Source organism: Oryzias latipes, chromosome 24 (assembly GCF_002234675.1).
Source record: "Oryzias latipes chromosome 24, ASM223467v1".
Taxonomy (NCBI): Eukaryota; Metazoa; Chordata; class Actinopteri; order Beloniformes; family Adrianichthyidae; genus Oryzias; species Oryzias latipes.
In genome coordinates this window covers 11,575,054-12,728,486 of record NC_019882.2, presented here as the reverse complement: position 1 = coordinate 12,728,486, position 1,153,433 = coordinate 11,575,054, and the positions used below count along the sequence as shown (strand labels likewise).

Sequence of the window (1,153,433 nt, the reverse complement as noted above, 5' to 3'; positions counted from 1 at the left end):
CCGCCTTGCACGCCCATGAGTCGAAGTGTCCTTGGGCAAGACACTGAACCCCACCTTGCCTCTGGTGGTAGGCAGGCGCCTGTGTTTGGCAGCGGAGCCGCCATCAGTGTGTGAATGTGTGAGTGAATGTGTGTGTGACTGGGTGAATGGGTCTGTGACTGTAAAGCGCTTTGTCCTTGTAGGAAGAAAGGCGCTATACAAGTATACGCCATGAGATAAGCAGAAAAAAGGCCTGGGGTTGATTAAAGGACTCGTGCTTGCATTTTGAAGATTTTGCCGTGAACAGACAACACGCGGTCAAAGGAGCTCTCCATGCAGGTGAAAGGAGCCATCATTAAGCTGAGAAAACAGAAAAAAAACATGCAAGAAATTGCTACAGAATTAGGAGTGGCAAAATCCACAGTGTGGTACATTCTGAGAAAGAAAGAAAGCACTGGTGAACTCAGCAAAAGACCTGGACGTCCACGGAAGACACTAGTGGGGGATGATTGCAGAATCATTTCCATGGTGAAGAGGAACCCGTTCACAACAGCCAACCAAGTAAAACAACACTCTCCAGGAGGTAGGCATATCAATATCCAAGTCTACCATAAAAAGAAGACTGCATGAAAGTACATACAGAGGGTACACTGCAAGATGCAAGCCACTCATAAGCCTCAAGAATAGGAAGGCTAGATTGGACTCTGCTAAAAAGCATCTAAAAAAAGCCAGCACAGTTCTGGAAAAACATTCTTTGGACAGATGAAACCAAAATCAACCTCTACCAGAATGATGGCAAGAGAAAAGTATGGAGAAGGCGTGGAGAAGCTCATGATCCAAAGCTCACTACATCATCAGTAAAAAAGCACACTACATCATCAGTAAAACACGGTGGAGGCAGTGTGATGGTCTGGGCGAACATGGCTGCTAGTGGCACTGGGACACTAGTGTTTATTGATGACGTGACACAGGACAGAAGCAGCCCAATGAAATCTGAGGTGTTCAGAGACATACTGTCTGCACAGATCCAGGTGAATGCAGCCAAACTGATTGGGCGGCATTTCATAATACAGGTGGACAACGACCCAAAACATACAGCTAAAGCAACTCAGGAGTTTATTGAAGCAGAGAAGTGGAATATTCTTGAATGGCCAAGTCAGTCACATGATCTTAACCCAACTGACACTTGTTGAAGACTAAACTTCAGACAGAAAGGCCCACAAACAAACAGTCACTGAAAGCCGCTGCAGTAAAGGCCTGGCAGAGCATTCAGAAGGAGAAAACCCAGCATCTGGTGATGTCCATGAGTTCAAGACTTCAGGCTGTCATGGCCAACAAAGGGTTTTCATCCAAATATTATTAATGACCATTTTGTTTTCAGTTATTTCATCTGTCCAATTACTTACGAGCCGACGAAATGAAGGGATTGTGTTTAAAAAATGCTTTAGTTTTTCACATTTTTATGCAATCTTTTTGTTCAACCCATGGAATAAAAGCTGAAAGTCTGCACTTCAATGGCATCTGAGTTGTTTTATATAAAACTCACTGTGGTAATGTACAGAAACTAAATGAGAAAGAATGTGTCTCTGTCCACATATTTCTGGTCCTGACTGTACATACGTTTAGCTGCTCATGGAGCGTCAACATCATCAGGAGGCGCAATTTTTACTGCATTTCCATGTCACACATTCTATAAATCAATCCTTTCACCTGTTGGCTAAAGTATTTTTCAGTCAAGATAAACTCAGAAAGACCTGAAGAAGTGCACATAGTGCACAAGTGTACAATATTTAAATGATTTTAACAAAAACGAGTAATAACAAAAGGGCTATGAAATATCATCATCAAGTACTTATCAGTATATTAAATAAATTGCAGCAAAATCTACAGGATAAACAAATTTCAAATCATATCTATCCTGGAGAATTAATTCATTAATCAAAATTTTGACTAGATTTTTTTTTATTTTTATATTTTAACCTATTTTGTGTTAGTTTTTAGTATGACATTTCCTAATTTTTTTGATAAAAATTCCAACTTAGTTCAGTTTAAAGTACTCACTTTAGGAACAGTTTTTACAAGCTTTTTAAAATTATGAATTAAAATTATTATTGAAATAAAATCAATACATATTTTTGGTGCTGAGCCCCTAACCTGATCAAATATCTATGAATTATTTGTAATCTTTAGTTCAGTGGTTTGCAAACATGAGGCTCACATGTTGATTTTGTCATTTATGTTGAGATGTTTTTTTATTCAAAAAAGCTGAAAATATTTCTGATCTGCAGAACAACATTTTTCTCTGTATCAACTGCTTCAGGCACATAACTGCACTTACATGTATTGTTTAAAAAACTAAACGGTTTTCTTAATATTTTTTAGATCGCAAAAGGAGTAAAAGGATTAAACCGTACCAAAGTCAAATTTATAGAAAATTGTTTGACTTTCATCTTGCATTTTTTACTTCAAGAAAATCTGCTGCAGCAGGAGGAGCTACCTTATTTTTCTTTGGAACAAAAGGCAGATTTGAAATCCAGTAATTTTCTCAATAATTACATCTCATGTGAATTCTGGTTGTACGTGTTCACTGACCTTAAACTGATTTGCTAAATGTTTTAGTACGACTTTGGTAAACTACAAAGCCGTTTGATGGATTCCTGGAGCCTTTTGGGCAGCCCGAAGCCTGGTGGAATATTGTTCTTCAACAAAATGAACTAAAAAAGTGAGATTACTTTTTTGTATTTTTAAGTCTTACAACTGAACAATGTTGACTGTTGTTTTTATATCAGTCCTAAAAAACTCGTCTGACCAATCGCCTGACCCATGGCCCCTCTAGGCATTCTGGGTAGTGTAGTCTAATCACATAACTTGACTTTTTGCTTTACTTAAACTGCCCTAAAACTCGGTAGTTTCAAAATCTATCCATAAGGTGGAAAGAAAAGTGAACATAAAGAACATATAGAGGACCAAAAAAAACTCAGTACTGCTAAAATGTATGAATCCTTCGCGCCCTGTGGCTTACCAGTAAATCAAAAGAAATATGGACACTATCACCCTATATTCAATACATTTTAGAAATTATAGATTTAAATTACTGTAATCTTTGTTCATTTTGGGGTCTGAATTAATTGTAACCATCTGACGATCATTTCTGTAGCACATTTTTGAAAACTCCCATTCAGAACCATTTTCAAAATTTAGACTTTTTTTTTTTTTAGAAAAAATGTCAGTGCTGCCATTGGAGTGGATGCTGAAAAAAAACTTCAAAACACCCAAATCTATTTTGATAAAAACCGCAAAATTCCTGCAGAAAACTTCAGTTCAAGAGGTATCCAAATATGTTTATGCTGGCAGATCTATAATGTAATTCAATAAAAGAATGCAGAAGACTCGTTAAACTGTCATTTAGTGCCGTGCAATTGCGCTTCATCGAATGTAATGAGCTGTTTTAACCAGTTGGAAAAACAGCATATTTAAAATATTGATTTCATTAGCTTCAATGAGGCATGCACATCTATTTGAGCATGTACTAGAGTAATTATCACCGGCAAGGGCATGGATTCAAACTATGAACACACAAGACGGACTGGTGAAGAAATGGGGACTCTGGAAGAGAAGAGCGGACGCCCACGACCAAGCACATTTAATAACAGTAAACGAGTCCAGTGAGGCTCTCGCCTTTGTTTCACAAACGCTCATCTCTGCAAGATACATAAACAAAGAGTGGAAAAAAAAAGGAAATAAGATATGCAGTCACTGACTGCATATGAGTTGGATTTCTTATCATTACATTAACACAGTTTCCCACGGTAAGAGCTCTGTTCCTAAGCTTCCAAGAGTTTGATACCTTTTAAATGCCAAAGCAGAAGAAAAGATTCAAGGAAGAATATGTCAGTGAAATCTAATCAAATCAAATTGAATCAATTTGTATTTACATTGCACTTTTGTGCATAATGTAATCCAAAGTGCTGCACACAAAAAATGAATAACACGAAACAAGCACATCAGTTTAAAAACACACACACAATCTCCTCCTATGTAATGCCTTAGTCACAATTGCCCAAATGGATCGATCAAGCAAAAGGTGGGCAAACGAGTACTGGGCACGCTCATGGCCTGCACAAAATTTTAAGATTGCGGACCACTCTGTGAGCCCTTAGAGCCAAAATGTTCATGCAAAGTTTTCTATGGGCATGCTGACATGCAACAGGTAATAGCCAATACGTAAGCCGAAATCGAATTTTTCCCCTACGGCTTCTCCCAATCCCCTACATTTAGCCCTCCAAACAGAGAGTAATGGAAAAATTGTCTTTGAATTCAGACGTTACTCCCACTCGATGACGCAATCAAGGGTCAGCGATGCTAGCACAGGGTCATGCTAAAGCAAAAAGCTGTTAATTACATTTAAATTTAAACTTCTGTGCATTAAAGCACACCCAGGTGGAGAAAAGCGCCTCTTCTCCGCGGGACAGCGCGACGCATAACACCCGCAAGGCGCAGGGCTATTTTGGACAACCCTATCCCTCTAAATATCCATACAATTGGAGGGGTTGGCAGAAGCCATAGGGGAAGAATTTGGATTAAGCCTTAAAGAACACATACGGGTGAAGTAGATGAGATGCAGTTGCGCCGGACGGATTTTTTAACATTTATTTTGCCCCCCCCCCCCCCCCCCGAGCCATGCACACTCTGCAAGGGACTGTTTAGTGCTGTTTAAGTGATATGTGCACTTCCTGAGTGTTAGAAATTAGGAAAATAGAGCATAAGAGTGTAATTTTTGTGGGCATCCTACTTGCCCATCACCTGCACACCTAGTGCATCCAACATTTGTGCGTGGTCAGTAAGGAGTCAGGGCGTGCATCGTACTAATGGCAAACGTGTGGTGCATTGTACGAAAGCATCACCTGTATGTCATCAGTGCGTCATCGATAATTCACAATACACTATTCACACTCATGACAATGGTACATCCATTTCTTTGACGTAGTTTGTAGATGACCACATGAGCCACAATAAAACTGTCTATGACCCTCCACGCGCCCAGGCAACCCAAAAATCTCACCTTAACCCCTGTACAGGTGCATGTGACTAAGGCACACGGTACGATTATTTGGACAAAAAGGTTTTACACAGTTTGCTTTGACTAAAAGCAACTTAAAATGTACAACCTTTGCCAGAAGTGACAAATTGTGACAAATTCTGACTCCCAGTTGAACAGCTCTCCATTTGGCCAAATGAAATGTCCATGGCAAAAAATGACAGCGTATAGAAGCTTGTTTGCATCTCCAGTTTTAATCTCAGTAAACACATAATAAGAACGTGCTGTACATCTCAGATGGACTCGCTTAATTAGGAGATTTATTGGCTTCTACAAAAGGCACACCAGCCAGCATTGGGCCAGGAGCAGAGCTTTTTTGGGAAGATTTGAAACGATACACTGACGCGAGGACAATGCGCCAATCACAGCGAGCTCTTCCTGGCTCCGTCTGCCAACCACAGCGTGATTCGCAAAGGCAGCTGGATCTGGCAGATGAGAAACTTTGAAATTGAGGTTGACAGTGTTGGAGCAGCAGCAGCAATACCTTAAACCACTGAGGGGAAGGAGAAGGCAACAGACGGAGTGAAAGATGCAGCCGATCGTGACAGTTTGTGTTTCCAGTGCCGTTCTCCAAACAACAAATGAATACAACATTAAATGATTTCTTTGCACCTATTCACAGGAGCTCCTGAAACATTGGCTTTTGTGTCTTATAGTCTTGAACATAATTCTAGAACTCCTTTGTGAACAGTCGGTTTCCACATAAATTTGACAGATTTTATATTCAAAAAAAGTCTTAAATTGAGGTTTTTCAATCAGATTCATCACCACAGGTATAAAACGATGCACCGAGTCTCATGAAGCTGTCATTTCTAAGCATTCTGAAAAGCTCAAGCGTGCTACTCTGATGGGATGTTAGATGGATCATGAAATTTTATCTCTGCTGGATGTTTCAAAGTCACCTGTGAGTGGGATTATTAGAAAATAGAAGTACAGAACAGCTTGAAGCAGGGGACCATAGAATCTCACGGTCTTGTGGTGGAAGGATTCAAACGAAACCTCGAAAAGATCAAATGACCAGGGGCCTCATTTATAAAACTTTGCGTAGGATTTGCGTCAGAAGTGGCGTACGGATGAAACATAGATCGTGCGTACGTACAGAAATATTCGGATTTATAAAACCGTGCGCAGGCACATCCTACGCATCTTTCCCTTAATAAATCACAACCAATTCTAAATGCAGCGCAGATTTTGCGGCTTCATGACACGCCCATAGTTGCCCATAAATAGTCCATGAAACGCCCACAAATGAATATTCATTGATTGCGAAACCATGCCAAACACGGAGAGAAAATCAAAAAAACGTAACTTCACTCAATGTGAAGTAGAAGTTATCATTGGCGAGGTGGAAAAGAGGAGAAAAATGTTGTTTGGAGGGCACAGTGTGGGCATTACTAATGCCAAAAAGGCACGTGAGTGGGAAACGGTGGCAGACGCCGAAAATGCTGTAGCCTCACAACCTCGGACCGTGGCCGAAATAAAAAAGAAAAGGTCGGACATCAAAGTCAAGGCAAAAAAACCGTCTGGCGCTGCATTGCCAGAGTGTGTCTGCCACGGGTGGGGGGTGTGTGTGTGTGTGGGGGGGGGGGGGGGCACCGAAGCTGACCCCTCTTGATGACAGACTGGCGGCAATAATTGGGGAATCCCTTAAGTGGAGTGGTGACTGAGGCGCAGGGGGACACGACGCACCAGATGCATCGGGTGACACACCCCCAAAAGCGCCAACAGTACGGCTCGAGGAAATCGGAACCGGCTCATAAGCCACTCGTCCTCGTTTGCCAACAAGTCTCCTTGCTGTCTAAAGATGCTTTCACTCCGAAGTCTTCCATTTGCCACATCTTCTAAGAGCGCAAGATCAGCCATTGTGCGTCATTACGCATTGTGATGGGGCATTTTATTTCCCTCCATTTAATTACATCTGACAAGCTGCAGATGTCGGTAATAATCGACGTGGAAAAGGGAAATTGATCAGCGCAAATGTAATTTCTTGTTGCTTTCTGAATGGTTGAGACATACGCCATACATGGTTTTATCAAAAATAAAACAAACTAAAGGCATATGCATGAATACCATAATTCCGTAGCTTATGAAGAAATGTTTTACTATGAAAACAACTTTCCCGAGTGGACAATTAATGCATCTCTCTCTATCTATCCTTCTGTCTGTCTAATTGCACCTATATCTGCTCCGCCAGACGGACACATTGACGAGAAGATCAGTTTTGTACATTATTTCGTTCTGTTAACTATATCATTTATGAGGATGAATTGCACAGCATGCCAATATTGCAGAACATATTTCACTTTTCTTTTGCAAATAAGTGTTCATTTGAATTTCTGTTGTAATTTTGGTTTGATTTTTTTTTATTTGTTTCACTGCTGATCGATTAAACGGGTGTTCGTGTAGGCTGTTAATTGTAAGACTTGCTTTGTGAAGTCTTCATGTTATTTATGAGAGGCAGTATTGTCATTTTCACTTTCACGTGTTTCTTCCATCTGCCGACGGCGTCGCCGTTTCTCATTTCACCCGTTTTTGTGCGTACGCCTGGGTCAGAGCTTGCGAGAAGGACCGCACATTTTCCCGTCAAGTTTGCTTTTTATAAATCTCAACTATTGCGTAGAGAGTGGCGTACCCCTTCTTTTGTGCGTACGCAACGTTTATAAATGAGGCCCCAGGACAGATGCAGGTCAGGAGGGTTAAAAGTGGGCAGCTGTGGGCATTTTCATGAATGGATTTCTGGGAATAACCCCATGTTTTGCACATTGACTTTAGAAAAGCAGTCTTTAGAAAAAATCCTGCTCTGTGTTTTAATCCATTATCGAAATTTATTTCAGGGATGTATGATGCAGGAAGTTAATACATGCAAAATTTTTGACGGTCAGTTTTTGTTAAACACGGAGGCGCCAGTGGTCATAGGATAAGCGTTTCTAATCTGCTATCAATTATGTCTACATGACACACATAATGCTGCAGAACTTGGAGAAAAAGACAGTTGCCTTGGATACACCACTTTACCCTGCATCTCATGTCCTGATTGTTTGACTTCAGGGCTCTGAACTGCATTAGCACACGTGCAGATATAAAACTACAAATTGAATTGAATTAGAAATGAACAGGAAATGTTCTTTTTACGTGATCACTTAAAACACCTGATAACTCAAGAAATCAGTTCAACCATTACATACAGGAGTTTTAGCACCAATGTTGACACCATAACTCTTCAACTGTTGATGTAAATAATGTAATATAATGATGTAATAATAATAGTGCTGATTGAAACTGAATCAGCTGATTTTGACAAAGAGTGTTTGTTACTTAGGTATTGCCAGTGACATCTCAGGTACTAAAGGGTTAATTATTGGGTGTTAGGAGGTCTTGACCGGAGAAAGGTAGCTTGCCATCTCTCGGTGGGTGGAGTATCCTTACCCCAGGTGGAGGAGTTTAAATACCTGGAGGTCTTGTTCACGAGTGAGGGAAGATCGGAGCATGAGATTGACAGGCGGATCGGAGCGGCGTCCGTAGTTATGCGGTCGCTGTATCGGTCCGTTGTGGTGAAGAGAGAGCTGAGCCGAAAAGCAAAGCTCTCAATTTACCGGTCGATCTTCATTCCAATACTCACCTATGGTCATGAGCTATGGGTCATGACCAAAAGAACGAGGTCCCGAATACAAGCGGCTGAAATGAGCTTCCTCCGTAGGGTGGCTGGGCGCTCCCTTAGAGATAGGGTGAGAAGCTCGGGCACCCGTGGAGAGCTCGGAGTAGAACCGCTTCTCTTCCACATCGAAAGGAGCCAGTTGAGGTGGCTCGGCCATCTAGTCCGGATGCCTCCTGGACGCCTCCCTGGAGAAGTGTTCTGGGCATGTCCCACTGGGCGGAGGTCCCGGGGAAGACCCAGGACACGCTGGAGAGACTACGTCTCTCGGCTGGCCTGGGAACGCCTCGGGGTTCCCCCAGAGGAGCTGGAGGAAGTGGCTGGGGCGAGGGAAGTCTGGGCATCTCTGCTTAGACTGCTGCCCCCGCGACCCGGTCCCGGATAAGCAGGGGAAGATGGATGGATGGATGGATAGGTGTGCATGCGGAACGCTCTATGTGTGGCCTCTAAGGTTCGTGGACTCTTTCAATGCGTACAAATGCTGCATCACAGCCCTTAAAGACTTAACCAAAAAAATGTTTTCATAAACATAAAATAAAACCATTTGTGTTTCAAGTCGCTCTACCCTGTACTCAGTTGTACAGGGAGTGAATTGTATTCCTGCAGACAAGGTAAAGGAGTCTGAACAGTGATTTGCCACACTGCACTGCATTGCTAAAACTGAATCTCAGGAAAGTAAAAAGATCCTTGTTTCAAGAAAAAAATGTCTTACCTTATTTTTGTTTTTTCAAGAAAATTAATTTAATCCAGACAGCTTTTTAGTAGAAAAATAATATTATTTTTAGAAAACATGCCTTATAATAAGACTTTTTTCAGAAAATGAAAATTCTTGATGAGAACATTTATCTAACCCATTTAGAAGATTTCTTTCCCTTTTCAAAGAATATCTGCCAGTGGGGTAAGACTGTTTTTGCATTGGTCTTGTTTTCCAGATTCCCACCTGGATCAGGGGTTCTTAGTCAACTAGGGTCTGGACTGACGGACCGGGGTTGGACATCCTTGGGTACAAACTAAAACGGGGCTGCCCAAATTTGGTCAACGGGATATACCATCCTGCCTAATTTACACGGCAAGGCTTGGCTCTGGGCAGCCATGGTGCAGGGGTAGAGCAGTCAACCTTTGATTGAAAGACTCCAGATTTGGCACAACGCCTCAGTCTTAGGGAGAACACAGTCTTTCTGTGCAGCGGTAGAGTCTCTGCATCATGTCTAAAGTCTTAGTGTAAGACAGTCTTAAAGCCTGGACCATAGCTGGCACTCTAGAGGTGGAGCAGAACCAGGTTTACTTCAAATCCTACTTCTGAGGAGGATCTAAGATGTTTTGCACAGGAGAGTCATTTCTCCAGTAAATGGTTTCCTAGTTTCTTCATAGCACACAGCTAATGGCAGCAGGGGACAGAAAGAACACAGACTGGTGAGTCAAAAGGTAATGCTCTTAATTTACCACTCATTTCCTCACATGGGAGTGGGACAAACTTTGCTAAAACACCCATCCACTCATTTTTTTACACCCACTTCATCTTCTCATGGTCACTAGGGTCTACTGAAGCCTCTAACAGATATTTCATATGGACCAAGTCTAAAATGGAGGAGTGAAGCAGATTTAAACCAGAACCTTACTGCTTGAGTGGACTCGATGTGTGGACGCACAATTTTTCCAAAGACATAAAAAATATTTTATTCAAGTTGAGTGGAAAATAAGACGCTTTCCAGCTTTTAACCCTAAGTGAAGACACCGTATTGCTAAATTTAATCTCTGATGAAATGATGGTGCTCAGCACCCAACTCTGCACAGCATATCCCAGTGCAATTTCTGCTCCTTTGTGTTTCTATCCTCCAGAGTGTTACTAATAGACATAAAATAAGCAGCAACTTGAAGGCACTTTGAAGTTTGCTGGCAATAATTGAGATGATTGATAGTTGGATTTCTAAACAGTCGCATATTGCATCTAGAGCGCGGAATAACAATGTAGCAACAACATCAGTGAGGGAACACAATCAGGGTTTTCTGTTGCGAATGCTCGGAGAGAACATGCCTGAATACATATGTCGGTAAACTCACACTCACAGGCACCAACAAACAGAAGCTGTCAGGTAAACTGAGAAGAATCTACAATGTGCATGGATATAAAAAAGGAAAAAAAAAATCACTCAACAGAATGCATTTATTCTTGGTGAAACGGGGTCTTCCGAGGATAAGGGGTTTTCATATGAGGAATGAGAGAAAGGGGGAACAATAGACAGAAAGTCAGAGAAGAGTGAATAAGCTCATCAACCAATTTCAGATAGTAGCTTGGAGAAGGGGAGATAAAGCCATTTTGGCACGGCATAATCGTGCATCCATCACAATACTTATCAGTCACTCGGGAAAGGTGCCTGTAATAAATCGTCAACTGCGGCATCAATAGCTCAACGGCAGACAATGGGAGGCAGCGGAGCAGAGCGCTTGTTGTTTGAACAGCATGACTTATTTGGAGGGCAATCAAACAGAAAGGAGATACTTATAATGTGAGCTCAGTTTATATGAAGCCTGAGGGAGATCTGAAGGAGCAGTGATGGCTTCCAGATTGAAATAGGGGTGGGAAGGGTGCTGGGGAAAAGGTGAAGAAGTCGGCAATTGTTGTAAGAAGAATGATGACCTTTTAATCTCGTCTCCTCGGTCTGCAGGGACTCCGCGGCAGTCAAAGGTTCAGCAACCCCACCCGGAGAGACATGCTGGACCTAAAAATGGCATATTTCTGACATCTGGAGGAAGCGGTTCATAAAAATGACCACATCAGTCATATCTGAGTGTCCAAAAAAACTTTGTTTCTGGGAATTACTGATCATTTCTCAACTAGAGTTAATTTAATAAAACTACCAACATTGATTATGCACTTTGGTTGTATCAAGAATATACCTCCTATAGGCTGTGTGGTTTCAAAGGGGTGTGTCGGACTGTTTAAAGGCTGTGTAAATCCATCCATCCATTTTCTTTACCCACCGTATCCGATTCAGGGTCACGGGTCACCGGAGCCTGTCTTGGCTACGGTTGGGCGAAGGTGAGGTACAGCCAGGACAGGTCACCAGTCAGTCGCAGGCCACCCAATCATAAACCTATACACATTCACACTTAGGGACAATTTACTCATCAATTAACCTATGAAGCAATGCTTTTGTGGGAGAAAGCTGGAGTGCCTGGAGAGAACATGCAAATTCCAAACACAAAGGTTCCCCTCTGGGATTCAAACCAGATCCTTCTTGCTGTGAGGCGAGAATGCTAACCACAGTTCCAAAAAGCAGCCCAGCCATGTAAATGTAATTATAAATATGTTTTAACAGCCTTGTCTTGCAGAAGCTTGTGCATTAAGTGAACTGATCAAATGATCATCTTGCACAATTTAAAATATTGTGCAATATGCTTAAAACAGAAAAGTCTGAATCCCTCAAACTACAAAATAGTGTGAATATATGGATTTTTAAACTGTTTTGCTTTCATAAACTAAAATAAAATTTCCTTAAATTTATTGAGACTGTTTGATTCAACAAAAATGGGGAAGCAAGAAGCCATTCTGCTGTTTGATGTTAGTTCCCATCAATTTGATTTAACCCCCTACATCAGAAATGTTCATACTAAGCACCATGTTTTTATTACTTGAATGAAATAGAAGCATCAAAACAAAAAAGAAATCAAATAAAACCTGTTGTTTAAATATGTAACAACCTGTTTTATGAACTAAAGTGCAGCATGCTGATCTTTTGATTTGCAGTCCATAAAAACTCCCTGAAAAACAAGTTTAGGATTTTTTTATCGCTTTGAATCAAAACAGACAAAAACATAAATCCTACTGAGAAATTATTGCACTGTAAGATAGGCATCTTCTCAGCAGCCGTCAGCAGCTAAATTGAGAGATGTGTGCCTGAAATGGCGTCCATTTGTAGACTATGATAACAGGTTGCATGAGGTTATATCTCTAAAGAAAAGACCTGACAATGAGGTGAAAAGCAATTTCAAAATAATGATTTGACTTGATCTGAGATTCTTTTTTTTTCCCCCAGCAGGGTACAGAACTTGTATATTTGAGGCAAAAAAATAGAACTGGTTAGATGTTTTACCCAAAAAATACTAATGTTTGCTAAATCGAGTTAGGAAAAACTAGTACAATAAAGTTTTCTGCTGCAAAATCTGACATGCAAGTGTTTGTATAGAATCAATTGGTGTACTATTACAGTATTAAAATATTTAAAAAGTACTTTTAAAGCAAGGATAATAAAAAATAAATCATTTTTGATTATTATTGCCCATAATGTGAGATTGCATTTAGTGTGGCAGCTTCAATACCATCATAAAGACCAAGCAATCCATAGTTTGCTTCCTAGACTGCAGTGATTATCTCCCTCATAGACTACACACAGGCCTGTTTTTCTCTTTTTATAACACCACTGAAAGCAAATCTGTTTTTTGGGGGATTGAAACAGCGTCCTTGGAGTCCATACGAGCTTCGAAGGCAGACGATAATCCTCTGGCAAAACCCCATTTCATCCCAGGCCATCATTACATCTCACCCTTTTTACCGTTTCAAAGATTTCCCACAAAATCTGCCAACATGGCTGCATCAGATTAGTGGAGGAGTCGCTGGAAGTGATATTTGACTGCCATCCGGTTGTAACTCAAGGCTAGTACTGTATACAGGAACCTGGGTTATGGAGGCCCGTGAAGCAAGAATGGACCACAGTATACTGAATATAAAAGAACAATATTTTATTTACAGAATTAAGAACTTTTATACAAAGTCCCACTCACATCATCTTTTGATTGTAAAAGGGTTCCCAGTGGTCTTTTAATAATGAAAATGTCCTTTTGTGTGTGTGTGTCATTGTCACGTAAAGTTACAACTATTTTCTCATCTGTATACAAGTTTATTCTCATATATTACATATACAGCTTTTTTTGTCATAAATTTTCAGCTTTATTCTCATTTATTTATTTAGTTGTTTATTGTTTGTGACCCTAATTCTCCATAGTAATAAACAGAAAAGGAAAATCATTTATGCTAAGATTTAAAAAAAGAAATTCAACAGAAAGTCTGCCTGGTTGCTTTACACTGAGGATGATCTCTGACCAGAGCAAAACCCAAAGTACTTTGATCTTTTCTGACATTTCAAGAAGGTTATGCCTTTAGCTGTCACAAACAGCCGCTCTGTGAATAATCTCCCAGAGCCGGGCCAAAATGTTCTAATAATGTTCGACAATGACTCCGCGTCTCTGCGGAAACTACAAAGGCAGCCATGAAGGTGAAACTTCTGAGGTTTTTTTTTTCTTCGTAAAAAATCATACAAGTTCTGTGCATACTTCAAAAGCGCTCGTCCTGACACACATTGCAATGGTTTTGCCATCAAATTAAAAACACACGCACACACACACACACACATACACACAAAAGCGCACTCAATTACTTTCCAATCCCAAAGGTGTGAAACATTGGTAACCATGTAAATAATGCTGAGGACTTTTTTTTTTCTCTGACATTCATTCCATCTGGGTTGAAATTGAAAAGCCTCACTGCACTATTACATAGCACTGTCTTTTTTTTTTTCATCTCAGATGGGTGTCTGGGGGCTGACATTGGAGACAGATAGGATATCAGAGCCAAGGATGATACAAGGATCGCATCAGAAAATCAATCGGCAGACAGTCCAACGTTGGTGTTGACAATTTATTTCTGCATCACTCTGAGCGAGGACTCTCATCAGTGCAAGGTTCTGCACCAACTCCAACACATAAAGCAGGAATCTGGTCCCCTGGTCTCTCGGGGCTAAGTAAAAATGCTGTTTTTACCACCATGTTGCATAAAAACTCCTGAAAGTCACACTAAGAAAAGCTTTTTTTGTTTTAACACATTTTTATTATGTTGTTACCAAGATGAGTGTTAAACCTTTTAAAATCATAACTTTTGCTCCACAGTTAACGTTCTTTGAATTAACATAACTCTTCAACCATTAACGCAATGAATCTAACAGAATCTAAAGCGGAGAAAAACAGCGTTGTGCCGATATGCAACAATTAATACTGTGAAGCCTAGGATATTGTCGCAAAACCGCTTTTCTCTGCGACAGAATCAGCTGATATACGTTGATTATGTAAACAGTCAAAGATGTACGGTAATCATAGAGCAAGTGTTATTTAGACGTCACCGACGACATCGTGTTAATGGGGTAACATGTGGAATCTAGGTTAAATCTAGGCATACTCCCTGTAACGTTTCATCTTTTTGATCTGCGTGTGGTTAAACCATGGGCATAGTTCTGGACGTACGTCTGCTGGGGAACATCAAGACCTAGCTGGACAATTTTGGTTTGTTTTGGACAAAAAAAATAAAACACAAAATATGAAATCTACTGGTAATTATTCTATAAAAAAAAAGTGAGCCTATCATAAGGTTTCAACAACAAACCAGATCTCTGTTGTAGCTTTTCTGTTTAAATGATGCAATTAACTCACTAAATACATTTACTCTTCTTTTAATGGATTTTTCTCATTGATTTGTCTATTATTTTCTTTAAAAATCCATCCATCTGCAACATTCTGCCTCTTCCTCTTTTCATCTAATCCTTTTTGCTGCTTATAGGTTTTCATAATCTCACAGTCTTTCTGCTTTATAGAATCTACACTTATAGAACTCATTTCTACCAACCGGTTCACACATTTACTCATACAAATGCACAAACATTCATACTTTAATCAGGGAGAGGCTATTCTTGCCAGAGGCGATTCTAGTTTCAGTGTCTTGCCCAAGGAGACTGATACATGACTGGAGTGTCCAGACATTGGGAGCTTTCCTTCCTTCCAGCTCCATCCATCCATTCATCCATACATACATAATTTTTTCATCCCCTCCATTGGACCATCTAAAATATCGGGAAAAATTCATTAGGACATAAGTGAGTTTTGCGCTAATAATCGAATAAAAATAATCTTCTTTTTGTCTTACCTTTTGTCACGGTGTGACCCTCGCTGGCAAACAAGGGGTTAGGACCACTGACTTTAAATATTCTGTCTTTAGAAAAGTAAAGGGAAGGAAGGATGTTAAGTTTGATCACAGCCTGTTTTTCTTGAATTCCATGTTAATTGTTTATTTTGCAAATAAATAATGTGTGTAAAAAAGATCTGTTAAAATATGATTGTTTGCAGATGATACCATCTTATTCTGTTCATGGGGAAACCTGAACCAGCTTCTTAATGATGTCAAGAAACAATCTGAGGAAAAGCAAAGTTCATTATATTTAGTAATTTCCACATAACTCACAAACCAACAAAAAATGAAAATGGTTTTGTGTCCGTATTATTATGGGCTTAGTTTTCCGTCCCCCCAACACCACAAGTGTATTTAATTTGTTTAAAGACCATCCTGTCTTCATCTCACAGCTTCCTCTCATCATTCCTCCAGTTAGGTTCTCATCCATCAACACCACCAACCCTGACAAGTGCACACATGCAAGACAAATAGACCTCTGAATTACTCAGTGTGTAAAATAAGGTGCAGCTGAGAAGGAAAAAAAAGCTGTTAACACGTATAATAAAAACTGACAAGTTCTTTGTCAAGAAAAAGCTCAAGTTTCATAACTGACGTTGCAAAAAAACAGATATTTGATCAACATTTCTTTTCCAGACTAAACACATCAGTTTAAACTTGATGACTGAGCTAAATTATCTGGCAGAAGAAGATCCCCCCACTTGTCCTTGTAGATCTGTGATGCACTGTTGACCTGTCCAACCATCTCACTGAGTGACAGCCGAGATTAAAGGCTGCCACCCCACCGTAGCTCAGAGCAGCATGACTCTGGTTTCAGCCACCACTGGATGGATGTTGAAAAGCAAACATCTATTTTTACACACCGAACATGGCACTTTCCCCTCACCTGGCTTTGATCTGTGGAAGTTTAGCCACACGAAGCCAAAGTAGCATGAGGTTCTCACAATTAATAAAAGATGAGACTGTATTCATATCAGGTGACATATGAGTGGCATACAAAGAAAGTCAGAGGGTCTGTTACACACTAACAGAAAAAAATAGGTTATTACATTTTTAATTGTCATTATTATAGTCATATTAAGCTTTTAACACCAGAACTCTTGAACTGTTTATGCAATTAGGGTAATTCCAGCGGCTTCAGAAGGTAAGTGCTAACATGCAACACTTTACTGTAGCCCAATCAACGTAAATCATCCGATACTGATATTGAGGAAAGCTTCTTTGTGCCGATATGCAACACTTAACTAGAAAAGTGTTGTGAATCGGCGCTAACCTGCTTCTTCACGTCAGAACCCGTTGGAAGTACGTTGATTGCATAGAAGATCAAAGAGTAGTTCAAAGGTGGGGTGTTGTTCAGGTGTTGCCAGTGTTATCTCAGCTGTTAAAAAGTTTTATTTGTGGGTGGGGTGCAAATATGGGACACTTTTTATTTGAAACTTGTTTTTAAGTGGAAATACACTTAGTGAGCGGCAGTTTTGAATGGTCAAGGTGTTTGTTATATGAGCAAGTAAGAGTCTATTCTTTGTAGACATAAAGTGTGTATTTTATACAGTCGTAGCAAAATATCAATTTACTGGACTGAGTAAGTTTGACGTCACCTATAAAAAAAAGGTTTACTTATGGCTTCAACCCAATGAGGTCAGTTCAGATGCCATTTTTGGAGCCACACAACGTCAGTAAGCAGTGATTGGTCCAAGTCACTGTGAGTCAATGTCTCCATGGCAGCCACTTTCACAAATCACTGAGTTTGTTGGAAGTCCACACCCCTACCGGGAAACAAAATCTGTCAAACATTCTAAAGGCGGGGAGTGGGGCCCGGCAGGCTCCACGTTGTTTTATAGAGGCATCTGATTGGCTAGTTTACAACTTAGATAACTTGAACTCCAGAAAATTATATCATGAGAAGTAGAGAAGGAATAGTTATTCTGGCAAATATTTTGACTGATAGCAATTTTTTTCTCCATAAGAGTCTATGAGACTATGGCTTCTTGCAGCCAATGGGTATTTCCTGTTAGAAAAGCAAAGGGGGTGGGGTCACTTGGTCGAGTTCTGTTAGACATCATTGGGTCCAAGCAAGGCGGAACCCCTTTGATTTTCAGACTTATGATTTTTTTTCATGTTTCATTTTTTCATGTTTAAAGTCACTGGATGCACTGATAACTGGTGGTTCCTGACATACTTGTAAAACAGCATAACTTCTCTTAAACTAAAATGATCCAACTTTACAACAGTGTATTCCTGACGGCTAGGGGGAAAAAAGCTAAATCCTCTCATCTTTAGTAGGAGAATAAAGTACGTTTCTTTTTTTAAGATATCATGACCACTGGGGGATCGTTGTTAGGCTAAACATATGAAACTGAATTTTTATGGCAAACAGTCATTTCCCTCCTATAAAACAGAATAACAAAAAGGTAAACCTGAGCATAAGTTTATTTTTCACAGATCAGGATTCCTTTTGATTATTTCTGTTCTGTTATTTAAAATCATACGTAATGAAAATATTAAGTGAAAACTATCGACATTCAGTGTTAATAAAGCCCTAAAAGTCTTAATTATCAAGAAGAAATTCTACAGCATGGCATGGCTGGGAGATAATCAGGTTTATAAATGTCCACTATAGGGCAAATATACATTGTTGGTAATCAGGAGGTAGGGGCTAAAAGCACTTGGGTGTAAATGGTTAATGGGTCGGTCACATATATGAGCTATTATCAAAATACTGCAAACACGGTTTCACTTTATTGAACCTTGACAATCTTTAAATATTTGGAAAATTGTTATTATTACCATCTTAACTAATGTAGTCTTTTCCTTTCTTTGTGAAAACTTTGGTTGTGATTTAACACATTCTGAGCAAACTGGCTAAACAAATGACAGACAGGGTGTGCTTCTATGGCACCAAACGGTGGGCGTCAAAATATCAGGGCTACAACAATCACTGCGTATGTTCCAACCACTTCAGGGCTTGTTTGTTCTTTATGCCCATTTTCAGAAAGGCCATTGGCTCAATGATGCCATAAGTGGCTAAGATGGCAACAACCACAGAAATGGAAATACTGGCCTCAAATTAGTGCAATACACGTCATGACCACATCCGACGGGTATTTCCAGCACAGCCATTGAGCACCATGACTTCAGGGTCTTTTGAGGTTCCGCACTTCATCACTGAGGGTCACACAGTTGAATGTTCTTGACTTGCCAACAAGTCAAGGAACCTAACTTCAGTCCAACTAACCACATTCACTCTTACATGCATGATGCTAAAACCCATGATAGACATTAATGCAGTAAAAACACTACAAAGTCCAATAGAGAGGTTCTTTGGACAGAAAAAAACAAACTAAAGTATAGTGCAGGTTTACCTATTTACAGGAAGCTGCAATAGCATATAACAGTCCTAATTTCTCACTTTAAAGAAAGAATAGGCTGCTCGATGTCACTGCCATCTTAAAAATATCCTTGGTAGAGTGCATTGGGTCAGATTAGAGTTTCTTTGGCCTTGACTTGATCTGGGATAAGCTCACAGTCAAGCATCCATCAGTAGGTGGTGTAAAACGTCCAGAATTCTACTGCTTTTGTTGGAAAACATGTCATTGCTTTAAAACGATGTAGTAGAAAAACAACATAAGTGGTGAAACACTGTTTTTACGACAAGTTCCTTTTTTTTTTTTTCTTCCCTCTGACTTGTGCGGTGTCCCCCACGCCCTCCTGAACGCGCAGTTGCACACACACACACAAAACCACAATTATTATCACAGCTTTGCAGCAGCTGCTATTTCACTCAAGCTTTTACAATGAGAACAGCAGCAAAGAGTAAGTAATTACATGTCAGCTTACAATGCTATTCCAACACTTCCTTTAGCATGACCCAAGAGTGGCTGAGAAACACTAGGCTTAGTGGAAAAAAAATGAAATTAAAGCACAGCGATAACACACACACACACAACAGGAGCCTGTTTAATGATCTGATTGACATTTAATGATTACAGTAGAACTGGTGGCTGTAGACTTTAGCATGACATGATCAAAAACACAATGCTTTGTTGCTACTTGCCGTCTGACAGAAAAAGTAGGATAACATGAAAGGCTGTCACTGTGCTGTCGATTCTCTCTAGCATACAGAAACAGTCCCTGTTTTTTTTTGATGGAACCAATGGACCAAAGGAACTTAACAGGCCAAAATCCCCAGAAAACAATTTCAAGAATGTGGTTGAAATGTTTTAGTACGTAAAATGCATTGAAAAATGATATTTTGAGGCTGTAAGTCTTTGATTTTTGATGATAGCAGCAGACGGAAGCTACGTGCACACCGCATGCGATCCAGCGGCATCCACTTTCAATGTTAAGTCAATGTACAGACGTGTCAAGCAACAGGCATGGTGTGGCGGTCTACTGGCTACGTCATTTGTGTGTCCCAATGTTTCCAAAGGTAAAATATCTGAACTTTAGCAAAAAATGTTCCTACCGTAATTTCAGGACTATAGAGCGCACCTGATTATGAGCCACCCCAATTACATTTTTAATGGATAAACCATTTTGCACATACATAAGCCGCACCTGCCCAAATTGAAACATGTGTTGTAAAATGAGGATGTGTATGTGCGGAAACCGCACACATGTGTAAGAAAGAGGAGGGAGCGTGTACAGTGGAAGTATGTTGGGGGTGCGGGTTTATGTTTGATATACAGAGTGAAGGAGAACTGTAATAAAAGAAGGTTTCCCCCGAAGAACGGTGAATGATTCTTTATCAACCCACTCTGGAGGGTCCGAACGGGGAAGTGAACGGGGAAGTTAAAAAAATGCATCAAAAAAGAGAAAAGAAATGTATAAATTAGCCGCATCATTGAATAAGCCGCAGGGCTGAAAGCGTGTGCCAAAAGAAGCGGCTTGTAATCCGGAAATTACAGTAATTGAATTAGAAGGAAAACAAAAGATGTGCTCATGGGCGGCCGTGGTGCAGCGGTAGGGCGGTCGTCCCATGATCGTAAGGTTGCAGGTTCGATTCCCGCCTTGCACGCCCATGAGTCGAAGTGTCCTTGGGCAAGACACTGAACCCCACCTTGCCTCTGGTGGTAGGCGGGCGCCTGTGTTTGGCAGCGGAGCGACCACCAGTGTGAGACTGTGTGTGTGAATGTGTGTGTGACTGGGTGAATGGGTCTGTGACTGTAAAGCGCTTTGTCCTTGTAGGAAGAAAGGCGCTATATAAGTATACGCCATTTACCATTTACTCATGATCAAAACATTTACAGCTCTGCCAAGCTGAAAGCATTCTGTACAGGAGATGCGGCATGGAGGAGATTGAGTGACAAGGTCAACAGCCAATCAGGATGCATAACACCGTAAAAAAACCAAAAACACGCAAAATTACCCAAAGTGTTCACGAGAGTGCAAAAGATGAACCGCGTTCTAGCGAGGGGAGACTGTAAACGTGATCTCTCAACGTCATCCATTTCTTGCAAAATATGATGAGAAAAAATTGAACAGCCACCCTTCCAACACACGTCATGTTTACGAACATTTTGGACGAGATGTGAATCAGACGCATATCAAATTTGAGGCAGAGGACACAAATTAGCCATGTAATATTCAATCTAATAGGTACCACCTTTTTAGCTTTTTATATTCACAAGCCAGAGTGAAAGTACATTTCTTAGATTAAGTAGGAATTTTTCAAGATAATTTATTGAAAAAGTCTTTTTGGAGTGGATTTTGAACTCAGGGTCTGGAGTATAGATGTTCCTTCACATGTCCTTGTCTTGTGTCAAACACAATAAGCTGTTAAAAAAGAAAGCTGTCAGATGCTGACCTCTTGGTTTACTTAGCAACATGTTGAACTTGCGTAACTTAAACATTCAGTGTCATCATGCTGTAAAACAGAAGTAGGAAAATGTTCACTATAAACACATTCAGAGCTTTTGACTAAAGAAAACCTGCTAATAAAATGCAAATCTTTCCCTCCAGGGGCCAAACTGACCCAAGCAATACTTTGTGGAAAACCTGGTCTGGCAAAGTCTGACAGAGCCCTGATTTATCTGACATCATGAGAGCAGACTTGATTTATATTTCATGATTATTATTGGCGGATTTCTCTCGCTTAACAAGCCGGATTTGTCCAGAACCCCATTCTTTGCACTCTCATTTGTCATATTATTTTAGTTTAGGCACATGCTTTGAAACATGAACAAGCTGATTTAGGAGGAGTTCAGGAAGTCTCAAAAATAAACGTAGAAGTGGCAGCAAAGAAAAAAAAAGGAACTGTGCAAGCTTTTTTTTCAGTTTCCTGACTGTTAAGTGAGTTCAAAGTGAGTCATAATTGTTCTCCTGTTATAATCTCAATGAACAAAAAGACATATGATTATGAAATTGATTTAGTGTACTCAAAAGTGCTGCAAATAGCATTAAATCAACAAAAACTAGTGGAAACTGAAAGCAAAAGCTGGTTTTATTGAGGGTTTATAACCTATATAGCCTGTGTTATAACCTAATAAAAACAGCGTTTTTTATAGTCCATTATTACCACACATTTCTAATGATCAAAGCATTGACTGTATAAGAGAATTGGATTGAGTGACCCCTCCCCTCTTGCGTTCCAAATGGAAGAGAAGTCAAAATTTAGTTGACTTGATATCATTGGAACTTCAAGTAGGCACTTTTCAAAGGTAGACAACACATTCACACAGACCAGTTCTCATTTACAGTCATTAGTTTGACAATAAAGTGAAAAATAATGACTATTTTTGCTAGTTTTAAGACCAGGGACATAATGTCAGTGCCACAGTTAAACACTTAACAGTAGGCTTATTTGCAAGAAACACATACCTAACTTTAAATTTTCATTTACTGGGTCCTATTAGGGGTGGGTACAAAAACTCTGTGAGAAGTTGATACATGCACAGATATACACGGTTCTACCGGTACCGTATAAAAGGGCAGATTTCAGTGCTTTGTTTCGGACACATCAGTCACTTATATCCTTTTCAGTTTTGCTGTACAATGCCTGGCAATCATTTTACCTTTGGCAGCGATTGTGGGCGGGGTCATATGAGAATGGGTGAGGCCATGAGGGTGCCCAGTCAAAATCCAACATTGCCCCACGTTAGTGTATTTACAATACCCGCAACTCCAAACCTTGTTTTTTATCACATAAAAAAAAAAAAGACAGGCACAGCTAAAACAATGCTAAACGTTAACCGCGTTAGTATATATACAGTAACCTTGTTTGTAACTCAGAAAAACAGTCTAACAGTTTGATAAAGCACCGTATACTTCTCAACATCGTTTCAAGAACCCAACAGGATAAATCCATATTTAATGCGTTCCAGATTATAAGGTGAAATATTGTTTTTTGAAATAAATTGGGGTGTTTTTTTCATATTTGAAGCACTGTTTGGGCACCAGAACCATTTAAAAAGTACCTGTTTGGCATCAACAGCATGTAAAATCCAAATGGTACCCATTCCTACTCTAACTCTGGTGTCAAGTAGCCACCAAACATAAAAAATACACTTGTCAGTTTTTGAAAAGGCAATGCAATTGTACCAGCTTTAAAAGCTATTTGAAAGCAACCATGTTTGTCCCTGTAGGACCCTCAGAACAAAGAATTACCCAGATGGCTGATCAAAACTCTTAGGAGTGGATTAGAAAAAGAACTCAGCACATTGTTATCGGCTAAACACTCTTGCTTGCTCTTCTTGTGATGCAGGCGTGAACCTCTGCAACTCATCGTTCCATCCCAGTGTTCTCCTCTCCCCTTAGGCTGCTCGAGTCTTCACTCTCCTGTGTTCAAGGAAAAACTCCACAGAGGTTTATTCGTTTAAGTGCCGCTAAAGTGTGGGCTCGGGGAAGTGTTGTGGGGAAAATTGGAGACATTCATTTTCTGCAAATGAGCTTTTGTGCACTTCAACAAATTACATTGACAGATTCATATGAAAGCCAGGAGAGCATCATGTCTGAATGCACTATAAAAAAAATGCCAGCACTTTAATCTCTTAGTGGTTAAAAGCAGGGCAAAATAATGAGAAAAAAAATAGCATTTGGCATTTAAATATTACTTGTGCACCTCAATGTTGATGTTTTATTTTTTATCAGTTAACAAGAGCTGTCATTCAGTCCATTAACAAAAATATATTGTTAATTTGTCTTGTTCACTTCCAACCTTTTGTCATACATCTCTTTTAATAGTTTTCTAAATAATTTGAGAACTGCTGTGTCATCGAATTTTTGCACAAAAATTACATAAAAACAGATTCTTAGATTTGATTTTTAATTTAAATTTAAGTTTTTGAGAACAAACAAACTTTTTATATGCAAAGTGCTTTAAAAATAAAGTTTAATTTTAATTAGAAGAGAAAATCGAATCCACAAAAAAAATCAGTAAACACGGTTATATGTTAAAGTACAGGTGCTTTTTGCTTTTGGCTAGAGATTTGCCACTTGCTCTTCTTTTCTCCTCTCATACCTGAAATCAATAGTAACACAAATTTTAAAAAGCTTTTGTCGTTTTATGTGTGAAACAAACCTCACTCACTTTCGCCACTGACTTTTTTATAGTATCAAGAGGGGGATTTTGTTCTTTCTGGGTAATCTCTGTTGAAAACTTCTTTAAGGCGTTTGCTTTTTTCTCAAGAAACCCAAATATCTTAGTCCTCAGTAAGGTAACGAAGAAGGTATGAGTCTCCCGGTAACAAAATGAAATCCATTTTCCTGCCATTTCCAAAGGTCCCTGCATTACTCTGCTCAGTTTGCCACATAACAGATGTGTAATATCACTCTCCCCTTGTGGCGAGTACATCACACATGAAACACCGCCACTCCCAACAATGCAACTTTGCATACAGTTCACAGTTATTTGATCACAGCTACCTTAACAGAAAGTGCCTGAAAGTGCTGTTGGCTGAATTCACACAACTTTGTAGTGTCAGCTGAAGGAAACATGAAGAGAAGAAAAATGGGTGTACGTGAGAGAATTCAATGAAAAGGCACTTGGGTGCTCTTTTCTTTTTTCCACCGTGCTTTTCACAAGGTTACCCCCACTTTTTGTGTATGCGTTTATAGTTTGGCATGAAACGCAGGCGCGTTTGGCACGTGGAACATGCTTTTGCTTGTGTTTTCAGAGTGATGCTCTTTGACAGAATGTCAAAGCTGTGACACAAGTCTGTTAAATCAAAAGGTATTTTGTTTTCTTTTCATCTCTCTCGCTCTCAGCCAAGACTTTATTAAAGGAGGAAGCCGAAAAGAGAAAGAAGGACAAAGAGGAGACAGAAATAGACTGAAAACCAGATGGCTGAAAGGCAGGTACAGAGAGCCCTGTTAGGCATGTGTCACATTGATCTTCAACTTGTACATTTTACAACTTCTTTCCTCATTCTTGAAGATTGCCTCCCATTGCTTATACTTTGTGTTTTGATAAATTGCAAGGTCCTGTGCTGAACTTTAGTTCAGCCTTCAACCACATCATTCCAGAGATCCTGGTGCACATACTTTGGCATCGGGGCCTCTCTTCAATCACCTGCCAGTGGATTGAGGACTTTCGGACTGACGGGCCATAATCCGTTAAACTCAGCTTCTACTTACACCCACAGGACTGGTTCACCACAGGGTTGTGTATTTAGTCCTCTCCGACCCATTTCTCAAACCTCTCGATAAAGTTTGCGGATGACACCGCTGCGGTTGAGCTCATCCCAAGGGAGGATGAATCCGACAACAAAGATGAAGTCAACAGACTGTCAGTGCGGTGCTCTAAGAATAACCTCCCCTTAGTGTTCCCAGTAGTCTTTTAATTATACTTATGCAGTTTTTAGGCAAAAAAAACAAACAACTGTGTTGTTTTCTAAGACATAGATTTTGGCAAACGGCAGCAGTTCAGTACAAATTTGCCCCTTAGCAAACTGCCCTTCCCGTTACCATGACACGCTCTCTCTGAAGTTTACAGACCCTTAGACCCCCAACCTAACATTAGTGGTGCAACAACAACGGCGAGCATCATTAGAGCTATTTAGCTGTACAGTTTTTAGCCAGATGCCAGGTCGAACAAGGAAAACAAAGACATATATGGATCTAGTTGTCTACAAGTGGATGCATCACAATAGAGCGGAGCAGGGAGCTTGTGCTTGTGTCCTTTTCTACATATCAAATGGACTTTTTTTGTCTGCTCCTGATTCACAGTGATTTGAATAAAGAAATATTCAGAAATGCAGTTTCAAGCTTAATTTTTATTAAATATGTCCTTGATTGGCAGATAAATGCCACAAGATCATGTTAGAAACGCCACAAACACCATTTTCATCCGAGTGGGTCTTTAAGAAAAAAAGTTTTCAGCAAAATGATTTGCAGAGAAAAACACTCTAAACATTGTTCCTAAATAGCCTGTAGTATAGGTGAGGTTGGAAGGGGTCGAGTAGTAGGAAAAACACTTTGCATTTCATTCACAAAAAAGATCGACATTCTGATTGGTGAAGTGTCAGCATCATTCATCACAGGCAGTCTTACAGGTGGTTGATCTTCGCCGAGGTGAACACTGGATTTGTTGTTCTATTTCTATACAGTCCATGAGAAAAAGTCCTCCGTGGTCATCATTCAGTGGAGAAACTGAGGACAATAGAGTTTGTAAAATCTTTTGTTCATCCAGCAACTCACTTTTACAGCCAAGAGTTCAAACATCTGGAGAAAGTTTGGAGCTAATTTTTGAGAAAAAAATTGGAGTTCAGGTGGTTCATGTGTCTTTATAGGGTTTTGTTATGGATAACTTCCAAAGGGGGGAATTCATAGATTTCAGAAATTGTACATTTGGTCTTTCACAGGAATATCATTCATCAGAATCCCTCAGGAGGATCTGGAAAATGTGGGCAACCAAAGCTGTCTATTTTACAGCCAACATGCACAGACTTGGGTTTAAGAAGGGGATCTGCTCAGTAGCCTCACAGTTTCATCTCAGATGCCTCTTATGGATCTTTTCCACCATAGAGACCTCTTCACCTCTTCTCTAGTCGACTTGTCTTCTTTCTGGTCACTTTTTAACTTGGGCGGCATTGTTACTGCTCTGTCCTGATGACCTTTATAAGCAGCATGGAACAGATATACAATAGAGGAGATCCAGGTGTGAGACTTTCTGTAACACTCTGTTAAGGGAGAGAACAAAAGGCTAAAGGGTGGTGAGACAGAACACTCCTGACATCAGTGGTGAAAGGAGTCCAAGATGAGAAGATACCAGCTGTTAGAGCCTGAAAGATAGACAAAGTGGGTCCATCTTTTTCTATTGGGCCAATTTGATTTTTTTTTTTTTTTTTTTTTTGTATATTGGCTGGATTTGACATATTCGCCTCTTCAGCAATGGAAAAAAAGTTGCTCAGAGTTATAGAAACACACTCAGTGCACACACTCAGAGGTTCTATGAGACTTTTAATTAACAAATAGAAAAATCTCTTTATATTTGATGTTAATATAAAGAAATAAAAAAGAGGGTATAATAAAATAAAATCACAAATATTATAATTGATTATTAAGTTAAAAAAAAAGAAAAGACACTAAATTGTAAGTATGGTAATTTATCTCAAAATGAGTCCAATTTACATTGGGGTAAACAGGCGCTAACTTTGTAGTATCCAAACAGGCTAGTGGTTGCTAAGTGTCCCAAGACCCACTTCACTGCAAAATAAGAGTCTCTGATTGGTCTAGGTTTGCATTGGTTTAAATGTCCATGCGGATTGAATGACCACGAGTTTTGAACATGGAAACCTGAAGCACACGTTTACCCACCCTTACACAGACTTTCATTGGAACATTGGAAGTGGCCTCTTGAATGCGCATTGAGGTATGAATGTAGCTTAAAAGTCAAATCAATATTTCAATAAGGACTAAACCTGCAAACGAAAAGACCACTTGTTAGACCCGAGAACATGCTGCCTATACAGTATGTGTTCGTGCGTACACAAAAATGGTTTTTCACTTGATTCTCTCAGTGTTATCACCCCATGACATCACTCAGCACACTTCATGGCAACACGCTGTGTGCATATTTTCACTCTGAGGAATCTAACATCCCATTATTTATATTAAATCGAAGGAACAGGTCTCCCAGTTCACTCCATTTGGATACTACTACCGCAGTGACATTTAGAAGAACAATTATTTCCCTATCTGCTGCAGAAGACTTTGACTTTGATGCAAATAAGCTGAGATCTGAGCGCTGTCCGATATTTAATTTTTTTTTTCCCCCGATGAACCGTGGCGCTCTGTTGGATGGCCTTTTGGGAAGCGCTCACCATTATAGAAAAAAAAAAAAAGAAGTTTCCAGATGATGCTTTGCTTTGCTCTCCTGGGGTCAGACGCTGCTCAATTTACTTGGCATTCCAGGCAGAGCAGAAACATTTTACCAGGCAGAGCAGGTCCGTTGCAAGGTCGGCGCACGTGGACAATCAGTTTCCCGGTGAATACCAAATGCAACTCTGCATCCTAACCCCAAGAGATGAGGGAAAACATTAAAGCTGGAGTCCCCGGAGAAGGTAGAAGGATGGGTGGGGGGAAAAAAAATCCCAGCTGGCTGTATTTCAGAGAATTTTATAAATTATTGGAAATATTGCTGACTGCTGCAAGGGTTCCAGCAGTGTTCTGTATCAGACAGTAATTTGGTCTTTTTTTTTTCAGCACGGTAATAAATATTACACAAAATCCACGCTCTCTGAAGAGAACGAGTTACCGCCTGTCCTCCTCTAGAATTATTCCTGTGATGATCTCAGTTCATGTGCCATCATTTTTAAGATAATGAAACCATTTCCTCTTTTCGACGACTGAATTAAGTGACCCAAAGCCAAGGCAAATTAAGTGATTCATCTGTCACAAAAGAAATATAATGCTGTCTTTGCCCACCTAATTCAATTGCAATATCTATCCATTAAGGAACCACAATCATTTCTATTGAAGCCAGTCGTATATTGTTTTTTAATTAAAGCATTTTATTTTGGAGGGAGAGAAAGGTTGTTCAGCCTTTAGAGGACAATTGAAATATGAGAAAATGGCGTGGACAGTGTGATTTCAACAGTCTGAAAGAATTTAGGTGTGTGTAAACACATTCTCCTATTCATTCGCTAACAGCGGTTATAAATAAGTTTAGACCCAACAGGAAGCCAATAACAAATATGATGGAAATTCATTTAGTCTACAGGTTAATGGGGCATGTTATAGTGTGTTTGTCCCATAATTAAATTTAAATTAATTTCATCTCAAGAAGTTATGATATTGTTCTCATTTCACTTGATGTGAAAAGCTGCAAGTAGATTGAAATATTTGTGGAGGTCAAAATAATAAAATAAACATTATAAAAAAGTATCCCACTAAAGCAGGGGTGGCTAACATGCGGCTCTTTAGCCGCATGCGGCTCTCGACCAATAAGCATGCAGCTCTTTAACTCTCATCATATTTTCTATATAGTGTATTTTCATGACCATGAGGATCACTTAAAAGTCTTACATCTTCTCCAAAATGTACGGTGCCTATGCTGCGGTGCGCCTAATGTGTTGTTGCGTGACTTAAATTTGTTAGTTCATTTTAGTATTTTCCTATTGAACTCTTTGTATTCGTGATCCTTTTGAGTTCATGTTTTACTTCGAAGCCCATCGAGACGACTGTTGTTGTGATTTTGGGCTATACAAATAAAACCGAATTGAATTGAATTGAATTGAATTGAATTGAAAATTGAAATAAAGAGGACGTAGGAGAGGACAGCATGAGAACAGTAAGGAGAGAAGTGTTGACATGAAAGAAGACCCCCTCACCCCCTCAGTAGTACAAATGCACAGGTATGTGCATTATGTGGAGCAACATTGTTTGGTAACCCTGAAAATGCCGCCTGCAAAGAGACACAATTATGAAGCACAGTTTAAACTGCAAGCGATCAGCTACACAGAGGAATATGGGAATCGAGCAGCTTCAGAGAATTCAAGATGAATGAATCCATGGTTCTCAAGTGAAGGAAGCTGTTCGCCACCCGTGCACTAAAGGCACCAGTGTTGAAGGTTTTTGAGCTATAGACAAATGAAGGGTCAACCAACAAGGTTGTAAATCAGGGGGTGTCAAACTCCAGGCCTCGAGGGCCGGTGTCCTACATGTTTTCCAACCAGAGTGCCGTTGAAGCTCAGCCCCTTATTGGCTAATCACACCTGATCCTGGTAATCAGCAGCAGATGAGGCAGCCTATTAGCTAATACATGTAACTCCCAACCTTGTTCGCAAATGCTACTTTGACTACGCTAACTTCCAACTTTGTTAGTAACACGCAAAAAAACAACAACAAAAAAACAACACACACAGTCTGACACTGCTGCATATTAGCCATGTTAGTGTTTTCACAAGAACACCCAACCAACCATTTTGACACAGCGCACTGTACCTATCAACATTGTGTTGACATTGGTAAGTAACCAGAATCCATCCATATATAAGGCGCACTATTGTTTAAAAAAGAAGTGTTATGGACAGAAACAGACCCAGATGTCAGCAACCTGGAAATATCCCAGACATAATTGAGGATAGTTAGTCATATTTTCTGGTGCCTTGGGACCAGGTCGGTACATAAGGAGAAAGATCCTGGAGACAAGACGGTAGTAGTGAGCTTTACAGATAATTTGACGTAGGTGAGGGAATACTTTTTCAACTTTGAGAATAACTATAACAAGAAGCCAAGTACTGCACCAGAGAATGCAAATAAACTGGTGGTGAATGCTAGAACAGGCTCAGCCTAAATAGTGGTCCAGAGAAGCCGAGCTGATCAGCTGAGTCCATTCAGGAGGAGTCACACCCACAGAGCCGGCCACAGGAATATAGTGTGCACCATGACATCAAAGCGTTTAAGAGTGCCCTGCAATACAGAAAACACAGTAATAATGTTACATTTTCAAATTGACCTTTCTGCTGACAAGATCACTAACACTTTCTGTTGTTTCTTTGTATCTAATTTAGCAAAATTCGATCAGTATATCTTGTCTTTCTCATATATCTGTTCATCCTCGGCAACTATTACTTCATGAACAACTTCAACTTTTATATCCGACAATTTCATTTTTAATGAGCATCCATAAAAAAAACAAAAAAAACCCATTAATAATCTGCACCTATATCTCTGCCTTTATGGCTGCAAAAACTGTAACAACCCTTAAATAATTTATCGGCGTTCGAGCCATTTGTTCCAATTATTTTGAATAGAAGACAGAGATGATGATGTGGTGAGCACATTTGCTTTAATCCTTCCTGGGATGGATAATTTGTTTCCCCCTTTGCTTATTGCCGGAGGATACCTGAGTATAATGACTAATCATGCATGATTAATGATAAAAATGACTGCTGTTATACATCGCGTAGCTTATATATTTTGCCTTCTTGTTCTAATAGCAATAAAATATGCACTCTGCCCATCTTTAACATTCTGTGTTGTGAATGTGCACACTTAATGTCTGCATGTATAATTATGATGGCTGCAGAACCAAAGTGTTTTCTTCCTGTTTCTATGTTCAGGAACTGCAAAGCCTGTGGTTTTATTGCCTTTTACAACCATTAACAAAAACAATATTTCACTTGAGGATAAACTGAGAAATCCTTAGCTCATGACAACAATGTGAAAATGCGTTGTAGAAAAAAGAGCAAATTGTTAGAAGTTTAAATGGTTTTTGACAAATCTTGGCTGTTAGATGTTCATCAATCCAACAGCTCTAATTAACCTACTTTTGGTAAAAAAGGCCTTTATGCAAAGAAACAAATAAAAAGCTCTTCCATACCATGCCAATGCCCCTACCATGCTTTAAACTAGGACTGAGCTGACTTGTACTCTACGTTTTTGCCTGGAAAAAGGTCCACATTATGGATTTTCTTTACTTCTGCAACTACCAAAAAAACAAACATTTTATGACTGTTTTTTTTTTTTTTTATGTGTGGTAACCCTCTTTCCCCAGCACTCCTCAACATCTGTTTTGATTTCAGAAATCTCAAGAAGATTTCAGCTAGATGTCCCTCCCTGTATGCATCATTTTAGCTGCATCTCTCACCGTGAACATTACTTATTTAGGTTGCTCAATAAAATTATACCTCTAATAAAACATTGCGGTTGTGACCATGGGAGTTTGTCACACAAGTTTGGCTTAAAGCTGTTTTAATTTCCGTTGCGAAACCACAATATGAGAAAGAAGAAAAAAAAAAGGGTAAATGTTGCTTTTCCTGGCAGGCTTTAGGATCCACCACACCTTTTGGGCAGGAAGTCAGCATCAGCTCACCAATTCTTAAATTCAGTGCTCCTATTTAAAGGGGAGGATCAGCAAATGAGAATTATTCCCTTTTTAGTACTGATTGCTGATCACAGAGTTTTTTAATCTTTTTCCACACAATCAGGGGGTTGGAACTTTTTTTTTTTTTTTTAGAACTTAATTTCAAACGTGTTAAATTCGAATTACCATATTTTTTGCGTTAAAAGGCCTTATAACTTAGTCTTATATCTGGATTAATTCTGGTTGTGTTTTTCTGATGTTGAAGCAGTTTGAGAGGTACATGGCACCATTGTCAATTGTTTGGTTGCGTGTAATTGTTAATATGCTAACACTGCTAACGTGTAGTATAGTCGGAATGTGGGTTTTTTGTGCGTTACCAAAAAGTTTGGGAATTAGGCTGAATCTGAATTGCTTTCCTACCCCTACGGCTTCTCCCTATTCCCATATTTATCCTTCCAATCAGAGAGATATGGAAAAATAGTGTCTTCAAATTCGAACGTTACTACCGCTTAATGATGTCATCAATAGTAACAAAAATACATAGCATCGGTTTTATTAAAACTCATGTTAGACTTTTAATAAAGCTAAATGTTAACCTCTGTGCTTCAGAGCACACCCACGTGAAGAAATGCATTTTTTCTCCGTGCCACAAGCATGCCATAATGGCAGAAGGATGGCAAGGCTTACGTTGCTATGGCTCCTCCTTAAAAAAACAGTTTGGGACACCACTACTGCTTCAAATTCCCCAACAATTGGAGCAATAGGGGGGAGCTCTTAAGGGTTGGGAGGCAATTTGGATTCCACCTTAGTGTAGTCACAGTAATGATTGTTTTAGCGCTACCAGTCTGTTTACATGTTGCAAACAAAGTTGAGAGTTACAAATATAGTTAATACACTAAAACTTCTAGTGTGGGTAACATTTAGCGTGTTACAAACTATTTCTAGAGCTACCGTACTGTGAACACAGCTGATAAAGTCTGACTGACTGATGAGCTCATCTCTCATACTTTGGTCGCGCTTATTGCGCCTTACAGTTCGGTGTGCCTATATATGACATCTTTGAAAAACAGACCATTCATTGACGGTGAGCCTTAGAATCCAGGGTGCCCTATAGTGCCAAAATATGGTACTTAGCTGAGAAGACCACAGTGAGGCCTGTGTCTTTAGACAGACTAAGTTCTACTCAAGGCATTTATTGTCCCAGTTTGGACAGGGAGACTGCTCAAATATACCTTACAATTGTTTAACAAGGTGTTTGTGATGGTGTGTCAGATTCTGGCCAGTTGCTAAGCTCAGCCAGGTGTGATTTCACTTTTTAAATGGTTGGGAGTCTGCAAAGTCACTTTAGAAGCAGATTTTACCACCAACCAGCAGATTGTGTGAGCTCAAGTCCCCAACCAGAGTTGAGTTGTTGTCATTTTTACCCATGTGTGTAATTTTATTTTACTTTTTTTTAACAAGGTAGATGCTGTGTTTTAGTCGTTTGTAGGTGGTTTCATGCCTAATGTTTGTTGCTGGTGGGATGAAAGTGTTTGCACACGTGTGTCTTTCCATTAGCAGAGGGGGGTGAGAGGGGGCCCTGTGGTTTTACGAGGCCAGCTTCCTGCCGGGTGGAATGGTTAGAGGGAGATAATAATAGGCAAGTAAAGATTCAATTATTTGCCTGGGGATTAACCTTATGGGTTCTTTCAGGAAGGTCAGTCGGCAGTTAGGTTTCAGGCTTCTGAAACAGAAGCCACTTACAAAGTGCTCTGCTTTATTGTTAAGTCCCCGGATCATAAAGATCTGAAAACTGAGACAGACAGAGCTCGGGGCCGGCTGAAGCGGTGGCGGTTTTGTATTAAACTGCTGCTGTGTTATGAAACTAAAACGTATAACAGATAAAGTGAAAATTCAGTGGAATTTTCTGTGGGATTCAGGAACGTCAATGTTGTAATTCAGGAAATCGGACTCTGTGTTTGGTTTACATAAAACATCAGCGCTTACAGTAGCTTTACTTATGTCTGTTTCAATAATAGATGTCTGTAATGATTTAAAAACAGTACATAATGCAAAACATTGTTCAAAGTAAAAGCATGGTCTTTATAGAACCTTTTAAAACTTGTGATGCAACATTTGCAAGACTTTTGGTTCCTATGTATGTTTAATGTGAAGAATAACATTTTACTGTTTTAGGTCTTAATTTAATTCTGGCCAGCAGTAGTCCTGGACTAGAAGGACCAAGTTTCATCGACATTTGATTTGGAAGGAGACTGCCATCGTGAACTCTGCAAAATAAATTACTTCTTAGCACCAGCTACAAATTTTACCTTCTCCCAGGGAGTTTAAACTCACCTCCTAACTCCTCGGGCATCATTGGGAAGCTACTTTGGATAAAATGTTGGAATTTTAGAGTTCTAGGTTTTGAATGGCTTAAGAGCTCACAAAAGTGGCGTTCCCGAGTTTCTTGTACATTTTTTTACAGAAATATTGTGAAAAATTAATACTTTTGGGGGTGTGGTTAACAAAATTTCAGTTGCCAAGGAAATGCAAAAGTTTACTTTTGACGATTCTTCAAAAAATGACATGGATCTGTTTGTCAACCTCAGGCGACCAATATATATATTTTATATATTTTTTTTCCATTAATTTGTTATGTGGTTTCCTAAACAGCATGTCAGAGGCAGAGGAGGAGAGTGAAGGATCTGAAGCAGCAGCTCAGCCAGTCAAAGTATGTAAAAAGTGCAGGTAACACCGTTTGCAGCTTTAATCATCTTCTGTTCTTATTTCTTTAGCAAACTATCAAGGATGTACCCTGACGTTGCCCAACAGTGGGTGGGATAGGGTCCATAAACAATGTGACCCCACAAGGTATTGAGCTGGTTAGAAGATGGGTTGATCTTATTACTATTCTTTCCTTTTTGTAAAGAGTCCAATTGTCTGGCAGTTAAGCAAACTCCTTCCTGAACAGTTTGGGGGGGTTTACTTAAATAAACTCTAAAACATTTTTTAGATAACTAATGCTATTTATTTTAAGGTTATTCTCCTCACAGGTTGTAAGAAGGAAAATAACAAGGGTTGATAAGATGAAAGGGAGCAGAGGTCAACATAAATAAATAAAAATAATAAGAGATACAAAAATTATCAATTATAGAAATTATACCTTTTTTGTGCCGATACACGAACGCAAAAACATTTTCTAAAAACAAAACAAAATTAAATGTTTCTAAAGACTTATAAACCTGTCGTAACCCTTGTGCTATCCTATGGGGTCAAGCTGACCATTGACATGTTCTCCCTACCATGACAAAGGTGGATAATGGTGGAAAGGATTTCATGGACACCAGTGAAGATCACAAATCGTTGAAGAAAAAAGGTTCAGCGCACTGTCTAGTGGGTCTAGATGACCTCACTCCCAATATCTAAGTGCCCAGGATAGCACAAGGGTTAAATATGCTTTTCCAGACAACAAAGACCCACATCTGGCTGATATGAGCTTCTTAAATCCTTTTTAATCTACAAGACCCCAGAAGAACATCCTTTTCCAGAATTACTTCACTGATACAGAGTGGGCGAGACTTTTTTGTTTTGGTTTTACTAAAAAATTGTTTTTCACATGGCTGAATTTGGCCCCCTCCCCTTCTAATTATTGGCCCGAATTTGCGACCGTTTAGCCACTCCTTGGATTCCAATGTAACCAACGCTAAGGCGCCTCTGAACACGTGAATCCTGCTATTTCTAGACCACCGAGAAACACCTCAATATCATCTTTGTCTTAACTGTGATGAATGTGCTTTGCCCCATTGGGGTTAAAACAACCACAACCAGTCGTTTACTGGCCGCTCCTACGTGTTTGTTGACAAGCTGTCCAAGGCCACACTTAACACGTCATCCAACATAACGCAGAGGTTACATGAAAGTTCCTATGGGGGTCAAGAGGTGAGCCCATTACATTACCATCTACCATCTGTTAGCAGTGAGGCTCCTCCCTTCGCATGGATAGATATATGAAAAAATGAAGGCCGACGTCGTCATACAGTGTGCTTTGTGGCTTCCCGAGATACCGCACCTTGGCCTGGAGTTGCACAGAGACGTTGCGCTCCAGCAGCCACACAGAGAGGCAGAGGAATGCAGGGCAGTAATCAAAAGCACATGCTGGATAGCGAGAAGATGAAACCAAGAGACAGACATAGCTCAACACTCGCCCAGGCTCTCGTGCTCGCAAAAAAAATTGGCTTTTGTGAAAACATACCTAAGCAGGGAGATGCAGGACCTGTCATTTATTTTACCTGAGTCGTGCTCCCTCCTCAGCGGGATTAGGCTTCAAACCGACTGGGAAGTGCAGCTGCCCCGCTCGAGATGTTGCAACAACGAGCGGTCAGGAATGATAAAATAGCATTACGTATTTATATAACTTTAAAAATAGTTGTTTCCTCCTTAATGTGCAGCAGCTACAGCCATCCTTTACCCTCAAGAAACAGTATAGGCTTCTGCTCCCTATATATAGTTGGGGAAACGCTGCAAAAATAAAGGGACAAAGTCATTTTTCAAAAAAATAAAAAACATGTTTGCCATTCAGTAAAAATTGGATTTCCGTGCGGTCTTTATGTGCTAGCAACAAAAGCAAAAATAAAACGTTAAGTCCTCAATTACGTTTTGTAAAGATCCAGTTAATAACATGAACCGAAAAAAATCATTTGCTTTGATTTTCGGGGCTCAAGAATAAAGCGGGACAGAATTTAATGGTGGTTTCTGCCTATCCAGATTGCGCCAGTGGCCATATCAATCAGGGAGGGAAGTGCTGCTAGCCCGGCGCAGAATGAGGAGTCTGCTCCCGCCTGCATAGTTTTCCAGAGCAGAGGTGCAATTACTCCCCAGCCCTTCTGTTCAGTACATCTCTGCCATGTTTTTCGGGTTGCAGACTTTTTTACACCCCAGTTGCCAAAAAAAATTAGACATTTTCAAAACTATTTCAGTGAAAACATGTCACACAGTTGTCTTTTTATGTATGCATACATTTTAACACTAAGCCTGCATGGGTGGCATTTCATTATTCTGCTTAGGTGGGCTGGGAGAACAGTATAAAAGTTTTTCTTAGACTGTGGAAGCTTCATTAGGCTGAACAGGGGTGGCTTTCTGCATTTTGGCAAAAATAATCAATCAAAAAAAAACTTTTCTGGATATAAGCCTTGTTTGTGAAACCTTCTGATTGAAGGTGGGCTGAAGCAGAACTTCCTGTTTTTCATGAAGCTACACAAAGATACATTTTAACTCTTGTTTTTTATGGAAAAAAGGGAACAGACATTCGCTTTTTGTTGTCAACTGAACAACCTTTTAAGCATCTGTAAAGCAAAGACACAAAGGATAACTGCCAAAGGCAAAAGGTTTACAGGGTTCGGTTGGAGCAGACTACCACGCACTGAAGCCACATAAATAGCCGGATCCAGATTCGGTACTTAATGAGGTGTGATGCAGCCCTGTGTTGGGGCTACGGACGGGAATCCGGGGTGAAGGTGATAAAATAAACAGACTGCCTGACTGCTGTGATCTTCTGTTACCTCATAGCCGCCCTGAGAAGACTGGCTTTGATGGAAACGTGACCATTAAAGTGCCTGGATAGAGATTTCAAGGGTAGCTCAGTTATATCGCTATAACAACCAATTCATATGCACAATTTAAATGCAATTGTGGAAACTCAGTCACTTAGAACCACTGGTTATATACGAGAACTAGACGTTAGAATTGTTTTCAGATATGTTTCCAGTGGTCGTCTGCCATTTTTAGTCCAAATCCAAAAACTGTGGGAGAGACTGTTAATGCGGAGCAACCCCGACACCACTTCCCATCATCCATTTATTTACATGCTCTCCCACTGGCTTATAGCCCCCTACAACCCCAACGTAACATCACCAGTGCCACAAAAGTGGCGAACAATATTGAAGCTATCCAGTCTTGATCCAGACACCGTCTCGGACAAGGAATCCAAAGACGTACATAAATCTAGTCATCTACAAGTGGATGCATTAGAATGAGCAAGAAGCTTGTGGCCCGCCCACATCACATGTATGATCTCTTTCCAAATGCATTCTTGCCTGTGCCCCTCATTCACAACAATTAAAATCAGGAAATACTCAGAAGCGCAATTTTAGGCTTTATTTTCTTCATATCTGTCCTTCATCATGAAAAAAATGCCTCAACATAACACCATTTTCATCCCAGCTAGTCTTTTTAGTGGCAAATTCTTAAGTCAAAATAACATTGTTTTTTTTGTTTTGTTCTTATTTTATCTTTACGACAATTAAAATTGTTATAATAGACTTTTAAGGGGAAAAAAATCGTTCCTTTCCTTGATTTGGCTAGCAATAACAAATTAGTTCTGACATTTTGGATTTGTTTTGTCCTACAGCCTGAAAAAGTTGTAAATAACTTCACTACTTATCACTGGAAGCTGCAGCCTTGTAAACACGGACAGCCAGCATCAGTAAGTAGGGCAGGGCTTTAGAAACAAGTGAAAGACCCTGGTGGTTTTGTATTAAAACGCACTGTAGAACTTGCTGCCTTTTTCCCTATAGCACAGCGAGTTCATGCATTGGGGTTGTTTCACTACTGTCTCACAGTTTTGGCATCCCTCTTTGTCACCACAGCTGCTAAGAGACAGAGCAGTTGGAGGAGTTGAAGTGACTCTCTGAGACGGACTGACGAGGTGCAGCATCCTTGAGGTCGATGTGGATGCGCTAAGCTGATGTCCACTGGCTTTGATTCAGACTCAAGGTGAGCCTCGTGACATTTTGAGCTGATTAGAAATTTCACCAGCATTAGCCTTTTGTATCGTGTCAACTGCTCTGACATCACACTACACGCTTTCATTATCACGAAGTCACATTTAATAAGGGCGGCGTCTTTTAGCGTGGCACAGAGTGAAAAAAAAGACCTCTTTAATGCATGGTGGCCTGAGTGTAGGGCTAAAAAGACAAATCAAGCCTGTAACTGTCAGATAAGTGAGAATGGGCTTTTGGCCCAGAACAAATTGCATCACTGTCACATTATGTCCCTGGTATGCATGAATTAAGCGCTGACTGGTCGAGTCTCTGTCCAACTCCCTTCCAAAAACCATTCCCTATTCTTTTATTATTTATTTTTTACCAGCCAAGAGAGACAGGCACACTCACTAACTTTCTGTTCCCTCTTTCCATCCTATTTGCATGGCGAACAATCTGACACTATCTCTGCTTGGCTGCTGGAATGTGAGAATTGCACTGGGAGTGGAGTGCGGTTAGTCGATGGCCTTTTCTGTTGCTGATTCAGACGTTACGAGATGATGAGAGGTTTCTGCAGTCAGAGTGACTCCTCGGCCAACACAGCCGCACTAAAATCAGATCCGCATGTTTAATACAGGTCAAATGTCGGCCTATTGTGTGCTCTGAACAGAGCTGATTCTTCTGACGGTTGGGAGTGTAGTCCCCCTCCAAATGGGAAGCAAACATCTCTTTACAGTCTTAAAAAATAACACTGATTACCACTTTTGGTGGTTTCAACATGTTCTTGTAGTATTTTTGTCATGATGGAGGATATTTATAAAGAAAATCAAGCTGTTATTTGCATTTCTTAGTATTCCTTTTTTCAAATTGTTGTGAATCAGGAGCTGACGTAAAAATGCAGTTTGAAAAGGTTATAGCTGTGACGTAAAAGCTACTATGGCTAGCTGGAAGCGCCCTGCTCCACACCATTCTGATGCATCCACTTGCAGACAAATAGATCAGATGGATGACGGGAAGGGAAGAAGGGATTGTGCCAACAAGCCTGCCAACAACTCAGAGGCAAATTTCTATTGAACTACTGCCGCGTCACAGAAACTGTGTTCTAGTAAACAGCAGCTTTTTATTAATTTATTTTGGGCTAAAAAACTGCAAAATCATAATTAAAAGAGCACTTGGAACGCTCTTAAAATAGATCAAAAGATGATCAGAGTGGGACTTTAAAGTGTTCAAGTTCATCACGTTTATACTGACATGTCGTGTAAACATGTTAATGGTAAAATATGTCCATATTGTCAATCTGGAGAAGGACAACCCAGAGGACAAAAACGTTACGGCCCCCCCGGGGGACCTAGCTGCCTACCCTCGTCTGGTCTCTGCAGCTTGTGTGTGCTGATCACGTCTTTTAAGCAGACAAACAATCCCTCTGTGCAGCCCGGAGTTCACAGGAGTCACATCCTCCAGACGTGTGTGCATATGAGATATGAATTTGGCTTAAGTGACCGAGCGGTGCTGAGGGAAGGACAGAACAATGCAATGATACACAAGACGCTTTGCACTATCTGGAGCCGTCTCGTTGTTTGTTTCCTGAGTGAAAAAAATCCAGGCATGACACAATGAGACGGGAACGAGAGTTCAGATGGGCACGCGCTCCCTTCTATTTTAAAACAGGGAAACCTGACCCGCTGGCTGCCTTTGTATACTGAACAGTGTGCTGCAGTACGTGCACTCACTTCCTCATAGTGTAATCTCTCTCCTCTCTTGCAATAGGCACAACCAGCCAGCTACCCCCCCCCCCCCCCCCCACACACACACACACACTCACACACTCACACAGGTGAATAATAGATGAGATGTAAAGCTCATGATGATATTTGGCTGATCAAGTGTCATGTTAAAATGGCACTTAAGGTGTGATATACCTCACTGGGATGGACAGTTTTCCCCAAAACCTCTCCCCAAAGGAGCTCCGGATAAAAGCTCAGAGAGCCGGGTAAGGGAAGGTCGTTTCATGCAGGCGGCTGACTGGACGAGATACGGGGGCAGCCAGTGAGGGTGACAAAAAAAAAAAAAAAAAAAAAAACACATTCATGGTCAGAGGGGGCAACCAGCAGGGAGAAGCACTGTCTGGGTGTAGATAATAAGCTGCTGCGTTGCTCGGTTATTGTCGTCCGTCCGGTGTGAATCCTCTCCAGACCTCATTTCAAGGTGCAGCCCAGCCCACCGATGTCCTAAATGTGGCTCAGCCAGGTGTGGCTTGTTAATTTAAAAATTTATGACTTTGACTTCCTGCTGATTTTTGAGGACAGTACAGTAAGGGCTGCATTACCACTGCCTCACAGGTCGTATAAGCTCTGGCCGGAAGGTCAGGTGAAAACATGGCTGTTTTTATTTATATAGTAAATGTATGCTCAGAAAATCATTTTTACAAGGTCAAATGCTTTGCAAATTCAATGTTATCTATATGAGAAACATGATGAGTTTCTGCAGGCTTTGCTGCCCTGACTAAAGCCGTGACCCTGAGGCTTGGTGCGATGAATAGGTTGTCAATACTCCATTTTTTTCCTAGGATGACACCAATCACTCTTCTTTAGATGAAGTAAGTTTTGAAGGTTTTCATTTCCACATACACTTTGAGATGGCCTCAAAGTTCAGTTCACTAAGAGGAAAGATGTATTATTATAGGTAATTTATTTTGGTAGTATCTTCATCTCTTCATTGGCTCACTGGTCACTACTTTCCTGGCTTCTTAGTTAACTTTGTGAAGTCATATAGCTTAGCAGACTCCATTATGTCGTATGTGCTTTTTTTCTGTTGGTAAATCCATGAGATCTATACCTAACAGAGGATACAGGGGTGCAGGGAAACAAAAGGAAAGAGCCATTTGTTCTGTTGCATTAGAAGTGGAATCAGATATTTGTTTAGGTGAAAAAGACTTGAGCTACTATCCACTGATCTAAACAGGTATTTTTTATAAACCATTAAAGTCACACTTCATTCATCTTTTACTTATAATCATGTGATTTTTAGCCCAAAGGAACTGTTTTTTTCAAGGTCATAGTATCTGCAGAGCAGAAGTAGTTAATCAGAAGTTCACCTCTGAGTTCTGGACAGAACTGTTGGTGCAGAGTAAGCCCACCCTCATTTCCCATCCTCCATCTGATGACACTTTCTCCCGCCATCTTACAGCCCCTCACAACCACTACCTGACAGTACCGGCGCAACAAAACTGGCAAACAATATCTGAGCATCTAGTCGACTACAAGTGGATGCATCAGATTGCAGCGGAGCAGGGAGCTTGTGGCTCGATGTGTTAGCTTGTACATCACACGTACAAGCTTCGACTTGTAAAGTCCTAGATGTAGCTTTTGATATGCAGGATTTTTTTTGTCTTTGGTTGTCTTCCCATGACTTTGATCCCCTTTGTTTTGTTTTCTCTGGGATGTTTGGGATGTGCACACCTTCTTTCTGTAGCAATTTTACTTTTGTGTTCACTCTGTGATAGAATGATGACCTATCCAAGGAGTTTTTTCTATCATCAGAGTACAGCATGGAGAGGAACCACTGAACCCCAACAATCCTAGAACAAAATGGGCAACAAAGAAAGATGGACACTTCATGCATTTTTCTCAAACAGACACAAACATTTTTTTCTCATTTCTCTCTTGTTTAAACGCTTAAAGTTCAAACCTTTGCCGAAAAATAAGTTCCATATTATAGAATAAAAACAAAGATCTGATTGCACTTGAAGCATGTAAAATTGCACCCAAAAAATCAGCAAAAGTGAGAATCCACAAAAGGTAAACTGGGTTACAGTGAAGGGTCTGGCTAGATACTGTAGCTCCATTATTGCTCGCCATTTTGTTGCAACAGTAATATTAAGTTGGGCTGTAAGCCAGGAGCAGAGCAGGTAAACAGCACTGCGTGATGAACTCCTGTTGCTCTGCAGAAAATATGTCCTAGAAAATGAGACATCTTGAGAGAAAATGAGACAATCTTTTTCTGATTTTGACTAAAACCGGAGAAAATCCTATTTAGAAGACCACTGGGAATGCTTTTACAATAAATCAAAAGATGATCAGATTGGGACTGAGTTTATCAAGAAATATAAAATCTTATTAGAGGGATTGTTCCTACAATAATTTACTGTGACTCCACAGATGAGTAGGAAATGTTGTACATTGAGGTATTTCAACAAACTTGTTAAATATAATTTTTGTTGAAATGTTTTTTTTCACTGAGTGTAAAATGATGTTTTTCAAAAGTTTTTGTGAAGACATTTTTTTAAAGAAAACTAAGCTTATACTGTTCTAACTGTATTGTGAGATAAGAGCTGTCCAAAATAAATCCATGTCATGTTTTGCTTTCATTTCACTAAAGTTTCTGCTCCTGATAATTACCTCTATTCACCTGGGCAGCGATTGGCCTTCAAAGCTTTACTGATGCCAAGAACAAAACACGCCCACCAACTGTGGCCCCCTGCTCTCGGGGTGCCGCCATGCTCTGTGGAAAGGGTTCAAACTCCTCAAACTAGAGCGCTGGAGGAAAGAGCCTCAACAATCTCCCCCAATGTGACGGTCGATCACAACCGGAAAGGAAAATAGATCCATTTGTGTTGCAAACTAACACCAAAGTTATATTTAAATTGACTTTTGGGAGAAATTGTTGTTTGTCTCTTTCTAACAAAGAAGCATGCTTAAAGATGACAGATGACAGGAGAGTCCACAACGACCTTGAAAGGGTGTCCTTCTCGAAAAAGCGTTTGAGGGACACTAAACAAAGCCCTTACTGTTCTGTCACACCTTGTTCATGTCTTTCGTCTGGAGCTAAATTACGTTTTTGCAGGTTTAGTAATTCCACCCAAGTCATTTTCAAGATCACTTTGGCTTTTAATGCCACCGTTACAGGACATGATGAAATCGAGCCTCTAAAATGTAAGTAATATCAACACGCAGACAGCAATAAACCTCAACAGGACCGAATAAAAAAAAGAGAAACCAAATTCCAGCCACAGCTTTATGTAAATTTACCCTAAGCCAGAATCCTTTTGGCCCTTGCCATGCAGGTTATTTACGAGCTCTCATTAGTAAATGACTTCACGCAGTTCTGTCTACTCTCCGCTTTCATTTTATACCTTAGCGAAGGAAAAGTTCACAGAATAAATGTTCTGGAAAATCAAGCTGTAATAAAAAGTGTTGTGAGCTCTCGGTCGCCGGCAAGAAGCAGTCTCCATGCTCACTCAAATCAGCACAATTAACCTCCAAGAGAGAGCACGGAGTCTCGATTTATTACTCCACGCAGGAACGACGTCGGGCATGAGTTCAGACAGGCTGCGTTTAGGAGCTGCAGACTGACGAGGATTGATTGTTAGTGTTTGGTTTTGGCTTCACATAAAAGCAGTGTACGCCTGCCCCCAAATAATAAAATCTAAACAAACCCGCCGTGAGGTTTTTTTCTCTGCTTGGAAAGGCTGCTTTGAGTCTGTTAACATTTCGTTCCGAGGCCTCAGACGTTCCCCCGGTACCAGGCGGTGCATCATCCTTATCAAAGGTGAAACCATCTGGCGTTCCAGGACGAATGATTGAAAGACTGCTGACTGTATGGCACACTGCTGCCTGGCAGGTGGATGCATTAAAGCTGTCCCCAGAGACTCGGTGATATGCTGAGCACCCCCACCCCCTCCAGTTTCTGCTGACAACCTCAGGACACTCTGATGCAGACATCCCCTACATCATCATCATCATCATCATCATTCACACAGAAACCGAGAGTGCAGCTGTTCCAGAAAAATCACGCCGCTGTTCGTGGCTCAATAACCACGTCGAGTGCCAGGGACAAACGCAGCGCTCACATCAGAGTCCAGTGACGTCAGACGTGCTGGCATCCTGAAGTGGCTTGAAACGGGATGGTACCGCTCAGAAAACATTACATCTCTGCCAAACGCCGCCTAAAATAATCTCTGGTGGAAAAATAGTCTTGGGAAAACAAGTTCGCTTTCACTGGATCTAAGTACACAGTTTACATTCCACAATAACTCCTTCTAAACCTCTCCCATATTTTAATACTTGACAGGGGTTTATTTAGACTTTGACTAGCAAGAAACAACACCACCGTCCAGATGGAAGATCCCCCAAAACATCAGGAAGATGGTCTTTTAGATGGCTAACATTTAACGAGGAAGAACAGAGAGAAGAGTAATACTAACAGCACTGGAATCCACAATCCACTTAACCCTTTAACAGTGGAGCTGCGCTTTTCCACTTACAATTAACTCTTTGACAGTTTGCATGAATAAAGGAATTTCAATGAATTCTGAAACGGAATACAGAAGCTTTGTGCTTTTATGCATCACTACTACTGTAACGTGTAAACTGAATTGTAACACCTAACTACTGCAAACTGTGCAGTGATATGAAAAGCTTTACTACTGTACACATACTACTACTGTAAAAGTGTACTTACCTATTGTAAAATGTAATTGGACACTATCAGTTGACTCCTATCGTGTCAAGTGATATGCAGCACTTTACTAATATAAAGTGAGAGAAAAGTCCCTGCTAACCTCTGAGAGTTGGTTGATGTTGAAAAAATGACAAAAAACTCAATTATAATTGAGTCCTTTTAATGAAAAGTTGGATCAGAGTTGACAGATTGCTCTGGATTGTCGCCATAACAGACAGCGCATAGGACGCACATAACAGATATATTCTCAGGGGGTGTTCCCTATGGGGCTTCAGGCCATTGTTTGGCAAGACAGGAGAAGCCCTTCAGGTGGCTTCATACCTTAAATGGTCGTCTTCCCAAATTCTGGGTTTTGAATGGTCAGTATCAATAAGATATTTATTTAACATAAAATCTTGTGTTTCCCAGATATGCTACTGTAATAACCTAAAGACAGCAGAACATTTGTAAAAAAAAATAAAAATAAAAATGACAGTAATGCATTTTAATGAGTTATACTTTGATGTGGAACTTTATCTGAATCATCACCCGAATGTTACTTTTTGACCTTACATGTATGCTTTGTGGGTTCATGATATATGGCTTTTTTTTAAATCCTTCCCAAACCAAAGAGTGCATGCTCCAGCCAGCTGCAGTTCATAAAATTCAGCTATAATTAAAAATAGTTTTTACTGGACATGTTTAATTTTCACAGCAGGGGCAAACAAAGCAAAAATAAAAAAGGGAAAGGGAGTTATATGAGTGATAAGTGAAAAATAACCCGATGGCATAACACTGCAGGAATGCAGGGCTGGAGTAGAGAGTCAAATCCATATTTGTGTATTTTCGTAATGTATCAAATTGGATCCAAAAAGAATTTATGGGACTACAGTAACAGGATTGGCAGCCCTGCTCCTGCACCAGAATAATTCATATATTCATTCCTCTATTGTGTTTCCAGATCTGTGCCAGTAAGCAACAGGCTTCATTAACATCCGTTTGGCCCCCAGTGCACAGACGGTGCGCAGACTGCATGTGTCCCTCCAGAGATGAAGCATCATTTTTTTTGCCTGTTGATGTCATCCCCCTGCAGAGAACAAACTCAGTGTTTCCTGCCCGTGTTTTCCATGTTGGCTCTCGTCTGTTTGTACAATCCCGAGCACAAAGGATTTTCCCTGACCGTCCCACTATTGAAGTTATCCCACGAACACATGCTGGGATCCAAATAAAAATGTTGAAATAATTTCCCTTTTCGACATTCAATACAATAAGAGAATGCGTTTGAAAAAAAAAAAACACAAATCCTGCATTCGTGTACTTTAATGCACTCAGACATGCTTACAATAATATATCTACACTCCTGGATTTATAGCCACACTGCAGCCATTACTGTTAGTTACTCCACGTTCCAGGAAAAGGTTGTATATTCAGCTTGAGAAGCATTCAAAGAGGATGAGGTTAGCGTGGTTATAAGAAGCAAGGAGAGATGGGAAAGAAGTGAAAACGTACAAGTCTTCAAAGTTTCAATATGATCAATGAAAACATTTGGGTTGATCGTGCTCATGTCCTCTGGGTAAAAACGACAGGAAATCTGGAAAGGGAAAAAGATGAAAGAATAGTACGGAGATTATTTCATCGTTCTGCACCTAAAAAATGTACAATTAGTAAAGGCCAAAAGCAAGAATAACCAATATTTGCTGTAGTTTTAAGTTAGTGTCAGTTTACTACGAAAAAACCCAAACATAGATATAAAGCAGTCCAATTTCCTTTAAAAAAACAAACAAAAACAGAACCAACAAACCCGACTAGTGTCTCCACAACCCATCGAAACCACGGTTGAGCTCCATTCTGAGCTCTCACTGGGGGCTTGGTGGTTAGGGGCGTGGCCTCTTTACACTCCAGTAAAGCACACACCACCATCACCTGAAAACACCTGCATGCTCACCTTTAAACAAACAGAGATGGCTTTGTGTGCATATGTCTATAAGGCATTAAATATGTGGGTGTTGGTATACAGTTATTTGTGTCAATCACTGTAAATATATGTATTTGTGTGCAGGTTGGTGCAGAAAATGGTTAGATTTTTGCTTCATTGTGTTGTTTTGTCCAATAAAAAAGTGTGCAGATGTGCATAAAAATGAATCCCTTCTGTGAACAATCATTGATGACAATGAGTGTTATGCCTAAAGCAACTTTTGTTGTCTAATTGGAAGTTTTCTCTTGATGGTAAAAGCTTATGCTCTTCTGTAATATCTATTTCTTCTATTACTGTATTATTGTTTTCCTACATATATTTTCTTAACACCTCTCTCCACCCAGCCTCTTTTGTATCCATTAAAAACTCCAAATATTTTAGAAATGTGTAAAACTAAAGTTCAAGTTTATACCAACACCAATAGTCTCAGAACATTTTAAACATTGCACAACATTAGCAGTTTAGGCTCCACGTTTTATTATTTTGATAATCAAATACACACCTTTTACTCTTAAGTATGTAAAAAAAGTATGAGCAAAAAAACATAAAAGGGATTTCTCACTAAGTTAAATCAACCTCTTTAGTGTACAACTTAAAAACGTATTTTGTTTTATTCCATGACAAATAAAACAAATTAAACCAGAAAAAAACAAAAACTAAACAGCAACTTCAATAAAATCTACAGACATTTGGGCGTATTATTAAGTCTATGCCAAAACCTGATTGCATCGATGCTCACTAGATTGGAGAACGTAGACCAGAATGCATTGCGCTTAAAACTATTTTTCATCATTGGTAAAATGTTTAGATTTATTAGGTTTTTACTTTGACTTTAAAACAAAAATAAAGATAAGTAGTGAGGATGGTGACCTAATTGTTTTAAATCCATGGTATAGTGCCGCACTAAATAGTGTTTTAGTAGTTAGAAAGTAGGGTGGGAATTCAAACATAGCCAGATATTTTATTGTGATTGGCACAATACAACATATTCCCCTGTGAGTTCATCAGTCATACATCAAAATAAATAATTTACAGCTGATAAAATTGTCAAGGGGCAAAAATAAATAAAATTAAACCTAAGAAGCATCTCATCTTCATGCACAGATGATCAATACAACAAATAATAGTCCCAGCACCTGAAGATTAGACTATTTTTACACAATTCTTTTTAAAGTAATATGGTATATGTACGTACACATATGGTATATGTACGTATGCATATATATACCGTAATTTCCGGACTACAAGCCGCTACTTTTTTCCTGCGCTTACAGTCCTGCGGCTTATTCAGTGAAGCGGCTAATTATTGGATTTTATTGGCGGCCGCCGTGTACATATTTTTGGACACACTGAATGGTTTGAATTCTCTAACATCAAACACAAGTCATTTGTTTTTCAACACACCTCTAAGCAGCCAAACAGCATGGACCTCACTTCAGGTCTTAGACACTTCAGTCATGGTTCAACAAAACGAAACACGCATGTCCAGCCGCATCCCAGAATCCTTTGGTGCCATTAGACCCAACGTGCACGTGATCGCCGCTACAATATGATGAAGCTTTCAAGATAAAAGCAATAGTTAAAAGCAGCGTGAAAAAATCACCAACGGGTTTGGAAAAGCCGGTCAGCTGCGTGACGGAGAGAACAGCGCATGCTCAGGAGTGCATTTACCTCTGAGTCATAGTGACTCGGCTGGCTGCACGTAAATATGTGGCAATAATATCAGCCTTTATTTTGTCGGGACACGACTGGAAACACAAATTGACGTGGTCGTGTTAACGGTTTCTAAGGACTGAGCAGAGTTTTGCATTGAAACGCTCACAGCCTCGTGTGAGCTGGAGACTGCGTGTCGTGTGAGCTGCGGGGCCGATGGCAGTCTGAAGGCTCCCACACGTAACAACGCATCCGCCCCTCATACACAAAACGTACAGTATTAAGTCCGATTGCTCTGCACAGACACGATTTGCTCCGTCCACCGGCGCAATGGGGACGAAGCGCTCCTCCTTGAAGCCGCGCTGGCCAGAGCTGTCGGAGTAGATAGGAAGGGGAGACAAGGAGCGCGCGGGGGCGCGGAGGCGTCGAGCCATTCTGCAGGCTGCAGCCAGGGCTTACTCGAGGCGTCCGCGGAGCAAGTGTTTGTTGTGGAAGGAAACTTCTGACCCACGCGCCGCGAGGAGGCGCGCGTATCGCGCTGAGGCGCGCGCTTTTCAGTCGTCGCTGCTTTATTTTACTAGCGTGTTTTTTAACCAGCCCTGTTACTCCCATAACGCTGCCGCGACACAAGCGGAAGGAGAGCTTTACCCGTTCACCCCTCCATGCACTGCTAATACTTGCTCATTCTTAAACACGTACAACAGAATGGCGAGCCGGGCGTTGGCCCCGCCTTTAGCCCCTAAGACTCATGGGAAATGGGGCATCGGGGATGTAAATTTCCTCATCATAACTGAGGGATGTAATGTTGATTATATGGTTACTGTTTGTAATTTTATGTATGATACCTAGATTGTCAATAAGTTAAAAAAAAATAAAAAAAATAAAAACCATAACTGAGGAACTTGTGAACAGAATAGAGGTGCATACTGTTTGGCAGATGCAGATAGACTCAAAGACATGAGCCTGAGGCAAAAATGACTCCACCCACTGTGTGCTAATAAATCACACTTACACTCTGAGTCAGGAAGTGATCCGTCAGGATGACAATGTTGCCTAATTCATGCGGCTTGTACCCCGACGCGGCTTGTGTATGCATAAAAGTAGTTAAACACGTGAAAATGGGTGGGTGCGGCTAATAATCGGGTGCGCTTTGTAGTCCGGAATTTACGGTATATATACACATTTATATATATATATATATATATATATATATGTATATATATATATATATATATATATATATATAAAATTATTAAATGTGTATATTTATAAAAATGTAAATATCAAATGTGTATATTTATTAAAGACATTAAAAATAGAAACAGTCAAATGAATTGTGCTTTATTTAAAAAAAAAACAACATAATCATTATGCCATTGAGAATCCAAATAAACCTTAGTTTACGGATGTGGCTGACTTGCAGCTCACATTTGTCTGTGTTTAGAAATGAAGGTCACGCATGCGGTTCTCTAATTCGTGCGCCTCACTGTGCGAGCGAGCCCTGCTTGACTCGGCTGTTGACTCTGGCTCGGCGACAGTCTGAACGCCGGGTTTGTGTTGGGCGAGTCCCGCCCCGCCTGGCCCCTTTGTGGGGAATGAATATTAATAATTCAAAGTGATCTCTATCCGCCGGCCTCAGAGGCTGTTCCCCATTACCCCAGGATGAGCTGATATTACTGCTGCCTGAAAGGCCAACGAGCGGATGAAGGCGCAAGGAAAACAGTGAGGCTCGGCTAAAAGGCAACCCGGAGGTTGCAGCTATCAGCACAGCTGGACGGATAAAATTATACTTCTCTGAAGAGATAAAAAAAAAAAAAAAGATCAAAGTACGTTTTGTCTGTGGAAAAAAAGCAGGTGTAAGATTAAATACTGGAAAAGATTTTTCTCCTGTAAACTAATATGTCCCCAAAAAACAATCCAAACCTCCCCATCATTTAGTGCAATTTCCCTTAAAATTGCTCTTATTTTCTGAGTTGCCAGATTTAGGTGAAAAACATAGCCCCCGCGTGAAAATGGCTGCCCCCCCACCGGGAGAAGTGGAAGTGAAAGGGTTGGGTTGACCTGATGTTGTGTTGCTGGGTTTTCACGCTCTGATCCCTGTAGTGAGGTGGGATGATGTCTAATCTAATTCCTGCTGCAAGCCTGATGCATCTGCGTTTTACCCTGCTGGCACAAGAGCTGCCGTAATCTTTCGGGGAGATCGGATTCGAAAGAAGCTATGATGTGGGATCATCACCAACCTATGAAGTTAAACATTTAAAAAAAAAAAAATCAAATCCATTTTTAAAAGAAAAAAAGTCTAAAAAACCTTTGCTTTTATCAGATTGACAGATTATTGTCTTTGACAGATGAAGCGTTCTGTGAAAATAGATTAAAGAGAAATGTCTTTTTTTTTTTTTGGTGAGATCTGAAGTCTAGCAAAACATGATCATGAGGAAAATGACAGACTGAGGTTGTCAACCTGAAGAATCTTCAAATAAAATTATTTTTATCAAGCATATTACATCAAACTAATCAAAGCAATGAAAAAAAAGGCACAATGTAGTTTACATCTGTTCAAAAAGAAAGGACACTGTGGCATGTTCATGGACATAAATTTGTCTGGAATTTAGAGCTCTAGCTACCCAATCTTAAAAAAAAAAATTAGTCCTATGGGATTTGCACATCAAATTAGCATCTACTTAGATGCTTGTCCAAAAAGCGCGTTCATAAACTCAATGCTCATGACGGATGTGGGAGGAGCTACTGTCAAAAGTTATTAGCTTCATCGGTACATGAGAGCATTGATTATATCAGTTAGGAGGACACAAATGATGCAAGATCAGGTTTGTTTGTTTTGTAGAGCTCTACGAAGGCATTGGCTAACGCGTCTCTATGTCTGGGTTGTGGGATCATTCAGAGACTCTCCCAGTATGGTGAGCTTCACCATCGACTGAAGGAGCGGTGTCTATATGACGGCTGCTTTTAGCCCTTATGCTATCCTAGGCACTTTAACATTGGGAGTTGGGTCATCTAGACCCCACAAGACAGTGCTCTGAACCTTTTTTCTTCAATGATTTGTAATCATCACTGGTGTCCATGGATTACATGAAATCTTTCCACCTTTATCCACCTTTGTCATGGTAGGGAGAACACGTCAATGTAAGGGTGGGGTCATAGGATAGCACAAAGGTTAACGGTTCTTCTGTCTCTTTTCACTAAACTGTGACCCAGTTTAGTTGTGTCCTTCAATAGTCCCAGGAGAAAAATAAGAGTTCAGTAGGATTGTTAAACAGCAGGCAACAATTCATATTATTCTCATGTCAGTTTTGCACTCCACCCGCTGATCACATCATCAACACGTCACGGGCCAAAATGGTTGGTTCATAAGATTATGCCATTTTCAAAAAAAAGGTGTTTCGTTTTCCAGGACTTAGTTGTTGCAGAGCAGCAGTAGTTTAACAGAAAGTAGAAATTGTGGGCGGGCTGTTGGCGCAGCCCACCACCACTTCCTATCATCATTTTTACACACTCTCCCGCTAGCTAACAGCCCCTCATAGCCCCAACCTAACATTACCTGTACAGTAAAAAAGCACAGGTAAGGTAAAAGAGTAATTTTTAATAGATTTTACTTTTCATCCGTTTGTTCTCTTTTTTTTTTTTTTAACTTGTCCTGTCCAACAGCTGGGCAGGCAGATGAGAGCTGAGGGCCTCTTGTGTTGGACATATTTTACTTTAACAAGAGGGGTTATTAATCTTCAGACAAACCAAAGGTGTGACTGAACAAACCCCTTTTGTAATTGAGGCCAAACTTTTATTAATTTCAACCATGATTGAAAATCTTTGGTGTTGGACCGGACGGAAAAGGAAAGAAGGGAAGAAGAGGGAGGGATGTCAGAGAGAGAGAGAGGGGGGGGGGGTGATAGTGAGAGGGGGGGTAAGACCATGAAGCAGCATAGAGCAGACAGGTTTACTGGTTGTTTATCGTTACGGTACAGTTCAAATGTAGTACAAAAAGGGCGGGGCCTGTTCACACACACTCAAATATTATCAACACACCTGCTAGCTGCAAAAAATGTTCACATGTCAACATGTGCACAAAACAGATAATGTTCACGAACGCATACCTATGCCTTTAAACCAACTAGTGTGAAATCTTTCATTCATTCAATCATGCAAACTATAAGTGCAAAGGTGAGCTAACACCTGTGCTCAGGTGAGTGTTTATGTTCTTCTAAAATGGATGGTGGAATGTGAAAAGAAGGAGGAGGAGCGCCCAGCCACCCCCACACCCAGACCCCCGCCACAGCAGCAGCGGCAGCCGGAATTCCCCCAACGCCACACGGGAACAGGCAGGGAACAACCGCCCCCCGGGCGACCAAGACCGCCACCCAGGCCAGGGCCAGCAGGACCGCCGCGAGGCCCCCAGAGCCAGAGAGCAGGGAGGCGCGGAGGGAAAGAGAGCGCCGCCCCAGCCCAGCCAGGAAAGCAGCCCCCCCGCCGCGCCGGAAGAGCCCAACGCAGGGCCCCACCGGAGAAGGACGCCCAGATAAGTTTGTTCTCTTTTTAAGTAAAGACAGGACGGCTTGTTAGTTTAGTTGACGGATTTGGAAGGCGTCTCCGGTGATGCAGCGATGAACAGAGAGTGCAATCGGAGGGTAAAGCTCTCAATTTACCGGCCACATCTATGTTTCTACCCTCACCTACAGCCATGAGGCGTGGGCTGGGAATGAGCAGATAAGTTTAGGGATGGAAAAAAGTGGTGAAAATGAGTTTCCTTTGCAGAACGGGAGGGGTGTGTGTGTGTGTAGAGATATGGTGCAGTCACTCCTTAACTTTAAGAGGACCCAGTGTAGATGGCTTGGACATCTGGCGATAATCCCATCCAGACGATCTCCTGGTGCGGGGTTACTACCATGTCCAGATAGAAGAAGGACCTGTGGCAGACCACAGACGAGTTGCAGAGATTGTGTCTCTTGGCTGGGCTGGAAATACACGAGTATCTTCAAGGTGACAGCAGAGAGGGAAGCTTGCTGCCTCCAATCCTGGATAAAGCAGCACATAGATAGATGTTTGCCCTTTTCAAGGGCCCTTTTACAAGTCAAAGTCAAGTCTTTTGACTTCTTTACTGAGACAGAAGCAATAAAATATGCTAATGTTTGCACAGCTCTGCTCAAGTCTGTTGCCTGCAAAAAAAAAAAAAAAATCATAGCTCTATGGCAAGTGTGATAAAAACCAGCATGTCTTTTAGCCTGTCAAAGAAACTATGCTAATTACCAAAATTCACATTCACAAAAGTCTCCAAACACATTCCTTAACTCAGTGAAGAATGTTTATTTAGGCCACCAGTTGAATTATTAGCGATATAAGTCTGTAATGCAATATTTATTGAGAACTTTTTAATTCAATATTTATTGTTAGCTTGTCAAAATACAGGAAACAACACAAACATTTGAATATTATTGTCCTAAATTTTCATTTCAGTGTTGTTGCATGTTGTTGTTTTCTTGTGTTCTTGTAAAAATACAGCCAAACAAACGTTTACTGTGGAATGGGTTCTTACATTATTGTCTAATGCTACGTTCATACATTCCCATGTTGTTCACAGTGGACAGGCAGGGAGGAGGGTCTTTTTCTTTTTTCCACTGTTTACTGGTGCATGTCGACCCACCCACAGTTGGAAGAGGCAAAGTGTGCAACGTCCAAGCGGCAGGTCATTTGGGAGTCCACGATAAACAAAGGAACACTGCACCCCCCATTACGTGACATAACATAATATGCATTTAACAGTTTTGATCAATACCCTTTCTTGTATTTTGTATCTAAGCAGCAATGATTTTTTCTCATCCCTCAAATGGCTCTAGTTCCATGGTTCCATGGAACTCCTAATGCAGATTATAATTTCTATTTTTACCAAAAATGGTCACTAAAAGAGCTTAAAAGTTTTTATTTTTGTCTAGTTGGGATTTAAAAACTGTAAGTTTTTCTTGACAACATCTTCCATGAGGACATTTTAGCGTGAATGGGCCCTTGTACTGTTCTGTTACGCCCTGTTTTTCTTTTGTTTAGTAGATTTTGTTGAGTCTACCATAAAGTGGTCTTACCCAGACTTACACTCATCAACCAAAACAGAGGTTGTTGAGTGTAACAAGCTCTGTTGTTACTATTTTTTTAATAGGCCAAAATGACAAACAAAACACATCTATCTTAATCCACATCTAAATATACCGTAATTTCCGGACTACAAGCCGCTACTTTTTTCCTGCGCTTACAGCCTTGCGGCTTATTCAGTGACGCGGCTAATTTATGGATGTACGTACTTTCGAACTCAGTGAATAGTTTGAATTCTCTATCTAACACTAAGCACGAGGCATTTTTATTCAACACACCTCTTAGCAGCCAAACAGCATGGACTTGACTTCAGGTCTTAGACACTTCAGTCATGGTTCAACAAAACGAAACCCGCATGCCCGGCCGCATCCCAGAATCCTTTGGGGCCATTAGACCCAACATGCACGTGATCGCCGCTACATTATGATGAAGCTTTCAAGTTAAAAGCAATAGTTAAAAGCAGCGTAAAAAAGTCCACCGTCACCAACGGGTTTGGAAAAGCCGGTTTGCTGTGTGACGGAGAGAACAGCGCATGGAGTGAATTTACACTCCATTTACGGTTTCTAAGGAAACCGTAAAAGCGGAATTTTGCTTTGAAAAACTCACAGCCTCCGTGTGAGCTGGAGACATCTTCTCCTGCTGATTGAGCTGCGGGGCCGATGGCAGTCTGATGGCTCCCACACGTAACAACGCATCCGCCCCTCATACACAAAACGTACAGTAGTCCGATTGCTTTGCACAGAAACGATTTGCTCCATCCACCGGCGCAACGGGGACGAAGTGCTCCTCCTTGAAGCTGCCCTGGCCAGAGGTGTCGGAGTAGATAGGAAGGGGAGACAAGGAGCGCGCGGGGCGGGAGCGGAGCGCAGAGGCGTCCGCGGAGTGCAGAGGCTTCTGAATTCTGACGCACGCGCCGCACTGAGGCGCGCGTATCGCGCTGAGGCGCGCGCTTTTCAGTCGCCGCTGCTTTATTTTACCGTTGTGTTTTCTAACCAGTCCTGTTACTCCCATAACGCTGCTGCGACACAAGCGGAAGGAGAGCTTTTCCCGTTCACCCCTCCATGCACTGCTGCTACTTGCTAATTCTTAAACACGTACAACAGAATGGCGAGCCGGGCATTGGCCCCGCCTTTAGCCCCTAAGACTCATGGGAAATGTGGAATCGCGGATGTAAATTTCCTCATTATAACTGAGGGATGTAATGTTGATTATATGGTTACTGTTTGTAATTTTATGTTAGATACCTAGATTGTCAATGAGTAAAAAAAAAATGAAATAAAAACACCATAACTGAGGGACTTGTGAACAGAATATAGGTCCATGCTGTTTGACAGATGTCGATACACTCTTGTACGTGACCCAGAGGCAAAACTGGCACCACCCACAATGTGCTAATAAATTGCACTCACTCTGGGATGCTGGGCGTGACCTGTCAGGATGACAATATCGGCTAACACATGCGCGGCTTGTACTCTGACGCGGCTTGTGTATGTATAAAAGCAGTCAAACACGTGAATATGGGTGGGTGCGGCTTGTAATCGGGTGCGCTTTGTAGTCCGGAATTTACGGTACATAAAAAGAGAAAAAAATGATAAACACGAAACTTTTTGGACTAAAGATCAAGAATTGTGCTTAGCACATTCTTGAACACATGTCAGATGCCCGGTGTGAACGTGGCATAAGACTAGAAGCTGCAGAGCTCCATCCACAAGGACCGAAGGGTCACATGGAGATTTAAAGATTGCCTCCATCAGCTCTAGTCCAATCAGTGGCCACACCTGGAAACAATCAACCCCTAAAAATACACAAAGTCGTACTAAAAAAAAATAAAAAAATAAGTAAAATAAAAACAGCGAGGACCCACTTTAATTTAAAATTAAGGCACACAAACTTAGCATACAGTGCATAATCGACATAATTATGTTCTATAAAGAACATGCAATAGGTAAAATCCACAAGGTAGTTTCATTTTTCACAATTATTCTACATGAGTTAAGGCAATGAAACCCCTCACATCACACCTTATATACATTTCTCTGACAAACCTGAACATTTTCATACTTTTCTCTTATGTTTAAACTCTTAAAGTTCAAACAGTCACAGAAAAAGAAGTCCTCTATGGAAACAAATATCATGTCTGCAACAGGAGACACGACACGGAGGAGATTGACTGACAATGGTTTACAGCCAATCAGGAATCAGGACACAGAACACAAAGCATTATGATAAATACAAAACAAAAGAAACATGCAAAATTGCACCAACAAAACTGCAAAACTGCCATGAAAGTTAAACCAAGTTCCAGCAAGAGACCACTGTAAAATGAAAAACAAACTCATTCAGCCACAGCTGTAACACAATCCTATGGTAAATAATGAACTATAGGAGTCCACAAACATGTTGGAATGGGAGCTGACAAATGTCTCAGTGTTGGTCTCACAGTACGCTCTAAATTTGACACATTTCACAAGTGTTTCAAAAGAACTGAGCAGGTTCTTTCCTGTGGTTAAGCTGCATTCCTGACTTGGCAAGGGTTGGGTTTGCAGGTCAATGGCGCCTGATTGTTGTTAAAGTTACTTCTCATCTAAAGAATCCGTGTGAACCGTTTAACCCTGCAGGAAAGGTCGGGATTGTTGGTGCGCAGGTACATCCTGCTAAGTGGCGATTTTGAAAGACAAGCTGACCAGAGTAAAGTTAAAACTGTCAGATTTGTTGCCTAATGTGATTGCAGTGACATTTGCTTAATCAACATTTCGCCCTTCTTAAGAGGCCAGCTGTCAGGCACTTGACCTCAAAACAAAAGAAACTCACACTTTTAGGAGTTAAAGATGGCTGGAGGGGGTTAACATACTCCCATTTTCGTGTTGACAAAACTAATATCTGAGGATCTTTTCTGAGAACGAGACATGGTAGATGAGCTGAGCTTATTTTGGATTTATGGACCTTACACGCTTCAAACAACATAATTGCTTGAATTGCTGACCCTGAGGTCAACAGATGTTCACCGCAAACGACTTTCTCAAACTCCCAGTGCCACCGTGATACTCGAGTTACTGCTGTTTGCACAGATCCACCTTAGGATGGCACAGGTCCTTGGTGTTTGGCAACTGTACAGGTTTGGCTTCCTGGAGAAAAGAGTTGACCGGCTGAATACAGTCACCCAGCTGGCAGGTGTGAGCCTCACCGGTCCCACCAGCATCCCGGAAGAGCACTCAACCTCTAAATCATTTAAAAGCATTTAAGGCTTATATCTGCACCGGACCAAGACCACTCCAATGCACCCGAGGGAATTTGAGGGAAGGACTGCTGGGAGGGAGAGAAAGGATGGCGCTCCTCGCATGTGTGGAGAGATGAATGGGGCCGTGGTGAGCGCCTGGGCAAACACTCCCTTTCTGTTTTGCTTTTTTCCTGCCATTTTTCTCCCAAGGGCAAACAGAGAATGGCAGGAGCTGCAGCTGTGTTGTTGCGCTGGTGAAGTTGACCCACGCGGCCTCTGCATAAGTAGCGGGGAATCACCACCAACAAACCTCCCTCTTGGGGCTTCTGGCCATTGGCCTCTGTCATTACTTCCCCTAAGAACCCCTGGGAGTGCCACAGCCCCCCGATACCAGCTTCATATTAACTATAATGAGGTTGTGAGGAGGGAGTTGGATGATGTGTCAGTGCCAAAGGAGACACGACAAAGCTCTAAAAGTATTTTTTTTCCTTTATACGAGCTGTGCTCAGTGATGTACAGCTTGTTAACAAAGCCTCTATCTGCGTCTGGATAATCTGAGAGCAAACCTGCAACGGCCTAATCATTTCTAATAGTAATTGTACCCACACCAAAATCAAAGATACACCCCTGAATGGTAATAATGTCAATCATTTCAAATGGCCCGAATTTATTGAGATTCTTTTTAACACAATCAGTAGTTTCTCCACCACAAATCCAAGCAGATTTATCTTTGTGTTTTCTGCACCTCCACATTAGGTCATCAAGGACACATGGATCCAGCCTTCCTACCACAGATTCTGTGGGTTTTCAGACTTGTTGGCAGCTCGTCCATAAAGCTAATCTCCCAGTCTGCCACTTCTCAAGGTTTGCTTCATTTTGTAGCAGTCTATTTGGGACCAAAAAACAATTTCAAAATCCTTTGTTACTTTTTGTCTACACTGAAACGCTCAGTTCTGGACGTCATCTTCACCATATCTGGATGTGGTTGCATCTTCATAGATGACAAGAAGGAGTATGATAAATAGGTCATATCTGTTTATCTTGGCTAATGCAACACTTCTATTGTAGATGGATCTTAAAAACACAGAATTTAAAAAGAAATGTTTTTACTGGGGTTTGGTTAACCCTTTATCACCTGAGATGTCACCGGGGACCCCTAAATAACACGCTCTTTAACCAAGCCATGTATGCCATTATCGGAATTGCAATGAATTCTTACACAGAGAAAAAGCAGCTTTTTGTATCGGCTTTGGACCTTAAAACCCGTTACCACTTCACGTTAGTAAAATGCTGCACATTGGTGCAAAATGGCATTTCTCTGTGACAGAATCAGCTGATTAATGTTGATTGTGTAAGCCAGGGGTGCTCAGTACGTCGATCGCGGTCGATCTTCAAGAACATGAGGGTAGATCGCAGGTCAGCAAAGATAAATAACCAAAAAAAAGTACTTCTAAAGAATCCACCAGCCAATCAAAATCCTCACTGAGAACATGATTGGACATGAGTGACATGCAGAACGGCCAATCGGACATTTTCTGAAACATACGTCACTGAACATGCGTGATTAAATTCACTGAGCACAAATTCTGTGTGTCATCAGAAAGTCTCTTTCTGTCCCGCGGCACGTCAAGCCCCGGCAGAAGACCACTCCGGACAACCGGAGTGTTTATTGAAGCCGCCCCGCCTGTGTCCTGCTATTACCTCTGCAGTTCTCGCCCGATAAATACGAGCTCATTAAGGAAGCTGTTTTTTTTCCGTGGCACGCGCTTCGTACGCAGCCATCAGCACCTTTGAAATGCCACGCTCCCTGCATTACACAGTTCACAACAGAGCATGACAAATGATGGTCGCTGCTTTCTGTCTTTGTAATAAAACGCCTCATCTGTTAATACAAAAGTATCTTTGTTTAATCTTACTGTGTAGTTTTGAATCATCAGTACATAAAGAACAATGTACAAATAAACATGTAACTCATAAACAAACATTTACTAATAGTGAATCTTAGTAATAGGAAAATACTACTTAATAATAGTATTCAAATCTACACACAGGTAGATCTTCAAGACATTGTCGACTCAAAAGTAGCTCACATGCCAAAGAAGTGTGACCACCCCTGGTGTAAGCACTTCCGTAAGTGTTGCATGTCCGTGCAAAGCTGCTTTTCTCCACTTTGCAGAGGTGTGCAGACAGCTCTCGTCTAGCAATAGCGAACACTTGTGATAAAGGCTTTAACAATGACTAGAGCACGGCAACTCCAGGCTTCGAGGGCTGGCGTGTCTGCATGATTTCCAGATATTCATGACCTGGTTCAGGTGTGTTCGGCCAACTAGCCTTTGTGCTATCCTACGGGGTCCAGATGACCCGATCCTTACATTGACGTGTTATCCTTAGCATGACAAAGGTGGATAAAGGTGAAAAGGATTTAATGTATTACATGGACACCGGTGAAGATCACAAATCATTGAAGAAAAATGTTTTAGCGCACTTATTGTGGGGTCTAGATGACCCAACTCCCAATGTTAAAGTTCCTAGGATTGCACAAGGGTTACAACATACCGGAGCAGGGTATGCAAGAATACGGCCCTCGAATTGCCCATTCATAGTTTAGAGTGTGACTTAAGGGTGTTGTATGATAGCTTCACTTGTACGTATGCATGCAACTAATATTAGCTTTATGAATACTTCACTCTACACTTACTACGTGCATGTCAATCGTACAGTCTATTTCTGAAAAGCCTCAGTGGAACTGCAAGACATACTTGCGCTCCCCCTTAAGAACTGGGTAACCCAAAATCTGCAGCACCTATAAGGTGCATGTGACTATACCTTTAGAATGAGGGAGACGAAAGGAAAAAGAAAAGTGAATTTGGTGAAAGAAATCTGGTGAAATTTAATGTTTTTAACTCTTTTACAGCAGCTGGCGACACCTGAATACCACCCGCTTTTTGGTGTAGGGCAATACTTCAACTGTTTATTCAATCGATGTGAAGCGGCTGATTCTGACACAGAGAAAGAGCAGCTTTTTATATCAGCTTTGCACCGATATGCAACACATTACCAACATAAAGGGTTGCGTATCAGCGCGACGCTGCTTTTCTCCACCTCAGAATCTGTTATTGTCACGGTTGTCCAAGGAATATTAACGCTAAAGTTAAAAATGCAGTGTTAAGGGGTTAGACAATTTGGTCCATAAGAGGAAGTATAAACCTGTAAAAACTGGGTTGCTTTTTAAAAAAAATATTGTTTTTATCAAAACAAGATGGCAACAAAATTCTTTAAGCTCCAAATCAAAATTCAGACTGTAAGGGCTTGACCTCAAAGGGCTGTTTAAGGAGAAACTGTCAATCAGTGAACAATGACTTAACAATATTCTATAATATAATTATAAGGTAATGGCCGCCTAAAATAACATATGTAAAGCTCACAAGACCATTGGATGTGATGCAAACAGTCTGGTTGAAAAATTGTGTTCGGTTTATTTCAATTGTGTGAATCTTTTTGAAGTCTCAACAATATATGTACAAAAGAAAACCAAAAAAAAAAAAATACAAAAGACTGCAAAGGTCACCATCTTTATATCAGTGGTTACATCAAAGACATATTTTTTTTTCTTTTGGTCACCAGCCCCAAAGAGCAACCTGCTAAAAAAGCAATGACCTTCCTCGATATTCCAAAATGGATTTCTTTTTGTTCAGACGTGACATTTTAAGATGTTGGGAGACGTTGATGGAGCGATATTAGGAGTAGGTGTCCTTTTAAAGTAGCAATGTTTATTTCTTTTAAACTGAAAGGCTTCTTTAGTAAAAAAAAAAAGGCCTCCCTGGTAAGTTGACAAAATGAATTGGGGAAATTGGTGAAGGTCACAACTACTGAGAGGAAATGTATTAAAACAGTCTGGTGTGTGTATGTGTGTGTGTGTGTGTGTTAAGGGCTGCCTATGCCTAGAATAGCAGATGGGCATTCTGTATGACTGATGGCCTTGTGAAACATGAAGGTGTTGTGTCAATAAACCATGTTCCACGTCATCCATCAGCCGGTGACCGCAACATGTGCACATATTTATATTAGATTTTACCCACGTGTGAGAGTACGGAGGCACACCTCGCAGGAACCCGTGCCGTGCAAACACAGGAACACCCACGCAGGCGTTCAAGTTCATGCGAAGCCAGATGCAGCCCACTGACATCCGTCACCCACAAGCACACCTGCCGTCCTGAAACATTCCATTGAAAAGCACTACATCTTGTACAACAGAGCGTGAAGGTGCGGAATCTTTTTCCGCATGTTTACCGCTTTAGCATGAGGGAAAAAACAAAGACCACTATTCATAGCCAACATTCAAAAAGGCCCAGTTTAAAGAAGAGTTGAAAAAGTAATTTATCGTTACTTAGCTTGTGAAAATGAGGTAAGCATGCAGTGACTGAAGATGAAAACTGGACTTATCTTTTTCATGTTCTTGCTAATCCTAATTTTATTCATTAAAAGTAATTCAAATTGTAAACTGGCCAATCAAATGTCTCAGAAAAAGTATGTGGTCTCATGTAAAACGTATGAAATAATAATAATAACAACAAACATTATTTGTATAGCACCTTTCAAGATAAAAATCACAAAGTCACAGTAAAACACGGTAAAACATGGTTAAACACAGTAAAACAGAGAATATAAAAAGAATTATATAAAAAAACATATAAAAAAAAGCTTTTTACCTTTTTACCTGCTTTTTAAAAGAAAACAGTCTGCAGTCTGCAGTTTGCTTAAACGTGAAGATGCAGTTGCAGTAATCAAGACGAGAAGATATAAAAGCGTGGATTAGCATCTCCATCTCAGAACGGGACACAATTGGACTCAGTTTTGCAATGTTTTTAAGAAGATAAAAACAAGGACGAACAAGTGACCCAACATGAGAGTTGAGGGATAAAACCAGGTCGAGAGTCACACCAAGGTTCCTGACAGGGCTTCATAGAGGAAGCAAGTGGAGCAAGCCCCTGTCATAGTTTCATTGACAAATGTTGTGTAAAACAGATACTTAATACTACTACGTAGACCAGATAAAGCTAGCTGTGTTTATAAAGACGTAAAAACTTGATTTGTGACACGTGAACATGAACATAGAAACTTGAAATGCTCATTTATGCACATTTACATAGACTTTTCATTCAAGGGGTCGATTGAGCACTTGCTGCAGTGGGAAGTGTAAAAGTATCGTAATACAAACCAAAATAAAAAACATCCGTTGAAGTCACCATATCATAGGGTTTTTTTTTCATTTAAAGTTACAGTTTTTTTACCCAAAGACAAAACTTCTTCAACCTAAAGAGCTTTTTTTTATGCCATAATGCATTCTGGGTGACTTTGACATCAGAGGGTAGGAAAGTCTCAGCCCTCAGAGCTCTATAGAGGTAAATATGACTCCTGTTCTTTTTGAGTTTAAGTCTAAGTGCTGAAAGCAGCACTCAAGGCATCACTCCAATTGCCCACCAATGTGAAAAGTGGGGAGATGAAAGCAAAAGCAAAATCTATGGTGTGTGTGTGTGCAACAGCTGCCCCTCAGTGATAGCTGAGGAGCGTGTTGAATGCAGAGACCTCTACTTCCTGTCATCAGCTGTTCAAGATGCTTTAGTGAGTCATGGGGTGAGCTGAGCTTTGACAGAGACTCAAGACTATAGACATATTTTTTCTCTGTTCAACCTTTATAGGATCTGTTACAATTTACAAGGGACGTCGGTTATATCAAACAATAAGAATTATTGTTAAAAGTTCAAGACATAATGGCAGCCATTTTCCTTCTACAAATCACCAGTGGCCTTCCTCCACGTGAGAAGGTCAGTCCTTGCTTCTGTCTAATGCTACACCTCCCAGGGGGCAGTTATAAGCCCCCCACCATGATTAAATTGAGGTAAATAGTATGTTTTCTTGAGTCAGCTCTCCTCGTTATTGTGGTTCATGCCTTAGTCACAACTGCTCTTGCAGCTAGATTTGGGTTGATGAAGCATCTTGGTTTACATTTCACCATTCAGCATTCAAAATGCTGATGATGCATCTTGGCGGAATGGTGAAATGTAAATGTGGCATAAAGGCACCACATGACAGCATCTCCCGTACTTCATGAAACCCTTACCACACGTCCGGTAATCGTATGTTCCATTTTCAACGACCTTGAGGCAACTGCTGGATACTCCTTAGAATGCGCCTTGAACTGACACATTTTTTCACGACTCTCCACGGGAACAGACAACCCAAAAACTGGCAGCATTCATACGAGTCAACCCCTGTACAGACGCATGTGACTCTATCTTTAGTCAGACAAACTGTACAACAACACCAAAACCCAATGAATACATCAAATAACACTGACATTAGTAGACGATGCACCAAAAACTAAATGACACCACTCCTAGACATGGAATTCATATTTTCTCTGCTTCAACCCTTAAACACTTTCGATTACCAAAACCCTTCAACCATTTACATATTTGTGTAATTCCAGTGGACCATAACCATAAAACAACAGTTTTGCAGCGGTATTGAAGGCTTATAGTAAAATGCCTCATAGCTGACCTTTGATTTTTGCAGCATTGCTTTCTTTTTATTACAGTCTGACAGTAAACTGCATTAAAGCAACAGTTTCTGAAGGTAAAGAAAGACTGCTGCCTGATAAAAATTGCAAAAAAGCTAAATAATCAGAAGTTCCACGATATGTCCCTACAATATTGTTTGCAATTTCGTTGTACTGTTGTACCAAGTGTGACTGTACAATGACAATAAAGCTTTATCTTATCTTATCTTATCTTATTTTATTATTAAATATGACTGCTAATAAAAGGCATTAATGTTTCGAAGCTGCACAACAGTAAATCCTATTACAGACAGGAAAATAGGGTTAATAACCTTTGTAGAGAATCAAGCAAGCATTAATACATGCAGCTGAAGCTTTGAGTGAATAATAGTGTCTAGCCAATACAAAAATATTATTGAGACGTCTTTTTTGTGGATTTTAGATTCACATGGAATCATTCAAATGAAAATGTTATTGTCTCCAGATCAGAGGGGTTTTTTTCTGCTCCTTTTTCAGCCTTTTGTCCTCGACCTTTACTCTAATACAGTCCTCTGCAGTTTAAGATAACAAATAGAATGATATTCTTTGCAGTTATTCCCTCTCGCAGTTGTCTGTCTGTGCAGATTAAATCATCCTGTACATTAGACCATCCCTTCCTGACTGCTGTTTCTGTGTTTTTCCCAAGACAAAAATACACCCACAGCCCCCGTGACATTATTACTCTATCTATAAGAGTCTACTTCCAAATGTCAGGCGCATGCCCTGAGGAATGTCATACAACCCCGGGCCGAATCCTCGATGAGGAGCCGCACATGGAGCCTCCACAAGCTACCCTCCGACTGTTAATCAAGACCAGACAATGCTGATGACTGTCGGGCTGAAACGGAATGTTTTCAACGCCCTGTCAGCGGAGATTACAGTCAGAGAGCGGTTCAACAAATCACGATGGCCCCTGGAAATCGCAAACAACTTCCATTCCTGTTTCCAATATAAAGCAACAGATCCATTCCTCTGTGACGGGTGTTGGTTGTGGTTTTGTGGCTTTGTCTCCTCATCTATTTGGTGGCACCTTGCAGGGCTGACTTGGTTTTAAAGTTACATTACAAGCTCTTTTGATTACACTGGATGTTTTGATGCTTTGCAGCGACCAGACCTTAGGGTTATGGTGGGTTCACCTCAGTCCACGGATATGACCGTGTGCACTTTAAAGTGACTTACCATGACTGTAGAAATGGTAAGTACCCATCATGCATAAATGCAGCAACATGAAGGTTTTTTACACATTAACCTACTTTCACCGGCAAATTCATCTAGGAAATCTTGAAGAACTTCCTAGAAGCCTGAAATTCCACTTAGTCTCATCCAAAAATCTTCTAGCACAGGGGCCGGCCTCCTGTTGATTCCCAGAGTCAGAACTAAACAAGGGGAATCAGCGTTTCAATATTCTGCAGCTAAAATCTGGAACAGCCTCCCTGAAGTCGTAAGACAGGCCTCTTCTGTGTTCATGTTCAAATCTAGACTTAAAACATTTCTGTTTAGCCGTGTATATGACTGAAAGGTCCTATCTGCACTTTTCTTTCCTTTCCTTCCTTTATTTTTAAATCAATTTTCAATTATTATTTTTTTTTTCTTTTCTTTTAAAGTAAATTTTACGTTGATTATTTCTATGATGTATTGTGATTTTAATGCATTTTTCTGTTTTGTGAAGCACCTTGAATTACTTTGTGTACGAATTGTGCTATACAAATAAACTTGCCTTGCCTAGCTTAGCTTAGGTCAGATTTTTTGTAACGGCAAGATGATGTGATGCATCACTCCGTTGGGAGGGGCTTCATGCTATTTTTTCCCTTAGAGCAGGGGTGTCAAATTAATTTTGGTTCGGGGGCCTCAACCCATCTGATCTCAAGTGGGCCGGACCAGTAACATAAAAGCAAAATAACCTGTGGTCAGCTTTTTATCTGTGGCTTTGTTTTTTGTTTTTTTTGTTTTTTTCAGTTGGAAAAAAAAAGGCCTCAACTAGCATAAAAGTCTAATCACTTATTATTACACATTCATTCACAGAGCCCAATGGTTCTCATACAATATTTTCACTCACGTCTTTAGCTACATGGCTGCTTTTCTCCAGTTCAGAATAATGTTAATTGGGTCAACGGTTAAAGTAGACAAAAGAATGTAAACTCTTAATGAGTGACTTGATTTTAAATTGTCTCTTTGGTGTGACTGTGAGTGTGTGGTTGTTTGTCTCTGTGTGGCCCTACGATGGCAGTCCAATGTACCCCTCCTTCACCCAACAGTTGTTGGGTAGGCTCCTGTGGCTTCACAAAGGACTTAGCAGGTTTCAAGATAGTTTGAGTGTTATGACCGTTGTTGTATTTGTATGTTTTTATTTAAATTTGTTTTTAATGTTTAGTATATTGAGTGTTTGTGTAAGGGGGTGAAAGTTCTTTTGTATGTGTGTAGTATTTGTATTATGGACCTCAGAACATCCTACCACTCACAAAATATCCGTCGGAAGAACCTTATTTGATCGTGCAGAACTGGTAACGGAAGAGGAGGACAAAAGGGAGGAGAAGACATACATACAAAATGCACTAACCAGGTGTCAATATCCTCAATGGGCTATAAAAAAGGGACAAACACAGGTATAGAAGAGGAAATACAAGGAAACAGAGAAGAAAAATCTGACGAAGAAATCAGAAAAACAAAGGAATGGTTACATTGCCGTACATCAGAGGAATAACAGAACGCATCCTAAGGGCCATGAAAAAACATCACATCAGCACCCCAGTTAAACCGTATAAAAAGCTCAGGCAACTACTGGTTCACCCAAAAGACAAGATCGAACAAAACAGGAGATGCAATGTCATTTATGAAATCCCATGTCACACCTGCAATAAAACATACATCGGAGAAACAGGACGCGCCTTCATCACAAGAAAAACAGAACATCAAAAAGAATGCGAAAAGGAAACAAACAAAATACTAACAAGAGCCAGACGACAACAGGCAGAACAGGAAAATAGGAAATCAGCCATAACGGACCACTGCAAACAAGAAAACCACATCATGGACTGGGAAAAGGCCAAAGTCCTCCGCAATGTAGACAATAGACACCGCAGATGGATCATGGAGGCGGTGGAGATAAGAAAGCGCGCCCATACTTCCATGAACAGGGATGAGGCGGCCTTCCTGCTCTCTCACACCTGGAGCAACATCCTCCAGCAAAAAACGGACATCAAGGGGCGGAGTCACTTGTCAAAGTTTGACAGGTGACTCCGCCTCAGTCACAATCATCTGTTTTTTAAAGACGTCAAACACCACCACCTGATGACGACCCTGACGAAGGCGGAAGGTATTCCACCGAAACATGTCGGTACGTTTTATAAATTATATTTAAAAAACAAACCAGTGTCTGATAAAAAATAATTTAAGGAGTCTGTATGTGTGTAGGTTCTGTTTTCTTTTCAGGTGACCTGGATTGCTGCACTAAGGCCTTGTGGCTGCCCTGGATTAGAGGATGAGTGGTTGGTGCTGGCTCAAGAGTGGATGGAGGAAGATAGGTAGGTGGCTGCATGTGATTGGAGGATGGGTCTTTAAAAACGTCGCATCTCTACGGCCGTATGGGGGAAGAAGTCTTTGGCTGGAGCTTCCAGCTCCCTTTCCCCCCATTGACAACACTAAAGTGTTTTTGTGAGGTCTTTTGGCTGTGTAAGCTTCTTATTGAAGCTTTTGTGTGAACTATTCCCCAAACATTGTGTATCTTTCATCAGGATATTTTTTTTGTTTTAGTAGAGCATTAAGGGTGTGGGGCGGCTGTGGTGCAGCGGTAGGGCAGTCGACCCATGATCGTAAGATTGCAGGTTCGATTCCCGCCTTGCACGCCCATGAGTCGAAGTGTCCTTGGGCAAGACACTGAACCCCACCTTGCCTCTGGTGGTAGGCAGGCGCCTGTGTTTGGCAGCGGAGCCGCCACCAGTGTGTGAATGTGTGTGTGACTGGGTGAATGGGTCTGTGACTGTAAATCGCTTTGTCCTTGTAGGAAGAAAGGCGCTAAATAAGTATACGCCATTTACCAACTGCCATTTTGTTTGTGACTGTTTTCTCCTGTTTTGGTCGAGGTTCAGGGAGACAGGTCAGACTCTGTCATTTATTTTTTACTTTGTTTTTAAAGATAGAGCCTTTTACATTTGAGTTAGTTCTGTTTTGTTTATTATTTTGGCCTGCGTTCACCCTGACTTTAGATGCTCCTTTTTCCTTCCTTTTGTCATATGTACATTTGGGACAATAAACCCTATTATTATTTGTACAGACATTGGGTTTAGTCAGCTTTATTATAATTGGTGATTTTTTTGAGGGCTTATTTTTTGCATTTTGGGTCATGTCTTCTTTATGTCATACCCTACACCCCTAGACATAGGGTGCATAACATGAGATGGGATGCTGCTTCAACAAATTAAGAATTTCTTAACCACTCTGCTGCTACAAATTACAGCTTTTTCATTATCAATCACGCTACAGACCTCATATTAATTCATATTGATAGCTGCTAGTTTTTTCTCCTACATAATATTTAGAAAATTCTTGCTTTTTCTCAGCCATTTGCCAACTAAGATCTGTTCTGCTGTAAAAGTAAAATCTTAATCCATGTGGTTTAAAATAACCATTTGAAGATTAGAAGGTGATTACTTTGACATTTGAGATCATGATTTATTTGAAGACAAAACAATTCTAGGAAGTTAAAACGGCTTAAAAATATATGATACAAAAAAAGAGTATGAAACAAAAATAATTTTAAATCATGTAACATTTGCAAATCCATTTTTTTTTAAATATAATGTTCCCTTTTCTCTCAGGCTTTTACCATTTTTAAAAGTCAAATGGCGTTTCAGTAATTACAGTTCATGCATTTCTTTTGAAATGTCTTGACCCGCTTGTTTTATTCATGATTGTCCAATTCATTGTTCAAAATTAGTTACACTTCCCCGAGTGGCCTCTGTTTCCTCCCGCTGTTACCTTCTTCACATCATGAGAGAGCAGACATATGGACAGCCAGCTTGTTTGGATGCCCCTCCTCATTAAGTCCTGATGCAGTTGACCCTGTGTGGCCAATGGGGCTTCATTTTGGCAGAACGTAAAGCAAGACTAGGCTGCCATTTATCACCCATGGCAGGTTGAACCTTGAGCTCAATCTGTTTATATAGATAATTATAAAGCTGCATCCTTCCCACTGGCGGCGAGAGTTCAAGAACATATGCTAGAGTGCTTCAACAGGAGGTCAACTGCATCTGATGAGGTCATTGGGTTGTATATCTAGTGGTGATAAATCTACCATGATAGTCATATTAGGCGTGTTTGTGCGTGAGTGGACAGAGGGGTGGAGATGTCAACGGTCACAAATTGCGCTGTCCTGGAGAAAGAAAATTCAGCGACGCCCTTTTTCATCCAGGTTTTTGATGGTCTGTCTGGAAACTTGAGTGTCTCTAATATCTTCTTCATCTACGTGTTTCTGGGTATGATGCGCTAGAATGACTTCTGTTCAATATAGTGCATTTACTTCCAAGTAAATTCTAAATGGCCAATGCTAGAAAAACGTGGATTGCAACAATCCACAGCAGCAGCACTGGCTGCCTCAGTATTAACCCGATGACATTTGTAAGTGTGTCTGCTGTGCTGCTTCGAAGTAAAATATGTGTATGTATACATTTGCCAAGAAGCTCTCCAAGAAGTTTCTTTTTGTCCCTAAATGACATTAATACTGCGCAACAATGGATGCACTTTTTTTGTCCATGATATATTAAGCTGTATTTTTTTTAAATTAGAGTAAATCTTAAAGACGAAAACTAAGTACAAAGCTAGATTTTCCATGAGGCTATTCCCTACATCAGAGAATACTTTGTCTTTTCTAGGGCTGCACGATATGAGGAAAACTTGCGATATGCGATATTAGTGATCAATATTGCGATAACGATAAATTTGCGGTAAATAAACAAATAGAAAAATAAACAAAAACATCATTCCCATTTCATTGCAACAGTTTAAAAATTATACTCCAAATGACCCTCATCGACATGGGGGACAAACGTCAGGGTGGCTAACCCTGGTCCTCAAGAGCCTCAACCCTGTCTGTTTTCCAATTCTCCCTAGACTGCTCGATAATGATAACCAAAATCAGGTGTGTTCAGTCAATCAGGATGTGAAATCACTTGAGTCAGCCAATCAACAGCAAGCTGGTTAAGGAGAGCTGGAAAACAGGCAGGGTTGAGGCTCTTCAGGACCAGGGTTAACATAATAGGCCTCCATCTGATTGGTCAACAATGGGAAGGCGTCCATCTGATTGGTCAAAGCATAAAGGGATTTATTTGATTCGTTAAATGCTTCAAGCTGCTAGAAGATTGTTTTAACACATTTTGGGTTTGCGATTTATTGCGATATTCGCCGTCTTTTGCGATATGCATATTGCAGAGCTGGATATTGCGATAACGATAAATTTGCGGTATATTGTGCAGGCCTAGTCTTTTCATATGTTTTATCGCAAAGCAAACTAAATAAATCTTTTTATATTATTATAATGTTCATTCCTCACTAAAAACAACCCCAAAGAAAATATTTTGATCGGATCTAGCGGTCGTTGGCTAAACACTCTTATTTTATATGCACAATATGCATATCCATCTTTGCTAAAAGTTCAGATATTGTTTGTTTGTGTTGCCGAAACACAGACACGCTGGCAAGGCCATCTCTAGGTTGACTTCATGAAATGGACAGCACCCAGAAAGGAGCGAAAGCCGGTGCCTTAGAGATCGAGTCATCTTGCTTCCGGGTAAGATCTATTTTATATATATTTTATAAAAAATGTGTTCTGTAATGTGTAATACATTATCATATACAGGAATATTGTTACTTTAAACGGCTTAAGAATGGCATGGTACTGGCCCTTTAAAGTAATTCCAGCAGATTTTGACATAGAGAAAAGTAGCTTTGTGATGATATGCAACACTTTACAGTAATCAGGTCCTCAGGCTGTCGACGTAAATCTGATGATTCTTTAGTGGAGAACAATGGCTTTGCGCTGTTATGCAACATTTTACTTTAGTGATGTGTTGGATATCGGCACAAAGCCAGTATAAAAAGATCCTTTTCTCTGTGTCAGAATCAGCTGATTCACGCAATCAAAAATTTACGGTATGTCAAATAGCGTTTGGTACTGTAGCGGATGACACTACAGTGGTGGGCCTCATTACTGACAATAACGAGAACTGGTATAGACAGGAGATCCAACACTTGGAGGAGTGGTGTTCAGCCAACGATCTTGTACTCAACCCCACCAAAACCAAGGAGGTCCTTATAGACTTCAGGAGGACCAGAAGAACAACTCAACCCCCAATCCACATCAGAGGTGAGGACGTGGAACAGACCGACTCTGTCAGGTTTCTTGGCACACACATCTCCAAGAACCTGACATGGACACTGAACACCTCCAAACTGGTGAAAAGGGCCCATCAGAGGTTGATCTTCCTGAGGAAGATGAGGAAGGCGGGTCTGGCTCCGGGACTTCTCAGACAGTTCCACAGGAGCACCGTGGAGAGCATCCTCTGCCAGGGCTGGACAGTGTGGTACAGCAGCTGCACAGCAGAGGAGAGACCTGTCCCAGGTGGTGAAGACAGGGCTGAGGATTGTGGGAGCTGAGCTCCCAGACCTAGACGCGATGTACAAAGTGCATCTAAAGAGAAGAGCACGGGCCATCAGCATGGACAGCAGCCATCCTGGACATTCCCTGTATAGACTGAGACGCAGCTTCTTCCCCAGAGGTGCAGTCGTCATCAACCCCCGGCTTTCTATCTCCCAACTGACTTAAATCTTATTCATCTCATACATCCCTCAGTACAACACACTATGTGCAATAAAGCTGTTTATTTATTATGACATTTTTATCTAAAACTTCTTAACGTATTTTCTGATTTTTATATTCTTATATTGGTTTTTATTCTTTGATGTTTACTTCTTCTTTTTGACTGCCAACAGAATTTTGGTGTAGAAATACAATGACAAAAAAAATCTTTGAATCTTTATATAGGTGTCACCAACACATCTCTGGTGTTAAAGGGCTAAAGTTAGCCCCCCTGTATGGGGCAGCAGTGGCCCACACAAAATGGCAAGATCATTGACCACTTTGTGAGCCCGCAGAGCAAGGATGTTTATGCACACTTTATTTTTTAATTTTTTAGGGGAAGCTGTAAGCACCAGGTCTTAGTGAACACTTCTAAGACACACAAGGGGGCATGTTGTAAAGATTTTTAAACTTTTTGATCCGCCCCCAAATCCTATGGATTTAGTGTGGGCCTTGTGGGCTCCTTGTGCGTAGCTGACTGCTGGGAATTTAAAGTGTAGTTTGTGTGGACAATATAGCCGTCCTATAAGTTATTGCGCACCCAATACAAGAGTCTTTTTGGTTGTTTAATTACAAAATAAAGCATAGAAACTTCTGCTTTTCCACACTTGTCCATTTCCTTTCTGTGGGAGCTCTCCTTGTGCATAATACACAATCACAAACTCAAGTGTTTTTCATCATCGATTGCTATGCAACACCTTCAAAGCTCATCTTTGAGAACTACTTTCTGTTTTTTTCTGGAATGTCATTTAGTCGTATTATTTTGTCAGCGTGACAGAGGTTTCCAACAGTCCTGACTTTATAAGGAATGTGCAAATATTGCAAAGGCAAGAGCACAAAAAGGTAAAATGGAATGTGCAAATAACAGGACTAGATTTTCTATATTCTAGGTCAAGCACAGTGAGGTAGACACATCCTTATAGCATAATGATATTAATGAGAGGCCATTTATCATGCAGACTCATCACTTTAGTTGATGAATTCCAGCCATTTAAAGAAGAGACTCAAGTGGAACATGCCTCATGCTGCTCCACTGACTAACCTTTTTAGTCTATTATTCCATATGTCTCCAGAGACGTGAAGGCTAAAAGAAGAAACTCTGCAGCTGCTGAATATTTACCCTAATGTACAGGTAACAGAAAAAGATACAACGGCACCCCTTTGTTTTCAACTATAAACACAAATATTCTGACTTGAAGCCTGACAGTCACACCCATTGACTGAATATGAGAACTCAACTGAGTGACCCCCACCCCCTGTCTTTCCAAACAGGAAGTATCCGCTGACTTCTTTAGAGAAATAAATAAGATAAGATAAAGATACTTTATTGATCCCAGCTTGGGAAATTGGGTTGTTGCAGCGACTGCATACAATACAAACAAACACACAAACAATGATTGACAATCAGGAAAACAATCCGTTTGGAAAACAGCTCTAGAAAACAGACATCAAATACGTTTCTCTATGGCCATTGGATGATGAGTTATAAAGTCCAATGGAGTGAGGTAATAATGATCTCCTGTAGCGGTTGGTGTGACATTTGACAAAAAAGCCATTCTTGCACTGCTATCTTTTTTGTAACATGTTCCTGATAATCCTCATTTGTTTTCATGATATTTTTTTTCTGTAGTGCAAGTTGTTCAAGTTATTACCTGACCAATCAGATGCCTCTTAAAAGTATATTGTTTCATGTCCAATTTTTAAAGCGTTTGATTGAGAGATTCTCTTGAGCCCACTTTAAATTGGTAGGTGTATGGACTTCCAACAAGCTCACTCCTGGTTGGTGAGAGCAGTTGCCATAGAAATAACCAACTCGAACCAATCACTGCTTAGTGATGTTGTCTGGCTCAAACTCAGTGGCAAGGCCATATCAAGAAAAAAAAGAAAAAAAAAAGGCAACTGAATTTACTTGATTTAGTTGGTGTCAGAGGTCTGATGTCATAGTCACTCGATCCAAGTCCCATATTCAATCAATAGTCACACCTCTGGAAAATGTCATTTCCAGTTATGGAAGAAATAAGGGAAATGTGTGGTCACATGGTTACAGCAACTAAAAAACTAGGGATTGGACACCTCTTTTTTCAGTCAAAGGTCACGACCCCATTTGTGCACAGTTTGAAAAGCAAAACTAAAAATGAACAATTGAGGTAAATAAATACAGTATTCTTGAATCATGAAGTACAGCCACTAACCAAAGTGTAAATGTGTTTACATTGTGCATTTTTAGAATTAATGGAAGCAGACCGTGTTTTTATTATAAGCTCGTGTGGTTACTTGACCAAACTGCAGTTGCTTTCATCTCTAAACACTTTTCAAACCAGATGTCACATGATTGCCCTTTGGCCTCTGTTGGACACTTAATCTGGTAAATTCTATGCACATCATTCCACAATAAAACATGTGGCAGAAATATTATGGTACGGGGTCTTCTCATTCTAGTATGCAGGACAGTATAAAAAGTTGAATAACATATTTTTAAATAAATTATTTTCCAAGTATTAAGTCAAAAAACGCAATCACTGCAGTTATTTAGTGAATTTTGTCAAGCTTTGGTCATTTTAGTTTTTAAAAGTGCTTTAATCTGGAAGTCAAAAGGTGATTTTTTTTTTTTTATCTTTAGTGACCCCAAAAATATTCAAATCCCTGGATGAAAGTGATGAAAGTGAAAAGTGTCACACTAAATTAATAAAACAAACCTCAGTAACATAGGTGTTAATATATTTCAACAGAGAAATTGTGAGTAAAATATGGCAGCCTTTGTTCATTTAGGGACTGAACAGGTAGCAGCAGAAGCAGCAACTGAAGCCTCATCATGAAACTTTTGTAGTGGAAAAGAAAAGTCAAAATCAAATTCAAATGAGACAGAAAAAAAGAGTTTATGAACCTTACTGTGCTTAAATTAGCCAAGCATGAATTATTCATGTGCAAAAAAGGTCACTGATTTCCAGCAAGCTGGAAGATTTAGTTGTTATTTTTCCGTTCACTCCCTCAAATCCACACACAATCAAACTGATGCCAAAAAAAGTACAATCAGTTGCAGATGTTTGCATTAGATTGGATCATATCACCCCACCACCCAATTTTAATAAAATAAGCTTTGACTGGATAAAATTAAAAACCTAATTACCATTTTAAAATCGAGACTTTTTTCCCAATACCTAAAAATAGTATGACACTCTTTTTAAGGAGAGAGGAATAAATAAAGCGAATAGACAGTTCACCCATAAAAAAAATCTTTCTATGAAAAGAAATCTGTCTATGGGTGGAGGCACTTTTATCGTCTCGAGGTCGTGTCATACAGCAACTACGTGCGCATATTGCACAAATGAAAATTGGTCATACTTGAATTTACGTAAAACAAAGTAAGAAAGGTTTAACCTGAGGCTATGGTTCTTGACCGGGGAAAGGTAGTTTGCCATCTCTCGATGGGTGGAGTCTCCCTGCCCCCGGGTGGACGAGTTTAACCCTTGTGCTGTCTTAGATGACCCCACCCTTACATTGACGTGTTCTCCCTACGATGATAAAGGTGGATAAAGGTGGAAAGATTTCATGTAATCCATGGACACCAGTGAAGATCACAAATCATTGAAGAAAAAAGGTTCAGTGCACTGTCTTGTGGGGTCTAGATGACCCAACTCCCAATGTTAAAGTGCCTAGGATAGCACAAGGGTTACATATCTTGGGGTCTGGTTCACAAGTGAGGGAAGACCGGAGCGTGACTGACAACCCCAACCTAACATTAGCGGTGCAACAAATATGATGAGCAATATTGAAGCTTTGCAGCAGTACAGTTTTGAGCCAGATTCCAGCTATAATGAGAAAAACTCCAAACGTGCATGGATCTAGTCGTCTACAAGTGGATCCAGCAGAATGGAGTGGAGCGGGGAGCTTGTGGCTTTAATCATTTTCAAACTGCAATTTTTCGTCAGGTCCTGATTCACAACGACTTGAATAAAGAAATACTCAGAAATGCAATGTGAAGCTTAATTTTCTTTATAGATGTCCTTCAGCATGAGAAAAATCGTTAAAATAACAAAAAAAAAAAACAAGTGGGTCCTAAAGCACATCGCTGACTCCACCTTAACTAGAATCTAATGCACTTTGTTGTAAAAATAATTTCAGTTCCTCATATTATTCTGCTTTTAGACTTCCAGCCTTAAACCTACATTATTGTTTTCCCTTTTCCTCATTTTGTGTGAATAAAGATGATTACCATTTCTCACATTAGAGCAGCAAAAGACTAAACCAAATGATGGCTGTTCATGCAAATTTCCTCAGTAATAAGGGCATTTGGAGGAATGTCATTTCCCAGGATTTTGGTAAGTATCCCACATTTACATGTAGACAGATCAATCCATTTCTTTTTCCTTTTCCTTTGCAAGACAGACCATTTTAAGGGTGGAGACCTGATAACTCAGCTCCTGTTTAATTGTCAAACTGCAGCAGTAATAAAAGTGTGTTGGAAAGGATGTGCTGAAATCATCCCAGCTCAGAAGGTATACATTTTTGAACACCACGCTTCCAACAGACAAGTATTTTTCCTTTTGTGCACAACTGGTGAGACATTGTTTTTCCCCTCCCTGAGCCACTCCTCAGCCGCCTTTCATTTCGCCCAACAGCACTTACTTTGAGCTCCGACCAGAGCTCAAAGTAAAAAAAAAAATCTCACAATCAAAGCGGTCCTGATGTTTGGGTTCCTCGGCAGCCGCGCTGACAGCTGCGCTCGCAGGCTGACTACAGCAGGATGCACTTTTTCCTTCTGCTCCCGGTTTCTGTCAGTCCTCACATCTCTCAACTTGTCAATTTTCCTCACTCCTTCTCTTTCTCTCACCATTTTCCTTCTCACTCTTCCTTTTTTTTCTCTCCCGGTGATGCCTTGAATAGCAGTGGGCGGACTGTTGGGCCTATTAGCCCGGTTTCACAGCGCTGAGAGGATGAGGAATGAATTGGCGGCGATGCGGGTTGCGTGGCCCAGTGTGAATCGTGGGCAGTGATGAATAGGATGAGTTTTATGGAAGGTGTGTGTGATGCAGACGCAGGACGAGAACAAAGAGTGAGATAACGAGTCTTAATGAAACTGCTCTTGATAGCCATAAAGGATGAAAGTTGAGCCGCACAGATAATCCCCCAAAAATCCCCCAAATGTGATTTTTGAAAAGTTACAGTTGTGGTTTTCCCCCAAACTTTTTCCTGGACGACTTTCTTGTCTAATTAGTGTCAGGTCTCCCAGCCTGAAAGGTATTTTTTCCGTTCCCTCCACGGATTCTCCAATGGGATTAGTGTCTGGTGGAGCCAATCTAGTGTTAAGCGCCTCTTGACAACTTTGGCTGCATGTTTCCGACCATGTTAAAAAGTCAAGTAATGCCCAAGGCCTTGAGTTTCTCCACTCAACCCAACAACTCGTCTAGGGTTTTATTTTTTTTCTTTAAGGATTGGTTGTCTTGAATTCCAACAAGAAAATAAGTTTGGAAACAATACAAAACACACAAGTGCTTCATTTGTGGATTCTTGATGCAAAAAACAAAACATTTATCTAGGAAAGTATCCCCTTCTGCCCTGGATACACCTTTCTGAGCATGGCTTCCTGATGACGAGGAGGTTATGGTTCTTTTAAGATAAGTTAGCACATCAAAAAGAGGAAATAGCTCTTTCGTGGGTCGCTCCGGGAAATAAAGGCAAAGGAGCCAAGGTGAGAGCGTTCTTTCTTCATTTCAAGAATCTGAGCACTACAATTGCTCCATGCAGGGCACATTAGCACATGACACCCTCCAACTCTCCCTTCTCATTTCCTGTGGCGCTTCCTTTCAAACGATAAGCCCCTCCTATTGGGCGTTGCTCTTTATTACATCACATGAATCACAGGAAACAGTCTGAAGGCCTGTTCACACCAGGACGAAAATTCGCCAGCGTTTTTCCCCACGTTTTTTGTGTTCACACCCAGGCGATTTTCGCTGACGATGAGCCGAGCGAACATGCAATTTCATTCCCTGACATTAGATGGCGCTTAATGTAAAACAGAAATACTCCTGTACACAAGGTGGCGCTGTGCAACTTTACGCTTCTTAAAGTCACTTTTCACTCAGAAGAAGAGAGCAAGTATTTACGCGCTTGTCAGAATCATACAAAGAAAACATGAATATTTCAAGCACCAGTTGCTCCAATTTCTTCTTCGCTGGTATGTGTGCTCAGCGAGGCAGTTTTGTGTTTGAGCGCCCCCAAGTTGTGTTTTACTGTAACTTCAGAGGCTCCAGACACGTGTGCAAAAGTGCCGGCAAAAGCGCCAGCTGATGGTGCCACACCGTCATATCCTGGGAAAGTACTATCCTGAACTACCTTTTGCCATATTTGCAATTTTCCTAAAGCCTTAGTCAGAATTGCCCCTACAACTGGATACAGACTGTCATAAAATCAGCAAATCCTAACTGGGTACACAGGTGCCCAGCATGAAATATCAAGATCATAGACCACTTAGTAAGTAAGTCCATGAAGCAAAAAAGTTCATGCAAGCCTTTTTCTACGGACATGCTGCAGGCGACAGGTCGTAGCAAACATAAAATGGTAAGTAAGGGGGAAGTAGGTGAGACGCAGGCACGCCGCATGGATCTTGCGAACTACGCAGGGAAGCCACCGTTGCGGTTCGTGTGATAAGTCTGTTCATTGGGTTAGAATTTCTGAAATAAAACAGTGTAGTTTGTTTGGTCATCCTACAGGTGGCCTGCTGGCACTTCCAACTGCTCGTTTACAAAAATTTCTAGTCAGCTGATCACATGACAGCAACTATTTACTATGCATTTAAGCACGTAGATATGATGCAATGCAAGCCGAGCATCAGACCAGGGAAGAGAGGTAGTTTTAATGACATTGAACATGGCATGGTTATTGGTGCCAGACAAACTGGTCTGAGTATTTTAGAAACTGCTGATCTACTAGGATTTTCAACCAAAACCAAATCTACGTTTTACAGAGAATGGTCAGAAGAAGAGAACGTATCCAGTGAGCATCTGCTTTGTTGATGCCAGAGGTCAGAGGAGAATGGCCAAACTGGTTCCAGCTGATAGAAAGGCAACTTTACAAAATAAAAGCACCTATGTGTCTTTTTTTTTTCATCTCTTGGCATCGGGTGACCTTTGACCCCCCACCCACCCACCTGCAAGTGAACCTGTCATCTTAAAAACACAGAATTTCCCTTTCCGTAGAACTTGTTTACACTTGCAACACCCAAAATCCAAGACGAAGGACTGTTTTACCTATTTAAACAAATGGAAATATTGTGCAGACTTCTGAGTGCTTGTTATAATTTGCATAGCTTCAGCAGGAGCTCAAACAGTCTACGATTGAGATGATAAAATATTAGCTTGTAAACTTGTTTTTATCAACATTCAAAGGTTTTTGTGTTTTAAATGACCAACATTAGTTTTTAACTTAACTCAACTTTTAACCTTTTTTATTGTAGAGAACCTTTTTTAAAATTAGCATTTTTTAACACCAAAGAAACAGAAACAGGCCTACTTGAATTATGAGTCACTCAAGGCTGCATTCCTGATTTCGCAATAATCTGCTGGCAGCGTCATAAAGATACCTGCAGATAAAAATCCAGGTGTGGAGCTGAAATAAAACTGTTCAGAGCCTGTTGTAAAACCAATTAAATTACATTTTCTTTTGTACATGTTCTTTCATGAGAGGATTGATATAGTGTTTTCATCCCGTTATACCTGCCAAAACAAGGATGTGTGGGCACACTTTCAGTGGCACATGAAGGCTTGTTTGTGCTGCATTGTTTTATATTTGTAAAAAAAAAAAAGGAATATTTGTAGTTGCTATCTAATTATAACATCGTCTATGAGACTTTGGAGCTTTTTTATTTCATGAGTAAATCCAGATTTTCTGTTCTGAGTCAGAACACGGTGGACGTTCCAGTTTTTGGGCACGGTTTATGAAAGAAAATGATTGGTTTTAATTGTGATAAATCCTCCTTTGATGAATCAAAAAAGGATTTATCACAATCCTGCCCACTTTGAAAAATGCAGTCGCATCAGATAAAATCCCTTCATTGATTTTCCCTAAATGATATTTCTTCCTTCTCATTGGTAAAAACCACAGCTTGTTTTGTAAAAAACAATCAACTGATTCCTTTGTTCTGTTGAAAAACACGAACCCTGGCTAAATGTTTATTTTATGCAAGAACATTTTATTTTGAAATGTTAATTTTGACTGATTATACTGAATTGTGTTGGATTAAAATGTGAGATGGTCGCTAACAAGTTTGAGAATTGAAATTCTTCAAACGTTGAGTACGAGACTTCCAATGAAAATTAAATGTAAACACACATAGATGCACGTTTCGGGCTTCCATGTTGAAAACTCTCCTGTTCATGTGTAGCTATGCAAGTTTCTATGATCGCTTTTAGGCTCGACGTACAAAGCATGAGGCCAATGATTGCACATTGAAAATTAAACCAGGTCAAGCTTTGACCATAATGTACATTCATTCATTCATCTTCTTAACTGTTTATTCCCTTTCGGGGTCACGGGGTTGCCAGAGCCTATCCCGGCCACTTGGGCGTAGGCAAAGGATACCCTGGACTGGTCGCCAGTCTGTCGCAGGGTCGAATATCCTCAATCACACATCCATACACTCTCACACTCACACCTATGGACAATTTAGAGTTGTCAATCAACCTATGTAGCATGTTTTTGGACAGTGGGAGGAAGCCAGAGACCCCGGAGAAAACCCACGCATGCACAGGGAGAACATGCAAACTCCACACAGAAAGGTCCCCCATTGATGTTGTATTTTTCATGTCCCCCAGCCGGGACTTGAACCGGGGGCCTTCTTGCTGTGAGGCAAGAGCGCTAACCACTGCGCCACCGTGGAGCCCATAATGTACATTTAAGGCTTTCTTGAGCGCGCTTCACATGCCTGCAATGTTTGTAGCTTGTCGATAAGGCCTTTTCGGGACCCAAAAATGTTTGTTCAGGTGACATTTTTGGTAGAAAGACAAGGCATTTTTCCCAAAAAAAGAAACTTTAAAGCGGCCCACATTTCCCATCATTGTCTTCTGAAGCTAGTAAAATCCGTGATTCCTGTTTTTTTCAGAACCTTCAATTCAATTCCTACCCGGGTAATTACAAAATCCTTATCCCGCCTACGGCACTAGACAATAAATTATTGGTGTTTCCCAGCAAACAAGCGTTTCTTTTCTAAATGATGAAATCTTAGTTTAACATGTCCCAGACTTGTCACAAAGAAGCGATGTTGTCTCTTTTATATAAAAAAAAAAGAAACGGTGCCTTTGCTGGATGCATGTATGGACTGGAAAAGCATGACACAGACTTGACAGCACTTATCTGCCTCGCTGTCTCTCCAGTTGGCAACTGTGGCATCTCTGTCAGGAGAGAGGAGCCAGTAGTCCCTTTCCCTCATTTATCACTCCTTACAGCAGTGGAATCTCCCCCTCTGTGTTCAGATGCATCCAGCAGCTCCATAACTCATTCCTCTAACCGCATGACAACTCTGTACAGACATACGCATCTCTCCGAGTTTCCGAACGACGAAAAAAACCCCATGTGGGCGCAGTCACGTGCCCGTGCGTTAGCCTAATGCCAAAAAAAAAAAGCCCGCACAAAGGCCTCACTGTTCGGAACCGTCTTGGAGGACGTGACAGGACAGGTGGTGAAGGTGGCGTCTGGCACAGGGCGGAACCTAATCCACCTAACAGCTCGAAGAAAAGAAGAAAAAGAGAGAGGGGGGGGTAGGGGTTAGAGGTCACCCGACACCCTGAAACAAAAGAAAGGAAACTTAACACCCTGTGACAATCAAACTCTACTTAAGCTGTTCATTCAGCCAATTGCTGTTGTCTGTCAACTTCTACGGAGAGCAACGGCTGCTTTTAGCCCCGGCAGTGATTTATGTAGATGGACTTTTTGCTATGCTAAGAATGACCGCGTTATTGCAGGATGGCTGCATAACTGCACAACGTTTAGGCTTTTAGATCCAATTAAAGATTATAATAAAACACATCCGTTTAGCTAAATTGCTGAAAAAAAAAAAAAACGGATGTTCATTTGTTTTAGTAAGGACAGTTGAGTTTTCAAACGTTGGCCTGCTCCTGCTCTTCCGCTTTAGAAGGGGAGAACATGTTTTTCCCCTCATTTAGCTGATGAATATGTCAATCTAGAAAATGACAGAAATGCTTCATTTTTTTATGTATCTTCCAGAAGGGTTAGTTTGTATTACTCAGGTTACACCGCACACTCATACAGATAAATGAATGTTTAAATTCCTAAAATTAATGCTAATATTAAAAAATAAATAAATATTAGTTTAAACTACTATGAACTGTGGGAGAAGGCCGGAGATCCTGGACAAAACCCCACGCGTGCTCGAGGAGAACATGCAAACTCCACACAGAAAGGTCTCAGCTGGGACTGAAACCAAGGCGTTCTCGCTGTGAGGGGAGAGCGCTAACCACTACACCAGTGTTTTTCAACCTTTTTTGAGCCACGGCACACTTTAACCTTGACAAAAATCCCGTGGCACACCAGCATCCAAAAAAAAAAAAAAAAAGCAGCAATTCATGGTCTGTATTGATCGACACCCCCCCCCACAATCTCACGTGCATTTTTGTGATAATTGTGTCAGAAAAAGCAGGAAGTTGCGGCTGTTTTTTCTAAGAGATGAAATAAAAGTTAAGTTAGAAAATTTAGAAACTGTTTGCTTGTTTGTTGTGGTTTCAAGACGTTTAACAAGGACGACTCATTGTGCGCTCAGACACTGTCCCTTTAAGCCAATGCATCATGGGATATGTAGTGTGAAAACTGCCGAAAAAGGGCAGAAAGACTCGCGTCTCTCAGCTTCATTGTTTTGTTCATTTGTTCCACGGTCTGACAATGGACTCTGTGGAAAGCTACACCGCTAAAGACGAGCTTTAGCTGGTATTTTTGTTAGAACTGAGCGACTTTTTGAGCTAAATTGGAACCAGGAAGTTAAGACTTTAACCTCTTCTGATTGGTCAGACTGATGACATGTGATTAAGCCTTCAAGAATGATTGGCGGAGACAGTTAAAGGGGCGGGACTTTTCCGTAAACTGTTATAGCAGGTAAATCGCGGTACCGTCATTCTTATCAAAATGTCTTTAATAGAATTAAATAAACAAAAGAAAAAGTAATTTTATGATCTTTTATATTCCTAACTCCTCAGTGTTTTATCAGGACCTTTTTGGATGAACACAGAGCTGATATCCTGGAGATGGGAAATGTTTTACATCAGTTAATGAGGGCAATTTCCCACGGCACACTTGACCATCTCCCACGGCACACTAGTGTGCCGCGGCACACTGGTTGAAAAACACTGCACTACACCACCGTGCAACCCACAGTGTGAATGAAATATAAAAGAAAAAGAAACCTTAGAAACTGCTAGCATATTGTAAAGGACATGATGGACACATTAAAACTCAAAAAAGCCATATTTGTCAGAAAAAAAATAAAAGTCTGATTCAGTGGTAGAACATTTTCTGCAAAAAACAAACACATTTTCAGAAAAGTCTTTTCAATTTTGTTGCGGAAATTACCATAAAGGTGCAGCGCTTTTACTCTTTTCTTTTATTCATCTCAAACTGGGTTGATGTGCAGGACTTTTAATGTTTGCTGAGCTCAACGTCTTGCTCTTTTCTTTTCTGCTCCAACTTGGATAATGTCTGCCGTCTTTATCTTACAGGATGAACTCCTGACCAACCAGAGACATTGCAGAGAGTCCTGAGATTTGGATGATTGGATCAGGATCCTTCTCAGTCTGTTCAAGTTCTCAACCCGATAGAACCATAATGTTTCCAATGTTCATAGAGGATCTCATGCACACTGACTGTTAATAGTTACTCAAAAACTGAAGAGACGCTTTCTGCTTTTCTTTCTTTGTTGTCGGTTTTCTACAGAGCCAGTCCTTGAGCAGAGTCCACAGACTCCAACTTGATGAGCGTCCCTGACCTGATAGCTCATCTGTTTGAACTGACAGACTAAAAGGCCATGGGGATTAGTCACTTATTAAGCCTGCTCTTTAATCACTGATGTTGTGTAGCAGACAGGAAAGAATTGGTTGACTCCGACTCCCGACAGAAAGATCCGGGACAGAAGTCTTGGAATAACCAAAAAAGACACAAAGAAGTTAACACTATTTGGTGTTTAAAGACTGCAGCATGACCTCCTTAAGATAAGGGTTCATTAAGTTCTTTGCAGTACATCTTAGGAAGAATACATGTCTGGAAGCCCCACAGCTTGTTTTTTTGTAATCACTTGTCACTGCATTGTGTTAGTGGAAGTCCCTGCGATAGAATGATACTCTTGTTTTAAATGGATATCGTCAGCTTGTAGCATTTCTATTATGGATGTAGGCTGGAAAGTTAAAAAAAAAAACACTAATTACTGATAAAATGAAAAAAAACACATCTTTTGGGCTTCTGCATTAAAAACCCTCACGTTTACACGTCGCTACGCAAGTTCTTAAGTGCGTTTATTTTAGACTCTGTGTACAAAAATCATCTCATTGGACGCACCTCAAACTTTAAACCTGTTGAACTTTGACCAATTCGGGAGTTGGTAGTGATGTTTAGATAGCATCCTTTTCAAAACACGGCAGTTCCAACCGTTTGAAAAGTGATTATGAAGCAGAAATTAATAATTGCCGTTTTTAATCAAGATTCATGAGATTGGCACCGCTTCAACATTTCTCAACAAACTTCTTCCAACTGTAGGTACATGTAATAGTATCTGATATTGAAAGTCCAGTTTGAACATCGAATACTGAAAGCACATTGAGGAATACTCGTTCGGTACACTCTTGAAAGCGCTACATATGCTTGGTGTGTACGTAGTATTAGACACAACTGTCCTTATTGATGGAAACTGGGTGTCTGCAGGCACAAAAAGTCTGTTTGCCAACCTGTATGGGGCACCCAGGTGGCCTGCTCAAAAAAACAAGGTTGTAGACAGCTCAGTGAGCCTGTAGAGTGAAAATGTTCATGCACATTTTACTACGGGCATGCTGCGGCCGACAGATCATACTGAACACTTGTTTAACAAATAAGGGTAACTAAGGGTAAGTAAGTAAGGGTGAGACATAAGGAATTCGTACTGATTGTTAACTATTTCAACCCTCCCAAATTCTAATAAGTGCTTGCAGGCGCCTTATATACAGCCTGGCGTTTATAAATTAGGAAAGTAGACAATGAGAGCGTAGCCTGTGTAGGCATCCTGCATATGTCATAAGCGTGTGTGATTTACATTTGCCTTACAGATACTTCACGATACACTTAACCCACACTTGACAATTGTTTCTTCCATTTACATGATGCCCCTTAAGGTGTATGTAGCAGCCTAAAGAGAACTGCAAGACACACCTGCGCTCCTCCAAGACCCTCCACAGGCCGGGACAACCCACATTCCCGCAGCACCCGTACAGGAACATGTCACTAAGGCTTTAGACAGATGCAGCAGTTTAGATAATGTAACTCTTCAAACATATTTTGCTGAAACATCACATGGTCTTATGATTCCAAGCATATAAAGGCTAAATTCAGCATTCTAGCACTGAACTAAAAGCATTTCCATCAACCTTCCTGCTCCACACCTAAAGGTCTATTTATGCTGCTGTCATAAGTCGCTTGACAAGTTGCCATATTTCTAAATGCTACTAAATTAATTTAATGTTCTCCACTCAATTACTTACTGACAGCCATCTGGTTGCAAATAAAAAGAGTGGATAGATCAGCAGGATGTTAAGGGGTGCTGCTGCAGCTTGAATGCAAGAAAGTTTCAGCTCCACGACGACGGCATTTCCACCACCTAATTCAAGAGGAAGAGAGACATCAACTGTAAGCTAATTTTAGCAATCTCCCCAATAATAAACTTAAAATCAAATTCTAGTTCAGTATGAGCTAGTGTGAGGATTAGACACGTTTCAGTTTTTTTTTTTAAATTGACGTTGAAAAATGGAACGTACAATTGTCGTGCATTTGATAAGTGTATCCTGAAGTATTTGTAAGGCTAATCTTGGTTGCGCACACTTATGGCCTATGGGGGGATGTAGTCCTTTGGTGCACTTCGCCGCACTCTACTTGTGACTGAAGCATTAGTCATAACTGCCCTTAAGAAAAGATGCAGGCTGTGTGCAGGTGAAACGTATGCAAACCTGTGGGGGGGGCAAAAAACATGAAAAATCCGTAGGACACATCTCATCTTCTTTATACTTGCGTGTTTTGTAACTCTTCACTACAACTTGTCGCTCGCAGAAAACCTGTAGGAAAAATTTGACTGGACATTTTTAAAACAATGCTAATTCTGTGTGGGGCACCATTGTGGCCCATATATATTTGCCCATTAAACAGCACTTATTTAGCTGTAAGGGCGGTTGTGACAATACCATAAAAGGCTTCATAATCTAATACTAATTGTAGGATATATTAGCCACTCGTAAAATGGGCTTTGAAACCTAGTCTAATGTCAGCTGGACACCTGGTTTCCATAATCAGATTTGCACCAACCTTTACTGAACCCGGTTTATCCCAAGTAGATTTTTGCTGGAATTAAAGGTGAGTGGATTCTAGAAAATCCCCAGTCCATCGCTGAACTGTGAAAGATATGAAACTATATTAAAAAATAAAAACCCTGTTTAGTGACAGCCTTAATGCAGTGGTACCAGGTAAAATAAATGAAGTGCTTACTTTTTATAAGACAGGGCAAAGGTTGGAACAGGAATAGAATGTCAGTATACTAGAAGTAAAGTTCCAGACACAACATAAACATTTCTGACAGGATGTACCCTGTGTTTGCCCATCAGTGGGTGACATGGACTCCAGTAACCCCATGACCCTGTAAGGGACTAAATGTGTTCCAAGGTGGATGGTTGGATGGATTTTATTTGGATGGAGGTTCGTCTTTTGATAGACATCTGTCCATTGCATCATAAAGCCTCTTCGGGGCTTACATGGCTTGTTTTTGCATGAACTATTCAACAGGTTTTGAATTTCAATTATGGACAACACACTAAAAAATGGAACAACTCGTATAAAGAGATGACAGGAATTGCTAGGTGTTATTCCAAGGCCAGGGATGAACACTTCATAAGTAAAACATGCCAGGCATTGTCAGGAAAGTAGCATAGGAAGATTCCCCATTTAACAGGAAGTGACGAATAAGAAGAGATGTTCTTTGCTGATATGGTTAAGCTAGTTTTTGTTTCCTCATCTGTTACCATTGACAACATTTCACTGAACCTTGACTTGAACCTATAAGTAAACATAATTTCTTCTTCTCGTCCTTCATTTGTCAAGTTCTCATGACTGCTTGAAAAATGGAAACCAAAATGCTGAAGACATGAGATGAAAAATCTTGTGTCTTGGTTCATGTTGAGCCTTGCTATGGGGGTTTGGTTAGATACTAACAAATACGAGCAGCTCTCACAGCAGGAGCTGCTCCGAGGCTGGTTGTGATCTAGCCGGGCGCAGCAGACATTCTTTGACCCGACGAGGCGAATCAACATAACAGAAGAAGAGTGGAGCCAGAAACGCCTTCTATCCAGAACATCCCTAACAGAAAGAATCCCATCCAAGTTATCAAAAAACAAAAACAACAACAACTAAAGTGCATGAATTAAAAAAAATTCACTTCACTTTTTTCTGCTCTTTAATCACAAAGGTCTTGAGAAGCTTAAGACCTCGAGGAAAAAAGAAAAGTCAGCAGCTGCAAACAGTGAAGGAATCTTGTAATGCAGTCTTTTTCAGTTCAGGATGAGGTGAAAAGTTAAAATTAATTGCGGCTGGCGGTGCTTCGGCAAGTTCCAACAGACCCGGAGCGTTGTGTTGGGTGAAACTGTAACATCTTTGCCTTCAGCTTGGACTGAATCTTAATCTGTTGGCACTTCAGTTTTTCAAAACAATGACTTCAGTGTGAAAATAAAACACGTTTGCAAGTTCCTGCTTGCTAAATATTTCTTAGGGGAGCTCTTTCTTAAGTTACGTTCACACCGGGCAGGTGACATGGGTTCAAGAATGCGCTAAACCCACATTCTTGAATGCAGGTTTCCTACCCGATACTAGCGCAGGCTTGGAGCGAAATGTCGACGTGGTGCAAATCTTACTCCAGGCTTTTTCACAGCTCTGTTCCGGTATATAAAATAATTGGGCCAAATCCGAATTGTATCCCTACCCTTACGGCTTTTCCCTATCCCTACATTTACCCCTTTCAAGCGGAGAGAAATGGGAAAATAGTGTCTTCAAATTCGGATTTTACTACCGCTCAATGACATCATCCACAGTCATTGGTCATCTACAGTAGGGTATAGCTGGTAGCGCTCAGAAAAAAACACAGCACAGTTTTAGAAGAAAAATTCAATATTTACATTTAATCGTAAACTTCTGTGCTTCAGAGCACACTCTCACTGTAGCACAGATCACACTACCGGTAGAGGGATAGCCAGCCTCAAGTCCCAAACACTTTGGGACATCACTGCAGCTTCAGATGCCCCTACAATGGGAGCAATAGGGAGTAGCCACAAGAGTAGGAAAGCAGTTCAGGTTTGACCTTGGTGTCATATAATTCCGGTCGGGCACAAACCACAATTATTCATTTCTCCTCCATGATCACTTTTCAAACAGTTGGCACTTCCATGAAGTTCAGAACGTTGCCATCCATACGTCATTACAAATCTGAGTCTTTAATTGGTCAAACTTCAACTTTAAATGCGCATTCAATGGCTGGGTCTTTTGTATGAAGAGCCCTACAATAGTTGTAGAAACTTGCGTGACGCATGAACGCTTGAGTTTTGAACGAGGAAGACTAAAACACCCATTTACATGTTGCTGAGGCCGGTGTGAATGTAGCGTCAAATATTTTGTCTAATATCTTCTAATTACAAAATGTAGCTCCTGTTTTGTAAATGTAAAAAGTGGTTTTCTGTTTCTTCTTTCTCTCAGGACGATGACAGCCAACACATCCAGCAAGACGTAGGGGCCAGCACATCAAAGTGCAGGTGGAGCGTTAGTAATATGGGGGCTGAGCAGGATTAAGGCATCATATCAACAAAGATAAGAGGACCGTCATTTCAGACACACCAAAACAATACCACCACACCACCCGGGGACCCCTGACACTTCTCACCTGCTACACATCAGCATTCAAGAGGCTCTGTTTCATCTTTTGTCAACAAAGTAGCGGCCGGTTGGAGCGGGAAGAGACTCGTGTCGTCTGCAGGTGTGCACTTAACCCAGGGTGTTGTGTGACCTTTAATGTGAGAAAACGCGGAAGCTGAGGAAGGAAAGCGACAAGAAAGCAGACGAGGCTTCAGAAAGGCTGACGATGTGCAGATGTTTGTCCTCTCCGCCTCTTACTCGAGGTGACTCCTGAGCCCCTTTGAGGCCAGATAAAAGCGCTCATCGCACAGACAGGATAAGGTTAGAGCTGCGTGGAACAAGATTTGATCCCACGGGATTGTCATCGATGCTCAACTTTACACATCAGGCTAAGAAATGTTGCCACAAGAAGAGTTTTTTTTTTCCATTGAAAAGGGCAGAGGATTTTGACAACCTGGATTTTCCATAGATACAAATGTTTGTCATAAACCAAAGTGATGCTATAACCTCTTCTCAATCATTAATCACTCAGAATCTCGCCAGCCAAGATAACTCAATCTCAAGATATATCAGCGCCAAAGCCCAGTCTGGCAGGTTGATGAATAAATAATAATGAAAGTCTATTCAAAGTGGAGAGAGGAGTACTGAGAAGCAAAGGACTCTTTACCCCTAATTCCTCATCCTCATGGATCCACGGATAAAACATAAATCCAGAATATTTATTCTCGTGGTTTTATAATTCTAGGTTGTCATGTCAAACTAGTCGCATTTCAAATATGGGGTTTAAAGAGTTTCATGGGATGTATTTTGATGAGGATGAGATCATTTTTGTATGGATTCCACTAGTGTGTATCAATGGATCCCACTGAATAGTTCTACATATGGTTTTCATGTTGATGCTACTTATTTTCTCTAAACTGTAAGTAATTAAAACCATCATTTTGAATCTTTGATTAACTTAGGCTACGTTCACACTGCAGGCTGAAACGACCCAATTCCGATTTTTTTTACCCCTATGCGACCTGTATCTGATCTTTTGATGATAGTCTGAATGACACTGATCCGATCTTTTCAAATGCGACCCAGGTCACTTGGGTATGTGGTCCTGAATCCGATACGTATCCGATCTATCCGTCTATTATTCGTGAACTATTCTTATAGTATGCAAAATTGGAAGTTTAAATTCCAAAAAGCGATTTAAGAGCTCTCTTTTTAGCTCTAAGAATGAGATTTTCAAAGTCTAAAAGCATAACTGTGAAGTGAAGCAAATCAGCAAACTGTTGGCCTTCAACATTGTGTCCTTCACATTTCTTTACAAACTTGTGTCAGATATTTCAGTGATAATATCTCTCTACCCCCCGCATACTGGTCCTGTGACACAGAAAAGGAGGGAATGGCTGAGATACTTTATTCAACAGCAGGTACCAAACCACACAGGGTGTGTCTGCCAAACGGTGGGTGACTAGCTGTAATGATGCAGCTTTCTGTATTGCTCAGCGAGCAGTTCGTGGCCCCCAGCTGTTTCAGACGGTCTTAGCATTTTTTCTTTATCTGCGGGAGGTGGTGCAGCCTTCCAGGAAGGAGTGAGTTGGCTGAGAAGAGTCATGGTATAAGGTCAGTGGAAAACTGAGCTGAAGAAGTTTGTGGCAGAAGGTGTTAAATTTATATTGACTCCAATGCAAAATTTATGATTTTACCACTCCTAAAAAAAAAAGGGTTTAGCAACTGTTAAAATTCTAATGTAACTCCTTTTTTGTAACATTTTTTAGGTGCAAACAATGTGTCCAATCCTCAGGCGGTGACAGAGCAACATTAAAATTCATTTGGAGTTGTGTCTCAAACGAACTCCTACACACTTGTGGGCGTCCTGAAGGACGTTTCCACGCGCTGCACCATGTCCACCAGCTTGACACAAACAATTAACTTTGTCAGCTGTGTGTTGCTGTGCTGGGGATGAATTACAAATTGCTCAAAAGTTTTTAAAAGAAACAAATTGTTGTTAAAGTTATTAGTCTAATGCTCAAAAGAATCAATTTTATGATGCTAAAAAACCCAAGCAAACCAAAAAACAAAAAAATTTGTACGGTTGTTAAGGAAGATTAATAGCGAAGGTCATTGTCCAATCTGTAATGACAGTCATGATAACTTTTTTAGCATTAGCTGTCCTTCTTATTTGTTATTTAACAGTTTTATTTTAGTTTTTCATCATACTTTATTGTCTATGTGAATCTATATAGTGTTTGTGCCTTCAATAAGTCCAGAAAAGAAATTAAACAAGGTACACACCTCTCTGATTTAGCAAAGCAACTTTCTAACAAATCAAGCCCTAAAATATTTTTTGTTAAAGAAAACAAAAAAACATTTGGTCATATTTCTGTAAAGAAAAACAAACTGCATCCACTGCTGTGTGGTATAAATATCCTTTAAGTAAGACCAATGGTTGCCATGTCCTTTAAAGTCTAAACGTGCTTCGTTGAGCTTCTTGATAAATCCAAGATATTGTAGTACAATGCTTTCAAAACTAAACAGGACACATATTTTTGTAGAATATTACTTTGTACCTATCCCTGCTGATTACCCCTGTGCTTATGGCCTGTTAAGCTTGTCAAGGAGAAGGATTTTCTCACATCAAGGATTTAGAACCAATGATCATTAAGTAGTTTCCAAATCCCCTTTTGGGGTCATAGGGTGGCTGGAGCCTATCCCTCAGGATACACAGCTTACCTGTCTAAAACAGGGCCACACAACCATAGACTCGCATTCCCACCAGTAAGCGTGTTTTTGGACTGTTGGAGGAAACAAGTGTACCTTGAGAAAACCAAAGCTCTACACAGAAAAGGGCCTAGAGAGTACTAACCACTACACCACCGAGCAACCCTTTGGATTCACAACATCCTCTGAAAAAAAAATTGAACAAAAAAATGTCATCTGAAGGAGTTGGAGGAAGAAATGGATCAAAATCATATTCAGAAATATACAAAACATGGAACCTGTTGTAACTTGTATCATCTGTGAATGTATTATTTTTTTTAAATTCAAAATTTCCTCCTTTAACTTCCTAGTTCTTACAAATAAACTTTTTTTTTGCCTTAACAGGTACTCTCTAAATAGCCTTAGGCCATGAGTCCATCATGCTCAGATAAAACATGGGCCCTTTTTCCTTCCCAAAGTAGAATAATGTGAATTTCAATCCTATGAAGTTCAATAACGCCACAGGCCTGAGCCAGAGCCCAAGCTCTATCTAGCTGCAATCGTCAATTATGCATGCGCTGCAGATGGAGGCAAAGGGAGATGCACTGTTGTTCTACAACCAAAATGACGGCTCTCAAAACTAGAGAACTTCTTGTTGGCAAGAACCCCCTCCCTTAAATGTGCACGGCTTAGCCGCAATTAAGGTCGTTGAAGCTTTAAGGATTGGGGATGCCTGTGGGAACCTACACCTCAAGCTAATAAAGGGAATTACTCCACATGCGATAAATAGCACTTTCCGTTAGGTGATCAAGACAGTGAGTTTGTAATAAGCGCTTAGTTACAATCTTTCTGTTTCTCTCACTGATTCACTCTTTCTATCATTTTAGGGTTTTAACCGTGTGTATTGGTGAACTACGAGGAAATGCAAGGCCTTCACTTCTGGAAAACCCAGAAATATTCCCTGCAGTAATTTTAGATAAACAGGCCCGGATCAAAATGTTGGTCTAATTTTGTTTACATTGTAAAAAGTGTACCATAATGGATGCCTTTGCAGACCCACAGTGTAATTTGCTTCAACGTGTGTGTATGTGTGTGTGCAGCACATAGGGGGGTTTGTAAATTGTTTATCTGAGTACAAGAGAGCAAAACGCTCGACACAACTTGGGACCGCGCTGGGAGTCAATGGAGCGCGATAATTATGCAAGAAAGTCGGCAGGAATAAGTCAGCGGAAAGATAAAAGCGGGGGCTTGAAAAGCAAAGCAAAAAAGGGCCGGGGAAAGAAAAAAACCAAAATAAGCAGCTTGTGGAGAGTCTAGCACACCCCTGCTATAAACAAAATTACAGATCAGTTTCGTTTCACTTTTCTGGAACCACACACTCTGAGTTCCTGTTTATTTAGATGGGCAGATGAAAGAGAAGCCACATTTTACTCGACTTAAACAGGAGGTTTTGTCCTGGATCTGACATCTTTGCGGTGGCGGGCGCATGACCGTCACGTGACTCATTTGATTGTCACACTGGGAGATCGTGTTGTGCCGTGTGCTTACAGAGCACGTCCGCGGTTCCTTTGGCAGTACAACATGCACGGGTTGGATGTGCTTAAGCTTTAAAATCCCAAGGTTTGCAAGAACTTGAAGACAGGAAACCCTGGAGGGCATTTTCTCCAAAAACTACTGAGAGAGGTTTTTCTGAGACAGAGATGAAGGAAAGGGAAAAGTTCTGTAAACAGATATGATACTACATCTCATATTTCCAATGAGGATCAGGCGTTAGTTCTTCGATTTCCAAGTGTAGATGGGAGAAAAAATGGTTCAACCATTTGGCTCCATCCTCCCTGTTTAAAAGTAGGGGTTGGGTGGTAAAGACCGCGAGTTAAATGACATAAGATACATTTATCAAATTGTTTTTTCATAGTTTTTCGGAGGGAGGACACAGGGTTGCTGGAGCCTATCTCAGCAACTCTCTGACAAAGGGGTATACAACTTGGATGGTTTGCCAGTTTATCACGGGGAAACAGACATGCACATTCACACCAATTTTGACAACATCAACCAATCAAGGATGACGTTGGGCTTCCAGAGAAAACTAGACTAGAGAAAATCCATGCATAAGCCAGAAAAAAAAAAGCAAACTCCACACAAAAAGGTCCCAACTAAGATTTCATCTAGCACATAGGTGAGAGCGCTGACCGCTACACCAACGTACCCCATTTAGATGACAGTTTAGATCATTAACAAAATACATTTTTGTGCTTTAGAGATAATTAGAAACTAGACAAATTTATTTTCAGTGCAATGAAAGTAGATGCAAATTAAGATTATTATTTTATCTTTTATAAGAACCTAAACAGGACAAGTAAGATGAGTTTTTATTTTCTTAAAGTAAAAATGTATGAAAGGTTGATTATTGTGTGTATATTATTGTGTAAGGTCTGTTTATATATGTGTTTATTTTTCTCTGCTAAAGTTTGAATTAATCATTAAGATTGTTTAATACTGATTGTTAAGTATAAATTACACTTCCTGTGATGCGGAAAAGATCATGCAAATTTAATAAAAAAGATGGATGGAAATTCAGTAGATTCTTATTAAAAAATATGTTATTTTCCATTAAAAACTGTGTAAAAATGTAATGCTTTTATATTTAGCTGAATGTATTTGAATGTCCACAAACACCAAATGTAAAAAAATAAATAACTTTGTTTTGTTTATAAGGGTAATTTCCTTCCTTCCCAGTCATTTTTGGACTTGTGATTTGGTGTTTTAATTCATCTTGTGATTGAAATCCTTTGCAGTTTCACATCTCATGCCATGTCCCTTCCTGTCATGTGAGGAATCACAGTTAAAGCCACAGTTTGAGGTGCTTACAAACTGTTATGTTTTGAGTTACGTTCACAACGCCCTTGACAACATGCGTTCAAAACGACCTCTTGGTGAAAATGAAAAGTCAATCTCATTATCATAGATTTTGAACTGATGTTAAACATTCAGAAATACTGAGTGAAACAGGTTATAAAATATTTAATGTGAAAGTGGAATCTGGATATATACACAAAACTAACAAAGCACTATTTTTATTGTTTTTGGGGGTTTTTTTCTACATTTTTTTTATTAACATTTTTAGTTGGAAAATTATAAAGTACTTTAAACATGTTCAAAAAAATCTGGATCATTACAAACACTACTATGGGAGGCGTACACCATTATTTTAATATCCACCCACACTCAGAACTGCCCTTATACCCTAGTTAAAGGCAAATGGAAGTTGAAGGTTGCATATAACAAAAAAAAATAAAAATCCAAGGCACTTTTGAACTTTCTGTATATCTTTCAATGTCGGACACCTTCCATCAAAAAGACACAATGTGTAAAGTCCTGTACAAAAACACTGTCATGTGAATTAACACTCTACAGCACGTACTGTTATTATTCCAGAAATTCCAATCTTAAGTTTACATATAAAAAAAACAAGAAATCTGCTGAGGCAAAGTCAGGGGTAATTACAGAGCAGAGACTTACAGTGCTTCTTTTGTTGTATGACAGAAATGTACGCAACAAGTGAGAAATACAACGGTGAGCTTCCCTCAGGCCAAGTCTGTGACAGCAACTGTCGCAGCTATCAGAGTACGTCAGCTCTTTCTGGAGTGTGGGCCCGCAGCGAGAGAAAAGTTATCCTGGCTCTTGTGTGAAATGTTATACAATAGCCAATAAATTTTAGAACTAAAGCCTTTGACTTAAAACACTAACGCCTGAATGTAAAAGGACCGCATTTGCTAGGAAATACCCTTTTAGTACCTAGAGGGGTGGGAAAAGATGAGGTTTGCTGGAGTCAGTTAATACCCACAGAATCAGACCCTATTTTTGGGTATGAAGCAATTATTGGTAGGCAGGTGAGGAATATATTAGTTTATACTGTTGGAAAAACTAAGAACAAATGTTGAACTCATTTGTACTTTTCACTGGAACAAACATTAGTATCTATCAGTATCCACGAAGTACATTTTTATAAATAGGTTTTGACAAACTGAAATGGAAAATGTGTACTTCTTCCAATCCCCTTTCAAATCAAATTTTCAAAGTCTTGTATTGACTTATTTTATTTTATGTCATTTTTGTTTTGATTTGAAATAAACAATTGAATTGAATTGAGTATTTTTCCACACTAATGGCGCACTAAAAAGCCTTAATTCTTTTCTAAAAACGGCAGTGTGCCTTAAACTCAGTGTTGGAAACGCTACATTAAAAAAATAATTAGTTGCAGTTAATCACTACTTGACCCAGTAGGTAGCTGGGTCAGTTACTGAATTACTTCATGGTGAAAGCATTACATTAAAAAGTTACTATTTGAGTCACTGTATGCACAGTTGCTCTGTCAAAACTAAGATTTTTCTGATCAAATCAATAATAAGTTCATTGAAATGAGTAAAATCTACATGCACTTTAATATAACCTTTAATATTTTTTTACAAATACATGTTTTGTTCATAGTCCATGCTGGTTTTTGTGTAAAAACAGCATTGGCTCTGATTGGCTACAATGAAACATGACACTGCCTTTAGCCAATCAGAATCTCTTATCCTGTTGTTAACCCACCCAGTTTCCCCTTTATGACAGAGACTGTCAAACTTTTTAGGACGACAGCTGGTAATGCATTTGCTTTCAACAGATCCTTGAAGCCACTCAATGGCCCACATTTAATATTCAGTATCAGAATTTTTGAAGATAAAAACAGCAAAAGGTTAAATTACAGTGACTCTTCACTTTAACAGGGTTCACCTTTTATAGCCTTGCAATTTTGTGGATTTTTTGATGCAATTTTGCCATGTCTCCTGTTCAGTACAGAATGTGTTCAGTTTGCATAGATGGTCATTGGTCTGACTTTACCATATTGGACTTATTTTTTAACTTTGAGAGATTGAAACAAGAAATGAAACTGTGAACATGTTCACATCAGTCTGAGAGAAATGCATAAAGTGTGTAGTGAGGAGTTTTACAACCTTAAAACAAAATAAACAGACCATTTTGCAGATCTCACCTCTTGGATGTTATACATTGAACATGACTCCTGCTGACTACTGTACTGAAAACATAACAATGCCGCCAAATGCCATTACTTAAAACTGCATTTTTAAAAACACTGTCCGTATAGTAAGGAGTGATAAAAACAATATTTCTTTTGTTAAATTGTGTGTCCACATGCATGGACATCGTATTTTAGGTTATAGTACATTAGCTCAAATATTAGCTCGGGTCGTAAGAGGTTAAATGTATGTAATGCATTAAATAAAGCAGAACATAATCAGTGATATGTAAGAAGGGACACAAAAGTTCCAAATTGTGTTGATCAACTTCTGGAAACATCGGGCTGTAACACAGGTCAACCATTTGTGCGACTTTTGTCCAACTGTCTTCAAGGTAGTCTAAAGGATGTTGCACTTTCACAGTTAAATATTTAGACTAGTTGATAGATATTTAACTGTGATAATTGATCACAGACAGCATGCAGTGTGTTTGGACAAGAGGACTGGAGAAACACTTCACTGCCAGGATTTTCTGCTTTTTTTTATTCAGTCATTAACACTCCATTTACAGAAAGTGGGATTTAACACACAAGATGACAAGAAAGCAACATCCCACAAGACCGTGCTGGACAGCAGATATGTCTAATTGTTTTGTGAAGTTAATCAGCCTGAAACAAAGGAGCAATTATGCTTTCTTTCTTTCTTTTCTTTTTGCTAAGTCAATATCTTTTTCACACATTTCACACCACTGTTGTTATTCTGCAACTGAAGGGAAGAAGACCAAGTTTAAAAAACCCACTTTGTCAAGATTCATTTCAATTAGCAACCTTTTTTTACTTTATTTTTATTTATTTTTATTAGGTTGAGCAAAGTAAAATAACAAAGTCACAAGTAAAAAAATAAATTAAAATGAAATGAACGAAAGCAACACTGTAGTAAAGTTAAGGTTAAGTCCCAAATAAGTGTGTGAATTGTGTTCTCTGCATTTGACCGCTGAGCTGCAGGCACAGCCACGCTTGGGAACCATGTGGTTTAAATGTATATAAAAATATAAAAATATAACAAACATCCTACCAACAAATCAGACGGGTTTTTGCTCAAATTTGGGATTTTTTTTCCCAATCTGGCAACACTGCAGACTTCAGTGCACAGCGCTTGCATTAATTCTGTGAGTAAATTCAAGCTTTAATGTACGTCGTAACCATTGTGCTATCTTAGATGACCCCACCCTTACATTGACGTGTTCTCCCTACCATGTCAAAGGTGGATAAAGGTGGAAAGATTTCATGTAATCCATGGACACCAGTGAAGATCACAAATCATTGAAGAAAAAAGGTTCAGAGCACTGTCTAGTGGGTCTAGATGACCCAGCTCCCAATGTCAAAATGCCTATGATAGCACAAAGGTTAAAGAACTGCCACAGAAGTATCGACCTCATCACACTAGTTTCAATACTTCACCTTGGAACAAATACTATCGATACTCAATCTGCCTAAAGTAGCCCTGAGGTTTAGTGTCCAAATGAGAACAAAAAAATCTATGAACAAAAACTTTTGGAGCATGACAATTATTTTGGCATAAAAAAAGAAACGTTCCTGAAAATGTTTGCCACCTAAAGCATAAAAAATGGTCTTTTGAGACACAAAAGAAGAAAACACCTTCCTTCACTTTATAAAATTTATATTTAAATAATATAAATATTTTTAAATGAAATCAGTTGAATTGTTAATAATGTCTCTACACTTTATCAATAATAAAGTCTTATCAATTTGTGTTTTCTAATCCAACTTTGCTTTTATTTTTTTCTCTAATTAGTTTAACACACAGCAGTTTAACCCCACAGGGAGCATGTACTTGTGCTTGTGAGTCATTAATCTACCCACCATCTGAACAAACTAAACCTGACTCGTAACTTCACCCTCTGGGAATACCGGTGAAGAGAAAATGACATCAAATCGCTCGGTGCCACATGTTCCGTGAACTCGACACCGCCGACCGGTTTATTAGACACAGCCGTCCCTTTTTCAGACTTTATTATGGGAGCGATGCGGCGATGCTGTAAACCGCCACAGGGCAAGCGATCGGCGCGCCTCTACAGGAACAGTCAATCAGCTGCGCCGTCTTTATCTCCGCTGAGCCTTTGCAGTTAACTGGATTGGGGGCTAATCAATTTCATGTGGTACAGTGATATCAGTCTGCTTACAAATAATGCTTAATCCTCTTATGAAAAGAGGGACTGCGTTGGGTTTGAGTGCATGCTATTGACAGTGATGTCTTTATAGTTGACAGAGGAGTTCACAACGCTTCCTTGAAACGAGAGTCCAAACAATAGCAACGACAGCAGGGAGCTGGACCTATTTTAGGAGTGACCTTGTCTTCCTCTGAGTCCAGCAGCTGCTCAGGCTGTCTTGGTTTTGTCCGCGTGTGCCACACACAGCAGCTGAGGAGCCATTTTTAAGGCGCTCAACAGCTGGTGGTGCCAAGCCCAGGGGTGGGCGCAAAGAAGCAGTGGGAGCCCTGAGGTCACGTGTCTGCCGAGGTGTGAAACGCAGGACGCTGAGTGTGTCGGAGAGCAGGCGTCCAGCCCAAAAGATAAATGAGAAGAAGAAGAAGTAGGTGATGAGCAGCACTCCACACCCTTTTTGTCGAAGTCCAGTGCGGCCTAGCAGGAAATGGCATTTCAAAGACTTGTCTGACTTGAGAGTCCCCAAAGTGGTCTGCACTCCAGCCTCTGCCTACAGTCCAGAAACATACTTCATAGTTTATTCATTAGTCACATGAACCCATACGGGTTCTGTGGTGTGTCCGGGTCCTTGAAGGGCGGTAGGGAGGTGGAGCTCTTAAAAGGAGTGGAGGGGTGTCTTGAAATTCCCTTAGGACTTGAACGTCATTACAACAGAACATTTACCATTGTTATGCGTGTGGTAAGTGTCTCATGAAGTATTTGTAGGGATAATGTTGTTTACATGCATTTATGAAGTGGTATGCTGTCATATGGTGCCCTTTTGCCACACTATTATCAATAGATTGATGCGTGCAGGGGCTCCTTACTGCGCAAAGGCCTGCCCCCCACATCCCATTATTTGCCTGCAGGCACCCGTGAGGGCAGTGACTGAGGCATTCGTTGTCTAAATTGTCCTTAAGTGTGCATGCGAGTGTGTGGCCCTGCAACAGACTGGCAACCTGTTCAGGGTGTACCCCGCCTTCAGCCAACAGGAGCTAGGTTGGCCCCAGCAACCCCGTGACCCGCAAAGGATTGAACGGGTTCTCAACATGGATGGATGGACATAGATCACCACTTGTAATATTTCAAACATTTTTTGATTGCAATGTGAACTTTGAAAAAACAAGTGGACGGTATTTCCAGTTTTCATTCAAAAATCAGTCATGGTGTGAAAACTGTTGGGTTGCGAGACAGAAAACATCTTTTGTCTTCAAACCACCAGGTGTACTTCACTGCAGTTGTGACTTTCATGCAAAGACAGATGTTCAGGCCATTTATTCCTTTGTGCAATCTTTTTTCTTTTCTTTTTTTCTTTTCTTGGAGCTGTCTGGAGTGTTGTGGTCCGACATGAGTGCCCCACCTGAATGTTTCTGTCGAGCTGTCTCTCAAATGCAAATCAGCCCGTATCCCTGAACTGACACTCTTCACCTGACGAGCTGGCCCTGCCTCTGTGCTTCACTCAATCCCGCATCCTGCTGTGTGTGTGTGTGAAAATGACCCCCCCCTGTCCTCACAAATCAAGCCCCCTCCCCTCATCTCCTAGTGAAGCTCAGAGAAGCTTCTGTGTGTGAGTTTGCATCTTAAGAAGCGTCTGCGGTAATGACACGACAGCTGAACAAATGAAGAAAGAGACAAACATGGTTGGAGTTAGAAACACCAGATGGGTGGTGAGTGGAACCCAGAAGGCTCTGTGATGAATCAGCGTGTGATACAGTTTTAACATTTATATGGCATGTTTTTATTATTTTCTTTTTGCTTAAAAAGTGTTAACGGAAGAAAATAATTTAGGGAAAACTATTTTAGGCTTTACAACCATCATCGGCTGTTAAACGTCTGAAGCTACAGACATGTGACACACAATCAAAGTGCTAAATGCAGGTTCTTCAAAAGTCCCGCCCACAACTCAAGTGAATTTCCAACCAACTTCTGCCGCTCTGCAGAAACTATTTCCTAAAGAAACGACACAGGTTTTTGGATTTTGGCTACTGCATACTCATAGTAAAGAGACCACTGGGAACACTTGTGGAATATATCAAAAGATGATTGGAATGAGTTTTGAAACTGCACCAGCTTTCAATCTTTAAAGCAAACTTTCACACCTACAAACGAACCAGGACTAACCGGTAAGCTAACTCTGGTGCACACCAATCACGTGAAAGTCCCCTGAATATCAAGCTCCACGGTGACTCCACGATCACCCTGCATTAAGGACTGCTGCATCCTTATCTAACACACAGTGCACTCCCTCTGGTGCATCCAAGATGATCTAATGAATATTTCAGCAAGTCAAAATGGATCCTCCTGAGTCAGACGTGCTGGCACTCGCTGCAGCTCCACAGGTAGGGCATCAGTGCAAGGCATGTTTGGAGCACAGGGAGAATGTAGCAGGACATTTTGGGTTCTTTTTTTTTTTTTTTTTTACCCCCTCCTGGTTCGATAGAAAAAATATTTCATGTGACATTAAGATATTGAGAACTAAAAGGATGAAGACTATTATAGGTACTTAAAATGCTAAAGGTCAAATTACAGTTCTCCACTGAACCCTATGCCTGAGCTCCGCCGGCTTCACTGTGGATCATTTAACGAATCATCTGTTCCATTTTAGCCTCATTCTGCGCGCTGATTATTCACCCTCTCAATCCCGACAGGGCTGTGAAAAAGTATTTTCCCAAATGAAGAAATCACTTTAAGAAAAGCAGTGAAAGCGAAGCGAAATAAAGGATGTGGAAAAACAACAAACCCTTTCGGGATTTAAAGTAAAACAAAAAACATGACAATGTCAATCAGTTTGAAAATGGTAACATGGCCAATTCTGTGGCATTGGGGACTCAAGAGAACTAAGGTGAGAGAAGAACCATAGAAATGTGATGAACTCTCCAAGGAATGACCAGTTAAATACATTTTATTCCAAGATGACAACAAATTTCAACCAGAAGGTCACAATCCAGCAGAACCAGCCTCAGGTTTGTGATTCAATTAGAGGACAACCCAGAAAACAAAACCTAACATACTAATAGTCAAACAAGGGGGTGGTAGTGTAATTGTTTGAGGCTGTTCTGCAGTTTTGGAAACCTAGAAAACTTCCCATCATTGGTGGAACCACATGTTCTTCCCTTTCCAAAATGTCCAAAGACATTTAGACAGATTTTTGAACGATGTTTATCACAAAATAATCGGTTCCATGTCAGTAGAATGTAGACATAAATGTATTGTATGGTGATCCCTGTTAGAAAAATGCTGTACACTTTTGTGATGAACACAGATTATGCAACACTAGCTTGCTGTTTTTTTCAGCAAAATCCTGGTGCTGTGCGCCTTGTGTTCTAAAAAATGCGCAAATGTTTTGTTTTGATAAAAAATAGGAAAAATATTTTTTAAACACAATTTGGCAGGTGCATACAGCATTTTAACTTTAGCATGCTTTGACAGTAAAAATAAAAAAAATAAAAAATTTGAAAGTGAGTTTATAAAACTTGAAAGAACACAATACTGTGTGTGCTCAGAATATTGTAATTAGACTGGACCAAACACCAAAAGCCATGCTTGGCTTGTAACTTTCACTTCTGACAAACCCCAAAGATGTGGCCCCATGCAAAGTGTTTGTGTGGGGGCTTTCAGTTGACCTTCTCGGTTTGTGTTAGTTAGGTGAAGTCATGTTTTGCTGTGGTCAATTTATGCTCTGTATTCAGGTTTTCTGCCCCCTAGTCACAGTCACACTGGGTTAGTTTCAATTACCCTCAGCTGTTTCTGTTCAGGTAATCCCCCCTCTGTCCATTTAAGACCATGGCTTTTAGTTACGCATAGTCAGGTCGTCTCTTTTGTTTGTCCTTCTTCCTGCTTTAGATTTCCCATGTTTAAGTTTATTAACTTCTTTTATTGTTAGGTTTAGCAAATAAGTGGACTTTGTCTTGTTTTTGTGTGTCCTTCAACTAGTGATGGCCGAATCGACGCCTCACGAAGCACTGAACAACTTTGACACAACTGGGCTGAAATCGACACTATGCTCGGATCATTTCAGTTAGAACTAGTGGTGTCTGCTGGTTGTCTGTTATTAATACATCTGAGCGCTCATGTAGTCAAAAGCCCAACCTTTACCAACCTGCACAGAGACCTGAGAGACTCTTCTCCAAAACAGGACAGATCAATACAGAAGAAACCAAACCAGCTCCTCAAAGCCGAGACATTTGGTATTTTTTAAATGCTAACCTTTAGGGTGAACAAAAGCCTTTTATTATTTTTCATTTTTGGCTTGCACATTTTAACTTTTATTCTAGATTGTGGTTCCAGTGTTTTGTGTTAATTCACTCCAAATTACTTTAGAAGGAGTAAAATAAAAATGTAAGTAATTAAAAGTTGAATTGTAAACAGCTGGTTTTATTTTTATCCTTTATTTTTTTTACATTTTACCTGGAAGGATTAAATAACAACATACAAATTATAGACTTATATGAACAAAAGCAACTGTTTTTTGCATTAGTTATTCATTTTGTGTATAATCCTATACTGTTGTTAATAAATTCAATGAAACAAAAAAACAAAAAACCTTAAGAGCCGTTTGGGAGCCGAAAGAGGCTTTTTTTTAGTGAGCCGATCCAAAAGAGAAGTATCTCTAAGATGAGATGGGATTTTCATCACAACAATGAATCCACTCTGGCAACTATGTTTCGGTCCCTTATAAAGCCTGGGTAAAGTGCTGCACCTATTCTGTTCAAATCGCATGTCAAACAGCTCGACCATTGATAGAGTGTCAATGTGCTCGACAAGGGATGTGATGCAACGAGGATTTTCATTCTACTCGAATCACAACTGAGCGACACTTCCGGTTTGAAAAAATTGATGCGGTGTCGAGAAGGAGATGTCAAGCTGGTGTCCTACCTCCAACCCACAGTCTTTCCCTTGGAATTAAGTTCTTTGATTGTTCTTGGATATGTAGTGCTGCCTCTTTTTATTGTCAGAAAGCTGAGTAAAGGAATTGTTTCAAGCCAGTTTCTGCGTACCTACTTAGATGTGAGCCATTAAAGAAAGAACTCTTCATCTTCCTGCTGCAGCATTCAATGAAAAAAAGTCTGTAAAAAGCACAAAACACAACACTGTCATTGTCTGTAAACTCTGAAGTCTCAACAAGTTTGGCAAGTGATTGTATTTGCACTCGTTAAAATGTGTAGCCATGATCTTATAAAGATGTGCAAAGCACCATAGCCATTATTTGGACATGAGAGGCACATTATCCTTGTCTGCTGGATGTGAATTTGCGATAGGGGCTTTAAGTGCAGCTACAAAAGGAGCTGCGAGCCCTAGTCTGGGTCTTACTCAGTCTTATTCATGACAGTATATCTTATGTCGAGTAGCCGTCTTCTTTCATGTCTATCCTCTGGGATTAAAGCAGCATCACAAGTGTCGGGTCATGACATAAGTGTGCTTCATCCAATTTATGCTCCATGAAAAAAATATCTTTCATCCGCAAAAAGTAATAAGCTTTGCTCAGCAGGTAAATACATTTGCAAAGTAAATAGGGTCTCCCTCCTGACACTGTGGATGTGCGTCTGGGAACGGCGTCGCCATGGCACCAGCTGTTAGCTTCTTTGCAGCCGCTGTCACCATAGCAGTGCGTGCGGATGTTGATCTTTTCAGAGAGTGTGACACTACGAGGGTGGTCAAAAATGTGAATGATATATTTTCACCCAGAGCTGTGTGATTGAGGAAATATGAAACCGACAAAGTCATGATCATCAGATATTGAGAGAGGAGCTTAACTCATGAGGTATAAACTCCCTCATGACCAAGCTCTGATTAATCTGATTGATCTTATGGTTGTTTTCCAAATTCAGATTGTCAGATTGTGGCTTTACATCCATTTCTTGAACAAAAAGCTACACTCATCTTCCTTTCATATCCTTTCTGGATATGAAATTGTGACACAAGACTTAGTAAAAAAAGTATTGACGTGTTGGAGGCAGACGTCATCAGTAAGCGGCAATTGCTCCAAGCTTTGTCACTGTTTCTATAGCAACCGCTCTCACCAATCAGGAGTGAGCTTGTTGAAAGTCCACACCCCTATCACTTGAACGTGGGCAACATACAATGGGTGTGGGGGCCAGTGGGCACCAGACACTTTTTCTAAGTGACAGCCCATGACAGAGTAATAATGTTTATCTCCAATAGAAAGTCTATGGGATTTTGTCTTCTTGGAACCAGTGGGTACTTCCTGTTTGGAATGCATGGGGTCACTCTGTCCAGTTCTCATATACATAGTCAATGTATAAAACCAGTTCATACTATATCCATTACAGATTTGTTTTTGTTTTTTTTGTGCACATCACATTTTTGACTGCTAGTGTAGCCTTACAATTTCTTCCTAATCTTGTATTATCTGCACTTTTGATTGGTAAAGTTATTCATCAGGAAAAAACTGATTCATTTCTGAAAAACAGAGAATCCTAACTTTGGATAAAAGTATTTATTGGTTTGTGCCACTAAAGAGGAAACCTGTGAATCACTCAAATCGTTGGGATGAGATGACCCATTTAGAGGTTTATTGTGACAGAAACAGTCCTATATTTGAGCAAATAGAATGAAAATCTGAAGAAATTTCTCCATTATCAGAACACTGTTGGCAGCTGTTTTGGGGCATCGTGATACAAAAAAAAAAAAATGACAATGATCCGATCATAAAGCATGAGTTTGCTTCTCTGCCTCACTTTGAGAGAGAGTGTTCCATCTTTTTTTAAAGTAGTAAGTGGTTGGAAGGAGGCAGATTTAATCCCTTGATTTATGTGAGAGTCAAAAGATATGGCCACGTCTCACGTTACTCCAAGGTTTCTCATGGAACAACAAAGTATTGAAATACAGTGAAACGGAAGGCATTTCTGACGTATTCAAATCTAAAGGCTGTTGCTTTACTTTTAGCTGAAATTAGTAGAATAACACTTTGAAAAACAAAAAGCTTTGCTACAATGTCAAGCAATCATGTTCACATTTTTTTAGGTCTTTATTTAACCCTTTAAAACCTAGATTTTGCCGGTGACACCGTAGTGACACACACTCTTTGACTTAGCGTTTACTGGATCAACATAAAATGATGCATAACAGCGCAAAGCTGCTTTGTTTAATGACAAAATCAGCTGATTTTCTTCTCATCAGAATCTGGTGATTTACAATGATTGCGTAAGCACTTCCCAACTGTAAAATTTTTCTCACGTTAGCGTAAAACTGCTTTCCCCAGCTACAAGATTCGCTGGAATTACTTTTACTGTGTATAAAGTTAAAGAGTAACCATAATTCATTGAATGAACGTCAACACTGGGACTGAAGCTACGGTGTTAATGGATAAAAACTGCTTGTTTATAGGTAGAAGGAGTTAAATTAAAATGTACTAAAGTTTATAAAATACTTTATTTTACTGGTTTTCAGGTTTCCAAACATTTCAATCCACCACAACAGATCAGTAAATCTGGCAAGTTCTATCACAGAGAGAAAAATAGATCGTTATTTGATCTCCAAAAAAAAAATTAATCCAAAATGGGGCCATGTAGAGCAGAGGTAGCGTGAAAGGACACTGGTTTGGTTTTCCCTCCTTGCCTGCCCCTGTGTCACAGTGTCTTTGGGTTAAACACTAAAAATGCCACAGTTCTTGGTTTGAATCCGATCCATATATTACCCCATCAACTAAATTGTGGGGAAAGTGAACCGTTGCATCCCACTGCATGCCACCATGTTAGCATTCAAAGCGTCAAACACGTGTTGTGCTAAGTCTTAGCAGGATTTTGTTTTTGTTTGTTTTATTGCATCACACACACGGCTTAGTCTGAACTGAAATATTTTTGTCAGTGTTGCATATAAGCAAATTAAAAAAGGATTTTTCTGATTTTTATTTTTGTTTTGTAATACACAATCTTATCAAACCAAAACAAGACCATGACACTAAAATTGTGAATCATTGCATCCTTACAAGACACTTAACCCCACATTGCTCCCGGAGGTTAAAGGTTAACATCTTACACCATGAATATGTGTCTGTGTAAATGGTAAATGGCGTTTACATATATAGCACTTGCTACCTTCTTAGACAGCCCAAAGTGCCTTATAGTCACACTCCCATTCACCCATACTTACACATACTGATGACGGTTCAATGTCTTGCCCAAAGACACTTCAACACAGCAAGAACCAAACATGCGATCTTCTAATCAAATGTCGACCACTCTCCCTTTACACCACGGCCAACTTGTATATGTGCATGTGGGCATGGATGTAGGACCTGTAACTGTATTTGTATGTATATGAGAGATATTTAGCATTTAAATTCAATTAAGTGATCTAGAAGTTGAATTAAACATTCTGAACATTTTTACGCCAGATTCACTTCCTGACACAACCCTGTATTTTATCCGGGCAAGGGACTGGTACAGGGAGACCCAGACTTGGGCCTCCTTGTGGCTACATTTAGACGTGAAGGATCTTGCCTAAGGACCCACTCTGGATGAAGCTCATCACACCTCTTGGGAATCAAACCCTGGTTTCCCATACACCAGTCCCACACACAGCCAACTGAGCCAAACAGTCACTAAATAAACTAACATATATATTTGTATATGTTTTGTATTATTCCTAATGAACAAACAGTTTTGTTTCCTTTACTTTATTTTAATGTTAAGAGCAAGCTTAGTATTTTCTGTATATTTTGTTAAAATGTAGTCTTTGGAGAGAACCTGTTTAATGAAAACAGAGTCTTAAACTAATTTATCTGCAAATGGGACGAAGTATTGCAGTGCAGGAGTCCCCTGTAGACCGATGAGTGTGGTCTGCTTGTGTATTGTAGGAGGATTAAAGACATTTTTCTTTTTTCCACGTCTCTGTTTTCTCACTTTGATTTGCTTCTCTTTTTCTCTCAGGGGAAACAAACCAGAGCTGCCTGGAAACACATCTGGGGCTCAACTGGCCAAACCACGAGTGTGTGTGTGATCTGGACGGGGGTGGACGCTGGTGAGCATCACCGGCGTTTCCCCTCTCGGCAGTATGCAGGTTTATAGTAGCTGTGCCACAGACCTTATAGGAAATTATCTTTATTAGTCGGTTTAGGAGCACGTTGGGCTTTGGTGACATTATGGTTTATACGCGCCAATGTGAAGGTGCTTTGTCAGCAGCTTTTTCTGCAGAAGGGGGTCTGGCAGAAAGAAATGCACCCTCTCGGGACTTCTGTGGAACAGGGGACGGCTGGTTTCAGCCCTCTCATGAGAGAGATGGTGCTGTTTCAGCGGAGCCTTTTGTGTTCCAGGTGTTGCTTTTTAATTGGTAATTCCTTGAGCAATAAAGCATTTCACTTACTTTCGCTTGTAAAGCGCTTTCATTCCATCGCCAAATGATGTAATTACCCTGCCGTCCCAGGCGAGCAGGCGGCAGGAGGGGTTTGCTGCTCTCCTCACTCTCTCAGCAAGACGCCTAGCATAGGATTTCTAGAAGAATGTTTTCATTTAGGAGTCCAAACACCATAAAATGAGGTTGGTTGCTCGGTAAACACACTATTCAATTTCATTTAGAGTTTCTGTGTGGGTGTCTAATTAATTGAAGTAGAATATATGAATGCGTAAAGTTTGGGAGATCTGTTTGATGTCTGGTGGGGTAAACTTTTTTTGTTGCACACAGATGGTGACTGATGTTAGTCGAGTCTTTTATTGGTTTTAATAAAGCTGCATGAGCATTTTTACAGACGTCATAGTTTGACGATGAAGTCATAAGTCATCTTTTCCTTAGCTCACAGTGTCAATTTCATTGTTTTGGGAAACTCTAAAGCAGAGATGTCCAAAACATTGAAGGAAGTATGGGTAGACACACACAGGTTGTCAAAAATAAATACGCAAAAGAAAATAAATTTAAAAAAAACAAAAAAAACTGCCATCAGCCAATCATCATCCATGAAATACGTCACTTGATTGACATGCTGAGTGACCAACCAAACATCCTCTGGTACACGCACAGTGCACACGCATGTCCAATACGTTGGAGGACGTGTGGGTACATTATATCAAAATTAAATGAACTATAGTAGTAACTTGATTGACATGCAATCAAACATCTTCTGATGCAGAAGTTGCTGTACATGCAGGTTCAACTATTGAGTGCCATGCTTCGCTAACAGATATGGAGTTTTTCTTCCTGCTAAACTTTGGAGAACTGTAAGCATTCAGTGTCGGATGTAGCTTCTAATGTGTCTTACTTTTTCTTGAATAGCCTGAGGTCGGTCACTCAAAAAGAACCTCGAACAGATTGCAATGCAGGACGTTCCTGTTGTCGGAACACTATAAAGAGAACAAGCTGTTAACCCTTTAACAGAAGAGATGTCATTGGCGATACCTACACACCACACGCTCTTCAACGTATCATAACCATTTATGTGAATTAGCTGACTCTGATGCTGCTTTTCATATTCAGCTTTGCATGATGGCACATAGCTGCCTTCTTGGAATAAGTTGATTTACGCTTCACTACCATAAAGTGTTGCATATCAGAGCAAAGCTGTTTTTCTCCTGGTTCAGAATCCGCTGGAATTATGTGATTTACAAATGGTTGAAGAGTAATTGAAATTCAGAGAACGAGGATCTTTAGCTCCAGTGTTAAAGGGTTAACCCTTTGACTACCCTCTCAACCAAAACGTTGAGCACATTTAGTAAATTTACTACAAAAAAAACTTTAATTAAGTGTAATACTCGACTCAAGTCATAGTAGCAGCAGAAAAAAAACTTTTAGAAAACCAATTTCTCAATTTAATTCCAAACAATTGTCTGATTCACTTTATAATCTGTTTTTTATAATAGGTGTGTAACTGGGAAACATAAATATAAAAAACTACAAAGTATCATTCTGTATTTTATGATATATATTATTATATATATATTATTGTATTCTTGTTTGTTTTTATGGAAAGCCCCTGGAGCTGTCTGTTTGACATGAAAGGTGCTTTATAAATAAAATTGATTTGATTTGATATGATATATATATATATATATATATATATATATACCCCTGACCTAAAGCCTCAAATTGCTTGTATTCTAATGAGGTCAATTGGCTTGTGGAGTGATGTTTTATGAGAAGGGGAGATTATTTAAAAGCCTATTTTCCTGTTTGGCCAGTTCGGTGTTCCCCCTTGAGACATGGAAAGGTCGGAACAGAAACCACTGTGTCAGTGGGCCGAGCATGCGGAGACACGTAACACCAACCCTGAAGTCATTTGACTAAAACCGATCTCCTTGCCTCCTAAGGGACTGTGAACCCTCAAGAACAAGTTCAGCCTGTCAGCCCGTGGCACGGAGCACGCTCGGAAACATAAACTCTGCTTGATCAACGCGGGTGGAAAAAAAAAGCCGAATTCCACTGAAGCTCGTGTTACCGGGTCACTCTGGGAGGACATTAAAAACACGACAAAAGTGAGAACATTCCTTTCACGCCGACTCTACCTGGCAGCGATTTCTGCATATCAGACCTCCCTTGTGTCTGTCAGAATTCCAATAGTGGCAACTCTGCCAAAAAACACAAAAAACAAGCTGTTCGCTATCACTGCTGTTCCCATGGGAACGCACCCGCGGAGGGTGTGCCCACTTCAACACTCATCTGCACAAACAGTGTATGAGCCTATTCCCCAGCATGCCACACAAACTGGACTGGAAAGGAAGCAGAAGAGGGCGGGTGGTGGTGGGGGGTGACAGAGCCTCCCCCTTCAAGAACCAGGGCCCCTCACTGAATCTCACTATCGGTGCGAGCGATTAGCTGGCTTCACTTGTGAGAAGTGCCACAAGGGGAAAAAAGATCCAGGACCTCAAATGTTGTGCCTGCAGTGCTCACTTCCTCTTCATAATACGGACCACACACTCCCAGGAGCTGCAGCCGCCAGGGGCTGGGGCAACAAAAGTTACGAGGAAGGAGAAAAAGACACTGCGCCAGAAAATTTCAGTCAGTTGTCTGGTTATGTTAGAAAGTTGTCTGCAAAAGTATCACTTTAGACATCCCAAGTATTGTTTTTCTTCTTTACTAACTGGCTTGTGTTGTCAGGTTAGCAATCAGTTTGAAATAGCATCCCTCCCGACTCCTCTGCTGCTTCGCTGCAGGTGGCACGAACACCATGTAATTAGCACAGAGTGTACCTGCGTGGCTGCATGCAGGTGAATGGAAATGCAGCACAGAGCAGGTGTGCATAATTGCTAACACTTCTGCAAGTGCATGTGCAATGAAGAAAAATGCAAAAAGCTTAATGAATTTCACTGTTTGGTGATGCTTTTTTACTGTATACTTATAGAGGAATACGGGTTAACATATACAAAATTATTGGAATTAGTTTATTTGAAGCTATCTATCTATCTATCTATCTATCTATCTATCTATCTATCTATCTATCTATCTATCTATCTATCTATCTATCTATCTATCTATCTATCTATCTATCTATACACGCACAAACATATAACAGAGAATAAAGGCCACCATAAAGATAAATGAATGCAAAAAACAAGAGTAAAGCAGTACAATTATTTTCATTCATTCATTTTCTTAACCGTTTATTCCCTTTCGGGGTCACGGGGTTGCCGGAGCCTATCCCGGCCACTTGGGCGTAGGCAAGGGATAACCTGGACAGGTCGCCAGTCTGTCGCAGGGTGGAATATCCTCAATCACACATCCATTCACTCTCACACTCACACCTATGGACAATTTAGAGTTGCCAATTAACCTATGAAGCATGTTTTTGGATGGTGGGAGGAAGCCGGAGATCCCGGAGAAAACCCACGCATGCACGGGGAGAACATGCAAACTCCACACAGAAAGGTCCCCCATTGATGTTGTGTTTTTCATGTCCCCCAGCCGGGACTTGAACCGGGGGCCTTCTTGCTGTGAGGCAAGAGCGCTAACCACTGCGCCACCGTGCAGCCCACGCAATTATTTTTAAAAGATAAAATGTTAAAATCATAAATTTGTGCAATTATGAGGGAGAAAGTCAATTTTTCATAACATTACAACAAAAAAGTCATCATTTTCGTAATAGTGTGACATTCACATGTGTGTGTGCATTCAAATTGTAGACTTTGATAGCATATAGGAGCAAATAGGCTAAAGAAAGACAGTCGATATCTGTTTTAGGGTGTTTTCTGATTTTTAGAAACCAGAAATATGACAAAGCTTCAATAATACATACTTTTCTATTTGACTTCAATTTTGACCTAAACAAGAACATTTAATTTATAGAAAAATGCATGAAAACACAAGATAAATAGGAAATACTGAATTTGTAAGATTGCCAAACATCAGTTTTCCACTAACCAGTGTAAATATACACTAAAATACTGAAGCTCATCTTAAAATGTACAAGATATCCAAACAAAAGCCAAAGATATTTTTACTGTTTGGTTATATTTAAGAAACCAAACAATTATTCAAACATAACAACCTAGTTGCTTAAAGTAATTCAGGCAGTCAGACAGTATCAGTTTTTTGCTCTGCTTAGATACGTTTTCTTGAAAAAAAAAAAGTCTTTACATAAATATATTCATATGTGTAAATAAATAAATAAAAGCTTGTTTAATTAGGTTACAAAGCTGCTGTTCAGGAAGCTCTAGATACCCTCCATACCCTCCAGCTGTTGTAATAGACAGAGTATGCATAAGTACCTTAGTCAACCCCACTTTAAAAGGACTTGACTTGTGTGTCTGCCAACAATAGAGCATTTGGCAGACTTCAGTTGTAGCTGGACATGTAAGATCTCGCAGAGACGGCATGGCAACACAATCCGTCGCCCTCGCGTTGGGGACTAACCCAGGATGAGGTGTTCATTAGGGGGGATGGTGGCGACTCTGTGGGAATTCCTCGGTCAACGACTATCGGTTATCCAGTTTCCAACAAAGAAGCTCCTCATAAGCTGGTGAAAGCGGGAGGGTGTTTAAGTTGAACAGTGCTCAGTGGAAGTGACTTCAGGTTTCAACGCTTCATGGTTTCCACCTTCAGAAATGTCAGCATGTATTTCCATGAAATGTTGCTTTTAGCTTGAACAGTCATTTGGTAAATAATACGAATGACCTCAATGGTTCAAATCCCACAACCTAAGTTTGTACTCAGTTCTGCCTTATATTCTGGATCAGAATAAATAGAGGAGGAGTTTTCATTTGTATTTTCTAGAAAATCTCCAGTAAAATGTTTACATCTAAAGTCAAAACTGCTCTTACAGGTGGATACAGTCAATCTGCAAACCAGTACAGGATACGTAGGTTGCCCGCACAATATATTAACATCATAGACCACTCGGTAAGCCTGTTGAGCGAAAATGTTCGTACACATTTTTCTATTGGCATGCTGCGAGCAACAGGTTGTATTGAAAACCGAAACAACACATAAGGGTAACTAATTACCAATCACCAAGAGACAGATTGATTTACCACGTAAGTGGAAAATAGCTACAACGTAAGTGCAATGTAGATACCTACAAAAGGAATCGTTACCAAGTGAAGTCAGTGAGAGGAAGATGTGTCATACAGATTTTTCACTTTTTCAATCCCCCAAACACCCTTAGTACTCTTTACGTGACAAGATTGGGTTCGTCCACTGTTAGAAATGAGGAGAATAGACAATCAGAGCGTAGTTTGTGTGGGCACCCAATAGGTCTCCTACAGTCAGTAACAAATCACCTGCACATCTCATGGTGCAAGATTTGCAAACAGTCAGAATGGAACCAATACACAACACCATATGACAGCATCACCCGTATGTTATACAGTAAGTGCGTGTAACTTACCTTATCCTTACAGATACTTCACGATACACGTATGACTATCGTACGGTCCATTTTCATGATGACCCTAAAGGTGGCCGCTCGCTCATCTATACGACTTTCCACAGGCCCAGACAACTCAAAAGCTCGCAGCACCGGGTCAATCCCAATATGTGTGTGTGTGACAAAGGCTCTAGAGAAATTTTTGGTGTCCTTTTTTCCTCTTAAGTGTTTCATGAGACATTAGTTGAACTATCTTGATGTCATGCATGCTGATTAACTAATGATGACAATGTCCTTGATTATATTGATGGTTAAACCAATTGAGTGTTGCTGTGATTGCAGCTAGCTGTGCCCTCGGGGGGAAGGTCAAATGGGGAGAGTAAATTTCGCACACTACGGCATGTGACATCCAGTGGGACTGTAACTTTAGTCTTTGTTTTTTTTGTCCAGTTGTAGGATTCATATTTCTTACCCGTAGTCTAGTGCAACTATGAAAAACATCCTAACAGACCAAAAAGGAAAAAAATTCAGTCCCTGAGGGAAACACCCTGCTCTTTGGGTGAGCGCTAAATCTGGCACTTAGGAGTCGTTGTCTGTTGTTTTTATGTGTACTTGAGTGTACAAATATGTTTAGCTTCCTCAAGTCCATAACCTCCGAAGCTGTCAAACGGTGCCAACATCCGTAACCAGTGACCCCTGTAACTCCTGTTCTGTTCTCTGAGCTGCAGATATCCCTGCAGTGGACTCCCCCTGCAGATGATAGATACCCCGCTGTCTCCAGAAACCACCCCGGTAGCCTTTGACCTCCTCAGCACCTCTGCCTCTGTGAGCAGCCGCCCTTGCATTCCAGCTCAGGCACTGAAACCTGAGCCCGCGGTGAGCTCATCGGCTGGGCCACAGAATCAGGAGTTAAATGATACCAAAAAACCCGAGAAAATTGAGAGAGAAAGGGGGAGAGGCAGCTGTGGGAATTGTGCAGGTCTGGAACTGGTTCTGTGTGTCTACTTGCAGAGAGGCTCCTCAGGGGGGTTAAGTTACACCAAACAAAGCGAGGAGACGGAGGAGAAAGAAACTGTTGCCGTTTTTGCAATTCTCTCTGCTTTTTCACCGGTTTTCTTCAAACTCGCTGTACCGCATCAGCGAGCTAACGAGCCCCGCTGGTTCTCCTCCTGTCTGGGAGCAGGGCTGGGATTTGGGTGTAATGCCGTGAGGTCGCACTCCGCACTCTGTTCCTCGCTGACCCCGCCATGACCACCAAGTGTCTGAAGATGGTAAGTGTCCCCCTTTTATTTTTAGAGCCCTCCGCCCGCTTTTCTTGGCTTGCTTGTGGCACATGTGGAAAGACGGACGTAAAAAAAGAAACGTTTGCTCCAAAAGATGCCTCAAAAACCATTAGGATTCATGTCCTGCACTGCCATGAGTACCATTAAGATTTGTAATCACACCAAACATAATTACACCAATCAGTGTCTCTCTGCTGAGTGTGAAAGTTGGCCGCACACACTGGGAAAAAAAGAAAAAAAGACATACTTAGTGAGAAGATTTTTAGCCAAAAGACAAGCGTTTAAAAGTTTTCCCAGTGCCATATGGATTATACATTTCCTTTTTATTCATGTACATGTTGCTGAACTACTCATTTCTAAATACGGACAAGTTTTTATAAAAATGTATCAGGTTTACATGATTATTATTTTGTTAAATAGTCAATATTAGTTATTTTGTCTTTTTAATCACAGTTCAGGAGCACATTTGCCTGCATCTGTTCAGTGTTGGTTTGGATTGGTAACATAAAATCTGTAACTTGCATCTTTATTCTTGCAGAAAACCTTTAAAAAAATATTGTGTCTTTTAATCAGCTGAAGTTTACTTCCGATCTCTTTCTGATTTCAATATTTAAAAATAGGTGCAAAGTCATTTAACGCAGGTAAACACACAGCCCTGCCTAGAAAATAATGACACCGCCACGATCAAAAGCTTTATTGCAGGCAAAGTTGGCCCGAATGAACTCAATTTATAACAGTGTTTTACTTACGGGTTTCATTTAACACGCCTCCCGCATGCCAAATCCGAGACCACAGATGTGATTAATGAGAAAGCATCACAATGTACGGCGAATAGCTGCCCGCCGCTCCGGAGGATCATTTAATATTCTGAATACATTCACTGTTGCTGTTCAGCAAAAGCCTGAACGGTGGAGACGGTAGTCCCCACAGATTTGGACTGTGGAATGATTTACTACAAGTACTACAAAGGCCGTCAGACAGCAAACAAGTCAAGGGTCAGATCCATAGTATGCTGAAAGGAAATACTGCGCTCTCTGACATTTCTGTCAAATACACCCCTTCATCAGATAAGAAGGGTCATCTTCATTGACCCCCCCCCATCATGTGGGCAGCCTTGAAACGCCATCGTTTTAGCTCGCTTTGAAATTGCACTCTTATAAACCAGTAATCTCCTATTTGTTTTTGTTTTTTTATAATATTTTAGCTTTTTTATTGCTTTTATTTTTAACCTGTACAACTGACAATCATCGTTTTGTCAAAATGTTGCCTTTTTGGCTTAATATCTAAAAAAAAAAGGCTTAAATTTTACATTTATACATTACAATGTCTTATTTTAAACTAACTTTTGCACAATATTTATCTTTCCCATCAAATGTGTGTCTTCAACATTTTTTTTATCAGCATTAGCAATACATTATATCACAATACAAATCGAGGATAAAAGTGCAGACAAAGGGGTCAAAGGCACTGATTCCAAGGAAATTTGCTCAGTTTTCTAAACAACACATCAGAGCGAATGACTTAAGGTAAACTTCTGACTTCACCCGTTCTCCACGGTGCTGTGTTTATTTAAAACTCAGTTTGCAATCAAAGAAAAACTTGCTCTGCACATGCTTATAACATGTCTAAAAACAAGGTGCTATGTTGCTTAAACCAACAGTTTGCTGTTTATTTATTTATTATTTTTACGCGTTGCTAACTAAACGGATGTTTGAGGTCTTTTCTAACTTAAAGGTTTTTTGCACAGAAAATTAAAACAACAGTGGCCTGGAAGTGCAAATCACATCAAAAAATCACTCAATGCGAAAACAAATTAAAAATGACAATGCCAATTAAAAAGGAAAAAAAAATAAAATAAAATAAAAATTGCAGCACAAAGGTAATTTCCAGAAATCTAAATTAAAAGTAAAAAAAATTAAATGAAATATGAAACCTGAAAAGGTCGGTACTATGGGCCATCACTGACAGGAAGTTTTGCCTAAACTGTGGTAAAGAGTTGATTGAGCAATCATCAAACGTTTGCAGTGCTTTTGCTAGAAGCCTTAAAAATAGTCTGTCAACAAACATCATCCAATCAGTGATGTCCCATATTATCTACCGTTTTCTGGTCTCTAATTTGGTTTATTTTCTTAACATTTCGATCTAATTTCTTGAAATTCCTTTTTGTTTTTTAAAAAAAAATCCTTTTTTAATTGTTTAATTTTTTATTATGTTTTGTTTTTTAGAATTAGGTTTTAGTTTTTTCTGTTTTGATTTCTGAAATGTATGGCTTCATGTGTTTAAATTTTTTAGCTTTTTTAATTGTTGTGATTTTTATTGTGTTTTTGATTGACTTGTTGATGTGATTTCAAGACCACTGTACATTTCTAAGCTATTGAAAAAAAAAATCTAAAGTAATGAAATTTGCCTAAATTTATCTCAGTAAATTTAAATTAAAGCTGTTGATTTTCCATTGTTAAAACATAGCAGTTAGCAGTCCTTTTGGAAAAGATAATGTGTTTTAACCAATGGTTTTAACCTCTATCATGCAGTTCAATTTATTTTGTCAGTATAGTTTTGCTACATTTTTCATTCTTTACTCCCTAAAAATGTATGTAGAAACATACGTTTTTTCATATATAGTCATGTAGCATATTAACTATGGTTATTTTGAATGTAAAACAGCTGAAAAACAATAAAATTGTAAAAATTAGAGATTCTAAAGGTTTTCTAAAGAACATGCATAACATGTTTTTATGTAAATACACACTTTACAACTTTTCTATTAGAAAAAAATAATTTAGACAACTATATTTTTACATTTTCATTGAATTAAAAATTTTGTAAATTTCATCTGAAACATTGTTACAAGATAAACTATACATACTGTAAATTATTGCAGTAGCAGACAACTATCCTAAGGTGAAATCTTTCCTAATCTCCAAATTCCACGTCCGATCTTTCTTGTGTCAGCTCGGTAAAACATGTTACCCGCGTGTTGGAGTGGATGACAGCTGAACAGGCACCTTTAGGTGGCGTGGGGATTTAAGTGCCTGAAGTGAGCTCTGTCACCTGTAATTGCTTTGGGGGACAAGCTGGGAGTCTGCAACTGTTTTATATGTCTTCACTTGTATGAGGCCATTTGATGGCTGGAATGTGCATTTTGCAGGGAAATGGCGCAGAGTCAAGCCTGGGCTCCCACATTGACCAGTAAAAGACATTTATGCTGAGAAATGAACTCATTTCACTTTTTGTGTTTTCAGAGTTAAGTGTTGGGTGAAAAACAGTGTTGTGTTAGTTTTGAATCCATTTTCATTTGTTTACAGAGGTCCCTCCCATTTTGCAGTTCACCTTTTGCGGTCACTGTTTCTCAGATTTATGTGGTGCATTTTCACATAAAATATACATATTCAAATAATACATGTTTATATATATATATATATATATATATATATATATATATATATATATATATATATATATATATATATATATGTGTACAGAATGCGTTTACCCTGCCCTATGTACATAACATATATTCCGCACCATAAAGCACACTTGATGTTGAAGCGATTTTGAGAGATACATGGCGATCTGTCAAAATGTTTGGTTGGGTGTTATTGTAAATATGTTAATGAAGCTAACGTGTAGCGGTGTCGGAATAAGTTTCTTTTAAGTGTTACTATCAAAGTTGGGATTTATTGGTATCAGTCTGTTTTTTACCAGTTGCAAACAAGGTAGGGAGTTACAGATATTGTAAATGTGCTAAGACAGCTAAAGTTTCTACTGTGTAGCGTGTCACAAACAAGTTCTAAATACTGTGTATGCAGTAAAGAAAGTCTGACTGACTGAAGGACCTATCTCTGGATCGCCCAGTGCACCCTATAATCCAGTCCGTCCTATAGTGTGGAAAATTCAGTAAATCTTCAATCACGATCATATCTTTATCTATATTTTTCTATGAAGGTTTGAACTTTTAGAGTTTAAATAAGAGAGAAAAGTGTGAAAATGTTCATGTCTGTCTGAGAAAAGTGGATAAAGTCTGTAGTGAGGCGTTTTACAGCCTTAAAACGATTGTACTAATTGTAAAAAACAAGGATGACTATTTGGAAGATTTCACCTATTACTGCTTAATTTTGAACGTAACTATAGGACTGCTGAATTTGCAATATCTTAGGATTTGCTGTAAGATTCCTCAAGCCCTAACCTGTTGTACTGTCGGGGTCTGGGAATGACAAAAACTAACCGGAGGGGAATGAATCAACCGCTGTCCTATGCTAAGCTCGCCTGCGGGTACATCCACAGTGGGGCAAAGAGCTGAGACGAAAGCAAAGAGAACAATGAGTGTGGGTAAAGAGAAGCAGACAAAAGTTAATGTAGCATACTTTTAGAGACGCCGTACATCCAGCACAAGGACATCTTTGTTATTGCACTGTCGGGCTATTTTCTCTTTGAGACCAGTAGGACTTAAAGTTAGTGAAATGTTCTGGTTTAATGCGATTATCAGCAAATAAGAAAACGGAGGTTAATAGGAGTTAAGTGTCTGAAAAATCTGTCTGTATATACATCTGCAAATGAACCTACGCGCTGCCAACTAGGCTCAAATTCCTCCTGCCACCATCTAAATAAACAGAACTCAATAGTTCATAAAGACCGTTAGTGTTGTGTATTTTTTGAAGATAATACAAGGATGGTTGGAGCATATTCATTAGGTTCAAGTCGGTTGCTGGAACGTTAGAACAACACATAAATGGAGGTAAAAAGCTCCAACCGTGACCTCGCGTGAGCCTGGAAGGTCACACGCAGGGGAAGCAACATTAGCCCGTGACAGGTCCAACCACCAGCTGGATTCATCAAACACTCATAATCGCAGCCAACGCCCCGTTTAATGGAGGACTCTGTCAGTCTGAGTGACAGATAAACATAGAAATGTTTAAAAAAAAACGTTTCCTTGACCTCTAAGAGATGACCAAAGCTAAGCAAGGGAAGGAAAACCATCTGCTTACATTTCATTTTGCTATACGTCAACTTTTATCGGATTTTCTTTTATCAAGCTCAAAGATATTTACCGAAAAGCAGTTGCCACGGCATTTTTGAAAAATGTTGCATCACTAGGATAGCAGCAGTAACAAATACTAGATTACGGCAATTTAATCTCCTAATGTAACAAAAAAACACTCGAAAAATATTTTTGTTAGCCTAATTGTATGTTTCTCAGGGTTAATGTACCTAAAAATACAAAAAAAAAGCAAAGTGAAAGGACAAAAGTTTCCCATTCATAGTTAACCGAGTCTAAAAAGAAGGAAATATAACCACAGCTGAACTTAAGGCCGTGACATCTTACACCCTGTCATCACTTGTTGAATAAAAACCGAACCAAAATGCGGAAGATCAAGGGATAAGAGCAGGGTAAACACGGGTCTGGAGATAAGTGTCATAAGCCACTCGGAGCAAACAAGTCTGGTTTCTGTTGTTTGTTCACAAGCTCTAGGATTCTGTGTTTTAGCGCAACACCTAGTCTCCTCTTAAGCCTGCGAGTTACACCTAAATCCAGTCTTACGTAAAAGGCGTATCAACCTGCAGGGGTGGTTGGGGTTATTTTAATGATGCATTCTTCATGCATCATTAGTTTCAGATTTGTTTTCTTTGTTTTGTTTGTTGTTCAAGAAACTGGAGTCTGAGTAATATAAAAAAAAAAATTTAAAATAAAAAGATTTTTCAGCAAAAATACTAATAATTAAAGGGCCGATGCTGATCCATTTGGTTATTTACAGCAATTTTGACTCAGTTAATGCATTTTTTTCTATTCTATAGTCAAATTAATTACTACATTTCATTTACAAAACTTAGTAAATAAAAAATCTATTTGTGAGTTTTTAGTCAATCTATAGCCAACATCTACCTTCCTGCTTCCTCTAAAAAGCCTTACAGTCTATGAAATTACTTTTCACAGGGTGTTTTTTTATGTCACTGCTGAATGGTATAAAATGCAGATTCCACTTTATTTTTTGTAACCTTGGTCAATATAAATCCTTTGAAAACAAACCAAATAAAAAAGTCAATTTGTGTGATGCTGTTGGTGGCATGCAACATGAATAAATGTAGCATTAAGCTTGAGATTCGGCATCGACCTTGCAGGTTTAACCCTTGTGCTATCTTAGATGGCCCCACCCTTACATTGACGTGTTCTCCCTACCATGACAAAGGTGGATAAAGGTGGACAGATTTAATGAAATCCATGGAAACCAGTGAAGATCACAAATCATTGAAGAAAAAAGGTTCAGAGCACTGTCTAGTGGGTCTAGATGACCCAACTCCCAATGTTAAAGTGCCTAGGATAGCACAAGGGTTACTATGAAACGAACATTCTTGTTTTTGTCAGATTATTTGTTGCTTAAAAAAAAAAAGTGTCTGACATCCTCAATAAACACTAAAGTTTTTCATTTATTTATATTTTTTTGTCTAGGTCAGCATAAACCAAACAAATAAGTTAATTTGTGCGATGCTGTAGGTGTTGCTGTAGGTTTCCAGTCTTTCCAAAAGACATGATTGTAAAAACTATGTAAAAAAGAAAGAAAGAAATTCCAAAAGAGCAGTAAAATCAGACACAAAACAGACAAAACAGCACCCTGATCCCTGCTTATCTGCTTTAACCACTCTGAAGTTAATAGATACATTCCTGACTCAGCTGGCCTCCTTCACCCACATCTTTGCTCTTTATCTGAGATTCTGTGTTCACACCTGATAAAAAAAACAACAGTTTTTTTCATGTGTTTGAGCCTGTACTCAGACATTAACACCGGGTCTGGGTCTTGTGGAGGCAGAATCTGGTGTGTTTTCACAAAGATGACAAAATACTTTAAGATTAAATCTGTGATGGTAATGATTCTTCTCATACTTTCGCACTATAGATGTCCTGGTACTGCGGGCATCACATCAGATGTAGACACATTTGAAAAAAACACTTTACCAATATCTGAAAAAAGAATTGCACACTCTTACATGTAATTTTAGGGCAAAATGTAAAAAAAATGCTGTTGTTTTTTGTAAATCCATTAGTTTTTTAATCAAAGTGATCAAAAACTTCTTTAAATTGATTTTCCTATTAAAACCTAAACCTCACATGGTTTGTTGGTGTTGTATGAGCTTGTTGTCATCATTTTTGCTTTGTTCATTATTTCCTTTATCCTGAGAATGTGACATCACCCCCCGGGTTTCGTTGCAAAACATCAACTCGTGACTGGATAATGCGGGCGGGAACAATGCTGGAGTTGTCACAATACAAAATGAAATCACACGTTACGCTACCTGCTTTTCTACTCGTCATGCTTTTTAATCTACTGTAAAAGTGGCTGCACAATAAGATGTAATGAAAAATGTCAGGGCTGCAGCCTCTACTGCTGCCGCTGTCTGCTGCTGCTAATTAGCTCTAAATCCTGCTACCTGTTCCACTTCCTATAAATCACTGGCCCTGTGGTTCACTCTTTGCCGCAATGTCAGTTACCTTTTGTGGCCACTTCCTCCTGAGGTCTGAATCTTTATCCTGTTTTCTGTTGCCTTCTTGTGTTTGTTCCTTCTCTGTTGGGACACAGAGTTGCCAGTACTGTTTACCTCAACAGTTTTCTTTTGCTGCATGCCTGAGCAGCTTTCCAGATGCCAGATGTGAAATCCTGAGTTACCGTCTTGAGCCAAGCCCGTGAGTTACTTTCCTGAGCCGAGTCCCCGAGTTACCTTCCTGATCCAAGTCCCCGAGTTACCTTCCTGATCCAAGTCCCCGAGTTACCTTCCTGAGCTGAGTACACGAGTTACCTTCCCGAGCCAAGTCCCCGAGTTACCTTCTTGAGCTGAGTACACGAGTTACCTTCCTGAGCCAAGTCCCCGAGTTACCTTCTTGAGCTGAGTACACGAGTTACCTTCCTGAGCTGAGTACACGAGTTACCTTCCTGAGCCAAGTCCCCGAGTTACCTTCCTGAGCTGAGTACACGAGTTACCTTCCTGAGCCAAGTCCCCGAGTTACCTTCCTGAGCTGAGTACACGAGTTACCTTCCTGAGCCAAGTCCCCGAGTTACCTTCCTGAGCTGAGTACACGAGTTACCTTCCTGAGCTGAGTACACGAGTTACCTTCCTGAGCCAAGTCCCCGAGTTACCTTCTTGAGCCAAGTCCCCGAGTTACCTTCCTGAGCTGAGTACACGAGTTACCTTCCTGAGCCAAGTCCCCGAGTTACCTTCTTGAGCCAAGTCCCCGAGTTACCTTCCTGAGCTGAGTACACGAGTTACCTTCCTAAGCCAAGTCCCCAAGTTACCTTCTTGAGCTCAAATCCTGAGTTACCTTCTTGAGCCAAGCCCGTGAGTTACTTTCCTGAGCCGAGTCCCCGAGTTGACGTGTCCGGGTTGATGTTCCCTAACCTTGCTGTCCTTACCTTACCTACCCAAACGTGGCCTTGCTGTTTAAAATATATCACCAATATTTCTCTCATTCTCGCACCGTCAGCTGTCTGCTGAGTGATGCATTTCCCAGCATTTCAAAAGCCTGACAGTAATTACTTGGTAATTAGAGATAAAGGTATGCAGCACGTAAAAGCCCAGCCTTTCATTATGTCACTGGGAACCTAGAATTCAGAGAAATGTGACACGCTTTGGAGTTCCCCGATTATTCAAATAGCCTGAATGTTACCGAAACAAAGAGATATAATCTCTCTCGAGCAGCTGACAGTTATCACCCCATTTGAAAAAAAAAAGGCCTTTTTGACTGAAAACAGCTCCTGGCATTTGTCCAGCTCCACCACATTCCACTTTCACATGACCTTCTCAACAGACCTGGCCCGGAGCAAGAGCCGCCCCGTCCGTCCCTAACCACTCTTCTCTATACGTGGTCTAGATAATTCCAGGCCCGTTTGGCTCCATTTCTCCTCATCAGCATTTAGAAGTCAACTCGATTACAGAGATTAAAAAATTGGTCAATTCAAAAATGTCATCTTTTCTATCAATTTTTTTAGTCGGTGACTTCTAACACGTAAAAAAGACACAGGCCAACACCGCTACACGTTAGCCATGTTACCCCCAACCTTGTTGTAAAGAAACAAACTGATACCACTAAAAAAAGAACATTACTGTGACTGTGCTAAGTTCTTAGTAGTTCTTAGTAAAAAAATGTAAAAACACACAATCCGACACCGCTGTGAACGCGCTGTGTTGACGTATTCACAGTAACAACTCCATACATAAGGTGCTCCGGATTATAAAACACCTTGTTTCATTTTTTTTTTTTTTTTTTAATTAAGCCTTTTAAGTCCGGCTCATAAAATCGAGGATGTTTCAAAAATGTGCTTCATTTTAGATGATCTCACATAAACATGTCTGAAGAACAGATTTTAGCCGCTAAAATTACCAAAAAGTAATACCCTTGTACAATCAAACATTAAAAAAACTTAAATATTGGTAGAAAATTTCAAGAAATAGTTTCTTTTCTTCCAGTAACAATATTCAAAAACTATTACCAATTCAGTTTTTGATTTAAAAAATGTGTGATAAGAAGTTCTGATAAAACCAAATGCTTTCATTAAGAGTTTGTTATCTGTGCTGTAAACCTTTAACATTTCAGACACGCGGGTTATAGCTACGCTCATAGCCAGCCTCAATGACAGGCTTTCTCCGTTATTCTATACAAAGACAGCACTGTGCAATATATCTTGCATCTCTTCTGAATTTTCTTTCAAGGAGCTTGAGTCTTGTTACCCCCCCCCCCCCCCCCCCCCCAAAAAAAAAGAAAGAAAAAAAAAAGAAACCTCTTTCGCCACAGCTCACTGGGATTTGTAAATGCTTTTCATAGTTGGGAGTTGGCTGCTTTTTTCACTGGTTTCAGTCAAGTCATTGTACCTGACTGTTTCAGATTCAGAGTGATGGGATGACTGTCAAAGCGCTTGACGCCAGCCCATGAATCACCGGCGCTGAAAAAAACAACAATAAGGAAACAGGATTAATCTGGGATTTACATGTGTTTTATGTTTTTTTATAAGTCATAATGGACCTGAACCTACAAGTACAGGTGAGTTAAATTTAGCCTCAGTGAGAACACAGAAAGAAATGACTTCACAAAGAATGCTGCTGTGTGCCACAAATGGATTTGGTTATTTTAAATGCCAAAGCAATCCAACTTAGGAAGGCTGCTATGTGGAACAATAATAATATATATAAATTATTACGTTTCTATATCTTACTCACATTTAACAAGTGATACTAATATTACAGTTTAGCATCTTCAGTTTAAAAAAGGTAATTGAAAAAAAGCTAACTATTCCAACTAGTCCAGCAAACAAATCCTTCAGTAACCCTTTGACCCCAGAGCCGTCACCGGCGTCACCTAAATAACACACGCTCTTTGGACCACCATCGATCAATCGTCACACCCCTAATTATAAATGTAAAAAAAAAGTATTCCTGATGGTCTTTTAATTTTGATTATGCCGTTTTTAACCAAAATAATACGAAAAAAACTGTGGAGTGTGGCGGGCCTGTTTGGGCAAAGCAACCCCGCCCCCCTTCCCTACAGCAAATCAGGAAGCTTGTGGGCCGCCAAATGTGATTTCTACGCCACAAATAAGCTCTGTTTAAATCAGCATTTTTTATTTCTCCTCCTGATTCACGATTTGAATAATAAATACTTAGAAATACAATTTTGAGCTTAACTTATATGTCCCCCATCATCAGTTAAATGCGACCAGAACATGCTAAACACCAAAAAAAAACACATCAAGTTGCGTCTTTAAAGATGCAACTGGAAATCAATGTGTTGTTAAGCGCATTGTATTGTTGACAAGATGCTACTTTGATAAAATCATTTGGCCATCTAAGAGTGGCTTAAAAATGTAAACTATTTTAATAAAAAGTAAACAAAGATAAACAACTGCTAATTAAAAGGCGTAATGATTGAGTTCTATTTGCAAAAAAGAATGAAGATTTTGCCTCATCCAAATGGATTCAACTTAGTTTTACATTAAAAAATGTCAATTTTTACACATATAAAAAATAGTCCCACTCTCAATGGAGTAAAACTAGTGTAATATGTTATCAATATTTTTTTTTTTCAAAAAGCAAAAAAGATGGTTTAAAAAGCTGTAAAAGTAACTGGGTTTGCAGGTTGTGGTGTGTGTTTGTGTGCGACAGAGCCAAACAACACTTTAATATTCCCAATAATGGTGGAGAGATGGGGCATCTGTTTGAGAACCCAACATCAAAGGAGACGGTGCGCCGGCGAAGGGTTATGCATACATTTCCGTTGTTCTTCCCATCCAGCAGGAAGAGGCAGGGGGCCTGACGACTGCAGGGCAGCAGCGCTTTTCATCTAAACTGGAAAGTGAGGAAAAACAAAGCCGACGGATGAGCAGAACGTAACCGGCTCATCAATTACTGTCTCAGAACTCTGCTTTTGTTTTGGGGGTGGGGCGTTTTCTTCGAGAGGGCATCTGGATGATATTAAGGGCCAATCTGACACTGCCGCCGTTATGGATCGTGAAGCATAGATTAAAGCTTTTGGACTGCTGTCTATCTTCCCACACTGCAGTTTTCAATGCTTTATTTGTCTGTCACCCATTGGAACACTTTCTGCTTCATCCAGGGGCGGAGCCACGGGGGGACAAATGGGGGGCAGCTGTCCCCCAGCAAAAAGCCCTGCCCCCTTAATACTTGAGTCAATATTAGTATAATTATTGACAAAGATAAAAAAACAAAATCATCAATACAAGCATTAGTAATAGCAAAATAATAATAAAGTAATATTAAAGTATGTATACTTGATCTTTTCATTTAAAGTGTTCTTCACTCTGCTGTTCTCATTTGCCACCATTCCAAATTCTTCTGCCCCCCTATATCTATAATGTTCTAGCTCCACCACTGGCTTCATCTGATACCCACACGCCGGGTGTGAAAACAAAGCTCTGACTATCTTATTGTCTAGTCTTGGTGCTTTCAAGGCAAGTTATTTTTACTGTTGGAAAACAGATAGCATCGTTTTAAAAAATGGACTTTGCTGTGAAAGACTGTTTTCTTCACGCTAAAGTGACAAACTTGAGAGGAAAAAAAAAACAGAAGTGCACAAATGTAGACCAAACTGATCCTCAATTACCAAAAAAAAAAAAAAAAAAAAGGGGTTAACATTCCCCTGTTTTGATATGGTCTACATGAGGCTCCCCTCACTCACAAGCCTTTATCCAGTTACGCTGGGGGCCCATCAGCACTCCGGGGAACACTTGCATTAGCTCCCGCATTATGGGGGCAGGTAATGTGTCACCAATGCCACCTGCAGACAGAGCAAACAGAGCTGATCGCCACTCACATGGACAAAAATGCGACGGGAAAAAAAGCCCCACACAAGGGCTACTGTGTCAAATGACCTAGGTCACATAGCTTGAAGATATACTGTATACATATGGATGTTTTAAATACTTTTGAGACCTGCTGTGGCTGTCTTCTTCAGCAGTTGCATTTTCATATCTCTGTTTAAAATCTTTTTTGTTTCTAACTCTTGCCAGAGCCACAACTGCTCCCAACTGTTTTTTCAAAATTATTTTTAGCAAAGAAAAAAATAAATTAAGGGTAATCTGAAGCTGGACTTACAAATGTAAGGGCCGCACGCACGCTGCCCCGAGAGCTCACTCAAACAAACATCTTTCACGGCCCAGAGAATATTAGCCTCAGATTCACGGATTGTTTCCATTTCTGGAAGGAGCCGAAGCCGAGACTACACTGTTCCCTTTGAGAGCGCCGCCGCCGTCCCTGTATGTGTTTCAATTTCATCTCCCTCAGCACATCGGCGGCCTCCCGCTGCAATTTATTACACCAAAATTGAAAGATTCCAAGGTGTGAGTCAGTGTGTGTTGGCCCAAAATGGTGCAGGCTGGTTATGTACAAGCCTGCTCTTCATCTCGTCATGCGGCCGCAGCTCCTTCCTGTCCCCCATAAGATGTGTGAGACCTTCCGGAAGGAGATGGAAAGGAAGAAAATCCAAATAGCTTCTTCCACATCAATAAAAAAAAGAAAAAAAAAGAAGGGTGTCTCATTAGGTTAACCCCCCCAGCGCACTCCTTAGAAGCAAATAGATTTACGTGAATCAAAACATCATCAGTGACATTTTTCACTGTGATTCCCTCACATTGGTTATTTGCAATCAGCAAAACATGCTTAGTTTCTGTCACTGGAAATTGAGGGAAGCTGGATAAAGAGTAAAAAGAAAAAGACAAGTAAGGGGGGTGGGAGAGAGCCACTGGAGAAATTGCACTACAGGGACTGCTCAAGTAAATGGAGCCAGACGTGTTAAAGTAACAGCGGTTTAGTGAGGCTCTTTCTTAAAAAAAAAAGAATAAAACAAAAAAAAAAATCTGGCTTCTACCGGGCTTTATTTCTTCTAAAATGAAGACTATAAACTCTAAAAAGCCACATCATTATTTGCAACAAAACGTTTCCCATTTTCAGCAATTATTGGCCTCGCAAGTGAGTCAGCATTTTTCCTGCTCCTTCCTTTTATTTATTTGCAGAGAACTTTTCCTTTAAACTCTAATTACTTGGGACATACTCTGACAAAAAAGTAATGTATTTCTGCAGTAAAAGGCGCACTTAAGAGCGCCAAATAATTCAGAGCGCCTTGTATAAAGATTAATTCTGGTTGTACTTAATGATGTCGAAGCAATTTTAAGAGGTACATGGCGCTCTGTCAAAATGATTTCTTCAGTGTAATTGTGAATATGCTAAAACAGTTAACGTGTTGGACAATTTCGTTTACACATTATTAAAAAGGAAGGGGGTTATTGTAGTCACAGTATTGTTTGCTTTAGTTCAATTCAATTTTATTGATAAAGCCCAATATTACTACAATAGTCGTCTCAATGGGCTTCATTCCGGTAATTGTATGGAATATGAAGTCAATGCGCCTTATAGTTTGGTGTGCCATTTGTGTATATATATATATATATATATATATATATATATATATATATATATATATATATATATATATATATATATATATATATATATATATATATGTGTGTGGGTGTGTGGGTGTGTGTATGTATGTATGTATATATATATGCCCAATAGACCATTTATTGACGGGGCTCCTCACTCCGGTGTGCCATAAAATTAGGGTAACCATGAGTGAAAGCTGTTTTACTTTAGTGAGATATCAAAGAAAGAAGATATATTGCTACAAGTGTGTCAGAGTGACCTGACGAGGTGGTGAAATGTGGCCAAGTGGAAGTAGGGGAGTGTGCGTCTTCGGTTCTTTCCGGACAGGATGAGGCGAGGAGCCCACAGTGTGACGACATTGTGTCTTAGTCTGCGCCTTGGCATGCATTCATGAGGGAAGTGAAGCTCATGACTCTGACAGGGAAGTATGGCCAAACCCAGAAACAATAGGGGTCAAGTGCTCTCCTTTGTCTCTTTTCACTGTTCTGTCCGGTCAGGGACACATGGATTACCGTAGGTTTGTTGGTCCCATGAGGCAACCGTCTCCCCTGCTCCTAACAGAGACAATCCCAAACTTTGAAAGTGCAACCAAGGTCAGGTCATGATGTAGGTTACTAACTATCCGAATACTCTGACGTTCTTGATGTGTTCTAGAAAAAACGAGTATAAATCTTTAGGGCATCCGAGAGTTTTGATTCACAAAATTTATATATTAGAATATAGGAAAAATACAATGTAATTTTCGCTATAAAATGCAGCATATTGTTGGACTCTAAGTATGTAAACTAAACAAACCAAATGTGCCATTGTCACCAAAAGTTAATAAATGGATAGAGAAAAATAACACTTGTTTATGGTAGATGAATAAAATATAAAGTTAGTTCTGAAGAACATGCAAAAAAATATTATCAACAATTTAAATTACAAAAATATAATATATGTGAAATTGAAACTCTGGTGATTAATTGTATGACATCATATGACTGTCCAGTATCGCAGAGAAACCATACCATAATTGATCATCTGAAGTGTGGACATTTTTAGATTTCTTCCTCAAAATTTTAAGAAAAAAGGGAAGTTTATAAAATCTAAGCTATTGTCAGTTTAAATCAAAGGACTGTGAGTGTTTTTAAGTGTTGCTGTGTCCTAATTTTTGAATTTCTCTAAAGCTCTGATCCAAAAGCAACAGTGACGCTAAGGTTTTGTTTATGGTTAATATTATCCAGGAAGTTGATTGAATAGTTGGGCATTTTTTGAAGTGAAAAATACCTCTCTGTGTTTTTATCTCTCAGGTTTTGTTGATTCTAATCTCCTGTTTTAAATAAAGGTATAAATGATGCAGTTAAATTCATCCTACTTACAACCTACTTATAGAAACCATTTAAACATAAAATATTGAATAGTAAGAACTGTGATTTGTTGGATTACCATCTAAGGAACGATCTGTACAGACTTTTTTTTTACCTTTTCTGAAATCTCTCATTTTTTGGTTGCCTCATGCCCTTTAGTGCCACTCCTCTTTACACTGACTTAATTCTGATCCCCCTTTAAGCTGAGCATTCATTTAACCATAGCAGATTACCAGATAGTGTCATCTGTTACACAGACAAATACCGTGTATTTTTTTGACCCATGAATAGCTGCAGTTGTATTGGCTTCCCATCTTTTGTTTTGACATGCTATCGCAAATCCAATGGGCACAGGGTGTGAAAATGAACGATAGCAATCAGATTTAGCGTTGTCAAATGTCTCAACTCGCATAAATTGTTATGGTTGTTTGTGCATGAATTGTGACAGGTTTCTGCTTTTCATTAAACTCAAGTAAATCATGTTCAGCAGATGTGTTGTTTTTTTATATTTTCCAAAAGTCACTTGTAGAGCCCGGCGAGCAGGTTTGGACACATCTGTTTGAACCAAAAGTAAATTTAGATGAGAAGTCTGGAGAAAAATGTGCTGAAACTTTCCATCACTTTTGCTTTTTTAAGAAGAAAAAAAAAAGTTTTTCCCTCCATTCTCCAGTAAAGCTCAAATCATGTATGAAACAGTTTTTAGTGTTTGAGGTGTTGCTTATGTGTTTCTTTTTAGGGTTCATATACAGAACAGTATAACATTTTGACACTAAATACATTTTTTTTATAAATTAAAAAAAATGTACTAAAATGAAAAATTCCAATAATACCTGACTTAATCTTTTTTGCATAAAGTTTGTGAAAAAACGTCTGATTGTGTTTATAGCAACACATTTTCCCCCAAAATCTGCAAAAAAATGTATTTCACCAATTTCTCTTGCAAATATTTTTGTATATATATTTATATTTTTTGTATATATCCTTTTTTGGGTTATTTGTTTACAAAAAATACTAAATGATAGCAGAAAAAATGGTATCTGTCGGAAAAACATACTTTCAGCTCCTAAAAGTATAAAGATATGTACAATAAAATGTCAATTTTTGTAATTACTTTGTAGTAAATGTGCAACAACCATGTAACATGATATCATACGTAATGCCTATGTAACATGATAAGATATGCACCTAAGTAACATATGTAATAAAAAAGTAACATTTATGAGGACTATGTAACATAGTAACAATAATATAACATGTAACAACCATAGTATTGCTTCATAAATCATCTGGAAAGAAATTGTTGGATCGGTTAAAACAAGTTTTTATGATCTTCTACCATGTGTTTGAATAAAACAATTGTCTCCAAATGCCATTACAAAATGGTGTAAATATTAGTCAAAGAAAAGGATTTACTGCTTTTCTCTTCTTCTTGGAGAAAAGCTTCAAGTTCTGAAGAGGGTTTCTGTGTGGATTTTCCAGCCTAATCACAACGGCTGCCTCCGTTTCCGTATTTGAAAAAACAATTCCAAAAACACATACAAAGGTTTGAGGTGACTCAACGCCACAGGCCACAATCAGCGCTGCCGCGGTTTTATCAGATCATTAATATGTCGAGCATGGCTCTCATTATTCATGGATTCCATTTGCATGAACAAGGTAAAAAGCTGTGAGATTGAAAGGAAGCATGTTTTCCTTTGAAATTCCCTCTGAGGACATTGTAGTTGTTGTTTTAAAATATTTAGCAAATTTTAGAACATCTTTTGAAGAATTAAAAAAAAAAAAGGTGGAGGGAGGGGGGGTCATGGGAAGATGAAAAGACCGCCTCGGATCTGCACGACTCCATCTGCTAACGTTCGTTTTGGCCGAGTTTCCTGAACTTAAAGGCCCCCCCCAGAGCGCCTCAGAAGTTGATGAGTTGTAATGTGGAGTGAGGAGGTCCTAGACTAGAAGCCTCGGGCTCTACCAGAAGTCTATCAGAGTCCAGAGTCATTAGAAATCCCTCATTCTCAGTGCAGCGTGAAAGCAGCCCCGCGGCCTCCATCCACACGAGCCCTGAGGACGGATCACCTCCTCTGGGCTGAAATTGGATCGTGCACACAGGGGGGAGTGAAGAGGGGGGAGGAGGACACAAATTATATGCTCCTATTTATCGACTCGGTTGTAGATAATCCTAAACTGTTTCAAGTTCGGGAAGTTTTTCCAACAAGCACAGCAGGCATTAGAGAAAGATTGACTGCCATCATAAAAAGGGCTATTTGATGGTAAATTTAACTGGAAATGCAGTAAACTTACCTCAGGTTAGCAGTTAGTCTTTGGTTAATGTTTTTCTGACGTCTTTAAATTTACTGTGGAGGTGTCCCCTGAAAACAACATTGTCCATTCAAATTAAAACGTTTCAAATCATTTGTAGCTTGAGCAAAAGGACGACTGGGTCTCACTCCCTGAATTTACTTAAGCTGGGATTTTGTTGCAATATCTTTTATTTACACATTGACCGAAACAATAATTCATTTCTCAATTTTTGAGGCCTGTCCAATACATTTTCACAAGATGAGTAGGCAATTTATTTTTCTCACTCAAAATGTGTATTTCAGATGAAAAAACTCACTATCTATATATTATTGAGATGAATGTGTGTCAAATAACTGCATATTTCTTTTTACAAGAAACATTTTCTAGAGATGCTTGCAAGTCCCTTTTTTGCAAGTCAAGTTTGGAGTCTATGTACTTAATTTCAAGTCAGGCCTAAACTTTAACGTGACTTCAAGTCAATTTTTAAATCTTTACCTTTAACCCAAACTCAAGTCTTAAGTCATTACCTGTAACCTCAAGTCAAGTTACAAATCCTTAGCTTTAACTTCAATTCAAGTCTCAAGCCTTTAGTGAAAATTATTAGTTTTGCTGTCACAAAATTACTTTTGTTAAAAGAAACGGGAAGTTGGTGTTTCCACTCTCCTAGTGTAAAACTCTGCACAGAGCTTTTAGTATAGACCTGACAACGACGCCATGGAGATCTAAAAAAAAAAAGGATTAAACACAAGACCATTGTTCACTAGTCCCAAACTACAAGTCTTTGAGGTGTTAAGTCAGGTCTCTCCATGTGAGACTTAAGTGGATCTCAAGTCCAAGTCCCTGTCTCTGGAAATGTCAACAGTCTGCATCAGAATAAATCACTGATTTGACATGCTGAGTGCTTTTTGTGCTACTTGTGCTGCATTTGGCTTTCACCTCCCTCCTCAGCTGCAAACAATGGAAGAGAAACTGGAAGAAAAGAGAAATTGATTGTGATTACTCTGGTTTTACCTTTTCTAGTATAGTGCTGAAGTGAACCTAGAAAATCTGTAACCAAAAGAAATGTGAAATAAATGTAGTTTACTTTTTCTTGTCTAAAGATTGAACTTTCAAAAGTTCCATAATAAGCGAGTGACTTGTTGATTTTCTGTCAGAAGGAAGCAGCACGACAGTCAGAAAAAGCTTCTGAGGAGGGCAAAGACACGCTGCGTACTCTCAAACTTTCCAGCTAAAAAATTGTGTTGAGGGAAAAAATCATTAACATCTTGTCTGAACACAGACTTTTACTCTTTGTTCAATCAGCCGACCTGTAATATGAGTAACGCAGCCCTTGGCCTTGACACAGTTTGAGAGTGGGCTCCTTTTTTGCACTGAAGATGTGTTTGTGCTGCCCGTGGGCAGAAGTCTTAGATATGAAAATAAAAAGAACGGAAGAAGGTTTTTTTATTGGCATGAGGAAAGATGCCGGTTTCAGTGGATGAGGATGTCTGGGAGGCCTTCAGACAGACACACTAAGAAAGAGAAAAGGGAGCTCATGTTTGCTCAACTCTAGAATCAGTGTCATCAGCAAACAAGACAGTGCCATAACTCCATTCTTTTCCTGCTTTAACTACATCAACAATTTTATGCCATTTAACACTTTTTCTCAATACATTTCTAAGCATTTTGCCGTCACTTTTACCTAACTAGGTTGTGTCTTGCTGCTGATCTTGCGCACAAAGCCACAGCCACCCACAAAATATGTAGGCAACTTTTTGTTAACATTAAAAAGCCAGAAAATAACTGATAAAGGATCAGGTTAGCTAGAAAACCTAAAAGCAAGCTATGTTTATGCAGGTGATTGACAGTAAGGTAGAGGTTATTGTCAGAAGTCAGAGCTCTATCTCCCCCTTTGGTCATCAGCGTGAACCATCTCCAGAGTTCTAGACGCAATACAGCTCCCAGCAACCCCAGCACACACTTTCTGGATGCCACACACCTGACTTCCATTTGCAATCACTCACAGTATACTTAAGCACTGCACTGACCCTCAATCAGTGTGAGATATTGTTTGTGCCATTCTGCCTGCATTACTGAGTGTTATATTCAGATCTGATTTCCTGACCCTGTTTTGTTGCTGAGTCAGTGTGCCTGCCCCAAATTGCACGTGGGTTCTAACTACCCCAGTCTCTTCTCTGATGCTCCTATGCTTGTTTATTAGTTGAGCTGATACAACTGGAACAAGCTGTCTGCCTGTTTTGTGACATTTATATTGTTATATAAGTTAAGTACACCCATTTTCTCCTTTATTATTCCACAAAAGACTAACATATAAAAAGGCATTTTGATTAGTTTAGCTGGGAAAAAGTGTTTGGGAGTAGATATTGGCTTGGCTATTTTAATAACAGATATTCCAGCATACGCTAGATTTTTGCATCATAACACAAACAGAAGGTAACTAACTTATCGCCCCGTGACTTTACATTTAAGTGACATTTAAAATAAAAGTAACTGGGGCCAGGTCAGTTCATTAGGTTCCCACAAGGAGGCGTGTCACAATGAACACATCTCCTTCCCAAAAAAGTATGTTTTTGCTTTTGCGGTTAGGCTTAATCTCCAAGACAACTGTGCTGAGTGTCAAGTTTTATGAAGCTCTGTAATACTTTCTAAGCTTAAGATCAAATTTGCAGAAAAATGAGGGCGTGGCCTCTTGCCTGGTAAATCCTTAGGTCAACGTTGGCGTTATTGGATCTGCTCCAACAGCTGTCGGGCTTGTTTTCTGCACATTAGCCCCATTTTTGGAAAGGCCTATTGGCAGGATGACATTATCTCCATCCAATATGGTGTCAAAACAAACAAACAATTAAGGGTTTTAATCAACTCAATTTAAACAAACAGTTTGCATGATGTCATGTTATATGTCGGCGATACAGGCACTCTGTGGGGGTCTCATAAAAATATCAGTTGAAAAAAATCATTTCTTGATTGACATTGATATTTTATCCAAAGTTTGTTTTTTTAAAACTTCAAATGAATTGTGGGAATTTTTCTAATATAAAGTTCCAGGGCAGTGACTGTTAGGAAAAACTATATTTATATTTATTTTTGATCTCTTTGTAACAGCTGTCAGTGGGATGTTAAAAAACTTGACCTGATCCGCCACCTGAGTGTGTATTAGTCAGATTAGGCGTAGAGACGAATGAATGGAGCTATTTTTGTTTTTCATGTCATTTAACAGAATGGAGTGGACCTCCTTTCTCTGTTGGGTCGGACAACGGCGCAGACAATCAAAAGAAATGCAAAACCTGCGAGACTGCAGCTGCTTCACACACACACACACACACACACACACACACACACACGCACACACACACACACACACACACACACACACACACACACACACACTATTTGTTTTCTTGTGCAGGAAAAGCAAAGGCTAGCCACCTGGAAAAGCCATTCTGCTAATTGCATTAAAGATCTCCATCCAGGATTCCTCCCTCCACTTCCCCCCTGACCTAATCACCGTCATATTCATCCACACATGCCCATTTGTTTACTTTCAGCCATTTTTAATCAATTGGCAGAAGCTCCCTGCAGCTTTCTAACAAAGCACTTCAGCTACCAGTTGGAAATAAACTGCAATTATCTTGTTGGAATTGGCCAGATATGGCAACTGGTTGACTTTCCAATTCTTTCAACTTCTAGCTGCATCTCTCAGCTGGTTGTACTGTTTTTGACCCTTTCAAATTCACTTTGAAGAGCTCCCAATCCGGCTTCTGTTCCCAGCAGGTGTTCAAAATTCAGTTTTTTCTTTAACAAGCACACTGGTCCATTCTGAATCTTATAGTTGAGGGGTAGATGAATTAATAATAGGTGCTTCGGTATGACCGCAGACTGAAATGAACCTAAGGTTTGTCTGCTAATCAAGCTCCCACTAGTCCTCTATCTCTTTTTGTACCACTTCGCCGTTCATCAGGCCAACAGAAAAAGAAACAAAAACGTTGAGACAATGTCTTTGGGAGTCTCCACTAAGGACACGAAGGGACATTCCTGATCTCTCCATGCCAGCAGGCTTTGTGTGCATGTGTCTTCCCGTCCATCTGGGCGCTTCTAATTGTCTCAGGGAGCGGCTCATGTGCCCGTTTGTCTGTTTGTCTTCGAGTCCAACGGTCAATTGTCTGTGTTTGTTGTGGGCAGATGTGTGTGTTTATTGGATTGCTCAGTATTTGCATTTCTGCGTCTGTTGATCACGGTGTGTGTGCGCACGTACGTGTGTGAGCACGAAAGCAAGAGAGTGTGTACAGCAGGAATAAAGCAGCCCATTGATAGGAACAAGTTCTTCTTGTTAACATATCAGGAGAGTTGGACCTGAGCCAAAGCTCAAGTCTCAGGGGGTTTACTTCTGCTCAGACCCCCACTATGACATGGCAGTTACTGTTCTATGGACACAAACACACACTGGGCAACCCAGGAAACCAAACATGTGTTAACGCTCTCTTTCCAAGAGATACATTGAAGAGGACATTGAGCAATGTTTCTTCTTACATGTCTGCAGCAGACGCCTGCCTGGCTCTCATCTAAAATGCTTCCATGTGCACCGTCTGCATTCCTGCCTCCTCGGCCTAAAGACACCAGACACCCAAAGAGATACTCCTGAGAAATACCTGCTCGCACTTAGCAGTTTTGAGTAGCAGAGTGGGGAATTTCTGCCGTTGCGTCGCTTATTTTTGTTTTTGCGCGCGTGCCAGCTATTGTTTCCCTCACAAAGATGGAGCCAAGGCTCGTTTTTTATGAAGGCTGTAATCACAGCCCCGGGCGGCTGGGAACACGGATACCAACTCCAATAGGCCGTGGCGCAGCCGACTCGCAAATAAAAGTGTCTGGATGAAGGTCACGTCAGAACAAAGACGTTCAGTGTACCATGTAAGCGCCTGCAAACCCCACCGCTGCAGAGGATCTTGCATCTCGTCCCGGCCGGCGGTGATGCCACGGAGGCGAATTCTTTGACAGCGGGGGCCTTTTGCTGCCGATTAATCCCAAAGAGTGGCAAACGCACGCGGACAGCGCACGCCGGGGGCCTGAAAACACGACGTTTAGAGCGGCAATTACATATATCGGCTCATGGTTTAATAAAAAACAGCCAGTTTCTGCTAAACATTAAAATGCACTCAAAGAACCGTGCTGCTGACATCTGTTTTGGTGTATAGATCAGGGAAAGCGAGGCGTCTGGGGACGAACCCGACCGCAATGACAGGCAAACGTTTCGGGGTGCTGCATCCAAACTCAACATATCATCATCATCATTACAAAAGTGCACCGTGTACATGATTTACTCACTTGCCCCCTCAACTCCGGATGTGGAAATTTAAGAAAGGATACTCAAACATCGTCTTGAGGACGTCTACTTTCCAGATGGCTTTGATATGGATCCATGTCACCACCAGAGTACTTCAAAAAAAATAAAATAAAACTGTATCTCCTAACAAAAATGCGAAGTGACAAATTCAGACCGGCTTTAACAAAAGGAGCAGGGCAGGTCTTGTGGATGGAATTGCCCCCAGGGGCAATCCACAAGACATTCATATCAAACCTGATCTATCTACCACTTACATTTCTAACCATGTAATCAGAGTCTGTGCCAAGATAGTGAAAGCACTAAGATGACTCGACCGATACAGAGTCAACTCATTAGCTATCTGACATTTTGAGGCATTGAAAAATATTAGTCTGAACTTTTTTGGGGGGATTTTTTTTTTTATCCTTGGGCTCTTTGCTTTGTGTAATCAACTTGGACAGGAGCAAACCAACCCAACAAGTGGTACCCATACTTCTGTTTCTTTAAGGGGTTTCTTATGAAGGAAAAAAAGAACACTTCTTTCTGAGAAATGACCTGCAGAAAAACTGCATTCGTTCTTCTGCTGCTCTTGTTAAAAGTTTCACGGCAATCAGCAAAGAGTTATGCAGAGGAGCCTTATCTTATATAATGACATACATTTAGAAAGAAGTCATAACTACTAAAAAATGCACACCAGCCTCACGGGGCAGGAATTTTAACAATCTTAACCGAATGGGAGATGATCTGTTTATGATTCCTAAGATTTAAAACTTGGAATTTAAACTCTATTCGTCTTTTCTTTGCTGTAGATTTATTCATAAATAAAGTGGCCAGTGGTTAACCACACCCATATTCCTAATATAATCATATCGTACTTTTTTCCCCAAGTATCTTCCCACTGATGTTAGGAGTTGATAACAGTTTGTAGCTGGTACTAAAGGGGATTTATTTTTTAGTTAATTTGTGAAGATCACTCGAACAAACATTTGCACATATTGTGGGAAAATCACCACATTTCACAGTTTGCCACAAAATCGTCAACAAGCTAAAGGTTCTATGGCCATCCAATAATAATTTTTAAAAAATCCTTTGGATATCCCAGACACATGTGATTTTTATTTTTTTTAGTGGATTTTTAAATATTTTTTGAGCCCCTAAGTGATTTTGGCCCCATGTTTTTTTTTTTGTGATGTCATTCTTGTTTTGGGAGGTGTAGTTTACTATACCCAAAATTTGTATTCAATGAGAACTAGGTACGTGTAAATTTTGAGGATGTAGCAAGGGTACATTTTTTTCTAAAAGGGGGAGAACGAAATAATTGTGAAAACAAATGAACATAGTAATGATGACGATTTTTAGAAAACAAAAGTATGTGGTGAAATCCTTTTTCTATTTCCCTGACACTATTTTACATGAACTAATACAAACAAATTGTCCAACAGCGCTCTGTCGGTGCTTGATGCTGTTGACATGACAACCGGATCGGACCCAGCGGCAGGTTCCTGTTCTCTGTGCTGCTGTGGTCACCACTTCCTCATTACTTCCCTGTTGCTGACTTCCCCCCTGCCGTCTGAACCATTTACTCCTTCGCTGTCTTTTAGTCATGTTATTCTGGGCAGTGGGTCTTTATAAATAACTAATACAGACTGAAGCTGGCATGTGTTCGTCTTAATGCACGGTGCCGTCAAGGACAGGTGCTCCAGCTGATTTCTACCTTTTAGACGGTCGAGGAATTAATCTGCTTCCCAGCCGGTTAAGAGCAGAAGGTGGACTTTGGTGGAGATAAATGGAAACTAAAAAGGAAAGTCATGTCTTTTGCCGTGAACTCAATAACCTTGGTCATTGCCAGCCCCACCCCCCCAATATGAATCATTTGAAGGAGAAAGGCTAGCTAGGGAAAAAAAGGAGAGAACACATTCATGCAAAAAAGGGTAAGGTGAGAATATGTCGGCCATATGCGATTCATTTAAGATGGTACGCTCCAGTTAATACGGAAAAGTGGCAGGTGCCAGGGTTGGACCCTGTGCCAGGAAAGGTGGAGAGAAGGGGGTGAGCGCCTATGAGAGCTAAGCGGCGAAAGTCCGAATTGTTCTCGGGGGACTTGAAGGCGAGGCTGAACAGCTCCTATGAGTGCGGGGACATCTATACACCCAAAGAGGCCCCTGGGAAGTTTTTGCGATATTGTCCTCCAACAGCAATAAGTGAAAACAAATATTGGAGGGCAGCGACCCTGCAAGCGGGTAATAACCAGATGGAAACACAGATTATTTTAAAGAGGATGCTGCCTCTTAAAAATCAGGATATGTCGTAAAATGCTCCTCATTACACGGGGGTGCTTGTGAAGAAGATGAAGATCAATGCTGTAAAAGAGAGAGTTTCATCCTAACAAGTAAAAAAAAAAAAAAACACCCAAAAAACCCAGCTGGGATTGAAAACCACAACGCAACGAATTACCATTAAGTGTGCCAAAACCAATACTGCCATCGTTACCACAATAAATACGCTAAAAGAAAAAATGGTACCAAACTAACTAGAGGAAAGAAATACATACAGAGTCGTGGCATATGAATATCAGATTACAGCTGTTGATGTGAAAAGACAAGCAATGCAGCTGGATTACAGGCTGCAGTTTAGCAGCATCTGACAGCATAATTACATTTTTAGCTGGTTTCCCTGATCCGCTTCACCTGCCCTCTGATGTAATATGGATTTATCCAAACTCCTGCCTCACCCACTGGGGAGTGGGCTCATATAGAAAGACGCCGGGAGGAGTTCTGGGGAAAAAAAATAAGGCCAAAAAACAAGGACCTGCCAAACATCCTCTTCAGTGCTCGCTTATGGCCATGCAGGGGGGTAAATGTGTTTCGACAAGAAGTTTAGAGCTGCAATTTTTCATCTAAGAGTGTCAGAAAGGACAGATACTTATTTTCCACACTGAAAAGCACTTAAAAGCCTTAGTTTTTTTCAAAGAAAACAACGTGTTATAATCCAGGGTGCGTTGTATATGGATTCATTCTGGTTGTGCTTCTTAAGCCATTTTGAGAGGAACATGGCGCTCCTTCAAAATCACCGTCTGATTTTTTAAAAGTATGAGTTCCAAACAAGTTTGGGTGTAATTATAAATACGCCAAGGCAGCGAATGTGTAGTGGTGTCAGACTGTTATTTTTAGGTGCTACTAACAAGTTTGGGAGTTAGCCTGGACACAGTAACATTTTTTTTCTTATCAGTATCAGTCTGTTTTCTTACTGTTTTTTTTATTTATTTTTTGTGCTCCAAACAAGGTTTTGAGTATAGGCATTGTGAACATGCTAACACAGGTAATGCTTCCAACGTGTCATGCTGCATTCACAGCAGGCTTGGAAACTTGTGTTCAAATGTCCACTTTCAATTAATTATTAATTAATGATGTAAACATGCTGGCTTCCACGTTCAAAACTCTGGGGTTTGTACGTCACTACAGAAGTTTAAGTCAGTTTTCAGGCTCTATGTACAAAAATTGAACATGCGTTAAAAGTTAAGCCAGTTGAACTTTGACCAACCATGGACTCAGATTTGGTGGTGACGTATCAGCAGCGTTTTTTTGAGAAGTTCCAACCGTTAATCATGAAGTGCAAAGTAATGTTTTGTGTCCAGCCAAAATGATATAACACCAAGTCTTTTATCTTTTAGAGTAGAGCTGTGATACAAAAAACCTGGAGAAATATCCGTGAGATTTCATCTGCTTCAACATTTCCTACCAAACCAATTTCAACTGAATGCATGCACTGGTATCAGGGACAGACAGTCCGGTACCAACACTGTAATGTAAAAGAACATTCAAGAATGCCCATTTAGCGTGTTCTTGAATGCGCACCACATTCCGTATGTGTATGTTGCTGTACAAACAAGTTCTAGGGGTACTGTGAATGCAGTTCTGAAAGTCTGACTGATGTACCGACTTTTCTCTGTCTCTTTTGTCTCACTTAATGCACCTTATAGTTGCGCCTTCTATATGACATAAGTTCAAAATTTTGTTCATATTTGGTGCACCTTATAATCCAATGTGCCATTTAGTTCAGCAACTGGTCCTTGAGTGTGCATTGGAATAATAAATAGAATAAATAGAATAGTAATAAAAGCGTCTTGATACAGCCAAAAAACGCCAACCAAAATACAAAGAGCAAACTTTGACGATCAAACCATGTTGCAGCATTAGATATAGTAATTATCTTTAATTAAAATACCTCAATTAATAAAGTCCCGGGCCGCTCGAGTGTAAATTGTTGAGAGACTTCCTCGACTCTGCTCTCATTTGATGTGGTGCCATAAAGCATCAGCTGTCAGAGCAGGGAAAGTTGCAGGGGAATTCGTGTTATGCCATTCCGGGGTTTAGTTCATTAGCTGGAGAGGGGGGAAAAAAAAGAAGATAAACACGAATTGTCATTGGAGATTTGAAGCCACTAAAACGACATGAACACATTAAGGTGGTGGTCAGAACAAGACAGGCTTGAGTAGGATTCTTTTTAGTCTTTCTGTCAAATTCTTTTCATAATGCCAAGTTAAAGTCCCATAATCTATTACAGTCATAGGTTGGGGAAGTTTGTCCTGTGTTTTATTGTTGATGGGTTGGATGTGGATGTTGCTAGATGACTGTATCGCCTAGTTAGCATGTTTTGTTCGTGGAAAAAAAAGGAAGACAAACAATAAAACAAAAATAAACGCACCCTTTGTGAATGGCAAAGAGTCCGCTTTTTTTTCCTTTTGTTTTTTTATGTTTAAAAAAACCCAATCCACATTATTATAAAATCTCACACTGTAAAGCCGATTTTGCGGCAACATTACACATGGTTAAGTGGCACTCTTATTGTGGCGGGGCTTGCTCCAACTGCTGGGGGAGCTGACTGTCACACTCATCACTGCTTTAGGGTGGGCGGAGCCTCATGTGTGCTACAAATACCAGACAAGCCTCAAATTGCTTTTGGGAAAATATGTCAAAATGAAAATATGGGGTCAGAATAGTTACGAAATTTAGAGAGAAGGTCTTCAACATGGCCACACTGGTAGGCTAATGTGGCTAACTCTATTTCAATATCAGACCAACAGCTTTCCGAGTTTTGATGTCAACAGAAATGGGAGTAACAGGGAAGCTGAAGTGTAATTTTCCTAGTTGCACTTACAAAATCAGTTTTTATTCAGAATTTTTTTAAATATTAACTGTTTTTGGTCACTTTTTAGTCTCTCCTATGGTGTGTCAATTACAAAAAAGAAAACACCAAACCCACAAATTAGTCATATGTACTTTTTACATTATCAATAGATGTTTTAAGGCTGTAAACCCCTCACTACATTCTTTTCACACTTTTCTTGAACAGACATGAACATTTTCAGTCTTTTTTGTTCTTGTTTAAACTCTCAAAGTTCAAACCTTAGCAGAAAAATGAATCCAGTATTATCAAATGAAACCAATAATCTGCTACAGATCACATTTCTATGTAAATTTGGAAACTGCACGCATTCTGTACAGTAGGCGCGGCATGGAGATCAATTGACAGCCAATCAGGATGCACAAAAAAAAAACAACAACATGAAAATTAGCACAAAAAGAAATCTAAAAAGCACGAAAGGTGAACAGCGTTATGACAAGGGACCCCTGTATACCAGAAAAGCTTCATGCAAATAGTTTACAAATTGGATGTCGATATCATCAAGCAACTTCTAGGTCAACCAATAGCTACTTTTCTTACCTAGAAGTTGGAAACATTGTCTTCAGTTCCCCCAATAGAATACTGCAACTATTAAAGAGCACATTGGGTTTTATGTAGAGCAAGCTTGGATGTCAATGACATCATCATGATCCAGTCAACAACTTTTTGACTTCCAAGAACAAAAAACAAAACAACGTAACCCCTTACCATCGAAACTTTAGCTCCAGTGTTGACACTCTTTTCAACTACTGTAACATTTTAACCGTTTAGGGAATTAATGTAATTCCAGGGAATTCTGGATTGAAGAAAAGCAGCTTTGATATGCAACACTTAACGTAGGTCAGAATCAGCTGATTCACATTGATCATGTAAATGGTTAAAGAGTTACGGTACACAAAGAGTATGTGTCATTAAGGTGTTGTGGTAACCCTCTTTGGTATTAAAGGGTTAAAATATGTCCACCTTGCTGGTAATTTACTGATCAAATTATATATTTTTTTGTGATAAAACTTACAAAAAATTGTTTTTATTCCGTGAAGGAACTGGAAAAAAGATTACTCAACACACTGTTGTTGCTGAAACATGAACTTTTTGGTTTTTTTATTTATAAAAACATCTATTAAAATACTAGGATGTCTCAATTCATCTTAATCCTAAATATGGTTTATTTTAAACAAGAGGTCAGTCCTACAAATATGAAATGATTTGTGTCAAAGTAGGAAAACTAGTGAACATTGTCTTTGCTCAGCTCGTTCCATTTAATGGGTCTGGAGTCGATACGTTTCTTAAGTTATTCAGCCAAAGTTTTATTTACAAGAAATACTTTTACATCCCTACAAACAAGCTTTTGTATTTTTACTTTTATTGCAAACCCTTTAACAGAAATCATGCGATCCTAATAACAGATTTTATTGCCCTTGACCAGATGGCGTCCAAAGGATTAATGCAACAGTCGACCGTTACTCTTGGGTTAATAGATCCACACAAATGGCGGCAGAAACCCTTCAGGGTGTGGTGAACACTTTTCTTTTGGACAACAACATGAAAGAGAGATAAGGAATCGGCATAAAAAGTAAAAAAGAAAACTTTTATTTAGTTAAGTGATCTTGTATATTGTCAATATATTGCATTATTTCCTAACTGAGCAAAACTTTGACCCAATGCTATAATGGAACAAAGGAAAAAGGAACAGACTGATGTGTTTTTCTCTTCTGCCTGTTTGATCATCTCGTGATATAGCGTGGGCGTCCTGCTGATCCGAAATGAAGTCAGGAGTGAGTAAATATTTTTTGCCTTTAGGTCAGCAGATTATTGTGTGCTTAAGCCCTCCCGTCACAGTGTGCAAGGCTGCCGTGACCCCCGTAGTGAAACAAGGCCTTTGTTTAGGTCTGTGGTGCAATAACTGCAGTTATCTGCACCTTATCTGAAGCCGCTAAATAGATTATCTACCTGCAGAGTCAAAACATCACGTGTGTCAGAGACTGCTCTGCAACTGTGCATCAGTTCGATGACTCCTGACTGGGGTCTGCGTTTGTTCAGAGCCCTTCTGTAGTGACTCACGGATCTGGAGCGTTTAGAACAGTTTAGCCTGGCAGGCAGGAGCGGCCCCGAGACCCCTTCCTCCCACCAAGAGGACTTCCTCCTTGCTCAAGTCGGTGCGGGGAAATTTAGCCCAGATGTGGCTTCAAACAAAAGAAAAGCTGCAGGGATTGCAGGGTGGATCAGGCCCATCTTTTTTGCGTGACCCCGGGACCCGCTCGTTCCTGGCATCCGTCTGTTTTTCTCCTCCGCCTGTTCTTTTTCTGCTGATCTCTGGGATGTTGCTTTTTTCACAGATCCTTTTACATCCCCCCCCCACCCCCCCACCTTCTAAACAATACGGCCGCGTCCAAACACGTCTCAGCGCAGCGGACCAACAGCCGAGCAATGAGGAATACCTCTGATTCCACACAGTTTTTTTAAATTTAATTTGGACTAAATTGTTTTCCTTCTTCCCGAAATTCCTAATCTTTAAGAATCTAAAAATACAAAGATATTTCCTAGTAGACTGTCATAATTGGGAAACCAATATAATAACCCTTAAATGGCGAAGCGTGTTATGCAAAAAAAAATAAAGCAGTTTGCAAATTTACCTGAGAACAACGTTGAAAGCAGCTCTAAAGCTGTATTTGCCATAAAAGAAAAAATATATAAAGTAAAAATGAGTCAGAAAAATGTCTAAGTTGCATTTTATTTATCACATTTTCCGCACCATAACCTACAGCTTCCATTAATAGACTATTTTTTCAAAATTTAGTCATGTGAATGACACGCTACACGTTCGCCACATTAGTGTACAACACCTGCTACACCCAACCATGTTTGCAACACAAAAAAACAGAGCGATACAGCTAAAACAAATATTACTATGACTACGCCAACTCCCAACCTACAAGGCGTTAGCGTATTCACAACAACACCCAGCAGAAATTTTGACAGAGCGCCGTGTACCTCTCAAAATTGCTTCGTCAGTAAGTCTCTTTTTTTAATTATTATTAAATAAATAAATGATAAAAATAGTAAGGCTTTTAGCGCACCTTATAGTGCGGAAAATATGTCATTATGCATTTTCATTTTCATTTTAAAGACACAGATATTATTATTTTTAGAAATTACAAGTACATTTTTGTTCCCTTTAACCCCGTTCACACTGGGGATGTCGTCGGTGACACCTAAACAACACACACTCCTTGCACTACCTTACCTCTCTCACCGTTTACGCATTTACTGCAATTTCAATGGATTCTGCCATGGAGAAAAGCAGCCTTATGCCAATTACTTTAGCACCAAGCTACTTTTGTCTGAAATCTGCCGGGATTGAGTTAATTGTGTAAACGGTTGAAGAATGTCAACAATGGAGCTTAATGTCCATATTCCTAAAGTCACTATTGCAATAGCATTGGCTAAAACTGTCGTTAGGATATGACTAGCCTCATTTAACCAATTTGGCGTTCCCTATTAGTTGGTGGGTTTCATTTCTGTTTAATGAAACTTTCAGGAATCCTGTTGATGCTGACCGTGCTCATAGGTTGGAACCCTTTTGATTCTGTGGCTCAAAAACATCCTTAACATAATAAACTTTTTAGAAAAAAGAAGTCACAACTCATTCACATACAGTCTCTAAGATTTAGAGCCTAGTTAAGACGTCTTGGATTACAAATAAAAACAAATAAAACATAAAAATTGGTGCACTCTAAAATATGACTGACATTTGACAGGCAAAATTTTTCATGTTTTTTTTTAATACTAGGAAGACAAAGATGCCATGGCAAGATCGTTTTTTTTTTTTTTTTACAATTTCAGGCCCCAAACTTTTCTTCTGTCCCTGTCTAAGTGCCCCCCACCTCCACCATCCTTCTCCGAGCGAAGGCCACAGGGGCTTGCTTGTTGTCAAGTCAGTGTTTTTACTGCCAGGCGTTAGCACAGGGCAGCTTTCAGTCAGGATCCCACCCCCTCCCGCTATAACTCACATGCTCATCTGAGAGCGTGCTTGCTGCCTCCACTGCCCATTAAACCAGCCTGATTGAGTGTTGCCAGGCTTTCGACAGCTCCACCAAGCATTTTACTCATCTTATTAAAGCAACTCCAGGCCCGGCTGATAAATCTTTTCACATTTGAAATGCCACAAGGATCGTCCCACATGACATTATGGAGGCGGATGGAGCTTTTGTTGTTGTTTTATTTTTGTTTGAAACAGTAGTGCTGTTGGTCGGAGCTTCTTGAGCTATTAGGAGGCTTTGGTGAGACATTTGTCTCTTTTACTGTGAAATATCATGTACGCTTGTGATAGATTAACATGTATTTATTGTTTTCAAAGTGGGAAATGTTTTTTCTGTTGCCATTACCAACATTTCATGACCTCTGGTAATATAAGAGTTGCTGTTTTTCAGTCTACGGTTTGAAATTTGTATATATTGTTTTGTTAAAAAGAACGCACAAAACATCTTTATACCCTTCTTTTGGGTTTTTTTTCTGCTTATTTTTAAACTTTATTGATAACTTTGCCAGACCTGCATCTGGGCAGAATCTGTCCATCTGATGGTCTGATTATCTGATGGTTTGATCATAAAATATTGTTCACTTTTTGTCTTCATCTTGACTTGTTGACATAGTGTGTTTAGTTTTAAATTGTCATGACAGTCAGAGTAAAAGGGGTTTTAATGCATTTTAGTGGGCTTTCTTTGGCTGCAAAGACATGACAAGGTTTTTTATTTTTATTTTTTATTTTTTTGCTCTTTGATGGAATGAAGTGTTTTTCAATTAAACTTTGAAATTCTCTCAAATTTCAAGTCCTACTCCGATCATCTTTTGGTCAATTTTTTTAGAAGCTTTCCTAGTTGTCTTTTAATTTTCATTCTGCCACTTTTAGCCTAAATCAAAAAACCTGTGTGGTTTTCTAGAACATATTTTAGGCAGAGCAGCATTAGTTCATTAGTTGTTGGCACTGAGCAACCCCGCCTCCCCTTTCCGTCCCCGTTGCTGAAAGCTGTCTGTTTACACACTCTCCCACTAGCTTACAGCCCCTCACGCCCCCAACCTAACATGACTGGTGCAACAAAAATGGTGAGCATTATTAAGGCTATCCAGCCGAACAGTCTACAAATGGATACATAAAAATGGGGCGGAGCAGGAAGCCTCTGGGCTGCCTAGCAGATTTTCTACGTCACAAATACGATGTTTTTCATTCTGCTTTTTTTCGTCTGCTCTTGATTCACCACAATTTGAATATAAGAATTATCAGAGATTCAATTTTGATATAGATTTTCTTTATATATGTCCTCCATCATGAGCAAAAACAACACAAGAACATGTTAAAAATACATTTCTTATTAGAGTGGGTCTTAAACAACAAAGATTTGTTCTACAGTTTGTAGCTCAAATTGCCCAAAAAACATTTAAATTACTAAAATGAAATAAAATGAAGCTTTAATTTTTTTGTTTTTTTTGGGTGGGGATAAAAGTTTAAGTTTAAAAAAAGTACTAATGTGTCATGGTGTATTTCTTATACATGTATATTTTTTCCAATAAAAGGGTCAGGGCTTGTTGCTAATTTTTCTGACCATAACTCCATCCATCAAATGTTCAGAATACAAAAAATAATTCATTTTCTGTATTTTATTTATATACGAAACGTGTCTATTAAAAGGTTAAGTTCATAAAATTATTTATTCTAAGACAGCTTTTATAATAATACAAACAATTGTTTACAAAAAAAAGTAGGGACGGAACAATTACAAATCATTTATATGAGCATACATGTATTATTGTAAATGTTTCCAACTGATTTTTCCAAATATTCTTTCTTTTTCTTCAATCCAGTAACAAAAAAAAACTTTACTATGATTGCATTACACATTAAAATAGTGATTTCCCACACTTGAATTTTGCAAAAACCTTGCCAATACTTGCAAGGAGGATGTTAAACACTCGTGTTCTTGGCACCTTTGAAGTGCCTCTCAGTGTCCAGATGTAAATTCATGCAGGGAGGAATGTGATAAGCTAATGATGTCCCAGGGGGGGGCTGGAGTGAACACAGCCAGGGGAAAAACATATCTGCATTTTCTAAGTGAACTTCTTTAGCCGGTCTGGTCTCCTTTAGCCGTGTTTGCAGCAGATGGACGGAGCGGGCTTTGATGTTCTCCGAGGTCACGGCATATCTGCAGTTTCATCGCGGTACACAAGCGTGCAGAGTAAATACGCCACACCAGACCTCTGGGAAAAGGAAGGGGGGTTTCCACTTTGAGAGTCAGGAAAGGGTGCAAACCGTTACAGTCCTCTGGATTAGTGCAATGTACGCTTTACGGAAATTTAGGAGACCAAAAGGACAAAACGTATCCATTTAATTTCAATATTTGTTTGCTGCTTAGTTATTTTACATGACATTAAGGAACACAATCAATTAACCAACTGGTAAATGGCTATTTATGCTCACACACTACATCACTGCTTGGTGCAAGAACAAAGTGCACCGCTGCACAACCTGTCCATCAAGGCAAAAATAAAAACGCTGCTGTTTTCTGTAAATTCACGCCCTCAATAGTTCAGGTTGCACTGAGAAGCTGATTTACGACGGAATTAAATGCCAGAGACTGTGCCGCACAAAAGCCGTCTGTCTCAGGAAGGAAGCAGACAAATTAAACATGAAAAGCCAACGCAGAGAACAATCAAATCATCTCCTGACAGCGCTGACGCATTAGAGGGCTCTGAGTGGCACCTGAGCTGGACGGGCCTTATTGGACACAATGACAAGCATGATTTAAGCGTCATAATTTGTTGGCAAAGGGCTTAGGACTCGTGGACAGGGAAGTGGGTCAGCAGAAGTCAAACATTAATACCATTTGGGAGCTGGAGGCAGAGATCAAATGTGCACCTGCTGACCTGTGGGGTCCTGTGACTCCCGTTTGAAGCACACAGAACTTGACAGTTCAGAGGTTTAAGCAAAAAAATTTCATTAGAGTTTTTTCTCTCTTTTTTGTTTTTTTGGTTGGCAGTTAGACTCCAACAGAAGAGCGCATCGTAAAAACTGCTTCCACTATACTTTTAGAATGCAATCCTTACACAAAATCAGACACTTTTTTTGACATTCTTAATATATTTTCATCGAATGTGTTCAGAATAATCCTATAAAGACTATTATTAGTTAGACTTTAAAGAACCTACTGCTAAAGTGTGTTTTTCTCCAAACCAACTTCCGGATTGAAGACAAAAAGAAGTACACCGAGATGCAGTTCATCAAGTAGCCACTGGGGACAATTTGCAAAAACAAGTCTGCAATAATATCTGACCAAAAGTAAACAAAGACATTTAATGTATAAGTCGATCTAATATTACAAAAAATAAATACAGGGCTCTCAGAATAGATATAAATTGTAGATTTTATGAACCTCAGCATTTATTTTGAAATTTTAAACAAACTAATGCATTGTCTGTGAAGTGACAGTGGACATATCCCCCTCAGCCTTACAACAGCCTTATGCTCAAGCAAATGTCAGACTACTGAGGGTTTTTTAATTTAAGGGTAGGATTTGGTGATGTAATTTCCTAAATGGGCAATGACCAAAACCCCCAAAAAGCTTTTTGACACAATTTTTTGGGGGGAGGGGGGTTAAAAACTACACTTTAGCGGGCAAGTGAAGGAGTCTAGCATTCAAGTCCATGGCCAGGTCATACCAAAGTCTCTAAAATGGGACCCAAACTCCCTGCCTGTTACACTTCGTTGTGGTGAAGAGGCAGAGCGGTCGACCACCGATTGGAAGGATACAAGTTCAGGTTCCACCTTACCTGGTTGAAGTGTCCTTGGGCAAAACACTGAATTCCACATTGCTCCTGGTGGTTACAAGCTGCCGCCATTGTACCATCAGTGTGTGAGGAGGTGTGTGCAAGGGGAAATGGGACTGTGACTGCAAATTGGTTTGGGCCTTAATGGAAGGTTAGAAAAGTGCTATCAAGTCTACGCCATTTAACATTTATCGTTACTCAGCATTAAGGGGTTGGAGTGGGGGGATTTAACCACCATATGTTTCACAAGCTCGGCTGTTTCTGCAGGGGATGGGTCAAATGCAGGGAATGAATTTCGTTACTTTAACAGTTGAGGGAGGAGAAATGTCTCACGTTTGAACTTCTTGTGATGCCTTGGAAGACATTCCTTGATTTCTATCAAAACGATAGCTCTTTGGTCAACATCAAGGTTCAAAGACCAGAAGTATTTAGTCTACCTGTCCCCTGTTTTCCTTGTTTTTTTGTAAAATTCTGCGCTGTCATCTGTCTTCCACGGTTGATTGGACTAAGTTCCTATTTTTGGAACTGCATTTATGATACCTATGTTCAATATCAAAGTGCAGGGAAAACCATGGTCCAACCATCTAAAGTTCATGGTTTTTTAAGCGGGACATTATGTAGATGTTGTCATTATCACTCGGCTCTGCAACACCATTGCTCAGCACAACACCAATCAATCCATCAGAGATCTACTTAAGCTAGATGTATGTTTTTGGTTGTGCCAGAGCAGTCGCTACAGTTCAATTCAATTCAGTTTTATTTGTATAGCCCAAATTCACAACAGTCGTCTCGATGGGCTTTGTAAAGGAAATTGAAAAAGTAAAACATAAAATCAAAAGGATCATGAGTAGAATTCAATAAGAAAATAATAAATTGAACTAACTAAACAGACTAAACTAAACTGACATTCCTGCTCTAAGACCCCCCTTCTCGGTAAGGAAAAACTCCTAAAAAAACGGATTCCGGAAAAAACGAAGAAACCTCAGGGGTGTACACATGAAGGAGGGATCCTCCCCCAGGAAGGACAGACGATTTACCAGAACTCATAGAGAATAATTAACTTATCAAACTCTACAACTACATATTTAAAGTCCATCAGATGAGCTTCATTCAGCTATAACAGTCGTTATTATTGGGTGAAAATGTCTCTTGTTGTAAATGCTGCGGAATTATACAACCAAACACTATTATTTTTCTCTATCTAGCAGCCACTGCCTAACGGTTTATGTGAATTAATCCTATACATGCATCAGAAATGACAGTGAATATCTAAGGTACAATAGGATATAAAAGCCTAATTTGGCTTACAATAAAAATACTCTTATTTACCAATTGCTAACCAGTTGTTCAAATCCTGATGACAGATTTACCATTAAGGCTCAAATTAACAGTTTTTTTAGTCTTCCTAGAATGTATCATTTGAACTTCCCACACCTAGCCCTGTATGTTTTTGTTAGGTTTCCAGACAGTGGTTCCTTTAATTCGGCTCAGCTTTTAAAGGTCATCTGGTGTTCAGCTGTGAGATCAAGAGAAGAAGACAGAGAAGCACCAGCACATCTCTGCTGCATCCCGAAAGTGCGAGCTTGTATTTAAAATAGTTCAAAGGAATGTGTGCATGTTAAATAATTTACTGAGAGTAACCGCTGCATAAAAAGGCACAAATAGAGGTGTGGGGCATATTATCAAAACACTTTATGCCAAAAGGCCGTGTTTTTTTTCTGTAAAATTAAAAGTGACCTCAAAGTTTGTTTGTTTAGCTGATGTCCATGACATATAGTTACTGTAAATATTTAAGTTTGCATATTTCTGAGTAAGAAGCTGCTTCCCCCTGAAACCTCATTTTTGTCTGGGCAAATTTCTGAGGAAAATTCTGAGCTTATGATGTCAGAAAATCTTGGACAGTGATTGCCAAACAGTACACGGGTTGGTTATGCTTGCATAATCCAGAGAAATTCATAAGTGTGTCTGTGTGTGTTTATTCGCAGTGAAGGGTGGCAGATTATTTTTTGTTTTCCTTCTCAAAAATGTTTTTTAGCAGGCAGCAGTGGATGCAGTTTGTTAATTATTTACAGCTGGGGGAAAAAACAGTGAATCTGTGTTCATCATATCTGTATTTATAAAAAGAATGTCAAAGCATAATTCTATCTGTGATGAAAGTAAAAGGAGCTGGGTGGAAATGTTGTTCTATATTTAACTTAGAACATAAACACACATTCCACCATAGTGATGTTGTTGACAAAAATTTGCATTTCGTGCCCAAAAAATACTTTTTTGTGCAAAATGCCAATTTTTGCACAGAAAATATGGATTTTTACACACACAATAAAAATTTGTGCACAGCAAATGCTAATTTGAGCACACAAAATACTCATATGTGCACACAAAATAATTGTGCCCAAAAAATACTTATTTTTGCACACACAATACTGAATTGTGCATAGCAAATAATAATTTGTGTGTATATAAAATGCTAATTTGTTCAATCAAATACTTATTTGTGCACACAATGTAGTCATTTGTAATCACTGAATACTAATTACTGGCCACAATAATTTAAGATAGAATTTTTCTTTCTGAATTTCATATTCAGTGCTCTGTGAAGTTGGCAGCAAGGTTGTGGTTATGAAAAAAGTGTCTGTATTTTATGAATAAGGTAAAACTCTATAAACTCAGACATGGCTGAGGTTGAGCGGACGGGGAAAGTCTGCTGAGAGACGAACTATTTCTGCAGTGTGAGGGCAAACGGGGAGGATCTGTGGCTTCCAGCCATCACGGAGCTGCTGGAGGAGATGCATTCTTTATTCCGAGGAAGGGAGGAGGGGTTAGAGGAGAGCGAGAGAGGGAGAGGTGAGCGGAGCAACGCGCCTCGCACTATCAAGTGAATCCATCTTGGACAAGAACTCGCACGGAGTCGGGGCTGTGGGCTGCGCGCTGGCATTTACAGGCAACTTCAGCTCCCCCTCTTTTCCTCCTCCTCCTCCTCCTCCTCAACACCTCCAGCTTCCCAGCGGATCGTTGGCCGTCATGGCCCGCGAAGGAGCAGGCGGCAGACACTTGGGCGAGCGGGGAGAAGTGTCGCCTCTTATGCGCCTTTTTGCGCCGCAAACTGCGCCGAGTCCACGCGGAGGAGCTCCCATGTGAAGGAGAAAGTGCGGATCACAACCTGAAGGTGTGTGTGCGCGCTTGTATGTGTGTGTGGGGGTTGGAGGGGAGAGTAGATCCGCTGCTCCAAAGCCTCTCCGGGCGGCGGATGGGACCCGAGCCGCGCCGGAGTAGAGCTTTTACGCACGGGCTTCCAGGGGGGACCGCGTGAAGGACAGACACAGGCGCGGCAGCAGGGGGAAGTTGAGCGCGGAATCAGGGTTTGTGATGGACACAGTCGCCGAAGGTACCGTGGACGGCTTGTTTTTTGGCAGCAGAAGCGAAGAAACTTGGATTTCTTTTTTTGTTTTTTTTCATCAAAACCTTAACATCACCCAGCCTGAATCTTCATCGGAGTGACTTGTGTCCACTAATTTATGTGATGTAGTCTGAGACAATTCCACTCTGCTGTTCTGGATGAACTATCTAGTCGTTTTCCTTCCTTTTTTTTCCTCCTTTGTGGGGCTTTTCCTGCACGGTTTTTAATTCTCCTTTGAAATAATTCATTCAAATGAACAGCGCTCACTAATCACCCCCTTTGAAGTCTACCTGATCCTCTTCTTTAAACACCCTATCCATTTAAAACTTTTAATTGCGTTTCTGGCGCTAAATCCACTGCTAATCGGATTGTCTTGGCCACATATCACAGCTTTCATCTGCTGGTGTGAAACTGTGCTCCTTCAACTGGAAATGAAGTTATAGTGAGGAGGGGGGCATCAAATATACCCCCTGGATCCCCCTCTTTTGTAGTTTAGTTTGATTTTCCAACTATCTTGTGAAAAAGTTGTGCTCCCTGTCATAATCTTGATGCTGCTGCCTTCTGCTGTTGACTCATGTGGCTGCGGCTCCACACACATTTTATCGCCTTGTGTAGTTGCTTATCCAGCCCCCACCCTGCCGCCCCCTCCACCACCACCACCCCTGGAAGCTTATTTGATTAAATTTAGCTCTTTCAATTTAGAAAAGTAGATCACAGATGTGTGTCAACGGATTGTCTCCCGTGCAGTTTTTCTTTTTCTTTTTTTTTTTTTTGTCCCTCGCCCGAACAAGCAATGCCGAGAATTTCAAGGAGGAAGAGGAAAATCCATGGAAACGTTTTTTTTCTTCCTCTGAGGCCTCAGAAGCCCCCCCCCCCATCCCACCCCCCCCCACACACACACTTTAGAAAATGGCTACCCGACATTTGGGAGTGCTCTGAGGGTTTTAGACTCACTGGGAACTCTGCGGTGGATGCGCTCGCATCCTTTCGGTGTCTCCAAACGCTGACTCAGGGTGGAGCTCGGCTGCCCGTGACGACGAGCATCTTTCAATCATGTGGAAGAGAAGGAAGGGGGCAGGTTGACTGGCTGTAAAAATTGGAATAATAGATCTATGGGGAGTGAAGTCTGCTGTAACCCAGCGACCTTGTGCTTTGCTACAAAGTGAAAAATAGCCTGTATTGATCATTTATTGCAGGGCTTTGTGTACATACATATGTGTGTAAATTCTTTTCCAATCCCATCTCAATTGGCAGACCCGTCTATTCCTCGACGGCTCATAATCTTCCACGGCTTTAATTCTAGCGATGGCAAGTTTAGGCCCTAATAACAAGCTGCTCCTCAAGCCACCAGCAAAAACAGTTGCTTCTGTTTACTGTAAACAGTTGTGTGTTTACTCGTGCACCTCTGCCCACACCGTCTGCTCAAGCAGCTGAAAACAAAAAAGAGTTATGGCATTCTCTGCTCTGGAAATGGATCCTCATGGTTTTGGTTCAGCATTTCATTGGCATGTTTTCCATTGAGCTGCACGCGTGTTGGTGAGAACCTCTGTGAATCCATGAGTGTGTGTCCTTGCAGTGCTCTATTACCTCCTTTGATGGAGCATGGAGGGGGAATAAAAGCCTTCTTTATGTCTGTGAAACCGGATGTGAAAGAGCTGTTCTGAATATTTATCAGACTGATTTGTTCTTTTTTAAACCTAGTCAGTGGATGGTTCAGAGTGAAAAGAGAACAGTATGTTTTGGGGTGGTTTTTTTTCGACTAAAAGATAGAAAGATTTAGTTTCAAAAGCTAAATATTGGAAGAAAATGACTTTTTTGTCTCCAAACTCAAGGACAACCCAGTCCAAAGCACTCACCGCGCTTTTTTATTTGCTTTCCCACAGGTCCCTGGATCCAAATGTCAGCCCTCCTGGACTATGCCGAGGTCGGGGACCAGTGTTGTGTGACAGACAGGCGAGTGGAGCCTGTGGTGCCTCTCTGCTGCGTGGGTTCAAACAGTGTCTGGCTGATCTCTGCATGGAACAGCGAATGTAGAGCACTGCTGTGGTTCGATGTCTCGGCATGGATGGATTCAGTCGGAGGACTGCCCGCCTTTAAACAACACCATCGCTCTTCAACCGAGGACTGAGGATTACTCTTCCACCCCGTTTTGTCGCTCATGAATATATGACTGAGAGGACTTTTTCTGGGTCTGATTTTCAGTGGATACGTACAAAGTTGCCTTTTTTTATCCATTTTCATTGTTGCTGGTTCATTGTTTCCTAATTTCTTTTTTTTTTTCCATTATGGAGTTTCTCGCTGGACCCTGGATTAAAGATTGCGCTTCGTTTTTGCAGTTTTGGGTGACTATAATCTTAAGCCTCCAGATGCAATTCTGCACGGGTGCCTCTTGCCCAGATGTGTGTCGTTGTGACAAAGGATACGTGTACTGCAACGAACGCAGCCTAACATCAGTGCCTCTGGGGATAGGGGAGGGCCACAAGGTCTTGTACTTACACAACAACCAGATCAACAATGCTGGCTTCCCCGTGGAACTTCACAACCTGGCGTCGGTGGAGACGGTGGTTCTATACGGCAACCAGCTTGATGAATTCCCTATAAACGTGCCCAAAAACACTAGAGTGCTGCATCTACAGGAGAACAACATCCAAACTATCTCCAGAGCAGCCCTGGCCCAGCTGACCAAACTAGAGGAGCTCCACCTGGACGACAACTCCATCTCCACCGTGGGAGTAGAGGAAGGCGCCTTTAAGGAGGCCACGAGCCTCAAACTCCTCTTCCTCACCAAGAACCACTTAAGCAGTGTGCCCATTGGCCTTCCCGAGGACCTAAAGGAGCTGCGGTTAGACGAAAACCGTATTGCCGTCATCGCTGAGGAGGCCTTTCAGAATGTGACCCGCCTGCAGCGCCTCCTGCTGGACGGGAACCTACTGACAGACGAGGGCATTGCGCCAGGGACATTCCAGGAGCTGGACACCCTAAGGGAGCTGACCCTGGCACGCAATTCCCTAACCTTCCCTCCTCCCCTGTTACCCAGCCAGTCACTGGTCAAACTCAGCTTGCAGGAGAACCAGATAAACCAGATCCCCGTGGCAGCCTTTGCTGAGTTGAATAGGCTTGAAAAACTGGATATCTCCAGCAATCAGCTTAAGAGCCTTACGCAGGGTGTGTTTGATGGCCTGTCGAGCCTAAAGTTTCTCATGGTGCGGAACAATCCCTGGCACTGTGACTGTGGCGTGAAGTGGGTGGTGGTGTGGCTCAAGTCTTTACCTTCATCTATTAACGCCCGTGGGTTTATGTGCTCCAGCCCAGAGAAGGTGCGTGGCATGACAATCAAGGAGCTTACCCTGGATATTATCGAGTGCCCCATCCTACCGGGCAAGCCACCCTGGCCCACGCTCCGCTCCACTCCTCCACCACCGCCAACAATCCCGGCCACCACCATGATGTCCACCCTCATCACTACATCTGGCCCATACTACTTAGACTCTCCCTCCCCTCCGTTACCTCCAATCTATAACAACGCTGGCCCCCTTCCCCCATATGAGGACCCCCTCCAGATTTCCTTTCACGTGGTCAACTCCACTAGCATTGAGGTGAGCTGGGCGTCGTACTTTACTGTCACGGCCTACAAAGTCACCTGGGTCAAAAGAGGCCAAAGCCAAATAACTGAAGGGATTCGCGAGAGGACGGTGAGCGGCGACCAACGGCATATCAGCCTTACCAACCTGGAGGCCCGGTCCGTCTATCGGATCTGTGTTCATGTTTTGGACACCATCAATTACTACAGGCCAGGAGAGGATACGATATGCTCAGAAGCCAGGACCAAGCACCCTTCATCCGCCAACTCACCTGACAGAGGCCAAGCGCCTCAGGACAGCATGAACTCCACGCTGCTAATGGCTGGGATCATAGGTGGAGCAGTTCTTATCATCCTGGTAACGCTGCTCGGTGTCTTCTGCTGGCACTTGCACAGGAAGAGCCGGTCGTCTTCAACCAAGTGGAAATACAATCGCGGCAGGAGAAAAGACGACTACTGTGAAGCTGGAACTAAAAAGGATAACTCCATACTGGAAATGACTGAGACCAGCTTCCAGATAGTGGCTCTGAACAATGAGCAGCTGCTCAAAGGAGATTTCCGCATTCAGCCCATCTACGCGCCCAATGGGGGCATTGGATTTAGAGACTGTCACCTTAGTAACAACAGCATAGCCTACTGCAAGAGCAGCAATGTGCCCAGTACAGAGTTCTGCCACACATGATGCAACCCACCACAAACAATGGCATTCGTACATCATTTGTGTAGAGGACGAAAATATACAAATTCTAGTGAAATATAACTGTACTATATATTTCCAAGTTCTGTCTATGATGTAATTTATACAGTGGATAATAATGTGGGATTCTCTGCTATCTTTTTTATTCTTAGAGGAAAAAAAAAGTCTTTTCTTTTTTCTTATAACCAGCAGGGTTTTGAAAGTTGTTTTAAAAGGTCAGTACTGTACATGACCATGGGTTTGTACAATCACAACACCCTGGGTTTAGCCTCTGCCGACTGGAAATGATGGTGACGCTTCAGAAGGACTGGCATCCTTTTTAATTTTTATTTTGAAATTCTCCAAACAACACCGCTCCTTCCCCCTCTACTCCCATTGTAGGCCAGAGCAGCAACACAGCACAGAGGAAAGGCAAGCTGATTAAAGCCCCGTTGAAAAATAGAAGCGGTTGTTGTAAAAAATAAAAAGAATCAAAGTGCACTTTCTCATGAATGGTAGCCGGGCAGGAAATGAGCAAGGGTGGTGATCACATGGAAGCCAACAGCTGTGCTGAGGGAATGTCATCAGTGCTGTTGAAAAGCCCGGCCAGAGATTTCCCAAAAGGGTCATAAACTTTGAAAGCATCTTTGTTCTAATAGTTTACAAAGACAAAGGTGGTTTCAGTCAAGCGATACTTTAGGAAATCGAAGCAAAGGGGAAATGTCTTTTATTTTTTTTACTTCGTGTTGGCTTTTAAATAACAAAAGAAAATGATTTCTTGGAGGTAAACTGGAATGCTGAGGCATGCAATCTCCAGATTTTTTTGCTGTTCTGTTCTTGCTCTGGCCACAAGAGGGCAGTTTTTCCCTCACTGAAAGGGCAGAGGGATCCCTTTACACTGCTCGTCCGTAATGACGTGGAAGTGTTTAAAAACTAATAGTACTTTTAGTCTTGGAAGGCTAAAATGATGAGTCATTCTTTTCATCTGCTGTGGCATGATTTCTGTCTGTGGTGAGTTTCGGAGTCGACTCACACATAATGCTAATTACACACCCACATATCTGCGCCGTTTGCCTGGCATCCATTACACTTAATGATAAATTAGGGAAATTACAGTGAGTTCACACCCAACCCATGATCATACACAGTGCTGTGAGTGAGCTCATCCAAATCCTTGTCATTATGCGCACGAGACCCCCCACCCTCGCCATTTCATTGAGGTTTTGCTCATCTTGAACAATGCACCTGCCTGTGTCCTCACAGTGAAAGCAAAAAGGTTTGGTTCTCCCCTCTTTACTGAGCGGCTGCACATTCTGATCTCCGCATGGGCTCAATTAAAGTGGTCTCCCCACCGCTTTCTCGTTGAAGAGGTCTTCATTTATGCACTCCTTTGGGTTTTTCTTTTTGTTTTTCTGATCCTACGGGATTTATTTTTGAAGCGGCTCAACTTAAAAAGTTGCATTCATCCATCGTCCTCAACCAAAAAAAAAAAAAAAATGATGCTGAAAAACATTTAGACTTTATTTTCACTTGGCTGCATGAAGCTCACACTGGAAGAGAGTTGTTAACTCTGAAGCACACAGATTCAGCTGTTGGAACATATTGTACAAAACCAGGCGTAGCAGTCAAAGTAACGTTTAAGGGCTTGTACTCCAGTTTTCTTTTTTTTCCCCCAGAGACTATTGCCGAGAGGACTTATCCTCAAAAGTAGCTGCATTCACTGTTAAATCGAGCAATAGTTTAGGTCCCACAACATTTGAAAGTTCCCAATCCTAATGTTTGAAATGATTAAGTGACAAAAATGGGTCAAATTTCCTGTCTCAACATTTCTCCATTTCATTAAATCCGAAAGTGTTAGCTTTGATTTGGTATTTTTTTGGCGTTTGTGAAAAAAATAAATATATATTTTGAATTCAAAGAAATGGATGTTAGTGAAATATTTAAAAGGAGGGAGTTTCTTTAAGACAAAGTGATAGATGTCGCTTTAGAGTAAACACAGTAAACACAAAGTTAGCTTTGTAAGATTTAGGTTACCCTAGCACAACTTTGAGGCTTTAAGCATTCAAATTTATTATCATACCGTTGACTTTAAAATATTTATTAGATTCGGTATTAAGATTATGCTAGCATAATCTGACAGAAACACATCTGCTGTTATCTTGCTTATTTTTAAGGTGAGCTTAAATTGTCAGTGGTGCGACTGGAGATTGGCATTTTTGGAAAAACTATAAAATTAGGTTTCCATGAAAGTAAAACAGTACATAGTTTTAAGTCTCACGGCAAATACCGAAAACTTGTGACATTTTTATTTTTTGCGTTGGTTAATTCACTTTTTTTGATAGTTGTTGCTAAAAACAAAGTTAGCTTTGTAAAATTTAATTGTAATACAGCCACCATTCAAATTTTAGCTATGTCCGGATTCCTTCACTACTCACTACATAGTGCACTATGTAGCGCGCCATTGTAGTGTTTTCCAGATTTACAATTCCAAAATCAAGTGCCCTAAAAATTTCCCAGAAGTCCCTGTAGAAAACCAATGTGCATCCATGCTCACTAGATTGGCAAATGTAGTCCACAATGCATTGTGTTTGGACCATTTTTCGTGAAAAAGTTTTTTTAAATGTTATTTTTTTAATAAACCATCAACTTTTATCTTCAAAACACAGTGGGTTCGTTGATAGTTTTTGTAAAATGTTTGTATTAATTAGATTTTCACTTCGTAAAATTTGTGATGTCATATTTGCCATTTGAAAAAAGAAAAAAAAAGTAGTAAGCACGGCGTCCAAATTGCTTTTAAAATCCAGAGTACTAGATTATAAAGTTTATAGTAGTTAGGGAGTTGGCGGAGAGTTTGGACATAGCCTCCACGTCATTCTGTTGACTTAAATATTTATTAGATTTGGGAATAACATTGTGCTATATGACAGAAATACATCCGCTGTTACCGTGGTAATTCTTAAGGCGGGCTAACTAACTTAGAATGTTACCAGTGCGACACAAGATTGGAATTAACTTTCTCTTTTCTGGGAAAAACATGTATTTTCTTTGGTAAAATAAAACAGTATGTGGTTTCAAGCATGATGACAAATACCGAAAACTTGTGATATGATAATTTTTTTAACAGTTATTTGAATTTTTTCTTTTTTTTTGCTAAAATGATCTTCCCCATAAACACACATCTGACTGCTTTGATCTTTTAAGACCTTTAATTCACGCCATTTAAATTAACCCCTGTTAAATTAACCCCAAACAGACCATGGTGTTGTTTCAACTTGACATACAAAAGCCCAAAAGTTTAGTGCCGTCACGTCAAACCACTGCAACAAGTAGTATCTGTGAATGTGTACCAGAGACAGATACTTGCCTTACCTTCATGCAGGTTCGAATGATTAACCAGGGAGGGCTAAGTGGGCAGAATAAAAAGAGAATAAATAAAAACAAAAAAGCTGAATGAAAGCACATTTTAATGAACCGTCTGCAGCAACAGCAGCCAAAAAAAACATGAAGCATGACTCAGCAGTCAGCAAAACCCCCCGCTAAAGCATCAAAGACTAAGCAGTGCATGGATGACTATTGTTGCTTTTACAGTGCATTCGTTTTGATTTAAAAAGAACTTGACTGGAGTTCTGTGAACACTAAAGAGGCTGCATGTTTCAGTTCACATGTTTTAAGGTGCAGGAAGGCCAACTTTCTTTTTTAAAGTCCCTTTAATTTCTGAAGTTTTTTTTTTTTTTTTTCCGCATTCTGATTTTCTTGAATTATAGACATGCCAGGATTTGGATTTTTTGTGTGTGTGTGTGTGTGTGTTTGTTACACAACATTACACAACACATGCACAACTTTTGAGGAAGTTTATTAGAAATTTACAGATCATGTGATGCAGTCAGGTTAGTAATACTGGCTTCTCACTTTATGGACTCTGCAGTATTACATGGGTCATTCAAAATCGACACCTTTTCTTAGGAACCAAAGTTACCATTTCTGTTTTCATAATGAAATATTGATGTTTCATGTATGTGCCTTGAGGTTGAACTTACAATGTAAAGTCTTTGAAACCTTTAAATGTTTTTGCACAAACTGTAAATACTTAAATGAAGCTTTTTTTCAAAATAAAAGCCATTGGTTTGAGTGATCACTCTTTTTTTCATTGTAGACCCAGGAAGTGAGTCCGATGGGAGTGATCCAGTAACTTCTGTCTATTTGAACTTCATGAGGTTTTAGTCATTTTGCATTTCTGGGTCTAAAGTTTTTCCTTTTACTTCAACACTGCAAGTTTGTGACATGTTAGTAAGGCAACAGTTTTGGTCTTTTGCTGGAGAAAACAAAAAAATTCTGATTCAGCTGGTAAGGCTTAATGGAATCCCAAAATGGGCAATTCGACTAATGTCTTAGTCACATGCCCCCGTACAGGGGTTGACTCGGGCAGATGCTGTAGGTTTTTAGGTTTTCTATGGCTGTAGAGGGTTGTAGACAGGAGCGGTTACATCTTACGGTGAGCGCAGGTGTGTCTTGCAGTTCCCTTGTGGCTCGTGCGACCACCTTAACCCTTGTGCTATCCTAGGCACTTTAACGTTGGGAGTTGGGTCATCTAGAGGGTGGGGTCATATAAGATAGCACAAGGGTTAAGGGATGTCATGAAAATGAAGCGTAGGATTTTTGTGCGCGTGGTAAGTGTATCGTGAAGTATTTGCAAGGATAAGTAACATGCACTAATGACACACACGTCATGCTGTTGTACAGTGTCCTTACACCACACTCTAGTCATTAGTGAGGTGTGATTACTGGCCCTTTGACCTGCACGTACTTGGTGTGCAGGTGATTCGTAAATGCCCAAAGGACACCCACACAAATTACACTCAAATTGCCTTATGTCCTAATCTATTAAAGCCTGACTGCATGCATGACGCCTGAACTTTTCACTTGATTAGCATTAGCCATTGGTAAATTTGTATGTCGTGCCCTTGTCCGACTTACCCCTAACATGTTGTATAATTGTTCGCTAGGACATTTCACCCGCAGTTTGCTCGTAGAAAAAATGTACATAACCATATTTGCTCTACGGACTCGCAGAGAAGAACGATCGGCCAACCTGTATGTCCCGTACAGGTTTGTCAATTTTTTACGCATAAACAGCCCATATCCACTCATTAAGAGAGTTGTGACTAAGGCATAAATCTGTGTTGACTAGGAAACAGGCAGCTGCAGTCATAGTTACCGTATTAGTCGGATTATAAGCTTCACTGGAGTATGTCACACTTAGAGGGGGGAAATGTGTGATGCTTCTGAACAAACGCACAACAAATTCAAGAAGAACACCATGGTTATTTTTGTTTACAATCAGGGTACTATATGTGTTCTTTGTAAAAGTGTGTTTTTTGAATTTGTGAGAACCTAATAACCTTTTCATAAACCAGTAACATCAGAGATAGAAAACCTTGATGTTTCAGATCCACCACCCTGTGAGTTTTCCAACTATACGCCTGATGCTGCTGATCACCTTGATCTCATGGGTTCATTCAATCCAGACTTGGAATTCAAAGTAAAACATTAACAGAAATCGAGGTGAAAAGAGTGTAAAACAAGCATGTTGTTAGATCTGAAGAACCAACGTTGGATAGACTTGGCCAACACTGTAAAAATGTTGAACTTTGAGAGTTTGAAAAAAAGAGAAAAAAATATGAAAATGTTCATGTCTGTCTGAGAAAAGTGTATAAATTGTGTAGTGAGGGTTTTTACAGTCTTAAAACACCTAAAATAATGGGAAAAATGAATGTTGACTACTTTACAGGTTATTCTCTAGAGTGCAACTTCCGTAAAAAACAAAGTACCACTGTGAGAGCTTTTCTGTTGTGCACAGGGGAGATTAACCCATGCGCCATTGGAATTGGTGGATTGTTCTTCATGGTTTTGCATGAAGATTTCATCCTGTTAGAAGTGCATGTCATTAAAGCTGCCATAATCAAAGTGTTATTTAGCTGACCAAAGGGCGCCCTTACAACAGATATCCCTCGTCTTTTCATGTTTCCTAACTAATTAATCCCATCCAAGTGTTTACAGTACAGAGGAAGAGGAATTTACCTTTTTTTAAAGCTGTTTTGTCTGGTCTGAACTATACACCTCCATCCTAATCTTGTCCCATTGGAGAGTGTCTTGAAGAGATTTGTCTAAATATTTCCTAAATGTCAGAAAAGATAGTCATAGAGGATCAAAACGCAGAAGATAAGAGTAGGCAGAAGAACCTAAATAAGAAGAGAAACATCAACAAAAACAAAAGGACAGAACAGACACCATGGTATGACAAAGGTAGGAAAACCATGGGGGTAAGACTTCAGGGCAGGAGAACGGAGAACCTAAAAATAAACAAAATAGCAAACTGTAGATTTGGATGAAAATGTGACAAAACCTGAATGCAACAAAAACAAACAGAACTGTCAACTTTTTTTCTAAATTTTAAAAAGTATTGCTAGAACTACCTTAAGATATTATATTGCTATGGAATAAAAACCTTCTATTCTTGATCAGAAAAGTTTTAACGATTGTTGAACATCGTGAGCAGATTGGTTAAAGTTGAACTCATTTGCAAAAGTCAGGGAAGAAGTAATTGGTATTTTAAGCACAGTTGCTAACTACTGTTTCTTTAAAGTGTATTGATTTATTTTGGTTGCAAGATCATACATAAAACTTTATCAAAGGGTGTTAGAGCGTAGGTGGTATTACCAGTTTCCATGATTCACAAGCTAAAATAGAACAACTTTGGGTGTACATATCTTTCTGAAATCTTTATTAAAAGTTGTTTTTTAGTTAAATAAACAAAACATTATATTATTTTGAATGAATAGATGAGTTAGGAACAACACTTTTGTGATTGTAGGGAATTTAAAGATAGTTATTGAAACAAAAACGAAATTTTTTCTGCGGAAAAGTGTGTTGCATGATCAAAAAATTTATGTTTTAAGGCTTTAAATAAACTCCACAAATACAAGTCATTTCTGAAAACGTGCACAGGAAAATTGCAGTGCTTTTGAAAATTGTCACATTTTCAAACTTCAAACCTGGACGTCAAAGCTTGGCACAAAGAGCTGCAAGCTGTTTTCTTGCAGCATTTCCATGGACTGTATGACAACAGGACCGAGTGAATGTGATGTCACCCTTAGAAAATGGCTCATTCTAATGGCTTGATCCAACAATATTAAGTCATTTAAGTGGCCATGTCAGAGCCAGACGACAATAAGAATTAGTAATTGATCCAGGTCGGTCTGAGTCAAGGTTTCTATGGCAACCACTCTAGCCAATCAGGGGTGAGATTGTTGAAAGTCCACACCCCTACTACTTAAAACCAGGCTCGGGAGAATATGTAAATCAAACGTTTTGAACATTAAACGTTAGCACACCTTGACTGTATCAGAGAACTGGTCAGAGTGACCCCTATTTAAATTATAAACTGGCCAATCTGATGCCTCAATAAAAGTATTTGGTCTCACATAGAACGGTCGAAATGTTTGACAGATGTTGTATATCCCTCTTTCAAGTGGTAGAGGTGTGGCCTACCAACAAGCTCACTACTGACTGGTGAGAATTGTAGACATTCTGTAGTGTTGACTCAGACCAATCTGGACCAATCACTGCTCACTGGTGTTGTCTGGCTCCAACATGGCGATGTCCGAATCGTGAAAAAAATAGCGACTGAATTGACTTAATTTTGTTGGAGCCAGTAAACCATCTTCTATGGGTGACATCACACTCACTCTGTCCAGTTTTCGTATATAGTCAATGGCTGTACTACATACTTGTATTCGTGCATCTGATTGGCCAGTTTGTAACTTGAATTCCTTGAACAACACAAAAATGTTGTTCAATCATGAAAAATATGAGGATTATCAAGAACATGTTAAAAAATGATATCAGAGCAAGAATGGTTATATTGACAAATATAATGATTGAATAGCAGCTGTATATTTCTCTTTAGAAGTCTAATTGATTTTGTCTTCTTGAAACCAGTGAGTACTTCCTGTTTGGAACTCAAGGAGGGGGCGGTCACTCAGTCCAGTTCTCATCCCAAATGCTCGTATTGATTAGATTTTCACTTCCTAAAATGAGTATTTAGCACAAATTACTGCACAAATTTTGGTGCATTTTCTCAGAGTTGCTTTATTTTTATTAAGTTCCGTCCTCTCTGACTGCTTTTGATTCATTTAGAAAAGCAGCTTGTCACATTCCATATGGCAAAGCCTAATGAAATGTGAATTTCTTCCTTCGAATCCTTTGTGAACAGGTGTTGCAGTTTTTGTTTTTTTTGTGCCAAAAGAACATTTCGTTTCCTGCTCAGCACTGGCTCAGTTTTAACAGCTTTGTGATCCTCATTTAAACATCTTCTAATCAACCTCAATATGGATGGAACGTCATTTAAAGATTCAATTTAAAGTAGTCTCTATCCAGGTATTACAAACATCGACATCTGGTGGAATTCATTTTGACATTGGACTGACTCATTTAAAGCTGCGCTCCTCGTCTCTCATTGGTCTCTGTAATCTTTAATTAAAGACTGACAGCAGGTGGGATCTGGTCTCTGTTTATTTGAGTGGCAACATTTCTGTTTGGTTGCCAGCTGTTAACATGAACTGTAAAAAAAAAAGACTTGAATCGATGTGTGATCCATTTGCATCGTGCTAAAACTTTTGTAATCGCAGCATCGCCCTGGGTGGAAGTGGAAGAGAGGATGCCCCTGCAGGAGCTCCTTTTTCTGAGCCCTCTTGTCTTCTGAAGATGTTTTCTCCACCCATCATTAAAATTTAACCAGAAAAAGAAGCCAAAAACACCAAACTGACTGCAGATTTAGAGCTTAAACCCTACCTGCTGTCCATTCCAGCTCCTTCACATGAAGCCCAGTAGTTTTAGCCATCACAATATAAAAAACGTATCTGTTGGGTTTAGTGAAAAGATGTAGAAATCAACATTTAGGTCTAAATGGTCTCCATTGGAAAAGCAATGGACCCATAGTGACCATTGCATTTTTTTTTCTTGGTTTCCAACCAAACCTCCCAACAATTTGGTCATGTTACACAACCACTGACTGTATATGAGAACTGGTCTGACTACATGTGTGTTCAAATGCCCGTGTGTATGTATCTTTAGAGAACTGGACTTAGTGACCCCCCCGCCCAACCAAAATTTCATAGACTTTTATCAAAAAAGAAACAGCTATTTCTTAGTCATTCTATTTGTCAGAATAACCAGTCTTGCTCTGATAACTTTTTAAAGCATGTTCTTGCTAATCCTAATTTTTTTCACAATATTTCTTCTGTAGTGGAAACTATTCAACTGAACAACTGGCCAATCAGATGCCTCAATAAAAGCAAGTGGTCTCACGACAAACTTTTGATTGACAGATTCTCCTGAGCCCGCTTTCAAGCGGTAGGGGTGTGGACTTCCAACAAACTCACTCACGATTGTTGAAAGTGGTTGACTTGGAAACGACAACTCAGACCGACTTGGACCAATCGATGCTTACTGACGTTGTCTGGCTCCAACTTGGGAATGTCCATATAGCGGAAAAATGGTAACTAGATCGACTTCATTTGGTTGGAAGCCATTTTTTCTATTGATGAATCACACTCACTCCAGCGCAACACAATGTGCTAGCTGTTCAAAGAGACTTTCCACAGCGATTATTCATCCATGTCTTAGGATTCACATTAGTTACACTTGCAAGTCTTTTGCTCAAATTTTAAGGCGTAAATAAAACATGAAAACGCAAAACATGTTCTTGAGCTTAGCTAACACATCGTCATTGCTCTTTGTACCTGTATGCTGTCCTTTCGGTGGCTCTTAGCAAACACAAAGGAGCAGCAGATGTTGCTAAAGTGAGCTGTACAAAGTCCTATAAGACATCAGAAATTCCTTGACTTATTACTAAATAATGCAGTAACATCTTAAACTTTCCTTCTGCTCTTGAAACAGTAAGTTGGATTCGCTGTCATGTCACGTTGGCCGTTTGTTCATCAACCATTTCTCTTTCACTAAATTATGAACTACCTACAACTTGAAAGTGGGCTCTGGAAAATCTGCCTATCAAAAGTTTCTAACTTTCAATGTGAGACCACAAACTTTCATTGAGGCTTATGACTGGTCAGTTTATAACTTGATTAACTTGGAATAAAGACAAAATATAAAAATAAAAATAAATCAGGAAGGTGTTTAAAAAGTTATCAGAGCAGAGATGATTGTTCTGTCCAATGTAATGACTGAGTAATAGTTGTTTATTTCTCAAATAGGGGATTTTGGCTTCTTGGAGTCAGGGGATACTTTCTGTTTGGGGTGCGAGGGGGGAGGAGTTTCTTAGTACAGTTCTTAAATTGAGTCAATGGAAGCCACCTGATAGTTGTACTGCAAAAAGGAACCTTGATGTGAGGCTACCCAATGAGGCTGAGGGGGCAGACAACAAAAAAGTGGGAGAAATATAGAGTCCATCCGCGTGCCAATCGAAAACACTCCCTTTGTTTTGCAGATTATATATGAGCCAAACCTCCTGCCACCCCCCAAAAAAATCCAAACAACAGAAGAAAAAAACTGTACATACGTGTAAAACTGATGCGTAGCTGATCTCTCTTGCTACCAGCCACAGGCCTTGCCTCATCCAGTTAATCAACAGTGACTGAAGCAGGGTTAGCTGGAAAACAGGCAGGGCGGGGACTCTCCAGGAGCGGCGTTGGAGACCTCTGATCTCGGCTCTATCATTACAGGGTTTATGTTCTTTCGAGCACATGGTTTTTTAAAGGTTCCCCAAGACGACATTTTGCTGCTTGTTAGAACAGCTCCTAGAATAACCTTTAAAGTCAAACTGCTCTAAAAAATGGAAATCCTGTTGAGTTAAAAAAAAAACCCAAATAAATACGGTCAAATAAACAGGCAAACTGTTTAATGCCATTAAAAGTTACGACATCCTCCGCAGCCCTCAAGTTTTTTGGCAAGTTGTCACAGAGGCATGAAGCAAAATAGTGGAAAGATGCCTCACTGATTTTTGGATTCAACCTTGGGTTTGACTGAAAGGTTACCCAGGTTGATTGGTAAGATCAGATTATATGGTTAATGGTGAACACGTATATAACGCTTTACTACCTTCCTAGAAGGCTCAAAGTACTTTACAGCCACGGTCTCATTCACACACAAAGTCACGCACTGATGGTGGAACTCAATGTGTATGGAACCAGTGAAATTTCAGTACATAAACTGTTAAGACAACCCAAAATGTTCAATAAGCCACATTGGACTAAAAAAACAATCTGTCAAAGCTTTATATAAAGGCAACACATGCTGTAAGTGCATGATATAGGGACTGGCAATACCACACTTTTAAGATTTAATTACTTTTTGCATAAAATATTCAATACTAGTTACTGATACCGATTACTAGTTATTTTTTATTGGTGATTTTATTTATTACATATCATTGGTCATCCTAAAAACAAATGTCATTAAAAATCGGCCAAGTAAGAACTTTAATATGCAAGATTAAAACTACAAAACTGTTCCGTTCTAATATCATGCCATGTTGTGTTGTTGCTAAAGGTAACATGCACAACTCACATCTCCTCTGGTCATGTGACAATGGAGCAGTTCAATATAAAGGGGACAGAGGGGGTGTTTTAGCAGAAACTCTGGAGAAACTCATCCGATTTCTAAAACAAATCAAGAAATGACACACACACTTTTATTTTTTCATTTATAATTCACTAATCTCTACTTCAATTGTCAGGACCAAAATTGGTGTTGTACTGGTATCGATACTTTGATACCTTGATATTGATACTCATATTGCATGTGTATTTGCTACACTAGCTAAGGCAATCCTTTGTGTTCTGTCAATTGATTTGGTCCATTCTTCCTTGATTTCTCTGTTCTCATCAGCCATCTGTCCCTTTTTGCCTCTGGGATCCATGACCCATGACACACCCAAAGGTTTGTTTGAGGCATCCTCTTGCCTGGCTTTACACCATCTTAAAACGTGCGTCGCAGGCTATGACACAAATCTTCTTTGACAGAAATGTTGATATTTCATCTTAATTTTGCTAATTTTTAAGGGATTGGAACACGTTAAGAAACCACCTACAGAAACCATACTAAATATGTCCTCCCATTTCCATGTTCACATACTGTAGTTTTAAAAAAGGTGTTTATAAAAGGAGCCACCTGCGGCTCTAGGGGTTGCCGACCCCTATTTGAGAACATATTTCATTGTTTTGTTTAAAAAAGACCGAGATAAAACATATCTGTTTCAAAAAAAGTTTAACCGACTTAACATTTAGGGAAGCATTAAGTTTTGAAAATTAGTAAAACTTTTCCCGCCAAAAGTGTTGTTGAGATTTCATGGAAGCAGCCATTTTGAAAGTAGCAGGATCTACAGCCCCTAGTCGAATGATGATGAACTACAGGGGAAAAAATGTATACAATGGGTTTTTAAGGAAAGTTTGGATCATGCCATTAAGATATGGGTCTCAGAAATGCATGTATCATAGTATAAAGGGTTTCATAAGGTTATATGCCAGTTTTAAATGTTGGCGAATACAAAGAAGAATCAGTATGTTTTTCTTTAATGCATTTCCAATTTTTAAACTTTTTTCTATTTTTTTTGTCTGCTCAGACTATAATACATTTAAGGCATGGGGATCACAAGATCAGTCTGTAGCTGAAAGATTAAAAAATAAATAAGCACAAAGGCATTTGGGCACAATCTAGAGATCTGATCAGATTTATTCTCTGAATGTTTATTTGCAGATGAAATCTGAGAGAACATCACAATGTATATCTCCTAAGAGTAATACAAACTGTGCGTGTGTGTTTTCTGTTGTTCCAGCTGTCTTCCACCCCCTCAGGAGATGCTTCACATCTTGAAAATGTCTGATCTTTTTTAGTGTCGGCTTGAGCATAATGCAACAAAAACAATCAGGATTTAGCAGCACAGTGGTGGGGTTTGGACGCCATCTACCCCATACTTAGCAATGCTGTCTAGAATTTCCAATAAAAATAGTCTGCAAAAAGTATTTAAGATGCCATATTGTGCCGTTTTCTTTTTGGTTATGTAATTTTTATTATAAATCATTTTATTTGACAGCTTTTGTGTTGTTTCAGCTGATTTTTTTTATTTCGCTCATTTTTCTACATCGAACAAAAGCAATATTGCGTGTAGCCACTTTATGTGCTGTGGCTGAATTCTGATTGGCCGCGTTTTGACATTAGCAAAGTAATGTTGATACAACAAAAACAAAAAGCACTTATACTTTTTTACCATAATGCACATAGAAGTTAAAGGTGTATTAGGAGAAACAAAACAGTTAGATAATGTGGTCTGAATACACTACCCAGAATGCATTGATGAGACAAAAGAAAGGGGATTGGTCGGAGGTGTTGATGGGAAGTTTTTCTAGTTTCAGTTTTAACATAAACACTGTAGATGGATTTTTTTTTTCAGGAGACTCCTGGCCAATATAAACAACACTTAACTTAAAAACAATTAGGTTTGAGCTAAGTTTAGCTACATTTCAATTGTTTTTCTTGCAAAGATGTCCTTTGCAAAGGAACAGACGCACTTGTAAATTCTGACCCATCGATCCATCCATCCATCCATCCATCCATCCATCCATCCATCCATCCATCCATCCATCCATCCATCCATCCATCCATCCATCCATCCATCCATCCATCCATCCATCCATCCAACCCCTGCTTTATGCTCACACTCTCCCCACCCCCACACTTGTGACCTGTTTGTCGCATTCTCTCCTTCTAACATCTGGGTTTTGGAATGTTGTCGGAAAGAACAACCATATCGGGCAGGAGCAGCTATTAAAAAGTTAAACTCAAAATTTCTACATACTTTGACATTCAGACCATATCGAAAGCATTTACAAGTAAAGATTATGTTCACCTTATGCTTCATTGGGGACATGTAGATCTGTAGTCTGGTGTAGCAACGTCCCTCATCTGCTCCATACCTTGGCGTTAATCATCTGGTTGTAAGCTGTCCTCCTATACATCTTGTTTTGCTGTGAACACAGCATAGGTCTTCATATATTTTTTCTCTTATAATCAAAAACAAAAAAACTTTTCTTTTTTGTGTTTTTACAGGAATGGAACTTGCGCTCTAATTGGTGATTTTTCCATCCAGTACACATAGCTGCACCAGGTGCACCAGACAGCCTTTTATCATAAGAAAAGGTGATGTCTCTGGAGGCATGAATACAGAAGAATAATTGGCTCAGAAGTAAACAACGCTTTATCTTCATCTGGTTTTGTCTGTCTGAAAGGAAATTGTGACTTTACAAACCATAACATGATGCAAATAATACAATACCTTTTTAACATTTCCGAAGGGTTAGCTGGGAAAATAGAAACTCTCTTTGACTGAGAATGGGTCTGTTGCTCCTGGATGCAAAGAAAATGTTCCAAACATCTTCAATAAAGCAGTATGCTCCTGGCCCAAGCTGCAAGTCAGTGATGAAAAAGCTACTGGTGGCTAAACTAAGCGCGAACCCAGTACATTTAATTATTAAAACACCACCTGTCAAGACAACTTTGAGCAAATTCCTTGAGCAGCAGACCGGATTAAAGTTTAACTTCCTCTCCTGGAGCGTGTGGGGCATGATGGAGCCTCCATATGTTGGGCTGGCGGGTCATTGGAGCCCTGTTGTAGGTGGGAGCTAACAGCTGTAACCTTGAGCCACTCTCGGCGTCTGGTCCGGCCCATAATGAATGAAGATGTTGATGAACAGTGAAGGCGAAAGACTCTCTACTCTCTGAAGGTGTTCGGGAGTGGGAACGAAACCTCGAGCTTCGTTTTATTCTTTGTCTGCTCAGATATGAGGCCATATGCGATGTATTTATGACCACAGCAGACAATTGCTCACCGAAGGTCAAGTTATCCAAACAGGAGTTATGAGAAAACCTTGATGACAGAAAACGGATTTGGCTCATTTTAAGGCTATCAAGGCCTGACACATAAAGTGTTCACACTTCACACCACAGAGGAAAAAACAAAGAGTGGAGCTCCTTTTGTTTTACCCTTTGAGCCAATAATCTGTATGTTGTGGTTAAAATGTGCAGCTGTAACTGGAAATAAAAAAAAGTCACAAAATGAGATGCAAACACAACAGGGTTCAACGTCACCAGGAGTGTTGAAAAGGACAGAAATGTCCGGAGAAATGCTGCCTTTATCCCGATTAAAAAAAATTTAAAAAAAAGCTTAAAAGGGCTTAATAAAAGCGACTGATTTCAATCATTTCTTTAATTTTATTTATTTGCTTGAACTTTGTCCTAGAATCTCTTTTGGTGTCAGTTTCAGACAAGAGAAGCTATGAAGCTGATATGTAACCGCACATCCAAGCCAGTCCTGAGTCATCAAATTTCACAGAGTCGTGAACTGCTGGTTTACAGTTCTCAGGCCAACATAATAAATAGTCTCCTCTGAGAGGGAAATGCTTGTAGTGCTGCAGGACTGCCGGGTCGACGCTGGAGCTTTGATGAGTAAAACATTTTCTCGTTCGTGTTGGAGAGACCGCCGCATGTTTGCAGCCTCGCATTCATCAGCTTCTAATGCAAGCCTGGGAAGATGCTTTTGATGTGCTCTCATTTACAGTCCAAATGGAGGCTGAATCCCCTCTTTGCAAATGATTCAGTGCACAACTCGAAAACAGTGTTGACCTAATTGGTTTGGTCCATCTTGGACCAAAAGAGGCGATTATACTTAATATTTTGGAGAAATTGGATCAGGCTGCTTTTGGCGCTGGGAGGCTCAGATACTAAGATAAGTGCTAACTTTAATAAGCTCTTTACAAAATGGAGAAACTGGGTCAGAATACTGATACTGTTACACATCTTAGCTACAACCTATGGAGATGACCAGCCTGCCGCTGTGGGAAGGTGGTACGAAGACCAGGATGGGTCTACTGCAGCTCAGGTGTAGGTCAGATCCTTTCCTGTCTAGTTGATGACGTGGATACAGTGGTCCCTGAACCAAAACGGGGGTTTTAGCAATGTAGGCAGGTGGTCAAATGGGAAGAATTGGACCAGACTTGACTGTAATTTTGGTTAGGGATATACAAATGGATACTTCTGGAATCTTCTGATTGCTGCATCCAATCAGAGTATCCACTCATCCAACATCTTCCCCTCATTTGGTATCCGATAGCAGGATTAGTGGTCAAAGCAAAGACGTCTGGACTTTCCTCTCCTTGGCCACTCCTCCAATCTCTTTATTACGGAAGACATTTCCTGCCCATGGGCCATGGTCGGACCCAAAAAATAAAAAAATTATATATATATAAATATGATGACTTGAAAATAACTTGTTGAAAACAAAAAAACTATTGAAAACCTGTGACTCCTATGCACTCTAACACTAATTGGTCCAAAAATTAGGCAGCGAAAATCAATTAATCAGTTAATACAAGACAAAACAAATCTCAATTTGGCACACTCGTAACAAGCATCCCCAAATGCATGTTTTAGGAGCAGAAATGTCAGAGTTTCGGAGCAAAGCTGTGCCGCATTCTTAACCTGAGCATTTCAAGCTGCATTGTGAGGAAAGATGGAGGCAGCAAGGCAAAAAACACATTCCTGAATGAATAAGAAGACATTAGCATTAAACACAAACAGAGTTAGCTCAGGCAGACTTGATGACAAAAGATAATACCACAAACAATTATTTTCATTGAAAAAAAAAAATCACATAATAACTTCATTAATTTACCAAAACATAAATAAGTGTTTCTATAAAAGCTGCATTTTCACTTGTTACACCAAGTCCTGCTAAAATTTTGAATGTGCATTTTCATTAAGCTTCTCAGCAGAGGAAAACATTGTTTTTATAAACAGAACATTATGTGCTGGACCTGATGGAGCACAATGGACCCCATCAACTCCACCAACCACGACTGACGAAGGAAACTTTACACTGGACTATAAGTAACTCGGACACTGTTTTTCTCTGTCTTCATTTGTTACGCCATGTTCACCCCTTGCATGTAACATGTGTTTAAGATCAACGGATCCTGAATGCACGTTTATTCTTGGAAATCTTTGATTTCTTTTCACAGCTCTATTCCAATATAGAAAAGACTTGGTTTCATAGAACTGCAGCCATGCACAAGTTAGTAATTTCTCCACCCTGATCAATTTTCAAACGGTTGGCACTTTTTTGAATGAAAAGGGATGCCATCCATAGAACACTACCAGATCCAAGTCCCTGATTGGTCAAAGTTTGACCTGGTTAAACATTTAATGCACGTTCAGTGGACGCACGTTTTGTATGTAGAGTTCCAGTCGTAAACATTTGTATAACGACACGTGAACGGGAGAGTTTTGAATGCGGAAAAGGAGGCTCGAAATTGTGTTGCCAATGGCGGTGATAACTCCGTTTTAGAAGGTCTTTGAATAACTGAACATCAAGACGCTTCCGATGTTTCTGATTTGAGAGTTTTGGTACAAAGAGGTGACAGATGTTGCCCATGTCTGTCATGGTGCAGGGTGGCTCGAGAGCCGGTTGGACCCAGACGCAGAGGTGGAGGCATGAGGATCAGAGTCTAGAGGGTTTAATGAACAAACAAAAGGCGCTGCAGAGCAGGATGACAAAACTAAACAAAACTCACTGTGGCGTGGAACAAGAAACGAGGAACATGGCATGACAAGGACAACCAGGACAGGAATAACTATTGGACCAACACAGGAGGAAGGCAGAGACAAGACTTATATACAGACAGGGCAGACAAGACACAGGTGAACACGATCAGGGCAGATGGGGACCAAAGGAAGTAAAACCCAAGAAAACAGACAAGACAGGATACTTTCAAAATAAAACAGGAAACAGAAACAAGACAGAACAAGGACCAAAAACAAGACAACAAGTTCAAATCATGACAGTACCCCCGCCTCAAGGAACCGCTCCGAGGTTCCAAAAGTCACATGAGGGGGGGGGGCCCGGAGGATAAACCTCGACGGGCACAAGAGTCCAGAGGACGGCCGGGGGTCCGCGCCTACCGGCGCGGCAGGTCCGGAGGACGGCCGAGCGGTCCGGCGTGGCAGGTCCGGCATGAGATCCGTGGAGTCGTCAGGCGTGGAGTCGTCAGGCGTGGAGTCGTCAGGCGTGGAGTCGTCAGGCGTGGAGTCGTCAGGCGTGGAGTCGTCAGGCGTGGAGTCGTCAGGCGTGGAGTCGTCAGGCGTGGAGTCGTCAGGCGTGGAGTCGTCAGGCGTGGAGTCGTCAGGCGTGGAGTCAAGCATGGAGTCAAGCATGGAGTCAAGCATGGAGTCAAGCATGGAGTCAAGCATGGAGTCAAGCATGGAGTCAAGCTCTGGCGGGTCGGGCCAGCAGTCAGGCTCTGGCGGGTCGGGCCAGCAGTCAGGCTCTGGCGGGTCGGGCCAGCAGTCAGGCTCTGGCGGGTCGGGCCAGCAGTCAGGCTCTGGCGGGTCGGGCCAGCAGTCAGGCTCTGGCGGGTCGGGCCAGCAGTCAGGCTCTGGCGGGTCGGGCCAGCAGTCAGGCTCTGGCGGGTCGGGCCAGCAGTCAGGCTCTGGCGGGTCGGGCCAGCAGTCAGGCTCTGGCGGGTCGGGCCAGCAGTCAGGCTCTGGCGGGTCGGGCCAGCAGTCAGGCTCTGGCGGGTCGGGCCAGCAGTCAGGCTCTGGCGGGTCGGGCCAGCAGTCAGGCTCTGGCGGGTCGGGCCAGCAGTCAGGCTCTGGCGGGTCGGGCCAGCAGTCAGGCTCTGGCGGGTCGGGCCAGCAGTCAGGCTCTGGCGGGTCGGGCCAGCAGTCAGGCTCTGGCGTGTCAGGCGTGGAGCCGAGCTCAGGCGGGTCAGGCGTGGAGCCGAGCTCAGGCGGGTCAGGCGTGGAGCCGGAAGTGGGGACCGGTCGGGGTTCCGGCGGAACCCCCCTGGAAGCCGGGACGGGACGGGGCGCAGGCGGCACCCCCCTGGAAGCCGGGACGGGACGGGGCGCAGGCGGCACCCCCCTGGAAGCCGGGACGGGTCGGGGCGCAGGCGGCAACCCCCTGGAAGCCGGGACGGGTCGGGGCGCAGGCGGCAACCCCCTGGAAGCCGGGACGGGTCGGGGCGCAGGCGGCAACCCCCTGGAAGCCGGGACGGGTCGGGGTGCAGGCGGCAACCCCCTGGAAGCCGGGACGGGTCGGGGTGCAGGCGGCAACCCCCTGGGAGCCGGGACGGGTCGGGGTGCAGGCGGCAACCCCCTGGGAGCCGGGACGGGTCGGGGTGCGTCCATAACCACCACTGGAGCGGGTTGTGGTGCGTCCGGGACCACCTCCGGAACATGAAGGGGCTGGAGGGCATCCGGGACCACCACTGGAAGGGGTTGTGGTGCGTGCCGGACCACCTCCGGAACAGGAAGGGGAGGTTGAAGGGGACGGCGGGGACGACGGCGACGACGACCCCCCCTCATGGCGAGACGGCTCCCTGTGAAGTCCAGGTGGCTCCCACTCCAGGCATACGAGGCAAACTGGGCCTTGTCAAAAACCCAGTAAGACCTCGTACGCTCGGCTTCCTGGCAGTAGGCCTCTAGTAGCTTCATGTCCCGCTATGCTGGGTCCAGAAAGTATAGTTGGTCCATTCTGTCATGGTGCAGGGTGGCTCGAGAGCCGGTTGGACCCAGACGCAGAGGTGGAGGCATGAGGATCAGAGTCTAGAGGGTTTAATGAACAAACAAAAGGCGCTGCAGAGCAGGATGACAAAACTAAACAAAACTCACTGTGGCGTGGAACAAGAAAAGAGGAACATGGCATGACAAGGACAACCAGGACAGGAATAACTATTGGACCAACACAGGAGGAAGGCAGAGACAAGACTTATATACAGACAGGGCAGACAAGACACAGGTGAACACGATCAGGGCAGATGGGGACCAAAGGAAGTAAAACCCAAGAAAACAGACAAGACAGGATACTTTCAAAATAAAACAGGAAACAGAAACAAGACAGAACAAGGACCAAAAACAAGACAACAAGTTCAAATCATGACAATGTCATCAATATAAGTGTGAGCCTCCAGAAACCAATTTCTTGATGCAAACATCAGAAAAAGCCCGTTTTAAAATCTTCTAAGGCTGCTGTTGCTTCTTGTTCCTTGTGGAGCTTTTATCTTGAACATTCTTCCTTTCACTTTCAGTGCTTGAAAACAGCAGAACTAGGTTATGTTTATAACCGCAATCCATGACACATTTGGTGCATGGATGCACATGCAGTGAGCACACCGTCAGAAAAACAGACATAGCTTCATGCTGACGTGCTCCTCTGCTAAGCACACCTTACCCTCACGTCTTCAAGTATTACCACGGCAAAGATCTTATTTAAGAGTAACTTCTTTATGCATAGCTGCTCCTTAATGTGCTGCAGATTTTTCAGCAGTTTGGCAACATTTATTTTCCTCTTTCTAGCAACATATACGCCTGTTCTCCAAATGTGCCTGCTCAGAAAAATAATGAACAAGAAATCACCATAGCAATTAGCTTTTGTTGTGGTTTAGGGATGTGACGGGACCACAGGACTGACGACAGGAATATTTGCAAAAAAAAGTGTTTGTTTCTTTTTTTGATTGAGCAAAAAGTAGAACATTTACAAAAAATGCTTCCAGTGTGGACCCTTACAGTACGAGATGAAGGGGAAACAACATCTGTTCACTTATCTAACTGTACAGAATCACTAGAAACAAACTGACCTAAGAAAAAAAGCACCAACAAGACTTAAATAAAGGCAGATCAAACCATTTCACAAACATTAGGGGGGAGCTCAATCCTAAAACAGATAACTACAGATGAGACCAAACATAATCTTTTTTTATTTTGTTACACCAAACAGAACTACAGTGACTATTAGGCAACGGAATTGCAATAAAAGAAATAATTTTCTTTAAAACAAAGTCCACTTTTTTCCCCCCTTAGAAAACTGGGAAGATGGCGCATCCCAATTGGCTGGTTGGTGCAAATATTGCCTCTGCTTCCTGTCTTGATTCTTGACAGTGGGACTCCAGAAGGAGAACCAGCCAAACCTGTGAAAACCAGAAGCTAACTTAATGTATTAATTAGATAGATAACAAACGTAAACAGTCTGTACAACAGTTTTTACATAAGTTTGTCTTTAGGGAAAGTACAAGGAATATCTGTATACCAAGTCATGTGTGATTAATGAAAGAAAGTGAAACAAATTTTTAAATGTTTACTTAACTTAACATTGAAAACAGTGTTTTCAATATGTTCAATTTTCTGATGATGGAAGATATATCTAAAGAAATGAAGCTAAAATAGCATTTCTCTATTCAAATCGTGATGAATAAAGAGCAGATGAAAAAATGCTGCATGAAAAAGATCCTGTTTGTGGGGCCACAAGTTCCCGCTCTGCTCAATTCTGATGCACCTGCTTAAAGGCCACTAGATCCATCAACATATTTGTTTTCCTCGGCTGAGCTGGATTCTGGCTTAAAACTTTCTGACTGGATAGCTTTGATATTGCTCGCCATTTATGTCGCCCCGCAAGAGAGGGTGAGCAGTTGGTGATGGGAAGTGGGGCGTCAGATGCAGCGAATTCAGTGCAAAGCTGCTTTTCTTCGCTTCAGATTCCACTAGAATTACGTTAATTGCGTAATTGTGGCTGAAGAGTCCCAGTAGTCAAAAGAATGTTAAAAAGCGACGATGAGGATCAGTTTGAAGCAAGATGAGAGCAGACCAACAGCCAGGAGAAATGTAATAACCAGAGATAAACTGGAGACCCTGTTAGGTCTTTTCAAAGCTGAAAAAATCCTAAACGGAGCTCATTAGAGTCCACTTACTATTACATTCTGAATTGTTTTCGTCTGTAGAACATAAAAGTCAAATGAATTAGCGTTGGAGATGATGGATGGTGCATACAAGACCAGCTGCAGTGTGACGGTGGCGTTGCATTAAGCAGACATGTTCAACAAGCTGTTAACAAGTCTCTCTATCCCGCTCTGTCTTTGCTTCGACTCCCCTTTCCAGCTCCAAGGAGCACAGACAAAACGCCCTCCTGATGACAGTCCTGTGAGAGGACCATGAAATGTGTTGACACTTCCCAACTGCACTGCAGACAAATCCCTCAAACAAAAAAAACAGAGCTGTGAAACTGTTCCGGCAGACAAAATCGGTGCCTGTAGGCTTAAAGTCCGGTTTCCACATCACGGGGTAATAGCTCGGAACGCCGACAGCAGAACAGAAGCTCAAACTAACAGTTATGCACATGCTTCATGTGTTCACACACAAAACAGCTGACGGAGTTCAGGCTTGGCCTGTAGATCTGGAGTTCACCATGTTGTTGCTCCAGCAGTCGTTTGACACAAATCCTCAAAAAGCTGAGCTGTAAAAAGGAAGACAGCTGCAGACTCACAGTTGGCCTCTTCTTCTCATTGTCCAATCTTGATGCTGCATGAGAACAATTAAACCATTTCTGCATCAATCACTACTGGGTCATCCTTGGCTAAAGAAAGGTAACGTCTAAAGATTCAGAAATACATTTTTTTTTTTAAAACATTTTTTTATGCCCTTCAAGTTTTTTTTGGTTATATTTCTTGTTTTACTATCCAGCACTACTCCAGTTTAATTTTCTCTAACCACCATAGCTCTTTTCCTTTTAGTTTATTAGCTCCCTTAAGCTACTGTAGGTGTCGCAGGTGACATCCCTGGTTAAATCAAACCCTATAGAACAGGAAGGAGACCCACATGTTTCGTTAAAATAAAGACTTATACTAACTGGACCGTGCATTTAGTACATTACCCAGGAGACTCGAAATGGTAAAAGTCAAAGTGGGACCAGTAAACCAACTGTCCTGTAAACATGTGCTATTGGGCAGGACAAAACTTAGTCCACCCACCTGCCAATCAATTAAAACACACCTCTAAAGTGCTTTAATCAAAGCAATAAATATAACAGGTTTGAAAGCTACGTAAGTTAGCTTTTATGGTTAGACATTTAATTTTAAGAGCCAATGAAAAATTGGTCCCTTCTGAAACCAGCCTCCGGTGGTCATTTGAGAAACCGAAATATTGGTACTTCCTGGCTGGCTTTCAATTCAGGATGATGATAATATAAAGAAATAAAATTGACCAAAACATTTAACATTTAAGTCAGGCTACGTGTTCTGCAAGTGTTCGTTACGACCTGTCGCCTGCAGCACCCCTGTAGTTAAAATTAGCCCACACATTTTTGCTTTAAGGCAGGAGTGTCAAACTCATTTTCACAGGGGGCCACATCAGCATAGTGTCTGTCCTCAAAGGGCCAGATATAACTTATACATGTGACTAAATGTAATGAAAAAATAAACATAACTACTCCTTAATGTTAAATAACTCATTTATTTATTTATTTATTATAACCTTTTAAAGGGACAATTAGAGTTGCATAGAAAACATATGTTTGCTTGTTACTCTAGCATAAATCCTTTTACTTTTGATTCTGTCAGGTTAGGTTATATGGACAGTGTTTAAGTCCTAATGTATAACCCTTGTGCTATCTTAGATGACCCCACCCTTACATTGACATGTTCTCCCTACCATGACAAAGGTGGATAAAGGTGGACAGATTTAATGTAATCCATGGACACCAGTGAGGTTCACAAATCATTGAAGAAAAAAGGTTCAGAGCACTGTCTAGTGGGTCTAGATGACCCAACTCCCAATGTTAAAGTGCCTAGGATAGCACAAGGGGTAGTTGCCCAATCTGATTTTTCAAGTCCAATTCCCCCAAGATATGAATAAATACACATCAATTTGTATTTTAAGAAAGTAAAAATTTTATGCTCTCGCGAGCCACATTAAATGACATGGCCTTGAGTTTGACATATGTGCTCTAAGGGCGCACCGATTAGTCTATAACCTTAAGATTTTGTCTGCGACACCTGCATGTACCAAACAGATTTGTCAATTTTTCTCCCCAAGACAGCCCATAACCACCTATAAGGGCAGTTTTGACAACATTTTAAGTCGTTAGACCTACATAAAGAGTTTCTAACATCCACAAATGCATGCTGTTTTTGTGCCAAACACAAAATGAAAGGATTGAGGATTTTCATGAGGTTGTGGTGAGGAAGATCTAATTGTTTGCATGTCTAACCATTGAGAAAACACTTGGTGACCTAATGCACCCAACATATAGAAGCCTTTGTGCAGAACTTTTAATCAGAGGAAGGATGCCTTGGAAAATAGTTTTTTTCTGCTGCTTGACATATTACTAATGGGGCGAGTGTAAAACTTTATTAATCCCCAACTGAGATTCCATTCTGAGATCTTCTATCACTTCACCTCAAATATTTGCAATCCGAGGCACAGGCTCAGAATCTCATATTGCATCGGCGTTGAAAGTTCATTTTCTTTTTGATATGCAAGACGCAAAATCAACAGTGACAATTCAATTTTCGATGTTCCATGACTGTTCCAGCCACTCCCGGGCCCAAACCAGACACATCTGCTGATAAGCGTCTCCACGCGCCGAAGGAGAGCCGGTGCCAAAAGCAGTTTGCGCAGCATCTCTTTGACCTTGCCATGATTGCCTGCGCGGCACTTTAATTTAATCAGCTCCCCCGTGCTTGAAGCTGTGCTCATTGTTAAGGAGAGCAGGACCGGTGAGCAACATCCACACACATGTGTACACACACACGCATGCAGAGGCACGGGCTTTAGCTTTGTGCTGAGGAGGGGTTAGCAAAAGACCAATGCTCCAGAGACATGGAGCTTCACTTTCACACAAAGGCCACCAGACAGAACGGTTTGCCAGGCATCTCCATCAAACAGGCCCGTCTCTAATTATGTCATCAATCAGAGGCGGGATGACGGGCAGGTACTCAATTAATAGCCATTGGAATGCAGTGCTTGGTCTTTGGGCTCTGTGCCACCTCTGTCGTCTTAGACAAGCTACAGGACGTCCACATCAATGCACTCGGAGAATGTACCAAGCAGGGTCAGAATAAAAACATGCCGCGCCACCATTTGCGACCTGAAGAATGCTAAATATTTGCTGTAGGATTGTTGAAGGGGTCCTTATGTCCTAAATGATGTTGTAAAACCAGCCATCCGTTGGAGTCTTTGTTGCTTAAATACGTGTTCTGGGTAGCATTTTACTGCCCGCATCCATGGGCATCCATGGGAATCAATTTTGCTACATTCTTTGAGTTTGTTTTTGTCATATGAAGGTGTGTCAATGGCCTGTTTGGAGGCAACAGGTAGTTTTTAACATTTAAATGAATACTCCAAAGTTTTAAGCACATACTGTGCAGAAATGAACCAAAAAAGGACGATTAAATCTATTCTCAGAGGATTTCCGTAAAGGCTTATTTGCAACTGCCCTCAAAGGTCCAGTGGTCTTCAGGCAAACCTACTCTGGGCATTCAATACTAATAATGACAATAAGATAATAAGGCCAGAACAAAAATGTTCATGCACATTTTATTGTACGGGCATAGCTAATAAAATAATCATCACTACGACTCAGAGAGAGCGTTTGTTCAATGCCCAGATGTTACCTAGATCTCGGCTCGTGGTCATTTGCCAACTCGTCTTAAAAAAATACATATGTAAGAAGAAACGTACCGACCGGACCTGATGTTCCTAATTGATCTCCCAATCAGATTGGTCCCTGCTGAGCTTTAGAAAGCAGATAGAATCAGCACATTCAGCAACGTTTGATCGCAAATTTGATCATTTTGTCGTCTAACCTTAATCAAGAAAAACAAAAACAAAAAAGCATTGGGTGATAAATCAAGATGCCTCCCTCATTATTGCTGATTTTCTTACACATTTCCAAAGCTTTCATCTTCTCTGAATTTCCCAAAAGCTTTGTCCAGAAAGAAAAAAAACATGCCAAAGAAATGAGCATGCTCAGAAGAGAAACGTGCCCACATTGAAACATGTGTTGTAGAATGAGGATATGTATGTGCTGAAACCGCGGCTCTTGTAAGAAAGAGGAGGTAGCGCGTGCAATGGAGGGAGGGGAGAGTGCGTGCAGCGCAAGAGGGAGTGCTCTTACTCACTCTTGCGCTGCTTGTGCTCCTTCCTCCTAAACACGCAGCGCGCTAACGCACATACTCACTCTACAACACCTATATAGTTAGTTCATTGGTTAGATAGTTAGGAGTTAGTTGTTACTGTTATTTGTTAATAAAGAATGGTGCTTTGTAATTATTACTTGTACCGGTATTCATTTGCGACCCGGCCGCAGGGGGATTTTGTGTGAGTGTTTGTGTGGGGGGTGTTTTTGTGTGTGTGTGTGTGGGGGGGGGGGGTAAAACGCGACACCGCAAAAAAATGCATAAATTAGCCGCATCATTGAATAAGTTGCAGGGTTGAGGTTTTTGGTAACACGTCTTTAACCATTCTAACTGTTTGTTTTTTCCAAAGGGTGGCCGTGGTAGAGATGTAGACCGGTCGACCTCTGATCAGAGTATTGCAGGTTTGGTTCCTGCCCTGTCACTTGCATGTGTCAAAGTGTCCAAGGGCAAGGTAGATAAGGTAGCATTTTTGAAGTAATTAACATACAGTACAGGCCAAAAGTTTGGACACACCAACTCATTCAAAGAGTTTTCTTTATTTTCCTGACAATGAAAATTGTAGAGTCATCAGTTGTGTTGTGCAGAAGTCAGGATACACAGCTGATAGTCATACTGAATAGACTGTTAGAATTTGTATTATGGCAAGAAAAAAGCAGCCAAGGACAGAAAAATGAGTGGCCATCATTACTTTAAGAAATGAAGGTCAGTTGAAAGTGTCCCCAAGTGCAGTCACAAAAACTATCACGCGCTCCAAAGAAACTGGCTCACATGCGGGCCGCCCCAGGAAAGGAAGACCAAGAGTCACCTCTGCTCTGGAGGAGAGGAGAAGTTTATCCGAGTCACCAGCTTCAGAAGGTTAACAGCAGCTCAGATTAGAGAGCAGGTCAATGGCACACAGAGTTCTATCAGCAGACACATCTCTACAACATCTGTTAAAAGGAGACTGTGTGAATCAGGCCTTCATGGTAGAATATCTGCTAGGAAACCACTGCTAAAGAAAGGCAACAAGCAGAAGAGACTTGTTTGGGCTAAAGAACACAAGGAATGGACATTAGACCCGTGGAGATCTGTGCTTTGGTCTGATGAGTCCAAATTTGAGATTTTTGGTTCCAATCACGGTGTCTTTGTGTGACGCAGAAAATGGGGAACGGATGGACTCTATATGTCTGGTTTCCACCATGAAAACATGGAGGAGGAGGTGTGATGGTGTGGGAGTGCTTTGCAGGTGACACTGTTGGGGATTTATTCAAAACTGAAGGCATACTGAACCAGCATGGCTACCACAGCATCTTGCAGCAGCATGCTATTCCATCCGGTTTGCGTTTAGTTGGACCATCATTTATTTTTCAACAGGACAATGACCCCAAACACACCTCCAGGCTGTGTAAGGGCTATTTGACCAAGAAGGAGAGTGATGGGGTGCTGCGCCAGATGACCTGGCCTCCACAGTCACCGGACCTGAACCCAATCGAGATTGTTTGAGGTGAGCTGGACCGCAGAGTGAAGGCAAAAGGGCCAACAAGTCCTAAGCATCTCTGGGAACTCGTTCAAGACTGTTGGAAGACCATTTCAGGTGACTACGTCTTGAAGCTCATTAAGAGAATGCCAAGAGTGTGCATAGCAGTAATCAAATCAAAAGGTGGCTACTATGAAGAACCTACAATATGAGATATTTTCAGGTGTTTCGCTCTTTTTTGTTATGTATATGATTCCACATGTGTTAATTCACAGTTTTGATGCGTTCAGTGTGAATCTGTGAATGAAAATAAAGAAAACTCATGAATGAGAAGGTGTGTCCAAACCTTTGGGTCTGTTCTGTATATTAAGTAATTATGAGTGATTGCAGGAAAAATAATCCACATACTTGAAGTAAGAAAATATACTCATATATGTATTATTTTCTATTTTAGGTTCCCATGTTTTAGTGCTAAAGAACAATATTATTTGTTTTTTGTCTATTTAGTTTGTGGATCTGCATGAGAAAAATTGATTAATCATGAAAAACAAATCCAGACATTCAGCGATGAAAGATAATCTTGAATTTAGTGTAAAATCATTTAATTTAATCAAGGGTGCAGAGACTCATGGGATCCGAATAATTAGTTTATCAATATGCATAAGTCTTCCATCAGGACATCTATTTATTTATTTTTCCATTACAACTATTAGACTTTGATCGGTAATTTGATTACAAAATGAATCGCGCTGGAATTAATGTTGTTCGATTGCTCTGCGAGCCCACTTGTGAGATGCTAACTGCACTCATTAGCCCCTGAACTGGGCAGGCGTGAAGCGCTCGCCCAGGGTGCGCGTCAATGCCAGACTGCTTGGACGCACGCTGCACTGTGTTATCAGAAAGAGCCAGCATATAAATAAGAGGACAGGAATGGGTTTAAACAGATCCCATTGATTTGTATTGGAGTGGTTTCTCTTTTTCTCTTCTTTTCTTGGTGAGGTAAGCTGCATCCATCCTTTGGGGTTTGCCGATCATGTGTGCTGGCTGACAGATGTTTTTTCCGTCAAACCATGAATACACCTTCTCCACAAGCACGTTTAGTCGAAGCCATCAACATAAGCAAAAAACCAACAGCTCCTTAACCCTTGTGCTATCTTAGGCACTTTAACATTGGGAGTTAGGTCATCTAGACCCACTAGACAGTGCGCTAAACCTTTTTTCTTCAATGATTTGTGATCTTCACTGGTGTCCATGGATTACATGAAATATTTCCACCTTTATCCACCTTTTTCATGGTAGGGAGAACACGTCAATGTAAGGGTGGGGTCATAGGATAACACAAGGGTTACAGCAACCTGCCTCGCCAAAATATCAGAGGAGCGCTTTCCTATTCAGATTTGAGCGAACTCATATCCTTATATGCATATGAACACAAATTTAAACACAAATTTGGAATGATAATGACGGTCCTAACAAGAATTCATTTCACGCTTTACCAGCCTTTAATGGCACTTGCTCTCTAATGTATTCACTAAAGCAAAACTATTTAAATTCAACAAATCTGCATAAATAATAAAATGCAGGATTCACTTTGGAAACAAAAAATGAACAGACAGAAAAAAGACTTTTTAATGTGCAGATTTAGACTCAGTGGAGGTTCTGAAAATTTCTTTAAAATTCTAATCCATGTTTGCATTATTCATATTATTTTGCAAATGCATTGCTCCTTTTGATTACAGTTTAGTCCACTGGTAAAACCTTTTAATTATATGCAAGAAAAAATATTATTTTACCAAAAAGTGTGAAGGCTTTCGTTTACTTTCACTTTGATGAGAAATTGAATTATTCAGGTTTTTTTCTAACCTCCTACAAAGCAGTTTTGCTCTTTATAACAAACTGTTTTAATTAGAAGTATCAAGAAGTGGTGATGAAGGACCTAAACTCAAGAATGAATTCCACTGATCCTTCTGCGGTGCGTCTCCGTTGCAGTGACACAAAAAAAAATAGAACATTCGTTAATCATTTGGAATGTTTACATCGCCTCCGTCACGTCTGCGTCTGACGTCCTTCCCTCCATAACCCAAGTTTTTACGCAGGTGTTCTATTTCCAGTTCGTTCACGCATCAATATTGTGGCAAACAGGCCAGAAAAATGGGTCTAGGTTTCAAAACAAAAAAGTTATCAAATTTCATTTATATTTAAGGTGACATGCCCATGTGATAACGCAAGTTACGACTTTGGATAGCATTGGCACCAATTCCTTCATGGACGACAAAAGTTTGGAAGAACGTATTTTGGAGACCTACTACTGTAAATCCTGTTCCAAACATAACTTTATGAAACAATAAAGGGTGAAAACAGATGAAATGAAAAAGCAGACACTTTAATACACTGAGGATCAGTTGTTGAAATGAAGACAGCTGTGGATAGACAACAGCTTAAAGCTGATGGGACTGAGACAAACACAAACCCTGACAACAGCCATGATATATATTTATTGATACATATATGAACATATGTATATATATTTTTCCTCCATCAACAGATAAGTTGCCACAAGAACATGTTAAAACATCAAAAACAAAATTTTCATCTGAGTCTATCTTTAGGGATGAAAATCTATACCTCATGGAACAGACTTAACTAAAGTGGTTTGAACATTTATATGCAATATTTAATTTGAGATCTAAAATAAGAGATAAGTCCTTTAGTGTGTTTCTCTCATTAAAGTCATATCGCTCTTTTTTACCCAAAACATAGAGACAGTAGATCACTGTCATTATTCCCAACCATGTCATTCAACATAAAAGCGTCAGAGTTCATCCTTTGCAGATGAAGGCTGGACTTTGGCTAACCTTTGATTACCTTCTCATAGTACGACGTGTTGAAAGGCAGCCATTCATGGACTTTAATAACTTATGCATTAAAGCATAGCGGGGCATTCAGAACCCGCTCACAGCAGCATCGTTGGAGACATTACGTGACACGACCTGATTCTTTCCATAAAGAACGTCTTGCAGTGCCGATGACTCCAGGTAATTGCAACTCTGAATCACCCTCCCACCTCCTTTCCACACACACCTGAGGCCCATCTGGTAACAATTTGCATCAGCTCGTCTTCAATGCGGGTTAAATTCAAATTCCAAGGGCCCTCTTCCATCAATAAGACTGATCACCTGATCCTTTGCTGAACTAGCACAAGCTACTGATGAGTGAAATTGATCAGTATTGATAGAAGCATCTCACCTCAATGAGAGTATCCTTAAAGAATGATAATTAAAAAGGCTGCCTCCAATCTAGACAATTTCCTTGCTTCAATAACCCCAAATTTGCAAACATTATAGATTTTAAATGTACATTTAATAGATTAAGATGCATTTAAAAAAATATATTCAGTAAGAATTCTAAACGTTTCGTCTTGCTCCATTTTTATCTTCTCAGACAGGCTGTTAATGACAAAATAACTGAAAATATTCCAGCCCCTGTTTTCCAAAACATGGCAGGTTTAGAAGACATTTTTTTCTCAATATTAGAAAGAATTACGGGGGTTAAAATATGCAGCTGGGACCTTCTTTTATTGTCTACCAATAAGCTTATATTATGATGTCGTTACCAAAGCAACCATTTTTGAACCAGCTGTACAACAGTAAAACCCTTCATAAAGCAATTATTTTCTTGCAATTAATTGATCATGACGCTGTTGGTCTCTTGGTTGAACTCCAGTCTGTCTGACCACACTCAGTTATTCCTGTTGAGATACATTCAATCACATTCAGGTCTAGTAAGGCACTGATGTGCCCCAAGGCTCTGTTTTAGAGCCTTTGACATTTATCATCTACAGCCTCCAGCCTCATAAATTCACTTTTGCTGCTAAAAGTCTCCATCTCCTCATTCTAGTCTTACTAAATTGCATCTTGAAATTAAATTCTCAGCTCTGACCTCTTGACCTTTTGAAACTGCAAAAAATGTTAGATTTTGTACAAATCTAGTCAAATCTAAAGCTTTCCCTTAAGCTTTAGTCACATGCATTCATGATAGGGTTGACCCGTATGCGTCCAGCGGTTTTTAGGTTGTCCAGGCCCGTAGTGGCAACTACATGTTAAGAGCACAGGTGTCTTTTAATACCCTTGAGGCTCGAACAGACAATTCAAGAGAGTTACACAAATAAAATGTACAATTGTTGTGGTTAATGTATTGTGAAGTATTTTTTAAGGCTGAATTCCCTAAAAAAGACCATTTCATTTTTTACTATAACATATATTAATGCATAAACTTTTCTTACCTTCCTTTGATTGTTTTGACCTTTGTTCTGTATATCATCCTATTGGTTTTGTCACTGTTTTTAGTTCACTTTGATGGAATTTTCAGTTTGAAAGTGCCAGAAGCATCAGAAACACAAAATCATCACAACACAGTCCCACTTCCTGAATGAAAGGGTGCAGTCAGAAGAACAATGTTCTTATTTTATGCCTGCCCCTGCTAAATCAAGAAACTTGTATAAAAACTGTGTTTCAATATATATAATTTGGATGGCCCTGCTGTTTGCCACTCACAGTCATTACGATGATACAAAAAAAAAAGAAGAAGCAACGTAAAATGAACTACCTTTAACATAACTCTCCATCTTGAATCTCACATCTGACAAGTTGTGTTTGAGAATTTAAAGCTTATTTACAGAAATAACTTCACCTTAAAGTCAAATTTGACGAGTTCTGCATATTTAACTTGTGAGAGGCACTACACTTACATAACAAAATACACAATAAGTGTTTAATAATTTACAGAAAACAATTACATAAATCAGGTATTAATAATTCATGAGCTGGATAGTTCCCTGAAGTTAAGTTTTTATTATTTACCAGCGGTAATTGGCTAATTACTGCTTTCCTCCTTTGTGAACTGTTTAAAAAAAAAAACCTCAAAGTTCAATTTACAGCTTTTTGCTGCGGTCCAACTTCTGAGTAAGTCAAGAGGAACATTGAAGTGGAGGCTAATGAAGGTCGACTGGGTGAAGGAGGAGAATGGCACCATGGGGCTGGACTCACCTGAACCCTTTTTTGGAATTTAATGGGAGAAAAAAAAAAAAAAAAAAAAAAAACAGAACAAGGCACATGCTTATTAAACCTGGGCTATGATGCATGAACCTCTTCTAGGAGTCATTTTACCTTAATGACCAGTGATGTTACTTATTGTTAGAGGAATATAAAGTATCATTTACATCTTATTGCAATGCATTTGCTTAATTGGACCTATTAGGAAAAAAGTCATTTAAATTGTTACGACAACTTACTACCTCGATTTAAAGGCCCCCTTGTTCACACCAGGAAGAACATGTTAAAATTTTAAAGAAGTAGAAGAGAAAAAAAAATGCTGTTGCAACACTTTGACCTCCTGCTTGATGCTAGTTTGTAAATAAAAGCGAAACCAAGGCATTTTACCATGTGACCACTAGGTGGCTTGTTCCGAATCAGAATCACTTCAGTCTAAAATGACCCCCTTTATGACTTCATGCAGTAGATTCTTCAACCAAGACGGTTGTTTTGGACATACATTGTTGTGGACTACAATATTTATTTTTCAATTTGCCTCTAAGATTTTAAGTTTTAACTGACTTGTTTATTTGTGTGCTTTGAAACTGACTTCCTGTTTCAACACAAAGAACCAAAAACCAGCCTAGAATAGTTTTTTTTTTTTTTTGGGAACCCCTTTCCGAATGGAAAACTTTCAAAGTCTATACACTGTTTGCACATAAACTCTTTTTTTTATAAGTGGGAGATGTGTATTTTGTGTCTCGTCCTTCAGTGATGCAATTCTTCATCCTGCCCGTTGATTCTCCCAACAATATAAGTTTTGTTCCGTAATACAAGTTCCTAGCTGCTAGGTATACAATGTATTACAACATTTTCTATGCCCTGTGAACCCAAAACATTTTTATTATTAATTTTGATAAGAAATTGTGGTTCAAGTAAGGCTCAGCATCATTTTTATCAAGGTTTGCTAAGCTCACTAAGCTGTGGCCACTCACCTTATACCATCCAGCAAAAACATCTCTTTAGTGGTTTGGTCCAAAAAAAAATCACACATCATCATTAGAGCTCAGGCTGATTGAGAGGAGCCCTGCAGGGTCACTGTTAGAAGGACTCTGAAGAGAGAGCAATCATATACTGATTGAAAAGTTAAAAATTTGAATTGTTTTTGTAGTTGAAAGCTGAACTATCGAATGTGTGTTCATGTGTTTTGAGGTTTGAGTTATAATTACTAAAGAAAGACCATATATATTGGGTTTATTGTGTGACCCTCCTCAGGAACAGGTATTTGAAGAAAATACGAAGGGAATATGAAGAGAAGTGGCCCTGGTGACCCTACTCAGGGACAAGACACATGAAGAAGAGCAACAGTCCTCAGGGACACTACACAATAACCCTTGTGCTATCTTAGATGACCCCACCCTTACATTGACGTGTTCTCCCTACCATGACAAAGGTGGATAAAGGTGGAAAGATTTAATGTAATCCATGGACACAAGTGAAGATCACAAATCATTGAAGAAAAAAGGTTCAGCGCACTGTCTAGTGGGTCTAGATGACCCAACTCCCAATGTTAAAGTGCGTAGGATAGCACAAGAGTGGTGGGGGGACTTTTCTAAGAGACGGGAAAAATGAAGAGGAGTGGGCCCAATGACTGCCCCTCCATAGAAGGTAGACACATGTACCCCCCCCCCCCCTCCCCACGGAACAGGAGACAAAAAGGGAAGTAGTCTGGGCGACCCTCTGGAACAGGAAAATCTTATTCTGTGATTGCATGACATGGCAGTCATTCACTGCATAAAATAATCTCGCAAATAATAATCTTAAACCAATAATCTCCTGCTTGGTTGAGGTTGATCAGGACATTTTGTTAGGAACTGGTAAATGAAGATCCTCAAATACCGCAGGCCAGGCTTATGGGAAAAATTTAAACATTTAATTAAAACTGTAAACATGACAAAAATAAGAACTAAAGGAGCAACAAAAAAAGTGATAAAGCAGAGAACCCAACAAGCAAAACAGAACTGAAAGAAATAAATCACAAAATAAATCAACCAGACTAAAGGGCGGAATCCTCACAGGAAGTGTATGAATGAAAATGAATGAAAACTTTATTAATCCCAACAAGGAGAAAACTCAGTAGGTGTTGGTTCTAAATTATCACAAATTAGAAAAGTTTCGTTATCAATTTAAATTATTTTGAATCCGAAACAAAAATTTTGCTTTATCTTCAAGTTTATCTTTATGGTGGCCAAACATCAAAAGGTTTCCCTTTATCATTTACAATTTACCCACGCGAGAAGTTTAGAAATAACACAGTCACAGTTTTGATTCAAAACTTGATGGACTCTAAAGGCAGACATCTCCAACGTTTCAGCGAAATGGCAGAAACTCTCTCTTGATGAGGTTCTTATTGATTAAGGTTGGCTATCACCCTTCTGGGCTCCATCTTAAACCAGACCCCTGCAGATTTATGTGCCTTTCACAGAGAGCTTTATCTTGGCTCTAATGCCTCTTTGTTCAGCAGTGTATTGGTGTTTCTGTCACGTTGTTAAAATCTATGGTGCAATATCACTTGCTTGGAATGGGCTCACAGAAGTGTCAAGCCTTGTAGATCTATGGCACAATGTGTCACAGCGGAAACAGGTTAAAAAAAAAAAGCTTCAAACTCATAAATCTCTCAATGATGTTCACTGTCACTTTCCACAGATAACACAACAAAGAGTTGCTGCTTTACAGAGCCATTTGACAGCTGTTTGATGTTTATGATGAGCGCTTCTTCTTAACTTTGACAATTTGCTCTGGTGTCTTGGTTGGTCCACAGCTCCCAATCATGCGCTTTGATATCTCCCCAAAGTGATTGATATGCAGAGAGGTGCTGGCTCTGTTTTTGTCTTCTCTGTGGAAATACGTTCAGAGGAGGGCCGACCCATTGGCTGATGGGTAAGCTTCTGAGTCAGCTCCTCCTGTTGATTTAAAGAAGTCCTCTTGGGTCATAAAGGTTCTGTTACCCCTGTAGTTTCTCTGACTTAAACTATATTCACACTGGATGGGATTCGCACATCTAGTGTGTCAATGTCAAGTCGGTGTACAGACAAGTCCAGCGGTCTAGAGCCAACATGTATCAGTGGCACAAAGTTTCCAAGATTCATATATCCTTATTTTGAGGTGAAAAAATGATGTCTTATTAAGTCAGCATCACATTTTAATTCAGTTCAGAATACTTCAGTTTTATTTATTTGTAAAGAATCAATTCACAACTCAGCTTACCTGATGCTATAGGTAAACACTGGCTTTTGTGTGTTTTAAATGCGCTTTTGCTGTTCACACGGTTCTGTCACCACCGTGTAAAATGTCAAAGAAGTGCAAATCTTCAGAATCTCCAGACTTTTTCTTTCCCAGCTCTGTTCCTATAAATGAAAGAATTGGTGTCACGTAATAATGACAGTTAATTATTTCTTCTACATGATCAATTTTCAAACAGTTGGCACTTTAGTGCTTTGACAAGGACGCCATCCATACGTCACTACTAAATCAGGAATTCGAAGTTTTCAGAGTTAGACTGGTTTAACTTTTGACAAGCAGTCATTTTAAGTAGAGCCCCATGACAATCTTAAAACGAGGGTAGTGGCGTGTGAATGCAAGAGTTTTGAACGCCGAAGCCCGAACCTGCATACGAGTGTTTATATATGACTCTTCATTAGAAGTGGTCGCTTGAAAGGGCATTTCCAAGCCCAGTGTGAACAGAAAGAAACACCAGATTAAGCGAGTGTTAGAATCCAGTTTGGTCCAATTTTCAAGAAAATCAGATTGTTTTACCAATGGATACATATGCAATAAACAGATTATCTTGAAGTATTTGGGCCGTAATTGTCATATGGAGTGAAAAAACGGTGAGAATGAAGAGCAAAACTCTTTAATTAAAAGAAAAAGAAGAAACTTCCTACAGAACACTACTTAGTAATGGGGACTTTCTGTTTTAAGAGCACAGCAGAGTTAACAAGCCTTTGTCTTGACCCAAAAAATTCAGTGTTAAGCTAATTCCATTTTTGAATAAAAAGAATCAAACTAAGAAAATTTTAAAATAAATTGGAATATATTTCACATTTTTTTCAGCCTTTCTTTAAAAATTAACGTTTCTCTCTCTGCAAAATATAGATGTTATTCAGACAACTAAAAGTCAGTTTTATTTGTTAGCAAACCGCTATAAATTGTCTGTTACATCTTCCCAAATAAGAATCTAAACAAGTAGCCGAAATGATTGGATAGCGGAAGAGAACCCAGCTATAATTAATTAAAAAAAAAAATCAACGATGAATCAACAAAATGATTGAAAGTGCAAATATCTTTCTTTATGGGATTATTGCCTGTTTTCTCATGGCAGTATATGGTGCAGAAACATAGCATTTACAAGAAACTGTTATTGATTTACGTTTTGTGATTTATGTCTGTGTGTACAACTACAAGTATCTAATGTTTTGTTATGAATATTTTTTAAATAGAGATGATATAATTGCAGTTTAAGTGTTTAAATTATCTCTGGGGTCAGATGGGTTCTATTTTAAAACCTTTTTTGTGTGAAACACTGATCCAAAACAAGAAAAAACACTTCCAATTCATCAAAAATGATTGTATATTTAATAGACAAAGATCAAAATGATGGGGTTTTTTTGTTGTTGGTTAATGCTCTTGGGAATTGGGATCCAAATGGGAGAGGAAGTGGCTGATATTTATGGCAGCACTGAAACAAGTAGAAAATCGACTCAAAACTGACGGTGTGTAATTATCAGTGTGAAAATATCACCCATCTGTGCTTTAATGTGGCTCTCTGGTCCTTTTTCCCCCTCACTAAAGGGTAACATTTCCAAAAAGACGGTAATTACTTTCTACTCAGCTGAAAATATGGATGCCATTAATTTTGTCTTTGGCACAAATACTGCATCTTACACCCTCTCAGTACTGCAGCTGAGATTTATTAAAGTTCAGCCAGTGCTGTTCTACGGTGATTTCAATAATTGGCTGCAGATTGTCAGTGACTGCTTTTACGTGGACAGCAATGTTCTGACATTTTGACCTCACTCTGAATTGTGTAAACAGCTTTTTATGATCACCTTAACCCTCGTGGGAGGCTCTAATCTTAAACAGATTTTTGTACTTAAAAACATTATGTTGCAGTTATGTTCCACGCAATGACATACCAGTAGGAATGTCGATGCTGTGTTCAACCTAATGCGCATTTAGTGAACATTGATGATGCATGCCAGGATTTAGTGCAAACCATTAATGCTGGATAAGTATACATTCCAAACTAGATCAATCCAGACCTATTTTGATGTTTCATTATAGGGATAAATCAGAACAAATGGTGTGTTTCTTTTCGTACTTTAATTTCTGCATGGGTTTTGCAGATGGACAACTCAAAAGAATGATGACCCAAGAGGCTAGTTGTGGTTCTATCAAAGTCAGTAACTTGTCTCCTGGGTCGTCATTCAGGAAGGAAGTGATGGTCATTAACCCTTTGACACTGGACCTGGAATACCTAAGCAACACACGCTCTTTGGCCATTTATGGGATCAATGTGAATCAGCTGCTTCTGATGTGGAGAAAAGCATTTACACAAGTTAAGTCTTGCATAACGCCCTAAAGCCACCTTTCTACACCTCAGAATCAGTTGATTTATCATGCCAGGATTTAGTTCAAACCATTAATGCTACGGTAGTCCCATGAACGTCAAGAAATTCTTAATGTTAAAGGGTTAAAGCCAGGACCCAATCTTAATCTTGCCAGTCCAGGTCTGATCACAGATCCACTGGCAGACAGGTCTCTAAAATTGAGTGTGGTTAGAGGCAAAAAGACAGTTAGTATTGGAAGAATTACCTAACAAAGGCTAGAACATACACTATGAACCGGCCTTGAGGACACTGAAAACAACAGGACAGAAAGGCTTGAGGACAGATGAAGAATAGAAGAATACAGGGAATGGAAGATCCTCTGAAATACAGTGGAATCTTGTTTTGGTAACTTAATGTTCCAATTTCAACATCTTTGAACCAGCCACAAAACTGAACGCTTTATGTTACTCAAGAGGCAAAAGGTCAAAGACCTGCTTCTTTTCCAAACATCCCTGACCTTTACCATTCTTTTTCTCTGCTGTGGTACAGAGGTGGCGCAGTTGACCTCTGAGCGGAAGATCGCAGGTTCTGTTCCCACCTTGCACACCCATGTGTCAAAGTGTCCTTGGGCAAGACCCTGAACCCCACATTGCTCCTGGGGCTTACAGGTTGGTGCCAGTGTTCAGCAGCAGAGCCGCCGTCAGTGTGTAAATGTGTGTGCATGGATGAATGGGACTGTGACTGTATATATGCTATTTAACATATAGCTAAACACAACTGATCCACATAATCAGTGAAAGGTGGGATTGGGATAAGTAGCTCATGAGAACTGGAGCTGTACATTCTTTATCTACCATAAACGTTGGGTAGTTACCCTTTCTTTCAATGTAAAATGTCAAATTCTAAACTGGTAGCAAACTATTTTGTACTTCTGTGATTACAATTCAAGTCAAAATGTTCATATCTTCAGTTCTAAATCAACTTTGCAACCACCTAAAAAAACACATATATCTTCCTATTAGCTCAATACACACAAACCCAAAGGGTAATGTGAGACGTACTGCTCTTCTTCACACAACCAAGATTTGAAACCAGGTCTTCAGTAGTTTTGGCCCGATGCGACGTCACTGCAACTGAAGAGAGAAGAAGCTTGGTAGATGCTAAAAATGTCAAGCTGTTAACTTGTAAATATGTTTCCTTTTTGTTGTAGAAGTTTCATTGTTTCTACATTAAAGAAAACTGATGGAGCTTCAATTCCTTCTGTTTGAGAACATTTCAACAACCAATTTAACTTTGACCAGTCAGGGACTCTAATTTGGGATTGACGTTTAGGTAGCAACCTTTTTCACTCACTGAAGTGTTGACCGTTTGAAAATGGATCATGGAAGAGTAAATAATAATGGTGGCTTGTACCCGACCAAAAATATTTGACAAGAGTCTTTCCTATTTTGGAATAGAGCTGTGAAAATCGCTTCGACATTTTGCAACCAGCTTCTTCCAGTTGTAGGTACATGCGCTAGTTTCGGGTAGTGATAGTCCAGTGTGAACACCGTAGGCTAAATACACGTTCAAGAACGCGCCAAATGCACATTCTTGAAGGCAGGTGTGAACAAAGCTTTTGACATAGAGATCTTTCTCTAATGTTCAATAACTACCTATAACTCTGCTGGGACATTGCCGTCGACTAGAGGAAGCTATGATTACTTTTCGTGCCTCTTGTGTTTTCCGCACTCCTATGAGCTTTTGTGACAAGTGAGTCAAATGAAGAACACACGGTCATTTCTGACTGTCAGGCATGACCTATTTCAGGTTCAATAAATCACTCAATGACGCACAGCATAATAGGCCGTGTGATTCAATGAAGAATGCCTCAGTATCTGATAGCTGGAAGGCCAGTTGGTAAGATGGCTCTCAGAGCATATCGTAATTACTCTGTTTCCCTACTGGCTTCCAATCCATCTTCGGAGTGATCCATCTTTCAGCGAAGGTTCATCCAAGAAGGTATGTACTCACACACGCATACATATACACACACATGCATGCAAACCCTTCCAAAAAAATCCCCAATTAATCTGTGTGGCGAATCTCTCCCATTCATTTTTTCCTCATGTTTGCATTCACACTTTGGTAAATTAGCATCAACATCAGGCCCCGCTCATGTAAATGAACGATGCCAGACAGGAAGACTACTCGAAATGGGATTCTTTTTGAACATTTTCTTTCCTCTTGAATATCATGCTCCAGGTAAGGTTGAGTCCAAGATACCTCCAGGCTACAGGATGCTTAATGTATAATGCAACACAGGGTATATGTCCAGGTCCCGGCAATCACATTCGATCCAATCACCACTTGGCATATTTTGAATATTCAAGAGACAGAAACCGTGTAATAATAACCTCATGAATTCAATCGTGCAGCCAGTACGACCTTATAAAGACTGTAATTTACATTTCACAGCCAGATGACTTTAATATAGCCCAGGGACGAGCTTAGTATCCATTGTCATCATTTTTCGAAGACTGCACTGAGTTTTAAGGGAAACTTTTTGGAGCAATTTTCATCATCGTCTCTGTTCAAATTCTTCCTCTGGGCTTTTCTCATGCTTTCATGGTCATGGGTTTTGGGATCCAGACTCTTTTTATAATAGGTCATTTAGTCGTGGTCTCCTGAGGCTGTAGATGTTGAGAAGTCAAGCAGCTACTTCAGTGCCACTGTGCAATATTACCAACATTTCAGTGGCACATAAAAGACTGTTGGTACGAGAAGATGTGGGAATTAAAATAAAAAAAGATATACATATTTATATACTTATGTACAGATTTATTTTAAAGTTTGCTTTAAACTGTTGGAATCAAATCGGATGAAAAACTATTCTTTTATCTTCAGCTTGTCACCCGCAGCCAGTAAACAGAAGTGGTCTTTGATGTATTAACGAAAAAGAAAAAATCCTAAAAGGGAAAAATTAAAAGTTACTTACCGTGGAAGTCTGTTCCACCTAATAATGTCATTTTTTTCTTTAAATGGAACGAAGAGAAGAACAAAAAAAAAAAAAATTAAAAAGTAAGGTAGACCAGTTTGGAGCTAAAAGCAATTTCATACACTTCTATTTCAAGTTTGGCTCAAGTTTTCTGGGTTAAGGAGGCATATCATTTAATTTACAGGATATCTGATCAAATCCCAGACTGCATGAAAATACTGAAATGATGCAAATTCAATGCAAGTATTATTTTTGTTTTATTTTCATGTCCCTTTTTTTGTCTTCACAGCTCCTAAACCCTTATAGTCCCAAAAAGAATGAAATAGAGGCCTGAAAAAAGAGGAGCATGTGTGGCTTTTGGCAAACATCAACACGTTTACTCTTGTGGGGCCTTTGAGATGTGACAGTTTGACAATGGAAATCTCAGCAGGCCTGCCTCCCATCACCCTACGAGTAATGAAAACCAGGTTGTCAGGAGGCGTCCATGAAGGACACCGTGGACCAAGACACTCCTCGGCGGTAATGTGTGTCTATGTGGGAGCATGCACTCAGACATTAGCTGCACGATGCCATCCTGTAATGAATCCCTAATCAGTTGTTTTCATGCATCTGTGCGGTGAAACCATCTTTTCTGTCTGTCAAGACTATTTACTCACAGACTTACTTCTGCAAGGCCCTGTTGAATACTCATAAGCCTCTGGCAGTTGGCAAAGGGACAGCTCAGCTTATGAGAGGATGTTGAGCCAGGACTTGTGTTGTTTGGAACATGTTTGACACCTGTTTTTTTTTTTTAATAGTGAAAACAGAAACTTTATTTTTCATCCATATTTGCAGCATCCTTCTAAAGGCAGTGATAGTTGAACCAACTCAAAGTAGATTTTTACAACACAGAATTCAGAGGAATGGTGTATCCTAATTTAAAACCACTGGAATTAAATCAATTGCATACATAATTGAAGACTGAAAGCTCTGGTGGTAACAGGTTTATCAGGGCATGGATAGGGCTGGGTTTGGATTTACCAGTGCCAAACCAGTACTTCTGAAATGGTTCCGGTGCTAAAACAGTGCTCGAACCAGTACTCCAAAGATACAAATAAAAACGTTATTTTCCAAAATCATTTAAAAGTGATGAAGCTGTGTGACGGGGCAAAGCATGCCTAGGATGCATCATTTCATTTCTTTCTGTCTACTTCACACAAGCTGAAGTAAACACTTATTTCACCGCTCATCGCCACGGCTTTGGTCGTTTTGTGGAGCATCCAACAGGATGCTGAACTAAGGCCTTTTCCTGTCGAGTTTGGTCAAACCTGGGCTCACTTCACCTTCGGCATTTTGATTGAAGCTCCGCCCACCCTCACGGTTTCACCCATTTATTTTTTTTTTAACTCACCCACATACAGGTACAATGATTGGCTAGAATGGCACAGCAAAACTGAATAGAATACAAGTAACTGATATGTATGAAATGCAGCACTGAAACGAAGAACAAAAATCTGCATTTTTATATGGTACCGGTACTACTACTTGTATTGGTTCTGGTACCAACTTTCGTAGTTCCGGTACCCATGTATTTGATGAAGGAACTAAGGTGAGCCAAAGTCTAGAGACGTTCCTGTCTCTAGACTTTGGCTCACCTTAGTTCCTTCATCAAATACCACTTCAGCCATTTGCAGACAAGTAAGGAGTATTTGCTCTGGCTCACATTTCTGACTGTTAGGAAGCAGCTCCCACTTGTCCCTGAAGTGATAGGGCCAGGAAAGCACAACCCTCATCATAGTTCCCGAAATAAATCATGATTTCAGCCGCGAATCATCCAGCACTCCACTTTAATTATTGGAGTCAGGATGTCAAATGAAGCTACGTTTATTGAAATGATGCCTTCTATTCAAGCAGGACCTTAACCAGCACGTCTTTCAACTTGCCTGAGAACCCCCACTTACCCAGTTGAGTGCTTTTGTTGCAACCCCACAAAATCGTGTTTTAGCACCATGTAAAAGAATGCATATTAAAGATGAAAACAATTAAGGACAAATCTGAGTGAACACACTCTATAAAAGCATTTTTCCTTTGCCATCATAAGGCTTTTATTCTTAAAAATAATGGATGGACGTTAACCAAATGTTATTGCCAAAGCCGCAATAGAGGGAATTAGAGTTTTAGGCTGATGTTGGTGAGTTATTTAAGAAGGAAAAAAAGGAGAGCAATTGGACATCCAGGTAGAAATAAGTAGCATCACAAGCAGATTCCTGAACATCAAAGCTAAATGTCCAAAAAAAAAACAAATTTGGAAATAACCAATGTGCACAGATATGAATGCTCATTTTCATGTGACGCTTTTCTCTGCATTCAGTGCAACAACAGAATCTCTGAGGGGACTGTTTAGTCCACACCCATCTGTTACTTTGCATAGGCTTGTTTTTTAGAGATCACATTTCAGAGATCACAAATCATTGACGAAAAAAGGTTCAGCGCACTTTCTAGTGGGTCTAGATGACCCAACTCCCAATGTTAAAGTGCGTAGGATAGCACAAGGGTTACGTAGGAGTAAGAGTTCATTTACCAAACAACGGAACACAGTTCTACTTGCTGCATGTAAACCCCGGTGATGTTTACTCAAATCATGTTCACACCAAACATGATTCGCGTGGCAGGGGCGTCCAGTTTCGATGTCAAGTCTATGTACAGACGCGATCAGTGGTTCTATGGTGCAGTGGTTTCAGGCATCGGGACGTGATGTTCACAGCGTTCAAATATCTGAACTTTAGAGAAACATTTGCATTGCACCAAACCAATCAGGATCTCTGCCTTGATCTGTGATGTTTTGATGGGTATTTGGAGGCAGCTCCACCAGTAGCTGGTGAACCTCACTGTTCTGAAATAGTCTCTCATCTCATGAGCCAAGACATGGAGACGTGTTAACCAATGCTTTTGGTAAACTCTTCAAAATAGATTAACCTGATTTCTCAACATCATCCAAGTCTTCCATGCTAATACATTTTTGGACAATCGTCGAGCAGGCAGGCATCAAAAGACAGGTGCCCAAAACAAATTCAACATCCAAATCATGTTCTGTGTGAACCAAAAAATGGAAGCAACCAAGAAAGGTCAATTGGTTGCTTTTGGTACTTTACCAGTACTTGTATAGGGCAATGGCGGCTCCCTGGGACGGAGAGTTTATTTCCTTTATCATCCACTTCATTTGACAAAATAGAAAGCTCATCCAAACTCAACTGGCGAACCCTGGTCAGCTTGAAAACATGGATCTGGGTTTATTTGGAAGGGAACTCTGGGGTGATTTACTACTGTGAGAATGGAGATAGCTAACCAAATGAGCAAAGGATGAAAAAGTAACTGTCACAAATGAGCAGGCATTGTATGTTGCATGTATGTTGAACTACATCCGGCAGATTATCCTAATCGGAGGGCCACTCAAGCCACTTTTTGAACTTTTATTCCCGAACCCTTTTTAGGCTTTCTGTGGAAGTCATAGAGTCAAATAAATATGTGCTCTGCTTGCTATGCATACAAGCAGCTTCCTAATTTAACACCCCAAAATGAAAGCTCACCTCCAGACCCCTCCGTCTTTTCACCCAGGAATGAAAGCCGCAGCCTCCTAACCCTGCAGATGAAACGGAATATTAAGCGACTGCATACTCCGTCTTCTTCCGTGCTTTCCGCGCGGTTCCCTTTCGTCACGGTGCATCTGAAGGCACACAGGGACAGATCCGGGGAAGAAACGGGAATGAATGCTGAGTGCCGTGCAGCATTTAGTCAGATAAGTGACATTTGTGTATCCTCCCATAGCTAATTATGCTATTTATACCTGTGCGATGGAGGAGACGCTCCGAGCTGGTACAGCAAGATTAGTATTCTCTCTTAAATTGCTTGGCATTCTAACACAGATAACAACGCACTGTGCACGTTTTGGGGCTGATGGCTGTTTGTGGATGTATTTGAGAACATGTGCACATCATTTTATAGATAAATTCTTAAAAATAAAACAGGTGAGCAATCAGGTGGCACATCTTTTTTTATATATATCCAGAAGGAATGTGATTAGCATAATCAGTCAGTTAACTTAGTTGCACAAACGTGCATTAGCTAACTCCACTGAAAGCACATACAACTGCAGGGAAAATGGGTCATAATGCAACACGTCCCTGCAGAGCCGGTGATCCGCAGCGGGAACAAGTTGCAGAAAATTTACTGTGAAAAAATAAACAAAAAACAGGATGGAGTGAGAAGGGAAATGGCTGCAGGCCGTTCAGCAGAAATGCTCCATTCTTTGCTGTATCTTAAGGACATCTGTACTCAGACTGGGGCTGCAGTTGATATGAATTTCATCATCCATGTTTTATTTAGCAAGCATACTATGTTCTAATGGCAGAATTTAAAATGAGCATCCTCATGGGGGATGGGAGTTTTTTCTTTTTTTGAGGACCAGATACAAAACAAACAAAGCACTTTTACTTTTGCAGACAAACTATTTTGAGTGTAGTATGGACACCTGGTGAGGGTTTTTTAATAAAAATATACATTTTCATGAGCACCAAGGTGACATACGGGACTGAACACCTTCTACACTCACACACATGTTGAGTTTTTATTTTTTAGAGTAAAAGCCACTTTAAACACAGTATTTCAGTTGTTTCTCTTTAAATAACCTGAATTAACTGCTGTTTTTGTGCATTTCTGATCTTATTTTTTACCCTGCGATGTTATCTGCTTTCACAACATGCCAGCATGGATTTGAGGCATGGCGAAGTGGCAGGTGCTTGAGTCGTGCAGTCGTGAGTGGCTGGATGGCTCAGTTGGCTGGGTGTCCTGGGTATAGGACGCTTTCCATGGCGGACCCTGAGCTAAAGTCTAGGTGAGTCTTTAGGTAAGACACTTCGGGTTGCTGTCTGTTTGGGTCTCCCTTGGGCATCTGGCATAAAAACTGTCTGCCAACCCACCTGTGCACTGCTGAATTGCTGTTGTGACCCCTGATGGGATAAGCTGAAAGGTTGACCTTTAACCCTTGTGCTATCCTAGATGACCCCACCCTTACATTGACATGTACTCCCTACCATGACAAAGGTGGATAATGGTGGAAAGATTTCATGTAATCCATGGACACCAGTGAAGATCACAAATCATTGAAGAAAAAAGGTTCAGCGCACTGTCTAGTGGGTCTAGATGACCCAACTCCCAATGTTAAAGTGCCTAGGATAGCACAAGGGTTGTCATGTTTGGATCTCGTGACATGACGGAAAACTTTATCAACCAGAATCTTAGCGGTCTCAGTGGCGGAGGGGAGCTGAGGAAGGGGAATGAAATGCACCGCTTTCGAAAATCTGTCAACGACAGTCAGGATTACCGTATTGCCCTGTGAAGAGGGTAGCCCAGTGACGAAATCCACCGCCAGACGCGACCAAGGACGGTGTGGCGTGGGCAGGGGATGGAGAAACCCCGCAGGAGGAGTGTTAGGAGATTTTGAGCGGGCGCAGATGGCGCAGGCAGCGATGAATTCGCGTACATCTTGGTCCATGCGGGGCCAGAAGAATCTCTTGCAGATCATAGACAGTGTCCTGTGGACCCCTCCGTGGCAGGCGATGAGGGAGTTATGGCCCCAGGCTATGACGTCAGACCTGAGAGGAGTAGGGACGTAGAGAGTTCCATTAGGACAGGAAGAAGGACCGGGTTCCTCACCTTGGGCCTCTCTGACACGTGTTTCGATGTCCCACGTGAGGTTGCCCACGATGCAGATTGCAGGAATGATGGTGGAGGGAGCAGCAATGTCATCCTGGCTGTACTTCCTGGAGAGAGCATTTGGCTTAGTGTTGCGGCTGCCAGGTCTGTATGTGATGGTAAACTGGAAACGGTCGAAAAAGACACAACACCGGGCTTGGCGTGAATTAAGCCTCTTGGCAGTTCGTAGATAGGCCAGATTCTTATGGTCCGTCCAGACTATAAACGGATGAGTAGCCCCCTCCAGCCAATGGCGCCACTCCTCCAGATTCAATTTGATAGCGAGTAACTCCCGGTTGCCCACATCATAGTTACGCTCCGCAGGGGATAACTTGCGGGAGAAGAAGGCGCAGGGTTTCAATTTCCCAGTGGACTCCTCTTTCTGGGAGAGAACGGCTCCGACGCCAGTGTCGGAGGCGTCGACCTCAACTATGAATTGCCTGGAGGAGTCAGGTTGAATGAGGATCAGGGCGGAGATGAACCGAGACTTCAACTGCTCAAAGGCTTCCTGGGCTTTAGGGTTCCAGACAAATGGTCGTGCTATGGAGGTGAGCTGTGTGAGGGGTGCGGCGATGGTACTGAAGTTGCGGATGAACCGCCGGTAAAAGTTTACAAACCCCAAGAACTGCTGCAGCTTTTTACGGGAATTGGGAGGTTCCCACTGGGATACTGCTTCGAGTTTGGAAGGATAAGGGCTGACACACCCAGCAGAAAACACATACCCCAAAAACTGAATGGACGTTGCGTGGAACTGGCACTTCTCAGCCTTAACAAAAAGTTGATTTTCCAAAAGTCTGGACAAGACTAAACGGACGTGGTTTTCGTGTTGTACCGGATCGCGAGAAAAAATCAGAATGTCATCGAGGTAAACGAAAACGAAACGGTTTAGAAAATCGCGGAGGACGTCATTGACTAACCTCTGGAAGACGGCGGGAGCGTTAGTAAGGCCAAAGGGCATGACAAGGTATTCATAATGGCCCAGTGGTGTGTTAAAGGCCGTCTTCCATTTGTCGCCATCCTTTACGCGCACGAGGTGGTAAGCGTTGCGTAGGTCAAGTTTCGAAAATATTTGGGCCCCCTGAACCGAGTCAAAGGCAGAGCTGATGAGGGGAAGGGAGTATTTATCCTTAACAGTTATTTGGTTCAGTTCGCGATAATCAATACAGGGTCGAAGGGTTTTATCCTTTTTTTCGACAAAAAAAACCCCAGCCCCGACGGGTGACGGGGCTGGGGTGCACTGCAGTAAAAACCCGCCACAATTTTCTACTTCCCCATAGAAAGGCTCTGGCTTGAGACGATAGTTTTCCGGGCTTGTGGCGGAAGCGGAAGGAACCAGATTGCTGACGGGCGGAGAAGAGACAGGAGCTGCAGGACCAGCGACAGAACCCGTGAACTCTAATAAAGTCTGGGTCAAACCGTCGAGGCGACGAAACAGATCCTGCTGGGCGGTGACCATCTGAGAAAGGATGTCTTGGCGTCCCAGCATAACTCCCTGGTGGTGAACGGCGAGGCGGAGTTCTTCCGGGTCAGCTGGGTCAGGGTTTGGGCTAGTCCGTTGTGTCATGTTTGGATCTCGTGACAGACCCAGATGCTGTACCCCGGAAGGAGGAAGCAGGTGAGAGAACGGTAAGTAAGGAGTTTTATTTTGTAGGAGCCAGCGGATCCAGAGGAAGTGGTATGGTGAAGCTTGACGAAGCGAGCCGTCAGCGTGGTGGAAACCAGATGAGTCGAAGGCAGCCGTGCGGACCTTAACTTGAGACGTGGTTTGAAGGAGCGGCAATGGCGTGGCTGGAGTTCTTGAGGTGACGTGGCTTGGAGTTCTTGGGGGGCGTCAAAGTAGGCAGCTTCTGCACTGGAGGATGGAATGCTCCGGTGTCACTCGTGGAAGACGAAACCTGAGGCAACACAAAACAAGGTGAGCGTTGTACAAAACAAAGGGGCCAGGCGTAGCTGAGAGCGAGGTAAAGCACCATCAGTGTTAACGGACTAGCGCTACCTCTGCCGGTTCCAAGCCCGGTTTGAGAAGGTTGCGTCAGGAAGGGCATCCGGCGTAAAACATTGCCAAATTTACCATGCGACTCGTTCGCTGTGGCGACCCCTGATGGGAGAAGCCGAAAGTGGAAGAAGAGGAGTGTTAACGGACTAGCGAAGAACACTTGAGGTAGGACTCCTTAAGAAGCAGACGAGATGATGAGCAGAGTGGACACAGCTGGGAGTCAGGAGCAGAGCTGGGAGGGGGGAGGAGTCTGCCAGGCCACCTTGTTTTTGACCCAGAAAGCAAATGTAGTTGAGTGAAGAAACCAGAATTTCAGAATACTGAGGTAAGACACCAGGAAGTCAAACTTCTCAGGTAAGACACCAGGAAGTCAAACTCCACAGGTAAGACACCAGGAAGTCAAACTCCACAGGTAAGACACCAGGAAGTCAAACTCCACAGGTAAGACACCAGGAAGTCAAACTACTCAGGTAAGACACCAGGAAGTCAAACTACTCAGGTAAGACACCGGGAAGTCAAACTCCACAGGTAAGAAACCGGGAAGTCAAACTCCTCAGGTAAGACACCAGGAAGTCAAACTCTTCAGATAAGACACCAGGAAGTCAAACTACTCAGGTAAGACACCGGGAAGTCAAACTCCACAGGTAAGACACCAGGAAGTCAAACTCCACAGGTAAGACACCGGGAAGTCAAACTCCTCAGGTAAGACACCAGGAAGTCAAACTCCTCAGGTAAGACACCGGGAAGTCAAACTCCTCAGGTAAGACACCGGGAAGTCAAACTCCACAGGTAAGACACCGGGAAGTCAAACTCCTCAGGTAAGACACCAGGAAGTCAAACTCCTCAGGTAAGACACCGGGAAGTCAAACTCCACAGGTAAGACACCAGGAAGTCAAACTACTCAGGTAAGACACCAGGAAGTCAAACTCCTCAGGTAAGACACCAGGAAGTCAAACTCCTCAGGTAAGACACCGGGAAGTCAAACTCCACAGGTAAGACACCAGGAAGTCAAACTACTCAGGTAAGACACCGGGAAGTCAAACTCCACAGGTAAGACACCAGGAAGTCAAACTCCACAGGTAAGACACCGGGAAGTCAAACTCCTCAGGTAAGACACCAGGAAGTCAAACTCCTCAGGTAAGACACCGGGAAGTCAAACTCCTCAGGTAAGACACCGGGAAGTCAAACTCCACAGGTAAGACACCGGGAAGTCAAACTCCTCAGGTAAGACACCAGGAAGTCAAACTACTCAGGTAAGACACCGGGAAGTCAAACTCCTCAGGTAAGACACCAGGAAGTCAATCTTCTCAGGTAAGACACCAGGGAGTAAACCACCAGAGGTTAAGACATCAATAAATAAAGTCCATCTCCTCAGCTCCTGAGAAAACAAATGTCACATCCACCTCACTTTTAGATCAGGTTTGCCTATTTCGCAACAGTTGTGAGTTTTAAGCTTGCAAATGGTTGATTATCTATTCGACATTGGTTGTGCAACCGAGCTTCAACAGAAGGCAGATGTTTTTTTATTCAGTCTTGATCATTTACTTTACTCACAAAATGAACCATTTAGAAAAGCTTGATTAGGTTCGATTTGGCTGTGATTAGATTAGCCTAATGACCGCCAGTCGAGATCAGCGTGCAGATATGACTGAATAAAGTGCAATGTCTTAAATCAAAGTGCAACAATAACAGCCTTAACATGTCATTTAGCTGTGTGTGTCGGGCATTAGTGGCACAGACCTGCAGCCACGGCTCCTTCAATATAAATCAATCCTCCATTCCAGAGTCTTATTTATTTCTCAGGGTTTCTTATTCTGCCAAAGAAAATGTGTCAGAGGAGCTCAATAATGGATTTGGCTGCAGCTGATAAAAAGACAACACAGCTGAGTCATACGGTCTCATCGGCTCGATGTGCCGGTCAGATCACACCGCAGTAACAAGGAAACCCCATTGTCTCCTTACCCCCTTCCTTTGAAAATGAATCCTGATCTGCAATTCCACAAGACAAAAAAGAAGAAAAAAAAAGGCTAAACCCCGAGGACAAAAACCTAATTTTCCCATTTATAACACAAATGAATCACATCATTGTTTTTATTGGTTCATTCTGATTCCTTCCTGTCGTTTTCTTGGAAGTCTTTTGGAAGAAATGAGCTCCTGAATCCCTCAAAGGAAACCGATATCAGTTCTGGCTCAGGGTGAAAAAACTGCAGAAAATGGGTTGTAAAATACAACTTTAAGATTGTTGGAAACAAAATCTAAATTTTAAGTAAGGAGCATAAACTCTAAAAACAATGTTTTTTTTTAATCAACCCTCCTAGAAGAGAAAATAAAGAAACACAACCGAAAGACATAAACAAAATGGATTTTCCATTTGCGCTCACAATGAGGAGTAAAACTTCTGTTTTTTGATAGTTTTCTGTTCATCCGTTTTCTTATTGTATATACAGTCCACTTGAGGAAGTGTCCCTTGAGTCAAATGCTGCAACCAACAAAGCTGCTACATCTGCACCAGGATCGAAAAAGTATAAATGTTTGTAAACAAGGTAACACAAGCAGTCCTACTGAAATAGCATTAATTTATCTTCTAAAGGTGCATGATCTTTAAAAAGCACATTAATGACTCAAAAAGACAAAAAAAAAAATTACTTTTTTTTTAAACGATGAACCATTCAACCATCTTCTAAACCCACATAATACTTTTTGGCGGTCACAGGGGTTGCTGGAGCCTATTCCCACCACTGTTGGGTGAAGGTGGGGTATACCCTGTGTCATGGTTTGGTTTTCTTTCTCTTGTTTTTTTTTTTTTTTTTTTTTTTTTAACTTGTCCTGTCCAACAGCTGGGCAGACAGATGAGAGCTGACGGCCTCTTGTGTTGGACATATTTTACTTTAACAATAGGGGTTATTAATCTTCATACAAACCAGAGGTATGTCTGAATAAACCCCTTTTGTAATTGAGGCCAAACTTTATTAATTTCAACCATGTTTGAAAATCTTGGGTGTTGGACCGGACGGAAAAGGAAAGAGGGGAAGAAAAGGGAGGGATGTTAGAGAGAGAGGGGGGTAGGAGGGTGATAATGGGAGGGGAGGGGGGATAAGACCATGAAGCAGCATAAAGCAACAAGTTTACTGGTTGTTTATCGTTACGGTAAGGTTCAAATGTAGTACAATAAGGGCGGGGCCTGTCCACACACACACTCAAATGTTATCAACACACCTGTTAGCTGCAAAAATGTCCACATGTCAACATGTACACAAAACAGATAGTGTTCACACGCATACTTATGCCTTCAAACCAACTAGTGTGAAATATTTCAGTCATTAAACCATGCAAACTGTTAGTGCAAAGGTGAGCGAACACCTGTGCTCAGGTGAGCGTTTATGTTCTTCTAAAATGGATGGTGGAACGTAAAAAGAAGGAGGGAGAGCGCCCAGCCATCCCCACCCCAAGACCCCCGCCGCAGCAGCAGCGGCAGCCGGAATCCCCCCAACGCCAAACTGGAAAAGGCAGGGAACAACCGCACCCCGGGCGACCAAGACCGCCACCCAGGCCAGGGCCAGCAGGACCGCCGCGAGGCCCCCAGAGCCAGAGAGCAGGGAGGCACGGAGGGAAAGAGAGCGCCGCCCCAGCCCAACCAGGAGAGCAGCCCCCCCGCCGCGCCGGGAGAGCCCAACGCAGGGCCCCACCGGAGAAGGACGCCCACAGCCCCAGACGAGCACCCCATCACCACCCAGGAGTTCTTTCTCTTGGTTTTTGCTTTCCGTCTTGTTTCTGTCATCTTTGAGTTCTATTTCCTGTTTTATTTTGAAATGTTTCACGTTTTGTCATGCTTTTGAGTTTACTTCCTTGGTCCCAATCTCTCCTGATCATGTTCACCTGTGTTTTGTCTGTCCTGTCTGTATTTAAGTCTAGTCCCTGCCTTTGTCTTGTGCTGGTCCATTAACGTCTCTTCCCTGGCTGTCATGTCCATGTTTGTCTTCTACCATGTTTTCAAGTTTTGTTTCACCCTGCTCTGCTCTCACCCTTCTTTTGTTAAAGAAACCCCTTGCCCTGGAACCGTGTGCCCCCGTCTCTGCATTTTGGGCCCTTCATGATCACCAGCCCTCCCTACCTGACACCCTGGATGGGTTGCCAGTCCATTGCAAAGCAAAATAATTAAAGATATAGATTTAAAAACAAATCTTCGTCATACAAACAAATAATATTTACAAATGAAAATAATCAGTTTAATGTCAGTAATTAAAACAGGTGTTTCTTTGTTTTGCATTTTTTTACAACTATGTAAAAGTAGGGGAATATCTTTATGGAGTAAGCTGGTTAATTATTTAAGAACTTATATGTTGGTTGTGAAGAAATTAAGCTTAAGATTTTTTCTCTTGTATTCTCAAATGTTCAGATTTTTGGGCATCTACGACCTCATTTTAATTTAATCGAGGCATTTATGGTTAAGTTTTCTCCACTTTTTTTGTTTTATATCTTCATAAAGTGGAAAGTTTTGTGTGTTTTGCCTCTTTCAGAACTCAAATGAGTGTGAGATTATTGAATCTTTAGGAGATTCCTCTGGGCAATCAAGCTCCGTATGGCGATTAGAGAAATGAAGCAATTAGAGAGTAGAGGGCAAATAGAGCATTTAAGCCTCACATCCACATGTGTTGGAAAGTCTTTGACAGCTTTGGATTTTCCATCCCTCACACACACACACACACACACACATTAACAACCCCACTGCTGTCACTCCACACACTCTCACACACACTGCTTTTTTGTGTCCAATCGTGATAAGGATCTGTTGAAGGTCGTGAGAGGGATCTCATTCCTTGCAGAGATGAACCTGCAGATAGTGTCAGTCCTGCAGGCAGATTAGCCGCCGTCTGATTCCACCACTGCCCCAGTCGTCCCAGCGGTGTCATGGCTGCAGGACCGATCTTATCGAGCCACTGATGACCCTTCAAGCCCATTAAAGATTCCTTTTTTTTTTTTTTCTTCAAGTCAACACATGCACAAGCTTACTGCAAAGCGGGGTCTGTGTGTGTGTTTGCAGAAGGGAAAAATGGGAACTTTGTTTCAGCCAATGACTGGAATCAGAGAGGAGGAAAGGTGTCACTTCTGTTGCACCTCAGATGTTGAGTTGGACTAAAAGAAACCCCACTAACCACAATAAGAATTTTAATCCACTGGCTTATTTACAGTATAGTATAGTAGGATAGGAAATATAAAATACCTCCAAGTGACTATATGAACATGAAAAGTAAAGACAAAAAACCAAAATAAAAATCGTTCACCATTCAACTTTGTTTTTGTAAGTAGAAACAGTGGGTCTGGTCAAAATGTACCCTGTTATTTTCTTAAGTCAACCTTTTTCATATTACTTTTACAAGTACAGTTTAGTTATTTTCTAATTTCTCAATTTGACAATTCTTTAAACATGTAATGTTTGGTTCACAATATGCAATAAACTAAAAATACAATTCTCCTAATTAGAACAATATTTGGTAACGCTTTCTTTTACAGTACAGTACTTACAATGTACTAAGGTGGTATTTACATGGTACTTATTGTGTAACTACTGGGTACTTAAAGGGCGTTTACATGGTACTTTTCTTTTAGATTTGCTTGCCCCGACCTAGTCAAGAAAAACACACACTCAGGGTGTATTCGGTATTAAAAGTTAATATTTAGCCTTGTTGTTTTACATCTTTTCCCGACATTATATTAAAACAAGTTCACGTTTGGAACAATAGTAAAAAAAGTTGTGAATAATCTATCATGCTTATAAATGAGGATAATTGATTGATTTCAACCATTGCAGTCAAAGCAATAAAGAATTCACAGTGATTTATCAAACTCATAACAGAAATGATTAAATAACTAAAATATGCTTTGTATTTCATAAAAGTCATTATGCTTTTTATGTTCATTCAAGCTTGTATTGTGATTTTTTTTGTAGTTACAAACCCTGAAGAAGTCGTGCATCGATACCAAACTCTGCTGAAGGAATTTCGACGGACAGAAAGCATGACCCCCACATGTCGCCAGTGTAATATAGACAAAAATACAATAGATTTGACTGCAACGATTGCAGAAATGACTTTGGCTGGAAAAGGTGAGGATCTGGGGCCATTTCCTGCTTTCACGGTGGGTGACAAATTCATGAGCTATGCAAAGGAGTGTGAATCATTCCTGAACAACACAAAACTCTGGAAGAAAAGATAAATAATATGAAAAAATCTACTTTTTGGAATGCTCCTTTTTACTGTTTTGTTGAGAACTAAAAACAAATTTCATTGTGATGACACTTTGTATGCTTCAGAAGTGTACCATATAACAGATTGTTGTTTTCACTGCTGTCTAGTTTCTCTTTGAATTTGCCACATGTTACAAGAAGTAATCAGGCCAGAATATGTTTTTACAATGCAGTTACTTTACCCTTACCAACAAGTACCTTCCCGCAAGTGTATGTACACTGTGCGGGAAGGTAATACGTGAACGTACGCAACATTTACTACTGAAAGTACCATGTAGTTGAGTGGAAATGGGGCTGACTTTCGTATACAGTCCAGTTTCATTGTACTTAAGGGGTAGTTTCCGTGGTAAATTCATGGTAAATACTATGAAACATACGGTGCAGACTTAAATTCAAGGTGCTTTATTTGTACTTACCCCGCTCTTACATGTGGTAAATACCACAAAAGACACCTTTGCACAACATGTAAATACCCAGTAAGCATATTATAAATACCCAGTATGTACCACATAAGTAGGAACCAAATATTACCACATAAATACATAGCAAGTACCATGTAAGTACTAGTAAGTCCCATAAAAAGTACCATGTAAACATCCAGCAAGTACCCAGTAAATTCTATAAAAAGTACCATGTAAATACTCTGTAAGTACCTAGTAGTTACACAATAAGTACCACGTAATCAATATTTCAACCAAAATACAAACAGAGAGTCTGTTCCATCCTTACACTGCTCTTTAGGATGATCCTGGTGACTCAGCCCCTTTGGAAAAGTAGACTCTCCTACCACGTTTCAACGCAATGACCAGTTTCTCCTCTGTAGCAACCAAGGTCCCGAGGTTGTTGGTCGTGCTCAGACTCCAGTTGGGTGGCTCGCCATCAACGTACTTCCGCACATTGCCTGCTCTAATACAAGTTGAATGATTTAAGGCTACAGCTAGTTGTGAAATAAATAATTATATTTATTTACAATGAATGTCGTATACTTGTATAGCACTTTAATACCTTCTGAGAAGTCCTGAAGCACTCTACAGTCACATTTCCATTCACCCATTCTCCAGCCTATAACCACCAGGAGCAACGTAGGTTTCAGTGTCTTGCCCATGAAGACTTCGGCACATGGGTGGACAAAGCACGAACCAAACCTGCGAACTTTCAATCCGAGGTCCACCGCTCCACCAGAGGTAAACCTTTCAGGTTTAGCTTAGGTCATTCAGAACTAAAAGTTTTGCATTTTGCATTTAATATAAATATGTAAAAAACCTTGCAAAATGAGTGTTTTTCTTTGTTTAGTTTGAATATAAGAAAGTTTACTTAAAGTTTAACAAACTTTTCATCATGGAACCTACACAAAAAGATGTGTTCATTTTTTATTCATACCTTTGACAAATCTCATACAAATTATGAACTAGAATAGAATGGCATGTTTACACAAAATCACTGCTGATTTGATTTATTTTCACAACCGTAGGATTGTGACCTTGGATATTGCAGACTCTCCTTTCCACTTTCAAGGACCGAGGTCCATAGCAGCTGTTAAAACGAAAGGTCACTTCGCTACACATGTGAAATACTGCCTTCTTACTTCTCAATGGCACTTATTCACTTCCAACTGAAAGACTGGCGCGTCTCCGCTTCAAGGATGTCCGCCTTCAGAGTGTCGAATCCATCAAACTTCACCCTTTCCACGCAGAGTCCAGCCTTCGCCGAGGAAAACACTTCTAATTAGGGACTCTGGTACAAAAGGCAGTCCCTTCACCACCCTCTTTACTCTTCAGATCACTCAATGTCATTTCTGAAGGTTGGAAATAAGAAATAATGCAGCAGTTCACTTTACATCTTTACACTGACTTGGTTATGTTGCTATAAAAATCGTCTGTTTTTGGATAGAGCTATTGTTTTTCTGATGGTTGTTGGAGTAAATGAGAAAATTGGACGGACTATATTTATTTGGATTTGCAACTGATTAGTTTCAAGGACTAGAGCAGTCATCAGTCTAACAAACCCTTGTGCTATCTTAGATGACCCCACCCTTACTTTGATGTGTTATCCCTACCATGACAAAGGTGGATAAGGGTGGAAAGATTTCATGTAATCCATGGACACCAGTGAAGATCACAAAACATTGAAGAAAAAGGTTCAGAGCACTGTCTAGTGGGTCTAGATGACCCAACTCCCAATGTTAAAGTGCCTAGGATAGCACAAGGGTTACCAGGTAATCTCTGAATGTGCCAAAACTTTCCAGCATGTCACTTAATAAAGAAATCTCACAAACAGGACTTTTGCTATTTTAATTCATGTCACCGTCTTGAGTTTTTATGTTGTAAACTGTAAGGTTTAATGGATATTCCACTTAATCCATGATATGTTTATTCCTACGTTCCAACCAGATCAATTCCTCTGAGGCAAATTGTTAATAGAATCAAACTATACCATCATTAAATCATTTCAAAATGAATTAAATTGATTACATACAGTTTCAACCGAGCGATGGGGAAGGTTCAATTATCAGTCACTCTGTAGTCACAAACGACACGGGACAGCGAGTCTGCCATTTGGGGAATCTGCTCACCACTCCTTTATTCTTCTTCTTCAACTCAAAATCAACAATACTCGCTGAACTTGACACCATCGATTGATCAGTAAATCGGATTGTTTATAAAATAACCAATATTGACTATGAATTATAACGTTAACCACAAATTGTGATATTAATCAAATTATTTTTTATGTGGTAAATTGTCATGGTAACTATCTGCCAAGCCTGCACGGACCTTGCTCTGCAGCAGTGGAAGAAAAATGTATATATAAGTCATGTGAAGTAATCCATAGCATAATTTCATAGGCAAGGTGAACTTCTTATGTCTTGTTTTTGACTGGAAGATGAGGCAAAAGTTTGTTTCTAAGTTACAAAGTGTCAGAAGTCAGAACTCTGTCTCCCCCTCTGGTCAACAGCGGGAACCATCTCCTGAGTTTTAGCCACACCTCCTGGATGCCGCACACCTGACGCTCATTCCCTCAATCAACCACATCATACTTAAACACTGCACAGAGTGGCACAAAGTATTGTTTGTGGCACAAAGTATTGTTTGTGCCACTCTGCCCTCATTACTGAGCGTTATATCTGGATGTTGTCTTCTGTCTTCCCTGACGAACTTGTGCCTGTTATCGACTCCTGCCTGCTTGACCCTGATTTAGCTTTGTGGACTTTTAGCTAAGTTAATAAACCTGCTCCATTTGGATCTAGCCGTATGCCTGTTCTTGTGACACTAAGTTTACAAGAATTAATGTTGATCAGTAAATGTCTATCAACAAATAAACAATGCCTGCCATTGATGGTAGGCACACAGTATCTATCTTAGACTAAAAAAGGGCATAAGTGTTAAGACTGGAGACAAACAAGCAAAAATGTTGAACAAAAAAATCCTTACAGATGAAGAAAAAAACATGAGATAAAACAGACAATTACTTTTTTTTTTAATAGAAAAGTAAGATTGATGTAATTTTTGATCAGTGCTTTTAATGGGAGTTTTCTCCTATGCATAATCTGAGCAAACAGACCAGAAAGAGTTAATCCCAATCCCAACAGTGTCTTCAACAATATGAGTGGAACATTTTCCCCTGAAAATACTATAACTTTTACTATTCTGGATGTAAATTAATTAAAAAGTTACTGTTTGTAAAACACTTAATTTTCAAATTAAAAGGTTTGGTTTGCCTTCTTTTTTAACTTTTTTGATTAATTTTTACACAAGAAAATTGTGACATTGTATAAGTTCTGCCATTTGCACTTATTTTAGTTTGTTTTATGTGACAACAGTGTGGAGGCATCCTAAGGGGGGGCACACTTTTTCATTATCTTTTTTATGCTCAATACTTTACAGTGAACTCAGAATCGATAATTCCTTCAGCTGCATTTTTTTCTTTCCCAACTTACAAACCAGACCAGAGTAAAAGTACAATGTTCGGAAAGAAACAAGCTTTCCAGAATATTCTGGATGATTCTTATGGTGGGAACATATATGTGAACACTGACTCTTTAAACAAAATGCGTTAATTGAGTGTTGCTGCTCCGACTGACCTCAGCTGGACCATTTGAGTGTAAACAGAACCTGCTTAAGTTACTCTAAAAATGTGAATTCTGTTAAATTCTGTGATTTTATTTTGCTAATTTTTTCGCTCATCCTAGTTTTTCAGGAGTGGGGTCATATTTTCTTTCTGTTACTCTCAATCCAAACTTGTTTGGACTTTGTAAAAAAAAAAAAAAACAACAGAAAAAACAAAATGAATCCATATAGTTGGCCTCTTATAAAATGATAAAGTGTTCTGAACCAATTTAAGCTTGTAAATTGTCCTTTTAACACGGAAAATACAGTAGTTTTCAAGGTCATTAAAAATGAGCTAGTAATTTATTGAGTGTATTTCTGAGCATTGTAAATAATTAAAAGAAATCAGAGATGCTGGATTAGGAAAAAATAGTTTTACTTTTTTTATTTTTTTTTTATTCGATCATTAATTAAAAATTAAGACGGAGTTTTAGGGCCAGTTTACAAAAAACAAAAACAATTATTTACGACTTTTAGGTCGTAAATTTACGAGAAAAATGTCACAGATTAATGAGGAAAAAACACCAAAGTTCTCTGTTTATTGGAGCCTAGCTTTAAGATGAAATATATGGAGCTTTTTGTGAAGCTTTATTTCTGGATGGGTTTAAAAAACTAAGAGATTCTGAACCTTTTGGCGACTCAAAATAAGATTATTTTCAGTGAAGCCGGCTTTCCGGTCAGGAAAGCTGATTTCATCTGTAAAATAAGGAGCTCAGAGAGACATTTGGGTGTAGAGAACCGCCGCAGCCTTTATTCTCCTTTTCATTCACAAACCCTGAAGTTCATTTGTCACCTTACATCATGAACCTGTCATCCAAACACCAATGCAGAAGTGAACAGTGTTACAAACGCCCCTCCTCCAGAGGAAACGTCCGGTTTCAACACAAAACAATAAAGAGGAATGAAAAAAGTCTGTTGTATTATCATTAGAATGTTGAAAATGCCAAAAAGTGCTCCTCCTCAGACGGAAGCATCACAGAAACGTAGAGATCTGTTTTTTGGTGGAGGAAGAAAGGATTTAAGTGGAAAGCTGCAGGGATACCGACGGCTTCATCGGGCTGCAGAGATCCTGCAAACCAACCATCAAGACATAAAACATTAATAAATCATAAATCAAACAAATGAGCTTCCAAACATTTGGAACGTTATCAATAAACATTCAGCTCACCTGTTAAACTAAGTTAAGTCGGTCTGCTCTGCTGCTGCGCGGCGTTCACTTGCTGCTCTGTATGCTCACTTCCACTTTAATCTCGTAAAATTAAAAGTTTTATTCTCGTAAATCTACGATTTAAAATCTTGCAATTTTACTTTTTTTGGTGGCCCTAAAACTCCGTCGTTAAAACTACAGTTTGTATTTTCTTTTTTTTTTTCAAAGATAACTAAGGTTTTGTGGAACTGTGCTTTCCTGTTATGGACACCTTAAATTAAGCTGTGTCTACACATCCTACTGAACATTACTATAGCGTGACTCCGTTTTGAAAGAACAAAGCGTCAGGTTTAGAGGGTTCCGAAAAGTTTTCCCTCTTTAACCTTAACAACCGCCTGGCCCTAACAGCATCTTCCTTTCAGATGTTGCACGTGCGAGGAATATTTCCTGGGGACTCTTTAAAAGTTAAAAAGCACTGACATCAGAAAACGCGTGTTCAAGGACAAAGTGGATGTGGCTTCCAGCCAAGCACACTGCACAGCAGACTTGCTCTAACTTCCACAGACAAGGAGGGAACAAACAGAGGTGGCTGGGCGTGAATAGTAATCAGCAGCAATCCCTTTCAGAAGGCCAGTGGCCTGGTAGGAAAAGTAACTGAAGTGGGAAGGTAAGTCACCGTGTATTGGGGGGGGCAGAAAAAAACATAGCATACACAAAACCTTTCATGCATGAAACATCCTCAAAACCAGCCTCACATTAATCATTCTGTCTATGTTAACATCAAGTGCATTAATCATTAATAAATTAGGGATGGGGTGATGAGAGCATGACTCAACCCAAGTGAGGAGTTGTTGTTGTTTTTTTTTTTACTAAAGTTGTTAAACATCTATTTTGGATTTTTATGATCAATCCAACTCACAGGGCGTTTGGTTAACTTCTGCAGAGCAAACACGCTGGGTTGTGGATCTGCCCTACTAAGAGGTTCTTTAGGGACAAATCGTGAGAGGAGGTAAGGGTTGAAAAACGTTAATTACCCACTCAGAAGTTTTATCTTACTCGCCCATGGCCAAAGTCCATATCCAGTTCTCACTATTGGCAGAAAATCCCGTGCAGGAAAAATGCAATTTTCCCTAATTTAGTGTTCGTGCTGGCTTCGTGAAATTTAAGGAGACCAGTTTTTAGGTTCTGGCAGGAGAAAAGAGCAAAATTAGTTTTAGTTTTGAATCCAGTTTGTGACAGAAGGAAGGCCTTGATGTTCATCTGATGACATTGGTGGTACAGCAGGAGAAACGGAAGAAGTAATTAAAAAATGCTGATGTATTGAAGGGTTAATATCCTTCTTTTTAGGATCCACTCTGAGGTTTTTGATGTTTTTAACAAGTTCTTGTGGCTTTTTCTCATGATGGAGGACATATATTAAGAAAACTGAACTTAAAATTGCATTTCTGAGTATTTCTTTGTTCTACTTATGTGAGTCAGGAGCACACACAAAAAATGCAGTTGGAAAATGATTCGCTGAATTTTATTTGGGCAAAAAACTGCATAGTCATTATTAAAAGACAATTGTGAACCCCTTTAAAATATATCAAAAAACTGCAGAAGTAAAAGTTTATGTTTGCTTAGGAACCTCAGCTTTGGCGACATGTTCCAAAAATGCGATAAATGGAACTTTTGCCCTGTTGCAATTAAAAAAAAAGCTATTAGATTCCCTGTTTCTAATAAACTTCATTTTCCTCTTCAGTTAGAAGAAATGTTTTGTCAAACAAAAGCATGAAATCTGCAGGTAGCAAAGTTGGGATTGCAAAATTCTCAAGACTTGAACCTCCTCTCAAATGGTGCTAATATATTTTGTACACAAAGATTTTGAACAGAAAAGGTGTCAAAGGGAAAATCTGCCAGTCTTACCAAAAAATATTGTCCGTCCAGCAATGTGACCCAAGCTTTAGCTCAGGTAGTTTGACATTTTTAGGATCATAAACCCTAAACCCTTGTGCTATCCTAGGCACTTTAACATTGGGAGTTGGGTCATCTAGACCCACTAGACAGTGCTCTGAACCTTTTTTCTTCAATGATTTGTGATCTTCACTGGTGTCTATGGATTACATGAAATCGTTCCCCCTTTATCCACCTTTGTCATGGTAGGGAGAACACGTCAATGTAAGGGTGGGGTCATAGGATAGAATAAGGGATTATACATGAAAAAAAGTACACTTATGATGCATGTATGATATAATACATATATATAGACTGAATTTTAGCTCCAAAGACTTAACTAAAGTTCCTCAATTCTAGGAAATGGGGCTGCATAGTTTTCCTTGCTCAACAAAACCCACTTTAATTACTGTTATCAGGCCTTTGTGGGTCTCCATGGTGGCCTGAGTCATTTTTGCCTGTTCATACAAATCATGCAGAACCGTGGACCGGGGGATCCATGAGTGGGGCACTTTGGCCCTAACAGTTTGCACGTTTGGGGCTCTAATGTAGCTCACCTGTGGTGTTTCGTTATGCATCATAGGATTAGGAACGGTTTGTGTATTCGGATGGTGTTTGAAAAGCATTAGCAAATGCCTGCCCAATTAATTACTGCATCCACCATTGAGACTACTTTTGTTTGATTAATGCTATTTAGGGAGTAATAGCTACAGGTTGGACGGTAAAAGTTCACCTTTTAAATCCACATTGTTTTTTTTGTTTTTTTTACAATGAAAGATTTCTGGAGAGGTGATCTTGTGCAGAAGACATAAACTGCAGATCGCCTTGCATGACCTGCGGTGGCAAGTAAACCACTGCAGTACAGTGCAGGACCCAAAATGCAGGAGATCAGGCTTTTGTCAGAAATATAAACACAACAAAACAAGAAAATATGACAGGAAAAGAAACTATAGAGTACATTTCTCAACGTACCTATTCCCAAAATGGTGGACCTCAGATGCTTTATCCCATTACAACATTTATAAGGGGACCAGTGGGGTGTCAGAACAAAAGCAAACCAAAACACTGTCCAAGTCCTTGCACCTAAACAAAGATGCACCATTACAATCTCAGGAAAAGGACATGAAAATAAGCTGCCTCCTTGACCCTTCCCAGTGATAGGAAACACAAAGAGGAACAGTCCCCACGAACCTTCCTAGTGACAGAAAACATGAAGAGGAGCAACTCTTCTCTGGGATTAAAAACATGAATAAAAAGGCAAACTGGCAATCATCATCAGGGACAGGACACATGCCCCAGCAACCCTCCTCAGCCACAGAAAAAAGCAGAGCTGTGGCCCTGGAAACCCCCCAAAGAATGGATGTGACATGGCATGACTTGAACAGGGGTGCTGGAAAACCTTGCTCTGGTGTGACGTGACATGACATGGACTGGACTGGACTGCAGCGAAGAATCTCCTTCGGGGCCCAGGTTGGTCAGGTCATTCTTCAGTAACAGGTCCCAGGTTTGGGCAGACACTGACATTTTACAAATGTGATAAAAACCATAAAGCAAATTGAGAAATAAAAAGTGTGACATAAGACATGACTTAAAATATGAAAGCTGTAGATGCTTATGAACCTGAATCATGTGACTGACAGGGAGAATGACACGGGACACAACAAAAGCCAAGGAAATATAAACAAAGAGTACCCAAAATTATTAGGTGCCATCATTCTGACATACATACAGGTATATAATCCTCACACACATACATCTTCATTACAAAATGGAAGTAGGTTTTGGTGGGAACGGATGTAAATATGAAAATGGAAAAAAATTATGTCTTACATACAAAACCATTAAATTGAGTCAAAAATAAACCCCATTTTTTTATACTACAAATCCTTTGGTTTCATATTCTGTACGACATAAACTCACCTTAACAGCTTAGAAAGTTTTTTTTCCCACATTAACAGTGACAGCAGCTATTTGCCAATAGACCAGAAAAAAAAAAAAAACTCGTGGGAGGAGGAGAGCTCGAGAGCTGCCAACGACAGCATTTTGACAGAGGATGCTCACTGCATTCCAGGGGGATTCATTATTTATGCATTAGCGACGTGAAACTAATTGCATTCATCACCAGCTCACAGGAGCCCACAGAGCTGACATGCAATTTCAGTTTAACACAGTGCCATTTGCACACACAGTAATAAATGCTGCAAACAAAGCTTCATATGCTGATGGTATGGAGTCAAAAGATCTAAAATTGACTCTCTGTGCCTCAATGTTGTCCGCAACTGCCCCAAAGCGTTCTCATTATTATTCTGCAGTTCAAACACTTCAAAGTGGAAGACGTTGCCCTTGTTTGCTCAAATAACAAAAATCCAGCAAAAAAAAAAATTATACTTTGGCAATTTTGGCAACATCAGTATCACAAATTTGGCCAATGAGTGAAAGTCGTACCCTTATATCTTTTCCAAACTAGTGGCCCAAAGCTTCATCTGAGCAGTACAGCAGACTGTGTCTGGCAAAGCACATTGAAAAACTGAGGAAAAAAAGTAAAGGACAATAGGATGAAATGTGCTGGCTCCAGATGGGAGCATGTTTGGCTCTGTGTTTTCTCCCCTCTGTTCTGCACTCTGTGCCAGCTTCCCCACCATCCTGCCCAAGTTTCCCTCCTTGTCTCGTCTCCCCCCCGGTTGTCATTCCGCCGCTTTCAGCTCTCCCCTTCCTTGGCGCACAATCTAATCGAGGCAGCTTCTGTCCACTTTGAACCGCGGGGCCCTTGATCCGCTGCACTTAGGACCACTCCGCTCGACTGGAGTTTGACTTTGATCTCTTAGAGGTTCAAGCAAAACGATGGGTGGCAGCACAATGGCTGGTCTTCTCCCTCATCAGACTCCACCAGGCAGATTCGCTCTGCTCACAAGGGTAGGTAAGACCCCAGGCCTGATGAGCAGATTTCTTCAACTTCCACTCTCCAAGTCACGTATAAATGAATATAAGTAAAAAAAAGAAGCAGAGCAGGGAATAGGGAGCATCCCGGATTCGAACCCTGGTTTCACGGACGGAAGGCACCGCAAGCCAGCACGAGGTAAACTGACCCCTGATTGATTTTATTTAATTGTCATGCACTAATGTGCCCAGCTCACACGGGCTTATATGACACTGAAAGACAAAATACATAAAACATATAGAAACATGCCCATCACAAAAATCCAAAAATCCCCCTAGTCAGTAGCAGTTGTATGAGTCAGCCCTTAATAGAAGTTCATATTGAAATTGGAGACACTTTTGGCAGATTCAAGTATTTTCAAAGCAAACGAATGGCAATTTACCCTTTTTACACCAGATCTCTAGCTCTGGCGAAGTTGACATTGTTTTGACATAAGGATTCAAATGTCTGCGCAAAATAGCATAAATAATCAATGTGGAGTGCTTATGCAACCAATCAGCTGACTCTGTCATGGAGACAAGTGACTGTACACAAGTTATGTGTTGCGTATTGATAAATTAGCTGATTCTCGCTGATCGTGTGAACGGTTGAGGACTCACGTTTGTCCAAACAATGTCAACACTGGAGTTAAAGCTCTGATGTTAAACGGTTGATACATCTTTAAAAGCAACCTTCCTTATGTCTGTTTTTTGTTGTTGTTGTAGTTGTCCTAGCTTACAGGTGCCAAAACCATGCACACTGTTTTTTTTTCTGCCTGAAAATTATTCTATAATGATGATAAATTCATTTTTTTGGGCAAAAAAGAGATTTTTCACTTTGTCTTGTGTTTTCACTTCAGGTGACCATCATTGACAAAAGGTCAATTAGTTGTAATTGTCAATCAAAAATGTTGAAGCATAATTTAAATGGTGGACAATACAGTGTAAAAACGTTCTGTCAAAATATTGGCGAGCTGTCGAAGAAACTTCCCACTGAATATTTGTGCAAACAAAAACAAAAAAACGTGAGGTTTCCTGCTTAAAGGCTGCATTGTTATGAGACAAGCCTGAGATTGGAGAAACTGTCACCACCTCTGTGAGGATCAGCATGTACACCACACACTGGAAGAGTGTGACTTTAACATCGGGGGGGGGGGGACCCCTCAGGAGACATGAGCCGTGTTTGTCACCAGATATCTGCTCTTCTAAAGCTACCCTCACACCAGGCAATAAAAAGTCTATGTAAATGCGCACATATGCGCGTTTTGGGCTTCTACGTTCACGCCTCGCTACACACATTTTAAATCTGTTTTTGGGCTCTACGTACAAATTGTGCAACAATTAAAACCGTGTTGAAAGTTAAACCAGTTGAACTTTGACCAATCAGGGATTCCGATACGGGTAACGACAACCGGTTGAAAACTGATCAAGAAGGAGAAATTAATAATTGCAGTTTGTGCCTCACTGGAATTACATGACAACAAGACTGTCATATATTGGAATAGAGCTGTGAAAGAAAAGGCCTGGAGCAAGATTCCCGAGATCTGTACCGCTATGACATTTCATACAAAGCCTCTTGCAGCTGTGATTGTGACAGTCCAGTGTGAACACCATACGCTAAATTTGCGTAAAAAAACCCACATTCAGTGCATTCTTGAACCACATGACTGGTTTTAGCATTAAGGTATTGAAAGTGCTTTACGCTAAAATCTTATTATTGTAGTCCTGATGAAATCAAAACATGATGATGAAATCAGTCGCATGGATCATCCCACCTCTCTAACTTTAGGTCAGCAATCACTGTGATTAAAAATTCCTCACTATATTGTTTACCTTTTACCTAACAATAATTATTCAGGCAAATTGTTGTGGAAGTGCTAAATTGTTGTGTTGCTGGTTTGAAACTGATGAAGGCCAGAGAATAATCAAAAAATAAATCAAAAAGCAGCTCTTTGTGTTTATATTTTTCAAAGAATAAATCTCTCAGGACTGAAGCTTAAAAAGATGCGGGAGAAGATGCTGTGCAAGAAAAAAAGCCCTTTTGCTAAATTCTTACTTTTGCATTGTTTATCTCTTCAACAAAATCAGGCTAATTGCAAATAATTGGCTTCACAAAACATCTGAACCAGTGGAGATGAATTGAAGCCACATTAGCTATTCTTTTTGATTTTGGCATACGGAATGTCCTGATCCAAGATGTTTGGTGCAGCTGGACTAATGACTAATGGATGAGCGATGTTTTGACCTCTGGAGTTCATTCACCTCGTCCAAAGTTTTTATCATTGGTAAAATGGAAGGTAAAAGAAGAACCAACAACACAATGAATATATGCAAATAGTAAAAATGATTTTGTTGATAGAAACAGTTTATTAGAAAAGTAGGACAAAACAAAGAATTTGCTCATTGGGACTTAATCAGGTTTTTGACCTCTAAAAAATGAGGTTTTTATGTAACATCTAAGCTGCAGGCACACTATGATGTGATTATACAAATCCAGATTTGCTGTCTTTAAAGAGGAAGCCTATATGCCTCAAGCATGGTACATTTGATACACATTTAAGAATGTGGGTTTAGCTCATGGTGTTCACACTGGACAAGCAGGGAGCGGCTTCTCTTTCTTTTTCTACAGTTTACTTTTTTATTCACAGCTCTATCAGGTCTCCACTGCACTTCCCCATTCCTGGTGTGCCCTGGAAGCAAAACCACTGAGAGGAAGAACACAATAGTTGTCTGAAAGCTGCTTTAAGTAATTTGGAGCGGATGAATTTTGTTTTTATTAATCAAAAAATCTTGTTTTAAGAAAGCCCTGTTACCTTTTGCTCTCCTGTGATAAGAACAACTTAGTCATTACATTTTTAACCATGGGAGGACATTAAGAAAGTAGATTACATTTTATGTTTAATGCATGAAAAGTTTTTTTTTATGGATGTTACGCCTTACGTAAACAGCATTTTCAAACTATTTAGAATCAAAATGTAAAAATATTTTTTTGTAAAAGCCTTGCTGCTTATAAGCACAATGACAAGAGAAAACTCTATGTACAGTATTCAAAATTGTTCTCAGTATTTTTTACACCTTATTTCAAGCCCTTGTGCCGTTCATATTAAGAAACTGCACGCACAGGCCACAGGACCTTTAGCCGCCATTTTGTGACAAAGTGTGAAATTTGGAGATTTTCACATTTTCCCTCATTATGGGAAAAGAAAACCTTTGTTTGCGCGATTGTTGCAGAATTTCACACACATGCCGCCAGCTGAAGTCTACAACCACTACTAAAGTTTTGTTGACTTTTGACCTCAGGAAAAGAACACAGTCTTGAACAATATTTGAAAAAAGTTACAGCTACAAATTTGAACACCTCCAAAAAGTTTTAGATCTATTTCCTCAAGCATCACAAGGAGGAGATTTGGAAATACAAACTAGAAGCTGTAGATGTTGAACTGCATTAATGTGGCAAGCTCACAAAAGTGATGTTCCCCTTTTGCTCGCACTTAATTGTCACAGAATAATGTGACAATTTAATACATTAATTTGTGGCTTAAGATGATCAAAATGATACAAAACATAATATGAATGTGGGCGTGGTTAAGAAAAAATCTCAGTTGCCAAGGAAGTCAAAAAATTGACCTTTGCAAATTCTTCTAAAAATTCCATATGACCGTTTGTCACGCCCTGCAACCAAAAAGTTTTTTTGCTCTGGAGATAAAACCAGCAAGTGAGGGTGGGTCAGGAGGGGGTGATAAGGGTGGGGTGGACAGCACTCACTCATGCCTTTAACTTTTTTCATTTTACTTTATTTAATTATACTTTCACTAAGGAGCCATGGATGTTTTTGAAGCGGCAAAGAAATCTAGAGTAATTATTGATCATCTAGTCATACATTAGACTAGAGGAAAAAAGCTCAAGTTCACTGCATGAAAAAAACTAAAGTAGGTCCGAGAAGAGTGTGTGCTCTTGTTTCTTGTGTGTCAGTCTGCGGTTCGTGGGGTGTCTCAGCGGCGACTGGAAGAGGTCTGGATCCTTATCTGTTAAGGAGAAGTGAAGCATAGGGTTTCCCTCTTGTCAGCATGTTTTTTTTTTTTTTTTACAGCAGCAGACAGTAAGTGAGGCAGCTGTCATTGGCTCTAAGCCTGATGGGCCGGCCTCTCGTCGTAATGTGTAATAAATAGTTAACGTTGCTCCAGCTACACCCTGATCCAACTCCAGCAGAGGCCGGGGTTCAGTCAGCCCCATGAATAAAACATGCCCTGCGTTATTTGCCCAAGGGGGTATGTTATCCAAATTGCAGATATATACATGGCGAGGAATGTCTGCTTAATGATGTCTCAAAGCGTTTTAAACCACCTTGTGGGTTTAGACTTGAGTTTTCTTTTTTAGTCCTTTGTGAGGTTTTTGTGATACAACATTTCAAGTCACAAAATAGTAAAAGTTATAGAGTTAGATGCAAATAGCTGCGTGTGCGGTTGGTAGTCGGTGGGTCTCTTTAAAGTTTCACGCGCCCAGCAGCAAGGTAAATGAATTGAGTGATGTAGGTTTATTGATCTATTGATTTCAAAGCCCTGTGGTGATGGAAATTCTCCGCACTCTTTAAATTGTGTGGAGCAAAGACTAATCTTCCAATTGAATCTGGAAGAGGGCGCTGTGAATGGATTTAGCCGAGAAAGAAATTCCTAATGACTTTGCTGTGAGTATTGCATTATGAGATATGTATGAGTACGCTGTGTGCTCACAGGGATAGTATTAAAAGCACACTGCATTCATTTAATTTCTACTTTGTGTGTGTGTGTGTGTGTGTGTGAACCCTGTTTGTTTCTCTGTGATGCCAGAAAACGAAAAAGCTTTTGATATTGGTTCAAATTCTCATTTGCATGAGATCACCACATGTAAAAACTAATCGGAACTGAAAAATATAAAGAACTTGACACTGGTTTTAATGTTTCCATTTTCTATGTTAATTTCATTTGAAATTATTTCATTTTGCTATTTCTGCCAGCTCTTTGCTCAGATAGAAATACTCTGGTTGTCCACAAAACTGTTGGATTGTCGGAAACTTCCAAGTAAACTAGGTGGACTTTGTGTACTGTATTATTTATAACAGAGAAAGCTTGGTTTACCTTCTCAGATGTGAAAGTTACAATTTTAGCTTTTCAATATAGGGCTTTTTTCCAGACATACCATTACTTACCACGGGTGGTCGTGGTGCAGTGGTGCAGTGGTAGGGCGGTCGACCCATCATTGTAAGATTGCAAGTTCAATTCCCGGTGTACACCCATGTGTCGAAGTGTCCTTGGGCAAGACACTGAACCCCATCTTGCCTCTGGTGGTAGGTTGGTCCCAGTGTACGGCAGCAGAGCCCCCACCAGTGTGTGACTGGGTGAATGGGTCTGTGATTGCAAAGCGCCTTGGGCCTTGTAGGTAGAAAAGCGCTAGATAAGTATACAGTGTTTACCCCATTTAACTTTTGTTTAGTTTGAGTTAAAAAAAAATTGTAAGTAACATGGACAATAAAAGGTGGAGTCTTGGAAACTGGAAAGTGCAGAGGTTGCTCTTTATCCCTTATGCTATCCTAGGCACTTGAACATTGGGAGTGACAGTGCGCTGAACCTTTTTTCTTCAATGATTTGTGAACCTCACTGGTGTCCATGGATTACATTAAATCTTTCCACCTTTATCATGGTAGGGAGAACACGTTAATTAGGTCATCTAAGATAGCACAAGGGTTAAATTGACCACTACCTGTATTTCCTTCCTGTTGAAATGTCAAGTTTCTGACCATCGGCTGTCACAGACTTTGAGATACACCTCATGGATCCTCTACTTCTGGTCTACGGATATTAAGGTGCTCCTTCCTGCTGAATCATATCTGGACTATAAGTCCCTTCTCACCTTCTGAAAGTCTTGAGGTCTCACCCACGTTGACCTTTTCTCCTACAAAGGAGCAACACGGTATCCTGCTTTTCTCATCTAGTGAATTAAAGACTCTATCTCCTATGGTTGTCATTCTGTCCTGTCCATCTGGCTCGCACAAAGGACATCATGAACTAATGATGAATTTTGCCACAGAGCTGCTTTTTTGACCAGGGAGTTTTTAAAATGGCCAAGAGTCTGCTGAAAAACCCCCCAGTCAGATTCATTATAGTTTAATATTGCTTTAAAACTGAAACAAAAAACCCCCGAAGGAAATCATACTTACAATTAATGGGATGTGCGTTTAACAGCATAAAATATCCATCCATCCACTTTCCAAATAATCTGTATGATAATTTCGAGGGTTGCTGGAGCCTATCCAGGCAACAGGTGGGCGTGGGTGGGGTACATCCTGGAGAGTTCTGGAGAGATGTTGCAGGAAACAGAAATATCAATGATTTTGTTTTACTAAAACCATACAAATAAACCAAACCAAACAAACAAATGAATGAATCTTCCTAGATTTCCACGTACAATCTAAAAAAAAGACATTTAAGAGCGATGCCTAATACACTGCCATATACACATCTGTCAAGAACAATTGATCAAGAGAATTTCTCTCTGACCCAGCATTAGTCTGACATATTCACACGAACGCTCCTATTATTTTTCTTTTTCATGCATTGCAATTCCTCCCAGGAACATCGCATTACACACATGTCATGCAGCATCATTATGTTCAGAACATGTAACCACTAATTGCTGGCAAACATTTCAAAATCAAAGCACGAGTACCTTTCCACCTGTCACAGGTCGAGTGAAATTCAAACTGACAAGCCGCCGTGACGTTCCAAGGATTAATGTGCAGAGACAGAGGCAACAGAAATAACTCTGAGGGACAAAACAAAGATGAATATGTTTGAGATGCAGCTGCTCAATATCGGCTGTCTTGGATTGAGCAGAAAAGGAACCAAATAAAAAGCTTAAAAAGAGGTTCAAATCCACACAAGTGTAAGGATAGAAGCAAATATAAACACTTTGAGTGTTTGTCAGGATGTTTTAGAAAAACTGCAGCCTGAAGCAGTAACATCACATTCTTGGATGGGTTAAAGAGGGTCTATCTGTCTTAGCTCTCATATTTTGTTTTCAAGTGTGAAAATGGGTCAATTGAGACCCAAACACAATATAGTTAAATAATGGAAGAAAACACCTTCCCTGCATTTATGAACCAAACTAACAACAAGGGTTTGATGATCAAACATTTAGAATCTGAAGGCCATGTCACACAGCAACTGCGTACATTTTGTGCTTTGTCCACGTAAGAAATTTCGGTCTTTCGTGATGCATGCGTGATACGTAATTCAGAAGTGTTTCTTGCTTTCGTCATACATCAATTTGCTCAAATGCCTGTTGAGGGTTTCGGCCAACGTGGCTTTACGTGAATTCAGTTTTGAGCTGTTCAAAATCTTTTGTCCGATGAGAATTAGGTTTTTTTTTTGTGCATATTTTACATAGTTTACACGCAATTATTGTGTAAACTAATACAATCGTGCATGATTTTTCCAAGATGCGTACGCAAAAATGTGGCTTTCCACAACTGTTTCACCTATTTCCAATGGACTTTTCACGCATGTAACTTTTATATGACGTATACGATACACATTTCACATTCAAATGACATAACTGACGCATGAATCGCCAATGGTTTGCATATAAACAGCACAGTCATGGTTTTAACAGGGTTCCTTCGCGACAAATCTGTGAAAAATTCACCTGAAGACCACAACTTTTCTCACTTTTTCCACGTGTATTCACGTATGACCAACTTTCATCCATGCAATATGTGCAAAATGTATGTAGTGACTGTGTGACGTGACCTTGAGGAGGACAGACAAGAGAAATAAAGAAGTGTACAACAGAAAAAGGGGTAATTGCACATTAAATAGTAGCCATCTGCACACCTCTCAGTTACTGTGTTTTCTTTAAGCCCCCCCCTTTGTGCTGGCATTTGATGGTTCGCCAGCTCCATCTGAGTACTCAGGACAAATCCAGAAACAACCAGATGTGACCTCGACCCCCTCAGAGTATGGATGTCATCACCGCAAAACACGCCAAGGCTGCCAGGCCTGCACCTCTTGAAGATGCGAGGACGGGACTGGGAACTCTCACTCATTATTTTAGGTGTTTTTTGAAGCTAAAGGAAGTAACTACCGAATACTAGTAGAAGACAAAGGCAAAGAGGAGGTAGATGGTTGTAGAAAAGGGTGCATCCTGCCTCTTTCATGGTGCCTTCTGGACATCCCTCATCATATCTACCAGTTCGAAGAATTTTGAGCGCCCATTTGACTGGAGTATTGTCTTGTCTTTAGGTTTTCTTACTTAATCACAATTGGTTTAAGTTAGTTGACTAAACAGTTACCCACCCTGACTATACTTAGTTCCACAATTTCCATTATTTACATATTTATTTTTCTAGAATGCATTAGATTCAAACAATTTGTTCAGCTAGGCACATAGGAATATTTATTTCTACGTTGTCATGATGGTGTTCACTTATATGCAGCTTTTCTACTTTACTTGAAGGCCCAAAGTGCTACAGTCACAGTCCCACTCACGCATGCACACACACACACAGTCACACACCGACGGCGGCTCCGCTGCCCAACACTAGCGCCAAACTGTCACCAGCAGGAGCAATGCGGGGTTCAGTGTCTTTCCCAAGGACACATTGACACATGGCAAATAGTAACCAAACATGGGTCAACATGCAGTTTTACCTTTATATGTTGCAGTTTTCCTTCCGTTTGTTTTTTCATTGAATTTTGTTTTCAGTTTTTCCCTTTTTTTAAAAAATTAAAAAACTGTTTCAAGAAATCTAATCACAATTTTTTGAAAAATCGATCAGGACTTTGAGTCAACGGATTCAAATGTTGACGTTAAATCTAGAAAAATGGAAAATATCCTGGCCTGAGTAAACAGTTATTGCAAAAGTTAATCATCATCCAAAATGTAGTGTTTCTGTAAAACAAAATCATTAGTTTTTTCAAAAATGTTGTAAAATACATGAGTTTTAGATATGGAACTGTGGGTTTTCAGTAGGATTTGTGATAACATGTTGACATTAGCTGATTTAAATAAGGGACGGAAACAATTCCAGCAAAAAAGAAAAAAAAAAAGAAATTGCTAAAAAGTTTGAGTCTAAACATGTCTTTTCCAAACAGACTGTCGGCCTTTAAGCTTCTAAAATTCTGACCTTTTAATAGGTCTGAAGAACATCTGTCTAATGTTTCAATATTGGTGCAATCAGTGCATCAGGGTTTCGGGTTTTTTGGAATTGGCCTTCTGGTGTCTGAAATATTACCTGACACGTCTCTTCTACACATCAGCCTCTGAATTGAGAGGGGAAAAAAAAAAAACAATGTAAATTTCTGTTTCACTTCTGGCTTTTCCCACATCGACAGTAATTATGCTGCTTACTCTCAAGTTCATTGACTCATGAATTTGCATCGGAACATCTGTCGGATTCATGAATATGTAGAGTGCCTGCATATTTTAATGAGTAGGTGACAGTGTTTTGATGATTTTACCATTGCAAATTAACTGGCTTTTTTTTTCTTTTTTAAATTTCGCACGTACAAAACTGATGATTATTACTTTTTCAAGTTGCTAAGATTTCCTAAATGTACAATTCCAAGCATTAAATTGAAAAGCTAATGTTTTAGTTTCTTTATGTGGAAAATTCCCAAGGGTAATCCCAGGATAATGCATCATGATTGTAAGATTTGAAATTCGATTTCCACTTTTGTTTTGTGGAAACTCCAAAGTTTTTGACTTGCAGAGAATCGAAGGGCGGCGTACTCCAGCTAGTTCTATAGCTCCCTGCCTCCTAAAAACAAACCGAGCCTTTATGTTAATGCCAGGGTCAAGGGGGACCGCTGGCCCCCGGCAGAAAACTATGCTCCACAATTTAGGGGTCGATATAAGTGTCCTTATTGACAAAGACTCACAAATCATCGATACAAGCTTCTTTAAGCAAAAATAACAAAGCAAAATGTTTGAATAAAATAAAAATAAAACCCGGGTGTTTTGCTAACCTTCCAATGCCCCCCCCCATATAAAATGTTCCATCTCTGCCCCTGGTTGATGCCTCTGTTTAGTGACTATATTTATTTAACCAAATTAATTAGAACATTTTGATGTTTTTTTGTCTTTTTGATTATTTTTTCACTTAATTGGGGGTGTGGTCATTTTCACTTGTCACATGACCATCTGGTTCTTTTTTTTCTCTACATTTTAAAGTAGAAGATATGAGAGTTATCCAAAGATCTTTTTTTTTTCAACATAAAAAAAAGGATCTATATTACATTAAATGAGCCCTAGAATACAACATTTTATGTCTAATCCACTTTTTGCTATGTCTTATTGATAGGAATGTGTTATTTTCTTACTGTATGTTAATCCATCCTTCAGTAGGCTCTGTTGAGATAATAATTAACTCATTTTCCTTCAATCTTCAGTGTGGGCTTTGACTGTCCATGATTTCTTCTTTAAACAAAGCACTTCACTCATGTGTCACACTTCTCTTCCTGCTTTCTGTGACCATCCTTTCATGCCTCCATCCCTCCATCCAAGGCATCTGTCCAGTAACTGCTATCAGCAGAAAGCATGGCCTCAATTCTGAAAGTGGATAATCACTACAACTTTGTTAACAATTCCACAATGACTTAAGATGGGATTCTGTCATTAAGTCATTGTTCTTGGAAAAGTTTCCGTCTGAAAAAAAAAAAAGTAATTAAACTTCTGAAGCAGTCCATTAGCCTGTCAGCAATGGCCAAAAGTCTAAATTTGAAAACACTTTTTTTTGTACTCACACACTAATCTCGTGGATTCCCCAGCGCCTCGTACGAGGAGGTTAGGAGGCTGTTGAGCGCCATATGCTGTGTGTCATCACCCTAACCAGAGGCATGTGTCTAATGGTGTGTAGATAAATCTGCACGAGGCGGGAGCACAGATGTGCCTGTACCTGCTGCGGGGGTCTCAGTTGCTATGTGGATACTATTCTTCAAGGCTGAGACGGAGATGAAGAACAGGTGATCTTTTATCATCTTACTCATGGCTTACTCGCTCTATTTCCTTCTGTATTGGGTGAAATAGTTTGCAGTCTGCCCTCTTTGTTTCTCTCTCTGTTCAGGTTTTGGGAGACTTGATGGGGTGCGTGTGAGTACTTAAGTGCTGAGAGCGACCTCTCTGCAAACCAGCAGGTTCAATTACCATGAAGATTTCTTTGACATGCTGCTATAAGAGCATTGGAAGTTGAAACCAGCCAAAGCACCAAAGCTCAGACCTTGCTGGATGGGGCCGAGCCCAACCAGTGAAGGTAAAGTGATTTTTTGGGGGTTTTTTTTGGGGTGACAGGCTGTAGCTACCACTTATACAACATGCAAGTGTAAGTATAGTAAGGGAGGAATAGGTGGGACACGTCATACTCATTTTTCATTTTTTAGACCCCCCCCCCCTAATTTCTACACCCTGTGAAAGTGACATTTACATGTGGTCAGGAAGGGGCCAGCACTTGCTCTTTACTAATGACTAGAGTGTGGCGTAAGGGCACAATTCAACAGCATCACCTGTACATTATAGGTGCGTGCAACTTGCTATAGTCTTATGAATGCTTCATGATCCACCTTACCACAAGCACAAAAATACTTTCCATTTTCAATGATTTCCCTTGAAACCTCAAATTTAAGACACACCTGCACTCCTCTTAAGATGCAGTTACTCCTCTCTATGACCCTCCATGGTCCCTCACAGCCCCAAAACCTGCAGCACCCGTACGACTCCACCCCTGTGTAGAGTGTGAAAAAGAAGAGTCCCCTCCAAATGGATAAGGAGAAAATTAACCCATTTTATTCCCATTCAGGGTCACAGGGATGACAGAGCCTTCCTAGCTACTAAAGAGTGAAGGCAGGATAAACACTGGACAGTTCACCATACCATTGAAGAGGAATATAATCAGAAAAAAGTACTATGAGAAATTGGATTTATTAGTTTCATTTTTGTTTGCTTCAATATATCTTCATTATCCCCAAAAAAAACTGTAACACACCTTTCCTGGTTTTGTGTGCTAATCGTCCACACGTGTTTTTCTGTTAGTTAATTGTCCCACAGGATATTTATAATAAAACCTTTTTGTCATCAGTAAGTCCAATCATGAGGCTTAAAAGTCCAATATTTATCCCTGATTGACCAATGTTTTTTTAATAAAGGTTTACATAGAGACAATTTTGTTATTTCATTCTAGCTGATAAAATGAGTAAAAAAAAATTAAACAATTCGGTGTGTATTCCACATTTATGAATGGGAAATAAGGCACTTTAGGTTATCCACTGTAATGCCTTATTCACCACAACCTCTATAACTTATATTAGGAGTAAAATCGTAGGTTATTACAGTAGTTAGTAGCCTTTTACACAAGTGTAACAATAAAGTTTAGTTTATAATTTCCACAGAAAAAAAAATTGATACAAAGATTACAAAAGTAGGGTACCAAAATGGAACCCTGTGGTGCTCCGAGGTTTTGAAGTTCTATGCAAGCGCAAAAAAACAGTTTTAATAGATAAAACCATAGAGTCCCTGTGTTCCGGTCAGTTAAATGCTTTTAGTCTCTCAGTAGGCAGAAGCAGTGACCAGCAGGAATCTTGTCTTTAGGGGGCGGGGCCTCGGAGAGAGTGGTTGTGACTCAGGATGTGGAAAAGCTGCCTGCCAAGCAGCTTTGGCAGGCAGCTTTTGACTGTGACAGTGGATGTGTCCTTGGGCAAAGCATTTAACCCCATTCTGCTCCTGAGTCATTCTTGGGTTTTGGAATTACTGTGACAGACTTTGATTGCTTCAAAGTTTCAGCCTGATGGCAAAAATGTTAAATCTTGACTATAACTTAAAAAGCCTTCAAAGTAAAAAAAAAAAAGGAAGATAATATTGGTTGAAATGTTGATCCTATTAGAGAATATATTTCCAGGAGTAAGAACAAATAAAGTGGAGGAAAAAAATAATTTATAGGTATTAAAAAGGGAAAAAAGACAGTTTCTTTCATGTAAATTGGCATGTCACAAATACATAGGGACTCTCCACAAACCTGTAGTGAAACCTTGACTGTAGAAACAAATATGCCTGAATGAGTCATAATAAGAGCATATAACCGGAATATTACATACTAAACACAAACAGAACGTTTAATATCACAAGGGTGGTTTCTCACCCAAGCTTGGGTCCTCTACCAGAGGCCTGGGAGCTTGAGGATCCTGCACAGTATATTTGCTGTTCCAAGAAATGTCTTTTACTGGACTGAAATGTCTTAGGTCTTGGTCTTTGCTGTAGTCACTTCTCTAGTTTGGGTAGAACTGTCCCAAGTGGTCCAATCACCACTAACCAAGCGGTCTACAACCTTGATATTCCTTGTGTGCCACCTACGTATCCACCAATAAGAGCAGTTTTTACTTAGGCTTATGACTGATGGCTGTTGAAAAAAAACTATAGATTTAAGTCAATTTTCAACACTTGTGCACTGCAACATCCTGACTCTAGTCTGGCCAAAACATTCTAAATGTTAAGCTGTGCTGAGGCACTAATGCACAAGAAGCCCATTTTTAAACCTTTATCTGGAAGTTGCAGTTGCACAGTGACACTAAACATTGCAAATTAAAAAATAAAATAAAAAAGCTAAATTGTTTTTTTTTTTATTTTACATCCCCAAAAGGTACATTCTGGTCTAAAATCCTCAATGTAGTGCATGTGCAGTTTGTATGGAGGAGTTGTAAAGTAAAACCTCTTCTTTTTACGGAACCAAAAGCGCTGGGCTGAAGCTTTCAAACTATCAAACCTTTAAAAAATGACTTTGGATAGTGCTTTCAAAGTAGAGACATTTAGCCTCAAGCGTAATAAAAGAAATGTCAAAAACACCGCTTTTTACAAAAATAAAAACACGTAACCCCACCTGTCAAGAATGGCTTTGGAGGATTGATATTTTAGGCCTTTTTATATCTGCCACTGGACCACCTGAGGATTCTTTTTCAAACCGGATGAATCAAATGGAAAAATAGTTTGTTTTTGAATCTCAGCTTGGGTGACCCTGGGTCAAATCTACACGAAAAAGGCAAACGTTTTAACACATTGTCAAAATCCAACACTTTAGCTCAAATTGACATGTTGGAACAAAATGGAGCTGTCAATTGAAAAACATCTGAAAACTTAAAGTGTTTGAAGGAACTTTCAAAAACCGAAAAATGATGATAAATCAAAATGCTACCATACTGTATTGACCTAATATTCTCTGTTTTATTAAGATTCATTTCTACTTAAAATGAGATTGAGTGGTTTATTTCTTTGAGATTTAATTTACAAATTATCCACAGGCATTCCGTGAGATTAAGAGTGGGCTTTGATAAGTTCCTGCACACATTGGGTTGTGGCCTGCGCTGAGTAGGCATGCTGGGAAACAGACGTATACAGGTCAGGGTTTGCTGCAAGAATCCCATGTAGTGGAGGGAGGCGGTGATAAAAACGCTGATCTACTCACTCTAAGTTATTTCCCCACTGTTAGGATATAACCTTTACAAATAGCTGCAGGTAATTGACACATTTTTCTGCTCCAAAGTTCACCTCTGAGGTGATGCAACTTCCCAGTCTGATTGGATGCTTTCACCAAAACTTCCCCAGAGGAATGTCAGCAGACACTTTGGATTATTAGGCTGGAAAGTAAATCCACAGCTGGTTAGATTTGGGGAAAAGAGAAAAAAGTTTATGTCTAGCTTTCCCAAAACTACAGTTAAACTTCAACAACAAAGTGAGGAAAAAAAGGAGCATAATCAAGGCTTTAATATTTGGTTGAAAGACAGATGTTCATTTGAAACTATGAAAGTGCAACAGCAAATCAAAATGTTATTGTTAAAAATTTAAATATTTCAAAAAGAAAAGAAAATATTTCCTTTGAAAAACTAAATTTAAAAATGTATACTGTTTTTGTCATTTTGAAATATAACTTTTATCTGTTTTATTTGATTATTTTTCATTTTTCAATTCAAATTTTCTTATATCACTTTTTCAGATTCAGATACTTTGATTTTTCATCAAAACATTACCCATTTTAATTCTAAAATAGTTTAAACCACACTGCTCCCTGTCTGCTTCATCCCTCCTCCTTACCTACAGTGTATTGATGGACAGGTTTTTTTTCGCTCATCTTAGTGTCAGATTTTCACCTTTTATGTAACATTCGTCTTTCCAGCAGATCTGGTATAATTGTTACAGCTTAAAATAATAACTTAGTCAAATCAGTGCTTGTATCCCCCACCTTTTCACCTTTCTTCCTTTTACTCTCTTCCACCCTCCCCTCACATTCTTCCCCTCTCCCTCCCCACACACACTAAATGTAACAAATAAATAAAAAATAATACTACAAAAAGGGGTTTATATAGCTTCAAGAAACTAGAGTGTAGATTTGTATAACCTCTTTTTGTGATAGTAAAACCTTTCCAACACAAAAAGCCTTCAGCTCTAATCTGTTTGCTCAGCTGTTGGACAGAACAAGTTAAAAAAAAAATAGTTTAAAACAATCTTGTTATGATTAAACTTTTAGCCCTTATTTAGCATATGGGGCGTGGCATCCATGGAGGGGTGTGGTCTAATAAGGAAGGTATGATGAGAAATAATTACAGATATATCTTCTTTATGTTGCCTTTAAGAACTAAAAGCACCAGAAGTTTCTACACTTTATACATTAAATCACATAGATGGTGGTGAAAATGTTCTTATTTCAGTGGAATAAACCCTTGTGCAGACTGAAGTGTACCACAACATCAGCAAATACACTAAAATTTATTTACGCCACAGTTTCTCTTCAAAACTGTCCTTATCTGTGCTTTTCATATCTTTATGAGACCTTAAGCTTAGCGCAGTACTCAGCAGTGTGGAGCAATAGACTCCAAATAAGCATTACGGCTCTTATTTAGCTCCATTAAGAGGACTATAAATGGATTACTGAAGGTAATGGAAACAGTTTTTGCAAATAAAACTTCCAAATGATTTAGTGATTGCGTGTATAATTTCTTCAGAACATTATGAACAATGTTATAGCTGTCTCTGTTCAGCCTAGATGGGATCGTGCGGCATGTTAGGATAAAGGTGAATAATGATGTCCGAGTTATTTTGCATCTCAGCTGAGGTGTTTTGGTGGTCTGGATCCATGTGTTGAGTGGAACCTTGTCTGTTCTTTTTGTTAAACCTGTGTCAGGCGAAGCCTCGTCATTAACAATCCAGTAGGTAATGCTCAGACAGGGGGCCGCTTTAGCTCGTGCTGGTTTGCGGCGCCTTCCGTGCGTGAAACCAGGGTTCGATTCCAGGCTGCTCCCTATTCCCTTCTCTGCTGCTGTGCTGGTCCCAAGCCCGGTTGGATTGACAGGGTTGCATCAGGAAGGGCATCCGGCGTAAAACATTGCCAAGTTCACCGTGTGCCTCATCCTCGAGGGAGGGTTGTTTCGCTGTGGCGACCCCTGATGGGAGAACCCGGTAGTGAAAGACGAAGAGGTGATGCTCAGGCACTTGGCTTTCTCCTGTTGTCTCAGGCCTTAGTCGCAACTGCTCTTATGGGTGGTCTATGCGTGAGATCGTAGAAATTAGGAAATTAGGCAATCAGAGCATAGTTTTTGTGGGCACTCTACAGGGCTCCCATGGGCACCTATGCATCATGCATGCCCTGTGCGTGCTGCATGTGGGTCCGTTCAATTAGAGGCCAGCGTACGCACCTTAGTGATGACAAGAGTGTGGTGTACAACAGCATCACCTGTATGTCATAAGTAAGTGCAACTTCAATTAGTCTTACAGATACTTGCACTTAACACATGCATGACAATGGTACCTTCTAATTCCATGATGTACCTTGAGGTGGCTGTACGTGCCTCAAGGGAACTCCAAGACACACACACTGTGTTCCTCTTAAGATGCAGCCCCTCCTATCTACAAGCCTCTACGGACCTGGACAACCCAAAAACTTGTAGCACCCGATCGGTTGAAAGACAAGTTCAACAGTAAGGACTTGTTTGATACCTGCAGCACAGACCAAGAAATTAATTTGTTTTAATAACTTTCCTGTTCAAAATACCTATTTTTTAAGTAAACATATATCAGTAGACGTATTACGGATGGATGCAACATCGAATTTGCTAAACAATCAGGATGACTTATTGCAGCAGTTACAAGTAAATAATATAATATTTCATTGTACCCAATGCTTTAGAGCACACTATATACCGCTTTTGAAAAGCATGATGAATAATGGGGGACAGCTGTTTTCCTTTTTGCATTTTGAATAATCATGTTAATAACCAGAAAATTGCTTTCATGCTATGGGGGGGACATTTAAAGATATATGATCAGCTGGATTTATTCCTTTCCTAGCTTCTGAATTGTTGCTTCTTAATTATTCATGAGAAAGTGACACCAAATATGCATGCAGTTGTTGAAGTAGTTGACTCGCTGTGGCAGAAAAAGCCATTTTTAACTTCAGATTTAATTGTATTTATCACCTTGTTACCACATTTTGATATAAAGGGGGTGTATTTTACCTGCAGGCTAAAGAAAAAAATATTTGAATTGAGCTCCTAAAAAGATGCTCTTTTCAATTGTTCCCGTTTTTCAATATTTGGCTTTTTGAGCTGCGAGTTCATTTACAGAAGCCCTCATCCTTTACCTCGGACTTTCCAGAAATGTGTTCAAGTTGTGCGACCAATCTTTGTTGGGGGACAGAAAAAGGTTTATTTCATATCATGCTTCATAAACCAGCACTAAACCAGGGAGGCTGAGCAATCAGGGGGTGAACACATTGTGGGCCGTGGGGATTCTCTAACATGGCTGCTACTCCAACTCCCTAGATTTACACCAAGCGTTAAATCAAAGGTGGGAGCGCTGAATATATATGCACGGATAGAGATTAGTTCTGGAGAAGTGGCTCCAAGCTAATTGGAAAAAGAAACCCAACAACGGTATAGAGCCTTATGGAATAGAGTGGGGGAATGAAAAATATGATGGGGGTGAAAGAAAAAAAGAAATGGGAACCTTGTGAACTTGTGATGACCTGATTAGAGTAATGGAAAATGAAAGAGTTCAGAATATACATAACAAAATTGACCGGATTTGAAGGCAGAAGGGCTGTAGAATGAGAAGTCGCACAGTGATAGCTTGAGCGAGCCAATAGGTGGGATTAAAGAAGCGTCGAAGTAGATGGATATCTCTCCCAATGCTAACAACTGCAGAAGGAGGACAGCTGACTTAGACGTCCCTTCAAAAGCTGTTGTGTCTGAAAAGGAGTGGACATGAAACGTTTGGGCGAAAAGCAAAGCATGTGGATGGCAACAGACACGATAATGGGCGGAGGATAGGCCGAATGGTTTGGGTTGATTCAAGCTGACAGAGAAAAGAATAAAAAATGTTTTTTTCCTCCACAGCCAACTGCAGGCCAAACCCTGTCCAATCTCAGTGATAGAACAGTCCCCCACCCCACCTCAATCACCACCACCACCTACTACCTCCCCGGGAGATGATGAAGCAGGAGCGGGAGGGAGGTGGTTTATTGAAGGTGAAAAGTTGCAATGTTTTCTGAGTGGACAGCCTCAAGGGCAGCTGGCAAGAGATTAGAGGATGTTATTAGAAAGCAATGGGCTGTACCGTCCACTCATAATCTTCCTACGTGGGGGTGTGCGAGTATGTGTGCCCAACTTGATGCCATCAGTAGCATCGCATTTCCCTTATTCAGCCATCACAGGGAAACATTTAGCTTCTTTTGAACCTCAAATAACAAAAAATATGGCTAAAAGTACGAGTAAATGGATTTCATAAAGAGTTAAGAACGGCACGTCTAGGTCAGGTATAAATCAGAATTCTACTTTGGTTTAATTTGGTCTAACTGCACACAGCGGCGTTAGATGAGGATGAAACGTCTTTGACAAAGCAATCCAGGTTCATTCTTCTGTATCGACAATCCTATTAACATACGCTGACTGCCTTTCAGAGCTACAGCTTCAGAGGCTTCTTTGACTGCCTTTTACCAGTAGTTACTTTCTTAATTGCCATTTGGAGTCATAAAAAATTTGGAACGTTTTCAAGTTTTTTTTCGGAAAGATGGGAAAATAGACATGACAATCTTCCCAATGCTAAGATCAAATGTCCACCTTCAAGCCAAAAAAGACCCTCAAACCACCTGTGTGAATCAGAGAAAGTTGATTTGCTGTGGTTACCCCTAAAGGGAGCAACAACATTGTGCCCTTATGTCAATCGTAACTCCATTGGAGAGGGCCGTTTGGGGTGAAAGGGGTACCATCTTCAACACATTTAGTTTCTTCTTTGACCAGGAAAGAAGGAACTGTACTGAGGCAGACAGAACAGGGTCATGTGTGAAGCTCTGGGCCCTTACCCTGTAAATACAGTACCATACCATGTTTTACTGTCAAATGAACTCCTTGTACCATCACCATTCCGTCAGCGAGGAGGAATAGCAGCCAGTCACCAACAACCACTCTAAAGGACCGAATAAATGTTGGGGCTACATCATATTTTAAAAGGTATACAGAAATCCAAATAATACTGCTTCCTTACCACTGAGTGTTGAGTGCAGTAAATTAATACCCTTTTTAATTAATAAATTTAATTAATATAATATTCTGCTTTGCCTCTCATTCTTCTCCATAGAACTAAATATTTTCTTCAAGAGACAGACATTAAAGGTCTCAGATCACAAGGACCAGAGTCGTCCTTTTAGTTCAGTCCTTTCTCCGTTCATCTTAGCACGTCTCACTTTTCTATTCAATTCAATTCAATTCAATTTTATTTGTATAGCCCAAAATCACAACAACAGTCGTCTCGATGGGCTTCGAAGTAAAACATGAAATCAAAAGGATCACGAATACAAAGAGTTCAATAGAAAAATACTAAAATGAACTAACAAACTGACTAAGCTATACTGGCATCCCTGCCCTTAGACCCCCCTTCGCGGTAAGGAAAAACTCCCAAAAAAACCGGATTCCGGAAAAAACGAAGAAACCTCAGGGGTGCCCACATGAAGGAGGGATCCTCCCCCAGGACGGACAGGCGATTTACCAGAAATCTTAGAGAAGAATTAACTTATCTAAATCTACAACTACATATATAAAAGTCCAGCAGACGAGCTTCATCCAGCCGTGGTTATCGGGACAGTCAAAGGCGCGAGTCGAGCCGGAGACAGGAACCACAGCCAGGTGTAGGAGCAGGAGCAGAGACGAGGTACTCGGTCAGGTACAGAGCAGAGACGAGCCAGAGATGAGCCAGAGGCAGGATCCACAGCCAGGTGTAGGAGCAGGAGCAAAGGCGAGGTAAACGGTCAGGAACTGGAGCACGGATGAGCCAACTGGAGTCTGGAAGCACTCCCACTCCCCAGGAGGGGAGAGGAAAAGAGGGACAATACATGAATCGCACTGCACCAAACAGAGGCATGGAGAACTAAATGATAAATTATGATCAAGAATAGAGGAGAGGAAGGGTAGAAGTAAAAAAGGAAAGAGGACAGAACCCCAGTGTACCATAGTTACCCCAGCTTCAACTTCTAGCAGCCTTTTAAAAGAAATAGTTATTATTAAGTTTAATTTAAACAAACTAACATTAAGTTAAATAATCTCTGAATACTAACTAGTCTGACAATAAGCCTGTCCAAAGAGGAATGTTTTCAGTCTAGCTTTGAATGTAGAAACTGAGTCGGCCTCTCTTATATGAGCTGGGAGTTTATTCCATAAGACAGGGGCTTGGTGGCTAAACGCTCTACCTCCAACCGTACTTTTACCAATTCTAGGAACCACAAGCAGTCCTGCATTTTGCGAGCGAAGTGTTCTGATTGGTTGGTAAGGGACTATGAGGTCCTTAATATAGGACGGGGCCATTCCATGTAAGGCCTTATAGGTTAACAGGAGGATCTTGAACTTAATTCTAGAATCAACTGGGAGCCAATGGAGCGAAACTAACACAGGAGTGATGTGATCTCTTCTGCTGGTTCCAGCTAACAATCTAGCAGCTGCGTTCTGAACAAGCTGGAGACTTCTTAAGGAACTCTTAGGACACGCTGCTAACAAGGAGTTACAGTAATCCAGCCTCGACGTAACAAATGCATGGATGAGTTTTTCAGCATCACTCTTAGAAAGTATATTTCTGATCTTAGCAATATTCCGCAGGTGAAAAAAGGCAGTTCTACACGCCTGAGATATATGAGCCTTAAATGATAAATCCTGGTCAAGTAAAACCCCAAGGTTTCTAACTGTGGAATTGGGGGCTATACTTATACCATCCAGGGAGACTATCTGAGCAGACAGAGCATCTCTGAGGTTTTTAGGACCAAGTATAATGACCTCAGTTTTTTCTGGGTTCAAGAGGAGGTAATTAATTGTCATCCAGGTCTTGATGTCACTGATGCAGGCGTTCAGTTTCTCTATCTGGTCATTCTGGTCAGGCTTCATGGATAAATACAACTGCGTATCGTCGGCATAACAATGAAAATTAATGCTGTGTTTCCTGATTATGTTTCCTAGGGGTAACATATAAAGCGTAAACAGGATCGGTCCCAAGACTGAGCCCTGTGGGACTCCATAGTTGACTCGAGTGCACTGAGAGGAATGGCCATTTACATTAACGAACTGATACCTATCAGACAGATAGGATTTAAACCACTGGAGAGCAGATCCTCTGATCCCTATGTCCTGCTCTAATCTATGGAGTAAAATACCGTGGTCGATAGTGTCAAAGGCAGCACTGAGGTCCAACAGGACCAGAATAGAAAGTAGTCCCTTTTCTGAGGCCAATAACAAGTCATTAGAGACTCTAACTAGTGCAGTTTCCGTACTGTGGTGAGGTCTAAACCCCGACTGAAAGTCTTCAAAGTGGCTGTTGTCCTGTAGGTGGCAGTAAAGCTGCTTAACTACAACTCTTTCTAGGATTTTAGAAATAAAGGGCAGGTTTGATATCGGTCTATAGTTGGCCAAGATGCTAGGATCCAAACTGGGCTTTTTCAGAAGAGGTTTAACAACTGCATATTTAAAAGACTGTGGCACGTAACCCGTTTCCAGAGAGGCATTTATCATTGTTAATATGGGATCATTAATTAGGGGAAAAGTTTCTTTAAAAAGTCTAGTGGGAATTGGGTCTAACAGACACGTTGAGGATTTGGAGGACGTAATAATTGATGTTATTTCCGCTTGATCCACAGCAGTGAAGCAGTCTAATGTTACAGAGGTTTCTATGGATGCCTCCATTTCTACCGCTTCAGCCTGTTCTGGGCTGATAGTAGGAATAACTTGATTTAACTTATGTCTAATATTTGAGATTTTACTATCGAAAAATGTAAGAAAGTCATCAGAGCTGAGAGAAACAGGAACATGTGGTTCTACTGAGCTCTGACTGCGAGTTAATTTAGCTATAGTGCTAAAAAGAAATCTTGGATTGTTTCCATTCTCTGATATTAAGGTTGAATAGTACTGGCTTCTAGCTCTACGCAGAGCTTTTTTATAATTTAATAGGCTATGTTTCCAGATATCCAGAGACTGCTCTGAACCGGAGCGGCGCCATTCTCTTTCCAACTTACGGGTTTCTCGTTTAAGAGAACGAGTTTCAGCGTTAAACCACGGTGCTACTCGGTTTTGTCTGACGAACTTAGGTTTCAAGGGGGCAACAACATCGAGTGTACTCCTGAGGGCTTGTAAGGCATCATTAACAAAGTGGTCATTTATACTAGGACTGATACTATGGGAGCTGGTCTCAGAGTATTTTCTCAGAATATCACTAAGTACTGGCTGAACTGTGTGTTTAAACTCAGACACAGAACGGTCAGTTAAGATTCTTCTAAGCTGTTTCTTATTCACTGGGGCAGAAGGATGTTCCAGTGTAAGCTGGAAGGTAATCAGAAAGTGATCAGAAATGATGGGGTTAAGAGGAAGGACACTCAGCTGGCTGATCTCTATCCCATGGGTTAGAACAAGGTCCAGGGTGTGCTTATGACAGTGAGTGGGTTCATTCACACTTTGGGTGAAACCAACATCATCTAATAAAGCTGCAAAAGCCTTTCCTAGGCAGTCACTGGGGTCATCAACATGAATATTAAAATCCCCTAATATTATAATTTGATCAGAATCTAAGACAATAGTCGATAGGAAGTCGGAAAACTCAGTTAAAAATTCTGAATATGGACCTGCTTGACTTTCCCTGCATGGGTTTTGCACCGGCACTAACCCTAAGGGAGGCTCAGAGGAGCGTTTTACACTGCTGCTCTGCGCCCGGGTCTCGTCTCTGGATTGTCAGGTTAACAGACTAAGGCTAGCAGAAATGTTTCTAGAAAGAAGAGCGGCACCGTCCCGGGTGGGATGGACGCCGTCTCTCCGCATGAGACCGGGCTTCCCCCAAAACGCGCTCCAGTTATCCACAAAACCAACGCCGTTTTCTGGGCACCATCTAGAAAGCCAGCGGTTAAATGATGAAAAGCGGCTGTACATTTCATCATTGACTAAGTTCGGCAGGGGACCAGAGAAAATTACAGTGTCGGACATCGTCTTAGCCAGTTTACACACCGAAGTTACGTTTAACTTAACCACCTCTGACTGTCTCCGTCGGGCATCATTACCGCCTGCGTGAATCACGACTCGACGGAACCTGGACTTACTCTGAGCTAACATCCTAAGGTTCCCCTCGATGTCACCAACTCTGGCCCCCGGATAACACCTGACAGTAGCCGCTGGGAGCTCCACGTTTCTAACTTCAGAAGAGCCTATAACCAGAGTTGAGTGTTCAGCGGGTGTGTCGCTGAGGGGGGAGAACCTATTACTAACGTGGAGTCTCGGGTGCTCTAAGTTTTTGCGTTTAGCACTATGTTTCCTCCCAACCGGTACAAACCCCTGACTGTCTCCCGGCTGTTGGGAGGGCGCTGGGGTGCTAGCTAAGTTAGCCCTGGTAGCGCGGCCCGCGCTACGAGTAACGACCTGGCTAGCCGGCTTAGCTTCCACTGTGCGGAGCCGCGCTTCTAACTGCTCCAGCCTGGCCTCCAAGTCTAACACAAGACTACACTTAACACACCTACCCCTATCTTCACTAAAGGAGGCAGGATCATCACTAAACATATGGCACATGGGGCAGGAGAGAGGAGGAGAGGCGGAAGGAGTGGTGGTGGCCATACTAGGTTCTAAGCTAAGGCTAGCGGTGTTTAAGTAAAGAGAAGTGGTTTATTTAGCAAAATGAGAAAAGTGAACAGCAAGCGGTTTAACAGTGGTGAATTCGCTAATAAAAGGTACTAGATGTGAATATTAACCCAGATAACCCTTAGAGTAAGCAATAGTAGTAAGGCTAATGCCAAACAAGAGGACAGCAGTCACACAGCTAGCACTGGGAATAGCTCACCCGGAAATGACGTCACAGGAAGTCCACGGGGCCACCAAGGCTGTTCTCCTGTACTCACGTTGGTATTCACGGTACTATATGCACTGCATTTCTCACTGTTTATCACATCTGTTCTTCAACTGACAACACATAGTTTTTATCAACGCTGAAGCCAAAGGGAAAAGATAAATGAAGATGTGGGGATTGGAATGAAAACAACAGCTCAGAGTACATTTTTTATGGCATTCCGATGTTATATTCTGCAAATCTTAACATTCCCAAATGGTGTAAACATCAGGATAACATGAAACAAAAATATCTTAAATTGTTTTTCCTATTATTTTTTTGGTTATTTCTTTCTGATCCAAATCAAAGTATTCTCATTGTATGTTTACACTCGGATGATTTTGCTCTATTTTATGGTAAATGGTAAATGATGTATACTTGCTCAGCGCTTTACTCGCGCGTCAAATTTACATCTGCTGCCTCTCTTTTGACGTGCGTCAAATTTGCCGCTCGATGCCTGCCCTTGACGCCTTGTTGCCTTGATGCCCTGGCCTTATAGCAACCGCCAACGTTTTTCTGGACTTCATTCGTTGCCACATCATGAAAAACATGGATGATGAGCCGGCTAGTGTAGCAGGCTCAATCGCTCCAGCATCATGGGCTCTGTGACAGGCTGGGGACCTGTCCAAGGTGTCTTTGCCTAAGAGTAACCAGGACAGTCTCAAGCATCTCAGCGCCCCCAGTAGGTTAAGCCAATGGACGGAGGTTCAGGCCTCGCATCTAGCGGCCATATTATTATTTTTTTCCAACCGGCTGTTCGAGTAACTGAAAACGTCAAGTGCCCAAAGCTGAGTCCTTGATTGGTTGAAGCGGCTCACCACATCTGCCATCCAAATTGCGCTGCACCTCATTACATTACCTAAACATTAAAACTTGAATCCCCTGAGCGTTTTTACAGTCACAGTCCCATTCACGCACACTGATTGGGGCTAATCACCAAAGGCAAGGTGGGGTTCACTGTCTTGCCCAAGGACACTTAGACAATATGGGCAGGCAAAGCAGGAACCATGATTTACCATGACTAGAAAAACGTAGTTATAGGACCAGGTATTAACAATGGGTTTTAAAGAAACATTCTGATATTCTAATGAGATAGGGGTCTCAGTCAGTAATGTGTCTTTCAAATATGATACTTCTGATTTTATATGGTTAAATGTTACTGCTTTGTTGATCTTCCTCCTTACAGTTTACCCTTTAAGGGACACCAATTTAGAGGGTCATCCACCTCCATTTGACTCTAAAATGTTTTTTAATATCGTTTGATAAAAGCAAAATCTGTAGCAAACATGTAGGCAGAAAACATACACTTTCTGACGTATTCAAGGGCCTATGGTTTTTTTTCATTCTCTAAATCTTCCTGTAACCAAGAGCACCTTTTGCCTTTTTACATTTTCCCAAACTTAAATTTCATGCTTGAACTTCAAAGTTATGTGCCCAGTTTATTTAAATCCAAACTTCTTAACCGCTTTGCTGATTTGCTTCCCAGGAACTTCTAACCATTAAATCTTCTGTGCTTTAGACACCGAGCTTGGCAGCATTTCAAAGTGCAATAGAAATACACAGTTGATGATCTCTTTTTATTCATAATGCAGCACAAATGTGTCGACATGGTGATAATTATAAAAAATGTAGGTAAAGGACTGCACAGGGAGTGGGTCACTATAATTGCAGACATTGTAAATGCTGGCTTTATTGCAGCTTAAAGTATTCATGCTCTGTGCTTTATGTGCTGAGAAAGTTTCACAACAGGAGTGTGCAGAGACAGGGTGACTTATTAGACTAATAAGGTGCAAAAAAGGAACAAATGAAAGATCATTTCTAAAGAAATCTACATTCATATCAAACTTTTATAGTAATTGTTAGCATCCTTTATTCAGATTGGCCTTAGTGGAAGTTAAACTGACCACGGTTATCTTTAAAGTCTGAGGAAGGCATTTCATTTGTGTATTTCCTTCAAATAAAACTATCAAACCATTGATGTAAGACATATATAAACCAATTATTCAAACTTTATGAAAAGAAGGTATTGTTGGATCTTGGAACATCCTTTGACTTATTTCAATCCCTTTTTATAATGTGCTATATCTGTGGAGGATTCTTTTGATTATTTGTGTGAATGAAAGAAGGAAGAACAAATACATAACCTCATCTTACTTTTATCAGAAGAAAAAGCCATTGTCTGTAATATCTTTCTGCATTTTTCACACAATTTAATATAATTTTTTGTCATCTTTGCAAACAGTCCACTCATGTGTCTTCACGGATATTGAAAGAAGGTAATTGAAAGCAGAAAGCTGCTGGTTTTTCTCAGGCTTTTTCAAGCTTTAGAAAGGATGCTGCTGCTGCTGCTGCTGCTGCTCATTAATGTGTGGGTAGGATCATACAGTACAGGCATCACATTTTGGAAAAAAATATTCTCAGCTCATCCTTAAAGTATTCTCCTCCTCATCTTCTTGAATTATCTTATCATTTATGGAATTTTAGGATTTATTGTTTTCCTTTTTTTAAAAAAAAAAAAAAAGAGCATGTATTTGAGTTTTAGTTTGGGTACTCATTTTTTTGTTTTTTGGCATTGTTTGTTTTTATTTACCTAATTAAGCTGCTAAATTTAGACAATACACTCTGATGAGAAAGTAGTCCAAGCAGAATTTCTAAAAAACGAGCAGAGAGAGGCTTTCAAGAGAGTCTAACAACTGCTGTCAACGTTTGCATTGTAGACATCCTGAACGCCGGCGCCAACACAGGGCTTAGCGCCTGGACATGAGTATGGTTTGGTATTCTTCCTGCCAAAAACTTGTTAGAAGAGGTTGCAAAACCATGCAGTCGTAGTCGTGCAGAAAGCAAAAAGTCAAAAATTGAGTAGACCCACGCTATATCGCGGTTAGCCCTTCATAGTCTTGCTGAATCACGTTTCTATCAGTGCAATTTTTTTTATAGCGGATTGAGTTCTGCTTCCTGATTGGCTGTAGATCTTTTCTCATTTTTCCTATGTCTCTTTTGCAGCCTGAGTATGTGGCCCTGCGACAACTTGTTCAGGGTGTACCCCGCCTTTGCCAAACAGTAGCTAGGATAGGCTCAAGCAATCCAGCAAACCCAAAAGGTATTCAGCAGACTCAGACGATGGGTTGAAAATTATTATAACCAATTGTTCATTTCTTTAAACCATTTTAAGACAAGTCAACTTGCACTTCTTGTCTTTAGGTGCCACAACTTTAACGGTAAACTTAATTAAACTTGTGCCAACCTTGAAGTATGATATTAATTTGGATCAGACCTTTTATTATTGCTGCTGACTTTGACGTGACAGTGAGAGGGGTCTTATTCAGAGGAAGTGAATCACTGCCTTAAAGAAAGCTAACGGATATAAATCAGGGTTTGGCAACCAGACGCGCATTATCAGTTTGTAAAGTCAACAGGCTTGATTTATTCTGATTTGGTTTTACATTTGCAGCTACAGAAACAGTATTGTTATACCTGCTATGTTAATAAATACAAATGAAAATGTACTTGAACACGACCTCCAACGAAAAAAAGACTTGCTAGGACAACATGCAACAAAAAAAGCTACACTGAGCTTTTTCTTTAGTCCGTTACAGAGCAGATTAGAACTCATTTCCACCAGTCATGTGTTGACATGCCCTGGTAGGTCATGCATGGATGCAGTTAAAGGACGTTACATCGGCAAATGCAATTAAGAGGTCCTAATGATCGGCCGCCCGAGTTCAAAATCACTTTTCTTGTGTTCGTAGAACTAGGAACTTCCCATTTGTACACCACCATCAGTGTCCTAAATTCAATTCAATTATGTTACGCCCCCTTCTGTGTCTAGGGGTGACTGGTGGCATAACATAAAAAAGTAAAGGTTTTGCTACCAAGTTGACTGCAACACAAAACACCAAACGAATGTCTCCGTAAAATATGACAAATTTATTTACATATAAACAAACAATCCAACAATAACTAAAAGTGAAGCTAAAAGGCTTCAGGGTGAACCCAGGCCAAAACAACAAACAAAACCCCAACTAACTGCAACATGTAATCTTACCTGCAACAAAAGAAAAGGGAAATCAAAGACAGAACGCTAACCTCCCTAACCTAACAAAACCAGGAGAAAACATGTACTAAACAAAATGGCGGTTCACCCCTACAGCTTCACTTAAACAAAATCATAAACCAAAGGACTAAACAGAGTGGGCACAGACAAAACTACAAACTACAAAGAACTACAAAGTGCAACACAAACTAAAACAAGTGGAGAAGACATAAACAAAATGGAGAACAAAACAAAATGGAGAAGAGGGCCAAGCTGCAGTGGAGGCTTTTGAAGCACATTAATAACATTTTTGTGGGACAAGAAAACTGTTAACCAAACTTGTGTTGAATTTTGTTTGAAACACATTTGTTTTGTTTGTTTAATTTGGAGTTTGTTTTGTGTGACTAGTCTTTGGTGACTAGAGTTGACGGGTGCGTGTCCTGCAGGGCGCGCACCCCGAGTTGACGGGTGCGTGTCTTGCGGGGCGCGCACCCCGAGTTGACGGGTGCGTGTCTTGTGGGGCGCGCACCCCGAGTTTGATGGGTGCGTGTCCTGCGGGGCGCGCACCCCGAGTTTGACGGGTGCGTGTCCTGCGGGGCGCGCACCCCGAGTTTGACGGGTGCGTGTCCTGCGGGGCGCGCACCCCGAGTTTGACAGGTGCGTGTCCTGCGGGGCGCGCACCCCGAGTTTGACGGGTGCGTGTCCTGCGGGGCGCGCACCCCGAGTTTGACAGGTGCGTGTCCTGCGGGGCGCGCACCCCGAGTTTGACGGGTGCGTGTCTTTTGGGGCGCGCACCCTGAGTTGACGGGTGCGTGTCTTGTGGGGCGCGCACCCCGAGTTGACGGGTGCGTGTCTTGCGGGGCGCGCACCCCGAGTTGACGGGTGCGTGTCTTGCGGGGCGCGCACCCCGAGTTGACGGGTGCGTGTCTTGCGGGGCGCGCACCCCGAGTTGACGGGTGCGTGTCTTGCGGGGCGCGCACCCCGAGTTGACGGGTGCGTGTTCTGTGGGGCGCGCACCCCGAGTTGACGGGTGCGTGTTCTGTGGGGCGCGCACCCCGAGTTTGACGGCCGCGTGCCCAGAGGGGTACGCGTCCCGAGTTTTTGTGATGTGTCTTGTGTGGTCAGTTAGTTTCTGTGGCGCATCTTGAGTTTGTCGTTAGCTTTGTGTGGTGTCCTGTGTTTGTGTGCTTCGTCTTAAGGCCATCTTGAGTTTATGTGTTGTGCTGGGAGAGCCACCACTTCTTTTTTGTGTGCTCCACTTAGGGTAAAAACTTCTTTCAGGAAAGAAGTTTTATCTTGGGTAGGGGGGTGTTATGGCTGTGGCCGTATTTGGTTTTGGTTTGTTCTGTTTGTTCTGTGTTTTGTGTATTATTTCTTTATCAGTGTGGGACTTGTGTTTTTTGTGGATCTTTGTTTGTATGTCTGTGATTATTTTCAGGTGTGCTGGCAAGGGTGTGGCCTCCATTTGGACAAGCTGGTGGAGGCAGCCTTTAAAGCCACCACTTGGACCTCCAGCCGGTGAGAAGGGTGCCTTGCAGCAAAAGCCTCCACTGCAGCTTGGCCCTCTTCTCCATTTTGTTTTGTTCTCCATTTTGTTTATGTCTTCTCCACTTGTTTTAGTTTGTGTTGCACTTTGTAGTTCTTTGTAGTTTGTAGTTTTGTCTGTGCCCACTCTGTTTAGTCCTTTGGTTTATGATTTTGTTTAAGTGAAGCTGTAGGGGTGAACCGCCATTTTGTTTAGTACATGTTTTCTCCTGGTTTTGTTAGGTTAGGGAGGTTAGCGTTCTGTCTTTGATTTCCCTTTTCTTTTGTTGCAGGTAAGATTACATGTTGCAGTTAGTTGGGGTTTTGTTTGTTGTTTTGGCCTGGGTTCACCCTGAAGCCTTTTAGCTTCACTTTTAGTTATTGTTGGATTGTTTGTTTGTAAATAAATTGGGTTATTTTATGGAGACATTCGTTTGGTGTTTTTTGTTACAGTCAACTTCAGTAGCCAAACCTTTACTTTTTATGTTATGCCCCCCCCCTAGCACCCCTAGACACAAAGGGGGCGTAACAGTTAGTGTCAGCAGAATTCTATGACCACAACCAAAGTTTCATTGACATTTGATCTCAGAAGAGTCTGCCATCTTGAATTTTTCAAATAAATCCCCTCTAGTACTGGCTACTAATTTAAACTTACAACTCCTCAAGCATCATTGGGAGGCTACTTGGGAAAAGTATTTGAATTAGAAATTTTAGGTCTTGAACCTACAACTTCGTTTGACATGGCGAGTTTGCAAAAGTGGCGATCTACTGTTAATTGCAAATCAGTTACTGAAATAATAGTTTCTATCGATATAAAAGTAAAAGAAACACTGCCATTGTGAAAAAAAGTTTTTTTCACGATTTTCTCACATGCAGCTCTGACCAGAATGGCTGTCAAAGAGGCGGGTAGAATGAGGGGCGTTCTCCTGACACTCACGGCTTTAATGTGGTATAAATCTGTATCTTATGAATCACTAGGATATTATTAAAAATTGGTAATCAGCTAGCATTCATTTCTGAAATTTAGTTTGATTTTGTATTACATTTTTTCTTTGTTGTACTGTTTTGTCTCCAGACAGGTTGTAGCCTAGCAAGACTCTGTCCAGAGATTGTAAAATGCTGTAAGTCTCTTATCTGCTACCAACAGTTTTAGTGGTCTCTCAAATATTTGCTTAAAGTTTCCAAGTTTTGTTGTCATCTAAATTCCAATATTTTGAAAATTTTAGACATCAAAACTCTCCGTTATAGTGAATTCACAGCAGGTCTAAATTACAGGTTAAAAAGAGACAACCTTGTAAAGGGCTTACACCATTAATTAGGTTGGTTTTAGAGTCCTGAAGGGCTTTCCTTTGTTCCCCAAAACTTTCTGTAAAATAAAAACCTTATTCTATTTTTTTTTGTTCAGCCATTTCGTGCTTTTACCATTAACAATGACAAATATCAGCTACTTTTCCAAGAACAGCAGTGGCTCCTGTCCCTTGAAGGCCCTAATGGGTGTCCTGATTGAGATTTAAATGTAGTTTATCATGTTATGATGACTTGAAAATCACCTGGAGTGAGAAAAAAAATGAGAACAGCTGATTTCTCAGGATCACGGTGAGCCAAAAAACGATGTCATTAAGTTGCTCCTATAGTGCTTTTTAATGAATGGTCTTATTGGAAAAGCTCTCCATATGCTGCTCATTTGCTAACCCCAGAATCCGTGCACCTTCAGATGATTATGTTTTATTACAGCTGGATGATCTCACCTACACTATTTGCAGAATATGGGATCCATAAACGAAGAGCATACGAGCATTTATCTTTCACCTCTGGTAATCATCTCTGCGTACGGTCTTTGGAGGATGTGCCGCGGCTCCACCCACTCCCCCAACCCCCTTGGTGAGCTGGTCTTGGCAGCGTGCAATCTCCTGGCAATCCCCACTCGTTTTCCTCAGTCATCGACACACACTGATATGTGTCACTGCGGACCGTCTTGCATGCAGCCGCACCATCCTCCGTGGAGCACAAATGGACCGGTAAAGGAGGGGTTGGTGCTGCCGGGCCATAACAGCAGGAGGAGCAGGAAATTAGGGCGGTGTATTGACAGCTTCTACAGTTGATAGGTAATCAATAGGTTGGGTCTGGATAAGTAGGAGGGGGATTTTGAAACGCACACCAGACATGAAGAGATTAATGCAAGTATGGTGGCTTCCATGGATCTAGTTTAAGACTTAAATGTAAGGCCACTGATGACCATCTGGAGACCAGATTGATACTGGTACTTAGAGATTACATGTATTTGTTGATACGTGATGCTTATTAGTTTAATCTGTAATTTCCTCCTCCTCGAGCACAGCGTATCCATCAGTATAGATTAAAAGGCCATGTCTTCTGGTGGAAGTTGAGGTTTAACTGCGCATCTTGAGCGGAGAATGCTTTCCTAACCCGATCCACATAAAAGCATCCGGGAAATATTTGGATTCAGATGTTTTGCATTTTATGCAAATCAGCAGCTGGAGTGCAGAGTTTAGGAACTTGCTAATGTGGCAGTGTTTACAATACCCCTATGCTACTGCAACTGCAACATGGACGATTTGTTTTAGCCATAGTCATATGAAACCAACACGGGCCACATTTTCATGACGACCACAAGGGTCGTCATGAAAATGTAACGTACCATTGTGGTATGTGTGGCAAGTGTTTCATAAATGTATTCATAAGGCTAATGTAAGTGGCAAGCTCTTATTACGTACAGGTGATGTACAATTTCTTTACGCCAAACTCTAGTCATTGGTAAAGGAGGTGCTTAGGGATGTCCTGATCCGAACGTGATCGGAAATCGAGCCCGAATACACAGTTTCAGGCTCGATCAGATGTTGCCTTATGATTAGGGATCCGATATGTAATTTATTGCCATATAATCAGAGCTATATATTTCAAAATTATTATTCATTTTTAGTTCAAATAATTTTAAAGTTTTCTCCAGGTAGTTGTTTTTCCCTCCAGCTCGCACTGTTATCCAATGCATCATGGGAGATGGAGTGTATAAACTCACGTATCTGGGCTTAATTGTTGTGTTTACTTTTCCCACGGTCTCAGGCAATAGCATAAACTGCAGCACAAGAGAAATGAGGACTTTTTTTTCCTACCGGCGGAAAAAAAACAATTCAGTTTCAAACTATTCGCCGCTCCTGAGAGCCACGTGGTATTTGGACAAGATTAGGGTGTTTTCTTACTAGATAAGGTAATTTCTTGTAAATATAAGTTTGTCCAAAAATGTAAATGTACCCAGCCTTCTACAGAGTGACATTTGCATCTAACGCTCTTTTTTTTTTAAAATTACGACTTTTAAGTCTTAAATTTATGAGAAAAAAACTCGTAAATGTACAAGTTTTTATCTCATAAATTTACGACTTAAAATCTTGTAAATTTACGAGAAAAAAAGTCATAGATTAATGAGGAAAAAACACCAAAGTTTTCCGTTTATCTGAGCCTAGCTTCAAGATGAAATATGTGGAGCCTTTTATGAAGCTTTACTTCCGTATAGGTTGAAAAAACAGAGATTCAGAACCTTTTGGCGACTCAAAATCAGATTTTTTTCAGTGGAGCTGGCTTTCCGGGGTTTTGTGTCAGTAAAGCTTCATAATGTAAAATAAGGAGCTCAGAGACACGTTTGGGTGTAGAGGACCGCCACAGCCTTTATTTTCCTTTTCATTCACATAATCTGAGGTTCATTTGTCACCTTACGTCATGAACCTGTCATCCAAACACCAATGCGGAGGTAAACAGTGTTACATATGCCCCCTCCTCCAGATAAAACGTCCGGTTTCAACACAAAACAATAAAGATTAACAATAAAAGTGCTCCTCCTCAGACGGAAGCATCACCCAGACGTAGAGATCTTGTCTTTGGTGGAGGAAGAAAGGGTTCAAGTGGACAGGTGCAGGGATACCGATGGCTTCATCGGGCTGCAGAGATCCTGCAAACCACCCATCAAAAATTAAAACATTAATAAATCGTGTATCAAACAAATGAGCTTCCAAACATTTTGAACATTATCAACAAACATTCAGCTCACCTGTTCAACTAAGTTTAGACGGTTTGCTCTGCTGCTGCGCGGCGTTCACTTGCTGTACTGTATGGTCACCTCCACTTTAACCTCGTAAATTTACAGTTTAAAATCACGTAATTTTACTTTTTTTTGTGGCCCTGAAACTCTGTCTTACAACATAGTTTGAAGCTGAAATGGGGTTTTTTCCGCCGGTAGGAAAAAAAAAATCCTCATTTCCGTTGTGCTGTGGTTTATGCTATTCCTGCGGTTATGTCGTGTTGCGGTTAATTTCGTTGTGCTTCGGGTAATGCTGTTGCGTTGTTTCTTCTGTATGTAGTTTGAACCCTGTCGGCCACTGTACGTTAATCACTTCTGATTGGTCACACTAATGACCTATGATTAAGCTTCCAAGAACAAGAATGATTGGTTGAGACAGTTGAAGGGCCGGGACCTTTCCTAAAAACAGAGCTACCGCTTTCTGCTAAAACTGTGACTAAATCGCGGTACCGTCATTCTTATCAAAGTGTCTTTAATAGAATCAAATAAACACTGTCTTTTATGATCTTTCATATCCCTAATTACTCAGTGTTTTATAAAGGCCTGTTTGGATGAACACAGAGCTGATATCTTGTTAATAGTAAATGTTTTTAGATCAGTGAAAATGATTAATTTCCCACGGTACACCTGACCATCTCTCACGGCACACTAGTGGGCCGCGACACACCGGTTGACAAACACAGTTTTAGACGAAACCAAAAGCAGTCATAGTGGGACACATTTTCCTCATTTTAACAGGCGGAATTATTGTAAAATATGAGTCCAAATTTAGAGTGCCCCAAATTCTGTTCCACTAATGAACTCTGCGACAATTTCTTTGTTCCCCCCATCTATTCTCACTCCGTTCTCCCTATTCAGCTCTTCGCGAACAGCTGTACAGCCATAAGAAATGTAGGCGACCCATAAGGCTTTGGAAAGCTTTACCCGAGCCAGGGAAGTTTTCAGATTCCAGCTGCCATCATGGTGAGAACAAAGACGTCTTGACAGAACAAAGCTGACTGCAGGTAACAGACACGTCACTGATTGAGCGATGAGTGAGACAACAGGATTCCACAAACACTTGAAAATAATGAGCTGCTTTAAACACAGACCGAACAATCATTGTGCCTGCATTGCAATACATGCACACAAAAACACTTGAGTTTTTGAATAACATTAGTATAAAAAGTCTGCTGGCAACACCGAAAATGAAGCAATAGTTTAAGAAACTGAGCAGTTTTTATGTTAACTTACTTTGCCTTGAGTTGCAATGGCAACTATTGTTGCCCTTTGTGTTTTGTTGTGAATGTATGGATGGATTACAACAAATTATATTTGAACCCAGACCTAGTCTAACTGCAATACAATACCGAGCTCTCAATTAAAATAAATAATACATTGAAAGTGTTACAGAAATTACATTTTTTGGGGTTATTATTGATGACAAAGTAAGTTGGAAGCCTCACATAAGACACATACGAACTAAAGTCTCAAAAAGTATTTTAATCATAAATAAATCTAAACATATATTTGCATACAACAGTAGGTATTTATTGTACTGCTACTTAAAGCTACCATATTTCACCTACTGTATAGAAATTTGGGGGTATACTTGTAAGAGTTCACTCCATCCTCTCTTTATACTTCTAAAACGAGCCATCAGAACGTGTACACAAAGCCAGATTTTGATCATACAAACTATTTGTTTTACCAAGCCATACTTTTAAAACTTTATGACCTTGTTATTTTTTACACCGTACAACTTCTATAAAGAGCCAGTGGGAAGTCATTACCATTCAATATCCAAAAATATTTCTTAGAAAATGAAGGAGGCTACAAACAGACGGGATGTAGGAACTTCAAGATCAAACTGATAAGAACCACAAAGAAAAGTTTATGTGTGTCGGTGTGTATCACTAAACTTTGGAATGGGTTTAGTAATGAGCTCAAACAATGCAGAAATATTAAATAAAATGAATAAAGAGACTCTGATTTCTAATATATTTGATTTCTGATCTTTCTAATATAAAGATAAGAGGAGTGAAGGATCAACAGGTGTTTGAGTAATTCCAAATATATGTGTGTGTTAGGTACCGGGGGGCCAGGGCGGCTTTGTTTTGTTTCTGTTCACTTCCGGTTTTATTTTGACACTTCCGGTTACTGGTTCCTTATTACACTTGTTGTCTTTACGTTCATTGATTGTTCACACCTGGTTACGCACCTGTTTTCCATTCACTGTTGTGTATATAGGGATGCACGGTGGCGCAGTGGTTGGCGCTCTTGCCTCACAGCAAGAAGGCCCCCGGTTCAAGTCCCGGCTGGGGGACATGAAATACTACATCAACGGGGGACCTTTCTGTGTGGAGTTTGCATGTTCTCCCCGTGCATGCGTAGGTTCTCTCCGGGATCTCTGGCTTCCTCCCACCGTCCAAAAACATGCTTCATAGGTTAATTGGCAACTCTAAATTGTCCATAGGTGTGAATGTGAGAGTGAATGGGTGTGTGTGGACATTCTACCCTGCGACAGACTGGCAACCTGTCCAGGTTGTCCCCTGCCTTCACCCACAAGTGGCCGGGATAGGCTCCGGCAGCCCCGTGACCCCGAAAGGGAATAAACGGTTAAGAAAATGAATGAATGAATGAATGTTGTGTATATATTCTATGTGTTTGCTTGGAGGTGATATTGCCTAACCAAGGCAGGAAAAGGCAAAAAAGAAGAAGAAACTTGTCTTGTCTCGTTAATTCTGTGACTAGAATGTAGTATTTGTGTTTAATTCCTGTATCTCCCTTTTTCATCCCATTTGCTCTCCTAAATATTGTTAGAAATGTTTTCATCGATTCCCTTCTTTAGTTTGTGAAATGTGAAGGGAAGTGTGACTCTCGTTCTCAAGGGAACCAGCGTTAGTTTGTTCCACACCAAAGGAGGCTAACCTTTCACTAACCTAATTAAGATGTCCATCCACACCTAAAAATATCAAATGAGAACCAAACCTGCACAGAGGATGACAAAGTAAGAAGAAAGGGCCATTTTTGGCAACTTTGTGAAGATACTTCATTTTGAGACAGTCCTGCTAGTCTTTTTGTTACATACTGATAATTGTCCCACCTCGTCACCATACTACACATACCATCAAGACCATTTACATAGATTCCTTATAAAAAGAATTTCCTTGAAATTCTACTCTGGTATATATTTTTCAATGTGTTCAGAATATGACTCATGTTTTGTCTTTGGTTTCCTTCCCTTCTGGCTTTTTGGATAGCTCATCTACATTCCCTCTGTAGTTAACAACATCAAAGTTAACCTGAAAGTAAACCATGGCCTTTGTTTTCAGGTAGACCAGGGTACCATTGTTTGGTCCAAAGCAGATTTCACTGAGACCTGCACATTTTCCAAACAAAGTAGACCAAATAGCTTAGTGTTAAAATCTTGTCACAACATTTTAAATTGGTAAAGGTCAGATTTCTGGCTAAAACAAAATGGACCAACAATTTAGTGGCTGTGTTTCAGGTTAGTTTGAATGAATCTTGCCAGCCAACACAATTTTTTGGCAAATGAACTCGCCTTTGTCTCCAGAATACCAGATCCAGAGGGGTGTCTTCCGTGGCAACACCACAATGAGTGACAATGTGGCAGTTTCTGGTTTCTCCAAAAACGACACTAAAAACAGGACTATTCGCAATGCTGCCTCAACTGCAGATAGTAATAGTAATACATTTTGACAGTGTCTTCAAATTTTGTACATTTCTCATAAGCATGGTAGGGTTTGATATTTACGTCTTTGGTTTTATTCTTTTTCTTTTTTTTTGGTGCAGAGAATAGTCTCTTGGATTATGGGTAATTTGTTGGAATGTCCATTCCAGAAAAGGTTCCTCTCCACTAGTGACTATTCAACAGAGCTCTGGATGAATGGATAATTAAGTGTCAGCGATTCACTGGCTACTGTCTAAATTCTCTCAAAACTCTTCAAAGGTACTTTGATATTAAATGCAAGATAGCTACACTGTAATATTCTCCACTAGAGCCAGTACTTGAAGAGTAAACTGAATACAATAAGCCAGGGAGATTAAGGGGATCTCAGCGTTTATTCCAAACACAAGAAAACATGTCAACTACAATGTGCATCTGCAGGTGCTCTGGGACGAATACAGAGTTTAACAACATAACTATTATGAGGTCATCTCTGCAGGGTTTAAACAGTTTCTTATCGTAGCAGACAAGTTAGGCTGGTATCAGTGGCTATAAACAGGTTTAAATGGGAAACTTGGTAAATTATGAATGCTTTTATTTTCATGTTTCTTGAGTCAGTTCCTGCTAACGAAATAACCTCTGTCTGCTTATCTGACTTTTGCAAGAACAACGCGATGAATCTTAAGAATTTGGACAAACAATTTTTTGGACCTACAAGACAAAACCTGATCACTTGACGGGACAAAACAGTTTATGTCATGTTGCATCAAAGAAACAAAATGGCATCCCTGCCCTTAGACTCTAATTTTTTACAATTAGTGAAGCCCGTTCAGACAACTGTGTTGCAATGTTGGGCTTTGTAAATAAAATGGAATCGAAATAATGATGTATGGGTGATACTTTCACAGAGTTCCCTTAGCCCTCACTGTAGCTGTTATTCAGGTGTGAATACTGACCACACACGGGGTCTGCACAAGATATGGATGCCCACAAAACTACGCAGTGATAACAGTCAGGCTTGACACAAGGAGCGCACACTTTTCATTGGTACCTCACTATTGGACCCCTTGCACAGTCCACAGAAATTGGCGGGTAAGATGAAAAATCCATATTGAATGCCTACATATTTACTAATTCACCCTTACTTTACACGTTGTGTATGTGTTTCCTACGACCTGGGGCTTGCAGCATGCCTGTCGAAAAAGATGTGCATGAACATTGTGGCTCTACGGGCTCTCAGGTCTACAACCTTGGTATTAGGTGCGGGCCAACGACGTGTCCCGTACAGATTTGTCCATTTTTCACCAGCAGTATCTAGCCATAAGGATAGTTGTGACTAAAGCTTAAAAACATTTTAAAGATCACTAAATTTGTACAAAGCACTCAAAGCTTTTACTTTATTCATTGGATTTCTGCACTCCAAGCACAAAATGTAAGTTAACCTCATAATGCTAGACCTTGCTTTTCAAACCTCTCTGGTGACCGAGTGGGAACGTAATAATCAAGCCACACTCTCAGGGGGCCTCAACGTGTTATCATGGCCTTGAGGTGATAATGAGTTTCTAAACGATGCAGAGTTGAATTGTTTCAAGCCCACCCCTTTAACTTTTAGATGTTGCTACATGTACACCTCTGAAGAGTTTATCAAACCAACCAGTCAACAACATATGAGCCAATTTCTCCAAGGTTGAAAGGTCATCTGTGTGATACATAATCTGTGGTGTATCCATAAACTAATTTGAAAAAACACAGGCAGAGAAAATAGTTAAAAGAACTGCTGTCTGAAAAACTAAGTAAATGAAAGAGGAAACTGTTTGATATGTTTGTGAAATCTGAGAGGAAAACTCTGGGCTTTCAACACCAGTTTCCACTGAAATCTGGACGAACAGTTCCCTTCTTTGAGGGACAGTCAAAAATATTTATATTTTTTAATATCAACCATAAAGGAGGAGGAATGTTTGTTGACGCACAGACCCATAGGTACTGACAGCGAGGCATACATCTTTGAATTTAAACTAAAATAAGACATTATCTGACCACAGGTAAATTGGACCATAACACGTCAATTCACATCAATTTGAATTCTACAAGTAATAATTAGCCCGTAGATTTAAGGGAACATAATAAGGAAAGTAGAACCATCGCGACGCAAAAGTAATACCTGCAACATTATCATTGCTGCTAATGAGAGACCTCTAAAGACACAAAAAATGCAGTTGCACATACAATAGGTAGTGATGAACTCATTTTAGAACATTTATGTGGTTAAACCCAACACAAAGAGGAACGTGTCAAAAGAACCTCAAACTACCACTTTTGCATTAGTGTTTCCCAAAAATAGGACAAATTGGACAAGATGTCTTTCTTGCGGAGGCGAAGAGTAAAAAATAAAAGCTAATGTGCACTTTATTATCACCATCAGAAGTCATCTTCTGTGGTTAAAAGCAAATCAAAACAGACCAGAGTATCCTTTGCATTATAAGGCACAATTAAAATCCTTAATTTTTTCCCAAAATGACAGTGTGCCATATAATTCAATGCGCCTTATATATGGATTAATTCTGGTTGTGCTTACTTATGTTGAAGCAATTTTGAGAGCTATGCTACACGGTGCTCTGTGAAAAATTATTGTGAATACGCTAACATAGCTAACTTGGAGAATGTTGTGAAAAAGTTCTAAAATTAATGTTAATCCAGTTAAGAAAGTCTGACTGACGCATTTCTGACTCTTTTGTCTGTCTTAATTTGCCTTTTAGTTCGGTACACCTCTTATATGACACAATCTTGAAAATAGACATCAATGACAGTGTGCCTTATTATCAAGTCGTATGAAAGTTTATATTCAAACTATTTATACAGGACTATCCTAATGTAATATAAAAGAGTTTAGTCCCAAATGGATCATTGAGTAATTGTCTTTTCCAAATAGGAAATTTCCCACTTTACAAAAAACACATCTTCTTTCAGCAAAGTAAATCTAATATAAGCTTGATTTAAAAATAATAAAAGACTAAATTCAATTCATTTAAATTCAATTTAGTTTTTTTTATGTAGCTCAATATTACAACACAGTCGTCTCAACTGGATTCAAAAAAGTAGAAACTCAGGTATGTCCACTGAAAGGAGGGATCCTCTCCCAGGACAGACAGGCGATGTACCAGAACTCTTGGAGAAGAGTAAGTTATCTAACTCTACTACATGTTTGAAGAGTGTAGTAGATGGGCTTCAGATAGAACTGGGGGACAACTGGAGGCGCAAGACGAGCCAGAGGCAAGATCCCCAGCCAAGTACAGGAGAACAGACGGACCAACTGGAATCTGGAATCTCTCCCGCTCCCCCAGATGGGAGTGGGAAAGAGGGACAACACATGGATCGCACGGCACCAAATAGAGGCACGGAGAACTAAATGATGAATAAATTATTAAGAATAGAGGAGAGATGAGAGTAGAGGACAGAACCCCAGTGCACCATACTTTCCCCAGCTTTTAACTTCTAATAGCCTACTGGTAACTAATTTGTGTTAATTTAAAAATGTTAATAGTAAGTTGTATAAATTATAACACATATAGCAAATGGTACAGGAGAACAGACGGACCAACTGGAATCTGGAATCTCTCCCGCTCCCCCAGATGGGAGTGGGAGAGAGGGACAACACATGGATCGCACGGCACCAAATAGAGGCACGGAGAACTAAATGATGAATAAATTATTAAGAATAGAGGAGAGATGAGAGTAGAGGACAGAACCCCAGTGCACCATACTTTCCCCAGCTTTTAACTTCTAATAGCCTACTGGTAACTAATTTGTGTTAATTTAAAAATGTTAATAGTAAGTTGTATAAATTATAACACATATAGCAAATGGTAATAATAATGACAATAACATAAAACATACATTTTCAGCATGTCAACCACAAGCAGTCATACACTTTGTGAGCAAAGTGTTCTATTTGGTTGGTAAGGCACTATGAGGTCTTTAATATAGAAGGGGGTCATAACATTTAAGGCCTTAAAGGTGAGCAGGAAGTTTTTGAATTTGATTCTAGATTCAATTGGGAGCCAGTGAAGTAAGGCTAACACTGGAGTAATGTTTTCTCTTCTGCTAGTTCCAGTTAACACTCTAGCTGCTGCATTCTGAACAACCTGAAGACTTTTTAAAGAACTTTTAGGACACACTGCTAACAAAGAGTCACAGTAATCCAGCCTATATGTAACAAATGCATGGATGAGTTTTTCAGCATCACTTTTAGATAATATATTTCTGATCCTAGCTATTTTGCGTAAGTGAAAAAAAATGCAGTTTTACAAGCCTGTGAAATGAGCCTTAAATGATAAATCCTGGTCAAATAAAACTCCTAGATTCTTATTGTAGAAATTTAGGCTACAGTCACACTATTTGAGACTATCTGATCCGACAGAGCAAAACGTGTGAGTGTATTCAAAAGGGGAAGTTTTTAATGTGTTGTAATTAACATCTTACCACTGACTAGAAGGTATTAGTGTTTTTCTCATTGCTCATTTTCTCCCTTCCACGTGGAAAAAAAGGAAAGTACTTGTTCATGTTGCCATACCAACAAAACCTAAGTACTTCAATGAAATTACCGGACACAGCAGGTCCTATCCAACCTGCAGCTTCTAAAGCAGAGCTCGTGTAAATAATCGAGCTCTGATGTTTTAAAATGATCTATAACTGGAACAGCTGCACAGAGAAATGTCACCATGACCAATGTCATGATTAACTGGAAGATTTTCTTGGAGCAGAGAACAGACTCAGATGGGAAAAGATTATAAAAAGTCATGACTCATATTATTGCTACACTGAAAATAAAGTACAGAATAGGACATGGCTCTTAGATTTATTAAAATGTAGTATTAAAAAAATGGACCAGAGAGTACGGAATATTAAAAAAAGCAACTGGCTCCCTTTAAGCTTATATAACCAATCATATCATATTTGATAAACGCATTTCCTTGACGTCTATATCATTAACATGATCAAAACTTTCCTAGAAGGGCCTATATCCTACAAAATCAACTTTTTGAGCCTTTAAGTGTATTATAATGTTCATTCCTCACAAAACAACCCCAAAGCGATATTTTGATCCATTCACCCATCTCGGTATTCCACTAAAAACCTGAGCTCTGAGCACCAGCCCCTCCCAATCCATGAAAAAGAGTGGGTTCTCACATTGTGATGTATGAACAGCCCCTTCCAGGAAGAGTCTGTGCTGCCAGCACTGCCCCCAGGCTAACACAAATGCCCACTTTCTCCACAGAGCTAAGGGTGATCAGCAAAACGCTTTCCTTTTATATGTACTATATATACATCTATCTTTGCTAAAGTTTGGATGTTGTTTGTTTTCGTGGGCAGACACACTGCTAAGGCCGGCTCTAGGTTGACGTCATGAAATGGGCGATACCCACATGGAGCGAAAGCTTGTGCCTTAGAGATCAAGTCCTCTTACTTCAGAATGCGAAAATGAGCTATGAAAATAACTCATATTTCATAAAAAAATTGTTCTTTAGTGTGCCAGAGGTAATATATTATAACATGTATATATGGATATAGCTTACTCTGAAAGGCTTAAGAAAACTGTGATATAGGCTCCTTAAAACCCAACGTAGGCCAATACAACTCGATAAATGCTTTCTGACCTGTAGTGCATCATCATTCCACTAGGGGCAGTAGAAAAACTTGTAATGACTCTTTCGAAATGGCTTCTTCCCTGAAATCTCAAAAACACTTAATTAAAGTTTTGCTAACATTTTTTAAAATGTGATGGTGAGAATAACTCATCTATTGTCATTCATTTTTTTAAAAGACTATTTGCTGTATTGAAAGGATGCAAGATTTGTTGATAATAACTATTTTATGATAAGGTTACACCATATAAAAAAGGTATCCAATTTCAGACAATGGCTAAATATGAAACTTTTTTTACAGAGTAGCCTTGTCAATATTTTTGTATCTTAAACTAACATTTTTGCGAATAAAAAACTCACAAAATCCACCAACGTGTCATAATAGATAAGGACTATATCTCATTAAAAAAATGATTTAGCAAAATTATTTCATCGAAACATCTACATTCCAAAGAACTAGAATTTGCTGTCACTTTTTAGGCTTAGAGGGCTTTACAGGGTTAAAATACAATATACATCTACATAATAATTTTACCATCTAACTTTTTTTTCATTTTTAAACACATAAAATACTGTACTATTTCATGGTTCCCTTAAAAATGACTTTTTTCCATTCTATTCTTAGCTAAATATTGATTTCAGATCAAAATCTTTCAGGCGCTGTGGGAGTTTATCCTGAGGTGCACAATGTTACTCCATGGTTGACCCATTTTTCCCTCAGTAATGGATGGGGGACCGTGTGCTGTTCAAGTATAATAATAAAAATATGATTGATGTTTTGGTTTTATAAATAGCTTACAAGCTTTTAAGAGTTAGAAATGGCACTTCTTCCTGCTAATTATTTTGTGATGCTCAACCCAGCAGCTATCCACGTGCTTTCAATACAGATCTTAATAAATAATAATCAGAAACTACGGGCACTTACATAACGTGACAGATATGCCATCAAAAACACATTTTTTGTGTGTTGTCTATCAATAAAACTGAAAATCCGTCATGAACAATCTTCTTCATCTCCTGCATGAGACTTTAGGTGTACTGAGCAGCTTCTTCAATCTGAGACTCTAAAGCTATGTACTCGTTCAGCGCGTTCTTGAACGTGCTTTAACATATGGAGTTCACACAGGTCTGTCACTACCCAAAACCAGTTCATGTACTCACAGTTGGAGGAGGCTTGGTGTGAAATGTCAGTGGTACAAGTCTAACAAATATTGCTCAAGGCTTTTTCTTTCACAGCTCTATTCCGGAAGAAATGGTTTCATATCATTCCAGCTGGACACAAACCACATGTGGTCTCCTTCATGATCAATTTTCAGCACTACTGTGTTTTTACAAGGACACTACTACCTTTACCAAATCAGAGTCTCTGATTGGTCAAAGTTCAACTGGACGTGAAAACCTGCGCAGTGATGCCTTAACATGAGAGTTTTATACGCAGAAGCCCGAAATGCTTGGATCTATCGATCGATCGATCTCTCTGTCTCTGTCTCTCTCTCTCTCTCTCTCCGTCTCTCTCTTTCTCTCTCTCTCTCTCTCTCCCTCCACCTCTCCCTCTATTGTGTCCAGTCCATCTAACCCTGGTACTGAAGTTCTGTCTTTGTTTGGCACAACTCATCTGGCTTTGCTCTAGTCTCTCCATCCATCTGGACTTAGGACCAGCCCTCAAAAGTGCTGAATTGTGTCCCCTTTGTGGTTATAATTTTTCAGAATTGCTCTTCCATCTGAAAAAAATTGATCAAAGAACAAGTTATTTTATTTGTGAAAAAATTTGAGTAAAACTTTCAGTTCTCCCTGACACATGAGAAATCAATTCAAAACATTCTAAACAACACCAGCAAAAGATACAACACAAATTTAATTATGTAAAGCAATATTTCTTTGGGAGAATGAGGTATTATACCTTTAACACCAGAAATGTCCAATAATATAACACAATATAACACACTCTTTGACATACCATAATTCTTCGACCATTTAGTAATGTAATACAAAATCTGACACGTCAGTATCAACTAATTACATTGATTGTGTTAACATCACACTGCTACAAAGGTGTTTATCTCTGCTTCAGAAAAAGTTGGAATTACGTTAATTAGATAAACTGTTGAAGAGTAACTGTCATTTAAAATTGTCAAAGGATTAAAGGACACAAGCCAATTTAGTGATAAATCATGTTTATTAGGCTGTATAAATATTTTTATAATAGTTTCTTTACAATTTTTTCTCAGTCGCTTTAGTACAATTCTCAGATCAGAATGAAATTCCCAAAACTATTTGTTCAATCTTCACATCATGATGTCACTTGTGCACATCATATAAGCAGTTTCTCACTTCTTTGAACAAGTTGCAATTGCTTTGGTACATCCATGCAAATGAATATGTACAATTCTCTGCTCTTTGCTACATTATCAATTGTTTATGTCATGTTGATCAAAATGTATTATATAGTTCACTGTGCAATAGTCTTTCTCCTCAAAACACCTAGTCATTAGTTCATCGTATAAGTCATTAACTGCAAGATGGTTGACCAAGTTGTCATAATGTGACAAACATATTTCGCTGCATTGCAAGAGAGGATATTCGCTGTGATGTGGATGAGAATTTGTGGCCTAACATACAGGATCAACAAGAGGTGTAGGAAGACCACACCAATTCCTACTGCACTGCCTGTAATGTTGTACAGAATATTGTCCTATCTTTTTTTCCCTTTGTGTTACTGTTTGTAGTAGTTTTTTTCTATGTTGGTATGACATGGTCTGTCAACAAATTACAATATGAACAATGAAAGTGTAAATGTGAATCTTGTCCAGTCTCTTGCAATCAAACAAAAAAGGTGTAACTTACATTTTACAATAATTGTCATCAAAACTTTAGCCATAGTTTACATCAGAACCTCCCTCTAAAGAACACAATTATATTGACAACATGACTAAAGTAATTTGACTGTCTTGTTCGTAGACAATGACACAAGGACTTGACATTCTGATGGCACTGACATGTTCAATGACATAAAGACTTAGTTTTGAGAGATGAACTAAAGATTTTGAGCAAGTTACAGGCTTTTGCAAGAAATCCATAGTGTTTTGCTGTTTGTACAAATTGTTTTGAGAAATGCACACACGTATTTGCAAACTTCAATTCTGATCTGAGAATTGTACTAAAGCGACTGAGAAAAATTGTAATACTAAAACCCTATAGATTCTACTGGTTAGTATAATTTTCATGGGCAGGTATGGGGTCTTTATCTACAGTACATGTGTTATGTAGGGCTGCCTGCTTTTTCCCTGCAAACTCCAGAACTTTCTGTAAATATGTGTGTGAAAGGATGTCTCTCACACACACACACACACACACACACACCCATCCCCACGCATACAGACACACACACCCATCCCAAAGCCCTGGACTAAACTCTATAATGAGAAAAAGATTAAATTGGACTTTAGAAGAAGGCAGAGCTGTCCAAATGTGGCCAAATGTGTCACTTAAAAATGCATCAACACTCATTACGTTGTGCTTAATAGGCTTCTGAGAAATTTGTCCCCTTGCCATTTGGTCACAAAAGCGGCTATAATAGATCCAAAATTGAGTAAAGCAAAGGACACACACACACACACGAGCACACACACTTACTCAGTGCCTGTGACTTTGCTCTTGGATTAGCATACAGTTCCTCTTTTATGGCTTGGCAGAAACTTGACAAATACACCAGTCAGTCACAGACAAAAACAACAGTATTATTAAAATGGACGTATAACTTCATTCTCCAAAAAGATTTACTTTTACATCTTTTGAAAAAGGTGCCTCTTCGTTTTTACGTGCTGATGTTCCAGAATAATTTGTCTGGTCCAAAACAGTTTGAAGACTCTATCGATGTTCCAGTTGAAGTTGAAAAAAAATAGTCACAAAACATTACAACACTCATGTTAACACACTAAGGGCCATGTCACACACTGCGTACATTTTGCACGGATGAAAATTGGTCATACGGGAATATGTGTGGAAAAGTGGGAATAGTTGTGGTCTTCAGGTGAAATTTTCACAGATGTATATGGATAACTTCGTTAGAAGAAATAATAAACCACGCAAAAAGACAAACACACATGAACCCTCTGAGATTATTGTGTTGTTAATATGTAATTCCTTAGTGATTCGTGTGCCAATTACGTAATTTTAACAAGATATGTGCGCTGTATACTCAATAAAAATATTATACATCAGTGGTACATGCATGAAAAGTCCGTTACACATACGTGGAACGGCTGTTGGAAGTCACAAATTTCGCTGAACTCATGCACAACTCCGTAAAATGTACATAATAAATTGGATGTAAGTGCGCAAAATACACATTCTCAACCGACGAAACATTTTTAAAGGCTCAAAACTGAATTCATGTAAAGACTTGTCAGTCGAAACCATCAACAGACATCTGTGCACATTGGCACAATGCACAATGATGAACACAAGAAACACGTATGAATTACGTATCACACAGGTATCATAAAAGACCTAAATTCCATATGTGGAAAATGCACAAAATGTACATAGTGGATGAGTAACACAGCCTTCCGGACAACTTAAAGACATCAATTAACCTATGAAGCACATTTTCAGACTGTGGGAGGGTGCTTGAGAAAACCCATGCATGCACAGGGAGAATATGCAAACCCCACATAGAAAGAACCCAGCTGGGTTTTGAACTATGACCTTCTTGGTGATAGGCTAGAGCGCTAACCACTATTCCACAGTTAAGCCCCAGAAAAATTATATGAAATCAATTTTGTTTCTCTTAATGTATCTCCAATTTGACCATTTTTACTGCTTCTACTTGAATAAGACTCACACACTGAAGCCACCTGTAGGTAGCCCATAAACATCCCATTTATATAGGTTACGCTAACAAAGTATTTAGATTGCCCAATAATATTTTATGATCTTTTTTTACAGTGGCCTCAAAGTGCGCTTTAGCAGATGGTTGCCAATGGTTATCACTCTGTTGTTAAGCAGTTTATGATCACGTTTTTTTTTTATATCAGATGAACTGTGACATCTTAGGGAACTCATTTCTCAGCCAGATATTTACATATTTGTTGGTTGCAATTAGTTTTACGATAGGATTCAAGTCATGTTTGGAATTTCACACCAAAACACCTTAGTGGAAAGGCTCAGTACAGTTGTTGTTGATGTTCTTGTCTTTTTGGGTTAAAACACGTGAGCATGAATCAAGCTTTTCATTTCTCACTTTATATCGGGGTCATAAAACTTCTCTGCTGTTTGCTAAAATACCTCTGGCAAGCTCTCAGCCGTTGCTTTTAAACTAGTCAAAAAAAATTTGTACATGTTTGGATCAACAGACTTTTAGATGGCTTGAGAAGTTTGATAAATCCAAAGCTCTTTGCCTGAAACTTAATCTTTTGAGCCATAAATCACTCTGCAGGCACACAAAGGAAATTTACAAATATCTGTTTCTGTAGCTTTTATTTTCTGTTGATACCTTTCTTTGTACTTTTTTTATGAAACATCCTTCCTGCAGGATTTTTTTAAAATATTTTGCAGCACATGCTCGTTTTGAATATTAAAATAGATGTGTGCACACCCTGGTCTCAACACTTTCTCACATATGTTTTTTCTAACAATTTTGTCAATAAATTTCTATTGAATATAGTTTTCTTCAAAAGCGTTGACTGTTTAAGAGTATTGGACTGAGTCCGGGATCCCAACAGGAAGTACCCGCTGGCTCCAAGAAGCCAAAATCCCCTAGACTTCTATTGAGAAAAAACAGCTATTATTCAGTCATTCTATTTGTCAGAATAACCATATTTTAAGCTATCCAAGTTATAAACTGGCAATCAAATGTTATTATAAAAGCATGTGGTGCCTACTGGCCCCCACCTTCAGTGTGAAATGGGTGTTGAATTTCAACTTTTGGCTTAGATCAACTTACTAACGACATATAGTTCCAAATTGCGGCATCTATTCCAAAAAATTGCGGCATCCATTAAAAAAAAAGACAAATAAATTTACTTTATTTCATTGGAGTCAGAAGTGAGCCATTTTCTATGGGTGACAATTCGTTGCGCGCTCCAGTTCGTATCTACAGTCTATGGTTCACACCAAACGTGATTTGTGCTTCCGATTTGCTTCTTTTAATGTTGTCAGTCATGGTGCAGCGATCTAGCGAAGTTCAAATTTCTGAATGTTGGTGTTACGGCTGTGGCCGTATTTGGTTTTATTTGGTTTTGTTTGGTTCTGTTTGCTCTGTGTTTTGTGTATTATTTCTGTATCAGAGTGGGACTTGTGTTTTTTGTGGATCTTTGTGTGTCTGTTTTTGTCTGATTATTTTCAGGTGTGGTGGAAAGGGTGTGGCCTCCCATTGGACCAGCTGGTGGAGGCAGCCTTTAAAGCCACCATTTGGACATCCAGTCAGTGGGAAGGGAGCCTTGCTGCAACAAGTCTCCACTGCAGCTTGGCGCTCTTCTCCATTTTGTTTTTGATTTCACCTCTTGTTTAGTTATGTGTTGCACTTTTGTATTTTGTATTTGTAGTCCATCGTAGTTTTGTCTGTGCCCACTCTGATTAGTCTTTTGGTTTATAGTTATGTTAAGTGAAGCTGTAGGGGTGAACTGCCATTATCTTTAGTACATGTTTTCTCCTGTTTTTGTCAGGTTAAGGAGGTTAGTTTTTGTCTTTTCCTTTTCCTTTGTACAGGTAAGATTACATGTTTCAGTTAGTTGGGGTTTTGTTATTTTGGCCTGGGTTCACCCTGAAGCCTTTTAGCTTCACTTTTAGTTCTTGTTGGTTGTTTATTTGTAAATAAATTTGTCATATTTTTATGGAGACATTTGTTTTTTTTGTTACAGTTAAATTATTAGCCAAAACTTTACTTTTTTTATGTTATGCTGCCTCGGTGCCCCTAGACACAAAGGGGGCGTAACAGTTGGCAAAGAATTTGCATCAGCCAATCAGGAACTCAGCTTTGGCCTGTGATGCATTGATGATGTAACCACTTGGTAGAGTTTAAAAACAACAGTAAGGAGAATCTGATCATTATCCTCGTGACATTTATGATATTTTTGTATTTGTGTCGAGACAATGATAAAAATCCTGTAATGTTATTCTTAATCTTTTATTCTTCCATCCTCAGACTGACAAGTGTTCTCACTGTGAAGCATCCAAAATGAAGCATCAAACACATGAACCTGCAGACGTAGATCCCAGGGGGGGCGACGTCCTCCACTCCTCATGGGAGCTAGCGACTTGTTCCCTCAGTGTCACTGTTCAAACATCAGTCTCTCTGTCCAAACATGTTAATCCACCCACTTCATCGTCATGCTGCAGAAGATGCACAACTCCTAAACCCACGAGCCTCCTGTCACTAATCAATTTTTATTTGCTTATTCACAAGGAAAACATTCAGTCAAGTGAATGAAGAAAACATAAGTATTGTGCAATTTAAAAAAAAAAATCAATACTCTAAAGAGTATAAAGATTGTGTTGCATGAATTTCAAACAATGTTATTATTTTGACAGTGTAGACTGCTGGCATCACTTGATTCTTTTTTTGTGTCTACAGCCTGATACAGCCTGATAAATTATAACTGGAAAAATTATATCTTTATAAAGAATCAATCATGTTTACCGGAAATACCTATTGACTGCTGGGCACATATGTGCTGATTGATTCATAAATGAGATCTCTTACAGCTTATAAGTGAATGTGTGGTGACCGATGAATCTTCTCTGTTGTCCTTTTTCTCGTTTTTGGGTTCTCTTTATCGAATTGCAGTGAAATCTTGATGACGAAAAAAGCGGATTGAGTGGCAATTTGGTGCAGATTAAGAAGCATCTGTGATGAACTGTCAGACTGTCCTAACGAAGGGCGTTTTTTTGTTTGAATATTTTGGAAAAAGATGTACAAGAATCATACATTTTCAACAGAATTTTAAAATAACAGTTTTATCATCTTTAATTAAATAAAACCTGTGTCCTTTGTGACAGAGCACAAGTCTGTCTATGTCTTTAAAAAAGCTGTTTTTAACAATGTCTGGTTGCACACCCTATTCAGCTTTCATCCATTGTCATTCATTTTGTTCTGTTTTTGTAGATTTATTGTTTAAGTCCTGGTTCATTGGGAACCCTTTTCTGGATCATCCACCTATTGATTTGTGTTGTGTCTGAATTCCTTAACTACTTAGCACACTATATAGGGCCGTTGCCATTTTCCAAAATCCAGTGCCACAGAAATTTGCCAAGTCTCTGTGAAAAACCAGTGTGCATCAATCCTCACTAGATTTGTGTACATTGACCACAGTGAATTGTGTTTAAATTATTTTTTCGTGTGAAACTAAAAGTATATATGATTTTTTTTTTTTTACAGGCCAGTAAAGTTTTCATCATTCACACAGTGGATTCATAAATAGTCTTCATAAAATGGGATAGTGGGATGGACCGGGTAGGGGAGGTTGATTAAAGAAACGACTCCATCATTGGTGTCGCTGCGTAGCCGCTGTGTGGGTGGCTTTACTGTACGACTGAAGCCCCATTTGGTCAAATGTCAACTCCCCCTGAACACCTCTAAAGCCAGGGGCTTTCACTGGCTCAAAGAAACAGCAAAACATTGTTGAGCGAGAGAAAATAGAACCACGAGTGAGGAAGGAGAGCAGAGCCGAGGCGCAAAGGCACTGTTATCAATAAAAACCAGTGAGGCTCCACACACTGTGACCTCGTGGATATTGACTCATTATTTTACCTGTGGTTTGGGTTTCTGCAGAGCTTACCCCCAAATAGAATTATTAAAGTGACATTGCAAAAAGCTGGAAATCACTGACAAATGCATCCTGAAGACCAGATCTTGATTTTGTTTTAGCTTCTATTCGTCTATTAGAACTCTACTCTTTTTAACTTCATCAAAGAGTTTAGTCAGTGTTTATAAATGTTGTGTTGCACCTACATTAGCTGTCAGAAAATGACATGTAATTAACAATATGAGAAGTTATGAATATAATTGATATTACTAAAACATGCCGTCCGGGTTTCACACAAACTTGTATGTCTTATTGGATGTTTTATTGTTTAGCAGCTTTTCAGTTTTTGGTAACACTATAATGTCTAAATAATTCTTATCAGCTCATATGTAATTTTTTCTGTAATATTTTCTGTTAACACGATAAAATATTGGTCTCTGTATTTGATAGGACCTTTAATGAAGTATTCACTCAGAAAACTAAAGCAGAAACTATTTGGCTTCAAGATTGAATCGAGTTTTGAAAACAGAACAGAATTGCCTGAGGTCCAGTGTGAAACCTCCACAGTCAGTCATGACTCTGCTATATTCGACCCAAAATCCCTGCAATAATCTACCAGAATGTTCTAGAGGACTTCATGATCCTTTCAGCTGAGGGTCTGCATGGAGATGCAGATTTTATTTTTTTATCCTGACCCCTGCCCATACGACTGAAGATGGACGTATCATTTTGAAAGTACTTTCTCTTGATTGATTTGATGTGATCATAATCTCTGTCTTTATCTTTTTGCAAAAAACTGAGAAGTAAATGGTGATTTCTCCACAGTAATCACATTTTTGACATGTGGTTTTTGTGGGTTTTATGAGCTTGAAGCCTAATTAATGTAAAAATAAACAAATAGATAATTCATTTGCATCAATTAAACAGTGGACTAAAAAGCATTCCTGCAAATGCACCACTGTTAGCTACAACTGAGGGTAAGATTGTCTCCCTAAAAAACTTATACTTAGAAACAAAATGCAATGCAAGCATGAAAAACACTCAAAAGATAGAGATTGAAATGATAGAAATATTGTAAATGAGCAGCAAAGAATGCATCATGACGAGGAGACGTAAACACAAATGAGTCATAGAGGTTGACAATAACTTCACAAAACTGTAAACAAATTAACTCAAAGATTTGAACATGCAGAAATTTATAGCATAATTAAATTCGGGGTATTAATAGTCTGATGCGTCATCACCCAGTTCTTAAGAAGTTTTTTAGACAATCTTTGAGTCCAGTTATTTCATGCTATGAAGGACAGTATTCTGTTCCTGAGCCACTGTAACTGACCAAAGACACTTTTTTGCAAAGGTACGATACAATCTCCTGGTTCAAATGTTTACAAAGTGAAGAAGTTGAAAAAACATTAATTATGTATATATCAGACATTTGTTTAAGTACTTCATGAATTCTTTCAGGTCAACAGTTTATGTAAAGTGGGGCATTGATAATATATTCATTGTTTTTGTGTGTAATACTTCAATTTCTTTGTTTATAAAGTGACTCTTATAGTCTGAAAGTTGCTTCATTTGCCTTTGACAGGTTGTGATGCAATATGAAAAATCAGACATTGACTGTATTAGTATCTCAGCAACTTAAGTCATGTTTTTACCACGTGTGCAAATTGCTGTATCGTCAGTTTAGGTAGTATATATAGATTTACCTTTAAAAGAATGTCAACTAGAGCACATTTATGACAGAAAAAACGTTGTTTATAGACACATGCAGCCTCCAGAAAACCAAGTTAAGCGTTTTCCTGAGTGCATCGGTTTAGATGTTTTAAGTGACACATAGATTTTTCCAGCAGCAATGGTTTCAGTAAATTAAGCCCTGCCGATCATTGTGATGGACATACCACCACACCAGAATTGGACACAAAAAAAAGCTCTTCAGGCCACAAATCAGTTCAGATTACAAATGAGGAATCTTCATCTCCTACTCCCTCTCTTCTTTTTAAATTAATATTCAATTTGATGTTTTTTTCATTCCAATTTTCGTTCATTTTCTTCCTCTCAGTTTTCCTTCCCCGCCTCGGTTTATCTGTCCTGCCCTGAGACAGCTCACATCATCAACATCCAATAAAAGATCATTTCTATCGCAGAAAAGGTCAAGATGGAATCTCAAGGTTCAGCGTGTTTCTTTTAGCGGCTGATTAAATAAAAATACCTTGCAGGTAAAACGTAATTTCTCCTTAAACATCCTGTTAAAATAGCTATTTGAATTTTCTGTGTGTAAAACTCAAACAACATTCATTTATTGGCCCTTTGACCTTAATTTTTTTACATAGTAGAGCAAATTAGGTCCTTTTTAAAAGCAGTATTCCAAATTATACAAGTGAAGGTGTCAAGATTAACATTTCTGATGTTCAAATTACTTACAGGCTTTGCAGACCCGCAGAAATTCAAGTTCCTTTTTGAGATTTATTTGCCTTTTCAACCATTCTTTTTATTGCAAAGTGTTTTTAAATTAGCTGAAATTCTTGCTTGATTAAAATTAGTTTCCTCCAGGAATTTTATTATATCTTCGGTTCACATACTTATAAAGAGGTGTGCTGTTCCACCTCAATTCATTACCTGGACTGTATACACACACCTTTTATTGCTATTTTATCAGCGTTTCGGTGGAGCTTCAACTTCAAAATCCATATCACCTTTGAAGAGTACAAAGTCTGCTACGTCTTTTATCCTTGTGTCATGCCTATGTTTTTTTAGTTCCCTTGACTTATTATCGACTTATTTTACCTAATTCCAGATACATTTGCATTAAAGTAGCATTAAACGTGGCACATAAATGGATCCTTAGATGTTTATTAAACATACCACTCATTCAAACTGATTCATGTATGAAAGTAAAAAAGCAAAGACGAAGACACATATTATATCAGAACAATAATAAATTGTAACAATTTAAAGACAGGGCTGCACGGTGGCGCAGTGGTTAGTGCTCTTACCTCACAGCAAGAAGGCCCTTGGTTCAAGTACCTTCTCCCCATGCCTGCGTGAGTTTTCTCAGGGAACTTCCTCCCACTGTCCAAAATAAACATGCTTCATAGGCTAATCATTTATGGCCTTTAGAACATTTTTTGCTGAATTATAATCATCTACTGTTTTGGATAATATACAGAAAGGAATATTTAAAAAAAATACTTTAAACAAACAGAAACACCTAAAAAAAAAGCCACAATTGACTGTATATGAGATGTGGACTGACTGAGCATAATGTCACCCATAGAAAATGATTTACTTCTAGCTTCCATCCATCCATCTTCCTCTGCTTATCCAGGACCGGGTCGCGGGGGCAGCAGTCTAAGCATAGATGCCCAGACTTCCCTCACCCCAGCCACTTCCTCCAGCTCCTCATGGGGGGACCCATAGGCGTTCCCAAGCCAGCCGAGAGACATATGTTGGAACCAGACATCGTTTGTAAGCAATGATTGGTCCAAAAGCTGTCAATCAAACGTTTCAAATGTCGGATGGGGAGACCAGCAGGCACCACAACATTGAGTGTTGTTAGCAACTTGCAGATTAGGAGTGAGCCTGTCTGAAGTCCAAAACCATTTTACTGAAAGCAGACTCTAGAGAATCTGTCAATCAAACATTTCGTAATGTTCGAGGTAAAGGCTAGCGATTGACCGATTTATAACTCGAGTAACTTAGGTAAATCGGTAGCAGAGCAAGAATGGTTATTCTGACAACTAGAATGACTGAGAAATAGCTGTTTATTTCTCAGTAGAAGTCTTTTAGCTTCTTGGAACCAGCAGGTACTTCCTGTTTGGAACATAAGCATTTCAATTCAACCTATAGTGTATATTTTTAATCCTATTTGTAGTGGGCTAAGAAGTTGTAAGACGGCTTAACACCAACATCTGTGTCTGTCTAGTGTTTTTATGTTAAACCTTGGCCTGCCACCAAATCCTCTTTCGATCAATAATTCCCAAGCCAACAAAAAAAAAACCTTCTCACTTCAGGCTGGCTATTTTCTAATTGGTTAAATGCTCAGTCTAAAATGTGCACAAAATCACAGGAAAAGTGGGGAAATATTTTAGGTGAAAATCTTAAAACATATTAATGAGAATTTTTTTGTATGACGCTAATTTAATATGTTTATCGTAAACATTACAGTCCACTTTCATTAGTGCAGTGGTCTGTCGGTTTTTGCGCGAGTGACATTCTACAAATGACTTTTAATATGCAAAATCCTGAAAAGTAGTCAGCTTTAGATGTTTTAAAGACCCCTGACTGCACAATTTATATTTTTTTTTATAATTTTTGTCAAATGCCAACATTAACAACTTTCTCTCTTGTTTAAATTCTCAAAAGATAAGTCAATGTTGATAAGATAAATGTTGAAAAGTTAAGAATTTTGATTTGATTTGATTTGAAATGGTTTATTTCAAGCAATTAAGTAGAAATAATACACAACAGCAATATAAACATCAGTTATACATTCATACAGTAACTACTTAGGATAATTAGACATATTAATAAATATTGCTTGAAAGGGAGTGGGAGGAAGCAAACTTATATAATCCCACCCCGTTATACTGTAACCATTTTATTACATGATTTATCAATATCCGGTTCCCAGTTTTTATCAGACAGAATTAAAAATCATAAGATATCGATAGAGCACATGACAAAGATGACTTACTTAAGTATTATGTCAAAAATAACTATTTTAGAAATCAACATGGCAAATGCAGATCAGTCAAGAATGAGAACATAGATCTGTTTGCAATTTAAGACTTATGTAAATTTGGCATTCAGTACTGTCGGGGAGACACAGGTGAGGTTGACTGGCAGAGCTCTACAGATAATTAAGGACACTGGACACAATGGGTTGTAAAAAAACTGCTCCAGAAAAAAATAAGGAAAGCTACGAGGGTGTAAAGGGTGAACCGCAATATATTGAGGCACTGCTGTATTTTTTTACAAGTATGCAAGCACAGACACAACTCATACAGATTATGTTTTTTTTCTGTGTTAAAAGTTAAAAATAACTCCCTACTTTGCAATTCAACTCTCTTACCAGCTTGTGGTCTCAATGCGGTGTGGGTACCGGATGTTCTCGGGTTGCCGGATGTTCTCGGGGTCCTTCAGGGTCCTTCCAATGAGTTATATCACTAGAGGAGACATCACGTGGTTCCTCATGGGAGGAGAGCACCGCCATCTTGGTGAGGTCAGGTTTTGAAGACCAAACCACTTTTTATAACTTTTAACAGAAATATAAACTTCACGAGTACCCCTAACTTAACTAGTATTAGACTATTTAGATTTTTTCTATGTTCCTTTATTTTATTTTACTTATGTTTTTATTTATTTGTGTGTTATGTTCATTGTTTCTTTTTTCCCCTCTATTCTTTATTTTCTATGTTAGTATGTTATATGGCAATGGTGACTGATCTTCGAAGCAATATTCATTACATTGTTATTGTTCGTTGTTGACGTTAATGTCATTGTTAATGTATGATACCGCAAGTGTCAATAAAGTTTTAAAAAAAACTTAGCGACGTTACCTCATTGGTCGTGGCAACTTACAGCCAATCAAATAGTGTGACGTCATCATTGGTCGAAGGACCCCGAAGGACCCCGAGAACATCCGGCAACCCGAGAACATCCGGTACCCACAGCGGCTCAAATAACAAGTAAACTATTAGGGACATCTTTTTTTCCCCAGGAAATATTAACTGCATTCACTGCAACTGTTTTTGAAAGACAAAAAAATAAAATCAGAACTCTCATGATTCGGTTACTTTACTGTCATGATTAGGGTTCTTTTTTGCTTTAATTTTTTCCTGTTTTGTTTCTGTCATTATAGAGTTCTGCTTCCTGTTTTATTTTGAAGGTTTCCTGACTGTCTTTGTTTTTGAGTTTCCTTCCTGTCCCAATCTCTCCAGATCGTTTTCACCTGTGTCTTGTCAGTCCTGTTTGTATTTAAGTCTTGTCTCTCCCTTCCTCTGTGCTGGTCCATACTGCCTGATTTCCTGTCTTCCTGGTTACCCTGACGTTTGGTTTGGTTTGGTTTGGTTTGGTTTGGTTTGGTTTGGTTTGGTTTGGTTACCCTGTTCAGCTGCGCTTGTTGTTTTGAGTATTAAAACTTAATTTTTTTTTGGGTCCTTTGTCATAGTTTGTCTTTCATTGCCACGCTGAGACACTTATGTACTGCCCCAAATAGCACGCCGGCTTTTGGCACAACATCAAGATTTTCTTAATATGGGTTCAGAATATGCTTTGGCAGAAATGTTGTTAACACTATTTGATACTGATTTGATTCAAAATAAATTACAATATAGAAAGGTAGTTGGTTACATTCATTCATTCATTCATCTTCTTGACCGTTTTTCCCTTTCGGGGTCACGGGGGTTGCCGGAGCCTATCCCGGCCACTTGGGCGTAGGCAAGGGATGCCCTGGACTGGTCGCCAGTCTGTCGCAGAGTAGAATGTCCACAATCCCACATCCATTCACTCTCACAGTCACACCTATGGACAATTTAGAGTTGCCAATCAACCTATGAAGCATGTTTTTGGACAGTGGGAGGATCCCGGAGAAAACCCACGCATACACGGGGAGAACATGCAAACTCCACACAGATAGTTGGTTACAAAAACCTGAAAATCACAAAAAGGCTAATTTGGAAGCTGTAAATGGTTCAGTTTGTATGGTGTCATTATCCTTAAGCAGCTCCAGATTATTATATAATTTTAATGTTGGATCTTAAATGGACTCCACAAATCAACTAGCACAACAGGATACCATTAGTCCTATTGCGTGTGTCTTTAGTCCAGTAGCCTTGGTTACTACAGTACAGTACATTCTTTCCGTCAGTGCCAAGAACTCACATTATAGCTACGAAGCATTTTCAACATACTAATGAAGCCAGTGTTTGGATTTTGTTTTGTAATTTTTTTTTTTTTTAAATGTCACTCTGGATTATGGCCCCAGAATGAGAGTAAGAGTGGATCTGTAGGAGTGTTAGGGAGGTCTAGCAGCTCCAGCCTCCTCCTATGATCACAAAACACTGCCCAGCAGTGGTGTGAATAGCCTCGGCGCCTGCATGGCTCGGGATCCCCGCCGTCAACTCACCGGGCTACTGGGAGTGGAGTAAATTCAACTGACAGGTGACTTAAAGCTTTAGCCCATGGCAGGCGGTGGACCTAAGGCTGAATAATCTATGTCCTTCAACACCGTATGACCTAATACAAATATTTTCCTTTTTTAATCAATTAAGCTAAATATGCTTGTTTCATTTGTACTAAGCTGCCAATTACATGTATGTTAAAATAAATCTCCTTCCTGTGGAACAGTCCACCCGAAGAGGTGAAAGCTTCATCCACAATGAAGGGTTTCAAGAAAAAACCTAAAACTCTTACATTTCCTCATGTTTTAATGGGATTTTATTGACTGTTTTCCTCTGATTTTGTACAATGTGTATCTGTGCTAGGGTTTTTTTTTTATATGACTTCCTCTACATGTATATTCATTATTTATTTACTTATTTCTATGTAAAGCACTTTCAGTGTTCTGTACCAGGACAGGTGGTCCATAAATAAAGCTGAATTTGAACTTCCTATTATATCTATATCTATTTTGTCATATCAAGCACATTGATATGGGATGACAACACTAATACTAATAGGTTTAGGGCAAAATTGTTAATGTTAACTGAACTTTTTGGGGAATGCTGGAAAGAAAACACTGTTAAACTTTCAATTTGCTGTCTCTTTAGCTGCAGGTGTATTTTACTGCATTTTGTATACCTGACTATTAGGTCCATGAATGGTCAATTTACAAATTTATGTCATATGTAAGGCGCACCAAACTGTAAAACCACAGAAGAATTAAGTATATTACACATATATTATGAAAGAAAAATTTGTGAAAAATGCGCAAAATGTACGTGGTGGCTATGTGGCACGGGCTTTAGGCACATTAAGTACGACAAAAAAGTCAGAGATAAGTCTGTCAGACTATTGACTGTGTTCACAATGATTCCAGAACTCGTTTGTGACACGCTACAATTTACCCATGTTAAATTGTAACGTATATGTTGATGTTGCTTGCATCAACATAAACACAATTACCTGTAACTCCCAACCTTGTTTGCAACACATGGAAAAAAAAAAAGATTGATACCGCTCAAACAAATGTTACTGTGACTACGCTAACTACCAACATTGTTATTAACACACAGTCCAATATCACTAAACATTAGCCATGTTAGTCTATTTACAATAACATCCAACTTTGTTTGGAAATCATGAAAAAAAAACCAGTATGAATGCATATTTAAGGCATTGCAGATTTTAAGGTGGACTGCTGTTTTTAGAAAAAAATGAAGGCTTTTTAGCGCGCTTATGGCACTCAAATAAAAAGTGTTGGTAATTGCACAACAGGAAAAGGCTGGAAACACCAATGACAACATATTTATTTCCAATACCAGCTGCAAAATGCTGCAGTCAGCCAACTACAAAATGTTATTCCTGTCGAATCACCTCGTTTATTTCTGCTTTTCGGTCAGCTAGTTTGACATGTTACAAAACTACATATGTTCCCAAAAATCAGTTCAAAAATGGTTTTTCTTGTGTTTAGCAGAGATTTTCTTGCCAGTCCCCCATTTTTGCTTAAGTTTGCATGTTCAGTGTTCTTTTGACAGATGACTGCAGCGATTGCAAAACGGATGAGGTGTCACACAAGCAGCACCAGAGCAAGGACACTGATAGCAGAGAGGTGTGGTGTAAAAAGAAAAAAAAGAAGATTCATTTTCGTGACCTTAAAGATGGAGTCCATCAGCATTCTCCCACCATTCCGTTACATTTAACATACTTTCCAGTTGGTACCTGTTAGTTTACAGCCAAAAATAAAAGGACTTTTTTTGAAGAAAGTGGCAAAAGATTACAGTTATTGTTACAGATTTTCTCCACTTGAGAAATGCATTTGTTTGTATGGGCTACAACAAAGGAAAAGTTATAGTCAACGTTTTTTTGTTTTTTTTCCCCCAAGCTTTCCTTAGAAATCTATATGGTAAATGGCGTATACTTACGGAGCACTTTACTACCTTCTTAGAAAGCCCAAAGCGCTCTGCAGTCACAGTCCCATTCATCCATACACACACATATTCACACAATGATGGCAGCTCAGCTGTTGAACAGCGACACCAACCTATAACCATTGGGAGGATTGTGAGATTGCCAAAGCACACTTTGATTGAAAGATCGTAGGTTCAACTCTCGCCCTACCTGCCAATGTATCAGAGGTTGACCTCTGCACCCCTGAAAGTGATTTTTCCTGTTTACAACATGTAGTCAATAACATTTTTAGAACATTTTAAATGAAATTGGGATAGTCCCCTGTAATCTATGTTGAACATGACCTTAGACTTGCTATAACAATAAATACGTTGAAAAGGCAGCAACACTGTACTGTGTCAACGGTTACACATGGTTATGCGCGTAACCAAGGGGACCAACGTCGGGGTTCTACTGTAAGAGATCATCAGTGAAGCTACTGTTCAAGCCTTTAACACCGAAGATGTCGCCGGCCACTCACAAATAGCACGCGCTCTTTGAGGTACTGTAACTTTTCAATCAATATGCAATGCGTTACGCACAACATCGCTGTTCTCCGTATCAGAATCAGACTATTTAAATAAATTTGCGTTAACACTTTACAACAGTGTTGCTTAGGTATCTCCGCAATACCAAATTTTCTCCACTTCAGAATTTGCTGGAATCCTGTTAATTACGTTAATGGGTGAGAAATCATGGTAGTCAGAAGCTGAAGCTTTATGTTAAGATGCTAAAACCAACTAATAATTCTGTCAGATGTCCTGTAGACATTCTAGGATTTTTTTGGGGGGGGGGGGGCTCTCTTTCGTGCAGAGAGTCTTTAATGTTTTCACTGATTCAGGCGCTGAAAAAAAAAAGCCCTTTAGCCGCTAAAATGTTGAGGAATATGTTCGATTTAAAAATTACACAGTTACCAAACTCCTACTTGCTACATGAGCGCAGAGCGAAGACAATTTGTGGCTATTATGGTGCAATCGATGTTTTACAACAGGAGAAGGTTACTGTATTTCAGGGAGACGAGTCAGTCTCCCGCTGCGCTGCAGCAATTCAGACGAATCAAGCGGACAGAGGCCGCAGGCAGAGGGGGGTTAGAAGTGAGGATGTGGTGACAGGCGCTCGGGTTTAAATCAATAGCAAGCCTGCAGTGATAAATCCCCTCAGCTCCAATGACCGACTGGCCTTACCACCCTCCCACACAAGACAATCTTGGTCCCCAACTCCACAACAAAAAGTTATCACTGCCATGGATCACTAGCCATGATGTGTCAGCTGAATGTCACTGACAGAGATAGCTGGCCTGGATTCCACTAAGGTAAAATAGATATTTAAGGGACATCAGCTCCACACTGGATGTTTCTACAGGTAATAAAAGAAGAGTAGGATCTCATTACCTTTGCAATTTGTAGAATTTGGACAGTCCTGATTGCAGCTGCCATGTAGATTCAATTGAGATGTAACTGATAAGTATTTAAGCAATGACCCCCCCCCCCCCCCCCCCCCCCCCTTACAGTAACCGGGGCTGACAGGCTAGAGAAACAGAGTAACGGGAGCAAGGTCTCATTCAGGCAGCGGCGATGGCTGGATCTGTCCAAACTCATCACTTCATTTGCCCTCGAACCAAACCAGAGAGAGACAGAGATGAGAATGATGTTACAGTCAATCCCGATGTGGACAACTTTAACATTAACTGATCGATGCTTTAAATTGGCATATTAATTTTAACATTCAATATATTAGTCTATGAAGACTCTCATTTATCCAGGTAGATTCCATCATAGTAGTAGGTTTAAAAGTTGTCATCTGGACTTGATTTTTAAAGTTGAAGACCTTTCACCTTTTCACCTCAAAAGGCTTTGTCAATGTCATGAATTGACAAAGCGTTTTGGATAAGAGGTGAAACGTCTTCAACTTTAAAAACCAAGTCCAGATGACAACCTTTAGACCTACTCTCATTCATTACATTGAACGTCTCTTTAAAATACCGTTCCAAATTCAACTGTTACAATGATTAGGTTAACTATGACCTCAATGAATTTAAAGTATCTTTTCTATTTTTAATTTTGAAATATCAAATTTCCATTGAGTCATTCCAAACTCACCATTTCTGCAGCGTCTTCCACCTGTTTGTGTGTGTTGCATGTACTGGCCTGTGTGTAAAATAACATTGGCTCTGATTGGTTACCATGAAACATGACACTGCCCTTAGCCAATTAGAATAATTTACCTTGTACCCAATTTTCCCTTCTGTTGGAAAGACACTCATAGCCGGTTGGTGATACAACTGATTTCATTAAATCAATTGTGAGGATGTGCAGCCTTGCATACCGAAGTTTACATTCAGTAATGTTTATGGAAATGTAGAAAAAAAAACAGTAAATTACTTTATTAAAGTTGCCAATAGCTGTTGTTCTTACAAACACTGATCACTCCAGCCTCTCTAATTCCTGGTATCCAGTTTTTAATTGCCCAGCTGGCCAAGTGTCTGTCCATGTCAGGTGGTTTGACCCAGAAATGTGTGGGGGCATTGTTTAAACGTGGGCTTCAACGTTCAGTCAACTTTGCAGAAATCAATGAAGGACCGAGAACAGAATCAGCTTCACACAAAGGCAGAAGTATTTCATTTCACCAAGCAAACATGGGTAGGGGTAACTAACATCATAAACTACTAGTAAATACAATGACGTATTTTTTTTTATTTTTTTTGAATGCGCAAAACCTTCTCAAGGGGGATTTTATGCTAAGTTAAAGCAAAATTAACCTGGATGTTCGTGTCCAACTACTGATTAGCAGCGCAGTGGGCTTAATGGCAACCGCTGCTTTTGGAGGATTGATATGCTATGGTCCATTCACACAGACGATGCATTTTTTATGTTCAAAACCAGAGGGGCTTTCTCACCTTCAATTTTAAAAGTGTTTACTCAGCAGCAGCTCTGAGAACTGGGAAAATATGTTAGGGCAGCTGAATTAAGAATGACTGACTGTTCAGAGGGAATTCCGTTCCCAGTAGACTTTACCGCGGTATCTTGTTTCTTGTCACAAAACCAAAAAAGCTCAACTTTTCCGGATTAGTTACCATCTTTTGGTCTTCAGCCTGTTGTTTCCTATTGTGCATTTTATTTCCTCAGTTTTTGGGTGAAAAAACCAAATTGTCACACACTGATTTAGATGTGCATGGAAAAATAATGTGTTTACATTACATTTCATGTAAGCAGATTGCTCGAGCAGATGGTAACAACAGTCGCCATGTCATTTTTTTCTGCTTTTTTTTTTTTCAAGCTTCGGCTAAATACAAAAATGACAATAGCACAAATGTTGAAATTAACAGAAAGAAACTTGACTTTAGGTCTATTTGAGGTGTAAAGGCCTGCTGGCATCTGCAGCTTCAACTAACAAAAAAAAGATGTAGTTTCATATATATAGATATAGTTTTGTATCTGTCAACATTGAGTATTGATACTTTTTACGCATTCAACAGTTTTGTCGTTTAACAATTAAAAGGGTTTCTGTGAAAAAAAATAGTTAACTAGTAAAAATAGGTGATAATTAGTCATGTCAGAAAGTTTGGTGACTAAAGCTTTAGGATCTTCAGTGCTATTGAACACTTTTTTTACATATGTGATTCATATTTCCATTAAAAAAAATGTAAAAAATAAGAACAATGACTTTATTCCAAAATCGTTATTATAGCACAAAAATGATGAGTATTCATATCCAGCTCATGTCAATGTATCTATGCATCCATATCTGTTTTTAAAATATTATTTTTTTTTTAATCACTTTCCCCAGGGCTTGCACCTTGTAGATGGTCCCTTGGCAGCCGTCTCACTGCTGTCTCCATCTAATTCTCATAAAGAATGATCAGATACTAATGTATTTGTAGTGTTCTTCAATACAAATCCATACATCCTTTCAACATAATCACCGTCTTCCAGGTATTGTAAACAGGACGCACATAGACGCCGCTCCACATAGCTATAAGGATAAAAACATTTGGCACCAGCTCCTTCCACAGGGCGAAGTTCATATACACATTGTTGGACTAGTGCTGAGCAGCGAATTTGCGGCCCGTCCAAATAGAGACAGCCAACGCAAATTTAACACGCAAATGGCGTTTGGTGTGGATGTAGCATGGATGTAGCATCGTAAGGTAGAGGTGCAACACATTTTTTCAGAAAATAGAGGAGGAAAATCCGGAGTGGCAGAGAAGTACGTTGGAGTTGTGCACTAGATAGGAGAAAGGGGTGAGGTGTGTTGCTGGTACAACAGAGATGTTTAATGTCTTGATCCAATTTAATTTCACAATCAATTTGAAGAAATAATTAGACGGACACGCAGTATTGGTGTTTAACTTATGCATTGCAATGCTAAATATAACCATTTTAATTTTAATGTAAAAAAAGCAAAAAAACAAACTTTTTTTTTTCCAAAGATGCATCCACATGTGCTGAGTCAAGTTGAAAGAAAGTGAACTGCCAAAGTTCTAAGTAAAGTGAGGCTGAAGAAAAGTACAAAATCCCTTTCAGCTGTCACTTCTGGCACCCAGTAATAACTCCATTTGAGAGGCGGAAACGACGCTCTCCTGCTGGAGCACAGCCCCAAGATGGCTGCCCCGGGTCAATTTCTTCGCATTTTGGGAATTTCACAGTGAACAAGATGAATCACATGTAAGTCTGGGCATGCTCCGGCACAAGAAAGCCTGCTTTAATTCTGTGAATTATTTACAGTGATGTATTGGTTCTGCTGCTGGGAAGCGATTGTGTTTTTGTCTGTGACCGCAAATCTACTGTCCAAGACGCATCCGTCACAAGGAGAGACCATGACAAATGAAGAACATTGCATGATGTCTGTTTTCTGGATCCACGGTTCGTAACGATTGCCACTTCAAAAGAGGGGGCATGAGTATGCTTTTGTAACAGGCCTGTAAAATTTGGGGAAAACAGAGCTAAAACCCAGTAAATTAGTCAGATGGTAAAATGAGGTCAGTGTCTAGTTTATTTTAACTTTTGTTACGAAAAAGGTCAGATTTGGTTAATAGGGGGGAGAAGTTGTTTTCATCAAGAAGAGGCTTTACCTATTCATTTATGTCAAATAGATGCGTCTTTAAATTTCATAAATCATTAAACATAGGAAAATATTAAGGAATACAAGGAAGACAATGAAGTGTCATGGATCTATTTGTTTGCAATTTTGATCAGAATTTGAGCGGAGAAGGGAGACTTTGGCCCACCCATCACCTATCATTGCTACGTTACAAACCTGAGCTTTTTCAAACCTGATCTATCACGATTTGAATAAAGTAATGCTCAAAAATGAATTTTTAATCTTTGTTTTGTATATGTTCTCCATCATGACAAGAAAAGCTACAAGAACTTGTTTAAAACACCAATGACACGACCAACAGTTGTAATAGCCAGATTTCAATTCTGTGACGTATAAAGTCCTCTGATTGGCCGTGTTAAGAATGACAGTGAGGAATATCGTTAACATTACCTATTTTGTTTGGAGCAAAACTCGGTATCAGTATGGCACAAGAACAAGGACTGCAGCACTGAAGTTAAACCCACTTAAGAACACCAGAGATCTCGCCCTCAACACAGATTAACACAGGCTCCTTAAACTGTCATAACTATTTGACCATTTACGCAATTGACGTAACTAACTGATTCTGAAAAGCAGCTTTGCAAAGTCTTTTTTTTTAATGTGTTGCAAACAAAGTTGGGAGCTACACGTATTGTGAAAACTCCACCATGGCTGATGCTTTTAGTGTGGCTGATGTTTACGAACAAGAGTTACTTTGGAAGCAGTTAAATAAATCTGACTGGTGAACTTATCTGTGACTCCTTTGACTGGCTTAATGCGCACGGTGCACTTTATAAATGAATAGACGATTAAAAATAGACAATTCATCAATGCCCTGTAATCCGATGCATCCTACAGTATAGAAAATTAGTACATTTACTGTAATTCAGTCCTGGCAATAGAAATTCGTAAACAAGCAAAAAGGTTCAATACAGTATTTGTATGTACACAATTTTTTTTATTTTTTTTTATTGAACCAAGCAGCCTGAGGTTTTCAGGACATTGCTCTTTTATTGCTGGTATTCTTTGATTTCATTTTAAAAAAAGCTACAGCAAAAAGATTTAAACATCAGATGCCCAAACACAGGATAGATCATGAATTCACCTAAAACCTGGCTAATCTCTGGACTCAACACAGTTAAGTGTAACACTCCCCCCCCCCCTAAAAAAAAAAAAAAGATTACACCTGTGTTTAAATTGGTTGGCTTTTACATTGCACTTTTAGGAGCCAACCAAACCATCTGAGACGGATTGTCTCAACAGCTGTTTGATTAGAAGGAATATTGACTGATGCAGCCAATGGCAAAAGGGGAAAATGTGTGTTCTTTATGTGCAGCCTTTCAATTAGAAATTAGGAAACTAGGCATTCAGATCATAGTTTGTGTGTGTAGCCTATTGGCGTTGTACGGGCACTTCTGTATCACCTGCACACCCTGTGTGTACAGCATTTGCATGTGGACAGGAAGGGGCCAATACTTGCACCACACTAATGACTAAAGTGTGGGGCACAGTTCAACATCATCACCCTTACTTCATAAGTGCATTCAACACTACCCTTATAAATACTTATCAATACCACATGCACATCAACGGTATGTTCCATTTTCATAAGGTCCCCTAAAATTACCAAATGAGCCTCAAGGGAACTGGAAGAGACACCGTTGAGATGTGGCCGATCCTCTTTACAACCCTTCATGGGCATGAACAACCCAAAAATCGTAGCACCTGTACAGGTCAACCACCCATATGGGTGGATGTCACTAAGGCTTTAAAACATGTCTATGAAGACTCTCATTCATCCAGGTTGGTTCCATTGTATTAGGTTTAGGGGATGTCATCTGGAAGACATCTCCACCTGAAGGCCACAAACCACTCTTTCGAGGACAGTGAAGTCCGAATTCTAGCCAGAGAGAAAGGATGGTTTGAGCGAGGAGTGAAAGAAGCCATCTTTGTCAAGAAGGATAAACCTTCTGTTAATAAGAATGGTGGTCTCAGGTTTATTCTTCCATCCATCTACAGCAGTGTTTTGAAACCTAAACAAACCAAACCAGTTCCACCTGAGTCGTTAACCGCTGAAAGAGAGGAGCAATTTGGAGAGTGAGTCACTGGCTCCCCAACCCCCAGCTGAGAACAAAGGAAACCATATAGGCTAAGTGGACAATACCTCCAGTTTCAGGTCTGACTCCTCCCCCATACCAGCTAACTCAGAATTGACAAAGCCTCTTGGATAAGAGGCGAAACGTCTTCTAACTTTAAAAACCAAGTCCAGATGACATCCCCTAAACCTACTACAAAGGCTTTAAAACATTTTGCAGCTTCCTCATTAATATTTCGTTGATGGGAATGAATGTTTGAGACACATAGTTAAGATTTAACTAAACAATGCGTTGATTGGGAATTTGGTTGCAGTCTTTGACCAGAACTCTGTGAACTGAGGTCCTTCGCTGCTTTTAAGCTTTGATTTTCAAATAGGGCAAACATGCTTGACATTCTAAATGTTGTATTTTGACAAACATCCACTCTGTTTCCTTAAAAACATAAAAACAGTTGTGTACAAGGTTGGATTCAGGCACTCCAATTTTGTATAACACCACTTCAAATACTTTGTTTAAAAAAAACTATAGCAATGAGACTAACACATGTTCTAACCGAATAAGCCGGTCTCATCAATGCCCAAAGATTGAAAACAGTAGAGTGTCATCTGCCTAGAAACAATTATATAAAATGTGACAACCTCAGCTACAAAGACAGACTCCTAAAGATCTTTGACACTGTAACGATCAAGCAAAAACAAGAAGCTAAAAATCAACCTTCATCCCTATGAAAATGCTTTCTTTCATTTTTATTTTTATGATTTATTGTTTTGCTAATAGACAATTGTGATTTATTATGGTTCCAATGTATTAATTACTCAAATTGATTTCATTTAAGTTAATGAAATATTTAGTTTTAAACCAAATTCTATATTTTATCCAGGTTAAAGAAAAACACATGTGTATACCTTTTTAAAATTTCTTCTGTCTTGTCGCTTTTTTAGCTCACAAGATGGCAATAGATGTGACAACGTAAACCTCATTTATGTTATATTTTTCCTTCAGAATAAATGCAGCATACACAACTTCAATATTTATTTACAATTAATTAAGATACCCTTAATAATGATGAATTAACTATTGTACTGGTGAGCTAATGTACAGGTTGGCCATAACCCGATAAAGACTGTTGGATTTGGCACTTACTAGGAAGTACAATTCTCTAGTTCAAATATTCCTGAATAACAAATGGTAACCTAACGTTTCACAAATAAATAGTTGTCTTTTAAAGCATCTTCTTGAGCAAGTCTACCATAATGGCTTTGTCCCTTTTAGTGCCCCATGAATAGAAAGGACCGAAATTGGTGCATTCTTGTTCTTCATTTACTAGAATCTATTTGTGTTTGTCTGTTAACTAAGAACAGACCCCGTTGTTTTCTTTTCATCGCACAGTTAGCTATGGACAACGTAAATGTACGCCATGGAAATTTCCAAGCACAAGCTGTTCCTTAGAAGAGCAAAAACTGCATTTTGCTTGGCGGATTTATTTTCTGGCCAGTTTGAATATAGGTATTTCAGGTCGTTTGCTATAAAAGTACTGATAAGCAACAGAAGCCGTTGCTTACCATGTGGAAGTAACCAACAGTTCCAATTAGATTTTTTTTTTTTTTTTTGGGACGTAGCTGTAAGAGGAAGGTATTAATTGATCTTGTTTTTTGGTTGTCTTCACGTGGGACTGAAACTACCCGTTGTTCCAGATTTCCTGTTTGAACATCTCATTGAAAGCCCCTCGAGAAGAAATGTGCTTGTTTGAACCTGAGATAAAAAAAACGTAATTAGAAAAAATCGCACTGAACTGTTTCCCGGCATTTTACTAGCGACTGATGGAGGTTTGAAAGGCAGAGAGTTTGGGTTCTTGGTGCCTTTACAGAACTATGATAGGTATGGACGAAGGACTACTTCCAATTTGGAGACCCTAAAGATACCATGCTGCCACTTTCAACAGTCAGCCATATTCGAACAATGTGTTTTAACACAGGTTGTGCTGAATGCCCTGCAAATAGCCAAAAACAAATTGTCCATCACTCAACTTTAGCTTCACCCAAGGCCTGTCCCAGTGATCTATACACCTGCTTTAAACAACATCTATTATTGTTCTGGATCTCTATCTTCATGTAGTCTCTGAATTGGACTCACATATAATTCCTGCAAAACACAAATATTTTTTTAAGTCATCCTTTATTTTTGAGATCAGACACATAAGAGAAGTAGGACTAAGATTGGTAAAATTCAATTTTGCTGACTTTTTAGATGCAATACGTTCGTCAATTTTGCTAATACTAGATAATGTCTCAAGCTGCATTAAGGTACACATGATAAGAACTATTAAGAGTTTTCAGTTTTCAATTATGAATCATGTTTTTTGTCCTTTTAGACCATTAGTAGTGCATTATGTTATAACATGGCATATTCCTCTCTGCAACTGGCAACCTAATCGGTGAAGTGACCTGTGTGAAATGGTTTTTATTAGCGGAAGTTAACAATCTTCCAGTGTGTGCCATTATGGCCAACAGGATGTTTACAAGATATACCTGTCCGAATAAAGCCTTTCAAGTTCCAGAAATAGGAGCTTGTTTTAGCTGTTTTAAAAAACTGATTCATGCACATAAACATTGGGGTTAACTTAAACACAGAATTGCTTACCCTGTTTGCTACAAACTCTGACAAAGTCTCTTGGTCAATTGAAACTGCCCAAACCCTGATGTATGTAGCAAAAGAAAACAAAAGCTTTGCAACTCCATTACAATGTGAGAAAAATAAACAGCATTCACTGCTGTGGGGTGTAAACATCCTTAGGGAATAACAAAGTTATCCTGTCATTCAAAGAAACAATAAGACTTCCCCAAATTCAGTTTTATGTTATGTAAAATAAATACTTTGATATGTAGTTAGATTCTGATTAATTTCAATAATCCATTCATGTCTTTTCTACTCCTACCTTAGTCCTGTGCACGGTCACAGGGTTTTCTTGATGCTATCTCAGCAACGTCAGAGCAAAAGCGGCCGCTGGACAGTTCCCCTCTTTATTGCTGGACAATACGCAGACCAACCCAATAACGCGAACCCAAATATAGACTCATCAATCAACCCATGGAGCATGTGGGATGAAGCAGGAGTACCAACTTCTTGTTTTAAGGCAACAGTGCTGACCACCACACCGTCATAGTTTATCAATCCCTGGAGGGAAAAATATACATGTTAAAAATAAAGAAATATAATTAACAAAACAATAGTGAACTTACATGACCTATTGGACAGTTCACCCTATTTTTTATAATGGAAAACACAGTTTAACCCTTGTGCTATCCTATGAGGTCCAGATGACCCGATCTTTGACGTGTTCTCCCTAGCATGACACAGGTGGATAAAGGTGAAGAGGATTTCATGTGATCCACCGACACCAGGGAAGATCACAAATCATTGAAGAAAAAAGGTTTAGGGCACTGTCTTGTGGGGTCTAGATGACCCCTCTCCCAATGTTAAAGAGCCCAGGATATCACAAGGGATAAATACGTCTAAGTAATACCCCTTTTAAAGCTGCAGGTTTCATTTATCTTTATCGCACAATGCGGTGCATTTTGAAAACTAGTCTTCTGCGTCACGAACGTCTCACTGGTATTTAGCATAGTTCTAAACTTTGACAAATACTATCTACCTCGTAATAGAGTACAACACGAATAATCATTTGAAACTACGTTTTTTGGGTTTTTTTTGTTTACAAATGTACTATTTACTATGGATTATAGTGCACATCAAGTGAAATTCAACAGTCAGATAATGTTAAGTGACTACAATGTCTAGAGTGTCTAGATGGGCCAAGAAGCAGATAATTGGTCGGAGGGGTTGATGGGTAGTTTTATCCACAAACGGTTTTCCTTTATGTTTGCTTTTTTTGACGGGACGAAGTAGTCTTCCCAGATGGGAACACCACAGATAAGTCAAACTTTATTGACATTAACTCTCCACATTATTTAGTTGTAATATAAAATACAAAACAGTGCAGTTATGTTTCTGTTCTTTATGTTGAAGTACAGTACATACCAGGCTCCTATCCACTGAGCTGTGATGCTCCAACAGTCCACCTCATATTTTACCAAACTTGTACTAAAACATTTTTACAGATTTTTGAGCGCCGTCTACCACAGAAAATCTGTTTCAGGATAAAAATAACTAGAATTCCTACATAATCTGATTATAAAACGCACTATGGATTTTTGAGAACATTAAAGGATTTAAGTGCGCCTAATGGTCCGAAAGATACAGAAAACGAAACGATCTTGACGCTCTCGTTCTCTGACTCCCGCCAAAACTCTTGCCTGCATTATTTAACACTTGTGTTAAATGTTGCCCTTTTTTTAAATATTAAACTGCCATCTTTGTTCATTTTTTATATATTTCTGCACACCATTTGCTTTTAGCATCAAATCCTGAACCATCTTTCATAAATGTTTTTGGTACCTTTATCAACAAGCAGCGGGTGCGGTGGTCAGTGACTTGGCCTCTCCCACATCTAAAACAATCACTGTGCAGCAAGTGGAATCAAGCTCAAACACTGAATTTTGTAGTCCCACACAGAAAAGAAAAAATGCATTACTCCATTAAATGAGTTTTAATGCACTGTTAGGTTTCCTTTGCTAAAAACTGTATAAGGCACAAGCTCCCTGTCCGTGTCACAACCATTTTATGATTATTCCTATTCAGTTATCTGGGTTTTTCGCATTTAAATGCGCAGAAGGGAATTATGAAGAACATTCTCAGACTGCTTTTCTGTTTAAATTTCCCATATAAAGTTTTCAAATTCTCAAGAAACATTCTTTTAATTTCCACAAAGATGTTATGAGACTTGCTTTTAACTTGTGCAAATAGAATTTTGTTGCAAAAAGAAGAGATTTATTTCTCCCATAACGCTAGCTAAAGTTTCCTCCATAGGATACAACACAGCAGCACCTGAGCCGAGAGGCGGAGCTCTCATAGCAGCTTTATATGAAGATAATGAAAGAAGATTGAGCAATCCAATAAGCATGACATTGCCTCTGGCTGTACTTCTTGATTACCAGCCTTTTGCTGCTTCGGTAACCTCAGAGGGGCTCTTCACCATGGAAACTTCTCATCCCTTACTTCCCACTGAGGCTTATTATAGAACTGCTGCCAAAAGTACTGGTCCAGGAACAGCTCACCAAACACTCAGCCTTTCAAGATGAACACAACGCCTTTCATTAGGGCTTATCCGAGGTCAGGCTAAAGACAGGGTGGCCGCTGCATTCGAACCCTGGTGCCCGGAGCTCTGATTTTGGCTTCACAGTAATCGGGTCTCCAGGTGTGATGGTGTTATTGAACGGATCATCTTGGATTAAATCATGAGGAGATAACAAACAATGAGGACTGGGTGGTTTTTTTAAGTTATATAAACTGATACAATGGTGGGTAGAACATTGAAAAAGGATGTTTAAGAAGTGTGTCGAATCATTTATGTTTTGCATCTGTAATAAAACATTTATTTATCTATATAATATATTTCTGCATTATATACCGCACCTATAAGCCTTAAAAGTGTCCATGCGACATTGCACCTTATTATCTGGACCAACTTATGGATTATTTCTGTGTGTGTTTACTAATGTTTAAACTATTATATATATGACTTTTGACTTTTATAAGATACACGGGGTGCTCTGTCAAAATGTCAGTTTTTTTTTGTTTTTTTTGTTTTTTTCTGAGCTCCAAACAAGGTTGGGAGTTAGCGTAGTCACAGTAATGTTTGTTTTAGCTGTATCATTCTGGGATTCTTTTACACATTGCAAACAAGGTTGGGAGTTACAAGTATGGCTTCTAATATGTAGCTTGTCAATACAAATTCTAGAGTTACTGCAATGCAGTTGAAAATACATTTGACTGGTGATTGTGTGAATTTGTCCGACTGAATATATTCTGTATTTTAGAGGAGACACTGCAATTGATGGACAATGGTCTATAGCCATTGAAGAAGCAAAACACAACGCACCATAAAAATACAAATTAAAAAGCGTCCATAATTGTTCAGAAAAGGTTATTGAAACAGCAAAAGGTGAACTGCGTTATGGTAAGAAATCTCTTTAGTCCAAGTAAATAACTTTAATACTGTCCAACACAGTAGCGAAGCAGCCTTTCCGCAGAGACATGAACACACACTGTGAAGAAAACTCGGCCCAGGATTGACCCCTGAGGTATACCACTTCCTATATTCTTTAAGCCTGGCTTTGTGGAACTTTGTTTTTTTTAATTAATCAACAACAAATTTTGCATTTTTTCAATACAACAGGTTGTCATTTAAAAATGAATCATAAGAGATTATTTTCACCATAAAGTTTTGAAAGGTACCTAAACATTTCCCAACGAAAGCGTTTTTGAAATTTAACGGAAGCAGCTTTTCAGAAAGCCCCTAGTGGAAAGAGGATTAACTACAGTGCAGAAGTAATAGAGTTATATACAATGGATTTTTTAAGCAAAGGTTTGAATGCTAATGAGATACGGATCTCAGAAATGCATGAATTAAATATAATGGTGGTTACATAGGGTTAAAGGAACAAGAATTTTGTGTAACAGTAATTTTAGGACATACTAAAATTCCAACACACTGTGCTTTTTTTAATTTTTAAAATCATGACAAAGTTGTTTCTAATCTAAGATATCACAGAAAATATATTTTTTTTTACAAATGCATAACAGATTATGTTTATTACATATGATCACTGTTATTCACCTTTTTACAGATTTTTTTTTCTGTCTCTTTTCTACTGTGCCAGGCATGTAATCGGGTTACATGAAAAGAAAACAATAAATGCCAAATTTTTTACCTAAAAGCTTAAAAAACAGTAATGCAAGGTGCAGTCTAAGATTTTGTTTCCGCAATTTACTTGATTATGGATAATTGATGACCGTGGCTACCCGTTTATTCTTAAGTTGAGTTTAAACTATTTGTTCACTTTAAGGCTCTTAGCTGACTTAATAAAATACTTGAATTAACAATTTCAGAGTTCCAGAGCAAGATCTTTAGCTCTATATTTCCAAGTCACTATATAAACAATGGTTCACAAAATAAAATCAATTCATTCATTTCTCTGGATACCACAAGCTTGTCCATCAAGACGACAGCCATGCTGTTTTTTCCAACAACAGTTTTTTGTCTGCTCCTTATTCACCACAATTTGAATAAAGTAATACTTGGAAATGCACATTTAAGCTTAATTTTCTTTTTATATGTCCTCCATCATGAAAATAATGACACAGGAACATTTTAAAAACACCAAAAACATAATTTTCATAAGGAGGGACTTTAACTTGAATTTTAAAATTCTGTTTTGGAGAAAAGTGGCTTTGCTGCACTTTACTCCAAATCAGAATCATCTGATTTACTTAAACATTTTACTATTTTGAAGTGCTGAATATTAGTATAATCCGATTCACAATCCGCTGGAATTACTGTACGTTAATTGTTTATTGAAAAGTAACGGCAGTCCAAAGAAGGTCAACATTGGAGCAAAATCTCTGGTGTTTGATGAAGTTAAAAAGTGTCACAGCAGGTTTTTAAAAATTGAATTAAACCTGTTTAATTATTTGCATGTCCTCAATTAAAGTACCCATAGGGATTTAAAACCACCTTGTAAAAATGGATAAAATGTCAATTTGTTTGTGATGAAAGTCTTGGTTTATTAGTGTTATTAGGTTTTTTTTCAAGCTCTATTAAAACCGAAAAAGAAATGTGTTTTTATCTTTTAGCAAATTGGCTGAAATAGAAGAAAAAACCAAAATATTAATTAGTCCCATCAGCTAATTGTTAATTATTTTTTACAGCAAAATGCAGAATAAAAAAATCTAATAAAACAATGAAATTCCTTTGTTCTTTGGATAATTTCCAATTACTTGGAATTAGACTCAGTGACGCTGTGCTGCCTGGGTTTTATTTCTGGAGCTGCATGTTTTGCTGAAGTTGGCCCGTCCGTCTCCCTGGGAGCCTGCGGTTCCTGCCCAAGTAAACCGGAGTGCCCTCACAAGCATATTCCCATTTTCTGCTTCACTGAACTGGTGGTCCCCAATAATCCTAACACCATCATTTAGTCAGGCAGGCTCTGCAGTGTTTTTTTTATTTTTTTCTTTCCCCTATTTTCTCCATCCCACAGAGCCAGCTTGGATTCCCTCAACCTAGCAGAGTAGAATTAATGTGTATAGTTGCCCCCCTTTTTGGACTTTTTTCATTTTAATGCTCTCTCAAACAGAATGAAGTAGATTTGCCTGCAGAAAAATAAAGATGTGAATTCTTATGGCTGTTTTTAAATGCTAAACGTTTCCTTTGTGTCACAATTTTCCCTCATTTTCTCACCCTGCATCCGCCCCTCACCTTCCAGAAGAAGCAGTTCGCTCGGCTGAGAGGCTTCCACGTGCGGCCAAAGTACTTTTCCATCATCTCAGCCGTGCTATGTCATGCGGACAAGAAGGCTGGAAAAGAAATGACCGCTGTGCTTTTATGCAGAGAGAAAAGGAAAAGAAAGAGAGGCAAAGAATGAGGTCCGGCGGTGGGGGGAGCTTTAAAAAAAAATAAAAGGCTAAATAAATCCTTGCTAATCCTGACACTCAATAGAGTGCTTTTAATTTGTTTGCAATTAAAGATGAATAAACAATCTGAACGGATACTGGAAAAGAGAAAAAAGTGAAAATGAAATGTTCTAAAATAAAAGAGAATCTTTCCTCTTATAGGACCGAGATCTGATCAAACTCATTCTAAGATTATTGTTATTTCTGCGCTATAGATGGCCCCAGATTATAAGGCACATCGTCAATGAATGGTCTATGTCATATCAGGCGCACTAAACTATAAGGCGCTTTATGGGAGACAAAAGAGTCAGAGATAAGACCATCTTTCTGTCTGACTGAAAAGATAGACTGAAAATAAAACAAATACATTAGATTTTTCTGCACTTTTCCAGATGCTCAAAGCGCTAACCATGTGTATCCATAATTCCTCACTCCTCATTGTCACGGTCAGGAGGCTCGAGAGCCGGTAGGACCCAGACGCAGAGACGGGAGGCAAAACGGTTTCGGGACTAGAGGGTTTAATAAACAGACAAACAAAAGGCGCTGTCGAGCAGGATTACAAAACAAAACAAAACTTACTGTGGCGTGGCTAGAAACATGGAACATGAGCGTGGCTAGAAACATGGAACATGAGCGTGGCTAGAAACATGGAACATGCATGAAGGGATGAAGACACATGAAGACGTTACAGACGTTAGACGTTAACACTGTGACAAGAAGCTAATGGACCAGCACAAGAGGAAGGCAAAGACAAGACTTAGATACAGACAGGGCAGACAAGACACAGGTGAACACGATCAGGGCAGATGGGGACCAAGGAAGTACAACTCAAGACATGACAAGACAGGAACCCTTTCAAAATAAAACAGGAAACAGAACCAAACGAGACAGAACAAGAACTAAAGCAAAAACCAAGACAAAACGAACTCAAACCATGACACTCATTCACACTTGGTGATGGTAATATACCAACGTGGCCACAGCTGCCATAGGGCAAAGTGACAGATGTTGCTAGTACTGCCCATCTGACCATCATCAGGACATTCATACGCATTCACACACCAGTGGAGCCACACTGGAGGTAGGGAGGATGAAGTGTCTCACCCAAGGATAAAACAACAGTAGGCTGGGGAGAGCAGGGATCAAACCGCTGACTCTTCAATCATTGGTTGACCCACTGATCCACTGGGGCGGCAGTGGCTCATGTAACACTGTGACTACACTTACTCCCAACCTTGTCCATCATTAAAAAAATAAAATAAAAAAAAACAATCCAACACCGTTATACATTAGCCATGTCAGCCATGTTAACATATTCACAGTAGCACCTTTGTTTGCAACTTGTAAAAAACACATACTGACATTTTGACAGAGCACTGTGTAGTTCTATAAGACTCTCCAGATTATGAGGCTCACTGTAATTTTTTAGGAAAAAATAAGGCTTTTAAGTGTGCCTTATAGTGTGGCAAATACAGTAGTCCCCTTAGATCCATAAAAGTAGAAAACCCAATTTCCCCGTCCATATGAACCAAAGAGGAACAAACTGGAATTGCTAACCAGCCATGTTTATAGAGAACTGCCAAGAACAAAGGCAGCGGAGGCTTACAGTGATGGACGCAAATCCTGAGTACTGGTAACTACCAATTCCGCTCACGGCTGGCAGGAACTTTGATCTCTCCCATGCAGTCACCTGGCTCTGCTCCACCGTCTCAGATAAGCAGAGACAGATGATGCAAACACGAGTTTGTTCACAAGATTTGGTCTGTCTGCTCTGTCAAAGGGACTCTTCCTCCAATAAGAGCGCTGCCCTCCATACGGGTTTACAGTAACAGAGGCAGAAAAAGCACAGTAGCGTTATGCGCTTTTTCTAATCTGGCTCACCATGCTCCACTTTGACTTGACAGCTGTTCCTTATCTAGATTAAAGAGCCTGAAAGGCGGCTTTTGTGCTTCAGGGGAAGAGATTCCCCTTCGTCTCTGTTGTACAGCATCAGATCATACAGATTTTGGGAGATTGTTGTGTTTCTGACAAAAATAAGGACTCATAAAAGCATAAATACGTGTTTTGGTGTTGACAGCAGCGCTTCAAAGTAACTGGATTTGTAGTAGAAGCGGATGATCTGGTGTGTTTGCATGAAGCATGCTGATAGAAGAGGGTAAATACAGGAGAGCAGGTAATTTTGAAACAATTTCACAACATAAACACTAGAAATCAGAATTTAAAATCAACAAAATAAAATGTTTTTTAATCAACTTCTTTAATTTGATCAAACCTTATCATTGGAACCACTGCTATACTTTAGACAAACTGAACTTAATAAAAAAATGTTTTAACTTAAATACTAAATGCAAAAACAAAGACTTCACACACACACAAACAAATCAATGCAATGTATGAATTTGGAGATATTTAACCAAAGAAACATATTGATCTGCTGGTAATATCATTCAAATCCACGCAGAACTAGGTGTATTCACTTTGTATAAATAACAATTGTGATAAAAAAAAATTTTTTAAATGCCCAAAAGGAAAGAAAAATTACAAATATGCAAAACACTTGGATATAAGTCTGAGGTTTTATCTCATAAAAGACACTTTTTAAAAATGTTTTTTAGTTTGCGATAAACAGAACAACAACAAAAACAGAGTATAAAAGGTGGATGTTAAAAAAAACCACTTGTCACATCAAACAACCTTTTTTTTGGTTTAGTTTTACCAAAAGTTTGACAGAAGCAAAAACATTCAGATGAACCCCAGCAGGTTCTACAGCGACGTGTTTGCATGTCTGGAGATTTCTGTTTTACTCTGTATTGTAACATTTGTTTGAAAGGTTCTAAGTTTGCTCAATTTCCAAAGGCTGTTTGAACAATCAAATATATTTACCATATGAGAAATTAAAAAAACATAACTTATTTTACTAATGATTTTACGATTATTTATTCATTTCTTAAGGGAGTTTTCATAAAAGCCTGAGTGCAAGAAAAAACACAAATCTTTTAATTATTTCTTTTCTTATGAAACCTTCAAAATGCATCAACCACAAAAAAGAATAAAGTAGTTTGAACAAGAGAATTTAAAGAGAAAATACAGCATGAGGAGATACAACTGTACAGCAGCAAGGCCACGACAATTAGAAGAATCAATTAGAAGAATCCCAAAAGTCATCTTTTGATGCTCATAAATACACCACACAAGTCCGTGATGAAAAAAAGCTGGCACTTGACTCACCAACAGAGGAAGAAATCTTATCTTTAAAAACGAACAAGCAAAAAATCTTCGATATTTACTTTCTTTATCTGGTGTTTTAGAAGCTGGGATTGCATCAAAGGCAAAGGCATTGATCTGGAACTGAAAAGAATGTAGGACACGGACAGGCTTTTCTTTATTTGTCTCCTCAGAGCCTGCTTGGGGATTTGATTTGCAGAAAGCTAAAAAAAAAACTAAAAAAAATGTCCTAACCACTGACAGGCTGAGAGAGATTCCCTCCATACGTCTTATCTCCTTTGTCTCAAGCGGTTCTTATTGTAGCATCTTCACTCAAAATGTCAAAAATAATTGCAATTCCACGATCTGTGCAGAAATAGTTGGATTGGATAAGTCGAAATCACATTCGACCAGTGTTTTACTTCATTGTAACGACTGTCCTGGCCTGAAAAAGCAGGAATCCAGCAGGTTGCACATGCCCTTTAAAGCTTAAGGGCACATGCTTTTGATTTTCTGTCTCTGGCATTTCAATACTGGAGGCCCAGATGAAACTATAATTGAGCTCTCTGATCTAACGCCTGATCTGCTTTTTTTTTTCTTTTTCACAAGATAATCTCAAGTGGATTCTTGTTTTTTTCCTCTTTTTTTCAGGAGGGGAAAAATGATTCACTAATGCATCTACTAAGTAAAGCTACATTCAACTACTGGCCTTGCGTTCAAGAGGCCACTTCCAATAAAAAATCTATGTAAATACATGTAAAAACTCATTTTGGGCTTCCATGTTCAAACTGTTTCTATGACAAAACAAGCAGCCACTGGACATGCAATGAAAGCTGAACCAGATCGAACTTTGACCAATCAGGGACTTTTTCAAAACATGGAAGTGCCAACCATTTGAACCTGTCGGCTGGAATTATACACCAAGTTTTTTATACATCAGAATAGAGCTGTGAAAGAAAAAGCCTGGGGCGAGATAGATATTTCGCACTAAGCCTCTTTCAACCTAAAGTGGCGGACATGTGCTGGTATCGGGTAGTGACACTCCAGTGGGAACACCATATATGCTTTTAGCACATTCTTGAATGTAAATCACTTGTCCAGGTAGCATTTAAATTTTTTCTTTTTCTAGTTTTAGATTTTGTGTCTCAAAGTATATGGAAATAACTTTAATGGATCCTTAGTGAGAGAATTCTATTTACCTGTGGTCCTGTCATCTTTATAAAATACCTCACTTGATGTCTTGAAGTGAGGTCATTCATGTGTTCTGTCATGGGAAAGAAATGGACTAAAAAAACTGTACTTGCTGCTCTGTTTCGACACGACCTTGACCCAACGCCCGTGAAGTTCTGATTACTCAAAATGTTTCACCCGTGTACTGATCTAAAGCCTACTAAAAGGTCCTTTCATCAGATGAATACAAATGAAGGAGATGTATGGATGTAGTACTAAAATGTTAAAGTGTTACCACCAATTCTGCTTCGTTTTAATCACTTCTCCTGCTGCTGCCTCTGACATCGCCTTGGTTTAAAAAGATCCAAGAACTTTTTTTTTTTTTTGTTTAATCTCCCCTCTCTTCCATTGAAGCCAACTAAAGGGAATGAGGGATTCGCCCAATTAATTTACAGAGGCCTGCAATAAAAACGCTGAAAAGGAAGCATCCAAATGGATGGCCTTCCAACGCTATTAATTAACTAGAGTGCATATTCCGCTACACATAGAACACCCTGACATCACGGTTCGAGAGGAAAACTGCAGATCGTTTCCACCGGAACTATAGGTGGGCGTATCCATCTCAGTATCTATGGCATCGATACTAAGGTTAGTATTTCTTTGTAGATTTTCTTCCATACGTTCAGTAAAGTACATTAATTTACTCACAAGTGTACATCCAAAAAAAGTGTCTCAGCATTTTATACCTGATTTGCGCAACTTAGTTTCTTTTTCGCACACAATTGTACGCAGTGGCTTGATTTATTTTGGCTCTATTCACATTTTTGTATTTATTGTAAGGTTTGACCCTGTTAATTTATTACTGCCTTCATTTTCTAAGAAACAATAGTCTGTGGTGCTGTTATATAAAATTTTTATAATAAATTAATTAATTAGTTCATTGTTGCTTTTTCGTTATTTTGCTGTTTGTTTGTTTTTGCTCACTGTGCTCTACGTCCTGATTGGCTGTTGACCTTGTCAATCAATCTCCTCCACGCCATGTTTCCTGTACAGAATGTTTTTTTATTTTGCTGCATATACACACATTTTTGATTGCAAGCAGATCTTTGTGTTCATTTTATAACACTTTGAGGGAAAAGTGTGAAATTGCTCAATTCTGTCTGGGAAAAGTGTGCACTGAGGGGTTTTTCTGTCACGGTGCTCGGTCAGTCTCCTCCCCCTCCAGCTCTGCTCCACTCTTAACCACCACCAGCTATCGCCACTCAGCTCATCATCCTCTGCAGCTCAAAAGGAGACTCAACCCCATCATTCAACGCCAGTTCGTTGCCCCCTATGGTGACTAAACCTGGTCTCGTCATGTTATGATCTATTCTTGTCATTGCTCTCGGCCGGCTTTAACGCTGTTCTCCTGCTTCAGGAAACCCACTTCACGAGTGACGTCAGTTGGACTCCCTACCAACCCCTCGGAAAACGGGCGGACCTACGCTGACCCCGCTAGCACCTCCATCCACGCCACAATCCACAGCCTTATCTGGACCATCGCTAACTCCAAGCCTCACGATCCTGGAAAAAATAAATCTATTCTTACCTGCAACTCACCTGTCTTGTTTCTGGGTTCCAGCACCTGGGTCCGCCACGCTAGGAAAATCATGACATTTACAGCCCTAAATTTATGGAACTATACTTTGTAGATTTCATCGACTAGAATGTAACTTCAGTAATAAATGGAGGAACACTACAATGAAAAAAGTACAAAATCATAGCCACAATCCCAAAGTGCTTTTTGTTTGACCCCAAAATTGCAAAAAAATCTTGGAAATCTTCAACTTATTAAAGGAGGATAAATAATATGTTCACATTAAATACATTTTAATCCAACACAATAGTTAAACTAGCTGTAAAATGTGTTTTTAAGGATTAAAAAATGTTTAAAAATTGTATAAGTTTGCCATTTTCCCTCTTTAACTCCATAGCTACAAGAAACGACCTATATCTTTACACTCCACTAACAGCGGTTTAAATAATTTCTAATGAGTAAGGAAGGAGTAAGGGGAAAATAAATGAAATGAAATCCCTGAAGGTAAATTAGTAAGAAATGCCTATCCTGAATTGAAATTCAAAACACGGAAGATCATCAGTTAAGCACAAGCACCTGTGGGGAGAATTCAGCATCAAACATCCGATGAGATGGAAAGCCTTCGGTGTAAAGAGCACTAAAAAACATCTGCCTTATTGCACAGTTATTTAACCGGGCCAAGACGCCTGTGGGGAAAGTGCCGCACCGCTGATACAGAGGAGGACGTTTACAGGAAACACTCCATCCAATGTGCTCCTCTCACCTCCTCTAAGGTTCTTTCCTAAATGGGGAAAAGAAGGAAATTACTACAAAGTGGGGAAACAGTACATGTAAGATTTTAAAAGATTCATTTAAGACTTTTTAACTATTTTTGAATTGCCCAACCAACAAAAAAGTATCCGTATTCCAGTGCTTCGTTGAAACAACTTTGTGAGAAAAGTTTCCGTTTTAATTTTTCTTCTGTCTTTAATCCCATAACAATTTAGCAGTCCACCCTCTTAATACTCAGTATACGACAGCTACAAAGTCCCACTCTTTATAGTTTACTGGTTAAATAAAGGTTTAAAAAAATCTATCGGTTTACACTCTCTCCCGCTAGCTTACAGCCCCTCACATCCCCAACTAACATAAACTGTGTAATAAAAATGGTGAGCAATAGTGGAGTGTTCCAGCTGTACAGTTTTGAGCCAGTTGCCGGACAAGGAAAACGTAAATGGATCTATTCGTCTACAAGTGGATGCATCGGAATGGAGCTGAGCTACATCACAATTACGATCTTTTTCAAATGCCATTTCTTCGTCTGTTCCTGGTCCACAAAAGTTGAAATAAAGAAATGCTCAGAAATGCAATTTTGAGCCTAATTTTCTGTCCTCCATCATCAGAATAAAGCCACAAGAAGGTGTTAAAAAAAAGTCGTTTTCAACGGAGTGGGTTTTTAAAGAAATGAGCATCTTCTTTCTTTAAGAAATAAAAAGCTTTCGGGAGTCTGAAGTTTTTTCTTCAGATTCTTTCCTGACCACAATCTTCATTTCCTAGTAAACAGCCTCCACAGCCAGCATCTTTCCAGGCAAATCAAGGGGATGGTGAAACGAGGAACGATAAAGAAGCAGCGCTGCATTTATGCTCATAGGAATCTGACAGTCATTACTTTACTAGAGTCCAAAGTCTTCAGCTCTGGAGGTAGAATTTGATTGCAATCGTATAAAAACTCATATAAGCTTTGACTGTACTTTTATGATATAAAACACGCGTCTGCATGGGACTTAAGGGGGCTTGGCGGCTTTTTAAAGATTGCTGTTGCATAGATTATCGCTTGCTCCAACTTAGAAAACTAGAATTTACTTTGCCGGAGTTTTTTTGCTGTGCTCATTCTGTCAAACGTTTTAGGTCTGTCAACCAAATATTCATGCTATGACACTACAGAGAGCTCAGATACCAGCCTTCACAGCACGCTATCTTGTCCAAAACCTCAATTGTTTTGTTTTTTTATTTATTTAGCAAGCAGTCCCTGGATTAAGATATTCACATGAAATGAGCTGTCGAGGAATTTGAGGCCACTCCCATTCCACTTGTTAAGTAGAAAAAAAATCTGTCCAGGATTGGAAATATTGACGTTTATGATGTGAACAACTAAAAACCTAGGAGATTTTCCCTGAAAAACTGCTACAGATGTGGATTGATGATATTTGATGTCAACCGTTTCATTCTGAACTGTGAGAGTGAAGCCTGAATTGAAAGAGACGCATTGGAATAAACTCCACCCATCACAAGGATGTTTCAGAAAATGTTAAATGGGTGCAGCCATAGATATTTATATATTAGAGGAATTATTTGACACCACCTATTGGATTTCAGTTAAGACATGAAGTGAGCGGGATCGCTAACTATATTGTACCCCACAGATATATTTATGCTGGGTGGATCATCTCTGACCCCACCCATTAGATGGGTGGGGTCAAGGATGTTCCAAATATTAGTGTGTAATGGGTGGAGCAAAAGCAATACTAGACAATGAAGTGATCATATTTGACATCATGCAACAGACTTTATTAAGGCTCCAAAAGTGGGGCAGGATCGCTGACTGGAATATACTCCACACACCACAAATATGTTCTAGAAATGTAGTTAAATTGGTGGAGCCACATACATTTATGTACTGGAGCGATCATCTCTGACATCACCCATTGGATTTTAGTTAAGAGCTAAAATGGGACAGGATTACTAACTGTATTTTACTTCGCCCTCCCCAAGAATGTTCCAAAAATAATGGTAAAATGGGTGAAGCTAATAACATTTATACACTGAAGGGGTCATCTCTGACACTACCCATTGAATTTTATTTAAGAGCTGAAGTGAGCAGGATCACTGATTGGAGTTTACTCCGCCCACCTTAAGGAGGTTTCAATATTAAGGGTGAAATGGGAGGAGCTATAGGCATATTAGACAGTGAGGCGATCATATTTGACATCTATGCAAATCCCATTGGATTTTAGTGAGGAGCAAAAGTGGGGCAGGATTGCTGACTGGAATGTACTCCACCCACCCCAAGGATATTCCAGTAATAGAGTGGAATAGGTGGAGCCAGAGACATTTATATACTGGAGGGAATCATTTCTGGCACATCCCATTGGATTTTAGTTAAGAGCTGAAGTGGGTGGGATCGCTACTAGATCTTACTCCACCCACCTTAAGGTTGCTGGGCAGATAGGTCTGATATATTAAAGAGTATTGTTGAGTACACATGGGTTCACCCACCTGTCAATAAAATAGCACATTGCTAGTAAAGAAAAAAAACTAGACTGTTGAATGAAAGAAAATGTAGGTGAAGACGTGGAGTAAACACTTTGGCTCGTTTTTCTGATCATGGCTCCTTTCCTTTTTGGGTTCTGAGGTAGAATTTTTTTTTTGCATTGTGCTGCTTTGCGTTTCATATGAATCAACTGGTGTACCTCTGTAGCTCTGAATGATATGAAGGGTATTTACCATAGCAACACAGGCATCAATCACCTGGATAGAAGTCCATTTAAGTCTGGACACACCTGCTAGCCTTAACTGACACTGAGCATGAAGTAAACACATTTATAAAGTTGCTTGGAAATTAGCTGAAACAAAACATGCCACTTGCTCCACCCAGAGACGTTACTTTCAAAACAGTCTGCAATGAAAAGCAGGCACCAACCACTCCTGCTGTACCTTTCAGACGCTAATCACAAAGCAATTGTACCCTGGTCTTAGATCTACAAACCTCGGCCCACAGCACAAATTGTAGGGTGTTAATTATGCAGTCATTCTGGCCGACTACACCGGCACAGTAATTATGCATTTATGCAGAAAGTGAAACATGAATTCATTAGCAGACTGTAACAATGACTGGCAGTGCTGATTTCGAAGACACTCTAGAGCAATGGTGTGATGTGTGGGTGTTTTCTGATCGCAGTAAAGATCAAGGACACGCTGAGATGGAAAGAAGGAGGAGGGAAAAAAACGGTCAGCTGCATTGTAAACAAGCCTTACCCGTTAGCTCTGCTCGGGACACACATGAGAGCCAAGCACACAAAGAAAATAAAAAAGTGGGGGGAAAAACATCACATTCACAGATGGATACCCAATCTATGGCAAATGTCAGGAGGACCCACATGGCAGCCAGATCACCTGTGAAAAGAACACAGCAGCAAGAACACAATGGGCTTACAGAAGGATTTGTGTGCAGAGAAAGCCAGCAAATGTCCCTCCGTCATGTTATTTCCAGGGACATTGGATAAATCAAGCACAGACAAACATATCTCATTATTTGCTGTTTGTCAATTTGCTGATGCTTTGGGAGGAACACAAAATTAGATTTGGTCCCAAAGATGTGCTTTTATGTTTCGAACCTGAGGGCACATGACAAGATACTGGTTTTGACATCTTTTTTCACATGGGCCCAGACAACCCAAAAACCAACATGTGACTAAGGGTGTATTCAGACTGGAAAAGTCCATTGGTCAAAGTCCTGGCTCTCACGTCTGGTCTGTATTCAGACTACCTTCAACTGGACTATTCTGTTTTGAACCAAAGCTTGTAAACAAAACCATGTGACTAAAGAGCTCTTCAGACAGGAATTACGAGGGTGGGCAAAGCAACAAGAGGTAGAATAATGGAAGTCCTGCGCTTTGCAAACCTAGTTGGGATAGTTCATTAATTCAAACTTTATATTTCGCTGACCAATTTTGATGGTCTGTATCACATCAGTTACTTCCTTCTTTGGTTCGGTGGAGGGATGCTGCAGAGCGGTTACTAGCAGGAAGACTTCTAAGAAGGTACGCTGATGTTTATTACATATAGATGGTTGGGAAAACAGTGTAAGAAGCTATCTGTATGTCATCCTCCTAATGCACGGCTACGGTGGCCGTTTTGGTCCAGTTGTTCTGCTAAGAGCACAGAGCCTATTCAGACTGAGGACACTCAGAGCTCAGTCTGATTGAACACAAACCAAGGCCACCTTGATAGATGGGTCTGAGAGCAGTTTCTGGTTCAAAACCAGACTTAAGATTTGTTACAGAAACTCTGGTTCACTTTAAAGGAAACAAAGGTGTCCAGTCTGAATACACCCTAAGACTTCAGATATTTTTGGTAAGTTGTAAAGGTTTACAGAATAAAAGTACAGTAAGTCAACAAAAAAAAGTGTCACAATAAAGTCAAACATCTGTGTGTATGTGTAATTACCTACTTTGAAGCCAAAACAATCAAATTAGAGATTCATAGACAACGTAAGTAATTTTTAATGGGAGTGATTTCCATATCAAAGAGCTGAAATGTGATCACTCAAAGCGACTCGACAAACACCTTTGGCATAATTATGTTATTGTGACACTTTCTAGGTTGAGAGGAAGCCTTTGATGACAAACACGGAGAATTTGCCTCTCTACCTTACCTATAGTTCCCTTCGTTTAGCAGCCGTTCATCAGACCAATGAGGACAAAAAATAATCTTAACTACAATATTTGAGAACAAAAAAAGGGAATATATAAAATCCAGAAAATGTCTTTTATACACATAGCATATATGCAGATTTTCCTTAAAGACTTAAAGAAAATGTCTTGTTTTTCTGCAGTTAGAAGTCAAAATGTAAACTTATTTGTTAATGAAAAAAGACATTTGATATAATTAATTCAGATTTAAAAAGGTTTCCTTCATTATAGTGATTAAATATCACGCCATTTAAGATTTGATACAGCAAAAGGAAATTGTGTGACACAGAGCGGCTTTCATGTTTTCATGCACGTAAAGCTTGAAGAAGCTCCACTGCTGTGGCTTTTTTCTATCATCTTCCTGTAAGTGCTTGATTCACAGAGACCAAAGAACAATCAAATCAAAGCAACTGAGGCGCCCTGAGCCCAAACTCCAGAGAAATTAATTCTTCATTTCCTATAATCCATCTGAAATGTCTCCTTTTCTTTTTTTTTTAAAGATTTCCTTCTGGTGAAATGCAAACGCTTTCCTGATTTCTGCTTGCATTAAGCCATCTTTGCAGCTTGCAACAAAGACAGCATTTCATTTTTGATTGTGTCAAACATGATAAAGCTGGCTTACGGCTATGGAGCGCACATGGTGGTTATTTTTTTGTTGCAATAAAGAACAAAACTGGACTGAAAATGTACAAAAAATTAGATGAGAGCCTAAAACGTCTGCGTAACCGCAGTTGAGAAGCCTTCAAATAATAATTAACTCTTGAATCTTCTGTTTCCAGAGTTGTAATTCCTGTGTCATTGTGTTGTCTTTGATCAAGTCAGACACTGACAGCTCTCAGCTCACTCTGAGGATCTTTAGGGTTAGTTCACACACCTTCACACGAAGATTATCCCACTTACTTTCAGCCGAAAGCCATTTCTTCCTCTGACAGGTGCAGGGTGTGTCGGATGAGAAAAGCTCTGCATTGAAAAGAAGAGCTGTCTGCATTGGTTAATAAATACTAAAGAGTCTATAAGACAGAGAGCAGCTTATGTGATGATACAGAATATATTATTTTTTGCTAACTCATTGCAAACCTTAATATTTGGTTTTAGATTCAAGTTAATTTTTGGCATTCAATGTTACCTCAACAGAAAAGTTCTAATATTTATATATATATATATATATCCAACAAATAGTGCATCCTTTAGGTCTGTTTTCTACTTGAAATAAATGTCCAATTATTTGTTTTTCCCCATATACAAAAAAAGTGTTTAATGCCAGGATCACAAATGCAACAATGTAGACGGCAGAAGTCAGGCAAATATGACGCCTATATGAAACCGGGCTAGCAGCTGGATCACCCATCAGCAGCAGCTCTGATTGGAGAATGAGTAAATGTCTCCAGATTGCGGCCGTCCATATCAAGTGCCAACACCTGCCCAGGGGTATTTAAGATTCGGGCCACTCTGCACTACTGGTCATTCGCAACTCAGATTTTGTGCACACATTATAATCTTGTCAATTTACATATTTTAGACAACATGCCTCCCAAGAAACCCTGCCCAAAAAAACAAGGGTTAAAGCGGTTCATCAAAGCAGGAGTCTTTATCAATGAAGATTATCAAAAACCATGTTCTTATTTTATAGCAGGAGCCATCATTGACTGAAATTTATCAAACACGCTGTGATTATATGTTTGTTCAAACATTGCTCTTGCATTGAAAACTACTCACTACTCACTACTTTTAGGAAAAACAGCTTTAACTTTAATTTTATGGCTTTATTATTACAAAAAAAATGCACGTAATATCGTGGAAAGACTGTACATACAGACTCTAAAGTTTCTCTTTTTTTGAATGTTTGGATGCTGGTGTGCCGTAGAATTTTAGTCGAGGAAAAAGTGCACCTTGGCTCAAGAAAGGTTGAAAAACACTGATCTAGTACAAAAACACTATGAATGAAAGACTATAGCCGCCGACCATGAAAACTCCAAAATGTCTTTTTGACTTTAAATAAGGTCAGAACTAAAACTGCTGTGTATGTAAATGTATCAGGACAATTGGAAAACAGACTAACTCGAATGAAGATAAACAATATCCTGGACTTGTTTGTTATTATTTAAGCCTGTTTGTCCTTTTTGTTGTGTGAAAGTCAAATCAGCTTCTTTAAAACCCTTTTCTATAAATCTGTTTTGTCTCTTTTTATTTCCAGCTTCATTCTTGCTCTTAAGGATCCTTATATCTCTGTTTTTTTGTGTAAGGACACTTTAAGGGAAAGGTTTAGGGATTTATTTTTTTATTTTGGTCTCTAAGATCTAAACTTCCAAATAAAATCACTATATTTCTACTTACTAAAGAATGAGCTTATTAAGTCCAGGTGACTGGTTAGTTCATGGCCACAAACTGCAGCTGACCTTAAGTTCAAAATGAAAGGGTCAGATTTTTGATTCATGTTGTTGGTCATTTCTTGGTAATCAGTGTTTCTTTATGGCCATGATGTTTGACTTTGTTTTAAAGGGTTAACAACATGGAGTCTGTCAAAAAGCCTAGAAAAAGAAGATGATTCACCCAGGAAAAGTACTTTAGACTTTTTCACAAAACATGTACAGTTGCTTAAAATGAGCTAAACCATAGATATGAAGGACATGGCCAATGAGGTGGTTCGCAGAAAATGCACTTGGTTTATCAAAGAGACAGAAATACCAGGGAAACTAATCATAGACAGCCAGTTTGTTCCTTCAAGCTTAAAATCATGCATAAGGAGATTTTTTTGTTTTTTATCGTTTACTCCTAGGTGTTTTGGCATTCCCTGCAGAGTAAAACAAACATAGCTTCATTGTGACCCTGAAATGGACAAAAGATAAAGACTTAAAAAGCAAAGAGAATAGGAAACTCATTCTCCCTTTTTGTGTTTTTTATTCTACATATTTGTTTTTATAGATTTATCCTTGAATTCAGTCATTATGACATATTTACAGCTGATGGTGCATCTACAGGAGTACTCTAAAATACATAGTTTGTTTTATTCTTCTAAAACTGAATTGATATTCTAAATATTACGATGTGAGAAGCTTTAAAAAAGCTTTTATTTTAGTTTGTTTTCCAAAAATTAGACAAATACAAACTGGATATACATTACTCACAATAAATTAGGGATATTGTGAAAAACTCAGTGGATGTTGTGTATGGAGTGTTTCTTACACTTCACAGATTTTTGAGATAGGGAGGCAATTGAATTGGGGCAATAAACACACCTCATTTAGTCTATCCCACACTAGACAAACCCTTCGCAACCAACTTCACTGCTTTGACTTGACTGCCAGATGGCCGTCCGGAGTCTGCAGGTGACTCCACTGACACCAACACACCGCCGTGAAGGTTTTCATTTGATCTGGATAATGCAGCAATGAACAATAGGTATTTTTAGTTCTGTCTTAAATTCGGGGGTAAAAAATGTCAAATTAATGAAAATCGTGGTTTTTTTACATTCATTATTAGTAATATCAAAGGGAGATTTTCTGTATTTCATGTAAATTCATACCAAATAGGAAATTATGAATGCCTACATAACACTTTCTACTTTCCGTGAAGGCCTTTACAGTCACAGTCCCAGTCACCCATATACAATCACATGGTGACTCTGCCGCCGAACACTAGCGCCAGCCGATAACCACCAGGCGCAACACTCTGTATTGTGGGCAGGAAAGGTGGGAACAGATCCTGCAGTTGTCCACCGCTATAGCTCTGCACCAAGGCCACCCAATATCCCTAAAAAAATCCTTATTTTAGTGTGAGTATAATATATTATGTGAAAAGCGAGGATATCAGCAGTGTATGATAGTGTAAATAATGGTACTATAGACGGCTTCATTAATTGCTTGTAAAAGCGTGGAATGGTCATTGCTGTCTACACTGTCATTAGTGAACATTTACACATAGAATTGAAGGAGCAAGTTCTGTTTCAGGGTTGAAATAAAGTAGAAATGGTTGTTACCGAGTCTTTGTGAGCTGTGGTTACCTCCAATTATGTCAAGGTTGAGCAAGGAAAATGGTTATCTATCTAACCTTTTTCATTTTTATCTCCAGCACCAGATTGTGCCCCAGTCCAACCGCTGCCTTTTCCTGTCCACCGCCTCACTTCCACTCTCCTTTTCATGACGGACAGAAAAGAATATTATCATCTGTTCTTGACCTGGGAGGATTCCGGAGACGAGTGATTCTATTTTCAGCAGGTTATTCTGTTCCTGCCCGACTGAGGAAGAAGCGTAATAAATACCAAAAATGAGGCAAATGAACGCATAATTAATTTTGGCCTGCAGCCCCCATGAAGCCTCATGCCCTTCATGGATGTGAATGCATCCTGCTGCAATTGCTGCAGAACCAATTTAAACTTTTTTCCCGTCATCAAAACATGGACTAATGAAGTACCTGAGACAGAGAAACTCTTCAGAACGGCCACATGTTTGAATGTTCACAAACAATCAGAGGACGGAATCCTGGAAACCATGATTGCCTCAGACAGAAGACTAGGAAGTGGGGAGGGCGGAATCAAAGACGAAGACAGCGAGGCTCTTAATAATTCATTTGGCAGAATTTTGGTCCTAGGAGGCCAGAGGAAAATATATTGACGTTAAAAAAAAAGCTAATTAAAGAGCCCGTACTTCGGATTGGAAGACATCCGTCTGCCCAGGCAGTTTGAAAACCTCTCCGCTGCCTGGCTAATGGTGCCAGTAATGTCTTCGGGGAAACACGGCATGAAACACAGAGGCGGGCGCTAATGAGTCTCGTGGACCTCTCCAGCACGCACGATGAATGAGAACAACCAGGAAAATATGCTGAAAACGGAAGAAGAAGTCGCACTTCCTGGAAAATGTCCCATATCCTTTTTCAGATGCGTGGCAAATGAAGGAAGGCAGTTTCATAAAAATAATAATAATAACTCAATTCACCCTAAATATTTACCTATGGCAGCCAATTCTGAGTTATCTATCGAACACAAGACACAACACTCAAGCAGCAAAAATCCCAAGAGCAAAAATAAGACAAAAGAATTGTCAAAAATACAATTAACCGACTGTACTGTTGGCTTTAATTTGTGTTTTGTGTGAGGGCAAATTATACACCAAAACTTTAGTATTTGATCAAAGCAGTACTACAGAGTGAAAGAGACGTATTGTCAACAACCGATCTATCAACTCTGCAAGGCTTGGGCATGAGGAAAACAGTAATTTGTGCTGCTGACTGTGTTTTTCTCACCGTTTACCTGCAAAAAAGCCTAAAAGCTTCAACACAAATGTACTTCTTGACACTTGGCAGAGTTGTGGTGCAAAGTGCCAGGCTGTAGTTGTCTTTCAGCTCCTCTCAATTCACGGAGGTCATTGCAGCACATGATGGCTTAGCAGGCATTTTACTACTTATGACCTTTCTGGTGTGGTTGGACCGGAATGCTGCGTTCACACCAAATGCTATCCGCGCATCAAATTCAGGTTGGCCACCTCTATTTAACGTGTTTATAAACTAGACACCCCAGACGCGTGTGGGAGGAGCTACCGCTTCATGTTTTTAGCCTGATAGCCATATGGAGCAATGTTTACATGCCAAATTCGATGCTCAATGCCTGTCCAAAAATGTGCTCATTAACTTGAAGCCTTAACAGAAATTGTGAATGTAAATTGCACAGCATTTGTTCTACGTGTAAGAAAATTGCCGGCCTTTTCTCAAAATTCGTAAATTTTTCTAGTCAGAAAATGTTACAATTTATTTGGTTGATCAGCCCATTATTTTGAAGTGACAATTAATGTCACTATATCTGAATTTGTGCTCAGGCTCAATCAAAAAATGTTTTCAAAGGGACTGATTTTAATATCCCACATCCATCAAAATGACTTACACTAAACTAACACAATAAGCAGTTCTTTTACAAAGTTATTTCAAATAATTATATGATTATACCACAATTTATTAAACATTAAAATTTTCATATAAAACCTTTTAATTTTTTTCTTACATGTCGTCACTCTCATGAAGGATTCTGGGTAAACATTCTGATAGAGATGTTGCCCCTGATCACACTGGGTTTTAAGAGCTGCTAAGCTCATCACACTTAACAGAATGTGGACACTCTGCCTTCCTCTGAATTCTTAAAACAAAGGTGGGGGCTAAATGAGACGACCAAAGGGGTAAAAAAATTTCTCTTTTTTTTTGTTGGTTTTTATTATGCTGAAATTGTTTCTGAGGCACTTTTCTAACCTCTTGCCAAGTTTGGTAAAAGAACATCAGCCTTTTGTATCTCGTACAATACTCTATATCTGTTCTATCAGAGACAGCAAACTGAAGGCAGTGATCAGATTCCACCTTTCACGCCCCAAACGGGGAGATAACATCCAATCACTCTTTTCCTCCACCTCTCTGAGCTGAAGAGTACATTCTCTTTGGATTCACAAACAACACATTTTTGGATTTTAAAGACACAACTATGTGTGAGGATGTAAAAAATTTTGGTAATGCTTTATTTTACAGTACAGTCCTTACAGTGTACTTAAGTGGTATTTACATGGTACTTATTGTGTAACTACTGCGTACTTTAGGTCTGCACTTGTATGTTTCATGGTATGTACCATGAATTTACCACAGAAACTACCTCTTAAGTACAATGAATCTGGACTTTAAAAGAAAGTCAACCCTATTTCCACCCTATTACTTGGTACTTTCACCACTAAATGCAGGGTATGTTCACTTGAATATTACTTGGTACTTACCCCTTAAGGTAAGTACCAACTTGAACTTTAAACATATTCTGGCCTGATTACTTCTTGTAACATATGGCATATTTAAGGAGAAACAAGACAGCAGTAAAAACAACAATCTTTAATATGATACACTTCTGCAGCATACAAAGTGTCATCACAATAAAAAAAAAATTAAGTTCTCAACAAAACAGTAAAAAGGAGCATTCCAAAGAACAGACTTTTTTCATATTATTCATCTTTTCTTCCAGAGTTTTGTGTTGTTCCAGGAATGATTCACACTCCTTTGCATAGCTCATGAGTATGTCACCCACCGTGAAAGCAGGAAATGGCCCCAGATCCTCACCTCTTCCAGCCAAAGTCATTTCTGCAATAGTTGCAGTCAAATCAATTGTATTTTTGTCTATATTACACTGGAAATATGTGAGGGTCGTGCTTTTTGTCTGTCGAAATTCCTTCAGTAGAGTTTGGTAACGGTGCTGGACTTCTTCAGGGTTTGTAACTGCAAGAAAAATCACAATAAAAGCTCAAATGAAGCTGAAAACAACTGGCAAATTGGTTTGATCAAGTTTTTGTCAAAGTATTTGTGGTCAACACAGTTTGTAATTATCCAAAACTTAATTTCTACGGGCATGCTGTGAGTGACAGGTCCTAGCAAACATCTTTACAACCCACAAGGGTATGTAGGTAAGGGTGGACTGGGTGAGACTAGGTAAATCAAGCCACATCATCCAAATGTTTTCTCATTGTACCTACCTTTCTTGGTTTCTTCTTTTGTTTCCTTTTTTAAACATTTTTCTTAAAATTACTTTTGTTTTCTCAAATATTTCTTTTTTTAAAGTAAAACTGAAAAAAGGTTGATACTATACTTTCGTACTTTACCATCAGATGAACTCTGTTAAAAAAAAGCTCTTTTTTTACGATGTACCTGTGAGTACCTCTAATGCTCTTTAGGTTAAAATGCTAGACAAGGAGAAAAAGCATTAACATTCAAGAGAGCTAAAAGCTTTCCTTTTCCATCACCACACCTTAATCAGTTAAACAAGCTCCCAACTGTGGCTTTTTTTTGTTGGGAGCATCCATGTTTTATAAAGGCCCTTAAGATATGTCTGACATCATTAATCAACATCACTGTGTGAGAGCACCGTGGGCAGGCTTAAACTGGTAAGTATCACCGATTTTCCCTGCAGACTGCCTAACAGTCCTTTTCCGTGTAATTAACAAGGCCTGCCGTCTCTCCTTAGAGATATGCCTGAAAATGCATATAGGTTTAGGTAAATGGAAGCTTGAGATGGCTCTTCTGTTAAAGAAATGAAGTGAATCAATAGACTGTTAGAATTCAGCTGTTTGTCAGAGATAAAGAAAGACTGAACTGAGGTAAAGTCTCTGTGAGCAGAAAGCTGATATCCCAGAGGAGTGTGGGTAAAGGTGGAACCTTACATGTCAAGACTAGATGACACAATTTTGTTTGCAGGACAGGTCATGATATGGGGTCAGTCTTCAGCTGCTTGTCCCACTCTCTGTCTGACTTTTTTGAGCCAAAGAAAACTTTTTGGAAAGTTTTGTCAGTTTTTCAATTGCGATAAATATGGTACTTCCATCTCTTTGCTGTTTTAAGGCTATGTGTGCCTTTTCATCTACAATAAGTTTTGTGTTGAATGACAAAGTTTCCACATTGCCTATACATTTCCTGCTGTCTACCATGGACAGTTTTGAAAGATGAACAACCATGTTGAGGCCAAAGGCTTTGTTACATGCACTCAAAAAGATTGTATAGGCCAGTTGAGTTTGATAGGGGTGACAGAGATCTAAAGAGGAGCACAGGTGTGTGTTATGGAGACACCAGTTCCCTGGAGACACGTGTGGTCACCACGTATGGTCACCTTAAAGGATGTCATGAAAATGGAACGTTCCATTGTTTGATGCGTGTGATAGGTCTATTGTGGAGTAGTTGTAAGGCTAATAGAAGTTGAACACACTTATGATGTATGGAGGATGCTGTCGATAGGTGTCCTTGTCAATAGTGAAACCTTAGTTACAATTGCCCTTAAGGGTAGATGCAGGCTCTCTATGGGCAAAAAATGGGCAATCCGGGATGAGGCATATACATTTTCAGATCATTGACAACTCATTGAACCTGTGAAAATGTTCATGCACATTGATTTCTAAGGGCATGCTGCAGACGACAGGTCATGGCAAACATTTAAACAGAACGTAAGGGTGAGGTAGGTGAGATACAAGCCATTTTTGGGATTTTTTAATTTTTCCAACCATGCGCACTGTGCAGGGAGCCCCTTAGTTCTGTTTAAGAGATAAATGTGCACAGCCGGCTCTTAGAAATTAGAAAATTAAAAAATAAAAGTGTAGTTTGAGTGGGCATCCTGCAAGAATTCCATGGGATTCTGTGAGAAAAGACTTGAAAACTTTAAAACTTTAATCCTGCTCTTGTGAATATAAAATTTCCAAGTATTATATAAAAAATGTAGAACTAACTCAATTATGCCCTGAGATGACTCCAAAAAGTACTTTTAGGTTTTATAATTGTGTATTAAAAGGAAATTTTGCACAACACCAACAGTAGAAATCCTCCCAAAAACGTATAAATGCATTCATAAAACAAATAATCTGTTGTTTAGATTAACATAAACAATAGCAATGTTTTCCTGCCTCGTTCTGTCTTTTCTATGCAGCTTCACATCAGATCTAAAGGAAAATACATGACCAAAAGCTTCGGAACCAATCCCAAACCTACCCAAATCATGTCCATCCACCTAAATCAATTTAAACCTGCAGGTCAGAATAAAAATGGCGCTATGGAGCTGGAAACGGCCCAGTCTGGCACGGCTGCCTCTGCTCGCTAACTTGCGAGTCTCTAGACTTGATTTTGACTGGAATATACCATTGCTGCAGAAGGACGGGGGAAGATCAAACACTTTTACATGATTAATCTTATGCCAGTTCAGTGATTTGGTGTGTTTTTTCGTAACAGTGTTAAATAATGATGAACATGCAATTTATTTCAGACATTTTTATTCAGTGAGAGAGTAGGGGACCCTAGGCGATCGCATACTTCTGCCAACCCCTGGCTGTTCAGGTAAAACCATGGATGCAAATTGTTGTAGCAAATCCAGCTTCAAACAACATACAAAGAAACTAAATCGCAACAGCTGCTTTTTTATTCAGTACAAATAAACTGCATCCACTGCAGCTGGGTGTATAAATATTTGCAGGCCAAAATTACTCGACTTTACTACACTAAAACTACCTTTTCAGCCTCTTGTAAAATCTAAGAATTTGTAGTGTTTTCTCTGATGAGCAGCACACCACGACTTTTACCAAGTGAATATTACATGCACTCAATTCTGCTGTGAGCTGTCTACTCCTTGACTGAAGGTCATTCAGTTATTGACTACATCTGATTCCACCAGTCAGAGAAAAACAAAATGTTCTCATTAACAGCCTCCATTTGCCAGATTCTTCAAAAGATTTGCATCGTTTCTTTTTAACAGTCTTGACTGGTTTATCTTGGAGAACCAATGACCAGAACAGCAATTACCTGGAATGGTTCTATGTAAATGTCATAGATGTAATGAGAAAAATCCATCAATGCCATTGCTGTGCTGTTTATCTGCAGTGATCACTGCACAGTTAAGGGAACACTGTCAATAAAATTACTAAACAAATGTTCTTCAGCACAAAACAAAAAAGGATAAAACAATTTACCTTGAATATGTTTGAATAAGTAGATTTTTGTGTGAAAGTTCAATGCAAATTTGTGGTAGACTTTTTTACATAATTTTTTGCCAAAACAAACCATTGTTAATGAAAAAGTAAAGCATCTTGTACATGTTTAATATATTACATAATGATCACAACTACTGTAATTTTCACACTATAAGTCGCTCCGGACTACACGTCACAGCAGCCATTCAATGCATAATAAAGAAGTCGTACTGGAGTAAAATTCGCACTTTTGGGAGAAAATACTCAAACAAAATTCGGTAAAAAGAATGGACATTTTATCTTGAATAAAGTATAAGTTGCACTTGAGTATACGTTTTTGCCCCCGGCAGAAACCACTGCAACTTATTCTATATATAAAAAGGAATATACTGTATTTTAAAAAAATTTATTTTTTTTTGGAGTGTAAGTTGCTGAAAGCAAAAAATTAATGTAAAAGAAAAAAAGAAAAAACATACATATGTCACTCCAGAGTGATGCACTCTTTGGAGAAAAGTGCAACACTTCTGGGCAAATCCCACCCGGATAATAATGCTGCAGTCACACCGAACACAAATTCTATGCACAATGTATGTAAAAAAAAAAAGTCTCACTTTATTTGTGTGTGCAAAATACTCAATTTGTAACTCATACAAAACATTTTGTGCATAGCTGTGTGTACTTACAATTGTTTATTCACATGTACACTTGAATATCAAAAATTAACAACATTTAGTCCTGTGTTCAGGTCTCTGCACTGGCTCCCTGTACCTCAAAGAATAGACTTCAAAGCAGCTTTGCTTGTGTACAAGTCTCTCCATGGCCGAGCACCAAAGTACATCTCTGACATGTTAGTGCCATATGAACCATCTCGTACTCTGAGGACCTCAGGGGCCGGCCTCCTGTTGATTCCCAGAGTCAGAACTAAACAAGGGGAATCAGCGTTTCAATATTCTGCAGCTAAAATCTGGAACAGCCTCCCTGAAGGCGTAAGACAGACCTCTTCTGTGTTCATGTTCAAATCTAGACTTAAAACATTTCTGTTTAGTCGTGTATATGACTGAAAGGTCCTATCTGCACTTTTCTTTCCTTTCCTTCCTTTATTTTTAAACCAATTTTCATTTTTTTCTTTTCTTTTAAATTAAATTTTATGTTGATTATTTCTAAGATGTATTGTGATTTTAATGCATTTTTCTGTTTTGTGAAGCACCTTGAATTACTTTGTGTACGAATTGTGCTATACAAATAAACTTGCCTTGCCTTTACATCTCCAGATTTGTGTGTAAATGAAGCGTTTAAATGCTGCTAGAATACTGGGCCATTAGTGTTTTCTGATTAGCTTAGATTGTGAATAATATTTAGTAAAAACTAAATTTAGTTTAACTTAATTTTTTTTCCCCTTTCTTAAACAGATATGCCCCATCATTAAGGATTTCAAAAAAAACTGTCTAAATATGATTTTTTTTTAAACGTTCTTCAAAACTTTCCCCTCTTGCACGGAGCTCTGGTCCATACCCAGAGAGGGGAGAGTCAAGCACTTGTGTCTTAAAATCTCTGCAAATAATGCTAAATGTTGCATTAAAACAGTTAACAGGTCCCACTTCCAAATTACCTGTAAAATCAGAGACATGGCAGGTAAGAAAAACAAATCTTAGATGACATCTTTTCGGTTAAGTTAGGATAGAAAATTAAAGTGACAAGACACTAAATTAATTTAAACAGCATTATAAGTTTTTGGCTTGGCTGTCATTTGTAAATAAGCTATTGGCTGTCACGGAAACATGCAGCTCCTTCCCTGTTTTTCATGAAACAGTGAGCCTGACAAGGGGTATGAAGAGCTTTGTGTCCTGCAGCTTCTGCGCTACACTGAAAACAATATTTGCATTTATTGATTCTCTCCAAGCCTCTTGTTTCTGCATGTCATGTCGTTGCTTCGGGGAAACAGGATCTCTATTCATAGTCTTTATCCATTTTATCGTCATCACAGTCCAGACCTACGGGTCTTTAGAGGCTGTCTTTTCTGCTCTAAAACAATTCATCAAGAGGAGACACTACAATCAGTTGGAATCGAGGGCAAGCGGGTGCTTGTTGCACCATGTAACATAAGAAATGTGTACGCCGTGGCAGAAAGGTGCGGAACGCAATTATAAGTTCCAGAAAAGTACATTTGAATCTGTTTAAAATGTAAAAAACTCACTGAGTGATAATGAAAGCATAATGGAAAGTCGTCAGTGGCTTTATAAGCTTTCTAATGGCCGAGTATGGTAACACATTCAACTCGACGCATTACAAAATTAGTAACTGATGGACGCAATACGTGGCTAATATTTTAATGCTTTTTTCATCAAATCCAGTTATTCAATAATGGTTCATTAGCAGCATAGTTTGCTGATTAGTGTGATGACTATTAACTTTTTTTTAATATAATAAATGACATGCTTTGTTGAGGGGGTATTGTCATTTGTCTTACACTATTATCACAGTCCCTGAATGTATCAGCCCATTAGCTGGTAGTGAGGTAAAAGAAAAAAGAAAAAACAACTTCATTGTTTTTAATCTTTATTGAATTGTCTAAAATATTGGGAACAGTGACATTTTTTTCAGTCAAATACAGCCAACCTGTTTGTATGTAAACAATTACATGGACCAATCATTTACCTCCAGAAATCTGGCACTTGTACTGAGGCAGTCATAGAAGTTAAAACTTAGTCACAACTGGTCTTACGGGGGAACATGACCTGTCTGCAGGTGAAAAATTGGCAAACGTCTATATTGCACGCATGTGGCATGCACAAAATATCAAGGTTGTACAGTGCTCAGTGAGGCCAAAGAGAGAAATTGTTCATGCACATTTTTATCTACAGCCATGCTGCGACTGCAAGATAGGTCACAGGGGACACTAAAACAATCCGCAAGGGTGAGAATGGGGGAAGGTAAGATGCATGCATGTTGTACAGAGGAAAAAAAAAATCCTGTGGATTGCACAATGGGGCTGTCAGTGTAGTTTGCATGATATGTCCGTACTTCTTATGGGTTACTGATAGTTACAAATGAGGAAATTAGTGCAGTTTTTGCTGGCATCCCATGGGCACTGGCATATCTTTCATACCCCATGTGGCGGCATTCGCATACGGTCAGTAAAGGGCCAGTACTTGCCCCTTACTAACAACTAGAGTGTGGCACAAGGGCACCACATGACAGCATCATCTGTATGTCATAAGTGCATGCAACTAACAGTAGCCCTACCAATATGTCAAAATACACTTTACACACGCACAACCATCATATATTCCTTTTTAAATGACCTCACTGAGGTGGCTGTAAAATCCAATCCACATTTTAATTTTGAGCCTTGTTCAATTCTAAAAAAAAAAAAAGAGTTTACATTTTTAATTTACTACATTAGTCTTTACATTTAAAAGGACTGCTTTAATAGTTTAAAGGACTCTTCATAGATGTTTATCAGGCGACATACTGGCCTGAAAATTGCTAGGATTTGCTCCGGGCTCCTCCTGACCCAAAACAAGATGAAGCAGTTATAGAAAATCAACGGTTTGACTTCAAATATACGGCTCGATTAAAAGGAATGCCAGAAGAAAGCCTCTTCTTGGCAGCCATGACTTCCTCTCCTGAGTTTCTAGTTTGTCTGAATGTGTTCTAAAACACACACACACACACAAACACAATGCTGGGGCATTACTTGTCCTGCTAAGTGCTTTGTTGCAGTGTTCTGATTAAAATGCGAAGTAAACAAGAATCTTCCGAAGCAGCTTGTAAGAATGTAGGACAGCTGTATTTGTCAACCTCTGATTCGAAAACACTCCAGACATCAACAGCGGCTTTGCTTTTAGTGAGGAATTACAGAATAAAATCGGACAAATAAAAAATTCCTGTAAAGTAAGAACAACTACATTTGCACATCTTTGACACTGATGGATTTATTGGATAGAGAGCGTTCTTGACTGATTTGGTGTCAAATATTAAGCTAAGCTCTTTTTCTTTTTCCACTGTTTACTTGTGCATCTCTGCCATCTACAGTTGGAAGAGGCTTGGGGTGAAATGTCAAGGTTGTGCAAATTTCTTGAATTTTGCTGCAAGCTTTTCTTTCACAGCTCAATGCTGGTATATAAAAGACTTGGTGTCATGTAATTCCTCAATCATTAATTTCTTCTCCATTATCAATTTTCCATCGGTTGGAACTTCCCGAATTAAAAGGGTTGCCAACCATATGTCACTGTCAAATCTGAGTCCCTGATTGGTCAAAAACAACCTCATTTAACTGGCGATGTGTGTATAATCGCTATGCATTTTGTACATAATGCTCGAAAACAGTTCTGTGAGCGTGAAAATTTTGCATGATTTTATGCACGTTGACTTTTCATTGGAAGTGGCCTCTTGAATGCGCTTTGCAGAGGGCGACGTATACGTAGCGTTAGATTTCTTCCTAAAAATGCCTTTTTGATGACTTCCAAAGCAGTGCCTCAATGACTTGATCCTTTTTTGTTCCACTTCAAGAAACTTGGCTGTTTATAAAGTCTGTGACGGTCTTATAAACAGAGAACTGGTTGGGTCTTGTCAATGCAAATCACTCCCTGCTTTCCATCCAGCTCCAGCTGGCTTGATGCTCCGGCATATTGGCAAGTGAGGCAGGCGGGTCGATAAGGATTTTAACCGCATCTTAAAATGGGTAATGGTGGCCTTTATGTGTGTCATTGTCACTTACCCAAAAGTCATGGCTTCTAAGCGCCACCATCCATCACCTGCCTGTCTGCCACAAGCCCCTTTCTGCTTAACTGATTCACTTAAGCTCTGTTTGTTTGCTTGTGCTCAAAGTCACTTTCATTTATGATGGAGCTGAGTAGGAGCCATATTTGCATGCAGTGCTACAAAGCACCAGAATGGGCTGAAAGGGGCAGGTAGCTGGCGTTAAGTGTTTTCTAATTATCATTACAGGAAAATACAAACAGATCACGTCTTTAAGTATCAACGTCGAAACATTTAGACAGTTTCATGATCTGTTATTTGCAGTCATTTTTATCCAATTGCTATACATCAAAATCGAGATTGTCCTTTAATGACAACTTTAAGTCATCTTGGCTGGACATGACTAACACAGAACCCAGGATTTTCAAAAGAAAAAACAAACAAACAAACAAACAAACAAAAACCATTGACTGCTTTGACTTTGACTTCAAATTATTATTTTTGTGTCTGTTGTAAAACGTTTGTCGAACCATTGATAATGTTTTGCTTTGGCTGGGCAACATTTAACTTTAAATGTAAAATATATAATAAAATATTAAATATATTTTAAAAAAGACTACTGGAAAATATAGAATTTTAGGCTGAAACAATCAATAAACAACAAAAAAAGAAGACAAAATGATTAATTTCCTTCTAAAAAGAAGAGAAACGTTTTTGTAGTGGCGCTGGGATTTATTACTTTAATATAACCTAGAAACAAATACATATAGGCATCCATTAACAGATGAAAAGTCCTCAATATTTAAAATGTTACATTTATGTGACTAAATTTGCATCACTTTAACTTTTATAACTTAAACTACATCACTACATTGTTTCAAGACACAAATAATAAACATGTAATTGATAAGTTTGACACAAACTCTTTTTACACAGATATAATTTCAAAATCTGTACAACGTCACTTTTAGAGAAGCAACCATCATTGAAGGAATTGCATAAAAAAGAAGTACTTGCAGGGAGGATTCTCTTCATTTTATTGACACTGTTCTTTCTTCTGTGTACTGCAGTGACATAAAACAGTACACCCCAGAATGTCATCAAGGCATATTGCCTGGATGTGAATAGAAAGAGAAATCTAAAAGATGAAAAATATTGACCCTGGGGAGTTTCCTTTTTTATAGTGACCATATAATAACTTGAACTTTACCTCCTTGCAGTTCTCCTCTTGGAAATTGAACTTACATGGTATGGAGCTCGTATTTGCAGAAAATGGGCTGCTATAAGACACAAGGAAACTCCATCGCCTGTATGAAAGGAAAAGTAAATGAGGTTATAAAATCCAACAATAAAAACAAGAATACGCAATGGTGGGAGCTGTTTGAAAATTAGAATAAAAAATTTGAGAATCAACCCTTTAAACATGAGCTCGTGTCTAATGATGGCTGTCACGTGCAGTCTACGGTTCTTAAAATTATTCACTAAACCTGGGAATGCAATTTTTTCTCCATCCATGTCATATACGCTTGCCCAAAGATATGTTCATTGTTTAAATTAAAATTAGAGGATTTTTATAATTATTGTTTTCATTCAAATAAGAAAAATAACTATAGTTCAGTAGAGGAAGATCAGACTCTCCTCCATGTTTATTTTGGATTCCAACCGCTGATCATGCCATCAACATGTCAGAGGCCAGAGGTGAGAACATGATTGGTTGATAGGGCGCGTCTATTCAAATCGCACCCCAAAATCTCTGATAGCATCAGTGCAGACCGATCGATCTTCAAGGATAAGAGGCTGGATCGCAGGCCAGCAAAGATCAATAACCAAAAAAATATCAACCAATAAAATCGGCCAAACAAAATCCTCACCGAGAAGTACGGGACTTGATTGACATGCAAAGCGGCCAATCGAACATCCTCTGATACATACGTCTGTCATCAGAAAGTCGCTTTCTGCCCTGCGGCACGTCAAGTCCCCGGTAGAAAACCACTCCGGCCCAGTGGAATGTTTATTGAGGATCGCCCCACATGTCTCCTCCTGTTGCCGATGGATCCGAGGTCATTAAGGAAGTCATGTTTTCTGTGGTACGCGGTTCCCACGGCACCAGCAGCACTCTGAAATGCCATGCTCCCCCCAATACATGGTTTACAGCAGAGCATGAAATACGATAGTCGCTGCTTTCTGTTTTTGTCATAAAACACCTCATCTTTTAATACTAATAGTATCCCTGCAAATATTTGTGTACTATTTCTTTTTAGTTTTTGAATTATCAATGAAGAATGTTATGTACTAATATTTCATAATACTATATTTGGTGTGAGGGTAGTTTTAAATATTCTTCAGAATACATACTGGAGCCTTTCTTGTGGATAAATATATTTATGTAGTCAATAACAAAAGTTAATGTCATTATTTTGTAATGTAATGGTTGTCGATGACTAAGGTCAAAGGTTTTCTGTAGGTTTCTCTGTTGGTTTGAGGTACTATACCACTCCAGAACCTTAAAATAGTGTTAACATATCCCCTCCTTTGTTGCCTGGGCGATGTGTTTGGGAGCATTGTCCAACTGGAAGATCCAGCCATGTTTTTTCCTAAATGCTCTCACTAATGTACATAGTTTTTTGCCCAAAATCTCACCTTACATGACCCTGTTAATCCTTTTCTTAATACAGATCAGTCATCCTGTTCCCCTTTGGAGAAAAGTAGCCCCAAAGCATGATATTTCCACCCCCATGCTTCACAGTGGGTATGACGTTTTTAGGATGCAACTTAGCATTGTTCCCATTCTTAAACCAAAGAGTTCCATTTTGGTCACATCTAATTACGTTACATTCTCTCAATCCTCCTCTAGATCACCCACATGGTCCATGAAGAACTTTAGATGGACATGGTTTAAGCACAGGACCTATGGACCTATTCTGTCTCTCACAGTTGAAGTTTATCTGTCACAGACTTCCCTCAATTTTTAAGTGGAACAACTTGCTGAGATGATGACTGACAAATACTTTCTTCACCCACTGGATCAAGTTTCATTTTCCCTTTTTGTCTAAAGAAAAAATAATACAAAAACCTAATTTTCCATGAATTCCTGTTTAAAACCATTTAAAAAACAACAGTGACTGGAGCCAAGTAACCATAAGGATGTGATGTAAAACAAATAAAGCATTTATATAAATATATTGTTTAACACACAACATAAATACATATTTAATATTTATAAAATGTGCTCAAATGTATTAAAATGTTTCGTCGTTCTGAAAGTTGAAGGGTACTGGGATGGCTGTTGCTTAAAACTCTTGGATTGCATTTCTTTTTTACAGGTAATGCTAGTTTAAAACATCTTGCCATCATAAAATTAAATATTTTGCTAAACCATAGGACATTTATTCAAAATAAGAGTAAAACTGTTTTATGTTTAAGGCTTTTTCTGTAATACTATCTTGGGTATAACTTGGTCATGAAACACTGCTTCATTTTAATGACTAACCTTACTTTTGACTTCAACTTGCATCAAGCTGATGTGTTCTTCAGAAGTCAATCTTAGCAGAGGAAGGCAGTGCACATGTGGTGCATCTGTAATTCCTCATTTGGAGAGCCAGGGCCTCTATTAAAACTGTTAGGAGAAGATATTCTTCATTAAAGTATGGTTCCCAGGGCACCAGCAGGACGTTGGCAGAGCTGTTTCATCTGCATGTATATTTACAAAGCTTTTGGCCTGCTGCCCACTCTTTTTTTTTTTATGGCTTATTGGCTAATATGTCGAGTTGCCCGGGGCAACCATGGGAAGTTACATTAAACGGCGGCCAGACTTGAGTCGGGGAAGAAATGCTCATTAAGCCAAACTATGCTGTCATGGTTTATTAAAGACCCGGCGACTTGAAAGTTTGTTTTTCTTTGTTCGATCCCTCCTGTCTTTAAGATGGATGCATGGCAGAGTCTCTTTCGCTGTGATTCACTAACATGGTGTTTGGACATTGTCAGGTCACTTTTGAACCTCCACATGAGTTGGGATCTAAATATTATGACTGAAAGCACAAAGGCCCGCTTTGAATGAGCTCCAAACACACACACACACACACACACACACACACACACAGAAAAAGACCACCACAGCTTGAAACCGCCCAATGATTTTCAGGATATTAACAGCCTGCTCACTTAATTAAATGGTTTGTGAGATTGGCTGTGAAGTAAAAGAAACCGATACCAGACATGAAGCGGCAGAACATTTGAGAAGGATGCAGTCACCTCATGTCCGGCCAGCTGAGGGGAAAGGACTTCATTGAGGATTTTGTTTTCATCTAAGGCAGAACTCTGTCAGAATCATTTTCCAAACCCGTGTGCGTTTCAATGCAGGAGGGGGGGGGGGGGGGTGTTTGTGCGTGTGTGTTGCTGACAAGCAGTCTCATTTACATATAAAGCACTAGGCCCTCAGGAGGTAAGTGGACTTTAACAGTGAGATAGCTTTGCTATTTATTGCTTTTCATGCTGCACTGACTACCTGAGAGCTGCACCTTCTTAAAGGTGGCAGTGATAGCCGTCCACAAATGACCAACAGCCACCACTGTCCCTCCACAAGTGCCTCTACACTCTGACAGAGAAATGAAAGATGATGTTAAGCATCTCACCTCTATCTAGGAACCATGCAATACAACTTCCTGTGTGTGAAGAAGTTCTAATATGGACATATGCAAATTAATTTCCCTTTGGTTGAGCACGTTTTTAAAGGTTTCAACCAAAATATAAAATGCTTCTAAATGGAGAATTATAATTTTCTTGGGATTCCAAAAAAAGCCTTAAGCCATGTTCACGTTGGAAATGTTTGGCGTGGCAGGGTGTGTCCAGTTTCAGCGTTAAGTCGATGTACAGATGCGTTGAGAGCTCTTGCAGTACGTTTTGAGCATCAGGTGCAGCGTAGCAGTCTGGTAGCAGTTCATTTCAGGTGCTGCGGCATAGAAAGAAAATAGTGGGTTATGGGTCTCTAATACGTGATTTGTAATTTGTGTCTTCCTGTTTGTGTGTAACTTTGGATTTGTGTGTGCATATGTGGCTGATGAGAAAACTCTGATGAGCTAGCATTTAAACGCATCATCTACGCACAAATCTGACGGCGTGAAAAGAGTCTCCCAACCCCTCACACACTTGTAACTCTGAGCTGTGTGTAAATATGGTTTTAGCGATGGGTGCGTACTATTCAAAAATGTATAGTAGGCATTCTAAATTCATAATTATTTTTAAACTGGCGTAAAATGTATTTTGGATTCATAGGTTTTTGATATTTAAGTGTACGAACACAAATACACACAGTTACACATAAATTATATGGTATTAGTTAAAAAAACAAGTTTTACGCACACACAAATGTTTTGGGTCTATTTTCTCTCCATATTGCAGTGCTGTGTTTCCAGACTTCAAATAGCTGAAGTGGTAAGGAGATCGACCTATGATCAAAAATAATAGGTTAGATTTACGCCTTGCCTGCCCAAATGTGGCAGTGTCCTTGGGCACCGAACCCCACCTTTCCTCTGGTGGATGGTTAGCACCTGTGTTCGGAAGCGGAGCTGCCACCAGTGTGTAAATGTGTGTGTGAATGGGTTAATGGGACTGTCACTATGGGTCTTCAAGGAAGATAGAACAGCACTGTACAAGTTTACGCCATTTATTACCATTTAGGGAAGAATTCATGTTGCTTCAACCAATCAGAAGCCCAGCTTTGGCCTAAGATTATCAAATGTATTTGAGAACTGGACCCAGTGAGTGTCATGTCACCTATAGAAAATTACTTGCTCGAAGTCAAATCTGTCACCATTTTGTCACGGTATGGAAGGCGCCATGTTGGAGCAGTCTCTGGATGCTGTAATGAAACCAGACATGAAGATGTGATCACTAAGGCTTTTAAAGAGCTCTTCAAAATAAATAGACCTGATCTCTCAACATCATCCATATCTCCCATACATTGACTGTATAGAAGATACGCACCCTTTGCAAAAAGTAGTCTTTTTAAGTGTACAACAAGTACACTTATACTAAGAGTGAGGCAGTGTACGTACTTGAAGTTTACTTATCATGATTTCAGCCAAAGTGTTTCTTGTGGGGATCTTTTCTGCCAAGGCTTGCCGGCTTGGTCGGTGGCTGTTGCTGCAGCTTCACGGCTGTAAATTGGACCCCGTTGTTGTCCCAGTCTGGGTGGGCACTGTGGCAATATTCCTATGGCCTAGCTGGCTCCCGGTATGACGAGATTCCCAAATACCTTTTCCTCACAGCAGAGCCAAGCCTTACATTTCTTTTAGAAGTTACTTAGTCAGTATTCATTGTGTGGGGGTCAAGGGTCATATGTTTTAATAGTGGGAGTGGGAAGGGTAAAGGGAGGGTTGGGTTTTTATTGTAATATTGTGTTTTTTGTTTTAATTGTTAAAGCGCTTCAAGCGGCGCAATGCATGAGAAGCACAGTCTTAATTGTTTCTCATAGTTTTCCTTTTTTTCCCCAGAGTTCAAATATTTTACTTTTGTGTCATGGTTTTAGGTTTTTCTGCTTTTGTGTTCAAGTTGTTTTTGGTTCTGTGATGTTTTGAGTTAACTTCCTGTTTTACTTTGTAGTGTTTCCTGGTTTGTTGTAGTTTTGAGTTTTACTTTGGTCCCCATCCTTCCTGAGTGTTTCCACCTGTGTCTCGTTTGTCTGTATGTATTTAAGTCTTGTCATTCCCTTCCTCCTGTGCTGGTCCATAGTATGTAAGTCTGCTCTCCCTGTTTCGAGTCTTTCGAGTGTTTAGTGTTTCGAGTTTCTAGCCTGCCGTATGCAGTGGTTTTGATTTTGTGTCTTTAGTTTTGTTTATTAAAGCCCCCGTTCCCCTGCAACCTCCTGCCTCCTCTCCTTCTCTGCACCTGGGTACTCCCTCATCCGCTCCCCGTGACATTTTGATATTATACTATGATATTATATATTATAATATTAGAATTAAGTTAATTAATAAGAGTACTTTTTTTTGTTAAATCATTCTTTAAATTCTGCTTTCTTATAAAGCCCTGATTTTAAAACAAAAAAAGGGCTTCCCATGCTTTAGTCAAAGCTTTCCATTCATCAATACTTAGGTACAAAAATAAGAGTCCCGGACCATAAAAGGGCAATCCATATAGCTTTAAGACTGATGGGTAAAATTTAAATTCTGGTGTTGTATAAAATGTTTATGAAAATTTGCAGTTAAAAAAAAAAAAAATTAAATTGTTTGGGTTGGAATTTAGCAACTTGGTGACAACTGGGGATAAAAACAGAGTTTTTGCTTCAGCTCAATTTTAGCATAGACATCCAAAAAAAAGATGGTTAATTTGCCTTATCTTGACTGACAGGCTTGTTTATTATTTGCTAATTCTTAGAAAGGTCAACATCCAGAGAGGTCACAAGCTGCCAACATGGCGCCAATTACCGAACTGGATTTCTTCTGTAAACACGAAATGTAATGCTCAACTCCTTCACTGCCAAAGACCTTTGACAGCAAGGCAAAATAAAATCATCAGATGTTCTGTCTTTACAATGTTTCCACTCATTTATGTATCTCTCCAAACAGCTATTGTCTCATCTGTCCATAACAGGACAGATGAGGTTTTAGTCACATGCACCCGTACGGAAGATTGCTTGTGGTGCTCGTGAGGTTTTTTTTAGGTTCATGGAGGTTCATGGAGAAGAGCCATTGCATCCTAGGAGGGGTGCAGGTGTGTCCTGCAGTTCCCTTGAGGCTATTGACACCTTAAGGAACATCATGAAAAGTCCCTTTCACCCATGCACACACACTGATGGCGGCTCCACTGCTGAATACTGGTGCCAAAGTATCACCACCAGGAGCAATGTGGGATTCAGTGTCTTACCGAGGAAACTTTGACACATGGGCGGGCTAGGCAGGAACCAAACCCTGCGATTCTCTGATCACACCGCTTTGTAAGGTTAACAGGTTGTGCAAAAGACCATGGTACTCCAACAGTGTTTTTATTAGTGAGATTTATTAGTGAGTTTTTATTAATAATGATCAACCTTAAAAAGGCCGGTTTGACGGCTGCTGTCTTAAAATATGAATGAATAAAACAGGAGCTGCACAAACCGAGTGTCACAATCAGGAAAAAAAAAGAAGGAAGTTACTGCACAAGTAAAACGGAGTGCGCACTTCAGTCCCGTGAGGTAAAAACTGATGACCTCATTATTAAAGGACACCTAAAAGTCCCAAAAGAGCTCCTCCACCCCCCTTGACTGTTACACTGCGCTGCCATGATCTACAGTTTGGTTAAAAAAAAAAAAAAAAAAAAAAAAAAGACGAAAAGTTTAAGTCCAATTGGAATCCTTCTCATGGAATGAGGTTTTTTTTAACAATGAAATTGTAGAACCACAAAATGGGCAAATCTGCCCAAAAATCATTAAAGATTTAACTTAAGAATGACACAAAGTCAGCTGCTATGAATTGTAAAGACATTATTAAAAAATGAACATTAACTTTAGCCAAAATGGAGGAAAGTGTGTGATTGGCATCAAATTTGAACTTACATTGACAGGAAACAATGTTTCTTGAATAAAATTCAACATTTAATGAAAATCTCATAACATGACATCCCTATTTATTTCATTTGTACTCTCGAACATTTCTGACAGAGCAGCCCACGACACCATGAAATACTGTCAAGCCCACAAACTAAATAAAAAAAAAGTCAGTTTTTATTTTTCAAGAATAATGAAACAATCCATCAATGTCGGGGTAATCTGAATTTCAAAAGATATTGTGAACCCCAGAATAAACCTCCTGTTTGCTTGTCTCGTCCAGTCAGCACCAGGGAAGATTTATAGCTGTTTCATTATTCAAGGCGTAATCTTAGTTCTGCTGCATTTAGCTGAGTTTTTTTTTACGTGTTCGATTAATGTGTAAAACACAGCAGATGTTGTCAAAATGGAACCGGTTAATATGTGAATACCCGCCTGCATTGCAGATTGGAAAATACACCGGGGTGAACAACTTTTCTCATATGAACAATAAAAATCTTTTTCTTTCTTTGCAGCTGCCACCATGCCTAAACAAGCCTGGAAATGTTAAATCTGTCCTCTAATTGCTGTCTCCCACACCTCTGTTGTTTATTTCTTTGCTAGATCTTTTATCCTTTTACAGTTATTTATAAGATCATATTTTTCTACTATAAGAAATGCTTGTTTAGAAATGACAAACCAGTGGAAGTCCTGGTATTTGAAGAGTTATAACTTACTGTTGTGGTTGGAATCTCCTTTATGTGTATTTTACTCTCTTTAGGAGACTGAGGTGCCCCACACACTGTTGGAAAAAAAAATCAACTTCATCATTCCTGGTGTGGATGTGAAGCTTTCAGAAATCTTTTAGCGGCCTGAAAAGCTTTTAATGTGGCGGGGCTTCAGGCAGAATTACTCGTCTTAAGGTGAAGCTCAGGTATCCTGTACAGCTCAGAGCAGAGTTTCTCCTCCTGCATAACAAAATCAGCCAGTGGAGGCGGTTTGAACACCAGCTCAGGTGGATTCAGGCATACTTCTCACCAGGGGGCTGTAGTGAAAAATCGATTCGTCGATGTGTCACCATATTTTATTTGGCCATATTTGCATCGATTTAAAATGCTGTCAAGACAATATGTATTTCATTAATTATAAGCGTCCTTCAGCGTCTGACTCCTGTTCTCTACTTAAACCCCCGGCTGCTAGTTGGCGGCAGAGCACACTGAGCCTCTTTGAGCAGCTCTGCACCACACAAAAAGCATTGGTCATAGTTCGACTGGTTTAACTTTTGTCTCGCATTTCATTGCTGTGCTTTTTGTATGTAGAGCCCGTATCAGACTTTCATAGCGACACATGAACACAGGAGTTTTGAACGCAGTTTTGCACTCATGTTTATGTGCGTTTATATTGATTTTTTTACAGAAAGTAATCGCTCAAACACGGTTTTCCGAGCCTAGAGTAACTGTAGCGTTAATGTTTTTTTTTTTTTGGCTAACAATGTTGTGTTCCATGTAATTGAACACATAGATAAACTCTTGAAGAAGACAAAGATCCCAAGGAACATTTTTGCATTTTAATGTCTTTTCCAGATGGTGAAAACTGTAAAAATAAACAAGTTTCATGGGATCCACAAAAATAAATGTTTTTCATCTACACTTTAAAGTAGACATACTATCTAAATAATCCAAGGATACTTTACTTTAACTGTAAATAGACTCTCATACACAGTTACGGCATTGCCTGAAAAGTGAGGATGGCGTTGAATCACAAAGACCCCATGCTGGATTTCGCCTGCTCTATTGACCAAGAAGCCAGAAAACCAAAAATGGCCCGGGGAATGGGAAGTAGTTATTTTCAGTACCTTTAAAAAATAAGTTTTAATGCACATCATATTAACATTTAAACGTATTTACTAAATTATAAATGACCTCAAAGCAACACAACTTTAATCATTTACGCAATTAAGGTTAATTAAGCGCATTCTGAAGTGGAGAAAAGCAACTTTTCACTGATACTCAACAGTTTACAATAGTGAATTGTTTATGAGATCAACATTAATAAGTCTGAATCTGTCAAAGAGAAAAGTGGCCTCATGCCTCAACCCTTCACTACAGTCAAGTTTTGCATAAGGCTTGATTCAAGTTTTGTTACGCTAGCGATTTGTTGCATATCAGTGCAAGTGTAAAAAGCCGCTTTCGTCCGCCGCAGATTTAGCTGATTCACATTGATCGCGTGAACGGTTGAAGAATTACAATGTATTAAAGAGTGTCCTTCTTGAGACATCTCCTTTGTTGGAGGGTTAAACAAACAGAATTTCATACAATCTGAAGTAGTCAAGTGAAAAACATTCTTTTTTTTATGAAACACACTGATATAACATTTAATAAAATATCAATACAGAAAATGTGTTAATTCATAGATCTCCTCTTTGGCTGTAGCACTTCAGTTTTATTCAAATACAAGTTTAAGTACCTCCCACCGCTCACACTAACACTCAAAATAGTGTAGATATAAGACTAGTCTGGCTCACTTGCCCGGTCTAATTATGTTTGTGCATCCCAATCCCAAATAAGTAATAACAAAATGGACAAATGGATGAAGGACTGAACCAAACTGGGCTTCAGGATAATACTTCCTTTTCCCCTGAATAGTTATTGCTTCCTGCTGAACAGATCATGCATCCACACTATTGATTGGCCCCGCTTCTTCTACATCTCTAATTGTGGTGCGGTCCTCACATTTCAGAGACAGTAATAGGTTACACAGAAGAATAAAGATGCAGTCGCTGGATATTGATCACCTGCAATCCACACCTCTGGCAAAATTAACGAGACAATGCATTTAGATCAATATCGCTATCTCCTGACATGGCAACCCTCCACAACCACCACCATTTTTCCCTAAAAGCTGCCACATAAGATCCCAAGAAATATGCTCAAATAGGCTCATCTTTACAAAAGCATCCAATTAAATTTCATCTTGTCATATCAAGTGTAAAATAACCACAATTATGTTTATGGATTGGAGGAAGCTTGACTCAACTTTACATTACACGGCAGAAATAACCATAATTCACAGGTTTCTTACTGTCTGTTGGAGGCGATGGCTGTAAAACTTTGAAGTTCCATCCATTCATTATCTAAACCTGCTTAAGCCCTTTTGGGGGTCACATGGTTGCTGGAGCCTATCCTAGATATTATTGGGCGAAGGCAGGGTACACCCTGGATTATTTGCCAATCTATCACAGGGTCACACAATCACACATACTTACACCTAAGGGACAACGTCATGTCACCAATTAATCATGAAGCATGTTTTTGAACTGTTGGAGGAACCAGAGTGCTTGAGGAGAACATTAAAACTCCACACTGAAAGATCCCAGCCAGAAATGCAGTTTTGAGCTAATTGTCTTTATTCTTGTCCTCCATCATTAGAAAAGTTTCTGAAAAACATGTAAAAAACACCAAAATTACTATTTCCATCCGACTGGATCTTTAGAGGGGAATCCTATGCACAATTTAGCTGTGATTCTAACTTGTATCAGAGGGCAGCAGAATCCAACCGCACCCAGTCATCTCTTGAACTTGAAGTCAACATTACAACTTGGGTTATTCGCTGAAGAAGATTAATAGCCGAATAACCTCTCTATGCATTACTGCCAGCCATTAAACTCACCGAAACCCCATCCTCTTAGTTGAAACATGGGACCCACCCACATGGACATTACCGGAGACAAAAAAAAATCAATCCTCCAAAACAATGGGAACGGGTGGTTTGGTCCCTGAGTGTGTATGCAGGATAATTATGACATGAATTCTCAGAAGCTACAAGGCTGCAAAGCCCGCGCACATGTAATTACTCACAGCAGACGCAGAGCTCTCCCTCAGTGAGATCCCACTCTGAGGTTTCATATGTCAAGTGCTCCGCTCCCTGTTATCTCGCCACGAACTTACCAACAAATCGGAGCCGCTTCATCACTGTCTCCTTAATCTCCGACGCACACAGACGCTGACCCCTTTCGCTTTTAAGCACTGACTGAAATTTGAAGTTATCTAGTAGCTGTAAGGTCATTAACAATTCAAGAGCGAAACCAGACAAATAAATAAACATCAGCAGGTTCAAACATGGTTGCTTCCACTAAAACAAGGACATTTATTAATCTCCTGTGTTCAGGGGGGAGTGGGTACCCCCAGAGCGGCGGTTCCACGTTTCAGTAATTATTCCAAGAAAGGGCTAAATGGGGCCAAGGCTAATCATCAGCATATCTAATGGTTCTTCTAATAGGTTCATCATTTTTAAAATAAGCAGTGCGTTATTATAGCAAACTGGTTCAAACTCATTTAATCTTCTAAACAATTTATAACATCTGTTTATCTTCCCATGCTTTATAACCTTATTGAGATTGAAATACATTTTGATAATGGGGTATAAATGAAAGAATTTGTTTTTACTCAATATGATTTGATGAGGGCTGCACGGTGGCGGAGTGGTTGCATCACAGTAAGAAGGTTCAAGTCCCGGCTGGGGGACCTGAAACAGGAGGTCCTTTCAGTGTGGGGTTTGGTCTCCCCGTGCATGCGCTGGTTTTCTTCTCTCTGGCTTCCTCCTACTGTACAAAAGCTTGCTTCATAGGTTAAATGGTTACTCTAAATTGTCCATAGGTGTGAATGTGAGAGTGCATGGTGTGTGATTAACAGACTGGCGATCTGTCCAGGATGTCCCCCACCTTAGCCCACCAGTGGCCAGGTTAGGCTCCGGCAGTGTTGTTTTCGTGTGGACAGTCGTTTGGTTCTTCTGACAAAAAGAAAATGCTATGAAAGGGCAGAACTGGATTGGTGCTGTAAATAGAAAAGTAGTTCCAAACCTTCATGGTTGTACATTTTCTGAACTCTAAGGAGAACAGAAGTAGCACGGCAGCTCGATTCATCTGATGTCTCTACTTTTGATATATTGGAGCTTTCTGCAAGGTGAAAAAGTTATGGCTGAGTTACCCCCTGTCTCTCATATTAATTACCCAAACAAAATAATGCAGCAACGGGGAGCAGTATTCCCCGAGGTTGCCGAAATAAATCAATATTAATCAGCAATACCTTGATGTATGCTAACATCTCAAGCCTGAGACCTTGGGCAACTTGAGTGATGATGACGCCCGGAAAAAAAAAAAAGTGCTGCCTCGAGAGCAATTCCCACCAAAACAGACGGGATGGGATCTAAGACTTTTGTGCACAGCCTCATTGTTTTTCCCACCTCCTTTCTCACTTATTTAGGCATGTCTGAACACCTCAAAAAGGCACGCCGCAGCTCTCAGCGCCTCTATGAATATGAACGGATGTCTATGCGACTCTGTCAATAACACAGCCGCCAACACACATCCACAGCCGATTTTAATTGGCTACACCTCGGGCCATACACGAGCTAATAAATAGTGCAAGCAACCAAAGCGAAGCATTACTTCATAGCCGCGCCGTAAATGAATAAACATGAGTCAGAGTAAGCAGGACAGAAATGTTTACTCATAAAAATCCTGTTTCACTTAAACACATCTTGGATTTTCACCCTGACGCTTCAATTTAGCCGGGTGGCTTTTATTGAATTCAAATGACTGCGGTGGGGAAAAAGGAAAGAGGGAATGGAGGCAAAAAAAAAAAGAAAAATGAGGGGAGGAGAGTAAACACACGAAAAATACAAATCCATTTCTATACAGTCTAAGCACAAACACACTCATGGACAGATGGGAATTAACGGCAGGCAAAGGCAGGCCTCTTTCCAAAGACGCTTGGGGCTTTTTCAGGAGGATTATTTAGGTCTTCTGTCTTCCTCCCATTTACATCCTTTCATAATCAAATAATCTGTCTTTGAAAAATAGGTTATTCCGTTTTTACTTCTGTCAATAAACTTCTGCGCAGACTTGACAAAAAGCAGCAAATCTTTTAAATGATCACAAGTATAAACAACGAAATTCAATTATTCTGTGGGACAAAGAAAGAAAATGTAAACATCAAAATATATATTTTCAGCATCAGAACCTAAAGCTGATTGTGAATCTGTGTTAGTTTGGATGAATGTGGGGGATAAATAAAACAAAGCTCAGCTGGTTACGATGAATTTTACACAGTGAAACTCTAAAGTCGAGTGTATTTGTTTTGTACAGAGCTGAAAGAATGGTATTGCACTATAAGACAGGAGGAAAGTTGGGAAATTTCTGACGTAGGGGCAAAATATGTTCACGATTAAGCTGCAATAAGGCAGTTACCCCGAACCTGTTTAGCATGGAAATGTCTGCTGTGGTGTGACATATCTGTGATTAACTTAGCTTTAAAGCTTCAGTCCATAACTGCCCTAATGGGGTGTCTGCAGGTAAAAAAAAATGGGCAAACCTGTGCGAAGTGCACCACATATCGAGATCATAGACTACTCGGTGAACCTGTGGAGTGAAAATGTTCGCGCACGCTTTTTTTCCACAGTCATGCTGCAAGCAACAGGTCATAGCGGACACTTCAACAATACGTAAGAGGGACGTGGGTGAGATGCAGTTATACAGATTTTTACTTTTTTCAGCTCTCCCGAACCCTGTACACTGTTCAAGGGGCCAGTTAGTGGTGTTCACTTGACATGCGTGCTCTTTGCACGTGTTCTTTGTGCACAGCATCACTTAGGACTTCATTTTTCATTCATTTTCTTCAAATTTGTCCTCCATCATCAGAAAAATGTCTCAAGAACATGTTAAAAACACCAAGAACTAGATTTTTAATGGTCTTTAATTCCATTTTCTTTTAACCAAATGCTCTTCTAAAAATTGCAAAATGTGTTTTACCCATTTTGTCACAGGCCATTCCTATTTCACCTTTCCTTCGAATGGTAATTTTCAGTGTTTGCCTTTCAAAAGCATAACTGCAAAAACATTAGAACCTTAAACCGCATCATCGTTTGTTTCCTGAATTAAATCTCAAAAATGGAGACGGATCGGGTTCGGCAGCATGAACGTTTATGACCGGATTACATGATCAAACTGTCCCTCTGCGCAGTCGTCTAAGACAAATGAATCCTTGCACCCCTGACACATTTTGTTTCCTGCTCGCTGCAAGATAATGAGACCGAGAAGTTTTGCTGATGGATAGCCTATCGCATGCGTAGATAATGAGCAGGAATCAAGAGTTGGGATGCGTTTGTCCTCTGTCTTTGTTTGTGTGCAGCTTTACACATGAATCAGGACTTCTTTCCATTCAAAACTGTCATGAGGATTTTTTTTTTTTTTTTAAGTTGGTGAAATGCAACTTTTGCAAAAAACCTTAGAATATATATAAATGTGTGTGTTCGGCAGTACAGCTGGCAGAGGCAGTTCAGTACTTTGCCTCGGGTACAGACTTCATAACCTTGTCCCAGTTGTTGGGCATAGACAAATGAACTAGATCCCAATGTGTCTGAGGCTGAGCAAAACTTAAAAAAAAAGCTGACTAGGCAGCTCTTTAATGAGGTCTGGGGCAAATTTATGTCCCTATTTATGTAGATTGTGTCAGTCTGAAAGGTGAAAGAAAAGTTTGCATGGGTTCAGTCTACATAATTATTGTTCAGGTGAATTCAACTCATTTTCAAGGATAAACCTGATTTTGTCAAAAAAAAAAAAAATAGTCAGAATGACAAAAAATAATTAGCAACATTGCCAAACATTTTAATAAATGTGCTCTTGTATTGTTTTGCTTTTTTTTAACTAGTTGTTGTTTATGCTAAGTCTTAATATCATTATGGTTAGTTCGGTTGTTGCACTTTATAATTAAAATTTAAACCAGCACAGGAATGACAAACACTAAAAAAGTTTTGACTAGTTTCTTCCATGTGGAACTAGGATTAAGTTTAATTGTATAAGGTAAAAGATGCACACAACAGGATTTGTTGGTAGTAAAGAAGGAGCAGCTTGTTATTTAAATAAAAGGATCCTGGACATCATCTTAAAAACATCTATAAAATGATGCAACCTTGCTACATAAAATGGTCCGCTTTGCAGAAGGACGTTGGGTCCCACCTAAAAATCTGAATTTATCTAAGGACAAATTCTATGTGATTACATAGATTACATGATCAGAGTAGTACGTAGGGGGGCTTCATATACAATATCTAGTTATAGACCACTGATTGTATATGAGAGCTGCTCTAAGTCATGTGACGTCACTCCTAGAAAATGTAGATGCCATTTTTTTCATGATAAAGAGGTTGTCAGGTTGGAACCAGATGATGTCAGTAAGCAGTCCACACCCCTACCACTCAAAAACAGGCTCAGGAGAATCTGTCAATCAATAAACGTTCAACATGAGACCTATTAATTTTATTTTAGAATCAATTTAGTCTATTTTAAAGTGGGGTTTTTATTGTTGTTGTTTTTTTATTCTAGATTAGTTTGGACGTAATAAAGCTCCTCCTTCTCATGGGGCGGCCGTGGGGCAGAAGTAGAGCGGTCGATGTCTGAACGGAAGATCGCAGGTTCAGTTTCCATCCTGCCCGCCTATGTGCCAAAGTGTCTTTGGGCAAGACACTGAAAAATCAGAATCTCTTCGGTGAAGATGATCTTTCCTTGTAAATGCAGATACGTCTTAAACCATCAGATTATCTTTAAAAAGTTTAGAATTTTTAGTCTACCACTTTAAACTGTTAAACTTGTAAATTAAGATACCATTACAAGTTTAATTATTTGAAATATCGAATCTTTGAATTATATTGGCTTTTTTTGCAAATTTATTGCTGGGACATTTCTACTATTTATCTTGTTTTTTGTCATAAAAATTTAACTACTTAAGTTCTTTTGTAGCATTTTGTAAAAGTTTCTATCTAAACTTAGTGTTATTGTATTTTAAAATTCTAATAAAACTCAAGTAATAGTTTGTTTTAGTTAAAATCTAAGAATACGTGCATCACTTGTTGATTTATTGAACGATGCCGTTACCTTACATTTCCCTTGAGCTTAGTGACAGGCTGAGCAGAAAAGAGGACAACGGGACGTATTGATCAGGAGCTAAGAGTAGAACAGAAGCACTCAGCGTAAGAAACCAGATGAGGGAAGACAAAATTGGCATTTCTCTCTTGAGAGCATGAAAGACTCCGGGGGGGTCTTTTGTCTCGCCTCTGACAGCGGCCCTCTGTACTTCATTACAGTCTGTCTGTCTGTCTGTCTCCATTCAGACACTTCTGTCTTTGCTAAAGCCTCCTAACTAAATATACTGCTAACTCCTTTAAGGTGATGGGGGAGATTTGAAGTAAGTACATGTTCGGTGTGGACCCACAACACAAAGCAGCCTATTATCTGTTCGACTTTCTGTTGAATCTGGATTAAGAACAAAGAAAAGGGCCTTTGCATTTGAAAGGGAAATCTGCCTTTCTGTGCTGATTGTAAATGAAGAGAGAAAAACTCCTTTTTTTTCCCCAAAGCAGCGGTTCTACTGCACCTTGCTGCAGTAATTGGTGCTTTTAGAAACTTGCCAAGAGGTTCGAGGTGTGCCAGATTAGCTGTGTGTGGTTTGTCTCTTATTTGGGCCCACCTTGTATGCGGCCTCTGGCCCAGCCTCCACTGGCACTCGCCTGGACCATCTGTCTGAATCTCAGGCTTGGAACCATTCTTCCACTCCATGGAGGAGGAAGAGCGTTCCAGCACAGAGGAATTGGGGAAGAAAAGGTTTCATGATAATGTAGTCCTTATAAGGACACTAAAAACTGCAATTGGAAATAGAAATATAATAAATACAAATTTAATTTTAAGTCTAAGATTTGATTTTCGCATTTTTCAGACTACAAGTCACTCTGGATTATAAATCGCAGCAGCCAAAAAGGCATATAAAAAAGAAAATGGTCATTAAAAGTTGCACTGGACTATAAGTTGCACTTCTGAGGGAAAAGTGCGACGCTTCTGAATAACCCTGCCAAGCGTGGCGTAATGCTGCTTCCACATCAAATGTGATTGACGCATCAAATTCACTCCTGTCCCCTTTCTTTTGATGCACTTCAAACTTGATGCACAATGCTGGTACAAAAACATATTCATAAACTAGCCCACGAGGCACGGACACCTCTGTTAGATATCTAAATCATCACTGTAGCAGCTATAGATATACATTATGTATCATTTTTTTCCTTACGGAGAAGGAAGATCTTAAATAGAAACAAGAATAATAATGTGTCGATACAAAGAAGAATAATATTGCAAAGTTCAGCAGGAGAACGATCAAATTCTGTTGGTTTTGGACTCCACCCACCCATCAGACTGAACACCCCTTCTTCTGCGAGTGGTCAGTAAATACGGATACACAAACCCACAGTGCCCTCTACGACGAAGTACCAGGGCCACCATGAAAATCAATAAACAAATACATTTATAAGAGAAAATGTGTAAAATTTTGAGGAAAAAGTTGTAATTTGACAATAAACCCATAAAATTAAGAGAAAAAAGCCTCAATTTTACAAAGAAAAAGCCATGCTTTTTCCAAAATGTAGTTGGTTGTATAAGCCTCCATCCACAATGTTCTTCTGAAGAGGTCTGCTAATTCTTTTCAATGTCCTTTTAATTATATTTAAACAATGTTGACTTACTAAAAGTTCTAGTGTTTTCTTATATGTCAAACCAAGAATGAAGTAACTGCATGCAATACACTATAAATCTCTCATACCATATTGCTTCTTTTTTTGTTGTTGTTTACATTTTTCTTAGTAAACAGAATTTTGCCTCATAAATCGACAGCTTTATTCTTGTAAATTCTCAATTTATGACTTACAGCGGGGGGGAAAAGTATCCAGTCAGCCATCAAATGGGCCCCCACTTCAAAAGTTGAGAGGGGCCTGTAATTTTTATTATTGGTATACCCCAACTATGAGAGACACAATGAAAATAAAAATCCAGAAAATCATTGTGACGGGGTTCTTCTCAGCAGCGAAAAAATAAATAACTCGGAAATAAGATGGCCAAGCCAGCAGACTCAAAATTTCAAAAATGGGATTTTATTGGTCCCCCCAAAAAATATAGTCAGACAAAGAATTCAGCTGATTCTGGGAGAGCTGGTCACCACTGCAACCAAGACTGCTCTCCCTCAACTGAGAAAAGTTCACCCCTTATAAAGACCTAGCCCCTCCCACTAATTATCCAAACAATTCCTTAAAATAAACTTACTAGAAGATTAATCAACATAATTCCAAACTTACAGATATTTAACAGGAAAAAACAACAATTGAAATACAGAAATAGGTTTGAAACAAAATCAATTAGACAAAAAGGGGAACAAAGCAAAAAACAATTCTGACATGTGAAGTCACTTCCTGTTTCCTGTGGATATAAATGCTGATGTGTCCATTGCTCTGGTTTGGCTGTTGGTGGAGGAAAACGTTGATGGTGAGGGAGATTCTGTTTAAAACCAAGTGTGCAGCCTTAGAATTAAACAAAACATGAAATGTGAATGATTTGTCCCACAAAACTATAAACTGTTACTGGGCTGGGAGAAAAGAGAAAAAAAAAAAAAAACAACTAAGGCTCATGTTCAGGCTCTGTCCTACAACCTGTGACCCCACTTCGTCACAATCAGATTGTCTGATCTTTAAATAATTTATTTGTAAATTATGGTGAAAAATAAGTATTTGGTAATCTACAAACAAGCAAGATTTCGGGCTCTGACAGACCTGACTGCTTAAAATTATTTATAATAATTACATTTTTTATATGTTTTGAATGTATTTTTTTCTTTCTTTTATAATAATGTTTAAAGGAATGACAAAAAAATTCTGATAGTTTTTGCATTTTGTCAGATGAAAATTCTATTTTTGATATTAACGTGATCTTATGGCATTTTTCTGATGACAGAGGACATGTATAAAGAAAATTAAGCTTAAATTTCTGAGGCTTTCTTTGTTTTATTCATCGTGAAGAAGGAGCTAAACATGGAAAACTACACACAGTTTTAGCTCTGATATGAACCAGGGGATAATTGTTGGGAGGCAAGAGTGCCAACCTCTATACCATCCTGCAGCATAAATTCACGCCCATCAAATTTAAAACAAAAATCTGTAGGTAAATGGCAATTTTTCAGAAATGTGAAAAATCACTTCTGTTTCTACACTGATTTAATAGACGTGCTGTAAAGAATTTTCCTTTTAGTAAACTGAACATTTCAATCAGAAGCACAGGTCATATTAAAAAGAACCGGATAGCCAGACCGAGTTGGATCCCTGTTGTTTCTTATCATTTAATAGATGAGGGTCACATGTGTTTGCTGCTTGCTGCAGATGCAGATGACATTCCATCCTCGAACTCTTCCAGGAAAGGATAAACTTGGCTCTGACGGTCGCACACAGGAGCAGAAAAAGCTGCTTGTCTCTCCACCTCTTGCACGAACCTCCCACGCTTACACCAAAAAGCACCTTTCAGAAAAGCCACCCCAGCCTGTCAAAGTCACAGGTTCAAGACGCCTGATCAGTGGTGCAGATGGATGGTCACGGACAACCGACGCAGTGTGGGAAGGAGAGGAGTGCCGGTGTCGGAGGAGATTTGTCAGCAACAAGAGAGGCAGAGCATCGCTGGGATGTACCTGCTGCAGAGGTGCCCTTTAGAGGAACTTGAAACTCCTCGCATGTCACAGGCAGCAACATCAAACTCAGGCCGGCTGCCATGGAAAGTGTTCATTTGTCACTTGAGCACACTCTTTCAAACGCTGGAGCTCTTGATTAAGCACACCCAGAAGCAGAGTTTCATTTCTAATTCCCTCCCTTTGATGGGGCGCCTCAAAAGCTCTGTACTTCTTCATTTTGTGTCTCAACTAGTGGTTTCCCACCAAACTGCTGTAAAGAATGAGAGAAGGTCCACGCAGAAGAAAAACCCAATCAAGTTTGACAAACCTTAAACAATTAAGTAAACCCTCTTAAAGCATCTACGCAGAAATGATGCATATGTAAGATGACCTTACAGAAAAAACACAAGGAAGAATCCAAAACTTCGACTGAGTATTAGGGCCCCCATTAAAATAAATAAATAAAACAAATTTAAAGGAATACAATCGTAAAATTATGAAAAGAAATCATAATTCTACAAGGAAAAGTTTTTTGTTTTTCCAAAATAAAGTTGGTTGTGTCAGCCTCTACATAACAAGCCGATTAAATCCATCAATGCAGCCATTTATGTTTATCAGAGATGATTTGGACCTCTGCTACTATAAATAACTAAATAATTTTACAAATTTACTCTTACAAAGTCATGACTTTTTTCTCATATTTTGTTCTTGTGAATTTTTGACTATTTTTCTTATAAAATTATGAGGGAAAGAATCATGACTCAACATGGAAAAAGGCATGCTTTTCTGAAAATAAAGTTGGTTTATTACTAAATCCATCAATGCAGCCATTTATGGTTTTTATATCATTGTTGTTGGTTATGCTTTTCTTAATAAATACATTCTTGCCTCATAAATTTAAGACTTTAATTTTGTAAATTCTTGACTTATCACTTATAAAATTATAACTTTATCCTACTAAAATTCCTTTTTGTAGGATTCAATTCAATTCAATTCAATTTTATTTGTATAGCCCAAAATCGCAACAACAGTCGTCTCGATGGGCTTCGAAGTAAAACATGAACTCAAAAGGATCACAAATACAAAGAGTTCAATAGAAAAATACTAAAATGAACTAACAAACTGACTAAGCTATACTGGCATCCCTGCCCTTAAACCCCCCTTCGCGGTAAGGAAAAAATCCTAAAATACCGGATTCCGGAAAAAACGAAGAAACCTCAGGGGTGCCCACATGAAGGAGGGATCCTCCCCCAGAACGGACAGGCGATTTACCAGAACTCTTAGAGAAGAATTAACTTATCTAATTCTACAACTACATATTTAAAGTCCAGCAGACGAGCTTCATCCAGCCGTGGTTGGGGGGACAGTCAAAGGCGCGAGTCAGGAGACAGGAACCACAGCCAGGTGTAGGAGCAGGAGCAGAGACGAGGTACTCGGTCAGGTACAGGAGCACGGATGAGCCAACTAGAGTCTGGAAGCACTCCCACTCCCCAGGAGGGGAGAGGGAAAGAGGGACAATACATGAATCGCACTGCACCAAACAGAGGCATGGAGAACTAAATGATAAATTATGATCAAGAATAGAGGAGAGGAAGGGTAGAAGTAGATGGGAAAAGAGGACAGAACCCCAGTGCACCATAGTTACCCCAGCTTCAACTTCTAGCAGCCTTTTAAAACAAATAGTTACTATTAAGTTTAATTTAAACAAATTAACATTAAGTTAAATAATCTCTGAATACTAACTAGTCTGATAATAAGCCTGTCCAAAGAGGAATGTTTTCAGTCTAGCTTTGAATGTAGAAACTGAGTCGGCCTCTCTTACATGAGCTGGGAGTTTATTCCATAAAACAGGGGCTTGGTGGCTAAACGCTCTACCTCCAACCGTACTTTTACTAATTCTAGGAACCACAAGCAGTCCTGCATTTTGCGAGCGAAGTGTTCTCATTGGATGGTAAGGGACTATGAGGTCCTAATAGGACGGGGCCATTCCATGTAAGGCCTTATAGGTTAACAGGAGGATCTTGAACTTGATTCTAGAATCAACTGGGAGCCAATGGAGCGAAACTAACACAGGAGTGATGTGATCTCTTCTGCTAATTCCTGCTAACAATGTAGCTGCTGCGTTCTGAACAAGCTGGAGACTTCTTAAGGAACTCTTAGGACACGCTGCTAACGAGGAGTTACAGTAATCCAGCCTTGACGTAACAAATGCATGGATGAGTTTTTCAGCATCACTTTTAGGAAGTATATTTCTGATCCTAGGAATATTATGCAGGTTGAAAAGGATAAAGTGAAACCTTTTCCTATAATTTTTCAGTTTTATTCTCCTAAACTTGTGTCTTTTTCCCCCTCATATTTCAGCAAATTATTGTAAAATTAAGCCTTTTTTCTCATACGTTTACAACTTTATTGTCGTAATTTTTTTATTTTTTGAATGGTTGCCCTTATACTACAAAACTGATTTCTTTGATAATTTTATTACAAACAAGAAAATGTGGTATAGGAAATTAAATTATAATCTTTTTGTTTAGATTTTTATTCATAACAAAGGGGCGTCAAGCTTCAATGTAAAGTCAATGGACAGATGCGTCTGAGGTCCTGCGGTGCGATTTGGGAATCGGGGATTCTTGAACTTTCCCGAAATTTAGCGGGTTCTGTAGCTCAAGTGTCGTGTTGTGTATAAGGACGCAAAAAATCTTAAAGGCTCTTCATTAATGCAAAGCAGTTAGCATATGTGCAGGATTTCCCTTTGTTCCATTAGATTGTCCTTGGCAGTTACCGGTTTGGATCATTGCGCAGGCAATGGGAACAGTTTAATTAAGAAGAAAAAAACAAGAAAAATGATATGCTGCTTTCTGAAATATCACAGAAATGTGTTGCCTAAGTTAAACCGAAAACTGTCTGGCTGCCAAAAACAAGCATCTGGCTTGTGCAAGTGTATTTTATTGAGAAAAAACATCTAATAGCCTTTTATTTTTTGGCTTCCTGAAGGATATTGGTGTTCAGAATTAACTTGAAGTGAAGGCAATAACAGAATGAATTATTTTGCTTTCTGTTGGGAGGGAGGAAAATGAAGAGGAACACATCTAGTGTGATATTTGTTTTCTCCCTTTTTTTCTTTGCAGGAGCCCTTTTTTTTTTTTTTACTTAAAACCCTCCCTCCTGCTTTCATCAGCACATCACTTTGAGCTCCTATTATGCAAATGAAATCACAGCTCTATAAACCATATGTAAATGGAAAACAGAAGCATGTCCCGACAAAATTACAGTCATAAATTTGATCAGCGGCGCTCTAATAATCAGAAGAGTAAGTGAAGCTTTCCCGCTTCTGACTGGTCCGTGAGAATCCTCTTCCATTCATCAACGCGATGCACCGACCGAGACGTGTCAAATTGCCAAAATTCGAAGGTTGATTGTCGGGAAATTTGTCCCAGGCTCTGCAGTGGTTTGCCGCACTCGCAAATGTCCCTTTGAGAAGCTCAAAGTGCTTTTTGAGCTACGGGCGTAGCAGGTAAAAGAGACAGCCGACCGGTGTCCTTCAAATCTATTGGCCACGCATGCTTCAATTCTTCAGCATTTCCATCTAATTTAAAAAGGTACGCGTGCAAAATAGTCTCTGCAACAATAAGGATGCGGGGATCGAGATGCAAATATGCATGAGTACAAATATAAAATATTTATTCTTCAAAGCACAGTTCAAATTCCAGCCCATGAAGGGAGGGAGAAGAGAGTGAGATGGAAGGGCTGAATTAACCAGCCGCGTGGACAGAATGTACCCACAAGTCTGTGATGCCTCACAACACCAATAATAAATACCAGCAGAAGCAGCCATTAGCTGCACTAAAGCCAGTGAAGGAAAACACTTTGACAAGGCAACGATAAAAATGCTTCATTATTTTGCAAAAGTGCAGCATATGTGAAATAGGAACCTGGAAATTACAGCGTTTAATATTCACACATAAAACTTGAGATTTAGAGTCACTTTTGTTGAAGTACTCTTTTTAAAACAGGCAGCAACTTGAAGCAGCTGCAAGAATACATGTCTAAGACACTTAAGTAATAAGTATAGTACATAATCTTTTGTTATCGTGTTTATTTGCAAGGGAGTATTAGCCAAAAAAAATGGCAAGTAGTATCAAAGCTATCCAGCTGTACAGTTTTGAGTCAGACGCCAGCTCAGATGCGGAAAACGTAAACATATTTTTGTATTTGTCTGGATGTGGATGCATCAGAATGGTCAGAACAGAGAGCTTGTGCTCTGCTGACGGTACCAGATGCATCATAGCTGCAGGCTTTTGCAAATTGCATTTTTCCATCTGCTCCTGTCCTGATTTACAGGAATTTAAACAAAGAAATACCCAGTGTCGGCGCCTCCGGGGGTGGGGCCCCTGGGCTGGGTGGGCCTGGCCCCCTTGCTGGGGGGGGGGGCGGGGGACAGCTGTTTGACCACCGGGGGACAGTCTACCAGCTGTCCCCAACTTACCCCCTTCCTCATATAACCTCATAATAGGGTGAGGGGGTGGGGGGATTAGCCTGCGATGAGCCTTGGGGGGGGGGGGTTTACTAGGCAGTGGCCCCCCCTCCTATGGTTGCCGTATGGAGTGGTCCCCCCCTCTTTCGGTTTTATTTGCACCTTAGACATGTAGGGCCCTTGGTAGGGGGGGTGCTTGGACATCACTGCCAGCAAGCAGCAGATGTCCTCCTAGCACCCTACCCGCCAATTTTAACCGCACCTTAGACATTTAGGGCCCCTTGGTGGGGAGGGTGAGGGGACATCACTGTGAGTAATCAGGAGATGTCCCCTTAGTGCCCTACCCGCCAATTTTAACTGCACCCCCCTTAGTACACACACCCCTCCCCCCTCAATATATACATCCCAACATAAACACACACACATGCACACACACACCCTCTTAAACACACATATACGCACACACATTTTGCAAGGAAGGTGGGACCTAGGACCATCTGTCCCCTGCCTCTTCCCTGGTGGGGGGTACGGGCCCCTTTGCAGCGGCGGCCGTGTCCCCGGGGTGCCGGATTCCTGGGCCCGGCGGTGCTCTCTCCGCGCGGTGGGGGGGTTCACATTACATCTGAGCCGGGGGTGTTGGTGTCCCTGGGGGGTGGGTTCTGGTCCTTGCTCCTGAGCGCTGGGCCCCGCCTAACTTCCAACTGTGGCCGAGCCTGGTCGGGCCATATTTACAACACCCCTTGTGGGCCCTCTTTTTTCCCCGGGGTTCCCCCCTCCTGGGCGGGGGCGGCGGGCCCCTGCCTTGCTCCTCCCTGGACCAACCGTGGGCCGGGCGGATGGCTGCCTGGAGTGCGGGGCGGGTCTCCCTTGGGGGGTCCTGGCTCGTACCTGGGGTTGGGGCGGGGGGATGCCCGGAACTCCTGGGTGGTGGTGGGGTGCTCGTCTGGGGCTGTGGGCGTCCCTCTCCGGTGGGGCCCTGCGTTGGGCTCTCCCGGCGCGGCGGGGGGGCTGTTCTCCTGGTTGGGCTGGGGCGGCCCTCTCTTTCCCTCTGTGCCTCCCTGCTCTCTGGCTCTGGGGGGCCTTGCGGCGGTCCTGCTGGCCCTGGCCTGGGTGGCGGGCTTGGTCGCCCGGGCGGCGGTTGTTCCCTGCCGGTTTCCGTGTGGCGTGGGGGGGATTCCGGCTGCCGCTGCTGCTGCGGTGGGGGTCTTGGGGTGGGGATGGCTGGGCGCTCTCCTTCCTTCTTTACACATTCCACCATCCATATTAGAAGAACATGAGCACTCACCTGAGCACGGGTGTTGGCTCACCTTTGCACTGGCGGTTTGCGTGACTGAATGACTGAAATGTTTCACACTAGTTGGTTTTAAGGCATAAGTATGCGTGTGAGCACTATCTGTTTTGTGCACATGTCGACAGATGTACATTTTTGCAACTAGCAGGTGTGTTTGACACTTGGGTGTGTGTGTGGACAGGCTCCGCCCTTTTTGTACTGCATTTGAGCCTTACCATGGTGATTAACAACCAGTAAACTTGTTGCTCTATGCTGCTTCATGGTCTTATCCCCCTTCCCCTCCTACTATCACCCTCCTTCCCCCCCTCTTTCTAACGTCCCTCTCTCTTCTTCCCCTCTTTCCTTTTCCGTCCGGTCCAACACCAAAGATCTTCAAACATGTTTGAAATTAATAAAGTTTGGCCTCAATTACAAAAGGGGTTTATTCAGACATACCTTTGGTTTGTCTGAAGATTAATAACCCCTCTTGTTAAAGTAAAATATGTCCAACACAAGAGGCCCTCAGCTCTCATCTGTTTGCCCAGCTGTTGGACAGGACAAGGTAAAAAAAAAAAAAAAAAAAAAAAAAAAAAAAAAAAAAAAAAAAAAAAAAAAAACAAAGAAATACCCAGAAATGAAGTTATAATCTTTATTTATGTTCTCCATCATAAAAAAGAAATGCAGCAAGAACATGTGAAAAACACCAAAAACATGATTGTCATTGGAGTGGGTCTTTAAAAAGGAATCAAGAAGTAAAAACAACAAAATTTTAACACCAAAATGTTTGGTCTACATTAGCTTGTTTTCTATTTATTTAATATTTGTCTTTGACACTGCACTGAGTGAAGCTCAGTGCGAAGTGTTGTTTCTGCCTTCCTTACCGTGTTGCATTTGGACATGATCTTTTTTGCCTGCTGCCTACTCTTTCCTGGATCCTGACTACCCCGTCTCTCCTCTGACGTTCTCATGCCTGCTAGTGACCCCTGCCTGTCTGACCAGGATTTAGCTTTGTGGCCTTTTAGCTAAGCTAAAAAACCTGCTGCATTTGGATCCAGCCGTTTACCTGTTCTTGTGACAGTTACAGAGATTAGACTATAATATTAGACTCGTAAAATTCCCTAAAGTCTACTTTTCTTGATCCTATGTTGTTCTGGGGTTCACACAAATATCTTTTAATGTAAATCTCATCTCATTGTCATCATTACATAGACTTTGTAATGGCCATGCTTAGTTTTGAGCAAAATTCATTGGGTGGTGTCAAAACTTATCTGTCCAGTGCAAAGATGAAAACAAGCATGATTATTGACCAAAAGCTCATTTTGTTTTTTCTGCACACCCTGTGAAATTTGGTGGTTCTTGCAATATTTGTTTTACAAACAAGCCTGAGTCACAACTGCCCTTATGGGTCAACATGGGCTGTCTGCAAGCAGACACATCCACAAAATAAAAGGGAACAAATCATAGGTGCTTGGGCACTCCACAGTGTTAAAACAGAACTTCCTTTGTATTTTGATATTTACAAACCAGCAGAGCAGAAAAGGAACATTTATTCACGCCAAATAAAAGACATTTATCCCCCAGCATCCAGGCTTTCTGTTTAACCCCATGCTGTGTTAATGGGCTCTGGTCCACGTCCAAAGAGTGACCAGCCCAGCATGACATTTGCTGCGTCGGCTACTGCACAGACTGTGACCCTTTCACCTTTAAAGCAGCCTCACAAGTCAGTGGCTGCTGTGATTGTTGTGGTCAAAACAAAGGAGAGGTTCTGCATCTTTCTGCCTGCAATTATACATTCAGAAATGGGCCAGCCATAAAATGCACAAAACCACTTTGTCAATCCAGGACAATACTCTCATTCTAATATTGATTTACCCTGTTTATTATTTATATATTATTATTATTTTTTAGGAGATTTGAGGGTCACAATGTCTTACCTTTTTATAGATAAATTCATTAATTAAAATTCATTTTAATAATATATTTAAACTTCGTAATTGAAAAACCTAAAGAATAAGTATGTAACTATGTAATCATATACTTTAAGGTCTTTTGTAGAAATGATGGATGTCTGGGATGTTTGTTAGAGGCTTTTTACACCTTTTTTGTGTCACGTCAATGTTTGGCTTTCACATACAAATCAAGACATTACACCAATTACATTTGAAATCACGCAGTAATCCATAAAACGTTTTTTTCTGTGATTAATCAAAAGCTGTTTCAGAAATTACCATGAATGAGGTCTTTTAATTATTGTGCTTTATCTAAAATAAATAAATAAGGTGTGGATGTATAAGTGAAATTTCAGAACAAATTGGCAAATGCAACCCCCTGCTGAATTCTTAATAAGCTGTTTATTGACTCCTGCTTGCGCTTCAGGAGCTGATTTAAACAAGAAGTAGCTCTGAAGTAGGTATCCTCAGAGTCGAACGTGTTTACATGCACCCAAAAAATTAAATAAATACCTAAATTCCAAATCAAATCTTTATAAACATATTTTTTTCATTTCGGAGTTGAAAGCATGACGACAAAAAATGAAATTATGTAAAACTAAGACGGTCACCTAATTAGGAAGGTTGAACTAAAGAAGTCGTCTCAATGAAAAATATGTTTACAAGTTTTTCCCATTCATAATTATTCCATTTGTCTTTAAGAGTGGTTGCCATAGAAACATGACTCAGCCCGACTCGGACCAATCAATCACTGCTTACTGTCATCTGGATCCAACATTGTAACGTCTATACCTTGGAAGAAATTAGGGATTTCATTGGAAGCCCATTTCAATGAGTGACATCGCAACCACTCGGTCCAGTTCTCATATAAAGTCAGTGATCTTATACTAATTTTTCTGCTTGTTGGGTCAGAAATGTTTCTATGTCATCTTCACTTTAGAAAAAAGGATCACATTTGAAAGAATTTCCAAATATGCAATCTCCTGTTAGCTTTGTTTGATCTCTCCTACTGAAATGTACTTACAGATCTCCGAGCGTCTCAGTATATTCTTTCATAATGGGATGTTGGATCTTTTACTTTTGATAGCATAGTTATTAACCAAGGCTGCTTTTATTAAAATAAAACAATTTTGCCCATTACAGAGGAATTAAACACATATTTTCTTCTAGCTCTTCAAATCTTTGAGATTTTGATGTTCTTTATCAGGAAAGCACACTTAAACTCAAACTCAAACTTTATTGATTTGTATAGCGCCTTTCATTTTGGTTAAAAACACAAAGCGCTTAACATAAAAGCAGATAAAATAGTCATAAAATATTAATAACATACATAAAAAATTAAATTTATTGAAAACAGAAAACACCGGACAATCACACACAGATGGGACCCCTCCCTCACCAGATTCCTCCCTCCACCTGCCCAGTTCCACCCAGTAGAACCCTGAACAAAAACGAAGAACTGCAGCATAAAGAAAAGATCTGGCTTGGTACTGCTGTGAGGAAACGATATAATGGGGATCCATTCATTCCAAGGCCCAGCCCGACCGTGGGGGTCATTACCACAGCGCCCGCCCAACACAGAGCGGGACCCCAGCAAGCCCAACGAAAACGAGCACCGCAGCAACAGCACCCCCTATAGGCGGAGCTGGTAGTGCCCCAGAACAATGGATCTGGGGCACCGACTAATATCAATATTAGTCATTTAAAAAATAAATAAATACAATTGAAAAATAAATAAATAAACAAATAAATACTAAAATGATTCAAATATAACCTTAAATATCATAAATGTAATAACAGTAGTATAAGAGTAGTATATTAAAAACATAAAAATCATGATATTAGTCCTTACACAATTTAAAAAATAAGAAAAATAAAAAATGTATTAAGTAGAGAAAAATAGGTAAATCAATAAATACATAATTAGTAAAATAATAAAGCCGCTGAGTTCTGTAGAAGTTGTAAGTTTGAAAGTGACTTTTTTGGTAAGCCAAAGAGCAGAGCATTAGAATAATCTAAACGACTGAAAATAAAAGCATGTATCAGCACCTCTGTGCTGACAAGAGAGAGGAATGGGCGGACTCTGGCAATGTTTTTAAGATGATAAAATCCTGTTTGTTTTACAATGTTTCTGATGTGAGGCACAAAACTCAGCTCAGAGTCAAAGAGTACGCCCAGGTTTTTCACACATAGAGAAGGTTTAAAATTCCTAAGTTTGGGTAAATTCATCTCTCTTGTCAACAGGACCAATGATCAAAACTTCAGTTTTGTCCTGGTTGAGCTGTGAGAGGTTTTCTGCCATCCATGACTTCATATCTAAGATGCATTTTAAAATAGTGTTAATAGGTCCAAGGTCATCAGGAGACACGGCGATGTAAAGCTGTGTATCATCAGCATAGCTGTGATAAATCATGTAATAAAATGGTTACAGTATAACAGGGTGGGATTATATATGTTCGCTTCCTTCCACTCCCTTTCAAGCAATGTATAACTGATGATTATATTGCTGTATTGTGTATTATTTGTACTTAATTGCTTAAAATAAACCATTTCAAATCAAAAAAAAAAGTTAGACAGTTTCTACATCCTGAATAAGAAGAGAACACAACTTTAAGTGAAAATGAACAGTGAATTATATTGCTGGTGAAAAATTTTAAGGTTTTGCTAAAAAAAAGAAAAAAAGAAGACGAATAAACATGGAACTGATGATTCAAGTCATGAAAGAAATAAGATACTGATGACTCTCATAAATTCCAGTAAACATGACATTGTCAGAAAAACGATCAAGATCACCCTTTACAGATGATCTTTAAAAATCATTTAAATATTTAAGCTGCGTCTGCAATAATGAATCCATTCATCAAATGCTTTTGTCCCCCTTGATCAGTAACTTAATGGCTCAATGAGATTAATGAAGGCTCAAAAATTAATGGGATCAATTCTGATGAGAAATCTGTCACCAATAAGAAAGATTTTATGACATGAAATGTAGTTCATCTTCTTCTTTTCTGTTTCCAAGAAGACATGTCATGTTGTTTTTGTTTTCACACCAAACCAGCACAAGCAGCTCCAGGTGAAACGTTTCCAGCTTTGTGAACTCTGCAAACTTTCCCTTTCTGCTGCTCCCTTTTAGGGTTGCCATGGCAAATCGTTCACCCCCATCTACCTCTATCTTCTGCAGTTTCTTTTTACTCACATCTACTTCCTTCAGGTATTCCTTGACTAAATCCACGAGCATCATCTTTGGTCCTTCTATGGGCCTCCAACCTCTGCATCCTTTTACCAACGTCATCACTGTCCCTCCTTTCGAAGTGTCCAAACCATCTCAATCTGCTCCCCTGCATTAATACCCAAACCATGAGCTGTTCCTCTGTTGGATTCATTCCTGATCCTATCCAACCTCGTCACTCCCAAAGAGAACCTCAACATCTCCCAGCAGCATGGCTGCTCTCACCACAGTGTTCTACTTTCCTTTCATTCTAAATGACACGCTTTTGTCACATGTAAAACCTTCCTCCACGTGTTCCAACCTGCATGAAAATGCGTCTTCACCTCTTTCCCAACTCTCTGTATTGACCTAAACGGTCCTTCAAGTTCTCTACCTTTTTCATCCATGCTCTCTGTAACCTCACCTTTCCCCTTGAGTTCCTCTCATTTACACACAGTGGCTGACCTTCATTCAAACCTCCACCTCTCTAAATGCTCCTCCACCTGCTCCCTGCTCTCACTAGTGTGTTCTGAAGCGTTCTATTCTACTCCAAACTTCCTTATTTAAACCACAGCTCCTCCATTTGTATCCTGTCATTGCCTTTCTGTAGATTCACAAAAACATAGTTCAGCTTCTTCTGATCTTCTCTGTTCTCCTCCAGAAGCTTCTTTAAAGTAAATATTGCATCTTTGGTTCTCTTCATTGGCATAAAACCAAACTGTTACTTACAACTGTTCATTTCTGACATTGGCCTACCTTCCACTACTCTTTCCCAAAATTTCATTGTGTGATTCATCAGCTATATTCCTAGATAGTTTCCTAATTTCTGCATGTTTCCATCCCTCCCTTCTTCTCAGTAAGGGGGATCAGAGAACTTTTCCTCCATTCTTCAGATATTCACAGATATTCTTTCACTCTCCAATATCCCATTAAATAGTCAGAAACCCTACTGCCACCTCACTTAAACACCTCCAGAGGAATCTTTCTCTTCTTTCTCTTTAATGCTTTCCTCAAAGGGCCCTGCTTGGGTAACATCCAATTAAAAACTGAGGTGGGGGCTGGGGAGCAGCAGCAATTCAATGGGAAGGTACCACTGCCAGGTAGCCTAACTCCCATGATGCAACTCCATACAAAAACACCTGATAATTTATCTTCTAAGAAAGGAGGGCACTTTGTACTTTGATTGCATGCAGAATTACACAACCTCTTTTACTTTACTTTGAGGCGCATTTTTTGTTTGTTTATTTGCAGAGCTCTGACCAGTAAAAGCTGTGTTCATCAAACCATCTTCCATAAAGTAGCACAGATTAAAATCTTCACATTTCCATTTCTGTCTGCAAAAAAATAAACTGCATCCTGGCAACAACTCTGCTGTCACACCTCCTGGACTTTTTTAACCCTTTAACACTGTAGCTTTAGCTTTGGACTAATGTTACTCTCCAACACTTTACATTTGCAAAGTCGAGATGCAAAGTTGCTTTTCTCCACCTCAGAATTGAGTTACATTAATTCCGGAAACGGTCGAAGAGTAACACTAGCCGCGGTTACAAGTGCAAAATATCTTGATCGGATCAATGGTCGGGTTAAAATTCAACCGTGTTCATGGGCCCAGAAAAACCTTTTCCGATTAGAACAAACGTTCACATGGGTCTCATTTTCGGTCGGAATAAATCATTGTGACATGCACAGTAGTGTTGAAAATACCGGAAGCGGAAATGAGTCCCCGTTGTCAACAAACTGCCACACAGTAGATAACTGGCAGCTCTGTAATATACGAGATGATCTTCTAACATTAGCCTTGTTTAAAAAACACAAAATCCATGCGGGAAATGCCGCAATCTGCATCTTGGCTGCACGTAAATATGTGGGAAAAACATCAGCCTTTATTTTGTCGGGACACGACTGGAAACACAAATCCACATGATTGTTTGAACAGTTTCTAAGGACTGAGCGGCATTTCTGCTTTGAAAAGCTAACCCCCCTTCCCCCCTAAAGCATGGTTCTGGCAGCTCATAATAAACCCACAACGGCGGGACGGACGCCTCCCCCTCGGAGTGCACACGTACCAAAGCACACACCCCCCTGCCTGCAAACACAAACCTATTCACTCCGGTCCTGTTTGAGTTCCAAAGCCTTCTCTGTAGCACCGCACCGTCTATGCGTGACGTAAACCAGAGCAGTAGTGACACATGATCAGAATGAACCGTTTACATGCAACACGATCGGATAAACAATCGGCATAACCCACCTATCTCGATCGGAAAGAAATTTTGATCCCGTAGATATGGGTTGTCTGCGGGCAAAAAAATGGGCGTACCTGTATATGCCTGCACAAAATTTTAAGATAGTCAACCACTCGATGAGCGCATTGAGCAGAAATGTTGCTGTGAGCTTCGAGTCGTATGGAACACTTAAACAAAATGTAAGCGTAAGTAAGATGTATAGGTGTGTTGCAGACATGTCGCACAGATTTTTTACCTTTTTCAGCTGGTAATTGCAAGGGGCCAGTTAGCACTGAAATTAGGAAATTAAACAATCACAGTATAGTGGGCATCCTACGGGTACCTAATGTATCATCTGCACACCCTGTGTGTGCAGCATTTGTGTGTGGTCCGTAAGGAGTCAGTGCACGCACTTCACTAATGACTAGAGTGCAGTGTAAGGGCCCTGTACGATAGCATCAATTATATATCATAAGTGTGTGTAACCTTTATTATGCTTACAAATAGTTGATGATACACTTACCACACACAAAACAATTGTACCTTTCATTTTCATGACATCCCTTATGTGGCCACAAGGGAACTGCAAGACACTCCCTTTAAGATGCAGCTGCTCCTGTCTACAACACTCCACAGGGGCAACCCAAAATTCCACGGCAAGCCCCCCAAATTAAACAGCAATGTATTGGAGCGGTACGTCACATATCAAACACTGAAGACTTTCCAGTTGGAGTTTGATCATGTTGGCAATTTAATCAAGCACTATTCACTGCCTTGTTTTGAATTGCAACTGTTATAATGGAAAAATTCACAGTTTTAAACAATATTTATTGTTTATTTCTATCGACTTGTAATCTAGTGCAGACTTGGCAGTGATATTTTCTTCCCTCTTTCTTTTTCCCGCATTTGCAAATATGGAAACTGATAGGAGAAAGTACTTTTATCAAACACCCGGTAATGAAAGTGAAAGCATAGCCGCCCCGTCAGGGTTATTTGGCTGCCATCACAAAGCAATTTCAGTGACATCAAAGAGAGGATGATTCTGCCCTCTCTTCAAATGAAAGGGGGAAAATACCTCAATCACTGCACAGACAAATAGACACGCATATTTGGTTTGAAAATGACATTCTGATCAGCTATTAAAAAATAATACAGGCCCCTAATTGTTTTAAGCTCTTAGTTTTCTTTTTTCTTAGCAGACATTGGAAACAAGCAAGTATCCTGCAGGTATTTTAACCCAAAGGTTAGTGGAAACAGAAGTATAATTACATATTGTACCACTGCCAAACTGAATTTTTATAATCTAGAACTCTTAATACTTTCCAGGTTTCACTCATTTTGCATTATTGATAGGTCTCAGTTTTAAATTTAAATCTTTAATGGACATTTAAACTAAATAAAAAGCTCATTAACCCTAACACTTGAGTTTTAGCCGCAGTGTTGACATTATTTCGAATATTGTAACTCTTCAACTATTTAAGCAATTAACGCAATTGCCACTGATTCTGAAGCGGAGAGAGTTTCTATTTCCATACTTTTCAATCATATGTGTTTTTGTAAAAAGAAATCCCCTTGATTGATTAACTTGGATTTTCTGGATATGTTATAGGGATTTATGTATATATATATATATATATATCTATATATATCTATATATATCTATATATATATATATATATATATATATATATATATATATATATATATATATATATATATAGATAGATAGATAGATAGATATATATATATATATATATATATATATATATATATATATATATATATATATATATATATATATATATATATATAGATAGATATTGTGGCTTTGCTTCAGCATATATATAGGGACTACTATATACATATATAGATATATATGCATAATATACATAAATATGGCTATTTTAAAAAAGAAAAAAGAACTTTAAATGAAGTCAACGATGGCATTCTGCACTGCATTGTTGCCCCAACTGTCTGAGAAAACTCAGATGAATGGCAATGCTGGTGATTGTTGTTGCATGCACAGCAAGAGAATTCTCCACCAGTTGTGCACCTTTAGATAAAGTGCAGAGAAAAAAACAGTTCTGGTGAAAGCTGTTTCATTCGCCTCAGCCTCTGAGTTGTTGGCAAGGATCTGCATGTATTTCTTTTCAAAGCAATGCGCCGTTGAAACATCTGTTCCGACCGCACTTGAAAGCAGCAGCCTTTGCTCCCAGCAGAGACCACAGCAACCCTTTGTGCATGAATGGATCTCTTCTCACCTCTCTAGTATCAAGTAAAAAAGGATAAATGTTTTATATGTGCATCTATGGTTTCTGAAAGTTCAGTCTACAAAGTTCAGTGGGTGCGCTTTGTGTACGTTATCTTCCAAAGTCTCCATCTTTATTACTAAGAGGCCTTAAAACTAAATTTTAAGGAGGTTGTAATGGATTCCTTTTTGAAGAATGAGTTCATTTTTTTTGCATCTTTATTTTTTTATTTCAAGTAATTAAATTAACAGCAAGAATGCAAAATACAATTATTTATATATTTCATGGTACTTGTGTCTTTATACAATTTTTTAAATCTATTTTTAATATATATATCCATCCCAATAGTCGAGCTCCAAGCCCGGCGTTTGGCCTGGCCAGGGCACCCGCCTTCAACTGCCACATAAACCACATTGCACCGGCCCCTTTTGAGCTTTCCTACAGGTGGTGGGCCCATGGGAGACTGATCCCACGTCTGTCCTTTGGGCTGGGCTCGACCGGGAGCTGTGGGAGAAACCCCGTTCACCAGGCGCTCGTCTGCGAGCCCCAACCCCAGGCCTGGCTCCAGAGTGGAGCCCCGGTGCCCAAAGCGGGTGACGTAACAGGATAATTTTTCATTCTTCTTCTCATAAAGGGGGTTCTGAACCGCTCTTTTGAAGCTTTTATGTTAAGAGTTTCTGTTGAGCAGCAGGGTGCTGATATCCCAGACTTTGTTCTTGGTATTCAGTGGACTTCTAAGGAATTGTTTCCACCTGTGTAGGTATTTGGCAGGTGCTGCTTTCCGTTTGTGGTTCTAATTTACCCAGAAGTTTCCAAGGTACTCCTAGTTGTTCTAGATCACTATGGCACTATAGTCCCCTCAGTTCTGATCATCTTCCTTCTCTTTGTTGCCATCACTTGTGCAGTCCAAATGACATTTGGTTTTATTGCTGTTGTAAAAATCCAATAAAGCTTTTAATGTTTTCATTTAAGATCATTTAAAATGAGTCTTGGAAAGCATGGAATAAGAAATCTGCTTTGTTTTTTGTCTCCCATTACCTTTAGACACTTTTTATAAATAAAAAGTTTGAAGTCTGCTAATTGACAGATATCTCATCACCAACCAAACCTGGGATGGATTGATTTGCTGCTCCACTCATCCCTTCAGCTTGTTCAACTGAAGTGCACCTTCATGCTTGCCTTGCAAATTGCGGTTTTTACTTAACACAACGCTTAATTGCAGGCACATGCTCGAGCGGTCACAGTGCCCAACAGAGGCAGAATGAGACTCAGCAGCACAGCCTGTATTATTCTGGAATCAGCAGCAGTCGAGCTAAGCTTCCACTTTAAGCCCCAAAACTAGAGCTGTTTCTATCTCTTGGGCATCTGCGCCATATGGCAGTGCCAGTAAAAGAACTTTAGAAAAAAGACAGAAAAGGAGGATGGATTGAGAGAGGAAATGAGAGGAGAAAGCCATAGATTAGAGAAAGGAAGGATGGAAAGTGTTTGGTCTGATCATTAGATTCCCAAACTCAGACGGCTGTAGATGGATTTGCATAGCCTAAGGTTGGCAGTGGCCCACTTTGCAATCGCTGTCTCTCTGAATCCCTGCCAGTGCATTCCATTATGTATGTCAAGACCGGTTCTGTGATGAAGAAAATAACAGCACTGGCATGCAGTCAGAGTTTGGGGTCCCCCCCTCCTTCCGTCCTGGTGCTCGCACCGTGACTGGCAGATTTTTGAACACGGCCCAGATAAATACGGAGCAAAAGGCCGGCACAGAGCAGAGCGGGGCAGACATGCAAGCGAACTGCGGGCGTAAGCGAAAATGAACAGCGAGACTGAAAGAGATCAGAGAAATCAACGCAAGCTGTATGCAGGAGGAGGCTCCAGGCCTGGCTCTCTGAAGGCTGACGATCCCTGCTGGAAAACAGCTTTACGAGTTCAGAGGGCTTTCACACATTGTCTTGATTTCTCGCTCCTGTGTAAGCAGAACCCCAAGAGCAAAGATGTTTATAGCCCTTAAGAAAGACCGACATTAAATATTGAATCAATTTTATAATACTAAACCTTCACAATGCATGGCAAAAGCAGAGATACACTTTCTACAGGTACATCCAACGACTACCTTTCTCTACTTCCTCACAATGACATAATTGCCGCTTTCATTCAGCTACTTCTCTCTAATGAAAGTTTAACATAAAAACAGACATTTAGTTCACATCAAACAACCACCTTCAAAACATGTTGCAGTTCCTCCAACTCCCACAAGAGGCTGGTGACAGAGAGGAGTAGCTCACCATTTAACCCTGTGTTTGAAATTTTACCTCCAAAATAGCTGTGAATTTTTCATTAATGACACATGTGGGAGGCTGTTTTTTATATTTTTACTAGTTTTAAATGTTAACATTTGCACCATTTTCTAAGCACTGCTTTTAATTGTGGGAGGGGTTGTTCTTGCTGCTGCTGCTGCTGTTATTTCACCTGTCTTAGGCCTTCTGATTCCAGCTGATGGATTGCTCCCAAATGCCCTATAATGTAATGTGTATCCAGCAATTGCTACTTTTATGAGATCAATACTAATGTCTTTCCTCCTTTGGCATTAGTCACAAACCTCTCTTTTTCTTGTCTTTATTCTCATAGAGGACAAACTTGTACAAAGTATGCAAGTGGCCCACTTGAAATAGCAAGGTCGTAGACCGCTCCATGAGCCCATACAGCGAAGTTCTAGCACATTTTTGTCTACAGAAATGCTGTGACCAACAGGTCGTAGCCTCCAAGAATACTTTCACCTTGGCGCCTCTGCCCAATTATTCCCTGACGGGACCCACGACACTCCTCCTCTGGCATTAGTCATAAACTTTTGTTTTTATTGAAATATTATGAAATGTTGAGGTCGTAGAACGCTTAGTGAACCTTTACAATTTAAGCATAAGTTTTGTTCGTGTGATAAGTTTGTCTGCCTAGTACTGGTTTGCCCATTTTTCGCCCACAGACAACCTTTATCTAGCTGTAAGGTCATATTTTATTTAAGGTTAATTTACACTGGTCCGTCTGCAGTGTGTCTCTGTTCATCAATAAATTGGAATCAAATATATTTCCAATCCATTGACCTATCAATTTTGTAGAAATGGGAAACAGGCCCGGATTTCAAAATAAAAACATCCATTGTAGTTCCAAATAACGTTTATAAAAAAGTATTTTATTATTAAGGTGACATTCCCACGCCATAATGCACGTTAACACCGGCATCTATTTTTTCTATTATTGTTTAATTTTGGAAGTACAAAAACATAACATAATTTATGAGAACCCAAACATACATTTTACAAGGACTCAGTGAACAAGGAAAGGACAAGGGACCCGATTGTCAAAGTTTTGGATGTTGATGACATGGGGTGGCACAACAAACCACTCCTTTGGAAGTCAGGGGTGACGGACCGAAGACGCAATGGAGACGATGTAAACTAACTGATGGTCGTGACATGGACTCCCAACGCAACATAATGGCACGTTACTCTACTATCAACTCAGTTGTGGCATAAGGGCACCATACAACAGCCACACCCATATGTGAAATGTTTTGCCCATTTTTTACCCACAGACTGCCATATCTAGGCATAAGAGCACTGTACGACAGCATCATAAGTGTGTACAATTTACATTAGCCTCTTGAACACTTTATGGTTCACTTACCACACGTAAGACAATCATACATTCCATTTTCAATAAGTCTCAAAGGAACTGCAAGACATGCTTGTGCTCACTGCAGGTCATGCTGATGGAAGCAGAGACGACATTCTTTTCAATATTTATATTTTGGCTTCATGTTTATGTGTATTATTAAGTGATGCTTTGAGATCTATTATGCCAGTATTGATGGGAGTAACTAGTTATAGATTACAGTGACATGTTACCTGTAACCCTTATGCTATCCTAGGCACTTTAACATTGGGAGATGGGTCATCTAGACCCACAAGACAATGATTTGTGATCTTCACTGGTGTCCATGGATCACATGAAATCCTCTTCACCTTTGTCCACCTTTGTCATGGTAGGGAGAACACATAAATGCAGGGTGGGGTCAAAGCATAGCACAAGGGTTAAAAAAGAAGTGTGAAAGGTATGTTTGATTAATTTTGAGCACATGTTCAGTATTGTTATCTCAGACTTACTGTCTGAAGTATATTTGTTTAAGACAGCAGAAGCATGAGGTGTTAAAGATGAAAATATACCACAAACAAAATCTATTCAGTGCCTATGGTCAGTCACTTTGAGCTTTTTTTCTCATTTCTCATGTTTTTACTCATTTATTAAGCCAGTTTTCCTTGTTAGGCTTTAGAGGCTTTATTTTTTTCTTTGTGTTGCTTCTAAATGTTTTACATCACAGCTCATATCCAACTGTCCTGTGGTTAGAGGCTAACTCATTTTAACCTGCTTTAATTGTGTGGCTGCTTTTTATTGTAGCCTCTCTGAGGTACATACCACAGGTTCTTTATTTGTTCTTTATTTCTAAAGATTAAAAATCAAATATGGACTGTCTGCTTGATTTTTACAGTGACCATATTTTTATGCAACAGGACTTAACTGACTTATCCCTTGTGCTATCTTAGATGATCCCACCCTTACATTGACAAGTTCTCCCTACCATGACAAAGGTGGATAAAGGTGGAAAGATTTCATGTAATCCATGGACACCAGTGAAGATCACAAATCATTAAAGAAAAAAGGTTCAGAGCACTGTCTAGTGGGTCTAGATGACCCAACTCCCAATGTTAAAGTGCCTAGGACAGCACAAGGGTTAAACTGACGGTTGGTCCTTCAATTGTGCTTCCAGGGCTTTCACTTTACCAAAAACTTTACCAAAAAATAACATTTTATCAGTGATTTTAACAGAACCATAAAGCACCCATTTAAATGCACATGGCACCTTTGTGGTACATTAAATTCCAATTCTGCAAGAAAAGTAATTTTAACGTTAAAAAAAGTGTATTGTATTACTTTATTATTCCGGGAGAGAAAACATACTGATGTGTCAGAAGTCAGAGATCTGTCACCTCCTCTGGTCACCAGCAGGAACCATCTTCTGAGTTTTAATCACACCTGACACACCTGCAAAGTATTGTTTGTGCCACTCTGCCTTCCTTATTTATTTTTTTATTTTATTTTTTTTTTAACTTGTCCTGTCCAACAGCTGGGCAGACAGATGAGAACTGAGGGCCTCTTGTGTTGGACATATTTTACTTTAACAACAGGGGTTATTAATCTTCCTACAAACCAAAGGTATGTCTGAATAAACCCCTTTTGTAATTGAGGCCAAACTTTATTAATTTCAATCATGTTTGAAAATCTTTGGTGTTGGACCGGATGGAAAAGGAAAGGAGGGAAGAAGAGAGAGGGATGTCAGAGAGAGGGGGGGGGGGTGATAGTGGGAGGGGGGGACAGGTTTACTGGTTGTTTATCATTACGGTAAGGTTCAAATGTAGTACAAAATGGGCGGGGCCTGTCCACATACACACTGAAATGTTATCAACACACCTGCTAGCTGCAAAAATGTCCACATGTCAACATGTACACAAAACAGATAGTGTTCACACACGCATACCTATGCCTTTAAACCAACTAGTGTGAAATCTTTCAATCATTCAATCATGCAAACTATTAGTGCAAAGGTGAGCTAACACCTGTGCTCAGGTGAGTGTTTATGTTCTTCTAAAATGGATTGTGGAATGTGAAAAGAAGGAAGGGGAGCGCCCAGCAACCCCCACACCCAGACCCCCGCCGCAGCAGCAGCGGCAGCCGGAACCCCCCAACGCCACAAGGCAGCAGGCAGGGGACAACCGCCACCCGGGCGACCAAATCCGCCACCCAGGCCAGGACCAGCAGGACCGCCGCGAGGCCCCCAGAGCCAGAGAGCAGGGAAGCACAGGGGGAAAGAGAGCGCCGCCCCAGCCCAACCAGGAGAGCAGCCCCCCCGCCGCGCCGGAAGAGCCCAACGCAGTGCCCCACCCGAGAAGGGCACCCACAGCCCCAGACGAGCACCCCATCACCACCCAGGAGTTCCGGGCATCCCCCCGCCCCAACCCCTGGTACGAGCCAGGACCCCCCAAGGGAGACCCGCTCCGCCCTCCAGGCAGCCACCCACCCGGCCCACGGTTGGACCAGGGAGGAGCAAGGCAGGGGCCAGCCACCCCCACCCAGGAGGGGAGCACCCCGGGGAAAAAGGGGGCCCACAAGGGGTGTTGTAAACATGGCCCGACCAGGCTCGGCCACTGTTGGAAATTTGGCGGGGCCCAGCGTCCAGGGGCAAAGACCAGAACCCACCCCCAGGGACACGGACACCCCCGCCTCAGGTGTAATGTGAACCACCCCACCCCCCCCCCCCCACCCCCGAGCGGAGAGAGCACCGCCGGGCCCAGGAAACCGGCACCCAGGGGACACGGCAGCCGTCGCCAAGGGACCCGTACCCCCCACCGAGGAAGGGGTAGGGGACAGATGGTCCTAGGTCCCACCTTCCTTGCAAAATGTGTGTGCGTGTATGTGTGTTTGTGAGGGTGTGCATGTGTGTGTGTTTTATGTTGGAGTGTATATTTTGAGGGGGGAGGGGTGTGTGTACTAAGGGGGGTGCAGTTAAAATTGGCGGGTAGGGCACTGAGGGGACATCTCCTGATTACTCACAGTGACGTCCCCTAACCCTCCCCACCAAGGGGCCCTAAATGTCTAAGGTGCGGTTAAAATTGGCGGGTAAGGTGCTAGGTCGACATCCGCTGCTTGCTGGCAGTGATGTCCAAGCACCCCCCCCCCCTACCAAGGGCCCTACATGTCTAAGGTGAAAATAAAACCGAAAGAGGGGGGGCCCACTCCATACGGCAACCATGGGAGGGGTACCACTGCCAAGTAGCTCCCCCCCAAGGCACATCGCAGGCTAAACCCCCCACCCCTTCACCCTAATATGAGGTTATATGAGGAAGGGGGTAGGTTCTGCCTTCCTTACCAAGCGTTTTATTAGGACCTGATCTTCTGTCTCCTTACCCTGACTCTGTTTGTCTGCCACCTGCCTCTAGATCTTGACTGCCGTATTTTCACGATCATAAGGCGAACTTAAAAGTCTTAAATTTTCTCGAAAATCTACAGTAGGCCCCATGGTGCAGTGCGTCTAATGTGTTGTTGCATGACTTCGGTAAAGAGGACATAGGAGAGGACAGCATGAGAGCGGTAAGGGGGGGGAGTGTGGATGTGAAAGAAGACACACCCCCGTATAGTACAAAGGTGCAGGTATGTGCATTATGAAGAACATCGTTTTGGAAACCCTGAAAGTTCCGCCTGCAAAGAGACACAATTATGAAGCACAGTTTAAACTGCAAGCTATCAGTTACGCAGAGGAACATGGGAATCGAGCAGCTGCAGAGAATTCAAGATGGATGAACCCATGGTTTTGCAAGTGGAGGAAGCTGGAGACGCAACTGAGTTTCCGCGGAAACAAGGCGAGGTGGCTCGAGTTGGAAGACGTACTAGAACCACCCATCTCACAGCCGTTGTGAAAAAACAAGTGAAGCAAATGAACTCAGAGCTTGCTGTCATTCTGGGAGGCTTGACATAGGAACTCCAACCGCTGGACATCGGTGCGAACAGTGCATTCAAAGTAAAGTTGCAAACAGCGTGGGAGCGGTGGATGACGGACGATGAACACACTTTTCCAAAGACTGTGACGCAGCACCGGGCAAATTACGCCACAATTTGTGAATGGATTGTAGTAGCTTGGGCTAACGTGTCTGCTTCCACTGTTCTTTGAGCTTTTGCAAAGATCGGCATCATTCACTAGGAGCCAAAACGAGACGGACTCTGACAATGATGACTAGGAACCTGGCCAGTTTGACAGAAATTTAGCCCAGCTGTTCATTTCAGATACAAAAGATGAGGACTTTGATGGATTTTTTAATGCTGACTGAAGGCAGAAAAAAAATAAAATAAATCACAACCAACTCAGTTTTGCTCCCGCTGCCTGTGTTAACACACTAGCGTGCATGTTTTACCGGTATGTTTTAACATGCCTTAAAACCCAGTGCAACTTTTGAATGTGTTAAATACAGAAAAAGCACCCATAACTGAAACTGTACCCCATAACGTAGTGCGCACTATGGTCGTGAAAATACAGCACTGAAAATTAGATTAGCTATCACTAGCAATGAGCACTAAAAGTTTATATTGAAATTTTTATATTATATTGAAATTGATATTTTTTCTCTTACCTATTGTCTTTTTTCATTTTTCTTCCCCTCTCATGTTTCTACACTTCTTTGCTCCTCTTTTTCTTCCTCTTGATGTCAACCCCAAACCCCTCATCCTCTCAATCTCTGCTACTTCCATTGGTCTGGAGCAGAAAATGTTGAGACAACAAGTCTCGCAAATAAAACGTCAGAAAAATCTGACAAAACTACACGTCTCTAAAGTCTGACCGATTTGGGTATGTGAAACTTTGCAGTACAATAAAGCCTTTCAGCACCTTACACTGTTTGTTGGACAAAAAATGGCTGTTTGAGAAACTTTCTAGTATCTAAGTTTGTGGTTATGTTTAAAGAACACTTTTTGACAGGCTAAAGCAAAGTTTCAGACAACACAAAGTGCTAAGCACACAGTTTATATCTCTCCCTGTCCAATCTCTGAATCCCCTGAAGGAAGCACACACCCATTTAGGGTCTGGTAAATGATGATTGATGATGCATCCCCATAGTCAGCATTCCCTCTTTCTCTTCTTTAGAAACAATCTGTTGTCCTCCAACTACTTAAGTCCAAGCCACTTTGTTCTATTAGACCCCCTAATTTCCTTGCATTAGCAGTATGGGAGCCATTAGCGGCTTAAGTGACAGCAGAAAGGCAAGTTGTCCAGAGATGGAGGGCCTTCGATTTGACCAAAGGTTAAAGGACATTTGGTTTTCAGAAGCCCCACAAGAGGAGGAAGAATTCTCATAGTGCGTTTGTTTGCTCCTTGAAAATGTATCATGTGATTTCAAGGATTTCACAAAATATTGAAGGGTTCTACCTGAGAATTTGCAACAGATACTTTTACCCTTTGACACAGGAACTTCTGTAATTTTTCAACGATTTTTGCAATCAAAGTAATTCCAACAAATTCTGAAGCAGAGAAAAGTAGCCTTGCACTATTATGCAACACTGTTACACAATCAACGTAAATCAGCTGATTCTGTCACAGATAAATGCACTTTTGTGCCCTTATGCAGCACTAATGTAAAGTATCGGTGACATTGGTGCAAAGTCGAGATCAAAAGCAATTTTTCTCTGTGTCAGAATCTTCTGATTAATGTTTATCTGGTTAACAGTCGGAAAGTGACGATGAGTCCAACAGGGTGTGTAATTCTGGTGTTGCCACAGACATTTCTGATGTTAAAGGATGAGTTTCAGGGTACAATTAAAGTCAATCATTTTTTTCCACTAAATGAAACCTAAAAAATGTTTTTTGGGGGGGGGGGTTATGGTTTAAAATTAATATCCTTATATATTTGTCATCTGCTTTAAACAATGTTTTTATAACAGCCACTACAGGGCCGCAACCATTTAAAAAAATCAGATTAGCATCCTATTTACAAGAGAAACAACAGAAATTACTGGTGAAAACTTGGCCCAATGTCACTCATGAAGTCTATTTACCTGCACACTAATAATTCAGGATCTATTAGATTTTTAAATTAAGACATAGAGAGGATAATCCAATGCTGTTCATCTGATCCTACAGTTATCCATGCATGGTGGTGTAGTGGTTGGCGCTGTTGCTTCACAACAAGAAGGCTCTGGTTGGCTGGGGCCTTTCTGTGTGAAGTTTGCATGTTCTCCTTGTGCATGAACGGGGGGAGCACACCCAAGGGGTCAATGTGTATGGGTGTGCGATTGTGTAGTCTTGTGACAGACTGACGACCTGTCCAGGGTCCACCCTGACTTCGCCACCACCACCACCCCACACACACACAACCCTTGTACCATTTGTGGTGTATGGTTGTATGTATGACTGGTTAAAAAAAAAAAAAAGATATGCCTTGATTTTCTGCCCTTACAGGCAGATACAGGCTTTCTCTGGTTGATAAATGGATAAATGTTCATGCAGCCGCTTCTGTCTACAGTCTTCTACGCAACCAGACAAACCAAAAACCTGCACCTCCCGTACAGGTGCAGCCACAGTCAAGGGTGCATGTGACTATGGCTAAATTAATGAATGAGAAAAGCTAATAACACAGGAAATAAGAGTTGCTAAAGCATCTCTCTTGGCTTTAATATTCCAAGTAAGTTTTCAAAGTGTTGAATGTAAATACATTGTTCTTTGTATTGTCATTCGAACTGCTGTTTTTCTTAAGACTGCTTTTTGAACTCTGTTGACCCATTTACACTGAAGGGTGCTGTGTTGGGATTTTTTTGTCTTCTTCCCATTCTCCACATGCCATCTGGGGGAAGAAGTCTGGGAGTGGAGAGAGTTTGGAACACAAACTGTGAACCAAGACTCCCATGACTGCAGCAAAAGGCGCCGGACGCCCGGTGTCCGGCGCCCGGTGTCCGGCGCCCGGTGTCCAGCGCCCGGTGTCCGGCGCCCGGTGGCCCCCATGGCTGCCGCCTGGTACGGCTAAGCGCTCCTGTCCTTGTTGAGAGAGAAAAAAAAAATATATATATATATATATATATATATATATATATATATATATATATATATATATATGAGTGTATTGTTAACTACTGAACACGCATCTGTTAGATTTCATTATTATTTTCTGTAACCAGGGCAACCAATTCTAAATAAATTAAAATAATACTTAAATACGAGTGTTTTGTACTTTTAAAATGACATGTTTTTTTCACTTCAGTAAAGTCCTCTCTATTAACTCTTCCCATTTACTGTAAAAATGTTCTGAAATGTAAAGCTTTTCTTTATAAAAACAAAAAGAGCAAACTGGGAAAATGGGCATGCCAGTCTTAAGTAATAATGCTTTGAAATGAAAATTGCTTGCCTTAAAATGGGCTATTGCAAGACAACACGGAAGCAAGAATGGATTTTCTGGAACCTCTAAGCACACAGCATGAATTTATTGCACAAAACGTTCAACCCACTTCATTTCAGGAGTGAAAGAAATAACGTCACGTTAGCATAGAATGCCCATGGTGCAATGTCCTGGCTTTTTGTCCGCCTCCTTACTTTCCCTGACCTCAACTTCTGAAGGGAAAGCCTTTTTCTTTCATGACAAAACCTGGGGGAAAAAATAATTGAATGAAGTTTTTCTTTGCATTTTCTTGGACAAGTGCTCGCAAACAATTCCTCATGAACAGTTATCTTCTCTTTGCATGCAATCCACTTTAAAATGGCAAAGTGGGGTAAAAAGTTAACAAAAAGAAAAGGTAAAAGGAAAATGGATCAATGATGGAGACAGGTGCAGACTCACCTGTAAAACCAAGAATAAATCAACGACAGATACATTTTCAGTCATGACATGAGGCAGATAAGAATTGATTGTCAGGTGGTTTCAATGCCTTCTTGATGTAATAAATCGTCGACTAGTATTGATGTCCCTCAGGAAAGGTACAATGTGTGATAATGAGGGGGAGTAATACAAATAACTCAGTGAGGAACAGAAAGCAAATGATTTTTTTTCAGAAAGGAATAAATAACCAGCTGAGGATAGAGGGAATCTTTCCCTGAAAACATTAGAAAATCTGTGAATTCAGCAGCGTGAAAACTTAAACTCTATCAATGACTTTTATTTTCCCCCTCCATTCATCAATTCAACCAGACAATGCTCTGACTTCTCAAGCAAGAACCCACAGGGCCCTTTGCCCTAACATTACAGATTTCCTACTGAGAACAAACGAGAAAACTCGATCCTTTGTTTCTGCTCTCTCTGGGCCAACAAATCTTTTTTCTGATTGCTGGATGCAGGCGTGGATGCCAGCATTATTGGGATATTGTATTTCCCCTTTACCAGAAACACACTGGCTGTTGGTCAAACAAAGACAACTAGATAGAGCAGAAAGTTGGGAAGCGTGCAGGAAAGGAAGTTCAATCGATCAAGAATAAAGCGGAAAAGCATCATGACTGTATATGCCTCTGTTCATCTTGTTAATGTGCTATTCCGTCGAAACACTTTGTTATGATTTCACTTAAGTTCATACAGATTAGCAGATCTTTACTTGGCTATACTTTCAACGGTAATCTGTTACTTTGAAATATTATTTTATTTTTTATAACCTCCTGACTACCGGCAATGCAAATTAGTCCTCTATAGAGGACATTTCTAAACCTGAATATCTCCCAACCACTGCATACTATCAACTTAAGTCAGTTTGGTATCTACAAACGATATTTGAGGCTATTCAATAGCACCAAATGTGGTGGAGCTCTTGGAATTGTAGTTTTCTGAGGATTTAAACTAATGTTAACTGGACCAAAATGCTTTGTCTGTTTGTCAGAAGAATTTTGATAAAAATGTTTTAGGATTTTAAAAATAGTCAGATATTTTTTCTAAGATATTTAAAGTCTCAAAACATTTCCTTTCATACCATGCAATACTTTGGTCCAACCATTTGCTAATACAGGGTTCTGTTGACTAACGTACATACCAGGCATGTGTGGCGTCTTCAAGAACACACTATACGGACATTCTTGAACGTGCCTTTAGCATATCGCTACCTTATGTACTCACAGTTAGAATAGACTTTCTGCAAAAAGGTTGAAGCGGTGCAAATCTCGTGAATTTTGCTCCCGGCTTTTTCTTTCACAGCTCTATTCCAATATATGAAACACTTGGTGTCATAATTCCAGCCGGGCACAAACTGCAATTATTAATTTCTCCTTCATGATCAATTTTCAAACAGTTACGTTCTACAAACTTTTCTAGCTAGGCGTGAACACAGGAGTTTTGAACGTGGAAGGTTTCCTTGACCTTGAAAAGTCACTTTTTCTGCATCAGCTGATCAACTTGATTGCATAAACGGTTGAAGAGTCACTGTATGTCAAAGATAATATATTAGTTTGTTGTTAGAGGACTTAAGGCCCATACACACTGGGACGAATTTCTCGCGTGATATTCGCCGACGTTTAACGCTTCGTCACTAAACAAAGGGCACCAATGTGAGTGTGCACACCGACGCGAAAAACGCCACGCGTCAAAGCGGCATTTTTTTAAAAACACCTCGGGTCAAAGCGTCACTTTTTAAAAAACGCCTCCGGTTCATTTTTTGGTTTGACGCGCCGCGTCAAAAACTATACGATCAATGAGATTGGCGCTTTTGCACACGTGTCTGGAGCTTCTGAAGTTACAGTAAAACACAACTTGGGGGCGCTCAAACGCAAAACTGCCTTTCTGAGCACACATACCAGCGAAGAAGATAGACGCCAGGTAGCGTCTACACTGCCGCAAAGAAATAATGACGGACATTCTATAATATCCCCGAAAAAAACATTTTCAGCTCTTGTACCAGTCGATAAAACTCCCAATGTTCTTCTCTTCTCTGGTAACTATGGGATGTACCCAAAATCGACGTCTTTTCCGGCGTCTTTCATCATTCAACAGAACAATAATTTCTTCATCGCTGGAACTGGAGCTGGAGCTACTTGTGCTTGAAATATTCATATTTTCTTTGTATGATTCTGACAAGCGCGTAAAAACTTGCTCTCTTCTTCTGAGTGAAAATAGAGTTTAATAAGCGTAAAGTTGCGCAGCGCCACCTTGTGTACGGGAGTATTTCTGTTTTACATTAAGCGCCATCTAATGTCAGGGAATGAAATTGCATGTTCGCTCGGCTCATCGTCAGCGAAAATCGCCTGGGTGTGAACACAAAAGACATGGTGTTATGAATCTTCTAAAACACCAGATGTATTTTTGAATAAACCCCTTTTATATTTCATACGAAACTGTATTCATATTAATTAAATTTGTAACAGTTTTTTGTTGGACCAGACGTAAAAGCAAAGGAAGGAATAAGAGAGTGGGATAGAGAGGGGGGCGATTATAGAGGGGGGGGGGGTGTGAAATCATAAAGCGTCATAAAGCAACAAGTTGCTGGATGTTTACAGTCATTATTGTCAGGTTTCGAAGTACTACTTCTAAACATTTTTGTTTAAAAGTAGTGGTTTGTAAAAGATGGGGGGGCATCGATTAACACGATTTATGCCACCTTCTACCAATAAACGCTCTGCTTTTATTGCCAAAAATTATTTTTCCAAAAGTTTCATTTTAGCTTTTTTTCGTTTTGTGCGTGTAGCAGTTTTTGTGCCTGTGGATACACAAAGTATTAAGTTGTGTTCAAGAACAAAACATTATGTTTTGTAACATTGACAAACTGTTGTTTCGCAGCGTGGTACGGCATACTGTATGGCATTTCTGTTTGGATTTATGGTAAGCACTAAACCAACTGACACACTCGTATTTCAAAATCCAAGAACACATCACCAGGAGGCGTATAGCTCCATCTTTGTGCTGCCAAAAAAAAGAAGTCATTTAACACTTCAGAGGAAGAATTTTCTTACCCCCAATGTGAAATTGTGTCATTAGGACAGCCTTATGAGAGCAGATATAGAAAGAGAATATCAAAGAATGCTTCAGAAAACACAATAATGGAGTCAATTTCTATCAATCAAACTGAAGATGACTCAATGAATCAATAAACGGAAAGTGCTTTGTTTGAAGACACAGCCTCATCTTCTGAACAATCAAAGCTTATGTCCAATCACCAAGCCTCCCTTTGATTATGATTGCTTGAAGTGCATCATGTCATATCACAATGGCCTTCCCTGATTAATTGCCCTCCAGATGCACTTTTTTTGCATGAGGCCCAGCTCTCAGCTCAAGGGCAGCCACCTGGCGTCTGCACTGCACTCTGAAGAGAGCTGCCTGCTCATCACTGTTTGATCCCGCAAGCACCAGCAAGCCGCTGTTTCATAGGGCGGCTAATTATAGACGGAGAAGGATGTGGAAACGGCATCCTGCCTCCAGAGGAATGCAGCGTGCCCACACATTCATTTGTACACATGTGCGGAGAGGCATCCATGGCCTGAGGACGGCTTTGTATGACTGGCGAGAGCACACTTCCTGTGAGGTTCACCACCACCATCGATCAATTGAGGCAGGGCAGCAAAATAACTAGGCTTTCTGTGCTGTTGTTGCTGGACAGTGATAGAAATTTTTTCGCCTCTGTCTAAAACCGGTAACCTTCGCATTGCTTTTGTCGTCCTCCCCGTACTTTTAGATCTCTCTGTGACTCACATTCCTGATTTTCTCAGCCTGCTTCTGACCTTGCTTATGTTTGTGCTTCCATGTGTCTCCAGGTTTATGTTATGTATCAGTTTTTAATGCCTTAGTCACATGCACTCATACATTGTACATTGTACATCATACAGTGCTGCAGGTTTTTGGCTTGTCCGAATCTATACATGGTCATAGACAGGTGGGACTGCATCCTAAGAGGAGCACTGGTGGGTACTTTAGTTCCCTTGCCACCTCAAAGGACATCACGTAAAAGGAACATACCATCGTTGTGCATCTGGGAAATGCATCTCTTAGTATTTGTAAGGATCATGTAAGTTACACCCACTTGTGACATACACATTCTATACAGTGCCATTCACAGTGCCATTTACACCACACTGTAGTCCAGGGATGGGAAACTCCAGACCTCAATGGTCACATTCCTGCATGTTTTCCAGCATATCCTGCTCTGGCATGTTCTAACTGGCTGGACACACCTGAACCAGGTAATCAATCATGTCTAGGGCTTACATATCTGGAAATCATGCAGAGACACCAGCCATCAAGGCCTGGAGTTGTCCATCCCTGCAGTCGTTAGTAAAGTGCGCGTACTGGCTCTTTACTGCTATTTGTATGCAAATGATGTGTAAGTGATACGTAAATGATACGCAGGTCTGACATACTAGGTGGACCTGCAAAGAGCTTCATGCAATTCTTTTTTAAGGGCCAGAAAGGGGAAGTTAAAACATTCGCTCAGACCAGCCCATCTGCCCAGCCCATACAAAAACATTCAAGCAGGGATACATATACTATCTCTACTACCAGCATAACCACATATTAGCTAACCAAAGGGAGGGCCAGAAAGATGTCTATCGAAGCCCCTGCCCCTATAGAGCAAGATGGGGCATGAGCGCTGCTCCAAGCCCAGGAAGAAAACAGGATGCACAGTAGTACATCCTAAACACCACTCACCACCAGCACCAGAGTCAGCCCAAGGCCATCCTTAATGTGCCGGGACGGTGCCCCAGACAGTCCACCAGCCAGCCCTCCAGATAGACTGGCACAAGACAGAGGCCCCCAAACAACAGGGAAATATGGCAAGTCAGGAACAACAGGCTCAGGTTGCCAAGGCAACGGTGAAAAGAAAGACACCCAGAACATGGATTGGGGGCCCAAAACCAGTGCTTTGACAGCACAACCATCCCTCTAGAGTAGATGTTATATGATTCCAAATTTGAGATTCCCAGAGATCACCCTCACTGTGGACAGGGCACCCTCCACGCTTCAGGAATCAATGAACCCAAGACACAACTACCACCCCCACAACAGCTACTGGCCCCTCCCACAAATCATGGAGTGTAGAGGACAGAGGGTCACTGGGACTCACCTCTTTGTGCAGCATGTGGATGTGTTGTATTGTATAATGGCACAGAGTGTGTATGTTACAAAATGGTTTAATTAAAATTTGATGAACGGACATGTATGGGCATGTCAACAGGGTGACATGAAATACCCCTATCAGCCCTCCTATCATTGAGGAGAGGAGGGCAGATAGGGAACAGCTTTCGACCTGTTCCAAGACTTTGAAGACCCAATCCCTCAGCACCTGATCCACTTACCACAGATGAAGCTGCATGTGAGTGTGCAATCGTTGCAATCGATTGCTTCAATTCACCAATTTCTACAACCATAATCAGCTGAGGCAGCAGGTATCTGGTGAAATTTTGACGCCTCATTGTAGTTATAAGGGGCTGTAAGCTAGCAGGAGAGAGTGTAAACAAAGGGTACTTGTGTGTAAAAGGAGGACACTGCTGACACTTCTTCTGACAACCTCCCTGGTTATCTGTTGTTGGGTAAATTGTGGAGAATAAACGCGGTGCCGCTAAACTACACTTTAGCAATGACAGGAGCTCATCTAAAGGCCAGATAATGACTCAGGCACTCCAAAAGCTGAAACATCACATCATTCTCTCAGTTCCTTTGTCATCACCACTTAGTCAACTTCCTCCCATTGGAGAACAGGTCTGTGTCATAAATGTCTATAGGAGTAAAATAGATGCTTATATGTTCCATACTTGTGTTTTCGTGTCCCAAAGCCTCTATGAAGATGAGAAAACATCCGGTTCTCCTTAACGAGGCGCTTATATGCTGTCAGAAAGCACCACAAGTGTCTCATTTGTTTTATCAATGATTGTGCAGCTGCAGCTCACAAAAAAACAATGCTCCACTTTAGAGCAGAGCTACATCTGAATGAATAAATAAAATTTGCAGTTGAATTTATGAAGTCGCCCGATCCATCAGCATATGACCCTCTTTCTATTTTTAGTTAAATTTTAAATCTTTAGAATAAAATATTCATCCTTGTTTGTCAACTGCTTTAGTATTTTTTTTTTTTTAATTAGGGCCTCTATGATTGTAATTTGAGGTTTCATTGATCTCAAGGGTGCTTTTGCACAGATATCCCCTTAGTTACAATCCAACTTGGGTTTTAATCAATTGCCATACATAGGCAGAGTGTGGACAGGTGATTGATTGGTTGGTTTGGGACTTTTTCTTTTTGCAGAACCTCCACTTTAAAAAAAAAGTTAAAAAACTGAACTAACAAGCTTGAAAGCTGTGTGTGTGTGTGTTCATAGGAGAATGGAACTGTCACTGTAAAGCACTTTGGGCCTTAATCGAGGTAAAAATAAAAAAAAGAAGAAAAAAGAAGTGCTTATTAAAGGTAATTTGTTCTCCCTGGGTGGGTGTGGCGCTCCTGGCCCAGGTGGAGGAGTTTAAGTATCTTAGGGTCTTAGACATGAGTAAGGGAGAATCGGAGCGTTAGATCGACAGGCGGTCACTGAACCATGTGGTGAAGAAAGAGCTGATTTAGAAAGCACTCCGTTCCAAAACTCACCTATGGTCATGAGCTCTGGTTCGTGACAGAAAGAACAAGGTCCCAGATACAAGCTGCTGAAATGACCTGTAGGGTGACTTTTCGTTTCCTTAGAGATAGAGTGAGGAGCCCAGCCACCTGGGGAAGGCCTTGGAGAAGACCCAGGACACAATGAAGAGACTATGTCTCTTGGCTGGCCTATAGGAGCACCTTGGGGTTTCCCCAGAGGAGCTGGAGGAAGTGGACGGGGTGAGGGAAGTCTGAGCATCTTTGCTTAGACTACTGCCCCTGCGATCTGGTCCTGGATGAGCGACCTAAAACTGATGTACAGATTGAAAGTAACATACACCCATACCATATAGGGGTTAACCTGTATGAGTGTGTGACGGTGTCCCGCCTAGAAAAGATGCAGAGGAGCCAAGGTGAGGAGGTTCTGTCTTTATTCAAGGCAATGAGCACTACAACTGCACTACGCAGGGCCGCACCAGCACGCGACACCTCCGTCTCTCCTCATTTTTCTTCCTGTGACGCACCCCCTTTAAATGATAAGCCCCTCCCCTTGGGCGTTGCTCTTCATTACCTGGCAGGTAACCTCACAGGAATGAGCTTTAAAGATAAAATACATATATACACAAACAATAAAACACTGTGTGTGTCCCCCTCGTCATCTGAGGGTGCCACACCGTCACACCATCCCCCTCCTCTGAGGGATTGACGGTGTGCGGCAATCCCCTCAGCAGTCTGCCGCCGCGCATTCACCACACCGATCCGCCAGAGACACGTCCTTGCATCGCGTCGGATGGATGCACGGGCTGCAGCTGCTCCATGACGGCGACCCCCTCCGATCCGCTCCTCGGTGCCCGCTCCGGTCGTTCCCAGCAAAGGCCCTTCCATCGGCCACACGCCCCCGCTGGTCTCCTTCCGGATGGCAACTGAGCTGATCGGAGCCGCCGACAGCAAGTTCCTGGCGAGATGTTACGCCTCTCCCAGAGCACTCCGCTGACGGCCCAGTAGACGTCGGTCCGCCCCCTGTCCATCACCGCGCAGGCCTCCAATGCTTGCGTAGGCGGCAGTGGAACCGGGCGGTATGCCCGTCCCGCCTACGGCCGTCTCCGTACTCCAGCGGTCCGCCCTTGCTGTCAGCGAGGTCCGCCGCTCGTCATGGGCGCTGAGCTGGACGCCGCAGTTCTCTCCGGGCCCCTGGCCAGGCATGAAGCACCGCCAAGGCCACCCGGATCCACCCCCTCTTCATCAGAGGATGGAGTCTCTGGAACGGAGCTGTGTCTGCTGATCTTCCCCCTCAGCCTCTGCATCCTCAACTTTTTGTGGTCTCCTCTGCGATCCCACTTCTGACACCATATGTGACGGGATCCCGCCGAGAAAGGATGCAGAGGAGCCAAGGTGAGGAGGTTCTGTCTTTATTCAAGGCAATGAGCACTACAACTGCAGTACGCAGGGCCACACCAGCACGCGACACCTCCGTCTCTCCTCATTTTTCTTCCTGTGATGCACCCCCTTTAAATGATAAGCCCCTCCCCTTGGGCGTTGCTCTTCATTACCTGGCAGGTAACCTCACAGGAATGAGCTTCAAACATAAAATACATAAATACACAAACAATAAAACACGGTGTGTGTCCCCTTCGTCATCTGACGGTGCCACACCGTCACAGAGTGCTTCATGTTTTTGAGTAGTCCAGGCAAACGGAGGGTCGTAGAGAGGAGTGGCCGGTTCAGTGACTATCTTTAGGTGTGTCTTGGTTCCCTTAAAGCTTGTTGAAAAGGGAAAGTGCTCTTGTCCTGCGTGTGGTAATGTAAAGTATTCATGAAGTGACCCTTGTGCCGCACTCTAGGTATTAGTAAATAATTAGTCACAGCTGCCCTTATGACTAGCTATGGGCTGTCTGTGGGAGAAAAACGGGCAAACCAGTCTGTAAGGAGCACAGTCTTGTCATGTGAACATCCCTTACAGGCTCCTTGTGTAGTCCATATGATTTGGAGGTGTTGAAAAACAAAAAATCGAAAGTACATGCCTGCATCTCACCTTCTTCACCTTTACTTACTCTTACGGGTTGTAATGGTGTTCACTACCACCTGTCACTCACAGCATGCCCATGGAAAAAATGTGCATGAACATTTACGCTTGACAATCTCACCGAGCGGTCTACAACCTTTGATATTTTTTGTCAGACACCTGCGTGCCCTTACAGGTTTGCCCATTTTTGTGCCCACAGGCAGCCTGTGTCCATATGTAAGGCCAATTGTGACACAAGTAAGTGTCATTTACCATTTACATGCTCCACTTGAAATCATGATTAAAGTTTTTAAAAATTTCTTATGAATTAAACCATGAGGAATTTCAAAACACATAACAAGAGTAGGTTTGTGTAACAAGCCCCCAATTTCCAGTGACTGGAAGTGCAGCAGACAACACCAACAAATCTACAGGTATTTGTAATTTAGTGCTAAATAGAAAATTATTCCTTAAAAAACATGAGTACAATTTATTCTTCTATTCAAATATTTACAAAGCTGCCATGGTTGGTGGAGGTTTTGGCCTTTTGGGTCAGTATTCCTAGTAGCTTTTAAGCAACAGACCAAAAGGAGAAATGGAACTGAGCCAAAGTGCCGGTAATGGTGGCTGCAAACAGTGAATGTTTTCCGCTTTCTGGCCCCAAAAACAGAATTGCATAAGGCTCTTTGCAGGTCCACCTAGCATTTTCTGATGCAACTTTTAAGTCCTTCAAAAAAAAGATGGTATTACTTCAGAAGGTGAAAATTTAAATTTCTTTGAAGCTTGTAACAAGCATTTTCTTCCACTCTTATTAACACTTTGCTCTGGCCTTTATTAATAATACATGGCTTCCCCTTTCCACCACAGCTGGTTATTAATCATGTAAATGAGGTTCTGCTGATGTTGTCTTCCTGGAGTGATCTGTTCAGATTCAGCACTGTTTGATCAGGTCTGGTGTCTGCTGCTTAGTTTGGATTTTTGCTCATCAGAGAGAAGAACTTAGGGCAAGCTCCCTCTGTCATGGACTGTCCATCAGATCCACAGCATCAGGGTGCAGAGAGAGGCCAGCACATCCTCCAGAAGTTCCAGCTCTGCTGCCACAGTGAGCAGAACAGGAGTCCATTTATGTTTTCATCCTAAATGCCCACACAGCACACCATCACACTCCAGAAGACAATTTACAACATCCCCCATTACTAACGTTTTGGATTTGCATTTTATATTGTTTTCTGCACAATAAGGCACACATAAAACCCTTGATTTTCTTTTTCAAAAAACAACAATGCACCTCATAAGCCAGAGTGCCTAATATGTGTTAATTCTGGTTATGCTTACTGATGTTGAAGCGATTTTGAGAGGTACACACCAAATGTTTAATTGAGTGTTTTTGTTAATATGCTAGCATGTATCAGTGTCGGACTGTTTTTTTTTGACGTGTTACTAACAAGGTTGAGAGTTAGCATAGTTACAGTAACGTTTGTTTTAGTGGTATCAGTTTTTTTACATACTGCAAACAAGGTTAAAGTTAAAGTCCCAGTACCTGTTACGTACCAAGGTGTGTGCAATTTGTTCTCTGCATTTGACCCATTCTCCTGTCCAACCCATTAAGGCTAAGTGTCAAGCAAGGAGGTACTGGGTTCATTTTTAGTCTCAGGGCAGAAATTACTTTGACTTTTGAAAAAAAAACATCTTAAGACTAAAACATCACAATCCTCATAAGAGTTGAAGACCTTAAAAACATAATTAACCCTTAATTAATAAAAGAAGTGAAGATTTGGTTTAAAATGTTCTTCTTCATGAATAGTTAGTAAAGGTAGCAAAGCTGAAAGGACAAATTATTTGTTAATTAGTACAGCAAGAATCAGATCAATTTAGTCTACTTCTGTTTCAGTAAAAAAGAGGTTTAATCTGGTTTATTAATTGCTCCAATGAAGAGCCTTTTTTTTCTTTTTTCAGTTCATAAAAATCAAACCATTAAGTTAAGATGGTGTCTTACTTTGTAGATCTTAGGTTAAAAAAGAAAAGACAAACATGGAAGTAGTAATGAGGTAACGTATTCGGGACTACCTTGTAATTAAAATGCTCCTATTGCTTTTATCTATTGCTTTAATATTTTGCTCTTGGTCCTGGAGTTTCTGTTTCATCATCACTAATTGCAGATTGGAGGCAGTTTAGTTTCATTAACACACCTGAGCAAAGTTACCTGACAGCTTTTTAAGGCAGTTTTCCTTTGATTTCTGGTTTTTAGTTTGTCCAGCTTGCTGTTTTCATTAGTGTTTGTTGGAAACGATGAAACTTTTCTTTTTATTTTGTAAATTGATTTTCTGTGAGGAGAATTAAATACTTTGCTTTACTGCAATGTGTCAGATCTGTCACGGTGCCTCCCTCAGTCACCGCCCCCTCCCAACTCTGCTCATTGGAACCAGCTGTCCTGCATCATGTCATCACCTGCTGACCTTCATTAGGAGATCCACCCCAGCATTTGACGCCAGTCCGTTACACTCTCTTATGTCTGGCCATCAAGCTAAGTTACGTTTATTCAAGGCTCTGCCTCGTACTTACCTCTGTTTGTACACCTTCAGGTCCTCTCCTCCCCGGGTGCCGCTGGTTCCTCCCTGTTCGCTCCTCCCCTCCTCAGCTCTGGCCACGAAGTCCGCCTCACGGCTCTCTGGTTCGCTCGCCGCTGGCTCCATCTCGCTCACTGACTCCTCGACGCAGCCAACTGGATTCCCTTTCAAGGAACTGCAGTGTCCCACGCCTCCTACTTACCTTTTGCTCGCTATACCTCAGTACACTTGGATTTGCACATCCATTAAATCTTTTCCACGATCTCCGAGTCTGAGTTTACTTCCAGGTTCCAGCAACTGGGTCTGCCACGTCATCAACGTTATGACAAGATCGGTAGTTTCACTCTAGGCAGCGTTAACACCCCAGAAAGTGGAAGAAATTAGCAAGAAATCATATGAACTCATTTAAACTGTTCCTGGGGTTAAAGACACATTTATTTAAAAATGCTTTTAGCTGACTGGTTTCATTTTTCTTTTTAGTTTTAGTTTTGTTTTACATCATATTTAATTGATTGTTTCTCTTTTTTTATTGTACTGCATTGTATTGTCTTATTAAGCGCTTTGTGATTTTTATCTGGGAAATGGCTATAGAAATAAAACTTACTTACTTACTAACTTAAAGCTAAATTTTTTGTGTGTAACTTTGAAAGTTGAGGTATTTGTCCAACCAAAGTCCTGAATATTTGATCACATGAACAAACTTAATTCAAATCCAATTTAAAACCTATAACCTTATAACCTTCTCATATCATTCAGTTCTCTGTGTCTCTGTTTGGTGCAGTGCGATCCATGTATTGACCCTCTTTCCCACTCCTCTCCAGGGGAGCAGGAGTGATTCCAGTTGGCTCGTCTGTGCTCCTACCTGAACGTGTGCCTCGCCTCTGACTCGTCTCGCACGCCCAGCCGTCACCCAACTCAATCTGGATGAAGGCCATCTGCTGCACTATTCAAACATGTAGTTGTAGAGTTAGATAAGCTAATTCTTCTCTAAGAGTTCTGGTACATCGTCTGTCCATCCTGGGAGAGGATCCCTCCTTCATGTGGACATCCCTGAGGTTTCTACTTCTTTTTCCGGTATCTGTTTCTTTCAGGAGTTTTCCCTAACCGAGAAGAAGGGTCTAAGGGCAGGAATGCCCAGTTTAGCCAAGTCTGTTTAGTTTAGTTTAGTTTAGTTTAGTTTAGTTTAGCCATTACCTATTGAATTCTATGACTTCATGTTCTTTATGATTTCATGTTTATTTTACAATTATTGTTATGAAGCCCATTGAGATGACTATTGTTGTAATTTTGGGCCATAAAATAAAATTGAATTGAATTGAAATGACTGATTTGCTTTCATGTGCTAATTAAAAAAATTAAGGGGATTTAGATAACATGCTGCTGCTTCATAAAAAGTTAAAGAATTACACAAAGTATGGTTAGGATAAATATGACGCAGAAGTTTTTAAATGATTACAAATGGCTTTCAATTACTATAGGAAAAGCAGTGGTCCCTAGACGCAACCCAAAGGAACTCCGTTTTAATATAACAGGACCAGAAAAGATCTTTCCAATCCTGAAAAAGTGGAATTCTTCTCTTAATATCTCTAGAACCAATTTAAAGTACCAGAACCAAGACTGGTGTAACTTGAGGTTGTAGTTAAAGCCTTAGTCACAACTACCCCCACAGGCAAATGTGGGCTATATGTGGGCAAAAAATTAGGCAAACTTTTATAATAATTGGATTGGATTTAGCTGCACGTTTCCAGCTTACAATGTGTCCATTATTCATTCACTCTTCATTCATACTTGGTGATGGTAGAGGCGTGGCTGCCAATTCGTGCTTACGGTCACTGTTACCATCACCGGGATCATTCATGCACATTCATGCTGGTAGGCAGTAGTGTTAACCCTTGTGCTATCTTAGATGACCCCACCCTTGCATTGATGTGTTCTCCCTACCATGACAAAGCTGGATAAAGGTGGAAAGATTTCATGGAATCCACGGACACCAGTGAAGATCACAAATCATTGAAGAAAAAAGGGTTCAGCGCACTGTCTAGTGGGTCTAGATGACCCAATTCCCAATGTGAAAATGCCTAGGATAGCACAAGGGTTACAGTGGTTAATTGCTCACCAATTCAATTGCTTGCTTGTTCATACTTGGGGGGCCATGTTTAGAATTTTTTGACCTTTTCGATCACTAAATTAAGTTGTTTTATTCCCCAGTGATAAATGTGTTGGGAATATATGTTACAAGAGAGAAGTCCTTCATTTTCTGGGCTATCAGTCAGATTCCACGACGAGGCACTTGAGCAAGGTAACTAATTTCATGAACAACTTTATTCATAACTATAGCTAAGGTTTTCATAGAAAAATAAATGACTGAATCAATATCACATCCTGATGTATGCTGCTTCATTTAAATAATCAATAGAACAGTCTTGCATGCTGTTTACACAAAGTGTCGATGCAATTGAATTTGATGAGTAATTACTTTGTTTCGGTGATGGAGGCAGCTGAAGGCCCACGGAGAGCAAATGGGTTTTACACTCAGCTTCTCAATTTTTGTTTGAAAAATAATCCCACTCTCTGAAGCATTTTGCATTTATCAATAATGCTTGCTGTAGAACACGGTGGATATCTCAATAACTCATTTCCCACAGGAGCTGCACATGAAATCTATTTCTCTCCTTCTCCCCTCTGAGGTACACGGGAGTCTAGGTGTTTCGACCTGGGAAAATGTCAAGCGCGTAAAGATGATGGAGACGAGCGCGGGCAGACACAAATGAGTTCTTTCCAGCCTGTGTCACGAGGACATGGCTTGGTTCAGCTGCGGTAAATTTCATCATACATTTGCCCTTTTTAGCCTGTTGATTCAGGTGTAATGAGCTACATCAATATGGCTGTGCAAACACAGAGGCCTTCAGCTCACTCTGTGTTTTGAAATGAATGTGGAACCGACTTTCTGTAGAGGAAACTGAGGATCAAACTCGGATTGTTCTCTTCTTTAAAACATGGCGTAAAAAAAGGAAGAGCTTATTTAAATGCACTTATAGAATTGGGAAAAAACTCTTTGGTTAGATGTTTTTTGTTTGTTTTTCAGGAGTGAAAACTTGTGTTTTTTTATGCTGTTTAAAAGCCTCCACTACCAAACTGCAAAAATGAGAGCACGGAAAAGCCACAATGAACCCCCAAAAACCCACAGTTTACGTTCATTTCACAGCTCATCTCCATTATCAATAAAAGCTTTTCTTCACAAACACCTCACATCCAAATATCCAATGACATTATACACTCATTCTGCCTTCATTTTCATTTTCTTTTTTTTTCCCTTTTGGATATGTGGCTTGTTGATCTGAAGGATTGGGTCGACCAGTGTGAGAATATACCAAATATACCAAAAAACTAAGCACAGCTATTTAAAAGAAATGATCAAGCATGGTAATGGAGATAGCAGAATATGTTTTTATTTTTCTCTTGTGGAAGTACAGGTGGAAGTAGGGCGTTTTAAAGGCATTCCTGAGGAGGAAAGACTCTGTGAGGTCTGTGAGCTGCGAGTGGTGGATTTCATTTTTTGTTTTATTGCCCTTTGTATGAGAAACAGAGACTTTGTATGTATGACGTCATAGAAAAGAAATGTCCAGATTTGTTTTGGTTATCTGAAGACAAAATTTTACGTTGGCTTTTTGAAAATGAAATCTTTTGTTTGGCAAATTTTGTGTCAAAAGCATGGACAATAAGAATGGACACTATGTATTCTGTTAGACTCTGATTAGGGGGGTTATTGGTTATTGGATTCCTTTTTCTTTTTGTGATGGGGATGTATCTTTATGTATTATGTATTTTGTTTTGTTTTTCAGTGTCATATAAGCCCGTGTGGGCTGGGCACATTAGTGCATGACACTTAAATAAATAAATCAATCAATCAAAATAAATCAATCATGTAGATGTTATGGACAAAATGTTCCTTGTTGGTCTAAAGGATAGAGATTCTTGCTACTTTCAATCCACTGTAAGATCCATCTATCCATGTTCCTAAAGCACTGAATACCTTGAAAGGTCATGGGTTTTGCTGGAGCCTGCCCCTGCTACTGTTCGGCAAAGGCAGAAGTATTTCAGGCATGCAACTCAAGCAGTGCGTTTACCTGGTTATTCTTCCCTGCGGGCGGTTCAGTCTAATCAACTCACCTGTTCAGCGCCCTACTTAAGTTCCAGGTGTGGTCCAATCCCTCTTCTTCCATTTCCGCGAGCTCTGCGTTCGTCACGCACCCTCCTCCCCTGATTTCCCCTGTGAGCTCCGTTAGGGGTAGCTTAATAACGGAACGGAATATTATTTCGTGGGAACAAGATGTTAATTTGTGGGAACGAGATATATTTTATTTTTTCCATGTCAGGACACGGGCTCAGTAGCTTGCCTTTAAAAATAGGAAGCAAATTATTCAGTGGATTACCGTTGAAGTCTCAGGTTTTTGATGTCAATTGTTTGTTTGTATCATTTTTTTAATGTTCTACATTCTTAAAGTGGTAAAGTGTTAGTTTCGGTGTCAGTGTTGGGTGATGGTCTCCATCATCACCTTATACGACCCAGCCTCTTAGGTCTTTCGTGTTGAGGGGACCCTTTCTGTGCTCTGGCTCTTGGCCAGCCTTGGATCGAACATAGCTAAGAAGACCTGTAGAAACTAGAGTTATCACCTCATTGTTCAAGCAAACAGCTTCAGATGATCTGTAAGTCCAATTTTTTTGTGTATTCTAATTAAAAAAAAAGATTTTTTGACTCTGAATTTTTCACCAACTGATTTCCTGATTGAAATCTAAAACATATTTTCAAAAGCTGTCAGATTGTCATATCCTGGAGAACTTTAGACCATCCCCGTACATGTTTAACAAATTACATTATTAACAAAGAAAACACCCGTTCATCAAGTATATCATGTGTATGATCTGAGTACAGTAGGCCTGATTAAACCAAGTTTTGTTTAAGCCATGATCCCAGGCACAGACATGGGGGTTGAACACCTACAGTTGGAATAGACTGCTCAAGGGTTTGTCTTTCACAGCTCTAATTCCTACATGAAAGGTTTGGTGTGATGTAATTCCCGCCAGGCAAAAACGCTTGGCACTTCCATGAATTACAGGGGATGTCAAATGTTGAAGGGTTAAAAGGTTAACGAATTTTAACAAAGCAGAATCATCAACTTAGTATTATGGAATCTTTATCCTCTAGAAAATGTTTGTAGACATTTTCAAACTGTCTTTTGAAAGTAGAGTACATGTTGGACCATTTTGCTGTGAAAAATTAATAACCTTTCCCTCTAAAGTTAAGGGAAACAGAACCAAGAAAAGAAATCAGACACCAACTTCATCCTCATTTAGGCCAGTCGATGAAAATATTATGTGACATTAAACCGGTCCATGACCTTAAAAAGGTTGGAGGACCGCTGCTCTGTATCATCTTTGGAACTTCACATGTACATTTAAGCGAGCCTTACAGTTCAGCGTCTTTCATTTCTGCTGTCTTTCATGGCCTCTCACGGCTCCCCCCGTGTCTGTTCCGTGTTTTACAGAGCTGTTAACAGCACTCTGCAGCCTCAGCGAAGACAAGCTACACAGACCTATAACTATCTGGAAGCAATGGGGCAGTGAGAGGGATGATTCACGCTGACAGCAGAGCTCATATCACCCGGGGTGTGAAAGGAACATCACCAAGATGCCATAATATGGATGCAGTCAGTAAAAGAGCAGAAGTAGCTTAGTATGAGGCATAAAAACACATCAAACATACATCGCACACGGTTCCAGTGCACCCCCTTTTTTTTCCCTATCACTTGCAACACTTGAATCCTGAACACACCAAGACGGAAGTTTATGAGAGACAGTATTGTGCCAATCTTTAAAAGACTTTCACGTTTTAGATGCTTTCTTTTTGCAAATAGAACTTTGAAGGTAAAAAAAAAAAAAAAAAAAAGTCAGAAAATAGTTTTTGTAATGGACTGGAATTTGGAATTTCCCTGGCTTGGATTACGGTCAACTCTGTTTGCTTTGGGAGCAGAGAGCAAGTGCCAGTGCCAGGTTTGTCCTCATGTAGATGCAGTTTTCTTCTTTAACAGGAAAATGAGTTGGTAATTGTATTTTGCACGGGCTGCACTGTTGCAAACAGCCCTCAGTTCACTGCTGACAAAAATCTATAGGTTACTAAGACCTAACATTTAGTAGCCTGTTTGTTCTATTGTAAAACAATGGAAAGACACATGGAGATGACCATTGCCATAATGACTCCCTGACTGTGTGTTTTTGCTTTCAGAGGTTCTCCTTACTGGTTTATTAAATTAATTGATATTCGCATCATGCCAAAAAATAGCTTAAAATACCTTAAAGAATGGTAAGCGGTGAGATCAAAATAGTGTTTTAATATCTTCTTGCAATTTTTCTGTTGATGACGAAAAGAAAAATATCCAAAAATGGCCTTTCTGAGTATTTCTTTGGTTAAATCATCGTGAATCAGGAGCAGAAGAAAAAATGCTGTTTGAAAAAGAGCTTATTTGTGACAGAAACCCTGCTTCGCTCCATTCTGATGCATCCACTTGTAGACAAATACATCCACGTACGTCTTTGTTTTCCTCATATGAGCTGGTATCTGACTCTAAACTGTACAGCTGAAAATTTAGGCCATTTGTTGCACTGGATAATGTTATGGTTGGGGTGTGAGGAGCTGTAAGCTAATGGGAGAGCCCATAAACAGAGAGCTCTCAGCAAGAGGGAAAGGAAGAGTGGGACTGGATTGCTCCGTGCCAACACCCCCCCCACAACAATTTCTAATGAACTACTGCCGCACTGAAGAAACTATGTCCCAGAAAACAGCACCGGCTAAAAATGGCAGAATCATAACTACCACCTGCGATCTTCAATCAGAGGTCGACCGCTCTACCAGTGCACCATGGCTGCAAATGATAGAATTGAGAGGCTTCTTCTTTTTCTTCATATAACCCATTTCCTAAATCCCTCTGTTTGGTGTAATTTTTGTCAAAATGCGTCAAAGAAATGATGTACAGCACTGTATGTGATAGCAGTAACCTTTTTCTAACGACAACAAAGGTACATCCCTGCTGCTGTGGCTTCAATCTATGAAGAAATCCATAATTTTCGACAGCTGGTGATTCATAATGCTTTGTTGGGTGCCCGGCTGACCAGATCAGTCAAGTGGCTGATTGCAAATAGTCTGCTAAAATGCTATTGTCAGTTGTTAATGTGAAACAACACTATGCCAAAAAAAATAAAACTAAAAAGAGCCGCTGCACACGTTCCAATGTGGCTGGAGATAAACAAACCGAGGGAGCACAGGTGAAGCTGAAAATCATGCAAGAGAGTAATTTTTTAACTATTAAGAGAGAATATGCCAGAAGAGCTAAAGCTTTGGAGCATCCAGGGTTTTTACTCTGGTTTGAGACGGTGTATCATAGCTGAGGACTATTAAAACAGTTTTTAAAAGAAGCTGATTTCCTTCTGCACCTAAAGCAAACATATGTAAGTAGGCACAGAAATGAGGCAGGCAATGCATTTTTTTTTCTTTATGTGAGAGCCCCCAGCTTAAAAATGACATCACTGGCTTGAGATTTAGTCGTGTGGTTTGTGGCCTCCAGTAAATCCTTCCTGTTGAAGTTGCTTTGCAGCTCTCCAGGGTGCCAGTGTCTAAACAGAGTGAGTGATTATTCGATGTGCGGATATATTCAGGTTCCTGTCTGTGATTTGTATAAATAGCTATCCAGACCCAAATAATTCACTACCCACTCAAAGGCACAGCTGCTGCACAAATGCCTGATAGAGTCTGATGAAGATCTACTGACATCCAGTGGCCTAAAGTTAACATTTTTAGGCACATCATCAATCCTTAGGGATTTATAAGCAGTGGCTGGTTTGTGCCCACTCGAGGCACCTTTACTCTTTTTTTTCTTCTTATGTCTGTCTATTTGTTGGTCCATCGATCCATCCATCAATTCTCTTTATTTTTGTTTTTTACTTTTGTATTTCCTGCTTTTTGTGTGGGGTTTTTGTCTGTTTGTTTATTTGTTTCGTGGATGCTTTTTGTCATTTTTATGTATTTAATTAATTTTGGATTGGGGGGGGGGGGGGGGTTCACATGATTTTTTTGGGGGGGCTTGGCCTCCCTCAGCCTGTATCCAGCCTTGGGTACTTTCATAAAAAGCTGAACGAGTTCATAATTTTCTAGTATTTTGTGTTGATTATCCTGCATCTGCTCATAGATGTTGTGTTATTTATGGTTTCCTTATAGTTGATTATTTTAAGGCCCAGTTTTGGTAAAATTTTACTTTGTGCCCAGTTCCTTTTTCAAATGGAACGCTTTTTTGGTCATTATATTTTTGATTTGGAGCTTATGAGTTTTTTTCCATAATATTATTTATTTACTTACTCATTTATTCATTCATCATTCTCAATATTTCTATGTTGTGGCAATTAATGTTGTAGTTTGTTTTCATTTTTTTCATTTATTCTTTTTATCTTCTTAGTTTACTTTCTTCTTTCTTCTGTGTCACTTTTGCTTAGAAACAAGAAATTAAGAAAAATGATTAAATTAAATTTCAGACGTTCTAAAGTGACCAGGGGGAAAAGCAAAGTTAAAAAAGAATAAATTGCCTTAAATTCATCTAAATAATAACTTTTTTTTTCCATATGAGTAATAAAACTCAAAAAACTGATCAAATCAATTTAGAAAAACAGAAAAGCCCATTATCAGATCCCAATTTTTTTCTTTTGTAGAAAAAATTTAATTAGAACTGTGTTAAAATCTATATTGTGATTTTTTTTTCCAGCTGGCCCTCCAAAAAATTATTGCTCATATTATCTGCAGTACAGTATGCAAACTTGGGGAATATCCAACTTTTCATGATTGCCTAGTGAGATAAGATTTTAAAAATGATTGATCCAAAACATGGAAATGTACATGTTGCAGCAGCAGTGTATAGACACTAGTTTGCACAAAGTAGACATTTTTCTTACATAAAGTCATAAAAAACTTCATGAGTGGATCAATATCTGCAATACTGGAAAAATCACTGTTTCAGTCCAAGTAAAAATCTTCTATTAATGCCAAAAATAAATTTCAATTATAATTCTTGAGCTCTTAGTGAGTTTGAAGATTTAAATTAAATGTCTAATTTTTGTGTTATCTTTTTAAAAAGATCAAATAATAGCAAAGGGATTGATCTAAGTTCACCTAAATGGGTGCCTTCAGTAAGCTTGAGCTGAGAAACCGCACATATCCCAAACACATAGAGACTCTCATGACGTAATCCTGTGGTAAAAGGGCAGAACAGTCAAGCTCTGATCAGATAATTGCAGGTTCAATTCCCACCCTGCCTGCCCATTTGTCAAAGTGTCCTTAGGCAAGAAGCGGAGTCCCCATCAATGTGTGTATGTATGGATGAATGGGACTGTCGAGGACATAACATGGGCAGAAAGGTGCTATAAGTTTATGCTGCCTACCATTGTATGTCCTTCTGGATCATGTGTGAATTACATTAAAATAAAAGCCATTGAGCGTTTTGTCTAAAACCTATTGATTCCATCCAACACAGAGACAGCTGCTGTTGGGGTTCATGGGGCCTGTTCTTCAAGGTGTGACTTTTGGGGTTGGACAGAAGTTTTTAGCTCCACATATCTCTAAAGTGGTGTTTTCATAGAGGAAAATGATCAAATCAAAGCACAAGACCTGCCTGCCTGTCAAACAGGCACAATTTTCACACTAATCTGCTCTTTAGTGTCTTTTTTTCCATGTTCACTGATCTTATGATTATTATTATTTGATTATTTGATCTACTGTCAGTAATAGATTAAAAAAAAGTGTAACAGATGCACAATTTCCCTTTTTTTAAAACATACAGTACAAGATACTGAAGCTGTTGTGGCTCAGTAAGAATTTTTTTGGTGCCATTGTGTTCATTTGCCTTAAAATGTATTTAAACTCCAATCTTTTGAGCTATTTTAGGAGTGTTCTCAGTGGTCTTTCTATGATGATTGGGATGTTTTTAGCCAAAACAAAAAAAGTCTGGGTTGTTTTCTAAGAGATAGTTTCTGCAGGGTGGCAGGAGTTCATAAGAAATTTACCTCTGAGTTGTAGGTGAGACTGTGGCGTTGAGTAAGCCTGTTTCCTTCCCATCATCCATCTGTTTACACACAATCCTGCCAGCTTGCACCCCTTCATACCCCACAAGCTAACATTACTGATACAACAAAAATAGCGAGCAAAATCGGAGCTATCCAAACGCACAGTTTTGAGCAAGATGCCAGCTCAGACGAGGAAAACGAAGACATTCATGGATCTATTTGTCTAGAAGTGGATGTATCTGAATAAAGCGGAGCATATTTTCTACATCACAAATACGATCTTTTTCAAACGGCATCTTTCGTCTGCTCTTGATTTACAACAATTTGAATAAAGAAATGATCTAAAATGCAAATTTAAGATTCATCTTCTTTATATGTCTTCCGTCATTAACATGTTAAAAACACAAATTTCATCGGCGTGGGTCTTGAACTCTTTCACATCAATCCTGCCAGCATGTCATGGGTTAGCTTTGTAGTCATTCTGTTTCTCTTTTTTCTTACTGCTTTTTATGAACTCTTTGCACATAAAAGTCAGCATTTTCAGATTAAAATACAATCCTTGAATGTTCTAGTCTGTAATTCATTCGAAAAAAAAAAGATTACATACTAGTGCAGAATTGTCCCACATTGGCCATGCGATTTGAGATGGAAAAATATTTAACATTTCTTCATAATACTTAATGTGTTATGGAATAACGCTTAATGTGAGACACCCTTTATCATTTTTTTAACCTTCATTTACCCAGGAAATGCTCCATTGAGATTAAGAACTTCTTTTTTAAGGAAGTCCTGGCTAGGAATAAACAATAAGTTACATTTACAACAGAAATGTGAACATTTAAAACATAAAATAAAAAATAAGTAATAATAATAATGAAGTTACGGTTGATCTTAGCGGTGTTAAGGAATAATTTTAACATTTAAAGTGTACATTTTTATAAAATGGGGGGAAAAATAATTTTTTTGCCGGAAGTGGAACTTCCGCATCTGACCGTTGTCGGAAGGAGTGGACGCTGTCTGCGCAGCATCATCACAAAGAAGAAGACAAACATGGCGGACATTTCCCTGTACCTCTCGAGCATCCATGGAGGGGGCGCGGGAGCGGTGCAGGTCGGTAAACAACGCCCTCTGTTTCTGCCCTGAAGCTGTGTTTTGTATGTGGTCGGTACGTGTCCTCAGCCGTACCGAGCCGTGCCGGGCAGCGACACATTACTACCGCATATCTGAGACCAATTTAAAAGACCGCTGAAACCTCGGAGCTATTAAAAGAAAGAAAGAAAGCCTCCGAAGTTCTCTAATTGCTCCCTCATGTCGCAGAATCAGGGGAAGGACTTCGAGAGCGTGGAGCTCGGGGAAATGAACGACAGCGCGGGGCCGCAGCCGCAGAGGGAGAAGGCTCCCCGGCGCGTCATCCACTTCTCCAGCGGGGAGACCATGGAGGAATACAGCACCGACGAGGAGGAGGAGGGCGGCGAGCCGGAGAAGAGAGACCTGCTGTCCTCCCCGGTCGATGCGGTGAGGGTGAGGAGCGGGCGGCAGAGGGGTCTCCACTCCGGGAGCTCCGGTGCCTTTATCCCGGTTTCATGGATTGTTTTTATGTTTACAGTCAAAGATGACGTGGGGACCATATTTCTGGTTCCACATGTGGAGAGCAGCCACCTCAACCATCTCAGGTTTGTCTGTCAGGAGACAACAGAGACACTTTCTGCGTCCCTATGTTACACACTAAATACACAAAACACCTCTGTGACAACACAGCTGGAAAGAAAAAACAAGGAAACTTCAGATTTTTGTTTTGTTTTCTGTGACATTGTCAAAGAAAAGGAATAAATGAGAATATAGTTGTAAAATTATAAGAAAAAAGTCAAAATTTTACGAGAATAAAGAAAAAAAAAACTAGAACAATTTTCTTTTACGAAAAAAAAATGCCTAGAATGATGAGTCAACATTTTATGAAAATTTAACAATTATTAAAGAAAAGTTAACATCACAAGAATGGTTGGTAAAAAAAAAAATAAAAAAAATGTAGGAGAAGAAATTGTACAATTATTTGAAAAATCTTAAAAAAAATACGAGAATGAATTCATTACATGAGAAAAAGCCAGGATTGTACGGAAAAACGTCACACATTTATTAAAATTGTAAAAATTTTAGAAATAAAACTCAACGATCTATGAAAAAAGTCATAATATTAGGAGAAAAATGTCCCAATTGTGTATGAAAAAGTTCGTACAATTAGATAAAAAGTCGACATTTTACGAAAATCGTAAAAAAAAAATTTTAAAAAGGCAACATTCTAGGAGAATAAAAGAACAAAGATTTCACAAGAACAAAGTCAAAATTGTACAAGAATAATAATAATAATTTCGAAGGAAAAGTGATACTTTACAAAAGTTTTGGATTTAAAATTAACAGTAAAGCCGTTTCTGCGATTTTTCAGAAGTTTCTATGAATGTCTGTAACATAAATGAAACAGGAAATGTTTTTTTGTCTTAGTTGGAACCTTTTTAAAAGTTAAATGTAACTTTTTTTGAAAAAGCATGACGCTTGCCTGGTAAAATGACAACTTTATGTAGTATATATAAGACGGACGGACCAAAAAAATATATACAGAGACTCACTCTTTCTGTCTGCACTTCAATGGCATCTGAGTTGTTTTATTTCAAATTCTCTGTGGTAATGTACAGAAACAAAATGAGAAAGAATGTGTCTCTGTCCATATATTTATGCTCCTGACTGTATATCTTTTTTATTTGTAATTCTTTTGAAGGTTATTATGATTGCATGACTTTTTCTCATTCTTGTAAAATTTTTACCTTATTCTTTTCAAAACGTTTGACTTTATTCTGATATATTTGTTTACTTTTGTAGTTTCTGGTGTGCCTAATACTCTGATACTTCTCCTACAAAAGTTTGTATCTTTATTGAGATACAAACATGGGGGGGCGGTATATTTGTTGCCACTCATTTGTAAAAAAAATATATATATATATATATTTTTTTTTTTTATTTTGTGCTTAATTTTGACCCATGACAATGCATCTTTTTTAATTACCTGAATTTCAAAGCAAAAGCTTCTCTATTTAGGTTTATTTTTTATTATCACATTTTGAAAATGCTGCTCTTATGTCGAAAACAACTCTGGAGCTATTTATGGCCACTTATCAAGCAAAAAATACTTAAGTTAATACATGTTTTTGATGGATTGTGAGAACATAACACTGAACATAACACTGATTTAAAACTATTTTGAAAAGTATCTCTAATTTAAACTTAAAAAAAGATTTTAAAATGTTCATAGAAAAAGATTTTTCTTGTTACAATAATCAGATTTTCTTATATCTCCACTTACAGTTATAAACACCGAACATTTTTTCATTCTTTATATGGTATTTCTTGCAACTTTAAAACATTTGCCTCAACTTCCCCACAAATATTTTACTTTTCATATTTATTTCAAATAAATACAATTGTATAAAACCTTTCAAATGTAATATAAATTTTAAAAAAAAGTCTGTTTTTCCTTTCTAGCATGTGACTATCTTGGGGAGAGGATGGCTTCCCTCTTTGGAATAACATCTGCCAAATATCAATACGCCATCGATGAATACTACAGAATAAAGAAAGAGGTGTGACTCATCAAAAAAGTGCTTTTCTCACGTTGGATCTGTGGGTTTGTATTAGCTAATCTACATCCCGATTTATCTGTTAGAGGGAAGATGTAAAGGAGGAAAACCGGCTGTCGGAGGAAGCGGACCGATCGGTTGACCAGGAAGAGGTGGTGACAAACGCACAAGAGGAAGAACCGGGGGCTCGTCCGGGAGTTTCCTATCAAATCGAGAATGAAAGTCGCTCTGCTCCGAAAACCATCACAGTTCCTGTCATTGTCACGGCAACATAACGGCCCCTCGAGAGCCCGACGGTACTATAAAAAAAAAAAAAGTTAAAAACACAAAAAAACGTCTTGTTTCACCAAGCTTTTGGGTTTGTGCGTAACACAGCTTCGGATGGGCAGCACAGCTGGATTCCTGCGAGGACAGTTGGCGTGCAATGATACATGTTGAGCAATGAGGCGGCAGGATGTTGCTGGAACAGTTAGCGAGAAATGTTGCTCCCGCGTGCCTCTGAGCAACCACACTGTGCCTAAATCTAAAAGAACAAAACAAAAAGTCAACAGGGCCGTTCCAGATCCAAAGTCTCCATCCTCTGCAGATGTGTTGAAGCATTTTAACACCTGGCTGCACCAAAGAGCTGAACATTTGTAATGTGCTTTTCTGTTTTAGAACTCATTTTAATGTGGAAGCACTGAACTGGTTTGTAGGTTTACCTGTGTCTACACCCAACTAACACGACTTAAGAGGAGATGAATGTGTCTGACTAGTCTGTGTTGCTTCATATCTCCAGGAAATTATGCAGAATGACTAAAAAGTCTGTACAAAGGGGCAAAAAAAATACATTTTTACCAGTTTTTGTACATTTTTTTTAATATTTGTGTATTTATTTTAATTTATTGAGGTATTTTCTATTGATTTAGTAACAAAATAAAGTGTTACGTAACTTGTCTCGTCTTTTCGCTCGTCATTTTTTTCGAATCCTGATGAGGTGAAACGAGCCGACATGGTCGCTGACGTCTGTCTTTTGTCTGCGGCGAAGTGAGCGATGCGAGGGCTCGCCGTTGGCAACAGAAGAGCCGTGTCAGGGGGCGAAGGGGACGGCTGTGATGTCCTGGACGCTGCTCGCTCACCACACAGCGCTTCCTTTTGTGACATCACTGCTCCTCGCATTCATGATGGTGCCAGAACTTCAAGATCCATTCCGATCATGTGTTGATCCATTATAACGGCGTAACAATGCTCTTTTGAATATGATTATGCTGTTTTTAAGCAAAAATCTAAAAAACTGTCGATTCTTAGGACGTAGTTTCTGCAGAGCGGCAGTAGTTCATGTTGTTTTTTTTGGGTAAGTGAGTCAGTTTTACAGTTACAACTGTTACTATCTCAGAGTCTACTGTCCTCAGTGTTTATGTTTGTCTTCTTCCTGCCGTTACTAATGTATACTAATATTTATAATTACAGTGGGTTTCAATGCAACCAAATGGGGGCACAGTACAGTCCTGTTGTGTTTTGGAAATGTAGAAGACAGGGCTGTTGTGGGGCGAAAAGGAAGGAGGGCATTTGAACCCACTGACTGCATATGAGAATCAGACCGAGTGAGTACACCACCACGCAGCCCTTGAATTGACTTTGAACGAAATTTGAACACAGATAAACAGAAATAAACATATAAAAAACATTTCTAAAACAGTAATTTAAGAAAATCTCTTTTGTTTTATGCTAATCAGTGATTAGCACAACTGCAATACATGACATGGAAAATTATTACTTTTGTTTAAATATTAGTTTAGGACATTTGATAATTTCTTACATAAAATATTTGCTTTAAACATAATAATGAGCACATTTCATATTGCAGTATATTAATAAGATTTATGATTTGTTTACATATGCCCAAAAACACATTTTTTAAGGATAAAAAAGTATTCTTTAAATGTGCAAGTTTATATCTTTAATGCACCATTACCTATTAGCTGCAATAATATTTTAAATTAAGAAAAAAATTAAATAAAATGAAGCAGCGTACACATAAAACAAGAATGTATGCAGCAAACTTTAGTAATGATGATTATAAGATATTATTCAGAGCTGGTCTTATAGTTAAAAAAAATAATAAAATAAAATATTTGGACATTTTTAGCACCAAAAAACTCCAATAATAGCAAACATTTAGCAAAAAATGCTTATGGGTCCATTAAAAAAAATGATTTTGCTAAGTTACACCACTTCTAAATGAATTCTTAACTTCCATGTTAACACCTTTACAAAAAAATGTTATGCTTATTGTTAACAATCAGTAATTGATCTATTAGGTCGCTTTTGTTTAGTGTAAATTGAAGTACAAATATTTCAATAATTGACCTGTAGTTATAGGAGTACCGGTAAATACTTTAACTGATTCAATGCTCAGTTTGTCCACTTGAGGGCAGTCTTGTCTTAAACAGAAAAACTATTGGTATCTGAGACATTTTTGTGATAGAGTGCACAATACAGAAATGTAAAGTATTTTTGGACACATTTCTTTTTTTTTAGGCCTTTGGAGTCAAAAAGTGAAGTAAATACCTAATCCTAAAAAAAAACGGGTGGATTTTTGATGGTGGTATCTTGATTAAAGCGACAGCTCATGATCAGCATATTGGAAAGTGGCAGAGCGCTGGAGCGTCTCCCATCCGATGAGCCACACTGCAGTCACTTGACATTCAGTGACTAAACAGGGAAAATCCAGGGTTTAGAGTTCACGGTGCATTTCCTTGTGACTCTGCTGCAGCCGTGGACGTGTGCACGTGTGAGGAAGCTGACAGACACAACCAGCAGAAAAAATGCCTTGATCTGAAGCCTGTCAAGTTCCCCTCCAGGTTCTCCAGTTTAATCCTGCTTCCAAAAAGAAATTTATTTTGAAGATTTTTTTTTTTTTTTTTTTTAACATTTTCACTTCTGATTTTCTTCCCAACCACAAGCTCTAAAACTGCACAGCAGCACACCTGAGCTGCGTTTTCCAGTCTGCTCCACGATTAACCAGAAAGCAGAAGCAGTTGAATTCTGTTTTTTTTTTCTGTTTTTTTTTAATACGCTGCACTCACATCGGTGCAGCTTATGCTGCAGCTGCATCACAGGAGTTTTGTGTGATGATTGGCACTAAAAATATGTAGCTCTTCGTTGGGAGACATGTATAAATGGAAACAGAAGTGTGGAGGTAAAGACAGTGAGGCATATAGAAAGACAGAAGAGAGAGAGGGGGGGGCTTATGAAAACAGCAGCAGCCCCTTTGATGTGGGCCTCATTGAGGCCTAAGAAGAGGCAGGCCTGCTGAGAGACGGGGATTTCCAACTCCGCTTGGGCTCTTGTCTCACCCCCTTAGCCTTTACTTCCTTCGTGGGCTTCAAAACAGACTGTCTACAAAGAATTAGCCTCTGCAGAAAGGGTCGTCACCCCTAAACATCAAACATCAATGCCATGCATGTGAAATATTTTGGATTTAATGCAAAACAAGTGCTGCATGAAGCTGCTCCTCTTTCGCTTTTGCGGCACAAAAAAAAAAAACGGTTGCAGCACTTATTTGCAGCATCCCCCCCCCCCCCCCCCCCCCCCCAAGCTAGCATCTATTTTCACACACTTTCTCTGAATGCACTGTTAAGATCTTTATTGCATCACCACAAAAATGCTCTTTTTTTTCCTACTTTGCAACTATATCCATGTAGAGTGAACTTTGGTCATCCAAAGGCTCATGCGCACAAGCCAAACACTGCACATGCGCTGGGGTGCGTGGGGGTGCGCGTGCCCTCACACGCTGCAGCCGTGGAAAGCCCCTGGCGCTTTCAGAGTCCTATCTCCAGCTTTGGCTCTATGGGTCACTATCACCGTGACAACGGTTCTGAGAGAAAGATGACCTGTGAAACCTGCAGTCGGCCTCGCGTGCACACCTTTATGTGCCTGCAGTGGAAGGGAGGCTTTTAATGTGCCCTATGGTGCTGAAAACCCCATAATTTACAGCAAAACTGCTCAATGCATTTACTCAATGCAGTCTACTTTATTTCTTCTGAGCAACCTCTACAGTCTTCAAAAGGAAGATGAAACTATCTCTTAGTTTATGGTCCAGTTTGCATTTACTGCAAGGAACAAATGAAACTGAACGAGTCTCCTCCTTCCATGAAGATAAAAATGTTATAACATGTTCTATTGAATATACAAGTTGATCCTGAAGTACAACATATCGCCGTTAAAAACTGGATGAAAAGTTGCTCTATTTTCACTTTGAGGTTGTTTGGCTAATTTGATTCTGTCAACTTTCATGCTAATAATGTAACAGGATGCTACCAGAGCTATGGTGAAATGGCTTCATTGAAGGCTCAAAACCCCTTTATAGTCACAGTTCCAGTCCTCCGTGCACACAAGCATTCACTGATGTAGTACCAACCAACAACCACCAGGAGCAATGTGCAGTTCAGTGACGTGCTCAAGGACACTTGGGCTCGCAAGGCAGGGATTGAACCTGGGATATGGCTGTCAGAGGTCGACCGCTCCACCTTTGCACCATGGGCGCTCTATGAGTGTGCATCAATATCAAGGAATATTATTTTTCTAGTTTGTCTGTCAACATACTTTATTTACGTTTCCTTATGCGAGTGGTGATTCTTTTAGAGACCAAAGGTAAAAGGTTGTCCTCGTAGGTGAGACCAAGTCGTAGTTTTACCAATCTCCAGTAAGTTTCAAGTCTTTTGTCCTCAAGTCCCGAGTTATATCACAAGTCAAAGCAAGCAGAGACAGCATTATCCGTAGCTACCTTCGAGAAAAAAATCTCAAGGGGTTCTGTAAATAACATAATAGGTAAAAAATAAAAATTGTACTAATACTGACATGCAGGACTGTTTAACGTCAAACTCCAGCTCCTGAAGAAATTAGCAGAGATTGATAAGAAATGTACGTCGGCCTTTTCCAGTTGTTGATGGGAATAATAAATGTGTGTCCTTTTTATAGTGGTAAAGTGAGGAACTCCTGCATTTAGCTCTTCCGGATTTGCTAGAAAATTAGGGAACGGATAAAATCTTTCTCTGGCCGTTTTAGGAACTAGTCCTTTTTGTGCTTTTCTTGTTTGTTATTGTGAAGAAAATGTGAAAATGGCTGCACAATTGGTGAGGGGTGGGGGAACAGCATCTCCCAAGATAAAACCTTATCCTTTTAAATCTTTATCAGTGTTTTTATGACAGAACACACAAATCTCTAAATCTTCCTACATGAGCAACAGAGAAGTGCATTTATTTAAATATTTGTCTCTGTCAGATCATTTGTGATGCACTTTTTTTTTTTTTTTTACTGAGCTGCATCTATGAAGTCATTTGGCTATTAAAAATGTTATTCCACGTAACCTGACACATGTTTTGAATGGCAGCCAGGCGAGGTTCATGTTGTTCTTAAATGCAAAACCTCAGTCAGGAATCCACACCACACCTCAGGACTCAGACTGTGAATCTGTCAGGGGCAGTAAACTTTAGTGCTTGATGTTTTGCACAAAAACAGTTTACCCATCTAAAGGTTTAATTCTAGACTCAAAGATATTCAAGGAAGGATTAGAAAAGTTTGAATTTACATTCCAAAAATGCTTTCCTCATGCATTTTTTTTGTAGTAGTAGTGTGAAGAAAATTCCTTTATCTGTTTATTTTTTTGTAATTTTACCCTCAGGTGGATTTTATTATGTGTATTCTTAAGTTAAATGAATAATTGATGTGATATTTGATGTGACTGAAACTGTTTTGTTTTTTGGGGATTATCTATTTACAGTACAAGCATTTCCAGAGCACGATTTACAGAAAAATGTCAGATCTGAAAAGGTGTCATAGCTGTGTGTGAACAATAAAACCCCAATAAGGTAAAAGCTGTAATGCAATATGTAATGGGAATCATGTGAATCACCACTATAACCAGCCCAGAAAGGATTAGATGGAGGTAGCTGATTCACTGTGGCGCCCCCTAAAGGGAGCAGCTAAAGGACAAAGAAGACATTAAAGCTGCTAGTGGCGTTGAGGCCTGCAGTCACTACCCAGTCTTGCAAACCCCCCCTCCGATACCTTTCTTCCTTCCTTTAACCTGCCCTGAGGGACTGCTTCAGCCCCCGCACTCTCTGCCTCTGCCACCCTGGTCAGAGCTGCATGGGAGTCGCTCACCATACCTAAAACTTCGTTTTCACCAAGTACCAGTATGTTGAGCTCAAAGGCACAGTAGGAAAGAAGAAAACAATGTGGTCTTTGCAGTACAAGACGAGCTATAATTAGCCAGCCAGGGCTATTTAGGATTTTCTTCTTCCAACGTCAGAATTAGCTGCACCTTTAATTCAAATCTGTGACATTTTTTTGATATGCAACTTCATATCCTGGAACAACAACAAAAGTTCCATGCAAAGAAATGACAAAGTCTAGAAATAAAAAAAAACTTCCACTTTGACTTTGGCCTGACTGGACCTGACTGCTTTGCCTCAGCCTTCTTCCCTGTTCTCTTATGTAACTGCTGGTCAGGCTAAAACGGTAGTGAAACGTCCTCTGCAGAATAGTGTGTCTGGATGGGCCGGGCCTGGTTATGCAAGGGACTCGGAGGTCAAAAATGTACAGTTTAGGTACTTTCCTCGGTAAAGATCAACCCAATCATCACCTCTTCCATGTGTCTGTCAGGGTTCTCAAATCTAATGCAAAGCTCGTGAACAGAGGGGGGGTTTCAAACCAGAAACCATTGTATATTAACCACGCTCTGTTTCAGTGACACCCTGCTCAGCTGCGGTTGTTTGTGACAAAAAAGAATGAACGGACATGAAAGCACAAGTTACAGTTAGAATGAAGAGAAATAGGGCAGAGTCTGGTTTAGCTGTTGCATTTACTTTATGCAGGTTTACATAAGGCTTTTAGAAAGTGATGAACTGGTAAAAAATAAAACAAATGACTTAAAAGGAACCTGGAGAATATCTTATTTTTAACCTTGTGGGGGCTTTTACTGCTGCCATTCAAGAGAATGGGTGCAACTAAGCAGCACTGGTTCATTCTTGGTCAGAAAATGCCAAAGAAATCAAACTAATTGATTTTCATTAGTTTTATAGTAACATGTGTCAAGTTTCCAAATGAAATAGTAATTAGTTTAAATATAAAATTCAAAAATAACAACATTATTCTAATTGTTGTTACTTTATATTGTGAAAAAAAACCAGAATACCCATTAATGCATTTTCTTTATCATATTTTTAGCATGATGGTTGTGCCAAGATGGCAATATTTTGACTTCCAGAATGAAGCTTGGTTGTTATGGAGAATAAATGGTGGCAGGTGTAGTTCACCAACTAACCACTAGGAGGCCTGTTGGAGAAGCAAAGGTTGTTGTTTTTTTTTCTCCGCCAATCTGCCTTTATCTTTTAAGAGCCTACTGCCTTGTGATGTCCCGGCCTGGCATTCAGGTAACAAGAAATCTAAAAATGAAGGGGCAATGCTTTGACTTCCTGTCTGAAGCATCTTTAAAAACAAAAGTTTGTCTGTGGTTTTGTCAGTTCACCAAAAAAAAAAACATTATAGCAGGGATAACTGACTGCTGGGAAAAGACACAACTTCTACATATAAATATTCATTATTTGAGACAACTATCAAAAATTTAGTTAATATATTTTGGGACAATAACTGAAAATGGACTCCAACTAGAGCACAGTCTCCTGATTGTCAGATGGCTGTCAAACCCAAAGAAATCCGACGTGTTTAACTAAATTATCTGCTTCTTTTAAGAAAGTTTGGCTTTCAAATGAATCAATAAAAACCAATATGATGCTTGACACCTTTTTGTCCTTTGTTTACATTCATTGGGTTGGAGCCATTTCTCAGACCCACACTTATCATTGAAACTATAGTAAAGGCGTTCCCAGTGGTCTTTTAATTATGATTATGCCATTTTTAGCTTAAAAAAAACAGTTGTTTTCTAGGACATAGTTTCTGCAGTGCGGCAGTGGTTCACTAGAAATTCACCTGTGTTTGGGGTGGGACTGTTGGCACGGAGCAACCCCACCCCCTTTCCCGTCACCAATAACTAAGCTGTTTCCACACTCTAGCTTACAGCCTATCATAACTCAACCTGACAGTAGAGGTGCAACAAAAATGGAGAGCAATATTGGAGTTTGATCCAGATTCCAGCTCAGATAAGGAAAACAAAGACATACATGGATCTAGTCATCTACAAGTGGATGCATCAGAATGGAGTGGAGAAGCGAGCTTGTGGCCTGCTGATTGTTTTTGCTATTTAACAAATACGATCTTTTTCAAACTGCATGCTTTTGTCTGCCTCTGAGTCACAACATTGTGCATAAAGAAATACTCAGAAATGCAATTTTAGGATTAATCATCTTTATTTATGTCCTTCATCTGAGAAAAAACCCACCAAAAACATGATTTTCATCTGAGTCATAAACTGGAAATTCAACCGGAAACCGGAGATTCAAAAAAAGAACTAAAAGAAATTGCGACAAACCTGACAGATTCTGCAAAACTCAAAGACTTTTGCTTTAGAAAAACTCAATTTAGCATGAAAGAGGAAGTTATGGTGATCATTTTCTGTAGGTCATCTCCTCCACTTTACTTCCACTGAAATTCTGTCTCAGACAGATTAGCAAACACCAAGGACAAATGTAATGTCACCTTCCAGCCGGGGACAAATTTAGTTGTATGAATACACAATAGAACTCCATTTTACTAAAAAGATAAAACTGAGACTTTCAGGAGCTGCACAGTTCATATTCCAGCAGAGATGCAAAGAAGTACAGTTGAGAATGCAAAGTTCAATTGTGGATCCACCAGAACATCTTGTTTCAGATCTCCAAATGCCTATTCAAGGAAGTCTCCACTCTTCTGCGAGGTGAGGAAACTCCCTGCCAAACCCACGCAACAACTGAACAATAGGTATTTTTAGCCCTTTTGTTATATTTAACAAATGAAACAAAAGGAAAAAGGCTGTTGGGTTTTATTTCTTTCTTTCTTTGCTTTGGTGCAGGCAGAGGCCTGTCTGCCCTTTGAAGAGGTCCTCGCGGCTGAATTCCTCCGGTGCGCTCAAAGCCCGCCACCTTTGTTATGTCTGCACACCTCCTGGTAAAAACGGCGTGTTTAGATACGGGGTTTTTTGCCCTTTTTGTCCCCTTTTGTCTCCCCCCACACCCTGTCAGCACCATCCTGTTTGCCCATCTGTGGGGCAGACACAGACTGATGACAAACAGAGTGAATAAAACATGACGATAGACGCCCGTTGCCCTGAGATGAAGCCTTAGATGGACAGTATGTGGCAGGGAGGGGGTTTAAAATGCAGATGTGCGGCAAGAAGAATTGTTGAATTGATGTGCTTGCCGCACATCTGGGGCACAACAATTCTTCATCCTTCAGCCCTGATAAAACAAGCTGCACCAGGTTGCCAGTCTACACTGCAAAAACAGGCTCTTACAGATAAGTTATTGGCAGATTTTCTTTTTGTTCTGCATACTTTATACTTATACTACTGTATAAGTTTAATTTTGTTTGTTTGTTTTTTAGTTTTCTTTCAGATGACTGATACTCAGGTGCGACTTCTATGTGATTTTCAAAAAAAAAAAAAGAAGAGGGTTTTGTGTTCGTTATTTTCCCACTAACCACCACTGGAGGGCACTGTAGGTGTGTGTACCAGTATTTGCTACTGACATTAATGCAGAAGAAGAGCTGCTCAGTCTGACGCCTGGTTTGGTGGAGTTGTTCCAAAGTGACACAGACAAAGACGAATTAAGTGATTTGAAGGGATATATAGAGTTTAGCTGGCTCGTTAGCATTTTCTTTATCCTCTAGTTATCAGAATGATTGCTTGTATGTTGCACCAATATACTAGTTAAATAAGCATCAATGGGTTACGGTAGTGATGCATGTATTCAATCTATCATTGTTATCTTTTCAGATATTATGATTTTTGTTTTAAGTAAGATTAAATGTCCGTTCTTGGTCCTGTATTTTCTTCAATAAATTTCTCCCAAAAGTGCAACTTGTACTCTAGTGCAACTTTTAAGTGCAAGTGCAGTTTTCCTCTTTCTGCAGCTTATACTCCAAAGTGAGTTGTTGTGAGGAAAATGCAGTAAACAGAAAAAAACTGCCAATGGGGTAAGAAAAATGGTCTGACCAAGAATTCGTATTTTATGAAAACAATTTTATTCAATTAGACGTGTTTTCACAAACTAAGATTATTTTGCTGTTATCAAACTTTCTTGATAAACAATGAAAGGAGGGTTTTGTTTTTGTTTTACTTTCATAGGAATCCGTTTTTGCAGTGTACCAGTTGCGGTGCTTCCAGGACAGCCTGACAAAAAAGAGATAACCAAAAACAATAGGAAAAGAAGACTAATTTTAAGAAAGTAGCAAAATTATCTGTTCACGTAGCAAGTATATTTTACTTAATAAGAAATCTTTTAATAAGATATCAAACTAGTTCCACACAAGCATAAAAAACGCTAACTGTAAGATCGAATTACTTACATTTTTTTACGTGATGGAAAGAAGGTTGGGAGTTTCAGATCTTTAGAATTCCCGAACACGGCTAACACTTCAAACATGGGTAACGTGTAGCGTGTTACAAACACGTTCTACAGTTACTGTGCTGAAAGCTATATAAAGCCTTACTGACTGCCTTATCTCTGACTCTTTTGTCTCGCTTAATGTGCCTTCTATATATGACAAAAGTTAGAAAATAGACAGTGGGCTTTCGAATCTGGTGCACCCTGTATTGCAGAAAAATACACTAATAGAAAATTAAGATAGCATCCTTAAAATTAAATCAAAAACTCCAGTGCATTTGGAGTTTTTTGGAAGTCTTAAATCAAGTTTTTCCTATTGTCTAAATAGAATATAAAGCCAAATGATTTAGACCCAGTTTAGTATTCATTTCTGGATCCTAGCTCTAAATGAAAAGAAAATAATCTCGACTGATGATTTTGAGAAAAGCTCAAACAAAGTTTTGAAGCTTTGCGAGTCTCAAATAGTTTGCAGAGCAGGAAGACGAGGGATTCAAGGGACAATTTAGGGGATTCCAGGGGGGGGGTTGGCCTCACAAGCTACTGGAGGTCACTGCTGATCTCCAACCTTCCTGTGAACTCCGAGGCTCTTTCATTTTTTGTTAGGCGACTTCTCCAAATGCACGTTCTTCCGTTGGCGGGCTTGTAATTTGAAAGTCTTTCGCTTGAGCCCAGTTTTATTATTTCTTTTCACTCCTCAAAGAGATAAAAATGAAAGGGATTTGGAATTTCATGGTAGATCTTAACTGTTTCTTTATGTTTCTGGTGAAAAGACGGCAGACTCCACCGAGCCCTGCTTGTTTTTGCTGCTTGACGCGGGCGGGAAGAACACTCTGTGCAAACACTCACACAAAGACACTGGTGGGAAATTCCCAGCAAAAATTCCTGACTTGCCAACTCCTCTCTGAGCACATTCCCTTGTTCTTCCTGCTCTCATCCCAGCTGAAAACAAATGTCAGGGTTTGTAATCCTGCTTCAGAGTTTAGGATCCTCAAGATTCTTCTTCCAGGTTGGAGGATTTTCAACTCTTGCCCGGTGAAGCGGTTCTGTTTGGGAATGCGAAACCAAAAAAACCTCCAAAAATGTTCATACTGTTGGTTTGTTTCTTACTTGTAGTCTGTGTTTATCAGACAAAAAAACCAAACTGAGCGTTAGATCAGCTGTAATTTTGGTGGGACATCGTCTCTACGTTCTAAATTCCCCTAAAATTCCCTGCCCCAAATTTTGTAATTCAGCCGTAATGGTGCAGAAAAAGACGGATGACGCCACGCTTTACATGCATGTGGATGACGGAAGTGCTCAGCTAATGGATATGTGAAAAAGAAGGGTGGATTTTTTATTTTATTTTATTTTTTTATTTAGCCTGCAGAGAAGGGGGGACATGTTTGTGTTACATCTCCCCACTTTGACACGCCACAAACAGCAGCATGGCTCCGTCATCCCGTCAGCGTTTGCCAACAAAAGTAACTGTTCTTGTTTGGGCTGCGGCTCGGGGTTTTGCTGCGGTTCGGTTGACACCACTGAAAAAAAAAGCAGGGCGTTTCCTCTTAATCCATGAGATTATTGAGCTTGTTTTGTTTTTGCTGAGGCCAGATGAGGAAGTCTTCATCTGCAGAGTTAGACATGCATGTTTTTCAGGTTTTAAAGATTTCAGAAGAACGTTTCTGAGAAGGAGATTATTTTTATTACTAGTTATATAAATATATATATATTATTGTTAATTTTTAAATTTTTTTTGCACATAGATAATATTTTACCAATAGTGCATCCTTGCTACTTTAGCTTTAATTTAACATTTAAACAAAAAAAAATGTGAACAATTAATTAAGTTAAAAAAAGAAAGTTTTTTTCTTATCATGTGACCCAAAAAACTTCCATTGCAATTAAAGAAATTCTCTTGGTGAGACATTTTGATGTTCTGCCCTTTTAAGACTGAAATCAAATCTTGAAATAAGCTGTATCCACTGATATTTAGGTATACTGCTCAAGTAATAGGAAATATTCTTTAAAAAAAGGGATGTTTTTCTCAAAATTTGAGTTTTTTTAATCTTTATATTAAGAATATTGATACACTTTTCTTCCCAAATATGTAAGGGTCAATGGCCGACGAAGTATGCATTATCACTTTTTAACGCACGCCGTGGATGCCTTCGCGTCGGATGTTTGCTTCCGTGAAGTGCGTTAATGCATATACTTTGAAGGCCATTAACCCCCTTATACCATGGTCACTTACAAAAGAAGTAAATAGTAACCAGTCTTTTTTCCAATTTGGATCGCTTATCTCACAAAAAGCGGACTATTTGTTATGTGGTGCGGCGCAACACCAAGTAACAAATAGTCCGCGTCGCACCGCACCACCGCTGAAGTCAAGATTCGGCGATATAAAGCTATATATATATATATATATGCTGATCTTTCCTATGGGTTGAATAAAGCATCAGTTCAGAGAGAAAGTTCACCTCTTACCGCTTGTTTCTGTCCAAATGATGAAGCAAAAGGTTGTTTTAAAGAAGCCAGTGCAGTGATACAAAACGTTTAAGCTAGGTGACTGAAACTTCTTTTTTCACCGTGTGATTATCCTGTTGTATATCACTTTTTAATGCACACCCAGCCGCCAATGAGAATCGAGTATTCACCCGGACCATGGTATAATCTATTTTAATCGCTACAACAGTCCAACTGTTCTTATTTCTGGACAGCAATTATCTTAAAGTAAGACTATAACTACACATGTTAAGATAAATTAGTCTCAAAAATGAAAAAAATACAAAATCTCACAATGTATTTTTGTTTTGTTTCTACTGTAAATATCTAATTACAGTTGATATAAGCCAAAACTAAGGTTTCATTTAGATGTAGTGGCTTGTTTTAAGACAGTAAATCTTAAATATCTTGTTGAGTTATTTGAGTTTTTTATTTTTACTTTTCAGTCAAAAAAACCCATTATAGTTTCTGTTTCTTGAAATACGTCGTCTCTCATTCACAAATAAAACCTTAAAAACATTATGTAAAGTTAAAAAACCTCAATTTATCAAATATATTGTCTGTCAGAATTGTGTCAAATAAAATGTTTTTTCTGATTTACTACTATAAACAGAGATTACTTTTTCTTTACCTCCGAATTCTAGTTTTTGCTTTGTATCTTAAAATATATATAATCATCTGATAAAAATGTTGAAGCCAAAGTTATGTATTGAACAAAGAAAAAGTCTCATTCCAAAAGGAGATTATCTTAATATTTTGCCTTTATAGAATGTGAAAATTCAGAAGAACAAGTCACAACTCTAACAAGTTTTCTCATATTAGACATTTTCGCGTTCCTGTATTCCAGCTTTCTCTTTCTCAAACCCTTGAATTCATGTAAGTATTAAAAAATTGTAAAAATACTTGAATTTAAGTCAAACAAACAAAGATTTGCTTGAGGCTCAAGTGAGATGGAGGATTTATGTAACATAAAAGTTCTTCAGTAGAAAACCCACAGCTGTGCAGCACCTCATGATGACTTTAATGACTGAGTTATGTTAAAAAAAACATCTGTTTGGACAATAGAGAAGGGAGTTTGCTTTGAGCCAAATGATGATAAAAGAACAAATATCCAATTCAATTTCAGGCAACCAGGAAGTTCATTTAAAAGTGCCTCTTGGTCTCGACAGAGAGATCCTGTGTCGCTGAAATCAATCATGACTGAGTTGGTTTAATTCCAGCTTTTATTGTTTTTTTTCCTCATCTTTACGCTGCAGGTGGTTACTATTGGCAACCATGCAAAAAGCTTCCTACCTTCCCCCTAAAGTAGAGGGAGCTTCAGTTTCATCAATCCGCTGCCCCCCCCCACACACACACACACACACACGCACACACACATCTGAGTCATTCCTAGCGTTCCTCTTACAGGTTAAGGTTAATTTTGGTCAAACCTCGAGGGCAGGTTAAGTAAAGCGAGCCGACTGTCTGCTTTTCACATCTTATTAATTGTTGGGTGTTGAAAGTATGCATAATGAGGCGTCGCTTACTCAGAGAGGGAGACCGTGAGGGCATGGCGGCGAGAAAAACCCCAACAGTTAAGGCCTGTCTGAATACGCCTGCTGCTGCTGCTGCTGAGACGCTCTGCAAGGTTCCCATTCTCACTATTGAAAAAGAAGAAGAGGGTTTGAGTTTCCTGCTGCCCTGTGGCACAGATGTTTACTTCCTCCACTAGCTGCCGCTGCTGCCTGTGTGTCAACACCGTTCAAACCAAATGCTAACGTGCAGAAAACTTGCTCCCAAAACATAGAAATGCTTTAGATTTAGTATGTTGCTGCTTTTATAGAGCAGTAAAAAAAAAACAGATGTCATGTTCAAAGAGCTGCAATTAGCATATGCAAAAGTAATCAGACTTTGTCTTGCTCGGGGACTTCACGTGTCCGTTAAATAGGACAATTTTACTAAAAACCACAGAAACCCAGCCACACCCCCACCTCCCTTTTTTTCCATAAGGGCTCTGGTTAGTTCAATCAGCAGTTTTCCCAGAGGCTTCATGAAGAAAGGGCAGCAAGAACGAAAATGACAATGAGGTGAAGCAGAGCGCTTTCACATAGGATTTGTTTTGGTCCACAATTGGTTTACATGTTTTTTTTAAAAAGAGCAGCATTTAAAACAGCAGGATACGGTAGAGGATAAGTGCCTTTTATGTTAAATTCAAAGTGTGAACCACAAATTGGTTGAAAAACATTGCATCTGCAGCAGAAACTTTTTCTTCTTTATTTTTCTTTCAGTTCAGAGGTCATTTCAGACAATACCTCCCCCTAATGAGCAGTCGGTGTAACTGCATGACATTTAAATGTTTTTTTCCTGTATGTAGTGGATGGACGGACGGATGGATGGATGGATGGATGGATGGATGGATGGATGACCAGTAGTAGCTGGTATGAATTACTCAGCATGAGTGTCTCATTTTCTCACATTTTCCCAGTAACAAATGTTCTAAGGTTTTGAAAAAAATTTCCAGTGAAGGTCACACTCGATTGGCCAATGACACACGACAAAACACGCGATTTCCTGGGAATATAAACACACCGACCACGCCTGTTGCACTTGATTTTCCTTCTGTTGACCTTCCTCAAGCCATAATTTGCTTTTTTTAAGCAAAGCTTTTTGTCCCTGAGTCTCTGTCATTTGTTGCAGTTCAGCAGATTTAACTGAATCTTGTTGCATTTGATATTTAATTAAAATTTTATACTCCAGGAGTCATTTTTCAGAATTACTGAACCTGGTTCAGTCATAGATCTCTGCAGTTGCACCTCAAACTGGTTTTAATGATTTTTGTTAAGGTCCTTCAGCTTAAAAAGCCACACCGATGAAAATGATGTTCTTGTGGAATTTTTCTCATGATGATATTTAAAGAAAACAAGCTCGAAATTCCGTCCGTAAATTAGGTCCATTCCGTCAGTTTTCAACAAACAAGCTCGTGATAACAACACTCTCCTGCGTCAGGTGTGTTCTGGGTTTAAACAAAACAACTGAGAACCCTCGGAAACATGGTGATGCTTTCTGGGAACTCATTTGGGAATGCAGTTAGCAATTTGTCAACATTTAGAAGCACGCAAACTGCAGACGAAGAAAAAAAAAAAGAAAATGCTGGAAACAGCCAGTGGCATTTTGGGTAGAAATCCCTGGTTCTTCCCAGCTATGGGTAAATAAAATGTCATGACGTATGTCTGAACTAATTTTTCATCTAAATTGCCAAAAAAAAACTTTTTTTTACTATTTGCTTTAACTGAAAAATTGCAGACTTCAGAGAAAGTTACCAAGAAGATTTACGGAACGCTGCAGTTGCAGGTTTTTGTACTGACAACCAGTTTACTGTAAACGTGGAGAGCGCTGTTTATCTTTACTATCATGGTTTTAAAGGACTGGACAGAGAGAAACCAACACCGTAGAGCAGCTTTTGTTTTGCTTTCCCTTTGAGTTACCTGAAAGCGAATTTTCTGTCAGAAAGCCAAAGACCTTTAAAGTGGATCAACAGGAGCCAGTTTATCCAGGTTCTTCCAGTTTATGTGTACACCTGCTGTCTCCGTCTTTCATTTTCAGTTTCAGCTTCACAACAAGCCTTCATCCAAAGACAAAAAAACTGATTTCTTATTGGTGTGGCCCCAATAAATCCTTACAGAACAGACACGATTGCAAAATCCAGATCATCAGATTCCTTCTTTTTTTTTCATTTTTACCAAGAAGTTGATGTAATTTATCAAGTTAGAAGAAGAAGGATCATGATCTCGATCATCTCTGCTCTGCTAAGCAGTTCACATCTTTACGATAAGCTCTTCTCAGAAGTCGCTCTGTGTTTTCTGGTTACTGGAAACCAAAAACTGCAGCACAAAACATTTTTGGACTTTTAGACAAGTATTGAAATTTTGTTTGTTATTTTTTATCCTTTCCAGATGAAATGTTTACGATTTTTTCTGGATCTGCATTTAATAAAAATAATATCGAGTTTTAATCCCTTGACAGGAGAACAGTAAATACATGAACAAATGAAAATGAAAAAAATCTGTCTTTTATTTTTATTTAACAGAAATTCAAAACTCCTTTTTGTAATATTCTGAAATAAATGTTGAAAATAACCAATCAGTTTGATATTTTCATAGCTAAAGGGAAACTTCTGGGAGATAATTTCTGACTTTAATCCTAATCTCAAACATCTTTCTCTCTGAGCATTCAGACATTTAAAGTCAGAATTGTACAAACATTTTAAATAGCAAAATTTTGTAAAAAAAAAAACTGAAAAAAACTAAATACATTTCGATTAAGGACAGGTTTATAGAAAGACAGTTAAACGACTGTATTATTGTAAGAATTTTGAGATAAAATTTGAAATTGTATTTTTTAACTGAAATTGTCCAAGACGTAAATACGGAGCTACATAAAAAAGTTAATTTTATTTCAAGTTATATTTCAAATATAAGTTTCAAATCTAACTGTCGATGTTTTGTCTATACCGTAAAAATTAAATTCTGAATTTAAGAGAAATCAAGTCTTGTGACCGACTTTATTGAAAATTGTGTTTTGAACATTTTGGATGGAGGGCTTCTATTAAGAAAATTAAGCCTAAACTTGCATTTCTGAGTATTTATTTATTTAAGTCATTGTAGATCAAGAGCAGATGAAAAACTACAGTTTGAAAAGATCATATTTACTCCATAAAAATAATATGCTGGACGGGCCTTAAGATCCCTGCTCTGCTCCATTCCGATGCATCCACTTGCAGACAAACAGATCAATGTACGTTTTGTTTTCCTCGTCCGAGCTGGAATCAAAACTGTACAGCTGGATAGTTCCACTATTGATCACCATTTTTGTTGTTGTAATGGTAGGTTGGCGAGTGAGGGGCTACAAGATAGCAGGAGAGAGTGTAGACAGAGAGCTCTCAGTTCTGCGGGATATGCTCTGCACCAACAGTCCTTCCAACAACAACTCAGGGTGAATTTCCGATGAACTCCTGCCGCTCTACAGAAACTACTATTTTTTATTTAGTCTAAAAACAATGAAGAGACCACTGGGAGCACTTTTAAGAAGATCAGAGTAGGTCTTTAAAGTCTGAATGTAACAAAAATATTCAAATTGATTTGACTTTAATCCTAGAGCAAGTCCATTCTTTTTCAGAAAAAAAAATCTAAATCATGGACTAAAGTCAGAATTATGACTAAAAAGACAAACGTTTAGCTTTCTGTCCCTGTATCAGCTGAGTTTAAACCCATAAAATCTGCGATTAAATTGTAATGTGTACACCTTTTATAGTTCATTTAGCTTTGACTCTGATTTCACTGTCAATCAAATGGCTTTGCATTTTCCAATGGATGTTTTTAAATGTGTCTGTATCATTACAGTTTGCACCTGAATATATTTGATTTTGAAAAACTCTTTTTGTCTTTCCATGCTTGAATTATTTATTTATTTTTTTACACAAAAGTGTTCTGTTAAACATGTAAATAAAGTTTATTTCAGAAGACACGGTGAGAGGAAAAAAAGCTGCAAAAATCAGATGAGTCAAAGGGGTTTCAGCAAAACGCCTCGCTGTGCTAACATTTGTCTGGTTTGGAAAAGCTTAACCCCTCTGTGGCTTTCAGACTGAAAATACCAACATTTTCAGACACTAGTGATTCCCCCATCAGTCCCCCCCTCCCAAAAAAAAAAAAAACCTGCACACTTGAAACCTGCCCCACGACTCCTCAGGCCAAGGCGTGGGTGGGGGTCTTTCCGGCTTAAAAATGTTGCAGTGTGATTGAAGTGGGCTTCAGTAGAGGTGTGGGATGAGGGCAAGAGAGGGGGTGAGATGAGAGTTTTAGTGTGTGTGTGTGTGTGTGTTTGTGTACGTGTGTTTGTGTACATGCATGAGTGTGTGTGAAGGGGAAGTGGTTAAAAAATGTGGTCCAGAGTTTCCATAAATGGCCCTGCATACTTGGAAAATGCAAGATAAGCTGTAGAGTGCTGCTTTTGAGCAATTCTGGAGTTCATTTTGAATAAGCAACTGTTTATATACAAACCTGTCCCCACTCAGGTCATGTTATATCCAAAAAAAAAGTATCTGACGAGCGCAATTGTCACAGGAAATTTTCCTGAAACTGTAATCAGGAGGTTTTATTTTTAGAATACTGCAGAAAAAAGGTAGATTTTTTACTTTTGCATAGAGGAAACTCACCTGAGGATGATGAGTCATTATAGGAATGAATTAGTTATTTATGAAGAGGAAGTGAATAAACTAAAATCAGCTGTACCATACACCTAACTGGGAAATTCCCTGAAAACCCAAAATCCTGGGAGTAGGATTTTCACTCTAATAAAATCATTTTTCTCTGAAATCATTGATTATTTTTAATATTTTCTGACACATAAAATCAATCGTTTTTTATTTTATGAACTTATTGTATAGTCTAACAGTAATTGTAATGAGAAAAGAAAGTTGATAACATGCTCTAATTTTCCTATGTAATTTAAAAAATTGCTTTGGAATGAAGTCGCACGGTCGCTTCATTTTCATGCTGTTTTCATTTGAATTCTCTTTAAAGAGTTGAATTTGTATTTGCTGACACTTGTGCAGCTTGTATTAATACAACTGACATACATTGTATCCGGTTCGGCACTCACAGGAAATTTTAAAATTACTTACTTACTTTTGCATTACTTCCTCATTTTTGGGAACCACAAACCACCTGAGCTACTGGTGTGAAATATTCCAGAGAACTGCAAGGCCCGTTTTTTTCTCCTGAAAAAAATTCCTGTGAGCATATAAATATGCCATAAATGGAAATATTTGCATCACAGATTTATGAACATTTATGAAATTGTAAAGATATTACATCACCAAAAGTGCCATAACATTTGTTGTGCAGCCACAGGCATGTGTCGACATGCAAGCAAAACAAACCTAAAACTTCTTATTAAAGGCAGTGGGGAATTTCTCTTTATGGCTGACAATCGATTGACCAAATATGTTTTTTTCGGAGCTGTGACTTTTGTGGTGTAATGCATTATTCCAGGACCTGTGGCTTTTTATTGTGCTTTATTTTGAACCGCATGTGCAGATGGGTTCAGCTCTTAATGAAGTGTTCAAACTGTTGAATATAAGCTTCTTCAGCTTTCTCTGCCTCCTAGATTGTTGATTCTAATGATTCAAACTTGAAACTCTTGCAACTCTTTCGAGGAAACTAATATGATGTACTTTCAAAGAGTTCCAGGTGGTCCTTTAACAGACTATGTCGTTTTTAGGACAAAGTTTGTGCAGAATGGCAGTAGTTGGAGTTAGCAGGAGTTGTGGGCGAGAGCGTTGGTGTGGAGCAACCCCGCCCCCCATTCCCCTCCCTGTTGCTGAAAGCTTGAAGCAGGGAGCTTTTGGCCCACCCAGCGTATTTTCTACGTCACACTTACACTGTTTTTCAAAGTGCGTTTTTTTTGTCTACTCCTGATTCACAACAATTAGAGAAAAGAAATACTCAGAAATGCAATTTTAGACTTAATTTTCTTTATATATGTTCTCCATCATCAGAAAAAAAATGCAGCAAACATATGTTAAAAACACCAAAAACTCGATTTTTATAGGAGTGGATTTTTAATCACTTCAGAGATGTGCGTTTTAACTCAGGAAGACCTTCTTCATTGGCAGCTGGAGCATAAAATCCCTGCAAAGCTGCTTCGAAACTGTATAATTTGTAAATTTTTTATGCATGCGGATTGCAGCAGTTGTGTCCAAAAGCTTTTTTTCACGTTTTGCAGAACTGTAAAAAAATATTAGCAAAATTTTAAACTAAAATTCTAGACATGTTACTAAGGTTGCATGGTGACATGTTTCACATCAGGACTTATTCCCTTGGTTATTGTGCTTCGTTTGGTATCCAAAGTGTAAAACTATTTAAGTTCTGGTGTGGATCAAACAAGCCAACTGTGTTCAGCTTCAGACCCCAGGTCTCGGTACACATGCTAATAAACTCTGGTTCTGTTCGCTCATATAAATTCACTTCTTCCCAATCCCCCTATAAGTAATTAATCAAACTCCATTTGACAATATTAAGATTTAATAGATTCAATGTGATTTGTGTGTACTGCAAGTGCAAACATGTCTTTGTATGATGAGGAGCTTTTCTAATGTCAACAAGACAGAATCTCTTCTTTAATCTTGTACTAAATGTCAATAATAAATGTGACCGTCGTCGTCGCCACCATCATTTTTCATAAATTTTCTAATCAGTTTATGAGTTAATATATTTCATAAGTCTATGTATTTTTACCTTTATTTTTTTTCTTTGTCTTTCTTGCTGAAATTGCTTGAAATAAACATAATCAATCAAAACCAAACCTTTGCTGAGAGTAAAGTACGAAAAAATTAAAAAATAAATAAATAAAGGTCACTTACAGAATAATGTACAAATGTTAACTGTGTTAAGAAAATACCCGTCATGCTTCGCAATTATTAACTTTAATGTGGTAAAACAATAAAGAAAAGGAGACTTTTTTTTTTTTCGTTTTTTTTAAATATCAAATGTTTGGCCTCTCACACCGGAAGAAGTCTCTGGTAGTTCAGTTCAACTTCCGGGGGTTAAGCATTGCGAATGAATAGGTGAAATTTCTTTTGAGACGAACTTTGGCCAAAATTAACCTGAAAAAATGTCTCGAGGCTCTAGTGCAGGCTTCGATCGACACATCACCATCTTCTCCCCGGAGGGCAGGCTCTATCAAGTCGGTCAGTGTGAGGCTTTTTAAACACAGACGCCGGTTCGCTTCTCTGTTAGCTGGCTAAATGCTCTGTCATGGTTCGCTTCAACTAGCTTCTGTTTTGGTCATTTAAAACCATCCAAAACAAAAGTATATATCGTGTTAAGCGACACAGTCACGCTGTTGGTGCTGGTGTTGATACTTTTTTTCTACTTTACTAACGCTAATCTTTGATATTTGACTGTAAAAAGACAAATCAGCAAGTTAGCATGCAGCTAGCATAGCTTGCATGATTTGCCAGGAGAAACTTTCAAGGAAAAGATTATTCTTTTTACAACAATAGATTTATTTTACAGTATTTATTAGTTTGCTTTAGTATTTTAAGATAATATTTCTATGTAATTTATAAACTTTTTAAAGTAACTCTTCAATTGTAGAACAGATGACGTTTTTATTTTAGGTCTTGCCTTGCTCCAATATTTTAGTTAAGTACATGTTGATCCTTTGTTATAATAACTCAATTTATTCATGCATCTTATTGGAATTTAATGGTATTTTTAGAGAGAAAAAAAAACAGAATGAATTGATGCAGAGTTTATTTTTTCAATTCTTTTTCAGAATATGCTTTCAAAGCGATAAACCAAGGTGGACTGACATCAGTGGCTGTTCGGGGGAAAGACTGTGCAGTTGTTGTGACGCAAAAAAAAGTACCAGTAAGTACATGTCATTGTTGCACTTTTTGTGTAACTAATGCAGCTTGAAAAAGACTAAAGTCCAGTCAAAATAGTGAAAGATAAAATGTTTTGTTTTTAAGCAATTTACATGCATGCATTCGTTATCCATTTACTCTAGGGAAAATCTGTTAATCAATTATAATTGGAGTTTTTTGGAAAGTTTCCAGTTGGTGTATTAAATAGAAAGTAGCTGGAAAGTGGTCTGGACCTGAAAGGGGTCAACAGGAAAAAAAAAAAGAAGCAACTTCTGGTATCAGTGGCTGGAAAATAGAAAATGTAGGTAAATAACAGTGAAGGATATAGCAGTGGTTGTAAGAAAATAAATGATTTGGACATGTAAATGGTAAAAATGGCCTATGATAGCTCCTGAATGAATCCAGAAAGTTCTGGAAGGAATTCAAAAAGCTCAAATGAAACAAAAAGTAATATTTTTAGGAAAAAGTGGCTGACATAAATCTGTAATGAGGTCTAAGCTGAGAGATAAATAATTTCATTATATTTTTAAAATAATTATTATACATTAAAAACAATTTTTTTTCAAAAAGTAAGTGTCTGTGTAGATTATAGGTGATAGTCTGAATTAACCGATTTTTAAAATTATTATTTATTTTTCTCTTTTTTTATTTTTCTAAATGAACAAAAGAAGCGTCTTTTGTGGCAACAATTTTAAAATTTTCTAGATTTCAATCGTCAAGGTTCCTCTGTTCTGCCTACAATCAACTGTTCAAGCCTTTCATGAGTTTTGACTCATCAGTTGATTTGTTTTATTTTCCTCCTCAACAAGCAAAAGTGATTGATCGCTTCCCTCCTTTGTCTCCTCCAGGATAAGCTCCTGGATGCCTCCACAGTGACCCACCTCTTTAGAATAACAGACAACATTGGATGTGTCATGTCTGGGATGACGGGTAAGAAACCAGGATTAAGTTCAATTTAAGACACTCTGGAAGTTCCAGCGTTGCACCGACGGCACCTTTTGTAGTCTCTGGACAAAGCGCTGCGTGACCCGATCACATCAGCTGTTTACAATGACGCAGAGCCATCATTAATGTTGGTTTCCTCCAAAATTTGACTTGAAGATTTCAAAAAGGTATTTAGATTGACAATTTCGGTTTAAAATGAATAGAATTGAGATACATATTTGAGCTTTGTAAGTAGTTTAGTTAAGGTTTGCCTGTTTTTTATACGTTTTTCACATTGGGTTAATCTTATATTTGCTGTTTTTTCAGATTTATACATTTTGATTTCTTCAAGACAGTTTTGATTTTTACTATAGAAAAAAAACATAAAAACAAATTGATCTCATTTTTTAAAATTTGCTGGGTAAAAAAAGACTAGAGTAACAGCTAATACGTTTTTTTATTTTATTTTTTGGAGTAGTAGTAGTTAGGGTTGTACTAAAGAATGGATATCAGCCCACAAAAACTGTTTTAAACTAAATCATTTGAGCTAATTGTTAAAGTCCCACTCCAATCATCTTTTAATCGGTGGAAGTGGTGGTGTTTTAACTATGATTATGATGCTTTTAGCCAAGATAAAAAAAAACTGTCTTTTTCTAGGACATGGTTTCTGCCAAGCAGCAGAAGTTTATTCGAAATTCCTCCACTAAATTGTGGGTGGGGTCGCAATGCAACCCTCCCCTTTTCCTCTCATCGTTTCCTAAAGGCCTCTGTTTACAAGCTTTCTTTCCTGCTAGCTTACAGCCCCTCACACCCCGAGCTAAAATTACCAGTGCAACAAAAATGGCAAAGAATACCAGAGCTTTGCATCCGTACCGTTTAGATCCAGCTGCAGCTCAGATTAGGAAAGCAAAGACGTGCATGGATCTATTTGTCTGCAAGTGGATGCATCAGAATGGGTGGAGCAGGGAAATTGTGGCCGCCCAGCTTTTTTTTTTTTAAACAAATATAATTTTTTTCTTGTGGCATATTTTTGTCTGCTCCTGATTCACAACCATTTAAATAAAGAAATACTCATTATCTTTATGTACTGATTGTCAAGAACATGTTAAAAACATCAAAAACACAATTTTCACCAGAGTGGGTCTTAACAAAGTCAAAAAGAAAAACCCTCCAAAATGACACATTTTTTCATCAGAGCTTCGTTTTTCTGCTGTAATGACTGAAACCGAAGGGTGAGGTCGGGACGGATTCAAAAAGGTTTCCCTGAAAATAAAATAAAAATATTAAAACCAAAAGAGAAGAGCTCCTTTGATTGTTTTAAAGCCACAGACTCATTAAAATGACACATCAATTGTCAATTCACTGTGTGTCTTCTACATAACCAGACATGGAAATATTTTGACGATGGGTTTGAAAATCGAGGCTGTGAAAGAAGTTTCAATCTTATTTTCTTTTAAAATAGTTTTTATCTGATCAATTTGAAGTGTGTTAACTAAGAGAGCTCCTTTGTTTGGTATTTTTCTGAGCATTTTGATAGAAATGTAGCCCCTTTATCCTCGGAGCTTTACCCCCAGTTATTCTTTTGACTACAAAGGGTTTCAACAGTTTATGTAATTCATCTAACTCCACTGGATTCTGAAGCGGAGGAAAAGAGTTTAGCGTTAAAATGCAACACGCAACATTCGTAATGGGTACATGAGAAGCCGCTTTTGTCAAAATCTGCTGATTCAAGTTGATTGCATATCCTGATATGAGCACAAAGAGTTACAGTATGTCACACAGCGAGTGTTCTTTAGGTGTTGCCAGCAACATCTCTGGTTTTGAAGGATTTAAATGCATAACTTGTTTTTAATCTTTGTCAGAGTTCTCAGTTTTTGTGTGTTTAATTAATCAAATCCATTTTCCCCCCAAAGCTGACAGTAGATCTCAAGTCCAGCGAGCTCGCTACGAGGCGGCCAACTGGCAGTACAAGTACGGCTACGAGGTCCCGGTGGACATGTTGTGCAAGAGGATCGCCGACATCTCGCAGGTGTACACGCAGAACGCTGAGATGCGACCGCTGGGCTGCTGTGAGTACACCCACTGGATCCATGGCTTAGTCTCAAACATTGACTTTATATGAGGACTGGACTGAGTGACCCCTCCCCCACCGCGTCCCAAACAGGAAGCACCTGCCTGCTCCCAGAAGCCAACATTTTTATTTTGTGCAAGTTTTTCAAGAAGTGGCCAATCGGATGCCTCAAAGCTATATGGTCTCATGCTGAACGTTTGAAACGACAGATTTTTATGTAGCCCGCTTTCAGTGGTGGGAGTGTGGCCTTCCAGCTAACTCACTCCTGATTGGCCTGAGTGGTTGCCATAGAGATGTCGACTCAGACCGATTCAGACCAGTCGCTATTTACTGAGTTGTTTTTTTTTTCCTTTTCTCTCTCTTTTTATTTTTTGGGGGGGATTTGGGTTTTGTTTGGTTTTTAGTGGATGACGTCACGCTCACTGGGTTCAGTTCTCAGATACAGTCAATGGTCTCAACGTGTTGTCTCACCCCCACGCCTCAGCGTGACACCTCCGGTATCTGCAGGTATGATCGTGATCGGCATAGACGAGGAGTTCGGCCCGCAAGTTTACAAGTGTGACCCGGCGGGTTACTACTGCGGCTTCAAGGCCACGGCGGCTGGAGTGAAGCAGACGGAAGCAACCAGCTTCCTGGAGAAGAAAGTGAAAAAGAAACTGGACTGGACATTTGAACAAACCATCGAGGTACGCGGCTTATCCTCTGCTCGCTGAAATGGACGCCTTGCTGGCGTGATGTGAGATGGCATCCAGCAGTTGATTAGTTTCTGATCATTTGTGGTCGATGCTTTCAAGATATGGCGACTCAGATGTTGCAGATTCATGTCCCACCAGATCGTTTTCTCAATCCTTCTTTCTTACTGTGCCTTAGAGCAAAAATGTCACCCCCACCATATACTCATAGATCACCAACATTTTTACATATCTAGTACCTGGTGAAAAGGATTTTGGGTATAGGGAACGACCCCCCCCTCCCCCCGAAAAATTATGACAGAGTGGGAGACTTCAAAAAAATGAATGAGGCCCAAATCTCATGTGGGGCTAAAAAAAGAAAAACCAAAGCACACGTTTTTGATTGACAAAACCGACGTTTTGTTGACCTTTGACCTCAAGAAGTGGCTGCCATCTGGAATTTTCCCAAAAGATACTCTACCTTCGACACATTTAAACTGCTTCTAGGGATTTCAACTATCACTTCCTGACTCCTCAAGCATTACTGGAAAAGCTACCTATCCCAGTAATTCTTGCTAAAGTTACTTTTGCCAATCCTGCTAAAAATGACAAAAACCTGTTTATCACCCCCAGTCGACCAAAAACTAAAATGGTTGCTATGGAGTTAAATGTAAATACCTTTTTCGCATTTAGCTTTTACGAGGGCAGTAGCCGTTCAGCCAATGAGGGCGGGTCAAGGGGTGGGAGTGGTGGTGGTCAGCTCCTGGGGGGGCCACACAACGCCGCTTTCAGCTTTAATTCAACTCTGTTTTGTTTCTCCTCTTCATACATCAGACGGCGATCTCGTGTCTGTCGACTGTGCTCTCCATTGACTTCAAACCTTCTGAGCTCGAGGTGGGCGTCGTCACAACGCAGGATCACAAGTTCAGGTAATCTGTCACCACGGCAACGCTCAAGCCGCTAAAGTTAGCTGTCTCAATAAAGTTTCGCTGTACCTCTCTTCCCCAGGATCCTCACTGAGGCTGAAGTGGACACCCACCTCATGGCTCTGGCAGAGCGGGACTGAGACCTTACCCCTGATTTTAGTGCATGATGGGATATGCAGTTCTGAGTGGAGAGTGGAGTTCTCGTTGTTTGCTGTACATTTAAACCTGTCCACACACAATATTTCATTCAAAAATAAAACACCTTTTTGGAGTAAAACATTTGCTGTTTTGGTTTATTTTGTATGCATGCAATCTAGTGGGAAATGTTCGGACCCCTTCAGGTGTAAACAACAACAAATGTTGTTGCTGCATCTGCAGAGGCTTTTACCTCCACACTTCCTGTTGCAGCTTTCGCTGCAAACTCAGTTGGGGTTGTTTTCACCAAAGCTGGTGTGGAACAGACCTGACCTCCTTTTCTCCTCCATTTTGAGCACACGTCAAAAATAGAGTTCTGGGTCTTACCAGAAGTTCACGACACTGAGTTCCTCCTCAGGGAAGGGAAAGTTTGGTCTCTGCCTCCGAATGGTTTCGGCATCGACTGATGGACTTCAGGCTAGGGAAAAAAATAAAAAAAAGTGACGTCTCAGCAAGGCTGTGTCATGGTGATGAGAAGTTACGGTGGAGTGTCATCCCCGGGGCTCGCTCAGCTTCTGGACCAGTTTCATGACATCACCTTTCCTCCTACAGAGTTTCTCTTTCAGCCATTGAAGAATTTTAATAGGGTAATAATTTATAGTTTTGAGTGTTTGTGCTCCTCTTACGCAGATCAAACATTAGAAGGTTTTGTTTTCTAAAAACCTCTGGAGGCCACGTATTGCACAAAAACCAAAACTGCACAATCGATTCAAAAATGTTTTCCAGTAACTTAGATCAGGATAAACCATGCATCTTGTGTGTAAACAAGTAAATAATATTTTAACTTTTCCACTACAGCCCCACTACATCAAAGAATTTACATAAAGCTAACTTTTCTTTGGAATTGAGATTTTTTTAAACTCTTTGAAATTCACATAAATAAATTACAATCATTTTTTTAATACCAAATATGACATATTCAGTGATTTACTGAGTTTTTGCTCACAACAATGTTAGTTTAAGATGCACAAATAGTGCACAAATGTTCAGTAAATGTTCTCAATTTTTTTTTTTTTTAGTAAATGTTCTCAAATTTGATTCACATATTTTGAACATCACTTTTTTTTTTTTGCTTTTTTAAATAAAGTCATCATATAAAAATGAATAACAAAAAATTATTCTCACCACAAAAATTTGAAAATTGACAAAAACCTTTTCCTGAAGAGTTTATGGGATTTCATGGAAGCAGCCATTTCAAAATGAGCAAAAAAAAAAGAAAAAAAGAAATTCCTTTTACTGCCCCTAGTGGAATGACTATGAACTACAGGGCAGAAAACAGACCAAGCTACACACAATGGGATTATAAGGAAAGTTTTGATCATGCTAATGAGTTAGGGGTTTAAAAAAATGTGTTTATCAAATATATGAAGTTATATTCATATTTTAATATTAAGGATCAACAGAAATAGAACAGCTAAGAAATTTTAAAATGATTCAGAGGAACAAAACAAACAGGAAGTTAACCTCTAGTGTGCATAAATAGCTTTCTAGAAACGTTTTAAAGTTAAACTATATTTTAATTAATCACTAAAACGGTTTCAGAGTGGTTTACCAGAAGGCTTTTTTACATTTTCCCCTTAAATTGAAAAGGAAGTAGCCATCAGTGCCAGTCACGTGAAGATATTTCTTTTGAAAAAATTCCTGACATTTATGACAGGGAAGTCTCGTACTTTCCAGATGAGCCAAGTTCCTGGCCAGAGTGAAACAGCAGCCAGTCAGGGCTTTTTTTTCTTTTCTTTTCCCTCCCTGTATTTGAAGGAAACATTTCCTCCTGGGTCTGCCTGTCCCGTACAGTCAGCTTCACGCTGCTTTTTTAGCAGAGTCTGGCGGAATCTTTAAGCACAGAGTGTTCCTCTTGTGGTGCCCGGGGACTTTCAGCGCGCTGACTCACAGACCGGGTGACTTCGCCCAACAAAGGAAATCCCATACTGTTCCAAGACTGGTCTTTTTTTTTCTTTGAGCAGAAAAAAATCTGGCTGAAGTTTCTTCCTTATGACTTTAAAGCGAGAAATGAGGCGTCCATCAAGCGTGGAAAGAGCTTCAAATGTCATCCTCACATGCAGGGAGGGAAATTCAACTCTTGTGACACTTATAAAAACACCTTCAGACCAAAAGTCATATGAATAAAGTTTTTTTTTATTCCGGACACATTAGAGTGTTTAAAATTCACAGCAAGTACAAAAATAATATATCTGTATTTACAATATATTACAAGTGTCTTTATATATAGTTCTATATTTGTACAGATGCAGAGGAAGACCGAGGTTTTGGTCTTTTTAGGTGATTTTGGTCCGAAGTGACCAGACTGGACGCCCATCTTCATTCTTGTCTGCAGTTAAAGGGCCAGCCCTCGCGGGCCCAAACCTTGGACAGGGGTCGGGGGCGTTCTTCTGTCCCCACCTGGGAGCAGAGGCTCGACCATCCCAATAGCCGATGAAATTGGGTGTTCACACCGCCAGTTGAGTTTTTTTCTTTTCACTTTCCGAACTTTATGTCATCGTACATCTGAGGGTGTAGAAGGACAGCCGTCTGTTAGAGTTTGTTTATAAAAATCACAGGAGGTCTTGAATTTGTTTGGAATACTTACGTCGACCTCAAGGAGCTCCACGTCCTCCATGTCGCTGTCAGAGTCGCTGTCGGGTAGCTCCCTCAGCTCCTGTGCCGTCCTCTCGTACAGCTGGCAGCGGATTTGCTCGTTCTGCCGGCCGTAGGTCAGATGGTACGGCGTGAACCCGCCATAGTTTAGGCAGTTGACGTTAGCGCCCAGGTCGAGGAGGCAGTGGACCATGGTGGGGTTCTGCAGATCAACTGCCAGGTGGAGGGCGGTCCTGCCGCTGCAAGGTTCCTGCAGAACACGTAGGGGGAAGAAAGTCGTTTTAGCTTTGTGCTCCTTTGTCGGCAATTAATGAGCAAATAATCCAATCGTTGGAAAAGACGTACCTGTGCGTTAATGTCTGCACCCAACTGGACGAGGCTTTCCACCAAAGAAACATAACCATTGATGGACGCTAGGTGAAGACAGTTGTGTCCTAAGGAGATAAAAAGATCCATTTACAACCCAAACCCAAAGATGGCGCTTTCCACTTCAACAAAGTGGCCTTTTAATCCAACTCACCGCTGTAGTTGGGGAAGGAGGCCATGGAGGCTAAGTGGCGCTGGCAGTTCTGGGTGATGACGCCAAAACAGGCAAGGGAACCCTTTTTGCAGGCGATGTGGAGGGCCGTGTTGCCTCGGTTGTCGACCAGGACGGGGTCGGCGCCAGCCTTCAGGAGCTTGTCCACCAGCTGGGGCTGCTCTGTGATCACCGCCAGGTGGAGGGCAGTCTGTGGGAGAGGCATCCACAAAACATGTTTAGTGTTTATAAAGGCACATAATAAAGAAATAATAACATTAAAAAAAAAAAAGTTTTTTTTTTTAAATTATGGGATGTTACCTGTCTTTGGTGGTTCTGCACATTGAGGAAAGGGTGGTTGTGGGAAAGCTTGATCATTTGAAGAACATGCTCTGTGGATTCATGAATGATGGCCAAGTGGAGCAGCCTGCAAGGAGGGGGAGAAAAAAAGAGAGCTGGGTTAAAAACTTGTGCTTAAAAATAAAGTTACACACAGACACACACACACACACAGACACACACACAGGGGAAGTGGTTCTAGCCAGATGAGAGAACAAAGCCTGAACAGTGGAGCGTTTCGCAAGAGTGGAGTTTTGTCGGGTTATTTCCACCAGTTGTGGCTTGACACATCTGATGCTTTATCAGTTACTGGCAGTCAGCCAGGGACTTTCCTGAATGCGCAGAGCGGACTTTAGCACCGCCTAGACTGCGCAAACGCTCAATTCCTGCTCTGCTGCGCAGGCGCGCACACACAGGCTTTTGCTTTTGGTGCAACTTTCATGGAACTCCACAGCAAATATCAGGATTCTAAATAAGTCAATGCACTTACGTGTCTCCGTCGTCCGTGATGGCGCTGCGCCAGGGCTCATACTCCGTGTGCTCGGTGCGCGCGCTGACGGTCATGTCCTCGAAGCTGGTCAGCAGCTCGTCCTCCTTCAGGGAGTCGAGGCCGCTGTCCAAGTGGTCCTCGTGGCACTGCAGCATGTCGTGCTTTCCCTCCATGTTGTCAAAGTTATAATCCGCTTGTTTGGGCATTCTGTGCAGGTCCATGTCGCGCTAACGCTCGATTGCTCTGCGTCTGTCAGGGGCGGAATGGCATGGAGGTGTGCGCTCGGGCTTTTATAGCCGATGCTCGGGGGCGGGGTTTAGGGGATTTCCAATTACTTATCTTAGAAAAGACAAGGGAAATCACACAGAGCTGTGCTTTTGTGAGAAAAATCCCCCCCCTCGACAGGAGAGTCAGAATGAAAACCTGTAGTTTCCTTTTTGACACCTATGTTGATGAGTGTGGATGTAGGTTAGGGGACAGGGCCCCGGTGATTTTCACTGAATGGAGCTATGGCGCATGAATGAGAGGCAGACAGACGGCTCCACTGGCTGGCTGGCCCCTGAAGAAATCCCTGCTGCACCTGGGGAAACCTGAGTGCGGCTAACTAACCCATATTATTACACACTTTCCATGCCAATAAAATGATGCCGTTTTAAAATAAAAGGCAAATTTCAACGTCAACTTTATAGTTTCAATACGTTTAATACAGCCGTTCTATATATATTTCCTCCTAAAAACTATGGATGTGCTTTCATTTTGACAATTTTCACCAAAAATGTGTCTTAAAATAGGGTAAAATAAGGTTTGGGACGTCATGCAAAAATGATTTTTTTAAGGATTTACACACACACATGCATGTATGTATGTATGTATGTATGTATGTATGTATGTATGTATGTATATATATATATATATATATATATATATATATATATATATATATATATATATATATATATATATATATATATATATATATATATATATATATATATATATATATATATGTATGTTTTGGTTAATTGTACGTGCAAATGTGGAGATTCTCACACATGCATCTTTGACATAAAAAGTGCGGATAGAAGTTGGATTTTTTAACTTAAATATGTATTATATATGCTCATCTGTGTCCCAAAGTCATATTAATTTACCAACAAAGTAATGTTTGTCAAATTTCTGCAATGTTTATTTTTGCATGTGTCTAATATTTAAGCTGCTCCTTTGCATGCAGTGATACTTCAGAGTCACTGGAAAAGCAAAAAGGAAAATTTTCAGGATTTCCATCCTACTGGTGTTTTTTGTGAAGTGCCCTTATGCATGCAGCAAGCTTTACATAAGGGGGGGGTATTTCAAAACTTCCTCCTGAATATTCCTTGTGAACATTGCATTTCACAATAAAAGGTTCTTACATACAGTTGGAATGGCACACTTTGAAACAAGAACACTGAACAAATTCACAGCTGTCATGATTTTTGGAAGAAATTTTCCTCCTTTTTTTCAAGTTCTGCTGTGAGTTTCCACTTTTTGTGTTCCCGATTGTTCCTGTCATAGAGGAAACTCCTTACTGTTGTATAAAGATGTGGCAAAATGCGTGACAGGACTACCTGTCTGGGCTTCCCTGACATTCAATGTAAGAAAAATCCCAGGATCGCTTTTGTTTACATTGCAAAAAGGGAGGAACGTTGTCTTAGCAACAGTATCCAAGTGCAGCAAAGCACAACTCACTCATTTGTGGTGACGTTATACAAACCAAACACACATTAAACACGCCCAGCAGGGGCAGTGCCTTGCCTTTGAGACTGCGTGACATCAGACAGGCGTCACTCCTACGAGCTCATGCAGCTTCCTGCATGTCTGCAATGAAATTCCAAACATTCTTTGGTCTGCAGCTAGTATCGAAATGAGGAATCTAGGGACAAAAAGTTCTGGCAGCGCTATGTTTTCTTTTGTCTAGGTTGCATGCTTGTGAGTCTCTTCCTGTTAAAAGAAGAGCAAATCCACTCAGAGTTTTTGTTTGTGGTCTTATTGTGCCAGTCATCGTTTCTCCACTTTACCCGGTTTTGTGACTTCTGAGGGAAAACTGACACAACGCCCTCATCAAGCACTGTCTCGTGGTACAGGCTGCTTATCTGAGTCAGTGTATTGTCTTAGCAGGCTTCTCACCCAGTTGGTGCGGAGGTGCAGCCACTATCAGCTGTCAGATCAGCCATTAAATGCATCATGGCATTGTAAAAATCTTTGAAGGAAAGAAAAAGGCCCTCAAAAAATAGAACCCAACCTTTAAAAAAATATTGAATTCTTAACATTTAGTTCCAGTTGTATTTATTGACTGAATATGAGAACGGGAATGAGTGACACCCCCCCCCCCCCCTCTGGTGTTCCAAATAGGTAGTACTTACTGGTTCAAGACACCAAAAATCCCATATACTTCTATTAGGAAATAAACAGCTATTACTCAGTCATTGTATTTGGTGGAATAATCCTTCTTGCTCTACTATCTTTAACATGTTTGTGCTCATCTAATTTTTTTTTCGTGATTGCAAGTTATTCAAATAATAAACTGACCAATCAAATACCTCAAAAGTATGGGGTCTAATGTTGAATGTTCAACACGTTTGACAGATTCTCCTTGGCCCGCTTTCAAGTGGTAGGGGTGTGGACTTCCAACAAACTCACTCCTGATTGGCAAGGGTGGTTGCCATAGAAACAATCACTCAGACCGACTTGGGCCAATCACTGCTTAATGATGTAGCATTGAAATGACTTCATTTTGTTGGAGCCTGAAGTAAGCCATTTTTTATGGATGACGTTATGATGTATAGTCATTGTACTCTATTTTGATATACTCAAAATAGAGTAAGAAACCTACATTCCATTTACATTATATTGATATACTCAAAATAGAGTACAATTAAAAGCTACTGTTCAAAGAAAACGTAATGTAAAATACAGTAGTATGAGGGTGGTATAGAAGAATAGTTCAAGGTGCACCTACAGTGCTATCCAAGGCACTTAAATGTTGGGAGTTGGGTCATCTGAACCCCACTAGACAGTGCGCTGAACCTTTTTCCTTCAATGATTTGTGAACTTCACTGGTGTTCATGGATTACATGAAATCCTCTTCACCTTTATCCACCTTTTTCATGGTAGGGACAACACGTCAAAGTAAGGGTGGGGTCATTTTGACCCCACGAGATAGCACAAGTGTTTAGGGGAGCGCAGGTTTCTTGCAGTTTCCCTAAGGCTCGTTGGAAATAGAATGTACGATTGTCTTGCATGTGGTAAGTGTATTGCTAAGTATTTGTAAGGCTAATCTTAGCTGCACGCAATTATGACGCACAGGAGATGATGTCGTATCGTGCCCTTTCACCACATCCTAGTAAAGCATTAGCCTCAACTGAACGTATGGCTCGATACGGGCTGTCTGTGGAAAGAAATGGACACGCAAGGACTCACTTGAATAGCACTTGCTGGGGGCAGTCTGCAGGATTGAAGGAAACACGGAAAAGACATGCCTGTGCCTCACCTAACTTACCCTTGCATGTTGTAAGCTACAAGTGACATACAACATGCATTGCAATGAAAATAACATTCATGAAGGTTTTCGCTCTACAGGCTCACCAAGTGGTACAAACTTTGATGATATGTGTTACTCGTTTTTCACCTGCAGATAGACAATATCTAGCCGTAAGGACAGTTGCAAACACGCTATGACAAAACATCTTTTGCAGTTGCCCCATCTACAATTTACAACTACAAGTAAATACGTTTTGCAAACAGATACTTGCAATATATTGTAAATGTAATGTATGTTTCCTAAAGCATCATCCCCTTTTCATTACAAATTGTTCATTTGATATGGTCTATTAACATGCAAGTGATTAACCTTTACAATGCAGTGTGGACTGCAACTCAATTACCGTACTCCTGATGGTCAAGTTTGACCCCCTTCATGCCAATTGTTGCTAATTCGCAACCATTAAATCCAGGACTCAACCTAATTTAGCATCACTTTGAATGGAAATGACACTGAAGTAATCTTTTTTATATAATTGGAATAAAGTCAGACACAAAGGGGTTTTGAAAGTCCAAAATATGTTGTCACTATGTGCAATATTGGATTTTTGCAGACGTCTGGAATTCCAACGTTTTTAAATAGATGTACAAAATCCAATATTTATATCTTTGTGTTCATTGATATATCACACCAAATCAAAACAATTTGCGAATTATCCCTAAAATACACTAAAATACCAAAAACTATATTAGCTCTAAGCAAAACAAGTTTAAAATAAAATTGTATTACACTTAAAACTCCAAGTTAAAAAATACATTTTATAAGACCCTCAACCTTTTTTGTAGTAGAGCATTTTTACTGTTTAGCAATTGATTGTGAAATCTGGATAACAGGGCTGTCATTTTTAAATTGTCAAATTATATGTCAGGTTTTGAACATTCCCTTATGTGCTTCAATTATTTAGATTTATCAAACCCCACTGTTAAGCAACAGTTTTCATGGTTGGTTTTTACTGTAAACCTAGAATTTCACGAAGCTGCGATGTTATGCAATCAGATCAAGACACAAAACTGTGAGAAAAATATGCAAATAATATCATTTGTCAGATGAAATCACATCGATGGGTGATAACACAAATGTCACAGCAACTCCAAACAAACTCTAGCTGAAATTTGCTTAGCTTTCTCACACAATTACCGATAGTAAATATCTCTTATCTTGAATGACGAGAGTCTTCTTTTTATCTTAAATCAGCCCCCAAACCTCACAATCGTCTCTCACGTTGCACCGTCTTTCATTTTCTGATTCACAAAATTGACAAGTTTTTGTGATTGCGTTAATCTTGATTGTCTCGCAAATTCTTTTTTAAATTCCAGAAATACTAAAGCAAGACTTTTGCATGGACATGGAAAATCTCATAAATGTCTCTAGAAATTTAGGGAAACCCCTAACGAACACGTAACTTGATGGCTGGATTGCGAACAACACGGAGTTAGCAACGATGCGTTAATGGTAAAGATTAGTTTCCAGGCAGTAAACCGAGGCACGGTTAGCTAACGGAAAAAATAAAGCAGCTCTGTATTTTTCCTTAAATTTTTAATATCTAAAGAATAATTCCTCACATAAACATGGATGTAACTCTTTTTCAAAGAGATCATGCTAAGGAACTTAGCAACTTTTTCTAATATTTGATGAGCTAAATCACTTTACGTTTTAAAACATTACCTGCTTCGCACTAGTGGTGTGATACGATATTTCACGATACATATGTTACGATACATAAATCACGATATGGTACGTATCCCGATTTGTCCCAGAGACAACATTTCTTTTTTTCTTTAAAGAGTATGACTTAGAAACAACCTTTTTATTAATATTAATACACACTCCACATAAGTAAAATGTTCAAATACATTTTAGTTAATGATAATAACGCTAAGCAATGAGTTCAAAAACACTGAGAAAATAAAGTGCCTTTTATTTCCAATACTGCAAAAAGCCCAACAAAGTTACCCAGCCAAACATTTTCACAGAATCCTGGATTTTGGCAGGAACTTGGACACAATTCTCACTCCTTTTCTTTTTTAATGCCATATATGACATCACAGATTTCTTGAAGTAAAAGCTTAATAAACATTTTATAAAGACTATTTATGAATCCAATGTGTTCTGATAATGAAAACTTGGATGGTTTATAAAAAATAAATAAAATACAATTTTTTTAAAAGAAAAATCATTTAAACGCAGTGCATTGTGGTCTATAGTTGACAACCTAGTTAGTGACTGTCAATGCAAACTGTTTTTGTTTGTAAAGACTTTTTGGAAATTTCGAGGACACTGGAATTGTAGGTTGTGACAGCCAGACAAAATGACAAGCGCCATATATCCCTTGTGCTAGGCTCTTTAACATTTGGAGTAGGGTCATCTAGACCCCACCAGACAGTGCTCTGAAACTTTTTTCTTCAATGATTTGTGATCTTCACTGGTGTCCATGGATTACATGAAATCTTTCCACCTTTATCCACCTTTGTCATGGTAGGGAGAACACGTCAATGTAAGGGTGGGGTCATCTGGACCCCATAAGATAGCAGAAGGCATACAGTGCACCAAGTAGTGAGTATGGGAATTTGGCCAATATAGACCACAATGCATTGCATTTGAACAATTTGTCAATAAAAAAAGTGTGTACATCTATTTTTCATAAATCATCCAAGTTTTCATCATCAGAACACAGTAGATTCATAAAGTCTTCTTGTGTGAATTTTCAATTCAATTCAATTTTATTTGTATTGCCCAACATTACAATGGGTTTCATACATGTAATTGTATAATAAACATGAAATCATTATGAAAATGAAGTCATAGAATTCAATAGGTAATGCTAAACCAAGCAGACTAAGTTAAAATGGGCATTCCTGCCCAAGGAGGGTCTCCTTGTCGGTAAGGAAAAAACTAGAAACCTCAGGGATGTCCACATGAAGGAGGGATCCTCTCTCAGGACGGACTAACTCTACAACTACATGTTTGAAAAGTCCAGCGGATTGACCTCATCCAGATGGAATTTGGGGTGTGAGAGGAGCCAGAGATGAGATCCACAGCCAAGTACAGGAGCAGGATCACAGAGGAGCCAGAGGCGAGGTCCACGGTCAGGAGCAAGAGTACAGATGAGCCAAATGGAATCTGGAATCACCCCCGCTCCCCCGCAGGGGAGTGTGAAAGAGGGACAACACATTGATCATGCTGCACCAAATAGAAGCATGGAAAAAATGATAAATAAATGATCAAGAATAGAGGGGAGGAGGGAATTTGGACGTGGAGATAGGCAATCTGTGCTTAGCCTGCTAGCTCTAGCGCTACATTTAGAATAAAAAGGCGTGTAGTAATAATTCTTTGAATTCAAAAAATTCCCCCAAAACAAATTTTCCGCTTTTTCCATGGATTCTGAAAATGGCTTTGTCTGCTTCTGAAAAGTGTTTTGTCATTTATGAAAGCTTCCTCCCCTGTCAGAAAGAAGCTGTGACTCCACTGTAATAACTGACAATCAATCGGAAACCTGTTCGTCTTTGTTGGGTGGGAGCTGTGACAAAGCAGTTCAACACCCAGAATATACACAAGCTACACCCACTCTGTGTTGTCACAACATGAAAAAGGAGTATTTTACTATGACGAGTTCACACCCAACTCCTTTACATGGGTTGTCTTAGATAATGGGTAGGCAGACTTGCTGTTGAGTGATATGAGTCAGGCTGTTTCTCTGTCATGGGGACTTCACCCCAATCATGCTGCATAAAAAATGTCCTTTTTGCAACTTTATGTGTTCTGGGTGTCATTTTAATGCCTGCTGACTTTTATATGGACTCATAATAGGTTGTTATAAAACAGGAATGGCCTTTGCTTTAGCAATCTTAGCAAGAATTTAATTGTTAAGACGGCTGGACGAAAAAAAAAGAAAAATAAATATCAATTAAAAAATTTGGGTTTGAAGGAAGATAGAGTTGAACCACACTGATACTCTATTTTCTTCATTTTTAATTTATTACAGCCTCTAAAATAATTATCAGACAATATCAGAGACTTTTTGCATTGATTGATGCTTTCATAGTGATATGAAAGAATCTGAGATCCTCCCCTTCGAGCGCCTCGGTTTCAAGCTGAATGTACAAAAGCACCATTTTTCGGGGAAGTGTGGGCGTTTTTCGGGGAAGAGGTAATACCTCTCTTTCCGTTGCCAGGTATTCCCACAGTTTTAACAAAGTCAAAACACGCAGTAATTAACACAGAGAAATCAATTATACACTTGTCCTACTTGTTTTATGGGTCATCCATGAACATCGTGTTCCTTTGAGGCACTTACATGGAATGTGCTCAGATATTTGTCTCTTCTTCTAAAGCCCTTATCACTCCCAAACAGCTGATGCCAAAACCGAAACAACACGTGAGACATATGAAGAAAAATTAATATTTATGCTATTTTTTATGAAAGCTGCTCAAGATAAAAAGGTCACACGTACATATGCAGAAAACAAAACCTGATGCAAGCTCTTTGATCACAAACTCATTTAAACTGGAGCAAAACCACCATCCTGGAGATCTGTACATCTAAAATAATAGTTAACAAAAATATAAATTGAAAGGGGTTTTATGGCTAAACTCTATTCTTAACCTCATTGCTCTGTAACCAGTGTGAAAAAGTAGCCTTTCTGCAGTGTTGTTGCCACGACACCTGAGAACACTATTGTTGTTCAGTAGATGTAGTGCAACGTGCACACCGGGCCTGTGTGGAGCGCTCGAGAACCCGCTGAACGGAGATTCTCGAACGCGCTGTTAGCATATGGTGTTCTCCCCGTGTATAGCCCATGTACTTACAGTTGGAGGAGGCTTGGTGCAAAATGTCACAGCTCTACTCCGATACATGAAAGACATTAATTTCTCCTTCATGATTACTTACTCAAACGGTTGGCACTTTCATATGTTGAAAAGAGGGTCCCTGATTGGTCAAAGTTCAGCTGGTTTAACTTTGAACGCTTCCTTAAGGCCCGTACACACCGGGACGAATATTCGCCAGGCATTATTCGCCAGCGTTTTTCGCCACGTTTTTTGGGTTCACACCCAGGCGATTTTCGCTGACGATGAGCCGAGCGAACATGCAATTTCATTCCCTGACATTAGATGGCGCTTAATGTAAACAGAAATACTCCTGTACACAAGGTGGCGCTGCGCAACTTTACGCTTTTTAAAGTCGCTTTTCACTCAGAAGAAGAGGGCAAGTATTTACGCGCTTGTCAGAATAATACAAAGAAAACATGAATATTTCAAGCACCAGTAGCTCCAACTGGTGCTTGGTTCGGGGATATTTTAGAATGTCTGTCATTATTTCTAGAGACGCTACTTGGCGTCTATCTTCTTTGCTGGTATATGTGCTCAGCAAGGCAGTTTTGTGTTTGAGCGCCCCCAAGTTGTGTTTTACTGTAACTTCAGAAGCTCCAGACACGTGTGCAAAAGCGCCATTCTCATTGGTCGAATAGATTTCGACGCGAGGCGTCAAAAGAAAAACGAACCCGAGGCGGGGTTTTTTTTACGCTTTTTTTGCGTCGGTGTGCACACTCTCATTGGTGCCCTTTGTTTAGTCACGAGGCGTTAAACGAAATTCGTCCCGGTGTGAACGGGCCTTGAGTCGCTGACTTAAAACCGACTTAAAAACTTGCGTGTTGACACATGAACATGAGAGTTTTGAACGCAGACCCACAAAACACATCTGTGTTTTGAATAGATTTTTCATCGAAGGTGGTCACTCCAACGCGCATTTCCGAGCCCAGAGGGAACGTAGGATAAAGACCATCCAGGAGCTTCTTGGCAAATTGCACAAAGGTATACTGTCCTTGTCCTGGATTTATTTGTAAGCCAAAACAAAAAATATACATAATATAAATATAATATAAATATACATTTAGATGCCATTAATAGTAAATGGTATATACTAGTATAGAGCTTTTCTACCTTCCTTGAAGGCCCAAAGCGCTTTACAGTCACAGTCCTGTTCACCCATTCACACACTGCTGAACACTGGCGCCAACCTTCCACCAGAATCAAGGTGGGGTTCAGTGTCTTGTCCAAAGACACTTTGACATATAGGCGGGAAAGGCAGGAATCAAACCTGTAATATTACGATTAGAGGTTGCTCCATCACCAGTGAGGTTCACAAATCATTGAAGAAAAAAGGTTAAACGCACTGTCTAGTGGGTCTAGATGACCCTACTCCCAATGTTAAAGTGCCTAGGATAGCACAAGGGTTAATGGCTTAGCCTTTTAATACCTGTTAAATGTAGTCAGGGATTTTTATTGTCATTCTGCAAATATTTCCTCTCAGCCAATTATTCGATCATGCAGTAGATTAAAACAAGCTCTGGGTTTAAAAGGGCCTTTATAATGCTTTTCTTAAGCCTTTCACAAATAACTATAGACACATTATGATAATATTTTACCTTTGGCACACTAAAGAACTATTTTTTTAAATGAAATATGAGTTATTTTTGCAGCCAACTCTCTAACACAGAAGTAAGACAACGCGATCTCTGAGGCACTGCCTTTAGCTCCGTGTGGGTGCCGCGCATTTCATAACGTCAACCTAGAGTCGGCCTCGCCAGCGCGTCAGTTTCTCCCATGAAAACGAACAACATCCAAAATTTTGCAAAGACGAAAAGGAAAGGGTTTTTGCCGATCACCGCTAGCTCAGTAGAGAAAGTGGGCGTGTGTTAGCCTGGGGGTGGAGCTGGCAGCGCAGACTCTCCCTGGAAGGGGCTGTTCTCACTTATCTATGTCACAATGTTAGAACCCGCTCATTTTCATAGGTTGGGAGGGGCTGGTGCTCAAAGCGCAGGTTCTTAGAAGAATAGTCAGAGATGCATGAACGGATCAAAATATCGCTTTGGGGTTGTTTATAGTTAGGAAAGAATGTTATAATACACTTAAAAGCTCGAAACGTTGATTTTGCTTGATATAGGCCCTTTTTATGTCAGCATGGGTAAAAAGTGGCCCACATTTGATTAATTTTAAGGTTTTAACCTTTTTTTTTTTGTTGCAACCTTTTAAGGATTTAACTATTTCAACAAAACTGTAACAATTCAACTTTCCTTACTGCACCACCAGGTTTTTTGTTCAAGAAACACAACCTAAAAAACACAAAAATAAACAAATCTGTCGTGTGTAAATCATGTGTACCTGTAGGATGAATGTACGGAGCTGCAAAGGACTCAAAAACCAAAAATCTGTTAAATCATTAGTTAGGTATAAGTTTTAACATATTTGTATTTGCTTTTCATCCATATGCAGGGATTAATTCATGCTTCCGCTTTAAAGACTATATTTTTCTAACATGCTTTTACATTCATAGTCTAATTTTATTTTTATTTTTCATTTCTATGTTTGTACCTTCTTAACATTTTTTCTTCTCTTCTTTTAGTTTCCTTTCCTTTTTACTCATCTATTGCCTGCACTGAAGTGCGTTTGGTTCTAGAATAAATGCCAAATTAGGTCATACTCAGACTACGTAAGGGTATGGAATGGTCTTTACTGCCCTCTTGTGGATACAAGTCACAATAAAGTATATAAAGCATGTAAAACTGTCACGGTGAGGTGGCTCGAGAGCCGGTTGGACCCAGATGCAGAGGCAGGAGGCAAGGATCAGGGCTAGTGGGTTTTAATGCACAAAAAGAACAAACAAAAAGCGCTGCAGAGCAGGATGACAAAAACCAAACGAAAACTCACTGTGGCGTGGCGAGGGACAAGGAACGAGGAACAGGGCATGACATGGCATGAACACCAGAACAGGAATACTAATGGACCAACACAGGAGGAAGGCAGAGACAAGACTTAAATACAGACAGGGCAGACAAGACACAGGTGGACACGATCAGGGCTGATGGGGACCAAAGGAAGTAAAACTCAAGAAAACAGACAAGACAGGAGACTTTCAAAATAAAACAGGAAACAGAAACAAGACAGAACAAGGACCAAAAACAAGACAAGTTCAAATCATGACAAAAACACTGTTTTATTAATTCACACTGTCCATAAAAAATTTTTAAAAATGTAATTTTCCTGCTAAAATTGATTTGTTTCATTATTTAACTTATAGAAAATTCAGTTTTATTCTTTTTTTAAAAATATTTTTTAAAATTTGTTATTATTTTTTGTACTATTTTTATTTTTAAGGCAAACATATTTGTGGAGAAAACTAAGGTTTTAATGTTTGCCTTACTTGAACTCCCCTATTTTTCTCTTTGTTTTTTAAGTATAAATATATAAACGTATATGTTTGTTTCTAGAAAGGGTAATTATTTCAAAAGAAACAAGACAGCAAAAATCGTGCACATGTTTGAACTACACGTGTCTTTGCACATTTAATCCAAAATCAAAAAGAAAAAAAAATAATTGTAGCTGTTTTTAGGTAAAAGAAAGCACTCTCACTCTAAACCTGCAACTATCCATCACTATAGGAAATGTTCCCTCATCTTCAGCCTCTTCCTCATCCGTCGCTGTGGGAGAGCAAAGCCAGCAATCATCAAGACAGCTGTGACGTAAAAGTGCTTGAAGTCTTTTTAGTCACCTGGCAGAGGATCTAAAACTCCATTGAAATGACTGCCTGTCTTCAAGCATTCTGGCACAATGACAGGGAAAGGCAGAGAGCTGGCAGACATGATGGAGAGACGGAAGGTAGATGTACCGTGTGTGCAGGAGACAAGGTGGAAGGGCAGCAAGGCACGTAGTATTGGAGGAGGATACAAACTGTTCTATCCTGGTGTTGATAGGAAGAAAAACGGGGTAGGAGTGATTCTGAAGGGGGAGTTTGTAAACAGTGTTCTAGAGGTGAAAAGAGTCTCAGACAGGATGATGAGCCTAAAGTTAGAAATTGAAGGGGTGATGGTGAATGTAGTCAGTGGGTATGCGCCACAGGTTGGCTGTGAGTTAGAAGTGAAGGAGAGATTTTGGAGTGAGTTGGATGAGGTGATAGAGAGTTTTCCCAGAGGAGAGAGAGTTGTTATTGGAGCAGACTTTAATGGGCATGTTGGTGAGGGCAACAGAGGTGATGAGGAGGTGATGGGCAGGTTTGGTGAGAAGGAAAGGAATCTGGAGGGACAGATGGTGGTGGACTTTGCGAAGAGGATGGAAATGGCTGTAGTCAACACTTACTTCCAGAAGAGAGAGGACGGCCAAAGAGGAGATATATGGATGTCTCAACAGAGGACATGAAGTTGGCTAATGTTGGGGTAGAAGATGTTCATGATAGAGTGAGGTGGAAAAGGATGATTCGCTGTGGCGACCTCTGATGGGAAAAGCCAAAAGAGAAAGAAAAGAAGATTTAAAAATGTTTATTTAACACAAATATTATTTGAGCATTTATAAATACACTATCAGAGATTACATTTCATACAGGATTTTGTTTTTTTAAATCCACTCTTGGAAGGATTGCTTTACACACGTTAGACAATTTGTAATGTTTTTACTAATACGCTGTAAATGTTTTTATAGTAGAATCATACTTAACTTAAACAACTTTATTTTAATAATCTTAAAAGTGAGCTTCTTAGTTTTGGGGGCTCAATAATAATTAAAATAAAATATATAATTAGGACATGTTTTATCAATATTTATCTATTTCTCTCTTTTTTTGTCCTACTGAATAGAATTTTCTTATAAGCTGTTGGTAAATAGCTGTGATAATAAGATAAAATATTATATGTATTTGTATTTTTTTCATATTTTCATTGTATTTTGAGGTAAACTCAAGCTAGAGTTTAAAAAAAGTGATTGTTCTGCTCAATTATTTGCATTTTTTAAATTGTCAATTTTTGTTATTAGTTTAAAATATTGTTTTACATTTTAAAAAGTTATACCCTTTGTTTTGTAAAAGTAAGGTAGTGTTTTTTATTTGTTACTTGGTAGTTTTTCTCTCCCTGTAAGCGTATAATAATAAATACACTTTACAGCAAAAATTAATTTAAAAAGGGAGTATGTTAACTGAGAAATAACTATTTTTTATGCAGTTATTAGAATTGAGCAAGTTTTTAATTAAAAAAAAGTGGAAACAACTACAAAACCCAGAAGCTGAAGTTCCACAGCTGCATTTTTCAATCTTACATTTTTTAATTATTTTTTTAACTCTTTTTAAAGTTGTTTACATTTTTCTATACCTGTTGTAATTGTAACTTGTTAAATTCTTTTTACAACTGCCACAATACTGTAAACGTCAAAGTGTAAAAAAAAAAACAATAAAAAAATGGAAAGAAAAAATTTTCAATCATAAATCTGATTGGATAACCTCTGGAACACGTGCTCTGATTGGTGCTTTTTAGTCAAGTTTGTCTGTCCGCTGGTACTTGAGGGTAGGCTAACCGGCTAGCAGTCTTAGCTGCGTCTCCCCCTTTCTCTTCTGGGGGAAGAAAACGAAAAGCTCGGTCCGTGGCACCCCGCGGCCTCCAGCTTTTCCGACAGACGCCATGCCGGTGCACTCACGGGAGAAGAAAGACAGCAACCACGAAGAAATGGAGGTGGATTTTCCGGAGCAAGACGGCAGCAGCACAGACGAGGAGGACACCGTTAGCTCGTCGGTGTCTGAAGATGGAGACAGCTCAGGTGACAGACAGGCTTTCAAAGGAGCCGTGATCATTCTGTCTGGATTTCTACTGTTGGCTTTATGAGTGACATACGAACGAACAGGATGTGTAAATGAGTTTGTGTGTTGTTGGCTTCACGTGAGCAGAGATGGATGACGAGGACTGCGAGAGGAGGAGGGTGGAGTGTCTGGATGAGATGACCACTCTGGAGAAGCAGTTCACTGACCTGAAGGAGCAGTGAGTTCTCTAAGCATTTCCAGCATAACTTCCACTATTTTTCTTTTCCTAAAGCTGGATTTGAAAGGTTCTATAGGCCCTAACCTGGATTATGAATTGGATCATCAATGAAACAAAAGTCTGAACCTCCACGTTGGGTTTCCTGCAGGTTGTATAAGGAGCGCCTGAGCCAGGTGGAAGTGAAGCTGCAGGAGGTGATGGCCGGCTGCGCCCAAGAGTACCTGGAGCCTCTGGCCAACCTGCAGGAGAACATGCAGATCAGGACCAAAGTGGCTGGTGAGAGATTACTTCCTCCATCCTGGCTGCCTGGTCAAAGAAACAAACTTAGTTTTGGGACTTTACAGCTAGAGACACACAGGGCGTGTGACGCCCGTTCAAGAACGGGATAGATGCTGATTCTTGAACGATTATTTAGCCCATGGTGTTAACACTGGAGAGGCAGGGAGGGCCTTCTTCTTTTTCTTTTCTACTGTTTACTAGCGTATCTCCACCACCCACAGTTGGGGAAGAGATGAATTCCAGCCGGACACAAACCATAATGGTTCGTTTCTCCTATATGATCGATTTTCAAACAGATTGCTCTTCTGTGAACTAAAAGGGACGCCACCACGTGGAAGCCGGAATGGGGCCTTTCAGTGCGTTTGCATGGACTTTTCATTGGAAGTGGTCGATTGAACGCACGCCACTGCTGGCATTTTGCCACATTTGTTGTCTTTTATTTTGAAAGGAAGTCATGTGAACTTCCGACCAAGGTTCCAAACCTTTTTTGTATTTAGAAAAAAAGGCTTTTTCTTCTTTCCTTTTTTTATTTATGCCAAAAACAAAACATTTCATTAATATGTGTTATGATAGTAACACAAATGCAAACCAGTGTCTTATTTTTTAACGGGTAAAGTAAGATTTTGTGGCTCCTACTGGGTTGTAATTGGTGAGAAACTGACCTGAAAGGCTCTTCAAGAGTTGATCTAGATCATCAGAGGAGCTTGTTCGCTTGCAGGGATCTACAGGGAGCTGTGTCTGGAGTCGGTGAAGAACAAATACGAGTGCGAGATTCAAGCTGCATGTCAACACTGGGAGGTGAGGACACAGTCCAATCGAGCCAATAAATATGACCAAGACGCCAGTCCCATGTTTTTTTGTTTTTCTTTCTTCAATCTTTTGTCTCCTAGAGTGAGAAGTTGCTGCTGTTTGACACCGTGCAGAGTGAGCTGGAGGAGAAAATAAGGCGACTGGAGGAAGACAGACACAGCATCGACATCACCTCAGGTACTAATATGTTGTTTTTATCCATCAAATCTCAGTGAAAATAGCAGTTATACAAAAAAAATGGAACAATTTGTTGCAGATACGTGTCTTTGAACCCTTTAAAACCCCTAAAAAAACACGCTTTCTTTTCTTTTTTTCTTTCAGAGTTGTGGAATGATGGGTTGCACGCCCGCAAAAACAAGAAGAAGGACCCTTTCTGTCCCGTCAAGAAGAAAAAGCCAGTTGTTGTGTCAGATATCCTTTTGTTGCTGCTTTCCTGTCGTCTTTTTGCTCCCATCATGCATCTCCACAGCAACTGTTGGCTGTTGAAGGTGGATGTTTTCCTTAGCTGCTGCTACGCCCTTATATTGTTTACATGCTGCAAGATCTGGATATTCTTGAAGACTGGACTGCAATCAGAAAGGTGTTTTTTGTTTGTTTGTTTGAATGCACATAGAGTTGTTGAATAGCTCTACTATTTATGGCTTTTTCTGCCCTCGTTCACAGGCGATGGCGTCACTGGGGCCTCATCGGGTGAAGGTAGATGGTAAGTTCTGCTGCCCTTTTCCAAGGGATCTGACCATAGACTGTATATGAGAACTGGACCGAGTGAGCGTGACAGCAAACTGGGAAAAGGACTTTTCTCCAGCTCCAACCAAATGACATCAGTTCTGAAGCCATTTTTCTGCAATCCGGATGCTGCCGTGTTGAGGCTAGGCATTGTGGGTAAGCTCTTTAATTGGTCCGAGTCGTTCTGAGACAACATTTCTATGGCAACCATTATGGCCAATGGTGACTGAGTTTGTTGGAAGTCCACACCCCTACCACTGGAAAGTGGGCTCAGGAGAATCCGTCAGGCAAGCGTTTCAAAAGTTCAATGTGAGACCACACATACTTTTATTGAGGCACCTGATTGGTCAGTTTATAACTTGAATAGCCTGTGGGATTTTGGCTTCTTCTTCTTGGAGCCAGCAGGTACTTCCTGTTTGAGACGTGAGGAGTTGAGGGCTCACTCAGTCCAGTTCTCTTATACAGTCAATGGATCTGACCTTTGAAGAGTGGCGAGTCTGTCTGCTAAAAGCCCTCATGACCCTTCCTCGTTTAAGTCATCACTTTTTACCTCCAGTCCCTGCGTTGAAGCCGGACAGACACCATCACGTGGCCCGCTCTGAGGACGGGCGACTTTACTACGACAGCCAGTGGTACTGCAGGGGGCAGGCCATCTGCATCAATAGGAAGGACGATTACCCAACCAGGTACGAACAGAAGAAATGAAGCAGAACTGAATCTTTGCTTTATTCTAGACATGGACTCAATGATATAGTTTTTTTTTTCGTTTTTTTAAAAACAAAACATACTTTTGTACCTTGAAATGACGGGTGGCTTTACAGGTGAGGGGTGTCAGGTGTGGTCACATGACTCGTTGGCTAGCTCTAGGTTGATTTATTTTGACTGGATCTGACATGAACAAATCCTGTTTTTCTGAACATGGATAAATGGGTCTGGCAGGTTTTTTTTTCTTCCAATCGATCTTTACAGTCACATATCAATTAAAAAGGCCACGCCCCCTTTGGGGCACATTTTTAATCTAATGAATAAATCACTTTTTTTTTTTTTTTATTTTAAAGTAAAGCCATTTTATCTAGAGCAATTGGGGATTGACCAATGGGCAGCTTGTTTCCTTCCTCGTCGAGACAAATTTAAAAAATAAAATTTAGATAGAAAAAGTTAGGGAAGCCAAGATCAGTTCAGCTCAAACTTCGTTAGAGAAATAGACATCCTGACGCGGTACAAAAACATTTTCTTTCCTCCAAATAAATTCTGATTCAAGACAAAATTTCTGTGGGATTCTTTATTTTTATTTTTTTTATGTAGGCGTGGTTTAATGATTTCCATGTGACTGTTGAAGCATCAGCTCGATAACCTTCTTGTGTTCAGTAAAACATGCATGCGTGTTTGTCCACCTGTTTTGAGATGATAAAACGTTTAAACTGACTTCAAAGGAGCCCAGTACTAACTAAAAGGGTCATGTGACCATTTCTGCTCCACAGGGGTTTGTCTATCTCTCGGTTACTTGGTAAACCAGCTGCACGACTTGCAAAATGTTTTAGATATTAAGATATTTGACTTTACGTTGCATTAAACTATTTGAGCGATGTTGGTCACGCTTCGTGGTGGCAGTAACTGCGTGACATCACGTGACCATTTCCTGAGCCATCTGAAGTTTTTGTGCTAACGTTGTTTGCGTGCGCGCGTTCTGGCCCGTAGTGCCGTCATCACCACCATCAACAACGACGAGGTGTGGTTCAAACGGCTGGACGGCACCAAGTCGAAGATGTACATCTCCCAGCTGCAGAAAGGCAAATACACCATCAAGCACTCCTAAAGGAAAGGAGACGTTCCATCACGCGCTTGGATGTTCCCCTTTCTTCCGTCTCCACATCCACATGAGCGGCCGTCCTGCCCTGTTGTACATTTGTAAATGAGCGTTCGCGTCATCATGGTCACAAAGTGTCTTTTTGTCTGGAATGATCAGTGAAAGGTGCTGCTAAAAGAAACAAAAAAGATGGGGCAAACTGTGAAGAGCTTAGTGCCTTTACTGGGAGGAAGGGGGCGCTCCAGTTGACGGGGGCAGATGAAACCATCCCGTCTCCTGACGCGGTCAAGCGTTGCCCCTTGGCGGGCCAGCATGGCGTCGGCTGGAGCGGGTCAGTGAACCAGGTGATGGTACTGTGTGCCTCCACAGGCATAACAGTTAAACTTGAATTTCATGCTCATTTTTGGCGAAAATCCCCCACAGACCCCAATAAATAGTGTTTGTTTTAAGTCAAAGTGAACAGAATGTTGTTGTTTTTTTTGCTTCAAATTCTCTTTTGATGCTTTATTTGCCAAACTAACATTTCCAGCACTACATTTAAAGATTAAAGGTCAAACTTTAGTTCATAAGAGATATCAAGTTGTAAATGTCATATGGGACTTAAGAGGTGCCAATTTTTGTGCAAAACTACATTTCATTGCTGATGTATTAATTACGCTGAGTCGTTCATTTTGTTTGTGAAAGCAGCCCGTCTTTATAAACTACAGTATTGTAAAAAGAGCTGTGTGCCACAGAAGATCTGAAGGAAACTGCTCTAAACATCATTTCTACTTTTATTTTTTAACTTTAGATATACAAATATATATATTGTGTATCATAAGTTGTGTGAGAGTACAAATAAACTGTGCCAATGCATAAACAGCTGCTTGAAGATTATTTTTTGTGTGTCTGAGCATACAGAAAATTTTGACCCTGGAATTCCTCTGGATTTTCCTGCTCAGTGAGAAACAGGAAGAAGCGGCTTTGAACCAACCCCTGAAAATGTTAACATACCAATTTGAGAAAAAAATAATGAAGGGAAGCCACAAAACCTGATGTGATGGAAAATCTGTGGCCACAAAATAATTTAAACGTATAAACAAAACAACGTACAAATCAACTTATCTGGTGGTCTGTTAGATTAGTAATTAGATATATGCTAAACTCTGCCGGCTACAGGGAGGATATTAACAATATTATTGGGTTTTTGTGCTCACAAATTAGAAGGGGTGGGTAACACTTTATATTAAGATTCCTTAACAAGCTTTGTTAACACATTAACAAGCATTATAAATGAATTTATAGGGTGTTAGTAAGACATTTATTAGTACAATAAGTCTAATAAGGTTTATTAAATTACTTAGTTAACACATTTACAAGCATTATTATTAGGATGTTTTCAAGATGCTAATGATGCATTTACTGATATTATAGGTGCCTAACAAATGTGTCAGTGTTAATAAGCTTAATAAGATTTATTACCAACCTTTGTTAACAAATTAAGAAGTATTATTATTGTTTGGGGTTCTAGTAAGATATTTATTAGCATTATACATGCCTGACACAAGCCGAAGTGTTCATAAGTTTAATAAGTTTTATTAACTAACTTAACAAATAAATAGGCTTTATTAATGTGTCAGATGCTAGTAAGATATTTATTAGCATTATAGATGTCTTGCAAATACCTGAAAGTGTTAATAAGATTTATTAACATCTAAAGTCAGACCATTGTCTTCTAAATCCATATTACTAAACTGCTTATAAGCTTTACAAATGTATTAATTAACTCTGTTAATAGTTTATTAATTGTTTTGCAGCACCCCATCTAAAGTGTGGAAATTTTTTAGCACAAACAACCACAAAGCATAAGATTGTAAAAAGAACTTTATGACATTAAAACAGACTAAACATACACAAATCGTTCTGTAATTATCTTGAAAACATCCTAATAATAATGCTTGTAAATGTGTTAACTAAGTAATTTAATAAACCTTATTAGACTTATTGTACTAATAAATGTCTTACTAACACCCTATAAATTCATTTATAATGCTTGTTAATGTGTTAACAGAGCTTGTTAAGGAATCTTAATATAAAGTGTTACCAAGGGGGGTGTAACAATTGATAGATCAATTTATATTTCTGCAGTCCAGATCAATCTGAGGTAAGTTGGTAATCGAATCAACCTGCATCATTATTCATTCTTTTTCATAGTAAGACAAAATTATTATAATCAATATATTGGAGAATTCCATTTGGATTGAGGTATAGTAGGTTTATTTTACTGTGAAGTAAAAATGACCAAGTACATCACAGTGAACAACACACATGTGATGCATCAAAAACTGATCAGTCCATCATTCCAGTCCAATGTGTGGAAACACTTTGAATTTAGCAAAGACATGTGACCATGCAGTGTGCTAGAATGTTCTAACAATGCTCTTTTTGGATTATTTTGGTGTAGAAAATCAGCAGTGGGCTGAACTTTAGGAAACTAAAACGGTAATGAATTTGTCAATAATTCCCCCAAATCAGTCATTTTCTAGGACATAGTTTCTGCAGAGCAGCAGTAGTTCCCCCTCCCTGTCGCAGAGAGCTCTCTGTTTACACACTCTACTGCCAGCTTCCAGCTGCCAGCTCAGAAATGCAATTTTAAGCTTAAGTTTTGTACCTCCATCAGAAAAATGCTACAAGAAGTTGTCAAAAACACCATTTTCTTGGGAGTGGGTCTGTAAAACTCCTCTGCGGTCTACGACTGTTACCCCTGGATTGTGTTGACCCTTTAGTTTATCCCCGTTAAACAAGCAGCCGATAAACCTGCTGCTGGACGACAGTTTCCTGGCCTTGATCAGAACCACAGAACGCTTTGATTTAATGGGATTAAAGTTTAGTCAATGTTCTAAATCAAATAAAAAAATCCACAGCAAGGTGATCAAAACTCCTAAGATCAATAAAGTCCATCAAAGGGTTTGTTAAATTTCTTATTTGGAGCAGCAGAATTTGCTTGGATGGGAGTTTTTTACACTGCGGAAACACCCTTCTTGACAGCAGGTGGCAGCCTTGCTCCTTGGTTGCCGTTGCAGAGGCAGGGGTTGCTCTGGTTGATGGGGAGGGGGCAGTTGGGTTTTTTAATTTGGGGCACGCTGCTGCTGATGAGAGGGGGGGGGGGGGGGGGGGGGGGGGCGAGCGTTTGTTCACAGCTCGCTGAGCACGTTTGCTGCTGCAGCCAAGCGAGGGAGAGGAAAATCCCCACTGCCGCGTCAAAGTCCTCAGCAACATCCAGCCTGACCGTCCCCTGCCCCCCCCCCCCCCCCCCCCCCTGAAGGCCAGGCGGCATCACCGCGAGGCCTGCTCTTCTTCACCCAGCTTTGAACTCTTATGTCACATCATGAGCACATAAAGATGCGTCTTGAATCAAAACAAAACCAGTTTTTAGGACATCATCAAACTCAAATGAGGCCTTCCATCTTTCTTGTTTGGATGTTTCTGATCCAGTTGAGGTTCTGGATGATTCTAGAGGGAGCTTCTTCTGTGACCAATTGGGTCCTGAGGGAGGAGAGAGGCCGGCTGACTCCAGCTCCATCCATACTTGATGAGTAACCAGAACCGTGGGGTCATCCGGGCGTGTTTACTGCAACATGGGGGCTAATTAGACCGTGAAAGTGTCACACTGTGCTAAATTACTTAACCCCCTCCCCCCCTTTTTTGTGCAACACATGCACGCAGCTGTGTCCGCTCCGTGGCAGAGGGAGTCTCTGTCTGTGGACTGCTTTTTTTGAATGCATGCAGGTGTGATGGGCCCATGTGTGGGCGTGCACCTCTGATGCTGATTTTGTAAGAAAATGTCCACATCTAGGCGGGCAGGGGGACACAGTGGGTAACAGATGTGGACATCAAACCCCCATAATTCCCAGTTAACTCACTGTAATGTCTTTCTTGAAGTTTTTGAACACACGTAAAAGTACATTTCAGAGTAAACTTCTGTACATTTACTTTGTTAATACCGCAAGATTAATTTTATATATCTTATTTTTATCAATATACCGTACAATAGATAAACAGTTACAATATACACTTCTCCGGCCACTTTATCTGGTACATTGGTAGTTGTGGGTTGGCCCCCCTTTTACATCCAGAACTGCCTTAATCCCTGGTGGCATAGATTGAACAAGCTTCTGGAAACATTCCACAGAGAGTTTGGTCCATATTGACATGACAGCATCACACAGTTGCAGCAGATTTGTCGGCTGCACATCTATAATGCCAATCTCCCGTTCCACCACATCCCAAAGATGCTCCATCCCCCATACCATTACACCCCCGCTAGCCTTGAGTGTGGATGCAAGGCAGGATGGATCCATGTTTTCATGTTGTTGATGCCAAACTCTGACCCTACTATCCAAATGTGGCAGCAGAAATGGAGACTCATCAAACCAGACAACGTTCTTACAATCTTCCATTGTCCATCCTGGTGAGTCTGTGTGAATTGTAGCCTCAGCTCCCTGTTCTTGGCTGACAAGAGTGGCGTCTGGTGTGGTCTTCTACTGCTGTAGCCCATCTACCTCAAAGCTCGGCGTGTTGTGTGTTCAGAGATGTTCTTCTGCAGACATTGGTTGTAACCAGTGGTTATTTTAGTTGCTGTTGCCTTTCTATCAGCTGGAACCAGTCTGGTCATTCTCCTCTGACATCAACAGGGCATTTCTGCCCACAGAACTGCCCCTCACTGGGTGTTTTCTTGTTTTCAGACCATTCTCTGTAAACCCTAGAGATGGTTGTGGGTGGAAATGCCAGTAGATCAGCAGTTTCTAAAATACTCAGACCAGCCTGTCATACCACCATCCAAGTTACCTAAATCACAATTCGTCTTGACAATGTCTACATGCATACATGCATTGAGGGTGTGTCTAATTGAGTGGCCAGCATTCTTAGATATATACAAAACTACAGAAACAATTAAAAAAATGATTGATTCATAAGGGATGTCCGGCTTAAGTCCTCAAGTGCAGCGGTCCCCAAGCCCCGGTCATTTGGTACCGGGCCGCAAAGAAAGAATTTATAACTTGCATTACTTCCGTTTTATTTATTTAGGAATCTGAAAGATGTTTTATTTTGAAAAATTGCCCGATTCTCTCTGACATCAGTCTATGTTACTCTTGATGCAGGCCAAGGCGCTCTTCTTCGTCACGTGATAGATTGCCGCTAAAATAAAACCCAGGAGCTAGCAAAAAGAGTAAAAAACAAACGTCTTTGGAAAGTTTCTTTGCCAACAGGAAAATGCCCAGCCAGGAGACAGAAAAGGGGCCTTCAACTTCCAAAAAAAAAGAAAGCCACAATTAATAGACAGTACTCCTTTTTTGCACCATGAGTGTGGGAAGGGGAGAAGATGATGTCACCCGTGCGATGTAAACTGTTAAGCGTGTATAAATGAAAGCACAGTGATCGTCTTATCACGTCTTTGATCCTCCCTCATCCTAGTATTGTTACAATAATCATCCGCTTAAATTTGAAAGACCGGTCCGTGAAAGTTGAGTGACGTCATACTAGTCCTTGGTGTGAAAAAAGTTGGGGACCGCTGCTCTAGTGTTTTCATCAGCTGAATTGCAACTGGCTTTAGTTTAGTTTTTGACGCGTTTGCTTTTGAACTGCGGTTAGCACTCTTGCCAAACATCAAGAAGGTCCTGGTTCAAATCCTGGCTGGGACCTTTTTGTGTGGTGTTTGTAGGTTCTCCCTGTGGGTGTGTGGGTTTTTCTCCAGGGACTCCGACTTACTTCCATTGTCCAAAAAACCTGCTTCATAAGTTAATTGGTGCCTATCCCAAGGCATGAATGGGACCGATTTTGTGGTCCTGCAACAGACTGGTGACCTGTTCTGGGTGGACCACGCCTTTGCCCAACAGTAGCTGGGTTGGCTCCCATGACCCCAAAAGGAATTCAGCGGGTTCTGAAGATGGATGGATGGATGGATGGATGGATGGATGGATGGATACTCTTGAACAATAATTTCTCAATACCCTTGAGTTGTGTGTTAGCATCAGTCCTGCCCATTAACGCTGTCCATTAGCATTCCTGCCAGTGGTTTTTTCCAAAACATTGTTTATGTAACCCCTTTAGCACCAAAATCTATTGGAAAGCTTAACCTTTAGGTAATCAGTTCCAAACCTGGAATATAATAAATAACTGCAAGTTAATAAAGATCCACACAAACTAATGTAATCAAACCTTACAACAAGCATGTATAAACATCTACTAAACTCAACTTTTTTTGTACTTTCTTGCTGATGATCAAGGTGGCATAATGTGTTACAGACCCTATTTCAGAGGCAGGCCTACATTTAAATGTACAGCAGGATTTGTATTTCCTTGAGATTAAAAGTACGCCTCAAAAGGGAAAAATCAAACTGAAAAACCAAGCTGTCATGTGATAATTTGTCTAAAAAGAATTTCAGAGTAAGAGGTATGGGCTTTTCCTTAAGTAGGGCAGCCTTTTTGCAGAATAACAGTTGCATGTAAACACACTCTGGTTCTGTCGCGGTTTTAAAGAAAAGCCATGAAGCTTCGATGCCCTTTTTATACCAGAATAGTGTCAGAAAAAAACAACCCAATCGGGCGTCTGGCCAGCGCTCCCCTCTTCTCTGTTCTGTTATTTATTGAAAGTGTATGCATCGCTGATCTTTTCTGCTCATGTGGTGCGTTTATTTTTAACCACCCTCCCTGGAATTTGACTGACGCAGCTTCATCAGGTTTTTCTGCCCTTCCAAGGATGGATTTGTTTTTTAGTAGAAGTGTGCGCTTATCAACCTTATCTGTAAGTAACTGCAGGCCAGGCAAAGTTTTTTTTTTAAATCATTTAAACATGTTTTGTAGGTATAATAGTGTTGAATTAAAAGCACTCTTTCTCTGATGTTTGTTAACTTTGGCGTGATGCGTGGAGCTTGTTCTACTTTCAGGACGGAGTTCTGTGGAGACCCCCCCTGAGGCAGTACCAGTGGCTGAGCGAGGGTATCTCAAAAGCCCTCGGCTGTCTGCATCTGACAGGAGAGCAGCAGCCTCGTCTTTGCTCAGCGAAACAGCTGCTGAGACATCTGTATTTTTGGTCTGATGTTTCTCCTCTGTGGTCTGTTGATGTTAGTGCAAATGCTCAAAGCATGTTGGCTAATGTCATTTCTTGTTGTGTAGCTAATTTCTGCAAGATTTGACCTCATGTTCCCCTACAGCACTTTAGCTAGACCCAAATAAAACAAGAGATGAATGCTCGTAATTATTTAAAACCCTGCATATTATTACTTTGACTAGATATATAGATTTTTTTTAAATTTATATTTTAAAGACCAACTCCGATGGAAATTGTGTTTTTCACATGTTTTTTAGGTATTTTTCTCATGATGGAGGTAATATATAAAGAAAATGAAGCTTAAAATTGCATTTCTGAGGTTTTTTTTATTGAAATTGTTGTAAATCAGGAGCAGAAACAATGGAGTTTCAAAAAGAGCAGACAATATTTCCTAGAAAATGCCATTTAAAAAAAACTTTAGCTAAAAACAGCATAATCATAATTAAAGGACCACTGGGAACACTTTTACAAAAGATGATCCGGGTGGGTCTTTAAATAAATCTTTAAAGAGCATTTGTCAATGACATTGAGTATGAATGAATGTGTCTGCATCAGTTGCTTTTCTGCAGTTTTGTTGCAGTTCTGATGTAGGGCTATAGCTACTAATGTGTAGCATCTATTTAAATATTTGAATAGGATGTGAAATGTCTGACTGTAAAGTTACGTAAACATTAGCAAACAGCAATAAACCCACTGCCTTTCTGTACTTTTTTCTGTCCGAACAGCACCAGTGTTTCATCGGGCTGTGGTGGCTTCAGGTGGCCACCAGATGTCCTCGTTTTATCTTGTTGCTCATCAAGACTTAATGCAAAAATGGATTAAAAAGATTCAAGTTTCGCTGCATTGCTCCTGCTGCTAACAATAGCACTAATGAAATGTGCTACCAAATAATGTTTTCTTTAAAAAAAGATTGGCATGAATTTTATAATCTGACAAGACAATGCAAAAATTCTGTCAACAAATTGTAATTGTTGACAAATGTTGACAAATTGCTTCAGTCCTAGCTAACTTAATAATTGAGATTGTTGTTCAGTAGCTCGATCAACATTCATCTCCAGATATTATTGGTATTTGATGTTCTTTGAAACAGTAAAGTGTGTTCTGAATTTGCAGCTCTTACTTGTTGGCTAGCCTAGCTCCAGTCCGCTGGCACGCTGTATCAGGTTTTTATTGCCAGTTGAACTCGATGGAGGCATCACCTTGCAACTTCACTCCCACAGTTCTCAGACAACATCCAATACCTCCTCCTTGTGTCAGGTCTGGTATGCAAAGTAGGCCTGGAGGCCACTGTGGCATTTTGTGTTTGGTCAAGTGTGTGTCCATTTGTAGGATATAGGGTTAATTTCCAAGCTAGTAAAGATTTTTTGCATATATTGCGTCTCAAATTTAGCATCGACTCCGACAAATTGTCAGTCTCATCCTGCTCTGGCAGTAGCAGCGTCAAACTCTTGGTGCCACCTCAATATGAAAATGTAATCAAATGATCAACTGGCATCAGAGTCTAGAGACTGCAGGCACTTTACAGAGCGAGTTGGCCAACAAAGAAGACAGATAAGTTTTCTTAAACGCTCAGTGACTTTTGTTTCCAGTGCTCAGGCAGGCTAGTGCAGATGCGAGTGAGCACGCTCATGCCGAACAATCAGCGGTGTGAGGAGCTCGCCTACCTCCTCGGCTGCACTCTTAATTGGCCATGCACCGTTGACAGGATGCTTATAAAGCACACACGGCAAAGACAGGTGCTCCGTCTCATCTTTGTGAAAATAGTTCCTCGGAGGAATTCCGAACCTAAAAAACAAAAAATGTAAGTGTTGTCTTTTGGCAAGCTACCGGGCCTGTCGTTGTTTTTACTGTGTTTGGCTGTCGAAAACAGAAAAAGAGAAAGCTGAGGTTGGAGATAGGCCAGCCTTAATGAGGCTGTTCTCTGCTGCTTATCTGACCTGCTTGGTTTAGTGTTTGTATTATGTATGTGGGAACAAACACATTAACACACACACAACCACGTTTTCATTGTCATTTATTATTTAGCTGCCAGAATTTCCTGTCAAGCATCTGAAACCATCAAGATTTCAATCTTATATAAGAAAAGGATGAGAAGACATCGGAGTAGAACTCATTATTTCTCTACACTTGACCCAGTAAAGGACATGCATGATCACACAGGGCCTTCGGAGGGATAGAATGTTGGGGGAGGGCAATGGACAGCATTTAAAACCAAGCATGTCCAAAGACAAAAGAGCACGCTGCCTCTGGCTGCTTTTATCAAACACTTTATTTTCATGTGCCCCAATGATATCACAAGAAAGTCCCTTTTTTTTTTTTTTAGCTTCCCCCTTTCTCTGCCGTCATTCATAAATACTTCCACTTGTCCCTTCCAGAGTCTTTTGGGCGTACTTTATGACAGGTTACGTCATGCACTGTATGCCTTTCAGAAGCGCAGTGCTGTTGGACTTAGTCAGGCATGCAGAGAAAGAATAACACAGCATTATGGTTCGCCTCAGGGTGTGATGCACTGGGCATGTAAGCAGCAGGCTGCTGGGTTGAGTTTTGACATGGTCTCAGTCCGGCTACATCCGTATGTACACACAAAAGATGCCAATTCATCGTAAAGGGTTACTTTACAGGGATATATATGGTTTGTAATAGCATTAGCTTATCAAAGTTTCAAGAGATTTTGGGTTTAGAAGCATCATTTCAAGGTTGGGTCTTGGTTGGTCTTTGCTTAACCAACGGTATTTCAAACAGGAAAGATCAATGAATGAACCCAAGAGCCTATACTCTGATGGTAGTTTAGGTCCAGACCCTGCCAAAGCATCCTTCCTGGTGGAGAACCAGATGGACAAGAGCCGCTAGAAAACCTTTCATGAATTTAAAGGTGAAACTAAGATTATCATGGTTGCGAAGAAAAAGGCAAGCAACTTGGTGTTTGATTCAGAATGAAGGTCTCATTGATGATGGCATGTAGAGGGATATAAGAACCCAACGTACCTGGAGGTGAGGTAGATCTTCTTTATTGAAATTGCACCATAGCTTCCTTTTTTTAATGTATAAATTAGGAGTTAGCTTTTTTTGTAACTCGTGTTCTGTATTCGGGTACAGAATGTTTAGCCTTTTCACAGAGCTGATACAGTTGTGCTGCAGCATAAAGCATGACTATGTCGTGCCGTCAACTGTGCAACAAAATATGTTGACGTATGGCTTCTGTAAATAGGCAAACAAGGTATGAGACTTTTTGGACACATGACAGAAAATGGGTGCATCCAGGCTGAAGTCGAAGTAGAGTTTTTATTGCACTTGATTTACAATCTGTGAACATAACCAGCTGGGAACGTAGGCTAATCTTGATGTGTTTGGTAGCTGACAAGAGTAAACACTTCCACATGTTCTGACTGAAGTAAAACGTGTTATCAGGGTAGCCAGAGATGGTGATCCAACGACTCCATGTTGCATGTTTGGGCACGGTTTATTAGTGTGCTCTGAGTGGACCCAGTGCCCACCTGCCATTCCCTAATTTGCCACAAACCATTAAGTGTAAAATATTACAGTTCCTCTAGAGAGCACTACAGGGAAGTTTCATAAGAGAGCAAGTTCCCATTGACTCCCATGTAAAAAGTTCAATTACCTTTATACTTAATAAACCTGTAAACAAACGCTTGTGGTAAAGTCTCAGCCGTGAGACTGGAAGACTGTAGGTTTAAATCCATCCAGTCATACCAAAGACTAAAAATGGGACCCAGTGCATCCCTGCTTGACACTCAGTATTAAAGGGTTAGACTGGGGTTAAACCACCAAATGTTTCCTGTGAAGGACATCCCATTGAGACACCTTAGGTTAAAATCCCTTCAAATAGAGAAACTGAAGCTGGAAAGGTTGCAAATATAAAATAAAATACATTACATTTTTATTTGTAATTATTTGCTTAATAAAACTAACAAAGCCCTCTGGTTCTTCAATGGCCTTCATGAAACAAGTTTAAAATGCCACTGAAAGCACATCAAATCTGTTCTTAATGGCTGCACAGATTTCAATTGGCGTAATCTTCTTTAGTGATTGCTCAGCTGACCTTTCACCCTCGATTTTGAGGCATTATTTCCTGGTCCTCAGCCGTTTTTGTGTCGTTTGCATTTCCTCCTGGAAGCACTGATGGGGAGCAGGTGTGAGAGACTGTTATCTGACTGTATGACCCCAAAAATACTGAGAAATCCAAACTTCTTTCAAGGAATCACGGAGGAAGAGACAAACGATTGTGGAATATGAAAAGCCTTTTTTTCTTTAAAGCAGCTGAGGCGTTCCTAATTCTCTAAACCAGGAGGGGGGAGTTTAAAAGGTCAAAGTGCCATTTAGCTGAGTGTAGGGAGAGAAGCAGATAAAATTTAGGCCTGTCAGGGATTAATCCTAAATTTTTTAAGTACAGCCTTTTTCAGCATTGTGCTCTTTCCGCTCAAATTGATTCTTTAATGTTACATAACGTCCTCACCCCATCCTGTGAGGTTTTCTCTTTCTGTTTCCATGTAGTCCCTGCAGGCTTGAATGTTTTTATATTTTTATTTTTTTTATTCCTTTACAGGAAAGAGAAAAAAAAGTCAATTGAATTTCGAGAATTCAAACCGTGTTTGTTTCCTTAGTTTCCCAGTTTATGTAGTTGCCTAAAACATCTAAGCAAGCTATAATATTGTGTTAAATTCAATGCAGATTATAGAAATAAACATTAAAATGTTCTAAAGTAAAGAAAAATTTGAATGTATTCAGCTTAATCAAAACATGTGTTTTTAGTTTAAAAAAAGATGTCCATGCTTTAATATTTGAATAGAAAACTTAAAAACTGATCAATTACAACTGCCATTATAATTCGAAAAACTAATGATTCCAAAATATTACATCATAAAGCATAATTCAACCAGAAATATACATGTTTTCAATAAAATAAGAATAATAATAATATCTAAAATATTTGAAGGACCCTTAAAGAAAAACAGTTGTATCAATAAGAGTTTTTATTTAAAAATAACAGCAAAAAATGCTATCGGTATTGATCTACACTTGGTTGAGGATTTATTTTTAGCATTTTGCTCAACCGTTTTTTAGATTTAAGATTTGTAAAAGTATGAAATGGTTTGGTTGAAAAAGAGGGAACAATAAAAAAAACCCAGTAAATATTACTTTAAAATAGATATCTGATAGGAAAGTGAGCATGAAATGTAGAAGTTACCTGTTAGGATATCAGTAGATCCTTTTTTTGGTTTTTGTCAGCTCATGAATGTAAAAGTTGTTAAACTTTCAAGCTACCTGTTTTCAACATTGCAGCTTCTCTGCTGGCTTTGGCAACTATTTTATGTTTTGGTCAACTGGGTGTGACAAACAGGTCTATGTAGTTTTTAGAAGAATCGTCAAATGTAAATTTTTGGATTTCCTTAGCAACAGAGGTTTTTTTTGTTAACCACGCCCACATTCAAAACGAATGTCATTGTTTTGTTCAGCTTTACAATGTTCTACTAAAAAATGCAAGCAACAGGGAAACACTACTTTTGTTCGCTTTTGCGTCGACTTCTAATACCAACATTTTTTCCCCAAGTAGCTTCCCACTAGTGCTTGAAGAGTTAGGAAGCAATAGATCTAAATCCTTTGGAGCAGTTTAAATTTGTAGCTGGTACTAAAGTTGTGGATTCAAGATGGCACCCTCTGCCTGAGGTCAAAGATCAACAAAACTTTGGTTGTGGTTGTGTTAACCTGATGGTATCTGTGGCAAATTTTGTGAAGATCGCTCGAACAAAAGTTCATGTTATGCAATAAAGTGAAAATCACCAAATTTCCCACTTGTATGTGGCGGGGGCAAAATAGTCACTCAAGGCGCAGTAAGAAAGAAGAATTGTTACAAAAACATCTAACAGGTAAGATAACATTACATGGAAAACTTGAAGGGACAAACATGTTCCTGAACTGGAAGAACATCCCATAAATTGTTTACAACCAGATACTAAACATGCAACTTGACTGTCGAACCCTCTTCTCCATTTAGTTTCCTGTTCTGCCTCCTGCTGAGAGTCTTCGCTCATCTAAATTAAACAGGGGAATTTCTAAATGGGAGAACGCACCACAGATAATCTCTTGTTATGTGTTGAATTCATAAATTTTTATGACAGAAGCCACTTTTATGGCCTAGAAACTACACACACAAAAATGTTTCTTCTTCTCTGTTATGACCAGTTTCTTCTTCAACGTCGCTCTCTTCTGAAAAGGGCCTGCAGTTGGCCGTGTGGATGATATGGGCGAAACCTTTTAATAATATTGTACATTTATACAAGTGTTTGTGTTTGTTTCCACTTTATCTGATGTTTACTTGTTTGATGTAATAACAGGAAAAATGTACAGGAAAGCCTGAAGAGAAGAATTAACCTCTTGGGTTTTTCCGCTCTTTTGAAAGTATTAACAAATTTGTTTAAATAGACTTAAATATTCTTATGTATTTACATATTTATATATAACACACACACATATATATATATATCCTAATAATAAAAGAGCCAAAAGGTATAATAAAGACAACAATAATTTAATAATGTAGCCCAATAATCTAATGAAATTCCTCAATAAATACTAATACATCCCAATTAAATTTTACCCAATGATATAATATTAGACTGTTAGTATAGTATATGTAGTATAGTATTATATCTCAATAACGTAGTTTTTTAGACTAATAATATACTGTTGGCCCAATGATATAATAAAATACCATGTTAACATAACAATAAATAGCCCAATAATGTAACAATAAGCTCCAATTATTTCAATATAGCTAAATAATTTAATAGTATACACAATACTATATTAAAATTCCCCAAAACATTACATAAGGATATATCCCAATAATGTAAAAAAATAGACTCCGATTTCCTTTGGTGACAAGATCACATAGTCTGCCTCCTGTAAATTTAAATTTTTGTTTTAGTTGTTGGACTTTTGTGTCTGGTATTACATTAAACACACAACGTTTTGAAATTTGTTTTTATTTGAATAATAGTCAAAAATATATTTAACCACAAGGTTTTTAAAAGTCATCAAGAAATAAAGCGGATATCTTTTGTAACCCTTTTACACTGTAATCTGACTTTTGCTATAAAGCCACCTAGTGGTTAAATGGTGACCTGCCATGGCTCCATGAACTTTTGATCTTAAATGAGCCTCATAAGGAAGTGTTGCTCCATAGTCTTTTTTCAAAGCATCCTAACTGAATGGATAAAGGGTAAATAGCACATCTGAGCATTTTCTAGCACCAGCAGCTTTGTAACAAAGTTAAATGAGATAAAGATAATGTACATTTGGGTTTGGTCCACAACCACAATGTTTCCCATCCTTCACTTTACTGCATTGGAGAAAACATGTCAGCAGCCACTAAAATCTCTTTTGGTGGCGATGATGGCTCAGCCTCTCCAATCTACCAGCAAGGCCACTGATGCTTTATGAGGATTAAGGCCTCATTGTTTTAATTTTTACTTCACTTAGTGCTGCATTACAAGCTGTTGCTGCAGCAACAGTTTTAGATCAAACACTCAGTGTTTGCTCTCTGATATTAAACCGAATGACGTTAGAGCTCCCTTTACAGCATGTCTTTTTATTGTGTGTGTCATGGTGGCGTGTGCACAGCAGCGAGCTCACCAAGTGCTGTCAGGAGATCAGGGAGATACTTAAAGTTACTTGTCAGTGTTGTGGGGGTGAAGGAAGGCCCCATAGGCTTGGCAGGCCTGTCATCTTCACTTATCATCTTCCTCTTTTTCATTTATCGTCGAGTCTGGAAAGTGTCAAACCTACGGCGGCAACGCAAAATGAAAAAGTTGAGAGGCAGGTGCTGAGTGCACAAACACATTTAGTGAGGCTTTAAATTCGGTCTTTCACCACGTGTTACTGTAGTGAGAAGTGTGAAACAGAAGCAGCTGTCCTAAAATGGATCCATTTCAAATCATTTACAGAAGAGGTTTAGAGTGGATTGTCTGTTCGAGGTTCTTTTTGAGTGACTGACCTCGGGCCAGTCCAGAAAAAAAGGCAGCTACATCCGTGGTTAAGAGTCTGACACTGAACGCTCAAACCTTCCTGAAGTTTAGGAGGAAGAAAAGAGTCCACATCTGCTGGTGAGGTTGAGCACCCACGATCCCCTCACACTTCCTTTGCAGTCGACCGGTGGATCGGGATCGACGTATAGGGAACCCCAATCTAAAGCCCTATTGAAGGGATTGACTGTATGAGAACTGGACTGAGTGACCCCTCCCTCCTTGTGTTCCAAACAGGAAGTACCCGCTGGTTCCAAGAAACCAAACTCTTATAGACTTCTGTAGAAAAATTAACAGCTGTTACTCAGTCATTCTATGTGTCAGAATAACCAATCTCGCTCCGATGCGTTTTTTTTGCAAGTTACTCAAGTTATAAACTTACCTCGATAAAAGTATGCGTCAAACGTTCAAAGCGATTGATTGACAGATTACTGAGCCCGCTTTCAAGTGGTCGGTGTGTGTACTTCCAATAATCTATTGCTGAGAGGGGTTTCCAGGAAACGAAGACTCAGACTCTTTTCATGGTCAGACTCGGACCAATCCCTGCTTACTGACGATTTCTGATTGCAACATGACGGCATCCGTATCATGAAAAAATGCTGACTGAATTTAAGTCATTTAGCTGAAGGCGAAAGTCAGCCCTTTTCTGTGGGTGACGTCACACTCGCTCAGTCCAGTTCTCATATACAGTCAGTGGTTGAAGGTAAAGTGCGACATCGGTATCCATAACCATGAAAGGAGGGTTTGCTGTAAATTTGGGATGAGCGTGTCCGGGCGGGATCTTGGAGAGTCAAGCCCCACAACGGCTCAGCGGGGATGTCTTTGCACTGATCCCAGTCAAATATGCTGCAGCATCGTTTGGCTGCTTGAATATTCATGAGGACTTTGTGTTTTTGGTAAAAGCCTTGTCCACAGAGAATGGCGTTAAAAAAAAAAGAGTCAGAAGAGCTTTGGGTCTACGTCTTTGTTTTCTTCCATGTTGAACTAACTAAATAAAAGACTTGTTCACGCCTTTCAGTAAACAATAGTCTACCTATCAACCCTTCAGCTGCACAGGCCTACTTCCACCTCGGGCTGCAGCAACGCCAGTATGCCTTTGCTCTTATGTAAGCCTCAGAAGAAGGGCAAGTGGAGGAGCAGGCTTGTTCTGTTTTTCTGTGTTGGCTTCATTGAGCCTCGGTGATGCCCAGGGGTGCAAGTTAAGCCCCGCAGACTGTGCACTGGAACATGCATAAAGACAGAGGTCCCTGAGAGCAAAAGCACAGCCCCTTCTTCCCCATGCATCCAACCATCCGCACACATGGTTCAAGTGGAAATGAATAGTTGGATGTGTCTGAGTTTTTCTCCACAAAGAAATGTTCCATTCCCCACTCTCTAATGCAAGGGAAAGCTGGGAAAAAAACAAGCTTTTATTGTGAAATGGATGCATCTTCTAATGGATTACAGGGACAGAGAACAACTGGATAAGCAGAGGGGGGGCGATGAATAGAGAGAGGGCGCACTAATGGAATCCGGCGTTATCCAATAATTTTCAAGTTCAAATAAATCCAACAGGGTTTTTAATTGAAACAACTTGTCTGTGCTTTCAGGGGCGATTAGAATTGTGCAGAGTGTGATGCACAAACACAATGTGAACAAGCTCGAATGGTAGATTTGCATTTTCCAGCTGTGTTATTAACACATGGGCTATCATTTAATTTTGGGGGATTTAAGAGATAATAATAACAGCACCCAAAAGATTGAAGTTTATAAGTCTGTAACCAAAAGCAAGTTTAATAAATCACTTTGGTTTGAGGGCAGAACAAACTATTTCTTTATTAAAAATCAATCTAACAAACCGGGTGGAGATTAATTTATCTGTCTAGTCAGTAACCATCTGGACACACGATATGAATGAATAGTCTCCGGGCTTTTTCTTTCTTTTCTGTTTTTGTGTTTTCTGTCCTAATTGGCTTTTGATCTTCCGTGCCATGTTTCTTGTACAGAATTGCTGCATGTGCTTCTTACAGTCGTTGACCTTGTCAGAGTTAGATAAATCTTTATCGCGATCAGATATTTCATTCTATAATACGAGACCAATTTTCTATGAGAGTTTAAAAAAGGAGAGAGAAATGTGAAAAGGCTCATGTTGTTTTTCCAAAAAGAATTACTGTGAAGCAACGCCAGCTTTTTTGTACATCTCACTATAATGTTGGCGACCTGAGTGCAGCTCAGGACCTCCTGCTTGTCCTGACTGACTGTCTGCCTTTGTTGTTGGTCTGTCACCCGGGCCTCTTTTCATGGTCGCACGTGGCTCGTTCAGTTGACCCGGAGTTCCTCTGCTGCTAATCTGAGCTCTGAACATAGCCCAGTAAGTTCACTTGTTCTCATCAGGTACAGTCTCTCAATTATTCATCCAATGGTCTCAAGTGACCTCTCATAAACACTCTGTTATCATTTAGGATCTAGTATCTCATTAGCGACCAGTTCAACCGCCTCATCTATTACATGTGTGACCTTGGCAGGATGTGGCTGCTGGTTTTGATCTCAAAGCTTCAACCTGAGCTACACATCAATGTGTTGGTCATAAAATTGTAAACCCAAAGAAACTTTAGCCACCCCAGGTGGTGGCAGCTAATTTCAGAAGGCCATTGCCATCATCTTGAATTTTCATCTTCTAAGTTTGCCGCTGGTCTCCTTGGCAACCAAGGATGTAAGTTTTCCCCCTGAACTGGTGTGACTAGTAAATATGCTGGATGGCATGGGACCGAAACAGAGGAAACCTCTACAAAACACAAAGGAAAATAAAATAAAAGCATGTTTTTAGTTAGGCAGACCTTAGCATCACACTAGTTTCATATCATATTTACCTTTGCAGGTGACTCTTCTGTTCCTGTTTTCCCAAACTATTGTGAATTACCTTAGTTTTAGATGAAGAAGTTTGTTACTAAGTTACAATATTAAAACTCTCATTCCTGGGTTTGTGCTGTTTGGTATTTATTCAACCTTACTTACCGTTATAAGAGAAAAAAAGGCATCCTTTAAGGCTTTATGTCAGGTTCGACCCGATCTTCATTAAATTCTCATTCCTGACTGTGTTATCAAAGCCAACATGGCTAATTAGGAACCAGGAGGTTATTAGAATTTAACAAAAGACTTCTCCTCATTAGTTTACTAGGCTATAATCGCAGGAAATGGATCAAGAATGAATTAGCGAGTGACTCAGCTGGTCAGCAGAAGCTGTGGCGTGCATTGCTGGGGTTACAGTGATGATTCCTCCAGCTATTGCCAATTCTTCCATGAGCGGTTTTATCCGTGATGCAAAAGCAAACTGGAGTCCAGTATTGCAGCCCATTGGAATTTTTCATGTCTTAAGTTGTCAAAAATGTGATACAAGTTTGCAAAACAATTAGCTTGTGAAGAACTTTTACTCCACAGGAGCCTTCAAAAGCTGGAAGACACTTTTTTTTAAAAAGACAAAAAAAAAAGTTCCTTTCATGTTCATAAAAACTGAAAAACAGGAAGGAAGTATTATGAAAAGGAATAAAAGTACAAGGACAAACAGCTTTTTAAGTCCTCAGATGAGTGTTAGGGGTGGCGAGTTTCATTAATCACTTCACGTCTGACCGCCGGCTATCGTCCTGCATGATGTCAACTCTTTATGCAGCTTTAATGGCACCTTGTGGGATTGTTTTAGATCTTCAGTTGCCGACATGCGTTACTCTTTCCAGCAGCTTCAATCAAACAGGCCTCTTAAAGCCCACAATGACTCACAGGACGCTTCAATCTTTTATACCACTTTATTATTATGGTAAAGGCTGCTGGCAGAGTTTTATTTTTACCAGGGTAATTCTTCCGTTTGAATCATTTGAATCCGGCACTGCTCATAATTGCAAAATGGAGAGATGAGGAAATGGAAATCTTCTTGGGTTTGTGAAACTGTTGCAGTGAACTGGCAGTCTCAGCAGACCAATAAAACATGACTACAAACTTCCACCTGGTGAATATGCTTTATTTGGCTTCATCTCTGTGGCTGTACGCACAGAAAAGACACTTTCTTTCAGGTATACATAAAAAGATCAGGGCTTCATTTTTTTCCCTGCAAGATCTAATTTAAAAAAAATGCTGGATTTTACCCTTAAAACATTGTTTTTACAAGTAACTTTGAGGGAAAAACAAAAGTGTTGAAAACAAAACCAAAAGAAAACCTTATTTATCAAATACATTCACTGGCCACTTCATTAGGTAAACTTAGCTAGTTCCGGGTTGGTTCACTGTAGTCAGAAAGGGATTGACATGGTCAGCAACAATACTCCAGTAGTCTGTAGCATTGTAACCATGCTCGGTGGGTACTAAGGGTCCCAAAGTTCACCAAGAAAACATACCACAGACCAGGGGTCGGGAACCTATGGCTCGCGAGCCATATATGGCTCTTTTGATGGTCACATGTGGCTCGCAGACAAATTTTGCTTATACTTTTTTTTTCATTAGACCAGTCCTTCTCGGGCGCGATGCGATGCCAGAGGCGCGCAGTAGTAGCAGTGCTTAGAGAGAAAAATCTGCGCCAGCGCTATCAGTTACTATTATCTATTATTTCACAGAGTTTGTACCACCTGGAAACCTGTGAATTGCCGTGCCTAAAACTGCGCGCTCCCGTCTCTGAGAAAGAGTGCGCAGATGCGGGGACGGGACGTCTGAGGAAGAAAGCAGAGGGTGGGGGTGAGGTGTTGTGGGGACAGGCAGCAGGTGAATCGCGCAGGGATTGTAAATACGTAAAACCTGCTGCCCGTCACTCACTGCAGCGTGTAAGTGTGTGTTTGGCTCCATGTCTGCATGTGATCAGTCTGTCTCACATCTACAGAACATTCAGACCTACGACCACGTTTAAAGTCTCAACGCCTGCATGAAGCAGAAACTCACCACGTATCAACCAGACTAGACCATCAGCAGAATTACCACGAGAAATACTCATCATTTATAAGCAACAGCATAACAATGTTATTAAAAATAATCCAGACTTATTGTCCTTTAAAAATGTTGAAATTAAATAAAATGCACACATTCATTTGTATTTTTAGTTTTAAACATATTGTCGCGGACTGAGCGGCTGTTGGGCCGCGTTGAAAGTTCTGAAGTTCATTGAACGCATCTGATTGGCTCTCAGTTCTGTCGCTCAGCCTGTTATTAGGTAGTTTGGACCAATGGTGTTCAGCCATGGGCCAAATAAGGGAAATGGGAGGGCTGGAGCAGGAGGGGGGGAATATAAAGTTGGGAGAAGTGCTCTTGTCTCAGCGGGAGAGATTCAGAAGTTGCTGAACTAATTGTACGGCGTTTGTCGCGGTCTGCAGTAACCAGAATAAAGAACCTTAAAAGAGGTTAAGTCTCCGTGCCTCCGTGTGGGAAAGGGACACCACATTATTGTATGGCTCTTTCGAAATTACATTTCAAAATATGTGGCGTTTATGGCTCTCTTGGCCAAAAAGGTTCCCGACCCCTGCCACAGACCATTATACCACCACCGCCACCAGACTGAACCATTTATACAGCCTGTAGCCTCAGTTTCCTGTTTTTGGCTGACAGGAGTGGTGCCTGGTGTGGTCTTCTGCAGCTGTAGCCCATCTGCCTCAAGGTTGGACGTGTTGTGCATTCAGAGATGCTCTCCTGCAGACTTCGGTTGAAACCAGTGGTTATTTGAGTTCCTGTTGCCTTTCTATCAGCTGGAACCAGTCTGGTGGTTCTCCTCTGACATCAACAAGGCATTTCTGCCCATGGAACTGCCACTCACTGGATATTTTCTCTCTTTCAAACCATTCTCTGTAAACCTAACAGCATAAGGCATAGGGGGCCCCTGATGGCTTGGAGGGCCACAGGAAAACTGCTTCGGTGCAAGTGCAGAAATCTTTAGGGGATTATTCATCAGAAATGAAACCTTTAAGTAGTAAATAATGGCTGCAATTTCACATCATGTTTCCTGACAGACTATGTGATATTTGAACATTTTAGAATAGTTTGCCAGTTTTGGCAAACAGCCATGTTTGTCTTCTGCCACAAGACTGAGGTGAACCCTTGCAAGGTGATGCCAGTGAGCAGAACGGCGTTTTGTCACTTGCTGACAGTTGATTCTGTCAGTCAGCACAGCTTTTCGTTAGGCCCTCTCTGACAGTTGGCTGACCGATCCATCCTGGTAGTGAAAACTCTGCCCTTCCCATCCTGTCGCCTGTCAGCATCTTTTACATAAAATACTCTCCAAATGCAGAACCACTCAGTTCCCATCACAGTTCTCTTTGCTGTCTCTTCCAGTTACCCCTTGATAGGATTTATTTATTTATTTTTTAACCCCCAAAGCACAAATTGTTCCCCGTGGTAGGACATCCTAGCAACAAAAGAACAAACAGCCAATACAGGAGGAAAAGTCTTATTAAATCAAGAGCTGAGTAGACTGTCACAAAATGGTCTGGTTGAAAAAAAAAGGCTGATGTTCTCGCCTCCAAATTGTCATCATGGTGAGATTAGAAAAAGAGGATGTTAACATTTAAAGCAGCACACACGCTTTGTTTTTGCCAACTTCATGCAAGACTTCAAACAAGATTCCCTGTCAAAACGTTCACTTTTTGCCTTGCATCAGCATAGGCTGCGTAAACCTATGAAGTTGCAGTCATAACTCGAGGTGCATGTGTGTTCGTTTCAGACGATGCATATATCGTCAATGAATAATTAAAGACCGGGCCGTGTGCAGATTTTGATAGGAGTGCATGCATGTTAATGTGCGGGCCGAGAGGAAGAAGCACCGGCGGTTGGCTTCCTGTCAAAGCCATCTTTTGTCCGTGACTGAAAGGGACGAGCTCTGGCCATTCTTGTTTTCATTTGCGACGCTGTTGGACACTTCCAGTGCACGCGTATGTGTAATTCACCGAGCGTTCATCAAGGTCAAGCATACATTGCATGAATCGTTGCTTGTTTCCAAGGGGCCCTTTTAGTGGCTCCCTTCTCTCGGGCGTCCTTGCCAAGTCTCATCTGCATTGCTTCCCCCAGCATCACTGCATTATGTTGAATTTGCATCAGATTGCCTCTGCATTTCATCTGCAAGACTGCTCCCCACCACCACCACCACTACATCTCCTCGCTCCCTTTTTATGTCTCTCCCCGTCCCATTCCCCAGTGTCACGTTGGTGCCGATCTGCAGGGGCTTGGCGCTGAGCCATTGAGCACGCAGGCCAGGACGTGTCTGTGGAGGCAGCGATGTGTGGTGCTTAGGTAGACAGTATTCGGCGCACAAGGAGAGATTACGTTGCAGTAAAAACAATATTTCAAAGCGTTGGTGGGGGCTGGATGGGGTACATCAGAGTGAGGAAATCCCTTGCAGGAGGATCCCAGCTCATTTTTTTTCCCTCGCTTCTATCCACTCCTCCCCCTCCAAGCCATCTTTCTGCTTCATTTTCTTCTCTCTCCTTCAAACCACAGCCGTCATCTTTTATCTTCTCTTCAAACATAACACATTTTCCGCACGCATCCATTAACCTATTAGCTTTGTTGATGCAAAAATACATGAGGGGAAAAACGAGGGAAAAAAGGCTAAACCATTAACCCTCGTGCTATCCTAGGCACTTTAACATTGGCAGGTGGGTCATCTAGACCCAGTAGACAGTGCTCTGAACCTTTTTTCTTCAATGATTTGTGATCTTCACTGGTGTCCATGGATTCCATGAAATCTTTCCACCTTTATCCACCTTTGTCATGGTAGGGAGAACACGTCAATGTAAGGGTGGGTTCATCTAAGATAGCACAAGGGTTAAGTAAGGGTTAATGGCCAACGAAGTGTGCATTATCACTTTTTACCGCACCCCGTGGAAGCCTAAACCGTCCGACGCAAAGCGTTAAAAAGTGATAATGCGTACTTTGAAGACCAATAACCCGCCTATCCCATGGTCACCTACAAAAGAAATAAATATTAACCAGTTTCTTTTCGATTTGGATTGCTTTTTTCACAGAAAGCGGACTATTTGTTACTTGGTGCGGCGCCTTGTCATGGTAACGTGACAAAGCACCGCACTACCGCTGCAGTCAAGATTCGGCGATATAAAACGATATATATATTCTGATCTTCCCGTTGGGTTGAATAAAGCACCAGTTCAGAATGGAAATTCACCTCTAACCACTTGTTTTTGTCCAGATGATGAAGCTAAAGGTTGTTTTAAAGAAGCCGGCGCAGTGACACAGAAGATTTAACTAATTTAATTTAATTAACTATATGTCAATAGTTCAATGACTAGCAGCACATCCATGTTCATGCAGTTTCACCCTCAATTGTTTAGTATTAACTCCACACTAACAGCCAATATTTACTCTTAACTGATGTGTCAGAAGAATGTCTAATTGACGACGGCGCATGCACATAGAGCGGTGATGTCACTGCATGGGGTCTATTGGCAGCTGTGTGACGGATCAAATGTGGCAAAGATCTGAACAATCTTTACCACATTCTAATGAGAAAAAAAACAGAACTATTGAGGTTTTTAGAACTCTTTAGCCCTTCGTTAACCATTGTCACCTAAGTAACACGCTCTTTGACACACAGTAACTTTCCCACTGTTTACCCAATCAACGTGAATCAGCTGATTATGACGTGGCAAAAAGTGGCTTTTTTAATATCAGCTTTTGGCCGTTATGCAACCTTTTACATTTGTGCAACACTTTACAGTCTACAGTTGAAGAGTTACGGTAGTCGAAAGCAAGTCTATCTCGATCTCAGTTAATCCAAATTCTAAACTACATTTTCTATTACTGGATGGATTATGGGTTCATTCAGCTCCATCCTAATCCTTCAGCTGCAAAAATTATTCTAAAATCTATCCTTTTTTTTTTCCAACTGACCAAATTAGGAAAAAAATAAGTAAAAAACTTGCATCAATGAAAACTATAGCTCGACATGCAGATTAGGATATTCTTTAACGGGAAATAGATTTAAGTAAGGCTGTTTTCATTACCTTTAGGCTTCATCTCATAAGATTTTATGAATGAACTTTGATAACCAACGATAAGGTTTACTCACAATGTGTTACTTTTGTTTTACTTTTCTGCCCTAAACTGGTCAAGCCTCTCTGTTGTGGTGTAAAAAGCTTGTCGAACTTTGGTCACACCCCACATTAACAGGGCGCACACTGCTCCACTAGGCCGTTATTAAAGAGCTGTTTGTTTTGCCTGCTGTTTTTTTCATTAGCGGGGAATCGTATATCATCACCCCTGAATATTGCATGAGGTTCAGGGATGCTTGATTGTCGTGACTCCGCTGTAATATTTCAGAACAATCAAAGATGAATGAGCCTCATTATTCCAGGTAAATGAAGGGAGGCCCGGCATCATTGAAGAGGAGGCCGGAGACGGGACATGGTGACGCCGGCTCACCGCAAAGAGAGCCGAGGAAAGGAGGCGAGGAGAGTGATCGGAGTACACAAAATTTCAAGATGCTTTGTGAAACAAGTGGAACAAGTAAAGAGGAGAGGGCGAGGCAAATGGAGGGGAAAGAGGCGGAACAAAAGAGTGAAACAGAGCAAGAAAACAACAGCGAGAGGAAGAATAATAAAAGCAAGGAATTGCGCCATTAAAACTTATGAGAAGGAGCAGGTGAGAGGCCCTTAATGCTGCTAGTAATTGAGACGGCACCACAGCAGATTTGCAGGGGAGCCCAGGTGGGTTTGTCAGTACGGTGGTGGGTGGGGGGAGTGTGAAAAAACTTTAACCCCCCCTCCAACAGATCCCCACTCCACCCCCATAGAGGACTGTCATTTGTTGCAACATGATGAAAACGACCCTCCATGGTCCATTATGAGCCATTAGGCTACAAAATCCATACCAGCTAATTAACTTTTGGGTGTTACTACTTTCTTTTTATCATATTTTTGTTTAGTTTAAGAAAGGATACATTAAAGGAAATATTTAAAACCTTAAAGTCCCCCTATGACAATTTTCTTTTCTATAAAAAAAACATTCCCAGTGGTGTTTTAACCCTTGTGCTATCCTAGGCACTTTAACATTGGGAGTTGGGTCATCCAGACCCACTAGACAGTGCTCTGAACCTTTTTTCTTCAATGATTTGTGATCTTCACTGGTGTCCATGGAATACATGAAATCTTTCCATCTTTATCCACCTTTGTCATGGTAGGGAGAACACGTCGATGTAAGGGTGGGGTCATCTAAGATAGCACAAGGGTTTAAAAGGCATACTTCATGTTTATCTAAAGCCTCTGTTTAAGAAATCTCATCTGCATGGGTATACCTGCAGCCAGTGCTGAACTTTTTTCTTGGCCGCACGGATTCAGAGGAAGGGTCAAATTTAGGATTACAGGCTTGGGTTAAGATGCGTTCACACCAAAATGTGATCTACGTGGTAGAGGCGGCCAGTTTTAATGTTAAGTCAAAGGTCCAGACGCGATCTGAGGTCCTGCGGCATGATTTGACCGACGAAAGGTCTGGCAGCAGCACAATTTGGAACCCGTCTGAACCAAATGGCCCAACAGTACCAGTCCCAGCTACTGCTGGGCGAAGGCGGGTAAACCCTGGACAGTCTGTCACATGGAGCTGTAGCGATCCCGATCACTATGCCGGCTCCCGGGAGGCGAGTTAGCGGCCAGACAGAGACCTGCTGCTGGATGGGGAGCCAGCCTGCGCGGGCCTCCTGAACTTTATGATATTTTTCTCATTTTCATCAATGCAATAATACAAAAGGTCTTGTTTTTATTTGTACCCTCTCTGGTTAATCCGGGACAAACAGCCTTCAAACTCAGTCAGAGCAACAACGTAAATGCGAAGAACACATTTGGGACTTTGACTTTACTGTGTTGGACTGTGGTTTTTTTAAATGTTACTAACGAGGTTGGGAGTTAGCGTTGTCACAGTAACATTTGGTTTGGCGGGTTCAGTCTGTTTTTTACATTTTGCAAAAAAGGTAGGGAGATCAGATTAGAATTGAACTGTGTACATTGTCCCAGAAAAAGCTTATCTGATTATAACAAACGTTTACATACGACACATTTTCGATTGGAATAAATCATTTTGAATCATGTGCAGGACTGTCTTAAATACCAGAAACAACTGTAGAAGAAGAAATAGCGAGTTGTAACTGTTAGTGTGGAGTTAGTACTAAACAATTGAGGGTGAAACTGCATGAAGATGGATGTGCTAAGTTGGACTATTGACATATAGTTAATTCAATTAAATTAGTTAAATCTTCTGTGTCACTGCGCCGGCTTCTTTAAAACAACCTTTAGCTTCATCATCTGGACAAAAACAAGTGGTTAGAGGTGAATTTCCATTCTGAACTGGTGCTTTATTCAACCCAACGAGAAGATCAGAATATATGTACCGTTTTATATCGCCGAATCTTGACTGCAGCGGTGGTGCGGCGCCTTGTCACGTTGCCATGACAAGGCGCCGCACCAAGTAACAAATAGTCCGCTTTTTGTGAATAAAGCAATCCAAATCGAAAAGAAACTGGTTAATATTTATTTCTTTTGTAAGTGACCATGTTATAAGCGGGATAATGTCCTTCAAAGTACGCATTATCACTTTTTAACGCTTCGTGTCGGACGGTTCAGGCTTCCACAGAGTGCGGTAAAAAGTGATAATGCACACTTCCTCGGCCATTAACCCTTAATTAACCCTTGTGCTATCTTAGATGAACCCACCCTTACATTGATGTGTTCTCCCTACCGTTGTAAACAAACAAAGCTGCAGCATAGAGCGAGACGACCGTCTAAACACGCTTTTATTATTGTTTGATCATTATTAAGGGCCTGTTTGTTCGTTCGGAATGGACCCAGAAGAAGAAGGGTTAGGATTAGGCTAATATATGCCAACAACATTTAGTTTAGGATGAACTTAAAATCCATGTGGGCAATGGTGCAATGTGCATCATTGCTGCACGTAAATATGTGGGAATTACATGAGCCTTTATTTTGTCTGGACACAACTGGTAACACAAATCCACGTGATTGTTTACTCGGTTTCTAAGGACTGCGCTCCGCCAGCTCACACGCCATCCTAAAGCCTCCTCTGGACGGCCAAACCATCTACGCATGATATAAAAGCCAGAGCAGTAGTGACCAACGAGCAGACAGTCGGCATAACCCACCCATCTCGATCGGAAGGAGGCTTTGATCCGAATGAATCTGATCGGGGCAGAGTATTCTGAACGGCGTGTTTACATGACGCATTTTTATTCTGATCAGGTGTTTTTTCCGATTATTTTTGTTCATGTAAACGCAGCTACTGGTGCACGCCAGTTTTTCACAGAGACTTCTGGGAGATTTCCAGAGAACTGAATTATGGAATTGTAGATTCGGACACCCCAACAAAATTGTAAACCACCTATATAGCCCTCTAAGTAGTGTGTGAAGTTGAACACAGCTATGGTGTAGCAGCTGCATCTTAAAAGACTCCCAATGGTGCCTGAAGGATTGTGGGAGGATGGGTCAAATAATAGAGTTTAAACTCTTTGTGACACAACAGCTGACTTGTACCAATCAGTGAAACGTCATCCACAGCACATTAAGGTTGAGCTCTTGGCCTTTTCCAACAATGTGTGTGTTGTAGAAAGTGCTACAATCTTTCCCATCTATCCCATAATGAAGCTGCGACTCGCTTGGGTCACCGTGTTCCATCCATTAAGTAGCTAATACGGGTTGTTGCTACACAAACAAACAAGTCTCTGTGACACAATGCACACATGCCTTGCCTGTGCCTTCCCTTAACGCACGCTCCCGCTGTATGCCATAAACCCACCTCATACACGGCGCTTGTTCTTTCCAGGGGTGCTGACACGCGATATCCCTGCCCGGTCAACCCTTCTCACGTTACCACCTCTGCAGCACGCCGCTTCATTTACACATAAAATATTAACGCGCCTAAATGAACCCCCAGAGTGCTCAGGTGTCCCTCCCTCCAGCGAGAGAAGAGAAGGGTTATTTTATTTTTGGTGGAAATGACTTAACCCACCAAAGCTTTGTTTTCAGATCAGAGCGTGCAAACGCATCTGTTAGGGTTTTTTTTGTGATATTACAAGAAGCTATTTGCATTTTCATTGATGGAGGTTAAAATATTCCAGTAAATAAATCAGAATCTTACTAGAATGAAAGATTTGCATTGGGTGGACTGACACCTGGCTGTGCAGAAGGATGATCATTTACTCGGCTTGACACTGTTTTGTGCATTATTAGCAGCTTTGTCTTTGATTGGCGGGTTGATAAATAGCTTCCAGGTCTGTTTACCTGCACGCTGAAAACAGAACCTACAAAGCGTACGTGAGTGTGGTTCAGAAAGCCTGGTGCGTTCTTAGGGTGCCCTCAGCCATGGAAGGTGGACATGTCCAGGATCTGTAAAAGGTGTGGGAAACGGACCCTCTAACCATCACCCTCAGGTTTACTCTGCCACTTAGGGTTTGATTAGATCGTGTTTTTCATGTATTCAGTCATTTTAAAACCTGGGAGTAGATTCAGGACTTGTGAAGTTTGCGACTTGTGAAAACAGAGTTTGCTAACTTGGCCCAGTTTGCAGCACATTTGTTCATTTAAGATCTAAGATATCTTAGAAGACCCCACCCTTACATTGACGTGTTCTCCCTACCATGACAAAGGTGGATAAAGGTGGAAAGATTTCATGTAATCCATGGACACCAGTGAAGATCACAAATCATTGAAGAAAAAAGGTTCAGAGCACTGTCTAGTGGGTCTAGATGACCCAACTCCCAATGTTAAAGTGCCAAGGATAGCGCAAGGGTTAGAATTGCATTCCTGAGTATATCTTTATTGGGAATCAATAAAGATATACTATCTTTTATAGGATTGGGAATCAGGAGCAGACATATGTACACAATATATATATATATATATATATATATATATATATGCACACAAATGTTCTTTTAGGCCACAAATTAGCATTCTATTAGTATTTTGTGATAAAAATGTACTTACACTAATTGTTTTGTGCACAGAAATTAGTATTTTGTGGTCACAGGTTATACTTTAATTAGTATTTTGTTCAAAAATTAGTGTTTTAGTATTTTCAATTCCTACTACTGATTTGTAGGTACAAAATATTAATTTGTGTAGACAGCTAATTCTGCTGGTTGATCACAATTTGTGCACACAAAAACAAATTATGGCACACAAAATTCCAATTTATGAGCACAAAATGCTAACTTGTTCCCACAAATTTTCTAACCAAATGCTTATTTGTTGCCATGAAAAACTAAATTGTGGCCACAAAATGCTAATTTGAGCTCACAAAAAAACGAACCCATGGCCACAAATGATTAATTTGAGGGTTAAATTTGTGTTCACGTTCTGGCCTCTAAAGCAGTTTTTCTTCAATGATTCAAACTCCCACTTAGTATCTTTTCCCCCTCTCCAGAAATCCCCAACATCCCCGTTTCAACATGATCCTGTTTCCTAGCAACCAGCCAGGTCGTCTTGAGAGGCACCAGAAATGTGTATTCATATCCAGGGATGAGTGAGCAAACACACTGCTTCCTCCACCAAACACCACCCACCTCCACCCCGCCTCGCTGCCCTGCCACAGCTTCATCCTCCCAACACCACCCGGACACATGGAGACGATTTGAATGATTTATTGTTGACACATTTGTCTAGTCGGTAAACAACATACAGACTTGTAATGGTGTCTTCATAGACCATTCTCACAATGCAGCAATAAGAAAAATGACATAAGACATGATAAAGTTTATGGTCTTTTATTTGAAAAAAAAAAAAAAAAAAAAAAAAAAAAAAAAAAAAAGACTAGCATGTACAGCTTGGAATGAATGTAAACTGAACTGGGATGAGGAGTAGCGGCGGCGGCGAGGGCAGCCGGTGTGTGAGCACAACCCCCCCCCCCCCCCCCCCCCCTCGCCACGCTTCACCCCAGTTGAAAAAAACAGAAGAAAAGTGAAGGCCAGTGATTCTCTCTTGCAAGAAAAGAGGACACACAATCCATCTTAGCATAGAAAAAGAAAAGAGAAAGCTCACGGTAAGACTCTGAGTCCCCCCTCCCCCTTTGAGAGAGGGCAAACAATAATTAAGATCCAAATAACAAAAACAAACAAAAAAAAAACATGCCAAATGTTCTATTTTTGTACATTTTTTTTTCCTGTTTTTAACCTAGCATAAATTTAAGTCCCATTCCATCTCGAGTTAGAACTTGGTATTTTCTGTCATCCTAACAGCACAGGGTTCCTCCTCAAAATACAAAACAAAACAAAAAGAGGAACCAGCAGGACGGCTTTTGGTGATCAGAACGTTCTGGTCTGGGAGGGGGGCGGGGTTAGTGCTCTGGTCTCAAGCTGCATGCATGAAAAACAGAAAACAGAGGAAATGGCCAGCCCAGACATCAACTCCTAGCAAACGGAACTGGAAGGAGTTCGCTAAGTGCTTTAGCTTTACTCTGAAGGGTCCTGCTTTTATTTTGTCAAGTGATGGAGCTCAGCTGATCTGTTGGAGGACGGAGGGGGCGGGGCTGGATCACTAACCATCGTTTTCATGCAGACATTTTTGTACATGTTTTTTCTGCGTGGACAGTAGGAATTTTTTTTTATTATTTGAACATTCAATTATTTTCTGTACAGAAACAGTATGAATAAATGAAAATTTGTTTTTGAAGAGGTAAGTAAAACTTTTTTTTGTTTTTTTTTTGTTTCTTTTCTTCTAAGAGGGAGCAGGTGGGGGCAGGCGAGCTTCACTTTGCAGTCATCATCTGTACAAACTCTGTGGAGAGAAACAGGACAGTCAAGTCACTGAGGGGGGTTGCAGCCTCAGTTAGCTGATAGATGCTTTTATTTTGAAGTTTTTCCTTTAAAAAAAAAACAAGTAGAGAAGAAATGTCCTAATTACTGTCCTCTTTCCTGAATAACATCACATCAAAGCACAGCAACAAGCTAAAAAAAATGTCACTGAAGTAGGACACTTACAGGATTCCTCGCCTTCAGCGTGTTTTACAAAATAAAAGCTCCTGTAGAAATGTGTCGAGGAAAAGGAGGAAAGACAAAACTACCTTCATAGTTGACCTGTCCGTCTCCGTCGATGTCTGCTTCTCTGATCATTTCGTCCACCTCTTCATCCGTTAGCTTCTCCCCCAGGTTTGTCATGACGTGACGGAGCTCGGCGGCACTGATGTAGCCGTTTCCATCCTGGAGGACAGTTGGTGAAGGTTATTTAAAAAAAATAAAAAAAAAGGAGGGGGGGGGGGCATGTGGACGACCTTTTAAAGGTTTGCTACCTTATCGAATACTCTGAAAGCCTCGCGGATCTCCTCCTCACTGTCAGTGTCCTTCATTTTTCTGGCCATCATGGTCAGGAACTCCGGAAAGTCGATGGTTCCATTCCCTGAATGGGAGGGGGGCAGAGTTTAATCAACAAAAACTGCAATCACCTAAAAGCCGTCGGTGAGCCGCATTCTGCTGATGAAGAGGAGTCGGCCTAAAATATTAATTTGGAGCCTGGCCCCCCTCCCTAACCTCTCAGTGTTTGATGCATTTATTAGCACAGCGGTTGTGTAGGAGCCCTGGAAAAACTGTTAGGGGGAGGGGTTGGGATTCTCAGCCAGTCGTCCATAATGTAGATGTTGAATCCAGAATCCAGCCTGGACAATCCGCGTGACTCATGGTGGTCAGACACGGGGGCAGACGTAGGGCACGCCACTTCCTGTTGTCGTTTGATCCGGTAGCTGGATGCTGGCTTGGGTGGCGGCGGCGGCAGCTGCTGCTGTGCTGCTAAGGTCACATATGGGATGTGGAGGGATCAATATCCATGTAGCTGTTGTCAAAACAGGATTAGCAGCGGATCAGACTCTCCTGACAGCGGATGGATCTGAGGAGCTCAGCGCTGCAAGAGGGGAAACTGAGGCAACCAACAGACATTTACGCCCCCCACAAAAAAAAAGCAATAATAACAAAATAAATGAAAAACAACACTGACATCGATCCGTCAATTTCCATGAAGCACAGAGAAGGGGAGGAGTTTAGCAGATTATCCACGAGGTGAGATTGTGTGCAGATTAACCAATGAAAATGGCGACTGGGAGAGACGGATAAAGCCCAGCGGAGCAGGAGAGTTTGTGGGACAGAATGGGATGATGGGATGGGGAAAGATGGCGATCCTGTTGCCTGCGGTAACCGTCTAAAAGACTTGTTATCTAATGGAAAGAGACATTCAGCAGAAAAGGAGGCGACACATGCTGCTGCGAGGAGGAGGGACAGAAGAAAGAGAGGAAAGAGGCCAGATGGGAAGAGAAAGAAAATGGTGGGAGGTAAAAAAGACAGAGAGAAAAAGAGCTAGGAAGGAAGTGAGTGGGTGGAGGAGGAGAGAATGCAAGGAGGGAGGCGAGTGGGAGATGGTTACACATAACTACACAGGCTGAGGCGTCTCCACACGCATGCTCCTCTTTTCTCCCCCAGGAGCAGAAATTCAACGGCCCCAAACAGAGTTTCAGAGTTACGCAGCGATCGAGACTCTGGTTTGAGATCAAACCGAGGATCTTCTCTGCAGCAGCGGCTTCCCCGTTTGTTAATAAAGCTGGATTGAATGGGCCGGCTGATGCCATGGCCACTGATGTGGGTACTGGATGTGCAGAGTGCAGGAGGGGGGGGCTTATGTAACCACTTTTATTTTCCATTACTGGCTTCACTGCTGTCTGACCTAGATTGCATCAGCCGAAAGGAGGCAGAACAAGAGGAGGACGCCGAGTGTGGCGGTTGGGGAGCACTGAGGACATGTTAGCATAGCATGAAGGGGGGGGGGGGTTGCATTGATTTCTCTTGATCAATGTGGGCCCATTACAAATTCCTATGTGCCCAGAATGCACCGCTGGAAGGCCTCTTTGGCATCTTCTGGACCTCAAGGTCAGTCGGTTTAACTGATCTCTGCGTTTGTTCTCCTTCACTGGATCGCTGGGAACAGAAAACGACTCCACCGGTGACCAAACAGGAGGATGCGTCACGTGACCAAACAGAAGGATGCGTCACGTGACCAAACAGAAGGATGCGTCACGTGACCGAGCAGAAAGTTGGTGGAAACGTGGAAGGAGACGCTCCACGGCACTGTTGGAGGCTGAGGAGATGATGCAGTAATTGATGCTGTGCTAATCCTCGACCCATTTGCAACAATAGTTTTAACTCCAAACACACGCATGCGCCCCAACCCCCCACCCCCCACCCACCCCCCCACAACAACCGTCACGCCATTCAGCGGGTTTGGGAGCAAACCGTGTTGGAACTGGGCGGTTCTTACAACCCACAGTGAAGGGTGGAGGTCACCGTTGAATAAAAACAGGAGTATTAACTCAAATATTCTTCTCTCTCGTCATCGCCGTCTGTATCCGTGAAACCTACACAGTGCCAACGATTGACAGCTGTGTTGTTGGCATCAGTGGAAGAGCGCCCCCGGATACTGACCGTCAGCATCCACCTCATTGATCATGTCCTGCAGTTCTGCCTCTGTGGGGTTCTGGCCCAGCGACCTCATGACGGTGCCGAGCTCTTTGGTGGTGATGGTGCCGTCACCATCCTTATCAAATAAGGAGAAGGCCTCCTTGAACTCTGCAGATAGAAGCAAAAAAGAAGGTTGACGTCAGAACAACGCAGCCAATTGATGTCTGATCTGCACCAGAACATGGGTGGTGCTAAACAGAGACCCTCAGGCTTTAGGGGAAAAAAAAACATTTCCAGAACCTTTCCTTTCTGTCAACAGGTTTCTAGGATCATATAAAGACTTAACCCCATCGGAGGGGAAAGAGATGCTAAGAAATGGATTTAGAAGAATTGAATTAACAGCATGAGGTGAGTGACAGAAAAATCTGCAGCAGAAAAACACCCACAAGGCACCATCAGGGCCTCCATGCTAGGAAATCCACCAGCTCTGACTTTAATAAACAAACAACCTTTCAAAATAAAGGCTGGCAAGTGTGAAAATAAAAGATCTGAGACATTTTAAAGGACTAGTTTGAACAAATGAATGTAGTCGACGCTTTGGTCCAATTTCCAGCTTAAAGTTATTAGAGCATGTGATGGACTAGAGTCCTAATCGGGGTGTAATCTGCCTTCACCCAATGACACCCCCACCCACCCAATACAGGATGAAGCAGTTCTAGAAAATAGTGGAGCTTTAAGCAGGGATGTCAGCCTTCATCTTTCCTCCATGACAGAGGAATCATTTCTAGAGAGACTATGAAAAGCAAAGCTGAACAGCAACACCCCCGGCCAATGTAGGTGGGGGCATCAACGCTCCTCCCTTAATCTGATTTGCACTGGGCTAATAGACGAGTCTGATTAGCCACCTTTAACTGCTTCTGCACCACCCCTGTACAACACCCACGCCATGCGCTGACACCTGTGGAGGTGGCTTTGATTATTGGTCCTGTTCAGGCTGGGGGGTGGGGGGTGGGGGTGGACTCCCTCCAACGGCTGCCTCCTTAAAGACCCACTAAGATGAAAATTGTGTTTTTAACATGTACTTGTGGCGTTTTTCTGATAGAGGACACATATAAAGAAATTTCAGATTAAAACTGCATTTCTGAGTTTTTTCTGTTCAAACTGCTGTGAAAAAAATGCCGTTTGAAAAAGATCATATTTGTCATGTAAAAAACACGCACAAGCTCCCTGTGCCATGCTTTAAGCAACACGTGTCAAACTCAAGGCCCGGGGGCCACATAAGATGAAATGTGGACCGCGAGAGCATAAAAGTCTTTCTTAAAATAAAAAATAAAAAAATTGGTGTGTATTTTTATATATATAGGGAGAATCTGACTTGAAATATCGGATTGGGTAACTATACATTAGGACTTAAACACTGTCCAGATAACCTAACCTGACAGAATCAAATTTAAAAGGATTAATGCTAGAGTAACAAGCAAATATATGTTTTCTATGAAACTGTAATTGTCACTTTCAAAAGTTAGAATAAATAAATAAATGAATTATTTAACATTAAGGAGTAGTTACATTTATTTTTCATTACATATAGAAGTTATATCTGGCCCTTTTAGGACAACCACTATGCTGATGTGGCCCTCGCTGAAAATGAGTTTGACACCCCTGCTTTAAGCAGTGGGGTGGGGTTGTTCCACGCCTACAGTCCCACCCACAACTCAGGAAGATTTCTAGTGACATCCTGCCGCTCTGCAGAAACTATGTCCTTGAAAACTAAAGTTTTTTTTTTTTTTGGCCATGGTGCAGAGGTAGGGTGGTCGACCTCTGAATGGAATATTGAAGGCTTGATTCCCAACTTGCCCCCCCATATGTCCTTGGGCAAGACACTGAACCCCACCTTGCCTCTGGTGGAAGGTTGGCGCCAGTGTTTGACAGCGGTGTGTGAATGTGTGTGTGTGAAATATACAAGTATATGCCATTTACTATGTAACCCTTGTGCTCTGAACCTTTTTTCTTCAATGATTTGTGATCTTCACTGGTTTCCATGGATTCCATGAAATCTTTCCACCTTTGTCATGGTAGGGAGAACACGTCAATGTAAGGGTGGGTCATCTAAGATAGCACAAGGGTTAAAAGCAGCATAATATAATGAAAAGATCTCTGGGAACGCTTTAAAAATAAAGATCCAAAGATGATTGAACTGGGACTGACCCCAGAGAGACGTTAGGAACCCTTTTCAAATGTGACGGCGGTGTTTCCTTCCTGCTTGTGGGGTTTGACCATACCCACCTTCGATTCAAACAAAGGCGCTGAATGTGACGGCCAAACCACTCAACCGATTCTAAAAATTCAATTCTATCTGCTTATGAAAAACTCACATCAAAACTAAAAACAGTCGTACCCTCATAAGTAAAATAATTCATTCTTCAAAGAAAAATTAAAAAAGCAGTAAGTCAAAGATAAATTTGAATCAACTTTTCCTTTGAGAAAATTGAATCCTCACATTAGAATGGCATTAATCAGAATTTCACTCCTTAAACTGACTCACATTAAAACTCCTCCACTGATCCAAGATCTTTCCACCTGATAGAACACCACCCATCTTTTGCTTTTCGTGGTGGCGAGCTTTCTGCCCTTCATTTTTAGATTTCAGACTCTAAAAGGTCACGACCTCCACGGCGTAACCCTTCTCTTTATTGTTCTGCTTAACTTCTGGTGGTGTGGAAGAAGCCGTAATGACCTTCCGCACCTCGAGAAGTTCATTCAATAACAAAAAGGGGTGGGGGCTCATCCACTGGTAAACAATCCCACAAACAGCAGTAAAATAATTTTTACCTGCAATCTGCTCCTCTGTTAGTTGGTCAGCCTGTAAAAAAAAAAAAAAGAAGACCGTCAGCAAAACCTGTTTCCAAACAAGCCCGACATCGAAAACACACCAGGGTTGGTTATTGCATTCCTTCAAAGCCCCACCCAGCAGCCGCTACACAAAATTCAGGAGCTTCCCTGTCCACCGTCATCACCTCAGCTGGAGGATTCTCACTGGACTGCCACAATGCACCCTGGGTAACAATCCAAACTAATATTATTACCTAAATGGCTCAGTTTCTCTTAAGGAGAATCACACCGCCCTCGATTGCGTTAAGCTAAATGCCTGTTTCGTATTCAGTAATGCAATCAAACAATAAAGGAAGTACCAGTACTTCAGACATGTTTATTGCACTGGAAAGATAACAAGCTTAGTGGAAAAAGGATGGGAACCACCGACTGGATGAATGGTTTCATGATCATTACTCATCTTGGATACAAAGGCGGGCCGTCTCCTGCAACGCCACCAGGAGTGGCTTTATGGAGACACATCAGCGGTGGTCGCGGTTCAGTTTCCCTGCTGTCAGCTCAGTGACTCACACTTTCAATGACTTGGAACAAGCTCTGTACAAAGTAGTTTAAAAATATCTGTGAAAAAAAAACAACTTAGCTTTTCAAGCGCACACCTGGAGCGGGTACATCCGCCCACTGACATCCTCCCACTTCCAGACCACAACATAAAAATGGAGGCTCAGATCTGCACACAGGCCTCAGAGTGAGCTCCTCCTGCTTCATGCTTATCTGGATGCAGCCCAGCACACGTGAACACGACGGCCTGTGCATCCCGTGACTGCGCTGCCCCGACTCTCATGAGTCTGTCTGCAGGCTGGGCCATTTTTGGAAATCAAGCCAGCAAATTAAATATGTTGCATAAGGCCTAGATTAGTTCAGAGTGGATTTTCAAGTTCACCACACGAAAACAGTGAAGGCTGACCCCAAACAGAAAAGGCTCCTTTTGCAGCTGACTCAAGCTTTTCCTCGCCTTCGGTTATTCTCCCTGCACCTCCTGCCTCTCAAACCTTCCCCGTTTAGTGACTCAGTATGATGGATCCTCCTCTGGCTTGGACCCAACAAGTTTGGGCCTTCTAGTGCTTCAGCAGCACAGATGCAGGCTCATCTTTTCCCCTTGTAGCCGCCTGCTGCTACAGAGGGAACTCCCTGTGATTCACTGCTCCCAGCTTCAGTTCAAACAGCAGCTTGTAGCGTCGCGTGAAGCCGACTGTTGGACAGAGACGCCGATTCCCAGACAGGAGGCCTGAGCTCTTTGGCAGCCAGGAGGCTAATCGGGGGTGTATTTCGCTCTCACTTGACGACATATCCCTTTAAACGAGTCTTCCCCTGTTCACGCTTATTTTAATGAGTAAAAGGATCCCCAGATGAGGACGATCTTCTCATTTAACAGCATTTTATCAATGTTTAATGGGCTTTCTTTGTTTTTTCCTGCTGATTTGACACCCAAACCTTTGGTTTGGTCGCTAAGGGGAAAAAGGTGAGAAACCGGGAAACCTGCTTCCTCACTGTGGGGGCTCTGCAGATTGTTGCACGCCTTGTTCTCCTTCTGAGGGCTTTGGGGTAAACCATCGCAGTGTCCAAGGCCACTCCACCATATGGCTGCAGCTGGTGGTGGTGGTACGCCACATCCACTGAAGATTTTTATCTAAAGCGTTGCCTCCGAGCGTATTCATTATTCAGCTTCGGGCGGATCAGATGTGCTTCCATTTACTAAACAGGCATCAGCAAGACAAGAGCGGGACCGGCATCCAGGGTGCTCCCGTCACTTACATGATACTTCCACATCAATTGGAGGCGCCAATCTGAGTGGACCCATTGCAGCAGATAAGGAGTTTACAGCTTCTATATCTGTTTTTTTTTAAAGGAACGTGTGCAAAGCCACAACAGTTCAACGTAACACTCCAATTACTGCGCTGCAACCTGAAACTGAATAGTTTGATACCATATGAGGGATATCAGATGGCGACATGGGGGGGGGGGGGGGGGGGGGGGGGGGGTGTAAGACTGCAGGGGCTTGACCATCTCTGCACACAAGATCACAAATGTCTACAAATACATAATTTTCTGTTGGGGGGGGTGATGTGTCGTCTACAGGCAGGATTTAACTGTGCTAAAAAAATATGAGAAAGGCTTCTTGGATAAACTAACACTGGTGCTGCATTTGCATAACATCGAACATTTGCAAAGAGGCAACCAAATCAGCCCACATAACACACATAGATAAACCAGCCCCTGATAAACTCAAGCCAGGCTGCACGGACAGGCGTCCCGTCCCCGCCTCCTGGAGCCCGCACGGCTGCCGGGAGACTCGGAGCAGCCTTCCCTTCCGGGACAGAAATGGTCCGCTTCCGCTGCGGAACCGCTCGAACAGGAGGGGGGCTAGAATGGTGCAAGCCCCACCAATGGGGAACCCAAACGCCGGAAAGCCTCCCGCCACGCACGTGCGTGTTTCTAGACAAAAAAAGCAGAGAAAAAGGGGGGGAAAAAAACCCGGACGTTCCCTCCAGCTACCACCCATGCTTCCCGCCACGCCTGCGTCTTTTCAGAAACCCAGAATGATGCAGTAATAACCCAAAATAGCTTGCTAGCCTCTCTGGGTCCAGGTTTTAAATTCTAGCCGCGACTTGCAGCCGTGAAGCAGCTACCTGATCCCCTGTAGCCGTTCAGCCAACAAGATTGACAATTTACCACGAATTTTGTTCAAGAAATTGTTTAAATGAACAAAACTATCATAAAAGGAGAATATAACCGCCACGTTAATAAAACACCACCTCGCGGGCTGTTTTCCGTCTCGTGCCTGCCCAGTATATATGTGGAATCAATGGAACAGCAGAGATACCGACATTTCAGCAGCAGAAGAAGAAATAAGCTCCGGTGGGTTTTGTCCCCTTTATGAACACAGTCCAATAAATACAACATTAGCAGGTTTCTACGAGGAATGAACGGCCATACGTACCATCTCAGACGGGTTCTGTGCTTGCTGGTCTGTTCGGGCAAACGGTGTTCGCTCGGTCCTTAGATGGAGCTCCACTGGTCGGTTTGGAGTGTGTATATCGGCGGTGGCAGGCAGCGGGAATCGTCTGTATCCCTCCGCCACGCTAGCACTTATCACTCACTTCCTCATTTCAGGTGCCGAGACGTTGCAGCAGGACGGCCTGTAGCTCACGCATAGATGAGCACACGTCTGCACTGCAGGACTTGGGGATTGGAATGCTATAAATTATTGATCATGTTGTTTGAAAAGAGTTTATATTATCAACTCCAACAAAAAGATTGATTGTTTGAGGTTCTCACCATTCCAATTTCACAATAAAACCATTTTAAAGTAGTATACTTAACAATAACATCGCATTTTGCTTGAATTTTCTGTTATCTGTTTTACATTATATTAAAGGTCTCCAGTATATTTAAGGACTAATTAAAAAAGCGCATAAAAAGCATCATTATTAAACTATTCATTAGAGTAAACATAATTTCATATGTAAACTGATATATTGCTTTGATTTGTTTGTATGTGTAAAAAGAATGGATGGCTAATGATGGCAATTTAAAAAGTAAACTGTTTGCTTTTAGATTAAAATTAAGTTTAAAATGAGATAATCCTGGAGGTAAAACAATAAACCATTTAGAAGGACACGTTTATATTAAGTTTTTCATAAGGAAGTCCAGTTTCCTGGAAAAAGGGATTATTTTACTCGCGGAAGGATATATCAAGTTGAGGAAGCCAGGCACACACACAGGCGGGATTGTGATGCCCGTATGAGATGGCGCTTCTGATTGGTCACTGCGGACCTGCAATATTATGCTGAATGTGTCGAGCGCGGTAATTGGCTACACTGGACCTGCAATGCACCAGGCTGTGGTAACTGGTGGAAACGAAATATATAAATTCATGGAGTTTATAGTCAACAATCTTTTAGCGCCGCGCTCAAACACGCATGTTCACTTCAACATGTTTATTTATTAGATTTGCCAAGACGAAGGGGAATGTGACAGGCGCATGGCGAATGTTTGATAGGCTCGATAAGGGAGGTGCGCACATTTACTATTGGCCACCATGAGGTTGGTTATGTTGGCGTCGACTAGAAAAAGGGGAGCTGACTTTACTTATACATCATTTTTATGGGTTTATTTACTTATATTAGCAGCCTATGACTATGACAGTTAAATCGCAGGATATCGGGACTGACATCATGACAACGCAGAATTTGGCGTGAAAAGTGTCACAAATTAGTCCTCAAAAGCACGCAGGTTTGTAAAACTGACGAAAGCGCCACCCAGTGGACAAAACTGGAACCTGTGACTAAATAGTAAAAGCTTTTTTCTAAAAATAAAATAATATATATATATATATATATATATATATATATATATATATATATATATATATTCTTTTAAATACTTTTAGTGAAATATCAGGTTTTAAAACCATCATTCAAAACATTTTAAAAATACACATATATTTTTATTTTTACAAAAATACATCACTAGCATTTTTGCAAATGAAAGTAAGACACTTAGGGAAAAAAAGGTTGTTTTTTTTTTTAAAAAGGTAAAATAAGAAAAATAAATAAACAAAAGAGAGAGAAATAAAATTATATTAAATGGAAAGAAATGTTTTCAGAGCAAACAAATGAAAAAGCAAACAAGGCAAATAACCGAATAAAGAGTTAAAGGAATGCAAGCGCTGTTGGCTCACAGCAAGTGAAACAGAACACCAATGGGGGACCTTTCAGTGTGAAGTTTGCATGTTCTCCCCGTGCATGTATGGGCTTCCTCCTACCGTCCAACAAACATGCTTCATAGGTTAACTGGTTACTCTAAATTGTCCATAGGTGCGAGTGTGAGAGTGCATGGGTTGGTCGTGGCCCTGCGACAGGCTGTCCAGAGCCGACCCTGCCTTCACACACACACGAGTGACCGGTTAGGCTCCAGTGACCCTGAAAGGAACTAAACGGGTTTAGAAGATGAATGAATGAAAAAAAAAAAGAAAGATTTATAAAAAGGAAAAAAAAAAGGCATGCTGAATTTAAGATAGTGCCAAAAATTACGTAAAAAACTTAATGCAGCACCGTCTTCTCTTTCCTCTGTAGCTTATCACAAAAGAAACCTATCAGTTTGAGACTCCTAACATTTTCCTGCAGACATTTAATGATTATTTGACCCCAATATTTCCCTTTTCTCCTAAATCTATTAAAGTCAAGAGCTGCTTTACAGAGACCAGTCCTCGTGCTCCAACTGTCCTTTAATCCTAATTTTTCATGATCAAATGAAGCGTTTTCTGCAGATTTACTGCGATGCATGAGCTGGGCTTCTGATGTGTAACTGATTTAATACTTGGGAGGTTTTAAAGCGCTGCAGTACAGCAGCTTCATCTGTTTTTTCACTCGGTCACAGCCCTGCTGCATGGGGGCCACTTTCTGCTGACTTACACGCGGTTCCACATCACCAGTAATTACATCAACGCTGCCAATCTCCTAATATACGACTGCAGCAGCAGCAGCTCGGCTGCATCTGCACTCGCAGGCTTGACTTTCAACAAAAGAAGAAATGATAAAAAAAAGTTAGAATGGGATTATTTCATTTCTGTCAGTGTTTCTAAAAATGTCCCTAAAGGAAAATGGAATCAGTTACTTTCCTTTGAGTTAACACATTAGTGTAAGTATTAACGCTGACATGAGGAAGCTGTCCTCCACGTATTTAAGAATCATTTCTTCTAAAAACAAACATTTATTAACAAATTTACCACAATGGGAGATATTTTGAATTTTTATTGACTGTTTTAACACATAACGGTAACAGAAGGGGATTTTCCAGACACGACATGCGCAAAATATATCAAAACTCAGTGGGTGGTCGATGCTGCTGCATCGGAGGGGGTTGGGGATTACAGGTAAAGCCCCTCGGGCGTGCCCTCCTGCTTCTTGTACAGGACGTTCTCCTTGGATTTCTTGAAATCTTCGTTGGTGACTTTCATGCGGCGCTCCCGCAGAGCCATGAGGCCTGCTTCTGTGCAGATGGCCTGAAGGGGTTAAAAGAAGAGACGGTCGATTTCAAAATGATGGCAAACCTTATTTCTATTTGGGAAAGTGAAGTATTTCCTATTAATTAAAAAAATAAATCTCCAGTTGAACTTCTGCAGAAAAAATGAGTGTTTTTCAGTTAGCGTCCACAAGAGGGCAGCAAACTAGACTTATAAACATACAGACACACTCCCACAATAATGGTGTTATGGTTTTTTTTTTGTTTTTTACTTGTTCTTGTTGCGTTTTTCTTACGACGGAACACATAAAAAAAAAAGAAAAATACATCTATGTACGTCTTTGTCTTTCCTCGTCTGAGCTAGCAAACCTATACTGCTTGATAGCTTCAATATTACTCGCCACTTTTTTTTATTTTAGCTAAAAACGGCATAATCATGATTTAAAGACCACTGGGAATGTTTTAACAACGGTCCAAAAGATGTTTGAGTTGAACTTTAAAAACAACCATTTTTAAGAATGAAAAGTCTGTACTCTTGTTTTTTGCTGACATAAGTATATTAAAAAAAAAGGTTTTTCTACAGCTAGATCGATGTGTTGAGAAGGGAATCTTCTCTTCACCTTAATATCTGCTCCTGATAGGTCGTCCTTTGCCAGAATCAGATCATCCAGGGTGACATCATCAGCCACAGTCATCCGACTGGTGTGGATCTGGAAGATTCTTCTTTTGGTTTTCTCGTCTGGCAACGGGAACTCGATTTTCCGATCGATCCGCCCTGAGCAGCAGAGTCAACGGGAAAAAAAAAACAACTGATGACATTCTCTCCGGTTCAGACAGTGAAGCTGATAAATGAAGTCGAGTGAGTTCACTTTATTCTAGAGAGGAGGTTTCTGGCAGGATTTGTCTGCGTATTGATCGTCTGACGCTGCATCTGCTTCAAACTGTGCTGGTAAAATGAATGACATGTTCCTGTCTAAAGGAACAATACTGAAAAAAGCTGAGAGGAAATTGTTTTGCAGTGTGTAAAGGTTAAAGCCACATAGATCTCATAAATATTCTGGTCCAAAGGCAGACTTTTCCATTTCCACTGCCTGCCATGACTCAGCAGCTGTTTCCTCTGATTTACAGCACTGCAGGCGAGCTCAGAGTCAGACTCGGAGGCGGATCCTGCAGGATCCGAGTCGACCGGAGAGCCACTGACCGGGTCTGATGAGGGCCGGGTCCAGAGTCTCTATGCGATTGGTGGCCATTATGACTTTGACGTCCCCCCGCGAGTCGAAGCCGTCCAGCTGGTTGAGCAGCTCCAGCATGGTCCTCTGGATCTCCCGCTCTCCTCCGGAGTTGGAGTCGTACCTGCAGGAGGCAGACCAGGTTTTATGGCAGCAGTTTGCAGGAGAACATTCCTTCATTTTTGGATCGTTCTGAAACCACATCCGTCAAAACAACCAAATTTGTTTAACTCTTAAACAAATAATAATAACAGGAAACATCCTCGCTGTTGGGATTTTATGTCAGGATGACGGTAATCTCCGCCCCTCTGAGGACTTCTCCACGCTCTACCTCTTGGTGCCAATGGCGTCGATCTCGTCGATGAAGACGATGGAGGGGGCGTGCTCCTCCGCCACCCTGAAGAGCTCGCGCACCAGTTTGGGCCCGTCTCCCAGGTACTTCTGGATCAGCTCTGAGCCCACCACACGCAGAAAAGTGGCCGACGTCTGGTTGGCGACTGCCTTGGCGAGCAGCGTCTTACCTGGAAAACCAAAGAGAGGAAAAGTCTTCAGGACTCATTCTGATGAAAATTCTGTTTTTAACATTTTGTTAAAGTGGACATATATATATATATATATATAAAAAACTTAAAATTAAAACTGCTTTTCTGAGTATTTCTATATTCAAATAATTGTGAATCAGGAGCAGACGAAAAAAATGGCACCTGAAAAAGATCATATTTGCGATATAGAAAATACGCTGGGCGGGTCACAAGCTCTTAGAAAAGGGGGCGGGGCTGCTCAAAGGTCAATCATCTCCGCCCACAACTCAGAGGTGAATTACTAATGAACTTCTGCTGCTCTGCAGAAACTGTTCTAAAAAACAACGCAGGTTTTTTTTGATTTTGGCTAAAAGCTGCATCACAATAATTAAAAGACCACTGGGAACACTTTGACATTAGATCTAAAGATGATCGGAGTGGGACTTCCAAACGTGATCGGTCCTGAAGTTTTCTATTGTCTCCTGCACAACTTCCCCCTCAGACTGATCCTGTTGCTGTTTTTATTTACTCTGATTATGGCTTGATTGATTCAAAAGGATGTAAAAATGCAAAGAACATGTGTGAACCAAAGGATCCCTGCAGCCTCATAAATACTAAAAATGTTTTTGTTTATTTTTAAATAAGTTAAATGATAATTAAAAACCGCAACAGCTACTGTCACTGAGAGTGGAAACACTGAGGGAACATTTAATGACGGTGATAAACTCACACCTTCACTGATGGTACTTTGCTGCTTAACCGTCTGTACAAGGAACTCACCTGTGCCGGGGGGTCCGTATAAGATCACCCCCTTGGGGGGTTTGATGCCCATCTCCTCGTAATACTCCGGGTGGGTGAGGGGTAGCTCCACCGACTCCTGTTGAAGCCCAAACACAGGAACATCAGTGGGACGGTTCCGGGTGTGGATCTCCCGATCAGATCTTTTTGGGCCTGATCTGATCCATAGTGTTTTGACTTTTGCAACATGTTTAAAAAAACAATAACAAGTTTAATCAACACGTCTAGGTTTTCCTTTATGAACCTTCTTCATCATTTCACACTTCAACAGTGACTTCTGTGATGTCGCTTCAACAACAATCAGTAAAAATAGTACAACTACAAAAAAAAGTAACTATTAAGGTTGGTGTTTGCATTTAGACAAACTGATCAATACTAGCTGTCAGTATCAAATGTTTATTTAAACTTTCATTAAGCCTAAAGGCCCGTTCACACCGGGACGAATTTCGCGCGCGATCTTCGCCAACGTTTAACGCCTCGTGACTAAACAAAGGGCACCAATGAGAGTGTGCACACCGACGCGAAAAAACGCCAAGCGTCAAAGCGTCAAAAAAAAAAACGCCTCGGGTTCGTTTCTTTTTGACGCCTCGCGTCGAAATCTATTCGACCAATGAGAATGGCGCCTTTGCACACGTGTCTGGAGCTTCTGAAGTTACAGTAAAACACAACTTGGGGGCGCTCAAACACAAAACTGCCCTGCTGAGCACACATACCAGCGAAGAAGATAGACGCCAAGTAGCGTCTACACTGCCGCGAAGCAATAATGATGGACATTCTAAAATATCCCTGAACCAAGCACCAGTTGGAGCTATTGGTGCTTGAAATATTCATGTTTTCTTTGTATGATTCTGACAAGCGCGTAAATACTTGCTCTCTTCTTCTGAGGGAAAAGCGACTTTAATAAGCGTAAAGTTGTGCAGCGCCACCTTGTGTACGGGAGTATTTCTGTTTACATTAAGCGCCATCTAATGTCAGGGAATGAAATTGCATGGTCGCTCGGCTCATCGTCAGCGAAAATCGCCTGGGTGTGAACACAAAAAAGTGGCGAAAAACGCTGGCGAATAATGCCTGGCGAATATTCGTCCCGGTGTGTACGGGCCTTCAAAGTCTGAATCTGTGACTGTCAACCTAACTTTACCCAACTGTTTTGGGCACCTCTTGCTCAGACTACAGCTGTGTTCTGCTGCATTCATGATCCGTTCAGGATTAGCAGACTTCTAGCAGAATATTTCTCAGTAATAAGAGGCCTGAAATATGATCATAACAAGAATAAAATATATATCTAATCCCTGATCGGGAAACAAAAACCGTTTCTAATTGAGTCTGAAACTGTGTGATCTGGGCTGATTTACCACGATCGGACCGGGACATCTCTAGTTTCGGGTTCTGTTCACAGACGCGGATGTACCTTAATTTCCTGGATCTGGTTATCCAGTCCTCCTATGTCCGCGTAGGTTTCCTGTGGGGCTTTCTCCACCTTCATCACGGTCACCAACGGGTCGGTGTCGTCCATCAGAACTCCGATCACAGCGTGTACCTGAGACAATCAAACCACTTTAAAACTGCCCTTATTTGTGTTCCTTCTTTTTGCTCTTGTCAATAAAGTTACCTTGTGGTTGAGCAGGACCGAACAGCCGGGCTCCAGCAGATCTTTATCGACAAAGGACAAGATGCTGACGTAGTGCTCAGATCCCACCGAGGTGGAGACGATGGCGTGGTTGTCGTCTATGATTTCCTCCAGAGTGCCGACAGACATGGGGGTTCCCCGCAGGTCGTCCACCTTTGACCTCTCCTCCTGTTCTCAGAAAAAAACAAAAAGCAAAAGCTGGTATTTCTCTACAGCACGACGCAGCAGAGTGGGAGCCGTCGTGCTCAAAGGAGAAGGCAGACCTCCTGCTTCTCCTCTAAGGGCTTCATCTGCTCTTGGTTCCTGATGAACTCCTCCTCCATCAACAGGTAGTCTTTGATGCGCTCCTGCTTTAGCAGCTTCAGGCGGCACTGGGTGTGAGGCGTTACTGAGAGTTGCAAACATACATGAAAAATGTCAGCAGCACATAAAAACGACACAACTTCGTTTAAACTCTAGATTTCATCTTAAAGCAGTGAATCAAGAGGAACGGCGCTCATACAGGAATGTTTCCACGAGCAACCAACCTCAACTAGCATGTGTGGTCAAAGTTCTCTCTAGTTCCACAAGTTTATTTCAAATAACTATTCTAAAAATAAAAACCACAGACAAAGCTGCTTTTAGCTTCCTTCCTTACTCAGTGGTAGTTTGCTTGCAGCATCAGGCCCTTTAGTCTTCTTCTTTCTCTTTCCAACTCTGGTTGGAATTGGAGGCTCGTATTTCTTTTTCTTATCCTTTAATGAATGAAAGAAAGAAAGAAACAAACAAAGACTGGTTATATTCTCTCATCCTGTAATAACAACAAACAATAAAGAATAAATCAGATTGAATTTAGAAGCCTGCGATTCATTTTGATCAAATTAGGATTTATTTTTCTTTTTTTTTAGTCCAAAAATAACTGACTAGTCAGATGATTGAAACAAAATATGGCAAACACTTTGTCATTTCGACTAGGCCTACAGTACAGACACAGTCACAAAAACCAGAGAAAAACAATATAGACATATCAATTTAAAACTTGTATTTTGCTTTAATTTTAACATTTAGATGTATTTAAAGTTCCTGTACGCCTGCTTCCTTTTCAAGACCCACGCCGATGAAAACTGTGTTTTTGGTGCTTTTCCTGTGACATTTTTCTGATAAAGGAATCATATAAAGAAAATTAAGTTCAAAATTACATTTCTGAGTATTTCTTCATTAATATTGTTGTGAATTAATGTCAATATAAAAGATCATAGGTGCGACGTCGAAAATACGTTGGGCAGGCAACGATCTCCCTGCTTTGAGCTCTTAGCAACAGGGAGGGGAAGGGGGGCGGGGTTGCTCCACACCAACTCAAAGGGGAATCTTTAATGTTAACTGTTGGTCTGGAGAAACTGTCTTAGAAGGAGTTTTTACATTTTTGTATAATCCTAATTAAAAGACCACTGGGAAGACTTTTAAAATAGATTAAAAATAATACAAAATGATTGGAACAGGACTTTAATTGGAGTCACATGATCATTTAGCCTCAAACTCCAACCAAAGAGCAGTTTGAAAAGTTGCTCTCAGTAGATTTCCAGGATCCAAGAGCTTTAAAGGTCAGATTCAATGAACAAAGAGTTACAGTTTCTTTTTGTCAAAATTCTAACCTTTACTCCTGCTGCAACAAAATGATTGAAGTGTTTTCTGTCTCTTAAAAATGGGCTCTTCAGCATTCTCACTTTACTTTTGCACTCGGAATATTTTCAAAACTGTCAAGTTAATGCAAAGAAAATGAAATGACATTTAAAGGATGCAGATATGATACAAAACAAATGCAAAAATATGTATTCTGTTTCAGAAAGGACTGATTTTCCTCAGTTGTCAAGCTTTTGATTAAAATTTTGTACGTTTTTTCTCTGGATGGTTACCTAGAGGTGTTGGATTTTGTCTCGTATCTTTTGAAGGATACATACAAGTGGTGTAACACAGGACTTTCAAGAGGGGCAGGGCATTTTAGACTGATTTGTTTCTTACAGACTCATCTTGTCTGTTTAATGTCCCTGAAAGTTTTATTTTCTCTTAAACAGCTATACTGAAATGAGCACTTATCTTTTTATTCTCTTGTGCTCTGAAGAAAAGCCAATATGTGTCCAAAATATCCCAATTATGTGATTTTGTTGTCATTTTTTTGAAAACATTGCAGGGTATCAACCCCTTAGATTTTTTTTCTTTTCCTGTTGAAATAATGATCATCAGCGATCTCACCTTGTCATCCTTCTTTCCACCTCCTGGGCCGTGGCCTCCGCTCTGACTTTGACCCTTGGAAAACATTAAACATCAATTAATAAATCAGAGAAATAATAAATTAAATGTCCTTCTGCCTATGTCAGGGTTCCAACAGGTTTTCACACATACATTTTTAGACTTCTTAAAGCTTTTAAGGCCCTTAAAGCAGAATTTAGTATCCAATTCATCACCGTACAGACAAAATATGAAGTCAGCCTTGGACACTTTAAAAAAATGAACTTGAAAAGAAGGTCACGAGCCTGCAGTCAAATGATTCGATTTGTTGCTTTCATACAGTTACGAAAAAATACAGTAAACAGACTTAATCCATGATCTAAGACCATCAGCACTGTAACATTTAAAAAATGATTTTCGAATATTATTGTCGATTATTAAAATGTTAGGTTAATAGATTAAAAACTACTATGACTCAGACGTATTTCTGTTTCCTGCATACTACTGTAAATTCGAAAGACAAAAGGTTTACTTTACAAAAGTCTGATCAGAGAAAAGTTATCAGTACTAAGAATGTTTCTTTAAAAAAAATAATCATAAAAAGGCGAACACAACCAAGAAACCAAACCTCGTTAGCCCTCGGCTAGTAGTACTAGCGATACGGACCTTTTTCTTGTTTTTCTTTTAACTTCTCGTAATAAACCCCGGGGGTCAAACAAAAACTACCTTTATATCAAATATTTTCCTTTACATCACTATTTGTGCAATATTTTTGCAAAAACGGAAATAAAACGCTGTGTAAATAAATGGAAACAAGCCGAAGACAAAACTGCTTGCTCACGTACCATTGTTGCTTGTCGCGGAAATGTGACGTCAAAGCTACGGCAACAGTTTAGGACAAAAGAGCTCTGAGTAAAAACGGCAGTTACCATCTCGTCTCTTTGAAAATACATTTTTCAAACCTTCGAACTGTAATACATTACAGTTTGCGTTTGTTTTTGAAAAGTAATCATTTACTTTACAAGATTAATCGTTTACAATTGTAATGTGTTGCTTAATTCTTGTATTACTTTCTGAATTATTTGCTAATTTCTGCAAAAGTAGAACATTGCCTAATAAAGTTTTTTTTAAAAGGAAAAAAACTAGTCCAATATTGCCTATTTGACTTTTAGAAATAGCTGTTGTTGTTATTATTACCATTACAACTATTACCATTGATCTATAACTAATTCAATCATCATTGTAACTCTGTTCCAATTGTTTAGCATTTATTGTATTTATTTATTAATTTTATTGTTGTTGTTTCTTGTCCAGGGCTCCCTTGAAGAAGAAATTTTAAATCTCAACCCGGTGGTTAAATAAAGGTAAAAAAAAAAAAAACTACTGTTATTATCTATAAGTGGGTATCATATAGATTTTATTTCAAGTATTAAGATGTTTGAAAAAAACTGTTGAAAAAAATCCATTTATCTTAAAACAATCACACGTTCCACAAACATATTTGAAAATTACATGCAAAACAATCTGAGAGTTTTTCTTCTCATATTTTTATTTTGTTTGTTTTGGAATTTATTTAAATGTGGCAGGTGGAGGGCCAAAAATGATTCCACCTGTGTGCAGCAGCTGCTCACCTGCAGAGAGTTTATAAAAGTGATTTCCCTCTGTCAGTGTGAGAGTTCAGTGTTTCCTATGTCAGAGTCCTGTGATTATATGTTTTCATTTAATTTTGTTTGTTTTCTGGTGGCTTCCCTCAGCAGCAATTTGGAAAAAAACCATAATGCCACATAAATATACCCTGAAAGTAGTTTTTCCAGGAACACATGTACTTGTTAGTATTCCTAAGTTCTCATGTTTAGGTCTGTTCTATGTTATGTGTAATATGCCTGTTACTAAATAAAAGATATGCTTTATTAACAAGGTGTTTTTTTATTGTATTTATAAGAGATGTCTTTTTTTTTAAAAGATCTTCATAGCAAACTACCTCCTAACTAGTGACAGCTTTTTCTGTTTGACATACTTTGAAAAACCTAGCAGGAAAACAAAATACTTGGGTAATGTTAAACAACAATAAAGGAAAATGACCATTTTATTTAAAGAATACTAAAAATTAAAGTGTAGGCCATGGTTTTGTGTGTGTGTTTATCAGTTCCAAGTCTGGATAAATGCAGAGGTTTGTGTTATGAAGGGGATTGTTGGAAATCATAAAATCAAACATATGAATCACAAACAGAACTTTCACGGTGGATGGGTTGTGACCTGGGTTACGAACCGCCAACGGGGATGTTGACCCACATGGTGTTTGTCAAAAAAAGAGAGCAAGACTGAGGATAGTTTGAAGTTGTTTTCATGGTGTAGATGAGAGGGACAGAGGCGTTTGCTAAACTTGCTCTACAACAGGGGTGGCGAACAAGTTTGACACAATCAGCTGAAGTGTGAAGTGTCTTGCCCAAGGACACAACGACAACTGGCTGGAGGGAGCGGGGATCGACCCTTCGACGACCCGCTTCACCGCCTGAGCCACTGTCGCTAAGACACACACACACAAACATGAAATTAAAGCCATATTATTTTCCATAACACACTCTCCTTACGATAGCAAGTATTGTACTTATGTTTATTTCAAGGAAAGTGTCCACCCTCAATACACACATCAAATGCAGCTTAGCCAGAGTTAACAGACTTAACCCTGCTCATCACTAAGAGGAACTTGTTCTAAAAACCAAAACAGGATTTTAAAATATATCAAAAGACGATGTGGGCTTTTAATTCTTTTGCTTTATTCTTCCTATCCAGATGGAGAAAATGTAAAAGACCTGTCCTATATTTGAAAGGCGAAAATCACAAAAACCGTGTGGCTGATTTAGTAAAGAATTGAGAATTCTGAAGAGGGTTTTGTATACATTAAGGCTCAGTATTTTTTTTTGTATTTGTGTGTTGACTTAGAGTACAAACCTAAAATAGTGTCCGTGGAAACTCGCTGTGTTTACATGCACTAAAGTAACCCAGTTACAGTCAATTGTCCCTGTTTCCTAAACATCCTTCCATCTTGAGAACATGCTGAATCCCATCTTGGCACATGGGTGCTGGAGCCAACCCAGCCCCTGGGAGAAGGTGGCCACATCCTGAATAGGTCACCATTCTGTTTCAGGGTACCCCAACCACACTTCAGGGCTAATTTAGAGTCACCAATTAGCCTATGATCTTATAAAAACCTGTGTTAGGTGGGAGGAAGCTGGAGTGAAAACCCAGGCATCCACAGGGACAACATTCAAACTCCACACAGAAACGACACAGCCGGGATTTGAGCAGGGCCTTCTCACTGTGAGGTGAAGGTGCACACCACTGTTACAAAGCAGCAAACAAAAACAAAAAAGTATACCGGTACCCAAAAAAAGCTCATGTAATATGGCTACTCCACTGCAACAGAGTCCAAACAAGGGCTGCTAACACTTCAAACCCAACTATCAAACAAGTGGAACAACTTTTATAAAAGACGCGATGAAAGAAGTGAAGTCAAGTTACCGCCTCACATCTAAACCTGTTGTACCCAGGTTTTTCCCAGAAACCAGGTAATTTGAACACTAGCATCCAATAGTTATCCTCCTCTTTTAGCTGCATCCAGGATGGGCAGCTTCTACTCCTTCAACCTCACACATCTCCCTGATGAGACTCCATCAATAGTTAAGAAAATTATTCCTCAACTTTTCAGAAAACCTTCTGCACTACGAGATATTTTAAACAAATGCCATCGTCTAGCATAGTTTGACTTTCATATGGTTGTTTCGCTTTTTATGGGACAGTTTGTATTTTTTCAGTCTATTGTGCAATGAGGACTGAATGGCTTTAATTAAAACTGCAAGACAATGTCAAGCATTGTAAATATTAAAAAGTCTAACGAACTTGTTGGTTCTTAAATGCACATTTAACCAATAGTGTTCACATGGGACCAGCAGGGAGGGACATTTGCTTCTTTTTTTGTTTACTGTTTACTGGTGCATGTCCGCCACCTACAGTTGGAGAGGGCTTGATGGGAAATGTGGTGCAAACCTCGGAAATCCTGCTCCAGGCTTTTTCTTTCACAGCTCTATGCTGATAAATGACAGACATGGAGTCGTATCATTCCTGCCAGCACAAACCACAATTATTAATTTCTCCTCTGTGATCAATTTTCAAAAGGTTGGCACTTTAGTGAATTGAAAAATTCCATATTTTACTACCAAATCCAAGTCCCTGATTGGTCAAATTTCAACTGGTTTAACTTTCAATGTGCGCTCAGTGGCCGTGCGTTTTGTACATAGTGCCTGAAAAAAGCTTGAAAAATATGTGTAGCTACGCGTGAACGCAAATGTTTTAAACATAGAAGTCAAAAAGTCATTTACGTTCATATTCAAATAGACTTTTCATTGAAAGTTGTCACTTGAACATGCGTTGCAGAAGTACATGAAGCAGGCAGACAAGCAAATTATCTCACAGGGTTGTTGTTTCTTTATTTTCTTTTGCAACTTGAAAAGACAACAGACGAGCATCGAGCAATCACAACTGAAGTTCCACACAGCCAATCAGCAATGTTCAGCCACGCATTGCAGGCAAAACAGTAGAAGCTTTTGTACTTGGTTAAATAAGTTAACACAAAACCTCAAAAATCAGAAAACACTGAAGCCTACTGTTGTGTTTCTTTTGTGTTATATGTGTAATATGCTGCTTTTCTCTCTTAAGAAATGTTCTTTTTTTCAACTTAATACAGTTTTAACTCAAATTGACCTAGTTTTTCAGGCTGGAATCAACTTGCTGAGCTTGTTACCAGCCATGAAAAAAAACAGACATAACTTTGTTTCCTTTTGCAAGAGAAAAATGCAAATAATGGGCGGGATAAAGGCATGAGGAAGATGGGGTTACCAGATAGATGGTACGTTTCTAAGATAACACCACAGGTGAAAGTGTGGCAAACGTTTTTGCTGCAGGCATGTTTGCAACAAGTTATTAAAATAATTCTGGTATGTAGTCAAAATGTTTTTTTTGTCCTTGTTTTCCTTAAAAGCAGGTAGTTTTTCATCATTCCTTGTGTGTTGCTGTTAGCTGACATAGCAGCCAATAGACATTCCAAGGGCATATAATGTCCCAGTATAAAATAAAACCCAGAGAACTCTGGTTTCATCTTCTTTTGTAACGTCTTGTCTTATCAGTGGTATCAGGTTTTGCAGCCTTGTGGAGTCAGGCATCACTCTTTTGTTCTCTGTTGCTTTTGTGAAGAGGGCGGGGAGGCCTACTTTTAAAGATATTTGCAGGAAAACCTGCAACTGTGGGTTTCATTGCTCCTTGTGTTAGGTTTGCATACATGTAATACATTAAATAGCTTCCGTTTTTGCATGTTGGTTTAACCTGAATACAGAGTTGAAAGTACACAAAGAACTGCATTCACTCTGTAAAATATGTATATGCAAAAGTATGCAACTGTTTAAAAATCTTTTTAAAACTCTCACAAGAGCAAAGGTAATTGCTATAGGCTAAATCAGCAAAATAATGTGAAATACTAAAGGCAATAAAAACTATAAAAATTCAAATAAACTAAAAAAGCAATACTGACATGCTCCCAAACTTAACGGCTTTAGGCCCACTCTGATAAAAGTTGTCCTTTTGGTGTTTCTAAAAAAAAGAAACGTATTTGTATAGCAATTTTCACAAGTAAAAAAAACAAGGAATGAATAAAAAGCAAAATATAAATTTAGTAAAAAATAAAATCAATGAATAAAACATCAAAGGTCAAATACAATAAAGGTAAAAACAAGAAAAAGGCAGTCAACAAGCGAAATTTAGCTAAAAGCACATCTGAAAGAAAATGTCTTAAGAAGCTTTTAAATAACACGTTCACATATAAAGAAAATTAAACTCGAAATTGCACTTCTGAGAAAATCTTTATTCAAACTGTTGTAAATCAGGAGCAGATGGAAAGAAAATGCTGTTAGAAAAAGATCATACCTGTTCATAGCTGGAACAATGGGACACAAGCTCTTTGCTCCGCTCCATTCTGATGAATTGATGTTTCCTTTGTCCGAGCATCTGGCTCTAAACTGTATGGATAGATAACTCCAATACTGCTCGCCATTTTTGTTGCACCAGTAATGTTAGGTTGGATGTGTGAGGGACTGTAAGCTACTGGGAGACCGTGTAAACAGAAAGCTCTCAGTCATAGGTGATGGGAAGAGGGGCGCAGGCGTAGTACGTGCCAACAGTCACCCCCACAACTCAGACAAATTTCTAAAATACTACTGGCATTCTGCAGGAACCGTGTCCTAGAAAACAACAGTTTTTCCCCCTAAAAATGGTATTATCCTAATTAAAAGACCACTGGGAACAATTTAAAAATAGATTAAAAGATGGTTAACAAGACAGCAAACAAATATTTTATAGTTACAACAAACAAAACGTTAATGAATTGGCTTTTTCCCCCGCTGTGCTGTAAGACTTTTTTGTCATAAAGTGCAACAACAACAATAAACTAACCAAGTAAACACAACTTTCCTTTAAAATAATCTTTAGCTGTTTTTTATCCAGTTATGTGTCACGACCTCTGATTGGTCAAAGATTCTGTCCGCTGATTGGCTGGCTTGTACACGTCAACAGTAGTTAGTCTTCTTCCTGGTTGCTGGAACACCCATTTGCTTGGTAAACCACTCCACTTCTTACACGAGTTCAACTGTTTATGATTTTTTTTTTTTTTGCTGACTTTATTTCACTTTTTTTGTCTAACATAGGAGCACTAAAAAAAAAAAAAAATCTGAAATGTTACGACTTCCCGGGGACACGCGGCCGCCCTGCGAAGACTAAGGTGACGAGGTGAGCGCGTGCCGTCGTCCAGACAAGCTGTGTTTTCACTGGAGGCAAACATGAGGTTTCGTTTGCTGAGGAGAAACCTGCTCGCCCTGCTGGGGGTCGCCTTCGTGGTGGTGACTCTCCTGCTCTCCACTCGGGTTTTGGTCGTTTCTGAGCAGGAAAGTGACTTTCAATTACCCGGAACTGTGACTGACAGGAATCGGGACTCGCTGTCGTGTGACACGTTCAGGTTCAAGTATGACTCTCTGGACGGATTGAGGCAGTCCGTTTACGGTGCCAATTACAAACAGTGCGTTTTCAACGCAGAGAAGTTCCCAGGAGAGCCCCAGCTGGTTCTGGTCGTGCAGGTTCACAACCGTCCAGAATACCTCAAACTGCTCATCAGGTCACTGGAGAGAGCCGCAGAGGTCCACAGTTTCCTCCTGATTTTCAGCCATGATTACATTTCTGAGGAAATGAACAGAATTGTGCGTGGGATAACTTTCTGCAAGGTACTGCAGATTTATTTCCCCTTCAGCACTCAGCTGTATCCCCATGAGTTTCCTGGGCAGGATCCACGAGACTGCCCCCGAGACCTGTCCAAGGACAAAGCCCTCAAAACAGGATGCCTCAACGCCAAGCACCCGGACTCGTACGGACACTACAGGGAAGCTTTCATCACGCAGACCAAACACCACTGGTGGTGGAAGCTGCATTTCGTGTGGGAGCGAGTTCACGCCATGCAAGGCTACAGCGGCTTTGCCATCTTCCTGGAGGAAGACAACTACATCCTACCGGACTTCTTCAGTTTTCACAAATTAATGGCTGAGTTTAAAAAGACTTGCTCAGACTGCGACTTGCTCGCTTTGGGCAATCACAATGACTTGAGTGACTTCACCAGCGTTTCTAATCAAGTGTTAACCACGGGGTGGCTGTCCACCAAACACAACATAGGTATGGGCATCTCCAGGGAGGTGTACTACAAGCTGATGGGCTGCAGTGACGAATACTGCACTTACGATGACTACAACTGGGACTGGACGCTGCAGCACCTTTCCGGAACCTGCATATCCAAGCCTCTGAAGGTTCTAGCCGCGCTGGGGTCCAGGGTCCTCCACACAGGAGACTGCGGCCTCCACCAGAAGGAGAGCTGCAATCCTGAGCGTGCCTTAAAGAGGGCAGAGGAGATCGTGCTGAAGGCTAAAAGCAGCCTGTTCCCTCAGTCGCTCGTCCTCAGTGCTGCAGAGACGGTGGAGCACAAAGCCCACATGAAGAACGGAGGATGGGGGGACATCCGGGATCATATTCTGTGCAAAAACTATGCCAAACGTCTTTGAAATGACACCTTTTCTTCAGCCTAAAATTGCAGATGTGTCATATTTAAATGGATTCAATTGGCGCCGTAATGGGTCGTGGATATTCTTCGATTCAAATGTTTGACATGCAAAAAAAAAAAAAGTCATCTTTTTCATTCACCAAAGCCTTACCGATGCCAAAGACTTTTTTTCTCAGTGTTTCACAAGCCAAAAACTGATCAGATTTGTAGAAAATTAATATATTAAAAGGGTAGAGTCTATGACTAAGACATTCCGCTTTGGTTTCCTGACCTGGGGTCGTGAACCTAAACTTGACTGTCAGGCTGCCTGCCTTAGAAGTCACCTGATTGCTGTTTGACGTCTCTTTATGTAACACAACTTTCCACTTTTTCATGACGGTGCCTTCCTCACAATGTTGTTTATATGGGGGGGAGGAATTCCCATCGTAAGAAGACAAAGTGGAATTTATGTAGCAGAATGTAAACTGTGGGACCAAAGGGAAATTTTGGGGTGCTATTTGAGCTTAGTTTACTTGTCACACTGACTCGTGTGCTTTTCCAGGTGGGGTTAAGACCACAAATTGATTATGTGATGCCCTTTTGGAATCGCTTGTATTGTGTAAATATCAGGGTCACATGTTCTGCTTTATCACATTTGCACCTTTGTTTTCCTTTGGAACAGGTTTGGGATTGTTCATTTAAATAAGAGCAGCATTAAATTTAAAGAGATTTTTTTTTTTTTTTTAGAATATTTTTTTAAATGATCTTTGCTTTGTAACTGTGACAGTAACAGCAGTGATTATTTGTTTTTGTTTTTAAAGCTAACCAGAAGTGCCCCCCCCCCCACCCTCTAAATTGGCTTGGGAAGAGATTTCTATGCACTGATATTATTATCAGCAAAGTACTTACCAGTGATTTTATGCTGTAAAAATGTATGGATCCAATTTACTTTTATTTTTTTTTGGTAATTATGAAATTTTTTAAAACAAAAAATTTAAATTCTGTTTCTTAAACAACAGTGACACCAGGAAAAGAGGTTGAACCTGATGTGCCTTAGTGGAATTCCTTCAAAATAAAAGGAATGGAATAATGCAATACAATAAAAGCTTCGGGGAAATGCAGATCATGATTCTAAATTGACTATCTTGTGTGTATATTTGTAATTTCTTTGTTCTGATTTTTTTTTTTATGAACGGTGCCAAATATTACTTTGTCACACTTTCTTTTTGCTCTGATAATCACTTGAATTCGGTGTTCACTCTTTGTGCCAAATGGGAAAATAAAATGTTTTTTTCTCTGTCCATTGTTTCCTGTGAACCATTAAATATGCAATACATAGTTTGTTCAAAGTGTTATGATCCAGTTATTAGATCTTTAAACTGAATTAAAATCAATTTTCTATTGTAACAATTTTAAAAGTTACATTACTATAGTATGCATCAAAAACTAAAATAAATGGATTTTTTTTTGAAGCATTAATAGAACACTTGAATCAAAGGACGTGTTATTACACTTACGTCAAAAAAAAGCTGTCAATGAGCCCCAAACAGAGCTTCAAGAAAACGAGATGGGCTGAGTGCTTGTCACGTGACAGCCAGTCGCGCATTTGATAGGCCACTTTTTACTCCGTGTTTATTTCCGGAAGTAAGTTGTCGGCAGACTTTTACGTTCATCGAATTGTAAATCTACAGCGCCACTTTGACAGGTAATAAACAAATAAAAAACACTATTTTAAATACAAATATTTTTAAACCGTATTATAAAACAAACATCTGTCAGACCAACCAATTAAAATAAGTCTAAGCTTGTCCGTGTAGCCTGTGTTAGCCGTTAGCGGTAGCTTGTTGTAGCCAACTAAATGGTTTCCCGTCAAAAGGAGATCCTATAAATATACATTTTACACAAGTTCACAAAAACGTTATGTTTTAAAATGTATATGTTATTTCTGAGGGACGAAGTAGATACGAGAAATGTCTGGTGAGACCGACCTGTTCCGTTGCGCTAAAATTAAGCTAGCTAGAAAAAAAATTGCCAGCTAGTTAGTAATCGCTTTCCTCCCAGATACTATTTATGATATTGTCTCACTGAATTATAGATCTAGACTGTTGAAAAGGCGGGATGAGGCCTATCCGTCATCAACACAGCTGAGCTTACATACTAAAAATGATTATCTTACAAAGTGAGTGGAACCTATAAGTACAGGCCAGCTTCTTGAAACCTGTCTCTGTTGAAGGTGCGACCAGAACCGCAGGATGGCCCACTGGTTTCACAGAAACCCTCTGAAAGCAACGGCGCCGGTCTCCTTCAATTACTATGGAGTAGCAGGAAGCCCCGCAGCCAACAAGATATGCAAGTGTGTATAAGATCTGCACGTTTCCACAGCACACTGTATTATCGGCATGATGTTGTTATGGATTGACTATAGTACATTCAAAAATATATATATTTAATTAAAATAAAGGTTGTGTAGGGTGACGTCATAACACAAAGATGGCTGTTCCACATGCAGTGACCTGAGGACCACCCGAGCCAGACTGTTGGACATGTTCACGGATTCCACCTGCAATCCAGAGATGATGAAGAACGCCACAGACGCTTACTTCTCCTTACTGCAAGGTAACCTGACAATGCTCTTCCAGAGCTGTTTGTTTATGAAAATGTCTTAAAATTGGATTTTACTCTAACAAAGAACTAATTTATCTTGATTTGATAGAATTTCTGTTTTTCAAGTTTCAGTTTTATTCATTTCTAATGCTGCTGCTTGCTCATCCCTTCATCTTTGCTCTGCTTCTAACCAGCTTCTATGCTTTTGTTTTCGCTGGATTCTGACTAACAGGTTTTATCGCCGCTCTCGATGGAACCACGCAAGAGAACAAGATGAGGTTCATCCAGAACTTTAAGTGGACCGACACCTTACATGGAAACACTCCGAGGTGAAAACAAAAGAAAAAGCCAAAAGCAAAGAGATGCTTGCTCTGTTGTTCTTATTCATCACTCTTTGATTACGTTTTTTTAAATTATTTTTGTATCTGAACTTTAGTTGATGCCTCTGTCTTCTGCCCCCAGTGCCCAGCAGGATGCAATCTTTGAACTCGCCTCCATGGCCTTCAACGTTGCTCTCTGGTACACCAAGTTTGCCTCCAGACTTGCCGGGAAAGAGAAGTTAGTGCCTCTGCCGCTTTAGGAATGCAACAGGAAATGTACAGTAATGGTACTTTGACTGATTTCCTGCTGTTTCTGTGGTCCACAGCGTAACAGAGGCTGAAGCCAAAGATGTCCACAAGAGCTTGAAGGTTGCAGCAGGAATATTCAAAAATCTCAAGGTAATGTGTGTTTGTGTGTGCATAGGGGGGCAGCTTTTTCCTGTCTGATGTTAATAGATTTAGACCATCGGTCGGCAACCCATGGTTTCGGAGCCACATGTGGCTCTTTCATCCATCTGTTGTGGCTCCCTGTGACTTTGGAAAATAATGAGTATTTTATAATAATTAAATTTTATTTTAGTTTGTTCATTTTTCATGGCATTTCAAAGGCGCTGCTGGCTCCGCACGAAGCGAGTGCCACGTAAAAAACAGCTTCCTAATGAGCTCGTATTTATCGGGCGAGACCTGCAGAGCTGATAGCAGGGAGAGGCACGCGGGGCGGCTTCAATAAACACTCCGATCTTCTGCCGGGAACTTGACGTACCGCGGGGCAGAGACCAACTCGCTGATGACAGACTGAGAGTTCGCGCCAGCGTTGCCAGATAGAGTCACAGTTTTCCAGCCCAAAAGTCGTCTGAAAACCGCCAGACCCAGCCAAAAACCGCCCAAAACAGCTTTTGTTGATGTTTTTTTTCCGTACTGGACTGATAAAATAAAAGATTTTTCTAAATAAAAGAAAGTTCAGACTAATAATAAAATGTGTACAATATTGAATATTTCTTCAGCGGAGCGCCTTCTTCCATTCATTTGCTTAACCCGCTCTATCCCCGCTATAACCTGCGTCCGGCTCTTTCATCCTTGTGCGGCGCAGGAGCCCCCCGACTACCGTATTTTGCGCTCTCTGTGTCGGACACACTGTGGAGCGCGGGGGAAACCAACTCTCAGCTGCAGAGGATGTGAACAGGTGAACAGGTAGAGAGGAAAAGCAGGTGGAGAGGCGGAGGAGAGGCTTTGGCTTCAAACTCTGTCAGAGAGATGCAAACACGGGTGTCAGATTGAGACGCAGCTTTCCCTGCGGGAGTTGAAGCAGAGACTTTCTCTGGGATGATTTTATGAACTCAAACATGGAAACATGATTACCAAGTAGAACTCTTCAAAACAATAATCCTGATCTCTCCACATTCTCAGTGTCTACCATGCATTGATAAACACATCGCTCCATGCAGCGATCAGACCAGAACCAGTAGCTCCTCCCACACGCGGCCGCGGTATCATCCTTTAAAGAACACAATGTGCATTTGCAGCGACGTATGCTTCAGACGATGTCCGATTGGCCAATATACATGTCAATCAAGTCCCTTACTTCTCAGTGAGGATTTTGATTGGCTGGTGGATTTTAAAGAAGTAATTTTTTTTTTAAATCTTTTCTGGCCCGCGATCTACACTCATGTCATTGAAGGTCGATCGCGATCGACGTAATGAGCACATTTGAATAATATATACATGCATAAAATATATAATGATGTCAAAACGGGTTGTGGCTCCGAGTGCTTTCTTTTTTATTGGGGACGGTCCCAAATGGCTCTTTGAGTAAAAAAGGTTGCCGACCCCTGATTTAGACATACAGAATTCTAGTTATTTTTCCAGTCATCCATAGAAAAAGAAATAAAGTTTAATGTAAACAAAAGGGCAAAAAGGAAGCAACATTTTTTACTTTATTTCTTACCTTTATTTTTATATCCTTATTTAGTTGGCAGTTAGCAGGTGTCAATACTTGTCTCCAACACAAGACAAAATTTTTACAATTAATCCATGTTTTTTTTTGTGTGTTTGTTGCTTTTTTCTTTACTCATGGGTGAGTGGCCACAAGTCACATCTGCTGCAGTGACTTTTTGGAGAAATTGTTCTTCTCATAGGCAATATTTTAGAAGATACGTTTTATGAAACGAACCAAACTTTTACCTGTGTATGTCAATCATCTGTTTACATTTAGTAGTTTGCTTGTTTTTTTTACAATTAAATCTAAGGATACACAATAATTATAGTTGTTATTGATTATGGCATTAAAACACAATTATGAACTCTGAAGTACTTCTTATCACATGTCAGGCGTGTGACGGTATCTGTTTACCTGTAAACATTTAAGGTTTAGACAAAAAGAAATAGAAGGTTTAAATATCTGATTTAGGCACCAATCGCTCAAGATTTGTTTTTCTCCACAGGAAGTCCACGTCCCGCGCCTCATCACTCCGGCTGAAAAAGGCAAAGACCTGGAGCCCAGAGTCATGGACGCATACATCATCCAGAGTCAAGCAGAAGCTCAAGAAGGTAGCAGCAAAACTCCAGACACTTTCTACCAGAAAGATTTCATTTCTAGGCAGTGGAAACTTTAAATATGTTTATTTGTTTTCCGTTAACAGTGACAATTGCCAGAGCCATTGAACTGAAGCACAACGCCTCGCTCATCGCAGCTTTGGCCTTTGAGACAGCAAACTTCTACCAGAAAGCCGGTTGGTGTTACTTCCCATCTCCACTCCCTACCTGCTTCCTGTTTGCTTCAGCTTGCATTAAAGTCACCCCAGTCATCTTTTGTTCTATTGTAAAAGCATTTTTAGTGGTCTTTTAATTATGATTATGCTGTTTTTAAGGCAAAATCAAAAACCTGTGTAGTTTTTGGGACATAATTTATGCAGAGCGGCAGAAGTTCATTAGAAATTTACCTCTGATTTTGGACGGGACAGATAGCGCAGGGCCACCTCACCCTTCACTTACCCTCCCCTTTGCTGAGAGCTCTCTGTTTACAATCTCTCACACCCCCAACCTAACATTAGCGGTGAAAAAAAATGGCGAGTGATATCGGAGCTCTCCAGCTGTACAGTTTTTAGCCAGATTCCAGCTCGGATTAGGAAAACAAAGACGTACATGGATCTGTTTGTCTACAAGTGGATGCATCAGAATGGAGCAGAGCAGGGAGCTTGTGGCCTTCTCAGCTTATTTTCTACGTCACAAACATGATCCTTTCAAACGGCCTTGTTTTGTCTGCTCCTAATTCACACCAATTTGAAAAAACAAATATTCAAAAATGCAATTTTGAGCTTAATTGTCTTAATATATGTCCTCCATCAGGAAAATAAATGCCACAAGAACATGTCAAAAACATATCTTTTTTAAATCCTAGTGGTTGTCTCATCTGCAGCTGCTCTGTTTTTCTCCTCAGATCACACACTCAACACTCTGGATCCAGAGTACAGCAGCAAGTGGAGGAAGTACCTTCAGCTGAAGCAGCAGTTCTACATGGCCTACGTGGGTTCACACAGATGTCTACGGCATTACTTTGTGGGAAAACGAGCCCTCTTTGGAAAAAGTCCCACGTTTATTTTGTCTGCAGGCGTACTGCTATCATGGACAGACTCTGCTGGCCAGCGACAAGTGTGGAGAGGCCATTCGATCGCTGCAGGAGGCCGAAAAGTGTGCGTTTGCTCTGGATGCTATTTGATTTATCTAAAAAAGTGAAATCTAATAAGTCAGTTCTTGTGCGGTAGAATGTCGTTTTGCATTTTTCTGCTGTTTTTCCGTCCTGACAGGTGTTTGCTGTCATGCAAGCGAAGTCTTTTGTGTGAATCTGCTGCGTTTTCCTTCTGTTTAGGCTACTCCCGGGCGGAGGCACTGTGTAAGGAGTACCGTCACACCAGCGGACCCGGCTCCACAGCCAAACCCTCCGAGCAGCTGTTCTTTCTCAAGCTGGGGGCCCTCATCAAGAACACGCTGGAGAAGTGCCAGAGGGAGAACGGCTTCATGTGAGTCGGGCTGGCGTGGAAAACGAAGCGTCTTCTTCCGCTTCCATTTCATCTCCTCCTTTGGTTCCTCAGATACTTCCACAAAGTCCCGGCCGAGGCGCCCCAGCTGGAGCTGAAGGCCAGCTACGGCCTGGCCGAGCCAGTCGGATTCGAGATGCCCCCCCTCAGTGAGCAGTGCACCCCTGAAGTCTACGCCACCTTCGATCTGACCAAGGGAGCCAAAAACGACAAGGTGAAAACAATAGCGAAAAAATTCAAAACGTTCAACACAAATCCAGAAAAGGGGTTGTGACTCTTTATGAAACGTGATCTGAAAAACACATCTGGAGAGGTGAACAGTTTTCAGTTCCTACATCATGTTTTATTATTTTCTTTTATCTTGAAAATCAGGGCAAACCTAAGGAAGAGGAGGTGAAGCCGGTGAAGGAGCCCGACCTGAAGCCACAGAAGGACACGGGCTGTGTCCTCTCCTAAACACTCATCACCGTTTCTAACCTCCACTGCAGTCAGCAATCCTCCCCCCATGTGCTCCCCCAGAATTCCCTTCACTCATGCTGTCTTATTATTTTTGGTATTATCAATCGATGATGTAATGCATTCCTGCTAAGACAAGTACACCTATTCTACAAATGAGCAGTTATCGTTTGGTATTTGATCCGTCTCTTCCAAGTACGGTAAAGTGTTTGAGCCTATGGGGGGGGGGGGGGGGGGTGGTCTTTGTCTCTTTTATGTTTTCTTATTTTTCTTGTTTTATTTTATTTTTATTAGTTAAAAAATAATAAAAAAAGTGTCACAAAACCTAAATTCTGAAATTAAATGTTTAGGTTTGAGATTAAGATAAATCTTCTTTAACTTATACTAAAAAAAATTCAACAATTTTTGGGGAAAATGTCAAAAATATTACAAGAAATTTTCCTTTTTATAGTTAAGCGGAATATAGTGACACATTATTGTAATGAAAAACTGCTGGAATTCTACTTAAAGAGGTATAAATTTTAAGATTTGAGTCTGGATACTTCCCAAAAAGATTTGAGGAGAAACAAAGATATTTATAAGATTTTTAAGATTTTTTTTAAAACAAAAAGTCAGAATTCTGATATTTAGTTAAAATTTTAAGATTAAAGTCACGACTATGAGATAAAATCCTAACAATTCTAAAAAGTCACAACATTTTTGTGCTTGAATTTACTTAAATAAAAAAACTGACCGTTTTAGAGCAGCCATCAAATAAAAATAATATTTGAGAATAAAGTTGTAAAATTATGAGGAAAAAATTGTAAAAGCATAAGAAAAAAGTCAACGTTTTACAAGAATAGTGGTACAATTATTGGAAAAAGGGTTAGAAATTATTTTTTTGCTTTTTGAAAATAAAGTTGTAAATTTGTCAAAATAGTCAGATGTACTAAAAAGTAAAGCAGATTGTTGAGCAGTCTGATGTCCAAAAACAAAAATTAAACCGGTTAATGATCGATTGTCTTTGTTGAAATGTTTTTAAAGCTAAATACTATTATTATTTTTTTTCAAAAAAACTTATGAAGCTTTATTATGAGACTTTTTTCTTGTAAAATGTAGACTTTCCCCCCCTCAATGTTATGATTCTATTCTCGTTAACTTTAGCCTTTTTTCATAATTTTACAACTTTGTCATAAAATGTTGCCTTTTTCCTCACATTTTATGACTTAATTATTGTAAAACTTGCCTTTTTTCCCCACTGTACAACTTAGTAGTAATATTTTGACTGTTTTTTTCTCATAGTTTTAGGACTTTATTCTCAAATATTTGTTCAGTTTTCTTCTTTTATTGTGCCCCTATTAGTCCCTCTTGGAAAAATATTGAAAATGATGAAGCTGGTAGTTTTGTTTTTCTCTGCGGTGGTTCTAATCTACTCGGTGTCCAAACCTGTCGTTTTTGGAGCTTGTTCTCCTATTTGCCTGATAAATCTATTTTTTATGTGCAGAAAGCAGCACTTTAAGGAAGAACCAAACCAAACCAGCCTACTTCTGTTGTTTTTTTGTGTGTGTCATTTTAAGGTCTGGAGCCCCCACCAAGAAAGTTTCTGCAGCTTCTCAGCTGCTAAGATTCACAGAAGAAAAGATAAAGTTGGGACAGATCTGTTTAAATCAGAATGTTATCTGCTGGACTTTACCAGCCTCTTAAATAGGATTTCAATTAAAACACTAAGCTCTTTACAAAGCTGGATGTTCTTTCAGAACACAAAGCTAGAAAAAAAAGCACTTTTATCATCTGGAACGTGGGATCGGAATTGGGTTTGACGGAACCGTTTACAGTTTCTTATATCTTCTAATGGATTCTTTTGCTGTTTCTTTTCCTTTTTATCACATTTTAGAAAACTGTTCTTGTTGGACGCTACTGATTTGAAGTCTGTTTTATGAGGAAAAAGTGATTTATTTCTACTGAATACACTTTTGACGTCATGGAGCTTTGAATTGCAGTCTGTTGCTATGGATGATGACTGAATAGTTTTTGAAATGCAGGAAGTAACTACTCTGTGTTCCTGAAAACCACATACATGAAAGTGGACTCCTGCTCTATGTACCATCCCTCCCGCTTTTCAAAATAAAAGTCCTGTCAATTAGAGCATTGCTCGTGGCTGCTGGAAACATAAAGAAACAGTAATATGCTGCTTTAATGTGCTGTTTGCTAACCAAAAGTAGACGTGTACACCTTTATGGCACACTATGGAGATGGTTTGAATGATGTGTACTGTAGTTCATCTTTTATTTTTTCAAAGTCGGTCCCCATCAGTTTGTGGGCTAATGTTTAAGGTTAAGTCCCGTCATCCCAAATGTATTCACTTCCCTTTCTCTAAGTGTGTCTTTCATTAAAAATAAAATTCATATGTTATTAAACGTTTTCATTTATGTATAAAAAGGTGTTAATAATGCATAATCATTTAAAAGAAAACAATTTTCTGCAATGTATCTTTAGAAAATATAAACACATTGATTATTTCATGTTAAACATTATATTACCTGTAATAAATCATCATAAGCCGTGTCAGATTCTTGTGAAATAAATTATTTTTAGTGATCAGTTCAGGTACTTTTTAATCATAAATATTTGACCTGAGTTTTAAAAATGTTTTTTTGTTTTTAATAGGACATGATCAGGCTATGGTCCATGTTGAAGTTCCTAAAAATGTTCAAAAAACATGTCACTTGCAAAAAAAAAAGAAAAAAAAATCAAACCATAGACATTTAACTGCAAAACTTATGTTAAAAGTCATAATTTCCTACTAAAGTAATTCCAACAAGACATTTGACTGTTTTCATCAACTTTACATGTATTATGCTTTGAAATTCAGTTTGCAGTTGAGCAGGTGAGGGATAGGTGTGTTGCTCAAGGGCACTTCAGCCTCTAAAAGTGATGTGGGAAACCGTTAACCTTTGAGCTAAACCAGAGGAATTTAGACAAATTGACTACTAATGCTTCTAGGGCTTTAAGGCCACAGCTCAAACCAGAATTCCCGTCATAACCTCAAGATATTTTCTATGTCCAGATGATGAACTCGTGTTGCCATGACGGCGTACCACAAGGATGTCCTTGTGACTGTGATCTGAACGTCCCAGTGAGAAAGAAACAGCGCTGTAGACCAAAGTGGACCTGGATGATTTTATTAACCCTTGTGCTATCCTAAGCACTTTAACATTGGGAGTTGGGTCATCTAGACCCATTAGACAGTGCGCTGAACCTTTTTTCTTCAATGATTTGTGATCTTCACTGGTTTCCATGGATTACATTAAATCTGTCCACCTTAATCCACCTTTGTCATGGTAGGGAGAACACGTCAATGTAAGGGTGGGGTCATCTAAGACAGCACAAGGGTTAAAAGAAAGTTTTCTTGGACTTTGTGGCTGTGGTGATTAATCTAGGATGGGGAGCAAGAGGGTGGAATCTTTAGCAAAAGGTCCAGAATCCAAGAGTATAATCCAAAACCAATCCAGTGTTCAGATCAATATTTCCTTTCCTTTCTGAACTCATGGAAGTAAGAACATGCTCAAAAATATTGCTTTTTGGAGACCGGAAGAAAAGTATCACACAAAATCAAAAATCATCAAAGTTATTTAGATTTAGTACCTTTAATTCTGTTTGTACGAAGTGTTTTAAAATACTCAACCAGCTGAAAATGAACAGATTTCAAAAGTTTCTTTCCTGATGATCCATGAAAAACAAGCAGCTGGATGTCTTGTTCATTGTGCAGTTTACAAGGCAAGAAGTGTCAATAAAGCTTGACATTCAACACCCTCCTGTCACCACCCAGGTCCGGCCTATCAGGCTTAAGAAGGAAACATGGTAGGAGCCTGTGAGAAGGTTTGTTTTTGTCATCTCCGGTTTCAACACTTGCTCTGCATCCTGGATTCATTTTTGTCCAAACAGCTGAGTTGTACTGGATGGAAACCGTGCAGATGGGAGACTAACTTCTGAAGAATGAACAACCAGGTCAAACTTTCTACTTCACAACAGAAATTCCATGTGTGAGACTTTGTATTTGACGTTCGTCCACCTCTACAATTTTTCAGGAGCCAACAGAAATCCCGGGATCGGCTTTGCCTAAACAGAGGAAGATCCTCCACTTCTCTAGCGGTGAAACTCTGGAGGTAGAGGACAGCACAGATGAGGAGCCATCAAAGCCAATCCCCTTTGAGGAACCAGCAGGGAGGGTAGGGGATTTGCTAGAAAATAATGTCCCTGTAAGGTCATGTGTTCTACATGATTTTTCTCAGTCAAATACTGACAAAGAAATGATCCAAATATTGTTTTAATCTGAACATTTAGACAAAAATACAGGAATCAATTCGATTTGTGACCCACTAGTGTTGTTTATTGAGGAAAAGTAATAATTTACTATGACCAAGATTAAAGAAATGTCCCAGCATGTCAATAATAAGACTACTTACACAAAGTTGGAATGAGTATCAAGACTATCACTAAGACTAGAGAAAGAGATAACAAAAAAACGCAGAACGTATGATCATAACGATGAGGAACTACGTAGGAGGATTGTGGGAGCTCAGTTACCCAGAAACCAACAGTTACCACACTACCCTATCCCCAGAAGAAGACATGTACATCAAAAGTTTAAAATCACCAAAATATGGATGATTCAGAGGAGAATTTAGGTGGAAGTTGACAAAAATTGAGGGGTTTGGCATCGACTCAAAATGAAGTTTGGAGGAAGGGGAATTTACCCGAGGACCACAAGAACATCCCCCTCACTGTCAAACACGGAAGGGGAGGTATTATGCACTAGGACAGTGTGGGCAAGGTGACCTGGATAAAATGCAAAGGTCGTAGATCGCTCAGTGAAACCGTAGTGCAAAAATGGTCGTGCACATTTTTGGGCATGCTACAGACAACGAGTTGCATGTGGACAGATTTGTTGTGTCGTACAGATTTTTCAGTTTTTTTGACCCCTCGAAATCCTGTGGGTTGTGCAAAGAGCCCATAAGTGCTGTTCATGGGACAAGTGCGTGCACCTTGCACCCATTTTTTACCCACAGTATCAAACCGTAAGGGCTAATTCCTTACTAGTGACTAGAGAGTGGCATGGGGGCACGACAGCATCACCCATAATTCGTAAATGTGCTCAACTGACAGTCAACACAAATACAGCTGTCATACAATAATAATAAACTGCAAGACACACCTGTGCTCCTCGTAACCATTGATCTTAGATGACCCCACCCTCACATTGACGTGTTCTCCCTACCATGACAAAGGTGGATAAAGGTGGAAAGATTTCATGTAATCCATGGACACCAGTGAAGATCTGAAATCATTGAAGAAAAAAGGTTCAGAGCACTGTCTGGTGGGTCTAGATGACCCAACTCCCAACGTTAAAGTGCCTAGGATAGCACAAGGGTTAAGATGCACCTTGAGCCGGCTGCTCCTGTCTACGAACCTCCACGACATGTTAACCAAACGACAGAGGAAAACAGGAAGTTTAAACATTACATTGTTATGTACGTCATATGGGACCTTTGCATAACAAACGGGATTCGTTCCAGCGGGACGTTTTTTATTTATTACTAAATTTACACAAGCCTTTATTGCAAAGTAAAATATAAATAAGTTTGTCATTTTTTTTTCATTTGTTTGTTGTTATTATGTTCCGCTCAAATAAACCCACCAGTTTATAGATAAATCACTAAGTTGATCGTGGACAAATCTACAAAATTGGCAGGAAATCAAGTTTTTTGTCTCTTTTCCAGACCAAATTATCTTTCAAGAATGCGGCCCTTCTAGTAGGTAGGATTTCACTTCTAGGTAAGTTCTGTGGTCAACAAACTAATATTATATCTGGTGATTGTCATAGACTCTTCTGTGATTTGGTTTTAAAAAACTGCAGCTTGCGATTTTCTCGGAGAGAGGTTCGCTGGAGTTTTTGGGCTGAATGCTGCCAAGTATCAGTACGCCATTGATCAGTATCATCGAAAACACAAGGTATACCTCAGCAAAACGTTACTCGAAATATATAAACATAAACAAATGTGTGAGCATTCAAGGTTTGCATTTCTTTTTTTTTCTTCTTTCCCATGACGCTCTAACAGATAGATGAGCGGAGACGAGCAGAGATGCTGAACCTCTCTCCTGGAGTGGGTGGAAGCACCTATGGAGCCACGGAAAGTTTAAACGTATCTTCGAATTCCACAGAGAGGTGTGGCAACAGCGGAGGATATCTTAATAAAGGATATCAAGCAAACCAAGAGAAATACGATTGGAGAAAGGAACAATGTGGAAATCTGGAGATGTCACAAGAGGACAAGTGTTTTCAGATGGATCATTTTGAAACAAATGATGGCTAAGATGATTCACATGCCACAGTAAAAATTAAAAACTACCATTAACAACCTTTAACTGCTATAATTTTCTAGTTTTGTAAAATGTCTTACAAGGTGATGCAATGCAGGAAATAAAATCCATAAGCTGCTAAATACCAAATTTTACTTATATGATGATTGTGAGTAAAGATTAGATTTAATTTTAAATCTATAATAAAATATGGCGATTAAAAATCATTAGGAAGATCACATCTGTCTGTCTAAAAGAAAAACTCATTGGTCCGACGAGGATGGGATTCGAACCCACGCGTGCAGAGCACAATGGATTAGCAGTCCATCGCCTTAACCACTCGGCCACCTCGTCAGATGAGCGCTCCAACACAAAACCTCGTATTTGGACCTAGCATATATTGGACTAATGATTCCATGGGTCTCGGATTACGCGTCTATCAACGCTTTTATTTAGGTACTGGGCAACAATGTCCAACTTCTGAAGTAGCTAAACAGAGGTTACGTAAACGTTACACGTTGCATTCATGCGACCTTTTAAAAATAATCCTTCTGTTAACGTAAAATTCAACACATGAACGCGTAATCCTCGCAAACTGGGATAATTACTACTTTTAAAGCATCAAGTAAACAGCTTTCTTTTGATCTCACGGTAAAAAAACAACCAATAAATTAATAAAAAGTCTTATTTGCTCAGTTACATGCCTAATAGTTGAAAACAAGAACAACTGTAACACTACTTAAAAATCATCAAGTTTGTTATAAAACGTGCAATTATGCAGCTTTTCTTGCCTTTATATAACAATCTATGTAAAAGCGTTCTTGAGAAAATTAGAATTGTGTCGCCCCCTAGTGTTCTACAGGAGAACATAAAAACCGTGGTGCGTTAATGACACCTCGAAAATTAGAATTTAACCCTTGATTTGAGATACTTCATCCTCCAAATGATTAAGTGGTTAATAAAACAACTTAAAATAATATATTTTTTGCAACAGTAAAATGTGAGATAATTTCCAAGCGTTCATTCAAATGTTTACTGACTATATGTTCAGTCACACAGATATTTACTGATTACAACTAAAATTTCAATAAAATAACAAAGGCAGAGTATATTTGGGTCTACATTGCACAGTTAATCATTGAGTAAAAATACTGCAGTGTCAGAAGCCACTGCATCACATGTAAAAAAAAACTCTGCCAATTAGTAACAGTTTTATGTCAAAGTCCTTTTGTTGCTCTTTGGAGGCACCATAAACTGGATATGTTTGTTAAAGTCTTAACACTACAAGCACATTCGGTTCAAAAGCAACAGAATTAACTCCATGACACAATGGGGAAGGTGCTCATTTTGTTTGGACTTGTCTTTTTCACCACATCATATGCTGTAAGTATAATTAATGCACAAAAATAGTGAATATTTATGGAATAAAGTTGATGCAGTGGCTTTTTTTGTGCAGATACCAGTTTCCTTGGAAGTACATGGTATGCAACTAAAAATTATATATTTTGACCAATTATTTACGAAAAGTGGTAAAACACTAATGTTTTTCTCACAGAGGTGTATGAAAACAGTGAAGATGTGAATCCTCTCCTTAACGAGGGTAAGATAAGAAACTCGACTCTTTGGAAATCTGCTCCAGCTGATAAGAAATAAATATAGATATTTACATTTCAGGTTCAGATGCCAACCTAATTGAGGGTGACATTTTACTTCCTGTAAGTTCTAACTTTTATAATACATTTTCTTTCATTGGCAGCTGCCTTCCTCTTAAGTGGCTATGCTGCTTTTAAAAATATTTTACATTAACCTGACTTAAATAAAAACTCTTCATGCCATAGAAAGAAAGGAATGCTCTAATTAATGAACGGTACAGATGGCAGTTTCCCATCCCCTACATCCTTGGAGATGATTTAGGTGAGTTTTTTTATTTTTTATTAAAAAGTCTTGACCAGAGCTATTTTGATGTTATATTCATTGGTGAGAAATAGGTGCAGCTATAGATGCAGAATGTCTTATAGTTAAAATGTTTTTTAATTAATGCAGGATAGTTTAATCTAATGACATAAATGGAAATTACGTAAAGAGTTTTGTAGCTTTATTTTAACGTCGCAACTTGATTCTCAAGTTTTGCTGTTAACAGCTATGGTTTATAGCAGTGGGGATTAAACTAAACCATCAGGACTTGAGCAAGCTTGCATTTTCCAGATTAAATTATACACCAAAAGCAATTTTAGAATACGCTTTTTTGGTTTATAAAATAGTTTAATATTCATAAATACAGTTTTTGACTTTGAAAAAAGTCATACCTTCAATGAGAAATATTCTCAAATATGTTGAAATGCATCTGCAAACTCACACTGATTTCTGCCCAGAGTAGACAGCACAACAATATTTTATTTCCTTAAAGCACCCTGCACTCTTACTGAAATCTATTTTCATATTAACATCAGTTCTGAAAGAAAAGAGTGAAAATCTACAAATACATTTTAAGATTTTAATTTGTTACCTTTCCACAGACAGAGGAAGCCAGCGTAAATCTCTGTTAAAACAGAGCTTCCTTTATTCATTATTAATAGCTTTCCTTAATGCAAACATCTTATGGTGGTGGATGATTCGCTGTGGCAACCTATGAAGGGAGTAGCTGAAAATAAAATGAGAAACACTTCCTGGCGGTGGTGCTATCATGCTGTGGGGATGCTCACAACTTATTTCACAATTTAGCATAAAGTTCAAAAATTTTTAGAAATTAACGGTACGTCAGTAGTACTGTTCATAGTGATGTACAAAATCAAACACAAATGTAGTTTTTTTTTTTTTACTTTTTATTTTTAAATACTATTAAATAAAGAAGATACTGCTTTCATACAGAGCATGAAAATATGATCAACAGCTGTTTTTTTTTTGTGGTGACGTTGTCAGTTTTATTTTTGTATTTACTATCCAGCCCAACTTTTAGTCAACCTTTGGGTCCAAATGAAGGCAAAACACACCTCAAGAATATTGAATATTGATTTGTTCCCATTTACTTAAGATGACAATTTTCCACACAAAATCCAAGGTGAGAAGTATTACATTAAGATATTGAAATTATGAAGAAAACGGCAAATAATGATAACCTTTCAGTACATCCCTTCAGGATTTGCCACAGTTAATCAGCTTCACACAGTTGGTTTGGCAAAGATTTCTGACATGATCCTGTATTTCATCCAGGCTGCAAAGGCTGTAAAACTCCTCATTACACACTTTATACACTTTTCTCAGATATACAGGAACATTTTCACACATTTCTCTCTTGTCTAGACTCTCAAAGTTCAAATTTTCATAGAAAAATCTGTTCAGTATTGTAGAAGAAAAACAAAGACCTGATTATGATCAAAGATTTATGTAACTATGGCAAACTGGACAGATTCTGTACATGTCAAGTTTATTATTATATATATATACGTGTATATTGTTATTATGTCAAGGGGTTTATTATTACAGCAAAAAGTGCTGCCGAGCAGGGAAACAAAACAAAAACTCACTGTGTGCTAACTGTGGTGGCCGTGGTGCAGCGGTAGGGCGGTCGACCCATGATCGTAATATTGCAGGTTCAAATCCCGCCTTGCACGCCTTGTGTCGAAGTGTCCTTGGGCAAGACACTGAATCCCGCCTTGCCTCCTTGGTGGGAGGTTGGCGCCAGTGTTCGGCAGTGGAGTCGCCATCAGTGTGTGAATGTGTGTGTGCATGGGTGAATGGGACTGTGACTGTAAAGCGCTTTGGGCCTTCGTAAGAAGGTAGAGAGCGCTATATAAGTATACGCCATTTACCATTTAACAGTAGACGGACATGGAAATGACAGCCAGGGAAGAGACGGTATAGACCAGCACAAGAGGAAGGCAGAGACAAAACTTAAATACAAACTGCACTGACAAGACACAGGTGAACATGATCAGGAGAGATTGGAACCAGGGAAGTAAAATTCAAAACCATGGCACAACAGGAAACCTTTCAAAATAAAACAGGAAACAGAACTCAAACATGACAACAAACATGAAACAGAAAGGAAGCAAAAACTAAGCCAAAAAATACAAAACAAACCATAACAGTATAGAGTCACGGCAAGGAAGAAATTGATTGACAATGCTCTACAGCCAATCAGGATGCAGAACCAATGTGCTGTAAAAAAGGAAAAAGGATGCAAAACTGCATAAAAAAAAGAAAGACTGCAAAAGGTAAACCAGAATATAACGAGGGATCTTTGTATACTGAAAGCTAAACCAAAACAATCATAAACAAAGTTCTAATCCAAACCAAGAACAAGATTGGCAGAGTTCACACACCTTTTAAAGAAAAATATCAGAACAAGATGTTTGTTTGCATTCAGAGAGTCCTTTAGTCGTTCCAGGGTTTACTTGCAAGTGTAGGTCTTCATGTGGGCCAAAAGTCCGTCAATTACACATTAACTATAGTTAATACTCTTGACCAGCTGTGACAGGACTGAAAGCCAAAAAATAATTGGAAGGAAAAACTTTCCGACTTTGTCTCCTCAGATCTGAATGCCAAAGGCTGTGTCCACCAGGCATTTGAAGTGTATCGTCTCAAGTCTTGTGTCGACTTCAAGCCGTACGAGGGAGAAAAGTCCTACATCAAGTTTGAGAAACAAGGAGGGTGAGACACTGTTGTAATCACCACAAAAAATGAAATAAATCTGCCTTTTACTTGGATCCAAGGCTATCCAACCCTGGGCTCTACCATCTTCATTTCTTACCATTTCTTCTGTCACAGATGCTTCTCCAGCGTTGGCAAACAGAGTGACGGTCAGATTCTATCTTTGGGACCAGGCTGTGACCACAAGGCTGTGATTGAGCATGAGCTTCTTCATGCCCTTGGATTTTATCATGAGCAGTCCCGCACAGACAGGGATGACTATGTGAACATCTGGCTTGATCAGGTGAAACCTGGTATGTGTAGGAACTGCACCAAGTATGAGAGAAGGATGATAGGCCTTAAGGACTGGCATCCCTCTGGTTTTTCAGGAACCACCTGTTCCTGAATATATGAGTTAGTCAACAGGGTGCCACATGGCAGGTTACATGAAAAACATGTAGGACTGTAAACCTTGATGGCATGGAGTTTGACACCAGCTAATTAGAGATCCAAAACATCAAGATGTATAAGGTGGAAAAATTGACATTGGAACCATGCGGATAGTATCGTCAGTCATGGTAGATGTCTTGAATATTTCAGATATACAAAAATGATTTGGCGATGGTTTGCAAATTGTGTATCACCTGACACTAGTAGGCAATCAACATGCAGGAGAATTTTTGCAAAAAATTGTTTAAAAACCATTTTTTAAAATCCAATTCAAAATGTATCAGGACCTGTTGAAGCTGTATAATACTTCAGTAATAGATAGATATAGATATTGAATGATGTGTTTTTACAATCAATCTGGGTTAGAAAAGTGTAGAAATCTTAAAAAATTGGTTGTTTTTTTAATGTTTTTGTGAAAAGCTAAACTAAATGGATCAAATTCCTCGCAGGACTTGAGCACAACTTCAACGCATACAACGACGACTTCATCACCGATCAAAACACGGCGTACGACTACGAGTCTGTCATGCATTATCGGCCCTTCTCCTTTAACAAGAATGAATCCATACCCACCATCACCACCAAAATCCCAGAGTTTTACTACATCATCGGCCAATACCTAGACTTCAGCGAGAAGGACACCCTCAGGCTCAATCGCATGTACAACTGCTGTATGTGATCAGAGTTCTATATATATATATATATATATATATATATATATATATATATATATATATATATATATATATTATTTTTTTAAGTTTTGGTTCCATGAATGTCTACTAAAGTTTAAACTTTATCCCCAGCTGGGCCGCTGACCCTGCTGGATCAGTGTGCATTTGAGTACGCTAGCATCTGTGGGATGATCCAAGCCTCCACTGACGATGTTGACTGGGTTCATACCAAGAGCACTGCGGATGCAGAAGACCACACACTCCTGGGAAGGTGCAGAGGTCAGACCTCTAAGATGCCACTCACACACCTTTTAAAGTAAAATATCAGAACAAGATGTATTAAAGGAATTTTGCATCACAGTCGATTCTTTTTATGTGTTGTTTTACAGATGCTGGGTACTTCATGTACTTGAACACCAGGATCGGAAACCCGCAGGACTCAGCTCTGTTGGAATCCAGAACCCTCTATCCAAAGAGGAAGATTCAGTGCCTGCAATTTTTCTATAAAATGACTGGGAATGTCCAGGACAAGCTGGTGATATGGGTCAAGATGGATGATGGGACAGGCGTTGTTCGCAGCATGAGGAAAATACACACTTTTCAGGGTATTTAGAAGTAATGAGTACAGACGCTACAACAGTAACAGTCACATGCTTTTGCAAGTGCTGAGATGCTATAAGCGAAATTAAAATCCGATTGTTGTCAATTATTCTATGCTTGTAGTTCACATTTTATTTTTTAAACACAGTAGCCTATGCAGGGCAATTTTCTTTCATTTGCACATCTACTGTTGCGTTGTATTTTTTAAAGTTACAATAGTTTTTTTCCCTAATCAAAACAGAAAAATAATATCATTTTTTTTGTAGAAAACCTGTTTTTATCAGCTAAGCTCAATGCAAGTTTGTTCTGGGAGGCACACAGGTGTCTGTAGCGATATATTTTATGTGGAATGGTCATTCGCTGTGTAACAGAAATCCTAATATTCCACTTTATGCAAAGTAATTTTGGATAGTGGCTGCATAGCTTAATTGGTTAATGGCAGGACTGGCACATGGAAAAATAGTTCACTTCTCAGGGGGCGCGATAAATGTCATCTAGTGTGATTCCTTGACCCTTCCCACGATTGCATAACTAAAGGGGCCCAAATCTGGGTCCCCCTGTCTGTGCCAGCATCTGGATAAAATACAGGGTTGTGTCTGGAGTGGCATTGGCATAATAATCCAACAAATAACCCGTGGATATCATTGACAGCTGATTTGCTGTGGAGAGCCCTGATAAGCTGAGCAACACGTTTCAGATAGTGTCACATGCAACTTAAAAAAACACAACAGCTTTATACTGACATCCATTTACGCTGGAAACATTTATACAATGTAATAGTTTCAAGATTTTGTCACTGAAATATGCTTTGTTGAATTTTTTGTCTACCCAGCGGATTCTGATCACACGTGGAAAATTGCCCACGTCCAAATGGAAATGGAAGTTAAATTCCGATACGCCTTCCAAGCCGTGCGCGGCGACCCCTCTGCATCCTCCGGAGGCATTTACATCGACGACATCAGCCTGACTGAGACACGGTGTCCCAGTGCTGTGTGGACCATCCACAACTTCTCTAAGATCATGGAAACGGCGGACAACAACACGGTTCTCAACAGCCCTCGTTTCTACAGCCCCGAAGGTTATGCGTACGGCGTCCGTGTCAAACCACTGTCAGAGTACAGTGACTTCACAGGGAACTACACAGGACTGTACTTTCACCTGGCAAGTGGGGAGAATGACCTCATTCTGCAGTGGCCAGCAATCAACAGACAGGCTACCTTGGTGGTGATGGACCAAGATCCTAACATCTTGCTGAGGATGTCCTCTGCTCGTAGTCTTACTACTGATATGTCTAAAGGTAAGCACTGTTGCCTTGAGACATTAGAGACAGGAAGTCCAATGAACATGAAATACAACCACGTTTTAACTCAACTTGTGTTGGTATTTAGGTTCTTTCATTTAAATTAGGGAATGAAGATTTGACAACATTGCAAGACCCTACAGGTGTTCAACGAAAACAGTTATTTTAACAGTTAGAATGTCCGTGTTGTATTCATTGTATAAAGATCTATGAAACGTCAAGGCAGACCGTTGGTATCAAGTGTGGTCCCATCAAAGTAATGTCTTAACTGGAGCTCCAATTGGCACAACTTGAATTACTTGACAGATATTGTTAGAGCCACAAAACTCACAAAACAATGACGTAAAAAGAAAAAACAACAAACCAGGACATCTGCTGCTGTGTGTTGTGAGACTCGATCTAGATATCTACATTTTTAAAATTGTTTAACAATCTGAAAAATCGCGTATTTTATTCATGGTCCTTTTCTAAAAACAAAATTAGTTTTTAAACTAGATTTTAATCATGGTTTGGAACATCAACTACAGTTGAGAAAGTTTTAGTACCATTTTTCAGAATTCCACTTTTGGAAACAAACTCCACCTGGACTGTTGGTTTGGGAGGCTTATGGGATCACTTCTCAGTGGTTTTTGTTGTAGAGGAAACAAGCATAGTGGCTATACACCAGTGTTTACTGGGACAGGGCTTTTGGTCAAATTAAAGTCCCACTCTGATCGTCTTTTGAACTATTGTAAAAGTATTCCCAGTAGTCTTTTAATTGAGTATACGCTTTTTAGCCAAAATAAAAAAACCTGCTGTGATTTCTAGCTTCCGTAGAGTAGCACTAGTTTAACAGAAATTCACGTCTGAGTTGTGGGCGGGGCTGTTGGCACGGAACAATCCTGCCCCCTCTTCCCTCCATGCTGCTGAGAACTTAAGAGAAGGGAGCCTGTGGCCCGTCCAGCGTATTGTCTATGTCACAAATGCAATCTTTTTTAAACTGTGTTTTTTTCTGCTCCGGATTCACCAGTATTTGAACAAAGAAATAGTTAGAAATGCAGTTTTAAGCTTAATTTTCTTTAATATCTGTCCTCCATCATGAGATAAATGCAACAAGAACATAATACCAAAACACCAAAAATAGAATTTACATCCGAGTTAGTCTTTGAGGATTTTGTTTCTGATAGTTTTCAGCAATACAATTGCAGGTTGTTGGTCATTTACACGATGGCTTCGCTTGTCAGCCATGATTCTTTTTGTTGTTTGTTTGTAGCTTCAGATGGAAACTATCGCTGGGACAATCCATCCAAGGTGGGGACGTACGACTCCTCCTGTGATTGCTACAGAGGTGAATCCTGGGGATGGAGGAACTTTATCAAGCACTTCGACCTCAGGAGGCGCAACTACCTCAAGAACGATGACCTTATTATCTTCATTGACTTTGAGGGTTAGTCTTCTTTCTACCTTTAAGTTCTTCTGCAGGCAAAGAAGGAAGAATTACTGGAGGGGGCTTTTCTTTGTCCACAGATTTAACATCACTCATCCACACGGAAGTCCCCGTAAAGCCAAATGAATAGACAGCAGATTGTAACAGGATGAAGAGGTAATACTTTAGAATAGACACAATTTCACATGTAATGGTAAATAATCCAGGTAAATGTTTTTGTTTTTCAGTCAAAAAACCTGGACGGCGCGTTTGCATTGAGAGTTGGTGCAAGAATCTGTGAAAATGCCACATGGGATGAAGAATAATCAGTTAGAATCATGTAAATGATAAATATGTAAAAGTTTGTTAATCTAAAATTATTCCGCTTTTAAACTTTTACCTTCTGTTGTTTTAATTGATCAATATTAGAACAAATAGGAATTATTTTCTGTAACCGGATTTGATTTTTTGAGAACAATTTAAAACATTTTCTAATGTAGTTATTAGTGCACAGCAATATTTTGCAAGTTTCATGGGCTTGTAAGCATTATAATAAACGCAATAAGCATTGTAATAAACGTGATCAAAACTAGTCGCTTACGTGTTACATATTAAACAAATGATTTGGATTTATTTTCCCTTAATCAGAATTTGGTATGGCAATAAAGAATATTGCAATCTGGTTCTAAAACCAGGAATTTGAATAGCTTTGATTCAGTAGGCATAAAGAAACCCACAAAATTGCTTTTCTAATCTGTAATCTTCCAATCTGTCTGGTGTAAATACTGGGAAAACACCTGGAGAGTCATGGCCTTTCTTTTTTGTGTTTGTGTATAATTTTGGGTTAGTACTAAATCAACCAACTCTGCTGTGTGCTTTATCGCCGCCCTGTGGGCTGCTGAGTATACAACAATCTGACATTTTCTGACATCATAGCTTCAGAATGTCGCTCCAGAAGAAATGCTGTGAATTAAAGTCAAAAGCAGAAAAATCCCAATGGGTCTTTAAAAATACTTAAGAACACAACTGGTCACAAAAATGTAACACACAATTTCAAGTATGTTAACATTTCTTTTGCATCCAAAGCTAAATTTTATTTGATCAAACTGTAAACATCTCAATGTGTCAGGTGCACTTTTTTCAAAAAAAGAAAAAAAGAATTGTAATTTGCTGATTAAGAAACGTAAACACATATTGCTCATTTTCATCCATTGATTATTTCTTTTTATTTGTGTAGTCGACATGATCAGACACATTCACATATGTACAGTATACATTCAGTCTACAGTGTTGAGACACACTCACTTGTTTCTATTTACAAGATGCAATAAATATAAAGAAGGGCACAAGAGTCAGTCGGAGGACGTGCAGAAGAAGCAAATTGTTCAAACCTGCCTCCTGGCTAGAAGGGAATGAAACCATCAACCTTGAGCATGGAAAGCAAAACCGACAGAATGTTAAATAACCTCAAGTTTAAATAAACCTTTGAATTATAAAAAGGCACAACATCAAAAAGTATTAAACTGAAAGTAAAATAGCATTTTAATGCTGTTTTGAACATAAAACCGCCATATATATATAGATATATATATATCTATATATATATCTATATATATATGAAATTTAATTCTGTGAGTGTGTCCACAACCACAGGGGTTTAAAAAAACAAACATATTCTGACATGTAGGCAGGAACAAATATACATCCTAACCGCTAATAGTCATTACTTGTTCAAAGAATAAAAAAAATATATCACGTGAGCTCTGAAAGGTTTTTTCTTCCACGATTCACCTAACGGTACACATCAATTTTAGCTCTTCATTAAATCCATTTTTACTCAAGAATGTGGCTTTAAAAGTAGTTTAAGTCACATAGGGGAGTATAGGGAACAGCGAATTCCAGCTTTCTTTCACAGAGAGAAAATCTCAAAAGGTTGACGCTAATTAAATATTCAAGCAGGCGGTACCAATAAAAAAAAAAGGTGCTTTTTATTCAGTTTTCTGCTTTTGCTCAACAATTAATCTTGTTGAAAGATTCACTAAGTGGTAATGCAAAGAAAGTGAAGTTATGACAAGGCGTTTTAATATTTATATCACTACATGTCATCATCCATCTACAAAATAAAAACAAACTCTCCTTTAGAGGTTTGAGAATGAAGGTTTTGGGTTTTGTGCTATTTTTTGTGCTATTTTTGTGAGACCACGCACCATTTTCTGTCTAAAAATATAAATCTCTCATGAAATGACTGACATCGTCTCCATCAGTTCCTAAAAATCTATCTGTGGAAAATGTTGTTTGGTTAGCTATGAGTTAAAATGTTGGTCTTTTTGGGCTCTCAGCTGCGGTTCTGGAACTTTTCTCTCAGATTCTTCACCATGCTCTGCTGGCCGCTCTGTCCGGAGCTCTGCCTGGTTTTCTGGGATTCCGCCTGTTTGGTCAATGCCGCTGGCATCTTGTCCGGTTCTTGAGATCTCGCCGGCTCGGTTTTTGCTTTTGTCTCCTCTCTGTGTTTATAGTCGTCGGACTCTTGATAGGCCCGGCAGCGGTCGATTACTGCCATGATGGAGATCTTCTCTCTGCTGGTTGGTGAACGGATCTGAACGTAGCCACCATCGTCTTCCTCTTTAGGTTGGTTAGTTTCTTCTGGCTCTGGAAGCTTCTCCACGACAATGATTTTGTGGTTGGGGTCACCTGTTCGTGGTGCCTCAGCTGCAATGTAGTAACCACTGTGGTCACCATTAGCAGCCTTCTCCTGGAGCCTCTGCAGCTCCGTCATTTGGTCTTTGCTGAGTCGAGGATCGAGAGAATTGGCTCTGTGGAGCCGTTTGTTGGGTTCATACTGGCCAGCTTCGAAACTAGCCTGGTGTTTGGGGTCCTCGACGCCGATGACGTCACTGAGGAGGCTGTTGGAGTACCTTCTCATACTTCTGTCGAACATCTGCTCCCCCACTGAGCCACTCCGGCTTACAGAACCCTTTAAGGAGTCACCATGGTTGGAGTACTTGGAGCGGAGTTCACAGACGTCGGGCCAGCTGAATCCCTCAGTGGAGGGAGATGGGCTGAGGGGGCTACGGGAGGACACCCGGCTCTGTGAGATGCCCCTGGAGCTGCCGGTAGATCCCACATCAGGACACAGGACCTGGTCTTTTAGGGTCAAAAAGCAGACATGTGCAGTGGGTGTTAAGAATAAGTAGCAAAGTCAAATTAGGCAAAACACACAAAACCTTTTCTGGGTTCAAAAGGTCTTAAAGATATTAAAACACAGATTTCTCTTTTTGATCTTATCTGAGGTTCAACTTAGTAATCTAATATGGAGCCCCAAATTGTTCATAATTAAAAAAATTAATATGACCCAATATGCTCAACCAATATATCTCTCATAAATATATAAAAATATCATGAAATTGTGAAAAACCTGCACATAGATTTTGGGGCTCCATAGTCTTGTGGCAGTGTTTCTGCTCTGTGATTGGAAAGTCACAGGTCCAAATCATACCAAAGACTCTAAAAATGGCACCCAACGGCCAAATAAGGGGTTGGATTGGGGAAAAGTAAACCCATCAAATGGTTCCCGTGTGCGGCTGTGTCTGCAGCTCCCTGCTTCGCCAGGGGATGGGTCAAATGCAGAGAACAAATTTGATAAGCCTGTAACCTTTTAACACAGGAGATTCGCCAGTGACACCTAAATAACACACCGTCTTTGACATGGACTTTTTGACATGGAGAAAAACGGCTTTTCATATCGGCTTACCGCAGTTAAGTCACACATACTAACGTAAAGTGTTACATAATGACATAACCGCTTTTCTTGGCTTCAGAATCTGCTGGACTTAGGTTGATTTAAGAGTTACGGTAGTCAAAAGAATGTAAGCACTGGAGCTAAAGCTCTTATGGTAAAGGGTTAAATTTAAAATAGAAATCCTGTATGACAAAATGAGAATAATCAAAGCTGATCATCAGATATTCAGTACCTGAACTCTCCTCCTCCACCACACGGGCTAAGCTCGTCTTGCGGATGAGGTTGCTCTGACTCTGTTGTTGGACTTCAGGTTGGGTGGATTTGATTTTCTGGCTGTATCGTCGGGCCAGCTGGAGGACTTTACTCTGCGCTTTGTCCGTTTCCTCTGTCTGCTCTGAGTTCTCGCTGGGTTGGGTCCTATCTTCCTCCGCCCTCAGCTTTCCGACTCGAGGAACTGTGGCCCTGAGGTGCACCGCCTCTTCTCCAAAAACTTTCAGGGTCTTCTTCAGGCTGCTGGAGCGGTTTACCCCTAGTGTTTTGGAGAAAGAAGGACTTGCAGAGTCTACTTCAGCGGGTGGGAGGTCAGACGAGTTTCTGGTTTTGGTTAGGTTACAGCTGCGGATGCTGTTCTCTCTGGAGGCTTTTAAAGCTTCTTTAGGTTGATCACAGGCTCCGGCTTCAGTTTGAGATTTGCAGATCTGTTGTTCCATCTCCTTCCAGACTTGAATTATTTGAGATGAAGGTCTGAACTCTTCTTCTTCAGTCAGATTATCATGCGACCTGGACCTGGAATGTTCCCCAGAGTCTGTGCTTAGCTGTTCGGATCTTAAAGAATCCAAAGAGTGACAGGAAACCATACGGGTCCGAGGCTGTTCAGGGAAAGTAGTGGTCGAGTCTGCTGACAGACCATCAAGAGAGTTGGATGAAGTTGAAGTTGGGACTCCTTCTTCATTTGGGACACTGTTAAAGCGGCTGACGGAGCTCCGGACCAGTCCAGACGGGATGTACGTCAGGCTCTCCCTGCGGCGCAGGCTAAAAGTGGAGTCCTGGCTTCCAGCACTTTCGTAGTAGTTCTTGATTTTCCCGATGAGAAGCTGGTCGTGTTTGGACAGAGTGGAGTCCCTCCTCCTGCGGATACTTCGGTCTAAATCGAAGACTTTGTCTTCTCGAGGAGACATCAGAGTCAAATCTGTCCCACTGACTGTTTCTGCAGTATCCGAGGAGATGCTGTTGAGTCGTGGAAGCTGGTCTGCGGACTCAGTGGCGAGGCTCAGGCAGCTGGCGGCCCTGCTGGGTAACCGGGGAGAGGGACAGCCAATGGAGCGGGTCTCGTCCTGAACCTGGTTGCCTCGCTTAATGCTACTGGTGAAATGCTGAGCAATGGCACTGGCCTTGTCCAGGACAGAGGATGGGAGTATACTAGGGGACATGTGCTCATCTGCTTCTTCCTCTTCATCTTCAGAGGACTCCCCGCTGCTCAGGGTCTTGGAGTCGGAATCGGGTGTGGCAGGTTTCGCTTCTTCCTCTTTCACAGCTTCTGGCTTTGGAGGTGACTGCGAGTTCCTGGGGGGATCCAGATTGGGGTGCGGCTTTTCCTCAGAGTTTACCGTCTGTTCAAGTGTCTTTTCCTGAGGCAATGTATCTGCAGGGCTCTAGAAAGGCAAAATAAAGGAAAGTAAGTATTGGGTGCGAGTACTGACTGTGCTAAGTGGCCAAGATGTAGAGAGTCTGCCCTGTGAAAGTAAGATTCCAGGTGTGAATCCACAGTCAGGTTGTACAGGCTTAAGATTTAATGTAGTGCTATCAGACTACCACATTGTAGTATGTGTAGCGCCACGTTGATAGATCATTGAAGACCCACTCCAATTATCTATTCATCTCTTATGAAAAGTGTTTCCAGTCACAATGATTTGAATAAAGTAATGCAATTTTAAGATGAGTTTTCTTGATACATGTCCTTCAACATAAGAAAAATGCCACAAGAACATGGGAAACCACAAATTTCATCGGATTAGGACTTTAAAGAAATTTGACAGTTTTTTATGACCAAATCTTTGCCAATTTAAACTGGTGACATGTTATATAACAAAAATGACCAAAGCAGGTTTACGGAGCATTTCATTAGTTGGTTCCAAAAAAGCTTGGTTTATATATATATATAAAAAAATACAGTGGGAGGCAATGTAAGACTTGAGCTAAACTGGTTACCTGCTGAGGCGTTGCCTCCTCTGCAAGTTGACCACTTCTTTTGGTTGATAAGTTTCTGTCTTTGTCTGCCTCCTTGAAAAATAAAAATAAAATAAAAAAGAGAACATGTTCATTAAAAAAAAAACTATGGAAACATATAGGCTATATACAGTTTGCATTATTTAAAAAGAACACAAACACATCACTATTAAAAAAAGGAAAAGCGTTCGTGCTCCATTTATGGGTTAATCTGCATAACTAAACACTATACCTCCATGACCATTATTAACATTCTCAAGGGTGCAATTTCTTTTCACAATTGTAATAATCTTACATAAGTAAACTCCAAAACAAACCACAACAATAACAATTCTTTCTTATGCTTAGCCCAACTGCGAGATAAAATAAAAGGCAGTTCCACAACATGAGTTGACCGTTTGTCACAGCATTATAGACTCACTATTTTATACAACATAAGCAAACAGCAAAACCAAAATAAAAAAAATAAAAAGGGGGCGGCGTAACAAAACTGAGCCAGAAAAAACTCAAACATGCTTGTACCTTAATGAGCAGGAGTTAAGATCAAAGCCAGAGGCTTCACAAAACAATACATGCATGAAACTGTAAAAAAAAAGGTAATAAAAAGCCAAACCAATGAGTTCATTAAAGGAACAGTGTTTTGGGATTTTCCATCTCTGTGATTTTAACTCAGAGCGACACTTAAGCGAGAGTTAAAGACAAAAGATGTGTAATCGAAGAATTTTGGTTGTACAGAGTAAAACAATGAAGTTTTTATTTTATAAAAATGTGCACTAATATTAGAGTGGATCTAGTACCACACCCTGTGGTACTCCATATTAGTGAGCCAAGACAATGGATCCTAAAAATGAGAAACAGAAATATCCAATGATCCTTGCAATAACATTTCTAATATCCTTTGAAATTTAGATTTACAAGCTAAAAGTGACATATATAAAGAGTGACATATATAAAGAAAATTAAGAACAAAATCACATTTCTGAGTTTGTCTTTGTTCAAATTGCTGTGAACCAGGACATGAGAAAAAAAATACTGTTTGAAATAGAGCATATTTGTGATATAGAATCTACAAAAACTTGTCCTAAAACTGCTTTTACTGTCAGAATAAAGGAGGAAGAAGAGCAAACCGCATGGCAATTGAGCTTCTGAAATGTTTTAAAACTTTTTATTTATTTTTAGAACTTGGTAGATAGTACGTGGGATGCACACATGAGGTGTAGTCCTCACTAGTGCATGTCGTCTCACAGTGAGAGGGTATTGGTTCAAATCCTGTCCGGGTGTTGTAATGTGGCGCTGCAACAGACTGGTGACCTGGGATAGTTGGGATAGGCTCCAGCATCCCTGCAACCCCAAAAGGGATTCAGCGATTTTGGATGGCTGGACACACATATGTTAGCTTAGTACCAGCGCACCTGTTGCTTTATCAATTCTCAGGAGCAGGACATTTACCCAGAATTCCAATCTGTGGACTGAAATCAAAATAGCTAACATCGTCAGAGTTATGGGATTGCCTTCATGCTGACCTTATGCAAATTTCCTCCACATGTTATGCACTAAGGAAAGAAAAGTAAATGCCTGATTTCTGTGACCTTTTTGTCCGTGCAGAGATTGTAACCTTCTGACCAGAACTGAGCATGTCAGACTGTTCCTTTAGGTGAGCATTTCCATGCAGCACGCCTGCAGTTAGTCGCATGCATGAAGCTTGTGCAGAGTTACCCAACAGCAGCTGGAGTTGCGGCCTTTAACCTTTTAGTGGGTTACAGGGCTGGAGGAGATGAAGACCAGGCTGGCAGCAGAAAGCCTCACCGTCCCCGCAGAGGAAAGGAAGGCCTGGACCGTGTAGTGCCAGCAGGAGATGGCAGCCAGCACAGAGCTGGCAAAGTCCTCTACCTGCTCATCCTCCAGCAGAAACTCTCCCTCCTCTTCTTCTTCATCGCTGCACCTCAGCTGCAGTTCATGTGAGTCCTTCCCACCGCCCAGCTCTTCCTGCTCTTCCTCATGGACGAGCTGGTCGCCGTCAGACTCCCCCAGGCTGCTGGAGTCCAGCGTGCCGCTACTTTCAGCGAGCCACAGTGAGCACCCGCCGCCTTCACCGTCCGAGAGCTGCATGACGGCACACGCTGCTCACCCCGACTGTTTTTACCCACCGCTTCCTAACTTTTGCAGCTGGTTTACAGACTAGACAGGACTACTTTCAACACAATGATTTCCCAGCCAGAGTTCGGTTTCTTACCTCTTTAGATGCTGAGGGTTCCCCATGTGTAATGGCAGCAGAGGAAGAGGAGGGAATGACGTGATCCGGAAAACACAGAGGAGATGTTTGTTATTATTAAAGAAATTGGAAAGTGTCGTTACACTTATGAGTGCTTAGACATATTTAGACATTTAAAGTATTTCTCCATTCCATTAATTCTGCATAAATTCATGTGAGAAATAAATACAGGTGAAGCAGAGGTTATTTTCTTCTTATTTATGACTTTTATCTGATTTTTTAATCTTTAAAGAGCCACTTTGATCATCTTGTGGTGTCTTTTAATTATGATTATGCTGTTTTTATCCAAAATCAAAAATCATGTGTCGTTTTCTAGGACGCAGTTTCTGTAAAGTGGCAGTAATTTATTAGAAATTCACTCCTGAGTTATGGACGGGACTGTTGGTGCAGGGAAACCCCGCCCCCTTTTCCCTCGGAGCAGGGAGCTTGTGGCCCGCCCAACGTATTTTCTATTTCACAAATAAGTTTTTTTTCTAACATTTTTTTTCTTTTCAGCTCTTGAATTACAACAGTTTGAAAAAAGTAATTTATTCATTTAATTTCCTTTATATATGTCCTCCATTATAAGAAAATGTGACAAAAACACTAAAAACACTACATTTGATGAACTCAGACTAAAAATGCTCATTTGGATACATTTAGTAATTTTACCCAGATGGATGTACTCAAAGATGAAGGTTTTTAGCATTTATTATTCGTTTCAATTGTTGATTTTATTTTCAAGCTATTTTTTAGCCATGTCAAATGTCTGCAACATTTTTCAGAAGATCCTTGATTGTTAACTTTTTTTTACTTTCACTCTAAATTCTGATTGTAATGGTTCAATTCACAAAAAATGAAAACAAAGAGACTAAATGCTTTTCTTTTGAAAATCTCATAATAGGGATTATAGTTATCTGAACAAAATGAGATTTGATCATTAAGAATTAACTGAGATCCATTTCACAGCTTGTTATTGTCCACCAGCTGGTGCTATTTTCAAATATTTTCCACTTTCTCCTCGATGTTAAAATATACTATTCATGAATAAATGTGGCTCTTCAAAGTTGCCATAGTACATAAGCACATTATCTCTGTGCAGTCAAAGAAAAACATTTTTTGAGAGAATAAGAGATAAGAGATATTTATGCTACATTTTCTTGTTCTTGTTTTTTTTTTTTTTTTTACTTAATTCTAAGTCTTTTTTCCTCTCTGCTGTCAGTTGCTATGGTGACAAACAAATTTCCCACGTGTGGGATCAATAAAGTATCTCTGATTCTGATTCTGATTAAATAAAAAACAATTGTACCTTTGCCGTTTTTTTGCATTTTTTTGTTGGCTTCTGTAAAGACAAGAAAATGTTTCAAACATGTATTTAGCAGTAATGAATAATCATTGTAATTCGATGTGATGGTTACCAGTATGGAAACGGCCTTGACGAGCTTCGTCAGACTGCGAGTTACCAGCTTTCTTCAGACGTTCAGGACTGAACCGATACTTGGATGGATCTGCAAGAAAAATATGAATTCATCGGCACCAACACACTAAAATTACACCAAAGGCAAATTAGGCACTGACACATTGTTTTCACTCACAGATGGAGTCCATCTCCAGAATGGCCTCTTTTGCCTGCAATAAACAACAATAAGATTTTTTTCTTTGCATATTATGGAAGTCCCTGCTGGTGCGAATTTGAACTATGCCCTGGTTGGAAATCAGGCCAGATCATGTAGTTTCAGACTCGATTGAAATTGGATGTTGCACCCTGATCAGGGATCAGGTGTTTATTTTATTATTATTATTATTATCAACGCTATATATTTCATGCTTATTATTAAAGATTAATACTCTACATCAGTGGCCCCCAACCTTTTTGTCACCGCGGACCGGTACAACGCAAGGCACGTTTACCGCGGACCGGTGGGGGGGTGGGGGGTTGAGGTGCAACGCAAGGTGTGTATCACGTGATGTTTGGTGTCTCGACTTTGACGTGCGTTAAGTGTTACGGATGTAACAGAGAGAATCCGGTCACTTTTCAAAATAAAACGTTTTTTTTAAAAAAAAACAATAAAATGGAAATTATTTTTTCTTTCTGTGCGTCCTGGTGCCAAAATTTCCCTACCGGTCCGCGGCCCGGTGGTTGGGGACCACTGCTCTACATCATGATCATGAACGGATCACAACAGAATACAGCATATAGTTTGAGCAGGAGGCGCACAAAAACGGTTCAGTAAAATATCCAGATGGGGGTTTTGGGGCTCAATGACTCTTTTAATAAACGTTTTAAACTGACAGCAAGTCTCTCTTGCAACTAAAACAAGGACCTAAAAGATTGGGTTTTTGTTTCTTTTTAATGAGAATGACTCTCTCCGTGGTGCTGACAGAGAGATGGCGGTGAGACGGCTGCTAGGGGACCGTCTACAAAGTGCAAGCCCCAGGAAAAAGTGATCCCCAAAAAACAAAAAACAACGTCTCGAAAGCAACCTAAACTAATAAATGCTTACATTGATACGAGCTAGTCAGGGAAATTCATCATCATATTCATGCAACAACAATGTTTTGGGAAGAAAGTCATTTTTAAGACGTTTTAATGGAGATATGAATAACAATCCAAAATGTTCAATAGTTCTGATGATACTAACGCTACAGCCACCAAACTTTCTCACATGACTAACTTTGATCTATTTTTCCTAATTAACGGTTAACTATTTATTTAGTTAATAGTTAAACTATTTTTACTTAATTGTTCAAGACATTTCCAAAGATGCTCTATTTAAGTGTTTAACGATAAAATAAGGTTAACAAAATAAAAATAGGGACCAGCCTTGATCTGTTTATTACATTTGTTGATTTTTTAAATGAGTTACAAAAGTACCGGATCAGGACTCAGGATCAGAAGATACTCAAAATCAAACGACTCGGAATCGGAGTGGGGCCATAAAAACCTGAATCCTTAATTTAAAGCCTGACTGACCTTTTGAGGGATGACAGCATGGTGGTTTTCCACAATGATGCGTTTGATATGATGAGCCCAAAGTTTTTTCTCCTCCACTGTCTTGGCCTGCAAACCACAAAAAAGAGGACATTTCACAACAGGAGATATAAACTAAAATCTGGCTTCAAGGGTTAGTAGAAAACTTTTATATCTATGTCCACTCTTAACTGAACACAATCGGATTTTTTTTTGGCAAATGAAAAAACTTTTTCTGTTCTGAAAATTAAAGTTTTTTTCTTTTTAAAAATGTATCTGGGTTGATTCCTCCCTGGTCTCTAAAGGAGTGCAGCTAAACAACCCCCCTTGGTCTTTAAAGCAGGGCAGTCTTTCTTAGAATTTTCTCATTTGCTCCTAGCAATTTGTTCATGTTTTTGTTTGAGGTCAGATGAAAAACACTCACTCCAAACAACCTTGCTGCCTCCCCAACAGAGAAGCCTACACAGGATTGGCCAACCCTGCCGTCTAAGAAGTACCACCACATTCTCTGCTGTACTTGATCTTGACTACTTAGTTCATCTTGCTTCTGTCTGACAAAAACTGACCCGATCCAACTAATAAGCTAAACAAAAAGCATGTAAAAGCAGGGTGGTAGATCCTAAAGTATCAGAACTGAGCTTAACTGATCTAACAGGATGTATGTGAGGTGGTGAAATGGTCCTAAAATCCAGAGCTTGATTTACAGCCCCACTAATCAGTCCTACCCAAAGACAGAAAAATCCGAAGGAAGAAATGCAACTTTTTTGAAAAGAAAAACATGGACGATCATTGAGTTTCCTAAAAGCTCTTCCTGACATCACTTCAAACTACAGACTCACCTGAACAGTGTAAGGCTGTTTAGGGTTTTTGTACTTTGTGACACTGAAGCTCAGGGAATCTTTGGCGCTCTCAATCAGCATCAGAGTGGTGCACTGAAAAACAAACACAACCATGAAGCCAGTCTGTCAGTCTTTAATAATCTTTGCTTGTTTGTTACTTACAGGTATGTCCGTCTTGTAAACGTAGTGTTCTCCACGGCGTTTGGTAAAGAGCAGCATGCGGTCGAACAGGAAGAGTGTTCTCTCGTTTTTGGCCCGATGAACCTTGAAGGTCCCCTCCAGAACCAGTTCTCCATAGGAAGCCAGATCCGGACCTTTCCAGTTCAGCAGCAAGGACTGGACCTCCTGCGGCCGGAAGACAAGATGTTAGCCTTCCTTTTGTATGTATTTAAGTCAACATCTTAAAACTCTAGACTTAATTAGGTTTTATTTTAACTTTGCAAAAGGTTTTCATTTTTCCAACATACTTTTTCATTAAAAAGAACAATTCCAATAAATACCATATTTTCTGGACTACAAGCCTGTTACTACCATATTGCTGCCGCGACACAGGCGGAAGAGAAAAGAGTGTGGCGACCTGGGGGTTAGCCCCGCCTTAAGCCCCTAAGAGTCATGGGAAGTGGGGAATCGTGGGGGTAAATTTCCTCATCATAACTGAGGGATGTAATGTTAATTATATGGTTACTGTTATTTACTACTGTTATTTTATGTATGATACCTCAATTATCAATAAGTAAAAAAATAAAACCATAACTGAGGAACCTGTGAACAGAAGCCACGTGCATGCTGTTTGGTAGATGAGGGTATCTTTAATTGCATGGGCCAACGCTATGCTGACTCCTCCCACTGTGAGACTGTAAGATGTCTCAATTTTCAGAGTCAGGATAGTTAGTGTCAAGTTCATCGTGCTAGTAACTACATGCGGCTTGTATATGCAAGAAATTAACACACCTCCTGTAATTGCGTGGGTGCGGCTTGTACACAGGTGCGCTTTATAGCCTGGAAAATACGGTAATTAGTTTTTTTAACCCTGTTAATTGTTCTTCTAAATCTGGACTTCAAACAAAAACTGGAAGAAATACTTTAAAGTGACAGTGACCAAATTTTTTTCCCCCCAGCTATTTTGAGTAATATTTAATGTATAATAGTATAAAAGCAATTGTAATAAGTTTACATTTGCTGTTTACTTTATATTTGCAAATATATGCATTCAATCTAATTTGATTGGAATACAACAGAATTATGCAAACAGGATGTGGAAAGGCGCATTATGCGCACATGAAAATCCAGCATGTTTTTGGTTGACCTGCAGCCGAACGGCATGCTCGTGCTTCCTCTTCATGTCGTTGATGTACCAGGCCACCCCTGTCATGGTATTGATGGCCTCCTCCACATCCTCGTAACCTTCCTCTTCAGGGTCAAAATGCTTTGCGATCTCCTGAGCGACATTGGCAAAGAGTACGATGAAGTTCACATAAACTAAAGGTTTATTTCCAATAAGGAGGAAAAGTCTGGTTTTATGCAGACGATATTGTTGTTTTTATGCAAGTGCTAAAAAACAGGCTGTAACTACAGAACTATTCAAAATTGGAAGAAAATCACATACTTGAAGCAACAAGTGGTATTTAAGGATCCTTTGAACTGGTTTGAGTAGGTAAGAACCCAGAGGTAGCGTGCGTTTTAATGATGCCTGGCGGTCTCTAAAAAATTGGGCTGTTGACTTATCCCTTAAACATTCTGTTAGTGCTGCGACAGAGCTGAAAAATATAAAGAAAAAAAAGAAAAGAACATACAAAAGTGAGTGCAGAACAGCTTGAAACTATGAACATGAAACAAAAAAGTCCTCAACAGAAGAGCCTAGAGCAGCTCTAACATGTCAAAAAGAAATAACACATCTAGGTTAAGGGGAAAAAAAAACTGGTGTGATCAGTGAGTAATGTTGAATATGGAGACAACAGGCGAGAGAAGAAGGGAAATCCAGATGGGAAATAGGTCAAAACAACCAATGAATCCCTGTAAAAATGGGTAACTAATAAATTTACAAATAACAAACAATTATAAAAAAAATGAATTAAAAGATAATGAAACGTAAAGCAGTTTTAACAGTAAACCTAGACAAAAAAAATAATGTGCAGATCTACACAAAGAGGAAGCAGGTCTAAACAACCAGAAGAGAGGTGTAAATAAACGAAACCAGGCGTAAAACAAAAATCAAGGGTAAAAGGAAAGAAAGAAGATGGGAACAAAAAAAATAGGTGTAGACAAAAACAACAGGTTAAAACAAACAATAAATAAAGTGTAAATAGAAAAAAAAGATGTGTAAATGAACAAAAAACACATTTAAACATAAAAATCTGGTGTATACAAGCGAGAAAAATGCAGTTTAGTGAGAAAGAAAGCTGGTGTAGGCACATAAAACTGAATGAAAAAAGAGAGAAAACATATATGATAAAATTGAAACCAAGTGTAAATAAAAGTAAAACTACGAATGAACAATCAGAATTGAGACATGAACATGGGGATTTAAAAGTTTTCCGGCTCTTACTTCGGGTAGTTGGTGCAGTACTGAGTGTAGATGTCAAAGTATTCCCTCTGAAACCAAAAGAAATCGGATGAAATTTTCACTGTTTCACAATGACAATGTGATTAAACTACATCCTTAACACATTATCACTAACCTTTTCGACAAAGCACCTGGCAATTGCAACAGGGTCGTTTTCACACATGTCAAGGTCCTGCAGCAGCTCACTGTGAACAACAGGTAGCATACCCCATTATCCCCAAAAAACCTGCTTTTCTTTTTAACCAAAGCTTTTCTGATAGTTTAAAACTTACTTGTTAAACGCATAGATGTCTGTTATGTTCCCAAAAAGAGCACAGACCTGGTCGGGATGGATCAACTGTTTAGGATGATCAATGATGCAGGCCAGATAATCCTGGAAGGAGAAAGAACAGGAAGTTAAAACCAGATGAGTAGGATCTCATTTGATAAATTTACATGGTTAAATCCTCAGCTCTCCAGATTTCTGGGTAAGGATGTGTGATAAACTGTTAAAGCGTTCGTTACAACTGCTCTTCAATACGGGATGTCTGGGGGCAATAAACGGGCAAACCTGTATGGGGACGCAGGTGGCCTGCACGACATAGCAAGGTTGTAGACGGCTCTGTGAACCCGAAGACAGAAAATGTTCATGTCCATTAGTTTTTATGGTAGGGCTGCACGATATGAGGAAAACTTGCGATATTAGTGATCAGCATTGTGATGACGATATAACTTGCGGTACATGAACAAATAGCAAAACAACCACAAACATTATTGCCATTTAAAAATGATACTCAAATGACCATCATCCACATAGGAGGCCAACATCTAACATCAAAGGGCTCCATCCGATTGGTCAACAACGTGCAGGCGTCCATTTGATTGGTCAAATGCATAAATGGATTTATTTGATTAGTTAAATACTTGAAGCTGCCATAACATTGTTTTAGCACATTTAAGGTAACCATTTATTGTAATTATCGCCGTCTTTTGGGATATGCATATTGCACAGGTTGATATTGCGATAATGATTAATTTGCGATTTATTGTGTAGGCCTAGTTTATGGTCATCCTGTGGGCGACAACTCATAACAAACACTTATAAAACAGGTAAGGTTAAGTAAGTGAGACGCAGGTGATCCCCTCCAAACCCTGTGCACTGTGCAAGGAGCCCATCAGGGCTTTTCACGTGATAAGTGCGTCCTCTGACTGTTAGAATTTAGACAATCAGCGTGTGGTCTGTGTAGGCATCCTAAGTACGTATAATGTGCACACTCAATGAATGCAGCATTTTAATGCGGTGATTAAGGGGCCAGCATGCACACCTTAATAAAACCTAGAGTGTGGCATAAGCGTACTGTACGACAGCATCATCCCGTACGTCATAAATGGGATGCGAAGATTATGCAACGAATCGACTTACATTCCTACGATCCAAGCAAATCGATCGACAAATCAAACTATACCATTATAAAATCGTTTCAAAATGAAATAAATCGATCTATTTTCGACTTTGGAAAATACCACTTGGATTGAGGCAGAGTACAAGTATAATGTAAACAACCAAGTACGATCACAATGGACAACAGACGTGTGATGATGCAGCAAAAACTGATCAGTCCATCATTCCAGTCCAATATGTGGAAACACTTTGAATTTAGCAAAGACATGTGATCACATAGTGTGGCATAATGGTCAAATAATGTTCCCTTTGGATTATTTGGATGTGGAAAAACAACAGTGGACTAACTTTAGGAAACTAAAATAAGAATAGATTTGCAATTAATTATTGTTAACTTCTTTGTTTGTACAAATATTTAATTTACACCTGATTATCTTGTAAGAAATACAGGGAATCTGGAAAACTTCACCTGCACTGTTCAGTATCCAGGTATTTATCTGAGTCACAATGGTTGAAGTTTTGGCTAAAATGAACCAATATCGGTTATGAATCGTATCGTCAACCACAAATTATGAAATAAATTGAATCACTAAAATAAATCGTTAGACCCCTAGTTTTAACTTTACTGATGTGGTCACTTTTGTTACAAAATATTTATACTACTTACAAATAAATTAAAATGTTCAATTAAAGCCCTCATCTTTCAAAAGTAATTTCTAAAATATATATATGTGAAAAGAGTTGACATCTACTTATTGTTTTTCTACATCCTTTTTCTTTCTATGATTTTAATGCCCAGCTTGAGTTCTGCTTCTTGTATTGCCTCAAGTCTCTGTGCAATCCTGACTGATGGATAAGCAGGTAATCCTGCTTAACCAGTTAATTATAGCCGGCTGTGATGAGTCGCTGGCAGGTCACTCTCTCACACTGGTGTGTGTGTGTGTTTGTGTGTACTCCACTTGTCCTGTCCAAAGTCCCGATCCACCTCTAGCTCTGTCATAGGCAAGGTTGAGAGGCCTTCAAGGTCTCACCTCCACAATGATGAGCAGATCTCTGACATACATCCTCTCCGTTTCGATGATCTCCATGATGACCCGATCGAGGTAGGTCAGATTGGGGTTGGGTGCCATGGTGGCTCTGATGAAGGGCGAGGCGGACTGCCTGCGATTTGAGGAACGGTTCGCTATCCACGCTTTGTTGTTGTTGTTTTGGTTGTAAATGAATGTCTTCCTGTCCTCCCCTCCAGGCTCAGGACTCAGCCCCTCAGTGTCGGCTTTGCCCCCACCGGGGATTTGGTTCTGGTTCAGTTCTGGGCTTGAAGATGTGGCAGAAAGCTGAGGGGGGGCGATGTTGTCATCGCTGGAAGAGCATGTTATTTGGCTCAGCGGTCGCTGGCCCGGCGGCGGCGGCTCGGATGAGTTGTAGGGTGAATCTGAAGAAGCGCGCTCATCACTGCTGATGGAGGCGGTGGACAGGCGGGAGGATTCTGAAGAGAAAGAGAATAATTCTGTCACTAAAATGGATCCTTCTGCTTAAATGCAACAGTAACACCAACCATCACAGCAAACTGATTCTCAAGAATAGAATTGCTCAAGCTCGTCTAACAAATATTTGACCACAGATTTAGGCTACAACAGCAGCTTATTTAGTTATTAAAGACCCACTTAGATGAAAATCACGTTTCTGGTCGTTCTAATTAAAAGACCACTGGGAACGCTTTTTAAATAGTTGAAAAGATGATCAAAGTGGGTCTTCAAGTTCAACATAAACTCTGACCAGGAAAAGAAAAAAACTACAAAACCTTTATTTCACTAGTCCTCTGTTTAATGGTGGGACATGTTGTAACTTTTTGGGGATCTCTACGTCTTCTGCATTGCTTGAGAGCTGGATTTTTTCCTCCTTGTTCTGCCTAGACCTCTCTTTGACATTTACACTTATATACATACATTTCAGAGTTCTATTGTTGGTAAACTGAGACGCTGGAGTTCAGGTGAGATTCACAACTGCCAAACAAATTGGATGATCTGAGGACATGAACTCTGGTAAGACCTAAGATGCCAGAGTGAATGCACCGGAAAGATGCTGGAAGAAAGTTCAGATGATCCACGGGACAAAAAATATATATAATTTTAAACATCCACTCAGATGATAATGTTTTTTTTTGGTGTTTTTAACCTGTTGGTGTGGCATTTTTCTGATGATGGAGGACAAATGTTAAGAAAATTAAGTTCCAAATTGCATTTTTGAGTATTTGTTTAGATTGTTTTCACTAGGAGTCGAAAAAATATGCTGTTAGAAAAAGAGCTTATTTGTGACATAGAAAATACGTTGGGCAGGCCACTAGCTCCCTGGTACAAGTTCTCAGCAACAAGGGGAAGGGGGGGAGAGGTTGCTCTACGCCATCAATTCCATCTCAGAGGTGAATTTCAAAGGAACTCTGGAGAAACAACGTTCCAGAAAACGACCGTTTTTCTAGGTTTTGGGATAAGGTAGAGAGCTTAGTCCGCACCATTGACTGTATATGAGAACTAGACTGAGCGAGTAGAAAATGACTAACTTCTGGTTCAATTTAATCGCCGCTTTACCCAATATGGACACCGCCTTATTTGAGCTAGACCATGTCCAAGTCATTCAGTCTGAGTCATCGTTTCTAAGGCAACCACGCTCGCCAATAAGGTGTGAGCTTGTTAGAATTCCACGCCCCTACCACTTGCAAGCAGTTTCAGGAGAAAATGTCAATAAAGCCCTCTCTGGCTTCTTGGAACCAGCGGGTACTTCCTAATTAGAGCACCAGGGGGGAGGAGTCACTCAATTCACTTCTCAGAAACAGTCAATCTGCACCAAATACTTCTTATTTCATTTATTTATTTTTAGATGGTCTACTTAGTAGGAGCTCCTCTGAATTTTGGTCCACCTGAAAGCAGTGGTCTATGTTTAATTGTGCAGTTCAGCGACAGTGTAACGTAAAGCCGATGTGAGCTTGGAACTAACCAGTAAATGTTATTTAAAAAAAAAGAAAAAGAAAAACGGGGATTGGTCCTCTAAAGTGAACAAGTAAAGGCCCCTCTCTACTTTTTTTCACCTGATTTATATCCTGGTGTTGATGTTCACACTTGCGGCGCTGATATTAGCCAAAACAAACCTGCTCAAGGTTCACGTGAAAATGGAGTTCAGATGAGCTAAAAGAGGAAACTATCCAAAGAAACCAGCTTGGACCAGTTTCCACCCTTGGACTTGGACAGGTTGAACACCATTAGGTTTGCTTTCAATGTTTTGTCTAAAAAAGTCCTCCCACTCGCTGTTAACAGACAAAAGTTATGTCTGAGTGGATGAAGCAATACTTGAATCTTCTGACTCAAAAATGCTAGGCATGTGAACATCTTATCTTCTTATCTTTGAAAGTAAAGAATCATTAAACCTTTCTAACATTCACAAATAGCCCTGGGAAAGCCTGCTTTCTACATGAAAGTGAAGGATATAGTCTGCCACAATGAGGAAATGAAGCATCAACAGTCACCATATAAATCATTAGAATTTCCCATATTGATCCAACCAGAAACGCCTGTGTGACTAAAGACGATCAAGAACATGCACAGAACACGGCCAACATTAGAAATTACTGTTGATTTGTAGCATGAGTAAAGGACAAAACATTCACAGGTTTTGATTTGAAGCTTTTTTTATTTCTAAATCATTTTCTGGAATACAAGACTATATCAATCCATTTCTGGTCCTTTTTCATCTAAACAGAACTCTTGTTTTCTTCAGCACGGCAGGTTTTTAAACTGAAATGAGCTTTTTCAGTAAAGTCAAACATACAGAACTATTTTTACCTTAACTTATTTTACATCCCAACAATAGGTTTGCCTCGATTTAAATCAAAGTGAAGGAATCAGTGAGTGATCATCAAGATTATTATTGTTATTTTTTTTAGAATCAGAGCCGTTTATCCATCCGATTAGATTGGATGTCGGTTTGAGGTGGAAGATCGTGAACATACCGCCGTCCTTCGAGGGTTTAGACCAAAACCTATATAGCAGAGGCACAAGTAGTCCGTCTGGGACACAAGACACAAAAACAATTGTTCAATCAAAAAAAAAACATTCTCAAGGGTCTTTTAACAATATTAAACAGAGACTCCTAAGGTTTCTGCAAAATAAAATAAAAAATAATCCCCAACAATGTGTTGCTAAAAATCTCTTAAAGCTAAGTTATCAGGAACTGTACTCAGAGACCTACTCCAATGAAAATAAGGTTTCGGGTGTTTTGGACATGTTTTTGTAGTATTTTTTCTGAAGATAAAGGACATATATGAAAAAGATTAATCTCACACTTGCATTTCTGAGTATTTATTTATTCAAATCATTGACGAGAAAATGCCTTTTTTTTTTAAAAAAGAGTGTTTTTGTGGTGTAGAAAATACAGTGGGCGGGTCACATGCTTCCTGCTCTGCTCCGACCTGCCATCTGGTCCTAATAATGTCCGGCTGGATGGCTCAAATTGTGCTCACTATTTCTGTTGCACCGGTAATGTTTGGTTTAGGGTGTGACGGACTGTAAGCTGGCGTGAAAGCATGTAAACAGACAGCTCTCAGCAATGATAAGGGGAAGGTAAGTGGGGTAGTTCAACGCCAATGGTCCCACAACTCAGAGTCGAATTTCTAATCTCTACAGACACTAGAAAAACGACAAGTTTTTTTTATTTGCCTAAAAACGGCATAATTAAAATACCAATGGGAACTGCTAAGCATCAGCATCATGAAGCATAACCTGAACTGTGATATCTATTTTTTTATATCTATGAAATAAACTGATTATTGACAACATAATGTTGAGAAATCAGGAATAAATTATTTTTTTCTGAATAAATTATATTTCTTGGAACAATTTTTTTTTAAATATTGTCTTAGTACTTTTAGTTGCCTTGCATCTGCACAAATGTCCTTATATTCCCTGAAGGAAAATGCTGCAGATAACAGGGGGATGCCCATAAGCTGCTGACTACAATAAATGGAGATATAGCAAGTGAAAAAAATCAAAACTTCTGGATACACTGACTGATTCATCCTGAAATTAGACACTTTATCTACAGCTGTTTGACTACTAATTGGGTTTTAAAGAGGTTTAGCAAATCAATAACGTTTACAAGTAATAGTAAGAGATAGAAAATGTCTTGAAAAACCTGCAAACACTTTTCACTAAAAAAAAAAATTGTAGCAGAGTGTGGACCAAGGTTGCTCAACCATAATCTCTAAGATCTACCACCTATCGAAAAACTGTTGATGACAGAGGACCGGATATGCAAGAAACCTATCAGATCTACCGATCTTATTGACCAGGGTTGGGCAGCTCTGCAGGACGAAAACTATTTTTAAAAAATTAAACAATCCAGAACTTTTATTTTTCTAAGAATATCCTAAGAAAGAGGGTGCTAAAAAGTATGGTAAATTTGAGGTAGCTCTATAAACTTGAAAGGCCTTTTTGCTGTCTGTAAAGACCAAACTACAGAGACTCTAAACTCAACTGTCCAGCTATATGATTGTCTGTGTTCTGCAACAGCAGGAGGAAGAGGAGGAGGAGGAGGATATGTTTAAATGTAACCAGCTTCAAACACGGCTGTCCTTTGGCTGGCTGGCTTCCTGCCAGAGTGAAGTCAGAGAGGCGTTCACTGACCCAGCAGGAAAGGAGGGACCTTAAAGAGCTGATATGAGTCTGTGGACCAGTCAGAGCTCAGAGTTTACATTCAAATGTTTGAGAGGAGCACAACCTAGCCTAAGAGCACAAACTCTATGCAGAAAGTAGACGAAGTCAACTGAAAGCATCTTAAAAGTTCGTAACTAAAGAAATTTTACAAATTAGATGATCTATAAATGAAAAACACTCACCGAACCAGCGCCGGCCAAACACCAATCTGAGCCGCCGGTCATCACCTACACTCTTGAAGGAAATCTTCACCTCTTCTTCTGAACATGAACACCTCACAACAGCAACACCTCCTCTCCCTCCTCCCCCTCCCAGACTGCGCCCCCCGTTCCTCTGATACCCCATCGGCTCGCAGATGATCCCCAAAAAGCGCCACGCCGGAGGAGATTTTTATGACTTTAGGGACATTCGTTCAGCAAGGAAATGAAAGCACAGCTGAGGGTTCAACACCAAAAGAGAGGGAAGGAAAGGAGGAGGAGTTTTGGAAGGTGGGATCAAAAAAAAGAAAATCAAGGGAGAGGGAGAAACCCCACTTAGGAGGTGGAGGATTTCCTCAGTCGTGAAGAAAAAACAGTAGGGAGGAAGCAAGCAAACATCTCCCGAGATTCATTGTTTGTTTTTGTAGCAGCAGGGAGATCGACCCTGCTGGAGGATCTCCGTCTGTCACCTGGACAGGTGCTCTGCAAGCAGTCAGACAGGCTCTCAGAGTGACAAGCATTCGGACTTTGACCTGTTTTTGAATACTTTAATCCACATCTGAACCTTTTACAGGCGTGGTCAAATCCAGGCTAACAAACATTACGTTTGGAGCACAGGCAGAACCTACGTAAGAACAATTTTTCACTACCTGAATCAGCTCTACTGTGTGAAAAAAAAAGCATTTTGTAATAATTTGGAATATTTGTCTCTGGGACCTGAACTGATCACAAGTTAGAGAAAATGTGAGACAACTGAGGCGCTCATGCCAGCTACCCTTGATCATCCATCCATCCATCCATCCATCCATCCATCCATCCATCCATCCATCCATCCACTCATCTGTCCCAGATCCATCTGTCCATCCACACCTTTATCTGTCCATCCATCCATCACACATCCATCCATGTAGCTCACATCCATCTACTCATCTTTCCAACATCCATCCATCTATCCATTTATCTCACATTCATCCATCCACACATCTGTTCAATCATTAAACTACCCATCCAGGTCTTTCCATGCATTTATTGATCATCTGTCTGTCCCTTCATCCATCTATTTTTCCATCTGTCTGTCCTTCCATCCACCAATCCATCCCCACAGATTCTTAAACAAATGTTTTAATACTGTCATCAGTTTTAGAGCACTAAAATGTTCAGCTTAACATCTACTCTACTCTGCTGATTCTCTTCAGTTTTGTCGACGAAAGTCCTTTTAGAGGTGAATAATTTACATGATGCACTAATAAATATGCAAAATATTGTGAAAGCCCTACCATGTTACTGTTGGCTGCTGAAGGTTGGATACAAAATGATGTAACTGGATAAACATCCTGCACCTTCTCTTCTCTTACTGCTGTGGTCGCTAACCTTTTTACTTTGATTCTGACTGATTCAAAGGTCGACTGAACTCTGCAGGGGGACGGATGGGCTGAGAAGGCCCTTCACAGTGAGGAAGAGGAGGATGACATTTTAGTTTTAAAGCTGGGCATTTTATACGCGAATTAGAGGGGGGAATGAGTGTGATCGTTCAAAACTTCAACCAGGTGACTTTTTTTCTTTTCTTTTTTTTTTGTCTCCAAAATGGCCTAAAGAAACATTTATTCAAAGAAAAACTGAATAATGCTAAAACCCTCTAGCAGGTGTCACTGTTTCTGACTGCAGATGGAATATGTTCTGTGAAGATGAGCGACTCTCATGTTGACGGAAAACAAACAGTTTCTGCAGCTCGAGCAACGCCTCTTTCAGAGTCTTCACTGTTCTGGGTTTGTTTGTGCCAGAGCGCCTCTGGGGTGTGTCTGTGTGTGTGTGTGTTTGTGTGTGTGGGTGTTGGGGGTTGTCTTGACGCGTATAAAGGCCATCTGTTTTAAAGACACAACAGAGTTCTTCATGCCTGATATGTTGTCATGAAGTGACAGCAGACAAATCTATAGTTAGTCCACATGATGCTCATTTCGGGGATTTACAAATGTTCCCTTCTACTAAACAAAATGTGGATGTGATGTTAATGTATCACACATACTAGGACCAAAATGAAAATGAACAAAATAGAATAAAAATCACTGCAATTCATAAATTGAGGTAGAAATTGAATTCATTAGATCAATTTTCTGTCCTAAATTAGACATTAAAAGCAGAAAAAACATTGCCAGAGAATATAAACAAATAGATATACTGTATTGCATTACAGTGTAAATGCTGCAAGCTGAATGCGACTGCTGGAGATGCTGAAGCAGTTTTGTTCATGTCCAAATAAGAAGCTGAAGTTTGCTAAATCAAACAGGTTGAATAAATAGCTAAAAAACGCTGAAGCAACCCAAGTAAAGATAAGTTTAAGTGCCAAAATAGCTTAAAAATTAAGTATATTTCATTAAATTAAAGATGATTAATTTTTTTTTAAATATCAGTGGTGTGTTTCTTTGATTTGCAGATGAGTGGATCCAACAGAACACTACTTGAACCTTGTTCTGCCCACTGAACCTGTAATGTCTGACATCAGCCAACAAAATGAAGACGAAAGTGGGACGGACACAATGACAGGGGCACACTCTGTCTAACCCAACGACCTTCAATTATGGACAAGTAGACGGAAGAAAGTAAACATTTTAACATGAGTCCAACTGCCTGCCAGTAAGATAAAAACGCGTCAGTAATAATGCAAAACTTTGAGCTCTAATTACATCAAAACGTGAACAAATATTTTTTTTTCTTTCTTTTTGTTGAGAGGATTTTAGACTACAGCTGACATTCTGGGGATGTTTTCACAGGGAAGCAGTTCCTCTTCTGTCAAACATTTTTGTCCAAACAGCTCATACTGTGTGAACTGTCAAGCTCTTTCATAGCACTCTTCCAGATCTGCTAATCCATCATACTTGACTGACATTCCCGTGTGATGCAGTGTTGGACCAGAGATGCAGCAGCCACACCGTTCTCTGGTATGAGCTACTTCATCAGAGTTTGAATCTGTTTCACCTAAATGCGTTTGAGGCAGTTTAGCTCAGGCGGTAGAGCAGGTTGTCCAACAACCGAAGGGTTGGCGGATCGATCCCCTCTCTCCCCAGCCAGCTGTCGCCCCCCTGAGTGCAGCTAGTCTGCAGCTCACCGCTCCCCCTAGGAGACGGGTCAAAATGCGGAGAACATTTTCCCCATTGTGGGATAAATAAAAGTAAATTTTTTTTAAATAATGGCAGCAGTAACAATGACAGCTGTATGTGTTTGTGGTTCTTGCTGAATTACTTTCTGGAGTCTTTGTTAATGATGATAGCTTTTTTTAGAGACAACAATTATACTAAAAAAATGTCATAAATAGTTATTCTGATGTAATTCTGAGGACTCAGTGACTAACATCCCTACTTTTAGAGGAATTTAAACTATGCAGAAATGCAGCTTGGCAATTCCTAGTAAGTGCTTCTTTATAGCTCAGGAAGAGCTCTTATATTCTCTGTTTTTTGCTTTCAAGGTTGGAGAGTTCCCAGTTAAAAGTAGATCTGCAGTAATAAAAATACAACAGCTTCATTACAGGCCATTTAAAGTTTCAGTCAAAGCAAAGATTCAACTCAATCCCAGTATTGAGTTCTGTCAAAGCTTTGATTAAGCCCAAAGAAAGTCCAGCTGTGATCCAGTTAATAATAAAAGCTTCTTGTAAAACTCAGATATAGTCTGGATGAAACAATGTAACACAGCTGAATCAGCTCATTTGGTAGAAATATTTAGTTCAGGTATGGTCTTGTTTTGGTTCAGTTAAAGCCCATTTATGGCCAAAAACAAACACCACATTTAAAACACTGTTAAGGCCAACATGCAGCCCTGGCTTAGTCCAGCTAAAGTCCCGTTAAAACCCATTTATAGTCCAGTTATAAGGTAGAGCTCAGTTACAGCTCTGATTAACCTGCCAAGGCACTAAATTTCAGTGTAAAATGCTCCAAAAGACCCACTAAAGTATAAATGGTGTTTTTAACATACTCTTGTTGCACTTTTTTGATGATGGAGGACATATTACAACTGATTGGAGAGTTTTTTAATTTATTTATTTTTTCCACTGGTGTTTGTCTTTGTGTATTTTATTGTGCGGGGCTAACTTAATGTACTTTATTGTACGAATAGTGGTTGGTGTTTCTCTGCATTTGTTTTTGTTTTTATGTACAGCACCTTGAGCTGTCTTTCTTTTCATGAAAGGTGCTATATAAATAAAATTAATTTGAAATCTGAAATTTGATTGCCCTGCATCTGCAGTGCATTGATTTACAAGTCTTTTGCTTTTTTTGTGCCTGTAGATACACAAGACAATAAGATGCTGTTTCTCAATCACTAGTGCTGTGCAATAAAAAAAAAGAAAATCTCAATGACAAAATGTCAAAAATGTCAATTTAAGACATAAAACCTAGAAGATTCTCAAACAGCTTAAATTAGTTTATAACTCAAGACATTTACAGTCCAGTGAGATCATGTGATGGATCTCACTAAAAGTTGCGGTATTGAACGTCTTCAGCTGCAGTTCTTGTAAAGCCAGACCAACAAACCATTCACAGCCATGGCTACACTTCCATTGAAGCTGCTGAGGAACAGGTTTACTCAGGTGGTCAGGGATTTCACACCGAGGTGTGTAAAATACTTACAAAAATGTAATTTTTAGAGAAGTTGGGTGTTCTTTTGAAACTGAGTTTGCACTGCAGAATCATTTTAGACCCACTCACAGCATGATAATCAACCTCTTTCTGAAACCCACACATTCAATCAGCCGAAGTGACTCAGGCAGGAAGTACAAAAAACGCAGGTGAGTCACTTGTTAAGAAAATGCAGGTAAACAGTAAAAACTAGGAATTTCTACTCCGGCAGGCGAGTCAGAACTGCTTCAAGCCTGGAACGCCTCGTTCTGAGAACACTTTGTTTCCCAATAGCCTGCTAAAACAACAGCTCTGAAAATCAAAGTGGAGTAGGAGGATTCCACTGAAGGTCTTTTCATCAGCTACAGATATTAAAGCAGAGGCCTCAGAGGTGCTGGCAGCCAGGAAAGCGCACGATTTAATCTGAACTAATGAGGATGAAGCGGTGAAGTAATCCAGCACAACTAATAACACAATAACCTCCGCTCTGTTCCAGCCGACAGCAGCCAGTGCTACAGTGTCCGTGCATGTGAAGCCCACATGGTCGCTCTCTGCAGTGTGGAGATCATGTGACCTGAAGCAAAACACTCTACACAACTTTGATGCAAAAGGGAAAGTTGGGCAAGAGTTCAGAGGACAGTGTAGCGACAGTTACAGCTAATTCTACTGATAAGTCATGAACCACCTGCCAGAAACACAAACAGCACACCCACCTTTTATTACCTCGTGTGTTTAGTGCGTTTGCTCATTACGACATGTTTATTTAGGCCGACCTGAACTGCACAGTATCGGGTACTGTGGAGGAGCTGGAGATCAGGCCAGGATCTTTCTCCAACCTGACACTAAAGATGATAGTGTATATTTATACAGCACTTTTCTACATTGCTCTAGGGCCCAAACCGGTTCACAGTCAAAGTTTCCTTCATACACACATTCAAGCTCTGCTACCTTATGCCACATTCAGACTGGGCTCGGAAACACGTGTTCAAGAGACCACTCTCAATGGAAAGTCTATGTAAACACACACATATATGCGTTTCGGGCTACCGCATTCAAAACTCCCACATTAGTGCGTCGCTACGCACGTTTTTATCCAGCTCCAAAACGCGCAGTTAAACTAGTTGAACTTTGACCAATCATGGACTCGGATTTGGTAGTGACATATGGGTAGCGTCCTCCTTTTTCAAAACACAAAAGTGCCAACGGTTTGAAAATTGTTCATGAAGGAGAGATGAAAAATTGTGGCTTGTGCCCAGCCAGAAATATGAGACCAAGTCTTTCATATATTGGAATAGAGCTGTGACAGAAAAAGCCCGCTTTGACCAAGCCTATTCCAACTGTGAGTAGGCTTGCAGTAGTAATGGGTAGTGACAGTCCAGTGTAAACACTGTATAGCATATTTAAAAACCCACGTTCAGCACACTATTGAACACCCCACTCAAGCCTGATGTGTACGTAACAGCACACAGCACCAACCTCAATCACCAGGAACAATGTGGGGCTCAGTGTCTTGTTCAAGGATACTTCAACACATGTGTAGACAAGGTAGGAACCAAACCAGGGATCTTCAAAACAGAGGTTGACCGCTCTACCTTTGCACCACGGCCACACCATGATGCATCATTGAAGAAACAATCTTAGCTAGAGGTGTGTGGTAAACCAGGTGCCAGAAATGGTCAAAGTTGGTTTGATTTGGACATCAGGGTACCTTGTTCTCTTTGGACATGTTCAGTTCAACACTTTGATTTAGTTTCTTTCACACTGCACTTTTGAGGATGGTTATTTCCCAACACAAGTGCTGACAAACAAAAAATAAACAAAGAAAATGAATATTCCTTTTTTTTATTTCCAATAAACACATCTATTGACGACATGCTTACCAACACTTTGCTGATTCTTACTAACTGAACTTGAGTTCGAGAATGGAGTTTTAATGCACCAGCTGATGTCACTTACTCACCTTGGTTCACTTTTGCACTTTGGTCTGCTGAATAAACGGAACTGAACTTTAAGAGGAACCAAGGTTAATTTGTTTAGTCTGCACCAAAGGGCCATCTCACACTAATAAACTGTAACAAACCCAAATATGTCTATCCAATCATCCGTCCATCCATCTTCTAAACCACCTTAACCCCTTTCTCTTTTGTTAGCAAGTTTAAGCTAACCCAGTTAAGAGCTGTCTTCAGAAGTGGGCCAACAGTGAGCTCAAGCTCAGTATGAAAATCATAAAACCACTATTACTGCTTGGGTACCATATACCAAAGGTATACCATCGGTTATAAACATCCCACGAAACATGCATTTCTTAAAATAGCTTACCCTAAAATCACAAAACAAACCATCACTATGATCTATTTGAAAAGAAATCAAAATAAAAAGACTAAAGTTCCTTTTTTTGGTAACTGCAAGACCTTACTCCCTTTTCCATTGGTGGGTGGTGAACCAATAAAGAGCTCATGAACCAACGACCCTTATAGGCTCCTAAAAGTCCTCGTTATTCTTGACAATTTTTACACTAAGAGCTTTGGATTTTATGAATAATACTACTAAGAATGCTCCTAATTTTGCATTAGGTTCAACTTTTGGCTTTTGCAAGCTTTGTTAATTCCTTGATGTTATTTTAATGTTGGTTTCTTTGATGTTAGTTAGAATCAAACTTACATCAAATGTACAATATTTTTGTAATACTTTAGAGTACCATCAATAGTGATGAGCGGAAGATTAGTTGCTCTTATTTTTGCTCTCTTCAGGAGTAGCAATAGAAAACGGTATAAGGCTCTGTGCGGTTTCATCAATGGTAGTGGCTCTTAAAAGTTCAATAAAACAAAGAAACAAATCTAATGTCTGACAAGGTAGAAGAACCAGTTTAAATTTATGGTGACATATGTGTTAGTAACACTTAAATATTAATACTTGTATTCCAGATGTCTGTTCAGGGTTAGTAATCATTTTACCCTAAATGTACAATATTGCCAAAGTAAATAAATAAAAACAATTTGCAACAGCATGCATGGTGATTTATTTTTACAGTAATAACAGTTGCAATCTATTCTAACAGTTGGTAAAAAGTCAATACAACTAAAAAACTGTTAATATAAGGCATTTTGTGATTACATTCAACAATGATGAAATGTACTTCTATTGCTGGGTAACCAAAACACTGCCATAGCTAATAAAAATTAACCAGCTTATCAGAAATGTGATGGTTAAAGTCAAATTAAATATGATTCATGACTTATAAGAGTCTTATAAGCAACAGATACTGGCCCTGCCCTCAAAGTCCTAAAAGGTGACTTTACCTGGCTAATGTACCTGCGCAATAAAAACCAGAAAAACTGGTGGAACCCACTAAAGACTCGCCTAAATCTTAAAAGTTACCTGAATGAGTAATAAATCAGTCTCAACCATTTCATGTTTTCTGTGTTATATAACACAGGCTGGTGCAGCCAGCTTGGTTCCTGAGGCTATAATGAGGCATCTGACGCAAGGTGAGCTATAAGTACAGCACACACACTCACGTGAACACACACACGATGCAGAAACAATCCCAAATAATCAGATCAATATCTTAAATATTGCTTCCAGTTCTGAGAGGCATGTTGTTACTACGGCAACAGCAACCATCAAAGTTATGACCTTCTGGATTAGATGTTCTTTGCCCTGCAGCACAACCCTGTCTACTTAAAGAACAAAAGTCCTCTCATTTTGTCAGAGCACCATGGACTCAATCTTTTCCACCCTAAAAAATCAACAACAACCCTATGTACATTTAGAGCACAGATTCTGCTGACCCCATGTTTATCTGCCAGGACTTCAGGACAAAGTCGCGTTTGACGTCAAACAATTTGCAGATTTTAGAAGTGGCTTTGAAATTCCAGCTTACCTTCAGGTGAGCATATTCTTCAGGGCAGAAAAACAACAAAAAGTCAGCCTAAAACCAGAATAACGCAGGAACAAGCCTCCTCAGGTCTGTTCAGTTAAGGAGAAAGAGCCTGCAGCTCTAATAGGAGGGGGCGGGGTTTAATCCAATTAGTCTCAGGGTGAGGAGCAGCCGCCTTTTGGACACAACATGAGTTGTATCCACGATACACACAAGTAGATGCACCAGAAGTAACTCGGGTCTTCAGACTGGATTTGGATACTCTGTGTTTTTGTCCACTGTCCACATCAAGTGTGCCGGATTTTGACTGCAGTGGTGGTGCGGCGCATCGCGGACTATTTGTTACGTAACAAATAGTCCGCTTTTTGTGAGAAAGGCGATCCAAATAAGAAAAAAAACAAGAATTCAGGACTAAAAACTGGTTAATATGTATTGCTTTTGTAAGTGACCATGGTATAAGCAGGTTAATGGCCTTGTGTGCATTATTACTTTTTAACGCACTTTACTTAAAAAGTAATAACGCACACTTTGTCGGCCATTAACCCTTACTTTACACGTTGCCTTAAATGTATGCAAAAAAGGTCAGGCATTCTGCAGGTGTAGGTTCAGCTCCAACAAACAGAGCTCTGAAGACACCCGTTCTTTGTCCCACAGACGGACGAGAGCACTGCCGGTTCCCTCCACCGCAGAGGAAAAAAAAGACTGCTCACATCCACGCAGACAAAGACCGATCTGTGATGAGCCGGGACTGCACCGAACAGCGAACCAGCTACAAATCCTGGATCTGATACTAGAAGGATCTTGACTCTGGAGTTATGGATCCAAACACATGATATCCCTCACGGGTAGTAAATAACGGAAACATTAATTAAAACATGACAACCCTCATAGTAAAAAAGTACTGGTAATTATTGCTCTAATAAAAAATACAAAACATAATTCTCCAAAAACATTTTAAATTTCAGAATAAACTTTTTTTTACTTCTAAAACTCTATTTTTGTTTCTTTACAGAAAACTAATGTGAGTAAATTGGAATACAGAATTAATGTGTTTTATCTCTCTAGGCACAGGCTTTTAAGAACTTTTAAACTTTAAATATCGTATTTATTCTTTACTTTAAAGGAAAAGCCTAATTCCAGAGGGGGGGTACCATGCTGGTTAAAGAGCATAAGTGTTGCAGTTGGGAGATAATTAAAACAAAAGAGTATTTAAAATGACAGCATTCCTAGTATGGAACCCTGATGAACACCTACAGCGGTCTGAAAAGTCAGTTTAATGACAATAAAGCTTAAAGTTTTGTGTATAAAAAAACCAAGTTAGATAGTGTTTATAAGAAGCGAGACTTTCATGAGCAACCCGGGGGAATATGCATCAAAGCCAACTATTTTCTAGGATGTAAAGAACCGCATCTCATCAGAATGAAAGTGTCATGTGAATACATTTTTTTAGTTAACATTTTTAACATTTTTATAGAACTGCTTTGTTAAATTCACAATTTAAAGAAGAAGTCAAAAGGATTTAATGTAATGTTCATCCTTTGATTTCATTTATTATTTAAATACGCCATGGTCTTGTTGTTTCCTGCAAAGAAAATGCCTGGAGGAGGCTAATAAAGAAAGAAAATATAAAATGACAGGATTGCTAGAAAGGAACTGTGATGAACACCTCCTGGTGCATCCAAGGGGCCAAAAAAAGCCTCAAACTTTTTTATTTATTACAAAAATAAAAATCAACAGTTAGATTCAGTTAATGAGAACCAAGAACCTGATATGCAGCCAGACATATTTAAAGTAAATAATTATCATGATAATTTATTGATTTAATTATCAATTTTTTACATGTCTTATATTTTTATTTGGCTACATGAACACATGTTTAAAGGAGGAATCAAAAAATGACTTGCTGCAATGTTCGTTCTTAAATTTCTACAGATTTGTTGCTATTAAAACACTCTAAGGTCTTGTTGTTTCCAACAAATGACACCTGCCTGGAGGAGGCTAGAAGGGAAATAATATATTTATTAAATGGCAGTATTCCTAGTAAGGTACTCTGATGAACACCTCACGATGTCGTAAAGGTGTATTTAAAGACCAAAAAAAACATAAAACCTGTTTTCTAGAATTAAAAGGAACAACATGTTATGAACAGAATGACTTATTATTTTAATCAGCATTTTTTTTACACTTTTTGCATTTTTGTTTTGTTATTTATACACCAAAGTAGAAAAATCAAATTAGTTTCCTGTAATGTCTAATCTTTGGTTTCCTCCGTGTTGTTGCCATTACAACACTCCTATGTCTTGTTTTTTTCCTACACAAAACAAGAGGGGAGATTGACTATCACAACACAAAGACAGTAAATGTGTGTGTGTGTGTGTGTGTTGTCAAACTGGACATAGAGGAAGGCGAGGATGCATTCAGGCGACTGATGACTGTAAACATTTCTCACCAAGAAGAAGGTGAGGCTTCTTACCTTCACTCCTTCGTTCAAGGGAGGACGAGCTGCGAGATCCTTCAGGCATCACCTGTCTCAAACACACACAAGGGGCATGGATGAGGGCTTGAAGGAGAACAGGAATAACAGACAAGCCAATCGCAGACAAAGATATGATTGATGGAAAGTCATATCTCTAGTCAACACAAAGACGTGGGGAGGGATCGTAGGATACGTTTTCAGCAGTGTCAGCAGTCTGTTAAATGGAGGCAAAACAAAGAAAGTTCATCACAGTTTCTGCTGTCAGACGGGATTCCTAACATCTCATCAACCACGATTTCATTTTCCGTGTAACCTTTCTTTTACCATCTGAAAGAAATAATCTGATAAAATTCTAAACAAAAGTATTTGATGATCATTTTATATTTATGAGTTCCTTTAATAGTTAATCCAACATCTAGAACTATTTCGGCAATCTAAGGATCAGTCATGGCACTTATAGAGTAAAAACAATGCATCAGAACGTAAAACAATGTAAAGAATATAGGAGCTAAGGTTCCTGTTCTAAAAGAAGCTAAAGGAGAATTTCAACATACAGACTTTTTCAATAAATAAAACTCTTTGCAACAATTTGAAGAAATACTCAGAAATGCAATTTTAAGATTACTTTCCTTTAAATATGTTCTCCATCATCAGACAAAAGCCACATAAACATGTCAAAAACACAATTTATTTATAGAAGTGGGTATTTAAATATTTAAAGTATGAATATATATGTGAAGCTTTTGACATATGGAAGTAAAAATATCAGATATTAGTGAATCCTAAAATAGGGTGGAGTGAATTAGTACCACTGCAGGGCAGCAAAACAGGTTGGTTATGAATGTTTAGTATTCTTTATGATATTTTGCATGAATTTAATGATCAGTATAAAAGATCTCTAATCTGCAAGAAAGCTTGCTTTGGGCAGCTCTACATTTATTCGACAACAAATACGTTTGGGATGCTCCCTGAAAGACTTCATATCACATTTCTCTCTGTTGTTTTCCTCCAGACTATTTGAACGTGAACAATTGCCTCTGAGATCATTGCTGGGGGCTTTTTTATGGTGTGTTCAAACACGCTCAAGTGCTCCAGAAAAACAAAATCCTTCTTGTTTTTTTTTTCTAAGTTACATTGAAAAAGATTTAGTTGCATCACAGCAAATGTTAGCTAACAGAGTCTTATCAGTCTTAATTTAGGCGATATTAGCGTTTTTAGGGGTTATAACCACACATAAGGCTCGTCTGAAAATATATGCAACATTTTAAGAACTGTTAAAAGCCAAAGAAATGTATATTGTGGTTGACTGAAACTCTATTTTCCGACCCGCTAACCTTACTTTAAAATGCTCACCTGTATGATTTTATTTTATTCCTGAATCTGTCAGTAACAAGAAACTCCGACAGTCATTTAAACGTTCATACTACACTAAAATGGACAGTTTTATTTAAAATATCTGCAGAATTAAAGACGGGCTTTTTAACAAAAACTCATCATTATTTATTTGCGATAAATTAACCAATTCTGTCCGAAATCCACGTCGCGTTAATGTAAAGCTTTTCTGTCGTAAATTCGAGTTTACGCCCCACCTAAGGCATAATCTTCAACCTGCAGATAGTTTTTATTAAACTCAGAGTGATGGTTGAGTGAAGTGGAAACTATTACAGCAGCTCGGTGGTCTTCACGCGGTTTAGGTCACATTACAACTGGACCGGGTCAGACCCGGACTTCCGTGTCTCACGGGTGCGGATCCAGCTGTGTGACAGCTGGAGCGAAACTACAAAACGGACGAACAAAGCAAGCAAAGGACGTGCAGGAGCTCACCTGACCGCAGGTTTATGTACCAGCTTGGAATCAATCCTCGTAAATCTACTCCTCTGCAAGTTCAGACAATCTAATCTTTTCGGTTTCCTTGCTGTCTGATAGTTGAAGTGCCGCCGCCCCTTGCGCATGCGCCCCGTTTTCAAAAAAATAAAAGGCTAAAAATGTGCATTAATGGTGAATAAATATAAGATAATACACGTGCCCCCTCAAAATGACTCTTGTTTTCCTTCTTTTTTGTGGAAAACTAGACCCGAAAAGAATATATCCAAGTAGACGCGTGGATCTTATCAAATAATCAAACCTAAAACAAAGATGCAGTTTGGTCAGAGTAGAGAGGAGGGCAGTAAATCACCACAAAAAGGTGCTATGCATAAGTTATCTTCCTTTCAAAAGTACTTTCAAAAAAAAAAAAATGTGCTGCAGAGAACAAGTCTAAAAAATAGAAAAGCAATTCTACAAATGTATTTAAAAAAACAGTTAGAGAAAAATAAATGTTTATCAAACAGAAATAATTACTCCATGAGGGACTCTCACCCAGCAAATGCAAACGCTTAAAGATGCAAAAACTAAAATTGTAAAAGAGTAGTTGAAGGAACAAACTAGTTTAAGCATCAGTTGACTTTAAACCTGCAATGTCAGATTAGTGTTCAATTACCAGAACATTTCTTTCAAACAAACCTAAGATAAATTAGTTTAGAGCCAGATGTGGTTCCTAAAGAGCTCACTGGTTATGGGGATAAGTGTGTTTCCAGCCTGGTTTCTAAACAACGGGTTGACTTCTAAAAAGCGTACTTCAAAAGAGTAGCCTATAAATAAGTATGGAACACTATTCTTAAGAAGAAACTCAATGGAAAGTGAACTGTCCATCCATCAAATAATGTTTACCAAGAGATATTATAAAAAGAAACAAAAATCTGGAAACAAGGAATTCCACTCAAGCATTCAAAAGGGAAAATAAGCTTTAAAAAATATAGAAAAACTTAAAATTAAATGTTATTCAGTCCAATAACCGGTATCATTTTGCCAGTTCTATAGATTTCTGTTCCTAGTTGTAGTTTATTTTGATTACAGTGACAACTATATATTATCTAAGCAGAAACGTTATGTTTTAGAACAAAATATGAACAAATAAGAATACAATGTTAGTACAAGTTGGCCCAATCTTAATAAATCCTTATCAAATCTAAAACTAGCACTTATTCCAGAACATAAATCAACATTTCTGTTTCCAAAATAATTAAAATAAATACCAGTCTAACTTTTCAACATTCATGGTAAAATCATCCAAATTTACTTTGGAGTTTCCAGAGAAATATAGACATACATATACAAATAGCAGGTCGAAAAAGTATGTGGCAGTCACAGATTCCGCACACAGGGCCTATTATTATCATTGTTGTTTGGTTCTATATGTGTGTTTGATATTTGTAATTGTTTTTTTATTGCACATATAAATGTGAATTTCTGTAAACTGAAAAATGTGCTATAAAGTTTATTGGGGGGGAAAAAGTCAATGATTCTGGAAGTTGTTCTACATAAAATTAACAATCTCCAAGCAGAACGTTTTTTTAAATCCTTAAAAATTGTTCAGATGGAAAACAAATAAATGTTATGTTATGTCTGCATGTCGCCACTAGATGTCACTGATGTTCCTAGTTAGAATAGATGCTTCAAGTCTTGAACCTTGTAATATATGGAAGCATATGTTTCTCATAATTCAAAATAAAAATCAATACCGAAAATTTCAAAATGAAGCTGCAGCCGTTGACCCAAAAACTAAGATGAACAATCAATCCGCCAAATGGCTTTTTCTTTTTCTTCTTCAACACTGCTCATATTGTCACTTAATTAAAATGATAAAGAAAATGGTATTTAACATTTCATTTTCAAAAAGTTATCTGGTAAAAGTGTAGCAAAATTTAATTAGAAATATCTAATTTGACAAATAAAATGGATGAACAGAAATGCTTTTTTCATTTTCACAATGTAACTGCAACAACGGACTCAAAAATAAAATTAAAAATCAATCCCCCAAAAAGCTTTTTCATTTTCTACTTAAACATCGCTCATTCCATGGCGTAATTAATTAATTAATTTTCCCTCTCGCAAAAAAAGTTGCATAATTAATTTACCGTCAGCAGTTCCTTGGGAGAGGCGAAACATTCCTTATCCACTTTTCCTCCTCTTCCATTATTTCAAGGTAGGATGTCTCACCGTAATAAGCAGTTTTGAGATGTTTGCATAGTTCTTTGTTTTAATTTCGAAGTTGTTCGTTCTCCTTTTCCAGTTGGAGGATTTTTTCTTCCAACTCGAGATCTTCTGGTGGGAGGGTTTCCTCCACCTCTTCCATTTTTTGACGGATCATCTCACTCTCGTACGTAATCCGTTGGAATTGAAGATCTGATTAGAGAACTGAGTCCTTAATGTTTGATTAGTGACTTCCATTTTGGACTCTGGCTGCACATGTAGGTTATACATGTTGGGTTTGGTATCGTAATGTCCCTGATTGTTGGTAAAATGTCTGTGAGTACTGCAGAGATTTCCAACACTGTGGGGGTTCTGAGTGAAGTTCTGACCAGAAAAGTCTTGATTGTGTCCTCTGTGGCGCAGTGGTTAGCGCTCTTGCCTCACAGCAAGAAAGCCTCCGGTTCAAGTCCCGGCTGGGGGATGTCAGATACTATATCAACGGGGGACATTTCTGTGTGGAGTTTGCATGTTCCCTCCATGCGTGGGTTTTCTCCGGGGTCTCCGGCTTCCTCCCACCATCCAAAAACATGCTTCATAGGTTAATTGGCAACTCTAAATTGTCCACAGGTGTGAGTGTGTGAATGGGTGTGTGTTTGTGGACATTCTACCCTGCGACAGACTGGCGACCTGTCCAGGTTATCCCCTGCCTTTGCCCACAAGTGGCCGGGATAGGCTCCAGCAGCCCTGTGACCCCAAAAGGGAAAAATGGTCAAGAAAATGAATGAATGAATGTGTCCTCTGTAAGAAGCCATTGGTGCAATGATGAAATGCAAAATATTTGTGTTTTTTGTGAATGACAGTAAATATTTGCAAGTGAGATTCGCTGAAGAAAGGCTTTGAAGAGTAGAGTGAAGTTCCAGAGAATTTGCTCAAAACAGCTGTAAGTCTTTGAAAAATTTCTGTTTGCTTTAAGTCAGAAAATTCCTGAAGCCTAGCAACAGCTGGAGTTAATTCACCATTCTACTCTCGCTGCATCCTGTGATACTACAACAAAACCTTTCCACCAATAAGTTCATTTCCTGTCCTGAAACTTGCTGCCTTTGAGAGCAACTCAACCGATTTACAGTTTCTGCTACCAGACACCATCCACTGGAATAAAATACTTTTGTATTTGGCCACAATTAGAAAAAAAGAAAAAGAAAAAAAAAAACTCCAACAGAGAACTTCATTTTAAAGGCTGTAAATATTTTATGCAACAGAACAAAACATTACAAATGATAAACAACATAATTTCTTGTAATGCAGAATAGAAATGTAAACAATATGTTCTTAAGGTAAAGAGAGTTAAAAGCTCCAAAAATGTAAACACTGGAGCTAAAGATGCAATGTTACATTTTTAAAAAAGTTCCAACAGAGAATCCTGCATCTCCATCGACTTTATGTCAGAACAGAATAAAAAAATCTAATAATAGAAAAAAAACAATCAGCAAACTGAATGTATCTGCAATAATGTAATAAAATTGTTAACAAATTGAAAAGAAAAATTGTCTAATATTTTTTTCTGCAAAAGTGCTTTCCTGGATCTCTTCTTCACAGGGCGTCTTCATCATCTTCCTCAATGGTTCTTCCTGTAGAAACACAAATTAGAAGATCAAGCAGTTTTTAAAGATCAAATCTTTCTGATTCCACCTTCAGTTATTGATATAAGTAGAGAGAAACAGGAAATGCCATCATCCACATCAGAAGATGATGAATAGTAAAAGAGTGAAAGTACTTGTTGTAGTTCTCTGGTCCTCGTTCTCTTTGGTTCTCCTCCTGTACATGTAGACCAAAGCTGCAACCACACCCAGAAACATCAACACCACCTTCATCACAGCTCCAACGATGATGATGAAGTTGTGACCAGAAAGATCTGCAGACAAAAGATTTACCAACATCAACTAAACAGATGTGTATGGATTATACATTCAAAACTTTGTCTTTGTGGATAAAGATGTAATAAAAGTTAAGTTAGAAGATTCAAAAACTGTATGATGTGAGTTCGTTGTTGTTTTAAGACGTTAAGAGGAGAAAATCATTGTGCGCTAAGACGCTGTCACTTTAACCCAATGCACCATGGGAGATGTAGTGGAAAAATCCGCCGACCGCAGAAAGACAAGCGTCTCTGAGCTTCATTGTTTTGTTCACTTGTTCCACGGTCTGAAACCGGATTCTGTGGAAAGCTAAAGACGAGCTTTAGCTCGTATTTTTGTTAGAACTGAGAGACTTATGAGCTAAATCGAAACAAGGAAGTGAAAACTTTAACCACTTCTGATTGGTCAGACTGATGACGTGTGATTAAGACTCCAAGAATGATTGGTGGAGACAGTTAGAGGGGCGGGACTTTTCCTAAAACAGAGCTTAAGCTGCAGCTAAATCGCGGTACCGTCATTCTTATCAAAATGTCTTTAATTCAATCAAATAAACACAAAGAATTTTACGATCTTTCATATTCCTAACTTCTCAGTGTTTAATCAGGGTTTGTTTGGATGAACACAGAGCTGATGTCCTGGAGATGGAAAATGTTTTTAGATCAGTTAATAAGGGCAATTTCCCACACTGCACACTGATCATCTCTCACGGCACACTGGTTGAAAAACACTGGTCTAGATGAACCAACTCCCAATGTTAAAGTGCCTAGGATAGCACAAGGGTTACAGAGACAAAGTTTTTAGTTCTCCTCAAGGAAGTTTTATTTCCTCTTTACAAAGATATCTTTAACTCAGATCCATTCAAGAAGGTTTTCTTCACCCTAAGGTAAAAAAAATGCTTTTAATGGTAAACATTTCTTTGAAGTTTCTCAGCAAACATGAACTTTAAACAATCAAACATGGATGACAAAGTCAAAAGACTGACAGAACAAGAATTAAAAAATATTTTAAGTTAATCCTTGTGCAATTTTAGGCACTTAAACATTGGGAGTGGGGTCATCTGAACCCCACAAGACAGTGACACTGAACCTTTTTTCTTCAATAAATTGTGATCTTCACTGGTGTCCATGGATTGCATGAAATCCTTCCACCTCTATCCACCTTTGTCATGGAAGGGAGAACACATCAATGTAAGGATGGGGTCATCTAAGATAGCACAAGGGTTAAAGGGATTGTCTTGAGAAAACCAGCTCATGAAAAAGCTCACTGTTCTCAGATTTGTTTTAAAAAGCTTCTTTCTTCCAAAACACTTCTCATGAGTTTTGTCTGTCAACTTCTTTCCAACCATCAAAGGTGAAAACTTCTTCCAAAGCCTCACAGAAAGTGATCAAGTAGAACCTAGAGAGCTCACAGCCCCCGTAAACCTGTATAACCCATAATTCACCTGCAGACCACCTAACGCTGGTCTTTCTAGCAGATCATACATCAGTCTTTCATGGAGCAAATAGCAGCAGAGCTGCAGAACAACCAACAAGCAACACTCTGATCATTGAGCCACAACACTGTTAAAACAACAAAGAACCTGCAGGATCAGCAGAGACTCACACAACAACACAACTGACTCTTCAGACATGTGCAGAAAACAACAAATGAAAAAACTCAACAACAAAAAAAAAAGAACAAAACAACTCTCCACATCTCCCTTTGGTTAAATATATGTAATCATTATTATGTCTAAACCAACAATTCAATCTAGAGAATCAAAGTCAGGTAAGGTTAACATTTGTAAAACAAACTTTTTAGGGGAGAGGATTCCCAGTCCTCTCGCTCCGTCCCTTTTAGTCGCCTTTTACGACACGCAGGGAATACGTTGGGAGTATTCTTTTTTGACCCCCCTAACCACAGGGGATGGAAAAGAGTAATATGGAAAAGAGTAAGGTGATGAGGTGTAGGAGGTTAAAGGGTGAACGTAGATTGAATGTGGCATTAAATGGGGAGTTGTTGGAAGAGGTAGAGTGTTTTCAGTATTTGGGTTCGTGTGTCTGTGTGGATGGTGGAATAGGGGGAGAGGAAGAGTTTAGAATGAACAAAGTACGAAAGATATGGGGGGGAATGAAGAGAGTGTTTGAATGTAGGTCACTGGGAAAGGATGCAAAAAGGAGATTGTATGAGGGTGTGGTGGTGCCTCCAGCGTTATATGGGGCTGAAACATGGAGTCTGAAAGTGGCAGAAAAGAGGAAGCTGAATGTAGTTGAGATGAGATTTTTGAGGAGTATGTGTGGTGTGACGCGTATGGATCGTGTGAGAAATGAAGTTATCCGAGAGAAAACTGGTGTGATGCGAGAGTTGGCCTATAGAGCAGGGCAAAAGGCACTGGGATGGTTTGGACATGTTGAAAGAATGGAAAGGGAGCGTTTGGTGAAAAAGGTATAAGAATCTGATGTGAGTAGAGTGAGAATGAGAGGAATACCACGAAAAGGATGGAGAGAGGGTGTAAAAAGAGCGGTAAATGCAAGAGGGATGACTGTGGTGCAGGGGAGAGAGGCTGCTCAGGACAGGGATGGGTGGAGAGAGTTTGTGTATGAATGAATGGATGGGTGTGGTAGAGGTCTGGTCTTGGGATGAAGGGGAAACCAGCCTTGGCTGAGGCCCTGCTGTGGAGGTGCCCACACTGGATTGTGCAGCTGACCCTGGTGCAGTTTGGTGTGGCTTAGACCAGGCCTTAGACCAGTCTCACACACACACACACACACACGCACACACTGAAGGAGGAGGGTTTGGGGAGGAGAAGGAGGGAGTTAAAATTGTGTGCCCTGTCTAGGCTACCCCACCTTGGTGGGACATAGCCTTGGTATATACATACATACATATACATTCATTTTTTTCTTATTGTTGATCAAAAAAGCAGAAATTCTTGAAAGTCACATGTTCCTCTAAAACTGCTGAGTGGTTGTAATTTATGTTTTTCTAAAATAAACTCCAAACAGGTTCTGTTATTTAAAGTATTAAACCTGCGTTAAATGAAGTGTTTTATTGAATTAAATGTTTGCTTCAATTTGTAATAATTTGTAATAAATACCTGATTCAACAGATATTTTTGATTTAATTTTTATCTTTTTCTTCTTCTGTGATGATTACATTAAATGATTGAATATATAAAATGATTATCAATATAATCAATCAATATATAACAACCAACACAAATGAGTTACTGTTCAAAGTTTAAGTTTTTACTTCACTTCATTTTCTTGATACTTTGTTAAAAACAAAAAATCTGAAATTTATATTGAAAAGTTAAAAATAGATATTTTTGATTGACATTGAATGTGTTTTAAAATGATCCACAGTGATGTTGTGTAAAAGTTTGTTTTTGTTTGAATCTGAAAATGCTGACAGAGCAAAGATTCACAGGAATCACTGAAAAGAACAGAATGTGTTTTTGTTTCTAAACTGTGAACAAATATGTGGTTAAATATGATTTGATGAAACACAATTATAAACTAAAATCCTTTAAAATGTCTTACCTGTTAGAACACAGACAGCTTCTATCTTCACTTCATCATCTTTTTTTTTCCTTTCTTTTTCTCTTTTTCTCTCTAAACTTGTTCTGTCCAACAGCTGAGCAAACAGATTAGAGCTGAAGGCTTTATGTGTTGGACAGGTTTTACTATCACAAAAAGAGGTTATATAGCTTCGAGAAACTAGAGTGTAGATTTGTATAAACCCCTTTTTGTCGTATTATTTTTTATTTATTTGTTACATTTGGTGTGTGTGGGGAGGGAGAGGGGAAGAATGTGAGGGGAGGGTGGAAGAGAGTAAAAGGAAGAAAGGTGAAAAGGTGGGGGATACAAGCACTGATTTGAATAAGTTATTATTTTAAGCTGTAACAATTATACCAGATCTGCTGGAAAGACGAATGTTACATCAAAGGTGAAAATCTGACACTAAGATGAGCGAAAAAAAACCTGTCCATCAATACACTGTAGGTAAGGAGGAGGGATGAAGCAGACAGGGAGCAGTGTGGCAGTGTGCACGTGCACGTGGGGGTGGAGATACATGCATGCTGCCGACGTGAACCGTGTGTTCATAAGGGAAGCCAGATCCTACCCAGCCAGACCAGCCAGACCAGGAGAGGGGAGGAGAGCCCCCCAGGCCAGAAGCCCCCCCAGCACCCGGACCCAGGCAGCCCGGGAGGGGGGGAGGAGGGTACCGCCCACCCCACCAGCCAGGCACAGATAGTGCCCCCCTACAGGGGCCCCCCCCAATGCCCAGAGGCACAAGCGAACCCAGTGTCCGGCCCCCAGGCCACAAGACAGGAGCGCTTAGCCGTACCAGGCGGCAGCCATGGGGGCCACTGGGCACCGGACACCGAGACAAAGGCTAGGGACAAAGCCAGGGCCCCCAGAACCCATGAGCTGGCCACCACCCGACCGGCGCCCCGTCTCCACAAGCCAGCACAGGCACGCGACCTAAGCAACCCAGGGATCGCCACGCACCCACAGCCACCCCCCATAACCCTACAACCCTACACACTACACCCCCCCCCCCCCGCCAGCCATAATATCTGAGCCCCCTCCCCAACCCTCTCAGTGCCCTCCCCTGTCTGTGATGGGGAGGGAAAGCCCCAGAGGGTCCCAGCGAGCCAGCCCCCAGGTCCGTCCCACCCATGCACTCACGCACACATACTCACAATCATCTGGTTACCCTCCCCACCCCCCGCCGCCACGCAGTAACCCCCCCCCCCAGCCGGCCGACCCCCAGCGCCGTATGCCCGACCATTCCCGCAGCCGACAGGATACCCATAAGCCCGGCCGCCCTGAGAGGACCAGGCGGGTGAAGACTGGCCGCCCCCCCCCCGACCCCACCCATGTATGGAGGTGTGGGAGTGCTGTGTGTGTGCTGCAGGTAAAATAGGAGGTCCCCAGTGTGGGGGGCTCCACCGCTGCCAAGCCGCAAAGCCCCCCACTCCAGGGTCCCTCTGTGAGTGGTGTGTATTTGCTGTGTGTGTGCTGCTAGCATGCAGTGTGTGTGTCTAGAGAGAAAGTTAAAATTGTGGGGGGGGGCCAGCGAAAGGTGAGCACGGATGTTTCACCGTGCCCCCCTCCACCAGACCCTCTCCACAAGGCCCTAGATGAATCAGAGTGTCTAATATGCAAGTAAAAAGCGGGGAGGAGGGCGGGTGCCAACGAGAACCCAGAGAGGGTTTCTAAACTGTGAACAAATATGTGGTTAAATATGATTTGATGAAACACAATTATAAACTAAAATCCTTTAAAATGTCTTACCTGTTAGAACGTAGACAGCTTCTATCTTCACTTCATCATCTTTAACAAACTTGCAGGTGAATCTTTTGAGGTTTCCACTCTGATGTTTCACAGTCAGAACAGAATCACAGTTTGTTTGTTTTTTAACCTCAAACTCAGGATTTTTACCAGACAGTTGAGATCCTGTCTCATCCATCCAGATGATGCTGTTTTCATTACAGATATCTTCTGGTCCACAAAAACTTTTTAATGAGCATGTTAGGTCGACTCTTCCATAAACATCTGAAGGAGACAAAGAGACTAAAGAAAAACAAACAATAGAAAATAGTTTTCAGTTTATTATTTTTGTCCTTCATTGAATTTTCTATTTACATTTTTTAATGTGTGACACATTTACAGTTTTTACTAAAATCAATCAAACTGATCTGAAGTTTATCAAGTTAAACTAAAGAGGAAACTCTCAAACTCTCTGTTCACCTCATTAATCAGTGATAATCAGAGACATTGATCTTTACTGTTTATGGATTCATCAATTCAACCTATTTACTATAGAAAGAATGAAACATGTAATGATATTTTCTCCCATGAGTCGACTCTCTCACATCTCTCACACTAAACATGCTTTGTCAGCAGTTTGACCTTTCTCCAACCTAAATGATTCAATGAGTTCACATGTCAGAGTCTCTTCAGGGTTTGAGCTTTTTTTGGATCAGATCAGAATGTTGACATTCATGTAATCACAGAATTATTGAAGTCAGAATACTCACTGCTCAAAATAGTAAGGAACACATGGGCGTCATTGTGGTGATTGTTTCCAAGCCGACAGACGTATACATCAGCATCTTCATCAGTGATGTTTCTGATGAGCAGAGAGCAGTCACTGCTCACACTCAGCCTGGAAGCTCTAGCTGAACTCTGGACAACATTTTCTTTGCAGCTCATTCTTTCAAAACCAGGTTTTCCACGTCTGTAGATCAACCATTTAACATCATAGTCAGAGGATCTATTAACATTACACGGTAAATAGACGTCCTCTCCAACTTTTTTATAGATTGTCTCCAATTTCAAACTGAAACCTGCAGAAGAAACAAGAAGAAACAGAAAATTAAAAAATCAGAATCACAAACAGAATCATTGAAACCAGTCACTGTGAGGACTGTTACAAAATGGTCTGACGGTGCCACGGAAAGCCTGCGTGATGTCCTGGAAACCACAGACTGGTCTCTTCTGTATGAAACTCATGGTGACGATCTGGATAGACTAACAGACTGTGTCTCGGATTACTTTAAATTCTGCACGGACAACTCCATCCCGTCCAAGAGGGTGCGATGTTACCCGAACAACAAACCCTGGGTTACTTGTGAGCTGAAGGCCATTCTAAATGAGAAGAAGAGGGCCTTCATGGCTGGGGACCGCGTGGAGCTCATCAGAGTCCAGAAGGAGCTGAAACGCAGCCTGAAGGCCCGTACACACCGGGACGAATATTCGCCAGGCGTTATTCGCCAGCGTTTTTCGCCACGTTTTTTGTGTTCACACCCAGGCGATTTTCGCTGACGATGAGTGGAGTGAACATGCAATTTCATTCCCTGACATTAGATGGCGCTTAATGTAAAACAGAAATACTCCTGTACACAAGGTGGCGCTGCGCAACTTTACGCTTCTTAAACTCGCTTTTCCCTCAGAAGAAGAGAGCAAGTATTTACACGCTTGTCAGAATCAAACAAAGAAAACATGAATATTTCAAGCACCAGTAGCTCCAACTGGTGCTTGGTTCGGGGATGTTTTAGAATGTCCGTCATTATTGCTTCGCGGCAGTGTAGACGCTACTTGGCGTCTATCTTCTTCGCTGGTATGTGTGCTCAGCAAGGCAGTTTTGTGTTTGAGCGCCCCCAAGTTGTGTTTTACTGTAACTTCAGAAGCTCCAGACACGTGAGCAAAAGCGCCGTTCTCATTGGTCGAGTAGATTTCGACGCGACGCGTCGAAAAAAAAAAACGAACCCGAGGCGTTTTTTTTTTTTTTTTGACGCTTTAACGCCTGGCGTTTTTTCGCGTCGGTGTGCACACTCTCGTTGGTGGCCTTTGTTTAGTCACGAGGCGTTAAACGTCGGCGAAAATCGCCGGCGAAATTCGTCCCGGTGTGAACAGGCCTTGAAGGTTTGATTCCAGCTCCCCCTCCCCCAGCTGTCCCCCTACTCCTCTTTTGAGTGATCAACGGTCTTCCTCTCACCTTCTAGAGCCATTAACACCTCTGCTTTCCCCACCTCCCTCCCCCAGCTGTCCTGCATGGCACCTGAACCAGTTTTTAAACAGGTTCGATACCTGCTCCCCCTCCCTCATCAGTCCACCCATTGGTCCTCTGAACGACCACTGGACTCCTTCCACTCAGCTTCCAGGGCCATCATCAGCACCTCTGAAATCCCCACCCCCTCCCCACAGCTGACATCTTTCACAGACCCTAAAACAGGCCCCACCACCCCCACCTCCCAGAATGGACTGTTCATCACTCCCACTCAGGTGAGGAGAGAGCTGGAGAGGCTTAACCAGCGAAACACTGCTGGACCTGATGGCATCAGTCCCCAGGTACTCAAGAACTGCTCCAGCCAGCTATGTGGTGTACTTCAGCACCTGTACAACCTGAGACTTAACCTTCAGAGGATCCCATTGCTGTGGAAGACTTCCTGCCTTGTCCCGGTGCCAAAGAAAAACCATCCTGAGGCCCCTAGTGACTACAGGCCTATAGCGCTGACCTCCCATGTTATGAAGGTCATGGAGCAGCTGGGGCCGTCACATCCCAGACCCCTCGTGAGCCCCTTCCAAGACCCTTTGCAGTTTGCATACCAACCCAAGGCTGGAGTGGAGGATGCACTGATATACCTGCTGCAGAGGGCATACTCCTCCCTGGAAAAGCCGAACACCACAGTGAGGATCATGTTCTTTGACTTCTCTTCAGCCTTCAACACCATCCAGCCGAGACTGATGAGGGAGAAGTTAGGGAAGATGCAGGTGGATGCCCCCCTGGTCTCGTGGATTAAGGACTACCTGACAGATCGACCTCAGTTTGTGAGACTGCAGAGCTGTGTGTCTGACACCCTGATAAGCAACACAGGAGGCCCTCAGGGAACCGTGCTGTCCCCCTTCCTATTCATCACATACACAGGTGACTTCCAGTACCACTCTGAGCTCTGTCACCTCCAGAAGTACTGCAGCTAAACGTGGCTAAGACAAAAGAGATGGTGATTGACTTTGGCAGGAGAAAGCCTTTGCCCTCCCCAGTCTGTATCGGTGGGACGGATGTGGAAATTGTCTCGTCCTACAAGTTCCTGGGTGTACATCTAGATGATAAACTGGACTGGTCCACAAACACTGAGGCGGTTTACAAGAAGGGCACGAGCAGACTTTATTTCCCGAGGAGATTCAAGTCCTTCAATGTTTGCAGTAGGATGCTCCATATGTTCTACCAGTCTGTCATGGCGAGCACCATCTTCTTTGCTGTAGTGTGTTGGGGTGCTGGCATCAAAGCAAAGGACGCCAACAGACTGAACAAACTCATTAGAAAAGCAAGGTCTGTTATTGGCTTCTAGCCTGCCAATCTGGAAGAGGTAGTGGGGGACAGACTACTGGTTAAACTGGGGACCATCATGGACAATCCCTCCCACCCCCTCTTCAGGGAGGTGGACAACCTGAGAAGCAGTTTCAGCGGCAGACTTCTACACCCCCGCTGTGCCAGAGAACGATACAGGAAGTCATTCCTGCCATCAGCCATTAGACTTCACAATTCATCTGACAGACTTGGATGTACATGAGAATTCTAGAGTTACCGACTGTATAGTTATTTTATTATTATTTTATTCAAATTTTCGTCTTTTCTTCCCTGTATATTTTGTGTCTGTGTTTGTCTTTATCCCCCTATTTCCGTAGTGCTGCTACTGCAACTAAATTTCCCTTCGGGGATCAATGAAGTTGTTCTTGAATCTTGATAAAAACGTCAGGTTTCTAAATACAGAGTAGAAATCCACAGTCTGCATACATGTTTACTTTCCTCTAATATTGACCTCATTCACATCTTTAACTCTGACATTTCCTGAATAGAATTGTGAATTCAGATGAAGTATTTATTTTTTCCTGTAATTGATGGTATTTCAAATATTTGGTCTCTTTTCAAGTTATTAGTTTGTACTTTTAGAAATGGAAAGAAACAGCTACAAACAAACCGACATTTAGATTATTTACAACCTTTTAGGCATTAAAAACTAAAGTCATTTGCAAACATTTGGTTATTTTTCTAAACTTGATTTAATTTAAACCATAAATGAAGAGAAACCTCAAATCCTTAAAAGTAAATTTGTTTAGTGCTAAAATATGAGGTCAGTAAATCCATTTCTGAAATCTGTAGCGTTAATATTTGTGTTCTTGAAAGTCTTCCTTTTATTCTCTTCCTCAATTATTTTTTACTCAACAAAACATAGATTCTTTACATGTTTATTACCATTTAGTGCAGTTTTACAGTTAAAATACCAGAAGTGATTTTAGTTTAAGGAAGTTAGTTCAGTTTTAGTAAATATTTCAACTTTTTAACTTTTCTTCACTGTGTTAACATTCTTCACCATCTTCACAGCTTCAACTGTCAGAATTCAAATATGCATTTTTGCAGCAAATGGAACTTTTATAACTGAATTGCGTATTTATTTTTATTAAAAGTTCTGTTTACAAAAACAATTACACCAACGTTTTTTTTCTTCTGAAGAAATTCTAAAATATATTTTTTTTATCAAAAACAAAACTAATAATACCTAACCAACTTTATCATTTTAATAACCTACTTTTAGAATAAACACCTTTTTATAAACAAAAAAATCATGTAATTTTAAAAATTGACCCACTATAAGTAGTAAACAACAGTTTTAAAGTTAAAGTAAGAAATATTTTTCAAAACATAAAAATAAATATTACCTCCAAACTGAAGCATGAAAATAAGGATTATTTCCAGCAGTAGAGTCATTCTTAGTTTGTTGGTTTCTCGCTGTAAATGTTCATTTCCTCTTTGATGATGACTAAATAGAAAAGAAAGACTTGGCTCCACCCACTCAATATTTTTAGTGTCAGTACATCTGTGAGTGATGTCAGAGTGAAAGGATGAATCACGGATTAAAAAATATAAAATTAAGTTTCTGAAGTTAAAAGTGAAACAAAAGAACAAAATTGATGTCTTTATATTTGAAGATAAAGCTCAATAGTTCATCAGTTTAGTATCGTAAAAAGAAAGTCTTTCTTTTTCCTGTCAGAAGTGTGAGAACAGAGGAAATGCTGTGTTTGTTCATTTCCTGTACTCACTACATTCCAGTTTTGAGCCTGTTTAGTGTCTATTTTCAATAAAGAGAGATCTTTATAGAGAAAGAAAGACCTAATAAACATGTCCATAAATCTTTGGTGGTTAGATTCTGGGTCCATGGCGTCTTGCATGTGTGAAACAAGCTCAGACCACAGATGAACAAACCCCGGAGTCTATAGACGCTGATGGAGGTCAAGGGTCAGATCATGCTAAACTATTGTTCCAGCTGGAGAACAGGGTGAAGGAGAGCGAATAAAACCGTCTAAAAAGTTAAGAAAGGAAATGTAAAATTGATTAGAAAGTGAATTTAAAAGTGGAAATATAAAAAGAAAGGTGAGCATTTTTCTATTGGTTCAGAAGAAGACTTCATGATGACTGGAGTGTGGAGTGAAGCAACAGCAGCCCAAAGTTCCTGGAAGTGAAGAAGATCTTCCAGCTAATTTAAATTAATAATGTTTTTCAGCTTTTAAAGGCAGTTTCTGAAACAATGTTTTCAAAAACATCTGCAATCTTTTAATAATATAATGCATGTAATTAAAATAACCTCTCTAACACCTATCATCTGCACATTACATCTCTTCCTGCAGTCATGGAAACAAGAGGAAGATGAAGTCATTTGTTCCTCTGATATGTAGAGGTGTTGCACTGCAGCTCTTTATTTAATACTTTCAACTGAAAGTATCTGTTTGTAACTGTTGCTATTTATTCTATTATTAATATGTCATTACACCTCACTCTTTAAAAAAAATGCATAAAAAAGTTTTTTTTTCTTACTTACACTGACACAGCTTCTAAATTACTCTCTTATTAATGGACAGTGGTGCAGTGGTTGGCGCTCTTGCCTCACTGTAAGAATGTCCCTGGTTCAAGTCCCAGCTAGGAAACAGTACACCAAAAGGAGACCTTTCTGTGTGGAGTTTGCATGTTAACCCCCGTGCATGCGTGGGGTTTCTCCAGGGACTCCCATTTCCACAAACATGCTTCATAGATTCATTAGTTACTCTAGATGTCCATAGGTGTGAGTGCATGGGTGGGTGATTGTGGCCCTGCAACAGACCTGTCCAGAGTGTCCCCAGCCTTCGCCGACAAGTGGCTTCAGCAAAAGGGACCCAAAGAATGAAATCCTTTCCCCAAAAGGGAACAAACAGCTTAGAAAATGAATGAATGTTTTTGTTATCTTTTGTTTTATGTCATGTTCTTTTTTGTGGTCTTTTGTCTACAGTCACCTATGTCATTATAATATTATGAAGCAAGTAGTTGCTTTCTTTTCATTTCATTTCAAGAAACATCCAATCAAAGACAGAAATGGAATGGTGACACAATAACATACAACTCTGTCAATGCAAGTGCATCCATAGTGTTTAAATACATAAAAAAAAACTTAATAAACATTTAATCTTTTACCCCAAATTGGGGCAAATTCTAATCCCAATGACATCATAAGCTGGTGTCATTTTCTGCAGTGATTGAGTGATTCTCATCCCATGGCCTTTTGATCAATGTGACCAGAGCAATTTCAAATCCCTCTCCGTATAAACTGGGCCTTAAAATGTAGCTTAAAAAACAGAAAAAAACAAAAAACAAAACTTCATTTTTACTGAGACAAAAAAAACTATTTTTCCTTTATATTTCTATGTTTTCAGTCATACCTATAACCCAATAGTTCAAATTTTTATTATCAAAGTTAAAGTGACATACGTATAAAGAAAGGGTGAAGTAATGTTCTGTGCTTCTGCTTGGTTTTGATCAGTGAGGAACCAGCATGACTGGCTCTTTGAGTGTTAAGGGTTGCAGACCCCCGATTTAGAAAATTCCTTTGAGATGATCCAAAGCGAGGGCCTGCCTGTGGTTTTGTATGAAGTTTAGATTGGAGGAGAAGAAGGTTTAAGATGTACAAGACATGTATGAGAGCTGTGAAACTGTATTCACACGAAACGCATCATAAGAAGGCCGTGGTGCAGAGGTAGGCACAGTCAACCTCTGATTTTAAGATTATAGGTTCAGTTCCTGCCTTTCCTGCCCATGTGTCAAGTGTTTTTGGGCAGACCCTAAACTCCACATTGCCCCTGGTTGTTCTAGGTTGATGCCAGTGTTCTGTAGCTGAGCGGCCATCAGTGTGTGAATATGTATGTGAATGGGTAAATGGAACTGTGACTGTAAAATGCTTTAGGCCTTTGAGGAAGGTAGAAAAGCGCCATGCAAGTCTATGTCAAAGACAATTATAAGGTGTGTTTACATCTGGCCAAAAGACTTAACTCTAGGCGCTAGGTGGAGCTAGGTGCTCTTTCAATGTCTTTCATTGAATTTTTTTACAGACCTGGTTCGAGAAACATCAAAGCATACGATTAGTCTCAGAAAGAGGATGGGGATCCTTAGTGCCTTAATCCTGTCTGTGAATGACCACATTGTAATCAAAGGAAAAAAACAAAAAGTTTTAAATACTTACAAGTCCTCAAAGCAGGGGAAAAATACCTAATAGACACAAGCTGAGCGCAGGACCACAATGCACACACAAAACCAAACAACCCCAGCTTGAAAAACAAAGTCACAAACTCCTAAACTCCTTCACTCAGTTTTTTTCTTCTCTTTCTCTTAGGTGTTTGTTATGGATTCTGGTGGTGTTTCTTTGGTCAGTTTCTTGTGGAGTTTTTGTGGGTTGGCTTTGGTGGCGGGTGTGGAGTTGCATGGCTCTCACTTCGCTTAATAAAACAGGTAACGACTCTTTGCACAGCTTGGAGGAGGTGGCTCTAGGAAGTTATTGGGCATTTGTCAGTAAAGCCTGCTATCTGATTGTTTGAGCAGATTACTTGTTCACTAGGTGAACACGCAGGCTGAGAAGGTAATCTCCATAAATGGCGTGTTTGAACCTGTCATAGCTCTAATTCAGCTAGTTCTCAGTGTCCGCTCTAATCCATCCCAAAGATGTTCTATCGGGTTCAGGTCAGGACTGTGCAGACCAGTCAAAAGTTTAAGTGGTTGAATTTTCAGCACGCAATCAATAAACACCTGGTTTGTGCCTGGAATCCACTTAAAAACGTGTGTAGCGACAGATCAGAGTTCTGAAAACGAATTCCCAAAGCAAGGGTTTACGAGCCTATGCATAGACTTTTTAATCGAAAGTGTCATTTAAATGCGGGTTGATGCAACCAGTGTGAATGTAAGTTTGCGCGATTCGTGCCTCAAATTTGCATTGGAAGCCTCTCTTTAAGCGCGTCAAATTGGCTATATTTTTACACAACATTCCTTTCGTATTGCAATCCTTAAATAAAAACTACTGGATAGGTTGGATACATACAACTGATCACAGTGTACTAAGGTTGGTCCTTCAGTGTACTTACATGACTTTTTGTGAGATTAGTTTTTTTCTTTGTTTTTAATCCAAAAATTGTTGACAAGAACTTCAAAAATGTAACTCATTTAATTTTTCATTTATTGGGCTCTCCGGCTTTGTTTTTTGGTTGGTTTCGTAAAAAGGAAGTTTCTCCTGGGTTGGTTGTTGGCCCTCCGCAGGATAGTTGGATAGTGGGGCTGCCACCTTAAATGGTTTCGACAAGCTGTGGGTCTATGTTTGTCTGGACTCTGTGAAGTACGATGGTCAGGTACCGGCGAATTGACTGCCGGCGACCATTGCTATATCTGGAGTGGCCCTGCAAAACCGACAGGCCTTTATGGTGTGGCACTTACCACCCCAAAGGACATCAGGAAATCCCTACTCAACTGGACACCCCTAAGCGACAGAATACTACTACCCGTTCCTACATAAACATGGCAAGATGACAAGAATAGTTGCCTATGCCCCCACAAATGTTGCAGATGTAGATATAAAAGATGAGTTATTTGACCAACTCCACCAGGCCATTAGCCAAATTCCAGCACACGACATCCCCATCATCCTTACTGATGCCAATGCCACTATATTCTAAAACGCCCGGTCCACCGGCTTTCCAGTCGGCACAACTTTTGCATACACATTCACAAATGACAATAGTGACCGTCTCCTCTTACTCTGCCTCCAAAGCAACCTCTGCCTAGGTGATACCTGGACATGGTACAGCCCGGACAGCAGAACTCGGAGGGCACTGGATCACATCCTTATATCCTGACGTTGGAAATCCCTCATCCCCAACTGCCGTGTGTACAGAGGAGCAGAGCTTGGCAACACAAACCATCGCCTGCTGGTAGCCCACATTAAACTAAAGCTACGAGCCAACCAGCTCCGGAATACTCAGCCCCATCTGAACTCTTTCCTACTCAGCGATCCTATCATCGCCACAGATTTCAGCTCCTCCATCTGCCAAAAACTAAACTCTCTCACTGCTAATAAGGTGACAGACTGGAGGACATTCAAGGAAACTGTCATCCAGGTGGCGCACACTGTCCTCAGATGCTCCCCCCCCCCCCCCCCCCCAAGAAAGTCTTGGATATCAGAGAGGACTTTTAAGATCATTGATGAGCGACGAGAGGCCTGGCTCCGTGTTAACTTGAAAGAGTACCGCCGACTGAACCATCAGCCAAACGTGGCCATAGCTGAGGACAGAGAGAAGTTCTGGCACGCTGAAGCCCAGCGCCTCGAATCTGCATCTCAAAATAACAACATAAGCAGCATATTCAATCTGTTGCGTCAAGCCCGCGGTGGCCCACGCATAAAGAGAGCCCTGGTGAAAGACGCCGATGGCAAACTTATTACAAATGAAGAAAACTGCCTTAAGCGCTGGAAAGACCTCCTGCAGCACAGCACTGCCTCAACAGACTCCATCAGCCCGGAGGCTGCAAAACAGTGCTGCCCAACAGTGCATTTTGTAGAACAGATCTTATTATATCCCAAGAAGTCAGAGCCGCTCTAAAACATCTTAAGAACGGGAAAGCTCCTGGTATTTGTGCCATAACCGCTGAGATGCTAAAATCAGGTGGAGACGGCATGATCGAGTAGCTAACCAACATCTTTAATGAGGTGTGGGAGTCAGAGAGGCTTCCAATGGACTGGACTAGAGGGGTTATCCTGCCCCTCTGGAAAGGCAAGGGTGATAAGCTGATCTATAACAACCACAGAGGCATAATACTTCTCTCCATTCCTGGCAAGCTCTTCACCTTGCTCAACCATGCTCTCGCAGCCATCAGAAGCAGCCGACGTCCCCAGCAGGCTGGCTTTACGCCCAACCACTCGACAACAGACCACATCTCTGCCGTCCGTCTACTCATAGAGAAGACCTATGAATTCCGTAAAGATCGCCATCTCTACATTGTGTTCATAGATCTAAAGGCTGCATTTGACACAGTCTGCCATACCACAGTGTGGAATATCCTAAAGACCCTTGGAGCACCACCCAAGATTGTTTCTCTGTTTAGTCTGCTCTGCAGCAACGCAGAAAGCTGTGTCCGCGTAAACGGCAAAGACTCAGACTGGTTTCCCATCTCCATTGGTGTTCGCCAGGTCTGTGTGGCAGCTCCCGATCTTTTTTACTGCATCATAGATCAGCTGATGTCCCGGGTCTGCGAGCAAGTCCCTGAAGTGTCTCTTGGCAATTACCATTTGACTGACCTGGAGTATGCAGACGACACCATCCTGTTCAGCACATCCCTCAGCCAGCTAAAAAATGCTCTAAGCATTTACAGCAAAGAAGCAAAAAAGTATGGTCTCAAGGTAAACTGGACAAAAACCAAATTCATGCAAGTTGGTGATGGCCCAGACCCACCCCCTCTCCAGCTCGGCAAGGATGTCATTGAGCCTGTTACGACCCCTAGTAGTTGTCTGCTTGTCTTGTGTGTGCGTGTGTGTATGCATATGTGTTCTCAGCTCCTGTAGAAGTCCAGCTCCTGCACAGCTGCTGACTCCGCCCCTCTGCAGAGCTGATTGAGGCTGCTACCTATCGCCTGGCTTGGAGGGAAGCTTAAAAGCTCCGAGGATCCTCTGCTCCAGTGGCGGCTGCATTCCTGAGTGGGAATTTGTTCTTCAGCCTGCCCCTGCTGTCTGCCTGGCCTTAGCTTGAGAAAGCCTCTGGTTTCCCCCTTAGCTTTGATTCTGGTTTTTGTCCTTTTGTTACATTTACTCTTGTGGTCTTTTGTTTGCATTTTGAGTAATTTGGTGCCTTGCTTTAAAGCCTGAGAATTTAAGTTATCCCATTATTTATTGCACCTTTGGTGTTGAGTTGATTATTTCTCTTTTAGTCCCCTGTGAGTGTTATTTGTCACTGAATAAACGGCTGCGTGGCCAACTTTAACCCCGCCCGGTTATCATAATTTTCTTTATGTTACACATTTCTCCCTCCTCTCTGAAGAGGGACGTAACATAAGTGGGGGCTCGTCCGGGATTATTTAAATTTAAGGGGTTCAAGTGTCAGCTGTCACCAGCTTTTACCTTTGTTTGTGTGACACCTGCAGCGTTGTTGTGCTGACGTGTCCTTTCCTCCTGTTTGTGTGCCAACGCCTGTGTATGTAAAGGGGAAAACCATGGCATCCGGCTTTGGTTTGGAGCATTTCATTGCTCATCCAACCTTTGAACAATTGGAAACGTGCCGCAAAAGCGATTTGATGCAAATAGCGAATCACTTCCTCGTCAATTTTTCCAAACCCATCCTCAAACAGGATCTGAAGGATCTGCTGGTGAGTAGCTTGGTGGAAATGGGTGTGGTTTGTCTGCCTGTCACTGTCACTGATGTGCCTGTGTTGTCCGCGGACGGCGCCTCGGGGAGAGGTAGCCGCGAGCGTGACGGCGGCGCCCCGCGCGTGGGTCGCCGCGTGCACGCGGAGACACTGCCCGTGCTAGGAGCACCTGTCAGAGAGAGCGCTGAAAGGCTCGAACAGGGAAAACCGCCCTTCAGCCTCCCTCGATATGATCCGTTCTCTCCAGGCAGCGGTGGGTCACGGGATGAGACCCGGCTGAAAGTTCGGCTCGCCCGTCTGCAGTTTGAAGCGCAGGAAAAGGCGCAGACCCGCCAGATGCAGCTGGAGATCAAACGAATGGAGATTGAAGCCGAGACAGCTGTGAGAATCAGACAGCTGGAGTTGGAGGCAAAAGCTCACATTCCTGTAAACCCTGATGACGGCACAAACCCTACTTTCCCCGGTTTACCCACTAGCTCACTTGACCTCAGTAAATTGATCTGTCTCGTTCCCGCTTTCAGGGAAGCGGAGATTGATTCCTATTTCGCATCTTTTGAAAGAATCGCTGGTACTCTGAAGTGGCCCCGTGAAATGTGGCCTTTGTTGCTCCACTGTAAATTGAGTGGAAAGGCCCAAGAGGTTGTAGCGTCGCTCCCTCTTGAGGATTCATTAAATTATGATTTGGTTAAAACAGCTGTTTTGCAGGCATATGAACTCGTGCCTGAAGCTTATCGCCAAAGGTTCAGACAGCAGATAAAAAGTCCGTCGCAAACTCATGTGGAGTTTGCCCGCGAAAAGAGCATTCTCTTTGATAAATGGTGTTTGGCATCCAAAGCTGATGATTTTGTTTCTCTTCGGGAACTTATATTGTTGGAGGAGTTCAAAAGAAGTTTGCCCGAGAGTCTAGTTGTTTATCTAAATGAGCAAAAAGTGAACTCTGTGACGTCAGCAGCGGTGCTGGCTGATGAATATGTGTTAACTCACAAAACATCCTTCCTCGTGCCAAACAACCACCTGAGAGCTGCTGCTGTACCTCAGCCGACTCGCAACAAACCACGTGCATCCAGAGAAACACGCGAGTGTTTTTATTGTCACACAACTGGACATGTCATCGCTGACTGCGTTCTCCTCCAAACGAGATCTGAAAATGCCCAACAGAGTCCTTCTAGTCCAAAAGGGGTTGGAATCATCTTAAAGTCAGGTAAAAGGAAGAAACCCTCAGCCTCCTGCTTTAAACCTTTTGTCTTTGAAGGTCTTATCTCGCTGAGCGGCAAACGCACGGATGAGCGCTCAGTGCGCATTTTGAGGGACACGGGTGGTTCCCAGACCGTTATTTTGGCTAATGCATTATCATTTTCAGATTCATCCTCCTGTGGATATACCTGCCTTCTTCGTGGGATTGGCATGGAGTATTCTCCTCGCCCCGTTCACCTCGTGCATCTAAAATCTGAATTAATTTCAGGTATTTTTCCCATGGCTGTTTGTCCGGAACTGCCCATAAAAGGTGTTACAGTTTTGCTGGGAAATGATGTGGCTGGCGAGAAGGTTGTGCCACATCTCGAGGTACCCCCGAAAACCACCTTAGCGCCGAAAAGTCAGCGCCGAACAGCCCTGCACAGACCATATCCAGCCTGCGCCATTACGCGCGCGCAGCCGCGAGATGACTTGTCTGACGGTTTATCTATGCATTTTCTTTCAGGAACTAACCATGTCACGACGTCGTGTAAATCTGACAGTTTTTCTCAAAGACAGGTGACCATGAGAAAAGGTCACACGTCTGATTTGGAGCGCTCTAGGAAGTCCGCGCTCCCCGTATGCGCACAGCGACGTGCCACACGGAGAGCTGATCCACTTTTACGCACGGCTTGTTTTGTTGGATGTCCTGCATGTGACCCAGTGAAAGGGGCACTAGTTTTTAGACCGGGAAAATTAGGCAGCATTCACTCCTCGCGACGTTCCACTCCGGCCTTAGGCAGGAGTTCCAGCCCGGAACTCCTAACCAGCGCCTCCGGCGCTCGGTTTTGCTGGAGAGGAGAACCAGTTAGGTGATGACATGACCAGTTTGGATTCACGTTCTCCCTCAGAGTAAGTTGTGCATCACACACTTAATTCCATTTTGGTTGGTTTGCTTGCAAATCTTTATATTTAAAGGTTTGCAGCTTAAGGGGAGGGGTGTTACGACCCCTAGTAGTTGTCTGCTTGTCTTGTGTGTGCGTGTGTGTATGCATATGTGTTCTCAGCTCCTGTAGAAGTCCAGCTCCTGCACAGCTGCTGACTCCGCCCCTCTGCAGAGCTGATTGAGGCTGCTACCAATCGCCTGGCTTGGAGGGAAGCTTAAAAGCTCCGAGGATCCTCTGCTCCAGTGGCGGCTGCATTCCTGAGTGGGAATTTGTTCTTCAGCCTGCCCCTGCTGTCTGCCTGGCCTTAGCTTGAGAAAGCCTCTGGTTTCCCCCTTAGCTTTGATTCTGGTTTTTGTCCTTTTGTTACATTTACTCTTGTGGTCTTTTGTTTGCATTTTGAGTAATTTGGTGCCTTGCTTTAAAGCCTGAGAATTTAAGTTATCCCATTATTTATTGCACCTTTGGTGTTGAGTTGATTATTTCTCTTTTAGTCCCCTGTGAGTGTTATTTGTCACTGAATAAACGGCTGCGTGGCCAACTTTAACCCCGCCCGGTTATCATAATTTTCTTTATGTTACACATTTCTCCCTCCTCTCTGAAGAGGGACGTAACAGAGCCTGTGAAGAGCTTTGCATACCTGGGATCCATAGTGATGGTTAACGGTGACCTAAAACCAGAGATAACCCGCAGAAGGGCACTGGCAGCATCAGTTCAGCAGTCTACGCTCTACGCCCCGGAAAGGGGCATTGCCCCCCTGCAAGAGCGTTGATGATGATGATGATGAATTTATCATTATTTTTTAATGATGTGCATTTATGATAACTCATAATGACCCATGTGAAATTGTTGTACCACACAAGACTGTTTCACCTTTATTTCATTCATCTTCTCGTCTGTTTGGTCCCTTTCAGGGTCACAAGGCTGCCGGAGCCTATCCCGGCCACTTGTGGGCGGAGGCAGGGGACACCAGTCTGTCGCAGGGCCAAAATCACACACCCATGCACACCTAGGAGGCAATTTAGAGTAGCCAATGATCCTATGAAGCATGTTTTTGGATGGTGGGAGGAAGCCAGAGACCCCGGAAAAAACCCACGCATGCACGGGGAGAACATGCAAACTCCACACAGAAAGGACCCCCATTGAAGGTCCCCCAGCTGAGACCTGAACCCGGGGCCTTCTTGCTCTGAAACAAGATCATTAGCCACTGCACCACCGTGCAGCCCTATGTCACCTTTTTGACAAGTGTGTGTGTGTGTGTGTGTGTGTGTGTGTGTGTGTGTGTGTGTGTGTGTGTGTGTGTGTGTGTGTGTGTGTGTGTGTGTGTGTGTGTGTGTGTGTGTGTGTGTGTGTGTGTGTGTGTGTGTGTGTGTGTGTGTGTGTGCGTTTGTATTTCTACCCTTGTGGGATCCGGGACCTGAAATTTCACCCACCTCGTGGGTACCAATTTTTTCCGTGGGGACCGAAGCTCGGTCCCCACAGGCACAAGCATTGGAATCAATAGAAAAAAGCCTCCTGATATGCCTAGTGCTGTTTTTTTTGCAAAGTAAAATCGGTCCCCTGGAGATGACTTTTCATGACAAGGTGTGTTTCACCATGACATCCTAGTGGTCAGAGTGGGTATAGCAGTGTGTGACGTTGGACTAATGGGGACATTTTCCTGACAAAGTGTGTACTTTTTCAATATCATATTTTATGATTACAAATATTGAAATTACTTTTGGAAAGTGACAATATTTGTATTGTCAAACAGATATACTTAGTTGAAACAAATTATGTCATTTTTAAAGCCAGGATAACCTGGCAATTTCTACTCAAATGTCAACGGTAAAAAAGTGAGGCTTGAGGCCTAGTCCTGAAACAACACCTTTTGGGGTCTTGTGAGGGGAAATGTGATCGTAGGAGCATCACACTTTGTACAGTAGCTAAGTACAAGGTTTTAACCATTACTGGTAAGTTTGGTAGTTCTCACTCTAAGCAGATCTGAGAAATTAAAGAAAACACCTCATCAGGAAAATCTAGGATGAGCTTATTGTAAATGTTTGCGTCTCCCTTGGTGGCCCAGTTTACGCAAGAGACTCCAAACTCTGGATGGTGCATTAGGGTAACAGCCTGATGTAATGAAAGAAGTTTCAGCCCCCCAGGTCAAAGCATTGTTCCTGTAGCCCCCTGTACCCTTGTTTCGGCCTACTCCAATTCAAGTGTGAAATCAAGATTAAAAATGCTTCCCTTTGGCCAATAAAGCCCATCTTTGACTATGTTGTATCATTCATCCCCCTGATGCAAAATAACTTTGTTGTTTGTTGCTAGCATGATGCTAAAGCTAACTATCTAACCAGGCAAACAAGCAATCTAAAATTTGGTGAACTTATTAAGCACCCCATGAGGGGCTCTCATGTGAATTTTCTCCTGTTTTTAAACAATATTGGCCCAAGGGGGCAGCTCCAAATACCTGAAAAACAGAAGTTCCAGGGTTCACAGTTTCAAAAATATATGTCTGATTGTGGCAAAACAGACGTCTCCCAGTTTGCAAACCCCTGTACAACATGTTAAAAATGTGGGTGCACAGAAACCCCTAGATATTTTTCATCCCCAAACTCCTTGGAAGAAAAATCAGGAAGACGTACACAGTTACCCCATTCTGAAAGAAAACAGCAATTCTCAAAATGTTTTTGGATGGATTTTTCCCCCACAGGCCCATTTGAACCAGTGACCAAAGCTTGGGTTAAAAATTTGAATGTAACTTAAACACCAAAGGTGTTTTTTTTCCCCTAACAGAAGGCATTTTGTTAATTTCCATCCAAAAAGGGTTTTTTGTGTAGGTACAGAACACCATCCCTCCTAATGCATTAGCATTAGCATAATGCTAATGCTTATGCTAACGACACACTGCCAGAGCTCCACAACAATATCAGCTTGCTCCAGCATAAGCACCCGGAGGCATTTTACGTGGTTGCAGGAGACTTAAACCATGTAAACCTGACAGACACTTTGTTCAAGTTCCACCAGCATGGGAAATAACACTCTGGACTGTGTCCACATCAACAAAAAAGATGCACACAGAGCTGTCCCCATCCTCATTTGGGCTTCTCCGACCACATCGCAATCGTGCTGGTTCCTGTTTACTGCCCTTTCCCCAGACGCCAGGCACCAACACAGAGGACCATCACAGTGTAGCCCAATGAGACTGCCCCAGCTAACCAAGACACAGACTGGCAGGTCTTCAGAAGGCAGCTTTGCACTAGGTGGAGGAGCACCTGGAGGATTATACATCAGGTGTCCTCAGGTACATCAGGAAGTGCATGGAGAACTTCACCTGCACCATGACTGTAACGTACTATCCCAACCAGAAACCCTGGCTGAACGCAGAAGTGTAGTCTCTACTGAAAAACAGGAATGCTCCTTTCCAGTTTGGTGACCAGGTAGCACTCAGAGTAGTGAGAAGGGATCTGCACGCTGGGGTGAACAGGGCCAAGCATACCCTCAGAGGATCCAGCAACATTTTACGTCCAATAATCCCCGTAGTATGTGGAAGGGCATTAAGTGCATCACAGACTACAACACCAGAGTTGTTCCGAAGACCCCTTTCTACAAGACGCACTCAACCTTTTGTAGCGCTGCTTTGAGCTTTGAGGACTCCAACCCTGAAGAGTGGAGAAGTGAGGAAGACCATCCAGAGAATCAATCTTCACAAAGCTTCTGGACCTGACAACATCACTGGACGGGTCCTGACAGACACCAGCTCACAGAGGTGCTAACAGACATTTTCAACACCCCCCTGAAGCAGGCAGTGTTCCCTACCTGCCTGAAGACCGTAATGATCATCCCAAACTCCAAAACATCCTCAGTGACAGGTCTGACGGACTATTGGCCAGTGATCCTAGCTCCGATGGTCATAAAATGTTTTGAAAAACTGTTCATGACCCACATCACAGAATCCATTGGTGTTACCAAGGACCTGCACCAATATGCATACAGGTCAAACCGATTCACACAAGATGTCACTAGTGGTCCACACAACACTCACCCACCTAGAGAATAAGAACTCGTGTGTTTGCCTGCCCTTTGTGGAGTTCACATCAGCCTTCAACATAATCATCCCAAATACCCTCATCCATAAACTGCACACATAGGACTGTGCTTCACTCTTTGCAACTAGGTCTTGGACTTCCTGAAAGACCATAGTCTGTGAAGATCTGTGACCCCCCCCCCCCCCCCCCCCCGATCACCCTCAGCACGGGCCTCCCACAGGGCTCTGTGCTAAGCCCCGTCCTGTTCACCTTGCTCACGCATGACTTCACAGCAAGTCACTCCAGCAGTCTGATTGTGAAGTTTGTAGATAACACATCTATACTTCGACGAATCACCAACAACGATGAGTCCAACTACAGGGAGGAGGTGGAGCATTAGGAGGGCTGGTGCAGAGACAACAACCTCTGCATCAATGTGAAGAAGACCAAGGAGATGATCGTGGACTTCAGGAAGGACAGTCATGCTCCTCCTCCTCCTCTTTACATCGGTGGGGCTGAGGTGGAAGTGGTTTTTAGCCTCAGGTATTTGGGTGTGCACATCTCCAACGACCTCACCTGGAGCACCAACCCATCCTGCCTGGTGAAGAAGGCACATCAGCGCCTCTATTTCCTTATTAGGCTCAAGCGTGCTGTGATTAGAATCTCAGTCCTGACCACCAATATGTGCATAGTGGAGAGTGTCCTGACCTCCTCCATCACTGTGTGGCACGGCAACTGTTCTGTGGCAGAGAGAAAAGCTCTGCAACGGCTGGCTAAAACTGTGCAGAGGGCTGTGGTTTCACCTGCAGTACACCACTGAGATCTACAAAACTGGATGCAGGAAACGAGCCTCCTGCATCCTGAAAGACCCCAGTCAGCCCTTGCACCCTCTGTTCTCCCTGCTCTTCTCAGGCAGGTAGTGACAGAGCATCAAGAGCAGGACCACAAGACTGAGGAACAGTTTCTTCCCAAAAGCAGTAAGACTGGTGGAGATTCGGCGATATTTGTATCGATTTTAAATGCTGTCAGGCTGATAATTATTTAATTATTTATGAGCGCCCTGCAGCGTTTAACTCTTGTTTTCCATGTAACCCTTGTGCTATCCTAGGCACTTTAACATTGGGAGTTGGGTCATCTAGACCCACTACATAGTGCTCTGAACCGTTTTTTCTTCAATGATTTGTGATCTTCACTGGTGTCCATGGATTACATGAAATCTTTCCACCTTTATCAACCTTTGTCATGGTAGGGAGAAGAGGTCAATGTAAGGGTGGGGTCATCTTAGAATAGCATAAGGGTTAAGCCTCCGACCGCTAGTTGGCACCGAGCCTCTTTGGGCAGCTGTGATGGTGTGGCTCTACACCCCACCCCAATGAAAAGATCTCAGTGAGAAGCAACTTGTTTTTATGAGACATGAACCACGTTGACCACAGTCAACGTCACCCCCCGAAGAGGATGACATCAAATTAATGGGCCGAAAATCGTGTATTTCACACACAAAAAGATTAGTCTGAAACTGAAGTCGAAATGTTCGTCTTCCCGAGGCAACCAAATCATTAAAGGGTTGCTATGGAGATAAAATCAACAGAAAAGCCGCCATTTTGAAAAACGTGGAATTTTTGAATCATGTGATGACATATAGCTCTCACCAATGGAGCAATGTCTTTTTCTGAGTCAGTTGATGATACTGATCCTTAAGCTAGCACTTTTAGCCACATTAGCATAACTAGCATAGTTAGCATTATTAGCATTTTGAGCAATGTGTTTTTCAGAGAGAGTTGATGATGCTGATCTCAATGCTAGCACTTTTAGCCACATTAGCATAACTGGCATTGTTAGCCTAATTAACATTTTGAGCAATGTGTTTTTCAGACAGAGGTGATGGTGCTGATCGCTATGCTTGCACTTTTTGCCACATTAGCGTAGCTAGCTTAGTTAGCATAATTAGCATTTTGAGCAATGTGTTTTTCTTAGAGAATTGATGATGGTGATCGCAATGCTAGCACTTTTAGCCATATTGGCATAGCTAGTATAGTTAGCATAATTAGCATATGCAGCTTTGACTAGCCTTGATCAAAGGTGGGTGATGAGGGCGGTGAGGCTGGGGAGGGCGGTAAGAGCGGCGGTTGTGCTTAGAGTTGGGCGTGGAAGGCAGATTGCGTCTGCTATACCATGCTATACAACGCTGGTTGCGGCTTTAATTTTTACTTAGGATGGGCACCAAACCCATCCTACCATTGCAACAACACATCATCAGTTGGGTGGTTTGGGGACCACAGGATTTCCTCTCTGCTCTGTGCACATGATATTGTCCTGTTGGCTTCATCGAGCCAGGACCTACAGCATGCATTGGGGTGGTTTGTGGCCGAGTGTGAAGCGGCTGGGATGAGGGTCAGCACCGCCAAACCAAATCCATAGATCTCGACCGGAGAAAGGTAGTTTGCCATCTCTCGGTGGGTGGAGTGTCGCTGCCCCAGGTGGAGGAGTTTAAATATCTTGGGGTCTTGTTTAAGAGTGAGGGAAGATCGGAGTGTAAGATTGATTGGCAGATCGGAGCAGCGTCCGTAGTTATGTGGTCGCTGTATCAGTCTGAAGAGAGCTAAGCCAAAGAGCAAAGCTCTTAATTTACTGGTCGATCTTCATTCCAATACTCACTTATGGTCATGAGCTCTGGGTCATGACCCAAAGAACCAGGGCCCGAATACAAGTGGCTGAAATGAGCTTCCTCTGTGGGTTCACACTGTGGGGTGAGAAGCTTGGTCACCTGCGGAGAGCAGGTGACCAAGAGTATAACCACTTCTCCTCCACATTGAAGGAAGCCAGTTGAGGTAGCTCATGCGTGTAGTCCGAATGCTTCCTGGACGCCTCCCTGGGGAGGTGTTCTGGAACTGAATCACTGGGCAGAGGCCCCGGGGAAGACCCAGGACACGTTGGAGAGACTACATCTCAATGCCGCGGGGTCCCCCCAGAGAAGCTGGAGGAAGTGAGCTCTTTGTCTGGTTATCTTTGCTTAGACTCCTGCCCTCGTGACCCGATCCCGGAAAAGAGGAGGAGGATGGATGGATGGATGGATTGATGGATGGATGGATGGATACATACCGAACCGAAACTCTGTGCCATGTTGCTGCCAGTATCAAATAAAAACACAAATTGGGGATAAGAACGGGTGGAGCAGAGCCTCTGACCAGCAAATGCATGGAGCATCATCCAAAATGCTGTTGGCAAAGCCTGTCAAAGTGCAGACTGTCACGTAAATAAAGCATCTTAGGCACATTAAAGCACTCTCCTTCATCCTGTCATGATGCCTCATCATCACACTTTTTTTGTTTTCTGGAAAGAATTTATGTTTTTATTTTCCTTTATTTTTGAAGCACCGTTCAGGCTCCTGAACCGTTTAAAAGTAAGAAACTAAATTAAGCAATGTTGAAAATAAACAGCATTTATTTCCTCAATCAGCCTTTTAGGGCCTTATTGGTTTAGCAACATCCATTCCATTTTTATTCTTACCATTTTTATTCTTTCTTATAGAAGAATATTTTGTTTTGGAAATCAAACAATGTTGACTGTGCCCTTTAAATATTTTAAGTTACCAAAATAAAAGCACTATGAATTTGCTTGGGTAAAAGCAACTTATATATTATATACAGTTGCAGGGCTTAACGTTGTGCTAATCAAATAAATTGAATTTTACACTTTTATTCTAATGAAAGATGTATTACTCTTGTTTATCTGCTTATTTAATATAATAATATCCTATTTTCTATTTGCGATTACGTAGGATTTGCTGTGTAAATTAGGGTTCTTAATTACTCTTTCATTTTACCCCCCACCTTAGTAGCTGGCATAACACATAAATTCTTCCCTGTGAGATTATTAAAGTTTGATTTCTGCATTTATTTATAAACAAAACAAACTTTTTAATGATTACACAAGTGAATATAGGTGCTGTAGTAAAGCTGAGGCACCCATATAGTAAATAGTTGCCAGTTCCTGACTTTTCGGGTTCCCACCGTGACTATCCCCCTCCCCCACCAAGACTGAGAGAAGGGTGAGCAGAGCAAAGCCACACCCGCTCAGCTCCACAGGTGCATCGTCTCCCTCTCAGCTCAGGCAGCAGTGCAGACAGCTAACCCACTGGAGTCTCAGAACGGCAAGGATTTTTCATGGAATCTAGGTAAGTCTCATCAAAACTTTTTAAAAACAGACACTAAATGACTTTGAGACATATTTAGTCTGTCTAGGCAGGCTTTTCTCCGGTGGAAATGCTCGAGAGCCGAGCACATGGCGATGCTAGCTAGCTCGGTCCTTTGAAGCTAACGCAGCATGTGCTTGTGGGGAAGCTAGCTTTCCAAATGATTTTGGTCAGGCTGTTACAGATCCTAAATACATTTTAAATGTAATTTATTGACGTGTGGCCTTAAATGTATTAATTTGTCTTAAATTCTGTGAGTTAACCCCCCCCCCCCTTCGCGCTGCGCCAATCTTGCTGCTTGCCGTTTGTGCAAAAGTGTTGATAATTTTGATGCTCCAGCAAAAGCATCGTAGTCACGTCTGCATGTCTGGGATCATTACATCGTTTAGATATTCTTCGTACCGGGATCAAAGCTCCCGCTGCAGGAGCTCCGTCTGAGTCATGTGACCCAGTCTCACTGTCCCGCATTAACCCGAGAGGGTAAAACTAGAATAGTTAGAGGATCTCATTTTTTTCCTCTTGATGAAAATAAGAAAAATATCAAAGTTTAGGAGGCCCGACCGAAATTTAATGCTTCATCAGTTTGACATGTTCTTACATTTAATGCTTGTATGTATGCTTGCTTAGATAAACATGATGTTCATGGTCTTTGTAAATATGATTTATATATTTTAAAATGATCTTTAAAAGGTCTTAAAGTCTTAAATTTAACTTTTTAAAATCTGTAACCATCTTGGTAGTGTTTATTTTTTTTTTCATTTGAAAATGCTTACCAATTTGATTTACTTTGGTTAATTTGTTTGTTTGTTTTAAAACCAGGATCACTTGAGTATTTTGTGGTCTTGTTCTTTAGAGCTAAACAAAAAATGTATGACACCATGGTGCCCTGTTGTACGGTAATCAAGTGACTTTAAAAAGTATTTCTGGTTCCAACATTTAGTAATATTTTGATCATGTCTTTTGTTTAAAACTCGAGTCCCGCTTACATGTTTTTATACTTTTGCTTCCTGGTTGGTTTATGGTGCAGTAGTAAATAATTGAGCACATTTAGTACTGAGCATTTATCTAAATACTTTAAATCAAAAACTCAGGAAGGTCCAAAGCTAATGTTCATTTTGTGAACCTCATCTGCACAGACCCACTGCTGCGTCATCATTAAGATAATTGTGTAAAGTAAACTTTGTTTATATAATAGTTTATCAGTAAGGACATTTTTTTAGCTGAGTCTGTCTTTCATCTGAGTGTTTAATTAAACAACCTTTCTGTGTTTGATTCTTAGAAGAACCTTCAGATTTAAAAAGCGTGTGAAGATGCTTAGGGAGCAAAAGAAAAGGTGCCAGAAGAGGTACACAGAGGGCCTGAAGACCAAACATCCACCTGTGCAGGTAAAGTTTTTTTGCCACTGTTTTCAGTATACTATTTATTGGGATCAAAATACTTATTTATAGTAGATTTCTTCTATGTAACAAGATTCTTAAAAAAATTCACATTGCAAAATAATTTATCATCTCCTTTTTAATAATGTAATATCTATTAGATGTGAAAGCATTGGTTAGCACATTTCTGCTAAACTGATGTAAACGAGTAATGTCATTTGTGTCCCCTTTATAGCCCTCTGTATCCACTGAAAGCTGCAGCTCCTTGGTTGGATCTTCAGACATCCCAGAAAGAGAAGATGCTGTTGGCAATAGCTGGGTAAGTGTCAAAAAGAACGGTGTTTTTTACCCTATGTTAACTGTTATGAAATTCCTGCTTGCCAGAAATAAATAGCCTGCTAAATTCCTTGGGTGGGGGGAAAAATAAAAATGTGGTTAAAAGTAAAACTGCAAAGATTTAACTTGTAGAGTTTTAATTCATAAATCAGTTAAATATCTTAAAATGTAGATATTTAATTTAGTGAAAAATTAAATCCAACATGTGATTAAACTTGTGCAGTTTTAATTTGTACCTTTTTAATTTTAAAAAGTAAAAATAATCTCTTAAGGAATTGGAACCAGACACCAACACCACTGCCTGTGTCCAACGAGAACAGTCAGATACAGATGAGCCAGAGGTTCCTCCCCTAACAAGAACAGACAGTGTATTTGTAAGTATTTATCATGGAATCCAGCCAATATCAAATACTTTTGTCAATGTTTTTATCAATAGGGCTCAGAATCTTTATCATCAAACTTTGCCTTAGACCAGGGGTGGGCAAACTTTCTGACTTGAGGGCCACATTGGGTTCTAAAGTTTGATAGAAGAGCCGGACCAGGAGCAGATGCCAGGAGTGAGAATGAAATAATATGGAATCTGGATGAAAGCACTTTTCAAGCAAAATTATATTTTACAACATTTTAGAGTTTTTAGGTTAAAACTTTTGTTTTCATTTTAGAGCCAATTACACTAACAGCTTGATGTATGTTGTGAAAACTCAGAGAAATGCTCCATTCATGTGGTGTTTGAATGATCATGAGAATGAAAAAAAAAAACACATATTCAAACACCACATGGATGATAAAGCGGAGCCCCCAAACCTTTTCTTATGAGGGCCACAATAAGTCTTTTTTCTTTAAAACTTTAAGCTTCTTTATTTTATTGTGAAGCCCTATAATAAAGTTTTATTAATTCATGATCCTTTTAATACAACAAATAACAATATTTATGAAATAAAAAATAACTAAATTACTCTCTGTGATTTTCAAAGACAAAAAGTCAGGAAACAATATGCTGATACATTAAAAAGAAAAAAACAATGAATAGTGGATCCTCTCCCGTCTTCGTCCCGCTGAGACTTTGAAGCTGCAGCTCCTCACACGTCTCATAGTTTGCTCTAATACTGAGCAGCTGTGTCCTGCATGTCGTTTTCTTATCCAGTAATAATGAAAAAAGCAAATTTATCTGTCTTCTGCTGCAGCTAATCGTATATCTGCGTTACCTTTTCACCAGTACAGAGTTCTTCGTTTTTTGCAGGAGTTATGTTCTGAAAATAACCGTGATCTGTGAAATCCACGGAGTTTGGTTACTTACAGACGTTTTTTTATGGTAGTTAAACTTCTCACTGCCTTAATACACTTTTCTCACACAGACATGAACATTTTCACCTTTTCTCTTGTTTAAATTCTCAAACCTTCATAGAAATTAGGTCCAGGATCTTAGAATGAAAACAAAAATTTCTGTAGATCTAAAGCGCTCTGCCTTTCTGTACAGGAGACATGGAGATTGACTGACAGGGTCTTCAGCCAATCAGGACACAGAACAGGGTGTTTAAAAAAAGCAGCATAATCGATCTAAAAGAATGAGCTAAACTGGGAAAGATGAACTGTGACGTAGAAAGGGAAGACTGTCTTCTGCTCTATTTGACAGATTTTTAGAGGGTTTCAGGTTGGAGCTCAGACTGCAGTAGGGGGGAAGAAAATGTCACTTCTAAAATGGGCAGATAAAAAAAAAAACATGGGTCTCTGATATTGTTCAATGGGCCGTACCAAACATGGAGGCGGGCCGGATCCAGCCAGCGGGCCGCAGTTTGCCCACCCCTGCTTTAGACTGAACTCTTAACTTTTATAAAATATTATTTACAAAGTAGTGTATTACAATTTAAAATGAAAAACTTGTTTCTTTTCTCCAGCTCACTAAAGACTACTTTACCAAGCATGCCATGGTTCAAGATCTGTCAGACGTCCCCTCAAGCTGCATAGAAACTAAAAAAGCAGTAGCCTGCAGAGACTTTCGGCTAGCAGACAGATTGTGAGGATAATTATTTACTGACGGAGTTTTTTTAAATGTGTTTTTAGCTTTCGTTTATTTTTCTGATGGCCTGCAATCTACCCTGCTCATTACGTTAATGAGCACTCCATTTTAACACTTGTTCTATTCTGTTTTTACAGGGACTTCGGGACTTCAACATCTTCAACAAAACATCAAATGGAGTCGAGGAGTGAAGACAGTGAATCTGGTATTACACCCCCCCCCTTCTAAATTTAATCTTTTTATACAAGCGTTCCCAGTTGAGTTTTAATCGTGAAATCGACTATTTTAGCCAAAATCACTAAACCTATTTTGCTTTAAAGACAAAAACAAAACCTAACAGAGTAGTGTGATGTCGCACACAGGGAGTTCCATCTTGCCCTGATGGCTAAAATCTTGCTCAAAACTGTCTGGCAGGATTGATCCAATATTGCTTGTCATTATTTTTGCCCCACTAATATTAGCGTGAGGCTATAAGCTCGTGCTCGCACAAACGGCTATCTGTGACAGGGAGGGGAAGTAAGCCCAGTATTGTATTTCTAATGAACCACTGCCTATGGTCTTAAAAAATGTCTTAAAAAAGCAACACAGCTTTTGGATCTTGGCTAAAAACTGCACAATCATAATTAGGAGATCACTTTTAACGATTTTGACAAAAGAAAAAAAATGCATGTCTATGAAGACTCTCATTTATCCAGGTTGATTCCATTTCCACATCATAGTACAGGGTCGGGCAATTATTTTAAGTCGCATTGGGCCACATTGGGTTATAAAATTGGATAGAAGGGCCGGACCAGGAGCAGATGCGTGGAGTGAAAATGATTTAACATGGAATGTAGATGAAAACATTTGGATTGAAAATTATATTCTAAAACAGAATATTCTAGAGTTTTTAGTTTAAAACTTTTGTTCCCATTTTAGATCTCTATTTTATTGTGAAGCCCTTTGGTACCTTCAAGGAGTTGTAAAGTGTTGTATGAATAAAGTTTCATTCATTCATGATCCTTTTAAGAAAATAAATAACACTATTTATGAAATAAAACAATGACCAAACAACACTCTCTATGATTTTCAAAGACAAATTCAGGAAAAATATACTGACATTTAAAAACAAAAACAATAAATGATGGATCCTCTCTCGTCATAATTCCTCAGAGACTTTGAGCTCATCTTGCGTCTCACAGTTTGGGCAGCTACGCTTTCTGTTTTCATCCAGTAATACAGAAAAAGCGAATTTATCTGTCTTCTGCTGCAACTACACATATATCTGTGTTATTTTTTTCACCACTACAGAGTTCCCTCCTTTATTGCAGGAGTTTCGTTGTAAAAATAATCGGTGAAATCCACGGAGAATGATTACAGACGTTTTAAATTTATGGTAGTAAAACTCCTCACTGCCTAAATACACTTTTCGCAGACAGACATGAACATTTTCACCATTTTCTCTTGTTTAAATTCTTAAACTTTCATAGAAATTAGGTCCAGGATCTTAAAATGAAAACAAAGATCTGATCACGATCAAAGATTTCTATAGATCTGAGAGCTGCGCGTTTCTGTACAGGAGTTGAGGCACGGACTGGGGAGATTGATTGACAAGGTCTCCAGCCAATCAGGACACAGAACAGAGCGCACTGTTTAAAAAAGGCAGCATGATCGCTCAGATATAATGAGCTAAACCGGGAAAGATGAAATGCGACGTGGAAAGAGAAGACTGTCTTCTGTTCTATTTGACAGTGATTTTAAAGGTTTTCAGGTAGAACACAGACTGCAGAAGGTGGAATAAAATGTCAGATCTTGATCGTGTGGCCAGATTAAAAAAAAAGTGTGTTCGGCGGGCCGGACCAAAGATGGAGGCGGGCTGTATCCAGCCCGCGGGCCGTAGTTTGCCCACCCCTGTCATAGTAGTAGGTTTAGGGGCTGTCATCTGGACTTGGTTTTTAAAGTTAGAAAACGTTTCACCTCTTATCCAAAAGGCTTTGTCAATTCTGACAGAAAGCTAAACCTACTACTATGAAAGAAAATAAATGTACAGTCAGGACCATAAATATTTGGACAGAGACACATTTTTTTCCAATTTAGTTTCTGTACATTACCACAGTGAATTTTCAATAAAACAACTCGGATGCCATTGAAGTGCAGACTTTCAGCTTTTATTCCATGGGTTGAACAAAAAGATTGCAGAAAAATGTGAAAAACTAAAGTTTTTTTTTTTAAACACCACCCCATCATTTCATGGGCTCGTTAGTCATTGGACAAATGAAATAACTGAAAACAAAATGGTCATTACTAATATTTGGTGGAAAAGCCTTTGTTGTCAATGACAGCCTGAAGTCTTGAACTCATGGACATCAGCAGATGCTGGGTTTTCTCCTTCTGAATGCTCTGCCAGGCCTTTACTGCAGCGGCTTTCAGTTGCTGTTTGTTTGTGGGCCTTTCTGTCTGAAGTTTAGTCTTCAACAAGTGAAATGCTGCTCAATGGGGTTAAGATCAGGTGACTGACTTGAACATTCAAGAATATTCCACTTCTTTGCTTTAATAAACTCCTGAGTTGCTTTGGCTGTATGTTTTAGGTCATTGTGCATCTGTATTATGAAACGCCGCCCAATCAGTTTGGCTGCATTCACCTGGAAGAGATTGTGTTTAAAAAATGCTTTCGTTTTTCACATTTTCATGCAATCTTTTTGTTCAATCTATGGAATAAAAGCTGAAAGTCTGCACTTCCATGGCATCTGAGTTGTTTTATTTTAAATTCACTGTGGTAATTGACAGAAACTAAATTAGAAAGAATGTGTCTCTGTCCAAATATTTGTGGTCCTGACTGTAGTTGAAGCTGGACTTGAAGAGCTGCTTCACAGTGCTTCCATGGCTGTTGTGTATGTGCCATTAGGGCATGGGTCTTTAATATTGACATTTTCTCAATTCAGGGAAGACAAAAAGTGTATGATTGTCATTTTAAAATAACCATATTGTTCATACAATGAACAGGACTCAAGACTGAAGAACGGACACGGCAGTGAAAAAGTCTAAAAGTCTAAGAAGCGACCCTTACAAACAGGTATGCTTCCTACATGTTACACTTTTAAAAGTTTCTTAAAAATGGCACAAACTATGTTTTCTAACAACCATTTTTAAGGGAGGGGGGTATTATTTATTATTACATTTCTTGCTTATAGCATATGTAGTTCAAAGATAAAATGTTACTAATAATTGTGCACAAGAGGTACATGTCATCAAAACTGTCTAAATCAGACTTTGAAACATCTCACTGCCAACATTGAAAGACTTGAGTTTCATGAAATTGTCTTATGTCAGCTTTCAATGAAAATGTGAGGTTGTGTGGTTCTTGTTGGGTTTTTAATTAAAATGTTTTCAAAAATGGAGCCCATGGTTTCTACACAGCAGAGAGACTAAGGCATCGATACTGCTGAGACGGGTAACTTTGCACAATACAGAATCATTTCTAACTACACCAGCAACGTGGCTCTGATACTTTATTTCCTTCTTTCAACACAAGATAAGAAAATCTATTTCTGTGGGCTTTCTTTTCTAATGAACATCTGACATTTAGTTAACACTGTTACAAGTAGTCAGACGTTTTGCTGAGCTTTTGATATATATCGTAGCATCTCCTTAGTTTTTGTAAATAAGAAATGCTCATTACCTTGAATCTGGTCTAATCACGTTTTGTAAGTTGGTGACTTATAACATTTTTTCCTTTCTTTTTCTAAGGAGCTTAAAAAAAAGGACCTGGTCTTCAGCAGAGTGCCGAGCATTGGAAAAAATTTTAGGAATCTGCATTGAAGGTGGGAGGGTACCAGGAAAACATATCTTTCCTGCATAGAAGCTTCGCCGAGGGAGCTGGAAGGACGAACATGGCAGGCAGTCAAGTTTTTTGTTAGGAACAAAATCACAGCACTGAGGCGGTATAGTTCAAAAAGACGTTAGTTTTTGTTAGTTAGAAAGATGTGATTCAACTTTATTTTGTTTTCTTTAATTTAAACCAGTGCTTGTAAATCTAAGTTCCAAATTTAAGCTTCAGACACATGCACTTATTTATCTTAGTGACCTTTTTTTCCGGAAGCACTTAATTTTCATTTGAAGCACGTGTATCGGTCAAAGGTGACCTTTTAATTTCTGAAGCACTTAATTTGTATTTAAAACATATGTATAGGTCAAAGGTGACCTTTAATTTCTGAAGCATTTTATTTGTATTTGAAACAATTGTATAGGTCAAAGGTGACTTTTTTTTCCTGAAGCACTTGATTTCATTTTGTAATTTTTTGACAGGTCAAATGTCACTTTGTTTTTATAAAGCACTTAATTTGAGTTCAACAGGTCTTTGTTTTCTGGTTAAATCTGTGTTTACGTTGTGGAACTCCAGGCCTTTAGGGCTGATGTCGTTTTAGTTTTCCAGATCTTTTTGCTCTACCCCCTTCCGATCCGCTGCCCCGGTGATTCCAGTCAGTTAAAAGTAGGAAAGGGAAAACGAGGGGGAGCCCTAATTTTTGTTTTCCACCAACTCCTGCTTTTGATTGACTGAGCTCACCTGGCCCAGTAGATCAACAGGAAGTAGAAGAAGAAAATCTGGAAAACAAGCAGGATGTCAACACTCCAAACCTGGAGTTCAACAGCCCTGCAGTAAGTGTGTGATAGAACGTTTAACGGGTCAAAGGGAACCTTGTTCTGTCCAACAGCAGTATATTTAGTTTTATAGATTGGTAACTATAAATAAATTGCCCATGTCTCTTATTTGCTGTTCGCAGTTTCCTTCATAACAAACATATTTTGACAGTGAATGATGCCTTGCATGTTTGGTAAATGACTTTATTAGTCAGGAAGTGTGAAATGAGTACTACAATCCCAATTGCCTTAGTTACAGAGCTGTTAACCAAAGTTAGAGTAACTACTGTTGTATGGGTGGTCCCCATGGGAAACCAAAATTCAGGTTTATTTTTCATGTTAGTGTTTTCAGTATTTGAAATGACAACACTCCTTGAAAAAAAATTACATTATTTTAGCAGTTAAAACCATCTCAGAAAACCTTGTAGAAAAGGTGGATCCCACCAGGAGGGTCCTAGTCATGGGACCTCACGGGGTAAGAAATACGGGTATGTGTGTGTGTGTGTGTGTGTGTGTGTGTGTGTGTGTGTGTGTGTGTGTGTGTGTGTGTGTGTGTGTGTGTGTGTGTGTGTGTGTGTGTGTGTGTGTGTGTGTGTGTGTGTGTGTGTGTGTGTGTGTGTGTGTATGTATATATGTATATATGTATATATGTATATATGTATATATGTATATATGTATATATAAAAAATTTATTTATTAAAAAAAACAATTAAATAAGCTGTAGATTTCCTTGGAATGGAAAAATTACTTCTCTAATCACTGTCTGTCAGTTCAGGGATAAAGCCGGTTTCTCTGAAAACAGGCAGGGTAACAGGAACGACAGTTGCTGGACCACACCCAGTAAAGCCATTATAGCATTTATAATCCCTGTCTCTATTAAAAAAATAAGTATAGACAAGTTTAAATATGAAATTTAGCAAGTAAGATAAAAAATGTTTTATTTTTGTTATGACTTAGTTTCTTTAGTGCCAAGCTCATAGTGGTTACAAGATGAACAAATGTTTTATTTTTCTGACATTTTGAGTTGTAAAGCAATAAATATCTGGTTAAAATAGATTTTTGATAGATATTAGAATACCCAGCCTTATGCCCCAAGATTATCTGCAGATTATCTAATCCATCTGGATCCAGACTGAAATTCCCTAATCTAGGCAGGCAGCAAAGAAGGCTTTGTTTTCCGGACAGGTAAGTAGATCACAAAGGTAAAAACCCCAGAAAGTGGGACTAGAAAACTGCCAAAATTTAGAAGTTCGTCAGGAAGAAACCAGAGCTTTGATTATTACAGCTCAGTCAGGAAAAAGTCTCACGACTGGAGAGAATTAGACAAGTCTCAGCGTGCCAGTTGACTGCAACGAAAAGTTGCATCACTCAAGAAAAAAAAAAAAGTCCTTCCCTTTTCCTGATAAATAGCTCAGATTAAACTATCTGGCAATTTAAAGACAAAAATAAAGACTGTTTAACTTAAAAAACAAGAAAACTAAATTAATCTTTACTAAAATAGGTAAATTTAAAAAAAAATCATCAAAACATTTAAAAACCTAAATTCCCATTTTTTCATTAACCTTTAATCTCCAATTATTTTGTTTTTAAACCATATGCTGAGTTGATGTGACAGTTTTTAGTTGTTCAAGCCTTAAAAATCAAACCTTTTGTTAATGCAACTTTCCCGTTTAAGCATTTTGAGACGTTGGGTTCAGTTTGTGTCTGACCCGCAACCTTCTCATAAATACGCCGCAGTCTATACCTTTGTTTTGCATCTTTGTTTACTTACAAAAACAGATTAGGAGTAAATAATGTTGAAAAATTTGTTGTTTTTTTAACATGTTCTTGTGGGATTTTACTGATGATGGAAGACATGTATGAAGAAAATTAATCTTAAAATAGCTTTTTTTCGTATTTCTTTATTCAAATCACTTTGAATCAGGAACACTGAGCGGACCACAATCTCCCCGCTTTGCTCCATTCTGATGCATCCACTTGTGGACAAATGGGTCTGTAAACGTCTTTGTTTTCCTTGAATCTAGCAATAAACTGTATGGCTGGATAGCTCCAATATTGCTAGACAGTTCTGTTGAACCGTGTAGACAGATTACTCTGAGCCAACTGTCCTGCCACTATGGCAGTCCACAAAGGGCAGAAAAGGTGAATGTAAAGAAAACTGTAGCGACAAAGTGGCATAAAAGTAGCAAACAAGAGGGGTCAACGAAAATGAACAACCCACGCTCTCTGCCTCAATCTGGAGTGCAAGTGAGAGGGAGCTTATCAAACCTGTCATTCAGGTGTCACTAATTAACAAATTAAAGGTGAAACATGTAAAACTCCAAAGTAAACAAGGGAATGTGCAAAAAGACAACATTTTGACTGCTTTGTTGAGTCAATTAAAAAGTTGTTTCCTTGATGAGAGAAAAGCTTCCAGTTGCTCCCAGTTGACCAAACACACAGTAAGATTGTTGAAATAAGACTTCCAGGTGAATTAGGATTTTTTTTAATAAAATGGTTTTTCGTCGTTAAAAACAAATGGCACTTAATTGAGATTTTTTTAAGCCTAAAAACAGTTTATTGAAATACATTTCTTAAAAAGAGTCATTGTCTTTAAACTGAATTAATCCTAAAATCCAATTCAAGGTGACATATAAAACAGCGTTAATTTAAACAGAACAGACCTGCTGTTTAAACATAGCAGACATGAAGGTTGTGTCTCAACCATAAAACAATATAATCCAGCCTTACTGATGCGTGAAGTTGCTGCTATCCCAACTGGTTTTAGTCTCAAACCTAGTCTTTGTTCAGTTTAATGTTTCACTGAAGTAAAAAAAAAAAAAAACACTGACAAAAAACAAACCAAAATGCACAAAAAGTCCAGTTTCTCTCTCACAAAATACAAAAACAACAACAGCAGCAAAAAGCGGTCAGGCAGACTGTCGTGGTAACTGCAGCCCTGAGGTGAAGACTTTCCTCTTGATTGACGGTGACGTCTCACTTTGATAGTGGCACTTCGGCGGGGTCTGTGGAAGTTGAACTCCTGGATTGCCCTCTGCGCCTTTTGATGTAACAGTATGAGAGGCCAGCCAACAGAGCAAGAAGGCCCAGAACCAGAACCACAGCCACAACGGCAGAGCCTGGGGAAGAGAGACAAGGTTATTTCCTCACAGCTGCAGATCCTCACCGTCAACAGCGCTGCCTTTGAAATGCCATCGTACCCTCTTTGATCATCTTTTGGTCTCATGTGGATCTAACAGCATTCCTAGTCGTCTTTCAACTATGATCATGCAGTTTTTAGCCTAAATCAAAATGCTTGTTGTTTCTTAGGACAGTTTGAGCAGCGCTTCAATACTTCACTTTCCGTCACCCTTCTGTTTGCACTCTCTCCTGTTAGAGCCCCTCACAACCCCAAACCAACATGGTGAACAATCTTGGAGCTATCCAGCTGTACAGTTTTGGTCCAGATTCCAGCTCATATGAGAAAAACAAAGACGTACATGAATCTATTTGTCTACAAGCAGTCCACAAGTGTCAGAATGGAGCTGAGCAGGGAGCTTATGCTCGCCTTAGTAGCTTAGTGAGACCTACAAGCTTTTTCGGCTCTGGATTCACAGTGATTTGAACAAAAGAAATACTTGGATAAGCAACCTTAATCGTAATTTTCTTTATATATTTACTCCATCAAGAGTAAAATCCTTCAAGAAGATGTTAAAAACACCAAAAGCACCATTTTCATCAGGTGAGTCTAATGCTTACTGTACAGACCAAAGGTTTGGACACACCTTCTTATTCAAATGAATGGGAAGGTGTGTCCAAACCTTTGGTCTGTACTGTATAAACATCTACGAGGAAGGCGTGGGCACAAATATGTAACAATGTCCTGTTATGAATAGTGTTTTAAAATCCTACTCCAATAATAAAAAAAATGTTTTTGGTGTTTTAAAATGTTCTTGTCGCATTTTGCTCATGATGGACGACATATATAAAGCAAATTATGATTAAAATAGCATTTCTGAGTTCTCAAATTACTGTGAATTTGAAGATGACGGAAAAATGCAGTTTCAAAAAAAACATGTAGTTGTTAAAAACAAAACCATTCTGATCCATCCACTTGCAGACAAATAGAGCCAAATACGTCTTTGTTTTTCTCGTCTGAGCTGGCATCTGGACCAAAACTGTACAGCTGATAGCTCTGATATTGATATATTGGAGCCATTCAAGTCTGGGGTTGTGAGGGGCTGTAAGCTATCGGGCAAAAGTGTCAACAAAGGGCAGATGGAAATTGAGCGCAGGCGTACTTCCACGCCAAGAGTCCCGCCAACAATTCAGAGGTGAATTTCTAATTAACTCCAGCCACTCTGCAGAAACTATGTCCAAGAAAATGACAGTTTTTAAAATTTTGGCTAAAAACTGCATAATCAGAATTAAAAGACCACTGGGAATGCTTATATAAAAAGACGATTAGAGTGGGACCATTATGGATTCTGTATACCAGGGGTCCCCAAACGTTTTCCAGCGAGGGCCACTTGACTTTTCCATTCTCTGATTGGGGGACAGGGTCAGTTTGAAACAAAAAATGTGTGATGATCGCAGGGGGGCCTAAATGTGAACTGAAAGCCACACATAACCAAATTGTAATCACCCAAGAGCTGGTTAATATGTTCTCTGTGGAGGAGGAGAAGTCAGGGGGAAACGTCAGACCTGAAACTGCATCTACAGCAGTGTTTTCAAACCCAAACAAACTGAACCAGTCTCACCAAGGTCATTAACAGCTGAAAGAGTTGACCAGGTTGGGAAGGGTAGCCACTGTCTCCCCAGCTGAGAACAAAAGACTCCTAACGACCTGAAACCAATGTAGTCTACGGAAACCATACTATCTCCAGTTTCAGGTCTGACTCCTTCCCCGTGAGCATTTATAAACCAGCTCTTGTACCAAGTATTTCAGAATTGAAGCCTTTTGGATAAGAGGTCAAACTATCATAACAATCTTCTAACTTTAAAAACCATGTCCAGATGACAACCTCTAAACCTACTACTCTGATCAAATAAGCTTTATTAACGTGAGGAAACAATACCAGGGAGTCTTGATCACGTGGCCAGCCCAAGATAATAATAATGCAAAAGGAAGGGTCTCTCTCTGGTATCGTTCACTGGGCCGGGTCCGGCCCGCAGGCCGTAGTTTAGGGACCCCTGCTGTATACTGATCCAACTACAAATATAACTCACTTTACCTGAATTGCTTTCCTCGTCTTTCTCAAGTGGGGAAAAGATTGTCGTAAAATACAAGTCTTTTTCTGTAAAAAAAAAAAAAAGAAAGAGAACAAGAGATCTTTGTGAGTAAAGATGATCGTCACTTCAAGAAAAATACCAGAAAGTACAGGAGGCGGTCACAGTTATGTGAGGCAGAAATGCACATATAGATCAGTGTTTTTCAACCCTTTTTAACCCAAGGTATCCCTCCAGGATCTAGCAAGGATTTTTTGTTATAGTTGCTGCACAAGAAGCTTTAGATTCTGTCCGTTTTTCCTCGAAAGATAACTAAAGGCTGTAGGGGAATGTGCACATTATAGAGCTGCTGTTTTCCCCTAAAGTTGCTTAAAATGCAATTTTATGTAAACTCACAAGAAAAACAAAAAAAACAATGATATTCATTTTTAAAAGAGATTTTTTTTCATATTCATTTCTTGTTCATATAAATTTTCAACAATAACATAATCGCGGCATTCTTGATACATTTTACACCAAAAGGACCAAGATTATGTTTTTAAGTTAAATTATGACTAAAGAAAACAGTAAACATGCAGAGGTATTACATGTTTTTCTTTTGTGAAATGTTTTTTTTTTGAGGGAAAAAAAAGCCTGAGAGTGAATTTATCTTTCAATCCAGACATTAGAAAGCAGCCGTCTCAATTAAAAAGATGACATGAACCAAACACTGGAATCTCTGCTGTTAATAATTCCTGTGTGCTCCAACACAAACCATGAAACTATTTACCTCTGTTTTCATTAAAAAGATTTGCAAACTGCTAAAACAGATGTTTGAAGTTAACGTTTGCTGTGCTTCATGACAGTTAGCAGTGGCATAGTAAGCTGTGAGAACAAATGCTAAACTTCACTGTATCTCAACAAAAGGGCTTCAGATATGGAATACCTGCAAGGACGACGTTAAAAATTGTTGTTCCATAAAAAAATCTTAGCACTTCTGTAAAGGGTGATAAAATAAATGGATATAAGGGAGTCAACAAGTTTAATTGATATTAGGGCTGCACAATATGAGGACGACTTGCAATGTGCAACTATAGTGATTAATATTGCGATGGCGTCATGTATACATGAACAAAAAGACAATTAATACATCATTAAAATGTCACTGTAACAGTTTTTGCTGCAGTTGTTTTGTCAACATTACTTAAATATACTCCAAATAATCCACATCTACATGGGAGGAGGGCATTTTCATTTGATTGGTCAATAACATAAAATAGCATTTAAGTGGTCAAATGCATTAAGAGCTATATATTTGATTCGGTAAATATTTAGAGTGGCCATCAGATAGTTAGTAAAAATTCAAGGTAACTATTCATCGCAGTCTTTTTTTTAGTGATACCCATATGGTACGGGCGGACGTCGCGAAAAAGATAAAATTGCAAGGCTTTTTTCTTTTTGTGGTTTTGGAATATTTTTTAATCGTTTTCACTTCAGTTAGGACTGAATTAAATAAAGGGGGGGGGGGGGGGTTGTACTCAAAAAATAGTCCATCTTCATCTAAAGCCCTTTTCGAACTTTGCATATCATCATTCAGCGTTATATTTGTGTTTTTACGGTGGTTTTTCTTTACAGTTCGAAATAAAAAAATAAAAAAAACAAAGTGTCAAACTGAATCCTTTCCCATGATGACCTACTCTTACGGCACAGTATTGTACCGCGTTACACTGGTTGAAAAAAATAACCCATTTTTGGCTTCTAATCCTAAAGTTTGAGCTTCCATTTTTTGACACTTTGTTTTTTTCTGGAGTACAGGACAGGTTGAAAGTACAAACACTTTGCTTTTGATACAAGTTTTCGATTGTGTTTATTTTTACTTCGCTCAGTTCTTCCTCCCAAGTCGTTGGCATCAATTTCTGGGTTTGAGAAAACCACAGTAAAGTCACTTTGGAAACAATACAGTAAAACTATAAAGGGAAAAGGCGGGACAGTATAAGCCCCAGGGCGTGACGGCATCACAGTTCACTGACTTCTTTGTTCTGAATCTTATCAGGAATCCTAGAATCCGATGCTTGCTCTGCTGAGTAAAACGTTAAACATTCACCCACAGCAAATCCCAATGATCTAAAAGAGCTTTATTCTCAAAATGAAAAGTTGAAGTCCATGCAAAGATTTTTCCAAGAACACAGAAGAAATGTTTGAATCAACATCTCCAGACATTCTTAGAAACAAAGCAGATTCAGTGTTTTCCTTAAAAAAAAAATGCAGATTATTGTTTGATTTCATTTCTCTGTCCACCATGAAACTGTCAAATGTCCCGCCCCCGCTCTGTCAATCATCATAAGGGACATCCAAGCTTTAGTTCTATAGATCTACCACCCTGTTAATGCCTGTGCACAGCATGTACATAAAGAAATTCTCACCATGGAGTCACAATGGAGTCACCATGCAAACGCGTGGAGAAAAAAAAAAAGAGAGCGCTACACTTCAGTGAGACGGGTCCGTAGATTTTAATGACGGCATATATATGCCCATCAAAAAAGTAACAGGGCTGCATCAGCAAAAGAAAAAGTTTCTGCGACTCAAATTTACTTATTTATCTAACTAAATGTCATATTACTCCAATTCAATTAAATATTTTTTCCATCTTCAATTATTGTGCTTCTTGAACTCTCATGTCTAAGTTTGAGCCTGCAGATATTCTCATTTATATAACAATAAATTGAATGAAACAACATGGACTTGCAACATGAAATATCAGTCATGTACCATTTCTCTGACTTTACCATTACTTCACTCAGCACGAGGGGTGGTGAATAACATCATCCTCTCCCTCCCTCTCTCTCACTCATGGTGCAGAAAGTGGAAAAATAACTCGGCAAAACACAGTAAAACAACTAAACACATTTGGTCAAAAACCCACACTTAAACCCAAATCCGTCCAGACAGGCAAAGTGACCAAAGTAGAGTAGAGCACCAAAGTAGAGCCCTGCGCAGGACTGTTTTCCTCATCCCGCGCCCACCGAATTTCTGACCAATACCGCCCGCTCCCGCAACGCATGTGTTACACTCCCGCCTTCTCCTGCAAATTTGAATTTAGTCCTGCACAATAATAGAGATTAATTAATTTTATGTCTCCTCCCTTCCTGTAGGACAAAAAACACATATTTCTATTGATATTATTAAAGAAATTCAAGTTATTTTGCTTTTTTTTTCATTTCCCTGGCCTGCATGTTAAAAATTTAAAAAATAAAAAAATAAAAAACAATTGAACTACTTCTCCAAACGTCAGACTTTCATTTCTTAGCTTTCGAGCTGCAAATCAGCGTTCCCCAACCTTTATTGCGCCACGGATCGGTTTGATGTCTGGCAAAATTCTCTCAGAGCGGTACATTATATGTGGTGGACAAACTCTGCAGCAACGCTAAAATAGAGGCAGAGACACGTGATAAGACGTACTCTGCACTTTTATTTTGACACGCTAAAAATTGGACATCGCACAACTGTCATCATCCTCTCCCCTTCCCACACTCATGGTGCTAAAAAGAAGTAAACACAACAGGAAGAAATAATTAAGGGTGAAACAACATAACTGCCAGATGAAAGGACCCGTAGGCAAAAAGAAACACTCGTGCTCAACCCTCTTTTGACCAAAGCAGGCAAAGGGGATTGATTCCCATAATTCCCTGAGCTGCCAGCTCCGACAGTAACCCCTGACTGCAGCCTGGGGAATTCCGACAGCAGACCAAACATGCACGTGACCGAAACTACAGTACAACAAAATAATATGACCTGCATGAAAACTGTGGTATTTTCTAAACATAACAATAAAAACAAATTATGACATTAGCAACATCTTCTCTGCCCACAACACTTTTCTGGTCGCTATGATAAGATTTAAACATGCCTTCAAAATAAGAGCATAAAAAAATCCAGGTCACCACAATGCTGAATGGTTCGAGGGAATCTCCCGTTGGGATAAATCCATATTTTAAGAAGAACTCCTGATACTGTCTATTAAATGTTGCTTTCTTTTTTTGGAAGTCAAAGGCTCCTCTTCTGTCTCCTGGCTGGGCCTTTTCCCCTGTGCAAAGAAACTTTCCACAGACTTTTGTTTTTTATTCATTTTGCTAGCTCTTGGGTTTTATTTTAGTGGTATCCTATGACGTGACCGAGAAGGGCGAATAGGCCTGCGTCAAAAGTAACTTAGATGTAACAGAGAATCTGGAATTTTTCAAAATAAAACATCTTTCAGCTTCCGAAATAAATAAAACGGAAGTAATGTAAGTTATTTTATTTTTTCTGTGCGGCCCGGTACCAAATGACCTGAGGGTTGAGGGCCGCTGCTGTAAATAACTCGTTTGAGGTTATTTTCTACATCATCTATTGAAATCTTCTCCCTCATGTTGCAAGACAACCTCCCTATCCCGCTGTGTTTTATTTTAGCCGCCCAATCCCGCCCGCTGCAAAATTCAAACGGGGCAGTTTGAATCTCCCGCAAGATTTGCGTTGGGTCCCGTGGGACCTGGCGGTACCCAACCTAAAACCATGTGAGTTTTTGAGGACTATTGTATTTTTTAGTCATTTTGCTTCTTTCACCCTGTACCTTACGTATAGTCAGAAATTCATCTCTTTTGCTTGATCACGCTGCCAATCATTTTGCTTTTGGGGCTCTTTTTTTGTCTCACAATCAGATGTACATTCGACTGTGCAAGTCAAGTTGAAAGCTAACCCTTGCTTTCTGCCTCTGTTGTGCACTTATTCCTCTTGTGTGGTACAAATATAGATGGATAACCAGTACCCTCTGTAATTTACACTCCCAAAGAACAACAACGATAAAAAAAAGGCAGAGGAAAAAAGGGTATATTTACTGGAGTTAACTTGGCTCGCTGAAATAGCGTTTCGAAAACAATAATTGGGGAGGACAAAATAGATTTCAACCACCTACCAAGTAGAAAAACAAAGCATAACCCCTAAATATTTACAAATTTGAGGTCTAAAAATGTTGAAAAACAGACCCAGAAAGGTATATACCCCCTCTTATTTATCATAAATAATAAATCAAGCAATAAAATCTTCCGAAAGGGACTTTCGGAAACCTGCTGAAACTGATTGAAACCGGCTTCCTGAAGTCTTTAGAGGAGCTGCAGCATAAAGTACTTCCTGGTTTGAGTCACATTTGAGAACAGACACAAAGTTCTGTGTAAATGGCAAAGTTGGACCGACAAAACATTAGACTCTTTCCTTTCTTTAGAGGTTAAGGAGGCACTTGCACCACAAATTGCTTGAATGACGTGCGTGTAATTGGTACCTGATACATCTTTACACGTCTCCATGCAGGTCGTCTCGTCCTCAAAGTTATTTTCATTTCCGTTGCAGCCGCCGAAAATGAAGCTGTAGCACTTCAGCTTCAGCGGGTCATAGAACCAGCGGGGTATGCTTGCCCGACAAGGACCAGTGCGGGGCGCGTCTGTGCACTGAACTGTGGGGTGAGAAGGGAAAACACAAAAGTGTGGGTTTTAGTGACGAATAAGAAGGCCCCATTATCATGCAGTATTGAAAATTCTAGGTGTAAAATAAGACTCACTTTTTCTCTCACTCAAGTTGATGCTTAGAAGGCGGCTGAAGGTTTGATTCACTGAGGAGGAGCAGACTTTATTGTAAGGACCTCTAAGCTTTTGGCTATAAGTATCACAACAAAAAAAGCTAAAATGTTGAGGTTTTGACTGTATAAAATGGCAGCTTAAAATAACCATATATTTAAAAAAAAAGCCCAGATTCACAAATCTGTTTTAAGTTAGGCTTTTAGTGGCTTTGGTTAAAAAGGCTATTAACTAAAAGAAAATAAATAAAAACACTTTATTATTCTGTCCCTTTATTCTGCTTCTTTTTCCGCTGAAAAAAAATGTTTTGAATGATGCCCCGCCCACATTGCATCCTTATTTTAATAAATACACTCAACTAAATAAAAACTAATTTGGAGCAATATTAAAAAGAAAACACCCGTTCTTCATACTGGACTCTCATTACATCCAGCACTCTAAACTCCTTTTTAAGAATACAGAATCATCCGTTTGTTTTTTCAGCAGACTCCTGGCTAGATAGAACATTGATTGGTTTTGAAAAGAAGCCATAGTCATAATTCTGTCCTAAAAACATATTCATATGAAGAAAGAAAATCAAATATAACGTTTATAACTGTAAATATACAGTATATCACTAGTAAAAAAAATGATAGGAAAAAAACAGCAAAAAGTCATGATACGTCCTGTCATGATAAGCAGCGAGTGTGTTTAAGGAAGATCATGATGCACTAAAATATTGGGAACTTTTTTTCTTTACATTTGATGCAGGATTCCCCGTCTGTTGTGTTGGTGCAGTCATCCAAACCTAAATACACAAGTGGACACACACTTTAATGTCGTGCATTATTGCTCTCCTGCAGGACTCACGTCGTGAGTGTGTTGTGACGCTTACCCTCTGATGGATGAATGCTTCTCTGTTTTGAATCTGAAAAAAAAATAAATGGAGCAATCTTTGTCATTAGTGACAGATGTCTTTTTGGGGCTTATTTTGAGTGGTTTACCTTTAACTCCTTGGCAGGCGGACATACAGTCGTTTTCAGACAAGTAGTTGTTCTCATTGGCATTACAGCCCCCAAAATGAAACTCTGTACAAAGGCCTTGAGTCGCATCATATTGCCAACGAGGGAAAGCTGCTCGACAAGGACCCACCTTCAATGGAGCCATACAATAACCTGAGAGAAAATAAAATGATGACATCACTTCCTGTTCCAGTCAACTTCAGATGCAGCTCTACACAGCTGAAGACAAACATTCATCCACAGCAGGGAGTGTCAGAGTTACAGCAAAAGGGCGTGCCCTGTGCAGATACGATACCAACACGCCCATAACACAGTCGGAATTTCAATTTGTGAATTCAAATCTGAGTTTTAATTCCGAAAGTCTGTGTCAGAGAGCGGATCAGAGCTACCGTGGACAGTTGATCCATCCCCTTATTGACTACTGATTGAGCTGAAATATGCAAAAAAATGTAGTTGACACCAAAACAAAATGCAAACTAGTCAGAGCAGGTTTGGTTTCTGTGAAACACCTGAGCACCGGCTTCAGGTAAACCTGCCTGACTGGTCTGAAGGGAGGCGTGGACTGCCTGTGTGAAAACACAAACAGCTCTGTGGCTTAACATTAGCATTGGCACATCCTTTCCCTCTAATGCCTTAGTCACATAAAGCAGTCCCGGGGTTGACCCGTACGGGTGCTGCAGGTTTTTGTTGACAGCACGTCTTGCAGACCCATCATGAAAATGGAACATACAATTGCTGTGCATGTGGAAAGTGTATTGTGAAGTATTTGTAAGGATAATATAAGTTAAACACACTTATGACGTATGAGTGATGTTGTCGTACAAAGCCCTTATGCCACACACTAATCGTAGTGAGGTGTATGTACTGACTCCTGCTGACCACACGCAAATGCTGCACACACAGGGTTTTTAGGTGACACGCAAGTTCTTGTAGGACGCCAGGTTTGACAGCTACACAAACTACGCTGATTCTCTAATTTCCTTGCTGTAATGGTCAGGATGCAACCAAAGAGCTCACAACAAGTGTGCAAGGGGCACACACTTACCACTTTAATAACACCTTTGGGCAATCATAAATAATAAATTTGAAAAATCTGTATGACACGCGTGCTTTACCCTTGCATGTTTTTTTAAGGTGTTTGCTCTGACCTGACGCTCACAGCACGACCATTGAAACATATGTGCATGACTGTTTTATCTTCCTGACAGGTTTTCAATCACGTTTGACCATTTTTCATCCTCAGACAGCCCATATCCATCCGTATCCACCCAGTTGTGACTAAGGCATTAATGAGATGCTTACACATCTCACTCTAATTTTTGAAGTGATAGAAGACTACATTTTCTCTGAATACTCACTTATTGACATTTCCGGCGTGATGACGATGACACTGACATTTGCTTTGCTGGTTTCTCCGTGTGTGTCTGTGATGGTCAGCAGAAAGAGGTAGGATCCTTCCTTTAAATTGGTGAGCTTTACCGTGTCAGTTTGATTCGTCTCCTGTCGTTCAAAAACAGAAGACTTTAACAGATAGACTTGCAAAAAAAACAAAAAAAAAGACTGAAAGCTGCAGGAAAACGTCACCCAGTAACACCCTTGCTCACTGAAGACCTGCACTATTTTGTGCTACAATTGTCCTAGTTTAAAAAAGTACAAAGCTTAAAATAACCGTTTGGTGTAATAATACTCTGCTCGCCTACAGGAGTTACCTCTATCACGACATCACTGTCGCCTTCCTCCAAAATCCACTGATATTTGGTGATGTGAGCTTCATTCAGCAACAGACTCTCAATACCACTGAGCAGCACGGGCCTTCCGGGCTGTGCAATGATATCCCGGCCGGCGTTGGCGATGGAAGAATGCACTTCACCTGGTCACACATCACAGATTTACTGATTAAGAAACACTGCTTTAAACCAGAATCAAGCAAATAGTTTGTTTTTTCAGAGAAGTGAGAGTAGTCAGTTTTTTTTACGCATGATTTTATGACATGGCTCACAGGATCAATAATATTTAAGGAACAACTCAGCAAGGCTCTGAATTCTACCAGCTGGCTTCTGTTAGTAGCTCCTCAAGTGATCAATTGCGTGCTGCTGCTGGACTGAAGCTGTGGAACACTGCCTACTGTTTCCGTTTACATGCCCACAAAAATAGATAGGTGGGAGACTAACTATGGGAATGAGATTATTTGAAAATGTTACATATGTTAATATGATTTTTTTTTTTACAGCCAGATAACTGCCTTCATCCAATAATGGACGTGTGGTTATCCAGTCTCTAAGTCCCTAAAAGATCTGTTGAATAACTAGGAAATCCGATAATGATGAAGATATTTGGCGTGAGAAAAGGGACAATTACTGATCTTGTAGAATTTGTGTCACTATTAATTGTTTTTATTTGAGCTTGATTTGGTCTACTGGTTGTTGAAGGTTCTTCTGTCCATCTAGGTTGTGTTAAAACGCCCTAAAGAGCTAAAATCTCTCTTGTTTTGATGGACTGTGGCCCCAGTTGCTCCTGAATACCTGGTTTAAGTGATATCTGTAAACCAAATCATTTGATACAGGTAATTAGAAGTGACTGGGTTCGGGTTACCTCAATAACAGACAAGATGTAACTTTCAAGGCTCAGGATTTTCTACTTGAACACAATATTCTGTTTTAAACAGATTCCCGCTATAAGGATGCATTAATATAGCAATCAGGTTACTTTTAGGCTTTTTAAAGTGACTGTTAACGTAAACTGGAAAAGTAGACTTTTGCAACCTGGCTTTCAAATGGGTTTCCAAAAAAAAAAAAAAAAGAAGAAGTGATCTTGTAAATACAAGAAATGTTGCGACAAGTTCTCCCATTGGCTTTCTGAAAATGAAGGCAGCAGACCTCAAAGCCAAAAATAACTAGAGACCGCTGCAGTTGGAGATGCAGAATTTCAGGCTTGTAACTCAAGCAGGTCAGATTCTATTTAGTTCAATGTAATAAAATGGAATCTGTAAAGATTTTAAAAAATTAAAACACAAATAAATAAAACTATTGCTTGGGTTTGGGAACTTCTTCTACATCTGTATAAGGATTCTATGAATCTGCGTTCTTTTTAACATAGAAGCTTTAGCTGCAGTGTTAACATTCTTAGACAACCTTAACTCTTCAAGCAGCTTTGTGTAGATGTGCAACACTGCAGTAGGGAAGTGTTTACGCAATCAACGTAAGCCAACAGATTCATGCATGGAGAAAAGCTTTTCTCCACATCAGAAGCCGTTTGAATCACTTTTATTGTGTAAATGGTTGAAGACTTACGGTAGTTCAAAGAGTGTTTTCTTTTTGCCATCACCGGTGACAGCTCCAGTTATAAAGGGTTAAGCATTCATGAAAACCCATGATCAGTTATTTTAGATCGGACTTCAAACCTTCATCCAAATAAGGCCAGCTCTACAGTTCTTTATGTTCTAAGAATCGTTGTTCTCATACATTTTCCGCCTTTTTAGATGCACTGATGTCACTTCCTGCCAAGATGGCCAACCCAAAGTGATGACAAGCAGTCAAAGCTCAACCTTGGTGCTTCAGCTATCAATCAGTTGGATCAGTCGAAAGTTAAAGGAATTGAACATTTAACCAACCAGGGCCACAGATTGGTTTGGTTGTGATGTTTAGGTAGTGTACTTTTCAAAACATTGAAATAAACCATTTGAAAATTGATCATGAAGGAGAAATTGTTGCAGTTGTTCCTGGCTGGAATTCTATGACACCAAGTCTTTCATATATCGGCATAGAGCTGTGAAAGAAACTGCTTCAATTCCAAACTTCTTCCAATTGTGAGCACATGCGCTAATATCGGATAGCAACAATCCAGTGTGAACACTATATGCTAAAAAAGTGGTTCAAAAACCAATGTTCAACGAGTTCTTGAATGCGCCACACAGGCCCGGTGTGTGTAGCATAAGTGTAAACAACTTAAACCTAAACCTTTGAATTTCATTGTGCATCCAATATAAGGGCTATTCTTGTCCTACCTTTTAAATGGATACTACCGTAACACTTCAACATTTATGAAATTAGCGTAATACCAGCTGAGTCTGAAGTGGAGAAAAGAGAATTTAGCAGATGATTGCAAAAAACGGTCCAAATTGCAGTATGTCAAAGAGCGTGAGTCATTTAGGTGTCGCCTGCAACACCTCTGGTGTTAAATGGTAAAAAAAGTCCTTAGACTTTTATAATCCAAGATGTTCCTGTTCAGGAATGTTCCCTGATCCATGTCTCCATCTCCCCGTTAAAAAAACAAAAGTTGTACAGCGATAAAATACTTTTAAATAGCACTGCTGTTTCTTCATTCCCAAACACATAACTGTCTGGTAACCATTCCTCCATCATATTCTGGAGTTGATAAAGTGTTCAGTACAGAAAGCCCCGTTAAAGCTGACTGAACTGAAAACCGTTTCAGGATTTAAGTCGAAGAACCTGAACAGAAAAGTGCTACTTTCTGCTTCATTCTGCAGACTCATTGTTTCTTTTAGGAATTCCAGAAAGATTCTTTTTGAAAAGACAGTGTTTTTTGTTTTCCTTTTAAAGAAAAAGATCAGTTCGGTGTGTAATTATTACCTGTGTACCAATTTGTTTTCTTCCATTTCTATGATGCCTCATGGTTTTAGAACTTTTGTAATTCTTGAGCTTCAGTCCAGTTTGTGTAATCTGAATTTGTCGCTTGAAATAAAAGAAATACATGTATTTGTCTGGTTAATGTTTTTTTTTTTTTTTTTTAAGTGTTCCTATCATTTGAAAAAGTTTCAAATAATCAGCTGATTTCATACACACACCAAATGTGCTCAGGTGTTGCGTAATAACACTTGTGAAAGATCCTGAAAAATACATGATCCCTCCCAAAACTAAAAGTTTTTGATAATTCTTTTTAAAATATTTTGTGCAGTTTTGGACAGCTTTGTGTTTAGTTTGTTAAAAGTTGGACTTCTGTGGATCAGAACTCATCTGAAGGATGATTCATAAACCCAGCAAAGGCTTGTCTCGTTCACCACATGTGTTGTCACGGGCTGACGTCACGTCTCAGGACTGGTAAGCAACAATCATAAAAAGGCGCGCGTGGGCTCACCTGGCCCTTGCAGGTATTTGTCATACACCGAATTGCGTATGGAGCTCTGGTATCCTTCCTGGGTCGTGAAATCGCACACAAACTTGCTTCTGTAGACGCAATTGAACAGGGCGCAGACTGGACTCGGGTCGTCATCTGTGGGGTCGGCCGGAACCAGCATCGCCAGGTTGCAGCGCTCGTCCCCGCAGCACAGCTCCACGCAGTCCTGGATGGAGGCGGCGCGCTCCGAGGCCAGCGGGGCCGCGCCGTTCTTCACCGCCTCCGCCGTGTCCAGCACGAAGTTGTCCTTCCCTCTGCGAAAGGAGTCGCTGCAGTCCTCCGCGCCTCCGCCGGGCAGCAGGATCATCAGCAGGAGGAGCAGAGGTAACGAGCCACAGCGCGACATGATCAGTCAGTGAAAATGAGCGGCTCTGAATTCCACTTGGAGAATTTCGATCCAGCCCTGCGCTCAGGTGGGAAGGTGCGCTCACCTGAGCTGACAACAACTAAGGGGAAAAGCCCGCAGCTGCGCTCTGAAGACTGGGAGACGCCCATGACGTCACTCAGGTGTGGCCCTTCAGTTCCGGTGCGCAAAGTTTGTTTACCCCAAAATAAAGAAGATCCAGTTTTTCGGTTCCAGATAGAGAAAGTTGACACACTCTGCTACGATTTAGTTCAACAAACGTAGTGAAAACGTATGTAAAGTTTATTTGTTGTACATATCCCAGAAGAATCACAAATTATATCACACAAATAAATAAATAAATAAATAAAAAATAATTGAGGCAAAAACAAACCAAAAGTTCTAAAATCTTGCCAACATAAAAACTCACATTGAGCCTCTTTTTTAAACTAAGATTTATTTCATTAAATGTCAACACATAACTGGACAGTAGAGTGTCCACCCCCTGACAGAAAGGTCAGGGGTCGAAATCCAGTCAGGTCACAAAAGACTTAAAATGGAACCCAAGTCCTCCATACTTGACCTTTAGAACTTTATATGCGGGTTAAAGCATCAAATGGTTCCTTTGTAGCTCACTGCTCCCCCACGGGATGTGTCGATGAGGTGAAGAAGTTTGGGACAAGTGTGTGACAACTGACAGGACTTCAACTTCATTTATTTAATTTTACTTACAGTCTGATTCTCTGAACATTTTATTAATACTTTCTCCAGGTCCTGCTGCTTCATTAAAGCTCAAAGCGTCACCAAAGACAGTTTCCATCTCGGACATCAGCTCTTCGACCTGTAGCACTCTGGGAGGCCACACAAGAACAGACAGACTAAGAGACAGCTTCTACCCCAAGGGTGTCTCAGCCCTGAATGTGGACAGAAATCAGCACTTATGTTGTTTGTTGCATTCTTTAGCACAAGCTATTTGCTGCTAAATTTTGTTGTTCTTAAAACTATTCTATTCAATTCTATTTTATTCTATTCTTTCTTTGCCCATTTGTAAATTGTCAAAGTAGTGATTACAAACCGGGGTTTTGTGTGTTTCTTTGGGTACTTGTGTACATTTAAGACAGTGGGTGATATTAGAACATTTGACAAACTAATTTTTGTTTTGTTTTATGTGTCTGTTGTATTTTGGTTCATTTTTATGAAAGAGTCAGCCGTTGTAGCTCCACTAAAAGACATAATATGTATATATTTGACAAGTGCCAGTTATTCTGGACTCAGATGAAGGTTCATCGATGGTAACAAGAAAACAACATTGCGTTCAGTGAAAACCACAATACTGTGTATTGGCTTTTCAACAGATCCTCTTTGTATTCAATGTGTTTGCAAGAAATACATTTAAAAAATCATAAAATTGATACATGTGCAGGACCCAAAAGTTTGCAGGCTAATTGTTATAAAAAGAGGCATTTTAAATAGCAGGAAAAAAGACTGAGTTTGAAAGACAAAAACACAACTTTAACACTATTACAAAAACTGGGACTTTCTTTCGGAATTTAGCTTGTTACAATTTAACTACAGTTGCCTTACATTTGTTTTGAGCCGTTTTGTCAACACATTGTGTGAATGAATGTGATAAAACTTAATAGAGAACATAAGAAAAAAGGATACCACTGATCATAAAATTACCAGCAGATTTAAATATAAAACTTTATTGTTTCGTTAAAAAGTGGAATTCATAGCAACCCTGATTTTAACAAGACTCTGACTGTCAGCAGATTTTGTCTTTATCCTCTTCGTTTGAGAAAAACATTAAAAGATGACATTACATCTGTGTCAAATAAAATCAATCTTTATTTACAGTACAGACCAAATGTTTGGACACACATTCTCATTCAAAGAGTTTTCTTTATTTTCATGACAACGAAAATTGTAGAGTCACACTGAAGGTATCAAAACTGTGAATTAACACATGTGGAATTATATACATAACAAAAAAAGTTTGAAACAACTGAAAATATGTCATATTCTAGGTTTCTTCAAAGTAGCCACCTTTTGATTTGATTACTCCTATGCACACACTGGCATTCTCTTGATGAGTTTCAAGAAGTAGTCCCCTGAAATGGTCTTCCAACGGTCTTGAAGAAGTTCCCAGAGATGTTAAACTCTTAACTATACATTAAAAACGATTGCATAAAAATACAGAATTAAAAAAAATGTTGGTGCATTTCTCGCTATGACAAGTAGGAGCGCTGTGGGGCAGGTTGACAGTTAAACATAACCGATCTTCGGTCCGTTGACCAATCAGAATCGACGGAGGAAGTTTCAAACTCACCATTCTAAATATTCTAAACAATCCGAGAGTTGTCTCGTTTGTGATTCCAGGAGTGTTTACCTGGTAGGAATGTCCAGTTTAACCCATTAGAAGACATTATTTGAAGCAAAAGTTTGACTTTGGTTAATGTTTTTGTCTGGTTTTGTGTGTTTTTGATGTTTTAACAGACGCGCATGAACACATTTTGCTAGCATTAAAAAACTGCCTCTTAAAGCAAAAGAGCGAAAAATTAGATTAGTTTATGTCCGATTAAGAAAAATGAGAAGAAATACAGCAATAGTGAAATAATTTTAATTTTAAAATTTTACTATTTGTTTGATCCTGTCTGTAGATTGTCTGTTTACCGACTGTTGGAGCTGCAGGGATGGAGGAGCAGCCTGTCTGTATACAGAATGAGTATGTACTCTCTGTTATTAGCCAATAACCACATGTAAAAATGATCAAATCGCTGTTAACCTTTTAGTAAATGCTGTGATCGGATGCAGGTCAGCATGTCTGGCTGAGGCTCATGACAGCAGCAGGGTCCTGGATCAGGAGACCGGGGTCAGCGAGGTCAGTGAGTACTGTAAAGACCTCCTGATGAGGGGACAGGAGGAGATGAACTTTGAGGAGCTGCGGGCTGAGAGATACTTTGAGCTGAAGAAGAAGAAGATGCAGGGTGCATTTACAGCTCATACTAGGACATGGGAGTCGCTTGTGTCAATCAGCTGATGCCTGCTTTTTCCTTAGAGAAGCTGCAGCGTCTGAAGGAGGAAGAGGAGCAGCTCAGGCAGGAGCTGGAGAAGAAGAGGCAGCAGCGGCTCAGTGTGAGTCAGGTAGATCTTTTAGTTTAGTAGTTATCTGTTCTGATAGTCAAACAGATGCTAAGATGTGCTGTTTTTTTAGGCCAGGAATTCCTGTAAACCTGCCGCTTCCTTCCATGTTTATGAGTCTGCTGAAGAAAACCCTTCTGGGTAACAAGTTACACATCACTCCTGCATGCATTTCTGTATTAACCCAAATTAAACCAACTCACACGGGGACTCTGGGCCAACAGGAAGTCTGAGGCTGCTTCAAGCCACCGGCCCAATGACCTCATCGTAAAATCAGATGAGAAGGGACTCTGCCTGAAGGTCTTGTTTCCAGGACTTCCAGGTAATGCCAAAATAAATATTTTTTGCTCTCATCCAAATTCAAGTGCAGCTTTTTAATCGAGTTTTGATACCAGAACTGAATTGGACTTTTAAAGTTCTGAATCCAGATTCCTACATGAATCTGCAGTCTACAGCTGGGACATGCCGTACGTAGTTTCCCAGTTAGACTGGCTGGTTTGTGGTTGTTTGGCTGCAAAAACAAATGTAACCACATTTTTGTCTGTTAATCAGCAACCTGGTACTTCTTTCTAGAAGAATAAATGGTTCTATCTTCATTTTTTTCCATTTTTTTATGGTCTTTAAAGTTGCTTTTAAAAGTGTACCCATAGTTCTACTTCCTGTTGCCTTCTAAAAGTGCTTGCTGTGTCCTACACCCTTCTTTCTGTATGTATGTGCATCGATGATCATTAGACTGGTGAATATGGACCACAATGCATTGCATTTGAATGATTTGCCATTTGAAAAAAATAATTGAAATGACCTTTTTTAAACCATCCAAGTTTTCATCATCGGAACAGAGTGGATTCATAAAAAGTCTGTGTTAGGTTTTTACTTTGGCAAATGAGTGACATGATATTTGCAGTTAAAAAACCCAGATACGTCCGAATTACGTTAAAATCTAGACCACTGGATCTCACTGGTCCCACACTATATAGTCTTTTAGGGCCGTGTTTTTAACCTTTTTTGAGCCAAGGTACACCTTTTCATTGATTAAAAATAACAAGGCACACTACCAACCAAAAATGAAATGAGAGAAAGAAAGAAATTCTAAAGTCTGTGCTAGCAATATTCAGTCATTCTTATCAAAAGGTCTTAAATAAGAATCAAAGAAAACTGTATTTTATAATCTTTCATATTTCTCCTACTCTGTGTGAAACCTGGGCCTGTTACTAAGTGAATCCAGATATTTTGTACTTCGTGTGGCTACTCGTTCTTAAGAAATCTAGAACATCTTTGGATTTCTCCTTCTGCTTCATTGGCTTATTGTAGCCTCCAGTCTTTGATCACGAAGAAGAGGAATTCAGGAATTGGCTGTTTTAAGATCGTTAAACTCACAGAAATGTATGCAGAAATAAGAAAATACAAATGTAAAGAAGAAACTGATTGAAAATAAAAACATTTTTTAAATAAAGTTTAATTCGATTTCAATTTGAATTAAACTGATCTCCAAAAAGCTCCTAAGGGTCAGAACTAAAACTAAAATAACAGACAGTCTGCTAACATGTCTGTATTCAATAAATGCATTGAAGTCTTGTTTCTGACTCTTCTTTATTCTCTTCCAGAAGGAGTCGTTTCCTCCAGAGGCTCCCAGGTACAGTTCTGTGGTGCGGGTGCAATTACAGGTTCACTGCCTTGCTCAGCAGTAAAAGTAAACCAGAACAATTGTTTGGTTTTTTGTGTGAACACAGTTGGTGCAGACTTAAGATAAGATAAGATAGTCTTTATTGGTCCCAGGTTGGGGAAATTCAATTGCTACAGCAGATCAGTGCAAAAAAAGAAGAAGAACAGCAATGTGCAAAAAGAATGAAAGGGTGTTTAAAATGTGCAAAAATACAAAAAGTACCGTAATAACATTTAACAAAAAGAAGAATTTACACCTATATACACTATTAAGACTTTACATATGTTATACGTAATAATAAATTAAAGTAAAGGACAATATATTCAGATGGGCTATGGATGCATGATAACCGGTTTTCTACATGCATATTTAAACTGTGGCACAGTAAAATCTAGCAGCTGTTGGAATGAATGAGCTGCAGAACCGTTCCTTCCTACATGGAGGGTGTAACAGTCTGCAACTGAAGGAGCTGCTCAGCGTCTCCACTGTCTGAAGTAGTAGGTGAGAGGTGTTGACCATAATGGATGTTAGTTTGGCCAACATCCTCCTTTCACCCACTTCCTCCTCAAAGTCCAGTGGACAGCCCAGGACAAACTTGTAAAACAAGTTGATTGCAACACTATTCAGACTTTAATGGATAAAAAACAATGAACATTTGATTTCAGTTTAACCTCTAAAGGTGCTTCTGGTTGCCTGCAAGTTTTTACTTTTTCATCTGTAAATGTGACAAAAATAAAGTTACGTACACATAATAAAAGCCGCGATTAGCGTTAAATGGCCTGTTGGCACTATTCACTCCGCCACCCACCTTTGACCCGGCCTGGATGAGCGGCTGCTACACACACCTTACTTTAAAATTGGAGCTTTTCTGGTAGTTTTACCTCCATAGCAACTATTTTAGTTTTAGGTCGCCTAGGGGTGACAATCAAGTCTATGTAATTTGGATTTCCTTGGCAACAAAGCTTTTTTTTTGGTTAACCACGCCCACATTCCTTAAATAATCATACCATATGTTATATTGTTTCGTGCAGCTTGAGCCAGGGATTTATGCATCAAACTTTCACAATATTCCGATAAAAAAAAAACAAAAAAAGTTCAAGCAACAGGCAAACGCCACTTTTACAAGCTCGCCACGCTAACGTCGAAAAAAAATCTACAAACTTCAAAAACATTTTTTGCCAAGCAGCTTCTCAATGATGCTGGAGGAGTTAAAAGGCAATACGATTGAAATCCCTAGGAGGAGTTTAAATTTGTAGCTGGTACTAAAGTGTAATTTTTGGAACGATTCAAGAAGGTGACATTTTTTCCTGAGGTCAAAGGTCAACAAGGTTTCATTTGTGACTGTAGACTTAAGCTGGCGATATGTGCTGGAAATTTTTTGAATTTTTCATTGTGTTAAAAATTCATTTTCACCGGGCACTAGGTACATGCAAATGTAGGTGAGTTTTCAGTTGTTGGTGAGGCGGGGGTCAAATTTTCACTCAAAGGTGCAGTTATTTGATTTGATTTGATTTGATTTGAAATGGTTTATTTCAAGCAATCAAATAGGAATAATACACAACAATACAATCATCAGTTATACATTCATACACTAACTAATCAAACTTAGTATAATTAGACATATTAATTAATATTGTTTGAAAGGGAGTGGAAGGAAGCGAACTTATATAATTTATATATAATTTATATAAATTATAATATAGTTTTATATTATAAAATGGTCCTTAAAGTTCAGGACTGCTGCGGGCTGTAATTAAAACTCCTTTTTTTGTCATCAAACCCAAACTTTCCCCTAATTTGCTCTGTTTTTACTGGTAGAACTCAGAGCCGGAGCAGTATGGACTCCAGAAACTCGACTTAGGCAAAGTTGGAGCAAAGCAAATGTACAGAGGTGAGTTTGGTTTCATCAGGAAGAGCATTTGTTTCTGCTAAAATGTTGCTCCTTTCCTTTAAAGGTGGCATGTTTTCCCCTCAGCTCTGTTCCATGATGGCCCTAATCTATATAAATGTGGACAAAACCTTTATTTTACTGCAGACACATAAAATAAAAAATCACTGATCCAAGCAGCTGTAACACGTTTCCCCCCCAAAAAATGTATTTTCAAGGAGATTCAAAGAGGTCCGGGCCCCTGACCATCTCCAAACCACAAGAGAACCTGAGCCCCATCGAGGAGATCAGTGTGGAGTCGGCATCCCTGCCCTCACCGGAAGGCTGCAGTCCTATAGAGCGGGATCACAGCACACAACCTGGTACGAACTCAAACCGACCATTTGCAGGTCAGATTTTTGTCCGTTAGCTTCAACACATTTTTGTGTATTTAAGTGGAAGATTTGAGCTGCAAACCTCTGGTTTCTGTTCCAGCTGCAGTGAATCCCTGCGATGCGGATGTTCGACGAAGGCTCTTGGAGAACTCCGACATCTTTTCCTCTCCGAACTTGCACTCGCAAAGTGGATCTCTTCCTGCCGTGACCGAGCACAGCTGTCTGCATCTGGGTACAGGATTTAGATGTTTCATCCAAGTAATGAATGATTCTGGTGCTTAGGAAAAGTATTAGGACGAGAATATGGTTTTTAGCAGGAATGCAATCCATATCATTAAAAAAGCTTTATTTTTTCCTAAGTTTTCATTTTATCCCCTTTAAAGTCCTCCAATTATCTTTTCATCCATTGTAAAATTGGTCCCAGTGGTCTTTTAGTGTCTATTCAGACTGGACACGTTTGGTTCGCTTAGTAACTCACAAATTTGTTCACCCAATGGACCCTGGTTCTGGACCAGGAACCGCTCTCGGACCCATCTGTCGAGGTGGTCTCAGTTCGTTTCAAATCAGACTGAGCTTCGGTTCCCTCTTATTTTCCGCAGTCTGAATAGGCTCCGTGCTCGGAGCGGAACAACTGGAGCAAACGGCCATCGTAGCTGGACATTACGGGATATAAATATACTCTGGGCGGGCCACAAGCTCCCTGCTCTGCTCCTCCCAGACAAATAGATCCATGTTTTTCACTGTTTCCCTCGTCTGTTCTGGAATCTGGATCAATACTGCACAGCTGGATAGCTCCAATATTGCTCGCCATTTTTGTTGCACTGGTAATGTTGGGGTTGTGAGGGGCTGTATGCTAGCAGGGAGAGTGAAACAGGGCCAACAATCCAGCCCCGAATTTCTAGGGAACTACAGCCGCTCTGCAGGAACTAGTTCCTAGAAAATGACACACGTTTTGTGATCTTGGATAACAAATGACATAATCATAAAAAGACCACTGAGAACGGCTTTATAAAAGATGAAAGGATGATGGGAGTGAGACTTTAAATTGGTCGAGATCACTGCTTTTTCATGGAATGCTGTTCTTGATTTGCTCACTAGGGGGGGCTGTGTTTGACATTTTCTCCACACTAATGGATGGAGACGGTTTCTCAGTATTTCAAGCGAGCACAGATAACGATTTCGTCCTCATCAAGGTGAATCTGGCTCATCTGACACGATGGAGTTCATTTTGTGGGTGGGGAGATTCTGCATCCACCCTTTAGACTCACCGTCCTGTGTTCGTTTGCCCGCTGCAGGTGGACAGCTGCTCCACCCCCTGGGATTTTTACCAGTTTGGTCGCTTAAGGAGTTCCTCCGCCGGGGCTGGGCTTCCTCTGATCAGCTGTTTCCTGTTTGATGACGGCTGTATAACTGTCTACACCCCCCCCCAGGACCACACATTCACGGTGAGCTGCAGCCCGCCGACTGGAGCACGTGTGAGTGGAGAGACTAACGTGTGCGTTCTTGTTTCAGGAGCTGATGGAGTCGGTTCAAGATTCTTCTGAACTGGTGGGGTGTAAAGCCGTCGGCCTGCTGCAGCTGCTGCTGCAGCTACACTCCTGCCGGCTGCTGCACGCAGCGCTGCGACCCAACGTGCTCACCTGCTGTCACATGTATGTCAGGAGGAAAGGTGGATTGGGGGGGTGATTGAGTGGATTCTAATAGTGTGACTACACCTGCAGAGGGTGCCAGGAGCCAGCCTGCATCTTCCCCATTGACTGGTCAACCTCGGTGGATCTGGACCTGCAGCAGAACATCACATCCGTCCAGCACCTCCCATCTGCACAACCTTACATCCACCTGGGTCTTCTAGAACCCAACGACCCCCCTCACCTGGTACTCACCTGCCTTTGATCTCCAGCCTCTGCTCTCTTGTCCTGGCTAACCTGTCTGTTGATGTCAGGTTGACCTGGTGGGCGTGGCTGAAACAGTTCACCTCCTCCTGACCAACAGCGCCATGGTTCTGGTGAAGGATGCGAGCGGCTGGCAGGTGGAGCAGTTCAGTGGAGACGGACCCTGGTGATTACATTCAGCACTTCTTTTTACATTTAAAAACTTCATCTGCATCATGTTTCAAACTAACTCTAACTCCTTCTGCAGCGACATCGACACCACCATGTGGAGGAGGTTTTTCCGCTCGCTGCTGAATGCTGGCCGCCGCTCGCCAACGTCCATCCTGACGGAGCTGAAGGAGCAACTAGTGTCACTTTACCTTTGAGACGTTCAGCCTTTGTGCTGCGTTCAAAGACCTGATCAATTTTCTCACAGGCATTTCTGCAAAAGCTGCATTTCACTACTTCAAAATAAAACTGTTTGAAATGAATGCAAATAAATTTAAAGGATGCACAAAGTTTTTATTTTGGAACCTGCAGGTGGAACAGTGGATGAAGCTAATGGAAAGTCAGGAACATCTCGAAGAGTTTGGTTTTTGACAAAGCCGTTTTTTAAAAATATGATTAACCTCTAATAGTCTAAGTCCTTTTTGAGGGTGTTTAACAACTTTCCAATTTCCAATAATTTATCTTCAAAACTGTTATTTGTGACATTATTTCATATCCATCTTTTTTAGTACAACCCCAGCTTCTTTTAAAAAAAAAACATGTTTTCATTATATTATATAGTAATTGTAAAATAGCCCTAAATCTGTACAAAATAAACATGAATTCTGAAAAATAAATGGAGTCTTTTTTTACTTCGAAAATAAAATCAAGCAGTTTTTATGACAAAGCTTAAAAGTGTAAAACGTAAAAAAACAGGTGAGACTCCTCCCTAAGCCAGGAGTTTGCAAACAGGCTCTGAAGCCACATGTGGCTCTTTGACCCCTTCATTAAGGCTCTCTATTAGAGAAAGAAAATAACTAAAGTAAAAAGTAACTAAGTAGCAAAGACAATAAAGGTAAAGTAGTCATCATTGTGCAAGACTCCTGACCATAGTACTCAATCCTCCAAAAGTCCATCAAGCAGTTCAGCTTTGCAGTGTAACCCTTGTGCTATCTTAGATGACCCTCACCCTTACATTGACGTGTTCTCCCTACCATGACAAAGGTGGATAAAGGTGGAAAGATTTCATGTAATCCATGGACACCAGTGAAGATCACAAATCATTGAAGAAAAAAGGTTCAGCGCACTGTCTAGTGGGTCTAGATGACCCAACTCCCAATGTTAAAGTGCCTAGGATAGCACAAGGGTTAACAAAATCAGACTAAAACATTTTGACAGATTTTTGAGCAGTTTTGACACAAGATAAATTGGAGGTCACTAAGCACAACCAAATTTTACTAAGGCGCAGCAGATTTTCTATCTTGAACAAATTCAAGAATTTATCGTTTCCATTAAAGTTTAAAAAAATGGTAAGAGTAATTTAAGTAGTTCTAATTTAATTTCTATGAATTACTGGCTAAGAAGCTGTACAAAAGGTAACATGAATGTTTATTCTTCATTGCTGACATGATACTATACTACATTTGCTGCATTGAGATCCAATGTTGCACAGGGTGTCTTTCATTTTCAAAGGAAGTCACATGAACCTTTGGGAAAATTTATGAACTGCTTAATATTATGATGTAACCCTTGTGCTATCCTAGGCACTTTAACTTTGGGAGTTGGGTCATCTAGACCCACTAGACAGTGCTCTGAACCTTTTTTCCTCAATGATTTGTGATCTTCACTGGTGTCCATGGAATACATGAAATCTTTCCATCTTTATCCACCTTTGTCATGGTAGGGAGAACACGTCGATGTAAGGGTGGGGTCATCTAAGATAGCACAAGGGTTAAAAAAGCAATTTTTGCATTATATTTAATTTATGCAAAAAAAATGCACTAGTTTGTTATATTTATCATAATATTTACAATAACAAATACAAATCTATTTATTATTTTGGGTTGTTGACCTGAATTCCTTTTTAGGTATTGAAGGTTGCAGACCCCTGCCTTAAACCAGAATTTACTCTATTCTAAGGGCTATCAGAATTATGTGTCAGAACTCGTATGTTTGTTTTAACCCTTGTGATATCTTAGATGACCCCACCCTCACATTGACGTGTTATTCCTACCATGATAAAGGTGGAAAGATTTCATGTATTCATGGACACCAGTGAAGATCACAAATCATTGAAGAAAAAAGGTTCAGTGCACTGTCTAGTGGGTCTAGATGACCCAACTCCCAATGTTAAAGTGTCTAGGATAGCATAAGGGTTACACCAAACATTTAAGGCTGATAAACTTTTTGGAACCTTCACATAAACTTTTGCATGAAAACTACACTAATGTTGGGTCTGCATGAATCATACCTCGTTGTGATTGGCAAACCCACCTGTGAGCACAGAGATGATTAAGGGTTTTTGATGAGTGAAGCATGGTGGCGGATGAATCATGGTTTTCACTATGGAAAGTTCAAAATAGGCTCCAATGAAGAAGTCTAAAATTCCGCTAAGAGCAGCGAGTTTTCATGAAAGATTTGCAATTTTTTAAATTATTGTAAAAAATGGTGGGCAAAAAGGTAAAAATAAAAATTGCACAAATGGATTTAAAGACACAAGATGACACTGAAGTATTGTTTAACCAGCAGGGTGAAAGCGGCGTGTTGGATGCAGCGGGTGGAGGTGGGAGGTTAAGCGAGTCTGGTTGTTGAGTCATGTTGAGCTGAGCCTGAGGAGAGCGCCAGGCGTGCTGCAGCCTGCAGAGAGGGAGGAACCTCCTCCCCATCTTTGTTGCTCCACCGCTGCCCGAAGGAAGGCGTTCGTATATGATTCTGATCTGCAATTCCAGTTTTAAGCATTTGCCACCTTTGAAAAAAAAGGAAAGTTTCTTCCAGAAGATCTGACCTCAGGGGAAGAGTCGCACGCGAAAGACCTTCATGCTTGGAGCGCTGACTCTGCCGATGAAGATCTGCATGTGGCTGTGAATTCAAAAATGCTCCTTCAATGCAAGCTTCACCTCCTTCCACCTGGAACCAGATGAGGAGGGGAGGAGCGATGTAGGGGGAGGGAGACGGAGAGATGAGTGGAAGAGCAGAGGAAAGAGGGAGTCAAAGGAGAGCGTGGTCTCTGGGACCAGGTGAGTAAAACTCCATGAAGCTTTTTGAGAAACACTTGGTCTGAACTGAACCTAAGGTTTTTCAGTGGGTCAGAACCTTTTAGGGGAGGATTCAGTCAATATTCCTTTGTAGAACACAGCCCAAAAGGAGATCAGAGGTAGAACTAAAAGTGGAGAAGCTCTGGAGTTGGGGGTTTTTGGTTCCTTGACAAGCCTGACGTGTTGCCACAGGTGAGAGCAGACTGTGAAAAAGCCATCTCTGTTCTTCTGTAAGGCTTTCCAGACAGTGGAAGTGGGAAATGGTTGGGAGAGAGAGGAAAGCAACGTTACTGTTGGTTTATTTGTTTTGGAAAATGATCTACAGCCAGTCAGCTGTTACTGTTTTAAGCCAAACGGGAGAATAAATACACGAACAGTTGTGACTGCAGAGGCTGCTCTTCATATTTACCCAGAAGCAAACCTTCAGGTTACCACTGGAGCGCCTGGCTGATACATACAAGATGAGATAAGTGAAGTGTGTTAGTAAAAAAATATGACTAGGACAGCAGTTTTTTGTGGTGTCACTATGACATTACATTTTGAGAATTTCTACTAGGATTAAAAAAAAAACTTTTGTGCCCACATTTGTGTCTAGGGTAGTTTAAAAAGCTCACATTTATAATTAAAACAGTTAATGAAAAATATTGATTTTGTCGTCATCATTAGTGAGAACATTAGTGGAGGGGTGATTTGTTGCTTTTACTTTGAAAGGTTGCATCCATGCGGTTACTGAACCTGCTTTATTCCCATTTTGGGTCACTGAGATGCTGGAGCCTTCCCAGCAGCAGAGGAGCCCAGGTAGGGTACGCTCTGGACAGCTCACCAGCGCAGGCCTGATTCCTCCCCTGTCAAACAAACACCTTTATATGAAGGAAAATAGACACCCCCCTGCCATTTAAATATATTGGTGTAACCGAGGAATACTTCGTTATCGAATCTGGTTTGAAAACCAAACCAGTGGGAGCTTGGTCAGTTCACCAGGAAACCATTAGATGGCTTGTTTTATAATAACATAAACTTCCTAGAAAGCTAAAGAGATTCAAACTTTTTTTTTTCACCCTTTTGATTCTTTGGACTACTACGTTTACGCAATTATCAACATCCCAACTGATTCTGAAGAGGAGAAAAGCAGCTTTGTGCTGATAGTGCAACATCTTACAGTAGTGAAGCGTTTAAGCAAGTAGCAGAAATCAAATGACTCTCTCATGGAGGAAAGTCTGTGACACCTTAATAACACGTTTTCTTTGGCCCAGCGTAACTCTTTGAATGTTTATGTGATCAACCCAAATCAGCTGATTCTGTAAGAATGCGTGGAGACAAGCAGCTTTGCATATCGGTGCAAAGCTGCTTGTCTCTGCAACAAAATCAGATGATATACAACAATGTAGAAATCAGTTGCGTAAACATGTCACTACTTTAAAGTGCTGCATATCGGCGCAAAGCTGCTTTTCCCCGCTTCAGAATCCACTGGAAGTACGTTATTTGCGAAAACTAGGGGGTTAAAGAGAAAAGGGTTAAATGGTGGCTGTTCATTAACAGGTGATTGTCTTACCATCTGCTGTAAAATGACCTTTTCTTTTAAAAAATAAGGAGTGTTGGCTGATGGAGGATTTGCAAGAAGGGCTGCAGTTTTGCTTGGAGATCAAACCACAGCTGGACAGAATCTGCTAAAAATCCAGCTGTTACTTCTTGCCATCTTCTCAAAGTCTCCTACAGCTGAAAAAGATGCAGAGAAATGCTCCTGATTCAGAACAATTTAAAAAAATACCAGAAATGCAATTTTAGGTGAAGTTTTCTTTATACAGTACATGTTCTCCATCATGAGAACACCCCCCTCCCCCACAATTGAGTGGGTCTTTTAGGATAATTTTAGGATAATTTGGATCATGCTAATGAGAAAGGGGCCCCAAATATAGGGATCAACAACTGCTCAAATTAATCCCTAAAATATTTAGTTAATTCTTCATTAAATTCCCCTTTTTTAAAATCCTGAGTGACACTTTTGGAGTTTGATCTTTCTGTTTAAATTTAACATAGATAAGATTGCAGCAGCGTGTAGATTATCACTATTGTTTAGATGGTCTTCAGCATCATCACTTTTATCAGAAATGTGCTTAGAAGTTTAAAAAAGTTTCCCTTTATCATTGTTGACTGCTGAATGTTTTTCAGGCTTGTTTGTGGTTTTTGGATTTTTTAACTAAAGTTATTGAAGTTAAAAGCTTTCCGACTAAATTATAGGGCTATTGGGTCCATTTTTCTTTTGTTTCTTTGACTCACTGCTGTTCTACTCATGTTCTGAGTAACTAAAATGTCTCATTATTGCTTCCAAGAAAGCTTTGGTTCAGGTGAAACATCATTAAATAAAATATGGCTGTGTTACTTTTATAACAAAAATACAAAAATAGTTGATAAAATTTTTTTTTTAATCAGTAACCTTTACGTCCCACAAGTCCCACTAGCTTCTCGCCACATAAACTGGACTGTTGTCATAGTAACAGCTGATTTGGGATCACAGTGTGATGCTGGTGCAGACACAGTGAGTCTGAATCCCGGGATGTTTACTGTAAGACATGAAGAGTCACGCTGGAGCTGTCTGGTCATGCAGGGTTTGAATCCTTAGGTATGTCGGAGCGTCACGCCCTGAAAACACACACCTGACCTGCAGCTGACAAACAATCTCCCAGTCAGCATATTTCATCCTCTGCAACCAGCAGATTAACTGAACACACTGCTTTTTTATTGAACAGTAATAATAACTCTGATGGGCAACGTTTTAACCAAATTTACATGAAACTAAAGGTGAAAAACACGGCACCCGTGCTTCTTATGTGGAAATCCAGTAAAACAGAGAAGAAAAATGAGTTTTTGATATAAATCCTCTTTTTTAGATTTTGTAGCTAAAAACAAATCAGATTTTTTTTAAAAATCAATCCTTTTTTGTTTTTTACATTTCACTGACAAACTTTACTCAAAATAAAGTAAACAATTGATCAATAAGAGCTATAATGAAATTTTCATCAGCTACTGGAAGTTTTAGTGGCCATTAATTTTAATATGCAAGTGTTCTAACCACGTTATTCAGATATTTGAAGTTGCCTCAATGCACAACTGAAGTGTAAAAACTTCAGTTGTGCATTCTGATTCTGATCATTTTAGCCACAGATTTTGCAGAAATTCGGCTACAAGCTGGGATACTCGCAAGTCACTTCTTTGCAAATCCACGTCAATACTCAAGTCTTTGCATAAAAGTTTAAATCAGGACCTATAAGTCTTAAAACTTTCAGTTTCACGCTCACTCGATCCAGTTTTCACTTACAGTCAATTATACCAAGTCAAGACTCAAGTTTGCATGTGACAGAAGAAATTTAACTCAAGTCAGAATCTTGAGTTTAAGCCCCCATTCCTGCACCCCAGGTTGTTAAAAATCTGTATTTTGACCAAACATAAACTTCATATGATGACCTAATACTGTAAATATACAAACATCCAAAAAGCTGACAGATAATAAAGTCTATGCTTAAAAAAATGATTAAATGTTCCCATAATGTATTATTGCTGCGCTGCTGCATGCTAGAAAAAGTGTTCTCACATTGAGAAGAAAGAACAACTAAAAAAGTCGAGACCTCCTTGATTCATGTTTGTAGTCCAAACATCTATAAATAGTTCATCAGATAACCAAAGCTGTCCTCAATATTTTTGGACTCGCCTGACGGTCGGAAAACTTGAACCTCAGTCAGTTTTTCAGAATTAGTCCCTTATGTGACAGAATGGGCTGATGGATTTGACCAATCCTAAATAAGATCTGATTTCTTCTTGGGTAACTTTAGAGAGCCTCACATTTCAACAGCATCAAGGTCTGAACATGAACACTCTGAAACATAAGGTAACCCATATCTGTTTATATACAGTGTAAACATGTAAAACTAGTTCTGCAAATGTCTTTTTTCTTCTACAAATTACCCTCTCCCCCACCTATCGTCTGCAGCTCCACCCATCCTCCAGGTGCTGCTTCTTTCACTTTAACCCAGAAAATGTATTAAATGGCGAGATAAACAAATAAGGCTCTTGCCCCAGGAGCTTGGTGGTCTTGCTGAAGCGTCACAGGTGGAACTAAAGCAATTGTCGGCTTTGAGTTGTGTTCCGTCTAACCGAAGCAGCAGTGAGCTCGCCCGAGACACCTTCTGCTAATCTGAAAATCATGTTTAGACAACCAGAACAAACGACTATGTTGGTGCTGAAACATGAAAATCTCTGACTGGAAAAAATGTCATCCAATTTTAAGGAAAAAGCAATTCAATTATGATAAAATACTGTGAGTATTGTGGATCAAGCTATAGAAATGACAATATGATCGGCCAATCAGAACAAAATAATCTGAATCCGTTTGTTAATTGTGCAATTTGTAATCCAAACTTTTAAACCAATGTAGATCTGGATTTGTAAGAAAATAAAGAACCCCTCGAAAAAATCTCATTCAACTACAGAGAAATGCCAGACGTTGTTCCATCAAAAGAGCTGTTAGCTTTAACAACAGAGATAAATATTATGTTCTTGCGGCAGTAATTTAATAATAGAGTGCAGTTTTAGATTTAAATTCCAGTCTAAACATCCTAATTTAAGAAGAAGCAAAAAAGAAAGCTGTAAAATTAAACGTCATAAAGACGCTAAAAACTTTAGACTATAATTTTGAGCAAGTTTTAACTTTCACTTTAGACACCACACACTGCACGTTGGGAGCACACACACAGTACATACACACTACACACTGAGGGACCCCGGGGTGGGGGGGCTCTGCTGTTTGGCAGCAGTGGGGCTCACCACCCCACTGGGAAAAGAAAAAAAAAAATTGGGGAAATTTGCTCTCCACATTTGACCCATCCCCTGGGAGAGCAGTGAGCTGCAGACAAGCCACACTTAGGCACTATTTGGTGGTTGAACCGACCAATCCAATCCCTTAATACTGAGTGTCAAGCAGGGAGGCATTGGCTCCCATTTTTAAAGTCTTTGACTGAGCCTGGGTTTGAACCCACAACCTTCCAGTTACAGGGCAGACACTCTAACCTATTCAAATTAGCAACTCACTTTCTCCCCCTCTCTCTTTCTTTATTTTTCTTCTCCCCCCCCCCCCCCCAAACTTTTCCTCTCTCCCTCCCCTTTAAAAAAAAATAAAAATTATATATATATATATATATATATATATATATATATATAAACACAGAATGTAACAAGTGAATGAAAAAGGGGTTTATACAAATATACGCCCTGATTACCCAAAGTTACATAACCTCTTTTTGTAAGAGTAAAACCTGTCCAACACAAAAGGCCTTCAGCTGTCATCTGTTTGCTCATTTGTTGGACAGAAAAACTTAAAGAAAGTAAAAATAAAAAAAGTTGTAAGAATAATTTTGAGCAAGTTGGTTTGCTCCACTTTGTGCTCTGTAGCCTTTGATATTTGCATGACAAAAGTCACACCCAAAAGTCTTGGAAAGATTGTGAAAGATCGTCTGGCAAAGACTTTATTCCAAAACTTCTAAATCCTGACCCAATCCAGCAAATCTTCTTTAACATTTTTGTTGTGGCTAATGTATGCCTTTATACTCAGGAACTAAAGTCACTCTGACAGCAAAACCATTGGGTCTTAATCCAGTCTAATTATTGCCCTTACGGTTTAGCATTATGCCAATCATGTGACCTGATTTCCATGTGAGTTATATGTAGTATACCAAAAGTCTCATTTGCTAAACACCAGACCAGAAGACACATTAGCAAAGACTCCTTACATGACGATTATCAGCCGTCGAAGTATCGAACAGTGTGAAGAAACTCTACGTGGGTCTTCCACCTAACATCGTCATTATTTTGACATAGACTACAGACACTGATGACAGGAGAGACTAAAGATGGGGAAAAAGAGACTAAGGAGCATGTTTGCTTGAGTGGAATGAAGGAAGTATGTGTTAAAGATAAGTGGGTAAAAGACACAGCAAAAAAGAATGGCTGGGCCGTCTCAGGAGGAAATATGAGAAAGGATGGTGGTGCAGATGAGGTACAGGGATGAGTTGAGTACACGTGTAAGAAGAAACAAGGAACACATAAATAAAAAACATTTAATAGCGAACAGATGTCTTAGCAACAACTTCCCTTATGGGTGGATATGGGTTGTTAAGGGGGATAAATGGACAGACCTGTACGGGACATGCAGGTGGCACGCAAAATATATGTCAGGTCGTAGATCGCCCAGTGAACCCATAGAGCGAAAATGTTCATGCGCAACACCCATTTTTCTATGGGCAAGCTGCAGGTGACAGATCGAAGTGAACACTTACACAACATGTAGGGACGAAGTAGGTGAGATGCAGGTGTTTTGTTTTTTCAGTCCCCCGAAAATCCATGGACTAGGCTGTTAGTGCTGTTCAAGTGTTAAGTGCTCGCCCCTTGGGCACAGCCTGGCTTTTAGAAATGAGAAAATTAGACAATCAGAGTGTGTTTTTTTGTGCGTCCAATGGGCATGTATCACCTGCTCAGCCCATGCATGCAGCATTTGCGTGCAATCAGTAAGGACCAGTAGCGACAACCTAATAATGACTAAAGTGTGCCGTAAGGGCACTGTATGACACCATCACCTATATCTCATAAGTGCATGCAACTTACATTTGCATTACAAATAATTCACGATACACTTACCACAGGGAGGACATTCGTACGTTCCATTTTCATGACATCTCTAATGGTAGCTGCACGAGCCTCAGTTAATCTGGTGGACCCAACAGACTATGAATTGGTGCTGACCAGCAAAAGGGAAGGTCCTGTTGTTCTGGAAGCTGGACAAAGCATTTGATGTGACCTCACTTTGGCTTGACCTTAGAGCAGCTGTTATGAAAGAAAAGCAGTATTTTAAAGTCACTTTTCACAATAAGAGCAGTTAACAAACTGTATTCAGACAGCAAATGTCAGCAACCCTCTTGGGGCCCGCGGTTGCTCTAGGTGACACCTCCCATGGCAGCGAGGTCTGGGGGGGGGGCTCTCTGGGAGAGGGTCCACTATTGGTATGGGACCTTGGAGGTTTGATGGGTTGGGGTCTCCGCTGAGGCAATCGGCGGTTCCCCCAGCTGGTTGGCTGCCTCGGACCTGTCGAGGCCTGACCAGAGCTCTCTCAGGGGCGGGGGCCTGGGCTTGTGTGTGTGTGTGTGTGTGTGGGGGGGGGGGACATCACTGCCAGCAAGCAAAAGATGTCCTTTCAGCGCCCTAACCGCCAATTTTAAGTGCACCTTATACATTTAGGGCCCCTAGGTGGGGAGGGTGATTGGACATGACTGTGATGCACACACACACCCTCACAAACACACATGCATTTCACAAGGAAGGTGGGACCTTGGTAGCACGGTAGCAGGTAGCACGGTAGCAGGGGCGGTCCTGCTGGACCGCCCCTGCTACCGTGTGGTCGTTGAGGGATTTCAGCTCTCATCTGTTTGCCCAGCTGTTGGACAGGACAAGTTAAAAAAAAAAAAAAAAAATAAACGTCTTTGTGCCATGATTTTGTGTTCACTCACAACAGCATAAAACAAGATCAGAGAAAAACTCCATAAAGAGACACTGTCTTTCAAAAAACAATTCCAAGCAAAAATAATATACCAGTTAGGTTAACAGATTAAAAAAACATTTTTTTTTTACATTCAACTCCCAAAATCCTTTTACAGGTACAGAAAGTCTCCTGTCATGTTTATCCTGACAGGACACTCTTCCTCACTGAAGTTTGACTTTGGCTTGTACACTGAACTAAAGATGTGACTCTCCTTCCTCTTACTGCTGTTTGCTCAGTGGGAGTGGAAGAGGATTCAGATTATTATGATCCGGTCAGCAAAGGAGAAAGAGGAGAAGGGAAGCATTTGGTAATGGGTGATGAAGAGGACCAGCTTGCAGAGCTGTACTGTACCTTTTTTTTTCTTCCAGGTCAATATTGATCGAGCACATCTAGACCTCAAGTGAAGGACTCCAACAGCACACAGGTGAGAATTAGGGGTTAAGAATTTGAGTTAGTGAAATAGTTTTAGTTTGGACCTCAAGAAGATGATGTCCTGTTCAGGTTTTAAGATTAAACTCAAAAGGCCTATTTTAGGGTTATAGATGGATTCTATTCCATAAAAAACCAACTCAAATATGTTAAGTATTTAAGCATTTTTAGTGTAGAATGTTTTTTCCTTTGCTCATTAAAACAATTAGGAAACATTTGAAGATATGAACAAGGATGATACTGATTGCGTTGGACAGCACTCTGCTGATTGGATGAAGATTCAACAGTCCCTCAGTTTGAGTTTTATCACTTTGATCTTCTGCTAGTCTTCATCACATCCTCAGAAAGTCATTGTGCAATATCATAATGTGATTTTTAGAACCTGTAAATAGCTGGAAAATGAAGATGCATACATTTAAAGTACTAGAAAATTGATTCTAGCTAACGTTTAGTGTCATGAGGTTTTATTTTGTAAACAACTGACAGTAATTTGCAGAATGTACTTGCATGAAGGCCAATATGGTGAAATCACAGCCACTCATTGTTTGCATTCCACTGTTGTCTATGTCAGAGCATTACAAGAATAGTTCAGTGAGTACTGAACCACTGATGGGCTCAGAAACTACATTATGAAACATCAAGCCTATACTGTCTCAGTAATCATGGAAGTTTCAACTTTTGCAGTTTCCTCGAATGACCACTAGAGTTTCACTGGACTCAACCTACCACTGACTAACAAAAAAAAGGTGAATTTTATCTCTAATTTATATCTAAATGAGTTATACCTTTAGATGTTTTTTTAAAGAAAGATTTTTGCTTGGTTGGACAATAGTGCAGTGGTTAGCGGTCTTGGCTCACAGGTTCAAATTCCGTCTGGGAGTTTTTTTGCGTGGAGTTTGCACGTTATTCCAAGTGTGGGTTTTCTCTGGCTTCCTCCCACTGTCCAAAAACGTGCTTCATATGTTAATTCCTAATTCTAATTTGCCCCTTGATGTGCATGTTAAGATGTGGCCCTGTGACAGACTGGTGACCTGTTCAGGGTGAGGCATGGTTTCGCCCACCAGTAGCTGTGTAGGCTCCAGCTTCCTCATGACCCTGAAAGGTATTCAGTGGGTTCTGAAAATGGATGAATGTTTTTCCTCTCATCTGTGCCAACTCATATAAAATCCAGAAATAGCGAATGAAGGACTACATACACATATATTAAGTTTTGTTTTGTCTATTCTCATGACGATCAAAAACCTAAAAAAATATAATTTTCAAAGCCCCTTCTAGAGGTCATTTAAGGAACTGGAGCATTTGGTACTTCTTGGTTTGGCCTGAAACAGAATAGGAAATAACTGTAGAGCCTTTTTAACGAAGATATACTGATTTAATGTGACCTCATTTAAGAGAAAATTCTATGAAAGTAATTTTTCTTCCTTTTCTTAATGCATTTTAGTTTGTTTTGGGGGCTTGTTGGGACATTACATCTTTCCAAATGCTTTTTTCTATCTACAGTACTGATTGGGTCAGTGAGGGAGAGGTCAGTTGAGTTTATGGTCACAATGAGAATGGTTTGTGAAAAATACGTTATCAAACAGTTTCTATACTTTGTTTTTGATTAGAATTTTGCATGTGTCCTGTATTTATGAGAAGCAAAGTTTATTCTCGGGATAAAAATATTTACATTAAATAAAAATTATGTAATACCTTTTCTTTATTTTAGTCCAGAGACTCTTTCTATGGACTTGATGCATCTCTAAAACACATTACAGTCAAAGCGGTCAAATAATTCTAAAATGGGAAAATTAATTTCAAGTGGAACATTTTTCTCCTTCAAGTTCAATATTACCCACAGTTTCGAAACTTTACATATTTTCTTATCAAATTTGCAGAAATTTACAAAGAATATCTGTGTTGCTGAGTTCCAGAAATACCAACATTTTTTCCTTATTTTGTAGACAATTTTTTTGTGGCCAAGCCAGACTCTGGTAAACATACAGCAGATTAATACTAATGCAGACAGGTAAGCTCTCACCTGGGCTGTTAGGTCAGTTTTTGTCTGAAAGGAAGGAGGAGACACACGTGTGACTGCCTCAGGTGAGTCAGGTGAACAGGAAGAGGAGCTGTCAGTGTTCTCTGACAGAGCGTCTATTTTGTTCCTTCTCCTCTAGAAGTCATGTTTCCCTCTGACCAGCCAGACTTTTGCTGTTGTTTTACTCAGGTCTCATCATCCGGCTGCCCCCGTAACGTTACCGAGGCAATGTTCCGGCGCAGGAAGAAGAAGCACCGGGTGGAGATATCATCCCCCAAGGACTTCCAGCACTGCTTTCACACGTCGTTCAATGCCGCCACAGGACGCTATGTGGGTCTGCCTCTGCAGTGGCAGAGCATCATCGACAACCTCAAGAGGCCACGCCCCCTAGTGGATCCCTCTATGATCACAGACATTGAACTTGGACCCAGAAAGGTCAGAATCTTAATTATTTGTCTCTTTGTGACAATCTACACTGATTCCTATTGATGAGCAACCTTGTTTATTGTTTTTATATATCACAAGCTTGCACAGGTTTAATATAATACCACAGCAAAGGAGCACCATGGTTTCCAAGCTTAACTTCTCTGTTTATAACAGCTGGGTTTTGGGACTGGAGAAAACAAGCTGTTTAGTTTTGTGTCTCTGATTCAGAAAATAAGTTAAGTAATCTATGTGACAATCAGTAAACCAAAGTTGAAAAACGTATTAAAGGCTTAATTGATAAATGTTTCAACACTAGATATGACACCAAAATAAAATCCTGAAGTAGAATGGGCCATATTGACTGGAGTTGACTCAGCCCAACCAGCCCTATTTTTTAAAATGCCTCCCACCCCCTCCTTCCAGTTGTCGTGAGCAGTGAATGAAGGAAAAAGCATAAAAAAGTTTCTACCATTGTACCCTGCAACAAAGTTTTTTACTTTTTATGTAAAATTTGACTTATTAACAGTGGACTCAATGGGAATTTGCTACCATCTGGCACCTCCCTCCAGTGGTATTTTGAGAAACTTGTGGTAACACCTGGTTTGCATCAAACCCTGCAATAGCTCAGCTTCACCTAATAGTATCTGAGTTAGGCTCCAGCAACACTGTCACCCTAAAAGAGGATGAGCGGTTTTGGTAAAGGGATGGATGGAACAAAAGAGTAAAATGTCCAAAGAAAACAAGTTTATCAACATATTCTTGTCCAGACGGGCTCCAAGTTAATCAAATTTAAGTTTTCTCTTGAGTAAACCAAGAAAACAGTTGTACAGGCAGTCCAGAGTTGGATCATTTAGTCTGCACCACAGATAAAAGGAGACAGAGCAAATTATCTGAGCGAAACAAACCATAGTCTAGGCAAAATAGCCATAGAAGCTAGCAAAAAGCTACCACCGTAAAACTGTCAGATTTATAAAGAGATTGTGATTCCATTTTGTTTTACAATCTTCCTTTTTTATGGACTTATTAAGATCCTGATTTAAATTCCGACAGGGTCCTTACTCTGTGGAGTTTGCATGTTCTTTCTGTGCGTGCCTCGTGGGTTTTCACACACAGCCACACCCACACACAGCCAGTGTGTGTGGTTGTATGTCTCTGTGTGGCCCTGCAATGGACTGACAAACTATCCAGGGTGTACCCCACCTTCACCCAACAGTGACAAGGCTAGACTTTAGCAGAGAAAGGGAATAAGCAGGTTTGAAAATGAATGGAAGGATATGAACTGTTCCATAGGCTCCAAAAACGCATCTGGACTATCCCTCATTTTTGGCCCCTCATCTTTTTGGAGTACTGCATACTAGTGTGGTATTGTCGTATTAGGAGTCTGATGATGACTTCTCTTTTAGTGCTCTGTGTGCTTCCTTTGTGGAATTGTTTGTCAGCAGATACAGAATCTCACAGGTATCATGTCGCATTGTTAACTAACAATAAAACTAAACCAGAGTTCACTATTCAGGCCTGGAACTTTTTGACTCATATGGTATCATATAGCTCAGAGCTGTCCAACCCTGATCTTCCAGATCTCCTTCCCTGCCTGTTTTTCATCTCTCACAGCACTGCTAGGTGCTGTCTCACAAGTTTCCACCTTCTGATGGAGTAATCACACAGGTAATCAGCAGCAAGCAGGGCAGGGGGGAATCTCTGGAGGATCAGGCTCTAGATTTCTTTAGCTGTAAAAGACTTGTTCTGCTCTAGTACGGTAAGTGCTAGAAGGTAGAAGAAATCCAAATAAGACTCAGCTGAATTATTAGGAATTTCCTTCATATTCAAAGTTTTTCTAGTTAGTTTATTGGTGAGTCATGATGTTTTCTTAAAGTTCAAACATGTTGGATCTTCGGGCTGGTGTCTTTATTAGTTTAAGCATTCCTTGGTATCCATTTTTGAGTTGTCATTGTAGGACTAAGTAATTGTCTAGAATCCGACATTTGTATTAGTGAAAATCCTTTATACTTGGGTCATGTGATTTTGTATATTTCCAGAGGATAGTCCGTGGCAGCTTCATCGGCCATGGCGACTACATAAGTCACATGATCTCTGAGATGAGCCGCCTGTCTGTCACCAACTCCAACTCTCTGCGGCGCAGAAGCCCATCAGCACGGAAACGAGCACAGTCGATGGGCCGCCTGTCTGAAATGCCAGAGGATCAACTGTACCCTTACAAAGAGACTGGTCGCCGCAGCAACAGCGTGAAGGGCAATGAAAGCTCCACGTACTGGCAGGACAGGATTCGCCAAGTACGCAGTGAGAGCGGTAGCCCCAGACTGAATGGAGCACTACTGAAATCTAAATCTACCTACCAGGTTGGCTCCATCTCTGAAGTCGAACCCCTCTCACCACAAGAGACTGATGGCATGGCTCAGCGGTATGCTCACAGGGAGGTGGCAGGGTGTAGACAAAGGCCAAACTCCTGTTTCTACAGTACACAGGCATTAGAGGCCAACAATGTTCACCTGAGAGCAAAACCAGGTGAGAATCAGCTGCCAGACCTTCTGTCATCTTCTACGGAGACTCCAAGAAGACCCCACTCTTCCTGCGACTTTAAGGTGAGATTTTAGATCATCATTAGATCATAAACCAGCTCTGAATTTGATTGATGAGCAGACTCAAGAGGTGGGTCCATAATCCCATCAGGTCTTCATTATTATGCCCATTTTAAGCAATCAAAAATTTGTTTGAAAGACTAAGAACAGATTTGGCAGTTTACCTTTATGCTCTTCCCCAGATGACTATGCCAAAAAGATTGAGCACTCCCCCCCAGCCCCGCTTCTCTGCTTCTGGCCCAGCACCTTGTCCCACCTTGACCACCCCACAGAAAAGACCCGAAGAAGGTTCTCAAAAGGTTACACACGAGCAGTTCAAGGAGGCTTTGAAGATGGTTGTGGACCCTGGTGACCCGAGGTTAGGTCTGGAGAGCTTTGTGAAGATTGGCGAGGGGTCCACAGGGGTCGTGTGCATTGCCCGGGAGAGGCAGAGTGGACGACAGGTGGCGGTGAAGATGATGGATTTGAGGAAGCAGCAACGTAGAGAGCTGCTCTTTAATGAGGTACAGGTGGGATGGAAGGGGTGTCTTTTAATCAAAACTCATCTTTGGGGAGACCAAAGCGCTGATGTTTGGCTTTTCCTGTTTTTGTTGTAGGTAGTAATCATGAGAGACTACCGACACAAAAATGTGGTGGACATGTTCCGTAGTGCATTAGTGGAGGAGGAGCTTTGGGTCATCATGGAATACTTGCAGGGTGGTGCTCTAACTCAGATCATTAGTGAGACCAGGTAAAAGAGGCATCAGTGTCATCTAATATTCTGTGAATTGTTTCACACTTGACAGATGTATATTTTTAATGATCTTCAGGATGAATGAAGAACAGATAGCAACAGTGTGTGAGGGTGTTCTGCTGGCTCTGTCCTACCTCCACTCTGAAGGGGTTATCCACAGAGACATCAAGAGTGACTCAATTCTGCTCACATTGGATGGAAGGGTAAGACCCTGAACCTCAGAGGGAGCCTGATACTGAAACTCAACCTGGTCCGGTCATTTGTAGAGACAGCTTGATACTGACTTGCGTTTTTAATTTATTTTTTATCAGACACTGGTTTGTTTTGTAATGTAAAACGTATCGACATGTTTCGGTGGAATGTCTTCCACCTTCATCAGGGTCGTCATCAGGTGGTGGTGTGTGACGTCTTTAAAAAACAGATGATTGTGACTAAGGCGGAGTCACCTGTCAAACTTTGACAAGTGACTCCGCCCCTTGATTTCCGTTTTTTGCTGGAGGATGTTGCTCCAGGTGTGGGAGAGCAGGAAGGCCCCCTCATCCCTGTTCATGGAAGTATGGGCGCGCTTTCTTATCTCAATTGATACTGACTTGTAATGAAAAACAGCCACCATATTTGTATTTGTTTGTTCAGCTCTAAATCCTGACAATTCATTCAAAGACTAATAAACAGGTTTACAAAGATGTAGAAGAATTAGAACAGATGACTCATGTAAGTGACGCTTTAAACTCAAGAGTTAAAACAATTCTTTTTTTATGTGATTTTTTTCATTTGTGCTGGATAGTGGTGCAGTTGTCAGCACTATCGCCTCAAAGCTAGTTCACATTCTGGCTCAGTCCTGTCTGTGTGGAGTTTGCATTGTCTACTTGTGCATGCTTGGGTTTTCTCCGGGCACTCTGGATTCCCACAGTCTGAAAACATGCTTCATAGATTGACTGGCAACTCGTTTGAAGAATAAAACACAGACTTTGACAGAGTAGATTAGATTTTGGTAGAAATCCTCTAGAATGTGAGTCTGTGTATCATTTAGAATAAAAAAGACAAATTACTCATCAAAGGTTTGTACAGAAGTGATTTAGGTTAGATTGCTTTAAAATTGGATACTTGACTCTGAAATCCTGAATGATGGAGCCTGTATAAACATAAACATAAACAACCCAAAAAATTCTAAATAAATGCTTAACCTTCTGTTTTCCATGATGTAACTTGACCTGATACAACTCGTCACAATTCAGACCCATTTAAGGTGGTCAAAGATCTTCATTGTTCTTTTCTTCCATCTCACAGTGTGCAACAGTGTCTTACGATGTGGTTGACAAGTGTCAAGTGTTTTTCAAATATGACATTCATGGTACCAAATACCTACAAGAAATGCTTCCCTGACTGTTTTTTTTTTTTGCAAGACTTGTTTATCAAACCAAAGAATGAAGTGACACAACAATCTTTTCAGATTCATTTTCATTTCCACGAAGTGTCAAAAAATGCAAGAGGATTCAAAATATTCTAAGGGAGGTTGGTTTCTTCTCTGAGGAAAAAAACAAAGTCTTGCAGGTCTAGTCATGGTAAATAGTTTCTGCATAGCAAAACAGATAGTTCAAGTTTTGCTGCTGATTTTTGGAAAGATTTTCTTTTAAAGGCACTGTGGAAAAAATGTCGACAGTCAAGTTTTGAAAACAATTTTCTCTTGCTAAAATTCTTTTTGGTCACTCTGAGCTCAATGGGAAAATCGTGCAAGTAGTTTCTCATACATCTGACAACATTCAGGTGCAGATTTTAAATAAAATGATACTAGCTCCTCCAGATGTTTTTTTTTTGTTTTTTGCACATGTGAAGGTGACGATACCAAGAAATAACAAATTCCCTCTTTTTCCGCTTTGTCTTTTTTCTCCTTGTTCCAGGTAAAGCTCTCAGATTTTGGCTTTTGTGCTCAGATAAACAAGGATATACCCAAGAGGAAGTCTCTGGTTGGGACTCCATACTGGATGGCACCAGAAGTGATATCTAAAATGATGTATGGTACAGAGGTGAGAACAAGAGAAAGTGTGCATGAACAGAGCATGCTTGGCTTCTGTGTTCTGCATGGAAGTGGCTACAAAATTTGCTAGTGTGGGAAAACAATTGGATTATGCCTCAGAAAAAAGTCCTGGCTAAAGAGAAACAGTTGGAGGTTACTACAGAACTTCAATCTACTTATCTAAAAACCATCAACCAGTTTATGCGTTCGACTTGACCACTGTAACAGTGTTTTTACAGGATGTCCGAAAAAATCAGTCAGCAAACTGCAGCTTATTAAGATCTATGCTGCTCAACCTCTCACACGGATCAAAACACAGTAGACCACATCAGTCCAGTTCTGAGCTCTTTACATTAGCTGCCAGAGGAGAGACGTTAAAGTTCTTGTTCACCTCTTGGCATGTCCGTCAGGCATTGCCACAGCGAATCAGCTTTTACCGATCACAAAGTTCTGTTGCTGATTTATAAAGTTTTTAATGGTTTAAACACCTAAATACATGATTGACTTCCTGACCCAGTATGTAACAACAACCAGACCTCTCTGGTCATCTGGATCCAGTCTGTTGTCAGTTTTAATAGTCAAAAGAAGCTGCCTTTTGCTTCTATGCTTCACAAACCTGGGACAGGCTTCAAGAAAGCCTTAGATCAGTTGAAACACTAAAATCCAGCTTAAAGACCCACCTGTGCTCTGTTGCATTTGATTAGTTTTTCTTCAAATGTTTACGTCCACACTGTTTCTTTAAGCTTACTGCTAGTTCAGTTCTTTTCAACTTCCTTTACATTTTTACTTTAATGATCATTCTAGCCTTGCAACAGATTGGCAACCTTTCCAGGGTGCATCCTGTCTTTGCCCAACAGTAGCTGGGACAGACTCTGGCAACCCCGTGACCCCAAAAGGGATTTAGTGGGTTAAGAAAATGGATGGATGGAAGATCATTATTTAATACTCCTTTTAAATTGCTCTTTTAATGTTGTATGGAAAGCACAAGGCATTGCCTTGCCTGTCCATACTTGACAAAACCAAGTTCCCTCAACATGGGAAAGTCATCAGAAAATAGTTTGCAAAAAGAGGAAGCTGTTTCCTCCTTGCAGGCCAGGCTTCTTAGCAGTCAGATTACAGTGCCTACAGTACCAGTAACATTGCACATTAAAATGAAACTAGATATATTTCTTACGGGCTTTGTAGTACATGGAAATCCCTGGTATGATAGTAAAGGGTAAGATGTTTGAAATTAGTTAATTGCTGAGGAAATAAAACAACAAGATTTGTTCGTGAAGTGTAACTGTGCAGTGACTTAAGATGCTATAAATAGGGGTGGGCAAACTTTTGGATTTGCAGGCCACATAGGGTTCTAAAATTTGATAGAAGGGCCGAACCAGGAGCAAATGCTTGGGGTGAAAAAGAAATATCATGGAATCTAGATGAAAACATTTGGATTGAAAATTACATTTTAAAACAGAACATTTTAGATTTTTTACGTTAAAACTTTTATTCCCATTTTAGAGCCAATTGCACCAACGGCTTGATGTACCTCGTGTAAAACTTAGAGAAATGCTGCGTTCATGTGGTGTTTGAATGATTGGAAGAATGAAAAACAACAAATCTTCCAATACCACATGGATGCTAGAGCGGGTCCCCAAACTTTTTCTTGTGAGGGCCACAATAACTCTTTTTCTTTAAAAATTTAAACTTCTTTTGTCTTTCTTTTTTTGTTAAGCCCTTTGGTACCCTTAGGGAGCTGTAAAGTGCTATATGAATAAAGTTTCATCCAATCGTGATCCTTTTAATAAAATAAGAATATTTATGAAATAAAAAAAATGACCAAATAACTCTCTCTGTGATTTTTAAAGACAAAAAGTCAGGAAAAAAAATACTGATACATTAAAAAAACCAACAAAAAAAAAATATTTGTCAATCCTTTCTTTTCCATCTCGCTGAGACTTTCAGGGCTCCAGCTCCTTACACATCTCACAGTTTGTGCTTAAACTGAGCAGCTGTGCAGTGTTCTTATCCAGTAATAATGAAGAAAAGCAAATTTCTATGTCTTCTGCTACAGCTACGCATATTTCTGCGTTACCTTTTCCCCAGTACAGAGTTCCCTTGTTTATTGCAGGAGTTACATTCTAAAAATAACTCCACGGAGTAGGATTATAGACGGTAAAACTCCTCACTGCCCACTTTCTACACTTTTCTCAGACAGACAAGAACATTTTCACCGTTTTCTCTTGTTTAAATTCTCAAATTTCAAACCTTTATAGAAATTAAGTCCAAGATCTTAGAATTAAAACAAAGAACTGATCGAGTTCAAAGATTTCTGTAGATATAAAGAGAAACCGCGTTTCTGTACAGGAAAAAACGGCACAGAGGAGATTGATTGACAAGGTCTCCAGCCAATCAGGACACAGAACAGGGTTGTTTAAAAAAAGCAGCATAATTGCTCTAAAAGAATAAGCAAAACTGCAAAAGATGAACTGTGACGTAGAAAGTAAACTGTCTTCTGTTCTATTTGACAGGGATTTTAGAGGGTTTCAGGTCGGGGCACAGACTGCAGAACGGTGGAATAAAATGGCACGTTATTTGCGGGTCTCGACCGTGTGGCATGATGAAAACAAAACAAAACATGGGTCTCTGATATTGTTCAGTGGGCCGGACCATGTTTACCCAACCCTGTTATGAACATTTTTATCATGTCTGGGTTTATTAAATAGTTGCACATGGAGGGTATCTCTATTTAGATAATGTATGAAGGTGTATAATATAGACCCACCTGTCTGAGTCTGACAATCTCCTTCTTCATCAGGTAGATATCTGGTCTCTGGGCATCATGGTGGTGGAGATGGTGGATGGGGAGCCACCATACTTTAGTGACACCCCCATCACTGCCATGAAAAAACTGAGGGATGAGGCAGCACCAACCGTCAAAAATACTAACAAGGTAGAAGACACAAAAACAAGAGTGTGTTGTTATTCTGAAGTTTCCTGAAGATGTTGCTGCATTTGTGTCCAGGTGTCGCCGGTGCTGAAGGATTTCCTGGACTGCATGTTAACTCGTGACACTCTAAAGCGGAGCAGCGCTACCGACTTGCTGGAGCACCCATTTCTGCTGCAGTCCGGTCCGCCTAAAGTCCTAGTGCCCCTGGTGGAGCAGTACCGCAAACGCATGTCGCTCTGCAGCTCATAGGAGCACTGTGGACTCACATCTGGATCATAGCTAAGATAATTCCTGGAACTTACCTAATTTTATTGTTAGGATTTGTTAAAAAAATATTTTCAAAGTCCCCTGGGATTCCCCCAGAAAACAGGGATCCCACTAAAATGGGAACAACTATAATAGCCTTCTGGGACCGTAGGAGAAATCAGCAGTGACTCTTATGCTACGTTCACACCACCCTCAGCAGTGCATTTGCAAGCAGCCTCTTTCAATTAAAAGTCTATGTAAACGCGCGTAAGTGCGTTTTGTGCTTCTGCGTTAAAAACCCTCGAGTTCAGGTGCAGCAACGCAAATTTCTACAACTGTCACTAAAACCGCACAGTTCCTAAATGTAGGTCACAGGGCCAGTTCATTCTGGAACATCTTCTTAACTTTTCTGAATTGGACTTTAAATGTGTTGTAAAAAAAAAAGGTCTAGAAAAAATCAAACAATTTGGGTAAAGCCGTTGGTGGCGCTGTGCACTTTGACCTTGTGCAGAATGGTTTGTTTATTGTAAAGCACCTGAGGTCCTCTATAAACACACTTGTTGCTTGGGTTATAAAAGGAGCAAATAGTTAAAGTCAACATGTTTACTTGTACTGCACACTTGAGCTCTGACCTTTGACCTCCTGTTATATATTTTTACTGTAAAAATTAATGCTCTAAATGTTAGAGCATTTTTGTTCTTTTTTTAAACCAAAATGAATAATATGAACAATACAAAACATAATATCATCCCAAAATCATTTCAGGGTATTTTCTTTCTTTTTCAAACTGACTTATGTAAAATCACAAATTAATGTAATAAAAAAAGAATACACAAGAAATTTAAAATAGCTTGTAAAATAACAGAGGTCAGCTCATACATTTTTGTAAATAATTAACTAAGCAACAGTATTAAAAAAGAACATCAACAGACCAATTTTTACAAATGTATATTATTGTATGATATTCTGTTATATAGCAAAAACTGAACACTACTATAAAACAATTTTGAATCCTATTGTGTTATTTTTGTGGCCTGATTGACTACCCATTTTCTTCAGATTTTAATTGCTAAATTTCATTATAATTTAACAAACAATTTTTGTTTTTAAAACAAATAATTATTTCAATGCTTTTCCTTTTTTGGCTTTCATCATGAGATGATCTTGTTTAAATAGTTTGAACAAGATCTTTTTTGTTAACCTTCCTTTTTTTTTACATCTAATTGTCAAATGTCCAATAATTGATTTTCTTTCATTGTGGGCCTTAAAATCAATAAAAATATGTGAAAGCAATACAAATAAATATCAATAATTTTGAAATGCCATCTTGGATTTTAAGATGAACAAGAATAAAATATTAACTATTTACTATTGAACATGTAAACATACTGTACATCCATTGTTTCAGAGGTGTCAAACCCCATCCTCTTTTTTTTTTGTAAAAACCCAGCTGCCTCTGATTACGGTACCTGGAAAAGGTGTGTTTTTCCAATAAGAAGCTTCAGTGGCAGGTTAGTTGGAAAACATGTAGGACACTGGCCCTTTGACACAGGTGCTTCACGTAATCCTAAGATTAGTTATGAAGAAACAGATGACAATTATTATTTGAAACATAATGTTCATTTGTGTCTATAAAGCTTATTAGTTGTTTTCTGAAGAAAAGTAGCATCCTGGGAATGTACAAACTATTTTTTTCTATTAGAAAGAGTTTTTTCAACCATTATTTTAAAAGGAAATATCCCAAGAGAGGACTTTATTTTCAAGATTACAGTTTTATCCATGTGGCCTATTACATGTCCTAAGTAAATGCCAACCAGGAAGTACCAAGTTCCTCAAATGGTCACCTGAGGTTGGTTTCAGAATAGAGTAATTTTTCCCTGAAAGTCATGTTGAAGTGTTTAATTTACTTCCTCCCTCCCAAAAAATGTGTATTCTTGTCCTAGTTTAAACAAATATTTAAAAAAAGTTTCATTTTGTCAGTCATATTCTAGAATATTTACATGTTATCTGTAAATGTTCCCTGTTCTTTTGATATCCAGAAAGAGGAACCTCTGCATCATCATCGCTTTACTATGAAACCTTGACTCTTTGAATGTCTTCAAGAACTAGACCGAGCAATGTCCCCCTTAGAAAATGCCACTTCCAGCTCAGAACAGAAGTAATCAGTAAGCAGTAAATGGGGCAAGTCGATCTGAGCAACATTTCTATGGCACCACTTTGGCCAATTAGGAGTGAGTTTGTTGGTAGGCCACAACCCTTTCACTTGAAAGCTGGCTCAGGAAAATCTGTTAACTTTCAAGAACATGTTAAAAAAAGGTGGCAAAGCAAAAATAGTAATTCTGACAAATATAATGACTGAATAATAGCGGCTATTTCTCAACAGAAGTCCATATGATTTTGGCTTCTTGGAACCAGTGGGTACTTCATGATTGGAATGCAAAGGGGGAGGGGTCATTGAGTAAGGTTCTCATATACAGTCAGTGATTTAAACACATAATAAAGTTGTTCTATGAAATAAAACATTTTTATTGGTTATGATCTGAGGAGGCTAAGTTGGATAACAGTGGTCCAAAGTTAAAAAAAAAACAATTTAAAACTGGTATTTTACTTAATTGTAAATTGGAGGAACTTCTCAGCTTCCATAGCATCTTTTACAGGAGGATCCATAGAGGTTTTCAACAAGACTATAACCTGTCTGTACAAAAGCAAGAAAAACCAAAAACTATCTTCTGTCTGATTAGTCTGCAATCATTTCCTGGAATCATCAGTATGTGCTTTTCCAATACCCTTGATGTTGTCAATGCAACAACATCTGTGAATTACTTTGAGGTTGTGTTTACATTTGTTCATTAACAGAAACAAAAGAGATTACAAATTTCCTCAGAAAAAGAAAATTATCTGTTAACTAGATTTAACGCAGGAGTTTCAACGGTTATTGGAAAACTGTAGTACCAAAAGTTTCTTAACTTGTTGCTGAAAACAAACCTCTCCAGCTTCTATTTCTAGGCAGAGGAATTCTAGGTGTCAGAGATAAAGAGACACAGAACCCTCAGCTCATCTCTAAGCACTATGCTTATCAAAATTTAGAAGTGAAGCTTTTAAACACACCGTTCTTCAGGGCTCAGATAAAGAGGATTCATGTGACCACATGAGCATACAACGTGCAAGAGAGAAAAAAAACATGTTTAAATACAATTTTTGTGAGTTTCCTTCTTCTAAAAACGTTTTTAATAGGTTTTTATTGGCCCATTATCATTTAGGAACTAAAGTTTAGAGATGTAAATACTTAACTTAAATTATTCTGCAACTCTGAAGCATGCTTCAACAAGTCTTGCTGCGGTTTAAGTAATGCCTGCTATATCAGAAATTCAGCTAAACGGCCATTTATTACATTTTACTTCTCCCTAAAAACAAGTAAGTGTCAAAAATGAAATTTGTATTGCAACATTATGTGACAATGAAAAAAAATTAGAAAAACAAGAAGCTTGTTAAGTGATTTAATCATTTTCAACAGGATCTAGTAACATTTTATAATATATTGCCTTTATTATAAAAACCCAGTCACTTAAAAGAAAATGCAAGTTCAAAAGTACAGTCTTAAATTTCTGAAAGTTCTCTAATATTAAAGACCAACTTCAATGAAAATAGGATAATTCATTAATACAGTAATACTAACAGAGATCAAAATGAATAAAAACATGATTTTGTTGTTATTGAATGAAGAAAAAATACTGCTAAAGATGATTTATCTCAGAAGAAATATCTTTACTTTGTAAAGTACTTTGATAAGTTTTAGACAGCACTTATAATACCTGGTGTGTTGCAACTAAATTACAAGATTTGAGTCGGTTTTACTTTTGTTTTTAAGTTAATGATTTTTTAATTTTCCAAACCTGTAGAAAACTTGTTCCTGCACAATATTATTTGCACCTAAACACTGTAGTTCACAGCAGTGGTACCTGAAGACACCATCATTGACTTCAGTTGAAGTACTGTAATGTATTATTTATTTATTTAAAAAATTGGACTCCCAAAGTTATTTAAATGAAAGTTAATTTAGACTTTTCAATTATGCTACCAAACTTAATTGTTGCCAACTTCAGTCAAGAATTTCCCACAAAATAGGGAAAATTAAACACTAATTGTGGATGTTCAGTATCTCCTTTAGATTCTTCTCTTTTAATATTTAATATTTTAATACATTTTTTGCCCTCTCTCAAATAATAAAATAGGTTTATTGATACTTTTTTCAAAACTTAAGGATGCCATGCTGCTATAAAAATGTTTATTGGAGATAAAATTACTAGTTCATGGAGCACCTACAAACTGTATAAAAAAGATATCTAGATTTGAAATAATCTACAGGTTTGTGTGGAACGTGTCAGGCCACAGTACACAAACCCCTGTGAGGATGAGTCTAAATGAAGAAGTGCTACCGGTCTCTATCAGTGAGCTGATAAGAAGTGAAAGTCTGCTTCTCCTAAAAAGGATTTTTGCAACCAAAGGTCTTGAATCTGCCCTTCTGGTGTGTTAAGGTACACATTTAGCTCAGCTATCATTTCTCCTACACAGATATCTCCTAATTTGGTCCATGGTGGGCTTATATAAACAACTAGCTGCTTTGAAGATGCTGCACTTCTGCAACATTTGCAGAAAAGCATTCTCTTCTCACTCCTGATCAACTCCGCTCTCCACCATGGGCGATGCACTGATGGCTGAATTTGGAAAGGCTGCTCCTTTTCTGAGGAAGTCAGACAGGGAGCGTTTGGAGGCTCAGACCAAGCCTTTTGACATCAAAACGGAATGCTTTGTCGTCGATGATAAGGTGGAATTCATGAAAGGACAGATCCAGAGCAAAGATGGAGGGATGGTGACTGTGAAAAAGGAGGATGGAAACACTGTGACTGTGAAAGAGTCAGACGTTCATCCCCAGAACCCGCCAAAGTTTGATAAGATTGAAGACATGGCAATGTTTACTTTCCTACATGAACCAGCCGTGCTGTTTAACCTCAAAGAGCGTTATGCTGCCTGGATGATCTACACCTATTCTGGGTTGTTCTGCGTCACTGTCAATCCATACAAATGGCTGCCTGTCTACGACTACGATGTGGTGGCCGCCTACAGAGGAAAGAAAAGGAGTGAGGCCCCTCCACACATCTTTTCCATCTCTGATAATGCTTACCAGTACATGCTGACAGACAGGGAGAACCAGTCCGTCCTCATCACCGGAGAATCCGGAGCAGGGAAGACGGTGAACACCAAGCGAGTCATCCAGTATTTTGCGAGCATCGCTGCAGTGGGAGGTGCAGGAAAAAAAGATAGCAGCAAGGGTACATTGGAGGATCAAATCATTCAGGCAAACCCTGCACTTGAGGCCTTTGGGAATGCCAAAACGGCGAGAAATGACAACTCTTCTCGTTTTGGTAAATTCATCCGTATTCATTTTGGCACAAGTGGCAAACTGTCATCTGCCGACATTGAAACATACCTGCTGGAGAAGTCCCGTGTCACCTTTCAGCTCAAGGCTGAAAGGAATTATCACATCTTCTACCAGATCCTGTCCAATCAAAAGCCAGAGCTGCTGGACCTGCTGCTCATAACAAACAACCCATACGACTATTCCTACATCTCCCAAGGAGAGGTAACTGTTGCCTCCATCAATGACTCGGAGGAGCTGATGGCCACTGACAGTGCCTTTGATGTCCTTGGCTTCACTCAAGAGGAGAAAATGGGTGTCTACAAGTTGACCGGTGCCATAATGCACTACGGCAACATGAAGTTCAAACAGAAGCAGCGGGAGGAGCAGGCTGAACCTGACGGCACAGAGGCTGCTGATAAATCAGCTTACCTAATGGGGCTGAACTCTGCAGACCTCATTAAAGGACTCTGTCATCCCAGAGTTAAGGTTGGAAATGAATACGTCACCAAAGGCCAAGGTGTAGATCAAGTCTACTACGCCATTGGCGCTCTGGCAAAATCAGTGTATGAGAAAATGTTTAACTGGATGGTGGTTAGAATTAACCAGTCCCTTGACACCAAGCAGGATCGTCAATACTTCATAGGAGTTCTTGACATTGCTGGATTTGAGATTTTTGATTTCAACACCTTTGAGCAGCTGTGCATCAACTACACCAATGAGAAACTGCAACAGTTTTTCAACCATCATATGTTTGTTTTGGAGCAAGAAGAATACAAAAAAGAAGGAATTGAATGGGAATTCATTGACTTTGGGATGGACCTGCAGGCCTGTATTGACCTGATTGAGAAGCCTATGGGGATTTTGTCCATCCTTGAGGAGGAATGTATGTTTCCAAAGGCCAGTGACCAGACCTTTAAGGCAAAGCTCTACGATAATCATCTGGGCAAGAACAAGATGTTTGAGAAGCCTAGGGCAGCAAAGGGGAAGGCAGAAGCTCATTTTGCTCTTGTTCACTATGCAGGCACGGTAGATTACAACATTAGTGGCTGGCTGGTCAAAAACAAAGACCCCTTAAACGAAACCGTGGTTGGGCTCTACCAGAAATCCTCCCTGAAGCTGCTAAGTGTTTTGTTTTCTAATTATTCAGGAACGGATGGTGGAGATAAAGGAGGTAGCAAGGGGGCAAAAAAGAAAGGGTCATCATTTCAGACAGTATCTGCCCTTCACAGGGAAAACCTGAACAAGCTCATGACCAATCTTAAAACCACTCATCCCCACTTTGTCCGTTGTCTAATTCCCAATGAGAAGAAAATTCCAGGGGTCATGGATAATTGCCTTGTAATGCACCAACTGCGCTGTAATGGTGTACTGGAAGGCATCAGGATCTGCAGGAAAGGTTTCCCAAACAGGGTACTCTATGGAGACTTTAAGCAACGCTACAGGATACTGAATGCCTCTGCAATCCCAGAAGGTCAGTTCATTGACTGCAAGAAAAGTGCTGAGAAGTTACTCGGATCACTGAGCATTGATCATACTCAGTACAAGTTTGGCCACACTAAAGTTTTCTTTAAAGCAGGACTGCTAGGAACCCTGGAGGAAATGAGAGATGAGCAACTCTCTCGCATCATTACAAGGATCCAGGCAAATGCAAGAAGACTCCTCATGAGGGAGCAGTTTGTGAAACTTGTGGAACGTCGAGATGCCCTGATGGTCATACAGTGGAATCTCCGGTCTTTTCTTGGTGTGAAAAACTGGCCGTGGATGAAGCTCTTTTTCAAGATCAAACCCCTGCTTAAAAGTGCCGAATCTGAAAAGGAGATGGCCAACATGAAAGATGAATTCAACAAGTTGAAAGAAGCAATGGAGAAATCTGAAACAAGGAGGAAAGAGCTAGAAGAGAAAATAGTGACTCTTCTCCAAGAAAAGAATGATCTGACTCTGCAAATTCAATCTGAGCAGGACACTCTGACAGATGCTGAGGAACGCTGTGAACAGCTGATTAAGAGCAAGATTCAACTGGAGGCCAAACTAAAAGAGATGAACGAGAGGTTGGAGGATGAGGAGGAGCTGAATGCAGATCTCACAGCAAAGAAACGCAAACTTGAAGATGAATGTTCTGAACTAAAGAAAGATATTGATGACCTTGAGTTAACGCTAGCAAAAGTGGAAAAAGAGAAACACGCCACAGAGAACAAAGTAAAAAACCTAGTAGAAGAGATAGCTTCTCAAGATGAAAACATCTTGAAGCTGACCAAAGAGAAAAAGGCTCTGCAGGAGGCCCATCAGCAGACACTGGATGACCTCCAGAGTGAAGAGGACAAAGCCAACAGCCTTACCAAAGCAAAAGCTAAACTGGAGCAGCAAGTGGATGATCTAGAGGGATCACTTGAGCAAGAGAAGAAAGTCAGAATGGATCTTGAACGCTCAAAGAGAAAGTTGGAGGGGGATCTGAAACTAACTCAAGAAAATATGATGGACCTGGAGAATGACAAGCAGCAGCTAGAAGAAAAACTCAAGAAGAAAGACTTTGAGATCTCTCAAGTAAACTCAAAACTAGAAGACGAGCAAACCAATTCAGTTCAGCTGCAAAAGAAGCTGAAAGAAAGTCAGGCAAAAATTGAGGAGCTTGAAGAAGAGTTGGATGCAGAACGTGCAGCGCGAGCAAAAGTGGAGAAGCAGCGCTCAGAATTGTCCCGTGAGCTGGAGGACATCAGTGAACGTTTGGAGGAAGTTGGCGGAGCCACATCAGCTCAAGTGGAGCTAAATAAAAAGAGAGATGCTGAGTTTCAGAAGCTGCGAAGGGAGTTTGAAGAGTCAACTCTCCAACACGAGGCCACTGCTGCCGCCCTAAGAAAGAAGCATGCTGACAGTGTTGCTGAACTGGGGGAACACATTGATAATCTGCAGCGTGTCAAGCAGAAACTGGAAAAAGAAAAGAATGAGCTCAAGCTGGAGCTGGATGACTTGTCTTCAAGCATGGAGAGTGTTGTCAAGTCCAAAGCCAACATTGAAAAGATGTGTCGTACATTAGAAGACAATATGAATGAGTATAAATGTAAATTTGAGGAGGCTCAAAGGACCATCAACGACTTAACCACCCAAAGGGCTAGATTACTTACTGAAAATGGAGAGTTTGGACGTCAGCTAGAGGAGAAGGAAAGTCTCATATCACAGCTAACCAGAGGAAAAAACTCCTACAACCAGCAGGTGGAAGATCTGCGGAGACAGTTGGAGGAAGAAGTAAAGGCAAAGAATGCCCTTGCCCATGCTGTTCAGTCAGCTCGACATGACTGCGATCTACTCCGAGAACAGTTCGAAGAGGAGCAGGAAGCCAAAGCTGAGCTACAGAGAGCCCTGTCCAAATCCAACACGGAAGTTGCGGCATGGAGGACTAAATACGAGACGGATGGAATCCAAAGAACAGAAGAGCTGGAGGAAGCGAAAAAGAAGCTGGTCCAGAGGTTGCAAGAGGCAGAGGAGGCCATTGAGGCAGTGAATGCAAAGTGTTCATCGCTAGAGAAGACCAAACATCGCCTTCAAAATGAGATTGAAGATCTCATGTTGGATCTGGAAAGGTCAAATGCAGCATCAGCAGCACTGGACAAAAAGCAAAGAACCTTTGACAAAGTCCTGGCAGAGTGGAAGCAGAAGTTTGAAGAGTCACAGTCTGAATTGGAGGCCTCACAGAAGGAGAGTCGTTCTCTAAGCACTGAACTCTTCAAACTTAAGAATGCCTTTGAGGAGTCACTGGATCAACTTGAAACAATTAAAAGAGAGAACAAGAACCTCCAGGAGGAAATCTCTGACCTCACTGATCAGCTTGGAGAAGGTGGCCGCAGTGCCCATGAGCTAGAAAAGATCAGAAAGCAGCTTGAACAAGAAAAGAACGAGCTCCAATCAGCTCTTGAGGAGGCAGAAGGATCTCTGGAGCATGAAGAAAGCAAGATCCTCAGAGCCCAGCTTGAATTCAACCAAGTAAAGGCTGAGATAGAGCGCAAGCTAGCAGAGAAGGATGAGGAAATGGAGCAAGCCAAGAGAAACTACCAACGGATGCTTGAGTCGCTTCAATCCTCTTTGGATTCTGAGACCAGGAGTCGAAATGAGGCCCTGAGAGTCAAGAAGAAGATGGAGGGTGACCTCAATGAGATGGAGATACAGCTAAATCAAGCAAACAGGCAGGCAGCCGATGCCCAGAAGCAGGTCAAGACCCTCCAGGGGTTCCTTAAAGACGCACAGCTACAGCTTGATGATACCCAGCACTCCAATGATGACTTAAGAGAAAACATCACTCTACTGGAACGCCGAAACAACTTGATCCAGAGTGAGTTGGAGGAGCTGAGAGCCGCTCTTGAGCAGACAGAGAGAAGTCGGAAACTGGCCGAGCAGGAACTGACTGATGCAACAGAGAGGATCCAGCTGCTGCACTCCCAAAACACCAGCCTGATTAACCAGAAAAAGAAGCATGAAGCAGATCTGCTCAACCTGCAGAATGAGATAGAGGAGATCATACAGGAGCACCGCAATGCAGAGGAGAAGGCAAAGAAGGCAATTACGGATGCAGCCATGATGGCAGAGGAGCTAAAGAAGGAGCAGGACACCAGTGCACACTTGGAGCGCATGAAAAAGAACATGGAACAGACAATCAAAGACCTGCAACACCGTCTCGATGAGGCAGAACAGATCGCCATGAAAGGTGGTAAGAAGCAGGTCCAGAAACTGGAAGCTCGTATTCGGGAGCTGGAGAATGAACTGGATGCAGAGCAGAAGAGGGGAACCGAGTCCATTAAAGGAGTGCGGAAATATGAACGTAGGATTAAAGAGCTCACCTACCAGACCGAGGAGGACCGCAAGAACCTGGCACGCCTGCAAGACCTTGTCGACAAGCTGCAATTGAAGGTGAAGTCCTACAAGCATGCAGCTGATGAAGCAGAGGAGGCAGCCAATGCCAACATGGCCAAGGTCCGTAAGCTGCAGCATGAGCTAGAGGAGGCAGAGGAGAGGGCAGATATTGCCGAAGCACAAGTTAATAAGCTGAGGGCCAAGACCAGAGACGGATCCTCCAAGAAGAACATGGACGAGTAAGGAAATACAATCTGAGCCACAGGTGGGTTCACTTTAAATCTTGCAGCAAAACTCTCCAAAAAAAAAAAGGCCAAATCCAGTTCTTATATTGATTTTCCTTTAACACAACTTTTAAAAGTGAAAATATCTGTCTTTTGACTGAGACAGTTTTACAAGAGAGCTGTAAATGTAAGGTAATTTTTTTAATTAACAGACATGTGTAAAAACATCCAGTTTCTTAATAAATCATTGCCACTACTACAACAAGAAAGAACGATATCAAAAAACAAAGGTAAAGTTTAGTAAAGCTCATTTTGTTGGACAGAAAAACGTTCAAATTACTAAGTCATTTGAGAAAATAAGCAACTTTCAGTGACCGCTAATGAAAAGCAAGTTTTTTTGGTTTTCTGCCAAAACCTAAATCTCGAGAAAATGAATTTGGTTTTATTAAGTTATTAAGTCATTATCTCAAAAAAAGGGCTGAGAAAAACATTATTATCAGACATGGCTGTTTTCATTCTTTCTACGTAATCCTTTTTTAAAGTTGTCTTTAGTTTAATGATGTCTATAGTATTTGATCCCTCTCCTACTATACAACAATGGCCTAATTTACTAATTTACAAAAGGATTCTTTGTTTTTGCTGTCAATATTTCTCCTGCTAATGTTTTCTAATTTTTGGGGGGGGATTGACAGGTTTTCCTGGATGTTCGGCGCCAAAGCTGCTGCAGAACCGGATCCAAAAACAACCAGTATTTTATCAAGATGACTAAAAAGAGACACTGTTACTCTTTTCTTAGTTATTTTAAGTCAGCTGCATAAAGATGGGCATATTAAAAGATAGTTAAGCAAAATAGCAGTCACAGTTTATCCTTAGTAATTACTTAAAACAATAAAAGATGTATTATGCTCAATGAAGAAGCATTACAGGAAAAGGGTTCCATACAAATTTAATGGGAAAAAACTACAATTATCACAATAAAAATTTTGTTTTGTATTTAAAAGCATGATTTAAAAAGAAAACTCTCCCAGAGGCCAACCATTTTGGATTTTCTTTAAAACAATAAAATTTTCTTAATTGAACACTTAGTGCAATATTTAAATGCATTAGAATATTATCAAAATAAATAAAAATTAATATTCAGTTCAGCCAACATTTAGATGCAAATTTCAATATCTTTAGAAAAAACTAAATAATTAGAAGAAAGCTTCATATACTCGTTGGTCATTTATTGGTATTTTTATTTAAATTTTGAGGTTTTAGGATGTGTTTGTGCATTTCCCCAAGGTGGCAACACTGAGATAATACACTTGCATGTAGTGTAGTTACTACCATAGCTTCTTTTCATTTTTTAAGGTCAAATTCAATTATATATTGTATATTTAAATTGCTCTTTATTTATAACTTCAGCATTACATAAAAAAATAACATTTAGGTTAATACATTTTTTCTTACAAAGTTTATACATTTGTCAGAAATGAACTTTTTTCTCAAGAGCCTAATATTCAAAAGAAAATGCTATAAGCACCCATTTATGAAATAAAGCACATTTGAGAACGCTCAAAGGATTGTTTAAACTTTTCAAAGCTATAAGTTAATTTCAGCAATTCATGGAAAACATCCTGCATTTATAATATACATCATCGAAGTGATAATAATAAATAATAATCGATTTAACCCAAATTCAAGACTATATGGAGACTCTGGAAACAGAGAGTGCAACTTTAAATGTGGTATTGGTGTTTCACCAGGAAAATACATAAATGTTAGAGGGATTGATGGCTGCAGCAGTCATCAGCCTGAATTGGGTGTGAAACTAGTGTGACTATTCATGAATGAAACTCACACTCTGAACAGCGTAAGGGAAAAATTATTTTTCATGTTTGCAGCAATGAGAGAAATAAACAAAATGATAAAAACACTCAATCCCAAAACTGTGTGTTTGTGTTTTTGAATGTGAACATACTGCTGCTCTTGAAAAACTATGATGTGCACACTGATTTACAAAAAGTAAAAAATAAGGTTAATTTCTTTATTATCTTCTTCATCAATTGAGTTTCTGAAACTATTCACGCCAATGCAACGCTTCCGGTCACGTGCTTTTGTTTTGAAACCCTGAATCAAGTTTTCCGGTTTACACGGTTTAACTTGTCGGAGTGATTATAAAAGATACAAAGTTGTAACAGTGGGTCTAATCTGGGATGAGTGGAAGACAGAGCTTGCTGTTTGAGTGCCCCGGCCGCCCACACCGACCCCAGCTGCGTATTTCTGCCCGCAGAGCAGCCGCAGCATGCGGCAGCAGCGGAAGTGGAGCCCGGGGAGCGGGAAACCAGCCACCTACACCGGGGACAAGAAGGCGAGGGACATGGCCAGGTTCAACAAGAAGTGGGTTAGGGTTCTCACCGTGCTGGCTTACGTGCTGGCGGTGTCCGTGGCCGCAATCGTTTTGGCTGTTTATTACAGCCTCATCTGGGAACCCACATCCTTCCGAACCGGGACCAAACTGAACCGGACTGGATCTGAAGCTGCCAGAGAAACTCCGACACAGATCCAAATCAACAAGAACAAGCTTGAGAATAACTGTCAAAACGAAGACAAGAAAATTACTGAAAATGACAGAGACACGGAGGTGACAGTCCAGGATGAACCTGAACTCACCACTCAGAGTGCTTTAGAAGTGACTTCCGTTCACATCCAGGTGCGCTCCTTCAGGATAACGGAGGCTCCTCCATCCCGACAGGGCGCGAGCTCTTCAGGCGCGAGCACCTCCGACCCCCCCGCCGTCACCGCAGACGATCCGTCCAACCTGCCGACTCACCGCGGAGCATCAGACCGAGGACCGGCCACTGACGGAGCCTGGACTGATCCGGACCATTCTGGGTTCGGGTCCGAGGAGAATCCACATCTAGAAGGACTGATTTCAAAATAAAATAATCTCCAAAACAGGATAAACTTAGTTTTAAAGTAAGAAAGTGTCTACTAGGCCTGCACAATATACCGCAAATTTATCGTTATCGCAAGATCAAGCTGTGCAATATGCATATCGCAAAACACAGCAAAAAATGCAATAAATGGTTACCTTAAATGTGCTAAAACAATCTTATGGCAGCTCAAATTATTTAACGAATCAAATAAATCCCTTTATGCATTTGACCAATCGGATAGACTCTTTAGGGTTGTTGACCAATCAGATGGAGCCCTTTTATGTTAGATGTTCCATCCTATGTCAACGAGGGTCATTTGGAGTATAATTCTTAAACTGTTGCAATAAAATGGGAATGATGTTTTTGGTTGTTTCGCCATTTGTTTATATACCGCAAATTATATCGTTATCGCAATATTAATCCCTCATATCGCATATCGCAAGTTATCGTCATATCGTGCAGCCCTAGTGTCTACAAAATATAAAAGCTCTCTGACATCATAAAACAAGTGATTTGTGTCAAGTGAAATTATTTTACTAAATCAAATCTGTCTGTCTGATGCACTTATTTACACTTTGATTTTGTATTTAACTGAAAATCCTTTATTTTAGAGAGTTAATCGATCAAAAGTTATTTTGACTAACATATAAACAATCCAAACAGACTGGATTACATGTGTAGCCAGCAATGTTTCTGTTAATTGTGCGCATTTACAGACTAAACAACTATATCAGATGACATATAAGCTTCCTGTTTGAGGAATCTCACCAGGAAGGAAAAGAAACCAGCAAAAACAATGTTTAAAAAATGGAAATGTTTTTATAAAGACAGTATCTATTTGAAACACAAAACTTATATATATATATATATATATATATATATATATATATATATATATATATATATTTATATTACTATTGCCATAATCTGCTGCTTCTTTAGCGTGTTCTCATTAGGCTCTGACTCCTCTTCCCCTCGACTCTTTGAAGAGCTACTTGCACAATATTTAGAGGTCAAAGATTTTCCTGTAAGGCTTATGTACAATATCTCAAAATGTCGGATGAAGAGAACAAAATAAATGAATCCCTGTCTGAAGTAAAAAGAGTTCGTACTCCAGCAATAGGTCCACCCACCTGCCAATAAGTAAAACACCCCCCCCCCCCCCAGTAATGCAAGAAGTTAAAAATAAAACAACTGATATTATATTAAAACAACAAATGATTTTTTTACGACAAAACTGAAAGAAATTCCTCTTGTTTGACCCTAGTCTGCGATTTTTTAGTCTTAAAAAAAGCAATGGAAGAAGTTGCGAGCACAAACAGTTAAAATCCTGTTAAAAGTAATTTAAATGTGCTTCAGACATGCAGAGAAGCTTTTTATAAATCCACTGTTATCTGATGATGAAAAGTTGGATGACATATACAAAATAAATTAAAATACTTCTTATTCACTTATTTAACTTATTTACATTAAAATTAAATAAAAGGCAGTGCATCGTGGTATATATTCCCCAAACTAGTGAGCATTGATGCGTACTGGGCTTTTGATACTTCTGGAAAATTTCTAGGATACTGGATTTTTGGACACCTCTAAAAAGAAAAAGGTCAGTTCCCCGTAGTGAACTAAGTAGTGAAGGAATCTGGACAAACCAAAACTTTTCTTTTTTTTCTTACTTACCTGTACAGAATCTGCTTTGTTCAGAGCCTTCTTGTGTTTGAATGTTGTGGCTGCACAAGTCAAGCTGCTCCTCTTGCTTCAGAATAAAAGACATTTTGTCTGTCTGGATTTGATGCAGTTTTGGTTTTTTGAAACCCACATTTTTAATAAATAAATAAATATTAATAGTTTATTTCAGTGTGTTATTGCTCATTGCTTTGTAATTCCGTGTCTGAGCTTAAAACCCACGAAGAAACTGAAAAAATGAAAATAATAGACCTTATTTTCTTATTGACCTGACCTGACTCTGGCTAATCTCATTTTTTGAATTTGCCTTTAACAGTAAGTCATCATATTAAGTTGTAACTGCTAAAAGGATCTCTAAAATAAAGACATTTTCTATTTTCCCCTTGGTATTAGCAGAACATGAATGTGATCACGCTACCCCAGGTACCCAGGATCCTTTAACTGCTCAGCAACCTGGTTTGACGTTTGATGACAAAATATCTTTATTGATAGAACTTTATTTCCCAACAGGGACAAATCAGTTAATGTTTTTGGTCAAAGTCAGCCTTGATAACCTGTATAAACTGTTTTTATTTGGTTTCTGTCATTAAATAATATAAGTGTGATAACCACAAATATAAAGTTAATTCTGAGTGATGAGGCTGGCCTACAATCAATGGAATGAGCCTCAGATTAGGTCATTTTCTCAAATCATGAATTAATTAAATAAATAAAAAACATATGTATTGACATATTGGTGAATATTTATATCTTTGAGGAATCATAAACAGAACCGCCTTAAACAGAATCTTATCAAAGTCCAGAGGTCAGACCCAAATGTGTATGAATTAGCTACTTGGTATCACGTCCACCGGCCTGCTCTAAGCCTGGTTCTCCTTCAGCAGAGATGATGTCCAGCTGTTTTTTTCTGGTGGCTCTTGCCTGTGGTTTGGTGGGGGCTCAGGACCCTTCACTGCAAGAACTTAACACCAAAGTGCAACAGCTAACAACCAAAGTGGAGGAGCTCCAGAGGGAGGTATCAGGTAAGCTGTCTGAACTCCGCTCATCTGCTCTCCTGCAGGATGTCTGCAGGTGTTTCTCTGGCTTTCCCTAAAGCTGCATTTTGTCCACTTCCTGTCTCTAATGAAAACATCTGGCCTCCCACAGCGAGACCTCAGGTGGCTTTCTCTGCTGCGCTTCTTGAGACTCAGCAATGGACCATTGTGGGGCCGTTCGACGCAGACAAAACCCTTGAATTCAAGAAGGTCGTAACCAACATCGGGAATGGATACGACCCAGAGACAGGTATGGCTCAAAGGGTCTCTGACTTGTCATCTAACCTAATGAAACATCCTATACAGCTGCTGCTTCACTTTCTGACTTTGTTTGATGCTCCTCAATTGAGTGTCTTACTCATTCTTGGGTTCAAACAAGAACTAAAGGTAAAACCTTTGCAACTGAGCAGTTTGCTGATCCGTCGTTTTTGCAAACTGCTCTTTGACGGATGCTGGTTACACATTGTGTCACGATCATATGTTTTCTGGATTCTTTCCAAAACAAACTCATTGATTTTTGTAGGGATTGACTGTATTTGTTGTGTGAATGAAATAAAGAATCTCAACTCATTCAGTTTGAGTGTTGGACCGACCACTAACTTCTCTCTCCATTTCTCTCCAATAACCGCAGGTATCTTCACGGCCCCAGTCAAAGGGCTCTACTACTTCAGAGTCACTGGGATTGCTGGGAGCAATGGTTATACAAACGCAGGAATCATAAAGAATGGACAGAACATGTTTGCAACCTATAAGAACACAGGAGAAACTGCTAGCGCCTGAAACGGGATGGCTCTGGAACTGGAGCAGGGTGATCGGGTCTACGTCCAGATTTGGCCAAATATGAGCATTGCTGACCAGAGTCGGCTCAGCATCTTCACAGGATTCCTGTTTTTTTCAATGTAGACGCAGCAGAAATGCCAGGAACAGTAAGGATAGGAAGTGTCTTGGTCCTGGAGCCTCATGTAGCTCAATAGGGCCACACCAGAGCTTGGCTTCCACAAGACAGAGAAGTTGGAGTTATTTTATTTTGAAACATCTCAAGTAAGAACCATCTAGAATCAGTTTTGTCTGCTCGAGTACAAACTTAAAAGTCGGTCAAAGAAATAAGAACATCGCACTTTCATTGCTTTTAGTCATGTTTTTCTTCTGAAACATTTGTTTTTATATGTTTGTGTTGAAATAGAGAATTCTGGATCTGATATTTTGTTTATTTGTTTTTCTTAAATGTTCAAGGTTGGAAAAAAAACTACTTTGTGGTGTAAGTAAAGGTTGGAAGTCTGTTAGTGTAAAAAACTTCACGAGCCCCCGTTTCTTGTTGTTTTTTACTTTTTACTGTGCCACAATGTCAAGAATTTAAATGTAAATATCTTAAAATGAGGCTTTTCACAGCAATTTTTGGGTTAATTTGAAAATACATCATTTCGTTTAATTAATGACAGGACATGATTAACTGATTACACACACAAAAAAAGATAATCGTATCACAGCTCTAACTGGACATCGTCTCTGCTGAAGTAAAAACAAGACTTAGAGCCTGGGGACCTGAGACCGCCTGGCTCATTTGGGTCTGACCTCTGGACTGATAGAAGGTTCTGTTTTTAATTGGTTCTGCTAATGATTCCTCAAAGACATGAATATTCACCAATATGTCAATATATATGCATTTTTTAAGTGACTTAGTTTATGACTTCAGAATATGACTTAATCTGAGGCTGATCCTGGTGCGCTCCTTCAGGATAACGGAGGCTCCTCCATCCCGACAGGGCGCGAGCTCTTCAGGCGCGAGCACCTCCGACCCCTCCGCCATCACTGCAGACGATCCGTCCAACCTGCCGACTCACCGCGGAGCATCAGACCGAGGACCGGCCACTGACGGAGCCTGGACTGATCCGGACCATTCTGGGTTCGGGACCGAAGAGAATCACAATTTAGACGGACTGATTTCAAAATAAAATAATCTCCAAAACACGATAAGCTTAGTTTTAAAGTAAGAAAGTGTCTACAAAATACAAAAGTTTTCAGACATCATAAAACAAGTTGATTTGTGTCAAGCGAAATTATTTTACCAAAGCAAATCTGTCTGTCTGGTGCATTTATTTACACATTTGATTTTTGTTGTTAATTGAATAAACATCCTTTATTTTTGAGATTTAATCAATTAAAAGTTATTTTGACTAACATAGAAACAATCCAAACAGACTGGATTGCATGTCTACTCAATGTTTTTGTTAATTGTGTGCATTTACAGACTAAACAACTGTCAGATGACATAAAAGCTTCCTGTTGGAGGAATCTCACGAGGAATGAAAAGAAACCAGTTCAGAGTCATTACTAGGATTGTTTAATATTTGAGTTAATTATACTTAACTACTGTTTTCTTCCCCTGAAGGGTAGGGAGGTTGTTTTGTTAAAAGAAAAGACGCATTTCCTCCTCATGAAGTTGCAAAAAGAATATTTAAAAAATGGAAATGCATTTTGGAAAGAAAGGATTTATTTGAAATAAAAAACTTAAAATATCCTCTTTTTAAATTTTTTATAAATATTTTCACAATCTGCTGCTTCTTTCGCGTGTTCTCATTAGGCTCTGACTACTCCTCTCGACTCTTTGAAGAGCTACTTTCACAATATTCAGTGGTCAAAGTGTTTCCTGTAAGGCTTATGTACAATATCTCAAAATGTTGGATGTAGGGAAGAATATAGATTATCCTCTCTGAAGTAAAAACATACTCCTGCAATAGGTCCACCCACCTGCCAAAAAGTAAAACATCACCCCCCAGTGATGCAAGAAGTTAAAATAAAATAACCAAATTGGGAAAAAGAAGTTCCACCCATCTTCTCCAATATTTGTCTCAAATACAGTATTGAATTAAAAAAAAGTGATCAAAAGGTTTAAATATCTTTATTTCTGTTGTAAATTTTGATATTTTGCAACAAAACTTTTTCTTTCTTAAAAAAGCAATACTTACTCTAGAAATGAAAGACGTGGTGGGCACAAACAATTAAAATCCAGCTAAAAGTAGTTTAACTTATTCACTTATTTAACTTGATCACATTAAAATAAATAAAAGGCAATGCATTGTGGTATATATTGGCCAATCAAGTGAGCATTGATGCGTACTAGGCTTTGCAGAGACTTCTGGAACATTTCTAGGATACTGGGTTTTAGCATAGTACATTTTGTCTGTATGGATTTGATGCAGTTTTGGTTTTTGACACTCAAATCTTCCATGAATAAATATAGATTGTTTAATGCAGTGTGTAATTGCTCATTGCTTTGTTAAGGCCCGTACACACCGGGACGAATATTCGCCAGGCGTTATTCGCCAGCGTTTTTCGCCACGTTTTTTGTGTTCACACCCAGGCGATTTTTGCTGACGATGAGCCGAGCGAACATGCAATTTCATTCCCTGACATTAGATGGCGCTTAATGTAAACAGAAATACTCCTGTACACAAGGTGGCGCTGCGCAACTTTACGTTGCTTTTCACTCAGAAGAAGAGAGCAAGTATTTACGCGCTTGTCAGAATAATACAAAGAAAACATGAATATTTCAAGCACCAGTAGCTCCAACTGGTGCTTGGTTCGGGGATATTTTAGAATGTCTGTCATTATTTCTTCGTGGCAGTGTAGACGCTACTTGGCGTCTATCTTCTTCGCTGGTATGTGTGCTCAGCAAGGCAGTTTTGTGTTTGAGCGCTCCCAAGTTGTGTTTTACTGTAACTTCAGAAGCTCCAGACACGTGTGCAAAAACGCCATTCTCATTGGTCGAATAGATTTCGACGCGAGGCGTCAAAAAAAAAAAAAAGAAGCCGAGGCGTTTTTTTTTTTGACGCTTTGACGCGTGGCGTTTTTTCGCGTCGGTGTGCACACTCTCATTGGTGTCCTTTGTTTAGTCACGAGGCATTAAACGTCGGAGAAAATCACCGGCGAAATTCGTCCCGGTGTGAACAGGCCTTTATTCTATGTCTAAACCTAAAACTAACGAATAAACAGAAACAATGGAATTTTGCACTGGAATTAAGGTGTAATTGCTAAAAGGATCCCTAAAAATAACATTTTCTGTTTTCCCCATGGGTAAAACATAGACCTGATCCACGCCGCCTCAGGTACCCTGGCTCCTTCATTCTCTCAGCAAACTGGTTTGACATTTGATGACAAACTATCTTTATTGATAGAACATTATTTCCTAACAGAGGCTAATCAGTTCATGTTTTTGGTCAAAGTCAGCCTTGATAACCTGTATAAAACTGGTTTTGTTTGGTTTCTGTCATTATATAATATAAGTTTCATAACCAGAATTATAAAGTTAATTCTAGGTGATGAGGCTGGCCTAAAATCAATGGAATGAGCCTCAGAATAACTCTTATTCTCTGTTGTTTAGTGACAGAAATCAGACATTCTACTGATTGTCAAGGCCACTTGTCAAAAAATATTGATCTGATTAGCCCCTGTTGGGAAATGATGTAAAGCTCCTGTCAGACACCAAACCAGGTTTGAGGAATCATTAAACAACCATTTCAAAATGAACTTTCTCTCAGTCCAGAGGTCAGACCCAAATGTGTATAAATAAGCCTCTTGGTCTCAGATCCCCAGCCTGCTCTAAGCCTGGTTCTCCTTCAGCAGAGATGATGTCCAGCTGGTTTCTTCTGGTGGCTCTTGCCTGTGGTTTGGTGGGGGCTCAGGACCCTTCACTGCAAGAACTTAACACCAAAGTGCAACAGCTAACAACCAAAGTGGAGGAGCTCCAGAGGGAGGTATCAGGTAAGCTGTCTGAACTCCGCTCATCTGCTCTCCTGCAGGATGTCGGCAGGTGTTTCTCTGGCTTTCCCTAAAGCTGCATTTTGTCCACTTCCTGTCTCTAATGAAAACATCTGGCCTCCCACAGCGAGACCTCAGGTGGCTTTCTCTGCTGCGCTTCTTGAGACTCAGCAATGGACCATTGTAGGGCCGTTCGACGCAGACAAAACCCTTGAATTCAAGAAGGTCGTAACCAACATCGGGAATGGATACGACCCAGAGACAGGTATGGCTCAAAGGGTCTCTGACTTGTCATCTAACCTAATGAAACATCCTATACAGCTGCTGCTTCACCTTGTTACTTTGCTTGATGTTCCTCAATTGAGTGTCTTACTCATTCTAGGGTTAAAACAGGAACTAGAGGTAAAATATTTGCGACTGAGCAGTTTGCTGATCCGTCGTTTTTGCAAACTGCTCTTTGACGGATGCTGGTTACACATTGTGTCACGATCATATGTTCTCTGGATTCTTTCCAAAACAAACTCATTGATTTTTGCAGGGATTGACTGTGTTTGTTGTGGGAATGAAATAAAGAATCTCAACTCATTCAGTTGGAGTGTGGGACAGACCACTAACTTCTCCCTCCATTTCTCTCCTTTAACCGCAGGTATCTTCACGGCCCCAGTCAAAGGGCTCTACTACTTCAGAGTCACTGGAATTGCTGGGAGCAATGGGGAATTAAACGCAGGACTCAAAAAAAATGGACAGAACATGTTTGCAATCTACCAAAAAGCAGGAACACAGGCCGGCGCCACAAACGGGATGGCTCTGGAACTGGAGCAGGGTGACCGGGTCTACGTCCAGATTTGGCCAAACTTGACCATTGCTGACCAGAGTCGGCTCAGCACCTTCACCGGATTCCTGGTTTTTCCAATGTAGACACAGCAGAAATGCCAGGAAAAGCAAGAATGGGGAGTGATTTTGGTATTGGCTTTCACAATACAGAGAAGCTGAAGTTATTTTATTTTGAAACTTCTCTAAGAACCATCTAGGATCAGTTTTGTCTGCTCGAGTACAAACTTACAAGTCTGTCAATTAAATAAAAAGCATTCCAACTTTCATTGGTTTTAGTCATGTTTTTCTTTTTAAACTTTCATTTTAGCGACATGATTTTAATGTTTGAGTAAAAATGTTCTAAAAAAATTTGAAGATATCTTAAAACAACAAAATGTTGAAATCCTTATTTGTTATTATGGACATACCAAAAACTCTAATTCTATGTTCACACCGGCCTCAAAAATGCACATTCAAACGACAACCAGTGTTTTGAACAGAGTTAAGTCAAAACTATGCAATACCACCACAACTAATATCTATTACATAAGTGAAAAGTCAGACAAGGCGCTCGTAATCAGAAATTAATGGGGTACGTGCCGGATGGTAAATTGTGGAATATAGTACACCATGTTAAAATGCGTGTCATAGTAAGAAGCCACAATCCCATAAATGTCTATTGGGAAATAAACAGCTACAATTCAGTCTTTTAATTGGTCAAAATAACCGTACGGTTTTGGGTTGTCCGTGCCTATAGAGGGCCATAGACAGATGCCGCCACATGTCAAGGTGGGCTCAGGTGTGTCTTGCAGTTCCCAGGATAACCTGTAGAAACTGGTTTTGCTTGGTTTCTTTCAATAAATAATAATAACCATTTCATAACCAGAAATACGAAATTAATTTTGGGTGATGAGACTGGCCTAAAATCGGTGGAATGAGCCTCAGATTAAATCATATTCTAAAATTGTAAATTAAGTATTTAAAAAAAAACATACATATTGACATATTAGTGAATATTTATTTCTTTGAGGAATCATTAACAAAACTGCTTTAAACAGAACCTTCTTTCAGAAACTTTTTTTATTTTATCTTATTTCATTTTATTTTATTTTAGTTTATCTTTACCACTCCAAGGCTGCTACAATTTCATTGTATCACCATGTACAATGACAATAAAAGGATTCTGATTCTGATTCAAAAGGTCAGACCAGAATGTGTATAAATTAAAAAAACGGTCAAAGGGTTGAAATACCTTTATTTCTGATGTAAATTTTGATTTTTTTTACTTTTACAACAAAACTCTGTAGGAAAATTCCTGTTGTTTGACCCTAGCCTTAATTGTTTTTCTTTAAAAAAAGCAATGGAAGAAGTTGAGAGCACAAAAAGTTAAAATCCAGTTTAAAGTATTTGAAAGGATTTCAGACACATGGAGAAAGGCTATTTATGAATTCACTGTTATCTGATGATGAAAAGTTGGATGATTTAAAAAAGAAAATAAAATTATACTTTTTTCAAATCAGAATTAAATAAAAGGCAATGCATTGTGGTATATATTGGCCAATCAAGTGAGCATTGATGCATACTAGGCTTTGCAGAGACTTCTGGAAAATTTCTAGGATACTGGATTTTGGCATTTGAACACCTCTAACAAAAAGGTCAGTGCCCCGTAGTGAACTAAGTAGTGAGTAATGAGGGAATCTGGACACATCCAAACTTGTCTGTTTTTTTCAACTTGTAATACAGAATCTGCTTTGTTCAGAGCCTTCTTGTGTTTGAACGTTGTGGCTGCACCATTCAAGCTGCTCCTCTTGCTTCAGAATAAAAGACATTTTGTCCGTCTGGATTTGATGCAGTTTTGGTTTTTGACACTCAAATCCTACATAAATAAATATTGATCGTTTAATTCAGTGTAGTATTGCTCATTGCTTTGTAATTCCATCTGAGCCCAAAGCTCACGAATAAACAGAAACAATGGAATTTTGCACTGGAATTAAGGTGTAATTGCTAAAAGGATCCCTAAAAATAACATTTTCTGTTTTCCCCATGGGTAAAACATAGACCTGATCCACGCCGCCTCAGGTACCCTGGCTCCTTCATTCTCTCAGCAAACTGGTTTGAAATTTGATGACAAACTATCTTTATTGATAGAACATTATTTCCTAACAGGGGCTAATCAGTTCATGTTTTTGGTCAAAGTCAGCCTTGATAACCTGTATAAAACTGGTTTTGTTTGGTTTCTGTCATTATATAATATAAGTTTCATAACCAGAATTATAAAGTTAATTCTAGGTGATGAGGCTGGCCTAAAATCAATGGAATGAGCCTCAGATTAACTCTTATTCTCTGTTGTTTAGTGACAGAAATCAGACATCCTACTGATTGTCAAGGCCACTTGTCAAAAAATATTGATCTGATTAGCCCCTGTTGGGAAATGATGTAAAGCTCCTGTCAGACACCAAACCAGGTTTGAGGAATCATTAAACAACCATTTCAAAATGAACTTTCTCTCAGTCCAGAGGTCAGACCCAAATATGTATAAATTAGCCTCTTGGTCTCAGATCCCCAGCCTGCTCTAAGCCTGGTTCTCCTTTAGCAGAGATGATGTCCAGCTGGTTTCTTCTGGTGGCTCTTGCCTGTGGTTTGGTGGGGGCTCAGGACCCTTCACTGCAAGAACTTAACACCAAAGTGCAACAGCTAACAACCAAAGTGGAGGAGCTCCAGAGGGAGGTATCAGGTAAGCTGTCTGAACTCCGCTCATCTGCTCTCCTGCAGGATGTCTGCAGGTGTTTCTCTGGCTTTCCCTAAAGCTGCATTTTGTCCACTTCCTGTCTCTAATGAAAACATCTGGCCTCCCACAGCGAGACCTCAGGTGGCTTTCTCTGCTGCGCTTCTTGAGACTCAGCAATGGACCATTGTGGGGCCGTTCGACGCAGACAAAACCCTTGAATTCAAGAAGGTCGTAACCAACATCGGGAATGGATACGACCCAGAGACAGGTATGGCTCAAAGGGTCTCTGACTTGTCATCTAACCTAATGAAACATCCTATACAGCTGCTGCTTCACCTTGTTACTTTGCTTGATGCTCCTCAATTGAGTGTCTTACTCATTCTAGGGTTAAAACAGGAACTAAAGGTAAAATCTTTGCAACTGAGCAGTTTGCTGATCCGTCGTTTTTGCAAACTGCTCTTTGACGGATGCTGGTTACACATTGTGTCACGATCATATGTTCTCTGGATTCTTTCCAAAACAAACTCATTGATTTTTGGAGGGATTGACTGTGTTTGTTGTGTGAATGAAATAAAGAATCTCAACTCATTCCTTGGGAGTGTGGGACACACCACTAACTTCTCCCTCCATTTCTCCCCTCCTTTAACCGCAGGCATCTTTATGGCCCCATTCAAAGGGCTCTACTACTTCAGAGTCACTGGGATTGCTGGGAGAAATGGGAAATTAAACGCAGGAATCATAAAGAATGGACAGAACATGTTTGCAATCTACCAAATAGCAGAAACACAGGCTGGTGCCTCAAACGGGATGGCTCTGGAACTGGAGCAGGGTGACCGGGTCTACGTCCAGATTTGGCCAAATATGAGCATTGCTGACCAGAGTCGGCTCAGCACCTTCACCGGATTCCTGGTTTTTCCAATGTAGACGCAGCAGAAATGCCAGAAACAACAAGGATGGGAAGTGTTTTGGTCCTGGAGCCTCATGTAGCTCAACAGAGTATGGCTTCAACAAGACAGAGAAGTTGACGTTATTTTATTTTGTAACATCTCTAGTAAAAACCATCTAGAATCAGTTTTGTTTGCTCGAGTACAAACTTGCAGGTCTGACAACAAAATAAAAACATCCAACTTCCATTGCTTTTAGTCATTGTAAAAAAAATTCTTGAAAAGCTTAAAGTCTAAATTCATGTTGGTTTTATGTATATATCAAAACTCTTAATTTATGTTCACATCAACCTCAAATATGCAGTCTTTGTACGCGCATATATATGCAGTTCGAGCTTCTGCTTTCAAAACTCTTCAGATTTTTACACATATTAAACAAAGTTTATATGGAAATTATTACTTAAATCTTACGCAGTTGTGCGTAATTTTTGGGAGATACATACATACATTTTGGCTTTCTACGACCGCTCCATGTATGTCTAACAGACTTTTCAAGCATCTACCACTTTATATTGCGTATACGGTGCAGATTTCACTTTTAAATTATGTTATTGATGCAGGAATCACTAATGAATTGCACATAAACAGCACAATAATCGCGCACAGTTCATCATCTGGGGGATATACATGTTCTTTGTGTGGTTAATACATACTTCTTCTGTGGTTTTAATGTGATTCAATCATGATACATCTGTAGAATTTTACTTAATTACCACAACTTTTCTCACTTTTTCCAATATATTGACGTATGACCAATATTCAACTGTGCAATATGCGCAAAATGTACGTAGTGTCTGTGTTAGACGGCATTAAAGTCTTAAGTGAAGTCTCAAGTCTCTGCATGTGAGACTTAAGCATCACTCAATTCCGCGTCTGAAGTCCAAGTCCCCTTTTCTGTTTTTCTGTCTTAATTTCCATTTTTCACAATTACACTTTAAAAGTTTTTCTTTTAAAGGTTGAAGTCGCTGGATATGGTTTGCTGTTTGTGCTAATATTTGCGTTTGTGCAATTCTTCAACAATGTGCTTCTTGCAGTAGCCCTGCAGCATGCAAACTTGTCAAACCAGCAGCATTGATTCAGTTTTATGCTGTATTCAACGATTCACTGGACGAGACCAATAAAACTCTTTTTGTTTACCAAATCAAAGGACTTGGGCTTTAGTGTACCAGAACTGCAGATTCAGTTTATATGAGCCCAGAAAAACTCAATTTTTCTCATTTTTGACTGTCATCTGAGAAATACAGATGTTTTTAGGACATCTTTAAAAGATGAAGACCTGACCGATTTTTTAAACCTGGATTTTTTTAATCTTTGGAAAAGTGTCTGAATCTTGATCCCCTGTCAAAATTAAGGCGAAGGTCTTCGAGCGGGATGTTGACCACAGAAGACCACTGATAGAACATTTGAAAAATGCAGACTTTAGGGAAACTGTTGTGACCTTAAGAAGACCTTAAAAATGTCCCACTAAAAGTACTGTGGAGGACCTAAGACACCAAACCTGGGCTCACATGTGCTCTGGATGCTTCTCAAAGAGAAAGGTTCAACCCGGTTTCAACAAACAGAGAACGACTGAAGGACTTTGGTCAGGGCAACAACCTATTTGAAAGTCTGATGGGAAATGATGCTCAACAAACAAAACTAAACTCACTTATCTGTGTTTAACTTATTTTTTTTTGTCTGAAATTAGCAGAAGTAGAATATTTACATAAGATGTTCTTTTAACGAACCAATCAAATAACATACATTGGGTGAACTTTCAATGAATCATTAACATATGGGGGTTGTTCTAACAAAGGGGTCAGCAACCTGGGGCTATGGAGCCACATGCAGCTCTTTCATACTTGTGCTGCTGATCTCTGTAGTTTTGTAAAATAACTATTATATTCTAAGATTGTCGTGGTGCCTTTGACACCGTCGGGATGTGCGAGCATGAATCAGAGTCTGTTATGGAATGGAAGGTTCTTCTAAAAAGGCAGTACATGTTGAATGAGGTTGTATGAGAAGTGAATAAGTGCCTCATCATGCTGAACCTCCAGCTGTTGAGTTTTTAATGAGCGGGTCTCAACCAGGCGAGCTGCTCGTCCCTGGAGTCGCTCCCCTGTGCTGACGACTACGGTCAACAAGCAGTAAACACGAAAGGTTCATAAATTTAATTTAAAAATAAAAACCATCAGGCAAAGTATTAGGTATTTTAATCCCTACAAATGTTCCAACTCAGATAGGACAACGATGGAGAATTCAGAGATAGTTGAAGTTCCTGAAGAAAACAGTATTTTTAATGGCAGATATGTTAGCCGTAACCTTTGTGCTATCTTAGATGACCCCACCCTTACATTGACGCGTTCTCCCTACCATGACAAAGGTGGATAAAGGTGGAAAGGTTTCATGTAATCCATGGACACCAGTGAAGATCACAAATCATTGAAGAAAAAAGGTTCAGGCCTGGGGGGTGGGTTCTGGTCCTTGCCTCTGGGTGCTCTAACTGTGGCCGAGCCTGGTCGGGCCAAGTTTACAACACCCCTGGTGGGCCCCCTTTCTCCCCGGGGCGCTTCCCTCCTGGGCAGGGGCGTCTGGCCCCTGCCTTGCTCCTCCCTGGACCAACCGTGGGCCGGGTGGGTGGCTGCCTGGAGTGCGGAGCGGGTCTCCCTTGGGGGGTCCTGGCTCGTACCTGGGGTTGGGGTGGGGGGATGCCCGAAACTCCTGGGGGGTGATGGGCTGCTCGTCTGGGGCTGTGGGCGCCATTCTCGGGTGGGGCCCTGCGTTGGGCTCTCCCGGCGCGGCGGGGGGGCTGCCCTCCTGGTTGGGCTGGGGCGGCGCTCCATTTCCCTCCGTGCCTCCCTGCTCTCTGGCTCTCGGGCCTCGCGGCGGTCCTGCTGGCCCTGGCCTGGGTGGCGGACTGGGTCGCCCAGGGGGCGGTTGTTCCCTGCCTGCTGTGTGGCGTTGGGGGTTCCGGCTGCCGCTGCTGCTGCGGCTGGGGTCTTGGTGTGGGGATGGCTGGGCACTCTCCTTCCTTCTTTTCACATTCCACCGTCCATTTTAGAAAAACATAAACACTCACCTGAGCACAGGTGTTAGCTCACCTTTGCACTAACAGTTTGCATGATTGAATGACTGAAATATTTCACACTAGTCGGTTTAAAGGCATAAGTATGCGTGTGTGAACACTATCGGTTTTGTGTACATGTTGACATGTGGACATTTTTTTCAGCCAGCAGGTGTGTTGATAACATTTGAGTGTGTGTGTGGACAGGCCCCGCCCTTTTTGTACTACATTTGAACCTTACCGTAATGATAAACAACCAGTAAACTTGTTGCTTTATGCTGCTTCATGGTCTTATCCCCCCCCCCTCCTATTATCACCCTCTTAACCCCCCCCTCTCTCTAACATCCCTCTCCTCTCTCTTCTTCCCTTCTTTCCTTTTCCGTCCAGTCCAACACCAAAGATTTTCAAACATGATTGAAATTAATAAAGTTTGGCTTCAATTACAAAAGGGGTTTATTCAGACATACCTTTGGTTTGTCTGAAGATTAATAACCCCTCTTGTTAAAGTAAAATATGTCCAACACAAGAGGCCGTCAGCTCTCATCTGCCTGCCCAGCTGTTGGACAGGACAAGTAAAAAAAAAAGAAAAAAGGTTCAGAGAACTGTCTAGTGGGTCTAGATGACCCAACTCCCGCAGATAAAGTGCCTAGGATATCTATGATAGCACAAGGGTTAATTAATTTATCCTGCCCTGTCCTCAATTAACCAAATTAAAAAAATTCAACATAACAAAAAAATTGCTTTGAAAAGCCTCATTTTGAGATATTTTCATTTAAATTCCTGACATTGTGGCACAGTTAAAATACAACAAAAACCGTGGCTTTATGAAGTTTTACTATAACAGACTTCCAACTTTTACTTTTATACCACCATCAACCTCTAACATTTAAGAAGAAATAAATAAAAAAGCAAAATATCAGATCCAGAATGCTCTAATTCAACACAATAGAAAAAAAAAGTTTCAGAAGACAAAAATGACTAAAAGCAATGGAAGTTGGAACATGTTTGCAATTTACCAAACAGCAGAAACACACGTTAGATCCTCAAACAGGTTGGCTCTTGAACTGGAGCAGGGTGACCGGGTCTACTTCCAGATTTAGCCAAACTTGACCATTGCTGACCAGAGTCGGCTCAGCACTTTCACAGGATTCCTGGTTTTTCCAATGTAGATGCAGCAGAAATGCCAGGAACAGTAAGGATAGGAAGTGTTTTGGTCCTGGAGCCTCATGTAACTCAACAGAGTTTGGCTTCAACAAGACAGAGAAGTTGACGTTATTTTATTTTGTAACATCTCTAGTAAGAACCATCTAGAATCAGTTTTGTCTGCTTAGGTACAAACTTGCAAGTCTGTCAAAGAAATAAAAACATCCAACTTCCGTTGCTTTTAGTCATGCTTTCTTCTGAAACTTTCATTTTAGCATCACGATTTTAATGTTTTAAAAAATGCAAAGAAATTGTGAAAAATATCTTAAAAGGGTTAGGGTTAGGGTTAGTTAGTTTAGTGCACCAGAACTGCAGATTCAGTTTATATGAGCCCAGAAAAACAATTCTTCAACAATGTGCTCCTTGCAGTAGCCCTGCAGCATGCAAACTTGTCAAACCAGCAGCATTGATTCAGTTTTATGCTGTATTCAACGATTCACTGGACCAGACCAATAAAACTCTTTTTTTTTCCAAATCAAAGGACTTGGGCTTTAGTGCACCAGAACTGCAGATTCAGTTTATATGAGCCCAGAAAAACTCAATTTTTCTCATTTTTGACTTTCATCTGAGAAATACAGATGTTTTTAGGACATCTCTAAAAGATGACGACCTGACAGACTTTTTAAACCTGTAGGTTTCTATCGGTGGAAAGGTTTCTGAATCTTGATCCCTCTGTCAAAATTAAGATGAAGGTCTTCGAGCGGGATGTTGACCATAGAAAACCACTGATAGAACATTTGACTTTTCTTTACTTGCCTGTCACATTTAGAGCTGGCCAAATGTCTGCTGACTGTTGCGTAAGTTTAGTTGACAAACAGATATGAGCTGTTTGTTTAGCAGCATTAAGGATAACCTTTAACTAAACAGTTTCGAACTGTAATCAGCGAATCATTAAACAGAGTTGTTCAAACAGTTTCTCCAGGTTCAGAGATCAGGCTCAGGCGTGTATAAATGAGGGAGTCTGTCTCCGTTACTCTGCTCTCCGCCTGGTTCTCCTTCAGCAGAGATGATGTCCAGCTACTTTCTTCTGGTGGCTCTTGCCTGCAGTCTGGTTGGGGCTCAGAACCCTGCAGATGTTATACTCCGCCAGCTGATTTCCAGAGTGGAGCAGCTAGAGAGAGACAGCGAAAACACGGGCAAGTTTGCTGACCTTCACCTGTTGACACTGAGGACACATTCATACACGTATGCATCCATTTTTCTAATTTACGGTAATCAAATCTACTGATTTCCTGCAGTGACTTCCCAGGTGGCATTCTCAGTGGCTCTTCTTGAACAGACTACGTGGACCATCACTGGGCCTGTTGCTGCTGATCAAACCCTGGTTTACAAGAAGGTCTTAACCAACATTGGAAATGCATACGACACAGAGACAGGTACCGCTCACCTGGCACCACATCAAAATTGGAGCAATCCATTTGTCTGCTACTTATTCAACCATAATAAATGACTTTTGTGTTCTTTGGACATTTTGTAAAACAAACTTGTTGAGAGAGACAGAGCTCTTATCTGTAACCCATGCAGTTAAGGGACCAGAAAACAGCTTGAATCTCTGCCTGTGTTTCCACTGCAGGTGTTTTCACGGCTCCAGTAAAGGGACTCTACTACTTACGGATCACTGGGGTTGTCGGAAGTAGTATGACGCTGAGAGCTGGACTGAAGAAAAATGGGGAGGACATCTTTGAGATCAAAGCAAAAGATCAAGGCAGCGGCTCAAATGGGGCAGCTTTGGAACTGGAGAAGGGAGACAGAGTCTACGTCCGGCTGATGCGGGGCAGTGCCATCGCAGATCAGAGTCGGCTCAGCACCTTCACTGGCTTCCTTGTTTTCCCCATGGAGTCTGCCTGAAACGCCTCAACACAATGGCTGGAGAAAGTGTTGCAACATTCAGAATCATAATCTTCACATAATGCTTTTATCATTAAAAAAGTAATTAATTGGAATATGAGAAACCAATAACCAAATAAAGACTGTATAAAAATATTTTTCAGTATGTTTTCTTTTTCTGAGTTTTGACGTGCAGGTTTTTCAAAGAAACAAACGCTTTTCACCTCTGTTGTTTTTGGAAATAAGGTAGAAAGCAACAAATAAGACTCTTTAAATAATGAAATGAAATGTACATACACAAAAAACAACCCAACTACAACAATTAAAAGGAAAATTCTCATCTTACACTTCTTACGAAAAATTGCATTTTCCATTGGTGGGATTAATCAGTGTACAACAAATTCCTTAATTCTCCATTTATCGTGTTTTAATAATGTGGGAAACAATCTGCGGGGAAAATATGCTTTTAAAGAATTACAATTCTATATGTGCCCAAACTTATCAAAGAAGTATAGGATAATGCCCGACGAGGTGTGAATTATTAGAAATTTATGGAAGTCAATTTATTTCAGATAATGTGCATTTCGTAGGACATTATCCCACTTATTCCATGGTCATTTAGAAAAGAACTATGTATTCAATGAATTTTTGTACTTTAATCTTGTTATAGTTTTGGTTTGAATTGCTTTTTTAGCAAAAATAAAGCATAATGTCAGAGGGAAAGTTTACATCTTACTGCTTGTTTTTGACCAGATGATGAATCAAAACTTTGCTTCAAAGAAACAAAACCTAAAGACAAATATGTTCAATTCCTCTTCGTATCTAATTTCTTCCTTTCCATGTTCTTTTTTATTTTTCTCTTCTGCTGCGTCCTGGTCTTCAAAATGATCAAATTTACCAAACAGGCTAAAGGAAACTAGAAAATCAGTTGTGATAACTGTGGACCAACACAGTGATATCCTGTAGAACATTTGGGCTAAATGACTAGAACTTCTGTTTTAGGTGTGGATTATCATTGAGGTATATCACTTTTTAATCCACACTCTGCAGCCAATCAGAATCAACTATTTACTCGAACCATGAAATAAAGTATAAAATATTCAACTAGCCAAGCACACATACTTTACACCAACTCAAAGGCTAACTACAGCCACCAAGATGATGCCCTCATGACCTCCAGGCCCAATGGGGGAACCTGACAGGACAGAGGCAAGGAGGTGAAATGTGGAGGTCATAAATACTGGGAGAACCAGAACCAATCAGGTCCTGGTTTATCCATTTGATGATAATTGTTGGAATGCAAGAGTGAGGACCCAAGACCCATCTAGGTTTTTGGACTGTCCAGTTCAGATGTGATTCATCACAGGGCTCTAAAATGACTAGAAGTGTAGATTTCAAGCAGCCCCCCTATACAAGTTGTATTTAGCGCTTTTCTACCTTACTAGAAAGCTGAAAAGCGCTATGTAGTCACAGTCCCCTTTACACACACAGACAGATGATGACTCCGCTGACTTACACTAGTTCCAAGCTATAACCACCAGGAACATAATGGGGTGCAGTATTCTAAGGAAACTTTGACAAATGGACGCGCAAGGGGCAAAACCAAAACCTGCAATCTTCTGATGAGAGGCTGACTGCTGTACCTTTTCACCACAGCCGCCCCACAACATAACCAAGAAAACTTGATCAGTAAAAGATTCTCCCATATTCATTGGAAACAACCAAATGCAAAGAGTTTGAAAGAGTAGAGATACATATTGTTTATATTGCAATCCATTGATAATACAGTCTGTCCACTCAAAGTTCATGTTTGACCAGAACCAGGTGGTCAAACACTCCCGAGGTCAAGAAAAATTGCAGACCTGAGGTAAACTGTTGTGTCCATAGGACCTTAAAAAAGTCCCGCTAAAAGTACTGTAGATGACCTAAGTCATCAAACCTGGGCTCACGTGTGCTCTGGATGCTTCTCTAAGAGGACAGTTCAACCCGGTTTCAACAAACAGAAAAAATTGAAGAACTTTGGTCGGGGGAACAATCTATTCCCATAGCAAAGCAAAACTGAAGATGAGATCTCGTTTCTGTCACATTTACGTCTCCTAGACATAAATGAGAACTGTTTGAGACTAAACTGCTTTTCTCATTCTTCTCAAACATTTCTCCTGAGAAATAAGTCTCACAGTGAGCACTGTTTGAGATCTCAAAATTCTCTCACAACTGTCTCTTCTCCAGATCTCAATTGAGAGAAAAATGAGCCATATTATGTTGCGCTCAAGTTTGTCTCAATTTGATATCCTTACTTCAAATCCCTATCTCAGTTACGTCTCAGTGAAAGACATAAATGGTTCTGTCTCTCGTTGCTCAATAACTTAGATCTTGTTTTAGCCTATTTTTTTATTGTCTCAGCAAAAAGAAAAATGAGAGTAGTACAAGCCCTAAAATGAGTCTCATGATGACACCATTACAGTTCATCTCGAGAAAATATTTTTTATTTTATTTATGTTCAACTTAAAAAAGTTGTTTATTGCTTACATATTTATATAACTTAATTACAATTTCAAGAAAAAAAAGTTAAATCATTAAGACGGTCATGTCCTCAAAAGACATATTTTTGAAACTTTTTAAAAAACATGAAATTTCAAGACAACGTTGCAGTGTCGATTTAATAAACTTTTTTTTGACTGCTTAGATAAACATAAATGAACAAGAATGTATGTTGGGTTAATGGTGCTAGGTTTAGTTAAACACAAACACGCATGCACTGGCACACATGCATACACTCATAAGTGCATATACGCACACTTATATGTTGGTGGGTATAAAACATTTAACACATTGATGTCTGAACTAAATAAAGGACATTTGGGATCATATTTGGATCACCTTAAAGTGAACAAAAAATAGATCTTACATTTGAAACAAATAAAATACACAAATAAAAATAATCAAAGAAATAAATCAACTTTAGGGTGGTACAGATTTATGGGGTTCAGTTTGAGTTACTTTATCTTTGTCTTTAAAAATCCCCCTTCATGCAGCCTTACAAGCTGAAAATATTTTCTGTTTTCTTGATTTTAGTCTGCATCATATTGAACTAACAGAAGCCTGGAGTAACCCGATTTGAATTTTAAACTGTATCACAGCCTCACTTGACACAGATTTCTGATTGGTTGATCACGGTGGGAGGGAAAACTCTGTGGTTGACGTCACCAACGGGCCGGAATCTGCAAGCGGGAGAAGTGCAGAGAACGAGAGACTTTTGACGACCGTTTGTCGTATTTTTTCTGCGTTTTAACAATCCGTGGGATGAATCTCCAACATTTTTTTTGCTTGTCTGGAAAAGATTCAAATAAAATCTTTGAAGTTTGCACGGTAAGTTTGCGATTTCTTTCCTCCAACTCTGAACTCAGTTGAATGCTAAAGGTGTTTAAGCTAGCTCTGCCAGTAATGCAGACGTCTGGGCTACTCGCGGTGGCTTTGGCTGTATAAGTAATTATTAAATTTTATAAAGGTTTACTTGTGCTTTTTGTAATAAAAAATAGAGACATTGAAGAGTTATTTGCAGTGCAGAGTTTACAGGAATGAGCCTCGATATTTTTCCAAAGGCGTGAGTGCTAAGTAACTGTTGGAAGACATTTTGCTCTTCATTAAGTTAAGGGTCTGCAGGGTTCATCCCATTCACAGTGTGACGACACCACAGACCATTTCCATTATTGCAAACTTCAAAATGTGCAGTTTCACTGTATGTTCAATTTTTACGCTGTATAAGCTTTTATCTTGTTTAAAAGATCATCTTGCAGACGTTTGGCCTGGCATGTCATCTTTTGAAACTGGTTATGGACATGTGTTTAAATAAAGTCATCATTAACTGCTCACATGTCTAGAAAGCATAATCTGAAAATTTAAGTATGCATATTAGGGAAACATGTTCTCAGCCCTCTGTCAGTGGTGGAGATGTTTAGAGAGTACAGATGTAGCTAAGCCAACAAATGTCAACACTGATATGTACGAGGATTTTAGTGAATCATAAATCATATTTAAAAACCTTTCCAGATCTTACTTTGTGCTGTATAAAATGTGTGTACATCATGTTTTTTTCCCCCTCTCTGCTTCAAGGTGATCTAAATTCTACACGTGAAAATGAGTGAATCAGAACCCATGTTCCTCCACACTGCCATTATGGAGGTCCTACCAGAGCCACAAAAGACATCCTGGAAGAACACTTGCAGTCCATTGGAATAAATGGAGTTGTATGAGGATCTACGATTCATAGAAGAGGCTGACTTGCTGCCAGCTTTGAGACCTGTTCAAGCCCGGATACGTCTTGCTTTCTGGAAATTGAAATGTGAGTGTCAAACATTACAAATGAGTTTTTGTAATGCACGGAAGTGGATATGAATATGAATGGTAACACACTGACAGTACAGTATAAACTTAATACACTTATACTGTTTGTTTGTTTGTTTTTTGTTGCAGACCAAACGCCAGAGAACAGCACATCATCATCTGTTGAGACCTCACCAACACAATCATCATCACTTTTGTTATAGTCACCGAGAAGTTTGTCATCCACATCTTCCAGAAGCCAAGGACTGTACATACATTGACTGGGAGGACAGCTTTGAAATTCCATGGAGTAAGTTTTCTGAGGAATTTGTGCAGTCTTTGGAGAGTCTTTGGAAAGAGACCTGGCCCAAGACTAAGGAAGGAAATGGTTTGCACTCTTTTTGCAGAAATGATGAAAGCAAGACGTTTTTCCAAACTCTAAAAGGCTGCAGATGATGCAGGGAGAGCAGAGTGGCTGCTCAGAAGAGATGAGATGTTAAAGAGATGCGCTTTCTTCTGCTCTGCTACTTTAATGAGGAGGATGCCATGTTCTTGTAGAAGATGCAGACGAGGTCCAGCTGCAGCAGGTGCCGTTGACTCCAACTGTTATTAGTTTCCAGTGTTAAATTATTCTAAAGGTTTTGTCTTTGTACACTGTACATGAGTGACATGTTTACTTTATCCATTGTTCTGTCTTTAGGACAGTCTTGCTTTTCCCCAAGGAGGTTCATGCTGAGTTGGAACCGCTCCATCGTACACAACAACATTGCAGCACTGTGCCTGATGTTCAGAAGCTACTTCTGCTTTAACAGTCATTATCCAACTGAGCTGGCTTCAACCCTGGAGTTTCTGCAAAGGTACATATTCATGAGTGCTGTCATGCGATTCATTTTTGGGTGTGGTTAGTTAATCATGACCTGCAGTTAATTATTCTAATTAATCTTTTATTAATCTAACTCAGGGCTGCTCATCCCTGGTCCTTGAGATCTACCAGCCTGCTTGTTTTCCAACTCTCCCTGAATTGCTTGCTGCTGATTACCTGGACCAGGTGTGTTCATCCAGTCAGAATGTGGAGACGTCTGGTTGAGCTGATCAACAGCTAGCAGGGCTTGGAGATCTAGAAAACAGGCAGGGTGATGGATCCCAAGGACCAGGAATGAGCAGCCCTGGCTAACCTAAAATTTAGCTTTGAAAATCCTTATTTTGGGGTAATTTGATTTAAATAGCAAGATTGTGTCACATTAAAAGAAATAAAATACAATTTAAAGGGTGGCTTTATGAAGTTTTCTAAGTATAACAGACTTTTTTCCAATCTTTACTTTTGTACCACTAAGGGATAATTCTTCAGTCTCAAACAGAACAAAGACCTAAGCCAAAGTGCTCTCATTTAAAAAACTAATGGAAATATTCTGAACAATCCAAAAAATATTGACCACAAAATTCTTAATCATAGCATAATATATATTCGTTGAAATATCTTATTCCACAGTTTGCCGTCTGACACGATCAGCCCTCAGCGTCCCAATGAAGACATGGGTATTATTTTTCCCTTAAGAGCCAACCATGCAAAATGTGACTTTTGATCATTTCTTAAATGTTTGATCTGGACTGTATCATGAAAAATGAAATGAAACAGATTTGAACCTTATTTGTTAAATAGTTAATGCCCATAGTATGCTGCATTTCAATTCTTTTAACTGAAACAGATGTCCTCTCTAGCGACGTGTGGCTGCTTTTAGGGATGACAGAAACGTAATCTTATGGTAGCATTATGCAGCTGCTTTTATAAAACTACAGTTTGCTTCTAGCTTGAAGTGTTATCTTTGTTTGTTATGTGCGGTCTATTATCAATTTACTCATGCCAGATTTTAATGTTCTTGTCTTACAGCTGATGTCCTGAGATGTGCCACTCTACCTGGTTGGGAACAAATTGAAGAGGCCAAGCTCAAGAAAGCCGTTGTCAGCAAATGTAGGGCAGAGCAGGTTCTAAGGCAACTGCTATGATCTACAGTATGCGGACTGGTTTCTCTTCCATCTTTTTTCTTATTTTTAATCTTAATTTGGTTCTCAAATTGGTTCATGGATTTGATAGTCTGCAAGTTTCAGAGAATGTTTTTATGTTTGTTTTTATAATGTTGTTTTTTTTCAGTGTGTTGTTTAAAATCTGGAAGTATTCATGACCAGCATGTCAACCAGATTGAGTATGCCACGGTTCATGTACTTAATGCATTTAATATTTTAAAAACTGTCTAATACTGCTACCACAATTCAAATGCTGTACTGATGATGGTGCTGCCCAAATAAAGTGTAAAGCATTTACATTTCTAGTATTGTTTTTACTGTTACTGTATATCAGTGGTCTCCCATCCTGGTCCTTGAAGGTCACTGTTCTGGATGTTTTAGCTGTTTTCCTGCTCTAACAGATCTGCTGCAGTGGTTGAATTGCCTCCTCAAGTTCTGCAGGAGGTGGTTAATCACCTGTTGATTCACATCTGGGGAGCAAAGAAACATCTAAACCCTACAGGATGGTGGCCCTTGAGGACCAGGATTGGCGACCACTGCTATAAAAATAAATTCTCTTTTCTTTCTCAAATATATCTCAAATATCATTCTCATTAACGGCTTTGGTTAGACATTCAAGAGAAATGATTAAGACATGAAAGAGACATCAGACAGACAACGATGAGATCTCTTTTAGGACTCATTCTTCTCAGATTTGTCTCATGAGCGTCTTAGGTTCGTCTCTCCCACTTCTTAATTATTGCTCAAACCGTTATCTCAACTCAACCTCATTTGTCTCAGTGATGTCTTTTCTCATTATAGCTTAACTCTTGCTCCTAAGGGACCCTTAGGAGCAAGAGTTAAGAAGCATATGATCACAGAATGATACGAATATGAGACGCTCAAACTGATCTCAAGAGACGAGATCAAGCAACATATGAGCAACAGATTTTTCCTATGGGATTAGAAAGTCTGATGGGAAATGATGCTCAACAAACAAAACTGAACTCGCTTATCTGCATTTATCTTATTTTTTGTTTGGCCTGGCATCAGCAGAAGTAAAATATTTACATAACATGTTCTTTTAATGAACCAATCAATTAACATAGATTGGGTGAACTTTCGATGAATCATTAACATAGGGGGTTGTTCTAACAGAACCTTTCCAAGGTCCATTTTCCAGCATGTATAAAGTGTCTCTCCGTATCATGCCAACAGCTGTTGGTCTGTTTCGCCTCCAGCAGAAATCATGACCAAGTGGTTTCTTGTGGCGTTGCTTGCCTTGGTTGGAGCTCAGAGTCCATCAGACAATGAGGTGGCGGAGCTGACGACCAGAGTGGAGCAGCTGACAGCCAGGGTGGAGCAGTTGAAGAGAGAGAGAGGTCAGTCTGCCGCTTCCCACCCATCACCTGCTGTTTAGGTGGCTGTGTTTGTGCCAGATAGTGTTTTTACCTTCATGTTTTCATGGCCCTTAAAGTTAAAGAAGTTTGAAAAGCTCAAGGGTCAGAATACATGAGGGCATCAAGTAGTTTATGGTTGTTTGTTGACCAAATATGTTACTCATGATAGAAAATCTTCCATCTGCATCACGTCTGACTGGAAAATCATGTTTCACCGATTATTCACAAGAATTTTGTCGACCAAAAGTCTTCAATCTGCTATTTGACAGATGCTGCTCTAAACATCTCTCTGACCTGTGGTGCATTTTCCATTGATGACAATCTGCTGCAGCAGCTGACAGCTAAGGTGGAGAGGTTAGAGAGAGAAAGAAAATTTAGAGGTGGGTCTGCTGAATTCCACCCATATGCTGTGGTTCTATCACATCTCTTGGTAATCTCAGCTTCCTGCCTCTAATGAAAGCCTCTTCCTGCGGAGAGACCTCGGGTAGCTTTCTCCGCTGCACTTATTGACTCTCGTAACTGGACCAGCTTTGGGCCGTATACTGATGACGAAACCCTGAAATTGAAAAAGGTGATAACCAACATCGGCGGAGGATATAACCCAGAAACAGGTACAACTCAAAAAAGACATTTGTGTAAGTTTGTTCACCCTTGTAAAAAACAATCCATAAATCAATTTTCTAAATCTACTCCATCCCTGTCGGAGTCACAGGGTTGCTGCAGCCTATATTAAGCCACACCTTAATATAGGTCACACCTCATAAAAAAAGTAGTGAAGTGAAGCCGTAAGGTAAAACAGGTCAAAAAGACAAATTGAGCAGGTGTTTAGGGCCCCTTACATCAAAAGGAGATCTTATGCAAATAAAAATGTATTTGCATGAAATAAGTCCAAAATCTTTGCTGTTTAGACTTGCCTGAAAAAATCTTGCATGTGCTAAATGTCATCTGTCTTTTGAATCCATTGGATCTCTTTCAAGCTACGGGCTATAGTTGCGCGTTCAAGAAAGCGCTACAGGCGGTTTTCATTGTAATTGGCAGTGAAAACAGTCACAGTCCCATTCCTCTACACACACACATTTACACACTGATGGCATATCTGCTGCCGGCCTTTAACTACCAATGTAGGAGCAATGTGAGGTTGCTCAAGGTCACTTTAACACATGGCTGGAACCAAACCTTCAGAATTCCTATCATAGGTTGACCACTCTACCTCTGCACCACAGCTGTTCTGATATGTGAATTAAACGAGGAGTAATTTGGGGTTTGACTAGAGTCTGCCACTTGTCCCCTCCAACCACAGGTTGGTTCACAGCTCCTGTGGGCGGACTCTACTACTTCCGGGTCACCGGGCACGTCGGAGACAGTGATTATCTGAACGCAGGGGTGAAGAAGAACCGTGAAAACCTAATCGCAATCCACCATAAGAGTAAAAATACCAGAGGCAGCGCCTCCAACGCGATGATCCTGGAACTGGAACAGGATGATTTTGTTTTCTTTCAACTGTGGCGTGAACGTGGCCTGACCATCGGGGATCAGGGCGGAATCACCACCTTCACAGGATTCCTGGTATCTCCCGTGTAAACGGGGCTCAAAAGCATCCTGATGCTGCACCGATGCTCGACTTCTGCAAAACCCATCAGATGTGTAGCCATTTGGGCAAATCATTGTTGAAAACTTAAAAAAAAAACTACTACGCCTGGTTTTTAGTTTTTACTTCTTAAGACCCAAACTGTCTCACAAAATGCAGAAGGAGGAGCTAAAATTATGTTTTTGATCTCACACATTGAAATGAAACAGTCTTGGAAATGTTAACCAATAAAAAGGAAAAGTATCATCTTCTCTTTGTCCTCTGTGTCTTTGATTGAACTCTTTGCTGTCTTTGTTTTTGAAGGTCCTTGCTTTTACCACGAAAAAGGTTTGATTTTTGGTTTGTCAGAGAACATTAGAAGCATCAGTTGCCTCAAAGCGGAGCCATTGTCTAATCCATCACATGTTAATCTGGGCAGAGAAAAGCGACTCGAACAGTAATCTGTAAAGACGATGTGTTTAAAGACATCATCATTAGGTCTTGGTGATTTCTCGAAGTCTGGAATTAAAACTAGGAAGAAATATATTTTAGTTTCATTGTTTTTGCCCTGCAGCATCGGGTCACCACCTCTAATGAAGACAGGGATTATTTGGAAGCTCGAGTTCCATCAGTTTAATGATATTTCCAACTCACTGCGGATCTGCTAGTTTAATCCCATCTGATAGGATCTGCATCATGCGTCACCTCCTAAACTCACTCTTTCTATTGATTAAAATGGTGATAATCTCCTCCTGTCAGAACAGGAAGTGAGCCTCTTTAGTAAAAAACCTTTAAATGTGAGACTCGTCTTTAAATTAATGTGTAAATGAACTTGAAAGCGTTGGGATTATGAAAAAAAAAAGTGTGTTATTCTTCTAATTTGGACCAGGTTTTCTGCATTTGCCCCCCCCCACTACTGCACACTTATTTGATAAGACTCAACATAGAAAGTGCAATTCCCATATTAAATACTGCTCATTTTTATGGCTTTAAAATCTGCCACAATAAAAACAAGTTTACAATTGAGAAATTTACTTTTTCAAACAGGTATTAGAATTTTTTAGGAAAAAAAATTGTTTCTAAAAGCTTGTCAAACTAATGTGTCTGTATATTGTCCCAAACCACATATTTGATTGAGTTTAATTAAAGCGAGTTTGTTTGTTTAACAGATTATTATTAAAAAAACCAAAGGTAAACTTCTGAAACACAAGATAAAGGGATTAAACACTGTTGGGTTTTATTTTGAAGTTGGCAATTTGCATTCAACAGTTTGAGGCTCTCTTGTGGATAGTTTGTAAAATGCAGTCTGGAGTTTTATCTGCATTACTTTCTATAGAATGCAGTGATATGTGAATCTGACATTTTGGCAGATTAACTTGCTTCTTTTTTCTTCAAAAGGGAAAAAGAAAAAAAAAGATGTGACTTAAAATTCGAATTAATTTTTTGTTTTATTTTTCCCCACTGAATTCTTTACTGATAAATCCCAATTCATTAAACCCTTTAAAAAGATGCAAGTATACAGCCAATCTTTCATTTTTATGACGGCATATAAACAGTTCTGAACAATAATTCTTCTAAATTAAACAATATTTAAGATAAAAATATAAATATATTTAAATAAATTGTGGAAAAAGAGAAAGATGTGAGCCATTTTAAAGGTTACACTGACAGGAAGAGCAACAGAAAAAAAATCTGTGATTTAAAAAAAACAGTAAGCCAAACAAACTGAAAATCATTTGGTTTATTAGGAGTTTGCACACAGCAGAGCAATGAATTTAATTAAAGCAAGACGCTGAACCAAAGCTGCCAGAAGATACAACAGAAATACAACCATGTGATGCTCTACAGTCTTAAGGATGCTCAAACTTTCAGATTCAGAACCCGGTGGCAGATGGACTCCTGGATCTCCAAAATCAAGTTCTTCTGTTGGTTTAAACCACACCTGAAGTTCAAGTTTGACCTCTACTGTCACACGGTTCAGACCACATGAAAAAAAAAAACAAAAAAAAACAGGAGTTTGTTTGGAAAACAGCTGATTGTCCAGCAGCTTTATGTGGACATAGGTTTAAATAAGGTGGCCATCGTGGCTCCGCCCTTCACATCTGATGTCAAAGGTTCAAGATCTAATCCAGCGAGGCTTTGACTCTGATCTGGAACGGGTCTCTAACTCACAACTAGTTTAAATAGTTTACAAAGTAATAAAAAAAAATTGAAAGCAGAACTGAACCAGTTCAACCTGCAAGTGCTAAATTACCCAGAATACCGTAGTTTCTTTGTAGCACCTGAGTGAAAAGAGGTGTTGGGGGGAGGGGGGTGTTGTGGGTCATGACCTCTGTTCGGGGGATAAAAAACATCCTGGTGGACAGACGCCGCCTCCCAGACTGTGCGTTTCAATGGCAGCGCCGCTGTCCTAAAGACTGAGCTCAGATCTGCTTTGCAGCTGAAACTTCCTGTACGCCAAGACAGGAAATCCACAAAAGAGCAGACTTTCAAAGTAAAACGCAAAGTGCAAACTCCTTACATCACATGAACTCAGTTTAACAAGTGCTGCTGAATGAACAGGTCTGTTTCTGAAGCACCTCTGTTTGGAGGATGAACATGAAGCAACACCTCACTTCTTGGCATCTTTCACACCTGCCTCAGCTTCGATCGTACAGTTCTCAGTGCAGCGCATCCTTGTTAGTTTGTCTTTGTTCCGTCTGGACTGGGTGACGTTAGGATTCCTGATTGGGCTAACCTCAGTTTGTAACATGACCCCTAAACAACTCGTTTGGCTTGATGTGAACCGCTTAGGCTCCACAGGAACCAACGCCATCAGATCAGCTGTAGCCGGTTCCCATGGTTACTTCAGGGTTTTGGGGTACAGCCGATGAGCTGCAGTGACTCGTAAGGCATCATAGAACCACCGAGGAGTTGAAGCGAGCAGCTGAGTTCAGCACATCGGCGACATATTCCAACCAAGTAGTGTTTTCCTTCTGGATGTCACCTGCGCTCGCTTGCCCCTCCCCCCTGCATTACACATCACTGCCATTGAGACAAAGTGTGAGAATAAAGGCACCAATCACAGCGAGCTGAACCGGCAAGACGGGAGCAGTGGACCTAAATAAGCTGTGAACGTTTTTTTCTTGGAAGGGAACCGTTTTCACCCCAAGTTAATGAACTTATGTATGCTCCGCCCACTTACTTCCAGGAGATGATTACTAGCCCCACTGCTTGTAGTGTGAACACCTGTTCAGGCTATACATGGAATTCAAAGTGCAGATCAGTTTGTCTTTTTCTTTTTGGTGTTCAAGTGCATATTTGTTCTCACATTTATGGCTTTCAGTAACAAACGAGGAAACGCTCGAGGCCTGTTTGGATGCTCTATAGTCTCTTGGTGTGCTTGGAGTTGTAGTGGCTCCTCATGTCTTTACGGAGCCGGAATTTCTCTCCGCAGACGCCGCAGATGTACAGGTGGACATCCATGTGTTTCTCCAGCTGCTCCCCGCCCGGGAAGATCTGGAAGCACACCTGGCAGATGGTCTCGCCGGCCGACAGGTGCGAGATCATGTGTCGGACGTGGTCGTGCTTGAGGAAGGTGCCCTGATCGCAGAGCGGACACACGTAGCGCGCCATTCCTTTGTGCATGTCGGTGTGCAGGCGGAGCTGGCGCTCTCGCAGGAACTGCTTGCCGCAGGTCTGGCAGGTGAACTGCTTCTCCTTGGTGTGGACGGTGTAGTGCTCCCGCAGGTGGCAGCGCTGGTAGAAGCCTTTTCCGCAGATGCTGCAGAAATGTTTCCGCCGGTGGTCGGGCTCGCCGCCCTCGTCCAACGCCACGGGGCGGTACAGGTCCTGGTCGTGGCAGGACAGAGCGTGCTCTAGGGCCAGGGTTTCGTTCTGGAATGGGAGGCCGCAGTGAGGGCAGGCCAGGTCTGTCACCTCCAGGAGTCCCTCTTCCATCCCCTGAGGTTCACCCAACAGGGACACATCGTCGTCTCCGTGAGAGTCTGAGTCGCCGCCGTGGGACTCGCCACAGCGCTCTGCGTGCTCCTGCAGCTGCCGGCCTTTGATCAGCACCTGGCCGCAACGCCCGCAGGCGCATATATGGCCCATGTGGTTGGACAGGTAGTGGCCTGACTTGTCCTCCTCGGTTAACAGAGTCCCACACAATTCACAGGGAGCGCGGTCAGCTTCCTGTTTCTCGTCTTTGACCTTTCGCCGCTTTGTGAGGATTCCCTCGTCATTGCTGCTCGACAGGTGGCCCTCCAGCAGCTCGCCGCTGCTCTCCAAACCCGACACTCCGGGCTCGGGCTCCTGGTCGGATCCCATGTGCTCCCTAAGCGAGTCTTTATAAGTGGTAGCACCTGATCGCGGTTTACAATCTCTGATTTCACCGACTTGGATCATCTCGATCTCAGGGAACACGCTTTCTTCTGGCTCCGTCTTGATGTTCTGGGTTGAGCCTGGTTCACCAGCCGTCTCAGCTGCCACCAACCTGACAGAGAGGTCAGAGTCTCCCTTGGTTTCGGGCCAGTAGTCCTCTCCTTTACAGACCACCCGGTGCTCCTCCGTGCTCTCTGAGGCGGAGCTCTCCGCTTTACTGGAGTCATTGTCCCCCTCCATGTTGCCCCTGGGTGGGTGGAAGGCCTTCCGGTTGGTGCAGGTGAGGATGTGTTCAATTAACAGCTTTTCACAGCTGAAGACGAAGCCGCAGTCGTCGCAGGTGTAGGTGCGGCCGAACCGGGGCCGTTCCTTCAGAGCCGAGCTCCGCCCGCCTGATCTTTTCCTCAGGTCACACGGCTGCTCAGCCGTCACATCAGCGGCAGGTGGAGCCACTATCAGAGGGGTGGTGGTCACATCGTCTGACCCTCCTGGCCTGCTGTCAGCTGCTGGTGCGAATGGACGTCCACCAGCACCGCCGCTCACTGCTTTTGCCGTTTGCTCTCCTTCTGGGGGAGCAGGCCGCTGCTGCTCGTACATCCGCACTCCGAACATCATCTTCCCACCACAGACCCCAGTCGAGGAGCTGGAGGAGGAAGAGGATAAAGAGGATGAAGAAGATGGGGTGAGGTTGGAGCTCCGGATGTCTCTGAGGTCCTCCAGTGAATCCGGGATGTAGTACATCTGCAGGTACACCATGGAGGCCTTCAGCTCCTCGAACTCGTAGCTCCCCACAACGATGCGGCCGAGGTACATAAGCTGCAGGATGAGGTCGAAGCACTCGGCGCTTATCTGCATGTTACTCAGATCCAGGCGACCCGCCCCCTGCTGGTCCCGGATGAACATCATCCTGAAGTAGGAGCTGCAGGCCGCCAGGACGGCCTTGTGCGCCCTGAAGTAAATGTCCCCGATGGCGATGAGGCAGTCGCAGAGGAAGCCCCACTCACGCTGGTTGTTGAGCTGCTGGAGGACGTGGTCGCTGTGGCTTGGCCTCGCCATCGCCCTTCTGAAAAACAGAGACAGAGTCAGCCTCTTCTAAAAATGTTCAACTACAATGGCTGACAATTTCATAAACAGCTGCCCGCTTTGTCTCAATACATTAATATAACTTCAAATAAACTACTTAAAATGTTTCTACACTCAGTAAATGTTGGCTTTATTCTGTGCTTCAAACAGAAAAAACACTTTCCTCATAGGATAGAATTCAACTTTATTGATCCCAGAAAAGGAAAATTACCCTTTTACCTTAGCTCTAATAAAAACAGCAGATAGATAATAGATAAAACTAAAAACTAAGGAAACAAGCATGCAAAACTTAAGAGAGGAAGGTGGAGTGAAAGAGGAAAAAAAGACAAAGATTGGGTCAGAAAGATAAGTCTACTTAAAGAAAAAGGAACTGGCAGTTTTTTTCAAAAAACATTGAACAGTTTTTTTTTCTTTTTACTCTAATCGAAATAGAGTAAATCCTGAGAATATTTGACGAAAATGTGTAAATGTAAGATCTTTTATTTTAATAAAATGTAAAGGATCTCTTTGTCTTCTCAAGAGCAGACACCACTTCGTGGAGCGAAGAGATTAAAAAACGCGCCGTTTCACCCAACAGTTCAATGTAAGCCTGAACACATAAGGTGTGGTAAGCCCAGCGTTGTGACTAACTCAACAAAAAAGTAATGGATTACTTACCATAACTAAATACATTTTTGATTCAACAAAGCCGTGTCAGGAATTACTAACTCATTTTTAATCATATTTTACTACATACATACTCAAAAGCTTGTTTTACACCAGGCTAACCAACAAAAATATTGTTGTTCAAAGCAGTAAGAACACATTAGTGCCCTTCTTTTTCCGCTTGTGGCTTTTTTTTGATTAACTAGGCTTAAATATGGAGCAAAAGTTCCGATTAAGTTTCATAAAACCCCTTTTTGTTTATTTTTGGTGTTCCCAAATGTGCCCTAGTCCTGTTGGTGTGTGCTAACAATTTCAGTCATTTTGTCCTGCTTTTATTAGACAATATTACCATTTGGGCCTCTGTTTGTGTTTACTTTTTTTCAAAGTAGATAATATAGTCCCCCGATTTATGGATTTAAGGGACTAAAGCTGAGGGTTAGCCTCATAGTGGTTGCCCCCCTACTTAACCAAAAATGATAGTGGTAATTTAAAACAAAATTAATCTGAAAGTAAAATGCTTTGTCACTATAATGTAACGTCTACTTCCGCAGGTACAGAGAGTAACTTCAAAGTAACGCAGGGGTCGTGTAAAGTCTCTTAAGTTAAAACATCCCAGTTGAAGGTTGTCTGGTTTCTGGGTGAGTAAACCCTGTAAATGGGGTCAATGGGAAGTCCTTTCGTAAAAGTTCTCAGGTGTCAATCAATGTTTTATCAAGTCTACAGTAAAGAAGCCTGACCTGTGCTAGCATCCGGTTCCGTACTGACGCCCCCACCCCTGTCCCTAGTCGCCCCCGCCTTGCACCGCTAAAGCCCCCCCCGGAACCGTGGAACACTTCAGAGGCGCTCAAACCGTCACCGACTGGGGGGGAGAGAGAGACATGTCGTGTTCAGGCACGCAGCAGGGAGAGGCCGGCTGCGGCCAAAATGGAGCCTACTGTTAGCTCTATCAACACCACCATAAGCAGGGCTGACCAAACAGGAAAAGAAAAGTACACTTTCATAATAAAACAAAGTGGTTCATATATTTTAAAACGTTGTGGTGTGCTTTGGTTAAGTGGACAGGAACTTTTTACAAAAAGAGTAATAACTTGAAAATACATATAACCTACATAGAAATCGTAATTTTATGGCTAAGTAATGTGATAGCATTTAGGCAGTGAATTTTATTTTGAAAGTCTTAAACGGATGAAACTCAAACGCGCGTCAATGGCCACGCTTTTAGAGCCACATCTCCTCCGCAAACAGCCCGCCACCCCCGCATTGCCATAGCTCTTGCCCCGGCTGCACCAGAGGAGCAGGCCGCGAGGATTTTTCTTTTCTCTTTTCTTGGAGCTCTCGCAGCGATGCGGCTTGAAAGGTTGCGGACAAACACACCTACTCACCGTGGGAACCCGAGGCCTGCTGCTGCTGTCGGCGGCAGAGAGCAGATGTTCCCGGCACGCCGGAGATTTCCCCCCCGGACGGGTTGGGGAGTTCAGACAGAGAACCGAGATGTAGCGAGACAGCCTCACTTGCCTCTGCCCTTGCAGGATCAAAGAACTTCCGCACAGACCGCTGCTCCGTCAATTCCCCCCTACAAAATAAAACACTTCCTTTCAGATACAGTTCCACCGAAGTAAAACTGGATTCATATCTGCAAATAATGTAATAATATCGATAAAAAAATGATTATCTTCTTTATAAATAACAGTTGCAAAATTGACAAAGATAACTAACAAAATGTTCATGCTAAAAATGAAATTATTTTTGTTTATTTCACTGACACATGCACAAAACGTATACAGATAATTAAATAAATAGTATTAAAGATAATGAAAACAGTGTTTATAGAAAAACTGAGTTATTTATATTTAAAGTAAATGCAATATGCACTTTATTTTTCTGCAGTCTTCTATTACATCAAAACTATTCCAGAGTTAGAATAAAACTTTAACAGCTCTCATAAAATGTTTGATTTTTTAAAAAAAAAACAATAATTGTTTGTTTAATTGTATTAATGGTATGTATCATCTCAGGAATTTGTCCTGTCATTTCCTCTGGATATTTATAAGCTAGATTGTATTTTATTTTGTAAACAGTCTTCCGGAAGCGACACATGCTGTTTTCTGTCTAGCTTGATGCGAGGTTAAATCGGGCTAACCGGATACACCCATTTTACAATAAACAATGAAGAGCACTCACTCTGTTTGTTTTTCAAAAACTGAAACAGAGTTGCGTCTTAAATGTTTAATTAAGTGACAAGACGTCTCACTCTGCTTATTATTTATTTATTTTATTTTTAATTTTTTGCAGAAGAGTTCAAAAAAACCGAATTACATACTAATAACAATAATTTTAGAACTTGCTTTATTCATTTATTAAATGTTTGTTTGTCTGTGTATTTTCAAATTTAGCAATTTGAAAGTCAAGTTAGAATGCGTAAAATACAGGCGCTTCTGCTCATACCAATAAAGTACAGTATTTTATGTATTAATAATGATTTTTTGTAGCATTTGTTAGGTTAAATCGATAGGGTGGAAAGAGTTGTTGCTCTGAAAAGGCGAGAAGGTTACTCTGATCTATAGACGTTGAGACACACACAAAAATAGACAAATTAATGCATAAATACTTTCAGAACAAAAACGGTGGGGAAAACAAAAATTTGCCTTTTGATATTAACAAAAAAAAATTTCTTTGCAGCTTATTGAAAGCTTTGCATTTTTTCTCTGCAAGCAAAGATACATTTCTGAATTTGCTTTAAAGATGTTTTGTTTCAATGTTTTGGCATTGAAAACGAGTCTAATTTAAAACGTGTACTTTCCTCTAAGTCATCGAGGTTGTATGCACTGATTATATAATTCCTTTGTTTATGCATAGTTTTTTTTTATAGATTTTCTATGTCTTCATATGACACTTTAAAAAAAAATATTATTTGGAATTTAATCTTTTACCGCGAGATCACGTGATCTGGCCCTTTGACCCATTCTCTCGCGATAGGTGGAAGCGGCTCTCGGCGAGACCGTGTCTGCATCGACAAATCGGCTCCCGAAGACAATCTGCTCGTTTCCGAGGTAAGAGGGGATGATTAACGGCGCGCGTGCACGATCCGCACGGACAGAGGGCGTGTTTGCAAACGCGAATGCGCTCACGAGCGCGAGTGTGCGGACGCGAAAGGGATGAGGGCGTGAGTGTTTATATGCATGTGGATGAGAGTGACGAAGGATGGATGGATGGATGAAAGGATGGATGAATGGCTGGATGGAGGAATCTGCAGTCTGTCGGGCTCGAGGCAGCGTGCTCGTGCAGAAATGTTGCGGGGGGGCACAGCGGTCCAGGTTCATGGGTAAAACGCCCTCCTCCTGATTGTCTCCTCCCCTCCTCCTCTTCCTTCTGACCTTCAGTATGATCAGAGGTCACATTCTAAAAGGTATTCAGAGTTCTGTTTTTCACACCTGAGTTCAGGCCTGAGGTGGAAGACCTGAAATGTATTCTGTGATGTCAGAGGGTGCAAGCATCCTAGAGACAGACAGTTGCCAGGTGTACAGGTGGAGCTTGAGCATCTCATCACAGACACTCCAGGCAATTTGGGCTTTTTATTTTCAAAAACAAAGTGCCATGGAACTGAAATATTTAGACTTTCATGTGGCAGCATAACCAGAACAACGATCTGCAGAATTGCCGTTCCAGGTTTGGCCGGATGGTTCCAGGACTGAGCAGGGTTGGTGTATGTTTGTGTTTCAGACGGGTCATGGAGGTGTCGTCTCACAGCCTCTTCCTGCTGCAGCAGCTCAACGTGCAAAGAGAGTTTGGCTTTCTTTGTGACTGTACCGTTGCCATCGGAAACGTCTACTTCAAAGCTCATCGAGCTGTGCTGGCCGCCTTTTCCAACTACTTCAAAATGATCTTCATCCATCAGTCCAGGTGAGAACATTTCCATTTTCTCAATAGTTAAAACTAATTTGGTAAAAGACACCTAAGTTACAGGGACATGGTCCTTGATTTTAATAGCAGGACTGTAACCATATTTGTTTTGGAATTGGTCGATGATACATTTTTGCATTTTTGCAGAATATGATGAGATGGGGGCTCAATTTTAGTTTTAGATGCCCATAAACATCCTATTTGAAGCTACGCACACACCGGGCTTGTGACGCGTGTTCAAGAATCTGCCAAACCCGGATTTAAAATGTGCATTTAGCTCATGATGTTCACACTGGACAGGCAGGGAGCCAACGGAAGTCATGTGACCACATGTGTTCATTGATATATGCTGTCATTGGTTCTTTTTGATCTCCAACACCGGATGTTCGTTTTTTGTCCTCAGTGAGTGCATAAAGATTCAACCCACCGACATCCAGCCGGACGTTTTCAGCTATCTCCTACACATCATGTACACAGGCATGTGTCCCAAACAGCCTGTAGACCAGAGCCGGCTCCAAGAGGGCATCAAGTTCCTCCACGCCTACCAGCTGTGCCGGAAACCCGGTGAGGCCACCGCAGATGCTGCTGCAGATGCAGTCCGCATGTCAAATCTGTACGGCATCCAGATATCCTCCCAGCTAGCCAACAAGGGGGTGCCAGGAGTTCCCAAGGCAACGACGGTGTCCCGCGGCACCCCTGAGGATGGAAGTTCCATGGACCGTGGGGTAAGGTCCCATTCGCAGCTGTCGCTCGCCGTTGGACTGGAAGGGGTTCATTCTGACCCGCAGGCGCTGCGGAACATCTGCTCCGTGGCTTCTGGAGACGACTCGGACATCTCGGCTCGCATCAAGCAGGAATGTGTGGAGGAGGAAGACGGCGAGGGAAGAGAAGGTACTGTTGTGGGTTCTCCGGGTCAAGGGTGTAGTCCAAGCCAGGGGCCCCTCGCTGAACCCAAAGAGCACGCACTCGTCTTGCTATGTCCTCGATGTGGGGAGCGCTGTTCATCCCCAGAAGGCCTGCAGGAGCATCTGTTTAGCCATGCCCTCAACCCCGCCCGTCTAATAGAGGGGCTTTCACAGGGTGGAGAGCTGGACGCTGGTGTGGAGGAAGGTCCTCCTGGGGCCCAGGAGCAGCTGGATGCAGGGTGTCTGGAGGAGGCGCTCAGGCAAAGCCAGGCACTCGCCAACCAACTGGCAGCGGAGTTGAGAAGGAGCCGGGGGGGAGGAGGTAGTAACAGCCCCGCCCCCACCACTCTGCACTCACGTAAACGGAAGATTGCCTGCGCCGTCTGCAGCTTGCGCTTCACCCACAAGAGCCAGCTGCAGGAGCACATGTACACCCACACCGGCAAGCCCGGACGTTACCACCGCTACGGCCGCCTCTGCAGCCAGCTGTTCCAGAGCTCCACCCACTTCTGTGAGGGTGGGACAGACGCGGGGGGAGCCTCGGCACTCTCTGAGGACGCCAACAGGGATGCTCAGGACAACGGCAGCTCCTGCTACTCACTGGACTCGGAGGTCTCCCAGGAGAGCGTGGATGGCGTTCCTGTTGAGTGATGGCGCCCAACGGTGACAAGACTGTTTGGATGTTTGTTTTCTAATGGCTCTGTACCTGTGCAGGTGTGTGATGTGAGTCAATCATGTGGTCATGGTGTTGGTTGGACTCTGAAGAGCCTCGAGGATTGGCGGAGTGGGTCTAGGTCGTGTTTTGCGCTTCTGGACCATCAATCTTAAATGGGAAAACACCATCAGACTCTCTGATTCTTTGGTTTTCATTAACGTGTGGGAACAGGAAGTGGCACACACGTTGTGATTCCGCACTAGTGGTTATGTGGAGGACAAAGGCGAGCCGTTGGACTTCGGTGCCGTCAGACGCAGTAGTGCCTTGGCGTTGCGTCTGACAGTCGTTCTCCTTTAGAGCTTCTTGACAATCCGCAGCTCTGTCTGCCAGCAATTCCTTTCAGATGCAGTTTAAACTGAGACAAAAATCGACAAATGTCGGCTTTCTGCTTCATTTCAGATTTACAGAATCATCCTCGCCCATCATGAGCTTCAAGCACCGACCTGAAAAAAAACACATTTTAGAATTATTTTTTTTTGTCTCTATACGACCAACTTTTTTTAAGCAAGAGAACTCAAAAGGCGAATAAAAGACAAAGCTTTTTTTTAACAGATCAAAGTGAGAAATGACGTGTTTTCGTTGGGATTAAGGGAGATAAGACTGAGCAGAAAATGTCAAACAGTGTTTCCTGATGGAGGCAGGAACAGATGAAGGAAAGTTCCTCACCTCAAAAAGAAGATGAACCGCTCTTTTCATGGCTCATTCATCGTTTTCTCTGTTAGCTTTACATACACGGTTGAGTAAAAAAAGGAATAAGTAAACATGTGTGATGTCCTTTCAAAATAAGAGTTTTTTTTTTAGAGAAACAGAGAAGTTTACTGTGACTATTTTGTTCCTCTTTAGTCGTTTTATTTCTGTGTATTTTCCTTTATTTGTTCTCAGTCTTTCTCATTTCCTGTTATTTTGTTTTAATTCCAATTTTCCTTTTTTCGTTCTGTTGTTTTTGAGTTTGTAGTCCATATTTTCTCACATATTTTTCATATCCTGTCTTCGTTTACTCCTCTCTTTCTTCCTCTTTTTTTTTTCTTTCATATCTCGGGAAGCTTTCAAATTTGCTATATGAGAAATGTTTACATTACTGGAGAAATATGTTATATTTTTACCATAATATTTTTGTGAAATTCTTTTTCTCTTAAGTATTTATTTATTTATTTGTTTTTATTTTTAGTTTGATGACTTGTCATCCCGCATTAGTCTGAGGAGGGTGAAATGATTGACTTATCAACGGAAAAAGTGTACTTTATACCAACAAATGTCAAATTCCTGGAAACACATGATCAGCATTTACTGAGAGGATTTCCAGCTGAAGGTCCATCGATTACTGATCGCTGAGCGAGTGAATGTTTTGATCGTCTGTGTTTTTGCTGTAAAAAAAAAAGATTTTTTTGTATATAGTTGTTTATTGTTGATGGAAGTTTCACTTTTTGTAAATAAATGTCTTTTTCCACCAGACCTATGACTGCTCTTTAAGCACATCGCAACAAACTCCTTTCAAATCCCATATTAAACTCCATCATAAACTACAGTCCCCATAATCTGTTCCTCTCCATGGCTACAGACAGACAAAAATGTAGATATAGTTTAATTATACATTATAAAGCAGAGAGGATTTTCAAATGGATATTCATAGTGCCAGTTCAAAACCGATGTCTCATTAAGTTAATCTAATTTGTTGTAATCTAATACATTTTTAATATTTATGATAATTTAAATCTGATTCAGTCCAAATAAAACATAATTAAAAGAAAGCTGGATTATTTACCCAAATCCTAAAATGTCTACCTGAGTTTTTGTTTCTAATCATCTTTAAACTGACTTGTTGGTTTTATGTAAACATTAAAACATCTGTCAAATTCTATGAATTAAAGTCTTATTTTTTAACATTAATGAACTAAACTAGTTTTGCTGAAGCAACATTTTCAAAGTTAATTTTTTTTTACATTTAGATAATGCATCTTTTTTGATAAATAACATCACCTTAGAAAAGTTATTCATAAAATGTAAAGGTGGACACTTACACTTATACAAATATTAGTTTTGATTGCAGTAAAGTTTTTTATTCATTTATTTGTTTTTGTTGTTTGTTTTTCCCCCCAAAATTCATCATTGAATAAGAAATTATGGGGAGATATAAAAATCATTAAAGAGAAATCAGTCAAAGAAATGTTAAAACCTTGAACTACCTTTGACTTGTTCTTGTCATATAACATTTCGGTTTTACAGTGATTTGTTCGACCAACCTAGAACACCAGGAAGCACACTAACAGATGCTTTTCTTGCCTTTTTTGTCAGGATTTTTTGTTAAATTTGATCTTAGTTCTTGTGATGTGTTTCTGTCATGTTCCTGTTTCTCCATTAACTACTTGTTTTTTCTCTGGTTGTTTTATTATTCAATTGTGATTTGATTTAGGTGTACTTGTAATTATTTTGGACTTTTGATCTAGTGTTCCAATTAGAACACTCTGTTTTTGTGTGTGTTTTTGTGTGTGTTTTTGTGTGTGTGTTCTCCCTCTGAGATGATCTCCAGCGAGGGTGACGTGTCGCACGTCACACACTTGTGGACGCTTGTGAGTCTCGCGGATAATATGGCAATAAATTCTGACAGGGGCCCATCAGAGGAAATGAAATCTTACCTACCCCTTGGGGGAAACTTCACCCCCCCCCCCCACCATCTCACTGGAGAAACAATTTATGTGAAACAAAAGGCCAATCAGAGCAGTTGCCATGGAAACTGGTGCTGTGCAGCAGCAGAGCAGGGGCGAGCTTGGTGGCAAGCGTCGCAGAAACCGATCGCTTCAGCCGGATGGAGCCAGGTGAGCCGGCTATCCCTCCACTTTGATCTTTCACTTGTTGATGCCTTAATTGTGCGCGTTTGATGACATCACAGCCTTTGATTCCATCCGAATCAGCCCAGAAGAGGCTCACCGTAAACTTTGGCGACATCTGATCAGATGTCATTGGAAGGCTCTGATCAGCTCTCCCTCCGTGGCGATCTGCTGACGTCTCATTTGAACCAGCCGGGTTAAATGCAGGTGAGTGAGCTGGACGATCCTCTGACAGGTCAATGTTTTTTAGTTCCATACATTGATTAAGCAGTGATGATGCTGAAGGAAGCTGGAGATGAACTGTGAACTTCATGAGAGCTTTCACCACCTTGACTTTCCCTCTATTTATAGACAGCTTGTGAAGAAGAGGCCATAATTAATGCCTCCATCTGTTAGAGCGACTGTCATCACCATGATATTAATAGAGAAGCAAGTCGGTCTGAGAGGCTTTTTTTAATTACTCTTCTCTGTCTGTTAGAAACCCTGGTATGGATAACTAATCAGGTCGGGATATTCAGGGACTTGATGTTCCTATGGTTTGACGTCATTTCATCTTTCGATGCTGCACGAAACGCCCCTGGATCATTTATTTACCTCAACTTTCCAGTTACTTTTATTTTAATTATTGATCACCTAAAAATCTAAGAGGTTGAATGACATCAGGTCCTGAAGTTGCACAGATGCAAATGTCTTGCTCCTAGCATTTTATTTCCTCCATTCTCATGAATATCCATGGTTTGTTTGGGTGTCTGCAGGTTCTCGGGTGGTTCGTCTGCAGAGAAGGCATTACACGATAGCCAAAACACCTGTAGCAAGAAACAAAACCCTTTTAGTACTTCTAGAAGAATGGCAAAGGAAGACAAAGATGACATTCAGCCAAGCGAGACAGTTGTAAAGAAGGGGGCAACCGGTCTGCTAAGGCTGTTTCAGGGGAGGAGCAGGAGGAACGAAGACGAGGACGTAAAACAAGAGAAACTGGACAACAGAGATGAAACCTCCATAACCGCTTTATCTGTTGCTGGACAGTTGGAGCCAACCAGTAGGGGGCAACGTGAAGATCCCGGTGAGGATGACAGCACCAAGAGCCGGATGAGGCATCGGTGGTGTCATCGATTTTCCTCGGTGGTAGTTTGCATGCGAAGGGACCAGGGTAGTTTAAAGAAGCCACAAGAGGAGCTAAAAACAGCTTCACTCATTGAGGTGGAAGGAGACCATCGTGTGGTTTTCAAAGTCAATAAGAAGTTTAACGTGAGGACAAAGTTCAGCAGGTTCTTGACCTCAAACATCTCTTGCCGATCTGCTAAACGGGCTGGAGACAGGAAGGGCAGCGAAGCTTTACAAAACCTCCCAGGAAAACTGAGTAGGTTCTTTGTGATTAAAAAAAAGACACGTTCCATCACACAGGAAAATGCAGAGAACAAAAGGGTGGAGGAGGATCCAGTTGGTTTTGATGTTCAAGCAGATGAATCCATTGAACTGCAAGCAGCACCAGTCTCACCAAAGAGCTTTGAAGATGAGACAAGTAGGACATTCCAAACGGGTCTCCCAGAAGTTGAGAACCTCACCAACAACCGTGTTTCAGTCCAGGTTGAGTCACCAGAAGTAGACCTTTGTGATTCTGTCAAAGTCATGGTAGACTTTGGCGATCAGCAATCCTCTCAGCAAAAGATCAATCAAGGCAACTCCTTGTCCCTTCAGTCTTCCATCAACGGACCCTCAATTCGGATTGAGCTCTGTCCACCAGTCCAACAGGATGAAGAAGAGGAGGAGTGTTGGGCAAGCGGCCCTTACAGCACTCATGTTCTCCATTTGCCGGGCTTCAACCCCAGTGAGCGGCAGCTCCATCACACGGCATGCTCGCTGGTCCAGACCGCAATGACTGCTGCCATGGATCAACTAACCAAAGAGCAGCAATTGGGCTGCATCAACTGAGAGGAAGGTAATGTTTCCTGGTCTGATAATACCAAGGACCCTCTGGAATAGAAGTTCAGGATCAAGTCAGAAGGTCCAGAGAGTCAATAAAGTTGATTTTCTTTAATTGTTTTAAAATAGGTCTATAAAAGAGAATGTTTGAAGTTCATGCCTCCAAAAAAAGAAGAACAAAAGATGGAAAAACAGAAATGGTTCTAAAACTGGTTAACTCTTTTAACACCCCAGCTTCAGTTCCAGTGTTGACATTTTTTGACTACCATAATTCTTTGACCGTTTATGCAATTAACATGATTCCAGTGAATTATGAAGCAGAGAAAAGCAGCTTTGTGCCGTTACACAACACTTTACGTTAGTAATGTGTAACACATCGGGGAAAAGCACAAATATGAAAAGGCGCTGCACTCCCTGTCAGAATCAGCTGATTCACGTTGACCGCGCAAACGGTTGAAGAGTCACGATAAGGCAAGGAGACTGTTTTATTTAGGTGTTGTTGGCGACATCTCCAGTGTTAAAGGATTAAACTGCTTGACACCGTTACATCAAAATATGCTAGCTTTCCCAAGTATACTAAACGAATTAGTAAATATTCATCTGTAAAATAAACATTAAATCACAAAATCTCTATCATTGAAAACTACCTTTTATTTCAAAGACTCTACTGTAAATATTTTGATGAATTATGATGGTAGCAACAGTGTACCTCCAAGAGTCACATCAATAGAACTTTACATTTAAGTTGGAACCATTGACTTTATGTGAGAACTGGATTGAGTGACCCCTCCCCCCTGGCGTTCCAGACAGGAAGTACCTGCTGGCTCCAAGAAACCAAAATCCCATAGACTTCTAGTTGAAATAAACAGCTGTTACTCGGTTGATATATCTTTCAGAACAACAATTATTGGTTTGTTACCTTCTTTCATGATATTTCTTTGTTATCACAAGTTATTCAATTAATAAACTGGCAGTTTATTAATTGGCAATCAGATGCCTCAATAAAAGTATGTGGTCCCTGCTCGCCCCCATGTCCAAAGGTCAAAACTTTTGAATGACAGATCTCTTGTAGCCCACTTCTAAGTGGCAGGGGTGTGGATTTCCAACAAGCTCACTCCTGGTTGGTGAGAGTGACTGCCATAGAATTTCTGACTTAGACCAACTTGGACCAATAACTGCTTACTGATGATTTCTGGTTCCAAACACGTTAACATCCCTGTCGCCAAAAAACAACTGACTGAATTGACCTAATTTGGTTGGAGTCAGAAGTAAGCCATTTTTAAAATGTGATGTCACACTCACTCGATCCACTTCCCATATACAGTGAATGGTTTAACCCTATTCTCTACCTCTTTTTTGAATGTTAACATGTAAGAGTGTCCCACATTTGATCTGTATGAAGCAGGGATGCTACACAGCCTTTACAAATGACTGCATGTGAAGGTCGGGACAAACCAATGTGTAAAATACCTTTTTTCTGATTTTCTTACTTGGAACATTAATGATCTATAATTGCATTCTTTGTGCTGTTACACATGTTCCTTTGATCTATAGAACACTTTGTAACACTGGCCAACAGAACCTTTCTATTTCTCTGCATGGGTTTTCTTACATCTTTCTTTTAAATTAACATCTGCAAGCTCTTCTGTACTTTTGAATTCTTTTTTGTGAAAACATTTAATCCTGTGTTTTATCAGTAAAAATGGAGCACAGGTAACTGCACACCCTGGTTGATTTACTAATTTCTCTACCAACTAGCCTTTCATGTTTCAGCCTAAGTATAGGGACAAGTGCAGGAGGACGGCTAGGGGGTGGACTTGAGATTTAGCTTGAAGTGATGATTGTGGTTATCTGTCTAGATCTCGTTAGAGGAGGAAGTTGTGTGTTTCTCAAAATTATCTCCTTCCTTTGGAAACCAGCTTCCTGTTCTTCTTCCCTTTTTTATTATACTATTTTATTTTATTGTTTCAACAAGTGCTCAAATGACAGAAAATTGGACAATGTTGTTGAGTGTGTGTATTTTTACAGCTTGTGAGCAAACCGTTCCTGTTTTGAACACTAGGTAACTGAGTCTGTGTACAAACTTTATTGTACGTACAACAGAATACAACGGGTAACTTGTCAGTTTGTCCCATTTTTTTATCCGTGGCTGTCAATAAAGATATTATATAAATTATGTGAAGGCATGTCGACATCTCTCCTTAAAAAATAAAACCCTGTTTTGCAAATGCAAACCCAGTCCACAGTTACACCAGTGGTTGAAAGCCCAATATTAAAGACATTTACGGTATTCTAAAAAGAGCATTTCTAGCCCTGAATTTTTTTATGAACATTACTATTTTATTATACAAATCGGGTGTTTTTAATTTTTCTTTTTCTAATCAATCCTGAGTACATTGCATGAACCGCCTTTTTTAATAATAACATGGGTTTTATTTGTCCGTTTTGTTGTTCGTCTTTCAGCTTATCCAATCAGGGATCACCACAGCAAACCAGCTCTGACTGGTTTGCACATGTGGTTTGGCAGAATTTCTTTATGCCGGATGGCCTTCCTGACAACCTGTATTGTTTTAGGTACAGGGAGACGCAGATAGGCAGCAGATAGGTCTTGCCTCAGGACCCACAATGGATTTTTTTAACCCTTGTGCTATCTTAGGCACTTTAACATTGGGAATTGGGTCATCTAGACCCACTAGACAGTGCTCTGAACCATTTTTCTTCAATGAATTGTGAACCTCACTGGTTTCCATGGATTACATGAAATATTTCCACCTTTATCCACCTTTGTCATGGTAGGGAGAACACGTCAATGTAAGGGTGGGGTCATCTAAGATAGCACAAGGGTTATGCTCATTGCACGTCCTTCATTTGATTTAAAACAAAACAAACCTTTCTGAAATAGTTCAGAAAGTATGAATCATATAAATGAAGGGAAAAAAAGATTAGTATGGAAATTAATATTTTATTTTTATTGAAAAAATTATTTAAAAATAATTTACATGATCATAAATATCAATTTTCAGGTGCTGAACTTGGTTGACAATGACATCATCATACAGGGGGAAAAATGGTTTGATATGATAAACAAAGAAAAACAAGAAGAGTGATAACACATGATGTTTAAAAAACTGAGAGGCAATCAACACAAACAGAAATAGCTGAATAATTGCAACTAACACTTAACCGAAAAAGTAGAAGATTAAAAGAAAAAAGCAACACAACCTCAGAAAACAATAAAAGCACCAATTCCCACTTTCACAAAACTGATACTGATTGTAAACCTGCAAACCTTTATTAATATTGAAAAATCATTTTTTTCTTTTTATTTGCTTTATTCAAAAAAATGTTCTTATCAAAAATTATTGATTAATATAACTAATTAAAGAAAGTGAGTTCTCAGTTGAGTAACTACACCAAAAACCATTTCTCGTATTTGTTGGTTGACTTACAATAATTTAGTTTTACTGAACTAATCTTGACTGAATTGGATTGTAAAAAATGTTATATGATGAATTTGTTTTTTAATGATTTCAGCATTTTAAAACAACATGTTGCTTAATAAATATTTTTGAAATAAAATTCTGTTTGGTCTATGAGCAAATTTAATCGTGCCTTATACTTTGTTCTTTCTTTAATTTATTACTTAGTAATTGATGGTCACATCATCTGTTTTTCCTTTTGTCTGATATTAAAATATAGAGTATTATTTAAATGAAATTTGATCTTCATTGTCGTAAAACATTGGAGGCATATCTTACTTTGTTTTAAGATGAAATGTTAACTACAGTTACAAAAATGCGTGAAATTTCCAAAATGCAGCTTTCTGCCAGAATAATGTTTATGGATCTAACATCAGAAGACTTTGCCTGAAGGTTGAAATTGAAATTAACCACACAAAGAAATGCCTAAAGGATTTCAGGCTTCATCAGCAGACTGGCGAGCTGCCTTCATCTTGACCACCACTCATCATCAGTCAGACTGACTGCAGCTCCAATAACACGGCTGTCAGTCATTTCTAACATCATTTCTTTGTATTTTTTCAACTGTTTGTTTTAGATACGTTAATAATTTCTTCAGAAGTTTGTTTATGTTACTTAATATTTTTCTTTATCTTGACATATGCAAAAAAACAACATTTTGTTTATCTTTCTTTACAGTCAAAAAATGAACATAAAACTAAAAAAGCAGATGTTATTAAAAAAAAACCCGTAAGAATCCTCCATTCAGACATTAGTAAGGTCACTTATTAAAGGAACTTTAACGCTTTCACATTAAAACAACCAGCAAATTACACACCCATCTACATTCATTATTGTTATTAGCTTTGAATGATAAATTCAAAACAAACCTTTTTTCACCTTTTCAAAAAAACTGACAAACATGTGAATCAATGTTTGGTTTTCTGCCATTAAAATACCTAAAAAAACCCAACAAATTTGCATTTTTTCTGGTTTTATTCAGCATCACTGTCACTGATTACCTTTTTATTAACAGTTGATGCTGATCTTCAGTGTAGAAGGAAAAATAAAACACATTTATTCCTTTTAAACTCTTGTGGGGAACAAACTTGTAAGTGGTTCATATGTAGAAAATATCTTTATCGGTGCTTTTTTTTCTTCACTTCTAGAACTGGAAGAAAAAAACACAAAGTTAAACACAAATAAAACAAATTGATTTGATGAAAAAACGATGAAGCTTTTTGAGTGTTGATCTTGGCATCAATATCAATCTAAAACTGCTAAGATACTAAATGTGAGTAAACTATAGTTATGTAATGTGTGTATAAAGACCTTTATTACTAGTTTTACCTTCCAGAGTTCTTGTTTCACCTGCACAGCTGCTTTCTGAGGAGGAAACGCTGAGCGCTCTGCACCGTGTTCTAAAACACACAAACACGACTCAGTACCAGATGAATTTTGGGACAAACAGCCAACATAGATTAGGAACTTTCCGGGCAGCAGAGTCTGCAAAAAAAAAAGCGCCTGGAGTACATAAGACATCTCTGTTCATTGTACTGGTTTAAAGCTTCCAGGGAAATTCATTTTGGAATTATTTTTTAATTTTCATTTTATTTAAATATAAAAACAACAAAAAATCATGCTTATGACTGGAAACACAAGGATGAAGCTGCATGACATTATTGTGACATTTTTGATTAGTAAAACATAAATAAATTGAATTGAATCTAAAATTGAACATAAAGGTGTATCAACCTCCATCAGCATGGCCACTGTCATTGGCCCCACCCCCCCTGGAACCGGTGTAATAAATCCTGCTCTCTGATTGGCTGAAGCATAGTGGACATCTCCAACCACCCGCTTGCCGCTGGCTTTGGTCTCGTCTGTGTCAGAGGTCAGGGGTCACGCAGATGTGATAACCCTCATAAAGAACTGATTGACTGATGCTCGTGTTGATCTGGTGAACCTGGGACATGATTGATGCCACAGTCGATGACCACCGCCCCCTCCTTCAACCAGTCTCCTCTCACCATCTCTGCTCTGCCCGCCCCCACCACCAGGATGTCGGCCCGGCTTACCTGAAAAATGACAGTTTTACACTGTAAAAGGAATTCCATGCTAATTTGATGCTTTTTGCAGATCTATGCTCTTGTCAGCAGAGTGTGGTCACCTGCTCCGGTAGGTCAGGCGTCTTGGAGTGACAGGTGGTCACAGTAGCGTGGTTCCACAGCAGCAGGTCATGCATTGGAGCTCCAACAATTTTGCTGCGGCCTATAACAACCGCATGTTTGCCTGCCACCGACACGCCTACAGAGGAACAGGAAGTTCATTGGGGACGGCTTTGAAACATTTGGAGAATAAAAACCCCAATATTGGTATGTGACAGCATCCTTTCAGTAATTACTGGTCACCTGGATCAGGTATGTTCATTCAATCAGGAACTGGGCTCAGTCATTCCAGCTAATAAGAAATTTGCTGGGTTAGCTGCAAAACAAGCAGGGCCGTAGCCTACAAAGAACAGGGTTGGCGATACCTGGTGTAAACAGAGAACTCTCAGCACACACCAGCTGTCCCGCCCACAACTCAGAGGCAATTTCTAATGAACTAATGCCGCTCTGCAGAAACTATGTTCTAGAAAACAACTCAGGTTTTTTTTATTTTGGCTAAAAACAGCATCATCATAATTAAAAACCACCGGTAACACTTTTTTAATAGATCAAAAGATTATTCTGAGTGGGACTTGGGAGTCAAATGCTCTCTAAAAATTTCAGTTTGGACTCCTCCTGCTACTCTATTCTTAATTATTTTAGCACAAACTTTGAACCATTTTATTTTTATGTTTTGCTTTTTGTTCATGTCCAGTTCCACAGACAGAAGTGAGCCGTGTTCAGAGGTGAATGCTTGTGGAGGCGTTTGCAGTGCTGTACCTGTCTGTCTGATGAGCTCCATGCAGCCATTTGGGGTGCAGGGGATGAAACAGTCCTTCATATCTCCCCGGGATAACTTTCCTGCATTTATGCAACTCAAACTACACACGAACAAAAACAAATTCAGAGATTTAAAAACATAGAAAATATTTTAGGCATAAAAACGTTTTTCAACTACGCATCAGCAAAAGTCCAACAATGGGTCATAAAATTAGCAATATTAGTACAAAAATAAGAGAGAAAGTGACCCATCTACGTCCTTATCCGGAGAGACGGCGTTGGTGATGAGCTCAGAGTCAATCTGGTTGACAGAATCCAGAGGCAGCTGGACAATCAGACCGTGGACAGATGGGTTCTCGTTGACGGACATGATGCTTTGCAAGACCTGCAGGGCAACAGGACACCAGCAGTGGTCAGAGCTTCAGATCTGACGTAGAGGGGTGATGGTAGGCCGGTGATAAAGAATATGGTTGGTATCCTACCTCTTCCTGTGTTGCTGTCTTTGGCAGCCGCACATGTTTGGCATCCATGCCAATCTGCAAAGAAGAGTCCATTTTCATTCTTGGGGAGGGATTATAAGAAAACTGCTTGCTTGACTAATATTTTGTACGGTGGCCCAGAAGGGTCACAACACAACACATTAACTTTACACACAACACATTAACTTTACACACAAAACATTAACTTTACACACAACACATTAACTTAACACACAACACATTAACTCACAACACAACACATTAACTCACAACACAACACATTAACTTTACACACAACAAATTAACTTTACACACAACACATTAACTTAACACACAACACATTAACTCACAACACAACACATTAACTCACAACACAACACAATAACTCACAACACAACACATTAACTCACAACACAACACATTAACTCACAACACAACACAATAACTCACAACACAACACATTAACTCACAACACAACACATTAACTCATGGCCCAGAAGGGTCACAACACAACACATTAACTTACCTCACAACACTTTAACTCACAACGGAAGTAAAGCAGCAATTGAAGTGCTTTTATTCTGAAATGTCCACTGGGCTGAGCGGCTAACTACCTAACAGAAGGTAATGTCACAGTGAGCTGTGGAGGGAGCATGTTATTGCTACAAGAGAAGCTAGCAGCAGTGTTGGCAGAAACTTTCTCTTTATTACGATTCTGCTTCCTCTGAACACACACAATATGAACGCACACTCCTCCCTCCCACCCATCTCTGTCGCTGCACGCGCTCCTCTCCTTTCTTCCGCTCCCTCCCCTCACACATGCACGTGCGGTCCCCAACACACACACACACGGGCGCGCGCGCGCGCACGCACGCACACACACACACACACACAATGAATGAAAGAAAGACGGTCCGCTGAAGAAATATTCAATACTGTCCTCCTTTTATTAGATCAGGAGAAAGAAGAATACACAGCTTTCGTTGAGTTTTCCCCCCTACTGGACTGATTTAGCACCCGATCCGATGATTTTTCAAAATAAAAGATAGTTCAGACTAATAATAAAAGGATTGATAAACACAGACACTGCTCCATGTAGCGATCAGACCATAACTTTAGCAGGTGGCTCATCCCACACGCAGCCGCAGTGTCAGGCTTTAAAGAACACAATTTTTAAGAGGCGGAGCGTTGCACCCCCCCAACAACAGGTTAGATGACAGAGCCCGTTAAGCGTCTCTGCCTGGTGCGTTCACTGAGCTTCAGTACATAGAAGTTCACAGCCACACGGCCTAACGTAGTCTGCTATTATATATTCATGAGGGGGGCAAAAACGCTGAACCGACCCTAAAACCGCCCAAATTATGAAAACCCGGCCAAAGCCATTTTTACCCGCAAATTTAGAACCAAAACCGCCCAATCTGGCAACACTGCTGCTAGGTTCTCTTGTAGAAAAATCATGCTCCCTCCACAGCTCACTGTGACATTACTTTCTGTTAGGTAGTTAGCCGCTCAGCCCAGTGGACATTTCAGAATAAAAGCACATCAATTGCTGCTTTACTTCCGTTGTGAGTTAAAGTGTTGTGAGGTAAGTTAATGTGTTGTGTTGTGAGTTATTGTGTTGTGTTGTGAGTTAATGTTTTGTGTTGAGTTATTGTGTTGTGTTGTGAGTTAATGTGTTGTGTTGTGAGTTATTGTGTTGTGTTGTGAGTTAATGTGTTGTGTTGTGAGTTATTGTGTTGTGTTGTGAGTTAATGTGTTGTGTTGTGAGTTAATGTGTTGTGTTGTGAGTTATTGTGTTGTGTTGTGAGTTAATGTGTTGTGTTGTGAGTTAATGTGTTGTGTTGTGAGTTATTGTGTTGTGTTGTGAGTTAATGTGTTGTGTTGTGAGTTATTGTGTTGTGTTGTGAGTTAATGTGTTGTGTGTTAAGTTAATGTGTTGTGTGTAAAGTTAATGTGTTGTGTGTTAAGTTAATGTGTTGTGTGTAAAGTTAATGTGTTGTGTGTTAAGTTAATGTGTTGTGTTGTGACCCTTCTGGGCCACCGTAATTTTGGGCTGTACAGCTGGAGCCAACCAAAAGATTTACCCAAAAGAAAATCAACAGTGCTGGTTCTGCTTTGGAAAAAAACAGTGTGATGTTGTGTGGTTGGTGTTTTTTGAATTCCATCTTCTCATTTTTCCACAGACTGCAATGGCTCCTCCCACTTTGATACTTGTCTTTTCACCATTAAGTTGTCCATACATGCATTAATAACTGTCTGAATTAATAAACGAACACTGTTATGCCAGTGTTGGCACAGTGAAGAAACTTCTGCTTCGTTTGGTCATTATAGGTCTACATTTTACTTTCATTGGAGTTTTACAAACTTACAGTAGGTGACACAGAACTCTTTCTGACCTTTTGATAGATTACAAATCAAATTGAAAATTGCAAGAGCAAAGGAAATCCACGTTGTGTGTTCTGGGACATGGAACCTTCCACAATAAAAGAGCCATAAATAAGTTATTGTTTTAAAATAAAAACATTTAAATACAAAGAGATTGGACTTTTCTTTTAAGTATATTTTTGTGTACTTTTGAGTTCATTAGAGTTCCTTTCAAATTAAGACACCCTGTGCAACACAGGATCATCCACTCAAACAATGCAAGCCAAAAATGTAATTTCTATTGGTATACCTCAAATATACTTCAGTCAAAATATACTTCAGTATATTTGGGTTTTGATCCAAAATAAGTATAAATTCCCAGCCAGCAAGCCCAAGTGGGCTCCATATGGTTTAAAAGTGGGCAGAAAATGTGGGGTTCAGGTTACAGAGCACTCCAGCCATACAGGTTTGACCCCTGACCCTGTAACCCCTTTATGCCTAAATTTGTTTCCAAGTTTTTTGAAAAAATATTTCATTATGTATATTTCCTGGTGATGCTAAATTAGGTAGGTTACAAATTAGGGACATGAAAGGGTTAAACCTTGATTGCATTATGTTAGAATACTGCATCAAAATAATAAACTGCTAAGTATAAAATTTGAAAATGTGTTATAAGTATAATGATAATATTACCAAATGTGAATGCTTTCTACTGATTTGATTGACAACAGTTGTTAATTATTCCTTTGTATCTCCAGCATTGATAATTAACTATAACCTCAACCATCAGCAATTCTCTGTTATTGCTTCTGTTTCACTTCAACTCCAACTGTGATCATGCTAAAGAAGAAGCTTTTATTTTTAAAAGACTTCCTCTTGCTGTCTCTTGTCATGTGCATTTTTCCTAACTCTAATACTGCATGAAGCGCGTGTCTCACCTCAGCTGCAGCTTTCAGTTTGGTGCTAATGTACAGGTTGGAATCGTCTCGGTCTCCCACCTGAAAGATACCGCCCCATATCAGTTCCAGCACATACGTTAGAGCTTGTTGGGTCAGGCTGCACCTGCTGGTCCTGATGGCAACAAGGTCTGGTAGCTTCTGCAGGTTAATGATAAACAGCTTATTGTGTAAAAGATACAAATCTGCCTGCACTGGTGACACCAGACTGACCGTTCCCTGAACCTGAGCAGGATCTGTTTTTCAAGACAGACAAGTCTGAGTCTGGCGCACTGACTGTTTGCCGTTGACGAGTGTAAGGAAGCTGCTGTAAAACACAGCAGGCTCAAGCCAGCATATTCCAGTAGGGTAACATGCACAGCTTTTATCACATCTGAGAGACCTCTAGGCTTCAGCTTGTACTTCCTGGTTTCATGAGTCCAGTTTCCCAATCCTGGTCCAGGAGGAACGCTGGGATTTGTGTTTTTCAAGTTGTGATGCAGCTTCTTATCGGGCTCTGCAGATGCCTGATAATAGTAGTCATTAAAGGCACATGTGTTTGAGTGAGGTAGGATAAAAAAAAATGGAGGACAGTGTTTCCAATGACCAATACAATTGGCAAACCACCAACATCTGTTGTTTAGTTTGACCAGCAGGTGTAGCCAAAGCCATCAGTGTCAAACTGGAAACCTGAAGCTCAGTCCTGAACCTTCTCGGTGAGTCAGAATTACCTGCAAAACCACCAGGCTGGGTCTGAACCCTGAGAACTCACTCTTCATCTTCTCCACCTGCTTCTTCAGTTTCTGCCTCACCAACCTGTGAACACAGATCTATGGTCAGAGCTTCAGGGAGGACCAGTTTGGACAAACTGGGATGAACACCCACCTCGATGTCTTGTTGCCAGAGATGACTGTTGCTATGAAGCGCCTGCCACCTTGGCAACAGGAAACCCCACTGTGGAGCGTACGAGCAGCCAAGAACAACATGACTGATGGAGAGAAAAATGACTTAAACCTGCAGTGGAGGAGCTGTGAGCCAACAGTTATGAGTCACTCAAACTATCATGGCTTATTTGTTTTGACTAATAACAAAAAAAGTATAAATATACATTAAATTTATATATTTTTCCCATTAAAAACTTCTGTAAGTTCAGTCAGTGGAGTCTTCGAGGCTTACACATCTTTTTTTCACCCAAAATGTACACATTTTTTATAATTAAGAGCAATTGCATTTGAAGAATTGTTAAGAAAATCCCTGTTAAATCAGATCAGAAACAAAGAAACAGATCAAAAAACATTACGGCTGTTTTTCTGAATGTCTCAAATCAGCGCACAGACAGTGAAGATAAGGTTGATTTGCTTTGCTCACATCAATAAAATGGGATTTCTTTCTAAAGCGTAAACAAAATCAGGTGGAAAGTTTTATAAAATCATGCAGGAGCAGATATGGGGAAAACAGGAGCGAATTTTATTTATTTTTTTGTTTAAAAATAAAAGATTTGGTTTAACAAAACCAAATTATTTTGAAACCTCAGAATCGTGGAGTAATGAAGGAGTGAAGAGGAAGAAAGGGACTAAAAATAAAATGTAGGACCAAGGACAGTTAGAAAAAGACAAAGAATGAATAGATGAGCAAGAGAAGGTGGACAATGATTTTAAAAAAGGAGAGAAGAAAAAAAGGTGACAAATAGAGAAAAAGTGTGTGGGACATAAAAAAAGGCAATGGGGAAGGGAGGATAAAAGGAGTAAGAGAACAGATAGCATCGCTAGACAGGAAGGAGAGAGAGAAAACAGCAAGATTAGGAAGAAAGAAAAACATATAATATCCAAAAAATGAACTACAAGAATGAAATGCCAAAAATAAGGAAGGAAAGAAGGATAACGAACAGTTAGTAAAGAAAGTGGGAGAAACGAGAAACAAGGACAGATGGATGAAAAAGAAAGGATGAGAGGGGACTGAAGATTGGAGGGAGAGAAGGAAAATAGAAAGGAGCAAAGCAAAGTCAGAAGGGAATGTCGAGAAAGAACGAAGAATGAAAGTAAGATGGAAAGAATAAAAGAAGGAAGAACAGAATAAAAAATGGGAGCAGTGATAGAGGGAAAGGGAAAAGTGGAAAGGCAGGAAGAAAGGAAGGAAGTGATTAAACAATGAAAATAAGAACGAAATTCAGGTAAAGAAGGACAGAAGGAAAGATACAAAAAAAAACAGGAAAAAATGAATGAAAAAGGAAAAGAAATATTTCCTAGTCCAAAGGTAAACTCAAACATAAATTTTTTTCTGGCAATCCAATAAGATTGCAATAAAGACTTTCAATGTTTGTTTGTTTTTTGAATCTGAAGCACAAATTTAACTTGTAAAAACTAGAAATAAAATAAACTTTTGCAGAAAACTTTAAGCTCTTTCTACAGAAAAATCAAAAACCTGAGCGAAGACATGTTGTTTTTGAGTCTTTTAGGACTCAAACAGGACTAAAGAATATGTGACTTAAAACTATATCTGGATACTACAAATTCCCACACTTTGAAGGAGTCCCTAAACTCCACCTCAAAGCTATTTCGCTCTAAACTTCCTGTAAATATCCTCACTCACTGCTTTCAGAGTTGGCAGAAGAGGAGTGAAGCTGCCCCATAAACGCGTCGCCTACATAACTGGAAAGTATGAGAGCAAAGAAATTCCTGCTTTGGCTCCAATGTTGCAGCTGCAGCTTTGCCACGTTAACAAATGAGAAATGAATGTTTGCTAAGTTCTCTGCGTGCAGAAACAGAAGAGGACAAGCTAAAAAACAGAGAAAAGCAGCAGGTTACCTGATGGCCAAGACGACCCACAATTCAACTGCTCCAGATGTTTCTCTGACAGAACTGTAGGGTTTCTGTTTATGTATGGAAGCTCTGCGGTGACAAAAGGAAAGCGAGACTGCAGTACCACTTTGTTCAATAATTCGATCTTTGTTATCTGAACAATAAGGGAAGGTCAAAAGTTACAGACTTCAATTCCATTTTATGGTTCATTGCACAATCAGAAAACACATGTAACTAATGTAAACACAAATATATTTATTTAGGGTCTGAATAGATTCAGCTTTGCCTGTGTTTTTATTTTTAACATGTTGATCTAAAACGTTAATTTATACTACACCACTAGCTTGCAGAAAAAAAAAATGTAAAAAAATATTTCAAAGCAGAGTTGCTGCGTTTTTCCATAAAGGTCTATTATTGATGAATTTAAAAAGAACAAACAAAAGCATTTCAGCAAAAGCCGTCTTCCTTTTTTTAATTAGATTGCTATTGACAGTAGAAAGGACATAAGTTTGTTAAAGAGTGCAATATTATGTTCAGAAATTACATTTCTAAAAACCTGCCTAAACATGCTAAAGCTGGTAAAGCTTTTGTTTTTCTAAAAGTGCAATTTAAACAACAGTTTTGAAGAGATTAAGAAAAGAAAGTTACCGTAAATTAGCACAATCCTAAATTAATAATATCTAAAAAAGCAAGAGAGCTAAGTTATTTGTAAAGGAGCAAAGGAATTAATAAACAAGAAAAACATGCCATAAAATGAAAAAGTTTGAAGGTGAAAGAGATATTGTCTTTTTTTTTCTTTTGTTGTAAAAAAAAGTAAAGAAATTGTAAAAAAAATAAAAATAAAAAAAGGCCCAGAACACATTACCCACATCTGCATGAGGAATCCTACCCTCTAAATAAAAGTTTTTCTTGCAGCTTCACCCCTAGATCCCCACCAAGAGTAATTTTGACATAAATGAGCTTCCGTATTATTGTGCAAAAGTAGGTTGTGCCACGCTTATCGAGGCGGTGTGTGCCTTTCCCAGACATTCCTGCTTCAAACTGATTCAAACCAGCCCGTAAATCCATCCTGATACTCAAAGGGAGGTCAATGGTCCAACTGCAGGAGTAGGAAAGACTCCTCTGCTCTTAGCCAATCAGAATTCAGGCTGCAAGGGGGACAGGAAAGGGAGGAGGAGCAGGAATCCTGCCCTGCTGAAAAAGTTGTTTTGTCTGTGAATTGCTGACTTTATCTTTCTGCAATTTTTTCTATTTTGAGTTGGGGGAGGGGGGGGGGGGTGAGGACACAGCGCACATTGTGGGAAATGTGGGGTTTTTGCTTCTAGTTTTACTGCTGCTAGTTTATAACCCAGTTTAAAGAATATGTAATCAAAGAATTACACACAAAAAGGTTTGAATGCAAGTGACACAAAAGACAGTGAAAGACATTAATCACTTAACAACCATGAAAAACCAAAGTGCTATGAAACACTTATTTATGAGAAGCCTTTTCATCTGTCTTCAAGCTTATAGAACAGGAAACCTCTTGATCCATGTGAGTGTAGCTCAGTGCTTCTCAAATAGTGGGGTGCGCCCCGAAACATTTTCTTTTTCCTAGGGGGGGCCTGGCAAAAAATAATTGAGAAGCACTGGTGTAGCTTAATGTGTGTCAGTGCAGTGAGAGCGCGTGTTGTGACAGAAGATCTTCCTCCAGGAAGCTGCTGAGAGTTCAAACAGAGTGCTGTAATTCTGCTTTGGACCAGCAGAGAGCACCATGGCTTTGTCCAATTATCCATTTCAGATCTTGATGCAAACTGTGCACTGACTCTTCAAGCCCAAGACCTTGAAAAAGAAAACAGCCAGCTAAAAAGACAACATTGAGTTCTCTCAGACCTTTCAAAGAACAGAAATGAAAACAAAACCAAAGTGCTTTAGAAGACTTAGGAGGTTCTTTACTGTAGTGAGAAGGTTCTTCACGTCCCACATTATCTAAAGGACTTGAAGAGCCACCTGTGGGTTTTTTCTGGGTGCTCCAGTTTCCCCACATTAAAGGAAAAAAAGCTTTTTTTTTAAAGACAAAGGACCACAAAAAGAAAACAAAACAAGACTAGACAAAAAAAAAAGAACAATGCAATGAATGAACATCATGAATGCACAATCCAGTGTCTTCATGTGCCGGTCCCATGTCCGGATAGATGTAGAGGATTGTTTTTGTGAGATACTTAACTAACTAATGGTAAAGAGAACTTCTGCTCATTGGACATTTTCTCTTTTTCTGACCATTCTCTGTAAACCCTACAGATGGTTGTGGGTGAAAACCCCCGTAGATCAGCAGTTTCTAAAAAATGCTCACACCAGCCCGTCTGGCACCAACAACCATGCCACGTTCAAAGTCCCTTCAATCCTCGTTCCTCCCCGTCCAGATGCTCGGTATAACTGCATTAGATCATCTTGACCGGGTCTACACGCCTAAATGCATTGAGTTGCTGCATTGTGATTGGCTGATTCGAAATTAAGCATTAATGATCAGTTGGACGAGTGTCCCTGATAATATGGCCAGTGAGTGTGGTTGTTAATTTTCACTAACAGTTCTTATACATACAGTTTGAGCAGACTTTGTAACTACTCCAGGAGGCGTAACAGAGGAAATTATTCTTTACACATTGTGTGTTGGATTGATTCCCCCAGCAGAGCTATGGAGTCTTGCAGGATCTGTGTGTGTATAATTCTTGATTTGTAACTCACACAATACATTTTGTGTGTGACTGTGTGTACTTGCAATGTACACACATGTTCACGGGAATATCAAAAATGTAAAAAATACAATTCAGAACGGCTCCTTCGCATATCTTCAAGTACTTCGTACACTTCAGTGTTCCATTGTCTTGGCAGTGTTTCTCTAACTTCACCCACCTCACTAATAGCAACTAATTAGTCCTGTTCAATCAGTGTCTGTCCAAGCAGTCGTGGTGTGTATCTCAGTGCTAGAGCAGTGGGTCTGTTCTCTTCACTTGCCTGATCCTACAGTCGGAAAATTCACTCTTCATCTGCAATCTCTTGTTCCCTCAACCCAGACAGTTTGCCTTCATTCCTGCTGTGTTCCTGCCAGTGATGAGTCAGAGAGTTCCATGGTCCTTTAGGTGCTTTCGACCGGCTGGAGTTTATTAACGAAAATGTTCTCACAGTGGAATATGGAGCGGAGGCCTGACTTCAGGAGGTACACTGTGAGTAAATCCTTTTTTATTATCTTCACCTCAGTTGTGTCCTCTATCGAAAAAACCTCCTTTAGATGGAAATAAGCCGACTTTAATCAATTGTCACCTTCCTTAACATTCAAATCAGTTCCTTCATCTGTGAAGCAAACTCCCTCTTCCTCATCTTCTAGCACATATTTTTTTCTTTTATTTCCCAATTATTCATGTATATTTTGTAATAAATTTGGCTAAATCTATGTGATTCTTTTGTGCTTGTATTCGTGCATGTCTCATGGGGAGCAGCAACGTTTATATCAGTAAAGGTTACAATAGGTTTCAAAGTTACATATTTTGAAACATCTCTATATGTTATAACCCTTTAAATGCCTTGATGTTTTTTTTTTTTATTGGGATAGAAAATAAGATTCACATTCCACAAAATCCTCTAAAAAGTTTATCCGTCGATAGACTTTCCCCCATTTGAAAGCGCCTGTAAAAACTGAGTAGACCTCTGTCTCTGTAGCAGATCTGTCTGAGAGATCTTATAGAGGAATATGTTTGCTGGGAAAAACAAACAAACAATTTCAGCAACTGACAGGCTGTCTGATACAAACTACATTTTCATTCATGCCAGTTGTCTGACTTTTAGAAACTGCCTAAACCCTAAAAAAGAGACACATACATACATATTCCAACACTGAGAGTGACATGTGACTAAGGTAGCCTGAAATAGATCCACGAGGTGATAGCTCAGCCTCCAAACAACAGCCCACCCCCCAAAAAGCTCATGTGGCATCATCCTGCTCATCTTCCAAGATCAGACAAGGTCCGACTTGTCAGGCTCCAGCTGATTTTGAGCTCCAGAGGGGTACATCCTGGTTTGGTCCCCAGTCCAGCACAGGGAATGTGTCCATGACATATTCCAGTATGAAAACACTTTTTTTTAGGAATAAACAGCTTTTCTGAATGTTTAAATATTACGTCTGACCTTTTATCCAAAAGGTCACCTTCTTGTATATCACTGACACTTCAATGAGAATAAACCATTCTACCTTTTTAGCAGAATAGATAAGAAAAAGACAATGTGGGGTTGTCCGTAGTTCACTGGGTTATGATGTCGGTTGTTTGGGGGTTTGGATTCCAGACTGGATCTCTTAAATGCAACAGTCTAAAAGCTGTATTTTACAACAAGGGTTGGGGTGTATTTCAATCAGGGGTCAGAATACCTTCTCTACATGAAACAAAAAAGCAGGTATGATGCAAATTCTACTTTGGGGGGAATTTACAAACTTGTCCCTGTTTGCAGGTGGTGGAAGGGGCGACTCGTCTCCCTCTAGACTCAACTGGCTGCAGGAAGCGACTTCGCTCTGCAGAAGAGGAGGAGGAGGAGCAGAAGGCGAGGAGGACCTGGGAGCTCCGGCCAAATCCCGAAGGCTCGCTATCTGCCGGTGAACTCAGCAGCTACGGGAAGACGGAGGACGATGAGGAAAAGCTGAAGAGATTGTGCCAGCGCTGCCAAGTCATGGCAACCCAGTTGAATAGACAAGCTGCTGCTCTGACTGATACTGCTGCACTTCAGGTCAGGAACAATGGTGTATTGTGGAGATGTGACAAAGGATTCTCACTGGTTAAATACCTTTAAAAACCTCACTTAGATTCAACAATGGGCTTTAGAGTACGACTCTCATCACTCATGTACGGTGGCCAAAAGGTGCAAGACACGCTTACATTAAAGATACAACAACAAATCACAGTACAAATGAACAAATATTGAAACACAACAGCAAATCATGAAACACAACACAAAATCACGAAACACAACAGAAAATCACAGAACAAATTACAGTCCTGAAACACAACAAATCCAGGTGCAAATTATCAAATACCGAATTACAAAAAGCAATCCCGTTACAAATTGCCAAATCCAGAAATACAACAACGAAAGTAGAGACACGGCTTCCAACAGAAAGGGATAATATAAAAATAATCGTGTATGAATTTTTAGTTGTTTATTACAATTTTCTTTATGTGGACATTATAAATAAGTGAAACGGTCCAAAAGCTTTTTTTAAAAGTTGTATTACTACAATAAAAATTACAACAATGTTTAGCAAGATAAAGTTTTTGCGTCGTAGTAGGAGTATTCCCTCTCTGGAAGCAGCTGCTCACAAGTGTTGACTAAGCTGGAAAGAACAGGTCCATTTAGAAAGTGAACCCTGGTAAAAGAACAAATCCACAGAACGTATCCGGTTCTAGTCCAACAAGCCAAGCAGAGACTACAGGACAACTCATGGGTCAATGTGTCAATTTTCTTTTGTAGAGATGATTAATGAATACAGTTGTAGGAATCGTTTAAAATGTTACTTTTTAGGTGAAGAATAATCCACAGACATCCACAGACATCCTTAAAAACTACTAATTTTCTCTTGATGAGACAATAGCACATTGACAATCTGGTCTTCAAAAACTAAAAACTAACTTGTGTTGTCCTGTATTCTGAGAGGAAAAGGGAGTGCTGATGTAAAAGAATATTGGAGCGTGTTGGAATGAGATGGATGGAGCCCAAATATCTCTCATGGACTAAAAATACAGAAAAATATTTCAGTTTAATCTGTCAGGTTAGTGGCCAGCTCCAGATTCCATATGATCGATCAACCAATTATGTAAAAGAACTGAGCATGCTCAGAAGTGATCACACAGTAATATGGGAAAGCAGAATAAAAGTCAGATAAAAGGGAGTGCATGAACAGTCGTGTACCCAAACAAATATTTTGCTTGCTCCAGTTAAGTTTTTGATGTACCCCTTTTTCCAGACACCTTTTTACCACAATAATTGATGTTTTCAGTACAGCTCTCAGCTTTTTCTGGAATGTGGTACATATCCTTGGGGATCCAATTTTGTTTGTGGAAGAATAGCCATTCTGCAGTTACACAGATTGATTTTTTAAGCAGCCTTTCTTTGACCTAATCAGACAATGAGTTTGCTTGCTGTTGAAAGCGAAACTCAGACTCCTTTGAGGAAGGTGAGACAGTGTGAGGTGGGTCTGTTTCATTCTGTCTAAGTGAATCATGGGTATCCATGTCCTGGTGGAGTCGGGGACTCGAGTCGGCGTGTTTGACGCTGAGCTCCTCTGTCAGGTCGCCGCATCGAAGCGTGAACAGCACAGCGGCTCACATCTCTGCTGGGCTGAACGAGCCCTGCTCTGTGCTGCTCATCCCCTCTCACACTGAAATCTGTGCTGATGCCACTTTGCTGCCTCGCTTTCATTATTCTTCATGCTCTCCCACTCGTTGGTGCTTTACTGTTCACACACCACAGTGTGTGGAAGAAATCCACACACAAATCCGACTGTCTCCAACTTTGGACTCTTTTTTTTCTGTTAATATCCATATATTTTAGCCCGTTTTTCAATGCAGAACAAAAGGTTCCTTTTACATTAAGACATTTACAGCACTTTTACATTAGCTGTTCTGATATAATTTAAGGTTGCATGCACTTTGAGTGGTGGAGAGGAGTGGTCACATCTTAAAGGGAGCACAGATTTGTCTCCCTTGAGGCTCATTGAAAATGGAACAAACGATTCTTGTGCTTGTGGTAGGTGAAGGTTCATCGAAGTATGACGTATTTGTGAGGCTAATGTAAGTTGCACACACTTAAGCTGTGTTTATACTGAACGCGATTCATGTGAGGGGGGGGGGGTCCAGTTCTAATGTTAGGTTAATGTGCAGACGCAATAAGAGGTCCTCTGGTGCAATCTTAGTGTTGGGCGCTGTGGTGTGGCTGGTATCAGTGCGTCGAGAGTAAGTATGAACACATCAACCACGTGATGTGTTCAGTGACAGGTGGAGTCCAAAAAAAAAAAAAGTCTTTTTTTTCCCATCAAGACAATAATGAAAAAGAGATCCTCTAATTTTATTCTTGATTTTATTTTTGCCTGCTCGCACTAATGCAGAACAGCAAGTCATCAAACTGAGTGACAAAGAGACGGAAGTAGAGCTGAGAGCAGCTCCTGCAGTAGATGGTAAGACTGACCGGACTGGGAGAGCCTCTGAATGATCTCATGAACCCAGACATGGAGACATGTTCACTGATGCGTTTGTAGAGCTCTTCAAAATAAATCAACCTGATCTCTAAACATCATCCGTGTCTTCCGTGCATTGACTGTATATGAGGTATAAAGTCAAGTAATTCAGATAAAACTGTCTAATTTCAATTAGCTAAATGCTGACATTTGGCACCACGTAATATTGATTCCTGTACTTATAACTTAAAAAACTAAATATTCTTGATCATTTCGTAGTTTTTTATTCACATCTGTTAGGTGTTTAAAGACCACCGTCTAGTGGACATTGTAGGAACTGCAGGCAGAAATGCTTTGAGCTGATTGGTGGGCTGTTTGGCCCTCACAAAGGGTTAGAGTTAATGGACGGATGAAGGGTCTATCCATGAAAGCCTGAGGCAAAGTCCAGAGGTGGTTAGCAAAGTCAGCAGGAGTTTATGAGCTGGACCTCGTCAGCTGACAGGAAGTGCTGAGCGTCGGATTCTGAGGCAGTCAGGCCAGTTATTGCTCCGATCAATGCCACAGCACATATTTCTGCTAGTGGTGATGAAGCATGGGCAGTTTTTACAGCAGAGCGTTGAGCTGTCTCTTCACTTTGAAAGGCTGCATTAGAAGCACAGGAGTTTTCCTTTCCATTTAAAAGAAAGCTCAGGTTTTACCCCCAAAATTCTTTTAATCGCTTTACAAATAACTGATCTAGAATCAGACCCTTTTCTTAATTTTCATTTTAAATCAGTAATTTCCGAGCTTTTCAGAGTCCTTGTTAATCAAAAACAAGAACAAGAGCTTGAGTGGAATTTCTTTCTTGTCTGTGATCCCACCTGCAGATGAAACTCCGCCTTGAGGGAGTCCCTTCATCCTGCTGTCACTTTTCATTCCCCTGCTCAATGAACTGACTCGTATGTCAGAGTCTGATTAGTTCTAATTTATGGTGGCAGCCCCCACACAGCAAGGTCATCGCGTTTCCTGTGTGTGATCTGACTGAAAAACTCAAACGCTCGTTTTCTCAGATCAAACCTCTTCCTCACATTTTGATATAACAAAAGATAGCCTTTTTTATGCTTCAAACCAGAAGAGAATTCTTGCAAAAGCCCAGCTTTTTCTTTGAAATTACAGCATAAAGTTATGGCATATTCCCGAAGATGAAGATTGTTTCTCTTAAAATCTTTTATTAGGTTTGAATCAAATCAACAAAGAATGAATTTCATTTTTTAAATAATTTTCTTCCTCTCAGTTATATTTTACTATCTTTTTTTCCAGGTTGTCTGTCCGATGTGCTGCAGGACTGAGGCAGGATTGGCTTTTCGCCCCGCTCTGCCAGCATGCATCTCTGTCAGTGTGGCGACAGAGCGGCTCAGGAAAGTCTGAGGCGTTCAGGAGCTCTAAGCAGATCAGGCTAACAAGCATCAATGTCTGAGTTAAGAGGAGGAAGAAAATTTAACGCATCCAAAGCAAATTGATCTAGAAATTCTCCTAACAATATCAGACTAGTTTTCAGTTTTTCCAGAAATTTTTTCCTCTTTGTTTTAATTTTTAGATTTTGTAAAGATGTAAATGACATAATGCAATCTCTTTCTTACTTTCTATACAAGAAACCTGAAAATATTTGCATAGTTAGGGATGACTTAGGGATGAGTTAGGGATGACTGAAATAATCCTTTCCTGTGTGATTGTCAGTTTCATTTACTCATGCTTGTTTTACATGCGCAACTTCTCCCTGGCCTTCAACCCTTTAATACTGTAGATGTCACTGGCGACACCTAAATAACACACTGTAAAGCTACGTTAACATCGCCCCCGGCAACGCGTGTTCAAGTGGCCACTTCCAAATGAAAAGTCTATGTAAATTGGGACATAAATGTCTTTTGGGCTTCTGTGTTTCAAGCTCCCGCGCTCAACTTTACTTGGTTAAACTTTGACCAATCAGGGATTCGGGTTTCGTAGTGACCTGATGAGACTCACCAAACTCAGTGAGTAGCTTTATCTGGGGAACCCAGACATGCCGGCAAGCCTTGTTTTGCAAATTAATATACACCAAGGCCACTCCTCTGTTAAATGCACAGTGTGTACGTATAGCTTAATTCTTCAACCGTTTACATAATCAACAGAAAATTTGCTGATGTGTTGCATATCAGTGCAAAGCTGCTTTTCTCTGCTTCAAAATCCGCTGGAATCACGTTAATTGCATGAACGGTTGAAGCATAACAGTACTTCAAGAAATGTTAACACTGGAGCTAAAGCTCTGGTGTTAAAGGAGTTAAGGACTGCATAGACAGTGTTATAAAATCCCACATCATTAGTCTCACACCACTGTGCTTGACAGCTAGAAAAGGGGATCCTTCTGTTCCTGAATTTGACCCAAACCTGAATGTACCAAGGGTAGCAACACTGGAAGCAAGTTGCAGATGGTAACCATCACCTTCTGATTCACATGCTACCAAGTCAGCATCAAAAAATGTAAATACAGTCTGGGATAGATATTCTTTGCTTTATTTTAGATTCAAGCATGTGGAGGATTGGGAGCAAAATAATCAGTTTTTATTTTTATCACACCTCACATTTGTATAACTGTACTTTGTCCCGTCCCAGTTGTGTATTTGGATATTGCTGATGAGGGCGAAACAAACTGCAGTCTATGTGCTCGTCCCTTTCCCGGCCTTCATTTCCTCTGTGCTGAATTGTGACATTAATGGTCCAGTTTTATTTCTGTGGTTTCTGGTGAAAGATCCTCCAAACGTGCTGCATTTAAACCAAACTTCTTTACTCTCTTTTTGCACGTTATTGCATTTTTCATTCCCGTTTCGGTATTTTTCAACCAGAGGAAAATGCCTAATTTCTCGGCTGCTCCTTAAATAAACCCGTGCTTCTGCCTTAACAGCTTTATTTCAAAATACTCCACCATACGACCTTAGACTTGCTGTGACGATTATTCATGGAGGGCTCACAGCTCTTTTACCTGGCAAACTTCAAATTATTCAATAATTATGTTTTTCAGTCAAAATGCATTTTTTTATGTGAACGTGTTTTTTTCTTTCAAAGAGAAAATAGGCGGTTTGAGTTTCCTCCTAACCTCCACAGTGCATCCTTTCCATTAAAACAAACTGATTCCCTTTTCAAACAGGAGATTGATTATACCTCCTCAATTCTGCCGCCTGCAGCCTTCAAATAAAACCTGATTAAAAAAACACTTTTTCAGCTGCACTCATGAGTGATGAGATAATTAGAGCTGAGGGAGGCGGGTTCAGCTCCTTTAACCACATTCTAAAAGAGCCATTAACATCCAAATTCTCATTTCTCAAGGCGGCAGAATTAATGTGTTGATTAATGTGGGGGTGCAAATGAGACATCTTGGTTCTGCTGTTATTTCAGATGCTTGAATATAATTTGAATGTTTTTGGAGCAAACATCTGATTCGTTTCAAGCTGAAGTTGACAAATGTCAGTGGAAATCAAAGTTTTGATCATTTAATGTGCTTCGATTTGTGAGGCACGTTTTCTTGCCTCCACCCTGCAGAGTCCAGCAGGCTTTTAAAGAGGTGATCCAGTGCTGAAGAGGTGGCAGCGCTCTTCAGCAACGGTTGTTCTCACCATCATTTCTCCTCTTGTCAGTCAGAGGAGATCTTCCTGACAGGCGACATTAGCATTCACAGAGGTGCAACTCAAGATGGAGAAACAGCCTGGGAGAGCAGAATTCCCCTAAACACTGAACGCTCTTTAACCTGCTTTATGTGAATACTTTCATCATTAAGAGCTTTTAAGGAAATATGTATGAAGGTCAAATCAGGATCAGCGTTGAAAATTTCAAAACAATTTTTAAACTTGAAATTACAAATTCTAAACTTGAAGGAATTATTGAAAATTAAAAAAATAAAACTGTAAATAAAAAAAAAACATTTTAAATTTAAAAGAAATGTTGAAAATTTGAAAAAAAGGAAATTTGAAAATATAATTTAAAAAATATAAATGTATACCTAAAACTGTTGGTAAATAAAAAATAGTTTTTATCAGTACTTTGTATTGTACTTTATTTTTAGTTTCCTCCTTTCTTTGCAGGACCGAAGTCAGAATCTCAGCTTTGGAGCTGAAGCTCTGGTGTAAAAAGGTTAAAGAATTTTAACTCCATACTGTTGACAGATTTTGGAAATGTATTTTCGTAAAATTGAGCGATTTCCCATTAAAGTCAATGAAGACTATTTGCTTATGGGACCTAGTGGTTATCTGTTGAACTGCACCCATTCAGAGCTGGTTTTGGTTTCCCCCTGGGTTTCATCTTAGGGAACATTTTTGTCAAAAGGATTAAAAAATGTCAAAAGCATTTTACAGAAACTAAACTTATCTGCATCTGAAGGAAAAGCAGGAGGGTGATGGAGGCTGGACAGGAAGTGATGTCAGCTTCTGCTGGGCTCCAGCTGGCCGTCTCCACTCTGTCACAGAAGACGACAGAAGTTAAGCTCAAAGGGAGCAGCAGGGCTGGACATAGATGGTGCAGAATTAAAACAGCTTCAGGATGAAACCGTTGAAAAACTCAAACTGATATTGTAGGAATCAGGCAAACAGGTAATTTCATTTTATTGCTTCTATTTTCCTCATTTGTTGCCTTAGATATGTATTAAAAAGTAGTTTTACCTCAAAAATGTATTTTATTACTATGTCAAACGTATACTAACACGCTAGTTACACCTGTTTATCAGGATCGAAACATCAATTTGCATTTACTTCTTTTGTCAGTCTGGACATGTTTGGCTACAAAAGCTAAACATTTTTCCACCCTAAATTCAAATTTTGCAGGAAAAATGCTAATTTATAAATTGTTCTTGCTTTGGGGTTCGTCATTTGATAGGATTTCTTTGTTCTGTTAAAATTCCTAGAAAAAAGCAAAAGGTCAGAGGTCAGTGGTTTTGAGGAAGCAGTTGTTAATCTGAAATGTTGATGGAGGATTGTATTGCTTCTTGTTTTTCTTTTTGACGACTCTGAGAATTTTTTTGTTAATGAGTAAACTTCGTTTATTAATTAGCTTAGTAGATGAGCAGCATAATTGATAAATCCCCATCTTGTTATACAGAATCCCAGAAAACAGTATACCATTAAAAACAAGAATTACAACTTAAACGTTATCAAAAAGATTTAACACAAAATGTTGAGGTTTTTTTGAGTCTTTTAAAGATCGAGACCCACTTTTAGTGTCTAAATCAAGAAAAAGTTACAGTTTCCTGTCTTAAAAGTAACACAACAAGACGAAAGAATGAACGAGTATCCTCCTGGTTTAAGTCACCTTTTCAGGGCACGAGGACATTAAAGCATCAAATGTTTTCCAGTTTGTGGTTAAGTGCGAGCTTCCAGACGGGCGTTGCAGCTGACAGGTGGCGGACAGGGCAGATGAAAAAAGTGGAGGCTGAGCCGCTCCTTCATGTTGTTCTGGGTCACCGTCTGTTGGCTGTAAAGCATCAGTGTGATGTTATTCCAGCTCTGACTCTTGTTGTGACCTCCATTCATGAAAGGCGAGTGGATGTGGCGGCACGTCACACTCTGACACGCTCCCAGCTGTAAATCTGTGGCACCTCTATAGATGGAGACAGGTTTATGCCCAGCTGCTGCTTGCTGCTGCTGTGTGTGTTTGTGAGTGCATGCTGGGCAGCTGGTTGGTGGTCAATGACTGAGATTCACTGGGTCTGCTGCAGGCCAGACTGTGGAGGAGTCTTTGCGCAGAAACATAAACTTCATGTTGAGAAAGGTGCAAATTTAGCATCTGCTACTTCATAAAAGCTCCACATGTCCAGTTATTTGAAAGAACAAATCAATTTTTAATGGAATATCAGATTTCTACTATACATGTTAAATTGGATGTTAAGAGATTAGAGATTTGCTTTTATGCCACCTACAAAGAGCAAGTAGCTAATATATTTGAGAGAGTGGTATTTATTTTAGCACACACAAGTTTCCAGTATTTATTTGTACTCTGAAGTGACGATATGACCAATCCAATACAAACGTTTGGCTCTGAGAACTTTTATTACCTCTAGAGCAGGGGTGCCCAAATCGATGCCTCCTACATGCTTTCCAACCAATGTCACTGAAGCTAAACACACCTGATTCAGATTATCAGCGGCAGATGAGGCAGGGTTTCTAAAACTAGCAGGAGGCCAGCCCTCAAGGTCTGGATTTGGGCTCTAGAGTCACGACCACCTGCCAAAACACTACAATCACTTTAAAAAAAACAGCAAAAACACATTGATAAATGCTTTCACTGAAATAAATTGTGTGATCTTAATTGCCCCCCAGGACCCGGCCTACGCCTCCTTCCTCTTCGATAAGCTCCAGCGCCTGCAGTGTCCTCGCCGTGGCCGCCATGCTTCTCCTGCATCCCGCTGTGACGTCTGCGGCACCACCGTCCAGCACCTGAGACACCTCGCTCTGTGTCAGGCCCTTGGCACCAGCAGAAGGATGACACCTCGCCCAGCCACCCCAAACATGGCCACCTCGGTGTGCCCCCCACCAGCCATGGAGACAGCCTACGAGGGAGACAAGCACCAGGCCAAGCAGCAAGGCTGGACCCAAGACGGGCAGCAGCTGCCAAGCGGAGCTCCGTTCGGATGGGGCGGAGTTCAGAGCACTTACCTGGGAGGGGGTGGGGCAAAAGGCCTGGCCACGGTCACACCTCTAAATGCACACAGCTACCTCGAGGGAGTGTGGAGAGTGACATGCTGCAAACATGAGCATGCTACGGTAAGCAGGAAGGGACAGAAATTTTGATTGAGGATGAAAAGTTACTGAAGAAATTCTGATGGTTTTGGTGACTCAAAAATACCATGAAAACATTTAAAGTAACACCGGAAAACAACTTAAACCAAACTTAATTAGACAGTGAACTGAGTGACAATGTTTGGTAATAATTCTTGGTTAACTTTCTGAGGATTAGTGGATTGCATAACATTCCAATGTCACAGTATTAGCTGATGTTGTTTTTTTTTAATTACTAGACCAAATACCATATTTTCTGCACTATAAGGTGCACATAAAACCCTTAACTTTTTCTCAAATAATTACAGTGCACCTTATAATCTTTTGCTCCCAAAAGTGTGGAAAGTTCAGCAAATGTGAATTTTTAAGGACAAGTTTTAATGTATTTTGTGGAAGGACTGAGGACTTCTAGCACCTGGACGAATTGATGGAGGATGATCAGTCCTTGACTCATCTGTGCATACAGTCTCCGCTTACTGAAGGGAGTCGTGTTATCCTCCTTATTATCGACTGGCATCCACAGAGGAGCAGTGGCCTCGTTAGGGATCCTGCTGCTTGCAGCTGAGGGCTGATGACTCGGTTAGAAACCTGCAAGTGAAGAGCAGCGCTCACTGAGAATCTATGAAACACCACCCCCTCTTATGCTGAAAAGACCTGAAAGCTCGCCACTGACGTAGTCTAGCCCTCAGGCTGGAAGGTGGTTTTCAGAGCAGACAGCAGCATTTTTTTCTTGCTTTTTTGTGTCAGACGCCATTGCATTCTTATCTCTGTGTTTCAGCCTGGCTTGCTTTGCAGAAAGTCTGCACGGGATGCGTGCTTTTCTAGCTCTGAGATGAAAACGAACCCGCAGAGAGCGGAAAGTGAAACGGGAATGGGAACAGGTGGTGTTAAGCTGATTAGTCTGTCGACAGCCAACGGGGAGACGGCATGATGTGGAAACAAGGAGCCGCCTGACAACCTGCCTCACCAAAACGCACCATAATGGACATAAAAACATTTGGAACTACTCTTAGAAGAACATCTATTTTCAGACCAACAGAAACCAAATTGAACATTTAGATTGGACATGCTGACTCCATCAAGAGCCACTAATGAAGTAAAGAAAACCGTTTTCACCCTGACTTCCATCACAAAACTAAACACTAAAACGCCAAACAACCACCTGTCCAGATTTTCCATAAACAAAATCACAAAGTATGTTACATAAAGTAAAAAACAGAAATCACTTAAATCACAAGTCAAGAACAAAAGTCACATCAAACTAAGTGGGGATAGCTTATTCTGAGGTAATGAAACATCCAGATGAAAACCAATTTATTCCCAACACATCTTTATGCATTTCAAAATGACGATAAGATAAAAGCTGCTGATTGGTTACCTAGGTTTGTTGCAGGGGAAGTGCACCCCACACCTGCAGGGGTGTTTTTAAATTAGCCATAAAGCAGATGGGCAACAAACCAAGACCTTGAAATTCTAGAAGGATATGAGGATTTGTCCCCTTTAAAGGTTAGGTTTGATGGACTTAACATATCAGGAATTAGAGTAGTTTTTTTATTTTTATAAAGGGTGCTTTAAAAATTCCTTCTCCAGTCAGAAACCTTTCAGTATCTAAGTTATACAATACAATACAATACAATACAATACAATACAATACAATATAATATAATATAATATAATATAATATAATATAATATAATATAATATAATGATAATTTTACAATAAAAATCTAGTGTCAGCTTTGCCCAGCTAGCACTGACCTAAAAAAAACCCGACAATGAATAATTCTTACGATAAAAGAACTAAAGATACAACTAAGGCAAAAATGACAAAGTGTGTACAGTATCTGTGCTCTTTATTTTAACCGTCAACATCGAGCTACTCTCCTCATTTGTGCTTCTGTTGTGTCGTTTGTGTGATTTGTCTCAATGGAGTTTTTGCTGAACCCCCCTGCCTCCAGCTCCTTGTGTAATCCTGTTAGTTTGCCGAGTGTCACTGAGTGTATCACAGACACACAGCTGAGGAATGAATGTGCCAACTAACCTGTTCCAGTTATCAGTTTAATCCACAGCAACCAGGGAAAGTTTAGAAAAACAAATGCAATCCCCAAAATTAAAGAATGAGGAAGATTGGAGGTATGGTTTGTTAGTGGTCTACATGTTTTTGGTTTATGGTCTGGCAAGCTCACCGACTGTACCACGAAATAGATTTTCCAACTTGACAGCCTTACTGTCTATTAGTGGACTCAGATAACTCATTATGAGAAGCAGAAACAGATCCTCACCTTGCACCTCAGCAGCCATGATGTGTTGAAGCAGAACAGGAAGTTTGGACCTCATTTAAGTCTGTCATTATTGAATAACTTCCTGGCACAAATGTGCTGTCCCTGAAAAATATGGAGAAACGTTTCCAGAAATGTCGCCTTTGGGACCGGCTGAGCTGCTGATGCTCTCCATCCGTAATTACAAATCAACAGGGTTCTGTCATGGTTCTGCAAGCATAGGAACATCTGCCTCACAGTAATCTGATTATGTGCAAATGTAATTAGATGATGGTAGAAGTTTGAAACAAAAGCATAAAGTTTTTTTAACCATCCTTCTGGAGGTTGATGCAAACGGTATAATTTTGACCAGCTCTGTCTTTTTCATTAACCCTTTCATGTGTTTGTGTTGGGTTAGGGTTCATCCTCGGCAGCGTGTCACCTGACCTCGAAGACAACGATCCCAGTTAAACCAGAGGCTCACAGCATTGCTACCCAGACGAGCCAGCCTCTATCGGGGGCTGCTGCTTTCCTCATCAGGTCAGTGAAGGCAGCATTCAGCTTCATTCATATCAAGGACAATTAACCAGTCACTCATAACAAAAAAGGTCTGAGATATTTTAAATCACTTAAAGTTAACAAATTCAGGATAATTTATGGCTAATATTTTTGAGCTTTTCAAATGAGTTAGTTTTGTTGAGTTACATCTATCCTGTGTAGTGCAGCCTTTTACATTTAAGGCATAATTAACCAATTCCTCCCATAAAACTGTTCCAGGATGTGTGCTTTTTTGAGTGTGAACTGAAATGAGAAATGTGGCCCATGGTTGGTCACAACCATTTCTAGAATTTGTTGCTGCAGACCATATTTAGCAGCATTCTCTAATTATTATTTGGTGCTTTACTTGTTAAAAGTCAGAATCGTGATTAGGGTTCTGTCTGCTTTAATTTTACTTCCTGTTTTATTGTGAAGGTTCTCCCTGAAGGTTCTGCCTGTTTGAGTTTCCCTTTTTCCCAATCTCCCCTGATCATTTACACTTTTGTCTCGACAGTCCTGTCAGTATATATGTTTTGTCACTGACTTCGTCTGTTCCGGGTCCATATTGTCTGCCTCCCTGTCTGCCTGTTTACCCCGACATTTGGTTTTTGGTTTCGATGCTCCGCAGCGCCACTTGTTATTTAAATAAACCCCTTGTTTTTGGAACCGCCTGCCTCCCATCTCTGCATTTGGGTCCTTCATCAACCTCGCAACCTGACAACTAGAAGTCTGATGAAGATCTTTTTTTTTGGGTTTTTTTTTTTTTTAGTCTGATGAAGATCTGGCATTCGATGAGAAGCGCGTTGATGAAGCTTCAAATCATGAGTAAACAACACAAATACACAGCAAACTTTCAAGTTTAAAAAAATGCCTATGATGGTTCTTGACTTTTTGTCAGTTGTTGCTCCTTCCCCACTTTACTGAAGTGACCTTCATGACCTCATCTGTCGAAAAATCCTTGACTGTAGTAATTGAAATGGTCACAGGGGGAGGGAAGGGGGTCCAACATGCACAGCTTGTCCTAACACTCACCTGGTGAAATGTGTAAGTGTTCCTGCTGTGCTGATTGGAAAGAGTTTCAGAATAACCATGAAGTTATCCATGACGTTTGTTTCTGGCTGTGAGGGAGTGCAGATAATTTCATGTTCTCAAAAAACATTTGTATCAGGCAGCAGTGGATGCAGTTTTGCTTTTTTAAAACAGAAACGCTTGTTCTTTTTTAAAGGCCACATGGCAACAATACATTTTCACTGTGTAAGGAGAGAAAAGTGTGCAGTTAAACTAAACTTTTGCTATTATTACTATGGTTGCCCAACCAGATAAATAAACATTAAACACTTATTCCGGAGTGTTACTTTATGAACAACAAATAAATAAATAAACCCCTCATTTACTGGGGGTGAGGGGATACGTTCCATAAACCACTAGGTGAAATCTGCAAAGTAGGATTACTGATATTTTAAGGCTCTAAAACTCCTTACCACACACTTCATACACCATTTTCACACTTTAGTCTCTTGTCGAAAGTTTAAGTTCAAACCTTCGTAGAAAATAGGTCCAGTGTAACAGAGTAAAAAAAAAAAAACATATCTGCTAGCAGTTCAAGCTTTACCCACAAAAGGCATGGCATGGATGAGATTAAATGACAAGGTCAACAGCCAATCAGGTTGCAGAATACTATGAGCTGTAATACTGAAAAACAAACAAACAAAAAGAAATGCATATTTGTGCTGAAAAAAATCCACTAACAGCAAAAGGTTAAACCGCGATATTCAGAGGGGACACTATTCAAAAGAACTTTCTTACCATGTTTCTTCAAATTTATGTTTTGTTCATACAACAAAATGTGCTGCATAAAAGGATACAGACATGTCAGATGTTTTGGGCAGCAATCCAGAGTGTTGTACCTCTCTAAAAAGGGCACAGAGCTCCATAGCAAACATGAACTTTCACATTTTCTTTTCTTTTTTAAAATTCCAAAACCGGTCTGCGTGTTTACAAATTTACCCTGTCTGTGTTTTGGTGCATATAGATGAATAAGGTTTTCACTTACAGTCAGTCAAATACAAACTTAGTGTAATGTAACAAGACAAGTTAATAAATCAGACATCAACAGGGGCGTCATCAAGCCCAAAGGAGGAGATCCAAGAAAAGCAAGGAGAATCACTCTTATTGAGTGCAGATTTTGTGAGTAAATTCTGGAGAACAGGTATAAAGGATTGAGTTTAAAACAGTAGGATTTGGTCCTTTTGAGCATACAGTATTTCAAGCTTCGAAATTATTAATATTCCTTCCTGATTTGAAGAAAACCTAGGGTGTCCACAAAACAAAAACCTTTAGTTTGCTGTCCTAGAAATAAATGTCTCTTTCTTGCAAAAACTGATCAAAAAATGGCATATTTATGCAGAGAGAAAAGATCCACCACTTCTCACTCAGAGAGCACCATCGTTCCACTAAATGAACTTCATTTTCCTGTTTCAAATTCAGCTGAGAGAGCTCGACTGAGAAGTCAAAGCCCTTCTCTGCTCTGCGTGCAGAGTATAATTGGCAGATTTACTGTTTCTTTTCTGTTGGTGTGGTTCGAGCTGTCAGAGGAGGTCTGTGGGGCTCAGGGTGATTTCAGCTCCATCTGCTTTGTGAGTTTGACAGTTAAAGCTGCACTCATGGATGCTGCATACCTGATGCTGGTGTGACCAGGAACCACATGCTGACAAGGTCAGAACAAACATCCTGTCAAAATCAAGACGTTGAAATGACGACTACTTAAGAAACACGGTACTTGACGTCAAGGCAAGGACAATGGTTTAAAAATAAAACAGAGGTCTTAATTCAAATATTCTAATTAGAACTTGTAACAAATTTTTTTCCCCGCCCTTAGTTTGAAGGCCGATAACTTTCTAAAGTTGTTAACAGTAAGAATAAGTTAAACAGGGCATACATCTAAGTATAATCTATTTTAAGTTGTTGATCAATTTCACCTTTTAAACCCAATTTATTAATGCCTAAAAACAAATATTACTCAACCAATCAAAAATGTAGTAGGGCTCTTTTGGATTATTGTCCTCTAACACAAAAAAGTCATGGATATATATTTTAGTAAAGTCCCAACTTTTTGGTACAGCTAGTTAGTTTTTTAATTCACATCAAACAATTAGCATGACTGACTTAATTGTAATTGGCGTATACTTATACTGCACCTAGAGGCTTAAGGCGCTTTACAGCCGCAGTCTCATCCACCCATGCCCACACACATTCCCACACTGATGGGGGATTCACTGCCCTGCACTGGTGCCAACCTCAACCTCCAGGAGCAATGTGGGGTCTTGCCCAAGGACACTTCAACACATAGGCAGGCAATGTGGGAACCAAACTTTTAATTCTCCAATCAGAGGTTGACCATTCTGCCTCTGCACGACGGGTCTCTCAAGATTATATGACTGAATTGTAAGCTTCTGAAGTCATTCTTTTTATTCCATTGTTTGTTGTGTTTTTTCTTGATTGTCATTTTAGCTCCATGAGGCGAGCTTGGATGTGATAAATATGTGGTGTGTAAGCAAACACAAACATACAAATTCCAAAGGAGCTCATTTGAGAGTGGGGCCCAAATCTAATTAACAACTTCAAAAATGCGATGAGGCAAATGTAATCTGGACCTTATCAGTTGCTGTTTGTACAGAAGGTGGACAGAGCAGAAAGGCTTCAATCACAGCGGGCGTGGCCCTGGCTGGCTCACATTTCCCAGTAAAAGATGGCTGAAATGAAGGTAACAGGGAGCCGCTGATTGTGATGCCCAGATGGTGAAACATGTTAATCCCTACTTGGACAGCAGTGACATTCCATCTGAGTGGATGTCTGTTTGATATGGATTTTTCAGTATGCCCTTCAGTTTGATTTGCACATCCAGACACACAATAAGGTTTCAAAGAGAATCTTTAGCTTCAAAGCAAAAACATACATTATTCTTTGGACTTTTTATACAAAGATCTCAGTGTAACAATAATATCATTTTTCTTCTGAGTCCACGTTTGTGACCACATTTTTATTCAATATTATATAAACAAGACGTTGCAAATGATTCTCTTGTCATTTGAGCATGCCCATTCACAAAAACGTGTTTTTTTTCTGTTGCTGCTACAGCTGAGGAGAGATAAAGTGTTACACAGATGACATGAGAAACGACATGACAACAATATCGATTTTAAAGGGTCTTTTACATGCTATTCTTAAGCATTTTACAGTAAACAATATCCTTGTACACTGTATATGATAATATAATTGTATATGTTAATATATTATCTTTCATACACAAAATATTTTAAATTTTTTAAACGTTAGTTATTTTCCTGAGTTATTTTCCAACCCAGAAGAATGATGACTCGATCTCTGAGGCACCGGCTTTCGCTCCACCCATTGCATGACGTCAACCTAGAGTCAGCCTCAGCTGCGTGTCTGTGTCTCGCCCATGAAAACAACTACATCCAAACTTTAGCAAAGATGGATGTACATGTTGTGCATTTTAGAGGAAAGGTTTTAGCAAATCAGCACTTGTTCCACGGAGAAAGTGGGCGTTTACGTTAGCCTAGTGGTGGTTCTGACAGCACAGACTGATCCTGGCCTGGAAGGAGCTGTTCTCGATCCAGACCAAATTAATCGGATTGGGTCGAGACCAATGGGTTTTTCCAGTCTGAATAGACCCTTTGTGACATGTTTTAGATTTACAGAATTTAACATATCACTATTGGATGAATGGCAAAAAAAATCATTTTTAAAGCAGGCGGAAGGTTTGACAGACAGACAGAAAGACAGACAGAGACTGATAGATAGACGGATGGATAAATGGACTGAAGGGTAGTTTGATGCTTAGATTAACTGTAAGTTGATAGTTAAATAAATAGGCAAAAGATTAGACAGAGGGATGTATACATAACTAGATGGACATACAAATGACAGTTGAAGCAATGATCTTTTTAAGTTGAAATTAGACCCTACACATGTTCTTGATGCAACCTCACGTCAGTCACCTCCAGAATTAGATTTGTGTAAAAGATGTCACAATAAGAAAATGAAATAACCAAACCTAAAAACATGGACTTCAAATTCCCAAAGCAATTACCCTACAAGAAATACAATTTTCTTTGGTAACTGTCAAGGAATAAAAAGGAGCTTGTGTGCTAAAGAGCTGCCTTCGTTACATCTGTAGTAGTCATAGTGTTTAATCAGACCAGTCTCACTTGTGTGGCTGCCTCCCCTTAAAAGACATTTTCTACCTAATTAAGGTTATTCAAGAGTAAATCAGTTGGCCTAAATTGGCAATGTCTGTTGTAAATCAACCAACTCACTCCACTAATGACAATTATAATCAGCATCAACTCTAATTAGGTGTGCGCAGGCTTTGGAGCACAGTTTTCTACTCCATCTTTATAAAGGGCAGCATCAATGAGGAGTGGCTGCAGCTCAGCCAATTAAAGACAGAAGACTTTGAAGGGTGCCAGCTGAAAAATTAAAGCTGCAGGCACTGTTAAAGATCTTTTTGCTGCCTGTGCCCATTGTACCACCAAGAAATACCATCACAGGGCAGAATAAACAAGAAAGAACAAATGCTTGGCTACATTCAAAGTGCTCTCAGTTCTTAATTACTTCTGTCACATTTCCTACTTTTACTGGAGTAATTATTTGGTTGATTTTTTTCCCCTTTTTTTAAGTATTGCTACTTTGAGTTGATTACAATCATCAGATAGCGCCTCTGAACAAAACCGAGGACGACGAGTTCTCATCTCATCCTGTCCCCTAAATAATGGACGTCCCTTTCTCCTTAACCTTCTGTTTCCAGCTGTGTTGAGGCTTAAAGCTGAATGTGGGATGAGCTTCGATCCCAAATCTGTTTCAAGTGAAGATGAACATACAACTTTAATAGTTTCATCAGCCGAGTCTCACAGAACTTCGTCAGTTAGGGAGCAGAGGCCTGAAATCAAGTCTTTGAGGGCATAAAAAGCAGGAGATGTTTTATTCTGTCTGTTAAGCTGCACTTTGTCCTTCGCTTTCTCTGTTGCAGTAGTCCAGAGGAGAAAACTCTTTTGCTGGAGGGGGTATGATAAAGCGGTGGACCACCCAAAAAGACAAGCTCTAGAAGAAATGTTACCACTATAATATAAAAGTGCAGCTTGGTCTGTTAAACCATACAGAATAACCTGCTTATACACAACAATGATCCTATAAAAAACAAGTCTCTGTACAGTTCTACTTTATTAAAACATCTGGCCCTCAGTGAATCACCTTTAAGGCTCCTTTATGTTTTATCTTGTGAAAAAGTCCTTAATTTCTCCATTTGACATGCTTTCACCATAGTTTTTGTATATTATCAAGTACAATCATTCATCTTCTAGGCCGTTTGGTCCCTTTCAGGGTCACAGGGCTGCCGGTTCGAATGCTGGCCACTTGTGGGCGAAGCCAGGGGACACCCTGGACAGGTCGCCACTGTGTCGCAACAATCACAAACTATTAAAAAATCTAAAAGATCTTGAAGAAACTTTTGTTTTTTTTTTAGAAACAATCAAACTCACAGCTGAGATCACAAATCTAAGATAACAATTCCCTGGTGCTCATCGAAACCAGAACATGAAAAAATCATTTTTAAGTGAAGCTCCCTTAACAGCTGGATTTATGGAAAAAAATAAAAAAAGATCTGGTGATTTGGTATCTAAATTTCTAGTTATCTAGTTTTTTTGTTGGGGAGAATGTCTCTGGGTCTTTTTTTTTTTTTTTTAGCTTAGACTTGGACAGAAAGAAGAAAAAATAAAACCAACAGAACATCTTCACTGAAGAGGGTTGAGTTCCCCACAAAGTGGGTCTCTGGCTTGTTGCCATTGATCTATTGACATTCTAGAAGGCATCCTGACTTTTCCAAAAGCTTCAGACGAAACAGTGGTGCCATTTTTATCGGCATTCCCCAAAATAAGACTTGGAGATGCCTCCTGGATCACGTTTAGGGTCAGATGTCAGTGAAACACAAAATAGGGTTCTGCAAACTATAAACTGCCACACAAATTTTGCTGAAATTTGGATGGAAGCAGTTGCCCCTGCTACCTGGCAATATCAGCTCTCTAGGTAATCTACTGTGGATGTTCTGGTAGTAGCTCTTTTTCTTTTTGATGCCCATTTCAAGTCAAAGCAGGGTTTGAAGAAATGTTGTGGCAAATAGGCGCCTGACTCCTTGAAGGCAATCCAAAATGATTTTTGAAAAAACTGTTATGGCAACTTCTGGAACAAATACGGTCTTTTACTTTATTGTATCTTATCCAATCTGTATGTCCGTGAGTTTGGAGTTCATTGTCTTTCCTTACGCTCTGACTTGTCAGGTTGATAAGCAATTTTGAGTGAAATCCGGTAGCATGTATATATGCATCTGTAGTAAAATGGAAGTAGATCAGTCTTTTCTTAATTACTAAAAGTAGGTTTTAAACCTATCTGAAATTAACCTCTGTTGGATGCTCAAAGGCACAACATTTGTGTTTGTCAAATACAAATTCACTGACTCCACTAAAATGCTTCCCACTAACACATGCATTTATCAAACATAAACATAAATGAAAATGCCCATGCAGCAACTATGAATAAAACTTTTTGAATCTTCTCATGGTACAAATTGTTCAAAGCACTGAGAGTGGGTCATCAAATGACCTAAGGAAAACATGGCCCACATCCAGAGTCTGCAGTTAAAGCCAGTGAGCGCTGTAGCTGACCTGCAGGGACACAACCAGGCTGCTCTCTTTCCACTGCAGACATTTTCAGATGAAAGCTGGAGGGAAAATTGAGACACTAGCTGCTGTTTTTTTCTCCTCCTGAACACAACCCTTTTGTCTTTACCGGGCTGCTTCTCTCAGAGCTTTTGTTTTTCTACTGTCACTGGTAACTCAACCGCCATTTGAAGTCAGAACGGACACAGACCTCAGCAACAGTGACGTGAAAAAGTGATAAAAAATACAGCTTAAAAATAAATAATCTTCTAACATTAATAAACAATGTTTTTTTGTTTTTATTTTTTTGTGTCAAGACTGTCTCAGTCATTAAATTATATCACTGTAGAATCTTAATATCAATATCAATCAAATTTCTACTTGGCAAAATGCAAAAACTACTAAACTTGTCAAAACTACGTGTTTACCAAAGTTAAGTGTTCCATCAAAACGTGAAGTCATTTTTTATTTTTTTCGGCAAAAGTGGCAAGACAAATTGTCTTTGATCATCTTTTGATCTTTTTTAAAAACGTTTCCAGTGGTCGTTGAATTATGACTGTGCTGTTTTCTAGGACATAGTTTCTGCAGAGTGGCAGTTTATAAATTCACTCTGAATTGTGGGCGAAGAGTAAGCCTGCCTCCAATTCCCAGCATCCCTACACTGTCTCCTACACTGCTAGCTTACAGACCTTCACAACCCCCACTTAGCATTACCAGTGCAACAAAAATGGCGAGCAATGTTGCAGTTTAACGCCGTACAGTTTTGATCCAGATGCCAGCTCATGAGAAAAAACAAAGACGTTCATGGATCTATTTGTCTTTAAGTGGATGCATCAGAATCAGAATGTGACACGTCCAGCATGCTTTCTATGTCACAAAAATAAATGTCCAATGTCGTTTTTTTACCTGCTTCTGATTTCCAATGATTTTAATGAAGAAATATTCAGAAACACAATTTTGAGCTTAATTTTCAATATAAATGTCCAACATCATGCAAAAAATTCCAAAAGAGCAAAAAACACAATTGTCTTTGCAGTGGGTCTTTAAATTTCACCATAATTCATAAATAAAACAGCACAAATAGTCTAGAAGGATGAGGGTTAAAAGTTTCAAAACTATTTAAAAAATTGACATAATATTTGTCACATATTAAAAAAATGTAAATTAATATTTTTTTAACCAGATAAAATTTGAAAACTGCAGTCCTGACTGTTGATTTTTACACACTAGACATATTTAAATTTTTCATTTATGTGATCAAAAAATGTATTCTGCTGATGACAACACTTTTTTTTAAATCAACAAATGAATTAATTGATTCTTATTTTTTGTAAATAATGTGAAGGCAGCTGTGTTTTTTTGTTTTAGTCATTCACATCTCAAAATTTATTTTTACTTTAAATCAGCCCCCTAACCTGTAGGTTTTCTGCAAGGTTATCACACACACCAACACACACACCCAAATACACACACTCACAAACACACACACCGACATGCGCATCCAGTCTGCACACACACACGTCTTTGAAGTCCAGCAGTGGGGGTGTCAGTCATCTCATGAAGTATTCATGCAGCATATCAAGTGTGTGTGTGAAGCCGTTTTCGTGGCTGCTGCGTGTCGGCAGAATAAAGGGCTGGGTTAGAAAAAGAGAAAGGAAGAAGGTGAGAGATGCAGAAGGACAGACAGAGGTAGGGAGGAGAAGGGAGGAGGAGGAGGAAGAGGGAGAAAGCCTGGAACTTCAGTGTTTCCTGGCAACCAAACAGCAGCAAGAGGCTGGAATCCACTTTATTTCTGCCTCTTGTGTCAGTCCTTTCTCTCCCCTTTGCTACGGCTGCCTCCTTTCATCCCTCCTTCTTTCTCTCCACTGGAATCAAAAGAGGAGGAGGAGGGAGCCTGTAAGGGTGGAGAGGAACAGCATTGCGATACAGACGGCAGGAACAGACCGAGGAGCACCAGGAGAGAGGAGAGGGTGAAGAAGAGGTGGCAGAAAAAGGGAGGAAGATTGGGCAGGGGAAGAGACTGACCAAGGAAATGATTTAGGATGGGGGAGAAGAGAAGGGCAAAGTTCAAGTAGAGGGCAAACAAAAAGGGAGGCAAAAAACTTAGAAATTAAAGAAAAAGAGAAAAAGGAGATAGGTAAAATAATGAAGGACAGAAAGAATATTTAAGAGATTAAAATGTGGATAAAAGAAAGAGAACAGCCACCAATTCCTGTGGAAAGAAGTGGAACAAAGGTAGATGGACCGATACAAACAGCTGTATTGATGGACATATGAAGAGCTGCAAGTGAAAATGAATGGACGGCCCTCAAAACGTTGATTTTCCTCTGAAGAAGTGATTTACAACTTTGTTTCCGGACCGGTATTTTAACTTTCCATGGCTGGACCCTGACTGCAGAGCAGGAGCGAGGATACGGACGGATGGGAAGAAGTTGTGGACATGGATTCAACTGAGCGGAGCCAGAAAAGTTTCATAGGATTTACCTCCGTTGAAAAATCTGATGAGGAGTTAGCAATGGATGAACGACACCTTTGAATTGTAGTGGAATGTACCATTTTATTACAGACAGAATAACGGATTATTAATGTCAGCAGCACCTAATGATGTTTTAACACCCAATTGGAGCTGATGGGGAAAAGAAACAATTAAGGAGATTGAAGAATTTTAATCTGTGAATACAAAGATAAAAAAAATGACAGGAATTCTTCTGACTGATGCATGACTGCAACGATGAGGAGACCCATCATGATCCAAGAATGTCTTGGAATCTAAAGTGTTCAAGAACTGCCTTCTCTGATGAATGGATAATCCCACACCAGGAGGGTTTTTTGGGACAGCCCTGTAATCGAGTTGGTTTGCAGAACTTTAAAGTCTTTAAAAAGTTTGGAGCAACTAGTTGATGACCTGAAATGTCTTTATTTTATTTTTTTGAGAGTACATTTGGGACGGATGAATCCGTGCACCACTACTGACATCACTGGAAAGTAATGGTTATTTTAGTAAATCTGAATCCGGGTCATGATAAAAGCCAAGTTTGCCAGGTGGAGCAAGAAACCGATGGTCATTTCTTGGAACAACCTAAATGTCTCGATCTTGTAGAAAGAAAGTTGGAACATCAGAACATCTGTTCTCCTAAAGGATCTTGAAGATTTTATTTCTGAATGAAAGTCTGTACTTGAGTTCCTTTTCACTGACGGTCAGAATAAGAAGAATGTGGTTTTTGAATATCATTACTGGAGATGAAGATGAGCAAACGCGTGGTTCTACATCACGGCAGAGATGTCTGAACAGATAATGGACTGGAAAGAACTGTGAGTAAAACATTTTCAGGAAATAAGATGATGTTTCTGAAGTCCAATTGTTTAGAAAAGCCCTTTTATCAGTTTTTTTTTTTTTTACATTTCTAGTACCCAGAGTTCCTGGACACTGACAGTTTTTTGAAACACTTTCAAGAGACTTTTCTAACAGACTAAAATCCACTGAATATTTCTAATATTCTAATAGCCAAACACACCTGGCGATATTAATACACACAACTATTTCTTGGAAATCAACCCCTACCCTCTACTCTTGCTATCTTGATTCCCACGTGTCAGTAAAGATGTTTCCAGATATGCAGTTTTTGTCACGTTAACAAGGTTCAGACACAATAAATGACATTTCTTTTTCTTTTTCAAAAGTCAAAGTCCTTGAAGGAGCTGGGATTTTTTAAAAACTTTTGAAGAGCTACTTCATAGTGTCGTTTTTACATATTTTAACTATCACCTGATGCTGGAGCTGGTGACTCAGCCCCTCCCACAGACAGGTATTGTAGGCCAACATCACAAGTTTTTTTATGTGTGTTGAAAAGGACATTTGTTATAAGACCAGGCCTTTGTCATCTATGTGACATACTATCTCTTAAAGATTTAAATCCAGATACTGTAATATTAGGTTATTTGAAGAAATAATAATTTTACATTAATGATAAAAATGAAACAATTTAAATCAACTTGCCGCAAATGTGCTCAAAGATGCAGCAAAAGTAGTAAATTACATTCCATAGAAGGATAGGTTTGTTTTTTCTATTGTAATGTTCCAAATAAAAGAAAAGTACTGACCGATATTTGAAAATTCAAACAACAAGCTAACTTATAAATACAGATTTATTTTTTATTTATTTAAGCTAATAAGATCATGTTCTAATTTACAATAAGGTTAGCGCTAAACGCATCCTGCTCTCAGTCTGTGCTACAGGTGTCTGATGGGTTCCACAAATTGCAGCAACTTGTTTTATATTGGGCCTAAAGGAGATGCCTTACACTGGAGTGCCATATCTGAATGTTGTTACCTCTACCAATGAGCTTACAGCCAGTTCGGCAAGTCTGGACTGTCATTGAAGGTTCTTATTCAGCATTGGGTAAATGAGGTTGTTCTAAAGTTGAGTCATGCTATCTGGACTTGTTTTCTTTTCTTCAAGCATTTCCAAGTGGCTTCTTCAGTTAGAGTGAGGAGGGGTTAAGGCCCACATAAATCCTCCTGGTGATTACTCACATTTCTGCAAATTTCATTGAGAGGAACTAAGAGAGAGAAGAGTGAATGTGAAAGACCTCCCCACGTGTAATCCCATCACAGGAATATGGGTGGGGTTGCACTGAACTTTGGGTCTTCTTGGGAACCAATGAGAAGGCAGCATGGCAAATAGGGAACAAATCGCATTGGAGCAATTCCCCATTGCTAAGGAAGAGCATTTTAACATAAAAGTTGATCACTGCTTGCAAAGCGAAAAGCTTCCCACTCTTTGTTGTCTTTCCACAGTTTGTTTTCACTTTTGTTTTGCTTAAAACTGCTTTTGAAATGTCAAACTTCACACTTCTAAAAAAGTTCCCTTTTGCACGTTCACTCTTCTCTGGTTCCCTCCTAAGGGCTCTAACTATTTGCAATGGTTGCACCACCATTTGACATCACCGTTTCACTGCATCAGTTATTGTTTTTATTGATCCATCGTCTAATTTGCTATCATTCGCTGGTTATATTCACTCTGTTTATTAGACATGCCCAGCTACTTTCCTCCTTGACGGCAGCATTTGCAAACAAAGCCCGCACACACATCTCTGGACTCTGGCCAATCAGAGGTGGACCTGCTCCTTGCATTCATGATTGGTTTAAATGTGGATGCAGCTATAGATGTGTGTCTACAGTTGCACCACAAAGATACTTTTAGTTAAAGAGATAGGTATTTGTACCCTAAACGACTGGGTGCAGTGGTGCGACCTGAGATTTTATTGATCACACCATGGAGAAATTAGGTCACATGTTCTATTAAATTGGTGAGACTCCTAGAGCTCAGCGTCTTCATTTTTAGTAGTCCATTTACAGAACATGGCATCAGTTTTGACTTCCTTTGCAGCTAAAAAGAATCAGTCCGTAAGTGATTGAATTAGTTAACTAAGTAAATCATCAGCCATAACTGTTTTCAGCAGGTTTCTCAAGGAAAGCTATCAAACTGAAACATGATTGTGGTCCAAAGGCATGTAGGAAATGTTCTATTAAGCAGCAAAATATATTTAAATTTTAACACATAAGTGTCTGCAATGTGAGGTCTTTGTGATTGCTACTATTCATTCTGTCCTGCTTTGTCCTTAAACCTGGTTTAAAACACTGCCTGACTCCCTTAAAATGCCATTTCAGCAAATATTGTCTAGTTTTTTGGAGGCCATCCTATTTCTCTGCAGAGATGAGGCTAAGTTCAGCCTACGTTCAGATGAGTCTTAGCTCTGAAAGGATATCCATCTTTTTTTCCTCCATCTCCTTTATGATGTTTATCTCACTTTTTTAACTGCTTAAACCAACCTTGGAGCAAGCTGCTCCACACAGACAGTTCATCAAAGGAAATTGACTCAAATAAATAGCTCCATTCAAATAAAATTTGCAAAAATGCTACAAAAACACCAGTAATGCACACTCACCAGCCACTTTATAAGGTACACCTTGCCTGCACCAGGTTGGACCCTTTTTTCCTTCAGAACTGCCTTAATCCTTGGTGCCCTAGATTCAACAAGGTACTGGAAACATTCCTCAGAGAGTTTGGTCCATATTGATACGTTCAATGTCACTTAAATCACCTTTCTTTCCTATTCTGATGCTCAATTTAAACTGCAGCAGATCATCTGACATTTGATTGGCTGATTAGAAATTTGTGTTAACAAGCAGTTGGACAGATGTGCCTTAAAATGTGGCTAATGAGTATAAATCTTCAAGTTCTATCTGCCTTTCCCTATGTTAACACCTACAATCTTAATGTGTTTGCTGTCTTACTTTAGTGATTCCCAGCAAACTAGGTGCTCTGAAGAGTAAATATCACTGTGTGGTGTAGTGACACCACACAGACCTGCAGTGCTGCCGTTTGTGCATCCAGAGTTGGACAGGCTCTGCATGTATCCCTGCAGGCTACCCGCTGTCGTCCTTCATGGAGGCTGCAATTTCATGCTCTGTTTTCTGATTGGAACAAGAGGAGGAGAAGGAGGAGGGACACTTTTTCCTCTCTAATGATCTGAGATCAAGCTTCGTCAGCCTGGCAACGGCCAACATACCTCTGGAATCTAGCGCTCCTTTCTTCTTCTGTTTATGGAGCTGCATGGCATTATTTTGCTGAAATAATTTTGAAATGAAATGGAAGAACATAGATAGAAGTAGAGGACAATTACCTAGTAAAAGTTTCTCTATGTTAAGAACTCCTTTAAAGCACTTTTTTTGGCAGCTTTAGGAGTCTCAAATTCATAAATCGGTTCAGCTTCCACCCATGTCCTATTGCACCCGTTCATAGTAGCTAGTGTGAGGTGTGCAAACCATCATATCTGTCCCATCATGTCAAAATAAAAATGTCGAAATTTGGGAGCACAACAAATGGGAAATCTGCAATTTAGTATAAGAAAAAAACATGAACTTTCTTAATTTGTCTGTTTGTTTTTTGACTTTTGTGTCTTTATTATTTTCTACCTTAAGGGCGGCTCAGAAGCTCAGCTTGCCCCGCAGAAAAAAGTCCCAACTCGACCCTTGCTCCCAGCCTGCTAAGGGTCCCAGCCCACCACTGCTGTATACGGGGGGCTTCAGCGGGGCTCTGCAGTTGTCCCCTCCTGCCGTCCCACCATGCCTCCTCAGAGCTGGGTCGAAGGTGAAGGATACGCCTGCCATGGGGAAGGTGAGATGACTCTTTAACTTTTAAAGATTCTGACAAACGTGATGGATTTTTTTGAGTATAAAAGTCAGAGGTCAAGAAAAAAGAATAGAACTGCCTTAAGTGAGCTGACCTGCAAAAAAGAGGCTGCCAGCTGGATTTTCTGAGCAGATCTGCAGCATTTATTGCACTGTAGAGAGCTTTTTTTTCAATCAGAGAGCATTTAAGCTCAAGATGACAGAAAACTCCTAAGGGGAATTCCAACGGACTTTATCAGCATTTTTTTTAAATGTACAGTACATGGCCAGAAAACATCAAAGGTAAAAAGAATAATTGCTTTTTAAATTTTTGTTTTAATCTTTATCAGCTATTTGTTGGCTCAGAACTGGTCCAGCTGCGGTTGTTTGGTTGTTTTCAAGTGACATATTTCTTTGTCAGCTGAAATACATGTTAACAGAATTTTCTTTTGGGGGGGGTTCAATTATGTATCATTTTAATGGCACTGGTTATAACAGCCTGTCAGCTATGTTTTGTTTTGGATAAGTGATCAAGTTTTCCTGCTCTTAACATGAGAACAGACCATGAAGCTAGAGGCAACGCTGCAAAATCCAACCGAATTCCACTTCTTTTATTTATATTCAGAAGAAATGACAAAGAATATCAAGTAAATCTTATAGAAAAAAAAACACTTGTTTCTTTATTAAAATGCATGAAAATGCTCAAATTTGGTTGACTTTGAATAATAACTGTCGTAGAATTTAGAATCGTCCAAAGTAAAGAGTGAAAATTTTCCCAAAAGAACCAGCACTTGTTTTAGATGAAAAGGATTAAGTGATTTTGACATGCTGTTTGTGCTCAGGTGCGGGTGGCGGTTCGGATTTGCTCTGTCCCCAACCCCGGGTCTCCAGAGTCCATGTCCTTCCTGAAGGTGGACAGCAGAAAGAAGCAGCTCACTCTGTATGAGACAGCATCAGGTGACCCCTCTTCTTCCACTCAGAGGAGGTCCTCTGCTCCTGCGCCCAAGACTTTCAACTTTGATGGAGTCTTCTCACAAGATGCATCCCAGGTGGGAGAAATTCAGGTCTTTCCTTCTGTCGGAGCATCTTTTATTCCACTTAAGGCGCTTTCACAGTGGGCTGCTAAGTTTTTTCGTCAAGAACAAAAGTAGATCATTGGTGGGTTAACAAAAAGGTGACAATTTTTCATTAAATATCGATATAAAAAATTCATATTCCAAAATCAAGCCTGTTACCATTTTTTGTGCTATTTTGTGCAGCTCTGTGGTTGGTTGGGCTGCATGGCGATAGTGGTTGGCACTCTTGCCTTAAAGCAAGAAAGCCCTAGTTTGAATCCCAGCTGGATCCTGTCAATGAAGAGTTTGATTGTTCTCCCAGTGCATAAATGCATGAATCCCACAGTCCAAAAACCAGTTTCATAGGTTAATTGATGACTTTAAATTGCCCTCATGTGTGGAAGGTGTAAAGTGAGTGTTTTTTTGTGACCTTGCACCGGAATGACAATATATCAAAGGGGGTACCCTGACTTTGCCTGATATTGGTAGGATAGGCTCCAGTATGCATGTGATCCTGAAAGTGATTAAGCGGGTTTGGAAAATGGACAGATAGCTGGTTATAAGTTATAGTGCTCCCACTTGAGCTGCTGTTGTCACTACTTGACATTTTCATGCAGTTTGGTTTCAACCAATGTGAAAGCAAACTAAAAAAACTGATTTTTTTGAACTTACCCACCCAACAGGCTGTGACAATATGAAACTCCCTTTGCATTTAAACTGGAAACACAAATCACTGCTAACATTTTATCAAAAAAAAGTAAATACTTTATAAAATTATTTTAAAAAAAGGCATCAAAATTGGGACGACTGGTTGTAAAGTCTGGCTTCAAATGGAACGGCAGAAAAAAAGAAAGCTCCAAGAAAAATTTACAGATATTGGGAGTCATAGTTTCTACAAAGTAAATCCAGTAGACATAAATTCTGATAATAAATTCCAGGCAGAAGCCAGAGTTGGAGCTCTTCATCAGGGAGGTGTCACCTCTGCAGCAGCTTGTTTTTCACCTCAGAAGACAGATCACAGAGCGTCTGCGTGGGTTTGAGTTCACCTCAAGAGAAAAAAACTGCCTGCATGTAAATCAGCAGACTCCAGTAACATTTCTCTTTTCTATATTCTGGATTTTAAGATCCAAACGACTGAATTTGAACTCAGGTTGAACCTTTGCACTCTTTCATTTGTCCTTTGAACAGATGTTCTTCTTTGTGGTGACAGGGGTTTCTCATTTATCTGAATTCTGGGCGATGTTTATAACTTTAGCATCTTTTGAATCCTTTTTTGCAGCCTTGATTTTAGTTTTTAATTTTGAGTTCAATTCTATATCACCCCTTTAAAATTATAAAGATTTTGTGGGTTCAGACTGTATCTGTGTGCTGACAGGCTGAGGTGTGCTCGGCCACGGTGGCAGAGGTCATCCAGTCTGTGGTTAACGGAGCAGATGGCTGCATATTCGGCTATGGACACGCCAATCTAGGTATTTATATATTTCACAACTCCCACACCTGTGCATTTTTAACATCCTGCCTCATGCGTGCTCTGGCTCCACCCTCCCCAGGTAAGACATACACCATGATTGGTCAGGACTGCTCCACACAGAGTCTGGGCGTGGCTCCCACAGCGATCTCCTGGCTCTTTAAGGTGATCGAAGAGCGCAAAGAGAAGTCTGGAACTCGATTCTCTGTCAAAGTGTCAGCGGTAGAGATCTCTGGAAGGGAGGAGACGCTGACAGACCTTCTGGATGAACTAGCAACATCAGCTGGAGGTCAACGGGAGACACGAGGCACTACAGTGGTGCTGCGAGAAGACCCTGTTTGCGGGTCCCAGGTAGGAAAAGGTTCATCCTATCCTCCATTTTTTCAAAAGATGCAAAAATAAAGAAACAAACAAGTAATCAGTAATATAATGTGAGGACAATCAGGTTTCAAGTTTTAGAGAAACAATCTAAAACCTTTAGTCACATGCACCTGTTTTGGTGCTGCAGAGTTTTGGGTTGTCAGGTAGCATTAAGGGTAGAAGAAAATAGCAGAAGCGTCTTAAAGGCAGCACAGGTGTGTCTTGTAAGGGCTGCACGGTGGCAAAGTGGTTAGCGCTCTTGCCTAAGAGGGCCCCCGGTTCAAGTCCTGGCTGGGGAACCTGAACCGGAACATCAATGGGGGACCTCTCTGTGTGGAGTTTGCATGTTCTCCTCGTGTATGCGTGGGTTTTCTCCGGGGTCTCCAGCTTCCTCCTACCGTCCATAAACATCCTTCATATGTCAATTGGCAACTCTAAATTGTCCATAGGTGTGATTTTGAGTGTGAATGGGTGTGTGATTGTGGCTCTGCGACAGACTGGCGACCTGTCCAGGATGTCCCCCACCTTCGCCCACAAGTGGCTGGGATAGACTCTGGCAGCCCAGTGACGCCGAAAGGCATAAAACAGAAGAAGATGAATGAATAAATGAATGAAAGGTGTGTCTAGTACCTTTGAGACTCATACGGAGTTTGATTGACCCCTCTAGGGACGTCATGAAAATGGAATGTAGGATTGTCATGTGCGTGGTTAGAGTTTCGTGAAGTGTTTGTAAGGCTAATGTAGGTCTCTCGCACTTATGGTGTAGGGGTGATGCTGTCGTAGGGTGTCAGTGTACCACAATGCTGTACACATAAGATGTGCAGGTGACACGTAAGCATGACGTACACCCAAAGGTTGCCCAAGCAAGCTACACAGAGAGTCTAATTTCCAATTTTTTAACAGTCAGGCTGCACTCAAGGAGCCCCCAAGGAGCATACCTGTATCACACCGACACCATTAATCTACTTTTAGTGCAGTCCGTTGGATTTTTGGTGGTTGAAAAACTCAAACATTTGCACAACCCACCTGCATTTCACCTACTTAACCCTCACCTACCTTATGTGTTGTAGAAGTGTTCGCCTGCAGCATGCCCTTGAACAAAAATGTGGCAAACATTTTTACTATCCTCACTCACCGACTCTTTAACCTTGCTATTTTGCACGGGCAATCTGCGGGCCCCATACAGGTTGACCCATTTTTACCAATTTTTATCCCCCAGACAGCGCGTATCCACCCTTAAGGTTAATTGTGTCTAAGACATAAGTCACGTTTGAAGAATTTGGCAACAAGTGTCGAGTCTCACTGGTAAAATTGAAATTTTTTGGAGTTTGTCTCATAGTTTTGGAGAAAAGAGGTTTCTCGTTAGTGTAGACAGTAGAGATTAAAGTTCCAAAACATGAAGCAAACATAAAACCCGGAATGGACTCACTTGCAAGAGAATCTAAATGCAGTTTACCAACGTGGGGATGCAGGTGGAATGTTCAAACAAACAGGGAGTAAAACGTATGAGAAGGTATGCAGTAGGCCAACCTTTTGAGTAAGAACTTAGAAAAAAACTCACCAAGAATCAGGGAAGCAGCTGGAAGGATCTCATATAGGAAACAGGCGAGGCAGCTGCTAGAGAGCCACAAGGGAGGAACCAACCGAAAGCACCACATTAACGCAGATAGACGGACAACCTGGATCCTGACAGTGTTTAAAGTGAACAAAGATCAAGCAAAAGTGTGAAACTGTCTGGTAATCTCTTCCAAATCCATCTATTCCTATTGAAGATTGCCCTGGTCCAAAAGCATGCTTCGAAAAACTGAGAGCTTTTTGAAGAAAACAGGGGAAATTAAATCCTCAAATAGACTCAACATTCATTCTGTCTGACAAGGAAGTCAGGTCTGAAGACGGGACATGTGAGACTTACATGAAACACATCCAAATCAGCCTCTCCATTACATCTACATACCTCACATCTCGTCTTTGATGTTTTGGGTTCCTTCTCTGACTTTTATGCAAACATTTTTATTCTAAGCAACTTCAGGAGTGAGGCGCAAAACAAGAACAAACTAGGTCGGAATCACATTTTGAGATAAGCACTAATAAAAAACTGGCTCAGAAATGAGAAATATTAGGAGCTAGATACAAATAATACAAGACAATTACTGTTTTTATTCGAACATTAGGAAGGAAAATGTCATGCAAAAAGAGTTGTGGTTTATTTTCAAAACTGTGAATCCTTTTTGCTTCCGATCTTTTGCTGCAGAAACTGCCTCTGTTGTTGACATGAATAGAAATAGAGTAAATCCTTTGAATGAGTGACCTCTGCAGCAAAATGATGCTATGAGTTTGGTTTAAGATAAAGTTTTGTTAGGTTTCAGATAAAAAGGCACAAAGAACAACAAACCTTTTGCAACAAGCCTCATTGTCAAAACTACTGTCTTTACAGCTTTTGAACCAAACAGAGCTTTGGGTGACCAGCGCTGAGCGTGCTGCCTTTTTTTTGGACGCAGCCCTGGCAGAAAGAAGGACTAATCGTGTGCCGAGTGACGAAGAGGCCCGGAGAAACTCGCACTTCCTGTTTACTTTGCACCTGTGCCAAGAGAAGCTGGACAAGAGCAGCAAGGCAGCAGGTCAGATCTTGTGATACAGAGTCTCCAGTACAGATAAACAACAACAATCCATATTTTACGGAGGAAGACACATAATCCAATCACCATAACACAAAAACAAGAAGAAATATTACGATTTCCACCTAACTCCTATTGGAAAATTGTAGATAAAAGCTAGTCTAACATAAGGAAAAGAAGTGTATTTCTTTAATGTATAACTCTGAGGGCCCTGCTACAGACTGGCAACCTGTCAAGGATGTCCCCTGCCTTTGCCCACGAGTGGCTGGGAAAGGCTCTGCCAGCCCCGTGATCCCGAAAGGCACAAAACGGGTTTAAAAGATGAATGAATGAATGAATGAATGAATGAATGAATGAATGAATTCGGAGGCATAGCAACTTAACCTATAGAAAACCACTCTCAGTCATCTCTATAAGAGAGCCCACCTAAACTAAAGCTTCAAAGAACCAGTGTTTTAGAGCTAAAGGAATATCCATTTATCAATTTTCTAAACTTGCCAAATCCCTTTTGGATCATGGGATTGCTGGAGCCTATCCTGGCCACTGTTGGTTGGGGGCGGGTCCAGGTAGACCCTTGAAAGATTGTTACACATACATACCAAGAGACAATATAGAGTGACTATATACATATGAGGAGGCTGGGGAGAGCATGCAGGCTCCATACAGGAGGGGTCCCAGCAGGGATTTGAACCAGAGCCTTCTCATTGTGAAATGATATTGCTAACCACAGCACCATTGTGTAAACCCTTAAATAGACTTTTAGCTACTAAAATAAATGGACAAAACGTGAAATATTTAAAGGTTTGCAATCAGATAAATGTCTCACTTTTTTTTTAGCTTTTATTTATTATTTTTACTTTTTTTTTTACACAAAACACTGAGTAAAACTTTTTTATGCCTTTTGCAATTTACAATATGACTTGTCATCAGTGGGGGAAAACTTTGTATCCCAACAGTAGCTTTAGAGTTCAACAGCTTCTCCTCCTTCATTTGCTCTGCAGCTGCTTTCCCACTCTGTTCGTCCTCTTTTTTATCTTCCTTCCCCCACATATTTAGGTGCTAATTAGCCTGATGTTGAATCGCAGACTTGCAGTGCAAGATCATTTACAAGCTTGGCTAATGCCACCTCCGCCTGCGTCCACCTGTCACCGGGGAGACCCCCGCCACACTCATTAGTGTTGAACCATCTCAGTCCACAGCTGGAATAAATCTGCATGTCTAATGAGGCTTGATGACCCATGTTGTGCGGCGTTTGTAGAGCGCTGGTACATCTTGCTGATGCAGGCATTTGAACTTTCAATAAAACCATTTAAAACTTATAAACAAAAGAAACTCTGAAATTTAGGGTTATTTGTCTTACATTATGTGAATTGTGACTCAATTGTTTTTAGCAAATCTATAAGTTTGAGGGAAATTGTTTTGGGAAATCTTTAACCCTTTGTGACATTCAGCAGCTTCAAGCTGTTGTTGCCGTTTCCGTTTTTACTTTGGAGAACAAGTGTTGCTTCAGCTTCTGCAGTTACTTCAATAGACTAACTGTTGCTTTGTGATTTCTCAGCTGAATCCAATCTGTGGTCTCTTTCAGTTTTCACCTCCATGCCCCTGTATTTTACGCCTCAACCATTTGTTTTCTTTCAAAGTTAGACAGGTCCCCCCTTTATTCTGTCCCACATGTACTCCTTTTGTTCTTGTTCTTTTCCTGGCCTCAATCAGAACAAGTTCCCTTCACTTGGGAGCTGGTTTGGAAACTCACTCAGGCTTGCTGGAGTTTAACAAATAATGACTTTCATCACCTCTGAGACCTTTGTCGGGCGTGAGCTGACTTTGTCCAAATCCAAATCAATGGGAATTTCTCTAAGGCCTTCTATACTTCTTGCGCCTGTGAATGCAGCAAAAGCTGCTTCGTTTTTGCTGGTGATTAAATAGTTTAATCCAATAAACAGATAAACAAGATTATGGTTTTGTTGAGGGAAGATGAAATATTGAAACCAAAACTGTTTGTTTCTACTTTTTTGCCGCTTTGATAAATGACACATTGAAGCATTTAATCAATTATTAAAATCTGCATTGATGGTGGAGCTGTCTATAAGATGATCAATTTATTGAAGAACCCTTTTCAGCTGTGATGAGCACTTAACATGGGAGTGCTAACGTTGTTGTCTCAAATTCAGTGTCGGGCCGCAGCCGTCTCCACCTCCTGGACCTGGGGAGCTGCGAGACCGACATCAGCAGGACCAGGGAGGGCGGTGGAGGTCAGTGCCTGTCCCTGTCTGCGCTCGGGAACGTCATCCTCGCCCTCGCCAACGGAGCCAAGCACGTTCCCTACAGGTACCTGCTCACACTCCCAGCATCTTAATAAAACCAGGACAGATGGACAAGTGGTCCCATTGAGGGCAGAGCAGTGGAACAGGCTGACAGAATCCAATGCATTTTTAATGAGTGCTCAGGCAGTATTAAATGATTGTTTATGCTGATGAATCAGGCACTTTGTAATGTTAATTGATGACTACGGTCATTCCTTTGGGTGTCTATTAGTCAAACTCATTGTTCTGTGGAGCTGTCTTCATTTTACTTCCTTTTTAATTTTTTCCATAGAAAATGTCATTTTTTTCTGATAAATATGTTTCCACTCATTTTTATGCCATTTTAAAACTGGTTCAGAGAAAATTCACTGAGTTAAGTGTTAGAAAGAAGGCGAATATAAAAGAAAAACAGCTGAATGTGTTATAGATTAATGGATTTTTGGCGTTACTGTCCAAGGATAACCATTAATACCATTAAACCAAAAATAGACTCTCTACTGCTGTATATCACTGTATTTGTATTTGTTTAAGTATGTTTTTGCAGGAAATATACTTCCAAAAATAACAAATCTGAACCCCTGGGGTTCATCTGTAAAACACAATTTAAGAAAAGAAATCTGCTACACAAGAAATCACAAAAACATAGCCATCATTATTACCAGCACACATCTGAGTTTTTGTTTTAAATATATTCAGTTTTAAAAACATAATTATATTATTTTGTGTTTACGATACTGTAAGTGAAGCTTTCAAATAATAAACTTCTGTCATTTTATTTTTTACACGTCTGAATTAAATAAGTAGGCAAAAAATTGACTTATTTGATAAGCAAAGATACTCCCCAAACTAAAAAGTGTGATTTATGGATATCTGATTTAATGCTAATGTTCAAAAGAAAACTGGAAAAGCTTAGATTGATATGTAAATGAAGTGATTCTTAATGCAATTCTATTCCAAAGGCAGGATTTTTATATGTCTGCCTTCCATAACATGTGGTGTGAAGTTCAAAGTAGGCCTCATGAAAGTGAGATGAGCTATCATTCTTATTCTTTTTTTTTTTTTTTTGGTGATCTGTGCCGGCTCCTGTGTGGTGTAATGAGTGGTCCCTGAGATCCTGCAGGGGTTACTGGGACCTGCCATGCGTCTTTTCTTCACGCTCTTTATTTGTGCCTAACGAGGGGGCTTCTTGATGTATTATTCAGGGACAGCAAGCTCACCATGCTGCTCAGTGAATCCCTTGGCAACATCAACTGTCAAACCACGATGATCGCTCACATTTCCGACTCCCCAACGAACTACATGGAGACTCTGACCATCGTGCAGCTGGCCTCCCGCATCTACCGCACCAGGAAGAAGAAGACCAAAGTACTACACCTTTTCTTCAAATTTCTCAACATGCAAAGCATTTAGATCATTTTTTTAGATGCAATAGCTGAATAAAAAATGTTTTTAGTTAAAGCTTTTGTTCACACTGATTTTCTAAGTGTAGTTACTGTAGATCGATGTTATCAGGTCATGGACTCATTTGGTCATAAATCAGAGAGAATATTTCTACTCTGAGAAGACAGGTTGTCAATGACAGTGTTTCTATGGTCTTGAGGGCCTCTCATCTCATTCATCTAACAGGTTGATTTTATATTTCAGACAGGGCAGAAGCCAGTGCATTTCAACACATCCCACAGACATCAGATTAAATTCAAGCCATAATTTGCTTCAGACTTTTTTTTATACCAGTCACTCTAGACATGAATCTACCCAATGATTCTGACCCTAACAGACACCAGGTTATGAGGCGCAGTAAGTAAACACACCAGTCAGATACTGTGGGATGACTACACTACCCAGAATGCCTAGAGGGGCCTAGAGTCAGACTATTGGTCAAGTGTGTTGATGGGAGGTTTCTCTGAGGATATGTGCTGTTCTTTGTGTTTGCCTCTTTATTCTGCAATAAACTGCCTTTGCAGAGAATGCTACACTTGTGATGAGTCCAATTTTATTCAACTAGTTGATAATTATTTTCAGCATTGTTCTGTTGTATCACATAAATAACAAAACAAAACACTCACTTTTTCAGTTATTTAGCTCTTGACAACGGGAGCTGTAATTCTCAAACAGTTTTTTAAGCAGTGCAGGTCACCAAAGTCGTACTAAAATATTTTGACAAATTTCTGAGCGCCGTGAACAGCACACCAGTTGATAAGAACAACCAGAATTCACACATAAGGCTCAGTAGGTTATAAAGTGCACTGTCGATTTCAGAGAAAATAAAGGAGTTTAAATGTGCCTTATTGTCTAAAAATGCTATATTTTCAAATAGTCTTTTTTGCTTCCTTAATTTTTTTTTTTTTGCAGTATGCTTCCAGTTCCTCTGGAGGAGAGAGTTCTTGTGAGGAAGGCCCATCTCGTCGACCCCCTCATCTTCGACCTTTCCAGACTCGTGGTGTGACTTTGAGTTCTGGCAAGCCTCCACTGTCCTCCAGTGAACCAGACTACACCTCCAGCAGTGAACAGTCGTGTGACACAGTCATCTATGTCGGACCAGAAGGGACTCCCTTATCAGACAGAGAGCTGAGTGACAATGAGAGCCCACCCTCCTTTGTTCCCATTATTCCTTCTTTGAACAAAAAGCGAGTCAAGGATGCACCCAAATCAGATGGAGACCATTTAAAGTGCAACACCTTTGCAGAGCTGCAGGAGAGACTTGAATGCATTGATGGTAGTGAGGGTCCTACCACAGTTAACACAGAGAGCAGAGAAGCACAAGCTGAAAAGACAGAAGCTACTAAGTCCACAGAGGCCTCTAAATCTAATAGGATTCCCTCCCACAGTTACTCAGAAGTAACACTGACAGCAAATGAACCTGCACTTAGAGAATCTAAACTCCCCTTGGCTGGATGCCTTATAGAGGCATCAAAAAGGACAAGTGCCGATGGGGAGAAAATCTCCCCCATCTCTGCTCAGACATGTCTGATAGGACCAACTGAAGCTTCTTCACATGATCCAGAACCTGTTGTGCGACAAAAGGTTTTTTTCAGTGGAGGTGTACCCAAGCCATCAAATTCACCATCCCCACCAACGACAACCAAGGCTGCTATGGTGTCTAAAGAAAGCTTGCACAGAACTCCCCCAGTAGGCATGTGCTACCAGACATCATGTAAAGGCCAACCTCTGGGTTCGTCTGATGCAGAGAAGGTTCATCAGACCACCAGATACCCTTTGGAGGTCAGCAATATTAGAGCAGCTCTGTTGGGAAGGTGCCTGGACATGGACTTGCTGAAGACTACAGTCACTCTGCAGCAGCCTGTGGAACTGAACGGGGAGGATGAACTTGTGTTTACTATTATAGAGGAGCTTCCTCACAGTCTTGTCCCAGACAATGGCCGTCCTTCCAACCACCATACCTTTAGTGCTGACTGCTCGCTGCAAGCCTTAGCTCCGGTTCACCATCCCGTTAGCATAATTACCAGCATCAACGATGAGTATGATGCTTATACAACTCAGCACAGAGAAAAAGAGGCTGACCTCCAGTCATCTGCTGGGTCACGTCAAACAGAAACTATTGCCAAATTTTCAACAAATCGAAATGAGAGCATTGCTGCATCAGAAATGTTTCATGGACTTCAGCCGCATGGCCTGAAAAGCTCTTTCAATGACAGTGGCATCTGTTTTTCAGAGCTGGATAGTTATCCCCCCACCCCTAACAAGTATCCTTCTACCAAGGGGCCTCCTTCCCCTTGCTCATCTTTGATTAAAAGCTCCCCTAAACTAAGAGCACACACTCTAAATGTTGCGGACACAACCCAGACTTCCCAACACACAACCCGTTCAAGTCTTCCCAGAAAAACAAAATCTACCTCTATTTCTGCTGTGGGTTGCAGCAGACAAGACGGTAGACAGGATGAACTTCTATTTCAAGAAAGCTGTTATACTGATCCCAGAGAGCTAGAGTTATTTTCAGCAACGAAGCTATCAAAATATGGTACTACTCTTGTTTCCTCTAAAAAGACTGTTGGAAACTTTAACAGCATACCTCGATCTCCAAAGGCACAAACACTGTCTTCAGCTCAGAGGGTTGTGGATGGCTGTGAAAGGTCCAGCAGCAGAAGAGGAGATACTTTAATAAAGCTCCCCCAACTTACCAGAGGGGCAACAACCCTGGGAACAGTCTCCACCCCACATGCTGCTGATTCAAGGTGGGTAAATGAAGCTGCATCTGCAATCAAGACCGTAAAGTTTTCATCACTAGGTAAAAAGCCAAATGGACAAAGAAGTAGTGCAATGTCTAGGTCTGGATCTGGAAACATCTGTCCTGCTTCATCTGCCAAACAGTCCAACCAAGAACACAAGACAAGGTCTCCAAGTGCCTTAAAAACAAGCATTGAGAGTGGAAGATTTACCTTCCCTAAAACCTCAGAAGAAGAACTCACCGTGAGGTTACGTACTGATTCATTCAACCACAGGACTTCTGGTTCCAAAACTGATCACGGTTCTCCAAAGAAGTTGCTGAGTCTAAAGATCAGAGAAAATAAATCAGATTCTGCAAGATTATACCAAAATCAGGGGTCTTTGGAGAAAAGTGAGAGTCTGGCCTTTGCTGCCTCAAAACCAGAAATGTTAAGGCAAAGTAGCAATGCAGGAGCAAGCAGTAGACTAATTAGATCAGTGCCAAAACTTGGGCTTCCAGGCTCAACCATAGCTTCTTCTTCCCATGTTTCATTTGCTGCCTCTGAAGTTGCCACCAAACTGGGGCAGGTCCGTGGCAGCTCCCGAGCTGTTGTTTCTGGTGGACCAAAGACTCAAACACTTTCCACCAGCAGCTGCAAAAACTTAAGTTTCCCACAGAAGCTTCCTGAAACCTCTGCTGAACGAATCACCAACCTTCCTCCAACTGGCAAATCCACCATTTGCTCTGGAGCAAGAACAGGAAGAGGCACTGTAATGGGCATGAAACAGGCTATCAGCAGGGCAGCTAATAGCCGTGTCAGTGAACTGGCTGTTGGGTCATCAAGGAAACAGCTGAACAAAAAACCTGAAGGGACAGGAAGTTACAGCACTGGGACTGCAACAAGTAGCATCATCAAGTTGCCACAAACCACTATGCTGCCATCACCTTACAGCAAACTTACATCACCTCGTAGGCCACAGCGCTACAGCAGTGGACATGGTAGTGACAACAGCAGCATCCTTAGCGGAGAGATGCCCCCTGCCATGGGACGCACTGCACTGTTCTACCACAGTGGAGGAAGCAGCGGTTATGAAAGCATGATACGTGACAGCGAGACCACCGGCAGCACCTCATCGGCACACGACTCCATGAGCGAGAGTGGGACGTCCAACAGAGGCCGTGTTTCTAAATCACCCAAAAAAAGAGGAAATGGTAGGTTCAAGTTAACAGAGAAAATTCTCATATAAATAGCCAGGGTGGAGAGTTCATACTACATTTCTTTCGTTATATTTTCCATTTCTGTTGTCACCATATTAACATGCAAAGTTTTCTGTTCTACTCTTGAATTTTGTACAACTTCCCTTTTATTTGTTAAATTGAATAAAGTTCAGACCCAACTGACCAAATATGTTTTCCTCTCTCGATGCCATTTTCCTTAATTTTTTTGGGACATCTTTCTTCCTGATTTGATACATCTTTTATTTTTCTTCTTGGAAGAGTTCTTTCAGATTTCCATCCTCTATCTGGATATTGACTTACAGATTTAGGTGTTATTCTGAAAAGGAAAACTGAAACTTGTTATTTTTGGGTTTTACAAAGACAATATAGGTTTTCTCTCTGGTACAAGTGGCAGGCTGGAAGGTGAAGAAGTGGTTAGTGATCTTGCCTCACAGCCAGAAGGACCTGGTTTGAATCCTGACTGGGACCTTTCTGTGTGGAGTTTGCATGTTCTCCTTGTGCATGCATGGGGTTTCCCTAGACACTCCGGCTTCCAACAGTCCAAAAGCAAGCTACGTGGGATAATTGATGATTCTAAATCGTCAGATAGACAACCTGTTCAGAGTGTACCCTGCCTTTGCACCAGAGTAGCTGGGGCAGTCTCCAGCAACCCTGTGACCCTGAAAGAGATTCAGCAGGTTCAGAAGATGGTTAGATGGTAGAAGTCACCAAACCTTTGGGTGTAGAAGCACAACGGGACAGTAGGACAAGATTCCGTTTTGCTATAATTATTTTTCCAGTAGTGGAAAAATCTGAATAAAAGCCCCAAAGCATGCGCCCCAACTTGCATGCCCAAAGGTATGACCATTAGGCTTGATTGTCAACAAGTCAGGGCAGCGTGGCCAAAGGGGAAACACTTTAACTTCCTGTTGATGGGTAGTTGGAAAAATGGAAGTACCAAAAACCAGTTCTGTTCACTCCAATGTAAAGCCTAGACCAGGGATGGGGAACTTTAGGCCTCAGGGGGCAGTGAGTCTGCATGTTTTCCAGATATCATTACCCCACTCACAGTTGATTACCTAAAGCAGGTGTGTTCAGCCAAATAGAAAATATCAGTGATGGGCATGTTGGAAAAATACCAGGAAAGTAGCCATTGGTCCCCACCTCTGGCCTAAACAGATACACTGCCTACTGTTGTGGAGCAGCTTCCCTTTGTTTATTTGTTTGTTTGTAAGTCAATCCTGGCATGTCACAGAGGGAGGGAGAGTGGCTTGAAGCGCTGTGCATTGATCACCAGTTTACCAGACCTCCATATGAGACTTTTTTTTTATTGTACCCCAAAGACTTTCTGTCTGCCCAACACTATTCATTTAATTACGGTAACTCTTTGCAAGTGAGGCAGAGTAGACTATCTGTAGCGCGTTCTGACTGCTTCAAAACTGTGGCAATATGTGTATAGAGTGAAAAAAAATGAAGAGCTTGAGTAATAAAAAAAAAATTGCTATGAGATTTTAAAAAAATTCAATCTATCCAAATAGTTTCACAGCAACATCCACCATCCCAATGTGCCCATTGTCACTAGGCCATAAAAAGGCCCATTTACAAACAGAAACAACTGACATGAACAGTCAAGGGTAAATCCCTAAGCCCTTCAGGAGCTGAGTAGCCTCCAGCAATCTCATGACCCTGAGTGGGAATAAAACAGGTTGAAAAGACGGATGGATAACCGACATGGGACTTTCCAACCCTCAGCTTTTGGTTTAAGCCTTTACTTGGTGTGTGCCATTACTTGTTAGATTTGTTTAAACCACAGTTTAGCTTGTGGCAACATTTTTTTGAAGGGGTTCATCTTCTTAGTTGATGACCAATTGTTTTTCATGTTAGTGAATATGAGGAATCAAAAAAGGGAAGAAACCTTAATTCTTCGGATAGCAAAGATAATATTACAATTTTTATGGATATTTGTCCTCTCACACAGTGATCATGAGATGAAAGTAGATGTACCTTTTCAAATGTTTGTGACCACTGAGCACAGCCAGGAAAATATCAATCAAACGCACCACTTTTCCTGATCTCTTGGTGTGAACATTCATCCCTCTAGCTAGCGCCGTGAAATGATCTGTGTGTTCTTCCATCCCGTCTCTGGTTGTGATTCATTCAGGTCAGGTGGCCGTGATTTCTCCACAGACAACTCATTTCTACATCATAAATGTTTCATGAGACCACGCCAATCCTAAGCATTCAAATCTAAGTCCAATTATCATGCTCACACCCAGCTCATCCTCCACACTTGAAAACACAGAGCTTCCTCAATCTGTCTGAATTCCACCCCCCAAGGAAGGATCACATTAGTGATCTTCAGTGTGGGTTTAAGCAGCCTTTTGCTGCTGAAAATGACCAAAGGTTCTGATAAAAGTTCCTGACTTACCATATGAATTACTAACTACCCTTCTTTTGTCTTCTTCCTTCATTCTCTGAAAGTGCTTGGATTGGGTGGTGTTCATCTATTTTATTGACTCTCTTCTTTTAAGGGGTGTTCCAGCGGCGGCGGCTGATTCCAGCTCCCCTTCCAGACGCCTCCTCTCTGGGCAGGAAGATGGGGGGTAAGTGGGTAGACTTGCCCTCGCTGGGCAGCGCCCTGAAGACGCCGTTTGAAATAAAAGTGTATGAGATTGATGACATGGAGCAACTGCAAAGGAGGAAGGAGGACGCAGCGGGGTCAGAGGTGAGGAGCCATGAGATAAAACATGTCAAGAATAGTCTAGAACCAGCGCCATCTCCCACAAGACATAGTCATAGTATATGCAGTAACTTCCTTCTGTCACGATGATGCAACTTCAGCTGGTTTCTGCTCAAAAGCAGTGCTTAAACAAACCTTTGAGCTGAGTTTTCTCTGACAGTAATTGGTTCAGGAGTGAGTGATGGCTGGAGGAGGCTGCAGTGATAAATGAAGGCTGTCCTCTGCTGCTTGCTGCGTTAACGACTCGTTGACCCTCAGCAGCAGAGAGGCGTAACGGGAGGAAGGCGCTATGATTTACTTTCAGTCAGATGAAGATGATGACAGACAGATGGGTGTTTCTGACAAATGTTCTTCTTTCCTTCCTTCTTTTTTCACCATCTCTCATTCCTCTGCAGCCGCTGTATGACGTGGAAAAGGTGAGTTCATCATTTTAATGCTACGGGACAGCATGCTGTAATTTCTTCAAATATGAAAGTTTGTCCTTACTTAAATATGAAAATCCTGATTTTTCAAGGTTGGAAAGCAAACAAAATATCAGTTTCATCGAATTTTAGGAAGAATGAGCATCAGTCTGGTGCTCTAACAGGACAAAGCCTCTATTAGGATTCACACTTTATGGAATAGATCAAAGACATTCTATTACATCTAAAGTCACAGCCCTTAACTAGTCAAAAAATGGATGGATTGGGTAAAGCTACGCCACAAAGGTAAGTCCTTCAACACAACTATAGAGGCCACATCAGCCTTATAGCTGTGCAAGACTCTCTAAACACCCTAGCATCATCATAATTATTTAGCTTTCAGTACACATTGGGAACACAGTGGACATTGTTTTTAGTTTCCCTGTAGTCCCCTCATCAACACAAACTGTTCCCCTACCCCTAAGCAGCCAGATTTCTTCTGATTGCTTAACTAAACTAATGTAGTTGCAACCACACCATTCATGTTCCGACGGGTCTGTTGTGGTTCAGAGATAGCACCGACTGACTTCCATGGATTTGTACAGAAATCAGAAAAACTATTGGAGATCTGTGAACGAACATACGGCTGCATTTAAAACTTCCCTGTGCCATTTTCGGGGTTATCTACAGTTTAAAGTGGGGGGACTGGTGAAGAAGTAGAGTGGTTGGCCTCCAAACAGAGCGAAAGGCACAGTCAACAGTGTCAGCTCATTCGTCCTCAATGGAGGAGATGGAGATGGAGCTCCCTAACTCTATTTTGGTCCTTCTCGGTGCTCACATTCCACTATTTTATGCTCAATCACAGTCTATCAAGTAAGTCACGAGTTTGTGGTAGTTTGCCAGCACAATGTTTTTTTTGTTCCCTGTTGTATATTTTCATTGGATTTATGTCAATAGACCTTTCGTATTACTTTCTTGAACTTCCTTAGATTGATGCTAAGTGGATCTTCCCTTTTCGTCCTTCTTTTTCTCGGACATCATAACCAAAGAATACAGGATAACTTTTATTTTCAAACTGTTCTTTACCACCTGGAGATACACAGCGCTGCACTGCAGTTCTTCCAGAGAAAATCTGAATCAGGATAGGCCCATCTCAATCTCCATCTATTAAAATCAACCCTTAAAAATAATTGACTTTCTTTTCATTGTTAAAGGAAAACCTTTCCGTTGTGACAGTGTGAAGCAGATAGGATGTTGTCCACCTCTGTGCCCTTAATTCTCCTCTCAGCATCCGTTCTGTGGATTAACGCTACAGCCTGCAGATTAATGCTAATTTTATCTCTGGCTGACTTCTAATTAAATCCATCTGTGGAGGCAGGCTGAAATCTCAAAGTAGGTTGTGGTAATCCTGCCCCTCCTTTCAATAAAACGCCCTGTGCTCCACAGACTCTCTGCAGGGGTCTGCATCTGAGTCAGCATCCTTTTTGTTCCTCAGGGTTTGCTCTACTTCAACGCCCAGCTGAGGATGCTGGAAAGGCGGCAGCAGCAAATCAGACAACTGAAGAGCGAGCACGAGCAGCTGAAAGTGGAGCTGGTGGAGGCCAAGAGGCGGCTGATGCTCCACCCAAGCAGGTGGAGTGGAGAGTGTGAGTACAGGCACATTCACGTCTGATGACTCAACCATTCAGATGAGCAATCTGTGTTACATCAAAAAGCATAACTGACCTCATGTCTGCTGCAATTGCAGAGGTGAATTGATGGAAGTTCCAAGCAAAAAGTGCATTTTACCTGCAATCAATAGCTGAAACAGTCTTCTTTCTGCAGCTGCTTGGAACAAAAATACACAATAATTAATAAATATATAAAGTTTGGAAACATGTTTTATCCCCAAAAGCAGGTCACACACCCAAACACAGAGACAGACACAGAGGAAGGGGAGTTTTTGCATCTGCATTGCAGCAGGAGCAAAATTGGCAGTGCACCTGCTGCAAAAGATTTTGCAATCGTTTAAAAGGAAAAACAGGAAAACAGGAAGAAAGGTTGAGTCATGCCGAGTCACAGGATGAATTGGCTGCATCTGAAAGCAGCTGTTATGTTTGTCATGAGCAAAAAAATGACAAAATAACACAGCAAATGCTATGTTTATAAAATTGTGACAAATCACTAAAGGATTCTTTTTTGCATCTCAGGAAATAAAAACTGATTCTGTCAACATTTGCCTCGAAAAAAAAACAAAAAAAAAACTACTAAGATAATTGGAAAAAATTGTTATTTCTTTGGCAATCCCCAAAAGGAGCAATCAAAAGGAAAATAAGAAGAGTATTGCCAGGATGGATTTGCTTATAATTGAACTTGAGTCCAGAGACTTGAGACTTGACTTAAACCTGAGTCAAAAGATTTAAGACCTGACTTGAACTTCAACCCAGAGACTTGAGACTTGATTTGAACTTGAGTCTTTTACCTTGATATGTCTTAACAAACTGCACCATTGCAGCTTCCTTTGTTTTGTTTTTCTCACTGTCTTTAACTCTATGGTTTCTGCCTTCCCCCTCTAGTTGATGTGGACCCGGATCTGGACCAGGAGTCCCAGGAATATCTGGAAGCTCTGGCACAGGTGACAGCGGAGTTGGAATACTGTGTCAACCTCTGCAAATCCCGCATCATGATGGAGACCTGCTTCGACGTCGCCGCCACAACAGCCAGTGCCGCCGCGCTTGTAGGCCAGCAGAAGATGGAGGTGTGAAATCCAAAGGGATTCAAGCCTTTTTTATTGTGAAAGTCTCAGAAAACCCAAGATGGACAACTTGGTTTTTGGATTTTTGATGTTTGGCTTATTGATATAGAGACAGACTGCAGGTCTGGGATCACATTGTCGAAGAATTACTAAAAGTGCCTTTATATTCTATATCTATTTCTTTTTATTTAAGTGTTCTTTACCTTATTTATCAAGTTTTTGTACATTTTAAATACATTTTCATGGTGCTGATAATATATTTCTTATGCAACAGGATGTACAAAATCACAGGGAGTTTATAAACTAAGCAGAAACCAAGTTTAGATGTTGGTTAAAAGAGCAGATGAGAAAAATCCGTCACGTAAAGCAGTTTAGCCTCGTCAAACTCCTGAATGGGGAAAATATTCCATTCTCGGCATCAATGACAACAAAAGGAGCTTCTTTTTTGGCATGATGTGGCACCTGAAAAAAAAATCTGGATTTTTTTTGGGAGGTGACTCCTAGCTCACAAAAGAGTTTATCAAAGAGCCTCTCAAAACTGGTTTATGCCCTTTGGAGCATATCTGACCCACATTAGAAAATCAGACCTTTGGTTCCTGTCTGTTCAAAGGTCATTAGAGTGCCGTCTGGGTTGACAGGCAGGTGGATGTGAACAAACAGACCCTTGCATTTGTTAAATGGATCAGAACACACCAATATCTACTAAGCTACCAATAAAAAGACGGTCATTGGTGGCAAAAATTAAACTGGAAACTGGAAATTAATAATAAAAGATTAATATACCACAATTTTTATCTGAAGCTTTAAGAGAGTCTTACAGTGGGAGTTTACACTTTTCATGTTGGTACAGCTGTAACACACTTGCTGCCAAATATGTGGACAACTATGCTTCTTTAACCTGCAGTAGTGCAAGATTGAAAATGTGATGAAGGCAGCTGACACCAACAATTATGTAAGATGTCCTGGAAATATTTTGTTGGAAAAATGCAAGTTATCGTTTAGCTGGACTCTCGACTTCGCAAAAGTCAGTATATTGTTTTGAAGGTGCTTTCACATGAAGCCATAACACAGATTTGGGTTGAACGCATGGAAAAAGTTCAAGCTTTTTTACTAAACTCATAGTGGAGCGGACCAAATGATGAGAAAAGGTCTTGCAATTGCAAAAGCTGGTCTTCTGGAAGCACAAAGAAGACAACTTTACTTTATATGCTTCACCTCTTTACACCTCATTTGCTGCTGAGACAAGCAGCCTTCTCTGAATTTGAACTTTTTGAGCAACAGGCTATTTTTTTTACATTTCTTTTTTTATTTATGACTCAAAAAGCATGGTGCTTATGCCCCTTATCCTATTTAGTTCACTTCTCTTGGATAGTTAATTTGCATTCACTATTCAACTTTTAGCTCTTGTGAAAGAGCTAAAGCTCAGACCAGGCCCAGAGTGTTTTGGCCACTCGAGAGTTCAGAATACTTCTCACATTTGTTAAAAAAAAAAAAAAAAAAAAAAAACAGTTCAGAAGAGTCCAGTATGCCCTAAATTAGAATTTAAAACTTTATTTTTCTTTACCTCCAGTTAGTGACCAATAGCAGGTAAGTTTAAAATTTTACTCCTTATTTAGGTCAGATTTAACTATACCCAGAATACTTAGTCATTCTAAATATAAATTTTTTTATCATACAAATGTATTAAAAATTTATTTAATGATATAACTTATAAAGTAAATACACTATATGCGACAATGCAAAAGTGATACACATAACAGGCAAGACTTACTTTTTTGAGGTTCAGATGTGGCGTATTGCTACGTTCACACCGGCCACTTTCAGTGAAAAGTCTTTCAAAACGCACGTACATGCGCGTTTTGGGATTTTGCGTTCAGAAAGTTTGTGTTCACATGTAGCTACGCAAGTTTTTAAAACTGTTTTCAGGCACTACGTACAAAAAGGGGGAGCCACTGAACGTATATCGAAAGTCAAACCATTTGAATTTGGACCAATCAGGGACTCAGACTTGGTGGTGATGTATGAGTAATGCCAACCGTTTCAACATTAATCACAGAGGAGAGATTAATATTTGTGGTCTGACCCCAGCCGGAATTCAATGCCACCAATGTTTTGCATTTTGCAGTGGAGCTGTAATGGAAAAAGCCTGGAGCAAGATTCAGAACATTTCCAAGTGTCTCCCTGTTAGAATGCACGCTAATATCCGGTAGTGACTGTCCTGTGTGAACACCACATGCAGAATCTTTTAAGACTTGAGTGTTTAGCGCATTCTTGCGTTTTACACGCCCGGTGTGTACGTAGCATCGAGGTTGACTCGTAACAACTTTGCCTTTCCAGAAGATAGCATTTTCATAATTAATGGCTCCAAACTATACAAAGTTTTTTTTTATTGAACTGAATCATTTCTTTGACCAGTTTAGTTGCTTTTGCATCCGCATTTAAACCATTTGCACGAAAAAAAAAAATGTTTTTGTTCTTTTTCTATGAGTCTTATTTTGAAAATGCTTTTCCAAACTTGTGTTTCTAATTTGAAGTACAGATTTATGACATTTATTACAAACTCCTTTTTTTTGTGATGTACAGTTTTATAATGATTTGTAAATATGTGTAATCTGTTAAAAGGCAGAGAAAATAAATGGATCAATAAAGGTAGGATTATGTGTGAATGGAAGATGCTTTGGTTTGTTTCAGGACTTATGTGGAGAAAAATATCAGAATAATACTGTTTCTTTGAAAGTGATCATGTGTATAAAAGAAATGTCTACAATAATATAAAAATATGACACAGACACAAAAGAAAATGTGTAATTATTGCCAAAGTTGTGCTAATGTTTAAAAGAAACCTGGCTGTCAAAATGTGACGACTCGACTGTTTCAGTGCAAGACCTGGTCAAACCAGAAAGACACCAATCAACACAAGCCTGTTTGAGGCAGGCCTAAAAACCAAAGTAGGTCAATCTACTTATTAGCCATTAGGTGTGGCTTGTTGAGAATCAAGTCAATATCATCCGATGTAAAACAGCTGAACTATAAAAGCTAAATAAATATGCTTAATCTGGTTCCAAAAACTGTTCTTCCCCTCTATTGTTTTTTTTCTTTAACAAATCTCCTTTTATCTCGTCTTTCATATACAGTATTTGGGAGAATTAACAGAGTGAAATTACAGCTGGCAATTTCAAAATAAAACCCTCTTATTTATGCATCTGCTGAAAGTTTTTCCTGTAAATATCCAGATCCAGGGCTGTTAGGACAAACTGTTGGTCACTCTTCCTCTTCTTCTCGCCTCCTAACGGTGCTTCTTTAAATAAATCTAACCTGCTTTGACCCTCTAACTGAATTACTCTCCTCTCTGAGATTTAAAGTCTCAGCAGAATCTTCGAGCCCAGGAGGAAACGTCTTTCCAGACCTTGAGTCTTTCACATAATCTGTTTTTTTCTGCCTTTGCTTAGGTCAAACGTCATGCTTTTATTCTGAAAGTATAATCCATTTAGTTTTACTTTACTGCGATTTCACATGTTTATTTTTTTTTTACGTGTACCAATTTTAAATTAAAGGTCTGATTAGTACTGATGAAAAAAATAGTCCTCTGGTAAGATTTATTGCTTCTCCCTTGATGATTTATTGATTGTGCAATTACAATTAGTTTGAGGATAGAAATCACTTAAACCAAAAAATAAAACAATCAAGTGGGATCAATGCTAATTTTATACATTAACATGTATTTCCTCAGAAGCTACATGTGATGGTGTTTAAGTGTATTTTGTTTGTGAAATGGAACACATGACCTGATGTTTTCCACTCGATTCCCTCTGAGTCTGGCCTGATAGCTGCATGTTGTCGGTGTCCAGCTCCTACTTTAGCTTTGAAGTCCAATCCATCTCATCTGAGAGGACTAGATGTGATTGACAACAAGCTGCAGGCCTCAGCAGCTCAGCTTTCTTATCAGGATGAGAGCCATCGCTAAGGGCCAAGCACTCTGAGGTCAGGAGTCCTGCTCTTTGATTTTAAACGTCCTGAACTAAACCCGCTTCAGAACGAGGATTTGACCACAGATGGCGTCAACAGTCAAGACTCTTTTAATTTTTTTTCTTGTAAGCCTTTATTTGCATGTTCATTTGTTTCTCTACTTTCAAATAACAGCAATTTTGCTTCACAAACCCAAACTCTTGGTTGTTTTTCCATTTTTCTATAAATTAGTCAATCCATTCCTCCACAGAACTGCTCTTCCTTTCCTGTAGCACCCCACAGTGGAATGTGGGAGAACTGCAGTTCAAATTAAAAAAGAACTTTAGGGCTGATGTTAGGGTGGGGTCATTTAAGATAGATGACCCCACCCTTACATTGACGTGTTCTTCCTACCATGACAAAGGTGGATAAAGGTGGAAAGATTTCATGTAATCCATGGACACCAGTGAAGATCACAAATCATTGAAGAAAAAAGGTTCAGAGCACTGTCTAGTGGGTCTAGATGACCCAACTCCCAATGTTAAAGTGCCTAGGAAAGCACAAGGGTTAAAAATGTATTTTCTCTACTGAAAGGGGTTAAAATGTACATGAAAGAAATATGATAATTTTAAAAAAACGTAACAGTGTGGTTAGTGTGATCGGTATCAGGAAGTTGGAAAAAAAAAATAATGACAAAATTATTTCTGAAAGTTCAGATTGTTTAACTGCTTGAAGAGGTTGAAGCTGCAAGATTTTAACATGCATTTAAATTCTAAAACAGTTTGTTTCAAGAGTGGCAGCTGAATAACTCTATATTCCTCTGCATTTTCGTTGCACTGCTAATGCTAGGTTGGGGGTGTGAGAGCGGGAGCATGTGAACAGAGAACTCTCAGTTCTCTGGGTTGCTCCGCGCCAACAGTGCCGTCCACAACCCAAGAGGCAAATTTCCAATGAAGCCCTGCTGCTCTGCAGAAACTGTCCAAGAAAATGAAACAGGGTTTTGGGTAAAAACGGCATAATCATGATTAAAATACACCTGGGAACGACGCTTAGACCACCAAAAGACGATGATCAGAGAGAGTCTTTAAGAGTAGTGGTCTCCCACCTTTTTCAGGTCTTGAACCAACTGAATTTAAGACATGATCTGATAAGGTTAAAAAAAAAAAAAAAACAGGAAACAATCCGTATCTGCGTCTCATCTACTTTATCCTAATCTTACCCTTGGATGTTGTATAAGCGTTTGCTACAACCTGTTGCCCTCCGCATGCTGGCAGAAAAAGAAACTGCAACATATTTTTGCTCTTCAGGCTAACTGAGCGATCTAAACCTCGACATTTCCTGCAGGTCACCTGCTTGGCCCTGTTCAGGTTAGTTCATTTTTCGCCCACAGACAGCACATTTTTACCATATAAGGAATTAACTGGGAAGATCTGAATATTAGTTCTTAGTTTCTGCTTGACATTGCATTTTCATCAAGATTAGGGAACCATCTAAACGCTTACGTGTTATTTCTTTTAAGATCACTGCAACCTTTCTCACAGAGTTTCGGTTCCTTCAGGCTTCAAAAACTGACCTCATTCGGTTACAAACAACGCAAACCTAAAGCAGCCTTTATTTAAAAAACAAAAACAAGAAAAGCTCTACAATCTTAGTAAAAGAACGCTCAGCCAGAGACAGGAAACCAGAGAAAAGACAGGAAGTGACGTGGAAGCATTCACGCTCCTCAGTTAAAGGTGGTCCGGGTCAGAACACTGGTGGGTCACAGACGTGTTTACGGATAAATATTTCTGCTCCAAAGTCCAGGGTGAAGGGTTTGACCTCTGAAGACCTGAAGAAACTTCTGGAGACGTTCGGTCGCGAGCAGCCGTGTGTTACGCCAGAGTCGCACAATAAAAACTACAATAAAATACAATTTACAGCAAGTTACATACTTTCTGTGCCCCCTCCCCCTGCCTGCCCCCCCAACTGTCTTATGTATGCCGGATAGACGTGACCGAAAGAAGAGTGAGGTGAGTGACGGGCCATTGATTCATGGGCATCCTCATTCGGGATCCAAGGGGTGGGGTACCAGCTGATGTCCATGGGTGAGCAATGGGAGCCTGTATTTTGGAAGGGGTTTGTCAATTTATCAGACTGAGGATCTGTTGAGGTTATTCTCTGAGAGTGTGAGATGTTTCCATGTGCATACTGTACAGCAAAAGGCCCCCCTCCATGGTTGCAGTGTCTTCATGTGCCCCTGTCAGTCTTTAGTCCCCTCAACACTGCTGCCCCTGATTATAAACAGTAATAGAAATTCAGCCCCCACCCAGAGACACACCTCTAAATTTCAGTGGGAGTCTTAAAATGGCCGCTTCACCCCCACCCCCCCGCAGCAAGATACTGATCAGTTCGTTCCCTCGGATTGTCACCGACTCCGTTCAGTTCATTCCACTGATCTCCTACGAGGAGGCGTCGCTCTCGGGGGGCTTTGGAGCTCCTTCTTCGTCTGGACGGGATTCGCAGCAGCTTCCTGGGTTTCCGTTCTCTGCTCCGCTGTTTAGGGTCATGTTCTCCAGAGCTGGGGGGAGGGAAGGAGGGGGAAACATTCATGAATATCTGTTGCTCACATCCCGCACAAAAAGGTCATGTCTTAACATTGCTGACGAACTCGGTCTCCATTCTAAAACCACCAGAATTAAGCTTTTTTACTAAAAAGATCACTTTCAGCGTTTCACTGTGCAGCAAAGCATGCTGGGCTCTATAATTGATGTTGGCACTGCGACTACTTTCTACTCTAGGCCCCAAAACATGTCAAGGGAATTTTGGGCTCTCAAAGGTAATTTTACCAATTTACCATTAACATTCGCGGACTCATAAGATGCATCGTCAATGAATATTTTATACTTTAATAATATTTGATATTATACAAAACATAAAATCAGTTATAAAATACAAAACATGATTGCTAAACTAAACAGACTAAAATAAACTGGGCACAAACTAGGCCTGCACAATATACCGCAAATTTATCGTTATCGCAATATCCAGCTCTGCAATATGCATATCGTAAAAGACGGCGAATATCGCAATAAATCGCAAACCCAAAATGTGTTAAAACAATCTTCTAGCAGCTTGAAGCATTTAACGAATCAAATAAATCCCTTTATGCTTTGACCAATCAGATGGACGCCTTCCCATTGTTGACCAATCAGATGGAGGCCTATTATGTTAACCCTGGTCCTGAAGAGCCTCAACCCTGCCTGTTTTCCAGCTCTCCTTAACCAGCTTGCTGTTGATTGGCTGACTCAAGTGATTTCACATCCTGATTGACTGAACACACCTGATTTTGGTTATCATTATCGAGCAGTCTAGGGAGAATTGGAAAACAGACAGGGTTGAGGCTCTTGAGGACCAGGGTTAGCCACCCTGACGTTTGACCCCATGTCGATGAGGGTCATTTGGAGTATAATTTTTAAACTGTTGCAATGAAATGGGAATGATGTTTTTGTTTATTTTACTATTTGTTTATTTACCGCAAATTTATCGTTATCGCAATATTGATCACTAATATCGCATATCGCAAGTTTTCCTCATATCGTGCAGCCCTAGCACAAACCGATAAGGAAAAAAACTCTTTAAAATTAGTGCAATAGTGCATTAGTGCAACTCAAATATTTAACATTTTAAACAATCAAAGTCAACCTCTTATGACTGAATTCAACCCTTTAACACCAGAAATGTCACCAGTAACACCTAAATAAGGTACTCTCTGATGTACCGTAAGTCTTTGACTCTTGGAAAAAAGCAGCTTTTCCTATTGGGTTAGCACCCATATGCAACACATCACCAAAGTAAAGTAGCAGAATCAGAGGGAATTACTACGTTAGAGGCGTAAAAGGTTACAATAGCCGAAAGAGTGTCAACACTGGAACTAAAGTTCTGGTGTTAAATCAAACGAGATCAAGTCAAAGTCCTAAAAAATCCAATTCAAAACCTTTTTATACTTTTCAAATCCGACAGATAGTCTGAGTTTGGTGAAACGTGTTTCTCTAATCTGGACAATTGTGTCAATTTGTCTTTAGTTCATCTCACCCTGAAGTGAGGCGGCGTTGTTGTTGGGTGGAGCCCCGCCGCCGCTGCTGCTGTCCTCCAATTCATCCAGATAGAGGCGGTATCGATGTCCGCTGTCGTCCTCATACTCCACGTTCTCGTCATCGCTGTCCACCTCCGGCGCCACGTACACCACCTCAAACTCTATCTGGCCTCTCTAAAACACAATCGCCACAATGAGTAGGTCAGAGAGCGCTCCCTGTGGCCACAGCGGGGACTGCAGCCACACCTTACCTGCTGTGACAAGATGGTGACTGCCTCCTTGTGCTTCGCATCCCTTAAATTGATGCTGTTGACCGCGAGGATGGCATCTCCGACGTGCAGGCCTCTACAACGGTCTGCAGGTTGACCGGGATGGATCTCAGAAATCAGGATGGGAACGCCGTGCTCCTTCCCGCCCTAAAAGGAAATCCAAGTTAAAGGATCTAAAGCCAAAACAGGATCTAAGAAGTTTAACACATTTGTTCCATTACTATTGCAGAGGGTTACTTAAGACCAAAGTGACAAATTCACTTCCTGAAAAGTCTAAGAAAGAATCTAAAACATGGCTGGTAATTGGTGCTTCCTTAAGGTTACATTTCCCAGATACAAAGTGCCTGGTTCAAACCAATGCCTTCTATGGGTCTACTATGTGTCAGATAGTTGCTTTATTTTTCACAAAAGAGGTCAATCGTGTATTTACCGTGATAGAAATCCCCAAGCCTTCATGGTCCTCTTTGACCAGCGCCACCTTCCTGATAGGACCGACTCCCTGCGTTTTCTTCAGCAAGTCATGTTCCTGGAATTGCACCGATAGCTTTTAGCGAAACCATGAAAACATGAACGGCATTTAGATGTTTGAGATCTCCACTCACGTGTCCCACAGGAGAGGGTAGAGGTTTCTTTGGGTCGATGCGACCTCGGCATGCCCGGATTACAGTTTTGTGGCGGTGGAGGTGAATCTCGGCCTCCAGCTGGTTCCACAGCTTGTCATGGGCGGGTCCCTTCATGTCCCGACCGAGTAACTGAATCTGCTGCACCCTGAAAGTCACAGTGCCAGCCTCTTAGGGAAGACAACCCTTAGACAACCTAAGTCTCGTTTACTCAATGAAAAAGATTCATCACCAGGTCTTATCTTTAAACCCGCTGCTCCCTCCAGCTTCTCACCTTCCAGCCAGCTCCTTGTCCAGATATTTGGCAGCCAATCTGGCTCCGTACACCTCAGCTTGCAGTACTGCTATGTGCCTGCGGAGGGCCTCGTTTTCCTTCCTAAACAGATGCACTTCTTTCTCCAGTCTGGCCTCAGCTAACTTCTCCTTCTTACCAGCCATAAGTTCCTGTTCCTGGAAAAAAAAGCACAACTAATCACGTTTGAGCTTTTGCAAACTGGCGACACAACAAACTATAGGTTTTAGGACGATTATGCTCCAAATGATCAAAATGTTATATATCATGACATAGCTAGGTTTATATCCTGATTAAGATATCAGTAACATTGCAACGTGGAAAGGCAGTGTGACACGACTAACTGAACAATGGTCATAGAAACTAAATACTTCTTTCACTTAGAACCTTTTTCCAAGTGTTAATCATGTTAACATCTACTGCTAAACATATTTACTATTTAGCATAGGCCAATTCCTAGCTGTGCCTGAATGCAGCGTCTGGACTTTTGTGTGACTTCTGCAGTCACTAGACGCTGCTTTTATAGCTTTTGCTTGTTGATTCTCTCTGCATTCTTGGTTATGGTTCCTGTAGAGACGACAAACTCCATTAGTTGTGTGTTTGTTGTTAGGACCGGTCAACAGGTGTTTTGCCAAAAGAGAAAACCCCCCTGCACCCCGTCTGACAGCGTTCCTCACCAGGAAGTGCTTTCTTTTTGACACAACACCTTACAAACTTTACAAACAAATGCTGTCTGATCCACGTCGGTCTTCTTCTATACAAACTACATTCATGCGACGGAACAATTTTCTAGTCTGGAGCGCATTTGCTACTGACTTCCTCCATGTTTGTTTGGTGTGAGGCACATTTTGACGGAAAATAGTACCATAAAGTTCCTAATTCTGTTTTGAGCCGTAGAGCTTCATAAAAAAACAATAGATATTTTCTCTCATCTAGATATACAAGTTTCTTTAGGATTTAGACCAAATCATTGCACAAAACGAAATTTTTCATTAGGATTGTTTGCAGTTATTAGATTTGGCGTAACCATAAAGTGCCATCTCAGAAAACATTCTCATGGAAAAAGTCAACGTTGACACTGACTGATGAGCTCATATTTCCATTTCCAAGATGGTGACTGGCCAAGTAATGACTGTAGCCAGTGAGGGGAGGGGAGGGAGTGGCGTTTCCACCCAACAAGCCACTGAAGCAGAGTCGACAAAGCAGCAGGAAGTAAATATCAGCTCAATGAGGGAAGCAACAGATCCCATGGTGTCAAATCTACAGCTACACCAAAGCGGAGAGGAGAACTTACCATCACCTCCAGAGTTGGTGCAGGCTTTAAGGACAGAAGAGGAGAAAGGACAGACAGAAGAAAATGTGGGTTAGAGAAACTCATCTTTGATTGGTGTTAATGTGTGCACAGGAAAGGCAAAAATGACAAAGAATCAAAGTGCATATCAGGGCTTCAGGATGGTGCTGAAAGGGAGCAGAAAACTGTAGATGGAAACAGTAAAAGACCAAACCATCAGTTGCAACAGTAAACAAAGGAGTTAAAATAAACATTCTATTTGTTTAAATCCCATATATTCTAAATGAAAGAAATGGAAAAATGTATTCTTTAGCAGTGAGGAGAAATCTTTGGTATGGCTGCTGGAGGTCATTTCATGCGGTTTGGATGTATTTCTACCTTTTCTTATCTTCTTTAGTTTCGCTGAGTCTCTTCAGCGTCATCAGAGATCTGCAGATAAAAGTGAATTTTCCACCACTGTGGCCTGCTGAGCTTACAGTGAGTGGAGGATTCTCCCGCCCCATTGAAGCCTCTGAAACCCAGATCTGTGTCTGTCACTGTTTGTCCCAGTGGAGCATTCTTCTGGAGACATTTATGATGTAAGAAGCTCCATAAAAACTCCTCTTTCTGAGATTCATTGAGGACATTAGTGCAGAGCAGTGGAGCTAAAAGCACAATGCTGTTTTAGTTTTGTAGTCGCATTCTGACTAATTTATATTTCTTTATCCTGTCTAACCAGAGATGTCTTTAATAAAGATGTCTGAAAACACCAGGTGGACGGCTGAAGGCTAACGTTGATAAGGTTACCCATGACTGCTAGCTCCAAACGGCCGATAACTGTTAGATCTATTCTGTTCGGATCATACAGAACTTTACCATTAGAATTGAACCTAATGGATTTCATTTGATGTTACTTGATGGATCAATCGATGACCGTCTGACCATCCAACCTACCAGTCTGTCCTTGATGGTGTCTGAGTCCTCTGTCTGGCCTTGCTGGGCCCGAAGCTGCAGCTGGAGAGCGTGCAACTGCAGCAGCAGTTCATGGACCTCCCTCTCCGCCACCACCCGCTCAGCCTTCGCCTCCGTCAGCTCGGAGCGCAGGTCGACCAGCTGAGCCTGGAGACAAGCGAAGAGTGTTTTTCAACATAAATGCAGACAAGTCAGACCAGGACCGACCTTTAGATAATCCTGTAACAGATCCTTGATTTAGGGACTGTACTCCACCTGGCAGGTTGAATGACGAGAGGAACTGTATGTCGTAGCAAGACTCAAACGGACAGCACCACAGTTGCTTAAGGGGTTCCGGACCAGCTCAGACAAGTAACCGTAGACAAAGCTCCTGCATCGACGATGCAGATCAGAAATTCTGAAGAAAAATCCTTCTGAATATATAGGAATGTTTTTTGCTTCGTTCATAATTATTGATACATGTGTAAAACAAAAACGTTTTGGTAAATTACAAAGCAAAATTTGTTGTTTTTTCTTTTAGCTTTTTATGCGATTTGAGCATCTAGAGGAATTCTGTTTCATGCAGCAGAGCATCAAAAATTTTGAGTTTCCAGAGTTTAAATATCAACACTTTGCATTGCAAATTAGGAATTGATTTCCATGTTTTTATGCGGTCAGAGACATTGGCATTTATTACACCACAGTCTATTACAAACGTTTCCTTTCGTAGACAGACAGTTGTAGTTGTGTAGAGCAGTGGTCCCCAACCATTTCAACGCCACGGACCAGTATGACGTCACACAGAGGTTCCACGGACCGGTCATGTAATTAAAGGTGAATGATTATTGTCGCTATACTACGATAAACGACCAACAGAGATGTGGCAAGACGAACCCTAAGCTTTTATTTTGACACTCACTCATGACACTGTACACCTCACAGGTGTCATCATCTTCTCCCCCTCCCACACTCATGGTGCAAAAAAGAAGCACTGTCTATTAAATGTCTGTCTCCTGGCTGGGCGTTTTCCCTTTGGCAAAGAAACTTTCCAAAGACGTTTGTTTTTTACTCTTTTTGCTAGCTCCTGGGTTTTATTTTAGCTGTAATCTGTCACGTGACGGAGAGGAGCGTCTTGGCCTGCATCAAGAGTAACATAGACGGATGTCACAGAGAATCAGGCAATTTTTCAAAATAAAACATCTTTCAGATTCCTAAATAAATAAAACAGAAGTCATGTAAATTATTATTTTTTTTCTCTGTGGCCCGGTACCAAATGACTCACGGACCGGTACCGGTGCTGGTGAAGAGTATATGTTGGATGCCAGAATGAAACAAAACAAGACTTTTTGGATATTCCAAGCCTCAAAATATTCCTATCTGACCTCTTGCTGTGGCTGAAATTGAATGTTTAGCAGCTTTTCAACATGTTATAAACTCTTTTTACACGCATTTGAGAACACTTTTTAACTCCCTCTGGAATTACTTTCCTCACTACATAAAGAAAAAAACTTTTCAAGGGAATAAGAAGATGCATTTGGCACATCTGGATGCAGGGAGGGTTCAAGTTCATCTGAGCAGCGCAGGAGGTAAAAAAGAAGCCAGGAAATAAGACGACCAACCAGATTCATTCGCATCCAACAGCAATCGCATATCATCCTCTGACCATGTCATCCTGTTCTTGCATGGAAAACAACTGTAACCATGTGGTTGCCTATGGCAACCATAGCCAGTGGTTTCTGTGTGGATTTACAACCATTAGCTAACATTTTCTGGTGAGAATTAAGGGGGCCTAAAGTTTGTCAGAAGGTGCTGGGAGGAGATATGATGAAGAGAGGAGATCTTCATCCAGATGCTTTGGTCCAAAAAGAATCATTTGGAAAAACTGGTGACAGATTTTCTTTCCCCCAAATCAACCAGATTTTCCTGTGTTCGACATAATAGATAACTCTTTTGTTACGTTGGAGTGATAGGACCAGTAACAATAAAACAACAAAACAAAGGCAAAACAAACAAAAAAAAAACAGTTCGGCTCCCTATGTCTGTGAAAAATGTTTTGGCCCCACTTTTATTAATCCTGTCATAAAATAATGGAATAAAACCCCAGCTTTTATTTTTATAGGTCGCCTATTTTTACCGCAATGGTAATGTCTGTTGTGAATTAAAAGCTAGACAGATCAGTAGCTAATCTTGTTAGAGAAAATGCTGACTTTTCCACGTTTATCTGGGAAAGACACGCAAACAAAAACATGACGACAGCTATCACGTTCAGTAATCCCTGGCTGGAGTCCCTTCACACTCACCTCCAGTTTATGGTTGAGCTGGAAGACCGTTTGGGATTTGTGGCAGAGCTGGGCGAAGCAGGAGCTCAGGCTGGTCATCTTCTGCCGACCCTCGTAGGTAATGTCCACCTGGTCCGGGTCTATCTCCCCCAACAGGAGGTCCACGTCTACAAAGGCCTTGTCAAATTCCTTCTCCAGCACTTCCAGCCACCGGAACATAGACAGAGCAGGGCCGAGGCCCGAGCTCTGGCCCGACGGGGAGCACCCAGCGGAGGATGACATGTCCGAGGAAGAAGGGGCTGAGCAAACTGAGGCAGAAAAGATCTCCGGCGGTCCGCGGAAGCAGTTAAGAAGAGAGACCCAGACCGAAGACAGGAACGGAGGGTTGACCACGGAGAAAACTCTGCGGTACCCGGAAGTCCGTCATCAGGATATCGAGCTTTCGGCGTAGCGATTATTACGGTCTGAACGGACGGATGGGCGCTCCATTAGTTTTCCTGCGCAAACTCTTGCGGCATTTTTTTTGTTTTGTAGTGACGTCACCTGCATATCCAAATCCTGTTCGCCTTTAGAAAATAGGGAAATAAATAAATAAATAAATAATTGAGTCAGAATCTGGATGATAATAATAATAATAATAATAATAATAATAATAATAATAATAATAATAATAATAATAATAATATTACAAATTAGTTAATTTATAAATAATAATTATTATATATTTGACACGTTTTAAAATTAAAGCTATCTTTACGATACTCAATCACCTGGATTGCACAAGGTCTACCTTCATGTGAAAATTAAATGAATTAAAAAAGCAAAAATAAATAAATAATGTTATGTTATGTTTAGGGGTCAAACTATTTCCTATAAATGTTTTTCAATCCTGGAAATTATGTTAACCTGGTCGTAATCGTGTTCTCACAATAGTGATGGGCAAATAAAGCGTCATTGTGAGTTGCACATTTCCTAAACGGTGTAAACAGTGTGTTGGATGGTAGAAACTCATTGCTGTGTGACATAATAGCGACATCTGCCGGACTTTAGAAGTCATTGCAGACAACTTCAACGAAGACTGGAAACAAACTGAAGATATGGAGGACCAAATGTGACAAGTTGAATAAATAAATACAACTTTAAATGTCTAAATAAACGTGTCATGGCATTTTGAATTAAAATTATAAATGTTTCATTATTCTATTTAAGAACTACTTTTATCATTTATACTTGCATGCACTTTTTTTTAGTTGAAGTTGAAAATAAACTTCATTTGGTGAAAACTTTAATAGTGACCCTTACTAAAAGTCATGTGCAAAAAATGATGAAACCTACATTTCTGGAAGGAGTAATGGAATACTCTAAATCATCACAGATGAGGAAATACAAGCATAAAGTGACACTTTCAGCAGTTCAAAAACTGAGAGACACACAATGTTTCTCCTTTTGGGCATGATAATTATTTTCATACTTCGGTTTGTAGATGAGGATATATTTTGTTTTTATTATTTTCAAACTGTGATCAAAGTTGCTCAAAATAATTTAGAGAAAAACTCAATTATACTTTAACTGTGTTGCTTTAATTTTAAAATAAAAAAAGAAAATGGTATGTTTCCTCTAAAGAAATATCTGTTTTAATATTTAACCTTACGTTTAGCAGATTTTTTTTTTAAAGATCCAAAAACTATGAAATTTTCAATTTAAAAAAACAAAACAAAACAAAAAATCTTGTTGGATCTAATTTGAATGTGTTTTGGATATTTTAGATTCAAAGTTTTACAATATAAAACTAATACTACATTTTTCGCTCATGAATTCTATACACCATTTAGAAAACAATGAATAACAAAATCACATTAAGCAAGAGCAAAAATATGACACTGTTGTTACGTTTGTGGAATGAAAGCAGAAAATTACCGGTAGTCCTGAGTGAGGATGTGAAAAGAAATAGAGAACGGATATTCCTGAGGTCCGAGGGGAATTGAGCATTTGATGGTGTGGCAAGCGCAAAGGAAGATGATCAAAGAGAGCGGCCAAAAAGAAACAAATTCCACACATTTTCTTTATTAAATACAGAAGGCGTTTATGTAAATTTACTCCTTGTGTCCAAAGCAACACCTTTCCCAAATGTATAAGTAATATCTGTCCAACACAAGAGGCCCTCAGGTCTCAGCTGTTTGCTAAGATGCTGGACCGGAAAAGTAGAAAACAAATAAATAAAATGATTTTGAATTTAAATTGATCTGGGACCTGTGGAACTGCTGGAGAACCAACGTAATAAATGGAAGTGGTTGTAGAGATGGTATGAGCTGCTGAATTGTGAACGGAGGCTCAAAGGAGATGTTTGTGAGTGAGACCAGGGAAAAGCAAGTTTTTATAATGTCAACAAGAGATAACAAGACTGTAGACAAGAACAGCAGTGGTATAGGAGGTTAGAGAACGTGAAAAGGAGGTTAGAGGAGACGGAAAGGACAGAGTACACTCAAGACGGGAGGAGGAAAGAGAGTGAGAGTCGATGGAGGGCAATAACATTTTGGTTTGGACATTATGGATTTGAACTAACATCGAGACACCCAGTTTGATTGCTGTCAAGTTCAAGAAAGTTAGTGGAGAACCTGCTGATGATTGTAAAAAGTGTTCATCTTTTCTCTGCAGGCATCGTTGGAAAAGAGGAGTACCTCAATGGAACAGATGGAGATACCTTGTCAGAGTAGATTATCCAGATATTGGTACTACAATGTGGAGTGGCTGTACTATAGAGAACCAAACAGCTTCTGTTAACTACCAGAGAAGTTGAACAGTGTTCAGCAGCAGCTTCCAGGCTGAGTGTGAGCAGAGACGGCTCCCTGCTCATCAGGAACATCACTGCTGAGGATGCTGGGTTACATGTCGTCTCGGATCCACAAATAAGCATGATTCACAAATGTACTGTTTGAGCAGTGAGTATTCTGACTTGAACTGTTCTTCATGTCTGAATCACAACAGTTTCATAGCTAATTGGATTTTTAGAGTTTCACCTGTCTGACATTTTGAAGAACACAGAATATTGGCAGGAAAAAGAAAAAAAAAACAAGTTCAAACAACTTTCTTAGTAAGTAGGAACCTTCAAATGTACGACCATCCATCACTGGTTTGACTCTTAAGGGCTTTTGCCTGTCACATCTTCTTGATTGATCCACAGTGTTTGATTTTAACTGTAATTTTTCATTTTTATTGTTAAAGTCTACATTTTTCATTAAAAGCAAATTTAAAAGAAAAGGAATTTACCCGAGATATTAGGAAGCATAACAATATAAATAAGCTGATTAAAATCTGTATATTTCCGTTGTCACATCAGTACACACGCACACAAAAATTGAATCTATGCACTTTAGGAGTTGTATAAAGTTTCCATCCTGATAGTTATAGCATTGTTATTTAATGAATAATGCCTTTTTGCAATTCTCTGTTCCTACCACCTCCTACGGGCGAATTAAAGTCATCCTCCACTGTTATGAAAAAGAGAACATATAAGCTAAAATGGAATAATTGCTTCGCTAACTTAGTTGTTTTATGTATCACTCTATATATGTACATTTTACAATCATATTCGGTCCAATATGTTTCTGCAATGTTTGTAAAAAGATTCTGATGAGATTTGAATCAGTAGTTGGTAAATATATTTGGGCTCATTTGCTTGTAAATCTGACTCTGAAAGACTCCGTTAGCCACAAATAACTGCACATCACTGGTCTGTAGCGAGCGGTTTTAATATGCAGACTTGACCTTGGTTCTCTCGCCATCTGCGGGTTACCACACTCGGTTACGTCATTTTGGATTTTATAGGTGGGGATGCACGAGCTCAGAGGCAATTCACCAAATATGCTTGCAAATTTGTGATAAAGAAAAACTATTCCTAAAAGTGAAATGTTTTAATTACAACTAATTAGTTTTTAAACATCTTGACTTGATCTGCAATGTGCAGCAATGATCACTGGTTTAATGTGATCATGTGTTCTATAATCAATGATTATTACATATCAGTTACCTAAAGTGTTATTCATTAATGTTTACTGAAAAGATGTAAGAATTCTTTCTGAGGATATTCAATAAGCGCTCGGTTTTGTTACTTGAGCTGCAATGTGTAGCAATGATTTCTGGATTTAATTAAATTGTATTCTGATTGTAATCAAAGAGTTCCACTTGTCTGTTACATAGTATGTGATTCACGTTACTTTTTACTGTATTCATGAATAAATGTTTACTGAAGCTAATTAATTTTCAATAATCACCTGATTTTATTACTTGAAAAGAATCTATCTGATCAGAACCGGAGTATGAAAACTAAAAAAAAACTAAAAAATGAATGAACTCAGTAGGGGTGGGATTATCCCTTGTGCTATCCTAGGCACTTTAACATTGGGAGTTGGGTCATCTAGACCCACTAGACAGTGCTCTGAACTTCTTACCTTTTGAAACAATATTTCAAGTTCTACTTGACTTTAGTTACTGATTACTATATTTAAGTGTGCCTTTGTTTTTTTGTATGTTTATCTATGCATTCCATCATTTCTGTAATGATAAATCTGTATGATTTATTGACTTCAATTAATGCTTGAAATTAATCAAACAAGTTCCCGCCTAAACCCAAGTTTTTTCTTTTTCTTTTTTCATTTTTTTTTACTTTTTTAATGTCCACATTTTTATTTTTAGTCTTTTATTTCTATTTTTTGGCTGCAGCCCAAGCAAAAAAAATAAAAATAAAACAATAAATTGTAAAAGCTGAGAAGAAATGTGTTCTTGGGTAGCAGCATTGTTCCAGGCAGCAGTGGATGCAGTTTGTTTTATCTCTTTTGGTGGTTTGCTTTGTTAAATACATATTAACTTGTAAATTCACTTGGTTTAATCTAAAAGAACAAGATTAACGAGATTTATGTTAGATTGACGTTGGAAACATGCTTTATAAAAGACACTTTATGACTTTATTGTTATACAATTTAACATCTTTATTGCTTTTTGTCAGAATCTCATTTACCTTTGAATGCTTTAATATTAGAAAAGCGATATAACATGACAAAAACAAAAAGCTGCGAGAAGAAGGGAAAAAAAGAAAATGCTTTATAAGATAAACTATTTGTACTACAGTATGTCTCGTTTTGCATATTAACACATTAAAAAGAAACTGTGCACCAATGTGCTGTCCTCATCATCATCATCAGCTGGACAGAAGTCACTGCTGAAAGGACGCAGCTGTGGAGTCGTCAGACATCACTGTCTGCTTCTTTTCACTCTATTTTAATGGACGAATAGATCACCTGAACTTCTTCCGCATTTATCTGGAACACAAAAAAAAATAGTTCTCATCCAACACTGTTGTTCTAAAAACTGTTGAGAGATGGAGACAAAAAAAATTCGAACATTAAATTTATCACAATATTATCATTTTCTGAAATAGAAAATGTTATGCCATTTAATTTATTGTAATTGAAACCACCACAAAATTGTGGTTAAAATATACTACTTTAATATAAATGTGTAAAGATTATGTGTAAAATGTACCTTTAATGTGTAAAAAAATGTATTGAACTTAATATAATATTAATATAATATAATAATATAAAATATGACATTTTTAAACTACCTGTTAAACAATTTTTTGTTTAGAGTACTGCTTTTTTGGGAACTGAATCGAAAACTCGCTTTAAAAAACTTTTAGAAGATTACTGCTTCTCTGTACTCAGTCATGTTAACCAACCCAACACTTGTACGGAGACCAGGATCACAGCAACCAAAGTGACTTACTGTAATCTTAGAGGAAGCCTTGGATTTGGAATAGTTAACCGCAGCATATGTCAGGTCACTCTCTGGCTCACTCTGCAGCTCAGACTGAACACAAACACAGAGGGGAATACATGTTTTTAAAGCAGACATCAATGAAACACTGTAGTTTGATGAATGCATGATGAGTAAATTATATGCAGATTATGTTTGATTTTCTTAATAATCATAAAATAGGAATAAACATGACTACTGTCATGAGTATGCTAAAATAAAGTTGAATTGCCCCAGGATGTCTTTTAACAATCTGGAATAAAAGTAACTTGACATTATCTAAAGTACACGATAAGAATATTTTTTTATTATTAAAGAAATACCTTCATTACTTATACTAGTAAACTTTTGTGTAATGATACTTACATTTTGATGTGTCGGCTTTTGAAAGTCTGAAATAAAAAAAGGTAGATTTTAGGAACCAGCTGACATCCACAGAAATGATTTTCTGTTCTGTAAAGCTTCGTTGTCAGTTTTAAGAAAAAATGTTTTGAGTCATAACTATAGGAAAATTTTCGTTTATTCGCTTTCTAAATCAGTTTTTGTCCCTTTTGGGGTCACGGGGCTACGAAATTAAACAGCAGAAAAGATTTGATTTAATGGATAAAAAATATTACGAAAAATCACACTTCACAATGACTGGTTTCAGAAGTAAAAAGGAACTTCATACGCTGTTGTTAAATGGTGCCAACATTTCTTTGTAAGTCAGCTACATTTGGAGTGTTCTGATTTCTTCATCAGAACCTCATCACATTCATTGTGGGTTAAGAAAAAATACTGTACTTGTTCCTTTTTTCTGATCCTTTGTGGCTTTGGCTGTCCTGCTTCTGAAGAGAAAAACGGTAACGACGACCAGCAGCACCAAAACCACACCGACCACAGCTCCAATGATGATGACTGTGTTGCTCTGGGGAGATTCTATGACAAATAATTATATTTGGGGTTTTTATTAATAGTAGCATGTTGAGAACAAAAATATGAGCTGGTTGTACTTGGCTGAAAATAAAATTGCAAGCCATGGATAGAAAGACATAAACTGTAAAGCCTAAAAAATGAAGCTGAATGAATGTGAGTAACATTGAAAAACAACATTTATAAAAAAAAAAAAGAAATATGACATGCATTGGTCAATTCTGTTAGTCAAATTTACTTTTGAGCCATCATTTAGTTCTTCATGGTAGCAGTAACTTCACAATGTCGAGTTTCATCATTAAAGATACTTATGGACTCAGATCTAAAGCCCTGGAGGCTTTTGCCCATTGAGCAGGGGTAAAAGATGAATCAAAGGCTGGACAAAGTTAATAATCTCAGAATGGACCTGACACTGAACTCTTCACGGGAAGCACTATTGTCAAATGTAGAGGAAAGGCAAGTACAGCTATGTTTTTGAGAATGGAGGAGAATGACTTTAGAACAGGGCCTGAGAAAAGGTGCCTAAAGATAAAGTGTTTATGTTGGACAGAGACCCTGCATTGAAAAGACTGACTTAGTCTTAGTCCCTTCCCCTCAATGGGGTGTTGACGAATGCTGCAGGTTTTTGGGTTGTGTAGGCCCGTAGAGAGAGGCAGCAGCATCTTAAGGGGAGCACAGGTGTGTCTTGCAGGTCACTGGAAAATTGCACTGATACCTTAAGGGACGTCATTGAAACTATGCTCAGATTGTTCCTAACAGTCAGGATAAAGTAAAAATGATCTGCAGTACATGTTACAACTTTATATCCATAAAATATGACTAGATTGTTGAATGTTGGAGAAACATTATGTGCCAAAAATAAAACCGATCAATGTTATTTAGAGTCATCTGTAACCATTTTTGACAGTACTTTAGTTAAGGAAAATAAATAGACTAGAAAATTGGATCTTTATCTTCCGTGTGAAACAAAAAAAGGGGAAATAATTCCAGTATTCGAGTCATTCAGTCTTTTTTAGACACTGATCTGTTAGAAACGTTCAGCTCATCTGTGATTTCCTGTTTAGTCATAATCAAACTGAAAAGATTTCATGGCTCCACCGACACATCGATAAGAGGTTTCGAAGCTAAAGTTTACTGAAATTTTAAAGACAAAATTGATAGCGATGAAGACCTTGCTTCTATTTTAGTCACATTTAGAATAGAAACAAAATTGTTTTCTTTGAGGACGGTCTGAGTGGTGAAATGTTGTAAGAAGAGAAGACTTTAAGACATCATGAAAATGAATAAGAATCTTCTTCCGCATATTTAAGGAAAGCTTTATTTTTCTTTTAACTTTCGTCATTTTCTTATCAGTTTTTCATAAGAAGCTTCCTGTTGCCAAAGGTCTTGCCTCTGTTTTCTTCATGGTTCTCTGGCTGCTCTGCAAAGATCTATCAGGTTACGCGTCGCATCTGTGTTTTTGTAACTTTTTGCACAACTTTCTAAAAAAAACAAAACACAGTACGATCCAACATGGATGACCATTCTCGTCCTGAACTCTGCCCATTTTCTGGACCTGCTAATCCCTTGTGGGGCCATGGGTAAAGGCGGTGTACTCCCTGGACATGTGGCCAGCATGTCACAGGGCCCATGGAGCTGGAGGAAAGCCGATGTGCACAAGGCAAATTGTGGCCACACAAGATACAGACCAGTTATCTGGTGTCCCCAGACCCCAACGTAACAAAAGGGCAAGTTTCATTGTGGCCTTTTCTTGTGGCCTGTCAAAGGCACACCTGTGGAATAATCACAATGTCCAATCAGAATCTTGATATGGCACGCCTGTGAGGTGGGATGGATTATGTTAGCAAAGAAATGCTCACTATCACAGAAAGACTCATTTGTGAACAATATTTGGGGAGAAATTGTTTTTATGTTTTGGTAGAAAATGTTTCTGATCTTTGAGTTCCTTCCTGACAAATGGAAGCAAAAACAAAAGATACGAGTTTATATTTCCCTTTTGTACTAAAAGAATTACATTTAAGAAATAAATGCATTCTTCTAAGATGTGAAAAATGTTTTTTTCAATTGATGAAAAATAAATTGATTTCAAGCAATATCACCTGAATTACCTTAAAATGTCTTACCTGTGAGAACGTAGACAGCATCTATCTTCACTTTGTTGTGTTTAACAAGCTGGCAGGTGAATCTTTTGTTGTTTCCACTCTGATGTTTCACAGTCAGAACAGAAACACAGTTTGTTTGTTCTTTAACCTCAAACTCAGGATTTTTACCAGACAGGTGAGATCCCGCCTCATTCCTCCAGATGATGTTCTGCTCACAGGAAATATTTTTTTCATATCTATTCAGTGAACACTGTAATGTAACACTTCCACTTTCTCTTGGATGAACCTCTGGTGGATCTTTAGAAACTGAAGGAAAAGAAAAACAGAAATGGACATAATCTTGAGGGTTCTCCTTTTTATGTCTTTAATTTAACATTAACATTGAAGACCATTGAATGTGACACATTTACAGTTTTTACTAAAATCAATCAAACTGATCTGAAGTTTATCAAGTTAAACTAAACAGGAAACTCTCAAACTCTCTGTTCACCTCATTAATCAGTGATAATCAGTGACATTGATCTTTACTGTTTATCGATTCATCAGTTCAACCTATTTACTATGTAAAGAATGAAACATGTAATGATATTTTCTCCCATGAGTCGACTCTCTCACATCTCTCACACTAAACATGCTTTGTCAGCAGTTCAACTTTTTTCCAACCTAAATGATTCAATGAGTTCACATGTCAGAGTCTCTTCAGGATTTGAGCTTTTTTTGGATCAGATCAGAATGTTGACATTCATGTAAACACAGAATTATTGAAGTCAGAATACTCACTGCTCAAAATTTTTAGAAACACAGGGATGGAATTACTTTTTCCATTTGTGAGTTGACAGAGATAGCGGCCAGCATCCTCAGCAGTGATGTTTCTGATGAGCAGAGAGCAGTTTCTGCTCACACTCAGCCTGGAAGCTCCAGCTTCATTGATTACTTCTGGAGTGGTGTTTCTATGTCTGTTGTACAGCCATCTAACATCAGAGCATTGGATAGAGGATGCATTCACTTTACAATGTAAATGGACCTCTTCTCCAACTCTTCTGTAAAGGGTTTCACTTTTTCCACTGGCTCCTGCAGGAGAATGTGGCAAATAAAAGGATTAAAGTTAAAGTAAGAACCATTTCGATTTTTTTTAAACAAATAAGAGTCTTACCCTCAAACTGAAGTGCGAAAATAAGGATTAATTCCAGCAGTAGAGTCATTCTTAGTATGTTGGTCTCTTGCTGTAAATGTTCATTTCCTCTTTGATAATGACTAAATACAAAACTAAAATTTTGGCTCCACCCACTCAAAATCTTTAGTGTAAATATATATGTGAGTGATATCATTTGGACTGAAAGGAAGACTCACAGGTTAAAAAAAAATATTACATTAAGTTTATTAAGCTTAAAATGAAATGAAAGACGACATTTTAAGATAAATAGAAGTTTAATGTTTGATCAGGTTAGTACCATGCAATAGGAAGTCTTTCCTTTTCCTGTTAGAGCTGTCTTGACAGAGGAAATGATTTATTTGTTCATTTCCTGTACTTAGTTTGTGATGCAGAAAGATCTGCAGGAACAAATAAGTGCAGACATCTTCCAAAGAGATAACATAGCCATTAATTTTAAAAGCAAAAAATTATGATTGTAATTGGCCAAAAAGAAAGCCGAGCTTTTAGCTGTTGGTTTAGAATGAAAGGTTAATGATAAGTGAAGAGTAAAGTGAAGTTGGGGCGGTCGTGGTGCAGCGGTAGGGCGGTCGTCCCATGATTGTAAGATTGCAGGTTCAATTCCCCCCTTGCACGCCCATGAGTCGAAGTGTCCTTGGCCAAGACACTGAACCCCACCTTGCTTCTGGTGGTAGATGGGTGCCTGTGTTTGCCAGTAGAGCTGCCACCAGTGGGTGAATGGGTCTGTGACTGTAAAGTGCTTTGTCCTTGTAGGAAGAAAGGCACCATGCGAGTAAATGCCATTTACCAAGTTACATCAGCCCAAACTTCTTGAAAGTACAATAAATCCTCAAAATCAAATTAAAATAATTGTATTTATATAGCACCATTCATGTAAAGAAACAGCTCAAGGTGCTGTACATAAAAACAAACAGGGATGCAGAAACACCAATGCAAAAAGTAAATAAATAAGCCCCTCATAATAAAATACACCAAACAAGCACAAGTAAATAACAAAATGACCTAAGAAGAAAAAAATCCTTAAGAAGAGAGAACCAAGAAGGTGCCGTCTGCTCTGTCCTCGTGTTGGCCGGGGTGTCAGCATAGACACACACAGCCCAGCCAAGGGGGAGAAAACACTCCTAAACCGTCTAAAAAAAAGTGATAAATAGAAAAGGTAAAATATAAAAACAGCTAAAATATGAAAAAAATAAAATAAGTTAATGCATAAAGAGTCTAAAACACCTGAAATATAAAAAGAATAAGGTAAGATGTTAAGACAAAATAATAATAATAATTAATGATAAAAATAAAATAATAAAAAATACACATTAAACAAATAAAAATGTTGTGAAATATCCTGATTGAAATTGCACCTAAGCTTCACAAAGAACAACCAATAAGTTTTCCTCCCAGGTCACAAAGTAGACCTGCTGACGACAGAATCAATATTCAGAAATACTCAGAAATGCAATTTTGAGATTAACTTTCTATACTTCCCTTTTATTTAACCAGGATAAAAAAACTCATTGAGATTGAAAATCTCTTTTGCAAGAGCGTCCTGGCCAAGAGGCAGCAGCACAACAATAACACACAACTCTTATTTACACTCACACTCAATCATTAAAGACAGTCTTAAATAATTTTTAAAAGTTTTCCGGAGAGATCAATTCTTTCAATTTAAACTCTTTCTGGACTTCATTCCAAAACTGTGCTGCAGCAAATCTAAAAGCCTTTTTCCCCATATATATAGATACCTGGTATGTGTCCTCCATCATAAAAATGCTACAAAAACATGTTAAAAACACCAAAAGCACAATTTTCAATGGAGTATGACTTAAATGGTCTGTTTTAGTAGAGTTTCTATTAGAATTAGTTTAGCGTGAGTGTTTCTGTGAGGAAGTGACATGTTATGTTCAGATAAAAGCAAGAGATTAGAAAATAGAAATGCTGATAGAGACAGAAAAACCACAATGTGTGTTAACAAAATGCAGTGGGTTATTAATATACAGAGGTTTGACACACAACATGACACACATGACACATAGTGGTGAGTTGTCACCCCCTGATGTTGTCGAAGCACAAAAGTCATCAAAGAAACAACCAGGAAACATCTTAAACCATTCCATAGCTGTTTTATTTCAAATGTTTGATATATTTTCAGTCTAAAAGAAACATTTCTTTCTCATTTGGGTCTTAACCCTTGTGCTATCCTAGGCACTTTAACATTGGGAGTTGGGTCATCTAGACCCACTAGACAGTGTGCTAAACCATTTTTCTTCAATGATTTGTGATCTTCACTGGTGTCCATGGATTACATGAAATCCTCTTCACCTTTATCCACCTTTGCCATGGTAGGGAGAACACATAAATGTAAGGGTGGGGTCATCTAAGATAGCACAAAGGTTAAAAGAGCAACTGTCCAGGGAGGTAAAGGTGTCATGTTGTGTTGGTGCCACTTGGGGGCAGACTTGGAAACTAAAACGTCAGCTTGTTGTTTTTCTGTTTATTTTGTTGAGGAACTGTAATTGTGATCTTGACCCAGAAAAAATGCACATAGTTACATAGTTTTACTAAAAATCCAAAAGGTTTGTTTTTTCTTGTGGTTCAGCTTGATCTGCATAAATATCAGTGTGGAAGACAGCTGATTCTTTGTCATCAATTTCCCATCATTTCCCACAGTTATGATCTTTCAGAAAACAATTAAATAAGTAACAAAACAATAAAAAAAAAGCTGCCTAAAGGAAAAGATTCAAGAACAATTCATGGCTCATGTAAAGCATTATGCTTTAGAGACAATGTTTAAGTAACAGTGACTTATGGTAATAGACAGGGAGCATGAAGAGGAGCCACCTTTGTGACCCTCTTCAGGGGGAATAATCAAATCGCTTAAGGAATGTGAGACATTAAGAGGTGTGGCTCTAGTTATTCCCCTCAGCAGCAAATAGCAGTTCAGTTTGGCATTGTCAGGATTTTGGCCCTCATAGCTTTCCATACTTATTCACTCTCCTGACTCCACTGATTGATCCTTCTACCCAGCTCTACCAGGTTGTTGTGTTCTTGGCCCTCATTCAAGCCTGTTGAAGATAATGGTTCTGCCTGCTGGTTTTTGATCCCTACTTCTATTGTTGGATGTTGTGTCAAGTCTGCACCCTGGAGTGTTGCCAAAGCCTGGATCTCTGGATTGGATTTCACGTGCACGAACCTGGTCTGGACTCTATACGGATTTCAAGGTGCCATCTATCTCTACTTTGGCGTCTCCGGAGGTGGAGAACTGCTTCCAGTGCAATTTTCCCAAAACCTGCTAAACATTGCCCCTCTTTGTGTTTCTGTTACAGACTCCTCTGAGCATCTGGCAGTGTCCCTGTTTCATTTCCACCTGAGCTCCAATAAACTGCATTTATCTAGACCTCAGTGTGCACTTTCCTTTGATACACCCACGGCCTAGCAGGTGTTGACTTGAAAAGGGCTGCAGAACCTTATTCTGGTGTGGTGTGACGTGACATTGACTGCAGTGGTGAGAACTACCACTGCAGCAAAGTATCTCCTGCTGGGTCATCAAGTCAGTCTGTCTTTTCAGATTTTCTTCCTTGTTTCACAGTTAATTCTGTTCATGTTTAATTCCTTAAACCTTTGAGTTTCCCCCATTATCCTGGTCTCCTGCATGTTTGCTCTGTCCTTCCGTTCCAAACACATTAAAGTGTCCACTTTTCCATCAGGGGCTGGAAAACACAGAAAGCTGGAGGACGTGAAGATCTGATTCTATCATTTCACTCTAACAGCAGAATAAGTCACTTCAGCTTCTTCCTTGTTGACCTGTAAGACACAAACCAGATGTTTCTATGCTAAAAGACTTCTACTTACAATTTGGAAATACACTTTAAATAAAAATAATAACTTGTATGTGTAATGTGGCTATTAACAACCAAGACTGTCTCACAGAGATACACAAAAGCAAAAAAAAAAAAAAACTTACTATAACTGATGACAAAGGTCATTTATCATGACTAACTAGTTGATGTTTTCCTGAAAATATTGACTAGACCTGTGATTCAAAAATTATAACATTTATATTTTGAACATCTCCAAGTCATTTCATCTAAATAAAATAAAAATCAACTGCTGTTCTCTTTGAAGTCTGTTAGTTTATTTGAAAAAAATATTAATTTTATTGTTAAAATTTCACAGAATTTTCAATTAGTAATTTTTGTCAGTTTCAGGTTACTTTTATGACCATGGTGTTTTTTCTTTATATAAAACTAAGAGGTAGAAACATCATATTGATCCCATTTCTATATCTGCCTATAAAATGACTTGACAACAGTCCAATCTCTGACTCTTTTCCCTAAACCTTCTGTTCATAAATGATATCTTAGGTGACAAAATGACCTACCGTTGTTTTGGGAAAAGTCTTTGGACTCAAATGGATTACAGTGGCATACGTCAGGTCACTCTACAAAAGATAAATACATATTATTCTGTGTTGCTTGCAGATACTAAATGAATACATGTTCAAAGCATAATATTGTTTTTATTCTGTTTTGCTCTCAGATTATTTGAGAAAAAGGCCTTTTTGGACCAAATGTATTAAGTAGCAAATGTTTTAATAGTTACTCATGTATGTTTGGCTATTCGGAAATACACTATACATATATCTATGTATATACATACATATAGATTCTAGAATAGGTAATATTGCTGCACAATATTTGATACATGTAAAAATACTCACATTGCGATATGTCAATTTTTGAAGATCTGAAACAATTTATGAGCAAAGATTAATGAACGGTAATACATTAACTGTAAAGATGAGTAACATTTGTAACAACTTCTCCTTTTGCAGGCTGGTAGTGAATCTCTCCACAACAGGGGTGGGCAATTATTTTAACTCGGGGGCCACATTGGGTTCTAAAATTCAATAGGAGGGCCGGACCAGGAGCAGATGCGTGGAGTGAGTATGATATAACATGGAATTTAGATGAAAACATTTGGATTGTAAATTATATTCTAAAACAGAATATTCTACAGTTTTTAGTTTAAAACTTTTTTCCCCCATTTTAGATCATTGTTTTATTGCAAAGCAGTTTGGTACATTCAATGAGTTGTAAAGTGCTGTATGAATAAAGTTTCATTCATTCATGATCCTTTTAGTAAAATAAATAACATTATTTATGAAATAAAACAATGACCAAATAACACTATGATTTTCAAAGACAAAAAATAAGAAAAAACATACTGATACATTAAAAAATAATAATAAAGACTTTGAGGGCTGCAGCCCATCACTCGTCTAATAGTTTGCGCTAAAGCAGCTGTGTTCTGCCGGTCTGTTTGTTTCTCATCAAGTAATCAGTGGCGCCTCCAGAAATTTTTCATGGGGGTGGCCAGTGGGGGGCCACATTAAATCTTGGGGTGGCACACAAAAACCATGAGCTATATTTTTAAAATTCATTCTACCAAACGTAGTAAAACAACCATAGAAAACCAACAGAAAGATAAATGCCTACTGATATTTTGTAGAACATGAACTTATAGTAGATACTACTAGTATAATAACTAATAGATACTAGTAGATACCATTAGTAGATACTACTACTGATATATATATATTTTTTTTGTTTATATTTAATGCTTTGGTGTGTCTGCTTGGGGTGTTCGGCTCTTGACTGAGAGATATCTATAATAAACAAAAAATGAAATCTGTTGTTCTGAAATAATAATAAAAATATCCTTCTAATTATTAATTATATCTGTTGACATTTCTATTCAGACTAATAATCATGAAACATTTTTATTATTAGGGTAACCTAATTCTAACTTCACCAGTTGGTCCAGGAACAGGTGGAGCCCCTGCTTATGCTGAGTTCTGCCTTGCTTCTCTGAGCAATGATGCTGACTGTCCCTCCTCTGATGCCGTCTCATCTTTGTCTTCCTCATTCTCTTCTGTCATTCATGCTGCTCTGTCTCATCTTCCTCCTCCTCACTACTCCTCTGTTGCTCCCCTACCATCTCTTTCACTCCTTCTGCTGCACTTTTATTCTTAAAATAAGAATATATGTTGAATTTCTCTTCATTCTCTGAAAATGGACAGACACAAGCATCAACTAATGACTATAGGTGTCTCTGTTGAAACAAAAACACATCAAAATGTTGCGGTAACACAACAACCAGTGCTTAAATAGTGCCATGAAAATGAGTGGCTTGTGACAGGGACATCCTTTTTTTACTTATTAATAAAAAGTAATGACACATCCACCGCCGCTGATGATGTGGCGTATTTGCACCAAGTATTTGCACACCGGGTTTACATGTTTTGCAGACCGCATGTTTTTACACCTTTGCAGCTGTATTTATTTAATATTTAATATTTATTTCTTTATTTAATAAGAATCTAATTTTTGATAATAATTTTTCATAATAATTTTAGTGATATTTTTAATTATTTGATATAAATGTCATTTGTGATGTCCTTTATTGATGTTATATTAATAGATTATTTCTGAATGTCGTGTTGCTGCCACAGATAAATGAAATTTCCCCATTGTGGGATTAATAAAGTCATCTATCTATCTATCTATCTATCTATCTATCTATCTATCTATCTATCTATCTATCTATCTATCTATCTATCTATCTATCTATCTATCTATCTATCTATCTATCTATCTATCTATCTATCTATCTATCTATCTATCTATCTATCTATCTATCTATCTATCTATCTATCTATCTATCTATCTATCTATCTATCTATCTATCTATCTATCTATCTATCTATCTATACAGATCTAAAGTACAGTAAACAGATTGTTAAAGACCCACGGAAAATATTTAACAGGAAAAGAAACGTAACATTTTGGGATGTGTGATTGTGTGTGCGTGCGTGCGTTCTGGCGCGCACACACACGCGTGCGTGCTGAAACCGGTGCTCGCGCGATGCAGGAAGAGAGGGGGGAGAGCGCGTGTGAGGGTGTGGAGCGCATACACGTGCGGTCAGTCGCCGTTTTGGACTTAAGGAAAAAGTAATAAAGAAAGTTCATCTTTTGGAACTGCGACTGGTTCTTTTGTCTAACCGGCCCGGAGGCTCTGAGGGTTGAAACGCGGAAGTGAACCAAGCGTCTTATTCATTCTGCGTCCAGCGGCTCCTCTGTAGATGTCTGCGCACTCAAAGGCAGCAGGGAGGGGAGGGGGTGAGGGCCGGTTTATATGGAGTTAATTCAGTCTCAATAATCAGAAATGCACACAACCGGTTTTACAAATGCACACGCTCCGATTCACAAATGTCATTTTATGCAAACGTGAAAAATAAATTCGGAAATACACACCCTGTGTTTCACAAACACACAGATTGTGTTTCACAAATGCACACTAAATGTTTTACAAATGCACAATAAGTGTTTCTCACAAATGTGCACACTGTGTTTCACAAAAAACATTTTAGAAATTCACAATAAATGTATCAGAAATACACAGTAGGTGCTTCACAAACATGATTTTTAGGTACACATGTGATGTGAACTCACAGATCATTCGAATTGCAGACTGTGCATTCAAAATCCCGTTCTCGTTTGTGAATCTCCCCGTGTGTGTGAGAGATTTTTCTACGGTGAATATTGAGACTCATCTGACGGAGCGGGTCGACTAATGTCACCATTGGCTAGTGAATCTGTCAATCAAACTCATCGGGAAAGCAGGCGGGTTCACTTTTAGCCAATCGAATGGCCCCTTACACTTTCTCTACGCTTTCTGCGGGTGGCAAAAGCCCCGCCCATATTTGATTCTGTACCAGTCGGTCGTTAGCGTGTTAGCCTTAGCATGGCTTGTCGGTTTATTGCCTTCGGTTGTCAAAAATTACTGGCTTGTGCAACTTTTCAGTGGACCTGGAAGCAAGGCAACAGTGGTTGAATGCAGTTGACATTGAATCCATCGAACTCTGTACTGGTCATGAGATTTAAAATGAATGTTTCACTCGGGATTGTTTGTACGTTATTCTCTTAGCTTTCATGCTAGCGTCATTTCAACACTCAGACACGGTTTTGATCATATGAAGGTGGAGGAGAAAAACCTGCAACTTCCACAGTAGGTTCTGTGGAGAAACTGGCATCACTTTGCTCCGTACCACGCAGTGGGACTACATTACCTCAAGTTCATCTCACTGTCAATCACAGATACCCAATACACATCCCCTGCTCAGCCCGAAGTCACTTTGCTTGACCTTAATTTTATTTTTTTTAATAACTCAAATGTCATTGATTTTATATTGTAACCATATACATATACACCTCTTGGCCAGGTCACCCTTGCAAAAAAGATCCTCATCTCTCTGGGTTTTATAGCTGGTTAAATACTACACAACAAAAGATGGTCATAGAACAACAAAGTGCAAACATTCACCCTTTATTGCAGAGTAAAATTCAGAGAAAACATGGACAGATTAAAACATCAAAATTTAAGCAAATGTGGAATCTCTACTGATTTGAATTTTATTTAAACTGGAACTAATTTTCATAACTTCCTTACATACAATGAAGTCCCTTGAACAATACAACAGTATTGATTTGAACTCTGTCTTGCTCCCCTCAGTCTCTCTTCTTCTGTATGTAATTATGTCGCCTAAATTAAGTTCGAAACACACTGGACAGTAAAGATGTAGGTCCACTCCCAAACGGTCTGAATTCCACAATGGATTGATGTCGTCTTGCAGTTCCAACATTTGTGGACCCAAAAGAGGACTGTCCCATACCGGGACATTGATCCCAGGATGAGGTTCAGTCATGGATCCACTCTCCTCCCATTCAATCTCTGGAACCAGCATACCCTGACAAAAAAAAAAAAAAAAAGATATTGTTTATGAACAGCACTGTTTTTTTTGTGTTTTAGATTATGTAAGAACAGTGACCGACTAATAATAACTTATATTGTTGCTGGCAGGCAGACCTCATATCTCCATAACTGTTTATAATTTGCAAATAAGTGAACCTTAACAAAGTAGTGACATTAGTACATCTGATGGCTCATAATGCCATGCATTGTGATGCATTTTGAACTTGCAGATGTGCTATTCTTCCTACAAACAAACAACTTAGGGAAATTGTTTGCACCACACAACAATAATCCTTTTCATTCATTTTCGATGAAAATTCACTGTAGTCATTATGATTTCATGATACTCTTCTTGATACTTTCCACTTTAGTCAAACTGCACACAAATCAGTTGTCCAGTACAGTGAGATTAAATAAAGCATTTACCCGGGGATCAGAAACAGGGTTCTGGGTCAAGCCCAACTGCCACAGCTGATTTGGTGTCATGCTTTGCTCCGTCCTGATTGGATGGCTGTCCCACGCGTCACTAAAGACATCCAAACTGGCCTGAATGCGTGGTAGAAAAATGTAATGGCAGCAGAATACGTGATGTGACTGATATTGAGAAAGTCTTGGTCCTCAGGAGAGTGCAGGATGTTGTAATATAAACCAGTAACACTCACGAAGACATCACACCAGAGGAGCTCAATCCTGTATTTGAAAAAAAGCAAAAAGAAATATTATATTGTCAGATTTATTTTTAATACATCATTCACTTTTATGTATCAGGGCTCCAGACTAACTTTTTTCACTAGGAGCATAGTGGCCCCTAACTGAAAATTTTAGGGGCACAACCAGAAAATTTAGGGGCGCATACCGTAAATCAACATTCTAACCAAATCTACTAATTTCCACTGTATTACAAATAAATACTTTAATAATAGATGCAGAAATTACAATGTGCTGTTTCTAATTCAGTGTCATATTTTATTCTGCACTTTTGAAGATGCAACATGAAGGTAAACTGACAGCACCATCGCTGTCACGACAGTACAACTAAGTAAAAATAGTAAAAAAAAAATACCATACTTTTAGAATAAAAAAAAGTTTTTAGTAACAAGTGATTACCGTAGTAACCTTTCGTAATTTCACAGTTTCAAACAATACTTAAATGTATGTAAATATTAGAGGATGGAAATTCATGTTGGTGACACCAAATAGGTTCAGCCAAGATGCACAATAAGCGTGTTTGAGATCACCCAGATGGACGCAACACTGCACAGATCACCTGGTGTGTGACGTATATTTTTGTTTTTGCTCCAACATCACCTGTCAATCAAAACAAAAATATCACGAGAAAGGGGTGAGAGCAAGACACCAATCAGAGCGAACGCAGCTGGAAATTTAGTACTGAACTGACTAAAAGCTGCCCTACAGACTACAAAACAATGCATTATGGGACATGCGTCCTGATGGGTTTTTTGTAGTTCACTGATCAATTAAAATAATTTAAAATACCAACTGATTAAAAAAAGGCTACATCCATTACAAAACATTAAAATAATTATAAAAGATGTAATATCACAGCTCATACTTAGGGGGAGAGGCATATTAAAACGAAATTGAATGTTAAGGACAACTCCTAATTCCTGGTCTCTTTCAGTCTCGCTGCAGCTTCGATTTCATGCGAGTTTGAGACCCCTGCTGTACACTCTGTCACTGGTACACTAGCTGCAGGTCGGAAGAACGAATCAATAGTTCGCTTGCTCATAGCTCAGACGCACATATCAGGTTGTGATGATATTTGTCTCCGTTTCCTTCCCACGGATGTTTACGCGCGCTCGATTATCTCTAGGCCCCGCCCCTCCACATATTTTAGCCACTTGCAGTGATTTTCCCTATTCTTCTCACACGCATTGGCCGCCTCAGGCATCACTCAATGAAACGCGAGTGTGTGCTCGCGTGTGCTCCAGTCTCATGAGTATTCGCGCGAGTGTGTGCGTCTGCCTGCGTGCGTGTGCGCTCGCGTCTCATTGATGATTTCATTGCTCATTTCATCGATCATTGACTTGCTCCTTTCATGTTTAATGTATAAAAAATACGGAGGGTGGAGGAGGCAAATTTACTGGTAGCACATGTGCGACTGGGTGTAAAATTCAGTCGCACACTCTCAAATTTTGGTCGCAAAATGCGACCAAATGGACGCAGTCTGGAGCCCTGTGTATATATTAAAGCTTCTAAAACTAGGTTCAACTCACCGTTGATTGTGTGTACACTTTTCCCACAATGAAGCCGTTTGTGTCAGTTGTACGTACTGTGAGCATTAACTCGGCTATGCCCACATTTTCTCCTCCGTGATCTCCTCTCACCCTTACAATAACATGAAAATCATGTCTCAAACACATAATTACAAATGCATCGCCAATACGGTACACATCAGTTTAAAATGTAATGTTCTTATGTATGATGCCAATAAGTAGAATTTCTAGGTTAAAAAAATTGCAGGAGTGGGTTACATGTATCACTGGGGAAAAAAATGAGGTGAGAGAGACTGTTAAGGGGGGGTAAAATGTTATTCATGAGGGGAAAGTTTTAGAGTTGCCTTTGTTTATGGAGAGGAGTCTAAAAAAAGTAATTTTATTTTTGTACAAATAACCAAGTACTTATACTGCCTGATATGTGAATAAAATATTTCTTTATGAATGACATGAATACCTCAGAGGAAAGCCTTACACGTTCACAGCGTCACTGAAGAAGGCCAAGTGGGTGTCTGCACAGTTGTTGTCTGCTATCTTCTCAGGTACAAGATCTATGGAATACAAGTACAAATACTTTCAACTGACAGATGTTTACAGCGGCAAAAATGCTAAATTCCCAATTGACAGGTAAAACAGTAATACAATAGGATGATAAAATATGAAATAGAATAGAATAGAAGGGTATTTAATAATCCCTGAGGAAATTTTTTTTTAAATGGCCATCTTAAAAAAACACAAACACACATGCATTACAAATAGAAATATCACAAAATAAAAAGATTGATAAAAAAAGGTAAATAATTGGAAAATCAGTGGGTAAAATTAAAAGAAATTACTTGTAAGATGCCCTGCCAGAGAGTTGTATTGCCTGATGGCACGAGGAACAAAAGATTGTCACGCTGTCACATTCAGTAATTCCTAGAGAATAAATAAAAACACAACAAACATGGATTAGATAATTTAGCTGTCTGATCTTAAATTACATAATTTTCAAATATATGAAAGGGGAATTTTTTAAAACACTCTTGCTATGATTACTTGAGCTTGTAGTAAAGAACACCTTTAAAAAAAAATCAGAGACAAGACACTGATCACAGGAAGCCTGTGTGTAATACTTACAGTAACTTCTACTCTAATCACTGTTGACAGCTGATTTCTCCCATCCACCCTTTCTGTGATTACTTATCGACTACAAAACAGCCTAAAAACATAATGTTTGGGATTCTTGTCATTACGTCATTGGAAGTAAAGATACGGGGAATTTAGTGGCTGTCACTCTGACACAATCTCACAGGGCTTTTCAGCACAATACGGGTTCTAACGTTAGAAACTTAATGAGGCTTCTTTCATTCAACAGTGGATTCATGTATGTTATATTTAAAAAATGCCGTTTTCATGAATGTCATATGAATTAACTTTGTTGCACAGTCCACCCCGTCTTAAAGTCTGGGTTGTGAAAATGCTGTGTCTAACTTTAACCCGGATCGAGTTTACATAAAGGCAGCACACGGAACAACTAGTTAGTTAGCATAGCATAGCATCAGTGTTTAAACAAATCGCCGTCTCCAAATCAATACTTTTTATTAAACTTTCTTTGCTGCTGTAAATCCGGGATGCTTTTCCCCTTAGTTCCTTATGAATCATGTTAAGAACCTACAGATCATTGGCTATAGACGCTAGCTTGAACCGACACCGGCTTGAACTTCACTCACAGGCAGCCACAACTTGCACAGGCTAAGCAAAACAAAGCTAAGCTAATTTGCGGTGGGGGTACTCTGCAAACGACTCGGCTGCAGTGTTCATAAAGCATTCACACATGTCACTTGGCAAAGGAGAACGCTTCAACTTAGTATTCAATAACATTACAGGACGTACAACGAGGGAATGATCAAATAAATGCATTACTTACGGGCTGAGACTGATCCAGTTCAGAAGACCTCTCCGCCATGTTTGCCGCCCGCGTCCTTTCAACTGCTGTGCTGAACAGCTCCCTCCCTCGTCACTTTGAAAGTGAGGAGTGTAAGGGGCCATTCGATTGGTTAAAAGCGAACCCGCCTGCTTTGCCAATGAGTTTGATTGACAGATTCACTAGCCAATGGTGAGATTAGTCGACCCGCTCCGTCAGATGAGTCTCAATATTCACCGTAGAAAAATCTCTCACACACACGGGGAGATTCACAAACGAGAACGGGATTTTGAATGCACATTCTGCAATTCGAATGATCTGTGAGTTCACATCACATGTGTACCTAAAAATCATGTTTGTGAAGCACTTACTGTGCATTTCTGATACATTTATTGTGAATTTCTAAAATGTTTTTGTGAAAAACAGTGTGCACATTTGTGAGAAACACTTATTGTGCATTTGTAAAACATTTAGTGTGCATGTGTGAAACACAATCTGTGTGTTTGTGAAACACAGGGTGTGTATTTCCGAATTTATTTTTCACGTTTGCATAAAATGACATTTGTGAATCGGAGCGTGTGCATTTGTAAAACCGGTTGTGTGCATTTCTGATTATTGAGACTGAATTAACTCCATAGGTTTAGGTGATAACAGCGACTTGCCGCTTGCTGGCTGTGCATTTGGGATGAAACGCACAACTGATGCTAGTGCTACCACAGCTTATAGTGGCTACTGGGGTGGCCACTGGGGTGGCCAGGTGTCGGAGAGGGGTGGCCGTGGCCACCCCTGGCCACCCCCTGGTGGCGCCACTGCAAGTAATAATGAAAAAAGTACATTTTTATGTCTTCTGCTGCAGCTATGCATATATACCTGCGTTAAATGGTCACCACAACAGAGTTCCCTCGTTTATTGCAGGAGTTTCATTCTAAAAATAACCGTGATCGGACGCCGGAGTCTGATTTTTTACAGACGCTTTTTTATGGGATCAAAACTCCTCACTGCCCACTTCTACGCTTTTCTCACACAAACATGAACATTTTCACCATTTCCTCTGGTTTAAATTCTCAAACCTTCATAGAAATTAGGTCCAGGATCTTAGAATGAAAACATGATCTGAAGAGCTCCGCGTAACGCGTTCCGCCGTACAGGAGACACGGCGCGGACTGAGGAGATTGATTGACAGGGTCTCCAGCCAATCAGGACACGGAACAGAGTGCGCTGTTTACAAAAGGACAGCATGATCGCTCAGAAAGAATGAGCTAAACCGGGAAAGATGAACTAGCCTCTGCAGAGTCAGAACCTTTTTCTGCCGTTTGAGTTCATTTCCAGAAGCTGGAGATGATGCAGGGCTTTTATTGGCTTTTATTAACTTTGTCAGAATGGTTACAGCTCGAACAAAAATAGCGCAGCCTGCTCACACACTCAAACGGAGGAGAACGTTCAGCCAACGCGCACCCAGGTAGGCCCCGCCCCCTCTAATCCACCAGTCACCACCCCACCGCTGATTGACATACGCTGTGGTCCAGCAACTGGCAGAAAGAGGGGGGCGCCGCCTGCCCGCAGCTCTGTCCAACTCGGGGTCGTTATACTTTACAGTAAATACAGAGTAAATCGATTTTCAAAATTCCCGGAATGAGCGCTGTTCTGCGTCTCACGCTTGTGACGTCACGTCATCTGCGGCCACCCGCGAATGGGCGGGGGATTACTGTATATATAAACATGGGTCTCTGATATTGATCAGTGGGCCGGACCAAACATGGAGGCGGGCCGGATCCAGCCCGGGGCCGTAGTTTGCCCACCCCTGCTCTATAATTAAAGTTTCATTGGATTTACTTTCTGAACACATTACAAAAAACTTAATTAAACTGTCTTTCATGCCTCTATTTCTTCACTTTTTAGCACAGGAGTTCCTCAGGGCTTTGTTCTTAGCACCCATCACTTCCACTATCACGAACTCCAACATGATTTATTAAAAAAAAAAAAAAAAAAAAAAAAAAAAAAACATTTCAGGGGCCACTTAATAACTGGCAGGTCTTGTAAACTAAGAGGGTCTGCTCTGGTTTTAAAGGAAATCTCTGTGCTGTTAGTGAAATTGCTGTGATTGGAGAATTCCAACTGTAACTCATGTGGGCACCCCTGAGGTTTCTTCGTTTTTTCCGGAATTGGGAGTTTTTCCTTACCGCGAAGGGGGGTCTAAGGGCAGGGATGCCAGTATAGCTTAGTCAGTTTGTTAGTTCATTTTAGTATTTTCCTATTGAACTCTTTGTATTTGTGATCCTTTTGAGTTCATGTTTTACTTCGAAGCCCATTGAGACGACTGTTGTTGTGATTTTGGGCTATACAAATAAAATTGAATTGAATTGAATTGACACATCTCCCCAAGTTCCTTTAAAGCAATGCTTTCTAAGTACTAAAAGAGTGTACAGTACATGTTATTCCTGAGCTGATTTTATTTGTGTGTGTGCATGTAACACACGAAGTAACACAAAGTAGCAAAAAAACACCTTTTCCGTCATAGATCCCAGCTGCAGCACTGATGACATGTTGGAGTTATGTCTGTTCAACTCCCCTGAAACAAATCCTGTACCTGCTTCACTTTTTTGATCACCGGTCACTTTGGCTTTCCTTCGTTTGAAGAGAACAGCAGTGATGACAGCCAGAAGCATCAACACCACACTGACCATAGCTCCAGTTATGATAGATGTGCTGCTATGGTTACGATCTGTGGTCAAAGAATTAAATATGGACTAAATAAATAACATTAATCAGTTTTAAAATATATGACAAACAGTTGGACCAACAGGAAGGTCAACATATTTCCCTGACTTCTACCCACCTGAACTGAAGTCAACATGTAAACAACAGAGAATTCTAAAACTTCACTGACAGAACGCCTCTGCGTTTTAAACTCTCACGTTCCTGCGTCGCCACGCAGGTTTTTAAGCCATTTTTTTTGCCATTAAATGCCTGTTAACAGTTAAAGGAGTGGAACTTTGACCAGTCAGAGACTTAAATTTGCTAATTATATATCGGTCACATCCTTCTCAAAACGCAGAAGTACCATACGTTTGAAAATCGATTATAATCATTGCAGTCTGTGTGAAGCATCAAAGATAAGCAGAGTAAAGATCTCAAAAACACTACCCAACAAACTCCCACACCTCTAAAGAGGGAAGAGACAAAGCAAGGCGCTTACAGAGCTGCAGGGACTATGATATCCCACCTATTACAATGTCTTGTACTTAGTGAGACCCAGACAGTCAGAATCTAGAAGGACTGAACACACATGTGATAATAGGAGACTAAGGAGATGGTAGCTCCTCCTTCACTGTGGAAGTGTCTCCATCTAAAGACCATATTAGTGAGAGTGAACAGTTGGGCTGTAATCCCAAACTAGAAAAAGTGTCTGGTAAAGTGTTTAAGGATGAATGAGTGCGTATAGAATGGAGGTGGGGATTGGTAGGGTTCAAGTTGTTCAGTAAAGCTTTAGCACACTCCTGGGCTGAGGCTGGGAGAAGACACTGTTGACCTTTGCCCTATTTAAATAAAACGGCATGAGCCATTAGCTGCTCAGGAAACGTACATTTTTGTATTCAGGATTAGAAATCTGATGCAGTTTATGAATGGGAAAAGGAACAGAACGGTGGGTTTTTGTAAAAGGTTACATCACCCTATTGCAACACAGATGCCATGGAAGAAACAAGATTTCCCTGAACTGTTGTGACATTATACATGTCTATTTTTGTATTGAATTGTGAAATATTCCTACTGAGCTTTTTCGGTAAACAGAGCAAACAAACTTTAATCGTATTATTACTTGTGTTTTACCTGTAAAGGCTGCAACATAGACAGCATCTATCTTCACTTCTTTGTTCTTTACAAACTTGCAGGTGAATCTTCTGTTGTTTTCAGTCGTATGTTTCACAGTCAGAACAGAATCACAGTTTCTCCGTCCTCCAACCTCCAACTCAGCTTTTTCACCAATCAGCTCATTTCCTGTTTCATTCTCCCACAAGATGCTGCTGCGCTGACAAGAAACTTGGTCATCAATGCTAATGAGAGAACAATGTAGTTTGACATTTCCATGAAGATCTGGTGGAGATGGAGAGACTGAAACAAAGACAAAAAATGTGAGATACTCAGAAAAAGGAAACAAAATACTAGCTGCAGTGTTTCTTGACAGTGTTGGCAAATAGATGAGGTCAAATACTCACTGCTCAAGATACTTAGGTAAATAAAAGCAGGACATTGAGGTTGAATACAGACATAAAGTCCAGCATCTTCAGCGCTGATGTTTCTCATCAGCAGAGAGTTTCTGCTCACACTCAGCCTGGAAGCTCCAGCAGAACTCTGAACAACGTCTCCTCTTATGACAACATTTCCTGATGTACTTTTATCTTTTTGGTACAAGCAGTTCACTTCAGAGAATGACTGAGAAGATGAATTAGCACAGTAAGGCAAAAGTACTTGATCTCCAGCTCTTGCAAACAAATGTAAAGTTTCTCCACTGATGCCTGCAAGAGAGAAATAACACACTAAGGAAAGTTGAACAAACACTTGAAGGTCTTCTAATTTCTATGTCCCTTTTCAGTGTAGTTACTATTAAAATACATTCTTGGACTTTTTATGCTTGCGGTGATTACAATTTTAACACAATCTTTATTTAGTTCTTGTGCTTTTCTTTTATTTAGAACATTAAAAGAATTAAAATTAAAGAAACTCTTTGGACTCCTGATAATCTGTGGATTTGATGGATCTATTTTCTTTGTGATTTTCTTACTTTGTTTAAATAAATAATCTATTTTTAAATCTGGCCCAAATCTTTGTTCTTGAAATTTAAACATTTAAGTATCAACACTTTTCTTTAAAATGAAACATTTAAAACAAAAACACGTTCATCACATCTTTTTTAAGACAAGTTAACAGTCTTTATATTATCTGGAGAATTCTGTAAGATAAAATCTTGAAAGAAAAAACATTTTTTATTTACCTTTAAACTGAAGCATAAAAATAATCATTAGTTCCAGAAAAGGCATTGTGAATTGAAGGTATTTGCTTTCCTGTAAATTTCTGCTTTTAAAGCTACATTTTCCTCTTTATTCCTGAAAGAACTGAGTTTGTCTTAGCTCCACCCACTTTTGGATTGCATCATATTGGTGACTCTTAGTCAGAAATGTGATGAAACTTGCTAAATATAAATATTATAGATCAACATGACAAATAGTATTGCCCCTAAGTTCTTTTACTTTGTTTATTTTACATTATATATGGACATTATGTTTGATTAACAGTTTGGTGTCAATACACATTTTTTTGTTTTGTTTTTGTTTAAGTTGTTCATTTTACACACTGAGCAAACAGGTAAGAGCTGAGGGCCTCTTGTGTTCCTGTTACAATAGGGGATTATGTAGTTTTGAACACAGGAGGTGTATGATTGTGTAAACCCCTTTGCTCCATGGGGCAAAACTTTATTTTTATAATATTTGTGTAAGATTCTTATCGGGAGGAAATGAGAGGGAGTGTGGGATTGTATAGATAAGGCATGTAGTTTTAAATGAGGAAAAGGAGGATTAAAAACACATATAATTGGCAATAAGAGGCAATGTGTCATGATATGACTATAATTCGGAGTGACCCAGATGCTGTAACCCAGAAGGAGACTCAGACATTAAGGTGAGTTTAGAAGTTTTTATATAGGAAGGTGAGTTTTAGCTTATTTCCAACAGAGGCACGGCGGCTGGCTGGAGGAGAGCAGTTGCAGGATTCCAGAGGTGAGACGGCGTGAAACCATAGGACTGCGACCAGGTGAGATCCAGAGTAGATTATTCCTGAGGCAAAGACGAGAGGAGCAATAAGTAACACAGAACTTGGTAAACAGAACAAGAACATGAGCGAGCCTGACTATGCACCGTGGGAGGTAAAACGAACTGGCACCGACTGAAGATCCAGGAGATCCTTAAGAAGGCAGCGGTGATGAGGTAAGTGGTGGCAGCTGGTCGCGTCCAGAACAGAGCAGACGGGGGAGGGGGAGAGTAGCTGGCAGAGGCACCATGTCAGTACCCCCCCCTCAACGACCGCCACCAGGCGGTCCAAGACGACGGTCAGGATGGGCGCGGTAAAAGTCGTTGATGAGGGTATGGTCCAGAATGAGGGAACGGGAGATCCATGAACGTTCCTCCGGACCATACCCTTCCCAGTCCACCAAGAACTGCACCCCCCGCCCACGGCGCCGGACATCCAAAATCCTACTGACCGTAAAGGCCGGGGCGCCGTCGATGGTACGGGCAGGCGGCGGGAAAGTGGACGGCGGGCAAAGCGGACTCTCAGTGACCGGCTTGACCTGTGAGATGTGGAACGTGGGATTCACCTTGAGGGCAGCAGGGAGACGCAGCTTGACACAAACAGGATTTATGACACGGTCAATGGTGTAGGGTCCAATGAACTTGGGAGCCAGTTTCCGGGACGAGGCCTGTAGAGGAATGTGACGAGACGATAACCAAACCTTCTGACCAGGTTGGTAGTTGGGACTCACCACCCTATGACGGTTGGCTATCTGGCAGTTGCTCTCCTTGGTGCGGAGGAGAGCCGCCCTGGTCTGCAGCCAGATGTCACGACATCGCTGAAGGTGGAGCTGGACCGAGGGCACTGCCAGATCCAATTCCTGGGAAGGAAACAAAGGGGGTGAGTAACCCAAGGAGGCCTCAAAAGGTGATATCCCGGTGGCAGTGGACGAATGGGAATTGTGGGCATACTCTACCCACACCAGGTATTTGGACCAGTCCTCCTGATTCTGAGCCGCCAGACACTTGAGAGCCGCCTCTAGCTCCTGGTTAGCCCGTTCAGCTTGTCCATTGGCCTGTGGGTGGTACCCGGAGGTAAGGCTGACTGTGGCTCCGAGGGCGGAGCAGAAAGCCTTCCACACTTGAGATGTAAATTGAGGTCCGCGGTCGGACACGATGTCACTGGGTATCCCATGGTGTCGGAAAACGTGATCGATGAGGGCATCGGCCGTTTCCATGGCAGAGGGCAACTGAGGCAGAGGAATGAATTGAGCGGCTTTTGAAAAACGATCAATGACTGTAAGGATTACCGTATGGCCTTGAGACGGAGGAAGCCCAGTAACAAAATCCACCGCAATATGAGACCAGGGACGGCTAGGTGTGGATAGAGGCAGGAGGTGACCTGAGGGGGGCCTGTTGGAAGCCTTGGAACGGGCGCAGATACTGCAGGCTGAGACATATTCCCTGACATCCCGTTCCAGGGATGGCCAGAAAAAACGCCGCTTTAGGAGGCGGATGGTCCTGTAAACTCGCCCGTGGCAGGCGATGCGGGACGTGTGTCCCCAGGCAATGACTTCTGACCTGAGGGATTCAGGGACATACAGTGTACCAGAAGGACAGGAGGTGCCGGCAGGAATCTCACCTTGAGCTTGCTGGACTTTGCTCTCGATCTCCCAGGTGAGACTTCCAACGAAACAGGACATGGGGAGAATGGATGAGTCAGAGGAGGAATCAGAGGAGGAGTATTTGCGGGACAAAGCGTCAGGCTTAACATTTCGGCTGCCAGGACGGTAGGAGATCGTAAAGTGAAAACGATCGAAAAACAAACACCACCTGGCCTGGCGGGAGTTTAAGCGTTTAGCGCTGCGGAGATAGGCGAGATTCTTATGATCTGTCCATACTATAAATGGTTTTTCTGCTCCCTCCAGCCAGTAGCGCCATTCTTCCAAGGCTAGTTTTATAGCCAATAACTCACGGTTGCCCACATCATAGTTTTGCTCCGCCGGGCCTAATTTGCGGGAAAAGAATTTACATGGTTTGAGCTTCCCAGAGCTGTCTTCCCGTTGTGACAGAACCGCCCCCACGTCAGAATCAGAGGCGTCCACCTCAACGATAAATTGCTTCGTGACATCAGGTTGAATGAGGATGGGAGCTGAAACAAAAAGGGACTTAAGTTTTTTAAAAGCGGAATCGGCAGCAGGGTTCCAGGAGTAAGTTTTATTGATGGAGGTGAGTTGAGTGAGAGGCGCTGCTATACTACTGTAGTTACGGATAAAGCGGCGGTCGAAATTTGCGAAACCCAAAAACTGTTTAAGCTTTTTCCTGGTCTGGGGTATTTCCCACTGGGCAACGGCCTCAATCTTAGCTGGATCCGGACGTATGTTGCCTGCTTCGATGATGTATCCCAAGAATGGGACGGTGGAAACATGGAATTCGCACTTTTCGGCTTTGACAAACAGCCGATTAGCCAATAATCTTTCTAGAACTAGGCGAACATGATGTTTATGCTGGGAGGAATCGGAAGAGTAGATGAGGATGTCATCCAAATATACAAGACAAATCTGTTAAGGAAATCCCGCAGAACGTCATTTACAAGGCGTTGAAATACTGCGGGGGCGTTAGTGAGGCCGAACGGCATAACAAGATATTCGTAATGACCTAATGGCGTGGTGAATGCGGTCTTCCATTCATCCCCCTCACGGATTCGCACGAGGTGGAAAGCATTACGAAGATCTAGTTTTGTAAAGATTTTGGCTTGCTGGACAAATTCAAACACGGAATCGATTAAAGGGAGAGAATATTTGTCCTTAACCGTGATCTGATTTAACTCACGGAAATCAATGCAGGGACGTAAAGTCTTGTCTTTCTTTTCCACAAAGAAGAAACCTGCACCGACAGGAGATGATGAGGGGCGAATGTGACCTTGAGACAGAGCTTCCTGAACATAATTCTCCATGGCAATCTTTTCTGGTCCCGAAAGTTTATATAGTTTCCCCTCGGGAAGGGGGGCGCCGTTTAATAGCTCGATGGAGCAATCATAAGGTCGGTGGGGCGGAAGTGAACTAGCTTTAACTTTACTGAAGACCGTACGAAGATCGTGATAACAGGCAGGAACGTTTGACAGGTCGATATCCTCTTGAGCTGAATCAGGTACGTTGGTAATGGGCAAGGCGGAATGAAGACAATTAGCCAAACAGTAGGTGCTCCAATTAGCAATACGGGGCGAGCTCCACTCAATGTGCGGATTATGAATCTGGAGCCAGGAGAACCCCAGGATTATCAGGGTCTGAGGACAGTGACTAATGAAAAACTGCAGGTATTCCCGGTGATTTCCCGAGGTAAGAAGGAGTACGGGACCAGTGCGCTTAGTGATGCGAGTGAGTTGTTTTCCTCCTAGGCCGGCAGCTTTAACAGGATTAGCGAGAGGTTCAACAGGAAGAGAGAGTTCTTGAACGAGACGTTGATCGATAAGGCTATGTTCAGCCCCAGAGTCTATGAGAGCCTTGAGTTCGAAAACCTGATTCTCGTGACTGAGCTTGACTGGAACACACAAAAACTTGGAACTGTGAATGAGTTCAACAACTTCTCCCCGTGGCCTGTTATCTAACGGGGGGCTCGGGAGTTTTAAACGTGCGCGGCAATCGGAGACCATATGACCGGCTTGGCCACAATAGAAACATAAGCCCTCGTCCCGTCGTTTAACACGTTCCTCGGGGGATAGTTTTGAATGACCGATCTGCATAGGTTCATGGGGGACATTGTCAAGAGTTTCATGGCTAGAAGGTTGAACCGCATGCAGAGGGGGAGATGGATTGACCGGAGGTGGCGGAGGCTTACGTTTTTGTTCTGCGAACTGTTCCCGTAACCTGACGTCGGACCTTAAGGCTGCGGTGACTAGGTCTTCAAAAGAGTCCGCCTCTGGCTGAGAACATAAATGATCCTTGATACGTTCCTTAAGTGACTGATAAAAAATCCCTTTTAGAGCAGAGTCAGGCCAACCAGCTTCGACCGCTAGAATGCGGAAGTCAATCTTTTTTTTTTTTTTTTTTTCAGTAACCGAAGATTGTGAATTTTTATTTGTTTTTCAAGACAACGAAGTTGTGGAAAATCTTGGTGGTACTTTCGTTGTAAGTACCATGACTATTCGTGGGGAAAATCCTGATCCACACTCCAGACTGGGTGGTGGCGGTAACGCACCAGAAGCTGTTTCCCAAACGCAAATGAACCACAGAAGAAGAAGAAGTGGAAGGAGGAAACTGTTTTGTCCCTCTTGGCTCTCCGTAGAGTAGAGACTTTTTTTTTTTAATTTTTTTTTTTATTTTCTTTTATTTATTTTTTTAAGTCTTCCATATTTTCCTTTATTTTATTTTATTATTATTTTTTTTTTTAATCATTACAAAACTCTCGCAGACACAACACACAAAGATGCAAGGCACATCTCTTTTCAAAAACAAAGATAAAAAAACGAAAAAACACAAAGTATCATGTATTAAAGATATTAAAAAAAAATCAACATAAATTAAAATACAAGGCAATCAACAATCTGGACCCTAGATTTGTAACCATTCTGTAGCAGAGTTACAAATGTCATCAATGGAAGGATTTGAGTTGTGAATACATTTCAATGAGGATAAATACAATTTGACTTCATTTTTAAAACACAGGAGGTTCGGCCGATCTTTTTTCCACTTTTTCTTATGGATATGATATTTTCCCAAAAGAAGGAGGATGTTCACTAAGTTTGTTGTCTCTTTTGGTAACTTACTGTTATACAACAAAAAATCTTTTTCTGTGAATTGTATGTTGTTAATTTTTTGACTAAGCCAGTTATGAAAATCTAGCCAGAATCTTTGGATCACTGAACATGAAAAAAACAGATGTCTGGTTGTTTCTGGGGCTACATGACAGAAATGACACTGATCAACCTCAAAGACAAATCTACTTCTCAATGTATCTGCCGAAGGGTAATAATTGTTTATAATTTTGATCTGCATTTCTTTAATTTTGGGGACCACTGGCCATTTTAGGAATGTCCATAGTTGAGCACCTGATGTGACAGGTGTCTCAGTTATTTTATATTTCACTTTTCTATTGAAGTCATGATATAATTTACCTTTAAAGGATTTGTTTATGTATTTATTATCACATTTTTTTCATTAAGTTTTATTTCTCCTATTACTAAATTTGGTAGTTTAATTTGAACATAGGAAGACAATATTGTATTTTTTATTAAATGTATTAAAGCAATTGGTATTGCTCTGCAGATTTTCTGGAATTCTTTGGTTGTGCATTCAATATCATATTTACTTTTAAAGTCTTTTAACTGAAGAATTTCTCCATTTGAATCAAGAATATCCCTTACAAAAAGAATCTTGTGGTCAAACCAATTCTGATGAAAAATGGTCTTCCTGTTTGTGGTAATTACTCTGTTGTTCCACAGGGTGGCGCAGTGAGGGGTGAAATTGTGGCTAAATATCATTTTCCAGTGGAAAAGTACTTTTTTGTGAAATTCTGAAATCTTTATAGGAAGTTTGGAAATTTCAAAGTCACATCTCAGCAAAAAATCTAAACCACCTAATTTATTGAAGATATTTTTGGTAATATGAAACCATATTGAGTCAGGGTTAGCCTTAAAGTCTTTTAACCATTTTATTCTAAAGGTTCCAATCATTGATTCAAAATCCGTTGTCCTTATACCTCCTAAATTATATTCCTTAATTAGTTGAGATTTTCTGATGTAATGGGTCTTATTTCTCCAAATAAATTTATTAATAACTGAGTTAATTTTTTTAACATTCTTTGGGTTAATGTAGAGAGATTGACACGGATATATTAATTTTGAAATTCCTTCAGATTTGGACAACAAATTTCTTCCAAAAATGGTTAGATCTCTGATTAACCAGTGATTGAATGATTTCTGCATTTGGTTAATTTTTTCCATTATGTTTATTTTTTCTCTTTCTTTTTCATCTCTAATTAATTTAATTCCTAAATATTTCACTTCGTGTTTTATTGGGATTGAAAACATTTCTTTTTCCAGACAAGAGTACAGGGGTAGTAATTCACATTTTTGTAAGTTTAACTGAAGACCAGAAGCTTTTGAGAAAATGTATATAATTTGCAGGGCTTTCTTTACCATGTTTTTGTCTTTTAGAAAAAAAACTGTGTCATATGCAAACTGGCTAAGGCGGAATTCAAAATCAAAAACCTTAATGCCTTGAAAATTAGGGTTGTTTAGAATTAAGTATGCTAAGAGTTGAGTACATAGAATGAAAATTTTTGGTGATATTGGACATCCTTGCCTTATTCCACATGTTACATTTATTCTGGGTGTTAGTTCTGAGTTAACAGTGATGTAACTGTAGATTTCAGTATAGGACATTCTTATAATTGAGCAAAGTTTTTTCCAAATCCAAAATGTTCCAGCGTTTGAAATAAAAAGTTGTGTTCTACAGAATCAAAGGCTTTGAAATAGTCAATAAATGAAATGAGACTTTCTGTTTCTATCGTAGATTGATAATCCAGCATATCCAGAATTAATCTAACATTATTATGTATGTTTCTTCCTTTTATAAAGGCATATTGAAAACTATCCACTACTTTGTCTAGAACCAGTTTAATCCTGTTTGCATAAACTAGTGCCAATAATTTGTAATCATTACACAGCAGGGTGATGGGCCTCCAATTATCTAACTTTGAAGAGTCCTTATTTGGTTTAGGGAGTAAGGTTATCAGTCCAGTTTTCATAGATGGAGTTAGACAACCTTCATGGATACAGTCTTTGAAAGCATTAATCATTAAATCTTTAATGTCCTGCCAGAAAAACTTTAAAAATTCTGCAGTCAGTCCATCTATTCCTGGTGATTTGCCATTACTCATATTTTTCAATGCAATTTCAATTTCTGATATAGTTACATCTTCTTCTAAACTAATTCTATCGACGTCTTCTATCTTTTGGATGTGTTCTTCAATTTGGGTAAAAAATATGTCACAATTTTCTTGGCAAAAATTTGAGCTATATAAAGTTGAGTAAAATGAAAATATTTCAGATTTAATTTGCTCTGGGTCTTCAATTAATCTTCCATTATTGTTTATTTTACCTAAATGTTTCTTTGTTTGTCTACATTTTTCTAATCCATAGAAGTATGTTGTGTTTTTTTCTCCCTCTTCAATCCACTTAGCTCTGGATCGTAGAAACGCACCGTTTGCTTTTTCTGAATAAATCTCATCAAGTTGTTTCTGGAGCATGTTTAACTCAGCCAGATCTTCTTCTGAAGGATCAGCCTTGTTGCATAAAATATTCATCTTTCTGACAATTTCTTTTTGCTTTATTTTCCTATTTTTTACAACATGTTTGCCAATTTCACCTGCTATACGTTTACTTTCAAATTTAAACCACTCCCACTTCCCTTTGTTTGTCATTTCCATTCCCTTGACTTTCAAACATAGAGATTTGATCTCCTTAATAAATATATCATTTAGTAAAAGTTTATTGTTAAATTTCCAAATTTTGTGAGATGGGTGTGTATTTTTGCACAGTTTTAGGGAAAGGCTGATTAAACAATGGTCAGTAAGTGGAGACGGTTCTATTTCACAGTTTCCTACATGAGCAGATAAAGGTTGAGAGATGAGCCAATAATCTATTCTTGATCGCTGGTTATTGTTTGAAGCACTAATCCATGTATAGTTTTTAGACGTGGGGTTTTTTAATCTCCAGTAATCAAATGTGTTTGTTGACAAACAGAAGTTTCTAATGATATCATTGTGTTCTGGTTGTTGTCCTTTAATGGGTAATCTATCAATGCAGGAGTTTGAAGCAATGTTAAAGTCTCCTCCAATAATTATTTTATCTGTTGCATGAGAAATTTTCCATTCCACCAAAACCTTAGCAAGTTTTTCCAACATATCTCCCCATTGTTGTTTCCAAAATACTTCATCTGCAGGACCTGAGTGGGTTTCTTGCAGTAAAATTAGATTTGCCTTAAGTTCTTTACAAAATAAAAAGAGTGCCTTGCGTTTTGTAATATTTTTCAAACCTCTGGTATTTAAAGAAACAAATAAAATAGACATGAACACTGAGCAGAAAACTTGGTGTCTAAATAAACGCTGAGATTTCCTTAAGATGCAGGAATGAGCAGAATGTCTGTCCAAAACCATAAAGCAACATATTTGGACCAACTTCCCCGATAATAGTAAAAGTTCTTTTTTTTTTTTTTTAATTATGAACCTTGTTGTTATCAACTTTGAAATTACAACATTCTAATGCTCAACAAAAACAGACCTTTGAACTCTGTCTCTGGTCGTTATGGCATCACTTTCCTCCCTTCAATCAGCGCATACCCCTCCTTCAGAAAGGCTCTCTTCCCGCTCCGTCTGGCTTGTTCCACCATCGGCCAGAGTTTGGCTCTTGCTTCCCGATCTTCTTTGGAAAAGTCCTCCCTGAAGTAGATCTTCATCTCTATGCAGACTCTGGCTTCCTTGGATTTTTCTCCAAACTTCGTCTCTCACCGTGCGCATTGCAAACTGGATTATTATGGCTCTTGGCATGTTGTTATTCACTGCGCCTCTTTTTCCCAGCCGATGAACGGTGTCAACGGTGTCCCGGAGCTTCTCCACAGACATCGGAACCACACGGGTGAGGATACCGAGGACGACCTCTCTGGTGTTTTCGTTGTCTTTCTCTGGCACCCCCCATCAGCCGCAGGTCCCATCTCCTCTTCTCATATCTCATATCTTTCGCTCTCCAGACATTTCTCTCTCAACTCTTTGTTTTCTAATGAGAGATGCTCCACACGTTCTTGCAGCTTCACAATGTTTTCTGTGTTCTCTTTTGTAGATTTTCCAATCCCATCCATCCGATTCTCTATGCCTTCCAATTTCTTTTCCAAGTCGTCAAATCTTTTCAGAGCTGTTTGGATTTCATCCATACGTGAATCAAGGCCGTCAAATCTGGTTAGAATAGCCTGCATGGCATGAGTGAGGCTAGCGTTACTAGCGCCATCTTGTTTTTTCGTGGCTCCTCGTTTCTTTATTCTTTTTGGGTTTGGGCTGTTTAAGCAGATCGGGTCATTCACATCCTCAGCAGCTGCTTGGTCCATTTGCACTGTTTCTTCTTCCTCACAACTGTTTTCAAGAGCCCGGAGGTCATAATCATGGTCGCTAACGTTAGCTTGCCTTGGATTAGCCATTCTTCATGTAGTAGAGAAAAAACGTGAAAAATATATCTAGATGTTATTCGTAGTTTTTTTTTTCTTCCTAATATTGATTTTCTGACACTTCTGGGGATGGTTGGTCTCACCACAATTCCTTATTGGACACAAAAATTAGTTTCTCTTTCAGACCCTGCCTCAAACACCGCCACTCACTCCGCCATCTCCCGGAAATCTCGGAAGTCAATCAGATGGTCGCTTACCGGGCGGTTACATTGTTTGAGACTAAATAACCGCCGGACTGCTTCTTCCTGCTTTCGGGGCTGATCGAAGACAAGCCGGAATTCTCCAATGAAACTGTCGTATGGGAGATGAGCAATAGGATGCGAAGCTAGAAAAGCTTGGGCCCATTGTGGCGCCTTACTGCGGAGAGAGTTAACAATTAATGAGATCTTGCTGTGGTCGGAATGGTAATACCTTGGAGCCTGCTGGAAAATGAGTTGGCACTGTAGTAGGAACCCTCCAAAGGTATCAACATTGCCGTAGAAAGGTTCCGGCTGAAGGCGGACATTTTCCGGGATGTCGGCGGATGCGGAAGTGGCTTTGTTGACGGAATCGGGATCTTGAGCAGCGGCTGCGGGATTAGCATGTTGGCTAGTAGATGCACTGAGGAATTGCGTGATGCTGTCAAGGCGACGAAAAAGATCCCACTGAGCCGAGGACAGGAGAGTGATGGCTTCCGCTTGATGAGTAAGAAGATTTTCTTGGATGGATTAGGCATGTTGGAGCCCTTCCGGGTCAGCTGGGTCAGGAGTTTGGCCAGTTCGTTCTGTCATGATATGACTATAATTCGGAGTGACCCAGATGCTGTAACCCAGAAGGAGACTCAGACATTAAGGTGAGTTTAGAAGTTTTTATATAGGAAGGTGAGTTTTGGCTTATTTCCAACAGAGGCGCAGCGGCTGGCTGGAGGAGAGCAGTTGCAGGATTCCAGAGGTGAGACGGCGTGAAACCAGAGGACTGCGACCAGGTGAGATCCAGAGTAGATTATTCCTGAGGCAAAGACGAGAGGAGCAATAAGTAACACAGAACTTGGTAAACAGAACAAGAACATGAGCGAGCCTGACTATGCACCGTGGGAGGTAAAACGAACTGGCACCGACTGAAGATCCAGGAGATCCTTAAGAAGGCAGCGGTGATGAGGTAAGTGGTGGCAGCTGGTCGCGTCCAGAACAGAGCAGACGGGGGAGGGGGAGAGTAGCTGGCAGAGGCACCATGTCAAAATGACTTGCTTGAAATTCTTTGTCATGTTATTTATATTTGTTTCCCTTATGATCTTTAATATGTTTGTATTTTATTTTATTTTATTTGCATTGCATGATTTGTTGATGAAATTTTCACTTCATAGCCACCGTTTTGTTCAACCTATAGATAAATTCAAAATATGTATTACTTAGATTTCATGATTTTAATTTTTGGAAATTCGCCTTTTGTGTTTTGAATTGACTAAAATTACAAAGTTTGGTAAATCGTATTTTTACTGTATCAATTAGATTTAACAGCTGATAAACTAGGTAACTAGGGATTCTAGGTACATTTCTGCTAGCCTTAATCGGTCAACCTGACAACCCAGAGACGAGACCCGGGCACAGAGCAGCAGTGTAAAACGCTCCTCTGAGCCTCCCTTAGGGTTAGTGCTGGTGCAAAACCCATGCAGGGAAAGTCAAGCAGTTCCTAGCTTTAGTTTATGTGCTGAAAGACAAGTGAAAGGAGCGCGTCATAGAAACCTTAAAGTGACACACAGCAGTCTTCTAGCCTTAACAGAAACTTGGCTCCAACAGGATGACTATGTTAGACTGAATGATGCAACCCCCCCCCCCCCCCCCCCCTTTATGCTAACTATCAAAAATCCAGGATTTCAGGGAAAGGAGGTGGTTTGTAATATCACAGTAATATCACAGTCTAGCTTACTTCTCAGCCCTAAAGTTAAAAATGTTTATAACTCATTTCAAAGCATCATATTGTCTATAAATCACCCAAACAGGAAGACACGAAAACCTGTTTTATTCATAATTAATATATTTTATTTAATAATAATTATTAAAAAAAATATTATAATTATTTTATGATTCCATATTAACAATAATAAATACCTGTCTGGAAACAGGTAACGTGCCACAGTCTTTTAAATATGCAGTTGTTAAACCTCTTCTGAAAAAGCCCAGTTTGGATCCTAACATCTTGGCCAACTATAGACCGATATCAAACCTGCCCTTTATTTCTAAAATCCTAGAAAGAGTTGTAGTTAAGCAGCTTTACTGCCACCTACAGGACAACAGCCACTTTGAAGACTTTCAGTCGGGGTTTAGACCCCACCACAGTACGGAAACTGCATTAGTTAGAGTCTCTAATGACTTCTTATTGGCCTCAGAAAAGGGACTACTTTCTATTCTGGTCCTGTTAGACCTCAGTGCAGCCTTTGACTCTATTAACCACAGTATTTTACTCCAAAGATTAGAGCATGACATAGGGATCAGAGGATCTTCCCTCCAGTGGTTTGAATCCTATTTATCCGATAGGTATCAGTTCGTTAATGTAAATGGACAATCCTCTCAGTGCCCACTTATCCAGTGTGCAGCTCTCCAAATCTTCATAAATCTGTGATCGCGATTAGATCTTTTTCATTCTATAATACTGGACTCATTCTTTTTAGACAAGAGAGAAAAGGGAAACTGTTCCTGTCTGTTTGACAAAAATGTATACATTCATGGCTTACATTAAAACCAGGCTACCAAACAAGCAAAACTGTATTTTGGTCACAGTGAATGGGGTCATTTCAGCATAATCTATCCATCCATCTATTTTTTAAACCTGCTGATATCCTGTTCAGGTTCACAGTTTTGCTGGAGCCCAAACTACTGATGGGTGAAGGTGGTGAGGATCCTAACCAGTATATCATTCCATCCCAGCACAGAGAAACATCTATTCATCTTATAAACCTGCTGAATCTTTTTGGGGAAGTCATTGGACTGCAGGAGGTAATCCGGCTAGTGTTCGGGGATGGCGGGGTACACCTTGGACAGGACACCAGTCTTTTCCAGGGCCACACAATCACACAAACACTGACATTTACATCTGGGAGCAATTTAGAATCCTCAATTAACCCACAAAGCATGTTTATAGACTGGAGGAAGGAAGCCATAGTGCCATGAGAGCTAACCACTATACACCAAGCAGGATAGAGACACATTCTTTCTATTTTGCTTTCTGTACATTACCACAGTGAATTTTAAATAAAACTGGAGTTGATTAGAGGACTGGTGCTTGCATTTTGAAGATTTTGCTGTGAACAGACAACATTTGGTCAAAGGAGCTCCCCATGCAGGTGAAAGGAGCCATCATTAAGCTGAGAAAACAGTTAAACCATGCGAGAAATTGCTACAGTATTGGGAGTGGCAAAATCAACAGTGTGGTATATCCTGAGATATACCACTGAGATATAAGCACTGGTGAACTCAGCAACGTTAAATGAACTGGCTGTCCACGGAAGACAACAGTGGTGGATGATTGCAGAATCATTTCTATGGTGAAGAGGAATCCGTTCACAACAGCCAACCAAGTGAACAACACTCTCCAGGAGGTAGGCGTATCATTATCCAAGTCTACCATAAAAAGAAGACTGCATGAAAGTAGATACAGAGGGTACACTGCAAGATGCAAGCTACTCATAAGCCTCAAGAATAGGAAGGCTAGATTGGACTTTACTAAAAAGCATCTAAAAAAGCCAGCACAGTTCTGGAAAAACATTCTTTGGACCAAAATCAACCTCTACCAGAATGATGGCAAGAGAAAAGTATGGAGAAGGGGTGGAGAAGCTCATGATCCAAAGCACACTACATCATCAGTAAAACACTGTGGAGGCAGTGTGATGGTCTGGGCGTGCATGGCTGCTGGTGGCACTGGGACACTAGTGTTTATTGATGACGTGACACAGGACAGAAGCAGCCCAATGAATCCTGAGGTGTTCAGAGACGTACTGTCTGCGCAGATCCAGGTGAATGCAGCCAAACTGATTGGGCGACATTTCATAATACAGATGGACAACGACCCAAAACATACAGCCAAAGCAACTCAGGAGTTTATTAAAGCAAAGAAGTTCTTGAATGGCCAAGTCAGTCACCTGATCTTAACCCAGTTGAGCATGCATTTAACTTGTTGAAGACTAAACCTCAGACAGAAAGGCCCACAAACAAACAGCGAGTGAAAGCCGCTGCAGTAAAGGCCTGGCAGAGGTTTCAGAAGGAGAAAATCCAGCATCTGGTGATGTCCATGAGTTCAAGACTTCAGGCTGTCATCGTCAACAAAGGGTTTTCAACCAAATATTAGTAATGGCCATTTTCTTTTCAGTTATTTCATTTGTCCAATTACTTACGAGCCCACGAAATGAAGGGATTGTTTTAAAAAATGCTTTAGTTTTTCACATTTTTATGGAATCTTCTTGTTCAACCCATGGAATAAAAGTTGAAAGTCTGCACTTCAATGGCATCTGAGTTGTTTTATTTACAAGTCACTGTGGTAATGTACAGAAACTAAATTAGAAAGACTGTGTCTCTGTCCAAATATTTATGGTCATGACTGTATATGACTATGCTTTCGTTATATTCTTGATACTGGAAAAATCAGCAGTATCCAACATGAAACCCACACTAGAAATTATAATCTTGTCATTATTTCCAAATAAAACAAACAAACAAAAAATAAACAAACAAACATAAATAATAATAATAGATTATTATTATTATTATAAGAATAGAAATTACTTGAATGAAATGACTCAGTGTGTTAAATGTGATGGCTTGTCCTCTGAATTTTTAAATGTCCACAGGGAGGTGCCACAGGGTTCAATATTAGGACCTCTACTTTTCATTTTATACATTAATGAACTAGGACAAGATCTTCAAGATGCTAATATTCATCTTTATGCTGACGACACAATTATCTATTGCTTTGGACAAACTCCAGCGAAAGCAGTTGAATCTTTACAGAAAGCTTTTGATAATGTGCAGCTTACACTTCTGCAATTGAAAATTGTCCTAAATACGGAAAAGTCCAAATTCATGTTCCTTTTTAATACCAAAAAGGTGCCAGAAGATTTCCCTAAGATTCTCACTCTTCACGGAGATGCTATAAAGCAAGTACATGAGTACAAATACCTTGGGGTCTTACTTGATGATTCCTTGACATTCAAGCCCCACATTGAAAATATTGTGAAGAAACTAAAACTGAAACTGGGTTTTCTTTTTAGAAATAAGCTTTGCTTCTCTTTCGAGGTAAAAAAACGGCTTGTGACTGCAACATTTCTATCTGTTTTAGACTACGGGGACCTTTTTTACATGAATGCTTCAAATCATTGTCTTTACAGATTAGACTCTGTGTATCATGCTGCTCTGAGGTTTATAACCAATAGTAGAGCATTAACACATCACTGTGAACTGTACTCTCGTGTGGGGTGGTCATCTCTGTCCACAAGAAGGCAAGGACACTGGTACACTTTTATTTACAAGGCCATGCTTGGACTGCTTCCCTCCCACATTGGAGATTTACTAACGAGGAGAAATGTTGATTCTTATTCATTGCGTTCAAATGATCAACTATTGCTCAGTGTTCCATTTGTCCGCACAGAACTGGGAAAAAGATCTTTTTCTCACGCTGCTCCCACTTCATGGAACACACTGCAAAAAACCTGGAACTTATCTTTTTAAATGATTTTAAAGCCAGACTGAGAGCACTTGAGGTCAACTCCTTTAAATGTAACTGTTTTTATAAGTGAAATTGTAATTGTATTTGTTGTCTGTGTTTTTACCTTTTGCTGCCTCTTGGCCAGGACTCCCACGTAAAAGAGGTTTTTAATCTCAATGGGACTTTCCTGGTTAAATAAAGGCTAAATAAAAAAATAAATAAAAAATAAAGTAGAATGATGTATTAAATTAAACAGTCTGCGTGTGTTGCCAGAGGAATGTTTTCCTTTAATAAAACCAGTTTGATCTACTTTTTCAATCCTGTAAACTAAATCTCTGCTGATGATTTTTAAGTCTACATTAATAAGAGAGATTGGGAGATAATTTGATGGGAGGGTTAGGTCTTTACTAGGCTTTGGGAGCAGAGAGATGACTGCTGTATTCATGTGTTTTGGAAGTATTGAGGTTTGTTTTATTTCTGTAATTGCTCTGATGAATAATGGAGATATAATATTCCAAAAGTGCTTATAGAATTCAACAGGGAAGCCATCCGATCCTGGTGATTTATTATTTTCCATGCCATTAAGTGCAGCTACCAGTTCATTGTCTATCTACAGCTCAATACTATTAAGAAATGAGTTGATGGCTTCTTGATGACACATATCTTTTGCTGTTTTTTCTTGGATGTTTCACAGCCAGAAAAGAGACACAATTTCTTCTGTCCTCTGAACTCAAACTCCACACCTTTACCAAACACCACTATTCCTCTCTTATTTTTACAGTAGAAGCTGCTCTGCTGACAGAGAACTTTATCATATCCACTCAGGGAGCACTGTAAGGTGAGTATTCCATTATTTTCTGGTGAAAACGAGGTGACTAAGAGAAAAGAAAACCAATTCACTCAAGTAAGGAAATCTTGATTTCACCATAAACAAAACTTATATAATGTGACACATTTGAGGTGAAAATGTTAAAACTAAAAAGATTTTTAGTAAGTTAGACCATTCACATGGACATAACACTATTAATTTAAAAAAAATAATACATTACATCTATAGTCTGATGTTTATCATTCAACGATGTTAGTTATAATGAGTCTGTTTAATGAGCTAATGACTTATAATGAGATTTCTCCCCAAAAATATTGATAGTTCCCGCCATGAATAGATAGATCCCTATCCCTAATACGTCATTGTTATATGTCATAAAACTAGGCCAAATTTTTTCTGATGATCAGGTCAATAGCTGCGGTCACATGTGCAAAAAGTCTTTCATCGGATGAAAGATCAGAATAGAATAGAGCTGCGTACATGGGGCTCGAAAAACACTAGCAGATTATATCAAACGTTTATATACGTCGCCCTTCGATCTGAATAAATCAAATCTAAAATACTGGAAACGGCCATAGAAGAAGTAACAGCAAGTTCCGTTGTAAACAAACAAAGCTGCGGCTTAGAGGGACATGATCTTCTAAACGTGCTTTTATTATTAGTTATTGCCTGTTCGCTCATAATATTCAATATTCATGAGGCCAGTGCTTTATGGCCGCACAGACCTGGAAGAAGGGTTAGGATTAGGTTAATATGAGCCAACAACATTTAGCCTTAGATGCACTTAAAATCCATGCCGCAATGTGCATCTTAGCTGCACATAAATATGTGGGAATGACATCAGCCTTTATTTTGTCTGGACTCAATGTGTAACACAAATTCACGTGTTTATGCACGGTTTCTCAGGACTGTGCGGAGCGGCATTACTGCATTCAAAAGCCACCTCCGCCAGCTCACACACTGTCCCATAGCCACTCCTCTGCTCAGAGATACAAATCTCCAGGGAGACACAGCTCTCCTGAGTCTGACAACTCGCTCATGCAAAACAGTTAGACAGACAGCAGTCTAAAGTCTCCTCCGGAGTGTACACCATAACAAAGCACCATCCCCTGCCCGCAAACACGAAGCTACGAGTCCAACTGCTCTGATCGGAGACATGCTTCCCTTGCTTGGACCAGCCGGCCGGTCCTGTCCCGCTCCAAAGCTTTCTCTTTCAATGACAGTGCGCCTTGGAATCCGTAAGTCCTGTAATGTACTTGAATTAACAGACGCCGATCCCATCTATGTCCTGCAACTTCACAAAATGTATGAGGATCCCTGAAGGTGTGAAATTGACCTCTGAAAAGGATGTGGAGTTATTGACCACATTCTTCTGTGGTACAAAAGAAGAACTTGGCTTTCCATGACAATTATTTTCGTGGATGACATTCACCATCTCCTGCTGCAAGGAATACCTCTACATGATTGGCTGCTATGGGCATAAAAGGAGATAAACTGATGTTGTGACCCCAACCTCCCCTGACCTTAACCCTATGGAGTGCCTTTGGAGCATCCTCAAGCAGAATATCCATGAGGGTGGGGGGCAGCTTATATCTAAACAGCAGCTCTGGGAGGCTAATATGACATCTTGCAAAGAAATTCAAACAGAAAGTCTCCAAAAACCCACAAGTTCAATGGATGCAAGAGCTATGAAGATGTAACTTGGCCTATTGAGATGTTTTTGAATAGTTCTGAATTTAAGTAAATATGACCTCCTAATGCAGGAAATTCAACACAATGCCATTTTAAGTTTTTTATGATCACGTTTTGTGAAACTCTGTTGTGCATAATAATGTGGAACACAATGTGCTTTACTCTTTTTTTTTTTTGCCAACTTCTCCAAACAACATTGTGGTTTTATTGAAATGCAGAAGTGGTTTTTCCATGGTCAGCATCCACAGAAGAAACTGCCCATAACACTTCAACAATAGTCCTCCCTGCTGTTATGCAATTATTTGAGGAAAAGAAACTGCAAGATTCTCCTGACCCTTCAGGGTGTCATGCAATGATCATTCTCTAAAGCATCAGTTTTGAATTTGTCCTGTGTGTGGAGGTGACCTGTCCAATATCTGAGTGGGACGGCAACCATATCTAATGCATGGCAGCAGAAAGATGTAGACTTGGCTGCACCTTGTAAAATTGTTGGCGGGGTTTTGCAGAGGCTGGCCTTAGGAGAACAGATGAAGAGTTTAAGAAGGTGTATGAACAGACTCCAGAGGAAGCTGCAGTGGTAGGCCTTGAGCTCCACATTTGAGGACCTAGGTAGAGGGTTCTGTTTGGATTTTGTCCAGTGCCGAAGATGTACTTTTAAAACAAAAACCCACAAGTTCAATGGATGCAAGAACTATAAAGATGTAACTTGGCCTATAAGGATGTTTTTGATTGGAATAGTTTTGGATTTTAGTAAATATGACCTCCTAATGCAGGAAATTCAACACATGACAATTTTCTGTTTTCTATGATCTATCAAATTTTTTGGAACTCTGTTGTTAATTCTAATGTGGAACAATGCATTTTAAGGTTTGTATGCAAAATAATGTGGAGCACAATGTGCTTTTTTTTTTTTTGCCAACTTCTCCCAAAAAATTGTGGTTTTATTGAAATGCAGAAGTGGTTTTTCCATGGTCAGCATCAACAGAAGGAACTGCAGACGAACTGCCAACAACACTTCAACAATATTCCTCCCTGCTGTTATGCAATTTCTTGAGGAAAAGAAACTGCAAGATTCTCTCGACCCTTCAGGGTGTGATGTAATGATCATTCTCTAAAGCATCAGCTTTGAATTTGTCCTGTGTGTGGAGGTGACCTGTCCAATTCCTGAAGGGACTGCAACAGTATGTGATGCATGGCAGCAGAAAATGTAGACTTGGCTGCAACTTGTAAAATTGTTGGTGGGGTTTTGTAAATGCTGGCCTTTAGGAGAACAGATGAAGAGTTTAAGAAGGTGTATGAACAGACCCCAGAGGAAGCTGCAGTGGTAGGCCTTGAGCTCAGCATTTGAGGACCTAGGTAGAAATAAGTACTGTTTGGATTTTGTCCGCTGGCGAAGATGCACTTTTGTACTCCATCCATTCATCCATCCATCCATCCATCCATCCATCCATCCATCCATCCATCCATCCATCCATCCATCCATCCATCCATCCATCCATCCATCCATCCATCCTCAAAACCCACTGAATCCATGATGAGCCCATCAATCGCTGAAAAGGTAAAATGATTGCCTAGAATTCTTCACTAAAACTAAATAGAATACTAGTTACTGGCTTGTCGTAAACGAATCCCTAAAATGAACCACAGAAATCCACATTTTTACAGGTAGTGCCTTATACAAGTTTTGTATCAAGTCTTAGTTTTTTGTGCATTTTTTTGCTTTTGCGACTCAAACTAAAGTATGACTGATACTCCAGCAAATATAGTGATAACAGTCATTTTAGTTGCAGATGTGTGATCAAGTATATTACAAAAAAAAACAGTGGACAAAGTTCAATGCAGACCAGCTAAAGAAGCATAAACTGAGTACAGAAAATAACTCGGCAAAGCATTTCCTTTATGACACTTGTGACACGAGTTTACAAAAAAAATCTGCCTTTTTTAACTTATCAACTGTTGAGCTTTTATTTATCTTTAACTATAGCAACATTAAGTATGGGAGGCAGTGGCTCAGGCGGTTGAGCAGCTCGTCTAATGATCGAGGGCTCGGCGGTTCGGTCCCTGCTCCCCCTTAGCCAACTGCTGTTGTGTCCTTGGGCAAGACCCTTCACCCTCCCTACCTCCAGTGTGTATGTGTGTGTGTGTGTGTGTTGAAGCAACAATTATTGAGTGGGTGGAGCCAAGATTTTATCTCCTACTTAACCATCATCAAGGAGGAAATTAATGTTTACAGCAGGAGACCAACAAAGAAAGTATGGCTCTACTACTGAAATTGCTGACTATTTTCATGCTTCAGGTTGGAGGTAAAGATTTTATTTGTTTGAATTTTTCTTTCCAAATATTTCTTAATTTAAGTTTAAGACCTTTGTTTGCCACTTATAGTGTGTCTGTTACATCAATTACAAGGTATATTTGATTTCACTTGGAGAAATGGGTAATAAAAGGGTATTTTTATGAATTGGTGTAGTTAGTTTTTTTTTTTAAATAAGTTTTTAATAGAAAGTTTTCAAAATGTTATTCTAATAATTACGCCTTTTGAATACTGAAGACAGAAAGCTTAAATATTTGCAATAACTAAACTAGCATTAAATTATTTTTTTTTATTACAAGAGCTGCATCAATACTTGCTAAAGTGCTTAAAAATAATTCATAATAGAAGTATTGGAATTTAAAGTTATTAAATGTTTAAATGACCCAGAAACAAAAAGGTAAAAATTATTGAAAAGAAGGCTTGCAAAGACAAAACTGCAAATTTTACACATTTGAAAATATAGTTTATAAACAATTTACATTATGCGTGTGCAGACTGTGTATTTCTTCTTTGCATTTTTAAACCTCAACTGTTGTTCAATGATTTTGTTTGTGATCCTTAATTGTATTTCTCTGTTTCTTTAAGTTTCTCTTGCAGGCTTCGACTTCAAATTTGACGTCCACTTCAAAAGAGTGGGGGAGGACATCCTTTTAAACTGTCCTGTTGATGAATCCTCCGACCAATGCTCCAATACTATCTGGGCATACATAAGACCCTCCAATGATGGGGAGATAAAACGAATGATCTTTGGAGGAAATGTTTACAACAGTTCAGTTAGAGATTCCAGGCTGAGTTTGAGCAGTAACTGCTCTCTGCTCATCACAAACATCACTGATGAAGATGCTGGTCTTTACATCTGTAGTCATAGGATGCCTATGCTCCTTAATACTTTGAGCAGTGAGTATTCTGATCTGATCCAAAAAAAAGCTCTGACATGTGAACTCCTTGAAGCATTTAGGTTGGAAAAAGGTCAAACTGCTGACAAAGCATGTTTAGTGTGAGAGATGTGAGAGAGTCGACTGATGGGAGAAAATATCATGACATGTTTCATTCTTTATATAGTAAATAGGTTGAATTGATGAATCCATAAACAGTAAAGATCAATGTCTCTGATTATCACTGATTAAAGAGGTTTTCTGTTTAGTTTAACTTGATAAACTTCAGATCAGTTTGATTGATTTAAGTAAAAACTGTGTCAAATTAAAAATGTGTCCTATTGTTTTATTAAATTGTGAAAAAAAGAATGTAATCACCTAAACTAAAAATAATGTTTAAATATCTGTTGTTTTTCAGTTACTTCGTCTCCACCAGATGTTAATGGACAAGTGGATTTGACATGCTCTTTAAAGAATTATAATCAACCTGGTCACTGCCATCCATACCCCATCTGGATGGATGAGACAGGATCTCAACTGTCTGGTAAAAATCCTGAGTTTGAGGTTAAAAAACAAACAAACTGTGATTCTGTTCTGACTGTGAAACATCAGAGTGGAAACAACAAAAGATTCACCTGCAAGTTTGTTGAAGATGAAGAAGTGAAGATAGAGGCTGACTACGTTCTAACAGGTTAGACATTTATACATTTAATTTTTTCATCAGGTGTGCTGAAGGTAGACATAAAAATATCGGAATTTTTTGCTTTTAGGAGAAAAAGAACTGCTTGATTTTCTCTAAATTGTTTCTCCAGAATGAAGCACGGAGGATGGTGATGAAGACGCCCTGTGAAGAAGAGAGGCAGAAACTCCTTTAACAGAGAAAAAGTACATATCGGAGAAAATTGTTCTATTTTTTAACACTTTTGATGTGTATTCATGCAGATTCATGAACTTTCTGGACTAACTTTTTTTATGAAATCAAACTATTACTAAAAGTATTTATTAATCAGGCAGTTAGTGATCAGCTTATTTTTATCATTCATTTCGCGTATTAAACATGCTAAATCTTTACGCTCATTGCAATCAATTGTTAATATTTTATGTTTTAGACGTTGACCCTCAATTGAGGAAGGTGAGTTAGCAGGTGAGGCAGCATGGCTGGTGTGTGAATAAAACGTAGATAAGAAGCAGTGATAAAAACACTTGGAGTTGCAGTAGTTCAGTGTTTTTCAACCAGTGTACCGCGGCACACTAGTGTACCATGGGAAATTACCCATTCACTGATCAAAAACATTTTCCATCTCCAGGATATCAGCTCTGTGTTCATCCAAGGAGGCCCTGATAAAACACTGAGTAGTCAGGAATATGAAAGATCATAAAAATACTGTTTTCTTTGTGTTTACTTGATTCTATTAAAGAAACTTTGAGAAGAATGACGGTACCGCGATTTAGCTGCAGCTTCAGCTCTTTTTTTCGAAAAAGTCCCGCCCCTTTAACTGTCTCCACCAATCATTCTTAGAGGCTTAATCATAAGTCATCAATCTGACAAATCAGAAGTGGTTAAAATCTTAACTTCCTTGTTCCGATTCTGCTCATAAAGTCTCTCAGTTCCAACAAAAATACCAGCTAAAGCTCATCTTTAGCGGTGTAGCTTTCCACAGAATCCAGTGTCAGACTGTGGAACAAGTGAACAAAACCATGAAGCTCAAGTGAGTCTGTCTTCCATTGGCGGCAGTTGGCACTACATCTCCCATGATACATTGGGTTAAAGTGACAGCATCTCTGCGCTACTATGAGTCTTAAACGTCTTGAAACCACAACGAACACACATCAAACAGTTTTTAAATCCTCTTGATGAAATCAGAGGTCAACAGTGTAGTTCTCCTTCAAGGTTTGTGTTTATTAACAGCCAAATACCCCAGAGTTTGGTCACCAACATTGAAAAAATAAACAGATAAATAAATAAATCACAATTTAGAAAGAATATATTTGTTTTTGATGAGGTTACATAAAATTGCTTGTTAATAAACTGGAGGAAAAAATAACTACCAGGGTAAAATTACAAATAATTTAGTTGAAAATTATTACTAAAATCTAACTTAACTTATTACATCTTTTTTTTAAAAACAGCTGCAACTTCCAGCTTTTTCTGTCACATTTTTTTTTTTAACAAAAATGTACGTGAGATTGTGGAGGGACGGTACATCAATACAGACTATGGAGTTCCCCTTTTTTAATTTTTGGGTGCTGGTGTTCCTTGGCTCAAAAAAGGTTGTAAAACACTGCAGCAGACCTTATCAAATAGGAATAATAACTCAGCTGTTTAAAGAGTCGAAATAAAGAAGCAAACTTGACTGCTGATGCCAAACCATTGCAGCTAATGAAAGATTAAATGAAGATTGCATTTTGAGCTTAAAATAATTCAATTTGTGTTTTTTGGAACACTTATGCTTTTTTGCTGAAGAACATTTCAGAGAGCTGTTTACATTTTTATTCAGCATGGAAAGAAATGCCTCTGTCTGTATTTCTTTATTGATTTACTTTAAATAAAACATACTTACAGCATTCATTTATTGGAATTTCAGGTTTCCATCCTTTTTACGCCATTATTTGAATGCAGAATTTGGTTATTGACAGTCTTGGTATCGGCCCCAAAAAAACATACTGGTCAGTTCCTACCAGGAACGTTTCTCACCCAACAATGAATGAATTCATTCCGCTGCATTTGCTCAAATCTGGCAACGTCTGCAGGATTTCTAGAGACCCTGCACTCCACTTCCTGCCTTTGAGCACTTCCATCTGTGTTTTGGACAAGACAAAATAAAGAGCTGCAAAGTCACACATCAGAACTGAAGTTTGGTGTCTTTTCTAACGAACACAAACACAACGCAGAGCAGCGGTGTGTGTTACTGTCCTGAAAGGGGAAAGAAAGAAAACAAGATGAGCTGTTCCCTAAATGAGAGCATTTACTCAAATGAGTGAAACAAGCCGCGTTTGCCCCCTTCTGGTCATTCTAGGCACAAACAATCGATCACTGAACAGGATCAGCATTATTGACCAGAGGCATTCATAAACAAATGGAGTGATTTTTTCCGTGGTATTAAAAGAAAATTGAATCTAGTATGTGCCAAATGTGCACCTCCAAAGACTAAGTTACATATTTTAAGATGATTTTTTATATTGTTTTAATATTGATCTTAATGTAAAACACTTTATGTTACCAATTATGAATAGAGCTGCATAAACAAAGATTGATTTGATCATATAGTATCCACATGGTGGTGGTTAGGAGAACGCAGACTGACAGAAAGAAACTGGACCAGTAAAAGAGGACGGCCTTGTTCATGGAATATCAGTCGTTTCAGTTGCTGCTTTGATGAAACATCAAGTTTGTTACAAAAGATCAAAACCAGACAGTTTGTGAACAAAAGTAATAAAGTTCATTACAGAGCAGTTTAAGAAGCATGTAGTGTGTTCAGGAAATGAACAAACACAACATTTCCTCTGTTATGACACTTCTGACAGGAAAAAGAAAGACGTCCTTTTTATGATACTAAACTGATGAACTGTTGAGCTTTATCTTCAAATATAACGACATCAGTTGTCTTCTGTTGTTTCATTTTCACCTTCATTAACTTGATTTTATTGTTTATCAACCAGTAAATCTTCCTTTCAGTCTGATTGACATCACTCAAATTTACTGACACTTAAAATATTGAGATTGTGGAGACACGACTTTCTTTTTCATTTAGTCATCAAAGAAATTAATATTTACAACGAGAAACCAACAAAGTAAGAATGACTATGACTGGAATTGAATCCTTATTTTCATGCTTCAGTCTGGAGGTAAAAATCTTATTTGTTTGAAATATTTTATGTGTTGCCAAAGCCTGGATCTCTGGATTGGATTTCATGTGCAGGAACCTGGTCTGGACCCTATACAGATTCCACGGTGCCCTCTATTTCTTCTTTGGCGTCTCCGGACATCTTCCCTACAAAGAGGATGTTTCCTGGAGGTGGATAACTGCTTCCAGTGCAATAATCTGCCAAACATTCCCTCTCTTTGTGTTTCTGTTACAGACTCCTCTGAGCATCCGGCAGTATCCCTGTTTCATTACCACCTGAGCTCCAATAAACTGCATTTATCTAGACCTCAGTGTGCACTTTCCTTTGATACACCCACGGCCTAGCAGGTGTTGACTTGAAAAGGACTGCAGAACCTTATTCTGGTTTGGTGTGACGTAACATTGACTGCAGTGGTGAGAACTACCACTGCAGCAAAGTATCTCCTGCTGGGTCATCAAGTCAGTCTGTCTTTTCAAATTTTCTTCCTTGTTTCACAGTTAATTCTGTTCATGTTTAATTCCTTAAACCTTTGAGTTTCCCCCATTATCCTGGTCTCCTGCATGTTTGCTCTGTCCTTCCGTTCCAAACACATTAAAGTGTCCACTTTTCCATCAGGGGCTGGAAAACACAGAAAGCTGGAGGATGTGAAGATCTGATTCTATCATTTCACTCTAACAGCAGAATAAGTCACTTCAGCTTCTTCCTTGTTGACCTGTAAGACACAAACCAAATGTTTCTATGCTAAAAGACTTCTACTTACAATTTGGAAATACACTTTAAATAAAAATAAAAATCTTGTATCTGTAATGTGGCAATTAACAACCAAGACTGTCTCACAGAGATACACAAAAGCAACAAAAACCAAAACTTACTATAAATGATGACAAAGGTCATTTATCATGACTAACTAGTTTATATTTTCCTGAAAATATAGACTAGTCTTGTAATTCACAAATTTTAGCATTTATATTTTGAACATCTCCAAGTCATTTCTGATACGGTGCCTCTGTCGGACTCCTCCCCCTCTCCTCTCCGCTTGGCTGCTGATTCTCCCCACCTGCGACCACTTACCTCATCATCTCATCCGCCTTCATAAGGAGCCACAGGATCATCAGTCTTCGCCAGTCCGTTGCCCCTGATGGTGCATAGTTGGTCTTCAAGTCAAGCTATTGTCTGTTTCGTTACGTCAAGTCTATGACTAAAAACTGTCTCTCTCTACTCACCTCCAGGAATCCAGTAACACGAGTGGTTGCAAGGAATCAGTTTCCAGCCGGTCTCGCCAATCTTTCCTCTCCTGCGGTCCCACCACGAGCCTCTGCCTCTTCTAGTATCCCATCCTTCACCAGCATCTGCCTACGGAGAAATCCACCAGTGACGCCGCTAACTTCTGCCTCTAGTTTGGAACCGACATCCAGTCCTGCTCACGCTCGGTTTCCTGCTCGCTCCACGTATTAAACCTCTTACCTGCCACGCTTGCCTCCCGCTGTGTTTCTTCTGGGTTCCAGCATCTGGGTTCGAAAAGTGTTCTGTAGCCATGACAGAACGGACTGGCCATAATTCCGACCCAGCTGACCCAGAAGGACTCAGATTAGCCGTTTCCCAACAAGGCATTATGCTGGGACGTCAAGCGGACGCTCTGTCACAAATGGCTGCGGCCCAGCAGGATCTCTTTCATCGCCTAGATGGTATGACTCAGACCTTACATGAACTAACCAGCCAGTTTTCCCAGGTTTCGCCCGCCACAGCCCATATTCCTGTCATCCCAGCTTCTTCCGCTTCCGGATCGCCGTCCGCACCCGAAAACATCCGACTCCAACTGGAACCTTTCTTCGGGGATGTGGAAGCCTGCGGAGGATTTTTGCTGCAGTGTCAGTTAATATGTCAACAAGCTCCCCGATTCTATCTGACCGACCACAGTAAGATCACACTCATCATCAATTCTCTACGAAGTAAAGCTCTCCAGTGGGCCCAAGCCTTTCTCTCTGCCAATCCCATCTCTCACCTGTCTTATGAGCGTTTCCTCGGCGAATTCCGCCTGATATTCGACCAACCTCGTAAACAGGAAGAGGCGACCCGGTGGCTGCTTGCACTCAAACAGCGGAACCGTCCTGTTAGCGATCACGTCATCGATTTCCGCATTCTAGCGGTTGAAGCTGGCTGGCCCGATCTGGCCCTCAAAGGTGTTTTCTACCAGTCCTTGAATGAACAAATTAAAGACCACCTTTGTTCTCAACCGGAAGCACGATCCTTTGAGGAGTTAGTTTCCGCCGCTCTCAGGTCGGACGTTAGGATACGTGAACGCCAAAAAGAACAAAGTCATCCGCCTCCACGTCTCCCGACTAAGTCAGTCCATGCTTCACCGATCGATCCAGGCCCTTATGCTGAGTGTCCTGTCCCCTCCAAGACTATGGATGAACCCATGCAGATCGGTCACTCAAGGCTTTCAGAAGAGGAGCGGCGCAAAAGACGCGAAGCTGGAGCCTGTTTCTACTGCGGGGCTAAAGGCCTTTTAGTCTCAGGGTGCCCAGTACGTTTAAACTCCCAAGCACCTCGCTAGACGACAGGCCGCGAGGGGAGGTATCTGCCACAGATTCTGGTAAAGAATCTTTGTATTTACCTGTCAAGTTATGCCTCGATCTCCAAGTTCATGATCTTAGGGCCCTCGTAGATTCTGGGGCGGAACAGAGCCTTATTGACTTTCATGTAGTTAACCACTTGTCTATCCCCACAGAGCCCCTAGAAACCCCCATTGAAGCTTCTGGCCTCGGGGGACAACACCTGTCTCGTATCACCCACCGTACCAAGCCCATTCTACTCGTCACGTCAGGTAATCATAGGGAATCAGTTCAGTTTTACATCACCCAGTCCGCTCATACTCCCATAGTGTTAGGATTCTCCTGGCTTAAATTGCACAATCCCCAATTTAACTGGGCTCAAGGATCTGTCACTCAATGGAGTTCGTACTGCCTCGCTAACTGTTTACTGTCCGCGGTTCCCCGTGTGTGCTCCATTGATACCGAGAGTCCCGTCTCAGTTGATCTTGCTTCCATTCCGTCGTGTTATCACGACTTAAAAGCGGTTTTCAGTAAAACTAAGGCTAGCGCCCTTCCCCCGCATAGACCTTACGATTGCGCTATTACCCTCCTTCCTGGTGCTCCTCTACCTAAGGGGCGGCTATTCAACCTGTCGGGCCCCGAAAGAAACGCCATGGAACAGTACATCCAGGAAGCGCTTTCGCTAGGGCACATACGACCCTCCTCCTCCCCTGTGGGGGCTGGATTTTTCTTCGTGGAGAAAAAAGATAAGACACTCAGGCCTTGCATCGGTTACCGCGAACTTAATCAGATCACAGTCAAAGATAAATACTCCCTGCCACTAATCACATCCGTTTTTGACTCCGTTCAACAAGCTCGTATCTTCACTAAATTAGACCTCCGCAATGCGTACCATTTGGTTCGCATCAAAGAAGGCGACGAATGGAAGACTGCATTCAAAACCCCCTTAGGCCACTATGAATATTTGGTCATGCCTTTTGGCCTCACCAACGCCCCTGCAGTCTTCCAGAGGTTGGTTAACGACATACTCCATGATTTCCTTAACCGGTTCGTCTTCGTATACCTAGATGACATTCTCATCTATTCTCATGATCAGGCCCAACATGAACATCACGTACGTCTCGTGCTGGAGAGATTATTGGAAAACCAGCTTTATGTAAAATTTGAGAAATGCGAGTTTCATGTTTCAACCGTTCAGTTTCTCGGCTATATCATTGAGGCCGGTTGCATCCGACCTGATCCTGCCAAGTTAGAAGCCGTCACCAACTGGGCTCCTCCAGACACTCGGAAAAAACTTCAACAGTTTCTAGGCTTCGCCAATTTTTACAGGCGCTTTATCCGTAATTACAGCAGCATAGCTTCTCCCCTCACGCGCCTTACTTCTACTTCTCACCCCTTTGTCTGGTCCACTGAAGCCCAACACGCCTTTGACAAATTGAAAAAACTGTTCGTATCCGCACCCATCCTCATCCAACCTGACCCATCTCGCCAATTCATCGTCGAGGTCGACGCTTCTGATACCGGTGTGGGGGCCGTCCTCTCCCAAAAGGAAGACTCAACAGGCAAAATGAAACCTTGTGCCTTTTTTTCTCGCAAATTATCACCGGCAGAACAGAACTACGATGTCGGCAACCGGGAACTACTTGCCATCAAGCTGGCATTGGAGGAATGGCGTCACTGGTTGGAGGGAGCAGAACAGCCATTCATCGTATGGACTGTAGAAAATGTATGTTTTAATATCTTATTCTTCATTATGTTATAGCTTTATCTTTAGTGTGAAGTGAACTCATTTTGAACTCAACAGGACTTATTCTCCAGTGACCTTCACTTGTGCTTTGTAGTTGCAGCAGCAACTAGGACTTCTTTGTGCAAATCTAGGAGTTTCCAGAGACGCAATAAATATGTCATGGACTACATTTCTACTATCTGGGTTGAACACCTTATCCTTGGGAAAGTGTTCAGGTTCGTGTTCTCATGTGGAGGATGAAGCTGACCTCTGATCTCGTGCCGGCGATGGAGTATTCGTTTGGCTGGTATGATTTACTTTGGACCAGAGGAGGACTCCTTTTGATCATGGATTGTGTGCGCCGGTGAATGGCCCCCACCCCTGGAAAGGCGGAGCGGATCTGGACTTTGCAACCTTCAGCTATTGGCCGGTGGAAGCAGGCGGGCTATCAGCTGACGAATCAGAGTGTTCCGGGGCGGAGGATCAGCGACCATGATCTTTCCGGAAGGCGGAGATTCAAACACATCTTAAAAAGACTGGTTTTAAAGTTTTCCATTGTTCTTAGGAAAATCTACGAGTAATTCGCATGTAACTTGTGCGTCAGTAGATCTTTACTTGAGAATCCAGATATATCTGCATTAATGTTTTAAACTGTGCTTTAGAACTATTGTCAGGGAAATAAACTCTGTGTATTTTTAAACCGGTTGAATCCTTGTTTGTTTTACCACTCTCGACTATCGAACACGCATGGATGGAAAGAACCCAAAAACGGACGATTCTCTTTCCTTCAGGACCGATAACAAGAACCTGGCCTATCTCCGCTCAGCCAAACGGATCAACTCCAGGCAAGCTCGTTGGTGTCTCTTTTTTGACCGCTTCAATTTTGTAATCACCTACAGACCCGGATCCCGAAATGTCAAGCCTGACGCCCTGTCCCGAAAGTACAGCCCTTCAGAACGCGCCCCAGCCTCTATCCTTCCCTCCACCTGCGTCATCGGAGCCCTCACGTGGGACGTCGAAAACAAGGTACTCCAAGCCCTGAGAGACAATAATCAGAATCAGAATCAGAATCAGAAATACTTTATTGATCCCACACGTGGGAAATTTGTTCGTTACCATAACAACTGACAGGAAAAAAAGAGTAAGAATAATATAAATAAAAATAAAAAAAGAGAACAAGGAAAATGTGGTATAATTTAAAGAGCTATTTACATAACAGTGCAGGTAAAGAGATGTGCAAAAGAAATGTGCAAAATAAAGAAAAGAGAAAAAAAAATGTGCAAAGGTTATCTTCTGCATTGTGAATTATTGAACAGGGTTATAGTATTTGGCAGGAAGGATTTCTGGTACCGGGCAGTTTTGGAGCGGAGCTGTCTGAGCCTTCTAGAGAAGGAGCTCCGCTGTTTGTCCAGAACAGGGTGGAGAGGATGCTCTGGGTTGTCCATGATGGATAAGAGCTTGTTCAGTGACCTCCTCTCCATCACTGCTTCAAAGGTTTCCTGTTTGCAGCCAATGACAGAACCCGCCTTCCTGATCAGCTTGTTCAGTCTGTTGGTGTCACTGACTGCAATGCTGCTTCCCCAGCAGACCACAGAGGAGAACAAGGTGCTGGCTACCACAGACTGGTAGAAGATCCCCAGCATCTTGCTGCACACATCAAATGACCTCAGCTTCCTCAGGAAGTAGAGTCTGCTGCAGGCCTTCTTGTACACAGCAGTGCTGTGGCTCCTCCAGCTCAGTCTGCTGTCGATAGTCACACCCAGATATTTGTACTCCTCCACCGCTTCTGTCCCCAGGGGTACCTTGTTCGTTCCTGCTGATCTCCGGTCCGAGGTCATCACCTGGGAGCATACATCCCGCTTGGCTTGCCATGGGGGAATTCACCGGACTCTTAACCTTATCCGCAAAAGGTTCCATTGGCCTGCCATGGAAAAGGACGTGGGGGAGTATGTAGCAGCCTGCTCCACGTGCGCCCGATCAAAATCTTCATCCTCTGCTCCGGCAGGTCTGCTTCATCCACTCCCCACTCCCAATCGACCCTGGTCCCATCTTGCCATGGATTTCGTCACCGGTCTCCCCCCGTCACACGGTAACACAACTATCCTCACTGTTGTTGATCGTTTTTCGAAAATGGCTCACTTCATTCCCCTTCCTCAACTCCCCTCGGCCACTGAAACTGCTGACCTAATGGTCAACCACGTTTTTCGCCACCATGGCATCCCTATGGACATTGTCTCCGACCGTGGGCCTCAATTCACGTCTCAAGTGTGGAAGGCCTTCTGCTCGGCCTTGGGGGCCACGGTCAGTCTCTCGTCCGGCTATCATCCCCAGTCAAATGGCCAAGCGGAGAGAGCGAACCAGGAGCTGGAGGCAGCTCTCCGCTGTCTGGCGGCACAGAATGAAAAGGACTGGTCCACCTTCCTGGTATGGATAGAGTATGCCCATAACACTCATCCTTCATCTGCTACCGGGATCTCTCCTTTTGAGGCCGCCCTAGGGTACTCGCCACCTCTGTTTCCTTCCCAGGAGTTGGATCTGGCAGTGCCTTCCGTCCACCATCACATCCAGCGTTGTCAACGCGTCTGGACTCAGACGAAGGCCGCTCTCCTCCGCACCAAGGAGAGCAACTGCCGGATCGCCAACCGTCGCAGGGTGGTGGGACCCGACTATCAACCTGGTCAGAGGGTTTGGCTCTCCACTCGCAATATACCCATTCAGGCATCCTCCAAGAAACTGGCTCCACGATTCATCGGTCCTTACGTCATTGACAAACTCATCAACCCTACCTGTGTCCGTCTTCGTTTACCCAAAGCCCTGAAGGTCCACCCGTCGTTCCACATCTCTCAGATCAAGCCAGTCCAGGACAGTCCTCTGTCCTGGACTGGCTTGACCGATAGTCGAACCTCGGATTCAGGAACAACAGTGCGGTTTCCGTCCTGGTCGTGGAACAGTGGACCAGCTCTACACCCTATCTGGGGTGCTGGAGGGATTGTGGGAGTTCGCTCATCCAGTCCATATGTGTTTTGTGGATTTGGAGAAGGCGTTCGACCGCGTCCCCCGTGGCATCCTGTGGGGGGTGCTCTGGGAGTATGGGGTCCGGGGAGCCTTACTGGGGGCTGACCTGTTCCCGGTCCACGTTGGACTCCGGCAGGGCTGCCCTTTATCACCGGTTCTGTTCATAGTTTTTATGGACAGAATTTCTAGGCGCAGCCAGGGGCCGGAAGGGATCTGGTTTGGGGACCACAGGATTTCCTCTCTGCTTTTTGCAGATGATGTTGTCCTGTTGGCTTCATCGAACCGGGACCTCCAGCGTGCATTGGGGCGGTTTGCGGCCGAGTGTGAAGCGGCTGGGATGAGGGTCAGCACCACTAAATCTGAGGCCATGGTCCTTGACCGGAGAAAGGTAGTTTGCCATCTCTCGGTCGGTGGAGTGTCCTTGCCCCAGGTGGAGGAGTTTAAATACCTTGGGGTCTTGTTCACGAGTGAGGGAAGATCTGAGCGTGAGATTGACAGGCGGATCGGAGCGGCGTCCATAGTTATGCGGTCGCTCTATCGGTCCGTTGTGGTGAAGAGAGAGCTGAGCCGAAAAGCAAAGCTCTCAATTTACGTCGATCTACGTTCCAATACTCACCTATGGTCATGAGCTATGGGTCATGACCGAAAGAACGAGGTCCCGAATACAAGCGGCTGAAATGATCTTCCTCCGTAGGGTGGCTGGGCGCTCCCTTAGAGATAGGGTGAGAAGCTCGGTCACCCGCTGGGAGCTCGGAGTAGAACCGCTTCTCCTCCACATCGAAAGGAGCCAGCTGAGGTGGCTCGGGCATCTAGTCCGGATGCCCCCTGGACGCCTCCCTGGAGAGGTGTTCCGGGCATGTCCCACTGGGCGGAGGCCCCGGGGAAGACCCAGGACACGCTGGAGAGACTACGTCTCTCGGCTGGCCTGGGAATGCCTCGGGGTCCCCCCAGAGGAGCTGGAGGAAGTGGCTGGGGCGAGGGAAGTCTGGGCATCTCTGCTCAGTCTGCTGCCCCCGCGACCCGGTTCCGGATAAGCGGAGGAAGATGGATGGATGGATGGATGGATGTTTTAATAGTTACTCATGTATGTTTGGCTATTCGGAAATACACTATACATGTATATATACATGTATCTATATGTATATACATACATATAGATTCTAGAATAGGTAATATTGCTGCACAATATTTGATACATGTAAAAATACTCACATTGCGATATGTCAATTTTTGAAGATCTGAAACAATTTATGAGAAAAGATTAATGAACGGTGATACATTAACTGTAAAGATGAGTAACATTTGTAACAACTTTAACTGGCCACCACCACTCTTTCCGCCTCTCCTCCTCTCTCCTGCCCCATGTGCCATATGTTTAGTGATGATCCTGCCTCCTTTAGTGAAGATAGGGGTAGGTGTGTTAAGTGTAGTCTTGTGTTAGACTTGGAGGCCAGGCTGGAGCAGTTAGAAGCGCGGCTCCGCACAGTGGAAGCTAAGCCGGCTAGCCAGGTCGTTACTCGTAGCGCGGGCCGCGCTACCAGGGCTAACTTAGTTAGCACCCCAGCGCCCTCCCAACAGCCGGGAGACAGTCAGGGGTTTGTACCGGTTGGGAGGAAACATAGTGCTAAACGCAAAAACTTAGAGCACCCGAGACTCCACGTTAGTAATAGGTTCTCCCCCCTCAGCGACACACCCGCTGAACACTCAACTCTGGTTATAGGCTCTTCTGAAGTTAGAAACGTGGAGCTCCCAGCGGCTACAGTCAGGTGTTATCCGGGGGCCAGAGTTGGTGACATCGAGGGGAACCTTAGGATGTTAGCTCAGAGTAAGTCCAGGTTCCGTCGAGTCGTGATTCACGCAGGCGGTAATGATGCCCGACGGAGACAGTCAGAGGTGGTTAAGTTAAACGTAACTTCGGTGTGTGAACTGGCTAAGACGATGTCCGACACTGTAATTTTCTCTGGTCCCCTGCCGAACTTAGTCAATGATGAAATGTACAGCCGCTTTTCATCATTTAACCGCTGGCTTTCTAGATGGTGCCCAGAAAACGGCGTTGGTTTTGTGGATAACTGGAGCGCGTTTTGGGGGAAGCCCGGTCTCATGCGGAGAGACGGCGTCCATCCCACCTGGGACGGTGCCGCTCTTCTTTCTAGAAACATTTCTGCTAGCCTTAGTCTGTTAACCTGACAATCCAGAGACGAGACCCGGGCGCAGAGCAGCAGTGTAAAACGCTCCTCTGAGCCTCCCTTAGGGTTAGTGCCGGTGCAAAACCCATGCAGGGAAAGTCAAGCAGGTCCTAGCTTTAGCTTATGTGCTGAAAGACAAATGAAAGGAGCGCGTCATAGAAACCTTAAAGTGACAGACAGCAGTTCTCACAAGCAGAATTATGATGTCATTAAATGGGGTTTATTAAACATTCAAACCATTTCCTCCAAGTCCCTCTTAGTCAACGAGTTAATTACTGATAAGAATCTTAGTCTTTTAGCCTTAACAGAAACTTGGCTCCATCAGGATGACTATGTTAGATTGAATGAAGCAACCCCCCCCACTTATACTAACTATCAGAAATCCAGGATTTCAGGGAAAGGAGGTGGTTTGGCAGTAATATCACAGTCTAGCTTACTTCTCAGCCCTAAAGTTAAAAATGCTTATAATTCATTTGAAAGCATCATATTGTCTATAAATCACCCAAACAGGAAAACTCCAAAACCTGTTTTACTCATAATTATTTATCGCCCCCCCGGCCCATATTCAGAATTTTTAACTGAGTTTTCCGACTTCCTATCGACTATTGTCTTAGATTCTGATCAAATTATAATATTAGGGGATTTTAATATTCATGTTGATGACCCCAGTGACTGCCTAGGAAAGGCTTTTGCAGCTTTATTAGATGATGTTGGTTTCACCCAAAGTGTGAATGAACCCACTCACTGTCATAAGCACACCCTGGACCTTGTTCTAACCCATGGGATAGAGATCAACCAGCTGAGTGTCCTTCCTCTTAACCCCATCATTTCTGATCACTTTATGATTACCTTCCAGCTTACACTGGAACATCCTTCTGCACCAGTGAATAAGAAACAACTTAGAAGAACCTTAACTGACCGTTCTGTGTCTGAGTTTAAACACACAGTTCAGCCAGTACTTAGTGATATTCTGAGAAAATACTCTGAGACCAGCTCCCATATTATCAGTCCTAGTATAAATGACCACTTTGTTAATGATGCCTTACAAGCCCTCAGGAGTACACTCGATGTTGTTGCCCCCTTGAAACCTAAGTTCGTCAGACAAAACCGAGTAGCACCGTGGTTTAACGCTGAAACTCGTTCTCTTAAACGAGAAACCCGTAAGTTGGAAAGAGAATGGCGCCGCTCCGGTTCAGAGCAGTCTCTGGATATCTGGAAACATAGCCTATTAAATTATAAAAAAGCTCTGCGTAGAGCTAGAAGCCAGTACTATTCAACCTTAATATCAGAGAATGGAAACAATCCAAGATTTCTTTTTAGCACTATAGCTAAATTAACTAATTAAGAGATTAGAGATTAGAGATTAGACTAGTTAGTATTCAGAGATTATTTAACTTAATGTTAGTTTGTTTAAATTAAACTTAATAATAACTATTTCTTTTAAAAGGCTGCTAGAAGTTGAAGCTGGGGTAACTATGGTGCACTGGGGTTCTGTCCTCTTTCCTTTTTTACTTCTACCCTTCCTTTCCTCTATTCTTGATCATAATTTATCATTTAGTTCTCCATGCCTCTGTTTGGTGCAGTGCGATTCATGTATTGTCCCTCTTTTCCTCTCCCCTCCTGGGGAGTGGGAGTGCTTCCAGACTCCAGTTGGCTCATCCGTGCTCCAGTTCCTGACCGTTTACCTCGCCTTTGCTCCTGCTCCTACACCTGGCTGTGGATCCTGCCTCTGGCTCATCTCTGGCTCGTCTCTGCTCTGTACCTGATCGAGTACCTCGTCTCTGCTCCTGCTCCTACATCTGGCTGTGGTTCCTGACTCCGGCTCGACTCGCGCCTTTGACTGTCCCCACAACCACGGCTGGATGAAGCTCGTCTGCTGGACTTTTATATATGTAGTTGTAGATTTAGATAAGTTAATTCTTCTCTAAGAGTTCTGGTAAATCGCCTGTCCGTCCTGGGGGAGGATCCCTCCTTCATGTGGGCACCCCTGAGGTTTCTTCGTTTTTTCCGGAATCCGGTTTTTTTGGGAGTTTTTCCTTACCGCGAAGGGGGGTCTAAGGGCAGGGATGCCAGTATAGCTTAGTCAGTTTGTTAGTTCATTTTAGTATTTTTCTATTGAACTCTTTGTATTCGTGATCCTTTTGATTTCATGTTTTACTTCGAAGCCCATCGAGACGACTGTTGTTGTGATTTTGGGCTATACAAATAAAATTGAATTGAATTGAATTGAACTTCTCCTTTTGCAGGCTGGTAGTGAATCTCTCCACAACAGGGGTGGGCAATTATTTTAACTCGGGGGCCACATTGGGTTCTAAAATTCGATAGGAGGGCCGGACCAGGAGCAGATGCGTGGAGTGAGTATGATATAACATGGAATTTAGATGAAAACATTTGGATTGTAAATTATATTCTAAAACAGAATATTCTACAGTTTTTAGTTTAAAACTTTTTTCCCCCATTTTAGATCATTGTTTTATTGCAAAGCCGTTTGGTACATTCAATGAGTTGTAAAGTGCTGTATGAATAAAGTTTCATTCATTCAATTCAATTCAATTCAATTCAATTCAATTTTATTTGTAGGATCTTGAACTTAATTCTAGAATCAACTGGGAGCCAATGGAGCGAAACTAACACAGGAGTGATGTGATCTCTTCTGCTGGTTCCAGCTAACAATCTAGCAGCTGCGTTCTGAACAAGCTGGAGAGTTCTTAAGGAACTCTTAGGACACGCTGCTAACAAGGAGTTACAGTAATCCAGCCTCGACGTAACAAATGCATGGATGAGTTTTTCAGCATCACTCTTAGAAAGTATATTTCTGATCTTAGCAATATTCCGCAGGTGAAAAAAGGCAGTTCTACACGCCTGAGATATATGAGCCTTAAATGATAAATCCTGGTCAAGTAAAACCCCAAGGTTTCTAACTGTGGAATTGGGGGCTATACTTATACCATCCAGGGAGACTATCTGAGCAGACAGAGCATCTCTGAGGTTTTTAGGACCAAGTATAATGACCTCAGTTTTTTCTGGGTTCAAGAGGAGGTAATTAATTGTCATCCAGGTCTTGATGTCACTGATGCAGGCGTTCAGTTTCTCTATCTGGTCATTCTGGTCAGGCTTCATGGATAAATACAACTGCATATCGTCGGCATAACAATGAAAATTAATGCTGTGTTTCCTGATTATGTTTCCTAGGGGTAACATATAAAGCGTAAACAGGATCGGTCCCAAGACTGAGCCCTGTGGGACTCCATAGTTGACTCGAGTGCACTGAGAGGAATGGCCATTTACATTAACGAACTGATACCTATCAGACAGATAGGATTTAAACCACTGGAGAGCAGATCCTCTGATCCCTATGTCCTGCTCTAATCTATGGAGTAAAATACCGTGGTCGATAGTGTCAAAGGCAGCACTGAGGTCCAACAGGACCAGAATAGAAAGTAGTCCCTTTTCTGAGGCCAATAACAAGTCATTAGAGACTCTAACTAGTGCAGTTTCCGTACTGTGGTGAGGTCTAAACCCCGACTGAAAGTCTTCAAAGTGGCTGTTGTCCTGTAGGTGGCAGTAAAGCTGCTTAACTACAACTCTTTCTAGGATTTTAGAAATAAAGGGCAGGTTTGATATCGGTCTATAGTTGGCCAAGATGCTAGGATCCAAACTGGGCTTTTTCAGAAGAGGTTTAACAACTGCATATTTAAAAGACTGTGGCACGTAACCCGTTTCCAGAGAGGCATTTATCATTGTTAATATGGGATCATTAATTAGGGGAAAAGTTTCTTTAAAAAGTCTAGTGGGAATTGGGTCTAACAGACACGTTGAGGATTTGGAGGACGTAATAATTGATGTTATTTCCGCTTGATCCACAGCAGTGAAGCAGTCTAATGTTACAGAGGTTTCTATGGATGCCTCCATTTCTACCGCTTCAGCCTGTTCTGGGCTGATAGTAGGAATAACTTGATTTAACTTATGTCTAATATTTGAGATTTTACTATCGAAAAATGTAAGAAAATCATCAGAGCTGAGAGAAACAGGAACATGTGGTTCTACTGAGCTCTGACTGCGAGTTAATTTAGCTATAGTGCTAAAAAGAAATCTTGGATTGTTTCCATTCTCTGATATTAAGGTTGAATAGTACTGGCTTCTAGCTCTACGCAGAGCTTTTTTATAATTTAATAGGCTATGTTTCCAGATATCCAGAGACTGCTCTGAACCGGAGCGGCGCCATTCTCTTTCCAACTTACGGGTTTCTAGTTTAAGAGAACGAGTTTCAGCGTTAAACCACGGTGCTACTCGGTTTTGTCTGACGAACTTAGGTTTCAAGGGGGCAACAACATCGAGTGTACTCCTGAGGGCTTGTAAGGCATCATTAACAAAGTGGTCATTTATACTAGGACTGATACTATGGGAGCTGGTCTCAGAGTATTTTCTCAGAATATCACTAAGTACTGGCTGAACTGTGTGTTTAAACTCAGACACAGAACGGTCAGTTAAGATTCTTCTAAGCTGTTTCTTATTCACTGGGGCAGAAGGATGTTCCAGTGTAAGCTGGAAGGTAATCAGAAAGTGATCAGAAATGATGGGGTTAAGAGGAAGGACACTCAGCTGGCTGATCTCTATCCCATGGGTTAGAACAAGGTCCAGGGTGTGCTTATGACAGTGAGTGGGTTCATTCACACTTTGGGTGAAACCAACATCATCTAATAAAGCTGCAAAAGCCTTTCCTAGGCAGTCACTGGGGTCATCAACATGAATATTAAAATCCCCTAATATTATAATTTGATCAGAATCTAAGACAATAGTCGATAGGAAGTCGGAAAACTCAGTTAAAAATTCTGAATATGGGCCGGGGGGGCGATAAATAATTATGAGTAAAACAGGTTTTCGAGTTTTCCTGTTTGGGTGACTTAAAGACAATATGATGCTTTCAAATGAATTATAAGCATTTTTAACTTTAGGGCTGAGAAGTAAGCTAGACTGTGATATTACTGCCAAACCACCTCCTTTCCCTGAAATCCTGGATTTCTGATAGTTAGCATAAGTGGGGGGGGTTGCTTCATTCAATCTAACATAGTCATCCTGATGGAGCCAAGTTTCTGTTAAGGCTAAAAGACTAAGATTGTTATCAGTAATTAACTCGTTGACTAAGAGGGACTTGGAGGAAATGGATCGAATGTTTAATAAACCGCATTTAATGACATCATAATTCTGCTTGTGAGAACTGCTGTCTGTCACTGTAAGGTTTCTATGACGCGCTCCTTTCATTTGTCTTTCAGCACATAAGCTAAAGCTAGGACCTGCTTGACTTTCCCTGCATGGGTTTTGCACCGGCACTAACCCTAAGGGAGGCTCAGAGGAGCGTTTTACACTGCTGCTCTGCGCCCGGGTCTCGTCTCTGGATTGTCAGGTTAACAGACTAAGGCTAGCAGAAATGTTTCTAGAAAGAAGAGCGGCACCGTCCCGAGTGGGATGGACGCCGTCTCTCCGCATGAGACCGGGCTTCCCCCAAAACGCGCTCCAGTTATCCACAAAACCAACGCCGTTTTCTGGGCACCATCTAGAAAGCCAGCGGTTAAATGATGAAAAGCGGCTGTACATTTCATCATTGACTAAGTTCGGCAGGGGACCAGAGAAAATTACAGTGTCGGACATCGTCTTAGCCAGTTTACACACCGAAGTTACGTTTAACTTAACCACCTCTGACTGTCTCCGTCGGGCATCATTACCGCCTGCGTGAATCACGACTCGACGGAACCTGGACTTACTCTGAGCTAACATCCTAAGGTTCCCCTCGATGTCACCAACTCTGGCCCCCGGATAACACCTGACAGTAGCCGCTGGGAGCTCCACGTTTCTAACTTCAGAAGAGCCTATAACCAGAGTTGAGTGTTCAGCGGGTGTGTCGCTGAGGGGGGAGAACCTATTACTAACGTGGAGTCTCGGGTGCTCTAAGTTTTTGCGTTTAGCACTATGTTTCCTCCCAACCGGTACAAACCCCTGACTGTCTCCCGGCTGTTGGGAGGGCGCTGGGGTGCTAGCTAAGTTAGCCCTGGTAGCGCGGCCCGCGCTACGAGTAACGACCTGGCTAGCCGGCTTAGCTTCCACTGTGCGGAGCCGCGCTTCTAACTGCTCCAGCCTGGCCTCCAAGTCTAACACAAGACTACACTTAACACACCTACCCCTATCTTCACTAAAGGAGGCAGGATCATCACTAAACATATGGCACATGGGGCAGGAGAGAGGAGGAGAGGCGGAAGGAGTGGTGGTGGCCATACTAGGTTCTAAGCTAAGGCTAGCGGTGTTTAAGTAAAGAGAAGTGGTTTATTGAGCAAAATGAGAAAAGTGAACAGCAAGCGGTTTAACAGTGGTGAATTCGCTAATAAAAGGTACTAGATGTGAATATTAACCCAGATAACCCTTAGAGTAAGCAATAGTAGTAAGGCTAATGCCAAACAAGAGGACAGTAGTCACACAGCTAGCACTGGGAATAGCTCACCCGGAAATGACGTCACAGGAAGTCCACGGGGATGATCCTTTTAGTAAAATAAATAACATTATTTATGAATTAAAACAATGACCAAATAACACTATGATTTTCAAAGACAAAAAATAAGAAAAAACATACTGATACATTAAAAAATAATAATAAAGACTTTGAGGGCTGCAGCCCATCACTCGTCTAATAGTTTGCGCTAAAGCAGCTGTGTTCTGCCGGTCTGTTTGTTTCTCATCAAGTAATAATGAAAAAAGTACATTTTTATGTCTTCTGCTGCAGCTAAATACTGCAGCCTGCTCACACACTCAAACGGAGGAGAACGTTCAGCCAACGCGCACCCAGGTAGGCCCCGCCCCCTCTAATCCACCAGTCACCACCCCACCGCTGATTGACATACGCTGTGGTCCAGCAACTGGCAGAAAGAGGGGGGCGCCGCCTGCCCGCAGCTCCGTCCAACTCGGGGGCGTTATACTTTACAGTAAATACAGAGTAAATCGATTTTCAAAATCGAGATACTTAGGTAAATAAATAAATTTAGACTTAGATTTCATTATTTTAAATTTTAGGAATTCCGCCTTTAGTATTAAGAATTAACTAAAATTAAAAAGTTTGGTAAATCGGTTTTTACTCTATCAATTAGATTTAGCAGCTGACAAAAAACGAGTCACACTTTTCCTTTATTATGAAGGTGGTTCCCCAAGATTGTTTTTAAGTTTTGACTTGAATCATTTTGATACCAACTTTACTGAAGGATATTGATCCACATTTGACTAAATAAACATAATTAAATGATTTACATATACAAATTGATGACTGTTACGCCCCCAATCCCCCGTCTAGTGGCCCAAAGAGGACGCAACACAAAAATGAAGCCCCATCTCCCTCCAGTCTCAAAAGCCAGCACACTTAACCCTTGTGCTATCTTAGATGATCCCACCCTTACATTCACGTGTTCTCCCTACCATGACAAAGGTGGATGAAGGTGGAAAGATTTCATGTAATCCATGGACACCAGTGAAGATCACAAATCATTGAAGAAAAAAGGTTTAGCGCACTGTCTAGTGGGTCTAGATGACCCAACTCCCAATGGTAAAGTGCCTAGGATAGCACAAGGGTTAAAGCAGGTTAAGAGATTTTATTTTGATTGAACCATGAGAGCTAGAGTATTTACTTTAGAGTGGGCCCAGGCCAAAATAACAAAATTGGCCTACCAAACAAGAACCTAAATCTTACCTAGTAAAACAACATAAACCAAAAGACAATAACGTACCTCCCTAACAACCAAAACAAGAGAAACATGATTCACAATAAATGGCAGTCCGTTCCTACAACTCTAAACTCCATTTAAATGGTTTTGGGAGAGGTGGGAGATGTCAAATTAGCCTCCTTTGGTCTCCTTCCTCGTTCCTTTTATATCAAGTGTGTTTCCAGGTGTGACTTCCAGCAGCCAATCCACTCCTGGTGCTGGAGCACCACACCAATCGCAGCCCGGCACTTGCACACTGACATTTGCAAAGAGACACAAAAAGAAAACCACACAAAAACAAACGTCCTGGGACGTAACAATGACCAAAAGGATTTTTTAATTTAAAACTGTGTTCTTGTGTTTATCTGTGATCATTTTACAAGAAAAGAAACGTGACTTTAAAAAGTTTTTTTTTTTTTTCAATATATTGAGACTTAACAAAAAGAGCAGAAATCTTCATCATCAGTCTATTCCCTTCATAGCATTGAGGTAATTCGCTGTGCTGCTGTCTGCTGTCTCAGAAAAAAACTCCACTTATTAAGTTTCTGTTGACATGATCTTCTGGAACAGAAAAGAGATTTTAGGATAAACTTCATTATTTTTTGCATGTTCTCATTTTATCCATTACTATGTTTTTTGGGGATTTGGAATGTTCCCATGAAAGTTCGTCCAGTTGAACCTTTTAAGATCCTTCTTCTATAAAATGTCATCTCCATCAAAACATTAAACTGCATTCCCACCAATTATGCAGTTATTGAGCAGGTTCCTTGCAGCCAAAACCCGATCTGAGCAAATAAAGCTGAATAAATGAAACTATAATAAAATAAAATAAATGAACATGGAGAAGAAAACATCTGCACTCATATAAAGTAAAATAAAGTAAAAATAAACATTTCTTTTCTAGTTTTTGTTGTTATTGTTGTTCTAAGAGGAGAGTTCTCTTCTTCACAGGGCGTCCTCCTCACCATCCACTGTTCTTCTTCCTGGTTCTCCTCCTGTACATGTAGACCAGAGCAGCAACCACACCCACAAACATCAACACCACCTTCATCACAGCTCCAACGATGATGATGATGTTGTGACCAGAAAGATCTGCAGACAAAAGATTTACCAACATCAACTAAATATCTGTGTATGGATTATACTTTGTAAATAAAATAATATAAAACATTTTCACCTGGAAAGTCCAGAACATAGACAGCATCTATCTTCACTTCATCATCTTCAACAAACTTGCAGGTGAATCTTCTGTTGTTTTCAGTCGTATGTTTCACAGTCAGAACAGAATCACAGTTTCTCCGTCCTCCAACCTCCAACTCAGCTTTTTCACCAATCAGCTCATTTCCTGTTTCATTCTCCCACAAGATGCTGCTGCGCTGACAGGAAACTTGGTCATCAATGCTAATGAGAGAACAATGTAGTTTGACATTTCCATGAAGATCTGGTGGAGATGGAGAGACTGAAACAAAGACAATAAATGTGAGATACTCAGAAAAAAGGAAACAAAATACTAGCTGCAGTGTTTCTTGACAGTGTTGGCAAATAGATGAGGTCAAATACTCACTGCTCAAGATACTTAGGTAAATAAAAGCAGGACATTGAGATTGAATACAGACATAAAGTCCAGCATCTTCAGCGCTGATGTTTCTCATCAGCAGAGAGTTTCTGCTCACACTCAGCCTGGAAGCTCCAGCAGAACTCTGAACAACTTCTCCTCTTATGACAACATTTCCAGCTGTATTCATATCTTTTTGGTACAAGCAGTTCACTTCAGAGAATGACCGAGAAGATGAATTAGCACAGTAAGGCAAAAGTACTTGATCTCCAGCTCTAGCAAACAAATGTAAAGTTTCTCCACTGATGCCTGCAAGAGAGAAATAACACAGTGAGGAAAGCTGAACAAACACTTGTAGGTCTTCTAATTTCTACGTCCATTTTCAGTATAGTCACTATTAAAATACATTCTTGGACTTTTTATGCTTGTGGTGATTAAAGTTTTAACACAACCTTTATTTAGTTATTGTGCTTTTCACTTAATCAGAACATTAAAAGAATTAAGATAAAATAAACTCATTGGATTCCTGATAATTAGTGGATTTGATGGATCTATTTCCTTGTAATTTTTTTTTTTTTTTTTTACAATAATCTATTTTTAAATCTGGCCCAAATCTTTGTTCTTGAAATTCAGACATTTAGGTATCCATACTTTTCTTTAAAATGCAACATTTAAAGCAAAAACACCTTTATCATACGTTTTATAAGATAAGTTAACATTTTTTATTGTCTGGAGACTTCTGTAAGATGAAATCTTGAAAGAAAAATTATTTTTTTATTTACCTTTAAACTGAAGTATAAAAATAATCATTAGTTCCAGAAAAGGCATTGTGAATTGAAGGTATTTGCTTCCCTCTAAACTTCTGCTTTTAAGGCTTCATTTCCTCTTTATTGCTGAAAGAACTGAGTTTCTTTTGGCTCCACCCACTTTTGGATTGCATCACATTTGTGACTCTTTGTCACACTTAAGAAAAAAACTTGCTAAAAATAAATATTAAAGATTAACACGACAAAGAGTGTTGCCTTTAAGTTCTACTTTCTTTATTTTACATCATTTATGATTAACAGTTTGGTGTCAATACACAATTGTTTGTTTTGTTTTTGTTTAATTTGGTTTTTTTAGCCACTGAGCAAACAGGTAAGAGCTGAGGGCATCTTGTGTTCCTGTTACAATAGGCAACTCATGAAGCTAACAGAATAAACTAAACTAAAAAAAATCAAATAAATGAACATAGAGAAGAAATTATTTGCACTCATATAAAGAAAAATAAAGTAAAAATAAACATTTCTTTTCTAGTTTTTGTTGTTATCGTTGTTCTAAGAGGAGAGTTCTCTTCTTCACAGGGCGTCCTCCTCACCATCCACTGTTCTTCTTCCTGAGGAGACAGATTTTTTGATGAATAAGCCGCTTTTTAAATTCTAAAAGTGCAAGTATTGTCTAACATCAACTGTTTCAGCAACAGAGAGGACATTCACTCCCATCAGAAGATGAAGAAGAGTAAAAGAGTGAAAGTACTTGTTCTAGTTCTCTCGTCCTCGTTCTCTTTGGTTCTCCTCCTGTACATGTAGACCAGAGCAGCAACCACACCCACAAACATCAACACCACCTTCATCACGGCTCCAACGATGATGATGAAGTTGTGACCAGAAAGATCTGGAGACAAAGGTTTTACCAACATCAACTAAAATTATTTAGCTATAAAAACTCATGAACTTGATTCACTATTTTTTCAGTGGTAGAACCCAAAGTGTTAAACATGAAGACTTGTGTTCAAACTTTGTGAGTGTCCACAAAGGGGTGCCAACAGGGCTCAGTATTAGGGCCACTTTAATTTATAATGTGTATTAACCCTCCTGTTATGTTGCAGGTCAAATTGACCCGTTTTAAAGTTTGAACATGTGGGAAAAATAGTTAAAAGTATTTTTTTAGCATGAAATTTCTTCTGCTTGCCTTAATTACTGTAATCAATATATATTATAAAAATAGTTCATCTCACATATTTGTAACCACCCGCATGTTTATATGACATAGATACTGTTCGGGTCAATTTGACCCTGCAGTCAAACTGGAGGTACAAGGATGTCTTATTATTATTAGTAGTAGTATTCCTTTATTTGCAGTTGTGAGACCTGTTTCACCCCAATCACACACATAGACACACACACGCACACACACACACACAGGTTTATAGGTGTTATGACTTTTGCCAGGACCCATTTTACATTAAGTTTTACATTTTACAAAATGAGCAGCAGAAGCAGAAAGATGACAGTCCAGAAGGCTCTGGTAGTCCTCACTAATCATAATCAGAAGAGGACTATCTTGAGATAAATTCTGATTCTTATGATTCTGATTTTGAACCAGATTAGGGAATTGCTATTCCTGTTCCTCCAAGCAAGACATCTATATCAAAGAATGGTGAAGTACATTGGTCTTCATCCCCAAATGTGCGTCAGACACACCTGTCTGCAGAAAACATAATAAAGACAGTGCCAGGGCCCACTAGGATGGCAGTGACTCATGTGACCATGTAAATTCAATTCAATTCAATTCAATTCAATTCAATTCAATTCAATTCAATTCAGTTCAATTTTATTTGTGTAGCCCAAATTCACAACAACAGTCATCTCGATGGGCTTCATTCGTAATTGAAAAAGTAAAACATAAAATCAAAAGCATCATGGATACATAGAATTCAATAGGAAAATACTAAGTTGAACTAACAAACTAACTAAACTAAACTGGCATCCCTGCCTTTGTGGTAAGGAAACTCCCCCCAAAAAAAGGATTCCGGAAAAAACGAAGCAACCTCAGGGGTGTACACATGAAGGAGGGATCCTCCCCCAGGACGGGCAGGCGATTTACCAGAATTAATAGAGAAGAATTAGCTTATCTAACTCTACAACTACATATTTAAAGTCCAGCAGACGAGCTTCATCCAGACGGAGTTAGGGGGACGGCCGGGGGGGCGCGAGACGAGCCAGAGACAGAATCCAGGTCAAGACAATCATGACCTGTGCTTTGTGCAAAACTAATTTGCACAAAGCACAGTATGATGACTTGTCACTCTTGTGCTGTGTAAATGTACAGACACACACACAACTTCATATTGCAATTGCTTGTCTGTTGAATTGTGATTTTGTTTTTTTCTGGTTCACAGTGCATGTATGTAAAACAAAATTTCAAGATTATTTTTCAATTTTATGTAAAACGATTGTATTTTATACGTTAGTCTTTCAAAAGTAATACATTGGTGAAAATGTTTGAACAAGTATATTTTTAAGAAAAACAAGTGGATTCATTAATAATTATACCATGGTCCGGGTGAATGCTCGATTCTACGACGGAGTTTTAGGGCCACGGTGAGGAAAAAAAATTCTGGCCAACGTGACGAGATTAAAGTCGTCATGTCGACTTTAATCTCGTCATGACGAGAAAAAACTCGACACAAAGTTTCGAGAAAAAAGTCGTCGTGTCGAGATAAAAGTCGAAATAAAGTTTCGAGATTAAAGTCGCAATGTTGCGCGCGAGCAGTGAAGCTGAGTCTTTCAGGAGTATTCAGTGTTATGGCTGTTAGTGATCTAGTGGCTTTGTATTTAAGAGTTTACGACAGTTTTATGGCCACCAAAAAAAAGTAACTTCATTAGGAGATAAAACTCGTAAATTTACGGGAAAAAATTCATAGATTAACAAGGAGAAAACACCGAAGTTGTCTGTTTATCGGAGCCTAGCTTGAAGATGAAATACGTGGAGCCTTTTGTGAAGCTTTATTTCCGGATTATAGGTTTAAAACAAAGAGATTCTGAGTCTTTTGGCGACTCAGAATCAGATTTTTTTCCGTGTAGCAGTCTTTCTGGGGTTCGGTGTCAGTAAAGCGGACTTTAATATGTAAAATAAGGAGCTCAGAGACACGTTTGGGTGTAGAGGACCGCTGCAGCCTTTATTCTCCTTTTCATTCACATAACCTGAAGTTCATCTGTCACATTACGTCATGAATCTGTCATCCAAACACCAATGCGGAAGTAAACAGTGTTACATACGCCCCCTCCTGCAGATGAAGCGTCCCGTTTGATCATTAAAAAACAAAAATGAATGAAAATGGTCTGTTATATTAGTATTACAACGTTGAAAAGGGCTAAAAGTGCTTCTCCTCCTCAGACGGAAGCATCACACAAACGTAGAGATCTTGTCTTTGGTGGAGGAAGAAAGGATTCAAGCAAACAGCTGCAGGGACACCGATGGCTTCATCGGGCTGCAGTGATCCTGCAAACCAACAATCAATAAATAAAACTTTAATGAATCGTAAATCAATCAAATGAGCCTCCAGACATTTGGAACATTATCAATAATCATTCAGCTCACCTGTTCAACAAAGTTTAGTCGGTCTGCTCTGCTGCTGCATGGCGTTCACCTGCTGCTCTGCATGCTCACTTCCACAATAATCTCGTAAATTTACGAGTTTTTTTCTCTCGCGCGCAACATTGCGACTTTAATCCCGATACTTTATTTCGACTTTTATCTCGACAAGACGAGTTTTTTCTCGAAACTTTGTGTCGAGTTTTTTCTCGTCATGGCGAGATTAAAGTCGACATGACGACTTTAATCTCGGCACGTTGGGCAGAATTTTTTGTCCTCACCGTGGCCCTAAAACTCCGTCGTACGATTCTGTTTGGCTGCTGGGTGTCCATTAAAACCTGATAACCGCATGGTGAAAAAATAAGTTCCGGTCACCTAGCTTAAATGTTTCGTATCACTGCGCCGGCTTCTTTAAAACAACCTTTTGTGTCATCATTTGGACAAAAACAAGGAGGTAAGAGGTGAACTTTCTCTCTGAACTGATGCTTTATTCAACCCATCGGAAAGATCATCATATACATGTCGCCGAATCTTGACTGCAGCGGCGCTGCGGCGTGACCCGGACTATTTGTGATGTGATGCGGCGCGATGCTTTGCGTCGGACGGTTCAGGCTTCCACGGCGTGCGTTAAAAAGTAGTAACGCACACTTCGTCTGCCATTAACCCTTACTTGAACCACTACCTGTTAGAGGTAGACCATTTCACTAAGTTTTGAGAGAATCATTAGTAATGGAGTTAGTAATGAAATATTCAAACTGCTTGTTAGGACTTTTTGGGTTTCAGACCCTTTTAATTAATAAAACATGCACCGAGTCAAATTGACCCAGGAACATCATCTCTGTTCTTTACAAATGAACATAACAGGAGGGTTAATAACATGGACCAAAATGTGTCAGAAGCCTGTACAGATCTTTATGCTTGTCAGAAGTAAGAGCTCTTTCTCCCCCTCTGGCCACCAGCGGGAACTGTCTCCAGAGTTCTGACCACACCACAACTCCCAGAAACCCCAGTGCTCACTTCCTGGATGGCGCACAGCTGACTCTCATCCATTCATCAAGCACAGCGTACTTAAGCACTTCACAGAGTGAAGCTCATTGTGAAGTATTGCTTGTACCACTCTGGTGGCATTACCAAACGGGGTATTTGGACTGTCCCAGTGGTGGGTAAGGCCCAACAACACCTGTGCCACCTGAGAAAACTAAATCTCCAGGCAGCTGATGGTGAACTTTTACAACTGTGCCATCAGCAGTGTTCTGACATACAGATTTTTTCTGTGGTTTTACAGTTGCACAAAGGCTGATCAGCAGAGACTCCAACGGGTGGTGAAAACAGCAGAAAAAATCATTGGGACCTCTCTGGGAGACGAGTATCCTCTACACCACCCGCTGTCTAGAGCGTCCACAACATCCTGAGTGACCAGCACCATCCAACTGTTTGAATCGCCTGCAGCTTCTATCTGACCCTGCTTACATTATGGTTCATGTATCAGACTTGGTGCCTTTTTAAATTTAGTTCTGATAATTTCAAACACCTGTAAGTAAATGACTTACTTTCTTTAGACACCCCATTTTAATAAAAACCTTGTTTCACTGATACACATTTGTGCTTTTTGTTTCGTACGTTAACCACGATTAAACAGTTCATCGCTGATTTGATTGACTTTATAGATTTCGCCAGGTGAAACAATCACATTTAGGTGTTTTGTAAACTGACTCAATGTAATTGGGGGAGATGGTGTTTGCGTTTTTCTAAGTTCAGATACTCACTTCCCAAAATGTCGAGATAAATATCTGCATCAAATTCATCTTTATCCTTAAACCAACAGGTGTATTCTCCAGCGTCTTTATCATTGATGTTTCTGATGAGCAAAGAGCAATTACTGCTCAAACTCAGCCTGGAAGCTCGAGCTGAACTCTGATCAACCTTCCCTCTGCGAACTTGAAGTTCTACTGCAGCGTCCACATCTCTGCTGTACACCCAGTTAACATCAGAGCATGAGGAAGAGGAGGAATTGGCTCTACAAGGTAAAATGGCGTCATCTCCTGCTCTTCTGTGGAGATGTTCAGTTTCTCCACTGATGCCTGCAGGAGAGAAAAGAACAAACTGAGAAAACAAATGTGCAAAAACAAACACCTTATTTTTATTTAAACATTTAGTTTTGAAAACACACAAAAATGGATTAATCTGCATGCACACATAGTTCTTACACTGTATGACAATTTATATCATACTAATGTACAGTGGCTAGTTATGTCAAAGCTCATCTTTCACTGTCGCTGTTTCTCGATTTTATCAGTGCAATTTTGAATACATTTTTTTTTAAAGTGCACTGCGTTCTGCAACCCGATTGGCTGGAGAACTTGTCAATCAATCTCTTCTATCCAGTGTGCAGCTCTCCAGATCTTCATAAATCTGTGATTAGATCTTTGTTTTCATTCTAAAATACTGGACTTATTCTTTTTAGTCAAGAGAGAACAGTCTGAAACTGTTCCTGTCTGTTTGAGAAAAGTGTATAAATTCATGGTTTACATCACAACCAGGTTACCAAACAAGCAAAACTGTATTTTGGTCACAGTGAATGGGGCTTTCTCAGCACAATCTATCCATCCATCCATTTTCTAAACCTTCTGAAATCCTGTTCAAGTTCAGTTTCGCTGGAGCCCAAGCTACTGATGGGTGAAGGTGGTGTTGATCCTAACCAGTATATCATTCCATCCCAGCACAGAGAAACATCTGTTCATCTTATAAACCTGCTGAATCTTTTTGGGGAAGTCATAGGACTCCAGCTAGTGTTCGGGGAAGGCGGGGCACACCTTGGACAGGTCACCAGTCTTTTCCAGGGCCACACAAACACTGACATTTACATCTGGGGTGAATTTAGAATCTTTAATTAACCCACGAAGCATGTTTATAGACTGGAGGCCGTAGTGCCATGAGAGCTAACCACTATCCACCATGAAGCCCAGATACTAAGAAGTCCATCATCACTTTTAAAATTCATCGACCTATCATAACACAAACAAGTTGAATTCTACAATGACACACATAACAGACGGAGACAAAAGTGCTTGATATTTTGTCATTTCTTTTTTTGAATAAGAAAAAAATTGGGTGTCTAGCTTCTTCCATTAAAGCAAATAAATCGTAAAAACTCCTAATATTAGTCATTTCTTACCTGTGAAGGGTGGTTGGTAGATCACATTAATCTTTTCTTTGTTGTCCGTAAAAAGTATGCAGGTGTATCTTATGTTGTTTTTACTTGGATGTTTCGCTGCCAGAAAAGAGAGACATTCTTTCTGTCCTCTGAACTCAAACTCCACACCTTTACTAAACACCACCATTCCTCTCTTATTTTTCCAGAAGAAGCTGCTCTGCTGACAGAGAACTTCATATCCACTCAGGGAGCACTGTAAGGTGACTATTCCATTATCATCTGGTAAAGAGGAGGTAACTGAAAGAAAAGAAAACCAATTCACTCAAGTAAAGACTTCTTGATTTCACCATAAACAACACTTCTATAATGTGACACATTTGAGCGGAAAATGGTAAACTAAATAGACTTCAACTAAGTGAGACCATTCACATGGACATAAAACTATTAATTAAAACAAAATAATACATTACATTTATAGTCTGATGTTTATCATTCGAGGATGGTAGTTATGAGTCTGTTTAATGATTAATGAGTAATAATGAGATTTCTCCCCAAAAATATTGATAGTTCCCGCCATGAATAGACAGATCCCTATCCCTAATATTTCATTGTTTTACGTCACACACCGACTCTGCCTTCTCTAGAATAAACCAAAGACTAGGCCAAGATTTCCTGATGATCAGGTCAATAGCTGCAGTCACATGTGCAAAATGTCTTTTATCGGATGAAAGATCAGATTAGAATAGAGCTGTGTACATGGGGCTTGAAAAACATTAGCAGATTATATCAAACATTTACATACGCCGCCCTTCGATCAGAATAAATCAAATCTAAAATACTGGAAACGGCCATTGAAGAAGTAATAGCAAGTTTAGTTGTAAACAAAGCTGTGGCTTAGAGGGACATAATCTTCTAAACCTGCTTTTATTATTAGTTATTGCCTGTTTGCTCAGTCCTGTTCGCGCTCTGAAGCTTTCTCTGGAGCACCACACCATCTTCACATGATGTAAAATCCAGCGCAGTAAAATGCACCACGATCGGATCAACAATCAGCATAAACCACCTTTCTCAATCGGAAAGAAACTTTGATCTAAATGAGTCTGATCGGGCCAGAGTATTCTGAATGGTGTGTTTACATGACACATTTTTTTTCTGATCAGGCATTTATTCTGATTACTTTCGTCCATATAAATGCAGCTAACTATGATGATGACTGTTAATTTGCATATATTTGGTTGTAATATGTTTTTGGACCATTAGGTGGCCTTAAAACCCTTTACTTTCTCTAAAATGTATGTAGCCTCCAGCACTCCATTATTTTAAATAAATTTACCACCGGGTTACATGTACTTTTTCTAAAATGTACTCTCTCCAAAACTGCGCCTGCGTGAATTCAAATTTTTCTAATTGTCAATATTCAAAAATTACTCAAAGGGAATTGAGTTTCAAGCATGTGAACATCTCAGCTCTTCAAAAAACATGTAGGTACTTTACTGTTTGTTTCAGAGATAATTAGGAATTTTCAACTTTACGGTGTAAGAGATTAGAATAAAAGATACTCACTACCCAGGATATTTAAATCGACACTTAAATCTGGTTTTGTCTTGTGGTGACAGGTGTAAATTCCAGCGTCCTCATCAGTAATGTTCCTGATGAGCAGAGAGCAGTTCCTGCTCACACTCAGCCTTGAAGCTCCAGCTGAACCCCGTTCCAAATTTCCTCCATAAACTAGCTTAGTTGCAGAATTTGGATTTCTTCTGTGCAGCCAGTTTATTTTGGAGCAAAGATGAGTTGAAAAGTTAGTTTCACAGGATAGAATCACATCCTCTCCAAGCCTTTTGTAAAGATGTTCAGTTTGTCCCCCAATGCCTAAAGGAAAAAAAAAAAAAAAACACCAGAACATGTTATTGTTGAGTTAAATTGACCAAATTTCCATAAACACAATTATTAATGCCCGTAAGAGTTCTTTTCCTCACATTTTCGCTTAATTTGTAAAAGCAAACTTTGAATATTTATGTATTTTTTTATTATAATAATTATAAATCCGGAGGTAATGAAATAAAAAAAGCTTTTTTGTAGCAGTGACCCAGATAAGTGCTATAAACCACAAGCTCCACCTTCTCATTCATTTGAATAAGAAGGTGTGTCCAAACTTTTGGTCTCTACTGTACGTCTTTGTTTTCTGGAATCTCCGATGTTGCTCACCATTTTTGATGCACCTCTAATGCTATCTTGGGTGTGTAAAGGGCTGTAAGCTATAGGGAGAGAGTGCAAAGGAACAATGGGAAGCAGGGACAGGCTTACTCCACCTACTTCCACCCAAATCTCTGAGGCAAATTTCTAATGAACACTGCTGTCCAGCAGAAAATTTGCCCTAAAAAATAAAAGTTTAAAACTGCATAATGCAGTACTGCATAAGACTGGGAACACTTCGACGATAGAGGAATAGTTGATTGGAGTTCACTACAGCATGAAAACGTTGCAGTCTATTCAGGAGACCCAAGATCAGAAATGAACTAAAGGTGAACAAAAACAATTTTTTCATCCTATTTGGGGGCATGTTTCAGCCACCCATGTCCCCAATACAATAGTACTATAACAGTGGTTAAAATTGTTCTTTGATTGAAGTACTTTGGTCCGCTTGATTGGCTCCTGGTATTTTTTCCAAGCAAAGGAAACCAAACTTTTCACTAATTTAAGGTGTAAAATTGGTCGGCATATCACACCTAATAAAGTTAAGTCTGCAGATTTTAGAGGATCCCAGAAAGACAAATCAAAGGATGGCAAACCCAGGACCAAAGTAAAAGACTATTGCTGAAGCAAGTTTTTGTTAAACACTAGGAAGGAAGAAAATAGAAGGGAGAGTCAAGAGTGCATTGTAGGAAACTTCAGGATCTGATGGACAAAAGTAAAGTGGTCAATAGGAACTTAGCACTGAGATGAGACTGTGGACTAGCAGGGACTGTACTGTAGAACAAACAGAGCAGTCAAAAAGGCCACCAGCTTGATTCAGGTATAAATTCAATAATGGAGGACACGTGAAACATAGAGTGAGGATCAACAATCAAAATGCATTTGTTTGGAGGAAAGAAAAAAAGTAATTCTTTACCTTTAGCTTGGAGCAGAAGCATAATCAATACTTGCAGTTGTACAGACATTCTGTCTTTGGAGACTTTTGTTACAAATGTTTCAATTTCCTCTTTTATGGTGATGAAATAGTAGAAAATACCTCAACTCCACCTAAACTGCAGCTGTTTCACAAAGTCATTACCAACAACTAAAAAAAAACATCTACAAAAAAAAAACTTTTTCTTTCTTTCTACGACTTCATTAGGTGATAAAAACAAACATTTAGGTTTAGTAAAATAAAAAAGGTGGTTTATGTTTTTCAAAGAATTTGTTTTTTTCCATAACATCAACATGTCACAAGAACAGAACTGTTTTTTAGCAGGTTTCCTGTTACCTAACAGTTCTTTAGTTGTGGGTATATCATGGGTTTGAACATTTGGAGTTTTCACTCCATAAATAACTCAAACTGACTGTGACTCACTTTATGTTCTGTCACACAATTGTACCCTTAAAGCAAGTCATCATTGTGTCTACACAACAGTCTAAAAACATGAAACAAAGCCACAATAAAATATGATTACAATAATCTGATTTAGTGCAGAAGCCTTGTTTATGCAAACTCCAAGCAAAAAAAAAAGCCAAATGGAAATAAGCAAATACAAAACGTAACACACATCTGTTGTAATAAAGAGGGGCATTGCAAGGTTTAATCAAAACTGGAGAAGATTGAGGGGTAAAAAAGTTCTCAAAACTCTCATGAGCTAATAGAAATATTTGACGATTGTGTTCTTTTTTAAATTCCGAAACATTACGATAGAATAGGAAGGAATGAAAACATTTTCTTTCCTAAATATGCTTTAACTCAATATAATATAATTTTGTTAATGACTTAAAAGGCTCAGAATGTGAACCTAAAAGAGTGAGAGTCAGCGATGGGTAGTAAAAAGCAGATGTACCACACGGTTAAATGTGTTGTTGTTGTATTATGTCACACAGCCTAAATGTTTGGCTGTCTGAACTGCATGCGGGCTTGAAAGTGCAGCGATCGCTCTGCTCCCTGAGGCTGTAGACGGACTCTGTCAAAAGATTCACTTTCTTAATGACATTTCAAAAGTCGGGAGACTTCAAGGAATTGTCTTTTATTATAAAGTTGATTCAAGCTGTAAATTTGTTCAGTGCAATTTCTGGTAACAGGCTAAAAAAACACCAGAAAGTAATTCCACAAATACTGAGAATAAGAGACTAAGTGCTGCATTTATGTAATTACACACATATTAAATAATGTGACAGGAGGTCATCGTGTCAAGTTATAGTATTTTAATTAAAGCATGAGTGAAGAACCAATTAAAATTGTTTAGATATTAGTGAATATAAATATTGCATTTAATTAGCTGTATGTAATGCTCAAATTTAGTTTAGATTAATTAAGTAAATGTTTAAAGGGTCTATATGATTGAAAATCTTTTGAGTTTTTTTGTGTATAAAAATAGTAATTCTTTATAAGTAAAAAACAAAGCGGTATTTTGATCCATCTCCTCTAAAAACCTGCATTCTGATCACCAGCTCCTCCCAATGAGGTGAGAGCGCCAGTTTGAGAGTTGTGCTGCAGAGGGCGCCATTTGACACTGAAATTGACACCTTCAGAAAACGAGAACAGGCGCTCAAGTATTCATATTACTGAAAGTAAATACTAAATGATTTTATTTCCCCCAGACCGCACATATCAAAAGCCATCACTGGCCACTTCCAAATCTACTCAGATTAACATACCCAACTGATCCTACCCATGTCCTGCAATTTTGCTGAAAATATGAAAAGGCCTTTATTTAAATCAAACCACAGATGTGTCACACACTAAACAGATTTGATCTGTAACCAGGTACACACACAACATGGAAATAAAAGAGGGCTTTCTTCAGGTGTGTTATCCCTATCAGGAGAAACAAAATAAATCAATAAATACTTAAAATGCCTCCTAATAGACTACATAAAATCTATTATAAAATCAAATTACTTATTCTCAACTCTTATAGCAGCTGAGATGAAAGATCTGCAGAGCCTCTCAGTTTTGCAGTGAGATAAACCTGTCACTGCAGCTGCTTCTCTGGGAAGTCAAAGTCTTGTGCAGTGGGTGATCTGTGTTGTGGAGGATAGCCTGCATCCTGCTCTTCAGAGACCCACAGTCTCTTGCCCATTTGACACTTGCAGACAGCGCATATTCACCTGTGAGGGCAGGTGTATGTAAGGCTCTAGATGCTTTATTTGATTCTGTCTGACAGTCTGCAGAGCAGCATCTCTGTTTTCACACACGCTGAAGTAAACACTTATTTCACCTCTTCAATTTCTTCTTTTTTGTACACATTCACTCTTATCCCTAAGGTCAGAACCTTTACCTGTGGAGTACAGCCAAACTATTTCTTGCTTCACCTTCTACATTTTGACCAAAGCTCCACAAACCCTTATGGCCTCAACCATAAGCCCACCCACAACCACTGGAGAGGTAAAATCCCTAAACTACTGTTTTTTTCCACACTGGGAAGCACACGTATAAGCCTTATCTTTTTTCAAAAATTGATAGCGAGCCATATAATCCAGGACACCATATGGATTTATTCTGGTTGTGCTTACTGATAATGAAGCGATTTTTCAGAGGTCCACGCCGCTCTGTCAAAATGTCAGTCTGTTTTTTTATGTGTTGTGAACAAGGGCGGCAGGGGTGGGGTTAGGTTTAGGTTTAGGGTTGTAAACACCCTAATATTGCTAACCTGCAGCAGTGTTGGACTGTGTTTTTACGTGTTACTAACAAGGTTTGGAATTAGTGTAGTCATTTTAACATTTGTTTTACTGGCACCACCCCAGAAGTCAGTGAGAGCGTGGACTGTTGAGGCCAGTGAGAGATTGAGAGACTGTTTCCAGACCACGGACTGGGAGACACTCTGCAGCTCTCATGGAGACAACATCCACAGTCTGACCCACTGCATCACTGACTATCACCAGCTTCTGTGTAGTGAACACTGTACCAACTCGGAGGGTGCGGTGTTTCTCCAACAGCAAGCCCTGGGTGACCCCTGAGCTGAGAGCCCTACTGAAGGGGAAGAGGGAGGGCTTTTATTTCAGGGGACAGATAGGAGCAGAATAGAGTTCAGCATGAACTCAAATGCAAAAGGCCAAGAACAGCTACAGGAGGAAGCTGGAGGAGTGACTGGAGAACAACAACGTTCAAGGTGTGTGGAGAGGTCTAAAGACTATCATTGGTCACGGAAAGAGAGCAGGCACGGTGGCATGAAGACCAGGGCTTGGCCAATGAGTTAAATCTGTTCTTAAACAGGTTTGACTCCAGCCCTTCCACCTCCACTTCACACGTCTCCAGTCCAGCAGCGACACCCACCCCCAAGAACTCTCGTCACTGCACACCACCCCCATCCACAGCCGTACCATCTCTGCCCCCCACCTCCGCCCCCCTTCTAATCAGGGGAGGGGAGAACTGAGGCGACTTAAGACAAGGAAAGCTGCAGGTCCAGATGGCATTGGACCTGGGACTGTGCTGACCAGCTCTGTGAGGTGGTCACTTATATCTTCAACCGGAGCCTGAGCCTGGAGACACTCCTGTGGAAGACCTCCTGTGTGGTTCCGGTTTCTAAGATGGCGCACGCTAAGGAGCCAAACCATTACAGACCAGTATCCCTGACCTCCCACTTGATGAAGACCATGGAGAGGCTCATCCTCAGCTACCGTGGTCACCAGTGGTCAGTGGTCAGCACCGTAACGGACCTGCTGCAATTTGCATACAGGCCGAACATCAGGGTGGATGACGCTGTCATCTACCTGCTGCACCGGACACTGACTCACCTGGAGGATGCCGGAACCGCTCTGAGGGTCATGTTCTTTGACTTCTCCAGCGCCTTCAACACCATCCGGCCAGCTCTGCTGAAAGAGAAGCTGGAAGGAGCTGGAGTGGACGGACGACCCCCCTGCATGGACGACCGACTACCTTACCAACAAGCCACAGTATGTGAGGTTACATAACTGTGTGTCGGAGGTTGTCACCTCCAGAACTTCTCTTACGACTCGGCCATTGTTGGCTGTGGGGGGGAGGGGGGGCTGGAGTACAGGTCAGTCATCTCGGACTTTGTGGACTGGTGTGAAAGTAATCACTTGTGCTTGAACACCAGTAAGACAAAGGAGATGGTGATTGACTTCCGGAGGAGAACATCACAATACACACAGGTGAGCATCCAGGGCTTGGACACTGAAGTAGTGGACAGTTTTAAGTACCTGGGTGTTCATCTCAACAATAAAACTAGACTGGACTCACAATACCAATGCCCTGTATGAGAAGGGCCAAAGTCGTCTCCACCTTCTGAGGAGACTGAGGTCCCTTGGAGTGTGTAGGCCTCTTTCAAGGACCTTTTATGACTCTGTGGTAGCCTCTGTTATCCACTACGCCATGGTCTGTAGGGGAGCAGGCAGCACAGACCGGGACAGAAAGAGACTCAACAAGCTGGTCAGGAGGGCCAGTTCTGTCCTGGGCTGTCCACTGGACTTTGTCGATGAAGTGGGTGAAAGGAGGATATTGGCCAAACTAAAATCCATAATGGTCAACACCTCTTACCCACTACTTCAGATAGTAGAGATACTGAGCAGCTTCTTCAGTTGCTGACTGTTACACCCTCCATGTAGGAAGGAACGGTTCTACAGCTCATTCATTCCAACAGCTGTTAGATTTTACAATGTCACAGTTTAAATATGCATGTAGAAAACCGGTTATCATGCATCCAAACCCATCTGACTAAATTGTCCTTTACTTTGTTTTATTTTATTATTACGTATAACATATGTTAAGTCGTAATAATGTATATAGGTGTAGATTATTCTTTTTGTTAAATGTTATTACTTTTGTATTTTTGCACACCTGTGATGATTAGTTTGACAGGTGAGTTCAATTTAAGGAAAAACGGCTAAAGAAACGATGCTTCACAATATCAAGCAGACCTACATTTTCAAGCAATATGGGGGAAAAAAACGTTTTCATACCTTGGACGGGGTATGAAAATCTTGGATATTTTATGAAAACTTAAGCGTGATCCTTGTACTATTCAGAAATTAATGGCTGATTCAGAGCACACACATGTTCATGCAGATAAAGGGAGAATGAGGAATGTTTCTGCCAGACAAATGCATCGGATTTAGAGAGCAGCTGCTAAAATTTCTTTACAAAGCAGCAAGAATTTTTACTGTTATGGAAGGAAACTTCTGGCGCACCGCTGCGAGCCACGTGCGAGCGTGTATAGGCGCATGCTGCGCGCACTTATAAGTCACTGCTGCTCTCTTTTACTGACTTGTTTTTTTTTTTAACCAGCCCTGTTATTTTCCCATTGCTGCCATGTTACTGGCGGAAGGAGGGGAGAACTGCTCTCGCGTTCCGCTGCAGCTCCATGCTCCTCCTTAAACACGCACGCGGTTTCAGCACATATACATCCTCAATCTACAACACAGTGTGGCGAACCGGGGGTTAGCCCCGCCTTAAACCCCTAAGACTCATGGGAAGTGGGGAATCTGAGTGTGAATCTCCACACCACCCACACCTGTGTTCCAATATGTAGACCACACTACTGATTAATCCTTCCTCGCTGAGACTATTATAATCTCAGTGATATGCAACTTGAATTGCCACATCATGCGGCTTGTATTCAAGTGCGGCTTGTGTATGTAAAAAGTTGTAAATCCTCATTAAAGTGGGAGGGTTGGGCTTGTAATCAGGTGCGCTCTATAGCCCGGCAATTAAGGTATTTGGCCACCCCTTAACAGCACTCACAAGCAGAAACGGCTGCATTCGGCCCAGACGTACATGAAGACTGGTTTTCAAACAGCCTTATTCACTGATGACTGGAGGGTCCAGGTGGATGGAGTATTGGGTGGTTGGTGGATGTGCCACCTTGTCCCAAAAAGTCTGCAATGTCAGCAGGAAGTGGCAGAGTCATGTTTTAAGCCAGAATCATGGGGAGAGAGCTGGTCAGCCCCTTTGGGATCCCCGAAGGTGTGAAACTGACCTCTGAAAAGGATGTGGAGTTTCTAACTGACCACTTTCTTCCGTGGCACAAAAGAAGAACTTGGCTTTCCATGACAATTATTTTCATGGATGACATGCACCATCTCCTGCTGCAGGGAATACCTCTGCATGGTTGGCTGCTATGGGCATAAAAGGAGATAAACTGATGTTGTGACCCCATCCTCCCCTGACCTTAACCCTACGGAGTGCCTTTGGAGCATCCTCAAGCAAAATATCCATGAGGGTGGGGGGCAGCTTATATCTAAACAGCAGCTCTGGGAGGCTAATATGACACCCTGCAAAGAAATTCAAGCAGAAAGTCTCCAAAAACCCACAGGTTCAATGGATGCAAGAGCTATGAAGATGTAACTTGGCCTATTGATATGTTTTTGAATAGTTTTGAATTTAAGTAAATATGACCTCCTAATGCAGGAAATTCAACAAATGCCATTTTAAGTTTTTTATGATCACATTTTGTGAAACTCTGTTGTGCATAATAATGTGGAATACAATGTGCTTTACTCTTTTTTTTTTGCCAACTTCTCCAAACAACATTGTGGTTTTATTGAAATGCAGAAGTGGTTCTTCCATGGTCAGCATCTACAGAAGATGCAGATGGAACAGCAGAGGAACTGTCCATAACACTTCAACAATAGTAGCATCCTCAAGCAAAATATCCATGAGGGTGGGTGGGGGTGGGTGGTTGGGGGGTTTCATATCTAGACAGCAGCTCTGGGAGGCTAATCTGACATCCTGCAAAGAAATTAAAGCAGAAACTCTCCAAAAACTCACAAGTTCAATGGATGCAAGAGCTATGAAGATGTAACTCGGCCTATTGAGATGTTTTTGATTGGAATAGTTTTGAATTTTAGTAAAAATTACCATTTTCTGTTTTTTTATTATCTATCAATTTTGTGGAACTCCACTGTAATTACTAATGTGAAAATCGTGGTTTTATTGAAATGCAGAAGTGGTTTTTCCATGGTCAGCATCCACAGAAGAGGCAGAAGGAACTGTCCATAACACTTCAGCAATCCTCCTCCCTGCTTTTATGCAATTTTTTGAGGAAACGAAACTGCAAGATTCTCTTGACCCTTCAGGGTGTGATGCAATGATTATTCTCTAAAGCATCAGTTTTGAATTTGTCCTGTGTGTGGAGGTGACCTGTCCAATTCCTGAAGGGACCGTATCTGATGCATGGCAGCAGAAAATTTAGACTTGGCTGCAACTTGTATAATTGTTGGTGGGGTTTTGCAGAGACTGGCCTTTAGGAGAACAGATGAAGAGTTTCAGAAGGTGTATGAACAGACCCCAGAGGAAGCTGCAGTGGTAGGCCTTGAGCTCCACATTTTAGGATCTATGTAGAAATGGGTACTGTTTGGATTTTTTCCAGTGCAGAAGAGATGCTTTTAAAACAGTTCTGGTGCCTAAATAGTGCACCATCCATCCATCCATCCATCCATCCATCCATCCATCCATCCATCCATCCATCCATCCATCCATCCATCCATCCATCCATCCATCCATCTTTAAAACCCACTGAATCCATGAGGAGCCCATCCACAATCGCTGAAAAAGGAAAATGATTGCCTAGACTTATTCACCAAAACTAAATAGAATACCGGTTATTGATTTGTCCTAAATGAATCCCTGAAATAAACCACAGAAATCTTTTGCTTCTGCGACTCAAACTCCAGTGTGACTGATTTTTTAGTCATTTTAGTTTGTGATTTGTGAAGAAAAATCAAGCTTGTTACAAAAAATAAAAAAGTACAGCATTCTTTTATGACACTTCTGACAGGAATTTACAGAAAAAAATCTTGCTTTTTTTATTTCTTAAACCTGTTGAGCTTTACTTTGTCTTCAACTAACAAAATGAAGTATATATATATTATATAATTGTCATTCCAACAACATACTTTTGTTTTTTTTAATCTGGGATTCCTCCTTTCAGTCTGATTGACATCACTCACAAATGTGTTGACACAACAATTATTGAGTGGGTGGAGCCAAGATTTTATCTTCTACTTAACCATCATCAAAGAGGAAATAAACGTTCACAGCAGGAGACCAACGAAAAAAGTATGGCTCTACTACTGACATCGATGACTATTTTCATGCTCCAGGTTGGAGGTAAAGATTTTATTTGTTTGAATTTTGTTTCCAAATATTTTATACTTTAACTTTAATACCCTTGTTTGCCACTTTTAGTTTGTCTGTTACATCAATGTAAATATACAAGGTATATTTAATTTCACTTTGAAAAATGGGTAATAAAAGGGTATTTTTATGAATTGGTGTAGTTAGTTTTTTTTTACATAAGCTTTTAATAGAACATTTTCAAAATGTTACTCTAATAATTACACTTGCCATAATAAGTTCCGTTTTTGAATCCTGAAGTCAGAAAGCTTAAATATTTGCAATAACTAAACTAAATTAACTTGTAATTTTTTTTAGTACAAGAGCTGCATCAATACTTGCTAAAGACCTTAAAAATAATTTGTAATACAAGTATTGGAATTTAAAGTTATTAAATGTTTAAATGACCCAGAAACAAAAATGTAGAAATGAATAAAAAGAAGGCTTGCGAGGACAAAACTGCAAATTTACACATTTGAAAATATAGTTTATAAACAATTTACATTGTGTGTGTGCAGATTGTGTATTTCTTCTTTGCATTTTTAAACCTCACCTGTTGTTCAATGATTTTGTTTGTGATCCCTAATTGTATTTCTCTGTTTCTTTAAGTTTCTCTTGCAGGTTTCAAATTCAAATTTGACATGAAATACAAAAGAGTTGGAGAGGACGTCCTTTTAAACTTTGATGTTGGTGAATCCTCTAACCAATGCTCCAATACTTGGTCATTCAAAGGACCCTCCGATGCTTACAAAACAAAACAAATTACCATTGAAGAAAATGCTGACCAGGGTTCAGTTGGAGCTTCCAGGCTGAGTTTGAGCAGTAACTGCTCTCTGCTCATCAGAAACCTTACTGCTGAGGATGGTGGTGTTTATGGCTGTAATAAAGATACGTCTGTGATTCTTGGTATTTTGAGCAGTGAGTATTCTGACATCAATATTTCTGTGATTACATGTATTTCAACATTCTGATCTGATCCAAATAAAAGCTCAAACCTTGAAGAGAATCTGACATGTGAACTCATTGAATCAATTAGGTTGGAAAAAGTCAAACCTTATTACAGATTTTTCCCCCCAGAGCTGTGAGGTCCCCCCCCCACCTCAGACTAATATAACCCACCTATTCCATGTCACTACTCTGTTGACAATGCTCTTGCTGCACTTTAAATTTCTATGTGCAGTTATTTATTGAAAAAAAGAGCTATTTTATTTCTGAGAGCTGCTGAAAACAGTGTCGTTGTTCACTGTATAATGATAATAAGAGATTCTGATTCTGAAACTGCTGACAAAGCATGTTTAGTGTGAGAGATGTGAGAGAGTCGACTCATGGGAGAAAATATCATTACATGTTTCATTCTTTTCTATAGTAAATAGGTTGAATTGATGAATCCATAAACAGTAAAGATCAATGTCTCTGATTCTCACTGATTAATGAGGTGAACAGAGAGTTTGAGAGTTTCCTGTTTAGTTTAACTTGATAAACTTCAGATCAGTTTGATTGATTTTAGTCAAAACTGTAAATGTGTCGTTTAAAATTGTGTTCAATGTTAATGAATGAAATTACCTTAAGATAATGTTTACGTATATGTTGTGTTTCAGTTACTTCATCTCCACCAGATGTTAATGGATGGGTCGACTTGACATGCTCTATGAAGAATATGTATTACCCTGGTCAATGCGGTCCATCCACCATCCTCTGGGTGGATGAGACAGGAACTCCACTGTCTGATAAAACTCCTGAGTTTGAAGTTAAACAAACATATAACTGTGATCTTGTTCTGACTGTGAAACATCAGAGTGGAAACAACAAAAGATTCACCTGCCAGTTTGTTGTCAACAGTGAAGTGAAGACAGAAGCTGTCTACGTTCTTACAGGTGAGGCATTATTATTTATTTATATATTTATTTATTTATTTTAAGCAGGTGTGCTGAAGGTAAAAATGTCTGATTTTTGTTTTTAGATGAAAAAACTGCTTGATTTTCTCTAAATTGTTTCTCCAGAATGAAGCACAGAGGATGGTGATGAAGACGCCAAAGAGATGCAGAAAGAGAGAAAGAACAAATTGGAGACAATTGTTCCATTTTTTTAACACATTTGATGTATTAATGCAGATTCATTAACTTTGCTGATTTTAATTACATTTTTTTCTTGACTAACTTTTTTTTATGAAAACAAACTATTACTCAAAGTAATTATTAATCAGGCAGTTACTGATCAGCTTATTGTTATCATTCATTTCACCTATAAAACATGCTAAATCTTTATGTTCATTGCAATCAATTATTACTATTTAGTGTTTTAGACATTGACCCTCAGTTGAGGAAGGTAAGTTAGCAGGTGAAGCAGCATGGCTTGATTTACTTTAAATAGCGCCTTTCATTTTGGTTAAAAACACAAAGCGCTTAACATAAAAACAGATAAAACAGTCATAAAAAATGAAAGTTGTTAAAAACGGAAAACAAAGGACAATCACACAAAGAAGGGACCCCTCCCTCACCACCCCCCACCCCCACCCCCACGCACCCCAGTAGAACCCTGAACAGAAACAAAGAATAGCAGCTTAAAGAAGGTCTGGCTTCAAAGATCCCACTAGTCCTTCAAGCTATCGCCCTATTTCTCTAATCAATGCAGATGTAAAAATTATCTGCAAAGCACTAGCACAGAGAATAGAAAAAATCACTCCTCACATAATTCACTTCGACCAGACTGGATTCATCAAAGGCAGACACTCGGATGATAATGTCCGTAGACTAGTTAATATAATAGACTTTGCCACCATTGAAAACCAGGAAATGACGGTACTATCGCTGGATGCTGAAAAAGCCTTTGACAGAGTTAATTGGAAGTTCCTTATTGCTGCCCTCCATAAGTTTGGTTTTGGAGAATCATTCATCAATTGGATCAAAATATTATATCACAACCCCAATGCATCAGTTAGAACTAATAAACAGACTTCAAACAGGTTTTTTCTTGGAAGAGGAACCAGACAGGGCTGCCCACTCTCTCCTTCTCTTTTTGCTATATTCATTGAGCCTTTAGCTGCAGCAATAAGACAGAATGAGAGCATTATAGGAATAAAAACCAAACACAGCCATCATAAAATTAGTCTTTATGCGGATGACATATTACTGTTTTTAAGGAATTTACAATCTGTAAATGAAACAGCAATGATCATAAATGAATTCTCCTCCATATCAGACTATTCCATTAACTGGAATAAGTCTGTTTTATTACCACTCAACAGGAATATGGAACAAAGACTCACAATTCCAGTTAAAACAGGAAATATCAAATATCTGGGTATCTACTTTTCCCCCAAACTATCAGAACTGGTGCAGCTAAACCACACCCCATTACTGAAAAGCATACAGGACGATCTAACACGCTGGACCAACCTGCCTCTGTCCCTTATGGGCAAGGTAGCCACGGTTAAAATGAAAATCTTACCCAAAGTTAATTATCTCTTCTCAATGATTCCCACACAACCGCCATTAAAATGGTTCAAAACATTAGACTCATCCATATCAAGCTTTCTATGGAACAACAAACCTGCAAGAATTAGTCTAAAAACTTTAAAATCTGCAAAAAGCTGTGGAGGATTAGAACTACCTAATTTCCACAAATACTTTCTTGCAAATAGATTACAATATATCTTAAAATGGTTAAAAAATAATCTTGAAACCAACTCATGGTTAGACTTGGAACAGGCGTTATGTGGAAAGATCAACCTTTCACAGCTACCATTTATTAGCCAAACAGTTAAAAAACAGGATTGTTTCAAAAGCATTAATATAAATGCCACCTTAACAGCCTGGTGGGAATTTCTCAAAATATCAAAATCATCAATTCAACCGTGCAAAATGACACCCATCTGGAACAACCCGGACATCCTTATTAACAAAAAAATGATTCACTTCCCAGCTTGGCAAGCAGGGGGCATAAAACAACCAGAGCACGTAATTATTGATAGAAGATTCATAACTCCCCAGGAACTTCAAGACAAACATGGAATAAATAACTTCTTGGAATATCAGCAACTTAAATCAAGTATTACTAAAAAGTATAAAATTAAAGACGACGATTTAAAGCTACCAGATGTAGTTACCACTCTGATTAATTTTTCAATGAATAGAACTCTCTCCAAAATATACAAACTTTTATGTAATTTAGATAACAATATTGCCCTTCCAACAAAAAAAATGGGATGCAGATTTGAGCATCAGCACAGATGAAAGCTTCTGGTCAGAACTCTGTCTAAACACCTTTAAACTGACAAAAAGTCCAAATCTGCAGCTAATCCATCTCAAAACTCTTCACAGAATTTACTACACTGGACAGAGGATGTTCAAGATGGGTCTCAGTAACTCAGACATTTGCGAGCACTGTGATAATAATCTACCCGACAGCTACATGCACGCACTGTGGTTCTGCACTCCTGTCCAGGCTCTCTGGCAGCAGGTATGTGCCGATTTATCAGTCTGGCTTAAGGTTTCAATCACTGCCTCACCGTCACTTTGTGTGCTTGGTGACATGAGTGCCATCGATATAGAAGAAGGATTAGCATCTATCATTTTCATAACTCTTTGTATTGCCAAAAAAACTATTTTAATAAATTGGAAAAACAAGAAAAATATAAACATAAGTCAACACAGAAATCTGCTGTTTGATCATATCAGCTTGGAAAAAATGTCAGCCCAAAGCTCAAGTAACTTTGAAAGAATTCAGTCTCTCTGGTCTCCTGTGGTTGACTCCATGACTTAGGGGGTGGGGGGCTTGGTCGTCGCTGCTCCTTGCCCTTCTGCCGTGGTTTGGGGTGGGGGTCGGGGCTTCCGGTGCCTGGCGGGGGCGGTGGGGGGCTCCGTTGGTCGGGGGGTCGGGTCCGGTGCCTGGGTGGGGCGGGCTGGGGCGCTGCGTGGTCCTCTGGGCTTGGGTGTGGGGGTGCGTGGTGGGGGGGTGGGGTGGTGGTCTGGCTTGGCTTGGGGGGGTGGTCCCTTTGCCTGTGCTGGGGGGGGTTGGCGGGGGGCCCTGCTCGGGTGGGGGGGGCCCAGCGGCGCCGGATGGGCTGCCCATCTGCACCTGGGGCTGGGATCGGCCCTTCCCTGGCTCTGGGACGGGACGGGACAACCCTCTCGGGGCCCCCGGTCGCTCTGGGTGTCACCCGCTTCGGCTGCGGGGTCTGGGGTGGGGTGGGGTGGGGGGCTTGTCGGCCCTGTCCTGTGGGGGGGTGTTCTGGGGGGGAGGGGGGGCCCATTATTAGTACGGGTCGGGGGGGCTAACGGGTCGGGGTCTCCGCTGAGGCAATCAGTGGTTGCCTCGGCCGGTTGGCCTCCTCGGTCCCGTCGAGGCCTGACCAGAGCTCTTCTAGGGCCGGCGTCTGGGGGTGGGGGCCTGGGCTTGCTCCGGGGGGGGGCGACGCTTTCTGGCTCCTCTCTCTCTGTGTGGGGCGGGTGGTGCCGGGCCTGGGGTGTCGGCGCCTCCGGGGGTGGGCCCCTGGGCTGGGTGGCCCTGGCCCCTTTGCTGGGGGTGGGCTGGGGGACGGCTGTTTGACCACCGGGGGACAGTCTACCAGCTGTCCCCAACTTACCCCCTTCCTTATATAACCTCATATTAGGGTGAGGGGGTGGGGGGTCTAGCCTGCGATGCGCCTTGGGGGGGGGCTACTTGGGAGTGGCCCCCCCTCCTATGGTTGCCGTATGGAGTGGGCCCCCCCTCTTTCGGTTTTATTTGCACCTTAGACATGTAGGGTCCTTGGTAGGGGGGGTGCTTGGACATCACTGCAAGCAAGCAGCAGATGTCCTCCTGGCACCCTACCCGCCAATTTTAACCGCACCTTAGACACTTAGGGCCCCTTGGTGTGGAGGGTGAGGGGACATCACTGTGAGTAATCAGGAGATGTCCCCTTAGTGCCCTACTCGCCAATTTTAACTGCACCCCCCTTAGTACACACACCCCTCCCCCTTCAATATATACATTCAAACATAAACACACACACATGCACACAAACACCCTCTCAAGCACCCATACACGCACACACATTTTACAAGGAAGGTGGGACCTGGGTCCATCTGTCCCCTACCCCTTCCCTGGTGGGGGGCGTGGGCCTCTTGGCGATGGCGGCCGTGTCCCTTGGGTGCCGGCTCCCTGGGCCCGGCGGTGCTCTCTCCGCGCGGTGGGGGGGTTCATATTACACCAGAGCCGGGGGTGTTCGTGTCCCTGGGGGGTGGGTCCTGGTCCTTGCCCCTGGGCGCTGGGCCCCGCCAAACTTCCAACATGGCCGAGCCTGGTCGGGCCATATTTATAACACCCCTTGTGGGCCGCCCTTTTTTCCCCGGGGTTCCCCCCTCCTGGGCGGGGGCGGCGGGCCCCTGCCTTGCTCCTACCTGGACCAACCGTGGGCCGGGTGGGTGGCTGCCTGGAGTGCGGAGCGGGTCTCCCTTGGGGGGTCCTGGCTCGTACCTGGGGTCGGGGCAGGGGGATGCCCGGAACTCCTGGGTGGTGGTGGGGTGCTCGTCTGGGGCTGTGGGCATCCCTCTCCGGTGGGGCCCTGCGTTGGGCTCTTCCGGCGCGGCGGGGGGCTGCTTTCCTGGCTGGGCTGGGGCGGCGCTCTCTTTCCCTCTGCGCCTCCCTGCTCTCTGGCTCTGGGGGCCTCGCGGCGGTCCTGCTGGCCCTGGCCTGGGTGGCGGTCTTGGTCGCCCGGGGGGCGGTTGTTCCCTGCCTGTTCCCGTGTGGCGTTGGGGGAATTCCGGCTGCCGCTGCTGCTGCGGCGGGGGTATGGGTGTGGGGGTGGCTGGGCGCTCCTCCTCCTTCTTTTCACATTCCACCATCCATTTTAGAAGAACATAAACACTCACCTGAGCACAGGTGTTGGCTCACCTTTGCACTAATAGTTTGCATGATTGAATGAATGAAAGATTTCACACTAGTTGGTTTAAAGGCATAGGTATGCGTTCGTGAACACTATCTGTTTTGTGTGCATGTTGACATGTGGACATTTTTGCGGCTAGCAGGTGTGTTGATAATATTTGAGTGTGTGTGAACAGGCCCCGCCCTTTTTGTACTACATTTGAACCGTACCTTAACGATAAACAACCAGTAAGCCTGTCTGCTCTATGCTGCTTCATGGTCTTACCCCCTTTCCCCTCCGATTATCACCCTCCTACCCCCCCCTCTCTCTAACGTCCCTCTCTCTTCTTCCCCTCTTTCCTTTTCCGTCCGGTCCAACACCAAAGATTTTCAAACATGATTGAAATTAATAAAGTTTGGCCTCAATTACAAAAGGGGTTTATTCAGACATACCTTTGGTTTGTCTGAAGATGAATAACCCCTCTTGTTAAAATAAAATATGTCCAACACAAGAGGCCCTCAGCTCTCATCTGTTTGCCTAGCTGTTGGACAGGACAAGTTAAAAAAAAAAAAAAAAAAAAAAAAAGAAGGTCTGGCTTGGTACTGCTGTGAGGAAACGATATCATGGGGATCCATTTATTCCAAGGCCCAGCCCGACCACAGGGGTCACTACCACAGCGCCCGCCCAGCACAGAGCAGCCCAGGGCCCACTCCATGGCTATTAGACCACAGAGCGGGACCCCAGCCTGCCCAACGAGAACGAACACTGCAGCAACAGCACCTCCTACAGGTCAAGCTTGTGGTGCCCAAGGACAATGGATCACCAAGAGGAAACACTGGAGTAAAAAAGATCAGAATAAAAATTATCATAAAATAACAACAATAAAAATAGAAAAAGATAAATGAAAAAATAAAAACATAATAATATATAAGAATGTTAGTAATAAATAAATAAAAAAAATACGTAAGTGATTAAAACATAATCTAAGTATCATTGGTAAAAATAACAATAAAAGGAATAGCATATTAGAAACAGAGATAATAATAGTCCTTACAAAAAATAAATGAATAAATACGTAAATAAATAAATTAATTAATAAATAGATAGATAAAAAAATAAAAAGACATAGGAAATGATCAAAGTCATGTAAAAGCCAGACTAAAAAGGTGGGTCTTGAGCCTCTTCTTAAAAACCTCTACAGTCTCTGCGGCCCTGAGGTCCTCCGGCAGGCTGTTCCACAGGCGAGGGCCGTATTGATGGAACGAAGCCTCACCGTGTGTGGTGAAAAGGTGGGGGATACAAGCACTGATTTGAATAAGTTATTATTTTAGGCTGTAACAATTATACCAGAAGGACAAATATTACATCAAAGGTGAAAATCTGACACTAAGATGAGCGAAAAAATCTGTCCATCAGTACACTGTGGGTAGGGAGGAGGGATGAAGCAGATAGGGAGAAGTGTGGCAGTGTGCACGTGCACGTGCGGGTGGAGATACATGCATGCTGCCGACGTGAACCGTGTGTTCATAAGGGGAACCAGATCCTACCCAGCCAGACCAGGAGAGGGGAGGAGAGCCCCCCAGGCCAGGAGCCCCCACAGCATCCGGACCCAGGCAGCCCGGGAAGGGGGGAGAAGGGGACCGCCCACCCCACCAGCCAGGCACAGAGAGGGCCCCCCTACAGGGGCCCCCCCAATGCCCAGAGGCATGAGCGAACCCAGTGTCCGGCACCCAGGCCACAGGGCAAGAGCGCTTAGCCGTACCAGGCAGCAGCCATGGGGGCCACCGGGCGCCGGACACCGAGACAAGGGCCACGGACGAAGCCAGGGCCCCCAGAACCCATGAGCCGTCCACCACCGGACCGGCGCCCCGTCTCCGTCCCCGATCCAGGGATCGCCACGCACCCACAGCCACCCCCCATAACCCTACAACCCTACACACTACAAACCCCCCCCCCGCCATAATATCTGATCCCCCCTCCCCAACCCTCTCAGTGCCCTCCCCTCTCTGTGATGGGGAGGGAAAGCCCCAGAGGGTCCCAGCGAGCCAGCCCCCAGGTCCGTCCCACCCATGCACTCACTCACACATAATCACAATCATCTGGTTACCCCCCCCCCCCCCCCCCCCCCCCCAGCCGGCTGACCCCCAGCGCCATTCCCGCAGCCGACATGATACCCATAAGCCCGGCCGCCCTCACCTGCAAAGTTTCTAACTGCTGAAGTTTCTTGCAGCTCATGGGTGTCGGCCAGTCCGTCACAGCACTGACTTTGGCAGAGTCCATTTCAACCTTCCCTGCTGGCACCACAAACCCCAAAAAGGAGACAGTGGAGACATGAAACTCGCTTTTCTCTGCTTTCACATACAGGTTGTTCTCCAGAAGACGCTGAAGAACTGCAGTAACATGAGATTTGTGAGAGTCCAAGTCAGGGGAGTAAACGAGGATGTCATCCAGATAGACATACACAAAGTGATCCAGGAAGTCTAGAAGAACATCATTAATCATGGCCTGAAATACAGCAGGAGCGTTGGTGAGCCCAAATGGCAAAACTAAGTATTGGTAATGACCTCTAGGAGTGTTGAATCCCGTCTTCCATTTGTCTCCCTCCCTGATTCTAACCAAGTGATAAGCATTACGAAGGTCAAGTTTTGTAAATACCTTGGCCTGCTGGAGCTGGTCAAAGACAGAGGTCATAAGAGGCAATGGGTATCTGTTTTTTATCATGTTTTTGAGAGCACTGTGGTTGATGCAGATCGGGAGGAAAACGGCAGAAATCCTGTCCAGCTGAATCAGTCCTGTGAGTAGACCCCTCCCCTGAGAGTCTGCCGCTCCGCAGGCAAGATAATTCATGAATCTGGTTATCTGTATGGATGGCGAGAGCGATGAGGGAGTCCAGATCTTCCGGTAAATCTAGTGGCACAAGCTGCTCCTGTATGCGTGGCGCCAGTCCATTCAGGAAGACGTCATACAGCGCCGTGGAGTTCCAACTGCGATCTGCTGCTGACGTACGGAAACGGATAGCGTAATCACACACAGATTCTCTACCTTGTCTTATGTTGGTGAGTTCTCACGCTTTCTCCCGGCTGGTTGATACCGGATCAAAAGTGATCTGTAGGGCATGTTGGAAGGCAATGAGGGATGAACAGAGAAGAGAGTTGCAAGCCCACTCTGCCATGGCCCATGAACGAGCCCTCCCAGATAGATGAGAGATCATGAAACCAGTCCTGGCTCTGTCCGACACAAAGGCATGGGGTGAGTGTTCAAAGTAAATTGAGCAGTCTGTGATAAAGTTCTTACACATTCCCGGCTCTCCAGAGTAACGTTCTGGTGGGGCAATCTTATTCTCCAGACTCCTAGCAGGCATGGCAGAAGAGGGAGCTGGGACTGATGTAGAAAGATCAGGTGGAGCAGAGGTCCTGGGCTGACCTAGATGGAGATCCGAAACTTGGGTGGAAACCTGGACCATTTGGAATGATAGAGTCTTCTGAAAGTCCTCCTGCTGGGAAAGGCGGGCTTCCAGGCGTTGCAAAATGGCTGTGAGACTGGTGCTCTCTGCTGAGTCCATACTGGCCAGTTTGTAATGTCAAGAATGATCACAGGGCTGGACTCAGATGCAGAGATTTCAGTGGTTTTAATTTCTTGAACAAGCTTCAGCTATGGGTCTAGAAATAACCAAACAAACAGGCACAGGACAAAGGGAGACTAGACTATTTAAGACAGGGGTGTCCAATTCCAGGCCTCAAGGGCCAGAGTCCTATATGTTTTCCAATCAACTTGCCGTTGAAGCTCCTTATTGGCTAAACACACCTGATCCAGGTAATCAGCAGCAGATGAGGCAGGATTTCTGGAAAACTAGCAGGTTGCTGGCCCTTGAGGCCTAGAATTGGACACCCCTGATTTTAGACATGAGGAAGGGGAACACAAGTGGAAACAATCAGGGAAAATTACACAGTCACACCTGTGGGGAAATGACAAGGGCAGGAAGGAACAAAGCTTTAAACGAGAGGAGAGTTAGTGTTTCAAAGAAAAACAGGAAGTGCAACACGAGACAACACAGGTGACAGACATAGACCAGGGGGGTATTCCAGGAAGCATGTTTAAACTACCCTGACTTTAAGCCTGAACTCTGGCTGAAATCCGCCTGAACTTGCTTACCCTGGGTATGTCGGTTCCAAAAGACCGGATATGAGTTGGCGTAATTACGCTCGACTTGGTAACCCTGGGTTAACGCACGGTACATAAAGACATTCTCAATAGATCGCCGATTTCTGGAGTCACCATGGAAACGCGTGGTGAAAAAAAAAGAAAGCGCTGTACTTAAGTGAGACGGAGTCTGAGATTTAATGACGGCGGAAAAAAATTACAAGTCCATCAAAAAAGTAACATGGCTGAAAAATAATTTAAATAATTTAGTTAAATTAATTCAAACTCAATAATTGTTTATACAACTCAAATTTACGTATTTATCTTACTAAATGTCACATTACTCCATTAATCTTTTTTCCATCTTAATTACTTATATTTCTTGAACTTTCATATGTCTAAGTTTGAGCTGGCAGATATGCTCATTTTCATAACAATAAAAAGAACGGGAAAAAAATGCATGGAGTGCAAAAATTCATTAAAGAATTTTCCATCACTGTCATAACATGTTTAGATGGTAGGGGTGCTATATAAACTTATCATCCTCTCCCTTACTCTCACTCATGGTGCAGAGACGTAAGCATAGTAGGACAAAATAGCTCGGCAAAACACGGTGAAACACAGTAAAACAGCTATACAACTAAACACATTTTGTAAAAAACCCACACTTAAACCCAAATCCGTCCAGACAGGCAAAGGGAATGATATCCCACAATCCCTTGCGGTGCCAATCTAACGGCAGCACCAAAGTTACACCTACTTAATTGAATTAATTTGAACGAAAGGAAAATATTTGTCTGAAAACTACGTGTTATTTTTAAGGTGACCTAACAAAAAAAATGATTTATCTTAACTGAAGCAAATAATTAAGTTAGATCAAAGTAAAAAAGTTTATCTTTCCAACATCCATATGTGGTCTTATCACCCTCTCATGGTGGAAAAAGTATTATCTGAGCTTTTTCATCCACTAAGTCATCTTTAAATGGACACGCCATGCTGCTTCCCCTCTCTGTAAACAAACTAAGCTTCAACTAAACCTGCTCCAGACCAGGTTATGTTCAGAGCATGAGTTGCCATGGTAACTTGACCTACCCTGAAACATACCTCCATTTCTGGAACCAAAAGCTGAGGTTATCAACTTCCTTAGCCTCAAACTTATCGTGGGAGCTAGCATAACCTGCTTTCTGGAATACCCCCCAGAAGTGCACAACTCAGGACAAAACATAAGAATGACAAGACATTACAAGGTGCTTGATCTTCTAAATTCTGCTTCCTCAGGGAGAAAAACTATGGTGATGAAGACGTCCTGTGAAGAAAAGATGCAAAAAACTCTTCTTAAAAAAATAAATAAATAGATATTTTCTTCTCTATGACTTTTTCTTTATTTCTTTTTAGATATTTCAACTACAGTAGCTTTATTTACTCAGATCTGGCTTCACCTGCAAAGTTTCTAAGTAGCCTGTTCAAAAATAGCGTAGATGCAGGAAATGGTACAAGTGTGTTTGTGTGTGTGTGTGGGTGTGTTCAAAATTAATCACTCAAAGCTCTTCTGCCTTTGTATCCGTTTTGGGGTCACGGGGCTGCCAGAGCTTATCTCTGCCACTTATAGGCAAAGGCAGGGGACATCCTGGACAGTTCGCCAGTCTGTCACAGGGCCACTCAAAGTTTAATATCTATATATGTATTGACATAAATATGTTTGTCGTCTTTATCATTTCTTTGTTCTGATTGCTTGAAATAAACCATTTGTATATTTGAATTCTGTTCAGACAGCTTGTTGATTTTGTGACTAACAGCAATGTTTTTTGGAAAGACAACAACTTTGGAACACAGGAAAATATTTTCCACAGACTCAGTTGTCTTCCAGGCTGATATTTCTTCGAAATCAAGATGAACCACAAGTGAAAATAGACCTTCAAGATTTTTAACATACGCTTACGGCTCTGCAGCAAAACTAACTGAAAAACTTTGCATGTTATTTGTCAAGTCTCTCCCCTAATGGCATCAACACACAGCAAGGTCTGTAACAGCCATTTTTTTGTAACATAGAAAAGTAAAAACAAATCAGATGGAAAACTTTTTTTGAATTAAAGAAAGCAAACATTTGAAAAAAATAGAACAGCTATGGAGTCATTCATCATATTTCCTGGTTCTTCTGTTGATGCTTTTTGACTGCTTTCGTTAACACTCATTTTAGCTTTTTCTCAGCATTTCTCTTTTCTTACCTCTTGCTTTTATCTGAACATAACATGTAACTTCCTCACAGAAACACTCACCCTAAACTAATTGTAACAGCAACTCTGCTAAAACAGACCAGGATCCAGATCCTGCTTCCTCTCAGCGAGCTGCTGGTCATAATCATCATCATCATCATCATGGGGGAGCACCTGTTCTTCAAAGGTGCTGCAGCATTTCCCAATGTTTTCCCAGCAGGAACAGTTGACCCCCCATCACTTTTGTATGTGACGTCTTCTTAGAGCTTTAATTCAAATTGGACTGATACACTGATACTGATGTGTGAAAACAGATTCAAGAAATGATTTCAACATTTTTCATGTGACTTTAATTCAAAGTGTTGATTCTTTCAGTGTCTTTTCAACTGTATATCATGGAGATCTTGATTCATTCTTGTTTTAAAGATCTGTTTATGTTCTTGTTCTCACCTCTGGCCATAATCTGTGGTTTATGAATGATAGAAATCATGGATATAAGGAGCATAAATAACCTTTTATATGCAGCATTAAGGTCTCTCTTTATGATAGGCTGCAAATTTCAGTTGTCTGGAAGGAACTCACTCTATTTGTATTTCTCATTCAAATAGTGGGCGGGGCCATTTGAAGGTGGTTTTGGACATCTGGCTAAACTGGAAGCTTCCTGATGAGGAATTATGTCCAACATAGAGCCTACAGTAGATGCACTAGAAACAGTCCCAGCTAGTCTGGAATGGCCTCAGTTACCCCATAGTGGAAACAAGTTTCACTTTTTTATTAGTTAATATTTATGAAATAACACAAATCTGGCCATTTAAATGTATAAATGTAATGTAATACATTTTGAATGCATGCATTAAGGTTAAATATGGAAAATGAGAACGTTTTTTTATTTGTGTTCCAGATAAAGGAGGAAGAAGGTGAGGTGACATTTTCTTCCATTCAAATAAAGTGAGAAGAAACAGACAGTGATCTCTCCACAGCTGCATCCTTTCAGCAGTTACTTCTGTCCAGCTGAGGATGAGGATGAAGATGAAGATGAGGACGGCACATTGATGTACAGCTTTCAGTTAACGTGTTTAAAACAAGATACAGATCCAGAAGCTTTACTTTTAAAACGAGACATATTTAAATAGTTTATCATACAAGTTTCTATTTTTTTTGGCTAATTTTGTTCTTCATCATGTTGTTGTATCAGTTTTCTAATATGAAAGCATTCAACAGTGAGTTCCTAAAGACAATGAATTATTTGAGAATGTGTTTAATAAGAGCTTAATGTTAAATTGTAAAAATAAAAACTAAAGATCATCAGATCTTCAGTTTTCCTTTTCTCTTACTTTTTAAACATGTCCACTTCAGCAAGAACGGTTTGCCTTAAAGACAATTTCAATGATGGACATTTGGACACTTTAGTGAGTCAGGAACTGAAAGACATCAGAGCCAAATATGCAAGGAAGAAATCTAAAAGGTGAAAAGACAGAATGACCTGACCACCCTGCACCCAGCAGGAGAATTTCTGCTGCAGTGGTAGAGTTCTCACCACTGCAGTCAATGTTATGTCACGCCACCCCAGAACCCGTCAACGCCACGTCACATCAAACCAAACAGCTTCCTGTTCTTGAGGGGGAAAACTGGAGCCACAGCTCTTCATGTCTCCTGTCCCTAACTATTAGTTACTGTAATTTCATCAAACATTTCTCTAAATTGTAATAGATTACATGATCCATGCATTGTTCTTGAATATAGTCCATCAGACAGCTTACTGTTTTTGTATTTATTTCAATGTTTTTTTGGAAAGACTGTGGAACATGTCACAAAGAACAACATTTACTAGACTGATGATGAAGACTCTGCTGTCTTCCATGCTGTTATTTCTGCAGATCCAGCAGATCCGTAACTAAAAACAAAGCTTCTGTATTTTCAGTAAATCTATGTAAAGATCATAATTACAGCTCCCCAACAAAACAGAAAAACAGCAATCTTGGATTTCACATCTGAAGTCTACCCCCAAGTGGCAGAATTCCATTACAACGTCTTTGACCACCAAGACAGTTACAAGACTTTTCAGATACAGACGAGTGAAAGGAAATTCAATTATTTTTGGATGAAAGTAAATGAAACATTGAAAAGAGAACAGCAGTAATTAGGAGATGTCCTCTCAGTACCTACCTGCCAATTTTAACTGCATCCCTTAGTACACACACCATTTACCCCTCAAAAATATACACTCCAACACAAACACACACATACACGCTCACACACACGTTCATAAACTCACCTACATCATACAAGTAAGGTGGGACTTCAGACCATCTGTCCTCTCCCCCATCCCTGGTGGGTTCCAGGCCCTTGGCGGCCGTCTCCCTTGGGTGCTGGCTTCCTGGGCCTGGCGGCCCTCACTCCACGCAGGGAGGGGGATTCCTGAGCTTTTTGGCAAGATCAACAGCCAGAGATCACATCACATCTGAGCCTGGGGGTGTCCGTGTCCCTGTAGTGTGGGTTCTGGTCCTTGGCCTCGAGCGGCGGCAAGGGCCATTAGTTGAACGTGTGTGAACGTTAGTTGTGTTATATACATGTTGGCATGTCTGTATTGTTGGAGCCAACAGCTAAGTGTGTGTGAACAGGCCACGCCCCTTTTAGATCTGTATTACTTCTAAACCTGACCACAATGATAATAAACATCCAGCAACTTGTTGCTTAATGCTGCTTCATGGTTTCCCCCCCAACCCCCCCCCCTATAATCACCCTCCTATCCTCCCCCTCTAACATCCCTCTCTCTTCTTCCCTCATTTTCTTTTCCGTCTTCAAAAAATGGTTACAAATATAAGTAAGATGAATAAATATTGGCCTAAATTACAAAAGGGTTTAATTCAAATATACACCTAGTGTGTCAAAAGCTTCATAACCCCTATTGGAACAGTAGCATATGTCCAACACAAGAGGTTTTCAGCTCTCATCTCTTTGCTCAGCTGTTGAGCAACACAGAACGTTAGGCAGGTACTGGAACCCAGCAATGCCGAGCTGAGGGATTGGTAATGCAGCAGGTGGTGATGTACCCAACTCAGCCTCCATCTCTAAAATGACCTCGATCAATGTGGAGGCTGTCTCCTCCCACTACATCCCCTCAACATCCTCCTGGAGCTAACAGGCCTGAATCTGTTCTTGTAACAAAACCTGGAGCTCACTGGCCTGAGCCTGGTCCTACTATATTGCACTGGAGTTAACCAGCCTCAGCCTGCACTTTGCATCTGTGAAGCGTGTTTTCATTCTGGGATCTGCTCTTGGAGAAAGATGGCGCCGGTGTATGTGGACGCTCGTCTACTCTCGTCCCTGTTGTTCATAGTTGTTTTATTTTTGTACTCTGGTACGCAATAAACAGTCTCTGGTGGTGTACAATCATCAGTTCCTTTTAGGTCATCAATATGCCAACTCTGATCTAAGTTTGTTTAATCATTATGGTTGCCAAACACTACCCCCTTTGCTTTCGGGCATCTCAGCTCACCTACTTAGGGCGTCGGCGCCCATCCTGCGGCAGAAGCGTCAGCAGAAACACAGCATTTTATGATTGTGTTTTTATTGTTGGGGATTGTATTATTCATGTGTTGTCCTGAAAAGCTGTTGGTGAAGGACTACTTTGAGATCATTAACTCTTTTAATATAGTTCAGTGGGTGTCTGGAGCACCTCATGAAAAAGGACATATACTGGATTTTGTTCTCTCCTATGGATTGCCTGTTTCTTTAGATTCAGATTCAGATTTGCTTTATTGTCATTGTGCAATGTACAATGAGATTTAAGCATCGCAATCAGTGCATAAACAGCAAGGAAGGGAAAAATAAAAAACATCGTAATACAATAAAATCATAAAATTAATATGGAGATCTGTGACTTAGCTATTTTAGATCACATGCCTGTGGTGTTTAAATCTGAAGTTTTTTCGTGCTGCAGTTAAATCTACAGCTCCTCCTCAGCGTCGCAGGATTTTTAACTCCTCCACTGCTGGTCAGTTTTCCTCTGCTTTTAACCAGCTCACTGCTCCCTCCTCTGCTGCTGATGTTTAGGAGCTCAGTTCCTGGTTTCAATCGTCCTGCAGTAACATCCTGTGGCTCCTCTAAATATACTAAAGCCTCGTTCCAAATATAGATCTCATTACAAATCCTGAATCTTCTTCCACTTTCGGCTTCTCCCATCAGGGGTCGCCACAGCGAACAAGTCGCATGGTAAATTTGGCAATGTTTTACGCCGGATGTCCTTCCTGACACAACCTTCTCAAACCGGGCTTGGAACCGGCAGAGGTAGAGAAGGGAACAGGGAGCAGCCCGGAGTCGAACCCTGGTTTCACGGACGGAAGGCGCCGCAAACCAGCACGAGTTAAACTGGCTCCCATTGCAAATCCTGAATAACTGGCTAAAAAGAGTTCCTGGCCAATATTATTATTTTTAATCAGCACAACCTACGGGTGCTTTTTAAAATGATAGATTCTGTTCTTAATGTTCCACAGGCAAAGTCTCTAGAAGCTTCAACTGACCTGTGCAATTTGTTTTTTTTTTTTAACAATAAGGTTAAGAACATAAGGGCTGGCATCATTCTCCCTTCTTCTGACCCTTGGACTTATGTTTGTTGCTCAGCCATTTTCAGAGAATTTAAGCCAGTGTCTCTTAAATTCTTAACCCTTGTGCCATCTGAGATGACCCCACCCTTACTTTGACATGTTCTCCCTACCATGAAAAAGGTGGATAAAGGTGGAAAGATTTCATGTAATCCATGGACACCAGTGAAGATCACAAATCATTGAAGAAAAAAGGTTCAGAGCACTGTCTAGTGGGTCCAGATGACCCAACTCTCAACGTTAAAGTGCCTAGGATAGCACAAGGGTTAAATGAGTTGGTCAGTCAAAGCAAACCATCAGGTTCTCCCCTAGATTCTATTCCTCCCAAGCTTTTCCCCAGCATTGCACAGATAGTTCTCTCAATCATCAACAGAAGTCTGGCTGCTGATGTCGTCCCTGCTGTTTTTAAACATGCAATAGTCCAGCCTCCCCTTAAAAAAACCAGCCTGGACAGTCCTGTATTGGCTAATTTCAGACCCATCTCCAAGATGCCCTACATGTCAAACAGCAGCATTTGACACAGTAGACCATGGTATTTTAATATCAAGGCTCCAGAACTCAGTGGGGATCCGAGGCACAACACTGGACTGGTTTAAGTCTTACCTGGCAGAAAGAACTATGTGTGTCAGCTTGGGTGGCTTTGAATCTAATCTGGTTCTAGGGCCACTTTTGTTTTCTCTGTATCTGTTACCCTGCCAGATCTATCTGCCGTTAAAAAAAGATGATCTCTCCATGAAGCAGCTCCTGTCATGTCTTCAGGACATTAAGAACTGGCTGGCCCTGAGCTTTTTGAGTTTCAATGAAATAAAAAACGGAAGTTTTAGTTTTTGGACCGAATGATTTTAGTGAACCATCCCAAGTTGATTAGGTTCCCTTGACTAACTTTTTAAAATTAAATGTTTCTAATCTGGATTTTAAACTGGACAGTCATTTTAAACTGCATCAGCAGATAAGCTCAGTCGTGAAGTCAAGCTTTTTTCATCTCTAGCCAACTTGCTAAGGTAAAACCTTTTTTTACAGCTGCACATTTTGAAACAGTCATCCATTACTGTAATTCTCTGTATATTGAAGTCAGCCAGTCGTCTCTCTCACGTCTCCAACGTGTTCAAAATCCATCTTCTGCTTGGAGGTCGTGAGAGAGACCACATTACGCCAAATTTAGCATCGCTCCACTGGCTGCCTGTGCATTTTAGAGCTCATTTTAAGATTATTTTACTTGTCTTTAAATCTTTACATAGTGTTGCCCCACTGTACCTCTCTGAATTTCTCTCTCCTTACTCGCCAGCCCGGTGCCTCAGATCAGCTGATCAGCTGCTTCTGGAGGTACCGAGGTCCAGATGGAAGCTCAGAGGGGACAGAGCTTTTGCTGTCGCTGCTCCAAAGTTTTGGAACTCTTTGCCACTGTCCATAAGAGAAGCTCTATCACTGTCCGTTTTAAAACCCGCCTGAAAACCCATTTTTATACTCGGGCTTTTAATACAACATGAGATTTCTGTTATTGCTGTGTTGCCGTTCAAGTTTTATTGTTTTTATCTCTATATATTTAATCTTGTGTTTTAACATGTTTTAGAGTTTTTTTTTTTATTTGTCATGTTTAGCACTTTGTGTCGGCTGCTGTTGATTGAAAGTGTCATGGTGTGAGTTTGTTTTATCTTGGTTTTTGTTTTAGTTCTTGTTCTGTCTTGTTTGGTTCTGTTTCCTGTTTAATTTTGAAAGGGTTCCTGTCTTGTCATGTCTTGAGTTGTACTTCCTTTGGTCCCCATCTGCCCTGATCGTGTTCACCAGTGTGTTGTCTGCCCTGTCTGTATATAAGTCTTGTCTCTGCCTTCCTCTTGTGCTGGTCCATTAGCTTCTGGTCATGGTGTAACGTCTTCATGCCTCGTCGTCCCGTCATGCCTTGTTCCATCTCCCTTGCCACGCCACAGTAAGTTTTTGTTTTGTTTGGTCATCCTGCTCTGCAGCGCCTTTTGTTATTAAAACCCTTTAGTCCTGAACCCGTTGGCCTCCCGTCTCTGCGTCTGGGTCCTACCTGCTCTCGAGCCCCCCTCACCGTGACAGAAAGTGCTATATAAATAAAGATGAGTTGAGTTGAGTTCCAGGTAGTGTGAATACGCTAATGTGGCTAACATGTAGCACAACACACGTTAGCCAAAGCATCTACAATACATTCACAAATTTTGGCGTAACTCACTGCCGCTTCTTCCCAATCTTAGTAAAAGTGTGATAGCTTGCAGTTTAAGCTGTGCTTCATAAGCATGTCTCTTATCGTTTTCAGGGTTGCCAAAACGATGTTGTTTTGCATAATTCACATACCTGCTCTTGTGTATAATTGCTGGTGTGTCTTGTTTTATTCCCACACTTTGCCCCTTACCGTTCTCATGCTGTCCTCTCCTACGTCTTCTTTACAAAAGTCACACAACAAGACATTAGACGCAATGCACCATAGGGCATTCCGTACATTTTGGAGAAAATGTAAGACTTTTAAGTGTGACTCATGGTCGTGAAAATATGGTGGAGTGTGATAAGTCCAGCATATGTTTTGTCAGTTTCTTAATCTCAGTTGAAATACAGTGTGTTCCAAATTATCATACCAATTAAATTAAATGTAAGTTACAAAAAGATACAATTCCTTGTTTTTCAAATAAACTCATGGATTGTGTCTCATGGCTCTTTGGATCACTAGCTGCGTTTACATGGACAAAAGTAATCGGAAAAAACGCCTGATCGGATGAAAAATGCGTCATGTAAACACGCCGTTCAGAATACTCAGCCCCGATCGGACTCTTTTGAATCAAAATTTCTTTCCGATCGAGATAGGTGGGTTATGGCGATTGTTGATCCGATCGTTGTGCATGTAAACGGTTCATTCCGATCGTGTGTCACTACTGCTCTGGTTTAAGGTCATGCATAGACGGTGTTTTGATCCAGAGAAAACTTAAAGCTCAAACAGGACCGACCACTTTGTGCCCCGTGACATCTGGACTCTACGCAGTCCGGGCTCGGATGCCAGTGGACCGAGCGAACGGTGTCTCTGAGCAGAGACCTCTGGATAAAGATGAGGGGAGGGGAGGGGAGGGGAGGATGCTTTGTTACGTGTGGGTTTTGTTGTTTTGTTATGTGTGGGAGAATTCGGACTGCGATCGGTCCCGCCGCTCTGGATTAACGGCTGCCGGACTCAGGAGAACCGTGTGTCTGAGCAGAGCCCGGACTTCCAGCTCACCTAGTTGCTTTGGGGCGGTGTTTGTGAGTTTTTCAAAGCAGAAATGCCTCTTAGTGTGATGAAACCGTTTAAACAATCACGTGGATTTGTATTTCCAGTCGTGTCCCGGCAAAAGAAAGGCTGATGTTTTTCCTTTTTTTTTTTTTTTTTTTTTTTTTTTTTTTTTTTTTTTTTACCTTGTCCTGTCCAACAGCTGGGCAAACAGATGAGAGCTGAGGGCCTCTTGTGTTGGACATATTTTACTTTAACAAGAGGGGTTATTAATCTTCAGACAAACCAAAGGTATGTCTGAATAAACCCCTTTTGTAATTGAGGCCAAACTTTATTAATTTCAAACATGTTTGAAGATCTTTGGTGTTGGACCGGACGGAAAAGGAAAGAGGGGAAGAAGAGAGAGGGACGTTAGAAAGAGGGGGGGAAGGAGGGTGATAGTAGGAGGGGAAGGGGGATAAGACCATGAAGCAGCATAGAGCAACAAGTTTACTGGTTGTTAATCACCATGGTAAGGCTCAAATGCAGTACAAAAAGGGCGGAGCCTGTCCACACACACACCCAAGTGTCAAACACACCTGCTAGTTGCAAAAATGTCCATCTGTCGACATGTACACAAAACAGATAGTGCTCACACGCATACTTATGCCTTAAAACCAACTAGTGTGAAACATTTCAGTCATTCAGTCACGCAAACCGCCAGTGCAAAGGTGAGCCAACACCCGTGCTCAGGTGAGTGCTCATGTTCTTCTAATATGGATGGTGGAATGTGTAAAGAAGGAAGGAGAGCGCCCAGCCATCCCCACCCCAAGACCCCCACCGCAGCAGCAGCGGCAGCCGGAATCCCCCCCACGCCACACGGAAACCGGCAGGGAACAACCGCCGCCCGGGCGACCAAGCCCGCCACCCAGGCCAGGGCCAGCAGGACCGCCGCAAGGCCCCCCAGAGCCAGAGAGCAGGGAGGCACAGAGGGAAAGAGAGGGCCGCCCCAGCCCAACCAGGAGAACAGCCCCCCCGCCGCGCCGGGAGAGCCCAACGCAGGGCCCCACCGGAGAGGGACGCCCACAGCCCCAGACGAGCACCCCACCACCACCCAGGAGTTCCGGGCATCCCCCCGCCCCAACCCCAGGTACGAGCCAGGACCCCCCAAGGGAGACCCGCCCCGCACTCCAGGCAGCCATCCGCCCGGCCCACGGTTGGTCCAGGGAGGAGCAAGGCAGGGGCCCGCCGCCCCCGCCCAGGAGGGGGGAACCCCGGGGAAAAAAGAGGGCCCACAAGGGGTGTTGTAAATATGGCCCGACCAGGCTCGGCCACAGTTGGAAGTTAGGCGGGGCCCAGCGCTCAGGAGCAAGGACCAGAACCCACCCCCCAGGGACACCAACACCCCCGGCTCAGATGTAATGTGAACCCCCCCACCGCGCGGAGAGAGCACCGCCGGGCCCAGGAAGCCGGCACCCCGGGGACACGGCCGCCGCTCCAAAGGGGCCCGTACCCCCCACCAGGGAAGAGGCAGGGGACAGATGGTCCTAGGTCCCACCTTCCTTGCAAAATGTGTGTGCGTATATGTGTGTTTAAGAGGGTGTGTGTGTGCATGTGTGTGTGTTTATGTTGGGATGTATATATTGAGGGGGGAGGGGTGTGTGTACTAAGGGGGGTGCAGTTAAAATTGGCGGGTAGGGCACTAAGGGGACATCTCCTGATTACTCACAGTGATGTCCCCTCACCCTCCCCACCAAGGGGCCCTAAATGTCTAAGGTGCGGTTAAAATTGGCGGGTAGGGTGCTAGGAGGACATCTGCTGCTTGCTGGCAGTGATGTCCAAGCACCCCCCCTACCAAGGGCCCTACATGTCTAAGGTGCAAATAAAACCGAAAGAGGGGGGGCCCTGATGGCTGATGTTTTTCCCACATATTTACGTCCAGCCAAGATGCAGATTGCAGCATTTCCCGAATCGATTTTATGTTCATCCAGGCTAAATGTTGTTAGCCCGTGTTAGCCTACTCATGGCTATCCCTGGCTTCTTCCAGCTCTGTTCTTCCACATAAAAAAGCACTGACCACACGGATCAAAAATAAAATGATGAGCGAACAGGCGCTTCATAATATTCATAACATTAATAAAAGCATGTTTAGAAGATCATCTCGTATATTACCGAGCTGCTGCATAAATGTATATGGCTCAGTTTGTTTACACCAGGACTCATTGACTCTTCCGGTATTTAAAACACTACTGCGCATGCCCAAATGATTTATTACGACCGAAAGTGTGACCATGTGAACGTTCGTTCTAATCAGAAAAAGTTTTTCTGAGCCCATGTGCACGGTTGGATATTAATCAGACCATTGATCCGATCAATAGATTTTGCGCATGTAACCATGGCTACTGACATCAAATTTAGACACCTGTGATGATTAGTTTGCCAGGGTGAGTTCAATTAATTCTTCACATTATTAAGCAGACGTACATTTTCAAGCAATATGGAGGAAAAAAAAGTTTTTTTATACCTTTGATGGGGTAACAAAACCTTGGATATTTTATGAAAACTTAAGCATGATCATTGTACTATGAAGAAATTAATGGCTGATTCAGAGCACACACAGGTTCATGCAGATAAAGGGAAAATGAGGAAGATTTCTGCCGGACAAATGCATCGGATTTAGAGAGCAGCTGCTCAAATTTGCTTACAAGGCAACAAGCATATATTTGAAGCTGCTGGTGTCTCTGGAGTCCCACGAACATAAATATGTAGGATCCTCCAGAGGCCTGCAGTTATACAGAAACCTTCTATTCTGCCATCCCTAAACAGCACTCACAAGCAGAAACAGCTGCAGTGGGCCCAGACATACATGAAGACTGGTTTTCAAACTGCCTTACTCACTAATGACTGGAGGGTCCAGGTGGATGGAGTATTGGGTGGTTGGTGGATGTGCCACCATGTCCCAAAAAGGCTGCGATGTCAGCAGGAAGTGGCAGAGTCATGTTTTAAGCCAGAATCATGAGGAGAGAGCCGGTCAGCCCCTTTGGGATCCCCGAAGGTGTGAAATTGACCTCTGAAAAGGATTTGTAGTTTCTCACTGACCACTTTCTTCCGTGGCACAAAAGAAGAACTTGGCTTTCCATGACAATTATTTTCATGGATGACATGCACCATCTCCTGCTGCAAGGAATACCTCTGCATGATTGGCTGCTATGGGCATAAAAGGAGAAACTGATGTTGGTGCCCCATCCTCCCCTGACCTTAACCCTATGGAGTGCCTTTGGAGTATCCTCAAGTAAAATATTCATGAGGGTGGGGGGCAGTTCACATCTAAACAGCAGCACTGGGAGGCTATTCTGACATCCTGCAAAGAAATTCAAGCAGAAACTTTCAAAAAAACCACAAGTTCAATGGATGCAAGAACTATGAAGATGTAACTTGGCCTATTGATATGTTTTTGATTGGAATAGTTTTAAATTTTAGTAAATATGACCTCATAATGCAGGAAATTCAACAAATTACCATTTTCTGTTTTTTTTATCACATTTCGTATAACTCTGTTGTTAATTCTAATGTGGAACAATGGATTTTAAGGTTTTTGTGCATAATAATGTGGAACACAATGTGCTTTACTTTCTTTATTTTTCCTCAACTTCTCCAAACAACATTGTGGTTTTATTGAAATGCAGAAGTGGTTTTCTCATGGTCAGCATCCACAGAAGTGGCAGAAGTAACAGCAGAGGAACTGTCCATAAGACTTCAACAATAGTCCTCCCTGCTGTTATGCAATTTCTTGAGGAAAATAAACTGCAATAAACTGCACTATAATGTAGACTTTTCTGCAACTTGTAAAATTGTTGGTGGGGTTTTGCAGAAGCTGGCCCTTAGGAGAACAGATGAAGATTCTAAGAAGGTGTATGAACAGATCCCAGAGGAGTGTAGTGGTAGGCCTTGAGCTCCATGTGTGACGACCTAGGTAGAAATGGGTACTGTTTGGATTTTGTCCGGTGCAGAAGAGGTACTTTTAAAACAGTTCTGGTGCCTAAATGGTGCTCCATCCATCCACCCATCCATCTTCAAAACCCACTGAATCCAGGATGAGCCCATCCACAATCGCTGAAAAGGTAAAATGATTGCCTAGACTTGTACTCCAAAACTGATTGAAATACCATTGATTGACTTGTCCAAAATGAATTCCTGAAATAAACCACAGAAATCCACATTTATACAATCCCCAAACTACTGTATTTTCTGCTCTATGAAGCGCACTTATTCGCTTTTTTTTTTTCAAAAAAAAATTATAGCAAGCCATATAATCCAGGAGACAATAAACATGGATTCATTCTGGTTGTGGTTACTGATGATGAATTGATTCTTCAGAGGTCCCCGCCGCTCTGTCTAAATGTCACTCTGTTTTTTTTGTTTTTTTATGTATCGTGAACAAGGGCAGCAGTGGTGGGGTTAGGTTTAGGCTCAGGGTTGTAAAGACCCTAACATGGCCAACCTACAGCTGTGACGGACTGTGTTATTTACGTGTTACTAACAAGTTTGAGAATTAGTATAGTCATGTTAGAATTGGTTTTATCAGTATCAGTATGTTTTTAATGAGTTGCCAACAAGGTTGAATACGCTAATGTGGCTAACATGTAGCATGTTACTAACAAGTTCTGTACCGTGAACACAGTTAATAAAGTCTGACTAATGGACTTTTCCCTCACTCTTGTTTTGGTTAATGCGCTTCAAAGTTTAGTGCACCTTATATATGATGTTTGAAAACACACTATTCAATGACAGTGCGCCTTAGAATCTGTTAGTCCTGTAATGTACTTGAATTAACACACGCCGATCCCATCTATGTCCTGCAATTTCACAAAAAGAGTGCCTTTTTCAAATAAAACCACAGATGTGTCACACACTGAACAGGTTTCACCTGTATTCAGGTACACACAACATGGAAATAAAACAGGGCTTCTCCTCGGGTGTGTAACGTAAAGTGAACAAAAGGCAGTGATCACTCTCCATCGATCCATCTTCTTCTGGTCATGTGGGACCAGCTCGTGGGGGCAGCAATCTAAACAATGTTCCCAAGACTTCCCTCTTCCCGGCAACTTTCTCAAGCTCCTCTGGGGGACACTGAGACCAGCCGAGAGACGCAGTCTCTGCAACATGTCCTGGGTCTTCTCCAGGATCTCCGTGCACAAGGGCATGCCTGGAGCCCCTCCCATTGATGGCTGTTTCAGAAGGATTTAGAGAACAGCTGCTAAAATTTGCTTACAAGGCAACAAGCATATATTTGAAGCTGCTGGTGTCTCTGGAGTCCCACAAACATAAAAATGTAGGATCCTCCAGAGGCCTGCAGTTTTACAGAAACCTTCTATTCTGCCATCCCTAAACAGCACTCACAAGCAGAAAGAGCTGCAGTGGGCCCAAACATACATGAAGACTCGTTTTCAAACAGCCTTATTCAATGATGACTGGAGGGTCCAGATGGATGGAGTATTGGGTGGTTGGTGGATGTGCCACCATTTCCCAAAAAGGCTGCGATGTCAGCAGGAAGTGGCAGAGTCATGTTTTAAGCCAGAATCATGGGGAGAGAGCTGGTCATCCCCTTTGGGATCCCCGAAGGTGTGAAATTGACCTCTGAAAAGGGAGGTTATTCTGACATCCTGCAAAGAAATTCAAGCAGAAACTTTCCAAGAACTCACGAGTTCAAAGGATGCCAAAACTTTGAAGATAAAACTTTGCCTATAAAGATGTTTTTGATTGGAATAGTTTTGGATTTAAGTAAATATGACCTCCTAATGCAGGAAATTCAACAAATTACCATTTTCTGTTTTTTTATCACATTTCGTATAACTCTGTTGTTAATTCTAATGTGGAACAATACATTTTAAGGTTTTTGTGCATAATAATGTGGAACACAATGTGCTTTACTTTCTTTATTTTTCCTCAACTTCTCCAAACAACATTGTGGTTTTATTGAAATGCAGAAGTGGTTTTTCCATGGTCAGCATCCACAGAAGAGGCAGAAGAAATAAACAGAAGAACTGTCCATAAGACTACAACAACAGTCCTCCCTGCTGTTATGCAATTTTTTAAGGAAAAGAAACTGTAAGATTCTCCCGACCCTTCAGGGTGTGATGCAGTGATCATTCTCTAAAGCATCAGTTTTGAATTTGTCCTGTGTGTGGAGGTGACCTGTCCAATACCTGAAGGGACCGTATCTGATGCATGGCAGCAGAAAATTTAGACTATGCTGCAACTTGTAAAATTGTTGGTGGGTCTTGCAGAGGCTGGCCCTTAGAAGAACAGATGAAGAGTTTAAGAAGGTGTATAAACAGACCCCAGAGGAAGCTGCAGTGGTAGGCCTTGATCTCCACATTTGAGGACCTAAGTAGAAATGAGTACTGTTTGGATTTTGTCCAGTGCCGAAGAGGTACTTTTAAAACAGTTCTGGTGCCTAAATAGTGCTCCATCCATCCATCCATCCATCCATCCATCCATCCATCCATCTTCAAAACACACTGAATCCAGGATGAGCCCATCCACAGTCGCTGAAAAAGTAAAGTGATTGCCTAGACTAGTTCACCAAAACTAAATAGAATCCCAGTTATTGACTTGTCCAAAATGAATCCCTGAAATGAACCACAGAAATCCACATTTTTACAGGTACTGCCTTATACAAGTTTGGCATCAAATCTTAGTTTTTATGCATTTTTTTTTTTTTTGCTTCTGCGACTCAAACTCCAGTGTGACTGATTTTTTAGTTTTTAGTCGTTTTAGTTGGTGATTTGTGAAGAAAAATCAACCTTGTTACAAAAAATAAAAAACATACAGTTTCTGAACAAAAGAAACGTGGAAAAAGTTCCCTGCAGACCAGTTTCAGCAGCCTGTACTGAGTACAGAAAATGACTAAGTACAGCATTCTTTTATGACACTTCTGACAGAAATTAAAAAAAAAAAATCTTACTTTCCTCATTTCTCAAACCTATCAGCTGTTGAGCTTTTCTTTGTCTTCAACTATAACAACATTAAGTATATATATATTATATAGTTGTCATACCAACAAAGTACTTTTGTGTTTTTTAATCAGTGATTCCTCCGTTCAGTCTGATTGACATCACTCACAAATGTGTTGACACAACAATTATTGAGTGGGTGGAGCCAAGATTTTATCTCCTACTTAACCATCATCAAAGAGGAAATGAACGTTCACAGCAGGAGACCAACAAAGAAAGTATGGCTCTACTACTGAAATTGCTGACTATTTTCATGCTTCAGGTTGGAGGTAAAGATTTTTCCAAATATTTCTTACTTTAACTTTAATACCTTTGTTTGCCACTTTTAGGTTGTCTGTTACATCAATTACAAGGTATATTTGGGTTCACTTTGAAAAATGGGTAATAAAAGGGTATTTTTATGAAATGGTGTAGTTATCTTTTGTAAAACAAGTTTTTAATCGAAAATTTTAAAAACGTTATTCTAATAATTACACTTTTTGAATACTGAAGTCAGAAAGCTTAAATATTTGCAAAAACTAAACTTGCATTAAATTAAAAAATTTTTTACTACAAGAGCTGCATCAATACTTGCTAAAGTGCTTAAAAATAATTGGTTATAATGGGATTTAAAGTCATTAAATGTTTAAATGACCCAGAAACAAAAATGTAGAAATCTATGAAAAGAAGGCTTGCGAGGACTAAACTGCAAATTTACACATTTGAAAATATAGTTTATAAACAATTTACATTGTGCGTGTGCAGACTATTAATTTCTACTTTGCATTTTTAAACCTGAAGTGTTGTTCAATGATTTTGTTTGTAATCCCTAATTGTATTTCTCTGTTTCTTTAAGTTTCTCTTGCAGGCTTCATTCCCCAATTTGACATGAAATTCAAAAGAGTTGGAGAGGACGTCCTTTTAAACTGTCCTGTTAAAGAATCCTCCGACCAATGCTCCAACAGTACCTGGTCATTCAACAGACCCTCCGATGATCGCAACATGAAACGAATGATCTTTGAAGAAAATACTGACCAGAGTTCAGCTGGAGATTCCAGGCTAAGTTTGAGCAGAAACTGCTCTCTGCTCATCAGAAACCTCACTGCTGAGGATGGTGGTGTTTATGGCTGTCATAATGAGATGGCTGTGTTACTTGGTATTTTGAGTAGTGAGTATTCTGACTTGAATATTTCTGTGATTACATGAATGTCAACATTCTGATTTGATCCAAAAAAAGCTCAAACCTTGAAGAGACTCTGACATGTGAACTCATTGAATCATTTAGGTTGGAAAAAGTCAAACTTCATTACAGATTTCCCCCCCAGAGCTGTGAGGTCCATCCACCCTCTCTATCCCCCCAGACTAATATAACCCACCTATTCCATGTCACTACTCTGTTGACAATGCTCTGGCTGCACTTTAAATTTCTATGTGCAGTTATTTATTGAAAAAAAGAGCTAATTTATTTATGAGAGCTCCTGAAAACAATGTCGTTGTGCACTGCATAATGATGATAAAAGATTCTGATTCTGAAACTGCTGACAAAGCATGTTTAGTGTGAGAGATGTGAGAGAGTCGACTCATGGGAGAAAATATCATTACATGTTTCATTCTTTATCTAGTAAATAGGTTGAACTGATTAATCCATAAACAGTAAAGATCAATGTCTCTGATTATCACTGATTAATGAGGTGAACAGAGAGTTTGAGAGTTTCCTGTTTAGTTTAACTTGATAAACTTCAGATCAGTTTGATTGATTGTAGTTAAAAAAACTGTAAATGTGTCGTTTAAAATTGTGTTCAATGTTAATGAATGAAATCACCTTAAGATAATGTTTACGTATCTGTTGTGTTTCAGTTACTTCATCTCCACCAGATGTTAATGGATGGGTCGACTTGACATGCTCTTTAAAGGGTTTGCAGAAACCTGGTCAATGCGGTCCAAGACTCATCTTCTGGGTGGATGAGACAGGAACTCCACTGTCTGATAAAACTCCTGAGTTTGAAGTTAAACAAACAAATATCTGTGATCTTGTTCTGAGTGTGAAACATCAGAGTGGAAATAACAAAAGATTCACCTGCCAGTTAATTGCCTACGATGAAGTGAAGGTAGAAGCTGTCTACGTTTTTACAGGTGAGGCATTATTTTTCTTTTTTTCTTTTCAGCAGGTGTGCTGAAGATAAAAATATCAGATTTTTGCTTTTATACAAAAAAACTGCTTGATTTTCTCTAAATTGTTTTTCCAGAATGAAGCACGGAGGACGGTGATGAAGACGCCCTGTGAAGAAGAGAGGCAGAAACTCCTTTAACAGAGAAAAAGAACCAATTGGAGACAATTGTTCCATTTTTCTTAAACACTTTTAATGTATTCATGCAGATTCATTAACTTTCTTGACTAACTTTTTTTTATTAAATCAAACTATTCCTCAAAGTACTTATTAATCAGGCAGTTAGTGATTAGCTTATTGTTATTATTCATTTCACGTTTAAAACATGCTAAATCTTTACACTCATTGCAATAAATTGCTAATATTTTGTGTTTTAGACACCGCAGGATTTCTAGAGACCCCACTCCACTTTCTGCCTTTGATCACATCCATCTGTGTTTTGGACAAGACAAAATAAAGAGCTGCATAGTTACACATCAGAACCCTGTCTTTTCTAACAAATCCCCCTGACCCACACACAAACACACAGCAGTCTGCCTCAATAGACTAAGCATGTTTTAAGATTAATTTTTTATATTTACAAGAAAATCATTGATATTACAACAGAGCTATGAGCATCAATAGCATTAATATTGGCTCCATTTTTAAATCCATTTTATTGTTTTCATATTTATCTCTGTGTAAAACACTTTATGTTACCAAGTATGAATAGAGCTGCATAAACAAAGACTGATTTGATCATGTAGAATCCACATGGTGGTGGTTAGGAGAACTTAGACAGACAGAAAGACACTGGACCAGTGAAAGAGGACGGACTTGTTCATGGAATATCAGTCGTTTCAGTTGCTGCTTTGATGAAACATCAAGTTTGTTACAAAAGATCAAAACCTGACAGTTTGTGAACAAAAGTAATAAAGTTCATTACAGAGCAGCTGAAGAAACATGTAGTGAGTACAGGAAATGAACAAACACATCATTTCCTCTATTCTAACACCTCTGACAGGAAGAAGAAAGACTTTCTTTTTATGATACTAAACTGATGAACTGTTGAGCTTTATCTTCAAATATAATGACATTGAATGTCTTCTTTTGTTTCCTTTTCACCTTCATTAACTTGATTTTATATTTTTATTAACCAGTAATTCTTCTAATTGACATAAATCACAAATGTACTGACACTAAAAATATTGAGTGGGTGGAGCCAATAATTTATTTTCTATTTAGTCATCATCAGAGAGGAAATGAACATTTACAGCGAGAAACCGACAAACTAAGAATGACTCTACGACTGGAAATAATCCTTATTTTCGTGCCTCAGTCTGGAGGTAAAAATCTTATTTGTTTGAAATATTCTGAAAAATATTTCTTACTTTAATACTGCTGTTTGCCAAATATCGTGAGTCTAATTATAAATTAAAAGCTAGATTTGCCGTCTTATTAAAATACAGATGTGCATCATAAAATTATTAATAGAATGCACACATTTTAAAAATCTAGTTGTGTAATATCTTGGAAAAAATAGTTCCTTTGGAAGAAAAGTAATCTTTGTGGCAGTTACTTTTTAAAACAGAATTTTTCATTGAAAAATTTCAAAAGCTATTTTAAACGTTATTTGTTGCACAGAAATATGTATTCGAACACTTGAAGCTCAAAGATGGTTTGGTGCGTTAACGTAGGAAAGTAAAGTCAGAAATTTGAAATATTTGCTAAATGTGAGCTAAGTTTCTCAAGTCAAATAAACCTTTCTACTTTAACTGCAAAAGCTACTACAATACCTGCTAAAATACTAGTTAAAACTGTTAAATGGTGATTACGATTAATAGAATCTAAAATTATAAAATGTTTTAATAACTAAAAAAAACAAAAATGAGGAAATGAATTACAGAAGGCTTACAAGACACAAACAAAGTTATAGATTTTAATAATTGATTCCAAATCATTTACCTCATGTTTTTGCACTAAACTAAATTTCCTTTTAACAATTTGAAGCTTTAAAAATAAATAGCCATATTTTCACGACCAATGGGGCGTACCGGATGGTAGGGCGCAGTCTCAGTCACAGGGGATTTTTCCGTCTTTGATACATACAAAAGGCGCACCTGGTGTTAAGGCCCGGGAACGTTTTTGGGTTCAGACCCTCAGCACTTCTAGAGTGGGTTCATAAAAAATCCAGTCTGTGTACTTTAGAGGAAACATTTTTTTGTTGTTACTGTTCTCCCTAACTGAATAACAAAAACTGAATGGTCACTCACTTGCGCGCTCTTGTCTCCCTTCCTCCTTATCCTACACAAGCGCTAAAGATACACAACACAGTCAATACACAACACACTAACACAGAGGTGCGCTGTGCGTGCAGTCTCCTTTCCCACACACACACACACACAGACACACACACACACAGGCTTCGCCAGTTTCTCTCTGCAATTCTCCTCCTATGCGCTAGCGAAAACAGTATCTTACAGCAGTGTTTTTCAACCAGTGTGCCGCGGCACACTAGTGTGCCGTGGGAGATGGTCAAGTGTGCCGTGGAAAATTGCCCTCATTAACTGATCTAAAAACATTTCCCATCTCCAGGAAATCAGCTCTTTGTTCATCCAAACAGACCCTGATAAAACACTGAGAAGTTAATAATATAAACGATCATAAAATACTTTTTTCTTTGTGTTTATTTGATTCTATTAAAGACATTTTGATAAGAATGACGGTAACGCGGAATAGCTGCAGCTATAACTGTGTAAGGGAAAGTCCCGCAGCTTTTACTGTCTCCACGACTCCACCAATCATTCTTGAAGGCTTAATCACATGTCATCAGTCTGACCAATCAGAAGTGGTTAAAGTCTCCACTTCCTTGTTCCAATTTAGCTCATAACTCACTCAGTTCCAACAAAAACACCAGCTAAAGCTCGTCTTTAGCGGTGTAGCTTTCCACAGAGTCCGGTGTCAGACCGTGGAACAAGTGAACAAAACCATGAAGCTCAGAGACGCGAGTCTTTCTGCCGTTTTTTTGCAGTTTTCACACTACATCTCCCATGATGCATTGGCTTAAAGGGACAGCGCCTCAGGGGGGGGCTGTAGATCAAAACAGACTATGAGTTTCTGCATTTTTTTTTTTTTTTTTTGGGATGCTGGTGTGCCGCGGGATTTTTGTCAAGGTTAAAGTGTGCCGTGGCTCAAAAAAGGTTGAAAAACACTGGCTTACAGCACACACACACACAAACACTTAATGTTTGTTTAAAAAAACAGCGGGAGCAAATCTGATTTAGTTTGATTTATTTTTTATTTTCCTCCGCGTAGCTGATAGCTGCAGTTCAAACAGGGCTTCAGCCATCTTGTTTACAAGTGTTGGGACCCGGGCCTTAGCCCCGCCCATGGCCACTAAGACTCATGGGAAGTGTTGATTCCTACACCATGAGTTAGGTGGCTGTGAAGAAAATTGACGATCATCTGGGGCGGGACGGGACAACCCTCTTGGGGCCCCCGGGCGCTCTGGGTGTCATCCGCTTCGGCTGCGGGGTCTGGGGTGGGGTGGGGTGGGGGGTCTTGTCGGCCCTGTCCTGTGGGGGGGCATTCTGGGGGAGGGGGGGGCCCACTATTGGTACGGGGCAGGGGGGGTTGACAGGTCGGGGTCTCCGCTGAGGCCATCGGCGGTTTCCCCGGCCGGTTGGCTGCCTCGGTCCCGTCGAGGCCTGACCAGAGCTCTTCTAGGGCCGGCGTTTGGGGGTGGGGGCCTGGGCTTGCTCCGGGGGGGGCCGGCGCTTTCTGGCTCCTCTCCCTCTGTGTGGGGTGGGTGGTGCTGGGCCTGGGGTGTCGGCGCCTCCGGGGGTGGGGCCCCTGGGCTGGGTGGGCCTGGCCCCCTTGCTGGGGGGGGGGGCGGGGGACAGCTGTTTGACCACCGGGGGACAGTCTACCAGCTGTCCCCAACTTACCCCCTTCCTCATATAACCTCATAATAGGGTGAGGGGGTGGGGGGATTAGCCTGCGATGAGCCTTGGGGGGGGGGTTTACTAGGCAGTGGCCCCCCCTCCTATGGTTGCCGTATGGAGTGGGCCCCCCCTCTTTCGGTTTTATTTGCACCTTAGACATGTAGGGCCCTTGGTAGGGGGGGTGCTTGGACATCACTGCCAGCAAGCAGCAGATGTCCTCCTAGCACCCTACCCGCCAATTTTAACCGCACCTTAGACATTTAGGGCCCCTTGGTGGGGAGGGTGAGGGGACATCACTGTGAGTAATCAGGAGATGTCCCCTTAGTGCCCTACCCGCCAATTTTAACTGCACCCCCCTTAGTACACACACCCCTCCCCCCTCAATATATACATCCCAACATAAACACACACACATGCACACACACACCCTCTTAAACACACATATACGCACACACATTTTGCAAGGAAGGTGGGACCTAGGACCATCTGTCCCCTGCCTCTTCCCTGGTGGGGGGTACGGGCCTCTTTGCAGCGGCGGCCGTGTCCCCGGGGTGCCGGCTTCCTGGGCCCGGCGGTGCTCTCTCCGCGCGGTGGGGGGGTTCACATTACATCTGAGCCGGGGGTGTTGGTGTCCCTGGGGGGTGGGTTCTGGTCCTTGCTCCTGAGCGCTGGGCCCCGCCTAACTTCCAACTGTGGCCGAGCCTGGTCGGGCCATATTTACAACACCCCTTGTGGGCCCTCTTTTTTCCCCGGGGTTCCCCCCTCCTGGGCGGGGGCGGCGGGCCCCTGCCTTGCTCCTCCCTGGACCAACCGTGGGCCGGGCGGATGGCTGCCTGGAGTGCGGGGCGGGTCTCCCTTGGGGGGTCCTGGCTCGTACCTGGGGTTGGGGCGGGGGGATGCCCGGAACTCCTGGGTGGTGGTGGGGTGCTCATCTGGGGCTGTGGGCGTCCCTCTCCGGTGGGGCCCTGCGTTGGGCTCTCCCGGCGCGGCGGGGGGGCTGTTCTCCTGGTTGGGCTGGGGCGGCCCTCTCTTTCCCTCTGTGCCTCCCTGCTCTCTGGCTCTGGGGGGCCTTGCGGCGGTCCTGCTGGCCCTGGCCTGGGTGGCGGGCTTGGTCGCCCGGGCGGCGGTTGTTCCCTGCCGGTTTCCGTGTGGCGTGGGGGGGATTCCGGCTGCCGCTGCTGCTGCGGTGGGGGTCTTGGGGTGGGGATGGCTGGGCGCTCTCCTTCCTTCTTTACACATTCCACCATCCATATTAGAAGAACATGAGCACTCACCTGAGCACGGGTGTTGGCTCACCTTTGCACTGGCGGTTTGCGTGACTGAATGACTGAAATGTTTCACACTAGTTGGTTTTAAGGCATAAGTATGCGTGTGAGCACTATCTGTTTTGTGTACATGTCGACAGATGGACATTTTTGCAACTAGCAGGTGTGTTTGACACTTGGGTGTGTGTGTGGACAGGCTCCGCCCTTTTTGTACTGCATTTGAGCCTTACCATAATGATTAACAACCAGTAAACTTGTTGCTGTATGCTGCTTCATGGTCTTATCCCCCTTCCCCTCCTATTATCACCCCCTACCCCCCCTCTTTCTAACGTCCCTCTCTCTTCTTCCCCTCTTTCCTTTTCCGTCCGGTCCAACACCAAAGATCTTCAAACATGTTTGAAATTAATAAAGTTTGGCCTCAATTACAAAAGGGGTTTATTCAGACATACCTTTGGTTTGTCTGAAGATTAATAACCCCTCTTGTTAAAGTAAAATATGTCCAACACAAGAGGCCCTCAGCTCTCATCTGTTTGCCCAGCTGTTGGACAGGACAAGGTAAAAAAAAAAAAAAAAAAAAAAAAAAAAAAAAAAAAAAAAATTGACGATCACGTTGTTATGCTGAACATTTATCAACATCTGTGATCCAGTTGCTTCTCTGTTTACCCCTCTCTTACTGAACTGGTTGAGGGTTATGAGGTAGAAGAAGGATGTATAGTTTAAAATTGTGGACAACCCCTGTGTCCGAATTTCCACCCTAACCTCCCCGGGCGCCATTTTGCAGGGGTGTCCTAATCTACAGTTAAAAAATCGTGTGCACTTGAAAATTTCCCAGAAGTCTCTACGAAAAACCAGTGTGGATCCATGCTCACTCGATTGGCGAATATTGAATTATTTGAAAATGGCGGATGGTTGCGCAAGGAAGACAACCGAAACATGTAAGTATATTAAAAAGTATAAAGTATCTGTTGTAAAATATAATTGTAAATATGTAATATGACACGTGTAAGATGTTATATTCCTCAATCGACATCCTATAATGTTTTGAAGCTCATCAATTTCGGAAATGCTAAAGCTAACACTGACGCGAATCGAAGGCTAAAAAACAAACGCTGTAGATATTACACCAAAAAGGAGTGAGTTCTAACTGTAGTCATAAGTTATAATCACATTTTTTAAAGGTGTTTATATATAAGGACTGAGGAGGATGACGAAAATCTGATCCATGATCTTCGGATGGATCATGGAGAAAGATAGCCTCTTTGTTTTCAGGCAAGCTCATGCTGGATGGGAGTAAGAGATCACACTTGATCAGATTTGTCTTCATTTATGATTAAACTGTTAATCGCTGTCATATTGCGGTAAAGGTTTTTGTTAAAAGAGCCAGAGGAGAGGAGGGAAGAGCAAGAAGGGACGAAGAGCGACAGGAGAGTCTGTTAAGCTTAATTGTGTTGAAAATATTGTTCAAAAAATGTAACATCGTTGTTGTTTTTGCAATTTGTTTAATAAATGCATGAACAAAAATGAATTATTTACATGTAATATTTAAATCTGAGCCATTTTTAACAATCTCAAAAGGATTTTCATATAAATATCAAATGTACATATTTACAATTTTTTTTTCAGATGTTAACATTTATTTTTATACATGTTAACAATAATCGTGGTCTTCTAGAGTCATGTGTGTCACAGTTGGAGCTGAAAGGAAAGCAGAGATTTGTCCTCGCAGACGGACACCACTTTGCTCGTCCTGCTGGTTCCTGGTGTCGTCCTGCTGTGGCTCAACATCTGTGGCTCCAAGCAGTCCCCTTCACTGATGCACAGATTGTGCAGTATTGAACTGCAGGCAATGATTTTCATTGCAAAGGTTGGTTTTACTTCCAGTACCGCCAGAAATATTGCTCTCCTCCTCATCTTCATCATGCCAAATGCTCTCTCCACCACAGAGCGTGTTCTGGAGTGGTGCTGGTTGTAACGGTCCTCAATGGCATTCCTCATGGGTTCCCTGTAGGGTGTCAGCAGCATGATGGGATGTGCAATGCAGAGATGCCCACCATCACCTAAAAAGGATCCTTTAGGTGGGTATGTTTGATTTATATAAATTGGGCTTTTACGTAGAACCCGTGAATCATGGACTGATTCTTGATTCCCAAAAAAATATCTTTAAATTTGGCATTAGAGTCACATACAGCCTGTATTTGAATGAGATAAAAAGCTTCCTGTTAAAATAACAAGCTGCATTTTCTTTTAGGGGCCTTTATTCTTATGTGGCAGCCATTGATGGTCCCCACAACCTTGGAATGTTTGTATTTATTTTGATGTCTTACATTTTAGTTTATTAAGTATTTATGAACGCTGGAATATCTTGTGTTTTTTTTTTTGGCTGGGCTTTTGAATTTTCATATAAACTTTTAAAAAGGAAAGTATTTTTGTTTAAAACAAGTGATATGGTTTAACTCTGAATAAAAAATACTAAACTTTGAACTCACAAGTGTTTCATGTAATTAGACCATACAACTCATAATCCAGTGTTGAAAAAGAATGTTAAACTCTTACTCAGCAGATTGTGTAACCTTGAGCACAATTAGTAACAAATGCTTAAGTTTAACTAAGAAAAACAACTTTAAGTCTAACTCACAAGTTGTACATGTCTGGCCAAGTCAGCCAGAGGAAATCTTCTGAGACGTCTGCTTCTCCTTGCCGCCCTGTGATGCTGCATATCTGCTCGTTTTCGGTTTAATCTCTCGAAAAACGTTTGAATTCTTGCCAGGAACCCGGACAGATTCATATTTTAAGCCATTTTCAGAAAGGTGGAAGAGAAAACTACAGAAAAAAATGCCTCCTCGCAAGAGCCCGTTAACCGTTCAGCGGCACAAAAATAAAAAATAAATATTGCCATGGACTAATGACTTGGGAGTTTATTTCTCAATAAATATATTAAATCAACATCAATGTGTTTGTAATTTTATTATTTATAAATCACCCATGTTTTCCATGATCAGAACACAGTAGATTCATAAAAAGTCGTAAAATGTTCATATATATTATGTTTTTACTTTGACAAATAGGTGTCATTCTCTGCGTTAAATAGAAGTAGTTTGCCTCCAGACCAAGTGGTGGCGGTAATGCGCCACTTTGTTTTCGTGTCAAGCACCATATGAACTATATAGTGCCGCACTATGTAGGGTTTTAGTAGTTAGGGATAGGGGTAGGAATTTGGACACAGCCAATGACACTGTATTTGGATTCCATTTGGTCTCTACGTCTCTCTCCCTTCCTCACTCCATCTTCTTCTATGATCCAGAACGCACTGGCTCATGGGGCGCCCCCTGTTGGCGGAAGAAAATTTATAACTTTTAAGTGCGCCTTATAGTCGTGAAAATATGGTAAGTTAAATACAGTCAGTGAAGTGGCCAAACGACCTCAGTTTGTTTTTTAATGCATTAAAAGTGAGTAATGATCTAGATGTCAATCTGTTTCTATATTTTCCTCATTTGAGTTTGAAAAGTACAAACAGGAGTCCAAACATTTTAATCATCTTAAATCAGTGAACCCCAACCTTTTTGTCACCGCGGACCGGTACGACGCAAGACACGTTTACCGCGGACCGGTGGGGGAAGGGGGGTGGTTGAGGTGCAACGCAAGACACGTTTACCGTGGACCGGGGGTGGAATTTTCTCTTTAGTAATAATAATAACAATAATAACAATGAACGTAAATCCACTGTGTAATCATGTGCAACTTTATTAGCAGTGTCCTCGTAACGTCACACCAACAACAGAACATCACATGAGCAACATCATTTCTACTGCGACACACTCTGGTTGCTATGGTAATTGTGACGGATGTAACAGAGAGAATCCGGTCACTTTTCAAAATAAAACATTTTTTTCGAGAGAAAAAAAACACAATAAAATCGGAATTATTTTTTCTTTCTGTGTCCCGCGGACCGGTACGTGGTTGGGGACCACGGTCTTTAATGATAAAACCAGAAAAGGGATCTCAGGATCATGTAATGTTTGTGTTTCAAATAATGAAGAGGCCCAGTTAGCTTCCAGTCACTTCTTTAATTAGCCACGTTGTGCTACATCCACCATACCACTTTTTTCTTCTATTGCAGGGGTCGGGAACCTTTTTGGCCGAGAGAGCCATAAACACCACATATTATTAAATGTATTTTCGAAAGAGCCATACAATAATGTAGTGTCCTTTTCCTACACTGAGGCACGGAGACTTAACCTCTGGTTCTTTATCCTGGTTACTGTAGACCGCAACAAACGGCGTACAATTAATTCAGCAACTTCTGAATCTCTCCCGCGAGATGAAAGCGCTTCTCCCAACTTTATATTCCCCTGCTCCCGGTCCAGCCCTCCCATTTCCCTTATTCGACCCATAGATGAACCCCATTGGTCCAAACTCCCCAACGACAAGCTGAGCGACAGAACTGAGGGCCAATCAGATCTCTGCATCATGCGTTCAATGAACTCCAGAATTTAGATCGCAACCCGACAGCCACCCAGTCCAAGTCAGTCCGCTACAATTTGTTTAAAACTAAATATACAAGTGAATGCATGCATTTTATGTGATGTCAACACTTTTAAGGTAAACTAGCTAAAAATACAAGTGAATGTGTGCATTTGATGTTTTTTCAACACTTATAAAGCACAATAAGTCTGTTTTTTTTTAATAACATCGTTATGCTGTTGCTAATAAATGATGAGTTTTTCTTAGCATTAATGTGACTTCTGGTGCTGCGTGGTGGTTTTGCTGATGGTCTTGTCTGGTTGATACATGGTGAGTTTAAGGTTCATGCAGGGGTCTTGGTGTGGGGGTGGCTGGTCACTCTCCCTCCTTTTCACATTCCACCATCCATTTTAGAAGAACATGAACACTCACTTGAGCACATTTGTTAGCTCACCTTTGCACTAATAGTTTGCGTGATTGAACGAAATGTTTCTCACTAGTTGGTTTGAATGCATAGGTATGCGTGTGGGAACAGTATTTATGCCGTGTACATCTTAACGTGAACAATTTTGAAGTCAACAGGTGTGTTTATAACATTTGTGTGTGTATGGACAGGCCCCGCCCTCCAGAAACCATCCAGAAACTTGTTGCTTTATGCTGCTTCATGGTTTTACCCCCCTGCCTTTTTATAATCACCCTTCAACCCCCCACCCCCAACATCCCTCTGTCTTCTTTCCTCTCACTTATTTTGTCCGGTCCAACACAAATATGACTAAAATGAACAAAGTTTGATGATAAATTTCAGTTGGTTGTACCATCCAGCCTGATCCCTGTTTTCCTGAAATACTTCCATGATCATCCCCTGGGTGGGCATCTAGGCAGTCTCAAGACACTTTTGCGAGTGCTAGAAGTAGCCTGGTGGCCTTCAGTGAGGAAAGATGTCTGGAACCACGTCAAAGTCTGCCATACGTGTCAAACTCACAAGGCAGAGAACCAGAAGCCTGCAGGTTTTATGCAGTCAACTGTGGCCGAGGCTGCATGGGAGAAGTTGGGGATCGATCTATTAGGGCCTCTCCCCAGGAGTAAGAAGGGGAATGTTTACTTGGTGGTCTTGGTGGATTACTTCACAAAATGGGTGGAGGTATTTCCCCTCAAAGACAGTAAAGCACACCGCATCGTAACTTTCCTGAGAGATGACATCTTTACGAGGTATGGGGTTCCTAGAGAGATTGTGTCTGACAGAGGTCCACAGTTCACTAGCCACGAGATGCTGAACCTTTGTAAAACGTGGGGAGTGATCCAGCGGTTTACTACCAGTTACCATCCACAAGCTAATCTTACGGAAAGGTCCAATCGTACTATAAAGACGATGATAGCATCTTACATTGGTTCTGAACATAAAAACTGGGACTTGTGGATTAGAGAATTTCGATTCGCCATTAATGCGGCCCAACACGAAACCACGGGCCGGTCACCAGCTGAACTCATGTTGGGTAGAGGGTTGAAAGGGCCCCTTGAACGTCTTATAGGCGTTTCACCTTCCCCTCATCAACCTCATTACAAACTCATGGAAAGACAGACAGAAATGATCGAACAGGTGCGAAAGAGAGTGGGAGTGAGACAGGCAAGACAAGCCAAGTATTATAATGCCCGTAGGAGAGGTGTACAGCTTCTACCGGGACCTTGGTCTGGGTATGGTCTCATCCCCTATCTAAAGCATCGGAAATTTCTCAGCTAAGCTTGCGCCTAAATGGTCAGGACCAGCTACGGTGTTGAGACAAGCAGGACCCATTACATATGTGGTGCAGTGGAAAGACCAGAATAAAAGAGTGGATACTGTCAATGTGGTGAATATGAAACCCTATTATGGTGTGCAGCCTCTCTCACCCAAGGCTGGGGGGGGGGGGGGGGTGGTATGTGACATCGCCACATTGAAAAACGAATGAAAAGAACAATGAATGAAAATGTAAAATATAAGGAGAAAAGAAACTGATTGCTCAAGGGCAAATGCATATGAAAAGAAAATGTGGGAATTATAGCATAAAATCCTGTGTACACTGCCTATGAATATGATTAATGGCGTCATTGACTATGGGACCTTTTGACTGGGTAAACAAACGTTAGAGGCGGAAACCAGAGGTGATTTGAAAAGAGGAGCGGCAGACGCTAGGAGAGACGTCAGACGCTGAAGGAGAGGGGTGTGGCGGTGCCAGACGCGGAAAGTCTGCAGCCGCAACTTGTCATCTCTTCATTCATCCAACAATATTGGAAGAATAGCGGGAGATACTTAATTATAATGATAATCTTCATCTTGGCGGAGCTCTTGCGGGAGGACTGGGTCCCGGAAAGCGGCGTTTCTGGGCGTGAGGAGCGCACTCGAAGGAGCGGGGTTTCGGATTACGCTTGGATGCGGTGAGACCGACCCTTAATATTCATTTTTTGGATGTTTCTTTTTTTTTTTTTTTTGCAAGTCATGGTACCATGCGAAGATTGAGACTTCATTTTTGTTTTTTCTGAGGAACTTTTTTTCCCCCAAACGGATTATTCAAATATTTTCCTTTGCATCATATCAGGAGCGGACAGAGAAACTATTGACTCTTTTTTTGTTTGTTTGTTTTTTGTTGTTTCTCTCTTTTCAGCGGGTTTGTCGCGGGGAAAAGGACATTTATTTATTTATTTATTAGGGTGTATCTTTGGGTATATTTTGTCATTTTTCTGGGTTTTGCTGGACAAAAGTCTGTCAAAGACAATTTCAGTTTTTCGTTCATTATAAAAAGCTGTTTGTGACTAGCAGATATAGTGGCTGGCTTATTTTGTTTGGGTTTATCTGGGTTTGTTTGGCTTGAATAACATGGTGAGGAAACCCCTTGGTAATGTATCAATCAGAAGACCTAGTAAATGTTTTTTGAGCGTTACATGTTTCAGTTAGGTGGGGTTTTGTTTGTTATTTTGGCTTTGCTTCACCCTGAAGCTTTTTTGCTTCACTAAGTTCTTGTGGTTTGGTATTTATTATTTAATAAATAAATGTGGTACTTTTTATATGGAGACAATCTTTTAGTGATAACATTTTCTTTTATGCTGTGCTTCCATAGGGCCCCTAGACATTAAAAGGGGCGTAACATAGTATAGTCATCTGATGAGACAGACATGAGGTTGATGCTGCATCTGATAGAAAAGAAGGAATAATTGAACTATTGAAGCCACAAAAATCTAGATGCTCATTCTGGTTCAAACCTTTGCTGACATCTGTTCACTGTGTCCTTATGGGAAAACGAGTGCAGGCATTCATAAGTCAGACACACTAGAGGAGAATGAAGAGAGATGAAGAAATCAATAGAGAAAAAGAGAGACCAGCTGACAACGAAGAGGAAGAAGAACAGAGAGGAGCAGAGGGGAGGGTTGGGGCATTCACCAGCCTTCACCACACAAACTTGGGGACTTATCAAGGCAATAAATGGCGCACAAAAATGTTCCGATGGGCCATATTCAATATAAGATAAGAATAAATTAGACTTTTACATTTAAACAATAATAGTGTTGCCTGGGTGTGTAGTGGGGTTGAGGAGGGGTGGATGAGGTGTTTTATAACATGCATGAGTGTGTGTGTGTGTGGGGGGGGGGGGGGTATAACGTGGCTGCATTCCACTTTAAAATTGGGTAGTTGAGCCCCTAGGTGGAGTCAAGACATTCTTTTCTATTTAGTCATCACCAAAGAGAAAATTAATATTTACAGCAAGAGACCAGCAGAGCAAGAATGACTCTACTATTAGAATTAATCCTGATCTTCATGCTTCAGTGTGGAGGTAATATCTAGATATAAAACTCATGTTTTATCTTCCTTACTTTAGCTTTAAAACTTTTGTTTGCCACATATATTGGTTCTATTTTATAAATTACTTTTTTTGTTTTGTTTAAAAAAAGATGGCTATTGCAAAAGTAGGTTATTAGTAGGATAAAGATTGTTCAATATTGGTTATTTTGTTTTTGTTAATAATGTATATTTAAATTTTTAAGATTCATTAGGAAAAAAAACAACTTTAGTGGAATTTGTTTTGTAGACAAAATTTTTAAAAACTATAAAAATGTTTGGTTTTAAAAGTTGCTGCAAATTGCATGAAAGCTGAAGCTGCGAAGATGGTGAAGTATGTTAAAGTGGAGAAAAGTAAACAAATTAATAAAATATTTTTATCTTTATTTAATGGTGTTGCTCTCGGCACAAACACCTTTATTAGTACTTTTTTAATTATTTTTTTTAGCAGACTGTGTGTTCGTAGATATTGTCAGTCTCTTAGAATCGCAAAACACAAAGTAGGACTGAAACAAAAACCGTAAAGCCGTTTGGACATGAGCATAACAACAACAGCGGCCCGGACTAACGGCCCTCCTGGACAGACTGCATCTGAAGACACCGACGTGGCGCAATGATGAACGCCGAACAGAGAGAAGAGGAGACGGTGAGCGCAGACACGAAAGAGGACGAAACGGGGTGAGGTTCCAGCCAGGCTAAAGGCTAATCCCGGAAGACCACCGATCCTGTCTCTGTTAATGGACAATGTCCGCTCCCTGGACAACAACATGGACATGGAGGGTCTCCAGTGAGATGAGGAACTCTGTCTCACGAAAACCTGGCTGAACGACAACATGCCAACCGAACCTGCCAGGTGGACGGGCAGCTTCTGTTCGGGGCAGTGTTGCCAGATAGTGTCACAGTTTTACAGCCCAAAAGGCATCTGAAATCCGCCGGATCCAGCAAAAAACCTTCTATTACCGAAGGTATAATTTTTTGACTTCCGAAAATAAAAACCGACAAACCAACACTCAAACCTCCCAAATGATGCCTAACCGCCCAAAGCCATTTTTACCCGCAAATTTAGAACCAAAACTCTCAAATTGGTCGGAAAGCAGCCTAATCTGGCAACCCGATCTCCAGCAGCAGTGGCGGTTCTACACTTACTTACCCTCCGGGCGAGTGGATCAAACCCAAGACTACATGCTTTGCAAATAGAAAAATAAAAAAATAAAAACATTTTCTCAAGTTTTTTAATAGGATCTTATTTATTTTGCAATGGTTGTATAAGAAAAATGGTGTGACGCGGATATCCAAACACCATACACACCTATATATTGTGCAATCAAAGATGATGAACATTTATATGAATTTTTATATTAAAATTAAAAAAATGTCCTTTGCTCCCAACGATATGAAATATCAGCTGAATAGTGTCACTGACATCCCAACACCAGATTATAAATAATAATAATAATACATTTGATTTCAAGCGCCTTTCAGGTCACCCAAGGTCGCTGTACAAGTTTAAAAATAGGAGAAAACAGAATAAAACAACAAATAAGAAATTAACAGAGTAAAACATGAATAAACGTATAGATGAATCACATTTTATTTGAATTTTAATACTAAAGTTTTAGAGGTTCCACTATGAATTTGGTCATTTGTTTTCAATAGCTCCATAGCCATGTACTGTTCCACTGTTCTGGCACTGATATCCCAACATCAGACACACCACTTTATTTTGCAATTTTAGATGGTGAATATTCGATGTACATTTTTATATTAAAATTCTAGAGGTTCGCATACTGCTGGCCATTTTTCAAAAATTACCAAAATACGTTTATGTATGCCAAACTGTACCACTGGCACCCTTATATGTGACACACTATTTTATTTTGCCCTCATACATGATGCAAATTTCATTTCAATTTTTATATTAAAATTCAAAAGTTTTGAATATGAATTTGTCCTTTCTTTTCAATAACTTCCAAACCATGTTAATAATTTCATCTGTGCTGTACATCATGTGTATGAAGCATATTTGACAATAAAGCTGACTTTGACATGAAAAACAACATAACCATTTTTTTGATGCTTCAGTCTGGAGGTAATACATATATTTTAATGTTTTGCAAAATATATATTCTAATTTGTTTTGTAAACAGATTTTCTTTTTATAAAAAATAAAAAATTACTTTTAAAAGTTCCATTTGCTTCAAAAATGCATATTTGAATTCTGACAGTTGAAGCTGTGAAGATGTTGAAGAATGTTAACACAGTGAAGAAAAGTCAAAAAGTTGAAATATTTACTAAAACTGAACTGACTTCTTTAAACTAAAATTTCTTTTGCTATTTTAACTGCAAAACTGCACTAAATAGTAAAAAGTTGTAAAGAATCTATGCTTTGTTGAATAAATAAATAATTAAGGAAGAGAATAAAGGAAAACCTTCAAGAACACAAATATTAATGCTACAGATTTCCGAAATGGATTTACTGACCTCATATTTTAGCACTAAACACATTTACTTATAAGGATTTAAAGTTTCTTTTCATTTATGGTTTAAATTAAATCAATGTTAGATAAATAACCAAATGTTTGCAAATGACTTTAGTTTTAATGACTAAAAGGTTGTAAATAATCTAAATGTTGGTTTGTTTGTAGCTGCTTCTTTCCATTTCTAAAAGCACAAACTAATAACTTGAAAAGAGACAAAGTATTTGAAATACCATCAATTACAGGAAAAAATAAATACTTCATCTGAACTCACAATTCTATTCAGAAAATGTCAGAGTTAAAGATGTGAATGAGGTCAATATTAGAGGAAAGTAAACATGTGTGCATACTGTGGATTTCTACTCTGTATTTAGAAACCTGAAGTTTTTATCAATGATTCTGTTTGTGATTCTGATTGTAATTTTCTGTTTCTTCTTGTTTCTGCAGGTTTCAGTTGGAAAGTGGAGAGACTCTATAAAAGAGTTGGAGAGGACGTCACTTTACCGTGTGATGTTTATAGATCCTCTGACCAATTCTATGATGGTTACTGGTTGTTCTACAGACCTAGCGAAACTCATTCAGAACAAATAAGCTGCAAAGAAAATGTTGTCCAGAGTTCAGATAGAGATTCTAGGCTGAGTGTGAGCAGAAACTGCTCTCTGCTCATCACAAACATCACTGATGAAGATGCTCTTCAATACGTCTGTCGGCACAGAGACGAATATCGTAGTCACGCCATTGTGTATCTTCATATTTTGAGCAGTGAGTATTTTAACTTCAATAATTCTATGACTACATAAATATCAACATTCTGATCTGATCCAAAAAAAGCTCAAACCCTGAAGAGACTCTGACATGTGAACTCATTGAATCATTTAGGTTGGAAAAAGGTCAAACTGCTGACAAAGCATGTTTAGTGTGAGAGATGTGAGAGAGTCGACTGATGGGAGAAAATATCATTACATGTTTCATTCTTTCTATAGTAAATAGGTTGAATTGATGAATCCATAAACAGTAAAGATCAATGTCTCTGATTATCACTGATTAATGAGGTGAACAGAGAGTTTGAGAGTTTCCTGTTTAGTTTAACTTGATAAACTTCAGATCAGTTTGATTGATTTTAGTAAAAACTGTAAATGTGTCACACATTAGAAAATGTGTCCTATCGGTTTGTTAAATTATAAACAAAGAAGGACATCACTTTAAGATAAGTTGTTTTTCTTTTTCTTTAGTTTCTTCATCCCCATCAGATGTTTATGGAAGAGTCGACCTAACATGCTCTTTAGAGTGTTATGCATCTTCTCACTGTAAACAGAACAGCATCATCTGGATGGATGAGACAGGATCTCAACTGTCTGGTAAAAAACATGAGTTTGAGGTTAAAGAACAAACAAACTGTGATTCTGTTCTGACTGTGAAACATCAGAGTGGAAACAACAAAAGATTCACCTGCAAGTTTGTTGAAGATGAAGAAGTGAAGATAGATGCTGACTACGTTTTAACAGGTAAGACATTTTTAGGTCATTGAGGTCTGTATTTGTGTTAAATCAAAATATTTTAAAGCAACAAAATCTTTTTTACAGTTAGGAAAAATAAATGAATTATGTGAAAAAATACAATAATGGTTGTAACAATTATTATAGTCATTTTAAAGTTAAAGTCAAATAAAAAGTTAACGATAATGCAAGTTTAAATAATTAAACCTGCTTCTGTTTTAGAATAACATTGATGTTTTTACAGCCAGGGAACAGTTTTAGAGGAACATGTGACTTTCAAGATTTTCTGCTTTATTTGGTCAATAAGAAGAAGAAAAAAAACTAAGTAGCGGAACAAAATCTGATATTTATGTAATAAGTTTGTTTTAAGTTTGAAAGAATGTAAAACAAAGTTCAGGGATATTTGCAGTCAACTAAAGAACTAGGAAGAAAACAGGAACAAGACGTTTGCCAACAGGAAGCTTCTCTGTCATGAAATAACTGAAAACAAGAAAATAACTATAGGAGAAAACTACAGACTTACCAAAGTATGTGGATGAAGATTCTGGATCATTCATAGGTGACATTGTTTTAAAGTTGAGTCATGGTGTCTGGATTCATTGTTTTCTCTTCTTAAAACTCATCCCAGAAGGTTCATCCAACCGTATTCCTTAAAGAAAACTGAGAATTTTGGATTTTCATTTACTGTCTAAATGTAACAAAAACAGAACTAAAGTCTAAATCATTCTCAGATTTTTCATCTTTTTTCTTTAAACATTTAGCTTTGAAGTATCCAACACATTGATCAATAAGAGGGTGGATCCAAGACTTTCTTTTTTTTACTAGAGTATCACTAATGAGGAAATTAAACCATGAACTGAACATTTCTAAGAGATCCACATTTCACTAAGACAGAATAACTAATACTGAAATTAATGATAATTTTTATGCTTTACTCTAAAAGTAAAGATCCAATTTAGTCAAAGTTAATGTATGCCACAATGAAATGACACCTGGAAGACATTACAAAGCAAGTATATGTTTTAAATACTGATCGATTTCAAATTATTTTGGGGATTTTGTTAGTGTCTGTTGTGTTAAAGGTTCAACTTTTCTGAGTTTGTTCTTTTCTCTCCTGCAGACATCAGTGGACAAACTAAACATCTCTATCAAAGAGTTGGAGATGACGTCCTTTTACCTTGTAGAACTAAATCCTCCTCTTCCTCATGTTCTGATGTTACCTGGCTGTACCAGAAAGCTCCAAATGCAGCATCAATAACAGAAGTAAAGAATGGAAATGTTGTCCAGAGTTCAGCTAGAGCTTCCAGGCTGAGTGTGAGCAGTGACTGCTCTCTGCTCATCACAAACATCACTGATGAAGATGCTGGTCGATATCTCTGTCAGCTCAGGAACAAGAATGAGTTTGACGTGTATATTAATACTTTGAGCAGTGAGTGTTCTGACTTGAATAATTCTGATTACATGAATGTCAACATTCTGATCGGATCTAAACAAAGCTCAAATCCTGAAGAGACTCTGACATTTGGAGTTTTTTTTTATTTAAATTCTATAATCTAAAGATTCTATAACAGATGAAAAATGGATCCTTCATTTACGTTCAGAGTCAAAAATCAGTTTTCATCTCAGATGAGGAGAGATTTATTTCACAAATCCAGAGCTTCTGTGCTTTTCTAACAGAGAAATATAGGAGTTAGACCAGACAGAGCCGGAGAATCAGGAAGACAAAGAAAGAGACGACAACAGAGCAGTTTCAGCTTCAGGCAGAGAACATTTCTTTGGGTTCATTTAATATATTTTTTATTTCATTTCCATAATATTATTTGTTGAAAGTTATTGTCATAAAATGACGAGCAGTGACTCCATCATCCTCTGACTTTGTTTACTCTGAAACACAAAAATCAAGAATATTTCTGCTGTTGAAACAAATGAAAACATTTTCTCTGCATAGTTTCTAAAATTGTCAAATCTGTTCTTTCTTTGGAACATGGTGTGCAGGTAAATGTAGTCACTGTCAGGACAAAAGGTTTTCTTGTAAAAACGTCTAACAGAGAAACTTTTCTGTTTTTGTTTTCCTTCAGTTTCTAAAGATCCACCAGAAGTTGATCCAAGAGGAAATGGAAGTGTCACATTACAGTGTTCACTGAATAGACATGATAGAACAATTCCCTGTAACCAGAACAGCATCATCTGGGTGGATGAGACAGGATCTCACCTGTCTGGTAAAGGTGTTGGGTTTGAGTTTAGAGGACAAACAAACTGTGATTCTGTTCTGACTGTGAAACATCAGAGTGGAAACAACAAAAGATTCACCTGCAAGTTTGTTGAAGATGAAGAAGTGATGATAGATGCTGACTATGTTCTGGACTTTTCAGGTAAAAATGTTTTTCAGTCTTGTTATTGATAAAAGAGACAATATATTTAAACCTTTTTTGATTTTATTACTATGAAGTTGTAACATGTACTGCAGATCTTTCTGCTGCACAAATATTCAGTGGGAAAGCATCTTATTGGCTAAACGCTCCTGATCCAGGTAATCAGCAGCTAATAAGGCAGGACACCGGCCCTCGAGACCTGGATTTGGGGACCCCTGCTTTAAGGGAACTGCAAGACACACCTGCGCTCCCCTTAAGATGCTCCAGTCTGTGGGCCCACACAGGGGCGGAGCTAGAACATTTTATATGAGGGAGGGGGGCAGGCAGAAGACTTTGGAAGGACGAAAATATATCAAATGGAAATCCATTACAAAAGAAAGGATCAAATATATCTATTTTAAGAGTTTTTTAGATTTTGTTGTATTATTTCATGTAAAAATATTGCTACTTTTTGTCTGCCGTGAAGAAAGTTGTTTTGATGCTTTCTCAATGTTTGTTAAAATGATACTAATATTAACTCAAAAAATCGGGAGTTTTTGCTGGTGGGGCAATTACAGCTTCTTGCACCTACCATAGCTCCCCCCTTCATGGCCTGGACAACCCAAAAATCCACAGCACCTGTACGGGTCAACCCCCTTGTGTGGGTGCTTGTGACTAAGGCTTTAGTCAGTCTGTCAATGCAGGGTCTCTGCCTAACACCTTTTCCTCCTTTGGTGTTTTCTCAGGTCCTTTTCTAAAGTCAAGCGTCTCTGTGTCCAAAGACGTATCTGTACTTGCCTTTCCTCCACATTTGACTGTAATACTTCATCTAAAGTGTTTGTCAGGCGCGTTCTGAGGTTATTAACTTGATCTCCTCCTATCTTGAGTCATTACATCACAGCTTTAGATCTGAGTCCATAAGTGTCTTTAATGTTGAAACTCAAAACCATGAATTTGCTGTTATCAAGAAACTCTACTCCATAATATTCCAAAATTACTCAATTCATGTTGTATATAAAATGAATTTCGCATTCATTCATTTCATTCCATGGTGCTTTGGGTTACTGTCTTTCTGTCAATGACTTATTCTTTTAACTTCAACTAGTACAATAAGCTCATATTTGTTTGTCTTAGCTACAGCATTTGCAAAATGTTTTCTAAATGTGAAATTATGTTAGAATTATGTTTCTGTTGTTCTTTATACTTAATGGTAAATTTTTATTTAAAAAAAATATTATAGTGGTCTGTTGAATTCAATTTTATAAATAATGAAGTTCAAATATTATTTTTTGATCATAGAATCTCTCCAGAGTAAAACAGTCATCATTATTGGAGCTGTGGTTGGTGTGGTGTTGGTGCTGCTGGTCGTCTTCACTATTCTCCTCTTCAGAAGCAGGAGAGCCAAAGTCACAGAGGATCAGAGAAGAGGAACAAGTACAGTTTTTCTTTTTTGTTTTTTACCACCAATGAATGTGATGAGGTTCTGATGAAGAAAGCAGAACGCTCACGATAGTTGACAAAGATTTGTTGGCAGCGTTTAACACAGGATGTGAAAAATGTTTAAAAAATTGAGTCTGGTTCTCAAGGTGCACTTTAAATAAAATACTTAATGATTTTAATGTCTGTTACAACCATGCCTGTTATGTCAGACTGTTAAAATATGTCTTTTGTCTAAGTCAACTTCATTTTAAAAATAACATTCCTAGCATCTGACTCTCATTATAAAAGAGTGACAGTATTATTTACTCAAATTATTTAAAAAATTAAAATATCCCCTGCGTATTCCTCACTAACCATGCATTCGTGAAGCTACAGAATTTCCCTGATGCCTATTTTTAAAATTGAGTTTTATCCTCTGTGCTTGGTTTCAGACTGAGCCAGAGAGTGAAATGACGTATGCTGCGGTTGATCAAGATTACAGTAAGTCACTTTGTCTGCTGTGGTCCTGATGTTGATAGAACTGCTGGTAAATTAAAACTGTAAGATAGTAAACAGTCCATGATGAGAACTATTTTTTAGTTTGTGTTTCAGATAAAGGAGGAAGAAGGTGAGGTGACCTATTCTTCCATTCAAATAAAGTGAGAAGAAGCAGACAGTGATCTCTCCAAAGCTGCATCCTTTCAGCAGTTACTTCTGTCCAGCTGAGGATGAGGATGAAGATGGGGACGGCACATTGATGTACAGTTTTCAGTTAATATGGCTTTAAAACCAGATACAGATCCAGAAGCTTCACATTTAAAATGAGACATTTTTAATCATACAAGATTTTACTTTTATTTTTTATTTATATTTTGGCTCATTTTGTTCCTGATCATGTTGTTTTATCAGTTTTCTAATATGAAAGCATTCAAAAATGAGTTCCTAAACAGCTGTGGTCTCAAGCCCTCACAATCTATAACAGAACCAATGTGCCTTAATGTGAGTTTCAAAGGTGTTGATGATCCATTTATGAGTTTAGCAGCAAAAAACCTGTGGAGCTTGCATTAATGATCTTTAAGAAACATTCAGTTGAACAAGGAAAAATGCTTGCTAAGGCCCCGAGCCCCATCGGCGACCGTCCCTAAGGACACTCATGCTTCATTGGATCTTTGGCACATTGGCGTTTACAAAGAACAAGACATAAAATAGTTAATAAAGAAAATGCACAAATACAAATTCAAATTATTCTAAAAAGTAAAAGATACAAAGACAATAAAATAGCACTTCCTGTAAGGAAAAGGAACACCTGGAATTAAGGGGGGGAATTGAGAAATGTTAAAGCAGAACAAAATTACACAGACGATGAAAAGGAAAAAGAAAATTGTCAAACATAACAGTAAGCAATTTTATAAAATGCAACAAAGTCCAAAAAAGGTAATTCCGGGCCTCGAACACTCGCGTCCTCCTTCTGCATGTCCCACAAGCTCTGGCAAGCTTGGACCTGGCCTCCTATGGACTTCTCAATAAGCCTGTTATTAGAGATGTGACACATGGTGATACAACAGAACGGCTGCAAAAGGACTTGGGGTGTCCACTGCTGTGGTACTGTTCTGCCAAGATGATTCTGCTGTGGGTCTAAGTTTTTGTTAGTGTTAGGGTCAGGAAATTAAAAAATAAAAAACAATAAAACACAAAAGACAATGATACAAGAATCAATTTACGCATGCGCGTGTAAGAGCAAATATGATGGAAAGGGTCCACCACATTTCTCTTCTCAAAGGTCTGCTTCCCCTCGTGCTGTTTTATGAAGAACACAAGTGGGGAAGACACGAATTCAAGAAAAAGAAAAAAGTCTATTAGGGGCTGTCGTCTAATGACCCAGTCGTAGAACCTACTCATCCTGTGGATGAGAGAAAATCAGATGAACAGACACACAAAGCTTTAAAATTTTAAAAATGGTCAAACTTTCCGGTTCCGGGTTACAGCAGCAGGACGCGTGGCGTGCCTCTCTGCGATTACAACTATCTTCAAATTACTTAAAAAGTTGATTTTTCTCCAAAAAAGAGAGCTGACCATGCCCCCGAAGAAACCCCAGGAATATGAAGAACTCCAAAAATCTCTTGACATTATTCAAGAAACGCTGAAAAGTTTTATGGATCAAGTGTCGGCTAAGCTAACACCGCTCTGGGAGATGATGGAAGAGTTCCGAAGATTTCGGGCTCAAAACGAGCAGCGAGAAAACCAGGTCGAGATTCTGGAGAAAAGACTGGACGATGTGGAACAGCAAGTAAGGATGAATAATGTCATTCTCACTGGATTACCGATCAAGCCTCAAGCGAAGCTGAATACAGCTGGAGCCAGCACTGCTAATGCTAGCGCTAGCGTAGCTGGCAGTGCTAATACGGAGGTCAGTGGAGAGTCTCTGGAACAGCAAATACATTCATTTCTCACATTTCTCATCTAAAGGGATTTCCCTGGATCTCAATACAATCGAGACCTGCCACCTGCTCCCCAGGAGAAAGGAGACGGATAAACCAGCGATCCTCATCAGGTTTGTGAATCACAAACACAAGCTAGCTCTGATGAATCTACGCAAAAATCTCAGAGGATCTGCTGTTTATCTGAACGACCATCTGACTAGAAGGAATGCTGAAATCTCAAAACATGCACGGCTTCTCAGGAAGCGTAAGCAGATTGAGAACACTTGGGTTAAAGGCTGCAGGATTTATGTCAAACCACTCGGTCCAGAGGACCGGACCAAGGTTCTGGTCGTGAACACCATGAAGGACTTTGAGAAGTGCTTGATTACGGTTGTCTGAAACAACGTGGAGTAATAAACCAAAGAGCCAAATAATTTTAAGAAATATGACACCAGGAATCATCACTTTCTCCATCGTCTGACGTCACCTGAATAACAGCGGAGTTCTGACCTGCAGACAACTTGACCTCAACTTTCACCGCAGCTGATATCAGCTGAAGAAGGATATGGACCTGAATCTAATGTCTGCAGACATAACATCGAAGAGAACTATTAACTCTGTTTTGAACCCAGAAGATCAGCTGTTATCAGTAAAAGAAGAAATACCAACCTTGGATAATCGACAGTTATGGACCCTTTTTATTTTTCCCCAACAGCATTACTTTATTATAAAAAAATAAAAAAATAAAAATATATAAAAAGAGTAAAACAAATGATTAATCACTTTTGAAAATTGTTAAATTGATTGACTTTTGATGATATTACTTCACTAGCTCCTAAAATTGATAAATTGATTCAAAAATCTTTCCTAATGTAGCATAACTTTGCACATGTTTTTAACTTTTGATACTTGATGAAATTTTGCTATGAAAACTCCTTAAACAGTGTTGTGTCTATTTTACTGGTATAGTATTATTTTTTAAAGCATATGAATGATTTTTAAAAGTAACATAATTTGCATATATTTCAGATGCTGCTTTTGCCATGTAAATTTCTAAAATAGTTATTTTTGACGTAGTACTTAAGTAATTCATCTTTGGCATGTGCTTTATCGATACCTTATGATTCTTAATTCTGTCTGATAAAACCTAGGAACCGGATATTGATAAATCATGTAATAAAATGGTTATAGTATAACGGGGTGGGATTATATAAGTTCGCTTCCTTCCACTCCCTTTCAAGCAATATTTATTAATTATGTCTAATTATCCTAAGTTTGATTAGTTACTGTATGAATGTATAACTGATGTTTATATTGCTTTTGTGTATAACTTCTATTTGATTGCTTGAAATAAACCATTTCAAATCAAATCAAATCAAATCTGCGTTCCCATTTAAACATTCTTTCTAGACAAATACATTTAACACTAGAACGTCCATAGGGCAGCCATTTGGCTTTTCTACCCACAATGTCCAAGGGACAGCCAAGTGGCTGGATTAGTTAAAATTTACATGCCCAAAGAGCAGCCTTCAACATAGTTTGCACATGAACAGCACAGCCATTAGGCTGTTCTTTTGGCATGCAAAAAGGACAAGCCAAGTGGCTGCGCAAGTTTTCACTATTTCCCCTCACCTCTGTCACTTCTAGTAAGAGGTCACCACAGTTTGGTTTTTCTTTTTTGGCTGAGATTTGTCGTTCATGCACAAGGGACAATTCTTTACCGGCATAATACTGAAATGCTCAAGCGAAGAAATCATGTGGTCAAAGTCATATCTTCAACCCACTACTTGTCTGCGCATACTTGGTACTGCCTCAAAATCTCCTTTCTGCATTTGCCACATGGTATACTTGTAGCAATCAACAAAGCGCAATCTGGCATTATTGTTCTTGTACTGACTATTCACCTGGCATATTGCCCGTTTCCCTTTGCCAGGTATGGGAGCTTGTCACCAAACACGGTATTCCTTTTTCGCCTTCTCAGCTCCCGCATGTACCTGTGCGAGGTTTTTTATGATTCTGGAAGCTCCCAGTGAATTTTGCCTGGGTCGAAAGATGGATGCAGTTGGCAACAACAAACCCACAAACATTGGAGATTGCAGGAAACCTGTCAGTCCCAACTAGTTCCATGCGCGTGCCCTTGACATCAAAATGTAAATGCCGCATGATATCTTTGAAGTGGTTTCTGACCATAGTGTTTTTAGATCAGTGGATTTCCCATTTTCGCCAACCATCTTGCATCTTGCGTTTTGCATGGATGGAAGTTTTATCCCCCCCTCACAAGGAGGATGGCAATGAACCCCATTAATTCAGGGAGGGCCATGAACCAGCTGTCTTCTTCTGTCTGACGTTCATGCTGAACAACGCAGTCCTGAATAGTCTGAAGCATGTTCAGAGTGAGGAAACACAGGAAACTCTATAAGCGAGTCGACACCGTACTTCTGACCAAAGCACTCGGCTCTTCCTCAGCAGTGTAACATTAAGATAAGATAAGATAAGATATTCCTTTATTCGTCCCACGATGGGGAAATTTCCTTTTTTGCGGCAGCAGTACAGGGCAGAGAGAGAGCAATATATAAAAGAAACAAACTATGGAGTCAATATACTCACATATATACACAATATACACATACATTTCCAAAAAAAATTGCACAGGATGACCATATATCGGTTATTGCACAGGATAAAAGAAATATGACAGAGCCGATGATTTTGGTTAACACGGTTCACTGGGAGCAGTTAAGGTTGTACAGTCTAACGGCAGCAGGTAGGAACGACCTGCGGTGTCGCTCCTTCAGACACTTAGGAGGTCTCAGTCTGACGCTGAAGGAGCTGCACAGAACATTCAATTGAGCTGTGATGGAGAGGCCTCCCAACCTTTTCTGAATGCCACATCGTGCCATCTTTTGCTTTTTCTGTTGGCACAGAAAAGCTTCTGTAGTCCTCTCTTTTCTGATGGCAATGAAATCTCCTCATTTGTGATCTGATTTCTGAGATCTGAGCAAGGAAAACCTTCAGCAATGTAAAGATATATGTTGTTTCACTTGTTTATTTTAATTTTTTTTGTTGAATTCTAGTTGAAACTATAAATTCCAAAACATGTCAAATAGGCCTCCTTTGCCTCCCCAGTCCAAGAAATATGTGGTTAAATTAAATGACTAAATTTTTCATAGGTGTGTATGTGAGTGTGCCTGGTTATTTATCTATGTGGCCCTGCAATGGACTGGTGACCCATCCAGGGTGTACCCCTCCCCAGTTGCTTGTGACTAGCTGGGATGTGCTCCAGCAGACCCCTGTGATCCTGACCAGGATGAGCAGGCACAGAAAATAAATGGATAGACAACTGCTAGAATCAGCAAATGAGAACAAGATGTTCATGAAATCTAATCAAAAGAAATATCAGTCTGAGTCCAGCTAAAGGACTATCTCTTCTCCCTCAGAGTCAAATGGGTTGACTTGCTCCAGGATCATTTTCAATGTCTGCTCAGGGTAGTAAAAATAAGGCATCTTGGTTTTTCAGTTGACACACTGGGAGTCAAAGTTTGTCAGAGCTTGTAGGCTCTTTTGAAGCAGAAAAACCTCCCCCACCCTGATCTGAGTAAAGAATGTGGTTAGCTAGGACATGCCTTCATCCAGATGATCAGGTAGTTGGTGCTGCATTTACAAATGAAAGGTGGCTAATTGAAGGCTGTTGAATTAGTCATTTCGAGCCACCCAGCCATTTGGCTGTGCTCTGGACGCTGCAGGGGGAGTGAAAAATCCTGGGCGTTCTAGTGTTAAACGATGATAAAAAAAATGTCCTTCTAATCATTAAGACCTCTTTTGTCTACCTCCCTCTCTTGGCCTGGGGCTAAGCTCCAGGACAAACACATAAAACGAATTAAATGTAAAGCAAGAACATAAAAACAATAAACAGTTTGGTGCATCGATATGGTGAACAGGCGTCCTGTCCACGCTCATGTAAAAGGCAAGGTCACAAGAAGAAATAATACAACTGCAACAGAAGATCTTTCATTAATTGCAGGCAGAGTTCAGCAGTTGGTGCTGCCAGCAGGAGGTCATCAGCCTACATCATGAAAACACAAACCTCTTATAGCATAATGTTCTGTCAGAGAGACTTTAAACAGTGATTAAAAAATGCCAGAAGGATTTTATGAACCCCTCTGTACTATAATGCGAACAATTGTCTGCTATTTTTATGTAATGATTCCATTAAAAGAAAACGTGTGCTAAAGCAATAGCAACAAACAACACACCTTGTGGGGTTAAAGGTGACAGCATGCAATATGGATCAGGGACGTATAGGTTTTATAATAATGGTGACGTCATCAACTCAAATTAACATTAGCTTAAATCATATGCAATCCATCTACTTTTAAAACCGGTTTCAAAGAAGTACACCATGAAGAATACGAATATTCAATGACACTATAGTTCTACAGCCCAGACTGAGTTTCCTTCATCTGCATCAGTCACTCAGCTGCACTGAGATCTAAAAACCTGTGCTCCTGTAATGACCTGAATCACCACCGGGGGGACGGTGAAGCATGAACCAACATCAACTGAACCTGTGGTCCATGAAGCATCAGAGAGCGTTTTTTAACATCACCTCTGCATCTTCATGAGCCGTCTCCTCTCTGCTGTGTCGTTGAAGGCAAAATTAACCTGTACATTTTATTTGAGGGAGTAAAGTGAACACCTGAAAAAACACAATTTTGCCAGTCTGTGTTGACGTTAAAGTCATCATGTTATTTGCTTTCTTTTAATTTGTAACACCTTTATTATCCAGAAATAATGTTTTCATAGTTTCATAGAAATAGTTTTTTCAGTTGATCCACTTCTCCCTCTGCCCTGTAATGTGCTCTGCAGTGATGAATCAGATGCATGTTAAAATCGACTCTTATCACCTGCCAGACGCTCCACTGCATTCTTCATGTGTAAATTCATGCCTTCAATTGAATAGGAGAGCTGACCTGAGGGTCAGACATTCCTGACTCGGCCCCCTCCTGTGAAGGTAGTGAGCTGCGGAGGATGGTGAACTTCTGTGCCTTTTGTCACTCACCCACGAAGCAGGGGGGTTCGAAGGGGGGTTTTCTGCGTAAAGATTTATGAAGTCTCAGGATAGGATTGCTCTTCTGCTTGGAAAGAGATTTAGAAATTTATTAGTCATGTTCATTCTTCACCGTCTCCAACGCCGTCAGCTGGATCAGTAATGAAAGCCAGCAAATGGAAAAATCCTTAAAATTTTCTTTGTCCGAAATGACGAACCTGGAGCAAAATCTTTGAAAAAATATATTGTCTTACATGCATTCTGGCCGCTAATCATTCACTCTTAATCAAGAAACAGAGACAAATTGTTCTGACTTACCATTAAGGACTTGCTGCCCTACAAAAAGAATTTGGAGAAGTGCTAAAAGCCCAGAAAAATCCCACAATTTAAGCTTTTCCTTATTTAACCAAAAACACAATTCACACTCTAAAACACAGACAATCAATACAAAGACAAGAAATTTTAACCGTTTTTGCAAAAGACATAACACAACAAATTAGGTACCTTACACATAAACAAAAATAAACCATTTCACTGAAATGAATCGTTCATAACTAGCGTTTTAACATTCATGTTCCCTCTTCTCCTGTTCTACCAGACCCTGCACTTTCATACCACACCTTTCCATTTCACTTACAATGCCTTTCATTTCTCCTGCTTTTCACCTTACATTTCTTGTCTCTACATTGCCACATCCTTCCAAATCCTCAAAAACCATGTTTCCCTTTCCTTTACCTCGTCCTTTTCCCCATTCTGAAAACAATTTTCAAATACTATTGATTATGATTCAAACAAACAAAACCGCCACTCATTCGCTTCTCATTCAAACAGCAGTGCACAAGATCAAAACAAACAGAAAAACGAAATTAAACAAATTAAAAATGTCAATGGATAAAACTTCTTTTAACACAGCTGAACTTAATCACGGTTAGGACATACAAAAAAATTAGAGACATGTATTCACAATAAGAAAACCGAAATAATTACAAAATTATTTTACACAAAATGTATAAGACCGATACTACCTTACCATGTTTTTTGAAAAGCTTTGGGGAACAGAGAGACGGTTGCAGCAGTCATGCATGCAGCCATCTCGCCGTGGCGCCAGAGGCTCCCGTCGGAGGCGCTGCGCTACATAAAAACCTTTTTCGGCGAACCGAAAACCCACTGAAATTTGTTGTTTTTTTTAAACGACGTCCTACAACCGAGGTCATGACCACGCTCGATAACAACGATCCCCACCATGATTTTACCACAAATTACATCCCAAACTCTTCAAATTTTCATCGTGAAAAAGTTCAGCTCGTTCCGTCATATTTGGTCGTCAGGGACGCGTCTCGCCGACGACATGGTACAAACAAAGCCAATCACAGCCGCCGTCGCCATTTTGGCTAGGACTCCGTCACGCTTACCACGTGGTACAGTCAAAACCAATGAGAGTCGACGACACATTTGAAGCAACTAAAACGTCCCGTCATTGGTCCATGTGACGTAAACACACTGTGAGCAAGATGGCTGCGTCCGTGGAGCAGACAATATACAGGGAAATGTGGAAAATACAGTTAAAATTCACAGATTTCAAACACTTCTTCATCCCATTCTTTCCAAAATCGCATACATTTCATTCCATTCATTCTCATTCAAGCCATTTTCACCGCTGTTGTCAAGTCAAGTCGTCATTAAGGCTGTCGTCAAAAGAAAATTCACCGGTTTCCTCATTTCTTCTGTCTAGTGCACCTTTCATTTTTATTGTGAATCTCTCTGTGGTTTCTTTACGCATTAAAATAATTTGTGAAGGTTCGCCGCCTTCCTTGTTTTTCCGAAAATCCTAAAACGCGCAAAATTAGTTCCTATAGTAACACCGTTTTTTCGTACGGGATTTTGTACAGGCTCAAACAGACGCAAAACCTACTAAATTTTAACGTAATCCAAATATCACAAGCTCCCAATTTGCTATTTATTAAATTTTTGACAGGCTGAACAGACACAAAACCTGCACAATTTCCTCAAATTCAATTTCATAAATTTCCTGCGCTATGCCGTCCACATACTTCACTTCCCCAAAATTTGAGTTATTCACTAAAAGAATAACGTAATCAATATGCAGAATTTACGAACAGGTTCCTGCTTTACCTTTTGTTTGTGAGGCCTCGAGGAAAGTAAAGCACGTGGGGGGAGCGTCACCGACTTTTCGCCGAAAGTCTCAGAAATCTCATAATAAACCACTATCGGTCCTCTTATCCGCGTTGCGATTCCGCGTTCCTTCCCTACCTTATCACGTCGGGGTCAGCATAAATGTTGGAAATGTAATCTGTCGCTTTGAGATTACTTTCCTTGTTGCATGTTCAAAAAAGTCGAGAAGGAGAAAACCACGGGATTCGACCGGATTAAGTTTAACAAATTTATTCCCTAACAATATTTCTAAAAAGTAAAAGATAATAAAACAGAATAAAACAGAGTAAAAACAGATCGATCTGGGTGTCCAAAATCAAGGCCTGCAATACGCAAGAGGTTACATTCCGAATTCACATGCAGCTTGTCTGGAGACACAGAAAAGTTCCTTGAGTTCAGACTTTTAAGCATGTGGTCAGAACATCCTCCCCCGGGAGCAAGATGGCCGCCGAATCTCCGCCTCTGGTCGCTAGAGATTGGCTGACAGAGGAGCCCGCCTACTTCCTTCAGCCCATCCTTAGAATCACAGCATCTGGTCTCTGGGGGGAACCTCACAGATAGACACGGTACGGAATCCCCATGGGTGGCAGGAACTGTCACCGCAGGAAGTCGATCCTAGAGCTTTGTTCTTCACACGTGAAAGATGCCTGTGGCGGTTCCCAGGGATTGAGATGATTGATTTATGATCCAAGTCAGACCTACAACCAAATGGCCTCAGAAGATCAAAGACCGTTTTCTCCTGAAGGGGGATGAGTTCGAAACTCCAGCATCACAACCTCTTTACATATGCAATGTTCAGGAAGCCCCTTTGAAATTCAAAGTATGGGAACCCAACACAGTACACCTGTAAGAAAACCTTCAATGAAATAAAGATAAGATAAAAACCTAGGAGAAATAAGAACCATAAAAAATAAATTCCTTCAACATATTTATTTCATATTTATTTTTGTAGATCTTTCTGTTTCTCCAATAAATCTTCATGTGATCAAATCTAATCCCAGAGATTGCATTAGTTTTTTAAAGCAGGCGGCTTCCTTCACCAGACTGGACCACTTGGAGAAAAAGAGGACGGACTTGTTCATGGAATATCAGTCGTTTCAGTTGCTGCTTTGATGAAACATCAAGTTTGTTACAAAAGATCAAAACCAGACAGTTTGTGAACAAAAGTAATAAAGTTCATTACAGAGCAGCTTAAGAAGCATGTAGTGAATACAGGAAATGAACAAACACAACATTTCCTCTTTTAGGACACTTCTGACAGGAAAAAGAAAGACTTCCTTTTTATGATCCTAAACTGATGAACTGTGGAGCTTTATCTTCAAATATAATGACATCAAATGTCTTCTTTTGTTTCATTTTTACTTTCAGAAACTTAATTTTAAATATATTGTTTTATCCTTTCACTCTGACATCACTCACACATGTACTGACACTAAAAATATTGAGTGGGTGGAGCCAAGACTTTCTTTTCTATTTAGTCATCATCAAAGAGGAAATGAACATTTACAGTGAGAAACCAACAAACTAAGAATGACTCTACTGCTGGAAATAATCCTTATTTTCATGCTTCAGTCTGGAGGTAATATATATTTTTATGTTTTGCAAAATAGTTCTTACTTTGGCTTTAAAACTTTAAAGGGTCTGTTTTACAAAATACATGTTGTGTATAAGTGTATAAGATGGTTAAACAATACTTTTATTTTTGTTGGACAAATTCCTTAAGAAGAAAAGAACAACTTTGAGGTAATTTGTTTTGTAAACATAATCTTTTTGATAAAAACAAATAAAATTAATTTTTAAAATTTACTGTTGCTGCAAAAATTTATGTTTGAATTCTGACAGCTGTGAAGCTGTGAAGATGATGAAGAATGTGAACACAGTGAAGAAAAATTAAAAAGTTCAAATATTTACTAAAACTGAACAAACTTCCTTAAACTAAAATGACTTTTGCTATTTTAACTGCAAAAACTGCAAGAAATGGTAATAAAGGTGTAAAGAATCTATGTTTTGTTGAATAAAGAAATAACTGAGGAAGAGAATAAAAGGAAGACTTTCAAGAACGCAAATAATAACTCTACAGATTTCAGAAATGGATTGACTGACCTGATATTTTAGCACTAAACACATTTACTTTTAAGGATTTAAAGTTTCTCTTCATTTATGGTTTAATTTAAATAAAGGTTAGAAATTTCCCTTCTAAACTAAATTTCCCTTCGGGGATTAATAAAGTTGTTCTTGAAAAATAACCAAATGTTTGTAAATTTCTTTTTTACTGCCTAAAAGGTTGTAAATAATCTAAATGTTGGTTTGTTTGTAGCCGTTTCTTTCCATTTCTAAAAGTACAAACTAATAACTTGAAAAATGACCAAATATTTGAAATACCATCAATTACAGGAAAAAATAAATACATCATCTGAATTCCCAATTCTATTCAGAAAATGTCAGAGTTAAAGATGTGAATGAGGTCAATATTAGAGGAAAGTAAACATGTGTGCAGACTGTGGATTTCTACTCTGTATTTAGAAACCTGAAGTTTTTATCAATGATTCTGTTTGTGATTCTGATTGTAATTTTCTGTTTCTTCTAGTTTCTTCTGAAGGTTTCAGTGTCAAGATATTCTATAAAAGAGTTGGAGAGGACGTCGTTTTACCGTGTGATACTGATAGATACGCTGACCAATTCTATTATGGTTACTGGTTTTTCAACATAACTGGAAAAGATAATTTAGAAGAAATAAGCTGCAACGACAATGTTGTCCAGAGTTCAGCTAGAGCTTCCAGGCTGAGTGTGAGCAGTGACTGCTCTCTGCTCATCAGAAACATCACTGATGAAGATGCTAATCAATACGTCTGTCGACTTGAAGACAATGAACAAAATGACGTCTATGTGTTTCTTAATATTTTGAGCAGTGAGTATTTTAACTTTGATAATTCTGTAACTACATAAATATCAACATTCTGATCTGATCCACAAAAAGCTCAAATCCTGAAGAGACTCTGACATGTGAACTCATTGAATCATTTAGGTTGGAAAACGGTCAAACTGCTGACAAAGCATGTTTAGTGTGAGAGATGTGAGAGAGTCGACTGATGGGAGAAAATATCATTACATGTTTCATTCTTTATATAGTAAATAGGTTGAATTGATGAATCCATAAACAGTAAAGATCAATGTCTCTGATTATCACTGATTAATGATGTGAACAGAGAGTTTGAGAGTTTCCTGTTTAGTTTAACTTGATAAACTTCAGATCAGTTTGATTGATTTTAGTAAAAACTGTAAATGTGTCACACATTAAAAAATGTTAAATAGAAAATTAAATGAAGGACAAAAGTATAAACTGAAAACTATTTCCTATTGTTTGTTTTTCTTTAGTCTCTTCGTCTCCTTCAGATATTTATGGAAGAGTCGACCTAACATGCTCATTAAAGAGTTTTAATGGACCAAATGCCTGTAATGAAAACAGCTTCATCTGGATGGATGAGACAGGATCTCAACTGTCTGGTAAAAATCCTGAGTTTGAGGTTAAAAAACAGACAAACTGTGTTTCTGTTCTGACTGTGAAACATCAGAGTGGAAACAACAAAAGATTCACCTGCAAGTTTGTTAAAGATGATGAAGTGAAGATAGAAGCTGTCTACGTTCTAACAGGTAAGACATTTTAAAGGATTTTAGTTTATAATTGTGTTTTATCAAATCATATTTTAACCACATATTTGTTCACAGTTTAGAAACAAAAACACATTCTGTTCTTTTCAGTGATTCCTGTGAATCTTTGCTCTGTCAGGATTTTCAGATTCAAACAAAAACAAACTTTTACACAACATCACTGTGGATCATTTTAAAACACATTCAATGTCAATCAAAAAAATCTATTTTTAACTTTTCAATGTAAATTACAGTTTATATACATTTATACAGTTTCAGGTTATTAGAATGCTTAAGCATCAATAAAGCACACGAAAAGATTAATTACATCATAATGATGTAAAATAGACATAACTCTATTTTTCATATTAATATACCACATACAGATCAGTTATCTAAAATATATTAAGATTATTTTCATTAGAAAAATCATAAAATAACCACTATATTATAAAATAGAGATGACAATTTATGACTTTTTTGGGGCAAGTGAAGTAATATAATTAGAGATCAATCACTTTAACCATCTTCAATAATTGATTAAGCAGTTTTATTAATATAATTAGAAGGTAAAGCTGTGAAGTACAAAGGTCCATTTTCTGTCCAAGGTTGGTGTTCCATCTTCAGCTGCCTGATTGACAGCCATCCTTCTGGATTTAGCAGAGTTTCTATGTTCTCTGTGCTGTAAAAGTTGAGGACAAGTTGTCTGCAGGTCAGAACTCTGCTGAAAATCAAAGCCACTGTTGACTTTTAGAGAGAGCAAAGATCCCATGCGCCATATTTCTTAAAATGATTTTTGACTCTTTGATTTATTACTGCATTTGTTAGCTCAGACATCCTTGATCAAACACTGCTCAAATTCCTCTATGTTGTTAACAACCACAACCTTGGACCGCTTCGGTGGACAGAGTGGTTTAGGATAATTTAACCCAAATGTTCAGAATTTGAATTTCAGCATTCCATCTGGTCAGATGGTCATTTAGAAAAACAGCAGATCCATTCAGATTTCCTCTTTGGTTCATCAAAGCTCATCAGAGGAATCAAGCATATTTCTGCAATAAAATATACATGAATACATATAATCTATTAAATAGATTATAAAAGAACATAAAAAATATAATAGAAAATATAATAGAACCACTGTAATGCATATTGAAAAGCTCATCAAAAAAATCATGGACCTCCACAATAGAAAACTCCACATTTGTCACAATAAGTCATTTTTTTGTAGAAAATGATACAAAAGAAAGTTTGAAAAACACAGGCACAACCCGTCATCTGATAGAAGTTTGCAAAGCAGCTAAAGAACCATGAAGAAAACAGGAACAAGACATTTGCAAACAGGAAGCTTCTCTTTTATGACAAAACTGACAAGAAAAGTAGAAAAATAAATACTTCCCTAAATATGTGGATGAAGATTCTCATTGATTTAGGTGACATCTGAATTCTTCTCCACCCCTACGGCTTGTTTCTACCCCTAGATTTAACCCTCCAATATATTGGAGATATTTTTCAGGAGAATAACAGAATATATAAAAGGTTTTTGAGGTGATCAACAAGACTGGTGCAGCTTTTCATGACTGAGTGTTTTGTTTGAATGTAACAGGGTGTTTATTGTGCCATGGTCCTAAACTTTGATCAGCAAAAGAACAGCCCATTTCAGTACAATTGTTGTTTTAACTCAACTTTCTATTGTTTCCCATTATATTTATATATATATATATATATATATATATATATATATATATATATATATATATATATATATATATCTATGGTCTTACAATTATAATCAGGAGTGTATGTGTGTTTACAGGTGGATCTATCTCATTGTACTTCTTCAGTGATTTAATGTTTAGTGACTGTGGTGTTAAAGGTTCAACTTTTCTCTGAGTTTGTTCTTTTCTCTCCTGCAGACATCAGTGGACAAACTAAACATCTCTATCAAAGAGTTGGAGATGACGTCCTTTTACCTTGTAGAACTAAATCCTCCTCTTCCTCATGTTCTGATGTTACCTGGCTGTACCAGAAAGATCCAAATGCAGCATCAATAACAGAAGTAAACAATGGAAATGTTGTCCAGAGTTCAGCTAGAGCTTCCAGGCTGAGTGTGAGCAGTGACTGCTCTCTGCTCATCACAAACATCACTGATGAAGATGCTGGTCGATATCTCTGTCGGCTCAGGAACAAGAATGAGTTTGAGACGTATCTTAATACTTTGAGCAGTGAGTATTCTGACTTCAATCATTCTGTGATTACATGAATGTCAACATTCTGATCTGATCCAAAAAAAGCTCCAATCCTGAAGAGACTCTGACATTTGTAGTTTTTTTTAATCTAAATTCTATAATCTAAAGATTCTATAACAAATATAAAATGGATACTTCATTTACATTCAGAGTCAAAAATCAGTATTCATCTCAGATGAGGAGAGATTTATTTCACAAATCCAGAGCTTCTGTGCTTTTCTAACAGAGAAATATAGGAGTTAGACCAGACAGACCCGGAGAATCAGGACTAGAAAGACAAAGAAAGAGACGACAACAGAGCAGTTTCAGCTTCATGCAGAGAACATTTCTTTGGGTTCATTTAATATATTTTTTAAAATATTTCCATAATATTGTTTGTTAAATCAAGAATATTTCTGCTGTTTAAACAAATGAAAACATTTTCTCTGAACAGTTTCTAAAATAGTAAAATCTGTTTTTTCTTTGGAACATGGTGTGCAGGTAAATGTAGTCACTGTCAGGACAAAAGGTTTTCTTGTAAAAACGTCTAACAGAGAAACTTCTGTTTTTGTTTCCCTTCAGTTTCTAAAGATCCACCAGAAGTTCATCTAAGAGGAAATGGAAGTGTCACATTACAGTGTTCACTGAATAGACATGATAAAACAATTCCCTGTAACCAGAACAGCATCATCTGGATGGATGAGACAGGATCTCACCTGTCTGGTAAAGGTGTTGGGTTGGAGTTTAGAGGACAAACAAACTGTGATTCTGTTTTGACTGTGAAACATCAGAGTGGAAACAACAAAAGATTCACCTGCAAGTTTGTTGAAGATGAAGAAGTGAAGATAGAAGCTGTCTATGTTCTGGACTTTTCAGGTAAAACTGTTTATTATTTTTATCCACAAACACAAAGTTTTGAATGTATAATCCATACACATCTATTTAGTTGATGTTGGTAAATCTTTTGTCTGCAGATCTTTCTGGTCACAACATCATCATCGTTGGAGCCGTGATGAAGGTGGTGTTGATGTTTGTGGGTGTGGTTGCTGCTCTGGTCTACATGTACAGGAGGAGAACCAAAGAGAACGAGGACCAGAGAACTAGAACAAGTACTTTAACTCTTTTACTAACAAATGAAGTTGGTGACCTCAAACATTATTTGTACTTTTAGAAATAAAAATTCTGCTTGATCTTCTAAATTCTGCCTCCTCAGGGAGCAGAACTGTGGATGGTGATGAAGACGTCCTGTGAAGATGAGATGCAGAAAACTCTTCTCAGAAGAAAAAGTAAAAATGACAAAACATTTCTTGTTCACATTTTTGTTGTTTAAAAGAGTGCGGGTTTTTTTCTTCTCTATGACTTTTTTTTTATTTCATTTTAGATATTTCATCTACAGTAGCTTTATTTGTTAGGATCTGGCTTCACATGAAAAATTTCTTAGTATCCTGTTCAATAATAGCATAGACGCAGGAAATGGTATGTGTGTGTGTGTGTGTGTGTGTGCGTGTGTGTGTGTGTGTGTGTGTGTGTGTTTGTGCGTAGATGCTGGGTTCACTTGAATATTACTTTGTACTTACCCCTTAAGTACAATTAAACTGGACTGTAAAGTCAGCCCTATTTCTACTCTATTACATGGTACTTTCAGTAGTAAATGCTGGGTATGTTCACGTATTACATTCCCGTACAGTGTACATACACACTTTGTTTTCTGACCTTACCAATGAGACAATGCTAACTTGTTGGTAAGGGTAAAGTAATTGCATTGTAAAAACATGATCTAGTCTGATTACTTCTTGTAACATGAGGCAAATTTAAAGAGAAACAAGACAGCAGTGAAAACAACAATCTTTAATGTGATACATTTCTGCAGCATACAAAGTGTCATCACAACGAAATTTTGCAAGTTTGAAAAACACAGACACAACCCGTCATCTGATAGATGTTTGCAAAGCAGCTAAAGAACCATGAAGAAAACAGGAACAAGACATTTGCCAACAGGAAACTTTTATTTTATGACAAAACTCACAAGAAAGAAAAGTAGGAGCTAAAAAAAAGACTTCCCTAAATACGTGGATGAAGATTCTCATTGATTTAGGTGACATCTGAATTCTTCCCCAACCCTACGGCTTGTTCCTACCCCTAGATTTAGCCCTCCAAGCCTAGAGAGATGGAAAAATAGTGTCTTTAACGTTACTACCAGATGACGTCATGAATTTTCGCCAGTGCTGGAAAAAATACGTAACAAGATCGGTTTTCTATTTTTAAAATATCATGCAAAGACAAATTCATTGCTTATATATTGCAGCACAGCGAGATGCAGATTACCCTCCTGACGGAGGATATCCAGCCTTAAAAAAACAAGTTCAGACACCAGCAAAGCTTTAAATACTCCTACAATCTGAATGATAGGGAGGAGCCATAGAGGAGGAATTTGGATTTGGTTGTTGTCTTGAAGTTGAGTCTTTCTAAAACGTTTCACCACTTAGACTGTCTTGTCTTTTTTTTTTATTTTTGCAAACGTTTAGCTTCAAAATGTCTGACACCATTATAGAATTGGTGGAGCAAAGACATTTTCATGGAGGCCAGCTTGTTGCTTTTGTTTTATTAAACTGTGCCATCTTTCCATCCGGGCAAGGACTACGGTGGTGCAGCAACTTCAGTGGATTACAGTGAAAAGCTGTCCATCTTCTTCTTTTACTGGGATGCAGTTCCGGGCGATTTAGGCCAAAATCTGTAAATGGACTGTAAAAGCTTGGGCAAACGTGTCTGTTTGCACTTTCACAAAGACCTCATTCATGAGGAGCAGCACGCCAATGACACAGACTCTGACAATTACAAAAGTGAACCTGCTGTGTTTGATAGAAATTTAGCGCAGCTGTTCATTTCAGATACAGAAGATGAGGACTTTGATGGATTTTTGGATGCTGATTGATGACTGAAAAAATATAAAATAAATCACAACCAACTCAGTATTGCTCCCGCTGCCTTTTTTAAACACATACTAGCGTGCATGTTTTACCGGTATGTGTTAACCTGCCCACGCCTTAAAACCCGGTGAGCCTTTTGTATGTGTTAAACACAGACAAAGCCCCCATAACTGAAACTGCGCCGTGGAATCCAGTGCGCCCAATGGATATGAAAATACTGTACTGTGGCTCTTTGCCTAATTTCATCTATCTATCTATATACCAAGGCTATGTCCCCCCAAGGTGGGGTAGCCTAGACAGGGCACACAATTTTAACTCCCTCCTTCTCTTCCCCAAACCCTCCTCCTTCAGTGTGGGTGTGTGTGTGTGCGTGTGTGTTGGTGTGTGGGTGTGTGTGTGTGTGTGTGTGTGTAAGGAGAGGGGGAGTGTCGGAGAACCATAAATTAAAAATAAGGTGTCTCCCCCAAAAGTTTTGGAGCATTTCTCAACCCCCTCTGGAGGCTGAGGGTTCAGAACGGAAAAGTGAACCCCGAGGAAATCTCCCGTGTGTTTCTGACTACGGTCGGAAAAGAGATGTCATCGCGCAGGAAAGGTTCAACACTAGGATCAAACTGTTAGTACAGCATGTCTGCAAACACTTCATCATTCAAAACTCAGAGAGAGCCGAGCAGCCCTCCTTCTTTTCCTCTCCCGCGCATCCCCTCAGAAGCGCCCAAGGCAACGCCTCCTTCCGTCGCCGCCTTGCCTCCATGACAACCGCAATCACAAAAGTCCGAAAGAGGTCCGCGGAAGGCGGAAATAGTGCTACGTAGTCCTCAGAACGTCTACGTTTGATAGTTTCAGCATTGTATAGTGTAAATGCAAAAATCGGATACGGGTCACTTTTAAAAGATGATGTAAGCGGGTCGTCAAAAAAATCGGATATAGTCAGAAAATCGGATATGGGCATCAAGACCTGCAGTGTAAATGCGGCCTATGTCTTCAGTCCAATGCGTGAAACATTTAATTCAGTCACGCAAACTATTTGTGCAAAGGTGAGCTAACACCTGCGCTCAAGTGAGTGTTTATATTCTTGGATAATGGAATGTGAAAAGAAGGAGGGAGAGTGCCCAGCCATCCCCACACCAGAGAACAACCGCCCGTCAGGCAATCACATCCGCCACTCAGGCCAGGGCCAGCAGGACCGCCACAGAGGCCTCCAAAGCCAGAGAGCAGGGAGGCATGGGGGGACAGAGAGTGCAAGCTCCAACACAACCAGGAGAGCAGCCCCCCCACCGCCACCTCGGGAAGGCCCAACACGGGGCCCCGCCCCTGGAGAGCACCCCCATCCCCAGATGAACAGCCCACCCCCCAGTAGTGTTACGGTGGGGGTTGAGGGAGTACCCAGGTGCAGAGAGGAGGAGGCAGGAGGTTCTAGGAACACAGACTTTAATCCAAAACTAAAAAACACCACTGCAGCAGGCAGGCGAACTCGAAACTCAAAAACTCAAAAAACACAAGAACTGGGAAACATCAAACTGTGGACCAACACAGGAGGAAGCGAAAGAAGGGACTTGCATACCTACAGACAAGACGAGACACAGGTGAACCAGGACAGATGGGGACCAAAGGTAAAACTCAAAAGCATTATACAAAACAAAAACAGGAAACCTTTCAAAATAAAACAAGAACCAGAACTAAAAATAGAACCAAAAACAAACAAGAAACCCACACCATGACAAGCATTTCTGATCATCCCCCCACCCCGACACCAGATACAGGCCAGGCCCCCCCAAGAGACATGCTCCAGGCAGCCACCCACCCAGCCCAGGGTTGGTCCAGGAGAGAGTGGTGGGGGTCCACAGGGAGTGTTGTAAACATAGCCTGACCAGGTTCACCCATAAGTGGAATGTGGAGAAGGCCGGCGCTCGAGAGCAAGGACTATAATCCACACCCCCAGGACACCCCCCGGACATCCCCAGGCTCAGATGTGATGTGATCCCCGGCTCCTGGACTTGCCAGAGAAATCAGGGATCCCTCTCCTTGCATGGAGAGAGGGCCGCCGGGCCCAAGGAGCCAGCACCCAAGGGACATGGCCGCCGTTGCCAAGCTTTAAGTTGCACTAGATGTATATAGTTTATTTTAATCTTATAATGGTGGTCATTTAAAACCTCAAGCAAACATGTGTGATGTTATCCTTGTAAGACTTATTGTTAATTTTAGTATTTTTTTTTATAATAGTCCTATAAACTGTAAGAAATTACAAGCCTCTAGTTACATTTTTTATAATTTTTATTTTTTGTATATTTGAACAATAAGTAAGCCATGATAAGCAATTCTACATTTCTGGATTGTAATTAGGGGGTACAGAGGGGCGCTACTGGTGTGGCTCGCCCAGGACATCATTTGTGCCAAAAAATTAGTTATTTAAAGCAATCGGCTTCCTTCACCAGACTGGACCAGTTGGAGTAAAAGAGGACGGACTCGTTCATGGAATAACAGTTATTTCAGTTGCTGTTTTGATGAAACATCGAGTTTGTTACAAAAGATCAAAACCAGACAGTTTGTGAACAAAAGTAATAAAGTTCATAACAGAGCAGCTTAAGAAGCATGTAGTGAGTACAGGAAGTTAACAAACAGCATTTTCTCTGTTGTAACACTTGTGACAGGAAAAAGATAGACTTCCTTTTTATGATACTAAACTGATGAACTGTTGAGCTTTATCTTCAAAAATAAAGACATCAAATGTCGTCTATTGTTTCAGTTTTACCTTCATAAACTTAATTTTATATTTATTAATCTGTGATTCATCCTTTCACTCTGACATCACTCTCAAATGCACTGATACTAAAAATATTGAGTGGGTGGAGCCAAGACTTTCTTTTCTATTTAGTCATCATCAAAGAGGAAATTAACATTTACAGCGAGAAACCAACAAACTAAGAATGACTCTACTGGTGGAAATAATCCTTATTTTCATGCTTCAATCTGGAGGTAATTTGTATTTTTTAATGTTTTACAATGTATTTCTTACTCTATCTAAAAATGTTATTTACCACATATAGAGAGTCTATTTCTTAAGTTATATTTTTTTAAAGATTTGTTTGGTTAAAATTAGGTTATAAAAAGGATAAGGTTGTTGATATTATTAGTTTTTTTGTTGATAAAAAATATATTTTAAGATTCCTTAGGAAGAAAAAACGATTTTGATGTAATTTGTTTTGTCGAGAGGAAAGTAGTTTCATCTGTGCTGTATATCGTGTGTATGAAGCATATTTGACAATATAGCTGACTTTGATTAAAAAAACAAAATAATCCTTTTTTTAATGCTTCAGTCTGGAGGTAACACCGGTATATATTTTTTAATGTTTTGCAAAATATTTATTCTTATTTGTTATGTAAACAGAATTTTTTTCTGTCTGACCTCATATTTTAGCACTAAACACATTCACTTTTAAGGATTTAAAGTCTCTTTTCATTTATGGTTTAAATTAAATCAATGTTAAAAAAACAACCTAATGTCTGCAAATGTCTTTAGATTTTTAATATCTTAAAATGTTGTAAATAATCTAAATGTTGGTTTGTTTGTAGCTGTTTCTTTCCATTTCTAAAAGCACAAACTAATAATTTGAAAAGAGACCAAAGATTTGCAATACCATCAATTACAGGAAAATATGAGTATTTAATCTGAATTCACAATTCTATTCAGAAAATGTCAGAGTTAAAGATGTGAATGAGGTCAATATTAGAGGAATGTAAACATGTGTGCAGACTGTGGATTTCTACTCTGTATTTAGAAACCTGAAGTTTTTATCAATGATTCTGTTTGTGATTCTGATTGTAATTTTCTGTTTCTTCTTGTTTCTCCTGCAGGTTTCAGTGTTAAAGAGGAGAGACTCTATAAAAGAGTCGGAGATGATGTCGTTTTACTGTGTGATGTTTATAGATCCTCTGACTATGATGTCAAATGGTTGTTCTACAGACCTGGAAAAGCTAATTCAGAACAAATAAGCTGCAAAGAAAATGTTGACCAGAGTTCAGATGAAGATTCCAGGCTTAGTGTGAGCAGTGACTGCTCTCTGCTCATTACAAACATCACTGATGAAGATGCTGATCGATACACCTGTCGGCTTGGAGACAATCACCACAATGACGTCTATGTGTTTCTTAATATTTTGAGCAGTGAGTATTCTGACTTGAATAATTCTGTGTCAACATTCTGATCTGATCCAAAAAAAAGCTCAAATCCTGAAGAGACTCTGACATGTGAACTCATTGAATCATTTAGGTTGGAAAAAGGTCAAACTGCTGACAAAGCATGTTTAGTGTGAGAGATGTGAGAGAGTCGACTCATGGGAGAAAATATCATTACATGTTTCATTCTTTCTATAGTAAATAGGTTGAATTGATGAATCCATAAACAGTAAAGATCAATGTCTCTGATTATCACTGATTAATGAGGTGAACAGAGAGTTTGAGAGTTTCCTGTTTAGTTTAACTTGATAAACTTCAGATCAGTTTAATTGATTTTAATAAAAACTGTAAATGTGTCACACATTAAAAAAATGTTAAATAGAGAATTCAATGAAGGACAAAAGAATAGACTGAAAACTATTTTCTATTGTTTGTTTTTCTTTAGTCTCTTCGTCTCCTTCAGATGTTTATGGAAGAGTCGACCTAACATGCTCATTAAAGAGTTTTAATGGACCAAATGTCTGTAATGAAAACAGCATCATCTGGATGGATGACACAGGATCTCAACTGTCTGGTAAAAATCCTGAGTTTGAGGTTAAAAAACAAACAAACTGTGTTTCTGTTCTGACTGTGAAACATCAGAGTGGAAACAACAAAAGATTCACCTGCCAGTATGTTAAAGACGATGAAGAAGTGAAGATAGATGCTGTCTACGTTCTGGACTTTTCAGGTAAACTGTTTTTCAGTCTTGTTATTGATAAAAGAGACAATATATTTAAACCTTGTTTGATTTTATTATTACAAAGTTGTAACATGTATTGCAGGGGGGTATTCCAGGAAGCATGTTTAAACTAGCCTGATTTTAAGACTTAACTCTGGCTGAAATCCGCCTGAACTTGCATACTCGATCTATGTCGGTCCAAAAGACCGGATATGAGTTGGTGTAATTACGCTCAACTTGGCAACCCTGGGTTAATGCACGTGCACAGCAGGTACATAAATACATTATCAATGAATTTGCCGATTTCCGGAGTCACCAAACGTGTGGTGAAAAAAAGAGAGCGCTATACTTCAGTGAGACGGAGTCGGAGATTAATGACGGCTATGAAGATTATACGTCCATCAAAAAAGTAAAACCGCTGCATCCGCAAAAGAAAGAGTTTCTGCTTGTAGTAGAAGAACAGACAAAGTAAACGCACAAGTTTCTGATCTCATTTCCATTTTCCTTGTGACGCATTTATATATATGTATTTTAACACTTTTATTATTGTTTAGTTTTTTATTATTTCATTTAAAAATATTGCTTATTTATTTCTTGCCATGAAGAAAGTTGTATTGATGCTTTCTCAATCTTTGTCAAAATGATACTAATATTAACTCAAAAGGGGGGAGGGGGGCACTAAGCTTTTAGCTGGTGGGGCAAGTACAGCTTTTTGCACCCCCATAGCTCCCCCTTCATGGCCTGGACAACACAAAAATCCACAGCACCTGTACGGGTCAACCCCCTTGTGTGGGTGCTTGTGACTAAGGCTTTAGTCAGTCTATCAATGCAGGGTCTCTGTCTAACACCTTTTCCTCCTTTGGTGTTTTTCTCAGGTCTTTTTCTTAAGTCAAGCATTTCTGTGTCCAAAGACGTATCTGTACTTGCCTTTCCTCCACACTTGACTGTAATACTTCATCTAAAGTGTTTGTCAGGCGCGTTCTGAGGTTATTAACTTGATCTCCTCCTATCTTGAGTCATTACATCACAGCTTTAGATCTGAGTCCATAAGTATCTTTAGTGATACAACTCAACACTATGAATTCACTGCTATCATGAAATTCTATTCCATGATCCAAAATTAAATCATATTTATATCACTCAATTCATGTTGTATATAGAATGAAATTCACATTCATTCATTTCATTCCATGGTGCTTTGGGTTACTGTCTTTCTGTCAATGACTTATTCTTTTAACTTTAACTGAGTACAATAAGCTCATATTTGTTTGTCTTAGCCAGATCAGTTGCAAAATGGTTTTTAGACTCTAAATTTTGTTAAAATTATGTTTTAGCTAATTAGATTTGTGTTGTTCTTTATACAGGTGTGTCCAGCCAATCAGAACATGCCAGAGAAGGGTATGTTGGAAAACATGCAGGAATGCGGCCCTCAGTGCCCACTAACTTTTGTTGCACACTATAAATGAGCAGCAGTCATTCTTACTCGACAGCGCCCGTTCCGCCTGCTGGCCATTTACATCACTACATGATTTGTAATGAACCCACTAACACTTGAACATGTTTAAAATTTAACAATTATAAAATAAATGTGAAATAATCAACAAGGTGGTGGCTTATTTTCATTGTCCTTACGCTCTCCCCTCAAAATTTCAATGGCTTCTCAACATTATAAGTAACATTTTTCCTGATGTAATCAGTCCACACAGTGGCATACTTTACAATAAAGCAGTCCTTTCATAAGAGTCAGAGGTCACATTAGGCCAGACGCAATACTTATATCCAGTAGTCCAGAGGTGGGCACTGAGGGCCGCATTCCTGCATGTTTTCCAACATACCCTTCTCTGGCATGTTTTGATTGGCTGGACACACCTGAACCAGGTAATCAGCTATGAGTAGGGCAAGACTATCTGGAAATCATGCAGACACACCGGCCCTCGAGGCCTGAAATTGCCCACCCCTGCATTAGTCCGTATGGGAGGTATCTCTCCTTAATGCCACATGGTCGCAGCAGTAGTTGATGTGACCATCAACTGTCCACTGCAATATCTGTTTAACAAACAGGAATCTGCATCTGCTCTGAGTAAGGCACTTTAACCTTAAAGAAATATGCATTATACTTTTTGTACTTCAGTAGCTCTAATTTGTGTCTCATTATGTGTTGAAAGAGCACCAATGTCAAAACTTATACTCAATCATGTTTTGGTAAACTATTTAACTCAACGTTTTTCATATCAAAACTCTTTTTATAACTTTTACTTAAGAAAGAACAACCAAAAAAAATCACATTCACTAGGCTTGGAAAAATGTATGCTGTCCCAATTGGTGATATGTAAACACCATTTTGGGGTTTCTTTTATGAAAAAGATACTTTTTCACTCTCTGTGGTGTCTCAGGATCCTCATTGTCGATGGAAGAAGAGGGTGACGACTCTTTCTCTGTGTCAGGTGTTTGCTTAATCTCTGCTGGAGCATCTGTTGCCAGTTCCAGTTCATCCTCTTCCTTCTGCTCTTTCTGTGACTTCTCTCTGCTGTCTGGTTCAGAGTCTGCTTCTGTCCCTCGCCGGTACTCACCCTGATCAGCCCATCTCGGTTTTAGTCCAACAATTGATGACCACTGTTTCTCATCATCAGACACAGATTCCACTTGTTTTTGTTTCCGGAGACTAATTTTGCTCTTCTGTTCAGATTTAGTTGGCTCAGGTTCACTAGTTAGTGGGAGAAAGTCACATGGCAGCAGAAGATTCTGGTGGATGACTTCAACATGGCCCTTCCCAGTCTCTGGCTTCACTTCATGAACTGGGTGTTTGAGGGTGTTTTCTCTGTGTTACAATATACACCTTGTCTTCCCAATATGGCCTCAGTTTACCCGGTCCTCCCTTCTCAGTGAGGTTTCAGACTAGTACCCCACAGCCAGGATTCAACTCTGCACCACATACTTCTTTATCGTAGAGCACTTTTCCTCTGACTCCTCCTTTGATGGCTGTTTTAGAAGCTAGTTGGTATGCTTTAGTCATTCTTGTTTTCCATTTTTCTGGAACTAAAAGTTCTAACTGGGGAAGATTCTCTGATGGCAGCCTGAACTTAACTTCAACCCAGCCATTAAACGGAATTTTGGTCTTATTCACTGCTCTCCCCTCCAATGTATTTGCTCCAATAATTTCGGTGAGACTTCTTAGTACTGTATATTTCACTTATGAGACACACTTGTGATCCTGTGTCCCACAAAGCTTTTGTTTCAACTTCATCCAAGAAGCAGGAGATTCGATGTTTCTTCCCAATAAGGTCGACTAGTTTTATCTTTTGCATTTGGTAGAGAAGGTTGACATGAAGTTCTTCTTGTTTAGCTTAATTTGTCGCTTTGCCTAACTTCATTTCTAAGTGCTGGATCCTGTCCATGATCAACTGGTGGCAATCCTGAGGGACTTTGCTGTTGTCACTCTTTTCTGCAGGTAACTTTAAGATTGGAGTGACAGTTCTGACAGACATTTTTATTTCTCCGGGAGGATCGGCGGAGATCTTTTTGTTTCTACAGCCCCTGGATCTGTGACCATTTTGTCCACATTTAAAACAGTGATCACACTCCCCTCCTCTATTGAGATCTTGGCAGGTTTTGCAACCACGTTTTATTGTCATTCTTTGTTGGAAAAGAGTTCTGTGTGGTTCATTGATACAAGTTTTAAGTTATTCAATTTCTTTTCTTAATTCCTTGATTACAGAAATCAGTCCACTTTCTGTCTGAGACACTGCAGGTTGATATACTTTAGGTTTAGTGGAGGTAGCAAAGTGTCGCTCTTGTCCTCCCTTTGCACTCATTAAAGCGTTTTTAAATGGTTGTGCTTCTGCTCTCAGCTCTCTTACTTTAGTCTCTTTACTGTTTCTTTTGAATTTCTGTTGTCTTTCCACTCAATACTGGCAGCTTCATTCGTTTTTGCCATTAAAACATCATCAGTTATTTTGGTGTCATCTAAACAACTTTTGAGCTGATACTTAACATTATCGCTGATCAGTCCAGTCCACACAGCTTAGAGAAATTTCCTCTGAACAAGATCTAAACTGTAATGCTCATCTGCACCAGGTTCTCTGGAGGAAGCAAGCAGTTGCTCCTTTAGCTCTATTGCTCTAAAGATAAAAATTCTGTGGCAACTCATTGCTATCCTGTGTGATGTTTTATCAAGCGATGGTACAGATCGACAGAGCTGTCCTCTTTGTATGACCTTTTAGAATAGTCCGCAGTTGTCGTACAGTTAGATCTGTTTTGATTTCTAACATGTCTCTAAGACTTAAGCCTGGGCTGACATCTCGGACCACAGTTTCGATGATCTCAGCCTCACTGTGGTTTTTTTTAAGTCCCATTTCTATCTGATGGATCAGATTAGAGTGTGACAGTTTATCTTTCTGAACTCTTTCTCCGATTTGTCCATGAATTTTGAATTCTCGCCTGATGAGTTCAGTTGGATGAGCAACAAAGGCGGTTGGAGGTTGAGGCAGAGAGGAACCAGCATTTTTAACCCTTGTGCTGTCTTAGATGACCCCACCCTTGCATTGACGTGTTCTCCCTACCATGACAAAGGTGAATAAAGTTGGAAAGATTTCATGTAATCCATGGACACCAGTGAAGATCACAAATCATTGAAGAAAAAAGGTTCAGAGCACTGTCTAGTGGGTCTAGATGACCCAACTCCCAATGTTAAAGTGCCTAGGATAGCACAAGGGTTAAATACGTTTTGTGTCAATTTGTTTATCTCCTCTTCGATATTTCTTGAAGAAGTATGAAAACTTAAATGAAGTGCAGCATACTGCAGGGCAGCTGTATCTTCAAAAGTGTTTTCCTCCAATGCCTGTGCATCATTATTGTCATTTTCTGTCATTTCTTTTGCACTGTTAATTAGACGTTTCAAAAACTCCTGTGCAACTTCTTCCTCTTCCTCAATAGCTGTCTCAGCTGCTTTACTTTTCAGGCGGATTTGCACGTGCCTTTTAGCCTCTTTGGTCGTTGTGATTTTGGCTTGAGCACATACCTCTTGCAGTTCTTCCACTCTTAACTGCAGCAGCACCTCTTCTAGCTGGTCCTGTTGCTCTTCCAGCTCCATGCTGCTCTGATGGCTCTGCCGACTTTCACCCTCTTTCCTGAAGCGCCACGAGGCCACCAAATTTTGTTGGCCACTCTAAATGAACAGCAGACCACTGAACATTTCGTGCATTATATTCACGGGTTCTTCAAAGTTCAGCAGCGTATGCAAACACATACACGTGGATTCTTTCTAGAAAAACGAACACTCAGCGCTCTTCAGAACTCTCTGCGTTTTCTCTCATTCATGCTGCCCTGCGAGCTCCAGCGTGACGTTATTCTTACTCGATGGCGCTCGTTCCCCCTGCTGGCCATTTACAGTACTACATGGTTTGTAATGAACCCACTAACACTTGAAACACTTGTTTAAAATTAAACAGTTATAAAATAAATGTGAAATGGTCAACAAGGTGTTGGCTTATTTTCACTGTCCTTAACTTTTATTAAACAAATTAATTTCCTATAGTGGTCCGTTGAAGTCAGTTTTATAAATGATTAAGTTCAAATATTATTCTTTTGATCATAGAATCTCCCCAGAGCAACACAGTCATCATCATTGGAGCTGTGGTCGGTGTGGTGTTGGTGCTGCTGGTCGTCTTCGCCATTCTTCTCTTCAGAAGCAGGAGAGCCAAAGTCACAGAGGATCAGAGAAGAGGAACAAGTACAGGTTTTTTTTCATCTTCTTCTTTTTACCAGCAATGAATGTGTTGAGGTTCTGATGAAGAAAGCAGAACACTCACAATAGTTGACAAAGATTTGTTCGCAACGTTTAACACAGGATGTGAACCTCCTCTTTCTTCTTGGTTTGCTGATTTACCATCAATGACGACGTGAAGTGTCATTTTGTTTATTATTTCTTTTTTCAATGTGATCTAATTTTCGATTTTGTGGCTTGTATGTACCCTTTAAATTCCCTTCTGCTTGTGGTCCTTTCTCTGTGCCACTGGTTCCTTCCATCAAGATCTTTTCTTTCTGGACCTTTGACTGTATTAGCATTCCAAACAGGAAGTACTCGCTGGCTTTTTGCATGTTCTCACTAATCCTTTTTTTTTTCTAAATACGTTTTTCTTAATTGCAATTTTTCAAGTTATAACCTGCTCAATCTGACGCCTCAATAAACGTTTGACAGATTCTCCACAGAGCACTTTTAAGTGGTAGGGGTGTAGACTTCCTTCAATCTCTGTCATGATTGGTGAGAGTGGTTGCCAAAGAAATGTTGACTCAGACCCACTTGGACTAATCAATTAATCAATGCTTACTGACATCATCTGGGTCCAACACGTTGGTGTCCATATCACAAAGAATTGTGACTGATGTGACTTTATTTCGTTGGAGCTGAAAGTCACACTGACTCAGTTCCCATATACAGTCAATGTTGTTGTAACAATATTAATATTTATAATATTATTTTTAATATTATCATTATTTATGTATTTATTTTATTTTTTATCTTCTTTCTCTTTCGGCTTTTCCCATCAGGGGTCTCCACAGCGAATTATCCTTTTCCACCTCACTCTATCATGGACATCTTCTACCCTAACATTAGCCAAACTTCATGTCCTCTGTTAGCCAAACTTCATGTCCTCTGTTAAGGCATCCATATATCTCCTCTTTGGCCGTCCTCTTGCCCTCCTGCCAGGCAGCTCCATCTCCAACATCCTTCTACCAATATATCCACTATCCCTCCTCTGAACATGTCCAAACCATCTCAGTCTGGCTTCTCTGACTTTGTCGCTAACACAGGCAACATGGGCCGTCCCTCTGATGTACTCGTTCCTTATCCTGTCTAACCTGGTCACTCCTAAGGAGAACCTCAACATCTTCATCTCCGCTACCTCCATCTCAGCCTCTTGTCTCTGTCTCACTGCTACCGTCTCTAACCCATAGAGCAGAGCTGGTCTCACCACTGTCTTGTACACCATTCCTTTGAGTCTTGCTGAACCTCTTCTGTCACACAACACCCCTGGCACTTTCCTCCACCCGCTCCAACCTGCCTGCACTCGCCTCTTCACCTCTTTTCCACACTCCCCATCACACTGAACTGTTGACCCCAAGTACTTAAACTCCTGCACCTTCTTCACCACAGCCCCCTGTAACCTAACGCTTCTACCTTGATCCCTCTCGTTCAGACACATGTATTCTGTCTTACAACAACTGACCTTCATGCCTCTTCTTTCCAGAGCAAACCTCCACCTGTCTAGCTCTTCCTCCACCTGCTTTCTACTTTATTTTCTCTCTAATTCTAATTTTCTCTAATTTATTTTATTTTTTATATTTGGCGTAAATCTTTAATGGCTTGTGTTTTTTAAAGTTAGAAATAAAAACAAACTAGTGTTGACAACATAGCATCAAAAACAGGAAATCATTTTCTAAGGTCAACTGGTTCCTAAAATCGACCTTCTTTTCATTTCAGACTTTCAAAAGCCAACAGGTCAATATGTGAGTATCTTCAGAAAAAATGTATGTCTATAAAAAAAATAAATAAATGTATTTCTCTAAAAAATGTGTGTGGTTCTCAAAGTATACCTTAAATAAAATACTTAATGATTTAATGTATTTTGCAACCATGCCTGTTATGCCAGACTGACATTGCTGAATCAACTTCATTTTAAAAAAAGATTCTTAGCATCTGACTCTCAATATAAAAGACTGACATTTTTTACTCAAGTTATTTGGAGAATTAAAATATCATCTGCATATTCCTCACTAATCATGCATTTGTGAAGCTACAGAATTTCACTGATGTCTTCTTTTTAAAATTAAGTTTTATCCTCTGTGTTTGTGTTCAGACTGAGCCGCAGAGTGAGCAGGAGAGTGAACTGACGTATGCTGCTGTTAACCATTCCAAACCAAAGGCTTCCTCAAAGATTACAGTAAGTCACTCTGTCTGCTGTGGTCCTGATGTTGTTAGAACTGCTGGGTTGATTCACATGAACCTAAACACATATAATCTGATGAAACTATAGATCTTGGGTCAGTTCCTAACATAGTAGTGGGTACTTAGAACAAAAAGTTATTGTTTAACTGGTAAATTCTAAATGGAAGATTGTAAATAGTCCAATACATATAATTTTTTAAAGTGAAGTTAACATATATTATACATAATCTTTATATACAGATTGATCTATATACAGATTTGATATCTGGGAAAATTAGAATATTGTATATATTTTATGATGTTGGAAACCTTTTGACTCTGTTTCTCATCAATTTTTTCTAAAAAAAAAATACACAAATATTTCCTCAGCCTCCAAATACCGTCACAAAGAGAGTTGGAGTCAGAGCCACCAAACACAGACCAATGCCAGACATGAGCTACAAAATGTACTTTATTTGAGTCAAACTACCCCTGAGTGTGAAGAGTTTCTGAGAGACACACAGAATCCATGTTTCTTGGAGTCCAGTGTTAAGTTTCTGCTATCAGGGACAGTTTGGGAGCCATGTCATCTACTGGTGTTGGTCTGTGTTTTTTAAGTCTACAGTCAACCCAAACACCAGGGAATATTAAAGCATGTATGCTGACCTCTGTTGACAAAGTGTGGAGACGTGGGTTTGATTTTCCAGCAGGACTTGGTACGTCACCAAAAAGGGACCAAAAGTTACTTCAATGAAAATGGTGTTATTGGGGTAAATTTTCTAGTAACTGTCCCAGTCAGGGTCTGATTGAAAAACTGAGTTCTCAAGAGAAGGAAGAAAAACACCAGATCCTATAGTGCAGATGAGCTGAGAGCAGCTCTCAACATAATCTGGGTTTTCTAGAATCCTCCACAGTACCACAGGCTGATGACCTCCACGCCAAAATGCATTGATGCAGTAATTCATGCAAAAAGAAGAATCAGCTAAGAACTGAGTGATCAACAATGAACAGAATTTATGAAAACCTGATATTTGTGCCAAAACAATCCTTAATGGTTTGATGTTCACATTTTCTGAGACACTAAATTTTGTTGTTTTTTTATTTTTATTGTTATTAAAATTTACTGGTTCTTAAAATGAAAGATCCAAATGAGTTTATGTTAACATATTCATATGTTTTACTCTCAGTTGTAATAATCAGTCATAAGTGATGAGTAAAGCGTTGTGACGTCTGCCAATGAGTGGCTCTGTTGTTGATCACGTGACCTGTAAGAGGAAGCAGTTTAGAAATAAAAGGTGTGTGAAAAGATGGAGTTCAACTAACGTGGAAAAGTCTCTTTATTTTCTCCCGTTCTTGAGTCGGATACCGGGTACACACGCCAGGACCAAAGCGTGAAAACAACTCTGCTAACAGTTTAAAACTGCAGTGTAGATGTAAAAATAAAAAGGATTATTCAGACACTATGGGGAATTGAAGGGAGCTGATGAAGAAAGATCTGCCATGACGTCAATTGTTAAGTAAAAAAAATGTAAAAAAAAAAACATAAGAAATTCTTTCTTTTTTTAAAAGACTGAGTTTAGTGTTCCAATGAAAAATTTCTAAAAACAGATTTAAGAAATGATTTAAACATTTTTGTTGTGACTCAAATCCAAACAAAGTGTTGATTATTTCAGTATCTTTTCAACTGTATATCATGGAGATTTTGATTCATTCTTGTTTTAATGATCTGTTTATGTTCTTGTTCTCACCTATGGCCATAATCTGTGGTTTATGAATGATCAAAATCATGGTTATAAGGAGAATAAATTACCTTTTATATGCAGCATTAAGGTCTCTCTTTATGATAGGCTGCAAATGTCAGTTGTCTGGAAGGAACTCACTATTTGTATTTCTCTTTCAAATAGTGGGCGGGGCCATTTGAAGGTGGTTTTGGACATCTGGCTAAACTGGAAGCTTCCTGATGAGGAATTATGTTTAAAATAGAGCCTATAGTAGATGCACTAGAAATTATTCCAAGCTAGTCTGGAACGGCCTCAGTTACCCCATAATGGAAACAAGTTTCATGTTTTTATTAGAATCAGAATCAGAATTTCCTTATTTATCCCACACGTGGGAAATTTGTTCGTTACTGTCGCAAATAACAGCATTGTAAACATAAGAGAATAAGAATAATAATGTTGAAAAAAAATATTAAAAAATGTAACATAAATGTAAACAATAAGGTGGTAAAATTAAATAAGCTATTTAAAGATAGTTCAAGTAAAAATGAAAAAAAAAGAAAAAATGTGCAAAGGTTTATCTGTTGCATTGTAGTTATTGTACAGGGTTATTGTATTGGGTAGGAAGGATTTCCAGTATCTGGCAGTTTTGGAGGAGAGCTGTCTGAGCCTTCTAGAGAAGGAGCTCCGCTGTTTATCCAGAACAGGCTGGAGAGGATGTTAGTTAATATTTATGGAATAACATTTAAATGTATAAATGTAATGTATACAATTTTAGTGAAGGCATTAAGGTTATATATGGAGAATGACAATGTTTTTTTGTGTGTGTTTCAGATAAAAGAGGAAGAAAGTGAGGTGACCTATTCTTCCATTCAAATAAAGTGAGAAGAAGCAGACAGTGATGTCTCCACAGCTGCATCCGTTCAGCAGTTACTTCTGTCCAGATGAAGATGAGGAAGAAGATGGGGATGAGGATGAAGATAAGGACGGCACATTGATGTACAGTTTTCAGTTAAGATGTTTAAAACAAGACACTGATTCAGAAGCTTCACATTTAAAATGAGACATGTTTTAATAGTTTATCATACAAGTTTCCATTTTTATTTTATTTATTTTTTTGGCTGCATTTTGTTCCTTGTCAATTGTTGTTTAAGATTTCTTATGAAAGCATTCCAAAGTGAGTTTCTAAATACAATGAATTATTTCAGAATTTGTTTAAAAATAGCTTAATGGTTTTTTTTATATAAATAAATAATTAAGATAGATTAATGTTAAATTGTAACAATAAAACCTAAACATTATGAAATCTTCATTTAATCTTTTCTCTCTTTTATTTTGTAAACATGTCCACTTTGGCAAGAACTGTTTGCCTTAAAGAAAATTTCCATGATGGACATTTGGACACTTTAGTGACCACCCTGCACCCAGCAGGAGATTCTCTGCTGCAGTGGTAGAGTTCTCACCACTGCAGTCAATGTTATGTCACGCCACCCCAGAACACGTCAACGCCACGTCACATCAAACCAAACGGCTTCCTGCTCCTGAGGGGGAAAACTGGAGCCACAGCTCTTCATGTCTCCTGTCCCTAACTATTAGTTACTGTAATTTCATCAGAAATGTCTCTAAATTGTAATAGATTACAAGATCCATGCATACTTGAACTACAAAACTATGACTCTGTGGTAGCTTCAGCCATCCTTTATGCAGTAGTCTGCTGGAGCAGCGGAAGCTCGGAGAGAGACAGGAAGAGAATGAACAAGCTCGACCGGTCGATCGCGATCGACTTAATGAGCACCCCTGGTCTAGTGGGTCTAGATGACCCAACTCCCAATGTTAAAGTGCCTAGGATAGCACAAGGGTTAAAACTGTGTTCTTGTGTTTATCTGTGATCATGTTACAAGAAAAGAAGAAAAAAAAAGTGACTCTAAGAGGTTGTTTTTTTTTGTACTGAGACTACAAAAATAGCCCAAATCTTCATCACTGTATGAATGTATAACTGATGATTGTATTGCTTTTGTGTATTTCTATTTCTATTTGATTGCTTGAAATAAACCATTTCAAATCAAAATCAAATCAATGGATGCAAGAACTATGAAAATGTAACTCGGCCTATTGAGATGTTTTTGATTGAAATAGTTTTGGATTTCAGTCTGTTTTTTATAAGTTCGCAACAAGGTTAAGAGTTCCAGGGACTGTGAATACGCTAATGTGGCTAACATGTAGCATGTTACTAACAAGTTATGTATCGTGAACATAGTTAATAAAGTCTGACTAATGGACTTTTCCCTCACTCTTGTTTTGGTTAATGCGCTTCAAAGTTTAGTGCACCTTATATATGATGTTTGAAAACAAACGATTCAATGACAGTGCGCCTTAGAATCTGTAAGTCCTGTAATGTACTTGAATTAACACACGCCGATCCCATCTATGTCCTGCAATTTCACACAATGTATGAAAATGCCTTTTTTCAAATAAAACCACAGATGTGTCACACACTGAACAGGTTTCACCTGTATTCAGGTACACACACAACATGGAAATAAAACAGGGCTTCTCCTCGGGTGTATAACGTAAAGTGAACAAAAGGCAGTGATCCAAGGTTATTATAGTTAACGAAAACGAACGAAAAAACTAAAACTACAACTGAAAAAACATTTTCGTTAACTGAAATAAAAATAAAAACGAGATTTTTTAAAAAAACGAAAACTAACTAAAACTGTTTGTTGTGTGTATAAAACTAACTGAAACTAACTAATATTAACCCCAAAAAATACTTTGTTTTCGTCTTTGTTAATACATAAGTCTTTTGGGTTGAAATAAAGTCTATTTACTTCACCCTGCTAGTTTTACTGTGTATCTGAACTAGAGGGCTGCATTGGCATTGGGTCCCGCCGGGTCCCGCGGGACCCAACCCAAATCTCGCGGGATTGGGCGGTTTGAATTGTGCTGCGGGCGGGAGCGGGCGGCAGAAAAAAACCCTGCGGGATCAGTGCTGCCATGAATATCTCATGAATATATAATAGCGGACTACGTTAGGCTGTGCAGCTGTTGGATTCTTATGTACTGAAGCTCCGTGAAGGCACCAGGTAGAGACGCACAATGGCCTCTGTCATCTAACCTGTTGTTGGGGGTGTGCAACGCCCCGCCCCGCCTCTTACTAAGAGTGCGATTCAGGCCATCTGTCTGCGCACGCACACACGCACACTTTTAACCGAATGGGATTTGTGAAAATATATTGTATAATTAAGTTGCAAATTACACAAAAGAGGAATGCATGAAAAGATGAGGCTGGAGGAGGGACATGAATCTCTTTAATAATATCAATACAAATACGTGTTATTTTCCTGCGGGACGGAACACAATACAAAATCAATGCATCTCTATTACTGTGCGGGACTAAATTCTATGAGTTTTGCGGGTGCGGGCGGTAGTGGACATACATATTGCGGGTGTGGGCGGGAGTGTAACGCATACCTTGCGGGAGCGGGCGGGATTGGTCAGAAATTCAGCGGGCGCGGGCGGGATAAAGAAAATAGTCCCGCGCAGGGCTTTAATCTGAACCTTACGGTGTGGGTACCGGATGTTCTCGGGTTGCCGTATGTTCTCGGGGTCCTTCGGGGTCCTTCGACCAATGATGACGTCACACTATTTGATTGGCTGTAAGTTGCCACGACCAATGAGTTAACGTCGCTAAGTTTTTTTTTTTAAATTTATTGACAATTGCGGTATCATACATTAACAATGACATTAACGTTAACAACGAACAATAACAATGTAATCAATATTGCCTCGAAGATCAGTCACCATTGCCAAACATAACATATTAACAAAGAAAATAAAGAATAGAGGGGAAAAAAAGAAACAATGAACATAACACACAAATAAATAAAAATATGAGTAAAATAAAATAAAGGAACATAGAAAAAATCTAAATAGTCTAATACTAGTTAAGTTAGGGGTACTCGTGAAGTTTGTATTTCTGAACAAAACTAAGCAATTTCAAGCCATTCTTCTTTTTCATATAATGCAGTGATTGAAAGTAAAAACAGAGCTCTTTATTAAATGTTATAAAAAGTGGTTTGGTCTTCAAAACTTGACCTCACCAAGATGGCGGTGCTGTCCTCGTAATGTCTCCTCTAGTAATGCTGTACATTTATTTTGGTCATGTCCCTTTTCCACCACTCTCTGGTCTAAAGTTTGTCATTTCATTTCTGCCCACATTGACCCTGACTTCCGCCTGTACTTAGAAAATATTATGTTTGGCATCACCCACTGTCCATCTCATAAAAAAGAACAGTTGTACCTCATTAACCTTTTGTTGTTTTTATGCAAATGGCACATTCATAAATCAAAAGTAATGAATCATACCCCTCATTTCTCAATCTTTATTAATGAGTTCAAACAATACATTAAGACAATAAGAAACTCTGATAATAAGAACGCCATCAAAACATTAGATCTGTGTATTAGTTTCAATATATATGCATAAAATGTATAAACCCCCTGGCTTGTTCCTTCGTTGTTGTTCACTGTTCAACATTGTTTTGTATTGATTTTTTACATTCAATAAAGTTTGAAAAAAAAAAACTCATTGGAAGGACCCCGAAGGACCCGAGAACATCCGGCAACCCGAGAACATCCGGTACCCACAACGGCATCACGTAGTCTGTGACGTCACATGATCAGTGTTGCCAGATTGGGCGGTTTTGGTTCTAAATTTGCGGGTAAAAATGGCTTTGGGCAGGTATGCATAATTTGGGCGGTTTTAGGGTCGGTTCGGCGGGTTTTTCCCCTCATGAATATATAATAACGGACTACGCTAGGCCGTGTGCCTGTTGGAGTATTATGTACTGTGAAGTATGTGAATTATGAAGCTGCGTGTACGCACCAGGCAGAGATGATAATGGGCTCTGTCATTAGAACCTGTTGGGGGTGTGCAACGCCCCTCTTCTTAGAAATTGTGTTCTTTAAGGATGATACCGCGGTCGCGTGTGGGCGGAGCTAAAGTTATGGTCTGATCGCTGCATGGAGCGATGTCTGTTTACATCAATGCATGGTAGACATAGAGAATGTGGAGAGATCAGGTTTATTATTTTGAAGAGTTCTACTTGGTAATCATGTTTCCATGTTTGAGTTCATAAAATCATCCCAGAGAAAGTCTCTGCTTCAACTTCCGTAGTGAAAGCTGCGTCTTAATCTGACGCCCATGTTTGCATCTCTCTGACAGAGTCTGAAGCCAAACCCCTCCCCCGCCTCTCTACCTGTTCACCTGTTCACATCCTCTGCAGCTGAGAGTTGTTTTCTCCTGCGCTCCTCAGTGTATTCTACAGAGAAAGCGCAAAATATGGTCATCATAGTCGGGGCGCTCCAGCACAGCACAAAGATGAAAACGCCGCACGCAGGTTATAGCGAGGAGGATAGAGCGGGTTAAGAAAATTATTGGAAGAAGGCGGTCCACTGAAGAAATATTTAATACTTTACTCATTTTATATATATATATTATTTCTGTGTGGAGATATATATATATATATATATATATATATATATATATATATATATATATATATATATGATACACACAAACTTGTGATGGCGTGATGGCTGCATTAAAAGTTGGGCTAAAGCGGGAGAGTCCTACTTGGGACTTTTTTGAATATAACAGCGTGGAAAACTAAAGTAGGTGCCTTGTAGTCGAAGCAGGAGACAAAATTTGTGGAACGCTCCTCAAAGGGAAAAACCCTACGTATCTAAAAGTACATTTAAAAAGCGCACACAACAACGCAAATCAACAGTACCTAGACAAGCTAGCCTGTCGCCCGCCCTCCCCCGAGAAAGAAGCGAGAGCAGATAACGTAATGCTGTTATCGGCTGTTGTATTTTAATTTAAGGATGGTTGTCCTTGTGTCCTCTGAATAATAAGTGTTTCAAAATGTATCTTTGCGTTTTTATCATACAATACTTATTCTGGTGATTTTGAATCATGCACCTGACAAATATCCTAATTTACAAAAAAAAAAAAAGAAAAAACTAAAACACTAAAACTAATAAAAACTAAACTAAAACGAAGCAATTTCAAAAAATAAAAACTAATAAAAACTAATAAAGCAGCCTCAAAAAACTAATTAAAACTAAATAAATTTAAAAACGAAAATTCAAAACTAAATAAAAACTAAAACTAATAAAAAATCCGAAACTATTATAACCTTGGTATAGCCCCCAATTCCACAGTTAGAAACCTTGGGGTTTTATTTGACCAGGATTTATCATTTAAGGCTCACATATCTCAGGCGTGCAGAACTGCCTTTTTTCACCTGCGGAATAATGCTAAGATCAGAAATATACTTTCTAAGAGTGATGCTGAAAAACTGACCATGCATTTGTTACGTCGAGGCTGGATTACTGTAACTCCTTGTTAGCAGCGTGTCCTAAGAGTTCCTTAAGAAGTCTCCAGGTTGTTCAGAACGCAGCAGCTAGATTGTTAGCTGGAACTAGCAGAAGAGATCACATCACTCCTGTGTTAGTTTTGCTCCATTGGCTCCCAGTTGATTCTAGAATCAAGTTCAAGATCCTCCTGTTAACCTATAAGGCCTTACATGGAATGGCCCCGTCCTATATTAAGGACCTCATAGTCCCTTACCATCCAATAAGAACACTTCACTCGCAAAATGCAGGACTGCTTGTGGTTCCTAGAATTAGTAAAAGTACGGTTGGAGGTAGAGCGTTTAGCCACCAAGCCCCTGCCTTATGGAATAAACTCCCAGCTCATGTAAGAGAGGCCGACTCAGTTTCTACATTCAAAGCTAGACTGAAAACATTCCTCTTTGGACAGGCTTATTGTCAGACTAGTTAGTATTCAGAGATTATTTAACTTAATGTTAATTTGTTTAAATTAAACTTAATAACTATTTCTTTTAAAAGGCTGCTAGAAGTTGAAGCTGGGGTAACTATGGTGCACTGGGGTTCTGTCCTCTTTTCTCTTCTACTTCTACCCTTCCTCTCTTCTCTATTTTTGCTCATCATTTGTCATTTAGTTCTCCATGCCTCTGTTTGGTGCAGTGCGATTCATGTATTGTCCCTCTTTTCCTCTCCCCTCCTGGGGAGTGGGAGTGCTTCCAGACTCCAGTTGGCTCATCCATGCTCCAGTTCCTGACCGTCTACCTCGCCTTTGCTCCCGCTCCTACACCTGGCTGTGGATCCTGTCTCTGCTCTGTACCTGACCGAGTACCTCGCCTCTGCTCCTGCTCCTACACCTGGATGTGGTTCCTGTCTCCGGCCCGACTCGCGCCCCTGACTGTCCCCACAACAACAGCTGGATGAAGCTCATCTGCTGGATTTTATATATGTAGTTGTAGATTTAGATAAGTTAATTCTTCTCTAAGAGTTCTGGTAAATCACCTGTCCGTCCTGGGGGAGGATCCCTCCTTCATGTGGGCACCCGTGAGGTTCCTTCGTTTTTTCCGGAATCCGTTTTTTTTGGGAGTTTTTCCTTACCGCGAAGAGGGGTCTAAGGGCAGGGATGCCAGTATAGCTTAGTCAGTTTGTTAGTTCATTTTAGTATTTTTCTATTGAACTCTTTGTATTCGTGATACTTTTGAGTTCATGTTTTACTTCGAAGCCCATCGAGACGACTGTTGTGATTTTGGGCTATACAAATAAAATTGAATTGAACTGAGCACACAGCCCTGTGGCGTGCCTGTGCTCAGGACTATGGTGTCAGATAACAGGCTTCCCATCCTGACATTCTGAGGTCTGTTGGCCAGGGAGTTCATAATCCATGAACAGAGCATGGATGAGAATCCAAGATTGGAGAGTTTGTGGCCCAGTTATGGGGGATCACAGTGCTGAATGCGCTGCTGAAGTCCACAAAGAGCATCCTGACGTTGGTGTCATGACGTGGCATGGGCATTGTACTCTTCAGAGATATGGCTGATTAGAGCACACACAGGTTTATGCAGATAAAGAGAAAATGAGGAAGATTTCTGCCAGACAAATGCATTGGATTTAGAGAACAGCTGCTAAAATTTGCTTACAAAGCAACAAGCATATATTTGAAGCTGCTGGTGTCTCTGGAGTCCCACGAACATCAAGGTGGGGCCAGACATACATGAAGACAGCCTTATTCATTGATGACTGGAGGGTCCAGATGGATGGAGTATTGGGTGGTTGGTGGATTTGCCACCATATCCCAAAAAGGCTGCAATGTCAGCAGGAAGTGGCAGAGTCATGTTTTAAGCCAGAATCATGGGGAGAGAGCTAGTCAGCCCCTTTGGGATCCCCGAAGGTGTGAAATTGACCTCTGAAAAGGATGTGGAGTTTCTGACCACTACTTCCGAGGTACAAATGAAAAACGTGGCTTTCCATGAAAATTATTTTCATGGATGACATGCACCATCTCCTGCTGCAAGGAATACCTCTGCATGATTGGCTACTATGGGCATAAAAGGAGATAAACTGATGTTGTGGCCCCATCCTCCCCTGACCTTAACCCTATGGAGTGCCTTTGGAGCATCCTCAAGCAAAAATATCAATGAGGGATGGGGGCAGTACATATCTAGGCAGCAGCTCTTGGAGGCTATTATGACATCCTGCAAAGAAATTGAAGCAGAAATGTCGGACCCCACCCTTGCCAAATGGGGGGGCCTACTAGATGAATACTGCAAAAGGTTCAGGACCAGGTGAAGAGCACCACACAGCAAACACCGGAAAGGATTTAAGGGTTCAATTGCAATTTAATCAAGTAAAAACCACGCAAATCACAGCAAGCCCAGTAAAACACTTAAAACCACGACAATTCGTTTAAAAAGGATAAAAAAAACAATTAAAACTAAATATGACCTCAAAATGCAGCAAATTCAACAAATTACAATTTTCAGTTCTTTAATATCTCTCAGTGCATTCTAAGATGTTTATGCTTAATAATTTGGAACACAATTTGCTCTACTTTTTCAAACAAATTGTGGTTTTATTGAAATGCAGAAGTGGTTTTTCCATGGTCAGCATCCACAGAAGGAACTGCATATGAACTGCCCATAACACTTCAACAATAGTCCTCCCTGCTGTTATGCAATTTCTTGAGGAAAAGAAACTGTAAGATTCTCCCGACCCTTCAGGGTGTGATGCAATGATCATTCTCAAAAGCATCAGCTTTGAATTTGTCCTGTGTGTGGAAGTGACCTGTCCAATACCTGAAGGGACGGTAACCGCATCTGATGCATGGCAGCAGAAAGATGTAGACTTGGCTGCAACTTGTAAAATTGTTGGTGGGGTTTTGCAGAGGCTGGCCCTTAGGAAAACAGATGAAGAGTTTCAGAAGGTGTATGAACAGACCCCAGAGGAAGCTGCAGTTGTTGGTCCATTCATCCACCTGTCCGTCCATCCATCCATCCATCCATCCATCCATCCATCCATCCATCCATCCGTACGTCCATCCATCCATCGGCAAAACCCACTGAATCCCTCTCAGAGTCATAGGGTTGCTGGAACAAACTCATTTACTGTTGGATGAAGGCGGCGTTCACTCTGAACAGGTCAATAGTCGGTTGTGTGATAAAACATCAAGCTTGTTACAAAAAAAGAAAAACAGACAGCTTCTGAACAAAATTAACGTCGACAAAGTACACTGCAAACCAGCTTAAGGAGCATGTACTGAGTACAGCAAATGACTAAGACAGCATTTCTTTAACTGCTGATCTTTTATTTATCTATAACTGTAACAAAATTGTATGTATATTCTTTTATTTGATTCCAACAACCTGCTTTTGTGTTCCTTTTATCTGTGATTCCTCCTTTCTGTCTGATTGACATCTCTAACAAATGTCTTGACACAACAATTATTGAGTGGGTGGAGCCAAGATTTTATCTTCTACTTAACCATCATCAAGGAGGAAATGAACGTTCACAGCAGGAAACCAACGAAGAAAGTATGGCTCTGCTACTGATATTGATGACTTTTTTCATGCTTCAGGTTGGAGGTAAAGATTTTATTTGTTTGAATTTATTTTGTCTCCAAATATTTCTTAATTTAACTTTAATACCCTTGTTTACCACTTATAGTGTGTCTGTTGCATCAGTTGAAAGGTATATTTGATTTTACTTTGAAATATGGGTAAAAAAAGGGTATATATATGAATTTGTTGTAGATTGTTTTTTTTTCATAGTTTTTAATAGAAAATTTGCCAAATGTTATTCTAACAATTACACCTGCCATAAAAGTGTGCATTTTGAATTGCACACTGTGTGTTTCTTCTTTGCATTTTTAAAACTGAAGTGTTGTTCAATGATTTTGTTTGTGATCGCTAATTGCATTTCTCTTTTTCTTTAAGTTTGTCTTGCAGCTTTCGGATGTAATATTGACCAGAAATTCAAAAGAGTTGCAGAGGACGTCCTTTTAAACTGTCATGTTGGTGAATCCTGTAACCCAGTGGTTCCCAAACTGGGGGGCGCGGTGGAGTTTTTTTTTCATACTTTATTGACAAACAACATAATACAATAACAATGTGAATGTCACAGGGGGAATTGAAATGTGTACATATTGCAGAAAAATATAAGAAATAAAACAAAAAGTATATAAATATATACACATACATATACAACATAAGACAAAAAGAATTATTACTTCAAAAATCTTTGGGGTTTAATAAATTTTAAATCTTTCAAAAATTAAATTAGTTCGAATTGCTTTTTGGTTTTGCAGGTGTTTGGTAATGGTACATTACTCTTTGATTTCACTTAAAAACTGCTGGAATATAGGTTTGGAGTTTGACCATTTGGCTTTATGGATATGGAATTTTGCCAATAATAAAAACAATTGTGTAATGAAGATACAATCTTTGTTTACTTTGACATTAAGGTAACCCAAAATAATGTTTTTATTTAAAAATGTAACAGTTTGTTTAGTTATATTTCCAATATAGTTTCCCACTTCAATCCAAAACTTATTTGCATGTCTGCAGTCCACAAACAGATGATAAATAGTTTCGTCCTGAGTTCCACAGAATGAACAAAACAGGTCCATGTCCACAACAAATCTACTCAAAGTTTTGGTAGGATATACACAATGCAATATTTTGAAGGACACCTCTTTTATTTTGTTATTTAGACAGTATTTATTACTAATAGGACACTAATAGCATAAGTCCATTTTATGTCCACAAATTTGGATTCCCAATAAAACCTCCCAGCAGGTAAGGTTGTGGTATGTAAAAGTTTTCTTATTTGTTTATTGGAAAATGAATTAACACAAATATCCACATTGTCCAAAACAATTGTCTGGGTTCTTAATTGACTTGTGTTATAAATCCCTTTAAACAGTTGAAGTAGACTGGTTGGAACGGAATCTAACACTATTGCATATTCTCTGGGTGGAACAGGAATACCGAATTTTAAAAGAAATTCTCCATACGTCAGAAGATGTCCATGAGAATTGAAAAGTTGTCATTATCATACCATATAGAAAAAAAAGGTGATTTATTCTTGTATTGTACATTACTGTTATTCCAAATAAAACAAGTTGTTGGAGAAAAATTATGTTTATAAAGGAGTTTTCAGGCCAGCAGGGCTTGTTTTTGTGAAGTTTGAAAGTTTTGTGGGTAATTTTTCAATTTTACAATTACATTTTAGCAAGAATTTAATGCCTCCCATTGTGTCAAATATATATTTGGGAAATGCATTCCAGATATTGTCTTTCCCTTTCAATAAATTACTAAACCACTTTATTTTAAAAGAGTTGTTTAAAGTTTCAAAGGTTAATACAACCATGCCCCCATGTTTTCTGGTGTTACACAAAATATTTTTCCTTAAGTAATGACATTTTTTCCTCTAAATAAAATCAAATAATGTTTTGTTTAAAAGGTTACAGATGTGTTTTGGCATTTCTAAAGACAGAGACACATAGACAGATCTAGAGATTCCTTCAGCTTTAGATAACAGAATTCTACCGTTCAGAGAAAGATTTCTCATTAACCACATGTTATAAGGTGCGGTGGAGTTTAGAAACAAAGGATTTGTATGTTTGTGTCAGTGTGGGGGGGCTCGAAAATATTCTAATCTTCAGAAAGGGGGCCCCTGCAGAAAAAGTTTGGGAACCACTGCTCTAACCAATGCTGCAAGACTACCTGGTCATACCAGAGATACTTAGATGTTGGGGACATAAAACAAATTATCTTTGAAGGAAATGTTGACCAGAGTTCAGCTAGAGCTTCCAAGCTGAGTTTGAGCAGAAACTGCTCTCTGCTCATTAGAAACATCAATGCTGAAGATGGTGGTGTTTATGCCTGTAATAATGGAATCACTGTGTTCCTTTTTATTTTGAGCAGTGAGTATTTTAACTTTAATAATTCTGTAACTACATAAATGTCAACATTCTAAACTGATCCAAAAAAAAGCTCAAACCCTGAAGAGACTCTGACATGTGAACTCATTGAATCATTTAGGTTGGAAAAAGGTCAAACTGCTGACAAAGCATGTTTAGTGTGAGAGATGTGAGAGAGTCGACTCATGGGAGAAAATATCATTACATGTTTCATTCTTTCTATAGTAAATAGGTTGAATTGATGAATCCATAAACAGTAAAGATCAATGTCTCTGATTATCACTGATTAATGAGGTGAACAGAGAGTTTGAGAGTTTCCTGTTTAGTTTAACTTGATAAACTTTAGCTCAGTTTGATTGATTTTAGTAAAAACTGTAAATGTGTCGTTTAAAATTGTGTTCAATGTTAATGAATGAAATCACCTTAAGATAATGTTTATGTATCTGTTGTGTTTCAGTTACTTCATCTCCACCAGATGTTAATGGATGGGTCGACTTGACATGCTCTTTAAAAATGTATCACAATCTCGAATTACTTGAAGTCTGCAGTCCCAACCCCCTCATCTGGGTGGATGAGACAGGAACTGAACTGTCTAGAAATCCTGAGTTTGAGGTTAAAGAAAAAAAAACTGTGATTCTGTTCTGACTGTGAAACATCAGAGTGGAAACAACAAAAGATTCACCTGCAACTTTGTTGCCAACGATGAAGTGAAGACAGAAGCTCTCTACGTTCTTACAGGTGAGGCATTATTTTTTTTATATATATACTTTTTTTCAGCAGGTGTGCTGCAGGTAAAAATATCAGATTTTTGCTTTTATACAAAAAAATTGCTTGATTTTCTCTTAATTGTTTCTCCAGAATGAAGCACAGAGGACGGTGATGAAGACGCCCTGTGAAGAAGAGAGGCAGAAAATCCTCAATTGTTCTATTTTTTAACACTTTTGGTGTATTCATGCAGATTCATGAACTTTCTTGACTAACTTTTTTTATGAAATTAAACTATTACTCAAAGTATTTATTAATCAGGCAGTTAGTGATCAGCTTATTGTTATCATTCATTTCGCGTATTAAACATGCTAAATCTTTACGCTCATTGCAATCAATTGTTAACATTTTGTGTTTTAGACATTGACCCTCAGTTGAGGAATGTGAGTTAGCAGGTGAAGCAGCATGGCTGGTGTGTGAATAAAACGTAGATAAGAAGCAGTGATAAAAACACTTGGAGTTGCAGTAGTTTATAACTACTTTCTACAGCTGCAGACCTTTTATCAAATAGGACGACTTTTTCAGTAACTCGGCTGTTTTAAGAGTCAAAATAAAGAAACAAACTTGACTGCTGATACCAAACCGTTGCAGCTAATAAAAGATTATATGAAGATTGTATTTCAGCTTTAAATAAGTAAATTTGTGTTTTTTGGAAGATTGATGCTTTTTTGCTGAAGAACATTTCAGAGAGCTGTTTACATTTTTATTCAACATGAGAAGAAATGCCTCTGTCTGTATTTCTTTATTGATTTACTTTAAATAAAATATACTTTCACCATTTATGTGTTGGAATTTGAGGTTTCCATTCTTTTTACGCCATTCTTTTAATGCAGAATTTGGTTATTGATAGTCTTGGTATCGGCCCTGAAAAAACATACTGGTCAGTTCCTACCAGGAATGTTTCTCACCCAACAATGAATGAATTCATTCTGCTGCATTTGCTCACATCTGGCAACGTCGGCAGGATTTCTAGAGACACCATTCACTTCCTGCCTTTGATCACTTCCATCTGTGTTTTGGACAAGACAAAATAAAGAGCTGCAAAGTCACACATCAGAACTGATGTCTGGTGTCTTTTCTAACGAACACAAACACAACGCAGAGCAGTGGTGTCTGCCTCCAAAGACTAAGTTACATAATTTAAGATGTATTTTTTTATATTTACAAGAAAATCATTCATATTAAAACAGAGCTATGAGCATCAATAACATTAATATTAATATTGGCTCTATTTTTAAATCAATTTTCCTGTTTTCATATTTATCTCTGTGTAAAACACTTTATGTTACCAAGTATGAATAGAGCTGCATAAGCAAAGATTGATTTGATCATGTAGAATCCACATGGTGATGGTTAGGAGAACGCAGACTGACAGAAAGACACTGGACCAGTTGGAGTAAAAGAGGACGGACTTGTTCATGGAATATCAGTCGTTTCAGTTGCTGCTTTGATGAAACATCAAGTTTGTTACAAAAGATCAAAACCAGACAGTTTGTGAACAAAAGTAATAAAGTTCATTACAGAGCAGCTTAAGAAGCATGTAGTGAGTACAGGAAATGAACAAACACATTTCCTCTGTTATGACACTTCTGACAGGAAAAAGAAAGACTTCCTTTTTATGATACTAAACTGATGAACTGTTGAGTTTTATCTTCAAATATAATGACATTGAATGTCTTCTTTTGTTTATTTTTTACCTTTAGAAACTTAATTTAGTTTTTATTAACCAGTAATTCTTCCTTTCAGTCTGATTGACATCTCTCACAAATGAACTGACACTATAAATATTAAGTGGGTGGAGCCAAGAATTTCTTTTCATCATCACAGAGGAAATGAACATTTACAGCGAGAAACCAACAAACTAAGAATGACTCTACTGCTGGAAATAATTCTTATTTTCATGCTTCAGTCTGGAGGTAAAAATCATATTTGTTTGAAATATTCTGAAAAATATTTCTTACTTAAATACTTCTGTTTGCCAAGTATTGTAAAAGTATTAGTTGAATACAGATATTAAGTTGTGTTTCTAGTTGTGTTTTGTTCCCTTATTCCCTTGGAAGAAATGTCATCTTTGTTGCAGTTACCTTTTTAAAAAAAGGCAGAAAGCCAATTCTGAACTAACTTGCTCAAGTCAAATAGTTTTTTTTTAAACTGCAAAAGCCAAAATACTAGTTAAAAAAAAATACTAGTTAAAAGTAAAATACTAGTTAAAACTGTTAAATGGTGATTACGATTAATAGAATCTAAAATTATAAAATGTTTTAATAACTAAAAAAACAAAAATGAGGAAATTAATTCCAGAAGGCATACAAGACACAAATGAAATTATAGATTTTAATAGTTAATTGCAAACAAATTACCTCATTTTTTTTTCACTGAACTAAATTTCCTAATTTTAAATTTAATAATTTGAAGCTTTAAAAAAAGAAAAATAAATACAGTCAGAGAAGTGGCCAAACGGCTCCAGAAGACCTCAGTTTGTTTTTTAATGCATTAAAAGCCAGTAATGGTCTAGATGTCAATCTGCTTGTATATTTTCCTCATTTGAGTTTTAAAAGTACAAACAGGAGTCCAAACATTTTAAACATCTTAAATGATAAAACCGGAAAAGGGATCTCAGGATCTTATATGCCTCCTATGCAGTCACAAGTCTGTTCAGAAAATGTCAGAGTTAAAGATGTGAATGAGGTCAATATTAGAGGAATGTAAACATGTGTGCAGACTGTGGATTTCTACTCTGTATTTAGAAACCTGAAGTTTTTATCAATGATTCTGTTTGTGATTCTGATTGTAATTTTCTCCTGCAGGAATTAGTGGAAAAAATGAGGAACTCATTAAAAGAGTTGGAGAAGACGTCTTTTTACATTGTAATGTGGATGCATCCTCCAACCAATGCTCTGATATTAGATGGCTGTACAACAGACATTCAAGCACTAATACAGAAGAAATAACCAACACAGAAAATGAAGACCAGAGTTCAGCTAGAGCTTCCAGGCTGAGTGTGAGCAGTGACTGCTCTCTGCTCATCACAAACATCACTGATGAAGATGCTGGTCGATATGAATGTAAAACCAAGAGTGGCTCACATGCTATTGTGTATCTTAATATTTTGAGCAGTGAGTATTCTGACTTCAATAATTCTGTGTTTATATGAATGTCTACATTCTGATCTGATCCAAAAATAGCTCAAATCCTGAAGAGACTCTGACATGTGAACTCATTGAATCATTTAGGTTGGAAAAAGGTCAAACTGCTGACAAAGCATGTTTAGTGTGAGAGATGTGAGAGAGTCGACTCATGGGAGAAAATATCATTACATGTTTCATTCTTTCTATAGTAAATAGGTTGAATTGATGAATCCATAAACAGTAAAGATCAATGTCTCTGATTATCACTGATTAATGAGGTGAACAGAGAGTTTGAGAGTTTCCTGTTTAGTTTAACTTGATAAACTTCAGATCAGTTTGATTGATTTTAGTAAAAACTGTAAATGTCTCACACATTAAAAAATGTGTCCTATTGTTTTGTTCAACTATAAACAAAGAAGGACATCACCTTAAGATAAAGTTTTTTTTTTCTTTTTCTTTAGTTTCTTCATCCCCATCAGATGTTTATGGGAGAGTCGACCTAACATGCTCATTACTGTGTTTTGGATTTTCTTACTGTAAACAGAACAGCATCATCTGGATGAATGAGACGGGATCTCAACTGTCTGGTAATAATCCTGAGTTTGAGGGTAAAAAACAAACAAACTGTGTTTCTGTTCTGACTGTGAAACATCAGAGTGGAAACAACAAAAGATTCACCTGCAAGTTTGTTAAAGATGAAGAAGTGAAGATAGATGCTGACTACGTTCTAACAGGTAAGACATTTTAAGGTCATTAAGGTTTTTATATGTGTTTAATCAAAACCTTATTTTAGCAACAAAATCTTTTAACAGTGTGGAAAAATAAATGAATTATGTAGTGTAAAAAATACGACAAAGATTGTGAAAATATTATATTCATTTTGAAGTTAAAGTCAAATAAAAAGTTAACAATAATACAAGTTTAAAGAATTAAACCTGCTTAGAGTCTGTTTTGGAATGACATTGATGTTTTTACAGCCAGGGAACAGTTTTAGAGGAACATGTGACTCTCAAGATTTTCGGCTTTATTTGTTGAATAATAAGAAAAATCTGAAAACCTAAAATAAAAAAATAAAAACTCAGCAGCAGAACAATCTGATATTTATGGAATAAGTTTGTTTTACAAATATTAATTTCACCTTTCAAGAAAGAATGTAAAACAAAGTTTGGGGATATTTGCAGTCGCATAAAGAACTAGGAAGAAAACAGGAACAAGACGTTTGCCAACAGGAAGCTTCTCTGTCATGAAATAACTGACAACAAGAAAATAACTATAGGAGAAAACTACAGACTTACCAAAGTATGTGGATGAAGATTCTGGATCATTCATAGGGGACATTGTTTTAAAGTTGAGTCATGGTGTCTGGATTCATTGTTTTCTCTTCTTCAAACTCATCCAAGAAGGTTCATTCAACCGTATTCAAATTATTTTGGTGATTTTGTTAGTGACTGTTGTGTTAAAGGTTCAACTTTTCTCTGAGTTTGTTCTTTTCTCTCCTGCAGACATCAGTGGACAAACTAAACATCTCTATCAAAGAGTTGGAGATGACGTCCTTTTACCTTGTGGAACTAAATCCTCCTCTTCCTCATGTTCTGATGTTAACTGGCTGTACCAGAAAGATCCAAATGCAGCATCAATAACTGAAGTAAAGAATGGAAATGTTGTCCAGAGTTCAGCTAGAGCTTCCAGGCTGAGTGTGAGCAGTGACTGCTCTCTGCTCATCACAAACATCACTGATGAAGATGCTGGTCGATTTCTCTGTCGGCTCAGGAACAAGAATGAGTTTGAGGCGTATCTTAATACTTTGAGCAGTGAGTATTCTGACTTGAATAATTCTGTGATACATGAATGTCAACATTATGATCTAACCAAAAAAAAGCTCAAATCCTGAAGAGACTCTGACATTTGGATTTTTTTTATAATCTATATTCTTTAATCTAAAGATTGTGTAATATATGACAAATGGATCCTTTATTTACGTTCAGAGTTTAAATCAGTTTTCATCTCAGATGAGGAGAGATTTATTTCACAAATCCAGAGTTTCTGTGCTTTTCTAACAGAGAAATATAGGAGTTAGACCAGACAGAGCCGGATAATCAGGACTAGAAAGACAAAGAAAGAGACGACAACAGAGCAGTTTCAGCTTCATGCAGAGAACATTTCTTTGGGTTCATTTTATACATTTTTATATTATTTTCACAATATTATTTTTTGAAAGTTATTATCAAAAAATGACGAGCAGTGACTCCATCATCCTCTTACTTTGTTTACTCTGAAACACAAAAATCAAGAATATTTCTGCTGAAATGAAATTAAAACATTTTAGTTTCTAAAATTGTAAAATCTGTTCTTTCTTTGGAACATGGTATGCAAGTAAATGTGGTCACTGTCAGTACAAAAGGTTTTTGTCATTGTTTGGGTTTCTTTGTCTTGGTTTTTCTTGTTCAGTCATGTTTGAGTTCTGTTTTGTGTTTTATTTTGAAAGGTTTCCTGTTTTGTCATGCTATTGAATTTTTTCTTCCTTGGTCCTAATCTCTCCTGATCATGTTCACCTGTGTCTTGTCTGCCCTGTCTGTATTTAAGTCTTGTCTCTGCCTTCCTCTTGTGCTGGTCCATTAACGTCTCTTCCATGTCCGTCTTCCCACAGTAAGCCCATAGTTAGCTTTGGTTTTGTTAACTTGTTTGGCAGCGCCTTTTGTTATTATATTAAACCCCTTGCCCTGGAACCAAGTGCCTTCCGTCTCTGCATCTTGGGTCCTTCATGCCCACCAGCCCTCCCAACCTGACAGAATGGACCCGCCATATTTCTTCCTGGACCCAGCAGAGCGGGGCATGCAGTGTCTGGAGGCATACTGCTTAGAAGCAGAGCGGACCAGGTCATACAGGGATTTTGACCTACTCCAGTTTTGCAGTCCTGCTATGAAGGGATGCCGTCTTGCCAAGCCGACGACCCCCCCCCCTTGGTCATCGTCGCTGCTGTCCCCTTCAATATCCCATTCTTGTTCCGGAGGTGGTCCTGGACGCACCACAACCTGTTCCAGTGGTGTTCCCGGATGCACCCCAGCCCCTTCCTGTTCCAGTGGTGGTCCCGGATGCACCACAGCCTGTTCCGGTGGTGGTCCAGGAGGCACCCCAGCCCCTTCCTGTTCCGGTGGTGGTCCCCAACACACCCCGGTCCGACCCTCCTGCCCTCTTCACAGACGACCCGCCGGCCGACTGCGCGGCCTCCCGGCCGTCCTCCGGACCTGCCACGCCGGACTGCGCGGACTCCTGGCCGTCCCAATCTCTCCTGATCATGTTCACCTGTGTCTTGTCTGCCCTGTCTGTATGTAAGTCTTTTCTCTGCCTTCCTCTTGTGCTGGTCCATTAATGTGTCTATCGTCTCTCCCTTCTGCCATCTTCATTTTTTGCCCACAGTGAGTTTTGTTTTATTTCACCCTGCTCTGCAGTGCCTTTTGTTAAATAAACCCCTTGCCCTGGAACCATGTGGTCAGTCTCTGCATTTTGGGTCCTTCACGCTCTCCAGCCCTTCTCTCCCTGACAGTTTTCTTGTAAAAACGTCCAACAGAGAAACATTTCTGTTTGTTTTCCTTCATTTTCTAAAGCTCCACCAGAAGTTCATCCAAGAGGAAGTGGATTCTGTTCTGACTGAAACATGAATTTACTGTTATCAAGAAACTCTATTCCATAATATTCCAAAAGTAAATTATTAATCACTCAATTCATGTTTTATATAGAATGAAATTCACGTTCATTTTATTCCATGGTGCTTGGGGTTGGTTATTGTCTTTCTGTCAATTACTCTTCGTCTTTTAACTTTAACTAAGTACAATAAGCTCTTATTTGTCTTAGCCAGAGCATTTGCAAAAATGTTTTCTAAATGTGAAATGTTAAAATTAGATATGTGTTCTTTATACTTAATGGTAACTTTATATAAAAAAGTCTTAAAGTGGTCTGTTAAGTCAGTTTTATGAAGTTCAAATATTATTTTTTGATCATAGAATCTCCCCAGAGCAACACTGTCATCATCATTGGAGCTGTGGTTGGTGTGGTGTTGGTGCTGCTGGTCGTCTTCACCATTCTTCTCTTCAGAAGCAGGAGATCCAAAGTCACAGATCAGAGAAGAGGAACAAGTACAGTATTTTTTTTTTTTTTTTTTTTTTTTTTTTTTTTTTACCAGCAATGAATGTGAAGTTCTGATGAAGAAAGCAGAACACTAACAATAGTTGGCAAAGATTTGTTGGCAGCGTTTAACCACAGGATGTAAACTTCCTCTTTCTTCTTGGTTTGCTTACCATCAACTTTTGACATGATAATGTGAAGTGTGATTTTGTTTTTATTATTTTTTAAATGAGATCTAATTTTTGATTTTGTGGCTTGTATTTACCCTTTAAATTCCCTTCTGCTTGTGGTCCTTTCTCTGTGCCACTGGTTCCTTCCATCAAGATATTTCTTCCCCCCATTCTAAACAGGAAGTACTCGCTGGCTTTTTTTCGACATGTTCTCTCTAATTCTGTGTTTTCTTGATATTATTTTCTTAAGTACCACTTTTCACGTCATAACCCGATCAATCAGATGCCTCAAAAAACGTTTGACAGATTCTCCACAGAGCACTTTTAAGTGGTAGGGGTGTAACTTCCAACAAGCTCTCTCATGATTGGTGAGAGTGGTTGCCAAGGAAATGTTAACTCGGACTGATTCAGACCAATCAATAATTACTGACATCATCTGGGTCCAGAAAGTTGGCGCCATATCACAAAAAATGGTGACTGATGTGACTTTATGTCATTGGAGCTGAAAGTCAGCCTCTTTGCATGGATGACATCACACTCAGTTCCCATACATGTATACAGTTAGTGTTGTAGACAGATTTCTATTCACACAATAATTTTAAATTAGCCATTATATTATTCAATATATTTCATTTTGCTTTAAAAACCTGTTCATTATTTTAAAATGGCAATTTAAAATATTCATTTTTAATCATGTGGAATATTATAATTCTACGTCTTTTTTCAGAACCTTGGGTTTCAAAATCAATATTTTCCAAAGTAGCTTTGTTTTTATTTCATGTTGCTGTTTTTCACAATGGCGCATTTATTTCATGAAGAGCTTTTTCAGGAGACTGTGTCTGTCTGTCAATCAAACTAGACAAGGCGGAGACACTTTTGTGATTGGCTACTCCTTTACTCAGACATGAGCAGCAGCACCCTGACTACATCGATCGAAGATGCTTCAGCAAACGTGACGGCGCAATGCACACCCTTCAACACTAGGGGGAGTATGCTCGTCAACACATCCACAGTGTTACCAGAAATTGGGAAGTTTTTGTTTTAAATTTGCGGATAAAAGTGGCTTTGGGCGAGTGTGTATACTTCAGGTGATTTTGTGGTCGGTTCGGTAATTTTCATCTTCTCATGAACATCTAGTAGTGGCCTGATTAGGCTGGGTGGCTGTTGGAGTTCTATGAACTGGAGTTCCATGAACGCAACATGCCGCGTGTGGGATGGGCTACCAGCTAATGTTTTTAGCCTGATAGCCACATGGAGCGTTTAAAAGATCAGGTTTATTTATTCTGAATAGTTCTACATGATGGCAATGTTTCCATGTTTGAGTTCATGAGATCATCCCAGAGAGTCTCTGCTTCAGGTCCTGCAGTCAAACTGCATCTTAAACCACGTGTAAATCAGAGCGCCCAGGCAGCGCGAGTGTGTGAGCGCAAGTTAAGGGTCTGTTGCCCTGTTCCCCGGAAAAGTAATAGTAAAAAAAGGTTTCCTCCAAAGTGCAGAGCCTGATTCTAGGAGTAAGCCCTGCCTGCAGAATTGCTCAATCAATCCCGGATCTCCGTTGCGTTTTCCGACCACGGTCAGAAACGTCATCGCAGAAAAGGTTCAACATTTTCCCCGAGAGGGAAAAATTAAACCAGAGGTTTCACTGATTGACAGACTCATTCTCCTGAAAAAGCTTTTCATGAAATGAATCAGTCATTGTGAAAAACAGCAACATGAAATAAAAAAAGCTACTTTGGAAAATATTGATTTTGAAATCCGAGCTTCTGAAAAAAGACGTAGAATTATAATAATATTCCACATGATTAAAAATGAATATTTTAAAATGCTATTTTAAAATAATGAACAAGTTTTTAAAGCAAAATGAAATATATTGAATAATATAATATAAAATCAGTGTGCAGGTTTTTCACAATTTCAGGATCTTTTTATATATTCATAAGAGATTTATTGGTTGATTATGTATTTGCATGAGGTCATATTTATTTATTTAATTCAATATTTATTTATTTAAATATGAACAGTATAGGACTTCATACAAAAACGGGAAATGATATTTAAAATCAACTGGTTTCTAAAATCGACCTTTTCATTTCAGACTTTCAAAAGCCAACAGGTCAATATGTGAGTATCTTCAAAAAATTGGATGTCTATTAACAAAATAAATAAAGGTATTGCTTTAAAAAATGAGTGTGGTTCTCAAAGTACACTTTAAATAAAATACATTAATGTCTACTACAACCATGCCTGTTATGCCAGACTGTTGTAAGATGTTTTTGGCTGAGTCAACTTCATTTTAAAAATAACATTCCTAGCTCTAAAAGAGTGACAGTATTATTTACTCAAATTGTTTGGAAAATGAAAATATCATCTGCATATACTTTACTATTTTATCCTCTGGGTTTGTGTTCAGACTGAGCCAGAGAGTGAACTGACGTATGCTGCGGTTGACCATTCCAAATCAAAGGCGTCCTCCAAGATTACAGTAAGTCACTTTGTCTGCTGCTGTCCTGATGTTGATAGAACTGCTGGTTTGTTTCACATAAACCTAAACACATATAATTTGATGAATCTATAGATCTTGGGTCAGTTCCCAACATAGTAGTGGGTAATCTAAAAAAAAAAGTTATGATTTAACTGGTAAACTAAAAATGTAGGATAGTAATATATATATATATCTTCAAGGAACAATAGCGAGATACAGACCACGGATGTTAAAACACGAAAGCTCCTCACCATGCATGGAGGGTTCCACCCCAAATCCAGAACCCTGAGACTGTATGCTAGCCGCAAGGAAGGAGGCCGAGGACTAGTGAGCGTAGAAGCCACTATCCAGAATGAAACATCCAAGATGCATGAGTACATCAAGCTCAAGGCCCCAACTGACAGTGTGCTCAGTGAATGTCTCAGGCAATGGAGAGAAGAGGATACAGTGCTGGAGGACAGATCCTCATGGGAGGACAAACCCCTGCATGGGATGTACCACCGGACCATAACTGAAGTGGCTGATATCAAGAAGTCCTACCAATGGCTAGAAAGGGCTGGCCTACAGGACAGCACTGAAGCGCTCATTCTGGCAGCTCAGGAACAAGCCCTGAGCACCAGAGCGATAGAGGCTCAGATCTACCACACCAGACAAGACCCAGGGTGTAGGCTGTGCAAAGAGGCACCTGAAACAATCCAGCACATAACTGCAGGATGTACGATGCTGGCAGGTAAAGCATACATGGAGCGCCACAATCAAGTGGCTGGAATAATATACAGGAACATGTGTGCAGAATATGAACTGGAAACCCCAAGGTCAAAATGGGAAACACCTCCGAAGGTGCTAGAGAATGAGAGGGCAAAGATCCTGTGGGACTTCCAGATCCAGACTGATGGGATGGTAATGGCGAACCAACCAGACATTGTAGTGGTGGATAAAGAACGGAGGAAAGCCGTTGTGGTGGATGAGGCAGTGCCAAGCGATGGGAACATCAGGAAGAAGGAACATGAGAAACTGGAGAAATACCAGGGACTCAGAGAAGAACTGGAGAAAGCATGGAAAGTGAAGGTGACAGTGGTGCCTGTGGTAATTGGAACACTCGGGGCAGTAACCCCCATGCTGGAGGAGTGGCTACAACAGATACCTGGAAAGACCTCAGACCTCTCAGTCCAGAAAAGCGCAGTGCTAGGAACAGCTAAGATACTGCGCAGGACCCTCAAGCTCCCAGGCCTCTGGTAGAGGACCAGAGCTTGGAGTTGAAACCACCCGCGGAGGGTGAGAGGGGCGTTTTTTTTTTTTTTTTTTATATATATATTTGTGTTGTATATACATATAATTTGTACATGTTACGTAGAATCTTCACATTTAGATTGCTGTAGTAGTAGTGGACTAGACTCTTACTTTCTAGTAGTTTTGATGAAAAACACATAAAATACAATCCCAAATTTGGTATCTGGAAAAAGAAGAGTATCTGGAAGAGTTTCTGGGAGACGCACAGAATTCATGTTTCTTGGAGTCCAGTGTTAAGTTTCTGGTATCAGTGACAGTTTGGGAGCCATGTCATCTACAGGGGGGTATTCCAGGAAGCATGTTTATACTACCCTGACTTTAAACCTGAACTCTGGCTGAAATCCGCCTGAACTTGCTTACTCAGGGTATGTCGGTTCCAAAAGAAAAAAGAAAAAGAATGGGCCTGCACGTCAAGTACATAAAGACATTCTCAATGGATCGCCGATTTCCAGGGTCACCATGGAAACGCGTGGTGAAAAAAGAGACCGCTATACTTCTGAGACGGAGTCTGAGATTTTATTGATGGCGTATGAAGATTATAAGACCATCAAAAAAGTAATACAGCTGCATCAGCAAAAGAGAGTTTCTGCTTGTAGTAGAAGAACAGACAAAGTAAACGCACGAGTTTCTAATCGAGACCTGTCACCCGCTCCCCAGGAGAAAGGAGACGGATAAACCAGTGATCCTCATCAGGTTTGTGAATCAAAAACACAAGCTAGCTCTGATGAACCACATGAAAAACCTGAACTGATCTGCTTCTAATCTGAACGACCATCTGACCAGAAGGAATGCTGAAATCGCCAAACATGCCAGGCTTCTCAGGAAGCGTAAGCAGAACACTTGGGTTAAAGGCTGCAGGATTTATGTCAAACCACTCGGTCCACCGGACCGGTCCAAGGGTCTGGTTGTGAACACCATGAAGGACTTTGAGAAGTGTTTGATCATGGACTTCTGAACCAACATGCAGTAATAAATCAAAGAGCCATATCATTTCAAGAAATATGTCACCTGGATTCATCACTTTCTCCAAAAGTCCTGAAGTAACCTGATTCTAAGTAGAGAGCTCTGACCTGCAGACAACGTGACCTCAACTTTCAGAGGCGCTGATATCAGCTGAATAAGGATATGTACCTTATTCTTCCAGGTCGAGTGAACGCTGGCGCACTTCTGGCTGCTGCTGCTACCCTGGACCAATTTTTCAGCATTTCTAAGCCTATGGACTCTGTTTTTTGCCCCAAATTGTGGATATCTATCAATACCACCTTTTGTCCAACTACCTGTGGACTGTCACCGGGATCTGTACACGTCTGGTTCAAAACAACAACCGCCGGCTGTTTTGTGCGAACTACCCTGCCTGCTGATTCCTAGCCACGTCAGACACAATGTGGATCAACCCTGAGTGGAATCTACTCGCATGGACCATCCTGTCTCTGGTCAAGCATTCGCTGACAGCTCTCCTTCAGTACTCTACCTTGGACCTCGCTAAACTCCGCCCAACTCACCTTGATGCTCCTCCGCCATTGCTACTCCAGCACCCATATATCTTCTACCAGCCCCGTCAGAGATACATTCACTGTGGCTCACGGCGTATCCTCCAGGATGGCTCCTCCAACTCCATTAGATCTATCTGGTCTTCTACCCGACGTCCGCCGAGGAACTCCCGATGCTACGCTGGCGTGCTGGCTCACCTGGCCTGGGTGGCTAACGACACCGCTGCTGCTAACCTCTCCAGCACGACGGCCAACTTCGGTCTCCTAAACATCCGGGGCATCTTGTCCAAGATCTCCTCATCGACCGAAAGTTGGACTTCATGTGTCTAACAGAGACTTGGCAGCAGCCGAATGAGGTCACCGCTCTGGACGACGCAACACCTCTGGGGTTCGTTTACATCGCTCACCCCCGCATCTCGAGGCGCGGAGGGGGACTCGCTATGATCCACCGTGAGAACTGGAGGCTCACGCCCGTGACTGTACCTGCCTATCAATCATTCGAGGCTACAGCATGTCAGCTATCTGGACCAACCCCAACTATTGTTGCAACTGTCTACCGACCCCCAGAACCTAATAAGGATTTTATCGCTGACTTTTCTGACCTTCTGACTCATCTCTCCCCGCTCTCATCCAACCTATTAATCTTAGGTGATTTAAATATTCGCATGGACAATGTAAGCAACACCCTCACCAAAGATTTTACATCCTGTCTGGACAGGATGTAAAATCTTCATCTTCTCTTCACTTCTCTTCACTCTTCATCAGCACATCAACTTCCCCACCCATAAGAATGGACATGTACTTGACCTTGTTTGTACTAAGGTGTTCACCCTCTGGACTGTCAACCAGATATTTTCCCTTTTTCAGACCATATGCTGCTGTCTTTTAAGGTAGTAGTAGTCTTTTTTATTTTGGACTAGTGAAACAAGTGTAAAATAACAGAATAAGACAAGAACGAGACAAAACTTGCAAAAACAAGAAAAAGACAAGTAAATTATATAAAACAAAACAAAACAAAATTATATAAACACCAGTCCAAAAGGGAGTGAGAAGAAAAATCTTATAAACTCTCACCCCCCTTTACCCTAAGCCCTTACTTTCCCACCATCAGAGTCCAGTGCCCTACCCAAGTGTATATGTACATATATACATGTAATTTTCATTTCCAAACAACATACAAATGAATAACAAAACGTATTGTCAAAGTATGCAGATTTATAAATGCTGACATTCTGTATTTTTTTGTATTTGTACATATTTATCCATGATCATATTTCTGTATTTATACTTAAATTCTTTTATGTTTGGACATTGTTTCAGGCATTTACTGGTTCTGTTCCACAACTTCACCCCACAAATTGAAACACAGAATCTCTTTTTATTTGTACGTGCTTTATGTATGACCTCTCTGTCTCCAAAACCAACCTTCCTCGTACTATATTCCACTCTGGACGAACTACTTTTACATTACATTGCCAACCTCCAAAATCTCCTGGACAATCTTGCTCCACTTAAATCCGGGTCCATCACTTTCACCACTTCTGCACCCTGGTTCACTCCCACTCTCAGACAGGTGAAAGCCAAAGGACGACAACTGGAAAGATTATACAGAAAAACTGTCCATAAGCAAATGTACACTACACATCTTTCTCATTACAATGATTGTATTCCTAAGGCAAAAATAACTTATTTCTCTGGTCTAGTAAACTCTTCAGTAGGAAAACACAAGAGCTCTTGTTCCCCCCTCCTCCCCGGGGGTTCCCCCCTCCTGGGCGGGGGCGGCGGGCCCCCTGCCTCGCTCCTCCCTGGACCAACCGTGGGCTGGGCGGATGGTTGCCTGGAGTGCGGAGCGGGTCTCCCTTGGGGGGTCCTGGCTCGTACCTGGGGTTGGGGCGGGGGGATGCCCGGAACTCCTGGGTGGTGGTGGGGTGCTCGTTTGGGGCTGTGGGCGTCCTTCTCCGGTGGGGCTCTGCGTTGGGTTCTCCCGGCGCGGCGGGGGGGCTGCTCTCCTGGTTGGGCTGGGGCGGCGCTCTCTTTCCCTCCGTGCTTCCCTGGCCTCTGGCTCTGGGGGCCTTGCGGCGGCCCTGCTGGCCCTGGCCTGGGTGGCGGGCTTGGTCGCCCGGGCGGCGGTTGTTCCCTGCCGGTTCCCGTGTGGCGTTGGGGGGATTCCGGCTGCCGCTGCTGCTGCGGTGGGGGTCTTGGGGTGGGGATGGCTGGGCACTCTCCCTCCTTCTTTTCACGTTCCACCATCCATTTTAGAAGAACATAAAACCTCACCTGAGCACTGGTGTTAGCTCACCTTTGCACTAATAGCTTGCATGACTGAATGACTGAAATATTTCACACTAGTTGGTTATCAGGCATAAGTATGCGTGTGAACACTATCTGTTTTGTGTACATGTCGACAGGTGGACATTTTTGCAGCTAGCAGGTGTGTTTATAACATTTGAGTGTGTGTGTGGACAGGCCCCGCCCTTTTTGTACTGCATTTGAACCTTACCATAATGATTAACAACCAGTAAACATGTTGCTGTATGCTGCTTCATGGTCTTATCCCCCTTCCCCTCCTATTATCACCCCCTACCCCCCCTCTCTCTAGCGTCCCTCTCTCTTCTTCCCCTCTTTCCTTTTCCGTCCGGTCCAACACCAAAGATTTTCAGACATGATTGAAATTAATAAAGTTTGGCCTCAATTACAAAAGGGGTTTATTCAGACATACCTTTGGTTTGTCAGAAGATTAATAACCCCTCTTGTTAAAGCAAAATATGTCCAACACAAGAGGCCCTCAGCTCTCGTCTGTCTGCCCAGCTGTTGGACAGGACAAGTTAAAAAAAAATAAATAAATAAATAACTTATTTCTCTGGTCTAGTAAACTCTTCAGTAGGAAACACAAGAGCTCTTTTTTCACTCCTCAAAAACAACAACATCTCCAAATGCACCCTCCCCCCCCACTTGTACTCCTCAGATTTTTGTAACTCCTTGGCATCATTTTTCACAACAAAAATTGAGCAGATCCATCAGCAACTTAAGCCATCTTCAAGTCCACATTCAATCCCTGCTGCCTCAATTCCCCCACTTCATTTGTTTTCTGCTTTTAACCTCCCATCAGTTGATGAAATTAGTGAACTCATCCAAAAATCCAACACCTCTTCCTACCAGCTTGATCCAATACCCACTTCTTTGGTCAAGGCTACTCACCCCACTCTGTCCCCACTGATCACCAGCATCATTCACGCCTCCTTCAAGACCGGAACATTTCCCACTGCTCTTAAATCAGCAGTAGTCACCCCCATACTAAAAAAGCCTGGTCCCGACCCCTCCAATCTCAACAACTTCCGCCCAATATCAAACGTCCCATTCATCTCCGAAATTCTTGAAAAAACTGTAGCTGCTCAACTCCATGCTCATTTCTCCGGCAATAGTTTATACGAACAGCTTCAGTCTGGTTTCCGTCCCCTCCACAGCACAGAAACAGCCCTCTTCAAGATCACTAAGGACCTCCTCATTGCAGCAGATGCTGCTTCAGTCTCCATCCTCCTCCTGTTAGATCTAAGTGACACTATCTCCCACCCCATCCTTCTGGACAGACTTTTAAATATTGGCATTACCAACGTACCCCTTATCTGGTTCCATTCAAATCTCTCAGGTCTCACCCAGTTCATCCGGTTAAAGTCACTCACCTCTCCCATCACACCAATGACCACAGGTGTGCCCCAGGGCTCTGTCCTGGGGCCCCTTCTCTTCATCATCTACCTCCTCCCCTCGGCAACATTTTTCGGAAATACAACATACATTTTCACTGCTATGCCGACGACACCCAGCTCTACATCTCCTCCAAACCTGGCTCTACTTTTCCACCTTCTTCCCTCTCCAATTGTCTTTCTGAGGTCAAATCCTGGTACATGTTAAATTTCCTTAGATTAAATTGCAATAAGACTGAACTCCTCGTTGTTGGCAATAAATCCACTCTTTGCAAAGTTGATCATTTCTCTCTCTCCTTCAAAAAATCCTCTATTTCCCTCCCCTCAGGTTAAGAGTCTGGGTGTCTTCCTGGACTTCCAAAAAAAAACATCCGTAAGCTTCAACTGGTTCAGAACTCAGCTGCTCGAATGATAACCCAAACCCCCTCCATTCATCACATTATACCCGCCTTACAGCAGCTTCATTGGTTACCAGTACCTCACCGGATCACTTACAAAATCCTCGTCTTAACCTTCAAAGCCCTCCACAACCTTGCCCCTCCATATCTCTCAGAGCTTCTAACTGTTGCTACCCCCACTCGCTCCCTCAGATCCTCTTCCTCCCTTCGACTGGCTGTTCCACGAACACGACTGTTATCATGGGGGGTAGAGCATTCAGCAGCTTCGCCCACAACTCTGGAACTCAATCCCCTCTGATCTACAAAATATGGACTCATTTTCTCAGTTTTCCAAACACCTCAAAACTCACCTTTTCCGTCATGCTTTTAGCTCATAATATTTAAATTGCTATTTTTAACTGTTAACTTATTTTGTGTTTTGCAGTTTTATCGTTGTATTTTTATGTTTGTACATACTGTGAGGCGACCTTCAGTGCCCAGAAAGGCGCCATACAAATAAAATGTGTTATTATTATTATTATTAATCTAATGTCGGCAGAAATAACATCGAAAAGAACTATAAACTCTGTTTAAACCCAGAAGAACGGCTGTTAACCATCAGAAGAAGAAATGCCAACCTTGGAAAATCAACAGATTATGGACCCTTTTTATTTTACCTTAGAGCATTACTTTATTATGAAAAAAATAAATAAAGAAAATACAAAATAATAGTAAAACAAATGATTAATCAATTATTGAAAATGGTTAAATTGATTGACTTTTAATGATACTACTTCACTTGCTCCAAAAATTGATCAATTGATTCATAATTTTTTTCCCAAATGTAACATAATTTTGCACATATTTTTAACTTTTGATACTTGATCTAATTTTGCTATAGAAATCTCTGAAACAGTGTTTTGTCTATTTTACTGATATAGTAATTTTTTTAATCATATCAATGACTTTTATAAGTAACATAATCTGCATATATTTTGGATAACTGATCTGCATTTGCCATGTTGATTTCAAAAATAGTTATTTTTACATAATAATTAAGTAATTCATAATACGGATAATGATAAATCATGTAATAAAATGCTTTTGGGAGAACAGGGGTAGGGTTATATAAATTCGCTTACGTCCACTCCCTTTCAAGCAATATTTATTAATATGTCTAATTATCCAAAGTTGGATTCGTCGTTGTATGAATGTATAACTGATGATTGTATTGTTTTTGTGTATTATTATTTGATTGCTTGAAATAAAGAATTTCAAATCAAAATCAAAATTCTTTCCATTTTCCTTGTGACGCATATAAATATATAACTTATCCAATTTTTCCACCTTAAATGAATTACTTCTATTGGTAAAAAGTAATTGAGTTAAATTTATTCAACCTAATTTCTTATGTCTGTGAAACTCAATAATTGTTTAGACAACTCAAATTTACATATTTATTTAACTAAATGTAATTTTACTCCAATTCAATTAATATATTTTCCATTTTAATGAATTATAATTCTTGAACTCTCATATGTCTAAGTTTGAGTTGGCAGATAAACTCATTTTTATAATGTTCGAAAGAAATTCATGGATTTAAGGAGCATAAATGACCTTTTATGCAGCATCAAGGTCTCTCTTTATGATAGGCTGCAAATTTCAGTTGTCTGGAAAGAACTCACTCTATTTGTATTTCTTATTCAAATAGTGGGCGGGGCCATTTGAAGGTGGTTTTGGACATCTGGCTACACTGGAAGCTTCCTGATGAGGAATTATGTTTAAAATAGAGCCTACAGTAGATGCAGTGGAAACAGTCCCAGCTAGTCTGGAACGGCCTCAGTTTACCCCATAGAGGAAACAAGTTTCACTTTTTTATTAGTTAATATTTATGAAATAACACAAATCTGGCCATTTAAATGTATAAATGTAATGTAATACAATTTGAATGCATGCATTAAGGTTAAATATGGAGGATGAGAACTATTTTTTTGTGTGTTCCAGATAAAGGAGGAAGAAGGTGAGGTGACCTATTCTTCCATTCAAATAAAGTGAGAAGAAGCAGACAGTGATGTCTCCACAGCTGCATCCTTTCAGCAGTTACTTCTGTCCAGCTGAAGATGAGGATGAGGATGAAGATGAGGACGGCACATTGATGTACAGTTTTCAGTTAATATGCGTTTGAAACAAGATACAGATCCAGAAGCTATTATGTAAAATGAAACATGTTTTGTAATAGTTTATCATACAAGTTTCTATTTTTATTTTTTGGCTGCATTTTGTTCCTCATCATGTTGTTGTATCAGTTTTCTAATATGAAAGCATTCAACAGTGAATTCCTAAACAATGAATTATTTGAGAATCTTTTTAATAAAAGCTTAATGTTAAATTGTAACAATAAAACCTAAAGATCATCAAATCTTCATTTAGTTTTTTTCTTTTACTTTTTAAACATGTCCACTTCAGCAAGAACTGTTTGCCTTAAAGACAATTCCAATGATGGACATTTGGACACTTTAGTGAGTCAGGAACTGAAAGACATCAGAGCCAAAAATGCAAGGAAGAAATCCAAAAGGTGAAAAGACAGAATGACCTGACCACCCTTCACCCAGCAGGAGATTCTCTGCTGCAGTGGTAGAGTTCTCACCACTGCAGTCAATGTTATGTCACGCCAAACCCAAAACACGTCAACCTCACGTCACATCAAACCAAACGGCTTCCTGCTCTTGAGGGGGAAAACTGGAGCCACAGCTCTTCATGTGTCCTGTCCCTAACTATTAGTTACTGTAATTTCATCAAACATTTCTCTAAATTGTAATAGATTACATGATCCATGCATTGTACTTGAATGTAGTCCATCAGACTTCTTACTGTTTTTTCTATGTATTTCAATGCTTTTTTGGAAAGAGTTTGAAAACATGTCACATGGAACAACATTTACCAGAATGATGAAGACTCTGCTGTCTTCCATGCTGTTCTATTTGAAGTCTGCCCCCAAGTGGCAGATTCCCATTACATCGTATTTGACAACCAAGACAGTTACAAGACTTTTCAGACACAAACGAGTTAAAGGAAATTCAATTACTGTTGTTTTACATTGCCATCTACTTTGGGAAAGCACCTTCACACAATTTAATGTCAATTTTTGAGTTATTATTGTTGGTTGCCTAGGCAACACTTTGTAAGACTTCTGAACTATAGTTGTGGTTTGTTTTTCTTGAAATTAATAAAGTTTGGCCTCGATTACCCATCCATCCATCCATCTTCTTAACCGTTTATTCCCTTTCGGGGTCACGGGTCTGCTGGAGCCTATCCCGGCCACTTGGGCGTAGGCACGGGATGCCCTGGACTGGTCGCCAGTCTGTCGCAGGGTGGAATATCCTCAATCACACATCCATTCACTCTCACACTCACACCTATGTACAATTTAGATTTGCCAATCAACCTATGTAGCATGTTTTTGGACGGTGGGAGGAAGCCGGAGATCCCGGAGAAAACCCACGCATGCACGGGGAGAACATGCAAACTCCACACAGAAAGGTCCCCCATTGATGCTGTGTTTTTCATGTCCCCCAGCCGGGACTTGAACCAGGGGCCTTCTTGCTGTGAGGCAAGAGCGCTAACCACTGCGCCACCGTGCAGCTTAGGCAACACTTTGTAAGACTTCTGAACTAGTTGTGGTTTGTTTTTCTTGAAATTAATAAAGTTTGGCCTCGATTACTAAAGAGGTTTATTCAGACATACCTCTGGTTTGTCTGAAGATTCATAACCCCTCTTGTTAAAGTAAAATATCTCCAACACAAGAGGCCCTCCGTTCTCATCTGTCTGCCCAGCTGTTGGACAGGACAAGTTAAAAAACAAACAAACAAACAAACAAACAATCAACAACAACAAAAAAAAAAACAGATGAGCTGTTCCATCATTGAGAACATTTACTCAAATGAGTGAAACAAGCCACGTTCGCCCCCTTCTGGTCATTCTAGGCACAAATAATCGATCATAGAACTATTGACCAGAAGCATTCATAAACAAATGGAGTCATTTTTTCTGTGACTATTAAAAGAAAATTTAGTGTAGTATGTGCCACATGTGACTAAGTCCAAAGACTAAGTTAAATATTTTAAGATGATTTTTTATATTGTTTTAATATTGATCTTAATGTAAAACACTTTATGTTACCAAGTATGAATAGAGCTGCATAAACAAAGATTGATTTGATCATGTAGTATCCACATGGTGGTGGTTAGGAGAACTTAGACAGACAGAAAGACACTGGACCAGTGAAAGAGGACGGACTTGTTCATGGAATATCAGTCGTTTCAGTTGCTGCTTTGATGAAACATCAAGTTTGTTACAAAAGATCAAAACCAGACAGTTTGTGAACAAAAGTAATAAAGTTCATTACAGAGCAGCTGAAGAAACATGTAGTGCAGGGTGGCGAACATGCGGCTCTTGGCCTCGTTTCATATTTTTTTTCCCTCTTAAACCACACTCAAACCATCAGAAGGTATTAAAAATAAATTATAAATAATAATATAAGTAATTTGGCAGTGTGTGTGCTTTGATGCTGCTCCCGTATCCCAAAACGTATCCCGGAGAAAATTAAAAAGTCTTCCTGATCTCACACAAATTGTCTCCTTTATTAACAAGTTGAGGCTTTTCAAAGTGCACTTTCAAAACTATGGAATTGATTCTGTAGCATAAATAAAAAGAAAAGTCAAAACCAGAAATGCTTTTTAATTTTCAAAATGAAGCTTCATTTTTTGACTCAAAATTAAAATGAAAAAGCAATCCACCAAAATGCTTTTTCATTTCCTTCCTCAACACAGCTTTTTCTGTCACTTAATTAAAATTGCATTTTCGTTTTAATTATGACACAGAATAAGCGGTTTTAAGTATAAAATGAAAAAGCATTTTGAATTATTGCTTTTTCATTTTAATTTTGAGTCAAAAAATGCAGCTTCATTTTGAAAGTGAAAAAGCATTTCAATTAATCAATTTTAAATGTCAAATTAGACATTTCTAAATGAATTATGCTACACATTTACCAGAGAACGTCTTGAAAATTAAATGTCAAATACCATTTTCATTTTAATTTTTTTTTTAAAAAAGTCAGCGCCCTGTATAGTGCAGGGGTCTCAAGCTCAATTTGCCTGGGGGCCACTTAAGGCAGGGTCTAGCTGAGGGAGGGCCGCAACTTCAACGCACACACTCATGCAACTAGTGAGAGTCTGAGAGCCAGTAAATTTGTATGGAACATGTACTATACTATTAACTATACTCTATTACAAAATATACTCATAAAACTCTCATTCAAATAAAATATGTAAATAAAAAAATCAATAAATAAAACAAATCAGTAACATATTTCTGTTCATTTATTCTTCTATATCTGCTGTTTTCTAATTTAAATGTCCTTATTAACACGCTTCAGTTAACCCTGTTTAATTATAACTATTAAACACAAAAGAAGACTTAAATTTTACAGTTCTGTCATCTCTATCAATGGTTCTTCTGAACAAGGCTTCTCTTGTCTTCTTACTGTTGGACACTTGGCTGCTTCCTCAGCTGAGACCCTCAGTGTGGATGAAGATGATTGTCTGTAAATCTGGACTGAACTTGGACTTATTGAAATTTAAGGTTGAGAAGTCAGAGAGGATGTGCTCCCAATTTTGAATATGTGTTGAATTTTGTTTTTAAGTTTACTTTTTAAAACACAAATTAGTAAAGGAGAACCAAATTCAGAAGCCATTTTTTGATTTTATTTCTTATGACTTTTTGCACATTTAAACCCCGGTAAAGTTACTGTAGAGCAGCCGGTCAGCCATTCCTATATTTTTTTTTAAAAAACGGATGGAAATTCATGTTGGTAACACCAAATAGGTGCCGCCAAGATGCACGATCAGCGTGTTTGAGATCATGCAGGTGGACGAAACGCTGCGCTGATCACCTGGTGTGTGACGTATATTTTTGCTCAAACGTGACCTGTCTATCATCACAAAAATATCACCAGAAAGGGGCGGAAACTTAGTACTGCACTGCCTGCAAACCGCCAATTGACTACAAAACAATGCATTATGGGAAATGTGTCCTGTTGGTTCTTGTAGTTGAGTGATCAATTAAAATAATTTAAAATACTGTAGCATCCCCGTGTTCTGTTCATTCGTTAATGTTTTATTAGATGCTAAATTGCTCTGTTGATTATGGAGAACAGTGGGCGTGGCGGGAGAGGGGAGGAAGAGCCGCGAGACTAGGAGGGAAGCTCGTTTTTTAGTTGGGGAGGCTGACCCTGTTTTTGTACGGCGTGGTTACGGCCGACAGTAACCGAGTGTTCGGAATAAATGAGGAGTTTATGGTGAAACCAGCGTCTGCATTCATTGAAACGCCACATTGGTGTCAGAAGTAAAAGCAATCAAACAAAAAAAGGAGAACTTCTGAGTTCTGACTCACCTCACCGCTAGTCTGGTAGGGCTTGCCGTGCATTGCAACTCAGTCAGCGGGGAAGATGGCGACGCCGCGAGGAAAACCCGACGCTCGTCCCAAAATTAAGGAGGAGATGACGCACGATGATCGCGCTGGTCTGTCTGGACATCTGGTAGGATTGAGCCACGCTGCGGAGCATGTAGCCCGTCTGAGACAAACAGCAAGGGAGATGGCTGCTGATGCCGGCTTCAGCGAGGCAGCCAGAGCCGGCGCGAAAAAGCCCGCGGACAGTGACGTCAAGCCGAATGTAAACAAAGATGGCGGCGCCCGGCCAGCCCAATTCCAGGTGAAAACTCCGAAATACTCCGGCAAAGCGGATTGGGAGGCTTTCCATGCCCAGTTTGAACTTTTAGCGCATGCTGCAGGCTGGTCAGAAGATGTTAAAGCTCTACAGCTGGCCATGTGCCTCACAGATGAAGCATTAACATGCCTGCTGCTGCTCAGCCCTGCAGAAAGGGGTGACTATAAAGCTCTGGTCAGTGCTCTACAGCGGCGGTTTGGACAGTGTTGCAGACCCAGTGTCCTTCGTTCGGAGTTGGCAAACAGATTAAGACATGACGGTGAGCCGCTCCGCGTACTGGCCAATGACATTGAAACCCTAACAAGGAGAGCATATGCCCACATGCCTGCTGATGTGCAGAGTGAACTAGCCAGAGATCAGTTCATCAGAGCCATAAGCCCCAGAGAGCTGCGGATTCAGACACAACTGGCACATCCCTCCAGCCTGCAGGAGGCTCTGGAGCTAGCCCTGGAACGTGAGATGGTTGGAGCAGCAGCAACAGAGAACGACTCCGCTGGCAGCGGTCCAGTCGTAAGGACTGTGGTACACGCAGACTCAAGCCAAGAAAAGCCAGCATGGGCGGATGAATTGACTGAACTGATCCGAGCTATGGCCGTGCAACCACCGCGCACTGGCGCTCGCGCTCGCCGGGACCAACCCGTTTGCTGGGTGTGCGGCCAACCTGGCCATATCAGCGTGCGGTGCCCAAAACGGGCTGGTGTTCAGGGAAACGACTCCGGGCCTGTGTAGATGGGACGACACAGGCCCCAACCTCTGTGTCCCCCACTGCCTCATTTCCCCAGGTTGAAACCCAGCCGAACAGCTGGAGCGGGGCTTCACTGTGGCCAAAGACAGATGACGATACAGAGTCACTGAGGGTGGTGGGCTGGACTCATAAAGGAGATTTTTGTCACATACCTGTCGCCCTGGCCGGGACCCCTTGTATAGCTCTTATTGACAGCGGCTCCACAGATACACTTTTGAGACCTGACCTGGTTCCTGCGGGAACACAGCTGGAACCTACAATCGTGAAACTGCGGACTGTAACCGGTGAGCTCGCTCCTATGTTGGGGAAAGGGACAGTGGCCATACAGATTGGAGAATTTTCTGTGGACTTTAAGGTGTGGGTTGCAGCAGTGCAGGACCCCTGCATATTGGGACTGGACTTTCTGCGGGCTGCCAGCTGCGTGCTGGATCTGGGAAATAACACGCTGGCCTTTCCCAGGGGCCCCACAGTCCCAATGGTGCATTCTTCACAGGTACCCAGACCGCAACTGCCTGCTGCTAAGGTGAGAGGAGCACACCATCGGTTAGACCCCTCACTTCAAAACTTTCCGCTTCCTCACCACCCACAGCCCCCGGCGGTTGCACAGCCTCCTGCCTCAACCCGACAGCCTTCTGTTGACAAGTTGGACAGGTTGACTGAATTAAGAAAGGTATGGGAACGCAGCTGTGATAACTTAGACCCTGGGCAGCAGGAGGAACTGTGGCAGGTGTTGTTAGAATTCAAGGACATTTTTGCTCTGTCTGAAGAAGAAGTTGGCTTGACACACCTGGTCCAACATGAAATCCACACTGGTGATGCACGGCCCATCAGGACACGCCCCCGCCGCCTCCCATTCGCACACCAAGTAGCTGCTGATGATGCAATTGGTGAGATGCTGAGGGCTGGCATAATTGAGCCGTCTGACAGTCCCTGGGCCTCGGGAGTGGTGATGGTTAACAAAAAGAAGAGCTCAAAAATGAGGTTCTGTGTGGACTACAGGCCACTGAACAGTGTGACTAGAAAGGACTCATATCCATTACCCCGCATTGATGAGTCTTTGGACTTGGTGTCCGGTTCTTCCTGGTTCTCTTCCTTGGACTTACGGAGTGGATACTGGCAGGTGCCCCTCAGCCCTGAAGCCAAACCAAAGACTGCTTTTTGCACAGGGAGGGGGCTTTGGCAGTTTCGTGTTCTGCCGTTTGGCCTGTGCAATGCTCCGGCCACCTTCGAACGTTTAATGGAAAAGGTGCTGGCCGACACCCCTCGACAGGAATGTCTGATATATTTGGACGACATTCTGGTCCACGGGGGCTCCTTTGAGACAGCTTTGGGGTCTCTGCGGCGGGTTCTACGGAGAATAGCAGCAGCTGGTCTGAAGCTCCACCCTGACAAATGTTGCTTTATGAAGGGAGAGCTTGAGTTTCTGGGGCACAGGATTGGTGGAGATGGCATCAGCACACTGGAGGAGAAAGTGCAAGCAGTGAGAGACTGGCCAACCCCCACCAATCTAAAAGAACTGAAGAGTTTCATCGGCCTAGCTTCCTACTACAGGCGTTTCGTGCGGGGCTTCTCTTGTATAGCTGCACCTTTGTTCGGCCTACAGAGAAAAGACAAGGATTTTGCCTGGACACCAGAGTGCGAGCAGGCCTTTGGCTCTTTAAAGAAAGCCTTGACAGAGTCTCCTATTCTTAATCCCCCGGACCCCAACCTTCCATTCATTCTGGATACAGATGCCAGCGAGGTAGGAATGGGGGCAGTGCTGAGCCAAGTTGGATCGGAAGGGGAGAGAGTGGTGGCGTACTTCAGTCGTACTTTCAACAAAGCAGAGAGGCGCTACTGCGTGACGCGCAGAGAACTCCTTGCCATTGTGAGAGCAGTTAGCCACTTCAAGTATTACCTGTGTGGACTACCGTTCACTGTTCGTACTGACCACTCAGCACTTCAATGGTTGATGTCCTTCAAGGAGCCAGAAGGACAGATTGCACGTTGGCTGGAGGAGTTGGCACCGTACACCTTCAAAGTGGAGTACAGAGCAGGAGCTCACCATACCAACGCTGATGCCATGTCCCGGCGGCCCTGTGGCCCTCTTGGGTGCGGATACTGTGAAAAAAGGGAGACCCGGGAAACAGAGCTCTGCGTTGAGGAGCTGGGCCCCGTGGACAACCGTGATGACCCGATCTGCAGGGCAATACAACTCGTCAGCCCCCTTGAATGGAGAGCACAACAGGAACAGGATGTTGACCTGAAACCTGTGCTGCGGTGGGCGGAGGCTGGGCAGAAACCAAAGTGGGAGGAGGTAGCTGGGTGTTCACCGACCACCAAAGGACTGTTAGAAAAGTTCGGGGCCCTACGATTGAAGGACGGGGTGCTTCAGAGAGCCTGGAAGGAACCAGCAACAGGGGAGGAGAGGTGGCAGATTGTGGTCCCCAGTTCCCTGAAACAATCTGTTCTAAAAACCTGTCACGGAACTACAGGAGTCGGCCATTTCGGAATTTCAAAAACTCTTCGACGACTCCGACAAGGGTTTTATTGGGGCCGGTTGAGGAGGGATGTCGAAGACTTTTGCCGTCGCTGCGATCTCTGTACAGCATACAAGGGCCCGCCAGATCAGTCACGTGCCCAGCTCCAGCAGTTGGCTGTGGGCGCCCCAATGGAGAGGGTAGCTGTGGACATTATGGGCCCCTTTCCCCGCACAGACCACGGCAACCGCTACGTTCTCGTAGCCATGGACTATTTTACAAAATGGCCCGAGGCATATGCCATACCAGACCAGGAAGCAGAGACCGTAGCAGATGCTTTGGTGGCTGGGATGTTTGCCAGATTTGGAACACCGGAGATCATCCACAGCGATCAAGGCAGAAATTTTGAGTCTGCAGTATTTGGTGCTATGTGTAAGCAGCTGGGCATACAAAAGACACGGACCACACCTTTGCATCCCCAGAGCGATGGATTGGTCGAACGGTTCAACAAAACGTTGGCAAAACAACTTGCCATCCTCACAGCCGAACACCAACGGGATTGGGACTGCCATTTACCCCTTGTTCTTTTGGCCTACAGGTCTGCTGTGCAGGATTCTACATTGTGCACTCCTGCTCTGCTGATGTTGGGACGAGAGCTACGGACACCAGCCGAGATGGCTTTTGGTAAAACCCCAGACACACCAGCAGTTCCACCAGGACCGGAATATGCCAGGAGACTCCAGGACCGGATGGACTCTGCCCATGCATTTGCTCGTGATCAGCTACAGAAAGCGGGTGTACGACAGAAACGGAACTATGACATGAGGGCCAGAGGAAGAGACTTTAAAGCTGGGGACCTAGTGTGGGTGTACAGTCCTAAACGGAGGAAGGGTAGGTGCCCCAAACTTGACTGCCACTGGGTTGGGCCTTGTGAAGTGTTGGAGGTGCTGGGTGAGGTAGTATATAGGGTCCGACTCCCACCTAGGGGAAGACGGGTGGTTCTCCACCTGGACCGGCTTGCCCCTTATAGAGGTGATGCTCAACCTCAGCAGTTTTCTGGACCCCCAAAACATCCTCCAAGAAATGTGACACCCCCATCCGACGTACATTCTTGCCCCCTTCTACAACCTTCTCTTTCTGCCCCTTCCCTGGACTCTACCCCTGCTCCTCAGCTGGAGGTTCCAGAAACACGAGCACAACCCCAAACTCTCACTCCAAGGAGGCCTCAGAGACAGAGAAAGCCTCCAGGCCACCTCAAGGACTTTTTCTGCGGCCCCTCGGGACGAGGGACTTTGTAAGGGGGAGACAGTGTAGCATCCCCGTGTTCTGTTCATTCGTTAATGTTTTATTAGATGCTAAATTGCTCTGTTGATTATGGAGAACAGTGGGCGTGGCGGGAGAGGGGAGGAAGAGCCGCGAGACTAGGAGGGAAGCTCGTTTTTTAGTTGGGGAGGCTGACCCTGTTTTTGTACGGCGTGGTTACGGCCGACAGTAACCGAGTGTTCGGAATAAATGAGGAGTTTATGGTGAAACCAGCGTCTGCATTCATTGAAACGCCACAATACCTATTGATTAAAAAAGGCTACCTACATCACAAAACATTAAAATAAATATTAAAGATATAATAACACAGATCATACTGAGGGGGAGAGGCACATTAAAACTAAATTGAATGTTAAGGACAACTCCAACTTCCTGTTCTCCTTCAGTCTCGCTGCAGCTTCGCCTTAACCCCCCCAGGCGCGGCGCTGGTTCATCTCACGTCTATCGTTGCATTTCCCCCACGTATTTCAAGTGCGTCTAAGACTACATCGTGTTGTCACTTGCACGTTTTTAATGCCAAAGCCCCGTTAGTTGTCACGCATGTAGGTGTGAGACATTTATTCTCCGTAGCGACCCATCTCCTGCGGGAGCGGGATGAGTCGGCGATGTGCGCCTAACTGGCGTAACCGTAACCATAACCTCAGCCCTCCTCCGGGTCTGTACGACCCAGAGAAAGGTTCAGCACTGACTGCATGGATTTAGATAGTAAAATAAGGAACTCCTTAATGTGGTCCGGGGAGGGGGCTGTCAGGTTTCCTGTCTTAAATGTTCTCCTGCTTTCAAGCCCGGTCAATGTCCCGCCCCCGAGAGTCAAATACTCCACTGTGATTGGTTGGTTTGTCAGCTCCGCGCACAAAATTTAAAGGGTGTCATTCATACAGACAGGTGGGCCGCATTAACATAAAACGAGGGCCGCAAAATATCATCTTGGGGGCCGCAAATTGCCCGCGTGCCGCGAGTTTGAGACCCCTGGTCTAGTGGGTCTAGATGACCCAACTCCCAATGTCAAAGTGCCTAGGATAGTGCAAGGGTTACGTAGGTGTAACTTTGGTGCTGCTGTTAGATCGGCACCGGAAGGGATTGTGGGATTGCCTGTCCTGACGGATTTTGGTTTAAGTGTGGCTTTTTGACCAAATGTGTTTAGTTGTTTGGCTGTTTTACTGTGTTTTGACAAGTTATTTTGTCCTACTGTGCTTATGTCTCTGCACCATGAGTAAGAGTGAAGGAGGGGATGATTAGTTTATGTAGCACCCCTACTGTTGTGAACTGTTAGGTCAATGATGGAAAATTGTTTAATGAATTTATGCGCCACGTGTATTTTTTCCCCGTCCTTTTTATTGTTATAAAAATGAGCATACCTGCCGGATAAATTTTAGACATATCAGAGTTAAAGAAATATAATTATTAAGATGGAAAAAATATTAATTGAATTGGAGTAATATGACATTTAGTTGGATAAATACATAAATTTGAGTTGAATAAACAGTTATTGAGTTTTATAGACGTAAGAAATTAGTTTGAATAAATAGAAGTAATTCATTTAAGTTGTCAAAATTGGATAAGTTATATAATATATTTATATGCGTCCAAAGGAAAATGGAAATAAGATCAGAAACTCATGCATTTACATTCTCTGGTCTTCTACTACAAGCAGAAACTCTTTTGATGATGCAGCCGTATTACTTTTTTGATGGACATATAATTTTCATACACCATCATTAAAACCTCAGACTCCGTCTCACTGAAGTGTCGCGCTCTCTTTTTTCACCACACGTTTCCATGGTGACTTCAGAAATCAGCCAATCATTGAGAATGTCTTTATGTACCTGCTGTGCACGTGCATTAACCCAGGGATACCAAATAACCCAGGGATACCAAGTTGAGCGTAATTACATCAACTCACATCCAGTCTTCTGTAACTGACATACCCAGAGTAAGTAAGTTCAGGCTGATTTCAGCCAGAGTTCAGGCGTAAAGTCAGGCCAGTTTAAACATGTAACTTCCAACTTCCAGTAGGGGTGCTTTATAAACTCATCATCCTCTCCTTCACTCTCACTCATGGTGCAGAGACATAAGCACAGTAGGACTAAACAACTCACCAAAACATGGCACAACACAGTAAAACAGCTAAACAACTAAACACATTTGGTCAAAAAGCCAACTTAAACCAAAATCCGTCCAGACAGGCAAAGGAAATGGTATCCCACAATCCTTTGCGGTGCTGATCTAACAGCAGGACCAACGTTACACCTACTTAATTGAATTAATTTGAATGAAAGTAAAATAATTGTCTGGAAACTGTGTGTTATTTTTAAACTGACTTAACAAACAAATGATTTATGTTAACTGAAGCAAAAAACTATGTTAGATAAAAGTAAAACGTTTAATTTTCCAACATCCATACGTGGTCTTATCACCCTCTCATGGTGGAAAAAGTATTATCTGAGCTTCTTCATCCACTAAATCATCTTCAAATGGACACGCCATGCTGCTTCACCTCTCTGAAAACAAACTAAGCTTCAACTAAACCTGCTCCAGAGCAGGTTATATTCAGAGCATGAGTTGCTATGGCAACTTGACATACCCTGTAACATAACTCCATTTCTGGAACCGAAAGCTGAGGTTATCAACATCCTACGGTGGCCCTGAAGTGCAAACCATTCAACAAATCACTCGATACAAAAACATTTTTAAGATCACAGCAACTATTTAAAAAGCAGTATTACATTTTAGAAAAACAAAACAAAATTTCAGAAACCAAAACATAAAAAAGAAAAAAGAAAAAAACATTTCAGAAAACAAAATTCATTTCCAGAAAAAAAAAGAAATATTAAAAAATGAAAACATTTCAGAAAACAAAATTAATTTCCCGAAAAAAAAAGAAATATTAAAAAATGAAAACATTTCAGAAAAAAATGAAATATTAAAAAATGAAAAACATTTCAGAAAAAAAATGAAATATTAAAAAAATGAAAAACATTTCAGAAAAAAATGAAATATTAAAAAATGAAAAACATTTCAGAACACAGAATGAATTTCCAGAAAACAAAACGAAATCTTCAAAAATGAAAAACATTTCCAAACCGGAAGAAGCAGGTACTATGGGACAACGCTGATTGGATGATGATTTCTGTCAATCATTTGAACTAAAAATCGTCCAAACAACAATGTACCATAATAATCCACGTATTTCCCATTTATATATTAAATCAAAAATGCAGCAAACAGATAATGAAGGTTTAAATTATTTTTTGAATATTTCGTATGAAGCAGAACGGTCACCCGGAAGTAGTTTGTGTGGATGACGTCCGTTCCGCAGGTAAACAATGAAAGGAAAGGACGATAAAACGTTAACTTAAACGTTAATCTTTGAATATTTAGCGGATGTGATTACAGAACGCACGCAGAAATGTCAACACCAACCAGGTTTACAAATGTTTCGAAATTTCTGTGGGAGGATTCTGTCTGAAGCAGCAGTTGCGAAGAAACGGGTGTTAAGACGGCGCACATCAGGAAATGCAGTCCCGCCATCCACAGATAAGGTATGGAGGCACATTTGTTTGATCTAATTAATGCAGCGTTAAACGTGATTTCTAGGTGGGTGTTTACAGACAGATCCAAGATCCTTCAGTCATACGTTAATGACAGGTTACCTCATCAGCTGGAGAGGGGGTCACGTGGGCAGGATTCTAAGACAGGTGTACCAGCAGCATAAATAAGCAAAGCTGTCAGGTAAACTGCAGCAGTTTGTGCCTCAGAATAACATTTATGAATGCTTCTTATTCACACTATTAAGATATGTGACTTTAGAGTGTGTCAGTGCACAGAAACATGACAGTAAATGACTGGATGTGCACATCATCAGACATGTACAGGTGTGTAACTAAAGGTGGCAAAGTCTGTATGGTAAAAAAAATCTTTAAAAAAACATTTTAGTCTTTCAGGCAGAGGAGGAATACCAAATTGTTTTAGAATGTATTTTTATAAGACTGAAATAATTTATTTTATTCTGAGTTTGGTGTTTTGACCCCTCCCTAATGAATTTCTGGTTTAACCCATTTTCTCCTCATTTTGATGAACTCAACTTTTTCCTGAATGAAAGATGAACGGCAGCCGATGTTTTTCTGTCAGGGATTTTTAATTTATTAATTTATCTCTGTCAGGGATTTCAATGGCGCTGGAGTCCAGTGCAGAGGAAGGAAGCTGCAAGCATGTACGAGCAGGAACTGGGGTCCCCTTACCTGTGCATCTTCCTCTGGATGTGATGCTGAGCAGCAATGTCGACAAACCTTTCCTGACATGACTCTTTTTGATATAGTTGTTAAGCACAAACAGACTTTCCCAGATGCATTTTTTCCTCTAATAAATGTGACTGACAGGTACGCTGAGTAAATGCTGAATGTAAACGTAACATTTGATTGACTGCATGAAGAAGCCCATAAAGGAAAATCCACAACCGTTTCTTTGTTTCTGTTACTGAATAACGTATTCATATTAAGTTTTCAATAAATATACTGCATTGCTATGAAACAAATTTGTTTATTTTCATATCCATTATTACAATCCTCACGTCAGCATTCAGTTTTTTTCATTGACAAAGAAACATTTATAAACAACAGCTTTGAAAATCAAACATCAACTTTGTTAATAAAGCTTTAAAACCTAAAATGGTAAACATGGAAAAACTCCTAAATGAAGCAAGTCTAATAGGAACATTTTAAACTGGAGTTTTGCTTAAAGGAACATTAAGTTGTTTGGAGTTGTACAAGTGTTTGATGCGATTCCTCAGATGTGATTTCCAGATCATCAGCCCGACGCTAAAGCCAGGAATTGTGCTTCGTTTTTCACTCCCCACTGCATAATTTACAACTAATCAGGCTTATGCAGCAGGTTAAAGACTTTTTTTAAAGGACCTGCAACTTAAAAAAAAAAAAAAATTAGATATTAAGGTTACATATTTATTGATTACATTGAACATAAATCATGGTGACTTGCCTGGACACTGCACAGTGATATGAATGACTTTAGTCTTTTTGAATTCCCATGTAGAGCTGCCATCTGTTCTTCTGCAGCACAAACCTTTCTGGAACTTCGCCTTGAGTAACTTCACCTGCAGAAATATCACATGTTAATTCAATTAAGTATTTTATAAACTTTTAAAGTTCATTTTTAAGTGTCAGTAAATGTATATGCATGGTTCAAAAATATACAATGCACTTAAATATTATTTCCCATAATTACTTGTTTACTGATTTCAGTCTTAAAGTCGATTTTTAGCAACACTGATGCCATATAATTACTGTATAAATCCCAGAATCAGGCTGGCTCGGAGCTTTTTCTCTGTCACCGAAAACGGGAACGGCTATCATGTGAAGACGGTTCGTCTCATCGGGTTCCTTTTGCGCATGCGCAAGATAAAAAGAAATTATCTTTTCAAAGCAGCACTTTAATTAACATCCTAAAATTAACATCCTTAGAGACATGTGACTGACAAAAGAAAAGATCACAGACTTGATTCTTACCTGAAGATGATTAACAGCGTGAACCTTGCAGCCGTAGAAATTAGCGCACAGTGTTCAAAGTAAAAGTGCTCACAAACTACTTCCGGGTGATCGTGTGTCAGGCGAAATGTTAAAAAAATAATTTAAAAGTTCATTAACAGTTTGCTGCAATTTTTATTTGATATATAAATGGGAAATACGTGGATTATTATAGTACATTGTTGTTTGGACGATAAAATCCGGCATCGCTTCATTTAAAATACTTTTCAGTTCAACTGATTGACAGAAATCATCATCCAATCAGCGTTGTCCCATAGTACCTGCCTCTTCCGGTTTGGAAATGTTTTTCATTTTTGAAGATTTCGTTTTGTTTTCTGGAAATTCATTCTGTGTTCTGAAATGTTTTTCATTTTTTAATATTTCATTTTTTTTCTGAAATGTTTTTCATTTTTTAATATTTCATTTTTTTTCTGTAAATTAATTTTGTTTTCTGAAATGTTTTCATTTTTTAATATTTCTTTTTTTCCCCTGGAAATTAATTTTGTTTTCTGAAATTTTTTTTATTTTTTATTTTTTTTTTTTTTAAGTTTTGGTTTCTGAAATTTTGTTTTGTTTCTAAATGTAATGCTGCTTTTTAACTTTTTTTTTTTTTTTTAATTTTTGTTGTGATCTTAAAAATGTTTTTGTATCGAGTGATTTGTTGAATGCTTTGCACCTCAGGGCCACCGTAACTTCCTTAGCCTGAAACTTATCGTGAGAGCTAGCATAACCTGCTTTCTGGAATACCCCCCAGAAGGATGCTCTGTCCAGATGTTTGTGTATTTGTTGGTTTAAGGGTCATTGAAAGAGGAATGTTAAGATAATGTTGAGAATGTTGAGAATGGTGAAATAGTCAGTTATTCAGAGTGAGAAAGAGAGAGAGTGTGTGTGTGTATATGAGATGAAAGAGAGGTGCATGTGTGTGTGGAAGGGGTTTGACCTCCAGGGTAGTCTCTGGCTCTGGCTAAGCTGCATTTGATGTGTGTATTGAGGGAGGACACTTTCCTTGAAATAAACACAAGTACAAAACTTGCTGTTGTGTTGTAGGGAGAGGAGTGTGTTATGGAAAATAATACTACTTTAATTGCGTGTTTGTGTGTGTACGTCTTGGCATGTCAGTGTGTGGTGTGGCTCTTTGACTCTCACAGTGAAAAAAAATCGGCTCTTGGTGTTAAACTTGTTCGCCACCCCTGATATAGTGAGTACAGGAAATGAACAAACAGCATTTTTTCTGTTATAACACTTCTGACAGGGAGAAAAACTTCCTTTTTATGATACTAAACTGATGAACAGTTGAGCTTTATCTTCAAATATAAAGACATCAAATGTCTTCTTTTGTTTTATTTTTACCTTCAGAGACTTCATTTTATATTTTTTAATCTAATTTTATTCTTTCACCCTGACATCACTCACAAATGTACTGACACTAAAAATATTGAGTGGGTGGAGCCAAGACTTTTTCTATTTAGTCATCATCAAAGAAGAAATTAACATTTACAGCAAGAGACCAACAAACTAAGAATGACTTTACTGCTGGAAATAATCCTTATTTTCATGCTTCAATCTGGAGGTAATTTATGTTTTTTTGATGTTTTGCAAAATAATTCTTACCCTGGCTTTAAAACTTTAAAGGGTCTGTTTTATAAAATACATTATTTTTGTTTTATTTTCTTTGAAAAAAAGTTGTTTATTGTTAAAACAGGTAATTTAAAGTATGCAGATTTTAAAAAATTCTTAGTTTTATTATTGTTGGACAAAAAAATTTAATCTTCAGATTCCTTAGGAAGAGTTTTGTAAACAGAATTCTTTATAAAAACTAATAAAAATTTAGTTTTCAAATTTCCATTTGCTGCAAAAATGCATATTTGAACAGTTGAAGCTGTGAAGATGGTGAACAATGTGAACACAGAGAAGAAAAGTCAAAAAGTTGAAATATTTTATATATATATATATATATAAATACATATCTATTTATATACCATATTTGTCCAACTTCCTGAAACTAAAATGACTTTTGTAAAAATGAAAAGAATCTATGTTTTGTTGAGTAAAGAAATAATTAAGGAAGAGAATAAAGGAAGACTTTCAAGAACACAAATATTAAGGCTACAGATTTCAGAAATGGATTGACTGACCTCATATTTTAGCACTAAAATAATTTACTTAAAGTTTCTTTTCATTTATGGTTGAAATTAAATCAATGTTAGAAACAATGTTTGCAAATGACTTTAGTTTTAATGCCTAAAAGGTTGTAAATAATCTAAATGTTGGTTTGTTTGTAGCTGTTTCTTTCCATTTCTAAAAGCACAAACTAATAACTTGAAAAGAGACAAAGTATTTGAAATACCATAAATTACAGGAAAATATAAGTATATAAACTGAATTCACAATTCTATTCAGAAAATGTCAGAGTTAAAGATGTGAATGAGGTCAATATTAGAGGAATGTAAACATGTGTGCAGACTGTGGATTTCTACTCTGTATTTAGAAACCTGAAGTTTTTATCAATGATTCTGTTTGTGATTCTGATTGTAATTTTCTGTTTCTTCTTGTTTCTGCAGGTTTCAGTTTGAAAGTGGAGAGACTCTATAAAAGAGTTGGAGAGGACGTCTATTTACCGTGTGATGTTGATAGATCCTCTGACTATGATGTTTACTGGTGTACCTACAAAGTTGGAATTTTTAAAGAAGAAATAAGCTGTAAAGAAAATGTTGTCCAGAGTTCAGTTGAAGATTCCAGGATGAGTGTGAGCAGTGATTGCTCTCTGCTCATCAGAAACATCACTGATGAAGATGCTGATCGATACGTATGTCGGGACAGAAAAAATTACCACATTAAGGCCCAGGTGTTCCTTACTATTTTGAACAGTGAGTATTCTGACTTGAATAATTCTGATAACATAAATATCAACATTCTGATCTGATCCAAAAAAAGCTCAAATCCTGAAGAGACTCTGACATGTGAACTCATTGAATCATTTAGGTTGGAAAAAGGTCAAACTGCTGACAAAGAATGTTTAGTGTGAGAGATGTGAGAGAGTCGACTCATGGGAGAAAATATCATTACATGTTTCATTCTTTCTATAGTAAATAGGTTGAATTGATGAATCCATAAACAGTAAAGATCAATGTCTCTGATTATCACTGATTAATGAGGTGAACAGAGAGTTTGAGAGTTTCCTGTTTAGTTTAACTTAATAAACTTCAGATCAGTTTGATTGATTTTAGTCAAAACTGTAAATGTGTCACACATTAAAAAAATGTTAAATAGAAAATTCAATGAAGGACAAAAAGAATAGACTGAAAACTATTTCCTATTGTTTGTTTTTCTTTAGTCTCTTCGTCTCCTTCAGATGTTCATGGAAGAGTCGACCTAACATGCTCATTAAAACATAAAAATGGACCAAATGCCTGTAATGAAAACAGCATCATCTGGATGGATGAGACAGGATCTCAACTGTCTGGTAAAAATCCAGAGTTTGAAGTTAAAAAACAAACAAACTGTGATTCTGTTCTGACTGTGAAACATCAGAGTGGAAACAACAAAAGATTCACCTGCAAGTTTGTTAAAGATGATGAAGTGAAGATAGATGCTGTCTACGTTCTAACAGGTAAGACATTTTGAAGGATTTATTAATCTTCTTTACCGTTTATTCCCTTTCGGGGTCACGGGGCTGCTGGAGCCTATCCCGGCCACTTGGGCGTAGGCAAGGGATGCCCTGGACTGGTCGCCAGTCTGTCGCAGGGTAGAATATCCTCAATCACACATCCATTCACTCTCACACTCACACCTATGGACAATTTAAAGTTGCCAATTAACCTATGTAGCATGTTTTTGGACGGTGGGAGGAAGCCGGAGATCCCGGAGAAAACCCACGCATGCACGGGGAGAACATGCAAACTCCACACAGAAAGGTCCCCCATTGATGCTGTGTTTTTCATGTCCCCCAGCCGGGACTTGAACCAGGGGCCTTCTCGCTGTTGCTTGCTTCTTGCTTTTGAAGGATTTTAGTTTATAATTGTGTTTTATCAAATCATATTTTAACCACATATTTGTTCACAGTTTAGAAACAAAAACACATTCTGTTCTTTTCAGTGATTCCTGTGAATCTTTGCTCTGTCAGGATTTTCAGATTCAAACACAAACAAACTTTTACACAACATCACTGTGGATCATTTTAAAACACATTCAATGTCAATCAAAAACATCTATTTTTAACTTTTCAATGTAAATTGAATTGTTTTTATTTTCTACCAAACAAGCAAATAAATAAAATGAAGAACAAAATTAAACTTTGAACAGTAACACATTTACGCTGGTTGTTATATATTGATACCTCATATTAATTATCATTATATGTATTCTCTTATTTAATGTAATCATTACAGAAAAAAAGAAAGATAATGAAAAAAATACATGTTTTTAGATTTTGAGCAATCAAAGCAAGAATATTGCACTAAATAATAAAATCATTAGTTATACATTCATACTAAGACGTATCAAACGTAAGATAATTAGACATAAAATTAAAGATTGCTTGAAAGGGAGTGAAAGGGAGTTGTCTCTGGGTGAGCTGCCGAACTCAGGAGAACCATGTTTCCCAGTAGAACTGTGTGAGCTTTTCAAACCAGAAATGTCGCTCAGTCCTTAGAGACCGTTCAAACAATCATTTGGATTTGTGTTTTCAGTCGTGTCCTTGGTTGATGTTGAAAAAAGTACTGATCACACGGATTAAAAATAATGATGAGCAAACAGGAGCTTCATAATATTCAAAACATTAATTAAAGCAGGTTTAGAAGATCATCTCGTGTATTACAGAGCATAGCTTTGTATGTGGCAGCTCGGCGTCTTTACAGTGGAACTCATTTCCTCTTACAGTATTTTACAGAGTACTGCTAATGACCAAATGATTTCTTCCAACCGAAAGTGTGACCAGGTAAACGTTTGTCATAATTGGAAAAAGTTTTTCTGGGCTCATATACACGGTTGAATTCTAATCCGATCTTTGATCCGATCCAGATGTTTTGCACATGTAACGACGACTTTTGATTTATTACTGCATCTGTTAGCTTAAACATCCATGATCAAACACTTCTCAAAGTCTTTAATTTTGTTTACAACCAGAACCTTGGACCAGTCCCGTGGTCAGAGTGGTTTAACAAAGATCCTGCAGCCTTTTACCCCAAGTGTTCAGAATCTGATGACACTTCCTGAGAAGCCTGGCATGTTTGGCGATTTCAGAATTCCTTCTGGCCAGATGGTGGTTTAGATAAACAGCAGATCCTTTAAGATTCCTCCTTTGATTCATCAATGCTAGCTTTTGTTTTATTCACAAACCTGATGAAGATTGCTTGTTTATCCGTCTTTTTTCTCCTGGGTAGCGGGTGGCAGATCTCGATGGTATTTAGATCCAGGGAAATCCCTTTAGACCTGAGAAATGATTCCACCTGTTGTTCCAGAGTCTCTCCCTTGATCCCAGGTTCATTTATTTATTTATTTATTTATTTATTTATTTATTTATTTATTTATTTATTTATTTATTTATTTATTTATTTATGTGAGACAACAGAAAAACAAAACAAAACAACAACAAACCCTGGGGGAAAAACTGATCTGACAAACACAGACAACTACCAATACTAACACATAAAGGGAGGGGATAAAAAATAAAGAGGAAAGGTGTGTGTGTGTGTGTGTGTGTGTGTGTGAGAGAGAGAGAGAGTGTGTGTGTGATTTAAGGACAACAAGAGAGAATTCCATCCCCAAGCTTGAACTAACTGTCATACATTCTGTTAACTATACATAGTTAGGGATACATCATTAGAGAATCATATAGTTAGACAGGAAAGGCTCGAGACATATATAACTATATGCATTCATTATATTCTTGATACTGGAAAAATCAATAGCGGTATCCCTCCTGAAACCCACACTGTAAATAATTATCTTGTCATTGTTTCAAAAATAAATAAATAGATAAAACAAATAAACAAACAAACAAACTTGAGAGTAATTACCCATAGCCATCAGACACCCACAAATGAAGAATGAAGTGAATAGGGCATTATAGAGAGAAAAGGGTGGGGACACAAGACAGTCATATATTTATTTCTAAGATGAAACTTAATGTTCATTTAGGAACTCCATGAAGGATGACCATTCAGATAGTGATTTCGCCGTGTCGGGGAGAGAATAATAAACTGGCTAAAAAAATGTATTCAAGATATACATTTTCCATATAGACTGGTTTATGGTGTTCTTTGAATTCCAGCTCATGAAAATGTTTTTTTTTAGCAATTGTTATTGCTACAAGAATGAATTTAATCTTAGATGGGTCAATATTCAAACATTCTGATAGGTCTCCTAAAAGACACAGTGAGGATGATAAAGGGATGAGGCAGGCCAAGAAGGTAGATAAGGTTTGGGTAATTTCTTCCCAAAATTCTTCAATGGGTGTGAAGTCCCAAGTTGCGTGAATATATGTGTCCGGGGAATTTCAAATGCAAAATGTGCAGATCCCTGTTTCAAATCCCATTCTTGACATTTTCTCTCTTGTGTAGTGAATTATATGGAGGGTTTTGTATTGTATGAGTTGTAAGTTAGTGTTTTTTGTCATGGTATAGATGTTTTTACATATTTGAGCCCAGAACTCAGTGTTACCCGAAATTGAAAGATCATTTTCCCACTTTGTTTTGGGAAGTGATAAAGATTCATCTGAGGATATGATTATTTTATATATTTTAGAGAGAAGTTTCCTTCTTGAGGTTATTTTTATTAAATCTGCTACTGCAGGTGGAATATCTAGATTTATTGTAGTTAAAGATATTTTAGCTTCTATTGAAGATTTAAGTTGTAGATATTCTAAAAATTGACTGTTCCTGATGCCGTATTCTTGGATAATATAAGAAAATTGTACTAGACCACTGGAATTAAAAATATGTGATATGTGAGATGTGTAATACCCTTAGTAGCCCAGGATTGTAGATTGATTGGTTTTGTATTGCTTAAAATATCTGGATTGTTCCAAATAAGTGTAGAATAAGATACAGATAGACTTGAGTTTGTAATTTTTTTTAGAGTTTCCACCAGGCATTGAGAGTAGAGGCTATTGTCATTACTTTATAACGTGGATGACTCTTAATAGATTGACTTAGAAATGGGATGTCTGAGATTCAGCTCCCTATTAAAAAACAAGTTCAGACTCCAGTGAAGCTTTAAATACTCCTACAATCTAATGATAGGGAGGAGCCATAGAGGAGGAATTTAGATTTTTTCGTTGTCTTGAAGTTGAGTCACGGCGTCTGAACTTATTTTTTTGTCTTTCTAAAATGTTTCACCACCAGGGGTGTCAAACTCATTTTCACTGAGGGCCACATCAGCATAGCGGCTGTCCTCAAAAGGCCAGATATAACTTATACATGCAACTAAATGTAGTGAAAAATAAATGTAACTACTCCTTAATGTTAAATAACTCATTGTTTATTTATTATAACTTTTTAAAGTGACAATTACAGTTGCATAGAAAACATATATTTGCTTGTTACTCTTGCTTAATTACTTTTTTATTTGATTCTGTCAGGTTAGGTTATATTGACAGTGTTTAAGTCCTATATATGAATAAATACAAACCACTTTTTATTTTTTATTCTAAGAAATTAAAAAATGCGCTCGTGGGCCACATAAAATGACAGGGCGGGCTACATTTGGCTCGCGGGCCTCGAGTTTGACACATGTGACTTAGACTCTTGTTTATCCTTTATTTTTGTAAACTTTTAGCTTCAACATGTCTGACACCATTACAGAGTGGGTGGAGCCAAGACTGATTTTTTAATTAGATCATTACTAAATAGAAAATCAAACCATGAACTAAACATTTGTAACAGACCAGCATCCAACAAAGACAGGATGGCTCTAAAACTGTAACTATTGACCATTTTTATCCTCCAATCTCAAGGTAAAGGTCCAGTTTAGTAAAAGTTGATGAACGGGACAATTAGGCGAAACATGGATGAGAGTAAAAAACACAAATATACACTCCTGATCAATGCCACACAATTGACCGGTTGGACTTTGCAAACACCAAACATTGGGGGGGTCAATCCACCGAATGGTTCCCGAGCACAGCTGTGTCTGCAGCTCACGGGAGGTCAAATGAGGAGAACACATTTCCTACACCAAGGTGTGTGACAGCTAACGGTACTTTAACTTGTAACTTCAATGAAACTATGGAGATTCAGGTTTGGAAGGTGCCAAAGCCAAGCTGGCTATGTGGAGATGTTGCAGGGAGAATGACTCATGACTAAGCAGAATCATCTGTGTGGTGATGACTGGACTTTTCTACAGGTCAAAGCTGCAGTTCACAACACCCGCATGACAGAAAATAATTTTCAAGAAACTAACAGAATGAATAACAAGTGATCTGTCATGATCTGTGACACGTGACAAACCCAGTTGCTGTAACCCGGAAGGAGGAGGCTGATAAGTGGAAGGTAAGCGGATTTAGTGGAGTAATGAGTCCAGGTGACTTGACGGAGCGGAGGCTCAGATGAAGAAACAGGTTTTCAGAGTTCATGTGGGGGACTCGGTTGAGTCAGGATGACCAAGATTTCAACGTGACTGGAGCGAATAGTCAGCAGCTTGGCGGGATATACTTGGCTATGACGAGGCTGGCGTTCTTGGCTGCGGCGAGACTGGAGCGCCTGGAACGCTTGGCTGTGGCGTGGCTGGAGCGCTTGGCTGTGGCGTGGCTGGAGTTCTTGTGGAGCGTCCGGATATTCAGCTTCTGCTTGAGGTGGTAGAGGACTCTGGTGACACTCATGGATCGATAGACCTGAGGCACAGCAAAACAAGGCAAGCATAGGATAGCGAGACAAGGAGGCCAGACATAGAGGCTAACAAGGCAAAGCACCATCATTGTTAACGAACTGGCGACGAATGCTGGAGGTGGGTCTCCTTAAGTAGCAGGTGATGAGATGAGTGGTCACAGCTGAGAGTCTGGAACAGAGCTGGGAGGGGGAGGAGTCTGACAGGCCACCAGGACATGATCTGTTGATCACCTCAACAGATTTCTGCTGTTTAAACAAATGAAAATATTTTCTCTGAATAGTTTCTAAAATTGGGCTGCACGGTGGCGCAGTGGTTAGCACTCTTGCCTCACAGCAAGAAGGCCCCCGGTTCAAGTCCCGGCTGGGGGACATGAAAAACACAACATCAATAGGGGACCTTTCTGTGTGGAGTTTGCATGTTCTCCCCAAGCATGCGTGGGCTTTCTCCAGGATCTCCGGCTTCCTCCCACCATCCAAAAACATGCTTCATAGGTTGATTGGCAACTTTAAATTGACCATAGGTGTGAGTGCGGGAGTGAATGGGTGTGTGAGTGAGGACATTCTACCATGCGACAGACTGGCAACCAGTCCAGGGCATCCCTTGCCTACGCCCAAGTGGCCGGGATAGGCTCCAGCAGCCCCGTGACCCCAAAAGGGAAAAACGGTCAATAAGATGAATGAATAGTTTCTAAAATTGTAAAATCTGCTCTTTATTTGGAACATGGTGTGCTGGTAAATGTATTCAGATGCTGTCTATGTTCTGAACTTTTTAGGTAAAACTGTTTTTTGTTATTTTATTTAAAAAGTATAATCCATACACATCTATTTAGTTGATGTTGGTAAATCTTTTATCTGCAGATGTTTCTGGTCACAACTTCATCATCATCATTGGAGCCGTGATGAAGGTGGTGTTGATGTTTCTGGGTGTGGTTGCTGCTCTGGTCTACATGTACAGGAAGAGAACCAAAGAGAACGAGGACCAGAGAACTAGAACAAGTACTTTCACTCTTTTACTCTTCATCATTTCCTGTTTTTCTCAGCTCATGAAAAGAAATTAATTTGGTGATCTAAAACATTATTTGAACTTTAAGAAATGAAAAAATCTGCTTGATCTTCTAAATTCTGCTTCCTCAGGGAGAAGAACTGTGGATGGTGATGAAGACGATCTGTGAAGAATAGATGCAGCAAAACTCTTCTTAGAACAAATACATAAAAATTAAGAAAAATTACACATTTCTATGTAAAGAATGCAAATATTTTCTTTTCTGATCATTTTTCTTTATTTCTTTTCAAATATTTCTGTTACAATATTATCTTTTTTTTTTTTTGCTCAGAAACGAATTCACCTGCAAAGTTTCTAAGCAGCCTGTTCAATAATAGCTACAGTTAAAAGCTTTAATGAAAAGGATTGTTTTTTTTTTCAAGAAGAGTTCAGCAGGACAACTTCTTGGTCGACCTCTAGGCATTTAAACTCAGGGTTGAAAGAGAACAGATAAAAAATGATATTTGCACTGAAACCCTCTTTCCTGTTCTAGTGGTGGTGTCTGGTTACAGCAGAGGAGTCCAAACTTAGTGCAAAGAGGGCCAGACTTGGTGAGGTGAAACTGTCTGACCATTCAGCCTGAATCCTTGAAGTGTTTTAGTCATTAATGCTAATGAACACTTTTAATGCAGTGGTATGTGGAGTTTCTTTTTTAAGGCAGAAAGAGGAAGCACAGAAAATTGACTCCATCAATCCTAAAAGAGAGGAAAGTAGTGATAAAGTCTCTGCTGCTGAAGATGACTGCTAATCTTAGCCAGAGTCAAAGTCTAAATAAAAATAAACAACTTTTTGAACTCGAGTTCTTCTCCTTGTGTTACTGATGAAGTAACATGAATTTGGGCAGAGAGTTCAGATTTACAAAAAAGGTTAACTCCAGTCATATACTCATCACTGTGTGTGTTTCAGACAAAAAAAAGCATCACATCTAATCTGTATTTGATAACTGCATCCAGAAAATGATTAAAATAAACTTGTTTCTATGGAAGATGCATTGTTTTCAAACCAGCAGACATAATCCTCAATGACCCGCCTGCATTCCTTCATCTGTCACACATCAAAAGATGATAGTATCATCCAAACCGCTCTGCAGGTGGCAGTGGTCAGAGTTGTAGATGAAGTCAGTTGTGTACAGGCTAAAGAGAAAGGCTGAAAGGACTGCCCTGTGGAGCTCCTGTGCTGCAGGCGGCCTTATCAGACACACAGTCATGGAGCCTCAAAGACTGAGGTCTGTCAGTCAGAGAGCCAATGATCCTTGCAGAGCTCCCCAACTGCTGCAGTTAAAGAGGGATCTGTCCAGCAGATAGATGATGGCGTCATCCAATCCAGTTATGGGTCTGTAAGCAAACTACAGAGGGTTAAACATTGAGTTAGGCATTGGCCAGAGAGGGGTGCAGGATGAGTCTCTCCAACGCGTTTATCAGGTGAGACATCAGGGCCACAGGCCTGTAGAGGTTGAGTTCCCTGGGATGTGCAATCTTTGAAACAGGAAGTCTTCCATAGTACAGGAACCCTCTCCAACTTCAGGGGCAAGTGGTAGATGTAGCAGGGGTGGGGTAATTTCACTTCACTTCCTCCTGCTCCTTTTCAAGCAATTCATTAAACTCTTTTTCAAATACTTGTATTATAGGCCTACAAATATGTGCATTTACGAGCAAGAGGAATTATAATGGTCTAATTTATATGTGGATGTACGTGGATATGTATCTTTTCTTTACTTAGTCTGAGAATCCAGCTTTTTGCAAAATTTACATAATTTAAAAAGGTGCTCTGTCCTCCCACTAAAATATACCTAATAGGACCCAACGTTTGAGGTGCTCTGTGCGCGCCTGATTCCAATTTTTATAATTTGTTAATTTTTTATAATATTTGATAACATTTAATTATATTTTGACTTTTAAATATAAAAAGAATACTGCACCGTGTTGACAGTACACAAATGTTAATAAAAAATGAAATTGTACGTGTCTTTATAGGTGGCCAGATTTTTTTGATGGGTGCCAGTTCTACCTCTGGTCACCATGTGGGGGCGTACCTGCTACTTTCCCAGACACACTTGCAGCACCACAACTTCATGCTTTGTTATTCGGGTTGTTTAAATATATTAAAAGTACTTTAAGTGCTAAAACCAGGTTCGTCCTCTTATTTGCTATGGTCTGTAGCCAATTCTAACAATGTTACACAGCTAAGTATTTTCCAAATTGATGACAGAGACTCATTTGTCATCCAGGCTCATATATCAGCAGATGCTGAACCACAAGTGAAAATAAACCTTCTAGATTTTCATTATAGATTTACAGCTCTGGCCCTGCGACCCTCAGGCGAACTGTCCAGGATGTCTGCCTTCACCCACGAGTGAACTTTTCTCTTTTGTTTGGAAACTGTAACCTCCTGCTTGTGTTCTTAATAAAAGGAGAAGCAGACCTTTGAGAAGAGAAGCGTGGTGGATGTCTTCTGTCACACTGGCTTTTTCTCCCTCGTGCATGAGAAACTTGATTCTTGTTGTGGTCTGCTGTTTCTAATTGTGTTTTTCTTTATGTCTGGATGCATTTATCTGACATTTGCCTCGTCTGAGCTGCTTTCTGGCTCAAAACTGTACAGCTGGATTGCTCTAATACTGCTCTGCATTTTTGTTGCACCCAATGCATTTTGTTAACACCCAATGTGGTTTTTCTGTCTTTATCAGCACTTCTCTTTTCTTACCTCTTTCTCTTATCTGAACATAACATGTAACTTCCTAACAGAAACACTCACCCTAAACTAATTCTAATAGCAACTCTAATAAAACTCTACTAAGACCAAGCTTAATGTCTTCATAGTAGCAGCAGTGTTTACATGGACTAAAGTAATTGGAATAATAATAATAATAATCCATTTTATTTAAAAGCTTCTTTCTAGAAACCCAAGGACACTGTTCACAACAAAGGTTAAAAATCCACATTAAAAGCACAATAACTAGACAAAAATTAAAGGTGAATCAAAATGAAAAGGCAGAATTAAACAGATGAGTTTTGATTTAAAAGTATGTAAAGAGTCTATGTTATGGAGGTCAGGAAGGAAGGAATTCCAGAGTTTGGGAGCCGAGCACCTAAAGGCTCGACTTTCCATGGTAACAGTGGAGGAGGACCGAAAAGAACGAGAGGGAGTTTTGATATGGAGGAGGTCGTAAAGATATGGGGGAGCCAGGTTATGGAGGACCTTCAAGGTAAACAGCAAGAGATTGAATTTGATACTGGAGGTAATGAGAAGACAGAAGAGCTGGTGGAGAACTGGGGTGATATGACTGGAGGAAGGGGTTCTCGAGATGATGCAGGCAACTGAGTTATGGACCCGTTGAAGTTTATTGAAGGTCTTTTGAGGGAGACCAAAGAGGAGAAAATTACAATAACCTAGACAGGAAGTGACCAGGCTGTGGACCAGAATAGAAGCATAGTGGACGGTGAGGGAGGAGCGTGGGCGATTAATATTATGGAAATGGAAATGGGCAGACCGAGCAATGTCATTGATATGGGACTGAAACAATGATAGGTTATCCAGGAATACACCCAGACTCTTCACCTGCAGGGAGGGGGAGACAGAAGATGAGTCAATGGAAAGAGTAAAACTTGTGGCTTTGGAGAGGGTGGATTTAGAACTGACCAGAAGTAGGTCGGTTTTATCACTATTGAGCTTGAGAGATTATATATGATGTTGAATGCTGGTTCTAAGTTAAATTTAAGAGCATTTTGAAATTTGTTTGACATGTTAAGTTTTGAAATGCTAAATTGAAATTCTGATTCATGTCTTTTAAGGTGTTCAACCTGTCATGTTCAACATTTATCAGACAACTACCTGCCAAAATAGACACAAAGGCAAAGCAAATTAGATGAGTGATGGATTTGATTCCATGTCCTTTGGAAATCACAGTCTATCGAGTCAGACAGTAGCTGGAGGAGACCAAAAGACTTGACAAGAAGAGGACCAAGGACAGAACCATGGGGCACACCAAAAGAGACTGAGGAAGGCAGAGATTTAAATGAGTTAAGCTGAATGAAGTCGGTCCGGCCTGAGAGGTAGGAGTGAAACCAACGGAGGGGGTTGGAGTTGATGCCGAGGAAGCAGATCCTTTGGAGGAGGACGAAGTGAGTAATTGTGACCATAAAGCCACCGTGCCGTGGTGCAGCGGTAGGGCGGTCGACCCATGATCATAAAAATGCAGGTATGATTCCCGCCTTGCACGCCCATGAGTTGATGCGTCCTTGGGCAAGACACTGAACCCCACCTTGCCTCTGATGGTAGGCGGGTGCCTGTGTTTGGCAGCGGAGCCGCCACCAGTGTGTGAATGTGTGTGTGACTGGGTGAATGGTCTGTGACTGTAAAGCGTTTTGGGCTTTTTAGGTAGAAAAGCGCAATATAAGTATATGCCATTTACTATAAAGTTGAGAGGCGACTATTTTCTCAAGAATTTTGGAGATGAAAGGAAAGTTGGAAATCGAATGGTGATTACTGAGAATATTGGGATCTGAACCAGGTATTTTAAGGATTTGTTTAAACAGCAGCCATTTTTAAAAAGTGATGGGACAAAACCAGTTGATAGTGAGGAATGAATAATGGTGGTAATGAGTGGAAGAAAGAGGGGAGACAGGCTATGGCTAAGGATGTTGTGTATCAAACCTCTGCCTCATACATTATAACCCACTACATTTTGTTAACACACAATGTGTTTTTTTTTATCTTTATCAGCACTTCTCTTTCCTTTTCTTTTGCTTTTATCTGAACAGGAAATGTAACTTCCTAACACTCACCCTAAACTAATTCTTATAGCAACTCTACTAAAACAGACCAGGCTTAATGTCGACACAATGTTAGTCATCTGTCAGCTTGAATATTAAAACTTCTATCAGTACTTTGGGATGTGGGAGGGATCGAGTTACCAAATACAGCACCTGATGTGTGTTAAAAAAGGAGAAAACAACAAAAATATCATGTTGCAGTTAAACCAATTCTTCAGAAACAAAAGAAAGTTGTTGGTTGTTCTTTGTGAAGCTTTGATGAAATCTCAATCGTGAAGATCTACCTCACTTCCATGAACTTTGGGCTGCTGTTATTTCACTCTACACTCCAATCATCATTACACCTTCAGTCTGAGCCAATAGATACATGCCCACCTTTCTTATCATATTTACATTTTTTAATTGAAGGATGTTTTACTTTTCTGGCTTGTAGATCATTTGCCGCCACTTAGAATGACGCTTTGGCATGGTGTAATCAATGCTGTCCGTTCATCCAACACATGCTAGACGTCATCAGCCCAGAGTCTAACCACCAAAGATTTCTAAAGGTTTTTGTTTCTGCAGATCTTTCTGGATCACAAATCTAATTTCCCCATTCTCTTCTGTCTTTCATCCAGTCCAAAGAGAAATCCATTCAAGTAAAATAAAAATAAAATGAAGCTTCAATACAAGAGGGCTTTATAAAAATAAACCTCTTATGTGGATATCTGTTTAACATTAGAGGCCCTCAGGTTTTATCTTTTTGCTCAGGTTTTGGACAGGACAAGTAGAAAAAAAAACATTTTAATGCATTTTTTTCCAAGAATTAGGTGTAATGACATCTTAAAAACAAAATAAGTAGCAAGCATTGTAAACAAGATATCTTTAGTAGAGCGTGTGGCATAAAGAGCTGCAGTGCAACACCTCTGCATATCAAAGGAACAAGTAACTTCCTCTTCTTCTTTTTTCAATGACAGCTGTGAGAAATGTAATGTGCAGATGATAGGTGTTAGAAAGGGTATTATAACTGCATGCATTATATTATTAAAAGATTGCAGTTTTTTTTTAAACATTGTTTTATAAACAGCCTTCAAAATCTGAAAAACATGATTAGTTTGCATTAGCTTGAACATCTTCTTCACTTCCAGGAACTTTGTGCTGCTGTTGCTTCACTCCACACTCCAGTCATCATGAAGCCTTTAATCTGAACCAATAGATAAACGCTCACCTTTCTTCTCATATTTTTACTTTTAAATTCACTTTCATAATAATTTTCCATTTCATCTCTTAACTTTCTAGACGGTTTTGCCGGCTCTCTCCTCCACCCTGTTCTCCAGGCCTTTGACATCCATCAGCGTCTATAGACTCTGGGGTTTATTCATCTGTGGTCTGAGCTTGTTTCACTCATACAAGACGCCATGGACCCAGAATCTAATCACCAAAGATTTATGGACGTATTTATTTCTGTAGATCTTTCTGTTTCTCTAATAAATCTTTACTTTTGTATTTGTCATCTCTCTTTATTGAAAATAGACACAAAATAATCTCCAAATTTGGTAACACTTTTTATTAAGATTCCTTAACAAGCTTTGTTAACACATTAACAAGCATTATAAATGAGCATTATGAATGTGGTAAAAACATCCCACACTTTAGATGAGGTGCAGCAAAACATTCAATAAACTGTTCACAAATTTGTTAAGCTTGTAAGCAGTTTATTAATATGGATTTTGAAGAAAATGGTCTGACTTTAGATGTTAATTAATCTTGTTAACACTTTCAGGTGTTTGCAAGACATCTATGATGCTAATGAATATCTTACTAGCATCTTACACATTAATAAAGCCTATTAATTTGTGGAGTTAGTTAATAAAACATGTTAAGCTTATCAACAGTTAGGTTTCTGTGAGGCATCTATAATGCTAATAAATGTTTTACTAGAACCCCAAACAATAATAAATACTTCTTAATTTGTTAACAAAGGTTGTTAATAAATCTTATATATATTTATATATATATATATATATATATATATATATATATATATATATATATATATATATATATATATATATATATATATATATATATATATATGTACATATATATATATGTACATATGTATGTATGTATATATATATATATATATATATATATATATATATATATATATATATATATATATATATATATATATATATGTATGTATATGTGTATATTTTGAATGTGTGTGTGTATATTTTGAATGTGTGTTTCTGTGAAATTTAACAAACTGTCCCACGTGTCCCTGTCATCCACTCCACTTGTCTGATGGGTCAGCCGCTGAAAGCAGCGTCTTCTCTCCCACCTCCCTTGCTGCTGACCACGTTACTGCGCAGGCGCTCCTGGGACTTGGAGGCCTATGGGGACTCGTGACTAGTTTTTGTTCTGTTGGGATTTTTGTTGAGTACTAGATCTGTTTGCAGGAGAGCTTGAGGCCCCTAGTGTTGTTTTTTTGTTTGGGTCTTGTCTTTCATTCCATTAATAATATATATTTGTTTTAAGTTGGAACCACGTCTTCCCTAGTTGAGTCCCCCATCTTCATTAGTGTGCCTGATTCGCTCGTGTTGACACATGAGTACAGAAAATGAAGAAACACTGAATTTCCTCTTTTAGGACACTCCTGACTGCATGAAAAAGAAAGACTTTCTTTTTATGACACTAAACTGATGAACTGTGGAACTTTATCTTCAAATATAAAGACATCAATTGTCTTTTTTTGTTTAATTTTTACCTTTAGAAATGTATTTTTATGTTTTATTTTATTCTAATTTATCCTTTCACTCTGACATCACTCACAAATGTACTGACACTAAAAATATTGAGTGGGTGGAGCCAATACTTTCTTTTCTATTTAGTCCTCATCAAAGAGGAAATGAACATTTACAGCGAGAAACCAAAAAACTAAAAATGACTCTACTGCTGGAATTAATCCTTATATTCATGCTTCAGTCTGGAGGTAATACATATTTGTTAATGTTAACCAATAAATAGTGGGTATATTTTATAAATAACGTGATTTAAAAAAAACGATGTGAATTGTAAAAGTAGGTTATTAATAGAATAAAGATGGTTAAATTTATTCTTTTGTTTTTGATAAAAAAATATATTTTAATTTAAAGATTCCTTAAGAAGAATAAACAACTTTGGTGTAATTTGTTTAGTCAACAGATTTTTTTTATTTTGAAAAAAATGCAAAATTTAAGTTTTAAAAGTTCAATTTACTGCAAAAATGCATATTTGAATTAAACTAATTTTCTTTTAAGGATTTAAAGTTTCTCTTCATTCATGACTTAAATTAATCAATGTTAGAAAAATAACCAAATGTTTGCAAATGGCTTTATTTGTTTTAATGCCCAAAATGTTGTAAATAATATAAATCATGTGTCGGGAACATTTTTGGCAGAGAGAGCCATTAACATATATTTAATGTATTTTTGTGAGAGCCATACAATATTGTAGCGTCCCTTTCCAACACTGACACATGGAGACTTAACCTCTTTTAGGGTTTTTTATTCTGGTTACTGTAGGTCTATGGAGTTAATTCAGTCTCAATAATCAGAAATGCACACAACCTGTTTCACAAATACACACGCTCTGATTCACAACTGTAATTTCACGCAAACGTGGAATATAAATTTGGAAATTCTCACGTTGTGTTTCACAAATGCACAACCTGTGTTTCACAAACACACAGTGTGTTCTGCAAATGCAGAATGAGTGTTTCTCACAAATGTGCACGCTGAGTTTCAGAAAAACACAATACATTTTTCAGAAATGCACAATAGATGCTTCACAAACATCAATTTTTAGGTACACTTGTAATATGAACTCATAGATCCTGTAAATTTTAGAGCGTGCATTCACAAACCCGCTCTCATTTTTGAATCTCCCCACATTTGTGAGAGATTTCTCTGCGGTGAATATTGAGACTCCCTTCACGCTGCAGGTCAACTAATGTCACCATTGGCAAATGAAACTGTTAATCAAACTCATCAGCAAAGCAGGCGTGCTAGCTTTCAGCCAATCGAATGGCCCCTTAGACTTTCTCCAGCTTCCACACTGATGTCAGAACTGAAGGTGCACGGCACACAAGCATGGCAGAAAAAATTTAAAATTTAGAAGATGCAAAGCCCCTAGTTAGGAGTAACAAAATCAAATCATACATCATGATTAAAGTCAGTATTATACCTCTGTTCTAACTTTAGGGGTATACAACAGGACAATTGGAGGCTGACTTCACTCTCAGCCCAGATTTTAAGAATGGAGAGAAACTAATGTCGCCATTAGCCAATGGTGACATTAGTTGACCTGCAGCGTGAAGGGAGTCTCAATATTCACCAAAGAGAAATCTCTCACAAATCAAATGTGGGGAGATTCACAAATCAGAGCGGGTTTATAAATGCACATTCTAAAATTTGCACGATCTGTGAGTTCATATTACAAGTGTACCTAAAAATTATGTTTGTGAAGGATCTATTGGGAATTTCTGAAACATTGTCAGTATAGCAGCACTCATATGCTGCAGTGTGTGGAATGTGACGGGCAGCTTGTTCTAAGTAGTGGTTAATGGCCGACGAAGTGTGCATTATCAGTTTTTAACGCACGCCGTGGAAGCCTGAACGGTTGCTTCTGCAAAGTGCATTAAAAAGAGATAATGCATACTTCGAAGGCCATTTACCTGCTTATACCATGGTCACTTACAAAACTAATAAATAGTAACCAGTTTTTAGTCCTTAATTCTTGTTTTTTTTCCAATTTGGATCGCCTTTCTCACAAAAAGCAAACTATGTGGTACAATTAGTCCGTGTCACGCTGCACCATCGGTTCACCACCGCTGCAGTCAAGATTCGGCGATATAAAGTGATATATATACGCTGATCTTTCCGATGGGTTGAATAAAGCATCAGTTCAGAGAAAAAGTTCACTTCGTACCGCTTGTTTTTGTCCAAATGATGAAGCAAAAGGTTGTTTTAAAGAAGACGGCGCAGTGATACAAAACATTTAAGCTAGGTGACCGGAACTTCTTTTATTACCGTGCGGTTATCACTGTGGTATATCACTTTTTAACGCACACCCAGCAGCCAATCAGAATCGAGTATTCACCTGGACCGTGGTGTAAGTTTTGACAATCAGTGCGCTGCTTCTCCCCTCCCCTTTTTCTTCTCACACATCCCGTCCCTGCAGCTGCACGTTCCTCCTCAGAGACAGGAGCTGCGCAGCTGCAGGGACGGGCATGCGCAGGTTTCAGGCTGGTACAAATTCTGTGATACAGCAGACAACAGTAAACTGATAGTGGCCCAGACACTTATTTTCTCCAAGCATCACACTACTGCGCGCCCCCCTGGCATCGCATCGCCCAAAACGGACTGGTCTAATAAAACAACTTTTTTAAAATTGAAGATTTGTCAGCGAACCAGATGTGACCATCAAAAGAGCTAGATATGGCTAAAGAGCCATGGGTTCCCGACCCCTGAACTAGATGTTGGTTTGTTTGTAGCTGTTTCTTTCAAATTCTAAAAGCACAAACAAAAAATTTTAAAAGAGGAAAAGAGATGTACATACCATCAATTACAGTAAAAAATAAGTGCTCATCTGAATTTACAATTCTATTCAGAAAATGTCAGTTAAAAATGTTAAAATGTGAATGAGGTCAATATTAGAGGAAAGTAAACATGTGTGCAGACTGTCGATTTCTACTCTGTATTTAGAAACCTGAAGTTTTTATCAATGATTCTGTTTGTCATTCTGATTGTAATTTTCTGTTTCTTCTTGTTTCTGCAGGTTTCAGTCTTAAACAGGAGACGCTCTATAAAAGAGTTGGAGAGGACGTCGTTTTACCGTGTAATCTTCATACATCCTCTGACCAATTCTATGATGTTAACTGGTTGTTCTACAGACCTGGGAAACCTGGTTTGAAACTAATAAGCTGCAAAGAAAATGTTGTCCAGAGTTCAGTTAGAGTGAATGTGAGCAGTGACTGCTCTCTGCTCATCAGAAACATCACTGATGAAGATGCTGGAAAATACGACTGTCGGCTTGGAAACAATTACCAAAATGAAGCTTCTGTGTATCTTAATATTTTGAGCAGTGAGTATTCTGACTTTAATAATTCTGTGATTACATGAATGTCAACATTCTGATCTGATCCACAAAAAGCTCAAACCCTGAAGAGACTCTGACATGTGAACTCATTGAATCATTTAGGTTGGAAAAAGGTCAAACTGCTGACAAAGCATGTTTAGTGTGAGAGATGTGAGAGAGTGGACTCATGGGAGAAAATATCATTACATGTTTCATTCTTTATATAGTAAATAGGTTGAATTGATGAATCCATAAACAGTAAAGATCAATGTCTCTGATTATCACTGATTAATGAGGTGAACAGAGAGTTTGAGAGTTTCCTGTTTAGTTTAACTTGATAAACTTCAGATCAGTTTGATTGATTTTAGTAAAAACTGTAAATTTGTCACACATTTAAAAATGTTAAATAGAAAAATCAATTATGGTCAAAAATAATAGACTGAAAACTATTTTCTATTGTTTGTTTTTCTTTAGACTCTTCGTCTCCTTCAGATGTTTATGGAAGAGTCGACCTAACATGCTCATTAAAGAGTTTTAATGGACCAAATGCCTGTAATGAAAACAGCTTCATCTGGATGGATGAGACAGGATCTCAACTGTCTGGTAAAAATCCAGAGTTTGAAGTTAAAAAACAAACAAACTGTGATTCTGTTCTGACTGTGAAACATCAGAGTGGAAACAACAAAAGATTCACCTGCAAGTTTGTTAAAGATGATGAAGTGAAGATAGATGCTGTCTACGTTCTAACAGGTAAGACATTTTGAAGGATTTTAGTTTATAATTGTGTTTTATCAAATCATATTTTAACCACATATTTGTTCACAGTTTAGAAACAAAAACACATTCTGTTCTTTTCAGTGATTCCTGTGAATCTTTGCTCTGTCAGGATTTTCAGATTCAAACACAAAAAACCTTTTACACAACATCACTGTGGATCATTTAAAAATGTGTGTTGGTTGTTATATATTTATTGACTATATTAAAAATCATTATATATTTTCAGTCTTTTAATGTAATCATCACAGAAGTTAATTGCAGTTGGACCTTAACTATGCGTGATATTTCTAACACCACGTTGCATATAAAACCATATTGATCACATCATATTTCCTCTTCATGACATTCTGATAAAAATGTGCGAGCCAGCTAAGATGGCAATGGTTGCGAATGCGCCACGCGCACGCCGTTCAAAATCTACAACGTCTAACTCCAACATTTTGTCCACATCACCTTGTTATGGATGCCTGAGAAGTTACGAGACAATGGCAAAAAAAATCCCTAGGACGAGTTTTCATTTGTATGTGAGCCTAAAAGGGCCTTTTTTTTAAAAATGGAGGACGGCGGCCTTTTCCCAAGGTCAAAGGTCAACGACACCTCTGTGGTGTTTGTAGACTGGAGCTGGCAGCAAGTGTGTGCAATTGCGTGAAAATCGCTCAAACAAAAGTGTCGTTTTCCCATATCGTGGGAAAACACAAAAATCGCCAACTCTCAGAGTTCGCCACAAAATGGCCACCAAGCCGTAGGTCGTGTGGTCGTTCCATAATGATTTAAAAACATCTTTGGGATATCCCCAACACGTGTTTTTGTTTCGTAACTGTATTTTGAAGTACATTTTGTTCGGCCCCATACGCGATCTTTGGCCCATTCATTTTTTTGACTGGATCGCTGGCCGTGATGTCATCGTCTTTGGGGGGGTGAGGTTGACTTTGTGGAAAATTCATTTGCAATTTGTCCCAGGTGTGTGCACGTTTTGGTGACTTTTCGAGCATGCGGCGGGGGTCACATTCTCGCTGAAAGGTGGCAAAGTTGTTCCAACTGCGAAAACAATATGGTCATTGTAGTCAGTGACTGCTGCTACAGGACATAATAACATCAGAGCTCCTACTCCGTCCAGCAGGAAGTAACACTTTTTTAAGATTTGTATCTGAAGTATTGTTTTATTTTCATCAATAAACGTTGAAATATTAAGAGAAAATAGCTTTCTTTATGACTAATTTTTTAAACTTTTGACAAACGCTCATGAGTTCTAAAACATGAGACTGTGAAAACGAACATGAAAGTTAAAAATTCTTCTTCTGGACGCGCGTTCAGAAGCGCAAACCTGAGCGTGTCCATGGTGATTCTTGAAGGCCCAGACTGCCGGGATCCCCAAACATCCTGGGGCAGAGGTCGTAGATTGCGGGGGTTGATCCCTCGTCGGGGCGGGTGGGGGGAGCCGGGCCTGCAAGCGTTTGACAGCTCCTTGAAACCGATGACAGGTATCAGCCAGCTGACTGCGGGTTCCAGCAAGCGCCGTGAAGGGCAAAAACTTTTAAGCTCAGGAAACTTTGCCTTGGTGTGTCCAGAAAAACGATCTAAACAAGTTTTTCGGTACTCGATTTTTTACCGAGGCGACAGTGGCGTCTTTTCCACGGTGAAGGGGCCCCGGCGGATGAGCGGCAGAGGAACAATGGAATTCCCTCCAGAAACGGTGGTAAAGATTCTTGTCCACGGGAATGATGTGAATCAGAAACATTCATTAAAGACTGGAAATCCAGAAGCGACTCTCTGTCATATACCAGTAGGGAGGTTGTTATATGTGTAAAGCTTATCAAAAAGAGCAGAATCATACAAACACCAAGAAGGGACAGACAGCAGGCGACACACACCTGCACCATCTTTGTCACCATCCCAGCTCGCCATGTGGAGATATTGCAGGGAGCATCCCTCATGACTCAGCAGAATCATCTGTGTGGTCATGACTGGGCTTTTCTAATGCTGCAGTTCAAAACTCCCATATGACAAAGAATAGTTTTCAGGAGAATAACCTCAATTTTTTCAGTGATTTTGTTAGTGACTGTTGTGTTAAAGGTTCAACTTTTCTCTGAGTTTGATCTTTTCTCTCCTACAGACATCAGTGGACAAACTAAACATCTCTATCAAAGAGTTGGAGATGACGTCCTTTTACCTTGTAGAACTAAATCCTCCTCTTCCTCATGTTCTGATGTTAACTGGCTGTACCAGAAAGATCCAAATGCAGCATCAATAACAGAAGTAAAGAATGGAAATGTTGTCCAGAGTTCAGCTAGAGCTTCCAGGCTGAGTGTGAGCAGTGACTGCTCTCTGCTCATCACAAACATCACTGATGAAGATGCTGGTCGATTTCTCTGTCGGCTCAGGAACAAGAATGAGTTTGAGGTGTATCTTAATACTTTGAGCAGTGAGTATTCTGACTTGAATAATTCTGACAAAGAAAGAGACTACAACAGAGCATTTTCTGCTTCATGCAGAGAACATTTCTTTGGGTTCATTTGATGAATTTTTTATTTCATTTCCATAATATTATTTGTTGAAAGTTATTGTCATAAAATGACGAGCAGTGATTCCATCATCCTCTGACTTTGTTTACTCTGAAACACAAAAATCAAGAATATTTCTGCTGTTGAAACAAATGAAAACATTTTCTCTGAATAGTTTCTAAAATTGTCAAATCTGTTCTTTCTTTGGAACATGGTGTGCAGGTAAATGTAGTCACTGTAAGGACAAAAGGTTTTCTTGTTAAAACGTCTAACAGAGAAACTTTTCTGTTTTTGTTTTCCTTCAGTTTCTAAAGATCCACCAGAAGTTCATCCAAGAGGAAATGGAAGTGTTACATTACAGTGTTCACTGAATAGACATGATAGAACAATTCCCTGTAAACAGAACAGCATCATCTGGGTGGATGAGACAGGATCTCACCTGTCTGGTGAAGGTGTTGGGTTGGAGTTTAGAGGACAAACAAACTGTGATTCTGTTCTGATTGTGAAACATCAGAGTGGAAACAACAAAAGATTCACCTGCAAGTTTGTTGAAGATGATGAAGTGAAGATAGATGCTGTCTATGTTCTGGACTTTTCAGGTAAAACTGTTTATTTATTTATTTTTATCCACTCAGACAAAGTTTTGAATGTATAATCCATACACATCTATTTAGTTGATGTTGGTAAATCTTTTGTCTGCAGATGTTTCTGGTCACAACATCATCATCATCGTTGGAGCCGTGATGAAGGTGGTGTTGATGTTTGTGGGTGTGGTTGCTGCTCTGGTCTACATGTACAGGAGGAGAACCAAAGAGAACGAGGACCAGAGAACTAGAAGAAGTACTTTCACTCTTTTACTCTTCATCATTTCCTGTGTTTCCAGTTGTTGACCTTAAGCATTATTTGAACTATTAGAAAAGAAAATCTGCTTGATCTTCTAAATTCTGCTTCCTCAGGGAGAAGAACTGTGGATGGTGATGAAGACGATCTGTGAAGAAAAGAAGCAGAAAACTCTTCTTAGAACAAATAAATCAAAATTGAGAACATTTATGTATATATATAAATATATATATATGAACTTGAAGCGTTCAGCAGGAAGACTTCTTGGGGAACTTCTAGGCATTTAAATTCAGGGTTGAAACAGACCAGATAAAAAAGGATATTTGCATTAAACCCTCTTTCCTGTTCCAGCGGTGGCATCTGGTTACAGCACGGGAGTCCAACATTTGTGCAAAGAGGGCCAGACTTAGTGAGGTGAAACTGTCTGACCATTCAGCCTGCATTCTTGAAGTGTTTTAATGAGAATTAATGCTAATGAACAGTTTAATGAACATTTTTAGTGCAGTGGTATGTTGAGTTTCTTTTTTAAGGCAGAAAGACTAAGCACAGAGAATTGACTCCCTCAATCCTAAAAGAGAGGGAAGTAGTGATAAAGTCAAATGATAGAGTCAAAGTCTAAATAAAAATAAACAACTGTTTAAACTTGAGTTCTTCTACTTGTGTAACTGATTAAGTAACATGAATTTGGGCAGAGAGGTCATATTTAACCCTTGTGCTATCTTAGATGACCCCACCCTTACATTGACGTGTTCTCCCTACCATGACAAAGGTGGATAAAGGTGAAAAGGATTTCATGTAATCCATGGACACCAGTGAAGATCACAAATCATTGAAGAAAAAAGGTTCAGAGCACTGTCTAGTGGGTCTAGATGACCCAACTCCCAATGGTAAAGTGCCTAAGATAGCATAGGGGTTAAAAAAGGTTAACTCCAGTCATATTCTCATCACTGTGTTTGTTTCAGATAAAAAAAGCATCAAATCTAATCTGTATTTGATAACTGTATCCAGAAAATGATTAAAATAAACTGTTTTTATGGAAGACGCATTATTTTCAAACCAGCAGACATAATCTTCAATGACCCTCCTGTACTCCTTCATCTGTCACACATCCGAAGATTGCAGTATCATCCAAACCCCCTGCATGTGGCAGTGGTCAGAGTTGTAGATGAAGTCAGTTGTGTACAGGCTAAACGCAGGGGTGTCAAACATACGGCCCGGGGGCCGTATCCGGCCCACCAGGTGGTTTAGTCCGGCCCACACAGGAAGAGTAAAAATCATAAAGATGTTTAAAAAAGAAAGCAAGTTTCTAGTCCATTCCTGTGGCGAGTTATGATTTTTTTTAAAGAAATAACCGAAATGCGCAAATCCGCCACTAGGGGGAGCAAAGGAAAAGCTTAACAGGTGAAACAACATAACTCTGCATGTGCCAAAAACGAAACCTAACAGCTCTGTGTCTGGGTAGGCAGTAGTTTGGTCCCCTGTGAGCCTCACCACTGAAGGATGATCAGTAGTGACACCCTAATGACCAAAATGTTGTCAAAAAGAAAAAAAAGGTTGAAGTGAAGTCCTGAGCTTTCCAGGAAAATGGAAAGCATTTTATTTGGCGAATTTAAAAGTGAAAAGTGAAAAGTGTGGAGCTCCTGTGCTAAGGACGGCCTTAGCAGACACACAGTCATGGAGCCTCACAGACTGAGGTCTGTCACTCAGAGAGTCAATGATCCTTGCTCCCCAACTGCTGCAGTTAAAGAGGGATCTGTCCAGCAGATAGATGATGGCGTCATCCAATTCAGTTATGGGTCTGTAAGCAAACTACAGAGGGTCAAACATTGAGTTAGGCATTGGCCAGAGGGGGTGCAGGATGAATGCTTTCATCAGGTGAGACATCAGGGCCACAGGTCTGTAGTGGTTGAGTTCCATGGGATGTGCAATCTTTGAAACAGGAAGTCTTCCACAGTACAGGAATCCTCTCCAGCTTCAGGCTCAGGTGGTAGATGTAGCATATGTAACATAAAAAATAGAGAAACAGCTATGCAGTCATTCAAGATGTTTCCTGATTGTTCTATTGATGATTCTAGTGCCTTGACAACATCAAGGGGTAACAAGGCTCAACTGTGTGTCATGTTGTGTTTCAAACCTCTGCTTCAAACATTAACACTGCATTTTGTTAACACACATTTTGTTTTGTTTTTATCGTTATTAGCACTTCTCTTTTCTTATCTCTTGCTGTTATCTGAAAATAACATATAACTTCCTCAAAGAAACACTCACACTAAACTTATTCTAATAGAAACTCTACAACAGATCATTAAAGTCTTACTTCATTGCAAAGTATATTTTATGTGTTTTTAAACATGTTTTTGTAGCTTTTTTCTCGTGATGGAGGATATATATTTATATATACACAATATATATACATACATCTAGGAAGGTAAGCTCAAAATTGCATTTCTTTATTCAATTCAGTATTTCTTAATTCAAATTGTTGTGAGTCTGGAGCAGACAAAAAATTCACTTTGAAAAAGTTAGTAGCTGTAACGTAAAATTTACCACAGCAAGCCACAGGCTGTCTGCTCCACTGAGCTGGTGTCTGGCTCAAAACTGTACAGCTGGATTGCTCTAACACTGCTGTGCATTTTTTGTTGCACCCACTACATTTTGTTAACACACAATGTGGTTTTTCTATCTTTATCGGCACTTCTCTTGTCTTATATATTTCTCTTATCTGAACATAACATGTAACAGAGACACTCACCCTAAACTAATTCTAATAGCAACTCTAATAAAACTCTGCTAAGACCAAACTAAATGTCCTCATAGTTTCAGGGTTTACATGGACAAAAGTATGGAATAATAATAATAATTCATTTTATTTAAAAGCTTCTTTCTAGAAACCCGAGGACACTGTACACAACAAAGGTTAAAAATCAACATTAAAAGCACAATAACTAGACAAAAATTAAAGGTGAATCAAAAGGAAACGGCAGAATTAAACGGATGAGTCTTGAATTTGATTTGAAAGAATATAAAGAGTCCATGTTACGATGGTCAGGAGGGAGGGAATTCCAGTGTTTGGGAGCCGAGCAGCTAAAGGCTCGACTTTCCACAGTAACAGAGGAGGAGGAGGACCGAAGAGAACGAGAGGGGGTTTTGATATGGAGGAGGTCAGAAAGATATGGAGGAACCAGGTTATGGAGGACCTTCAAGGTAAACAACAAGAGATTGAATTTGATACTGGAGGTGATGAGAAGCCAGTACAGCTGGTGGAGAACTGGGGTGATATGACTGGAGGAAGGGGTTCTCGAGATGATGCAGGCAACTGAGTTCTGGACCAGTTGAAGTTTATTGAGGGTCTTTTGAGGGAGACCAAAGAGGAGAAAATTACAATAACCTAGACGGGAAGTGAGCAGGCTGTGGACCAGAATAGAAGCATAGTGGACGGTGAGGGAGGAGCGTGGGCGATTAATGTTATGGAAATGGAAATGGGCAGACCGAGCAATGACATTGATATGGGACTGAAACGATGATGAGTTATCCAGGAATACACCCAGTCTCTTCACCTGCAGGGAGGGGGAGACAGAAGATGAGTCAATGTAAAGAGTAAAACTTGTAGCTTTGGAGAGGGTGGATTGAGAACCGACGAGAAGTAGGTCGGTTTTATCACTATTGAGTTTGAGAGATTTTAAGGTGAACCAGTTTTTGATTTCAGATAGAGAGGTGGGAGGAGAATGGAAGAGAGGAGTCAGGCTTGCTTGATACATAGAGCTGGGTGTCATCTGTAAAACAATGACATTTTGTATTAAATTTAATGAAAATAGTATCAAAGGGTAGAAGATAAGGGATGGAAGGAAGTGTCATGTTCAACATCTCAGTAACTGGGAACGTCTCCACCCCGGCCAAACCTACAGTCTCCACCCGGGCCAGGTTATGTTCAGAGCATGTACAAACAGATACCTAACTCAACTCATTCATCACTGGAAAAACGTACACCTGCGTCTTTGTTTGGTCTGATTTCACTCCAACTCCAGCAAATAAACCAAAGACACGACTGGTATGGACTAATAATGAATTAAGAATATCTTTGATGTTGAATGATGGTTCTAAGTTAAATTTGTAGTAAACTTGTTGCTTTATGCTGCTTCATGGTCTTACCCCCCTTCCCCTCCTATTATCACCCTCCTACCCCCCCCCCCCTCTCTAACATCCCTCTCTCTAGCGTCCCTCTCTCTTCTTCCCCTCTTTCCTTTTCCGTCCGGTCCAGCACCAAAGATTTTCAAACATGATTGAAATTAATAAAGTTTGGCCTCAATTACAAAAGGGGTTTATTCAGTCATACATTTGGTTTGTCTGAAGATTAATAACCCCTCTTGTTAAAGTAAAATATGTCCAACACAAGAGGCCCTCAGCTCTCATCTGTCTGCCTAGCTGTTGGACAAGGACAGGACAAGTTAAAAAAAAAACAAAAAAAAAAAATTTAAGAGCATGTTGATGTGTGTTTGACATGTTAAGTTTTTGAAATGTTAAATTGAATTTCTGATTTATGTCTTTTAAGGTTTTCAACCTGTCATGTTCATCATTTATCAGACAACTACCTGCCAAAATCAACACAAAGGCAAAGCAAATTAGAGGAGTGATGGAGTTGATTCCATGTCCTTTGGAAAACACTGTCTATTGAGTCAGACGGGAGCTGGAGGAGACCAAAAGACTTGACAAGAAGAGGACCAAGGACAGAACCATGGGGCACACCAGAAGAGACAAAGGAAGGCAGAGATTTAAATGAGTTAAGCTGAATGAATTGGGTGCAGCCTGAGAGGTAGGAGTGGAACCAACGCAGGGGGGAGTGATAAATTGTATCAAAGGCCGCACTCAGATCGAGGAGGATGAGAATGGTGAGGAGGCCAGAATCTGCTGCAATGAGAAGGTCATTTGCGATCTTGAGCAGAGCAGTTTCAGTGCTGTGTGAGGGGCGGTATAGGTACAACAACCGTTCAGGGTCCTTAGAGTAGTGCTGACGTCACATTATGTGATTGGCTGTCTGTTGGTCCGATGACGTATCAGATAGTGATTGGTCTGGACAAATTACAACACTACCATAGAAGAAAATATTATGAAGTCCATTTTTTTTGTTTTTTTATTTTTTTTATTGAACTTATGAAGTCCGTTGTAAATCAGCAGAGCTCCGACATAGAGCGAGATTATCTTCTAAACGTGCTTTTATTATTGTTATGATTATTATTAAGTCCATTTGCAGCCGAACGGACTATGGTCCGAACCCTTCTCTGGACCGAACGCTATAACAAAGCACCTTCCCCGCCTGCAAACACGAAGCTACAAGACTGCAGCTGCTCTGATCAGAGACACGGTTCACTTTTGTGGAGCAGCAGGTTCATTCTAACAGCCACAGATCTTTTTACAAGGTGGGTAGTGGCAAAATCTCTCTATAAACACTATGAAGAATAATGTCAGACACAACTTATGACAACTTTTGTTATATTACAAAAGGAAAAGTGAAATGAAAATGTGTAGTGCCCGAGCAGGTCTCCATGCTACATAGTTTGTCCAAGTGGGGCCACTGCAGTGTGACTCGAAGGACCCCGAACGGTAGTTGTTGGCTGAATGTTTATTGTACCTATAGCGGCACTGGACTGAAAAGGTTCCGGAAGATTATTATGTTTCAGATGATCATAAAGTTGGGAGGCAACTATTTTCTCAAGAATTTTGGAGATGAAAGGAAGGTTATAAAATTGGATGGTGATTACTGAGAATATTGGGATCTTAACCAGTTTTGTTTAAGGATTTGTTTAACAGCAGCCTTTTTTAAAAAGTGATGGGACAAAACCAGTTGATAGTGAGGAATGAATAATGGTGGTAATGAGCAGAAGAAAGAGGGGAGACAGGCTATGACTAAGGATGTTGTGTGTCAAACCTCTGCTTCATGCAAAATAACCCACTGTATTTTGTTAACACACAATGTGGTTTTTTATCTTTATCAGCACTTCTCTTTCCTTTTCTTTTGCTTTTATCTGAACAGAACATGTAACTTTTTAACACTCATCCTAAATTAAGTCTTATATCAACTCTATTAAAACAGACCAGGCTTAATGTTTTAATCTGTCAGCTTGAATATTAAAACTTCTATCAGTACTTTGGGATGTGGGAGGGATCGAGTTACCAAATACAGCACCTGATGTGTGTTAAGAAAAGAAGAAACAACAAAAATGTCAAGTTGCAGTTAAACCAATTCTTCTAAAACTTCAGAGAGTTGTTGGTTGTTGTTTGTGAAGCTTTGATGAAATCTCAATCGTGAAGATCTACCTCACTTCCATGAACTTTGGGCTGCTGTTATTTCACTCTACACTCCAATCATCATTACACCTTCAGTCTGAGCCAATAGATAAATGCCCACCTTTCTTCTCATATATACATTTTTTGATTGAAGGATGTTTAATTCTCTGCATTGTAGATCATTTGCCGCCATTCCTACACCCCGTTCTCCACTTAGAGTGACGCTTTGGCATGGTCTGACCCTAAACCACTAACAGTGTAATCAATACTCTCCGTTCATCTCACACATGCTAGACGTCATCAGCCCAGAGTCTAACCACCAAAGATTTGTAAAGGTATTTGTTTCTGCAGATCTTTCTGGATCACAAATCTAATTTCCCCATTCTCTTCTGTCTTTCATCCAGTCCAAAAAGAAATCCATTCAAGTAAAATTAAAATAAAATGAAGCTTCAATACAAGAGGGCTTTATAAAAATAAACCTCTTATGTGGACATCTGTTTAACATTAGAGGCCCTCAGGTTTTATCTTTTTGCTCAGGTTTTGGACAGGACAAGTAGAAAAAAAAACATTTTAATGCATTTTTTTCCAAGAATTAGGTGTAATGACATCTTAAAAACAAAATAAGTAGCAAGCATTGTAAACAAGATATCTTTAGTAGAGCGTGTGGCATAAAGAGCTGCAGTGCAACACCTCTACATATCAAAGGAACAAGTAACTTCCTCTTCTTCTTTTTTCAATGACAGCTGTGAGAAATGTAATGTGCAGATGATAGGTGTTAGAAAGGGTATTAAAACTGCATGCATTATATTATTAAAAGATTGCAGTTTTTTTTTAAACATTGTTTTATAAACAGCCTTCAAAATCTGAAAAACATGATTAGTCGGCATTGGCTGGAAGATCTTCTTCACTTCCAGGAACTTTGTGCTGCTGTTGCTTCACTCCACACTCCAGTCATCATGAAGCCTTTAATCTGAACCAATAGATGAACGCTCACCTTTCTTCTCATATTTTTACTTTTAAATTCACTTTCATAATAATTTTCCATTTCATCTCTTAACTTTCTAGACGGTTTTGCCGGCTCTCTCCTCCACCCTGTTCTCCAGGCCTTTGACCTCCATCAGCGTCTATAGACTCTGGGGTTTATTCATCTGTGGTCTGAGCTAGTTTCACACATGCAAGACGCCATCGACTCAGAATGTAACCACCAAAGATTTATGGACATATTTATTTCTGTAGATATTTCTGTTTCTCTACTAAATCTTTACTTTTGTATTTGTCATCTCTCTTTATTGAAAATAGACACAAAATAATCTCCAAATTTGGTAACACTTTTTTATTAAGATTCCTTAACAAGCTTTGTTAACACATTAACAAGCATTATAAATGAGCATTATGAATGTGGTAAAAACATCCCACACTTTAGATGAGGTGCAGCAAAACATTCAATAAACTGTTCACAAATTTGTTAAGCTTGTAAGCAGTTTATTAATATGGATTTTGAAGAAAATGGTCTGACTTTAGATGTTAATTAATCTTGTTAACACTTTCAGGTGTTTGCAAGACATCTATGATGCTAATAAATATCTTACTAGCATCTTACACATTAATAAAACCTATTAATTTGTGGAGTTAGTTTATAAAACGTGTTAAGCTTATCAACAGTTAGGTTTCTGTGAGGCATCTATAATGCTAATAAATGTTTTACTAGAACCCCAAACAATAATAAATACTTCTTAATTTGTTAACAAAGGTTGTTAATAAATCGTATATATATATTTATATATATATATATATATATATATATATATATATATATATATATATATATATATATATATATATATATATACATACATATGTACATATGTATATACATATATATATATATATATATATATATATGTACATATGTATGTATGTATATATATATATATATATATATATATATATATATGTACATATGTATGTATGTATGTATGTATATATATATATATATATATATATATATATATATATATATATATATATATATATATATATATATATATATATATATATATATATATATATATATATATGTACATATATATATATGTACATATGTATGTATGTATATATATATATATATATATATATATATATATATATATATATATATATATATATATATATATATATATGTACATATGTATGTATATATATATATATATATATATATATATATATATATATATATATATATATATATATATATATATATATATATATATATATATATATGTATGTATGTATGTATATGATGTGTATATTTTGAATGTGTGTTTCTGTGAAATTTTCTGAAAAAGGACTGTAAATAAAAAGAGGACTGACTTATTTATGTAATAAGAGTTTTTTCAGTTGCTGCTTTGATGATAACGTTTGTTAAAAAAGATCAAAACCAGACAGTTTGTGAACAAACTGTCCCACGTGTCCCTGTCATCCACTCCACTTGTCTGATGGGTCAGCCGCTGAAAGCAGCGTCTTCTCTCCCACCTCCCTTGCTGCTGACCATGTTACTGCGCAGGCGCTCCTGGGACTTGGAGGCCTATGGGGACTCGTGACTAGTTTTTGTTCTGTTGGGGTTTTTGTTGAGTACTAGATCTGTTTGCAGGAGAGCTTGAGGCCCCTAGTGTTGTTTTATTGTTTGGGTCTTGTCTTTCATTCCATTTATAATAAATATTTGTTTTAAGTTGGAACCACGTCTTCCCTGGTTGAGTCCCCCATCTTCATTAGTGTGCCTGATTCGCTCGTGTTGACACATGAGTACATAAAATGAAGAAACACTGAATTTCCTCTTTTAGGACACTCCTGACTGCATGAAAAAGAAAGACTTTTTTTTTTATGATACTAAACTGATGAACTGTGGAGCTTTATCTTCAAATATAAAGACATCAATTGTCTTTTTTTGTTTAATTTTTACCTTTAGAAATGTATTTTTATGTTTTATTTTATTCTAATTTATCCTTTCTCTCTGACATCTCTCAAAAATGTACTGACACTAAAAATATTGAGTGGGTGGAGCCAATACTTTCTTTTCTATTTAGTCCTCATCAAAGAGGAAATGAGCATTTACAGCGAGAAACCAACAAACTAAAAATGTTTCTACGACTGGAATTAATCCTTATTTTCATGCTTCAGTCTGGAGGTAATACATATTTGTTAATGTTCACCTATAAATAGTGGGTATATTTTATAAATAACGTGATTTAAAAAAAACGATGTGAATTGTAAAAGTAGGTTATTAATAGAATAAAGATGGTTAAATTTATTCTTTTGTTTTTGATAAAAAAATATATTTTAATTTAAAGATTCCTTAAGAAGAATAAACAACTTTGGTGTAATTTGTTTAGTCAACAGATTTTTTTTATTTTGAAAAAAATGCTAAATTTAAGTTTTAAAAGTTCAATTTACTGCAAAAATGCATATTTGAATGCAAACAGCTGAAGATGAAGATTGTGAAGAGTGTTAACACAGTGGAGAAAAGTCTAAAAATTGAAATATTAACTAAAACTGAACTAACTTCCTTGAACTAAAATGGCTTTTGCTATTTTAACTGCAAAAACTGCACTAAATGGTAATAAAGATCAAAACAATCTATGTTTTGTTGACTAAAAAATAATTGAGAAAAAGAATAAAAGGAAAACTTTCAAGAACACAAATAACTCTACCGATTTCAGAAATGGATTGACTGATCTCATATTTTAGCAGTAAACTAATTTTCTTTTAAGGATTTAAAGTTTCTCTTCATTCATGACTTAAATTAATCAATGTTAGAAAAATAACCAAATGTTTGCAAATGGCTTTATTTGTTTTAATGCCCAAAATGTTGTAAATAATATAAATCATGTGTCGGGAACATTTTTGGCAGAGAGAGTCATTAACATATATTTAATGTATTTTTGTGAGAGCCATACAATATTGTAGCGTCCCTTTCCCACACTGACACATGGAGACTTAACCTCTTTTAGGGTTTTTTATTCTGGTTACTGTAGGTCTATGGATTTAATTCAGTCTCAATAATCAGAAATGCACACAACCTGTTTCACAAATACACACGCTCTGATTCACAACTGTAATTTCACGCAAACGTGGAATATAAATTTGGAAATTCTCACGTTGTGTTTCACAAATGCACAACCTGTGTTTCACAAACACACAGTGTGTTCTGCAAATGCAGAATGAGTGTTTCTCACAAATGTGCACGCTGTGTTTCAGAAAAACACAATACATTTTTCAGAAATGCACAATAGATGCTTCACAAACATCAATTTTTAGGTACACTTGTAATATGAACTCATAGATCCTGTAAATTTTAGAGCGTGCATTCACGAACCCGCTCTGATTTGTGAATCTCCCCACATTTGTGAGAGATTTCTCTTTGGTGAATATTGAGACTCCCTTCACGCTGCAGGTCAACTAATGTCACCATTGGCAAATGAAACTGTTAATCAAACTCATCAGCAAAGCAGGCGTGCTAGCTTTCAGCCAATCGAATGGCCCCTTAGACTTTCTCCAGCTTCCACACTGATGTCAGAACTGAAGGTGCACGGCACACAAGCATGGCAGAAAAAATTTAAAATTTAGAAGATGCAAAGCCCCTAGTTAGGAGTAACAAAATCAAATCATACATCATGATTAAAGTCAGTATTATACCTCTGTTCTATCTTTAGGGGTATACAACAGGACAATTGGAGGCTGACTTTACTCTCAGCCCAGATTTTAAGAATGGAGAGAAACTACTGTCGCAATTAGCCAATGGTGACATTAGTTGACCTGCAGCGTGAAGGGAGTCTCAATATTCACCGCAGAGAAATCTCTCACAAATCAAATGTGGGGAGATTCTCAAATCAGAGCGGGTTTATAAATGCACATTCTAAAATTTGCACGATCTGTGAGTTCATATTACAAGTGTACCTAAAAATTATGTTTGTGAAGGATCTATTGGGAATTTCTGAAACATTGTCAGTATAGCAGCACTCATATGCTGCAGTGTGTGGAATGTGACGGGCAGCTTGTTCTAAGTAGCGGTTAATGGCCGACGAAGTGTGCATTATCAGTTTTTAACGCACGCCGTGGAAGCCTGAACAGTTGCTTCTGCAAAGTGCATTAAAAAGAGATAATGCATACTTCGAAGGCCATTTACCTGATTATACCATGGTCACTTACAAAACTAATAAATAGTAACCAGTTTTTAGTCCTTAATTCTTGTTTTTTTTCCAATTTGGATCGCCTTTCTCACAAAAAGCAAACTATGTGGTACAATTAGTCCGTGTCACGCTGCACCATCGGTTCACCACCGCTGCAGTCAAGATTCGGCGATATAAAGTGATATATATACGCTGATCTTTCCGATGGGTTGAATAAAGCATCAGTTCAGAGAAAAAGTTCACTTCGTACCGGTTGTTTTTGTCCAAATGATGAAGCAAAAGGTTGTTTTAAAGAAGACGGCGCAGTGATACAAAACATTTAAGCTAGGTGACCGGAACTTCTTTTATTACCGTGCGGTTATCACTGTGGTATATCACTTTTTAACGCACACCCAGCAGCCAATCAGAATCGAGTATTCACCTGGACCGTGGTGTAAGTTTTGACAATCAGTGCGCTGCTTCTCCCCTCCCCTTTTTCTTCTCACACATCCCGTCCCTGCAGCTGCACGTTCCTCCTCAGAGACAGGAGCTGCGCAGCTGCAGGGACGGGCATGCGCAGGTTTCAGGCTGGTACAAATTCTGTGATACAGCAGACAACAGTAAACTGATAGTGGCCCAGACACTTATTTTCTCCAAGCATCACACTACTGCGCGCCCCCCTGGCATCGCATCGCCCAAAACGGACTGGTCTAATAAAACAACTTTTTTAAAATTGAAGATTTGTCAGCGAACCAGATGTGACCATCAAAAGAGCTAGATATGGCTAAAAAGCCGTGGGTTCCAGATCCCTGAAATAAATGTTGGTTTGTTTGTAGCTGTTTCTTTCAAATTCTAAAAGCACAAACAAAAAATTTTAAAAGAGGAAAAGAGATGTACATACCATCAATTACAGTAAAAAATAAGTGCTCATCTGAATTTACAATTCTATTCAGAAAATGTCAGTTAAAAATGTTAAAATGTGAATGAGGTCAATATTAGAGGAAAGTAAACATGTGTGCAGACTGTGGATTTCTACTCTGTATTTAGAAACCTGAAGTTTTTTATCAATGATTCTGTTTGTCAGTCTGATTGTAATTTTCTGTTTCTTCTTGTTTCTGCAGGTTTCAGTCTTAAACAGGAGACGCTCTATAAAAGAGTTGGAGAGGACGTCGTTTTACCGTGTAATCTTCATACATCCTCTGACCAATTCTATGATGTTAACTGGTTGTTCTACAGACCTGGGAAACCTGGTTTGAAACTAATAAGCTGCAAAGAAAATGTTGTCCAGAGTTCAGTTAGAGTGAATGTGAGCAGTGACTGCTCTCTGCTCATCAGAAACATCACTGATGAAGATGCTGGAAAATACGCCTGTCGGCTTGGAAAAAATTACCAGAATGAAGCTTCTGTGTATCTTAATACTTTCAGCAGTGAGTATTCTGACTTTAATAATTCTGTGATTACATGAATGTCAACATTCTGATCTGATCCAAAAAAAGCTCAAACCCTGAAGAGACTCTGACATGTGAACTCATTGAATCATTTAGGTTGGAAAACGGTCAAACTGCTGACAAAGCATGTTTAGTGTGAGAGATGTGAGAGAGTCGACTCATGGGAGAAAATATCATTACATGTTTCATTCTTTCTATAGTAAATAGGTTGAATTGATGAATCCATAAACAGTAAAGATCAATGTCTCTGATTATCACTGATTAATGAGGTGAACAGAGAGTTTGAGAGTTTCCTGTTTAGTTTAACTTGATAAACTTCAGATCAGTTTGATTTTAGTAAAAACTGTAAATGTGTCACACATTAAAAAATGTTAAATAGAAAAATCAATGAAGGACAAAAAGAATAGACTGAAAACTATTTCCTATTTTTTGTTTTTCTTTAGACTCTTCGTCTCCTTCAGATGTTTATGGAAGAGTCGACCTAACATGCTCATTAAAGAGTTTTATTGGACCAAATGTCTGTAATGAAAACAGCATCATCTGGATGGATGAGACAGGATCTCAACTGTCTGGTAAAAATCCTGAGTTTGAGGTTAAAAAACAAACAAACTGTGTTTCTGTTCTGACTGTGAAACATCAGAGTGGAAACAACAAAAGATTCACCTGCCAGTATGTTGAAAATGATGAAGTGAAGATAGATGCTGTCTACGTTCTAACAGGTAAGACATTTTGAAGGATTTTAGTTTATAATTGTGTTTTATCAAATCATATTTTAACCACATATTTGTTCACAGTTTAGAAACAAAAACACATTCTGTTCTTTTCAGTGATTCCTGTGAATCTTTGCTCTGTCAGGATTTTCAGATTCAAACAAAAACAAACTTTTACACAACATCACTGTGGATCATTTAAAAATGTATGTTGGTTTTTATATATTGATTGATTATATTAAAAGTCATAATATATATTCAGTCTTTTAATGTAATCATCACAGAAGTTAAGAAAGACAAAAATGAAACAAAAATATCTGTTGAAACAGGATTTTTTTTCAATTAGAAGCAAACATTGAATTCAATAAAATATTTCTCTTTAAAGCAGATTTTATACTTTAAATAACAGAATCTGTTTTTTTAAAGTGTTTATAGAGTTTATTTTAGAAAAATATGAATGAAATTACAACCACTCAACAGTTTTAGAGGAACATGTGACTTTTCTGTTTAATTTAGTTAACAATCAAGGAAATCTTAAAACTTCAAGAAAATAGTTTCAGTTTTTTTATTTGTTTTTTTCTGCAGTTTTTCAAAAAGTCTGTTGTGTTCTTGTGTGGGTCTTTGTTGATCCTGCTGCAGAGACTCACATTTAAAAGAGAGCATCATGACTCTTCTGGTTCACTTTAGGATGAACAAAAACCTTTTTGCATGGATCTGAGTTAAACATCTCTGACATGAAGTTTGACTTTAAAAAAGTAAAATAGGAAACTTCAAATTTTCCACAAAAAGTAATTTTTTTTGTAGAAAGTCATACAAAAGAGAGTTTGAAAAACACAGACACAACCCGTCATCTGATAGATGAAAACAAAAAAAAACAGGATTAAGACATTTGCCAACAGGAAGCTTCTCTTTTATGACACAGAACAAGATCGGTTTTCTATTTTTAAAACATCATGCAAAAAAAAGTCATTACTTATATTGCAGCAGACCGCAACGTGGATTAGGCGATTAGAGGGACATCCAGCCTTAATTTCACTACAGCCCCCCCTTTAAAAACCAGTTCAGACACCAGTGAAGCATTAAATGCTCCTACAATCTGAACAACAGGGAGGAGCCATAGAGGAGGAATTTGGATTCGGCCATTGTCTTGTTGTTGAGTCTGAACTTATTGTTTTGTCTTTCTAAAACTTTTCACCACTTAGACTGTCTTGTTTATTCTTTATTTTTGTAAACTTTTAGCTTTAAAATGTCTGACACCATCACAGAGTGGGTGGAGCCAAGACTGATTTTTAGTTAGATCATTACTAAAGAGAAAATCAAACCATGAACTAAACATTTATAACATATCAGCATCCAACAAAGACAGGATGGCTCTAAAACTGTAATTAGAGAACATTTTTAGTCTGCACTCTGAAGGTAAAAGTGAAAGTTGATAAATTATTCAATTAGGCGGAACATGGATGAGAGGAAAAAACACAAATCTAGACTCCTGATTAAAATCTTTAGACCAATTTGAAAAAATGCAGGAGATTGAATGTATTGCAGTTGGACCTTAACTATGCGTGATATTTCTAACACCACGTTGCATATAAAACCATATTGATCACATCATATTTCCTCTTCACGACATTCTGATAAAAATGTGCGAGCCAGCTAAGATGGCAACGGTTGCGAATGCGCCACGCGCACGCCGTTCAAAATCTACAACGTCTAATTCCAACATTTTGTCCACATCACCTTGCTATGGATGCCTGAGAAGTTACGAGACAATTTTATTTGATGTTGCTGAGTTAAGTTTCAGTTTGACGTGACAAAACTGCCATTAAACAGCTGCTGATTGGTCCAGATTCTAACCAATCAGGTGTCTCTGTCTGGATCGATTCTGTTTGAACGGGGTTCTATCCTTTTTAACCATTCTGGCGTTTCTCTCAGCGTAAAACCCAGAAGGAGCAGCAAAGCAGCTAAAATAAACAGAGTTTTGTAATTATTTATGTCAGTGTAGTGACCAACGTGTTTAAAATGTGTGCAGCAGAAAAATAAATAAATTAAAGCTGCAAGCGGCATTGTATGGCCCGCAGGCGCTACCCGCCCCTTCCCTCGCTGCCCACCATCCGCTCTCACCCCCTACCGCTACGCCCCACCCATCCTTGGTCCCCGCCTCTACGCCCCACCCGCCCTCGCTTCCCACGTCTACACACCACCCCATCCTCGCTCCCCGCCTCTACGCCCCACCCGCCCCTGCTGCCCTGGTGTAGGCACCACCGGTGCTCTCACCACCCACCATTAACCAGACCCCACTTGCAAGGATCAAACTGGTGAAGAAAATGGATGGCTGGATAGAAACTTGACTTTCTAGGTTAGGCATCCACAGCAGGTCACATTTTTCTTGTGTTGCCTCAAAAAAAGTTCCAAATTTTTTCGTTTTTGCCTAGTCTGCACATTTTTTTGCGACGGTTTTTTGCTTACCACGCCCACATTCCTTTATCGATCTTGTCGTGCATAACATCGTTTTGTTCAGTCTGGGCCAGGGAATCGCATATTTCCTCTTCACGACATTCTGATAAAAAGTGTGCGAGCCAGCTAAGATGGCAATGGTTGCGAATGCGCCACGTGCACGCCGATCAAAATCTACAACGTCTAATTCCAACATTTTGTCCACATCACCTTGCTATGGATGCCTGAGAAGTTATGAGACAATGGCAAAAAAAATCCCTAAGACGAGTTTTCGTTTGTATGTGAGCCTAAAGGGGCTTTTTTTTTAAAATGGAGGACGGCGGCCTTTTCCCAAGGTCAAAGGTCAACGACACCTTTGTGGTGTTTGTAGACTGGAGCTGGCAGCAAGTGTGTGCAATTGCGTGAAAATCGCTCAAACAAAAGTGTCGTTTTCCCATATCGTGGGAAAACACAACAATCGCCAACTCTCAGAGTTCGCCACAAAATGGCCACCAAGCCGTAGGTCGTGTTGCCGTCCCATAATGATTTAAAAACATCTTTGGGATATCCCCAACACGTGTTTTTGTTTCGTAACTGTATTTTGAAGTACATTTTGTTCGGCCCCATACGCGATCTTTGGCCCATTCATTTTTTTGACGGGAACGCTGCCCGTGATGTCATCGTCTTTGGGGGGGTGACGTTGACTTTGTGGAAAATTCATTTGCAATTTGTCCCAGGTGTGTGCACGTTTTGGTGACTTTTCGAGCATGCGGCGGGGGTCACATTCTCGCTGAAAGGTGGCAAAGTTGTTCCAACTGCGAAAACAATATGGTCATTGTAGTCAGTGACTGCTGCTACAGGACATAATAACATCAGAGCTCCTACTCCGTCCAGCAGGAAGTAACACTTTTTTAAGATTTGTATCTGAAGTATTGTTTTATTTTCATCAATAAACGTTGAAATATTAAGAGAAAATAGCTTTCTTTATGACTAATTTTTTTTAAACTTTTGACAAACGCTTACGAGTTCTACAACATGAAACTGTGAAAATGAACATAAAAGTTAAAAATTCTTCTTCTGGCTAAAGGAGGGATGTTTGCTCCAACATCCAAAACCTTAGCGAAGATACCTTGAAGAAATGAACTGCAGTCAGGCTGAGAAAGTTTTGTGAATTTAGAGGCACAAGGTGCAACTAGAGAATCTAGAGTGTTGAATACAACCTTAGGATTTTTCCTATTTGTAGAAATAAGTTTGGAAAAGTAAGCTGATCTGGCCAGTTTTATTATTTTATTTAGATCACAGATCAGGGGCCTTATTTATAAAACTTTGCGTAGGATTTGCGTCAGAAGTGGCGCACGGATGAATCATAGGACGTGCGTACGCACAGAAATATTCGGATTTATAAAACCGTCCGCACGCACATCCTATGCATCTTTCCCTTAATAAATCACAACCAATGATCTCTATCTGTCTGTCTGTCTGTCTGTCTGTCTGTCTGTCTGTCTGTCTAATTGCACCAATATCTGCTCCGCCAGACGGATACATTGACGAGAGCATCAGTTTGCCAATATGCAGAACATATTTCACTTTTCTTTTTGCAAATATCTGTTCGTTTGAATTTCTGTTGTAATTGTCGTTTGATTTTTTTTGTTTGTTTCACTGCTGATCGATCAAACGGGTGTTCGTGTAGGCTGTTAATTGTAAGACTTGCTTTGTGAAGTCTTCATGTAATTTCTGAGAGGCAGTATTGTCATTTCATTTTCACGTGTTTCTTCTATCTGCCGACGGTGTCGCCATTTCTCATTTCACCCGTTTTTGTGCGTACGCCTGGGTCAGAGCTTGCGTGAAGGACCGCACATTTTCCCGTCAAGTTTGCTTTTTATAAATATCAATTATTGCGTAGAGAGTGGCGTACGCCTTTTTTTGTGCGTACGCAACGTTTATAAATGAGGCCCCAGATCTTTCAGATGCAACCTGTGTACTTCCAAATTAGTTGATTTCCATAAACGCTCCACCTTGCGACAAAGCCTTCTGGAGCAGCGGATTTCTTCATTTATCCATGGAAAAGACATTTTAGAAGAGGCAACTTTCCCTCTGACTGGAGGAACCCCGTTCAAAATTGACTCACAGTGACTGTTAAAAGATTGCATAAAAGAATTAACATCATAAAAACTCTTAAAAGAATTCATGTCAAACATTTCAATAAAACCATCAGCAACATTCTGAGCTAGAACAGGACGGTGAGATATAAGAATAGACTAAGGGTGAAAGAGGGAATGTCATATTAAAAGAGATCCAACTGTGGTCACTTACATAACTGTCTTTCACACAGAGCTGATTGATATCCAGGCCTAGAGAAAAAACCAGGTCCAAAGTGTGACCTTTGATATGGGTGAGACCTGTAACGCAAAAACACAAGAAGAATCATCAATAAGAATATTAAAATCACCCACTAAAAGCACTTTATCAAATGTGATAATACTAGATAAAAACTCAGCAAACTCATCTAAGAAAACTTGTGCAGGGCCAGGAGGTTGGTAAATTCGAATGCAGGGCGTTAGATCCAACTTTGATGATCTGAAGTTCCAATGAGCCAAAGTAGTCGAAGTTCAGTTTGGTGATGGGGGATAGATCCCGATGGATGAGAGCCAGTCCATCCCCGCCCCGTCCAGAGGAGCAGGGGTGCTCAGCGCGGAGCAGTCCGGGGGGCACAGTTCGTTCAGGTGGATGTGCTCCGTCTCCCACTGCCGTGTCTCCGTGAGGCACAGGAAGTCCAAACGCTCCGATGTGAAAGTGTCATTCAAATAAAATGACTTGTTTGAAATGGACGTGCGTTCAGAAGTGCAAACCTGAGCGTGTCCATGGTGATTCTTGAAGGCCCAGACTGCCGGGATCCCCGAACATCCTGGCACAGAGGTCGTAGATTGCGGGGGTTGATCCCTCGTCGGGCGGGTGGGGGGAGCCGGGCCTGCAAGCGTTTGACAGCTCCTTGAAACCGATGACAGGTATCTCTGAGGTGCCGTGTAGGACATAATTCAGAATTAGCATTCACAAACACATACGAAATCACTCACACACACTAGTGAAATGCTTGTATACATACAACTGAAAATGTATTCATTCACATACACATGTGAAATCTCTCACATACACATGTGAAAATGCTCTCACATACACATGTGAAAATGCTCTCACACACACTACTGAAAATGCTCTCACATACACATGTGAAAATGCTCTCACATACACATGTGAAAATGCTCTCACATACACATGTGAAAATGCTCTCACATACACATGTGAAAATGCTCTCACATACACATGTGAAAATGCTCTCACATACACATGTGAAAATCCTCTCACATACACATGTGAAAATCCTCTCACATACACTACTGAAAATGCTCTCACATACACATGTGAAAATCCTCTCACATACACATGTGAAAATGCTCTCACATACACTACTGAAATTTTCGACAGAAACGGAAGGCATTTCAGTAGAAACGGAAGTTGGCTGATTATCGCGAGATAATCATTCGTCTGAATCATTCGAAAATGGCAGCCGGTTGCGCAAGGAAAACCACCGAAACATGTAAGTATATTAAAAAATATCCAGTATCTGTTGTAAAATATATTTGTAAATACTTAAGATGATGTGTTTAATATGTTATATTCCTCAATCAACAACCTAGATTGTTTTGAAGCTCATCAATTTCAGTAATGCTAAAGCTAATTAGCATTAGCTAAAGCTAACGCGAATTAGCGCCAAAGGCTAAAAACAAACGCTAGATATTACATCAAAAAGCAGTGACTTCTAACCGTAGTCACAAGTTATTAACACATGTTTTAAATGTGTTCATATATGTAGGGACAGACGAGGATGAGGAAAATCCGATCCATTTGCGGATGGAGAAAGATAGCCTGTTTTTTTTCAAGCTAGCTCGTGCCAGATGGGTAGAGACACATGATCAGATTTGACTTCATTTTAATAAACGGTTAATCGTTGTCGTACTGGGTTAAAGGTTTATGTTAAAGACCCAGAAGAGAGAGGAGGAAAGGGCTAGAAGGGAGGAACAGCGACAGGAGAGTCTGTTAAGTTTACTTGAGTTGAAATTATTGTTCTAAAATGTAATGCAGCCATTGTTTTTCCAATTTGTTTAATAAATGTACGAACAAAAATGAATAATTTACATGTATTATTTAAATCTGAGCTATTTTTAACAATCTCAAAAGGATTTTCATATAAATATCAGATGTACATATTTAGAATTTCGTTTTATATGTTAATATTTATTTTTATACATGTTAACAATAATCCTGGTCTTCTAGAGTCATGTGTGTCACAGTTGGAGCTGAAAGGAAAGCAAAGATTTGTCCTTGCAGACAGACGTGACTCTGCTCGTCCTGCATGTTCCTGGTGTTGTCCTGCTGTGGCTCAACATCTGTGGCTAAGCAGTCGCCTTTGCTGATGCACAGAATGTGCAGAATTGAACTGCAGGCAATGATTTTCATTGCAAAGGTTGGTTTTACTTCCAGTGCCCCCAGAAATATTGCTCTCCTCCTCATCTTTATCATGCCAAATGCTCTCTTCACAACAGAGCGTGTTCTGGAGTGGTTCTGGTTGTAACTGCCTCAATGGCATTCCTCATGGGTTCCCTGTAGGGTGTCAGCAGCATGATGGGATGTGCAATGCAGGGATACCCACCATCACCCAAAAGGATCCTTCAGGTGGGTTTGTTTGATTTACATAAATTGGGCTTTTACGTAGAACCCGTGAATCATGGATTGATCCTGGATTCTCAACAAAAATATCTATAAATTTGGCATTAGAGTCACATACAGCATGCATTTTAATTGAATAAAAAAAGCTTCCTGTTAAAATAACAAGCTACATTTTCTTTTAGGGCCTTTATTCTTATGTGGCAGCCATCAATGCTCCTTGTGACCCTTTGGAAGGAGAAAGACCAAGCGAGCTGCTAAAATCCAGAGGCGACTTATGGTAGTTCATTCCCACTGGGAAGCTGGGTGACCCTGCTCATCAGCTGGAGGATGCGGTCTGCCGTCCTGTGGACAACATCGCTCACGGTGGACCGTGTCATGTCAAAGACTCTGGCTACCACACTGTAAGATGTGCCACACGCCAGCCAGAAAAGAAACACCAGGATGTCAGTCTCCTGTGACCCCCCAGAGTGTGAGGAACCCGAAGCTGATGCTTCAGGACCATCGACCCAGATGCTCGATGGTCCTGCGGGTCAACCGAAAATCCAGTCTTGTGTCGGACTGACCGTCAGCGTAAAGGGCCAGGACAGACACCTTTGTGTTGGTAAAGCAGTAGAGACGTGGAAGACCCTGGAAAATGCAACATTAATTATTTCATTGAGGAAATTAAATCACATTTTTTTAATGTTTCTATTTATTTTGATGTCTTACATTTTAGATTATGAAGTATTTATTAATTCTGGAAAATCTCGTGGTTTTTATTTGGCTGGGTTTTTGGATTTTCATTTAAACTTTAAAAATGAAAGTTTTTGTTTTGTTTTTGTTTAAAACAAGTGATATGGTTTGACTCTGAATAAAAAATTCTAAACTTTGAACTCACAAGTGTTTCATGTAATTGGACTACACAACTCACTTGAAAAAGAATGTTAAACTCTTACCCAGCAGACTGTGTAACCTTGAGCATGATTAGTAACAAAGTTTAAGTTAAAGTTTAGGTTTAACTAAAAAAAAAGCTTTAAGTTTAACTCACAAGTTATTCTGTCTGGTCAGGGCATCCAGAGGAAATCTTCTGAGATGTCTGCTTGTCCTTGCCGTCCTGTGATGCTGCATATCTGCTCGTTTTCAGTTTGATCTCACGAAAAACGGTTGAATTATTGCCAGGAACACGGACAGATTCATTTTCAAAGCCATTTTCAGTAAGGTGTAAGAAAACTACAGAAAACAATGCCTCCTTGCAAGAGCCCGTTAATCGTTCAGCGGCACAAAAACAAAATAAATATTGGCATGAAAAAATAACTTGGGGGTTTATTTATGAACAAATACATTAAATCAACACCAAAGTGTTTGTAATTTAATTATTTATAAATCAGTCACGTTTTCCATGATCAGAACACACCAGATTCATAAATAGTCTTTGTAAAATGTTCATATTTATTATGTTTTTACTCTGACAAATAAGTGTCATTCTCCGCGTTAAATAGGAGTAGTTCGCCTCCAGACCAGGTGGTGGCGGTAATGCGCCACTTTGTTTCCGTGTCAAGCGCGTTATGAACAACACCCAAAAGAAAAAAGTACTGAGCACGGGTGTCTGAATTGCTTTTAAATTCAGAGAACTATATAGAACTATATAGTTCTGCACTATATAGGGTTTTAGTAGTTAGGGATCAGGGCAGGAATTCGGACACAGGTTCATTTCCACTGAAATGCCTTCAGTCGAGCAACTTTGTTTCTAACAATAAAGTAAAAAAAAAAAAACGTTGTTTCTACTGAAATGCCTTCCGTTTCTATTGAAATTTTCACATGTGTATGTGAGAGCATTTTGGATAGTGTGTGTGAGAGCATTTTCAGTAGTGTGTGAGAGCATTTCACATGTGTATGTGAGAGCATTTTCAGTAGTGTGTGTGAGAGCATTTCACATGTGTATGTGAGAGATTTCACATGTGTATGTGAATGAATACATTTTCAGTTGTATGTATACAAGCATTTCACTAGTGTGTGTGAGAGATTTCACATGTGTATGTGAATGCTAATTCTGAATAATGTCCTACACGGCACCTCATAGGTATCAGCCAGCTGACTGCGGGTTCCAGCAAGCGGCGTGAAGGGCAAAAACTTTTAAGCTCAGGAAGCTTTGCCTTGGTGTGTCCAGAAAAACGACCTAAACAAGTTTTTCGGTACACAATTTTTTACCGAGGCGACGGTGGCGTCTTTTCCACGATGAAGGGGCCCCGGCGGATGAGCGGCAGAGGAACAATGGAATTCCCTCCATAAACGGTGGTAAAGATTTTTGTCCACGGGAGTCATGTGAATCAGAAACATTCATTAAAGACTGGAAATCCAGAAGCGACTCTCTGTCATATACCAGTAGGGAGGTTGTTATATGTGTAAAGCTTATCAAAAAGAACAGAATCATAAAAACACCAAGAAGGGACAGACGGCAGGCCACACACACCGGCACCATCTTTGTCACCACCCCAGCTGGCCATGTGGAGATATTGCAGGGAGCATCCCTCATGACTCAGCAGAATCATCTGTGTGGTCATGACTGGGCTTTTCTAATGCTGCAGTTCAAAACTCCCATATGACAAAGAATAGTTTTCAGGAGAATAACCTCAATTTTTTCAGTGATTTTGTTAGTGACTGTTGTGTTAAAGGTTCAACTTTTCTCTGAGTTTGTTCTTTTCTCTCCTACAGACATCAGTGGACAAACTAAACATCTCTATCAAAGAGTTGGAGATGACGTCCTTTTACCTTGTGGAACTAAATCCTCCTCTTCCTCATGTTCTGATGTTAACTGGCTGTACCAGAAAGATCCAAATGCAGCATCAATAACAGAAGTAAAGAATGGAAATGTTGTCCAGAGTTCAGCTAGAGCTTCCAGGCTGAGTGTGAGCAGTGACTGCTCTCTGCTCATCACAAACATCACTGATGAAGATGCTGGTCGATTTCTCTGTCAGCTCGGGAACAAGAATGAGTTTGAGGTGTATCTTAATACTTTGAGCAGTGAGTATTCTGACTTGAATAATTCTGTGATTACATGAATGTCAACATTCTGATCTGATCCACAAAAAAAGCTCAAATCCTGAAGAGAGTCTGACACTTAGAGTTTTTTATCTAAATACTCTAATCTCAAGATTCTATAATAGATGAAAAATGGATCCTTCATTTACGTTCAGAGTCAAAAATCAGTTTTCATCTCAGATGAGGGGAGATTTATTTCACAAATCCAGAGCTTCTGTGCTTTTCTAACAGAGAAATATAGGAGTTAGACCAGACAGACCCAGAGAATCAGGACTAGAAAGACAAAGAAAGAGACGACAACAGAGCAGTTTCAGCTTCAGGCAGAGAACATTTCTTTGGGTTCATTTTATATATTTTTTTTATTATTTCCATAATATTATTTGTTGAAAGTTATTGTCAGAAAATGACGAGCAGTGACTCCATCATCCTCTGACTATGTTTACTCTGAAACACAAAAATCAAGAATATTTCTGCTGTTGAACAAATGAAAACATTTTCTCTGAACAGTTTCTAAAATAGTCAAATCTGCTCTTTCTTTGGAACATGGTGTGCAGGTAAATGTAGTCACTGTCAGGACAAAAGGTTTTCTTGTAAAAACGTCTAACAGAGAAACTTTTCTGTTTTTGTTTTCCTTCAGTTTCTAAAGATCCACCAGAAGTTCATCCAAGAGGAAATGGAAGTGTCACATTACAGTGTTCACTGAATAGACATGATAAAACAATTCTCTGTAAACAGAACAGCATCATCTGGGTGGATGAGACAGGATCTCACCTGTCTGGTGAAGGTGTTGGGTTGGAGTTTAGAGGACAAACAAACTGTGATTCTGTTCTGACTGTGAAACATCAGAGTGGAAACAACAAAAGATTCACCTGCAAGTTTGTTGAAGATGATGAAGTGAAGATAGATGCTGTCTATGTTTTAACAGGTAAGACATTTTGAAGGATTTTAGTTTATAATTGTGAGTCTATGTTCTGGACTTTTCAGGTAAAGCTGTTTTTCAGTCTTGTTATTAATAAAAGAGACACTATATTTAAACTTTGTTTGATTTTATTAGTATGAAGTTGTAACATGTACTGCAGATCTTTCTGCTGCACAAATGTTAAGTGGGAAAGCTCCTTATTGGCTAAAGACTCCTGATCCAGGTAATCAGCAGCTTATAAGGCAGGTTTTCTGGAAAACCAGCGGGACATTTGCCCCCGAGACCTGGATTTGGGGACCCCTGCCTTAAGGGAGCTGCAAGACACACCTTTGATCCCCTTAAGATGCTTCACTCTATGGGCCCACACAGGGGGGGAGCTAGAACCTTCTATGTGTGGGAGTGGGGCAGGTAACACATCAGAGCAGAAGGCCATTCATTAAAAATTAAAGGATCAAAAATGTGTATTTTAACAGTTTTATTGTTTTTTTTTATTTCATTTAAAAATATTGCTCAATCTAAAGTCAAGCATCTCTGTGTCCAAAGACGTATCTGTACTTGCCTTTTCTCCACACTTGACTGTAATACTTCATCTAAAGTGTTTGTCAGGCGCGTTCTGAGGTTATTAACTTGATCTCCTCCTATCTTGAGTCATTACATCACAGCTTTAGATCTGAGTCCATAAGTGTCTTTAGTGATACAACTCAACACTATGAATTCACTGCTATCTTGAAATTCTATTCCCTGATGGTCCAAAAGTAAATTATTTTTATATCACTCAATTCATGTTGTATATAGAATGAAATTCACATTCATTCATTTCATTCCATGGTGCTTTGGGTTACTGTCTTTCTGTCAATGACTTATTCTTTTAACTTTAACTAAGTACAATAAGCTCATATTTGTTTGTCTTAGCTACAGCATTTGCAAAATGTTTTCTAAACGTGAAATTATGTTAAAATTATGTTTTAGAAAGTTAGATTTGTGTTGTTCTTTATTCAGAAAAATTAATGGTAACTTTTTTATAAAAAAAAATTATTATAGTAGTCTGTTGAAGTCAGTTTTATAAATGATGAAGTTCAAATATTATTTTTTTGATCATAGAATCTCCCCAGAGCCACACAGTCATCATCATTGGAGCTGTGGTTGGTGTGGTGTTGGTGCTGCTGGTCGTCTTCACCATTCTTCTCTTCAGAAGCAGGAGAGCCAAAGTCACAGAGGATCAGAGAAGAGGAACAAGTACAGTTTGTTTTGTTTTTACCAGCAATTAATTTGATGAGGTTCTGATGATGAAAGCAGAACTATGAAGGTAAATATGTTCCAAAAAGGACGCACTTGAAGATTTGATGTGGGAACTTGTAATATAGTATGTGAGAACTTGTGTGTAAAAATCTTCTGCTGTAAAGTTTGACAAACTAAATTACAACTGACAAATTCTCGTTTGCATGTGTTCATTTAGAGTTACAACCTCCAATCTGTGATTACAACTGCTCAAATTTGTTTCTGCGTGAATGAACTCTCGCCTCTCCTTTCCTCCGCGGAGCGCGGCTGATAGCTCAATAGCCCTGGCCCTATCAACCTGCTTCAACAAAGATGATTTTCCTGCTGAGGGTCCGTTTGCAGCCGTCTCGCTGCATCATGTCTGCATTTACAGCACGAAGGGATCATTTCTCATTAAAATGCAGGAAAAAACTGACTTTTTTTCTTTAGAAATGCATTTGTAGTTCACTCTCTGTGTTAATACAGAATGACTGAGAGACTTGCTGTCACATTTGAATATTTATCAGAAGAGTTATTGAAGCAGGAAGTCCGAATCTGTGAAGATCTTTCTAACTTTACCAAGTCCTCTGAGTGCTGCACTCTGATTGGTTGACTCCCCCCTCCTCTAACGCACCCCCCCCCCCCCGTTCCACTATCGAACACAAATCAGTTTTGACACAAGTTTCGCGCAAGGAATGTGTCAGAGGTCAAAGCGCAGTTGTAGCGCACTTGTGATTCACGCAGAACCACATTTGAGAAGTTGTAATCACAGATTGGAGGTTGTAACTCTAAATGAACACATGCAAACGAGAATTTGTCAGATGTAATTTAGTTAGCAGAATATTTTTACACACAGATACAGATTTTTGGTGTGCAAGTTCTCACATCAAATCTACAAGCGTGTCTGGTAATGCTTTATAAGAAGAGTCCTCAATAAACCAATTATAAGACATTAACAAGCACTAGTAATGTTTTATTAAGCTGCTTATAAGTATATCACTTAGCTTGTTAATGCTTGTTAATGTCCTATAAGTAGTTGATTAAGGAATATTTTAATGCATTTACAAACAGACTATTTAAACTTGTAAGTCAGTTGTAAGACATTTACAAATGGTAATTAATGTTCTTATAAGCAACTTATTAAAACATAACTAGTGCTTGTTAATGTCTTATAAATGGTTTATTAAGGACTCTTATTTATAAAGCATTACCGTGCGTCCTTTTTGGAACATATTTACCTTCATAGAGAACACTCACCATAGTTGACAAAGATTTGTTGGCAACGTTTAACCCTTGTGCTATCTTAGATGACCCCACCCTTACATTGACGTGTTCTCCCTACCATGATAAAGGTGGATAAAGGTGGAGAGGATTTCATGTAATCCAATGACCCAACTCCCAATGTTAAAGTGCCTAGGATAGCACAAGGGTTACCCACAGGATGTGAAATGCCTCTTTCTTCTAGGTTTGCTGACTTGCCATCAACTCCTCTTGACATGATTATGTGAAGTGTGATTTTGTTTTTATTTTTTTAAATTAGATCTAATTTTCGATTTTGTCCCCTCCCCATTCCAAACGGGAAGTACTTGCTGGCTTTTTTTAACATGTTCTCACTAATCCTTTTTTTTTCCTGATAATTTTTCTGAATTGCAACTTTTTAAATTATAGCCTGCTCAATCAAATACCTCAATAAACGTTTGTTTGACAGATTCTCCAGATATCACTTTGTGTGGTAGGGGTGTAGACTTCCAACAAGCTCTCATGATTGGTTAGAGTGGTTGCTAAAAAGAATGTTGACTCAGACCGACTCAGACCAATCACTGCTTACTGACATCATCTGGGTCAAACACGTTGGCGCCATATCACAAAAAATGGTGACTGATGTGACTTTATTTCATTGGAGCTGAAAGTTGGCCATTTTGCATGGATGACATCACACTCACTCAGTTCCCAAATAGTCAGTGTTGTAGACAGATTTCTATTCACACAATAATGTTAATTGGAATTGTTTTCAATATTATCATGATTTATGTATTTATTTATTTAGCTTTAAAAACAGGAAATCATTTCTAAAATTCACTGGTTCCTAAAATCGACTTTCTTTTCATTTCAGACTTTCAAAAACCAAGACGTCAATATGTGAGTATCTTCAGAAAAATTGGATGTTTATTAATAAAAGAAATGAAGGTATTTCTCTAAAAATGAGTTTGTTTCTCAAAGTGCACTTTAAATAATATACTTAATGATTTTATGTCTTTTGCAACCATGCCTGTTATGCCAGACAGATTTTGCTGAGTCAACTTCATTTTAAAAATAACGTTCCTAGCATCTGACTCTCATTATAAAAGAGGGACATTATTTTATACTCAAATTATTTGGAGAATTAAAATATCATCTGCATATACCTCACTAATCATGCATTCGTGAAGCTACAGAATTTCACTAAATTGAGTTTTATCTTCTGTGTTTGTGTTCAGACTGAGCCAGAGAGTGAACTGACGTATGCTGCTGTTAACCATTCCAAACCAAAGGCGTCCTCAAAGATTACAGTAAGTCTCTTTGTCTGCTGTGGTCCTGATGTTGATAGAACTGCTGGGTTGATTCACATGAACCTAAACACATATAATCTAATGAAACTATAGATCTTGGGTCAGTTCCCAACACAGTAGTGGGTACTCTGAACAAAAAGTTAAAATTTAACTGGTAAATTAAAAACAGAAGATTGTAAAAAGTCCAATATATGTATTTTTTTTTACCTTTTAAAAGAGAAATGTGTAAATGTTAAGCAGAATCTTTACATTTAGATTGATGTAGTAGTAGTGGATTTTACTCTTAATTTCTTGTAGTTATGATACAAAGAATACATAAAATTGAATTAAATTTGGTATCTGGGAAAATTAGAATATTGTAATACCATTGGTCTTTTTTTTTAAAGCATGTATGCTGACCTCTGCTGACAAAGTGTGTGGAGATGTGGATTTGGTTTACCAGCAGGACTTGGTACGTCACCACAATGGGACCAAAAGTTACTTCAATGAAAATGGTGTTATTGGGCTAAATTTTCCAGTAACCATCCCAGTCAGGGTCTAATTGATAATTTGAGTTCTCAAGAGAAGGAAGAAAAAAACACCAGATCCTATAGTCAGATGACCTGACTGCATTTCTCAACATAATCTGGGTTTTCCAGAATCCTCCACAGTACCACAAGCTGGTGACCTCCACGCCAAAATGCATTGATGCACTAATTCATGCAAAAAGTAGAATCAACTAAGAACTGAGTGATCAACAATGAACAGCATTTATGAAAACCTGATATTTGTGCCAAAACAATCCTTAATGGTTTGATATTCACATTTTCTGAGATATTACATTTTGTTGATTTTCATTTTTGTTGTTATTGTTATTAGTTCTTAAGATTAAAGATCCAGATGAGTTTAAAACTGCACTTTAGATGTTAAATTAAAAATGATTATCCAGAGACTTTTGGAAATTGAAGGTAGCTGATGAGGAGAGATCTGCCATGAGGTCAATTGTTGATTAAAATAAAATGTTAAAAAAACCGAAGAAATGCTTTATGTTTTTAAAAGACTAAGTTTTCATGTTCCAACGAAAAATGTGTGAAAACAGATTCAAGAAATGATTTAAACATTTTTCTTGTGACTCAAATCCAAACAAAGTGTTGATTCTTTCAGTGTCTTTTACACTGTATACCATGGAGATCTTGATTCATTCTTGTTTCAAAGATCTGTTTATGTTCTTGCTCTCACCTCTGGCCATAATCTGTGGTTTATGAACGATCAAAATCATGGATATAAGGAGCATAATTTATATGCAGCATTAAGGTCTCTCTTTATGATAGGCTGCAAATGTCAGCTGTCTGAAAGGAACTCACTGTATTTGTATTTCTCATTCAAATAGTGTGTTGGGGGGGTCATTTGAAGGTGGTTCTGGACATCTGGCTAAACTGGACACTTCCTGATCAGGAATTAATTCCAACAAAGAAACCTACAGTAGATGCACTAGAAACAGTCCCAGCTAGTCTGGAACGGCCTCAGTTATCCTAGAACAAAACAATTTTCACTTTTTTATTAGTTCATATTTATGAACTAACACAGATCTGGCCATTCAAATGTATAAATGTAATGTAATACATTTGTAATGCATGCATTAAGGTTAAATATGAAGAATGAGAACGCTTTTTTGTTTGTGTTCCAGATAAAGGAGGAAGAAGGTGAGGTGACCTATTCTTCCATTCAAATAAAGTGAGAAGAAGCAGACAGTGATCTCTCCACAGCTGCATCCTTTCAGCAGTTACTTCTGTCCAGCTGAAGATGAGGATGAAGATGAGGACGGCACATTGATGTACAGTTTTCAGTTAATATGTTTTTAAAACAAGATACAGATCCAGAAGCTTCACATTTAAAATGAGACATATTTTAATAGTTTATCTTAAAAATTTCTTCTTTTTTTTTTTTACATTTTTTGGCTGCATTTTGTTCCCTATTATGTTGTTGTATCGGTTTTCTAATATGAAAGCATTTAACAGTGAGTTCCTAAAGACAATGAATTACATGACAATGTGTTAAATAAGAGCTTAACGTTAAATTGTAAACAATAAAAACCAATGATCATCAGATCTTCATTTAGTCTTTTCTCTAACCTTTTAACCTTTGACGTGTTCTCCCTATCATGACAAAGGTGGATAAAGGTGGAAAGATATCATGTAATCCATGGACACCAGTGAAGATCACAAATCATTGAAGAAAAAAGGTTCAGAGCACTGTCTAGTGGGTCTAGATGACCCAACTCCCAATGTTAAAGTGCCTAGGATAGCACAAGGGTTACAGACAATTTCAATGATGGACATTCAATTATGGACACTTTAGTGAGTCAGGAACTGAAAGACATCAGAGCCAATAATGCAAGGAAGAAATCCAAAAGGTGAAAAGACAGAATGACCTGACCACCCTGCACCCAGCAGGAGATTCTCTGCTGCAGTGGTAGAGTTCTCACCACTGCAGTCAATGTTATGTCACGCCACCCCAGAACACGTCAACGCCACGTCACATCAAACCAAACGGCTTCCTGCTCCTGAGGGGGAAAACTGGAGCCACAGCTCTTCATGTCTCCTGTCCCTAACTATTAGTTACTGTAAATTCATCAAACATTTATCTAAATTGTAATAGATTATATGATCCATACATTGTACTTGAATATAGTCCATCAGACAGCTTACTGTTTTTGTATTTATTTCAGTGTTTTTTTGGAAAGAGTGTGGAACATGTCACAAAGAACAACATTTAGTAGAATGATGATACTCAGCTGTCTTCCATGCTGTTCTATTTGAAGTCTGCCTCCAAGTGGCAGATTCCCATTACATCGTCTTTGACAACCAATACAGAAACAAGACTTTTAAGACACAAACGAGTTAAAGGAACCTCAATTGCTGTTGTTTTACATTGCCATCCACTTGGGGAGAAAGAGCACCTTCACACCATTTAATGTCACTTTTTGAGTTATTATTGTTGGTTGCCTGGGCAACACTTTGTAAGACTTCTGAACTACTTGTGGTTGGTTTTATCATTAAAGCAGCACAGAAAGGCCAAACAAGACTTTTCTGTTTGCGCCCACTGAGACCAGGGGAGGGCAATTTCAGGCCTCGAGGGCCGGTGTCTGCATGATTTCCAGATAGTCTTGCCCTACTCATGGTTAATTGCCTTGGTTCAGGTGTGTCCAGCCAATCAGAACCTGCCAGTGCAGGGTATGTTGGAAAACATGCAGGTCTGCGGCCCTCAGTGCCCACCTCTGACCTTGACTGCCCTTGTCCCAAGGGTGGCCGCAAGCGAATGGGAGCTGCATCCCAGTGTTAATGTGGTGCTGTACCAGACTAGTTCTAGTGCAGTCCTCATCTCAAACAGCAAAAATGTCTGCATGCTCCTGCAAGAGGGGATTCAGCTGCTTTTTCTGTCCTGCATCCAATGCTTGGCCACATCGGGCTGCCAACTCCTCTACGGTGGTCGCAGCTTTTGTGGTAGAGGGCGGGGACTCTGGTCTGCGCTGGTCACAGGCTGAGGCTTGAGAGCGATGGTTCCTTCTATCTGCTTTGTGAGTCACTTCTGGTTTCCAACCTCGATTTTAACAGTCTTCCTCCCAGCCAGCTGAGTTCGCTCACCTGTTATTGTCAATTGTTCCATGTCAGTAGGTGCCCAGCCAGCAGAGTCAGGCAATGTCCCCCTGTGTAGCAGGCTAAATGTTGCTCCAGTATCAACCAATGCCCTGCAATGATAATCCCTAACACCCAACACAGTCCCTGTGATGTCCCACAACATCCCACCACCGGAGAGAAGGATGTCTGCTGACAGGGCGAGGGTTCCCTCACAGCCTCACCCCACCTTCATTTTTCTGCCCCCCTGCTCAAGCTTCTGGGTGCTGGAGCCAAACTGTCAAAAGGCCCCTGGTCCCCACAGCGATGGCAACGCAACTATCAGGGTGCGCGTCACTGTGAAGGAGCAGACTCTGTTTGGTTAACTATTACTTCCAAGACTGGTTCCTCTCCATCCTGCCCACCAGCTGCTCGAACCAGAGCATCAGGTGGTGTGGGTCGGCTAGCAGCAACCCCTGACTGAATAAATCCTTTGCAGTCTCTGCTTCCCGCAGCACTGCCCCAATGGTGGAGCTGGCCTCGTCAGCTGTACATGCTGTTGCAGACGTTCTGGAGAATGTCCAATGCTTGATTGAGGTGTGTGCTGGCATCACCGGCTGTTGAGTAGACTGCTCTGGATGGTTCACCAGCGTAGAACCCAGACTCGCGGGAACAGGCTGCAGATGACTGCGGGTGCTCGTGCCATCAGGGAGATGATTCGCCCTTGCTTCTCGCTTGTCCCAAACTGCCTCCAGGATAAAGATTTGTAGCTCAATCTCTGCCATTTCTCACTCCATGGCGTAGCTCCCTGCCCTCTCTTGTTCAATGGCGTAGCAGCACTGGCAAAGTTGATCTCATATCTGACACCAATGTAATTACCCAGCTAGTGCGTCACTTGTAACGGGCTGCATTGGAGAGCTATCCATGTCCCATATCCATACGACCACAGTCTCAGAGAGAGAGAAGCAGACAGACAAGCAGGTCACATGATTTTCTTACCCGCATCTGCACCCATTTTGTTGAACACACCCACAAAGCACACCCAAGATTCCCCACTTCCCATGAGCCTTAGGAGCTGAAGCTAACCCCCAGGTCTCCTGTTTCTCTCCAGTCAAAAAAAAATCACAACAACAAAAAAGAGGTTCAAACAAATGAAACTGTTTAACATTAGAGGCCCTCAGGTTATGTCTGTTTGCTCACCTGTTGGACAGGACAATTTAGAAAAAAAAAAAAAAACATTTTAATGCATTTTTTTAAGAGTGAGGTGTAATGACATATTAATAATAGAATAGATAGCAACAGTTACAAACAAGATACTTCCAGTAGAAAGTGTAAAATAAAGAGCTGCAGTGCAACACCTCTACATATCAGAGGAACAAATGACTTCATCTTCCTCTTGTTTCCATGACAGCTGTGAGAAATGTAATGTGCAGGTGATAGGTGTTAGAGAGGTTATTTAAACTACATTCATCATATTATCAAAAGATTGCAGATCTTTTTTTAAACTATGTTTCAGAAACAGTCTTCAAAGCTGAAAAACTTTATTAGTTGGCATTATCTGGAAGATCTTCTTCACTTCCAGGAACTTTGGGCTGCTGTTGCTTCACTCCATCTATGGAAGCGATTGTGTAGCATAAATAAAAAGCAAAGTCAAAACCAGAAATGCTTTTTCATTTTCAAAAACCTAAAAGCTGCATTTTTTGACTCAAAAATAAAATGAAAAAGCAATGCACCAAAATGCTTTTTCATTTCCTTCCTCAACACAGCTTTTTTTGTCACTTAATTAAAATTAAAATTAAAATGGTATTTGACATTTCATTTTCTTTTTTTTTTTTTTTTTTTTTTTGACATTTCATTATTTAAGACGTTCTCTGGTAAATGTGTAGCATAATTCATTTAGAAATGTCTAATTTGACAATTAAAATGGATTAACAGAAATGCTTTTTAATTTTCAAAATGTAACTGCATCAAATGTCTCAAAATTCAAATGAAAAAGCAATATTTCAAAATGCTTTTTCATTTTATACTCAAAACCGCTTATTCTGTGTCATAATTAAAACGAAAATGCAAAGAGGGGATCGCATCTGCATTTTCACATCCACCCTGGGAAACTTGTCTCAATAATCATTTAGGAAAAGCATTAGCCCCCCCCCCCCCCCCCTATGTTGGGGGAGGGGGGCTGTTTGACCACCGGGGGACAGTCTACCAGCTGTCCACAACTTACCCCCTTCCTCATATAACCTCATATTAGGGTGAGGGGGTGGGGGGCTTAGCCTGCGATGCGCCTTGGGGGGGGGGCTACTTGGTAGTGGTCCCCCCCTCCCATGGTTGCTGTATGGAGTGGGCCCCCCCTCTTTCGGTTTTATTTGCACCTTAGCCACGTAGGGCCCTTGGTAGGGGGGGTGCTTGGACATCACTGCCAGCAAGCAGCAGATGTCCTCCTAGCACCCTACCCGCCAATTTTAACCGCACCTTAGACATTTAGGGCCCCTTGGTGGGGAGGGTGAGGGGACATCACTGTGAGTAATCAGGAGATGTCCCCTCAGTGCCCTACCCGCCAATTTTATCTGCACCCCCCTTAGTACTCACACCCCTCCTCCCTCAAAATATACATTCCAACATAAAACACACACACATGCACACACAGACTCTCTCAAACACACAAACACGCACACACATTTGCAAGGAAGGTGGGACCTAGGACCATCTGTCCCCTACCCCTTCCCTGCAAAGCAAATTCAAAAGAGTTGATTTTGGAGTGTTGATCAAATTTTAGTAATATAAGAGTTAATTTAACTCTTTGTTGAGTTGCATCCCATATATTTAACACTAAACTAAAAAAGAGTAGAGTTGAAAATGAGTGTCAAATCAACGTGTTTCCAAAATAAATCTGTCAGTGTCATTATGAGAATTTTAACTCTGAAGTCGTCACTCTAAACTCCCACGTTTCCTATAACACCTGAAGTGTACCTTTTACCGCCCTCTGCACTGCTCAGACTGCATGCGAACACCGTTGGAAGCCGTGGTTTTAAGGTTTACCTAGTTGGTAAGTAAATTAAATGCTTCTTGTTGGTGAATTGATCGATTTTCATTTGTTTGCATCAGATTTTATGTCGGTATTAAACGCGGATACATGTCAGCCACGCAAATTGGTGGTAGTAGCCTAGGACGGAGGCGTCGAATTAATCATGCGTTACACTGTAGTAATTAACTGCGGCCACGGTAAACGACACACAAGAACATTTTTAGTTAAGCAAATACAATTTAATGAAGTTGAACTTGATGTTTGGTGGTTGTGCACACTTTGTGAAATGTTAGCATGACGTTTAGCTAACCTCGCGTGTAAAAAAAATCCCACAGTCAAGCCGCGCAATGGTGGACTCTCATCGCGTTATTTAAATGTTGAAGTACGTTCAACGCATATTACATTATTAATCTCTACGCCCTTTATTTAAATCAAACGCAGGATATGCTGGGAACTGTGGAATATGGTGGAGTTCAAAAATATGTCAAAGTTCCACGCAGTGAAGAATGCTTCGACTTTACCCGCTTTCTTCAAGATGGTTTGTGCCATTTTATTTTTTACTAAATCAACCATAGTGGTCAGTTTTCGGATCAAGGCATATTATGGATTGTTATTTATAACTTCCACTGTCTGTATTTTCTTTCCCAGTAGCGGACAAATTTGGTCTGCAGGTTCAGCTCCTGACTGAAGGAGTGCTTGTTCTGATGGATCAGTCTGGAACAGAAGTGGATGAGGACATATTTGATGAGCTGTTGAAGTCTGGGGTCAAAAACTTTAAAGTCAAATACAAGCAGCAGCCAGTGTTGGGTGAGTACCGGTAGTCTTCCTTATTTAGAAAAAAAAATATTATAATAATCTTTACAAACTGTTTCATCAAACTAGTATTTTTATTTATTTAGCTGAACTGTTCTAGCACTGATATTATATAATACAATGTTTGTGTTTGTTTTATTGCACTAAAGTGATGCAGTTTTAATAACTGGTATATAAATTGTATATTTTGTTGATGCATGTTAAATTGCTTCTCTGAATTATTTTTTGTCATGTTTATTAATGTGATTAAAGTTTTAATTTATCTTAAAATATGAAGAACATGTCTGTTCTGCTCTTGCTCTTGTTCATTTTAGATCTTACAATTAATTTGACCGCAGAAGAATCACAAACAACAGATCCAGAATCATTATCAGCCCCCCCACCATCACCAGTTTCCATATCAAACTCTTCAGCATCTTCCACTTCATCAGATTCAACTATGATCCTCCCATCAGTGCAAAACAAAAGAAAGGACGTGAGAGAGATGGACCGGGATGAAGCTAAGCAGGCAAAGTGTTAAACCATTTGATAAATACATCTTCAATTAAAAATTGTAACACTGATGTTAAATTATATGTGATCATGATACACATTTTTCCTCAAATAATTTGCTTTACTAAGTATGTTTGTTTTAAATGCACATGTTTGTTAGTATGTGGGAATGAGTTGTATTATTTATTTATGTTTTGTTTCCAGATGGTTCATTCAGCCTTAAGGTCCAACCCAAAGGGAGAGGAAATCTTCAAGGAGTATGACAAAACTAAAACTCTGTCAGATGCAATACGAAGGCAGATGGTGAATATTTCTGGTTGCGGACATGACATCTGCATATGGGTAAGGCATCATGCACTACAGTGGAATGTGGTTGAGAAACAATGTAAATAATCAGTGCTGTATCTTCTTTTAATAGGAGGATTCCACCGATAAGTGCTCGCACCAGCTATGCTCTGGGCATTGTGACCCTTTTTCCCTATCTTCAAGATCCATATTCAAAAAATGGATTTGTAAGTTCTGTAGACTTTTGTTGTCCACGTTTTATCGTAGTAATAGTCTTTTGTAACTTTTGTGTGACTCTGTCCATGTGTGTTTATTCATCTAAATGCAGGAACATTATTATGATCCGGACGCCAATTCTGGCTATCTTGCCTGGAGACTGAAGACGGTCCAGCGAAACACCAATGTTGGCGCTCATTTGCGTTCAAGGCCTGAATACCAGGAAAGTCCAAGAACCAAAAGAGATTCTTTGTTAATAGATGGACAGCTGTTTGGTGAGGAGTGCAGAGAGGCTCTCTCTATAATAAGACACTCTACAGATAAATCTGTGATTAAAGAGAAGATGAGAGCCACCTTTGAGTACAGACAGAAGCTGATTCATGACCAAGATGCAACATTGTCAGTCTTTGAAGTCTTCCCTCGTTTCCTTGACACGCCAGAGTTGGTAAGAATCAATAGTTTATTCCAAAAATTTACAAAATTAAAATCCTACCTATTAGGTTTCATGTTTGTTTCTTCAAAGATCGACCAGGACTTTTCCATGATGTTTGGGGATGAAGTATCAGGAAGGTTTCTGGCAAAGTGGCCATCCTATTTCAAGAACAAAGTGATTGCTGCAAGCCAGCGTCTTCCATCGAGTTCCTACCTAGAGGAGTTACTGGCATCTATGGACCCCAAAGCTGAGAATTACTTTGGTAAACATGGGCAGTTTATTAAACAGTTGCAGCTTTATGAATTTGTTACAGGGGTTCTGTCAATTTAGGCTTGGTTAGATATTTTCTCTTTCTTTGTCAATAAAGTCATAGAATTTAGATATGTTCAAAAAAGATTAAGAAAATTGTGATGAAAATATTTTTATACCAATAGGTACTTTAAAAAAGTACTTTTTATTTAAGGTTGGGACAGTGATATATCAGCTCTTCTGCTGCTGCTGCATCTCTTGCCTCCTACATCCAAAGGCCACAAGAAATCAGCCAAAATCAGCTCAGCACAGGCAGCCCACCGTCTTGTAAGATTTGTAAAGGTGTGTTCCGTTAGCATAGATATCAAAATTAACAATGTTTGTGTGTTGGTGTTGTATGCTACTTATTCTTTGTTTAGAAAAATGCAAATATTCAAGCATTACATCTTTGTCTTTAACTGCAGGAAGGAGCCAGTCTCAATACATTTTTGGAGAAGGTTGATGTTAGGCAGCCCTTCCTACTCTGTGTTGGGGAGCAAAGAAAAGAAATCCGGAGGTTCTTCATCATGGTGGACCAGAAACCAATCCCATGCAGTGCCTTGACATCAGTGGCTGCATTTGATGTGCTGTTTAAAGCACATTTTGTCTTCAGCATCTCCTACGATGAAGCCCTCTCCAGTTTCTACGCATTTATCCAAACCACAGTGTATAACATTGATGTTGGAAACACAAAGGAAAGCCCACGAGTCAAGGAACTGAGAGCACGACTTCTGCAAGAGCGTTAGCATGACACCAGATTTAAGGTCAGAACACCGTTAACAGATTGAGAATGTTCTCGTGTTTTGTTTGTAAAATGCACCACAAAACTTTTTCAAATCTTTGCAAGCATTTAAAGTTCTTTCATGGTTTATACCCAGCAAAAAATTTGCGTTTAAAATGTGGGGAGTTAGGATGTGTTTCATCTTTTTGTACATACAGTGGATTCAGAAAGCATCTTAAAACTGTACACAGTTGTCAGTTTAGTGGACAGTCTGAATCTAATCAGGAAATGACGCATCAATCTGCTGAAGATATTGCTGTTGATCAGCCAACAACTTCAGCATCTATGCTGCAGTTTCCTACAAATGTTACACAAAACCCTCTTGTTGGAATGTGTGGCTCAATTGTCGCTCAACTACAGGCATCAGGTCTATCTGAAAATACAGTCCAAACAATAGTTTCCTCAATGGAGGAAGTTGTGAATGATGTACATATGCAAGCACGTGAAGCAGCGTTTCAGACATTTTCTTCTGAAGATAAAAAATCTGACATTTACAAAAAAGTTGAGCTTAGTTTAAACCAAAGAAATAATCCGTTTACTACATTTAATACTGAGAAAAAAAGAGAAAAATATTTTGCTGAAAAATGGGAAATAGTTGACCCTAAAGAATTTGTTCTTGGTGTGAGATTGGATACACGCAGAAGTAGAAAAACAGGTGTTTACAGTCAAATTCCTGTTACAGACAAATTCATATATATACCAATTTTAGGCACGTTAAATTCAATTTTCAAAAATAGTGAAATAAGGGAGGGTTTCTTACAAGAGAAATGCAGAAAAAGTGGGACATACATTGACACAAGTGACGGATTCTATTTTCAAAACCATCCTCTATTTTCAAAGCAGAAGTATGCTTTACAGATTTTGCTATATTATGACGACTTTGAAATGGCTAATCCATTGGGGTCCAAAAAGAGCATCCACAAACTTGGTTGTGTTTATTTCACCTTAAAAAGCATCCCGCCCAAATTAAACTCTGTGTTGATGAATATACATCTAGCAGTTCTTTTCTACACTGAAGATTTAAAAAAATATGGTTTTGAAGAAATACTTAAACCTTTAATTGATGATTTAAAAATTTTAGAAACTAAAGGAATCCAACTTCCTTTCCTTAAAGAACCATTGTTTGGCACTGTAATTCAGGTTACAGGTGATAATCTTGCTTTAAATAGCTTGTTAGGTTTTGTCGAATCATTTAGTGCAACCCACTGGTGTAGGTTCTGTCTAACAAACAAAGAAGAAATTCAGTCAGTGTTCACTGAAAATAATCCTAGCCTCGTTCTGCGTTCTAGAGATCTTATTGTTGAACGTTGTAATGCTCTTAGGGAAGATCCTGCTCTTCCTTCCATTTATGGTGTTAAAAAATATTGCGTGCTCAATTCATTGGAATATTTTCATAGCAGTGACAACTATGCTGTTGATATAATGCATGATTTGTTGGAAGGGGTCGTACAGTATGAGCTTAAGTTGGTTTTTCAGTACCTGATTAAAAGTGGTTATATCTCTATGAATACATTACTTGACAGGATAAACAGTTTTAATTATGGTCACGTGGACCGTAAAAACAAACCAAGTGGGTTAAAAATTGATGACAGCAGCAAGCACTTAGGTTTAAACGCTATTCAGTCGTGGTGTACCCTCCGGAATACTCCCCTCATCTTTGGTGACATAGTTGAAAGGGACAATAAATATTGGAACTTTTTGCTTCTTTTGATGCAGATTGTTGATATTGTTTTTTCAACTGTCCTTACTGATGGCATGATATGCTATTTGAAACATCTAATCTGTGATCACCATAACATGTTCAAAACGTTGTTCCCTGATAAAAAACTAATTCCTAAACACCACCTAATGATCCATTATCCAAGATCTATGAAAAAGATTGGTCCACTTATTCATGTGTGGTGTATGCGATTCGAAGGTAAACACAAATCTTTTAAAAAGTCTGTAAAAAATTTCAAAAATCTTCCTAAATCTTTAGCAAAACAACACCAGCGTCAAATGGCTTTTTACTATGAAAACTATTGTTTTAAAAGATATGAATTTGGTCCTTTAAAAACAACAATTCTTGATAACTTGAAGGGTGGAAATTTGTTATGTCAGAAACTAGATTTGAATTTATCTTCAAATGTCCAAACTACAAATTGGCTAAAAAGTTATGGTACTGAATACCACCTTGGTCTATTTCTGTGTACTGGAACATCCCATGATTTACCTGAGTTTAAGAAAATTTGTACTATTATAATGCATGAAAAGGATGCTTTTATAATAGGTTGTGCTGTCAACACACTGCACTTTGATGAACACTTTCATGCATATTGCATTGAAGAGCAGAGTGATAAATATGCTTTGATTTGTATTGACCAGCTTACTTATTATAGACCTTTTGATAAGCAATGTGCTAATGAGAATGAAAGAGCATACCTTGTTCCATACTGCTATATGTTATAAAGATTGTTTTATAATTTTTGTGATGCAGTTAAAATAAATGCATTTCAACTAAACATTGTTTCTTTATTTTAGTAATCTAATGCACCTATTGTAGGTCTGTGACAATTTTCAATGACTGTGCTTATTTACCAACACCCCCAAAAAAGTTAAATTGACAATATCTGGTGTGGACTCAAATAAACACTTCAAAAGTGTTGAAATAAACCGACAGATTCAAATTGGTAACTCTATTTGGTGTTTAATAAAAAAAACTCTCGACAGTGCTAATTTTTAACTCTATGTACAAGTGTTGAAAAAATCGAACACTGACCAGAGTTGGAAAGTGTTAAATTCTTTACACTAACAGAGTAAAAAAACAACTCAATCTTAGTGTAAAAGGCTCAACACTTTCAAAAGAGTTATTTTGACACTTTGTGGTGTGGACCCATATAGACACTTTATAAGTGTTGAAATTGACTCCTGTAGAGTTGAATCGGCCTGGTAGAATTTGCTGTGTGGTGGGGGGTACGGGGTCCTTGGCAACGGCGGCCGTGTCCCCTGGGTGCCGGTTTCCTGGGCCCGGCGGTGCACTCTCCGCACTCCCCCCCCCCCCCCCCCCCTCTCTAACATCCCTCTCTCTTCTTCCCCTCTTTCCTTTTCCGTCCGGTCCAACACTAAAGATTTTCAAACATGATTGAAATTAATAAAGTTTGGCCTCAATTACAAAAGGGGTTTATTCAGTCATACATTTGGTTTGTCTGAAGATTAATAACCCCTCTTGTTAAAGTAAAATATGTCCAACACAAGAGGCCCTCAGCTCTCATCTGCCTGCCCAGCTGTTGGACAGGACAAGTTAGAAAAAGAAAAAAGGAAAAGCATTAGCAGAGGGGAGGCGGGGCGATGACGTCACTGCTTTCTCCGTGTGTCCGGCCGCTGCTTATAGTTTATTATAGTTCAGTTTCTAAAAACTTTGAGCAGTGAGTATTCTGACTTCAATAATTCTATGACTACATGAATGTCAACATTCTGATCTGATCCAAAAAAAGCTCAAACCCTGAAGAGACTCTGACATGTGAACTCATTGAATCATTTAGGTTGGAAAAAGGTCAAACTGCTGACAAAGCATGTTTAGTGTGAGAGATGTGAGAGAGTCGACTCATGGGAGAAAATATCATTACATGTTTCATTCTTTATCTAGTAAATAGGTTGAATTGATGAATCCATAAACAGTAAAGATCAATGTCTCTGATTATCACTGATTAATGAGGTGAACAGAGAGTTTGAGAGTTTCCTGTTTAGTTTAATTTGATAAACTTCAGATCAGTTTGATTGATTTTAGTAAAAACTGTAAATGTGTCACACATTAAAAAATGTTAAATAGAAAATTCAATGAAGGACAAAAAGAATAGACTGAAAACTATTTTCTATTTTTGTTTTTCTTTAGACTCTTCGTCTCCTTCAGATGTTTATGGAAGAGTCGACCTAACATGCTCATTAAAGAGTTTTAATGGACCAAATGCCTGTAATGAAAACAGCATCATCTGGATGGATGAGACAGGATCTCAACTGTCTGGTAAAAATCCTGAGTTTGAGGATAAAAAACAAACGAACTGTGTTTCTGTTCTGACTGTGAAACATCAGAGTGGAAACAACAAAAGATTCACCTGCCAGTTTGTCAAAGACGACAAAGTGAAGATAGATGCTGTCTACGTTCTAACAGGTAAGACATTTTGAAGGATTTTAGTTTATAATTGTGTTTTATCAAATCATATTTTAACCACATATTTGTTCAGAGTTTAGAAACAAAAACACATTCTGTTCTTTTTAGTGATTCCTGTGAATCTTTGCTCTGTCAGGATTTTCAGATTCAAACAAAAACAAACTTTTACACAACATCACTGTGGATCATTTAAAAACACATTCAATGTCAATCAAAAATATCTATTTTTAACTTTTCAATGTAAATGTATTTTTTGTTGTTTTTATCAAACTAGTAAGAAAATAAAATAAAATAATAAACTTAAACTTTGAACAGAAACTCATTTATGTTGGTTGTTATATATTGATAGATTATATTGATAATTATTATATATATTCAGACATTTCATGTAATCTTTACAGTAGAAAAGACAGATTATTAAAAATATATATGTTTTTAAAATTTGAGCAATCAAAGCAAGAATATCGCACAAAATAATACAATCATCAGTTATATATTCATACTAAGACGTATCAAACTTTGGATGATTAGACATAAAATTAAATATTTCTTGAAAGGGAAGGAAGCAAATTTATATAGTCTCACCCTGTTATACCATAAACATTTGATTACATAATTTATCATTATCCAGTTCATAACTTTTTATCAAATATCAATTACTTACCAACACAGTTTCAGGTCTTTAGAATGCTAAAGTATCAGAAAATCACATGAAAAAGATGAATTACATGATAATTATGTAAAATAGACATAACTGTATTTTGTATATTAATATATCACATACAGATCAGTTATCTAAAATATATTCAGATTATTTTCATTTGGAAAAATCATGATTATGATTAATATTAAACAAATTACCACTATATTAGAAAATAAGCATAACAAATTATGACTTTTTGGGGCAAGTGAAGTAATAGAATTAGAGATCAATCACTTTAACCATCTTCAATAATTGATTAAACAGTTTTATTATTATAATTATAAGGTAAAGCTGTGAAGTACAAAGGTCCATATTCTGTCCAATGTTGGTGTTCCATCTTCAGCTGCCTGATTGACAGCCATCCTTCTGGATTTAGCAGAGTTTCTATGTTCTCTGTGCTGTAAGGTCTGCAGACTTTGTTTGTCAGGGTCCTTGTCCTTCTGCAGCTGGAAGTTGAGGTCAAGTTGTCTGCAGGTCAGAACTCTGCTGAAAATCAGAGTCACTGTTGACTTTTAGAGAGAGCAAAGATCCCAGGCGCCATATTTCCTATAAATGATATTTGGCTCAATAGCTGCGTTTACATGGACAAAAGTATTCGTTTTAAACGCCTGATTGGAAGTTAAATGCGTCATGTAAACACGCCATTCGGAAAAGACTGAGCGGATCAGACTCGTTTGGATCAAAGTTTCTTTCCGATCCAGATATGTGGGTTATGCCGATTGTTGATCTGATCGTTGTGCACATAAACAGTTCATTCCGATTGTGTGTCACTACTGCTCTGGTTTACGTCACGCATAGACGGTGCGGCGCTACAGAGGAAGCTTTGGAGCGCAAACAGGACCGGCTGCTCGGCGCGAGTGAATCCTGTCTCTGAGCACAGCAGCAGGACTTTTAGCTTTGTGTTTTCGGCCATGGGAGGGGGTGTTTTGTTACGTGTTCGCCCGGGGTGGCTTCCGTCCCACCGCTCTGGGTGAGCTGCTGGACTCAGGAGAACTGTGTCTCCCAGCAGAACTCAGACTGCCAGCTCACACAGCGGCTTTGGGGCGGTGTGTGAGCTTTTCAAAGCAGAAATGCTGCTTCGTCCTTAGAAACCGTTCAAACAATCATTTGGATTTGTGTTTCAGTCGTGTCCTGACTAAATAAAGGTTGATGTTATTCCCACATATTTACCTGCAGCAAAGATGCAGATTGCAGAATTTCCTCATGGATTTTATGTTCATCAAAGGCTAAATGTTGTTAGCATGTGTTAGCCTACTCCTAACCCTTCTTCCAGCTTTGTTCCTTCACAAAAAAAGCACTGACCATCTGGATTAAAAATAAAATGATGAGCGAAAAGGGACATTATAATAACCATAACATTAGTACGTTTAGAAGATCATCTCGTATATTACTGAGCTGAAACATATCTATGTATGTAACAGCTCGGCTTGTTTGCAGCGACTCATTTCCTCTTCCTGTATTTTACAGAGTTCTGCGCATGACCAAATGATTTATTCCGACTGGCGCATGTAAACGTTTGTTATAATCAAAAAAAGTTTTTCTGGGCACATGTACACGGTTGAATTCTAATCCGATAAAGATATTTTGCACATGTAACTTTTGATTTATTACTGTATTTGTTAGCTTAGACACCTTGGTTTACCAGAGATCCTGCAGCCTTAAGTGTTCAGAATCTGCTTACCCTTCCTGAGAAGACTGGCATGTTTGGAGATTTCAGCATTCCTTCTGGTCAGATGGTCGTTTAGATAAACAGCAGATCCATTCAGATTCTTACTATGATCAATGCTAGCTTGTGTTTTATTCACAAACCTGATGAGGATTGCTGGTTTATCCGTCTTTTTTCTCCTGGCAGATCTCGATGGTATTAAGATCCATGGAAATCCCTTTAGACAGTAGAACTGATTCCACCTGGTGTTCCAGAGCCTCTCCATCGCTCCCAGGTTCTGAAGAAATGCTAGCAATGCTAGCACTATTAGCCTTAGCAATGCTAGCTCCAGCTGCAGTTAGCTTTGCCTGTTGTTTGATCTGTAATCCAGTGAGAATGACATTATTCATCCTTGCTTGTTGTTCTGTGTCGTCCACTCTTTTCTCTAGAATGTCGACCCAGTTATCTTGTAGCTCACTTTGGGCTCAGAGTCTTCAGAACTCTTCCACTAGCTCCATGAGAGGAGTTAGCTTAGCATGGATGTGGTTGAGTGCAGCTTTAATGTCATCACTGTTACTTGTTGCTTGGTTTTTCTTCAGTGTCATGGACAGCTGTTTGTCTTTCTTGGAGATAATCAACTTTTAGTCGCTTAAAGATCTTTGTGAGAGCAGCCGGCAGAAAAAACTGTTCCTGTTGGGACAGTTTCTTTTACAACTATAAGCAGAGATTAAATTCCCATAAAACACTTCTCTTTGAAGCAGCTTTATACTTTAAATAACATAACTTATTTGGCGTTTATTTCAGAAAAATATGAATGAAATTACAACCACACAATAGCTTAGAGATAACATGGGACTTTTCTGCTTTATTTAGTTAACAATCAAGAAAATCTTAAAACCTCAAGAAAATAGTTAGTTTTTTTTCATTTGTTGTTTCTGCAGTTGTTCAAAATGTCTGTTGTGTTCTTGTGTGAGTCTCTGTTGATCCTGAAACAGAGACTCACATTTAACCTTATACAGGTTTGCTGTGTGAGCAGGGCCGGCCCTGGTCTTCCGGGGGCCCTAAGCGAAATTTAATTTGTGGGCCCTCTAACTGATCAGCAGCACCAACAAAACGCAACTGTTGTTGTAATATAAATGAGATATATCTAGTGCAGAATGTTGGAAAGAAGTGCCTTCACTGTTCTGCGTGTGTGCACAAATGTATAACTGTCTTTTAAGTAATAATGAAACAATAAGTTTGATTTGGGTTCCATATTTGGTAGATTTGAACTTACCAGCAGCAGCATCAACGTTTTCCCTTTCAACAGAAGACGTGGTGACAGGAGTTTCTTCTGCAGCTAAAAAACAAGAATTATTATACAATAATTAATGATGAAGTTAATAAAATAACTATAGCAGAATACTACTAATAGTTTAGTGGTTCAGTTAAAATCTGTGTGCAGGTTTTTCACAATGTCATGATCTTTTTATATATTTATGAGAAATAGATTGTTGGATTATATATTTGCACAAGATCATATTTATTTATTTAATTATGAACAGTTTGGGGCTCCATACTCTTCAGCCGCTGTTTATGGAAAAAAGGGGTTATGCAGACACCTTTTAAATTACTATACATGCCACGTGAAGGGATGTGGATGCTGCACCTCCTCCAATACTTTTTGATACTTTTTGAGAGCAGAAGAAAATGTTGGCTGACACAGAACTGTGCAAAACATCCTCATTATGTAAAACCAAAACTGCAAAATACAAATAAGAAAGAACTGTACCTATTTATAAATAATAAATGTGAATAATAATTTGAGTATAAATGGAAATATAAGCATTTATACACTTCTTATTCTATTATTTTGTATGTTCATAATTTTACAATGAGTACATTTTTTTTTGTCATTAATAAATTAGAACCTTTATTTCCTATGTATTTGGCAGTTTTGATTCACCATATTTCATGCCAATGCAAGATTTTAAGACACATTGTTGAAAAAGTCAGACTACCTGACTGTCTATAACAGATAAACAGGAGTTTTTTTACTGACATAAACCGGAAAATGCAGAACGCACTAAATATGTGTTAGCAAAAATGAAACAATACGATAACGTGAGTTAAACATTTATCAGCCATCACCGTTGTCGTTATTTAATCTTCTCTTCGCCGTTTTGGAAGGTCATGTCTGACCTCATCCAGGAAACTTGGGTATCAGAATTATTTTAGAGTTTTCCATTGGAAATTACGAAACGGGGTCGTTTATGTGCAAACTTCACCTGTCTTTCTAACTTTACCGAACTTCGGATCAATTAGTATTTTAAATCGCGAATGCACAGAAATACTGGATAATGTAAAAAATATGGCCCCATCATCCTCCAAACTTACCTTGTGATTGATGCTGAAGTTGTTCATCTTTTTTCAGTTCCTGATGGTTAAAGTCTATGTGGCATGAAGTGCTCTTGTTGTCGCTTTGATCAGTGTGACAAAATGTGCTCGTTTTTTTTCTTTTCTCAACTTTATTGAAACAAAATGCTCTCGTAAATGCACACTGTGCCAGGCTCAGATGCAGTGATGTTGACCAATCGTTGCTGAGAGTGGCGTAACGTCATTATTTGGGTTGCCAGATTGGTTCAGGTGTGTTGACGGGGGGATCACAAAAGTGCAGGCAACATTCTTTTGCACAACATTCACAGCTATGAAATAGGTTGCCAGATTTGGGTCTTTTTTTAATTTTATTTTTTCTCCACTTCGGGGCCCTGGTGGTGACGGGGGCCCTACGCGGCTGCGTAATTCGCGTATAGGGAGGGCCGGCCATGTGTGTGAGGATTTGTTTTTTACACTTTTTTATGTTATGACTCTTCTGGTTCACTTTAGGATGAACATCGTCTTGCATTGATCTGAGTTAAACATCTCTCACATGAAGTTTGACTTTAAAAAGTAAAATTGGAAATTTCAAATTTACCTTAAAAAGTTTTTTTTGTAGAAAGTGATACAAAAGTGTTTGAAAAACACAGACACAACCCGTCATCTGATAGATGTTTGCAAAGCAGCTAAAGAACCATGAAGAAAACAGGAACAAGACAACATGAAGCTTCTCTTTTATGACAAAACTAACAAGAAAAGTAGGAAAAAAAACAACTTCCCTAAATATGTGGATGAAGATTCTCATTGATTTAGGTGACATCTGAATTCTTCTCCACCCCTACGGCTTGTTTCTACCCCTAGATTTAGCCCTCCAAGCCTAGAGATGGAAAAATAGTGTCTTTAAGTTACTACCACTAGATGATGTCATTAATAGTCACCAGTGCTGGAAAATATAGAACAAGTTCGGTTTTCTATTTTTAAAACATCATGCTAAAAAAAGTCATTACTTGTACATCGCAGCACAGACCCTCCTGACGGAGGGATATCCAGCCTTTAATTCACTTCAGTTCCCCCCTAAAAAACAAGTTCAGACACCACTGAAGCTTTAAATGCTCCTTCAATCTGAACAACAGGGAGGAGCCATAGAGGAGGAATTTGGATTTGGTCGTTGTCTTGAAGTTGAGGCACTGGGTCTGAACTTATTTTTGTTACAATGGGGTTGAGGGAAGCACCCAGGCGCAGAGAGGAGGAGGAGGAGGAGGTTCCAGGATCCCAAGTTCTTTAAAGAATTATATTAAACAAAATTCCACAGCAGCAAGCTGGCAAACCCGAAACTACAAAGACACAGAAACTCGAGAAACAAACTACCATGACACTATGGATCAGTACAGGAGGAAGGGAAGACAGGACTTAAATACATTCAGAACAGACGAGACACAGGTGAAAACAATGCGGGCAGATTGGGACCAAAAGTAAGACTCGAAACAACAACATAACAGGAAGACTTTCAAAATAAAACAGGAAACTGAACTCAAAACAAGACAGTAAGAAAAAACAACTAGAACACAAAAGCAGAGAAACTAAAACCGTGACAATTTTTTTTTGTCTTTCTAAATTGTTTCACTACTTAGACTGTCATGTTTATTCTTTATTTTTGTAACATTTTAGCTTTAAAATGTCTGATGTACATGGACCATTACAGAGTGGAGCGAGTGAATTTTAGTTAGAACAGACTGACTATTTGGAGAATCGTCTGTGTGGTCATGACTGGGCTTTTCTACAGGTTAATGCTGCAGTTCACAACACCCAAATGACAAAGAATATTTTTCAGGAGAATAACTTCACTCTTTAGGACCATCCTGCATGATCTCCTGATTTAAAACCTATTGAGAACATTTAGGGATGGATGGTACAAATGACAAATATGGACATCAGTTCCAGACAGTGGATGCTCTTCATGAAGCCATCTTCATCAATTGGCTCAACATTTCAAAAGCCTTTTAAAAACACTTGCATGAAACATGCAATACAGATTTTTGAGGTGATCAACAAGACTGGTGCAGCTTTTCATGACTGAGTGTTTTGTTTGAATGTAAAAGGGTTTATTGTGCTTTGGTCCTAAACTTTTGATCAGCTAAAGAACAGCCCATTTCAGTTCAATTGTTGTTTTAACTCAACTGTCTCTTGTTCCCATTTCTTTTTTTTTTTACATTTTGAAGCTCTTGTTAAAATCTAACCATGCAAAATGGAAATTCATGTAATTTATTAACTTGTCTTAAGATTTTAATCAGGAGTGTATGTGTGTTTACAGATGGATCTATCTTATTGTATTTCTTTAGTGATTTGATGTGTTTAAGGTTCAACTTTTCTCTGAGTTTGTTCTTTTCTCTCCTGCAGACATCAGTGGACAAACTAAACATCTCTATCAAAGAGTTGGAGATGACGTCCTTTTACCTTGTAGAACTAAATCCTCCTCTTCCTCATGTTCTGATGTTACCTGGCTGTACCAGAAAGATCCAAATGCAGAATCAATAACAGAAGTAAAGAATGGAAATGTTGTCCAGAGTTCAGCTAGAGCTTCCAGGCTGAGTGTGAGCAGTGACTGCTCTCTGCTCATCACAAACATCACTGATGAAGATGCTGGTCGATATCTCTGTCAGCTCAGGAACAAGAATGAGTTTGAAGTGTATCTTAATACTTTGAGCAGTGAGTATTCTGACTTGAATAATTCTGTGATTACATGAATGTCAACATTCTGATCTGATCCAAAAAAAAGCTCAAATCCTGAAGAGACTCTGACATTTCGAGTTTTTTTATTTTTCTAAAATCTCTAATCTCAAGATTCTGTAATGGATTAAAAATGGATCCATTATTTTATGTTCAGAGTAAAAACTAATCAGTTTTCATCTCAGATGAGCGGAAATTTATTTCACAAATCCAGAGCTTCTGTGCTTTTCTAACAGAGAAATGAATCGGAGAATTTCTATTTTGAAAAAGTCCACACTTTTTCAAAATAGAAATGTTAGAGGTTTTATGGTCTTCAAGGGAAGAGCTATCTGATTATGTTCAAAACGTCCCAAGTGTGATGTAATGTATTGACTACGCAGATGTTCCTTCTGTTTAATTTAAGAAGGGCCCAAGTCCAGAGACTTTAGTTTGCTAGTCCTCTGAAATTCTAAAAGTGAGGTGCTTCATATTATAGCATTAGTAAGCTATGAACTGGTGATAAATCTGGGTAAAGTATTAATCATTTGGTGTAGCCTCCCTTTAAGCTTTGCAATTAAAATCCTTTCCTGGAAAAACAAATTTCTTGGACTTGGGCCCTTATTGAATTCACAGATTAAAATATAGGAGTTAGACCAGACAGACCCGGAGAATCAGGACTAGAAAGACAAAGAAAGAGACGACAACAGAGCAGTTTCAGCTTCATGCAGAGAACATTTCTTTGGGTTCATTTAATCTATTTTTATATTATTTCCATAATATTATTTGTTGAAAGTTGTCAGAAAATGACGAGCAGTGACTCCATCATCCTCTGACTTTGTTTACTCTGAAACACAAAATCAAGAATATTTCTGCTGTTCAAACAAATGAAAACATTTTCTCTGAATAGTTTCTAAAATAGTCAAATCTGTTCTTTCTTTGGAACATGGTGTGCAGGTAAATGTAGTCACTGTCAGGACAAAAGGTTTTCTTGTTAAAACGTCTAACAGAGAAACTTTTCTGTTTTTGTTTTCCTTCAGTTTCTAAAGATCCACCAGAAGTTCATCCAAGAGGAAAAGGAAGTGTCACATTACAGTGTTCACTGAATAAACATGATAAAACAATTCTCTGTAAACAGAACAGCATCATCTGGGTGGATGAGACAGGATCTCACCTGTCTGGTAAAGGTGTTGGGTTTGAGTTTAGAGGACAAACAAACTGTGATTCTGTTCTGATTGTGAAACATCAGAGTGGAAACAACAAAAGATTCACCTGCAAGTTTGTTGAAGATGAAGAAGTGAAGATAGATGCTGACTATGTTCTGGACTTTTCAGGTAAAACAGTTTTATTTATTTATTTTTATCCACAAAGACAAAGTTTTGAATGTATAATCCATACACATCTATTTAGTTGATGTTGGTAAATCTTTTGTCTGCAGATCCTTCTGGTCACAACATCATCATCATCGTTGGAGCCGTGATGAAGGTGGTGTTGATGTTTGTGGGTGTGGTTGCTGCTCTGGTCTACATGTACAGGAGGAGAACCAAAGAGAACGAGGACCAGAGAACTAGAACAAGTACTTTCACTCTTTTACTCTTCATCATCTTCTGATGTGGATGATGTCATTTCCTGTTTCTCTCAGCTCATGAAAAAAAAGTTGGTGATCTTAAACATTATTTGGACTTCTAGAAATAAAAAATTTGCTTGATCTTCTAAATTCTGCTTCCTCAGGGAGAAGAACTGTGGATGGTGTTGAAGACGATCTGTGAAGAAAAGATGCAGAAAACTCTTCTCAGAACAAATAACTAAAAAATTCAGAACATTTATATATATATATATATATATATATATATATATATATATATATATCCCTTGTACTATCTTAGATGACCCCACCCTTACATTGACGTGTTCTCCCTACCATGACAAAGGTGGATAAAGGCGGAAAGATTTCATGTAATCCTTGGACACCAGTGAAGATCACAAATCATTGAAGAAAAAAGGTTTAGTGCACTGACTAGTGGGTCTAGATGACCCAACTCCCAATGTTAAAGTGCCTAGGATAGCACAAGGGATATATATATATATATATATATATATATATAAAGAATTTATTGAAAGAGAGCAAAACTTTTCTTTTCGGATTCTGTTACTGTATTTTTCTTTTTTTCTGCTCAGATGTAAATTCACCTGCAAAGTTTCTAAGTAGTCTGTTCAATTATAGTGTAAACGCCTGAAATGGTATATATGTGTGTGTGTAGTAAATGGTGTACAGTATACTTATATAGCACAATGATTGTGAGTGTGTAGGTGGATGAGTGTGTGTCTATGTGTTTGTGTATGTATCGTTTTCACTTTTTTTTTTTTTTTTTTCCCCAATCGGTCAAAATGAATCACTCAAAGTTTAATATCTATGTATGTATAGTCATACTTTTATTGTCTTCTTTAGCATTTTTTTTTCTTTGATTGCTTGAAATAAACTATTTCTAAATTCCAATTCTTTTTCATTAGACTGCTTGTTGTTTTTGTGACTAACATCAATGTTTTTTGGAAAGACAACAACTTTGGAACACAAAAAAATGTTTTCCACATTGATGACAGAGACTCAGTTGTCTTTCAGGCTGATATTTCTGCAGATCAATATGAACCACAAGTGAAAATAAACCTTCTAGATTGTTATTTTATATTTACATTTCTGCAGCAAAACTAACTGAAAAGTCTTGCATGTTTGTTGTAAATTCTGCCCCCTAGTGGCAGCACCACACTACAAGGTCTTCAACAAACAACACATTTGTGTTCTTTAAGACACAGAAGGGTAAAAAAAAATCAGATGGAAAACTTTATTTGGAATGAAAGAAATCAAACATTTGATCAAATAATAATCAAATCATTTCCGTTACCATGGCGCCGCCTGTGTGGCAGCTTATCTGGGCTGCTCTACCCTTTTGTGTTCCTTAGTTTACGTTTTGTAATATTTTCTTCCACCTTTTTGTGATTTTTGTATTTTTCAGCAACTAATACGAAATTCTGCGACAAAGGACAGGAACATTATTACTTTTGCTTTTTAATTTTTTCTCAACTTTTTGAACCGCCTCAGGGGATCCGTTAGGATGCAGCTCCATTGTTTACACTCAAAATCAGCCGTTAGCTCTTGGCCGAGCTGAGATTCTCCTCGCTGGAAAGCCAGATATTCCAGCTGAAATACGGAGGAAACGACGAGGCTGCAGAGCTGGAGTTAAACGCCAGGAGAGAAGACGGAGGTACAAGCCATATTTACCATCCGTTATTATGGGAAACGCAGGCCCTGATCCTGATTTCTGGGGACGTTAACCATGCCTGCACCCCCCTCTCTGCCACCCTGTCCAACTTCACCCAGTATGTGAACTGTCATTCAAGGGACAGGAAAACTCTGGACCTTTTCTATGCTAACATCAAGAATGCATATGCTTCTGCCCCCCTCCCTCCTTTAGGACGCTCTGGTCACATCCTGGTCCATCTCTCCTCTGCTTACACTCCAGTGGTGAAACAGCAGGAACCACAAGTTAAAACGGTGAAAATCTGGACTGAGGAGGTAACAGAGTGACTAAGGGACTGTTTAGCACCACAGACTGGGACGTTCTCTGCAGTCCACATTGACAGTCTTACTAACTGCATCACGGACTGTCAATTTTTGTGTGGAAAACACAGGGCAAACAAAATCAGTGCAGTATTTTTCCAACAATAAGCCCTGGGTCACTCCTGAGCTGAAGACCCTCCTAAATGAAAAGAAGAGGGCTTTTCTCTCTGGGGACAAGGAGGAGCTACGCAGAGTACAGAGGGACCTGAAATATAAGATCAGGAAGTGCAAGGACTGCTATGGAAGAAGATGGAGCAGCGCCTGGAACAGAACAACATCTGTGATGTGTGGAGGGGTCTAAAACACATCTCAGGACATGCTGAGGCTGGAAATGATCACCAGGTCACAGGTGACCAAGCCTGGGCAAATGAACTGAATCTGTTCTTTAACAGATTTGATTCTGCCCAGCCCCCCGTCTCCACCCACACGGCCCCCTCTTCACACCTTTCCAGCACAGGCGTCTCCTCCCAGCTCCAGCTGTTACCACCTCAGCACCAAGCAGTCCACTCTCCCCTTCTTCCAACAGAGGCAAAGGGACCCCCCCAACGACTCACAGCACCAGACCAGCCACCGCCCAACCATCCTCCAACCCCCCTCTGCCTCACCCTGAATCAGGTTAGGATGGAGTTAAGGAGAACAAAGGCCAGGAAGGCAACAGGCCCTGACAGCATCACCTCCAGGCTCCTCAGGGGGGGTGCAGACCAGCTCTGTGAGGTGATGATGTTCATATTTATTATGAGCCTCAGACTGGAGAAGCAGTCCTCTGGAGGACTTCCTGCCTGGTTCCGGTTCCAAAGGTACCTCGTCCTACGGAACCGAACCACTTCAGACCTGTCGCCTTGACTTCCCACCTGATGAAGACTATGGAGAGGATCATCCTCAGCCATCTCCGCACTCAGGTGAGCTCAGGACTGGACCCGCTGCAGTTTGCATATCGACCAGGCATCGGGGTGGATGACGCCATTATCTACCTGCAGCATCGGGCCCTGTCTCACCTGGAGGCCCCTGGGAGCACTGTTAGAGTCATGTTTTTTGATTTCTCCAGTGCTTTCAACACCATCCAGCCATCACTGCTGAGGAGGAAGCTGGAGGTTGCAGGTGTGGACCAACATCTCACTGCTTGGACCATCAACTACCTCACAGACAGACCACAGTTTGTGAGGCTGCATGACTGTGTGTCTGATGTAGTGGTCTGCAGCACGGGGGCACCTCAAGGGACTGTGCTCTCCCCATTCCTGTTCACCCTGTACACATCAGACCACCTACGACTCCCACCACTGTCATCTGTAGAAGTTCTCAGATGCTTAACACCAGCAAGACAAAGGAGCTGATCCTGGACTTCAGGAGGTCCTCACCACCACAGTCACCGGTGAACATCCAGGGTTCAGACATTGAGGACGTGGACACATTTAAATACCTGGGTGTTCACCTGAACAACAGACTGGACTGGTCCAACAACACGGATGCTCTGTACAGGAGGGGCCAGAGTCGCCTTCACCTGCTGAGGAGACTGAGGTCGTTCGGCGTGTGCAAACAGCTGCTGAGGACCTTTTATGACACTGTGGTGGCCTTAGTGGTCCTTTATGGAGTTGTGTGCTGGGCGGGGGGCAGTGCTCAACAAACTTGTTAGGAAGGCCGGCTCTGTCCTGGGCTGCACAATTGAGTCCATCGAGGAGGCGGACAGGAGTAGCTAACATCCAGTAGTAACAACTGTAACAACTGTAGAGGCGCTGACCAGCTCCCCCAGCACAAGACTGTTACACCCACAGTGCAAGAAGGAGCGCTACTGCAGGTCATTCCTCCTTTAATATGAATGTCATTTGTTATGTCCTTTTTTGGTGTATATTGTAGAGATTATTATTTATTTTTATTTTTTTAAACTTGTCCTGTCCAACAGCTGGGCAGACAGATGAGAGCTGAGGGCCTCTTGTGTTGGAAATATTTTACATTAACAACAGGGGTTATTAATCTTCAGACAAACCAAAGGTATGTCTGAATAAACCCCTTTTGTAATTGAGGCCAAACTTTATTGATTTCAATCATGTTTGAAAATCTTTGGTGTTGGACCGGACAGAAAAGGAAAGGATGGAAGAAGAGAGAGGGATGTTAGAGAGGGGGGGCGCGGAAGGGTGATAGTGGGAGGGGGAGGGGAATAAGACCATGAAGCAGCATAGAGCAGACAAGTTTACTGGTTGTTTATCATTGCTGTAAAGTTCAAATGTAGTACAAATCTCAAAGGGCGGGGCCTGTCCACACACACACTGAAATGTTATCAACACACCTGCTAGCTGCAGAAATGTCCACATGTCAACATGTACACAAAACAGATAGTGTTCACACACGCATACCTATGCCTTTAAATCAATTAGTGTGAAATCTTTCATTCATTCACTCATGCAACCTATTAGTGCAAAGGTGAGCTAACACCTGTGCTCAGGTGAGTGTTTATGTTCTTCTAAAATGGACGGTGGAATGTGAAAAGCAGGAGGAGGAGCGCCCAGCCACCCCCACACCCAGACCCCCGCCGCAGCAGCAGCCGGAACACCCCAATGCCACACGGCAGCACGTAGGGGACAACCACCCCCCGGGCGATCAAATCCGCCACCCAGGCCAGGACCAGCAGGTTCGCCGCGAGGCCCCCAGAGCCAGAGAGCAGGGAAGTACGGGGGGAAAGAGAGCGCCACCCCAGCCCAACCAGGAGAGCAGCCCCCCGCCGCGCCGGAAGAGCCCAACGCAGGGCACTACCCGAGATCGGCACCCACAGCCCCAGACGAGCACACCATCACCACCCAGGAGTTCCGGGCTTCCCCCCGCCCCAACCCCAGGTACGAGCCAGGACCCCCCAAGGGAGACCCGCTCCGCACTCCAGGTAGCCACCCACCCGGCCCACGGTTGGTCTACGGAGGAGCAAGGCAGGGGCCATCCACCCCCACCCCGGAGGAAAGCACCCCGGGGAAAAAGGGGGCCCACAAGGGGTGTTGTAAACATGGCCCGACCAGGCTCGGCCACTGTTGGAAATTTGGCGGGGCCCAGCGCCCAGTGGCAAGGACCAGAACCCACCCCCAGGGACACAGACACCCCCCGGCTCAGATGTAATGTGAACCCCCCCCCCCCGAGCGGAGAGAGCACCGCCGGGCCCAGGAGACCTGCACCCAGGGGACACGGCAGCCGTCGCCAAGGGACCCGTACCCCCCACCAGGGAAGGGGTAGGGGACATATGGTCCTAGGTCCCACCTTCCTTGCAAAATGTGTGTGCGTGTATGTGTGTTTGTGAGGGTGTGTTTGTGCATGTGTGTGTGTTTTATGTTGGGGTGTATATTTTGAGGGGGGAGGGGTGTGTGTACTAAGGGGGGTGCAGTTAAAATTGGCGGGTAGGGCACTGAGGGGACATCTCCTGATTACTCATAGTGATGTCCCCTCACCCTCCCCACCAAGGGGCCCTAAATGTCTAAGGTGCGCCTGTCCGGTCCACCTGTGTGGGAGGGCGTGGTCACACACAGACCAGGGAGGCTGTTATTCTATATATAGAATTCTATAGAGCACCAGTGCGTAGCCGGCGAGGGCAGGAGGAGGACTGTTGGTGCCGGCGCGTGGAGCCTGTGGCGTTTGAGTTTGGCCTGCTGTCGGAGCCAGAGACGCGAGGTCCGTGACACTTGGGCGCAACCTGCAAGGTGCAGGCAGGAGGAAGGCTTGGAGCCGGAGGTGCGCAATTCACGACGCAGAGGCGGCAGAACACTGGCCACAGCCACCACAGGTCTTCATCGGGGCGCGGACCAGTAAATCGCTCACGTGGAGGAGGAGCTCCAGCATAACCTCGGGAAGATCTCACACTGCCATTTGGAGACGCAGAGGGGTGAATGGGCTTCACCCCTCCTAAAGTTAAGTGTGCCAACTACACACCGAGCTTATGAACAGCCTGTAGCTCAGTCACCAGTGGATTTTAATTGAGTTTATATGGATTGACTTTTAACTCCTTTGCATGACTGTTTTTGTGCTTTTAAAACTATTTGTGGATTTGCCTTGTTTTTATTGCATGTGTTCTGGTGGCGTGGAGTCATGGCCGGCCCTCCCTATACGCGAATTACGCAGCCGCGTAGGGCCCCCGTCACCACCAGCGCCCCGGAGTGGCGAAAAAAATAAAACAAAGAAAGACCCAAATCTGGCAACCCATTTCATAGAATTTCCGTACCAACGTGTGAAAAAGAAAGTTGCCTGCACTTTTGTGACCCCCCCTTCAACACACCTGAACCAATCTGGCAACCCAAATAATGACGTTACACCACTCAGCAACGATCGGTCAACATCATTGCATCTGATCCTGGCACAGTGTGCATTTACGAGCGCATTTTATTTCAATAAAGTTGGGAAAAAAGAAAAAAAAACGAGTACATTTTGTCACGCTGATCAGAGCGAAAACAAGAGAACTTTATGACAAAGATACTTTATCCATCAGGAGCTGAAAAAAGATGAAGAACTTCAACATCAATCACAAGGTAAGTTTGGAGGATGTTGGGGCCGTATTTTTACATTTTCCAGCATTAGTGCAGCTGCGCAATTTACGTAAAATACTCAGCGATCCGAGGTGAAGATTACACATAAAGTAACGACCCCATTTGTCGTAATTTCCAATGGAAAACTCGAAAATAATTCTGATACAAGTTTCTAAGATGAGGTCAGACATGACCTTCCAAAACAGTGGAGAGCAGAGAAAAGTAGATGATGATGATGATGGCTGATAAATGTTTTAACTCAAGTTGTCGTATTGTTTCATTGTTTTGCTAACACATTTAGTGCGTTCTGCATTTTCCGGTTTATGTAATTAAAAAAACTGCCGTTTATTATTGCAGGTGAGGTAGTCTGACTTTTTCAACATTGAATGTGTCTTAAATCTTGCATTGCCATGAAATATGGAGAATCAAAACTGCCAAATACAAATAGGAAATAAATGTTCTCATTTATAAATGATAAACAAAATAAATGTACTAATTTTAAAATCCTGAACGTACAAAATAATAAAGAAGAAGTGTATAAATGCTTATATTTCCATTTATACTCAAATTATTGTTCACATTTATGTTTAATAAATGGGTACATTTATTTCTTATTTGTATTTTGCAGTTTTGGTTCTACATGATGATGATTTTTTGTACAGTTCCGTCTCAGCCGACAGTTTCTTCTGCTCTCAAAAAGTATTGGAGGTGGTGCAGCGTCCACATCCCAAGATGTTCCTGACTTCACTGAGTATGCCATCTCAGGTAATTTTAATAGCATGTAAAGTAATTTAAAAAACAGTGTCTGCATAACCCCTTATGTTTATAAACAGCAGCTGAGGAGTATGGAGTCCCAAGTTGTTCATGATAAAAATGAATAAATATGACCGCATGCAAATATACAATCAAACAATAAATCTGTCATAAATATATAAAAAGACCATGAATTTGTGAAAAACCTGCACACAGATTTTAAATGAGCCACTAAACTATTAGTAGTTTTCTGCTTTAGATAATTTATTAATTTTATCATTGATTATTGTGTAATAATAATTCTTGTTTTTTAGATGCAGAAGAAACTGCTGTCACCACATCTACTGTTGAAAGGGAAACATTTGACTGTTTTACTTTTCACTGTTTGCTTTTGTTGATGTTCTGTATCTTATGTTCCAGAGGCTCCAAGAGAGGCGTGTATGGAAGGGGAGCCTACTGGATCCAAAATTCCACCTACCGGTACCTCAAATCCAGTTGGTCCAGCTGAATGACCAACCACACTTTCTGATCCAGTAAGAATGGATTTAGTGCAAAGAGGTACTTTTTGGACTGAGAAAGACTGACTTTCTAAAATCCCCCTCATTGAGCTGTTGTTTTCTTTATGTTTCTTTATGCATCCAACATGCAGGCAATTAAATGTATTCAATTCTTTGGCAGCAACGATAAAACATTCACAAATGTATTAAGAGAGATCTCATTTATATTACAACAACAGTTGCGTTTTTTTGGTGCTGCTGATCAGTTAGAGGGCCCACAAATTAAATTTCGCTTAGGGCCCCAGAAGACCCCTGCTCTGGGGCTTCACCCCCACCCCTCTGACAATAACAGTCGTTTCAGTTGCTGCTTTGATGAAACATCAAGTTTGTTACAAAAGATCAAAACCAGACAGTTTGTGAACAAAAGTAATAAAGTTCATTACAGAGCAGTTTAAGAAGCATGTAGTGAGTTCAGGAAATGAACAAACAGCATTTCCTCTGTTATAACACTTGTGACAGGAAGAAGAAAGACTTCCTTTTTATGATACTAAACTGATGAACTTTTGAGCTTTATCTTCAAATATAATGACATTGAATGTCTTCTTTTGTTTCATTTTGACCTTCAGAAACTTCATTTTATATTTTTTATTCTAATTCATCCTTTCACTCTGACATCTCTCACAAATATACTGACACTAAAAATAATGAGTGGGTGGAGCCAAAACTTTCTTTTCTATTTAGTCCTCATCAAAGAGGAAATGAACATTTACAGCGAGAAACCAACAAACTAAGAATGACTCTACGACTGGAAATAATCCTTATTTTCATGCTTCAATCTGGAGGTAATTTGTATATATTTTATGTTTTGCAATGTATTTCTTACTTTGGCTTTAAAACTTTAAAGGGTCGGTTTTATAAAATACATTATTTTGTTTTGGTTTGTTTGAAGGAAAACTTGTGTATTTTAAAACAGGTTATTAATAGGATAAAGATGGTTAAATATATTATATTTTAATCTTCAGATTCCTTAGGAAGGAAAAAATAACTTTGGTGTAATCTGTTTTGTAAACAGAATTGTATTTTATAAAAACAAATAAAAATTTGGTTTTTGCTGCAAAAATCCATATTTGAAATCTGACAGTTGAAGCTGTGAAGATGATGAAGAATGTGAACACAGTGAAGAAAAGTCTAAAAGTTGAAATATTTAGGAAAACTGAACTAACTTCCTGAAACTAAAATGACTTTTGATATTTTAACTGCAAAAACTGCACTAAATGATAAAAAAAGTTGTAAAGAATCTGTTTTGTTGAGTAAAGAAATAATTAAGGAAGAGAATAAAAGGAAGACTTTCAAGAACACAAATATTAACGCTACAGATTTCAGAAATGGATTGACTGACCTCATATTTTAGCACTAAACACATTTACTTTTAAGGATTTAAAGTTTGTTTTCATTCATGGTTTAAATTAAATCAATGTTAGAAAAATAACCAAATGTTTGCAAATTAATTTAGTTTTAATGCCTAAAAGGTTGTAAATAATCCAAATGTTGGTTTGTTTGTAGCTGTTTCTTTCCATTTCTAAAAGCACAAACTAATAACTTAAAAAGAGGCCAAATATTTGAAATACTATAAATTACAGGAAAATATAAGTATATAAACTGAATTCACAATTCTATTCAGAAAATGTCAGAGTTAAAGATGTGAATGAGGTCAATATTAGAGGAAAGTAAACATGTGTGCAGACTGTGGATTTCTACTCTGTATTTAGAAACCTGAAGTTTTTATCAATGATTCTGTTTGTGATTCTGATTGTAATTTTCTGTTTCTTCTTGTTTCTCCTGCAGGTTTCAGTGTTAAAGAGGAGAGACTCTATAAAAGAGTTGGAGAGGACGTCACATTACCATGTGATGTTGATAGATCCTATAACAATGATGTTAAATGGTTGATCAGCAGACCTGGAAAACCTGGTTTTGAAAGAATGAGCTGCAAAGAAAATGTTGTCCAGAGTTCAGCTAGAGCTTCCAGGCTGAGTGTGAGCAGTGACTGCTCTCTGCTCATCAGAAACATCACTGATGAAGATGCTCTTCAATACGTCTGTCGGCCCGGAGATTATAACACCCTTGACGCCGTTGTGTATCTTAATATTTTGAGCAGTGAGTATTCTGACTTGAATAATTCTGTGATTACATGAATGTCAACATTCTGATCTGATCCAAAAAAAGCTCAAATTCTGAAGAGACTCTGACATGTGAACTCATTGAATCATTTAGGTTGGAAAAAGGTGAAACTGCTGACAAAGCATGTTTAGTGTGAGAGATGTGAGAGAGTCGACTGATGGGAGAAAATATCATTACATGTTTCATTCTTTCTATAGTAAATAGGTTGAACTGATTAATCCATAAACATTAAAGATCAATGTCTCTGATTATCACTGATTAATGAGGTGAACAGAGAGTTTGAGAGTTTCCTGTTTAGTTTAACTTGATAAACTTCAGATCAGTTTAATTGATTTTAATAAAAACTGTAAATGTGTCACACATTAAAAAATGTTAAATAGAAAATTCAAGTAAGGACAAAAAGAATAAACTGAAAACTATTTTCTATTGTTTGTTTTTCTTTAGTCTCTTCGTCTCCTTCAGATGTTTATGGAAGAGTCGACCTAACATGCTCATTAAAGAGTTTTAATGGACCAAATGTCTGTAATGAAAACAGCTTCATCTGGATGGATGAGACAGGATCTCAACTGTCTGGTAAAAATCCTGAGTTTGAGGTTAAAAAACAAACAAACTGTGTTTCTGTTCTGACTGTGAAACATCAGAGTGGAAACAACAAAAGATTCACCTGCAAGTATGTTGAAAACAATGAAGTGAAGATAGATGCTGTCTACGTTCTAACAGGTAAGACATTTTGAAGGGTTTTAGTTTATAATTGTGTTTTATCAAATCATATTTTAACCACATATTTGTTCACAGTTTAGAAACAAAAACACATTCTATTCTTTTCAGTGATTCCTGTGAATCTTTGCTCTGTCAGGATTTTCAGATGAAAACAAAAACAAACTTTTACACAACATCACTGTGGATCATTTAAAAACACATTCAATGTCAATCAAAAATATCTATTTTTAACTTTTCAATGTAAATTTAGTTGTTGTTATTTTTTACCAAACTAGCAAGAAAATAAAGTGAAGAACAAAATTAAACTTTGAACAGAAATCATTTATGTTGGTTGTTATATATTGATAGATTAAATTGATAATAATGATTTATGTTCAAACATTTCATGTAATCAATACAGAAAAAAGATCAAAGAAAATCTTAAAACCTCAAGAAAATAGTTTCAGTTTTTCCATTTGTTGTTTTCTGCAGTTGTTCAAAATGTCTGTTGTGTTCTTGCGTGGGTCTTTGTTGATCCTGCAGCAGAGACTCACATTTAACCTTAAACAGGTTAAGGGGGGCTATGAGCTCTCTAGGTTCTACTTGATCACTTTTTCACACTCTTTTTAAACTGTAAAAAGTGTGTTATGACTCTTCTGGTTCACTTTAGGATGAACAAAAACCTTTTTGCATTGATCTGAGCTAAACATCTCTCCCATCAAGTTTGAGTTTAAAAAAGTAAAATAGGAAACTTCAAAATTTCCACAAAAAATATTATTTTTGTAGAAAGTGATGCAAAAGAAAGTTTGAAAAACACAGACACAACCCGTCATCTGATAGATGTTTGCAAAGCAGCTAAAGAACCATTAAGAAAACAGGAACAAGACATTTGCCAACAGGAAGCTTCTCTTTTATGACAAAACTGACGAGAAAGAAAAGTAGAAGAAACAAAACACTGCCCTGAATATGTGGATGAAGATTCTCATTGATTTAGGTGACATCTGAATTCTTCTCCACCCCTACGGCTTGTTCCTACCCCTAGATTTAGCCCTCCGAGCATAGAGATGGAAAAATAGTGTCTTTAAGTTACTACCACTAGATGATGTCATGAATAGTCACCAGTACTGGAAAAAACACAAATAGACACTTTTGATTAAAAAACACCAACTTAAAAACTTAATAAAATGATTGAATGTATTCTAGCTGGACCTTAACAAGCTTCTAAATGGAGCTTGTTGAGCTGCATCAGCAAGGCCTTTCACAACATGTCATTGCTGCTGAGGTTGGACGCTAGTTTTGAATTTTGTAATCAATCCTGAGTGTTATGGGACAAAGAAGTTAAGAAGCAGACCAAAAAAAAATGATCAGCACTGAGGCGGAGGATCCAAAGGGCTGTCGACCAAGAAACAGTACAGTCTTTGGCTCTAATAACAGATCACTGCTGCTGACGTCAACCAGTAACGATTAGACGGCATCTGCAAGAGAAAAGCTTCGAACCAAAAGGCTTCTTCAAGGGCTACGTATCCATTAACCACAACATTGACTGGTTGGACTTTGCAAGCAAACACCAAACATGAGACATTTCAAAGCTGAAGAGAGTTCTCTTCTCTGATGAGAAAAACATAACCTGGATGGTCTTGATGCCTTCCAACGTCAGTGGCATTTCTACAGGTCTATGCTGCAGTTCACAACACCCACATGACAGAAAATATTTTTCAGGAGAATAACTTCACTCTTTTGGACCATCCTGCATGTTCTCCTGATTTAAACCCTATTGAGAACATTTGGGGATGGATGGTACAAATGACAAATATGGACATCAGTTCCAGACAGTGGATGCTCTTCATTAAAGCCATCTTCATCACTTGGCAAAACCTTTCAAAAGCTTTTTAGAGACACTTGCATGAAACATGCAATACAGATTTTTGAGGTGTTTAACAAGACTGGTGCAGCTTTTCATGACTGAGTGTTTTGTTTGAATGTAACAGGGTTTATTGTGCTTTGGTCCTAAACTTTTGATCAGCTAAAGAACAGCCCATTTCAGTTCAATTGTTGTTTTAACTCAACTGTCTCTTGTTCCCATTTATTTCTACATTTAAAGCTTTACTTAGAACCTCATTAAAGTCTAACCATGAAAAATAGAAATGCAATTTCTTCTTTTTTTTTTTTTTTAACTTGTCCTGTCCAACAGCTGGGCAGACAGATGAGAGCTGACGGCCTCTTGTGTTGGACATATTTTACTTTAACAAGAGGGGTTATTAATCTTCATACAAACCAGAGGTATGTCTGAATAAACCCCTTTTGTAATTGAGGTCAAACTTTATTAATTTCAATCATGTTTGAAAATCTTTGGTGTTGGACCGGACGGAAAAGGAAAGAGGGGAAGAAGAGAGAGGGATGTTAGAGAGGGGGGGGGGGGTAGGAGGGTGATAATAGGAGGGGAAGGGGGGTAAGACCATGAAGCAGCATAAAGCAACAAGTCCACTGGTTGCCAATCATTATGGTAAGGTTCAAATGTAGTACAAAAAGGGCGGGGCCTATCCACACACACACCCAAACGCTACAAACACACCCGCCAGCCGCAAAAATGTCCACCTGTCGACATGTACACAAAACAGATAGCGCCCACACGCATACTTATGCCTTAAAACCAACTACTGTGAAATCTTTCAGTCATTCAATCATGCAAACTGTTAGTGCAAAGGTGAGCTAAAACCTGTGCTCAGGTGAGTGTTTATGTTCTTCTAAAATGGATGGTGGAACGTGACAAGAAGGAGGGAGAGTGCCCAGCCATCCCCACCCCAAGACCCCCACCGCAGCAGCAGCGGCAGCCGGAATCCCCCCAACGCCACACGGGAACCGGCAGGGAACAACCGCCGCCCGGGCGACCAAGCCCGCCACCCAGGCCAGGGCCAGCAGGACCGCCGCAAGGCCCCCAGAGCCAGAGAGCAGGGAGGCACGGAGGGAAAGAGAGCGCCGCCCCAGCCCAACCAGGAGAGCAGCCCCCCCGCCGCGCCGGGAGCGCCCAACGCAGGGCCCCACCGGAGAAGGACGCCCACAGCCCCAAACGAGCACCCCACCACCACCCAGGAGTTCCGGGCATCCCCCCGCCCCTACCCCAGGTACGAGCCAGGACCCCCCAAGGGAGACCCGCTCCGCACTCCAGGCAGCCACCTGCCCGGCCCACGGTTGGTCCAGGGAGGAGCAAGGCAGGGGCCCGCCGCCCCCGCCCAGGAGGGGGGAACCCCAGGGAAAAAAGAGGGCCCACAAGGGGTGTTATAAATATGGCCCGACCAGGCTCGGCCATGTTGGAAGTTTGGCGGGGCCCAGCGCTCAGGGGCAAGGACCAGGACCCACCCCCCAGGGACACGAACACCCCCGGCTCAGGTGTAATATGAACCCCCCCACCGTGCGGAGAGAGCACCGCACGGTGCAAATACTTATGCAATTTCTTAACTGGTCTTATGATTTTAATCAAGAGTGTATTTGTGTTTACAGGTGGATATATCTTATTTAATTTTTTCAGTGATTGTGACTGTTGTGTTAAAGGTTCAACTTTTCTCTGAGTTTGTTCTTTTCTCTCCTACAGACATAAGTGGACAAACAAAACATCTCTATCAAAGAGTTGGAGATGACGTCCTTTTACCTTGTAGAACTAAATCCTCCTCTTCCTCATGTTCTGATGTTACCTGGCTGTACCAGAAAGATCCAGATGCAGCATCAATAACAGAAGTAAAGAATGGAAATGTTGTCCAGAGTTCAGCTAGAGCTTCCAGGCTGAGTGTGAGCAGTGACTGCTCTCTGCTCGTCACAAACATCACTGATGAAGATGCTGGTCGATTTCTCTGTCAGCTCAGGAACAAGAATGAGTTTGAGGTGTATCTTAATACTTTGAGCAGTGAGTATTCTGACTTGAATAATTCTGTGATTACATGAATGTCAACGTTCTGATCTGATCCAAAAAAAGCTCAAATCCTGAAGAGACTCTGACATTTGGAGTTTTTTTAATCAAAATTCTCTTATCTCAAGATTATATTATAGATGAGAAGCAATTCCTTTATTAGCGTTCAGAGTTAAAACCAACCAGTTTTCATCTCAGATGAGGAGAGAATTATTTCACAAATAAAGAGCTTCTCTGCTTTTCTTAGTGAAAATTATAGGAGTTAGACCAGAAAGGGCCTCCTATTATATCGGAGAATCAGGACCAGAAAGATATATATATATGTATATGAAGTGGCTGATATCAAGAAGTCCTACCAATGGCTAGAAAGGGCTGGCCTACAGGACAGCACTGAAGCGCTCATTCTGGCAGCCCAGGAACAAGCCCTGAGCACCAGAGCCATAGAGGCTCAGATCTACCACACCAGACAAGACCCAAGGTGAATGCTGTCCAAAGAGGCGCCTGAAACAATCCAGCACATAACTGCAGGGTGTAAGATGCTGGCAGGGAAAGAATACATGGAGCCTTACAACAATGACTCCATCATCCCCTGACTTACCATACTGAACAGTTTACTCTGAAACACTAAACTCAAGAATATTTCTGCTGTTTAGGGCTGCACGATATGAGGAAAACTCGCGATATGCGATATTAGTGATTAATATTGCGATAACGATATAATTTGCGGTATGTAAACAAATAGCAAAACAACCAAAAACATAATTTCCATTTCACTGCAACAGTTTAAAAATCATACTCGAAAGACCCTTGTCGACATAGGAGGCAAACATCAAACATAAAAGGGCTCATCTGATTGATCAACAACGTTAACGGGTCCTTCCGATTGGTTAAACGCATAAATGGATTTATTTGATTCATTAAATACTTCAAGCTGCCGTGAGTTTGTTTTAGCACATTTAAGGTAACCATTTATTGCGATTTTCGCCGTCTTTTGCGGTATGCATATTGCACAGCTTGATGTCGCGATAACGATAAATTTGCGGTATATTGTGCAGGCCTACTGCTGTTCAAACAAATGAAAACATTTTCTCTGAATAGTTTCTAAAATAGTAAGGAGCTGGTTTAGCTCGTGCTGGTTTGCGGCGCCTTCCGTCCGTGAAACCACGGTTCGACTCCGGGCTGCTCCCTGTTCCCTTCTCTACTTCTGTGCCAGTCCCAATCCCGGTTGCTTTGAGAGGGTTGCGTCAGGAAGGGCATATGGCATAAAACATTGCCAAGTTTACCATGCGACTTGTTCGCTGTGGCAACCCCTGATGGGAAAAGCTGAAAGAGAAACAACAGTTTCTAAAATTGTCAAATCTGTTCTTTCTTTGGAACATGGTGTGCAGGTAAATGTAGTCACTGTCAGGACAAAAGGTTTTCTGTAAAAACGTCTAACAGAGAAACTTTTCTGTTTTTGTTTTCCTTCAGTTTCTAAAGATCCACCAGAAGTTGATCCAAGAGGAAATGGAAGTGTCACATTACAGTGTTCACTGAATAGACATGATAAAACAATTCTCTGTAAACAGAACAGCATCATCTGGGTGGATGAGACAGGATCTCACCTGTCTGGAGAAGGTGTTGGGTTTGAGTTTAGAGGACAAAGAAACTGTGTTTCTGTTCTGACTGTGAAACATCAGAGTGGAAACAACAAAAGATTCACCTGCAAGTTTGTTGAAGATGAAGTGCAGATAGATGCTGTTTATGTTCTGGACTTTTCAGGTAAAAAAGTTTTTGTCTTTTTATTGATGAAAGAAACCTCATATTTTCCTTGTGTAATTTTTTATGGATATGACGTTTTAACATGTACTGCAGACAATTTTACTGCATAAATATTCAATGGAAAATAAGAGTCTGATTTTGAAAATCTTTCTGTTAAAAATGCAGTTTTATCAATGATCTGAGCAAACAAGACTCTTTGTCTTCCATTCTCATTCTGTCACAAAAATGCTTTAGAAAATAACAGTCTGGAAAAATGTCGACACTGCTATTTGACATTTTTTGCAAAAATCTACATTTTATGTTTTGTCTCTAAATGTATATTTTTGTATTTTAATCCCAAACTAAAAAATTTGTTCTTAAATCAATAAAAATGGACATTTGTCCTGTGCGAGGAATGCAGGTAGCTCACAAACAATGTCAAGGTTCTATAGACTGCTAGAGCCCTTACAGCAAAAACATTGATGTATGTTCTACAATATTCTATGGGCATGCTGCAAGTGACAGATCATTGCAAATACTTATGCAACATGTAAGGGTAAAGTAAGGGTGAAGTAGGTGAGAAGGTTTTTGATTGTTTGATACCCCAGATCCTGCGGATTGGGCTGGAGGGCCATCAGTGCTGTTCACGTGATTGGGTTGTGCTCTGTGCAGCCTGACTGTAAGTAAATAGAAATACAGTCAGTGTTGTTTGTTTGAGCATCCTACTTATGTATTACAAACACAACTCATGCATACCGCGTTTGTATGTGGCTAGTACTCGCTTCTTACAAAAGACTAGAGTGCTGTGTAAGTCCACCATAAGACAGCCTCAACTGTAAAACATAAATGCGTGTCACTTACATTCTCCTTACAAATACTTCATGGTGTGCTCTCTACACACACAACAGATGTACGTTCCACTTTCATGACGTCCCTTGCGGACCTTGCGCCTTTAAGATTCTGTTACTCCTGGGCCCAGACTACTCAGAATCCTACTGTACCCTCGTCAACTCCATACGGGTGTTTTCTGCAGGTCCTTTCCTAAGGTTCTGCTGTACATGCACCAAAATGTGTCTGTACTTCCCTTTCCTCTACATTTGACAGTAATGCTTTCTCTAAAAGTTTTTGTTCACTTCGTTCTCAGATTGTTAACTTTGTCTTACCATTAAGTCATATTTTTCTTTTGCTCCAGGGGTAAAAGCCTTCAGGGCTTTAGATCTGAGTCTATATGTCTTTAATGATGAAAGTCAACACTGTTTAGTCACTGCATGAATTACTAATCCATTATGGCCCAAAAGTAAATCATAATCACCATATCTATTAAGACTTAACATAATTCAATGACATTTACATTCATTCAGTTAATGAAACGTTGTTATTGTCTTTCTTTCAATGACTTATTCTGTTAACTTTAACTAGGTATAGTAAACTCATATTAGTTTTTCTTTTTAGTCAATGCCAGAGAATTTCCGAGATGTTTTAAAAACTTTACATTATGTTAAAAAAATTATCTAATTACATTTGAGTTTTTCTTTGTTACAAAGTACGTCTTAGCTCAGCTTCTCATAATTGGTAATTTTATATCAAAATAAATGTCTTACAATGGCCTGCTGTAATCAATATATTAATCGTAGTTGTACTTAACATATTAATAATAGTTAATGATTAATACAAGTTTAAATATCATTATTTGTCACAGAATCTCCCCAGAGCATCACAGTCATCATCATTGGAGCTGTGGTCGGTGTGGTTTTGGTACTGCTGGTCGTCTTCAGCATTCTTCTCTTCAGAAGCAGGAGAGCCAAAGTCACAGAGGATCAGAAAAGAGGAACAAGTACAGTTTTCTTTTACCAGCAGTGATGAGGTTCTGATGAAGAAAGCAGAACACTCAAAATAGTTGAAATGATGGCAACATTTAACCACAGGCTGTGAACTTCCTCTTCCTTCTGAAACTAGTCATCGCCCTATTGGTTTGCTGGTTTGTTACGTTACATGATAAAGTGAAGCGCGATTTTTCTGTTTTTTTTTCTTCCTGACTTGAGATCTGAATCTTTTGTATTTTCATGAAGTTGCAACTCCCCCAACAAATGACAACTTAGCTTCCCAGAACAGGAAATCATTTTTGAAGTTATCTGGTTCCTAAAATCTACTTTTTTTTTTACATTTCAGACTTTCAAAAGCAGACACTTCAAAATGTGAGTATCATTAGAAAGAAAGTCTATTAGGAAAAGAAATGAAGGTATTGTTCTAATAATAATGTGGTTGTCAAAGTGTACTTTAAATAATGTACTTACTGATTTACTGTTGCAACCATGACTTGTATTCCAGACTTTTAAAAGAGGTCATGGACTGAGTCACTTTATTTTAAAAATACTATTTCTATCATCTGACTCTCATGACAGCAGAGAGTCACCTTAATTTATCCTTCTGTTGTGGTTTGGGTTCTGTTTGTTTTGTATTCAACTTCCTGTCTTATTTTGAAAATTCTCCCTGCCTGTCTGAGTTTGAGTCTTACTTCCCTTTTCCCGATCTGCCCTGATTGTTTACACCTGTGTCTTGTCAGTCCTGTGTGTTTATATGTCTTGTCACTGCCTTCCTCTTGTGGCTGGTCCATACTGTCTGTTACCCTGTTTCTCTGTGTAACCCGTCAGTTGGTTGTCTAGTTTCCCTACTTGGCAGCGCCTTTTGTTATATTAAAAATCTCTTGTTTTTTGGAACACCCTGCCTCCTGTCTCTGCATTTGGGTCCTGCACCATCTCCGCAACACAACACTTTGAAAATATTAAGAATTAAAAAAGCTTCCTCTGCGTCTAATCATACATTTATGACTCCACAGTGTTTTCTAAATGATGATTATCCTCTGTGTTTGTGTTCAGACTGAGCCGCAAAGTGAGCAGGAGACTGAACTGACGTATGCTGCTGTTGACCATTCCAAACCAAAGGCTTCCTCTAAGATTACAGTAAGTCACTTTGGCTGCCTTTACACTGCAGGTGTAGATGCTCATATCCGATTTTCTGACTTTATCCGATTTGTTTGACGACCCGCTTACATCATCTTTTAAAAGTGACCCGTATCTGATGTTTGCATTTACACTATACAATGCTGAAACTATCAAACGTAGACATTCTGAGGACTACGTAGCAGTATTTCCGCCCTCCGCGGACCTTTTTCGGACTTTTGTGACTGCGGTTGTCATGGAGGCAAGGTGGCGACGGAAGGAGGCGTTGCCTTGGGCGCTTCTGAGGGGATGCACGGGGATGTAAAAAGGACGGGCTGGTCGGCCGTCTTATGTGCTCTCTCTGAGTTTTGAATGAGGAAGTGTTTGCAGACGTGCTGTCCGAACAGTTTGATCCAAGTGTTGAACCTTTCATGCGCGATGACTTCTCTTTTCCGAACGTGGTCAGAAACGCACGGGAGATTTCCTCGGGGTTCTCTTTTCCGTTCTGAACCCTCAGCCTCACCCAAAGACTCCAAAACCTTTGGGGGAGACACCTTATTTTTAATTTACGGTTCTCCGACATTCCCCCGTTCTGCGCTCTCTCCCACAGGAGAGAGGGGGGCTCTCTCCTTACACACGCACGCACGCACGCACACACACACACACACAAAAGCACGCGTGCGCGCGCTCACACACACACATTGTCCCCATCATACACGCCCCCAAAGAAATAAAGGCTTCTAGCCTGCTGTTCCAGAGCATCGGTGTCCCGCTTCATTAGTTACCGTTTGCGTCCGGACCGGACATAACAGCGGTTTCCAACTACGGTCTGAAGCCTGAAGCTGAAAGGTAACACGCTGACAGCAAAATCAGCGCACAAAAAGCACCTTAATAAGTCATGTGATCTCAGTTGGTGGTCTCCTGAGTTGCCGTCACTGACGTACGACTCGCATTTACTGGGGAATATCCGATTTGTCTGCTTACATGGCACACGCAAATGCACGTATCCGATTCGTTTCCGATTTATTTCCACATATGAGAGAGGCCTGTATCTGATCTGAGAAAAACGGAATCCATGCGCTTTTGTCCTGCTTACACGTTCACCGATCATATCCGATCTGTGCCACATGAGAGGAAAAAATCGGAATTGGGTCACTTGAACAATGCAGTGTAAAGGCGGCCTTTGTCTGCTGTGGTCCTGATGGTGATAGAACTGCTGGGTTGATTCACATGAACCTAAACACAAAGAAACAATCTGATTTATGGAATAATGTGGAAATCAATTATTTCAACTTAAAATATATTTACTTAATGCTAAACACAAAAAATATATATATCTGAAGTTAAAAAAAAATGTTTTGGGGTTTTCCGAGACTAATGTGAAAAAAAACTTCAAGACAACTTAATAAAAAGGTTAATATCTGAGCTAGTTATTCATATAGTGATGAGTTTTCTTAAAAGTTATTTTAAGTATATTAAAAAACGTAACGTTGTGAAAGTTAATTTTGTTTAGACTTTAAAAATAAAATTTGTATATTCCACATAGTTTAAAGTATTTAAAGTCAGAATTTCTTGTAATATTGATTCATATGATTTGCAGGTACGTTAGTCCAAAGTTTAAAGTCTCAGAAAAATTAAAATGTAGCAATAAATACGACGTTGAACATTCATTTTGTTGCTCTACCGGTATCTTAAAACTCCTGCAAAGGTGCATTTCTCCTTTCAACACAAGGACAACGAGCCACAAAAAGTCTTTGCTAAACAAGCTGGTTGTTCAGAGTGCTGGATCCAAACAGGTTAACAGAAAGATGAGTGGAAGCAGGAAATGTGATTGCAGTCAATACTAAAATCTACCAGGAAATTCTAGAGCTCTTCATGCTGCCCTTTGCTACCAAACTGCATGGAGATGCCAAAAGCTGCTTCAATGATCATGGTGTTGTTGTACTGAGTTGGTCAACAGACGTACATGATCTGAACCAGATAGAAAGGATGGGAGTTTTTCTTCAAGTGGAAGATGAGACATGAGTTCCTTTAATTGAGATCACTTAAAGGCAGCTGTCTAAAAAAACCTGGGCTTTCATTTTGCAGTCATTTGCAATAATTTGTGTAAAAGGAGGCCCAACTCTGTATCTTTCTGATTTCATCTTCAAATTTTCTGAGATGCTACATCATCATCATTACAAGAAATAAAAGCTTGGAAGATTTTAAGTAGATCATCTACATCAAAAGTTTGAGCCGGTTTAGCTCGTGCTGGTTTGCGGCGCCTTCCGTCCGTGAAACCACGGTTCGACTCCGGGCTGCTCCCTGTTCCCTTCTCTACTTCTGTGCCGGTCCCAAGCCCGGTTGCTTTGAGAGGGTTGCGTCAGGAAGGGCATATGGCATAAAACATTGCCAAGTTTACCATGCGACTTGTTCGCTGTGGCGACCCCTGATGGGAAAAGCCGAAAGGGAAACAACATCTACATCAAAAGTTTATCTAGTTTTTAAATAGTTGAAAAAATCCAGAACTTTTTCCCTTTATTTACATTTCTTATATACACCTTGTTAAACTACTTTAGTATTTCAAAAGGGTTTGTTGATGTTTTTGGTCCAACCTATTTAGCAATAACAAATAACCTTTTCTTTTTATGAAAATGGTTCATTCCATTCATCTGTTTATTATGCTTGAAACCAGATATTTACAGATTAATGACATTTAGTGGTTCTTGAAATTAAAGATGTAGATAACTTTAAATTTGCAGCATTCATGTATAAAATGGGTATCTGGATGTCATTTGAAATTATGAAATCATGAGGTCAATTATGAAATAAGGAAGAAAAAAACTTAAGATATGCTATATGCTTTTTGATAGACTGGGTTGATTTGAAGAGTTTGAAAATTAAACAGATTCAAGAAATGTTTTCAATTTTTTTGTTGTGACTAATTGATTTTTTTTTTGAGTCTTACTTCCCTTGTCCCATTCTGCCCTGATTGTTTACACCTGTCTTGTCAGTCTTGTGTTTATATTTCTTGTCACTGCCTTCCTCTTGCGGCTGGTCCATACTGTCTGCTACCCTGTTTCTCTGTGTAACCCGTCAGTTGGTTGTCTAGTAGGGATGGGAATAGAAGCCCCATGAAGCCTCATTGGGGTTCTTGTAATTGTGCCGGAAAAATTAACCACCCATTCAGGGCTTCGAAACCACACAGAACAGCGGCACCTGGTGGCGGACTGGACATATATCGACATATGTTTCAACAAAGCTCCTTGTAACACTTCAATGTGGAAATGATGATGAAAAAACGTAAAACAGAACAATGTTGTTAATGATGATAAAAAAACATAAGAACAACACAACATGTGACGTTTTCTGTGAGAAGTGCTTGACACAGCAAAACACATATCACATGAAGAAAAAAATAAACGCAAAAAATAAACAAATAGGGCCAGGCTCGAACCTAGGAACTCTAGAACTAATTACCACTGCTTATTCCACTGAGCTATCTTTTCTGACAAGCCACTAACATGCCATTGTAGATTCATCGCAGTGTTTTTTTCAATATACAACATTCTTAGTGTATTGTTTTATAATGAAAACCGAGTTGAACTGATCCTGAGCCACAGAACGTTTATTACTAGGAATCATGGTAAAGTGCAATGAACTGACGCTGATTCCAATTCAAGCAAAACAATAGAACTGGTATGGAAACTTTCAGGATTCATTTCGCATTTCTAGAGAATAGCGCGCCCAACTGTTCAAAAAACAAGTGACATCTGAACCGTGGTTCGACCAAACGAAGCATTTGGCGCGTCATACGTCATCAACCACGTGATCTGCCCTGGTTGACACACGCCCCGAAACATTGTGTCGAAACACTGTTTCATGAAGGTGAACCGCGCGCCGAAGAGCCGTGTCAAACGGGCCATCCCTATTGTCTAGTTTCCCAGCTTGGCAGCGCCTTTTGTTATATTAAAAATCTCTTGTTTTTTGGAACACCCTGCCTCCTGTCTCTGTGTTTGGGTCCTGCACCATCCCCACAACACAACACTTTGAAAATATTCAGAATTAGAAAAGCTTCCTCTCTGTCTAATCACACATTTGTGAATCCAGTGTTCTAATTGATTATCTTCTGTGTTTGTGTTCAGACTGAGCCGCAGAGTGAGCAGGAGAGTGAACTGACGTATGCTGCTGTTAACCATTCCAAACCAAAGGCTTCCTCTAAGATTACAGTAAGTCACTCTGTCTGCTGTGGTCCTGATGGTGATAGAACTGCTGGGTTGATTCACATGAACCTAAACGCAAGAAGCAATAATCTGATTTATGGAATAATGTGGAAATCAATTATTTCAACTTAAAAAAATATGCATTAAAAAAGATATATGTAAAATATTGATGAATGCTCAACAAAAAATAATGAAAAATATAAAAAATCAAAAGTTAAAAAAAACTTGTTTTGGGGTTTTCAGAGACTAATGTGAAAAAAACTTCAAGACTTCGGAGTAAAATGTTAATTTAAAAAAAGTTAGTTACTCATATAGTGATGAGTATTTTTCACAATTTTATTTTAAGTATAATAAAAAACGGAATGTTGTGAAAAAGTTCAAAAGTGCATTTTGTTTAGATTTTAAAAGTAGCATTTGTATATTCCACTTAGTCTAGAGCATTTCAAGCCTGTCTTGTAATATTGATTCATACGATTTGCAGGTATGTTAGTCCAAAGTATAAGTCTCAAAAAATTAAATTATTGCAATAGATTCAATGTTAAACTCTCATTTTGTTGCTCCATCTGTATCTTAAAACACTTGAAAAGATGCTCTGACCCTTTGAACACAAGGAGAACAAACCACAAAAAGTCTTTGCGAAACAAGCTGGTTGTTCAGAGTGCTGGATCCAAGCAGGTTAACAGAAAGATGAGTGGAAGCAGGAAATGTGATTGCAGTCAATACTAAAATCTACCAGGAAACTCTAGAGCTCTTCATGCTGCCCTTTGCTACCAAACTGCATGGAGATACCAAAAGCTGCTTCAATGATCATGGTGTTGTTGTACTGAGTTGGTCAACAGACGTACATGATCTGAACAAGATAGACAGCATTTGAGTTTTGTTTCAAGTGAAAGATGAGACATTAGTTCCTTTAATTCAGATCACCTAAAGACAGCTGTCTAAAAAACCTGGGCTTTCATTTTACCTCTAAGCTACCACTGGCTGATCGCCTCTGTCAAAATGCATTCATGCAATAATTTGTGCAAAAGGAGGCCCAACCAAGTATTGACAAAAGAGAAATGCACATTTTAAGAAACCCTGACATTCCTGATACAATAACTCTTTCTGATTTCCTCTTCAAATTTTCTGAGATGCTACATCATCATCATTACAAGAAAGGGAAAGAAAGATATGTTATATGCTTTTTGATAGACTAGATTAAAAAGTAAACAGATTCAAGAAATGTTTTCAATTTTTTTTTGTGACCCTCATTGAAAAAGCATGAATTCTTTCACTGTACTTTGCAGTAAATGAATCATCTGTGGAGGATGAAAACTGTTTTGTTTGTGTGTTTCCAGATAAAGGAAGAAGGTGAGGTGACCTACTCTGCCATTAAAAGAAAGTGAGAAGAAACAGTGATGTCCGAGGTCTCCACAGCTGCCTCCTTTCAGCAGTGACTTCAGTACGGCTGATGATAATGATGACGACGGAACATTTTTGTACAGTTTTATTTTTACTTTGTGCTTAAAATAAGATAAAGATAGAAAAACCTTAATTTTTAGTTGATCTTGCATATTTTTTTAAATATTTTTTTAGTTGAAGTTTGTTCTTTATCATGTTGTCATATCAGTTTTCTAATATCAAAGCATTTAAAGAATGAGATCTTAAAGACATACATTTTACGAAAATGTTTCCAATTCACTTAACAGTGTTGAATCATCATAAAATTTGGAATTATGTCATCTTCGTCTGGTCATGTCTTTAACTCTTGCTAAGTGGATGTGGAAATCAAACTGATCACATATATATACATCTTAAGCTTTTACTACACATATGTTTATTTTATTTTTTTTTATTTTTATTTTTTAACTTGTCCTGTCCAACAGCTAGGCAGACAGATGAGAGCTGAGGGCCTCTTGTGTTGGACATATTTTACTTTAACAATAGGGGTTATTAATCTTCAGACAAACCAGAGGTATGTCTGAATAAACCCCTTTTGTAATTGAGGCCAAACTTTATTAATTTCAACCCTGTTTGAAAATCTTGGGTGTTGGACCGGACGGAAAAGGAAAGAGGGGAAGAAGAGAGAGGGACGTTAGAGAGAGAGGGGGGTAGGAGGGTGATAATAGGAGGGGAGGGGGGATAATACAATGAAGCAGCATAAAGCAACAAGTTTACTGGTTGTTTATCGTTACGGTAAGGTTCAAATGTAGTACAAAAAGGGCGGGGCCTGTCCACACACTCAAATTTTATCAACACATCTGTTAGCTGCAAAAATGTCGACATGTACACAAAACAGATGGTGTTCACACGCATACTTACCACACATATATGTTTAGATAGGGAATTTAAAATTCATGACATAAATTTATTTTAAACAGCATTAAAAACAAACCTTTCAGAAGAGCGAGACAAAACACCCGCCTGGCATAATTACGTAGATAATGCACAATTATACCTAAAAGAAGGAAATAAGACTCATTAACCATCTTGAGGAGGTGAAAAAAGTCAGACAACCCACTCAGCTGCAAGCAGTACTGCCCCCTTGTGGTCTGATAAGAACATCACAACCTACAGCTTTATAAAGTCTGTGGCTCGGACTGTCCTGGCCAAGTCCAACTGAGTTTATAAATGCAAAGGATTCTACTAATGCATATGTATGTATATATAAAATTTATTAATGGTATATGTTGTTTGAAAGACACAAAAACAATGATAAATACAAATCAGTCTGCAAAGTAAAAACATGATTTTAGTGTCTTATTTTAAATGTTATTTAAATGCCAAATACTACTTTAAATTAAAAAGAAATCAGATTTAAATGGATGGCAATTTACTCTTTTGATGTTTTCATTCTAAGTATTATGTATATATAATACATGTAAATAAATTTTGTCCTCATTGCTTGTTTACATACAAACTATATCAGATTTACTTCTGTAAATATATCTTCAGTTAATAAACATTTTATAGGAGAAAATCTTGTGGAGATTTTCTTTGGCAAATATTCCCTAAAGCTTAACATCGTTCATAATTTCAGTTCCTTTGCTTGCTGGCTGCTGAAGAATAATTCACAGCTATTTCCACTGGTTCCTGAAGAAACCACTTTTAAAAGCTGGTCTGGTTCCACCAACTTTCATTTTTAAACCTGTTTCTTAACAGAAGTTATGGAATTGAACTTCATTCAACAGTTGAGTTTCATGTGTGGCGGCAGACGTCCCAAAGCCTTTGGTAGCATCATGGGGCCGTTTTCTATTCTTCTGAGGTGGATTTCAGCTTGAACAAGGTTTAAAACTTGTTTCATGTCAACAACCTGCATCACTTTAGTGAAACCAAACACAGTTTATGTGGTTGAGGACTGAGAGTGCCTCCCGGGCGTGGAGTCAGGTCCAGTTCTTCCTCTGAAACTCCAAGAGGAGGAGCTATACGAAAGTGTTGGAGGAGGGTGGAGAAGAACAGAAAGAGCTCCATCCTGGCCAGACTCTCTCCAAGACACAGCCTCCGCCCTACAAGATACTGATCTTCAGCTTTTGCTCGTAAGACTCAAGGGCTTGAAACAAATGCGGCACAAACCTGCTGAAAAGGGCATGAAGGCGTCACGCTTGAGGAACTTTCCATCTTTGCTAAGGAAGTGGGCGGGATAGAAGATGTTTGGCTTCTCCCACTCATTCTCATCATAAAGGACAGACGTCAAGACTGGAATCACTGTTGTGCCCTATGGAGAAAAAACAATTATAGGAGGTAGCATGAATTGCCCTGTGATGGACTAATTGATCATCCAATAGTAGACCCATTTACTACACTGCACTACTGTAGACAAGAGAGGATAGAAAATAGATGGATGGCCACTTTATGGAACACAATTTACCCTATTTAACATGATTTACACTTTTTTTTTTAACGCAGCAGAAGTACGAGACAAACCTTCTCAATGAAAAACCCCTTGAAGGTGACGTCTTGGCTGGTTCTGTGTAAAAGGGACAATGGGATGATGTTGGCCTTTCTCTGCGTTTCGTGGATGACGGCATCTGTGAACGGCAGCCTCTGTCTGTCCTCGACCGTCACCTGACGGCCTTCCATCACTCTGCTCAGCTCCTCCTGAACCTGGTCTGGAATGTTTACCAGAAAAAGGAGGAAACAGGAACAACTTCAGCATCATGATCATGAAGATTATAAACTTGCGTAGTTCTTCTCACCTTGTATTTTTGGATACTTCGCCATAAAGAGAAGAGCCCATCTCAGTGTGGCTGCTGTTGTTTCAGTACCGGCAGTAAACAGGTTCATAATAGTTACCAAAATGTTTGCATCATGAAAGTGGCTGTTCGGAAAACCATCTTCCTGCAGATGAAGATCCGGTGCAAAATGTGAATGATACGTCACCACAGAAACATGTAGAATGAGTGAAGTCTGTCTTATTATTTGTTTTTTACTAGCCTTCTGGAATCAAGCTATTTTTAATATCTGTGTACCAGTTTCTTTCAAATTGAATGATCAATCTTTATGGCAAATAGCTTACACTTTCACATCCAATTTACAATTTTTTGGCTTCCCTGACTAGCTATTGTCATGACAGTTGTTTACAGGGTACATTTCTTAGTTTATAGCTGTTTTAATTGTCATTCAGTTTCAACATAACAGACAAATGTAGGTTTCAACTCCAGAACCTGACAAGCTATTTTTCAATTACTTAGATTAATTAGAATTCAGGGGTGCCCCAAACCAGGCCTGGAGGCCCAGTGTCCTACATGTTTTCCAACCAACTTTCCATTGAAGCTCCTTATTGGCAAAACACATCTGATCCAGGTAATCAGCAGCAGAAATCAGGATTTCTGTGAAATCAGCAGGAGGCCGGCCCTCGAGGCTTGCATTTGGGCACCCATGATTTCTTTTAAAAGAATTATCAATTTAAACCATTTAAAAAATGTGCTTTATTAAAGTTTTATTCCTGTTTCCATTATCCACCATTGTGTCCTGTCGGACAGCTAACATGGATTACCTCTTGCTGGCGCAGCTGAAAGGCATCTGCAATAGACTTGCATGTGTGCGGAGTGAAGGTCTCCTTGAGCAGCTTCAAGTGATAATTTTTATTGGCGGTGAATATTTGGTTAATTTGTTTACTTGCAGACAGGAACAGTCTGCCAATCCTTGGAAACAGGTTGTGCAACTGTAATAAATAAGAAAAAGACCAAAATAGGTTGAAGTACTGACTCACCCCAAATTGCAGCTGTGATTTTCTTTTAAGCAGGAACATCATACCTGGACACCCGGAGAGCCAAGAAGTTGGATTCCTTTCATTGTTCGGCTCAAAATGGTTCTAAAATCTGGGTCATCATATTCAAACCTGGTGCCGTAGACCATGGAGCAGATCACGTTACAGACAGCGGAGTTTATGATCAAGGTTGGATCAAAAGCTTCACCTGTTATTACAAAAAGAAAGAAACATCTAAACACTTAACAGTTTAGAAGCACAGAACAGAGCTGATTAATCCTGGTCCCAAAGACCCATCTATCGCATACTTGCTTACCTTGGAACTTTCTGATTTCCTTCAAAAGAGAATGACATTCCGGGATGATCTTGTCCTCACATGCTCTTTTGCCCATTCCGAAATCCCGGAGAGTTGACAAAGCAAAGCGTCTCATTTCTCTCCAGGAGGCTCCGTTTGCCCAAACAACACCTGGTAATATCCACAAAACACTCAACGTGAACTGGCTTTGGTTACCGCTACTGATGGCATTTCACAGAAAAGGTCAAATGTCTGGGTTTTTTCTAGGTCACAGAACTATGTGAACACAAATGCTATCCCTTATAACAACAAATGTGAAATACAGTAGTAGTTAGTAAAAAAATAATAAAAGGTGGTTGAAAACATGATAAATGGTAAATACCACGATCAATTAGCAAATCTATAACTGAAAACAAAAATTTGGTTTTGGCTTCAGTCAAAGTCAAACTCAAATTTTCTTAAACTTTTTCGGAAGATGTACAAGGATAAATACCTAAAACAGTTATAAAGACCTAAAGCCGCATTGTCATTTCGTTATGTCATCTATTGTTAGTCTGAGTTTGCGTTTAATGACACAAACTATCTTATCTTAAACTCCACTTGAGACATTTTGTCTTTTAAGTTTTAAAACCTTTAGAAACCTCATGTCTTCTTTTCCTTAAAGTACATAATCGCTTTGATTAGAAAATGTTCTCACCACAATCTAAATGCGCTTCCTTCGCCACCGTTGGTGCTTCCCGTTCCCCAAACTCTTCGGCGTAGTTAACCAGGGCCTCCTTCATCGTCTTGTAGCCCGTTAGGACCACCGTTTTTTTGGGGCCCATGTAAACCGTGAACACAGACCCATATTTCTTGGCAAACTAAGGAAACATTGATGTTTGTTATATACAAACAAAAATACATTTGAAATCTGTAAGAAGAATTCAAATGTTAGATGTGGTAAATGGTCAATCAATTCCATTTAATTTACAAAGAAACATTTAAAGGTTTTCTTTTATATAAAGAACTCTGGAGTCATCAAACCACATTCTGGGAAAATTCATTTTGTACCATTTGGATGACCTTTTGTTTATGTTTATTAACTAACAGGATCTACAGTGTTCCCTCACTATAACATGGTTCACATTTTGTGGTCTCACTTTTTTACACCTTTCGTATGGTGCAATTTAGCACATTTTTTTTTTTTTTTGTACAGCTCATTGTGTTCTACACAGTGATTGGCATCCTGCATACAAGTCAATTTGCCAAATTGACATGGTTCTTTGCCCTTGATCAGATATTTGTTTTCATTCTGTCATACTGGAGTCATTTTTCTATGAAGGTTTAAACTTTGAGAGTTTGAACAAAAGAGAAAAGTGAGGGGTTTTACAGCCTAAAAATTTCTATATTGTGTAAAAAAAAAAAAAAAGTTAACTAACTTTCAGATTTTGTCTCTCAGATTATAATAGAATGTGAAAGACTTATAATAAAAGGTTTGTCATGCAGATCAATGCAGCAATATTGAAGATATTATAAACATAAGATAACTTATGATAAAATAAGATTAAGACAGGATAGACAGACAGATAGAAGCTGACCCTGCTTGTGGCAGATGGTGGGATTCGATGTTTAAAGAAAGGATACAAGATAGCCAAGCAACACCTGACAGTCTTATTCCAGTCCACCTGTGTCAGATTGCATCTCCACCCACTGGTGCGGAAAATTTTGAAACTTAGGGCCACTTAGGGCATCGTGGCCTCATCAAGGGTGAGCCTGATTGGATAATAGTTTTTGGCTGCAACAGACGTTGTTTTTCATCCGCCAGTAGGGTCAATGTCTGAACGGGGAATTTTACAGGATGCTCCAGCAAGATAAAGGCCAGATGGGAGCATTCATGTAAAGAACAAGTCAATTTTGAAAGTAAAAATGACTTGTACCCCCTTTGGACATCTGATCACTTGTTCGAATGTGTAGTTTTTACTCAAATTTCATTTTTTTTGTGCCAAGGATATGGATTTTAGTCCCTCAGGTGAATGTGTACTGCAGAATCTGGTCCAGGACCAACTTCAGTTGACTGAATTCTAATGTTACACCTTCACCTGATGGGTAAAAACCATATGTGTAGAGACGTTGGAGGCTGTATCTTATCTGGAGAGAAAGGATGACTTGAACAAGGTTTAAAGAAGCACTTTTTTGTCAGAAAAGGCGGACTACGGTACAGCCTTCAATCCATCTCCAACTGTCTTTAAAAACCCAACAAACTGGTTTTCCTCCAGAAGAGCAGACACAGCTGTGGATCTTTAACAACTGTTGGGACTGTTATACTGTTAGACTGTTATAACCATGGACAGATGGGTCCTCTATCAACCAGCTTCTTCTTACAAGCAAATATTTTCAGAGTTGAGAATGAATCATAAAAAAGAAGGTGAATAAAAAAAAAATTTTCAAATTACATCCACAAAATTTTTTTTAAACAATGCGTCACCCTTTAAAATGTTATGTGATGTACACTTGTCCAGCCAAATGAGTGTTGGTCCATTCAATTTATTGGAATTGGTGAAGGACATAAAATCATAAAAGTGATCTTTTTTTAGAGTTAAACAACACAAACTCAATAAGTTGCATATTGGAATATTACTAGAAACCATCAATATCTCACAATTGTGTTGAAACACGGACATCAGCTTCACCTTCATGAATGTTTGATCAGGTCTTTTCAGGTCCAGCTGATGCAGGTTGCCAAGAATGGGAATTGGTGTTGGTCCTGGTGGTTCCTTTCTGTGTTTTTGGGAACTGGTCCTGTGGGGACAAAAAAGAAATACTAAAAGTAGGAGCACCCCGGCCCCCAACAGGGATGAAGGACTAAGGGAGGGGAGAAGCGTATCCCAAACCCCCATGACTGCAGAAACAAATATGCTTGTTGGGGTATTTTTCCTCAGGATAAGTGTAGGATCACTCAAAGCAAAGTCCACCATAAGGGAGGAGTTTAGACATGTAAAATAAACACAAACCCTGGCAGTTGACCCAGGTTTAACTGTAAATTTAATGTAATCTGACCTTGCAAAAAAAAGAGCTGTGTTTTTGAGTGTTTTACAAATCTAATAAAGACAATTTATGTAGAGATGCAAATGTTTTCAATTTAATTTTTGTGTGACATCATTCTTGGAAAAAAGCTCATAACCTGTAAATCAACCAGAAAACAGACAATGTTAAAAAAAAATAGGTCACTGTACTTTTTTTTACAACCTTTAATATCATGTGACTTCCCCTTCAAAGTTTTAAATTTTTTTACTTCAACCAAACATTACTTACTTACTTACCAAACCCTAACCATACCCAACTCCTTACCCTGATTTTCACTTCTTTCCAAATAACTGCCTGCAATTGCCTCCTTAAACCTTCCTAACACACAAAGATTATAATTTCTTTGCTTCATGTCAGTCAAGTTGGTCAAAATGTAGTATTCCTACTAGGCTATAATTGTTCCAGATGGGAAACAGAATAGTCTGAATACTTTTTTTTTGTATACTGAATATTCTGAATACTCTCTGAAAACTGCTTTATCATTGCAATGCATCCTATATTTCAAGCATATACGTCTAGACTCTTCTTGGTGTTTTGGTTTTCATAACATTCCAGGCTTCCCACACCCTATCATCTCTAGGCGTACTCTCCAGCAACCTGTTGTATTTTTATTTGGCCTTTTTGAGGCAAGCTTTTTTCTCTCTGTACCTCCCTTAAAAGTTCAAATTGTCTATCATGCATCCCATCGCAGACATTGTCTCCTCACCATGAGATCCCATGGGGCAAAGCAGTCTCTGAGGGCATCTTCTGCTCAAGCAGACCATTGCCAAGGTGCAGTTGTTGCAGTTTAAATAAATAATAATGAAATAAACAGCAGATGATGATGTACTGGGTTATGATCAGATTTGTAAGGGAGTTACAGGGTTTCCTTTATGACAAATTTTTTTTTTTTTTTTTTTTTTTTACAAATGTCACCTTACTGAGCAGTTCAGCGCTCATATACAGTCAGGACAATATATATTTGGACAGAGACACATTTTTTATAATTTTGTTTCTGTACATTACCACAGTGAATTTTAAATAAAACAACTCAGATGCCATTGAAGTGCAGACCTTCAGCTTTTATTCCATGGGTTGAACAAACAGATTGCATAAAACTGTGAAAAACTAAAGCATTTTTTAAACACAATCCCTTCATTTCATGGGCTCGTAAGTAATTGGTCAATTGACTTCCCTGCTATTGTATGAGCAGGTGTGGGCAATTCCCTTGTTATTATGAGTGAAGCAGATAAAAGGCCTGGAGTTGATTAGAGAACTCGTGCTTGCATTTTGAAGATTTTGCTGTGAACAGACAACATGCGGTCAAAGGAGCTCTCCATGCAGGTGAAAGGAGCCGTCATTAAGCTGAGAAAACAGAAAAAAAACCATGCCAGAAATTGCTACAGTATTAGGAGTGGCAAAATCAACAATGTGGTACATCCTGAGAAAGAAAGAAAGCACTGGTGAACTCAGCAACATTAAAAGACTTGGACGTCCACGGAAGACAACAGTGGTGGATGATCGCAGAATCATTTCCATGGTGAAGAGGAACCCGTTCACAACAGCAAACCAAGTGAACAACACTCTCCAGGAGGTAGGCGTATCATTATCCAAGTCTACCATAAAAAGAAGACTGCATGAAAGTAGATACAGAGGGTACACTGCAAGATGCAAGCCACTCAGAAGCTTCAAGAATAGGAAGGCTAGATTGGACTTTGCTAAAAAGCATCTAAAAAAGGCAGCACAGTTCTGGAAAAACATTCTTTGGACAGATGAAACCAAAATCAACTTCTACCAGAGTGATGGCAAGAGAAAAGTATGGAGAAGGCATGGAGAAGCTCATGATCCAAAGCACACTACATCATCCGTAAAACACTGTGGAGGCAGTGTGATGGTCTGGGTGTGCATGGCTGCTAGTGGCACTGGGACACTAGTGTTTATTGATGATGTGACACAGGACAGAAGCAGCCCAATGAATTCTGAGGTGTTCAGAGACAGACTGTCTGCGCAGTTGCAGGTGAATGCAGCCAAACTGATTGGGCCGCCTTTCAAAAATACAGATGGACAACGACCCAAAACATACAGCCAAAGCAACTCAGGAGTTTACTAAAGCAAAGAAGTGGAATATTCTTGAATGGCCAAGTCAGTCACCTTCAAGGCCTGTTCACACCGGGACGAATTTTGCGCGCGATATTCGCCGACGTTTAACGCCTCGTGACTAAAGAAAGGGCACCAATGTGAGTGTGCACACCGACGGTAAAAACACCACGCGTAAAAGCGTCATTTTTTAAAAAACGCCTCGGGTTCGTTTTTTTGGTTTGACGCGCCGCGTCAAAAACTATACGACCAATGAGAATGGCGCTTTTGCACACATGTCTGGAGCTTCTGAAGTTACAGTAAAACATAACTTGGGGGCGCTCAAACACAAAACTACCTTTCTGAGCACACATACCAGTGAAGAAGATAGACGCCAGGTAGCGTCTACACTGCCGCAAAGAAATAATGACGGACATTCTAAAATATCCCCGAAAACGCTCATGATACATTTTCAGCTCTTGTACCAGTCGATAAAACTCCCCATGTTCTTATCTTCTCGTAACTATGGGATTTACCCAAAATCGGTGTCTTTTCCGACGTCTTTCATCATTCAACAGAACAATAATTTCTTCATCGCTGGAACTGGAGCTGGAGCTACTGGTGCTTGAAATATTCATGTTTTCTTTGTATGATTCAGACAATTGCGTAAATACTTGCTCTCTTCTTCTGAGTGAAAAGCGACTTTAAGAAGCGTGAAGTTGCGCAGCGCCACCTTGTGTACAGGAGTATTTCTGTTTTACACTAAGCGCCATCTAATGTCAGGGAATGAAATTGCATGGTCGCTCGGCTCATCGTCAGTGAAAATCGCCTGGGTGTGAACACAAAAAACGTGTTGAAAAACGGCTGGCGAATATTTGTCCCGGTGTGTACGGGCCTGCAGGCTGTCATTGCCAACAAAGAGTTTTCAACCAAATATTAGTAATGACCATTTTGTTTCAGTTATTTCATTTGTCCAATTACTTATAAGCCCATGAAATAAAGGGATTGTGTTTAAAAAATGCTTTCGTTTTTTACATTTTTATGCAATATTTTTGTTCAACCCATGGAATAAAAGCTGAAAGTCTGCACTTCAATGGCATCTGAGTTGTTTTATTTAAAATTCACTGTGGTAATGTACAGAAACAAAATTAGATAGAATGTGTCTCTGTCCAAATATTTATGGTCCTGACTGTACATGCTGACATTTTGCTTTGTGCTCTCACCGGTCATAATGCACAAAACATTATTTTTACAAGGTAAGGTTAAACAAGGACTGGTGCAAAATCAGGACTCCAGAACTCATGAATAACTTAAAGATTTACAGTCAGAGAGGAGGATTTTTACAGTTAAAGGAGGGGGAAAAAAACAAGGGGAGTGTCAAGGTTGTCTGAGTGGGTGAAAGTTAAGGTTTTACAGTATAGCCATGTTTGGAAGCAGCTTTGTCAACCTGACATGTTGAAATAAGTCGTCATGAGGAATTCCATAACCGAGTTTAAAATGTTAAAAAGCTGTAAGTGTTTAATGTTTCTTATTTACTGATAGGCAAAATAACAAGTTACTGACCAATCCAGAGCTAAAGATTAAATGTTTCTATTTATCTATAACTAGGAGATTTTCTGTGGGTTAAAGCTCAACTTCAACCACGTGTCATTATTATAAACATCAGGGAGAGTCGACGGAATATTTCCTTTTGCTCTTTAAAATAAGACTGGAATATCCATTTTTATGACTTCTGTCATTAAAAATGTCATTTCTAAGAATGATCCACACCATTTTCCTTGAGTTTTACTCATGAGATTTATAAGGTCTTATCTTATCGTTTCTTATAGTCAGGTTATAGTCAGATGATGCAAGTTTTACTGCACCCTATCTTGTTTGACTCAGAAAATCCCATACATTAAATTTGATTATTGATTTGTTTTGAGTAGCTTGGTTGACCCTTCTGCTGGTGAGGAAGAAACCAGGTGAAGAGAATGAACTCAACTGCAACAGAAGACAAACAAAGATGAGTGAAAACTGCTTGGGGGAGGATCATGACAGTCACAGAACCAGACTTCTCTGATGTTGATGTGACAGCAGAAAGAAGATATGACAAAAGTTAAACTGAATGCAATTCACGCATCGGGAGTGTCTAGTTTCAATGTAAAGTCCTTATTCAGACCCGACCAGAGGTCCTCTGCATTTGAGCATTGGGTGTGGCACAATAGTCTGGCAGCAGCACATTTAAGGGGTTGCAGTGCATTTTTGGCGGCACATTCTTGCACATCCAGAGTTCAAATATCTGAACTTTGGCGAAGAGTACATGTTGTGTCAACCAATCAAGAACTACAGTAGTTTCCACTCTTTTCCAGCATCACACTTCAAGTCTAGTCACACATCCAAGTTACTGACCCTTACCCATCTTCTGACCATGAGATACTTCATTCAAGTTTGGACCTTCGCCTTTTCTTAATTCATGCTCTGTCACATCCCATTCACCGACACTCGCCCACTGCCATCACAAGTTCAACTATGGATTACTGTTTAAGGTATAAGTGTTTACGTAAAGATCGTCAGCTTCTCTCATCACTCCACATCCACTTCCAGACTACAACACAGCAAAAGTCATTCAAATCACTAGCTCCTCACCCCCAGTCAGGACTCTGGAGGAGTATTCATGAAATAGTCTTGTGTTTCAATATTTAGTGAGATACTATTTCCATTCTTTTTTGTGTCATTAGTTTTTCATGACTTGTTACATTAAAATTCTGAAACAAAGTAAGAGGGTGGTTTTGGTGAAAAAGGTGTAGTGAGAAACTAAAAGATGATTGGTGATGTAGATCACGGCAGTTGTTTTGTTGGCTGGAAAAATTCTAGAGTAGCAGATCTAGTCCAATTAGTGGCTACCTGTGTGTTTAGGAAATTAAATGTCCAGCTGCATTTATATTTATATAGCCATGGAGAAAAATTTCTAGTGAGAGGAAGAGTGTCAATGACGTCATTGAGGTTAGTTTTAACTTGGATATTCATCTCTTTGGCATGGGCTTTGTTTTTGGATGTAACTCTGGTTTCAGGAAGTGGAGGACGGAGTACCTTTCCCTCTTTCCTAGGTGTTTTAAGATTAGCATGTTTCATCAGACACCCCCTCATTTGAAAGCAAACATGGTAAAATGTTTTGATGAATGGATGAACGTGATTGGAAGCTGGGTCTAAAAAACTTTACTTTTCTTTGTGCTGGGATGTCATTACAACTTTTAACCGTTGTGCTATCTTAGATGAATGACCCCACCCTTACATTGACGTGTTCTCCCTACCATGACAAAGGTGGAAAGATTTCATGTAATCCATGGACACCAGTGAAGATCAAAAATCATTGAAGAAAAAAGGTTCAGCACACTGTCTATTGGGTCTAGATGACCCAACTCCCAATGTTAAAGTGCCTAGGATAGCACAAGGGTTAATTGTGCAAAATAGCCTGAGTTTGGGTTGCTGACAGCAAAATATATTGATCTTTTACAAAGTATTTGATGGCTAAATATTAATTTGAAAGGTGGTTAATTAGAATAAGTAGCGTTTGTAATATGTTATACATGTTTTTGTGTTCTCAACATGTTCTTGATGGTGGACATATTTAAAGACAGTTAAGCTTAAAATTGTATTTCGGAGAATTTCTGTATTAAAATCATTCTGAATAAGGAGGAAATGAAAAAAGAACATTTGAAATAGCTTGGAGTTGTGACATAGAAACTACAATGGGCGGACAACAAGCTCCCTGCTACACTCCATACTGAGCATCAACTTGTGGGAAGCTAAATCCATGTACGTTTTCATTTTCCTCGTCTGAGCTGGCATCTGCCTCAAAACTGTAATATTGCTTGCACTTTTTGTTTTCACAGGTAACGTTAGGTTTGGATTTTTAGGGGCTGTAAGCTAGTGGGAGTGTCAACAAAAATGAAGTCCTAGAAACCAATACAGGTTTTTTAGATTTTGCCTAAAAAGCACATAATTATGATTAAAAGACCACTGGGAATGATAAAAACAGCGTGTGTTTGCAAAACAATTTACTTTAGTCTCTTTTATGATAAATGTAATAAACAGACATTGAAATTTCACACTCACGATTCTTCAAATGTCACTATTGATAATATTGTGTTAAAATATTTGCTATACATAAATTGTTCTGACCGTTGAACCATTTTAACATTAAACATAGAACATATAGAATGAAGATTTACATAGTATATGTTTGCACAGTGACCATATGTAAAATCCAGCAGTGACAAATCTAATGACCAGCCATTAATTAGACTGTTAGAGATGCTAAACACAGTTTTCATTTTGTTTTTTTTGTTTTTTACATTCAGGCCTGATAACTGCCGGTCAAATGAAAAAAGGAGACACTTCTTTAGAAGCTGTCTGAACATATAGACCTCAATGGAAGTTCTTAAAATCAACAGTACTGCCATCCAAAAAAGTTCATTAGTCAATTTCAGTGGCTTCTGGACTCCAGAGAAACACAATGAGAGCCGTCATTCATGAATAAGGAGACTTAGTACAGTAGGGTCCAAAGTAATTCATGGAAAAGATGAAAATAGCTACAGGTCCGAAAAAATAAATTTGTGTACAATTACTGCAAACCAACAGTCAAACATGTTGGTAATAGTGTGATGATTTGGGCTTAAAATTCTTTTTTTGTAAGATTTTACAGTTGTCCCTCATTTATTGCAGGAGTTGTGTTCTAAAAGTAACATGTAATAGACAAAATCCACAAAGTACTTATCGTTAATTTAAAAAATGTTTGCAGATGACGAAAGATGAAGTCGTAGCAAGGGACAACTGTATATGTAAAAGCTTTTTTTACAGTGACATTTTTTTATTTAGACCATAAAAAGGGATTTTGCAATTGCCATGCATCCTATTCTGAGCAGGGAACAGCACACAGTTTATGAGGCACAGGGCCAACAGTTATGCCTCCACATGGAGTCAGAGACAATTCCTCTTTTGAAACTCCAGGTGGCGGAGTGAAACAGAAATTTTGCAGGAGGGTGGTGAAGAACATGAAGAGCTCCATCCTGGCCAGACTTTCTCCAAGACAAATCCTGCGACCTGGAAGAAAAAAAAAATTAAAAAGACTAATTTGCATTTTCTCCTGACAAAGTGGACCTCAGAGATAACTGAGCTCTAGCAAACCTGCAGAAAATGGAATGAAGGCCTCCCGCTTCACAAATTTTCCATCTTTGTCCAGGAAGTGAGCGGGATAAAAGGTGTGTGGCTTTTCCCATTCATTGGCATCATGCAGGACAGACGTTAGGAGTGGGAACACAGTTGTTCCCTAAAGAAAAAACAATACAGACAACGATTAAACCAACCCAGTTTAATGTAAAAGACTGTTGCAATTTAATTTATTGTATCCGTCCATTCATTTTCAGAACCCGGTTAATCCCTTCTGTAGTCATGGGGGCGCTGGAGCCAACCCAGCAAGTATCGTACAACCGCGGGGTACAACCTGAATATGCTGCCAGTCTGTTGCAGGGCCACACACTCACATTTACACCTAGGGGCAATTTAAAGACACCAGTTAACCTATGAAGCCTGTTTTTGGAGAGTGGGAGAAAACTCTATGTGCAAACTCTGCCCAGAAATGTCTCAGCTGGTAATTAAACCAGAGCCTTCTTGCCATGAGGTGAGAGAGCTAACCACCACACCACTGTATACTGTGAATTACTTTTTTCCAACAAAACACTTGGATTTAGAAAAAAAATTTAACAGAAATGGATCCATCAGGTATTGTGGTTTATTCAGGGTTTAGGGCATTAGTCTCTGATCAAATGAACCCTTTCTCTCCAGGTATATCTGTCAGCTAATCTGGAGGAGTAATGGTGTTTTTGGGGAAAACTGCCCCCTTTATAGTTTGTTTGTCAGCAAAAGTCCATCCATCCATCTTCCAAATCTGCTTATTCCTTTTTGGGTCACTGGGTTTCTGGGGCCTGACCTTGCTACTCCTGGGCAAAGAAGGGGTACCAGGGGTGCCCAAATGAAGGCCTTAAGGGCAGCTGGTTTTCTAGAAATCCTGCCTTATCTGCTGCTGATTATCAGGACCAGGTATGTTTAGCCAATAAGGAGTTTCAATGGCAGGTTGGTAGGAAAACATGTGGGACACAGTACCTCGAAACCTGGATTTGGGCAACCCACAGACCATTGCATGGTCACGCAATCACATTCAAAACAAGAGACAATCTAGAATCACTAATTAATATATGAATCATATTTTTGGACTATGGGAAGAATTTGGAGTGCCCAGAGAAAACCCATGCATGCACGAGGACATGATAAGTCCACACAGAAAAGTCCCAGCCAGGATTTGAACCAGGGCCTTCTTGCTCAGAGGTGACTGTCAAACCCTTGAGCAAGAACAAATCAATGCTACTGAATCCTTGACACTGTTTTGGCATTAACTACCCAGAAATGGAATTTACTGGATTGTCCAAGTTTGAAAGTCATCTCAGAACAAGGTTTATTTCATCTCGTAAATTTGCTTCTTCACATTTTTTTGTTCTTTAGGTCCAACCTTCTTAATGAAGTAGCCTTGAAAAGTGACGTCCTTGGAGGTTTTATGAGGTAGAGCTGTGGGGACGATGCTGGCCAATCTCTGGATCTCGTGAATGACGGCGTCAGTAAAAGGCAGGTTCTTCCTATCAGAAACCTGAACCATACGATCCCCAATGACCCTTCTCAACTCGTCCTGCACCTGGTCTGCAAAATAGTTGTCATTACACACCCCTTCAATGATGAGTTGTTGTGTAATTACCATGGCAGATTTTATCAGCTCACCTTGTATTTTTGGGTACTTAGCCATTAGCAGAAGACCCCACCTCAGTGTTGTTGACGTTGTTTCAGTACCAGCAGCAAACAAATGGATGACTGTCATCAAAAGGTTTTCATCATTGAAGGCGCTGTTGGTGACCCCAGATTTCTGTACATAAATATGTAGCCGTCTTTATTACTGTAGCAGTGAAGCATAGGAAAGTTACTGGCTAAAACCCTCACCTCAAGGGTTTGCCCTTTGACTAAAAACGCATCCACAAAGCCTCTGCACATCTGAGGGTTCAGGGTTTCTTTCAAATGACTGAAAATGCTCTGGTTCTGTTTCCTGTTGGCGGCCGCACACTCATGGACTTCCCTCCGGCTTGCAACCCACTTGAAGAGCCACGGCACCATGTTGTAAGCCTTTGAAATGTCACAGGAATCAATGAAAGCTCAGTTGGAATACTCTTTGTGTTGGTTAAACAGCTGTTTTGTACTATAATGTACATTACCTGGAGAGTGGGAGAGCCACTGAGTTGAATGTTTCGGTTTGTACGATCCACCATCGATGTGAACTTTGGATCATCATATTCAAACCTGCTGCCGTACACCATTGAGCAAATAATGTTGGAAACTGCATAGTTCAGTGGCTTAGTTGTGTCAAAAGCATTTCCTGTGTGCATAAAAAATAATGGTATGTTTAATTAACATATAGATTACAGCTACTCAATTCCAGTTTAATTATTCACTCTATATAAGAACTGGACTGAGTGACCCCTCCGCCCCTCATGTTCCAGACAGGAAGTACCCACTAGAATCAAAAAGTCAAATCCCATAGACCTCTATAGAGAAATAAACAGCTATTACTCAGTTATTCTATTTGTCAGAATAACCATTCTTCCTCTACTATCTTTTTTACACGTTCTGGCAAATCTTAATTTCATTTCATGTTTGTTTTCTTTTTTGCAAGTTATTCAACTTATAAACTGGCCAATGAGATGCCTTAATCAAAGTATGTGATGTCCGATGGCCCCCACATTGAACGTCCAAAATGTTTGACAGATTTCGGACCAATCAGTGCTTACTGGCATCATCTGGCTGCATCTATATCGCATAGAAATTTACACCATTTTGCTGAAGCCACACTCAGTCCAGTTTTCAAAAATACTTAATGGGTTAAGTGAAAAAAGAATGGTACCTTTGAATTTCTTAAAAACTTCTAAAAGATACTGACACTCCTCTGTAATTTTATCTTCACATGCTTTTTTGCCCATGCCAAAGTCTCGCAGGTTGGTCAAAGCAAAACGCCGGATGTCTCTCCAGATGTCCCCGTTTGACCATAAAACCCCTAACACGAAGCATAAATGAATCACAGAGGGCCTAACAATTCTAAAAATGTAAGAATAAAAATTTGCTGAGAATTATTTGTTTTTATTATTATTACCAAGTCCTTTGTTTAGTTCTTGGATTATTGGAGGTATCGCTCTTTCTCCAAACTCTTCGTCATGGTTAACAAGTGCATTTTTTACTGTCTTGTAGCCTGCCAGGACAACAACTTTTTCGCCTCCAAAGAACACGGTGAACACAGGTCCATATGTCTTGGAGAACTAAAAACACACAGAGACAAGTGGTACATAAAAAAAGAAAGAAAGACCAATCAGACAAGAAGACCAGAAAAAAAACTGGAACCAAAGCTAGAAGCAAACATACATGACAAAAAGAAAAGTAGTAAATACAATGTACATCTATCCATATTCAGAACCCACTAAACTTTTAACCCTGAACCTTTGCTTGGAAATACCATAACTCTACAACCGTCTAAGCAATCAACGTACATAAGCAGATTCCAAAGCAAAACGGCTTTGCACTGATATGCAACACTTTACAGCAGTAAAGTCTCAATGCAATCAATGTAAATCAGCTGATTCCGCCGCAGAAAGAAAACCGTCTGTGCGCTGTTATGCAACCATTTTCATTTGCAATGCGTTGCACATAATTCCAATGCAGATTCAGAAATCCACTTTTCTCCAGGTGAAAATTAGCTGATTCACATTGTTCGCGAGAAAGGTTGAAGAGTTAAGGTATGCCAAAGAACATGTGTTATTTAGGCGTTGCTTGCGACATCAGCAATGTTAAAGAGCGAATCCCTGTCGGGGTCACTTGGGTGTTGGAGCCAACCCAGTCTACTGTTAGGCTAAGGCGGAGCACACAGATTGCCAGTGTGTTGTGTCACACACTCACATGCGCACTTATGGGCAATTTAGCGGCACCAATTAACCTGTGAAGCTTGTTTTTCTGGACTGTGGGAGGAAGCCGGAGTGCCTGGGTAAACATGCAAACTCTATTCAGAAAGAACTCAGCTGGGATTCAGACAAGATGGTCCCTGACATCACTGACCGTGAGGGGAAACTGTACAATTTTCCGTAACCCTAAAAGTAACCCTAACCCTAAACATAACGCAAAAGAGAATTGTAAAAGAAACAAAAAATAAAGCTTAAAATTGTAAATGCCATAACTTAAAGGAACACCAGTTTTTTTTTGTTTTTGTTTTTTTTAGCTATATGGGGGTACCTCTGGTTCAAATTCTACAGCATAAATTAGATCCCAAAATTATAGAGCAAAACGTTTGTGCATGAATTGTTGGTACTTTACAAACAAATGTTCATCAAGCCTTTAGTTCAAATTTCATCTCTGTTTGAAAACGATTAAAAGATTACCTCCTCCAAAGTTTTATAAGGTCTTTTCAGGTCAATCTGCATCAAATTGCCAATAATAGGAAGTGGTCTAGGTCCGGGTGGCTCCTGTCCATGCTGCTCCGAATTAAAGATGAATTGAGAAATGAAATAAAGGACCAAGACGGCCAGAATTCCCACCAGGGAAACCGAAGAATAAGATTGGAAAAAATCTAAGATCTGCATGTTTTTTGAAACATACAGCGTCTTCTAGATGCTGTAGATGCAATGATCTGAATGGGCTGCTGCTGACATATAAAGCAGCACCAGAGATTATGTGGAGTATGGGAAAGGTCAAGAGTAAAAGCAGTAAATTGTTGCACGAACATCAGATAACTGCCTTTTTTCAATCTGACAAAAAAAACTCAAAGTCCATAGTTTGCTCTGAATCTTCACATTTTATTTTTTTGTTCAGATATAAAATACATTGTTTTAAAATAAATAATGTGAGTATTAATGTTAGTATCAGCTGGTCTGTGACTTTAACTTGTTGACTCCTTAGATAAAGCTGGTCAAACATTAACATGAATGCTTCAGCTCTGGGTTTATGGTTACACAGTTGCTTCAGTGTCTATAGCTTCCAGCTGTGTCAAAGTTGATTTGACAATAAACCAGAAAATGTTTGACTGTATGATAAAACCCATCAGGTCATTCACTTTTGTTCAATACTTTGACTTTACCTTAATGCTTGAATAAATAATAAAACAATTAATAAAACTGAGTTTATTTTTTTTTTATTTCAAATTCACAATCTAGTCTAAAATAACAATACATGCAGAGTTATTTTGTACGAGTTCTGTGAGTTTTTGGGTTGTCCCAGCGTGTAAAAGGTTGTAGAAAGGAGGGGCTACATCTTACATCCACGCTCAGCAACCCGGGTTTAAACGATTACTTGTAATGAAAAGTCTAAACATATGGGCGTTTTGGGCTTCTGCATTCAAAACGTTCATGTTTAAACATCACTATGTGCATTTTTAGGATCATTTTCAGGCTTTACATACAAAATGCACATCTGTTGAAAGTTAAACAGAGTGGAGATTTGACCAATCAGGGTTGGATTAGGTAGTGATGTATGGATAGCGTTCTTCTCAACTCACGGACGAAACTAATATTTGTGGTTTGTACCCAGCTGGAAGTTTTTCGTTTATCGGAAGAGAGTTGTCAAAAGAAATAGCCTGGTGCAAGGTTTGCTCTTTGTGACGGTGTGGCACCATCAGATGACGAGTTATACAGGTGATGGTGTCGTACGGTACTCAAAGCATTAGTAAGATTCACATGTTGGCATGGGTAATGTAATTGTGGGAAACTCACATAAACTACACTCTACTTTTCTCTTTCTCAACACAACTGCTATCACTTGAACAGCACTAACGGCTTCTTGCACAATGTGGACAGTTCAGGAGAGATTAAAACACTGCAAAATCCAAACGACTCCCACCTAATTAACCCTTACTTACCTTTGTATGTTGTGTCAGCACCATTGGAAAACAAATGTCCATGAACAGTTTTGCTCCACAGGCTTACTGAGAGCCCACAACCTTGATATGTTGTGGGAACCACGTGCACGCACCGTACAAGTTTACCTGTTTTTTGCCCACAAACAGCCTGTATCCATCCGTAAGAGTGGTTCTGAATAAGGCTTAACCAAACATTTGCATTTTTATGTTTAGCTTAGAGGGTTCCTTCTGTGTTTCCATGTTTATAAAGGTTTATTCAGAGCTGTTGTAACTTGTTAGCTTTAGGTGAGACTGACTTTTTTGGCCTGTGATCTTACAAAATAGACAGTCTTTATTTTTCTCCAGTTTCTGGACTGTTGCTCTGAAGTCAGTGTTTTCAAATGAATTCATCCTCCTGTTTCCAGGTTGAAAACAGTGAACTATGCTGAATCCCTCAGAAGCATTTCCCTATACATAAGGTTTTGCTCTTCTATTTCACATTTTATGTTTTTAGGGGTTGTATGTTTTTACCTTATGGTTTTTATTATGTTTTAATGTTTTTTAACTTATTTATTAAATGTGTTTTTAACAGATTTTTTAATGCTAAGCTTTAATATAAAGTGCTTTGTTTCGGTTTTAATACTGTTAAAGTGTTTTTATAAATAGTGATGAAACATTTCTATGTCCTTCAAAAACTTGTAAAAAATATGTTCTCTTTACAATGTGTTTAATAAATAAGTACAAAATGATTTCTTATGAATAGATTTTTTAAAGGTTTTTTGGCATTTTTTATCAGGACGCCTTGTTTACCGTGAATATGCAAACCACCTTCATGTAATATACATTTTTGGCACTAACACCTAAAATCGGTCATATTTCCATTGATATGCCTGAATCAAATTCAGAGTGGAAAAAAGGGATGCTGAAATAACAGTTTGATTCAACATCTGCAAGTTTCCACACTCTTCTCCTGGATGTGCTTTTCTTCTTCACACAGCAGATGGCACAGTTAGTCCGCTTGTAGATTTTGGAGTCAGTCTGAAATAAAAAAAAAACAAAAAAAAAACAATATAATGAACAGTTTTTCAGCTTTGTTGGTAACAGTCATGTGTTAAAATGTAATAATTGTTAATTATTTTAATGTTATATTTGTTTAAAAAAGGAAAGATTGCTTTTTGTGGGGTAATAAAAAAATACCTTATTAACCTGTTTTAAATAATTACTTTTTTCTCCATATTTCTTTATCTGTGCTCTAAATTAAAGTTGTGAATCTTCTGAATTGAAATCAAATTGTATTGTGTGTGTGAAGACATTTAAAGGCTGCCTTCATCAGCTCTGGTCCAATCCACAGGAACCCTTGCTCAGCACCACACCTGAAAACAAACAACACAGAAAGATGCACAAAAGAGTGAGGCCCACTCTATCATAGAATTAAGACACACAAACAGAGAATAAAAAGTTGTAGTTACTGAGGTCGCAGGTGTAATTTTCCAATATTATTTAATCCTGAATATTTTAGTGGCTAAACCTAAATTGTTCATCTTATTTGTTCTTGTAATAACATTGTGACTCTATCAGTTAATGGAAGCATTGAGAAGCATCTTCCTTTAGGTGGTGCTGTTGAGTAACACTGAGCACAGAGCCTCCCCATAGCACAGTAATGACTCCGGGCTTCTGCACAGTTCTTGGGGAAAGAAGCAGCGCCGGGCTCAGACTCAGGATTAGCTGTGTGCCTCAGGGAAACAATCGGAATCTGACTTCAGAGAAACAATAGCTGATCTGATTTGCCAGCTTGAGCTGGTTCATGGGGAGTCAGCCATCTGTTTGACCTTCATCATGTGTAACATTTGAGTTGCAAATAGACCAAGAGAACCTCATCCACAACAGCTCTGAAACCCAAACTCTGCAAGCATCAAAGTAGAACTAAGATTTAGAAAATCCTATTGAAGTTCAATAACAGGCAGATATTTTGTAGAACAACAACCAAAGTCATTTACTCCTAGTACTGGAAATATATTACTGTCAAACTGAGAATCATTACAGATAATGTGTGTAGACGTTTTTCCACTATAGTATTATTTTTCCCAAAACTTCTTATAATGTATTTACAATATATTTAAATATTTCTATGATATAATATAATATTTTATAAATATTTATTATTTTATTATTTTTCATTATCATCTGGACTAACAGCTCTACAAAAACAGGACTAAACGATGACGGAGTGTTTTTTTTCTTCTAAATATATAAGAATCAAGTTAAAATTATGAAAAAAAGTCAACATTTAATAAGAGTAAAAAATCTGATTTGGAATCTGAGTTGGAGGAAAGCAGCTTTGCACTGATATGCAACACGTTATGGAAGTGAAATGTTTACAAAATTAACATAAATAGACTGAAAAAAGCGGCTTTGCGAAGATAAACTGTTGCATATCAGTGCAAAGCCAATGTGCAAAGCTGCTTTTCTCCAAGTCAGAATCAGCTGATTCACAATATCCACGTTAAAGGTTAAGAAGTTTCAATATGTAAAGGAGCGTGTTGTTCAGATTGTGTAGAAAAAGCAGGACTTGATGGATTTTTCAATCCCAGCTACGACAAAGCTAGTAGAAGGAAAAGAAGGCAAATGGTGCAGGATGAGATCAGAGCAGAGGTGGAGCACCGGATCAAGATGGCGGCAATGTACCAACAATTCGTCTGGACAAGGTGGGAGCACGCCAAACAGCGTAGAATCACCCGGTCAGAGCTCTGGAAATGTGAACCCCAGCACATCAAGTTCCAAATCCAATCTGAGTATGACGTTCTCCCAACTCCAACCAATCTGCAGCGCTAAGGTTTATCAGACACTGTGGCATGCCAGCTGTCCCAGAAGAGAGGCACCCTGGAGGACATCCTCAGTTGCTACCTGAAGGCCTTGGTGGAAGCATGGTACCGCTGTCATTACGGCCAGGTCCTGAGGGCCCTGACAGACACGGTCAGCACAGCAATCACCAACTGCAAGTACCAACACATCCCCAAGCGGTCTATCACCTTCGTCAGAGCTGGGGAGAAGGCACAACAGTAGCCAAGTCCCACAGGAGGGCTTCTCACCACTGCAGACTGGAAACTCCAAGTCGATTTGGGAAGACAACTCAAGTTCCCAGAAGACATCTCAGCCACTTCCCTCCGCCCAGAGATGGTGTTAACATCAGAGTCATCAAGGCAAGTGGTCCTGCTTGAGCTCACTGTCCCCTGGGAAAACAGAGTGGAGGAATGAACGCAAGAGAGCCAAATATGCCGAGTTGGTGCTTAATGGCGGTGCAATGGCTGGAAAGCCCGCTGCGAACCAGTCGAGGTGGGGAGCCAGGGACTGCTGGTTAGTCACCACTAGTCACTACAGTTAAAGGGTTAAATCATAAAGTTACAACTTAACTTGCAGAAAATGTAGACTTTTTTATTAAAATTGTAAAACATTTCTGATAATTTTACAACTTCATTTTCATTAATCATTTTTTGTTGTGGCCTTCATACTGTTTTTGTGTCAGTAAGTAACTGAACACGAACAAAAAGGCTTTGTTTGTGGTATTTTTTCTTCTGCAAAAGCCTTTGGCTAATTTCAATTAATCTGCTGTAATACAGAAGTTACTAACATGCAAGTAAACAATGACTTGACATGTATCACTCTATGTGCAGCAAAAAGCTTTGTACTACAAGTAATGGATTACTTTAGTGTTGAATTACTCCCAACACTGTTATAACATGATAGTTTCAAACTGTACGTCTGGATAACCCCAATATTGCTCGCCTTTTGTGTTGCACCGGTAATATTAGATTGGGGTTGTGAGGGGCTGTAGGTTAGCAGGAGAAAATGGGAAGGGGGGGGGGGTGCACTAAGAGTCCCGCTCACATCTCAGAGGTGATTTTTAAGAGAACTATGTTTTTTTTTTTTTTTTTACTTTTACTAAAAAACTGTATAATCATAATCAAAAGAACACTGGGAATGCTTTTAAAAATGTATCAAAAGATAATTAAGAAGCATAAAAAAATCACACTGTCATGGCTAGCATGACAAAATAGACCCAGACGCTGGAACCCGGAAGGAAGGAGACACATGTGACTTTTGAGGTGAGTAAGAAAGTATAATTTTTTGTTCTTGATGTTGTAGGCTGTAGCAGGAAAATCCGAGGGGGACCCACAACGAGGCTGGATGGTAATCTGTGGCTCGTGGCGTCACTGGTGGATACGACCGTGGCTAGTGGCGTGACTGGAGTATCGGCAGAGGCTTGTGGCGTGACAGGAGGAAATGCAGAGGCTTGGATCCGGGAATGTAGAAGACTCAGGCTACAACTCGTGGTAATGGATTCCTGGGAACAAGGTAGAGAGCGAAACTTAGGCAAAGGCTTAATAACAAGATCTATGAATGTGACGACCATACTATGCACCATCAGGGGTAACGAACTGGCGATGAATGCTGGCGCTGGATCTCCTTAAGAAGGCAGGCAGGTGATGAGATGAGTAGTCGCAGCTGTGTTGCATCAGGAGCCAAGCAGAGACGGTGAGAAGAGCTGACAGAGGCACCATGACTCACACAATATCTGAAAAAAATAAACTAAAAAAATAAAAAAAATAATTATTTAAAGGCACCAACCTCATAAGTCACAAATCAAGCTTTTTTATTTTTATTTTAGTATGACCCGGTTGTGGATTTAAACCTAAAATACATTATTCTAAACTTTTTGCCCCTACATTCTGACATTTGAAGACCCAGTTTAAGTTGATAAGGTTACTTTGTATTTGTGATGAGGGTTGTTTAAGGATTTTGGCTGCAAGACAATCATCTGATTCTTCCCACAGCTCTGACATCAACAGTAGTTACAGAAGACATAAATAAATTCCTATGAAGTTTAGGACTTTTCTCCAATGCATCGTCTTTATTGATTCCCGTTGAACTCAGGGCTTTTCTATCAGTCAGCACTTGAAGCATCTGTTCACGCATCAGCGGCAGTTTATGGACAGTGGAGCTTTTGGGAGACACTGCGGATGACAGGTTTCTCAATAAAAATGCCATCTGATTATGATTAGCTTTGATCTGGTGGCGTCTGGCCAGTGTTAACAAACGCTCTGCCTGGAAGTTGGCCATCAAAAATGAATGGCCATCTGCTGGAGGCTGAATGGCTGTTAGCAGCGAGGGCTAATCGTGTGAAAAGAGGAAGACAAGTACCAGCCGCTTATCCTCAGTTCTTGACTTTGTCTTTTTTCTGTCATTTTCAAGCTGTTTTTTCCACTTCTCAACCACAGATTAACTTTTTTTATTTTTTTAAGATAATATTACTCAAAATTAAGTTATGATCATTTTACACTTTTCTACAGTCATAGTTATGCCTGGAAACGGGTGCAAAGGTTTGATTTTGGTTTCGTATACTTTAACTTTTCTCATAGACATTTTAATTCCTAGTGAAAAAACTAGCCAGCGTGTGAGCTATTTTCTTGGAACATGCAAATGCAAAAAAGGTTTTCTATAAACAAATGTTTAAATGCTAACTCTAATGATTGTATTAAAACTTGAAATAAAGAAATCTGGCCTTCAGCCAGCAAGCCCCTGTCTTATGGAATACACTCCCAGCTCATGTAAGAGAGGCAGATTCAAAGTTAGGCTTCAAACATTCCTCTTTGGACAGGTTTATCACCAGACTATCAAGTAATAGAGAATATTTCAAATCCAAACATGTAGTTGTAGACTTAGATGAGATAATTACTCTATAAGAGTTCGGGCATATCGCCTGTCCATCCTGGGAGAGGATCCCCCTTCATGTGGACATCCCTGAGGGGTTTTTCCTTACCAAGAAGGAGGGTCTAAGGGCATGGATGCCCAGTTTAGTTTTAGTATGTTTAGTTTAGTTAAGTTTAGCAATCAGCTATTGTATTTTATAACTAATTTTATGTTTCCTACAATTAGTGAAGCCCATTGAGACGAGTGTGTTGTAATATTGGGCCATAAAAATAAAACTGAATTGAATTGATTAAACGCAAACTGAATTCTCTTCAGCATGTCATGGATCGTCTTCGAGGTCCCTGCCCAGTGGGATAGGCTCACAACACCTCCCCGGGTGGACGTTGAGAAACCACCTGGACCAGGTCCTCGAGCAGCCTACACTGGCCCCCCCAATATATGGAGGAGCAGCTGCTCTACTTCAGGGTCCCTCCAATTGACAGAGCCACCCTGCAGAGGTAAGTCATTTTAGACACTTGTATCCTCTGAGACCTTGTGCTCTCAGTCATGACCCACAGTTCATGGCCATATACAGTACAGACCAAAAGTTTGGACACACCTTCCCATTCATTTGAATTGAATGTACTGTAGGTGAATGTTGGAACAAAGATAGACTGGTAAAGTGAGAACTTTACTTTCTATCTTAGCCCTTTCATCATCGACAATAAGTTTTGATGTCCTCAGATTAGAAAGAAATCCCTTTTCGGGACCTTTTGTGACGGTGAATGGCTCTAACTGAACTTGACTTACAAGATCAGAAGAAATACTCAAAAACCTACAACTGCCGTTGCCATAGAAGCATTCTAAACCAATAATAGTACCTACTGATGATGTTGTTAATATTTTAAACTGTGTTGATGCTGAACCCGTTTCTTTTAAATAAGGGAAACTTTTTTTATTCATTTCTTCCTGTGGGCCTGTAATGCCTTCCTCTCTCGATGCTCTCATCTCCTCGTGTTTCACACTGATTCAGCCTCGCCGCTGTGTCCCCTCCTGTTTTTCTGCCTCTCTGCCTTACTCTTCCTGTGAAAGCCAGCTAACAACACTTCCAGATGGCTTGATGACTGTGTGTGCACGTGCCCGTGCATGTCAGTGTGTGCGTCGGCCAGGTTTGAAAAGGATCTTTCATCTCCGTTTTCCTCTCACAGATGAATCGGTCCAGTCAGCACAACTGTCTATATCTCGACTCTCCTCCCCGGCACATGTCTCGATTAATCCCAGCGCCGAGCTGCACAGCTCGCTTTTTTTGGCCTGCATGCTCCCCTATAACTCCAATTATTCCCACTTCTTTGGTCTATCAGTCTGTCGCACTGCTCCCTCTTCTACAGTCTCATTCTCCATCCTTTCACTCGGATGTGCGCCTTCTCCTCCCACTCCGTCTCTGGCCTGTTGTGCTGCTTCCTAATCTCCGTCTCCACCCCTGTTCTCCACCATTGTTTTCACCCACTTTCCTTTCCCTTCTGTGTCTTTGTTTGCCTCCCCTTCTCCACGCCTGCCTCTGCCCCCTCCTCCCCGTGTTTTCGGTGCTGTAACAGAGAGTGACATGTTTGGCAGCTCCTCTGCCGTCTCCTCTCATAAGGAATTACTTTCCTGACCCACTTCTGTATGCAGCTTCACATCCAAAACTGCAGAGAGGAGTCTTACTTTATCAGCCCGACCAATAAACAACATGTTCAAATTCAGATTGAGATGTTAAGTTTAAAAGTTTTTTTCATGTATTAATTGCCTAAAGAACGTGTCCTATTGTTAAAACAATAACACTGTCAAATTGAAACTTTTGCAAAGGATAAACTTGGTTTTAAAATGTAATGTGGCTCAAAACGATTAATGCAGGTCAATAAGTAATTATAATTACAAGCTGTAAAATGTCATAAATTATTTTCTACTTTTGAACCAGTGAAACTTTCTTGAATGGTCTTTTCCAAGTCACCAGCATGTTGCCAATTAACCGAACAAAGGAGATTGTTTCATTACGAACTCTAATTCTACTTAATTTCAACCTTTTATGAGCCATGCTCCAACTACGGCCAAAGTTGACTTCCAGATTGAAAACACATTTAAAAAAAAGTTCAGCTGTAGTCCATCAAGTGACCACTGGTGCAAAACATTTCTGTGCACTTTATTGTTGACTTTGCAACAACCGATCTTCCTATCTATTTAGTTTTAACTTATTATTTGACGGAGATTAATGTGTCAACTTTGCTGCTCTATACGACTGTTGTTGTGAATTTGGGCTATACAAATAAAATTGATTTGAATTGAATTGTTTGTGTTCATAAACTGGATGCTCCAGACGCATGTTGTCTGCATATCTCACATACCAGACTAGGTTGATTTGTTTTGCAGAGCTCTACAAAAGTACATCCGTAACCACGTCTCTATGTCTGGATTCATGAGATCATTCAGAGACTCTCCCAGTATGGTCAGTTTTACCATCTACTGGGTAGCGGCTGGTTAGCTCGTTTGGTAAGGTGAAGGACTGACATGCAGCAAGTATTAAAACTGGCAAGAAGCCGTCTGGAATATCTTCCCATATGCAGAAACTTTAGAACATACAATTTTACGAACAGTGTTGCCAACTCCTCAGTTAGTCAACCAAGAAGTTGCTCTATGACAGCACTGCCTAGTTAGCATAATATTTGCATTTAGCTTTTTGGAGAGAAATAGAGAGAAGCAATAAAATATAAACAACAAAAAATAAACACACTAAACAAATCTCCATGCTGGGTTCCGGCAAAATGATCCCAAGAGATGCACTTTGGCGGTCTCCAAACATCAGTGCTGCATAAAACCAATAACTTCCTCATTTTGATCAAATGCTGCATGGTAAGATGAGTTTCTCTGTTAGATTTGTCTTCACTTTTTCTTTTTAAATACGTGAATGTCTTCTCGGTGCTTCCAGAAGATTTCTGTAACTCTGCAGAGTCATACCACAGCTTTTGAACTTCTGTCAGTTCAATCTCCCTCTCCTCCAATAGTCTGTCAAACCGTTTCAGTGTCACGCCGTCCTAGTGCCATATTCAGTGCCATATTCAGACAACAAATGATGTTTGCTTTATTATTTTTTTTCATTTTATTCCCCTAAAAGTCAAAACACACTAAACAAAGTGTGAAAATAAAGAAGCTATGTCAGACAATTTTATTTAGATTAACCCTAATAAAGCAACACTTCACTAAATTATGTCGCCTGAAGCTTTTGTTGCAATTAGCTACATACATTCCTGTGATTAATTGCATTACTGACTCCAAAATTGAAAAAAAAAAAAAAAAAGTTATGTAAAATAAATATGTTGGGCTTGAACGTATAGAGCAGGGGTCGGGAACCTATGGCTCGCGAGCCATATATGGCTCTTTTGATGGTCACATGTGGCTCGCAGACAAATCTTTATAGTTTTTTTTTTCATTAGACCAGTCCTTCTCGGGCGCGATGCGATGTCAGAGGCGCGTAGTAGTAGCAGTGCTTAGAGAGAGAAATCTGCGCCAGCGCTATCAGTTACTATTATCTATTATTTCACAGAGTTTGTACCAGCTGGAAACCTGTGAATTGCCGTGCCTAAAACTACGCGCTCCCGTCTCTGAGAAAGAGCGCGCAGATGCGGGGACGGGATGTGTGAGGGAGAAAGCAGAGGGTGGGGCTGAGGTGTTGTGGGGACAGGCAGCAGGTGAATCGCGCAGGGATTGTAAAAACGTAAAACCCGCTTCCCGTCACTCACTGCAGCGTGTGAGTGTGTGTTTGGCTCCCCGTCTGCATGTGAGCAGTCTTTGTCACATCTACAGAACATTCAGACCTAAGATCACGTTAAAGTCTCAACGCCTGCGTGAAGCAGAAACTCACCACGTATCAACCGGACTAGACCATCAGCAAAACTACCACGAGAAATACTCATCATTTATTAGCAACAGAATAACAATGTTATTAAAAAAGAATCCACAGACTTATTGTACTTTAAAAATGTTGAAATTAAATCAAATGCACACATTCATTTGTATATTTAGTTTTAAACAAATTGTCGCGGACTGAGTTGGATGGCTGTTGGGCCGCGTTAAAAGTTCTGGAGTTCATTGAACGCATCGATCAAGCAGAGATCTGATTGGCCCTCAGTTCTGTCGCTCAGCCTGTTGTTAGGTAGTTTGGACCAATGGGGTTCAGCTATGGGCCGAATAAGGGAAATGGGAGGGCTGCAGCGGGAGCAGGGGAATATAAAGTTGGGAGAAGCGCTCTCGTGTCGGCGGGAGAGATTCAGGAGTTGCTGAATTAATTGAACGGCGTTTGTTGCGGTCTGCAGTAATCGGAATAAAGAACTTTAAAAGAGGTTAAGTCTCCGTGCCTCAGTGTGGGAAAGGGACACTACATTATTGTATGGCTCTTTCGAAATTACATTTCAAAATATGTGGCATTTATGGCTCTCTTGGCCAAAAAGGTTCCCGACCCCTGGTATAGAGAATAGATATGTACTACTTTACTTATTTAAAAATTGTAATAACTCTTTTAACTTAATTTCACTTTTCTTTTTATTAATGAAACATCGGGGGAGCCTTACCATTTAAAAATACAGGCATAACGTTATTTTAAAAAAAGCAAAATATTGAAAAAAACTTCATATATGTATATATATATAATTTATGCAAACATAAAAATATAATGGATTAAAATAGAAAAAATAATTGCAGCATGCACTGTCTCTTTATGCAAGACTGTGTTCTGATTGGATCTCCTTCCACCTTTCAATATCAACAGGTGTTCTGATTGGCTGTCTTCACCATAGTACATATATTTGTCTCTTTTTTTTTGTTAATGAATTATTTAACACCTTGTGCTTATGTTTTATCCCTGAGCAGTTGTTTTTATTAAATGTTAATTTATTTTTTGTCGGACATGCCTTTTTTTCTTATGTTTGTCAACAGCGCTAAAATTATTCATAGGCACGGAGTGGAAAACACTCAATTTAAAGATTAGATGAAAAAACACAAAAGTGTCTTACAATTATTTATTATTGTGTTAACTTTGATTAGTGTTATTTTTTTTCAATCTTTGAAATAATTGGCACAAAAAAGTCAGAGTTTTGAACTTAATGTCAGATACGTGTCAGATTAATGAAGATATTAAAATGGGGAATTACCTCACACACACACACACACACACTCACACATACTCTTTCTGGCAGTTTAACATGGATCAGCGCCATCATTTGTGCATGCCAGATTTCACTGGGCCCTGTGACATTACAGGAACTCCGGGCACCAGCAGTTTCACACCATGATCTCAGTGTCTGCTGAGGCTGCTCCCACATCAGCACACAGTCAACTGTCTGTTGCCTGTAGCAATGCTGACTTCTCTGTCAAGGAAGAGACAAAACACAGTTTTGTCAGGAACAAGACCTGAAAGCGAATTTCAGAAAAACAGCCTGTGTTTTACCGTTTGTACTTTGTTTGAGGTACAAACAGCACAGAAAAACCAAGTTTAGCAAACTCAAAAGGTGGGATGTCTTATTCTTCGGATTTGGTCGGACTGTAGATTCATCATGGCAGTGTTGAAATTTAGGAAATGTGGATTTGGTCAAACCTTCCAATGTCCCACCCATCTTAGTCCTGCAGGTGAACAAATAAGCTCCTCCCCTTTATTTCTCTGCAGACTCTCAGCTTCTAGTAAGGAACTTGAGCAGGGAAGTCGTGCTGTAGAGAAAGGAGCAACAAACTGGAAACACGATAATAGTTGCTCATAGAGAGCGGCAACGGTGTTTGCAGGTAAGAAAAAGTAATTTGACTTTTTCTTAAAAGACATGGTAATGTGTGTGTATTTGTATTTATGTTAAATTTAAGTTTTTAAAAAAATTGCTTCAAATTGATGATTCTTGGAAAATCAAGAACATTTTGAGAAACTGGCTTTAACTTGGTTGTTTATAATAAACGTTGCAGTTCTGTTCAGGGGTCTTCCAACTCTCCAGACACACAGTTTAGGGGTCAAATGGTACCTGGCAGCACAGGTAAAAAAATATACATAGCCTACACAATTTTAATTTAAACATTTAACACCAGAGATGTTACAGGCAACACCCAAATAACTCGCGCTCTTTGACCCAACGTAACTCTTTGACCATTTATACGGTCAAGACAAATGAGCTGATTAAGAGGTAGAGAGAAGCGGCTTTGCATCGTTGTGAAACTCTTCAAGCTCCATTATGGTATCAAGTGATTCATGTTGATGATATTAGTACTGTAAAGTATATGTACGCTTGTCAAAAGAGTTTCAACACTGGAGCTATTGTTCTGGTGTCAAAGGATTAATTTAAGTTCTGATTCTGAAGATTCTCTCCTCCCCATCTGTCTGCGACTCACTCTTGATATATGTTAAGTTCTCATCCTTGTTCATGTGTGAGACACATTTGTTACCTTCTTAAACGGCATGCTGACCACTAATTTGAAACCACCAAGTTAGCAAAGTTAACAAGAACAAGTGTTTGTGAGAGTCAAAATGAACTACATCTGCATTTAACAGACAAAACTAAGAGTTCTACTTGAGCTATGAATTTATTGTTACCATGAATCAAGCCCTCTCTTTATGAAATGCAGCAGCTGACTGGATAGTTATCTGGGTAAGATCAGTTGAGGATCAAACCATTCATTGTTTTAAATATAACTTTCCATCTGACTTAAAAATCCAAAAGGAATAATATGGGTGAGCTCTTTTAATTTTGGCTCTTTTTAACCCTTTAGCACTGGAACTGTCATCTGTGACTCCTAAGTAACATGTTATTTGTATTTTCAAATGCAATCATCATGAATTAGCTGATCCTGTTGTTAAAAAAAGCGGATAACAGAAAACCGCAAAGACTCTTATCTCCGAAACACAATCAGCTGATACAAGCACTTTATTGCTGTGAAGTGTCCCATAAAGGCATAAAGCTTTTATTTCTCTGCTTCAGAATCCATTGGAATCATGTTAAATGGGTAAGCCGTTGAAGACTTACTGTAGTCAATAACAAAAATTATGCTATATCTCTGGTGTTAAAGGGGTTAACAACTTTGTTGTTTGTTTAATATTACAGTACTGTATAAAACAGTATTACTGTCCTGTATTTCATGTCTGCTATCCCTGTATGTCTCTTTATTTACCCATGTGTTCAATTGGAGAACCGTATGCAGTATATAAAACATATCACACATCTATAAAGTGAAGGGTTCTGTTCCACCGCAGGGAAAATGGAGTCGCTGGCCTGGTTGGGGCTGGTCCTGCTGTGTGTTTTACAGTCTGCAGAGGCCTGTCCCTCTGTCTGCAAATGCTCCAAAAAGTCCAATCCAGAAAAGTCAGAGGTCAACTGTCATAAGAGGGGACTCCGTACCCTCCCATCCAATCTACCCGCTGATGCATGGATCCTCAAACTGGGTCGGCCATCAGGATTACTTAAATCCTGTTTTTTAATGTTAAATTCTGGAGCTTCTGTTTCTGTTTGGATTTATGTGCAGTTAAATTGAGGCTAATCTTGTCTTTTTACTGTTGCTAAAAGGTGAGAATGGCATCACAGACCTGAAGGCAAATCTTTTAAGATCAGTTCCATCTATCGAGAGCTTGATCCTGGAAAAAAACGCCATCAAATCTGTTCATCCTAAGACTTTTTCTGGCGCTAAGCATCTGACGCTGCTCAATCTTTTTGGAAACCAAATCACCAAACTTCCACCTAAAGCTTTTAAGGTAAAAGGTAAAAAGAAAACACACACAACAATGTTTTGCTACAATAACCTAATCACTGCAATGATTTCCTTTGTGTAGGACCTTCTTAACCTTCGCTTCTTGATGCTGGGGCAGAATGAGATTGGACTCATCAAAGCGGAGATGTTTGTCGGGATGAGGAACCTGTCAGAGCTAGATCTCCCTCACAATGCCTTGACAGTGGTGCCGTCTAATGCCTTCAAGCCTTTGATCGCCCTGAAAGTTTTGGACCTTTCCCTGAATCGGATTCAAAGGCTTTCTCCCAAGGCTTTCACTGGACTCACACAGCTCCTGTTTCTCAACCTCGACAACAACAGGTCACATGAACCTCTTTTAGGACTGCTTTGGTTACTGGTTATGCCACAAAGAATCAAGTATTCTTCAATTCACCAAAACGGTTTTTGAGGCCCAGCTAATGATGTGTACACACTAGGAATGTGGTGCGTTCAAGAACGCGCTAAATGTGGGTGATAATTACAGCAAGGCAGGTGTGTTAGAGCAGAGTAGGATTGAAATAATGAAGACAGGGTTCCCCGAGGGCCAGGGTTGGGAAACACTGCCCCAGGGATTGGTCTCTGGTTCGTGCCGTAAGTTCCATTTATGTGGGGTATTTGGTCGGATTGGCTGGATGGAGTTTAGGGTTTTTGGCCAATGAGAGCGCCCACTAAGACTTCCGTGTGCTGCTGTGGTCCGGTCAAGCACCTCAGACCAATTTAGCAGGGAATAAATGAGAGCCAGGCTGCACGGTGGCACAGCGGTTAGTGCTTTCGCTTTACATTGAGAAGGTCCTGGTTTGACTGGGACCATCCATGTGGGGTTTGCAAGTTCTCCCAACTATCCATGTGTTGTTTTCTCTGTGGACTCCAGCTTCCTCCCAGAGTCCAAAAACATGCTTTATAGGTTAATATGTATCTCTAAATTGCCTGTCGGTGTGCACCTGAGTGAGTGTGTGGCCCTGCAACAAACTGGCAATATCAAATTCATCTCTGGTGCTTTTAGGTTTACATTGCATTTTTACTACTTAGAATGTTTATCAGTTACGACTGTTGTGTTATATTTTATATTTACATTTAAGTTTTTACCATTTCCATTGCTTATTCATATCTATACTGTATTTTTACCCCTGTGCAATGTTATGCACTTTAATTATCATTAATGTTATGTTTAATATTAGTTATTAATTTCCCACAGTTTTTAGGGAGACAAATTTGTCACCTGTCCAGAGACCACAAAGCAAAAAATTGGCCTTTTGGCAAACTCTGGTACATATTCAGAGATGCACTTTAAAGTGCAACATCCCTGTAAATAAAATAAAATAAAATAAAATAAAATAAAATAAAATAAAATAAAATAAAATAAAATAAAATAAAATAAAATAAAATAAAATAAAATAAAATAAAATAAAATAAAATATCATCAAACTGGTGACCAGTTCAGGGTGTACCCCCGCCTTCTCTCAACATTAGCCGAATAAGCTCAAGCAAACCCAAAAAGGATTCATTGGGCTCTGAAGATAGATGGATGGATAAATCAGAGGTAACAAAACAATTAATCTAGTCTACAAACCAGAGGCATTTTTCTAATCTTTTATATTTTTCATGCAACTGGCCATGATAAAGTTTTTAAATGTTAACTTTTAGAGTATTTATAGAGCTTTTATACAACAGTATATTTGTGGAAATAAATTAGATTACAGGAATCAGCCAACAGTGGGCCTTCTAATAAGTAGGAGTAAAAAGAAGTAAATAGATAAATGAACAAAGATGGTTTTAAACATGAGAATAAACTGAAGTACAAATATATATTTGTATATATTTTTTTAAAATGACTGAATTGCTGAAATAAATCACTTTTCTGGTCTCCCTAAATGATTTTATATCATTTTTCTTTAAAACAATTCACCAGAGTACTCTAAAATGTTACGTTTAGTAAGAGATGATAATCCCTATTATTTGGTATTAACCAGACAGGAATCCAGATAAAGAAAAATTTGAAATGCGTTCGCAGTCCACAGACAAAGTGCTCACATCATCGATGTTCCTCAGCTAGTGAGGCGTTCAAACATAGACAAAGAGTCCATGGGTCCTTTTTTAAAAACTCAAAACTGTAAAATGAATTCTGAATCTGTGAAGGAATAGGACTGGAAGCTCCTGCATGTCTGTAACAAGCCCCCTGGGACCTGCAGACGAAACAAACCGCTCTTTTTGGGCTACATGCCGAGGTCGTGAACAGCCTGTCGGGGTCTTAACAGCAGAAATTCAAAGTAAAGAACAACAATGAAACTGTGTTTTAATGAAGTAACTCTGTCTTTGTTGCTCAGCTTGAAAACTATCCCTGCTGGAGTTTTCCGGCCACTGGGATCCCTGGAAATGCTCGTCCTTGACAACAACCTGCTGTCATCTCTCAGCAAGTCTGCTTTTGATGGTCTGAACAACTTGCAGGTAACTAATCCGTCATATAAACACACAAAAAAACAAGAACTTTTAGAAATTCTTGCTTCAGAATCTTGGATCATGCTTCCAAAATGGTTTGTTCGGAATAAGCTGAAACACATGCACCAATTTCTGAAACAGGAACTCTACTTGAGGAACAACGAGCTTGAACTCCTACCAACTGACGTCTTCATAACTTTGCCTAAGCTCCATGATCTGGGCCTCAGTGGAAACCGTCTGAAGACTGTGGATGGAAACACATTTAGCCTTGTGCCCGGTAAGATCCCTTCTCATCTTGCTTTTCCTTAAGTGTGGTCATCTGAATCAGACTGCCCATTAAAGACCATGGTTCTTCTTAGAGTTGAAGAAGTTGCATCTCCATGACAACGCCTTGCACTGTGACTGTAACATCGCCTCTCTGGTGAAATGGATGCACGAGACCAACACCACTTTGTCTCCTCGGGACTCCCTGAAGTGTGTCGGCCCTCCAAACTTGCGGAACAAGAGTCTGATTAGCCTTCAGGCGGAGACACTACTTTGTAACAAGTGACCAGCAGGATAATTACGAAGACTACAGATGACCCAGACCATTCTAAATGTTTGTCAAAATAAGACACTCTTCAAAGTATACATGTTTTAGAGCAAACCTATCCTTTATGCACAATTCCAATTATATTGCTGAATGAGGCTTTCTTGGAGTAATATGAATTGAAACTAACTGACATTGTATCAATGTCACATTGATTGCTCTGAAGGTTGTAGGCAGGGATAGATTCCAAGTGAAGATGTATAAACCTGTATATGAAACCTGGTTCCACTAATAAGTGAAGAGGAGCAGCCACAAAGATGAAATAGTTTCCAATAGAAACCATTTTGACTGGTCAGAGGTGTCCAAACCAAAGCTCCGCAGAGAGAAGTCTTCCGCTTCACATCTCTTTTACATAAAAACACTTCAGGATCTGGTGGGAAAACATAAAGGATGCATTTGATTGGCTTGTAGTTTTTTCATCATTGTGAAATTTAAAAAGCATTTACTGATGCATTTTTTTTCTTATTTCATTGTTGTGAATTGCATTGCTGTTAATTACAGTGAAGAGATCATGAAAAAAATTAAAGCATGCCATTGAAATGAAAGGAAGAAGGTTTGCTGTAGCACAATTCATACACCAAGTAAGGAGGAATTTAAAGGAAAAATTCTACATTTAAAAAGTCAAATCATATTTTTTTTTATCTAAGTTTTACACCAAGCATCAAAGAGGACAGAGCAGACAAAATTATTTTAGTTGTCATAAGCAGAGCGAAAATAAACTATTTTTAGCTTGGACCTCTGCTAATTATTAGAGAAATTGTACCAAATTTTAGATTTCAAAAAAGAAGAGTTAATTTTTTTGGGTAGTTCTGCAGGATTTTAAATCACTTTTCTGCAAGGTTTGTCACTCCTCCCCATGGGTGCACCTGTGTCTTTGATTCCCGTTCCCAACCGTCAGACACTCAGCTTCTGCAGGGTGGAAGGAGGGAAAAGAAGCAGAGACTGTGATATCAGTTGGTTGAAGGAAAATGGGAGACTTTCTGAAAGAATGGGAGGAAGATTAGTGGAGGAAGGGGTTGGCGTGGTGGAGCAAGCCTCCTGTAATTGACAGGAAAGCTCCCGGCAACCTACTTTTACAATGCCTTTGTGAAATGGAAGCGCGAGTGTCTCCTACACCAACGCAGGAGATAATTTCCATCTGCATCAAACCTGTTATTAACAGAGTTTGGATGTAATGGCTAGTTTCTGCTCCGAGCTGCAGGATTGCTTTTGTTTTTCTTCTTTGTCTCTTGCATATAATACATCAAAGACAAATAGATTTGCCGTAGAACTCTCTCCTTCCTAATGGTTCTCTTGTGGCGTGTTTCTTTTAATTGGCTTGGTGACACCTCCAACTTTGATCCACTGCTGCAGGTGAAGGTTACATTTTTTTTCTCCTATGCCTCTGGAGCAAAAACAAAAAACAGAGCAAAACAAGTGAATAAAAAAATAAATCTTCAGTAATATTTTCTATTCAGTGTTTTCTTAATAACTAGGACAACCATCAACATGTTTGGTAGACTGAATGATCGTGTTCTTGAATCCTCCACCCGAAAATAATTGCTGACAAAGCACTTTTTTGGCAATAGACTGTCATGATTTTCCAAGCGGGAGGACCCAGATGCTGGAACCCAGAGAGAGCGAGACTGGTAGTGACAGGTAAGCAGAAGTTTATTTTGATTCCTGGGAGTACTGAGGTGTTGACGTCGGTTCCGAGGCAGCTGTGGCTAGTGGCGAGGCTGGAGGTACGGACGCGGTCCGCGTGGAAGACGTGGTCCGGTGGGCTGCTGTGGAGGGATCCGAGGCTCCTACTGACGTCTCTCGTGTCGTGACGAGGGTTTCCTGGAGCGGGAGATCAGAGTTAGTAACAAAACGAGGACTAGGACAATAGCGAGACTTAGCATGACATGAGACCAGACTAGTCACCATAGAGGTTAACGAACTGGCGTTGAACTGATGCGTTGGGTCTCCTTTTAAGCAGCAGGTAGATGAGATGAGTGGTGTCAGCTGGAGATGATTAGAAAGCATGGCTGGCAGTGTTGGAGGGGGAGGAGCCCGACAGGCACCATGACAGTACCCCCCCCTCAACGACCGCCTCCAGGCGGTCCGGGACGCCGATCCGGGTGAGCGTGAAAGAAGTCGTCAATGAGGGAACGGTCCAGAATGAGGGAGCGGGAGACCCAAGAGCGCTCCTCCGGACCGTAACCCTCCCAATCCACCAAGAACTGATGGCCACGACCCCGGCGGCGGACATCCAGGACACGAGAGGCCGTGTAGGCGGGGGCGCCGTCGATGAGCCGGGCGGGCGGAGGGGAAGCGGAAGGCGGGCAAAGCGTGCTGTCCATAACTGGCTTGATCTGCGAGATGTGGAATGAAGGGTGGACCTTGAGGGCCGCCGGGAGCCGAAGACGGACACAGGTGGGGTTAATGATTTTATCAATGACGTAGGGCCCAATGTAACGAGGAGCCAGTTTACGAGAAGTAGCCTGAATCGGAATATTCCGTGAGGACAACCACACCCTCTGACCTGGTTGGTAGGTGGGTCCCACCACCCTGCGGCGATTGGCTGATCGGCAATAGACCTCTTTAGCACGAAGGAGGGAGGCCTTTGCGTGCTGCCAAACATCCTGGCACCTCCGGAGATGGTCCTGCACGGAGGGTACAGCCAGATCCAGTTCGTGGGATGGAAACAAGGGTGGTGGGTACCCGAGGGCGGCCTCGAACGGAGAAAGACCTGTGGCAGAGGAGGGATGGGTGTTATGCGCATATTCGACCCACACAAGGTATCTTGACCAGTCCATGGAGTTTCGATCGGCCAGACAACGGAGGGATGTCTCAAGCTCCTGATTGGCCCTTTCAGCCTGTCCATTTGATTGAGGGTGGTACCCTGAGGTGAGGCTGACAGTGGCACCCAAGGCGGAACAGAAGGCCTTCCACACTTGGGACACGAATTGGGGCCCTCGGTCCGACACGATATCCGAGGGGATCCCATGGTGGCGAAAGACAAACTGGACCAGAACCTCAGCAGTTTCTGCGGCGGAGGGGAGCTGGGACAGGGGAATGAAATGTACAAACTTAGAGAAACGGTCGATAACAGTAAGGACGACGGAATTACCCTGAGAGGGGGGTAGTCCGGTGACGAAATCGACCGCAATATGAGACCACGGGCGACTAGGAGTGGACAGCGGATGGAGCAGACCAGATGGCGGAGAAGATGAGGATTTGGAGCGAGCACAGGTGGTACAGGCCGCGACGTATTCCTTGACGTCTTTTCCCATGGAGGGCCAGAAAAAACGGCGACGGAGTAGGCTGAGAGTTCTCGCTATGCCTCCATGGCACGCTACTCGAGATGTATGAGCCCAAGTTATAGCCTCAGACCTGAGGGATGAAGGTACATACAGGGTCCCAGCGGGAGGGGCAGGATGGTTAGGTTCCTCACCTTGAGCCTGCAGTACCTTGGTTTCAATGTCCCAAGTTAAGTGTCCTATGATGCAGGTGTCGGGGATGATGCTGGTGTAGGTGGTGTCCTGACTGTCAGTAGAAGAGTACATCCTGGAGAGGGCGTCTGGCTTTACGTTGCGGCTTCCAGGTCTGTAGGTTATGACAAAGTTGAACCGATCGAAAAACAGACACCACCGAGCCTGGCGAGAATTCAGTCTCTTGGCAGATTGTAAGTACGCAAGGTTCCTGTGGTCCGTCCAGACGATAAAGGGATGGACCGCTCCCTCCAGCCAATGACGCCACTCTTCAATAGCCAACTTGATTGCTAGGAGTTCCCGGTTGCCCACGTCATAGTTGCGCTCTGCCGGCGTGAGTTTTTTGGAGAAGAAGGCGCATGGTTTTAGTTTGTCAGTCTTTTCCTCACGCTGCGAGAGCACGGCCCCAACGCCAGAGTCTGAAGCATCCACCTCGAGCACGAACTGTCTGGTAGTGTCCGGTTGGATGAGAATGGGGGCTGACACGAACAGTCTTTTGAGGGTATCGAAAGCGCTCTGAGCCACGTCATTCCAAACATAAGCCCTAGTAATGGACGTGAGTTGAGTGAGGGGGGCCGCGATGGCACTATAGTTCCTGATAAACCTGCGATAGAAATTGGCGAAACCAAGGAACTGCTGAAGTTTTTTACGAGAGGAGGGTGGCTCCCATGAGGAAACAGCCTCAATTTTAGCAGGGTCGGGACGAATACAACCTGCCCCGAAAATATAACCAAGGAAGGGGATGACAGAGGAGTGGAATTGACATTTCTCTGCTTTGACGAATAACTGATTTTCAGAAAGTCTCTGAAGCACCAAACGGACATGTTCCTGATGTTGAACCGGGTCGGTGGAATAAATGAGGATATCATCGAGATAAACAAATACAAAGCGGTTGATGAAGTCGCGCAGTACGTCATTCACAAGGCGCTGAAAAACAGCGGGGGCGTTGGTGAGCCCAAATGGCATCGCAAGGTACTCGTAGTGCCCTAAGGGAGTATTGAAAGCGGTTTTCCACTCGTCTCCTTCTTTGACCCGGACGAGGTGGTAAGCGTTCCGCAAGTCCAATTTGGAGAAAATACGAGCTTCTCGAATGGAATCAAATACGGAGGAGATTAGAGGAAGGGAGTATTTGTCCTTGATGGTGATCTGGTTGAGTCCACGGTAATCTATACACGGGCGCAGGGTCTTATCTTTCTTTTGAACAAAGAAGAAACCTGCGCCAACGGGAGAGGAGGAAGGTCGAATGTGTCCCGAAGAAAGTGCCTCATGGATGTAATTCTCCATAGCTGCTTTCTCGGGACCAGATAGGTTAAACAGATTACCTTTGGGAAGCGAGGCACCCTCCAATAAATTGATGGAGCAGTCGTACGGCCGGTGAGGAGGTAGAGAGTTAGCTTTAGCTTTGCTAAAAACAGCACGTAAGTCATGGTAGCATTCGGGTACGTGAGATAAGTCTACCTTCTCAGGCTCAATAACGGAGGGTTTGCCAATAGCAGGAACGGCCGATTTAAGGCAATTGGCAAGGCAATAATCACTCCACTTAGATAGAGTGTGGCGGCTCCAGTCGAATTGGGGGTTGTGTTGTTGAAGCCAAGAGGACCCCAACACGACCGAATTTTGAGGAGAGTGAGTAACGAAAAAACGAATGACTTCTCTGTGGTTCCCAGAAGTGATAAGCTGAACAGGTTCGGTGCAGTGAGTAATAATGGACAGAAGTTGACCACCCAACCCAGTAGCTTTAACGGGGGCCTGAAGTTTCTCCGTGGATAGACCTAGACGAGAAACAAGGCTGTGATCTATTAAACTTTGTTCTGCCCCGGAGTCGATTAAGGCCCGTAACTCTATGATTGCGGTAACGTGAACGAGTTTGACAGGTAAGTGGAGGAAGGCTTTGGAAGCAGAGTCAACAGCAGCCACCCGCGGCCTGTCTTCTAGCGGGGGGCTCCGGAGTTTAACCGGGCCCTACATTGATTAACCTGGTGTCCGATCTTGCCGCAATAGAAACACGCACCTTCTTCCCGACGTCTCTGACGTTCTTCAGGAGTGAGCCTGGAGTGTCCCACCTGCATCGGTTCATCCGTCTGGCTATGACGGACCTCGGGAGGGGAACCAGAAGCGAATTGCTGTGAAGCATACTGCGTGGGCAGGGCCGGACTCGTGCGAGATGGAGGGGGTCTTTCGCGGTGTCGTTCCCGCAGACGAGCGTCGGAGCGGAGGGCGGCTGTGACGAGCTCCTCAAAAGTATTGGTCTCGGGCTGCGTACACAGATGATCCTTTATGTTCTCGTTGAGGGACTGGTAGAACACTCCCTTTAGCGCTGGATCTGACCACCCGGCTTCCACTGCCAGAATTCTGAAATCAATGATATGGTCAGAAACAGGACGGTTGCGTTGTTTTAAGGCTAGTAGCTTACGTGTAGCTTCCTCCTGTTTCTTGGGTTGGTCAAAAACCAGTTGGAATTCAGTAATGAAACGTTCGAAAGTGAGGTGAGTGATGGGGTTGACCGCTAGGAAAGCCTGAGCCCACTGTAGGGCTTTGCTACGAAGTGAGTTAACGATAAGGGTTATCCTGCTGTGATCGGATAGATAGTACCTTGGCGCTTGTTGGAAGAGAAGGCGGCACTGGAGGAGGAATCCGCCACAGGCATCTACATCGCCGAAAAACGGCTCCGGCTGTATGCGGAAGTTCTCTGGTGACGAGCCGGAGGCGGAAGTGACGATGTTACCGGGGGCCGGAAGTGATGCCGCGGTAGCCGGCGAAGCTAACTGCCCTGAAACGTCCATCAAGGTTTGCGTGAGTCCGTCTAGCCGTCGAAAAAGTTCCTGCTGGGCGGCAGTGATTTGGGACAAGGCGTCGGCTTGGCGGCCCAGGGCGATGCCCTGTTGACTGACGGCGAAACGTAGTCCTTCCGGGTCAGCTGGGTCCGGGGTATGGCCAGTTCGTTCTGTCATGATTTTCCAAGCGGGAGGACCCAGATGCTGGAACCCAGAGAGAGCGAGACTGGTAGTGACAGGTAAGCAGAAGTTTATTTTGATTCCTGGGAGTACTGAGGTGTTGACGTCGGTTCCGAGGCAGCTGTGGCTAGTGGCGAGGCTGGAGGTACGGACGCGGTCCGCGTGGAAGACGTGGTCCGGTGGGCTGCTGTGGAGGGATCCGAGGCTCCTACTGACGTCTCTCGTGTCGTGACGAGGGTTTCCTGGAGCGGGAGATCAGAGTTAGTATCAAAACGAGGACTAGGACAATAGCGAGACTTAGCATGACATGAGACCAGACTAGTCACCATAGAGGTTAACGAACTGGCGTTGAACTGATGCGTTGGGTCTCCTTTTAAGCAGCAGGTAGATGAGATGAGTGGTGTCAGCTGGAGATGA

The 1,153,433-nt window shown here is 40.0% G+C and overlaps 36 protein-coding genes, 7 long non-coding RNA genes, 1 other non-coding gene and 2 pseudogenes across 75 annotated transcripts; 31 read left to right on the top strand and 15 right to left on the bottom strand.

Moving 5' to 3' along the window:
- The first annotated feature begins 38,569 nt into the window (after positions 1 to 38,569).
- On the top strand, positions 38,570 to 47,304 carry LOC111947068. Its single transcript, XR_002872864.1, has 2 exons — positions 38,570 to 38,737; positions 46,124 to 47,304. It is a non-coding gene; the product is annotated as an uncharacterized LOC111947068 (long non-coding RNA).
- A 67,999-nt stretch (positions 47,305 to 115,303) lies between these two features.
- Positions 115,304 to 163,320, top strand: LOC101162725 (leucine-rich repeat transmembrane protein FLRT2). 2 transcript variants are annotated; one of them, XM_011491745.3, is made up of 2 exons: positions 115,304 to 115,624; positions 156,818 to 163,320. In XM_011491745.3, exon 2 carries the CDS (start codon positions 157,220 to 157,222, stop codon positions 159,194 to 159,196), a length of 1,977 nt encoding a protein of 658 aa, XP_011490047.1. In that variant the 5' UTR covers positions 115,304 to 115,624; positions 156,818 to 157,219; the 3' UTR covers positions 159,197 to 163,320. The 2 variants fall into 2 exon arrangements, with proteins under 2 accessions (XP_011490047.1, XP_004083708.1); XM_004083660.4 differs by lacking the exon at positions 115,304 to 115,624 and adding an exon at positions 154,369 to 154,703.
- Positions 163,321 to 228,182: 64,862 nt separating this feature from the next.
- On the bottom strand, positions 228,183 to 230,897 carry LOC105357181. The gene is made up of 3 exons (XR_002872863.1): positions 230,560 to 230,897; positions 229,552 to 229,774; positions 228,183 to 228,391 (listed from the first exon to the last, which is right to left on the bottom strand). It is a non-coding gene; the product is annotated as an uncharacterized LOC105357181 (long non-coding RNA).
- Positions 230,898 to 398,014: 167,117 nt separating this feature from the next.
- On the top strand, positions 398,015 to 401,600 carry LOC101162494 (protein FAM177A1). 2 transcript variants are annotated; one of them, XM_011491742.3, is made up of 5 exons: positions 398,015 to 398,149; positions 398,357 to 398,554; positions 398,646 to 398,712; positions 400,571 to 400,668; positions 400,752 to 401,600. In XM_011491742.3, exons 1-5 carry the CDS (start codon positions 398,090 to 398,092, stop codon positions 400,938 to 400,940), a joined length of 612 nt encoding a protein of 203 aa, XP_011490044.1. In that variant the 5' UTR covers positions 398,015 to 398,089; the 3' UTR covers positions 400,941 to 401,600. The 2 variants fall into 2 exon arrangements, with proteins under 2 accessions (XP_011490044.1, XP_004083707.1); XM_004083659.4 differs by having other exon boundaries at positions 398,357 to 398,560.
- Positions 401,601 to 408,921: 7,321 nt separating this feature from the next.
- On the top strand, positions 408,922 to 410,248 carry LOC110017747. The gene is made up of 2 exons (XR_002293243.2): positions 408,922 to 409,566; positions 409,658 to 410,248. It is a non-coding gene; the product is annotated as an uncharacterized LOC110017747 (long non-coding RNA).
- An 11,966-nt stretch (positions 410,249 to 422,214) lies between these two features.
- LOC101162259 (proteasome subunit alpha type-6) lies at positions 422,215 to 427,946 on the top strand. Its single transcript, XM_004083658.4, has 7 exons — positions 422,215 to 422,394; positions 422,985 to 423,079; positions 423,924 to 424,005; positions 425,913 to 426,068; positions 426,578 to 426,756; positions 427,576 to 427,670; positions 427,750 to 427,946. The coding sequence occupies exons 1-7, from the start codon at positions 422,319 to 422,321 to the stop codon at positions 427,805 to 427,807; spliced, it is 741 nt and encodes a 246-aa protein (XP_004083706.1). The 5' UTR covers positions 422,215 to 422,318; the 3' UTR covers positions 427,808 to 427,946.
- Positions 427,947 to 429,977: 2,031 nt separating this feature from the next.
- Positions 429,978 to 432,083, bottom strand: LOC101162015 (NF-kappa-B inhibitor alpha). Its single transcript, XM_004083657.4, has 6 exons — positions 431,804 to 432,083; positions 431,296 to 431,401; positions 430,978 to 431,185; positions 430,803 to 430,891; positions 430,450 to 430,707; positions 429,978 to 430,367 (listed from the first exon to the last, which is right to left on the bottom strand). Exons 1-6 carry the CDS (start codon positions 432,022 to 432,024, stop codon positions 430,338 to 430,340), a joined length of 912 nt encoding a protein of 303 aa, XP_004083705.1. The 5' UTR covers positions 432,025 to 432,083; the 3' UTR covers positions 429,978 to 430,337.
- A 13,598-nt stretch (positions 432,084 to 445,681) lies between these two features.
- On the top strand, positions 445,682 to 457,101 carry LOC101161599 (breast cancer metastasis-suppressor 1-like protein-A). Of its 2 annotated transcripts, none has more exons than XM_011491741.3 (10): positions 445,682 to 445,952; positions 446,080 to 446,170; positions 446,319 to 446,446; positions 447,168 to 447,247; positions 447,340 to 447,436; positions 447,581 to 447,670; positions 447,775 to 447,839; positions 447,923 to 447,962; positions 448,542 to 448,671; positions 456,719 to 457,101. In XM_011491741.3, exons 1-10 carry the CDS (start codon positions 445,817 to 445,819, stop codon positions 456,744 to 456,746), a joined length of 885 nt encoding a protein of 294 aa, XP_011490043.1. In that variant the 5' UTR covers positions 445,682 to 445,816; the 3' UTR covers positions 456,747 to 457,101. The 2 variants fall into 2 exon arrangements, with proteins under 2 accessions (XP_011490043.1, XP_004083703.1); XM_004083655.4 differs by lacking the exon at positions 456,719 to 457,101 and adding an exon at positions 449,684 to 450,653 and having other exon boundaries at positions 445,683 to 445,952.
- Positions 457,102 to 480,571: 23,470 nt separating this feature from the next.
- LOC100049419 (calmodulin) lies at positions 480,572 to 489,275 on the bottom strand. Its single transcript, XM_023952933.1, has 6 exons — positions 489,149 to 489,275; positions 486,151 to 486,181; positions 483,343 to 483,486; positions 481,170 to 481,276; positions 480,945 to 481,080; positions 480,572 to 480,658 (listed from the first exon to the last, which is right to left on the bottom strand). The coding sequence occupies exons 1-6, from the start codon at positions 489,149 to 489,151 to the stop codon at positions 480,630 to 480,632; spliced, it is 450 nt and encodes a 149-aa protein (XP_023808701.1). The 5' UTR covers positions 489,152 to 489,275; the 3' UTR covers positions 480,572 to 480,629.
- A 2,670-nt stretch (positions 489,276 to 491,945) lies between these two features.
- psmc1 (proteasome 26S subunit, ATPase 1) lies at positions 491,946 to 499,501 on the bottom strand. The gene is made up of 11 exons (XM_004083654.4): positions 499,400 to 499,501; positions 498,579 to 498,632; positions 496,987 to 497,083; positions 496,613 to 496,737; positions 496,332 to 496,517; positions 496,131 to 496,259; positions 494,705 to 494,801; positions 493,735 to 493,924; positions 493,376 to 493,527; positions 492,795 to 492,949; positions 491,946 to 492,214 (listed from the first exon to the last, which is right to left on the bottom strand). The coding sequence occupies exons 1-11, from the start codon at positions 499,484 to 499,486 to the stop codon at positions 492,080 to 492,082; spliced, it is 1,407 nt and encodes a 468-aa protein (XP_004083702.2). The 5' UTR covers positions 499,487 to 499,501; the 3' UTR covers positions 491,946 to 492,079.
- Positions 499,502 to 505,321: 5,820 nt separating this feature from the next.
- On the top strand, positions 505,322 to 516,640 carry brox (BRO1 domain and CAAX motif containing). Of its 2 annotated transcripts, none has more exons than XM_020714561.2 (13): positions 505,322 to 505,388; positions 508,913 to 509,032; positions 509,189 to 509,295; positions 509,516 to 509,612; positions 509,746 to 509,841; positions 509,930 to 510,002; positions 512,045 to 512,150; positions 512,243 to 512,332; positions 513,040 to 513,125; positions 513,211 to 513,292; positions 513,469 to 513,619; positions 513,692 to 513,851; positions 514,010 to 516,637. In XM_020714561.2, exons 2-13 carry the CDS (start codon positions 508,932 to 508,934, stop codon positions 514,091 to 514,093), a joined length of 1,233 nt encoding a protein of 410 aa, XP_020570220.1. In that variant the 5' UTR covers positions 505,322 to 505,388; positions 508,913 to 508,931; the 3' UTR covers positions 514,094 to 516,637. The 2 variants fall into 2 exon arrangements, with proteins under 2 accessions (XP_020570220.1, XP_004083701.1); XM_004083653.4 differs by lacking the exon at positions 505,322 to 505,388 and adding an exon at positions 508,255 to 508,384 and having other exon boundaries at positions 514,010 to 516,640.
- Positions 505,366 to 507,980, top strand: LOC101158071 (alpha-1,6-mannosyl-glycoprotein 2-beta-N-acetylglucosaminyltransferase-like). Its single transcript, XM_004083807.3, has one exon. It carries the CDS (start codon positions 505,439 to 505,441, stop codon positions 506,699 to 506,701), a length of 1,263 nt encoding a protein of 420 aa, XP_004083855.1. The 5' UTR covers positions 505,366 to 505,438; the 3' UTR covers positions 506,702 to 507,980.
- A 1,073-nt stretch (positions 516,641 to 517,713) lies between the features above and the next one.
- On the top strand, positions 517,714 to 520,671 carry LOC101160866. Of its 2 annotated transcripts, XM_011491738.3 has the most exons (6): positions 517,714 to 517,933; positions 518,018 to 518,080; positions 518,161 to 518,301; positions 519,853 to 519,907; positions 519,990 to 520,084; positions 520,192 to 520,671. In XM_011491738.3, the coding sequence occupies exons 2-6, from the start codon at positions 518,069 to 518,071 to the stop codon at positions 520,444 to 520,446; spliced, it is 558 nt and encodes a 185-aa protein (XP_011490040.1). In that variant the 5' UTR covers positions 517,714 to 517,933; positions 518,018 to 518,068; the 3' UTR covers positions 520,447 to 520,671. The 2 variants fall into 2 exon arrangements, with proteins under 2 accessions (XP_011490040.1, XP_004083700.1); XM_004083652.3 differs by lacking the exon at positions 517,714 to 517,933 and having other exon boundaries at positions 517,940 to 518,080.
- A 33-nt stretch (positions 520,672 to 520,704) lies between these two features.
- On the bottom strand, positions 520,705 to 520,786 carry trnas-gcu. The gene has a single exon. It is a non-coding gene; the product is annotated as a tRNA-Ser (tRNA).
- Positions 520,787 to 521,500: 714 nt separating this feature from the next.
- On the top strand, positions 521,501 to 530,286 carry LOC101160615 (meprin A subunit alpha). The gene is made up of 14 exons (XM_023952919.1): positions 521,501 to 521,815; positions 521,889 to 521,913; positions 521,988 to 522,032; positions 522,107 to 522,147; positions 522,271 to 522,346; positions 524,965 to 525,082; positions 525,200 to 525,375; positions 525,961 to 526,182; positions 526,318 to 526,464; positions 526,575 to 526,790; positions 527,618 to 528,082; positions 529,338 to 529,511; positions 529,592 to 529,667; positions 529,739 to 530,286. Exons 1-13 carry the CDS (start codon positions 521,762 to 521,764, stop codon positions 529,639 to 529,641), a joined length of 1,809 nt encoding a protein of 602 aa, XP_023808687.1. The 5' UTR covers positions 521,501 to 521,761; the 3' UTR covers positions 529,642 to 529,667; positions 529,739 to 530,286.
- A 402-nt stretch (positions 530,287 to 530,688) lies between these two features.
- Positions 530,689 to 564,268, bottom strand: LOC101157827 (pleckstrin homology domain-containing family G member 3). 4 transcript variants are annotated; one of them, XM_023952907.1, is made up of 20 exons: positions 564,144 to 564,268; positions 562,317 to 562,368; positions 546,492 to 546,946; positions 544,352 to 544,452; positions 544,195 to 544,264; positions 544,062 to 544,108; positions 543,123 to 543,273; positions 542,823 to 542,954; positions 542,468 to 542,515; positions 541,679 to 541,861; positions 541,517 to 541,609; positions 540,681 to 540,767; positions 539,302 to 539,335; positions 539,125 to 539,214; positions 539,016 to 539,048; positions 537,689 to 537,699; positions 537,262 to 537,558; positions 535,438 to 535,509; positions 533,462 to 534,881; positions 530,689 to 532,634 (listed from the first exon to the last, which is right to left on the bottom strand). In XM_023952907.1, the coding sequence occupies exons 2-20, from the start codon at positions 562,363 to 562,365 to the stop codon at positions 531,826 to 531,828; spliced, it is 4,182 nt and encodes a 1,393-aa protein (XP_023808675.1). In that variant the 5' UTR covers positions 562,366 to 562,368; positions 564,144 to 564,268; the 3' UTR covers positions 530,689 to 531,825. The 4 variants fall into 4 exon arrangements, with proteins under 4 accessions (XP_023808675.1, XP_023808673.1, XP_023808674.1 ...); XM_023952905.1 differs by lacking the exons at positions 562,317 to 562,368; positions 564,144 to 564,268 and adding exons at positions 549,461 to 549,517; positions 551,345 to 551,700; XM_023952906.1 differs by lacking the exons at positions 562,317 to 562,368; positions 564,144 to 564,268 and adding exons at positions 549,461 to 549,517; positions 551,345 to 551,699 and having other exon boundaries at positions 537,346 to 537,558.
- A 3,284-nt stretch (positions 564,269 to 567,552) lies between these two features.
- On the bottom strand, positions 567,553 to 869,632 carry LOC105357177. Of its 3 annotated transcripts, XM_023952918.1 has the most exons (10): positions 869,557 to 869,632; positions 868,011 to 868,316; positions 866,469 to 866,744; positions 865,060 to 865,374; positions 860,453 to 860,590; positions 860,295 to 860,312; positions 858,947 to 859,246; positions 858,560 to 858,841; positions 568,105 to 568,242; positions 567,555 to 567,958 (listed from the first exon to the last, which is right to left on the bottom strand). In XM_023952918.1, the coding sequence occupies exons 1-10, from the start codon at positions 869,603 to 869,605 to the stop codon at positions 567,921 to 567,923; spliced, it is 1,860 nt and encodes a 619-aa protein (XP_023808686.1). In that variant the 5' UTR covers positions 869,606 to 869,632; the 3' UTR covers positions 567,555 to 567,920. The 3 variants fall into 3 exon arrangements, with proteins under 3 accessions (XP_023808684.1, XP_023808686.1, XP_020570432.1); XM_023952916.1 differs by having other exon boundaries at positions 567,553 to 567,958; positions 858,560 to 859,246; XM_020714773.2 differs by lacking the exons at positions 567,555 to 567,958; positions 568,105 to 568,242 and adding an exon at positions 857,776 to 858,474 and having other exon boundaries at positions 858,560 to 859,246.
- LOC101157585 (kunitz-type protease inhibitor 1) lies at positions 605,982 to 621,524 on the bottom strand. Its single transcript, XM_023952925.1, has 10 exons — positions 620,984 to 621,524; positions 617,599 to 617,759; positions 617,248 to 617,389; positions 615,872 to 616,042; positions 615,763 to 615,795; positions 615,628 to 615,675; positions 614,873 to 614,923; positions 614,597 to 614,767; positions 609,312 to 609,374; positions 605,982 to 607,217 (listed from the first exon to the last, which is right to left on the bottom strand). The coding sequence occupies exons 1-10, from the start codon at positions 621,366 to 621,368 to the stop codon at positions 607,075 to 607,077; spliced, it is 1,368 nt and encodes a 455-aa protein (XP_023808693.1). The 5' UTR covers positions 621,369 to 621,524; the 3' UTR covers positions 605,982 to 607,074.
- On the top strand, positions 621,260 to 623,187 carry LOC110017757. Its single transcript, XR_002293256.1, has 2 exons — positions 621,260 to 621,346; positions 622,137 to 623,187. It is a non-coding gene; the product is annotated as an uncharacterized LOC110017757 (long non-coding RNA).
- Positions 623,635 to 631,147, top strand: LOC101160375. Of its 4 annotated transcripts, none has more exons than XM_011491734.3 (16): positions 623,635 to 623,757; positions 624,026 to 624,090; positions 624,180 to 624,352; positions 624,424 to 624,509; positions 624,580 to 624,647; positions 624,731 to 624,828; positions 626,114 to 626,139; positions 627,988 to 628,060; positions 628,276 to 628,446; positions 628,532 to 628,663; positions 629,530 to 629,624; positions 629,727 to 629,876; positions 629,944 to 630,083; positions 630,153 to 630,306; positions 630,374 to 630,489; positions 630,571 to 631,147. In XM_011491734.3, the coding sequence occupies exons 2-16, from the start codon at positions 624,059 to 624,061 to the stop codon at positions 630,686 to 630,688; spliced, it is 1,632 nt and encodes a 543-aa protein (XP_011490036.1). In that variant the 5' UTR covers positions 623,635 to 623,757; positions 624,026 to 624,058; the 3' UTR covers positions 630,689 to 631,147. The 4 variants fall into 4 exon arrangements, with proteins under 4 accessions (XP_011490036.1, XP_011490038.1, XP_011490037.1 ...); XM_011491736.3 differs by having other exon boundaries at positions 623,636 to 623,757; positions 626,111 to 626,139; positions 628,276 to 628,419; XM_011491735.3 differs by having other exon boundaries at positions 623,638 to 623,757; positions 624,424 to 624,500; positions 626,111 to 626,139.
- On the top strand, positions 632,639 to 653,536 carry LOC101157339 (serine/threonine-protein kinase PAK 4). Of its 4 annotated transcripts, XM_020714775.2 has the most exons (11): positions 632,639 to 633,526; positions 641,495 to 641,550; positions 642,240 to 642,301; positions 643,762 to 644,007; positions 646,035 to 646,598; positions 646,778 to 647,098; positions 647,192 to 647,325; positions 647,405 to 647,531; positions 649,227 to 649,352; positions 652,143 to 652,277; positions 652,350 to 653,536. In XM_020714775.2, exons 4-11 carry the CDS (start codon positions 643,801 to 643,803, stop codon positions 652,521 to 652,523), a joined length of 1,788 nt encoding a protein of 595 aa, XP_020570434.1. In that variant the 5' UTR covers positions 632,639 to 633,526; positions 641,495 to 641,550; positions 642,240 to 642,301; positions 643,762 to 643,800; the 3' UTR covers positions 652,524 to 653,536. The 4 variants fall into 4 exon arrangements, with proteins under 4 accessions (XP_020570434.1, XP_004083852.1, XP_020570435.1 ...); XM_004083804.4 differs by lacking the exon at positions 642,240 to 642,301; XM_020714776.2 differs by lacking the exon at positions 632,639 to 633,526 and having other exon boundaries at positions 641,207 to 641,550.
- On the top strand, positions 657,191 to 664,925 carry LOC101160127 (annotated as a pseudogene).
- Positions 668,478 to 669,754, top strand: LOC101157101 (annotated as a pseudogene).
- LOC105357179 (complement C1q subcomponent subunit B-like) lies at positions 673,220 to 674,498 on the top strand. The gene is made up of 3 exons (XM_023952931.1): positions 673,220 to 673,401; positions 673,526 to 673,663; positions 674,045 to 674,498. Exons 1-3 carry the CDS (start codon positions 673,266 to 673,268, stop codon positions 674,314 to 674,316), a joined length of 546 nt encoding a protein of 181 aa, XP_023808699.1. The 5' UTR covers positions 673,220 to 673,265; the 3' UTR covers positions 674,317 to 674,498.
- LOC111947065 (complement C1q-like protein 2) lies at positions 676,760 to 678,072 on the top strand. Its single transcript, XM_023952932.1, has 3 exons — positions 676,760 to 676,945; positions 677,070 to 677,207; positions 677,592 to 678,072. Exons 1-3 carry the CDS (start codon positions 676,810 to 676,812, stop codon positions 677,861 to 677,863), a joined length of 546 nt encoding a protein of 181 aa, XP_023808700.1. The 5' UTR covers positions 676,760 to 676,809; the 3' UTR covers positions 677,864 to 678,072.
- Positions 683,043 to 684,112, top strand: LOC101159877 (cerebellin-1-like). The gene is made up of 3 exons (XM_011491729.3): positions 683,043 to 683,265; positions 683,368 to 683,505; positions 683,703 to 684,112. Exons 1-3 carry the CDS (start codon positions 683,136 to 683,138, stop codon positions 683,975 to 683,977), a joined length of 543 nt encoding a protein of 180 aa, XP_011490031.1. The 5' UTR covers positions 683,043 to 683,135; the 3' UTR covers positions 683,978 to 684,112.
- LOC105354697 lies at positions 687,060 to 690,600 on the top strand. The gene is made up of 6 exons (XR_002872860.1): positions 687,060 to 687,325; positions 688,070 to 688,298; positions 688,430 to 688,589; positions 688,687 to 688,866; positions 688,980 to 689,136; positions 690,168 to 690,600. It is a non-coding gene; the product is annotated as an uncharacterized LOC105354697 (long non-coding RNA).
- On the top strand, positions 691,487 to 693,514 carry LOC101156863 (complement C1q subcomponent subunit B-like). Its single transcript, XM_011491728.2, has 4 exons — positions 691,487 to 691,662; positions 691,950 to 692,060; positions 692,154 to 692,291; positions 692,981 to 693,514. The coding sequence occupies exons 1-4, from the start codon at positions 691,530 to 691,532 to the stop codon at positions 693,259 to 693,261; spliced, it is 663 nt and encodes a 220-aa protein (XP_011490030.1). The 5' UTR covers positions 691,487 to 691,529; the 3' UTR covers positions 693,262 to 693,514.
- On the bottom strand, positions 694,971 to 700,914 carry zbtb1 (zinc finger and BTB domain containing 1). 3 transcript variants are annotated; one of them, XM_011491725.3, is made up of 2 exons: positions 700,712 to 700,914; positions 694,971 to 698,672 (listed from the first exon to the last, which is right to left on the bottom strand). In XM_011491725.3, exon 2 carries the CDS (start codon positions 698,663 to 698,665, stop codon positions 696,611 to 696,613), a length of 2,055 nt encoding a protein of 684 aa, XP_011490027.1. In that variant the 5' UTR covers positions 698,666 to 698,672; positions 700,712 to 700,914; the 3' UTR covers positions 694,971 to 696,610. The 3 variants fall into 3 exon arrangements, with proteins under 3 accessions (XP_011490027.1, XP_004083849.1, XP_011490029.1); XM_004083801.4 differs by having other exon boundaries at positions 700,720 to 700,912; XM_011491727.3 differs by lacking the exon at positions 700,712 to 700,914 and adding an exon at positions 700,075 to 700,324.
- On the top strand, positions 702,061 to 706,309 carry zbtb25 (zinc finger and BTB domain containing 25). 2 transcript variants are annotated; one of them, XM_020714792.2, is made up of 3 exons: positions 702,061 to 702,387; positions 703,058 to 703,237; positions 703,641 to 706,309. In XM_020714792.2, the coding sequence occupies exons 2-3, from the start codon at positions 703,065 to 703,067 to the stop codon at positions 704,791 to 704,793; spliced, it is 1,326 nt and encodes a 441-aa protein (XP_020570451.1). In that variant the 5' UTR covers positions 702,061 to 702,387; positions 703,058 to 703,064; the 3' UTR covers positions 704,794 to 706,309. The 2 variants fall into 2 exon arrangements, with proteins under 2 accessions (XP_020570451.1, XP_004083848.1); XM_004083800.4 differs by lacking the exon at positions 702,061 to 702,387 and adding an exon at positions 702,400 to 702,743.
- LOC110017755 lies at positions 707,460 to 711,781 on the top strand. Of its 2 annotated transcripts, none has more exons than XM_020714794.2 (3): positions 707,460 to 707,670; positions 707,767 to 707,889; positions 708,438 to 711,781. In XM_020714794.2, exon 3 carries the CDS (start codon positions 708,529 to 708,531, stop codon positions 709,612 to 709,614), a length of 1,086 nt encoding a protein of 361 aa, XP_020570453.1. In that variant the 5' UTR covers positions 707,460 to 707,670; positions 707,767 to 707,889; positions 708,438 to 708,528; the 3' UTR covers positions 709,615 to 711,781. The 2 variants fall into 2 exon arrangements, with proteins under 2 accessions (XP_020570453.1, XP_020570452.1); XM_020714793.2 differs by having other exon boundaries at positions 707,745 to 707,889.
- Positions 712,548 to 723,776, bottom strand: LOC101159402 (C-1-tetrahydrofolate synthase, cytoplasmic). 2 transcript variants are annotated; one of them, XM_011491724.3, is made up of 13 exons: positions 723,436 to 723,776; positions 722,573 to 722,720; positions 720,654 to 720,756; positions 720,500 to 720,584; positions 719,772 to 719,831; positions 716,473 to 716,526; positions 716,239 to 716,375; positions 715,991 to 716,091; positions 715,234 to 715,370; positions 715,030 to 715,141; positions 714,819 to 714,946; positions 714,414 to 714,484; positions 712,548 to 714,234 (listed from the first exon to the last, which is right to left on the bottom strand). In XM_011491724.3, the coding sequence occupies exons 3-12, from the start codon at positions 720,752 to 720,754 to the stop codon at positions 714,431 to 714,433; spliced, it is 969 nt and encodes a 322-aa protein (XP_011490026.1). In that variant the 5' UTR covers positions 720,755 to 720,756; positions 722,573 to 722,720; positions 723,436 to 723,776; the 3' UTR covers positions 712,548 to 714,234; positions 714,414 to 714,430. The 2 variants fall into 2 exon arrangements, with proteins under 2 accessions (XP_011490026.1, XP_020570454.1); XM_020714795.2 differs by having other exon boundaries at positions 722,573 to 723,776.
- Positions 748,606 to 776,089, top strand: LOC101156135 (kinesin-like protein KIF26A). The gene is made up of 13 exons (XM_023952904.1): positions 748,606 to 750,377; positions 754,051 to 754,246; positions 755,082 to 755,288; positions 756,670 to 756,763; positions 756,845 to 757,113; positions 759,557 to 759,740; positions 761,909 to 762,065; positions 763,243 to 763,405; positions 764,393 to 767,417; positions 769,955 to 770,148; positions 770,559 to 770,579; positions 772,060 to 772,210; positions 773,120 to 776,089. The coding sequence occupies exons 1-13, from the start codon at positions 750,346 to 750,348 to the stop codon at positions 773,305 to 773,307; spliced, it is 4,881 nt and encodes a 1,626-aa protein (XP_023808672.1). The 5' UTR covers positions 748,606 to 750,345; the 3' UTR covers positions 773,308 to 776,089.
- Positions 778,825 to 787,466, bottom strand: gopc (golgi associated PDZ and coiled-coil motif containing). 2 transcript variants are annotated; one of them, XM_004083646.4, is made up of 9 exons: positions 787,018 to 787,466; positions 784,721 to 784,885; positions 783,791 to 783,814; positions 782,479 to 782,654; positions 782,187 to 782,352; positions 782,015 to 782,110; positions 781,567 to 781,731; positions 781,315 to 781,489; positions 778,825 to 779,800 (listed from the first exon to the last, which is right to left on the bottom strand). In XM_004083646.4, exons 1-9 carry the CDS (start codon positions 787,276 to 787,278, stop codon positions 779,682 to 779,684), a joined length of 1,347 nt encoding a protein of 448 aa, XP_004083694.1. In that variant the 5' UTR covers positions 787,279 to 787,466; the 3' UTR covers positions 778,825 to 779,681. The 2 variants fall into 2 exon arrangements, with proteins under 2 accessions (XP_004083694.1, XP_011490025.1); XM_011491723.3 differs by lacking the exon at positions 783,791 to 783,814.
- Positions 792,300 to 793,581, bottom strand: LOC111947067. The gene is made up of 3 exons (XR_002872862.1): positions 793,174 to 793,581; positions 792,778 to 792,861; positions 792,300 to 792,311 (listed from the first exon to the last, which is right to left on the bottom strand). It is a non-coding gene; the product is annotated as an uncharacterized LOC111947067 (long non-coding RNA).
- On the bottom strand, positions 799,284 to 815,044 carry LOC110015203. 2 transcript variants are annotated; one of them, XM_023952926.1, is made up of 7 exons: positions 814,931 to 815,044; positions 814,155 to 814,454; positions 813,769 to 814,050; positions 812,528 to 812,662; positions 801,704 to 801,729; positions 801,365 to 801,424; positions 799,284 to 800,787 (listed from the first exon to the last, which is right to left on the bottom strand). In XM_023952926.1, exons 1-7 carry the CDS (start codon positions 814,974 to 814,976, stop codon positions 800,737 to 800,739), a joined length of 900 nt encoding a protein of 299 aa, XP_023808694.1. In that variant the 5' UTR covers positions 814,977 to 815,044; the 3' UTR covers positions 799,284 to 800,736. The 2 variants fall into 2 exon arrangements, with proteins under 2 accessions (XP_023808694.1, XP_023808695.1); XM_023952927.1 differs by lacking the exon at positions 812,528 to 812,662.
- LOC101158905 lies at positions 835,301 to 837,515 on the top strand. Its single transcript, XM_004083645.3, has 4 exons — positions 835,301 to 835,432; positions 836,026 to 836,337; positions 836,734 to 837,006; positions 837,128 to 837,515. The coding sequence occupies exons 1-4, from the start codon at positions 835,384 to 835,386 to the stop codon at positions 837,130 to 837,132; spliced, it is 639 nt and encodes a 212-aa protein (XP_004083693.1). The 5' UTR covers positions 835,301 to 835,383; the 3' UTR covers positions 837,133 to 837,515.
- Positions 869,633 to 877,592: 7,960 nt separating the features above from the next.
- On the top strand, positions 877,593 to 975,606 carry LOC111947064. Of its 2 annotated transcripts, none has more exons than XM_023952930.1 (4): positions 877,593 to 877,698; positions 878,314 to 878,622; positions 879,303 to 879,578; positions 975,205 to 975,606. In XM_023952930.1, exons 1-4 carry the CDS (start codon positions 877,650 to 877,652, stop codon positions 975,207 to 975,209), a joined length of 639 nt encoding a protein of 212 aa, XP_023808698.1. In that variant the 5' UTR covers positions 877,593 to 877,649; the 3' UTR covers positions 975,210 to 975,606. The 2 variants fall into 2 exon arrangements, with proteins under 2 accessions (XP_023808698.1, XP_023808697.1); XM_023952929.1 differs by lacking the exon at positions 975,205 to 975,606 and adding an exon at positions 879,705 to 879,968.
- Positions 882,110 to 892,217, top strand: LOC111947066. The gene is made up of 2 exons (XR_002872861.1): positions 882,110 to 882,162; positions 891,803 to 892,217. It is a non-coding gene; the product is annotated as an uncharacterized LOC111947066 (long non-coding RNA).
- LOC111947063 lies at positions 905,850 to 908,335 on the top strand. The gene is made up of 4 exons (XM_023952928.1): positions 905,850 to 905,980; positions 906,547 to 906,858; positions 907,548 to 907,823; positions 907,937 to 908,335. The coding sequence occupies exons 1-4, from the start codon at positions 905,932 to 905,934 to the stop codon at positions 907,939 to 907,941; spliced, it is 642 nt and encodes a 213-aa protein (XP_023808696.1). The 5' UTR covers positions 905,850 to 905,931; the 3' UTR covers positions 907,942 to 908,335.
- LOC105357175 (polymeric immunoglobulin receptor) lies at positions 921,165 to 964,670 on the top strand. Of its 8 annotated transcripts, none has more exons than XM_020714784.2 (9): positions 921,165 to 921,310; positions 924,240 to 924,554; positions 925,025 to 925,297; positions 926,409 to 926,717; positions 945,156 to 945,449; positions 957,988 to 958,128; positions 959,875 to 959,900; positions 960,251 to 960,334; positions 962,871 to 964,670. In XM_020714784.2, exons 1-9 carry the CDS (start codon positions 921,262 to 921,264, stop codon positions 962,919 to 962,921), a joined length of 1,542 nt encoding a protein of 513 aa, XP_020570443.1. In that variant the 5' UTR covers positions 921,165 to 921,261; the 3' UTR covers positions 962,922 to 964,670. The 8 variants fall into 8 exon arrangements, with proteins under 8 accessions (XP_020570443.1, XP_023808692.1, XP_023808691.1 ...); XM_023952920.1 differs by lacking the exons at positions 921,165 to 921,310; positions 924,240 to 924,554; positions 925,025 to 925,297; positions 926,409 to 926,717 and adding exons at positions 940,112 to 940,276; positions 941,285 to 941,605; positions 942,073 to 942,348; positions 944,262 to 944,570; XM_023952921.1 differs by lacking the exons at positions 921,165 to 921,310; positions 924,240 to 924,554; positions 925,025 to 925,297; positions 926,409 to 926,717 and adding exons at positions 940,113 to 940,276; positions 941,285 to 941,605; positions 942,073 to 942,348; positions 944,262 to 944,570 and having other exon boundaries at positions 957,988 to 958,122.
- A 1,289-nt stretch (positions 975,607 to 976,895) lies between the features above and the next one.
- On the top strand, positions 976,896 to 1,033,765 carry LOC105358411. Its single transcript, XM_023952914.1, has 9 exons — positions 976,896 to 977,027; positions 977,919 to 978,227; positions 978,701 to 978,973; positions 979,742 to 980,050; positions 1,029,935 to 1,030,210; positions 1,032,351 to 1,032,659; positions 1,033,044 to 1,033,337; positions 1,033,441 to 1,033,578; positions 1,033,695 to 1,033,765. Exons 1-9 carry the CDS (start codon positions 976,979 to 976,981, stop codon positions 1,033,730 to 1,033,732), a joined length of 1,995 nt encoding a protein of 664 aa, XP_023808682.1. The 5' UTR covers positions 976,896 to 976,978; the 3' UTR covers positions 1,033,733 to 1,033,765.
- A 2,854-nt stretch (positions 1,033,766 to 1,036,619) lies between these two features.
- On the top strand, positions 1,036,620 to 1,110,299 carry LOC101155651 (titin-like). Its single transcript, XM_023953293.1, has 14 exons — positions 1,036,620 to 1,036,782; positions 1,046,147 to 1,046,452; positions 1,046,917 to 1,047,192; positions 1,057,033 to 1,057,341; positions 1,075,882 to 1,076,157; positions 1,083,258 to 1,083,566; positions 1,095,542 to 1,095,817; positions 1,099,386 to 1,099,694; positions 1,101,168 to 1,101,458; positions 1,103,137 to 1,103,271; positions 1,103,607 to 1,103,632; positions 1,104,314 to 1,104,397; positions 1,108,501 to 1,108,584; positions 1,109,916 to 1,110,299. The coding sequence occupies exons 1-14, from the start codon at positions 1,036,620 to 1,036,622 to the stop codon at positions 1,109,961 to 1,109,963; spliced, it is 2,892 nt and encodes a 963-aa protein (XP_023809061.1). The 3' UTR covers positions 1,109,964 to 1,110,299.
- A 916-nt stretch (positions 1,110,300 to 1,111,215) lies between these two features.
- Positions 1,111,216 to 1,116,937, bottom strand: LOC101155397 (cytochrome P450 2K1). The gene is made up of 9 exons (XM_004083796.2): positions 1,116,731 to 1,116,937; positions 1,114,759 to 1,114,921; positions 1,114,083 to 1,114,232; positions 1,113,814 to 1,113,974; positions 1,113,554 to 1,113,721; positions 1,112,754 to 1,112,895; positions 1,112,482 to 1,112,666; positions 1,112,131 to 1,112,272; positions 1,111,216 to 1,112,063 (listed from the first exon to the last, which is right to left on the bottom strand). The coding sequence occupies exons 1-9, from the start codon at positions 1,116,935 to 1,116,937 to the stop codon at positions 1,111,876 to 1,111,878; spliced, it is 1,506 nt and encodes a 501-aa protein (XP_004083844.1). The 3' UTR covers positions 1,111,216 to 1,111,875.
- Positions 1,116,938 to 1,123,202: 6,265 nt separating this feature from the next.
- On the bottom strand, positions 1,123,203 to 1,128,960 carry LOC101157991 (cytochrome P450 2K1). The gene is made up of 9 exons (XM_004083641.4): positions 1,128,680 to 1,128,960; positions 1,127,407 to 1,127,569; positions 1,127,161 to 1,127,310; positions 1,126,475 to 1,126,635; positions 1,126,206 to 1,126,385; positions 1,125,990 to 1,126,131; positions 1,125,727 to 1,125,911; positions 1,124,349 to 1,124,490; positions 1,123,203 to 1,124,264 (listed from the first exon to the last, which is right to left on the bottom strand). The coding sequence occupies exons 1-9, from the start codon at positions 1,128,878 to 1,128,880 to the stop codon at positions 1,124,074 to 1,124,076; spliced, it is 1,515 nt and encodes a 504-aa protein (XP_004083689.1). The 5' UTR covers positions 1,128,881 to 1,128,960; the 3' UTR covers positions 1,123,203 to 1,124,073.
- A 13,800-nt stretch (positions 1,128,961 to 1,142,760) lies between these two features.
- On the top strand, positions 1,142,761 to 1,148,171 carry LOC105357172 (leucine-rich repeat-containing protein 15). The gene is made up of 6 exons (XM_023953237.1): positions 1,142,761 to 1,143,262; positions 1,143,384 to 1,143,568; positions 1,143,647 to 1,143,903; positions 1,145,907 to 1,146,027; positions 1,146,160 to 1,146,295; positions 1,146,378 to 1,148,171. The coding sequence occupies exons 1-6, from the start codon at positions 1,143,079 to 1,143,081 to the stop codon at positions 1,146,566 to 1,146,568; spliced, it is 1,074 nt and encodes a 357-aa protein (XP_023809005.1). The 5' UTR covers positions 1,142,761 to 1,143,078; the 3' UTR covers positions 1,146,569 to 1,148,171.
- Positions 1,148,172 to 1,153,433: the final 5,262 nt, after the last annotated feature.

Coding starts and splice junctions, on each gene's coding strand:
- LOC101158905 (XM_004083645.3), top strand. CDS start 835,384: ATGGCTCTACTACTGAAATTGCTGACTATTTTCATGCTTCAGGTTGGA. Junction 835,433..836,025: donor TTTCATGCTTCAGGTTGGAG/GTAAAGATTTTA, acceptor TGTTTCTTTAAG/TTTCTCTTGCAGGCTTCGAC. Junction 836,338..836,733: donor GCTCCTTAATACTTTGAGCA/GTGAGTATTCTG, acceptor GTTGTTTTTCAG/TTACTTCGTCTCCACCAGAT.
- LOC101162494 (XM_004083659.4), top strand. CDS start 398,090: ATGGCGGACATTTCCCTGTACCTCTCGAGCATCCATGGAGGGGGCGCG. Junction 398,150..398,356: donor GGGGCGCGGGAGCGGTGCAG/GTCGGTAAACAA, acceptor CTCATGTCGCAG/AATCAGGGGAAGGACTTCGA. Junction 400,669..400,751: donor ACTACAGAATAAAGAAAGAG/GTGTGACTCATC, acceptor TTTATCTGTTAG/AGGGAAGATGTAAAGGAGGA.
- LOC105357175 (XM_023952920.1), top strand. CDS start 940,228: ATGACTCTACTGCTGGAAATAATCCTTATTTTCATGCTTCAGTCTGGA. Junction 940,277..941,284: donor TTTCATGCTTCAGTCTGGAG/GTAATATATATT, acceptor TGTTTCTTCTAG/TTTCTTCTGAAGGTTTCAGT. Junction 942,349..944,261: donor AGCTGTCTACGTTCTAACAG/GTAAGACATTTT, acceptor TCTCTCCTGCAG/ACATCAGTGGACAAACTAAA.
- LOC105358411 (XM_023952914.1), top strand. CDS start 976,979: ATGACTCTACTGCTGGAAATAATTCTTATTTTCATGCTTCAGTCTGGA. Junction 1,032,660..1,033,043: donor GTATCTTAATACTTTGAGCA/GTGAGTATTCTG, acceptor GTTTTCCTTCAG/TTTCTAAAGATCCACCAGAA. Junction 1,033,338..1,033,440: donor CTATGTTCTGGACTTTTCAG/GTAAAACTGTTT, acceptor TTTTGTCTGCAG/ATGTTTCTGGTCACAACATC.
- LOC101158071 (XM_004083807.3), top strand. CDS start 505,439: ATGAGGTTTCGTTTGCTGAGGAGAAACCTGCTCGCCCTGCTGGGGGTC.
- LOC101160375 (XM_011491733.3), top strand. CDS start 624,059: ATGGAGGAGCAGCCTGTCTGTATACAGAATGA. Junction 624,510..624,579: donor AGCGGCTCAGTGTGAGTCAG/GTAGATCTTTTA, acceptor CTGTTTTTTTAG/GCCAGGAATTCCTGTAAACC. Junction 629,877..629,943: donor CCCAGGACCACACATTCACG/GTGAGCTGCAGC, acceptor TTCTTGTTTCAG/GAGCTGATGGAGTCGGTTCA.
- zbtb1 (XM_011491725.3), bottom strand. CDS start 698,665: ATGGCGAGGCCAAGCCACAGCGACCACGTCCTCCAGCAGCTCAACAAC.
- LOC101162725 (XM_011491745.3), top strand. CDS start 157,220: ATGGAGTTTCTCGCTGGACCCTGGATTAAAGATTGCGCTTCGTTTTTG.
- LOC110017755 (XM_020714794.2), top strand. CDS start 708,529: ATGGCAAAGGAAGACAAAGATGACATTCAGCCAAGCGAGACAGTTGTA.
- LOC111947065 (XM_023952932.1), top strand. CDS start 676,810: ATGATGTCCAGCTGGTTTCTTCTGGTGGCTCTTGCCTGTGGTTTGGTG. Junction 676,946..677,069: donor GCTCCAGAGGGAGGTATCAG/GTAAGCTGTCTG, acceptor GGCCTCCCACAG/CGAGACCTCAGGTGGCTTTC. Junction 677,208..677,591: donor TGGATACGACCCAGAGACAG/GTATGGCTCAAA, acceptor CTTTAACCGCAG/GCATCTTTATGGCCCCATTC.
- LOC101160615 (XM_023952919.1), top strand. CDS start 521,762: ATGGGGAAGGTGCTCATTTTGTTTGGACTTGTCTTTTTCACCACATCA. Junction 522,033..522,106: donor GAATCCTCTCCTTAACGAGG/GTAAGATAAGAA, acceptor TTTACATTTCAG/GTTCAGATGCCAACCTAATT. Junction 525,376..525,960: donor GCTTGATCAGGTGAAACCTG/GTATGTGTAGGA, acceptor AATTCCTCGCAG/GACTTGAGCACAACTTCAAC.
- LOC101156135 (XM_023952904.1), top strand. CDS start 750,346: ATGTCTGAACAGATAATGGACTGGAAAGAACT. Junction 750,378..754,050: donor ATAATGGACTGGAAAGAACT/GTGAGTAAAACA, acceptor TTCTACCTTAAG/GGCGGCTCAGAAGCTCAGCT. Junction 770,580..772,059: donor CGCTGTATGACGTGGAAAAG/GTGAGTTCATCA, acceptor TTTGTTCCTCAG/GGTTTGCTCTACTTCAACGC.
- LOC100049419 (XM_023952933.1), bottom strand. Junction 481,277..483,342: donor CAATGAGGTGGATGCTGACG/GTCAGTATCCGG, acceptor CCTCCCATTCAG/GGAATGGAACCATCGACTTT. Junction 481,081..481,169: donor CTTTCAGAGTATTCGATAAG/GTAGCAAACCTT, acceptor ACTGTCCTCCAG/GATGGAAACGGCTACATCAG.
- LOC111947063 (XM_023952928.1), top strand. CDS start 905,932: ATGGCTCTACTACTGAAATTGCTGACTATTTTCATGCTTCAGGTTGGA. Junction 905,981..906,546: donor TTTCATGCTTCAGGTTGGAG/GTAAAGATTTTT, acceptor TGTTTCTTTAAG/TTTCTCTTGCAGGCTTCATT. Junction 906,859..907,547: donor GTTACTTGGTATTTTGAGTA/GTGAGTATTCTG, acceptor GTTGTGTTTCAG/TTACTTCATCTCCACCAGAT.
- LOC101162015 (XM_004083657.4), bottom strand. CDS start 432,024: ATGGACCTGCACAGAATGCCCAAACAAGCGGATTATAACTTTGACAAC. Junction 431,402..431,803: donor ATCACGGACGACGGAGACAC/GTAAGTGCATTG, acceptor CCCTCCTTGCAG/GCTGCTCCACTTGGCCATCA. Junction 430,892..430,977: donor CTCCTTCCCCAACTACAGCG/GTGAGTTGGATT, acceptor TTATCTCCTTAG/GACACAACTGTCTTCACCTA.
- LOC110015203 (XM_023952926.1), bottom strand. CDS start 814,976: ATGCCTTTTCTGGAACTAATGATTATTTTTATGCTTCAGTTTAAAG. Junction 814,051..814,154: donor TTACCTAAGTATCTTGAGCA/GTGAGTATTTGA, acceptor TCTTTGTTTCAG/TCTCTCCATCTCCACCAGAT. Junction 801,425..801,703: donor AAAAATTGACATATCGCAAT/GTGAGTATTTTT, acceptor TATCTTTTGTAG/AGTGACCTGACGTATGCCAC.
- LOC101157585 (XM_023952925.1), bottom strand. CDS start 621,368: ATGTCGCGCTGTGGCTCGTTACCTCTGCTCCTCCTGCTGATGATCCTG. Junction 617,760..620,983: donor CAAATACCTGCAAGGGCCAG/GTGAGCCCACGC, acceptor ATGTGTGACCAG/GTGAAGTGCATTCTTCCATC. Junction 617,390..617,598: donor ACAGTGATGTCGTGATAGAG/GTAACTCCTGTA, acceptor TTTGAACGACAG/GAGACGAATCAAACTGACAC.
- brox (XM_004083653.4), top strand. CDS start 508,932: ATGGCCCACTGGTTTCACAGAAACCCTCTGAAAGCAACGGCGCCGGTC. Junction 509,033..509,188: donor GCAGCCAACAAGATATGCAA/GTGTGTATAAGA, acceptor TTCCACATGCAG/TGACCTGAGGACCACCCGAG. Junction 513,126..513,210: donor AGCAGTTCTACATGGCCTAC/GTGGGTTCACAC, acceptor TTTTGTCTGCAG/GCGTACTGCTATCATGGACA.
- LOC105357172 (XM_023953237.1), top strand. CDS start 1,143,079: ATGGAGTCGCTGGCCTGGTTGGGGCTGGTCCTGCTGTGTGTTTTACAG. Junction 1,143,904..1,145,906: donor CTCAACCTCGACAACAACAG/GTCACATGAACC, acceptor TTTGTTGCTCAG/CTTGAAAACTATCCCTGCTG. Junction 1,146,296..1,146,377: donor CACATTTAGCCTTGTGCCCG/GTAAGATCCCTT, acceptor GGTTCTTCTTAG/AGTTGAAGAAGTTGCATCTC.
- LOC111947064 (XM_023952930.1), top strand. CDS start 877,650: ATGGCTCTACTACTGACATCGATGACTATTTTCATGCTCCAGGTTGGA. Junction 877,699..878,313: donor TTTCATGCTCCAGGTTGGAG/GTAAAGATTTTA, acceptor TGTTTCTTTAAG/TTTCTCTTGCAGGTTTCAAA. Junction 878,623..879,302: donor GATTCTTGGTATTTTGAGCA/GTGAGTATTCTG, acceptor GTTGTGTTTCAG/TTACTTCATCTCCACCAGAT.
- LOC101157991 (XM_004083641.4), bottom strand. CDS start 1,128,880: ATGCAGATCTTAGATTTTTTCCAATCTTATTCTTCGGTTTCCCTGGTG. Junction 1,126,132..1,126,205: donor TCAAAGGGCAAACCCTTGAG/GTGAGGGTTTTA, acceptor ATTTATGTACAG/AAATCTGGGGTCACCAACAG. Junction 1,124,491..1,125,726: donor AAGGCTACTTCATTAAGAAG/GTTGGACCTAAA, acceptor TTTTTTCTTTAG/GGAACAACTGTGTTCCCACT.
- LOC101155651 (XM_023953293.1), top strand. CDS start 1,036,620: ATGGTCAGGAGGGAGGGAATTCCAGTGTTTGGGAGCCGAGCAGCTAAA. Junction 1,046,453..1,046,916: donor GTATCTTAATACTTTCAGCA/GTGAGTATTCTG, acceptor GTTTTTCTTTAG/ACTCTTCGTCTCCTTCAGAT. Junction 1,104,398..1,108,500: donor AGGCTTCCTCTAAGATTACA/GTAAGTCACTTT, acceptor GTTTGTGTTCAG/ACTGAGCCGCAGAGTGAGCA.
- LOC101159877 (XM_011491729.3), top strand. CDS start 683,136: ATGATGTCCAGCTACTTTCTTCTGGTGGCTCTTGCCTGCAGTCTGGTT. Junction 683,266..683,367: donor GAGAGACAGCGAAAACACGG/GCAAGTTTGCTG, acceptor GATTTCCTGCAG/TGACTTCCCAGGTGGCATTC. Junction 683,506..683,702: donor TGCATACGACACAGAGACAG/GTACCGCTCACC, acceptor TTTCCACTGCAG/GTGTTTTCACGGCTCCAGTA.
- LOC101156863 (XM_011491728.2), top strand. CDS start 691,530: ATGACCAAGTGGTTTCTTGTGGCGTTGCTTGCCTTGGTTGGAGCTCAG. Junction 691,663..691,949: donor GCAGTTGAAGAGAGAGAGAG/GTCAGTCTGCCG, acceptor GCTATTTGACAG/ATGCTGCTCTAAACATCTCT. Junction 692,061..692,153: donor GAGAGAAAGAAAATTTAGAG/GTGGGTCTGCTG, acceptor CTCTTCCTGCGG/AGAGACCTCGGGTAGCTTTC.
- LOC101161599 (XM_004083655.4), top strand. CDS start 445,817: ATGCCGGTGCACTCACGGGAGAAGAAAGACAGCAACCACGAAGAAATG. Junction 445,953..446,079: donor TGAAGATGGAGACAGCTCAG/GTGACAGACAGG, acceptor TCACGTGAGCAG/AGATGGATGACGAGGACTGC. Junction 446,447..447,167: donor GATCAGGACCAAAGTGGCTG/GTGAGAGATTAC, acceptor GTTCGCTTGCAG/GGATCTACAGGGAGCTGTGT.
- LOC101155397 (XM_004083796.2), bottom strand. CDS start 1,116,937: ATGGGGGTTTGGGATACGCTTCTCCCCTCCCTTAGTCCTTCATCCCTG. Junction 1,114,233..1,114,758: donor GGAAGCGCATTTAGATTGTG/GTGAGAACATTT, acceptor GGATATTACCAG/GTGTTGTTTGGGCAAACGGA. Junction 1,112,667..1,112,753: donor GAAGTATCCAAAAATACAAG/GTGAGAAGAACT, acceptor TAAACATTCCAG/ACCAGGTTCAGGAGGAGCTG.
- LOC101160866 (XM_011491738.3), top strand. Junction 519,908..519,989: donor AGGTAGGATTTCACTTCTAG/GTAAGTTCTGTG, acceptor AAAAAACTGCAG/CTTGCGATTTTCTCGGAGAG. Junction 520,085..520,191: donor AGTATCATCGAAAACACAAG/GTATACCTCAGC, acceptor ACGCTCTAACAG/ATAGATGAGCGGAGACGAGC.
- LOC105357177 (XM_023952916.1), bottom strand. CDS start 869,605: ATGTCTGTACAACTGCAAGTATTGATTATGCTTCTGCTCCAAGCTAAA. Junction 868,317..869,556: donor GCTTCTGCTCCAAGCTAAAG/GTAAAGAATTAC, acceptor TTTTTCCTTTAG/GCATTGGGGGACAAACTGAA. Junction 860,591..865,059: donor TTATCTCGACATTTTGGGAA/GTGAGTATCTGA, acceptor CTTTGTCTCCAG/ATCTTTCTGGTCACAACTTC.
- LOC105357179 (XM_023952931.1), top strand. CDS start 673,266: ATGATGTCCAGCTGGTTTCTTCTGGTGGCTCTTGCCTGTGGTTTGGTG. Junction 673,402..673,525: donor GCTCCAGAGGGAGGTATCAG/GTAAGCTGTCTG, acceptor GGCCTCCCACAG/CGAGACCTCAGGTGGCTTTC. Junction 673,664..674,044: donor TGGATACGACCCAGAGACAG/GTATGGCTCAAA, acceptor CTTTAACCGCAG/GTATCTTCACGGCCCCAGTC.
- LOC101162259 (XM_004083658.4), top strand. CDS start 422,319: ATGTCTCGAGGCTCTAGTGCAGGCTTCGATCGACACATCACCATCTTC. Junction 426,069..426,577: donor GATGCGACCGCTGGGCTGCT/GTGAGTACACCC, acceptor CGGTATCTGCAG/GTATGATCGTGATCGGCATA. Junction 426,757..427,575: donor CATTTGAACAAACCATCGAG/GTACGCGGCTTA, acceptor TTCATACATCAG/ACGGCGATCTCGTGTCTGTC.
- gopc (XM_004083646.4), bottom strand. CDS start 787,278: ATGTCATCCTCCGCTGGGTGCTCCCCGTCGGGCCAGAGCTCGGGCCTC. Junction 784,886..787,017: donor AGCTCAACCATAAACTGGAG/GTGAGTGTGAAG, acceptor GCTTGTCTCCAG/GCTCAGCTGGTCGACCTGCG. Junction 781,732..782,014: donor GCTTGGGGATTTCTATCACG/GTAAATACACGA, acceptor ATTTCCTTTTAG/GGCGGGAAGGAGCACGGCGT.
- zbtb25 (XM_020714792.2), top strand. CDS start 703,065: ATGGAGGTGTCGTCTCACAGCCTCTTCCTGCTGCAGCAGCTCAACGTG. Junction 703,238..703,640: donor ATCTTCATCCATCAGTCCAG/GTGAGAACATTT, acceptor TTTTGTCCTCAG/TGAGTGCATAAAGATTCAAC.
- psmc1 (XM_004083654.4), bottom strand. CDS start 499,486: ATGGTAACTGCCGTTTTTACTCAGAGCTCTTTTGTCCTAAACTGTTGC. Junction 493,528..493,734: donor GACGCCATTGGCACCAAGAG/GTAGAGCGTGGA, acceptor TGCCTCCTGCAG/GTACGACTCCAACTCCGGAG. Junction 492,215..492,794: donor TATCAGGAGCAGATATTAAG/GTGAAGAGAAGA, acceptor TAACCCCTTCAG/GCCATCTGCACAGAAGCAGG.
- LOC101157827 (XM_023952905.1), bottom strand. CDS start 551,507: ATGGGGTATCAGAGGAACGGGGGGCGCAGTCTGGGAGGGGGAGGAGGG. Junction 544,453..546,491: donor ATCTGCTCATCATTGTGGAG/GTGAGACCTTGA, acceptor TTCTCCTTCCAG/GATTATCTGGCCTGCATCAT. Junction 534,882..535,437: donor AGGAGGCAACGCCTCAGCAG/GTAACCAGTTTA, acceptor TTGCCTTTCTAG/AGCCCTGCAGATACATTGCC.
- LOC101159402 (XM_020714795.2), bottom strand. CDS start 720,754: ATGTTGTTCTTGGCTGCTCGTACGCTCCACAGTGGGGTTTCCTGTTGC. Junction 719,832..720,499: donor CCAGCCTGGTGGTTTTGCAG/GTAATTCTGACT, acceptor GGTATCTTTCAG/GTGGGAGACCGAGACGATTC. Junction 715,142..715,233: donor CGCCTGACCTACCGGAGCAG/GTGACCACACTC, acceptor GTCATTTTTCAG/GTAAGCCGGGCCGACATCCT.
- LOC101157339 (XM_004083804.4), top strand. CDS start 643,801: ATGTTCCGGCGCAGGAAGAAGAAGCACCGGGTGGAGATATCATCCCCC. Junction 646,599..646,777: donor ACTCTTCCTGCGACTTTAAG/GTGAGATTTTAG, acceptor GCTCTTCCCCAG/ATGACTATGCCAAAAAGATT. Junction 647,099..647,191: donor GAGAGCTGCTCTTTAATGAG/GTACAGGTGGGA, acceptor TTTTTGTTGTAG/GTAGTAATCATGAGAGACTA.